Source organism: Gopherus evgoodei, chromosome 8, assembly GCF_007399415.2.
Source record: "Gopherus evgoodei ecotype Sinaloan lineage chromosome 8, rGopEvg1_v1.p, whole genome shotgun sequence".
NCBI classification, from domain to species: Eukaryota; Metazoa; Chordata; order Testudines; family Testudinidae; genus Gopherus; species Gopherus evgoodei.
In genome coordinates this window covers 75,554,797-76,647,680 of record NC_044329.1, presented here as the reverse complement: position 1 = coordinate 76,647,680, position 1,092,884 = coordinate 75,554,797, and the positions used below count along the sequence as shown (strand labels likewise).

The 1,092,884-nt window shown below is 40.7% G+C and overlaps 2 protein-coding genes and 2 long non-coding RNA genes across 6 annotated transcripts; 2 read left to right on the top strand and 2 right to left on the bottom strand.

Moving 5' to 3' along the window:
* Nucleotides 1-142,354: 142,354 nt before the first annotated feature.
* On the bottom strand, nt 142,355-769,775 carry DPYD (dihydropyrimidine dehydrogenase). Of its 2 annotated transcripts, XM_030572745.1 has the most exons (24): nt 769,661-769,775; nt 763,250-763,267; nt 718,594-718,704; nt 674,743-674,825; nt 551,106-551,193; nt 534,784-534,945; nt 517,568-517,764; nt 512,922-513,003; nt 507,477-507,564; nt 430,173-430,280; nt 425,162-425,331; nt 421,155-421,365; nt 398,035-398,219; nt 383,385-383,600; nt 333,173-333,337; nt 292,132-292,200; nt 285,824-285,907; nt 254,457-254,577; nt 250,406-250,525; nt 214,985-215,127; nt 198,532-198,711; nt 159,689-159,832; nt 148,762-148,902; nt 142,355-143,878 (listed from the first exon to the last, which is right to left on the bottom strand). In XM_030572745.1, the coding sequence occupies exons 1-24, from the start codon at nt 769,697-769,699 to the stop codon at nt 143,708-143,710; spliced, it is 3,096 nt and encodes a 1,031-aa protein (XP_030428605.1). In that variant the 5' UTR covers nt 769,700-769,775; the 3' UTR covers nt 142,355-143,707. The 2 variants fall into 2 exon arrangements, with proteins under 2 accessions (XP_030428605.1, XP_030428606.1); XM_030572746.1 differs by lacking the exon at nt 763,250-763,267.
* LOC115656267 lies at nt 203,844-242,582 on the top strand. The gene is made up of 3 exons (XR_004001614.1): nt 203,844-204,063; nt 234,700-234,854; nt 241,859-242,582. It is a non-coding gene; the product is annotated as an uncharacterized LOC115656267 (long non-coding RNA).
* A 78,493-nt stretch (nt 769,776-848,268) lies between the features above and the next one.
* Nucleotides 848,269-866,424, bottom strand: LOC115656197. Of its 2 annotated transcripts, none has more exons than XR_004001593.1 (3): nt 864,769-866,424; nt 862,050-862,163; nt 848,269-861,908 (listed from the first exon to the last, which is right to left on the bottom strand). It is a non-coding gene; the product is annotated as an uncharacterized LOC115656197 (long non-coding RNA). The 2 variants fall into 2 exon arrangements; XR_004001594.1 differs by lacking the exon at nt 864,769-866,424 and adding an exon at nt 863,926-864,026.
* A 155,852-nt stretch (nt 866,425-1,022,276) lies between these two features.
* On the top strand, nt 1,022,277-1,080,892 carry SNX7 (sorting nexin 7). Its single transcript, XM_030573263.1, has 9 exons — nt 1,022,277-1,022,462; nt 1,038,757-1,038,939; nt 1,044,736-1,044,846; nt 1,045,237-1,045,401; nt 1,046,428-1,046,632; nt 1,049,390-1,049,589; nt 1,053,461-1,053,547; nt 1,072,847-1,072,999; nt 1,080,514-1,080,892. Exons 1-9 carry the CDS (start codon nt 1,022,277-1,022,279, stop codon nt 1,080,592-1,080,594), a joined length of 1,371 nt encoding a protein of 456 aa, XP_030429123.1. The 3' UTR covers nt 1,080,595-1,080,892.
* Nucleotides 1,080,893-1,092,884: the final 11,992 nt, after the last annotated feature.

Below are 1,092,884 nucleotides of genomic sequence, written 5' to 3'. Positions count from 1 at the left end.
TTGTAATTAAGATTTGGAATATGGTTGTGGATTTCTGAGCATGTGCAGACTGGTCTAGCTAGTTCAGGAACTGGTGCATGTATTTTTCAAAGATGAAGAAAGTGTACTGTGAACACTTGCAGGAAGGTTAATTTTGTGGCAGTTTTTTAAAACTGACAACCAGGTGGGACCAAAGTTTATGTGCCTTTAGTCTTAATTTACCTTGCATTGTAATATTCAGTTTTAATAAATCTCTTCAAAATATTTTGTATTTAGAAATCGATCTGACTTTACTATAAACATGGCTCAGAATCTACAGATCAAATTATTTTGAAAACAGTTCTTCTGTCAATCTGAACTGTTTAATCTGGTTCTGTTTAAATGACCAATACTTTTTGAAATTGATGTACTTAGTTTCAAGATTCATAGATTCTGTTATCTATGTAGAAAAAGGTCATGTATATTTTCTATTAGTTAAGTTTTTACATCTTTAGAAATGTAAAATTCAGTATAGTTTGAAAGCGGCACAATTAAAAAATAATTTTCTAACAAAGTTGGGAGGTTTGACAGTCGTTTAATTTCATTTTGTGTGTACTCTGCTTACCTCTGTAGCATGCTCAATAAACACTTCTGTAGCTCTGTATTCACCTTTTCTGTCTTTCTCTGCTGCCTTTTCTCTCTTCTCTTCTTTGTTTTCCACTCCCACTGTGCTTCTGAATTCATGTTTATTCTCTGCCAGGGTGGGAAAAAGAATAATCATAGTAATAATTTTACAAATGTATGGCTTTCTACCATAAGTAAATCTGATGCTGTGAAAATACATCAGCTCCTTATATTTAGAAAGACAGTAACTACTTTGGAGGAGTACATGTATATTACACGTTTCCCACCCTGTTATAACCTAATACTTTAAGGACAACTTTTGTTGTGGTTTGTTAGTGCTCTTTTTCCTCTCTCTTTTCTGTTTTTAAATAGATTTATGCACTAATAGATCTCTCAGGTTTGCCATGCTGTCTTGCTGCAATTTCATCTTCCATCTTTTGTGTCTGTTAAAGATTTTCTACTAATCATAAAATATTCTCATGGGTTTTAAAAAAAAAACACCCCAAAGTGACCATGTTGCTAAAACAAATATTAGAACAATGAATGGACCATATTATAGATGCTGATTTTTTTTTCACCTGTTCTGAAAAACATTCAAGAAAATTCTTTTGGCAAGTTAGTTTCTACACATTTCTTTTAAATTGATTTTTCTCCACATAATAAATGTTAATTTCTCTAGGTAAAAGTAACTTAACACATTTAAAGAATAACTGTATAATTCTGAAGTTCTGTATTGGTAAAAGTTATCAAGGTTCAAAACATTTTTTGTCACTTCTTCAATACAGCTACTGTAGATTTATTGATGTCAGATTACTTTGTGACCTGGTGTCTGTTCTTTAGGATGGCTGTATAATCAATAACTATCTGTCAAATATTTAAAGGTTACCACATAGCCTAGAGGTCTTGCATTAGTCTCCACCATACTAAATAAAAATGAATTGCATTGAAATCTGCTTGGTCAGGAACACGCCCTAAGTATGGCTCTGAAGTTATGCTTCAGGTATTGCAATCATCACCCAGACTGAACTACAAATAAAATCATTTCAACTCTGAAGCTTTGTGAACCAATTTCAAGCTTTGTATATTACAAAGTCTAAACTACAAGCCTGTTGTAGACTAAAAGTCCTTCACTTTTAACAGCATGATATCCCCTGTATTTTTAAAAGCAGAATTTTAATGAATTAGTTTGACAGCATCCAGAACTAATAAATAATGAGATTTTGACTAAATTTGTCTTCTGAATGCATGTTAAAATGTGCTCAACTCTATCTGAGGAGAAATATGAATTGAAAGCTACCATTCCTAGTATTCAGCTCTTGCTGAACTATTTATACTTTGAACCATCTGTATCAGATAGCTGTACGTTGAAAGTTGTGTATATAATGTAGAAATAACTTTACAATATGTGCATCTGGTGAGATGTTTACAAATTTAGGGGTGTTTTTATTTGTTTAATTGAACATTGCCAAACCTATTGTTCTAAGAATAGGTAGCTTTAATTATTTTCTCAAGTTGTTAAGTTCTGTTACAAAAACTCAATCAGAAAACAATGTATATTGAATTCTATTTGTTATAAACCCATTAACGCTGATTATGAGGCTCTGTTTATATACATTTAAATTAAAAAATGATGGTCTTATAACTGCCATAAAGGTGTTGTCTGTAAACTCAATGAAGAAAATCACTGTTCAGTTCTTGACTAGCTTGAATTCTCTAATAATAGATGTCATAGACAATTGCAAGGTTATTAATTATAGAAATATATTATGGTTAATATTTCTGTAATTGGGAAGATAATCATCAAAACAACACTTCACTGCATTATGCAAAAAACAACAAATGAAACTGCCTTACTGTAAAGAGTGAAAAGTAAAGATACTTGTTTAGATAATGCATAGATTAAATGTCCTAATTGCTGGAAGAACTGCTGGAAGACTGAGCTGACATTATCTTTCTTACATTATTATCTAAATTGTATAAAATGTTGATAATTTGAAAAATCAACATTCATAATTTTCAAATGTAAATTATTCTTAACATATAAAGAGGTTTGAATAACTTTTTAGACAGCATACAAATAATGTGGTACCCACATAAGCTACCTTATTAGAACTTTCCAGTTCCATAGGCATTTTTGATATTTTAAAATACAGAGATCTTGGCTTTGGAATATCTTCTTTAAAATAGCTGTAGTATGTTTTCTTTATGCAAAAAAGTCATTTCAGGTAGCTCAAGAACTTTTCTGTGTAGATTAGTTGTTTTCTCCATCATTTGGTGAGGAACCTAGATTAATTTGCTAAACAACATTGGACTTGGAAAGATGGGTCCAAAAGTGGTTTCTTCTTTGTCCAGTAGTGAAAATACTATGAATTTATGTATGAACTAAAAAAAAAAAAAAAAAAATTGTGGCAAACTTACTCCCTTTAAATAAAGATTTTCAGCATTCTTTAGTGATGGTATTTACTCTGATTTTAAAATGTGTACTACTAACACATACTTCAGCTCTTCAGGGGAAGTGCCTGATCTCCCTTGTTTTGTAAATTGCCATGTACCTTTATTCTGCTATATAATTTTTTAAGATTAAAAATCTTAACCTTAAGATTTAACTGTTTGGCTATAGACGTTGCAATGTTACATTGCAAACCAACACTAGTTTAAGAAATAAATGAAAAACTCTTCTCATTCTTATTCTGAATGAACCATATAGATACAAATTTCTTTAAATAATGGGGATCTAAAAGTCACAAATCCCATGCTAAAGTACAGATCTGGTCACAAATATATAACCAGCCATTTGAAAAAGGTACTCTTGGTCATCAGTTTCAACAGCTGCTACATATCCAGGCCCAAATGGTGAATCTCCTGGATAATAGAGGGGTGAATTGTCTCAATAACAGAACCCTATCCTCCCATTAATTTTGTCTTGCCCCTCAGAGCTTTCGCCCAACCCAGCATACCTCTCTTTATTTTTGTCCAAGTACTGGGGAAAAAGGACATTGAGCCATATGACTTTAATGAAATTGAGACAAAGCTGTGTTTCATCAGCATACTTATTCTGCTGCGGCCAAAATTTTCACTCTAGCACTCTCAGTAGCTTCACATACATGTTGAGATGAAACAGCCTTCTTAAACCCCATGTGAGAGTTTATTTATCCCTTTTTGTCTATCACATGGAGACTATTATGGCTTCATCCCTAGATGATTCTGAACATTTGGATGAACTGCTGCTCTCTTGATGCCCAACTCTTCCTGCCAAGAGTGTTTTTTCCTGTGCTAAGAAGAGCAGTTCCCATCTCCCTTCTGTGGTTTCAGATTTGTAGTAGTGCTTATTTCATCTTTTGACCTTAAGACTATTATCAGCTCTAAAGCAAAAGGTTTTCTTCTTCAATGGAGGAGTGGCAATGATCATTCAAATCATTTTTGAAGTTAAGCATTTTAAAAGAGGCAATCCATCTAATGTAATTAGAGGTGACCTGGATGATGGTACTCTGGAGGAAAGAGGAGATGTTTTTTCTAGTGACTAGAAGAGTTCAAAGAATTTTCTGGCTCACTTGCTCAATCAGGACTACTTAGATAACCAGTTCTCACCATCATCATGAGAAATCATTAACGGACGTGACCTTACAAATTGACCACCACTCAGGTTGATCTCTGGCAAGATGTTGAAGGTGCACTGATTGTATATTCAGTTTATATCCATCACTGGCAGTTTAGTCAAGTCACCAAAGCTTTTAGTGCCCTTGTGATTACTGGGTGTGTAGCAGCTTGTCTTGGCTGAAGCCCATAGGCTTCAGAATTAGTTTTCCATATTTATAAAATGTCCATACTAAGACTGAAACTGTAGATGAACTGGTAGTTCCTGTGTTCGGCTTAGAATATTCTAGTTCTTTTTCGAGTGCTTGCTCTCATATCCATTCCATTGTAGGGTTGTGTGCTCACCACATGAACTGGTGCCAGATGATTTTCCCTCAGTGGTATCTGTAAGGGACTGGCTCTGGCACCCTCTGGAGTGGCTCCTCCCACCCTCAGTTCCTTCTTACCGCCAGTGACGGTGGTGGAACATCTCTTGCTTTGGCAGTCCTCGTTCTTAATCCATTGAAAGGAACCTTTTTCTGAAAATAGTTAAAAGTTGTTAGTAGTTTCTCTTAGTGTAGGTAGTTAGTTTAAAGTTAGTCCTGGACGGGACTCAACCTAGAGATGAGGCATGCCCCAATCCCCAGTCTTCAAACCCTGTGATTGCTGCAAAAAACTGATTTCCATCAGCAGTCCTCATAGTAGCTGTCTGAGGTGCCTGGGCGAGACCCATATCAGTGACAAGTGTCAGATCTGCAAGAGGTTCAAGCCTCGGACAAAGGAGGAGTGAGACATCCATCTCCAGGTGCTCCTTACAGAGTCAGCGCTAGCACCGGCACTGGAGCCATCCAAATCTGACTCTGCTCCTAGTACCACGGCATTGGTACAAAGCACTCCACTGGTGCCATCTTTGGACTATAGCCAATCCCTCTCCCTGGCACCAGCCAGGAGGCAAAGAAAGGCTGGGAGGGGACGATTGCCAACATCCCATAAAGTGAAGGAGAGGGCCAGAGGGGATCAAGGACCCGCAAGAGGTGGCTCTTCACCTTTGTGTGGGAGTCAGGCCCCAGCTCAAGTCAAGTAGGTTAGCCCATCCCGAGACACACCTGCCACCCTGGACAGTGATGCGGGACATTGATACCTAAGGCCCCGCAGGCAGTGCAGGACATCTTACTGTTATCGGTGCCAGCCACGGTGGTGCCCTGTTCTAAGGACAAACCTGCCATGGAACCTTTCCAGCAGTCCCCATCTATGTAGCACTGCCCTCCTCCTCAGGGAGTCACACCAACGGTCACCTGCATGGAGCTGCCAGGCCTTGGACATAGAGAGGCCAGCCCAAAGGAGCCCTCACCAGTCTCCGGACTAAGGGTACCGCTCACTGGGTTCAACACGCAGAGCACTGGTGACTTAGTGCAGGCCCATGGAGATGCGCCCATCCCTGCAGCCCCGATATCAGGGCCAGCCTAGCCACTCCCCAGCACAGCTCTGGGGACACAAGCCAACGGTCCCGAGAGCCTCGCCACTGGAGCACGAGTATGGGTTGCCGCGATCAGGTCCGTACTCCCCACCTTGATGGCCAGCTCGCTCCTGCTCCTGCTTGATGAACCGGCACTATTCAAGAACCATGAGGTATCGATCGCTGGGCCACCGTTGCAGATTCACCAAGCACCATTAGTCTCCGGGAGCTTAATGTGTGGAGTCATCACTTTCAGACAGAGCTGGGATCGGCACTGTTGCAACCAGGACAATTGATTGGCACTGTCCTGGTCTCCCATATGTAGTCCTTCCTCTTTGGACTCCAGTACCGAGCAGGAATCCATATCCCATTGAGATGCTTTTCCAAAGGTGGGGGGGGCTCCACGAGCAGACCTGTTTGCCACCAGGCAGAACAGGAAGTATCAGCACTTCTGCCCTCTCCAGGGCTTAGGCAGGGACTCCCTCTTCAATGCCTTCCTTCTACTGTGGAAGGGGGATCTGATGTACGCATTCCCACCAATTCCTCTGATCAGCAGAGTCCTAGCAAAAGTCAAGAGACAAGTAACGGTCATCGTGATCGCCTTGGTGTGCTCATGAGCCTGGCTGTGGTGCCCCGTGGCCACTGCCCAGCTGTCTGGATCTCCTCTCGCAAGACCATGGGCGGCTTCTGCACCTGAACCTTCCTTCTCTCCACCTCATGGCTTGGTTGCTGAGTGGCTGAACCCTTAGGAAAGGGCCTGCTCCAGCCAGGTACAGTAAGTCCTCTTGGAAAGCAGAAAGCCTTCCACCAGAACGACTTACCTGGCGAAGTGGAAGTGGCTCTCTTGCTGGGCGGAGGAGCATAGCGTCTTCCTGACGTGGTCGTCTGTGCAGTTCATTCTCAATTACCTGTTCCACCTTAAGCAGCAAGGCCTCACGCTTTCCTCCATCAGGGTGCACTTAGCAGCAATATCAGCTTTCCACTAGCAGGTCCAGGGCAAATCGGTGTTCTCACATGAGCTGTCCATCCGGTTCCTGAACAGACTAGAGCAGCTTTTCAGGCTGGGACCCGATTCTTCAATGGAACCTCAACCTCATTCTCTCAAGGCTCATGGGACCTCCCTTTGAGCCACTGGCCTCCTGCTCCCTTTCACATCTGTCATGGAAGTTAGCTTTCCTTATAGCTATTACCTTGGCAAGGTGAGTCTCTGAGATTAAGGCCCTCACTTTGTAGCCCCTGTACACAGTTTTCTACAAGGATCAGGTCCAGCTGCGACCCCACCCAGCGTTCCTGCCCAAGGTGGTGCCTCACTTCCACGTTAACCAGGATATCTTTCTCTCAATTCTCTGTCCAAAGCCACACTCAATTGCGGAGGACAGGCTGCAGCACACCTTGGATGTCTGCACACCCATGCCTTCTACCTGGAGCATACAAAGGCCTTCCGCAAGTCAACCCAACTCTTTATCACAACCACAGACAGGATATTGTTATCCTTGCAGAGGATCTCTAGCTGGATTGCCTTGTGTATCTGGACCTATTATGAGTTGGCGCAGACTGAGCCACCACCTATACTAAAGGCTCACTCAACCAGAGCACAAGTGTCCTTGACAGCCTTCCTAGCACACGTCCTCATCCAGGACATCTGCAGGGCCGCCACATCATCAGTATACATGTTCGCAATGCATTATACCATCACCCAGCAGGCCAGAGATGATGCTGGATTCAGCAGAGTTGTGTTGCAATTGACACGTCCATGAACTCCCACCCGCCTTCGGTAGCACTGCTTGAGAGTCACCTACAATTTAATGGACATGAGCAAGCACTCAAAGAAAAAAAAAAAGACAGCTACCTGTTTCGTAACTGGTGTTCTTTGAGATGTGTTGTTCATGTCCATTCCATGACTTGCCCTCCTTTCCCACAGTTGGAGTTTCTGACAAGAAAGAACTGAGTGTGGGCAGAGCCAGCAGCACCCCTTGTACAATGCCATATGGGCGCCACTTCAGAGGGCGCCAGAGCCAGTCCCCTACAGATACGCTATACCACATTATGGAACTTTTTTATCAATGCCATTATCTTCCCAGGGGTGCTGAGACAGCTCATCAGATCCCACAAACTTGATATACTGAATCAAAAGGCTGACGAAATCTTATAAAAAGCACTATGCATGGCTTATTAAATTTAGCCATCTTCTCAAAAAGTTGTCTCAAAGTAAAGATCTGCTCGACAGTGAAACAACGAGCTCTAAAGCTGCACTGAATACCCTGGCATTATTGATTTGAGACATTAATACAGAAGTGAAGACTTTCTCTGAGACTAACAGTGGTGTAATACCCTCTGTAGTTGCTACATTTAGCCTTTATCACCTTATTCAACAGATGCAGAATAACCCCCTTCTTCCAGTAATGAGGGATGATATTAGTATGCCAAATGGTCTGGAAGAGCCTATGCTGCAATGGAGCAAAACTCACTTGTTTTCATCAACTCTGGGGTAATGTTACAAAACCCTGGTGCCTTTCCAGGCTTCAGCTTATGGACTCTGATTCAGATTTCTTCTTGGATGAAGGAAGATGCCTCTACTGGAACGTCATGGCATACTTCAAGTGGAAGAGAGACTTTATGAGGTGGATGATTGAGGAGTGTCTTGAAATGATCTCATTAATGCAACTGATCTAGCAAACTTTGGCTGACATTGCCATCCGGATTCTTTATGAAACAAGCTGGTCCCACCTTCCCCTGTAAAGACTGCCAAGCTGAAGAGAGGCTAAGGAGACCGTGTTTGGTAGCAGTCATTCTAAACTGGTCATCTGATTTGATTCATAATCTTGCTTACACAGTGACTTGATGACATTCTGAAGTCAAACTCGGTCAGCCTTTGCTTTTGTTCTCAACAAACACGTCCTTGAATACTTAAATTGTAGCCTTGCTTTTTTCTTAGCTCCGACTGTTGTGAGCATCTCCTCAGTGTTCCATGGATGATGTTTGAAGCTTTGATGCTCCAATACTGAGCTGGCAGCAGTGGTAACTTGAAACAACATCTTTCCACATCAGATGATGGAGTGAGATATCAGACTCTAATGCTTCAATGGCCGTAAGCAGTTCAGAACAGAAAGAGACAACTGCCACCTTGGGTGTAATAAAAGTTTTTCATGGAATCATACTAATTTTGGCTTTCTTCGAAGTGGGAGGTGCACTTTTTCCCTCCAGGATCAATATGTTCTATGAGTGATCTATAGAATAACTATAAAGGTGTAAAGCAAAAACAAAAAAAGTTGGGGCTTTTTTATAGAGGAAAAAGTAGTAGTAGTAGCTACACTAAAACTGACAGGTACGTCACTATCTACTGAGGGAAAAAGGAGAAGTGAGCTCTGCTGCAGATTCTATCCCAGACAAAAGGTGGTAGAGAAGGAATTGGGGGGGTGTTCACACTGCACAGCACTGTGTGTACGTTCTGCGAGAAGGGGGAAGTGCACAAGTGCAGCCCGACAGACACTGATGATGATGATCCCAAGCACAGGGAACACTTCGACACCTATAGTGGAGCATCCAAAGGGCCACACATCTCGAAGAATCTCAGTTACTGTACAAGGTGAATAAGCTCTTCACATCATGAAGATGTTTACACTGAGGTCACCATCTGAGACAATCTGGTCAATTGTTCTTGTAGCTGAAAAGGCCATTCTTCTATCCTGTGTATTGGTGGCAAATGTTAAATTGGTGACTGGAATATTTGAATGTTGTCTGAAATAGCTAAAGCAATCCTTGTCAAACAGATGAAAAGCCTGAATATTGAGATCTATGCTTTACATAAAGTGCGACTAGCCAAGAAGTGTTGAGAAGAAAGTTGAGGACTATATTTTTTTGTTCTCAGGCCACCCAGATTGCTTCAGCAAGGGGTAGCTGTTGTACTTTGACCCAGTGTCCAATGGGCATTGCAGGGCTGGCTGGTGTTATTGAGAAACTTATCAGTGTAAGATTCTGTACCAGCTATGGGCATCTTACCATCATTGCAGTGTATGTTCCCACCAAAAACAAAGCCAGTGATGCAGATACAGATAATTTTTACCAGCAACTACAGTCAGTCTTTAATGAAACTCCAAAAAGATGTCATCCTAATCCTGGGCACATTTAATGTACAGATTGGAAAGGATAATGATACCTGGGCAAGTATGTTCAGGAAGTTTGGTATTGGGCAGAAGAACAGGAATGGACAGCAACTGCTGGAATTTGCCACTGCCAGTGACATGGTGATTGCTGACTCACTTCTGCATCAACCAAAGATTCATAAGCAGATCTGATATAGCCCAGATGATTTCACCAGGATTGTTGATCATGTCCTCATTAACAGTCAGCAATCATGGATGTACAAGTTCAAGAGGTGCTGAACTTCACATTGACTCTTGTTTCCATGAACAAAAGTATGCCTTTGATTTCAAAGCCAGCCAGTTAATGAGCAGAAATTAGTCCAAGTGGTGGTGGATTACTCAATTACATTTTTTTAGAAGTGAAAACAAATGTGTTTACCCCACGCTCTTTCTGTCAGCAAGTCCAGAGTACCATTGTTCTAGCCCTCAAGTAATTTTTGGATAGCCAAGAAACTGATCGCTAGCAGAGAGAGAACTCCACTCCCTAGAAACTGGAGTGGTTTAGTATACAATTAACCACTTCATCCAAGATTTGAAAGGCAACACATGGAGAATCTAGTAGGAGCATTCTATCACTATGACAGACAACCAAGCATCAGGTGCTGAGAGCCGAGGTTTGCTGGTAAGGGATGCCAAGTCTTGCAGGCAGAGGAATTTTCTGTCCCTAGTTACCACACACATTGTTAGGGTTCTTAAATCTGGAGGGGACTGTCTTAGCTAGAGCAAAATTTATGTAGGGGAATAAGAATGGCAACTGTCATATCTCTTAACTTTCCACAAATGGTTAACTCAGTAGATGCAGTGGTAGCTTCTTACTTGTACAGCTCATAAGATGCCTGCCAGCTAATATGCCATCACTAGTTCTTCAACCATGGCCTTTCTGTCACCAAATTTCCTGAAAAAAATTATTCCCAAACTGTCTTCTGTTTTCATTTAGAAAGCTATATTTGGGCTCTAGTTCCTGCTACCAAATAAGGAGATATATCAAATGTGTTATGTAAAGCCTCAGCTCAAATGCAATTGTAAGATCTGTAAATGGTATCATTAAGTTCTGCAACCTTTTTGCGGACTTTGTAACCTCAGTTATTGTTAGCATAGCCTTTTAAGTTTTGTAACCTTTGCAGGCTCTGTGGCCTTTTCAGGTTGCCACTTTTATGAACCTCCAAGCTTTGTAATATCCCATCCCTCAGAGAGAGTGTGAATGAGGGAGTGTGAACAAGGGAGTGTATGTGAGACTGGGCGGAGAGGAACTGCAAGGAGATAGGAGCCCGGACACAGGAGATAGGTGTGTCTGATATAATCTGCCCGAGAAGGCAGTCATGAAGTGCTGTAAAGAAAAGAAGAACCTGTATGCATGAAAGGAACTGGTCTGGGAATGCTTCTCGGTGATGTACACAGAAAGGAAACTCAGTGTACGTGACAGGAGCCACCTAGTTCCAAAATAAGAGGAAGAAGGCATGCACACAAGCCCCTGCTTCTTGACCCTCTCAGTAGCCTGGATTCGTGACCGCAGACGCACCAGATCTACCATGCTTCGGCTTCTCGGCCTCCATGCTGTCTCCGGTAACTCTCTGCTTGTGTAAGTGTGTGAGTGCATGGAGGGTATGAATGCAGTGAATGTGTGTGTGTATGAATAAGCTCCATCTCTTTTCTATCTGACCTAACAGCAGCATTGTAATAAAACTAATACAAATGTGACCCTGGGTTGGTTTTTAGGGGAACCTAGGTAACAAAATGGTATTCCACAATGCTCCATCCTGGGTCCTATACTATTCAATATTTTCATTAACAACTTGGATAATGGATTGGAGAATGTGCTTATAATAATTGCGGACGACACCAATCGGAGGGGTTGCAAACACTTTCAAAGACAGTATTAGAATTCAAAACCACTTAAACAAATCAGAGGATTGGTCTGAAATCAATAAGATGAGATAAAGATAAGTGCAAAGTATTACACTTAGGAAAGAAAAATCAAATGGAAAACTACAAAATGGAGACTAGCTGATTAGGCAGTAGTATTGCTGAAAAGGATCAGGATTATAGTGGATCAAAAACTAAACATGAGAACAATATGATGTAGTTGCATAAAAGGATAATATTCTGCTCTGCTTGTCACTGGTGAACCCTCAGCATGAGTACTGTGTCCATTTCTGGTAGCCACACTTTAGGAAAGAAGTGGACAAATTGGAGAATGTCCAGGTGAGTGCTACAAAAATGATAAAATGTTTAGAAAATGTGACCTGTGAGGAAAGCTTAAACTGGTCATGTTTAGTCTTGAGAAAAGAAGATTGAGGGGGGTCGGGGAACCTGATAGTCTTCAAATATGTAAAGGGCTGTTATAAAGAGGATAGCGATCAAGTGTTCTCCATGTCCACTGAATGTAGAACAAGAAGTAAGAGGCTTAATCTGCAGCAAGGAAGGTTTGGCTTAGATGTAAGGAAAAAATTTCTAATGATAGATTGTAAACCATGCTTCTGATTATGTTGGCTTCCTATCCTTTGAGAAGTTCTCTGCTGTCCCTCTATCTTATTCACTCAGGGCAGCTTAATGTCTCCATCAATGAGATATTAGCCACTGTGCTCCCTCAGGCTTTGAGAGGCTTCCTTCTGAGCTCCTTTGTCCCCCTCCCAGTGTGCTCTTTGAGGCCACAGAGTTTAATTTAGAGGAAGGTGGCAGGAAATGGACCTGAACTCCACTATTGATCCATGCCTTAAGGTGGGCACCTTTCCATGCACACAAGGAATCCTGATCTGAAGTGTCTCATCCTCTGCAGCTGTCATTTTTCTTTGATTATCTGTAAATGTGGATTCCACACTTGGTGTGCATTCAAAGGAATCTTTTAATCAGCAGTGTTCATTGGAATCCTACATGTCTTGGCACCCCCCTCTCCACAGGGCATATAGTCTGGAGTAACCCCAGCTGCCACTCAATTCCTTCTTATTGCCTGTGGCAATAAGTTGGAGCAACCTCAGTGTCCTCTTAGTTACTGAAGCTCTACATGTTACATAGTTGCTGTAGTTACTGTACTTTATTTTTAATTTGTTATGTTTTAATTAACTTAGTGCATGGGCTGGTGTCTGCATACACACATAGTAAGAGGTAGGCTTAGTTCTGGCACCAGAACTAAATTAAAAATCCAAATTTTATAACCTATCCATCTTGCAGTGCAGCAATTCTTTCGAATGATGGACATATTGTCTCTTTTGTTTAGAAGAAGGTCATAGCACTGCAAAATGTGTAAATCATTTCCAAAACACATCCAAAAGGCCAGAGAGGTGCACTTAAAGTGGTTCCTGATGGAGAAGTTTGAATCTTACATTTCCCCCTCAGTTCTCCCAAGGGAAGTGATTCCTACTTCTTCAAACCCTCGCTCTTTGAGTTCTCCGTCCACAAGAAACATCACTTCAGGGTTTCAGAAGTCAGAGAGCTCATTCATCATCTAGGAGTTCAAAGGCAATCTCAGATACCTTTGGAGCAGTCTCTTACCTCTGCTATTTGTGGAGGGAAAGGAGCACAGCTCTCTGTCTATTTCTTGGCACTGCTCCCTCTTTCTGGTACCAAGCAAGAGAAAACCAGAGTCATCACAACAGACTGCTGAATCTGCAGTACCGCATTCAACACTGACTCCTGTACTCATCCTGCACAGAGCAAACCATTCTCTTCTGAATAGCCTATTCTCTCGCTTTATTCTCAAGTTTCTCTTTGCATGTATCCCTGGAAGCTCTTCAATTGGAGGGGAAAGAGAGGACTGACTAGGGTTTATATCAATAGGAGAGAAATCTCTCAACAAAAAGTATTACCAGGAAGTAATTTTCCTGTTTGCTATCTTTCCCGCAAGTAGCTACCCTAAATTCTGAAGTTTGGTCTGACTATTGAAAATTCCTTCTGGCTAGGTTGCTGTAGATGGCAATGAGATAATTTCTTGATTTTTTTTTCTTCAAGTCCCCCTGTCCCAGCCCAGACATTCCAGTCTGTTTCCTCCTTCAATAGAGCTGATGCTATCTGAATATTTCCTTATGTGATTTTTTAATAGACTTTTTAGTCAGCAAGTTTTGCACTGAGCAGAAACCATCTATCCATCCATCTCCCTCTACGAAATATCATGAAAACTCAATTTTTTTCTTTTCACCATCTGCTCATGATACGACTTATGTCAAATGGCTGAATTAGCATACAGAGTGTTTTGAAAAATAAAATTAGCAGTTTTGGTTTTGCCAATACCAATGTAATACTCAAATAAAACCAGTAATATTAAAACACTAGTAGCAGAACAAGAAATTGGGAAACCTTAAATGCAAAATGAGGGATTGTAAATACGTAGCACAAATATGACTGCACCCTAAAGAATGTCCATATATATAGAGAGAGAGATCTTAGAATATAACTGTATAGCAAGATCAAAGAGATGTCAAGTTTTAGAAGTTACAACAGGAGCTCTCAAGGCTATAATTGAATCTGTCATGCACTTGTTAATCATAAACATCCAAGAAGGCAGGCCAAATATTATGGGAGGGCACTGACACTTTCATGGCATTGAAATCTAAACCTTTCAAGAGAGACAGGTTTATTCAAGATGGTTTATAAATTCCAGGGCCAGAAGGGACCATCATGATCATTTAGTCTGACCCTGACCTCCTGTCTAATACAGGCCATAAAACTTCCCCAAAATTATTTCTAGAATGTGTCTTTTAGGGAAAAAATTCCAATCTTGATTTAAAAATTGTCAGGGATGGAGAATCCATCACAACCCTGGTACATTTGTTCCAGTGGTTAATTACCCTCACCATTAAAAATGTATGCCTTCTTTCCAGTCTGAATTTGTCTAGCTTCAATTTGTGGCCATTGGATTGTGTTATCCTTTTCTCTGCTAGATTGTAAAGCCCATTGTTAACTATTTATTCCCCATGTAGGTAACTATAAACTGAGATCAAGTCACCCTTTAACCTCTTTAAGATACCTGGGGCTTTTATCTGAACCCCCTTCAACATCCTTCTTGAATTGTGGGCACCAGAATTGAACCCAAGATTCCAGCAGTGGTTGCACCAATGCCAACTACAGAGGTAAATTAACCACTGTACTGCTAATTAAGATCTCCTGTTTATGCATCTCAGGACCATATTAGCATGTTTTGATTTTTTAAGTCCACAGCATCACACTGGGAGCTCATGTTCAGCTGATGATCCACTAATGACTCCCAAATATTTTTCAGCGTCACTGCTTCCCAGGATATGGTCCCTTATGCTGTAAATATGGCCTACATTCTTTGTTTCTAGGGATACATATTTACATTTAGCCCTATTAAAACACACATTGTTTGCTGCACCCATTTTACCAAGCTATCCAGATTTAGTGACCTGTCCTCTTAATTATTTACCACTCTTCCAATTTTGTATCCTCTGCAAACTTTATCAATTATGATTTTATGTATTCTTCCAGGTCATTAAAGATAAAAATATTATAGAATAGGGACAAGAATCAATCCCTTCAGGACCCTTCTAGCAACACATTTGTTTGATAATGATTCCTCAATTACAATTATATTTTGAGACCTATAGCGAGTTTTTAACCCATTTAATGTGTGCCATGTTAATTTTTATATTCTATATTTTATTAAAATGACATGCAGTACTAAATCAAACACTTTACAGAAGCCTAAGAATATTAGATTTATACTAAGCAACAAAGAGTCCTGTGGCACCTTACAGACTAACAGACATATTGGAGCATAAGCTTTTGTGGGTGAATACTCACTTTGTCAGAAGCATGTAGTGGAAATTTCAGAGGCAGGTTTAAATATGCAGGCAAGAATCAGTCTAGAGATAACAAGGTTAGTTCAATCAGGGAGGATGAGGCCCTCTTCTAGCAGTTGAGGTGTGAACACTAAGGGAGAAGAAACTGCTTTTGTAGTTGCTAGCCATTCACAGTCTTTGTTAAATCCTGAACTGATGGTGTCAAATTTGCAAATGAACTGAAGCTCAGCAGTTTCTCTTTGAAGTCTGGTCCTGAAATTTTTTTGCTACAGAATGGCTACCTTTAAATCTGCTATTGTGTGTCCAGGGAGATTGAAATGTTCTCCTACAGGTTTTTGTATATTGTCATTCCTAATATCTGACTTGTGTCCATTTATCCTTTTTGGTAGTGACTATCCAGTTTGGCCAAATGTACCTAGTAGAGAGGCATTGCTGGCACATGATGGCATACATTACAGTGGTGGATGTGCAGGTGAATGAACTAGTGATGTTGTGGCTAATCTGGTTAGGTCCTGTGACGGTTTCGCTGGTGTAGATATGTGGGCAGAGTTGGCATCGAGGTTTGTTGCATGGATTGGTTCCTGAGTTAGAGTGACTATGGTGCAGTGTGTGGTTGCTGGTGAGAATATGCTTAAGGTTGGCAGGTTGTCTGTGAGTGAGGACTGGCCTGCCTCCCAAGGCCTGTGAAAGTGAGTGATCATGTCCAGGATGGTTTGTAGATCACTGATGATGTGTTGGAGAGGTTTTAGCTGAGGACTGTTGATGATGGCTAGTGGAGTTCTGTTGGTATCAATACTATTACTTTTATACGCCAAACTTGTAATCTCATCCAAAAAAAGAGATCCAGTTAATTTGATGGAATCAATTTTCCATAAACACAAGTTGATTTCCATAAATGACATTATTCTCCTTTAATTCTTTATTAATCAAGTCCTGTATCAACTGCTTCATTATCTTGCCCAGGATCAATGTCGTGCTAACTTGCCTATAATTATCTGGATTACCATGAGTCTGTTTATCTTTTTAAAAAAATGGTACTACATTAGCTTATTCATGGTTGAACATTTCCACTTCAAATCCAGTTTGGTTGGTTAGTTGTTTTTCTGTACTAGACTTGCTATTATCCTTAACAACTTTGAATTGATCAGGACTAACTATGGATTCTCTAGATAAATCAATAAGTATTAAAAATTAGACTGGATATTTGCAATTATTTGTGTTCTAAGATGATGCACAATGTCCCTCTTATGTATCGACTCAGTTATACCTAGTGGTACTCCTTTTGTCTCTTAAAAATCTGAATTTTGTTTATTTTTAATTTTATTTCAAATTGTAATTGTCATTTTTTCCAGTCAGGAGGGCCACAGGCCCTGCTTGGTATCAGGGGAGCTTGTGCCAAGATCCCCAGGTTTTAGGCTTTCTGCAGCCTGACCAAAGTTTATGCCTGTCAGTTTATGCCATCATGCACTTTCTCAAGTGTTTGGAGGAGGAACATGTTAGAGATGGATGCTCCATTTGTCATGGTTTCAAGACTAGGACAAAGAAGCTGAGGGAGGAGCACTTCCATTACATCTTGATGGATGCCATCAGCATTATCCACGTAGGTGTTGTCGCATTATGGAATTTATTTTTTCAGTTTGTTTTTTTAAAAACCTAGGAAACTACACACACAAAAATAGCATTAAAATTGAATTGGTCACTATATGTTGAAGGAGAAACAGTACGTTTTAAACTTGCTCATTCAAAAATCCAGGGAACACTTGTTATATTTAGGTTAATATTTAGAAATTTTATAAATGTCAATCATACATCTTGTATAAACATTTAAATAAATGCAAATAACCTGGTGGAAGGAATTGTTCTTGAACACTAGTTTTGGCATTGTTTCTACAAAGATGCTTGAAAAATGTCCTTCAGCTGTATACCATTGCTTCTGTGTAGGTTTCCTGCCTTGTTACCTGAGATTTTTTCATGTACCACTCATTGTCCCCAGGGGGAGGGGGAGAGAAGACAGCTGCTTTGCTCTTTTTTCCCCCTGTTGAAAGTGTCTGGACTATTTTCCAGAATCTCTTAGTCTTCCCAGTTTAGATGCTCTATGTAATGATAGTAGGAACCTGGGAGTGGAAACCCAAGTTACCAGTAGTGTTGTATGAAGGGAATCATTATGTAGTGAGCCTTAGCAGAAGCACATTGCTATGGCATTTGGAGCCAAGCAGACAATCCAGCAACACCTGTGTGTACAGTTCTCAACAACAAGTTGTCTTTACTGTTGTTTAAAAAGTCTCCAGGATCTCTTCTTCTGTTATAATAGCAAGTTGGCAATAGCTTTCTCCCTACCAAAGACAGAACAAGCAGAGAAATGTGCTCCAATGCATATTTCCATAAGGAAGGATATGATTTGATGCAAATACTCTCCAAATTCTTCTAGTTGTCTTGGAAACAGACCAGCTTCTTAGCTCAAAGCACTATATACATCATTGCAAAAGTTCTGCATCTGTTTTAACTCTTCTAAAAACAGGTTTTTTTTAATTCCTGGAAGTTTTTAAAAAAAGAAAATGTATGTGATATTTCAGGAGAAACAATAAAAACAAAAGGCTCAGATGGATCAACCTAATTTTAAGACCAATTGCCAGTTTCTCCTTGCCCTCTAGAACATTTTCTTTCAGTTCCTTTCTGACCACATTGAGCTAAGGACCTGCTCCCCATCAGAGCTGCATCCATTTAGGCCAGTTCCAGCATCTACTCCCCACTACAGATTTTGGTTTCAGTTTGGACAGTGTTTCTGTATTGTTTGATTTGATCTTTTCCCTTATAGTTTCCTAGTGCTCTGGTTTGGCTTCTCTCAACCTCAGCTTCCTTCAATGCTTATAGCTGCATGAATGAAATAATCTGTGAGCTGTCCTTTTTTGAGGCAGGGAGGGATTCATAGCCACTGCAACTCATGAGGGTCATTGGCCTCATCATTTTCTTCAAGCATTGACAATCCCTAGTGTACTCAGCATGTTAATGTGAGCCTCGATGTTTTTCATCATGCTGTGTTTTCGTGGTCCCAGTGCTTAAAAAGTTTCATATCTAAATCATTCACTTTGGCACCTTCCATGAATCATAAGATTTTGTTTCTATGGTCTTGTCTCATGTCTTCTCTTCTAGATATGACTGAAATATGTTCAGAGGTGAAGTCCTTAGCTTATGTCTTTGTTCTCATAGAAGATGTGCAGGTTTCAGAGTAGCAGCCGTGTTAGCCTGTATCTGCAAAAAGAACAGGAGTACTTGTGGCACCTTAGAGACTAACAAATTTATTTCAGCATAAGCTTTCATGGGCTACAGCTCACTTTTTTGGTTCCATTCTATGCATCCGTAGAAGATGTGCAGATTCCCATGGGCTATCTTCCACTATTGCTTAGTAGCCAACTAAGACAGTGAGAAAAAACTATTCTCTTGCTTTCAAAAAGTATGAGCTATTTCTCCCAGCATCATATTTCCAAGCTGAAATTACTAGAAAGTGATGACTTTCAAATTCTCCTGTCACTTAGAACTGTAGACTTCCTCAGATCCTTTGGAGTTTAGTCACATAGGTAACGTGAGGGTTTTGTTAGGTGAGCTTTTCTGGTCTTAGGTAACTCAACTCCTAACTCATCTTTGAATATGAATGTGCTAGTGTTGTCGAGCTGTTACTGCATTAGTATTATCTAACTCTGAGAATTCAAACAGATGCTATCCTTAACTGCAGTGAAAGATAGAGTGTAATGGACCTTCTGCGTAGCCCTATGGATGAAACAACATAGGTTTCACATTTTATGGTAATATAACTGTCCCTGAGCAAGTCCTCAGTATACATCTGTCCATCAGGAATTATAAAGATTTGAGGATTTGTTTTCTTAGATTTTGCACTAAGAGTTGTATCAAAAACAAAATAACTCACTAGTATTGTCAGAAAGACTGGAGGTGTTTACTGATAGTTGATAGTTCATTTAATTTCCAACAGAATCAGAACAATGTTGATGTTTGTCTGCAAATGTTTTAGGGATACTTGACAGAAATGGTCTATAGCTATTCCTTTCTTGACACCATTCCCATATAATAACTGAGAATTATTTTCATACTGGAACCTACGTTCTATTTGTCAGATTGGATAGACATTTACATCTGTATGAGATAGAGGCTTTTGCCCTCCTGAAGGATTTTTCTCCTCTGAACTAGATGTTCTTGGGGAGAATGCTCTTAAACTGGTCCTTAGCCTTTAGCTTCTATATCTGGTATAGTCAAGTCTGCTATCTGCTCTAAGGCTTGAATTTCTGCTAACACAGTGGAATATATTTCTATTTACAAAACTAGTTTTCAGTACACACCTTACATTGCTGTCATTTTCAGGACTATTTGACTACTGTTCAAAAGTTGGAATTCAGTCAGCCCATGGGATCTTTAGAAGAGAGATAATTACTTGCCTGTAATTCTCCATCTCGGAAGATGATATTTGATTGGATTCTTAATCAGAGTTGGGGGGATGGCAATAATATTCCAGTGCTTTTGCTTTTTCTTGATGGCCTTATCCTGCCATATGAATATACTTTTTGTGTTTATTATATTTTGAATTTGCAGAGATCTGCTTCCTTCTCATCAAGGAATTGAAACAGAGAGTTCTATAAGGTCCTGAGGGACTGGCAATTGGTCTCGGAATGAAGACCTCTTTCTCGAAGGGTCAAATGTCTGTGGCAGCTGAGACAGTTTGGCCTGTTTTGTACTAGGCAGTTGAGACTTAGGGTTTGTCTATACTGGACATTAAATCGATGCAGCTGTGATCATGCAGCCTCATCGATTTAGCAGGTCTGGTGAAGATGCTACGAGTCGATGGGAGCGTCCTCTCCCATGGACTTCAGTACTCCATCTCCATGAGAGCTGGAAGGTAAGACGTAGCGCAACATAGACACCATGTTAGGTTGATGTTAGCTACGTTGCTCACGGGGGTATTTTTTCACACCCCTGAGCGACATAACTTACATTGACTTAAGCTGCAGTGTAGTCCAAGCCTAAGGAGCAAGAATATATTAAAATGAGATCTGGAGAAGCAGAATTACAGATAGGTAACTATCCCATACAGATTAAACTGTTTATTGTTGTTTTATTTTATTAATGCATTTATTTATTACCATTATTATTATTTATATCATGATAGTGCCTAGGAGTGCCAGTTGTATACACCAGATTCTTGTAGACAAAGCTGTTTCAGTTAATAATATGACTGATTCCTCTCTACAATTTTTGGTCAAATTTGAAGTTATCTGGATTAGCAATTTCTAAAGATCTGGGACAAAGAAAACAGTTGTTAAAGATACTCTCGACTGGAAGTCTAAGGTAAAATTTTCAAAAGCTCCTAAGTGACTCAAGAGCTAAGTACCATTTTCATAAGTGATTTAGGAGCTTAAATCCCATTGATTTTTAATGTGACTTTGGCTCCTAAGTGCCTTAAGCTTTTTTCAATGGGATTTAGGTGATTAGGTTACTTAGGTGCTTTTACGTGTTGTCAGTAAAATTTAAAAAAAAAAAATTAAAAGTAAGTCTAGATCTTACACCTGTTCCTTAGTCCCTCTGCTAATCTTTTTGGTTATTACAATGTTTAAAAATAGTTTATCTTCCCTGTTGTTCTGAGACTGAAAGATTTGTGCTTTGTAAAGTTCATTTATATCCTAATGAGCTTCCTAGGGATGTGGGAATCCTTGATATTCTTAGGAAGTTTGCCAGATTATTATGTAGGCCGTATCATCTCTTTATTACTGAATGCTGAGTCGCTGCCAGCATTATCTTACACAGAGACCTGCAGAGCCATGTCAAAACCACCCTAGCAGGAAGACAAAAAGTTGATCAAGGTGGTGGTGTTGAGCAGTTTCCAAGGAAGGGGAGCTGAGGGAGTAGTGTCTAGACACTGAATTCCTGCACAAATACTCCAACTCTCTGTGGATGCCCTCACGTCTGAGAGCTCTCCCTGTAGATCCTGAGATGGGTCTTGGTTTGGAAGGTAAAACTCTCCAACCATTATGTGGGAAGGCAGCAATATTAGGGCCATAGAATTTTCTACCTAACTTCAGCTAACTTAACTTTTTTATCTCCCTTATGTCTGTTAAAAATCAAAAATTGAATAAGCAATTTATAAGTTGTCTTTGTCAGGCGACATTATGGAAATTATCAGAATATCATTGCTAAGCCAGGTGAGCCATTTAAAAATGCAAATAACTTAAGATACCATGAATTTAGCTGATGAAGAACAAACTTTATGTTGATTGATTTATTAGAATCTTTTGCTGATTAGTAATTGCCTCAAATATCATTTCTGAGATTTAAGCTATCATGTTTTTAATATACGATCTGAACATATTTATGTATATCTATATAAGCATAGAATCATAGGACTCAAAGGGACCTTGAGACGTCATCTAGTCCAATCCCCTGCACTCATGACATTTTTACATTATTTGTCCCAACCTTCCAGCAGATAACAGAATGCCAGTTGCTCAACATTTTTTTGTTTTATAGGTACTAATTCTTTGGATATGCTACTTTGTTTATATTGTTAATGACTTGCTTTGTATGATGTGTCAGTTCTTCTTCGAGTGATTGCTCATATCCATTCCAGTTAGGTGTACGCGCCGCGCGTGCACATTCGTCGGAAAACTTTTACCCTAGCAACTCAGTGGGCCGGCAGGTCGCCCCCTAGAGTGGCGCCACCATGGCGCTCCATATATACTCCTGCCGGCCCACCCGCTCCTCAGTTCCTTCTTACCGCCCGTGTCGGTCGTTGGAACAGTGGAGCGCGGCTTAGCTGACCTCCATTTCCCTAGCTACTCGTTTTCTCGTATATAATTATGCAGTTATAACCCTTTTATATATATATTTGTATGGTTATACGTGTTTCTTTGCTAACATGGTTAGTTTAGTTAGCGGGGTTCAGGAAGTAGCCCTTCCATGAGCCCAGTGCCGGAGCCATGCATGGCTCACCCGGTTTTAAAAGGGGCCCGGCTTGCCAGAAGCCGCGGCCGAAGAGAGATCTACATGACTCCTGTTTGAAGTGCCTCAGGGAATCACACTTGACAGATAAGTGCCCCATTTGCAAGGCTTTTAAGCCGAGAACAAAAAGGTGCGGGACTTTCACTTATCCCTCCACCTTGGGCGCCGAGCGATGTTCAAGCGGCGGGCAGAAGCGCCTCCTCGGCACCGGACCCCGCCGGTACCACCAAGGCCTTTCGGCACCGACCGTCGCCGGCACCGATGTCGACTCGGCACCGCTCCCTTCTTCCGAGGTCGAGAGAGTCTACGATTCCTGCTGGTGCCTGGCAGCTCCCCGGCACGCGCCGTGGTTGAGCCCCCTGCTCCCGCTACTTCCGTGCCACCTGCATCGCAGCCAGAGAGCTCGCCTAAGTTGCGTTATCCGGCACCGTCACCTGCAGAGGCACCGATGACTTCGGCTCCGTCGATTCCAGTCCCCCAGGACCATGGAATCCGGTGCCTGGCAGCTCCCCGGCTCGCGCCGTGGTAGAGCTTACTGCTCCTGCTGCTTCTGTGCCAGCTGCACCACAGCTAGACAGCTCGTCTAAGATGGCTCGCCCGGCACCGCCGACGTCGGCACCGTCGATCCCGGTCCCACGAGGGCCGTAGAATCCGGTGCCTGACGGCTCCCCGGCACGCGCCGTGGTTGAGCGTATTGCTCCTGCTGCTTCCGTGCCAGCGGCACCGCAGCCAGAGAGCTCGTCTAAGTCGGATCGCCCGGTGCCGACACCTGCTACGGCACCGATGACGTCGTCACCGTCGATCCCGGTCCCACAAGGGCCGTAGAATCCGGTGCCTGACGGCTCCCCGGCACGCGCCGTGGTTGAGCGTATTGCTCCTGCTGCTTCCGTGCCAGCGGCACCGCAGCCAGAGGGCTCATCTACGTCGGATCGCCCGGCACCGACACCTGCTGCGGCACCGATGGCGTCGGCACCGTCGATCCCGGTCCCACAAGGGCTGTAGAATCCGGTGCCTGACGGCTCCCCGGCACGCGCCGTGGTTGAGCGTATTGCTCCTGCTGCTTCCGTGCCAGCGGCACCGCAGCCAGAGGGCTCGTCTACGTCGGATCGCCCGGCACCGACACCTGCTGCGGCACCGATGGCGTCGGCACCGTCGATCCCGGTCCCACAAGGGCCGTAGAATCCGGTGCCTGACGGCTCCCCGGCACGCGCCGTGGTTGAGCGTATTGCTCCTGCTGCTTCCGTGCCAACGGCACCGCAGCCAGAGAGCTCATCTACGTCGGATCGCCCGGCACCGACACCTGCTGCGGCACCGATGACGTCGGCACCGTCGATCCCGGTCCCGCAAGGGCCGTAGTATCCGGTGCCTGACGGCTCCCCGGCACGCGCCGTGGTCGAGCTAATGCTCTGGCTGCTTCCGTGCCAACGGCACCGCGGCCAGAGGGCTAGTCTAAGTCGGATCGCCCGGCACCGACACCTGCTGCGGCACCGATGACGTCGGCACCGTCGATCCCGGTCCCGCAAGGGCCGTAGAATCCGGTGCCTGACGGCTCCCCGGCACGCGCCGTGGTTGAGCTCCTGCTCCGGCTGCTTCCATGCCAACCGAAGCCTCTGAGGCACCGACAACATCGGCACCGTCGATTCCAGTCCCACAAGGGCTATCGAATCCGGTGCCCGACGGCTCCCCGGCACGCGCCGTGGTTGAGCGTATTACTCCCGCTGCTTCAGTGCTGACGGCACCGCAGCCAGACAGCTTATCTAAATCGGTTCGCCCGGCACCGGCTCCTACCGAAGCTCTGATGACCTCGGTACCGTGGATCCCGGCCCCACGAGGGCCGTCGAATCCGGTGCCTGACAGCTCCCCAGTACGCACTGTGGTTGAGCCTGCTGTTCCCTGCACGCCGGAGATGTTACCAACGGCGAGGGCTCTCAGTGCCATGACAGAGTCAGTGCTGCCTGACCCGGGCACCGCCGGTACGGGTAATACAGTCTCTTCAAGGGACTGTCCCCTGTCAGTACAGCAGAGCGGCACCGTTCATGATCACGGTCCCGCAGACACTCCAAGTCCTGTCGGCACGCCGGACACCACTGGCAGTCCCGGTGCTGTTTTCCTCGGTACTGGTCACACTCGCTGCACCGGTCGGTATCCCGTTCGCCGACCCGCTATCGGCACCGTTCCGACATCTGGCACCGGGGCAGGTACCTTGACTCCTGTAGCTCTTCTCCGAGCCTCGAGATCTCGGTCGACCTCCCAACACTGTTCTGGTTGCGGGTCTGGATCTCGTTCCAGGTACCGATACGCCTCCCGATGCCGGTCCCCGGTGCCGAGTTGGGCAAGGTCCGAGTGAGTCAGAGACTCGGCCCATGCCTTCTTTTAGTACCTCCATGGCCGTCCGGACACGCATCCGTGTCAGCCCATATGCGCAGATTTTATGCTCAGGACCACGATCCTGATATGATGGCCAGCGGGCGCCAGCCCCGAAGCAGAAAGAGCCTTGGCGAATGCAAGGTGTACTCTGCAGGGGCCCTGCACCTCTGGGTAGCAAAGCAACAAGCCTTGCTTAGCTGCGATAATTATAGCACCTGGGTGGAGGAGTTTCTCCCTCGAACCTCCCACCTGGAGTTCGCTGCCGTCTTGGAGGACGGGGGAAAGAATTTACCCTTTGTTGGTAAAGGCATCTTCGCGGCAGAGACAGCCCCAGACTGCGAAGCCTGCTGGACAATAGGGTCCTAATGCGTCTCAGCATGTATACGCTAGCGACCAAACGCAGGCCTTTATGGCCCCAGCCGCCATACTCTGTGCCTAGCCAGAGGCAGAACTCTGGAAAACGGCAAGGCCAAGGTGGTTGCAGACAAACGTCAGGCCCCCTAAAAAGCCAAAGTCAAGGTCCCTCGCAATTACCACTGGGACCAAAGACGGACCTTCCAAGGTTCGCCGGAGGGCGGTGTACCAGTCGCAGGACGGGATCCCGATCCCGCTTTCTCCTGGCATGGCCCCAGTTACTTTCAGATCGCTGGGTCCTGCGCACGATGGAGCATAGGTACCACCTTTAATTTGCTCCAGCCCTGTCCCCCTTCAGCGGACGAAAGGGGCAAGGGGTTTTACTCCCGTTATGCCCTAGTCCCCCACTCGAACACAGGTCTCAGACCTCCCTGGTCCTGCATGGACTCAACCGGTTTAGGATAAGGTTGAAGTTCTACATGGTATCCCTGGGAACCATTATTCCATCCTTGCCTCCTGGGGGCTACTATGCCGCCCTGGATATGAAGGACGCGTACTTTCGCAGTGCCATCTTCCCTCCACACGGGAGATGCCTCCGCTTTATAGCCAGCGGTGAATACTCCCGGTTTACGGCCATAGTCGCCGCCTTCCGTCGCTGATGTCGGATATGCGTTTTTCCGTATCTGGACGATTCGCTTATCCGAGGAGACTCTGAGACACAAACCGCTCAGCCGTGGGCATCGTCACGGTCTTATTCACAGATCAAGGCCTGATGATTACTATAGAGCAATCCACTCTGGTTCCCACGCAGAGGTTGGGCTTCCTAGGGGCTATCCTGGTCTCCTACCTAGCCGGAGCCTGCTTATCACAACTGCGGTTTTAGGCGAGGGCAACAATCATCTGAGGTCTGAAGGCTTTCCCAACGACCTCAGCTCGCTCTTGTCTCAGTCTCCTGGGTCCATGGTTGCCCGCAAGTTTGTAACCAAACACGCCAAGCTCCGCCTCCGTCCTCTCCAAGTCCGGCCCACCGCGGCGTACCGCTTGGTCAGGGAGCCAATGGTCATGGTAGTCACCGTTCCCTCGAACGTCTTAGGCTCCCTAGAGTGGTGGCTAACTCCCTCCTTGGTGTGGACAGGGATGCGGTTTCATCCGCCCCAGCCCTCACTGCCCCTGACGGCGGACGCATCATCTCTCTGCTCGAGTGCTCATGGTCGCCTCCGAGCTTAAGGCCTTTGGTCTTCTAAGAAGCTGGCATTCCTCGTTAATGCCCCAAAAATGAGAGTAGTCCGCCTGGCATGCCAGGGGTTCCAGCGGCAGCTGCGAGGCCGTTGTATCTCGGTGTTTACAGCCAACACAAGGGCCAGGTGCTTCATAAGTATTCAGGGGGGACATAGTCCTCCCCCCTTTTTTGTCAGGAGGCCATCCATTTCCGGGTCTTTTGCATGGCCCACTCGATGGAGCTGGCGACGTCCTTTCTCCCAGGCGTTCGGAACGTCTTAACTCTTTGACTCAGCAGGTTTTTCCTGTCTTACGAGTGATCACTCTGCCCCATGTGAGGCGTCCCGCTTTCCGGAAGTGGAGATGTTTCCTCACACAGACCTGTTCGCTCACCGCGAGAGCAGGAAATGCCAGGTGTTCTGCTCCTTCCAAGGTCTCTCCTCGGAATCGATCTTGGACGCATTCCTGATGCCGTGGAACGGCCAACTGCATTATGCCTCCCCACTGTTCCCACTGGTTCGTTACGTCCTGCTCAAACTCCGCAGGGGCAGAGCGTGCATCATCATGATCACTCCAGAGTGGTCCAGGCAGCACTGACATACCACGTTGCTCGGCCTGTCAGCCCAGACCTCATCACTCAGGGCAATGACAGGCTTCGTCACTCGGACCTGCAGCCTCTTCGCCTCACGGTGGCTCCTGCGTACCTGAGTCGGGGTGACAGGCAGCCTTCCACCTGGTCAACGTACCGAGCCAGGTGGAAGCGTTTCCTTTACAGCTGCAGTACGCTCGATCTTGCTCCTGCTGAGGTCTCGATCCCCTCTATTTGGCCTGCCTCTGGCCTTCAGCGGCAGGATCTGGCGGTATCATCGCTGAGGACACTCTCAGTGGCCATCCCTACCTTCCAGCAGGCTAAGATGGAAGTTCAGTGTCCCACGCTCTATGGATTCGAGGTCCCTCAAGGGCTTGGAGCGCTTGCACCCTCGGGTGCGCCGCCCAGCCCCGCCCTGGGACCTCAACCTAGTCTTGGCCAGACGGGTCTCTGAGATCAGAGCTCTTACGAAGGTTCCACAAAGACAAGGTGCAGTTATGACCGCACCCGGCTTTCCTCCCTAAGGTGTTTTGGCCTTTCATGTTACCCACAGCTCAACGCAATGGGCATAACCGTTGCACTCCTTGGACATCTGTGGAGTGCTCGCATTATATTGTGCTGACAGAATCATTTCCTAAGGTGCCCCAGCTCTGCCCCGGTAGCGGGCCAAAGGGAGGGCTTGCTTGTTTTCCTCTCAGAGGATCTCATCTTGGGTGATGGCGGACATCCCCACTTGTTATGATTTGGCTCATATTTCCCCAAGCCACATCACCGTGCATTCTACCAGGGCTCAGGCTTCATCTGCCGCCTTGCTGGCTCGTGTTTCTACCCACGAGACCTGTCGTGAAGCTCCATTGGTCCTCGGTCCTTACCTTTGCTTCACAGTAGGCCCTGGTTCAGCAGTCAAGAGAGGCTGTAGCCTCTGGCTCGGCAGTTTTATTCTGCCACATTTCACTCCGACCCCACCGCCTTTGTAAGGCTTGGGATTCACCTAACTGGAATGGATATGAGCAATCACTCGAAGAAGAAAAGACGGTTACTCACCTTTGTAACTGTTGTTCTTCGAGATGTGTTGCTCATATCCATTCCGCACCCGCCCTCCTTCCCCACTGTCGGAGTAGCCGGCAAGAAGGAACTGAGGAGCGGGTGGGCCGGCAGGAGTATATATGGAGCGCCATGGTGGCGCCACTCTAGGGGGCGACCTGCCGGCCCACTGAGTTGCTAGGGTAAAAGTTTTCCGACGAATGTGCACGCGCGGCGCGTACACCTAACTGGAATGGATATGAGCAACACATCTCGAAGAACAACAGTTACAAAGGTGAGTAACCGTCTTTTTCATTGATTTCCTTCAGTTTGGGATTTTTAATCCTGGACTTTATATTGTGAAGCACTGCAACATCAAAATGCCCTCAAGAGTTGTTAACTTTCAACCTCAAAACATTTACTTTACAATTACTTCAAGCAATGAGACAAAGGGAATAATCATAAAATTGGAATATTTTGTGTATCAGTTTTGTCTCAAATTTGATTATGGTCTTAAGGGTAAATATCCTACATGCAAGGGCCTAACGGAGCTGTCCAGAAGTTAACCCCATTTACAATTTTTCAACAATGAAAATTTCAGGTTCCCCCTGAAAAATCAGTAAGATACATCAAAATATTGGGAATGTCTACAGATAGAGCAGTGTTTTAGCTCTCTCCATAATTTACCCATGAGGTGGGGCAGGGAACAGAATAATGGATTGCTATTAAAGCAGATTGCCATTTCTAACATTGCTGCCTCCTTGAATATAGTACTTCTTGATAACATACTTGTGATAATAAAACATGGTTATCAGTACAGTGATGCTGAAAAATGACCATTCTATGGGCATGGTGCTACTAAAACTGCTGTGATTATATAAATTGCTAAATATAGAGGTCAGAAGCAATACACTTAATTCTTGTCAAGTTATTAGTTACATAATTGAATTTTTAGAGTCTTTAATTCATAACAACTGCCTGTTTCTTGAAAGTGAGTATTATCTTCCTTAGGCAAAATGCAAGCATTCAATTTCTAATAAATCCAACATTTAATGACCCCACTCTGTAAGCTGATGTCCTTTTCTCTAATTAGTTTATTTTATGACTTGTCTATACACAAAAGTTGTATCACTTTAACTATACTACTACAAGTACAACCCTGCTCATGCTGATGCAGTTATACCAGTATAAAAGATGCTTTATACTGATATCTATTCCTCTACAGAAAGTAAAATGAGCTATTCCATTGTAAGCCACATATATACTGATATAACTGCATCCTCACTAAGGGACATACTGAAAAAACTTTTTTCGGTTAAAAGAAAATTCTACCCTAACCAGCATAGGATATAAAGACTGTGTAGACTAGGCCTAATCTGTAGATCAGTTTATCACATGGTATGTGTTGACAGATCTTATGAACATCCATGTGAACATGAATTGCTGTTGTATTCAGCCCAAAAGGAGAACTGAGGTTATGAACATGTGATAGTGGTATTATAATACAAATTTTAATATAACCTCAACTGCTACATTTACTAAAAGCAAACGTGATAAACACAAAGAAGAAACAAGCATGAATACGCTGTTTGGTGTATTGCCCTATAACACAGAGATTACACATGATTTTCCAAATGTTATATACAGTTGTGTGTGGATTTCCCCATTTCTGCCTCTACCCTTGCTATTGGAGAATTCCATTAGAAGAGTGCCATTTTAGGCAAGACAGTGCTCTTCTTTCAGCAATAGGAGTAGGTAGTGCTAATGCAATATTGGCTTCTGAAGAAATAAATACATAAAAATTGTAATTAAAGACTGCATCATCATTGATGTACACAAGGGGAACAAATTAAGGTTGCCTCCTTCTGGCATTACTCAACTTATGAGTGCTTGTCTTTGCAATCATAACTGTTTTTTTAACTTAGCTTTTTCTATTTAACTTCCTACAGCTTTTAAAAAGCAAAATGGAAACAGATAGACATTCCATAATGTGGAAGCACATTTCATCATTTGCATGAGTCTTCAGCAGGATGAATTCACAGCACAGAATTCTACCACTTGAGATAAAGGAGTAACTGGTAACAATAGTAAGCTGTTATCCTCTATGGACCAGCCACTAAATAAGAACATGGTATATATTTTGCCAGTGGTTTATACAACTTTTTATTAGAGAACAAAGAGATACTTGGAATCCTATCTGCACAGAAATCTGGGTTTCTGTTTCTAGCTAAGGGAGAGAGAAGTGGAGTGGAATGTGGCCTAATAGAGAGCACAAACAAGATTTGTCAAATTCAGTCTGAAAGGAAGTGTAATGAAGGGAATGAGACTTCCCATATCAGAGATTTGGATTCTTCCCTCAACCTTGCTAGAAGTGACTTTGAGCATTCTCTGTGACCTCTGTAAAATGGATGAATAATACTTGCTTGTCTCCTAAGGCAAAGGTATGACATATTGCTCAACAGTAGGGCTGTGAAGTGCACAGACTAGAGCTCCTAGTTTCCTCTTGACTCCCAACAAATGCATCTTCCTCAAGTCAAGAAGGTGGAGTGGCAGCTCCTGGTGCTGCTGCAGTCTCTATTTAGAGCTCTGTGCCTACCATAACTGAGGCTTATTTGGGGTCTGGAAGCATGCTCTGTGCACCTGGCCATATAGTCAGAGCTCTATTTAGAGGAGCATGCTCAATGCAATGGAATTTTCAGAGATTTTTAGCAGCTAGCTTTTAACAAGCTCTACTGAGCATGACAAATTTGAACTTGAAATAAGACATAGTTTCCTAGAAGTGAGGGTAATTTAAACATTGGAACAGCTTGCTGGGGACGTGGTGGATTTAGCATTGTGTGGAGTCTTTAAAACAAGGTGAGATACCTTTCTTAAAGATACGCTTTAATCCAGTTTTGATGGTCCTTTCTGGCCTTGGAATCTATGAATCCCCAGTTTAGCTCTTTCCTTCATGGGCCATGGGGTAAACAAGATTGCCTGAAGTGTGCCCTCAACATGCTCAGAACACTTGCAGCTCTGCATTAAGACAATCACTGTTATCAAATATCATGTATCTGGGCTTCAGCCAGTCACCTGCAGTGGTCAGGAAGGAATATTTTTCTCAGACGCATGGTTGGCCACGTGTGTCAAAGGAAGTAATACACCCCCCTGAATACATCAGGAATCTGCCTGCCTACAATTCTCAATCCGATTCGTCCTCAGTAGGAATCCTATTTCTTTTATTTGATCTAGAAATTGCACTACTACTAACCCTACCAAGAGCTATTCAACTGCTCTCACCAACTTACACCTGAGCTTTCATCATCCTACTAATTCTAACATTAGGCCTTATTTATGAATGAATTCAAGGAGGCCTAGAATGAGCAGAATAGGTAACTAGTCTAATACAAGACAACTAATTTCAATTTAGTAAATCATGATTAAATCTCATGGTTCCCCAATGCTACCACACATTTCAGTTAATACTCTGCCTTCATGAGCAGCATGACAGGTCTCTCATTACATTGAACTCATCTAATTTCAACTTTATTATACTTACAAGGTATAGTGCTATCTCTATTTATTGCTTTATCAATATGATCAATTCAACACTGGATGGGGCGGACCGGTGGTGGTGGTATAGTGAAGTCACTTTCTTAAGTACCTGGCTGGTGTGTATTGTATTCCTAATCATGCCATGTGTACACTACAAAGTTTGATCAATGGCATACAGCTGCTGACTTCTGCATATGGTCCAGGCACGCACAGACTTGAGTACTTGTATTGACACTGCACATACTCACTACAAGTGCTTTTGTCAATATAATATGTGATGCACTGTGGGTAGGTGTCCCAGTATCTCTTGCACGGCTGTCAGCTCAATGTTTCTCGGGATATCAGCAATTAGCCTAGAGATTTCTGGGATCTAAGGGTCAAACTGCCACCCTCTTTCTTTCTCCATCCAATAATGCTTTCCACATCCCATAATTTTCACATCTTTTTGAAAATGTCACAGTCCTGTGTGCTGCTTTTCGGTCTCTGCCATCGCTCTGGCAGAAGCATGGACCTTGTGCAGCTCAACACGATTCTAATTCACATTGCTTGTACAGAACAAAGTGCTTGTACAATCAGGATGGCTATGAGGAAGATGCATGGATCTTCAAACACAATAACCAGATGCTGCTGGAGACAGTGGGGGAGAAAAATGTCAGGTTGCTGCAGTTGTTCATGAAGCAGCTCCACTTCTGGGCCCAAGAAATGTACACTGATTGGTGGGGTCACATCGTAATGCAGGTTTGGGATGACGAGCAGTGACTGTAGACCCTTTGGATGTGAAGGGCTGCATCCCTGGAACTGTGTACTGAGCTCATCCCAGATCTCCAATACAGGGACACCAGAATGAAAGCTGCATTGACAGTGGAGAAGCAAGTGGCAATCATGCTCTGGAAACTAACAATGCCAGAGTGCTCTCGATCAGTGGGTAATCAGTTTGGAGTTGGGAAAATCCACAATGGGGTCCATTGTCATCCAAGTGTATGAGTCTGTTAAGCATTTCCCACTATAGAGGACTGCGACTCTGTGTAAGGTACAGTAGTGGATGGATTTGCAGCAATGGGGTTTCTGAACTGTGATGGGGCAGTAGACAGTATGAATAGCCCTATTCTGGTGTCAGTCCACCTTGCTACTGAGTAATTTAACAGAAAGATATACTTTCCCATGGTTATGCAAGTGCTAATGCAGTGGTTCTCAAACTAGGGCCGCCGCTTGTTCAGGGAAAGCCCCTGGCGGGCTGGGACGGTTTGTTTACCTGCCACATCCGCAGGTTCGGCTGATTGTGGCTCCTGCTGGCCATGGTTTGCTGCTCCAGGCCAATGGGGGCTGCAGGCCAGCACATCACTCAGCCCGCGCCACTTCCTGCAGCTTTCTGGGATAGGTACTACTTTGAAATGGGGAAGAATAATGGGGGTTGGAGAAGGGGAAGGACATAAGATTTCAGGCAATGAAAATCAAAAAATGATTATAAGGAAAAATGCATTTTTGCACTTACCCAAGCCCCTTCCCCTTCCTCAGCAGCTCATCTGCACTCATCTGGAGGAACTGGCTTCATTCTGGTGGAGTTTCAAACTGCTCCTGGTGGTTCGAGTTCAAGTTCCCCACTATGTCTCCCTCTCCTCTTCCTTGCTGTTCACATTTGTGGTCTCTGCCTCAGGTTCCTGCAAAATGTACACAGTTGTCTGTGGGGTGCTGGTAGGGCCACTGACAGTTTGTTGTAAAAGCAGCAGGTCTTCAGGACAGCTCCAGATTTCTTGGTGCCCTCCCTCACCTTCTGATATCCCTGCTGAAGTTCCTTTGCTTTCACGTGGCACTTCTGCTCAGCCCTGTCAAGCCACTCTTTCAGCATCCTCTACTCAATCTGCAAATAGATGTCAACATTTCTATGGCTTTTCCAAAGTTGTGCTTGCACAGCCTCTTCTCTCCACAGGTCTAATATATCAAAGATATCTTGCTTGCTTCAGGCAGGAGTTCATCTAAACCTGTGCTTGGAGCCAGCATGGCAATCAGGAAAAGGTATTTCAAAACATGCAGGGTGTTTTAAATGGAGGATGATAGGAGGTCTCTGAGCCTTGGGCAGTGGAGTTCAAAATTGTGACTGGACTGACCATAGTCCCAGGGACGGACCCATTGGGGACAGCTGCTGGAGGACTGTTAGTGTTGACGTAGTCATTCAGTGTCTATGCTTGCACTGCATTGACCTAAGTAGGTAAATGGTGACTGTGGTGTCGCTCCTGGAGTTGGCGTTATTGCATCACTCTAATGGGGGCACTTATGTTGGCGGGAGACAAATTTTGATGTAGTCACATGCACATCTAGGTTAATGCAAGCTGACTCGCATCAACTTAACTTTGTACTGTGGACCAGCCTTTAGAATATCTGCCCTATTTGGGATCCATATTAACATAAGCTGTAAGCTATTTAGCAAAAGAAAAAATAGAGCAAATTTGCCTTGGCAAAATAAAATATTCTCTTTCCACAAAGTTAGCTCCTTAAAATAAGCAAATTAAGGGAATTACATTGATGGAAATTCTCACAGAATCAATGAAAATAGAAAAGGAATTGAAAATATCTCCATGTACCACAGAAGTGAGAATAAAGGTGCAGAATAAGACCATTATGCCACATAATCATAGCCCTTTATGTGCTACTAGTTCAACCACTGACCCCAGACCAACACCATGCATTCTATTACAAGAGTATATTCACACTGGAATTCAAGCACACAAACATCTTTGAATCTGAAGAAGTAGAGTGGAAATTCACTAAACAAATTAAAGAAGGGCTGGAGATCAAGAACTGATCTCAGACAGATCTATTTTATGCAAAGTGTAATAAACATAGAATAAGTTACCAGGGAAAGCAATTGGAACTAATAGAACAAATGATTTCTAGAGACACCTTGATTAGTGTGTGGAGAACAGAAGCCAAAGGGCAATTGTAAAGACTGGTGGAAAAGCAGGAGACAAGAATTAAGGTGTGTGAGGTAAGGGCAGGCATGCTGAATTAGGTGGTGTTTTCCTGTATCTACAACTGATTGTTATGACACAACATTTTAAAGATAACAGTAACATTTTGACATACACAGGGCCTGTTCCATCCTCAGTTATCTGAACAGCCAAAATGAAAGGGGCAGGATACAGAGTGATCTTTTGCAGCTATGGATCCATTCCAAACTCTGAGCTGAGGGAGAGGGAGGAAACCCATTTTCATCTATTTCCTCATTGTGTCTGGCTCCTGCCCTGGCCTTGCCTCTTCTCACCCATGAGAAACCTTCCTCTTGCTTCACCTCATCTAATACTGGTTCCCTCCTGAGACACCTCTGCTTCGCTGACCCTTTCAGCCCCCACCCCCAAGTAAGGTGATTGTCTGTACTTCAAAGAGAATAAAGAAAATATAAATACAGCACAAAGCTTATTTTTAAAGCATTTCACCTAAGTATTTTATTCATGGTACAGAACTGTACATTTGTTTGACAGTATATGATCTCTTGCATGATTATTGAAAACTATCCTTTATCCAATCTCATGCTTTTTTATTGGCTACAGGGTTGAGGCATCAAATAAAGATGTCCTTAAAATGGGATAGGTATACTCTGAAAATAAGAATAACTTCCCAACCCCTCTCTCAAACTACTGCCTTTTCCTTCATCCTCTGCCAAGAGATTCCTAGAAGCCCCTCCCCATAGTTGCTCCCTTTCCATTTCAAACTAATTGATATAAGTGTTTTTATTCTCCACCCCAACTCCACCTACTGCCTGCCTTCACAAGAGAGAACCCATCTGCTACCATGAGTTGCAGCTTCCCTTTCCTCCCTGAGACACTCCACTTGCCATCAATGTTGCTCTCCTTCCCTCACAACCTTTCCTATTTTTCTGCTCTGAAACAGACACCCCAACTCCTGACTGAAACTAATGGCTGTGTGATAGCATTTACAAACCCCACACTGGACAACAAGGGGTTAAAGAGCTGTTCTGCGTTCAGTCCCATCGCACCTGCAAGAGGGCCACAGACTGGAGGAGGAGTTAAAGAGGAGCAGAACAGCTCACTTCGGGGCAGACCCAAAGGAGAACAGACCATTAACCCTCAGCTCCTGAGGAAAGGGCCAAGGGAAGGCAGAAATTTCTCCAATAACTGCCTGAAGGTGCCTGCCTGAGGGAAGGGAGGGCCTGATCCTGATACACCCTGAGAAGGAGACATTTTCCCCCTCTTTCATACTAAATCTATTTGTGCTAATTTTTCCGCCTTTTTGGGTATGCACTACCCTGGAAGAGATGAGGCCTGGAAGTGACCTCGCCGGAGGACCAAGTCAGAGGTAGAGGCAGACTACTACAGAGGTGGAGCAGCCAGGACAGAGAGAGCTGCCACGCCAGGCCTGGCCACAAGGAGGCAGCAAGCAATGAGTTGACCCCTTCACAGTGTTACCACCCACTGCCACTTCCATTCCCTTCCTTCAAACCATCCTTAAATTCTCCCACCAGCTGCTTATTCCATCCTCCACCCTCTGCTGCTTTCTTCTGCTCTCCCCACAGAGCCTACTCACAACCAGTATCGCTTTCTTGTCATTCACAGACACTCCCACATAAGTGACCCTGCACACACGCGCTCCGTGTCACTGCATGCTCTTGGGCACAAGGTAGAAGTCCTGCAGCAACTTAGGCTTCTAGGCCCTGTAGCTAAATGGCTGCAGCAGGGAGTGGACAGCAGGCTATGCTTTAAGGTGCTCCTTTCTCTCTCTCCCCAGCCAGAAGACTCTATGGATGGGGACAAGGTGGGCCATACTTGAAAACTGCCACAAAAGGTTGAGCTGGCAGGGGGCTGCCTTTCAGCACAGACCCTGGGACAGAGGATTCCAGGTGGTGTGGGCTGAGAGTAAGGGAGACTTAGGTAAAAGGAAGGGAGGATGCTTGAAGCAGTGTGGGCCTGGCAGGAAGGCAAGCCAGGAGAGTGGATGCATAGCCTGAAGAGATGTGTGGGAAGGTACTAGAGGATGTTGTGGGCCAGCTGCGGCCTGCTCTCCTTGCATGTGAGCAATGTTTGGGGTTGGCTACTTGCACATGCTGTACAATACACTGGCTAATTGATATGATGCCACATGTAGATTTGTAATGTTGCACTGGCGGTTGGTGTGGTTTTTATTTTATTGTCCTAAAATACTCTAGAAGCAAGACAATAAGTATTTACAAGACAGAGAGATTTTGTTGTTTTACTTGATAATGTTGCAAATGGAAAGGGGGGAGATGGAAAGCATAAAGTCCTTTGTAATCCTAGAAGCTGTGCTGGGTTGGGGTTTGTCAGAGAGAGAACAAAATAAGACAATGTTGTTGTTTGTTTTTTTCACAACTACCTGAGCCCATTTCTCACAACAAGCAGATGGATGGATTTTGGATGTGGTAGGATTTTCTTTTCTGTCAACACACAGAAAACGTACTGAGGTATTGAAGAATGTATTGTCTGAATTATCAGAAGAAGTGATGAATCATTGAAAAGGAAAGAGGATGGTCAGTGGTGGTACATTAAATTGTGAGACTGTTAAATAGGGCTCTTAAGGGCTTAGTTCAGGGGACAGTATTGCTCAGCACAGTCTTAAGTGACCTTGAAGGGAAGGTTAATTTGATATTGATCAGATTTACAAATACCAAAAACTAGTAAACAAACATGATTTATTAAAAACACAGAGGGGATATGGTAGTTTCAGAGACACTGAACAAAACTGAAATGAGGTTTAATGTGAAGCTGGGCAAGGTAGTACATTCACGAGAGAATAATTGGCAACAGCTACAGATTAGGGGAGCCCTATTCAGAAAATAGTTGAGAGAGACAGATTTGAGGATAATGGTAAATCATCTGACTATGAATTCATAGTATGATTCCATTGCAAGAAATGTCCATGCTTTTCTCAGCTGTGTAGTTAAGATTACAACTGGAATGCTGATACATGCTGGTAAATACAATATTTTTTGTCCCTTTGCTGAAGAGAAGCAGATTTTGGGACCTTGCAGGTCAGTTTCCTGTTTGGATCAGAAATAGATGCACAGAGTCAGGGTATTTTCTTAGTGCAAATTGTTTATGTAATGTACACATGTCCTGTTTCCTTTAACAGAAGTGGTAGCCAACAACATCCAAGTGCAGAAACCTCAGGCAAGACACCATTTCTTTGTCCCAAAGTGCAGCTGTCATGGGCCCCTCTCTCATCAATCTCTGTATCACCAATCTTAATGAATAGTTTTTGCTTCCATCCTCAACTTCTGAGCTGGAAAAATCCCCTTTAGCTCAAAGCTCCTCTTCAGGGGTCTCATGGCCTTCAAAGATGAACCTGGGTATCAACTCTCTTTTTGTGCAACTGTTTTTGCAATACAAAGAAATCTCACAGCTTTATCTGCCAGACAAAGATTTCTTTAACCTACACAAACTCCTTAATGAGGGCCTGGGTGCTAATGCATCAATGACCCCTAATGGATAAGCCATCAATACCTTCTGGTAGAACAATATGAAGGAAAGCAAAATGTTTCACAGAACAGCATTCCAAAACATTACAGGGGGCTTAAAAATATAACTTACAAGGAATGATTATGGAAACTGAATTTATTCAGTTTATTGGCACGTGGGGTCGAAGATTGATAACTATACAAATATTTAAACAATAAATAAGAAGGAAAAGGATGATTTACATTGGAAATCAATAAAGGGGGAATTTAAAATGGAAATTAGGAAAAACTGTTTTATGAGACGTACAGTAAGACCATAATCCTGTCACTGGTTCATGGGAAGGCCCTTGCGTCAGCATGGAGCCCCATCAAAGTCAATGAGGCTCTGTGAGAACATAGCAGTCTTCCACGCTAAGCTCATTGCAAGTCCAGAGGCCTAGTTACTAATTCACAGCATTTCATGCAGATGAAAGGAAATAGTGTATAATATTGAATCAAGGAGTAGTGTAAGGGGAAATATATGCATGTATATTTAAACAGCCGAGTAATTGCTCATGTTTACTATCAGAATTTCTTACACTATGTAATATTTTTTGCCTGCACAATGGCATATCGTTCATGGTTTTCTTTAAATACACAAACCTTCTTGTCAATACTCTTAACTAATTAAACAGGGTTTTACAGCTCATTTGCCTTTCATTAAGACAGCAATGGCCTCTGCAATTAAAGGAAAATCTATGTGAAAATACTCCTACTCTTTGGAACATCCATCATTGAAGAAGTGCTATATTGCACTTATCACAGCATAGGGGGAAATGGAACAAACACTTTCACTTATTTAAGATTACAGTGCATATCCTAATTATACTGTGGTTTTTCTTTGTTCTGTCTCTCATTAATTCTGTGAGTCATCCCAAACTCATTTAAATAAGTTTTTTCCCCAAGGTTTTGGGCCAAACCCTCAGCTGGAATAAATAAGTATGGTTCCGCTGCTCTGGTCCTAAATGCATGCTCTCCACCTATACATCTCCCAGAATTGTATATGTGTATTGAAATCATGAGTTTCTAGTCACTTGCCAAAGTAAAGGAAGATTTCTTTTTGTTGGCTGCTTTCCCTAATGCACTTAGCACCACTGACTACAGTAATGTGGCTCTTACAGGCTCTTCCAACAATGAGAAAGTTTTACTTAAAGAGAAAACACCATGAGATATGAATATACAAGTTCTGTGTGATGTCAGTAACATCATCATTAATGTAGTTGCCAAGTAGAAATGGTCCAGTCATAATACTTACACACTGCAGCTGTTCCAGACTATCCTACTAATCAAGACATTCCACCTGGATCAGTGTTTTTTGTAGGTTACTAGCTAGAGAAATAATGAGGTTACATTTTCAGATACAAGCATATTGCCCCCTTTCCTGCCAGTGGCTGAGTGCTTCTGAAAAGTTCTGAAACCTTCAACTCCTATTGGCTTTAAGAAGTGCTCAGCACCTTAAAGGCGAGAGCTAATAATTTTTAGTGTGGGGAAAGATACTGATTAATGGAATGGAATGAACTTTTTGTAGCTCACAATTTTATGCTGCAAATGTAACCCTTTTTCTGTGAACAAGTTCTGAGAAAAGACTGAATGTGTTCAGTCTTCAGAATTTTTGCAAGAACGTTTCTGTGGATAGATTTCAACCCAGGGATTTCTCACAAAGTGTCTGTCATGACAGTTTCTTTGAGTATTTGCTCTTTGTAATTCACTATTCACTCTTGTCAAAAATCTTTTGTTTCCTCTTCTTGATTAAAGTCACAGCCTAGTCCTTTCACCGGCAGTTCTTACCATGGCTACCTCTACAGCTGGAGCAAGGGGTGTGATTCCCAGCTCATGTAGACATACTTGAGCCCGCTCTGCTCAATCTAGTATGCTGAAAATATCAGTGTAGCATGGGGAGCAGCTTGGTCTAGTTGCCTGAGTAGGTACCCTGGAGGGCTGGGCAGGTAAATACTTGGGTGGCTAGCCTGAGCCACCATCCATGCTGCCTTGGCTACACTGATATTTTTGGCACATTAGGTACCATGGGTACATCTACATAAGCTGGAACTCACACTCCCAGCTCCAAGTGTAGATGTAGCCTTTATGTATTCTGTATTCTAACTGGTCCATTGACTCGTAAGAGCTGAGGGTGACATGACTTCTGTAAATGCCTTCATGAGAGATGCAGGTACTAAGTGAAACATAACCAATGGATAACATATGATCCTCTTGCCACTGAACTGTCACACTAGATACGTGGTCAGTGCCATCCTGATCCAAGTGCCCAAGCTTTACCAAAGCTACTGCTGTCTAATGGAATAGGGGATACATTGTATATGCTGACGCCCGTGAACCACAGACTCTCTCACAGGAACACACTTATCCAGGTACTGGATCTCTCAGTCCTCTCTTTTTCCCAATGCTCCCAATTGCCTCCTTACATCAGTCCCAAGGCGGGAGCTGGCCTGTTAAGTTAGGCAAGAATTCCACAACTGAGTGCAGATGTTCAAGGGAATATACAGTGATTGTCCATTAGAAATCATGCACAAATAAAACTCATAATGTAGAGTACATAAATGAATTGGTAAACAAATCCACTTCCTCCTCTCCATATTTTATGCATTAAAATTCAGACTAATACAATGCTCATATAAATCAAATTCAACTAAAACAAATTGTAGAGTGAACAAGACACAGTTCTGACATCCTGACTGGCAGTGCTAGATTGTCTTCTACAATTGTCTACCAAGCACCAATCTCTAAGCACTGGACAAGGGGCTCATTCTTGCCTTCTCTCCCTGGGTTCTCTCAGTCAAATGGCCATCAGCAAAAAGGCAGCAGGTATTGTCTTTGAAAATAAGATATTCACTGACAGGTGTCCATGAGGGAGCACATGATGAAGTGCACGTTTGTTAATGCTCAAAGATCCCTCCATACTGTTCTCTTCAATGTGTTTGTTCTCTACTACAGCCCTTATGCTGCTCCTCTTCCTTTTCCTCGGAAGTAGCTGCTACCAGGGTAGCATTGTTATCTTTTCCTTTTCTCACTAAAGGAGAAAAATTCTTATTTGCATCATTCACAGATGAATGGACCTGTCCATAGACACTGTCCTGACTTGGGTCAGCATGTGATTAGAGCCAGCCAGCATCACATACTCTGTACTGCAAAGGAGTTTCTCAGTCCCTGATTTCCTGCTTTTCCCAGGCAATGTATTCAAAACAACACACTTTTCTGTGCATATTCTGCCACTGAAGAAATAACTGGGGTTAGTGGTGGTGGTATCCATGTTAGCTGTGTCCCCTGGCCTCTCTGTGAAAGCCTATATAGACCCATTTTCTTGCCACTGCCACCTCTTTTCTTCCTTGCATGGGCTGATTGACCAGTGAGGAGAGTAGGAAGACAAAAGACACAACAGATGGATCCATGCTAGAGAGGAATCCAGCATTTCCACCCTTTCCTCATTCCTCCCCAGTATTTCCTTTGTGCACTAATTTGCACAGCTCATTAAGACCTATGTTCCACAGTGGGTATGCAAACTGCCCCCCCCCACACTGTACTATGTGTGCTCTCTCAATCTTGCCTACCGCCCCCGTTGTATAAAAGATTTGTACTGATTCCACTAGAGGGCCTTTCACAGTTGCGTATTAGGAATAAAATTTGCATGAAAAAATAAAATGTGTTCCTTTCCCTGTACTTCAGGTGCATAGTTGTCCTGTCCCAGTGGCCTGTTGTGTTTTTAAGGACAATAATAGAAACACTAGTAGGGGAAAAAGAGAGCAATTTCCCATTCTTCCCCTTGAGGTGAGCCGTATAAAAATGGGCTTATTTTGTTAGAGTTCAGTGTAAGTGCTTTTCAATATACAAGATATACTTTTGCTCGGATCCAATGTACTCCAGCAAATCAACCTCCCATTCAATTCAATTAATGTTTTTTCCCCCTGTGTCTAAGAAAACTGCAGGGAGAAAGGTTTTGGTATAAAAACACAGAATGTAAGATTAAAGAGTCTATAGAGATTATCAGAGGAGAGTCTATTTTAATAACCCTCTCTGATTGTTGTGCATGAGACGTGGAAGTGCGGGGTTTAATCTCAATGCAGGTGCCTGTGCAATTATAATCAGAATTGAGCAGAAATATTGGTCAATAGGATCTGCACTCCTCAGGGTAGTGAGAGAACTGTAACAGGAATTAAGTCTCAGGACTTTAGGAAAGGAAATCATCTGAAAAGAATAATCAACCACATTGGTATGGAGTCTCAGATTCAGAAAGGAAACTGTGTTTTAAAAAAACACAACAAAAACCAGCAGTAAATTCATAGGGACCTAGATTATCATTATGTATGCAGGAAAGAAACGGTGATTCCATGCTCATTATTGTTTTGTTTAGTTAATTTTTACTTTATCTTTGTGATATTTATAGCAGGTGCCAATGTGAAAGGAAAGAAAGCTGTTGGTTCTAGCCTTCCTCATGCTCAGGATTGATTCTTATAAATTGGTGCCGCGTGCAGAAAAGGTTTCATTAATTTTAGGCAGGTCATGGGTTGTGGAAACATAGGGTGTTAATTGAAAATATCAGACTGCAGGTCTTTCTCCTTCTTAATTTCACAGGCTAAAAGCTGGATGTTTTTTTCTTTTTTGTCACACAATGCATGTCTGGTGTACTTTTTAAATTAAATGTGGGCTGCTGAGTGGTTGAGGCATTACGAAGAAACCTGTCTAAAAGCTCTTGACTGTTTGGCCTTTTTTTTCCTACCCACTTTGTCTGTGTCTGTTATTTAGGATGAAAAGATTAAATGTGAATCACTTAGGTTCAGCTGCCCAACCTACTAAAATCCTGATTTGTGAGGAAAAAGCCTAATAGAATCCCATAAGACTCGTAAAGAACTCTCAAGTATCATGTAATTTTATAAGAAAAGAGCAGTTACTTCTCTGTTTTACAGATTTTACTAACTTAACATTCACCTTCCTTTGGGTTCAAACTGATTTACTGTTCCTTAAGTCACTGGAGAGGGATGAGAGATTCAGTAATGGAAGACAAGTATTTACAGCTTTGTGTTCTGTGCTTAATATATATTGGGATTAATACAAGAGTGAAGTGTTAGGATTGTGAGTACAGCTGCAAAAATAACAGTGCATTGGCAACTCTGAAAAGAAGGTAAGTAAGTGTGTATGTGTAACAATTGTTTGGGTTTGATGTTGATACATGCCAAGTAATGCATATTGGAAAACATAATCCCAACTATACATATAAACTGATGGGGTCTAAATTAGCTGTTACCACTCAAGAAAGAGATCTTGGGGTCACTGTGGATAGTTCTCTGAAAACATCTACTCAATGTGCAGCAGCAGTTAAAAAAGTGAAAGAATGTTGGGAATCATTAAGAAAGGGATAGATAATAGGACAGAAAATATCATATTATCTCCATATAAATTCATGGCACACCTACATCTTGAATGCTGCATGCAGATGTGGTTGCCCCATCTCAAAAAAACATATTGGAATTGGAAAAGGTTCAGAAAAGGGCAACAAAAATTATTAGGGGTTTGGAAAGGCTTCCATATGGGGATAGATTAATAAGACTGGGACTTTTCAGCTTGGAAAAGAGATGACTAAGGGTGGATATGATTGGGGTCTAAAAAATCTTGACTGGTGTGGAGAAAATAAATAAGGAAGTGTTATTTACTCCTTCTCATAACATAAGAACTAGAGGTCACCAAATGAACTTAATAGGCAGCAGATTTAAAACAAACAAAAAGAAGTATTTTTTCCAACAATGAACAGTCAACCTGTGGATCTCCTTGCAAGAGGATGTTGTGAAGGCCGAGACTATAACAGGGTTCAAAAAGAACTAAATAAGTTCATGGAGCATAGGTCCATCTGTGGCTATTAGCCAGGATGGACAGGGATGGTGTCCCTAGCCTCTGTTTTCCAGAAACTGGGAATGGGTGATGGGATGGATCACTTGATGATTACCTGATCTGTTCATTCCCTCTGGGGCACCTGGCATTGGCCACTGCTGTAAGACAGGATACTGGACTAAATGGACTTTTGATCTAACCCAGTATGGCCATTCTTATGAACGTTTCATTTTGATTTAGAGTGATTTTTAGCATTTTTTATTTTTTTTAACTAAATTAGAAGGAAATTTCTAAACAAATACCATTTTGAATAAAAAGATCAAAATATTTTATTTTAGAAATGTCAAAACAAAATGTTTCAACTTTGGAATTTTTTTTGTTCACACAATTTTCAAACCCAGCAGGAATTTGTGAAACATTTTAAGTTGCCAAATCTGCATTTGTTGCCAAAAAAAAAAAAATTAGCCTAAAAATTTTACCCAGTTCTACCAGTGAGCAGTAATAGGGTTGTGTCTTGCCATTGGAGAGTTATAGGCCCAATTTTATGAAGTGCTGAATCACTCACAGAAACACAATAAAGTATTCTTCAATTTATATAATGTTCATAAAAGAAGTAGAACAAAAATTGGGATATCATTCTGTCCATATCGGAAACTCCCTCTAAAGCATGATTTCAACCGAAACTTGCCCAGGCATGGCTACATATGTCAGATGTTCTCTTGCATAAATAGATTGCAGCAAATACACCTTTTTGAGTGCCAAATTGTTTAGTCCTTACTCAGCGAAAATGCCTAATGATCTTAAGGTAAGCTTTGACTGAGAACTCCAGGACTTGGTTCTTGATGCATGGAAAAGGGAAAATGACATTAGCACAAGTCAATTCCTTACAAATGCAGTCAATAAAGAGCACTGGCTCATTCTGCTGTTGCCTTGACTGAAGAAAATTAATTTAAATTAGCATTTACACTCATGGAAATATTTTTGCATTAATTGTATTATTGGACCAGCTATAGTATTTAGCACTTTAAAGTTTCAAACATCAACTAATTTAGGATACTCTTGATGCCAAAGTGGTGTCCTGCAAGGCTAAATTATTTTCCCAAATGGCTTCCAAAGATAGTGTATCTTTTATATCAGTTATTAATCACAATTGTAGTTCTTCATAATTCAAACTGTGGTTGTGTATAACTGCCGATTTCTCACAGAAGAACTAAATGTACAGTGCATGGTATTTTAAATGCCTTTAGTCAGTATCTTGTTGAATTTAACTTAGTCACAGGACAAGGTAAGTTTACCTGAGATTTCTATTTTAATTAAAAAATGTGTTCCAAACAACTGACAAATAAGCAGCCCAATATGTATAAACTCATATCTAATAACAAGAACACCACATTGGGCCTGATCCTGAACAGCTGTGGCCTCTGTGCATTTCTACTGTAGGGTTGTGCCTTGTGGCAGCGGGCAGGTGGAACCCTCTTTCAAAGCCAGGTCTCTTGGCAAATGCATGAATGCTCTCACATTGCATATTACATCAAATGCCTTGGTCTGTTTATCGTAGTGCACCTCCACAGCTACTTAAGTTTCTTTACCGCTGCCACAGAGAGCACAAGTGTCCCCTAGTTGTGGCTTAGGTTACACCTAGTTTGGGGTTTAGCTTTCTCTCCTACTTTTATACAGTTCTATCTTTATTGGGTTTTAGTATACTTAGTAGTATAGTTAGGTAGGACATTTTATTTTTTCTCATATTCTCTCAGAACCTTCAGAGTTCTTCCCTGGCACTGGGAATATGCCAGGCATTGACCCTAAGAAAAGTTTGGCACCATGTTCTGCGTCCAGAATTGGATGTACACACTCTACTTAGGCAACTCATGGTCTTCCACACAATGCAGGTTTTTCATGCTATGGACTGTCTGGGCATGACAGCTCAGATGGCAAGCCTATCTCAGGACAGACAATTCACCTGCAGGCCTGAGTTCCACACCCTCTCTGGAATGGCCTGCCATATGCTAGTTTTGGGTTTGGCAGTAATATTTACCTGGGTCTCCTTGTTCTAAGACTGAGGTTGCTTCTGCCTGCCATTGCCCATCATTTTCTATGGCACCTATTGAGGTGTTGGTGCTCAGGCCAGTTCCTGTGTCTTTAAGTAACTCTCTGGTGTTGTGTACTTTGGCAGCTACCCCACATCCACTTCTGTGACTCCTGCTCAGGAGACTTCTTTGACTACCCTGTCATTGCCCCAACTTCAGGTCTCCAAGAGCTTCTTCTGTCCTCTTCCTCCAGGGCAGAAGCAAGGAAAAAACAGAAGCACTCTGGTGCTGAGCTTCTTAAAAAGAAGAGGGAGAAACACATTACCACCTGCACCTGACTTGGTGTGGGAAGCTGCAGGGCCAAAACCAGCAGGATAATGTCTTCAGTGCTGGCACAGAAATACCAGTGCCAAGCCTCTTGGTGCCAACATCTGAAGGAATCTCCCCACTGAGAACCCCTAAAATCCCATTTACATCCACTTGTTTGGGTACCAGGTCCCCAGCCAGTGAAAATCCTGGCCTCTCCTTTGAAGACCATCTCTTTCAGCCCTGAGCATTCCCTTATGCTCTTCATCTGGAGTCACACCATTCCAGGTATGATCCAAGGTTTCCTTAGTGCTAGCTGGGGTGAGCTTTTAGGGTCCCATGGCCAGGAAACTGTCCATAGATGAATGCACAGAAGAGTTTCTCAAAGGACAACAGTAACAGGTAACTACCCTCTCTTTCTTCTGGCAGTCAATGAGTCACATATGCATAAAGGTTGCAAGATCTAGCCCAAAATTTATAAAGAGAGAATCTGAGAGAACTATTAATATTCTGAAATGAAAGCAACCTAATTATCAAACTGAATTCAAATCTAGATAGTACCTCTTTAGCTTAAAATTAGCATCAATCCCGTGGAATTCCTAAAGAAGCTATTACGAAATTACCATATTATTAAAGAAATAAAAAAAAATATGATCCTGCTTTCAGCACCAAGGGACACAGTCCTGCAAAGTCTCTGGCAATGAGTAAACAAAAGCAGGACTGAATTAAAATTCAGGCTCTGCAGACTGATGCCTAGGGCCCAGCTCATGGAGTCTATTTGATTACATCAGACTCCCAGCTTTCATTTAAAAACAAATCAACCAAAAATACAAGTTTCTAGCCTTCATGCTTATCATGAAAATCTGACTAATCAGTGCTGTGACCCTTGCTTGAGTCGGCAGAGGGCCTGGAACAGTAGGTCTCAAGGGGTTGAACTTCTCTGTTGACCTCAATGGGGTGTTAAAATCAAGACCCAGTGCCCTGGGATTGTGTGTATGTGACTGTAGGAGAAGTGCAAAGGTCCCACCCATATGCACGCTACAGCTGATACACCTGGCTGGAGTAAGTAATGGAAGACTTCCTGGCTGTTTTTTAGGGGTGAGGAGAAGAAAGGGGCCCAGTGCCACTGCCCCACCTCTGTGGTTGGCAGCAGAGCCACAGGGAGACCTTGCATCATGGTGTGCACAGGACCCCAGACTGCCTTAATCTTGAATAGAAGCTAATTTAGAGTATTTTTCGCTTCAGAACAGTTTTGAGATTTATTGAACCCTCTCTTCCAAATAATTTTGGCTGCAATTTGCTGAGGTGAGTTATTTCAGGACTCTTCCTCTAAATCAGGAATTTCCCTTTTTTATTGACATCTCAAAACTCAGTTTTAGAATAGCATTTTTGTTTACTGTTGTGACAATTCAGTTGATACTCCCAGGTTGGTTGGTTCATATCCTGCTAGCAGTGTTCAGCACTTCTAGAGACATTAATATACGTTTTATGTGATACGATTCTAAGCTGCAATCCATCTGCAATGAGAGAATGTGCACTCCTGTTTTTCATCAGTAAGTTTGTTAAGAATAGGTGGAAACACCCCTAAGTCCACTAAATCATCCCCATTCAGTAGAGGTGCGATCCAATATAGGATCTATTTCCACTGATTTCAGAGGGATCTGGCTCAGGCTGTAGATAATGGTTGTGCTCATGTGAGTTCTAACTTTGCATATGGACGATAAAATTCAAGGTCTGACATGATCTGTGGTGATTTACATGATCTTGTAAAACCATGAAGATCCAACAAATTCCTCCTCCCGGCTGAAGTTGAGGCTCTTCTGCTAACAATCTCCACGCAATCTTGATGGAAGGTCTTCAACAATCCATGTGTAAAGAGCTCACAGTTTAATTAGCTTGACCTCTTCAAACTCAAAGGAGATATTAGGGATGCACAGGTGTAATTAAAGGCAGAGTTCAATCTACAGAACCTTTATGACTAACGATCTACAAGAAAGATAGAAACCCAGCTTGACTCTCACAGCTCAGACTGCGTTTTCAGGCATGGTAGGTTTTAAAAAAAAGTTTTATTTTTAAATTGAGTAAATTTGATATAGAAATAATGGAAGGACAATGAACATGGAACTCTAGTTTTTTATTCACTTTTTAGAGTAGAATCAGTCTTTAAAGTTTTATTAGTTCATTCTGAATACATATTATCCCTTTACATATCAACATATCTGAATTAATGCTTTTATTCAAAATGAACAAATAAATTGTAACTGAACTATTGTTATTACTGAATATTAATCAACAGTGGCGGTGTGGTTATGTACACACCATGCTGTTTTTGGAATACAGATTTGTAGTAATTATGTTCGCAAACATAGTGATAGATTTAAATACATTTCTTTGATATATTCTAGTTTATCGGAGTATTCATTATTCTAGGCTAGTTTTCTCTGGGATATTAGCCACTGATGTAACTATACTGGTACAACCCCTAGTGTAATTGTGCTGCACTGATTTCAAACTGGGGTAAGTCATACCCATGCAAATCACTTCTTACACTAGTGAAGCATGTCTATGCAAAAATTTTGCAGCCATGCAACATTGGTGCATCTGTGCTGGTGTTTAGAACCCCCACCTGTCCCAAACCACTGTTTGGGTCTTCAAAATGCTTTACATGAACAGTTAGATAAGCAACCTTCTCTCTCAAAATAGGTCTGAGTTTTGATCATTAAGTCAGGCTTTTGATTCTACAGAACTGTGTCCTTAGCCGGCTTAGAAATTCTTCATTAAATCCTTAACAACTCTTCTCTGAGCACTAAAGATCTGATCCTTCACACCCTTACTTGAATGCATAGGGTGGCATTCACTCCTGTGCAGCTGGCCAGCACAAGGCACATTCACAACTGGCTAGCACTGGCCCAGTCATACGTGCAAGTTACAATGATGCCATTCTAAGGTAGAATGAAGGAAAGGGTGACTGAGCAAAAAAAAGAGCCCACAAGGATGGCTGCAATGAACTATCCTTGAGAAATGTGGACTCTGATAAACGAACTGCACCTGTGAGCTTGTCAGGGTGAATCAAAACCCTCGCTACTACACTGCAGAGCAGGGAGGAAGCTGAAAGTGCTCCAAGTGAAGAAGCCAACCAAACTGTTAGAGCCCTAAAATGGCATTCAGAACAAAAGCCTGGCTGCATTCTGAATGTGGCTGTAAATGGCTGTGCATGCACGACTCGTGAGCAGTACATTCCTGGAAGATGACAGGCAGAAGTTTATCCAGGGATGGAGCCCGATACTGTTTAAAAATTAAAGTTGCCAAAAACAAAGCCAAAGGCATTAATTCTGCAGTGTTTGATATCATCGGATTTGTTTCCAGGCTAAGCACTTAGGACAAGAGTCATTAAAAATCTCAATCCTGTGTTTGTGCTATCCAAGTCCACATAAAGCAGCACAAGCCACATAAAGCAGCACTAAAGAACTGTTTTAGTGAATCCATAAAGTACTAAAGAAATTAGGGCCTGAGCTTGGTAATTCTTACTCAGTTGAGTAATTGCTCTGGCTTGGGATTCAGTAGGACTCTTGTGTGAGGAAGGATGATGGGTGAAATCTACCACCTAATCACCAATGTATCCTGTACACACTTCAGGTGGTGTATAGGCCTAGTTGTTGGGTTCATGCTATTTCTGTATTCTTTGCTGTTCTGGAAATTGCGTAGAGGGTTGCAGAGGCAGCCCTATAGGAGAACTGGGCAGAGCTGAGTCTCCCCTCACTTTTTCTCTGGCTCACCCTGGACAGATGGGTTTAGTGGACAGGTAGAATCAAGATCAAGGCTCATCTGCTCGCAGCCTGATGCAGCCAGTTTCACAGGTGACAGAGCTGTCAAATCTATCATTGAAGGATGGGCAAGTGAATTGTGGGATTGCATAAGAAGGCTTAATTACATGGTTGCAGCTTCTACATCAGGGTTTTTTGGCTCTAGTGGATCCAGAATAATGCTCTCTTACTGGTACTGCAATGATGCAGAGTGAAACATTAAGGATGATACAATGGTGAGGCTTGATCAGTGTGTGTGGAGAAAAACACTCTCCCACCCCTTCTTCCTCTGTGAAGCAGATTAGTGGATTTATGTAAGGACTGTTGTCCCCTAACTAAAATTCAGTGGGTTTTTTTGGTGGGTTAACTCACAGTGCAAAGAGAGAGGAGAAGGATTGATGGGAAATCAGGGCCTTGAGACTGACAGTCCCCAGAAACAATGGGGAGAGGCCAATGCTCCAGGTCAGCCTGATTGACAGGGCAGGCAGGCTAATCACAGAGTCAGTAGCCAAGGGGGGTCCCATCCTCTGTGTGAGCTGGAATTGCCTGGGTCAGAGAGTGTGGGGTTGAGCTAAGGAGAAAGCAGGGGCCCAAGCTGAGCTGGGGAGAAGAGCTGTGCCAGCCAGAGGGGCTAGAAAAGCAGCCCAGTGAGCAGACCTGTGCTGGGAGTGGAGCGGCAGTAACCAGAGCCAGAGGGGCCAGAGAAGCAGCCCAGGGAGCTGGAGGCAGAGCAACAGCTGTGCTGAGGCAGAGTGGAGCTGGAGCAGTCCGGAGCCGGGTGCGGTGAGCAGCTGAGGAGAGTGAAGGGGACCCTGGGCAGTGGGCCCAATGCAGGGAGACACCCCCAGCCAAGTGGCCTTGCGGGCCAGACTTGGAGGGGAGTCGTAACCCTGACGGAGCAGCGGAGACACTGGGAAGAAAGATCCTGCCACCTAGAGCCTGAGGGCATGTGGCCACTGCCAGAGCAAGTGTCCAACCCGCAGCATCCCTGCAGCACAGCCAGAGCCTGAGAAGGAGGCCTGGGCCTTGTTAGGAACAGACTGAACTTCTCTTACATTCCAGAGATGCTGGTTATGATGTCCCCATGCCAGAGGGAGGTGATGCGTTTTCCTTTAACCTTTCCCATTTTTTCTTAGTTTTTTTAATTGATTGCTGTTTAATACATTGTATTTGCTTTGAACTGTATGTAATGATCAGTGGGTCAAGGAAGCATCCAGTGCAAAAAGAGCACCCCTCCTAGCTCCTGCCCTAAGTGACCACAACAAGGCTGGGGGCTGAGCCCCCCAGGAATCCTGGGCCCAGCCTTGTTTGGGTTACAAGGACTTTGCCACACAGAAGAGTGGAAGGGGAGCCCTTGAGGTCAGGCAGGCCTCTGGGTAAAGGAAGTGGGAGTGAGGACTCAGATCCTTTCACTAGCCCACTTCACCAAGGTCGTGTATACACCAGGAAAGTTCCCCACAATAGCAGGACCATTCCCCTGCCTACACTTAGAACAGGGTTTGCTCCAGCTGGTTCCAATTAACCACTAATCCTTCTTAAAGGCTGCAGAGAATGAAAGTGGTCTGGGGTCTACATAAGTCAGGCTACACTCACCCCACAGCAGTCAGTCAATTCCAGGAAGGGTGTGTTTCCTTGTGGAGGGCCTTTTGAAAGCTAGAAGTGTGGAGACTGACAAGTAACCCAGGAAAGCTGAAATAGAGCCCAGGAGCAGGGTAGAAAAGAGTCCTGGAGAATGGGACATGTCCTGGAGAGAAAGGTACTCAATCAGGAAATGTTTGGGTCCTGGTCCTGCCTCTCTTTAAAGGCTTGAACTTTGGGTTCTTGAAAGGAGAAATCACTGTATGCTCTATGCTTCTCAGTTAGGACTTGATAGGATTTGGGTCTGAAAGCAAAAAGGGTGCAAAACTCTGGTGAAATAAATACTGGTACAGCTTTGTTTTAAGAACTTCTACACTCTTTGGCTTCCTTCTACACTCTTTACTGCCTTTCATTTTTGTGATAGTCAGGTCATCCTGGTCCACCCAGGAAAAATCTGATGGAGAGTAAGGGCAGTCCCACCTGTGGTGTTAGTAGCAGATTTGTGTGTAGACATGTAGTATCACAAGAACACTAGGGGTTGTGATTAAAGCTGGTTGTGAATTTTCTGAATACACTGGGTTTTCATCAGAAAATGTTGATTTGTTGAGAAAGAGGAAGGGAGAGTATGTGTGTGTGACTAGCCTTTCCAGAATACCCAATAGCCTAGTGGTCATGACACTCACCTGGGATGTGTGACAGCTGGGTTCAAGTCCCTGCTCTGCTAGATTAAGACCAGGGAAAAAAAGAGGACTGATTTTTTCCATTGTCTTGCACTTTGCATATTATTTCAATGTGACATGCTCCTCTGGTTTAAGTGAGAGACTTCTAATTTGGCAGCATTTTACACTCACTTTGCATTCACTGGGCACAAGCAAAAATGACCAACATAAGTGCTAGGCTGTGGAAAATCTGGCCTAATAAACTTAAGCTCTCTTCCCTTCCTTTTTGAAATTCAGTTTTTTGTTTGATGTCCCCCCTCACTCCCTGCCATTGTGGAATTTCAGGAGGCGCAGGGATATGTTTTATCCTTTCCTTGCAGGCTGCCAGCAAAGTGTGGAGTTGTTTAATTACCAAGTATGACTGGTGGACTCATTTCATAGGCAGACATGTTTGTGTCTCGTAATTTTGCTACCAGGCTGATAGGTTTTTATCAAACGGGCTATTTTTAGATAGTCTGGAATAATGTGACCTTCTATGCTTTCCTTTAGGATAAGGACTTTGTGGACAAACGTGGGGGAGGAGGGCCCTTAGAGCTCATCCCTTCTAATAGAGGTAGGAGATTATAATCCTTTTATCTGTGTGGGAAGTGTTATAAAATTACTTACTTCCCACAGATCAGTTACTTAATAGTGATGTAGAGGGGTGTTAAATAATATATATTTTTAATAAACTTTAAATCACATGGAACATTCCCTCCCTCTAAACTTCATTATTTAAGTAATGTATGAAACAACTCCCATTTTTAAAATAAATATCAGGCTGACCTCGTATCAAGTTTCATTTACAAATGCATCTCCCATTGCATTTAGGAGTTTTATCTTTGCCACTTTCTTCAAAAAAATAAAATGAAAATAAGGGTAGGCTTTTATTCTGTAGCCTCATTTTGGCAGGTAAATAGAAAGTTGAGTGGGCTGATCATGCACTCCCCATCTGCCAGTTCCACCCACTATTACCATGTGCTTAATGGAAAATTGCAGTTATTTTGTTCAGCACAGCGTTGTGAAAGTTCATGTGGCAAAAAAAGACTCCTTTACCATATGGAAACTATGAAATGTGTTTCATAATAAAGATTTTATTTACTATAAACATCCCTATGCTGTACTATTGGTAATAGTTCTCTTTTGTGGATGAAGTAATGGGTTAATTTGGACTTGAAATAGATGCCCAGTGAAAGACACATTGGCCAGAATTTTCCATAGTTGCCTAGTAAGAGAGAGAGATCCATATTACAGCTCTCAAGTAGCCTGAATTTTCAGAAGTGCTGAGTGTTCGGCATTTCATGTAAAGAGTGCTAAAGGAAGCCATCTGCAGTGCACGAGTTTTATTGGTGATCCAGAACCCTGAAACTATGCCATGCATCTACTGGCACCTTATCTATTGATCAGTGATTTATGTATGAATCAACACATGTCGTTTAGAGAACACTTGTGTAACAATGAACACTCACAACTCTTGTTGAAGTCTTTATGGGTTTAGATGCCTAAATTTAGACACACAAGTTAAAATGTTGGCCAGTGAACACCAGTTCACGTTCCTCAGTATTACTAATTTAACAATGACAAGAATAACTTTCATTTTTTAATATACATAGTCAAACTTCTCCCATTGAACTAATACAGTATGGCTAAAACTACCTGCATAGGTTGGCACAGTGGACAGCTGATCATTCCAAATGAATGGTCTTCAGCATTATCTGAAAGGGTGTCTAAAGTACACTAGTGGCAGGTTTTACACTTTTAAAACAGCTTGTTATTTTAGGCCTTTGCTAAACCTTTTTAAAGGCTCATGGTGACTTAAATCGATACCATAGTCAATCTTAGCATTTGCGGTGGGTTGTAAAGCAATTCTTTTCATCTTTCCATTGAATTCAGTGGCAGATGGACTGGGCTGTTAGTCTCCGTAGCTATAACAAGACACATCCTTTTCAAGACCATTATCTATATTCTTCCCTTTTAATTATAAAGGATTGTAATAGTGTTGGAAGAACAAGCAGAGCTGGGTGTGTAAATATAAAATTTGACATAATCTCATCATTCTCATATTTCCATGGATTCTGAATCAAAATAATTCCTAGGACTTGGAAAAAGAAGACATTCTATAACTTGTTACTTATAAGAACATTTTTTTTCTGGTAATCAATATCTGAATGACAGGTATTGTTTTAGTGTTTTCTCCTTTAAAACGTAGATCATGCAATAGTGCTAACCCATACATCTTCCCTGTCAAACATTTACTTTATTGTGCTGTTCATTTATAGCTTGAGACTAGAGACCTATTGATTGGCAAAAGAGGATGGATGGCTTCTTTATTGTGTCCTTACACAGATGACAGGAGATGGACAATATTCATTTCCAAACTGCTGGTAAATCCTAGATGGATCTCAAGGTCTTTGCACCAACTTGAATAACTATTGCAAGGCATTTTCAAAGTGTTTCTTGTTGTTTAACAGTCTCTTTCTTATTCACTGTAGTTAGACTGATCACTGAGAAAGTAAATTAAAGAAAGAGGAATCTTTACAGATACATACAGCAACTGGTATTAAGGATAAATATATAACAGTATCCCTTTCCAGCATAGGTTTTTATATAATATCAGTATTACAATGTTCTCTTGTGGTATTTTCTTTTCCATTCTATTTTAGAGCTTCTTTTCAAGTTAGTAGTTTATGGTAGTGTACTGTGAAAGAGGCTTCAAGGACCTATAGCACATCGCTGAAAAAAAATTATATCAAAATAGGTTTGTGTTGGTAGCTTGTGATATTGGGTCTTTTAGTACACAAAGGAATCCCTGCTCATGGCATTCTTTATTTGGTTTGTAGGGTTTTTTTTAAGTGTACAAGCCTCAAATAATAACTGAGTCTAGCTAGAAAATTCTTGTTTAAAGGTAATAGTTCAACATCTAAGTGCTCCACTCCACTAGCCAGTCATTTCCTTGGAGGAGATAGCCATTGCTGCTGAGTTAAAACAATGACTGTGAAGAGACCCACCTTTTTATTTTTAAATTGCTACTATTAGTGAGGAGACTCTCCAGGATGGGCTGGGTAAGTTCAGTGTTGTCAGCTAAAATCTGATCTTTAGCTGCGGCTAACTGCCTGTTAACATAACTTTATGCATCAGGTTTGTCTACCTACTTTCAGATGTCAGCAACCACAATGAAAAGGATACTCAGGCATAAAAAGTCTGTTTTAAATTAATATCTTGAATCCAAAAAACAAAATAAGGACGTTCCAAATTAAAGCTGAAAATCCCTAGTCATTCTTGGCCTTAACTCGTATAACTGTGTGAAAAAGAATCAAGGTGCATGTAACAGGTTGGATCACAGAACCCGCACGGGAGCTGCCACTTGATGTGCCCAGACTACTTCTACCCCTGCTTTCCCTGCCAGCTCAGGACTCCAGCACCCTGTCTTGCTGAGCCAGACACTCCCGTCTGCTCCAACACAGACCCAGGGTCTGAATTACTTGCCCCAAAGCTGCAGGTTTACCTGAAAGCCGCTAACAGAAGTGTGCTTGTCTTTAACACTCAGATGCCCAACTCCCAATGCGGTCTAAACCCAAATAAATCTGTTTTACCCTGTATAAAGCTTATACAGGGTAAACTCATAAATTGTTCGCCCTTTATAACACCGATAGAAAGATATGCACAGTTGTTTGCTCCCTTAGGTATTAATACATACTCTGAGTTAATAAGTAAAAAGTGATTTTATTAAATACAGAAAGTAGGATTTAAGTGGTTCCAAGTAGTAACAGATAGAACAAAGTTAGTTACCAAGCAAAATAAAATAAAATGTGCAAATCTATGTCTAATCAAACTGAATACAGATAAGATCCTCACCAGTTCCAGAATACTCCCTTTTACACAGGAGTGGCGCTAGGCCCCAGCACTCCAAGTGCGTGCTTGGGGCGGCAAGCCATGGGGGGCGCTCTGCCAGCGCCGTGAGGGCGGCAGGCAGTCTGCCTCCTGTGGCTTGCCTGTGAGAGGTTCACTGAAACCGCGGGACCAGCGGACCCTATGCAGAAAAACTGCCGGAGGCAGCCTGCCTGCCGTGCTTGGGGCAGCAAAATCCCTAGAGCCCCCCCTGCTTTTACAGACTAATCTCCTTTTAGCCTGGGTCCAGCAATCACTCAAACCATTTTGCACACTGTCCCTTGTTCCAGTTTCTTTTAAGTATCCTGGGGGATGGAGATGTTCTCTCTTTAACCAGCTGAAGACCAAATGGAGGGGTCTCCCCAGGGTTTAAATAGACTTTTTCTTGTGGGTGGAGACCCCCTCCTCACTCCTATGCAAAGTCTAGATCCAAGATGGAGTTTAGGAGTCACCTGGGAAAGTCACATGTCCATGTATGACTCACAGTTTTTACAGGTAGCATCCATTGTTTACATGCTACCTTGAACATCCTCAAGTAGACTTCCTATGTGGATTGGAGCATTCCAAGATCCATTGTCCTTTAAGTGTTTCTTATTAGGTACTTAATTTCAACGTTCCTTTCTCCAGGAACTGACCAAATACTCTACTAAGGTTATTTAGAAATCAAGCCAGTACACAGCCAGCATTTATAACATTCATAACTTTGAATAAAAAAATGATACATGCATACAAATAGGATTAATACACTCAGTAGATCATAACCTTTACAGAGAGATGTTACATGGCATAAGAAGCATAAAACACATTCTAAGCATATTTCCATAAAGCCTTATGAGAGGTACTGTCACAGTGCAATTATCTAAATTTTAGCTGGAGTGCTGGTCTGCATTGGTAGCCTAAATTCAAATGTTCTTTCTGCAAAATCTCATTGCCCTCATGTACAACTTGTGAAGCTAATATTTCTAAGCCATGTGACTTTTTTAAGCCACCAATATCTACAAGTAAACCCCAAAGATACTAGCTACACTACAGTGCAGAACAACCATGCCAGGAAATTAATATTTCTAATCCTAAAAGATCACTATCTGAATCCTCATTTTTGAGATATCACTTTCCAAAAAGACATTGTCATAAGGACATTCCCGGTGGTTATGTCATGTGGGTATTAAAATACTGACTATGTGCTCGTGTGTTAGAGGAGATACTTTGGGGCATTTGATATTGTGCAGATTTTTTTCAACACAGGCTGTTACTGACATTAGTGTTGATTTGTTATTTTCAGAGTACCCAAAAGTGTGCTAGCTGCTTGGCAGAACAAATAGTCACAGGTCCTGTCCTAAATACTTTACAGTCTCAACTTGTGATGTGATGAGTGATTGGAAACAGGGTTCCCTACAGCAGTGCTTCATCCATTCCCCATGTTGGTTCCACAGGACTGCCCCCTTCCTCTTTCTCATTTCACATGGCTTCAGCAACCATTTCTATGCTCACAAATCTGCCTCTCCACTTCTCATCTGCCTACTTGCATATTATCCTGTCTGTCTGGCATCTAAGCAAGGATGTCTTGCAATCAACTCAATTTAACATGGCTAGACTTTGGTGTTTCCTTCCAAACCCTCATCCATTCTTGCCTCCTCTGTCATTGTTGACAACACCACCAGGCATGTTGCCACTCAAGCCACTAACCTAGGATTATCTTTGACCTTGCTCCCCTCTCTCTGGCTCTTCCCATCTTCTTTAATAAGAATATTTCTAATAACTAATAATTTCTGTCTGCAATGCTAAAATTCTCATGCAAGCTCTCATTACTACTTGTCCTGATTATTGCAACCTCCTCTCTGGCCTCCTTGTCACATGTCAGACCCCATCACTTCGCTCACAATGCAGCAGATGCCTGTCACTTTGACCAAGTCATCCTCTGATTTGAATCCATCCCCGGGGTGCTGCAGGGGATGTTTTTTCCCCAATATCAGAACAAAACTTCTCATCTTCACCTTCAAGGACCTTCACAACTCTGCCCTTCCTTACTTATCTGCTCTTGTCGCTTATCCCCTTGGTCGTTGCCTCCCTACCACACCACCAATGATATCTCTTCCATTTGCTCACTTTTCCCACAAACATCTCTGCACATGTTTCAATGTATAAGGAATTGCATGGAAGATCTTCCCTGAACTAGTCTGCAAGACAATACTTTCTCTTCCGTCCCACGTTTTCAAGGCACATGTCTACCATGCTTCCTAGAAGAAATCCACCAATTAACAATGAATAACCAGAGGGCTTCTTGGCAACTGTTGAAAGCAACAACTTTGACTGTGGGTTTATCTATGCAATGTGTTAGTTTGCAAAAGTAGGGGGTAAATTCTAATCTGTACCAGTGTGTCATGCACTAACTGGCCCATGTGAAACCTGCTGGCATGCAACAAAAGTTCCTTAATGGGCATTAACATAGCCATAGTCAATATAAACTCTAGTCCCTTCGGACTACATTAACATGCACTAGGGAACTTTTAGCGCATGCCAACAGCATCCACACAGGCCAGTTAGCATGTGACACACTAGTGAGCACTGAATTTACAGCCAATTGATGTGGACTAATGCACTGTGTAGCTTGTCTGTTCTATTTCTTTACCCGTTTTTTGAAACAGCAATTTTCATAAACATTTGGTGAATAACTCTTGACTATCTGTAGATATGGCCCACTTAGATGCTGAGGAATTGCTTCCCCCAAAAAGAGTGTGTGACAATCGGGAATATCCACAAGAGTTCAAATGTATAAGTGATGCATACCTTTGTAATGACTCCATGATCATAGTGCTCTGCAGGTATGGAACTATTGACTGCAGCCTTGACTTACTCAATTAACTGGTAGTAGCACAAGATTTTCATCTTCTGATCCCACACTAGAGGGGGGACACATTTAGCAACTTTGTTACCTGTACAATTAATTAGATCAGACTGAACCTCCGGGTAGATATCTTGACTGTTCTATTAGAATAAATAGCCATATTTTGCTTTTGTCTTACTTTCATTCTCTTGAGTCTGTTGAGCTTAGTTCAAAATATGCACTTAAGGAAAATATCAACTAACTTCATCTAAACATAGTTTGTGTATGTGCATACACTACAAATCACAGATATTAGCAAAAAACATTCCAGAAGCAATAGTATTGATGAAAGTGCCTCTAGTGAGCAGAAAGTGAATGCTTAATAATTTTCTTCAGAGTTTCATATGCTGTACGTAAGCAGCAAAGATTGGAGGAAAACAATATTTGAGCTTCTTAAAAATTAAATGAAATTTCTATGTGGCTGTGTCTTAATAAACAGAAGTAGGCTAAGCCACATTTCATTTATCTGCACAAAATGAGTGCCATTACAATCAATAAACCCAATAGCAAAGAGTAAGCAATTGTAAGTCTACAGCTGCAAATGTCAAATATAGTAAATTATTAGGAATACATTGACAGAAACTAGATTGGTGCACTTTTTTTAGTGAAAAGTGAATTCTCATGATAATCAACAGTGACCATAGAGATAATGTTCAAAATTAGCATGCACAATTTTTGATTTTTTTAAAATCTCGTTACCTAGCAACCAATGAGGTGAAATCATCTAATCAGAGTAGGGCTCTTTAATGGAAGTATACAGGTCAAACTACATATAGTTCTTTGTATATTCAAAATTGATGCTGTGCATCACAGATGGAGCATGTATAATGGGTTAATGGGGGAGCGGGGGCTATATTTATGTATAATTCTAATACACTTCCCTTTTCCCCATAGCCTGGCCTACTTCTCTGCAGAAGCACAGTCTAGAGGTCAATCTGTTTATGACTCTAATTTCCTTTTTTAAAAAGGATTATATAGTTGAACTGCCAAGAGCGCCATACAATTTATTAAGAAATAACATGTACATGTTTATATATAAAATCTGCAACTAGTGTTTGGCATACTTGTGAAAACTTTTCTTAAACAGCTATTATATGGTAACTCTATTGGTGTGTTTCCACACAGATTACCCTGCTTGTTGCTGTTACATAGCTTTCAGCATGAGGTATATCTTACTGTAAGTGTGTATGTGCGCATGCATGTACACACACACACACACACACTCTTTCTCTCTCTCACTCACTCACTCCAGTCTGTTCACATAGATTAGGCATCGTCAATCTTTGGGACGCGGCCCCTCAGGGAAATCCGCTGCAGGGCCGGGACAGTTTGTTTACCTGCAGTGTCCGCAGGTTCAGTCGATCGCAGCTCCCACTGGCCGTGGTCCCCCATTCCAGACCAATGAGGGTTGTGGGAAGCGGTGGCCAGTATGTCCCTCTGCCCATGCCGCTTCCCACATCCCCCATTGGCCTGGAATGGCAAACCACAGCCAGTGGGAACTGCGATCGGCTGAACCTACGGACGCTGCAGGTAAACAAACAATCCCGGCCCACCAGCAGATTCCCCTGACAGACAGCATGCCAAATGTTGCTGATCCCTGGCATGGATGATGTCAATCTCTGCAGCGTGGCATCAAAGTGTTTTGTCTGTCACTTGGACTCCTTGAAGTCAGAGGAGAATTCCAGTCCCGCCAAACATCTCAGCAAAGCAGTTCAGAGATCTCTCAGACGCAGCTATTCCAATGCTGGAGTCAATAGCTGGCCAGCTCCTCAGCTTCCAGTAAGATAATCTGGATCCATAGTAGCAAAGGCTCTCTGATGCGGCTCTCACAAGTCACATCTTAGTCCTGCATTGTTCAGTCAATGAGACCACAAGGCTGTCACCAATGCCTGTATTTATAACCTTTTCTGACTGAGCTCAGATAATGGAGGTGTGGAACTTAATAAGCTGCTTGCCCTTGATGCTTCTGAGACAGTTCCTGAGTATGCCCAATAAGCACATTTCTTCCTCTAGATAACTCTGGGACCTTTTAAGTGCTCCAGCTTGCTCTCTGCACATGGTACAGAGACACAGAGGATTCAACAAAAATCTGTCTCCTTCCTACTGTTTCAGTTCCCGCTTTAGACTTTAAACTGCTACAGTGCAACCATATGGGTTACACAAGCATAGAATCATAGAAAGGCAGGGACCTCAAGAGATCATCACATCCAGCCCCCCATGTGCTGAGACAGTACAAAGTAAACCTACATCCTCCTTAAACAGGTAAGACTAATACCTGTCCTAAAAGCCGTCCATGATGGGGATTCCACAACCTCTCTTGAAAGCCTATTCCAGAGATTAATTAGCCTTATAGAAGCATAGGGCTGGAAAGGACATCAGTAGGCAATCTAGTCCAGTCCCCTGCACTCAAGGCTGAACTACGTAATAACTAACCTGTTCTTACAAACCTCCAGTGACAGAGATTCCACAGCCTTCACAAGCAATTTGTTGCAGTGCTTAACCACCCTGACAGGGAGTTTTTCCTAATGTATAACCTAAATCTCCCTGCTCGCATTACCTCCTATCCTCAGAGGTAAAGTAGATCAATTTTTCATCCTCCTTCTTGTAATAACTGTTTGTGTACTTGAAAACTGTTATGTCATCTCTGTCTCCTCTTCTCCATACTTAACCCAATTTTTAAATCTTCCCTCATAGGTCATGTTTTCTAGACCTTTAATCATTTTTGTTGCTCTCCTCTGGACTTTCTCCAATTTGTCCACATCTTTCTTGAAATGTGGCACTTAAAACTGGAAACAATAAGTCAGCTGAGGCCTTATCAGTGCAGAGTAGAATGGAAAAATTACTTCTTGTGTCTTGCTCACAACGCTCCTGCTGATGTTTGGATTTTTTTGCAACAGCATTTCACAGTTCACTTATATTTAGCTTGTGATCCACTATGACCCTCAGATACTTTTTCACAGTACTCCTTCCTAGGCAGTCATTCCCCATTTTGTATGTGCCCCAATGATCCTTTCTGAGTGGAGTGCTTTGCATTTGTCCTTATTGAATGTCATTGAATTTACTTCAGACAATTTCTCCAGTTTGTCCAGATCATTTTGAATATTAATCCTATTCTTGCAACCCCTCCCAGCTTGGTATCATCTGCAAACTTTATAAATATACTCTATGCCATTATCTAAATCGTTATGAAGATATTGAACAGAACTGGACCTAGAAATGATCCCTATGGGACCCCACTTGATAGTCCCTTCCAGCTTGACTGTGAACCACTGATAACTACTCTCTAGGAATGGTTTTCCAACTGGCTTTGCACCCACCTTATAGTAGCACCATCTCAGTTATATTTCCTTAGTTTGTTTGAGAAGGTCATGCGAGATGGTATCAGAAGTCTTACTAAAATCAAGATATACCACATCTACTGCTTCACCCCATCCACAAGTCTTGTTACTCTGTAAAAGAAAGCTATTGTTGGTTTGACATGATTTGTTCTTGACAAATCCATTTAACTGTCACTTATCTTATCTACTAGGTGTTTGAAAATTGATTGCTTGATTATTTGCTTCACTATCTTTCTGGATACTGAAGTTAAAATGACTAGTCTGTAATTTCCTGGGCTGTTCTTATTCCCCCTTTTATAGATTGGCATTACATTTGCCCTCTTCCAGTCCTCTGGAAACTTGCCATCTTCCATGAGTTTTTGAAGGTCATCACCAAGAGATTTTCTCAGTCAGTTCCTTGAGTATCAGAGAATGTATTTCATCAGGCCCTTTTGACTTGAAGACCTCTAACTTATCAAAGTAATTTTAAACTTATTCTTTCCCTATTTTAGCCTCAGATGTTACTTCATGAACTGGTGTTCATTGTGTTAGATGTCTAATTGCTACCAACCTTTTGGTGAAAACTGAACCAAAGAAGTCATTTAGCACTTCTGCCATTTCCACGTTTTCTGTTAGTCTCTCCCCCACCCACCACTTCATTGAGTAATGGTCCTACCCTGTCCTTGGTTTTCTTCTTGCTTCTAATGTATTTGTAGTGTGTTTTCTTGTTACCCTTTGTCTCTAGCTAATTCAATCTCATTTTGTGCCTTTGCCTTTCAATTTTGTCCCTACATACTTGAGTTGTTTGTTTATATTTGTTCTTAGTAATTTGTCCTAGTTTCTGCTTTTTGTAGGATTCTCTTTTGAGTTTCAAATAATTGAATATCTTCTGGTTAAAACAGGGTGATATATAATTCCTGCAGTCCTCTTTTTGGTCCCCTTTTTAAAGATAGGTACAACGTTTGCCCTTCTCCAGTCCTCTGGAACCTCACCAGTCCTCTGAAGATAGCTTCAATAGTTCTTTCAGTACCTTAGTATGAATTTCATCAGGCCCTACCAACTTGAGTAATCTAACATATCTATATATTCTTTAACCTCTTCTTTCTCTCTAGTTGTTAACAACCTTTTTAGTTCAGACTGAACCAAAATAGGCATGAAACATATCAGCCTTTTTGATGTCATCAGTTATTTGCTCTCCTATCCCCCTAAGTAGAAGACCTACACTTTCCTTTGTCTTTCTCTTGCTCCTGATATACCTAAAGAACCTCTTCTTATTGCCTTATGTCCCTTGCTAGGTGTAATTCATTTTGTGCCTTAGCGTTTCTGATTTTCCCTACTTGTTGATCAATTTGTCCATATTTTCACTTCTTCTTGTAGGATTCATTTTTTATTTTCAGGTTATTAAAGAGCTCCTTATGGAGCCATATTGGCCTCTTACTATTCTTCCTGTCTTTCCTTCACATTGTAATAGTTTGCAGTTGTCTTTTTAATATTGTCTCCTGGAGAAACTGCCAGCTCTCTTGAAATCTTTTTATCCCTTAAATTTTCTTCTCATGGATCCATACGTACCAGCTCTCTGAGTTTGTTAAAGTCTGTTTCTTTGAAGTCCATTGTTCTTATTCTTCCTTTGCTTAGAATCATTAAATCAATCAGTTCATGATCATTTTCACCTAAATTGCCTTCCACCTGGAGATTTGCAACCAATTCCTCTCTGTTGGTCAGAATTGAATTTAAAAATGGCTGTCTCCCTGGTTACTTTCTCCACCTTCTGAAACAAAAAGTTGCCCCAATACATTACAAGAAATTTTGTGTTTTTCCTTATTTTCCAAGCGATATCTGGGTAGTTAAAGTCTCCCATTACTACCATGTCTTGTGTCTTTGGATATTTCTGTTGTTTGTTGTAGAAGTACCTCATCCATCTCCTTTTCCTTATTTAGTGGTCTGTAGTAGACCCCTGTCATGACAACATTCCTATTTTCCCTCTTATCTCTGCCCAGAGATTTTCAACTGATCTGTCTCTCACCTCCTTCTGGACCTTTGAACAAGTGATTAAATTCTTGATTTTATAATGCAACACCTCCTGTTTTGCAAATTATTTCTTCCAGTCTTTAAAAAGCACTTCATTGAGCTAAACAGTGTACAGCTCAAAAAGATCCACTAGGACTAATATTTAAAATCCATGTCAACTACTTGTCAAACTTCTTAAAATTTCCATTTTCTTCTTACCCCTTCATGCTCTCGATAATAACACTATATTCTGCAGTAAGTAAAATGGACTACTTTGCTATCCCATCATATACTGTACTTGTGCTAAGCTTTCATATATACTTTTCATAACTTGCTGCTTAAAAATCTCTCAAACTCTTTACCTTAGTGCAAATTATATGAAAGGTTTTTATTGCATCTTAGGTTGAATGAAAGGATACTTCTGCTTGTTGACAATATAGCTTGATCTAGTGTTTAAAGTCACAGATTCAAAGGTAGCTTTCTGAATTTTTTGGCATGTGAAATGTTGATGTTCTTCACCACTGCTGCCACCCACCTGTAATATTGCACATCACTTTCTTTGTGCTCTCACAATTATTTCACAAGATAATACTAAAACCACTTCCCTGCTCTTTGAAATGTCATAGAAATATAGCCAGCAAAACAGAAAGAAGCTTTGTTTAAAATAACCTGAGCATTCTTGAGACAACTAATATTGTATTATTTTTAATGAACTAACCCTAGAGTAAATCATACGGGAAGAGAGTAAAGTTTTGAAGGCCCTTGAGCGGAGTGACTACTTTTCAAATGTATCCCACCTACAGAAACATGTCTCTGAAAAATAAATGTCTGACCTTCATAGTGAAAATGCATATGTTCATTATCTGTCAAAAAGTCTCATTGCTTGCTTCACCTGTGAGCCTATAAACTCTACTGTGTTTGAACCTGAGTGAATGTTGCATAGATGGTCTTCTGCTGTTTTGACTTCCAATCTCAGTTGACATTTAGGGCACATTGTCAAAAATGCTTTTCAAAAACGTGTGTGTTTGCATGGCATGACACCCACCCCCAACTGTACATGTTCAACCAGCATGTGCATATGCAAAATGAGACGTTTTAGCATGTGCATGCATCCTAGATGCAAGTTTATAGGCCAAGCTGAGGACCAACTAACACACTTCATAGCTCAAATCCAATAATTTAAAGCAGTCTGTTTCTTTTATTATTGATAGAGTTAGGTGTAACTTTTTGGCTGAGACTTTTTTGGCAAAAGGTTCAGACTAGGCAGTACTGAAACATTTTCATTAATTTGTTGGTTTTGCCAATTTTTCAGTTAAAAAAACCAAACAAAAACCCTTCCATGAAACAAAACACTGATTTTTAACATTTTTGAAACAGAACATTTTTGGTTCAAAATTACTTTGATTAAAATGTCCATTTTAATAACATATATCAAATGTTTAAAAATGATCAGGATCAAAACAAAACATTTCAACTTGTAAAAATGGAAACACATTGACCCAAAACAATTTATTTACTCCCTGATTTGCTGAAAATGTTGTTTTATGCTTTGACCAAAACCAACTTTCCTCCCATGTTTTTGTTAATTGTCAGCAACATGAAAAATCCACTATTTGCCCAGTTCTAATACTATTAACGGGCTGCTCTGTTCATAGTCCACTCCACTCTTTCTCCAAAAGTAAAAAACCAAGATAAGAGAGAATAAAATATTCTGACAGGTAAAATGAAAACCAAGGTTACCAAAATATATTTTAGATTTAATTTAAAGCCATGGGTGAGCGGGTCTCCATATGTGTATACTGTATATGCATCGGGGTGTGTGTGCATGTGTATGCGTGCGTGCGCGTGTGTATGTATATATATAATGCTACTATTAGAGTTTTCATTCTGTGTTTTTTGTAGTTATTTTTTCCATGGCTGTATCTTTACATGGTAATGAGTTCTCTTGGGAAGTTAGCAGGGTTGACAAAATAGCTAATAAATCTGAGGTCAACAGGGCTGTAGACAGCAAAGTACATAAGCACTGGAAGGATCACCAGTCACAGCATGTGGCAGATCTAGGAACTGTCAATACAGAGTATGAAAAATTCAAACAAAATAAAACTAGGAGAAGTTCCAGATCATTTTTCAACTTGTCGAAGCAATTTTTCAAATCAACATATTTCTGGCTTAGTGTAGAAGACATGTTATATTAAGGGCTTGATCCTGCTACCATTCATCTCAATGAGAGATAATCTCTTATTGACCTGAATGGTGCAGGATTCAAGTCCTCAATGAATATATTACCAAATATAAAACAAACTGCATGGCTGTGTGCACTGTACATATCTGTATTTGTTGTGTCAAAAATTCAGGTTTAAACCTTACCATATATTAGAGTTAGGTACAGATGGTTAGTGGCTGACGATATATGAGCTGTCTAAATCCTGCTTAGTTCCTAATCCTCCTAGTCCTTTTAATTAGCAGACCATCTGGCTTGTAAAGTTCAGTGTGTCCACCATCCACTCAGGACCTAGTTACAAGAAAAAATATTCTTCCAAAGAATTTTTTCTGGCACTAAACTGAGTTGTGTGAAGAAATTTGGGGGCAGATCTTCAATCTGTATAAATCAACATGCCTCAGTGTCAGTGGAACCATACTGATTTATATGAGGTGGAGGATCTTGCTGCATTATATAATATGGTTCTTTTAGTACTAGGGAAAGAGTTGGAGGAGAAAAAGTACTTAGAAGGTCAAGTATGGTAGAAAGCTGACTTGCTAAAGGTATAAATCTCCCAAAGGGTTACACTTTGGACAGTCTTCACTTGTCTGATGCTGTTGGAACCACACAACTCCTCGAATTATAATGAGGGAGAGATACAGAGCTAAAAGCTGGTACTGCTGCACTAGGTGGGGAGGGGGTAAAATGAGCTGGGACCACCTTTTACCCTTTGCATCCAGATCTGGGCAGGGGAGCCCTCCACATTCTGCAGATACTGGGATTCAGGTGGTGTCTCCCTCCCTTCCACACCATATGGCCTTCGGGGAAAACTAGATAGGAGCCAGCCAGAGACTCCAGCAAATAGGAACAAAAACAGCCAAAGCAGGGATGTCTGGACATTCCAGTAAAAACTGTAGAAAGTTCTGACTTCCTTTGCCCTGGGCTGATTGGCTGTCTGGTCCAACCCTCCCCCTTCTCCCTCAGTCTCTTCACTTTAGCTTCACTCTACATCAACTCTTGTCCTGTCTCCTCTGATCTCCTTTCCCCTTTCTGTCCATTTAGCTGATGCCACTTCTTCCCACCCCCACCCCCCAAATCATGGAATTTGACATTTTCTGCCATCACACTATTCCCTCTGCTTTGTTATTCTACCCCCACCCTCTGCCTTGTCTGTGTTGATTGTAAGCTCTCCGGGGCAGCGACTATCTGTCTCTATACAGTGCTTAGCTCAATGGGGCCCCACCCTTGAATGGTCCTTAGGCACTACTATGTAAATGTGATTAATAATAATGATGTATACATCAAGAAAACTACTAAAGAAATTATCCCTTTTTGGAAAAGGCCTATGCTACGTGACTACTGTGAAGAAACTGTGTTCTGTAGGCACTACCTGCATAAGGTCCTACCCCTCCCTTACAGATCTTTTGAAGACCCTTTGAGCATTAGCAGCCCAAGTTGGGAGTTAAGAGTATGGTTGGTGTAATGGGATATGTACACTACCCAGGGAATGAAAAGGTTAATGTGGGCCTGAGAGGCCAATAAACTGCCCTGGTTGCTCCTGGAGAGTTGGCCATGTCCAATTAAAGAATAATCCTGGAGGGGAGGGAATGTGTGGCTTATGTAAAGAAAGGAACCCTGAAGCAGAAAGAAGGTGCTGAAAGTGAGTAAGTAAAGAATTCTGCAGTCACTCTCTGGGTACTAGGGAATAAATATACTGGGGGAAGTTGGCCCTGGAATCCTTTTTTTTTTTTTTTTTTTTTTTTTTTTTTTTTTGTGAGAAGAGAAGGCTAGGGAGAAGCTGAGAGATATGGAGAAGGGTCAGCTGGTCAGCTCTGGTACAAGAGAAGGGTCAGCTGGTCAGCTCTGGTACAAGAGCAAGATCTTAACTTCCTGAGAGACCCTTGAGCAGTGTTCAGCTGAGGAACTGTGTAAGGGAGACTTAGAGGGATGAGCTGTTAAGTCTGAGGGGTATGCAGTGTTGTTGCAGCCATGCTGGTCCCAGAATATTAAAGAGATAAGATGGATGAGGTAATATCTTTTATTGGGCCAACTTCTGTTGGTGTAAAAGACAAGCTTTCACAGTGCTTCTTCAGGCCTGAGGAAGGTAGAATCAGGGTTACTTTGTACTCTTGTTTTGGACTTTTTGCTGTGGGAATTCTGAGAGAGAGCCTTGCAAGCCCTGATACTGAAAGAAGGGAGAATTTAGAGGCTGTGGGAGAGGCCAACTGACAGGTTTGGTATGAAGTCCAGGGATTGGGAAGCAAGGGGTTGGTGAAATAAAACGTGAATGTCCTAGGGCCCCTGGACTAGAATCTAGTACAGACAGTGGCTCTGGATTCTCTTACCAGTCATTGGTAAGGTGGCATGAAGCTCCCACAGAGGGGGATATGGATTTCTGGAATCACTGAGAAAATGGTGTAGGACCACTGGGCACAGAATCTTAATCAGCAACCTGGACAGAAGATTAAGACCCTTCTTTTTATTGGACTTTAGTCCCACCTCTTCTGAGGCACCAAAGTGTGACCTGGCTAAGTTGTGACAAGAGCACTGTGGGATCAGAGTAGCTGTTGGCAGGGGCTGCTAGAGCAGAAGGAGCTGCTCCATCACACCAGTCATGAGGGGGCATGCTAATGGCAAATCCACTTTCTACAGTTGGATCATCAATTCCTCATTACGGGATCCGTTTCTAGGTAGGTTTGTGTAGATATAGGTCTTAACCCAGCAAAGCAAGTGATTAATTTTTAAGCACATGATAGTCCCACTGACTACAAATAAATTACATGTGTAGTTAAGCGCTTTGCCAGATTAGGACCTTCTTTTGAAACCCAGGATGTGACTGCTTCTTTTAATTTGAACTGCCTTTTCTACAACGTCAGGTTAATTCCTTCTTGCCTTAAATGGAGGTATGCTGTCAGCTGAATGTCATTATGTGCTTAACAGGTTTCTATTACAAAATCTGTAATGCAGGTCAACACAATAAACCAGTACCCTGCTTACACTGATGCATTCATATCCTTAAAGCAGGAAAGAGTCAGAATGAATGAGGGGCGAGATGGAATTAGAATAATGGAGATGAGTAAACTTGAGGAGAAAAGAGAGTCTTTAACTTAACCTTTTCATACCCCTGAAGGCCTGAGTTTAGTGAAAGGATCCAAATGGTTCTCATTTTAACCAGCCTGATGTGTACTTTGAATTTAGAGTATCAGTACATTTTCAACACTTCAGATAATGATCCCTTTCCCAAAATCATTCTCCTAACTCAGTTGCTTGGATGTGTCCAGACCTCTCCTTTTCCCAGCAATTCAAAGCCTCCTTAATGGTGCCTATGTCATCTCATGCTCAGACTTCTGAATTTCAAACAGATTCAGATCTGCTCAGGAGCTATTCACACAACAGAATTCAAACAAGCTTTTGTATACAGTCAGTACGAAATAGACACACACACACACACACACACATGTTCCTTCAAAAGAATTTATTCTGCTTGAAAATAAATTGTATCAGTTTTAAGAGAATCAGAGACTGAATACTATGACTGATACTACAAATGACTAGTGGTCATGATTAGACAAGACCATTTCATGTTGTGATTATTTGGTCATTGAATATGTAAATATTAGTACTATTCTAAAATGAAGTTAAAATCAGAAAAAAAAATCTTAAGGAGAGGCTTCTCCCAGGATCAAAACATATATACTTTGAGAGATTCCCATTCATTTCATTGAGTTTTGGATCACTTGGGAAGATAGGTGGTATTTAGATCTTCATGTCTATTCATAATATGCATTTATCTTCATATCATGATCTTAAAGGCTCAATCCACAGTCTGGGCTTTAGGTGCCTAAATCCCTTTTAGACACTACTGTGATCCACTAAACCTGTGTGTGATGCTTTTTTGGGTCATCCAGAACTGTAAGTCATCTTGTTACTCCTCTGCCTCAGTGCGTGAGAAATTTGTTGCTGCTAAACTGTATTGCAGCTCCCTGATGCTCCCATTTGTCAGGCCAACCAACTCCTCAGGAGTCTGCCAGTCTTTTCCTTACTTTGCTGGACATTCTTGGTGACGCTGATTCCCAGACTCTCCAGAAGTATCTGCTTGCAGCATCCAGCCCTTGCCACTGGATGCCCACAGAAATACCAAGTCTGCTGTCTCCAAAGAGACTGTGTGCAGTCTCAGGACTGAGCTGAGGATGCCCAGCTAACTTTAGTATAACAGCACTGAGCAGAATCTTTAATAAAACAAGAACAGATATTGAAGTGATACTATGCAGAGATAATAGAAACAGAAAATGGTTACAAACAAACAAGTATAACATGCCTCCAAGCTTTGCCTAAAGTAGTTTTCTCTCCTCAGTGTTGCTAACCCACATGGTTGGGGATCCACCATTCAAAGAATACTGACCTTTTCTTCCTCAGTGATGGATAAGAAACCCTTTTGCTTCTCCTTATATTTCCCAAAGTTAATTGTCTTTCTGTCAAGAGTCAGGGTGGTCCTTGGCATTCAGACTGTGTGGTGTCCATCAGTGTACTGACACCAAGCTGTTTTCTCATCCTGAATACTAGAGTTTACATCAGATGCAAATAAATTGCCCATTGTCACCATGCTCAATATACCCTACAGACACTGGCAAATGGGCAAATCTACATTCCTTTGTCTAGAACAAAATTATTTATCAACTTTTTCCCCCAAAACAAATTTTAGGAACATATTTCCAGCATATGTCATTACTGTCATAGCATGATGAATGTACTGGTGTCACCAGCTTTCATCTGATACTTCATATGATACTATTTGTAGTTAAATACTATGAGAGCAATGAGTTAGGTGTAATAAGTGCATCAGGCCTGATGAGTTGCTGACTGAGCAGTGAACCACCGAAGGACCTCTGTGTCTCACTCCGCTCAGCTTCTGTCTAGCAATGTAAATACATACATCTGTGCTGTAAAATTTCACTACATGCCTAATTTTCTGTCTCTGGGTGTGCTCACTGTTGCCTCAGGTAGGTGTCCAGACACTTATTTGATGCTTAAGCCCCAGTGTGATCTTCGAACCAGGTCAAGATAGGCATTGCCTCACCTATCTTGCTTGAAGAGCCCAATCTGGTAGGTGTCCACAAAAAACAGCCAGGTGGGAGGAGCTATCCCCTATAATCTTTTGGCCAAGGGCTTAGCACACTCATCTGCATTGTGGGAGACCTCAGTTCAATTCCTGCCTTTGCCTAATGTGGATTTCCTAACTCTTGCGTGAGTGCCCTAACGGTTAGACTGTGATATTTTGATGCAAGGGTCTCAGTCTCTCCTATTAAAGTTGTTTCACTTTTTATTCAATATTAATTGGGCTAGAGAATGACTGAGAATTGATCACTAGCTCACTGGTTAGGGCACTCACTCACCTAAGAAATGAGAAACCCTGTTCAAATCTCTTCTCATAATCAGAAATGGGAATTGACCTGGGGTCTCCCACATCCTGGGTGAGTACGTAACCCCTGAGGCGAAGGTTATAAGGGAGGCTCCTTTCCCCTCAACAATGTGTTGTGTGGAGTTAGGTGCAGGGCTGCCCAGAGGATTCAGGGGGCCTGGGGCAAAGCAATTTTGGGGGCCCCTTCCATAAAAAAAATTGCAATACTATATTTTCATGGGGGCCCCTGCAAGGCCCAGGCAAATTGCCCCACTTGCCCCCTGCCAGAGGCAGCCCTGGGAAAAATAAACCTTCCGCATCTCGGCACAAATCCAGCTTTAAGAAAACTTCTTTACAAGGTATAGCTGGTTCTCAGCATCAGCTAGTGCTAAAAGGCACTAAAGCTCATTAAAAGGGCTGGACAAATATTTTCCATCAAAACTATTTTTGGATCGAAAACTAGGGGTTTTTAAAAAGCAAAAAAAAATCACGGACAATGTCTGCTTTCCTTCAAAATTTGTTGTGGTTTTTTTTAATTAAAAAGCTGAAATTAGTCTACCAAAACCTGAATATGGTTTGGGGTTTCAGAAGTGTGCGACCAAATGTTTGCTGCTTGCTGTGTTTGATTGTTTAAAGAAACACTAAAAAATTCTGCTTAAAAAGATCCAAAACTTTTGAACCACCTCAGCTTGTGACCAAATGCCTGAGCCCATTCAGTCAGAGATTTTTCCAGGTTTCTCATACTCTGCTGGCTTTCTTGCCTCATATCTGTCTCCATAACTTTGGGTTCATTTAGGTTAGAACATAAGAACAGCCATACTGGGTCAAACCAAAGGTCCATCCAGCCCAGTATCCTGTCTACCAACAATGGCCAATGCCAAGTGCCCCAGAGAGAGTGAACCTACAGGTAATGATCAAGTGATCTCTCCCTTGCTATCCATCTCCACCGTCTGACAAACAGAGGCTAGGGCCACCATTCGTTACCCATCCTGGCTGATAGCCATTAATGGACTTAGCCTCCATGCATTTATCTGTTTCCTAGAGACTGGCTCCATGGGGTCCCTCACAAACTGGAGACGGTTACTGTGGGTTTGTCTTTAGTATAGCTTATGTATATACTTCACGAACTGAGCATTTGAGCTTGTTCCAGAATCTGGGATGAGCCTATGTTGTGAAAACTGACATGCTCAAAATAGCACATGCATGTGAATGGACACAGGGTGCTAAAATTAAATTAACCCAGGGGTTCTCAAACTGGGGGTTGGGACCCCTCAGGGGGTCACAGGGTTATTACTGGGGGTTGCGAGCTGTCAACCTCCACTTCAAACCCTGCTTTGCCTCCAGCATTTATAATAGTGTTAAATATACAAAAAAGTGTTTTCAGTATATGGAGGGGGAGTCGCACTCAGAGGTTTGCTATGTGAATGGGGTCACCAGGACAAAAAAGTTTGAGAACCACTGAATTAAATCCTCTGAAGCCTCAGGGAATGCAGGGGAGGCGGGGGAGGAGGAGTCTCCCTTGGTAGGGTTGGGAAGGAGGTAGGTGGTGTAGGATATTGCTCTTCTCATGTGATCCCTCCTCCAGTGGCTAATTTTAAATGAAGCTACTCTCCCCTGACATGAATCTCCCTATGGCACTGAAATTAAATATAGACTATAATTTGGCATTTGAGAAGTAAAACGGATGGTAGCCCTAATGGAAAAGCTAACAGATTGGCTCTTCTGCAAGCCTCAAACTGCTGAATGAGCTTTAGAGTAGGGAAGGCTGTGCCTCCCAAACAGCCTGACCCTGCCCCCTATCTGACCCCCCTACTTCCTGCCCCCCAACTGCCCACCCCCCTCAGAATCTCTGACCTATCCTGTTCCTTGCCCCCTCACCATCCCCAAGAGACCCACCACCACCACCCCGGGACCCCACCCCTGCTCCCTGTCCCCTGACAGCCCCGACCCCTATCCACCCCCCCACTGAGTCTTGACAAACCCCCGGAACACCCACAATCCAACCCCCCCATTCCCTGTCCCCTGACTGCCCCCCCACCTCTGCCCCCTCCCTATGCCCTGACTGTCCCCAGGACTTCCTGCCCCTTAGCCAGCCCCTCCCCGGCCCCGGCCTCTTACTCCTGGTGCCCCGCTCACCCAGAGCCTTAGCGCGTTGTATCCAACAGTGTCCCTGAACAGCGGTGCGGCATGGCTCCGGCGGGGCTCCTGAGCTCTGCCCCGCTCAGAACCACATGGTAAGGGGGCGGGGCTGGGAGCTCAGGAGTCCCGCCGGAGCCACAGTGCACTGCTGTTCAGGGACACTGCTGGATCTGTTGAGGCTCCGGGTGAGGGGCAGAGGCAGGGTTGGGCTAGGGCGGGAGCCGCTGCGGAGCCTGGGGCCTGGGGCAAATTACCCCACCTGCTCCCCTCTCTGGGTGTCCCTGGTTAGGTGTGCACTGAGGTCATTCTTGGGGGGAAAAAAAAACAGTTTTTGGTGCCTGACTCCAGGAGAGGTGTCCCAGCTGTTGATTGTGAGCACAAATAGGTGCTTCCTTCTGGTTGGGATTAAGGTGTGCGTAACTCCCTGAGAGGTGTGGGGTTTAGGACACGCGCCTCTCACCAGTATCTCCTGTTGGCTAACGTAGGCAACTCCTTGCCTACCATGCTAATTCTTGTGAATCCAATCCTGAGGTGCCTCTGGCCCCATGCATTGTATAGGGAGCCTAGGAGCCTAACTCAGGGTTTGTGGATTCTACTGGGTGGTTAGGCACCTAACAGTTAGGCATTGCAATGCAGAGTATTGCACTGCTTAAGTCACTTTGTGCATCAGGGCCAAAGAACCCAATATTGTAGGGTCCTGACTGCTTGCTTTGAAGTAACATCAACTTCAAATAAAATCAATGGGAATATAGGGCACTTCTCAGAAGCACACAGGGCTGGGTTTGCAAAGGTAGTTAGGTACCTACAGATGCATTCAGGCATCTAATGAGATTTCTCAAAGGCACAAGGGAGATGGGACTCAGCAACATACAGAATCTGACACAAACTAGCATTTAAGTTTGAAAATGAAAAATATGTTCTGGTTCCACAATATCAATTAAAGGTTGATGATAATTTTAGGTTTAGCTTCATTTTCAAAATGAATGAGATTGGGGAAGATGCTCACCTATTTTCAACTTAACATTTAGTGAGTTCTGATCTTTTAAATTAGGGCATAAAAGACTTCATAAGAAGCCTTTCTATCTGACCTACTGAGAAAAGCGTTAATAAGCAGCAATCAATCCATCAGCCAACAAATGGTTTTATTTTCACTGAGTGCAGATCTGATGCTTAAAGGGGAAATGGATAATTAAGACTTCATGTTTCAAAATATTAAATATTGATTTGTAGACATTTAGCAGCAGGCATACAGCTCTCTTGAGGATGGCAGCAACTATCTAAAAGATTATAAAAGGTTTTAGCTCTCCTTGTAGAATTTAGCATTTATTTTTTATTTAAAATTTATGAAATGAGAGTAAAATAGCTCAGGAAGTAACATCTATCTCCGAGTGGGTGTCGTCATTGCCCTATGCAGCTATTCGGAGTCAAAATGGATATGTCTTTTTAGGTTTGTATTGGCTTCTAGTTTATTGCAGTGTCAGAAGGTTTATAAGCTCTTCAACTCCAGTTTTGATTGTTTTATCCAACTACTGTCACTTCTTATCAGTATTAAAGGCAGAAATCAAATAGAGGAACCCACGGAAGGTGGAGTTGAAACATAACTCTCTTCTGTCACTGTTATCAGCCATGCCACCTCTGTTCATGGCAAAATAACCACAACAAGGTAATGAAGTGAGTTTTATATTGTCCCAATTTGTTTGTGTTAAACAAAGGCACTTTCTTTTTTTACCTGCCCCATCCTTTCTTCATGGCTAAGAAAATTGCTGAAAGTTGTGCTTGACAGTCAGCTGCAGCGGCACAGGAGGCGGCAAACAGAGCGGCTAACAGGGGAGTTTCAGTGGGAGTTTCCAGGGGGAGGGTACAGGGGGGACCAAGGCAGAGGAACCAGGAAGGCAGACTAGGGAAAAGGCAGGGGTCTGCCAGCAGCCCAACCCTTGTTGGTGGCCTGCAGTGTGGTGTGAGGCGTGGATTGCCAGGCACAGAGTTGGAGCGCTACGATGGAGGCGGAGGTAGCAGGTGCAGACACACTGAGGATGACCGGATGCGGTAGCTGCGGCATGTACATGGTCCTAGAGGGAGCACCTGAAAGGAGTTTCATCTGCATGAAGTGCCGCCTGATAGAGCTGCTGGAGGAAAAGGTAAGGGGACTGGAGATGCAAGTGGAAACTCTGGCTGAGTTTAGAAGGGGATTTGAGCAGATGATGGAACACAGACATGATGAGGCACAGGGGACAAGCTCAGACGAGCAGATAGAAGCAGGACCAAAGGACTCTGAGGAGGGGCTGCTGGGTGAGGAAAGTGGAGGGTGGAAGCATGTGACTAGGAGAACCAGGCAGAGGAAAAGACGGGCCAGTGATGGAGAAATAGAACTCAGGAACAGGTTTGCTGAGTTGGGAAATGAAGATGAAGCACAGCAGGCTGCTGAAGGACAAAGGGCAAGGAAGAAGAGGTGAGCAGCTAGTCCTGCAGAAGGAGGGGAGGAGTCAATGGAGGCGACACCAAGTATGAGCCCTAGGAGGACTGTAAGGGCGAATACAAATCGAAAGGAATTGCGACCACCTGCTGTGGGGGATAGGCCACAGAATCGCACTGTCGCCAGGAAAAGACAAGTCTACGTGATTGGAGACTCTTTACTGAGAAGAGTAGATAGGCCTGTAACTAGAGAACAGAAGGGTGTGCTGTCTACCAGGGGCTAAGATACAGGATGTGGACCTGAGGCTGAATACGATCTTAGTGGGAGCGGGAAAGAATCCGTTGATTATCCTTCATGTGGGAACGAATGATACGGCTAGTTACTCGCTGAACTGTATCAAGGAGGACTATGCCAGACTGGGGAAGAGGCTCAAAGACATCAAGGCTCAGGTGATCTTCAGTGGGATTCTGCCAGTTCCTAGAGTGGGGCGACGAAGGAGTGACAAGATTGTGGCGATCAACAGATGGCTTAGGGAGTGGTGTTATAAGGAGGGCTTTGGGATGTACGGTCACTGGGAAGCGTTTACGGATAGACGACTGTTTGCTCAGGATGGACTTCATCTAAGCAAGGAGGGAAATAGAATTCTAGGATGGAGGCTCGCCGACCTCATCAAGAGAGCTTTAAACTAGGAAGTTGGGGGAGATGGTTGGGAGATGTTCGGGAGATCTCCACGCCGGAATAGAACCTGGAGAGGAAAGTAAACAAAGTGAGAGGGGATACCCTTGCGGTCCCAAGAATTGATCCAAGGAGGAATAGTGGAGTAGAAACCAGAGTAACGGGTGATGCTGGTGGTAAAAGGTCTCTGCACGACGGGGGAAAGAATGTCACTGACGCCAAACGCCGAAAATTAAAAGGTCTGTACACTAATGCGAGGAGCCTAGGTAACAAGATGGAGGAACTGGAGTTACTGGTGCAGGAAGTGAAACCGGATATTCTAGGGATAACTGAAACCTGGTGGAATAGTACTCATGACTGGAGCACGGTTATTGAAGGCTATGTGCTGTTTAGAAAAGACAGGAAGAAAGGCAAAGGTGGTGGAGTAGCCTTGTACATCAATGATGAAATTAACTGTAGCGAAATAAGAAGCGATGGAATGGATAAGATAGAGTCTGTCTGGGCAAAAATCACACTGGGTAAAAAAGCAACTAGAGCTTCCCCTGAGATAGCGCTTGGCGTGTGCTACAGACTGCCGGGATCTGATTGGGATATGGATAGAGACCTGTTTAATGTCTTTAATGAAGTAAACACAAAGGGGAAATGTGTGATCATGGGGGACTTCAACTTCCCAGATATAGACTGGAGGACGAGTACTTGCAAGAATAATAGGGGTCAGATTTTTCTGGATGTGATAGCGGATGGATTTCTTCATCAAGTGGTTGAAGTACCTACGAGAGGAGATGCCATTTTAGATTTGGTTTTGGTGAGCAGTGAGGACCTCATAGAAGAAATGGTGGTAGGGGACAACCTTGGTTCAAGTGATCATGAGCTGATTCAGTTCAAATTAGATGGAAGGATAAACAAATGTAGATCTGGGATTAGGGTTTTTGACTTCTCAAGGGCTAATTTTAAAGAGTTAAGGAAATTAGTTAGGGAAGTGGATTGGACAGAGGAATTAGTGGATTTAAATGCAGAGGAGGCCTGGAATTACTTTAAGTCGCAGCTGCGGAGACTGTCGGAAGCCTGCATCCCAAGAAAGGGGGAAAAAACCATGGGCAGGAGTTGTAGGCCAAACTGGATGAGCAAGCAACTCAGAGAGGGGATTAGACAAAAGCAGAAAGCTTACAGGGAGTGGAAGAAAGGCAGGATCAGTAAGGAAAGCTACCTTGGTGAGGTCAGAACATGTAGGGATAAAGTGAGGAAGGCTAAAAGCCGCATTGAACTGGATCTTGCAAAGGGAATCAAAACCAATAGTAAAAGGTTCTACAGCCACATAAATAAGAAGAAAACAAAGAAAGAAGAAGTGGGGCCGCTATACACTGAGGATGGAATGGAGGTTAAGGATAACCTAGGCATGGCCCAACATCTAAACAAGTACTTTGCTTCAGTTTTTAATAAGACTAGTGAGGAACCTTGCGATGATGGAGGGATGATAAACGGGAATGTGGATATGGAAGTGGATATTACCGCAACTGAGGTAGAGGCCGTACTTGAACAGCTCGATGGGACGAAGTCGGAGGGCCCGGACAATCTCCATCTGAGGATATTAAAGGAACTGGCGCGTGAAATTGCGAGCCCGTTAGCGAGAATTTTTAAGCATTCGATAAACTCGGGGGTTGTGCCGTATGACTGGAGGATTGCTAATGTTCCTATTTTTAAGAAAGGGAATAAAAGTGATCCGGGTAATTACAGGCCTGTTAGCTTGACGTCTGTAGTATGCAAGGTCTTGGAAAAAATTTTAAGGGAGAAAGTAATTAAGGACATAGAGGTCAATGGTAATTGGGACGAATTGCAACACGGATTTACTAAAGGTAGATCGTGTCAAACCAATCTGATCTCCTTCTTTGAGAAGATGACGGATTACTTAGATAAAGGAAATGCGGTAGATATAATTTACCTAGATTTCAGTTAGGCGTTCGACACGGTTCCGCACGGGGAACTGTTAGTCAAATTGGAAAAGATGGGAATGAATATGAAAGTTGTAAGGTGGATAAGGAACTGGTTAAAGGGGAGACTCCAGAGGGTCGTATTGAAAGATGAATTGTCAGGCTGGAAGGAGGTCACTAGTGGAGTCCCTCAAGGATCGGTTTTGGGACCGATCTTATTTAACCTTTTTATTACTGACCTTGGCACAAAGAGCGGGAATGTGCTAATAAAGTTTGCGGATGACATGAAGCTGGGGGGTATTGATAACATGGAGAAGGACAGGGATACTATTCAGGAAGTTCTGAACCACCTTGTAAACTGGAGTAATAGAAATAGGATGAAATAAAATAGTGAAAAGTGCAAGGTTATGCATTTAGGAATTAACAATAAGAATTTTGGATATACGTTGGGGGCGCATCAGTTGGAGGCGATGGAGGAGGAGAAGGACCTTGGGGTACTGGTTGATAGCAGGATGACTATGAGTCGCCAATGTGATACGGCTGTTAAAAAAGCAAATGCGATTTTGGGATGCATCAGGCGGGGTATATCCTGCAAGGATAAGGAGGTGTTAGTACCGTTATACAAGGCGTTGGTGAGACCCCATCTGGAATACTGTGTGCAGTTCTGGTGTCCCATGTTCAAGAAGGATGAATTCAAACTGGAACAGGTTCAGAGACGGGCTACAAGGATGATCCGAGGAATGGAAAAACTGCCTTATGAAAGGAGACTCAAAGAGCTTGGCTTGTTTATCCTGGCCAAAAGAAGGCTGCGGGGGGATATGCTTGCTCTATATAAATATATCAGGGGGGTTAACGTTAGGGAGGGAGAGGAATTATTTAAGTTTAGTACTAATGTAGGCACCAGGACGAATGGGTATAAACTGGATATTAGGAAGTTTAGACTTGAAATTAGACGAAGGTTTCTAACCAATAGGGGAGTGAAGTTCTGGAACAGCCTTCCGAGGGAAGTAGTGGGGGCAAAAGACTTTCCTGGCTTTAAGACAAAGCTTGATAAGTATATGGAGGGGATGTTATGATAGGATTGTTAATTTGGGCAATTGATCTTGGATTACCACCAGACAGGTCTGCTCAATGGTCTGCGGGGAGATGTTGGATGGAATGGGAACTGAGTTACTGCAGAGAATTCCTTCTTGGGTGCTGGCTGGTGACTCTTGCCCACATGCTCAGGGTTTAGCTGATTGCCATATTTGGGGTCGGGAAGGAATTTTCCTCCAGGGCGGATTGGCAGGGGCCCTGGAGGTTTTTCGCCTTCCCCTGCAGCATGGGGCATGAGCCGCTTGCTGGTGGTTTCTCTGCAACTTGAGGTCTTCAAACCAATTTTGAGGATTTCAATAACTCGGTCCTGGGACAGGGGTTGTTATAAAATTGGATGGGTGGGGTTCTGTGGCCTGCCTTGTGCAGGAGATCAGACTAGATGATCAGATTGGTCCCTTCTGACCTATGAGTCTATGAGTTAATTCAAAAGACTTTCAGCTTCCAAAGAATTTCCAGTATTAAATCATGCTTTGTAGTACTGCGATAGAGCCCGATAATGGAGTCATTTGGAAGTCCTATTGATGTTGACATTAAAGGAAAAAGAATCGACATCCAGGAAGAAAGATGAACTTTAAAAATGGCTCAGCATTTAGTGGAAGACCTAGGTTAGGTGCCATGTGTCCAGTCATCTGGAACCCCTTTTCAGTGTTGATTTGTCTGCCAAAATGGCAACACAACACTGAGTAAAACTAGGAGATTTGCTAACTATACATTGATGGCTCCATTGACTAAAATCTTTGGAAGATTGAACAGCTTATGCATTTTTGTTCAGGTAAAACTTAGTTCTTTAGTGAGTATTTTTAGAAAGTTTTGTGTGCCAGAAACTGACACATTTTCAGTCCATTTTGTTTTAACAGGTATATTCAATTTACAGCCCAAGTGACACATCTGCTGTCCTTCACAAATAGCTGTTTTTAAGTTTACCAGATCCATTTCAGAACGCTTCCAAGCATATGCAGAATCGCTAAGTGCAAGCAAAATGTGTTTTACCATTGGATCAGTTTATTAGCATTTTAAAAATGCATTTTACTGTACCAAGAATAGCAGTACGTAGGGAAGAGGGAGAGGAAACAAAGTGACGTGTGTGTATCCAGCTGTGTAGTGCTTATTCTAGGTTCTGCATCATCTTCATCTCAAAGTTTCTCCTCATAAGTTTTTTGTGTACTGTGGTGTACAGCTTTTTGTAAAGCTGTGGTGTTTTGTATTTTTTTTTAATTTGTGCTTATTTGACTTTTAGCTAACAGCTTGTTGGATGGGCACATTTTATAAACTAAAATAAAAGGGCTTGGTCCTGATGGGGAGGTTGCAAGCTACTTGGTGTTGATGGTGTTTACCGCTTCTCAGAGATACACCTACAACTCATACAACCAGCCCTTATGAATGTATCTGTTTCTCTTATACACAGAATCCAAGAAAACTTCCAAAATATGTGACCGAGTTTATATTCCTTACAGTTCTCTAAAGGAAATGTTAGTTTCCCCCTAAGACCTGCCAGATGATCATGTGATTAAATATGAATCTGCATTCCTTTCTGACACTTCTGAAATGCTAAGTGTTGTATGCAGAAGATAATGCCCCCTAAAGAGGGGAAAATATAGCACATTAAATAATGTATACTTCATTTACAGTTTGGAGTGTTATCCAACTACTGAGGATGACACTTCTTTGTCATAATACTGATATATACAGAGTTTTAACTACATTTTAAAATAGAACAACTAAATGATGCATTCAAAATAATTCATGGAGAGGAAATAGATGTATTTCAGCATGGGGGAATATTTATGCATTATTTAATAGCAGTAATGTTTGAATTTATACATTATGCAAATGTCATAATCAAGAAAATGAAAACTTGGACTGCTGCAACATCTTTAAAAATTTTCCATTAGGTACGTATTTGTGCATAACATTTAATACTGAACAATGTTTCAGTACATCTATTGAAAAGTTATTTGAGATTATTAGGGTATTGAAAAAAAAAGTGACACATTCCTAATTGCTGCCTTGATATTGTTTGATAAAAGTATAGACAAGTGTAAGGTCTCCAATGATGACTTAAATAAAATCCACTTTTGAAGGTGAGTCATGAGGTCTTTACACATTGTTCACATTTCACATTCTGATTTCTGCTTCCCCCCGTCCCCCTGGCCCCCCACACAGGCAAAAGAAAAGGACCTAAACTGTAGCTTTCCACAGCTGTAGTTTGTTAAAATGTCAATAAACATGTGCCAAAGCCATCAAAACTAGCAGACGCTACCATATAAAACTAAAGCAGGTTCTCCCCTCTTTTATCTGTAAGAATATTAGGCTCCTGCTTGTGTGATTTTTGTTCTGTTTCAGGAGAGGAAGAATGGTTCAGTGGTTAAGACAGTGGTGAGCAACCTGCAAGCCACACATGGCCCCTCAGGGCAAGCTGCTGGCAGGCCGCCAGACTGTTTGTTTACATTTGCATGGCTTCCCGCAGCTCCCATTGGCCAGGAACGGCAAACCGTGGCCACTGGAAGCAGTGGGCAGCTGTGTAAATGTAAACAAATGGTCTGGTGGCCCGTGGGCTGCAGTTTGCCCACCACTGGGTTAAGGCACTAGCCTAGGGCTTTCTAGACATTCCTTTCTCCACCACAGGCTTCCAATGTAAATTTTGGCAACTCACCTAGCCTCTATGCCTCAGTTTCCCCTTCTGTGTAATAGTCCTGCCTTACAGAATAGGGGAGTTGTGAGGATAAATACATTAAAGATTGTGATGCACTCAGATATTACAGTGATACCGGGGCTAGATAAGTACCGTAGACTGGGTACAGCTCCCATCTCAAGCCATCCTGCTTTGGAATCCTATCTGCTCAGATCTGTACTTAAATTAAATTGCATTTCACTGGAATATTTTGGCATCACATTTTCTATGTAACAACTTGGTAAGCATTTTTTTTATAGCTAGTGTAACACAATTACTGTGCTGGTTGGGTCTGTGTTTCTGTCATCCAGAGACAGCCCCAGAGGGGGAAGACCGCTGACCCAGAAAGTAATCTTTGTCATTATTCCAGAGACTCTTCTTGTAAGCTAGCACAGCAGGAAAGACTGCAGGGTCATGCAACAGTACTGTTTCTTGTCTGGCTCTTCCATTCCTTCTCATTTTCACTTTCTGTGTTCTTCTATGACTGACTTTGTTTTAACTACTCCTGCACCCTATCCATTCTAGCTGTACACTGACTTGTATGTCCCTTATAACCATAGTGTCTGAGTGTCTTGCAAACAATGAATTCCTCCTCACATCGCCACTTCTGAAGTAGAGTATTGTTGGTCTCAGCTTATAGATGGGGAACTGAGTCACAGAGATACAGCAACTTGCTCAAGGTAATGTAGTAAAACTGTGGTACAGTTGGGTGTTGAACACACATCTCTAAAGCTTCAGTCCAATCCCTTAACCACACAAGCATCCTTCTCCAGTCACCCTGATGTGGCACCACCTTTGACTTTTTACCTGCTAAGGAGAGGAGGGGGAATTGACAGAGCTTGTGAAATGAAAGGAAAGGAGTTTATAGGGTGTCCCCTCTATTCTCCCAATTGCCTTTAGATAAAGTTCTCTTACCCCACACCCAGCCACCCAGGAGCATACTTGTCTAACCTCAGGGTTTAGGCCATGTCCTGGTATAATTCCCCACTCTGAACCTTAGCGTCCAAAAGATGGGGTACCAGCATGAATTCCTCTAAGCTTAATTACCAGCTTAGAACCTGTAGCACTGCCACCAACCAGGAATTCCAGTGCCTGGTACACTCTGGTCCCCCCAAGACCTTGCCCGGGGAAACCCAAGACCCAGACCCTCTCGATCTTAATACAAGGAAAGTAAACCCTTTCCCCCACCATTGCCTCTCCCAGGCTTCCCCTCCCTGGGTTACCCTGGAAGATCACTGTGATTCAAACTCCTTGAACCTTAAAACAGAGAGGAAAATGCACCTTCCCCCCTCCTTCTCTCTCCCCCTCCCAGACTCTCCCTGAGAGAGACAGTAATCCTAACACAGAGAGAAATTAGCCTCTCTCTCTTCCCCCTTACCTCCTTTCTCCCCACCAATTCCCTGGTGAATCCAGACCCCATCCGCTGGGGTCTCACCAGAATAAAAAAACAATCAGGTTCTTAAACAAGAAACTTTTAATTAAAGAGAGAAAAACAGTAAAAATTATCTTTGTAAATTTAAAATGGAATAGGTACAGGGTCTTTCATCTATAGACACTGGGAATACCCTCGCAGCCTAAGTATACAAGTACAAATGAAAATCCTTTCAGCAAAATACACATTTGAACTCCTCCCAGCCAAATACACATTTGCAAATAAAGAAAACAAACATAAGCCTAGCTCGCCTTATCTACCTAATACTTACTATTCTGAACTTCTAAGAGCCTGTATCAGAGAGATTGGAGAGAAAGGTGGTTGCACGTCTGGTCCCTCTGAGCCCCCAGAGTGAACAACAACCAAAATTTAACAGCACACACAAAAACTTTTCTCCCTCAAGATTTGAAAGTATCCTGTCCCCTGATTGGTCCTCTGGTCAGGTAACAGCCAGGCTCACTGATCTTGTTAACCCTTTGCAGGCAAAAGAGATATGAAATACTTCTGTTCTATTAACTCTTACCTATCCATTTATGACAGGCCAAGAACCAAGTATTTGTGGGACATCTTGGATCTTTGAGCCCTCCTCTAAGATCTGAGTGCTGCAGCTGCAAGAGTGATATTGCATAGAATACAAGAACAAGGTATAGTAGGACCCATCTGTCTAAACAATTCAAGCTTTCAAATTTAGGGGGGGATTGTGTTTTTCCTGATTAAAAAACCTTTCATTTGTCTTTGGTCCATTTCTTCTTTGTCCAGATTGCAACTATAAATTTTGGTGATAGGAGTGTGGGAAGGAGCCAATTTTAAAATCTCAGGCTTTCCAATTTCCTATTGCAGGCAAATATACTCTGGAGGGAATGGAAGTTGGTGAGGGGATGATCTTGCTGTAATAGAGGCAAATAGGCCACACCTCATCATCTGCTTTCCCCAGGTATAGCTCCTGCTTCACCTACTAGCAGGAAGGCTGAGAACCCAAGAAACTCCCTTACTGAGTAATCATCTCTGTCTACTTCTCCCATTTCAAATTGCCTTGTCTGAGTCCTCAATTCACCAGTTGAGAAATAGAGATAATAGAGAGTTATATGTGTGTTCTCTGCAGCAGAGGAGGAGTTAGACTTCCCCCTTACTGTAATCCCTGCAATCAGCACAGCTCTCTTCAGTCTGCATATCTATGGCATAAAACCCATAGGTGGCACTAATTAAAATCCCTGTTGGGCATCTCAGCGAGAACAAGAAGTGAATAAGCAGAGACCGAGCTACCTTCTTACTTTCTAGAGGTGGCCCATTAATGTCTGAATGAAGGCACATAAATGGGGCAGTGCAGGAAAACCTGCACTCTGATTCCCTGTTGTACCAGTTGTGTGACTAAAAGAATAATCATAGTCAGGTGTCATCAATCCAGCACTTCTCATAATCACTAAATTCACGTAACTGCTGAGAAACTCAGGATAGCTCTTACTGTGATGCTGGCACTTCAACAAATTTTGGGCACACACCAATTTGAAATCAGTCCCCAGCCTGGAATTCCACTCTACAAAAGTGTTCCAGAAATGATTAACTTTTATGATACAGTGGATATAGCCCTGCTTTTTCTTCTACTGCCAGTGCTTCCTCTATAGCAAGAAGGTATAATTCAACCACTACAATATGTGCCAGGCTAAAAATTGGAATGCAAGAGTTCATCCTACAACATATCTGCAAAGAATACTGCTAATTTTCAGAGTACAAAATAATGCTTAAACTCATGTTTGAATATTAATAATTCTTTACAGCATTTTAGGCCCCGGATGTGGCATAGCTGTGGTAAGGCAGATGTGGAGGGGTGAGACAGCAGAATGCCTCCAGGGTTACTGAGTGTACAACAGCATCTGCATCATGTGCCAGCCATGGCTCATCTGATGTAAATGTGGGCAGCAGGACTGTAAAGACAGATGTCACGTTACTGGAATGGAAGCTTTATGCAAATGAGATGTAGTGTTCTCATGGCAGTGGTATTACTAAAGCCTGTTGATGCAAAAGCCATTCTGTTACGTGCCTATGAGAGTCCTATGTTAATGCCTATGTATGCACTGCTACAGACCAGGGACTGAGTGGCTAGGCAGCAGTTCTGCAGAAAAGGACCTAGAGGTTACAGTGGACAAGAAGCTGGATATGAGTCAACAGTGTGCCCTTGATGCCAAGAAGGCTAATCACATTTTGGGCTGTATCAGTAGGGGCATTGCCAGCAGATCAAGGGATGTGATCATTCCCCTCTATTCGACATTGGTGAGGCCTCATCTGGAGTATTGTGTCCAGTTTTGGGCCCCACGCTACAAAAAGAATGTGGAAAAATTGGAGAAAGTCCAGTGGAGGGCAACAAAAAGGATTAGGGGACTGGAGCACATGACTTATGAGGAGAGGCTGAGGGAACTGGGATTATTTAGTCTGCAGAAGAGAAGAATGAGGGGGGGATTTGATAGCTGCTTTCAACTACCTGAAAGGGGGTTCCGAAGAGGATGAATCTAGACTGTTCTCAGTGGTACCAGATTACAGAACAAGGAGTAATGGTCTCAAGTTGCAGTGGGGGAGGTTTTGGTTGGATATTAGGAAAAACTTTTTCACTAGGAGGGTGATGAAGCACTGGAATGGATTACCTAGGGAGGTGGTGGAATCTCTTTCCTTAGAGGTTTTTAAGGTGAGGCTTGACAAAGTCCTGCCTGGGATGATTTAGCTCGGGATGGGTCCTGCTTTGAGCAGGGGGTTGGACTAGATGACTTCCTGAGATCCCTTCCAACCCTGATATTCTATGAAGAATTTGGAAGGTATCTAATTTTTTTTCACTTATATGACCCTCTCTGATGGTTATTGTGTTGCTTGCTAAAGGATAACTAAGGTAAGAGTTGATCTTTAGGTGGGTTTGCATGTCTGCAGAAACTGGTTGGTAGCTTTAAATAGCTCAGTCACTGGTTCTTAACTGACAAGAACGACTTCAATTCTTGGAGGTTTTGTCTCTCTCCAAGTTGGGCAAAACCCCCTAGCTGGGAAAGCACGAGGGCCCTTCAGACAGGAACCTTAAACAAAACCTGGAAACTGTTAAAAGAATAGCCCTGATGAAGAGATGGGGAGATGCAGGGTCTGCAGGAGCAGAGATGCGAGTCTGCAGGAGCAGGAGAATCTGGGATAAGTTGAACTTGCCTAAGTCTTCAAGGAAATGCTAAGCTTTAATACAATGTGAATGTAGGCCTATGTGGTGTTTTTAACTTGCTCTCTGACTGCTATGTTCCTATGGACAAACAAATCACACTTTCTTCTGAAGAAGCTATCACTGAATTTTCCCACTGATGGTTGTTCCCTAAGGGAAGTCTCTGGCAGATGCCAAACCCAATTGATTGCTAAGAAAATACAGTTCATAAACAAGGGTGCTGTGGCCTGGAGACTCATTCTAAATATGGGGTGAATCGTGGGATTCCACTCTGAGAAGTGCAGGCACTGGGCACCTATGGAGGGGTGCCCACGAAGATAGATGTCAGAAGTACAGCTAACCCTGAACTGTGATACCATGTTAAACCATTGATCGTGCCCAATGTTAACTGGGTGTGTTTGAAGCCTGGGCAAACTCGGAATTAATTTGTGTGCTTGTGTAGATAATAAAGTAATGACCCTTTCTGAGAAGTCATATTGCACAGAGATGAAAGCAGTAGCTTTCTGTAGAAACAGGGTTCAATAGAAATTGCCCCCAACAACGTCCAGGACTAAAGACAATTATAGCATTTCTATTCTATTTTTTTTTTTTGCACAAAGATATAGAATACCTCAATGTTTAAACAAATGCCGTATCACCATCTTGAGGTGTTCAGTGCCCCTGGCAAGCCCGATACTTTCCAGTGTCACTCAGGGCTTATTCCAAAACCCACTGAATTCCATGGAAAGGATCCCAGCAGAGAGGTACCCAGAAAACACAAACTCAAGCACAAAAAATAAGTTTCTGGCTGTCCTTTCACTGGTGGCAAAGCTCCCACCTGTTCAAAAGCAGCCAGTGTCTGTCCCCAGGCGGGCATTGACAATCTATAATATTTGCATTTTGGAAAATATGATCTCTAATATGAAAATTTGTACTGACTTCAGAAAGCAACGTCCTGCCCATGTAACCATGTTATGGAGATTATAACTATGCTTGCTTACAGCATACAATTCCAGCATATACTAGTTTTATTCTGACATTTTTGCATACTATTATAATTAATTTTTTAAACAAATTTTATTATATCGTGAGTAAATGGTATCTTGCAGTCTCTTAGAAACATGACAATGTTTCTACTGGGAATGTATAATGTGTAATTTCTCTAGATTGTGATGAAAGTGATATTTCAATTATTTTAATGTATCAACTTCAACTAGACAAGTTGGTGTATCTGTAACAAGTTTTCTTATTAACTGCTTTGTTATATGGTTACTGTAAACTTATTTCCAATTCCACTGGGTTCTAATTAGAAACACTTCCCTATAACATGCAAATATCTGGGCTCCCAAGAACAGCATTATAGAGTTGGTTTGTTAATTGATCATTTCTTAAGAACAATCTGTTTCTCCTCCAGTCATGGAAAGCACTGGCATTTGCCATTCCTTCCCCCCCGCTCCCCAACACACACACACTAGCTGGCGCTTGCTGCTTTAATAAATGCACATATTAGATAGGTGTATGGTGTTAGGCAGAAGGTCACAAAGATGTTAAATTTGCTGCTGAGCAAAGGATCAGAGTGTAATGAAATCTCAAAAGCTGGGAAATGGGAATGTGCAAGTGTAAATAATGTATTAATTATTGAAAGCTGAGGGAAATTTCCTATTTAGTAATGACATCTTCATTTTCATGCTGACTGACAGTATTTCAGGTATTTTTATTTTAATGAAAGGTTCCCCCCAAGATAGTACTTGAATTTTCAGTAAAACTGTCAATAATTATTTTTCATCATTCTTTCTTTGTTTCCCTGCATATATTGTAGGTGTGCAGTTTGGGAAGGAAACTGGGAGGAAAGAATCCACTTATTTTGTAAAATAAAGTAGTAGAGGCAGATTATGCTAGAAAAAGGGTTTTGTTTTTTTTCTGCTCCTTCTCCAACAAACAGATACAATACAGAAGTGCACAAAAAAATTAGGCTTACTGGTTATTTAAGGAAGCAAAGATATAATCCAGTGAGACTCTTATTAGCCCAAAGTCCACTTCTGCCATCCTTAGGGTATGTCTACACATTGAGCTGAAGGCATAATTTCCATCTTGAGGAGGTAATCCTAGCAACTCAGATGGTATGTACTTGGGGCAGTTAACTTTCCAGCCCCTCACGCCACTGTGGTAACACTTCTCTTTTTAGCGTGCTAGCTCCAGCAGAGTTAGTGTGAGTATGTGTCCTCCAGCTGCGTCATAAACAGATAAGTAAGAGTTAATAGAACAGAAGTACTTCATATCTCTTTTGCCTGTGAAGGGTTAACAAGATCAGTGAGCCTGGCTGTCACCTGACCAGAGGATCAATCAGGGGACAGGATACTGTCAAATCTTGAGGGAGGGAAGTTTTTGTGTGTGCTGTTAGATTTTGGTGGTTGTTCTCTCTGGGTTCTGAGAGTGACCAGATGTGCAACCAGGTTTCTCTCCAATCTCTTTGCTATAGGCTCTTATAGGTCCAGAATAGTAAGTACTAGGTAGATAAGGTGAGTTGGACTTATGTTTGTTTTCTTTATTTGCAAATGTGTATTTGTCTGGGAGGAGTTCAAGTGTGTATTTTGCTGAAACGATTTTAATTTGTACTTGTATACTTAGGCTGGGAGGGTATTCCCAGTGTCTATAGATGAAAGACCCTGTAACATATTCCATCTTAAATTTACAAAGATAATTTTTTACTGTTTTTTTCTTTCTTTAATTAAAAGCTTTTCTTGTTTGTTTTTTTATTCTGGTGAGACCCCAGGGGACTGGGTCTGGATTCACCAGGGAATTGATGGGGAGAAAGGAGGTAAGGGAGAAGAGAGAGAGGTTAATTTTCTCTCTGTGTTAGGATTACTTTCTCTCTCAGGGAGAGTCTGGGAGGGGGAGAGAGAAGGAGGGGGGAAGGTGGATTTTCCTCTCTGTTTTAAGATTCAAGGAGTTTGAATCACAGTGATCATCCAGGGTAACCCAGGGAGGGGAAGCCTGGGAGAGGCAATGGTGAGGGAAAGGGTTTACTTTCCTTGTGTTAAGATCCAGAGGGACTGGGTCTTGGGTTTCCCCGGCAAGGTTTTGGGGGGACCAGAGTGTACCAGGCACTGGAATTCCTGGTTGGTGGCAGCGCTACAAGTACTAAGCTGGTAATTGAGCTTAGAGGAATTCATGCTGGTACCCCATCTTTTGGACGCTAAGGTTCAGAGTGGGGAATTATACCATGACAAGCTGGAAATCACACCTTCCCGCTCAGTGTAGACTTACCCTTAGTCCTGTTGAGTAGTATTTAATATGTGCAAGTAGCCACATTCATTTCAAGGTGGCTACTTTTGAGTGAAATGCTGCTCAAAGTGAGTAAGGGTGACCAGAATTTGGCCCCCAGTCAACCGACTCAATTGTCCATGCTTTGCAAACATTGTGCAAAATCTAAGAATAGCAAGCAGGACCTTAATATTTATAAACTAGGGCAGGGAGTATGTTGTAGTATAAAATTATGTTGCTGAATCTTCCCTGAAGATTAGACCTAATCAATAGCAATGAACAAAAGTTTATTGAGGGTAAATGGGGCTTGGACTCACCAAAACTTTAGGAGCTTTCCAAAAAACTCCTACACCCCTAAGTCCCAGGCTACCACTCCCTTCCAGTATTTTTTACCCTTAGATGGACACAGTTCTTTCCTTCCTAGGTCTTTGAACCTCCTTCATAATGATGTAGCACAGTGGACATCAGTCAGTGGGCAGCAGCAGTCAAGACTGCCCATGTATGTACTTATATGGCCCTTATCACTGTGGTATCAGTCTCTTCCTATATAAATCAACAAAAATTCTATCCCACTGTTTTGCCTAAAACCAACTTTTTTCCTTCCCTTTTGTCCTCTATTCTTTCTCCCCACCCCATTCCCCCCAAAGTGTGTAGAAACATGAAGAGCTTATTGAGAGAAAGTCAAGTGAAAGGGGTGAACCGGTGCTGGGGATGCTTAGTGTATGAGACACATGAGAGGGCAGTTTGATAGCTGCCCTGGGAGACCAGTGGGCTGTGGGGGAAGCACTGAGGGAAGAGAGCTAAAGATGGACTAGAAAGAGGAAAACTATTTTATATTGCATCAGCTTCTCCTCAGCAGTTCTCTTTGGGCTTAGTGAGTGCTGCTACATGTTATGCTCTTGGACAGTGGATCCACTTCATGACAGTTTGGTAGAGAGGGAATTTCAGCTATCACAACATAGCCCAATGACATAACCCAGTTCAGAAGTTGCCTTTTGAAGATGCCAGAATTTGATGTCTGATTACTATAAGTCCATTGTGTACAGAACATGTATCTGAAACATTAAAAATGCCATGTGTACTGCTTCATGGCTATGTCCCATTATTCTTCGCAAGAATAAAACTTTATCAGAATACTTCCTGCTCACTCAAGCCAGTCTCCGTAGCAACAGGACTGTATACCTGTAATCTACAGACACAAGTTGTTGGAACCTCAGAATAAGACATACCTCATCCTCTCATGTAATGGACAGTTATTTCGTATATATCAATTGTAAGTCATATTTTTATGTATGTTTGCTTGTAGCTTAGAGACATTTTCTTATTAGTTCATATATACATTTAATATTAAGTTCAAAATGTAAACAAAATGCTACTTTGATATAAATATCTTTAAGCTATGATAACATTTTTTTCTCCACAGGGAAGAATGTGCAATGCAAACTCAAATGTTCAAGAAAATATTCTTAATGAAACAAATGTACACTTTTTTTTAACCGCCTTCCACTACTTTACCCAAAAGAGAAGATTCCTGTTGAACTGGCAGCCTGCAAATAGTGCGTCATTTAAAAAAAAAGAATATTGCAACTACATATTGAATCACTTAAATATTATTTTTAATGGTAAACTAGAAGTAATGATACACCCTTTGGCCACACAATACTGCAAATGACACTGCTGCTCACACCATAACTTTTAATGAAATTGAATTCACCAATAAGAAACAAATGGATATGTTTTGAAGAAACCTGAAATTATTTCCTCAGGTCATTCATAAGACAGATCGTTACAGGGAAACATCTCCCTGTGCTAGGGAACAGAAAACATAATAGCTCACTAATGCATGGGATATTATATTGTAAGCTTTCTACATTTATTAGCTTATTTAAAAGAAACCAAACTTCAACATATAACTTTACTTGAAATAGATGTAGTATACAACCTACATAGTTAAGGCTACTTAGCTATATCACACAGCAGCAATGCATATAAATGAATCAGTTGTTCCCATGCTGTAGTACTTGTAAGTTCTTGTCTCTGCTTTTATAAATGTCCTATCTCACTGTCTTACCCTGATATTTCCAATTACTGAATGCAGGGCAAGGTAAAAGCAGTAAGTGAAATATGATAGAAAGACTTGTGCTTATTTTTCAAAGCTGATGGCTGCAGATTGTCAGAATTTTTAATACCTTGACACATTGTGCTTGGGGTTTTGAGAGTTTTGTTTCTTTTTATTCTAATTTTCATTTCTGGTGTGTCTGCTTTCAAAGCAAAATTTCCCATTCATGTTCAGCAAATGGACAAAGTGGTTTAAAAAAAGCAGCCAGGGTCTGGTGACTCATCCTAATGCTAACTGCAGTCATCAAGGTACTTCAACAGCAACTGATAACTGGCTGAAAAGAGAACTTTCTGGTGATTTAAAAGCAAGAGACAAGCATTAGTCATGTTTCTTCTTTTCTTCAAATCAAGCTGTTTCCAGGTTTTTGTCCAACAAAAATCTGCCCTATAGCAGAACGTATTACAGGGAGCTTATGCAGGCCAGTTTCAGGGAAACTAACAGTATTATTGGTTGTCATTGCACTTATTAGAATCACTGTAATATGCACCTTTTCTATACTAGCTTGTATTTGGTTTTCATTATGATTTCTCATTACACTACAGAGAAATGGAAACAAGTTATGCTAGTAAAAGATTTGGCAGAATACTTTAGAAAAGTTGCTGCACGTCTGTAAAAATACACTTTGGATACATCCATTCAGAGACTGACTACTGTTGTGAAATTCTGCTCTCCTGCTGGTGAAAATCCAGAGTAATTTCACTGATATCAATGGAGTTATTCCAGCTGTACACTTCTGTAATTGAGAGCAGAATTTGGTCCTGTCTTTTTACTTATAGTCACACTTTCAGCATTAAAAAGTGATTCTTTACCAGGAATTAAAAGTATCTATCGTTAGTCTATTAGCAGCTCTGAAGGAACATGGTATAACACAAAGTGTGTGAGAGATAATGTATTGATTCCAGATGGGCTAAAGGAAATAATACACTATATTGATCAAGACATACAGGAATGAAAAAACAGATACAGGGATAGATTGAAGCAGCAGACCCCAACTTCATTATTGCTGGGGATGGGGATTGATATATGCCCACCTTCTCTCAAATACCAAACGTTTAAGTGGGACCAATGCAGTATTACAGGGTGCTTGCTATTTAACCAATAGCTTGGGTAGACCCTCTTCAGCTGACCCCTCTGCCTCAGCTCAGTTCTGAATGCTTTCCATGAGAGAGTAAATAGTACTAAGTCGAATAATGGTCTGTGAAGGCTTTGGGTCTCCCCTTCTCTGTAGAGGCACAAGGTCCACCAGCAAAATCCTGGGTCTCCTGTACCTGTGGGAGCTGTTACTTTTTAGCTTTTTATCTGCATTAGGTACTCGCCACTGAGGACACCAGCACTTAGCTTGGTCACACCTCCAAGCCCAAACTACATGGTTGCTATTTCCTGCCAAATCTAATCTCTGAGGTCCCTTAGCCACGGTCAGCTCCTGTATCTGAAAAGTGTTCTCTCCTAAAGTTCCCTAAGGAGGAACCTACTGGTTACCCCTAGTTGTCATTGACTTCAGCCCTGGGAAAGACCCTAACTCTCCCCCACTTCTCCTTCTGTGCTGCTTTCAGCTCTGAAGGAAGAGCAGGGAAGCGAACTTGGCAGGTTATCCAAGAATCATTCCCCTTCAGAGCCCATTCTAATATATTGAAGGGGGATCCTATAGACATCCCAGTTCAGAGCATCCCCACAAGGTCCCAGTCTATAGACTTTTCCCCTAGGAAAGTCCCCATTTCTTCCCCACTTTTCTTTTCTGCCCCTTGCAGTTCTGGGGTGAAGTATAAAGGTGCACTTGACCAGAGTATCAACCACCCTGTGGAACCCCCCCGCCCAACTTCACCCCAGGCCCAGTCACCCACGCTTGGACAAGGAGAGACCTCAGCCAAGGGGAACACTATTTCCGCCTGGGCTGCTAGCCCTCAGCTCTCTGTGCTGTTACTCTGCCTCTGGGGGTGACTTACAGCCAGTTCTTAAGTGGAGCCCTTGCTGATCAGCCAGATATCTCTGGGCATCCCCAATACCACCTGCTGGTGTCAGCCATAGCCATGTCTAACCTTATTGCAATCACAAAGCTTCTGAATGCCTGGGCAGGTTTAAATGGGGGAGGAGAAAGCTTGCTAACCAACTGATTCCTTCATTTCCCTCCCTCCGCCTGCTAGCTGGTCAATGGGAGGCAGAGAAAATCCCCTCCTCCATGCACAGATATAGCGGAAGGGGCCCTGCTCATGTTTTCCTCAATCCCCCCTGCCACACAGCAGTTTGACTAAACATCTCCCTTGCTGATGTTGGGGGAGCTCATTTTTTATGGACAAGAAACACTAAAACCAATGAGTAACTGATAATTGTGAAAAACACAGCAAATGCCACTGCTGCCAATATTTGTAGTGGTTTGTTGGTTTTGTTATTGTGTGTTTTCTAATTACAAATCAGAAGATATTTAGTGAGGGGTTTTTCCCCCCTTAAAGTCCCAATTGTTAGAATCAAATTATGTGAAAATCTCTGCTCTCATTCTAGCCCTTTTCCTTGTACAGAAGCTTCAAAACATGAACCCTCTTAAACGTCTCAAAAACCAGAAGGCAAATGAACCTCAGATGCACTATATTTAAATCTTGTGATTTTAAAGCCAAATTCATGATTTTTGGTGGACCTGTCTCCTGATTTATTGAATGTTGCCTATCTCATGAGCTGCATTATCTATACTTACTGTATGGGAACCTTGATCTTTCCTAAGCTATTTGAATTTCTTCAAGACATTTCTTTTATGGTATGGTGTAGCATTATGCTTTTTTTTTTTTTTTTTTAATGGAGCAGGCAATTTATAGTGTATCCTAGATGTTCTGTGTTTACTCTACATAACAAGCTTCTGGACTAAAGAACTAAGAAAAGTGCTTTGAGAAGCAGTCTGAACAATTTTAGGGGTTTCCTGTTGTCATAGCCTATAAACTTAATATATCTAAAACTTTGAATCATTTAAATGTTGTACAAAAATTAGCAGAAGGCACTCAATTAAGAAAAAAGTTCAATTACCTTGTATTGAGACAATTACAGTATAAATATAAGGTACAATTCCTGATCATGAAATTTAACCTTGGTATCATTTTAGAATGACTTAATTAATATCCATGGTCATTGGTAGTGCTGTGCAACATGTCGTTTTTTGGGAGCGCTGCTTCATACAATCACCGCTAGTTCCTATACTCCCTGCTTTATGATTGATCATATGTACTATATGAAACAATAGGCAATGGAGCTAACTCTCATAATTTAATCCATAAATCTTTCCAGTATTTGGTTTTCTTAAAGGCCGTTCTTGGAGTGGTGTGATATCGGGAGTACCTCGACTTTTCATTCAAAAAAAAAAAAGGAAGAGCTTGTCTAAACATGAACGTTACTCTGGAATAAGATACTCTTATTCTGGAATGAGTGCCTTTCTCTGAATTAGTTTAATCTACTTCCAAAGTGTGTTTTAAGCTAAACAGAAACAAGGCCCCCTTATTCTGGAATAAGAGCATTTGATTTACTATTCCTGATTATTCCAAAATAAACTGACCTGAGTTTCTTGCCTTCAAAGTTGTGGAGAAAAGCTAGAAAACATGACCCCTAAATCACTCAGAAACCCGAAGGCAAATAAAGACTCCAAAATACATTTAGTTTAAAAATCATGAGGTTTTTTTAATCTTCTAATATTTGAGGGCCTGAGTCATATTTTCAATGCTTTAGAGTTGCAATATTGTCATATATAAAATTACATACATGCATATAGACACAACGGGGCTCTCTTCTGTTGTGCTTGCTACAGGCTAACCGCTTGCTGATGTCTCCCTGTGATCTCCATTTATGCAGACTGCAGGAGTGGATGAACCAGGTGGCAAACAACAGAGGTGTCAGATGGCTTTCCTGTTCCTATTAATGCACAAGGTCAGTGTAACTTACTTTTACAGATGGCTTTGGATTCCTTTTTCTTTGTTCAACTATACTGAATTTGATTCCAAGGTGCCCCATTTTTTATTTATGTGTAAATTTAGCTCCCTTGTAAGGTGCTGGATTGACAGTGTTGGATACAGAAGAACCCTTCCCCATAGAACCTCAGCACAGGCAGAGGCGGGGGGATCTCCCCCCCCACCATCCTGATGATGGTCCTGAGCCCTGACTTGTAGGGACCATTCTTGAGTGAGATGATAGTCTAGTCTCCTCCCTCATTCAATCCTTGGTATTCCTGCGGTGAGGTCAACAGGGTACCCAATATGGTGCTGCATTTTATAATGTGGATGTTTTCTCACTATGAACTGGATCGAGACCACTAACTTATTTCACAGATCCACGTTTGAAAAAGCATTTCTGAGGGACATGCCCCAGAAATCTTTTACACTAATATTAAGATTGCATCTCAGAGCTTTCAAGCCCAGAATGTTTTAGGGTTCTCTATTGTTTCTTTACAGCTCATTTCAAAAGTGGGTTTATAATGTGGGGAGGAGGGAGAGAACTCTTTTCTGGCTACACTGCTGTTCTAGAAGGAACAAATTCGTGCCTCCTAGGAAAATCTTTCACATGTCTCCAAAAAACTAGTAAGACCAACTGGGTAATATTTAGATCTTTGTTTTCGTTCTTGTTTATTTCTGTAAATGGCACTTCAACACAATCCTATTCCTAGAAGCACATTAAAAAAAAAAACCCTATAAAGTAGTGACACTCTTCACATTGTTTTACAATGGGTCTGACTTTTAACAGTATGGTAGATAAATTAAAAGCACCTAGTCAAAGTGTTAAAAATTTTCTGTCAGGCTTTGCTGACCAAGTGAACACAATTAGTAAGACAAATCCAGTAGAGAATTTACTGCAAATGCTGATATTCATTGACTTGCAATTAAAAATATAAGAACTACACATCAAATGAAAGGAGGGCTGTGCCCTGGTGATCCTCAGCCAGATTTATGACTAATGTACTGCAGGAGAGATTTTTCTCTAAGCGCAGGTGAGTTTTTCATTCAGAATGCAGCTTTAGAATTAAGTTAATTGAGTGATGAAGGAATCTTCTTTTTGACCTCTTGCCAAACAAAACAAACACGAAAAGCTCCCTTAAATGGGCTTAGCTAATCAAGGCAGTATTAACAGATGCTGTGGGTTGTTGGGTTTTTGTTTAATAACAGTCTGAAATAATTTAAATGGCAACATAATAACCTTATTCTGTCTTATTTTGATTTTAAAATCAGAACATTTTCCCCTTAGTACAGTTAATAGGGTCAAGTCTATGAGTCCATGCTGGTTACCATGCCTTCAGTCATGTGGAATCCAAACAGCCATTATAATTTGTTTCTAAACAGATCAAGAGCTATTTACCATCTCAATGTTTTGTGCACAGCTGGGTGTCTGGCAAATGTCCAATATCCATTAACATTTAAAAATTAGTCCCATAATGCATCATTTCCATGGCTTGAGGAGTATACACACTGACACATGTTGGGAACCAATTATACTTGCACCACCATTAGTCTGGTTGCATTCAACTTCCTAGTAAATGAGGGCTAATTTAGTTTCCAGAATGGTGTATCTTAAATTCTTACAATGACCTTAGAGGCAGCCTCAGATTTAAAGTGAAAGGAAATACTCAGGAAGAATAATGCTGTTTTCCCCCTGAAACATAACATGACGTTATTATGACTGTTCCCAGCCCCTGTGCCTGTCTCTTAAAACCAGATTCCTCTAATTCAGTACTTCTAAAATTCATGAGCAGAGTTTGTTTGGGGACAAATCAGATTAATAGAGCAAACTAACCACCTCACTTCCTTTGATCAGGGCAGCTAATGGAAATTTTTACATTAGCCAAAAAATTAGGGCTTGTCTCTAGCTGTTCTAACTCCTTGGGTTACCATGTTCTATTTGTCCTATAAACTGAAAAGGAACAAATACTGACTTTTCCAATAAGTGTTAGTGCTCTTCCTAGGCAACATAACACTGTACAAGTAAAAACCAAGTTGCCAATTATAGCTCGTAAGTGGTTGAATGAAAATGGAGAAATACAAAAGTACTTCCTGAGAAGTGTTATCCTGAAACCTCTGCAGCCTTGAAAAATTCCTTTGTTAATATCATACATGCAACGGGGAGTCTAGCGTGGCTGCTAAGATAGTGAGGACAGAAGAGTGGCTCTCTTTTGTTTTTGTTTTTCTTCTTTCCCTTGCTACCTATCTGCTCAGCTCTCAGCAATCAGGATCTAGACTGACTGCCAGCTGCTGCTGCTTCCTCTGCTGCAACATACTGTACAAAGCTTATCTTAGCTCACTTAGTCTATGTCATGCTGTTTAATAAAGCTAAATTGCTCATGCAGAATGCTACCTATGCCACATGCTTTTAGAATTCAGAGATGGTTTTAAAATTTTGCATTAACATTCAACAAAACTGTTTAGAAAGAGCTTACGCAAACTTCAAGAAGGAAGTAATTTTCAAAATATCCACAAAGCAATACAGCATAGTATGAATTAGGCACTGGCGTGCTAGATTCTGCTTCCTGGAACACCAGTGAATGTCTAGAATTAATTATCCACCTTGTTTAGTCATTTAAACTGAGTTGTCAGAGGTGCTCTGTTTTATGCCAGGTTGAAGGTTTCAGATGTGGTATTTACAAGTATTGAACAAGTCACCCTGCTGCACACATACAACTCAGAACTTCCCTTTGTGAGGCATTCCTTTAAAGCATCATAGCTCCTTTCTTTTATGCATATTTTTTGCAAAATAGGTTTTAATTGAACTGTCTTATTTTTTGAAGGCTGCCCTTTTGGAAGGGTTCATTGTATAGTCTGATATTTACAGATATTTTGAGAGAAATACAGTAGAAAATATGGCTTTGTTCAGATCACAGCATGTAGAAAAAACCCTTCTTGTAATCTGTCCAACAATAATACATTTTCATGCATCATTGGCACTACAACGCTTCATTTAGTGTATTGATTAACATTCCTGTTGTATTAGGACTTGTTGGTTTCTCATATCTTTTAATTGTTTGGGGAGTTCAAACATTGTCCTCTAAATTTACAGTACATAGGAGATTAGACAATAATAGTCTAAATTAATAAAGAAGTTGCCAAGCAATTTTGTGGGGTTCATAAACCTATCACTTTCTGGCAATGACCACTACTACAGTCTGTGGGCCACACCCTACCATCAATCCCATTGAAGTCTGAATAACATTTGTGAGGCAGATACTACCTCTCTTGTTTGTTTGGGTTTTTGTAATAGTGTAAATGTCTTCTATGTCTTGACAGTCTGTCTTGATTTTCATTTAGTGGAGTTAACAAAATAAAATTGGAGCCAATTTTAATTTTTTAATTAAAGTCAATAGTTTATGTTCAGACTAATATATGGTGTTAATTAAAGAAAATATAGTGACAATCTTGAAAGATAAATGCATTTCTTCAGTTTAATTAGTTAGTTTCCTGCTAAGGAACATCTCTGCAGAGGTCAATGATCTTTCAGGATATCCTGGAAGAAGTGAACAATTAGCTTCATTTTTTTTTCTACTCAATATGGAACTTGTGACACAATATGAAATCTATTTAAAAAAACCCTCTTACAGCATATCCTGAGCTACATAAGAGTTTTTTATTGTAGGCAAAAGTCAGTGGAATAATCCAATCCACCACATGGAATCCAGATAGCCTGTCTGTCTTGATACACAACAATCATGACTTCAAAACATCAAAAGAAATGTCTCTCTCATGGTAAGAAATGCAGAATAACTGAACTCAGTATGAACCTTAAGAAAAACTCCATTCGATTTTTTTTATTACTTATTTTTTAAAGAAACTAAACCAAATTACTCAGATTTGACTACAGTAGACTGGTGACAAAGATGATAATTGTAGCTAATTGAGGAAGAGTATATAGTATTATTGCTAGCTGAAAAAGCAAGTGTAACACTCAAACTATAAATGAAGTTAACCTAGGGATTCTGGCATACACCTACAGCTCTGGGGGGTTGGGGAGAAATCTGTCTCCTAGATGTTGAACCTAAAGTAAGGACAAAATTGAGTTAAAATGCATACTACTCAGATATATTACAAAATCCTGGGTTTAGTTAAAGAGGGAAAAGACTAGAAAACAATCTTCCACTTCTATATAAAAGCGGTAAATGTATTATCTCCAGTTGCCCAACTCTTCACAAAAGATGGTGACGGGAAAGGTAGTGGTGCTAGAAACCAGGAGTTACATGTCTGAAAGACGCCCTGTGCTGAGGCAGGAATAGGCGTGATTTGCTTGGTTTATCACCTACGTAAGGCCTGGCAATAGCTTTCTCGAAACCATTGCCATCTTGAACCATCACTATGGTAGTCTATGACCAATCCAGAAAGTGAACCCTCGGACCACACTGAGAGGCAGTAGTAGGAACCAACGATGGATCTCAAAGGGAAGTGCAGGAGGCATACAGAAAACAGCTGTTAGCCACATCTTCATATCGCTACTGGTTTAGCAGGACTATTTTGTTCAAAAAACTGTCCAAAACCAGATTGCATATCCTTCAGCAAATTCTTGTTCATTGTTCATGAATTGCAAATATTCAAAATTTGTTCCAGATGAGTTACTTTCATAAGTCAGGTGGCAATGCTGCTGGTTGAAAGATTTATGTAACTTGCCAACAGAGTGAATTTCAAATGGAATATTAGAATGTTAAGTTTTAAATTTACACTTTGTTCTCTTATTGTAGAATTCAAAATTTAGCATTAGAGCTAAAAATGTGGTTTTCATAAGAAACTTGCTCCCCTATGGGATGAGTGCTCAAATGTGTGAAGGCAAACAGAAAAACACTCAAATTGAAAATTGCTTTCAAATTGGAACAAATTTTCAATATTATTTGTTTTGCCCTGTTCTCCCAACTATAAAATGAATTGTTTTATCTTCTATTTTTGAAGGATGAGAGTAGAAAAGTAGCTGTAGCTGAGTAGAAGGGTAAGTGTAGGCAACTTTAAGGGCCGTAGGAAGACAAAGAAGGAAAGAAATCCTATGGAATAAAAAAGGCAGGGCAGAGAAGCAGATGGTCCCATAAGAATCAAAGAAACATTTGCAAGGAGAATAAAATACAGCAGAAGCCATTTTAATATTCTTTATTCATAAGAGGCCAAACAAACTCCTGTTGACTTCAGTGGAGGGTGGATTGAACTCTTCGGTGCAAAGGTGCTTGCAGCATGCTTTTAGCACATTTTGTGAATATAATTGTAGAGTTTGGGGAGAGAACTGAATATTACGTTCTTGGAGCTTGTCTCCTCTGAGAAAGTAATAAACGTATTGCATGTGTTGTGTGTGGAATAATTGCCACCTTGCATTGTCTTAACAAATTCTCAGCCTTTATGTCAAGGAAGAAGAATCCCTGGAGTTTAGCACTCAACAGAACAATCTAGCCAGTCTAGAAGATAGCAGGCTTTTCAACACAGCTCCCTCTTCTGCCTTTAGACACAGGTGCAAGCTGGAACATTAGTTTAATAACCCAGGCACTTGGTATTCTAATTATCCACATGAAATAGAAACAAATAACTAGTCCTTTAGATGCTGGATTAAAATATAAATCTGCAAATTGAATCTGCCAGTAGTCTGCCTTCAAGAATGGACAATTCACATTTATTACTGGGGTAATGCTTAGAGGCTGCTGCCCCATTGTGCTAGGCACAGTGATCACACATAACAAAGAGAGTCCCTCCACCAAAACCCTACAATCTGAGTGAATAAACACTTTTTTGTATTTGAGATCCGTATATTCTTTACCAAATATAATGGTAGGGGGAAACATTGCATGCACACAGCATGCTGCCAGTTCTAACTCGAGATCTGAATCAGAAATAGGATACTAGATTGCATACCCTGAGCTCAGAACAAGATCAAAATTTTGTAGTTTTAGTGCAAGCAAAAAGGGCCTGAACCAAAACTTCTAAGGTGAACGTGGTTAGATGCACTCCCTACTATGATATCACAATCATTTTGTGAGCTCATCAGGCAGTGGCAACTGTCTGCTTGGACTTGTGGATGCAAATTACATTAATTTCAACCAAGTTCTGACTCTTCTGTACTATGAGGATCAATACAGGGGAAAGTTTGATGTGAACTTTGGGATTTCCATATCTCTTCTTTTTACATTCCCTTACACCAGTCATACCTTGTGAAAACTGCAAATGCAAAACAACCTGCCTCTGCCTCAAACAGCAGGTACAGTATTAGCCAGGTAGAATGTTGTTGCTCTATTCATCTCTGATTCTGGATACAAAGATGTGATTAAGTGACACTGCAGGACTATAGGTGCTTACCTGGCTCAGCAGAGACTTGGGGAAGTCTGTGTGCCATCATGAAACTCCTTTTTAAAGTCATCTATAGAAGTGGTGTGCAAAGTGAATGAGATCATCCCTTTCCTTTGCTTCATGCAGGGACATTTTAAAGTAGCTGATGTAGTTACAAGGCCTTTACTGGACATCATGTTAGTCACAATGAAAGATGACCCCTGCATAAAGTACAAAAAAGAATCAGCGTACACATGCTCACTATTTTTTTTTTTTTTTTTTAGATCCCACATTCAAAGAGACCATCTCTGCTCTTCTCACAGGGTGATGCTGACCTAGAATGCTACAGACAGATTCTCAAGGGTAAGGCTGTTAACTGCATGTTCGATGATTAGCAACAAAGAGAGAGAACCTCTTCCTTTGCACGAAAGGTCTGGTAGTGAGGAATGTGGCCACAGCTGAAAAACAGTCCTGAAAATAAAAGAAGTTGATTCTCCATCTGGGTAATTAACTCCCCTCTTTTTAGCCCAATGTTTTTCCACAGACTTCATGGTCTCCCTATGGTCAAGTGTCTCACTGTGGGATTGGTTCCGAGATTCTGGCCTGGGGAAGAACACACTACAGACCCAAAGGGGCTTGACCTGCATCTCATTTGTAATTATCAGAGGGGTAGCCGTGTTAGTCTGGATCTGTAAAAGCAGCAAAGAATCCTGTGGCACCTAATAGACTAACAGACGTTTTGGAGCATGAGCTTTCGTGGGTGAATACCCACTTCCTCAGATGCATGTAGTGGAAATATCCAGGGGCAGGTATATATATGCTAGCGAGCAAGCTAGAGATAACGAGGTCAGTTCAATCAGGGAGGATGAGGCCCTGTTTTAGCAGTTGAGGTGTGAAAACCAAGAGAGGAGAAACTGGTTCTGTAGTTGGCAAGCCATTCACAGTCTTTGTTCAATCCTGAGCTGATGGTGTCAAATTTGCAGATGAACTGAAGCTCAGCAGTTTCTCTTTGAAGTCTGGTCCTGAAGTTTTTTTGCTGCAGGATGGCCACTTTAAGGTCTGCTATAGTGTGGCCAGGGAGGTTGAAGTGCTCTCCTACAGGTTTTTGTATATTGCCATTCCTAATGTCTGATTTGTGTCCATTTCTCCTTTTCCGTAGAGACTGTCCAGTTTGGCCGATGTACATAGCAGAGGGGCATTGCTGGCATATGATGGCGTATATTACATTGGTGGATGTGCAGGTGAATGAACCAGTGATGATGTGGCAGATCTGGTTAGGTCCTGTGATGGTGTCGCTGGTGTAGATATGTGGGCAGAGTTGGCATCGAGGTTTGTTGCATGGATTGGTTCCTGAGCTAGAGTTATTATGGTGCGGTGTGCAGTTACTGGTGAGAATATGTTTCAGGTTGTCTGTGGGCAAGGACTGGCCTGCCACCCAAGGCCTGTGAAAGTGTGGGATCATTGTCCAGGATGGGTTGTAGATCCTTGATGATGCGTTGGAGGGGTTTTAGCTGGGGGCTGTATGTGATAGCCAGTGGAGTCCTGTTGGTTTCTTTCTTGGGTTTGTCTTGCAGTAGGAGGCTTCTGGGTACACGTCTGGCTCTGTTGATCTGTTTCCTTATTTCCTCGTGCGGGTATCATTTGTAATTGTTTTCCTTTACAAAGTGAACTTAATGCCTGTGGGAGGTGCTGGTTGGTTATGCTGAGGGCTGAATCCTTTTATTTATTAATAGCACAAGTACACAAAGGCAGCTGTGGCCCAAGCTTCTCCACACTATACTGCCAGTAGGCCTAAAATCTGATGAAGAGGAACCACCCTTCAAACCATTACCTCTCTGCTTAGCTTGCAAAAAGGAATGCCAGTGGCCCTGGTGGGTTTTTGTAATGTGGTCTCCTCACTGGAAATGGCGAAGGACACCTGAGACAGTGATGAATGCTATAATGCCTGGGTCAAAGAAGGGCATGTTCACCACTGAGCTCTGATTATTTTAGCTGCCCACACCAAAATATTATTTATTCTGATCAGTTTTCCACTGAGGCTGAAGCCACTGTCAAAGATTCAAATGAGTTATCTCCACACTTCTAATTCCAAGAGACTACTATTCTAAAAAATGGACACCTGTGCCCTGAGCCTGATTTTACTCACTGTGGCTATACCCTTCAGTGACTCAGTTAACTGTAATAGTTCATTTGTGACTATTGTAGAAGTTATGTGGTGTTTTAGTCTACCAGACAACATCACAGCATGGTGCACTCAAAGCTGAAGTTTGATTTAGTGTTGGGTGCTGTCTGTAGCTGACATTACACATCACCTGTGCTGCCAGTTTGCTTAGCCATTTGTTTTACAGCGAAACCTAATGTGCGGGAAAGGCCCAGACTTGATTTCTCTTGGTTGTTACTAAATAGCTTTGCTTATAGGAAAAGATGTCTTGGTGGTGACTGCAACATCATTCCTCCCTAGGAGGGGTCCATATGCTCGAGTGTTATCCATGTCCGTTTGTTTCTAGCAATGATTGGTTTCTTATTAAATCTTAGCAGTATAATAGCATGTAGAGGCCTCAGCCAGGTTGGGGGTCTATGGTGGGGCACCTGCCCCACACTAGGCTCTAAGGGGTTAATACAGCCCTAGCGAGGCTGAGTGGGAGGCAGCCAATCAGAGAGAGGCTTCAAGGAGCAGCCAATCAGGGCTGGGCAGGCCCGTATAAAAAGGGCTGCAGAGCAGAGCTGCTTCAGTCACTCCCTGGAGATTGAGGAGGGAGGAGGACTGGCTACCTTGCAGGCTGAAGGCAGCAAACATCCTAGACAGAGCAGTGCTGCAGGCAGAGACCCGGGAAGCTAAACGCAGCTCCTGGCAGGCCACAGGGATCTGCAGGCTGAGACCCTGAGGCAAGGACAAAGAGAGTGCTAGGGCCATGAGGAAGTGGCCTGGGGAAATCTACTGAGGAGTCGGAGGGAGCACCGCAAGCAGTGATCTTCCACAGAGTCCCTGGGCTGGGACCTGGAATAGTGGGTGGACCCAGGTCCCTCCCACTTGCCCCTGGGGAAGTGGCTAGACAGTAGACTGTGATTTCCACTGAGCAAAGTCGCTGAATAGGGACTGTGGAGATGTCCCCCGGAAGGGGGAGCATAGAGTGTGGCACAGCCAGAGGGCACTGCAGTCCTTGGAGGGACATGGGTCCAGGGGAAGAGGCAATGCATAGAGCACCTCCAGAGCAAGGCACACTGGCTATCAGAGCTAATTTCTGTATCGGCCACGAGGAGGCACCGCAGTGATGAGTCGCACCCTGTCACAGGGTCCCATGGTGGTAGGCACAACAGACAGACCTGTAATATAGACAGTGCTTGTCCCAAAGAGCTTATAGTATAAAAAGACCAGCTATAATAGGTGGGTGAAACAATCAAGTGGGTGGGGGAGGGAAAGGAAGCTGAGGCAACAAAGCTAGCACCATGTTTCAGGTCTCCCTTTTCATTCTCCCTACTACTTCTGTATTTACTAGGGGGAGATTTCAAAGGCATAAAGGACAGTGAGGCCCCTGATTCTCACTGAAGGTTCATGAGAGAGAGCTAGGGCCCTAAATGTCCTTTGTGCCTTTGAACATCTAATGTTGGGATTAGATCAAGCAAGTAGCTGGTGGTGCTCTGGTTCCTGGGAGGAAGTAGTTCTTTTTGGTGGTGTTGGCATTCCTTTTGTTTTTTTCACTTACTTTCCTCACTGCATGCTACAGACTGTTTTCTGATTTTCCCATTACCCGCCCTACTACTTTCTTTCCCATGAATTTAGGTAAGTACAATTCATTGGAGTTTTAGTAAATGTCTCCAAACGTAAGAAATCATATGATTTTTTTCCCATATCTTGATTTTGGTCTGACTCTACCTTCCCTCCTCGCCCACCCTGTGAACATTACCCATTTCACAACAATCATGAAAAGCAAAACTCAGTGTTTTATATCACCGGTAATGACACAAGTGTTTTGAAGCCATGAAAAATATGGGAGAAAATATATGTTGAGATGAAAGAACAAAGATGCAGGGCTAGTAGCGTACCTGGGAATCTCTCACACTACACTGGGTTACCAGCAAGCCAAAGCTAAATATCCTGTGAGCTGCTGACAATGTGCTGGGGAGAGTGGGTGATGGCTCTGTTCATAAACCATTCGTCTCAGTTGGTGAGGATATCTACAGTCTATCTAAGAAAGCATGAAAGGGAAACATTAACAAGAATCCCTGAAGTGGCAAGTAGATGCAGTGAAATGAGCTTCACCATATGAGTGAAGGAGAAAGAGCCTGCTAAAAGGTTAACTCTCACTCTTAAGTCATAAGTGTACGTGTGAATCATAGATTAAAATGTGAACCACTTACAAGCATTTGCTCTGTTATTTGGAGGCACAGAGCTGAAACTTTCTGAGCCAGACTTTTCTTCACTAGAACACTCTTTATTGTCTTTAAAAAAGGGACTGTTCACAAGGAAAACACATCTGCAGCCTGTTTCCTGTCATATGTGAGAGGCAACTCATACAGTACATTACAAGTCCAAGAGGAGAATGATTAGTAAGCAACAGGAGCCTTGTCAAGTTCAATGTGAGTCAAGTTTACCAAGGGAAAGACAGCTGAATTTTCACTACAAGTGACTGTATTATCAGCCACTGCTATTTATGACATGTCAGAATGACAGAAATTATTTAAAAAAAAAATCAGTGCATCAGAAAATATTGTTGCAATTTATTACCTGGTCATGGGAAGACTTTTGCAAGGGAATTACTTTGTCCTCATAGTGGGGAAAATTCTCTAGGAAATAATATGAAGAGCAACATTGTTGTCAACTGTACAAATGCATTAAGGAATAAGAATAATACAAGACTGGTTTTTATGCTGACACATCCCCTTTTATTTGAATGAAAGTTCACAGGACCTAAAATTGTATCCAAACAGAAAAATAACTTGGGAGTTTTAATTTAGCATTGACTGAACCTGTCAGATTTTACCTTAATGAGGCTCAGATCTGAGGACAGGGAAGGGGAAAAAATGGGCAGTGTGATAATGTACACAGTACAGTAATTGGATCAAGCTGAGACAGCGCTGGTACTTAATGTCAGCAGAAGGTACGGATGAAAGGGCTGTCACTTGCAAATTGTTTGCAGTATTTCAGTTTGCTTTATGTAACTTTTATCTTTGTAGATTTTTTTATAAAAGAAAATACGCATATTTCTTCAGAAACAGTACAAAGGTGCTATAATATTCAGTAAATATTACTGCCACTAAATTAGACAATAATATAAAGAGGAAAGAGAACAAGGAAAAGCAAGCCAAAAGGAAATTAATTAGTACAAGAACAGGGGAGGCAAGAATAACAGTAAAATTGTATATATAGATTTCAGTCCTATAGTCTGTACTCAGTCCTTACTCACTTATTTTAATGGGAGTTTTATTTCTAAAAGAAGTCCTTATACACATAATTGATATATTGCTCTCCCGTACCAAAACATTTCAGTTAATGTGTCCTTCTTTCATGTTAGGTTTTCTGATTTGTATGAGCGGTGGTCAGTTTTCACTTCTGTAAATTCCATATATAATTTACAGTGATGCCTCCACAAGCAAAACATATGTATTAGTTTCTCCACTCGGGTATGAGCATGACCCACACAATCCTGAATCTCCAGACAAGTGTACAAATTGTAGAGGGCACCTACTGTAGTGTATGTAATGGTCATGACTGTGGCAGTTTGGAATCATGACAAAAATAGGATCCACATATGTTTTTAGGAACCCCCAACCCTCCCAACTCACCCATGCAGGGGGATCAAAGTCCTTATGCACCCCTACAAGTTGACGAGCAGCCCCTGCATCCCCTCCTTCCCCACCCAAAGAGATTAGAAACCTTTAACCCTCCATGCAAATGGCTGGAGAGACCCTGCATCATCATGCAAAGGGGATGGGAAGCTCCCATTCTCTGCCATCTCCAGGCCCAGGCCGGGAAAGCCCCCACTGCCACCCTTCTGAGCTGCTGCTGGTGGCGGTGGTGTTGCCTTCAGAGCTGGATGGCGAGAGAGTGGCAGCTGGTGGCCAGACCATTCATATCGTTGTCTGTGATGCAGAAGGACTAGATTTTTTTTTTTAAATCCTGTCCTGCAATTCCCACTCCCACCTGCTCCTGCATTGTTTCTTGATTTTTTTTTAATCTCATTTCTGCTATTATGGCAGCAGGTCTGCAGGATCCCAGTCCCCACTGCAGGCTGTATTGTCAGTTTCAATTTGGATGAGCTAGCATGGTCCTTTGCACATTTACAGTGTTTTGTTGACCTTAATGGACCTCTATGGGTGCCTCAGATTCCATGTTAATAGATTCTGATGCAAGATCTGTGGCCCAAGTTTGTAGTACAGATCTTGCATCAGAATCTATTAACATGGAATCTGAGGCACGCATAGAGGACCATTAAGGTCAGCAAAACTCTGTACCTAGAACTCCAATTATGTCAGCATGAGTGCAATGTAAACACTGGATGCATTTCTTGGAGGGCAGTCTTTTCTTTGGTTATCCTACTATCCTTGCTAGGAATCTGGAAAGGCTATGTATCCCCAGGACACCACAGAGACCAGTATAATTGTATAAATCCACATTGGTTAGTAAATTACTTAAAGGATAAGATTCCCCATGGATGCTGATGATCATTTAACAATTGGAGGGGAAAACAAAAACAAAAAAAACCAAGCAAATCCCACTAGTTTATCTTTGACTTCTGTATGATGTAACAGGGCAGTCTGCCCCTTTAAGGGCCAGGAGGCCTGCGTAGTAGCTGGCCCTGTTTTGGAGGGAAGACCAGCAGGCAAGTGTTGGGAATCATCTGACCCAGCAGAAAAGCATATAGTAATTGGGTCTGATTTCCAGCCAGAGGATATAAATGAAGGCCGTGGTGTCACAAGGCTTGTGGACAACAGGAGAGGGCTAGGAATGCTTACTCTTATGGGTGATGCAGAAGGTTGTGAGAGGGCAGGAAAGCCCTGAGAACCTCACCTAGGCTGGAGGAAAGTCCAGTACATTAAGCTATTGGAGTCTAGAGGGCTTCCCAAACTTAGCTGAAAAACAAGACAGTTGCTATTGTCCTAGTCCCCTTCCCACCCCCAATATACACACAGACTTTTTGTATGTTTGTGTGTTAAAGAACAAACCAAGCTGTGAGGAAAGGGCTAGAGACTGAATTGGGCATGGTCAACTGTTTGTCTCAGCAGGCTGGCAATCAGATCCACGAGGCTATGTCTGGATTCTGTATTGTTTATAGTGGTCATCTACTATTGTAAGGCATAGTCTACAGTGTTTTTGTACCACTATATCTATTTCAGTTAGGGGGTGTGACTCTTGTAATGATATACTGGCACAGCCCCTCGTGTGGATGCAGTTATGTCAATATAAAGGCGCTTTATACTAGTATAACTTATTCTTCTTCCTATATGGGAATAGCTTAGCTGCTCTAAAACACTTTTATACTGATATAACTGTGTCCATACCGGGGAGAGAGAGAGCAGGGGTGTTCCACCACTCTACATATAGTTATGATATAGTTAAAGAAGTACAACTTTTTAGTATACACAAAGCCTAGGAGCATTTGCTTTGCTTTTCTTGCATGGGAAACTTTCCAAGCGGTATCTTGCATGTTTTGCACTCGTCAGAATTTCTTGGTTAAAGGACAATTCAGTTAAGGTTTTTCCATAAATTACATAACACATTTTCTGGGTGATTTTTTTCCCCAAGAGCCCCTTACTCCTTGTCCGAGTTAAGGACACATACACCCCCTTATGCATTACAAAATTTATTGATAGCTCTGTGCATACCTTCAAGATCCTTTACATCACATTGTTTCAAAGATATCCACTATTCTACTGATAAGTCTTTTTCATTCATACTTGGAAACAAGGGAGATCTCTCTATTTAAAAGAAAAATACAAACCGGGTGGCCATTTTTAAAGTACACAATGTTCTCCTGGCCTCTAGCCTCACTGACACAGTAACTGATATGCAAACACTCTTTTTCATTCCTCCTTCCATTGATATTAATGAGTATGATAACATTTTGACCCCCTAGTGCTCTTCGTGTTGCTCCTGCTTTTCTTCCATCTAGAAAAATGTCTCTGAAATGTGGGTAATGGTATCATGCCATCTGTTGGAGACATTAGCCTCCCCTAGCCATTTCCATGCTTTATTACTAGAAAACATATGAAATGTATAACCAGAATGCTGCTATTTTTTTTTTTTTGCACTTCATGCATTACCCTTGCTTCACATATTTATCTTCCAGACATGCCAAAGGAAGTAAATTCTTTATTTCATGTCAGTGTGGAGGGGTCATCCCTAGAAGTATATGCATTTGAAGCAATATGTTCTGCATCACTGACAACAGATAAGACTTTGTTAAGGTACAGGCTGGTGTGTTGTCATACTCAGTACCTATAGGGAAGAGGGGAACCCAGAAACAACCATAACTTCCTTGAAATTAAAAGAAAAACTTTTCTCATCTTTGAACAAGAAATAAATGTGCGGGGACGGATAGAGAGAGAGAGAAAGCAGCTGGTCTGACTGAGCCTGTTCTGCATTTGTCAGTCTAACCCTAATCACTCTTAATTTATCATATTTGTGCCCTCAGCTCCTCAGCTTAGACTTGCTGCTCAACTTTACGCAAATCCCCTTACATTTTTCTTCTAGTTTACAGCTTTGATTGTACATGCTGAGCATAAGTGAGCAACCCATACCCAGAAGTTTACAAACTGTGGGCAGGGGCTGCACTATAATAAAACGTAGGAAGCTATTCAAGAGAATATTTTTTTCTTTATTTTTTCTTTTTAATTCTGACTCCATTCGACATTGTATTCTCTTGATATATATCAGATACACCAAGAGGCAGAGTGCTAGTACTCCAAGAATGTTGCAAGCTTCTGTCATAACAAAACCTTGTTGTCTCTGTGTCACCATTAAAAAAGTTTATATTCCCCTCTGGTTTCTCTTCCTACTTTGGGATGCAAACTAATGTGTACTCGTGTTTTATGCAGATTCACTCACTTAGCTACAACAGCTAATACATAGAGACTGAGTAAAGTTGCCAGCATTTACACAGAAAGTCATAACAAACCTTCCTGCACCTTCATTAAATTATTATGTATTACAATTTGATTTTTTTAAAAATCTGTCTAGTGTACTAACATGAATCCAAAACTGTAGCTGAAGGCCAGATAGGGAAAACAAAAATGTTTTCTCCCACCTATATTTATCAGTTATAACTCTATCTTCCTTAATTCAATGGAAATCCCTTACTTCCCTGCTCAATTTGAGAAGAGATGGCCAAAATCAAACAACTGCATTTTAGAGTTGTTATAACCTTAATCCCAGATTTGGACCTTAGCGTCCAAAATATGGGGGTTAGCATGAAAACCTCCAAGCTTAGTTACCAGCTTGGACCTGGTACTTGCTGCCACCACCCAAAAAATTAGAGTGTTTTGGGGCACTCTGATCCCCCTGAGAAACCTTCCCTGGGGACCCCAAGACCCAAATCCCTTGAGTCTCACAACAAAGGGAAATAATCCTTTTTCCCTTCCCCCCTCCAGGTGCTCCTGGAGAGATACACAGACACAAGCTCTGTGAAACTACACAGAGTGACTCCCCCTCTCCGTTCCCGGTCCTGGAAACAAAAAGGACTTTCCTATTCCCCCAGAGGAAATGCAAAGTCAGGCTAGCAAATCCAACGCACACAGATTTCCCCTGATTTCTTCCTCCCACCAATTCCCTGGTGAGTACAGACTTAAATTCCCTGAAGTAGAGAAAAACTCCATCAGGTCTTAAAAGAAAGCTTTATATAAAAAGAAAGAAAAAATACATACAAATGTTCTCTCTGTATTAAGATGACACAACACAGGGTCGATTGCTTAAAAGAATATTGAATAAACAGCCTTATTCAAAAAGAATACAAATTAAAGCACTCCAGCACTTATATTCATGCAAATACCAAAGAAAAGAAACCATATAACTTACTATCTGATCTCTTTGTCCTTATACTTAGAAACAGAAGACTAGAAAGTAGAAACTACTCCTCCAAAGCTCAGAGAAAGCAGGCAGCCAGAAAACAAAGACCCCAGACACAAAATTCCCTCCACCCAAAGTTGAAAAAATCCAGTTTCCTGATTGGTCCTCTGGTCAGGTGCTTCAGGTGAAAGAGACATTAACCCTTAGCTATCTGTTTATGACAAGAGTAGAAATTAAATTTCTTAGCAAAGTAAATATTGATCCACAGTGATTGCTAAATCACTTGCTTCTATTTAAAAAAAGAATTAGAACTGCAAATTCTAGCTAGATTTGCAGCTGCTCAGATTTTTTTGAATCTCGTCTTGCATACACTGAACAGATAATTTAGAACAGTAAGGGATGGTGGCTTAAATATCATGTCCTTATTTGTGTAAAAACAACCTTTTAAGTCAATTATCTAATGCTTTTACATTGATACTCATTAGCTCTAGCATCTCCCCTAAATACGTCACTGACCTGATGGGCTCTTTACAAATGCACAAAATAGGATCCTTAGTATATTCACACTCACTCACATTCACACTGCCCAGAACAAAACACCAGATATACACATGATATGACTAGACAACTCTGAACAATAAAACCTTAGGTGACTTGAAAACAATGACCAAGTCCATGATAACATAGAATGACAAGAACTTGTCATCCACCTTGCATGTTGGAAAAGTACAGTTTAAAGCCACGTGGGGAAAAGTATATTCCCATGTGTGGGGGAGGAATCAATGAACTTCTGGTTTTGATTCATCAGAAGCCACACCCAAGATGTCAGAGCAAAGCAGGAAGCCACTTTTTGGGGGGGAGGAGGGGAGGCACTGAGGTTTCAGGGTTTCCAGACACATGAAATGTGGAAGTATTTCCAACTAGGAATATAGGTGAAGTCATTTCCAGGTGAGGGACAATCTATAAATTATATAACACATTTTTGATGGTTTTCAAGACCTACCCCCTAATGTTACATAATTTATGGAAAGCTCCTGACAAAGCCAAGCATCTATGTCCAGAACCTGCCTGAGGAGTGTTGGGCAGGCTGAGGTCCATGTTGGAATTGAGGCCATGTATGGAGTAATCATTTTCTAATGTATACAAAAGACATTAGGGACTTGATGGTGAGATTCAAGAGTCCATGGTCTTAAAGTGTAGTTCTATCATAAAAAAGTGTCATTCAATGATTACTGATTTGCATTCCAGAGTTCCTCATTTTACAACAGAAATATATCTCTTCCCCCCCATACTCAGTATACATCTGACTAGCAAACTGATTTATTTCCATCTTTCACCACATCACCAGTAATAAAGGCTCTGCTAGTCATATTTGATCCTCAGTGACAGCTGTGCCTCCACACCAATTGTCTTCGGATTATCAACTATAAGTGTGCACAACTACTTACAGTGCATAACACTGTAATGGGATTACACTGGGGAGTAGTCGTAAGGGTGAAGTTTTCTCTTCTAAAAAGAGAACAAAGCAGTAACTTGCCCCAGAATAGAGCATAGAAGGAATGTTGTCTCCCTTCTGCAGCTGTCTTCCCGTAGCTAGGACCCTGGATAGCGCAGACATGGAAAGAATAGGGACCCACTTAATGCTGCTTGGGTCTCCTTTGTTTTTCTTCTTGCATCTTTCACTCTGGTTTCCTATAAGGGAAAAGAAAGAGGAAGATAGGATTAGCAGGGAGCGGGGTGGCTGCTGCTTTGTGATTCAAGCATGGGGAAGGCAAAGAACTAAGATGAAGTTCTGCGTCCTATGTACCATCTCTACTTCACAGATCTTTGCTTCCTGACTGGTAGAACCATAATTCTACCTATCTGTAATGGCTGTTGCCAGGTAGGATGGGAGACAAGGACCATATAGCAAAAAAAAATGATCTATGCTGTAAAAAGAGATATGTGACAAAGGAGTTTGTCTGGAATTATTATTATTTGAGGAGACAACTGAAAAGTACAATTTCCCTACAGGACCTGCAGTGAGGAATTTTACAGGAGCATAATCCTGCAGAGAACCAAGAAGCCCTCTATTACAAAGCATTACCTCCTGCTACGCTTGTCCTATATCCTGTAGGAATGCTTTGCCCTTTCCAGCTGTCTTCAGCTGTGAGCATATTTTCTAAATTACTGCTGTCTGATTCATCTGAAGTTTAGTTCAGTCAAACTATGTTTGTGATGAAATCCTCTTAACTGGATTTCTGTTTTAACCAGATTCAATTTAATTGTGTTAGAGAGCATGTAATTTCAAGAGTAAACCAACAAAGGTATTTTAGGAGGGCCCTACAGGTAACAAAGGACAAAACTCCACATAATCCTGTTTTTCCTTATGCTAGACCCTGGCACAGTTCTACCTTTTAAAACATGGGTGCAACTCCAAATTGAAGTTGGTGCTCCTATTGGAGCTGCTTCTATATTCCTGGGAGCAGAATTGAGCCCACTAAGTATAATGGCCTATCTCCTTTTTTCATCACAGGAGGGAGTGGTTTATGAAAAACATTATTCACTTCTCAATTACAGGCACACCAATTTAGAAGGAGGGTTTTGTTAAATCTGTTAGGAAATCTGTAGCAATGAGTTTGTTACAGGTTTCGTAGACTCTTTATGATAATCTGAACACGAATGTTCAACTGTGCTTGACTTTACAATATACTGAGCTGTTCATTTCACAGCAAAATCTGAAAAGAACAGAGAAGGAATAAGAGATAAGAATGAAAATTCCAACAGGCTGTAGATTGCTGACATAATTTGGTATGAAAGGGTTGCACAGTTAATTTTGTTTTTGATGGGAGATATGAGGAAAACTATCATTAGAAAATACTGCAAGAGATTTGTAATAGTGATGGATAATGTGTACTAATATTTAATCTAACATACTATTAACATGAATTGTCACACAAATTAAAAAAATTGAGAACTAACACGAGCACTTATTTCTCAATGACAAAAAAGGAGGTGGTCACTACAGTATGGGTTTATTCTATTATTTATTTGCATTGTAGGAGTGACAAGAGGCTCCAATGCAGTTTGAAACCCATAGTATTAGGCAGAGGCGTAGCGAGCGCCCTCCGTACCCTCCGACCGGAGGGGGCCCCGCAAGGAAGGGGGCCCCTAAAAGTGGCAAAAAAATGTAAGGTATAACTAGGTAAGTGACATTTATTGACGCTATTGCACAATCCATGTCGGTTTTACTGACAAAACCGTGAAGTCATTATGATACATCATAATGCTATTGGCTACATCAGTTATCTGTCAGTCAGTTTCAAATTTTAGTTGGACCCATTCAAAGAATGTGTATTTGCGTTCATAATGGCGGTCGGTGGATAAATGTTATTAATTTAGTTGTTTAGTTTTTTATCTTTTCCAACGCAGAAGCGTGCTTTGTGATGTCTAAGAGAATGTATAAGAGCGGAGCCAGTAAACGAAAGGCAGCAAAAGATGCCAAGAAGGAACTTGAGAAAATTCCAAAGTTGTCAACGTATTTTGCGCTGCAATCCAACGTACAGGTACAGGCACATGAAACAGACAGCACTAGCAGCGACGACTCGTATCCAGAGGTATCCAGAAGTGCTTCAAGTGAAGTCAAAGGTGAAGCCAGTTGTTCTACCAAACAAACTGTGTCAGATATTCCAGCTGCTGCTGGGAAAGAAGTATCTGAATCTGAACCACTGACTGATGATCCAGGAGACTGGCCGTCTATAATATCAGACAGGCAAGTGTGTGACATTGTTGCACGTGGCCCACCGCAGCAGAATGAAAGTTACGAATTTCCATTTAACGAGGAAAGACGGAGGTTCACAAGTACTCATTTCTATCGAACCATGGCAAATGGCGAGAAAATAAGACGTTCATGGTTAATGTACTCAGTTCAGAAAGATGCAATTTTTTGTTTTTGTTGTAAATTATTTGGCACTGGCGACATACCGCTACGTCATGGAACATCTGCTTGGAAAGCACTGTCAAAAAGACTTCAGCAGCATGAAACAGGCAAAGGTCATCAAGACTGTATGGTGAAATGGTTTGACCTTCGGTCAGGCATAGTAAACCGTACATCTATTGACCAACTCGAATTGCAGGCTTTTCTGAAAGAAAGAGATTTCTGGAGAAATGTTGTCAAACGCATGGTTGATGTCGTTATTTTCTTGTCCGAAAGAAACTTGGCATTTCGAGGAAGTAATGAAAAGCCCAGCGATCCTTCAAATGGCAACTTTTTGGGACTGTTTGAATTGCTTGCAAAGTATGATACTGTCCTCAGCAAACTTTTACAGAGGATTAAGAAGGCAGAGACACATGTTCAGTACCTCAGTCCACAGATCCAAAACGAGCTGATTCAACTTGTTGCCAGTAACATTCAAGAGGCCAACATAGCGCAGCTTAAAAAAGCAAAATATTATTCAGTTATTTTGGACTGTACTCCCGACGTGTCACATGAAGAACAGATGTCTGTGGTGTTACGCTTTGTTGAATGCAACGGTGAAGATGGTGTCAATATTCGTGAAGCGTTTGTTTGTTTTCTTAATGTTCATGACACAATTGGCGAGGGTTTATTGGAAGTGTTTCTTGAAAAGGCAAACAACTTAGGAATAGATATTGCTGACATGAGAGGCCAAGCTTATGATAACGGCGCAAATATGAGAGGAAAGAATAAAGGAGTTCAAGCCCGCATGCTAGAAATAAATGACCGTGCCTTGTATGTACCATGTGGAGCTCACACTTGGAATCTTGTGATCTCAGACGCGGCAAAGTCATTGAAATATGCCGTTGACTTTTTTAGTCTGATTAACAGAATATACGTTATCTTTTTTTCTTCACCTTCACGTTGGGATATACTTCAAGAACATATGCCAATATCTGTTAAAGGGTTATCGGACGCTCATTGGGAGTCGAGAATTGATGCTATGAAGCCATTGCATTATCACCTTGAAGAATTGTGCAATGCTTTGTCATCTTTGCGAGAATATGCGCTCGAAAAGAAAGATAGCAATACAGCAACAGAAGCCGGTGTGCTTTTAGACCATGTTACTACGTGGCCTTTTGTTCTGACTGTGTACACGTGGTATGATATACTATTTCACGTCAATAAAACCAGCAAATTAATTCAGTCACCAGATGTGTCAATTGACGTACTGCAGGCAGAAGTCGGTGCTACAATGAAGTTTTTGGAAGACTATCGAAATACAGGATATAACTCTGTGGTCACAAATGTATGTGAAATAGCAGAGCATATGGGTATTGAGCAGGTGTTTCCAGAAACCAGGGTCGATGTAAGAAGAGAATGTTTGATTACGAATGTGCTGATGATTCGAGTCGTCTTTCTGCCGAAGAAAAATTCAAATCGCAGTTCTTTCTTGTTCTCACTGATCAGGCCATATCTTCTGTTTCGTTGCAATTTGACCAACTCCTGGAGCAGTATAAGTTGTTTGGATTTCTGTACAACGCTAACAGCCTGAAGCAGTGTCACAGAGAAAATGAACTGGAGAATCACAGCAAAAATTTTGAAAGAAAAATGGGAGACATTGATGCCAACGAACTCATAATGGAATTGAATCGTTTTATTTATGTCATCGAGAAAGAGAGAGGACTTGTCACGGCAAACAATTTTTTAACGTACATATACAAGAACAGCCTTCAGGAGATATATCCGAATCTTTGCATTTGCATCAGAATTCTTCTGACCACACCAGTTACTGTCGCTGGTGCTGAAAGGAGCTTCAGCAGAATGAAACTGATCAAGAATATCCTGCTCTCAACCATGACAGATGACAGGCTTTCTGCGCTTGCAGTTATCTCAATCGAAGACAAGATTGCCAGATCTCTGGATATGATGCATTGATTAACCAATTTGTGGAGAACAAGGCTCGAAAGAAGCGCTTTGCATAAATACGGAATACATGTACACTGTAGGCCAATGTATACATAATATGAACCCTGTATATTGTATAAAATAAATACCGCATTCCAGTTTGTGCATTGTAAGGGGCCCCGAACATATGTTCAGAGGGGGCCACGTTCTTTGTTGCTACGGCCCTGGTATTAGGTGCTGTACAGACACTTCAAAAGGTGATTCCTGCTCCAAAGGTTTAAAGTCTCAGGCCCTGACCCTCCACTGAGCTTTGTAATGTGCGATTCCTGAGTCCCTGCGGAATCCCATTTCACTCTTCGGTGCTTCACACAGGTAGAGGGTCTGTTCACATGAAGCTTGTTGCAGGATTGGGGCCATAGTTTTAAAACAAGATGTCATAGGTGGAAAAAACTAGCAATCAGGGATTATGTGATAGTAGGGAAAACCATAACTAACTTTAAATAACTGTCCATGGACGAAGCTGTACATTAATAAATACTAATTTATAATATGATTTACTTTAGATTTTCTGAAAATCTTTTCCTAATAAATCATGCTCAGTAAGTCTTAGCACAGCTACTGCTTTCAAGAGATTACCCTCATAGCATGGGGGCTTTAGAGTTAATATTTACAATTTAAGTCACGAAATTTATTCCTTTAAAAATCTATGTAGGCGCTAGGTGCTTGGGGTGTTAGGTAGTGTAACCAAGTGGGAAAACCTTGGGATTCCAGACTGAGGAGGCAAGAGTTAAAGGACAGAGTTCATAAACTGCCGGGGCTTGTTAATCCCCCTGAAACCCAGCCTGTAATATTTACAAGGACAAAGTTGTAACAGTCCCCACTGTTAGGGGAGTGGGAAGCAGTCCAGGGTGGCCAGATTGAGGAAAGGTTTAGTTCTTAGGGAAAATACTAGTAACAGACTTTGTATGCAGTTTTGTTGTAACTCTGTCAAGCCCAGGATATTAGAGAGTTGAGGTGGGTGAAATAATACGTTTTATTGGAGGACCAACTTCTGTTGGTGGGACAGATAAGTTGATCCAATAAAAGATAATACCTCATCCACCTTGTTTGTTTTTCCTGTGTTTGATTATAGCTTGTCCAGACAGACTTTATCCTAAGCAAGTAAAGGAAATCTGAAGAGTCTGAGGAGGAAGTGAGCAGGTCAGGAATCCTGGATCCTATGGCCAGAGTGAATGTGTGTGAAAGACCAGTAGTTAAGGCACTTACCTGACATGTGGGTTCAAGTTGCTGCTGAAAATCAGGCAGAACAGGGATTTGAACTTGATGTTTCACATCCCAGGTGAGGGGCCTAACCACTGGGCTATAACAGGTGGGAGGTATGTCTGTCTCTTTGCAAAAACGTTGGCCTGGTGTAGAGGTTTAACTCCAGGCATAGGTTCATAGCTGAGAATGCGCACCTTAGATAAGTACCTCAGATTCCCTGTGAAGCTCTACTCCTTTCCTCTGCATTTCACTCCTGGTTAGTTGAGGCAGCTCCTGGGTCAAATTGCCGGCTTCTGTAAATCCCTTTCTTAGGTGACCAACTCTCCCCATGCAATGCTTGGGGATTCTGGACTCTTAATTAGAGTTGTGACTTCCCCAAGGCAGCAGGGCTCCTAAGAGTTAGGCATTGAAATCCCCTTTGGGAAACTAGTGCATAGTATGTAACAGGAATTCAGTTATATGATGGGTCCTAGGTGGCAAACCTTCAAAGGGTTGGTGTTATGGTATAAATCCCCAATCTGAACTTTAGAGTCCAAAAGATGGGGAACCAGCATAAACTTCTCTAAGCTTAATTACCAGCTTAGATCTAATAGGCTGCCACCAACCAGGACTTACAGTGCCTGGTATACTCTGGTCCCGCAAACCTTCCCTGGAGACCCCAAGACCCAGATCCCCTGGATCTTGACACAAGGAAAGTAAACCCTTTCCCCCACCGTTGCCTCTCCCAGGCTTCCCCTCCCTGGGTTACCCTGGAAGATCGCTGTGATTCAAACTCCTAGAATTTTAAAACACAGAGGAATTTTACCTCCATCCCTTCTCTCTCCCACCAATTCCCTGGTGAATACCGACTCAATTTCCTTTGAGCCTTAACAAGGGGAAAATCAATCAGGTCTTTTAAAAAGAAAACTTTTAATAAAAGAAAGAAAGAGTAAAAATTATCTCTGTAAATTTAAGATGGTATATTAGAGGGTCTTTTAGCTTATAGACACTAGAGAGAAGCCTCCCCCCAGCAAAAATACAATTTAAAATACTTTCAGCAAAATACAAATTTGCAAATACAGAAAACAATTAAAAGACTAAACTTGCCTTTTTTCTGGTACTTACTAAAATTAGAACAGAAGAGATTTTTTTAGAAAGATTGGAGGAATTTGCTTACATGTCTGGTCCCTCTCAGAACCCAGAGAGAACACGGATAAAGAACGAACACACAAACAAAGACTTCCCTCCACTGAGATTAGAAAGTATTTTGTCTCCCGATTGGTCCTCTGGTCAGGTGTTCCAGGTTCACTGTTTGTTAACCCTTTACAGGTGAAAGAGACATTAACCCTTAACTATCTGTTTATAACAGTTGGAATGTGGCAGGAGGAGGGAAGCGTGAGTTAATAGCATTGTCCTATGAACAGTATGTCTGGTAAACAAGATTACCTATAATGAGATTATTCTTGGACAGGATAAACAATTGATGAACTCATGAGAGTCTGAGGCAATCATGAAACAACTATGTTAACAGGTGGGAAACCGAAGTAATGTGAAGCAGTTTTGGCATCAACTGAAGAGGACTGCCAATAAACAAGGGCTCCTTCTTACATTAAAGGATGGCTACTGTAGATAAAAGGGAGAACGTTAGTAATGCATTTGGTTAGAGGCACTTGATGTGAATGGACATAACATGCATGAAAGAATTGTCTCTGCTGAGAGTTAAGTATTACATTACAGATGGATGTATTTGTGAGAAATGTCTGTGATATTCCTAACAATGGTAGATTGTTTTCTGGCCTCTACCATAGCTGCTCACTCATGTTTATTAATGGAAAATGCAAGAGTAGGTTGGGTTTTGCCAGCATAGTTATCCAGCTGTGAACAGTGTGAATGCAGGGCAGTGTGGTGCCCCCGCCTGTGAGTAATTTAAAATCATATACTGACCAGCTACTGTGGACTGATGACAGCTGCTATGCCTGGCAGCCAGTGTCTCATAAAACATCTCTCTGATTAACAGCAGGTCTGGGAACGTGCAAAATAGATGGAAAAAAATACATAATGTGGCATTAAACAACCACAGAATACAATGGGCCATAGTCTGGGCTTGTGCTGTTCCGAGGATAGCTGAGATTCTTGTCCAATATAGTTTAAGGGGAAACATGCTGATGTAATTAATCTGTTTAAAAAACAGGTGAGTAAGGCTAGTCAGTAAATCGGTGCACGGAGGAAGGATAGTTTTGTGTTTAAAACATGGGAATGGTTTCTACTCTTGGCTCTGCTACAGACTTCCTTGAACAAGTCACGTGGCCTTAATTTCTCCACTCTGCAAAATGAAAATGAAATGCTTCTACTCTACCTTCTGGGGTTGTGTGATGCCTAATTCATTAACGTTTGGAGAAAGCATTCCAACGTCTCTGGGGCAGAGATATGGAAATGAAACTTATGGTTATCTCACTACATTGTGTTGCAATGGTTAGGCCAAACCATAGCAGTTAAAGACAAAGGGCCTGATCTTCCACATATAAGATATGAGTAACTCCCATTGAAGTCAGTAGATATCCATCATGCATGGGAGAACTGGACAATCAGTTTGCAGTCTTAGCGCTTATATTTGTAAATTTAAGTCATCATGACACATGGGTTAATTCTGCATCTCCCATGAGCCTGTTGTCCCTGCTACAGAATGTGGGCCACTCATAGAAGCCAGAATTACTTACTTTTTAGCAAGCAGCATTTACATTCCTGCCAGTGCAGCTCTGATTTTTTTTTCTCTTAATTTTCTGGGACAAATATCAGTATAGTTCATGGTCTTTCAGATATTCAAAATCAAAAGCCACATTAGTGTGTTTTTAATTAAATATTAAGATTATTCTAATCTTTTAGTCTTCTTCACACGATGAACCCATTTCAATTCTGGTTTTAACACGAGGAAAGGTGTAACCTGAAGACAGTTTCACCCAACCTATATCATTTTTTCTATTGCTTTTTACTAGTGCTAGAATTTAGCATCAGACTGGAATTATGTTGCCTGCTTAAATTTGATAAAGCTCTGCATTAAGAGGAAAAAGCCTGTACTATGCCAGAAATACTTATCTTTTCTGTTCCATTTCATAGTTTGTGAAGCATTATATTTATATATATATATATATATATAATATTACAAACTGACTCAGCATGAAAGACTTTAAGGCAGATGTAAAGGGATATATTAGAGGGTTCACATGCCACATAAAAATTTACAGTATATTGCAGACTTCAGAATTAAGCAAAACACATCAAACTCCATGTGTGAAAAGAGTGAAGAAATTCATTTAGAATTTAAGGCCAGATGGGCCCAGTATGATCACTTATTCCGACCTTATGAATAACATGGGCTACACAATTGCATCCAGTAAATCCTGCATCGAGCCCAATAACTGTTGGAAATTGTTTGGTTGAATTGCATCTGAAATACAAAGTTAAGTAAAGACCAGGTGGAATAGTTCTGTGTATTAACTTGTTACAGTGTAAATTGAGAGTTGGAGTAAGACAAGGAATATTAGTATTTGCTGTATTTCTCTTTCTCAGAAATCCCTATCACTGGTCTCTCAGTTCAGCACTTCGCTTGTCGGTTAGTTCTCATTCTCCAAATGTTATTATGTCACAGAGGGAACATGAGCCCAGAAATAATTAGTGTGGCAATTTGGTACTCACTCTCCACATTACATCTAGCAATTGCACACATCGTTGTCCATAGAAATCAGCTGGCTCATACTAAGAATTAATTTAATAATGGAACCTGATTTCTTGCTGAGTCTATTAGCCTAAACTCCATAGTTGAGATTCCTTTCTTTTGGTGATGGAAACACGTACTAGAAAAGGAAAGGTAAATGAAGCCTTTTCCTAGCAACAAAATGCTGTGGACTTTCCCAAGGATTATGGACCTAACATCTATTCAGGGTCTATATAGGACACGTGCTGGTTGATATTTACAGTTCAAGGAGAATGATAGCATCAAATTTATATATTTCACAAAAATACTAAAGTGTCAGACAGTGGTGAAGCCACAGTACAGTACATCATACTCAATGTGTAGCTAAATACTAGATTTAAATCAATGGACGTACTATTTTAGTTTAAAATACAGTAATGAGGTAGTCATGTAGATCCATTAACCAGTTAGTAAACACCATTTGTGCTATAAGGAACTGTGTGGCATCACAATGGGAAGCACTCTGACTCAAGGATGCCCTCTGGTGCATACAGTGCCTGCTACTACACCCTTTTAGAGTAGACAAATGTTAAAGTAATGGGGGGGCGTTGGAGGGGTGAGATATAGGAGCATAGTTTGACTTCCTTTCCCTGGCTTGGGTAAGCAGCGTGCCCACACACTTTCCACTCCTCCTTGCCTGATGTGGTGAGAGGTCTATCTCCTGTTTCATGCTGCTTTAACCAGTGCCTTTATGGGGTATGCCCTCTTCTCTCTGTTTGCCAGTCTCATTCTATAGGCCTATGCATGGAAAAGCCTTCACTGCTTAGGAAACTCCAACTAGTATAGATTGCTGTAGCAAGTTTCCTCAACAATACAGGCCATTGTGAGCTCATTAAACCTGTTCTCTGCTCTCTGCACTGGCTTCCTATAGAATTTCAAATCAATTTCAAGGTCTCAGTCCTTATCTTCAAAGCACTCAATGGTCTGGGCTGAGGGTATCTAAAAGATCACCTAAAACTCAGGGATAAGGGTTTGAGTCAATACCGCTGCTCTGGCACAAGAGCACTTGCTATAATAAGGGTAAAGCTTGTCTGTATGGGAGACAGAGCTTTCTCAGGGGTCAGTCTGAGACTATGGAGTGAACTTCCTCAGGAACGAAGTACGATCACAGATCTCACCACCTTCTACTCCCAGGGTAGGTCTACACTTACAGATGTGCTCATGGGTATAAATAACAGTGTAGACAGTGAGGCACTGCTTAGGTGAGTAGCATACACATGTGCTAGAATGCTAGAGTTTATACCCTACACGGATAGCTCTGCTTAAGCACTGCATCCCACATCTTTTTTTTAGCAGTGTAGTGTCATGCTGCTTCCCCCTGCTAAAAGCTTTCATTGGCCCTTGTAGCTACATACTGCAGCATGGATGCAGCCTGCCTTTCGCTGCCACGTCTGGCTTAAATGTGCTCTACACACCGCCACCAGTGTAGAAAGGTCTACGTGCAAGGTGCATCGCTTTGACTTTGTTAGAAAGGCAAACACATAGCAGCATGTATATGTACAAAAACACAACAACAAACCAACCAAAGCACCTACCAAAACAAGACAGTTCCCGGCACACGCCTCTGTCCTAGGGAGAGAATAGGAGAATAAACAACACCGAGAAAGGTGCTAGTCATGTTGCTTGATGCACTATGGAAGGCACTCACATATTATACAGTGATGAGTGTGGTATAAGAACCTGAAGGGAATAGAATAGGTAGGGCTCTACTGCCTCGCTGCCCACTCCAGCATCCGGTGGACTGCTTCACCTGAGGATTAGACAGTATCTATCGCTAACTGAGTTTATTGCAGTAGATTCCAAGTTGAACTCTAGCCCCCTTTGAGCAACTTTAGTGTCACAAAGGGGCCAGAAAACGGCCATGTATCCCTCTGCATTGGGTAGTGCCCAGCTAGTGCACTCCCATTCCCCTGCAACTTCTGGTGTAGGAGCTGTGACCATGCTCCTCCAAGCGCTAGCTAGTGACCAACCTGTTACCAGCCAGTATATTTTAGAGCACCATCGAGACTGCTCTAAAGTGGACTGGGGCCAAGGCCGTTAGAGCCCACACTCCAGAATCAGAGCTGCAAATGGTCCCCGTCTGTCCCATCTCCCAGCTCCTTTAGCCACAGCTAGTAGATGCTCAGAATCTATCTGATTTACCAGCATTATTACAATGAATTAATAACAGGTCACATAAAATTTTTGCCAGTCAAGAAGTTAATGTGTAATGCATAAGCTACGTTTTTAAATAATTGTTAGAATTTGTTTTGAAAAAAATGGGATAAACAAATATTTCTAGAGTGTGTCATTTAGCAGGGGCCATCTATGATGTAGATCCTTGGATTTTGAGAGCATAATTTAAGTCCTGGTAATGCTAGAATGCTCAGGCATTAGCAATGACTTGTAGATCTTAAGATGTGACAGCCCCATCTTTTGCTTTCAATATGATGTTATCCCATACCTAGCTGTTGTAAGATGTAGCACTAGACCACTTTTTTTGTGGGTTTAACTCATAATGTGCTAGCATCAGTAGGACTAGGCCTAACTTGCAATGCTTGCTATATCATTTGGATGTTTTATAGGTTCATGGTCAAGTTTTCTTTACATCAATCTTTTAACTGATCATTTAAAAAAAAAGTCTTTTATGGGCTTAAAGAAGAGAAACCACCCAGCTGGATAAACCATCACCGTGCCATCAGTTTTTGATGATGTAAAGATGGGAAGAACGCATGAGTTTGTCATAGTTACCTCTTTTTCCCAGCAATAGTTCCCATAACTATAATTTGCAAGTAATTTACACGTGTGAATGTTTTCCCATTGGTGGAAATGGATACTGTGTGCATTATCTACAGTAGATGCTGCTGCACAGTGGATCTTAAATATTCCTGTTTACCCTAAAAAAATCAAGTTACTATCTTTGTTATTCCAGCACATGGAACTCTAATGGGTGGTTGTCATAAACAGATAGCTAAGGGTTAATGTCTCTTTCACCTGAAGCACCTGACCAGAGGACCAATCAGGAAACCGGATTTTTTCAACTCTGGGTGGAGGGAAGTTTGTGTCTGAGTCTTTGTTTTCTGTCTGCCTGCTTTCTCTGAGCTTTGGAGAAGTAGTTCTGTTTTCTAATCTTCTGTTTCTAAGTGTAAGGACAAAGAGATCAGATAGTAAGTTATATGGTTTCTTTTCTTTGGTATTTGCATGAATATAAGTGCTGGAGTGCTTTGATTTGTATTCTTTTTGAATAAGGCTGTTTATTCAATATTCTTTTAAGCAATTGACCCTGTATTGTGTCACCTTAATACAGAGAGACCATTTGTATGTATTTTTCTTTCTTTTTATATTAGCTTTCTTTTAAGACCTGTTGAAGTTTTCTTTACTGGGAAATTTCAGGAAAATTGAGTCTGTATTCACCAGGGAATTGGTGGGAGGAAGAAATCAGGGGGGAGATCTGTGTGTGTTGGATTTGCTAGCCTGATTTTGCATTCCCTCTGGGTGAAGAGGAAAGTACTTTTGTTTCCAGGACTGGGAACAGAGAGGGGGAGTCACTCTGTGTAGTTTCACAGAGCTTGTGTCTGTGTATCTCTCCAGGAGCACCTGGAGGGGGGGGAAGGGAAAAAGGATTATTTCCCTTTGTTGTGATACTCAAGGGATTTGGGTCTTGGGGTCCCCAGGGAAGGTTTTTCAGGGGGACAAGAGTGTCCCAAAACACTCTAATTTTTTGGGTGGTGGCAGCAAGTACCAGGTCCAAGCTGGTAACTAAGCTTGGAGGTTTTCATGCTAACCCCCATATTTTGGACGCTAAGGTCCAAATCTGGGACTAAGGTTATGACAGTGGTCCAGGTAGTTTGCAAAACTGTTCAATACACCCTTCGTGGAGAGTTTTCACAATACTATCAGATCATTTGTGGGTCTGAGAAAATAAATGTTGAATGTAATAGGGCATGTAACAGTGGCATAAATGTAATGGGGCATGTAACAGTGGCATAATTCTGCTCAGCATGGAGGTGTAGCTGCTGTCTCAGTTTCCATTCACTGGCTAGCAAATATTCCTCTGACTAGACAGGAAATTTGAAGAGGCTTTTTTCTTTGGCCCATCCAGAAAGTTGTCTTCTTTCCAGGGAAATTAGAAAATCCAAACCCACAGAAATCTTCAGCCCTTCCTCCAGCGGTCCTTTAATCATCTCTTCCTTAGTGGAAGAGGAATCTGCCCAACCCCCTCTCCCCCACAAGGAGGCACCATAGGACCGTAGGTGAGGCCTGGTATTTCTACCTTAGCTCCTCTCTTGTCCTTGTAAATGCTCCCTACAGTGGCTGACTTGCCTTTTATCTCTTACTCTGACCACCTCACCGGCAGACTTCTAGTATACCTTCCCAGGCTTGTTCAGGCTCAGTGGCACCTGATCTTAAAGGGGGGCAGCACATTTTATCACAGGGCATGTTTAAACAGGCAGGACTACACTGCTTCTTCATGTCACACTATCTAAATTTACCATAAAAGCATCAAGAGCAGAGAAGCCATTATCTGTGTCACACAAATGGGGGGTTTCTGCAAGTAACAGTGATTAAAGGAGACTTGCAATAGAAGATCCAATGTATCTGTGCTATTTGGGGCTCTTTCATGATGTTTGAATATTTATAAAGAAGGCCTGAAGGGGTTTGGTTTGGAGAACTAGTGAGTTTGGTGTAATCACAGAAGTCATGAGTCCAAAACCAGAGCAACTGAAACAGAAGGAAACTTTAGTCAGATTATTGAAGGCTCAGTGGGCCAGAATTTCCCTAGTGCTGTGATTACAGCACACACTGGAGCAAACTGGTCCTAAAGCTAGGCTAGCCAGGAGGTCCACCCAGTGTAGTTGGAGTGTCTGGTAGTAATATGGACTCTTGTAGTGGTTTCCCCCTACACCTTCTGGTTGCTGAGCCAAGTGTGTCCCTGCCTCTTGAGCCCACAGGTACTTGGTACATGAATAGTAACCAGCAATGGTACATAGGTGGCTGGTACTACAAATATAGCAAAAGAATATATATAGCTGGGTGGTCACACCTGAAAGAGATAAAAAAATCTGTCAACTTAACACAGCTGTCTTGTTTTTGAATATATTCAACAAGTGAGGAACTTTGTAATCTACAGACCGGAATAGATCCTAAGGTGTCTGTTCTTTTCCTTGCTCACTGTTTAGTCACTGCTGATCTGTTTATGTGCCACTCTCTTCAGGCTTTAGGCCCACAAATAAATTGTATTACACATACAGTAATTCCAACTCTCTGCATGAGGGGAAGGGAGGAAGTCTAACTGTCAATCTTCAAGGATGATGCTTGCTTGAACTGCAGTGTGATTAACATACATCTGATGCTGGTGCAGGAGGGCAGCGTATGGAGTTTGTAGTGGTACTAAGTGATAAACATTCATTGAATGGTAGGTTATCCTAACTGTAATACTTCAGTATTGGCAGCCTTTAACTCCCACCAGATTTCTAATTCCCATAATGTTTATGGCTGCCAAATTAGGCCATCTGTAAACACTAACACTTGAGACTCTCACCAATGCCTAGTGCTAACATTTTTTAAAATAAATTTGATCATCTGCAAGTTTGATCATCTTCCCTCCTCCTTGTACATGCTCTCTTCCATTCCACCATACTTGCCTATGACTTAATAACCCCTAGCTACCTTGCCACAGCAAGTGAAACTTGTGCCTGTGTCTTTTTGAAAGCATGTTTTGGCAAATGGTGCAAAGAAGTCCAACACAGCCTTTTGTATTCCAAAAGGATAAAGGGGAATTGACAGAGTAGCATCAGCCCACTAGTGTTTCTGAATTATTCTGTTTATTCCATATAGTTCTACGGAACTAAAATGAGATTTAAATGAATAATAAAAGTCAGGGAGGAAACACACATGGATTGCTGCAGTGAACTCTTACAAAAGTCAGTGCACTTAAAAAAGGAAATGATACAGCATTCAAATGTGTAGAATTGCAAGAGGAGGGTTGCAAAAGACTTCAGTACTGTTTTGTGTTTCAACATTCTGGCTGTGCCTAGATTCACCACACACAAAAACACAGATTTAAAAAAGAGTCTGCTGTGTGGGTTCTACGTTTTACTTTAAAGAGCTACAGTGACTCGCACTGCATTATTCACGACTTGTGACTGAGTCATCAGTAAGTTATAGCAGTGACGGTAATGAGTGCAAATAAATTGTAGGCATCACCTTTGCGACACATTGATGGTACGGATTCCAAAGAAATAAAGAGTCTTGTACTTTGAAAGCAGCCCTTATTTTTGTAATGAAAACTAAAACTTGTACTGATGCTCTAGGTGTCATTCATTTGAGCTGATCTTTTCACTTTCAGTGCAACAGTTCTAGAGGATATGGGATGTAAATTTTAGGTGCCTCAAAGCAGCATTTCCAGACAAATACTGCTGTTGTAACTGCAGCTTCAAAAGATGCCCTATGTATATAACAAGAAAAACTAATATTCCACTGACACCATGCTAAAAACTAAATAAAATATCATCTCTTGCGGGTGAAGTATGTTTACTTTCACTTGGCTTTGTCTTCCACTTATAAATAATGCAGCCACTGACTCATAGTGCTGGCTCTAGATTGCAGCCTGAAAATTCCCATCACTGTTCTGGTTTAGAGATGCTAGTGGCTCTGACTTGAAAAATGGGGGGGAAAAAATTCCCATTAATGTTTTTGTGGGAAAATTTCCCCCATTTTTTCCTAGAAAAAATTCAGAAATTGAAAATGTTTAACTAGCTTTAATTATGGACTACTTTATGGGAAGCAAGGGCATAGAGTGAATATGCATTTGGACCTGGAAATTGTGTGATTTATGGTCATTTTTAATTCTTATGGAAATGAAATCCAAGGTCTTCGGCCTGCAGCTGAGAAAGCTCTGTATCCTGCGTCCATGAGGCTGACCCTTGAGGCGGATAGCTCCTGCCTCTCAAAGATGGTTAAGGTATCAGCAGAAAAGAAACAGTGGCACAGATGGAAGCTCACCTGTGATCTAGGGAGAAAGGAGAAACACCTGTAGCCAGAAACTTTTCCCGCCATCAACATGGAAGTGCTCGCAGAGACCCATGTTGCTGACTAGGCGTGCTGCTGCATTCTGGTTGCAATATATTCAGGGTAGCTGTTTTCAAGCCAAAGTATTTTGCATTGCAATACTCTAGTCTGGGGGTAATGAAAGTATATATGACAAGGCCACCGAGATTGGCCAGGGTATAGTTTACTAGTTGGTCACAGGAGGCAGAATGTGTATGTTATGACCAATGCTATGTGAGAATCTAATGCCAGTGAGAAGTTTAGAGAACTGCTAGGCTGCAGACTTTGAGGACTTCAAAAGATGCCCCATGAAGACTGTCATGTGCTAATCCCCTATACCAGGCCCTGTCAAATTCCCCACTCTGAACCTTAGGGTCCAAAAGATGGGGTACCAGCATGAACTCCTCTAAGCTCAATTACCAGCTTAGTACTTGTAGTGCTGCCACCAACCAGGAATTCCAGTGCCTGGTACACTCTGGTCCCCCCAAAACCTTGCCCGGGGACCCCCAAGACCCAGACCTTCTGGATCTTAACACAAGGAAAGTAAACCCTTTCCCTCACCGTCGCCTCGCCCAGGCTTCCCCTCCCTGGGTTACCCTGGAAGATCACTGTGATTCAAACTCCTTGAATCTCAAAACAGAGAGGAAAATGCACCTTCCCCCCCTCCTTCTCTCTCCCCCTCCCAGACTCTCCCTGAGAGAGAAAGTAAGCCTAACACAGAGAGAAAATTAACCTTTCTCTCTCTCCCTTCCCTCCTTTCTCCCCACCAATTCCCTGATGGATCCAGACCCAGTCCCCTTGGGTCTCACCAGAATAAAAAAAAAATCAGGTTCTTAAACAAGAAAAGCTTTTAATTAAAGAAAGAAAACAGTAAAAATTATCTTTGTAAATTTAAGATGGAATATGTTACAGGGTCTTTCATCTATAGACACTGAGAATACCCTCCCAGCCTAAGTATACAAGTACAAATGAAAATCCTTTCAGCAAAATACAAATTTGAACTCCTCCCAGCCAAATACACATTTGCAAATAAAGAAAACAACCATAAGCCTAACTCGCTTTATTTACCTAGTACTCACTATTCTGAACTTATAAGAGCCTGTATCGGAGAGACTGGAGAGAAACGTGGTTGCACGTCTGGTCCCTCTGAGCCCCCAGAGTGAACAACCACGAAAAACTAACAGCACACACGAAAACTTCCCTCCCTCAAGATTTGAAAGTATCCTGTCCCCTGATTGGTCCTCTGGTCAGGTGACAGCCAGGCTCACTGATCTTGTTAACCCTTTACAGGCAAAAGAGATATGAAGTACTTTTAACTCTTATCTGTTTTTGACAAGGACATTCTTTACTGATGGAGATATAATGGCAGCAAGCTCTTGAAAGCATTCCCTTTTGCTGTGAGCAATAACCCTAGTTCATTTGGAGCTAATTTCAGGCTACACATCCTTGTGTATCTGCTGCTCTAGACCACGCAGTGGGATAGATGGATAATGGCAGTGTTCACATATGCATAAAGAATTAACAATGTTGAGTATCTTTTGGTGCTATTTGAACCCACAGAGAGAGAGAGAGAGAGAGAGAGAGAGAGTTTCACTCAGTGGCAGCATGTAAATGTTGAATAGGACTTGAGAGAGCACTGGTACTTGTGATACACCACAAAAGAAGGCTCTTCTGCCAGGAAGGCAGGGGCTCAGCCCCATCCTGTGGGTGTGGTCCTCCAGAAAGTATTCAGCCCACATCAGTTTCCCTGACAATCCCATTTCCCCTTCCCCACACACACTTCTGCAGGAGGACTGCAATATCCAGTGAGTTTCCATAGTGAAGTGCAAAGGCCCATTTTAAGGGTATGGGTATAGATGTGTCCTTTTTATCCAGGGATCACAGGAGAAGGTCCATTAGTACTACTGACACTGTTTCTCCTTCACAACCTGGCTTGAAGCCTAATAGAGAAAGCTCTATATGATATTTGCTGTGGACAAATGTACTTGGAGATGGCTCATCACTAGTTGCTCAATGAACATGCTTAGAAATAGGGGTTTGAAAAGTGTAACTCTGTAAGGAAAGTATAACAGATTAATACATGTAAGTCTGTTTGTTTGCTGAAGATTCTTTTCAGAAATGTTCCTCCACTGTTTAAATGATAAGGCCCTGATTCTTTTTCTGTTGAAATTCTATAATATAATCATTTTATTTCTGTTTGTACTCAAATCTGGCTAATTGCGTGCATATATAAAAACAATAACAGTCCCCCCCCCTTTATGAATATATCACCAATTTTATTTTGTTAACTGAATAATTGAAATTTTAATTGTCCCTCTAGAAATGATTTTTTTTTCACATACAGTGATGGCCACTAGAAAGTTGGAATAGGAAATAATAACTGCTATAGCTCTGATACCAGTGTGTACTAATGGCTGGTAAATTTTGAGTACTAAATGGAGAAATGCTACAATATCGCTGATGCTGTAATGTGGTAAGTGTTGGTAAATGCTGACATTTTAATGCCACCCACTTTCTTCGTAAGGCCTCAAATCCATATTATAGATAATCAGGCTAAAGCCAGACATCTGAGCACAGAAACACATCTTGTCAAGTTTAGCGACTCCGCAGCACATACGCTATCATAACCTGAAGGTTATACTTTTCATTCATTACAAAAAGACAGCTGTAACCCACAATGGAATAAGGTATTCAAATATTTATGTAACTTTGGCAATAAAATGGCAGTAGTACTATAAACATTTGGATTACAGTGTACCACTCGAATCTTAGGGCTGACAGGAAAATAGTTAACAAGCGTTGGAATTCCTGACACATTAGGGATGCATACTTTCTTTAGATAGCTAGTTAATAGCTGTAAACTAGGCAATAGCTTACATCATGCATTAAATTACTTGTGACTGAAACAATTAGAAAATCCAAACAATTAGTGAGATATTGCATGTGGTAGCCTTACTGCAAACTGACAAAAGCTCTTCCTGAGCTCCTGGTTCCTTGGAGTTGGGGAAACGCTGCCCTCTGGTGCAGAAAAGGGAAGCAACTCCAAGAACATCATATCCTGGCAGAATGATACAATTTGTCAGCTAATGCAATTTTGGGGCCTGATCCTGCACAGTCCCATGGACTTCGATGATACTACTTTTACCTCTAATGTCCCTGTTTACTATTTTTAATGGGAAATATGATTTACTTAGTTATTTTAAACAGCCTCACACACAAGGATCAAACCCAAGATCTCAGTTGCTCAAGCGCTGACTTTGAATTATGTGTGTAATGTGCCTAGCATAAGGCATGCTCAATCCTTGACTGGGATGTGTAGTTACGGTCTCAGTGCAAATAACTATATACATAAAAATAAATAGCTGTAAAGGCATTTGGAAGCAACATGCCAGAATGAATAGGCAAATCCTTTCTTTCTGCATATAGTTAAACGTACATTAAAATACAGCTATGACATCAGTCTTACAGATCCATGTTGTTAAATGAATTAGGTTTAGAAACCATTGATATCAAGCAAGAAATAAATGCAAAAGGTGAAAAGAAATCATACTTAACACTGGCAGACCTCATTACATATTCAAAGTGCTCAATGCAGTATTTTACCTCCATTTTACAGGCTGGCAAAAGGAGCCATTGATATTAAGAGTCTGATTTTTAGAACGGCAACAAATTTGTTTAATTTCCGCCCCCATGAAAATGACTTGCTCTTATTTGTTGACTGCGTCTAAAGTGAATGATTAGTATTTTTACAATGCTGAGTAGTTCGATAGCTAGGACAAAAGCCAGAACAGACTAGGTCTGTCACCCTGTACAGTGATTACAACTCTGTGAGAAAAAAGTAACATTTAGGTTTAGCTCACATTTGGGAATTTATAAGTTCTTTATTAATCACTACAGATGAGATCCTCAGCTGGTGTTAAATGTCATAGTTTGAATGGATCTGGCCCTGAAGTCACAAGTCTACCATTGCCCAACTGGAAAGTACAGTTTGCTGTTTCAAAAGGCTAGAAAATAGCATTTTGCAATATTAAAAGTAAATTAGTCTTGTTTTACTAAGTGGCTGGCAGGATGCCTTCACTATATATTGAACAACACAAGGCAGTGAGAGCATTCGGCACTGGTGCTTTTCCTATACATGATGAGGTTCTTGTACCAGTGTTTGAAATGCCACCCTTCACCCTTCCAGCTTCATTATTCTCCTGCTGAGTCTCTGGACAGTTCTGACACTATGCAGTGCCTGGGAGGAATCTGTTAAAATGTAATTCAAGCAGAGACCCCAGCATAAGTGACCGATACAGATTTGACCAGTGCTTGTAGATTATATAATTTATACTTTCACTCAAAAAGAAATGAACAAACAGTCCTATAGCAGCCAATACCCTAGTGTGCTGTTACTTATAAGCTTTGCCATTTTAATGAAAGGACTTATACTTCTGAAGTTAATTAACTCATTTTGCAAATATACATCTGCTCTCTTTCCAGTAAAACTTCAGTTTCATATTACTAACTTTAGTGCTAGATTAGCAAAAACAAATTCTAATGCAATTATAATGGCCATGGGCATGACATTGGCAATAAAGAGAAATGTCAGATAAAATTCTTCTTATGTATCTTGCACTGAAAGATGTTTTGGAAGAACAACAAAACAATGGCTCAGCTCCTGCACTGCACCAGGTGTCTGCTACCTGCAAAGCAGCCCGAAAGTCAGCATATCCAGTTTCAGAAGGATCCCCCTCCCTCTGTTCTGGGAGGGATCTGCTGGTGGCATAGATCTAGCAGGTTCATGTGCCACCACTTTTTTGTTGTTGCTGTGCTGTGTATTTGGGGAGGAGTTAGATGTGATTAGAAGAGTCTCTTATATCTGGCTGATCCCTAAGCACCCAGAGCAGTCTTTGGGCCAATCCAGAGCTAGTGTAACTTAGAACAGTCTTTAAATTGCTCAGACTTACACTGAAGGTACTGCGAAGGAGAGCATGAAGTCATGTTTGCATCTCCCTTCTGACGTGTGCTATGAGTACGCCAATCAGAACTAAGGATCAATAGCCCCCGCCATCCCCAGCTCCTAGTGTACCAGTATAATTGGAGCTTTGTGAGGAGAGAGGATAAATGTAAATGTGCACTGAACCCCCACACTGCATAGTGCTGCAGTGGTGGTTCCTTTCTGCTGACAAGTGGACTTCTTGAAATTAACATTTCCTTGCAATGGGACATTTGCTCTAATTCACCATCACAAACTGTGGGCACAACTGGGAGCACATTAATACTAATATAGTGTGTATCACGACATCTGCTTTTAAAACTGTGACTTAGCAACATTTTGGGTAACATACATTGATGAGGGACCCATTAACATTTACAATAGAACACATCTTAGCACAAAGGGCTGATCAGAAACAAGTACTTTTCATTATTATATGAGGTTAAATGATTGTTTTCCTGCTTTCAGAGGTTGCTGGTTCTGAAGTCTGTTTCTCTACTCAGGGGACACTTAACAGAAGCCAGCCAATGAAACCAAGGTAAATTTAATTATAAAATATATAGTTTAAAAAAAAAAACAGCACCACAACCTTTTGAAGCACTGAGAAAATATTTGGGGCTAGGGAGAGAAAGGACACAAACTGTGTTGAAGCCTGAATGTGGATTATCCAGGAGTGTAGAAATGAATACATTTGTTTTATTCTATTATATTAATGAAATGGTTAATTTGGTTGCCATAGCAACAAAGAACAGCCATGATAAAAAGCTAAAGGTCTATACATAATGCCTGCTACAAGGTCTCTCTAATTCTAAAGCTGATTTTCTTAGCTACAATAGAAGTGATATGTGTTTTCAATATCATCTTAAGCTTGCACATCAAATCCTCTAGCTAATCCAATAAATAGACCAGTAGCATAAAATGACATATATGTCTGTACATAGTAAACCTTGTGAAAGAGGTTTACCTGTGCACAATCTTAAGAAAGGATCTGGAGAGCAGAAAGAGGGGCTCTTTAAAAAGGGGGAAAATAAAATAAAGGAAAAAAAGAGACTTCTGAATGTGAAGGTAAATCAGGAAATATGCTACAATAGGAATGTGCCGCAATTATCAAATGCACTATTGCATATCAAATCACTGGAAAGATAACTGAGATATTTATTGAGAAATAATTGAATTAAAAACCTTATAAGGTGGCTCACATTGACAAAGGTAAGACTTTATTTTCTTTTCACTTATATTTTGCAAACACCAGGCTGCAGACGCAATTATTAAGAAAACTGACAAATGCTAAAAAATGGGAGTACCATATTTTATGATAAAAACTGGAAAAAAATGTTTTCAGAAAATCATTTTTGTTTTCATTTGTCTCCAGACACAAAAAGAAACCCCTGTTTCTTCAGCAATATTTATGTGTGGTGGTGGAAGGGAATTGCTACTAGTTCTTGCTTGAGATCCAGATATCCATTAAGGATACATCTCTCCATTTATTTGGCTGCCTAGGCTAGGTTCTGTGGGGTACTTAGGAAGGAAGTAAATGGGATTTGAGGGTGGTCAGCACTGAGCCCTCCGCTCATGATGCAACTGTAGATCAAAATGGAAGACCACTTATATTTCTGGCACTTACCCCTTCTTCAGCTATAATAAGATTTGTCAAACTTGGAATCAGCCTAAATTTTCATAAAACAAAAGAGAATATTACTCTCCTTTGAAAGAAACTGCAGCTGTTGATTCTAATCACAGAAATCAGACATATAAAATTCTGTACCTAGCACCCTCATAATCAAAGTGGATGATTTTATCTTCAAGCTATCTAATTTGCATGATAATGTCAGGTCATTTCCTGTGAAATATTAACTTTCAGCGATTGGATATTATGTCTTCAGTTACTGGGCCTAAACCTGTCTCCAATAAGTGCAAGTAAAAACTGTGATTACAAGTAGTCTCAAGAATAGAAGAGTGAGGAAAATGTTCTTTAGGCTGATGATGAGTTCTAGTTGTTCATGTGTAAATCTGATAGGCAATTACAGGTGTGGGTCATCCAAAAGAGAAATTTGTCATTGCCTGCTTATTTCTAGAGTGAAAAGTAACAATAGATCTCTCAGGTTTTAAGGAGGAATTCTGAGGATTAGTTTTAACAATATCAACTTTAATGTCATTGAAAACAAAAATACTTTGTTTAAACATATTACAAAACAATGGCTGCTGCTGCCTGTTATAAACATGCATTTGAAAAGCATGAAATTACATTGTTTATGGCCCCAGTCCCCAGGATATGATTGAGGATTACATGGTACCTCACAAGTAGGGTATGGCACAATGGTGGATATTTGCTTCCCTCATACTGGTGTTGCTGTGTGCCAGTCTGATCCCCTGGTACAGGTAAAGCAGCCAAAGGGGAGTCCTAACAGATATCAGCTTCCTGTGGCCCCAAGGGACCATTATAGCAGCCACAATACATGGGAACCCCATCCATGGTCTTTTGCCTTCAGCCATGGGGTTGAGTTAGAAGAAGCTGTTATGCTGAATCTACCCTATGTTGTGAATCTACCTTGTGCTGGAGCTCACAGTGTTGTGCTGACTACAGCTATTGTTTCAGTTCCGCAGTGACACACACAGCCTCAGTGAAGCCAAAGGTTTGTTAGTGTTTTTGAGAGATCCATCTTACAGAAATTAGGTTTCCCAACTGCAATGCTAGAGGATCTCCTCTTCACATCCAAGGGTAAGTCTAAATTGTTTGATTTCTATTTACCAGCTAGAATAGAATCCTTTTGCAAATAATTAGTAACTTTACAATGAAAAGATGACTTATTTTGACACAATACCTTTATTTTGCTTAACTAGATTTAACTAGAATTCTCTGTATTCTTCATTTTTATTTTGTTTAGGGACCATGTCCCTAAGGAAGTAATCTGCTTTCTCTTGCTGAGGAAAAACTGCAACTTTATTGCACTGCAAAAATTAAATTTTTCTCCAGTGTCACAAAAAATGTTAATCCAGCAGAATTAGGACTCCAAATGGCGTTCTATGATCAAGCAAACATAGCATGGAAATTTGAGAGAACTTGCATATAAACCAGAGGATAGATTTATTAATAACTTTTCTCAAAGGACTAATGTACAGTATACAAATTCTTCAGAAAAAAGAGAAAATGGTCACAGTGAAGACAAAGCAACCCAGATGGTCCATAAGCAGACTAATTATATGAAAGACCCAGCAGCAACTCGAAAGTTACCAATCCAGCTGCCTAGAGAGTGTGCCAGGTTGCCAGATGTGAAAATCTTCCACAGTTCATCAATGAAACACAGTAGCATGGTGAAGAAAACTGCTGCCAATAAAATAAATATTTTATCTAAAAAGACTTTTATATGTGGAAAAATATAAAATATTAACAAATTATCCAGCCCCTATGTTACAGTACATAAAAATGAAGCAGAAAGATTTAACATATAGAATAGTTTGTCATTCTAATTAGCTATGTTTGTCACTATATTTATATATCCTGCTACACACTGTAGGCGTAATCTTGGGCTGCATAAGGCCAGATCTTTTTTTGCTGCAACCACAGGGATGTACAGATGGGAAAAGTGGTGTGTAGCTGGATTGACCATGAATGTGGCAAGCCCTAACTGCCACAGAAACGCATAGACAGGCACTACAAATAAGACAGGCACCTTTAGGCTGCTCTGGCACCAGCTTCCCAGGATCAGGAAAGCACAAACATGATTTAGTTCCAGCAGATCCTTGGATGATCTGAGAAGTGGTGTCAAGCCTACTATCTGGTTACAGCGTGTAACCAGTCCTATTATCTGGAATAAATGATGTTGAAGTGGGTATTCGCCCACGAAAGCTTATGCTCCAATACATCTGTTAGTCTTAAAGGTGCCACAGGACTCTCTGTTGTGTAGTGCAGCAGTAATTCCAAAAAGGCCATGCTGTTTGTTCCCCTTCCACACAGCTTTGTGGAGAAAAGGGAACATAAACAAGACTTCATCTGATAAGTCTTTATAGTTACACAGTACATAGCAATATACATGTACATTAATCTCATCAATATAGTCCAAACATGATTTCCATGCACAAAAGTCTGTTTTTAATTTTGTTGACAGATTAAACTATTTAATTTGCAAACACGAACAATTTTGTCTCTAAATGCCATTTAATTCTTCAGAAATATGTTTTGTCAAGCCTATACCTTGAAAATATTGTACTTGCTCATCTTCCTGAGGCCAAAACCAAACTGCCCATATAGTTTGTTAGCAGGGCAAAGCTTTTTCTGATGAACATGCCGGAGTGAATTGGGATTCACACAGGCAGATTTGGCAGCTATTCTAAGGAGTTCTTGGACTGCAATGCATACATTAAACTTGGAGCTCTCTCTCCATTCAGGAATATGATGTGACTAAGAATGTGTTAGTAGAGCAGACTGGGATGAACTATGGTATTTCTAGTATAATTTACGTTGTCAGGTCTGGGTTACACTATTTTATAAGGATTACTTGTCTTGGTGTTAGTCAATAATCTGACACATGCATATTTCCTTAAACATGCAAATAAACTATTGAACTATAGGAGCTCACTTTGCACTCTAATACTGTTGAAAATTCACATGCCTGACTATAGTATTTGCAATGTAAGTCAGAGTCTTTGTTTTGTTTCTCTGGCTCATTAAACAAGGCCAAATGCAAAGTCCCGTAAGGTGAAGGACTTTTTGTCCTTTGGCATGACTTTGTTAGGTTGCCAAATCTCACCTCATCCTGATGACGCAAAGGACAGTCAGCAAGAAACTTTGGAGCACCTTGGGGAGCCCTCTCTATGGATTCCTGCAATGTTATTTACCATTGTTTGTCAAAGTTAGAAAATGTTAGTTAATAAATGCAGTTGGAAACAAAAATATTATCTCAGATTATGGATATAACGAGGAGAAAAAACCCTCTGAACTGCATCACCCTCCCCAGTAAATGAATTCTATTTTTGACTGTTAGATGCATCTTTTCTTCATGAGGTATGGGTTTTATGCTTCCAAAGTTTACTTGATAGCTGCTCAGGCACACAGGTATATCAATTAGCCTACCCTGCCTAATGATGTATTGTAGCAAAAGTCTGGATTTTGGCTGCTACACATGAGATAATGTTTTTGCTAGTATGCCATTTACTGCGGTATATGTTTATGATACTTTTGGCAGGTCTCTTATGGTGCTATATATTGATGACAAGCCATATTTACCAAGTGTGACAGTCTCCAGTAGAGTAGTGAAGTCAGGAATGGCAAGGAAGAAGATGTATAGTATGTGGCATGGTACAGTGAGCAAGTGTAGCACCCCAGAGCAGAATTACATAACATGACAAAGATGGCTGTGTGCTTTCTGACATCCCATAGAAAAGTTAAAGCGCATCAGTATGGCCTGGAATAACATGTCCACCATTTCATACAGCTACTAACCATGGTCATAAGATAGCTGCTGAGGTTCTGAATACAGGCAGTCCTCGGATTTATGACACAACTGGTTCCTGAACATTGCGTTGTAAGTCAAAACGTCATAACTCAGAACTGCAATACACTCTATCTCAGGACCGAGTGTTGTAAAGTCGAAACCAACTGTCATAAGTTGAATCAGGAGGGCAATTCAGAAGTGTCGTAAGTGCCGTTCATCATTACTTGGAATGCTGTAAAGTTGAGGACTGCCTGTACCATTTTTGTGCAACCCTCACTCAAGCACACAGTGCTTCTCAACCAGCTTCTTGAATGAAAGAGATTCAGAGGCTATATGTATACAATCTCAAGACCTAGCTCCTCCTATAATGTTCCCAACAGATGGAGTTGGCTGAAGGGCTTTCACCATGAGAACAGTGGTATGGAAAAGATATTATTATGGGATATAGAGGCCCAAGGCCTCCAACAAAATCCCATGGAAATATTTGCTAAGCAACACAAATATTTGTTACCATCTCAGTTTGCAAACAGTGAAAGGAGAGAGCAAGAGAAAGCTTTTAGTTGAGTCCATAACTGCCAAAGAGTAACATCAAGTAAGAATCAGCTGTCAAATAGATCATGCTAAAGTAGAGGAGATACTTTCTACAGGGTAAATGACCCATTAAAAAAAGCTAGACAGGCAAAATGTGTGTGTGGAGGAGGCAGAGTCAGAGGGTGGAAAAGAAGGATGAGGATAAAGGAGGACAGAGATTTTTGAGAGGGATGAGGAGCACGTAACATGGCACCCTAAACAATTAATGAGCATGCATATGTAACTTAACTCATTAATCATCTTGGAGTGAATTTTAGGATCATGAAAGACCATCTGACAGCAAACTTAAAATGCCACATACAAGAAAACCTGTTTAGTAAATGAATATACACAAAAACCCCAATTTGATTAATGCTATTTATTTATAATTAGGCATACATATGTAAACAGAAGAACAGAAAATTCTGAAATGTGTATAATCAAAGGTTATGAATTTTCCTGATCACACAATTAACTGAACAGATACATTATTATGAAACAAATGGCTTTATATTCAGATATGGGTAAAGAAAATAGCAATACATTTATATGAGACAGCTCCTAGTGCGAATGAAAAATAGCTAAGGCTCTTTAGCAATCTGGCAAATCTATATTTTGTTTGGGCTGTAACATGACTGTAGCCAAAGACAACCACTCAGGATGAATGGGGGGTGGGGAGAGAGCCTAACCCAGTACATGTTCCATAAAAGCTACATCTATCTACACTATGAGCTAGGAGTGTGATTCCCAGCTTGCATACACATACTTGCGCTAGCATGAGTATAAATAGCCATGTAGCCACCATAGCACAGACAGTGGAGGCACAGCTCATGCTAGCTTGATGGGAACTGGCACAAATGTGTTTACTTGAGCTGGAAATTACACCCAAACTCATAGTGTAGACGTAGCCACAGAGAGACAGGGAGAGGTAACATATTCCATTCTCATGTAATGAGATCTTTGAACTATAGTTGCTGAAGCATTAATTGGCATAATTAAAAAGTTACTTATTTAGAATATGTCTATGCAGAAAAAAAGGTGCTAATAATCAAAACCTGACGTAACACCTGGATTTTGTAATAATACAGTTTAAACCATTTTAAGAAGTGTGCAATATAGGTCATTGGTTAGCAAATATATTTTTAGAAGAGTCTAATGTAAGGTTGAATTGAGAAAGCATTAAGAAAATACTATATTGTACACTGTAGCAATTGAAAGTGATTAATCCAGATTGGAAATGCTATTTTATAGCTCCTTTCACTTCTTTTCATAGACAAATAGCACCCCACATTGCTTTGTTTGCATAGTATGTAGCTACTTACAATTTCAAAGAAACTTTTTAGCAATTAAATGTAATGTTTAATTACAAAATGTCTCCTTGGAAACAGTTTCCTTGTATGTTGAACGGTAGTCAGTTAAAAAATGCTCACTTAATTATGTTTAAAACTAGAAACTCTACAAAGATTAAACATCAAATACAGAAATTTGCAAAAGAAAAAGTTGCGCTTTACATAATGGACAACTGACAGCTAATAACTGACTAACTGTTGCTGCTCTGAAATCTAAGAAAATAGTTTGCCTTAAAATAATCACTGGACAAAACAGCCGTCATTATAAGGACTATCAACACTACGTATTTTAATACAGTTAAAATTTCAAGTACTAATTGGAAAGCAAATTACCGCATCAAGGAAATGTAAAGTTCACATTAATTGCTGGACTGATCACCTCAACACATTGGGTTCACAGCTAAGGGCAGGCCTCTCTTTGGTTCATAAGGTGTTGTCCTGGCAACCATTCTGATGCAGTCAATAATAGGGCAGACACTGAGACAGAGATTGCATCCTGTACAACTGTCAGTAACAGTGGGCAGGTGGGTTTCTGGATCAAACTGTATAGCCTGCAACAAGAAATAAATAGTATTGATGTCACTTATGGAAAAGGTCAAAAATAGCCCCATTTTAGTATCTGCATTTTATGCAGTACAGTATTCTGTACTTCACAACGTGTGTGTGTGATAGTGCACTGCAGCTATTGCAGCAGTTTAAATTCTAGGGGGAAAAACATTTTAAAATTAGAACTATAGGGCCAATTTACTCCCTGCTGAAAGCCCTGTATTGTAAATTGAGTTACCCAAAGGATGAATATGGCCACAAAGTTTAAACTTTCATTAAGATATTTTTCCTTCACGGGAGGAAAATCTTTCACGACACAGCAATTCACCAGGTTTTCTGGTACAGAAGAGATATCCAGACCAGTCCTGTATGGATTCCACATGAGACAGACTGCAAATACCATCATGCTGGTTTTTTTTTTTTTTTTTTTTACTTTTATTCTCTGCAAGATGTAAACAACCTAATTTAATAAAATCTAGCGAGGAATGGCACATATTTTGCCACTTGTGATTCAGTTTATTTGCAAGCCTTAGAAAGCTAAAAGGGACATCTGGGGTGAGAGCAGACAGGATTTAATTTCTGATGTTTCCAAGGACTGTGCCCTCATTAATGATTAGCATGAAAAAAGATTTTTAATATGAAGTCATAATTGTAGCTTCAATAAGACATCTATAAAATACCAGTTTAAAAAACAAAATCAGACTAACTTCGAACTCTTCATTGATTGAGGAACAGACAGAGAAAAAAAGAAACAAACAAAATGTTGGTTATGTAAATTAGAACAGGAAGTTTTGTACAGGCAGAGTGCTAAAGTGGAAAATCCAAGGAATTCCATGTTAAGTTTCCCCTACAACTTTCATTCTTCCCTTGCAATGTATTGATCTTCTGATGTAGGATCACTGGGGCTCTTGATGTGGCCTTTTCCTACCCTACTGTAAGAGTATTAATCATAGGAGACTTATGAGCATAAGACTTATACAGGCACTCATCTTCATGCCTTGAGAGTAGGTACATTGACGTCAATGAAATTACTGACACCGTGTAAAGTGAAATGCATGCAGGTATTTCCAGTATTGGGAACTCAGTGAGCTTCTCCTCAACTACTTGCAGGGTAGGCTCTGGGGGAAAGAGAGTATTTGTTTCCTTCTGAAATCACAGGCAGTGTTTTTAGGAGAGGTTCTACAGTTCTACAGTCTCTGGGCTTCCCAAGCTCTGACACTCAAGAACATAAGAGATTTGAGGTTTCCCAATGTGTATTTTGGTGTTCCACTAGTAAAGAGGCCCATGAATAGTAGTAGCAGTAGGCTGACATCTCACTCTCCAAAGTATTAACGGAACCAGTTTGAACCTCCAAGTTCTGGTCTGGTTTGAGAGACAAATAAAGGTTTTGTATGTTAGCAGGAGTGGTTCATCTATCTCTAATGACAATGCATTTCTTGAAGGGGATAGTATATGGTGATGTGGCAATGATTAACTCAGATGATTCATTTGTGCTCAACTTCATATTAATTACATTTTTTTGCTGTAGTCATACAAAGTGAGGTCTCTGCGGAGACTAAAAGATGGGTGTGTCCGGCAAGCTGAATATGTTGGAAACACAAAAATCTGCATCAGCAGAAGACAAATTGTGGGTTTTTTTATGTTTAATCCCTTTGCAAGTAAGAGATGAAAAAAACATTCTTCGCATCATGAAAAGCTTCAGGGGACTTCTTTTGGTTTTTTTTTTTTTGTTATTGCTGATTTTTTAAAGTTATATCAAAGCAAGTTGCATTAAATGTGAAATCAACTCTTACCTCCCTAAGGGCTACAGCCTCCCCTAAGGTGGGAAATCTTATGAAAGGGAAAACACTACTGCAAAACTTCTATGCACGTCAGAGTAGAATAGAAAGGGCAGTTTCTTGCGGATGCTAGAGGCAGTGCTGCTTTCTCTTTTTTGTGGGCACAATAAATAGAAGCGAAGAGGCAGCAGCAACCATCTCTTTAACCACACAGAGAGGAAGGTGCCACAAGTAGATATAGGGCCAGATCTCCTGCTGACATAAATCAGTGTAGCTTTACTAATGTGAAGATTCATATCAGTTGAGGATCTGAGCCATGGTCTATATCTTAAATCAGAGTGTCTTCTCCTATGCATGGTTCACTGGCCCCCTTCGCACTCTTGCCAGCATTGTGGGTTTGGAGGTATGCTACCATGGTCCTCAGCCACACCTGTACATTCCTACTTTATATATATAGGATCAGTTTGGCACATGGAACCTGTAATTTAGACAGGTGTTTTAAGTAAATTTTTCCAGTTTAGCCCAGGGAAGATTATTTGCTGTATCATAGCCTTACTATAAATATGGTACTATTCTACAGTAAAAGCCTCCAACCCTGCAGTATTGCCATTGTAAGGGCCAGTATTTTAGACTGTTACTGTAGAACAGAGGTCGGCAACCTTTCAGAAGTGCTGTGTCGAGTCTTCATTTATTCACTCTGATTTAAGATTTCCGATGCCAGTAATACATTTTAACCTTTTTAGAAGGTCTCTCTCTGTAAGTCTATAGTATATAACTAAACTATTGTTGTATGTAAAGTTAATAAGGTTTCAAAATGTTTAAGAAGCTTCATTTAAAATTCAATTAAAATGCAGAGCCCGCCCCCCACTCTCCTGGACCAGTAGCCAGCACCTGGGCAGTGTGAGTGCCACTGAAAAGCAGCTCACGTGCCGCCTTTGGCACCTGTGCCATAGGTTGCCTACCCCTGCTGTAGAATAGTGTAGAACTTTTTATAAGGGCATCACCACAATAATCTTTTGTAACAGAGATACAGTTATTGTGTGTCTGTCTTGCCTTCTGTGTCCCACACAATCTTATCATACTGTGCGCTGCTTGGTTTTTTGCTTTCTGTGAGTTAGTGCCCCCCGCCCTCCCCCTTTTTTTTTTTTTTTGAAATGCCTCTGTGGAGTCAGATGCACTGTTTCCTCTGAATGCTTCATTTTCTGGTAACTTCTGTTATCTAAATGAACTTTACAAATGGCTTGCTTGGTGCCTGCAGGCACTTACGACATCCTGCAGGTTGCCAGCTAACCTTTACCAGGCTTGCAGTCCGATCTGCCTGCCCCACCTCAGCAAACTCACACCCCTCCAGCCTGCAAACCACCAATGGACATGCTTGACAGCGATAGCTATGTAAGAGGAAAACAAGCACTGCCCTTGAGTGTGTTTAGTAATCTGGAGCTTGTTGTCCAGTGTGTATCCATGTTTCTCTGTTTGTGTAAAGACATTAGAGGTCCTCTGAGTCCTTACACAGAGTGCTTACAAGACTTATCATGGTTTAACTGCTTTAGTTACCAAACAAATTTTAATTCAAAATGACAAAAATGGCTTTTTGAATTTGAATTTTGAAACCGCATTTGCATTTACAACATTAAAACCATTTCCTATTGGGATAATTTTTGCTAATCAAATAGCTTAGGGTAGTTGGGTGAAAGCTTAGGTCTCATGACTTTACAGTGACTATGACATGGTTTGGTGGACTGAATGGAAATTTGAATCAAGGAACTCTGCTCTACAAGGCGTGACCCTGCAGTGGAGCAGAGGAACGCAGTGACAGCAAGGGAAGCTTTGCTGCTTATGATCCTGCAAAGGGGAGAAGGCCCTGCAGGCTGCTAGGCCAGGAGGAACCTCAGCATCATTGCCAGAAAAATCAGCCTACTGTCTTAGCACAGTCTGGGTTTACATTAAACATTTATTTTCTCTTATTGGTTTTTTTTAGTGCTTGGCTTTTCCCCAGGTTACTTGTTGTGGTAAGTGATTTTTACAAAGAAAGGTTATTTCTCTTACTATATTTAGTTAAAAATCAGTTTAACTACCAAACATACTGAATTCAAAATAAAGTAAAAGCCACTGAAAAACATAACGTTGCCTAGTTAAAATACAGCCTCCTATACTGGGTGCGTAGGAGTCATGAAAAGTAATGCTGCAAGGAGTATTAACTTCCATAGGGATTCTAGTGGATCCTACTTTGGTTTGAGAAGAGAACAGGTCACCTAAAATGGCTGATCCCGGCTCTACTATCTTCTTATTGGATGGGGAAGTCCCTCAAAATCCTGCAGATGTGCAATGGTAGGGCAAGGAATAGTTCACAGAATTAACAGTGAATTTCACACAACTATATGCTACTGTCAAGGAATAAATAGTTTGCTTTGAACAGTTCTCCCAACTCAAAATAATGACATATGCCAGGTGCAGTGATTTCTGGACCTATCAACCTACCAGGCTCGCCCTCTCTTCTTCCCTGTGAAAGTTAATTCATCATCTTGGAGGGTTGATTCACAAAGAAATGAAAATCTCTCTCAAATCAGGGCTGATTCCAGCTTAGTTAGTTTGACAAACCTCAGGCAAGGTTTAGATTTTTGAACAGGTATCTGGCAGGTGGGCATATTTTCTTTCTTCCCACTGCCCTGTGGGCTTGACAGGGGGGAATCTTGCCTACTTTCCCTTAGTTACCTGAGGACCTTTGAAGAATTTGAATTTGCAGCAGTCCATACTAGGTCCTCCTTTATTTACTTCCCATCAAACCCAAAAAAACAAACCAAAAAAATCCTGATGATGTAGATGTCATAGAGATAACTTCTGAGGGATTAAAAGAGGTTATGAAGAGGAGTTTCTGTTCTATTCAACACTAATCTCCAACAAAGTCCACAATGACTGATGCATGGACAACCCCTACAATCGGATCAGTCAGGGTTCTCTCAGTATAGCTTAGGAGCATGCTGGTGTTAAAAGCCGGTATTTTATACAGCTATTTTTGTCACATGCTCGTTAACAGAAAGTGGATTGTTTCTGTCTCCGCAACAGAAAGATAACTCACTGTGCCTTTTTGCTAATTACAGCCATATTCTTACCTGGTAGCCAGAATCATTACAGGTCATGTAGCATTTGCCACAGTTGATGCACATTTCCTTGTCAATCAGAGCCACAACTTGCTCTGTGTTGCTAAGCTCACCATATGTTCCAATGTACTGCAGTGCTTTTCCAATTACATCCTAGGGAGAAAAAATGGAATCATTTAGAAGGTACCCAAGTTTTCTATTTTTGTGTTTTTTGTTGTTTTTTTATGGCTATATAAGAGCACTCTACAGTATTTTAATGTGGGAGTTTCTTGCAGACACTACGGCAATGTTTACTGTTTTTGAAATAAATGTTAAAATTTGCCAAGTTTCATACTTCCTATATTGTAAAATGCAGATAAAGGGTATTGAATGTCTATAAAATTAAACTTCAGGCAGATGTACAAGTGTCTGTCTGTCCACATTTAGCACTTGATTTTAAATGCGCTATTTAATTAACTTATGCTTAGCCACTATTGTGTAGCACTACAGAGAAAAAAATGGGGCACAAAAGAGAAGTGACATGGCACATGCAATCTGGTTGTCCTTGGTCACTTTTCATTAGCACAGATTTAAGAACTCACTGCAGGAAAAGAAAGGGGCATCATTAAAGAACAAGGGACAAAGAGAACAACAATTGCTTTTCTCTCCTTAGAAAGACAAGCAAATGGTTTGAGAATCAGCTTTTTACTGCAAACTTACAATACCGGGGCCTCATTCCACAAATCCTCATTTGAGGGAACAACACTTTTGCTTTCAAGCAGACTACCTGTGTGAATGGAAGTTTGCAGATCCCTAAACACTTGCTGAATAAAATGCATCCAATTATACTTAGAGAAGGCTAAATGTGACACATCAGATGCAAACAAATTCATCTCTCTTCATAAACAAAAAGTAGAAAACATTAATGTAAACCACTTTGTGCTTCCTGTGTGTTGTGCTTGTCAGCTGTAGATCTCTTAGCACTTTAGTAGGGTGGGTAAGTGTCATGTTCCCATTTTACATGTGGAATAACAGATGCACACAGAAGTTCAATAACATGTAAGAGATTACAGAGTGAGTTGATAGCAGAGAGGGGAATAGGCTCAAGTCTCTAGGGATTAATTTAACTGTCCACAGCTATCCCCCAAAGAAAACACTCTAATAGTACAGTATGTTACAGTGATTGTCTTTGGTTTTTCTCACACGATGAAGAACATTCCCATGCCATGGTTATTTTTGTTTGTTTATTCATCAGATTAAGTGGAACATTGCTTGACACATGAAGTACGCAAGACATTTCAGCAATAGTGAAAAACAGTTGTCATTGTTTTATAAAGCATAAAAGAACACAGTGTTTAGTGGTACTCAGGCTTGCTACTTCTGTGTTCCTTCCTTGCAATAACCATACAGGTAACCCACACCGCGAGGGGCAGAGAGACTCCTTACTCTGTCGGCGAGTTGGGGACATGGTCACTGGGTCAATAACTACAACATTCCACTGCCCAAAACCCTCTCCTGAGGGAGTTGTAGCAGCTGCAGGCAGCACAATCGGTAGCAGATGGGTTGCAGTAGTGCCCGAGGAGCTGCTGCAAAGGTTGCTCCATAACATTCCTGGTGGAAACTTTCTAGCCCAAAGCTCATTGCAGAGGGTGACCTGATTTCATACTTTACAAACAAATGGGGTGATTTGCTATCTTGCCCTGAACCAATATACACAATCAACTGTGCCCAGAACAAATGGAAAGTATTCCCTTTCTCAAATCCTGTCTGCACAAAAAGAAGAATGTTTACATATATATACTCACACATATTAAAAGTAGTATTCTACAGTGCTTGTATTAAAAAGCTGCAATAGTTACTCTATATTCCAAGCACAGGGAAACCGGGTATCTCAGATACTGCTGTGTGCTAACTGTTAGCATATGCTGAATTTTTAATGCCCTATATTTTTAATGTGTGTACTAGCATTGGCAGTAAAAGAATGTTACTGTGATACTAGCCTCATGGACAGTGATCTCGGGGGAAAATATAACCGAATTCAATCAAATCATGAAAGCAGCAAAACTCTCAATTTTCCCCATCAGACAAGGCAACCTCCTGTACATATCTCTGACTTAATATGCCTTGCTGCATTGTCTGATTTGCTAAAACCTATTGAACAGCAAGTTGTTAATTATGACAATTCTCTTTGTGTGGAATTTCAGGATTGGGATTTATGCTGCTATAGCCTATTTAACTTCCTGCTTTCTAAATGTGGTGGGACTGAACATCAGCACATTTTAAAAGCGTCATAGTTCTGTAAGTTGCCTAGATATTATGCAAAGGTGCTAGCTAAGCTGACTTTTAACAAAGGACCAGAGGTTGCAAAATCTGTTAAAGATTCAACATAATTAAAATAAATTTGGACTAAACAATGAAAGCTTTGACACGAAGGTAAATTTTACGTTTTGCTTCAAAAATATGCATAACTCAAAGTACTAGCTAGATCGCTGTACATTATAGGAGCTGCAGTATTGAGTTTCTACTAATTTTCCATAGTAGATCAGGTAATAATTGTGATTATCATTATGGGTTTGATCCAAGCCAGCTGAAATCCCCGCAGGTCAAGTTCAATATGAGAGACAGACACCTTCTGTCTAAAACTACACGCTTCAAACAGTTTAGGTATCATCTGCATGATCAAAATATCTGATGCAAAATTCCCCGCTTTTTCCTCTTGTACTCTTCAGTGGAACACGCACAAATACTTATTATCCAGGAATACAAGGTATTTGATCAACATACCTTGCATCAAGTTTTTTAACAACCAATTTCCTGTTCCATCCTATTGTAATCTCTCAAAAATGGGATCCATTGTGAAATATGTACATGTATATTATTTGTATTTGTATTACTTATTAAATTAACCATATCTAAAGCCTTATTTTCTAAAATTTCAGAAACCACAAATTGCTGCAGGACTGGGAGTCAGAAACTAAGGGGTTTTATTATTATTCGGAATGACCTCATTTTCAGAGGTGCTCAGCACTCCCACATCATCCTGATGCTACCTCTCAAAACAAGATAAATATAATCTTAGCTGTTACGACGGCAAAGGAAAGCTTCAAAATGTGAATTAAATGTAAACTGATGCTGCCCGGTCTTCCTGAGCCTGCATAGAGCTTGAGGGGTGTGAATGGCTCCCATTCATCTCCAGAAGTTTGCCTGAACTCTGAGACTTAACAATGATAATTTATATGACAGTATAATTTAAATGATAGTATGAGGTGACATTTTCAGCTAATGCACCTAGCCATCACTATGTAATGCAGTAGCAGAATCTGTGTGAAGGCATGGAGAAGGGAAGTTTCTGTCAAAGGGTGCTAAATCAACCACCATATCTGCACACAGAAGGAAAAGGAAAGTGCAGGTGCATCTCTTTCCCAGTGCCAAATTACTCAACTGCCTTTTCTGTAACAACACCTCAATGCCTGCTTAACTGCTTCAACTGTTCTTTGCCAACAGTTGAGACCTTCAGCTCCCACTTGACAACAATTACAGGGTATTAGTGCCTTTTCAGCATAAAAATATGGCACACTGAATATTTGACGATAGCATAAATATGAATAGAAATTAATTTTCATTTGTATTTTCATATTTAACTTAGAAAAAAGAACGTGGGTGTGCATTTTCCAGGTTGCTACTGAATTCAGTTTTGAAATCTTGCAGAGACCAAGGAATCTGATTGCAAAATTCAGATCCATGCTTGCTAAAGAGTACATATGCACTTGTTCATATTATACCTGTCACAGTTTAAAATATATGTCTTAGTATCATCAATTGGTCTATCACAATATTAGATACTATGTGATCTCTTCATTGACTAATAGATGCAAAATCCTCCATTGTGTGTCATGAATCCACATGGTGTCTCTGTATACTAAATTTTACATCTTCGTTTTAGAGTTTGCTGAAATTATATAAAACCAGTGTATCATATAAGTGATGCAGCTTTCCATTGACTGCTCATTGTCTTTAAGTATCTGCATAGGGAGATTTCTGACAGTAGAAGGCTCTAGCAGACAAAGGCCTGGTCTACATTGCGGAAGGGCGGGGAGAGGGGAGTCGATGTAAGATACGGAGCTTCAGCTATGGGAAAACTGTAGCTGAAGTCAACATATCTTATTTCGACTTATCTTCCCATCCTTATGGTGCGGGATCGATGGTTGCAGCTCCCCCGTCGACTCCGCTACCGCCACTCGTTCTGGTGGAGTTCTGGAGTTGACGGGGAGTGCATTTGGGAATCGATATATCACGTCTAGATGAGACACGATATATCGATCCCCGATAAATTGATTGCTACCCGCCGATCCGGTGGCTAGTCTGGATGTACCCAAAGGTACAGCAAGATTCAGTGGCTGGAAGCTGGAGCTAGACAAATTCAAACTAGAAATAGGGTACACATTTTTTATAGTGTGCATAATTAACCTGGACCAATTTACCTAGGGATGAGGTGGATTCTTCTAACATGGCAAGTCTTTAAATCAAGACTGGATATCTATCTGAAAGCTATGATCTAGTTCAAGAATCATTTATGGACTTGATGCAAGAACTACTTTGTGTAATTTTATGGGCTGTGTTTTGCAGCAGGTCAGATTAGATGATCATAATGGTCCCTTCTGGTCTTAAACTCTATGAATGGAGAGTGTTAGGAACACTAGGCATTCCCATAAGTATATGGAATAAATTAAGCTTAAGGAATCTTCCTTACAATTAAGGACAATTAAAAAAAGGTGTGTGTTGTGCTAAGTTTTCTAACTTTTAGCAAACTCCCATGCTGCTTCTTATAACACAGATGAATATACCTGCGTGGGAATTTAGCATCTCAAATATGAAGGAGGAAATGTTTACCACAATATGCTGTGTCAAACATATACATATTACAAATTGTAAAGAGTCACTGCCGTGGTGCCAAAATATTGTGAAAATGATTTTTTATACTGTTGGATGGTTCTTTTTTTTCCTTAGTGCCATCTTTAGAGCAAGATCTTTGTCTTTATTTAGCGGTAAAGTGCCATGTATATTTAGATGAGTAAAGAAACACTGATAGTACTTACATGATGGTTTACAGGTGCAATGTCTCAAAATACCTCAGAGCTTCTTGCTTGGATCAAAAAGTAAATGTTCAGGAAAAAAGCAGTACAGCAAAAAATGGCTGGCTTTTTTGTTTAAAGTGCAGTTACACATCAGAAAAATTACTCTCTAAAATGGCATCAAGGGGTTCCATGTTTATTGTCTCTCAATGGCCTCCAGATTAAATTTTCACAGTTTACAGTATGATGATGTTTTTGCTAATTACCAGCCCTGAAAACACAAGGTAGATTCTGAAAGTCAAGCTGTGTTCTTTCTTGCTTGTGCATTACCACCAGCAATAAAATCCTGCAAGCTAAATTCTGTCCTTAATTATACCTATATGCAATCCCACTGGTTTTGAATTCTTCCCTCAGTTTTACCTGTGCAGCTCTGCTCTCGTCAATAGGGATGCACAGGTATAACTGAGAGCAGAATTTGGTCCGGGAACTGCAATTAATTAGCAATTCTGTTGCTTGGAAGTGAATCAGAGTGGAATCCATTAACTATTGACTACTGGTGCTAACAAGAGTAAAAAAAAAGTTAAAACTCATTTTGCCATGAAAGTAAATAGATATGATTTTGAATACACACAAGGAGCAGTTCTGTTGAGTAAGAAGGTGTTGGTTTTACACAGTGACTTTTATTACTATAACTGCATTTTAAATGGTAACTTGTAAAGTATTTTAAGGTGATTAGCTTTTCATTAACCATATTAGCAAAGCTGTATTTTAAAATAAAATTCACAGTTCATGCTTGGTTTACTGTTGCATTTGCTGTCTCTTTTTGTACCTTGTTTCACACAGATTACATTGTAAAACACAATGTGTCCAAGAGATGAGGGACATACACTAAAAGGAATCCTTTTATTACAGGACAGTGCACAATACTAGTATTATGTCTACTAGATGAAATCCAAAGAAAGCACATATGTCTGTGGTCTTATTGTTCATTTTAAGATCTAAATAGCCATTTTGGCATATTACACAAGTGAATGAAAGATTCATCAGCTAGATTCTTTGAGCACTCACAACTCAACAGCAACAAAGAATAAAAGTATGGAGTATATAATGTGGAAGACTGGTGGGTGCTAAATTAGTATCAGAGAAAAATAAAGCCTATTCTATGAAAAGGCTAAACAGGTTCTCAAATTTGTGAGAGCATGATATTGATGATGAAGTAAACACTGAAGAAAATGATTCAACATCAAGCAATAAATACATTCATAATGCATTCTTACATTTATATAGCAATTTTTATCCTGAGGGATCCCAAATAAGTTATTTATTTCCGTATAGGCATTTGTATAGTTCTCATGATCATACCATTTGAGTGCTTTACAACCTATACATCCATAGATTGTAAAAAGAATCAGTGACTCCAAGGGAGTCCTGCTATTAGGGAGTAATTAAAGAGAATAAGTACATTGCTGAGAAGCTAAATGATTTGCATTAGTCTTCTCCACAGAAAAGGCTGGGGAGATACCTACTCTTTCTGATAATGAAAGTGAGTTGTTGTCAGAGGTATAAAAAGAGCAGCTGGAACAAACTGATAAATGAAAGAGGATCTGGACACCAGCACCTCAAAGCTATACCCGAGAGTTCTGATGGGTGAGCTTGAGAAGTGGCTGAGCGCCTACCAAAAATATGCAATCTCAGGAAAATCAGCCAATAAACTGAAAGATAGCAAATGTTGCATCTGTCTTTTCAAAAAGGGATGCTCTGTGATTTACAAACCTGTAAGTTTTACTTTGGTAAAGCAAGTCAATTGATATGTTAAGTAGATATAGCATTAAAACAAACAAACAAAAAAGCGAACAACTTAGAATGATATGATAGACACAAGACAATATGGTTTGCTAAAGGAAAATTGCGCTTCTTGAATCTATTAGAATTCCTTGAGCATGCCAACAAAAGTAGTGAATGAAGGAGAAGCAGTCGGCAACTTTTATTTGAACTTTTAGAAAGTCTGCTTTAGATACTATTATGGAAAATACAGAATCCAGGAGATGGCTTAGAATCTTGCTAAAAGGCAGAAAATAAAGAGTGGGAATAAAATGATCAATTTTCAAAATGATAAAAGGCTAGTGGTGCTTAATATGTTTAGCAGTGCTCTGGAAAAGAGGATGAACAGTGAGTTGGCAAAATTTGCATTGCTTTTAGATTAGACAATATTACAGAAGCCCTGAAAGACTTCAGATTTACTTTACAAAACTAGTGAATGGGCATCATTATGGCAGGTGACATTCAATGTTGGCAACAGCTAATAATGCACATCAGAATGAATACTCTGAACTACTTATGCCATTTGAGATGATATAACTTAACTAAAGCCACTCAGGAAAATGAGTTGGGCACAATGTAGACAGCTTAATGAAAACCTCTGTACAGTATGTCATGGTGCTCAAAAAAAAAGAGCAAAATGTTAGGATACATAGAGAATAGAAAAGAAAAAAACATAACCAATATTACAATTATACCATTGTAGAAATCAATAGTATACAAAGCCCTAGAACAACCTATTTAGTTCCAGTAATCCTATCTTTAAAAAGTTATGTTACAAACTGAGTAGATTCAGAAACAGAAAATGAAAGGCATTATAGCCATGGGAAAAGGAGGAGTAGTGAAAGAGATGTACAAAATAATGAAACGTATATATCAGCAAAACTGTGTACATGGACAATCAACGACATTGAAAGAGAACAAAATAGAAAATCGATCAAATACTTTTTAAAAACACAATTTACCTCTGGAACTCATTGCAACAAGATATTATTGAAATCAGTGCCTTCGTAGGATTCAGAAAAGGATTAGACATAAGATGGATAATGAGAACATCCAGAGTCACATTTGTTTAAGAAGGGATATAAATCAACATTCTTTAGGGCATAGATCTGATAAGGAAGGGTTAGAAAGAAACTTCACTTTGGCAGTTTGTTCCATAATAGTCCATTATGGTTTTTCTTGCATCTTCCTTTGAAGCATCTGGACCAGTCACTGTTGAAGACAGGATACTGGACTAGATGAACCACTGGTCTGATCCAGTATGCCTATTTCTATGGCCCTCATTTTCTCTTTCTATGTAGGTATGTAGAATCACTTCATCCACTAATATAATACAGCCATCTCTGAGTGCTGTTAAGCATATAACCACATTGCACAATGTTTTGAGTCAGGAGATGAATATCACATCAAACTTAAACTATGGGAGGATAGCTCAGTGGTTTGAGCATTAGCCTGCAAAACATAAGGTTGTGGGCTCAATCTTTGAGGGGGCCATTTAGGGATCTGGGGCAAAAAAATCTGTCTGGGGATTGGTCCTGCTTTGAGAGGGTTGAACTAGATGACCTCCTGAGGTCTCTTCCAACCCTGATATTCTACGTGGGGGCAAAAAGGGGAATTTGGCAAATTGTAAATACTCCATATTAGAATTTTGGCCAAGAAATGAGAAAACACCACCAGTACTTTTACATGGCATCCTTTAATGACCGTATTCATTTTTTAATCACAGCAGCACAGTGTCTGAACACCATTCTGGAGCACTGGTTCAGTACCAGAAGAAAGGAAAGAATATCTTTACTGAATCATATATGGCTGTCTGCAGCACCTTGAGTGCAGATAGTGGGCCTTACTGATCTATCTCAAACTTGCATAGATTATGAGATGAACTGAGATTCCTTTTTCCGTTATAGAACGGATGGGGGTCATCATGGACAACAGCATGAGAGGAGATGCAGGAAGTCACTGCTTTGCTCTTTGTTGGAACAAATATGTGGAGATATAGACTCAAAGTCCTGTAAACCATGTTTGAAAAATCAGAAATCACTATGAAGCAAAAATCATAACATCATGTATAGATCCCCCTGAAATACTAATAGTTGTGTGCTCACGATGAGGTAGAGATGGCAAATGCAGAAATTGAATGTATGGTTGAAAAGTAGTTCAAACAAGAATGATGTAGGTTTGTGGGACATAATGTTCTGTGCTAGTTAAGAGAATAAATAAATCTGTCAGAGAATTTAAATTAGTGGACGGGGTAATCTATATGGAGAGGCTAGTAACAGAAAGAAGGGGCATGCTAAATAAACAGATGGGTGGTTGGAGAGGAAACATGTATATGAGCACGTAGAAACAATTAATCTTGTTAGGGCTGGCCAGTATAAACATATCTTTTAAAGGAGGATAGAATCAAAATCTTAGCTTCAGTGAGAGTTTTACCTAACTAAGAACAGTAGATCTGGACCTCGTCTGCAGTACAATCTTTCAATCTACTTCCTGGTCCTACAGTTATCTTCTATTTTTTATTGCTAATTACTGAGTTTGTCTTTCTAGTTCTTCCTCAGATTTTTGTTCACACATCCAAATGTTTCCCTCTTTGTTCCTTTCCCTGTCTCTTTTTGTGTCTGTCCTTTCTCTCCTACTAAGCTTCCTTTTACTCCATGTGGTTTACTTACTTCTGGTGAGTTTTAGGTTTATCTGTAGTAGAAGCTGTCTCATTGAAAATGAATTTGTTTTCCCATTGCATCAGTACTTTCCCTACAAACAGAATTAAACTGTAAAACCTCTGAGGATCAAACAGTCTTTAACTTTTTTTTTTTTTAAGTTCTCTCTTTTCTTTGGGACTTTTCATATACATAAGAGAAAGAAAAAAAACTGATTGCACTATCAGCATGATGTACATCAAAAAAATGAAACCAAAAGAGAAGTGGAGGTCAATAGAGCAGTGCAACCTGTTTGACACAAGCTGCAGAAGTGCTCAAAATTATCCTAGTTTTGACTTCTAGCTGTGTTGACAAACTCTGAACATTATGTGTATTTGCAAACTTTCTGCAAAAGCTTTTCCCTCTCTCTCCATAGCTATAAATTTTATTAAATCACCATTTGTGTTGTATTTCAAGTTAAAGCATCATTTGTTGGGTTAGTTCACAGAGATGAGGTCACATGATGGAAATCACATTTCTCCTTTGTCCTTGATTGACTGAAATTCTTCTATGTGATCAGGAGGGTTAGCAGAAGTCATTTTCATTTTGTATCATAGAGGGAGGCTGCACTTATTTGAACTGATCGAGATAGATTTTTTTGTCTTTTTAGCCCTTGGGTCTGTCTGAGTGCAATATGAAGTGGCCTTAGAACACACATCTTCTATAATTTCCCTACTGGAATTATTGGCTACTGTGTCATTATTATGGTGGGGAAGGAGCAGGGAGAGCTTGGGTATATAGGAATGAACATTAGGTTGTGATATATGAGACCTGAGAGCTGAGGCTTTATTTTGACTCTATCGCTGAGTTACTCTGTGACTTAGGAGAAATCAAAGAAATCACTTAGGCCAAAATTTTCAAGTTTTAGGTATCCAACTTGAAAACCTAGGTCCTGATTTTCAAACATGCTGAGCACCTGCTATTTCTATTGAAATCAGTGAGAGATGTGAGCACTTAGCACCTCTAAAAATTGAGATCTAGGTGCCTCAAATTGAGCAGCCAAAAATGGATGTATCCAGAATTAATAGAGATTCTTGAACAGTTTTACTTTACATTTATTATTCAAAATACCATCTTCTCCCCACATGCACCTTTATTGTTCTGCTGCCCAGATGTCTGTTGAATTTGACAAGTGTCATTAGGGAGAAGAACACACATGTCTACAAGTAAAACACAAATCTTTTCCCACTCACTTTGTTTAAAAGCTCTGAGCGCCTGCATAGAAAATTGGTTGCCTTTTTCTTGACATTCTATTTAACGTTGTATAACAAGCTTACAAACAAAATAACCAACTCAACGGCCAATAATAACTGTTTGCATCAGCAGTGTGGTGGCTGATCACTATTAAATATATTTATTTAATTCTTTTACCTTGACTGCTGGAATGGGCTTCTTGGGAATAAAATGCTTTTTCTCAGGCAGTACAACAGTTGTGGCTTGCTGCTTCAGTTTAATCTTGTTCTTGGCTATTATCTTTTTGCGCTGCTCAAGGTAAGGTCCAAAACTAGGCAGTTTCTAAATTGAAAACCAGAAAATATGCTATTTAGCAAGTATATAAAACACATAAATGAATATTAACAAAGGGCGAAGTCCCAAGGCCTTGCTGAGAATTGATTCATTTCTTATTCAGGAAGGCTCCCATTGAAGTTGATGGGATTCTTACTAAGAAATGAATAAACCTGAGACATAACTTCAAGATCTGACCTCAAAACAATAACAGAGTTTGAATATTAAAATCATAATACACTGTAACAAAAAATGGCTGCATTGCAGACAGCATTCAACAAACACCTATCCTCCCATGGTGTATTTGTATTGTACATAATAAATACTGATCACCTTGTATAAATAATTCAAACTCAACTTTATTCTTACAGAACATGGAAAGATATGTATTATATATTATGTAATCATAAAATTAAATAAAGATCAGCTTAAGAAACTCCACCATTGTTCAATAATACACCCACTATGAATCTATTATACCAACTGTAGTTTTAAAGCTACATGGATGTGCCCATTGACTTTATAAAGCACACACAGATCCTTGTGATATGATGCCTCAAAGTTATCTGGGCCTGTTGAAGTAATGCTAACAAGTGCCACGTGAACACTAAGATGGTTTAATTTTATTCATTTCATAATTCTACCTCTATTCACAGTCCTCACTCTCTTTTAGATCCTTTAATGTCTGGGCTTGCCTAGACAAATATTGCTGCTGGAAGACATCACTGAATGCCAAAAAGTTCTGTCTCAGCCAACAACCTAGATCTGCTAATTCAAGTTTCAAAGGATTACTAGAGACTCTCTCAACCACAGTCATTTGTCTAGATGGTGGAAATTTGGAAAACTACTGCTCACTAAGTCCTTGTGACCTAGTAAGTTGCTGTGAATTGAAAATGACTGAAAAACCTGGTTCCTACTTATGAAACAGAATGAGCCCTATGAAAAACTAGTTTCTTTTTAATCTGAGAGCATTTGAATGGAGTGAATAAACTAAGCTCAGAATCTAGTGTAAGTGCAATTATATTACTGTAATTAGTATTTAGTAGCAGGAGATAAATATCCTAGATTGTTATTATAAGCATTAATTCACTGTAATAATTTCAGCATGTCAAGCATGTCCAACTGGAAACAATGTCATCACAATAAATTTAAAGGGACAATGTCAACATGAATTTTTAAAATAAATTCTTAAAAAAACATTCCAGGCTCTGATGCAGTACCTTTTTGGTAGTATCCTCTGAATATTTTTTAAATATTTTAATTAAAAATAATATTAATAGTTATTCTAGTCCTCTGCTGATATTTACATGGAAAAGTTCCTCACCAGTAATTATTTCCACACAGAAGTCTCACTTTTGAGGTGTCAGCATCCTCGCGTGACAAAGGGTGGATCGCCCTCAGCTGTTTGTTTTTCGGCACTCTGAGTCTACTAACTGGCAATCTGGCATAAGTGTATTTTCTGTTCTCCTGGAACCTTTTTATTTCTCAAGTGTGCTGGAAGCAAGAGTCCTCTTAAAGATCCCAGTTATGTAAATCACATGTATGCGTTCTCCTGAATTCAGGAGCTGGAGATCATCTCAAGAATGGAAATAAACTTAGGCTTGACAGCCCCCACAAAACAGAAACTCTAACTTTGAGGGGAGGTGGGTGAAGGAGTGGAAAATATATTTGGTAGCTTCAAAGACGCAGAATTATAGTTAAGTAATTTCCCTTTCTTTACAGATGCCAAATACACAGGAGTCCCATTTTTTGAGAGTAAAAAGATTGAGGACTGTCTCACAATTAACTTGTAAAAACTTCTGCAAGCAGAAATAAGAACAGAACTAGTATTTACTCCTGGGAGAATTCTGCACCAAAAAATTAAAAATTCTGCAAATTCTATTTGTCAAAATAACACTATATAATCACCCCTGTTTCAATTATTTTGGTAATTTATTTTAAAATACCTGTCAGCAAGTATGATAACAATACAGACATACACAAAAATCCCCCCAGGAGTTGAGGGTTAAAGAAATGACAACCCAGTTCCTGTTTCTCTGCCCCTTCCACCACAGGGCCCAGTCATGCCTCCCTTCCTTCCCCCCATCCCAGACACTCACACCCCTGCCCCTGCTCCTGCCCCAATCCAGCCGCTGCTCCCCTCAACCCAGACACTCACACTCCCTACCCGCCTAAGCCCAGTGTGGGGCCCTCCCTGGCCCAGACACTCACATCCCCTACTCCCCAGAACCCACAAATCCAGAGGGAGAAACAGCCTGACGCTTGGTCCCTGGCTTGCACGGAATTTTCTGCATGCCACCCTCTCCTTCCTTCAGGGAATGCTGGGAACTGCAGCTGCCAGGAACTCGCCAGCTCTTCCTCCCCGTTCCCCCCAGTAGTGTGTCCTATTTGTGAGCTGGGCTCTGCCGGGTCCAGTGACCCCTGGTAGCAGCCAGCAGCTCTGCAGCCCATTTCTGTATGGAAAAAGGGGAATTTCTGTATGCCCAACATTAATTTCTGCAAAATTCTGAATACCAAAGTAAAATAAGACCTGTTCAGAAACGAGACAACCTAGATAATAGATAATGTTGGGGAAGGGAGAGTTTGTATCTTCCCATCTAAACAATTGACTCCAACACTCATGGAAAGATCCCCTATTATTAGCAATGAACATGTGGCTGTTTTTAAATTGAAAAGACCCAAGGCTGATACCATAACCTCAGTATCAGCATATGATGACAGAAACTTTTCTTGCAGGATTGTCAAGTTGTATCAGCTAGAAAAGTATATCTCTGGCCTTCAAATATTTTTGAAACAGTCTTGTGCTGGCTTCTGATTAGTTTCCAGAAGGAATTTAAGGCATTGGTTTTGACCTCTATAATTGATGTAATATCTGTGTAACTGAGCCCCTGCCTCTCCTCTGTATACTCCTGATGCAATAGTGGTGTTGAAGCTAAAACCTCATGAATTAAAAGGGAAGGGGACTGATGAGACAGCATTTTTGGGAAGGCCTGTTGATTCTTCATTTGTATAGTTAGGGAATGAATTGGCTGACTTTTAGGGCATGTTGTAAGTCTAATTTATTTTGTGAGGTTTTTAGTGAAGTGGCAGGATCAGGGATGGATATTTGTTGTTCTGATGATGGATGTCTGCTAATATCAGATCATCTTCAGGGATGATGAGCAAATCTTTGTGTTGTGGATCCTGAACTTTTACTTTTGCATATTTTTTATATTTGAAAAGCTCCAAAGGCTTAAAGATAGGACCTGTGAGAATAAATTTTAAAATATGAAGTATAAATATATAAAATATAAATTTTGTTGAAAAGTGGAAAGTCCACAGTTTGTGTGCTGAATTAAGAGTGCAAGTTAGAGAAGTGTGAATTATTGAGACACGCACAAGTCAGTTTTGTCATGGAAAGTTTCAAACATTACAATTTACATAGGTGCTGGGTAGAATGGATAGAGGCCATTTTGAAATGGGTCTAATTTCAATTGTGCCATGAGGATGTTTCTTCTGCTGTGTTAAATATTAAAAGGAAAAATGGATCATTTCAGTTTAGGGCCTGTGGTAACTCACAACAGATAAACCAAATTTTATCAAACATGATTTATGATAGACTTTTCCCCAGTCAGCCAGAGACAATTTCCATCTGAAAAGATTACTTTTGCTAATATTCTGAGAGAGTAAAATTAGTATTTCTTTAACTATAAATAACACCTGACTGCGTAGCTCAGGAAGGGGTTTATAGAGGGTTTCTCTTGCAAATAGTGTACAGACAGTCAGAAATGTGGTAAGACTGTTGATCTTTCAGTGCTTTCATTTCAGATAGCTTGGCTTGGAATGCTATGTGAGGCAGTATGCAATTTTTTATTGAATTGAATTATTAGATATGCTAAAAATTGAGCTGTTGAATTAGCTACTGGAAAGCTGGATATTAAGATGGTGGTTTCATTAAAAGCTGTCACTTCACTTAGAGGGGAGATTCTGAAAAGCACACAAGATGTTAGGAACACAAGTCTCACTGAAAGCACATTCACTTGGTCTTGTGCTCCTTAATCCCTTGGTGTTTTTGAAATCTCTCCCAAGATTTCTTGAATATATGTTTTGAGATATTTTTTAAATTTCCAGAGTTAAAATGTAACTAAATTCCTTATGGAGCAGGATATTTTTTACATGAAAACCTGCACAGAAAAAAAGATTCAGTGTGAATATTTGAATTGTTTCATGGATGTGCAATCACTAGACTTAACAGATCAGTTAGAACATATTGCTGCCTTTGTAGATAGTTTATTTCTATGGTAGAGTGTATCATCAGTGGGGGAGAGGGGGTGATAAAAAAGGACAGTAGAAGGTATTCAAAATCTCAGTTCATTATTTTCATACTGTAAGATTGCAACTGCCATAGAAAACAAGGTGCTGGAAGTATCATGCTGCATATTTTAAAGAAAGGAAAAACTTCTGGCTAAAGACTTCCACAAGCTGCATTGTAACTGATGAACTGTGCAAGTCTCTAGCAGCATTGTGATTTCTGTTTCAGTAGTTTCTATAGGGATTCATCACTGATGAATTTGTTCTCACCAGAGAAGCTAAATCCTGCTCATTTAAAGATAACCGTATCTCACACTAAAACTGTCTCTATCCAGATATAAAAAGCATTACACTGCCAATAGAGAACTGACAACATAATGAATCAACAATGAAACCTTAAGCCAGCAAAGCTTTAAGGTGAATAAGTTTGCTTTGATTATAATATATTCATGACTCAATCTAAAGGTAATCGAGCATATTATGAACTAGAAAAAGTGCCTGTTCCCTAATAATAAAAGGCAGTGAGTATCTTACATTTTAAATGGCCATAATGTTGACAGGAGAAGTAGCAAGTAGCCTAAATGGAGAGGAGGCACCATGATCTAGTGGACAGAGCACTGGACTGAGAGTCAGAAGATCCAGATTTTATTCCCAATTCTGCCAATGACCCACTGCGTAACCTTGGGCCACGGCTGGCTCCAGGCACCAGCGAGGGATTTGCCTTGGGCAAATCATTTCACCTCTCTGTGCTTCTGTGTCACGTCTTGTCTGTTTAGATTATAAGTTTATGAAGGCTGGAACAGTCTCTTGCTATGTGCACAAGTACAATATCTAGTACAAGTGTGCCCTGAGTTCAGCTGGGACCTCTAGGTGCCATTATAATACAAATAAAAATAACCACATTTTAAAGAACTGTGCTGTATCTGGTATATTTGTATCCTACTCATATTTTCTTAATATAAAAAGAACACTGAAAGATAATTATTTTCATAAATAGGATTCTAATAGGGAACAGTACAGGAAAGACCTCAAATTTATATAAGCAGTCTGTAAACATCTGCTGATTTAGGGGAAGGAGGGGTCAGTAAGAGTTCTTTAAAAAAACTTTTTCCATCATGACTGAAGACATTTTCCATGTCAGACATAACTTCTTTTATCTAATTTCCATTACATGTGGGTCTTGCTCTTAGATATGCAGGCACATAGCCATTCATTTTGTAAACTCACCCTGTGCACTCATAAGTTCTAAATGATTTTACATGATACCCAGTACATGATACCCACGTATCTGGAAGCAGAACTGAAGTCAAATTGTCTTAGTTAGTATATTTTATATTTTTTCAAATGTACACATTACTGCTGCATATAGCAAAATTGGTGAGAGAGCGCATGACAACCAAAGAAATAAAAGCATGACATCTGCTGAAATGCTAGAATAGCAGAAACAGTCCACATGGTTTTAAAGAGAAAAATGTATGGGAGTGGTAGTGACAACTACAGGAACACGGTCCCCCATACTTTGCAATTACATTGCTATGCAAATGGCTATATAAATCTTCTCTCTGTAAAGTCACCACATAAATCACTGGCAGCTTTCTATAAATCAACCAAAATGCTGCCTTCTCTGGTTCTTGAGTTTCTCTCCCTGCCAATTGCTTTTCCGCCTGCCTGTTGCTTCGTTGAGTGCTTTCCCTCACTGACTCCTCTGCAACTGCTCCTACAATGCAGTTCTTGAAAGGATAGAGTGGGAAGCGGAGAAGGGAAATTCTGTTTCCTCCATGAGAGCTGCAAGGAAACACATCTGGCCAGCACATCTGGCCACCTTCTTACAGGCAGGGGTTCAACTGATCTTGACTGCACTGGCTCCACAAACACCTATCTTACCTGTGGACCTGTAAAAGAGCAGGGTTTCCCCCGTGATTCTTAGCAGGTCTGCAACTGTGAAAGTTCTGCCTGGCTTTGGGAGCTTAGTGAGATAGGCAGCTGCGGGAGAGAAAGCTAAGCAAGCTGGAGATATGGGGATTCTTGACCAGATAGGGCAGCTTTGGGGAGAGGGTTACTGGAGGACCAGGAGTTAGGAAAGGCTGTGGGCAAATAAACTTGGAACAGAAGGGCAGGCAGCCACGGGAGCCATTAAAATGTCAACTAGCTAGGCAGCTGCCCCTACCCGGGGATTCATTAAAATGTAAATCAGGTTTGCGTGGATCACAGCACAAAGTTTTTAAGATTGTCTGTCTCCTACTTGATCGTGTGGGAAACTTTGTATGCTAGATGCACAAATTGTTCCCAGAGAACCTGGTTTCAGTTTTATTGTTTCCTCCAGTTGCTTTTGAAAACCTCGTAGGCTGTTTTCTTCAAGGCAATGTGCACTTAAGATGGCTGCATAAATCTAGAGTCCTTACCACATGATTTAAGTCTAACATGTTGCATAGTACTCTGGACCTTGATGATAATTAAGGCTGCATAATATTTTCCATTCACCCCATTTCCAGACTCTCCTAACTTTCAAAAACATTTGCCCTTCATGGTAAAATTTTTCCTGGCTTGATGTCTGCCTTAAGATGATTTCCCTCCCGCCTCTCCAGAAAATGGACAAAAAGTGGTTGCATTATTTTCAAGAAGGAAGAACATGAAAAGAGACACGTTTCCCAGTATAAAAACAGCTTTATGATGTTTTTGGAAAAAGCTGTTATGCCAAAAGAGCTCTGGGTAGAAAGCTGTAATTTTTCACAAGAAGAGTTGTCATTGAGGCAAAGGGTATGTCTACACTACAGAATTAGTCCAATTTTACAGAAATTGATTTTTGGAAACAGATTGTATAAAGTTGAGTGCAATCGGCCACACTAAGCACATTAATTCGGCGGTGTGCGTCCATGTACCGAGGCTAGCGTCGACTTCCAGAGCATTGCACTGTGGGTAGCTATCCTATAGCTATCCCATAGTTCCCACAGTCTCCCCCACCCATTGGAATTCTGGGTTGAGATCCCAATGCCTGATGGGGCCAAAAATTTGTCGTGGATGTTTATGGGTAAATGTCGTCAGTCAATCCTCCCTCCGTGAAAGCAACAGCAGACTATCATTTCACACTCTTTTCCCTGGATTTCCCGGGCAGACGCCATAGCACGGCAACCATGAAGGGCAAATGTTTTTGCCCTTTTTTCACTGTCACCATATGTCTACTGGATGCCGCTGACAGATGCGGTACTGCGGTGCTACACAGCAGCATCCCCTTGCCTTTGCAAGTTAGCAAAGATGGTTACCAGCTCCATTGTACTATCTGCTGCTTTGCAAGTTGGCAATGAGGGTTACCAATCATACTGTACGATCTGCTGCTGTCATGGATGCTCCTGGCTGGCCTTGGTGAGGTCAGTCGGGGGCGCCTGGACAAAAATGGGAATGAGTCCCCAGGTCATTCTCTTCTTTAAGTTTTGTCTAATGGAGAGTCAGTCCTGCCTAGACTATCAGGCAAGTCTACTAAAGGACCAGAGAGGCAAACAGCTGCTTCAGGTCAGAACCCCAGACATCCCACAGAAATGATGAGCTGCATGCCATTCTAGGGATCTGCAACAACTCCACCCATTGCTTCCCTCCTGCCCCACCCCTCCTGGGCTACCGTGGCAGTTATCCCCCCATTTTGTGCTGAAGTAATAAAGAATGCAGGAATAAGAAACAACACTGACTTTATTGCCTCTACAAGCAGAGATCAAAGGGGGGAGGGGAGGGCGGTTGGCTTACAGTGAAGTAGAGTGAACCATCACTCTGCACTTGCTCATCTTATAGCTGAAAATGGGAATCTGTGATAAGCACTAGGATAGAAGCACAGGCAGGGCTGAATCTCCATTTGTGTGGGGGCCTTTGGTTGACACTGATAAAATACAAAATGTCCCAGGATATGTATGTTGGGGGACAGTTCTAAACGGCAGCTTAATTTTTTTATTTGCAGCAAAATGTAGAGGTCTAAGTATCTGATTGTGAGCCCTGGTAAAAAGGGGTAGTCTGGGGTAGGTGCAACCGTGCGGTGCTGCTGACTGGGAGAGCAGCCTGAGGCAGAAACCTCCAGCTGTCATGATATTCCAGGCAGGACTGAATCACCATTAGACAAAACTTAAAGAAGGGAATGACCTGGAGTCATTCCCATTTTTGCCCAGGAGCCCCCAGCCGACCTCACCAAAGCCAGCCAGGAGCACCCATGGGACGACAATGATGGATATCAGTCATACTGTACCGTCTGCCATCTGCAAGGCAAGGCTAGGGGATGCTGCTGTGTAGCGCTGTAGCACCGCGTCTGCCAGCAGCATCCAGTAGACATATGGTGACATTGAAAAAAGGTGAGAAATTATTTTTTTCCATTTGCTTTCACGAGGGGCAGGGAGGAGGGGACTGACGACATATACCCTGAACCACTCGCGAAAATGTTTTTGACTCTTCAGGCTTTAGAAGCTTAGCCAAGGATTCAAATGGTTTTTGGAGAGTGCGGGAACTGTGGGATAGCTACAGTCGTCAGTCATCGCTCCCTCCATGAGCGTCCATTTGATTCTTTGCTTTCTGGTATGCTTGTCTCAGCTCCTTAAGTTTCATGCAGCATTGTGTTGAGTCCCTGTTGTGGCCTCTGTCAATCACGGTCTTGGAGATTTTTTCAAATGTTTTGGTATTTCGTCTTTTGGAATGGAGCTCTGATAGAACAGATTCATCTCCCCATACAGAGATCAGATTTTGTACCTCCCGTATGGTCCATGCTGGAGCTCTTTTTTGATTCTGGGACTGCACGGTCACCTGTGCTGATCAGCGCTCCATTCTGGGCAAACAGGAAATGAAATTCAAAAGTTTGCGGGGCTTTTCCTGTCTACCTGGCCAGTGCATCCGAGTTCAGATTGCTGTCCAGAGTGGTCACAATGGTGCACTGTTGGATAGCTCCCGGAGGCCAATATCTTTGAATTGCAGCCACACTAACTCTAATCCGAAATGGCAATACTGATTTCAGCGCTACTCCCCTCATCAGGGAAGAGAATGGATATTGATATTAAGAGCCCTTTATATCGAAGTAAAGGGCTTCGTTGTGTGGATGGGTGCAGGGTTAATTCGGTTTAACGCTGCTACATTTGAGATAAGCTCATAGTGTAGACCAGGCCAAAGTGTCTTTGAGAGTTCTAGTGAAAAGTGGTTTTGTTGGATCTGAGTTCTGAGCCTTTGAAAATGATATATTGTGCATACACAACATTTTGCATGGCCTTTTCTTGCTAAACTCATAAAGTGCACAACTAATGAACACCAAATATCAATGACAATGAAAAAAATGAAACTGATTAATACTAATTCTTATTCTTTTGGACTAGATTCTCTTAAAAGCTGTGGCCCTTTTGTCTGGCAGTGGAGAAGGACCATCAACTGGCTGAATTACCCCAGCTGGGGACTCCCACAGAATAGAGGTGTCATCCACCTGGCATAAGAGTTTGTGTAGGGTCAGCATAGCCAGCTCATACAAGCCATCCCCAGCCTCAAATAAGCATAGGAAATGTGCAGGAGGCAAGTCATGGAGGCATGGCAGGAGCATGCTGCTCTTCAGCAATCTCCAACTGATAGCTCCTTGGAGCAACAATCAGGTGCTTTAGACTAGATCCCCAAAGCTGGTCTAAGCAATGTCCCAGCCAGGACCAGCATAGTGCTGCAAACAGCTCCTTTGCAAGCTCCTTAGCCCTATGATGCCAAGCAGTATTGGGCAGAGCAGAAAATGTGTCCCTTTGAATTCAGCAGTTCACATACTCTCATTGTTCTATTTCTCTGCGCTGAATCTTCATTTAGACTACTCTCCTCATGGAGGAAGAAATTACTTTCAAAATAAAAGACAGAAGAAAAGGCATTCTGAAATTCTGTACACAGTATTTTGCCTTTTAGTTATTTTGTTATTCCTTGAGTTTTCTCTTTGTACCTTTGTTTTATCTACTTTGTCACTATTGCTTTCCAAATACTATACAACTGCTCCTCAAATACTTGTTTCATGTAACTCTATTCTCTAAACGTGTGGATACCATTTTGTCTGTTCACTAAACCATGTTTATCACAAGCAGGTGAGCTCACCCCCTATCCGCTACAATTCTGAGACTTGGACACAAGACTAAATGCCACATTAGTATATATTTTAGGAAAGCACATTACCATGGTCTATGACGATGTGTATTAGCACCACTTTTGTGCATGGGTGCCATAACTGTTATTTTAAATAACTGCATAGAATTATTCTCTTTTATTCCACTTTCAATCACTGCCAGCATTTTCTCCATGAGTTAGACATCACTAGCAAGTTCTTCTCACTGTTGTGACTCAGCTATTTTGTTTTTACACCACTTTATATTGAGAAAAGTGAAAGATTTTAGGATTCCTGGTTGCTGGAGTGCAGCAAAAGCTTTATGTTCGACAGCATAAAGTTTCTCTTGCATGCAATACTCATTAGAGAAAAAAAGGAGTTAACATAGCAAACTTCTTACAATCAAAAGCTTTAATAACATGGATGCAAAAGTATTACCTTCAAGGGGACTGGGGGTAGGAGGAGGAGAAGATAAAGATTTGAGCACATTACTGTGCTACTTCATGAACATCTGGCAATCTGTCATTTAATAGACAACAACATCTTCTCTAAACAGAAGAGACTTGAATTCATCAGGGATTCCTGTAGTACAGTATGTGCTTAACTTAAGTACCTGCTTTCTGTGATTTCCATAGATTATCATATTCATGACACTGTGGAGTGAAAGCATTCTTCTCACTCTTTAACCAGAACATGAAAAATAAATTAAAATATTGGCAGGCACTTTGTCTCTAGTTTGTTGGATATGTAAGAAAAGGACTCTCCACCCATTTATGCTAATGAAATTCTGTCAGCTAAGCAGCATTGTAACAAAGATGACAGCAGAATGTTTATTAATAAATACCTGACAGGCTAGCAAACACAACTGTATTCAACTGGTTTCTTTCAATAAACACAGATCAACTGTGCTTTAGAATTGGGTAAGCTTTGTGTAAATACTAGTTCATCATTTATTTGTACCTAAAAAGAAAAATCCATTAACCCAGTGTTCAAATATTTTTGGATGGGATACATACTACACGTATGCACACATGGCTTATGTGCTGGTGATATTGATGTGGTAAACTGCACTGCTCAATGAAAAACAATAATCAGGACCAGACTTCAAAGAGAAACTGTTGAGCTCCAGTTCATCTGCAAATTTGACACTATCAGCTCAGAATTAAACAAAGACTATGAATGGCTAGCCAACTATGAAAGCAGTTTCTCCTCCCTTGGTTTTCACACCTCGACTGCTAGAACGGGGCCTCATCCTACCTGATTGAACTAACCTCGTTATCTCTAGCCTGCTTCTTGCTTGCATATATATTCCTGCCCCTGGAAATTTCCACTACATGCATCCGATGAAGTGGGTATTCACCCACTGAAGGGTTAAAATCCATGTGCATTTTATATAACAACCTGGTATATGGATTGTGCCAGCTCTTTCTCAGACCCAAAGTCCAGAGTTTGGTCAAGAGACCAGAGGCCTAGCAAACAGTGATTAGTTAAGAGAAAGTTGGGGTAAAAAAATAATCTTGTTTTGCTAAAATAGGCCTGGTCAGCAAATTGCCAAGTGTTGGAGTTAAGAACTAAATAACTGTGTCTTATTCAGAGTTGCAAATTGAACAAAAGATCCCTGTTCCTATTGTGTCAGTCTCTTCTGTAGGGAACGTTCTTCCCACAGATCCAACCTTGAGTTTATGAAAAATTGGCACATGTCAGTATAAGATATGACATCCTTCCACCTCCCTTCCCAGGGACCAGTGCCTGTCTTAAGACATAAAGGGGACAATTTTATTGTCATATACTCTCACTGTTTCTTTGCTTTAACCCCTAGGAATGTACCTGGTGGACAATCAAAGGAGTTGCTCCATTCTTATGGACCCCAAATCAGAATTTTATATATATATATAAATATATATATATATTTTATACTAATAACATTTTATCAAAGTATTAATTAAATGTTAACTTGTTAACTTGAGACCATGGGCGGAGACATTATGTAACCTTTTAACCATTGGCTAATGTGCTATCTTGTTTTGCTGCAAAACCTATCCCGGGGTGTGGAACTGCCTACTCCGTCACCTTCCTCCTCCCATGGAAAATCTATATATTCTACTGTAATCAATTGATTGACAGTGTCTCTGAGCCTAATAAGCCAGGTGACACTCCACTAGTGCTGTGTGTAATAAACTCCTATGTTTGGCCTCTACACGGTGTGGATTTATGTCCTTCACCCACAAAAGCTCATGCTCCAATACCTCTGTTAGTCTATAAGGTGCCACAGGACTCTTTGCTGCTTTTACAGATCCAGACTAACACGGCTACCCCTCTAATAATTACTATACACTTTTGACTGCCCTACCTGCCACCCTGGCCATTAATCCTGATGTTCAGATACCACAGTGATAGACACCCTTATAAAACCAACCACTGTCATGGCTTTAACCTTCCCCTTCTGAGGCAAATTTACTGAGAAGATGGTAGTTCTGTGAGTATTCTGGGCCCTTTCTGAACAGGCTTCAGACCAATTACAGTATGGAAGTGGTAAATCAGAGTTAAAAAGTCTCTTTATGTCTATTGGCAAAAGAGACACACACCCATGCTGATACTGCCAAATCTAACTGGAGCATTGTCAGTCATGAAATTTCCTTGTCTGGGCCCACACTAACTGGGATCTAGTAGATTTGTCTAGCTGGTAGGAGTTTTAGTTTCCCCTGAAGGGTGATCACGAGAACATATTACCATAGAGATTCCAGAAGAATGGACTCCTCTAAGGCTCAATGCTGGCACCAACTTTATTTAATGTGTTCACCAATGACCTACTGAACATCATCTCTGGGCAGTTCATGTATGCCAATGATAGTTGCTATAGAGCTCTGTAACCTGACCCAAATCCAGTAGGACATGATTATGTTTCACAATTGGATAGGATCGGAAAATAACCCTACCCTCTTGGGCTCAGGTTGGGTCACTTCTGGTGACCTTTTCCTGCCCTTGAGTTGATGCAGCAGCAGCCTGGCCCCAAATCTTTCTCAAAGATCTGCATATGGGGAGGGGTCAGGAAGTCATCCATATGTGCAATCTCACTGTGGCTGCACAAAGTGGAGGTGAGTCGACGTTGATACATCATAATGCCCTGTCCCTGGATCCATGAAGCGCACGCTGCACAATCATGAAGCTGTGTGAAAGCAGGACTGCGGGGGACCAGTTTCTTCCCCCAGAAATCTGAGAATCCATTCAAAAGTTAATACAATTTCAAAATGTATTAACTTTTGCATGGAGCTCCTCTTTCAGCAGAAACCTTGTCAGTACAGCTCCACCAGAACCATTCTGTAAAGGGAGCATGAGGACTGAGGCAGTGGAGACCATCTATATAGATGTCCCTGGGCCTCTGGCAGATCCCGTGATATCCACAGGTTCTGAGGGCCATTCCGTATGGATTTGACTACACTAGACAAAGAATCCATGGCTGACTGGGGTGTCAAGAACAGTTGGACTACTGCTGAACATAGTATAGCTACAAATCTAGCTAGTGATAATCTAGGTTCAGTGACAGATATGTTCCCTGGCGTAGATAAGAGTTGTATGTGGTTGAGGGGGACTGTACCATTTCAACTTTAAAGAACAATCTGGTGGAAACACCACAAGGGGACCATGGCATCATTTCCTCCTCCCTGAATGTGTATGGCTTTTTAAATTTTTATTTATTTTTTTGCATAGGGAAATAATTTGGCCTAGATTATTATGGATCTGGAGACATTGTAAACACCAAACCACCACAGCACATCTAGAATTAAACTCCACTTTTTTCTGGTAGATTATATAACTTTCTCTCTCTTTCTCTCTCTCTCTAAATATAACATAATACTAATAGACTATTTAAATGCAAACCGTTGCCAATAATTCCTAAGTAAACCTTCTTCCACTTTAGAATCATTGTAATCCATCTCTTATGCTGGATAAACTGCCGTACTTATCCTGCTTATTGAACAGGCAATAATGCTTCTCCTTATTCATCTCTCATACACAGTAATCCTTCTACCTCTACTTTACAGATTTCTAATTTAAATGTAAAATATTCACTGCAGACAAAAGAGTCCTAGTGTAAACAACAACTCTTATGGTTAAGACTGAGGTGGTTACCATTGTCTTTTAAAGTCTTAAAGTACAAATTAGACAATATGGTGATTTTAATCATCAGTTGATTATCTGACCTCATCTACATTTTATGCTAACAGTCGTGCAGAATTAAGCCCTCAGAATGACATTTAGCGGTGAGTCCAATAGTCTCTGTTCAGTCAGAAATCCCACTGAAGTCAGTGGAGTGGAACTGAGAGAAGACGGTAAACATTTTCCCATGATTTTTGTTGTTGTTTCATGTGGGCAATTTTATGACCCTTAAAAATTGGTTTCCTGGGGAAATTGACATAACTGGCTATTTTGATAGTTCATATAAAATATAAACTGTTGAAGCAAGCATTTGCTTGGTTTCTGCAATTTTTTTGCTAGGAAATATCCTTATTTGAACTAAAATGACCAATTTTTGAGCAAAACAAAAAAATGAAGAAGAATAAACTATTTAGTGAAATAAGCACATTTTCAAGTTCATTACAATTTTTGTCTAAATAAAACTTATTGGGCTAAAGGCTGCTATAAAACTGCACACAAAATGCCATCTTGATTAATTTACATTTCTTAAAACTTCTAAACAGATCTGATGAGAAATAATCTACACACTATTTAAAATAATTATAGAAAACTTCTCCTGAATAAAATAACCATAACCCATTACAAAAGTTATAGAGTCAGAAAATCTATATAACATGCATACATTTGTGCGCATTCCAAAAAAGTCACATTTTCAATTACTATAATAGCTGTGAGATGAGTTTTGAATATTTCATTAGTTGACTTTGCAGATTTGTGTACACAGTTATGCAGGCATGTAAACAGGTTCAGTTTCTTCATTTTCAGAATGCTATGATATTCGGCCATTCTCTTAGCTATTGGACATGCACTGCTTGAGTATAAATAATTAACATATCATGATACAGCATGGCCAGGGAGCAGTGGGAGCAGGGTATATAAACCCTGGGTTGATCATTGCCTGGTTCCCTGTAGACTAGGGAAAGGTTACTGCAGGTCAATTGGAGCACCTGTAGCCAATTAAGGCCCTGTCAGAGAGCTAATAAAATCCTCCTGCTTCAGTCAGACAGGGGAAGAAAGAGAGATGACTAGAGTTTGGAGGAGTATTGCTGTGAACTGGAAGACCAGAGAAAAGGAGACCCTGCCCAAGCTGAGCAGGGAGACTCCCCCAGCATCAATGTTCGAGGGTAACCCTACCCAAAGGGCAAGAAGGTAAGAAGCTCGTGGAGCTGAAGAGGCTGGGACTCAGAGTAGGGAGCGGACCCTGACCCTTCCTTGCTTCCTTCCTCTCCTGCCTGCCCTGGCACCCAAGAACAGGGACATGGGGCAGCACCCCTACCCAGCCCACCAAGGAAAAGCATGGGACCCACCACAGTAGCATCGGTTGTTTGCCACAATATATAAACGTTTGCTTTCTACTTTGCTTTGTGATGTGCACTCACTGAAGTATTTCATGCAAGAAATAGCCATATGCATGAAGCAGAAAACAATATACACCTCTACCTCGATATAACGCTTTCCTTGGGAGCCAAAAAATCTTACCGTGTTATAGGTGAAACCATGTTATAGCTAACTTGCTTTGGTCTGCCAGGGTGCGCAGCTCTGCCCATCCCAGAGCACTGCTTTATCACGTTATATCCGAAATCATGTTATATCGGGTCGTGTTATATTGGGGTAGAGGTGTATATGTATAAGAAAAATAATTTCTGCCCTGATCCTGCAAACAGTGACACACAGGCTGAAATTTAAACGAGTACCCCCACTGATTTCAATGGGACTGCTCATATGCTTAAGGTTCAGCACCTGTGTAAGAGTCTGGAGGATATGGGCCATAGGTGTGCATGCATTTGCCATCCTTCCATTATCCCTAAGCTCCTCATTAGCCTTATTAAAGACTGAGGCAAAGTACTTATTTAGATATTGGGCCATGCCTAGGTTATCCTTAACCTCCTTTCCATCCTCAGTGTTTAGCGGTCCCACTTCTTCTTTCTTTGTTTTCTTCTTATTTATATGGCTAGAGAACCTTTTACTATTGGTTTTAATTCCCTTTGCAAGGTCCAACTCTACTTGGCTTTTAGCCTTTCTCACTTTATCCCTACATGTTCTGACCTCACTAAGGTAGCTTTCCTTGCTAATCCCACTCTTCTTCCACTCCTTGTAGGCTTTCTGCTTTTTCTGAATCACCTCTCTGAGATGCTTGCTCATCCAGCTTGGTCTACAACTCCTGCCTATGGTTTTTTTTCCCCTTTCTTGGGATGCAGGCTTCTGATAGTTTCTGCGGCTGCGACTTAAAGTAATTCCAGGCCTCCTCCACATTTAGATCCACAAGTTCTTCAGTCCAGTCCACTTCCCTAACTAATATCCTTAATTCTTTAAAGTTAGCCCTTTTTGAAGTCAAAAACACTAGTCCCAGATCTATTTTTGTTTATCCTTCCATCTAGTTTGAACTGAATTAGCTCATGATCACTCGAACCAAGGTTGTCCCCTACAACCATTTCTTCTATGAGGTCCTCACTACTCACCAAAACCAAATCTAAAATGGCATCCCCTCTCGTTGGTTCTTCAACTACTTGGTGAAGAAATCCATCTGCTATCACATCCAGAAAAATCTGAGCCCTATTATTCTTGCTAGCACTTGTGCTCCAGTCTATATCTGGGAAGTTAAAGTCTCCCATGATGATACATTTCCCATTAGTGTTTACTTCATTAAAAACTGGGGCCTTCTACCTTTCTCAATCACCATCTTCTGTCTTCAGGTGAGCAGAAGTGCATCTTGGAGGAAGGATAAGTCAAACACCACCCACCCAAGCAGAGACTATGTAAGTGTGTGTGCAGGAGCCCTGCTGACACCATTCCATCAGAGCCACAATGAGGTGGCAGCAGAAAGTCACACACTAAGTAATCACCTCTGAGTTGTGGGCCTCCAGAGTAGTAGGTTTCAGCATCAACAACCCACTAAATTAAGTGGGACAGTTGGAAACTCTGCTTTATCATTTCAGGTTGTCTGTAGACTCAGGCAGACATTGTTCAGTGTTCAAGTGGGAAAAGAGAGACAGCCAACACAGTGCAAAATTAAGGCTTTATCCTTTCCTCCACAGATGCTGTTCTCTCACTAAAATACTTCCTGAAACAGAATTCTTTAAGTTCTTATACTATAGAACTCCTATTGGGAAACTTTATCATCAAATCACTTTAGTCACATTTAGCTGAGATAGCAAAATTTAACACAAATCCCATAACATTCTTTACTACTTAATATTCTATTAGACCCCCTGCCAAGTCTGTGTGTACGTGTATGTGTGTATAAACAAATTTAACATTAACTCTTTTTTAATTGATTAACTCAGAAGTTGCTTGGCAACTAAAGATTTTCCTCTGGGTTTGGGCGGGTTCTTCTTTCACATCTTATTATTGTGCAAAGGCTTATGTATACCTTGGAAGCACTTTGATGTTGGAGTGAGTGAGAAACTTTCTTGTGATAACAAGAGACTGCCTGGTACTTGGCTTTTCTGGTGGTATGGTGTTTTGAGAGTCTGTTTAGATATCAATTGGTTTGCTCATTGGCCTGTGTTCCTTTCATGTCCTGCTGCTCAAGTCTCAGAGGAGCGCACATTTCACCATCCTCCATGTCTATGTTTATGTCTTAGAGGGCACATGTATTGGCAGTTTTGGTAAAATATATGCTCACTCACTGCTACAGTATATGATTGAGGATTTCTGTTCAATACATGTAATCTGCTTCCAGGTGCATGATTATCCTGAAGAAATAGTTTGCTTCTGACAGGGTCTCTAGGTTCTAGTTCTGGCAGGTCTTTAGCCTGTTGGTCATAGTAAACTTTGGCCTTTGCATAGCTCTTTCTTTTTGTGTGCTATTCCTTCTACAACTGCTGGTTGTAATGATGCTGGAACTATAGGGTGGGGTGTCTTGACATCGAGTGTTGTATTGAGCTACTATTGACTTCTGTGAAGCATCTCTCCATGCAAGGATGGCTTGCTTTATATTTTCTTTGCTTTTTGCACCTCTCTTTAATAGTGTCTGAGTAATTCAAATGCTGATTCAGTTTTGCCATTTAATTAGTTGATGATGACGTGATATGACTGAATTCCCATTCCCAGGAAAATTGCACAAACTTACAGCAAGTAAATGGGGGTCTGTTGTCTGAAACTACAGATTTTGGGATACCATGCCTGCTGAAATGTTTCATTGCTTTGTCTACAATGGTTACTGCAGTAGGGTTCTGACAGTTCATCTAGTTCCGAGAAGTCTGAATAGAAGTTTACAATAATGAGGTAGTTTATGTGGTTTGCAGTGAAAAGGTCCATTGCCATTCTGCTCCAAGATCTGTTGGGGATTCTGTGTATTCTCACTATGTCTTTTTGCTACTTGGCCTGCATTTTCCCATGTATAGTACAACTGCTCATCAGGTCTCCAATATCTTTGGTCACGTTTAGTCGGCACACAGTGTCTCTGGCTTTCCAGATATACGATTCTAATGCCAGAATGGCTGCAATGTATCCTTGAGAAAATTTCCGTCTCAATGATCTAGGTATTATGATTCAACTGTCTTCATATGATACAATCTTGGATGCTCAACTCATCTTGATAATTCCAGTATTCTTGGGAAGCAAGATAGGACGACTTCTCTGTCTGGCCATCTAGACAGAATGATGGATGGGAATGCTTGTAGATCTTTGTTTCTTCAATACACATCAACAAATACGTAAGCTTCTTTTAAACAACTATGTACTGGGATAGTTAAAAACTGAACTCAAATATTTTCTCTCTCTTCATACTAAACAAGATTTCTAGCTCTTCATGACTACAGTCAAAAAGAAACCAAATGCAAAAAAAGTATGTCTAACATTTTAATTCAGTGTTCAATTATTCCCATTTCTTTGCATTATTTTTGCTTTATTATTCTTATAGTATTCTGAAATATATCTATAAAGCTTTATAACCCTTTTTCAGTGGCATATGGTGTGTGTTGTGAAGGGAAACATGTTTATGAGCTGAAAGATGTTAAGAAAATTTAAAGGAGGATAGGAACAGTTGACTGTGGTTATGTGCATCAGTTACTACCTACCTAAATACTGCCTCTTCCATTTCATTATGAAATGGGAATGTAGAAATATGCCATATCCTACCAGATAATATCACTTTTTGGTGTTTCCGGTGTCTTGATAAGTCACCCTGTATATTTAATCATGTGTTTAAAAAAAAATCAGTGAACTGAGTGAATACTCCTTTCACTGGAAATATGGAGGTAAATATTCAGCCTGCCTAGCTATAAAGGTCTTCTTTGTCACAACGCAGTCCAGCCCCACTGTCTGGATAGACATCAGTCTGTTGTGAGAAGAGTCAACTGCTGAATCCCATGTACATCTAAGCTTCCTGTGTTTGGGTAGTTACTGGTGACTGCTCCTTGGCTCTGGGTCTCTCAAGTATACTTGCAGTTGCAGACCCCGTCTGACACCTTTTTTGCCAGTGAGACCCCACAATCTGGCCACTGAAACCTTGGAACAAGTGTCTTAGACTTCTGAATTCCTTTCTTGCTTCGGCATGTTTCCCCAACTCTCCTGAGTTCACCTGGCTGTGGGAGCTCTGGTTCCAGTTACAGCCTTCAGAGACAACATGACAGTAAAACAAGAAAACACAGGCCTTGCACACACACGCACACACGCACACACACACACACACTCCTAAAGAGCACAAGAGAGTTACATATCTATGGAAAACAAAAAAAACTCCTGAACAGAAGCCCCCTCAGTCTGACCTCAGCTCCCCTGCCCCCAAGCCCTCAATTTGCTTTGATTTTTTTTAAGACCATGCAGCCCTTCTGCTCTTCTTTGCCCTTCCTGTTTTCTATCATCAGTGAAATGACTCGATTTGCATAGAGAGCATTCTTCTTTTTAAAAGAGCCTCTGACACCTTTCTAGTCCCTGTGCTTTCTTTTTTTTTTTCCCCTAAGGACTTTGGGGGCCGGGGGGTCAGTCACCGACACAGGATCAAACCCGGCTCCTCTAGCTGCACTAGGGAAGGGGAGGGGAGGGGCGCAACAGCAATGGGGGGTGCACTGAAATAGGGCAAACTCAAATAAGGGAGGGGCACAAGTGCACTGAAGGGGGCATGGACGCACGAGGGGAGGGGCTAATCAAGGTGGGGGGGGGTTGCAGAGGGAGGGGAGCAACCAGGCTGGGAGTGGGGCAGAGGGACCAAGGGGCTAGCTTCAGGGCTGGGGCTGGACAAACCAAGCTGCAAAAGGAGACGGGCAAGGCAGGCAAACTGAAGCTGGGGTGGGGGTGGGGGGCAAAAGGCTACAAGGGGCAAATGGAGCAGGCAGCAAGGGGCAAAGCTAGGAGGCCTGTTGCAGAGGGGAAGGGATCAGTCCGGGGGCGTGGGGGTGCATGCACCCACGAGCACTTGTGCAAAGTCAGTGTTTGGGTGGCTGCTGCTGGAGGCCCAAATGGTGGAAATAGGGCGTGGCAGGCCAGGCGAGCAGCTGGATCCCAGAGGTAGGAACCAAGGCAGATGGTAAGTGGCCTGTGGGGGTGGTGGAGGGGGCAGCGGTGGTGGTGGGGGTTCGGGGGGGACACAGATGAACCAGGGGGCAGGCTCCACGCCACACCCCCTGTGTCCCCACAAACACAGTCTAAATCCCCACCACTAGAGCACAGTTAAAGAGTTACTCAGTCCTTAATGGCCCCCTCCACAGTGGTCTCCAGAGTCCTGTGTGCTCCCCCAGGAGCCAGTGGTTTTCTCAGTCCTCTTCCTCCTTTAGGGTCCAGCAGTTCCCCAGGACAAACACAGCTCCAGCAGCAGCAGGCATTCAAAGTCAATGGCCCTGCTGGTAGCAAACTCATTATTCTATTGGGAGTAGTATAATTTAATGGTGATGACTCTTGATTGCTGTCAGTCTCCAAGACACAGTCTGTCCAACCAGGTGTCAAGTTCCTGCTACAAAATGAATCCTCAAAGCCACATTGAAAGTTGCATTCAAAATGGAGAAAAAATGAGAAGTACTTGTAACAGGGTATTCACATAATCAAAATGGAATTCATAAGTTGCTAGACATATCCCACCCAAATCATCACACTAGGCAATTAAAAATAGTGGGTGGAGATGTAATGGAACTGTCCCCATCTTAATGGATGTAAAGGAACAGTCTTGCATGCCTTCTGCAGTATGATAGCTAACACTTCTCTGACTGTAATTACAATTGTTACAGATTCCTTTGCAAAGAAAAGGATTAGAATCACACAGGCTCAGCTACTTCAATGATGAACACCAGATAATAAAACAATAATTAATTATATAAAAAAGTCTAAACATCAGCTTTCTTCTCCATTCGCTTTCTTCTGGTAGTTCAGCCTACAAGCCAGAGGCAGGCCCAGCAGTCTGCCTACATGCTATGTGCTGCAGGAACAGAGCCTAAGTTATGAAAAGTTTTCTATTACGATTGCAGTCTTTTAAGTGAAAAATTATGACTTTGTACAGACAGACATGGGATATATGGCGTGTGAGGAATTAACTAAGACTGTGGTCCATATTATTTAAAATGGTAGCTCAGAAAGACCATTGTTAATTCCTTGAGGGTGTGCTTTCAAAATGTTGACTATGAGAGCGTCATTCATACTGCATTTATTAAAGGACTCTTGGCATTTCCCTCTTTCATAATTTTCAGCAGTTTCTCATTTTTACATTGGTGTCAGACCTTGTGGTCAGAGCAGTGGTAGTCATGCCCAGTGGTCAGGAGCCAAAGAAGGAGTCAGATGGTAATCAAGCCAAAGGTCCGGGGTGGGGCACAGAAGCAGGGATCTGGAACAAGGCTGGAGGGCAGGAACAGGACAGGAAGGCAGGAATCAAGAAAAAAGCAGGGCTCAGGAATCAGACAAGAAGGCAGATTCCAATGTAGTAACCAACAAAGGATTCACCTAGTTCTTCAGACAATTTCCTGTGCCTCCTTCTGGTTTAAATTGTGACTACGCCAACTGCAGAATCTCCTTCTTCATGTGCAGTCCCTATGGTGAGATAGGGTCCACAAGCCCACACTCTCTACTCGTCCCAGTGAGCTTCTGGGTGGTGCCTGCAATCTGAGGACTGCTTGAGGACCCACAATCAAGACCCATTATCCCTCACAACTGACTTAGAAGATGGCAAATGCATTGGTCACAGTCTTTAGGCATGAATTTTGATAAAAAAGAAAATGTAGATATATTGGAGCTTATAGACCTTTGTAGTTTTAATGTGTTTTTTCTTGTTTTCATGGACAATTTTAAAATGGACAATTAACAATTTCACAAGCACTGAAATCCAAACAAAGTCCATTCTAATAAAAATAAAGACTCCTGTTGACTTCAAGTAATTTCAGTCAGGTTCTTAGTCCTGAAGATGGAAAAGACATATTACAGTGTAATTTTAATATTTTAAATTAAAGGATAAAGGCTCATTCATAAAGTCGATACATTTACATTATCTTTCCTTGGATTTTAGATTCTGTGCTACATAGCACAGTGATAAGTGCCATATATTAGACAGTAACCAAAGTACAGCTATTGTACATTGAAATCAAAGGCCTCAGTCCTAAGGATTTGAAAAAAATGTATAGTTGATTGCAGTGGAGCACTTCTGGGTTTCTCATGAATCCAGTTGTGTTGATTTTTAAGATTTTTTAAAATTGTTTTTGTGTATAATAAATCAGCAATTTGGAAAAAAACAGATTAACGCAGTAATAGAAAAATGCACTAATTATTCGAGCCAGTCAAAAAGGGATGAAACAAAATGATAAATGGGAGAATGAAGACACATGGTATGACATACCCTGGCCAATTATGTATGCATTATACAATGAATTACATGAAGATCTCCAACATGAAGATTGAAATAAAAGATGTGATATACAAAAAAAAATAAAGGAAGCTACTTCATTAAAATTTGTCTGCAGAGCTGAATTGAAGGGCAAACAAGGTCTCAACTATGTGTAATATTACAGCCACCATCTTAATAGTAGCTAAATTAGCGTCTTTAAACATCAACCCTCTGACTACCCAAGTGCAATCAGCGTGAATGAGATTCCAGGAAATCAATAAAGTCTTGCCAGACCCTTTCAAACTGTTATAGAGCTCTGATGGGTCCCAGAGTAGCAGATTATAGGTTGATGGTAATTACTCCCTGGAACAGCCTAAACTAGATTCCACAGCCTTAATGAATTCTGTATGGTATGAATAGGTCAGTAGGGTGCAGAAACCTTTTCTCTCAACTCCCTCATATAGAAATGGAATACCAACATTTTATATTGGTAACTTTCAGAGATTTGGGGCATTGACCCTTGGGTCATATTTGGATAATATGTGGTGGGAGGGATAGAAAAATTTTAGTAAATTTGTCCATCACAACTCAAAGTATTGCTCAACAACTGAAACTAGTGGCTGGCTCAACGGTAGAGCAAAATATACAAAACTTTAAATGTGTTTGTTATGGAAGAGAAAGTAAGTGGTTGGTGAGGATGCTGGAATAATTTTTATAGTGTGGGTGCTGAGAGCACTGAACCACCTATAATCCCTATATGATGGAAACTATTTCAAGCCGGGTGTGTAGCAGCATCCCCAGCATCCCTAGTTCCAGCACCGATGGTGGTTGGGGGAAGAGAAGCTTAAAAATCCTGCATTATTGTAGACTACAGTTACAAAGTGTGGCATAATAAAGCAGATTTAAATAATGGGAAAGGCCAACAGTAGTAGAAGACATAGAAGCAAACATTTTTATGAGACAGTGGCACTGCATGTTGGCAGGCTTGAATTCAGCTATCAACCCTTCTGATCATATCATAATACAGTACATGGTCTTCAAAATATTTTAGTGGCACATGATATAATGTTAGCACAGTATAGGAAGTACAACTTATACTGAGTATTTTATATATATATAGGGAATACTGTAAATACTGAGGTGGTAATATCTAGGACAAAATATAAGTTCTGGAAGGGTAGTCACTGTAGGCCATGAAAATCAGGGAAAAAAAAATCTTGCTAACAGACTAATACATCTTCCTGCCAATGTAGGATTGGCCCCTGCAGTACATTTGCCAGTTTTTATCCAATTTAGTTTTAAAGGTATCCATAAATAAGACTTACTTCCATCACTTTCATGAAGAGGCCAGTACATAATTTAATCCATTTTCCTGTCAGGAAAATTTTCCACATATTCATCCTAATTTTATTCTTTCTTAACTCATTACTACTAATTATATCCCATAACCCTACACCAAATGATTCCTCTTTCTCCTGGGTGTTTAGTACATTCAAAAACTTGTGGACTGTTGTGCTCCCCATCCCTCAAACACATACACATACATAGTTATCTTTTATACAACATATATATAATGTTTTACACACATTTATAGTTATCCTGTATATACGGTATAAAGGATAACTCTGTGTGTGTGTATGAATAAGTGTGAGTGTATATGTGTGTGTGTATATAGCTATTTACCTATCTATCCAAAATGTATTTTAGCTCTTTTAACCTTTCCCCATAAATTAATCCCTCCAGCCTCCTGGAGCTTCCACCACCCACATTTGGGACTCTGCCTACAGGCTCAAACTACTCCTAAAAGAGCAAAAGGTATGTTATAGTCAAGATAATTAATTTTAAAAACACATTTATAATTGATTCTATGACAGTCAAAGTATAATGGACTATTAAGAGAACACTAAACAGAAATTAACAAAAAAAAAAAAGAGAAGTAATACCTAGAACAACAAATTTTTAGGTTTAAAATTCATCTCTCTTCTGGTGTCTATGATCAATAACACAAGAACAGTTATACACTTGTCTTATTATGAATACAGTTGCTATTAATTACTTGTCTGAAATGTTTCACCACACCAAAAGTTTAGTGTGATGATGCTCTTTCCAGTTCTGCAAATACACACGAGTAATTATATGCCTGTGCCTAGTCCCATTCAACTCACTGGGAACACTCATATGTCTGAAGACAACTTTACTAACAGTATCTACCTGTAAACAAAGAGGATGAACTATTTACTATTATTTATTATTATAAATATTTCTATGCAATCTACATATTTTTAGGACATAGAACTTATTCATACAAGGTTATGTCTTATATAATATCAGGCATCATATAAGTGCATAATAAATACTAAGATGGTGATGGGCATCTTAGAAATACAAATAATTAAAAATTTAGTCTTATCACTAACGGGTAGCTATTGTAGGTAGACTTCTATATAGAACATCAGTTTCTCATGCTAGTCATTATAGTTTAAATATTTAAAAGCACTATCTCCCTTTTGGGGATTCAATTTGTATTATCAAAATCTGCACTTACAAAAGAATAACGTTCCATTAGTTGCTGGCACAAATTCTAACACTTGAACTTGAGACAATTAGTTATCAATCATTACAGATCTGGGTTCTATTCAAATGTGTTACCCAAAGGAGAAAGGTTCTATGGCTGTTAAAAAATCCCTTGAGTGATTCAGTCTTCTAAAAACTACTTTTTGGTGTAAATCAAATTCCCAACATGGCACTGGCCAAAATATGTAATATTTACCCGTGAACTTTTTGCAAAACAGATGATCTAAAAATTTTGTGAGTTTCACCTGGCAAGGAAAATATTTGTGCACAGCTGTTGTAGCACTAAAGGTCACTAGAGAACAGATGATTTGAAGGGAGAGAGAGAGACTTGCTCTCAATGAATATGAAAAATGTGCACTCCTCTGCCATTGAGGAAAATTCTTCCACCAGTAACTGCTGAATGATTGCTATGAAGAATGCTTTATCACCAAGATCCAGACACTCTTTAATATGGTGATTATTATTCCTGTCACAACCCTCTGGTCATCAAACCACAGTGTCTTTTGTCACGAAACAACTATTCAATAAGGAATAATCTAGGAATAAGCCAGTAGCATATCTTCTACCTGTTTATGCTCACAGTAGGAAAATCTTACCCTTTCTATGAGTTATTAGCTGTTCTAACCCACTTTGGAAAATAGTAACATTTGTTTAATTTTGCAATACAACAACCGTTTTTTTCACCTTGCACCACAATTTGAAAAGAACAACACTTATTTCAAAAGAAATTAAAAGCACTAATAGGAGGTAATAATCGTTACGTGACATAAAAGAACCCATAACTGTATAGTAACTATCCATTGTTTCTCCTGCATATTTCCAGAGTAAATTTGATAGGAACACACAGTCTGAGAGGTGAAACAATTTTACTACCATTTGAGTTTTGTATTGTCTTCAGCACAACCAAGGACAGGCCCTAAATTCTGGTGTTGTTCTTGATTCAGCAACCATGGCAAACAAGCCTCAATTGTACAAAGTCCCACAAATGGCATATGCTTAAATAATGCTGAATTCCTCATGAGCTAACCATTTTGTAATTTAAAATGTCCTAATTCTATCAGTGTCCATATAAACATTATTCAACTATGAAATTACATAGAACAAATAAAAGATTAAGCATATTGTTTACTTTTTACTTTTCAAAATCATATTTCTGTTTTAGAAAGGAACAAGATTATGCACTCGCATATGGGAAATATTTGCACCAAAAGTACCCAGGAAAAATAAAGTCATTGGAAATATTTTGCAGACTTGTAAATATATGTCTGAAATATTAGCGATGCAGTCCATTTTTTTCTTGTCATTTTCAGATATATATATCATTCAGGTTGCCTTCTTTATGTAGACAGCCTAAACTAAAGGTTATTTTGAATTGTTTTATCCGAACTAACCCTAAGTAACTAAGAATTGAATAGTGTTAAGGAATGATGATACATACAATGATGTTACATGTGGCACTGGGGAGGTAAAGGGGTAAATGTGCATGGTTAATAGGAAAAGATGTCAAAAAATGAAGCATAATAATAGTGCAATTTATCCTTGCTAAACGTACTGCAGTGTGCTATAATTAAATATGAAAACCTAAATTTATCTCTATGTTCGGCTGTCATTAATTTAACAGGGAGTGCACATGTTCTAATCTAATGGCTGATTTTTTTTTCCATGTGCAGCATATTAAAATGTATATTAGCCTCAAGGTGCATAAACAGAAAATAATAGACCAAAGGTTTTGGCCTGTGGAGAAAAAAATCCATGCTCAAATGTCGTCAAGTAGCTGGTGATGCAGGGGAGACACTCACTTAGCCTCATTAAGCCAAAGCTCTCTTTTGCTTGTCTTTTGTTCTGCATGACAGCAGCCTCTTTGTTGTATAATAATTCATTCCAAGTTCGTTCCAAGCTACTGAAACTGGTGAACTGTGGCCATTTTAATGAGAAGTATTGGTGGTATGCATAATCTGGAAGCCACGTGGATCAGGCAATCACAGAGCACTGCAGCCAGCAAAATGAGATACTGTCGAAATCACAAATTTGTCAAGTTGTTTTTGGACAGGGTATTATAATAAGCATTAAAATATGCATCCTATTACTCCACATCTGCCAGTCAAAGATCACTGTAATGAATGCATGCTGCAGGGTATGACCAGGCCGTTTTCCTAAGTAAAACAAACTGTAGAGTACAAAAAAAAATTATGTATTTTTGGCAGTGCCTAACTTCTTTTCTCTTTTTTAAAATCTTTTGTATCGGGAGTTGGATTATCCTAGCATGATGTCCACTACCAGCAGTGAATGCTGTAAAACCACCACAGTCAAGAAGCCAACATGGATATATTGTTTTTTAGTGGCCACATTTAGCGATTGAGAATACAAACCCCTATACTCGGTGCTTATAGCAAATTTAGCATATAGTATATATAAAACCCACAACAATTAAACCATTTTAAATCCACTTCAGTACTCCTGGCTTTTGTTTTATGTATTTCTCCTGCAAATGGCTTAGCTGTTAGGGATGTTATATTTTTATATAACAACCTGTGGTTTCAGTAAGAAATGACATTGTAGAGAATCACAACATGAACTTCCATAACAGTCTAGTTAGGAAAACAAGTTAATGTTACAGACGTAATGTTACAAAAGTAAACTGTTTTAACTAATTTTTTGGGCCTGGGATTGCTAATAATTGTTTCTGGTTTGGCAAAGGCTGGGAAAGAACACCCAGGGCAATAAATCTGCTAAGCTTTACTTGCTGAAAGGTGTCCATCAGCAGCTTTAGGTCCTGATTGCCATGGGTAGTGCCCCACAGCAGTTCCATCAGATTAAGCTACATGACTGTGGAAATTTCTCCCTATTTCAAGGAAGGAGTGTGAAGAGGAGTAGTAGGGGGAAACAGTCCCTTTCACTATTAATCATGAATATCCCATTAAATATTTTTGTAGCACCTCTTTGGCTCTCTCTAGCCCAATAAACATATTTGAAAATAACCATTAGAAATTACAATGGGAAGTTGCCATAATACCTTAACACAAGAGTCAGTTTTTCCTTAATTAGTGATGAGCCTACATTTGTGCAGATCTAGCGAGGTGACAGAGCCTATTTCAGAGGTAAAGGCTTGGTAATATAAAAAAAGGAGTTATGCAGCTCGAACTTCGATCTTTCTTTTCTCACTTCCCAGAAGCAGTGATAGGGTACAGGGAGACATTTCTTCACCAGCACTCACAAATACATAGAATCATAGAATCACAGAATATCAGGGCTGGAGAGGACCTCAGGGGTGAAAGTAAGTTAAAGGATAGGGACACAGCCTCAAACGGAAGAGGCGTGGCCTCAACTCGAAAAGGGGGGGTCTTTAAATCAAGATTTAAAGGCTCCGGGGCTCTGGCTGCAGCTAGGAGCCCCAGGGCCTTTAAATCACCCCCAGAGCTACTAGCTGCACAGGTGGCTTGGAGCCCCGGAGCTCAGGGGTGATTTAAAGGGCCCAGGGCTCTGGCCGCTGCTACCGCAGCGGAGCTCCAGGCCTTTTAAATCGCTGCCGGAGCCCTGTCGCCGCTACCCCTGGTACCGCTACCCTGCTACCTAGTGGCGGGGTGTCCCTGTCCCTTTAAATCACCACCTGAGCCAGGCTGCCGGAGCCCTGAGTTAGCAACGGCAGAGCTCTTATGGGGATTTAAAGGGTCAGGGGCTCCAGCCGCTGGGGGGAACCCAGGGCCCTTTAAAGTGCTGCCGGAGCCATGCTGCCGGAGCCCCAGGGTAGCGGTGGCAGGGATCAGGCAGCACTTTAAAGGGTTGGGGCTCCCCGTAGTGGCAGGAGCCCCAGACCCTTTAAATCAGCGCCGGAGCCCTGCTGTCGCTACCATGGGACTCTGGTAGTAGGGCTCAGGAGCACTTTAAAGGGCCCAGGGCTCCAGCCTGGGGAAGCCGGTCTGGTCTGGCATGGCGTACCAGACTGTACTGGCTTACTTTCACCTCTAGGGGACCTCAGGAGGTCATTTAGTCCAAACCCCGCTCAAAGCGGGACCAATCCCCAACTAAATCATTCCAGCCAGGGTGTTGTCAAGCCTTACCTTAAAAACCTCTAAGGAAGGAGATTCCACCACCTCCCTAGGTAACTCATTCCAGTGCTTCACCACCCTCCTAGTGAAAAGGTTTTTCCTAATATCCAACCTAAACCTCCTTCACTGCAACTTGAGACCATTACTCCTTGTTCTGTCATCTTGTTTAGTTTTGCCTTTGATTAGCCAGGCCATGAGCCAGCTTGTCTTCTCATTCCTGGCTAGGAATGTTAGTCCTGCCTTCACTGGGCTGCATGTTCCTTGTGAAGTACAGAAAACAAGGAGCTAATATGCATGGGTTCTTTTCTCCATGGGGAGTTCAGAAATTTATCAGTGGACTTCGTTTGTTTGAGCTGAGGCTTCCATATCAGGCTGACCATTCCTTCCTTCAGTGGGAATTTTGCTCCCATTAAGACTTAAATGGGACCAAGATTTTGCCTATATTATATAACACTGCAGGCTGGGACGATTGTTGTATTTCATGTACTTTTTTTAAATAAGGGGACATTTTGTGTTTTGGATCTTTTCTATACAATGCTGTAGTATTTTAATATAAGGGCTTTTTAGATGTTCCTGCCATGAGGCTAGTATTCACCACGCTTCTGCAGATCAGAAGACAGATCCTTTAGGTTCTATGCTGTATTTGGAAGGCACAGAGATTTTAACTTTAATGGGAGGTCCATGTATGCAAAGAACAGACTAGACACTTAATATTTTTACTTTAGGGTGCTAAGAATTTTCTCTGATTACACACCAGATGGAGTCTTCAATATCCTGGAACATTATTATCTCTCATATACTTGCAGATGGAGACCACCTACTATTGACATGCTTTTATAATAAACTTTCTTCAAATCTCCTTTTTAGCACTGTCCTAATTGATGATGAAACTTTAAAATAAAAATCAATCTGTTCCGCCTTTCAAATACTTATTAAACAAGATGTATTTATCGTTCTCATTTCTTTACAGAATCTTCTAGAACTCTCACCTTCGGATGATCTTTACTCAAACAAACTTCAATTTTTGCAAAGTTTCTAAAAGCTGAGTCAAAGATAGTGTCATTTCCTTGTGTGTTTAATATCTTTTACAAAACCCCTACTAGCCAATTTAATATGCAGGCTTATTTTTACCATTTAACTAATGAGCAGATATGCAGGTCACTAAGTGAAGTATATTTTTACATGTTATGTTGATGTTAGTGAAACCACTGTAAAGACACATGCTATAAACACTTTTCATGCCACCAGCTGACACCAATGTATTTCTTGGACATAATTACTTCAGGTCTCTGGAGTAAGATCAGTATGCAACTAATGACAGATTTCTGGGAGTAGCAGACAGGATGAGACAGTGACTACACATATGAGATCAAATTACGTCCATAGGGAATACGGTACCCTGCCTAGATACCCTATGACAACACACTTATCTTAATCACTCTTATTCCTACATGTTCTGGAAAAAACACAGGAACATGTACTTTAATTAAATTCTGTTAATTTTGGATGATAGAGACATATACCGACATATATGTTATAGATCTGTCTTACAGCCATAGTAATAACTTTGGCTCATGAAAGAACATTGTTCATCTTATTCATCAGTCTGAACGGATCATATACCTGATACGAATGCCTACAGACATCTGCAAGTGTAGCCAAGCCCTGAGATAAGTATGCTTTTATAAAGGTTTATTCTTTTTCCTAGAGGGAGTCAGTAGGAAAGATCTGATGTCATCACCACCACCCCCTCCTCTCACTTTGGTGTCTGTTATTTGCATGATGAGATTATATATGAGACAAACCCAAGTCAATTTATCTCTTGCATTTAAACAATAGATTGGTAGTAATGGAAAGTTGACTCCTGGGTGATCTTAACAACAGTGGTTTGTGCCAGGGCCTCAAGTATCTGCATCTTAAACAACCCATCAGAAAAAGTGGTTGTGAAAAGCACAGAGGTAAAAGATAAGCTTTGTCTTCCTCTTCTAGTCTGACAGAAGGTCAAGCTGTCACTTCCTCTGCAGTGGTCATGGTTAAAAGTATATCTACCATAAAGAAGAAGGGTTTAAATTATTGGGGCTATATTTAATGGAATCAGAAACCTATAGAAAACTGAATGAAAAATACCATTAAAAGTTAAAATTTACCAAAGATTACTATTTTGTGATATCCTAAATAATGATGTTATTCCTGATATTTAGAACAGGAACTAACTACAGTATCTCGTATACAGCACTATGGATACTACTGCTACATCGTGACTTCTTAGTAATGAATGTAAAGGTATAAGGGATACCATTCCTCCAGGGTCAGAGGCCAGCAGTTAGCTGGCTGACTGATTAGATCCACACTCTGCACCTGGAAAAAGAGCTGGAATTTAACTGGCTGATGCTCATAGAAGAGGGCAGCAGGAGATGCAAAACTCTCCAGAAAGCTGAGGGGCGGGGGCTGTATGACAAGAGACTGCTACTGGAGTTACTGCTGAGAGAGGAATTGCTCCAGAAACCAAATGGACAGAAGGAAGACTGTGAAATCCTTTGATTACTGAGGCAAGAGACAAATTTTAGACTGCTGAACTTACTGGTGTGATGGAGTGACTTGTTGAAGGAACTACTCAGGCTGCACAGACTTTGAGGGAAAAAATTGTGAGATTTTGATTATTTTTTTTTTGTTAAGAAGGTTTGGAATAAAAACAACTAACCCAGCTGGAAACTGCTTCCCTGGCTTCTGTGAGAGAGCTTCAGATAGAATTACCTCAGGGAACAAGCTGGCTCAGCAAGATTAAAACCTGGTCTGGTAAAAGGAGGGTGCTATAAGATAGATCCAGTCCTTCCAGTGACCACACCAGCCTCAACCATACCCCTGCCAGGGGACCTCTACAGGCCTCAAACCTAAACCCAGCCTGGGGAGCCCTTACTAGCCCCAGCTTGGGCAGCCTTACCAGGTACAACAAAAACACAACCCTTGCCATAGAGCATTGCTGAGTCCTCCCTAACCCTAGCTCAGGGAGCCTTACTATCCTGAATCCTAATCCTAGAACCTCTATAAACCTTGACACTAAATTTAAACCTTGGAAGACTTACCAGCCCCATTCCTAACTCTAAACCAGGGTGGGCAAACTTTCTGGGCCGAGGGCCACATCTGTCTGGGGAAACTGTATGCAGGGATAGGGCAGAGGGTTGGGGTGCGGGAGGGAGTCTGGGATGTGGGCGGGGTGAAGTGTGCAGGAAGGGTCTCAGGGCAAGGGATTGGGGCAGAGGAAGGGTGCAGGGTATATGAGGGGGCTCACAGAAGGGGGTTGGGGTGCAGGAGGGGTGTGGCATGCAGAAGGGGGCTCAGGGCAGGGGTGCAGACTGCAGGAGGGGGCTCAGGGCAGGGGGTTGGGGTGCAGAAGGGGTGCAGGGTACAGCAGGGAACTCAAGGCAGGGGGATGAGATACACAGGGGTGCAGGGTACAGCAGGGAACTCAGGGCAGGGGGATGGGATGCAGGAGGGGTGTGGGGTTTATGAGGGGGCTCAGGGCAGGGAGTTGGGGGGCAAGATGGGGTAGGGGTTCGGGCTCTGGCCTTGCGTCGCTTACCTAAAGTGGCTCTGGGGTGACAGCAACACACACCCAGGCCAGGGCAGACTCCATGCATGCCTGCCCTGTCCCCGGCCCCATGCCGCTCCAGGAAGGGCTGCGGCCCCTGAGGAAGCGGGGGTGGAGGGCTCCCTGTGCTCTGCGCTTGCCATGCCTAGAGTTACCTCCCCTGAAGCTCCCATTGGCCACGAGTCCCCAATCCCAGCCAATGGGAGCGGTGAGGGGTGGTGCCTGGAGGCATGGCCAATGCGTGGAGCCCTCTCCTCCCCCACCTGGCGGGCCGCAGGGACATGGTGCCAGCCACTTCTGAGAGCGGCGCAGGGCCCACAGTGCCATGGGGGGCAATCCTGCCATCCGGATCCAAAGCCCTGAGGGGCCAGATCCAGCTTGTGGGCCGTAGTTTGCTCTGCTCTAGACTGTGGAGCCTTACTAGCCCAAACCCTAATCCTAGCTTAGGGAGACTTACCAGTTCCAAGTCTTAACATTGCTCAGGGGGCTCTACAGCCCCATTAAAATATATTTACATTTCAAATATAAGAAAGGCCATACTGGGTTAGACCAGCGTTCCATCTAGCCCAGTATCCTGTCTTACAACAGTGGCCAATGCCAGGTGCTTCAGAGGGAATGAACAGAACAGGTAATCATCAACTAATTCATCCCCTGTCGCCCCGTTGACAGCGTAGGGTAGGGACATTTCACCGCATGGTTTTGCATCCCTGCCCATCCTGGATAATAGCTATTGATGGACCTATTCTCCATGAATTTTCTAGTTCTTTTTTGAACCCTGTTATAGTCTTGGCCTTCTAGTAAAAAGTTCCACAGGTTGACTGTGCGTTGTGTGAAGAAATGCTTCCTTTTCTTTGTTTTAAACCTGCTGCCTATTATTTCATTTGGTGACTCTTAGTTCTTGTGTTATGAGGAGTAAATAACACTTCCTTATTTACTTTCTCCACACCAGTCATGATTTTGTAGATCTCTATCATAATACATTCCACGCCCATTAGTCATCTCTTTTACAAGCTGAAAAGTTCCCGTCTTATTAATCTCTCCTCATGTAGAAGACATTCCATACCCCAATTATTTTTATTGCCCTTTCCTGAACCTTTTCCAGTTTCAATATATCTTTTTTGAGATGGGGTGACCAGATCTGCACGCAGCATTCAAGATGTGGGTGTACCATGGATTTATATAGAGGCAATATGATATTTTCTGTCTTACTTTCTATCTCTTTTCTAATGACTTCCAACATTCTGTTTGCTTTTTTGACTGCCACTGCACATTGAGTGGATGTTTTCAGAAAACTATCCACAATGACGCCAAAATCTTTTTCTTGATTGGTAACAGCTAATTTAGACCCGTCATTTTATATGTATAGTTGGGATTATGTTTTCCAATGTGCATTAATTTGCATTTATCAACAATGAATTTCATCTGCCATTGTGTTGCCCAGTCATCCAGTTTTGTGAGATCCCTTTGTAACTCTTCAGTCTGCTTTAAACTTAACTATCTTGAGTAATTTTGTATTATCTGCAAATTCTGCCACCTCACTGTTTACCCCTTTTTCCAGATCATTTATGAATATGTTGAACAGCGCTGGTCCCAGTACAGACCCCTGGGGGACACCACTATTTACCTCTCTCCAGTCTGAAAATTGACCATTTAGTCCTATCCTTTGTTTCCTGTCTTTTAATCAGTTACTGATCCATTAGAGGGCCTTCCCTCATATCCCATGACTGCTTGCTTTGCTTAAGAGCCTTTAACAAAGTATTTGTGGTTTCATCTATATTTAGAACCAGGGCTGGCGCTTCCATTAGGCGACCCTAGGTGGTCGCCTAGGGCGCCAGGATTCGGGAGCTGGCATTTTGTGCACTCCCCACGGGGTGCGCGGGAGCTTCTGGTTCCGCTCCGGTCGCGCCCTCGAAGAAGGACCTTCTGCCAATGTGCTGCAGAAAACAGCGGCAGGCAATTGAGCAGTTTAATGACTGCCGCTGTCGCCTGTGGCATTTCGGCGGAGGGTCCTTCTTCGGCGGTGCGATGGGAGCGGAACCGGAAGCCCCCGCACGCCCCGCATGGAGCGCCCAAAATACTGCCCCCCGAATTCTGCCAAGGCGCCAGAAACCCTGGCACCACTCCTGTTTAGAACAGGAAATACCATGACCAGTTAACTAATATGGTGACCATTGTGGACACTATTACAACATGGAGATTGCAAAGCAGCTCAGGTGCAGTGTCATGAGAATCTCTTACAACGAACTTTGTATCCATCATTTTACTCATGTCAGCTAGCACTGGAGGATCCTAGAGCAATAATCTGCTAGTAGACCACCTGCTTTTACCTGAACCTGATGGAAGAAATGGATTACCAATAGAATAGGGAATTACTGTGGATGGCAACATTCAAAATCAGAATGTTTACTGAAATAGATACCACCACAAACAGATCTAGCTATGGTCAGGGCTGATGTCTATACAAGCATAAATGTACTTCTGTCAGATGTAGACATGTCCTAACTCTAAAAGATCTACTCCCTTTGTGATCTTGTTGTTGAAAACTATACCTATTTCTAGCTGTTTCTCACTGGTCTCCACTTCTGCCCAGGGGACAGATCCCCTGTTCCCACTGAAGGCAAAAGGAATTCTGTCACTACTAAATGGAGGAGTATCTGCCCCTTACATTTTTACATTGACTGTTCAATAAATCTGACAGTTTTTATTACTAGTATCATATATTAGCCACACAGCTTTAGTATGCAAAATATTGTCCCTGTTTCTTGTTTATCTTTCCTATAGGTCCTACTGAATGAATTATCTTTCAAGTCACATTAAAACCAAGAAACATTTGAAAAACTTTTATAAAATATTTGTAAACCAGAATGTAGGATTTTGGCTGTCAAATTTTTATAACATGATATCCTTACATAGCTTTTGTACTAGTAAGAATTTTTACAGTACCTCGGTTTGTCACCTTCTTCTTGGTTTTGGATTTGATTTAGAGAAGGAATCAGATGAACACGTTATATCAGCTACTTAACATTCTAAGTATGGAGCTATTTGGATTTGAATATATATGAACCTATAGTGCTTAGCTGAATTTGTAGGTACAGTACATGGAATCCAATACTGATGATAATTTATGAAGGTAAGAATACTGATTCCTATAATATTGCAAACTTAGTTTATGATAACGTAATTAGTTACACTAACAACACTGCTTAGGCATAGTCTTGCTAATTATGATTTTATAAATATTAATGATATCTAGGCTGTGTGTTTGATTCCCTCTAGTAGAGTCATTTATCATGGTATTTCCCTTATATCCAGGCTGCATTATTTTTCTTCCATTTCCTCTTATTTGTTCGTTACTGGACATGCAGTCACCCTGAACTTGGGACTGAAATATAATATACTATTATCTCTTCAATGGTTCAGCCTGGATAAACTTTACATTTTGTCATCTGGTAGCAATGGTCCAATGATATAATTTTGTATTATAGGCAGTCAAATACAAAGTCAGTTATAATCTGTATCTCTTGCTCTTTTTAAATGTCTAACATAGCCAGAAAACTAAATTACATAGGACTTCGTTTTTATTCTTTTTCATGTGACCTGTTTCAAGTTAAGATTCCTTTGAATTATTAAATGCTTCCTTAAAGCATCTTTTCATACTACCTTTTTAAAGTTAATTATTGATGTAGTGACAAGCTGAAAAGACTAAAAATTGTAATTTTTTCCCTTTTCATTCAGAAGGACATGAAAAATATCTTCTGACAATGGCTGTCTATTTAGTATAATAAAAAGGTAATACTAAGATAGAATACTGAATGTTGTTTTACGGGAAGAATTGTTAACACCACTGTATTATACAAAGTGTAAATGCAGTGTGTATTTCTCTGACGATATCTGTTAAAGAGAAAGTTGGGACATAACCTTTTGAGCTAGGGTATAACCACATAAACTTAAGCAGCTGAAAGGAAACAGATTAGAATTTTTTTAAACACTAGTATTCAGAGCTTTAGGAATAGGATTGTCTTTTCCACAGAAAGATAACATTATAATTTTCAGACCACCACAGAGAACCACAAAAAAAAAATCACTAACCTCCTACTGAAAAGAACTTCAGTCAACAGCAACGATAAGCAGAGATTTGGAAGCATTTGACACTGCAAATCCTATTCTTTTGTAATTCTTTACTTTTTACAACATTTTCAACAGGGTTATATTAGACTTTTAGAAGGATAATCAATAGCCATGATGACATAACTGAAACCACTCTTCAAAGCGATCCCCTCTAGTAACTTGAAACAAAGACACAGACTTACTGCTGTGGTGAGATTTTGATTGGTGCAGGGGGCAGGAGAGTGCCATTAGGGAGCCCGTTATATCTTCCTGATTCTGAGCATGGATCTGCAGGATGCCTAGTGTAAGGAAGAACAGTCTTGGGGCTGCTGCAGTCCATACCAGCTGGCCAGAGTCCCCAGCAGGACTGCTGGAGCAAAGAAGAATGATCTAGCTCTTAGGATGCTAGCCTAGAAGATCAGGGACCTGAGTTCAAGTTCCTGCTCTACCACAGACTTCTTGTGGTAGAATCTTGGGCAAGTTACTTAGTCTCTCTTTGCCTCAGATTCTGCCCTGTAAAATGGGGATAATAGCACTTTCCCACCTCAGATGTTCTAAGAATAAATCCATTAGAGATTGTGAAGTGCTCAGATGCTATAGTAATGGGGCTGATGGAACACAACAGGTAAACTGGCTCTGTGCCAAGTAAGCTGTCTCATGCTGGGAGATTTCTCAGATGGCCGATCTATTTGTGTTTGACGTCCTTTGTGTGACCAGAGTGTTGCAAAAGGGTTGAAACATACTATGGATTCTGACCCAAAATCAGCCATGCAAACCTGAATTAAAAAGTACAATGAAGAATTTCTAATACTTTTGGTCTTTACATTCTATATTTAAAAAATAAGCCATGCTACTGTCAATGAAGTGGTGATATCATGTCAATGGTAACAGTTGTAATATGACATCACAAATTGCCTGGTGACTATTCAGAAGGGGACAAAAGACCTCATACCAAATAATTTTGATAGCAATGGTGACAAAATATGGCCACTGCAATAAAAAGCATAACCCATCATATGAAACTATGCTTGAAGCCAAAAGCTGATATCATTAGCCAGGAATCTCAGTGTAACAGCATACCTTTCCAATCAGATCAGCAATTTTGGGTACTGGCTTTCCTTTCTGATGGCACATGGTTGCAGGACTCTGTCCATCCCAGTCTTGAAGCTCCTCAATGCTTTTCAGATAAAGTAGGGCTCTTAGTCCTGTGCAGTAGTCCTCAATCACAGTGAAATCTTGATTCTGTACTGCACTGCACACCTACAGAACATACACCCAGCAGTCAACAACAAATGTCCAATGGTATGTGAGATTACTTTTGTTGTTTGAACTTACTGATGTTCAGGGCCTTAAATGCAACTGTATTATGAACATCAGAATAAATAGGACTCAGGAATTTAAGCTGATAAATTCCTTATCCTTGAGTCACCACTAGTATAGAGCTGGAACATGAATTCTCATCCCAGATACAGCTAGGGCCCACCCAAGCAAGTGGGAGAAGGCCTCCCCAAACAGCACATGCCATCCAGGAAAAGAACACTTTAGAGTGCAGGAAGACTTAGGTCCCTCTCTCTGTATTAGTATTATAATTTGCACTGTGGTAGCACTGAGAGGTCTGGGGTCCATTGTGCTTGGCACTGTATAAACACATATCAAAGAAATGGTCCTTGTTCTGAAGACCTTACAGATACAGGTAGAAACAACAGAAGGATGCCCTTACAACCAACACCTGAAATTTTTTCTCTCTCTGCTAACCCCAACTTGTGGCTATCAGGCCAACTTAAAACTTTAACCAACCACAGTGACGCTGGAAATGAAATAACACTTGGCCAAAAAACCCATGACTGTCTCCCAGGGACCAAGCCATAGCTCACTCATCAGTGATTGGAGTGTCCGATGGGCACCAACCATCAAAGAGCCTAGTGGATATAGCCTGGGCAGCTAAACTCCCAAATTCAGCTATGAAAAATCTCCCAAAGACATCAAATATGGCAGTAAGTATTATCTGATACCAATTTCAGAAATCTCAACCAGAGCACTAAAATGAACTGGAGAAACCACCAACAGGCTCCATGAACCAAATTAAGTACACACACACACACACACACACACACACACACACACACACACACACACACACACACACACACACACACACACACACACACACACACACAATTTCTGCCCGAAGTGTTGGTCCCTAGTATTGCCAAGCACAAGCGGCCAAAGCATGAGTCAGGATCCCACCCCAAAACTATGAATTCTTTTTAAAAAAATGGGATTCCTTTTTATTTATCTTCTCATTTTTTAGCCTGTAGGATCCACTGTTAAAAGCCTTTTCTGTGACCCTGAGAGCTAGAAATGTACTTAAAAAAAAATCCCACAAAAAAATGAGATCCTCACATAATCACCGGATTTCAGGAACTTGGGCTTCAAAAACTAACAAGCCAAAAAAAAAACCCAAACCCCAAACATTGTGAGGCTGACAATACAATTGAAAAGATTTACAATCCTGGGGTCGAAAAGTATGTCTACATAACCAAAAACAAAATGTCTCAGAACCCAGGTCTACAGACTCAGGCTCGTGCTATGGTGCTATAAATAACCATGTGGACATTCCAGATGGCTAAGTCAGTGTTTTCAGTGACTGATATAAGCTTTTATTCATACGAGGATGTCAGAAAAGCAGTAGTGTACCTGCATAAGACATGCATGTAATGAATAAAACAATGAAATGCTCACCTACTTCAAGACAATATAAACACACACCCCCTTCAAAAACTAAATCATAAGATTCACTAGATACTTGATTTCACCACTTAGGGGAAGAAAAGACCTAGGTAACATATCAACATTTTACACATGGTTTCACAGACTAATACAATTTGCAGTTCAGAAGAAGAAAGGTACATTTTAAAATATTGTACACCACAGCTTTGCAGGAAAAAAGGGGAATAACTATAAAATATGCACAAGAAATTTGCTATGCAGCCCATTTACATTACACAAAATCTGTTTCTCTGGAGAAACAGGGTGAACATTAATTAGGTCTGTTATGCCTTCCATAGACTTAGAGATTTTCTTTTCAGGGCAATTACAGAGAACATCATAATAATTTCCTCCACAGGTTATTTAACTGAAAACCCAACTGATGCTTTATTTAAAACTCTTTGTTCGCTAAAGGATTCTATTTTTTTATCATATGGGTAACACTTTTATTAGCTATTTAAAAAAAATATTTAAAATATAAGAAAATACAGTTAAAAGCCATGCTATGTCATGTCACTTAAAACAAGTTCAGATTCTGTTGTCGAATTTCTGAAATATTTTGACAGGATGTGTACACATGAGATACACTGGAGGATACTTGTTCTAATCTTATAAATAGAGAGGCTTTTACTTTTTTTCCATATTATGGTGCAACATTATGAATTGAAATAACCTAAGAATGTGCAGAAGATGATAACAAACAAAATCAGAAAGGGTGTTGTGATAATTTAAATTTACTTTAACTGTGAGCTCAGCTGTAAAAATATGTGAAAGTTCATAAGATATCACAATAACCTATAACGAAAATGTTGGGAAAAGCTGAATTAGTCTAAATAAAAAGACTACCTATACAACTCAAGGACTGTGTTGCGATCACACCTGGCAAACAACAGACATGGTCTGGAAACTAATGAACCAAAACCGGTGTGTTGGAAATGAGGCCTCACTGGTGGACAAACTAATGAAGGGAGGGGCTATTCCAGTCATCATTCCCTTTATGGATACTTAAAGAGATTTTTTGGGGAAAAGAACAGCCAGAGGCCACTGAAGCAAGCTTCACCATCATGGCTGCCACCCGCACTATCTCGTGGGATCCTGGACCTTCGTCATCCTAATCCTGAGAGATGTCCTGACCTGCCTGTGCGAGACAGACGGACCTAGATAACATTGCCACTGCTACTGGCTAGAGTTGAATCCCAAACACGAACTGAGATTAAATGGGATCGGACTTTAACAAAAACAGCAGCAGCAGCAAGAAGCTACATATCATTTCAATCAACTTCTTCTCTTTTACACACAAGAATAATTATTACCACTGTTGATATCATTTAAAAGACTGTGAAACAAGGGTTTTTTCCCCTTCTCAAACTCTCTCCAGTTAAAAGGAAAGAGAACAAGGTATATTGTTAAAATGAAAGCCTTACTTAACATTTCAAATACTTCAACTGGTTCTCTGTCTTTTCTGTATCTTTAATAAAAGGTTAAAAGGATCTTTAAAGGTGTGTTTGTCATGGTACTAAGCAGGCTGAATTATCTGTATACCGAACCTTGTTTAATACTATTTAATGTTGGACAGTGACAGGCACAACACCACTGGAAGGATGGAGGCTGGGGAAAGGAGGGATGGTGCTTCCAATCCTTTACACACACAAATAAATATATTGAGCAATTTTATCTCAGATAACCTAAGAATAAATTTTAAGGGCTTGGTCCTGAGCTGCATAATGCAAGGGTAACTCATTAAGTGAAATTCTCTTTATATGATTTCACTGGGGAATGCACCTCTGTAATGCATCACAGGATCAAGCTCTATGAAACTGCAAGCATGAGATGCACACATACATTGCAGGATCCCTACTTATGTACAGTAAAAGAAATTACCGCCCTAATATATTGATAAATAACCATGGATACATCTACACAACTTTGTCAATGGGATCTGGAAAAAGCTCTGCAGCGAGCTAGAGTGAATGTGTCAGCAGAGTTCTTTTTACTACTTGTTATATGTTTGTTTTTAATAATTTGCTTCTATTTGAAATATTTTTATTCCATATTTTAAAAAAGTAATATTTTCAATAATGTGTATTTATTACATCAGTGATCATGAAACTTTACAAATGGCCTGCTGGGATTTTATAATTATCATTACAAACACAGTAGGGTCAAATCCTGAAGACTTTACTGAGGCACATTTCCCACTGGGTTCACTGGATTTTGCCGAGAACAACTGCTTTTCAGGGAAATACCCACACATCAGCGTGTCATGTTTTGTTTTGTTCTTTGCAGAGAAAGCTTGAGGGCTGCCCCAAACTCGGCATATTCTACAGGATCTCGGGAGGCTAGGGCCATCCATGCAAAGCCTCTGTGCCCCCGGACTGAGCCAGGACCCTGGAATAGCCCCTACCAATTCACAAGCTGTGCAGTTCCATTTAAAGGCTTCCCCAGATGGTGAACACCTTCTTGGGAGAAGTGGCAGGGGAGGACAGGATTATTTGGAAAATATATTTCAGGTAGGAGGTGTATTATCTTTTTCATATAATTTCTGTGGGGTTGGATGGGAGAAGATGTGTACCTCTCTCTAGCCCCAATCCTATTTCCCTCTCTCCTCACCCTCGAGCTTCAGTCTTCACCTTCCCCACCAGGATGGACTCTGGAGTCCATGGAGAAGCTCCTGCAGAATCCAGGGTGGTTGTGGAACAGATGGTGCCACAGTGGCAGCAGTGAACATTAGCCCCACAGTCCTTCAGTTCCATCCCTGCCCTGTATCTCCCAACACAATTCCCAGCTAAGGAGATACAGAAAGTTTACTGTCCCTTTACAGCACTCGTGGAGCAAAGAACTGGAGAAAGCCAGATAATCTGGCCCTATATGTTTTATTACACTCTTAATTTTCAAGAGGTGTAAATATTCATGCAATAATTAGACAGTGATAACAAAAATGCCTCAGTGCTGAGTATCATCAAGGCAATGTTTCTAATTCTCCATCACCATCAGTCCTGGTTAGCAGTAGCACTCCTATTCTAACCTGTCTCAAATCACTATTGTGGCTCTCTATCATTACTGAATTCACATCATTCATAGCTTAGAAGTAGCAGGGAGCCAATTTTATTTTTCCTTCCATCAAAAATATATGTTTTGCTCTCTGTTGGACAATAGGCACAAAATAATAGTAATTGTAATGAAAAGAGGTACACTAGGTAGGCAGACTGGTAGTGAAGATACACAGTCAGATAAGGAGATTGATGGGTATATATTTGTATATACACATGCAAATCACAAAGGTTGACTGTTCTACCATATTAGTTTCCATTTGTTGTAGCTGTACAACATCAAAGCACTGATGTCCCTATCTATTGCAGTTAGCGGTAATGTAATGGACTACCAAAAGAAATCAAAGTGAGAGTTTCTAAGTAGTTTCCTGGCAATTGAGACAGCAGGAGCTTTCATCTGCACTGTAACCGTGGCAGTGCATTGATTTAAACTCCTTCTGAGATCTCAAATGCTTTTACATTTTTAGGCCTCTCTGGCAGCTTTTTTTTTTTCCTCAAGTGATAAAATTCTTAGCAGAATGCCATCTTGCTTCCCCCACAAGGAAGAGACTTATTTCAGCGTTGCTACTAAACTGCACAAGATCTCTAAATAAAATAGCTCTCGAAATGCAATCCTATTAGAAAATCTGCCTTTGACTTCACACATTCTAATATTCTGACTCTACCAATGGGATAAACAACAAAAATTCCTCTCAGGTACCTTCGAAGGGGTCTGCAAGGGATAAGCAGTTTTGCTTTTATATTAATTTGGATGAGTTTGCTTTGAAATGTTCCTCACTGATATGCCCAGAAGGTAAGGAAAAGAGTTACTCAGCCTCTTGTATTATACTATGTATCTAATTTTAAACTTATTTGTCATCATTTAATGCAAACTTTTTCATTATAAATTCTTCCTGAGAACTGTTAAATGCATAAATCTACCTTTTTGTCTGAGAAATATTTATTAATCTCTTTAGGCTAATTTTTTCAATGTACAGTTGAGATCATTGTCTTTTTGTTTAGTTTCTGTTGGCTTAGGTTATACTGAAGACAGACTGTACTACATAAAAGCAATACAAGGTGCTTCATGAAGGAACCTATCCGAGCCTTGCCAGCAAATGGGCGTAATCTAATATTCCTAAAAACACTAGGACATTCATGATGGGTAAACGTGCGATTTAAATCTTGGTAATGCTTACATATGATTTTAAAAACTGTATCTTCTGTAGCTAGTAGCAGACTACTCAAGTCTGTGAAGAATGTTCTCTGCCACACAGTGAAAAATGCTGCATAACCACTGCACATGAAGATAATAAATCTATTTTGCAGTTTCTAAGCAATGATTTAGATGAACACAGAGTATTCAAAGAATCAGGAAATCAATAAGAGCACATTCAGCACCCCTAGACTATTTCAGAACCTACTTATAATGTGGAAGGAGTGTAATAAGAATGTAAGCATCCAAATATAATGTTCTAGGGCAAAGGTTCTCCAGCTGTCATCTTTAGACCGCTACTGGTCTGCAGACAGTGGTCCAGGGAGAGCTGTCTGGTCACATAATTCTGGCTCCCCCTTTATAGCTGTAAATTAAATTACAACAGCTAAAAATACATTGTATACTTTCTTAAAATTACTTCTGGACGATATTACATGATTGTGAGAATGAGAGGAAGTGGTATATGAGACAATGTGGTTCACACTGTAAAAAAAGTTTGAGAACCTCTCTTCTAAAAGGACAAGTTCATGACTAAGAAAAATCTTCTTAAGTATTGATAAAATATAGATGAAATTAATTGATTTAGTCACATCAGTTTCTAAATGACTCCAGGGATATAGGGTAGCAGATGGGATGCTATTTAACAAGGCTTGGGAATGCAGTATCAAGATGCAAGGCTGAGTTGGATGAGACTTTTTTATCCTTCTTTTGAACGTTAAAACTGAACAAAGGTACATAAATGTTTGTCCATTTAGATTCTGAGTGAGCAGCTTGGAGGGATCAAATTCTGTGAGAGTTGTGCTGATCTGCAGATTAAAAAGGCATGCTCTGCATTACTTTCATATGAGACTATAGTATTCTGTTAGTTCTAGGAGCTACAGAGAGAACCCCTGTACAGTACATGGGCACATGCAGGATTTTACAATCATGACCATCTATTTAGGAAAACTAATATGATTTCACATGACTTGAGCATTACAGCTATGAGCAATAATCTCATGATCAGTCACCCATAATGAACTGTACCATTGTATTGTAGGAGCTATGCAATGTAAAGGAGATACTTGTAGGCAGACATGCTAAAAAGCGGTACGTAAACAGGTCAGGCACATGTTTAGATTCTACATCTGTATTTAACTTCATCATGTACTTGTGGAATATCAAAGGCACAAACCTCTATCTTGTGCCAAGGAGTAGGAAAATATTGTGGAGGGAAATTAAATCTTCCAGCCCTCCTAGATGCATTTCAGCAGCTGGTGCAGCATTAGATCAGTTGCTGTGTCATGCAGTTACAGGGCCATTAGCACTATTCTCCTGCCCTGCCTTCTCAAGTCCTCCAAAGATAGGTCTCCTCTCCATCAAGCTCCCTAAACCTGGCAACTTAGTCTTGAAAGGCAGATCCAGGTTATTCTGAAAGAGTCAGTAACCCTTCTAAAATCCACTTTCTACCTCAAAAATCATATTCACAAATAGGGAGAAATTATTATTATTATTGATGCAATGAAACAAAAAATAATGCTAGAAAGTCAGGAATTCCATCACTTCTTGACTTCTCTCTGGATGGACTTTCCTAAGAGTCAGCACTGTAAAAGGACACATGCTGGTAATGAACAGCATCATTAACTCATGGACAGACAGGTTCAAGTAGCTCCTCTGCCTGACTCATAAAAAAGGTTTTCATCACAGACCATTCTGAACAAGCAACGAAAGAATCAGAACCTACATCTCAGGCCAGTGCTCTAACCACAGGGCTACAGAGAAAATCTCTTTCTCACACACACACAGAGGACGAACCTGATGAAATATTCATTGACATCGATAAGTTTCCGTGAAACATTTTGGTTTCAACAAACTGGCATTCTTCTATGGAAAAAAGTTTCATTTAAACATTTCCAACCAGCTCTAATGAGCATCTTCTCCTGATGCACACCCTCATGTGGCCTGATTTTTGAAAGCTGCACGTCTGCACGTCTATCAAAACCAGCCAGCAAACCAATTTTCCCATCTTCGGACCTCAATTTAGTCTGGCAATGATTAACCTCTCATTCCTGGGAGTCTCTCCTTTCACTACTGTTTTATTTTATTTCAGCTACAATTGCTTTCATCCTTTATCAGCTTGGCTGTAGGAATTTGTGAACTAGCTACTATTCCCGCTGAAGAATGACATTCATGTGAATAAAACAGTTCTGACCCTCTGAGGCCTATGATAAAAACTCACTTTCACACTTCCCAAGAGATTTGTCTTTCCCCTTTCGCTGCTCAAATAGTAAACATCAGAAGGAAAAGAAATGGCATAACCTGGATGTTGAGAGAAGTTAAAACCTTTCCTAAATGTACTGTGAGTTTCAGACAATCCGTTTCTCTGTTTCCTTTTCATTCCCATTCCTTCATTCTAATTGCATGGATAAAAGAACCTCTCTCAACATGGATCAAGTGCTGTATTAGGGAGGACTATGACGTTACAAGAAAATTAAGGCATCAAGGATCCTTCTTCCAGATTATTTACTTCTTCATGGGAAGAAGATTTTATTAAAACTGAGAAAATTTGCAGACCAGCCACTTGATCATGCAGTCAAACTGATCAACACTATACCGAGTTATCAATCAACTAGAAGGTGCTCTTCAGAGTGGTCCCCAATGTAAGTCTATGTATGGCGCAGGTGCTATGCTTCATGATTATACACACGCTTCTGTGCCTTATTCTCCTTTTCATTGCTTGCTACTTCCCAGCAGCAAAGGGTCAGTGGAGCTGCCATGATGCAGAATAGAAAGTTTTTTTACATGCACATTTCCTTTCCAGGACTGGCATCTCCATGAATCTTGGTCTCTCTAGAATCTCTCAGAGAGGTGCAGATTACTGCATTCTCACGTCTCTGCATGGTTATTTGTTTTATGACTTACTTTTGTGAATACAAGTCCAAAAACTGCAAACAGTTGAAACCCCCCTATTTTGCTGTGCACACACAAAGAACTGTCCTGCTGTTATAAAAATCTCTCAGTTAAATGCCTCAGTAATACACTTCCTGGGGAAAAAATCCTGTCAATCTGAGTCCTAGAGCCAAACAGCCTCTGGTTACCAGTTACCAGAAGTAAATGTGCAAGAACAGACCCTTACCAGAAAGTCAACTGTTCCTTGTTTGAGAGAGTTTATCTCAGGAACCAATAGCAGAAGTGTCCTTGATGGTCTTCAGTGTCAAGACAGAATATAAGGGAGGAGGCAGCTTTTTTCACTAATCAAGTCCCTGACCATCTGGGCCTTTACACATTGAATCAGCACCCTGAATTTGACATAAGCAGGAAGTGCAGAATGTGGGTAAGTTAGATGGTCACTTGGCCAGCCTCACTTACCAGCAGACTGCTTTTTTCATTGTACATTTCTGCATATAGCAGGAAGGGAGTTCAAGGGTATTGTTATCCCATATGTGGGCTAACTATATCATGGATCACAGTGTGAGGACAGAAGCCTCTCAGGGAGGGGATAAACCCCCCTCTGGGACAGATGGGTGAGGAGCTGACAAGCAAGGTAGGGGAGCGGGTAGAACCTTGAGTCAGTCCCACCAGTGTGCTGATGAGTGCATCTGAGCTGGCACAGAAGGGAAAGCAACAAGTAAGGTATGGGTCTGACACAGTTTACCTCCTTCATGGAGCAATAGATGAGCCAGAGACTAGACTGTAACTTTCTGAGTCACAATCTAGCCTATGGTCTGTTTCTGGAGCAGAACAGTTATGTGGTGCCTCTTGGCCAGGGCTTTGTGGCAAAGCCACAATCTAGTTCTTAGGAGGTAGACAACAGAAGCAGTAGCATTCCAGGTGGCTTACAGAAACACCCCTAGAGTGCATTTCAGAAATCCAGCCTGGAGGTGATGGAGACATGTATGACCATGACCTATACATTTTATAACAGTCTAAGAAGTTGTTTGAAAAGACCTATTGTTCTTTTCGAGTTTAGCAACTAAATAGTAAAGATTTACTAAAAATATGCCATGCTAGGGTATAAATTCAAAAACCTTTCCTATGAAAAATGCCTACCTCAGAATGCAACCTCTTTGTTCTATCCCTTTTTGTTACATCCGCTAGAAATAATGACTGCAGAATCTCTTTCAACAAAAGGTCATTTATGTCAACGGACAAAACACAGAGGATCAAATAGCCTGCGGTAATTGCAAATTAATGCTCTACTGCTAATGCATTAACTACATAATATTGATCTACAATTGAATCATACAGGCTACTGTGAAGTGAGTTTTACTTTAGTATTTTTGTGCTTTAATACTTTTCCAACAATACATTTTCTCTTTCCACTGGAATTTTCTATAATTGTCTACATTTTTAGTTTTCTACAGTGTAATGACTTCTGCAAATGCATATCTGTTCCTCAAAGGCCTTTCAAACAATCTACCAAATCACTGATGTGACATGGTAAAGTACACGTGATGCAAGTGACACATAAAAACAGATGGAAAAATTATTTTTATAAATCAAAGCTCTAGGAAAAAGCTCACTTGAAAAGAAAAACAAGTTACCGTATATACTCGTTCATAAGCTGAATTCTTTTAGTAAAAAAAGGGAAGCACCAGAGAAGGGGGTCGGTTTATGAAAGGGTACAGAGAGGTAGAAGTGGGACACAGCCCCTCCCCACAACAGAGGGAGCAAGGAGAGGCAGCACAGCCAGCACAGCCAGAAGGGAAGAGGCAGGGCCAGAGTCTCTCTGCTTCTGGCCACGCTGCTCACCCCCCAGCCTCTGAAGCAGCTGCAGCTCCAGGGCTGGCAGGCTCCAGCCATGCCACTCGGCCCTGCACCCCAGAGCAGGCTGTGTCCGTGCTGCCCAGCCCGCCAGAGCATGCTGCAGCTGTGCTGCCCGGCCCTGCTTGCTGGACCATGCTGTGGCTGTGCCGCCTGGTCTGGCCCGCTGGAACAGGCTGTGGCTGCACTGCCCAGCCTGCCAGAGCAGCTCTAGCCAGGTCAGAGACATCCTCCCTGGGCCCTCCCAAGATAAGGTGGGAAGGGATGGGATGGGAAGAGTGTGGGGGTCCTGGGCTAGGGTGAGGTCATGTGGGGGGGGTCACAGGGGTTACTCCCCTGACTTCCAGCTTTCCCCCCGCCCCGAAAATTTCCCCACCAGTTGCTGTCACGGACCGGCTTTGTTTACATGCCTGCGAACGCTTGAAGTAAACAAACCATCTCGGCCCACCAGTGGCTTATCCTGATGGCCCGGGAGCCAAAGTTTGATGACCCCTGAATTATAGGGTCAGCTTATGAACAGATTATAATTTTTTTCCATTTTTATTTTTCCGTCTTGGGGGGGTCGGCTTATAAACGAACTGGCTTATGATCGAGTATATACAGTATGTACAGTACTTCAATGACACTCCGCTCTCTAACAAACCTACAGTAAGAGACCAAACCTCAAAATGATGTAGTCAATGATGCAGAGCTTTGGGTATACACTAAATGCAGGATTGGGCACATGGGATAACATAATTACTGATGTTTATTTCATTTTATGTTGAAAAGAAATACGCAGACTGAGATATGCTATGACAAAGCACAGTACTAAGAGATCAGTGGTGGAAACATTTAAATGCATCCAAGATCTGACTGAAAAGATAAAAAAATGAATACTCTTTCCAACCATTCCTGAAACTACACAAATTGGAAGAGCTATCTGTTTGTTTTAGTTTCACTTCCAGATACTGTGTAACCCCTTTGGGGTTTACAGATCATGGCCCCTTTGAAACCTTTTCCTGAGGAGGAGGAAATGTTGGTTGTTCCAGGAGCCTGGAGAGAGGGAGAGTGGAAGGGTGTGTGTGTCTGTAGCTTCAGATGAAAGGGCTACAGCAAATGTAACCCGCACACCTCCTGGTGAGGTGTTCAGTCCCATCTAGTGGCACTGGGACCACCTAGAGAGAGAGAGGGATAAAATGAGTCTGCTCTACAGCCCTAGCTAACAGCCAGCTGGCTTTTAGCTCATGCTATAGAGGCTCATGCACTAAGCTCCAGAGGGCCACGGTTCAATACCGTCCACTGGGGTCTGTCGACGTTACACAAGCAGGCCCTCACCCAGCAAAGTAGCCGAGAACCTGCTGGAAGCCTGGGAGGGACAGAATGGCTGACCGGGGACACCCCAGAACAGGAGCCAGGAGGAGCATCATGCTAGGGAGGAATCACCTGAGAAGGAGAAACCAGAGCTGGACACAGTATCACTGCTGGCTCAGGGATGTATGGGGCCATGAGAACCATACTGGAGCTTGTGATCTTGAATTGGGAATAAGGAGGGAGGCTGTAGCTAGGTAAGTGAGGAGGTTGTCGCTCTCTGTGGGTTTGCAGAGAGTGGCATAATTGAGCACCGGAGGGGTTTGTTGTTGAAAGTTTACTGGGGTGCTGAAGATGACCAGGAGCATCCAAGTCTCACTGCCAGACTGGAACTCTGCCCAGGACTCCTGAATACCGAAGCTATGTCTACACTACCGCAGTAAGTCGACCTTTGCTACGCAACTCCAGCTATGTGTATAACGTAGCTGGAGTCGATGTATTCTTAGGTCGAGTTACCGCAGAGGGCGATGGGAAAAACTCTTCTTGTCAGGATTACAGTACAGGGAGAGTGATCTGCTGTCGATTTGGTGGGTCTTCACTAGACACACTAAATCAACCGCCAGTGGATTGATCTCAGAGCGTTGATCCCAGTTGCAGTGTAGACATAGCCTGACTGTAGACGGATAGCTCAGAGTCTGCCCTTTCATATGGTGGTACCACTGGGCCTGGGGGCCTCATTTTGAGTGTGATCCTGTTTTACCATTCCCCTGCTCTGCCCCCTTGTTGTTTTTTCTCCATTCATCTTCTGTAAATAAACATTTCCCTTCGCTGTATTCATTATACTGTCCTGGTGTGCATGTGGGATCACTCCAGGGGGCTTGGAACAGGTTTTTCCCTGCTGCATTCCTGCGCACCCCTTTTCTTGGCCAGAGCTGCCTGAAAACTAAACTCCATCTTGGCCACATGGGTGCTAAAGTTACAAATAGTTAAATTGTTACAAACAGTTAAATTGATCTGCATCTATTATAAACTTCCTTTATTGTACAAGCAATCTTGAAATTATACATATGAAAATGTTGTGCTCCTCCTCCCAAAAGGGAGGCTAGATCAAATGCACTTCTAAACGCTGAAAGGGCATCCATGATGAAGAGATGACTGGGTCAAATTTCAATGAATGCCACTGGACCTGGTGCATGGGCTTGCCACGCAGGGGTACCATTTTCAGCTGGGCTGTTCTTCATGTTGTGGGGAGCAGAGGCACATAGATCTGACTGCAGAGAGGCTGGTCCCTGCTGCAGGTGCCAGCATCCAAGGGCTGACCATGCTGAGATGAGCTCCTGACAGCCCACCTTACACGGAGTTGCGGCGCAGGGGAAGCCTATGCTATTGCCATTGGAGCACAGGTGCCTGGTCTGTGTGTTCCTGCCCATTCTGGACTGTGCTGCCAATTCCCTTCTGGGGACCTTGGGTGTGGGGGAAGCAGGGCTGGATGTGGGGTGGAGTTGCAGTTTTGGTTATATCTCATTCCATCTAGACATCACATATGAGCGTCACTGTTGTTCTGATCAGATATTTTTGGACCCATCCTCTGCTGAAGGTTTTATGTTTTTTCCATCCTCTTCTACTTCTTCTCTTAGACAGGGGAAGTATCTATGGTCAATATTATTTTGGTTTAAGAGCAGATTACATCCATTTATCTTAAATCTATTCCTTACTGACTTCAGCTAGGCTGAAATAAGCCACTCTTAAACCGAAATAAGTGTCTACACAGGGTTTTGCACCCATTTATCTGAATCAGTTTTAAAATGATTTAAGTTAAATCAACACAACTTGCTGGTATAAAGAAACCCTGAGAGGGTAAAACAGGGCTTGTCATTGTCTCTGTTGAGGAAATGATGCTGGAAATGGATGAGCCTTGCAATGTTCTCTAAAGGAGGTGTTCAGACCAGTGTTCCATGCACAGAGCTCCACACTGAACAAGAATCACTTTAATCAGCCAATACTTAATTAGTATTAAAAAATTATTCTGAGTTTTCTAGGTTCAACAAGTGATTCTTTAATTAGCCACTCCAGAAACAATACCCATTCCACTCTCTGTGTATTTAGTTACATTTTAGAATTCTATTATCTTCAGGGACATGTCTACACACAAGAACCACCCCCCCACACACATACACAATCTGTATTTAGGAAAGTGCATAGTTCTTTACTTTGGTCTAGTTCAGTTCTAATTAGTGTCCATAAATTAAATGAATGTGTAGTTCTGAAAACACTCCCTTGTTGATCATACTTTTGTTGTAGACAAATATCGTACCAGAAGTAGCATCATATGATTGGTGTGTGTGTGTGCATGCGTGTGTGTGTGTGTGTAAGGGACATAGAACTGAAGTAGCACTGAGACTGTTACCCAGACAAAGTAGCTCCTTGATCCCTTTACCATAAAAGGAGAGTTTGAAATAGCCTAATAGAAGTTTTAAAAATTAATAAGCACTATTAGTAAAGCAGATAGACAAAACAACCTACGGGATAACCTCATGTACTCTTCTGCCTGTTTGATGCTAACACAGAGAGTTCAGGACTGGCTGAGAGGGCATGTGAACCTCCTATTGCTACTTCTTCCCTCAAAAGGTTACAGGTTACACCACTATCTCCCCTCAAATCCAGAACATTTCACTGCACTTACTTGCTTCTGGGGCTAGCAGACAAACAGTAGTTTGGGATCCCAGGGGTATTCAAATTGCCAACTACCCTGATAGCTTTCAATAGTAACTGTAGTGTCAGACCTGCTATTAGAGATCCCTTAAACTCCTAATACTGCGTGACTCTTCAGGGCTTATGCAAATAACCTCACCAATAAATTTGCCCAGGATATTTTCTTCACCTCAGCAAACCTGGGACTGGCCTTTGCCATCATTGCAGTTATCCAATAAGGCCAGCCACACACTGGACCTAATTTTCAGTGCCAAATGAGGTATTGGGAATGAAGGCACCATTGTCATGTTGTAGACCAGGTGTGGGGAAACTACAGCCTGCAAGCTGCACTGTGTGACTCGGCCTTGCTGCAACACTCTGGCCGGGGTGCTGGGTTGCGGGGCAGATCACGTGGCTCAGCCATGCTCCAGGACACTGGGTCAGGGACTGCACCACATGGCTCCCAGAAGTTGTGGCATGGCCCCGCTCTGGCTCCTACCCGCTCTAATAGGAGCTGCAGGGGCGGTGCCTGTGGATGGGACAGCGTGCAGAGCCGCCTGACCATACCTCCGCATAGAAGCCAGAGAAGGGACTTTCCCCTGCTTCCAGGAGCCACTTAAGGTAAGCGCTGCTCGGAGCCTGCACTCCCTGAGCCTCTCCCCACACCCCTGCCCCAGCTCTGATCCCCCTCCCACTCTCCGAACCCCTCGATCCCCAGCCCCACCCCAGAGCTCAAACCCCATCCTGCACCCCAACCTCAATTTTGTGAGCATTCATGGCCCACCATACAATTTCTATTCCCCGATGTGGTCCTCAGTCCAAAAAGCTTGCCCACCCCTGTTGTAAGCTAACTATCACCTCCTCCAAACATAAGTTTCCCCCTTCATTTAGATGCAACGTAGATTATGTGTTCCTTCCCTGATTACTTATCGATCCTGCAGACTTCCAAAGATACACAGCACAGAAGATTAGTCTCCACCCTAACACCTACTATCCACAACAATTGTCCTCCTCCTCTACATAACACAATGGTTTTCAGACAGCTGCCTGCTCAATGCAGGCAAAAGGCTGAAGTGCCAATGGACCCTCTAGGACCCATACTACCAACATCTCCTGTTAATGAAAAATCTATCACACATACTAAAGTCTGCCTAGTGCTTCAGAAAACATCAGCCAATGCAACCAACTACTGCAAACTAACATCCCATTCCTTAGCCATGACTGTGATGCCAACAACATGTAAAGGATGCACAGCTCTGCATTTTTCATCACTCAAAACAAGTGCTTGAGGGAGATTGGTGCCTGGATGAAGAACAGCTATTTCAAACTGAACAGAGGTGGGACCAAAAGTAAAGCCATCTGGAATTCCCTTCAGTGCTCAATAAGTCACAGGATGAAAACTCTCTGTTCCAAAGAGCTTACGCTGGGCAAGTCAGAAACTGAAAACACAGGATGTATTTGGAAGCATAAATGCATTAACTTCATTTGCTTAATAAGGGATTTAATTTGGAAACTTTCTAGGTTAGAGGAAAAGGTACTACTTCACTCTTAAAAAGCTAGCCTTTTCCTGGGTCAGCACAATAGGTTATGGGGCATCCACTCCATCACTGAACATCTTAAGTGAATGGCTCCTAGCAACGAGCATGGAGATAACAATATGAATATTTGTCCCAATGGATCAATTATGCTAATGCGTCCTTTTTCCTACTTTGAGGTGAAATCTTTAGTTTTTAAGATAAATTACAGTTCTGTGATAAATTACTAATTATAATTTTTAAAGGAAAAAAACAAATACCTGTAGAACAGAAGCACCACTGTGGAGAAATTGCAGCCCACTCTCAGCTGAATCAATTCCTCCAGTTGCTAGGATGGGAAGTCCTGGAAGAGCATGAGCTATAGCAGATACTGCTCGCAGGGCTATGGGCCTAATAGCACTTCCTAAAGAAAATTAAAGTACAGTGTTAGCATGTTGGAATACTCAGCACTTGGATATGATGTGTGCATGCCCATCATGGGATGGCAGTGTTGTACTAGACAAACCATTAATATCAAGAACTAATATCTAATTATGATATCTAAAAATATACTAATTTGTAAATCGACATGTATTAGGTTTTGAATAGTATTATTACATGTACAAGTGTTAGGAACGTGGGTGTAATAACCCTAAAATTGCAGACAGAAACACTTGCATATTTAACTGGATAAAACATAAAACTTGGCTCAAACATTTAAGCATCTGTTTTAAAAGAACAAGGAACAATATAATTAGAAACAGAAAACAATTCCATACAGTAGATTATAGAAATACAGCTCTAAATTTCCACATAAGGGATAAGGCTGCTGGATATTTTGGGTATTATTTAATACATGTCCCCTGTGGACACATTCAAGGATGTTGGTACCTCTTTAAGAAGTCCAGCTTTGATCAGATTACTCCCTAAAATTGCATGGTACTAGTCATATGAGCAAAGTTACTCATCTGCATGCATGTTTGTAGGATTGGGGCCTCAATTTTCAAAGTGGTACATGGGGATTTGGCCTCTCAATTTCTTGAGCCCTTTATGGGAATCATGATAAAACCCTAGTGCACTGCTTAGACAATTTACTCCATTTTGTTTAAAGTATATTGATGTTACATGAGTATTAGCAAAAACGTAAGAATACAGCATGTACTAGACAGTAAGTGATCATGGTTGCTGGCATATATTCAGCTATCTATATTTTTAGACTATTTGGGATGTACTTAAACTACTAAATGCTTTTTATATTAAATATCCAGCTAATTTAGAATAAAAATACAGTGTATTACAGTGGTGTCTTGCACTAGTGCAGGGACTGCACATTGCACTGGCAAGCAGTATAGGGAAGAGTACTTCACTAACAAGGAGATTGACTAGGGATCTGTCTAGATTAGAGGAAAAAAGGTGCTTGTTATATTGAGTAGGTAACTTGAGGTAAGTAACATGATATGAAACACCCCAAACACCTTGTGCAGACACGATGTAACACTTTTTCCACTGTATTAGCTGGGCAGGGTGAACTCCAGAGTCCCCATTTGATCTGCTCTTGGGGCAAAGGACCAATGGAGGCAGTCAGTAATGTAAGCAGAGTCAGGATAAGCTTTACACTGACATCTGGTGGAAAGAATTTCAGAGAGTGTATTTGCATAGGCACGCCTACCCTATCCCAGACTCCCAAGCTGTGGGACTGCTTGGTGACAAATTGCTCACCTTCAGTTGGGCGGTACTGGCTAGACATGGAAAATGGGTTCCAAAACCCAGAGAATTGAGAGAGGCTGGGGGCAGGTATTTGTGCCTGGTGGTGCAGTCTCCTTGTGGAGCCAGAAGCACCAGTTGCACCCCCTCCTCTCTCCACTGTGGTATGTCAGAGATTATTTTTTTATTCCCTCAAGAATTTAAATACAGGTTACTGAGCTGAACTCACTTTGGGCTAATGGTGCACTAGCACTGGGGCTCCCCTACTATGAGCTGGAATCACTAAGAGCTGAAAATCACTAAAAAGCTAAAATCACTGAGCTGAGAGCACTGAGTACAGTGCTAACTAGTGGGGAGCCCAAAGCTATACTGTGGAACAGAGCTGCTGGCGGAGTGGAGCAGTTTGTGGGGACGGCTGGAGCGGATCACGGGACAGCTGGTGGCAGCAGAGTGGCTGACAGAGCGGAGTAGCTGTGGGACGGGTGGAGCGGCCCACAGAGCGAGCGGAGCTGAGCAGTTTGCAGAGAGAACCGGAGCAGCTCATGGAGCAGAGCAGCTGGTGGAGCGGAGCAGTTTCTGAGGACGGCTGGAGGAGCAGCGTGCAGCGGCTGGTAAAGCGGAGCAGTTCGTGGAGAAGGTGGAAGCAGAACCCACGGAGAGGCAGGGCAGTTGGCCCAGGACCACGTAAGGTGCCCCTTTCTATCTAGGCTGGGGGGAGGGACCTCTACAGATAAACTCTCGAACTCTGGGGTGGCACTGACCAGAGACTTTTGGGTTGTTGGACTTTGGGGTGATTGGACTTAAAACCCTAAGGGGAAAAAGGACAGTGCCAAACGTACTTGGAGGTGGGTTTTTGTTTATGGTTTGTGTTATAACCCTGTTTGTGGTGTTTCTCCAATGGGATGCCGCATTAATTCCTTCCTTTATTAAAAAGATTTTGCTACACTCAGACTCCGTGCTTGCGAGAGGGGAAGTATTGCCTCCTAGAGGCGCCCAGGGGGGTGTGGTATGTGAGTGTCCCAGGTCACTGGGTGGGGGCTCGAGCCAGTTATGCATTGTGTTACTGAAACGGAACCCCTGGATACTGAACCCGGCCCTTGTTGCTGCCAACTCAGAGGGGCAGAAGGGTAACAGTAATAAAGACGAGTGGAGAAAGAAGGAGAGGGAGGACCAAAGAATTGTAGGAGAATGAATAAAAACAAGGAGGGAAAGAGGCATGAGAAGAGCAGGATGTTTCCAGTTCCTCCATATGCCCTCCTCTGTTTACAACATTGTCCTCATTTCAGAAAGGAACTGCTCTCTCTTTCACCGCAGAGGGGTTTGATTATTGTTGTCTTTTACCCTTTTGTGTGATTACGTTTCTAAAAGAGAAACTCTGTAATCTGCTAGCTGGATTTTTAATCTGCTAAAGGAATAGTCTTTGACAACTTTTAATTTTCAACAGATAACATATTTATTTGTGTTACCAGGGGAAAAGCAGAGGTCCCATAACACCGAACGTAACACATGCACTCTCCTCTCCCTCTACTTTCCCATCTGAAAGTAAAAATCATAACACATGCATACTACAGCCATAGCTGACCTGCTGGGGATCTCCAAAGGACCTAAGGTCAATCTAGCAGTCTGCCATCTAGAGAGTTGTCCACCCTTTTTCATGCATCACACTTTTTAATTTTTCTAAACAATTGTCAGCTCTAGTGTGGCAACTACCAACAGTATGTTGGTATCTGTTCACTGCTATCACAGCACACTGGGTATGGAAGACAGAGTGAATGAGCAGTACAGCTCTGCATATCAGCACAGGGTCTAGGGCCTGTGTCATAAACAGATAGCTAAGGGTTAATGTTCTTTTACCTGTAAAGGGGTAACACCAGTAACCTGAAACACCTGACCAGAGGACCAATCAGGAAACAAGACTTTTTCAAATCTGGGTGGAGGGAAGTTTTGGGTGTGAGTTCTTTGTTCTTTGTCTTGTGTCTGACCCTCTCGGCTCTGAGAGTGATCTTTCTGTCTCCTGGCTTTCTAATCTTCTGTTTCCAAGTTGTAAGTACAAAAATAGTAAGACAATAAGGTTTATATTGTTTTCTTTTGTATTTACATGTGTGTAGTTGCTGAAATGTTTTAAATTGTATTCTTTTTGAATAAGGCTGTTTAGTCATTTTTCTTTTAAGCAATTGACCCTGTATTTGTCACGTTAATACAGAGAGACCATTTTTATGTCCTTTTCTTTCTTTTTATATAAAGCTTTCTTTTTAAGACTTGTTGGAGTTTTTTCTTTAGTGGAGACTCCAGGGAATTGAGTCTGCAGCTCACGAAGGAATTGGTGGGAGGAAGAAGTCAGGGGGGAAAATCTCTTTGTGTTAGATTTACTAACCTGACTTTGCATACCCTCTGGGTGAGGGGGGAAGTACTTGTGTTTCCAGGACTGGAAACAGGGAGGGTGGAGTCCCTCTGTTTAGATTCACAGAGCTTGCTTCTGTATATCTCTCCAGGAACCCAGGGAGGGAACACCCGGAGGGGGGAAGGGAAACGGTTTATTCCCCTTTGTTGTGAGACTCAAGGAATCTAAGTCTGGGGATCCCCCAGGGAAGGTTTTGGGGAGACCACAGTGTGCCAGGCACTGTATAGATTCCTGGCTGGTGGCAACTTTACCAGGTCCAAGCTGGTAACTAAGCTTGGAGGTTTTCATGCTAACACCCATATTTTGGACGCTAAGGTCCAGATCTGGGAAAAATGTTATGACAGCCTGTCAGTTTGTTTTAAACAGGGAAGCTGGAGTTTTCCAGCAGATTTTTCATTTTCAAAAGGACATTGTTTGCCAATGTAAGTTTTCCAACAGAAAACTGAAAATTTGGTTTGCTTTAACCATTTCAAACCTCCTCTTTCTTCAGCTGAGATTGCCTCCAGCAAAATGTCACCTCCTCCTAACAAACCACTGATACAGGCAACACTGGGCTTCACAAACAGGCTGTCTGACAAGTCTGTCCCGTCAACACACATTACAAAATCAGCATCCAAGACAGCCTAGATAAGTTGTCTCTACTGACATCTGCTCCTGACTCAGCACTTGAATTATCTTCTTGAGTTATGCCATCTCCAGCTGCTTCAGCACTGATCACACCTCATTATTTACCGACCTGACATCTTCTCCCCCCTCCAACAACTGAACTCTGTTTTTTACATCACATCCACACCTGGGTGAAAGCAGCCTTCACACTGCCAGATAAGTCTGCCTCATTAATGTGCGTCTTCAAGGTATGCTGGATGTTCTTGAATATCTGCATTATTGATCAAGAATATGAGGTGTTATGTGCCATGCACAGGTACCCTTTTTTGCACTGAAGTTAGGCCTTGCTCGATCAACAACGTTAGAGAGGTTACAAATGATATCTTCACCATGAACATTTGTAGAAATATGAATGGACAACTTAGCTCAATGTGCAGAAGAGATTTTTCTGCCAATACTGATGTGTTTTGGGGGCAACTGAATGATTGTTCACAAAAGTAGGGAATTTTAATGAAAATCCATAACAGAACCTAAGATGACAGCAAAACAGAATCACAAAGAAAGCGGACAGCTGGCACCGAACTTTCTAGTGGGCACTAATGGCATGATATTTGCAGTCCATTTAGCCAGATCAATCATAATGAGATTGAAAGATTAGCTGTAAAAGTTACAATGGGCACTTGCTCTTAGACATTGCACAGCACCATTGCAGGGATGATGGTCAAGTCTTACAGAATGACTAAGCTCAGAATGATGGCATCACACAATAAATAAATGCATGACAAATTTCTTAAGTCATCTAAAAAGTGGACCATTACGCAAGCAAACCATTCAGAAGTGAGCTGATCAAGAAATAAGCATACAAAATGCTTCAACAACTCAATCTTTGTGAGCAAGACTGAAAATGAACATAAGAAATGCCATATCAGTTTTAAACATTGATCCATATAGTCCTAAATCCAGTCTCTGACAGTTTCCAGAAACGGATGCTTTGGAATAGGGTACAAATAACCCAGAAATTTCTAATCTACATCAGTTAAAGGCTGGTTTATGCCTTGAGGCATTAAGGTTTATTCCCATTCAATTTTTTAAAATATTGATGCGACTCTGGATGTTCTCATTTTTCATATAAATATCCCATCCCTTTTTAAATCATGTCAAACACTTGATATCTAGTGGCAATGAGTTCCACAGAAGAATTCCACTTTATGTGAAGAAATGTCCTTTTCATCTGTTTTAATTTGATGCCTATTTAAATGAATGTCCCCTTGAACAATGGATACTGGGGAGAAAGGAACAAGTGACCATTTGTTAAGTGCTTGCACAATAAAATAATCGGAAAGGACTTCCTTCAGCTTAACAAAATCAGTGGTGTGACTCCAGCAGCACAGCAGAGAAAACAGTGACTGAGCTGCAAGCTGTGTGGATCTCATTGGATTTATAGGTTGAGGCTTCGATGGAGCTAGTGTAATGAATGGATATTTTTCTGGAGCTCAGACACTCATTTCCAGTGAGTTACCAGCTGTCTCTATATCCACTGTGCAAGTTGTTTAAATTTGGTAATCAGCAAATCTCGTGATAAATGTTTGGGTACAATTTCAAAGGAACAATATTCATCAATAACTCAGCTAAAAGAACAACAAAATCATGTCAACACTGCTTCTAATGACAGCAAATAAATGGCTCTTATGACATTCAAAGGATTGACATGTGTGTCATTGTTATTCCAACATTTTTTTCTTAGTATTCTAGAGGGCACAAAAGGAACATACAAGGAGCTGTAAACATTTTTCCTTCGCATTTTATCATTTTACTCAAAACACATGGAAGCCTTCTTGTGTTGCAGAAAAAGTGTCAGGTCTAGAACACAATGCACCATAATTGACTGACTTGTGGCAAAAAAATATACTGTATTTTGAAATACTGAAACAGAAAAAAAGGAATAAATAAATAAAGAGTGATTTAAATAAATATTTGCAAAAGTAAAAGAAAGGGCAGTGATGTTGGCCTAAAGTTTTATTTTTATGTGAATGCCAAGGGAGTTGAAAGGATAATTGGTCCTATTACGGAAATTTATAATGGCCTCTTGATGAGGAAGGAGAGATACAGGAGGACTGGAAGGAAGCAAATATAACTCCAGTCTTCCAACAGACTTTATGGCAGAGTCATGATATAACACGAAGAAAAAGTCTAAACCTAGCGACAGGCAAGAGGAAATACAAACTAACAAAAATTCGTCACTAAGGTTTCATAGAGTGGGAAATGTCTGGTAAATCATATGGAATTTAAAAAAAATTAACTATGGTCCCAATCCAGCACCATGTTTCAGCACTTGAGACTTCAATGAGATTACTCCCATGCTTAAGGTTTAGTACATGACAAAGTGATTTGATGTATTGGGGTTTATAATTCCAGTAGGTCAGAGTCAGTAGCTAAGAGAGTTGCTAGCACAACACTCCTTTGATAGCGACATGACAGTGGTTATCAAGGGCTGGATGGGGTATGCCATATAGCTTACTGTAAAATAAAGAATTAGTTTATGATATGCAAAGCCCATTTATCCAGGCCTCAAGCACAGGACCAGGATTTGAATGTAAGAGAGAGAAATAGATGTACCCCTCTAATTAAAATGCAATACACCTGCTATTATTTAAAACTAAACAATAAAAAAAATCCTAAAATTCAAAAAATTATTCATTTTTCTGCTGTATAATTAGGGTTTATGCGTTGTTTTTTATTTTAAAGAACAGTCAGTGTTCATGATTAAAATGGAGAGAAGCCACAAAAATGCAGCATAATAAAATATATCAAGTGTCACAGCATTATTCTATACATCAAATAATCTCCTTCCCCTATTTAGTGCAAATAATTAGAACTGTGCTTCCGCTGTGATAACAGTGAACAGATACTAATACAGTGGTAGTAGTTGCTACACCAGAGATTATATTTGTTTAAAAAAAAATGCTGTTCTCTCCTGGGAGGAGGGAGAGTTCACCTCTGTTGGAGAAATTAAGGTGCTTGCCAAGAATTTACTGGTTTTGTTCTTGGTGTCAATGGGGCTCCTTTTCACTGTTAGTGTTCAGTCTTGCAAAGTGTTGAGCTCCTTCAGCTCTGAAGTTATGGGGAGCTGAATGCACTTGGAACAGTCAAAAATTGCTATGCACCTTGCAGAATCAAGTGTGCAAGGCCAGACCCAATGCACTTTGAGTTCAATAAAAAGACTCCCACTGATATCAAGGACTTCCCAAGCTATCTAGTTTCATCTGGAAGCTCTGATAGCTCTCAGTCAAATTGGTTCAGCTGTTCATCATCACATCTACCCACCAATGTGAAAACAAATCTCTGTATCTCAGAAGTAATGGAAATTAGGCTTGGTACACATTTACACTAAGGCCACTTAGTGTAAACTCTGGCAGCATAAAAGGGACTTAAACTACAGCCACTTTAAGGGCACTTTACACTGCCAGAGCAACTGTAAAGGGGCCTTAGGATAAACAAGAATCAAGCCCTCCCTCCTTTAAAAAAAAAGGTCAATGTGGGAATTCCTAACTCGTGTGACTATAATGGCAAAGTTATACACAAATACTATATAATTATTTGTATTTTTCCATATATTTATTTTTCTACCATATTGTTTGAATCTTGAAATTGTATATTTGGCCTTTTTAATTCAGCTATATGCACTAACCAAAGAAACAGACAAACAAGAAAACTCCTAATATCTATCAAACAGTAGCTGGAATAACACTGAAATTAGGTCATAATTCTTAGTTGTGTTCTTTGTATAAGAATGTAAAATTTAGTTTTAATTTATTTATGTTACAGTAATTACACTGGGGATCTTCTTTACAAATGTAAATTCAGATTTGTACTACAGTAGAATAAACTTTACAAAGAAAAAAGAAGTTGATACTAAGTATTCAAATTATTTGTAATGAATAACTAATATTTTTGACGATTGTGCTGCTATGAAAAGAAAAACAAAAACTACCCATCACCTCCCTCTCTCTGCACATATACATATATATTCTAGCAAGGTAGTTGACACTGTTATCTTTCAGAAGCTAAGTTCATAAAACCAGGGAAGGGAAAAAAAAGAGTGAGATAGAGAACACATGTGAGAGAGTAAACATCAGAGTAAGGAAAAATATGGTAGAATGGGAATAGATCTGGGAAAGTTCACCATTCAGTTACTGTAAATATTCAGTTCCTGTAAATAGTAACAGAATGAGAAAGTTTGAAGATTAGGCAAAAACAAATAAAGGCAATCTAATCTGATCTAAAAGGAACATTCTGCATGTGCTTGTATTGTATAATCCTGATATTTAAAAGAAACTTCATATGGATAATCCATATTTTAAATAACTCAGACAAATGTACAAGACAAGATATTTGCATCTAATTCATTATTTGTCATAATTATTCTATATATTCTTTCTCTCTCTCTCCTGTAGGTGGCCACCATAAACTACACTTATCAAATAACTCATTAGCAGGGTTTTCAATACTGTCATATCCAGATAATTAGCAATTTATTTAAATAACCAATTTCTGTGGAAATAATTGCCATGGAATGCCCTGAACCTACTTTTATGAACTATAATAAAAGTGTTAAAATAATCCCTGACATTTGCAAATGCCATTAGTTCACCTTTCCTTTTGATAGTGCTATGGCATTATGTTTAAACAATTACCCGATAATGCAGCAGTTTAATGAAATAGTGCAGCAAGCACATCCTTCAAAATGGCCAGTGAATGCATTTATATGCAGAAGAAAATTCAGTGAACAGACATGTCTGGAGAGAAATATGATATACAGCTAGTATAAAAAACCAGAATGAAAGCTATTAGTACCACATAATGCTCAAAGTACTAGTAAACAGATGATGCACCAAAATATCGTGTTCAAGATGGATGTGGTGTATAGTTTAGGCGTACAATTCAGAATCTGATTTATCAAGGAACCTGGATAACTCTTCTATCAGTGGCACCTATCTCTTCCAGAATCAGTTTAGTACATCTCTAATTTATATAATAATAGCTATTACCAAATTTACTAATGAATTATTTACTGATTCTAGATCTTGTTAACAAAAAACAAAATTTTTGATTTTTCAATGTAGTCCAGCATATGCCATTTTAGTAAACCCTAGTGTTCTCCAAAATAAAGAACGGCCCCGGAGTATTTATATTCAAAACTTTTAATTACACATTCATGTCTCAAAAAGAATCTTTAAGGGAATATTTGCTGTATAGGCCACATCAGATTGGTGCCTACAATATCTTAAATAATTAGCCATCATCTTTAAAGCTAGGACTGACTCTGACTGGTATTTGGTTTTAATTATATTTCTGTGGTGAAATCCCAGCTCCATGACGTTAATGGCAAAATTCCCATTGACTTTAATGTGGGCAGGATTTTACCCCGAGACTTCAGAACTAGGACTACACCCCTGCCACATTTAGGACAGTGTCTGGATCACTACAGTCTGCCACTCATTTTTGTTCTCAGCCAGTTAGGTCCTCCAGAGGAGATGGAAATGAAGGAGAGTCTACATTTTCTTTGCTAATGGTTTGTCTTTTCCTTTGCCTTGTGTCAAAAGGCTGTCCTTCAGGATTTTAATGTTTTTGAGTCCATTCTGTGTACGTCTGCGAACACCAATAATTATTTTGCCCCACTTTCTCCCTCAAAACAAAAAATGAAAATGTGGTAAATGATGGCATCAATTATGATCAAAAACAGAAAGAAAAAGTGGCCTTTTCAGTCCTCCCCCACCCCCGTTCTTGAATTACTAGTGATGATTATTTATGAACCTTCCATTGTAAAGTTCATAAAATCACCAGAGTTCTTATTCAATAAATGTTTAGTTGTCGTAGGAGATTTCTTTAAATTAACAAATGTTAGATTTGGGGCGCAGAGAGAAAAGGAAAGTTTTTCTTACCTGTAAATGTTATTTCCCCAGTGGACAAGATCAGTTTCTAACTTGATAGATTTTCACTTACATCACACTTGAAAAGAAAGGAGGAAACAACAGGGCTGCAGGATTTTGGGGTGCTCATACAAGGACTTTGGAGGGTGCTCCTAATGTACCCAGCCAAGAAAGTTACAGTATTTACTATCATGCATACTAACAATCTGGGAAATGTGAGTAACCAGTGAGAACAAAACTGATTAGAGAAGTCAAGCTCAGGTAAAGGGAAAAAAAATTATCCAGAAACGCAGGCAAGTCTTTGGGGGTAAGGACCTTCTTTTACTCTGTCTTTTGTGGCACCTACCAGAATGAGGCCCTGATCCTGACTGTAAAATAATACAAATAAAAATGGCAATCATCACGGAGATAAACTCCCAAAATAGCACTAAGGAAGGAGACATCTGAGGAATACTTTGTTCATTAGAGAAACATCATTCACAGATGCCTTACAAGATAGTCTCCCAGTGGATAGGTTGGTTTCTAATTAGGTAGGTTCTGTGCCTCATTCACTCAACCAAAGCGTGCAATTACTTCTTTAGAACACAAAGTACACAGACACTACTCATTCTGAAGCCTGAAGCTGCATCTGCAGATAGCTACTGAGCTGAACACATCTGTATATCTACACTTGGAGCTGAAAGTGTGATTCCCAGCTTGTGCAGACATAGTGCCACTAATTCCCACCAAGCTAGCATGCTAAAATTAGTCGATTATCTAGGGAGTGGCAAGTGGCAGCATGGGCTAACTGGTAACTCGTTACAAAACCACCTGAGTTCTGTGGGTACATACTTGGAACAGCCAGCCTGTGCTGCCACTCGCCGCTGCCTGTGCTACACTGCTATGTTTAGTGTGCTAGCTTGATGAGAGCTATATCTATGTGAGTTGGGAATCGCACCCCCAGGCCTAAATGTAGACATATTTTTACTAGTCACACAGCAGCTGACAGATTGGCTTTAGGGGAAGCAATGCCTCTATTAGCCTGGGAGATGGCATTAGATATATTAGAATAGGCTACCAGACAATGACTACCCTGGACAATATGGCTACAGTTCTAAAAAAACATTTAAGTGTGTGTGTCTAAATTCATTCCTGTTTAACCAAATATTTCAGCATATGCTTAACTCTAAGCACACAATGGGTCTTAACCCTATGTCCAAGAGCTTGGTGGAACAGTGCAGGACTGCTGAACTGGGACCTTTAAGTCCCTAAAATAGATTTTAAAATGTTAACGCTGCTGAGAACATCTGTGACAACTCCTCGTGATGATAACATCGGTGGTGTTCAAAAGGCTTTAGACATACATTAATTCATCTAGGACTGCTCCCAGCTGTTTGGTGAACAAGCCTATAAATGCAACAGAAAATGAAAGAAATAAGACCTAAAAAGCTCAGAAAGCTCAAATACAGGGTTTCTTTCCCCATTAATGTACTCAAACATCAGAGTTTTCAGTCTTATCTATTCTATGTATCTGTCTCATCCAGTTGCTAGTGGTTTAATCATTTGAAGTGTAACTAAAACAAACAAACAACCACCACCATCAAAAGACTATTGATCTGCTAGGAAGACAAGAATATAAAACTATTGTGGGACAAATGACCCCATTTTAGTTGAATGGATTGTTTGCCAATGCACTAATGTAAAAATATGTACACTCAATAGACAGATATATTTTCATATTCACATATACATAAAACAGAGTGGATGACACGTCCCCTGATAAAACCTGTTATTTCAACACTTCAAGTAAAAAGTGTTAAAATAAATGGCTCATCACAAACAAGTGTTAAAATAAATGTTTATTTCAACACTTTGCGTGTCATACCCATGTATTTCAACACTTTCCATTTCTCAAGACGCATGCAACCAGGAGTTGGAGAGATATAGATAACACAGAACAATTAAAAAAAGTCTGTGTGGTATATCATGATTAGGAAGCTCTTTACAAATTAAAATTATAAGTGGGAGATACCTTGAAAGTACTGGGAATCTGTATGCACTTGTAACCTGGTAGGCTCTCACCAGCCCAGGAAAGAACCATTACCACGCCTGAGTCCATTTCAAGAGTGTATCTCATGTTCAAGAACATAAAACTAATGAGTAAAACAAAGCAATCTCCTGACCAACACAGGCTGCAGTGCCTTCCAAAAGGATTTTTCCTTGCCCTGGGAAATAAAACACATGCTTCCCTCATGACCTCTGCTGAGTCATGTGCCAGGCAGGTAGACCTTAACCCTTTCATGGCTGTTTTATCTCATCACAGTGCAATTTTATTCAGAATCCATACATGTATTTATTTTAGATCTCAGATTTTCCTTCACTCATTTCATGGGAGTGGAGGCTGATTCGGTTCACATGACTGCACCAAGCATTTTATGATTTGAGCTGTGCAAAACTTTCATTTAAAATTGAAAACTGAAACCAGGCAAAAATCACCTTGTCTCAGGTTCTGAGACAAACCTGAAATTCAGGCCAGATTAACAACCTTTCAATGATTAATCAAGTGTTGCAAGAATCTGGTCTTATTTATGGTTTAGGATGTGAAAAGATGATGGCTTCTGCCATGGCATGGATTCAAAATCAGGCAAAACATGGCAGCTTTTGACTTGCACTTTGAAATTTTTGAGTAGAAACACAAAATGAAAAAGCAGGTGTTGATTCACATGAACCAGAACCAGAACAAATCTTGTGGGGACCCTGAAGACAAAAATTGGCAGTTTACTGAAGTTATAATCCAGGACTTGAATTGTGCAACGGTGGGGAAACAGCTGGATTTTTTGGTGTTCTGGCCTAGCCCCAGATAGAGCCGCCCAGAGTAGGGGGCAAGTGGGGCAATTTGCCCCAGCCCCCGGGCCCTGCAGGGGCCCCGCGAGCTGCTCTGGATTTTCAGTGGCACTTCGGCAGCGGGCCCTTCATTCGCTCCAAGTCTTTGGCGGCGAGTCCGTCAGTGCAGTGGAAGACTCAGAGCGAGTGAAGGACCCACTGCTGAAGTGCTGCCAAAGCCTCGGAGCACCACCCGGTGAGTAAAAGAGCCGCAAGCAGCAGAAAAAAACAAAACAAAAAACGTGACTGGCGGCACTTAGGCTGCTCTACCACCACTGCTTCATTCTTTGGTGGCAATTCGGTGGCGGCTTCTTCCCTCCAAGAGGGACCTGCTGCTGAATTGCCACCGATGGCCCTGCCCTAGGCCCCCTGAATCCTCTGGGTGGCCCTGGCCCCAGCTTCCAAGACTGGTCTCTTTTTTACTTTTTAATCCAGGACCCAAAACTATCTGTGGTTTGGAAGTAGCAGCTCTCAAACCACAGGCCTATTCAGAACTTAGAGTGCTGATTTGGCATCTGTCTCTCTGTCTCTTTCTGTCTGCTTTCAGGAGGAGAGAGCAAAATGCTGAAAGAACCAGTGCTCTTTTCTTTGGACTTGTGGCTGCTCAGCATTATTGGACCATCTTTGTTCCAAGTGGAGAGAGAAGAGAAGCCACTGACTTGTTTCTGACCTCATGGCACAAGCCTTTCTCCTTTACATGTGCTAAAGAACCACCACGGTGTATTACCCGTCTCCTTTACAGAGGAGTCACTACAGGTGCTGAATGGTTTAGAAATGCTGTCCATAGCTCTCATTTTCTAGCAATACAAATAACAAGCAATACAAATAGTGATTTGCACTCTCAAGACCTACAGAGGCGGTTTCCAGAATACCTGGGGACACCATTATCACAGGCTTTCAGGAGAAATAAACCACAATGATATGATCAAATGGATTTTTCTTCTAGACTCCCTCCCTGTTCCTTCAAGCCAAAGCAAGAGGGTCTGGAAGTTCCCTCCACTTTCAGATCTACATCAGGTTTCCAAAAGAAAAATACAAGGATTTTTTAAATCACAGCATGTTCTAAAAGCTGTGCATTGTAATTAGAAATGCACACAGGTCCACACAAACTGAAACAAGAGGGCCTCAAATGCCCTCCGTATGTGTGTCTCTCTCTGTCACATGCACACACCCTGCATGAACACAGACAAACAAACATGCCTTCCAAGCACACTCTCTAACCGCTTCTTCTGGGGAAAGCCTTTCCCCCAGGTTGCCGAAAACATTTCCTGGTAGTTTCAATCCAAACAGCCTGAGACAAAGACCTCTCTGCATATTAAGTGGTGAGGGCCATGGTCTGGATTGTAGGAAAAGGCGTGTGGCTCTTTAAGAGTTAGAATGCCAGAGTGGCTGGCTGCAGCTGCTTCACCCCAGGTCAGCATGGGAGCAATGGCCTATTTCCCCCCACCTCATCCCAAGCAACCAGAGGAGGAGATAGGAGACTAGTTGTATCCAAGCTGGCACAGGAAAAGCGCTCTTTTACCTGGACCAGGTGGAGCAGTACCCACCCTCCCATCCACGGAAGTGGTAAATACCAGGTTTTCTCTTTACCTGCTGTGGGCGCTACTCTAGCCACTCCTTTCTTGGGGAGATGGGAAGGATTTTTTTCCTGCAGCACCAGATCAGCTAAGGTGAGGTGGGGGTTTTGCTGTCCTCACAGCAGGTTGGGAGCTTAGTTGAAGTGGGTATTAGGCTATGATGTCACAACTCATTATGTATGTGAGAGGCAGATGTCCAGTGCAGGTGTGCTGCAGGGAAGGGATACGGTGATCAGATAAAATGGACTGCTAAAGGAGTTAAGGGAGGTATTCTTTAAAGGAGTGGAAATGGGGGAGGGGATGCTTTGGGGTTCCTATGACTGGTATGGCAGTGGGGTTGGCTCTGTATCCCTTCCCTTTACAGCCCCATTTAACTCTCATTTGAAGGGTGGGGATGGCAGAGTTCCAGCAGTGGATTAGCTGGTGACCAGGATAGGGAAAGGGGGAAGGCTGACAGCAGTCCCTCCTACTGCTGGTATATGTAAATAATTATGGAATTACCTGTACCGTATGCTTTTATCTGCTAGGTACTCCCAAGCATTTAGGAACCCAGTTGTGGCCAAATTAAACCAAATCCCTTGTCTCCTGTTGTTCTTCTACCACAGCCGGACAATGGGAGTGCAGCAAGCCCCCACTTTTGCACAGTGTCTTTTGAGAACAATCTGTGTCAACAGCACAGGCAAGAGAAAGCAACTACATAACAAGAAAATATTCAAATACCTCAGTGAGCCATCCCAGGATAATATTTTTTGATAGCTTGTAAACCTGTACAACTGGCAAAAGGACAGGTCTTTGGAAACTTCTAACAATCAAGGGCAGAAGGCTGCACAGATTCTAGCAAGAGGGATGTGGCCCTAGGAGGGCAAACAACTCATTTTGTGGACTGTTTATTTTGTTGGACTTTTGTTTATCTGGAGGGAAGAGCTGTTTATTGGTTTGGCTGGAGGGCTAACCTAAATTAAGCTACACAAAGCACGGAGAGACTCTGGCAGCAACATATCTTGACAATGAGGAGGAGGACTAGTGTTGATCAGTGGCTGCCTCTAAGGAATGAAAGACGAGACTCTGCCTCAGCAACCTACAAACAAATTCACTATCTCAAACCAAGCAATTGTACAGTTACAGACTCTATACATACATCTCTCTCTCAGCACATATAGTATAAAGTTATCTTCCACCAGTGTCACCTTTGGCAGATAAAATACTATAATCATTTTATACCTGAATGGTGTGCAATGCAATGAAAGTTCTTCAGTGGAAAAAATACTATGTTTTCACCCTTTTACTTTCTTCAGCAGTGATTAGTTCCAGAAAGATGAGGTATCATCATTCCTCTAAAGGCATTGTAGGATATAAGATTGGTCCTCAGAAGTTGGCAACATATAATAAATGTGCTTTATTCCTAAACATCAATCAGTTTCAAGAATGGCAGTTGCTTGTAGAATAGTAATAATAGAAATATTCAGCTAATAACTACCACAGCATTAAAACACTGGATGACAGATGTGAAGTATACTTGTATAATTATGGTTTTATAACTAAATACATCAGTTCCTAAATATTTAGTTCCTTACATTTCTGTATTTTTGTAATGAAATTTACATGACAGCAAAAACTAAACCAAGAGGCAGCTGGTACCTCTGCCTTTAATTAAACTTGGGTATTATATGTAAGGATGGCAATTTCCCAGAATGACTTGTTTCTCTAAAGTGATAAGAGTACAACATACAGCCTAAATCAATAAAAAAGAAACATGTTGAAAGACTCATGCCATTATTTTAGCTGAGCGTGTTTAATTAGCAGAAGGGTATTGGGTAATACCCTAATGGAAAATGGAATAGTAGCACGTCTGAGCTACATAATCTATTAGAGAGTCAAGGTGGGTGAGGTAATATCTTTTATTGGTCAGTAGTGTAAAAGAACCTTAGTCTTCATTTTTTCTGAACTATAAAAATCTCTGGATATGTAATAGATGATAATAAATAATGTTAGTTTATATAAGTCCCACTTATGACCAACCTTCATAACAATGGTCATCATGACACTACTGACTTCAAGATGGAACCTTATACTATATTTTGATTCTGGCTTTCGCATTAATGACAGTTATAACAGGATTAATAGACCTAAGGCTTAATTGTTCAATTTATTAAGAAGCAACACTAAGGGATACAGGGAAATACCAGTGCACTGCTCCATCTGATCATTTTAATCATTGTCCAGTGAAGACATCTCAAAGGATAAGCAAGGAACTTAATTTTCGCATATATTCAGTCTCCTGGCCTCCATTAAAAAAATACCCAACAAAATACAAAACAGCCCCTAAGAGTGCTGAGTGGATGTCTTCTTTGAAACACTGTTCACTGATGAAAACTGAGCTGAATTAACTTAAATCCATGGGTCCACCAAGAAAACATCCATTTGATCTGAAAATAGACTTTAGAACATCTCACTGCTACTGTAATAAGACTAGCAATATTTGCTGTTTACATAACACCTTTTGATATCAGACAATATCAAAACATTTTACAAAGGTACTAGAATCTCGTATTACAGAAAAGGAGACTGAGGTGCAGAGGGGAAGAGTCAGGTGCACAGAGCTCAGATCTCCCTTGCTCTTGCCAAGAAATCACACTACCATCTCCTCCTAAAGGGATCAGTATTTAATTAATAGTGAAATAAATAATACTTGTTACTGTGGAAAACAGTAAATCCATGCAAGATGGTAAACTGCTGCCAAAGCAGTGTAGTTAACAACCCATTCACCCACCAGATACCAGCTATATAATTTTTATTTCCATTTCTTTAGGTGACTTCATTTATCTCCTTAATAGTCCCAGCACTAGAGATGGACTGAGCTACAAAAGCTGGGTGTAGCTTTTGAGCCCTCAAAGGCTCAGTTATGCTTGGATCTAGGATTTTGATTAATCCCATTATAAAGATACATAGAAAAATCAGATCCTCATCTGAACCTGGGTTTGGATTTCAACCTTTCTGCTTCCAAATTTGTGAGTGTTCTCTGATCTGACGGTTCAGATCAGGAGTCAAGTCCAACTCTACTTTGTGGCACTTGTAGCTATTTTGTATTCAATGTGCTTTAAGAGCACAACAATCTACTTCACATGCCAGCAGAACACTCCTGGTGAGCTAGCTCAGGTGGCTACTGTTGCCAAGTAAATTACACACTAAAGGTCCGATCCTGTAAACTCATCCTCATGAATGGATGCTTATGTCCACTCAGAACCCACTGAAGTCAGTGGACTCCACACAAATATAGGAGTCTTCCTGTGCACAACAACTTGAAGAATCAGAGCAGTACTGTGCTCATGCATGGACACTTTCCATTTCTTTCTTTCTGTCAATCTAAAAAGAAAGACCTTCATACTGAAAGCACTTCTTTGTTTTAGCCTAAGGAAAATATCTTTGGACAAAAGCAAAAGTTGCTTCCTTCTTCTTGTTGGACATACAGTATTGAGAAGGAATTCTGATTATTATTACTAAAGAAACTTTTACGACAGGCAACATTTGTTTGAACTATCATTGACATATTTTGTATGGAATGTTCAATGACGAAAACTCACAAAAATATAAACATTTAATGCAAAATTCTAACACATCTGTCCAGCATAGTAAAGTCAGCACTTAAATCCAATACGCCACAGAGCCTAGACAAATGCATTTTTGGAATCAAAACAAATATTGGTAATTTAAGAAAATACTATGAAACACACACAAAAGCTGTACAATACCATATGCTGCACAATACATCTGGTAATCAATTAAGTTTATCCACTAAATTTCTTCAGAGCCCAAAGAGGCTTAAATTCTTTACTCAGAAATTTAACAAGTAAACAGTAAGCTTTATAAACAGGATGCATTACAATTAGAAAAAAATAACCATTTGTGGTATTTTTAGCTACATAATACAAAGTAATCTTCTTAATTATATCCTGTAATGAATTTATGTCTAAGCTTAGCTTTTGACCCATGCCTTTCAGGGATTGATAGTTTGGGATGTGGTTGTTATAACTGTACAAAAGATGAATAATATCTTTAAGCCCTTTTACTTTTAAAAGTTACTGTTTATATTGGGAAGTTTGAAATCATGAGTGTTTTATGGGACCATTTGCCATTTCACACATGGTATGGATACTAAAGATGTTATCTAGCTTCAGTATACAAGCAGCCTTGAAAGTATTTTTTTCTCAAATCAAATTAATTCATGGTTACAACATTTAAGATACGTTGGAAATCCCTAATTCAAGTGGCAGTATCACCTATAAAACCAAAATAAATGGAGTAGGATAATAGTTTTTAGGCTTGGGATACAGTGTCAACGTAGAGACTTGAGCTCTGTTAATTCAGCAAGCTTGATCTCGCTTGCCAGAGCATGCCTGTCAATATTTAGCTCCCAGGGAGCATGTCATGAGTCTTTACGAAAACTAGCTTAAATACAAAATACTACAGCAGCTGCTGTGATCCTTTTTCTAACACTGAGATTAAACTGCTGAAATTTGTTTTGAGCTTTTAAAACCAGGAAACGTGTTTTCCATACACTTACTGTAACAAGAATATGAGAAATAGCATTAAGGGATTGCAAATGCTGTTATCAGGGTTTACTAAAATATAGAAAAATACCAGATATTTTACATTAACCTATTGCAAGATATTTTTACATCAGGCATGTAAATTCCACTTTGACTTCTTCCTCTCTGATATGAGACTAGAAAACAGGCAAAGTTAGAATCAGCTGCTTTGATGCCTTCGAAAAAGTTTGTAACACAGATGAGTCAAATAAGCCCACAAAATGTTCTAAAATGATTAAGCTTCATGCCTATCAGCCTATGAAGAGACCTGCATGCCAAAGCCGTGTTTGCCAATACATCAGATTTTCAGCATGTCACTTTTTTCTTTAGGACTCATGCACGTAAGGCTCTCCAAACACCAAGAAAATGTCACCAATCTCTGTTGGGGCAGTTGGGAGAAGACTTGGAGGATCTGCCAAGAGCAAAGGTGTCCTGGTGGGAGGATGGCACTCAGGAGCAGCTCAGCAATGCAGAAGGCGAAAACAGTAGGAAAACACTAGTGCTTCCATGTCTTTCCCACCTGACAGACCTCTTGTGGTTCAGAGAGGAGTCCCACCGATGTGACCCACTGAGGACTTCCAGAGTTTTTCACAAACTTCTCAGGGAAATGGAGGAGAAGATAAGGGGGAAGACACCCTCCATGATGACTTTCTTAGACACATAAAACCACTAGGCAAATCAATAAGCATGCTGCTGCACAGCATACTCTCAGAAGTGCAAAGCAGCAGCCTAGAATAACTACTAGTGACTATGGTCTCTTTGTATTCCCACTTTCAAAATTGCCTCTTTCATAGGATTTGAGGAAGCCATTTAGTTTAATAGAGAAAGCAACTATGCAGATTCCACAATATCTTTCCCCAAGAATGTACACTCCTGACACACAAAAGTTTCTCAAAGGCAGCAAAAGGAGTACCCCCTGTTAAAATACAGGCAGCACAGCACTGGGCAACTGTCCATAAATCAGTGGAAATATTGCCAGGGCTGGCTCAATCAACAGTCATGCATCTGACATGGCAGCTATAGCTAAGGGTGGCAGTCCAGGCATGAGACTTGCTGGGCTGAGCTCACCTAGGGTGACCAGATAGCAAGTGTGACAAATCAGGACAGGGGATGGGGTAATAAGCACCTATATAAGACAAAGCCCCAAATATCAGGACTGTCCCTATAAAATTGGTCACCCTAAGCTCACCACAAACAGATCATGGACTGATAATCGGCCATTTTTTCCCAGTCCGGTCAGTGATGTCTACAGGATCTTGAAGCATGTAGGCATGGCTTTTCACAACTGAACATCATGTTGTGTTTTCACCAATGCATATGATTGTCAAATGTAAGTTAAGGCTGCCTCTCCTTTTGGTAATCTCCCTTTTGGGTTTGTTGGATGGCAAAAAGCTCCACTTCATCTGTAGACTGTCTTAGCTTTGCTGAGATTGGTATGCTACTGTAGAAACCAAGTAATTGTATTTCCTGATCTCTTGACACTAAACACACCTTTTCCACACACCTTTCCAGATTTGCCTTCTGTACATACCACAGTCACTTGAGAGCATGACTCAAACTCTGAAGTATCTAGTTACAGCAGGGCACCAACCTTAATGTTCTTCATCTGCTCCCTCTGTGACTCAGTAATGGTGGTTTAATCCTTAACTGTCAGCTCCCATGTGGATTTAAAGCCAGGTCTTTTAACAATGAGATTTATACAGTGTATGTTAATCGGGAAGACTCCGGCAATTATCTGGGAATACAGATATTGCAAATGGGTGATTAACTGGCAAACAGAATTACTACAGTAGTTTTCCTGTAGGATTTTTGTATGTATTTATTGCTTTTAAGAGGATGCTTATGCAGCTCATTTTGTACAATACTGTTTCTTGCAAGAATATACACATATTAAAATGCAGATGCCTTGGCTGACTATTGTATATTGGTTGCATTTATTTGAAAACTTGCAAGGCCAAAAAAAATGTCCCTGTGGTTGTGAAATACATTACTGTAGTAAACATGTTTGGTGATAACTCATCAGAGATGAAGTAACGTGCAATGAAATACAAACCCAAGATCTAGTTCTCTTAGAACAAATCTGCCTATCTTTCCCCTTCTCTATTTTATGCTTGCAGTGTTAGGCTTTGCTCATCATTCAAGTAGGATATTAAAAAATGCTCGCCGGATTTAGCCAAATAAAAATGTGATCACTAGGGTGAAATCACAACAAATCACAGCTAACTAAGGCTCGGGAAATTACAAAGGTGATTCACAAGAGTGCTGGGATGGAGGGCGATAACAGAAGCAGGGGAAACACGCCCCCCCAGTATTTAACTTTCTGCCCCTCCAAAATCTCAACACATTCTCTCTTTTTTAACTAAACCTCTGTAGAACTCGCTCACTCGTTGGTGCACCCTCATGTTGGTGGGTGTTGGGTAGCAAGCTCCTTTTCTTTGACGCCCCTTGCTGACAGCTGTTCTGGCTCTGGCTCCTTCTTCGAATTCAGTTCTTCAGCCAGGGCACATTCAATCTCACCCCTTCCAAGGTGTCTGTGTCCCATACAACTCTAGTCATCAACACAGTGTCTTCTACCTGTCATCCTAGGCTCTTCTGCGGTCCAACTCTCCTCTCAGTTTCCCAGGCTTCATCTCCAGAATCTCCCAACAGAATGTAGAAAACCCCAGACAAATCAAACTTAACTCCAACAACCATTGCCCATACGGGGTTGAGTTTTCAATCCTGCTGGGTTTCCCAAGCTTCCTATTCCTGTTGGAGACACAAACACACAGGGGTATTTCCTTGGAGCCTTGCCCCTTGCTCAGGGCCTATCATCGTGGCTAGGTCCTCTTCTACTGCCTCCCTACAGATCCTGTCTGGGAGTGAAGGAACTTCCACTCTTTTTTTCCTGGGCGTCTCTATCCTGGGGCTCTGTCCTAGACCTTCCCCTGTACCTTTCCCTCCCTTCCTTAATGAAGAAGACTCAACTACTCCCCAGCTGTGTCTTATGACAAATTAAGTCCGACACAACCTCCAGGTGCAGCAAGGTGGACTAACTGAGCTCTCAGATTTGTGTGAATCCTTTGTTCACCTGTATGGAGTTTACACATCCCATTACAGCCTCTCACCCTTTTTATTGAAAAAATGTAAAATGAAGCCTCCGTTTGAAAGTAGAGATCAGCAAAAAAATTTCACCAAAACATTTACTAAGTGAAAAATGCAGCGTTAGCAACACTGGTGTTGGTGTTGATTTAATCAAATGTTTTCAGGTGAAAACAAAACAACTTTTTAAAAAAAGAAATATTTCAATTTATATTTCATTTTGACTTTTTGAAATGAGACTTCAATCTTTTGATTCAAAATTACTTTTTGTCTCAAAATTTCCTGTAATATTGGTTAAAAGTTACAAAATTCTTAAAATAAAAAAACCATTTTATTCTGGGTCAAACAAAATGTTTTATTCAACCTCCAGATGACCTTTTTTTTTAAAAAAAAACTTTTCACTTAGCCAACCTTTAACACATTTGTTTTCAGTTGTTTTCTCAACCCAAAGAGAGATTTTTCTCTCAATATTTTAGAAATGCCAGTGAACTGAAAAATCCATTATTTGCCAAGCTCCAGTCAACAGTTTGTCCAGATGTTTTTTCCTAGAATATATACATGATTCACAATCCCCATCATAAATCCCCAATGCTGGGTTTATTGGAGGTATTTTTTTTAAACTGTGAAATTCCTGGGCCCTGGCTTGCATGCAGGAACCCAAGGAAGGGAGCACAAAATGACTCAGTGTCTAAACTGCTTGAGCTAGCACAACTGTCCAGCTGCCTGCAGATGAGCCAGTTTCACCACTGTGTTGTTAATTCATCCTCAATCAGTGAAGAGGCTAGCTCAGTGAAGCAGCTGACATTGGTTACAGAAGACGATGGGACACATTCTCAACAGTGACAATGGAGAGAAAAGACATTACCTGGTGGCCCAGCTTCCCACATCTCTCAGAAGTGCAGCTACTGTCTGTGAGTGTGGATGGGAAAGAAGGAGAAGAGGCATCTCTGAATTATAAAATGCTTAATTCTTTATCCTTAATTCTGACTTTCCTGGATCTTCTTCATTTTTCAGTTCTTCACTTACTGAACGTATGTGGTACATGTGCTGTTCTTTTTTGCCAAAGTAACAGATGCAACTTTACAATCTTAACTCCATCCTAAAGTATCTCTATCAGAGAATGTCCTTTAAATGGTTTTCTTTGAAGAAATGTAAGCACTTGCTGTAGATCTTTCTGATGAAAAGAGATTATTACTCTGAATACAAAGGTGATCAAAACAAACATACGATATTCAATGAAGTACTAGAAATCAGTATTCAAAATTAAGTACTGTCCTGGAAAAGACTGGGACCTAATTGACCTACAGCAGGTCTGCACTCAGAGTTTTTAAATCTGCTAGCACAGCTGTACACCAGAGTTGTTTACAAATTCGGCCACATCCTTGACCTTCTTGGCATTAAAGTTAGAAAACATTTGTGCTGTGAACAAGTAAAGTAAAGTATAAGCTCCATGGGAGACAATAAACCATTCTCATTAATTCTACCACAAGGTTTCATGTGGAACTCAAAGTCAGCAGAAAGGTCACCTGCAGGTCTGATAAAGTCAGCAGCAAAGGATCTTGTAATATCTACATCTGACTTCAACCACACCTAGACCTATCTCTTGGGCCAGCTCCTCTCTCTCCTTCTTACATCAAGGCTCAGTGAATTCTCAAACCCTGTCTTCTAGCACGGGTTCATCGTCTCCTGACAAAGGCTTGCAACAGTGCATGGACAGCGAACACTTGCTGGCCACCTGATTAAGCTGAAACGACCATCTGGGTCATCAGATCATAGCACTGACACACCAGTCCCAGCCACTTACACATGCTAATTCATAAGCAGTCCCTGCTCTCCTACCAAAAGCTTGGCTCCTCCTGCATTGAAATATCTGCATGGCTGTTTTTTTTTTGTTTGTTTTTAATCTGCAAGAGTGACTCCCCCTTACTTCCAAATGCAATGTACCTCACTTTCAACTGCCTACACATACTGCGCATCTGTTTAACTGCTCCCTTTTCCTTGCAGTGAATAAATAATAATAAAATGTATTATATTTTGTATAAACTACCACAGCATACCAGACTTTGTATCTGGTTCTAGTTCCTATTACTGCTACAGAGACTGGACAGCTAATTAGCATTCCTTAGCACCCCTAATCAGGGAGAGGCAGCCCGTGAGGCCATGGCGCACCCTGTCCCCAAAGCTTAGGCCCACTTCCCGGTAGTGAAAATCCACCTCATAGATGCTAACCCACCCATTCTCCAATTGTACAGCAGCCCTTCACACCTCCTCCTTTATTTTTCTCCCTCACTGTTGCCCCAGGCAATCCGACCAGTCTGTATTCAGTCTAAATCATCCTGTCCTCACTCTATATTTGGACACAATTCCCATTGACTTAAATGGGATACCAGGGGGAGTAAGGTGTGAAAGATTTGGTCTGAAGACTGGCATATACATACTATGTATCTTATGAGGTGATGAGACTTGGTGCAAAACAAAAACTTTGCAACAGGCTTTACCAAAGCTTTTTACTATTTGAAATTCTTCATATTTTACTTTCACTGCCATGCTAGAGTGAAAGGAAAAACACTTACTGGTAAATATCAAGTGATTTTCCAAAAATAATAATTGTGCATAAGACACTTGAAACAGCTATGACATGTATGATGACCTCAAAATTGAACTGCAATAGAAGTTGTATTTGATTTTTAACCTTCCTGCCAGGTGGAGTCAGCAGCAACAATGGCTGGGTTCAATAACTAGGGGTTCCTTTTGACAGTACAACACTGAACTAGCTCGAGCTCCAACCCAGTAATCTGGAAAAATTACACATGACCCTTGGGTGCCACTAAGAGTCAATACTTCCCCTCTCACAAACACTGAGTCTGTGTATGGAAAAGAACACTTTTAATAAAAGAGGAAAGGAACCTGGCATTAAACGGGGAAAACACCAAAAGCATGGCTTGAAAACTCATGACCATTAGCAGCCCCCTCCAACCTCGAGTATATTGGGCAGTGTTCTTTTGCTCAGTCTCTCACCTTGTGGTGTGCAAGTCCAACAACAAATGTCCTTTTAACATGCTAGTCTCCCTTCCTTCACCACACGTGACTCACAGTTGTCATTCGTCAGTATCAACCCAGAGTTCAGAGTTGCATTCGCATGGGTTCACCTCCCACCATGGGCAGGTGGCATCAAGCAACCCTTCTGCTGCTGTTGCTGTGTTGTTTACTCTGCACCACTACTCACTGCCACCTGCCACTCCATGGTCACTCATTCTCACTCTGGCCACTTTGCCAATAGCTCAGCGGTCATTCACTTCATTACCGGCTGCTCCACCATCATTCGCTCCACCACCGGCCATTCTGCCACTGGCCACTCAACCATCATTCACTCTGCCTTTGACTCCTCTGTCGCTAGCCGCTCCACCATCATTCATTCCACCACTGGCTGCTCCATCATCATTCACTCCGTCATTACCCTCTCTACAGGGATGTCTTGAGGTCCCATCACTTAAAACAGCTCTCAGTGATTTCAGCTGTTAGTGGGGGAGCCTCACTGCTAACACAGGCTGGGCAGTCTTTCACCAGAGACATTATTCCATAGAAGGTCTAATGCTTAGACCTGATTATTAATGATTTTAGCTCTAGTGATCCACAACAAAAGACTCTCAATTAAGTCTTAATCAGCTCTATCATTACACAGTGGAGAAGGGGAGAGTCAAATGGTGTTTAGGGCCCTGAGGCAGAGCCCACACCACCAGATAGAAACACTTGTCCCCACCTTCCCTCATCTCCACTGGACTTTGGCACTCGTACAATCAGGGCATGCCAAGCACAGTTCTGCTCCCCTTAATTTACACAACAAGGATAACAACACTTTATTACCCCTGCACCCAATAACAAAGTGATTTGGAATCCAATGCCAGCCAAAAGCGATCATTTGGGCAAGGCAGCTCCATCATGCTGCACACCTAAGCAGAGTGGGTGTGTCTATGCAAACAAGGTCAGTTCCTGAAGTCTTCTCCTCCAGATCCTCACTAGAAAGCTCATTCAGACCCTACTTACAGATAGCTTTCAGCATTTTTACTAGTAACAGAATTGATCCAAAATATTTTGAAGGATATTTTGCATGTTCTTGTTTAAAATTAAAAGTGCCTCATAATAAAAAATGTAAGAGAGAGATTAATTCGCCACTGGACCTGTCGTATTTTCTCAGAATGTTAACCCTGCTGCCATAACCAATAGCAACAGTCCCAATCCTGTTCCTGGTACTGGGAGTAGAATTAGTTTCAAACATAGCTGACAACAAAGTTCACATATCTTGTACACTCATGTCTATTAACCACTGTAAGCAGTTTTGAAAAAAAAAAAAATAAACTCAATCATATTTTCTTTATCCATTCATTTCTCCTTCCCTTTACTTCAACAGGTGAGACTGGCAAATATTTGGAAAAATAAGGAGATTCACGCAAGAATGAGGATAAAGTTATACAATGTCATTGTGATGCTCACACTGTTCTCTGCTTCTGAAACTTGGCAAATGTGACAACAGGAAACGTAACACATTCCATCAGAGATGCTTACATAGAACGCTTGGCGTCCGCTGGTGAGATAAAGTAGCTAATGCTGAGGTATTACAAAAGATTGTCCAACAGACTATAGGAAAAGAATGCTGATGTGCTTTGGGCATATGGTATAGATGTAAAAAAACCTGTATTTTCTTAGACAAGCCCTCTACATTGGATACCACTTTGTGGAAGACTGAAAAGAGGACAACAGATGATATATCAGAAAACCATTAAGAAAGATGTCACTCTCATGGAAGCAGACTTCAATGGAGCAAGAAATGTGGCACCAGACAGATGAAGGTGGAAACACCGGGTTGCCTCATGGTTCACAAGGCATGAAAACATCTAATAATAATAAAATGATAATAATTTTCTTCAACAGATTAGTTATATCCATAAATTGTTCTTGCTAACTGCAGAGTGTAAAATGTTATAACTGTCTATGCTAATCACATCAAATGCTACATTCTGTTTTATGAGGAAACCTGGTGCAATGTATTCCACAATTTTAACTGCACGCATTAACTCCCATTTCATTGATGCCATTTTGGCCCAGATTAAAACTAAATGCATTATTGGACTGCATTGCTGGATAGAGTAGTTCATAGTCATTCTCTTTTCATACCATATATGAAAGTGTCTGAATAAAATGTAAAATGACTCTTTAACTCTAGTCTTCATCTCTAGTAGGGGATACTATCATAATCAATATAATGTGGTACCTCAATGGATAACCGTTAATTGAAAAACAATCATTTGAAAATGAAATTTTATATAAATTTTGATGTAAAAAATGAAAACTACATGGTGCTCAACAGTAACATACACATTAATCTAATCACGTGTTATTAAAACAGCAGTGTATGACCAACTACTGTTGTTTGCTATAACTTTAAAAAGCTATCCTGCAAAGAATAGCAATAGTTAATGCTGATTGGATAGTTTTCTAGGGGTTTGGAACAAATACATTGCTTTTAATCTGAAAACAACACTGGATGTTTCTGTCTGATAGTTGGGGGATTCAAACCAAGTAACAGATAAATTTGGTGAAGAATCTCATTCTAGTCATGCCCTCCTCTCCTAATTTCCCTTTTCACTGTTTTGTCTTCTTTGCCAGTTCCTCAGGGAACTGAGTGATTGATAGCCTAATCCAATGACTGTATTACAGCTGCCTCAACTTGGACTCTTTTCCTTATCATTAGCAGTTAGCCTATGGTTAAATTCACAGCTCACTGCTTGGTACAGCCCCTGAGATTTAAGGGTCTGGCCTTTAGAAAATATTTAACATAAAACTGAAATCTTGACATACTGAGAAATCAGTTCTCTGTAAGGCTTCTTTAATTAATCCAGAGTACTGTACCATTGTTCTATATGAGATTGTGACAGGGTGAACTGCTGCGGAAACTCACAGCATTTTTTCCAATAATACAAGCCAAACTAACTTTGCTTTTAGAGTAAAGATTTTTTTTATTAATTTCAAGTTTGGCATGACTCTTTGAAACCAACAGAAGGAAGAAATATTGTCACATTTAAATGCTTTATCCAAAGACCTGTGTTTCACTCTTAATAGATGATTAGTTTAGTCCTTCAATGGATAAATTTAATTAGTTTTAAAAAATGATTATTACAATATTTTTTGAATATTTTAGTTTCTGTAAATATACTAGAAAATATTAAAAAGTGGAAAGAAAAACGCTCAGTTATGTGACCTTCTCTGCAGAATAATACTTATTTTTAAAATGGCTATGGAAAGGATCTAGACCTTGATCTATGTTGTAAACCTTTGCCCTAGTTCCAGTCAGTCGATGAGCTGCAAGCTTCTATGAAAATGGCAGCTGAGTCCCAGATGAAAAATTATGCATCTCATAAACTGCTATTCTGCTGAAATGTCAAGCTACGGCAGGTCTGTACCTCAAACCCAGCACTTGGCATTTTCCTTCTGTCTGCTTTGTTGCCATGAAGCAAACATTAACAGTGAGGATTTGTGTAGGGCAGGTAGCAGGCGAGCTCACTGTCAAAAATCTATTATTAGGGCTCTGATCTCTTTTACACAGATCAGTGATGGCCGTACACTGAGAGAAATCAGGCAGTAGCAAAGACATAACAGAAAAAAGAGAATTCTTTGTGACTCTGTACATAATATATGTAAATGAGACTTTAATGGCTGAGCTACACTTAACAGAAATAACAACCCCAAATTAAAGCTCTAATATATATTTATTCTGTACTCCTGTTCTACACTGTTCTCTAAATACATTTTAATATATACTCTTTAACATGTTTCTTAATGTATTTTTATGCTAACATAAGTGTACATATATATATATATATATGCTATATATTTCCAATGATAGAGAGATTTCCATAATGTCTATTGATCAAAATCAGCACCATGCAGTCACTGAGGAAGATGTGATTATGAAAGTGAAAGCTCTTATTTTTCTCAGATTTTCTTTTAATGGTGTGTCATTGACTTCAAATAAAAAACAGCACTTATTATACATTCAACTTTCTCCCCTTCAACTAAATGTATACATTTAAATAGATTAGAATATATGTTCCTATTAATAATGCCAATTATTTCATAGAATATGTAACACCCTGTTAAAAGACACAATTGGTGTATTGCAGTGTTTTTCATAAAAAGAGACAGCTCCACTAAATTCCTTGAAAGGTAACTAAAAATTAAGTATCAGTACTGAATTATAACAATTATATGTTCTCACATCTGCTAACTGAACCTACTATAGATATGTTCCTTCCAAGATTTCCTGATGGTCAGCCACAGTTCTTATGAGAAAAAAATTACTGTAAAGGTTCAACAAAGCTATAACTTTGTCATTCTCCCTTATACTGACACACACACAAACATACATTTTAGTACATTATATTATAGTTACATAAAACAACATTACAGTAACCTTATAAAAATACTACAATGTTCTATAGTAATGGCAATATCACTATTGTAAAATGGGTTCACGGCATAACAGTAGAACACTGCCAGAATGTTTATCACAGTAACATCAAGGGGAACATATTTAGCAAATTGTGTAGGGATTTAGCTTTTTAACTACTTTTAACAGAAGTATTTTGCTGAAGTCCAGCACATGGTGTTACACATTTATTGTTAAGGATCTGGTATGGGGAGTGGAGGAGGGGGAAGAGACAGGAAGCCAGAGAACTCAAAAGTTAATTCTTAACCCACTTCATTTTGCCTATAAGAAGTACTCTGTACTTTTATAAAAACAAAACACATCGGAATATGTAAATACTATGTGAAAACTTCTGGCAAAATTTCAGATTTTTTTTCTGTTTAAAGTTAAGTTTAAAAGGAAAAACACCTAACACCTCTAGTACCTATAAAACACACAATTTTCAAATAGCAGTCTGTAACATCTCTCTCAAAGCCAGCCATAATGATCTCTTTGCAAATACATGTAATGAGAATTAACTTAAAAAAAATAATATTGCACATATACAGAAGTACTAATAGTAAAATGCTTATTGAATGTCTTATAAAAGCAAGCTATAGTCCTGATCCTGCAAGCACACAGGATAAGCTTAATGCACGTGAGTAGTCCCAGATCTCAGTATTGTTCCCTTAACATTTAGGAGAAACTTCCCTTCACTAAATGGGAGGCTCTAACCCATACAGTTGCACTGTATGAGGGAGCGGACAACTACTGGGATCTCATTTAAGGAAGTGGATGAATTAGGGTTGCGAACTTTCCAACTGCAGAAAATGAAACACCCCTGCCCTGCCCTATACTGTCTCTTCCCAAGTCCCTGCCCCTTCTCTGAGGCCCCCACCTCTGCTCACTTCATCTCCTGTCCCTCAGTCGCTCACTCTTCCCCCATCCTTGCTCATTTTCCCCAGGCTAGGCAGGGGGTTGGAGTGCAGAAGGGGGTGAGGGTTCTGGGGTGGGGCCAGAAATGAGATGTTTGGAGTGTGGGAGGGGGCTCCAGGCTGGGGCAGGGGGATAGGGTGTGGAAGGTTGTATGGGCACTGATCTGTGGGTGTGGGCTCTGGGGTGAGGCTAGAAATGAGGGATTAATTTCTGCAGGGGGGCTCCAGTCTGGGAGAGGGGTTTAGGGTGCGGGTTCTGGCTGGGGGTGCCGGCTCTGGTGTGGGGGTGGGGCTGAGGGATTCGGAGTGTGTGGGGGAGTGTCCCTGGGAGGGAGTTTGGGTGCAGGAGGGTGTTCAAGGCTGGGACAGGGGATTAGGCTGTGGGAGGGAGTATGGGTGTGGAAAGGAGCTCAAGGCTGGGGCAGGGGGTTGGGGTGTGGGAGGGGGTGAGGGGTGCAGGCTCTGGGATGGAGTTTGGGTGCGGGAGGGAGTTTCAACCTCGGGCAGGGAGTTAGGGTGCAGGCTCCAGGTGGCGCTTACCATAAGCAGCTCCCAGAAGTGTCCGGCAGGTCCAGCTCCTAGGCGGAGGCGCAGTCACGTGGCTCTGCACACTGCCCTCACCCACAGGAGCCACCCCCACAGCTCTCATTGACCACAGCTCCCAGCCAATGGGAGCTGCACAGCTGGCACTTGGGGCGGGGGCTGTGCATGGAGCCCCCATGGCGATGCCTCTGCTAGGAGCCAAAGAGAAATGCCGGCTGCTTCTAGGAGCCCCGTGGAGCCAGAGTAGGTAGGGAGCCTGCCTTAGCCCCACTGTGCCACCAACTGGACTTTTAACGGCCTGGTCACTGGTGCTGACCGGAGTTGCCCAGATCCCTTTTCAACTGGGTGCTTCCGGTTGAAAACTGGATGCCTGGCAACCCTAGGATGAATATAATATTATTCTCTCCCTAAAGAGATGGCACAGGAGACTATGGATATACTGTGGCCTTAGAGCTGTATTGTGGTTGCATAGCAGCAATGGTGCTTCACTGCAACCTGTGGGGGAAGGATTCTTTCCCCTTGAATTCTATAGACCTCTCCAGCATACAGCCCAGTTACTCTATGTCATCTATGAGCTGGGTTTAAGATTTGAGCTCCAAGGAGTAGTTTCCAGTGTCAAAGTAATCACATCAACAATACACCAGAATGAGAGAAACAACAATGCTTATGATGTTCAGCAGTTTAAAACAGGTTAAATAACACTTAAAACAGGAATCTATTTTCCCATTCAGCACCTGGGAAGTTAACACTGAATATAAGTCCTCCAATCTGAACTGTACTTTCAGAAGAAAATTATTAATCTGCTGTCTCTGGAAAGAGATTTAAAAAGACGACAGAAGCACATCTCTGAGACTACCCTGTAATTCCAGGCAGTGAATTCTCTAAACAGCTGTTTTGATTGGCCTTTTTATTTCTTTTAAATAAATCAAAGGAAAATATTTTCCACACCCTAATTCTTTAATGGGAATTTAAAAATATAACTTCTTTCAAATGAGATCTTTCCCATGAAAGGGTGTGTAATTACAGCCCTTCCAGATGCAGTCACTCTGTACAAAGCAGAGAAAGGGAGAGAGAGCCAAATGGGATCAGTTCACAGAAGAAGTTTCTGTAGTTTATACAATGGTCAGGGCACATCATTAATCCTATATATAGAAAGTTCATTTCTTGGGAAGGCTTGAAGTGGAAAAGTCAGGCCACATCTGGATAAGAGCATTGACAGACTTTACCATTCACTCTGTAATGTAGATTTTTATTAAACTTGTAAATGTATAATTTGGAGCTAATTCTATTAGAATAATATATTCCATTCAGTAATATAAGGATAGTAAAATAGCAGAGAATGGCATGCTGCCCACCCTTAGGACAACTTCAGTGCTAGCATAGAAAACACAGCAACTGGACATGTTACCTTACACTGTACATCCCTGCTGAGGGAAAACCCTCAATAAGAAGCACCGCAAGTCCATTTCAAACTAGACTAAACAAAGCACCACATAATCTGTTGCAGAAAACAAGCACGTATTGGCAGGAAGATGACCTAGATGATCACAAGGTAGGACCTTTCCATCTCTGATATCTATGATCCAGACAGCTTCTCCACAGCTAGTGTGTACATTCCAGTACAGTGAGGATCTGCTAAAAAGACAGTAGCCACTCAAGTATTTAGCTTTTGTAAATCTTGTAAAGAAAATGGGCCATATTCATCTCTGCCTTTGACTTACATCAAAGATAAATTTTAGCCCAAAAAGATGATCTGATGTTTTTTTCTACTTTTGAAAGAGCAACAAAAATCTATACAATTGCATAGAATGTAAAAGAAAATAATATAAAGCAAGCCTATAGGCATGTAAGTGGTCTTATCTCATTTAACAGACAGGGAAACTAAAGCATGGAGAGGTCAAGTGTTTGGTTTAGGGAGACACAAGAGGACCTTGGTGAAGCTGCTAGGAATAGAACCCAAGACTTCTGCCTCCTAGTTTCTTGATCTAACAACTAGACATACTCCCTCTGCTCTTTATGTTCCTATTAAGACAGTTGGCTAGCTCTCTTCTGAATTATTTTAGCACTTTTATACATTTGTACATTATTAGGCCATGGTCCTGGAATTCACAGATGTATCACTATGTCTTTATATAGCCCGCTTGACTTCATTGGAGCTCTATGGCATTCCTGAATACAGCGAGTTGGATGACCTGGGACCTTAGTGATGTTATTTATAGTCCAGGGAACTTTATTTAATTGTCTACAGAGATACACTCAAAATATACCCAAACTGACTGGGCTGAGTGCTTTTTTTTCCCTTTCCTTTCCTTTCCTTTTTTTTTTTTTTAAGACACTCAGGTTGGTGCTATGAGTGTAAGACTGCATCCCAAATCACCATCTTCTATTTCTTTTGATATATGTATAGCCTGAGAAATGGAAAAAAACAACCTTTTTATATGTATGTTTTTAAACTAAAAACCCAAACCTCTCCCAGGCTGGGATCTGTTATGATACCAAAAGTGAATTTTTATAGCAGAATTATAAATCAAGAAAATATAGAAATGCTGAGAAACTCTTAGGTACAGCTGAGCATTCAGCTGCTGCTATAATTTACACAATATACATGTTTTAAATTTGTGACACAAAGGACACACTTTTCATAATGCTGTAATTTTATGGTTTTATTAGATTGACTTATGGTAGGAAGGAATATTCAGAAATTGCAGCTTAAATGAGAACATGGGAATAGTGTTAGTTATATAAAATACTACTGTAATAGTTATTTTATTAATTTTTAATGCACAGAACCCACTGTGACCTCCATTTTTCTTTTGCTGTCAACATGGCAGTCTGGAAAAATTGAAATGGGCTGACAGAAAGCCTAGTGAGTACTACAATCCTAACACTGTGTAACTGCTCTCTCTCTCTGCATCCTCCATTCTGCATATCAATAATATTTTAATGCCTTGTTTGACAGTCACTATGAAATAATCATTATACAATAAGCAGATTTTTCTTATTCTTGCACTGTAGTATAGAGGTGCCCTTCAAAACTTCTGGATGTTATTCAGTTATCCAAGGCAACAGGCAATTTACCACTGTATATAATTTGTACACATTAAAGTCAATTAAAAAACCCAACCCATTGTATTTGCCCTTCTATGTTCTCAAAGTATAACATAACTGCATAAAATAAAGCATTTTTTGTCTGTCCAATTTCTTCCAAATAAATTTTTGGACCAATTCAGCAGTGCTTTACTTGAACAGTGGGATGCTATTATGTTATGTATATTTACCACTTTCTCTATCACCATGGAGACTAATCTTCATACCAGTACAGTCAAGAACTCACAGCATTGTCTTTGCAGGACTTTGTCACAGTGACAGTGTGCACTGGGTCAATAGATTAATACATTAGTGAGGATAGGCAATGAGTTAGAGTATAAAACTTTTTGTTGCTTGTTTTAAAATCAAAACCTGAATCATCACACTGAAATACCATATACACAAGTATAAATATTACAAAGGAACAGGATATATAATATGCATATATTTACTAAAGGTAATATATTGTTTTTATCATGGTGGAAAGAAAATAGAAGGATTTATGGTAAGTGGATTTCAGTGTGGTAGGAGAAAGGTTCAGCCTACAATACACATACTGCACTTGGAATGTTTATATTTTCCCCTTACAATGCCCTTTCATTAGCCTCTGTCTAACATGTGGCCTGACAATTGTGACAGAATGAACAATTCTAGGAAAACCGTGGGTCACAAGAGAAGAGATTTTCCTTCCTCTCTAGTGACCCTATCACAGTGTTCTGTTGCAGTGTTTTACCATTAAGGAAAGGGCAATACAAGAGTCTTCACACTCAATCTGTTCCATCTGTCATGACTATTAGAAACATTGACCATCAGTGAGCTTTAAGAACTCAGCACTACTGCAGACATGATATTCTAGCTCACTACAAGGACCTCCCGATGTTTTGTCAGCCTCCAAGGAAGCATTATGGATCAAAAAGGCAACATTTACCAGACACGCCGCCATATGTGGTCTTCTTTTCTCCACCAACTGCAGGCCAAGGTGTGCAATCTGCTTTCAGTCCCATCAGTCCTGACACAGTGTTTGTGGCTGTAACACCATCTGCACCACCTGTGAAAGAAATAACTTTCACTTTTTGTTAATCATCTTGTACAAGTACAACAGAGGAAAATACAGAAACAGTAAAGTTGTTAGATATTTAGGCCCAGAGACTCATCTGAGGCCAAAGAGCATAGTGCAGATCAGGAAGAGGTGTGAAAAGGAGCTTTAAAACCAATCCTGGGTTGGCTAGCTAGTCCCCTACAAAAAGTAAGACCAGCCTGAAGGAAACTTGCATCAGTTGCAAGGGCCCTAAGGGGCTGATATGGCAGCTGAGCATAGGGACTTCTAAGACAGATCTCTCTAGTCTTTGGCCATGCTCCTTTCACTGGGTGAGACATAGGATTTGCCACACTAGGTCTACAGCTCTGGAGATCCCCCTGCATTGAGATCATGTTCTCATGACTGGTTATACTGGCTAACGGACCATATTGTGCTAGTGGATTTGGACCTTACTCTTATTACACATTGTGAATATGAAGGTTACTCACATGTAACTTGATTTTCTTAGAGATATATGGTCCATGTGCCCGAGTCTGGAACTCCTAACAATCAGTGTCTGTTGGCCCAGACATGCACAGTTATTCATCTCATGCTCTAGATTGAGGGCATAAGAGGAAACATGGGCCCGTGTTCCTTTAATTTCTCCTCTTATCGCAAATCCAGAAGGATTTCAAGCAGCAGGGATGGAGGGCAGGTAGTGGAATACAGATATGGACCACACAACTTGAAGAACTTCTAGTTACAGATAAGTAAGCTCCATTTCTTCTTTGAGTGCTACTCTCTATCTGTATTCCACATATGAGTGACAGACAAGCAGTATTCAGATTTGAAGGGTGTGTGAGGATGCTGGCGAGAAAGATGCTTGAAGTATTGCAGTTCCCACAGCTGCATCCATGGTGGAAGCTTGAACTAGCACATAATGTTTAGTGAAAGTCTGAATGGAACTTCAGGTAGCCGCCCTGCATATGTCCAGCAATGGTAATTCCTGCAGCGATGCTATACAGGCTCTGGTGGAATGTGCCTTTACTCTGCCAGGTAGAGGGATCTGAGCTAATTGTAGCTATCATGATATAATTCCCCAATTTGAACCATAGAGTCCAAAAGTTGGGGTACCAGCATGAATTCCTCTAAGCTTAATTACCACCTGATAAGCTGCCACGAACCAGGAATTCCAGTGCCTGGTACACTCTGGTCCCCCCAAAACCTTGCCCAGGGACCCCCAAGACCCAGACCCTCTGGATCTTAAAACAAGGAAAGTAAACCCTTTCCCTCACCGTTGCCTCTCCCAGGTTTCCCCTCTCTGGGTTACTCTGGAAGATTACTGTGATTCAAACTCCTTGAATAACACCACAGAGAAATCAGGTTTGTTTCCCCCCCTTCTCTCCCCCTCCAGGCGTTCCCTCCCTGGGCTATCCTGGAGAGATAGACAGATTCAAGCTCCGTGAATCTAACAAAGGGATTTTACCTTTCCCCCCATCCCTTCTCTCACCAATTCCCTGGTAAGTATAGACTCAATTCCCTTGAGCCTTAACAAGGGGAAAAAATCAAACAGGTCTTAAAAAGCAAAACTTTTAATAAAAAGAAAGAAAAAAAGTAAAAGTTGTCTCTGTAATTTAGATGGTAAAAGTTACAGGGCCTTTCAGCTTATAGACACTAGAGAGAAGCCTCCCCCCAGCAAAATACTATTTAAAATACTTCCAGCAAACTACACATTTGCAAATACAGAAAACAATCAAAAGAGTATAACTGCCTTTCCTACTTAATACTCACTATTCTGAATATATAAGAGACTGTAGCAGGGAGATTGGCAAGAAACCTGGTTGCACGTCTAGTCCCTTTCAGGACCCAGAGAGAGCAAAGCAAAACCCAAAAAACACAAACAAAGGCTTCCCTCCACCGAGATTTGAAAGTATCTTGTCTCCTGATTGGTTCTCTAATCAGGTGTTTTTGGTTTACTGTTTGTTAACTCTTTACAGGTAAAAGAGACATTAACCCTTAACTATCTGTTTATGACAGTAGCACATGATGATGCACCCAGTAATCCATCTGGAGATCCTCTGTGAGGATACTGCTTGTTCTCACAATCTCTCTGCTATGGTGAGAAATAGACTAGGAAACTTTCTGAGAGATTTGGTCTTCTGCAGATAAATTAATAAGGTGTGTCTGATGTGGAGAGAATGGAGCTTTCTCCCCTTAACAAAGGCATGGGGTTTCAGGAAGAAAATGGGTATGTGAACAGCTTAGTTGACATGAAATTCTGAAATAACATTGGGTAGGAATTTAGGATGCAATTGAAAAAAGGCTTTTTTCTTGTGAAAAATAGTATATGGGTTTGCCATGTGATGGCCCTGTAGTGAGCTAATGGAAAGACCTGAGTTTTTGAAAACTGAAGGTTATCCAAAATGAGTGGGATACCAGAAGACTTATGAGACGGCTGCCTGGCTGCCTACTATGAGTCCATGTTTCCTTGTAGCTAGGTAGCAGATTCTAGTTGAGATGTTCCCACAAGACCTGATAGTTAGTGATATGGAACTGTAAAATCATAGAAGAAAAGATCTTTCTCCCTAAAAGGCCCCACCTCTTTAAGGCCTTATCAGCTGGAGTTGTCTTGGAATGCTGTAACCTTGCTCTCTGCTGGCTGCATGTACCTCCAGGGAGTTGGGTGCTAGGTGGGAGAAGAGAAATTCAGCATCTTTGATGGAGATGAAGTAGTGCCTGTTGGCTCTCCTAGGCATATTGGCACATGCGGCTGAGGTGTGCCAGACCTTACAACAGCCTTGTTAAACAGTAGCACCATCCTGCTCTGACTTGTAGGCTGCAGAATATCTAAGAGCCAATGTTGGATGTCCTGAATCTCCTCGAATGATATCTGGAGGTCTTTGGAAATGTGGAGGTACAGGGGGGATCTCCCTGGCTCGAAACACAATGAAGCCTCATAGCCTTCTCCATAAGATGTTTTCTTAATCTAAGATCATGAGTCTATGATGGCAATGAGTGACATATGCTGCACTTTGCAGCAATTGTTGCCTCCCCAGACAGCAGAGACAATGTTGGTGCTTGTCGTTCACAGAAAAGGAGCAGAGGGAGGAGACACAGTTCTTGAACCTTGGGAGTCCGGGCACATCCCAAGCTCTTAGAACAAAAGCTATCTATACTAATTATACTAAGAACTCTAACTATGCTAATATGAACTATAAGCTATTTACAAATTTATTTGCAGAGTAATAATAGTGAAAGCTGGAGAAACCCATGGACAGAGGGATTCAGGGATTCTGACTCAGGCCATGTGGCAGTAAGAAGGAACTAGGGAGGTATTGGTTTGCACTGCCCCTTATAACCTTGATTTGAAGCATGAGGTGAACTACGGTGTATATTCAGGCCAAAGGACACCACTTGCTACAAATTCTGGACTTGGGTGCATGGCATGCATGCGCACCCATATGTGGAGTACACATAGGGACCAGCACTCAGTGAAGAAAGTACACTTACACAAAGAGAAATGCAGTGAAACTATTAAGTGGGCCTAACTGACTGAGTCTATTAGCTGTTTGGACAAATAGTATTTTTCAGGATGGAGAATTCTGAAAACTGAAAAAATGGATGTTAAAAACCCCATGAAATTTGGTCTTACTCCAAAATGCTACATCATGGTAAATAAATTTTGGCCATATTATACATATAAAATCATGATTTTATATCTCTATATCTACATCACCAACTGCTCTTTTAGATAGATAGACATTTACAGCATTCACTTTGTACGTTAATAAACATAATAGAGCAAAATTGTATATACAACCTTAAATAGCAAGCACTATGATTACTCTAAATATTTTAAACAATCTGTTTCATACTAGCTTTTATTAATATTTGTTACTGCTTTGAGCAATAAAGCTGCAAATCAATATGATTGTATAGTACATGCATTTGAGTTTGTTACCTTCCTGGGCAGCCACTGCAATATTCACAATATCAGTGACATTTGGGGTCAGCTTTGCGAAGAAAGGAATCTGAACAGCTTGTCTAACCCAGCGACAGATGTTTCGGACTAGTTCTGGATTCTGTTCAAATAGGGCAGATAAATATAGGACATATTTAAAAGTAATATGATTTAAATGTACAGATATGTAATAGCAAAACTTTCTGACAATCTGCTGTACTGTGGTTTTCTGAAATTACAGTTCACAATTGCATCTTGTCTCATTAGTTAACTTAGGTTAACACAGTACAAGTGAATTGAAAATCCATTACAGAAGAGTTAGATCACATAAAACAAAGTAAAAGAAATCTTTACCAAGAGACAAAGATACCATAGAATGTTCACTTGCCAATGGGATAAAATAAAACTTCAGGCAACAAGAATTTATTTAACCCATTTTTATCAAAATAATCTTTTTGCTATATTGTGTCTCATTCCACGTAAATAATCACTGTTCTATGAAATAACGCCATTCTGAACCTTCCTGCCCTTATGCATTTCAGATTTCTATACACTCCATTAATTCAGAATATAGATCAGGATGGCAAAAAGTTTAATGAAAAATCAGAATCTTGTCTTTTAAAGCTAGAAATAGAAATCTTCACACTTTGGCTTCTTATACTTGCCAGGCTCACTTCAGTGGTGGTAGTGTTCTTTGATTCTGGCCTATGCAATAAGTGTGGGTGGGTGGTTTTTAAATATAACATTTACTACAAGCTTTTCCCCTGACACTTACCGATAATGCTTTTTAATAAGTTATTCTCAAATTTGGAACTCATTTTTTGACTTTGCTAATCTGATTCAGGTGTGTTAACACGTTTTCAGAAAAACTAAAAGTTGCTATTACAAGATGCAGTATAAACTTGTTACCGGTGGATAGTTTAATTGCAATCCTAGCTATTGTCTACATATACTAATTCTTTATCTTCGGCACAGATCCTGAAATGTGTCATATATAAGATGCTTCTCATTTGGATATTAATTGCAACAGATATCTAACATTGTCATTGCTATGAGAATATGATGTGCTTAAGACGAGGCTACATTATAAAGTTCAGTTGACTTTGAAGTTGTCAGTTTAACAAATCCTGGCCTTCTTGCCATTGCTTTTTTCATTTCGCCTTGAACAATTAAATATAAACATTAAAACAATATGTACAGCACATCTACACAGCATACAATGACTTTTCATGAACAGAAAAATCATGAAACTTAGCTCTGCAAATTCCAACTAATAAAAATGGTGATTTACCCAGCACATGCAACTTTCATGCAATATTTATAAGAGCTGCATTGGATTATGAAAGAAGTTGCATCTTTGTGAGTTTCATTTCTCAGTTATAAACCTCCTTAGGCCCAGTGAAGAAAGAGAACCTCTAGAAGAATGATGTTAATTCTATCCCGTAGACATTCTGACAATAATGTAAAAGATGTTTGCACTATATAACTCACAATCACGGCCTAATAGCGCTTGCCATGCTACCATAAAAGTCTCACTCCAACACACTTAAGCTTTTAAACATATATCAGTACTTTTAATTCACCTTGAACAGATCATTAGATCCATGTTTACCTCATCCTCATCCTAGCCATTAAAATTTGCTAGTGTGTTTCTTGTAATAAATATTCATGTCACCTTCTTTTAGTTAACCTGGGCTTTTCATAAGGTGCAAAATAAGAATAGTTACATGCTACCCCAATGTCTAGATTTAGAGGTTGGAATTTGAATTATTACTATTAGACCTCCAGCAGCAAACATCCACCCTACATGACCTGATTAATAAATGCCATTAAAACGCATCAAATACTCAGATTCCAGAATCTAAATTTTCATTAAAAAAAAACAAAACCAAAAACCGCAGATTTTTGCCTACAGTACTTGGTTGTAAAGATAGCTGCAGTGGCACAGGAGCCAGCCAACAGAGCTGCTAACAGGGGAGTTTCAGTGGGAGTTCCCAGGGGGAGGTTACAGGGGAGACCAAGGCAGAGAAACCAGGAAGTCAGACAAGGGAAGGGGCAGAGGTCTGCCAGCAGCCCAGTGCTTGGTGGTGGCTTGTGGTGCGGTGTGAGGCGTGGAGTGCCAGGCACAGAGTTGGAAGGGTATGATTGAGGCAGAGGCAGCAGGTAGAGACACACTGAGGATGACCGGATGCGGTAGCTGTGGCATGTACATGGTCCTGGAGGGGGCACCTGAAAGGAGTTTTGTCTGCATGAAGTGCCGCCTGATAGAGCTGCTGGAAGAAAAGATAAGAGGACTGGAAATGCAGGTGGAAACTCTGGCTGAGTTTAGAAGCGGGTTTGAGCAGATGATGGAACACAGACATGATGAGGCACAGGGGATAAGCTCAGACGAGCGGATAGAAGCAGGACCAAAGAACTCTGAGGAGGGGCTGCTGGGTGAGGAAAGTGGACGGTGGAAGCATGTGACTAGGAGAACCAGGTGGAGGAAAAGACGGGCCAGCGATGGAGAAATAGAACTCAGGAACAGGTTTGCTGAGTTGGAAAATGAAGATGGAGCACAGCAGGCTGCTGAAGGAGAGAGGGCAAGGAAAAAGAGACGAGCAGCTAGTCCTGCAGAAGGAGGGGAGGAGTCAATGGAGGCGACACCAAGTATGAGCCCTAGGAGGATTGTAAGGGCGAATACAAATCGAGAGGACTTGTGGCCAGCTGGTGTGGGGGATAGACCGGAGAATCACACTGTCGCCAGGAAAAGGCAAGTCTACGTGATTGGAGACTCTTCACTGAGAAGAATAGACAGGCCTGTAACTAGACCTGATCGGGAGAACAGAAGGGTGTGCTGTCTGCCAGGGGCTAAGATACAGGATGTGGACCTGAGGCTGAACAGGATCCTAACGGGAGCGGGAAAGAATCCGTTGATTGTCCTTCATGTGGGAACGAATGATACGGCTAGTTACTCGCTGGACTGTATCAAGGAGGACTATGCCAGACTGGGGAAGACGCTCAAAGAAATCGAAGCTCAGGTGATCTTCAGTGGGATTCTGCCGGTTCCTAGCGCAGGGCGACGAAGGAGTGACAAGATTATGGCGATCAACAGATGGCTCAGGCATTGGTGTTATAAGGAGGGCTTTGGGATGTACGGTCATTGGGAAGCGTTTACGGATAGACAACTGTTCGCTCAGGATGGACTTCATCTAAGTAAGGAGGGAAATAGAATTCGAGGATGGAGGCTCGCCGACCTCATCAAGAGACCTTTAAACTAGGAAGTTGGGGGAGATGGTTGGGAGATGTTCAGGAGATCTCCACGCCGGAATATAACCTGGAGAGGGAAGTAAACAAAGTGAGAGTGGATACCCTTGCGGACCAAAGAATTGATCCAAGGAGGAATAGTGGAGTAGAAACCAGATTAATGGGTGATGCTGGTGGTAGAAGGTCTGTGCACGACGGGGGAAAGAATGTCACTGACGCCAAACGCCAAAAATTAAAATGTCTGTACACTAATGCGAGGAGCCTAGGTAACAAGATGGAGGAACTGGAGCTACTGGTGCAGGAAGTGAAACCGGATATTATAGGGATAACAGAAACCTGGTGGAATAGTACTCATGACTGGAGTACAGGTATTGAAGGCTGTGTGCTGTTTAGAAAAGACAGGAAGAAAGGCAAAGGTGGTGGAGTAGCCTTGTACATCAATGATGAGATTAACTGTCATGAAATAAGAAGCGATGGAATGGATAAGACAGAGTCTGTCTGGGCAAAAATCACACTGGGTAAAAAAGCAACTAGAGCTTCCCCTGAGATAGTGCTTGGGGTGTGCTATAGACCACCGGGATCTGATTTGGATATGGATAGAGACCTCTTTAATGTCTTTAATGAAGTAAACACAAAGGGGAAATGTGTGATTATGGGAGACTTCAACTTCCCGGATATAGACTGGAGGATGAGTGCTTGCAAGAATAATAGGGATCAGATTTTTCTGGATGTGATAGCGGATGGATTTCTTCATCAAGTAGTTGAAGTACCTACGAGAGGGGATGCCATTTTAGATTTGGTTTTGGTGAGCAGTGAGGACCTCATAGAAGAAATGGTGGTAGGGGACAACCTTGGTTCGAGTGATCATGAGCTGATTCAGTTCAAACTAGATGGAAGGATAAACGAATGTAGATCTGGAATTAGGGTTTTCAACTTCTCGAGGGCTAATTTTAAAGAGTTAAGGAAATTAGTTAGGGAAGTGGATTGGACGGAGGAACTTGTGGATTTAAATGGGGAGGAGGCCTGGAATTACTTTAAGTCGCAGCTGCGGAAATTGTCGGAAGCCTGCATCCCAAGAAAGGGGAAAAAAATCATGGGCAGGAGTTGTAGGCCAAGCTGGATGAGCAAGCAACTCAGAGAGGGGATTAGGAAAAAGCAGAAATCTTACAGGGAGTGGAAGAAAGGCGGGATTAGCAAGGGAAGCTACCTTGGTGAGGTCAGAACATGTAGGGATAAAGTGAGGAAGGCTAAAAGCCGCACTGAACTGGACCTTGCAAAGGGAATCAAAACCAATAGTAAAAGGTTCTACAGCCACATAAATAAGAAGAAAACAAAGAAAGAAGAAGTGGGGCCGCTATACACTGAGGATGGAATGGAGGTTAAGGATACCCTAGGCATGGCCCAATATCTAAATAAGTACTTTGCCTCAGTTTTTAATAAGACTAGTGAGGAGTTTAGCGATGATGGAGGGATGATAAACGGGAATGTGGAAATGGAGGTGGATATTACCACAACTGAGGTAGAGGCCAAACTTGAACAGCTTAATGGGACAAAATCGGAGGGCCCGGACAATCTCCATCCGAGGATATTAAAGGAACTGGCGCGTGAAATTGCGAGCCCATTAGCGAGAATTTTTAAGCAATCGATAAACTCGGGGGTTGTGCCGTACGACTGGAGAATTGCTAACGTAGTTCCTATTTTTAAGAAAGGGAATAAAAGTGATCCGGGTAATTATAGGCCTGTTAGCTTGATGTCTGTAGTATGTAAGGTCTTGGAAAAAATTTTAAGGGAGAAAGTAGTTAAGGACATAGAGGTCAATGGTAATTGGGACGAATTGCAACATGGATTTACTAAAGGTAGATCGTGCCAAACCAATCTGATCTCCTTCTTTGAGAAGATGACGGATTACTTAGATAAAGGAAATGCGGTAGATCTAATTTACCTCGATTTCAGTAAGGCGTTTGACACGGTTCCACATGGGGAACTGTTAGTTAAATTGGAAAAGATGGGGATGAATATGAAAGTTGTAAGGTGGATAAGGAACTGGTTAAAGGGGAGACTCCAGCGGGTCGTATTGAAGGGTGAACTGTCAGGCTGGAAGGAGGTTACTAGTGGAGTCCCTCAAGGATCGGTTTTGGGACCGATCTTATTTAACCTTTTTATTACTGACCTTGGCACAAAGAGCGGGAATGTGCTAATAAAGTTTGTGGATGACACAAAGCTGGTGGGTATTGCTAACACGGAGAAGGGATAACAGGGATACTATTCAGGAAGATCTGGACCACCTTGTAAACTGGAGTAATAGTAATAGGATGAAATACAATAGTGAAAAGTGCAAGGTCATGCACTTAGGGATTAATAATAAGAATTTTAGATATACGTTGGGGACGCATCAGTTGGAAGCGACAGAGGAGGAGAAGGACCTTGGGGTGCTGGTTGATAGCAGGATGACTATGAGCCGCCAATGTGATACAGCTGTTAAAAAAGCAAATGCGATTTTAGGATGCATCAGGTGAGGTATTTCCAGCAAGGATAAGGAGGTGTTAGTACCGTTATATAAGGCGCTGGTGAGACCCCATCTGGAATATTGTGTGCAGTTCTGGTGTCCCATGTTCAAGAAGGATGAATTCAAACTGGAACAGGTCCAGAGACGGGCTACTAGGATGATCCGAGGAATGGAAAACCTGCCTTATGAAAGGAGACTCAAAGAGCTTGGCTTGTTTAGCCTGGCCAAAAGAAGGCTGCGGGGGGATATGCTTGCTCTATATAAATATATCAGGGGGGTTAACGTTAGGGAGGGAGAGGAATTATTTAGGTTTAGTACTAATGTAGGCACGAGGACGAATGGGTACAAACTGGACATTAGGAAGTTTAGACTTGAAATTAGACGAAGGTTTCTAACCATTAGGGGAGTGAAGTTCTGGAACAGCCTTCCGAGGGAAGTAGTGGGGGCAAAAGACTTATCTGGCTTTAAGACTAAGCTTGATAAGTATATGGAGGGGATGTTATGATAGGATAGTTTAATTTGGGCAATCGATCTTGGATTATCACCAGATAAGTCTGCTCAATGGTCTGCGGGCAGATGTTGGATGGGATGGGAACTGAGTTACTGCAGAGAATTCCTTCTTGGGTGCTGGCTGGTGAGTCTTGCCCACATGCTCAGGGTTTAGCTGATCGCCATATTTGGGGTCGGAAAGGAATTTTCCTCCAGGGCGGATTGGCAGGGGCCCTGGAGGTTTTTCGCCTTCCCCTGCAGCGTGGGGCATGGGTCGCTTGCTGGTGGATTCTCTGCAGCTTGAGGTCTTCAAACCAATTTTGAGGATTTCAATAACTCAGTCCTGGGTTAGGGGTTGTTATAAAAGTGGACGGGTAGAGTTCTGTGGCCTGCCTTGTGCAGGAGGTCAGACTAGATGATCATATTGGTCCCTTCTGACCTACGAGTCTATGAGTCTATAAATGAACTGTGCATAAACTGATACCCTCTTGTCTTTCTGAGTCTGCTGATAGCTTGAAACGTTAGTTCTGTATACTCCCCATCCCTTGGTATTGGGTGAGGATGTTGAACCTAAATTCCAGTAATGACACTTTGGTGTTAGCATTAATAATTTAATTAATGGAAAATGGAAGGGGGTAGCAGCAAAGCCCATGAAGACCAGGAACTGGGAGTTATTTCAGGGAAGGAAATATAGATCGGAGAAAAGAGGAGTAACAGAAAACAGAGAAGAGAAAGAAAGATGGGGAAAGAAGAGGAACAAAGTGGAGGTATAGTGGTAGTCCTCACAATAAGGATGTTTAATCAAGGGAGCGGAGGAGATGTGGCTTGAGTAACAGGAATAGGATGAAAAGAAAAAATATTTAATGACCACAGGTTATTTTTACAGCCATACAAATGCATTTTGGGAACATTTGGAAGACAATTCATATACATTTGCCATTTTAAAATGAGAATATATTTGTCAGAAAACTAGAAGCCACAGCAGAAATTACCCCAGGAATTTCAGAAAGAAACTGTACTGTTCAATACAGTACATTAGCTAATCTTGCCTAATTACAATTACATAAAATGGACCAAACTTTACAGTCTTCACTCAGTTCTTAATTACTTTAATGGCAGCAGTTTTGCCTGTATAAAGACAGGGTAAGGACTGAAGGATTTGGGCCACTGCAGTTACAGAAAGTGCAGAGTGTGACTTCTGCCAGCCAAAATCCTGAATGCGGTTACTCAGTAATGCACACTTATTTAGAAGTGCAGGACCTGTCATGCTGGATCATGCCAGTGATTCATCTAAATGCATAATCCTGTCTCTGATAACAGTCAATTTCAGATGCTTCAGATAAGATGTTAGACACCACGTAGGAGATCTGCTTAAGAGGACCTTTCTTCCCAGCTCTTATCAATTACAAGCTATCTTATGCCCTGTAGTGCAAGGTTTTAGTTACATTAGGTAAGATAAAAACATTTTAAAGTCTGTCAATATCATCTATATTAATCTCTAATTCTTTTTTGAATACCACAAAGCTCTTCCATTAAGGATATATTATGGCAATGAGCTTTACAGATTAATCGTTCAGTTTGTTTTTAAAAAAATCCTTTTAACAATTTTACATTTTGTCTTTCGATTTCACTGTATCCCTTCTCCTTACATTATTCTTATTACAGACAAGTTAAGATGGTTTTGGAATTAGCACTTATCATGGTTACAGGGAAAGCTGCGCATTACACAGGTTTTGCTATCTTCAACCTTCTCGGTTTGAACCACACTGTCCTACCACTCCAGGACTGAGTCTCTGGGCTGCAGCCCCCATTTACCAACCCTGATGCACAACAGGATCAACTGTGTTTGGCACCTATTAACACTTCTCCTCCAGGAGGACCTGGTGACAGTGCCTGATTAAAGTGACTGAAAACCAGCTCCTTCAAAAACCACAGCATTATCTATTCACCCCAAAAGTCGATAGCACACAGAGCACAGGGTAAAAACAATAAAGGTTTGTATGCATATTTCCCCTCATCTAAATCTTAATCTTTCCTTGCATGCTATGTAAATTCCATTCAGCCCTGTTATCTCCATCTCTAGGTTGAGAGAAGCAGACTTGCACTCTGAATTCTTTTCCTTCTCATTGTTTCCCTTCAGGGCAGCTGCTGACAGTCCACTCAACCCTCTTCTTCCTTAGGCTTAGCATATTTCAGATTTAGCATCTCCTATATTCCTTGGTTTGGCCTAGGAAGAGTAAACTTTGTCAGCCCAGGTGGAGTCAGGCCAGGAGTATTCCCCGACTAATAGTTTCCCCACTGTTTCCCCCACAAAGGCATTCTCTGTAATAGTACTTATCTTTGCCATTTCTTCATTTCTACCACTTGCTGCCTCCTTTGATTTAACTTATTATTATAAACCTAGTCCCAGATTTGGACCTTAGCGTCCAAAATATGGGGGTTAGCATGAAAACCTCCAAGCTTAGTTACCAGCTTGGACCTGGTAAAGCTGCCACCACCCAAAAAATTAGAGTGTTTTGGGGCACTCTGGTCCCCCCAAACCTTCCCTGGGGACCCCAAGACCCAAATCCCTTGAGTCTCACAACAAAGGGAAATAAACCTTTTCCCTTCCCCCCTCCAGGTGTTCCTGGAGAGACACACAGAAGCAAGCTCCGTGAATCTCAACAGAGGGATTCCACCCTTCCCGTTTCCAGCCTTGGAAAACAGAAGTACCGAGAGCTAATCTCTCTTCCCCCGTTCACCCAGAGGGAATGCAAAGTCAGGCTAGTAAATCTAACACACACAGATTTCCCCCTGACTTCTTCCTTCCACCAATTCCCTGGTGAGCACAGACTCAATTCCCTGGAGTTCCCCACTAAAGAAAACTCCAACAGTCTTAAAAAGAAAGAAAAATACATAAAAATGGTCTCTCTGTATTAAGGTGACAAATACAAGGTCAATTGCTTAAAAGAAATATGAATAAACAGCCTTATTCAGAAAGAATACAATTCAAAGCACTCCAGCAACTATACCATGTAAATACAAAAAAACCATATAAATCACTATCTGATCTTTTGTACTTACAACTGGGAAACAGAAGATTAGAAAGGCAGGAAACAGAGATCCTCTCATAGCCGAGAGAGAGATAGCCACCAGACAAAGAACTCAGACACAAACTTCCCTCCACCCAGACCTGAAAAAGTCTGGTTTCCTGATTGGTTCTCTGGTCAGGTGCTTCAGGTTACCTCTTTCCAGGTGTAAGAGACATTAACCCTTAGCTATCTGTTTATGACACTTATGCAGCCAGGCAGGATAATATCACACAGGAAAACTAAGGAGCATGTGAAATTTATAAAAATTAATGCACAAAACTCCCTCAATCTGGATAGTAAATAAGTTTCACTAAGTAGTGTGGGTACCTTTAGGACAAGGAAGAATGGCTTGTATAGTGCAAGACAGGGAAACAGCAAGATGGAGCTAACGAAAATGAGACTTAACATAACCAGGACCCCTGCCCCCTCTGGAGCTCCACAGATGGAGTGCTTGCAAGACTGTGCCACTACATTTTAATTTTTAGAAATTTATTCACCTAACTCTACATAATTCAACAATCTACCATGGAGAGTGTCAGCAAGGAAGCTCAGAGTGGGCCCAGCACATCTAAGACACTCCTCCTCTTCTAGAGACTTCCTCTAAGCACCACACAGGAAAGAGACTCTGGTTTTGGTCTTGTTTGTTGTGACTGTTAGAGGTGAATGGGGGGATTGCAGTAACTCCCATACTATTGTTGGATGGGGGCAGACAGGATTAGGATCCATATAGGGAAGCTTGGGAGATGGAGGCATATTCATTTCCCTAGACTCCCCCTTCATCCAAGACAGCTGCTCACCGAGAAGATCTGGGTTTTCCTTGATCCTTCTTCCACAGTGCACCAAGCCAACAGGATTTGTTGGTCCAGTGTGTAGCCAATTTACATAATGTACGTGGCTATCACACTTCTTCCCTGCAGATAAACCAGGGTTAGGATTTAGCCTTTATAAGACTGAGATTTTAAGAATTACCATTTTAAAGTTTCATGGTATCTGCGTTTGATGATTCACTCTCTTGCTCTTACTTCCAACATTTCATAAGAAAAGCAAAGAGGTTCACTTTAATCATTGCAAATTGATATCTTCAGAGCCTCTTTCCAGTATCCAAGTTCTGCTTTTCAGATTATTATTCCTCTGTTCCATGTGATATAGAAAAAAGTAATCTCTTCTCCTCCCACCTCTGGGATGTCCAATATTACCTTCATAAAATTGAATCTGCCTAAATTTCATAGTACCTAATTACAGAGTTGCAATTAATCACTACAGCAAAAGAGACATCATTTGTGAATTTCACAGCTAATCTTATTGTATCCTCTTATCCTAGCAAGGGGCTTTTTAGTTTATGCACTTGTCCCATTTCAAACTTAATTAAAACAAACAATTTATTTAAAGCCTGTCAAATTAGGGGGAAAATTTCCCAAGGTGGGAGACAAATAACCCTCTTCTTATAGTCTGAGTAAAATATTTCCTCATTTCTCAGGAAATTTGACAGAGAGAATTCAGTCAACATCTTCCACCAGCCACAGCTGTCAAAAGAGACAGCAAAGAGGGAGCTTAACCGAATGCAGGAGTGATGGTACTCGCAGTTATACATGTAGTTATTTATGAATGTTGGGTAAAATTTTCTGAAGTGCCCAAGGCCTAGCTGTTAAAAAGGCAGTTAGGTGCCTAAAACCCAGGGAAATCAATAGGAGTTAGATGACAAAATACCTTTCTGCATGCAGAAAATCGCAGCCTCAAATTTAGAAGGAGATTTTGAAAATGTGCACTTTATATTTGAAGACTTATTCCCCCTCTCAGCCTTCTCTTCTTTAGACTAAACAGGCCTTATTCTTTCAATCTTTCCTCATAGGTCATGTTTCCTAGAATTCCTATCATATTTGCTGCTCTCCTCTGAACTCTCTCCAATTTGTTCACATCTTTTTTAAAGTATGGTGCCCAAAACAGGATACAATACTCCAACTGGGGCCTCACCAGCACAGAGGAGAGCAGAACAATTACCTCAGGTGTCTTACATGTGACACTCCTGTTAATACAACCTCTTGTATAACATGGCTATTCTCAATTTTTAAAAAAATCACCTTTCTTACTCACACAAAGACAATACCATTTAAAGATCATGCCCATATAAACTCACATTAAAACAACAGAGGCTTGCCTGAGTAAGGAAAGAGTAAAAACTGAAGAAGAGCATCAGGATTTAGCCCTATAATTCTTATTCTCTTAATTACCCTATAAAAACCAAGGAAAAGACTAGATTCTAGCTTTGTTTTCAGTCTTAAAAGAAATAAAGCCCCAACATATAGGTAAAGCAGGGTGTCTTGACTTGAGCAGGTGTTGTTCAGATTGGCCACTTTTAAGTTCCACTCTGCAAAGCCTAACAGAGATAGATTCTCTCCTTTTCCCAATCATACCAACTATCATTGGACAGAATCAGGGACGGCTCCAGTCACCAGCTCAGCAAGCAGGTGCTTGAGGCGGCCAAGGGGAAGGGGCAGCACGTTGGGCTCTTTGGCAACTGGTCCCTCAGTCCCTTTCGGAGGGAAGGACCTGTCGCCGAATTGCTGCCGAAGAAGAAAGCGGCAGGGTGGAGCTGCCGCCAAAAGGCCACCGATTGTGACTTTCCCCCTTGCCCGCCGCTTGGGGCAGCAAAAACCCTGGAGCCGACCATAGACAGAATCAAGTCACTTTGGATTAGGGCCAAGCTTTTTGTCATGGCTGAGTTGAGACATCAAAGCTCTGAGTCCCATTCTATCATCAGAAGAAACAGCAGCAGCTTCTAAGACGTTGCCAGAACTGGACAGTGACTCTACTGGTGTTCAGAAACAAATCCTGCATGTATGTAGCTAATTTAGAGAATTTATAACAAAAGACGGTTACTCACCTTTGTAACTGTTGTTCTTCGAGATGTGTTGCTCATATCCATTCCAGTTAGGCATGCGCGCCGCGCGTGCACGTTCGTCGGAAACTTTTTACCCTAGCAACTCCAGTGGGCCGGCAGGTTGCCCCCTAGAGTGGCGCCGCCATGGCGCTCGATATATACCCCTGCCAGCCCACCCGCTCCTCAGTTCCTTCTTGCCGGCTACTACGACAGTGGGGAAGGAGGGCGGGTGTGGAATGGATATGAGCAACACATCTCGAAGAACAACAGTTACAAAGGTGAGTAACCGTCTTTTCTTCTTCAAGTGATTGCTCATATCCATTCCAGTTAGGTGAATCCCAAGCCTTACCTAGGCGGTGGGGTCGGTGTGAGAAGTCGCGGCATGGAGCACTGCAGAGCCGAAAGCCGCGTCATCTCTGGACTGCTGGACCAGGGCGTAGTGGGAAGCGAAGGTGTGGACCGATGACCAGGTCGCTGCCCAACAGATCTCTTGGATGGGCACGTGGGCGAGGAAAGCCAGCGATGACGCCTGCGCCCTGGTAGAGTGCGCAGTCACATGGCCCGTAGGGATGTGAGCCAAGTCATAGCAGGTCCTGATACAGGACGTTACCCATGAGGATATCCTCTTTGAGGAAATGGGAAGCCCCTTGATTCGGTCCACTACTGCCACGAAAAGCTGGGGGGATTTGTGGAACGGTTTGGTCCTCTCCACATAAAACGCGAGAGCCCGACAAACATCAAGCAAGTGGAGTTGTTGCTCCCTGCGTGATGAATGAGGCTTCGGGAAAAAGACAGGGAAGAAGATCTCCTGGTTGACGTGAAAGGCTGAGACCACCTTGGGGAGAAAGGCAGAATGCGGTCTCAGCTGCACCTTGTCTTTATGGAAGACCGTATACGGGGGATCTACCGTGAGGGCCCGGAGTTCCGACACCCGTCTAGCTGAGGTGATGGCCACTAGAAAGGCAGTCTTCCAGGAGAGATAGACCAGGGAGCAAGTCGCTAACGGCTCAAAAGGAGGGTCCATGAGCCGAGCCAGAACCAGGTTGAGATCCCAAGTAGGGGTAGGGGTCGGACCTGGGGGTAGAAACGTGCTAGTCCCTTCAGGAATCTAGTCATCGTCGGGTGAGAGAAAACCAAGCGGCCATCCCCACCCAGATGAAAGGTGGAGATAGCCGCCAGGTGAACCCGAAGGAACGATATCGCCAGGCCCTGCTGCTTGAGGGACCAGATGTAGTCTAAAATATTGGCGACAGAAACCTCCATAGGGAGGAAACCCCTCTCCGCGCACCAACAGGAGAAACGCTTCAACTTGGCCGAGTACGTCGCTCTGGTGGAAGGCTTCCTGCTGCCCAGGAGTACTTCACGTACCGGGGTAGAGCAGCGTAATTTGGACCTGGTCAGCCACGCAGGAGCCACACCATGAGGTGCAGTGACTGGAGGTCCGGGTGACAGAGCCTGCCGTGGTCCTGGGTGATCAGGTCCAGGTGAAGGGGCAGGGGGACTGGGTTGGCTATGGCCAGGTCCAGCAACATGGGGTACCAATGTTGCCTGGGCCACGCTGGAGCTATCATAATCACACGGGCCCTGTCCCTGCGCACCTTCAGAAGGACCTTGTGGACCAGGGGAACGGAGGGAACGCGTAGAACAGGTGGGCCGTCCACGGGATAAGGAAGGCGTCCGCTACCGACCCGGGCTCCCAGTCCTGAAAGGAGCAGAACGCCTGGCATTTCCTGTTCCCCCTGGACGTGAAGAGATCCACCCGGGGACAACCCCACCTCTGGAAGAGTGAGAGGGCGACGTCCGGGCAAAGGGACCACTCGTGTGAGAGGAAGGATCTGCTCAGGCGGTCTGCCAGCGTGTTCCGTACTCCGGGGAGGAAGGAAGCTGTGAGGCGAATGGAGTGGGCTATACAAAAATCCCAGAGCCGCATCGCCTCCTGACATAGGGGAGAGGATCTCGTGCCGCCCTGCTTGTTGACATAGTACATGGTCATCGTGTTGTCGGTGAATATCGCAACACAGCGACTTCGAAGCTGATGGGAGAACGCTTGACAAGCAAGACGGACCACTCTCAACTCCCGTATGTTGATGTGGAGGTCCACTTTCTGAGGGGACCACAGGCCCTGTGTCCTCAGGGTTCCGAGGTGGGCCCCCCAGCCCAGGTCTGAGGCATTCGTTGTTAGGGATACCGAGGGTTGAGACAGATGAAACGGGAGCCCCGCACACACGACGGACTGGTCTAGCCACCACCGGAGGGAATCCAATACTCCCTGGGGGATGGTGATAACTGTGTCCAGCAAATGTCTGGTCGGCCGGTACTGCGCGATGAGCCAAGATTGGAGGGGCCTCATGCGGAGCCGCGCATAACCTATCACAAATGTGCAGGCTGCCATGTGGCCTAAGAGGGTTAGGCATGTCCTTATAGAGGTCAGGGGGGCCGCCTGCAAGCGTTGAATGATGGCCGACAGTGACTGGAACCTGGGCAACGGCAGAAGGGCCCTGACCAAGGTGGAGTCCAGAACGGCCCCGATGAACTCTATCCTCTGCGTTGGGAGCAGAGTGGACTTGTCCACATTGATAATGATGCCCAAGGTAGCAAAGAGTCCGCTGATCCTGCGGACGTGGTTGCGGACCTGCAGCTCTGATGTGCCTCGAATCAGCCAGTCGTTGAGGTAAGGGAACACGTGAATGCGACTGCGCCGAATATATGCGACAACGACTGCCATGCATTTCGTGAATACCCTCGGGGCCGTGGAGAGGCCAAACGGGAGGACCGCAAATTGGTAATGATGGCGGTCGACCACGAACCGAAGGAAAAATCTGTGTTGCGGCAATATGGCGATATGAAAGTAAGCGTCCTGCATGTCGAGGGCAGCGTACCAGTCTCCAGGATCCAGAGATGGGATAATGGTCCCCAGGGATACCATGCAGAACTTCAACTTCACCATATGTTTGTTGAGTTCCCGCAGGTCGAGGATAGGTCTGAGGCCTCCTTTGGCCTTGGGGATCAGAAAGTAGCGGGAATAAAACCCCTTGCCCTTCTCGTTCTCTGGAACCGCCTCTATGGCTCCTTTGTCGAGGAGCATCTGCACCTCCTCATGGAGGAATTGCTCGTGAGAGGGGTCCCTGAAGAGGGATGAGGGTGGGGGGCAGGAGGGAGGGTAAGATGTAAACTGCAGACGGTATCCCGTCTGCACAGTGCGTAAGACCCAGCGGTCAGATGTTATTTGGGTCCACGCCTGGAGGAAAAACGAAAGGCGGTTGGAAAACGGGGGGGGGGAGGATCTGTGGGGGAAACTGGTACCGCGCCCTCGGGCGCACCTTCAAAACGAAGGTTTGGGCCCAGGTGGGGCTTTGGAGGAGCCCTGGTTCTGCCCCCCTTGGTTGCCCAACTGTCTGCGCCTGCCATTTCTGCCACGGTGCCTATTGAGGTCCTGCTGCTGGCGGAACTGGGGATACGGCCGGTGCTGCTGCTGTTGTTGCGGCCGGAAGGGTCTGCGCTGTGTCCCGGGTGTGTGCATCCCTAGGGAATGCATGATGACCCGATTGTCCTTCACGCTTTTTAGCCTGGGGTCTGTCTTCTCCGAGAACAGGCCCTGACCTTCGAACGGGAGGTCCTGGATGGTATATTGGAGCTCCGGTGGAAGGCCAGAAACCTGAAGCCAGGAGATGTGGCGCGTTGTAACCCCTGAGGCGAGGGTTCGAGCGGCCGAGTCTGCTGCATGCAAGGAGGCCTGCAACGAGGTCCTTGTGACCTTCTTGCCCTCATCAAGAATTGCCACAAATTCTTGATGTGCATCCTGTGGCAACAACTCCTTAAACTTATCCGCTGCCACCCAGGAGTTATAGGCATAGTGGGTAAGGAGGGCTTGTTGGTTGGAGACCCTGAGCTGGAGGGCACTGGCCGAATAGACCTTGCGGCCTAGGAGGTCCATACGCCTCGCCTCCTTGGACTTGGGTGCTGGGGCCTCTTGTCCGTGACGCTCCCTCTCGTTCACCGACTGCACTACGAGGGAGCACGGTGTCGGGTGACCATGGAGGTACACATAACCCCTGGAGGGAGCCATGTATTTACGCTCCAAGCCTCGTGCAGCAGGAGGGATGGAGGCCGGCGACTGCCAGATGTTATTGCCGTTGGCCTGGATAGTCCTAATAAAGGGCAGGGCAACCCTGGTGGGAGTATCTGCCGAGAAGATGCTCACTACGGGATCTTCGATCTCGGAGACCTCCTCAGCTTGCAGGTTTAAGTTCTGCGCTACGCGCCTGAGGAGGTCCTGGTGCGCCCTGAGGTCGAGTGGGGGAGGGCTGGTGGAAGATGTGCCTGCCACTGCCTCATCGGGAGAGGATGATGAGGAGACCCCTAGCAAAAAAGCGTCCACAGGGGGCTCTGTCTGAACCTGCGCCTCTGACTCCGGAGGGAGCTCAGGGTCCTGCTGGTTGGACCTGTCCTCCCCTTCCGGAGAGGGAGGGGGGCGAGACAGCGATGCCTCCGGCATCCTGCGCTCAGCCGTCGCAGGCTGAGGAGGAAGTTGTTGAGGGCCCTGGGCTTGGTGGTACGCCCAGGGTGTCCAGAACCCCCACTGCTGCGGTCCCTGGTCCTGCGGAGGAGGATCCTGAAAGAGGGCCGCGTGTCTGTCTGTGTCCAGCGCATATACACTCTCTGTCTGTGACGAGACAGACGGCTGTCTGGAAGGCCATGGAGGGGCCGAACACGGCTGGTAGGGATCCCTTAGTCCTGATGCCGAAGATGTTCTCGGTGCTGGAGACCGGTACCGGGAATCATACCGGTGCCGGGATCGGGACCGGGACCTGCCTCCAACTCGGTGCCGGGATTGCGACCGGGACCTGCCTCCGACACGGCGCCGGGAGGCCGATCGGGACCGGGACCTGCCACCGACGCGGTGCTGGGAGGTCGACCGGGACCTGCCACCAGCTCGGTGCCGGGAGGTCGACCGGGGAGTTGATCGCCAACGGGAATGGCTCCTAGAGTCCCGGTGCCGGTAGCGGTGACTTGATCCAGACCGGGACTGTTTGGAGGATGATCGGCGCCACGAGTGCGACCGGTACCGCCGAGGGGAGCGGTGCCGGGACTGTGAGTGGCGCCGGGAGCGAGAGCGTCCATGGCGTCGGGACCTCGACAGCGATTGGTGCTGGCTGGGTGAGTCCTGAGACGGCGCTCTCATCGTCGTCGGCTTGCCTCTGGATACAACCCGCACCGGGGTACCGGGGGTTGAGGCTGGGTTGGCTCTGTAAGAGCAATCAGGTCCCGTGCCGAAGCGAAAGTCTCCGGCATCGATGGGACCAATAGCTCAACCCCAGATCTTATGGGGGAGCTAGAAGGGACTGGACTCGACGGGATCCCTGCTGGTGGTGCCATGGCCGAGGTAGGTGCCGGGGGACTCCACTCGAGTCTGCCTGGATGGAGTCGCAGACTTCGAAGGCCTTGCTTCGGGTCCCGGTGCCGGGGAAGGACGTTGCTGGGGTGTCTTTCCGGTGCCGGCGCGTTGAAGTTACTGGGTTCAGTGCCGCTTCCATAAGGAGAATCCTTAATCTCTGGTCCCTCTCCTTTTTTGTCCTAGGCTTAAAAGCCTTGCAAATGCGGCACTTGTCCGAAATGTGCGATTCCCCTAGGCACTTTAGGCAAGCGTCGTGGGGATCGCTGGTTGGCATCGGCTTCTTACAGGCCGAGCATTGTTTGAAGCCCGGCGAACCAGGCATGGGCCCGGTGCCGGGTGCCGGGAAGGGCTACGGCCCAAACCCGCTAGTAAGTATTTACAACTATTTACAAACAACAATTAATTAACTATACTTTTATAACTTTTTACTACTAAGTACAACTATGAACCATAAAACGAAGGAGAGCTAGGGACGTGGAGGACAGCAATGCCGCGCTCCACAGTTCCAACGACCGACACGGCGGTAAGAAGGAACTGAGGAGCGGGTGGGCCGGCAGGGGTATATATCGAGCGCCATGGCGGTGCCACTCTAGGGGGCAACCTGCCTGCCCACTGGAGTTGCTAGGGTAAAAAGTTTCCGACGAACATGCACGCACAGGGCGCACACCTAACTGGAATGGATATGAGCAATCACTTGAAGAAGAATACTCAGCTCCAGTACAAAGCCTCAGCTCAAAATCCAGTGCAGCATTAAAAAAATACAGTTCTCTAAATTCATAAAAGATTATGATAGAAAACAAGATTTCCGAATAAACTTCAGTTCAAGCACATCCCCATCTTCAATCTTCTTAATTTTATTCAATCTTGTAACTCCGTCTAGTTTGCCCTCTCTCCTGAACAACTAATTTAATTTTTGGGAGGTGCCAGAAATAAAGTCTGTTTCACTACAATGTTTCATCTTATAATTAACAATTTTGATATAGGTCATCTTGAAAAACATTATTTTGATCCCCTCCCTTCTCTAAGTTTTCAAACAGTTTTTTTGTATGGTTTCATAAATATGTGATAAATACTTTGTTTACCATCTTTCCCCATTACAATTTGAACAATTTAAACTAGAAAAAAAATACTACAGCATTTTTTACTTGCGCACAATATTGCAGCTGCACAATAGAACACTTAGCAGTTAAAAAAAACACATCAGACTATGCTTCACATTTTAACGTATCTCCTCTAATAGCTGCCAATATTAACACAGGTCAGTATCCAAACTCAAGAATACATTTATCAAAGTGATGCATGGGAGCTCTACTTTGAATTCCTTGTTAGCAGGATTTGTGCAGAAAACTCCTACACATTGCTTTGAAAATGTATGATAGACAGACTAGAAATTAACGAACTTGAAGACAAGGTCAAAAATCAGCACAAAAGTTTTGACTGACTAAATACACAAAAGTCTAAAATATAGATTAGCGTTGAGAGTTGAAGCAATAATAAGAGGATTGTCAGTAGCAAAAACAGGGGTAGCTCAAAATGTTTTAAGTTGTCTTTATTTAGTAGCCTTTACAATTATTCCCTTTTTCAGTACATGTAAAGACTTTCTTGTTTGGGTTTTTTTTCTTCCTCACCATGAAGAAAAAGACAATTCCGTTTATTTTGATGACAGAGCCTTGCTTCTACATAGACAGTGGAACCATGCTACATTTCATTAGTCCAGATTTAGCTTTTTAAATTTAAAAATGTGAAAAACCCCAAACATACCAATGTTTATAAAACAAACTAATTTTAAAATGCACCGCATTCCCTTAATCTTAAATAGAGTTATTTAATTTCCACAGCCATCTTCTATGCATTCGGAAAGGCTTCCCTTTCTTTGACTGTGATAGATCAGGTAGGACTGGTAACTACCATTTAAAGCTATTGATTTCACTCAACACTAGAGGACCAAAATTCAACCATTATTCTCGTCAGTTGTCACAACAAAGGTTAATAATAGTTGAATTTTGGACTGTAACAGTGAAGCAAGGATTGACAGCTGAGATTAAGTCAATACTCAGATCCAAATATTGCAAGTTCAAAAATTGAAATAGTGCATTAAAATGTTTATAAACTATGAGGTCTGAGTGGAAACAATTATTCATCGACAATATCAGAACATTTAAGGTGATGGCTAATAAAAAAGACATTTCTCCCCTCATAGAACAACATATTTTATCTTGGTTGTTTCTATATGACCGAAATAATGCTTCTCCTATCACTGTAAAAAAGTGGTATACAGCATGATTAAACAATATTTCAACTCTTTAGTTCATACAGAGGTTACCTGCTAGAGGGCATGAAAGTTTGATTAGGTTTATGTCGTACATGCGAAATCTTAAAGGAAAGAATACAACACTCCTTTAAATATATGAGTACTGTAGCTACAAATAGCTTTTTCTTGTAGTCAGGTAGGCAATCTCTTAGTCCCTTTACTATAAATAAATAGGTAGAATATAACAGGTACTTCAGGAAATCATAAATCTTGCATGCTCCAGTGGCAAATTAAAGAATTTAAAGTCTATGTATTGGCTAGAATTTTCCACCGGTTTTAAAAATAGTCGTCATTTGCATCTTTATTCAGTTTGGATATACTATAAATGGTCTGTCTTCAAATTAATTTCACTAACCATAGCATGAGCTAAGGCAAAATGCAAAGATAAAGCTGGAGCCTATTCTAGAAAATTCAGACATGGGCAGTGAAGCGACTAGTGAGTATACTGTTAATTCATACTTACAGTACCTAGTGCTGGCAAACAAATAAAGTCTGTAGTAAGTAACTGATATTAAGATGATATGTACTGAGTGTAACCTTCGCTAGATAACTTCTACAAGCGTCAGGACGAAAGATTCTAAATTGTTGAACTTTTCATATCCTCCTGCTTGTTGTTGATCACATCCTTTCTAAGAAACCTTGTCTATAGGATACCATAGGTATTAACAACTCCAATGTTTTGCACAAAGCTAGGAGCAAGGCATGTGTAATTAGTATGTTGTGATACCTAAAAAACGCTGTAATTATGTAGTCTACTGAAATGTCTCCTGAATTTTCTACGTTTCATTATTATTACGATTTTCAGAGTATTAGAGGGTGACTACAAGAGTAAAAGCACATAGTCAGAAGCTTGTAAAAGAGCAGTGCTTTCCCTTCTGCTCTGTGAAGCACTTACTTCCTGTACCCTCTGTGATGGTTATAAGACAACATTCTCATTAAAAACAAAACAAACCAACAAACCCTCTTCTCCTGTCCTTTCCAAGTGGGCTAGTATATGACTGATGTTTTGGCCAGACTGACCTTCACTATACCTGCTATGATTTATATGGGCAGTTCCTGCTGAAATGTCTGTAATCATGATACAAATAAAAAGGAAAATAAAGGACTCTATCACCAGCGTTCTTTCACATATGCATGAACTTGAAGACAGGGTCACAATTAAGGTTTCTAAGAAAATCAATTCATAGGGAATGTTTTCCATAGACAAACCAAATGTTACTACACAGACAACAGGTAAATGCCCTATTACCATATATAACATGATTTTAAAAAGTTCATCATATTGGTAATACTGTTAATGTTAGTATGCTATCTATATTCCAGTTCTGTGTTCTGTTTTGTGTTCTGAGTAATTCAGTTAAAAGCCCTACAAACCAATAACACTGACAATGTTGTCAAACTTCAATTTAAAATTACACAATAATGCTTTGATAATGACTTTATTAAGCTTCACATTTCTTCTAGTGTGTGTGAAAATCACAATTTTAAGGCAAATTAACAACTAGCTGCTTTAACTAGTTATTAAGTATTGTCTCCTCCAACATGATATTAAATGTATATTTTATGAGCACTCTGTTTCACAAAAATGACATTTCTATTCGGGGGGCAGGGAAAGATACATTTTAAAAACAACATCTGACTACTCCCAAGTCCTACAAGGATAATTGTAGCACTATAATAATCCAAGCACTACAGTTTGGTGGTCAAGGTCTGTCTAGTAGTGAAAATACAGTGAGTTTGCTTGATCTCATGGGATTTTCAGTGAAATATATCAGGAATCAGTCGTTATGGGTATTATTTTAAAAGCAGCTTAAAAATGGGATTCAAAAGAAGAGGGAAGGGAATCATGAGAACAGACATTAAAGGAACACAAGGAGGAGGAGAAACTAGCACAGAGAAGACAAACAGGTGAAGAGAAAAGACATAGTAATAGCGGAAAATGGAATATATCTGGTAAGAATCCACAACCAGATCAAGACATTGGATTAAATGGACCACTGGTATATTGTAGCTACTGTAGTAATTCCTGTGTTCCTAGAAAGAAAGAGAGATCAGAGAAAGCAACAGAAAAAAAAATCAGAGTAAATGGAAATTGAAGCATAGCAGGCAAAAAAGATCAAGATGACATAGATGCACAAAAGCATGAAAAGTAGAGGAGGCAAAGTAGTAAAAATAGAAACTGAGAAAACAGAGTAAGAGAAGTAGATAAGGGAATAATGGAATAGGAGAAAAAGTAAGATACATACAGACTATAAGAAGAAAATGAAGATCAAGAATGAGGTTTTCGAAGGTGCACAGGAGATTTTTTGCAAGCCCAATTACATTGATACACATAAAATTAATGGGAATTGGGTGTCCGAATCCCCTAGACAGCTCTGAAAATCTCAGCTCACATTGTGCCCCCACAAGGAGGTGGACAGGAATGCAACTTGCTCTGAAGTACAGAGTTTCAGAGCACATACACTTCTAAACACTATGTCAAAGCAGAAAGCAGCCCAGGGCTGGCTGGACTCACCCAGACGTGATCCTGAAATGCTTCATAGGTTTTACAGGGAAGAGGTGAATAGAGGTGGAGTGGTATTCTATTAGAGAAGTAGGAAAAGGGGTGCGGAAGTAGTTGGGAAGTGTCAGAGAAGGAGGAATGTTGGGATGGGTCAGATAAGAGAGAGTGGAATCATTTGTTTAGCCATACAAACTGAATTTTTGGCTGTAGAGAAAACACTAGCATTGCAAAAACTCTGTTATTTCAGAAATTGGATTTTGTACCAGTTGCTTTATAGTTTGGACAGCCTTTGGCATTAGTCTATATGGAGTCTAAAACTGTTGTCTTGATGAAGATGAATGTCTTCTGAATGGCAGTGCTGGCTTACCAGGAGATTTTTTTGCTTTACTTGACCAAGTAAACTGAGTAGCAATACAACAGCTGCTTTACAGGGGGAAGTAAATACATGAGTCAGGATTCAGCAGCTGCAATCTAGATATGTATATCTCATAGAGCTGGAAGGGACTCTGAAAGGTCATTGAGTCCAGCCCCCTGACTTCACTAACAGGACCAAGAACTGATTTTGCCCCAGAACCCTAAGTGGCCCCCTCAAGGACTGAACTCCCAATGCTGGGTTTTGCAGGACAATGCTCAAACACTGAGCTATCCCTCCCCAGCTAGATCACTATGCCAAAAGCAAATTGCACATCCATGGTTGGTGTTGCTCTCCCAGGGGAGGAGGGATAGCTCAGTGGTTTGAGCTTTGGCCTGCTAAACCCAGGCTTGTGAGGTCAATCCTTGAGGGGCCTATTTAGGTATCTGGGGCAAAAATCTGTCTGGGGAATGGTCCTGCTTTGAGCTGGGGGGAGGGGGTGGACTAGATGACCTCCTGAGGTCCCTTCCAACCCTGATATTCTATTATTTATGCAGTAGAACTGACATGATCATTTTAGAGTACCTACTTGTTGGCTAGTCACTTTGGGTGCACATCTAACTTTTGCCTACACTTTGGAGCAGTAACATAGAAAGGCATGTGGCACAAATACAGCACTGTGATCATCACTGGCAGACAAAGTGATGAACACAGATTCCTATTGCACAGAGTAATAAAATGTAAAAGAGATTCTCAGACAGTACCTGAAATGGGGGAACTTGCAGAATAAACGTTCACTTTTCATTGCTAAGAAACTTCAGTTGAGAATACTACTGTTTTAACAAGAAACCATCGGTTCTAATCCTTTATACAGTGCCTAATAGTTAAGCAATTACTTCTCTCTAAGTATTTATACAATTTCCATTGCTGGAGTGCTTGGGTACCTCCCAAGACCATACAGTTGAAAACAACAGTAATCTCTCTCTCTCTCTTGTCCTTCCTTCTGTAAGAGAAATGACTTTGATGAGTTTACTTTTAGGTCCATTTGTGTGAGAGAGGTTTTGAACATGATATGTTTAGCAGCCATTCTCCTCATGTATTCTTAATATTGATCACAAAACACTGCTGCATGGAGTATACACATTCTCTGCTGGTGTAAACTGGCACTGCTCCACTGACGTGAGTGGAGGTGCACTGATTTTCCCCAGGAGAATATTTGGCCTAGTGCGTTTCTTCCTTTAATTCACTGATTAAAGAAAATCAAATGGGGTAAGGGAGAAAGAGAGCACACATAACCCTGCCTGCCTCCTCCCCTACACTAAACAAAGATAAAATGGGTAATACAAGTGAAAAATAAGACATAGAACTTCTGAAACAATAAGAGAAAATATTCCCACTACTGCTGTGGTGCAGTCCTATTGTTCTTTGCGTAATTTGTTGCAGTAACTGATACAAAAGTGGAGAGAGAGAACTAATGCTGCATGGAGGACTGAATGAACTATGCTAAACCAACATATCATTGTAGGGTGTAAGAGGGCTACACAAGCAGATATATAATCACATTTTGTTTGGGGGATCATCTATTTAAAATAGTTACATCTCCTTGCTGGCATAGCAGCAGTAAATTATTTTGTGATGCTGTGCACCTCAGTTAAGAAGAAGACTCATCATTTCTATTTCCAAGGGAGGGTGGTGTAAATCTAAGGGTGTCACATAGCTAGTTTTCATCTATGTAGAGTCTTTTTGCTATCTTTTTGAAGATTTCTGCACTTTTACATAAAGCAATGCAGGCTTTAAGCTGCTCAACTGCCCTTCTAACTGTAGGCAATATACCATAAACACAGCCAAATGGAGTTTAAGTAAAATGAAAATAAACATAGGAAAAGTTTTACAAAAGCAAGCTTCTTTTAGATATGAACTGAATAGTTAAATTACCATTTAAATTGTTGTGATCTGGATTTTGGTGCTCCCAGTACAAATGTACGTTTATGCCAATGGAAATTAACTCTCTTTCCCCCCCCCCGCCCCCAATTAAACCCTATAGCTGAATTTGCAAGATATGCATGTCATATATTGGTAGATAGTAAGGATTAGTTGTTAGGAAATATTCATAAACAAGAGTGTCATTAACTTTAAAATGTCTGTTTATAGCACACTGGTTTTGCTCCTGCATACAATAAATGAATCTTCTCTTTAAAAATAAAATTTAGAAGCATAATGAATACTCACAGAGATTGACCAAATGTATCTGTTTTCTCTGAACTCTTAGAAAAAGTGCACTTAGATCTCCTCACCATAATGACTACCTCTTCCCGAGTTACCAGGAAAATATTTGTGCTTCTTTTTGTCTCCCAGTCCTTCCATATCTCTAGTATGAACATTGCAAAAAATCTTTGCTAGAAATTTAGTAACACAAACTCTTTTGCTCTTTTTCCCCTCCTCATTAGACTAGTGAGAAACATCAAAACTTTTTGAAGACCTTGGATGTGAATTGTCACAGACTATCTTGTTTTTAAGTTTCTTAGTAGACATGACATTAAATATGTTGGATCTGAGGTTCCATCTGAACAACAACAAAAAACCTTCTAAGGGAGAGAACATCAAACCTAGCTTATCAGATCAATCGCCTAATGTAACCATTTGCTTCTCCGTCTGAGAATAACTGAAGATAATGCAAGACTTTTCTGGAATAAACATGTAAAGCTCAAAGATGTGAAATATATGGTTTTTCAATCACAATAATGGTAGCACACCTGTAATGTTCTTTTTGGGAAGATGATTTAACAAAGAATCTGAAAGAATTTTGGCATGGCTCCCAACATAAAGACTTGTTTTTATGAAGAGAAAAAATCTAGTGAAATCTTATCAGCAATCAGTGATAATATGGGGGAAAAAAACAATGCCTAACTTTAACAAGGTCTTCTGGATTGAAATGTGAGCACTGTCACTTTCAGTACTCAGGTGGGTTTATCATTTGTATTAACTGTTGTCAAACTATAATTACTACAGGACTAAGCTAAGATGAATGATGAACATGGGAAAAATACTGTAGTTTTAAAAATGACACATTGTACCTGGTGGTCTATATATTTACTATTATATAAACATTGAAGGGCTACATTACTATTATGCTGAGGAAGTCGGCACAGTAGCACTACATAATGAATGATGAAGTTTCTGTTGACATTCTTAACAGTATCAATAGGCCTTACCAAATTCACAGCCATGAAAAACACGTCATGGACTGTGAAATCTGGTCTTTTCTGTGCTTTTATCCTATATATGGGGGAGACCAGCGTTTCTCAAATTAGGGGTCCTGACCCAAAAGGGAGTTGCAGGTGGTTGCATGGTTATTTCAGGGGGGTCACGGTATTACCATCCTTACTTCTGCACTGCCTTCGGAGCTGTGGGTGGCCAGAGAGCGGCAGCTGTTGGTCGGATGCCCTCCCAGAAGCAGAGAAACAGTAAAGGTGGCAATACCATACTATGCTACCCTTACTTCCGTGCTACTGCCTTCAGAACTGGGTGGCTGGAGAGTGCTGGCAGCTGACTGAGGGCCCAGCTCTTCAGGCAGCAGTGCAGAATTAAGGATGGCAATACCATACCACGCCATCCTTACTTCAGCGCTGCTGCTGATGGCGGAAGCTCTGCCTTCAGAGCTGGGCTCCTGGCCAACAGCCACCGCTCTGCAGCTGCCCAGTTCTGAAGGCAGAGCCACTACCAGCAGCAGCACAAAAGTAAGGGTAGCAGTACTGCAACCCCTCCTACAATAGCTTTGTGACCACCCCACAATTTGGGGTCCATACCCCTACAACACCGTGAAATTTCAGATTTAAATAGGTGAAATTTACAATGTTTAAAATCCTATGACCATGAAATTGACCAAAATGGTCTGTGAATTTGGTAGGGCCCTAAGTATAAACAGACTCCGATATATATGTAAATTGTTATAAAAGAAATACAAATTAAAACTTTATTACCATTAACCAGTGTTAATAAATGAAACTGAAATTTAACACATGCTTTAAGTAACATATTGGCAGCAATACAGATGTCTCTTAAAATTACTCTTTGGTAAAGTAAACTATTAAGGTGTCAGAATGTCTTGAATAATGGCTTGGAATTAACATTACATAAAAAGCTGAGTGTCATAATGCAGCATGAACAAATGACCATTTTTAGGCCAAACTTGCTCCTTTGTTCTCTAAATAAACCTGGAAATAATTCTTAAAATGTACTGGGGTGTAAAACTATAGAGGTGGCAGAGGGTGGGCAATAAATAGGGCAGAGAAAAATGGAACCAATTCCCAGATTTCTAGACATGGCCCAATTCCCACAAATTGTACAGACTGAAATGAGAAGCAAATGTAGATAGTGTGATTAACATTTAAGAAAAACACATCAACCTTTATCACATTTAAGACAGCTAAAATACAGATATACTTTCCTAGCATTATCTTTCCATGTAAGCAAGCAACTGCTGTAGTTATCCCAAGGATATTATGCAATCATGAATGAGAAGGGAAGAAGCCCAAAGGACAATCTCTCTGAGCTATGAAGAAAGTTCGAGAACTCCTGATCGACGGAATGAACAGGATAGCTCTATGGTCTCAAACCCCACCTTGTTGTTTTCCCTGAGAGCATCTCAGCTCCTTTTTAAGATTCATAGTCTCACTTGGCTCAACTGCATCTGCTTACTTCCCACCTGGGGGTGCCTCTGAAAACACTTGTTGGGATTTAACTCACAATACTCCATGGCACTGTCTGGCTTAATATGGTGTCCCCCACGGAGTACCACATGGGAATATTACATTTTGGATAAGGGACCCCTCTGGTGTACCACTGAAAGACTGTGAGTCTTATCACAATAGTATCCCCTTATTTGGTCCTTACTTCAGCAAACCTCATCAGAAGTCAATAAAAATTTGCCTGAGCTAGGTCCAAAACACTGAGAAAGAACTTCAAAATTTTGCTTTGTGTGTGTGTATATGTATATATATATGTCTAAAGAACTTAAATTGTGTTCTGGTCTCTCTCAGTTGCTGCTCCGAGGCAGTTAAATAAAGACAAATATATATTTAAATGAGAGTAGTAAGATTAAACATTAAAAAAAATCCATATTGTATGGAGAACAGAGAAATGCTATTAATATGCAAACATATATGTATATGTAATATAATCTTATTGGTTTACAGAACCGAACTCTTCTGAGGAGTGTCACAAATCCACATGATAGCCATGTGTGCTCAAATTTTGCATTTGGTTCTCTGATTTTACACTAGTTGAAAGATATGTAAAAACTCATGTAGGCAGACAGCTCCCTACTGACTACACTTCTAAGCAGCTTCACATGCATACATTATTCCAGCCAGATAAGGCTGGAAGTAACTTATGCTCAAAAATGAGCTTGAAATTTGTCTATTTCTGTTTCCATGGGAAGCCCTTTAGGGTTCTCTCTGACCAAATGACACACCCTTATCAGACTGTGGAATGATACATTGAGACAATCCACAAATGCATGACTTGTTCCCATAATGAGATATGCAGTGCAGATTTTCGGACAGAATTTGGCTAATCAACAAGTCAGATATGGTTATTGCAGATGTTTGTTGTTGCTTTTGACCAAATGCACCTTCTAAAAAAAACCCTATATCAGCCGTTACTGTTTTGCTGTGATAGACTTTGAAACTTTTATAAATTTAAATTCCCTTTTTTAAAAATCATAACTTTGAGAACTGACCACTGAACAGACACACCATACTTGTCATTAAAAGTAATATAGGCAATGAAGGATATTGATACCATGTTCCAAGAAATAATCTTTTCCATATACTATATCTGGCGGAACTGTAACCCTGAGATCAACTGAAGTGTGTACAAAGTCCCATTGAAATTGTTATGACTCCTACTGTATACCAGGTCAAGGGTTTAAAAATAAAATTTGATAGTTAACTTGCCTCATTGTAGTTAGACTCTAGATGATTTTAGTTCATCTGAAGATGCAAGGGGAAATTAGAGGGCATCTATTGGCTGTGCACCCCCCGAATATAGATAGATAGATAGAAACTACATTGAAATGGCAAAGTCAAGCACTCAAAATTTAGGAAATGCTAGACTTAAAGGTGGCAGTGCCAAGCTTTGTTCAGACTCCTTGTGCATATGCACTGTGATAGTCTTTAACAACATGATCCTATACTGTTTTTCTCACAGGATTCCTGCCTACATTCAAGTCAGGCAGCTTCCTCCTCTACACTGCCTGAGAGTCACCGCCCTGCACTTTAAGCAAGGGTGGGGTTTGTCTGGCTGGCCAGGAGAAAAGGGCAATGCTTTTTGGCATGGGGGGAGGAGGGGAGACATAAAACTTCTGGAAAAGCAGTCAGCATGGTAGATGACTCACCACCTAGAAATGAGGGGTTTAAAAAGGTCAGCCTGGGCCTGGACCCGCCCCTCACCACTGGAAGCAGGCCAGGGAGCACTCACTCTCCCTCCCTCTTTAGGTCAGAAATATGCCAGCTGTTTAGCTATATCTGCTGTGGGCATTATGCTTGCCACCCTGCTAAGGGGAGCTGGGAAGGAATTTTTCCATTACCAACATATTGGCCAGGTGCAGTTGAGGTTTTTTCACCTTCCTCGCAGGAGGTTCAGGTGGGCTCTGTTCATGCATAGAATGATGGGCAGTATAGCAGAGGTTCAGTGCAGGTACTCCATAAATTAAGGTACAAAAGAATGGATACATGGCTTGGAAAAGGAATTAAGGAGAGGTGCTTGGTAATTGAGCAAGCTGGGGCACTTGCGGACTCCTCTGATTGCTACAGCAGGGAGCCAACCCCTCGTCATTATAGTCCACATTAACCCCTCCTACAAGTGGGGGGGTTGGTAAGGTCCTGGTAAGGGAATTGCTGGAGGGACCTGGATGAAAATGAGGGAGAGCTGGTGGAAGCCCCCCTGCCCCCGGAATTGGCTGGAACTGGAGGTTCCCAGCAGTGGATCTACTAGAAGGACAGAAAGGTGTGTGTATAGGGGGGAAGGCTGGAAAAAGCACCCCTCCCTCAGTGAATTGTGGGGGTTTTCACCTGCACTGCACATTTTATCTGCTGGGTTAGTCCCAGACATCTGATACTAAAGTTGTGGCCTGATTAAACCCATATCTAATTTCTCCTGTCAGCAAAGTCAGACAACCAGCAGGGGAAGAACTGAGAGCACAGGACAGACTGTTTTTCTGCTCTTAGTTCTGGCGGCCAGTGCCACAGCAGCTGCACCAATCATTACCGGTAAAGTCTGGCTCAGCATCTGCAGTCCTTGGCTGGAGCACGCTCTGTTCAGAGGGAATCTTTGGAGAATTTATGTGTGAAACTCTAAAAAGTCCCTACTGCGCATGTGCAAACTGAGATTTTTCAAAGACTTATAACTTGGCCAACTTTGAGCAGTTTTCCCAGAAAACAGCACAGGCACATTTCTAACACAAAACAATCCTCTTTTCCCCACTTCTACCACATTTCAGGCCCTTGCTCCAATGCATGGAGGTGGTAAAACTTCTCAATGAAATGGATATAAGAATTTTTTTAAACAAGGCAAAACAACATTTTCCCTTAATCTCACTTTCAACAACTACTGAATCATTTTTGCTGAAAATTTCTAAAATAATTCAGCCTGACTCAAACTCCTGACAAGGAAAATTTCAGCCCAAAAAAGTTATAAGCAGCCTTGGCAGATCTTTTTAAAATAATTTTGATGGATAATATCAATGTTTATTTTTTATTATTTTTATCCATTTAAATTTTCAGTTGCAAGAAATTATGCAGGAATCAGATAATAGTTATTTAATGACAGATGTTGAGATTCAAAAAGTTAAAGCTTTATAACTATTAAGACACAAATTGTCAACATCATGTGTCAAAATACACAAAGGAAATATCCTTATATCAAATTCTAATAAGTTCTCAAGTAGCATTTTTCTTATTTTGCCTATCTGTACATTTCAATTATTGATGGAAACATGTTTTTATATGTATGGCGACACTTACCAACATTTTGACATTTACCAACATTTGATGTAATCCTTCCAAACCTATTTAAGTACTGAAAGTAGCGTTTTATAATGAAAAGTGTTGGACAACCTTAGCTCTAGGTGGTACCACGAACCCCACCAATAATAAATATAGTTCAAATTCTTTTGCAATTTCCAAAACACAATTAAGGAATTAGGATGATATGCTAAAAATTATATAATACTATTTGGGTTATGTTCCCTGTACCATAAAACCACTATGAATTTAAATAATTTGCACTGAGTAGTTCCAGAAGATATGGTCAACATTCATTAATAAGCAAAGACATTGTCCTGAAAAATCAGAAAATTCTCTGACTTCTACAAACTATTTGTTTTAATATTGCTTTCTTTCAAACACAAACATATTTTTGTCCTCAATAAAACTAAACACTCTGTGTAATCTCAGCTTCTGTCACTTTCCCCTGTTTAGCACTCTAAATATTTAAACAAAGTAGACCTGAAAATCTCAAATGAGTAATCTTCCCCATATGTCTTTGCCCCTGAGCTATAACTATTAATGCACTAGCATCGCACTGACATGAAAGAGATAGCTATTAAAGTCCTACCTGCCCACAGGCCAGGCCCATGCCTCTCTCCCCCATGCCATGAGGACATGATAAATTTAACTCCAAGGCATCTGCACCGGAAGCCTGTAAGACATGCACATACACATATATAAAGTTAATCATAAATATTATAACTCTTACGTTCAGGTACTTTTGGAACTTGACACAGATCACTCATTAAATGTAAGGGTTTTTTTTTTTCTGTCAACCTTTTTTCTTTTGGTGTTTAACAATAAATAAATATAAGCTAGAGTTGAGCTAGAGTTGTTTGGAAATATCTATCAGTCACTTAAGGGGAAAGACCATTATGAGAGGGTATTGCAGTTTCCTGAGGAAAAATTAGAAATTCAAAGTAAAGATTAAATTTATAAAGGAAAAAATAAAGTAAATATTTTACTTAAATATAAGTATAAAAATGTAAATATATTTTTAGATTGTTTATTCATATTGAAATGTGATTTTTATATTTCAGATTTTCAGATTGTAGGGCTTAGAAAAATGGGTGGGATATTGGCACTTTTCTTTATGAGGGTGGGACAAAAATCAGGACAAAAACCACAAAAGCTATAAGAAATAAGACTCAGTAAACCAGATTTTTACATTTGAAACAGACTGAAGATGCATATATACAAAGATGATAGCTAATAGTTTATAGGGTGGCCTTTTACATCAAGTTCAAAGAAATTTTTACTTATACAAGTGTATCAGCATAGAGAGCTTATACCTCAAAGGTTTGGCTTGGCTCAGATAACAAACACTCTAACATTTGGATGCCTGTCCGAATTCTACTGAAGTCTCTTGGGTCTGCAAAATTAGTTGGGAAACTGTATGATAACAGGTTTCCTTGTGGCATTTCAATACTTCTGCTGCAGTTCCCAGCTGGAAACTGGACACACAGTGGAATGAGAGGATGCATAATAATGAAAGTAATGTTAATCAAACTTCAAATGTTAAAAAAAAACCCACTGTTTTTAAGTTTGAGATATGCTGAAATTCAGAACGGAGCTTTTATTTTATCATAACCAGTTTGCCCATCTGTATAACTTACTAAAACTGATGAGAGAGTAAAGGATCCATCATGATTAAATGTGACATGCCTAGAAGAACTTTATTCAAAACTCAGCAAGAGTAGGGAAGTCACAATTCTGAAAAATGAAATCCATTATCTTCATCTGAAGAAACTATTTATGCAGTTCTCAGTCTCAGCAACTCAGAACCTCTGCTCAGGTGCTGATAATTGCAGGAAGACCATCTGGACAACTTCATTTTCTCTTGTTCTATTTCACTATTGTACAGCCTCTTTGCAGAAGAGTTTTGAACTTTTGTCCACAGGCTGAACATCATTGCTAAATTGGTTCTTCGTATTTGCCACCATGTGTGTGTTTGAGATTAACAGGGAGATTAATAGTTTTTAACTGATTTTGTGTCACAGGAATACCTTACCCCTGGAGCAGCATCTGGCAAATCAAAACAAAAAACATACCATTAAATTACTGTGCTTCACTTCCTAATGTGTGGTTGTTAGGGAATCCCCCACAACAATCATACTGAGCCCTACTGTGCACTACTTGTACATTGCTATTGTGAGAGATGCAGTGTACTGCCATATATGTGCCTGTATATGTGAAATACATTCAGCCTCCTGGCCTGCATCTCTGACACAGAAGCCCCTTAAATTTTGGGAGGAGCAGTTCTGAACACTTGTTTTCTCCTCAAGGTAAAAGTATATGGTGAGATGCCATTCAGAACCAACCAAAATCCCCAGGGAATGAACCTATTCAGATAGCAGTATAAGATTTAAAGTGGTCATCCCAATCCTTTAAAAATAAAAATTTAGGTGTCGGTGCCTTGTGACAGCTGAAGAATAGGTAGGGACTCTGGGAGGGGTGGGAGATGGAGGATAGTCCCTTGGTCTTTTGGATTTGTTGAAAGAGAGCCTACAATTAGTGTAGAAAAACCTTAAACAAGCCTCTTAGCCTGAGCTATTTGAAGATATATGTGCAACAAAAAAATTGTGAATAACATCACTATGACCTTGGGCAACCCAGTGTTCACACAACTGCAATGAGTTTTGCACAAAATATGTATTGTGAGGTATCACTTGAAAATTAACACTACACTGGTCAATAATATCATGTAAAGTATGTGTAACAATGTTGCATATGAAATTATGTATACTCACTAACATTTTATTTTAAAGTCTAGACTAAAAGGTGTTTAAACCGGGCACATCATGGGGAGTTGATAAACAGGGTTTCTGCAGACAAAGGAAAGAGGCTAATAAGATATGGCCCAATTTCAATGGGCCATTCGTTTGTATTGGAGGAAGAGAGAGTTTGCATAGAAGCATCTACCAATGGGGGAGGAATCAGCATGGAGCTATATCTTCCAGACCTCATGGCTCCTTTACTCAGCATGAGCTAATGAACTTTATCTGTAGCAACCCTTCAGAAGAATAGATTTCAAAGGTTCACTGAACTATAAACAGAGGGGAGTGAACCCCTAGGTTATCCATCACTTTAAGTAGACAAAGAAACAAAGACATTTGATCTCTGTGATGGGTCCTGGCCAGACCAGCCAGTAAAAAGCTGGAAATAAATTTTGATTGAGAGAAAATAAAACTTGAACAAAGATGGTACCTTGCTAGATTACATTTTATACTTCTAGATGCTTTTTTCACTTTTATTTGCTCTTCCTTTATTTCTTTTACTTGGTATCTCTTAATCCACAATCTGTTGTTAACAAACTTGTTTTGCTTCCATTGTAAATCACTAGTGCTGGCTAAACTCAGTAAAGTGTGTGATTTTAGTAAGCTGACAGGTTGGAATGTTATACAGCAGAGATGGGCAAACAACAGCCCACAGGACAGATCCAGCCCACCAGCTGTTTTAATCCAGCCCTTGAGCTCCTGCTGGGAAGCAGGGTCTGGGGCTTGCCCTGCTCTGGTGCTCTAGCCAGAGAGCAGGGTCAGGGGCTGCTCTATGCAGCTCCCAGAAGCAGCGGCATGGCCCCCCTCTGGCTTCTACATGCTCCAATGACCCTGCTCCAATGGTCCTCTCCAGCATTCCAATGGGAGCTGCAGGGCCAGCACCTGCAGACGGGGCAGAGTGCAGAGCTGCCTGGCCACACCTCTGCATAGAAGCCGGAGAAGGGACATTCCGCTGCTTCCAGGAGCCGCTTGAAGTAAGTGCTGCCTGTACCCCTAAACCTCTTCCCATGTCCCAACCTCCTACTCCAGCCCTGATCCCCCTCCCACCCTCTGAACGCCTCAATCCCAGCCCAGAGCCTGCACCCCCAACTAGAGCCCTCACCCCCACCCCAATTTTGTGAGCATTCATGTCCCACCATACAATTTCTTTTCCCAGATATAGCCCTCGGGCCAAAAAGTTTGCCCACCTCTGTTATAGTCTCTGCAGAGGTAGTGAACCTAATAATTTTTCTGTAAGAGTCCAGTGAGAGGGTCTGGACTCTGCAGGAAGATGACATGGGGCTGCAAGGAGTATCCAAGCAGGGTGAAGCTTATGGGCTGCTGGCTGGCTGTTTGGTTCACATTTCTGAACCAAAGTTGCAGTGTCTCAAGACACCCAGGATTACAAAGCAGACATTGACCGAATCCCTTAGTAGCCTGGATCAATCCCAAAATGTCTCAGTCACTAAAATGATTGATTTATAAAGATTGTACCCAGCTCATGTTTTGTGTTGGCATGGAGAGGTGTTTGGTAGTTCAGTTTGCAACCTCTTCTCTATGCCTCAGACCTGGTAATCTTGAAAACTTCATTGGAATCAACCCTTTATAAACATTGAAATGGCGGTTAAACTAAATTCATGCATAATTTGTTCATCAGAAAAAAGCTGATGTCTGCTTCCATTGACTAGAAGGAAGAAGGGAAGATACTTAAAGATTTTTTAGAAGAAATATATAATAGAAAGATGAAAATGTAAAAAATCACAGTGATGTTTATAATAAGCTACAAGAAAATTAAAAGATCAGACATTATTTAAAGAATGTTCTTCTTCAACATAAATCAACCATGTTCCCTCTTTTAGCTGATACGGCGAAATGCTCCAAAAGGAGACACTAGCCACTGCACATTTAGACAAGAAGTCAGAAAGAAGTTCAGTAGTTGCTGGTACACACAGATAACTCCTGTGCTTCGAAGACTAATCACAAAAGTTAGTGGTAAACATTTCCCAACTGCACAAGTGGATTCCGTAATTGTATACTCTATACAATTGCTTGCATCCGGGCACAGTGTTTGTTGTTTACCTCAGAAATAAAAATAATTAAAGAGCAGAGAACAAGAAAAAGCCCATGCAAGACCCAGTTAAGAATAAATAATATTTCCCCAAATATCTTTTCTCTAAGATAATTAGCAGAAATTAAAACTATAAAAAAAATAGTGACAGATCCGATGACAGCAACATTTCATCTTCTCCTCACCAAGTTACTCTGGCAGAGAGCTCAAGACACAGTATCCATTCCCTTTGTCTTGTACTTGCCCCAAAACTAAAATTCTGTTCTATATTTACATTTTTTCTTATTGAACTGGAGTAACTTTTGCCTGCTGTGTGGTAAGTTTCAGCAGCTTTGAATGAATGTGACCATGGGAAAAGCTATCCATCATTTTCATGAGCCGTCCACTTCCTAGTCAGCTCTGCAACATGTGACTGCGAAGCTGTTGTTACTTTTGTTATTGGCTTCCATGACAAGCTGACCTTTAATATGACTAGGTCGGTCTCCTGTGGAGACAGAATTCACAACCTTCTGGGGCTTATGCACTCTGGAAGGCCATATTTATTATCTTCCGGATAGGGCCTTAAATATGGTACAGAAATATTACTGCATTTTATTATTTAACTACGCATGTCCATAACACACTAGGTGCTTTCCAAGCTGCGGACATTAAGAATTACTTTGACTGTGTAAGTTACATCACACTTTACAAAATATATTTATCCAACAACTCCATAGTTTCCAAAGTGCTACTGCTAATACAACTGCAGATTCAAATTGTGTCTTTTTTTTCCAAATTGATAGCAATTACAGATTAAAAGAACACTAAGCATTTTTGCCTTACAGAAAAGAAAGAAGAGGAGTAAGCGGCATGATAAAGCCATTCATCATAGTCAGTTAAAAAGCGGTAAAGCTCATGTCAAGCATGGATTCCGCAAAAGATTTCATGGTCAATTAAGTAAATACAGGTATAAAATGGACCTAGTGTTGAAGATCACAAAGCCAATTACTGATAATGTTTAATTTCACTTCCCTAAATCCCCAAAGTGATTTTTTTCCTCACAGGTTTAAAATGACCACAGGAAATAGAGAAGCATCATTCCAGATCACTCTAAGAGACTTTAGAAGGTTTTATGAAGAAAAACCAATTATATACATAAATATATACATATATGCATACACACAAATATATATACACTCATAAATATATGCACTCCCCCAATTATTTATGTGTGTGATATTTATAATGTAATTAATTCTGAACTAAAGCTAAGAATAAGGACGAGCTAATTGGTTTTTCGTCACAAAGTGCATTAAAGCTTCTAACATTGATTTGGAAATACACCTCTCTATTTCCTGTGGACATTGTAAACCTTTGAGGAAAAAAATCTGTTCCATATTTAAAAAAATATGCTGTCTTAATCAAGTATTTCTTATGATATTCACCATGGACATAACTATTTTTAATAGCTTTTTTTCCTTCAAATTGAAATACAAATTTCAGGTGTATGGTTGGTTGTTTGCATTTATGCAAGATTGGATTTATATTACAGAAAACCTGCTGACTGCTATTATATACAATGACTTTCTTTCCTATCATTTTTGCAAGTCTGTATTAAAACTAGAATGGCATTAAATGAGCCTTTTATACTTTAAATATTCAAGAGTTTTATATTCAAAATTTCTTCTGGTGCTGTCAAACTAGTGTGCCTGTAGGCAAGGTAAGATCAAGTTAGGCTCTCAAAGGTAGAATTAAATTTTATCAGGGCATTCATCATAATATACAGTTTGCTTAAAATGCAAATAAAAAGTATGTGGATTCAGAGACTAAAGGCTTTTCAGATAGTGTGTAAAAATCCAAGGGATGGGCTTTTATGGAATAGATGTTCTTTAAATTTACATTTCCTTCATTTTAATGAAAACACAGAATAAACAAATTGTGATGGACATGCTTAAAATGTTCATTTTTTACTTTGAATCTATTTCTTCTGTAGAGTTTCTTATTGCAGCTCTTTATTTAAGAAGAATAAAAACAAGACAAAAGAGATGATGAAATATATTAAGGAACAATTACCTCAGCCATTTTTGAAAGTTCAGTCCAGTCATCCTTGTTGTAGCTGCACATGATACTGGCAATTACAATCTGAAAAGAAAATACATAAAATAATTTGTAAGCTGCTGCATAGGGGAATTATACTTACTATGTATAGTATAGTGACACAGAATCCTGTTGTACTTCCAACCAGTAACTATTATAGCACTGTATCTGCACACTGAAGGCAAAAAAGATCCACAGATTATCAATGTTTTCAGTATTAAAAAACAATTATTCAGCAAAGCTGGCAATACTACACAACCTCAATTGTCATCAACATATAGAGTCCAATTCTGCTCCCAAACAGTCAATTAGAACAGGAGTAGGCCTAGGCACGGTATCTAACAAGTGCATTACCAAACCTAGCTGTTTACTGGGGACAAAACTGTAATTTTAATAATTTATTACTATTTACTATATCAACAGTATTGTAGGCACTTTACAGATAGATAAGAAGACATGTCTCTGTTCCAAAGAGTTAACAATCTAGATTGGCAGCACAGAAATACAAAACTCTCATTGATGTTAATGAAGCTAGGATTTGACCTGCGGGGAAAAGGGGGAATGCAACACTGACATTCACTATACATCTGAGTAGCTCCACCAAATATATTTTTTTAAAATGTCCGAATCTTCTAATCTCCAGTTTAATCCCTCCACTAGGGGAAGAGAGGGGATAGCAGGCCATTTGGAGCAAGTTTGTTTTAATGAGGGGATGGCAGTAGGAAACAGAGTTACTCATGCATAAAGTTACAAAAAGGGTTAAGTCTTTGCAGGATTGGGGTCTAATTTATTGTTCACGTTCACCTCCTGGCAATTTTCAGTGCTACTGTTTCCAGGTTTCTCCCTCTAAGATTATTCATATTCTTTTCCCTGAAGATTCAGCTTTCATTTTTCCAAGCTGAATTTCATTTGTTATTTTCTGGCCATTGTTGCAGTCTCTCAAGGTCTTTGTCTGTTATTACTCTTACCTCCCTGTTGTTCTCTACACCTCTCAGTTTTTGTATCTGTGAATGTAATTAAGTGCTGATTATCTCGGCTTCCAGTTCATTAAAGGTTTTAAATAAAACTGGACCTAACATGTCATCGCTGTTACTCTGGCTAGATACCTCTCTGCAACTCAACACATTGTTAGTATGGGCCTTCAACCAATTTCCAATTTATGTGACGGTATCCAGTGAACTGAGACTAGAAGACAGCATCTGCCCTGGACTGCCAGACCTTAGGAGACTCCATCATATACTTTGAGGAACATCAGAAGAATGAGGGTGTCATATTTTCTGCTGGCATAAATCACTGAAGTCAACGGAGTTACACCAGCAAACAATTTAGCCCAAGAGATCCTAGCGAGGGCAGAAATAAAGGAAGAGGTTAAGAAGGAAAAAAATAGAATTGAAGGGATGTCCCTAGCCTTCTGGCAAACAGAGGCTAGGGACACCATCCTGGCCCATCCTGGCTCACAGTCATGGATGGAACAATCCTCCATGAATTTACCTAGTTCCCTCTGGGCAAATGTGATGGTTGGAAAACATGTGGAGGATGAGATATATTTAAGCTCTCCAGGGAAGCAGACGAAAAGGGCAGGAGAAATGATGAGCATGGTTCCAGGGAAAATAAAAGGAGTTGCCCAAAGAGCAATTTACCAGCCAAAAGCAGTTTCATGCTTTTATAAAAAGAAATGTGAAATATAAATCTCTCTTTTTCTTCAATAAAAATGAAAAATTGCATTGTTCTAAAGAGTTGTTTTGAGTTTTTTTCTTTTTTCTTGGCAAAATAAAAGATTTTGAAGTACTATATTTCTCCTATTAATATATTTAATGTATATACCTTTAGTTATATACCTACTAGCATAAATATAAAAAACAAATAAATTCTTGATTAAACATGCGCAGTCACTGTTGGTGTTTGTGGGGTTTTACTGCACCCCTTAAAGTATATGAGAAATAATATGTCAATTCTGTTAATGACACTTCTTTATAACACATTTTTTTTTTAAAAAAAAAACCTTTTTATTGTTACAGGACAGGAAGTTCTATGGCCTGTATTATTCCGGAGATTAGACTAGGTGATCACAATTGTCCTTTCTGGTATTGAAATCTATGAACTCTATTTCATAAGCATTTAAGTTATCTTGGAATACTCAAGATGACGTAAGTGCTTATAAAACAAACATCAACAATAACAAATACTTTTTAACAACACAGTTTTTTGTATTAAATATCCAGGAGCATCAAAAGTTGAAGCTCATTGTGTTTCATACTTCATTATCAAAACTCAGTTTAGGAAAGTATGTATATATTCAGAAATTGAAGGGTAAAGAACTATATAAAATGCTGCACTGGCTGGATGCTGCCCAAGAACCCATGACTAAGACAAAAAGATACCCTGACAACATGAGTCAGAGTCTGAAGTACATTGGAAATCTAGGAAACAATTCAAGTTCAACTTAAACCTTTATTTTTTTAGCAGGAAAAAGCTATAGAGCAAAAAAGGTGAATAAGTATAATTATAAGTAGATTAATTAGATTTCCTCAAGTGTTATTAATGAAGTTTGAAAATTCTACTGGGAGTATGTGAAGGAGGAGGAACAAAATATGTGGTGTTTCAAGGAGCTGTTAATTAAGAAAACATAGGATCATAGAAGACTAGGGTTGGAAGAGACCTCCGGAGGTCATCTAGTCCAACCCCCTGCTCAAAGCAGGAGCAACCCCAACTAAATCATCCCAGCCAGGGCTTTGTCAAGCTGGGCCTTAAAAACCTCTAAGGATGAAGATTCCATCACCTCCCTAGGTAACCCATTCCAGTGTTTCACCACCCTCCTAGTGAAATAGTTTTTCTTAATATCCAGCCTAGACCTCCCCCACTGCAACTTGAGACCATTGCTCCTTGTTCTGTCATCTGCCACCACTGAGAACACCCGAGCTCCATCCTCTTTGGAACACGCCTTCAGGTAGTTGAAGGCTGCTATCAAATCCCCCCTCACTTTCTCTTCTGCAGACTAAATAAGCCCAGTTCCCTCAGCCTCTCCTTGTAAGTCATGTGCCCCAGCCCCCTAATCATTTTCATTGCCCTCCACTGGACTCTCTCCAATTTGTCCACATCCTCTCGGGGGGGGGCCCACAAAACTGGACGCAGTATTCCAGATGTGGCCTAACCGGTGCCAAATAGAGGTAACATGTTTATTAAATATTGATTAATGTTAGTATTCACACTTAAAATTAGGCATGTATCTGTGTCTAACATAGTGGATCATGGTAACAATAATATAGTTGAAAGCAGAAATTGCATTTCTACTGTAAATGTTCATGTGAAAAATATAATAAGAAAGTTTGAAAAATAGTATTCTTGTTTTATTCTCTCTTTTTCCTAATGTTCTCTTACAACTTGAAATTAAAACTGATTTTCCTATTTCAAACCCAATCCTCCACTTTTGTAAACAGTCCTTACTCAAGGGACTACTCCCTCAGATGAGACTGGGACAAATAATACAAGAGCTACTCTTGTAGGTAATGATTTATCCTTTTTCATTTGATAAATATTGCTTTCTCTGCATTTCTAATGGTGCTCAGTTTTGTTTACATCTTTCTTTCATTCAACAGCATCAATGATACTAGTGCAGCTCTGGGAACAGGGTTCATTATTTAACTTGTGTTCCTTCTACGAGCTCTTTCACCAAAAAGCCTCTGTAGTTAGGCTAATTTCACTTGATATCAATAACAAAATCATGTTTTAATAGCCAGGTAGGGCACTTTGATGATGTCAGAGGCATGTATTAATGCCTAACAACACAGGGCTGGGAATTTATCAAGAAAATGCAGAGCAAAACCCATACACTTATTATATGCAATGGATGGAAAATAAGGGAAGCAAAAAAGACAAAGGATAAAAATCATTCCCTTCATTTTTTAGCATAAAATAATATACCCATTAATTGCAAATTTCTTGATCCTCTCCCACCTGTTATAGCACTCCATAGACTACTGGCCTCTAAAATGTCAGTTTGAAAAAGTATATGAACCTACAGAGCAATTTCCCACAAACATATCCTTAGAATTTAAGTATCCAATGACATTTTTCAATAAATTTGTAAAGGCAGAGTGATGTGCACCCGAGACCTTGTCTCCCAAGGATCAACTCAGAATGAATTTTTATATTTGACTCCTGTCAGGAGTCCAGAAAAAGAGATTTTATAATAGAAATACAGAGAAAACTTTAATTATGATTACACTGGTCTACAATTTTTGAGAAGTCGTCTGCTTCAGAGATAAAATGTGATATTTTTATGTGCTGAATTCAAATATGACAATTAAAACAACTGATGGGCTACTGTTTCTAAGATATTTAAGTTTTTACATTTTATGTCTATGTATATTGTGTAGATAGTAGAGTTTTAATCATAAATTGTAAACCCTAGGTCTTTTCATGTGTTTATGGTTGCTTTACATGATAATATTTCACCTGTCCTGTTTATGTAACACTTTAAAAATCAGCAAAAGGGTTATATAAATAAAATTTATTATGAAACAAAAGGCAAAAAACTATTCTGTACGTAGTTTAGTCCTATTCAGTGTCTACTCGGCGCTTCTTGGCTTGTCTCTTGTATTCATTAAATGGAGCATCTCTTGTCACTGTCCAGCAATAGTCTGCAAGCACTGATGGGCTCCATTTGCCCTGATAGCCTGCCAGGAGATTCCACTGATGTAGTCTGGAGCCCAACAGCTCTGCCTTACTCTTGGGTAGTTCCAAATCCCTGACAAGGTATCATAACCTATAGTCCCAGATTTGGACCTTAGCGTCCAAAATATGGGGGTTAGCATGAAAACCTTCAAGCTTAGTTACCAGCTTGGACCTGGTAAAGCTGCCACCACCCAAAAAATTAGTGTTTTGGGGCACTCTGGTCCCCCAAAAAACCTTCCCTGGGGACCCCAAGACCCAAATTCCTTGAGTCTCACAACAAAGGGGAATAAACCATTTCCCTTCCCTTCTCCCTTCCAGGTATTCCCTCCCTGGGTTCCTGGAGAGATAAACAGAAGCAAACTCCGTGAATCTAAACAGAGGAATTCCACCCTTCCCGTTTCCAGCCTTGGAAAACAGAAGTACCGAGAGCTAATCTCTCTTCCCCCCTCACCCAGAGGGAATGCAAAGTCAGGCTAGTAAATCTAACACACACAGATTTCCCCCTGACTTCTTCCTCTCACCAATTCCCTGGTGAGCACAGACTCAATTCCCTGCAGTTCCCCACTAAAGAAAAACTCCAACAGGTCTTAAAAAGAAAGCTTTATGTAAAAAGAAAGAAAAATACATAAAAATGGTCTCTCTGTATTAAGGTGACAAATACAGGGTCAATTGCTTAAAAGGAATATGAATAAACAGCCTTATTCATAAAGAATACAATTCAAAACACTCCAGCAACTATACACATGTAACTACAAACACAAACCTATCTTTTTGTACTTACAACTGGGAAACAGAAGATTAGAAAGCAGGAAATAGAGAAATCCTTCCTATAGCCGAGAGAGAGATAGGCACAAGACAAAGAACAAAGGACTCACACACAAACTTCCCTCCACCCGGATTTGAAAAAGTCTTGTTTCCTGATTGGTCCTCTGGTCAGGTGTTTCAGATTACTTCTTTCCAGATGAAAGAGACGTTAACCCTTAGCTATCTGTTTATGACACAAGGTCATTCAGTTCACCTTGTGTTATGAGGTGTGGTTCAGAGGAGGAGGATGGGAGAAAATGTGGGTCCTGTGACATTGATGGTTCAGGACCAGAAGTTTCATCCTCTTCCTCATCTGACTCAAGTGAGAATGATTTTGGTGCATCAGGAACCGGCAGTCCTTCTCCGTGGGGTACTGGGCGTATAGCTGATGGAATGTTTGGATAATGCACAGTCTACTTTTTTTTCTTTGACACTGTCATAAACAGATAAACAGAATTGGTGGGAGGAAGAAATCAGGGGGAGATCTGTGTGTGTTGGATTTGCTAGCCTGATTTTGCATTCCCTCTGGGTGAAGAGGAAAGTGCTTTTGTTTCCAGGACTGGGAACGGAGAGGGGGAGTCACCCTGTTTGGATTCACAGAGCTTGTGTCTGTGTATCTCTCCAGGAGCACCTGGAGGGGGGAAGGGAAAAAGGATTATTTCCCTTTGTTGTGAGACTCAAGGGATTTGGGTCTTGGGATCCCCAGGGAAGGTTTTTCAGGGGGACCAGAGTGCCCCAAAACACTCTAATTTTTTGGGTGGTGGCAGCAAGTACCAGGTCCAAGCTGGTAACTAAGCTTGGAGGTTTTCATGCTAATCCCCATATTTTGGACGCTAAGGTCCAAATCTGGGACTAAAGGTATGATATGAGTGGCAGCGGTTACGGGACAGACAAAATCCAGAAGCCAGTAGGAATATTATTTTTTCTCTTCTCTGCTAAGGGCTTTTTAGCAGAGAGAAACAGTTTGGGTTTAAAAGAGAATTTTTTTTTCTGCGCTCTCTGGCAGTTTGTGGCTTGCATGTTAAGCAAGAAGCCATTACCAGACTGTTAAGGGTCTTTTGTCACACAATAGCCCTCCCATTAGGAGGCAAGTACCAGCACTATATACATGCAAATAAAGTGGTTTTTCTGGTTTCCTTTCATTGAACATTAGCTAGAGAGAGAAAGGGAAAAAAGCATTGTTGCTAGGCGGACCCCAGGAGGCAACCGAGCCTGCAGTTCATAAGACAAACACTGGAGGGCACCCCAACACAAGAAAACAGGAACCATGACTTCTAAGGAAAAAATTGAGGCCGAAAAACAATTCAGAGAAGCTGAACACAGGCAACAACTGGAAATAAAACAAAAAAAGATGGAACTGAGAGAAAGAGAAGAACAGATCAGAAAGGCAGCCTACCAAAGAGAACAGGCAGCCAAAGAGGTGGCCCACAGAAGAAAACTAGAAGAAGAAGAGGCGGCCCACCGCCGAGACATGGAAAAACAACAAAAAGAAAATGAAGAGAAGGAAAAACAGAGAAAACATGAACTGGACTTGGCGCAAGCTGGGCTGCATGTGCCAGCCAACCCTAACAACCCGGCACCAATTATTGCTCCACAGCACAGGAAATTTCCCACCTACAAGGCAGGTGATGACACCGAGGCCTTCTTGGAAAATTTTGAAAGAGCCTGTCTTGGGTACAGCATCCCCGAAGACCAGTACATGGTAGAATTGAGGTCACAGCTCAGTGGACCTTTAGCAGAGGTGGCAGCTGAAAAAGGCCTGGTATGACAGACATGCCAGAGAACGTTCCTTCAAGGTAGGAGACCAGGTTATGGTCTTGAAGGCGCAACAGGCCCATAAGATGGAAGCATCATGGGAAGGGCCATTCACGGTCCAAGAGCGCCTGGGAACGGTGAACTACCTCATAGCATTTCCCAATTCCTCACTAAAACCTAGAGTTTACCATGTTAATTCTCTCAAGCCTTTCTATTCCAGAGACTTACAGGTTTGTCAATTTACAGTCCAGGGAGATGATGCTGAGTGGCCTGACGGTGTCTACTACGACGGGAAAAAAGACGGTGGCGTGGAAGAGGTGAACCTCTCAACCACCCTGGAACGTCTGCAGCGGCGACAAATCAAGGAGCTGTGCACTAGCTTCGCCCCATTGTTCTCAGCCACCCCAGGACGGACTGAACGGGCATACCACTCCATTGACACAGGTAATGCTCACCCAATCAGAACCCCACCCTACCGGGTGTCTCCTCATGCCCAAGCTGCTATAGAACGGGAGATCCAGAACATGCTACAGATGGGTATAATCCGCCCATCTACCAGTGCATGGGCATCTCCAGTGGTTCTGGTACCCAAACCACATGGGGAAATACGCTTTTGCGTGGACTACTGTAAGCTAAATGCGGTAACTCGTCCGGACAACTATCCAATGCCACGCACCGATGAGCTATTGGAAAAGTTGGGACGTGCTCAGTTCATCTCTACAATAGACTTAACCAAGGGGTACTGGCAAGTACCGCTAGATGAACCTGCCAAGGAGAGGTCAGCATTCGTCACCCATGCGGGGGTGTATGAATTCAATGTCCTTCCTTTCAGCCTTCGAAATGCACCCGCCACCTTCCAGAGGCTGGTAGATGGTCTACTAGCTGAACTGGGAGAATTTGCAGTTGCCTACCTCGATGATGTGGCCATTTATTCAGACTCCTGGCCCGAACACCTACTACACCTGGAAAAGGTCTTTGAGCGCATCAGGCAGGCCGGACTAACTGTTAAGGCCAAAAAGTGTCAAATAGGCCAAAACAGAGTGACTTACCTGGGGCACCAGGTGGGTCGAGGAACCATAAACCCCCTACAGGCCAAGGTGGATGCTATCCAAAAGTGGCCTGTCCCAAGGTCAAAGAAACAGGTCCAATCCTTCTTAGGCTTGGCCGGATACTACAGGCGATATGTACCACACTACAGCCAAATCGCTGCCCCACTGACCGACCTGACCAAAAAGACCCAGCCAAATGCAGTTAAGTGAACTGATGAGTGTCAAAAGGCCTTTACCCAACTTAAGGCAACGCTCATGTCTGACCCTGTGCTCAGGGCCCCGGATTTTGACAAACCATTCCTAGTAACCATGGATGCATCTGAGCGTGGTATAGGAGCAGTGCTCATGCAGGAAGCAACAGATCACAACTTCCATCCTGTCGTGTTTCTCAGCAAAAAACTGTCTGAGAGGGAAAGTCACTGGTCAGTCAGTGAAAAGGAATGCTATGCCATTGTGTACGCCCTGGAAAAGCTACGCCCATATGTTTGGGGACGGCGGTTCCAACTACAAACTGACCATGTTGCACTAAAGTGGCTTCATACTGCCAAGGGGAACAACAAGAAACTTCTTCGTTGGAGTTTAGCTCTCCAAGATTTTGATTTTGAAATTCAACACATCACAGGAGCTTCTAACAAAGTTGCTGATGCACTCTCCCGTGAGAGTTTCCCAGAATTCAGTAGTTAAAAGTGTTCTTAAAATGTAGAAGTCTGTTAGTTATATACTTAGTAGTATATGTAAAGGTCAATGTGTTGTAGTAATCTGTTTATTTTAAAGTTCTAGAAGGAAATCGCCGCCAGTGAGCTTCCCCACTGTCTGCAATTTGGGGGGCGTGTCATAAACAGATAGCTAAGGGTTAATGTCTCTTTCACCTGAAGCACCTGACCAGAGGACCAATCAGAAAACCGGATTTTTTCAACTTTGGGTGGAGGGAATTTTGTGTCTGAGGTCTTTGTTTTCTGTCTGCCTGCTTTCTCTGAGCTTTGGAGAAGTAGTTTCTGCTTTCTAATCTTCTGTTTCTAAGTGTAAAGACAAAGAGATCAGATAGTAAGTTATATGGTTTCTTTTCTTTGGTATTTGCATGAATATAAGTGCTGGAGTGCTTTGATTTGTATTCTTTTTAAATAAGGCTGTTTATTCATATTTCTTTTAAGCAATTAACCCTGTATTTGTCACCTTAAACAGAGAGACCATTTGTATGTATTTTTCTTTCTTTTTTATATAAAGCTTTCTTTTTTAAAACCTGTTAAAGTTTCTTTACTGGGAAATTTCAGGGAAATTGAGTCTGTACTCACCAGGGAATTGGTGGGAGGAAGAAATCAGGGGGAGATCTGTGTGTGTTGGATTTGCTAGCCTGATTTTGCATTCCCTCTGGGTGAAGAGGAAAGTGCTTTTGTTTCCAGGACTGGGAACGGAGAGGGGGAGTCACCCTGTTTGGATTCACAGAGCTTGTGTCTGTGTATCTCTCCAGGAGCACCTGGAGGGGGGAAGGGAAAAAGGATTATTTCCCTTTGTTGTGAGACTCAAGGGATTTGGGTCTTGGGGTCCCCAGGGAAGGTTTTTCAGGGGGACCAGAGTGCCCCAAAACACTCTAATTTTTTGGGTGGTGGCAGCAAGTACCAGGTCCAAGCTGGTAACTAAGCTTGGAGGTTTTCATGCTAACCCCCATATTTTGGACGCTAAGGTCCAAATCTGGGACTAAAGGTATGATAGACACATCTTTCCCAACTGGAGGCACCATGCAGAAGTAACAATTGCTGGGATGATCTGTTGGCTCTCTCCAAATCATTGGCACTGCAAAAGGCATAGATTTCCTTTTCCTGTTCAACCACTGGCGAAGATTTGTTGCACAAGTGTTGCAGCATATGTGTGGGGCCCCCCTCTTGTCTTGATCTCCAATTTTGCAGCCAAAATAAAAGTGATAGGCTTTCTTAACGATAGTGGTTATCCTGTGCTTTTGTGATGCAAAAGTCACTTCACCACAAACATAGCTGAAGTTATCTGCACTGTTCACACAAGTACGAGGTATCTCTGCTCACTGTGGCTAAACAGAAATGTGTCCCTTTGCAAAATCAAACACTGACAAATAAGAGAGCACGACACTGTATGATTTCTAGAGCTGATATAGGGCAATTTGTTCAGCAGAGTGATGTAAGCTTCATTATGATTGCATCATCCATGACTTCTAGGAATAACATGATGCAATTCATATCATGTATGACGCAATACCAGCTTCAGATTGCATCATTCACTGTTTTGCCTAAAAAGCATGTACTGTCCAAACCCAGCCATAGATTTATTCATAGATCCAGTCAAAGATGTATTTTAGTCATTTCTGGTTTAAATTGAGATCCCTTCCCTTTATAACTCACTTATCCTCCGCCATTCCCAAGTCAAGGGTCGTATATACTGACCCAATAGCATATCTTGAAAACTAGAGCCAATCAACAATTTTAAGCATCATTTTTGTTCTCAGTGACCCAGAATTAGTAAAGTTGGACTACAATTATTTCAGAAGCATTTTGGCTGTAGAGAAGTGTTATATGCTCACTTTACTTACATAAGTAGTCTATTTACTGACCAATAAAGCATGCAACAAAGCTACTGCTAAAATGTAACATCTCGTAAATGAATGTGGGCTAAATTGTGGCTTTACCATAAATCCTGAATAAGGAGCAGCATGTGATTGTGCTGATTTAGAAGCAGATTAGAGAACCAGTCATGACTGTATCACAATCTGGTGCCCAGTTCTCCCCTTGGTCCAGAACAGAAGTGCCAGCCCTGTATTGGGCACAGATTACTTTCCTCTTTGCACCAGCGAACTACACTGGCCAGAGCGTAGATGTGCATGTATGGGAGGTGAGGTGTAGCATAGCCTACTCCCCTCCCACCCATGCTGGAGCGGGGAGGAGTGGCCCCAGAGACACTTGTTTTCCCTCACACTACTCCCTGTGATATGAGTAGTCCACGCAGAGGAGTAAATGGATTCCTTACTCCCTGAGCAGGCACACAGGTCGAGTGACAATCTCTCACTGGGCTTACAATGATTAAGAAAAAGTTTGTGAACTTAAGTCAGATTGCACATTTAGAACAGGCTGCATTAGGGACAGGACTTTCTTGATTATTCATGCAGTAAAAGGCCCGGAAAGATTTTTTTTTCTTTTGCACTATAATCTGCCATTCAGATCAGGAATTGTAAGATGAATATTAGGTTCTTTAACTACAGTACAAAAAGCTACATTTGAACAGTTCTGTAACTAATGCATTAGAATTTGTTTTACTTAAAAGGACATTGTTAAGGTACTTCATAGATTATTTTTCCTTACTGTTTATAATAACCCCCTAAAAGCTTGAAACAGAAATCTCTTTCCTTCGTAAATATTTCTTCCCTTCCCTATGCGTATGTGTCTGCATCATGAATTTTGTGATTTTGGTTTTTAATTTTTAAGTAAAAGAAACATGGAAATATTTGTCCTTTTATCCCCTAACACACAGAATTCATTATAAAGATTTTTTAAACAAAAAAAAAAAAGATTGGACCTACTTTGGGTCTGCCCATCTTGACCACTTCTATTTAAAAATAGGCCATTTTAAAGCTTTATCTGGAGTATTCAAAAGGTATAGATTAGTTCACACAATTTGTCCAGTTACTCTTCTGGAAGGAAGAGGGGAAGCCTCAGTAGATTCAAAGGTTCTGACAGGTCTTTAGATAGTTGGATTTTAAGATTAACATTCCTATATTCAATACAGTAGCTATCTCTGACAGATCCCAGTCCTATCTATCTTCAATAATCATACTTATGATTCTCCCTCCGCTAGCCCTATCCCTTTCTCTTCCTAGGCTATTCTCCCCATACTCAAAAAACAACAGCCACCCTACCCATAATTGATTTTTCTTCATTCTCTTCCCTCTTTATCTCTAGGATTATCCTCAATTAACCTGAGTGTTATGAAAGTCCTGCACCAAGTTCCATTTAAAAACTGCTGCAAGCTTTAACCTGTGCTATCACTCCATTCTCTGCACCAAACAGTGCATTCTGAAGTACTTCTGAAAATCTCCATGAACAGAAAGAAACTGTTGGTATTTTCACTTTGAGAAATTTCTACTAAGGCTATAAAACTAGGAAGGAGCTACAGGGAGGTAGAAGGATTAGCTTTGTAACAGTTGCCTATTTGAAAAGAAGAGTTCACTAACTTGACTAAGATATGGAAGAGGAAGAATGGCTCGATGGGCAGGGAAAACAGATTGGTAGACAGAAAAAGTGTGTAATGTATATATGAGATTATTCTGAGTTTATCTAAACTTCAGAAATGAATAGCATTTGGTTTTGATAAATAGGAAGAGCACAGTCCTGGAAAGTTGCCATTAGTTCCAAACCATTTTGCCCATCCTAAACCAAAAAAACATAGCTTAGACCCTAGACTGGTTTGGTCTGGAGAAATTGAGCCCAACTGCTCCCAAAGAGAACTCCTTCATTTCAAAGAATCTACCCTGTAAGAAGAAGAACAGACAAACTGCATGAATAGGCTTTGTAAATTATTAACAAAAATCACAGGTTGGGGTGATTTTTCAGAAAGCAGTGGGAAAATGGAGTGATGTTCATCACCCATGAAGGCTTGGTAAAACAGGGCAAACTGTTATCAACTGGATCTTAATCTGAAAGCGAAATTCACCACTATACAGAGGCCAGAACAAGGGCTATGTGGCACTCAAACCTAACCTTTGTCCTGTTTCACCCAGACACAGTATGCGTTCCCATTCCCATCTAGCACATTTCAAGAAAGCACTTACAAATGCAGCAGGATGATGGCTGTTCAGTGAAAATAGTTTACCACATGCTATATTTTTCAGTTATTACAAGCAAATGCCTCAGTCCTTACTTAAAAACCAAAAAAGGCCAACCAAAGTTTGTTGTAACTTTGTATCAGATAAAAGAATGAATGCACACTGCAGGCCACAGGCCATATTCTGCCCTATTTTGTGGCACTCCAGTGGTATAAAGTGGTAGTAAAGGGGGCAGGTTCCTTTAGTTGTATAGAACTGATGTAATGACTTTATGCTAGCCTACCTCTACACCCTCAAGTCTAGGAAGCATGTCAGGAGCCGTTCTTTGCCAGAGTAATGACTCATGGAGGGCCACTACAAGCTAGTGCAACTCAAAACATTCCTCAGTTGCTCTAAGTTTCACCAAGCACCAGTGTCAGAATTGCGGCAGTGAAAAGGTGCTGTAGTGATGTGGCTAGAGCAGTGCCTCCTTGTGGACTTTCCAGATGCCCTGATGAGATCATAGGGGGAGGAGAGGAGAGAAGTCGTCTCCATCTCCAGTGCCCATTGCGGTGGGCCCTGGTCCACCAGCTAATTGTCCCTTCAGTCCTACTCTCTTCTGCAGGGCTGGAGGGGCTTAGCCCTGAAATTCTCTAAAACAAAAAGCAAACCCAACCAATACTGGGCCTCCCACCAGTCTTCCTATGAGGCATCCCTGTCCTTTTCTTTGGGCTCAGTTCCTAAACAGTCTCTTACTTGTGTGTCACTTGCTTCTTGGGGGTCTAACTGCTCCTCTCCAGTGGATGTTCCAGGTAGCAGGCCCATATCTCCACAACTTGGCGAGCAAAGCTCCCTTTAGGCAAAGATGCAGAGCTCTAGCTTCCTTCCTGGATAGTCAGCTCTGAACTTAGCTAGGCTCTCTCCTTTTATTCCCCCCTCCAGGCTTGGCACTGGCTGCAGGCATACCAGTGGTGGGGCTAGCTGGGCCCACAGGCCCTCCTTAACACCTTCTCTGCTGGCGTGGGGCCTCTCTGCCCCATCACAGGTGTCTTAAAACCATTTTCCCCCTATGAATTTGGCCCATTAAACTCAAGATTTTTTTCCCCAAGCTGCTGTGAACTCTTCAGGTATAGCTCATCACTATCATATGTTAGCAATTTGGCAAATTTGTCAGACTCTCATGCTGCTTCCTATTATGATATCTTATTTGCTCTACAGAAGCATCTAAGAATACCACTCATAGACCAGAATCCCATTGTGCTAAGTGTTGTACAAACACAGAAGAAAAAGACAGTCCCTGCCCTAAGGAGCATATGGCAAGAGACAACAAGTGAATATAGACAGACAAGTGGGGGCACAAAATGAAACAATGAGACATTAAATAAATAATTGCAGTTTCCTACTCCCAAAACATTGATTTGGCTAATTTTTTTTACTCTCCACCTTGCCTCTTCATCAGGCTCTTGGAATCCCACATGTTTCCATCTGGTGTACACAATTCTTTTGTGCACAGCTGCATGGAACCTTACAATCTGAATTACTAGTTTATACAATGAAAAAGTTTCTAAAATACATCTCAACAGAAAGAATATTCTGTTTATAATAAATATTATACACACACACACACTTAAATGTACAGTAGTGAAAAATAATCAGCACCCAAAAGATGTGTTCTTGTTCAAAACTTTTAGGAGCCAGTTAAATTGTGTTGCCTTGTAGACCTGTCCAGGTTTTTATTTTACTTTGCTTTTTCATTGCAGTTTTTGATTTGTTGCAGAACTGAAATAAAAATAAGCTTCTTATTAAAAACTACCTAGAATAGCAAATCCCATGCAATAAGAGAGTTAACAATTGTAAACCCTGTCATGTCTCTGAGAAGCAGAGGAATTATCTTGTTATCAATTTAATAATGGAACACTGAAGTAAATGATGCCATCCACTGACACCAGTAACACTCTCTCTCCTGGGAAATTCATGTCTGTAGGAACTGTCAATCTAGATGGATATGGACATATTAAACATTGTATCTTCAGTCCATAAATCTATTCTTTCTATGCTGCCTTAATAAAAAGATTCTGCATGGTGATAAAGACAAGCAATGCAGAATGTCTTGACATTACTGACCTACACTCCTCCTATTTAAGAAAAATCTTTCAGAGAGTGGATATTAAATAATTTAACAATCTCTAATTTTCCTTGTTTTTCCTCATATCTTGTATTTAAAATATCTTCAAGAGATTTTATGTCAATAAAGACTGAATAATTACATGAAGATGCAAATAGTGACTAATGCTGTATTTTATTATCCAGCTGTCTTTGTTTAGAAAGCTAGCCGCTTATATTCCTATCTTTGCTTTATATCTTTTCCACCGATTTTTCAAACTAAAGTGGAAATAATATACAGTACATCTAAACACAAAGAAACAAACACACAAAAACTCACACACAGGGGCGGGGAGGGGGATATTTCAAAGAACAAAAATGGCCACATCTGAGGCTAAACTGAAATGTTTTTTCTCAAAGCAGGAAAAAATTGATCCTGTGACAATGTTCAGTTATGATGACTCCAGTTCTGTTACATCAAATGACAGATGTAGATTTAATCAGATTACTGATGGATGTCGATGAGGTAGACTGGGATATAACTCCAAATGAAGGCACATAGTCGCTAAGATCCAATGTAAGTCCTCAGGCAAATGAAAACTGGGAGCTGGAGACAAGCCAATTTCTCAATAAAATAATAAAATGTTGTTGCTTTCGCTACAACAGGAAGCTAAGCAGACCACATCTGATGAGCTATCACCTGATATAATAGACCACTAGCTTGATTTCTAGAGATGTTCTCCTCCCACAGTTCCTCAGAGTTGTGGGAGCACTGCACAAATGAGGAAGGCCCAAATCACAAGTTCCATGTAGCGCTTATTGTAGACACGATAGTGATAGGTGCAAGTGATAGAACAATATCAGTGAATAAATCTGACAGCCACAGGAACATAGGAATCCTGTGAATTTACATGGAGAGCTGGCTGAAAAATTATACTTTTTTCCTGTGGAAAATGTTGTTGGCTGAAACACTGGAAAAAATAGTTTAAAACCCATAACATTTTCAATGAAAAAAAATTGACCATAGACTGAAAAATTAGAAGTGTTCAGCCAAAAAAAATCAGGTTTTTTAAATTAAAAATACCAAATGTTTTAGAGGAAAGAAGACATTATTCTTGAAAGATGTCCAACAAAGGCAAAATCAGTACCTGGAGAGCACACTTTAGGGAGACAGGAAATCTGTAGGTGATCAGAAAACCCAGGGTCATTATATGGGGGAGCATCAAGAGGTTCATCAGTTCAGATAAACTCCTCAAAGTCTAGAAGCTCATCTAAATCTTCTGAAACATTATCTGATGGCTGCAAACTGGCCTGGAAACTCAACAAGATCCTTGGTATTTTATATTTAGGGTAAGGATGAAAATGACAAAGGAATAACTTTTCCTTCAGTCTCTCAGCCTTTTTGGTACACAGCAAAACCAAAATACATATGTGTAATCACTTGAATATTAATGAAGGGAAAAATACACAATCTAAACAAGACTGAACCTGGGAGAGGCGTGAAGGTTTGGGTCCGACTCCATTCTTAGATAACTAGTGAATCACTGCTTGGAATTTACAGTTCCTGCAGGATGCTGCAAAGTTTGTAATACCCATGCAGGAGTACCTTCTGGGAAGCAACACTATTAAGAGGAGGCAAGGGAGGCCAGCGTATGGTCAAAAGAGCTAATGGAAAGAGATTATATCTGGTTTTACACTATTTCAGACACAAACTATAACCTGCAGCTAAAAGTTACCAACAGGGTGCTGACACTTTATTGATTCTTAAGCCACATATGGAAAGACAAAGCAGGGAAGAGGCAGCACAAGTTAGTTGGGTTTTCCCCAATACAGATTTTTTAACATCTGTTGATCAATTGATATATGGTACGTATATAGCTCCCATTTGTATCGGAGCGCCTCACTGCCTTAGCTCTTTTCCATTTTAAACTAATTTTCATTTTACAGATGGGGAACTGCGGTGCAGAAAGCCACAATGGCATGCCAAGGTTGCACAGGAAATTTACACAAGTCATTTTGAAATAAGAGAGGTGTTTTCAGTGGTAGATCCTGAACACCAGAGGCAGAGGCACTTGGAGACAGAATGAACATAATCACTTATGTTGCCATTTAAATATAGTGCATAGCTAATGGTGCAACAGTGATTTACCCTACAGAGGATATGGCACTATGTTGCCTGCTAGTCATAGCCATGGCAGGAGCAACACAGTGGCCAAACTCTTTTACTTGGAGTGCACTAGATATATTTCTTTATACCACTGCATCTCTTACTCATTCTGCCCCCCTTGCTACAGGATCTGAGCACTGATCTCTCCATTGCACTCTCCCTCTTCATATGTTCTTTTTTCCTTCTTTTCTCTCTATCATTTCTCTCTCTTCCCCCCATCCCCTTCCCAGGTTCCTATCTCTCTCTCTCAGTCTGTCTCTGTGTTCATCTTGCTCCAGTGTTCCTCTTGCTGCCTCCTCCACACACAAAGGTCTCATCTACTTTCCCCACTGTCCTCGAGCACAGCTGGTCAAACCTCTTTTTGGCAACTGAATTTTGCAAACGAATAATCCTTTTTTCACTAAATAATCCTTCGGTGAGTCTCCTCCCAACCCGGTTACTGAGTTAGTTCTACACATGCTGTTCCCCGGTGTATTCCCTCTCCTCTTCCTCCTTCCATCCCAAAGAACTTTATCCTACTCTACCCTTCTCCCTTTTATCCTCTGCTTGTCTTCACCTCCCCTGAAGTCCCATGGCAGACAGAGGTTAAAGGGGTATTTTAGAGGAGAGGGAGAAAGGAGAAACATGTCTTTATGCCCAACTTATCTTTTATTCTTCACCTTCTCCCATTACACATCACTGGAATGTTACAGCAGGGATTGGGAGGGATGCATGAGTTAGTGAATGCAAGGTTGCTTCCTCCTCTACCCAGCCACTCTCTCTTTCTCCAGGCCCTGCTCCTTGCACCGCCCTCCTCGTGACGCAGTGAAGGGACATGAAGCCCCATTGGGTGAGGAGTGACGTCAGAGACAGGAGGAAAGACTGTTCTGCCTGTCTGAAGAAAATACACCTTAACACACTTAAAACTGCCTTCACCAAATAAGGACACTCCACCAGAAAAGTAGATCACATCATGTAGTCGGCCACACAAATACCCCAAAAGAACCTGCTTCAATATAGAAATAAATCCCCTCTCATTTCACACCTCTAGTTATCACCTACTATTTCACACTGGAACCCATAGGGGGTATCAAACATCTGCAACCTATACTCAATGGGGAACCCGTCCTGAAAGAAATCTTTCCTGAAATCCCACTTCTGGCTTTCAAACAGTCCCCCAACTTCTCCAAGCTCATCAGGCAGCGTGGGAACCCCTATATCACAATTTTGTCACAGATATTTTTAGTCAAAGTCACAGACAGGTCGCGGCTTCCATGAATTTTTCTTTATTGCCTGTGACTTGTCTGTGACTTTGACTAAAAGTATCTGAGACAAAATCTTAGCCTTACTTAAAATGTGTACTAATTACTTATGCTAAACACCTTGCACCTTATGTTCCACCCTGCATTTTGCAGTGATGCAGGGAGCACCTTTCCTGGTCCTGAGGAAGAGCTCTGTGTGGCTTGAAAGCTTGTCTCTCTCACCAACTAAAGTTGGTCCAATAAATATATTACCTCTTCCACCTTGTCTGCCTGACAATAACGCGGAACAGCTGGTTCTACTGATCTGTGGACCAAATTGCAGAGGGTGAAAAGGACTTTTAGCCTTTAACCTAGCACACAAGACCATCTGATAGGCATGTTCGTTTTAAAGCTCGGTGTGGCTCAAAAGCTTGTCTCTTTCACAACAGGATCTGGTCCAATAAAAGTTACTACCTCACCCTTTTGTCTCTTCAAAGAAACTCTATTATTCAATGAAATCCATCCTGCAAAATAGGAAATCCACTGCAGGTCACACGGAATTTTAAGGCTCTAGGATGGCTTTATTCAATTTAAAAACTACAATTTTTTACCTCCCAATGCTACACATTTCCCTACCTTCAACATCTGTGCTTTTAAGTCACAGTTCAGGAAAACATGCACTGTGATGGGAGTAATCATGTACTTAAAGCTAAGCACGGGCTAAATTGCTTTGCTGAATTGAGATATAAAAGCACAAGTGAAAGTAAGCAAGACAGAACATACATAGAGCAGGTATGGCCATAGCTAATTGAATGTTAACTGTATGCACAGAAATAATAGCAGCTAAAATGGACATACTTACTTTTGATATGCTCATCATTCTGTGAAGTCAGTATTTTTTATCCTTTCACAAAGGGGTCTGATATTACAAACTCTACCACTTTGACTTCACTGAATGACAGTCCAGTGATAATATGGGAGAGTGCTCAATTTAGCTATACTAATACCATGCCATAAGCTATACTGCAATCTCCCACTGCCCTACCTCACAAACAAAATGATTCATACTATGATTTCCCACAACTTTTAAGTAATGAGAACTACAGGGAATTACAGATCCAATCACGGCATACTTTTTGTGGTCAGCAGAATTAATACCCAGCCGTAAAAAAGAAGTTCAGATTTTCTCTATTGTTGCAACTATTAGCTATGTCCCACTGCCTCAAGGTAACTAATGTGCCATTACCAGAAGGACATCGCTGTACGAAGATGATGATGAATTTTCTCAAGTCTGAAGCATGAAGGCCTGCTTTAGGTCCTGGCATACACTCGTATTTGTGATTTTTTTAGTGTCTAGTAATTGACTGCCTGCCTGTATCAGCATCAGTTTTTTGCTCTCAAGGAATCATTTTTGTAATGTTCTTTTAAAATAATTTTAGCACTTAATACTTAATGGTTTCCTCTAAGTCTTGATCAAATGGCCACACAGCAATATCAGACCCATTTTATCAGATTTCAAAAGTGGAGACAATACTGAAGAAAATTAAACATGAAAGAGGATATAAAACGATTGATGTATGAATGTGGTGGTGTCTAAGGTTCTGTGAACCTTGCAAGCTTTTTTGGATTCACAGCTTTCAAAAACCAAACCAAACCAAACCCAAGCTCAAGTTTTGCAAAAGCTTTTCTTCCTATAACTCAGGATTTTCTTCAAGAACAATTAAATTAAAAATAGTTTCCACATTAAAGAGAACCCTCTGCTTTCTGCTAGGGAGAGAAGAACTACATCCTCAAAAAGATAGGCTGGCTCAAATGGGTGAAGTGCATAAGATACACACTGGTTCTCTATTTCATCATTGAACTTTTTCTCTTTGAATTTCCTCTTCCACATTCTCTCCTAAGCGGGACAAAACCCCAGTGATTCATGTAGCATCATGTTCAAATCCCAAAATGGTAGGACTTCACTAGTTCCTTCTGAGAGATACGATCTGAAAATCCCGTGAGTGGGTAGTTTTATTTCTGCATACAGACATTCTAATTTACTTAAGTAGCTAGCTGTTATGTTTGATGACCCAAGCAGTCTTTTGGCTGCACTCCAGAAGCAAATAAGACACAAAATTAAGGACAAAGAGCTGGCAATTCCCTTCAGACAAATCTCTTCTCCCTGACTGCCAGTTCCACCCACTTCTTGTTAAACTTTTAAGGAAGCAATCCAGTGAATGCTGAGAAATCGATAATAATTTTCACTTAATATGAGATCCATTGACTGTAATCTAACTTGTTCAGAACTACCAATGTGCTATCAGACATTTTCCTAAGTGAAAATGTAGTTGTTTATGGGTCTATATTTTAGTTAGAATGAAAAATATGTGAGCCTAATCACTATCTAGTATAGGAGAGGTTTTAGCACGAACCTAGTTATTAACAGACATTCAGCCAAAAGGTATGTAAACTGAGAATATACACTAGATCAGATCCTGGGCTACTTTAGAGCAACTTTGAGCCCTTCCTTCCAAGACCAAAGCTGTCCAAAAGATGGTGTAACCAGGCACAGAAGGATTCCATCACAGCATATAGGGATCATCCAGTGCCCCACAGTCTGCTTCTCCCACACCATTCCCTTCCATGAGGCTAACACAGAGGCCGTAGATGGGATGTCCCTATAGTCCAGTGATCTCCAGCAACAATAGTAGCCCTGTGAACTTGTTGGTAACTGACAAAACTTATACTAGTCATTAGGCTGCTCTAAATTCTGCCAGGGGACCAGAACAGTGAAAATCACGCTAGCATTGGGGGTAGCTTTAAGCCACCTTTGCAATCTCCTTTTGTACTGCACCAACTGCTACTTGGCCACAGATTGGGATCTGGGTCATTCTAGTAGACCAGGACCTCCCACATAGTGTTCAACTGTCTCATGCCCTTTCTAGGAGTCCAGGACTTGAAGGTGTATTCAGCCTTTAATATGGTGCTGTGACCCATGGGGAAGTCAGGATTTGGCTCAGAGTAAAGCTCCTATACCCTTACACACCTAGAAGAAAGTGATCTGATTTTCAGAGGTGTTGAGCAATCCAGCAATCCAGCTCTCACTGAAATCAACTGTAGATACTCAACCCTTTGCAAATGAATCTACTCCTATATAGGTGCTTAAATATGGATTTAGGAATTGAACTTGGGCACCCAGATTTCAAAACTGTGACCCTACTCAACCGCTATTGTATAAATTAACACAAATCAGTGTAAAGTGCTATTTTTACCACAATCACTAAGAATACAGAGAATACTTGAAAATGAAAATGAAATGGAAAAGGAGATGTAGGGATAAAAATGTGAAATAGTTGGGTGTAAAACACAAATCTCTGAAGCAATTTCCCTGTAGGGAACAATGTAAGTGGCAGAGGACAAGGCAAAAGAGAACTTGCTAATGTTATCAACAACACAGTTTAAAATTAAACAAAGAATGAATAAATGTCTACTTGCAGCTGATGTGAAAAGAAGCCTTTCAAATAGTCTCTTGAATGTAAGCCTCCAAGAACGAAAAGTGAGATTTTTCTTTTAAACATTAGTGCAGACACTCCTCCTTCCTTCTGGATATACCTGCTGTACCAGAATAGCAGACACCAAGACACTGTGTAGAAAAGAGGGGCTTCTCTATTGGGTCAAGCTGATATTGGGCACTTGAACTTGGCATGAGGGTGTTTGGTAATTAATGTTGAAGAGGTATATTTTTTTAACTCCAATCTGAATATACAAAGACTTAGAGTAACTATGTAAAATGTGAACTAAAAACTGGGAACACCTGAGGTACAGCCAAGGTTGGAGAAAAAGGCTAGGCAGGGTTTTATGGTGGCAATTGTTAAATCTGATTTACTAATAAAGTCAAATTATGGGTGTATTAGTAATATATATAGTAGGGGTATGATCTGTTCAAAGCACAGTGGGAACTGTACCTGTTTATGAATACTCTGCTCAGTGGAAAAGGTAGAAATGTATTTTAAAAAGTAATTGTCTCAGAACCTCCCACTCCCAGATCACAGACTGAAGTGCTGCTTTTCAAAATGATGGATTAAAATATAAGTTTAAGGCCTTGTCTACACTAGAAAGGGTTTTCCAGCAAACACTCCTAATGTAGACACATCTAATAGCGTTCTTTTGCCAGTACATTTTGTACTCTTTCCCTGAATGAAATAAACTATGCCAGTAAAAGGATACTTTTGCTGGAATAACTATGTCTACACTAAGCGACAAGGAGTCCTGTGGCACCTTATAGTCTAACAGACGTATTGGAGCATAAGCTTTCCTGGGTGAATACCCACTTCGTCAGATGCATGTAGCAGAAATTTTCAGAGGCAGGTATAAATATGCAAGCAAGAATCAGTCTACAGATAACAATGTTAGTTCAATCAGGGAGGATGAGGCCCTCTTCTAGCAGCTGAGGTGTGAACACCAAGGGAGGAGAAACTGCTTTTGTGGTTGGCTAACCATTCACAGTCTTTGTTTAATCCTGAGCTGATGGTGTCAAATTTGCAAATGAACTGAAGTTCAGCAGTTTCTCTTTGAAGTCTGGTCCTGAAGCTTTTTTGCTTCAGGATGGCTACCTTTAAATCTGCTATTGTGTGTCCAGGGAGGTTGAAGTGTTCCCCTACAGGTTTTTGTATATTGCCATTCCTAATATCTGACTTGTGTCCATTTATCCTTCTACATAAGGATTGTCCAGTTTGGCCAATGTACATAGCAGAGGGGCATTCCTGGCACATAATGGTGTATATTACATTGGTGGATGTGCAGGTGAATGAACTGGTGATGATGTGACTGATCTGGTTAGGTCCTGTGATGGTGTCGCTGGTGTAAATATGTGGGCAGAGTTGGCATCGAGGTTTGTTGCATGGATTGGTTCCTGAGTTAGAGTTACCATGGTGCGGTTTATTGTTGCTGGTGAGAATATGCTTAAGGTTGGTGGGTTGTCTGTGGGCGAGGACTGGCCTGCCTCCCAAGGCCTGTGAAAGCGAGCGATCGTTGTCCAGGATGGGTTGTAAATCACTGATGATGCGTTGGAGAGGTTTTAGCTGAGGACTGTAGGTGATGGCCAGTGGAGTTCTGTTGGTTTTTTTCTTGGGCTTGTCTTGCAGCAGGAGGCTTCTGGGTACACATCTGGCTCTGTTAATTTGTTTCCTTATTTCCTCACGCAGGTGTCATAGTTCTGAGAATGTTTGGTGAAGATCTTGTAGGTGTTGGTCTCTGTCTGAGGGGTTGGAGCAAATGCGGTTGTACCTCAGCGCTTGGCTGTAGATGATGGATCATGTGGTGTGTCCGGGATGGAAGCTGGAGGCACAAAGGTAGGCATAGCAGTCGGTGGGTTTTTGGTATAGAGTGGAGTTAACGTGACCATCATATATTTGTACCGTGGTGTCTAGGAAGTGGACCTCCCGTGTAGATTGATCCAGGCTGAAGTTGATGGTTGGGTGGAAGCTGTTGAAATCGTGGTGGAATTCTTCCAGTCTCCTTCCTCTGGGTCCAGATGATGATGTCATCAATGTAGCATAGGTAGAGGAGGGGTATGAGTTGATGACAGCTGAAGAAGTGTTGTTCCAGGTTAGCCATAAAAATGTTGGCATATTGTGGGGCCATGCGGGTGTCCACAGCGGTACCACTGGTCTGGAGGTATATATTGTCACCAAATTTGAAATAATTGTGCATGAGGATAAAGTCACAGAGCTCAGCAACCAGTTGTGCTGTGGCATCATCAGTGATACTGTTCCTGACAGCTTGTATTCCATCTGTGTGTGGGATGTTTATGTATGTCTACACTAGGGCTTTTGCTGGCACAGCTATTTCAAACTGAGCGTGATTTTTTTTCATATTCCTAACCAACATAGCTATGACAGCAAAATTTAAGTCTAGATTAGGCCTAAGTATTTTTCTTAATGAGGGGCACAGAATATCACTACTGAAATAAAGTACAGAATATGGACTATGGGAGCAACATATACTTTTTGCCAGCTGAGTGTAAATTTGCTTTTTTATTATAATATGAATTCTGCTTAGAGAAAAAATGAATTATGTAAATCTCATGCACTCAGTGTTTTCTAAAAGATTAGCAGTTAGTTCTGATACACTATTTTAAAGCTATTGTACATTTTAAAAGGTCTAATTTTGAAATTTACTTAATTGACTGTAACAAACATAGAATGGAAATGGGGAAGAAATATTTGGTGGATAAATGCTTTGCACAGGTAATAAGGCTGGCAGAATGTCATCATTTCTAAGAACGGTTCAATGGGTTGTTTTAAGACTTTAGTTTTTGATGGATTGTTGGCTATTAATGGTTTTAAAAAACATAAAATTTAACCACTTTGTTTTTTTACTTCTTAACACTGCCACAAGGTCATTTTTACCTCATATGGCAATATCCACAACGTAACATTAAAACAATAATGATCCAGGAGCAGGAAATTTCTTAGAGATTAATGACTGACTGGAAGGAGGTGATGGCCTGAGGCATTGCTGAGAGCCATTGACCCCAGCCGGTTTATACAGGACATTTCTAGAAAGAATGAATGCTCTGTTCGTTAGCCAATCAGATTTCTGGAATTATTTCTTAACATTCCATTGGACATATAACGACTTACAACATTCAGAAGATGGTTATATTTTAAAAGGTGTCTGTGTGTTCTTGCTAAGACATACAGCCTCTAAAGAAAAATGATCTAAAAAGGAGCGTTCTACCTTAATAACATGAATAAAAATAAGCAATTCACCATGTGATCATCAATAATTGATCATCAGATTCAGGAACAATATTTTTAGTACATTAGTGTGTATATTTTTAGAGCATGTCCCTTATCAGCACTCATTCTAAAAGGCTGTTCATTTGTTTCTTCAAAAAGGAATTTTTAGCACTGTCACTAGTTAAAAGTAATGCGAGCACTAAACCAACTTCAGCTGACTGTGGCCATTAAAGGGTTTGTCTTTTTCAATAATCAAGTACAGCTTTCTGCACATTTTCTAGGAGTGGTCTGGTGGAGTATTCCAGAAACTGCTTAAATATTTTCCTAGCTCTTATCCTGAGGCAAAAGTTTTAAAGACCCTCTTGTAGTCTTCATAAAACTGTGAAAATTGCACTTTTCTAACAGGATCAATAACTTACACTCTAAACCAAAAGAATTCTTCTTTGTGTAAGTACAAATTTCCCACCTGCCTTACTGCACCCTACCATGACTTACTATTTGTCAAACGTGGCTGTAAACGTAAAACAAACAAAATAAGCCATGCCTTTATAAAATTCATGAAAATAATCTAACTTGGCACTAACACAGTTTGACTGGTTGTTCAACAAGCAATAGTTTTCAAACCCAAATCATGAAACATCTCATCACATTTCTCCTCAAAGTCCTTATTTGTCACCAGAAACACTATACACTTGATGCACAGATTTATTCCTAGAGCCTTCATTGTATTTACTGTTGGGGTAACAGTCTCAGTTACAAATTGCAACTTCAGTGTGTTCTCTTGAAATTCAATTTCCTCCCACAACCATTTGAACTTTGTAGCATTAGAGTCTCTACTGTTCTATCAGATTAGTAACAAAATACTTTAAAAAATCAAAAAAAAATTGTGACAATGACCAGCTACAAAGCATGCTCTTTTGGGGTCAAATTTTCAGCAGGGTTCCTTAACTTTGCAAATATTGTGGAAACACTTACAGAGACCTATTGAAAATGTGGTTATTAGCAGACTTGAAGAGAACATTTTCATTAGCAATATGAAACCTCACTTGCATATATCACTTTCCAGACTCACAGACTTTAAGGTCTGAAGGGACCATCGTGATCACCTAGTCTGACTTCCTGCACATAGCAGGCCATAGAACCTCACCCACCCACTCCTAAAATAGACCCCTAACCTCTGGCTGAGTTACTGAAATCCTCAAATCATGGTTTAAAGACGTCACGTTGCAGGGAATTCACCATTTACATTAGTTTAAACTTGCAAGAGATCCGTGCCCCATGCTGCAAAGGAAGGGAAAAAAACAAAAACCAAATAAACAAAAAAATCCAACCAAACCACAAAACACCCAACCCTCTGCTCAAAAAAGCTAGGGTCTCAGCCCATCTGACCCATGGGAAAATTCCTCCCTGACCCCAAATAGAGTGATCAGTTAGATTCTGAGCATATGGGCAAACTGCTGGTAAGGATCTCATGACTGATTCAATTTGAATTTAATGCTGATGTCATAATACAGTAAAGGCAGTGTGGTCCAATGGCTAAGGCACCTGACCAGGAGTTAGGAAAATTGGGTTCTATTGCTGTGTCTAACACTAAGGGCTTGTCTACACAGAGAAATTTACCCACAAAATTATACCGGTATAGTCCTGCTATGTGATCTGAGGTAAATCACTTCATCTCGCTGTACCACTTTTCCCCCTCCAGCCATTTGACTGTCGCACATATTTAGACAGTAATCTCTTTGGAGCAGAGATTGTTTGTACTGTGCTTAAAACAATGGGTCCTTGATCTCAGTTGGGGCCCGCTTAAGTGCAACTGTAATGCAAAAACTAGCAGCAGCAATAACTGTGAGGGGGAGGGGAGGAAGGATGATTTTCTTGCTTGGCTAAATGTTTTCATTTACAAAACAGCTACAACAAAAGTGAATTGTGTGTACTGGCTATTCTAAAAGTAGTTTTGTGTTTGCTGGATGCTTAAAATGAAAATGTCAGTTCAACAACAAAATCGACAGACCACTCCCTGTTCAAAGTAATACTATCAACATGAAACGTTAAAATAAAATACATTCAAAGACATTTCTGTGGGTCCCAACTGAAGCTTCAACTCTAAATATCTAAACTTCAAGTAGTTTAAAATCTAAATCCAAATTTTGTAGCTCCCAAACCCATGTATATTAATATTTAGATCACAAGAGTCCTGAATACTTATTTTTGTTGTGCCTCAAGGAAGAAAGGATGAGACAGAGCTTCTCTCGTTAGAAAGAATGAGAACTCAAATGCATAATATGGTAACCTTTCTGCCAATCTTAAACCAGCCTCTGTTGTTATGCACCCATTTTTGAATATACTAGTCATGCCTGCAAAAGTGTACAGGCACCACCTGCAGGTGTGTATGTAAATCAGATTTCTAGTTGCACAGCTCCTTAGTCACCCTACTAGTTTGGATAGGGTTTTGGTGTGTCTAGGAGTAATTGAGTGGGAGGAAGGTGAAATCTCAGCTCCCATTTGGTAGGTAATAAAATTTTCCTGACCCTAATGGGTAGCCATTTTGGACTTCTTGTTTCAATCCTACCTTTCCCACTCTTAAACTAATATATGCTGGATCTCATTAATAATTGGAAATATACTTATTGCCTAGAACTGAAAGGGACCCTGAAAGGTCATTGAGTCCAGCCCCCTGCCTTTGCTAGCAGCACCAAGTACTGATTTTTGCTCCAGATCCCTAAGTGGATTGAAATCACAACCCTGGGTTTAGCAGGCCAATGCTCAAACCACTGAGCTATCCCTCCCCCCCATATGATACTATGAGCTATGCCTGGAAGGGATTGCTCCTGTATGACGAAACTGACAAACTACTGAGGTCATCTACCATCAACTACCATCCTGGGGTCTGGTTTTGCAGAGTTTATATTAAAATTGTCACAATATTGGGAGTGTTTTGGTACTGTTTGTGGGCAGGTATGTTATTTGCTATGGGGCAGTTGCATCCCGAGCTTGGTTCCCTACACAAAACTTTTAGACAACTGTGCAAGGTAGGAGAGTTATTCTGGCTGCTCTCCATCATTACAGAGGGGAAGACAGGTCAAATTTAAGTGGTGTTGTGACCCCATGCACCAGGTCACAATGCCACTTACTCAAATTTGGCCCAGGGCCCCTCTGTCATAATGGCAGGGAAGCTGGGCCAAATCTGCCACCTTAGGCCTATAAGGAGAAAGCAGCAGACAATCATGAGTGGCTCCTGGCACTGACCCTTCATCTTCCTGTTGGCTGGACACAAAGCAGCAGCAATAGCATGGACCAGCCATCAGTGAGACACCAGCCTCCCCTGCCGTTCCCCCAACTTCTCCGGATAGGACAGGCCCATCATCTCCCTGTCCCCCTCCAGGATGGGACTGGCCCACTAACCCCCCACAAGCAGTCATGGCCTCAGTGAGGATGTTGATACAATTTTCCCCTACCCCTGAATTTTTCTAAAATGACTCATGTGCGTTGGTCTGGAAGGATACAACTGAGAACCCTAAAATCCACTGTGCTGCTTGGTCTTGGGCACTCACAAGACTTGAATAGGTGTGCCTCTGACTGGTGCAGGTTGTGGCTCCCCTCATCTAATCTCTCGTAGTTGAATTAGGAAGGGGGGGGCTTCCTGTCAGGATCCGTTGGAAGGCCTCACTCAAGCTCAGAGACATTGGTGCTGCTACAGATCTGCACTGGAACAACTATCTCATGTAGTTTGAGGTGATAACATCAGTTTGGTATAAGTTTGTGGTCTCTTCATTTCACCATATTATGGTTTCTGTGTCTCTTTGTTTCTGTGTCCACATCAACAAGTGTTTTGGAGTACAAAACACAAGTGCCCACTCCTGAAAGTGCAATCTGTTGCATATGCGAACAGAGAGCCGGCATATATAGAGGAAAGCTGGCGCCGGGCTGACAGCTTGTCCTTCATTTTCTAAGCAAAAAGGAAGGTGCTGTAAATTTGGCCCTGTCAAGCTAAATGTGTTCCAAATAGTTTCAGATCAACCCAAAAAGGGAAAATGAACTACTTATCTCTTCAGTACCACCTGACCAACCATGGTGATCACCTGGCTACTATATTTATTGGTATCAGGATATATAAGCAACCTGTACACTGCGTGGCTCCCATCAAGGGCAAAAGTCTTTGTGATGCCTTCAAAATACAACCTACTTCTGTCTTTATGTCTCTTAAAAGGCTAGATTGAACCAAGGCTGCTGCAAATGTTCCCTCATCTTCTGTAATCATAGAGACAGTATCTACATATTTTAAAGTTTCTTAATAAAAAAGCAAAGTCTTATCTAACACTTTTTGTGGCTATCTCAATGTTTGCAACTCTAAATCACAACAATCTGTATATCATACAAGGCTAATGGCACTACTGCAAAATACCTAGACCAATCCACACAAGCGGTCCATTTCCTGGACACAACTGTGCTAATAAGCGATGGTCACATAAATACCACCCCTACTGGAAACCTACTGACTGCTATACTTACCTACATGCCTCCAGCTTCCATCCAGGACACACTTGTCATGGTATACTTCCCCAATCTGAACCTTAGAGTCCAAAAAATGGGGTACCAGCATGAATTCCTCTAAGCTTAATTACCAGCTTAGATCTGATAAGCTGCCACCACACAAAAATATATAGTGTTTTGGGGCACTCTGATAACCACAAAAACCTTCCCTGGGGACCCCAAGACCCAAATTCCTTGAGTCTTACAACAAAGGGGAATAAACCATTTCCCCCCCTTCTCCTTTCTTCCTCCCAGATCTTTCCCGCCCCGGGTACACTAGGAGATCACCATGATTCAAACTCCTTGAATCACAACACAGAGAAATCAGGTTTCCACCCCCCCTCCCCGTCCCAGGCATTCCCTCCCTGTCTCTCACCAATTTCCTGGTAAGTACAGACTCAATTCCCTTGAGCCTCAACAAGGGGAAAAAACCAAACAGGTCTTAGAAAGCAAAACTTTTAATAAAAAGAAAGAAAAAAAGTAAAAGTTGTCTCTGTAATTTAGATGGTAACAGTTACAGGGTCTTTCAGCTTATACACTAGAGAGAAGCCTCCCCTCTGCAAAAATACAATTTAAAATACTTCCAGCAAAATACACATTTGCAAATACAGAAAACAATCAAAAGACTATAACCGCCTTTCCTACTTAATACTCACTATTCTGAATATGTAAGAGACTATAGCAGGGAGATTGGCAAGAAACCTGGTTGCACATCTAGTCCCTTTCAGGACCCAGACAGAACAAAGCCAAACCCAAAAAACACAAAGGCTTCCCTCCACCGAGATTTTAAAGTATCTTGTTTCCTGATTGGTCCTCTGGTCAGGTGTTTTTGGTTTACTGTTTGTTAACCCTTTACAGGTAAAAGAGACATTAACCCTTAACTATCTGTTTATGACAACACCACACAATCTATTGTCTATAGCCAAGCTCTAAGATACAACCACATTTGCTCTAATCCCTCAGATAGAAACAAGCACCTACAGGATCTCTATCAAGCATTCTTAAAACTACAATACTCACCTGCTGAAATGAAAAAAACAGATTGACAGAACCAGAAGAGTTCCCAGAAGTCACCTACTACAGGACAGGCCCAACAAAGAAAATAACAGAACTCCACTAGCTGTCCCCTTCAGCCCCCAACTAAAACCTCTCCAGCGCATCATCAAAGATCTACAACCTATCCTGTAAAAGCAGCAAAGAATCCTGTGGCACCTTATAGACTAACAGACGTTTTGGAGCATGAGCTTTCGTGGGTGAATACTGAAAGATGATCCTTCACTCTCACAGATCTCGGGAGACAGACCTGTCCTCACTTACAGACAGCCTCCCAACCTGAAGCAAATACTCACCAGCAACCACACACCACAGAACAAAAACACTAACTCAGGAACCTATCCTTGCACCAAAGCCCGATGCCAACTCTGTCCACATATCTACTTAAGTGACATTACCACAGGACATAATCACATCAGCCACGCCATCAGGAGCTTGTTCACCTGCACATCTACCAATGTGATACATGCCATCATGTGCCAGCAATGCCCCTCTGCCATGTACATTGGCCAAACTGGACAGTCTCTATGCAAAAGAATAAATGGACACTGTTATACCAATTATATTAGACCAGTAAAAACCAGCAGGATCTTATTAAAAAGGACAAGACAAAGATGCCACATTTATTATGATAACAATTTATGACTAATAATATCTTAATTCTTATACGCACACATACATTATACCTAATACACACACACACACTATACCTAATACCTATACACACACACACACACACATTCATCAGGTGCTCTGCAGCTGCTGCATAGTTACCAGTCCTGAAGATAGCTTAAGTTCATGGCTTGATTTTGTAGCTTGGGTTTGTAGCTTGTGGTGGCTAACTGGCCAGGAAAGCCAGGCACAAGGACAAGCTGGATCTCTGTTGGGCAGGCACCAATGTCCTTCCATGTTGGCAGCAGAATGTTACCCAGAGTCTCTCATCTCACCCTTCTTTTTTATAGGCTTTTAGTTTGGATTCAAAGTCTATAGGTCTTGCTGTGTCACGCTGCCTCTGGGTTTAGACTGATCACCCATCAATTGCAGGCGTGACTTTCAGCCTTGAACCTGGCTTTGATCTTCCTTCTGTTGTTCTGTTGTCCTTTTCTTTTTAGGGTGGATGCTTCTTACTTTGTTTAGGGCTGTTGTCTAGGTCTTCAGCCGTTGGTATTTGAACTTTATCTCATCAGGACAGGCTGGGGCTGGAGGTTGATTCCGTCATTCATACATACCTCATTCACACATCTAAACTAAACTAATAAGATTACAGCAGAGTTTGCAAAAATGAAGGTTGGAAGAAGCTTTTACAAAATGGAGTGAGTGTTTTAAAATGGGGTTTGAATTACAATATGGAACAGAAGTAACAGTGTAGGCAAGTGTAGTGAATGGTGAACAGAAGTTACATTAATAAAGTGAACAATTAAAAACAATTTCATTTATCAGTTCTACAACACAAATCTGACATCAGGAATCATAACATTCAAAAACCAGTCGGAGAACACTTCAACCTCTCTGGTCACTCAGTAACAGACTTAACGGTGGCAATCTTCCAACAGAAAAGCTTCAAAAACAGACTCCAAGGAGAAACTGCTGAATTGAATTAATATGCCAACTAGATACCATCAATTTAGGCTTGAATAGAGACTGGGAATGGCTGAGCCATTACACACACTGAATCTATTTCCCCATGTTAAGTATCCTCACAACTTCTTGTCAAACTGTCTTAAATGGACCATCTTGATAATCACTACAAAAGTATTTTTTCTCCTGCTGATAATTGCTCATCTTAATTAATTAACCTCTTTGAGTTGGTAAGGCAACGCCCACCTTTTCATGTTCTCTGTATATGTATATATATCTCCTTACTACATGTTACATTCTATGCATCCGATGAAGTGGGCTGTAGCCCACGAAAGCTTATGCTCAAATACATTTGTTAGTCTCTAAGGTGCCACAAGTACTCCTGTTCTTTTTGCAGATACAGACTAACATGGCCGCTACTCTGAAACCAAAATACAGTGCGATTTTTTAAAAATCCATGCTACAGAGAAGTCAATCATTTGACTGAAATCCAGTGATTTGCTGATCTCTCTTTCTATTGATAGCATGGCTAGTTCTGACAAGTGTTCCTGGGACAGACTATCGTTAAACAAAAATATTTCTTTACATGCTCCAGTTTTGAAAAGCAGCTTTCTGATAAGGGATCTGTCACAGGGACTGGGTCATAAACAGATGGTTAAGGGTTAATGTCTCTTTTACCTGTAAAGGGTTAAGAAGCTCAGTAAACCTGGCTGACACCTGACCAGAGGACCAATAGGGGGACAAGATACTTTCAAATCTTGGTGGAGGGAAGTGTTTGTTTATGCTTTTTGTTTTTGTTCCTTGTTCGCTCTCGGGACTGAGAGGGACGGGACATCATTCCAGGCTCTCCCAATCTTTCTGAATCAGTCTTTCATGTTTCAAAATTCTAAGTAACAGCCAGGCAAGGTGGATTAGTCTTATGTTTGTTTTCTCAACTTGTAAAGGTTTCTTATTGCTGGAAGGATTTTTGCCTCTGTTTGCTGTAACTTTGAATCTAAGGCTCGGAGGGGGTCCCTCTAATCTATATGAATCTGAGTACCCTGTAAAGCATTTTCCATCCTGATTTTACAGAGATAATTTTTACCTTTTCTTTCTTCAATTAAAAGCTTTCTTTTTAAGAACCTGATTGATTTTTCCTTGTTTTAAGATCCAAGGGATTGGGTCTGAAATCACCAGGGATTGGTGGGGGTGGAAAAGGAGGGGGATGGTTAATTCCTCTTTATTTTAAGATCCAAGGAGTTTGGATCTGTGTGAATCTTCTCAAGGCAACCCAGGGAGGGGAAAGTCTGGGGGGAAAAGGAGGGGGATGGTTAATCTCTCCTTTTTTTAAGACCCAAGGGGTTTGGATCTGGGTTCCCCAGAGAAGGTTTTGGGGGAACAGAAAGTGTGCCAGACACTAAATTCTGGCTGGTGACAGCATACCAGACCTAAGCTAGTAATTAAGCTTAGAAATGTTCATGCAGGTCCCCACTTTTTGTACTCAAGTTCAAAGTGGGGAAAAAACCTTGACAGACTGTCAGGAATATTCTGAGGGCAGTATACACATTAGAAGCAGTACTGGGAAGACCAGATTATTAAATTTACTTCTGGGGTCCAAGAGCATGGTATGAGTTTAGTAGAAGAATTTTCTCAATTCACTAACATCCTTGACATCTGTATCAGCTTTACTTATCCATGCCTCAGCTGACCATCTGGTACTTTAAACCAATACAAGAACCCAAAATGTATTTGTGTTCTCCAAGGACCCCCAAAAGTTCCCCATAAACTTTCAATACTCAACCTGCTATAATACTGCAAATATTTAATCCTGAATTCTCCTTCTGCAACTATTCTAGGCTTACACTCACATCCATAATTTTCCAGATATTTTGCTCATTTCACATGGATTTCTGTCAGTGCTGCAGTGACTGACAAGTTTTTCTGCAAGCTCTTTTCCATCATTTAGGGTCCCTTCAAAGTTCTCTTCTGCACTGCTGTAGCCTTTAGTGTGTATTCTAGACCAAACTGTTTGCTACCTCAGTTCACACACTGAGATTTTGCATAACTTTGCTTACTGTTCTTTGATCTCCAGGGGATGCCATTTAGAGCTGTAAAAGAGTGGAAGAAATTATTTCATCCACTAGACAAAAGTGTGTCTTGTACTTTCTTACAGAACCAGCAATGCGTGTTATACATCATTGTAATACCACCCCAAAGCATTTACGCTTTCAATCTTACACTCCCACACTGTGTCAGAGAGGTTGATTTTAATGAGAGACTCTAAAAACTCCCATCAGCTACGGGATGATGTAAACACATACACATGCTGGAAGAGTCCAAAAAATAATTTAATGCAAGCTGATGATTTAGCAACACAAATCAGAAGGTTTAAGCTATGGCAACTAAGAGCTACATTAAATGTTTTGATGATGAGAATAAACTGTCTATACACCTTCACTGATGTCCATTCATGTTAATACCATCAGATCCTGGCTCTCTGCAGTTACTGAAGGCAATCTCACGACTGCAATCTTGCATGAAGACTGTGGAGAAATTTACCTGTTTTACTGGCACGTGAGCAGCACACCGAAGATGCATTGCTGTCATGAAAGTTCAGCAATCTCAAGCAAAACTGATAGGCCCATGCAGCTAACCTCCGGAATATGAGCTTTACATTTTTGCACAAAACTCTCTTGCATGGTTTATAATCCTCTTTGACATTCCTCAACAAGTCAGTCATTCTACTGATATATTAAATTCTGAATACTTGTGCTGAGGCAATGGAGTCATAATTCTCAGTATGGATGGGGCTCATTTTAATCTTCAAAATCCCAATATCGTCCATCAAATGCCTCATATTTTATCAAATAAGTGATTTATTCGACTTTCAGGGGGTTGGTTCTTTCAGTTCTTCATTAAAATGCTGGGACTCCATGTAGTGTTGGAACAGAGACTTTATTTGGCCTCTGTCCTAATGGTCACTTTACATGGATCCTCTTTTTCTTCACTTTCATACTCTCATCTCCTCTCAAACACATTTATTTGAAGCTCTCATCTGATAATTTTAGTTTTCATTTCTCTCTTCCTTCACTTTTCTTTGACCAATGGTAAGATTTATACAGTCTCTGTCAGGTCATCATTTTGTCTCTGAGACCCACGCATTGATAAGATTTCTGAATTGTATTAATTCAGACTCACTCCTTTTCTACTCAATACTGTTTGAAAAACAAAAACAAAATTGTTCCATCTTTGCCAACTGTTAAGCGGTCACTCCTTAGTACTAAGGAATAGAGTTTGGGATAAATCCTGAAGTGCTAGATGCCACATATGGACAAAAATGAAAAACAATATTAAAAACCTGAACAGGTTCATGACCAAAATCCATAGCCAACACTGCAGTGAAGACATTTTGATGTCAGAAAGTCTCTTAATCTTTCAATTCAAGTAATGTGACAAGACAGGCAGGTGGCCCATTCAAACCAGTGAAAAAAGTGACATCTTATGAAATGAGAGGGAGGCCATAAATACAGATAGGCCTAATGCACTGTCACATATAGAACCCCAGTGATTGAACTGACACTGTCTTGGGCCCTGTGTTTTTAAAGGCTGCTTCAGATGAGGTTCTAATGCTACATAATATTTTCTGTAAATGGCCACAACTAAGTTTTCAATTAACACCTCACTGATATGGATGAGGTGCCAGTGGGACAGCATTTACAGAGTTTTTCCTGTTGAGTGACTGGCAACAGTATTCTGCAATGCTTCAGGCTTCAGTTAATTTTATCCTAAGTAACCTTTCACAATGTAAATCAATGCTCTAGTCCTCTGTTAACATAGGGTATGTCTACAGAACAATTAAACACCTGTGGCTGGTCCATGTCAGCGGACTCGAGCTCGTGACACTAATGCTGCCAGGCTGTAAAATTTCAGTGTAGATGTTTGGGCTCAGGCTAGAGCCCAGGTTTTGGGACCCTCCCCCATCACAGATCCCAGGCTGCGGCTCAAGACTGAGTCTGAATGTCTACACTGTAGTTTTGCAGCCCCATAGCCAGAGTCCCACGAGCCCAAGTCAAATAACACAGGCCAGCCACAGGTGTTTAACTGTTCTGTGGATGTACCCTATGTTAACAGAGGACCAAAGCACTGATTTACATTCTGAAAGGCTACTTAGGATAAAACTAACTGAAGCCTGAAGTTCTCATGAAATCAAATTTCTTAGTAAATGTGCCCATTCTTTCATTTCTGCCTTTCAAAGAACAAACAGTATGGATATTGAACAAATTCAGGAGAAAACAAACCCCACACAGCCACAGTTTTGCTGGTGCTGCATTGAGAACCTCCGCGTTATGACACAAACCCCTTCCACTAAATCAAAACAATCCATTCTTGTGTTATCCCACAATGCGACTTACTCCAAATGTTTCATAACAATCTTCTCAGATATTAAAACCCACTGGATGCAGTTCAGAGAGAGGAAGCCCGTCAGAGTGTTCCTCCTCCATTATTTCAGCAGAGTGATTGGGTTTGCCTCCCCCAGAAATAAGCTGTGGGGCCTTCTCCAAATGCCTGCAGATCAGCCAAAAACCAGTGTTATCTACCATAACAATTGATGCATTTGGAGCAGCATCTTAAAGGAGGCTCCCAATAGTGCAGCGGGCTCTGCTGAACACAGAGGCAAGAGAAGCAGCCACCTGGAATGGGGGACAGAAGAAGTGCCTAGAGATCACATATCTAAGATAGTGGGAAGCAAGTGTGAGAGAGCCAAGGTGCAATGGTACTCCTTCCTTCCCTTCAAATGTCCCTTCCGCTCCTGGGGTGAGAGGGAAGTTCCTGTACAAGGGATCTGCAAACTCCGCCTAGAGTCAAATATATTATTAGCTGTAACTTCATCGCTAAGCTCTCCCCACAGGTCTTATTTTGTACAAGGCCCTGGGAAACCTAGTACTAGCCCGAGACAAAGCTGAGATAATTTTCAGAATTTTCTTTGCACTATAGATGACTATCACCCTAATGGCAACAGAAAGGATGCTAATGAGGGTTTACTTTCTAGGGAGTTAATGCTTAACCCTGTATGCAAGCAGTTTAGTTCATATTTCCTTTGTCTGAAAAAGAGGTTTTGCATAAAACTATCTGTATTACAAAGCAAAAGTAATTAAATATCAATTCTGGTTTGATTTTACTATTTACTATAATAAGATAATTTTCTTTATTGTAAACCACTTTTGTGTCCTCATCTCTGCTTTACCTTCATTTGAGCGGATAATGTCATTTTTTGCTTGTTAATTAAGTTCACTCATACAATGCTCAAAAAGTGTTTTTTCTCTCTTTTTAAAAACGTAACAAAACAATAAATGTCTAGTTTAAAATGCTTTTCTAGAGGAATGAACAGGATTGTAGAAAAAACAATTTCTGCAAGTCATAATTATACAGAGCATTTCATAATAAGCATCAAGAGATTTCTACTCAGTGAACAAAAATCTGTTCTCAGTTAGCAATGAATTTACCATTATAATGACTTTTGGTTCTTTAATTCATGGACAAATTTGAAAAAAATGCCTGTGAGCAAAGTAGAATTATGCTGCTAGAAGCTACGTTTTGCATATCCATATGTAATGTAAACAACCTCTAAGATTCTATAAAAGTCAGGCAGGGTTAGAATGCTAAAGCAAAATTCATATTCTGAAAGTAATAACTTATGCAGTAGGGATTGGATCAGGAAAAGTTAATCCTCAGAATGGTGACTACTTGGACTCATTTTAATATAGCTCCTGGCTTTCAGAAGCTCTACAATTTTCTTAAAATAAACAGTTGCATTTACTACTAATTCTGAATTGGTCTCATCCACAAAATGCTGTAATATATATTCTGTGAAAGCTGCAGAACAATGTCTATCCCAGAGGTAGAGTCCGTGAAAGCTGCAGAACAATGTCTTTCCCAGAGGTAGAGTCATAAATTCTGCCTGGACAAACGATTGTGTACAGTACTCAGAATGGTCAAAGACTCAAATTAAGGATGTTCATTAAAATCAAAATATAAAATTAAGAAAACTTTTTTAAAGTCACACTCCCACCTTTTATTCACTCTACTGGGCCTCGGTAATGCAAGAATTACACACAGTAGCAAATCTTCCACATGCAGCAATATCTAGGTCAAATGGGACATTTGCTCTGCATTTAACTACAAATACTTGATTCATGACATTCTCACACTTTTTTCACGTCAGGAATGAGAACTGAAAATGGGAAGAAAGCTAAATAAAAGCAAGGAATGAGGGCTAGATGACAGGAAAACTATATATTGTTTGCTTTGAAGAAACAGAAGAAACATAGAAATACAGTAAATGGGAGATAGTACAAACAAGAAAAAAGTGTTAGCCTGTTTAAAAAGTATATTAAAATATGTATAAAAACTTGTTATTATAGTTCTGGTTTCATGGAAGGTTAAATATATTTGTAGACAAATATTTCTTCTCTCTCTGTTCTTGGACACTCTAGATAGGGGATATAGATTACATTATAGTTTATTCTCCCACTTGCTGGTGTTCTCTCTCTTGCAATTCCTTAATTCCACACATAACAATGAAGTTTCATCTGAGGCAAACAACTAGCACTCAATGGACAAGGCATTTGTTTCTGCCAGCACATGGGTTGATTAATCCTGGCTTTGACTCCTTTCCTGGTAGCAGCTGGCAGAGGAGATGGATATACAAGAGAAAAGGAAGTGTATCCTGAAAATAGCAAAGACTCCTGTGGCACCTTATAGACTAACAGACGTATTGGAGCATGAGCTTTCGTGGGTGAATACCCACTTCTTCACATGCATCTGACGAAGTGGGTATTCACCCACGAAAGCTCATGCTCCAATACACCTGTTAGTCTATAAAGTGCCATGGGATTTTTCCCTTCTTTTACAGATCCAGACTAACATGACTACCCCTCTGATACTATCTAAAAAATGGTTCCAATGCATTGAATGCCATTAGCTAAAATTCTGAAATTCCTCTCATAAGTTAAATGTTTTCCTGCTCTGAACCAGGCAGAGCAGGGCCTTGACTCTGAGTCTCTGACATTCCAGGGGAGTGCCCTAAACACTTCAGAGTCAATCTTTCACTTGTGGTTTCTCCCTGCCCCTGGTTGGAACTGTTCTAGTATCTATAATAATAAAATATTCACTAGGCCTGAGGAAGACTGACTGACTCTATAGCCCTTTGGTTGGGTGCTCACCTAGGATATAGGAGACCCAGTTTGAAGTCCCTGCTCTGCCGGAATCTGAGCAAGGACTGGAACCTCAGTCTCACACATCCCAAGTGAGTGTCTTAGCTACCAGACTATTGGCTATTTTGATGTCTCTCTCTCTCTTTCATGAAAAATTCGGAAAGCTCTCTGAAGTCCTTGCAAAATGGAAATTTTGTTTACTTGGGAAGCCCTAGTGGTATAGCTTATTTGGAGTACAACTGTGTACCCACTAGGGGTTGTACTGATATAACTATTTTGCTAAAATTTGCTAAAAAATCTCACCCCTAACAGAAAATGTTATTATGGTACATTATCTGTGTGTAGACCAGGCCTACATTTATGGGACCTAAATCACCTGCTCAGTCTTGATTAAAGGGTCTAGGCATTTCATAGGTCATTCTGAATATGTATCTGGCCTAACATGATAACTGGTTATTCTCAGGAATGAGTAGTTCTGTTTGGTTGAATGGAGTTTTCTTAACCCAATCTCAACTCCCTTACCTCTGTTGGTTACGCAATATTAATTTATTGACAATTCATAGTCAGTATGTCACAGATTACGTACTCTCTGCTGATACTTAAAGCTCATTCTTGACTGGACTGAATACTTGCAAGGATTTGTACCAAGAGATGAGTGAATGACAATGAAAATAAGATGAAGTACTGTTAGTATGGGAGTCATTTTGTTGTTAATTGTTTTAAGCCTCTAATCACGCTTAATTGGAATTAGAAGTACCCAGAAGACTGAGCAGAATCAGACTAAGCTAAATGCTTGTGAAGGGAGAAATTCATTCCAGCCATGTAAATCTTGAGTTTTCAAGCTCTGTAAAGTTTGGCAGCACATTGCTCAGGGAAGTGATTTCCATTCTGAACCTAGCACAAGGGTACTTGGCTGATGCACAGCCATCTCAAAAATACTATTCTAATGTGCTAGAATAGTGGCTATGCCCCATCTATGCCAGCTGCATGGGGTATTGGGGCCACTGGATACATCTTTGTCTGAACCCAAAATGGCATTCTGGGCAGGGTTGGTGTTGGAGACACTTTGGTGCACAGACACCCAACACTATCACTCAGCTGAGAGACTTTCGCCATGAGTGCAAAATCAGCCCAATAAAACAAGTATTAATGCATCTCTTTTCTTCATCTGTTTGTGTGGTGTCGGTGTAGCATCCTTTTAACCAGGCTTGCTATTGTGGAGATTGTTCTGACGAGTTCCTACGTGGGTGTTTTTTATTTTTTTGTTTTTTGTAATCTGTTTTTACAACAGCAAAATGATTGGCAGATTCTTTAATAAAATATTACATACGTCAATATTTATGAATCTATAAATTGAATGCTTTCAATATACATACAGCAATCTTATGTTTGAGTTGTACTCACTTGGTTGGGAAAGTCAGCCTTCAGTTCAGTGACACTTTTACACCAATATTCTGCAGTTTTCTCACTGATAAGCTCAATATTTAGGAAAGAGCCTTGACCTGGGCCATATATGGGGCCTGATGTAATTCCACGTATAATTCTTGGAGAAACATTGGTAACAATGTCCTGTTAAAACACAGTAAAAAACTTTCAGATTGATTTACAAAGTAAAAAAACAAAAACCACATTCCTATAGAGTCTATAAATGATCTATATACTACAATGTGTTAATGAAAGGGAAAACATCCATTTAAAACACACATTTCCATCCAAAATTCTATATGCACTTTTGTTGCAAGTAACATCTAAGATTAGAGACTGAAGTAAAAAAAGTTTGTTTTTTCCCTAGTTTGATTGCTTTATGCATTCCAGAGCACTCTGTGCCGATGTCATCCATTGGTGAGTTGTAGGTCTCCTCCTGCCCATGTTGATCACAGAAGATATAAGTTGTTACAGATCCCAGTTACCAAGCTTTGGCTCCTTAGCTCAAGCTGTAGCAGCTCATGCTTTTAGCTTTGGAAGTCCCTGATTCAGCCCCTGGCGTGTCAGTCAAGATGAACCCATACTTACATGATGGCTGTTATCTTGCCTGATACACTGGGGACAGAACAGGGGCTCTCCAGAGCTAAAAAAATGAGCTGCCTGAGCTGACAGCCAAGGTTCTGTAGCTAGGGGATGTAACAACTCATCCTCTCCAAACTGGCAGAGACAGGGACCAGTAACACACATTCATTAGTGAGTTTCACTGTTTCCTCTGTATTAGCTGGTTGCCCCTGTTATCTGTGAGTTACTCACATGCACAAAATTGCAGATTCTGGTCCTAAGGATGAAACTGACTAAACTATTATTGAGAGTGCCGGTTGTGGGAGTGGGAATGGATTCCATTTCCCAAACACAGGGGCAGCTTGTAAATACCATTCTAGCAAACAGACTGCTATAGTGATTGGTTACTTTCTGCCCCTCCCTCCTTCTCTCTGTGTAGTGGGTTATTGCATCTCTGTAATTATGGCTCCAAGGGCCTTGTCACTATACTGCTCACAAGAGCCCCTCTGTATTCCAGCTACATCCCCTCTGCAGCATGCAGAAGGGCCTACATAGGTTTTTGTGAGCCAATGGATTTTGTAGAAAATGTATGTTCATTATATTTATGCCAATTCATTGTGGTATATGCAGATATGAGACTATAATGCCTTTTGTTTTCTATGTCTTACATCTTTACATTTCTGTGTTGCAAGTTCAGCAGCCATTTTGTTCTCAGAGTTATTGCAACCTGTGAAAGAAGATATGCACACACAATGCAGAGCAATCTCTCTCTCTCTCTTTCTATCTCATGACAACTTTATGTATGTTCTCTGTTGTTGTTTTTCCTTAGTTTAAACTGGAAGTACACTTTTTGCTCTTTAAATGTAAACATGCCCCTACAAGCTATTTGAACGATATAAGAAAATCCACATACACAGTATTATTTAAACAATTTGTTTTTGTTTTAATGTAGACTCTATGTTTCATGTACATCCCAATCTTTCAACTGCATATACCCAGGCACAGCCCTGCATCCCAGTAAAGGCAAACCCTGAGTTTTATACTATACTAAAGTCAAAGGGGGGGCGTCTATATGAGAAAAAGTGGTCCAGGCATGTAATAGCAGCACTGGAGCTCCAGCCATCAAAAGAAAAGGCCCTAGATATTAGCAGTACCAGTACATGAGACTTCAACATCATAATGATGGAGTAAGAAAGATAGATAAATAAATAAATACATAAATAAATAAACAGTAGCTACAAATTCAAATCCAGTGTTGTAAAACATCATTTTCCCCCTCAGATTAATATAAGATCATCACATCATTTCAAAACAAAAAGTAAACAAATACAAAATTAACTTGTTTGTTAGGAATAATTAAGCTACAATTCACAAATGCCTTATATCTATATGAAAGATCTGTAATATTCTGACATTATTTAAAATTAAAGAGAAACATAGATGGAAAAATGCTTCTTTTGCCAATTTCTAATTAAAAATAATTTTGAATAAAGGTCAGTTGGTTAAGGATTTATCAGAATTATTTGTTTAAGTACCCCTCCTCACCATCTTGTCACTTTTAGTGAGATAACATGAACCCCCATTAGTATATAGCAATTAAGGTCAATTTACATATTTTAATTAAGAACTATCCCCTATAAAACAATTAGGGTAATAGGCATACTAACTGGATTTCATAACATTTGGACATTTTTCCAACTAGATAGACAGGAAACCTTAATTAGCATTAATTAGTGCTTATCTGCATATGTTTGATAAGGCATACCCTTGCCACAAAAGATTATTTATTCCTAAATCTGCCAAATGCTAGAGTTGCAGAGAATAAAAGGAATTTTCTTCACATTGTATGTAAATTTCTGGTAATTTTCATTTGTTTTTGCATTTGAATCGTTTTCTTTTTTTCTTTCTCTTTCTCTGTGTACACTGAAATATTTTGGGTAAGTATGTACAGTCACATGCACAGAAATCATACCAAGTAATTTGCATTCGTCAATCTATTACCATGCCCATAATCATTCTGTAATCTCAGAAGAAAACCCATTCAGTCTTCCTACTATTACAATATTCTCTTTTATATTGCAAACATATATTTCACTCAACACCTCAACTTCACTTTCACTAAAAATTGTCCATTGAATCCTCTCTGAACACAACTGAGAGAAAAACAGGATTGCAAATATTGTGGTTAAGGCAATATCATGATAGTTTAGAGCAGGCATGCATTATATTTTCCTCCCCCTTCCACCATCCCTTGAGCATTAGTAAATAATTTCCATTGTCCTATTAAATTACTTCACAAATGCCTGTGCTTTGATTTCAGCCCAGGATGCTACTCATAACAGAATGACACCCACATACTTCAGTGGGGTGGGGAAACTTGATGGGACCAGCAAAGAAAAGGGGACAGCCCCAGTGGCAAGGGTATGAGACACTTGCTGAGGGACATACAATAGCTTCTCCTTCCCCTTTGGAGTCTATGGCAGCCATTGGCCAGTTGGGGGTGGGGGAGGAGTATGGAGGACTGGGGAGTTTTTTGCCTGCCTTGCAGCACCTTGAAGTCACAGCAGGTTAGGCAGGAATGTGCTTGGTACTCAACTGAGATATCTGGTTGAGTTGTTAATTTGTTGCAACTGGTGGGCAGTTTCCAGTGCAATGAAAAGGATAAAATGAATGGTTCCAAAAGGTAAAGGACCTGGGATCTTGGTGATAGGTTTTGGGCTCATGAGATAGGGAGAGACCTTGTAGCCCTTGCAGACCAAGATCATGACCCTTCTGCAACCTCTGTCCCCCTTGAGGAAGATGGTTTGGGGGGAGAGAGGGAGGTTGAGCTGAGTCTGGGGTAGGCTGAGGACAGTCTACACCAAGTTATGGATTACATGGTAGGAGCCCTGTAACTCCTGTACTGGAACTAATTAAACACCTGGCATAGGAGGGTATGGGTGCTGATCAGATGACACTCCCTCCCTGTGTTTACATTCAATAAAAGTTGTGGCTTGCTGCTTAAAATTCATTCATGTGTCTGTCCTCTTTTCACCACTGTGCCCACATCAAGCCTGTGTTTCACATCATCCAGATGGAAAAAGGTGCCAGCCCAGAAACCAAAAGGTGCTTCTTAGCTTTAGTCTAGCTAAAAGAAGGTTGACACGGGATAATGCTCTGTAAATATAGTAGAGGGGTAATTACCAGAGAGAGTGAAGAGCTATTTAAGCTAAAGGACAATGTTGGTACAAGAATAAATAGATATGAACTTGCCATGAGCAAAATCAGACTGGAAATTAGAAGGTTTCTAACCATCAGAGGCATGAGGTCCTGAAACAGTCTCTCCGAGGGGCTCAGGGCTGGGGCAGAGGGTTTGGGTGTGGAGGGGGTGAGGGCTCTGGCTGGAGCTGCAGACTCTGGGTTGAGGCCAGGGATGGGGGGTTTGGGGTGCAGGTTGTCCTGGGGCTATGGCAGGGAGAGAGGACTCCCCCTAGATCACCCTGCAGCAGCACCTGGGCTGAGGCCACCAGATAGGCACCTCTCCCCTGGCTGTGGTGGAGCTGGGCTGGGCTCGGGGGGGGAGGCATTTCTCCAAGCCTCAACCCTGATTGCCTGCACAGCGCTTAATAGTGCAGCCACGTAGCTTAGAGGAAACAGGCAATGACCTTGGGGCTTTTGGCCTTCCTGTGCAGTATATGGGTGTGGGTCACTTGTCAGGATTATCTGGGTACATGAAACTTAATCATTTCCCACCACTGTGGCGCCTTATGCCTCAGTCCCTCCTACTCGCTGCCTGTGGTAAATAATTGTCTAGTCTCCATGGGGCTGTGATACTTTTTAATTGGGGGGTTTAGTGTGCAGGTGCTGGGTGGTGTTGCTGGCCTCTGATACACAAAAGTTCAGAGTAGATGATCTAGGTATTCCCTCTGGCCTTAAATTCTATGGCTCTGTGAATATTTTTGTTCTCTCTTCCTTCCAGGATCCTTTTCCTTTTCACCTATAGACAGAGTTGCAAGGATGGTATGTAAAATAAAATCAAAGAAGCAAAAGAAAACAAAATCTTCCCAGTAGAATTAGTATGGAGTATCTATCCAGAACATCCTTTGCCATCACCTTCCTCCTCCCAATCTCTCATCACAACTAAAAAAGCACAGTAGGGAGTCCATTAGACAGATGATCTAGAGATCTCTGGTTCAGAGCTGGGTTTCAGCCAACCTCTTTCTTTTTCAATGACAGAAATGTGTTTCTAACAACAGCACAGCTTCTCACCAACACTTGCTAAGGCCCTAATTACATGGAAAAATACATTATCGGAGATTTTTAAATAGTCTCTTCCAAAACTAGAAGTTCAGATCAAGATAGCTCAGGTATCCTCACTGCTACATCCCCAAGAAAGTGATAAAGGAGGGGTTTTTTTTTGTCACTTTGTTTCAACCTGCGGTTTTCTTCTTATGAGTATGGCGTGGGCAAATATCACTATCTGTGATTACTGCTCATCTCTTAATCTTCAAGGAGAGAATTGTATCATCATATAATCTCTTTTGCTGCTACTGTATTTAAAGAAGTACATGAAAATGGAATCTAACAGAGAAGCTTGAAGGTGGCACGTCATGCCCTGATCCTGATTTTAAAAAGGCTCGTTATGATAAATGGGTGACCTAGATGAATGGAGTTTCCCTGGTCCTTGGATGCAGCTGTAATTTTAGATGTCTGTGGGGAAGTGGGGAGTTGGAAGGGTGCTGAATACTTATCCCCAAAACCACAGAAACATCACCCAAAGTGACACCAGTTCTTCTGATCTCCATATGCTATGGAAATAATAACCAGCCAAACTACAGTTTAAATAGCATGAAACCTTTTTATCCCTTAAAAAGCAAGGACAGAAGACTCTTAATTAGAGCCACCCAGACAGTTCAATGCTTGTTTTGCCCCCAAGCTTAATTAAAGACAAAGCCATGGAAAAAAAACATGGCTGGGAAATCAGAGCGACAAAGGCAAATAAATACAATGGCCCACAGGACATTTTTCTGTTTCCAGTGGAAGTCTTTCAAACGACTACAGATTTCAGGCTTAGAAAAAACTATCTTCCTCAGTGGACTCCAACAAGACACACATTATGCAGGGGAGCTTAAAACAGACAAGGGACTGGCTTGCAAAATGGGATCAGCCTGTGTGGAAGCAATTTCTCAGCCACTGAACCACCAGGGCTACACAAAGGGGGGGCTCTTTACCTCTCAGAAAGGACACCAAACCCCACATCTCCTCAAATGAAGTTCATCATATTGCCAAAGAAAGCAGTGTTTCATAGATGAAAACACCATCATTGTTTAACATCTTTCCTCACTCTTTTCTGCTTGTGAGCACAGGGTGCATGCTGGGAACCTGACACCATGCTACATTTGGGGATTCCTATTTGTACCTATTCATTTTATTTTTTAAGGAGAACAGTAAATGGAGCTGATTCCGGTGCCTTGACTGAGCTCCATGTGCTCCAGGCCATACTCCAGCCACACTGGAGAAACGTTTTCCACCTAGGTTTCTGATTCTGAAGTACTATGATGTAGCTGTCCATGAATTCTAACACAATTTATGAAACTAAAAACCTGGAAGTTTTCAACAAATTAAATAACAAAGTATACAACCAGTATATCAGCACATCTTATTTTATTATATGAATACTTATTCTACACTGTTTCACATTTTCAGTTAATAATTGCACTAGATTTTGTATTATCAAGTCATAACTGCATTATGTAGTTTGTTGTTTTTAGGCTTTCTGTGGACTCAGGAAGACAACCATCTACAGAGTTCACAGTTTTATCTTCACAACCATGTGTCCTAGAAATGTTTTTTTTAAAGAAAAGCTGGAGCAAAATTTTGTGGCAAGAGGGCTAGTTGGAATGAATTATGCAGCTGCAGAATACATGGGACCCCCACAAAAGGTACAAAGCCTAATGTTATGCCTCTTTGGTGCATGTAATTATATTTGCAAACACATTAGAAAATAAACCTTCTATATGAATTTTGTTTATTTTGGCAAGTTTTAAATCAGACCTCTGATACCTTTGTATAATTTGCTGAAGGTATGACCCTTGACACCTTTGCTTTTAGGCATTATTTTGTCAACGAGTATCTTAGCTAAAGAGTTTTAATAAACAGCTAAAGAATATTTAAAATGCTTAAGGGAACCAATAATAAATAAATATATTCAGGATCTGGAAGTAAAAGGTAAGAATTCACTGTTCCCTTTTACAAATAATAACTTCAGCTTGTTATGCATGTATTTGTCACTGAAAAACAGATGTTTTGCATTACAAATGTTCACGGGTCTTAGATAAGAATCTTGGTTTTGCTAAAGAAATTGAATCACATTATAAAAAGTGCTATAATATATTCTTTTCTCACTCTGAGTTGCTTTGAAAAGGTGCTGAGAACCCAAAGCTCCCACTGGTTACAAGGGATGTTGAAGGAATTGAATACATTGCAGCATTGGGCCCCCAAGCCAAGGGATGTATTTAAGTGCTCAGAAATAAGCTTTTCTCAAGTTTAGAACATGAAACAAACAAAATTGTGTTTCGTGAAACTATGTGACCTTTCCCATTACTTTCACTGGTAAGAGAAAAGATTTAACCAAAATGATCTATATACTACCTTTTAAAAAGTTAATTTATTTGACCTTTCTTCATCCAAGGGAGCTATGGTTTTATGTTCACTAAGTGGATAGGTTTCAGAACGTTACTGTGGTTCTTACTTACTAAATGTCAGTGCAAGAACAAAGATAGCCACAATGGTCTCATTGTTAACAGAAGGATAAATCTAGATGAGTATCTTGTTAAATTATCGCATGTAAAATTATGGAAGTACAATGTACTTCTAGGCAAAGTTAGTACAGACAATCAATTGTGGTGTAAAAGAATAGACTTTTATTCCCAGAATAGTACATTGAATAAAGTTCTATCCTTATTATTGAAATATCAGGAGTAGGGTCTCAGAAAATCTACATGAAGTTAGGCAAATTATCTGAATTCCCTTCCCTGGGTTTTATAAAGTTTATAGGAAAACAAATTCCTAGGGGAAAGCATTTCATTTGCTTCAAGCAGTAGGGTCTTGATCTTTCCATAGCACTGGGCAGTTTTTTTTAAAGTTATAAAACCAGCCTTAGCCGGCACTGACCCTATACTTTTTTCCATTATTATAACTAGCACTATTGCCATTATTCAAAAAATAGTATTTTTCAGACTTTCAGTTACAGGACAATGAAGTTTGGAACACAGATATTTTTGTCAAATATCTGGAAAACTTGAAACTCATTCACTTCTAAAGTGGGATGATTATATAAATAGTGAACCTCAGCCATTTCATATGGACTGGGAGTGCCAAAGTGATCCCTGTTATAGCTGAATGATATAAAGTCTAACATTCATGCTTCACTTGAAGCAGAATCAAGTATGTGCATAATGAAACAATATTTTGATGTCCTTTGATGGCAGCCTCCATCACCCACTTGTTAGATTTTCAAACAAGCATCTTTGTGCTTTCTCCCATGCTGCCCCTCATGCTAGGAGATACTCCCAAAAAAACCAAGGTGCTCCCATCTGCAGGGCTACCTTATGATCCACCTTCAAAATCCTTCTAAAAAACTATCCTTTGCTTACAAAAACTTAACCATTAAGCTGCCAGAGTGCTGAGTCTACAGACCATCATGCCAAGCAATATTGACTCTTTCCTTGTACTCCCCCATCTGTGTATATCTGTTGTCTCTTGTCTTAGACTACAACTATTTTGGAGTAGGGAAAGTCTTTTTTGGTTTGTGTTTGTACAATGCCTAGCACCATGGGATCCTGGTCCATGACCAGGGATCTGTGGTGCTACGATAATACATACATACATACAAACACACATACACACACACAAAAATAAAGTGTCTCTAGGCATCTGCTTGATACATGTTTTCAAAATAGATAATTTGCTCAGGCATTTTTTACATTTTCTAACTTGACAGAATATAATAAATTTGAGCATCTCTAAATAATCAGAATGTCTGAATTCAGTATGAGCAATGCTTGTGTCAGGGTTCCCTCTCCGCTCTGAACTCTCAGGTACAGATGTGGGGACCCGCATGAAAGACCTCCTAAGCTTACATTCTACCAGCTTAGGTTAAAACTTTCCCAAGGCACAATTCCTTTCCTTGTCCTTGGATGGGCTTGCTGCCACCACCAAGTGATTTACACAAAAATTCAGGAAAAGGGTCACTTGGAGTCCCTGTTCTCCCAAAATATTCCCTCAAACCCCTTCACCCCCTTTCCTGGGGAGGCTTGAGAATAATGTGAGTACCAACCAGACCCTTTGTTTCTAGGACACTGAAAATCAAACAGGTTTTTAAAGGAAGAACTTTATTTAAAGAAAAAGTAAAAGAATCACACCTGCAAAATCAGGATGGAAGGTAACTTTACAGAGTAATAAGATTTAAACACAGAGGATTCCCCTCTAGGCTCAGCTTCAAAGTTACAAAAAAGGAATAAAACTCCCTCTTAGCAGAGGGAAAATTCACAAGCTAAAACAAAAGATAATCTAACACATTTATTTGCCCTTACTTAACAATCTCTGTAATTGTAGATGTATCATTTCAGGTGTGTTTTCAGGAGATGTTTTACCTGCCTGGTCTCTCTCTGTCCAGAGAGGGAACAAACAAAGAGAGCACAAACAAAATGTCCCTCCCCCCACCAAATTTCAAAGTATCTACTTTCCTTATTGGTCCTTTTGGTCAGGTGCCAACCAGGTTATTTTAACTTCTTTACTCCCTCAGAACATCTGGTCAGGAGGAATTTTATGCTACTGCATACATAAAGGTTGTTACCCTTCCCTTTATATTTATGACAGCTTGTATGTCTTGCAGAGCAACCCCTCAAGCTGCTCCTAGAAGCACTCAGTTACTATTACTATTTAAAAAATCCAAAACATTATTTTTTCAATATATGTAGAAGATTAGTCTATCTTGTTCATCTTCATTTAACCAAGATATATCTCCAATAAGAAAGATCAAGCTTTTCAAATAAATAGCAGTGTGGGAGGCTTAAGCTCAGTGTGTGCGTGTGTTGGGTAAACGGGGATGTATTTGTATCTTGGAGAAAAAATGCTGAAGCATTCATATTGTTGGAAACAGGACTGATTATGATAAAGGTGAGAGGTCTCATTATCCTATATTTGGAAAATTTTCTTCAAAGTGTCATTATTCTTTGAAGATTTAACCAGGACAAGAGAGAAAAAAAAATCAACATTTATTTTGCGGCCATCTAGCTTCATTCCCAGGAAAGCACCTATCATTGTTACTTGCCTAGAATACCACTTCAATGTCTACTGTAATTTTTAGATAACAGGAAATCACAACTGGCAACTTATGATTAAGATAGTACAAGGTCAAAATCATTAGAGAATCATGTGAGATTAGAGTATGGGAAAAGCATTTTGAACTATACTCATATTAGACATGCTCCTGGACAATTTCATCCCCATTCAAATGCCACTGATTTGTGATGAAGTCAGTGCAGTTTGGCCCAAATTGCAGAGTCCACAGCAACAAAATAATAAAAGGTTTAGAAAACCTGATCTATGAGGAAAGGTTAAAAAATGTGATTATTAGGTTTTCAGAAAAGAAACTTCCCTTTCCAGGGGTTCCTTCTCTAGTCATCTAGCTCCCTCCAGACACCTTCCAAGGCCCTAAATGGACAGAATGCCAACAACTCTTGCTCCTTCCTAATATCTTACTGTTATGAGGGAAGAAAGCTATTTATATACCTTGGCTCCCTCTCCCAGCATGCCTTGCTATGGTAGCCTGCAATTCTTAGCAGCTCTGGGATTACAATTCCAAACACATGCCTTGGCACTGGACAGAGAGTTTGAACAAGGCAGTGCTGGATCTGAAGGCTATCTACAATTTGTATGTCTTAGTAAGGATACAAGAGAATCACATAATTCCACTGACTTCTGCTTGGTCTGTATTATTTTTTATTTTGTATGTTAAAAAAAGTCCCCATGGGGAGGTCACCAAGTTGAATTAAAAAAAAATTAAATGGACTTAGATGCTTAAATAGTATGTGACATGACCACAAGTGAAACTGTAGTTGTTGTTTGTTTTTTAATTCAGCTGCTCCCAGGCACTGAAGTGGTGGGTGCCATTAATGTGTCTTTAAATAAATTAATAAAATAATGTTTAACTACGGAGGTACTTAAATTGTGTTTTGTAACCCAAACAAATTTGTAACAATTACTCACCACAGGCTATTACAGATGCTTGAATTCAGAACTTCTACTAAAAGAGTAACCCTTCAGCAGGTTGCAGCAATAGGCTCTTATCCAGGCCATCCACTACAGGGGGACATGTAATACAAGCTGGTAGAGTGGACTACCGAACATAAAACATTTAGTTGTGTTTTGTATTTTTTCTTGGTTCTTCATAACCTCATGTTCTTCAGGGCAGAACCTTTGCGTTATTACACCACTTAGCACAATGCAGAGGTGTGCCAATGTAAAAAAAAAAAATCAAAGCCAGTAAAGAAAAGAGATTAAAAAAAACTGAATCACTGCTGGCCATTAGGGACTTGGTAAACAAGAAAACTAACTTCTTTAAAATGTGCGGTGAAGAATGTGTGTTCTGTATGTAAGCAGAGTCAGGATAAGCTCTACACTGACATCTGGTGGAAAGAATTTCAGAGAGTGTATTTGCATAGGCACGCCTACCCTATCCCAGACTCCCAAGCTGTGGGACTGCTTGGTGACAAATTGCTCACCCTCAGTTGGGCAGTACTGGCTAGACATGGGACATGGGTTCCAAAACCCAGAGAATTGAAAGAGAGAGAGAGGCTGGGAGCAGGTATTTGTGCCTGGTGGTGCAGTCTCCTTGTGGTGCCAGAAGCACCAGTTGCACCCCCTCCTTTCTCCACTGTGGAATGTCAGAGATGATTTTTTTATTCCCTCAAGAATTTAAATAAAGGTTACTGAGCTGAAATCACTTTGGGCTAATGATGCACTAGCACTGGGGCTCCCCTACTATGAGCTGGAATCACTAAGAGCTGAAAATCACTAAAAAGCTAAAATCACTGAGCTGAGAGCACTGAGTATGGTGCTAACTAGTGGGGAGCCCAAAGCTATACTGTGGAACAGAGCTGCTGGTGGAGTGGAGCAGTTTGTGGGGACGGCTGGAGCGGATCACAGGACAACTGGTGGCAGTAGAGTGGCTGACAGAGCAGAGTAGCTGTGGGGCGGGTGGAGCGGCCCACAGAGCGAGCGGAGCTGAGCAGTTTGCAGAGAGAACCGGAGCAGCTCATGGAGCAGAGCAGCTGGTGGAGCGGAGCAGTTTCTGAGGATGGCTGGAGGAGCAGCGTGCAGCGGCTGGTAAAGCGGAGCAGTTCGTGGAGAAGGCGGAAGCAGAACCCACGGAGAGGCAGGGCAGTTGGCCCAGGACCACATAAGGTGCCCCTTTCTATCCAGGCTGGGGGGAGGGACCTCTACAGATAAACTCTCGAACTCTGGGGTGGCATTGACTAGAGACTTTTGGGTTGTTGGACTTTGGGGTGATTGGACTTAAAACCCTAAGGGGAAAAAGGACAGTGCCAAAAGTACTTGGAGGTGGGTTTTTTGTTTATGGTTTGTGTTATAATCCTGTTTGTGGTGTTTCTCCAGTGGGATTTATTAAGAAGATTTTGCTACACTCAGACTCTGTGCTTGCGAGAGGGGAAGTATTGCCTCCTAGAGGCGCCCAGAGGGGTGTGATTTGTAAGTGTCCCAGGTCACTGGGTGGGGGCTTGAGCTGGTTATGCATGGTGTTATTGAAACGGAACCCCTGGATACTGAACCTGGCCCTTGTTGCTGCCAATTCAGAGGGGCAGAAGGGTTACATGTAGAAAGAAAGTTCAAAATAAAATAAAATCATACAAAAAACAGAAAAATCCATATCCTTGGCTTCCTTGATTTGTAAAAGAAAATACTCTTGTGCCTTTGCTAAAAAATAAACAATAAAACCAAAACTGAACAAAACCCTCGTGAAACTTACTCCTATTAATTAGAGGAGGAACTGTACAATCCGATTACCTAAAAGTCTTTAATGGCTCTAAATCGGGAGAATTTTTTTTAAATCAACAATAAAAGTAAGATAAATAGAGAAGGAGAAAAATGTGTGTGCATTTTAATTTTTTTTAGTTTCTAGCTAAGTGGATACTTACAGAAAGAAGGTTCATTGACTTGGCGGATTTTTTCATTGTCATACAAAATTACATTCTCTTGAGCAGATGCAGGGAAAAAAGCTAAAGAAAAAACTAAAAAATGAAAGTTAAATAGTAGCAAAATTTAAAAACTAAAAGACAAACTTATAATATTTTCTTTCTCCTATGTCTGAGATGCTTATTCAGTTATATTCTTCTAGACATTAGGATGTAAAGATACTTGTACTGTAATTACTAAACATCATTTTTAAAATGTATTATGTCCTACAGCACTTAGCCTTGACAAACAATTACTAGATATCACATTCAACAGAATACAAAAAGCAATCCATCACAAGGTTAGAATTAGTCTTAGAACAATAGATGCTTTCAAAGCAATTCTGAACTCTAAACTGCTTTATATCAGTTTCTTCTGATGGGGGGGGGAAAGGGGTAAGGAGTAGGAAGAAAGAGGAAAAAGGAGAAAAAACAATATTTGAAAAACTTACTGTCTATTTTCTATATAGTCATATATTTTATAAAATCTGTGACAGAACTTTATGTGGTATAATGCATGATGAAATTTTTGCTATTAAACTGCAGTTTAGTCCAACATTTCAACCATGGAAGAAAAGACAAACAGGCCTATAATTCTAAAACTTAAAAGGTAATAAGCGTATTATGGCACTCACTTGTGTCTGGTCCTGCATTGCATTCTAGACAGAACTCCTACAGCTTAAAGTTCTGAGCTGATAAACCACATGACCATCAATCAGTTGGTTAAACCACTGATTAGATATAATAGTCAGTAATTGTTTCAAATAATCATTTTTTGAGTAAAAAGACAGAAGAACAAAACAAACAAAAAAAAAAACCTCCCAGAATAAAACATCCCAAACTCTACAAGGAAAGTGTGTGGTTAATTGACAATCTATTGTTATGCATTTCATAAACAAAGCTTACAGATTGATCTTTACTCCAATTGTAAGTCCTGTTACGATGGATTCCCATACTTAGGGACTAGTATCTTTGGAATGGTGTCCAAAAATGTCCCAGTGGAATCTTCAATGATTAATGAAATAAAAAAAAAATAGTACTGTACTATGTATCATTCAAGAGCAACTGGCATATTATATGACACACAAGATAAACATTCGGTATAGAGCTGGTTGGGAATTGTCTGTCAAAATGTTTTTAATGGAAAATGTGATTCTTGAAAAATTTAAATTTTCCATGAGAAATGTTTTTGATTTTTCATTTTGTTTCAGGTTGGTTGAATGATAATTTCACCAAACTGCTGTAATGCCCCATTCTCCCCTATAGGTTGGGTTCTTCATCTCCCAGGATATACCATAGTAACAGGACTCATGAGGGCACTATAGCACATCATGAAAAATACAGTTTGGCCAGGGAGCGTGGCCCACAGGAGAGAATGTAGTGCAAGTGTATCATGTCCCCAACTCCCATGAGGCACTGTGGTGGTTCATGTGGATGTAGATGAACACTGACCTAACCCCAAACATTTTGTTTATCTTTGGGGTCAACAAACTGAAATGAAACATTTAGATTCTGAAATGAAGAAACATTTCATTTCAACATTTCCTAATTGCATTTTTTTGAAATTTTATTTCCTCAAAATATTTCAATATTTTGCCTTTTTTGGGGGGTCCTGATTTATGCCAAAACCAAATGTCAGAATATAGGAATTTCCTACAAGATGGAAATGTCATTGTTTGATCAGGTCTAATTTAATGCAAAGTAGAATAAGATCTCTCTCAACAACTTATCAGAAAAAAAACTAGAGACATTTAGAAAATATTTAAATCTCCTAAATAGCTCCTTAATCACAAGGGTAAAACAATACATCTATGCAGCCAAAATGACAAGATAACCAGTGCTGAGAAAGATGACTAAGGATATGATCAGCAGTGCCATAACTATGTATGCCATGCCACAAAGTCACTTGGCTCCAACATGTACAATAAATCCAAGGTACATGGGACTTCAAGTGATCTCAGTTGTAGTAGCATGCTCTAACCTATTGGTATACGTGGCACACATCATGTCAACATGGACACAGCTTTACAATTGAATAAATTGATTGGAGTCAATAATTTTTCAACATTTGCTCTGAACCCAGACATCTAATATAGGGACACACCTGAGAAGCATGGGTGAGCAAATAATTTCAGGATTCTATTTCAAGTATCAATGTGATCAGAGATTAGAGTTACTTGAACACTTCTGATGAAGGCAAGCAGTTGTTTGTAAAGGGACAGATTCCACCTCAGCCTTTGATTTAGAGTTTAGCCTGAGAGAGATTTCTGTTGAGACCTCAACAGTACAGCAGTTTTGGCTAGGTTCCTGAGCTCTGAAAAATGAGCAAGCAGATTGCTTCAAAAATATCAAAGTGCTGCTTGGGTCTGCTAAGTGAGATATGTGCTAAAGTGGATAATGAACAATGCAGTTTTGACTGGGTAAGGGGAACATCGCTCAGTTCTGAAACTTTTGAAGACTTCAACCTCCAGATTTCCCATGCTGACTCTGAACAGGACTTATGAGCTGTTTTACTATAGACTGGCCTGGTGTATTTTCACTTTGAGCTGATCGCTTGAGGCAACATTTTCTGGCAGATCTTGCTTCCAGAGAAGTCTTGGTACCCCTGAGACTTCACAAATATTGAATGTAACTATCAGTGGGAGATGTCATCTGATCATGCTCTGGGCAGCACTTGCATCTCCCCAGTTACTTCCCCTATCGTCTGTAAAAAGATGACCCAGAAACAATACCAGAAAAGAAAAATCAGATACATAAAAAGAAATAGAGACTAAGAAAAAAAACCCAAGCCTGTGAGATATATAGCCTTGATGTGCATCAAACAAAGCAGGATATAAGTGTAGGGATTTATTTTACTTTTACCTTTTGGAAATTTATTGAAATATAAATTGTTCTGACTTCTTGAGATGACTTCTTAACTTATTATCATAACCATTATTAACAATTATCCAAAAATCATTACATAACAAAAAGCTGAAAAGTTAATCGTTTTAATATTTTTGGCAGCTACTGAAATTCAGTATTCAATTTCACTGAAAATCAAAGATAGCCAGCTAATTGTTCTTACTGACACTGTCAGCCACAGAAAATACAGAACTCTGAAAATCAATCAGCAAATTAACAAGCTTGTCTCTACAATAAATCTAAATGCTATACTACAATAAAACAAACAGTGACTGCTGTAGTATTTTCTAATGCCTTGAAACTAAGTAACAACTCATACTTAATCAATTACAAGTTGTGGCTTTGGTCGGGGTGGCTCCAGGCACCAGTGCACCAAGCGCATACCTGGGGCGGCAAGCCAAGGGGGGCGGCCTGCCAGTCGCCATCAGGACAGCAGTAAGGTTGCTTTCGGCAGCATGCCTGCAGGAGGTCCACCGGTCCCACAGTTTCGGTGGAAATTTGGCGGCGGGTACACCAAAGGTGTGGGAGCAGCGGACCTACCGCAAGCATGCCGCCGAATCCGCGTTATCAGAGGACCTCCCGCAGGCATGCCGCCAAAAGCCACCTGACTGCTGCGCTTGGAGCGGCAAAATACATAGAGCCGCTCCTGGCTTTGGTACTATGCCTAAAAGTATATTTGTATAGCTTATATTAAAGTACTTGATTAGCTTTCTAAAAAAAACCCCATACCTGTAACGCATTACCTAAAATATGGATATGCAATAGAAGAAAAGTGAATATTTCATGATAATAACAATGAGCAGATGTTCAAACGGGGACATCATTATGAGACTGGCTTCTACTATCTTGATGCACAGAAAGAGGTTGCTGTGTTAGTCTTTAGTGTGGTGGAGGAACATGATGAAAGATGACCATAAATATTGATATTAATTGCATAATTTGATCTATATCCCAAAATGTGATTTCTGGGCTTGAATTCTAAAATACCTTCTGTTATGTCCTTGGGGGCAACAGTTTTAGGAAGTAATCACTGGAAACACAGAGAGCTGTAAACCTTAAAAACAGCCATTTATTGCCACACACTGAACTAACCAAACCCAGCCAAAACTGGCTGGGCTATCTCCTAATAATCCAATTTAGTTGCCATAGCAACAACAAGATTCTATTACCAGGACAACCAAATACACCACACCTTCTTATTGCCTTTAGCAGGGAAGACTTTCAACTGGAGAGCAAGGAATGAGAGAAGCCCAAACATACATGTGGCAGGGTGGGAGGCTAGCTCCTAGCTCCCTTCAGTTCTCTGCTTAGCCATTGGCTGGCTAAAGGGGGGATGGTGCCAGCTGATGGGCTATTGTGTGCCTCCCTTGCCTATCTGAGCTAAGCCTAGGCTTTGTAAATGCTGCCTCCCCTCCCCTTATAGCTGTAGATTAGGAGCTATGCCACTTGAGATGATGCAGGTCTACTGATGGCCTGTTTTTGGGGTCAAGAAGGAATGTTTTCCTATTGGGCCATACCGGCATGTAGCCTGGTGGATTTTTTCACCCTTCCCACAGCCTTTCAATAGCAGAACTGAGTTAGAAGCAATAGAATTTGAAGTTTATATCATGCTGTTACATGTGGCTGGGGTCCAATTTAATGCCCCTAGCCAAAGTAAGAACATAAGAATGGCCCTACTGGGTCAGACCAAAGGTCCATCTAGACCAGTGTCCAGTCTTCCAACAGTGGCCAGTGCCAGGTGCTCCAGAGGGAATGAACAGAACAGGCAATCATCAGGTGATCCATCCCCTGTGGCTCATTCCCAGCTTCTGGCAAACAGAGTCTAGTATCTTGAATAAACTTGCGGCCTGCATTCAAACCCATGCACATCTGTCAATTGTTCACCTGCTTGTCCTGGTCAATGGGGTCTGTAAGTTTCAACCCCTGCCCCTACAGTGGGAAGACTTATCAGACCAATGATCACAACTCATTGAGACTGAATGGGTCTAACCACCCAACAACGAAACAGCCATCTTGGGAGCATTCTCCTGGATAGATCCTGAGGGATACTCCTGCTGACTGGTAGAATACAGTGTGAATAATGTGGGTTGAAGAGAATCAGACTTTGGGCATCCTAAAGTTCTGGGGCCACTGCAGGTCATCTCAGGACCCCAGCACTCTCCTGTCCCACAAGTCACTGCTAGCTGTCAGACACAAAAGTGCTGAATGGAGCTGTTCTAGGAAAAGATCTACACGGTGGGCTGCTCAGTGTCAGCCACTTCTTTATATGATGCGCTTATAGCCCTTGTTCTGTACCCTCCTTTGCACAGACACAGTTACAACATTCTCTTTATATTCATCACCATGGGGATGGCAGCATTAGTCAAACTACTTCATGCTGCCTGCCTGACAGCACTTGCTTTGAAAACAGCACTGTCTTGCAGACACGAGAAGGCTGATAAGATGAAGCAGAATCATGGGAATTATTAGTTTGTCCCAAAATCCCACAATCCCATCACATTCCCATCAGACTCTCACAATGCACAGCATGCAAAATCCCAGACTTCATACAGAACAGCAGCTGAGAAAACACACCATGGGATATCTGACCAGAATGCTGAGCATTAATTGCAAAACAGCGCTATGGTGTGTGGCAGCTAAGATATGAGGCAACATTTACTTGATCACAGAATAACAATGAGGTGTGTACAACTGGCTTGTGCAACAGTTGTTGCGAATCACTTAATGTGGATAAACAAAACTCTCACAGGCAAGCAGGGCTGGCCTTATGGAAAATGGCACCCTGGACGAATTTGCATTTTGGTGCCCCTGACCCCTGTGAGCGTGGCACTCCCCCATTGCCCCTGGCCGCATGGGCTCCCCCACCCTCCCTTCCCCACTAACTCCTGCACTGTGCCCCCTTCATCCCACCTGTTCCCGCTCCTGGACCCCTAATCTCTACATTGCTACCTTCACCCTTAATTCCTGCACCTCTCTCCTGTGCCCTTAACCTGCACTGTGCATGCCCCTCACCCCAACCCCTGCCCTCCTCCTGCACCCAACACCTGCCCCTCCTCTGCTCCTAACTCCTGCACTGTGCCCCCTTCACCCCAATCCCTGCACTTTCCTCCTATGCTCCAATCCCTGCATCCCCTTCACTTCTACCCCCTGCACCTCCCTCCTGAGCCCCTAACTCCTGCAGTGCCCCCTTCATACCAACCCTTGCCCCTCCTGTTCCCTTTTCCTGCACTGTGCATACCCCTTTCACCCCAACCCCTGCCCTCCTCCTGCACCCAACACCTGCCCTCCTCTGCTCCTAACTCCTGCACTGTGCCCCCTTCACCCCAATCCCTGCACTTTCCTCCTATGCTCCAATCCCTGCATCCCCTTCACTTCTACCCCCTGCACCTCCCTCCTGAGCCCCTAACTCCTGCAGTGCCCCCTTCATCCCAACCCTTGCCCCTCCTGCTCCCTTTTCCTGCACTGTGCATACCCCTTTCACCCCAACCCCTGCCTCCTACATCCCAGCACTGCCCCCTCCTGTGCCCTAACCCCATGCACTGTGCCCCTTTTGCCCCAACCTTTGCATCCCCCTCCTGCACCCATATAGGGAACTTGACCTGGATGCACAAAGCAGCTGGCATTGCTGCTGTGATAAATGAAGGGGATGGGATATCTCCCTTTTATGGACATCTAGCCAGTCACTGAGCTATAAAATCTCTTTGGTGGATGTTCTCTGCTTGCTTTACCTGTAAAGAGTTAACAAAGTTCCCCAGATAAAGGAAAAGGAGCGGGCACCTGACCAAAAAACCCAATGAGAGAGCTAGAACTTTTTAAAAGGGGAAGGAAATTTCCCTTTGTGTGTGTGTTATGGTTCTCTGGGAAAGAGCAGAGACACAGAGCAGCAATGCTGTGAACAGCTTTAAAACCAGGTATGAAAAAACATCAAATCATACCTTAATATTTATCTGAAACTCCAAATGTGTAAGTAGATCAGAAATGGTTAGAAAGACACGATTAGGGTTATTTCTTTTATTTCTTATTGGCTTGTGGGCTCCTCTGTGCTAACCCCAGATGCTTTTGTTTGCTTGTAACCTTTAAACTGAACCCCCAAAAATCTATTTTGAGTGCTTAATTTTTGGAATTACTCTTTTAAAATCCTAGCAAAAGCCTAAGTTCCAGATGTATGTTCTTTCTTTTTGTTTTTAATAAAATTTATCTTTTTGAAGAACAAGATTGGATTTTTGGTGTCCTAAGCGGTTTGTGCATGTTGTTTAATTAGCTGGTGGCAACAGCTGATTTCCTTTGTTTTTTTCCTTTCTCAGTGCTTCTCTGGGGAGGGGGGACTGGAAGGGCTTGAGGGTACCCCAAGGAATTCCCAAGTGCTCCTTCCTGGGTTCAATAGGGTTTTTGAATTTGGGCGGTGGCAATGTTTACCAAGCCAAGGTCAGAGAAAAGCTGAAACCTTGGGAGTGTAATACATTATTTTTTTAAATCCTTGCTGGTCCCCACTTTCTGCACTTGAAGTGCCAGAGTGGGGAACCCGCCTTGAGAGCTGCTCACTCCCCCACTGGACTGCTGCTCCTCCGCCCTACGGGGGGCTGTAAGGGGGAGCAAAGAGCGTTGTCAGGGCTTCCTGCATCCAGGTCACTTTCCCTGTTGGTTGTGTAAGAGCAGTAGCTCCTGATACCTCAATACAGCCCAGGTAGGGAAGTGACCTGGATGCAGGGAGCCCTGGTGTGTGTGTTGGGGGGATTGTGTGAAGGAGTGTTTGTGTGTGTGTTGAGGGGAGTGGCTGTCTCTTTAAGAAAGAACTCAGGGTCAGGAGCCTGAACTAGGCTTGTTCAGACACAGGCAGCCGCCAGCAGCTCAAGACCCAGAGAGGCAGCAGCACCAGGGGTGAAAGTGAGTCAGTACGGGCCGGTACTCTGTACCAATGAGAACCCGCACTGGCTCACACTCAGCCCACATTAAAACACTGCTGCGACAGTGCTTTAATGTCCCTGCCGCTTTTGCCTCCCCTGTCGGCCGCGGCAAAGGACCGTCCTTTAACATCGCTGCTCCTTCCCCCCGTCGGCAGCCCTGCTGGTAGGGTCTGTACCTGCAGGGCCGCCGACAGGGGAGGCAAAGGGGGCAGGGACATTAAAGCACTGCCGCAGCAGAGCTTTAAGGATGGTCCTTTGCCGCGGCAGGGCTTTAACGTTCCTGTGCTCCCACTCTCCCTGGTCCGCGGGGGAGGGGGTGCAGCAGCGTTAAAGCGCTGCCGTGTCAAAGGGCCCTGCAGCGCTTTAACGTTCTTGCCCCATTGCCCCCACCCCTGCAGCCTCGACTGGCGAGGATGGCGGGGCAAAGGGAGTAGTTTCCCTGGGCCGGCGATTTAAAAGGTCATGGGACTCCGAATGCTGCTGCCGCCAGCCCTGGGCCCTTTAAATCAACATGGGAGCTCCAGGCGGTGCGGGCCAGGCGACCTGAAAGGGCTGGTTTGGGGGATACTGACCCCCCCCCGGACTGTACTGGTAAGTGGCCTAACTCACTTTCAGCCCTGAGCAGAACACACAAATTCCCTCTGTCCCGTCACCCCAGCTTAGTGGAAATCGGGTACATGGGGGATGGGAGGGAGACACCCCACCATCCTTCCCCCTCTCACCTCCCGCAGAGCAGACAGGATGATGCTCCCAGTCCAAGTGACCAGGGGCAACTCCAGGGACAAACAGGTGGTGGGGGAAAGGGGCAGGAACAGCAGCAGCTGCACACATGGAGCAGGGTGGAGTAGGGTGACCAGACAGCAAGAGTGAAAAATCGAGACAGGGAGTGGGGAGTAATAAGTGCCTATACAAGACAAAACCCCCAATATCGGGACTGTCCCTATAAAATCAGGACATCTGGTCACCCTAGGGTGGAGGAGGGGCACCCCTACTCTGGAGGAATCACCTGGCTTGGATGGCTGGTCACCCAACTGCCCCCTGCTGCCAGAGCTGGCGCTACCATTTAGGCAGCCGAGGCAATCGCCTAGGGCGCCAGGATTATTGAGGGGGCGGCATTTTGCCGGGAGGGCGGCAGGCGGCTCCGGTTGACCTGTCGCAGGCATGCCTGCGGAGGGTCCGTTGGTCTGCGCTCCGGTGGCTCCACCAGAGCCGCGGGATCAGCTTGGGGGGGCGGCAAAATGGCCGTGCGCCTAGGCGCGAGAAACCCTGGCGCTGGTCCTGCCTGCTGCTTGGGTCTCTCCCCCTCCCCCATGCTGCTGCTCGCCTGCATGCCTGCCATGCTGCCTCTCTGTCAGCCCAGCTGGCTCTCAGCAGCAGGTCCGGTGGGAATCCAAACCCTGCGCATGGCACCCCCTTGGGCAGGTCGCCCTGGATTGGGGCCCTTCCCCCCAAAGGCTGGCACTGCAGGCAAGTGAAGAAAAGCAATAGACCATGCTGTGATGACCGAGGGATTGGGGGGGAGTCACAGGAGGATTGGGCTTGCTAGGCGGAATGTAATGCAGTGTAGTTGCAGCCATGGCTGATTCTGAAGAAGAGCTCTATGTGGCTCAAAAACTTCTCTCTCTCTCACCAACAGATGAAAAATATTACCTCACCCATCTTGTCTCAATCAGAATGTAAGTTGGTTCTGTTCCTTCCTAAAATTTAAAAGGAAACTCTATCTACATAGCTTGTAGTTAAGAGTAAGATTAGATGAGACTCACTATGAGTGGGGGATGTTTGTTAGTTAAAATCTTTTTTCTCTAATATTATATTCCATTGCTTTGTTTAATAAGGCTGCTGGTGAATAGCACTGGCCATAGGTTGTTGGAGGGATGAAACACAGGTGTCCAAAGCCACTGATCTGAGGGAGATAGCAATTGCTACACCAGGGCAGAGTAGACTCTGGTCTAAGTTAGGATAGTCATGAGATTCCACCCGGGATAGTTAAAGATAGACTAACTCTTGATAGACCAGAAAGAGGACAGAGAAGCAGCTACTCCGTACCATGACAAGCAGATAACTGGAATGGTAACTGATTAGCAATGAGAAACAGCGTTCTTTAAGGATAAGTTCCGAGCATCCAAAATTTAATGGTCCACATATAGATGTGGAAATTATGGGAAAAAACAAATCAAGAACTATAATATCAGAAAATTAAAAATCAATTCATACTTAAAAAAATAGGCTAGTATATATTTAAGAAAATACTTCAGGTATTAGCAAAGCTCCTGTCATCAACTCTGGACACCTGTATCAGGCTCATTTATTGCCTAATTAAATATTAACACTCTTGATCCAATCTGTGGCATAATTGTAATTACTGTTTTCTCTTAGGAAAGCCATATAATCAATGTTTTTATAGCTCTTCCTAGAGGCTGTTTTGTAAACCCCATTAGTAAATTGTGATCCATCATAAAATATTTCCCTCCAGATTGCTGTTAGTAAATCAAGTCCATTCCATTACTCAGGATGGAGGGGAGAGACTTTCTATTCTAAGAGAAGGAAAACTTTTGTTTCTTTAATAATCTAAATTAAAAAATCTTGAAAAAAAAGCACAACCCTTGTTAAAATCCTAACACATAAGGATCGTGGTTGGGGATTTATAGACACTAAACATGACCATTATTTTTTTAAAATATGTGAATAATCCAAATTTTTTATTGCTGGATGAAGCAATTAAACAGAGAATCAGCATTACCTTCGGAGCATATATTTATTTAAATTTTCTGCAGGGGATGACTTGCAAATATCAAAGCATATTGCGTAGTTACTGCAAGCATTTTGCTCTTTCCACAAAGGATTAAGAATGTTTACATTCTATAAACAAGATTAGCATCATTACATATTTAGGGTGAGAACCTGAATAAATTATAAATTCAGTTGGGAATGACTTAAATTGGCATGTGTTTTAATTTAAGTACTTAACCAATCCGTTACAGAGAACAAGGTCCTGATTTGATTTTGGAAAGGGTAGGAGGGGCCTGTGTAGTAGAAAGAAATATTTTTCCATGCTCCCATGAAAGTTTGTAAAGTGCTATTCCTTAAACTTCCAATTCGATAATCACAGGATTTTCAATTATCTTTATTGTTTTAAACACATTTCTTCTCTCCTTAGGCAAAATTCCTATTGAAGCCAAAGAGAGTTTTGCCTGGGAAAGGACTGCAAGACTGGGCCATTTACCAGAACTGTTCTTGAATCTGATTACCTACAGCGCTGCATATTTAACATAATTGTGGAAAATATAACCATGAAAATGTCAATCCCAGCTAATTTGATTCTTGATCCTAATCCAGCACCTTCTACATTCTGTAAGAGATTCAAACCATTTAATTCAATACGTGCTATTACAGAGGATCTTTATTATAGATTTTGATCTTGGCTAGAGGCCTCAATCTACTTAAAAGTCCATTAAATAAAGCAATGTTTCCCTTTATGTATTGGCTATTGCAATATGCACAGTCAAAAACCAGTACTGCCCACAAAATGGGCTGTTTTTATTTTGTTTTAATAATGATGTAAAAATGAAAACAGTTGACATAACAATCACAGTAGATCTAATCTAACATAATAAATCAATGATTAGTTACCAGAAGAGATAAAATTAAGACAGTTTATGTGAGTGAAAGATAAAGACTCTTTTGTAGTTATTTTTCTATGAAGCAATTTGTAAAAACTTTTAAATCATATTCACACACTTTGAAATAAATGATGTTTAACTGTGGTCGTTGTTATAACCGTAACATGGACTCTTAATCACTCATCGGCTTGAAAACAGGATTATGGGTGCAAAAAATCAGCCCTCACCTTTATGGCTAGAAGCACACAAGGCAGTGGAACCAGTGCAGCTCTGCTGCACAAAGCAGGGGCAGGGTGTATGGTGGCCGCTCAGGATGTGTGTACCACCCACAGTGCTTAGAGTCCAGCTCTGTGGAAGATAGCTAGGGGTGGACTGGTTCACCAGGGAAGGGTGGCGCCTGGCTAGTGGGCTCCATCCCTCCTCTCTCCTGGTGCCTAAGGAACTTTAGGATCCAGGAGGGCTCTGCAGTCTGTGTGCAGGATTCCTTTTCTCAGTCCTCCGACCAGATCTATCCTGCATGCTGGACTGAAACTGGATCCCCAGATTTGGCTATTAATACATAAATCAATCTTGTTTGCACATTTTAATGCAAGTATAAGATGGGAATCTATATACATAGGCATTGAAAATACTGGAATATTATACACACAGGAATTTCCATGCTAAATGTGACCCCAGATTCTCAGCTTCATCTAACAGCCACTGGTCACAAAGGAGGTCCTAATTTCCCTGATCCTAATCCCAGATGGTTTCTTCTAATTTACAGTATTCTTAAGACTTTTGTGGACTATGCCAACTGGCTGTTGCCCTGAGCTGCTGGTAACCCATCAAGGGCCACTCGGGTCATCCCCCCAATTCACTCCCCTATATCAATGGGACAGGAAACAGCTACATCAGCAGAGAATTCCCCAGATGAATCCTATCTCTAGTGTAGTCAATGGTAAAACTCCCATTGATTTTAATGAGGCTAAGATTTCACTAACCTCATGCCTGCAGAATCTCCAGATCAGCCAGGTTTACAGCTCTTTTGTTTCAGTCAAGCACAAAGGGCTTTAAATGTGCAGGGAATCTGAACCATTACATATTTGGTGAAAAAAGATGATGCCCAGCTCAATATCATTCTTTATAAAGAAACATTTGCAATGTGCTCTTGCTAAGGTTTTCCACATATCCTTATCATTTTAGTGAACATTTCTTTAGTTGCTTACTGCATATATGGCTTATATTACATGAGACTGATTTTAAAAGCTTAGATGAGAGTTATACAAACAAAACATGTCTTTACTCCTATTTACTCTTTAAAAATATCTACCTATATAAATTACTGAAAATTGAATTATTCTAAGATTATGATGTCACCACGATTTGAAAACAGTGAGGCCAATTTGATCCTGATGTATGGCATATTAGAACAGGGATATAAGCAGAGAGTGGGATTCCAAGCATAGCTTTCCATAGAGCACTGGTCAAGGAAGCGGATAATAACCTGGCTGATGAAAGTGGTGGCTCCCAGCATACTTGGTCTGCTACCTTGGGAGCAAGGTCTGGCTCCTGTCCCATCTACAGTTATTGTGGTCAAGAGCACACAGGAGAAGTTGCATTCTTATCCTTTTTGAAGGAGCAATAAACTTAGCAGCCAGATGCAGCCAATCTCTACCTGCCTAAGCCGTATTTCACTGAACTACATGACGGCTTACACTGCCATTGAGTCATTGTTTACTTTAACTAAAAATGATTTTGTGTAGACTGTTGTGCAAAGTAGTGAAGTATGTTTTTTTTCCCAAGAAAATTCTTTAGCCAGCAATGCTGGAGTTATCACTGGGTCTGTAAGCCAATGAGGTGTTCAATGGGCAGCTTTGGGTCACATCCTTCTGGTGAATCATCTTGTGGATTCAAAATACATATACGCTGAAAATGAGATTCCTACTTTCAGAACTTTGTTTGGAAATTCCTTTGCTATAATAACCACTTTTGGTACTGCACTTCTACAACCCACTACCATCTTTGAGAAGAAAACCCCCACACTTTTATTTAAAATGTGTGTCATCCTGCTACTTTGTGATAATTTGTTCACAAAGATGATGCCACATGTACCTAACTGGGTCCAGTCCTGCAATTAATCCATATTGAAAACTCCCCTTAACTTCTATATGCATTTCATATATGGAATGATTGCAAGATCAGACCCCTTGTGAAGGAACATACTTTCTTTAAAGTAACTTTTTTCCCCCAGAAGTAGAAGCATGCTGAGAATAGCCAACTACCTTCACAGTACACACACTGCTATCAGTAAATCTTGCTCCTTGTCAAAATATTTCTATACAAATGCAAGTGCTGACTGTTTGAGACACGTAAAAAAAGGACTTTTATATCTCTCTCTGCATTCCTTCTACTCATGCTAATATAACACAAATTGTTGAAAGTACACATGCACATCTGCATTAAAAAAACCAAAAAAAACCAAAAAAAACACCACCACCAGATCTAGTCCATAAACTCATCTTCTCCTCATTAGATATCACTTTGCATATTTAACCAACTATATGGATAACAAAGCATTTTTCTGTCTAAATCATCATCCTAGCATATCAAGACTGCTTTCTTTTTTAAAGCAAAGATAAGTTACCACATTAAAAATAAATGAGCTATTTTTGTTAGTTGATTGGACATTGAGTACACGTATATATCACCAGGAGTTTTATATGCTAGCCAATTGGTTAACCTCAAGCAGCACTTGTATCTATTGCTTGTGTGATTCAGAAGACAATAAATATTTTATCATCTGATCATCTGAAGAAACTCAAAGACTGAAATGTCTTTGAAATACACAGGCATTTAATGTATATCAAATTACCTCTGAAACCCCCCAACTGGAGTAAGTCTTGCACAATCCATTGAAATACAGCTTCAATATTCAAAAAAATCAATAATTTAAACCACAGGTTGAACATTTTTACTGCTTCCACTGCAGACTGTCATTTTTCGAAATGAAAATGCTAATGGCACCAAAGGGGAAAGCTCCAGTCAGAAGAGATGCATGAATGCAAGCATGGACTGGCTAAAAATGCTGGTTTGGTCATTTCCCATCCCCCAATCACCCATCTAGGAAAAACATCTTAAATCAACAACTTTCATTTTAGCACTTCTAAGAAACGTGCTTCTTGTTCTACTTGATATTTTTGTCTATGACTAGTTAACTATAGAAGACATTTCATAGTAAACATGATACTGAATGTGAGTAATACATTTGAAGTCATATTATAGGTTGCATTATTTATGCATGATCTCTAATGTTAACATCTGAAACATTGGCTAGACCACTTGTGAGCACTTTTCCCGTGTATAGTAAAGTCTGCATGTGTTATGCACAAGAAGCAGTTGAAAGTATGCATTATAAATACACAGCAGTCACAATGCATGTTGCATAAATACACATGACCTATGATGGTTGCTTTGCAGGTGTGTGTGACCCCAATACACATTATAAGAAATCTGCATGACCAAGATGAGTATGGCTACTATAGAAAGAAATTACAAGCAAAAATCAGATTGGTGGGTAATGAATCAGGTATATCCAGACCAGGAAGAACAGAAAGAGAGCGCCATATTGGGGATAAGGGGGTCTAGAATAGGAGAGAGCAAAGCCACTTGTAGAGATTGTCAGATAATAAAGGAACTCCATCCCATTTATGGATTGCAAGGTCAGATATAGTCTGTGCATAGCCTGAAAAGTGATTGCTGCTATTGGGCAATTCTTCAACATTACTAGACACCTAAGAAAATCAAAGGACCAACTTTGTTAGTTGGATTAGAGAAATAATCTATTACTTTCTCAACCAAAAACATCTCCAAGAGAAAGCTAAGTTATAATATATTCAAGGTTAGTCTGGAAATTCCAAGTTCATTTTGGAGAACCATAACACATTTACCAGTATACAGATAACCAGCTATAATCAGCTAAACAACGTAACTTGTTCCTTTAGCGCTGCCATCTTGAATGTTCATAAACTCCATTGATAACCTTACACACAAATTAATCTACCCGTGACCATAACCAATAATTAATTTAAATCTCAGAATGATAACTGCTTCAAACTAGAAAAAAAACAAAACGAGAACTTTTCATTTAGAAATTCAGAACTATTTTGAAATTTTCTTTGAAAAAATATTGAAATGGGAAATTGATCAAAACTAGCCCTTTCCCACCAACACTTTTGGTTTTGACAAATTAGCATTTCCCAGTGAAAAAAAATGTTTTGCCAAAAGATTCCTGACCAGCTCTACTGAATATCGTATTTTTAAATCACAGTGGTTGTACAGACTCCAGCCTTCATCATAGCCAGACACAGCCCACGAAAAAGGTGTATTTTAACAAACAGATAGCGTATTGGCAGTCATTACCTCTGGTCCCAAAGTCTCTATGTACAAGTCATAAGATACAGAGCTGGAGTATATACACAAATCTCCTAGGAAGAGATCACGACACCTCTATAGAAAGAACAAATTTTACCATGATGACAGAGCATCACTTTGGGTATTGAAAACTTGCGTCTAGGAAAAACAGTTATAAAATTGAATGAAAAGTTTTTGATGTTACAAGAGCAGAGTTAAGGGTGTTTGTGTAAACGTAGCTTTGTATGTGCATGACTGTAATTGTTTAGGGATTTTAAAGTTAAGCTTACTTGGAATTTGCAGGTTATAGTTTCACAGAATGTATGGCCAGAAGGGACTATGAGACAATCTAGATCACCTAGTGTTACCTCCATTAAATTCCACTCAGTTACCTCTATGTTCAGACCGATAACTTGGGTTAGACAACATTATTTCAGTCCTTGTTTTTCCTGAGAAATCAATACAATTCTAAAAGATATTTTGGTTGAAATAATTGATAGATTTGTTTAATCTTAGCTACGGGTACATGCATTTCCCCCCTGGGAATAAGTAATATAATATTTATGTCCTTTATGAAATATGAAATGCATGTAGAAAATTCAGATGTGGACTCCAATATTCTGCTCTCCCTGATGTCCAGAACTCCTCTGGACATCGGTGAGAGATCTATGAATGTAGAACAGTTCATCACAGTTAAATATTCATGAGAATCAGAGAAATTTTTTTTTAAATTGAGATTTGTATTAACTGCATACAAGAATGCCCATTTCAGATTCTGGACACCCATGACAAACTCTTAGAAGTATAATTATACATAATAGAGTCATTAATTGAGTACCAAAAACACTACCCCTCACAGCAACTAAATATAATAATAAATTCCATCAGCAAAATCCCCACCAGAATCCAACTTCACCCTTTTCCAACCTCATGAGAACTAAGGAAAAAGATGAACCTTGCAGCATGTTCTGAAGGTTAACATACTCAGGTCGTTATGGACCAAAGTGAAGGAATAAGAGGTCTGAAGGTGCGGGGCCATCTGGTAATTCTCTCCAGCAGCTCCTTCTCTTTTGCACTAGTGGAACGTTAGCACTGTGCATCCACTGACCACAACTGTGGTAGTAAGGAGAAGATGATCTCTTAGATAAGCAGGCTATTTAGGGCTTTCTAGGTACAACTAGAATAAAAACCGCAAACTCAACCTGGAACCAGTAGGCGGCCAGTGCAGCTCAGAGAACATTGCTTCAATATGCTCACAAATTGAAACCCTACTTGATAAGTAGGTCACAGATTCTGCACCAGCTGCAGTTCCTGGATAGATTTAAGAAGTCAACCCCATTAATAGTCTAATCTTGAAGTAACAAATGTATAGATGACTGCTGTCAGGTCCGCACCCAAAAGAAATAGATGCAGTCTTCTGGCTGTGAGAAGCTGAAAAAGCCATCCTAGTTGAGGCTGCTGCCTGATCTTCTAATAGCAGCGGGGAGTCTAATCACATCCCTAGATTGTGAACCTCATTCACAACTGGTTGACACACACCCTCAGTCAAAGAGGCTGATATTTCTCCTGACATATCCACCAGATGTTTCTCAACTAACCAGTATCACCTCTGTCATGTCTGAACTGGCATTTCATCCAACTTGCTGTCTTCTATGCCTGTGTTTTCCCCAAACGCTGAATAATGCAAGGACTGTTCCAGCTGAATCAGCTGAGAGGTATGAAGACGAGTTTTGGCACACTGAACACGTTTCAACCCATGTCTCTTTGCTGTTTCTTTTAATACCCACATAAATTCCTTAAGAGGCATGACAAGATGGAACCCTACAGAACCCCACAGCAGGGCACACCCAAAGAGAAGAAGCAGTTACCCAATATGCATCTGAGAATGCCAGCTTATTGACATGAGTTTCCTATGATATTTAAAGATAAGGTATAGTTAAGAAAGGGGACAGGTGAGGTGCTTTGCACTGGGGGAAAATTTGTTAATTGGTACTTGGGAAATGTTTTTGCTTTCAGTCTAAACAACTTGCGCATAGACAATATAATGAGAGCTTTATAACTGCAAAAATATGAATAATTTTAGCAATGGTTTCTAGAGAAATTAGGAATTACTTCACACTTTGTAGGAGCAGCAATTCAGATACAAAATAACTTTTTGTTGTTATTCCAGACACTGATGCTGCAGTTGGGTTTTGTTTCTAGAATGAAAACAATACATTAACTATATTACATGAAATTACCAACTTCATCTTTCTCAGTCTTCCATGAATTATTAAATCATGGTTCATTTTAGAATATGCCAAAAGTTCCTTTTGAAAAGATGCAAAAAAGGAACAATTATCCTCTGAAAACTTATTCTAGCTTCAGAAAGTGAAATGCATGAGCAACACCTCCATTTGGTGCCACACTAGAGAAAATGAAAGTAAATATGATGATTGCATGTGTGCTTTCAGTTTCTTTAGTCTGATGGCAAACTGGCAGAGTGAGCTCCAACATTCTACTATCAAAGATTTAAAAAACAGTTTCTTATACACATGACAGGACACTTCCCATGAAAAAATAAGGAAAAATGCATTTGAAACTGGGGATAGGATAAAATTTGACTTACCACTATTAACAGACCTTCCAAGGTGAAGGGCTTCTCAAACAGTAAAGAAACCCATAGAAATGAGTGAAGATTTTGGGCAAAGGGGGGATTCATATTCAAATACACTGAAAAATGTCATGAATTCATGCTGATTTTGATTAATTGTTTTGGTTGGGGAGGGGGAAATTACAAAAAATCCCCCCCAAAGTGAAAGTGTTTGTTCTGACATTTTCAAAACAAAACACTGTGATTTTTCAATTTGAAACAACTTTTTGTTTGGAAATTTCCTTTTATTTTTTTTAAAAATATAAAAATAATTGCTCAAAGTTGAAATGAAACATTTTGTTTGTTTAGCTCAAATGAAATGTTTTGTTCAATCCAAAATAATAATTTGACAAACATTAAAAAATATAATTTTCAGTTCAACCTAGAATTAAATTTATATGTTGGATTTGCCAGTGAACTTGAAACCAGTCCTCATATATTATATATATATTATATTTATATATATTTTAAAGGCTTTTTGTTTTAAAAGAGTTATCAAATTTTATTGCCTGCCAGTGTGTCCTTATTAGGACCCTTTGGATTTATCAAAGAATTGATTCTCTCTTTGATTTTATGCAAAGAATCGGAATCTAATTCAACTACCATCCTTTATTGTGCAAATATTGACAAAAGAGGAAAACTACACGTGTCACCTCCTCAAAGGAAATGAATTGCTGACCTCATGAATTAGCTATGTAGAGCCCTGAGGATGGATGGCTTTATAGGAATTCTGCCATTATTCTATGAGTTTGCTCAAATATTTTTCTAAGGAAAAAGGTATACAGTATTCCACAGGTTTGCAAGGGAGGCTTGCAATACAGAGCCACTGCACTAGCTGTGCATATTCAGGGAGAGAGAAGTAACAGTCACAGAATGGAAGGAGTTCCAATGACACAATCCCTTACAATAAAAATGTTATGGTCTTCTCCAGCCTGATTATTACACTTTATTACCTGGTTACCACCTTCTTTGCCAGGTGTTAGGTAACATATAACTCATAGTTTGACTGAAGAAAATTAAATAGTCTCACCAGTCATGTTAATTTCTGAATTTGTTCTATTACTCTATGATACATAGTGAAGATAAACCACTCCAGTCCTCCAGAAAGGGGAATTATTTGTATGAATTATTATCTACTGTGTGTGATGAACTAGGAATGTTCTTAATGTTTTCTCTGAATACTGTGTTGGTGCCTCAGTGTCCCCATGGCAGTTCTTAAGTATCTGGCAGAGCAAAGGGCCAGTGCACCTAAATGCCTGGCACTCTGTCTCCTAGCAACTGATGGCCTGGGCCCCTCCTCTGCAAAGGTGCCAGCTGAAGGTGTTGGAGACAAAAAGATCAGGTGACCTCCTGGCCCGGGAAAGGAACTGAGCAGAGGAGGAGGGGCTGGAGGGGGTTGTTAGTCTGGGTTGACTGTGGACGAGGAGTGAAGTGCAGACATGGGGTCTGGCTCACTGCCCCCCAGAATGGACCTGGCCGAGGGATTGGTTCACTGTATCTACAAGCTCTGTTTTAGACCCTGGTCCTGTCATCGAATAAACCTGTTTTACTGGCTGGCTGAGAGTCACGTCTGACTGCAAAGGGGGGGTGCAGGACCCTGTGGCTTCCCTAGGACCCCGCTGGGGCGGGCTCGCTGTGGGAAGCACATGGAAGAGCAGAGGATGCTAAATGCTCCAAGGAGAGACCCAGGAGGTGAAGATGTGTGAGCTTCTTGCCCTGAACAAGTCTGCTCCAAGGGAGAGGAGGCTCCCCAAAGTCCTGACTGGCTTTGTGGGGAGCTGTTCCAGAGCATCGCCCGGTGACTCTGTGACACTGTGTATATGCAAAAATCAATAGATGAGGACCCTCAAGATCATATTTCATAGTTATGACTATGAAGCAATTACTAGGCATGCTAAATTTTACTAAATACAAATAATGATGCTGAAGAAATTATATATCTTTTTAAAATGTAATTTAGAATGTTTGGGTTTTCTGTGTTCAGTACCATGATGCTTTTGAAGGGTTTTGTTTGCTTATTTTTTGCTAATACACCGCTACCCCGATATAACGCGGTTGTGGGGAGCCAAAAATCCCTACCGCGTTATAAGTGAAATGTTGTTATATCGGGGTAGCGGTGGCAGAGCTGCAGCAGTGATTTAAAGAGTCCAGGGTTCCGGCCGCTGCGGGGAGTCCAGGCTCTTTAAATCTCTGGCGAGCACCACTGCCACAGCCCCAGGATAGCAGTGACAGGGCTCCAGCAGTGATTTAAAGAGCTCTGGGCTCCAGCCGCTGTGGGGAGCACAGACCCTTTAAATCGCCAGCCCAGCCCTGCTGCCGGAGCCCCGGGGTAGCAGCGGCAGGGTCCCAGTGGTGATTTAAAGGGCCCTGAGCTCCCCGCAGCAGCCGGAGCCCTGGACCCTTTAAAGCGCCGCTGGAGCCCCACTGCTGCTGCACTATATGCGAACCCATGTTATATTGGGTTGCGTTATAGTGGGGTAGTGGTGTACATAAAACTACATTAAATCTGTGCACTGCATTAGGGCTTAATCTTGCATGATGCCAAAGCCCTGATTTTGCAAAGCACTTAAGCATGTGCTTAACTTTAAGTACGTCAGTATGCCCATTTATTTTATTGGGACTCACATGGGCTTCAATGATTTTCCGAATTGGGGGCTTCACCTCAGCATGTATGTTTCAGCCCTGAAGAAGTTTCCTATTAATTTCCATGTGCTTTGAATCAGGCCTAATAAAGCACTGTATAAGGAAAATCAGGCAGTTTACCATAGCACTTTAACTAGAATTTTGAAAGGTAGTTTTTTTTCTAAAATAAAAAATATTGTGTATCCATAATACTAAAATCGCAACAGAATGCTGTTAGGATGGAATCTGGACTGTTTCAGTAACCATACTATATTTATGCATAGCTCATAGACATGAACTATGAGCTTGAGAATAACATCATTTTGTAAAAAACATTAGTAAGACATATTCATATTATAACAGTGCAATAACAATGTTCAAATGTCTGTTTAAATGATTTAGTTTTACTCTAGTGGTTGACCCCTCACAACATTTTATTATAATACATTTCACACAATGTGAATACACTTGCACAACAGTGTAATTGCGGTATATTTTTGCATCTATTTTGATTTTTAAACGTTGTTTTGAGGAAAGTCCAATAAAAGTGCACAATGTGCATTTTTATATATAAACTCGTATAACGGATAAAACATGAAAACAGCAAACCACTAATATTTCTTAAAATTAAAAACTTGAGCCTTATTTTATTCAGAGCTTCCAGAGCTTTTAGATACATTTCTTAATTTGCCCACTGCCATATAGCTGTAGAAGGCTAACAAAATCCTCAGTGTTCACATGACAACTCTTGTTGACAACCCTTGTTCAAATGCATCCTTATTCTGTCATCTACTGGCAGTGTGCTTTCTAGTCATGTTCCCTGCCAGTCCTTACCAGTTTGCCAATTACACAAGCTGCTTCCCAGACATCAGACAAAAATTCCACAAGACTGCTGTGCAAGCGTACCCTAATTAACCATCAGCTTAATTAGACAATTTACTGTGTAATTAGCAGGCAATTAGTCAACACCTCTCAGATCTTATTGACTGCTGTGACAGCCTTCCCTACTCTGCACATTCCAATACACAACCACCACCATGTTTCTAACACTCTCAAACCCCTGTACAACAGAGTTCTGGACAAAAAGAAGTGAATATTATTACATAACTAGAGAAAAAAATCAATATGTAGCTTGTCCATTTATTGAACTGTTTACCAGCTTGAATTTTTTAGTACGAGAAGGCCACCTGCTGAAATAAGAAACTAGGGAAACATTATGTCTTTTTTACTTATAGCATGTTTTAGTGTGACAATTTCATGTAAAACCCTTTATAGTGCATTAAATTATAACAGAAGCCAGACAAACAGAGGCACTGGCAGTAATTTATAGAAAAAATACATTGTAAAATGTATTTGCACAATTTGCTACATATTAAGTATACAATATGGAGTTACAGTGAAAATTTCCTGGTAGACGGTATCTAAATATGTAGCTAAGTTAGTTTTTTAGCTACTGTTTATGTTTACTTATGTTTATATTTATACTCTGAATTTCAAGTCTGTATTTTGTAGTTAGATTACCTTTGTGATATAAAAAGTCAGATATATACTGGGGCATAACACAATGATATCAGTATAAGTAAAATGGATATAAATGGAATAAAAATGACAAGGTGCTACACATATGAATCTAAGGTTGTATGTCCTTAGATTGTATCATTTGAGAAGTTTTATGTGATAGTGTAATTAAACACAATTAAAATGCACGTGCTAAGGCAACATTAAGATTGGTGTTTTCTTCTATGGATTATAAATTGTATTTAGCTATGACTGTAGTATTTTGTACGAGTGCTCTGGACCTGGTGTAAGGGATCTACATATTCACCTCCTATTACCATTAACAGTGGGATTTACACACACAAATCCCACACACATTGTGTGTGATAGACTCCTGAATCCATGACCACATTATATTAATATTTTGATAAAAATAATGAAAGTTGCAAATCAGAATTGAAGATTGGTGGGAAGTGTTGTTTAGAATGAACTAACACAATACATTACTTTAGCTATAGTTATTTTAACATAAGCAGTGCTTCAGGTTTTTTAAAAAAATATGGGACTTCATTTTGCTCTTGCACTAATGACAACCTGGAGTAAAAGTACCAATGTCAGTATCAGGTGTGCCAGCAAAGAATGTACAAGAGCAAGAGCTTGGTTTTCCTATGCCTTACACTGATTTTAAACTGATGTGATTTCACTGAGTTGAGCTAAATCAGTTTTCACACCAATGTTATTGAAGTCAGTGCAAGCTTGTGTCCTTGAGGACATTCAGGAAAATTAATCCAAATTAGCTGAAGATATGAATTAAAAGTGAATTAGTTAAACAGCATTAAACTCCTACATGGACACACTCATTCAGAATTAAAGTGGCCTTAATTTGGTTTAGCCTAATTCATTTGGAAAATTACTCAAGAGTTAAGAGGAATGACATAAATTTGCAGAAAAGCATCTAGTCTACACACAGAAACTGCACTGATTTCAATAAAATCGGTGTGAAAACTGATTTAGTTAAATCACTGAAAACCACTGTGTGGACACACATATCATTTTAAAATTAGTTATATCAGTTTAGCTTATGCCTGTAAATTTACCACTGCAAACTGAATCAATTTACACCACGTTTACTTTGAGTTAAGTGTATCCACAGAGGGTTTTGAACCACTATGAATAAATCAGTTTAAAATCACAGTTTAAACTGGCACAATATTCCAACAGGTATGATCTGCTCCATTGTGTGGAATGTATTGTGCATTTAATTAGGGGGCACATTTTCTCTCCATAATACACCTGATGGGATGGGCAAGGAAGTTCTCGGACTGTCCATGGGTATGGCAGTCTGAAAGTGGCTGGATGAAATAAGGAAAACTTGGGCAGTTGAGTTTGCAGAAGAGACTATGGCTAACAGCAACATCTAGGCCATCTCCTTTGTCACGAGTCATTTAATTATTTTTCCTTCTTTTCTGTGGTCAGCAGAGAGAGTAAAGATGTAGGGGGTTAAAAATTGTTAACAAACAGAAGCAACAGACAAGATCAGAAGAGAAGAGAAGCAACAGACCAGAAAGAGGGAAGAAAAAAATATGGCTGGAAAGAAAAATAATTCAGCCAAAAGGAGACCAATACTTTTACATTACAAATCATTTTAAAATTAAGTTTAGTGCTAAAATGATACAAAGTAAAAATATGTTAGTCCCTAGCCATGCAAACACTTATACAATTGCTTAACTTTAAGTCAATGGAACTACTCATTTGTCTAAGCATTTGCAGGATAGGTGACTTGATATGGACATGAAAATGTGCATGTGTAAAAATGATAGGAAAAGTACTCTAAACAAACTGGTGAAAAAGCAGGGTGCACACAACGATTAAAAAAAAGTTTGGGGAAAACTTCCATCTCCTGTAATGGGCCATATTAATCCTGGCTAAAACTACAGACCTCAAGGGTTCTGATAAAAGGCAGAATGGTTACTCCAAAAGCAAAAGCTTAAATGAGTTGTGATATGAAAAACTTTACATGTCAATATAAACAAACAAAAAATAGTTCAACAAAACGTTGAACTAAGAATATTAAAATAAAAAAAAATTCTAAATTTCAGAAATAAGCCCTGTTAATTTCTACCATATGTAGATCCTGTATTTTTAACTGAAATCCCTTGTTATAGAAAATTATTTCAAGTATTGTCAAGATTGTTGTAAATCTCCCTATAGGATATGAATTTACTGTAGCTGATCAATTGTGATCTGCAAAATTTAATATGTTACATATGTATGTTTTTCAAGATACTGGGATTAGGCTGACCAGACGTCCTGATATTAGGAGCTTTGTCTTATATAGGCAACTATACCGGCCGCTCCTTCCCTTGGGGGGAAAAAAAAAGTGTCCTTATTTTTCCCACTTGCTATCTGGTCACCTTAACTGGTCCTGATATTCAGAAGCACTGAGCACTACAAATTAAATCAACAGGATTTGCAGGTGCTCAGCACTTCGGTAAATCAGATCCATTGTAACCATTTAAAAAAAAACACTTGGCAAACACTTTAGAAAGAATCATTTATTTTATACAAAGGTAATACAAGAATATCCAGCCTGTTTAGTTTGAGATGATTTGTAAAAAAGCAAGTTGTTGGGAAATCAGGGCCGGCTCCAGGGATTTTGCCGCCCCAATCAGCCACAAAAAAAAAAAGAAAAAAAAAAAAAGCCGCAATCGCGATCTGCGGCAATTCAGCGGGAGGTCCTTCGCTCTGAGCGGGAGTGAGGGACCCTCCGCCGAATTGCCGCCGAACACCTGAAAGTGCCGCCCCTCTCCGGAGTGGCCGTCCCAAGCACCTGCTTGATAAGCTGGTGCTTGAAGCCGGCCCTGTGGGAAATGCTTGGGACTTTTAACCAAGATTTAGCTAATTGTAATGATTTACATGTGTTGCTAATGCTACTGAATTATTAAATTCATCTTTATTGAACATTTTCCATTTTGAGCATGGCATATATTATGTAGGACAGATTGCAGCATTATTACTCACATGAAACTCCTACTGAAGTCATTGGGAGTATTTAGTGTAGGCATCTGGCAGGATTGGATCCTATGCATTGATGATGTGTTTAGCAGAACATTCAATACTAGATTCTCATAACAATGGTTTTACAGAGATGTACTGTACTTCTACGGACTTCACTAAAATAGGTCTTGATTTACACCAGTGTAAGTGAGAGCAGAATCAGTCTCATTCAAATGTATGAACTCTTCTATAGAATGTAGTATGATTTATAAACTGCCAAAGGCTTTCAACATTAAAGTTTAAGGGCCAAATTTAGACTTTGTGTGAGTGAGTAAAACTCAGTTTGTTGAATTTGGCCCATTGGCCTTAACCACTGATTAAATGAAAGAAAATACATAACCTACAAAGCATTATTCAAAACTAAATAATCCAGGAAATTGTTCATTACTTTAAAAAATACACACAACTTGCCACTGATAGTCAGTTTTGCTTGCAGCCTTGAGGAGGTCATCTTCATGCCAGGCATTTGGGCTTTTTGAGTCAAAACCTGGGGAAAAGAAAAATGTGCTCAAAATGCACGGGGCTCAAGGACTGAATCTTCAGTCCCAATTTCCAGTAACCAGCACACTGGCTTAGGCTGCTACTTTAGGTTCGGGGGGGGGCGGGTATCATAACCTAGTCCCAGATTTGGACCTTAGCGTCCAAAATATGGGGGTTAGCATGAAAACCTCCAAGCTTAGTTACCAGCTTGGACCTGGTAAAGCTGCCACCACCCAAAAAATTAGAGTGTTTTGGGGCACTCTGGTCCCCCCAAACCTTCCCTGGGGATCCCAAGACCCAAATCCCTTGAGTCTCACAACAAAGGGAAATAAACCTTTTCCCTTCCCCCCTCCAGGTGTTCCTGGAGAGACACACAGAAGCAAGCTCTGTGAATCTAAACAGAGGGATTCCACCCTCCCCGTTCCCAGCCTTGGAAAACAGAAGTACCAAGAGCTAATCTCTCTTCCCCCCTCACCCAGAGGGAATGCAAAGTCAGGCTAGTAAATCTAACACACACAGATTTCCCCCTGACTTCTTCCTCCCACCAATTCCCTGGTGAGCACAGACTCAATTCCCTGGAGTTCCCCACTAAAGAAAAACTCCAACAGGTCTTAAAAAGAAAGCTTTATATAAAAAGAAAGAAAAATACATAAAAATGGTCTCTCTGTATCAAGGTGACAAATACAGGGTCAATTGCTTAAAAGAAATATGAATAAACAGCCTTATTCAAAAAGAATACAATTCAAAACACTCCAGCAACTACATACATGTAAATACAAAAAAACAAACCTATCTTTGTACTCACAACTTGGAAACAGAAGATTAGAAAGCAGGAAATAGAGAAATCCTTCCCATAGCCGAGAGGGAGATAGGCAGAAGACCAAAAAACAAAGGACTCACACACAAACTTTCCTCCACCCAGATCTGAAAAAGTCTGGTTTCCTGATTGGTCCTCTGGGTCAGGTGTTTCAGGTACTTCTTTCCAGGTGTAAGAGACATTAACCCTTAGCTATCTGTTTATGACAGGGTGGAAGAAAGGCAAATAGGATACGCAGCCTGGCATCGCACTCCTTGTGGAGCTATGATGTGTGCAGATTCACTGACCACAACCCTGACATGCCACATCCCACTTTGTGTTCCATTGCAGAGTTGTCATGGAGTTGTATATCTTCCTGTGGGAATGGTAGAGTTCTTCTCTGTGAGTTTTGTGCTGTGTGCATCCCATTGTCCAGCAGTTGCAAAATATTTCAAAATCACCAGGATGTGGCTATTTTATTTCATAAAACTGTAAATGCCACCATGAGAAATCCATTCTACAAATGGGAATTTTTCTTTTCTTTAAAGGACTTCTGAATTTTGCTTTTTTACAAACATATTCCACTATCTTCAGCGCTTCAAAATGGTAGACAATATAATCTGAATTCTTTTTGCGGATACAGAGTAACATGGCTGCTACTCTGAAATATAATCTGACTCATTTATGGTAAAAATTATCCTTAAAAACATGGACCTGTAGTCACTCCCCCTTCCATTGACTTCAAGGAGTAGGATCAATACTTACACCTCAGTAGGAGGAAGACTTCAGTGGAGTTACACCAGGGATGAATTTAGGTCCTCCCCCTTTTTAAATACCCAATACACTAAATATTCACAGATAGATTACCTGGTCCCTCGACTTCCATTGTGCTGCTACAGGTATGCAAGAGCCAGGCTACATCCTCTTACATCCCAATGGGTTTAGAGGTGACACAGGTGGCCTTTATGTCATGCCCCAACAACTACTGGTGTAAGAGGGGTAGGGCGGAGAGGGTGTGGCACTAGCGGAATGCAGAGCTCTCTGCCATTCCTCAGCTGGCACTATGATCTTTGGGGCCCCTAAAGAGTTGAGCTGAGAACAGCCTCTAATATGCCTTAAAAAGCAAGCCAGGGCTGGGCAAAAGCTAGGCACAGCAGAGAATTTGGCCCTTAAACTGATCCTACTAGGGAAATGAGCTACTGAAAGATTATGTGAAAGACTTTTTTTCCTGCCTTTTGCTCAAATTTTCAGCATGAACGTCTTCTCTTTGTAACTGAGCAACATTTCTTTATTTAAATATACAAGTTAAATATAATGTTTTAGACACAGTGAGTTGTTTAATGCTAATTGCGTATTATTTTATGTCCCCAGGATCATTTTTACTTCATTTGTTAATCTTTGCTATACTTTAAAAATCTAAATCTAAAAATCAGTCGGCCATAGAATGCAATATTCCTCATTGCAACCCTTCTCAAGTTCACAGTTTATATTTTCAGAATCATTTGAGCATTTGTAAAACAATAATAAATAAGTCACAGGCAAGCTGTGTGTGCTAAGAAATCCTGTAAAATGCTGGGGTTTTTTTGGTTCAAGAATGTAGTTAATAAAAGTTGTCCTTGATGTTATTTAGTAGAAAGGCAAACCATCTTTTTTATATTTGACATTAACAATCTGATCATTTGTCTCCCCAAAGAAAGCCCATACAGGCCACACAATAAAGAATAGTAATATTTCTGTTTACTGAGATATCAACTGGCATTTTGCAGCAAGTCAATGGTCCATCTTCGCTACAGCATACTAGACCTCAATCTGGCATCTACAAATGTCAGGAGCATATAAAAAAATTATAAGATGAAAATCAAAAGCATGTTCTAAATTCCTAAAAAAGGAAACATAGTTCACCTAAACATATTTGCTGTAGAAATCAATGCAATATTCAGCTGTCAATCTAGAAAAACAATGAGGGAGGGATGCTGTCAGTAGGACAAGATAATAAAATTTCAAGCAGATGTTCAGGCAGGACTCTAATTCTCACTGAAATCCCTTGGTAAGCATTTAATTTCTTTATCATATGCAAGCTAGGTAAATTGTACTTCATCAAAACTGTATTGTGAAATATTAATATTTCATATTATAGCAAAACTCCGCAGAATAACCTTTGTCATATTAAGAACATCAAAATTTCAAATGTCAAGGTTCTGCATTTTAATACATCTTAAATAGTTTTCTGGCTTGGCACCATACATATAACTACTTTAATCTATATTACTGGGTTGTAATATCATTCAAAATATATGTATGTTTTTAACACAGGTTCACGTCAGTGAAATACTAATGTTATGGAAAACAATATGTCACTGTAACACAGTTTTACCACCTATAATTATAAAGACAGGTACATGGAGTACAAATGTACACATACTCAACTAGCTGAAGCATGAATCAGTGTGTGAAATAACAGCATGCAGAAACGTAGTACTTTTGGGTCAAATTAATGCACAATATACAACATCCTTCATTTAGATATGGTTTCTGAAAATATATTGTAAAATCTATTTATGTATTGTACAGATATAAAATGATGAGTAAAAACTTTCATGCAGTATAATGTTTTAGTTGAAATTTAATTCACTTTTAATCATTAGTCTATTTTTAAAACTGGCAATGCAACCTGCAGCATACAAAATGAAAAAATATTGGAGGTTTAGAATGAAGTTAGTCTACACATTTATTTCTGCTGGTACTCCTAATAAAGGCAACGGCTTCTAGGTTATTGAAAGTGACAGCATCACAAATCAATGCATGTCACAACAGAGTAAAGACAGATGTCTCTGATTAATCAGAATTAAATTTTTACAAGTGAAGGAAGCATCTAAAAATCAAAGCGAACATTCTGCAATTCCACTTTTGTTTTTTTTCTCTTGCTCCTTTAGCTATACAGTGAAGTGAGGAAACCATCACAACAACTGAATTAATAGTTTAAAAAAATATTACAAATGTTGATACAAACTCTTCAATAGAATATTTTAAAAATGAACTCTAATGTAGATAGAACAGTAGATGTCTCAACTTTTCATTTAAAAATAATTAAAGAACAGTCTTCTATAAATTTTCTGACTATGGATTTTGATTTAAGAGAAATTCCATTTCTATGGATGGTGCAATATCCAGATAGAAAAAAAAAGCCCTCCAATATATCAAGACTTATTAAGAATTATCACCAGATGATACTCTTTTTAATTAAGCTAAGAGATTTCTTCCATTGCAGGTAGCTATCTGCTTTTCAGAAATGGTTCTGAAAGTAGTAATGATTGGTATATGAATATAGGTAAATGTATTTTAAAGAGGTTTATTAGTAACTGAATTCTTTATGTGGACTTTATTTTATCTTCTCCTTCCCTCCACCTTTTTTCTCTAACTTCTTACCAACAGAATTTATATATAGTAACTTTGAAGCACAGAAGCTCTGAATAAGACAAAATAGTATTTCAGCCAGACCTTAGGGAGGGAAGTAAGTTTGGTGGAAAGAGAAGAGAATGACCACCCTGTACTGAAAGCAGGAGGGGGCGTTTTCCAGGCTTACCAGAGGAAGACAGTAGTGCAGTCAAGGCAGCACTTAGGCTCCCTCCCCTTGAGGTGTGATTATCAGGTGGGTTTGAACCAGTAGTGCAAGTAGGCCAGAAAAACACAGCAACAGCCTGGCTGGAGGAGAAGGTTGGGGGTTGGGGGTTCTTTCGTCATTGGGAGGGGCTACAAGGAAAGGAGCAGAATGCTGGCAGCTCCTCTGGCAGCTGTACTGCCCCCCCCACTGCCTCGCCCCCCTAGCCCTGTCTCCAGAGCAGCAGGAGGAGGACAGAGTCCCTCACCTCCACCCTCAGTGACACAGGATGGATGCAGAGGGGTGGACGGGAAGAGTGTGGGGGCCCCTGCTAGGCGGGGGCAGTGAAGAGTCACATAGAGGGTCACGTGGGGAGGTCACATGTACCCTTTAGTTGGTGCCCCCACTTCTCCTCCTGTGCCGGTAAGACATGGGTTTTACTTTCACTACTGGTTTGAACCTGCTGTGGGCATTGTGCTAGTCGCTCCTTTTTAGGGGGGCTGGGAAGGAGTTTTTCCCTCACCATCATATTGGCTTCGGTGGAATGGGTTATTTTCGCCTTCCCCACAGGAGGTTTTAAGGAACACTTATTATGGTGAGCACAAAAGGTGGTAGGCTATATGTTGCAACTTATTTGGTAAGTCTTGGGGCAGATGTCCAGTGCAGGTACTCCATAGGGAAGGCACCCAGTGACCAGATAAATAGCCAGGTAAAGGACTTTAAAAGGAGGTGCTGGTTAAAGGAACAGGATGGTATGGGGTTTGGAGCTACTATGGTTGAACTTCCCCTCCTTTCTTATAGCCCATCTTACCCCTTCTACAAGGGCGGGGGTGGATGGTAAGGTCCCTGTCATAAACAGATAGTTAAGGGTTAATGCCTCTTTTACCTGTAAAGGGTTAAGAAGCTCAGTAAACCTGGCTGACACCTGACCAGAGGACCAATAAGGGGATAAGATACTTTCAAATCTCGGTGGAGGGAAGTCTTTGTTTGTGCTCTTTGTTTTGGGGGTTGTTCGCTCTTGGGACTAAGAGGGACCAGACGTCAATCCAGGCTCTTCAAATCTTTCTAAACCAGTCTCTCATGTTTCAAAATTGTAAGTAACAGCTAGGCAAGATGGATTAGTTTTATTTTTGTTTTCTCAACTTGTAAATGCCCTTTTCTGCTGAGAGGATTTTACCTCTGTTTGCTGTAACTTTGAACCTAAGACTAGAGGGGGTTCCTCTGGGCTATACGAATTTGATTACCTTGTAAAGTATTTTCCATCCTGATTTTACAGAGATGATTTTTACCTTTCTTCTTTAATTAAAAGCTTTCTTTTTAAGAACCTGATTGATTTTTCCTTGTTTTAAGATCCAAAGGGATTGGATCTGGACTCAGCAGGGATTGGTGGGGGAAAGGAGGGGGAATGGTTAAGTCCTCCTTGTTTTAAGATCCAAGGGGTTTGGATCTCTGTTCACCAGGGAATTGGTGAAGTCCCTCAAGGCCACCCCGGGAGGGGAGAGTTTTGGGGGAACAGGAAGTGCTCCAGAAACTGACTTCTGGATGGTGACAGTGAACCAGATCTAAGCTAGTAATTAAGCTTAGAAGTGTCCATGCAGGTCCCCACATTTGTACCCTAAAGTTCAGAGTGGGGAAGGAACCTTGACAGTCCCGGCAATGGATTAGCTGGAAGAACCTGGATGGAAAAAAGAGGGGGAGCTGGTGGAAGCCCTCCCCCCAGGTAATTACAAGATAAACAGGGTTTACCTGCACTGTACACTTTTATCTGCCAAGCAGTCCCAGACATGTAATAATAAAGTTGTGGCCTGATTAAATCCATATCAAGTGCCTCCTGTCCTTCTTTCAGTATAGCTGGACAAAGAAGAGAGTGTGCTTAATGGGCATATTTGTCCTCTGTTGTTTTCCTTGCCCAGTGAGAATCTGCTTTAGAATTAGTGATCCCTGTTTCTTTAAAAGATCAGAACTACTTGATATTAATTAGTACAGATATTCACAGATATACTGTACTTTGCTTTGGAAACATCCATGAATTTTACATTTATATACATATATTTATATATCACAATCCAATATTTATAATTAACTCCTGTCTTACACTGTAATAACATGTACCTTCTAAAATATTTACAGTAGCATCTATTTAAGCACATAAATGTTGTGAGAGAATTTCAGATATGACTTACATTAGATTGTCTGTATGTTACAATTATAATGTAATACTGCACAAGAACACATCATGATGCAATAGGGCTGAATCTTATACACCAAAAACAAAAGGCCCCAGGCACAGTGGAACTACTGTGGCTCTGCTATACGGGGGGTGGAGCAATGTTTGAGGAGACACCTAATACTACATGACACAGAGTAGTGCTGTTGCTCTCTGTGGCATATAGGGTACTGTAGGGGAGATGTAAGAGCAGCTCTGGGTTTGGAGGAATAGATGCATCATCTGTGGCACCATGTCTGCATATCTGCTGTTCTTGGGTAAGAGGGGATACAGAAACCTTGGATGGCTCCCACTGGTTGTAGGAGGGGCTGTCCTGGTGTTCTAGAATGGAATTCTGGCCAAAAAAAAATTACACCCATTCTTCTGGGCTGCCGAAGGCTTGGATGGCCACATTTATTGGTGCGACCTGTCTAGAGACATACTGGCCTTCTGCACAAAGTCAAACCAAAAAGTAAAAAAAGCAGCAGCACCCCATGCTAGTGAGTTAATGAGCTGCTTGCAGAGGAAGTAGAGCTTATGTAAATTATCAGAGGGGTAGCCATGTTAGTCTGGATCTGTAAAAGCAGCAAAGAGTCCTGTGGCACCTTATAGACTAACAGACGTATTGGAGCATGAGCTTTCGTGGGTGAATACCCACTTAGTTGGATGCATGTAGTGGAAATTTCCAGGGGCAGGTATATATATGCAAGCAAGAAGCAGGCTAGAGATAATGAGATTAGTTCAATCAGGGAGGATGAGGCCCTCTTCTAGCAGTTGAAGTGTGAAAACCAAGGGAGGAGAAACTGCTTTTGTAGTTGGTTAGCTATTTACAGTCTTTGTTTAATCCTTACGTAAACTGAGGCCCTTACAAGTTTTCATCTTGGCTCCTGCCTTCTCCCTCCTTCTGGGGCTAAGGCTTTAGATGCAACTGTACTCTTTTTCCATCTCTCTCTCTGTCACCTTGCTCTTCTCTCTGACTGCACTCCATGACAGTTGTCAACTTGGGAATCTGCCTCACCTCATCCATTTTTAGTAAAGTACCAAAGGACACCATAGTCATTCCCAGGTGCTGGCACACAGACTATATCTCTGATACAGGGGAAGTCACTGGCAGCCACATCATGCTGGAATTACATTATATAGTGACTACCAAAAGGTACATAGATTTTGCAGGCAGGAACCATTTCCGCTGCCGCAGAACTCTCCATAGTCACAGAGGCTATTTTATGCTTGGCTCTTGAGTGTGTGTCCAAACAACAACTGAACACCCATGGGTGGCCTGGGTCAGCTGACTCAGGCTCATGAGGCTCCAGCTGTGGGGCTGTAAAATTGTGGCATAAATGTTCATGCTCAGGCTGGAGCCCAAGCCAGGGAACTATGCAAGACAGGAGGGTCCCAGAGACTGGGCTCCAGCCCAAACCTGAATGTCTAAAAGTGATGGCTTGCAGCCTGAGCCCCTCAAGCCTGAGTCAATTGAGCAGGGCTAGCTGTGGCTGTGCCATGGTTTTTTTATTCCAGTGTAGACTTACTTTTACTGTATATAAAAATGAACATTAGATGGTTGAGCCTGCACAGGGCAGGTGCAGAGCATTGTATGTAAATGCTAGGTAGAGCTGATTTCATTTGCTTTCTGAAGATAATGCTTAAGCCTATGTCTTCTTGGACATGCCAACACTCTCCCACCAGCAAACCCTGTTACCCTACATGTATGAGAGTAAGTAAATTGGTGCACAAAGCCAAGTCTTCCACTTCCTGCAGAGGAGTGACACACAGATTTACTTGTGCCCACACATAACCTCCACTTACACTTGTTCTACAGGCCAAGAGTCTCCAGCTCCCTTCTGAACACTGAACAGGATTTATATCAGTGTAATCAGAAGCTAACTAAACAGATCAAAGACAATTGTATATTATAATGACCTATATTATTCCAGAAAAAATTGTGATTATTTGTTCAAGTGTTAAACAAACTTAGTCTCTGTGTAATATTCATTGTTGAAATAAGAACTGCTGAACTTGTCTTCCTATCTGAAATATTTTTAGTAGTTTAATAGCATTAACATTTTGTTTACATAAATAGAAACAATTGCATTTCTTTTGGCACCTAACATCTCTGTATCTCAAAGCACATCACAAACATTAAGGCTCAGCACCTCTGGGAGGTATTGTAAAGCATATAATGGTATAAAAATCACTTCAGCCAGCTCTTGGGTGGGACATGACAATTGTTCTATAGCACACAGCAATGCTACTCCAGAGCTTAGGGCCAGAAATGAATAATACTATATCAAACTAAGACTTCCAGGGAAATTTACCAAGGCAGATTTTAATAATCCAAGTTTGAATGAGTCAAGGGCACTTCACTAAACCTCCTTTTTCTCTTATATTAAAATAATACCATGGGATCTTCAATTACTACTTTCAGAACCTTGGTTTTACTGAACAACTTATCTGAAAGACATCAAGCAAAAGCCTCACCTCTAGCGGCATAATGACTACAGGAGCCCCATGATACGTCACTGGTTCAGTACTGAATCTGACAAAATTGATGTGTAGTGGAAGGCCAAGACTACTTCCTGTAATGTGTGTTCCTCCAAAGAAGCCTACCCAAATACTAACCTGCTTAACATATGAGATCTGATATAGTCACAGTATCAGAGGGGTAGCCGTGTTAGTCTGGATCTGTAAAAGCAGCAAAGAATCCTGTGGCACCTTATAGACTAACAGACGTTTTGGAGCATGAGCTTTCGTGGGTGAATACCCACTTCTTCAGATGCATCTGAAGAAGTGGGTATTCACCCACGAAAGCTCATGCTCCAAAACGTCTGTTAGTCTATAAGGTGCCACAGGATTCTTTGCTGCTGATATAGTCACAGTGCAAGGTAACATGGCTGTAGGCATATCTGATTAATAAACAGTTCTCGGTATTGGCTGGATCCTGCCATCAATTTAGGCACTGAATTAACTGAAATTAACTGAATTAAGGGGAGTTCTCTGCAAACACTGATGGCAGGGTATGCTTCAATTAAACCTCTTCCCTTAAAATGTTTCAATAAGAACAAAATTCTACATGTGTTGTACTCCATGGGCCAGTTCTGGATTTCCATTACTTAGGTATAAATCCAAAGTAGTAATGACTTCTAGGGAGTTGCTTCATACCGGTTGTATGACTGAGATCAAATTTTGGCCACACATATTTTGTAATGAAGCATGGTAGGACACACTCACTGCTCCCTTTCTCTTCTTACTTTACACTCTCTCTGGATAATCTCATTCACTCATATTATTTCAACTACCATCTCTACAGAGATGCCTCACAAATTTGCCTCTCTCCTCTTGACATGTCCCCATCCATCCAATTCCGTATCTCAGCTATCTCACTGACATCTTCTCACTGCCACAGGAAACTTAACATAGCCAAAGCTGAGCTCCTTATCTTTTCTCCAAGCTCTCTTCAAGTCCATTCTATTCTCTGTTGCTTTTCAACACCACAACTATGTTCCATACTACTCAGACCTGCAACATGGGGATCATATTTGACTCCTCCCTCTTCCTTTCCCCACAGAGTCAAGCCATGTCCAAAACATGTTGCCTCGTCCTCCAAAACATTTGTATTTTTCTTTCAGTGTTTATAGTTAAAATTCTTACTCAGTCCCTCAGTTTCCAATCTTGATTGCTACAAACTCCTCCTTCTCTTGGCCTTACACTCATGGTACCCACTACCAATATGTACTAAATACTGTCATTAAGATCAACTTCCTTGGCCATCACTCTGACCTCGTCTTACACTAGCTTCTGCTCTCCTACTGCTTTGTATTCAAGCTTCTTGTCCTTGCATTCCAGGCCTTCAGTAAAACCCTGCTCTTCCCTATCTTTCTGTCTTATCTTATATTGCTACCATTCCTAAACTCCCCTAGTGATTCCAACAGCTACATAGATACATAAATCCATTGCTCACACAATCATTTCTTTCACTTCATCCTGATAGCCTTTACATGTGGAAAGGTCTTTGTGAGCTGTTCAATTCAAATCCTGCCTGAAGACCCATTTCCATTACAATTCCTAAAAGCAACTAGCTGATTAGTAATGGTAAGGCTGCGGGTTAAATGGGGATAGTCTATATGTATTATCAGCAAAATAGAAACAAATCATTATCAAACATTGTTTTATTAAAAGGAGGCTAGCTTCCCCCTTGATTAAGCAATCAGAATCCTCTCTTGTTATACTTTGTCTATCTGTTCATTTTGTCTTTTTTAGACTGGGAATGCTTTGGAATGAAGGCAGTACCTTGTGTGGACTCTACAGCAATGCTTGGGCTGAGGAATGTGCTGGCCGCGACTTCCTGCAGCCCCCCATTGACCTGGAGCAGTGAACCGCGGCCAGTGGGAGCCGCGATCAGCCAAACCTGCGGATGGGGCAGGTACACAAACCAGCTGGGACCACCAGGGGCTTTCCCTGAACAAGTGGTGTACTGGCTTTGAGAAGCACTGCTCTACAGCACCAAGCCCTCAATGGGTACTACCAGAAGCAAATAAATGAGTAGTAATAGTAGAAAAGTAGGTAGAATATCAATAGAACCCTAAAAGCTTTTTAGCTGACTGAATCTAATACTTATTTATATTCTCAAAACACTTAGATCATGACTAGAACATACCATGGAATTACATATGCTTTAAAATATTTCCTTACCTTATCGAGGGAGAATGTTTTGGTCAGAGCAAATCCCCATCCTGCTTCAAATGCTCTTCGAATCATTGGGGAACTAGTAGTTGGAGTTGCACTGGCAAGACCAAAGGGATTTGGAAACTTCAGTCCAGCCACTTCTACACTGATGTCTACCAAATCAATAGGAGTATAGAAGAGAGGTAATTCTGGAGTAGTAGAAACTGCAGCACCGTATAAAGACTGTAAAAACAAATATACAAATATTTTTGTCATCTGAATTTTATATATTTTCTTGTTAGCATGAGTGTATCACTCATACATTTAAAATATTCTAATATTTTATGCTTGCAGTGATGAAAACTGACTAAAACATTTAGCTGGTCATAGGCAAAAGGCATACATCAAACATCTTCATTTTAAAAGGGCTGATGCTGAAATATTATTTCAGTGTATTACTCTGAAATAAAATCACTTTGTTAAAACAACAGTTACAATGAAACATGCATACATACAGTTTTATCAAAGACACTCTGAGTTAATGTTCCAAGGCCATGGTTAACTAAGCCTTGTGAAGCCTGTACATTGTAGTATTGACTAAAGGAACACCAAAGGTATGCAATGGGACTGAGCAAGTGAGTATTCTACTATAGATCACAATGCTGCCAAGATTTATGCCCCTTAACGTTTAATGGAAGTAAGTGTAACAATTCACAGTCTGTGAATTAAATGTGAGCAAATCTTTGCAGAATTGAGACCTCAGTCTTACAGCTACATTTATTTTCTTTCATAAGTAAAATCTTTGTTTCCCAGCAATTTTAAAATACCATATACTCAACAATAAGCCGGTTCGTTTATAAGCCAACCTCCCCCCCTAAGATGGATAAGTAAAAATGGAAATTTTTTATAACCCGTTCATAAGCTGATCCTATAATTCAGTGGTCAGCAAACTTTAGCACCCAGGCCATCAGGATAAGCCGCTGGTGGGCAGAGATGTTTAGTTTACCTCGAGCATCCACAGGCACAGAAGTAAATCTAAGCAATTAAAGTGTCCTGGCAAGACAGCTGCTTACCCTGATGGGCTGGGACAGCAGCCGGTGGGGAAATGTTTTGGGGGGGGAGAAGCTGGAAGTCAGGGGAGTAACCCCTGTGACCATGCCCACATGACCCCACCCCTAGCCTGGGACCCCCACACTCTCCCAATCCCATCGCTTCCCACCTGAGCTGGGGAGGGTCAGGGGAGGATGTCTCTGGCCAAACCAGGCAGCGCAGCCTCAGCATGTTCCAGCGGGCCGGGCTGGGTGGCACAGGAGCAGTGTGCTCTGGTGGCATGGCCATAGCCTGCTCTGGGGGGGGCCGGCTGAGCGGCATGGCTGCAGCCTGCCAGCCCCGGAGCTACAGCTGCTTTGGAGGCGGTGGGGAGAGACTCTGGCCCCGCCTCTTCCTTTCTGGCTGTGCTGCCTCTCCTTGTTCCCTCTGTTGGGGGAAGGGGCTGTGTCCCACCTCTCCCTCTCTATACCCATTCAGAAGCCGACCGACTTCTCTGGTGCTTCCCATTTTTACTAAAACAATTCAGCTTATGAACGAGTATATATGGTAGATCTCTATTTTAAAAAAAATGGTGTAAATCTTGTTTCTAGCAGCTACACGTTACATTGCTCTACAGCCAAAATGCTTCTGAAATAAATGTAGTCCAACTTTACTAATTCTGGGTCACTGAGAACAAAAATGATGCTTAAAATTGTTGATTGGCTCTAGTTTTCAAGATATGCTATTGGGTCAGTATATACGACCCTTGACTTGGGAATGGCGGAGGATAAGTGAGTTATAAAGGGAAGGGATCTCAATTTAAACCAGAAATGACTAAAATACATCTTTGACTGGATCTATGAATAAATCTATGACTGGGTTTGGACAGTACTTGCTTTTTAGGCAAAACAATGAATGATGCAATCTGAAGCTGCTATTGTGTCATACATGATATGAATCGCATCATGTTATGCCTAGAAGTCATGGATGATGCAATCATAATGAAGCTTACATCACTCTGCTGAACAAATTGCCCTATATCAGCTCTAGAAATCATACAGTGTCGTGCTCTCTTATTTGTCAGTGTTTGATTTTGCAAAGGGACACATTTCTGTTTAGCCGGAGTGAGCAGAGATGCCTCGTACTTGTGTGAACAGTGCAGATAACTTCTGCTATGTTTGTGGTGAAGTGACTTTTGCATCACAAAAGCGCAGGATAACCACTATGGTTAAGAAATCCTATCACCTTTATTTTGGCTGCAAAATTGGAGATCAGGACAAGAGGTGGGCCCCACACATATGCTGCAACACTTGTGCAACAAATCTTCGCCAGTGGTTGAACAGGAAAAGGAAATCTATGCCTTTTGCAGTGCCAATGATTTGGAGAGAGCCAACAGATCATACCACCAATTGTTACTTCTGCATGGTGCCTCCAGCTGGGAAAGATGTGTCAAAGAAGAAAAAGTGGACTGTGCATTATCCAAACATTCCATCAGCTATACGCCCAGTACCCCATGGAGAAGGACTGCCGGTTCCTGATGCACCAAAATCATTCTCACTTGAGTCAGACGAAGAAGAGAAAGAGGATGAAACTTCTGGTCCTGAACCATCAATGTCACAGGACCCACATTTTCTCCCATCCTCCTCCTCTGAACCACACCTCATAACACAAGGTGAACTGAATGACCTTGTCAGGGATTTGGAACTACCCAAGAGTAAGGCAGAGCTGTTGGGCTCCAGACTACAGCAGTGGAATCTCCTGGCAGGCTATCAGGGCAAATGGAGCTCATCAATGCTTGCAGAGTATTGCTGGACAGTGACAAGAGATGCTCCATTTAATGAATACAAGAGACAAGCCAAGAAGTGCCGAGTAGACACTGAATAGGACTAAACTATGTACATAATAGCTTTTTGCCTTTTGTTTCATAATAAATTTTATTTATATAACCCTTTTGCTGATTTTTAAAGTGTTACATAAACAGGACAGGTGAAATATTATCATGTAAAGCAACCATAAACACATGAAAAGACCTAGGTTTACAATTTATGATTAAAACTCTACTATCTACGCAATATACATAGACATAAAATGTAAAAACTTAAATATCTTAGAAACAGTAGTCAATTAGTTATTTTAATTGTCATATTTGAATTCAGCACATCAAAATACATATTAAATATCACATTTTATCTCTGAAGCAGACAACTTCTCAAAAATTGTAGACCAGTGTTATTTGCATTTTAATTATTAATGTTCTCATATTTTTAAACACTCTGGAGTAGAAGAATTAATATACCATTTCCAAAATGACAACCAACATCAGTTGACACCCCATCAGCCTCGGGGGTGGTTAAGGTACCTGGGACTTAATGCTGCAACCTATACTCATTTAGAACCACTAGAACTATTGACATGAACAAGTGCTTCAATATTGGGATTAACTGTATCATAAGATACAACGGTTGCTTAGATACACTAAAGAGGGAAGACTCCAGTAATCATAGAGTGAAAGTGTTCCACATGCAGTATCACTTAGCAACCTGCCATCACTGGCTCAGTATTCATCCAGGCTCCTGCACATTCTTTTTTATAGTGTGTATCAGGCATATCTGACAGGAGTACTGTAGTAAAGTACTACTCGATGTGAGTATTGTAAGGGTGTCAGAATAAGGCCCTAATTCTGGATCGGTAGCTAGGAGCTGGACCAAAGAAGAGCAAACAATATAAATGTTGTAGTTATGTTTCCTAACAGTTTTAAAGATATCTCAGCCACTTGATTTTTTTTTAAAAAGAGGAAATATACATATGAATGCATGCATCAATAAAAAATTATAAGGAATCTTTGCACATGGACTCATTGTACATTTGATTGCCCAGAACTGACTTAATCAACCCTAACATAACTGGCTTTTGACTATCAAGTAAATAATGTTCATTTACAAACAATGGAAATATTTGATTAACCATAATCACTTTGAAGGTATTGTTATAGTACAGCAATCCTTAAGAACTGACCAGATCAGTGGCTTAGCTTCACAATGCGCAGATCATTACAGGGGTGTTCTCTTGCTCTTAAGCATAGCAAATGTAATGAGTAGGCAGTGGGTTCTGCCTTTGGAGAATAAACACCCTAGAGAACTGGCAAGTGTAGGAGTTGCATGAATGGACACTAGGCAGTATCCTATCTAGTTCATGATGGATGGAATTAAGGTCTGTGCCACTGAGGTTATATCTACACTGCAACTAAAAACCTGTGACTGCCTTATGTCAGCTAACTTGGGCTCATGAGGCTGAGGCTAAGGGGTTGTTTAATTGTGGTGTAGTTATTTGGGCTCAGGCTGCAGCCCAGGCTCTAGGACCCTGTGAGGTGGGAGGGTCCAAGAGCTCAGGCTGCAGCCTGAGACCGAATGTCTACACTGCAATTAAACAGCCCCTTATCCTGAGTCCTGAAAGCCTGAGTCAGCTGGCATGGGGCAGCTTCAGGTGTCTAATTGCAGTGCAGACATACCCTAAGAACCTTGAACTTGAGTCAGTAAAGCCAGAGGGGGGAAAAAGGTGGAGGGCTTCTCAACTCCTTGAGAAGCACACAACACAAAACAAAAAAACCACCTCTCTTATGTAAGGATGGAGATGATACTCTAAATGTTCTGTAAAATCTTCCAACCCTTGTGTTGCTGCCCTTTGTTTTGTTTTTAAAGAGTTTATTTACTACATTTTTCTCTTATGCATGTTACTAAAGGGCTGGGGACAGCATGAAAACTACTATAGATTTATGAGGGGCTTTAATGAAAGGACGTCTTGATGCAGAACCTCAAAATCTACTCCTGTCCTCTCAAACTCAAGAAGCTAGAATCAAATCATCTGACTCTTTGTATTTTCATCCCAGGTAGAGTCCAAATCTAGAAGTGGCAAGTTGGGCCAAACTCCTGGCTGGTGTAACACAACTGAAGATAAAGGAGCTATGCCAACAGAAAAATTGAAGCTGTTTGAAAATGTTATCCAAAATGGCAAAATTTGCTTGAGAAAAGCTGATTTCATCAGATTCCAGCCATTTGGGACCAAATTTCCCTGATGCAATGACCTTTTTTCTGGGTAGTGACCTTTACATTGCTAGCCATACCAAAGACGGCAAGATTATGGAGGAAAATGTAATTACCGAACCATTCCCTTCCATACAAGCCACTCTGTGCATTCAAGATGTAATGCTCCCCAGAGCTCTGGGATATGCCTACATTGCAATAAGAAGCCCGTGGCTGGCCTGTCCCAGCTGACTTGGTCTTGCAGGGCTCAGGCTAAGGGGCTGTTTAATTGCAGTGAAGGGATTCAAGCTTGGGCTGCAGCTCAATCTCTGGGACCCTCCCGCCCTACATAAGAATGGCCCTACTGGGTCAAGCCAAAGCTTTATTTAGCCCACTATCCTATCTTCCGACAATGGCCAATGCCAGGTGCCTCAGAGGGAACAAACAGGTAATCATCAAGTGATCCATCCCTTGTCCATTCCCAACTTCTGGCGAACAGAGGCTAGGGATACCCTTCCCTATAGAGTCCTAGGTCCCGGGTGCCAAACAGAGCCCAAACATCTATACTGCAATTAAACATCCCCATAGCCTGAGCCCCACAGGGCTGATTCAGCTGGCATGGGCTAGCCATGGGTTTTTAACTGCAGTGTAGACATACCCTGAGAGGCAACATGCCTACCTGAGTCATAGTGCTTAGGAGAGCACCTGCTGGGGAACGCCAGAGTTCCACTGCCCTCAAACTCAGCGCCATGACTTCAAGGTACTATTGTGACCTAATATTTCATTATCTGAGTAACCAGCTGCTATATTTCCTTTCTGTTGTTAAACAAACCAACAAACAAACAAACCCTGACAGCTCAGAAATTTGGTATTAGGGTACAAAACCTTTCACCTCAGGGTCACAAGCTGAAATCTGGTGCAGGTCAGGAACGACAGAAATTTATTACTGTTGTCTAGCTGTTAGGTAGCCTGTGTTCTCAGTGTAGTTTTTACTGGACAAGATGTTCATTCTGAACTGGCACCATTATTGGTGCAAAGTGAAGGACAGGAGCTTAGAGTATAAACCATGCATAGTACAGTATGGAAAGAAAACAAAGGAGTTAATGGGAAGTGGTAGGATTGGAAGAGTCAGGCAAACAGTTGAAAACAAGCAATGTACTCAAGGCTAGCTTATGATGCAACTATCTGCTCTGAGTAAAGGGTGGCGCATAGTAAACTCATGCCTCTTTTCCTTTCTGCAAGCAGACTGCAGTTATTTATTAATTTTTTGATTATTCAAAATTGTTCAAATGTGGAATGTAAATACATTTCAGCCTATGGACTGCTCACAAACTGCTCAATCCTGGTATGCCTGAAAATATTCTGTATTCAAAATTCAGTATTTGGCCATGTCTACATCTAAAATTTTGCAGCGCTGGTTGCTACAGCTGTATTAGTACAGCTGTATAGGGCCAGCGCTGCAGAGTGGCCACACTTACAGCAACCAGCGCTGCAAGTGGTGTTAGATGTGGCCACACTGCAGCGCTGTTGGGTGGCTTCAAGGGGGGTTCCGGGAACGCGAGAGCAAACCGGGAAAGGAGACCAGCTTCGCCGCGGTTTGCTCTCGCGTTCCCGGAGCCACCCAGCAAACCGCAGGGAAGGAGACCTGCTTGCTCGGGGTTCCGGGAACGAGAGAGCAAACCGGGAAAGGAGACCAGCTTGATTACCAGAGGCTTCCTCCTTCCACGGAGGTCAAGAAAAGCGCTGGTAAGTGTCTACATTGGATTACCAGCGCTGGATCACCAGCGCTGGATCCTCTACACCCGAGACAAAACGGGAGTACGGCCAGCGCTGCAAACAGGGAGTTGCAGCGCTGGTGTTGCCCTGCAGATGTGTACACCTTCAAAGTTGCAGCGCTGTAACTCCCTCACCAGCGCTGCAACTTTCTGATGTAGACAAGCCCTTTGATTAGTTGCTTAAGCCATGTCATCCTGTTTCTGTTTCCTGGCTCGATGACCTAATCTTCAAAAGCTACTTCCACTGCCACATGAAATGAATTTTGTTTCAAAGGAATCTTAGCTAAAGGCAGCAAATGTGCTTTCTGTGATTTTGTATAAATAAAACTTGGCTTGTGCAAGATAAAAAAACCTCCCCTAATGAAAGGAATTTGGGATATGCAGATTGAATGTGCCCATGTAAGAACAGGAAAGCTTTGCTGAATGCTGGCCTGCAGTTGATCACCAAGGTTTCCAGACATCCACTGAAACAGCTCCAGGCACAGACCTTTTCACCTGACATTAGGATTCTGCACTCTCTCTTCACCCTTGGTAAACTGCCTTGAGAGAGAAAACAGATGTGACTCCACCTAGATGAAAATATGCATTAACTCCACCAGAAGCTGCCTACTCCTGGTGCCCCGCTCCCTGTTAACGAGGGTCACTGCTGTCTGTTTTGTCATAGTATCAGAGAGGTAGCCGTGTTAGTCTGGATCTGTAAAAAGCGACGAAGAGTCATGTGGCACCTTATAGACTAACAGAAGAGTATTGGAGCATGAGATTTTGCGGGTGAATACCCACTTTGTCAGACAGTGGCACAGGACTTTTTGTTGCTGTTTTGTCATAGTGGTTTGGAAACCACTTTTACAGCCTGAGTATCTCCAACAGCCTGATACTACACTTCCACATCTCTGATGATCACTGGCCCAACGAGGAGTTGTCCAAAATGGGTCTTTCATCCCAAGAGGCTGGCATAGGTGGTGACAAGAATTAGGGAACCCAGGGGAGTAAATCAAAATGACAAAATATGCACTGCTGTAAGATGAGGCTGAGGGTTCAACAGTCTGAAGCAATGCTTCCTTGCAGCTTTATCTTCCTCTCCTCTTGTCACACTTCCTTTTGTTCCTTTTTTATGTTTGTTTTGCTTTTCACAACCTCTCTGTTCAGTACAATGTTCATAAAGGAACTAAATTTACTAAGTCAAATTAAAATGCTATATAGGTTCCTAATAGGAAAAAATAAGATTTATAATGAAGATTGACCTGACACTGCACACACAGTAAAAGAAAACCTGTAGACACAAGTTTATTTATAATAATTCTTTCCCCGATTTTAGAAAAAGAAGATAAAAAATTCTTGCTAGAGTCTTCTCTAATTTGTTGTCAATCAGTTGAGTCTACAATTATGGGAATTCAGATTCCTGGTTACCATGTCTCCATAGTTCTTTGAAAAGTATGCCAAAAATCCACAAACATTTTGCATGCAGTCATCTTCTTTCTTCTGATCTGGATACTCTTGCAGAGACAGTGCGCTCTGTAGTAAAGAGCACAGGACTGGGAGACAGGGAGATCCCGCATTTTAAAACTTGCACACTGATTCGCTATGTGGCCTTGAGCAAGTAATTTCACCTGTCTCTGTCTGTTTCCCTAGCTGTGGATAACTACTTAACCACCTAGCTCATGGCATTATTATATATAGTCAATGTCTATGTAGTGCCTTCAAGACACAGAGCACTAAAAAAATGCTAAGTTTCATCAACATCATTCTTTTACTGAGAGCCTTCTCCTCTGCAGCCTTGAATGATCTTCCTGCATCTTTCCACTTCATTGACTCGCTCATTTAAAATCTCATCTGAAAACCTGTCTATTCTTCCTTGCCCATACTCACTCTCTTTTCTATTATTTAGCTGTGTAATTCTATTATTTACAATCAGTCACCAAAGCATTTTGTATGAAAGGCACTATTCAAATTAAAAAATTGTACTGAATTGCAGTGTATTATCCCCTGCCTGTGGATCCTTTAAGGAACTTGAATAGGCTTTGTAAATATGCACTTATTCATTCTAAAATTACATATTTGTCAAAGCATAATAGGAGAAGTCCTATATCTCAGGGATATGAATTAACACCAGACTGTTACCCTTTTTGACTCAACCGGTTACCCAATATTTGAGGTCTTGGGGATTGTTTCCTTTAGAACAGTGATTCTCAAATTTTTGTACTAGTGACCCCTTTCACATAGGAAGCCTCTGAGTGTGACCCCTCCCCCCATAAATTAAAAACACATTTTTATATATTTAACACTATTATAAATGCTGGAGGAAAAGTGTGGTTTGAGGGTGGAGGCTGACAGCTCGCGACCCCTCATGTAATAACTTTGCAACCCTCTGATGAGTTGTGACCCGCAGTTTGAGAACCCCTGGTTTAGAACGAGAAATTGATGATGGAGTCAGGTATTTCTTCATTGCAATCTTATTTATTTACAAAGTGTGAACAAAGTCTTATTTTCCTAAACACCCCAGGAATTAATAACAGGAGGTTTTTCACTCACAGTCCAAACCTCTTTCAAGCCAGCACCACTGAAAAAGATCTCTCTCAGGGCCACACTCCAAGTGCTTTTCTAACTGTCTCCTTGCCTTTCTGCTTCTTTCTACCTGCTTCCTGGTTGTTTCTGGCTCTAACATACATGCTGCTAAAATCAAATAACTCACCAGCTACCTTCTGTTTGCATACCATCTAGTCTTTGGGAGGTGACATTTTAGTCTCTAGGGCAGCGTTTTCCAATGTTTCAGCTAACATTAAACAAAGGGGGCATTTAATTGTTCCCTCATTTAGCCTGAATAGAAGGCAGCCAGCATGGCCAACAGCTTCAAAGACAAGCCTGAGGAAATGGCCAGTCTTCATAAAAGAAATACAGTCCAGGCTCACTAGATATAAAATTCACATTATTTATTTATTTCATGGGAAAGTGTGTGTGTAGGGGGGGATCTGCTTTAAATAGTACAGTACCAGTGCTCTTAAAATGATATTGGGCCAGATCCTCAAGGAACTGCAATTTACATCCGCTGAAGATCTGGCCCACTATTATGTATTAAGTGCACAAAATAGCTTACAGTCTGCTCTAACAGGTAGACAGAAGACACAGGACACACTGAGTGACTCAAAGGAAGGAAAACAGATGTTAAAAATACTTATTAGTAACTATAGACTCATTGTGAACAACACCAGAAGCAGGGCCGGCTCCAGGCACCAGCATTCCAAGCTGGTACTTGGGGCGGCAATCTGGAAGGGGCGGCAGTCCGTGTATTTTCAGCGCCCCAAGCAGTGCGCTGAATTGCCCCATGGACAGCAGGGGCAGTCCGTGTGCCCTTAGGGCGGCAGGCGCATTTCCGTGGCGGCAGCAATTCAGCGGCAGCTTCTATGTTTAGCTGTCCCAGGCGGCTTCAGCTAAACATAGAAGCTGTCGCCGAATTGCCGCTGCTGCGGAAACACGCCTGTTGCCCTAAGGGCACACAGACTGCCCCTGCTGTCCAGCGGCAATTCGGTGCGCTGCTTGGGGAGGCGAGAACTGTAGAGCCGGCTCTGACCAGAAGAGTGAATCTTTAGAAGGGATTTGAATAAGGAGAGGATGGTGACATGGAAAACAGATGTAGGAAAGGGATGGCGTGGAAAGAGACAGAGAAATGGGAGTGTGAGTGGTGGGCAGCCTGGTGAATTGGGTTGCTTCTATGTGGATCTTTATCCTCCTCTATCTTTGAATTACATTGATTCTATTTAGAACGTATAGGACAGTTCTAATGGAACAGTCAGACCAGGAAGGGACAAAAGTACTTCCATCCTCAGTTGGGTTTCGGCTGGTCTTGTTTACAGAGGCCACAAAGATACAGAGTTCAGCCAAACCTGTGCTTTTCAAGCTGGTTGAAGAATGCTGAGAAGCAAGGAATGTTTGGTCTGTTACTGATGGAGAACATCCAGTGTGAGATCAGCCAAAATGCTTCTGTAAATAATTCCTAGTTTTGAACAGAAGGCATTCCCTTTGGAAAGCCCTTGACTCTGGAACTCACACTTCTCTTTAATGCATGCCAGAGTTTGAATGATTTGAGCTTCAGGACACATGTAAAGCCCATCTGTTTGCTCAGCCTTTTGCCTGAACTAGGCTGAGATGTGAGGAGTATGCTATTTAAAGGAAACGACAAGCAATTAACTGGGATGCTGTTTTTTAATTTCACTTTTTATTGTGGTCTGGAATTGTTTGGATTGGTCTTTTGATGCTGCCAAGTGTGGACTGCATGCTAGTTATATTTTTACTGGTGCTAGTACAATCAGTGGCTTGGGAAATGGGCAATTATTTTTTTATAAATACAAACAGATACATTGTACACAGAACAGCTGAAACCTAAAATGAGCCTTTTTATTAAATCAAACACTAAGACTGTGAAGAAATTGTCAGCTTTATAATCCTGTAGGTGAGAGAAAGTCAATTTATTTCATGAGGGTATTTTTATCTAAAGCAGGGGAGGATTAAACAGTTAGTTCAAAATTGAGGAACACTTTACATATGTATGTATGTGTACCCACAGACAGAGCCATGTGTTAGGTGTATAAATGCTAGAGCATTGTGATCTGGCTCTGAATCACAACTCCCCTAAAAATGAAGTCCCTTATTCTGTTACTAAGATTGCAACTGATGCAAATATTGGTGAAGTAACTGCCAAATTATAGTCTTCCCCACCACAGCAGCCAGATTTTACCAGGACCATACATCCAAATAAATGCCTCTTGGCTACCCATTCATCTAGCAGCTGGAAAGATGACACTTGACATTTGGAAACTTTCCTGTGAAGATTGCTGCAAGGCTTTCCCATTAGCTTCCTGGTGAGACTGTAAGGTCGAATAAGCTGCCTCAAACCCTGCAAAGGGTAACCGAAGCACGCTAATATCAAGTCTGATTGATTTAAAATTCAAAATTCTCAGGCCACAACTTTTCAGACTCCCTTTAAAATGCTCAGTATATTCCAATATACTGAATGTTTTAGAGGAAGAAAAAATGTCCTTTGAAGGGAATGCAATTATAAGAGATGCTTTCAGTGATGCATGTTTTCATGAGAAGTTGGAGGGGGAATAAGGGGAGAGAGAGAGAGAGAAGAAATACCCCCACTACGGTCACAGAGATGCCAAAACAAATATACTTACACATCAAAGCTTAGAATGTTTAACACTAAGTATTTGGATGGGGCCTAAAAATACTGATTACAAACACTGCTTCAGAATAAGTATAAAAATATGTAATGATAGTGAAAACAAGTTTTGAACCACACAGTATTTTTATGAAGCCACATCAGACTGAAACAATATGATGCTGCGCACTTCCAGTGTCTCATAAGGAGTGGGGGACAAAGGAATTGCACTGCTACTACCTCAGTTGTTCAAATCCATTTTTCTTGGGAAACATTTTCTTCTCTGTTTGTTCCGAAGAATTCTTCATACTACAAACATTTTTTTATCAGCTGCCTTTCCACACAAAGGCCAAGGACTCTGGTCTGCTATGATTCCTCTGCACCTGATCTAAGACTATAGCTTGCTCACTATGCGTATTTTTACATTAAACTAGGGGAGAGAAGAGCAGATCACAGCTCTCACTCTGTATCATCTCTACAGCACACAAAGGGGAAATGCTTAGTCACTTGGTTGCTTGAGTTTAAACCCGTTAAACCCCACTTCTTTGCACTGTTTTTCTCCATGAATTAGGTTTTATATTTGCCTTGCTCGTGTGGCCCCATTATCAGATTTGTCTGAGCTGGACTGGAATTCCTTATTTGTGTGTATGCGTGTGCGCATGTTTTGTCAAACATTGGTACACTTGCACTCTATAAATAATAGTATCTTCCTCAGGTAACAACAGGGACCATATTTAATTTATACTTTCTGTGCTGCTCAGAGGTTCTATTTAATATTAATATTGATGGGCTTCTCGCCCCCCATTATCTAAATCATATATCTGCATATACTGAATATTGTGGAAGAAGCCACAGCAGACCAGAGACCTTGGTAGAACTCTGAGTTGGAGAGAAGAATCTTGTTAAGATTTACACATTAAAAAAAAAATCTAGTTTCAATGTACCAAAGCCATTTTTGTTATTATACATCTATAGTTTTAATTATCTAATCCAGAGGCTCTCAAACTGGGAAGCAGGCCCCCCTGGGAGGCGCACAATGCATTCGGGGGAGGGATAAGATGCTTTAGGGAAAAAAATTACTAGGTACATTTTACCCACTGTCAAACAGATAAGTAAGAGTTAATAGAACAAAACTGCTTCATATCTCTTTTGCCTGGAAAGGGTTAACAAGAACAGTGAGCCTGGCTGTCACCTGACCCGAGGACCAAACAGAGGACAGGATACTTTCAAATCTCGAGGGAGGGAAGTTTTTGTGCTGTGCTGTTAGTTTTGGTTGTTGTTCACTCTGGGGGCTCAGAGGGATCAGACGTGCAACCAGGTTTCTCTCCAATCTCTCCAATACAGGCTCTTATAAGTTCAGACTAGTCAGTACTAGGTAGATAAAGCGAGTTAGGCTTATGGTTGTTTTCTTTATTTGCAAATGTGTATTTGGTTGGAAGAAGTTCAAATGTGCATTTGGCTGAAAGGAGTTCAAATTGGTATTTTGCTGAAAAGATTTTAATTTGTACCTGTATACTTAGGCTGGGAGAGTATTCCCAGTGTCTATAGCTGAAAGACACTGTACCTATTACATTTTAAATTTACAAAGATAATTTTTACTGTTTTTTCTTTCTTTAATTAAAAGCTTTTCTTTTTTAAGAACCTAATTGTTTTTCTATTCTGGTGAGACCTCAGGGGACTGGGTCTGGATTCACCAGGGAATTGGTGGGGAGAAAGGAGGGAAGGGGGAGAGAGAGGCTAAATTCTCTCTGTGTTAGGATTACTGTCTCTCTCAGGGAGAGTCTGGGAGGGGGAGAGAGAAGGAGGGGGGAAGGTAAATTTTCCTCTCTGTTTTAAGATTCAAGGAGTTTGAATCACAGTGATCTTGCAGGGTAACCCAGGGAGGGGAAGCCTGGGAGAGGCAACGGTGAGGGAAAGGGTTTACTTTCCTTGTGTTAAGATCCAGAGGGTCTGGGTCTTGGGGGTCCCCGGGCAAGGTTTTGGGGGGACCAGAGTGTACCAGGCACTGAAATTCCTGGTTGGTGGAAGCGCTACAGGTTCTAAGCTGGTATTTGAGCTTAGAGGAATTCATGCTGGTACCCCATCTCTTGGACGCTAAGGTTCAGAGTGGGGAATCGTACCATGACACCCACAGCAATGAATTATTATCAAAGCTGACTCCTTCAGACATGTCAGGTCCTCAGATGGTGCTGTGCATTTTGACAGATTTCTGTTAAGCTTGCATAGCATTATACAAAGTCCTTGCCATCTGCACATTAATCCATTTGCTATGACATGGTGTGCACATTTAATTGTAAAAATTGACCATGATCGCCATTTTGCATTTGCTCTTCTTACAATGGATCACTGGCTCTATTTGAATCAATGCTTTACTGTTTTTAATATTTAGGGAGCGTTGAATGTTGATTCTTTTTTTTGTCGGTATATTTACTTGTGTGGAGGAAGGGGAAGGTGTAAACTATTAGAGCCACTAAGAAGGGGGGCATGATCCAATAAGTTTGAGAATCACTGATCTAAAAGATTTCTAATGCACCATTGCTCAGAGTATCTAGATGCCCGTTACTCAAAACCCACATATTTAATTCTAGAAATCCATGGCAATTATTTCAATAACTAGAAAAAAACCAAGCCAATAAATGTGTGTGTGAAAACAGGTATCAAGTTGCAGCTGGAAAGGAAAACTACTTTTAAAAACCCACCTGTATGTATCTGTGCATATACCAGGAAGCTTGTTTTCCATCGTTCACTGATTCGACTGTAGTGTTAGCTAAACCTCCAATGTCACCACCGGCAAAAACCCATGGTTCACTGGTTTGCATGGTCTCTGGATCCACTTCAGGAAGACCCCATCTATTAAACTGGATAGGATTCATGGCTTCTTTTACTGTATTTAAGTGAAAGATAAAAAGATACTAAGTAGATGATCTGGAGATAGTTTAACAGATTTACTAAGCAATTGTTGCTACAATCCACTTTATATAGACAATGATAAAAGTAAGAAATAAACCATTGTTACAGTCTGTATCACTGTATTTCTACCTTGACTTCCAGTAGAGTTAATCCAGAAGTGTATTTTCTATGGAGATTCACATGCAAAGGTCCAGTGTCTAGCACATGGAATGAATATGCAACAAGTGTCACAATAGAAACCATTTCTCATGTGTCTGTTAAGCTAGGTGTAGTAAGATGAGGCCCTGAAACATAAACCCTTATCAGAGGCCCGGTATGTGGCCTAAGACCTGAACTAAAGTAATGGTCAAGATTTTGCTAATATAAAACAAAGTTAAGCTGTGAGCCAGAGGCAGGCCCTGCTCACAAAAGCTGGCAAGGAAAGGGCTGATGCTTCAAAAAAAGACATACCTAAAAAGGTACTGGACACCGGATATCAGAACATTCACATACTTGTATACTCCACACACATAACAAGGAACAAGCTGACTCAACCCAATGACAGGGTCAAAAGGGTAACATGATGGATAGAGTTGTTTTGTCCAAACCAACATATACAAGGTGAGAGGCGGCACCTTACTACGTAGAGGGGTTGTACTTTGCTACGTGGAGGGGTTGCACCTCAAGTTACACATCACTCCTGATGTATTGTTTGTACTTCTGTATAAGAATGCACCCCTGAGTGGATGTCTTTTTTCAGCCTAGGGGGCTTTGGAGAGTCCCACCACTGACTGAGCTGAGTCCATTACCGAGGGCACATATTTGTAGTATGTCCCATAGGGTAGAGTCTAGAGTTTAACTATTACAGTGCTTGATTTGACAATAAACCTGGCCTGGGTGCCTTCGTACCTTACTAGAGTCTGTGGTCATTGGGGGTTCTCTTGGGGTCTGCTGTGCCAGCAATCTGCAGAGTGGGGGCAGCACACAGAGGGAACACATGCACGCAGCCGATTGATATCAACATTGAACAGAACAGAGCACCACACCAGGAGCGTCTGACAACACTAAGTATATGCAAGAGGTAACTGTACAGGAGTATCATGAAGTGAAGAAAGAGGTGGTAGTGTCGATTATGCCCAAACCAGAAGGAACAAAGCGACTCTGATATGCTATTGATCACTTCCTGAGCACAAATTACAAATCCTACACAGACTTTATATTGAGATTTACAAAAATACTCAGCACTGGCTTTCCTCATCTACCACTGACATCATTGGGAGTTTTACCATTAATGTCAAAGGGTGCAGAGTTAGGCTAATGTTCTGCACTTTTGAAAATCCTGCCCTAGTCACCATTGGTGAACAAGGGGGAGTCTCACCTTCTTTTACCCTAGAATCATCCATTCATCCCATTCTCATTTGTCTGCCCACTCATCCACATCATATCCAAAATACTCTTCTACTTCCCAGGACAACAAACATATACACTTGGTAGTTTTCAAAGTTGTTGCCCTCCCAGCCTCTGACTCATGTCTCCTTGATCCAGACACGCAATGAAATGACAGACATATGGATGAATTTTAAGTGGCAGGCTGCAACTTTTATTAAGCTTAAACACAGGGGAGGGGCACTACTCATCCATTATCCAGAGCTTCCTATACCAGGCATTTAATTGGTTCCAGGGTGGGGGCTACAGAGCTCTTACCATATAACCCATAACTTGGTGTAGACTCTCCTCAGCCTACCCTCCAGGACTCAGCTTGCTCTGACTCCTATCATCTTCTTCCACCCCCTCACACCCGGGAGAGACGGAAGGTGCAGAAGGGTGGGGACTTCAGCCCATGAGGGCCAAAAGGTCTGACTTAATCTTGGCCCACAAGCTCTCATGAGCCCAAAACCCATCACCAATATCTCAGTATTTTACTTCTATGCTTTTAACCACATGGGAAACTAACCTCAAGCTGCAAAACATTAACAACTTAACCAAGTACTTCAGTTAGGTACTAAGCGCATTGCTGCTTAACCCACCATGTCTTGAAGGTGCTTCAAGGAAGGTGAAAAAACGCCCTGCTTCTCTGCCAATTGGCCCATAGGAGAAAAAAAACATCATTCCTGACCCCCAAACAGGTGATCATGACATTTGTCAGGATGTGAGTAGTGTGGGGCTGTTAACTACAGAATGGGAAGCCCAAGTGCCTGATTCACCACTATCTTAGTCCAGTTTTATGCCATCACAATTTCAGTGGAGTTACATTGATGGATATCTGGAGTAAGGCAAGGGTGAATCAGACACCTCCCCCTCCCCCCAAGTATAAATTACATGGGGAAAATATATGCTGTTAAAACACAACTATTTTCTTCTCTTATCTCATGGAACATTGCAGAAAAGATATCGTCAATTCTCTTCTTTGTTACAAAATGGAATATAAACATATATATACACGCACACACGGCAGATGGACAGGTTGTACATAAAACAGGAGCTGAAATGCACAGAATACCACACTACTTTTTGTACTGCATGCAACAGTACAAATGGAACATGAATACAAATAACAAAGCCTAAGATCATCTCACCATCACCTATTAAAAGTCATCTTTCTCATTAAAAAACATTTTTAACTGTGTATTATTTTCCTACTTTAACTTTTGAATTAGATTCTTTGTAACTACAAAGATATTTTAATGTAGATTTATAATGAAGAAATATTTTCAGATAAATACTTGTAACAAATCTTGAAGCCATGTATCAAAATGAGTTATTTTTATATAGCTTTAACTATATTGTCACACCCAAGTTTCTGCAATAAAATGCAGTTTAAAACTGCAGTGTTCCTCAGGGACATATCACTAGCAGATGCAGATTGCCAAGGTCAATTAAACTGATGTAGCTGTGCTGTCATATATGTAAAAGAGAAACCTGCTAGCATATGACAAGAATATTTCTCAGTATTTATAGAAAAATGTCAAATATGTGTTTTTACTTGAGATGAGCCTAAGAGAGTGTATTTTGGGTTGGCAAAACCTCAGTCAGGTTTTATCTTTCCAAAGTCAAAACCAAAACCACCTGTAGTTTTACGTTTGGATTTAGAGATTTAGCAATATGTTGGATTCTACATTTTGCTTTGCTCATTTGCGATATTGCCAATTTACATAATCCCCTTCCTCACTTAAAAAAATTCTTAACCTCCACCTAGAACAATAATGGGGTAAAATAAAAAAGCATGTAACCTCACAGGCTGAACATTATGAATCTACCTAGTATAGAGGAGCAGTTGGACCACATACTGTATGCTGTTAACTGCCTGCATTGCCAAAACATGCATAGGTCCATGCAGTAAACCAAATCCAGACATTACCAAAGTACACGTAGAAGCATGTTGTTAGCCACCTTCTAACACTGCTAAGACATAGGCATATGGGAATCTGCCACCAGCACTAATATATGAGAGCAAGCTCTTAGTATTGCCCAAATATATGTTCAAGCACACAGCAGGCCTACAGCCCTTCTTGCATAATCCCTCCCAACTTCCTTTCCAGGCCCCATACCATGCCCTCCCCTTCCAGAATCAAACACTCCCTGGAGATGTGGAGGTAATTGGGAGCAGGTGGGATTTCTGATAGATGGGAAAACAGGTGGAAAGTATCTCTTTGTGTGAGAGCTGAGTACATTCAGAGGCAAAATACTATACTGGGAAAGAAAGATACAAGCACAATATACTCTGTCACATATTTCTTTTCATTCTTCACACAGCTATCACCCAGATCCAAAGTGCTTTTTGCAACAAGGTTAGATCCAAAATCACAGGCAGCAGTTTGCATTTGGTATCCCACACTGTAACACACTCTCAAAACTAAATGAAAATGGTACAGGTTTGGGCCTCTATCTAGGTATAAAACATTAAAATAGAATAACTGCTTCTGGTGCTGAAACTTGACACAGTATTTCACTTTGAAAAATAGCTGCTAAACATGCAAAATAATTGTTTTTCTCAGTATTCTTTGTAAACATCAATGTCCTAGCTTATCATTCAAAGTTTAAAGATTTACTGATTGCAAAAAATACATTTGTGGTTGAATTTGGCAAAAAAACCCAAAACAAAACTAAAGCCTGGACACTCCTAGTAGCTGAATACAAAAATATCTGAGAAAGTTTTATTTAAAAATATTTAAACAATCACAATATCACACCAAACATAACTTCAGACTGACGCATTTTCAACTCTGAAAAGGAAATATATCCTTACCTATAGTGGTGTTACTGGGAATACTTCAGTAATATTTATGCAGCAATACGTTAGCTTTAATTTAATATCTCAAAGTGACTGTAGTTCAGGAAAGCATTTGATCATTAGGCCTGTAACCAGAGCTGTTTTGGAGAACAGAAGGGTGTGTTGTGTACTAGGAGCTAAGGTATGGGATGTGGCCCTGGGACTGAAGATCCTAACGGGAGCAGGAAAGAATCCACTAATTGTCCTTCATGTGGGAACAAATACTGTTAGAGTCTCATTGGGACATATCAAGAAAGACTACATCAGGCTGGGGAATATACTTAAAGAAATAGAGGCTCAGGTGATCTTCAGTGGGATTCTACACGTCTCTAGAGGAGGAGAGTAAAGGCAAGACAAGATTATGATGATCAACAGATGGCTGAGGCAATGGTGCTATAAGGAGCCTTTGGGATGTTCAACCACTGGGAGGCATTCACAGACAAAAGACTGTTTTCATGGGATGGACTCCATCTAAGTAGGGAGGGTAATAGGCTTCTGGGATGGAGGCTGGCACAACTGCTTAAAATAATTTTAAACTTGGAATTTGGGGGAGCTGGCTGGGAGATGCTCATGCAATCTCCATGCCTGATTCCGATACTGATTAGGAGGAAAGTCATGTAGAAGAGAATACAGGAAGGCAAAAAGAACAACAAAGGGTAGGAGAATGGACAACAAGAGGATATATAGTGCCAAAACTAATTACAGTAACAGTCAAATAGAGAATACTGGCAGTAAAATTACTAATTGGAATTAAAGACATTGGTAAATGGTAATTGGGATAAAATACAACAAGAGACAATGGGTCATAGGAAAGATGAACTGTCAGCCTAGAGAGAAGTTACTAGTGGAGCTCCTCAGGGATCAGTCTTGAGTCCAGTCTTATTTAACATTTTCATTAATGATATTGGCACAAAAAGTGGGAGTGTGCTGATTAAATTTGTGGATGACACAAAGTTGGGAGGTATTGCCTATATGATGGAACACTGGAATATCATTGGAGAATATTTGGATGATCTTGAAAACTGGAATAGTAGAAATGGGATGAAGTTTACAGCAAGAATTTTTGCTATAAACTAGAGATTTATCAGTTGGAAACAACAGAGGAGGAGAAAGATCTGGGTGCATTGGTCAATCACAGTATGGCTATGAGCTGCCAACGTGATGCGGCCATGAAAAAGGCTAACACAGTCATAGGATGCATCAGGCAAAGTATTTTCCGTAGAGACAGAGAAGTATTATTACCATCATACAAGGTACTGGTGAGACCCTCATCTAGAATACTGTGTGCAGTTCTGGTCTCCTGTAACAGGGTCGGCACATGCCTCTCACAAGTGCCCCCCTTTGACTAATTGCGTCCTTGCAATCTCTCAGATTGGAATGGGGGTGCACCCACTTCTCACAAGCACCCCCTACACTTGTCATAGTTAGGGTTGGGAAGGAATTCCCCTCTGCCCCCGGTCAGATTGGGAGAGATCCTTGGGGGTTTCACTCTCCTCTGCTGTGTGAGGCACAGGTCAATTGCCAGTCTGAGCTAGAGTATATGGTGGATTTTCTGCAACTTGAAGTCTTAAATCAAGATTTGAGAACTTCAGTAATTCAGCAAAAGTTTATGGGCCTAGTACAGCAATGAGTGGGTCAGGTTTGGAGGCCTGCAATGCGCAGGAGGTCAGACTAGATGATCATGATGTTCTCTTCTGGCCTTACAGTACGTAAGGTATTGTCCGAAGCCAGACCATCTCAGCATATAAGGGCCTGTGTGCTTATTTTAAGTAATTCTATCCAGCTATCTAAATTCTGCTCCCTGGGTTCATCTGGATGTTATCAATGTTCTTTCCCTGTCCCAAATCTTTGCATATTTTGACGTGATATTGACAATTTGTGTTTTAATGGTTAAAAAGCTGTAACCTTTTGAATCCCAACATCTAAAGATCACCTGTCTCTCTTTTTACTGAAGAAAAATACCTGCTAACTCTTTCAAAATGGATGAGATTTGAAGTGGAATCCATTCAGAAACTGAGGACCAGCAGTCAAGTGGGAATCTGGCTATGAAATCTTGGATCCCACCTACAGTTAGTGGGTACACTTCAAATTTGTTTAGACAATAGGTGACCTGTTATTAGACAAGGAGTTTTATCTAATATAGAAGTGTAAAGACCACGGTTGCATCTTTATGTTTGGTTTCTGTGTAACTTGTATCTGTTGTCTCTCTCACACTTTTTTATCTTTGAATCTGTGGTTTTTCTATTAAATAAACCTTTTGTTCATTTTTATCCCAAGCAGGTCTCCACTGTGCACACTGTGTGGAGTGTGTGCACCAAAGTAACCATTCCAAAGTCTAGGGGAATGGTTTCACCTTTTGGAGGGTGATGAACCAGAGGGGAAAAGTCTAGTATATGAGAATTCAAGGACAACATTTTGGGGGAAACTTGGGACTGGAAAGCCTGGTGGTGTCATCCGGCAAGGAGTAATTAGGCTGGTGGAAGCCAGTAAATCTTTGTGCTTGTGGACAGACTACTGCCATGGCTCAGATTTGTGACATACAACACAATATTAAGGCATCCTAAGGTTACAGGGCAGGGGGTGACAGAACACCCTGATCTGTGTGATCCCAAAACATCACAAAGAACTTAAGTCTTCACAGACTGAGGTACCCTTCATGAGGACCCTCATTCCCCCACAGAGAGGGAGGGTGAGCAGATTCAGAGGCAGGCTGAATACTTGGAGGTAGGCTGAATGACCCAATCCAGGCTATTTGCCATAGAGGCCATTTAACACTGAACTGGACCCAAATTAAATGCTTCGTTTTTTGTTCGTGGTTTACCCTCTCCCATTTAAGTTTAAGAAGTTTGGCCTTTCACTTTAAAATCCATCCCTGTGTTTGTGTTTCATTCTTCTGCATATTCTGATCAAATATATTTATATAATTTAAAGGGATCCTTCTGGACGAAAGACAGCATACAACTGCATTATTCTATTGTCATCAAGTGACACTATCACAAACAGCACAAAGGGAAAGCATCTAATGTGTATTCCACATTTGCTGTCTTCACAGTGCAAATAAACATAAATGGAAAGGCAGCAGCAAACTATGTCACTTGAAGAAACAATATTAAAAAAGAATACTGAAAAAATATTTTAATTAACAAAACAAATCGAATGGAAAAGAGTCTTCAAATAAAGCTTTAAAAGTGAGACTGTGTGTGTTTGACTGCCATGACTAATTACGTTGCCATGTAATGTGTGTTCAATTTGAGCTTATTTAAATAGCAGAAATGCTCATTAGCTGCAGTATATCCTTGAAGCTTCAGTAAACAGTTTAATGGTTTTTATGTTTAACCATTTTGATAAGTTCCTGTAATTTTGGCTTTAGAAGCTCATTAATGTTATGTTTGATATCCATCTTACAGACTTCTTTACCGTGAAAGGGCATCAAATACTTCAGTACAATCTGAAAATACAGTAATCACATGTGGAAAAATATAGCTACCTTACATGTAAAAAGTCTGATTCACTGCCAATACAATCCACATTGTAGGCTGCAGAAGCAATAACTGCCAGAAGCAATGGTACAAGCACATTCCACCTACCATCCCTAGCCAACTGTGGGCTGCACTGACCTGCATCGGCTTCCCAAAGCAGGCAAGGCTGATGAGCATATATTCACACATGCTGGGAAATGTGCCTATTTGTTCTCTAAGCAGCCCCCACCAGCAAAGCTCCTGGCTGTAAAATTAATGGCAGCAATTCTGCTATTGTCCCTCCACCAGTGCAGATGTTCTGCAGGTGAAAGGGTGCACAACTTGCCATTACACAAACTATATCAATAGCCAAACTCTTACTGATTTAAAGGGACTAGGATTTGAACCCTTTGTAAATTGTGATTTTACTCTGCCCACAGTGTACTTTTCCGTAGATAGAGGACATTACTCTCCATGACTGCAACTCTGACATCTTTCCTGAGAGCTGAATTATTTTAAAAAAAATACACTCCAAAAACAGGCAACTTTTCTGCCTCTGAAATATAAAACATCAGTTAGGAAGCAGGACAAAGGCCTCAGAATACCAATCATTTAGAAATTGTAAAACTATAAATATGGGGATCTGACAAACCAATATGTGAAATGCATTTTGCAAATGTTCTATCTAATATTGCAGTTCTATCACATGCTGTTCTGTTTGTCACCCTCATTGCTTAATGCACCCTTTTAAAATGGCATGGAATTGAAGATAAACCATTTCTTTTCCCTTTTAAAAATGTGTATGCTACATCCCCACCCATACAAGTTACCACTTTATACAAACAAAAAAACAAAAACAAAATCAGGTGCAGATCCTAGATCCTGCCAATAAAGTTTATGGAATTTATGTTTGTTTAGGAAAAAAATGAAAAACAAAATTGGATATTTTTGCATTTCTAAAACAAAAAAAAAAAGAGGGAAATATTTTCCACAAGTTGTCCTATATTCTATATAAATGAAGAACATAATATGTTCAACCTTAGGAACTGATGTCAAACTTAAGATTTATAACACAGTCCTAGATTAAGAACATATGTGATCCCAACTACTAGTGAAAGCTGGCATATACAGCTGGACACAGTAGAACGGTCCCACCCCTAGTCCGACAGCCTCTGTGCTGTTGAGGAGGATAAAAGTCCCAGGGAAGGAGAGCATCAAACTGGAGCAGAGGGAAACAATCCCATTGTTGGGACCCTCCTTCCAGATGACGTTGTGGTATCCTCTCATACTGAGGATACTTCTCTGGGGGAAGGAACTCCAGCTATTAGGAAGAGACAGGCATTAGGGTATTAGTTATGGGCGATTCGATCATTAGAAACATAGAAAGCTGGGTTTGCGATGATTGGGAGAACTGCATGGTGACTTGTCTGCCTGGTGAGAAGGTTGGGGATCCATCGAGACATCTAGATAGACTTGCGTGTATTGCTGGAGAGGAGCCGGTGGTCATGGTAGGCCAGGGAAGGATACGAGAGAGGTCCTGGAAGCCAAATTTAGGCTGTTAGATAAGATATTGAAGTCCAGAACCTCCATGGTAGCATTCTCTGAGATACTCTCAGTTCCACATGCAGGACCAGTTAGATAGGCAGAACCGCAGAGTCTCAATGCCTGGATGAGACGATGTTGTAAGGAGGAGGGGTTTAGATGTATAAGGAACTAGGGAAACTTTTGGGAAAGGGGGAGCCTATACAGGAAAGATGGGCTCCACCCAAACCAAAATGGAACCAGATTGCTGGCACTTAACATTAAAAAGGTCATAGAACAGTTTTTAAACTAAGGCCTGGGGGAAAGCCAACAGGTGCAGAGGAGCACATGGTTCGGACATGCCTTAGAGGATGTACCTATTAATGGAGAATCTCTATGTCCTAGTGAGGACGAGAGGATGGGAAATGATAAAATACAGGCAGGGTCTGATCAAGACAGTCAAATAAAAAAGAGTCCCATTCAATTAAAATGTGTAATGGCAGACAGCTAAAAGGAGACATGTTTTTAAAATGTTTATATACCAATGTCAGAAGTCTAAATAATAAAATGTGTGAACTAGAGTGCCTTGTATTAAATGAGGATATTGATATAATAGGCATCCCAGAAACTTGGTGGAATGAGGATAATCAATGGGATACTGGAATACCAGGGTACAAAATATATCAAAAGAACAGAACAGGTTGTGCTGGTGGGGGAGTGGCATTACATAAGAAAGAAAGTGTAGAAATAAAAGAAGTAAAACTCGTAAATGAATCAAACAGTGCCATAGAATCTCTATGGATAGACATTCCATGCTCTAATAAGAAGAATTTAGTGGTAGGGATATATTACCGACCACTCGGCCAGGATGGTGATAGTGACTGTGAAATGGTCAGGGAGATTAGAGAGGCTAGTAAAATAAAAAACTCAATAATAATAATGGGGGATTTCAACTATCCCCATACTGACGGTACACGTCACCTCAGGAAGGGATGCTGAGATAAAGATTCTTGAAGCCTTAAATTACTGCTTCTTGGAGCAGCTGGTCTTGGAATCCACCAGAGACGACACAATTCTTGATTTAGTCATAAGTGGAACACAGGATCTGGTCCAAAAGGTGAAAATAATAGCTTGGTAATAGTGACCATAATATAATTAAATTTAATAACCCTGTGGCAGGAAAAACACTACAGTGGCCCAACACTGTAGCATTTAATTTCAGAAAGGGGAACTACACAAAAATGAGGAGTTTAGTTAAACAGAAATTAAAGGGTACAATGTCAAAAGTGAAATCTCTGCAAGCTGCGTGGAAACCTTTTAAAGACACCATAATAGAGGCTCAACATAAATGTAAACCCCAAATTAAAAAAACATAGTAAGAGAACCAAAAAAGAGCCACAATGGCTAAACAACAAAGTAAAAGAAGCAGTGAGAACAAAAAGGCATCCTTAAAAAGTGGAAGCTAAATCCTAGTGAGGAACATAGAAAGGAGCATAAACATGGGCAAAAGAAGTGTAAAAATATAATTAGAAAGTCCAAAAAAGAATTTGAGGAACAGTTAGCCAAAGAGTAAAAGTAACAGAAAAAATGTTTTAAGTGCATCAGAAGCAGGAAGCCTGCTGAACAACCAGTGGGGCCACTGGACAACCGAGGTGCTAAAAGAGCACTCAAGGATGATAAGGCCATTGCAGAGAAACTAAATGAGTTCTTTGCATCGGTCTTCATGGCTGAGGATGTGAGGAAGAGTACCAGACCTGAGCCATTCTTTTTAGGTGATGGATCTGAGGAACTGTCCCAATTTGAGCTATCATTAGAGGAGGTTTTGGAACAAATAGATAAATTAAACAGCAATAAGTCACCAGGACCAGATGGTATTCACCCAAGAGTTGTGAAGGAACTCAAATGTGAAATTGCAGAACTAACTGTAGTCTGTAACCTATCATTTAAATCCGCTTCCGAACCAGATGAATGGAGGATACCTAATGTGACAACATTTTTTTAAAAGGGCTCCAGAGGTGACCCTGGCAACTACAGGCCAATAAGCCTCACTTCAGTACCAGGCAAACTGGTTAAAACTATAATAAAAACAATATCGTATGACATATAGATGAACATAATTTGTTGGGAAATATGGTTTTTGTAAAGGGAAATCTACTAGAATTCTTTGAGGGGGTCAACAAGCATGTGGATCAAGAGGATCCAGTGGATATAGTGTACTTAGATTTTCAGAAAGCCTTTGACAACGTCCCTCACCAAAGGCTCTTAACGCAAAGTAAGCATCCACGGGATAAGAAGGAGGGTGCTCTCATGGATTGGTAACTGGTTGAAAGATAGGAAACAAAGGGTAGGTATAAATGTTCAGAATGGAGAGAGGTCAATAGTGGTGTCCCCCAGGGGTCTGTTCTGGGACCAATCCTATTCAACATATTCATAAATGATCTGGGAAAAGGGGTAAACATAAAATTTGCAGATGATACAAAATTACTCAAGATAGTTAAATCTCAGGCAGATTGCGAAGAGCTACAAAAGGATCTCTCAAAACTCAGTGATTGGGCAACAAAACAGCAGATGAAGTTTAATGTTGATAAATTCAAAGTAATGCACACTGGAAAGCATAATCCCAAATATTCATATAAAATGATGAGGTCTAAATTAGCTGTTACCACTCAAGTAAGAAACCTTGGAGTCATTGTAGATAGTTCTCTGAAAATGTCCACTCAATGTGCAACGGCAGCCAAAAAAGTGAACAGATTATGGGAACAATTAAGAAAGAGATAGATAATAGGACAGAAAATATCATGTTTCCTCTATAGAAATCCATGGCACACCCACATCTTGAATACTATGTGCAGATGTGGTCGCCTCATCTCAAAAAAGATATATTGGAATTGGAAAAGGTTCAGAAAAGGGCAACAAAAATGATTAGGGGTTTGAGATGTCTTCCATATGAGGAGAGATTAATAAGCCTGGGATTTTTCAGCTCGGAAAAGAGGCAATTAAGAGGGGATATGATAGAGGTCTATAAAATCATAAGTGGTATAGAGAAAGTAAATAAGGAAGTGTTATTTACTCCTCATAATACAAAAACATGGGGCCACCAAATGAAATTATTAGATAGCAGGTTTAAAACAAACACAAGAAAGTATTTTTTCATGCAACTAATTTCAACTTCTGGAACTCATTGCAAGAGGATGTTGTGAAGACCAAGACCATTACAGGGTTCAAAAAAGAACTAGATAAATTCATGGAGGATAGGTCCATCAATGGCTATTAGCCAGGATGGGTAGGAATGGTGTCCCTGGCCTCTGGTTGCCAGAAGCTGAAAATAGTGACAAGGGATGGATCATTTATGATTACCTGTTCTGTTAATTCCCTCTGGGGCACCTAGCATTGGCCACAGTCGGAAGACAGGATACTGGGATAGATGAACCTTTGGTCTGACCAAAGTAGGGCCATTCTTATGTTCTTATAATAATAAGTAAAAGCTCAGAATAGTTACTCATAAGGGAGAAAAACTTGTTCTTGGTCAGTTTGGGGGGAAAAGAAAAATCAATTATAGAACAAACATGTTGCGCTTTATAGACATTGTCTGTGGCAACCTTTAGTGATGCTATCCTGGACTGAAAATAGTTGAGTAACTGCTATCTGTCCTACTTTCTTTTAAATAATCCCAAAGAAACAGGAGGCAAAATCTCTATGAAAATTCTCCATATGATTATGCTGTCCCTCACCATTGTTTCACTGGAAAGAAAAGCAATGTGTCTGTACTGCAAAAACAAATCCACTGCATGAAACTGAGTCAAATTTTTACCACTGAAGTCAGTGGAGTGATGCCTGAGTTATTTTGGCTCACTGTATTTAGGTAAACACGCTTTGTTTACTGAAGTTCTGAAACAGGATGCTTACACAAAAATAAATAGTAAAAGCAAGACAATTGAAATTTATGATTATCTGCTAATTTGAATCACTGTACCAAGGCATACAATTTCAGCAAATATGCAACACAAGATTTTGATAGCTAATAACTAATTATAACAAAGGATTTTTTATTTTTTGTGCTATCGTCAAGGCTGATTCCCCACTCTGGCACTTTGAGTGTAGAAGGTGGAGGTCCACAAGGATTCAAAAAATTAATACTGGCCACTCCTGGCTTGTAAAAAAAACCCCTTTAATCCAGAAAGGAGCATTTGGGAATTTCTCCCTGTGGGGTACTCTCAAGCCCTTTCACTCTGCCTCTGGGGAAGAGCTAAGAAAGAAAACAAAGGAAATCAGCTGTTGCCACCAGCTAATTAAACAACATGCACAAACCTCTTAGGACACAAAAATCCAATCCTGTTCTTAAAAAAGGAAAATTTTATTAAAAAGAAAAAGAAAGAAAATACATCTGGAATTTAGGCTTTTTGCTAGATTAAAAAAAAATTACAAAATTAAGCATTAAGATAGCTTTCTTGAGGTCCATCTTAAAGGTTAAATGCAAAACAAAAGTACCTGGGGTTAGCCCAGAGAAGTCCATAAGCCAGAAAGAAATAAGAGAGATAAACCTAATCATGTCTTCCTAGATGTTTCCTGATCTACTTACATATCTGGGTGGGGTTTCAAATAAGTAGTTTCTAGACATGATCTGATGGTTTTTCATACCTGGCTTAAAGCTTCATACAGCATAGTCCCAACCCTGTCTCTGCTCTCCAGGAGAACCACAGACAGGCAAAAAGAGAGTCTTGTTTCAATTTTAAAAAGTTCTACCCTTCGCATTGGCTCTTTTGGCCAGGTGCCCACTCAATTTCTTTTATCTATGCATAGTATTAGACTTTTTAACCTTTTACAGGTAAAGCAAGTAGCGAACAGCTACCAAGAGGAATTTTATAGCTACTGGCTGGCTGGGTGTCCATAAAAGGAAGCTACTCCCCCCACCCCTTCATTTATCACAGCTGTATATCTTTTCTGCATTTATGTTTGGACCTTTGTAGTATTTATTTTAATTTATTAAAGAAGATAAAGAACATACATTTCTTACCAAGAAATTGTGAGAGTAGCTCCTTTCGACTCCGGCTGCTAAACAGAATTTTGAATGAAACTAGCATTGTCAATGACATCTCCTGCATTAGTTCTGGACTACTACTTCGTGGCAAAAGTACTATTTTCTCTTCACAAATTTTTCATGGAAAAAACACCCTGTTTCCTCCCTCCCACCTCCCCACCCCCCGAAATGAGGGAGACATTTCTAGCCCCAAACTGGTCCTGTCCCTTCTCTTTCAAGAAAAAAAAAATATTGTGTAAGGCCCGGGCCTTAAAATAACTGGTTTTCTGTTTAGCAGCATATGGAGAATTATATGCCACACCAGAAACTGTTAAGAGATACAGTTTAATACAAGGGATTATGTTCTTAATTATTGGATAAACTGCAATTTGGAATGGTTCCAGAGGACACTCCTGTAACTCACTCACACATTTTAGGCTCCAAAATGGCAAAACAGGAAAGCAGGGAGAGTCAGTGAAAGTGCAAAGCTCCCTTAGGCTGTTTATTTTATTCAGGCCCAATCGTAAAATTGTTTCCTGGCCCCAATGTGCTGCTAAGTGGAAATCACACTGCGCCTGCAAAAAATGTCCTTTCACCAAAACAAACAAGCAAGAAATCATCACATGCCAATATTTCTCCTCTTCAAGAATCTAGTATAAATAACAACCTGATTTTTAACTGTTTTCACCAGTGGTGCTTATTTTTTTTAATACAGTTCTATATGGCAACTGTCCAGCTCTATCAGTTAGCTTCCCAAGCATATAATGGACTTCGCAGTTATCCTAATGTTTTGTGAAAAAATTAAAAATATATTTCTCTGAGCCCAAAGGGCAAATAAAGTACAAACCAGAATGCTTGAAAATGTAATAGCATTGTATTTTAACAAAACTTCAAGCAGCAAATACCTCCCTATGAGCATGAGGAAACTGAGCTGTAAAATTACAGTTCCTCTGCAAGAGTAAGAAACATCATGACGACAATAATAGACTGACAGAGCCTTTCCATCTTAAGTTCCATTCACAAGAGCAGATAAGCATATGCTTAAGTCCCAGTGAGCTAAACTTTAAGCATGTGCTTCAGTCCTGTCTTGAGAGAATGACTTTCCGAATCAGGGCTTAAATCTTGTTTTCATTTATTTTTAAATTTCTGATGTGCCAAGCATTTAAGTTCTCAATGATTGGGAGAACCGCATGGCGATTTGCCTGCCTGGTTTGAAGGTTGCAGATCTCTCAAGACATCTAGGTAGGCTTATATGTAGTGCTGAGAACGAGCTGGTGGTCATGGTACATGTAGGTACCAATGGGAAAGGATAGGAGAGAGGTCCTGAAGGCCAAATTTAGGCTGCTAGGTAAGAGATTGAAGTCCAGGACCTCCATGGTAGCATTCTCTGTAATGCTTCCAGTTCCACACGCAGGGCCAGTTAGGCAGAACTGCAGGGTCTCAATGCATGGATGAGACTCATAGACTCTAGACTCTAGGACTGGAAGGGACCTCAAGAGGTCATCAAGTCCAGTCCTCTGCCCTCATGGCAGGACCAAATACTGTCTAGACCATCCCTAAAAGACATTTATCTAACCTACTCTTAAATATCTCCAGAGATGGAGATTCCACAACTTCCCTAGGCAATCTATTCCAGTGTTTAACTACCCTGACAGTTAGGAACTTTTTCCTAATGTCCAACCTAAATCTCCCTTGCTGCAGTTTACACCCATTGCTTCTTGTTCTATCATTGGAGGCTAAGGTGAACAAGTTTTCTCCCTCCTCCTGATGACACCCTTTTAGATACCTGAAAACTGCTATCATGTCCCCTCTCAGTCTTCTCTTTTCCAAACTAAACAAACCCAATTCCTTCAGCCTTCCTTCATAGGTCATGTTCTCAAGACCTTTAATCATTCTTGTTGCTCTTCTCTGGACCTTCTCCAATTTGTCCACATCTTTCTTGAAATGCGGTGCCCAGAACTGGACACAATACTCCAGCTGAGGCCTAACCAGCGCAGAGTAGAGCGGAAGAATGACTTCTCGTGTCTTGTTTACAACACACCTGTTAATGCATCCCAGAATCACGTTTGCTTTTTTTGCAACAGTATCACACTGTTGACTCATATTAAGCTTGTGGTCCACTATGACCGCTAGATCTTTTTCTGCCATACTCCTTCCTAGACAGTCTCTTCCCATTCTGTATGTGTGAAACTGATTGTTCCTTCCTAAGTGGAGCACTTTGCATTTATCTTTATTGAACTTCATCCTGTTTACCTCAGACCATTTCTCCAATTTGTCCAGATCATTTTGAATTTTGACCCTGTCCTCCAAAGCAGTTGCAATCCCTCCCACTTTGGTATCATCCGCAAACTTAACAAGCGTACTTTCTATGCCAACATCTAAATCATTGATGAAGATATTGAACAGAGCCGGTCCCAAAACAGACCCCTGCGGAACCCCACTTGTTATACCTTTCCAGCAGGACTGGGAGACATTAATAACTACTCTCTGAGTACGGTTATCCAGCCAGTTATGCACCCACCTTATAGTAGCCCCATCTAAATTGTACTTTCCTAGTTTATCTATAAGTTATCTATAAGAATATCATGCGAGACTGTATCAAATGCCTTACTAAAGTCTAAGTATATCACATCCACCGCTTCTCCCTTATCCACAAGGCTCGTTAGCCTATCAAAGAATGCTATCAGATTAGTTTGACATGATTTGTTCTTTACAAATCCATGCTGGCTATTCCCTATCACCTTACCACCTTCCAAGTGTTTGCAGATGATTTATTTAATTACTTGCTCCATTATCTTCCCTGGCACAGAAGTTAAACTAACTGGTCTGTAGTTTCCTGGGTTGTTTTTATTTCCCTTTTTATAGATGGGCACTATATTTGCCCTTTTCCAGTCTTCTGGAATCTCCCCTGTCTCCCATGATTTCCCAAAGATAATAGCTAGAGGCTCAGATATCTCCTCTATTAACTCCTTAAGTATTCTAGGATGCATTCCATCAGGCCCTGGTGACTTGCAGGCCTCTAACTTTTCTAAATGATTTTTTATTTGCTCTTTTTTTAATTTTATCTTCTAAACCTACCCTCTTCCCGTAAGCATTCACTATATTAGACATTCCTTCAGACTTCTCAGTGAAGACCGAAACAAAGAAGTCATTAAGCATCTCTGCCATTTCCAAGTCTCCCGTTACTGTTTCCCCCTCCTCACTGAGCAGTGGGCCTACCCTGTCCTTGGTTTTCCTCTTGCTTCTAATGTATTGATAAAAAGTCTTCTTGTTTCCCTTTATTCCCATAGCTAGTTTGAGCTCATTTTGTGCCTTTGCCTTTCTAATCTTGCCTCTGCATTCCTGTGTTATTTGCCTACATTCGTCCTTTGTAATCTGACCTAGTTTCCATTTTTTATATGACGCCTTTTTATTTTGTAGGTCACGCAAGATCTCGTGGTTAAGCCATGGTGGTCTTTTGCCACATTTTCTATCTTTCCTAACCATTGGAATAGCTTGCTTTTGGGCCCTTAATAGTGTCCCTTTGAAAAACTGCCAACTCTCCTCAGTTGTTTTTCCCCCTCAGTCTTGATTCCCATGGGACCTTACCTATCAGCTCCCTGAGCTTACCAAAATCCGCCTTCCTGAAATCCATTGTCTCTATTTTGCTGTACTCCCTTCTACTCTTCCTTAGAATTGCAAACTCTATGATTTCATGATCACTTTCACCGAAGCTTCCTTCTACTTTCAATGGTGCAGGGAGGAGGGGGTTAGATTTATTAGGAACTGGGGAAGCTTTTGGGAGAGGGGGAGCCTTTACAAGAAAGAAGGACTCCACCAAAATCAAAATGGAACCAGATTGTTGACGCTTAAAATTAAAAAGGTCATAGAACAGTTTTTAAACTAAGCGCTGTGGGAAAGCCAACAGGTGCGAAGGAGCATGTGGTTTGGACATTCCTTAGGGAAAGATCTATAAATGGAGATTCCCTATGTCCTAATAAGGAGGAGAGGATGGAAAATGATAAAATACAGGGAAAATGTGATGAGAAACAGTCAAATGAAAAAAGTCCTATTCAATTACATGATGCAATAGGGGACAGCAAAAAATGACAAGTTTTTAAAATGCTTATATACCAATGCTAGAAGTCTAAATAATAAGGGTGAACTAGAGTGCTTAGTATTAAATGAGTATGTTGATACAATAGATGTCACAGAAACCTGATGGAACGAGGAAAGTCAATGGGACACAGTAATACCAGGGTACAAAATATATCGGAAGGACAGAACAGGTCGTGCTTGTGGAAGAATAGCACTATATGTGAAAAAAAGCATAGAATCAAATGAAGTAAAAAACTTAAATTAACTAAATTGTACTATAGAATCTCTAGGGATAGTAATTCCATGCTTGAAAAATAAGTATATAGCAGCAGGGCTATATTACAGACCAACTGACCAGAATGGTGTTACTGGCTCTGAAATGCTCAGTGAGATTAGAGAGGCTATTAAAATAAGAAAACAAAACAAAACAACCAATAATGATAATGGGGGATTTCAACTATACCCATATCACCTCAGGAAGGGATGCTGAGATAAAGTTTCTTAACACGTTAAATGACTGCCTCTTGGAGCAGCTAGTCCTGGAACCAACCAGAGGAGAGAAAATTCTCGATCTAGTCATAAGTGAAGCATGGGATCTGGTCCAAGAGGTGAATATAGATGGACCGCTTGGTAATAATGACCATAATATAATTAAATTTAGCATCCCTGTGGCAGAGAAAACTCCACAGTGGCCCAATACTGTAGCATTTAATTTCAGAAAGGGGAACTACACAAAAATGAGAAAGTTAGTGAAACAGAAATTAAAAGGTACAGTACCAAAAGTAAAATCCCTGAAACCTGCGTGGAAACTTTTTAAAGACTCCATAATAGAGGCTCAATTTAAATGTATACCCAATTAAAAAAATATAGTAAGAGAATCAAGGAAGAGCCACTGTCATTAAACAACAAAGTAAAAGAAACAGTGAGAGGCAAAAAGGCATCCTTTAGAAAGTGGAAGATAAATCCAAATGAGGAAAATAGAAAAGCGCATAAACTCTGGCAAATGAAGTACAAAAATATAATCAGAAAAACCAAAAAAGAATTTGAAGAACAGCTAGCCAAAGACTCCAAAAGTAATAGAAAAAATTTTTTTTTAAATACATCAGAGGCAGAAAGCCTACTAAACAACCAGTGAGGCCACTGGACGATCGAGATGCTAATGGAGCACTCAAAGACGATAAGGCCATTTTGGAAAAACTAAAGGAATTCTTTGCATCAGTCTTCACTGTGGAAGGTGTGAGGGAGATTCCCATATCTGAGCCATTATTTTTGGGTGACAGATCTGAGGAACTTCCCAAAATTGAGGTGTTATTAGAGGAGGTTTTGGAACAAATTGATAAACTAAACAGTAATAAGTCTCCAGGACCCGATGGTATACACCCAAGAGTTCTGAAGGAACTCAAAGGTGAAATTGCAGGACTATTGTCTGTCATCTGTAACCTATCATTTAAATTAGCTTCTGTACCAAATGACTGGAGGATAGCTAATGTGATGCCAATTTATTTGTGCATAGTTTATTTATTTATTTTTAACTTTTCCTGTATGTGAGAGAAATTTCTGCACTCAGCTTGCTATACCAGTAGCAGTATCCACAGACACAACATGTGAAAGTGAGGTATGTTGCCCATTCCAAGGGAAAGGACTCATTCCACAATCTGCCTGAATTATGACTTTGTTCCTGTCAGACTACAGCACATTGCTACACAGAACTCATAAATGGATAATTTAACAGGAAAATGGGCATTAGGTTCCCCATCTTTTGAAAGGGATATAGTTAGTGGTAGTTTATTTCACTGGTAAGCATTAGTTATTGGTCCCCCTCTGTGCAAATCCACAAAGGATGTGATTTGTTATAGCCATCAGCTATAGAGTTTTGGTCCAAGCTGTAGCAGCTTCTGCTTTTAGTTCTGGATGTCCCTTGTTCAAAACTGAAGTGTCAGCCAAAATGTCAAGTGTCACATTAGGCCGCATCAGCCCACCAAATTAACACTGAAGCAAGATTGAGTGTGGGAATACCTATACACAAGATAGAGTAACCTTTTATCCTGGAACCGAACCAAGAACCAACACAATTTGCCACTGATACAGGCAATATATTTTATTAACCCAAGAGGTTTGAGAAAACCTTCCCAAAGACCTTCTAAATAGCAAGAATTCATGAAGGATTTGAAATGGCTTTTTGAAAATATTCTCCAATTAAAGTTAACTCCATCAAGACACTGGCTCATGACTCTATAAAAAATTTGAACCCTAGCTTTTCTTTGTACTTCCTTGGTGAGATTGATCGCTAGACCAAAAGCAAAACAGATATTAAATTCTTTATATCACCAAGTGGAAGGGTTGTCCCCACTCACAAAGAGTCCTCAGGGTCCCTCCTGCTTCTGATTTACTCCATTAAATAACTGCACAACAGGAGGTTGCACAGAATGAGTATCACTGTGAGTACTATGGATGCAGTTTCCTTGTAGATAACAGCACAGCTTGAATTAAATTATCAAAAATCATTTGTTACGTACCCAATAAGCGAACACCTGTAAATTAAATTTATGGATACCTTAAAGGAATGGCTTTGCACCCTTTCTTTTATTGTAATAGAAAATCTAAAATATCCCTGTGATAATATGCTGGATTAAAAATTGTAAACATTGTTCCTTAGTATAACTATTATTGAATTGGAAGTACTAGATATCTGATTTGTGTTACAGAGAGCTCTACTGACATCTGTCAGCAACATTCTGGAATTCTTAAAATGTTCTTATAGCTCCTCTCCATTACTTAATGTTTTGTCTTCCTTGTGAAAGTTAGTAAAATCTTCTTATTCCATCAATTGTTCCAGAAAACTCAAAAGCATGTCTTTATTTCTCTTCCAAAGAATGTCCATGTAGAATATTTACAGAAAAAGCAGAGGTAAAAATGTCCTTGTATGAAGCTGCAAGACAATCACATCTATTGCTAGACTTGGATGGTTTTGGATTTACTACTTGTCTGTGACTAAGAAGGCACAGAAGTCTTTGCCATGTTATGAGGTTTTGAGCTGTATTTTGCACTAAGAGAACTAAAGTCTCTGTGGCCAGTGTAATGCTACTAGGGTTTCCAAAACTTTTTGTGGCCTTCTCCTCTGAAGTACTTTAAAGTAGCAAATGGGAAGGAGTACATAGTATGAGTCTGGTCCATTTCTGTATCAGAGCATCCATGCCCAAAATTTCAGGAGGATATGTCATGGAGTAATTTCCTGGTATTACTATACTTGGAGGTGTACAGGTCCATCTCTGGGACTCCCAGCATCTCAATCACCTTTATGAATCCCTCCCAGTTCAGGCTCAATTAATTGTGATTCATCTCTCTTCTACTTGGTCAGCTGGCTTTGGTATTTAATATGCCTTTGATGTACAATGCTTTTAAGGAGAGTAGAATCCTTTCAATCTGTCCAAAGAGAAGCCAAGCTTCTTCATCAGTTTTAGCTCCTGATTTTTCAGACTCCAGTCCACGAGGAGTGCATGTGTGAGAGAGTCTGGATCCCTGCTCAGCCCTGAGCAATATAGAGAGCATCCACCCATCACAGCAGCCCCTAGTTCTTCTTATGATTACAGTCAGAAAAAGAGAAAATGGCACCATATTACTGCAAATGTCTTCCAATTATAAATGGATATGCACAGCAATATTTGCATCTACATCTCATTTGTGAGGGGGTGTTTGGATCTTGAGTTTTGGGTGAGACCCATCTTTAGAGTTATATGTGCTTAGTTTGGTAATGTCAAGATGAAGACTATAGAGCCTATATAGCTGTGGATAGGCAAGCTGTATTAATTTATTCTTGCATTAAGAACAGAATTGCCCATTTACGTTCTGCTTCCACCTTCATTCTTTTTCACTGATATATGAAGCAGTCAGAATGCAGCTTGATTTTCAGACAACCCCTTGAATTTGCAATTATGGCACCTAGTGTACTTTAATTCAGTCTGTAGGAGAATATTTAATGTGACAAGGAAGTTACTTATATGGGGGGGGGTGCGGAATTGCAATGGCTAGGAACCATTTAAGGTTAAGCCTTAAAACAGAATGCTGTAATGCCATTCACTACAAAATCACTTTTCCAAAATTAACTGCACTTGATCTTCAAATATCTCATGGTTAGATACCACACTGAGTGGTGTCTTAGAAATAAGACTGGATTTTGGATCGATCTCTTAGGGGCTAAGTTGCACAGTAATATTCTCACACCTTCTAACACACCACTCCATAACTTACACACAAAGGTGCCTTCAAGTAATTAGTTATTTTGAGTACTCAACTTGAGATCCCATAAAAAGGGGCAGATCACAAGGCAGGTGCTCAATGCTTTCTAAAAACTGGGTCTCTTTAAAATGTTGCAAGTTGTGCAAACAAAAACAGGGGCATCCAGCCCAAATTACTTCAAGTTTGAACATTTAGACTTAAGAGCTCAATTCCACCTTCCCACAACCCGTTCATCCAATTGTAATTGAGGACAAAATTTAGGAGAGGAAAGCCAAAGTTCCCAAACTGTAAATAGCAATAATACTAAAATAATAACAGGCTGTTATATAGCATATTACAACTAAGCGTTACCTTTAGGGTCACCTAAAACTGAACCAAAGGCACTGATCACCACATCTGTTTTCAAACGGACAATCTGATCCTCATCTTCAATCCAGTGTCCAGCTTCAGCTTGCTCAGTTCTAACAAATTCCATAGCAATAATTCGTCCGCCTTTCACTACAACTTTCCGAGGCGAGAGGAAAGGCAGAAATTCACACTTTTCTTCTTTTGCAAGTTCCATCTGTGGAAAAAGAAAAGTCATACAAAGATTATGATGTCTTCACAGAAAGATTTTGATTCATGAAGTTTGCATATATTCCATATCTAGCAAAAAATATTGCTGTGTAGGGCTACAGTCTATTCTTGATACTTACTCCAAAGTCTCCAATGATATTGAGTGGATCAGCATATCCACCTATGGAGAAGAGTATTAATTTTTCATATTTTCTCCTCTGTTACTCTGGATTTAGACTGGTGTGGTCCCTTTGATGTCAGTGGAATTACCCTATGTAACAAGGTATGTTGGTCTTTTAAAGACAGGTCTAGGTGAGCACAGACTCAGTACTGACTGCAGCCTAGACGTGGGGTAGGCCTGCACTGAATGCTAGGTACAAGTGGTAGTAAATTGAGGGCGTGGGTAGGGTTTTGTCAAAAATAAACTAAATTTTTCTCTGAAAAAATAATTTGACAAAATTTGTCAATGTTCCAAAATATTTTTGAAACAAGGAATTATGGGAAAACACCTCAATTTCTTATAAACAAAAGATTTTGGTTAAAGAAAAATCAGTCTGAAATTTTCCCCACTTTCTTACTTTTTCCATAAATTGTTGGATTATTATCAGAAGGTGCTCAACACTTTCTAAAAATCTGGCCCCGTCCAGTGTCTCAAAGTGTGCAACAGTAGTGTCAGATGCTGAAACATTGTTTTCCTTCTGAAAGTAGGAAAAGTTGAGAAAGAGTAAGAAAATGTGGGAAAACTTAATTTTTATACCACCTTTATACTGTTTAAAATAGTAAACACCTATTTTAAACAGTAAAAGGTATGGAAAATAAGGTCTTCCAACTTCTTTAGTTTCTCCTTCCTGAATTTTTTTTTAAATAATATGTTGTTTTAAAATACTACAAAGAAACAAAATTAGAGCTTTGAAACGAAACACTTGTGTTTCATTTTAAAATGTCAATTTGAAATTAAACACTTTTTTTGCTTAGCAAATTCCTCTGTGTGTAGGGGGGAAATCAATATTTCTCTATTGAAATAATTTTGAAAGGATTTATTTCTAGTGGAAATTTTTGTCAGAAAGAGATCCAATTTTTAGTCAACATCTAATGCAAGGGAAAGGAGAAGATAAAGAGAGACTCCCTTCTCACAGGAATGAAGACTCACAGATCCATATACTTTAAGACCAGAAGGGACCATCCTGATATGACCTCCTGCACATTGTAGGCCTCAGAACCTCACCCACCCACTCCTGCAATAGGCTCATCCTCTGTCCGAATTACTGAAATCCTCAAATCTTGATTTAAAGAGTTCAAGCTACAGAGAACCCATCATTTACTCTAGCTCAAGTCACAAATGACCTAAACTCCCCTATGCTGCAGAGAAAGGGTGACATGGGAGATCAGAACTGCACACAGTACTGCAGATGAGGTCTCACCAGTGCCTTGTACAATGGTAATAACACTTCTCTATCTCTACTGAAAATACTTTGCCAGATGCATCCTTGGATTGCATTAGCCTTTTTTATGGCTGCATCACATTGGCACCTTACAGTAATTCTGTGAGCCACCAATACACCCAGGTCTTTCTCCTCCTCTATCACTTCCATATGGTAAGTCCCAAGCTTATAGATATCATCACCGGGAATTTTTGCTAAGCATATGACCCTGCACTTTGCACAATTAAACTTCATCCCTTTTCTATTATTCCAGTTTTCAAGGTCATCCAAATCTTCTTGTATGCTATTCCAGTGCTTTGTGTCATCAGCGAACTGTATTAACACACACTCACTTTTTGTGTCAAGTTCATAAACAAAAATATTAAATAAGATTGGTCCCAAGACTGATTCCCAAGGAACTCTGCTGGAACCGCCCTCCAGCCTGATAATTCTTTCAGGTTTACCAGCAGTAGTGTCCCCTTTAACCAGTTCCTTACCCATCATCTTTGGATTCTCATATTAATCACCAACTTCTCAAATTTAACTAATAATTTCCCATGTGGAACTGTATCAAATGCTTTACTGAAATCCAGGTAGTTTAGAACTACTGCATTTGCTACGTCTAGAAAATTGATTAGACTAGTCTGGTACAATCTACCTTTTGTAAAACCTTGCTGTATTTTATACCAATTACCATTTACCTTTGTCTTTAATTACTCTCTCTTTCAAAATTTGTTCTAAGACCTTGCATACAATTGAGGCCAATTAATGAGCCTGCAGTTTCCCACATCACTTCCTCCTCCCCCCGCCTTGAATATAGGTACTATATTTCAAATTCTCCACTCAGGATTTGGCCCTACATGATTATATGACAAATAATCTCTTCCATACCTGTGATATTCTACAGCATTTCAGCATCTGGCAGTGTTTGAAATGTCAATAATGGCTGTGCTTGATTAGCAGGGCCGGCTCTAGCCATTTCGCCGCCCTAAGCACGGTGGCCCGCCGCGGGGGGCGCTGTGCCGCTTGCCGGTCCCGCGGTTCCGGTGGATCTCCCGCAGACGTGGCTGCAGAGGGTCCGCTGGTCCCACAGCTCTGGTGGGCCTCCTGCAGGCAAGCCTACGGATGCTCCACTGGAGCTGCGGGACCAGCGGACCTCCCACAGGCACGTCTGCAGGTCCACCAGAGCCGCCTGCCGCCCTCCCGGCGACTGGCAGAACGCCCCCCGCAGCGTGCTGCCCCAAGCACGTGCTTGGCGTGCTGGGGCTTGGAGCCGGCCCTTTTGATTAGGGGCAATTTTTACTTTATTAATTTCCAATCTGTAGTATGATTTAGTTAATAGGTATAATTACAGACTAAGAATGACAACTTTAAAAAATACAAAGATTTGCACATACACTCACAAAGATCATGGGAGTCTGAATACTGATGAACTGAAAAACAGATCAGTACATGAATTACATTTTATATCAATAAGCTTTCTTTTTCTCTCTTTTTTTTTTAAAAGAACGCCCCACTCCAATTTGAGTGTTTGCTTTTGGCAAGGAAAACAGAAGTAAATTATGCACATTGAGAAATTACATAATGTAACTATGAAGTCTCCAAAGATGTACACTTTCTCTTAAAAAGACAGGACCATTTTCACATAAATTCCATGACTGAGGTACATTACATGTCTCATAAGTATAAATTATGCAAAAGTATGTGTCACATAAATTATAACCAAATAAGGCCACCAAAATCTAATAATTAAAGACAAATGAAAATGGTCTCATAATAAAAAATGTTTATCAAAATCAAGTTAAGCATAGAAATATATGCTGAATGCCATCGCTCACCAGCCTTTGATAGGCATAAAAACCAAAGAATCTTAACTAACCTTTTTACATGTCTTTATACCTTCTTCGTCTGGATCACTGCAATTCATTAAGTGTGTTCCAAATTGCATCTTTTTGGGGAAATCAGATTCCTGAAAAGTCACCAGTAATACTAGAATGGCCCATAATGATTCAGGTATGCCTCATCATTTGATAGCTGGGCTGCATATGTGTGTTTAAACATTTCTACATATTTTAGAGTTTATAAAAAAAAGACCAAAATTTGCCCTCAGATACGCAAGCACTACTTTCATTGACTTCACGGAGAATTGCACAAGCATAACTGAGGGCATAATTTGACACAGGCACAACATAAAATGAGCCTCAGACTTTGAATAAATATTTACAAATTTCAATTTCATTTTGATGAATTAAACCTTATGTAACAGTGTTTTAAGTGCTTTGCACAAGTTGGGCCTCTATAAATAACAATGATAATCAGTGTTCCATCTCATAAAATCAGTCTTGTTACTACTACAAAAACATTCTGATTGTTCAGTTTTACCTCCTCAGGGACAGCCCTGATATTAGTGAATCCCTTTCTGAAGGCCACAAATACACGGCGAGCTCCACAGCGTAAAGCAGATGTTGCACAATCAAAAGCAGTGTCTCCTGCTCCAAGTACAATTACAGTTCCCTGTATCAATGGCAATGGAGAGTGACAGGCACACATTCCTGAATGATGAAAAGAAAACCCCATTTTCAAGTAGAGAACCATTTCTGCATGACAACTCAAAAGACACTTGTACTCAAAGCAGTGTAAAATTGCATCTTGCAGTTTCCAAGCATGGAGTGTCACTATCAAATTATTCTGCTTCATTGAAAGACAGTTTTATCCCCACTTTTAAGATATGCTCATATACGTAATTTCATAGCCAGTACCTTTAGCAGCAATGCCTGCCTATCACGGAGGGTTATAAACTAGAATACATTTTTAAGAATGTAGGCTCTGTCATACTAGATTCAATCAATTTGAGGTCATCATTCAAAAATTAAATTTTGACTACTTTCATCAGATTCATTATTCTCCTAAGTAAAAACCATTTTTATAGTTTATAAAGAGTGGCACTTTGTATTTTTCTAACAGCTTTTGACTTATTTATTGCCCCATCTGATAATTTAATAATATTGGTCTCAGCCACATAAATTAAGTAACTTTTATAAAAGACTCTGAATATATCCTGATTATGGCATGGTTCTCATAAGCCATTCCCTATGGCAGCTGAACATGATGCAGTAAGATTATTATTCTTACAATAATTTCTAGGGGACCTTGTTCTGAACTAAGTGCTTAATCTATATTGGTTTTCTACAGACTTTATTTGCAAAAAGAAACAGAGAGAATTCGGACTTTCTAAGTGTTCATTATCCAGCGTGCTCTATTTGATAATTCACTTATAAGAGATTCTTAAGTAAAACTAAAATGCATGTGCTCCATATATTGGATTGCACTTTAGCATCAATTTAAATGTAACTAACTGCTGATTAGACAAATTACAGTAATTTAAAAAAATTATAGCATAAATAATATAAAGCTATAATCTCAATGAGTTGGTGATAGTTTCATTCAGAAGAGTTTGTGTTGACCATATAATCATTGCTCTGTAAGTCTTAACTTTGTGCTATAACAGTTGTGAATTTTCACAGCAAGCGTGCAGAAGCACAAATATCAATTTCTTTCAAGAAAATAATACTTTAAATTTAAATTCACAGAAGAAGAACAAAGATATCCTGATCCCCAAAACCCTCTCCACTTGGAAAAGGTACCAATGACTGCAAGGCTCGGTCATTTTTTCCATGTGCCTATGGCATGGGGCTTTGATTACTTTACTATATCTACTTCTGTCTATAATAATTTATCTCCAAAATGAATTCAATCCGATGAAAGGTGGTAGATTGACAGCAATGGAAAATGAACTCCTTTATTTTATCAAAGAACAAGCACAATATGGGAGATGACAGTGCAAGGCATGCCTATGACACCATTCCAACAGAAATACCTAGAAATACCACTTCAAATGAGCAAGAAGTTTAGGCACAATGCCATTCAGATCTTGGTTTCTCTCCCAGATAAGGCCTCAATCCTGCAAATGACTCCATATGGGTGCAGAGATCTGCCCACACTTAATGACTTGTAGGATTGGGGCCTAAAATTAATGGGGATACTCACATGTATAAATCTTTGTAGATATTTGTATTTCACACACATTTATTTTAATGTGGAGGCCTATTTCTTGGAACCAATTTGAGGGAATATAAACTCACAAGCAATGGAGCTGAAAATTGAAAGAGTTTAGGTGGAGTGTTGCAAATAGGGAGAAATATATATATCGTGGGGGAGTCTAATCACTGGAGAATTGTCATCTAAGAAGAAAAAATATTGTGTTAGATGACTAAATATTATTTTCAAATTCTGGGTTTTAAATAGCATGACGTGCTTACAGCCTCGGACCAGAAAAAGCAATGTATATAAAACAGATACATTAATAAATGTAGGATTCCAAATACCTACAGAGTATTGATGAAAGTATTTTTATAGTGATCTGCAAGATTCGTGTTTCCTCAAAATTCATACTTAGTCTTTTCAGAATAAATCAAATAAAATTAATTTTATCTTCTAGCAAATACAATATGCTTCTTCAGTGAGAGATAGCATTTTCAATGAACTTGCATCCCGATCTTGCAAACATGTATGTATGTGAGTAACTAAGTATACATGTCATCCCACTGAGTTCTGTATTGTATTTTAGAATATAAATCTGGGTATTTTATAACTGTTTCAAGGTAGTGGTTTTTATTTTATATGGTTTTATTTTTATTAAATGAACAAATGCTTTATAGCTTTACAGTTCTTCATCACATCTATTTTAAACCAAGTCTCTCTCAGCAATTCCTTTCCTCCCAGCCCTGCATATTTTTCTTTCTACATTTATTTTCAGCTTAAGAAAATGGATAAAAGTAACCTATTTAACATAGCAGATGAAGATGGAATAGAGAAGGGATAAATCTTTATTTCTGCAACACTTCCACTTTGTACTAAAAAGGGTTAACATAAAATTTCACTTTTAAAAGCAGAAAACAAAGTTCCTGCAACAGACCATTTGTGCAAGCTGTTTGTGGGAAACTGTATAAGAACATAAGAGCGGCTACACTGGGTCAGACCAAAGGGCCATCTAGCCCAGTATCCTGTCCTCTGACAGTAGCCAATGGTAGGTACCCCAAAGGGAATGAACAGAGAAGTTATCATTAAGTGATCTATCCCCTGTCACTTCAAGCAAACAGAGGCTCGGGACACCATTCCTGCCCATCTTGGCTAATAGCCATTGATGGACCTATCTAGCTCTCTTTTGAACCTCATTATACTATTGGCCTTCACAACCCTGCTGGCAAGGAGTTCCAGCAGTTGACAGTCCATTTCATGAAAAAAAAACAAAACCACACTTTTCTGTGTTTGTTTTAAACCTGCTACCTATTAATTTCATTTGGTGACACCTAGTTCTTGAATTATGAGGAGGAGTAAATAACTCTTCCTTATTCACTCTCTCTATACCACTCATGATTTTATAGACTTCTATCATATTCCCCCTTAGTCAACTCTTTTCCAAGCTGAAAAGTCCTAGTCTTATTAATCTCTCCTCATACGGAAGCCGTTCCATACCTCTAATCATTTTTATTTCCCTTTTCTGAACCTTTTCCAATTCTGATATATCTTTTCTGAGATGAGGTGACCACATCCGCATGCAGAATTCAAGGTGTGGGCGTACCATGGATTTATATAGAGGCAATATGGTATTTTCTGTCTTCTTATCTATCCCTTTCTTGATGAGTCCCAACATTCTGTTTGCTTTCTTGACTGCCACTGCACATTGAATGGATGATTTCAGAGAACTATCTACAATGGCTCCCAGGTCTCTTTCTTGAGTGGTAACAGCTAATTTAGACCCCATCACTGTATATGTATAGTTAGGATTATGTTTTCCAGTGTGCATTACTTTGCATTTATCAACATTAAATTTCATCTGCCATTTTGTTGCCCAGGCACCCAGTTTTGCCAGATTCTTTTGTAGCTGTTCCCAGTCTGCCTGAGACTTAACTATCTTGAGTAGTTTTGTATCGTCTGCAAATTTTGCCACCTCACTGTTTACCCCTTTTTCCAGTACAGATCCCTGGGGGACACCATTATTTACATCTTTCCATTCTGAAAACGGACCTTTTATTCCTACCCTTTGTTTCTTATCTTTTACCAGTTACCAATCTATGAGAGAACCTTTCCTCTTATCCCATGACTACTTATTTTGCTTACGAACCTTTGGTGACGGACCTTGCCAAATGCTTTCTGAAAATCTAAATACACTATATCCACTGGATTTCCTTTGTCCACATGCTTGTTGACCCCCTCAAAGAATTCTACTAGAGTGGTGAGGCATGATTTCCCATTACAAAACCATGTTGACTATTTCCCCACAAATTATGTTCATCTATGTGTCTGACAACTGTGTTCTTTATGATAGTTTCAAACAATTTGTCTGGTACTGAAGTGAGGCTTATTGGCCTGTAGTTGCCAGGGTCACCTCTGGAGCCCTTTTTAAAAATTCGCGTCACATTAGCTATCCTCCAGTCATTTGGTATAGAAGCTGATTTAAATGATAGGTTACAGAGGACAGTTAGCAGTCCTGCAATTTCACCTTTGATTCCTTCAAAACTCTTTGGCGAATACTGTCAGGTCCTGGAGACTTATTACTGCTGACTTATCAATTTGTTAAGGAAGCAGGCAGCCACATTCAACATCATGTGAACTTTCTGAATGATCTTCAGGTGCAGTTCCACATACAGCACATTGAACTGATCTGTTCTGTAGGTGATTATGGCATAACTACTGCATACAGATTGTACTGTATATTAGCCTGGATAACTGAATATAGAAACAATCATTTGACTAATGAACAGTCATATACTGTAATGCCCAGTCAAGCAATGTGATTTTATTTTTCAAGAGGACAATTCTTAACGTTTAAAAAGGCATAACACTACCCATAACCTATCTAGACTAATGTTTCTCAAGTTTTCAAGCTGGCAACCCTTTATTTAACCTCAAAAGTTTTCATGACCACCTTACATTTACTAGAAAAGTGCATACAATGTATCAGTGATAATCATGATAAGCCTATGTAATTTATCCAAATATAATTTGACGTTAATATTTATAATTTAGTATATAATTATAGTAATTTATTATCTCTCTCCCTTGCTCCTCTCTAAATTTATTTCATTTTCTTTGTTGTAGAATTGTAATCAAATTTTCAAAGACTTGCAGCCTCCCTGGTTGTCTTTTATCATCCCTAAGAGGGCTGCGACACAACAATCTAAACCATACATCCTTCTGCATCTACACATGCGCTTTTATTGGATATACCACTGTACAAGTGTCTGTTTACTATGGAACTCCACTAAGTACTAATATAATTGCTAACCATCTACTGAACATGTTTTAAACAATACATTATATATACACATACCTGGTTTACTTGCCATTGCTACCAGTGGTAGAAAGTCTTTAGAAGTGTAGAAACCTTGATCCATTCTTAATCCTTGGAATATGCCATCTTTGTTTGGCTCTGGTAAACCTAATACATATAATTGTAAGTAGATCATTTAGAAAACTTCAAAGATTAAAAAATAAGAGTTAAGCAGGACAAACTGTCTTAAAAACCACCAAAATACCAACAGTTTTACCAAACCAGGGGCCTTAGCAAAGCACCTTGCATATGAAAATAACACCACGATGCTAACCAGTCAGTCTAATCAATTAGGAAGGGGCATAAGTACCAGAATTTCATATCTGCCCGGAGCACATTTGTAATGTCATCATCAGTGGATGTTCTTGATTTTTTTTTCAGGAACCTGCAAGTTCTTATTGGTCTTTATTTATTTATGGCTATTAATAACATAGTTGTACAGCAACAGTATGTGATAAGGTAAAGAGACTTCACAATTAAACCAAAAGATTGCAAAGGATGTCTTTCCATTTCTGTGCAGCTGGGTAGCAGAGAAAATGGATTAGATGACATGGGAATTAGGAAGTTATTTTTCATCCAAATTGAATGAAATAACATGACATTTTCAACAAAAGTCTGGACTTTTATATCTAAACAGGAAACAAATTAACAAAATACTCTCCAATACATTAACTTTTAAAATCATTAGATAATTGAGGCATGTAATTGTCAAATACTTAGTAATTATATAGTATAAAAAATTCAAACAAAACATTTTTTCATTGGAAAGTACTGACTCATAAAAACTGAAACCGTTCATGGGGAAAAGTTGATTTTGATCAATTTCCCAATTTGAAAAAAGAACTGGGGGGCGGCGGGGGGTGGGGGAGGAGGGAAATGGGAGTTGCCTCTGCCTCTTCACTGTTCATGCCTTTTTCCAAATCATTTATGAATATGCTGAATAGCACTGGTCCCAGTACAGATTCTTGGGGGACCCTGCTCTTTACCTCTCTCCACTAAGAAAACTGACAATTTAGTCCTATCCTTTGTTTCCTATTTTTTAATCAGTTACTGATCTATGAGAGGACCTCTCATGACTCCTTACTTTGCTTAAGAGCCTTTGTTGAGGGGCCTTGTCAAATGTTTACTGAAAGTCCAAGTTGCAACATTACTCAGGGTGCAATCTGGACTGGTGAACAGTTGTTAGTACCTTGTATAATGGTACTAACAACCGTCCTGTCTGGGAATACCTTGTCTGATGCATCCTAGGACTGCATCAGCCCTTTTCATGGCCATATCACATCTGTGATCAAACAATACATTCAGGTCTTTCTCCTCCTCTGTCGCTTCCAACTGCCAAGTCCCCAGCTTAGAGCTTGTTGTTAGTCCCAAAATGCGTGACCTTTCACTTTGCACTATTAAATTTCATCCCATTTCTATTATTCCAGTTTACATCATCCAGATCTTCTTGTATGATATTCCAGCCCTCCTCTGTATTGATTATACCTCCTTTCTTTGTGTCATCCACAAATTTTATTAGCGCACACTCACTTTTTGTGAGACGGTCAGTAATAAAAATGTTAAATAAGATTGGTCCCAAGACCAATCCCCGAGGACCTCCAGTAATAACCTCCCTCCAGCCATTATATGACTCACTGTAGTCTCCCTTTAACTAGTTCCTTATCCATCTTTCAATTCTCATATTAATATGGGGTGCCTTTTACACTGCTTTGCTGTGAGAGCAACCACTCCTGGCCTGGCTCACAGACAGCCTCTAACACGTAAACTACTCTGATCTGAAGTATATCAGTGCTTCTAGCCACCCAATCCTAAATTATATTACAGAGTGACACCAGCAAATTCCCAGTTCCAGACTTGTCCCCGGAAATGTGTGTTATGTACTATCCAGTACCCTCCTCGACAACACAAGCTCACAGAAAGTCAGTCATTTCATTAATAGAAAATGATATGCACAAACCTTATTATTGCAAACGAAGTTTCTCAAACACTTCAATGCAAGCGCACACTGGTTTAGATAAAACAAAAGTTTATTAGCTACAGAAAGATGGATTTTAAGTGATTAAGATTAATGAGGCACAAAAGTCAGAATTAGTTACAAAGAAATACAAGGTAAAATGCTAACTAATACCTAATTTAACAAGCTAAGTGAGCTGAAAGCAAAAGGTTTCTCTCAGCATATGCTAGCCGCAGTCTTGCTAGATTACTTCAGCCAAGAACCACTCCCCCAGTTCAATGATGGTTCCTTTGTCTTTCAAATGTTGATGCCATGAGTAGAGATGAGAGGAGAGAGGTAATTTGGGGCCTCTGTTCCTAATTTTTTTTTATTACTTTTCCTCCTCTTTGAGGATCCTCTCCACCTGGGGTTCAGGTGACAGCCAGTTTGTTCCTTTGCCAAGATGTAAATTACTCACTCATACCCTTCTTTCTGCCAAAGAATGGCCACTTAATCAAATGACAGTCCATTTGACTTTGTTGACACTTGGCTGAGTCATCAGTTTGCCTTTTGTCTCCCAGGAACTGATTTGTGCTGCTTCCCCAGATTTGGAATATGCCTTAATATCATACAATATAATCTTTTAATTTTACAAACAAGGTTGCCACACATTTTATCAGGACAATAATGGTCAGCAAACTATGAATTTTCAAACGATACCTCTCAAGGTATACTTTGTACATAATTTATCATAGTCTTGTAAAAGTGGTCAACATAGGGGTACAGTCTGTCACATAAGTACATTATGTCCACTATATCATCGTTGTTCACATGTTTCTTGACATTCTCAGAGAACTCTAACAGATTGGTGAGGCATGATTTCCCTTTACAAAAGCAGTGTTGACTCTACCCCAAGATTGTGATCATTTGAGTTTCTATTCATTCTGTTCTTAACTATAGTTTCAAACAATTTGACTGGTACTGGAGATGGGGTTTAATGGCCTGTAATTGCCAGAATCACCTCTGGATCCTTTTTTAAAAATCGGAGTTAAAATAGCTATCCTCCAGTCATCTGGTACAGGGGATGATTTAAGTGATAGGTAACACACCACAATTCGTGGTTCTGTAATTTTGTATCCAAGTTCCTTCAGATTTAGTCCTGGTGACTTATTACTGTTTAACTTATCACTTTGTTCCAAAACCTCCTTTACTCATACCTCAATCTGGGACAGTTCATCAGATGTCACCTAAAAAGAATGGTTGAAGTGTGGAAACCTCCCTCACATCCTCTGCAGTGAAGACCGATGCAAAGAATTCCTTTTGTTTCTCTGCAACAGCCTTGTCTTCCTTTAGTGCTCCTTTAGCACCTCAGTCATCCAGTGGGCCCCACTATTGTTTGGCAGGCTTCTTGCTTCCAATGTACTTACAAAAACTTTTGCTCTTAGTTTGTGTGTCTTTTGCTAGTTGCTCTTCAATTTCTTTTTTGGCAAGATTCATGATTTTTGAACACTTGTAGCTGGGAATACTACATGTCTATAGCTAGATGCTGAGAAAAATCAGGTAAGAAAATACTTGTGCAAATTCAAGGTATAGCAGATTACAACCCTTGAAAATCATACTTCCTCTGAAAGTAAGAACATTTGCTAATGAACAATGAATAAGGGATAGGCGGAGGTGCTGCCAGTTAATTGGTGTGTATTTATTAAGAGTATGTAAAATATGAATATGAAATAGTCCAAAAATTGTACGGATCGTGATTGCTCTGTTTCTCCCCTGCTATCCATATGTTGTTTTATCATTCTAAAATGGGTACCACAATAAGCAGCCCTACAGCACTGCACTGTCCTCTAACTCTCAGTGCTTAAGTCCCTGCCCAAAAGACTGAGGAGAGAGTTGAGAGAGAGATTTGAGCCCCTGCTGCTACTGGGTTTTACACTACCAGAGGTGACATTCCAACCTCAATCTGTGTGCAAAACTCATTGACATTAGCATGAGTTCCAGTATGAATTAAAGGTAATATGTGGCCCTAAACTCCCTCCCCCCGACCTTCAAAAATGAAAACAATATTCTCCCCAAACCAAAAGAACTTTCATTCCTTTGAACCTGTACAGTCTCTCTCTGTAACTGAGCTTGATTCTACTCCTATTAAAGTCAGTGACATAACTCCCACTAATCTTAAGAGGCTCAGAATCAGGCCAAGAGTCTCATGCTAATGGGCCAGATTCATTGCTGGTACAATACCACTGAAACCAATGGAACTGGATAAGGATGAATTTGGTCCAAGATCTTTTATGCTGACTACAGTGATAACAAAATAGAATACTACGGATTTACTGCTTAGAATTCATTTTATTGTTATTTGCATAAGATGCATTTTCTTTTCACAGACAAATCTAAGAAAACCACATTTATACTATTTACATTTGAAGGAAATGCTAAGGGATTTCCCCTCACATGCTCATATATGTCTGGCACAGTTACAAGCCCTTTCCTATGTTTTCACACTGCCTTTCCACGTAGCTCCCATTCGTAAGGGGAAGGAAAAGATGGGGCTTTGGAGAGCAGGGAGTTGGGGTTTTGCAAAACCATAAATGTCATTAAACTTTTATTCCCGTACCTGGGCCTTTAAAAACTTACCCTCCACTCTCTCCCTCCATCTCACTCGTTTTGTGTGGCCCAGGGACTGCCACTGTCAGCATGGGCTGAGAAAAACACAGATACAGGGGCATAGTGATGGCTCGTTAATACTCTGTTATAGATTCCACTAAATGTGTTATAATGGTTCATGTGATTTCAATAAAATCATTGATGTGCAGCTGTATCTTGCTCAAGGACCAGGCTGAGGTGGCGTGAGGGTAGATGTGGTGAGGGGGCCGGCTTCAGGCATGTATTACTAGAGCCAGATGGGGGTGTGGGGGTGCATCCTAACTTACCAACCTCAGATTCCAGTTCCTGCCACAGCTTGGGATCCTTCTAAAATGACTCCTCGGGGTGGGGAGGGGGGGAGATTTCTGAACCAGGTCTGCCAGGTAGAGGTATTGAGTAACATGCTCTTCTTCCTCCGGGTCTCTCCTGGCTTCCTCTAAACTCCCTGTTGCCTCCCTGACCCTCAGCTATGTCCTGTCATATGATGAGACTGGTAGGGTTGAGGAGGTGTGTGTGTCTGAATTCAGGTTCAGTACTCGTGGCCCTGGAGAGCACCCAGTCCAGGTAAGATCATATGCTAGATCCCCACCAGGAGTGGATGAGTCCTTCACTCTCTAGTACAGGTGCCTGGGGTGCTTCATGTGCTCCCAGCACTAGGATGGAGTCTGGTGAATGTCTGTCTCCTATAGCCCTCTGTGAAATATCTGGGTACAGGAGACTGCTTCTGCTGGTATGGACAAAGTCAGGAGAACAGCTTACTCTGACCATGCACTGATTAGCACCCAGATGTGCTCCAGAGACAAGGCAGCAGATCTTTAAGCATAGTCCATGATTGCTGAGCTGATCAATATAGTTCAAGGGAGAACTAAAAGTGCTCAGCACTGGTTACCAGTACTGCTGGGAATGGAAGATCAGAGATCTTTGGGTAAAGGACAGGCAACAAAGGGATCAATGCATTGTGGAACTGAGGCTGGAAGACTATTGATATGCATGACCTGGTACACGCCGCTTGCTGCCATCCACACTGCACTGGGTTCAAGGCAGAGGCATGTATGTACCCACACCCCTCAAGGATGCTAGCTTTCACACACTAGACTATCCTTCTGGAACTTGCTCCAGGAATTTAGATGTGGACAGTAGGGGGATTATGGCACAACAACGCACATGTAACCTTGTACACTCACAAGCAAAGACACATCCTCAGCCAGGTCTTTAAAAAAAGAAAATGCTGCTGTTACTGCTGCAATTACTGCCCAGGCCTGGTAGGAAAACTAAAAGGGAGAGGAGGCTGGGGCAAAGAGGAACAGCATACATCTCTCTCCCACTTGGATTAAATTCCCTCTCCCCTTCTAAGCCTGCATTCGTTGTTTGAGTTACTTAAATCTGGTATGTTCAGCCAGATTTACAGGTGTGAATGAACTTCTCAGCCAGTTCTAATAACTGACACACAAAATAAGCCTTATTCCATGGTAAGGGTCAAATATAAACAAAAGCTGAAGTTAGTTTTAAATATATATCAGCAGCCTAACGGGAGGGTTTTTTTTTTTTAAAAAATCCAAATATGGAAAACTCAGAAAATTCAGAGTTAAGGTTATATTTTAAAAAATCTTAAACACTGGTAAGTAAGTAAATGTAGAGTTAAAAAGGCTCAGACAAGCTGAACTATGCTCTTGCACTTCTGCTTCCTCACTTCAGATAGAGTTGTTGCTGTCAAAAGGTAGGGATATCACATAGAAGCCTCAAACTAAAGGCTACTTTTTTTTAAATAAAAGTTGAATCAATTTTTTAAGAACAAAATGGAACTCAGCTATGGACCAGCATTGCCATAATTATAGACAGAATTAGTAATATCGCTAGTAGTGAGGTTGCCCAATACCTTCTATTATAAGTCCGTTTTCCGTTGCTTATAACTGTCAAACGTTGACCTTTTGGGATAAAATTTTCCATGGTGGGTGTTTGCCTCAGAATGAATTACTTTTGGAAAATGTCAGTCAAGAATGAGACTAGGAAAAAACACATTGTTTTGCCCATGTTAAAAAATTCTGACCACCTTTTTGTTGAAATGTGTTAGCACCTCATTCTCTGGAGCAAGACCTGAAATCTGGCAGGGTGCGGCCTTTGCCTCAGGATAATCAACCCAGATTTGGCCACATTATAAACCTCTGAAAAATTGCAGCTTGTATATAGTCAGAGAAATCTTTGATTTTAGCAGTTAAATCTCCAAAGATTCCATCTTCACTATCACTCTTCTTCCACTCTTAAAATGATTTATTAAACTAGATGAATAAATGACATGCCTCCTATAGGGAGCATCCATATGCCTATTTTTTTCTGCTGAAAAGAGCCTTTTTGAATTAACCGAAGACACCTATGTTTCCACTCAGCTCTCTCATTGGCCTCTCATACTTCTATATCAAATATTTCAGATATACACCTCTGCTTAGGGGGAACAGATGTCCCAGTTTTATAGGGACAGTCTTGATACTTGGGGCTTTTGCTTATATAGGCTCCTATTACCCCCCATCCCATCCCGATTTCTCACACTTGCTGTCTGGTCACCCTACCTCTGCTTGATAAAGTTCTCTGTTTGCCAGGAAATTAACAGACACTGATCACTAAACAGCAAAGATGCATGACAGAGAAGAATATATGTATATTTTTTAAAAAATCCTATAAATATCTTTTATTATTTTTGAATGCTCTATTCCTCTTCAACATGTCTGGGTTCTGATCAGGGGAAGAGGAGATCAAAAAAATCTATGCACAAAAATCTGTTTTATTCTATGTCGCTGAGCAAACTCTATTACAAGTTTTAAGTACATTAAAGAACTACCTTAAAAGATAATATTAAAACAGTAGCTTCTCATAACTGTCCAAAATGTAGTTTTCCCTAGACATAAGATCCATATCTGTATTTAGTTTTACATGCTCAACCTATTTGTTTACATCAGTTTATGATGAACAGGATTAAGTACTGATAATTTTGCTGTCAATCCATCAATGTTAAACAATGATTTAGGTTTTGAACTATTCTAAAATGCAACATTATATTACTGATTACTCCAACTGTAGAACACTACTTATTATACTAATGCTCTATTAAAATTCATTCTAACACACCCACAGGAATAATATTCAACAGAAAGTCACTGGTATCTAAAGAGTTACTCACTGTATATTTTTAAAGGCTTAATCCTGAGAAATGCCATTCCCAATAAAGTTGCGGGTGCGCTGCAGGTGCTCCAATCTCTCAAGGTCAGGCTATTAGTGATTAGCACATTAGTAAATACTTTTGAGGCTTATATTTTTAAAGGATCTCTCTCTTTTCTCCTGGAGAAGGCTTTTTTATGGTGGCAGCTTTGTTACTTCCTGTTGTGCAGTTCAATAGAGTACGTTTTTAGGTGCCTGATTTTTTTTGTTTGTCATGTATGTTGATGGAGATAAGTGTTTTAATTACTTTTTTAATGTCTATGCTTTTGTATTTTTCTCCTCTCCTCCTTTTATTTCCTGCTGTTGAGATTACTGCCTCATCTCCACAGCAGGTGGCTCTTTCAAATTTGTTTCCTTTGTAAGCCTGGTAGATTTATTTTTTAATATAACTGCTTCTTTTTACTGTTTTTTATTAATGATTTCTTTACTCTGGGATAGGGTATACTTGCCCAGTCCTAAAGAGTAATTCCCTAATGATAGCTGAGGGCTTTGTTAATTAAAAAAAAAACGGAAAAGTGGGGGGAGGAGAAGGAAATCACTACAAGGCACCTGGGTTACAGAGGAACTACTTATATAGGGTTGTGGTGGGGAGTCCCCCTCCCTTTATTCCAGGTGGGAGAGCAGTGCACAAGGAGCCTGAGAGAAGTCCCTCATGCCAGGTAAAGCTGAGCACCTCACAGTGTGAAGGGGGAATGGGATCCTACCTCATAATCTGCCTCCCGGGCACGTCACATTAATGCAAAAGCGCTGAACTGTAGCACGTGTGCATTGGCCACACTGAAGCCTGCTGTGTGGCAGCTGCTGCCTGAGCCCAACAAACTCGGCGGGGATGCACAGATTGATGGAGGCCCAGGGGAAGAGGTGGATGCAAATGTAGAGAGCAATGGGGCCTCTGAGAAGTCTGTACACAGGCAGAGGGAGGTGACCTGGTATGTGTGTATGTACCCACATGTGCGTACAGATGTGTGTGCACAAGGATGGTGCTGTGTGAGCACAGGGACAGTGCCCCCCAGGCTGTGGAGTGGATAGAGAGAATTTGTTTTTGGATTCCTAATTAGTTTTGGTCATCACATTGCTATCATCAATTATGGACATCACTTCCAAACGACAACGATGCACTCTGTCAACTTACTGTTCTCCCTTTACCTGCCTGTCTTGACTAAACAAACTGGCTGGTGAAAAAAGAGTTTCCTGCTATTTAGTGCATCAGAGTCAAGTCCTTCTGGGAAAAATAGTCTTTGTTTTATATCCTTGATTAACATTCTCCTTAGCCTCACAGCAAAAGGCATATAGCTTGGAGGCATCTTGACCCCCAAACTTTATTTTCCCACTCTGCTGCCATTCATAAACAGCAGTCCTAAATTTTCCCCTGACCCATTTAAAAAAAAAAAGCAGAGACAGTATTTGTACAGGTGAATGTTATTTAAAACTTTGGCTCTGGAGCATCCCTCTCCTTCTTAAGCACTGGGGAGCAGAGGAAAAGTCACTGACCTCTGCTTTGTCCCTCTTCCAATTGTAGATGTTCTCCACCCCTATTTAGGAAGAGTTCTTAGGCACATGCTCAAACCCCAGTCAATTCAACAGGACCCAAGCACATGTGTAAAGTCAAGCATATTCTTGGGTGCTTTCTTGAATCAGTTCTCTTCTCAGGATGGTCATGAGCGATTGGCATATATAAACTATAATTGTGAGGATGACTATATCAGGCAACTATGCAGGATGGGAGTGTTCTGTACCTTCGTCAATTTCATCAGAAAGGTTGCAGAAGTACAGAACTAGAAGTTTAAATATTTTGTCTAAATGGAAATTAAGTTGTTACAGGTTTCCTTGAATAATTAAGTGCATTCCTCCATCAATAGTTGCCAGTTTGGCAATTTTGTTGTAGTAAACCCATATGAATTGTTATTAAAATATACAAAATAATCACAAAAATGCTCCTGAAATAGACCAACTTTTACATTTTATCCTTCAAAAATTGAAGAGCATCCAGAGTCTACATGGCCCCTTTTGAAAGCTGATCCCTTCCCAACCTCCCATTGAAATCTGAAACAACACCACTGTTGGGTTAGCATTTTCTTACATTCAAATCAGAATGCATGTGAAATAGCGTACGTGAAGGAAGATGTCATATGTTTATTAAAGAGAATTAGTATATACTTAGTGTTAAAGCAAACACTAAGTAGTAAGTTAAACAACACTATATGGGTTGAGGGCTCTCTCAAAGTCTGCATAAGTACTGTAATCTTATTTTTAAATTGTGCAATTTACAGGCCTCATACAGAAACTATTATTCCCCTTGAACCAGAAACTTGCATCTGGACCCCTCTGAATTTCACTGTAAGAGCAGGACAGAAGGGGAAACAGATCTGAATCCCCAAACTATGGACTGGATCAAAATCCCAAAAGAGCTTCTTGTTCAGTTTCAGCTCAGATGGGGCCAAAAGTTCACAGGAGCAGATTCATCTGAAACTACAGATGGGTGGAGCAGGCAACATTGAGATGTAAACTATGTGTCTGTTACAGTTTGGAGTTAAAACAAATCAGGGCACAAGTTTAGATTTGGATTAAACAACACTGAATTCTCATGAGTTGTCATGGAAGTGTGCCACACAATGTTGGAAATCTTCTAAGAAAACTTTGCAGTCACAAGACTTCCTCAGTTGTGGGCTGACATGTCACAAGGACAACTCAAAACATTTTAGCACCATGAAATCTAAAACTACCCCTGCAACCCAGTCCTAATTTGGCTTCAAATATATCCTTACATAAATCTACCATGGCCTCCACAGCCCATCTCTAGTTTGGGGGGGGAGGGGGGAGATGGGGGGAGCTGTTAATGCCACTGCTGTCAACATATTAGACTTGGTCCTGCAGTCGAAACTTTGCCTGAATAACAACAGTGTGTGAATTAAGGAAACTTTATGGGAACTTTAAAAACAACATTGTAGGGCAACAGGATCAGACAAAATTTTCAAAACTGACTAGATGATTTTGAATACTTTCATTTTTGAGTGCTAGCACTTTAAAAAGGCCCTGATTTTCAGGAAGTGCTGAGCACATGCCCTCTAAAAATCAGGTCCTTTTAAAGATGTCTTAAACTTGACCTTCGAAAAACCTGAAGCACTCAAAATCACTAGACATTTTGAAAATATTGTTCTTCAATCTTTAAAAGAACCATCTCAAGAAAGGATATCGATCCTGAGATAGTCACAGATGCAGTCTCCCTAAAATAAGTGTTTCTTCTTAAGTGAAATGCTGATGTTTAATATTACATGGGTCACAGGGTCCACTCACTGCAAGCAGCGCCTCCTTCTGGCCATCCTGGGGATTAGGTCTGCCAGCATGTACTCTCCCTCTGGTATGTCTTCTCTTGCTCTGCTGCCGCACTGACTCCTGAGTTTGCAGTTTCCTCTCTGTGGCTTGACCCTCTGGCCAGGTCACTAAAGTCAACTCCTTCTGGGTAACTGGGTAACCTACTGTCTGGCTTGTGCCTCCAATGCTTGTGTTACTTCCCCAGTTGTGAGTAGGAGAAGCTAGGCCCACCCTCTACTCAGGATTCCAGTCCAGCAACCCTCAGCTAAGCAATTTTGGGTTTTCCTCTCTTAGCCTTCACTGCACCTTCCCTGGACTGGGGGGGGGGGTTTCCTACCACACCTGATTCCCCTTCTTACTCTGGATGTATCAGCTCCAATCCCTCCTCCCAGCAAGTGACTGCTAACTGCTTTTCTGTAGCCTTCCGCAGGAGCCCCCAAATACTCCTCCCTCCTCCTGGAGAGTAACTACCCTTTTTCAGTAGGAACATCCAGCTACTTGGCTTTATATAGGCCCTGCCTGTACCTGCACAGGGGAGCCTGTGCTTAATTAGCTGATCCCTTCTTACAGCCTAATTAGCTGATTGGGCCCCCCTGACCTAATTCAGTTCTTGCAGGTCTAGTGTGGGAAGTACACCCCATCACACATGTATTTGAAGTAAGGGTCAAGCCAAGGATGCTAGTAAATTAAACAGTAGGCTCTGAAAAAGGGCTTGCTGGAACAGAAAGGCTTCTATGAAGTAAGCCTCATTCACACTGAATGATGAATGCAGTAATTCTGCCTAGTATTGTTTATGGCAAGACTAAAAGAGCTGAAACAATTTGCTATGTTTCTTGATTTGCTGAATCTGAGACTTCTACAAGTTGTAATCCAGAATAACTGAAGAAACATTGGCTCTAAAAAATAAAGTGGAAAATTGCTGCAAACCTTTCTTTTGTCATCTTAGCAAAGTTATATACTGGGTACAAATCTGAAAAGGTCACAAAGGAAAATGAATTTAATGCTCTCAGCTTGGGGCCAAGGTCAGCCCTAGTGTAATCATGTGTATCTCCACTGAAGGAAACAGCGCTAGCTTCACACTGATTATTCTAGGGTTTAATTTGACTTTTAGTCCCTATTGGATAGTTGGTCACTTCACACAAACTGTCACCACTGATGAGCGTGTTGACATAGCATGAGTGCTTCAGTTAAAGGTCTGAGACACCAAAGCTGTCAGGTTATTTCTCTCTCCCCACTAAGTACACTAAAGGAAAGACATGGGGGGGGAGGGGAGCTGCATTTCCTAGAGACATCTCCCAGATGTTATTTATCTGTAGGATGTGCTACACCGTACTGGAGGAGCCTCTACTGGCCACAGTTCCTCCTGTTATTCAGTATATTGTGCACAGGTGAAGCAAGCACAAAAGCAGTAAAATCAGTCCCCTGGCGACTGTCTTTCAGCTGTCTAGAGAGACACCCCAAAATCATGCACCAAATGCTCTGGAGAAGCATCCGGGTCCCTTTGGCAGGAAGGACATTTGATGTTATATGGCAAGTCTGAATATGTATGGGTGAAATTAAAGTATATAAAATGAGGGTGGGGATGGGGATTCAGGAGTAGCATTCTGTCCAAAAGCAGTGGAGTGGAAATCACGAAGGGGAAATACTGGAAAAAATCCAACTTCTTTTTATTGCTGGCTGATCTACTTCAAAAACAACATACCAATGCACCTTTCCCAATTTATAGGGATCCATACTGGCACATGGAATGGGAATCTGCATCGGGAACAATCAAATGTGAGAATAGAAAAACTCTCTTCATGTGAAGCATTGATATTGCAACATTTGAACAAAATCTTTAAAAGCCGGATCAATATAATTCACATACAGTAAATGTACTGGGAGGTGAGTAAAATCAATGCAAGCCTCTGGAAAACACATTCACACGGAAAGAAGTTTTAGACAAAAAAAGTCACATGTATTCAGTTGGCAACAGAAAGAAAAGCTATTAACATCAATGTTCTTCATCGTACTGAGAAGCAAAGGTTGAAAGTCAATAGTGGCAACTCTATATTTATTATGAATGGTAGTATTTTGGTATAATATTATGGGTCAGGTCCTCAGCAGGTGTAAATTGACAAAGCTCCCCTGAAGTAAATGGACCAGCACCAATTTATACTGCTGAAGATCTGACCTTATACATGTAATACAGTATTGATATACCACCTGATTAATATTTAAAGCATACCAAGTATAAAATTTATTGATATTTATAATGTTCTTTAATTCTGTTCTTTTCTTAATGTCATTGAGTAGAACAACAGAATTGCAAAAAAAATCTAAATGTTTTAATATTCAGTTTAGCTCCACTTGGATTATGATTTGTTATTTGGTATAATTTACGTAGTGTCCTAAAAACTATATACATAGGAAGACCATATAAGCAGTGGGCCAGATTATCTTTGGCTTTGTGCCATTTCTGTAAAATGCTAACAACCTGATAAGAGAATCCAGCCTTCTAAATATTAATTGTAGATGGTATGGGCCCTTGCTTCACTCCCAGCTTATTCTTATTTTTATGGTTGAATAGGCATTCATCTTACTGAAATATGGGGCATGTTCTGGGCCTAATTTCTCAAGTGGGACAGCAATATCCAAATGTATTTTGACCTTGAGCTATAAAAGTGCAATTTTTTTAAGTGCTACTACACAGCACTACAATCTTATACCTAAAATTTAAATACAGGAAGCAAATAGTTCCATCCCCCCCCCCCCCCGCCCAGTTCTTTGGAAACTTAGTAAAACATACAATACTGCTGTTTAACTTAAATCTTGAGTATATTAATATAGCCATTTTGTCCACATGAAAGAACAAAAAGCATACTCTAAAGACTGGAAGGTAATATTCACATTTTGTTCCACCTATGCTGTATTTCCAAATTTAGGTAAACCATCTCTACATAGACTAAAAATGATGCCTTGTAAAAAGCTTTCTAAGCACTATTAATTTGTCTACAGCTCAGATCTAGGACTGAAAACCTATCATCAGTGCATTCTGATGAAAGGATAATAATTAAAGTCTCCCCCTCCCCCGCTTCTTCTACAGCACAGCATTTGACCTATGATAAAACAACCTATCAATTTTTGATTCATTATTTCTACCTGAAGGGCTTTGCCAGCTCACACAAAAAGATATCTCCTTTTGTCAAGTTTAAACTATACCTGTCCCAACTGCTATGAGGGCTCATAGCTCTTATCCCTCAAAAATTGCCAAATAGCATCAAGCAACATAACCTCTCCAGCCTCCAATGACCTCTGCAATCAATAATATTTGTGACCTGTAAGAGCAGTTAAGTAGAACAGAAGCCATGCACTATGCTCGTTAACCATATTGAGCTGTGATACTACAGCCTGCTCCCTTGTGTCTCTTGTGATCAATTTTAATCTTTGGACCAAGAATAAAAGAATGCAGACCCCTGTTTCTAAATTCATCTCAAAAGAATGTTACAGATTGTATGTCTGTAGAGAGAACGAAAAATTTAATTCAACCAGCAGTTCAAGGAAAGAATATATCTAAACTATCATTCATTCTCATTACCCCTAGTGCTGTTTGGGTCTTCAGTTGACAATACTAAACACAGAAAAAATACACACGCAATGGGTTAAAAAAAAAAAAAGCTCTTCGTTAAAACACTATCAGGTAACAGTTATTCATGAGAGTGGTATCCATGGATGCCACTATCGGTAAGTTTGTGTCAGTATTTCTATTATAGTCACTTTGTTTACAGGTTTATAAAATGACTGCTAGCATTCATTTCGTGTGGAAAATTGGAATATACACTAAATAAACAAACCAACTCCACAAATTATAAAAGTTAGTCTGTCATTTTTACATTAACCTATTGTGAAAAAAATCTGCTTTCAGATGTTATTGGCACTCATAACCCTGAAATGGTTTTGTTTAAAAGAAAATAAATTTGTCAACCAATTAGTCCAAAACATGGACAACTCTGTCTGAATGCAGGACATCAGACAAGTGACTCTGGAAAATTACTATTACACTGAAGGCCCCATTTGGCTCTGTCAAGGAAATACTTTACACATTACCAGCGTATATGTATAGGATGTGCTCTAACAGCTCCTTAACAGTTATGCATCCGACGAAGTGGGTATTCACCCACGAAAGCTCATGTTCCAATACGTCTGTTAGTCTATAAAGTGCCAAGGACTCTTCGCTGCTTTTACAGATCCAGACTAACATGGCTACCCCTCTGATCCTTAACAGTTACAAACCCTTGCATCACTTATCAAAGCTTTGCATGTGAATTTACTTTGTTCACTTTTTTAAAATAACATTAAAAGGACACTTTCATCATGTTTCATCCCTAACATCTTCTATCAATTTAGAGAAATTGCATACAGAATCTCTCTCTCTATATATATGGCTGTGGAGTAATAAGCCTAAATTAGCACAGGCTTTATTTTCCCACATGCCATGTATCAGTATGGGTAACACTATCACTCAAATGAAATTCATGTAACAATCTGGTGGGGATCAGTGAGGCCCCAGTTCAAGAAAGCATCCTTACTCAGAAAAGCATCCATAGAACATGTTGTGACAAAGTTCCTCCTCTACCTTAGTGGGTCCTGCGCTTATTGGCGGATTTGTTCACGTCAGTGAATCTTCCCCTCTTGTGGAACCCACAGTCTGGGTCAGCTCCTCCTGTGCCTGATCAGGAGTTGGGAGGTTTGGGGGGAACCTGGGCCCACCCTCTACTCCGGGTTCCAGCCCACAGCCCTGTGGATCGCAGCTGTCTATAGTGCCTCCTGTACCAGCTGCATGACAGCTACAACTCCCTGGACTACTTCCCCATGGCCTCCTCCAAACCTTCTTTATCCTCACCACAGGACCTTCCTCCTGGTGTCTGATAACGCTTGTCCTCCTCAATCCTCCAGCAGTGCACTCTCTCACTCTCAGCTCCTTGCCTTCTTGCTCCCAGCAACTCACACACACTCCTTCTCCTCTGGCTCCTCCCTGCCTGACTGGAGTGAGCTCCTTTTTAAACCCAGGTGCCCTGATTAGCCTGCCTTGATTGGCTGCAGGAGTTCTAATTAAAGTAGCTATCTCTACTGCCTTCTAGAAAGATCTTAATTGGCCCTAGGTGCCTTGATTAACCTTGAGCAACTGCCATTTGGTTACCAGGGTCCTAGGGATTTGTTTAGCCTGGGGCTAACACACCTGTTTCTCAGTACTTTACTGTAGCCATCTGGCCATGCCCCATCACAATGTATACATGCTTTTTTTTGAATTGGGACCTGAGGTGGGAATATTATGTAAGTATTCTCTCTACACGACATACTACACAGAGTGAGAAGTTGTTAAACACAGAACAGGTATCATATATATCTATGTACTTTCATATATATGACATGAGAGTGCATCATCATACCTTGTAGCTAATCCTCTTCTGACTGAAGTCAATCACAAAAAACCCAGTTATGGAGTTTTTCCATTGTTTGAAGGTGAAGACTAAGTCCTTATTCCCTGTCTCAACTAGGGTGGTCAACTTTTAATTGCACAACACCAAACATCCTATCCCTGCCCCTTCCTCGAGGTCCTGTCCACTGCCCCTTGTTCACTACATTTCCCCTCCCTTGGTGGCTCGCTCTCCCATACTCTAACTCACTTTCACTGGGCTGGGGCAGAGGGTTGGAGTGTGGGAGGGGGTGAGGGCTCCAGGGTGGGGCCAGAAATGAGGAGTTTAGGGTATGGGACGGGGCTCCTGGACAGGGCAGGGAATTGGGGTGCAGGAGGGGGTGAGGGCTCTGGTGTGTGGCTGGGGATGAGGGGTTTGGGGTGCAGGAGGGGGCTCCAGGATGAGGGGTGGAACTAAGGGATATGGAATGTGGCAGGGGGCTGCAGGTTGAGGCAGGGGGTTGGATGCAGGATGAGGTACAGGTTCTGAGCTGGGGATGAGAGGTTCAGGGTGTGGGAAGGGGCTCTGGGGTGGGGCATGGGGTTGAGATGCAGGGATTTGAGGGCTCTGGCTGGGGGTGCAAGCTCTGGGGTGGGGCCAGGGATGAGGTGTTTGGAGTGCAAGAGTGATCTCTGGGTTTGGGATGTGGGTTCAGGGCTGGGGCACGGGGTTGGGGTGCAGGCTTACCTCACCTTAGGCGGCTCCTGGTTGGCGGTGCTGTGGCTCTAAGGCAGACTCCCTGCCTGTCCTGGTTCTGCGCTGCACCCCGGAAGTGGCCAGTAGGAGGTCCAGCTCCTAGGCAGGGGGGCCAGGAGGCTCCGCACGCTGCTCTCGCCCACAGGCACTGCTCCCCCAGCTCCCATTGGCCACGTTTCCCGGACACCGGCAACCCTAGTCTCAACACTAGTGTGCCTTGTGTTTATTGCAACATATTGTGCATAATGAAGAAAACGTTATTTTCTCTTAAAGAATAAATGTTCTAGGATTGTTTGTTGATTACAATATTGTTGTATGCATCTGTCTCCTGTATTATTCCTCTGGTGCTTCATACAATGTTGGCCGCAGACAGGGTTCTAGAACACCGCACTCCAAACCAAATGGATCTCCAACATGGGCATAACTACTGGTTGAACACTAACCAGATGTAAGAGGATGCAGATCTTCCAAATTCCCCCTCAGCCAAATATTCAGCACTCATAATTTAGGGGAACATTGAAAACTGGCACTTGCAGGTATGTAGAAATCTTCTGCGAGATCCACAGACAGATCTCTTTAAGAGTCCATTCTTTTTGTTGGCTAGGTCAAATATCAGAGTATTTATTCTTCCCTTGATGCATATGTGTAACCCACATTAACGTTAATGGAAGTTACATGCAACCATCCAGGGGAGAATAGACCCCTTGATGTTATCTTAATGCATATTTTTGTATTCAATATTGTACAGCAATAAGATTCACATAACGAAGAAGCATCTAATCAATAAATAGAAAATCAAGTTGCAAGGTCCCAATAGGTCCCTCTAACAAGGATTTCTCTCTGAAATGTTCACGCTTGTCTAATGCTGATGCTTTTAATCCTTTCACACCAGTGGGTCTAACGTCCTTGCCATTAGCACTAATGTAAAACAAATGAACATTTTACACCAGGATATCCACTCCCCCCAAAGTAAGCTTTAGGAATATATATTATTTTCCCCAGGTGGCTGAAAAACTACACCAGTTATTCATTTAAAAATTATTAGCATATAAAATCATTATTATTGCTGCAGTTAATGTACAGTTCTCTGACAACCTTTTGGACCATTACAATTAAGAAAGGCAGCATCCTTAATGAAGTTACAAAACATATTGTTTATTAAATAGCAAATTATATCTTTAATTAACTTTAAATGTTATATCCAATGAAAAACATCATAAATCTCCGGACAAATATGTCAGATATAGAGAATACATTTTGCTCCTCTATGGATCCTAAACAGCACTTTTAATTTGTTTACAGGTTTCTATTGTATGTAAATGTGCTCCTCAAATTATTTCTAGTATCCAAGTCAAAAGGTTTTAGAATAAATTTAAAAAGCAGCTTCTCATTTTTCTTCTTTTCTTTTCTTTGTTTCTTTTTTAAACAAATTTAGCTTTCATGAAATGCAAGTAATTGGTAGTTCTAGCAAATGCAGCCTTTTTATTAATCCACAGGGGGTAAGAATTCAGTTTTCCATTGGTGTCTAAAAATCAGTTTTATTAGGATGAAGAGGAGTTTTGGGTTAACTGTAATCTTTTATAGCCTTGTCTTCTTTTCAGCTCAGGGATAAAATTGCTCAGAATTATCAAGGGCTTTTATGATATAGTTTGAAGTCTATAAAAATGTATTGAGCGAAACCTAAACATTCTGTGGTGGATAAACAAGGTAGATCAAAACCAAGAATCTCTGTGTACTGTTAATATGCCCTGTGATAATCCAAATTGCTCAATATTGGGACTCAAACCTTTGAGGTGCTGAAAGAGTTTAATGCACAGTGAACTTGGTGCAGTGGTAAGCATGCTGAGCAATTCACAGGATCAGGTCTTGCATGAAAGAATGCATATTCAGAGTCAAATCCAGGTGCTACTGAAGTCAATGGTAAAACTCTCATTGACTTCAGCAAGACAAGGATTTAGTCATATGGGTTTTATTTATACATTATTATTATTATTTATTTTTTGCATTACCACAACACCTAGGAGCCCCAGTCATTGACCAAAACTGCCTCCCTTGTGGTAGGCATTAAACAAACACTAATACAGTCAAATTTGCTAATGCCAACATCAATTTGCAACTGTATATTTTGACATTATCTGCAATCTTCAGTTAGTTATCAGACCTTCCTGGTAACCAAAAACTCAGTAAAGCAGAGGAATTATTTCCGATTTGTTTTAGCTTTGTTAAAGTCTATCAGTACTTTGTTTAACACAACTGCCATCCATACAAACCATAAAATGAGGCTGAGCAGAGACAATTATTCAACGTAAATATTGTAATTGAAAAAGTAAAAAATAGTTTGTGCCACCTCAGCAGTGTTCAATAATTGATAAAATGGTTTTTATAGCAGGAAATCAGTGATTTTCACCTGACATAAAACAGGAAATCATTTCATGTCAATAGAGCTCACACAGCCATTGTTATAGTTATTGAATTTGTACAAAATGTTCTTATGCATGGAAAAATCTTTCCATGGAGAGCCATATCCTGCTCCCTACTCTCCCTTCACTGGGACTACTTGTGCATAAGTCAAGTAGAACTTGGCTCTAACTGAGATGGTTTCATTAGGGAAGTTGATACATCTAGTGGGGATCGGGTATATCTGCAAAAGCAATTCCAGACCAACCAAACAAAAAAGCTTTCTTATAGAAATCAAGAGTAAAGGCAACATTTTCAAAACTATTTAAGTGAATTAGGAGACTAAGTCTCATTTTAAAGGGCTGAAATGACTTCTTGAGTTTAAGTTCCATTGACTTTCAAGTGTCTAAGTGCATTCCACTTTTGAAGAGGGGACTTAGGTTCCTAATTCACTTAGATACTTTTGAAAAAGTATCCCTAGGGCTTGAAAAAAAAGTCCACTGACCCACTTACCAGTAGTAAATTCAAAGGTTTCCTTTAATCTCTCATTTTTAAAAAAAATCTATTCCTTACAAACAGCTTATAGCCCACAAGAAAGACCAGCGAACGCACATCCCCCCACAAACACACACACACACACACACACACACTTGCAATTCCAGCACAGTCCTCAATACACCACACATAGCAGCCAGAAGATTTTGGACAGGTTACCCTAATTAAGACTTCCCTACATAGCAGCCATAAGGCTATATACAGGGAGAAGAGAGTGTCAGAAGATGGTAAAAATTCAAATGCATCAGACACCTATTGACCAGAAGTTCATAGAAAAGCTCCCTTTAGTCAGAATCCAGAGGCAGCAACCTAGCAGAAGCCAAATCATCAGCCCTCTTTCCAGTAGCTAGAGGTACAAGGGAGTTTAGATTTTCTCTCACCCGGGCAATGCACCTGGTTCTGACACATGAACCATAGTCTTTGATTAACATGTCTGCTGATAGGTTTTCCAGCTATGGGTGTTTGGTAAAAATTTTTTAAACTCTCATAAAGATAACATTTCTGGGAAGTCCTGGAAGTGAGGCTTAACTTTAAACCAATGAATAATTCCTCATATGTATGATCCTGCAAGATGCAGAATGTGCTCAAGTCCCAGTGAAGCCAATGACAGCTGAGGACACTAAGCACCTTACAAGTATTCTATGCCTCCAATTAGTACCCATATTCACTCACACCTCACTGCCCCTTTGTATATGAATGGCTGAGTTCTTCTTCGAGTGATTGCTCATATCCATTCCAGTTAGGTGTACGCGCCGCGCGTGCACATTCGTCGGAAAGCTTTTACCCTAGCAACTCAGTGGGCCGGCAAGTCGCCCCCTAGAGTGGCGCCACCATGGCGCTCCATATATACTCCTGCCGGCCCACCCGCTCCTCAGTTCCTTCTTACCGCCCGTGTCGGTCGTTGGAACAGTGGAGCGCGGCTTAGCTGACCTCCACTTCCCTAGCTACTCGTTTTCTCGTATATAATTATGCAGTTATAACACTTTTATATATATATTTGTATGGTTATACGTGTTTTCTTTGCTAACATGGTTAGTTTAGTTAGCGGGGTTCAGGAAGTAGCCCCTTCCATGAGCCCAGGGCCGGAGCCATGCATGGCTCACCGGGTTTTAAAAGGGGCCCGGCTTGCCAGAAGCCGCGGCCGAAGAGAGATCTACATGACTCCTGTTTGAAATGCCTCAGGGAATCACACTTGACAGATAAGTGCCCCATTTGCAAGGCTTTTAAGCCGAGAACAAAAAGGTGCGGGACTTTCACTTATCCCTCCACCTTGGGCGCCGAGCGATGTTCAAGCGGCGGGCAGAAGCGCCTCCTCGGCACCGGACCCCGCCGGTACCACCAAGGCCTTTCGGCACCGACCGTCGCCGGCACCGATGTCGACTGGCACCGCTCCCTTCTTCCGAGGTCGAGAGAGTCTACGATTCCTGCTGGTGCCTGGCGGCTCCCCGGCACGCGCCGTGGTTGAGCCCCCTGCTCCCGCTACTTCCGTGCCACCTGCATCGCAGCCAGAGAGCTCGCCTAAGTGGCGTTATCCGGCACCGTCACCTGCAGAGGCACCGATGACTTCGGCTCCGTCGATTCCAGTCCCCCAGGACCAGGGAATCCGGTGCCTGGCAGCTCCCCGGCTCGCGCCGTGGTAGAGCTTACTGCTCCTGCTGCTTCTGTGCCAGCTGCACCACAGCTAGACAGCTCGTCTAAGATGGCTCGCCCGGCACCGACGACGTCGGCACCGTCGATCCCGGTCCCACGAGGGCCGTAGAATCCGGTGCCTGACGGCTCCCCGGCACGCGCCGTGGTTGAGCGTATTGCTCCTGCTGCTTCCGTGCCAGCGGCACCGCAGCCAGAGGGCTCGTCTACGTCGGATCGCCCGGCACCGACACCTGCTGCGGCACCGATGGCGTCGGCACCGTCGATCCCGGTCCCACAAGGGCCGTAGAATCCGGTGCCTGACGGCTCCCCGGCACGCGCCGTGGTTGAGCGTATTGCTCCTGCTGCTTCCGTGCCAACGGCACCGCAGCCAGAGAGCTTGTCTACGTCGGATCGCCCGGCACCGACACCTGCTGCGGCACCGATGACGTCGGCACCGTCGATCCCGGTCCCGCAAGGGCCGTAGTATCCGGTGCCTGACGGCTCCCCGGCACGCGCCGTGGTCGAGCTAATGCTCCGGCTGCTTCCGTGCCAACGGCACCGCGGCCAGAGGGCTAGTCTAAGTTGGATCGCCCGGCACCGACACCTGCTGCGGCACCGATGACGTCGGCACCGTCGATCCCGGTCCCGCAAGGGCCGTAGAATCCGGTGCCTGACGGCTCCCCGGCACGCGCCGTGGTTGAGCTCCTGCTCCGGCTGCTTCCATGCCAACCGAAGCCTCTGAGGCACCGACAACATCGGCACCGTCGATTCCAGTCCCACAAGGGCTATCGAATCCGGTGCCCGACGGCTCCCCGGCACGCGCCGTGGTTGAGCGTATTACTCCCGCTGCTTCAGTGCTGACGGCACCGCAGCCAGACAGCTTATCTACCTCGGTTCGCCCGGCACCGGCTCCTACCGAAGCTCTGATGACCTCGGTACCGTGGATCCCGGCCCCACGAGGGCCGTCGAATCCGGTGCCTGACAGCTCCCCAGTACGCACTGTGGTTGAGCCTGCTGTTCCCTGCACGCCGGAGATGTTACCAACGGCGAGGGCTCTCAGTGCCATGACAGAGTCAGTGCTGCCTGACCCTGGCACCGCCGGTACGGGTAATACAGTCTCTTCAAGGGACTGTCCCCTGTCAGTACAGCAGAGCGGCACCGTTCATGATCACGGTCCCGCAGACACTCCAAGTCCTGTCGGCACGCCGGACACCACTGGCAGTCCCGGTGCTGTTTTCCTCGGTACTGGTCACACTCGCTGCACCGGTCGGTATCCCGTTCGCCGACCCGCTATCGGCACCGTTCCGACATCTGGCACCGGGGCAGGTACCTTGACTCCTGTAGCTCTTCTCTGAGCCTCGAGATCTCGGTCGACCTCCCAACACCGTTCTGGTTGCGGGTCTGGATCTCGTTCCAGGTACCGATACGCCTCCCGATGCCGGTCCCCGGTGCCGAGTTCGGCAAGGTCCGAGTGAGTCAGAGACTCGGCCCGTGCCTTCTTTTAGTACCTCCATGGCCGTCCGGACACGCATCCGTGTCAGCCCATATGCGCAGATTTTATGCTCAGGACCACGATCCTGATATGATGGCCAGCGGGCGCCAGCCCCGAAGCAGAAAGAGCCTTGGCGAATGCAAGGTGTACTCTGCAGGGGCCCTGCACCTCTGGGTAGCAAAGCAACAAGCCTTGCTTAGCTGCGATAATTATAGCACCTGGGTGGAGGAGTTTCTCCCTCGAACCTCCCACCTGGAGTTCGCTGCCGTCTTGGAGGACGGGGGAAAGAATTTACCCTTTGTTGGTAAAGGCATCTTCGCGGCAGAGACAGCCCCAGACTGCGAAGCCTGCTGGACAATAGGGTCCTAATGCGTCTCAGCATGTATACGCCAGCGACCAAACGCAGGCCTTTATGGCCCCAGCCGCCATACTCTGTGCCTAGCCAGAGGCAGAACTCTGGAAAACGGCAAGGCCAAGGTGGTCGCAGACAAACGTCAGGCCCCCTAAAAAGCCAAAGTCAAGGTCCCTCGCAATTACCACTGGGACCAAAGACGGACCTTCCAAGGTTCACCGGAGGGCGGTGTACCAGTCGCAGGACGGGATCCTGATCCCGCTTTCTCCTGGCATGGCCCCAGTTACTTTTAGATCGCTGGGTCCTGCGCACGATGGAGCATAGGTACCACCTTTAAATTGCTCCAGCCCTGTCCCTCTTCAGCGGACGAAAGGGGCTAGGGGTTTTACTCCCGTTATGCCCTAGTCCCCCACTCGAACACAGGTCTCAGACCTCCCTGGTCCTGCATGGACTCAACCGGTTTGGGATAAGGTTGAAGTTCTGCATGGTATCCCTGGGAACCATTATTCCATCCTTGCCTCCTGGGGGCTACTATGCCGCCCTGGATAGGAAGGACGCGTACTTTCGCAATGCCATCTTCCCTCCGCACGGGAGATGCCTCCGCTTTATAGCCAGCGGTGAATACTCCCGGTTTACGGCCATAGTCGCCGCCTACCGTAGCTATGTCGGATATGCGTTTTTCCGTATTGGGACGATTCGCTTATCCGAGGAGACTCTGAGACACAAACCACTCAGCCCGTGGGCATCGTCACGGTCTTATTCACAGATCAAGGCCTGATGATTACTATAGAGCAATCCACTCTGGTTCCCACGCAGAGGTTGGGCTTCCTAGGGGCTCTCTTGGTCTCCTACCTAGCCGGAGCCTGCTTATCACAACTGCGGTTTTAGGCGATGGCAACAATCATCTGAGGTCTGAAGGCTTCCCAACGACCTCAGCTCGTTCTTGTCTCAGTCTCCTGGGTCCATGGTTGCCCGCAAGTTTGTAACCAAACACGCCAAGCTCCGCCTCCGTCCTCTCCAAGTCCGGCCCACCTCGGTGTACCGCTTGGACAGGGAGCCAGTGGTCATGGTAGTCACCGTTCCCTCGGACGCCTTAGGCTCCCTAGAGTGGTGGCTAACTCCCTCCTTGGTGTGGACAGGGATGCGGTTTCATCCGCCCCAGCCCTCACTGCCCCTGACGGCGGATGCATCATCTCTCTGCTCGAGTGCTCATGGTCACCTCCGAGCTTAAGGCCTTCGGTCTTCTAGGGAGCTGGCATTCCTCATTAATGCCCCAAAAATGAGAGTAGTCCGCCTGGCATGCCAGGGGTCCCAGCGGCAGCTGCGAGGCCGTTGTATCTCGGTGTTTACAGCCAACACAATGGCCAGGTGCTTCATAAGTATTCAGGGGGGACATAGTCCTTCCCCCTTTTTTGTCAGGAGGCCATCCATTTCCGGGTCTTTTGCATGGCCCACTCGATGGAGCTGGCGACGTCCTTTCTCCCAGGCGTTCGGAACGTCTTAACTCTTTGACTCAGCAGGTTTTTCCTGTCTTACGAGTGATCACTCTGCCCCATGTGAGGCGTCCCGCTTTCCGGAAGTGGAGATGGTTCCTCACACAGACCTGTTCGCTCACCGCGAGAGCAGGAAATGCCAGGTGTTCTGCTCCTTCCAAGGTCTCTCCTCGGAATCGATCTTGGACGCATTCCTGATGCCGTGGAACGGCCAACTGCATTATGCCTCCCCACTGTTCCCACTGGTTCGTTACGTCCTGCTCAAACTCCGCAGGGGCAGAGCGTGCATCATCATGATCACTCCAGAGTGGTCCAGGCAGCACTGACATACCACGTTGCTCGGCCTGTCAGCCCAGACCTCATCACTCAGGGCAATGACAGGCTTCGTCACTCGGACCTGCAGCCTCTTCGCCTCACGGTGGCTCCTGCGTACCTGAGTCGGGGTGACAGGCAGCCTTCCACCTGGTCAACATACCGAGCCAGGTGGAGGCGTTTCCTTTACAGCTGCAGTACGCTCGATCTTGCTCCTGCTGAGGTCTCGATCCCCTCTATTTGGCCTGCCTCTGGCCTTCAGCGGCAGGATCTGGCGGTATCATCGCTGAGGATACTCTCAGTGGCCATCCCTACCTTCCAGCAGGCTAAGATGGACGTTCAGTGTCCCACGCTCTATGGGTTCGAGGTCCCTCAAGGGCTTGGAGCGCTTGCACCCTCGGGTGCGCCGCCCAGCCCCGCCCTGGGACCTCAACCTAGTCTTGACCAGACGGGTCTCTGAGCTCAGAGCTCTTACGAAGGTTCCACAAAGACAAGGTGCAGTTATGACCGCACCCGGCTTTCCTCCCTAAGGTGTTTTGGCCTTTCATGTTACCCACAGCTCAACGCAATGGGCATAACCGTTGCACTCCTTGGACATCTGTGGAGTGCTCGCATTATATTGTGCTGACAGAATCATTTCCTAAGGTGCCCCAGCTCTGCCCCGGTAGCGGGCCAAAGGGAGGGCTTGCTTGTTTTCCTCTCAGAGGATCTCATCTTGGGTGATGGCGGACATCCCCACTTGTTATGATTTGGCTCATATTTCCCCAAGCCACATCACCGTGCATTCTACCAGGGCTCAGGCTTCATCTGCCGCCTTGCTGGCTCGTGTTTTTACCCATGAGACCTGTCGCGAAGCTCCATTGGTCCTCGGTCCTTACCTTTGCTTCGCAGTATGCCCTGGTTCAGCAGTCAAGAGAGGCTGTAGCCTCTGGCTCGGCAGCTTTATTCTGCCACATTTCACTCCGACCCCACCGCCTTTGTAAGGCTTGGGATTCACCTAACTGGAATGGATATGAGCAATCACTCGAAGAAGAAAAGACGGTTACTCACCTTTGTAACTGTTGTTCTTCGAGATGTGTTGCTCATATCCATTCCGCACCCGCCCTCCTTCCCCACTGTCGGAGTAGCCGGCAAGAAGGAACTGAGGAGCGGGTGGGCCGGCAGGAGTATATATGGAGCGCCATGGTGGCGCCACTCTAGGGGGCGACCTGCCGGCCCACTGAGTTGCTAGGGTAAAAGCTTTCCGACGAATGTGCACGCGCGGCGCGTACACCTAACTGGAATGGATATGAGCAACACATCTCGAAGAACAACAGTTACAAAGGTGAGTAACCGTCTTTTCTATTTGCCTTATTCACTCACATAACTCTTGCTGAGTTACCAGCCACATAAAGAGAAAGAATTGAGTTAAAGACTTCAAAGACAGAAAATGAAACCTTCATATATTTGTCTTTCCTTCTCAGATGATTTAAACTATTAGACAATATTTCAAAAGTGTCTTTCCCAAATATTATCATTTATAGTCATGGATGTTGTAATATAATTACCATTGTTATGAAAAAATTTCTTTTTATCATCATATTAAGTACCACTCCTCATATCTGATTGTGGATCGTTCTCCCCTATTTTTCTACTATGAAACTCTGACGTGCTTTATGCCTATGTTCTACACAAATATCCCATGATGCAGATGGGAGAGCACACTTTGCATACCCACTGCCACATTTATAAAACTGTCCTTCAGGAATTTAGCATCATTGAACCACTTATAGTGACCCTCCACAACAGTAATTCTAAGCAGGAAAAAGCAAACTGATTTGACTTTACATGTGAAGTTCCAGACTGTGCCCACTGCTTTGCAGGGAAAAGAGGCATCAACAGTCAAAAAACTGACACAAGAGGTTTTTGTTAACAGTCATCAGTAGTATGAGAATGACTAGATTGGGACAAAGTGGTTCTCCTCTTCTGTACTAAGAAAACTTATTCATGCCTACTGCATTCTGGAGATTGTTTCTTTATTAGTAAGTATAGTACATATTGTGACAGGGTCAGCCCAGATCGCTACAGGAGAGTGTTAGAAGGCAGATATATTAGTCCTAAATTAAGTAGCTCCCTCTTCCCTGGGTAAGGTAACAGGGTCAGTTCCAGAACAAGCAGGAACTTGCTGGAACCAATTAAGGCAGGCAGGCTAATTAGGACACCTGGAGCCAATTAAGAAGAAATGGCAAGAATCAATTAGGACAGGTTGGCTCATCATGGCACCGGAATTTAAAAAGAACCTCACTTCAGTTTGTAGTGTGCATGTGAGGAGCTGTAAGCAAGAGGCACTAGGAGCTGAGAGTGAGAAGACCTACTGCTGGAAGACTGAGGGGTAAAAGCATTATCAGACATCATGAGAAAGGTCCTGTGGTGAGGATAAAGGAGTTGGGAGGAAGCCATGGGGAAGTAGCCCAGGGAGTTGTAGCTGTCGCACAGCTGTTCCAGGAGGTACTCTATATAGCTTCAGTCTACAGGGCTCTGGGTTGGAACCCAGAGTAGAGGGTGGTCCCAGGTTCCCCCCAAACCTCCCAACTCCTGATCAGACACAGAAGGAACTGACCTAGACTGTGGGTTCTACCAGAGGGGAAGGTCTCTGGACTGTTCCTTGACCCACATGGTGAATCACTGAGGCAAACAAATCTGCCAGTAAGTGCAGGACCCACCCAGATAGAGGAGGAACTTTGTCACAATATGTACATAAAGTTGTGTTATTCATTTATATATTCAAATGCTAAAATCACACCAGGCCCAAACATTGATAGTATGTGTGTGACAAGTATAAAACAAAGAAATACACCAATCATATAGTATCATACAGAAAATGAACATCAAGAGCCATATGCCAACATATAGTACCTATCTTTAAATATCATGACACCAAGATACCACAGTTTTTCCCCTCATATTTATTTTATGGGGGGGGGAACATGCAGCACCCTCACAAATCTGTAGGCAAATCGTGGAATTAGTAGTGACCTGTATAATGTGCAAATTAAAGTATCAAATGTTGACTTGTGTTAATGGTAACCAATGTGATAAATTCAAACACAAAAATAAAGTTATTTGCAGAGGTTGACAGCTGAGGAGCAATGTCATGAAATAAGTCAAATTGTAGTACACCTCTACCCTGCTATAACGCTGTCCTCGGGAGTCAAAAAATCTTATCAAGTTATAGGTGAAACCGTGTAATATCGAATTTGCTTTGATCCGCCGGAGTGTGTAGCCCCGACTCCCTGGAGCACTGCTTTACTGTGTTATATCTGAACTGGTGTTATATCGGGTTGCGTTATAGCAGGATAGAGGTGTACATTGGAATGCACAACTGTTTAAAGGCACGAAATGAATGAATGCATTTCTAAATGCAATCCTTCCAAGATAAAACAATATTAGCATTGAGGCACATAGGGATAGTTTTGGGACCCTAGCTATTTATTATTTATTCATTCAATCATTTACACAAACAGACAAGATTATTGTGCTGAAACCCAAATTCCCCAGTATGCAGATATTACAAAATCGAGAGGCACATTATTAGTTAATGAAACATGCAATCATACATCAAACTCAAATTACGTAAATATCTGGATTAACAGATCACAGAGGCAGATAAATAGATGTCATTGTGCCTTTAAAGGCCTGGGGGCAAGAGACTTGTACAGAGAGCAGGGCATCTAACATAGTGAATGCCAGTGAAAATGAGGTAGGGTCAGAGGCTAAATAGAACATGAATAAGTTAAAAATTACCTAGACAAATGAAGGTCTTCAATTCGCCAGGGCCTGATGAAATGCATCCCTGGAATATTCAAGGAGCTGACTGAGGAGATATCTGAGCCATTAGCAATTATCTTTGAAAAGTCATGTTCAGTACTATTGTACAGGTGTAATCAAGGGTCGAATGTAGTTACTTTTAAACAGGTTTTTATTTATTATTATTATTATTATTATTATTATCATCATCATTATTATTATTTTTAAAGAGGAAATTAATTGGGGGAAAGATCACCCCTTACCTCAGGAGAGGACTAAGGGAACAGAATGTGAGGTCTACCCATATGGAATTTTCTCCCAAATTGTTTCATTGGACAGGAAGAGGGAAGAGTTCGAGCACCTCTTACAGGAATAGACTGAAGGTCTCGCACTGTAGCCCCATGGATCTGGGAGAACTACTCTTTAGGACTTGCTATTCGTGCATATAGAAATGTAATGTGTCTGCTGTCCCATGTCACCTGCACATTATTTTTACAACTAGCAGTAGTATTACTGTGGCACCTATATTCCCAAATCTGTGGCAGTTACACTTTGTAGTTTGAAGCATTCAATTAAAGAGGCAGAGATAAACTTGTTTGGGTGCTGGGCATTGAGACTTCTGTTTAATGATCTCTGTACATGAATTCGATATTAATGTTGGTGTTATTGTTAATTATAACCTTTGCTTGTGATTTACATAGTTTTTAATATTTGGGGGGTTTAATTATATGTTTAATGGTAGGTCTTTTCTTGAATTTCACTTAACCTTAATTGTGACTTTTTTAAATTTTGTGAAATTTTGAAATAAAAGATATTGACTGGCATTTGAAAATTTTTGTTCTTTGGGTTGACAAAGTGTGTATCCCAAAGAACAACTGTCTCAGCTTGTGGCTTTTGTGTATTATTTTAAAGATATAATGATAAAATAAATAAATATAATGAAAATGCTATACAAGAGATAGAAGAGAAGAGGTAAGAAGTGGAGGACACTATCTCTGACAAAGATAAGCAAGATTGGAGGAAAAATGCAAATGAATAGTACCGCTATGAATATAATAGGTCTATGAACTCTGAAAGAAGTTTTCATTAAAAAATCAGATTATTTCACCAGTACCAGAACACAAACAAATAAAAACAGTGCAATAATTTTCCACAGTAGTTCTTCATGCCAAGTAATCTATAACCTTGATCCTGCAAAAGGATCCACTCAAGCAAACACTCTCTTACAGAGTTCTATTGATTTCATTAGGGATATCACAGGGTTTTAGGGCTCCATGTGCTTGGACTTTTTAAAAGTGTAGGGCCTATGAATTCAATCTAAAATAAGTACCTCACTGATATCAGAAATAATCACTTCCGATGATACAAAAATATATCAACATACAATTGTACTGACTTTAATATGAAAACTCATTCCAAATTAATCATCACTAATTAGTATGGAAACAAGTACCTACTGGATATATAGAGAGATTATTTCATTTTTTAAGGACAAAAATAAAACAAATCATAGCAAACAACCACAGTAAATATTATATTTTGACCGGTAAATGGCACCAGCAGCTCAATGAAAATAAATATTCAATTCTACACTTAGGAGAAAAGAATCAAAACAATGACTCTACACAAGTAGAGCTGGTAGGAATTTTTACAAAAAAATAAAAATTGACCAATTTTGCACAGATTTTGGTTTCCATTTTTCAACCAGCTGTAATAATAGCATATTGGCCAGGAAAGAGATTCAGGAGATACTTAAACTTTATTAAAACAATTATTTTACCTATGTTATAAATATTATACATCTATTTTATACACCAAATTAATTAGATAGGTTTGCTTTCAGTATTAAAAGATCTGCACATATTTCTTACTCACTTTCCAGGGAAGAAAATCTTGAAAAATGTAGCCAAAATAATGATATGAGCTTTCTGTATTACATTTTCATTACTTCCATTTTTGTTTGTTTCTAAGTATTACTTACGTTTTCAGTGTTAATTTTCTGCATACACATAATTCTGTTTTTTCTCTTGCTGCATTCTGCTGTATCCAACTTTTCTTTCTTTTTTCTTTGACTTCTTGAGCTTCATTTCCTTGTGGTTCTGTTTTCTTTTTTTCATCTACCTCCTTTGTGTATCCCGCTTATTTATCTTTTTTCTTGCTTTCCAATTCTCTCTCTCTCTCTCTCTCCATGACTTCCTTTTCTGTCTCTCTTCTCTTTCCGTGCGCATACTACCAACACTGTTTCAGCAGCGGCTTCAAACTAACAAGACTCTCAAGGCTGCTTGTCTTGGGGCTTAGAGCTCAGAGTTTTGTCTGCTTCAAGCTGCTTTGGAGAAAGTATTTTCTTATTTCTCAGCTTTATCATTGCCCTAGTAAAACTTAAATAAAGCATTATAGGTTAAGTCTGTTTTCAGACTTATCAAAACTTTGCTAGTGAAGTAAATTGTAAGTTTATATCTCCAGTAAGAAAACACAGCACTGTGGCAAAATTGGTAGACAATTTCTTAATAAAAGTCAAGCTTTAGATTGGATGGGAATAAACTTTGTATTTTGATATTGCTCTAATTTTTGAAACTAGCCACAATATATTAGAAAACACCACAAATTCATTACTTTCTCAAGGCCTGAAAGTAGCTGCATTACTAAAAGCCAGAACGGATGAGGCAAACTTCAGTGGGAAAGAGCAGTATTGTTATCGAAATGTCGGGGCCGCCTAGCTGAGAGCCAATGACAGGCAGACAGGGATAAGGAAAGGTTGCTTTATTCTGCAGAAGAAAGGAGAGTTTTGTACCTTGGTACAAAGACTCTACTCCATACAAAAACCAAGAATCTTTTACACACACACACACACACACACACAGGTTTCGCTCGTGTTAGCATTTGATTGGTGGTTAGCAAACCCTGCACTTCTGTAATCTGCTCAGCAAAAACCGGCTTAGGACCAGCTTCAACTGCCTCAAGATCGATAAGGGAAGACAGTTCAAAAGTTCAGGCTACTGCGTCCGTTAGGTGTCCAATTTCCCCTAATGGCTGCCAGCTATTATAAGGCTACTAGCTGTTCGGGGGTCGCTGCTGACTATCACAGTCCCCGCTTCGGGCCTGATAATCCATATTGTCAGGCCCGATATGCAATTTGCGATCAAGCTGGAGGGAGAGATATTGTGTTCTCCTATGGACAGTAGAGCCCTTAGTAACAGCACTACACAAATATTTTGCACATTGCAACATTACCCAAACGACACATAGAAAGAAAAGAAAGAAAATAATCCATTTGACAATCTTACGGAAAAGGCCAGTAAACCATGACCCAAGGTCTGGGAGGAGGTCCTCAAAATTAAGGGTATGATCAAGAGATACAGTGTGGAAAACAACAGCTGCATCCTTGATGGCCTGCAAATTCTCCTCAATTAAACCAGAGTGATTAATATAAAAACAGCATCTTTCCCCAATGTGGGCACAGGCCCCCCTATTTCAGCATTCATGGCATCTAGTACACGCCTATTTTGCAGTGTTACTTCTGCTATGTCATCGATTGCTCACTGTAACTTTTGGAAAGCATCCAAGGAGGCATTAGCTGCTTTTTCAAGTTCTGTAGAAATGTTTACCACTGCCCTTTCCAGCTCCGCTACCTCCAGTCCAGGAATAAGTCCACGTATAAAGGAATGAAATCCAATTTGCCTGATTACTAGGGGGGTTTCGGCACATTTAACCTGAGCCCCTTTCAAGGGCGTGAAGAGCTTGTGAGAATAAGTCCCCAGGTTGAGGATTTGGCGTGAGTCCAGTGTGGTGTTTACTTGAACATCTGGTAATACTTTGGCCACACCACACTGGCCATGCCAACCCTGCAGGAGAGCTTTATAATCATTATGGCCAAAAATAAAATACAGACCGGGGCTCTGTAAATAAAGGGTGAGGGAGCTTCCTGCTACTCGGTGATGCCAATCTACCCTAACATCTCGATGTTTGGAGTTGCCAAATACCCAGCCCCGGCACTGCGAATGGGATGCATTCAAATGTCCCATGGCGTAGGTGTTGTTTAAGATACTCCCACAGTACGTAACAGCAAACAAGTGTGATGTAAAGCTTACTAGCGCCCCCTGGCATTCATAATTTTTTACAAGGGATGAGTGAGGTGATAAAATGCCAGATTAGACGCCCATATAATAAGCATGGGTCTCATTTATGGAACCAAGGGAAGGAATGAAAGAAACCATTCCCCTTGATAATGTTCGCCTGTCAATTTCGTTATATAGGTCCTTTGAAATTGGCAGGGAGGTCTCTGGATGTCTACACCAATTTTTAAGGGGTAAAAGGTTCCATTTCTAGCACTAAACCTAAGGGTTTGATCACAGGCTTCTAAGGGGACGTAAACCAGTTCCTTCCCGGTCCCGTCAACAGCCTCAAAACATAGGGCCAGCTTATACCCAAACCCAAGGATATCGAAGAGAGGGACCCCTTGGGCCTCCCAACTATGATGCCAAACCTCAGATGTTTTCCCATACTTATCGGACTGGTATTCTCCTTTCCACCACTACTCAGCTTTCCGCACCACTTGTAGGGAGAGAGTTTCAGAGAGGTTTAAAGGTACAGCCCACAGTCCTATTCCTTCCTCAGAACGAGTTCAGTGACACAAACAACAGTCAGACAAGTGTCCCAACGTGGCCAGTCGCTGAAGAGGTCTAGCTGCTGAGTGCAGGTTAGCTTGTACAAGGGGCAGGCTCAGAAATAATAGCCACTCAGCACCGTCTGAGAACCCATAGTCACAAAGTCTTAGGATTTTGTTTGTCGGAACAAAAACTTTAGTCCCTCAAGAGGTTCAGTTTTCCAGGTATCATCTGCTTCTGGCTCTTCCAGGTCGTGGTGGGAGGAGCTGGCGGTGCTCCCTCGAAGTCCAATGTCGTCTGCTTCTGGCCCTGGCCTAGGGGCTTGCTTGATTTGGGTGTGGTGGATCCAGATATCTCGTTCCCTTACTCGAATGCAGTGTGGGAGGTAAGGAGGACTAGAAAAGGGCCAACCCACTGGGGTTGGAGAGGCTCAATTTTCCACTCTTTTACATAGAACAAATCCCCTGGCTGGATCCGGTGAGCAGGTACATCAGCAGATAAGGACTGAAATTGGGCTGCATACCTGCTGCCAGCTCACATGCTCAGGTGAGGGCTACCAATTCTGCCGCCTGGGCTGAGGTGGAGGGTCCCAGGGGTGCAGACTGTAATACCTCACACTGGGTAGATACTGCAAATCCAGATATTCGTTGGCCCTCCACGACCCATGCCGAGCCATCTGTATACAGTTCCAGGTCAGCATTTGGAATGGGCATATCTGAAAGATCTGGTCGAGGTTTTTCCTGATAATGCACTACTTGAAGACAATCATATGAAGGCTTACGATTGTTGTCCGGAAAAGGTAAAAGGGTCGCAGGGTTCAAGGTATGGCATTGCTCAATCTTTAAGTTGTTTCTGGACAATAAAGTAACTTCCAAATGGGTTAGTCTCTGAGAGATTAAATGCTGAGTGCCCTTTTGGACTAGTAGTAGTTGGACCGCATGTGGGGTCCGTAGGACCATCGGATGGCCTAAAGTAACCTTCTCTGCTTGGGGTACCAGAAAGCCAGCAGCAACCACCACCCAAAGGCAACCAGGAAAGCCTTGTGCCACTGGATCCAGTTTTTGGGAATAGTAGTCCACTGGTCGTTCCTTGAGCCCAAAAGTCTGGGTCGGGACACCCGAGGCCACCCCAGTCAGTCACGCACATAGAGAACAAAGGGTTTCCAATAATCAGGGAGCCCAAGGTCTGGGGCTGAGGCCAAGGCTGTTTTAACCTCCAGAAAGGCTTTGATAGTCCCAGAATTCCAGTGCAAGGGCGCCTTGGCATCATGGGTTATCTGCTCATAAAGGGGCTTTGCCATTTCTCCAAAACCTGGAATCCAAGAACAGCAAAAACCTGCAAGGCCTAAAAATCCCCGCATTTCACGTTTAGTCTCTGGCCATGGGATATTAAGGACTGACTGGATACGGGCACTAGATAGAGCTCGATGTCCCGGAGTCAGTACATGACCGAGATAGGTTACCTGGTCCTTGGCAAACTGAAGCTTAGAAGGGGACACTTTATGTCCCTTATCTGCCAAGCAATTTAGCAAGTAAATAGTGTCTGTTTCGCATGTTACCTGATCAGGAGAACAAACCAGGATGTCATCCACATACAAGAGATAAGTGGATCCACCAGGTAGCTTAATATCAGCTAAATCACGTGTCAGGATAGAGGAGAAAATGGTTGGCGATTCAACATATCCTTGTGGTAGCCGAGTCCAGGTCAGCTGTTCTGCCCTCCCGGTCTCTGGATCCGTCCATGTAAATGCAAAGATATCCCAGCTGTCTTGATCTCGGGGAATACTGAAAAAGGCATTACACAAGTCTATTACTGAATAGCAAGAAGTACCTGCTGGAAAGGCAATCAGGATAGTGTGAGGGTTAGGTACCATGTTGTGTCTAGCCTGAAAGACTTTATTCACTGCACGCGAGTCCTGGACAAATCAGTATACCAGTTTTCCCTCTGGATCCGTGTCAGGTTTTCTGACGGGCAGAATAGGGGTGCTGAAAGGAGATTTGGTGCGAACTAGCACTCCCAACCACAGGAATGTGGTGATAAGGTTCCGGAGGCCTAGCAGAGCTTCTTGGGGGATAGGGTTCTGACGAAGTCGAGGAATTACAATGCCTGGCATCAAGGTTATACGCACTGGTTCTGTCTGGACAGTGCCCAAGTCTGTTTTTAAAGTGCCTCATAGGGAGGCTTTTACCTCCTGTCTGAGTCCCTCGGGTAGGATCGGGTCCACAGGTAGGATCAAGTTCTCTAAAGTCTGGGTCAGAACAGCACACAGCTGGGGAAGCTGGTTTTGAGGTAACCGGAGGACGATCCTGTCATCTGAAAAAAAGATCTGAGCACGCAATTTACACAACAGGTCTCTGCCCAAAAGGTTAACTGGGGAATCCGGAGCTAGCAAAAAGGCATGGGAGGGGGAGACACCAGAAATTTCCACAGTAGCCTCCTGCAACACAGAACAGTCAAATGGCTTTCCGCCTACACCCATTACCGGAATACTTTTATTCATGAGGTTTCCCTTCTTCGGTTTGACAGTAACAATGGAGAGGGCAGCCCCAGAGTCCAGAAGACAAGAATAAACGGTTCCTCCCAAAGTTAGACGGACCTGGGGGTCCATTGGAAGAACAAACATAAGTGGTAAAATCATTTGAATAGGTGACAGAAGAACCCCCTGGTCGCCATCATTCCTCAATGTCGTTAACGTCTGTTCTCTCCACAGTCATCTGGTGTTGCAGTGCGTGTGGGTGGCAGGGCTGCCACCCAGTGCGTTGGTATGGGCACTCCCTCTTTCAATGACCAAGCTGTTTACAATAGTTACACATATCTTTGGTGTGTCCTGGGGACCCCTCGTTTCCATTTTAGGTTGCCTCTTGGGGGGGTCCCCTCCACCCTCTTTGTTTTTCATTCCCAGCATTTACAAGAGCCGCCAGCATTCTCACCTGCTTTGTCTCTTGTACCTTCTCTCTTGTGTTATACACACGGGTGGCAATGCTTACCAGTTCCTCCAGGGATTTCCCTTCAGCACCCTCAAGTCACTGTAACAGCTTTTTGATGTCCGGGACTGACTGAGAAATAAAGATAAGCTGGACCGTGGACTGTGCGTCCACAGTCTTTGGGTCTAGGTTAGTATAGGTACAAAATGCTTTACAAAGTCTCTCATAAAAATCGAAAGGGTGCTCCTCTTTCCCTTGCACAGAATTATGAACTTTTGACCAATCCAGAGTTCTCTCGCCTGCCTGTTTGATATCTATTAAAATGCAGTCCTGGAATCTCTTTAAATTCAGCTGGTGGGCCAGATCATTCGGGTTCCATTGGGCCAGATTAGCAAGGGTTATAAGGTCACAGGAATGGCTGCCGGCTTCCGCTGCAGCCCAGGCACCCCGAAGGACCCGCTCCTTCTCCTCTGTGCATAACAAACAATCCAAAAGTTGGCCCACATCTTGCCAATCGGGATTATGAGATGGTAAAATGGTACGGAATTGCCTGTGGACAACATCCGGGTCGTCCCTGAGCCAAAGCGTAGTGGTTTGCCAGGTCTGCTGTGGTAAACGGAACATGAACATGATGGTCCACAACATTCTCTTCTGTCGTTGGAACTGGGATGACCCGGAGGGGTGCTTGAATTAAATTGCCCATGGGTTTCTTCCCATAAACTGACCCCAATCTAGTGTGGGATGGACTACTCAAGAGACTAAAAGACTCTGACCCACTACTCGTCATCCCGCCAGCAGCCAGTTCGTCTGCTCGAGCTGTAGTGTCCTCAATTTCCCCAGGCAGGGGTTTCTGTGGTAGGGCTGCTATCTCTAAACCCACGGCTGCAGAAGAAGTTATCGAGCCAGTCCCACGTGGTAGTGCTGCTGCTACCGCTGGCCGAAGTTGAGGACAGTATATGGGGGGATTTTCTTCCCAAAAATCGGCCTCTTTAGGGGAAGAAGGTTTTGGGTATAGAAGGGCTTGAATATGTATTTTCTTTAAGTGATGATGAGCTTCATTGCCCCACAAGAACCAATAATCCATTTGTCCCGGTGCCTGGTTTTCCAGCACCAGGCACAGAGGAGTTAAGTGAGTTGGAATGTCAAAAGACCCGAACTCGAGCCAATCGGTACCCAGGGCTGGCCAATCCTGGGTACAAAGCTGCAATAAGCACCTCTTCGACATTCCTTTCTGAACACCGGGTAAAGGCCATTTATTTAACATGTAATCCAAAGGGCTATCCTTATAGGGTTTCCGCTGAGACTCACTCATCCCCTTTTCTGGCACTCAAATAGCGAATTAAACAGAAAGGAGGAGGCAATAATGGTCTAATCAAAAAAATCAAAGCTAGCAATCTCTGCTTACACTGACTGCTACAGGAGACCGAACAGAAGGATCTTAATACGACCTCAGGGCTTCCTCGCACGCTATGGCTTCCACCCTGAGGAATTACGAACAAGAAGCTCAGTTCTGCCCACACACCTAACACCCAAAGGTATAAGACAGAAATACAGTAACCAGGTAACCAGAATATAACCAGAACCCGGAAAGTGTTTCCTTATCCTATTAGGGCTCACCTTATCGGAGCACGAACCCCAGGGGCTGCGGTGAAGTGAGGAAGAGGGGCTAAGCACCCTGGTGGTGCTGCTCCTAGTTCACTGCAACTGTCCGGAGTCCGATGTCCGAGCTAGGAGGGTCCCTTCGTGGTCGCCAGAAACTGTTACCAAAATGTCGGGTCCGCCTAGCTGAGAGCCAATGACAGGCAGACAGGGATAAGGAAAGGTTGCTTTATTCTGCAGAAGAAAGGAGAGTTTTGTACCTTGGTACAAAGACTCTGCTCCATACAAAAACCAAGAATCTTTTATACACACTCAGACACAGGCTTCGGTCATGTTAGCATTTGATTGGTGGTTAGCAAACCCTGTACTTCTGTAATCTGCTCAGCAAAAACCGGCTTAGGACCAGCTTCAACTGCCTCAAGACCGATAAGGGAAGACAGTTCAAAAGTTCAGGCTACTGTGTCTGTGAGGTGTCCAATTTCCCCTAATGGTTGCCAGCTATTATAAGGCTACTAGCTGTTCGGGGGTTGCTGCTGACTGTTACAGTATTGATATTATACTTTGGTTCAATCTTCATGCACCAAGTCTCAAAGATGTGACATTATAGGATGATGTTGATGTATTCTCACTGGGGATCAAAGATTCTCATTTTCTGGGAACAGTCATAGTACCCCCCCATGTTAGATAGCAGCCTCTAATTACCACTGGAGTTGGAAAGTGCTTTGTTTATTCCCTTGTGTTGTAACACTACTATAGGAAGTTGACATTACACTGGCACAAACGGAAGAAAACCAGCCTTTTCATTTGTTGGCCACCAAAAGTCCAGCCACTCACGCTGTATTAAAGATGGGACTAATGCTTACTAGCTTCCCTTTGTAGTAAAAATGTGTGAAATGGGCAAAAATCTCCAAAAAAAGTTTATTATAAAGATAAAAATGAGCTACAGAATTTTGTATCATGCCATCCATTCACGAAAAAAAAAATCTCTGTAGTAAATAGCTATGGAAATGGCTAAATGTAAAAATGTTCTACACCACCACATGGCAATGTCTGCAATGGGTTGCCAAATAGTAGGGAAGTGTGCAGTGAGCTTTTTCAAGCCTCATGCCAACAGAGAAGATCTCACACACTGTTTGCAGCTGCCTCTGCTTGGCACATAGGGGTCCTCTGGGCATAAGAAATGAAGATTCTAAGCAGCGTTAACTAATAATCACTTTTCTATAATAAAATAGGAACTGATACCACAAAAATTTATGCTCATGATTAACTTTATGCACTATAAGTCCCATTAAAATCAATGGGACTACTCACAATGTATAAAGTTAAGCACGTGCATAAAAGTTTTTGTGTGATTGGGGCCTAATGTGGTGGGGTTTGGTTTGGTTTGGCTTGGCTTGTTTTTACATGCATAGGTCTCAGTTCCTACAACTCCTCACACATTTCTTAAGTCTTCATCCCTAATTATGGAGTGTGGAGATCTATTATGAAAAGCTGATTTTGTCCTGTATGTTGGTGTGGCAGCAAACCAAGGAGGAGGCTTTGCCTTGCACACATAATTTTGAGGCAGATTTTGAAGGAAATAGCTGTGCTTTGAGGTGTACAAGCTATAGGGTGACCAGATGTCCCGATTTTATAGGGACAGTCCTGATTTTTGGGTCATTTTCTTATATAGGCTCCTTTTACCCCCTACCCTGTCCTGATTTTTCACATTTGCTGTCTGGTCACCCTAACAAGCTATAGCAGCACAAGGTCATTAGCTCCTCACCCACACCATATCCCTCAATGTCATTGGTTTTTCAGTGGTAGAGTAAAACAATCAAAAAGACATACTGCACTCCTGTCACTGGTCAACATAAGAAAGCCATCTCAATTAGTAGCATTTTAGAACCATAAATGTCTGATTAACTAAATCAACAAAGTGTTCATAAGCAAATAAGTGTTTGATATAAACATGAGGGGACAAATCCTGCAGTTCCCACTCACACAACACATCTGGCCCGAGGATGCTACAAGTACAAAATGAGAGTTTGTGAACAATTATTCCACATGAGCTGCAAGAGGTATTTAGCTATAAAGATGTATTAATTTACTGGCACTTAATGTGTGCTACATGGGCACTTTACAGATAAACAGGAGGACAACATTCCTGGAGGAGCTTACCATGTTGTCACATATATATTCAAAGATGCTGAGCATGAGATAAAGAATGAAAGATGATTATCACAGACATGTAGAAAGAGAGAAAAAAGATACAAGGGACGTAGCTTAATTAGGCTGCAACTTCACTGGTATATCTCATCTGGGACCTACACAATAGTGGCAGCCCTCCCCCGTAAGAGCTATCAGTTCCTCACTCCCAGTCCACTGCTGAGATCCCACTGCCCTCCCCTCGTACGAGGGTAAATGGGCTGGGGAGAAGAGGTTGTCTCCTCACTGTACCAGATATTAGCAACTCTAACCCTATTCCTCAGCTTCTTTAGAGGATGCCTTCTACTAGGTCAACTTCCACTTTCAGAATTTTCCAAATTTTCTAGACTCCCTATGAATCAAGTACCTGCACTGGACACCTGCCACCAAGAGACGCCAGCAATTAGCTTGTCTGCCTCCCCCAATGTATTTAGACAGGGCTTTGGAATTTATATATCTGTACTGGGGTGAAGTGAAGATCTGACCACCCTCTCAGTGTCCGAATTTAAAGAAAAAAAACACAACTAAGGGCTGGAAAGGCGAGTCATAGTACTACAAGAGTGGAGGAAGGCTGGAATTTGGTCCAATCAAAGAACTGTTGGTGCCAGGCCACTGTTCCCTCATTGGGAGGGGAATTAGTCTCAGAATAGGAAATTTCAGTTCATTGTAATGTCAAAGAGCACGTATTGCTGAGGTTCCTTTGATGAAGTAGGATCCAATTTGTTGAGAATTTGATTACTTGCATATACAGCACAGCTTGGAAGAAAAACCCAGCAAGTTCTTCCTACCAATTACAGCATCCAAAGGTCCTCTAAAGGGTATGCAGGTTTCTGTCAGGAAGTGTATATGTGCTAACTTTTCCTGTTTATCCCCTCCTTCAGGACACAGGAGCTGGTGACTGTGTGTAACAGGAAGCCTTGGGCAAGCCAGGCCTGGTTAAATAGCCCTGGCTGTTCCATAATTAGATGCCTCTCAGACTGAGGTGGCGAGACTAATGGGGTCAGGAATTAGACTGATTAAAGGCCTCATGGAAAGGCTGAGAGGACTCAATGAGAGGAACTAGAGGGAGCAAGTTGGGCTCTTTTGGAAGGCTCTGGGGGTAGGGTCTGCAAGAAGAGGGAACATCAATGAGTGGTAGACTGTGAAAAGGACTCCACGGAAGCAGCCTGGGGTGGGGGGGAGTCTACATTCTATAACAACGCAGGAAAAGCCTTAAATGTAGTCTAGAACAGTGCTTCTCAAAACTGGTCCGCCGCTTGTTCAGGGAAAGCCCTTGGCAGTCTGGGCCGGTTTGTTTACCTGCCCGTTCGTTCGCAGGTTCGGCCGATCACAGCTCCCACTCGCTGTGGTTCACCGCTCCAGGCCAATGGGGGCTGTGGGAAGGGTGGCCAGCACATCCCTCGGCCTGCACTGCTTCCCACAGCCCCCACTGACTTGGGGCAGTGAACCGCGGCCTGTGGGATCTGGGATCGGCCGAACCTGCAGACAGTGCAGGTAAACAAACTGGCCTGGATCACCAGGGGCTTTCCCTGAACAAGCGATGGACCGGCTTTGAGAAGTGGTGGACTGGTTGGTTTAGAATGGGCTGAGAACTGAGTCTAGAAGGTGGGCTATAGGATAGCCTAAGAGGGACAGAGGAATCATATGTCTGGACATTTATTTGGACTTTTGTTACCCCAAAAGGTATTAAATTTGTTTAGTGACTTAGCTTTCTTTATCCTGATCAAGACCACCTCTCCAACAGCCTTACTAAAACCTGATACCAAGGTTCTGTTAATTCAGTATCCTCCTGTAAAGTGTACAGCTCAGTAAACAACCCCAAATTAGTCTATGATGCTAATGTACTCATGACACCAAGGACCATAGTGTCAAATTCAGAGAAGGCTCACTCATGTCCTCAACTGGAGTTGAAAGTGCTTTTAGCATTGCACTAAGACAGAACTTGTCAAGAAGTGAGGTTCCAGAGGTTTAAGCCACACATAAAAAGGCTCCTTGCTGGTTTCCTGCACCAACTCTCAACTTCTTTCCACTTCATACTCAGTGACATGAAAAACAGACAGTTACCAACACGGACCATTTCAGCTTTCAGGCTCAACTCTCATCCAATTCTCCTTTAAAGAAAAGCTACTGCACTGCTTCAGATATGGTCCAAAGCTCAATAAATCCTCCATTTCTTAATATGTCCTTAATAATACATTTGCTCTGGCCATGACAGAGGAGACAGTCAATTGCCAAGAGTAAGGATACTACCCAGAGTGTGAAAATTAAGATGGTCATGCTTGTATTCATACAACTTAATCTTTTTGGATGCCTCAGCCCTCCTAGCCAAATCCCACAAGCCTGCCAGTTTACAAACAGTGAGTAGAGATACCAAATTCAGGCCCATGTAAGTGTGGCAGGCTGCTCTGTTGCCTCCTCACAGTTTTTTTTTTCTCCTGATACTTCAGGCATGGGGAGTGGATCAGGAGAAAGGACAGGGTTTATATACCCTCCTCCAAGTGTATAGATGCCAATGGCCTACCTGAGCCCAACCCTCTGAATAAATACCATGAAAAGCTATTCAGAAGAAACATCAAGAGGACTGAAGGAAAATAAAGAACAGACTTTCTTTCAGGTTCGTTTGTTTGTGAGATGTTTTAAAACCTTTGGACCGAATTTCTCAAGTTATAGTAAAAAGAAAAGCAACGTTTTGAAATGGCACAGATGGAGAATCATAGAACTTGTAAAATTCAGTAAAGAAGTAATAAGAATATTATAATGTATTTTATAAGTAACATAATTGCTGATATTTTGGATAATAAAAACCCTTGAAATTAAGATCTGAATTACACATAAATATAGTCATAGGGCTGTGCTTCAAAAATCTCACACTCATGCTCGATTTTCATCTAAGTGAAGCCAGGAGTGAATAACCACAAGCCAATGTAACTCTTCTACAGTAAGAATAACTAATATATGAGGGAGTGAAATGAAAAGAGCTGGCAATGCATTTCCCCCCAGCATATCAAGCAGGTTTTCATAAGGAAGCAATGGTCATCAATCACTACCTCATTACCAACCTGTCATCTGGGCTTAGGCTAAATGTATTCTGGCTTGCTGCCATACTAAATGTTCAATGAAACATCCTTAAGGCTCTCTACAAGTTCAGCTGAAGCCGCACATGCTATACATCAAAGAGGAACATTAGTGTTATCATAGCTTAATAAATAGTGCCATTCTGGCAATGTAATCCTATGTTCTAGAGCTATCTACCATTCCCAATATTATACTGCTTAAGTAAACAATCTTGCTGTCTTGTGTTAAGTATATTTAGTGAAAATGCATGTATAGATAATTAGTCATACTGCTATAGATATGCTTTCATCCCTGCTGAAGAAAAAAATGTGAGCAAAACTAGCACAGTATTTTAAAGCACACAACATAACAAAGTTTATCCTGAAATGTTTGTTCGTAATGCATGCATATTATAATTTATTACCCAGGATTTATGTTTTTGCTTTGCCAGAAAATTGTGATGAGAGTAAAGTAGCCCTAAATATCATCAGTCTTTCAAAAATCATATTGACTTAAATATTGGCCTATTGTACAGTTGTGGGAATGTAACACAGTAACTGAGGCTGATCTAGTAGTAACAAGGCGGTGTCAGCATTACTGCTGGCATAATCCTTACTTTTGTAATTCCTACATCTGTTTTACTGTCAGGTTAAAAATGCGTCCAGATTGAAACCTGACAAAAAAGTTTCAGAAAAAAATATGTGCTTGCCACCCTGCCCCATCCCAGTGTAAAAAATGTAAATCAGTTTGGCTATTGTAAAAATATTCTAATATGAAAAGCAGTTCAGGAAGCTTTTTTGCACTCTTATAATTTAAAACAACCACAACTTTAATTTAAAATATTCTATTTGGCATGTGATTAGGCCATAATGTTGTATAATTAAAATGCGAAAAGTGGCTCCAACACATGTTCAGTCAGAGTTTTTCCAAATTATTTTAAACATACAGCAGACAGACTGAGCTGAATGCTGATCAGTAGGTGTGGCGCGGCTCGGCCGCGGTTTGTCCCTCAGCAAGGCTGTGGGGTATCCCACCGCCTCGCTACCACTAGTCTCCCGCCCAGGCCTCAGGCAGGCTGGGACAACAGATGCGGAGTCCAAATGCTCAGGCCCTCAGGCAAGGCCGAGCAGCAATAGTCGTAAGCCAAGCCCTGGGTCAGGGAGGGGTAACAAACACTGAGTCTGTATGCTCAGGCCCTCAGGCAGGGCTGAGCAGCAATAGTCTTAGCACAGCTCTAGGTCTGGGCGGGACAGCAAGCAAGTAGTCAGGGACTCAGGCCTTTCAGCAGGGGCTGAGTCACTAGTTCAAATAGCAGCCCAGGCCCTAGCTCAGGGCAGGGCAGCAAGCAAGTAGTCAGGGACTCAGGCCTTTCAGCAGGGGCTGAGTCACTAGTTCAAATAGCAGCCCAGGCCCTAGCTCAGGGCAGGGCAGCAAGCAAGTAGTCAGGGACTCAGGCCTTTCAGTAGGGGCTGAGTCACTAGTTCAAATAGCAGGAAGTCCCAGCCTCTTCAGGCCAGGGAAAAGGGGGAGTCTGCCACCCAAGGAGTGGGTGGCAGGGGGGATGCAGGCCCTCCCACTCCCCTGCGTCCCAGCCCGGGGCCCTAGCAGCGGCAGAAACTCGCTGCTGTCAGTGGGGATCCTGGCCGCAACACACTGACATTGGTTCTGGCAGTGCTGCAGCCAGGCTGGGGTCGACTGCCTCCAGGCTACTTCCACTCTCCCCCTCGTCAGGTACCTGACTCGTCGAGGCGTCACCAGCAGTCTCAAACACCATTGGTTCCTCGGGGTAAGTGGCGGACAGCGGGCCCGGCTCCTCCTCGGGGTAGCGGGCAAGTGGCAGACTCGGCTCCTCCTCAGGGTAGCGGGAGCAGGGTCAGCTTGGCCAGTCCTCCTCGGAGTAACGGGAGCGGGGTAGGCTTGGCCAGTCCTCCTTGGGTAACGAGCTGGGGTAGGCTTGGCCAGTCCTCCTTGGGTAACGAGCTGGGGTAGGCTTGGCCAGTCCTCCTTGGGTAACGAGCTGGGGTAGGCTTGGCCAGTCCTCCTTGGGTAACGAGCTGGGGTAGACTCAGCCAGCCCTCCCCGGGGTAGTGAGTGAGGGGTAGGCTTGGCTGGCCTGGTGCGACGTCAGGCTGGCTGCAACCTTCCGCTGTCTCCCCAGAGGGATCTCGGTCGCAGACGTCTGGCCTCTCTGGCAGCTGGGTTCCCACTGAGCTCTGCCAGTGAGCTTTTATACTTCTGGGTCTGCGCTGTGACCTCTGAGGGGTGGGTGCAGGACCCAGTGACTCCGCCCAAACTGGTGTTAGGGGAGGTTTGTCCCTCAGCGAGGCTGTGAGGTATCCCACCGCCTCACTACAGTATGCTCAGCTTTTTTTCCTAAAGACACATTGGTTTGAGCTACTGCTCAGAATCCTATCCACTCCTGCCATCAGCTCCCTTCCTTTGCCTGTGGAGATGAATACTGCCCTAGCTGCAGTCTCTCCTGTTGGGAGTTGGGTGGGGGAAGAAATTTGATCCTGTCAGACTCCTCCCCTGATTTGTGGGGAAGGAGGAGGAAAACACACACATACCAGAGAAGATCTCCCTGGCTTATGGGGAGGGGGAAAGAAGAATCTGCATACTATTTGCAAAGATAACAGGATAAGAATCTCATGGCATCAGAACTGTCTCATTCTATGGAAATGAAAATGAAAGGGATTCCTGCTAGGGCATACTTTCCACATTCCCAGGGTGAATTTTGATGCTGGCTGGCTGAATGTCTCTCCCACACCTAGAACAAGGTATGGGTGAAGAGAGGAAATAAAGAAGCATAACTGTAATTCTGATAAACTAAAGGGGAAAAAATGGTGAAGAGTGTTTTGGTTTTACAGAGATTATGGTCCATGCTGTTTGCATCCTCCAGTCCACCCCTGCTGATTATTCTGCCATTTATCCACTACAACTCGAGTTGAGCCTTGGGCTAAATTTGGATGCAGGTACAACATTCAAGGCTGGGAGCTCTGCACACACGTGAAGGCTGAATTTGGCCTTTTAACTTTGAATTACCTGTTTTCTGCTATTCTGTATCACAGTCTTCAGGCTTCACAATGCCTTTAAGGCACAGTCTACACAGGGGTGATGAAGTAGTACATGGACCCATCAAGAGTTCCATGAGACACTGAGCTCAAAGCAGTCACAAACCCTTGGAGGTCTGGGAAGCAGAGCTGCTACCCCAGTCTCCAGGAATGTACAGGACACACTCCCCTCTGCACCCAGTCAACACCTCTGGTGCTGTGTCAGCTTGACCCCAGTATATGAGTGCAAGGATGAGAGAGACTCCTTGTTCCCTCCTATTTCTGTATACATCCGATAGGCACAATCTTGCTCCTAACAGTGTTATAACACTATAGATTTTAAACTCTGTATAGCTTTAATTTAGATTCTTTACAGTGATTTTAAATGTGATGGCATTGCATAGATTTCTTTCAAAAAGGTACTCAGAGACAAGTCTGCTAAAAAAATCAATGCCATATTTGCAAGTCTCATTATATCCTCACAGAACCAAGATCCTCTTTTCATAGGGCCACAGTATTCAACATTTCTATGTCTAACCTTCCCAACCAGATTCTAGCATAAGTAGTCATTGCAAAAAGTTAACAAGCCTGAGTTCAGTGGGAAGGTATAATCATTAAGACCAATAAAAACAGACATTTAAGGCCCTACCAATTGAATAAAATAGGTCTAGAATTTTCTTAAGTGTTTGAAATTGAAACATTATTGAATTGATAGTAGAAAGACTGTCAGTGTTTTATTAAGTGCCCCAGATTATTTACTATAAAGGTGTTTTTGCTCCATTGAATGAATAAATGTCATAATTGTCTCATGAAAGGTGATTTCTTTCAGCTATCCAGTGCAACAAGGTGGTTTTCTTTTTTGGTAAGAAAAACAAAATTGCTACCTCATGAGTACCATGTGCATGCAGGTTGTGCTGAGCTGTGCCTACCACAGAGGTAAAGCAGAGATTACTTTGCCTCACAAAAGCCCCATTTAAAATAATTGTAACATCTTCTCTTCTCCATTTAGGCCCTAAACCTGCCACTAAACCACATGAGGTGACCCTTAAATTCCATGGAGCCCCAGTGACTTTAATGGGGTCCACCCATGCACTTCTCTTCTCCTCCTGCACATTGATTCCCAGTCTGAAGGTGAAGGATTTGGACTCTGGAGATCTAGCAGTAGAAGCAAGATCGAAAGTTAAGGACCTCTTACTGAAGAACCATGCCTTCAGACCCTTTATATTTAAACCAAGGCCCTATTAGCACAAGCACATCTGCTAATGACAGCTAATGCCGAATCACAAAAGTCAAGAGGTGGTCTTGCAGGTATAGAAACTCCAGTCTGTTAGGCCTTTATAGATTACATCTAGAATTTTAAATTGCATTGGGAAAACAAACTGGAAGCCAGTCAGTTCTTGAATGCAAGGAACACAAAGTATTTTAAACACTTTACTTATAAAGAGGACTGTGATCAATTGTTCTTTATGTCCACTGGAGGTAGGAAAAGAAGTAACAGGCTCAATCTGCAGCAAGGAAGATTTAGGCTAGATATTAAAAAAAAATACTTTGCTAACTATAAGGATCGTTAAGCACTGGAATAGGCTTCCAAGGTTCTTCTGTGCTGAACCGTGACCTCCCCCGTCCTTTTCCTAGTCTTTGCTTCTGAGGTCTTCAACTTGGTTCTTAAATTAAATTATAGGAACAACTGCATGGCACTGCTGTAAACTATGACTACCTAATTCATCTCTGTCCAAAATTTATAAGGGTTAAGACACTGCTAGAGCTCAGAAGACATTAGTGTGCAGTAGTTATTCCGTATGTTCTGTGGGCGAACACCTGCTGCAGAAATACTCCCAAAACCTCATAGTTGGCATAATACTATAATTGCATTCAACTTGTAGGTTGAAAGGTCACTACTTCAGCATACTCAGGTTGCGGCTTCCATTTTAAATGAAAGATATTGTTATCACTGATGGAGTGGTACTTTATCAAATCCTGGGACAGTAAAACCAGATGTCCATTGCTCTCATAATTGCATAAACTATGTAGAACATCTTAGAAAAATGACTACTAATGCCCAGGGAGAAGAGAAACCAACTTTGACATGAACTTACGCTTATACCTCAAAGCTGAGAGGTATAACTCATGGAATCCAAAGAACTGGCTGAAGGCATGGACTGAAGAAAGATGAAGTTCCTCTTTTATTTTTATATTTATAAATATGCAGTATATTACAGATGTCACAGAAGGAGAATTGAAGATGAAAAGGCCTTTTTTTCACTACCCTATTTGACTCCCACTGTAGAGGAACCTGTAAGATTAGAACAATGTGAAGAGAAAAGCAGCTGCAAGTCCGTTTGGAGAAAATAAGGACTAGGAATTATAAATCTAACAGGATCACAAACAAATATTTCCTAAACAGAATTCTCCCTAAATACCCAAACATACTGCAATCAATATTCCCTGGTAGGTCATTCTGCTAACGAAACTCTAAATCCTATAGCCCTTCAACAGGTCAATATAGAAAGGGTATGTGTGACGTTACAATCCATATTCTTTATGTAAATATGGTTATACTACGGATATGACGTAACTGAGATATACTTTATGCAAGAAGGGTCTCGTAAGGTATCATTGGAAAGCTTATGATTTACTGAATGTGATTATCTAATGTGCATGCATATATCATTTCTGTATCTAAAGTTAGGAATATGGACTAAGTAACAATTACAACTGGGTGTGTATTGGGAAGACACCCACTGGACAACAGGCCATTAGATTTGATGGCCCTTCAGGAAGAAACAACAAGACCACGAACATACTAATGTCTCTCCCTCCTGGGAGGGGTCCGGAGATGTATCTGTGACACTACTAGGTCAGGTGGTCTTATCACCTGGTACTAAACATTATCTGGGACTTCTTGTAACTTTCCATTGAAAGGGAAGTGGGATCAAGTTTGGGAAACAAAGGATTCCTGCCTTATGTAAATCTTATTTAAGAGTGGTGAGTAAGGCAAATGGGATCCTCCTCTCCATGACCTGTTTGCCCAAGAAGAAAAACTTCTAAAGACATCTGAAGGGAAGGCAACGGGGGATTCCAGACTGAGACAGGGGTCCAGTCTGAAAAGAAATATAACTGGAACCCTAAATCACAGAAATTTTGGAATCTGCCTAAAACAATGTTTAGGGTAAGAAACTATTTTTGTCACCTGTTTCTTAAGTACATTGAGTTTAGCTTGCATATTTTATTTGATTTGCTTAGTAATCTGCTTTGTTCTGTTATCGCTTATATTCACTTAAAATTCACTTTTTGTAAGTCGTTAAACTTATTTCTTGTTTGTAATATAACCCTTTGAGTACAATTCATAATTGGGTAGGGGGTAAGAGGCTGTGAATATCTTCCTTCACATTGAGGTAGGAGGTGGATTTCATAACGTATCTTTGGGTCTGCACTCCAAGAGAGGTGGACACCTGAGTACTGGGGCAAGTCCCTTAAACTGAGTCTTCCCAGAGCTGATCTCAGTGTCTGTTTTGTTCTGCAGTTGGGAGTGGCCCTGCCTGTGTGTGCGCTGGAGGAGGCTTAATAGCCTGGCTCAGCAAGACAGGTGCCCAGGCTGGCATAACAGGCAGGCTCAGCGGTATCTCAGCACACCAGGTGGCATCCTACTGGGGGCAACCCATCACAGTATGTAACATTAATAAAAGGACAAATTCTTTGTAAACGTAATCAGATTTTTCACCCAACTATTTTGTCCTTTTCCATGAAGCTCTGTCTCTGCAACTGTTCAGCCCACTGTCCAGCTACCAGTTCACCCCCATGTAAGAGGTCAGCACCCTGCCCTTAGAAAAAAATATTTCAAACACTCACTTTTGACATAGAGCTAGATGACGCCATTGTTTTATTTGTCTGAGCAGAAGAGCAATGGGGATTAAGTCCACTGCTCAACTGAGTGAGACCTATCCAAATACTGGATCTGGGTTTGCTGTGGAGTGCAGAACATGGTCTCTGAATACTTCTGTTCTGAACAAGAAGGCAGAGCCTTGGTCTACTCCCAGTCACTAGCCCGGCACGAGGAGCAGAAGTACACTCCAGCATTTCAAGGACTGGAGTAATTTTCCTCCCAGGGGAAAGGAAGACATATTTGTGCCTTGGCAGGAGCATCTCTGAAGCATACTGCCTTCCAAACAACTTCTGAGATGGTATGGTTTATCCACCATCCCTTGCCCACTGCTCAGTCTAGGCACAGTCTACCCTTTAAGGGCTGATTGAACTAGACAATAAAAACATAGCTTTAGACCCTCCTCCTCCCCCAGAGAAACATATTAAAAGTTAATGTATGGGCAAAATAAACTTGTATATAACAATGAGACACAATAGGATTTGCATTAGTGGGTAAAAATGCACACATTGGGTGAATGATGAAGCACAAGGCTGAGAAAGCTCACCACACTGTTGAACCTAAATGTTTGTTCTAAATCTGGCCTCTTTGGTCATGAAACTGAATGAGTAGCATTGATATAGTTCCTGCTTCACCTTACAAAAAAGGTGGTCTGTGGTTCACTCAGTTCTATAGCTCTGCTGAGCACTGTGGTTGGGCTACAGGAAGATATTTCTTTTCATCACTGCCAAAATCTCTCCCCCAAACAAAGGCTGAATGACTAAAATAACTAAACGCAAAGGATGAAGTTTACCCCTGTGCAGCTGCTCAGAGCATTGCCATTTTTGGAGGTGCAGGCCAACCTTGCGGAGGTGGGAGATCTGAACCATCCTGTGCTTTATGGAAGAAAGCTCCATGATAGCTCTTAATGGGCCAATGTGGAAGGGGCCCAGTAGGGATAGGGCAAGGAAGGGACATTGGATCTGTGCTTGCACAGCAGGGAGAGCATGGAAAGGATCAGGCCACTATTCCAGCCCATAACCTGAAACAGCATCAGTGGAAGAGACTAGTTCTAGTGTTAAGGGAAGTGAAACCCACATCTCCCAGCCCCTGCTCAATCCCACACATGCAATCCATTTAGTATAGCTTTGTGCAGGGAGAGCAGAATTTCACCCTTATTGAAACACAGAGTATTTTTTCCAATTTTTAATTACTTGTTTTCTTAAAATAAATTGAGAATAAGCAACTACATTAATGAAACAGTAGGAGTTAAATTACACAAAAGTCAGGAAAACTGGAGTTAAGGTCCCTTTAATCTCTTCTCTTGTATGCATACACCACAGTAGGAAATCTCATTAGTTGATCTCCCAACTTATCCACAGGAAAGCACTGAAGACATTTAAAGTTAAAGCAAAAGGTGCCACATAAATATATATCAGCACAAAATTAAACCTATTAGCATAGTCTTCCTGGAGGAGCAGGTGTATCATTTGAATTATATCAAAGTACAGTATATTATTTTGTCATGAAATAAGATAGCATGCACAACGCAAGAATGGGTCTGATTCTCCCTTCGGACTTGCACCAATTTAACATCAGTATAACTTTATTGCCTTCAGTAAACCTTTGATTTATCTGAGTCTTAGGGTATGTCTACACTACGGGATTATTCCAATTTTACACAAACCGGTTTTGTAAAACAGATTGTATAAAGTCGAGTGAACGTAGCCACACTAAGCACATTAATTCGGCGGTGTGCGTCCATGTACCGAGGCTAGCGTCGATTTCTGGAGAGTTGCACTGTGGGTAGCTATCCCGTAACTATCCCATAGTTCCCGCAGTCTCCCCCGCCCACTGGAATTCTGGGTTGAGATCCCAATGCAAAAACAGTGTCGCGGGTGATTCTGGGTAAATGTCGTCACTCAATCCTTCCTCTGTGAAAGCAACGGCAGACAATCATTTCGTGCCCTTTTTCCTTGGATTGCCCTAGCAGACGCCATAGCATGGCAACCATGGAACCCGTTTTGCCTTTTGTCACTGTCACCGTATGTGTACTGGATGCTGCTGACAGACACAGTACTGCAGTGCTACACAGCAGCATTCATTTGCCTTTGCAAGGCAGCAGAGATGATTACCATCCCTATTGCACTGTCTGCCATGCCATTGTAAATTGGGGATGAGATGACGGTTATCAGTCGCTCTGTACCGTCTGCTGCTGTCATGGGTGCCCCTGGCTGGCCTCGCTGCACCGAGGCCAGCCAGGAGCACTCATGGGCTGATGATTACAATGGCAAACGGTACAATATGACTGCTATCCACCAGGAAGGGGATGCTGGTGTTCAGTGCTGCAGCACCCTGTCTACCAGCAGCATGCAGTAGACATAGGGTGATATTGAAAAAAAGTGAGAAACCGTTTTTTCCCTTTTCTTTCGGGGGGGGGGGAAGGGTGTAAATTGACAACATATACCCTGAAACACCCGGGAAAATGTTTTTGACCTTTCAGGCACTGGGAGCTCAGCCAAGAATGCAAATGCTTTTTGGAGACTGCGGGGACTGTGAGATAGCTGGAGTCCTCATTACCCCCTCCCTCCCTCCATGAGCGTCCATTTGATTCTTTGGCTTTCCGTTATGCTTGTCACACAGCACTGTGCTGTGGACTCTGTCTATCATAGCCTGGAGATTTTTTCAAATGCTTTATCATTTAGTCTTCTGTAACGGAGCTCGGATAGAACAGATTTGTCTCCCCATAGAGAGATCAGATCCAGTATCTCCCAGTACGGTCCATGCTGGAGCTCTTTTTGGATTTCGGACTGCATCGCCACCCATGCTGATCAGCACTCCACGCTGGGCAAACAGGAAATGAAATTCAAAAGTTCATGGGGCTTTTCCTGTCTACCTGGCCAGTGCATCCGAGTTCAGATTGCTTTCTAGAGCAGTCACAATGGTGCACTGTGGGATACCGCCCGGAGGTCAATACCATCGATTTGCGGCCACACTAAGCCTAATCTGATATGGCAATACCGATTTCAGTGCTACTCCTCTTGTCAGGAAGGAGTACAGAAACCAGTTTAAAGAGCCCTTTATATCGCTATAAAGGGCCTCGTTGTATGGGTGGGTGCAGGGTTAAATCGGTTTAACGCTGCTAATTTCAGTTTAAACACGTAGTGTAGACCAGGCCTTAGAGGACACTCAGGCCCCATCATGTGGCAAGCATAGTGTGCTGTAACACATATCCACAAAAGCATAGAACAAAGGTTACTGTGGAACCCAAAGTCTGAGTTTTCCTGACTTCAGCCTTAACATTACATCAGTGCAGTTTCTCACTTCTAATATATTTTTTAAAAGAAAAGCATTTTTGACCATATGTGTAATTTCAATAGTTGTATATAATGCAAAATATGAACATTTAAGGGAAGTTACACCACATTAAGTTTAACCCTCATTTCTGTCTTGGATGATAGATGCAAGAATTCCAACTGAGTTGATTTTATGAACCAGTTAAATGATTTGTATTCAGAACAACATTAAAAATCCCCATGACAAAGTGTACTTGAACAAAAATATTCTGCTTGTGACACATCCTTTACAAGTAATGTGTTTTCATTTTTCACATGTTGCATCTCATTTATTTTATTCAGGCACACGTAGTTAAATCCACAAGATATGGCAAGCTTCCAATACCTGTGAAATAATAAATCATTTCTTACAGATGTTTTCACCCGCTGCAAGGCTGCTGCTCATTAATCAAACATTATCAGTTTCTATAAGTGGCCAGTGCTAAACAGGAAAGGCACTTCAGTTTGAGTTTTGACTTTTATTCACTGGTTAGTCCCTGACCCTTACTACTACTGGATGCTTGTTAGAAATATTGGAACCCCTACTGTGCAGCAGATTTTACTACAAGGAATCCTGAAGTGTGGTATGAAAGGAGAAAAATATTTTTTCTCCTAGGATTAAAGGGAAGAAAATCAGACTTGTCTTCTAAAATACAGTAAGATCCATTTCAAAACTCTCTTCTCCATCCCGTAAGTAATATATAAACATGTAAGCAAAGATATATTCTGTCATATTTGAAATGCTGTAATAATTTTATATTAGCCACTATGGAAGATATATCTTTTTCCATTTTACATTATTAAAACTTCATTTCTGAAAACAGAAAGCCTATACCCTTATGAACATAACTCTTTGACAATACAAAGAAAATGGAACAATGGAAGCAACAAGATATCAGATTTATTATCATCATTATGATTGCTTACAGTTAGAAATTATTAGATTTCTGGCAAATTGTTCCCTTTTATAAAAACCCATTTTGTATGATTTTCCTGTCAATTTGTTATTTTGACCTTAGCACATAATTTTGCAAATCTGGGGCTAAAAGTTAAGTTTGGGTGGACACCATAATTTGGTTGAAGTGAAGGATGAAGGATTATATGCAATCAAGAAACAGGCTGATCCCTAATAATAATACCACTTAGCTCTTCTACAGTGCTTTATCAATATATGGTAAGTACTACTGTTCCCGTTTAACACATGGGGAAACTGGGGCACAGAAAAGTGAAATGACTTTCTCAAAGTCACACAACAGGTCAGTGGCAGAACTGGGACTAGAATCCACATCTCCAAAGTCCCAGTCTACTGCTCTGTCCACTAGAACAATGGTTCTCAACCTTTTCAGACTACTGTACCCCCTTCAGGAGTCTGATTTCTCTTGCATACCCCAAGTTTCACTTCACTTAAAAAACTACTTGCTTACAAAATAAGACACAGATACAAAAGTGTCACAGCACACTATTGCTGAAAAATTGCTTACTTTCTCATTTTCACCATATTATTACAAAGAAATATGAATTGGAATATAAATATTGTAGTTACATATTTCAGTATATAGTATATAGGGCAGTATAAACAAGTCATAGTCTGTATGAAATTTTAGCTTACACTGACTTCACTAGTGCTTTTTATGTAGCCTGCTGTAAAACTAGGCAAATATCTAGATATGTTGATGTACACACACACACACGGAAGACCTCTGCGTATCCCCAGGAGTATGCATACCCTTCGTTGAGAACCACTGCATTAGGACACACAGTTTCATCTTAATGGCAATTTTCAAATATACTAATATTTGATATTTCCTTAAACAAATGATTTTTTTAAAAGTAAGTAATATGATTTCTGAACAACAAAGCAGCAAACTTCTTTCCTTACTTCTTTTTAAACTAAGAGTTCTGTTTGTATATTCCCCAGTTTTTGGAATGAGCACCAAAATTTTAAATGTGGTTGGAGTCCTCTGTTGATACAGACCTTATAAGACCCATCAAGTTGGGCTTCATTCCTGCAGACTGTAGAAAGTATCCAGAAGTGGTTGGGGTGGGGAGTGTTTCTGTACTTTGGTAGGATTCAGGACAAGGTCAATGCATGGAAAGACTTTTACTTACATTGACAACTAAGGGTCCAATCCTTCATGCATTGGATATGGGCAGACTCTTGCACCTGTGTGGAGCCCTTTTAGGTAAATTTTCAGAACACTGTGGGTGAAATCCTGGCTCTACTGAATATTGTGACTTCACTGGAGTCATGATTTCATCTGATAATTATAAAAAAAAAATGTTTTAAAGTTTTTATCAGATCTCCCAGAAAAAAATCTATTTTAAGATTTGGCATATGGAATTTTGGGATTTTTTTTGGAGTTTTTAAAAGTAGAGGCTTTAAAAAAATCAGATTTGTTCTGTGAGGCCAACTTCAACCTTAACTACAGAGCGGTTCTCAAACTTATTTGATCATGCCTCCCTTCTTTGTATCTGTAGTCACTTACGTCATCCCCAACACAAGTAAATATACTGCTGCCCTGCTCTGAAGGCAGAGTGGAGAGCAAGGGCTGCTGGACAGGTGCCCAGCTCTGAGGGCAGTGCCATGCAAGCTGCAGTTCAGAAGTCAGAGTGGTAATGTGAAAAGTGATATTTGTCAATATTACTTTTCACAGCAGATTTAGCATCCCATTGCCAGCCTGACTTCTGTGATGCTGCTGCCACCCTGGGGCTGACAGCTGGAGCCCTGCCACCAACTCCCAGTGAGGGATTCGGGGGTGGGGGGAAAAGGGAGCCTGGGGGGTGGGGCTCCGGCTGACAGCCCCAGGGCAGTGGCACTCCAGCTGTCATCTTTATTCCATCCCCCCACCTCCTGGGTGTGCACAGCCCTTATACATGAGCCCCAGCCACCCAGGGCTGACAGCAGGAGCTCTTTTAAGAAAAAATGCACATAGCTCATCCCTCTCTTGGGAGGCCCACCCCATAGTTTCAAAACTGCTTCTACAGAGCAACCCCTACTTTAAAACAATGCACCCAACAGGAGCTTTTCTGAACACCCACAGAATGTATACAATAAATTCTACATTTGACTGTCTCATACTCCCTGGCACACAAAGGTTGCCAATTAAGGTCTCAATCTTCCATAATAACACAAAACTTCCACTGCCATAAATAAGTGATAATTCACAGACTAGGGGAATAAGGCTAAGGTGGCTTTAAAATACCTCTGCGCCCTCATGATTTCTGGCTGCTCCAGGGGCTGAAGTAGCCTTTGTTTAATTTAGTCAGCACTACCTCGCTCCTATCTAGGGTGACCAGATGTCCCGATTTCATATGGACAGTCCCAATATTTGGGGCTTTTTCTTACATAGGTGCCAATTACCCCCCATCCCCTGTCCCGATTTTTCACACTTGCTATCGGGTCACCCTACTCCTATCCCAGCACACCTCTCCCACACCCTATGAGGCTGTAGAATGGGTCCTCAGAAGTCAGCATGTGGCTGTCCTCAGTTTCTGCACCAGGGGAATTCTGTGTCCCTTTTTATAGTCCGTTTGCTCAGCATAAAGGGCCTGGTACATGGAGAATCTCACCCAATGGCGGCATTACATGATTACTGGATTCAGTCCTAATTTAGTACGATGAAAAACTTAGGGCTGGTCTACACTAGGTGGGGGATCAATGTAAGATATATAACTTCAGCTATGCTATTCATGTAGCTGAAGTCGAAGTATCTTAGTTCGACTTACCTGGCTGTCTCACGGCGGCATGTCGATTGCCGTGGCTCCCCCATCAACTCCGCTTACTCCTCCTGCCAAGGTGGAGTATGGGCATCGATTCGGGGATCGATTTATCATATCTGGATGATAAATCTATCCCCAATAGATCGATTACTACCCGCTGATCCAGCGGGTAGTGTAGACGTGGCCTTAGAAAGAAAACTAATCTAGAACATGCTCTCACAATGTACTATATCTGGGATTTGCCTTAAATATGTTTTTCCAGCTCATCCAGTACAAAATTTATCTATTTTCCCTTAGAAAAAACAAGTTAAAGCATATTACACTGATAAGCCTCAAACAACATGAAATATGTATACAATAGCTGTTTTGGGTCTAGCAGACAACTGAATGTGGAACCTTTTTGCAAGAAACTCTGTTTTGCTTTCTCAAACCTCCTTTCCTTGTTTTTTTGGAGATTCAGATAATCTCCTCTCAGAGCTCTACTTTTATTTTTGCTCACCAAAAATTATATTTGCTCTCAGCCATGACCACAATATAAATCCTCGGCTTCTTAATAAAGGTACAAAATAGTCATGCTTGAGTCAATTGTACATTCAAATAATGGATGGGATTGTGGCACATTTTTCAATACACAAGTGCTAAATGCTATACTCATGATTTTTATGAATTTATTTATTTTACACAGTATATGTTCTTCACCGACAAAAACCCCAAGTTACTGGAGAAAAAAGGGATACATTTTGAATTAGTGAGACATGATCAGTGACAAAGGCTAAAGATGTCCTTTCCAAAATAATGAGAAGGTACTTCAATTCCAGTACTCACTGAACTGTTAGAATCTATTTAAAAATAGACACCATATGTAAATAAACAACCATCTGTCTTCATTATATTCACAGATACAACAATAAATTATTTCTTTCTAAGAAACCACAAATGTACATTAATAATCAATTATACTGTTTTTCTTACGTGACTGAAACATGAGTGAACAAAAAGCAACTTTTTTTACTACATTTGAAAAAAATCAAACATTTATTATCTGTTACTTAGAAAGTAGGAGGCTTTTTGTAACTAATAAGCTTGAGCACAATTATAAAAGCAGCATTAAAGACTAATCTACTGAATCTTGTTGACCCTTACATTCTTATCATTGAATTTTGGTCTTTGAAACTCTAATCACCAAAGCTCATTAATTAGAGGGAATTTTGAACAACTGCCATACTGAACTGCTGATACCTATTTGAGCTTTCCATAATGGTCCATGTTTAAGAGGCTACATTTGTGGCACAAATCTATTGCATAAAAACCATTGCACGTAAGAAATAAGGAGTACATGTAAAAATTTGAACAGTGAAAATGGACTTATTTATCAAGCAGACTTTGTTCATTTCTAGTCTGCATAACAAATAGACAATAGCCAAAGGATTTCCTGTAAAAGAAAACATTGCCAAAGACAAAAGATTTGGGAAATATTTGTTAGATAACCATGTAATTTGTTCATGATTATTTGAACACGTTGATTATTTAGTATTCTTATTTTTGTCTAACAATCTTTTTCGGGGTTTTTAAAAACAAAATTTAGAATAATGTTTTTGAATTTTAGATCTAACACCATGAAAACACTAACATCACAGTATAGATTCAGAAAAATGTAGACAACACTGTGTACACTGATCTATAGTTACTATAAACACATCAGTCAAGACAGCCCAACTCTCACTTGCAACATCCCTGCTATTCCAGGAATGGGCCACTGATCAGCAAAAGTCAGTTGTGCTAAATTATGAGATGAGTTTGTAATGTGGTAAGATGTGCATGGAGGATAACCAAAATGACTATTTATGAGGAATTCCAAACTTGGTCCAAAGGCAACAGGTTAATACAGCAAATCGCTGTGCCACCCATGACCATAGAAATATTTGTGTGTGCATGTTAAATTTTCTCCTGAAGAATTTACCATGCAGTATTTTTCCCTTTATATTTTTTAAAATGTATATTATCAATATTTAAAAATTGATATATAGCAGTTTGATTAATATGTGTATTTACCAGATGCCCATTACCTTCATAGTGTTTTAGAAAAACACACACACTAAAACAACCAACCATGGTAGAAAGAGACCGTCAATCATGCTAAAATGTAAAGAAAGACATTAAAGTAAGTTCTAACGTGACAAAGTGACAACTGACTCAGAAGCTTGGATAGTCTCTATTAAACCAAAGTGCCAGCTATAGCAGCAAAAATATTTACATAGCTTAATAAGAACATTTACCATATTGTTTTAGTACTTAAATGTTTCTTCGCACGTATTGGTTGCCAATCTCATTAAAACTACAATAGATTGTTGACACACTGTGCCCTGGCTACATTGGCATGTGTTTCCCATAGTGTTTTGTCGATTAAAAAAAACAAAAAAAAAACCTGTTGCACTCTATCAACACTGAAAAAGTATCTGAAGTGAAAATTAGAAATACTAACAGACTTGAAAAGCTTTGTAATTAACTTGTGTCTGAACCATGCAGCAGGGATTTTCTCTGGTGTAGGAAACATGCTGTAGGTAGGAGAGGGTATAAGTCAGTGCATGTTGTGCATTGGCCATCCTAGACCACTCTAACTACCAGAGGCTGCTCCAAGTTACATAAAGGGCCCAAGCTGCTCCCCTCCCCAGTATTTCCAAGGATCAGGAAATCCCCCTTCTCCTGCAAAATAACTTGTCAGAAGGGCCAGATGGAGCAGAAAACTTAGTAAGAAAACTCATCAAAGTTCACCTGAGAAGTTTCTCTTCGAAAGAAGAGCTTGGGGGCCCATAGAGTCTGTAGTCTCTCAACCTCACAGACCCTAGAGTTTGCAGGGAAGCAGCCATCCTGCAGGGACAGCTAGCGCCGCACATCATTCTGCTGATGCCCCTTACCCTAGCCCAGGCTACACTGGCCACAGGAGCTCTTGCTGCTTCAAATGATATAACAAAGAAAGGGGGAAAGACAGCCAAAATAGATTTCCTACAGCAATTCCTAAAAGTCCTTGGAGATCTACGAAAAATCCACCTCACACGTCTGAGTTTTGTCTAACCTGTCAATTCAGATGTGGGCACCTTAACAATACAACCAAATCTTGTATTTGGACATTCAAGAATTCACTGCATAAAATGGGCATCTGTAACCCTTCTGCCCCTCTGAGTTGGCAGCAACAAGGGCCGGGTTCAGTATCCAGGGGTTCCATTTCAGTAACACAATGCATAACCGGCTTGAGCCCCCACCCAGTGACCTGGGACACTCACATACCACACTCCCCTGGGCGCCTCTAGGAGGCAATACTTCCCCTCTCGCAAGCATGGAGTCTGAGTGTAGCAACATCTTTTTAATAAAGGGAGGAATCAATGCGGCATCCCATTGGAGGAACACCACAACCCGGGTTATAACACAAACCATAAACAAAAACCCACCTCCAAGTACGTTTGGCACTGTCCTTTTTCCCCTTAGGGTTTTAAGTCCAATCACCCCAAAGTCCAACAACCCAAAGTCTCTGGTCAATGCCACCCCAGAGTTCGAGAGTTTATCTGTAGAGGTCCCTGCCCCCAGCCTGGATAGAAAGGGGCACCTTACGTGGTCCGGAGCCAACTGCCCTGCCTCTCCGTGGGTTCTGCTTCTGCCTTCTCCACGAACTGCTCCACTTTACCAGCTGCTCCACTCTGCTCCTCCAGTCGTCCTCAGAAACTGCTCCGCTCCACCAGCTGCTCTGCTCCGTGAGCTGCTCTGCAAACTGCTCGGCTCTGCTCTGCTCGCTCTGTGGGCCGCTCCACCCGTCCCACAGCTACTCCGCTCTGCCAGCCGCTCTGCTGCCACCAGCTGTCCCGTGATCCGCTCCAGCCGTCCCCACAACTGCTCCACTCCACCAGCTGCTCTGTTCCACAGTATATCTTCAGGCTCCCCCACTAGTTAGCACAGTACTCAGTGCTCTCAGCTCAGTTATTTCAGCTCTTTAGTGATTTCAACTCTTAGTGATCTCAGCTCTTAGTGGGGGAGCCCCAGTGCTAGTGCACCATTAGCCCAAAGTGAGTTCAGCTCAGTAACCTGTATTTAGATTCTTGAGGGAATAAAAATCAACTCTGACATTCCACAGTGGAGAGAGGAGGAGGTGGAACTGGTGCTTCTGGCTCCACAAGGAGACTGCACCACCAGGCACAGATACCTGTCCCCAGCCTCTCTCAATTCACTGGGTTTGGAACCCAGGTCCCTTGTCTAGCAAGTACCACCCAACTGAGGGTGAGTCATTTGTCACCAAGCAGTCCCACAGCTCAGCAGTCTGGGATAGGGTAGGCGTGCCTATGCAAATACACTCTCTGAAATTCTTTCCACCAGATGTCAGGGTAGAGCTTATCCTGACTCTGCTTACACATCTATGTACATAAATGCTGATCTCAATATTGAGATGCATGATTTTAGGTCTCATATTTTGGTACTGTACTGAAAATTGAGCCATATAACCCCCACTCTCATTTCCCTTCTTTGGACTGTATTCCTGCTTATAATCTTATAATAGAAAAAATCCACAGCACATAGTCAATAATTTTGAGTAGTAAACCAAGTTTTGTGGGTCAGTTTTCTTCCTCTAAAACAGACAAACAAGTAGAAGATTAGTATTGTGTGAAATATGCACATGATACATTTTTAACTTAATAGAAATTCCAGATTTTAAAAAAGTTTCCATCCTATTCATAGACCATTTTTATTGTTTCTTTGCACTTATTCTTCTCTCACCATTTTCCATTCTCTTCTCAACTCCCCTTGTGATTCCCCCCTTCTTATTTGTTTTGTAGCCTTCCCTCTCTTCTAACATTTTTACCATTTAAAAAAAACCCATAAAATAAGGTCTCTCTTCTCTTTCTGCAGCTGCAACACCATCCCCTGCTGCACTAAACTGACACTTCTGCATGCAATGGCTCTAGTCAGTCACTCCAAGGCTGCTACTTTTAGAAGTGTCAATTTAGTGCAGCAGGGGATGATGCAACTCCTGTAAAACTAGCAAAATAATAATAAAAAACCTACCAAAAAATTTAATTGTAGGAGTGGGGAATAAGAGGGATGGGAGTGGAAGAAGAAATGGCACGAGGGCGAAAAGAAGGTGAAGGCAGAAGTGGGTAAATGCTGATTCAGTGCAGGGGGGAGCCAGATTCTTAACAGGGAAGTTAAAAAATGACATTATAACTAATGCCCAATTTATTTAAAAAAACTGGTATGTCGCTTCATGACCCATGGGGAAGAAACATTTGAAAGCATCACGCAAGCACACAGAGCCATGTTTTCTCTGTATGACAATCAGATGATCACAGCTAAACTTAGTTAAATAATGAACACAAAGCATGCTTCTTCATACGCACAGTAGAGCTTTAAAAAAAAAAATGTCACAGACACAGAATTATCTTACATCTAACACTTCTGCCTTACTTAATATTTATCTCTTCTTTACATAATTTTTCAAATGTAAAAATATTGTAATAAATTTCTTGATTAAATTCTAAACAATACGTTAAAATGTATTAAACAAAATGAATTTTCCAATGTTGTAACCATTTTGCTCCCAAAATATGAGAAAGTCATCGTGGGTGTGATAATATCTTAGATTGGACCAACTTCTGTCACCCATCTTTCCACCACGAATTTTCTAAGGTAATCATACATTTAACTGCTCCAAACAATATGAACCAAATGTAAACACAAAATTGATTTTCCCACTGCATTTAGATGGGCATATTCTTTCAGAAAGCAGTCCAGCATCTTAGAAACAGATAGGAGAGAGTTTTGTGAAACATCTGCAACAGAAATTGTTATGAGAAGTAGTTTCTTGGTAGGAAAGATAAGTAAATAAGAGAATGGAAATCTGTATAATTTGCAAGTGAATAGGTTAAGGATGCCCAAGGGCAGATTTTTAGTATTTTCTAGAAATGTCTTAAGATTAATAATAATAAATAAGCTGTACGGTGCATCTGAGCCCAAAAATCTTCCACTATCTAGCATTGCTGATATGTATTAAGGAGGTTCCACTAATATCAAGAGGAGCAGTGTAGAATCAGACGAGCAGATTACAATGAGTGCCATTAGCAGAAAGATTCCTTGAAAATAAGAAATTCCTTTTTTCTGTGAAAAGGGAGAAAAATTGCTGTTCTCTACAAATAAACTCACGTTGCATAGATAAAGAAGTGAAAGCACCCAATATAAACAGGTTTTTGTACAGAGCTCTTCTTCTAATGCAATTTTGTTTCCTTTGTTTTGAGGTGGGGTAGGCAACCTATGGCATGTGTGCCGAAGGTGGCATGCAAACTGATTTTCAGTGGCTCTCACACTGCCCGGGTCCTGGCCACCGGTCCAGGGGGGTCTGCATTTTAATTTAATTTTAAATAAAGCTTCTTTAACATTTTAAAAACCTTATTTACTTTACATACAACAATTGTTTAGTTATATATTAACGACTTACAGAAAGAGACCTTCTAAAAACATTAAAATGTATTACTGGTACGAGAAACCTTAAATTAGAGTGAATAAATGAAGACTTGGCACAGCACTTCTGAAAGGTTGCTGACCCCTGTTTTGAGGAAACTTTAAAAAATGTTGTGATTCAAGTAATGTACAAGGACAGAATATCAACTATGTCCAAGATGAACAGTTTATTGTATTAAAACTGATTTATGGTCAGTTTTGTTTACAGATGCACAACCATAATATAGCAATGTCCGTCACATCATAGTAGTGAAAATAAACATTAACTCAATATGGAAGGAATTTGAAAATAGACTGTGACTTAGATCATACTAAGCTGAAATTCTATTCACTTCCACAGGTGATCTGTGCATTCCTTGAGCTGTTAGCATGGGGCTGAATGGTGCACGTAGGCTTGTTTGAACTTCTGCATTGCTCCATCTAGATTTAAGTACACAATCTACTGCAGGGGAATTCCTCCATTAATGCGTTGATGCAACTGCTGCTCTTTTTTGACACAGCCGATGATGGAGAGATTACTTTAAATTTAAACAGTATTTAATAGATAAATCACTCTGCTTCCATGTGTACTTTATGGGAATGTTAACGGACAGTTTGTTTCTAGCTGCTCTCTGATAACAATGTAGTAGTATATTCTCCATTCACATCCAGGCTATGTCTAAATTCTGCCATTGTTTCCTTCACAACATCCGTCTTTATTCAGACAGCTAAAACTCATCTATGCCTTCAGGTTCAGTCTTGATTATTTCAGCAGCAGTATCTTTGGCCTTCCTGAAGCCTCCTAAATCCTCCACAACTAAAATGAGCTTCCTGGATTTTAAACTCTCATTGGCTCCTCATTCTGCATCTCATAACATTGACACTCCAAGCCCGATTTTCCATGGCTCTGCAACTTGTGTTGTCATTTACACCACTGCTTAGTGGGGAAAATGGCCTTTCCTGTCCTTTCTTTCCATGCACTGCACGTTTCAGGCCCTCTTTGCTTGTCTGGTCTTGTCTCCCAGTCGATTGCCCCATGCCCCTTCTGCTGCACCAGCGATGCCAGCCTCAATACCCAATTGATCTGTTTCTCCCACAGGTATCTCTTTTTTCATGGTGCCTTCTATATGCAGATCTGAACTGCCCCATGAGCTGGCCCATTCCTCTGTCACTCACTGTGACACTGTGTAAGTTCTTCGGGGAGCAGTCCGTCTTCTATGAATACTGTTGGGTGCTATAAAATAACACTTCACAACACTAAAATAAAGACATAGAAACAAGAACATTTCTTTAGCCAGCAAAGTCTAATGGTTTAATCCTGCAAGGTACACAGTATTTTTGTCCTTGAATCCAGGAAAGCACCTAAGTGTGTACTTAACTTTAAGCACATGTACTGTGCACTTTACTCGATCTGCATCAGAGTGCTCAGAGAGCAGAACCCTAAGTGATGATGCACTGAGGCTCCAAATAGCAGCATCTATCACTTTTGAAATACAGCAACCAACGGCAAAAGTCTGGAAGCAATTTCAAATGAAACTGGCTTCCTCACTCTTCTCTTTGGAGGTGACAAGTTTAGTAGCAAGTGAAGGGAAAAGGAAAAATTGCAAATAGAAAAGGAAAAGGAAAAAAACACAGAATTAAGTGAGACAGAAAAACTGTCTGCAGTTAAATCTGTGCGCTGGCCATGGGCCTATGCACTTCATATGCAGATATCATGTCCTCCAAATTTAGTTTATGGATCAGGAGGAAGATGCACAATTTCCTTCTGTAGCACCAGCAAAATGAACATCTGTTCACTTTTTGCCATGTAGGTTTGTAGCTGTGTGGGTAGGTGTGAACAGAGCTCTTGATGTGTAATATTCTTCCCATCTGCACACCAGGTGGCACTGCATAGTTAATCAGAAGATAATAACAGGCATGAGGAGATTACTTACTTTTTGGGGATAAGATAGTAAATCAATCTCACAACTTTTAAAAAATGAGGTGCATCAGTGCTTGGATTTTTAATTTATTTTTGGTGTGTAATTTTGTTAAAATCAATGAGATTATTTGAAGACAACATTGTTTTAATGTTATGTTAATTAACAATGAATGACTGCAATTACTGAAGAGGTTCTGTACATGAGGTCTTTGATTTATTCCCTTTGATATATGGATTTAACCCTTGCAAGTAGAACACACTATACAGTATAAATGACTCTCTCTTGGATTTATTTTGTGCTCATGTAAAACTAACTAAATTTGCATTAAATGATATAGCCTCTGGGGAATCTAGAATGGTATAACTAGTGTTATAGCAATCCAATATCACACTATAGAGGAAGAAATAGTGTTTTTTTACAAACCAAATGTTAAGTGTTTCCAATGAAACACAATATCATACAGTATGTAAAACTAACAAAACTAATATGAAATTAGAGAGGGAAAATACCCTGTTAGATAATGAATTATCCTCCCCCCTGTTTGCTACTGCATATTTTATAATGTTTTCTCCAATCAAATTGTAAAAGACTCAAACAATGGAACTTACACCACTTCCTTTGGCAGATTTAATTCCTGAAATTTGATCAACATTTTCATCTGCTCATTTTGATCTCACTGTTCTTGCTTTATACCCCATCTCCTTGGACCACCCTAAACAATGATGTTCCTCCTTAGTGTTCACATTCTTCTGAAATTTTTACTAAGTTTTTTTGGCCCAAGCTATAACTATTTAGTGCCAAACTGTGTAACCCATACTCAAATGGGTGCACCCTTACTCAGTGAAGTAGTCCAACTGAAGTCAAAGTGACTGTTCATCTGAGCAAAGGTTCACCCATGTTAGTAAGGATTGCACAAATGGGCTCTATATAGGAATGAATGCCCTACTGAAATTCATGCGATGGCTTTTTTATATGCTGATGTTTCAAACATGCAACATTTTTATAGAAATGTTTTCCTATCAGAGTAGATGTTCTAAGGAAATCAAGTCACTCATTAGCTGACAAATAAATGCAATTAGCTAAAAGGATTCACCAAAAAGATTTTTGCTGTTTGCTGATAGAGCCAACATGTTTGGATGTGGACTGAAAGACACATGAATGTTCATTCTAATTCTGCTTTGTCAGTTGAAGAAGCATGTTACCTTTTAGGTAATGATATAGAATAAGGGTAAAATTTTCAAATGCACCTAAAAAGCTTAAATGCCATTATTAAAAGTTACTTAGGGATTTAGGACTCTAAGGGTACGTCTACAATGAATGTTCCTTTTGTCACCGTGTAAAGAACATACTCTCGCCTAGTCCCCCTAGCATGGGTATAAAGAGAAGATAGGCAGAGGCACAGTTTAAGCAAGCAGAATAAAGATATGGATATGTATGTGAGTGAATATGGTACATGCTTCCCACTCATCCAAGCTGCACGTCCCCGTCTACACTGCCATTTTTAGCAGTATAGTGTCCCACCGTCTCCCTACTGTGGAGCCTTTCCCTACCACAGTTTAAGGCTCTGGCAGCTCCCCACTGGAGCTCTTCCCTGAGGCTTCCCCTCTGCCAGAGCCTTTCCTCGCAGCAGTGAAAGACTCTGGTAGTAGGGAGCTTCTGAAGCCTTTCCCTGCTGCCTCCCTTCTTCCAGAGCCTTTCACTGACATATAGCTACATGCCGCAGTGTGAGTGCAGTCTACTTTTCACTGCAGCATGTAGCTACACGTACACTACATGCTGCCACCAGTGGTGCATAGTGCAGACATAGCCTTAAGGTATGTCTACCCTGGAGCTGGCAGTGTGATTTGCAGCTCAAGCAGATGTACCTGCAGTAGCCACAGCTGCATGGGAAGTGGGATGGGCTAGCCATTCCACATACATACCTAGGGTTTCAGACAGCATTATACTCAGGGCAGCTAGCCTGTCCCAGTGCTGGTGCAGTTGTGGCTACACCACTATTTTTAGCCCACGACCTTGGTCAATGCTAGTGAAGTATTCAGTCCTACAAATCAACCAAAAGATACAGTAACACTGAGTACTCAAGCTGTCCTGTCTCCTTAGGACCTACTGTGATACCTCCCAAGAGTACCCAGGGTTGTGAAGCACCTTGCTACCATCTGTCCTTAGCTGGAAGCCTTGTCTGTGCTTGTCAGGGGTCAGTTCCCTGAGAACCTCAGCCATAGGCAACACAAGCACTTCCCTCTCTGCCCACAAAGACCCTGCTGTCCGTCATGCAGGTTAGCTATAGGCACACTCCAACCTCTGAGTCTTCCAACCATTCCCCTGGAACGTCCAGCCCCTGATCCTCTGAATAGTCACGGAATCCACAGGTTCCCTACACACAAAGGAATAGTACGTAACAGCTTATCAATTTTACCTCAGGAACACTGCTCTGCTTAAACTCACAGCACTTAGATATGTTTATAGTAAAAACAAGAATAAGTTTATTTAGCAAAGAATAGTAAGTCAATAAGAAGCAAGTAGGATTAATGGAAACAAAGGGTTACATATAAAATAAAATCATAACACACATTCTAGAGCTTAAGTTTAAGCACCAAGATGCTCTCTTATTTAATAATCTACTGTTTATCCAAAGTCCTTTTCACAGCATTTTGCAACGAGGATGGCTGAGACCCTCCTTTCATAAAATCAAGCTGTTGGCAGTTTGTCTCTCTAGATGAAGGATGTCAGGATATATCTCTGCATCCCTAGATATGTGAGATCAGTCCTTTGTTCCTAACTTGTAAATAGGGTCCCCTTCACCCATTCACTTTTTCCTGTTGATTCCTTTTTCTGAAGTCCCCACAATCTCTTCAGTAGCACTTGACTCAGTATGTAAATAGACTTTCATTATAAAAGATCCACAATATACAATAGTCAACCTGGGACATAAGTGTCTTTCACAAAGTTTATGATGACTAGTGTGACACAGACTTTCAGTAGAAATTGTACGTGACACACCTTGGTGAACTAGAATGTAAATACCAGCTCCAAAGGATCCCTGTAAACCTTATGCACCCAGCGACCTCTGCAGTTAGTGCTGAGAGGTCCACGGGTCACACCTACCTCTTGCTGCCCTATACTGCAGCCTTCAAGGGCTACATACTCTGTCTAGTTCATCACCCCACAATCTCTCTCACACAAATGCCAATTCTCTGCTGACCATGGGTCTCCACAATACTTACACATGGCAGCTACGGATTTGAAATTTTTCTTGTAAAGGCCAAGTTTTCAAATTGATTTGTAAACTTGGTCACACAAATTCCACTTGTGCATCTCTCTGCATAAGCAGAGCCTGCACTATGCAGGTAACTGAGTCTTACTATCATATTCTTAGGGGTAAAATAAGAGTTTTCGGTCCATAAATTCAGAGACCCACTTGCAAACTTAGCCATAAAAGTTTAACTGAAAGATTTAATTCATCTTGGTTAGGTTTTAAAAACAGTAGAGGAAACGTGACAAGTTAAAACCCATGGCTTGCAGACAGTTTGAGTCTCAAAATGACATTTTTAAGCGTTCACTGCCAGCCATGTGTTTCTATGCTTAATTGCCATTTAAAAAAAAAAACTTATTAAACTACAATGCCAAAAGCTTTAGAAATTGAGCACTTAGCTAAATGGAAGTGAAAAGCAACAACCACTGAGGGTGAGTAAGCACAATGGAAACCTGCCATATTGATTTAAATTGCTCCTCCTCTCCTCCCCCTGCTGCAGCATTCCAGTCTTGTGTAGAAACTGCCAATTGTACTAATTTCTATGATCATTTTTTTGTTCTACACAAATGGGAACTCTGATGTGACCTCAAAATTAACTTTCATTATTGACTTGAGGCGTGATGTGAATTCAACTGTCCAAGGGTAAAAAGCTGTAATTCACTATCACTTTGCCCTTCTGAATTATAACTTTCAGTAAAACACATGAGGTGATGTGTGCCACAAGACTCTGCTAAGCAGAGATCTCTGTGGAAAGAAAACTGAAAGTGGGCTTACAGGACCACATAAGGGGCAGGGACGAAGCAAGGAGCTCACTGAATCCTACAGAAACAACAGGAACATGGTGTTAACTCAGTCCACATGATGTGATAATGCTAGGTTGAAGGAAGCAACTGGAATACACAGGAAGGCTAATATCATCCCTTTTGATTGATAGTGCAAGCTTGCCATGTGTTACTTGGGTATGCAGACTGGAGGTTGTGTTGGATCCCCATCTGCTGTTGGATGATCACATTGCTGCAATGTCCAGGCGTGCTTTTTGCTTATTTGCTTCCTCTTGGATACTGACCATGCTATGGTAATGTATGCATTTGTCGCCTCACGATCCCTATGAATTATTACACTGCATTCTATGTGGGCTACATCTTATCTGGAAAATTAAGCAGGTGCAGAATGCAGCAGCTCGTACATTAAGTGATAACTCTTGGAGACAGCATATATTATCAGTGCTCCGTGACATATATTGGCTGTCAATTTGTTTCTAGGTAGAGTTTATGGTGTTTGTTTTACCCTATAAACATCTAAATGCTATAGGATCTGCCTACTTGAGAGACTACTTCTTCTTATGGCAGTATGTCACAGCTGTGATCAACAGAGGACTTCAAGCTTGATTTGTTTCATTATAAAAAGAAAGGGAGCTGCTGATAAAACATTCTCTGTAAGGGTTCCTTTCCCAAGATCTGAAATAGCTCATATTGTTGCCAGGGCACACTGCAAAGCCTGCCTGAGAGGCAATTGGTGAAGGGCTGACACAGAGGAGGACAAGATTTGTTTGGTTGAAAAACATGGTGCAGGTTTTAATGTGTACTAGCCACACAGTTGATGATCAGATGATGGGTGACGGGATTCAGAGGAAGAAGTGCTTCCTGCTCTGGTAGAATTCTACTTTGTGGCTCCAATGTTCTTTTGCTTTTAAATATATGCAAAGTGTTCCCAGAGCTTTTGATTGGGTTCCCTTTTGCATGGAGTTAGCACAAGACCCAATTCTAAAGTTATTAAAGAAATAAATGGAGAGGTGTGATCTCTTCCCCCACACAGAAAGCCTCACCACATGCTTTTCTTCCATACACTTGCTAATATTAGGGAGACAATCTTAAATATGCCTCCTGTGATACCTACTTTCCACATGTGCTCTCTCCTCCTCACTTAGACCCATTCCACCCCCTATTCCATGACACATTCCTCTTCCTGATGAAAAATTCCAGCCATGTGATGTTCAGGGTTCTCCAGGCAATTTCAGCCTCCATCTGCTTCCAAGACATTTGTCTCCATGTGGTTGCTCACTCACCCCATAAAACTTTTGGACACTTGTTCATTCCCATATCTCCAAATACTTCCTCACTTCCAAGAGGCATCCCTTCAAAGGTCCCACTACTCTGTGAAAATCTTAGTCTCATGAACTCCTTTTCCTACCTAGACACCCATCTTCTTTCAATCATCCATGGCCTTTTACTTCCACTTCCTCTGGTAGAGAAAACTGAGAACAGCCTGGTCTTATTCTATTAAGTAATTGATCTTTTGAATTGAATTACTACAAGCTTACAAAACTATATTTGATCAAGCAACATTTTTTTTTAATTTTGATTCCAACATTCAAGTTAACAGAATCATAGAATATCAGGGTTGGAAGGGACCTCAGGAGGTCATCTACTCCAACCCTCTGCTCAGAGCAGGACCAATCCCCAACTAAATACTCCCAGACAGGGCTTGTCAAACCTGACCTTGAAAACCTCTAAGGAAGGAGATCCCACCACCTCCATAGGTAACCCATTCCAGTGCTTCAAAAGTTTTTCTTAATATCCAAACTAAACCTCCCCCAGTGCAACTTGAGACCATTACTCCTTGTTCTGTCATCTGCTACCACTGAGAAAAGTCTAGATCCTTCGTCTTTGGAACCCCCTTTCAGGTAGTTGAAAGCAGCTATCAAATCCCGCCTCATTCTTCTCTTTTGCAAACTAAACAATCCCAGTTCCCTCAGCCTCTCCTCATAAGTCACATGCTCCAGCCCCCTAACCATTTTTGCTGCCCTCCACTGGACTCTTTCCATTTTTTCCACATCCTTCTTGTAGTGTGGGGCCCAAAACTGGACACAGTACTCCAGATGAGGCCTCACCAATGTCGAATAGAGGGGAATGATCACATCCCTGGATCTGCTGGCAATGCTCTTACTTATACAGCCCAAAATGTTGTTAGTCTTCTTGGCAACAAGGGCACACTGTCAACACATCTCCAGGTTCTTGTCCACTGTAACTCCACGTCCTTTTCTTCAGAACTGCTGCCTAGCCATTTGATCCCTAGTCTGTAACAGTGAATCCTAAGTGCAGGACTCTACACTTGTCCTTATTAAACCTTATCAGATTTCTTTTGGCCCAGTCTTCTAATTTGCCTAGATCCCTGTGTATCCTATCCCTACCCTCCAGCATATCTACCCCTCCTCCCAGTTTAGTGTCATCTGCAAACATGCTGAGGGTGCAGTCCACGCCATCCTCCAGATCATTAATGAAGATATTGAACAAAACCGGACCCAGGACCAACCCTTGAAGCACTCCGCTTGATAGCAGCTGCCAACTAGACATGGAGCCATTGATCACTACCCATTGAGCCCGACCATCTAGCCAGCTTTCTATCCACCTTATAGTTCATTCATCCAGCCCATGCTTCTTTAACTTGCTGGCAAGAATACTGTGGGAGACCGTATCAAAAGCTTTGTTAAAGTCAAGGAATAACACATCCACTGCTTTTCCCTCATCCACAGACTCAGCTATCTTCTCATAGAAGGCAATTAGGTTAGTTAGGCATGACTTGCCCTTGGTGAATCCATGCTGACTGTTCCTGATTACTTTCGCTCCTCTAAGTGATTCAGAATTGATTCCTTGAGGACCTGCTCCATGATTTTTCCAAGGACTCAGGTGAGGCTGACTGGCCCGTAGTTCCCTTGATCCTCCTCCTTCCCTTTTTTAAAGATGGGCACTACATTAGCTTTTTTCCAGTCATCTGGGACCTCCCCCGATCACCATGAGTTTTCAAAGATAATGGTCAATGGCTCTGCAATCACATCCGCCAACTCCTTTAGCACTCTCTGACGCAGGGCATCCAGCTCCATGGACTTGTGCTCATCCAGCTTTTCTAAATAGTCCCGAACTACTTCTTTCTCCACAGAGGGCTGGTCACCTCCTCCCCATGCTGTGCTGCCCAGTGCAGTAGTTTAGGAGCTGACCTTGTTCATGAAGACAAAGGCAAAAAAGCATTTAGTACATTAGCCTTTTCCACATCCTCTGTCACTAGGTTGCCTCCCTCATTCAGTAAGGGGCCCACACTGTCCTTGACCACCTTCTTGTTAACATACCTGAAGAAACCTTTCTTGTTACTCTTAACATCTCTTGCTAGCTGCAACTCCAAGTGTGATTTGGCCTTCCTGATTTCACTTCTGCATGACTGAGCAATATTTTTATACTCCTCCCTGGTCATTTGTCCAATCTTCCACTTCTTGTAAGCTTCTTTTTTGTGTTTAAGATCAGCAAGGATTTCACTGTTAAGCCAAGCTGGTCACCTGCCACATTTACTATTCTTTCTACACATCAGGATAGTTTGTTCCTGCAAACTCAGTAAGGCTTCTTTAAAAGACAGCTACTTCTCCTGGACTCCTTTCCCCCTCATGTTATTATCCCAGGGGATCCTGACCATCAGTTCCCTGAGGGAGTCAAAGTCTGCTTTTCTGACGTCCAGGGTCCGCATTCTGCTGCTTTCCTTTCTTCCTTGTGTCAGGATCCTGAACTCGACCATCTCATGGTCACTGCCTCCCAGGTTCCCATCCATTTTTGCTTCCCTTTCCTGTTCGTGAGCTCCCCTTCCCTGTTTGTGGGCAGCAGGTCAAGAAGAGCTCTGCCCCTAGTTGGTTCCTCCAGCACTTGCACCAGAAAATTGTCCCCTACAGTTTCCAAAAACTTCCCGGGTTGTCTGTGCACCATTGTATTGCTCTCCCAGCAGATATCAGGGTGACTGAAGTCCCCCATGAGAACCAGGGCCTGCAATCTAGTAACTTCTGTTAGTTGCCGGGAGAAAGCCTCGCCCACCTCATCCCCCTGGTCTGGTGGTCTACAGCAGACTTCCACCACAACATCACCCTTGTTGCTCTCACTTCTAAACTTAATCCAGACACTCTCAGGTTTTTCTGCAGTTTCATACTGGAGCTCTGAGCAGTTATACTGCTCTCTTACATACAATGTAACTTCTCCACCTTTTCTGCCCTGCCTGTCCTTCCTGAACAGTTTATATCTATCCATGACAGTACTTCAGTTGTGCGACTTATCCCACCACGTCTCTGTTATTCCAATCACATCATCATTCCTTGACTGTGCCAGGACTTCCAGTTCCCCCTCCTTGTTTCCCAGGCTTCTTGCATTTGTGTATAGGCACTTAAGATAACCCGCTGATCATCTCGCTTTCTCAGAACGAGGCAGGAGTCTTCCCCTCTTGCACTCTCCTGATCGTGCTTCCTCCAAGCATCCCACTTCCCCACTTACCTCAGAACTTTGGTCTCCTTCCCTTGGTGAATCTAGTTTAAAGCCCTCCTCATTAGGCTATGTCCAACCTGTGTTTTTCCCCCACTAATAAAAATTTAGTAGACTAAGAACACAAACAGAGAAACCAGTGCTCAGAATCAACATATATAAAGATCTTTAGTAGAGCGTACAATAAATATTCAGTTGTGCTATACACACAGCAGATCCAGACACACCGTGGGCTGAGTTTGCACTGGCCTCTTCATCTTCCTCCACTCATACTCAGGATCTAAGTGGAATGAGGACACTACTGATGACTGTCCACAACAAGAAAGTAATGGCTAGAGCTCCAGGAAACACTCCACAAGGGGGTATAACAAGTTGGCTTGGGGGCATAGTCAAGGACTCAATCCTTCTTGCACATCTGCCAGCCTCTGGCAGCAAGAGTTGTTGCGAGTTCAAAGTACCTTTCACCAGCCCATGTATGGAGTGTTATACGCTCTGTTCCCCTTCTGTTTCCTAATGCATTCTGTTTACATGTGGCCAAAGCAAGTGATGCACAGCACCTCTGCTTGTCTACTAGAACTCTGCACCTGCTCACTTACCCAGCACTTCTCACAGAAGTAAAACCACTATTTGGTTCCATATATTTATTTGTGAGACACAATAATGTCTATATTTACATAAAATTAAATGCCTTTATTTAAAACATGTTGTATGCCAGGTTAACCTTATTAAGTGTAAGCAAGGAAACAAACAGTCTCTCTATACATAAGATCCAGCCATTCTACAGGTAAAATACACAGTGGTAAATTTACAATCAGTAATAACAAAGAAGTTTTCATGTTTGAATAAATCTATGTTGTAATAGCTAACAATGCTGACAAACAGCTGTAAGGATGGCTGTTCTAGACATTAGATGCTGAGAAAACAAATTCTCATTTATGCATTTCTCTCCTAACTTTCAGGATTTTATAAAGCAAAAGAGTTAGAAGAGGGATAGTCAGGTTGATTAAAACAGGAAAGAAGATAACCTGGCATATTGCCCTGTGTACAATTATACAGAAATATGACCTCATGGAAATTCCTACGCGTGAATGTCTCTAACAATGAAAGGATTTAGGATTACATAAATCACAACGGTTGGTAGTATAATAATATGAGAGAATGAACCTGCAAAGCTTATTATACTGAATACCCAGATGGTAAACAACAGTTGTCACTGTACTAAGAATTACATCGCTCTAATCAATAATAGGAAGGAACAGTCGGACAACTTATTTCCTATTATGTTCACTTAGGCAATGTCTAGATCAATAAAGAGCATTAAGCCTCATGCCAACTGTAGACAGTAAATATTTAACATTGCTATCATATGTTAGGGATGGGTACTGCTGTACTTCAAAATACCTTTAACACATAACCTAATCTAATTAAGCTAGCAGTAATGGTTTAAATATCAGATGGGTATTTTTATAATGGGAGTGGAGATTAAATTATTATTTTAGTTTAAGTAGAATTCAAAGCCAACTTATTTTGTTAAAGCCAACCACCACCATAATTCAATTTAGCTCTGGAATCTACCTCTACCTGAAGGATGGTCGATTCTTCTTATAGGGGAAAGAAAAAGCAATAAAGCACAGTGTCACTGGCTTACATATTCACTAGTTAATTATGTGGGTATAGTAAGCTGTTCACAAAAATTGAAAATTGTGCTTGCATATCCCTCAGGCCAGAATGGCAATTATTGCTAGTAACTTTCAGTACATCCACTTTTGAAACTTTTCACTAAACAATAAGTAAAGCCAAACGACATTTCTAAAGGGCTTGCTGAACTATCACATGAATTGTTTAAGTTTATGTTTGAACAAATTGAAGTTAAAACAAATAACCCTTCCCCACCCAAAAAAAATTAAACTAACAAAAAAACCCACTGCAACGATACGCTGACTCTCTTTCCAACTTTCAGAGTAAAGGAACAAAGTTCCTCCTCCCTCTGTAAGGAAAATAGAAGTGACGGTGGAAAGCATTGCTTCTGGTTATTTAACTTTGTGGTTTGAAAGCCATCTCATGGGAAGCAACTGAATTCTCTTAGTAAGCTCTCATGAAGTATATCTATTTTTCAAAAGGTACATGACATCAAACTGAGAAAACCTGTAAGCTGTTTCGTTCCTAGTTTTATAATTTATTACACACATATATACAGTAAGCTGCATAGAGTGTTCAGATAAGTAATTGGAAAAGAATTTCAGTACTTTCAAAGTTCATGAAAAGTGTTGGAAATTGGTGTCTGTTAGCTACAGATATAGTACGAACTGCAGCAGTGCAAGCTTCTTGATTCTATCATACCTATGTCTTTCAACCCTGATCTACAGGGAGCCCAAGGTGCAATATGTTAGGCCTGTGCATAACACTATTTAAATTTTGCTCCCTGTTGAGACTTCCAGACACAGTGCCATTTAGTGCCAATTGTTATGGAGTTTTTTATTATATGCTCACCTGTCCACTAAGAACTGTCCAAATTATTTCACATTAACCACTGAATTGCCATCAGGCTGTAACAGCTTGCAGTAACTGCCAGGGAGAGCCAAATTCAAACCAGTCAAACAGATGAGGGAATTTTTTTTCTTACCACGTCATTTGGTTTACACTGAAGATGTTTAAACTTGTCTTACTAAGATACTGAAATACAGCCCATTTATTGGCAGAAAACCATTCTAATTTTCAACAAAACAAAATAAAATGAAATAAAGGAGAATAAGACATTCTTACCTATTCCAATGAAGACTGCTTTGTAGCCATCTTCCTTCAAGGTGTTGATTGTCATTCCTTCTATTCCAAGGCCTTTACTACAAACTATCTAAAATAAAATATTATAAAGATGTATTAAGTAATTTGAATTTTATCATTTTAAGTTGGTTTAATTTCTGTCATGTTCCTCTTACTGGCATCTCAAAAAGTTTCCTAATGATCAATTAATCAAATAAATAAAATATTTTTTTCAAGCTGGACTTACAGGGCCAGATCCTCAGGTCTGATCAAAGCCAGGTAGGGGGCATAAAATGGCTTAAAGCCACGTTTGTATTCCCCTGATAGTGGGGGACAGCCGAGGATCTATTTTATTCCTGGCATAACAGCAGCCAGCAACAAGCAAACAAACAGAAAAAAGAAAAAAAAAACAAACCTGTGCATGGAACACAACAGCACAGCAAAAACAGCAGTTTTAAATGGTTGTATTTGATACTGGTTTGGTAATGAAATATCCCCACATGAAACTCAGGATTTAAGAAACCTAATCTGAGAGCAAGGCACCAGTCTAGGGAATGTGTGGTAAATGGAACAATCATCCAGAACACTAATCAGGAAAAAGTCTTGGGGGTTACTGTGAAAAAAAATCATTGATGCCACCAGTCTGTTGCATAGAAGTAAAGAAAAAAGAAGCAAACAAGATACTAGATAGGATTAACAGCATGTCAGAACATCAAACAAATAAGGTGATCCTACGTGCAATACTAGTCATTGTACCAAAGGAAGGGTAATATAGCCTCACCGAGGATGCAGCAAAAATTAAACTAATTTAAGATTCTGTAACTGGACCTCTTACACCAAAGAGCCCCACTCAAATCAATGGTGCTCTCTGTGGGCATAAGGGCCCACCGATGCAGATTCAACCATGGGATCGGGGCTTAAAACAACATTAGGTTTGACAAATCTTTATTCTGTGGAAAGATTAAGGGGCCCGGTACTTACTCTTAAGGAAAAAGATAACAATTCAAGGGAACCTAATACAGATTTTCAAAATTATTTAACATAAGAACGGCCATACTGAGTCAGACCAAAGGTCCAGTTAGCCCAGTATCCTGTCTTCCGACAGTGGCCAATGCCAAGTGCTTCAGAGGGAATGAACAGAACAGGCAATCATCAAGTGATCCATCCCCTGTCACCTATTCCCAGCTTCTGGCAAACAGAGACTAGGGTCACCATTCCTGCTCATCCTGGCTAATAGCCATTGATGGACCTATTCTCCATGAATTTATCTAGCTCTTTTTTTGAACACTGTTATAGTCTTGGCCTTCACAATGTCCTCTGGCAAAGAGTTCCACAGTTTGACTGTGTGTTGTGTGAAAAAATACTTCCTTTTGTTTTAAACCTGCTGCCTATTAATTTCATTTGGTGACTCCTAGTTCTTCTGTTATAAGAAGGAGTAAATAACACTTCCTTATTTACTTTCTCCACACCAGTCATGGTTTTATAGGCCTCTATCATATTCCCCTTTAGTCATCTCTTTTCCACGCTGGAAAGTCCCAGTCTTCTTAATATCTTCTCATACGGAGCTGATCCATACCCCTAGTCATTTTTGTTGCCCTTTTCTGAACCTTTTCCAAGTCCAGTATATCTTTTTTGAGATGGGGCAACCACATCTGCACGCAGTATTCAAGATGTGGGTGTACCATGGATTTATACAGGGGCAATATGATATTTTCTGTCTTATTATCTATCCCTTTCTTAATGATTCCCAATATTCTGTATGCTTTTTTGACTGCTGCTGCACATTGAGTGGACGTTTTCAGATGACTCCAAGATCTCTCTTTAGACCTCATTATTTTATATGTATAGTTGGCATTATGTTTTCCAGTGTGCATTACTTTGCATTTATCAACACTGAACTTCATCTGCCATTTTGTTCCTCAGTCACCCACTTTTGTGAGATCCCTTTGCAGCGCTTCACAGTCTGCTTTGGACTTAACTATCTTGAGTAGTTTTTTATTATCTGCAAATTTTGAATAGGACTGGTCCCAGTACAGACCTCTGGAGGACACCACTATTTACTTCTCTCCATTCCTACCCTTTGTTTCCTATCTTTTAACCAGTTAAGAATGGAATTAATAATTCGGGTTTGTAATTTCATTTATTTAATCTTATTTCTTCTAAATGATCAATGGTGCTCAGAGCCACTCATTTCATTGGTTGGAATGAATCAAAATATGTAAAAAATAGGAATAAATGCAGATGAATTTATTTCACTGGCAGTAAGTTGACAAAGAATAATAAATAAAAACAACAAGCACTTATAAAACACTGCTCATTGTTAGATCTCAAAGAACCTTACAAAGGATAAGATTCATGTTCCCCATTTTCCAGCTGAGGAAACTGAGGCTTAAAATGGGGAAGTCATTTGTTCAAGGTCACACACCAAGTCCTTTGCAAAACCATGATTAGCAACCAAGCCTCCTTATTCCTGTTGCTATGCTCTGTACAATGGACTATGCTGCCTGAGGAGCATGATCTAACACTTATCTTAAAACAAAAGGGTTTTAAAGCAAAGAGAACAAATGAGCTCAAAAGAATCCTAGGCTTGTTTCTGGAGAAGACAATGGATTGAGGGATTGATTTGTCAGCTATACTGGTATAAATCCATTGAAATCAGCAGAATTAGTTTGGATTTATACCATCAGAAATTAGGGCAAAATCTGGGCCTTTTGTTTTTAAAAAAATGCTAGAGTGCCATCTTAAATGGCATAACAGGGCTTGTGCAGCCTTCATTGTGCTGTGCTAGTGAGCACTTCAATAGAGAACCTCTGAGCGGGACTGCATCTCCATGTATGCTGTGGAAGATAACAAGGAAATGCACACAACACAGGTCAAAATGGGCATATCAGGGCAGCAGCCAGAGGATCTGCACAGAGCATGAACATGCAAAGGAAAATCAGCTCTAAGAGGAGTGCGGCAGGCTCTAATGAGCGGCTGCCCTAGACCTTACTTCCTTTTGGTAGTTAGTATTTCTTATTCTAGCTCTCTCAAATTTCCACAGTCCTTCATTCAGGACAATCCGTAATTTTAGTTTGTTGTGTGTCAAACTGTATTTCCCTATTCGCATGTTTTTGCCCACTTTTCATGGCCTTCATCAGTGCAACAAAACGTACATTGAATCTAATGGCTAGAGTCTCTAGTGTCTGTCTATTATATTGTCTTAATTTAAGATTTAAATATTTCCATGTGGCCTTTCAGGTTAAAACAGTCAGCTTGGCCCTCCAGGGTGAATTTGGCTTAAAAAGGAAAAGAACAATTGTAAATACATGCCTGATTGTTTCTCGTTTTTGCTTGTTCATTTTCATTGTTACTCCTATACTTGTGATGCTCCACTGTATAAATGCTTCTTATAGTGCTGCCTCTCTCACTCTTATTGAATTTATCTGTATTCCGTTTTAGAAATTTAAGAAGATGTGCTTTCCCCAGCCCTGAAAACATGCAGGATGGAAAATATAATATATTTTATTTAAGGACTGGCTCTTTCTTATTTTCTCCTTTTATAGATTAGATATAATTTATATCATCAAATGCTAAAGCTGTGTGTAGTTGTGATCCATTTGACTATAGACTGCATATTCAATGGGTACAAAATACCACCTATGAATTATTACACATATTTATTCTAATATATACATATATGATAAAAACTTAATAATGCAATTTAAACTTCACTGCTAATTTTACGTGAGGATTTACAATCCCTTAATGCCCAGTCCTGTAACCTTTATCTATCTGAGTAATTCCTACTGAAGTCAACACAATTACTAACATCAATTAATAATACTTAGCATTTATACATTATAGCACTTTTCATCAAAGATCTCAAAATGGCTTACACAAAGGTAGGTAAGATACTCCCATTTTACCGAGGCACAAAGCTGAGGTACTTAAGTGGTTTGCCCAATGTTACACAGCTAATCAAGGGCCTAGTAGAGAATAGGGTAAAATTCTGTGCTGCACATCTAAGTGGCACAGCACAGAACTCACACCTCAGGAGAAGGGAATGGCTATGTTAGCTTTAAACTCTCAATTTTGTACTGCTCCAAAACTTCTGGAGCAGCAGACAGCCTTGGGGGCTGATCTAAATTTTGCAGCCTGTGGTCAGCAGCTTATGAGCCACAGAACTGTCTGAACTCTCTGTAATGCTACATTCTGTGACGCCTCCCTGATGATCATATGCCTGATGCCTTCAGATTTGCCTCTAGCATGCCCTCTATGTCACAGCTTGTGAGGGAATGCTCAGAAGGCAGCCTTATGGGTATCTTCCATAGTCCTGAACAGGGTAATTTTTGCTTGACAAGATCTGGGGTTTTTATGCTATGTCTACACTGCAGCTGGAGGCATGCCTCATAGCCCAGATGGACAGACGTACACTAGCTCTCCTTGACCTAACACCCTAAAAATAGCAGCATGGACTAGCCACCTGACCTCCAGCTATTTTTACTGTGCTACTCGAAATGGAGCTAGCATGGGTCTGTCTACACTAGCTGGGAGGCATGCTCCCAGTCACAATGTAGATTAACCTTACAGTCCCTTTATACTGCTCCAGGCCTTTTACTGAGCATAGACTGTTGAAGGAGGGTGAGGATCTCACCTTAGGTCTCATGATTCCCAGTCTGCTGCTCTATCCACTGGACCAAGATAAAAGACTGTGAGTAAAGATTACTTATATGATTCTTACATGACCTTAATCAGTTAAAAAGTTATTATCTAGTCTTCTGTGTAAAAGTTTGATTCTGAAATATGTTCCACACACATAACTTCTATTAAAATGAGCAGGAGTTATACACATTAAATACAGCTCTACAGCAAGCACTGAATGAACAATAAAACATTCCTGTTACCTAAAAATAATCAAGAAGTGTTTGTTTAATAAAATACAGCCAATGGAAAACTATTGTTTTCCAAGAAGTTGAATTACTGTTACTGTTTATAACAGATCATGTCACTACTTTGTTAATTTAATGCATGTAATAAGTAAAATAAACATCAATGTGAGATTGCATTACAAGCCATTAAAAGAAAACTGAGGTGGAGGGAGACGTGTCAAATACGAATGTATTAAGTAGTACAAAACATGCATGAAAACAACTTGATTAAAGAAATCAAATCATTCCAATAGCTACACTGAACCCCTACAGCAATTTAGGAATTTGTTTCTTACAGACAATTAATCACATGCAGGCATGCCAGATGAGAACTATTGATTGCCCTTTTCCAAACTGGTGGCATTCAGACAGCAGACAGACAAATGCCCTGAGCAAGAGGAAGCATCTTCCTGCCTCTGCCCAGTATAAGTTTTAATTGTTCTTCACTAATGTGCATGACATTTTGTTGTTAATCTTTGACAGAGCTCTTGCTCCTTTTTCTTTGAGCTATACATAGGCAGATTATAGTTTTCATTACCTTCACTCCAAGGTCCTTCATAAGCTCAGCTTCAAAATTCACTACATCATATGGCAACCGGAATTGAGGGATTTCAGATGTACTAGAAAAAACAAAAGAGACTGTGAAACAATTGACAACTATTAAAGAGCCAAGACTTTTCAGTTACTAAACATTAAACACATACAGTACAAATTTTGTGTCTGTACAAAGATGATTTTCAAGTATTTAACAGAACTGTGAAGGAACATGACTCATTTAATTAAAGAGATTTGGTATTGACAAACCAAAATCATCCACCTCAAAATAGGAAACAAAAAATTGTTTTATTTTTTATCCTTTTTTACATAAGCCCTTTTACTTGTTAACAAAGATTCTAAATACTGTTTAACTTTGTCCAGTGCTGTTTATTGCATATCTCTGTTAACCAGGAACTACAACCAGTTTGAGAAAGAAACTAAGAGGTTGATCAGTTTCTCCGAGAATCACAACTATATTCCTACACCTTCTACAGTAACAATATCTAAAAAGAACTCCTTTTGCTGTTCATAAAGGTTAAAAACATCAATGTCACAACAGGTTGTAACAATCAATGGCTAATCCTTCTCTATAGTAACAAACACGTTCTACACTGAATGTGCCCACCTAACAGAGAGAAATTCCAGCCATAAATGATGAAGTTACCCAATAATTAATAGTCAAACTTCCATTTTTTTTAAGTTGGATGTCTAAATTATTTTCTAGTCAATGCTGGGCACATTTCACCTTCCTGTTACATTCTACAAGTTCCCTTACATTCTACTACAATATACGAAGTCAGTAATTTGAAATAGGATCTTATTCCGGACTCAAGATTACTGTTTAAATTAATGTATTTTATTACTTTGTTCTTTTTTTATTGGGGGTGGGGGGCAATGAGGATGTTCAAGTCTTCTTCAGTGTCCCAATACCACAGATTTACTGCTCCAGGAGTATTAATATATAGGGCCAGATCCTAAGCTAGCATAAATCAGTGCTGACTTCGATGGGACTATCCCAATTTTTAATCAGAACAGTCTGGCCCATTAAGTCTAGTGAAGGCTGTTTTAAATGTCCTCATTCAATAAAGATAAAATGATCCAACATCCAGAAGGTGAAAGACACTCCTAAAGCTTCTGGAAACCTAATCTCTTGCCTAAATTAATATAGTTATAATTTCTGTAACAAAGCTCTGGGACAGAGAGATTTGTAGTAGCTCCATTTTACATGTTATTATTGACCACTCCAACACCTTTACATCTAACTCTGACACACTGGCAGGTTTTATTTATTTCAAGGCTTGTCAACCATAAATACATAGCAAAAAATTGACTTTACTACTTTCTTTTATATGTAGTTTCAAATACTGGCCATCTTGGTGCTCTTCTGCTCAGCATGTAACTAAAAGCATTCTATATTTCAAACATAATGTATGTGTCATGACAATGCAACTTTCATGTCACAATAAGAAAAGAGTGAGCCAAGACAAAGGATAATGGAATAAAGATTCAATAAAGAAATCCATTAAAATAAGAAAATCTTATTTCTCAACCCATAAATATATTTGTTGAAGGCCTTTCATTTTCTCAAATATGAGATGAGCCCAGTATACCACTGGCAGTATTCAGTACCTGTTCCTATTCCCAAGAATATTTTCCTTAATTCTTTCAAAAAGGAGCATGCTTGTGTGTGAGAGCACGTGTGAGAAAGTGAGAGAGATCAATACTGCTGCACTCTGATGTTATAGAAATTGGAATAATCTGCTGTCTTTCTCCAAGGTAAATATTCTTCAAACTAGGTATACTCCTGATATACATGGGAAGAACAACATGCTCAGAAAAAAAGAGCCTAAAAAAGTACCAACATTGCATCTATAAGCAATTGATTTCAAATACAAAACCAATTTGGCCTTTTTAGCCATTTTGAATTATTTACGAAGTCACTTAAAAAAGAATCAGGGGCAGCTAAACTTGTTAAAAAAATATTAGCAAGGTACTAGCAAAAACAACAAGGAGTCCTTGTGGCACCTTAGAGACTAACCAATTTATTTGGGCATAAGCTTTCGTGGGCTAAAACCAACTTCATCAGATGCATGGAGTAAAAAATACAGTAAGCAGTAGATATATATTACAGCACATGAAAAGATGGGAGTTGCTTTACCAACTGGCGGGTTAGTACTAACAAGGCCAATGTAATCAAAGAGGACATCGCCCATTCCCAAGAGTTGACAAGAAGGTGTGAGTATCAGTAGAGGGAAAAATTACTTTTTGTAGTGACCCATCAACTCCCCGTCTTTATTCAGGCCTAATTTGAGCAAGGTACTGTGGCCTCAGTTCTGACAGCTCTCAGATTAATTTCCCTTCTAAACCAATGTCAAAGGGAGAGCAAAAGTAGTTAAGGCTATGTTCTGTCTTTATTCCAGATGTGGAACTCCCATTAAATGTCAATGGGTGTTTTGCACAAAGAATGAGAGTAAAGCATTGCCGTTATTTAGGGCTGCTACTAACCTTGTGATGTTCCAGAATGGAAAGTAGAAAAGAAGATCACAGACTGCATGGGAATGGGTGACTCCTGAAGTAAGGCCTTTTGGAAGGCAACAAAGTGACTGAATTAAATTTAAATTTAATTCAGGTAAAAATTTAATGAAGAGGCACAAAGTAAAGTTCACATTGCTCAGATTACATGTGCATTGATATATATTTCATGTAACTGAAGAAATGGTTCCTTTAAATTAATAACAAAGTTGCAGCATTGAGCACAAAGTAGGTGTGAATTGTCAACAGGATAAAGTGATAGTGTAAGAAACAGCATTTTTTTAAAAAGTGACTAAATTGACTTTCAATAAAATATTTTTAAAAAACAATACATGCAACTTCATTAAGTGAGTAGATACATCTTGCACAAAATCTGCAATCCCCTGTGGCAGTTGATGTTAGTAAAATGAGTCTGTGTGGTGAAGTGTCTATAACATAATCAGCCAAATTAACACTTTTGATAATTAGGCAGAACAGTTTTGAACCTAAATGGAAGTCATCACTCTACTTTTCTAGCATTGCTTAACTCTCTGTAACCTCCAGGGATTAAGTATTTGACATTGAGGATCAAATTCATTATTGGTGTCAACTCCATTAACTTCAGTGGTGTTGCACCAGGGACAGACTTGGTCCTCCTTTTTTACACTTTACTGTGATTGTTTTAAATGTGTGATATTTTATTTGTGTGTTGATTACATTTACAGAGTATTCAAATTCTAAAATATATTAACATACATTTAGAGGTGTCACCAGTCTTGGAAGACATAATCACAATTACAGTCACAGTGGGAGAAATTCATCCCTCAGTGCAGAGGACCTGTTTCCGTACTTTTTGTGTGGTGATGGTGTAAGTGATGTTCTAGTGGTGCAGAAAGATTGCAGTGCTGCCTTGCACCCTGACTGAAGAAATGGATTCTATTCTTCTATTGTATAGTTACCTGCAAAAATCCCATTTATCAGGCTTTGTAAATGGCTGTGGAAATCAGGTGTGGATTTCACCCTTACAGAATGATTTATCGAAGTTGTAAGCACAGGTTTCACTCTAACTGTATGTGAAGATTGCTTTGTGCTTATTTTCATGTATACTGGCATAGGGAACTTCATAAAATCATTCTAAATGTAGACATTTCTACCACATTAAAAAAGCTTTTAAATTATGTTAAACAAATCTATTCATTATTGCACATGCTAGAGCTAGAACCACAGCAATTCATCATCCTTTAAATATAACTTTTGGATTTAAGGGAAGTATTCATTACTAGATTTTCTAAAGGATTCATCTGGTAATACCTGTGAATACTGCAGCTTTGTATTTTATATAGTAGACTATAAGTGGATAGAGAACACTCATTCCGTATTTCACAGAATCACCACACAGAATTGGCTACTCATGGCTGTCAGAAGTAAACAAAAGATAATTTGTGTCCTGGATTACCACTTAAATGAAAAGAGATGTGACATTAGTCTTTTTAAAATATGTAGACATACTGGGCCTGATTCTTTGCTCTTTGAACTGGTATAATGGAGTGAAGAATCAGCCCATTTAGCATGTGACATTCCAGTATGTTAAAAGTCTTGAAACACTGTACATTGTTGTTTATTAATGCACTAAATGAGCCATTAAAATAGTTAATGTTCGGTCATTTAGAACCAAAGTTTAAAATAAAAATGTAGAGCCACTTTTTGTGCATGCTTCTCTAGAACCTGAGCAAAGCCTCATATACATGTACAGCTCAAGGATTTGCATACACAGATACTGATGTGATTGTCCAACCTCAACTGGCAAAAGCATGTATGCCCTTTTGAGAAGACAGATCTCAGTTCCAATTCTTTTCATATCGCCATGGCTAAATGAAAAAGCTGCAGATGTGAAAACTATGTTTCCCTTCATAGCAGTCATATATTAGTCTACTTTTTAACATAATTTGGTTCTTTACAGTCACTAAACTTGAATGGGAATGTTCAAACATATGTGCAACTAAGGACAATATTTAACATGGATGAGGAAGGTTGGTTGTTGGGGTTTTTTTACGTGAATCTTTAAAATTTGTCATTATCTCCCCTCATTATATGCGTCCCACAACCACAGAAAACACGCATTTGCCCAGTTTTTACCTTAAGCCACCAATGTATTCCTGTTTTTCAAATATGGTGATGTCTGAGTAACCTAATCGAGCCAAAAAAGAAGCACAACTTATACTTGCAGGCCCAGCACCAAAGAGAGCTATCTTTGCATGGTAGGCTTCAGGTATCTCTGCTTGGGGAGGTAAGGAAGGGCTTCTAATCTGAGGAATATTCATAGCTTTGAACACCTGAAAAGAAATACATTTAAGAAGTTAAATACTGTACAATGCCAATCCCAGTATTGAAACTTTACTATAAATGGCTTTAAAATACTGATCACAATGTAATTTTCTGCTAGTATTATTACTTTTTTTTATTTCAGTCCATTAAAATAGACTACCACTATATAAATGCATACAAATATTCATTTGGGTCCAGGGAAAGAGATTTCTAATGGAAAATCTTCCATTGCACAGCATATAGACTGCTCCTCCCATCCCCAATTTGCCAGTCAATCCTGCCTGGCTGAAAAGTTACTCCCTTAGCTCCCTTCACTCTTTGTGCACCAGTCCAGCTCAGAGCAGGATTTAGTTATCAAAAACTATATCAATATGGCAAACACAATTGAAGAATGTTTTATAATAATCTCCCATGACTCCCCACCCCATGTATCCTTTCATGTTACAGCAGCATTGTGTTCTCAGTTTTAGTTTCTTTAGGGGTTCTTTTTGGTCTTTACAAAGCTACTAATGTGGGCTGAGATTCTCAGATGATATAAACCATCAGAGCTCCACTGGCACCTTAAAAAGACGAAAGCACATGACCATAAAAGGAGACATTATTGAAGAAATTAGCAATATGTCAAACATACTCAAGTATCACCACTTATTTTTCCTTTCATAATATCAAACTTATAATAGTAATAAATAGTGATTCTAGAAATCCATTTACAATGGAAGAAATGCAGAATTTTCAGTTTTACAGAAAATCTTTAGTTTTTACATTTTGTAAAAAAAATAAATAAATAAAAAGATACAGTAGAACCCCATGCCACTGGTGCACACACAGGAATATGGGACTGCTTCAGCCCTGGGCAGAGGGGCTCCCACTATCACATTTCATTTTAATAGTAGAAAAACATAGATTTTTATGGTTTTTAGTGGAGAATTTTGGGTTTTTTGATCATGAAAAACTAGGATTCCTGGTAATGAGATACCATGCTTGGAATATTTCTTGATTTCATTTCTTGGGGGATCAAATCACTTGACCTTCAACCTGATGCTTTATACTTCCACCAAAGTCATTCAACAATAGAAACTAAAACATTTGGAATTACTCTGCTTGCACAAGTAAATAGAAAGTAGGGGAACCCAAGGTAGTAATATAGTGTGCACAATTAAATATAGCCTGCATTGATGAAAAGCATGAACAGAGTCCCAAAGTTACTTTAGGATTGAAATTTATGGGAAACAAAGTTCAGGGATGGATAAAATCCCCATCTGAGAAGGACACTGAAAAAAAAAAAAAAAGATGTGAAGCCCCTTACTTGGTGCCTCCTTCAAAACAGGATCCAGATTAGACTTATTGTTCAAGAAAAATGTTTTTGTGATTAATGCAATAGCTGGAAACTCAAGATCGGTCTCTGCCACAGTTTTTCTGTGTGTCTCTTGGGCAAGCCACATAGGTCCACATTTCAGAAGTAGACAGGCATCTAGTGGTGTTTTCAAAAGCTCCTAAGCACTCAACTTCTATTGATTTTAATGGGAGTTAGGTGCTTTTGAAAATCCCACATGGTTCTTATCTGCTTCTTTAGGTACCTAAAGAACTCTGAAAATGTAGCCTTAAGAGCCAGATTTTCAACGATGATCAGTGATTTTGGGCGCCCCAATTTGGGGTCTCTAATTTGGAATAACTGAAATGGGCCTGATTTTCAGAGATCAGGTGATAATTTTCTCTAATATTTTTATTAATCTTATGTCGACTTCAGTTTCCCTCCGTACTTTGTATTGCTACCCAGTGGGGAAGGGAGAGGGGACATTCAGTCTGCTGTTGGGGCAGCACAGGAGACATGAGGGTGTATGTTGCCTTGCTGTTTGAGGAGCAGCAAATGGTTGTTAATGAACTGTCTGGAACCTGCTGAAAGAGACCAATATCAGTGCAGAATCCGAAAGAGACAATGGGAAGCACCAATGACTAAATCATTCGCACCAGCTATCAATGACCAAGAGGAAAGAGGTTAATCCCTTCCCCCCACACACATACATACACACCTATCAGCAGGGAAGCAGAGCAGAAATCACCTTGAGAACAAAGGGCAGAGAGATGACTGGCAATGGGAAAGGAGTGGACTTCTGTAAGAGGCTGGCTGCTTTCACCTGACACTGACAAAAGGGTCAGAGAGAGACTGAAGTGGTAATGGATCCCATTACAAGTTGAGAGAGACAGAAACAATATTAGAATGAGAGTACTTGTGGCACCTTAGAGACTAACAAATATATTTGAGCATAATTTTTTGCAGGTTACAGCCCACGTCATCAGATGCATAGAATGGAACATATAGTAAGAAGATGTATATACATACAGAGAACGTTTCATAGAATGGAACATATAGTAAGAAGCTATATATGTTCTCTGTATGCATATAGAACTTCTTACTATATGTTCCATTTTGTGCATCTGATGAAGAGGGCTGTAGCTCACAAAAGCTTATCCTCAAATACATTTGTTAGTCTCTAAGGTGCCACAAGTACTCCTGTTCTTTTTGCGGATACAGACTAACATGACTGCTACTCAGAAACGATATTGGAGTCTATTACAGTTCAGTTGGTGGATGACTCTGGCTTGGCCAGATGAACTATGTCTTAACCTTCATTTCCATATGCTAATCGAAGGACTTTCCAATGCTGTGTTCCATTTGACTTATAAACCCTATTGTTTTGAAAACACTGCCTGGTGTCACTGCAAATATGCTAAGGTGCATTAGTCCCTGAAGAGTGTACAAGCCTATGAGGAGGAGCCTATCTCACTTGGACTCACTGGGCAGAACTCAGTGTGAAGCAGGAGTGCTTGAGGCCAAAGGCTCAGTCTCTGAGGTCAGGAGGCAGTGTGGCCTATCCTAAAGGCAGAATGTTGGGGTTCCTGTTTAAAAGCTGGGGCATAGCTCTGATTCTGGGGTCTATGACAAAGCCACTAGCTGTTATAACTGCCTAAGTTATATTTTCAGTTATTTCTTTACAATGAAAAACATCACAAAACTTGTTCACGCTTTGCATTTTTAAACAAGTTTAAATCAGATACAGAGACAGATTCCAGATTCATTGGACCAGATTCTGCCTGGCCCTTGCATGACCACAGAGTGTAACAGCAGGAAGAAGGACCTCTCTGCCTTCTATGGACTGTGTAAGTACAGGACAGAACTGCAGCCTCTAAGCATTTTCCATGTAGAATCCCACCGTTGTTAGCTAGGACATATGGGGAAAGAAGTTATGGCTCCATTTAATCTCTGGTACTTTGGGGGCATTGTAGATCCCAGTAGAGTATCTTGGTAACAGCACTGCAGTCTCGTATATTTAAAAGGGGTGAACAGTTTGTGCTGCCAACGAAAAATCTCAGTGTATCACACTAGAGAGAGCCCTGGGAATCACTCTGCCTCTCAAAGGGAGAGCACCTTTCAGTATTTCTCAGGAGCAGTACAGCGCTATGTAACTCCCAATGCATGGCTGTGCCCTACAGGCACTATCTAGCCCTTTATAAATGTATACTGTTAATAAACTCATTACCATAATTGTGAGTGACATCTAACACACTCTCCTCAGAAATGGGAAGTGCATATTCTTTTCAAGTTAATAACAATATACTTATGAACTGAAATTTTCATTTATGGCTTGAATAAATGTTCATTTTCTTCACACTGACTTGAAAACTCTCAGCTAGGTAAACCAATGATTAAAAACCAAAAATTTTTACCAGCCTTTGTAAATTGGCATTGCATTTTAACTAACTGCAAGAAGCAAGAGATAGATAATTGTTTAAAAAAGAATCATTTATATCTGACAACTTATACAATATGGGAGGGTTTAATGTGGTTATTAATGGATTTCACAGGCTGAAAAGCTTACATTGTACTGTGAAACTAGACTATGATAACTAAAATGGAATAGGATTTTTTTTAAATGTTTCCTTTGTTAAATTCATATGGAAGGAGGTAGCAGCTTTTCCATTTTTTACATTTCCATTAGTTTTTTATATATTAAAGGCACATACACATGTATTAGAATGCTAGTCAGTAATATAAATTATGTACCTAGCATATTTTAATGTATAAATTATGCAGTACACATATACAAATATTATTCAAGTACATTTTCTTTATTTTTAAATACATTGTTCAGCAAATAGGAGCACTAACTGAGATGGTACAGACCTACGTCAGACTCATAATCTAACCAATTGTTATAATAAATGGTGGGGGAGGGAATTAGATATTAGTGCAATGTTAAGGTTGAGAAATCAAGCAATCGTGTAGGAAATTCTAAAAGTTAAGTCTGAATGCTCAACCTTAATTCTGTCTTCTTGTGCATAGGCTAAAACTGTCTTTATACAGCAGAGCCTGCTATATCTTGCCATCTGGAGTTCAATGGGAGTTTTGCATTTTAAGGCTGTCAAGGCTCATAGTGTGAAAATTGAAAATTGCTTCAGTGCATTTCAAAAGACTTTCACTCATTTTACAGTGAAGTTTCACTACATTATAATTCAAGAGATTAAATTTCACTGGGTCCTACTGTACAAATCCTATAGGAAGGTAATTATTTCTGCATACCAAGTAAGCGTAAAATACCACCTTACATGTGAATACCATCTCCCCTTCTTCCTCCGCCCTGACTGTGGGCACACTATAAAGAAATTTTATGACTACCTTGGCGAAGAGAGGCAAAGCGCAATCCTTAGTAGGACTTTTACCACTCAGAGATTTTCTCTTTCCCTTGTTAACTCTAACAAATGCCATCCTGCTCTCCACACTCCTTATGCATGTTTGTATTTGCATGAAGAATTAAAACACTCCCCCCACTCCCTTCTTTAATGCATTTCAGTCATAGGTCTTGGTCTTCTGTTCCTACAGAAAACTCTGATCCTCCACTGCCCCAAATGAGAAAAAACTCCTACCCAAGGTTACACAGTAGGTCTGTTGCAAGGCCAGGATAAGAATTCAGGTCCTGATTCCCAGTCCAGCATCCTAACCACTAGGCCATATAGCCTACTTATCCATATATTTTAAAAGAGCCACACTTCAACCCAGGTTCTCTTCATGCATTACTTTTGTGTATATGCAAAAGGTTGTGAACCAATTCTCTAATGTGCTTTTCAGTTTAAGTTTTCTGAGTTTGTCCAATTGTCTTGTTCTTTCTTCTCCTTTTCACCATTTTCTCCCCCGCCTTCAAGAAAGGGTGAAATCATCCACATATTTTCCCTTTCAAAATCGCCATTACAGCCTCACCTCAAGGGCTCTACCCATTCCTGCCCATGATCTTGTCATATCTAGTGCCACAATGCTTTGGAGGTGAGACTTTAAATTTGTCAGAGAGGTGGCCTTGGTGTAAGGGATGTAGCTTTTGCTATCCATTTCCACATGCTCAGTAGCTATTTACTAGACTTTCCACAAAGTTTCCATCTTCACTGGGCATTTTCCAGCCCAGGGCTGCAGGAGGGCTGAGCAGGATTTTATCCCATGTTTATTTCCCCTCCCTGCTGTTCCTCACAACTTCTTGTCAACTGCTGCAAATGGACCATTTTGATTACCACAACAAAAAGTTTTTTTCTCTCCTGATGGTAATAGCTCAGCTTAACTGATCACTTTCATTAGAGTGTGTATGGTAATACCCATTGTTTCATGTTCTCTGTGTACATATGTATCTTCCTACTGTATTTTCCACTACATGCATCCAATGAAGTGGGCTGTAGCCCACGAAAGCTTATGCTCAAATAGTTTTGTGAGATTCATTTATAACTCTTTGCAGTCAGCTTTGGACTTAACTATCTTGAGTAATTTTGTATCATTTGCAAATTTTGCCACCTCACTGTTCACCTCTTTTTCCAGATCATTTGGGAATATGTTGAACAGCACTAGTTCCAGTATATATCTTTGGGGAACCCTGCTATTTATCTCTCTCCTGAAACCTGACCATTTAGTCCTATGCTTTGTTTCCTATCTTTTAACCAGTTACTGATCCATGAGAGGACCTTCCTTCTCATCCCATTACCGCCCACTTTGCTTAAAAGTCATTGGTGATGGACCTTGTCAAAGGCTTTCTGAAAGTCCAAGTACACTATATCCCACTGGATCCCCATGTCCAAGTTTGCTGATGACCACAAAGAATTCTGATAGATTAGTGAGGCATGATTCTCCTTTAAAAAAGCTGTGTTGACTCTTCCCCAAGGTATCATGTTCATATGTGTGAGTGACAATTCTGTTCTTTACTATAGCTTCATCTAATTTGCCTGGTACTGAAGTTAAATGGTCTGTCATTACTAGGATCACATTTGAAGTCTTTTTTTTTTAACAATTGTCATCACTTTAGGTCAGGGGTTGGCAACCTACAGCATGCATGCCAAACACAGCACACAAGCTAATTTTAAGTGGCACGCTGCTGCCTGCCATAGTCCCGGCCCCCAGCCCCACTCAGCCCCCCCGCCCACTGCTCTCCCCTGCGGGGGCAGGAGGCAAAAGCTTGGTCCTGTGACAGCCAAGCTTCTCCCCTCCCCTGTTTCTTCCCCTAGCGTGCTGCTTTCCTGCCCCTCCTCCTCTTCTTCCCTGCGCCAGTCAGCTGATGGCCCTTGTGAGGGGGAGGCGGGAGAGCAGCAGCGTGCTCGCTGCTCCATAGAGGAGGCAGAGAAGAGGTAGGGACAGGGCCTTGGGGAAGGGGGTGGAACAGGGCATATCCCTTCCAGCCACCTTGCCATGAGTCGCTCAGAGCTGGGAACACCCCTACGAAACAAGCATCTCAGCCCTCTGCCCTGACCCCTGAACACCCCCCCACACACACCCAGCCTTTTGCCCTGCACCCCCCATCCTTCTGCCCTGACCCCTGAACTCCCAACACACCCAGCCTTCTGCCCTGCACCCCCCATCCCCCCATCCCTCTGCACTGACCCCTGAACCCCCCACACCCGGTCTTCTGCCCTGACCCCTGAACCCCCCCACTCACTCTTCTGCCCTGCACCCCCATAGCCCCCATCCCTCAGCCCTGACCCCTGAACCGCCCACACACACCCAGCCTTCTGCCCTGCACCCCCACAGCCCCCATCCCTCTGCCCTGACCTCTGACCCTCCCCACACACACATCCAGCCCTCTGCCCTGACCCCTGACCCTCCCCCCAGGTCTGGGGTCCCAGCTGCCAGCCCTTGCCAACTGGCGTCCTAGCCTCAGGCCCTGCTCAGCCCGCTGCCGGCCTAGGTGAACAGAACCCCAGGCTGGCAGCAAGCTGAGCAGGCTGGTGGTGTAAGATCAGCATTTTAATTTAATTTTAAATGAAGCTTCTTAAACATTTTGAAAACCTTGTTTACTTTACATACAACAATAGTTTAGTTATATAACATAGACTTATAGAAAGAGACCTTCTAAAAATGTTAAAATGTATTACTGGCATGCAAAACCTTAAATTAGAGTGAATAAATGAAGACTCGGCATACCACTTCTGAAAAGTTCCCAACTCCTGCTTTAGTTAATTTCTAGTCATCTGGTTCAGAAACTGATTTAAGCAACAGGTCATAAACCACAGTTAGCAGTTCTGCAGTTTCATATTTGTGCTCCTTCACAACTCTTGGGTGAATACCATCTGGTCCTAGTGACTTAGTACTGTTTAATTCATCATTTTGTTCCAAAGTCTCTCTACAGAGATTTCAAGCTGTGAGAGATCCTCAAATTTGTCACCTGAAAGGAATGGCTGAGATGTGAAAAACTTCCTCACACCCTCTCCAATGAATATCAATGCAAAGAATTAATTTAGCTTCTCCACAATGGCCTTTTCTTCCTTGAATGGTCCTTTAGCACCTTGATCGTCCAGTGGCCACTCAAATTGTTAGGCAGGCTTCCTACTTCTGATATACTTAAGAAAATTGTTGCTGTTAGTTTTTGTGCCTTCTGCTGGTTGCTCTTCAAATTTCTTTTTTGCCTGTCTAATTATACTTTTACACTTGACTTTTACACTTATGTTTCTTTCTGTTTTCCTCAGCAGGATTTGACTTCCAATTTTTAGAAGATGTCTTTTTGTCTCTAACCGCCACTTTTACTTTACTTAGCCACAGTATTTCTTTTTCTGGTCCTCCTCCTGTTTTTTGCTGTTGTTTTTTAATTTGGGGTATAACATATAGTTTGAGTCTTCATGATGGTGTTTTTTTTAAAGTTTCCATGTAGCTTGCAGGCATTTCACTCGCTATTGTTCCTTTTAATTTCCATTTAAATAGCTTCCACATTTTTGTAGTTACCCTTTTTGAAATTAAATGCCCCCAAGGATGTTAAATTTAATTACATTATGGCCACTATTACCAGGCAGTTCAGCTATATCCACCTCTTGGAGAAGATCCTTTGTGCTACTTAATACTAAATCAAGAATTGACTCTCTCCTTGTGGGTTCCAGGACTAGCTGCTCCTAGAAGCAATCATTAATGGTGTCTAGAAATTTTATCTCTGCATCCCATCCTGAGGTGATATGTTCCCAGTCAAAAGGGGATAATTGAAATCCCCCATTATTTTTGCTTTTTTTCTGTTTTTATAGCCTCTCTAATCTCCCTAAGCATTTCACAGTTACCATCACCATCTTGGTCAAATGGTTGGTCGTATATTCCTACTGCTATACTCTTATCATTCAAGAATGGAATTTCTAACCATAGAGATTCTATGATACTTTTTGATTCATTTAATGTTTTAACTTTATTTGACTCTATGTTTTCTTTCACATATAGTGCCTCTCCACCACCAGAACAACTTACTCTGTCATCCTATACATTCTGTATGCAGGTTTTACCGTGGCCCTTGATTATCATCATTCCACCAGGCACTCAAATTCACCTACCTTAATATTTAGACTTCTTGCAGTTGCTTGCAAGCACTTATAAAAGTCATCAATATTTAGTTGGCTGCCTTCATGTGACTATTCATCTTTCATTTGACAGTTCCTCTTCAGCTTCTACCTGTACTTTACTAACATCTCTCCTTTCCTCTTTACTAGGATATACGGCATACCCTTTAATAGATCCTCCTGAGGGATGTCTCTGTCCAAATCATGTGCTCATTTCCACCTTTCAGTTTTCCCCAACTCTTACTTTAAAAACTCCTCTACGAACTTTTTAGTTTTACATGCCGGCAATCTGGTTCCCTTTTGGTTTAGGTGGAGCTAGGGTGCCCAGATGTCCTGATTTTATAGGGACAGTTCCAATATTTGAGGCTTTTTATATATGGGTTCCTATTACCCCATGCACTGTCTTGATTTTTCACATTTGCTATCTGGTCACCCTAAGTGGAGTCCACCCATCCTATACAGGCTATTCCCTTTTCTAAAAAGTTCCCAAGTTCCTAATAAAGCTAAATCCCTTCTCTGAACACCATCATATTATCCACACATCGAGACCCTGCAGTTCTGCCTAACTAGCCCTGCATGTGGAAGCATCTGAGAGAATGTTATCATAAAGGTCCTGGACTTTAATCTTTTACCTAGCAGCCGAAATTTGACTTCCAGGACCTCTATCCTATCTTTCCCTATGTCACTGGTACCATCATGTACCACAACCACTGGCTCCTTCTCAGCATTGCACATAAATAAAATACCCAGCTAGCTCTTAAAAAAAATGGAACCCATACATTCTAACAAACATTTTACACTCTATTGTATAACAAAAGAAAACAAGATATGTACAATTCATTTTCTTGAATTTGAAAGCTGGTAAAGTTTCTCAAGGCACCTTAAGAACGACAATATCCTTCAACAACAAAATCTATACAGGTGTGGGGTAGGGAAATTAAAGTCAGATCATTCAGTTTTCAGAGTTTATAAATTCTATTGGCTTTACCAAGCCAAGCCCGTAACTTTCTTGTTCTGGAGTTAATTAACTTGATACCTCCAGAAACCAGCTGTTTTCCTTATGTGAGGCCTTCTGGATGACGTGTTGTCCTTAACTGAATCTCTAGAAGCTGAATAAACTGTTTATATCACACTAAGTTCTCAGTGTGATTTTAAGAATCTAAAGCTATTATAAGCGCTTAGAGCAGTTTAGGGGACCCTATGGTTCAAGTCTTAATGAAATCTACAAAATAAGTCAAATTTAACAATTCTCATTTCTGAGTTGTCCGAACCCCATATTCCTTAGTGGAAAGTATAGAAGATTTTCTTTCTCCTCATGTGTGCTTCATTCAAAGATGGCTAAACAATTTTGCTCTAATTTATCTTTGGACTGAGACCAATAATTTGTTTGGAAAAGTTATGGAAAAGTGGGAATAGAATGGAAGATGGATCTCAACACTAAACTACAACTCAGGCTCTGATAACTCCTAATATAAAATGAAGTATATAATAGACTGGATTCAGAATTGGGAGTCTAGTACACTTACACAGCAATAAACCTTCTGGGATGATCAGTCCTATTTAATGACCCACCCTCAATTTCATGACCACTTCTTTAGAAACAAAATAACTGATTCCAAAAATCTGTGAAAAGTAAGGAGGCACTTGAAAGGATTCAGTTGTTAGTAAGTAACCTAAGCTTCAACTTCACCATTGTGTAGCACACATTTCTGGAGCCCCATATTTAACAAGAGGTGAAGATACCTGGATTAAAAAGTTTTTAAAACTGTGCTTTTTTAACACTTAATTAGGAGTAATGTGATGCCAAGCAGCTATTAGAGCAGACTTCAGCTAATTTAGCTTGAAACATTTTAGCACATTTCATATGATTGAATTATTCTAATATTGTTTTGTTAGTAGCTCACCAACTGAAAATAAATATATTTTACCGGTAATAAAGCCAGTAAATTTTAAGACCTGATTGTACTATCCTCATACATTCCAATACATTCCCAATGGAGCTTTTCTGAATGAACGCTGTAGGCAGGAATGCATTATTAAGGTACATTTGAACATATTATTAAAGTAAAAATAAGCATGTGGATGAATTTTAATTAAATTAATTATTAAGCAAAGTACAGGTATCTGTAGCCTTCCTGAAGTTGTAAAATTTTATTCTCACTCAAGTAGTTTTATTTTGTAGCAATGTACGGTCCAGGAAATAAAGGCTTTTCCATAGACTATATCCATGAGCAGGTACTTAAAACTGACCTTTTTTTTTTTTTCCACTAGCAGAAATTAAATCACTAATTCCACACACATTTGTGAACATCAGTAAGTGCCAACAAAATTGAGGCCCAAGGCCTCACACAAAGACTATTCAAATTCTGTAAGCCTAGATAATATTTAGAAAATATTGCTTATCTTTGAAGAACAATCCTCAGCTCTGTCAAGCAGTTAAGTGAATATTGTTATACCCTGTTTTACAAGCTGGTTAACTGAGACAAAAGGTGAAATCCTGGCCCTGTCAATATCACAACTCCCACTGACTTCAATAGAGCCAGAATTTCATCCAGACAGTTGAAGTCACTTGTCCAAGAACTCAGAGAGAGTCTGTGTCAATACCAGAGTGAGAAATCTGATACCAGAGTGAGAAGTCAATACCAGAGTGAGAAGTCCTTGGATCCACATCCTGTGCCGGGGCACTAAATCCTGCCTATCACCTGAAACAAGCTGCACAATTTTATATTTTACTCAGTCTTTTTAGACTTCAACTTGATTTCAGATTAAGAATGAAAGCAATCCTTAGGACAAAGGGTTTAATCAAGACAAATACAAAAAATTAACAAAGAGTAACGCTCAGTTCTCATTTTGATGGGTAACCTCAGGAGGTGACATAAGTATCAGAATAGCAATCCAGTTTCCCTGTGAACACTTAAAGTCAGAGAAGCCACTATCAAATTTATCTAATAGCAACTACCCACAAATAACTTGCCTCTAGGAAAATGTTCTATTAAATCTCCTTTCCCAATTGTTTCCTGCTGTAACAACAACCAGAAGATATCCTTAAAGAGAGACAAAGACTCCATGGGGTAAGGAGAGGAGAGTCAGGGAAGAACATGGTCCAGACCATATTTAAGTATTGAAATAATGCAGTTTTTACTTAGCTTCTGCTGTTCCATTCAGAATAATTCAATGGAAACAGTGAAAAATTAATTTTAAACTCAATAATATTAATCAGAAATATATCATTTGTTAGACTTCTTACTAATACATCAATAAATAACAGTCAAATAAATTGCACTTCACTTTTGCTCCAAACCTACAAAATGTTCCTAAACATTGGGAAAGAAGTAAATGTTAGTATATTCTGTAGATTTCATATTCATACAGGTCTACCTATATTGTCACTATACTCTAAGTTGCAGAGTTCCACATAACTTGCATTCCAAGAAACAGAAATATTTCACGATTTTAAAAGCAACTAGGTAATGGGGAGGAGGGGGAGAATGAAGGGAAGGAAAGATATTAATATAATTTTGACCTGTGCAGCAGAAGGTCTAACCTGAGCTCTTCGCACTCCCTTAATTTATCACAGTGAGTTTTTACTCCACACTATTCTCTAGCTGCAACTGTTACCTTGGTAACGGCACACAATATACACATTCTATATCACAAACATAGAGTGTATAACATAAAATATTGTCCAGTTTCACATTTAACTGTCAGGATCTAGATTCCTTTTATTTAAATGCATTTCTCTTTTTTATTTGATTACAATATCTTTTTTACAATGAGGTAAATAGTTACAAAAATTGGGATGGGAATAAGGAACGTGTAATAGCGGGAGGTTCCATATTTTGTGTTTTAAAATATTCAAGACAAATATTTTACAGTGAGTTAGTTTTATCTGCTGTATGAACAGATTAGTCACTGTACAGAAACACAAAAGGGACATACGTCATACCCATGTATTTTCCCATTTTAATTTGCATTCCTGCTATACTATAAATTTGTCTTCATCTCAGCAAACTGAATAGGGTGCCTTTTTATTATTACTTTATCTTGCAATGAATCACATATATTATCCTCAGATTAATTCTATGCAAAAATTTGTTAAATTTGGTTTTAAGCACAATGTAGTTTTTAGTAAATAAGACACTAGGAAGAAAAAAAACTTTTACACAGTGCATGAGAAGCACCATTGATGTGCAGCTCACATTAATATCCCCACATGTTGCTTGTCTAAAATACACAATTTGTAAGCATTCATGTAAATAAATCTATGCATACACTTAAATGTTTGCAGAATCAGGGCCCGTTTGTGTTACTGGTAATGACTTACGATTTCTTCAGTACTTGTACTGTTGCATGTACTGATTTTTTTTTTAAATTTCAGTTATACAGAATTGTTAGTACTTATATTTCTTTCTGTTGAATAAGCTGAATATCTTCTAAGATTTCTACAACTAAAATACTGAAGAGATCTGTCAAGGTTCCTTCCCCACTCTGAACTTTAGGGTACAGATGTGGGGACGTGCATGGACACTTCTAAGCTTAATTACTAGCTTAGATCTGATATTGCTGCCACCATCCAGAATTTTCAGTGTCTGGATCACTCCCTTTTCCCCAAAAACCTTCCCCTCCCTGGGTAGCCTTGAGAGACTCCTTCACCAATTCCCTGGTAAGTCCAGATCCAATCCCTTGGATCTTAAAATAAGGAGAAATTAACCATCCCCCCTCCTTTCCCCCACCAACTCCTGGTGGATCCAGATCCAACCCCCTTGAATCTAAAAAGAAGGAAAAAATCAATCAGGTATTAAGAAAAAGGTTTTTAATTAAAGAAAAGAAAGGTAAAAGAAAACCCTCTGGGAGAGATTAGCATGCCAGCTACTCTCACAGACAACAGATTCAAAACACAGAGGATGTTCCCCTGGGCACAAATTTAGTTACACAAAAAAAAAACACCCAAATACCCACTTTGATTCTACCTCTAATTGCATAAACCTGTTTATTCCTTTCTAAAACTTACTACTCTGATCAGAGGCTGGTTCCTTGATCTTTTTCACTCCGACTGAAACTGAAACTCTTAACAAAGGAAAAACTTCCCTCCTTCCTTTTGAAACATCTTGTTCCCCCACTGGTTCCTCTGGTCAGGTGTTAGCTAGGCTAGGTGAACTTTTTAACCCTTTACAGGTAAAAGAGGAATTAACCCTTAACTATCTGTTTATGACAAGATCTTCTGTCTTACCTAGTAGAAATTAAATTGTCAGCGCTAAATCAATATTTATTACAAATATGACTGCATACTATTGCTAGTTATGATTACTATAGCGTATATGAAGTCATCAAAAACAACAAACTGTGATGAATCTAAAATCTTAGTAAGTTGTAAAATAACAATAGATATATTTTCAGATCGCTAAAAATAAAGAAATTGTATGTAGAAAAAACAATACAAAAAAGTGCATTTCAGTCAATTTTAAAATTACTATGCAGAATTGCACAGCATCACTTTATTGTGTTAGGACTTTAGATACTAATACATCACTTTAAACAAAATTTAAAACACCGTGGTGAAAGCCGTTCTGAGCTGTTCATTCTGTCCTGCAGTTTTAGCATCAATCATTGTGCCAGCACTGAGCTTTTTTTAATAGAATTCTAAAGATTTTTGAAGAAGAATGGCAGATATTTAGCAAAATCTATCAGGCCATAATTCCCTCCTATTAATCATGGCATTAAGACTAAAGGGAAAGACAAATCAATTTTTAACAGATATACTTGCATTTGCTTTCTAAACAGTAATATTTCACTATTATATCTATCATATACTTGGCAAGTGTTTAACCTATTTCTTTTATGTAAGCCTTATGTCTTGCAGCAAATGTTATAGTTTTATGTATATTGGCCAGGATCATTAAAGAGATCATTATATTGTCCCTTGACTGTTATGATCCAGTCATTCAATATAAAGGTAAGACAAAAAGTTACAGACTGTCATTGGCTGTCATTCCTCTAGTCCCTTGGCCTAGATGAGCATTCTGGTTCAAGTCCTCCTGATACTACTCTAGCAGGCCCAAACTTTGACTGGATCAAAGTGTGTCTGTTGCTTTGTGAGCAGAGGAGAAAAGAGGTTCAAAACAGAACACAGAGAGATCACAGAGGGATTCCAGAAACTCCATGACATGTCTTAGCAGGAGCATGAAAGGAGATGTACAGACAGATTGAAGACGTAGGCCAATGACCTTTGCAGATAGATTCTTTGGCCATAAACAGTGCAAAGGGGACATGAAGCCTATGAGCTGTACTAAAGGCAAAGCCTGTCCATGCAGATACACAATCAGATGTTCCCAGGGAGGGGGAATAAAGATTCCATCCTTTGGCCTGTGAGTCGGCCTTTTTCCCAGGCTTTGTGGAGGGAGCCAAAATTTCACCCTCTATTTATAAATATGGTCCATTAAATGGGTCATCATATATAAAAGATCATGACCGATTCTCTAATCATAGGATTAATTATAAAATATACAGGGTGTAAACATTATATAATCATACATTTTATTCACATAGAGCCACGCCCTCTCTTCTTTTTGCAGAGTCTATGTATGATCTTGTGCAAATGATCAGAAGAGATGGAATCCTCCATATCACCTGAGACCATGAATTTGACACAGCTTCTCCATGGCTGCTACAGCAGCTCATGAGTTAGAGTAGCATCTGCCACCCTTTTCCTTCCTCTCAATGGAAAATTTGGATAGTGGATCCACGCAGTCACAAATCCACTAGCTATGCCCCTTCCCTGGGTCCCTTACGGAGGCTCTCTGAAACTGAACACCTCTCCCCACTGCAAAGTAGAAGTGCACTATTTTTGCTGCCTTTTGGGCTCTATATACCCAATGTGAAAGAGTTAGGAAGTGGCATAAGGAAATAGGCTTTGGCCCTTAGTAAGTTAAATGCATTCCAATACATAAATAAAACAAATAAATAAATGTTTATATAGGACTCTGAACTTAAAAACATATTTAAATAAAAAATGTCTTAACCTAGCTTCTAACAGCACCTTAAATAATTTAAAAAATGAAAAGTTTGTTAAATCCAGTTTCCTCTCTCTATTTAAAATCTCAGAGTGTGGTGATGTAATGAGTCAAACCACACTTCAGAACTTTCACTGTGCTACAGCAGTGTCCTGGTATGTTACAGGGTGGCAAGCTAAATTGTCGTCTTGATTACAACTAGTTCTCTATATGTTCTTATGAAATAATTTATTGTGAAAAGCTATTTTCAATAGCAAAATTATTGAATGTGCTTCAAGGAAAGGACTAGTTATTTTAATCCATTATTGTCATAAACAGATGGTTAAGGGTTAATGCCTTTTTTACCTGTAAAGGGTTAAAAAGTTCACCTAGCCTAGCTAACACCTGACCAAAGGAACCAATGGGGGAACAAGATGTTTCAAAAGGAAGGAGGGAAGTTTTTCCTTTGTTAAGAGTTTCAGTTTCAGTCGGAGTGAAAAAGATCAAGGAACCAGCCTCTGATCAGAGTAGTAAGTTTTAGAAAGGAATAAACAGGTTTATGTTTATTTCTTTGTAGCCTGTCTTATGCAAATTGAGGTAGAATCAAATTGCGTATTTGAGTATTTTTTTTGTGTAACTAAATTTGTGCCCAGGGGAACATCCTCTGTGTTTTGAATCTGTTGTCTGTGAGAGTAGCTGGTATGCTAATCTCTCCCAGAGGGTTTTCTTTTACCTTTCTTTTCTTTAACTAAAAGCCTTTTTTCTTAACACCTGATTGATTTTTCCTTGTTTTTTAGATCCAAAGGGATTGGATCTGGACTCACCAGGGACTGGTGGGGGGAAAGGAGGGGGGATGGTTAATTTCTCCTTCTTTTAAGATCCAAGGGGTTTGGATCTGTGTTCACCAGGGAATTGGTGAAGTCCCTCAAGACTACCCAGGGAAAAAGGGGGTCCTTGGGGGTGGTGGCAGCAATACCAGATCTAAGCTAGTAATTAAGCTTAGAAGTGTCCATGCAGGTCCCCACATCTGTACCCTAAAGTTCAGAGTGGGGAAGGAACCTTGAGAATTATATTTTTACTTTAGCGATACAACATATTCCAACATGTTTGATTTAATGAAATCACTAACAAGAAATTTAATCATTAAAAAATTCTTTGGTTCATATGTAAAAAAAATACCAGCCATCTGTATGTCTTACATACCTCAGTAGCAAACTGCTGCAATCCACCAATATTAATTGGTCCCTCCTCTGTAGCAAATAAATTGCATCCACCTACACAAAGATCTGAGGTTGGACATACCATTCCGCATGTCAGGCCCAGTGGGTTGTCAGAAAGAATCATTTTGGCAGCTCCATAATAGTTCTGCATGAAGAAAACAAAATCAACAATAATGCCACATAACAGGGAAGAGGAGATCCAAAATTTTGTTCCTTTTATGGGGCTAGTAGAATAACACTGCTCCTTTGATAAAAATTTAAAGACACAAATTTGCCATATGTGTATTGCCATATATGTGTATTACCAAGCATGGCTGAAAAGGCACTGGGGACAAATTCAGAATGTATCTCACTGTATGGGAGGAATATTTAAATTATTTCTTTTTTATTATAAAAATATTCTAATTTGTTTTATGTTGATTTTCAGTTATTTTTGTAGGGTTGTGTAGTGGACTTACAGTTTTATTTTAAACATAACATGTTGTGCGTATTACACTCCAGTAAGTGTTCTCTCCATTCCTAAGTCAATTATGCAGCTGGTGAACAGACACTATGTAACTGTATAAAAAGGGAAATAAAAACAACCCAGGAAACTACAGACCAGTTAGTTTAACTTCTGTGCCAGGGAAGATAATGGAGCAGGTAATCAAAGAAATCATCTGCAAACACTTGGAAGGTGGTAAGGTGATAGGGAATAGCCAGCATGGATTTGTAAAGAACAAATCGTGTCAAACTAATCTGATAGCGTTCTTTGATAGGATAACGAGCCTTGTGGATAAGGGAGAAGCGGTGGATGTGATATACCTAGACTTTAGTAAGGCATTTGATACAGTCTCGCATGATATTCTTATAGATAAACTAGGAAAGTACAATTTAGATGGGGCTACTATAAGGTGGGTGCATAACTGGCTGGATAACCGTACTCAGAGAGTAGTTGTTAATGGCTCTCAATCCTGCTGGAAAGGTATAACAAGTGGGGTTCCGCAGGGGTCTGTTTTGGGACCGGTTCTGTTCAATATCTTCATCAACGATTTAGATGTTGGCATAGAAAGTACACTTATTAAGTTTGCGGACGATACCAAACTGGGAGGGATTGCAACTGCTTTGGAGGACAGGGTCAAAATTCAAAATGATCTGGACAAATTGGAGAAATGGTCTGAGGTAAACAGGATGAAGTTCAATAAAGATAAATGCAAAGTGCTCCACCTAGGAAGGAACAATCAGTTTCACACATACAGAATGGGAAGAGATTGTCTAGGAAGGAGTATGGCAGAAAGACCATAGTAGACCACAAGCTTAATATGAGTCAACAGTGTGATACTGTTGCAAAAAAAGCAAACATGATTCTGGGATGCATTAACAGGTGTGTTGTAAACAAGACATGAGAAGTCATTCTTCCGCTTTACTCTGCGCTGGTTAGGCCTCAACTGGAGTATTGTGTCCAGTTCTGGGCACCGCATTTCAAGAAAGATGTGGAGAAATTGGAGAGGGTCCAGAGAAGAGCAACAAGAATGATTAAAGGTCTTGAGAACATGACCTATGAAGGAAGGCTGAAGGAATTGGGTTTGTTTAGTTTGGAAAAGAGAAGACTGAGAGGGGACCTGATAGCAGTTTTCAGGTATCTAAAAGGGTGTCATCAGGAGGAGGGAGAAAACTTGTTCACCTTAGCCTCCAATGATAGAACAAGAAGCAATGGGCTTAAACTGCAGCAAGGGAGATTTAGGTTGGACATTAGGAAAAAGTTCCTAACTGTCAGGGTAGTTAAACACTGGAATAAATTGCCTAGGGAGGTTGTGGAATCTCCATCTCTGGAGATATTTAAGAGTAGGTTAGATAAATGTCTGTTAGGGATGGTCTAGACAGTATTTGGTCCTGCCATGAGGGCAGGGGACTGGACTCGATGACCTCTCGAGGTCCCTTCCAGTCCTAGAGTCTATGAGTCTATGTAGCCCAAGTTCTCTGTCCATTCACTCACTTCCTAATAAATAATAACAACAACAAATATCAAGAAGAGCCCAGGAAACATTTGTGTGCCAGAAGCTTCTCTAAAGACCACCACTGATCATGGGAAGGTAAAAGTCATAGCTATGCAGGGGACCAGCATCAGGCTCATGCACTAATTAAGAGGCCTAGAGGGCTTGTGCTAGCAAATGCAGATGGGAGTAAGCGCCATTCCAACCTACGAACAACTGCAAGAAGAAAGAAAGGTTTTGTTTTCCATTCCCTCTTCCACATCTCATTCTCCAGTAATTTTTTAATGAAAATTGTTTTCAGAGCTGATCTATCATTACACTGGTCTGTGCCAGGGAGTCATTCTCCCAACCAGGACGATAACTGGCTCAGAAGAATCAGAAGCTGTAGAGCCAGTATGAGGTGAAGAGCCCATTGACAGGTGCCCCTTCCCAGTGCAGAGCTGGAGAGTTCTATTTTCCACCTTCACAGGGTAATACAAGTGCATTGTGCTTCTTGTTTTGGTCATGCCATGAGGGCAGGGGACTGGACTCGATGACCCTTCCAGTCCTAGAGTCTATGAATCTTCAAAGGGAACAATAGCCCACACAGTGTGAGACTCAAGTAGTGAATATGCAGAACATTTTCAAGATTTGATTATGTAACAAAATATGGATTACAAAAAAAAGTCATATATGATTTGAAATGTTCTAATTAACCAAGAGGCACATTAAAGGACTGGGCATAACGTTCAGAGGCTCAACCAGATGATGCAGTCAGGGACAGTGAGTTCCAATAGAGCTCCAATGTGTAAGAAACACTTTTGTAGAAGTAGTTGAGCCTTTCTTCTACATATTGCAGTGCCACTCCACTGGTCATTCCATGATTACACAAATCACAAAGCTATGCGTACATTTTCAAGGGGGTTGCTCCTAAATTACTACATCAATTGGAAGCGCTAGTCTTGGGCAAACAGGAATAAATTGGTTAATTAAGCGAGTCATTTGTGAAGGGACTTCCTTCAGCGGTTTTGTCTGTGGTGACAAGTAAGTGAGATATTGGGCCTGATTCCCATTTATGTTGTCCACTTTTCACTGCTCTGGCAATGCAAAGGGGCCTAGAAGTGGCTGTTAATTACCTAATTAAAAAATTAATTTACACCCACTTTATGGCTCCTTTATTCTGCCAGAGCAGTGTAACAGATCTTCAATGTAAATGAGAATCCAGCACATTAAATTCAATATTGGCTAGAGGAATTGTTTCCTTGTTTCTCTGTAAAAGGACCACACAGAGCTAAATTGTTGGGCATTTGTCTTCAGAATTCAAACTTTCACATTTTGGTTTTGCTTCACATTCTGCTGGGTTTCTTCATGGGGCAGGGGGGTTGTGCCCAGGACAGTTATCTTTGTTGATTTCAACTTTGGTACAAGAAAAAGAATTATAATAACCAAATATAATTTCATCTAAGATAGATAATTAAGGATTCATACATATTTGAAGCTTCATAATTAAAATTGGTGCACGCAGATAATTAACATCCTTAGTTTATCATATTAACTAACTATTCCTCTTTAAGAATCATTTTTATCAAAGGCCAGTACAATTTTCACAATATTTTTTTAAAGACAGAATATATATGAATGAAATAGTTTAAAACATTTTCAAACTGCTTCAGTGGCACCCTCCTTAGAAATCTCCATTATGTAATTTCAATCATGTTGATTGTTTGCTGTGTTATTGAATTATGATCTTGATTAAATTTAAGCTGAGGAACATTACTTATTGATTTGATATGCAGTCATTACATACCTTTATATATAGACTTTTACAATATGAATACTGTGAGATATATAGCACACATCACAATGCCAAGTAGTAAAACAATATGCACTGAATGTATAAAATGTTTTGTAGTGTTAACATGTTTAAGTGAATGTAGTGATCAATAAAAAGGCACCAAACTGACAAAGCTAGACCTCAAAGTGTGCTACTTATTCAGAGAACAAGCATATCAAAAGCAGCAGCACTGCAGGCTTTCCACACAGATTCCACAATATGCCTCAATCTGGTGCTAAAGGGATCACCTCTAGAAGTCAAAGGGGAATTTAGGTTCAATGCTCACTCAGCCTCTCTACTTAGGCTGCCAAAAAGAAGCCAATTAGTGTCAATTCTACTGGTGGCAATGCTGTAACGTGGACATATGTCTATTCAGAAACAACACAGTATCAACATCATGGGAAGTGCAGCCTAGTGGATAGATCCCTAGACCTGTACGCTATTCCCAGCTCTGCAACTAGCATGCTAGGTGACCTTGGGCAAACCACTTCTCTATGCCTCAAGTTTCCTCATGTTTGAAACAGGGATGATAAGGGACTCCACTATAATGGAAGATAGCTATTGTTTTATTAGTATAAGTCATTTTACAGGGTCTACTTAACAGGTATCAGAAGGTAACTTTCAAGATGAAATCCTTGTCACCTTCCCAAGTGAGTTGCCAAGCAACTTCAAGCTTAGGATTTGCCCTCAGTCTGTTCTGAGCTGTACTTGATTTGAACTGGTAATCTTAGTGAAAAGCTCTCACGTTCTATTACCCCAGTTTTGTAGCACAATACAACATTTAGATGTTTTCTGTGTTGTATTTAAGTATAATATGGAACAATATTTCTTTTAACAATATTTTTCTAAAATAATTACTATCTTTCAGATAAGCTACCATAGTTTTCAATCAGCCACTGAACCAAATCCTCAATTTCTGATCCTATCCAAATTCACCCATCATGCAGGGCCGGTGCTACCATTTAGGCAGCCTAGGCAATCGCCTAGGGTGCCAGAATAATTGGTGGGAGCCGTTTTGCCGGAGGGGGCGGCAGGCGGCTCCGGTGGAGCTGCCACAGTGGTGCCTGCAGAGGGTCCGTTGGTCCGCGGCTCCGGTGGAGCTGCCACAGTCTTGCCTGTGGACAGTCGGCTCCTCGCGTGGCACGACTGCGGCAGCTCCACCAGAGCCGCGGAGCACCAGACCCTCCGCAGGCACCACTGCGGCAGCTCCACCGGAGCCGCGGGACCAGCGCGTGGGGCGGCGAAATTGCTGTCCGCCTAGGGCTCTCAAATCCCTAGCGCTGGTCCTGCCATCATGAGCAACTAACTAGCTCATTTGGAAGAATTTTATTGTGATGTTATACAGATCCTGCTGCTATAAGCTATGTATTCAGGAGACCTCTGATGTTTCTCATAATTGTGCATAACTGTCATTTGCTGAAACAGCAACTTTATTCCAGAAAGGAAATTTTAGGGCAACACAAGGCAGGTGTCCTAAGGAAGCATATAGCATTAGTAAAAGACCTTTTAGAAATATGAAGAATTTAGAATTATAGATCGGAGATAGGTAATTTAGAGTTTTCCACATACCTTTTGCACTTGACTTACTAGTTATATTACTGCTTGCTTGTTGAAGACCAACTATGCTACTTTATAGGCACTCAAGTTACTAATTATCAACTACAAAACGTACTGCAGAAAAGAGGAGGAAAGCCTTAAGACAACATCTAAAATACTTTGCAACTCTGTGATGGTTTGTTTCTGTGTATTTATCCCTTCTTTACTATACTGCTCTCATGTAGCACATGCCAGACATCGTTAGAAAGAATGCATTTTTCTAAACTTTTACAAAAACTAATAAGGACAGGAAGTATAATCTAGTTTTAATATGCCGCTGAAAATTATAGTACTGCTGTACTAGAACAATAAGTCATTTTTCATATGGTAGAGACAAATTAACAAATAATAAATAAGAATACTTTGCACTTATATGACACCATCCATCCGAAGATCTTTGGGTGCTTTATGGTGGGGACCCTTAAAATCTTGCCAGTTTTAACTGAGATAGTTATCTCAGTATCTTAGTCTTCTGTGATACTTCTTATGTAAGGAAAGTACTTCTAATATTAAAAATACGTACATTATATAATTGCAAACACTTATTTAGAACTTATTCCAATTCTCAATTAAGTTAATGGCATTCTTAATCATATTCATATAATACAACCATAACAGTTATTTTACAGAGCCCAAGGATGTGCTAGATCCCTCACAGAAGAGGTAAGGTGATCTGACCCCTACCAGGAGGAGTTTATGAACTAATATAAGACATGATACACAAAGGGGTAGCTAGACAGTGCAACTGGAGGGAGGATGACCCAGCAAAGGCTACTGCACAACCTAAAACAACAATAATTTAGAATTAAAATAGTTTGGGATATTTTTAAATATATATAAATAAATAAGCAGATGACTCAGTTGGTTAATTCTTGTAGACGTCAGGGAGAAAGCAGGTCGAGAACTAGAATGCTTTGGAGATTGTTTTATTTAAATGAAATAAATGCCTCCTCATGCCTTAATGCATAAAATCTCTTTTTTTCCTAGGCACTTCCACAAAAAGAAATTAATCTAACTAGATAGGATGTTTTTTGGTTTCCTTTATTAAAATGCCAATAAATAGACATTGGTAAGGGAAAGAACAGAAACAAGCCTTAAACAGACATCAATAATCAGTGGAACGCAGGCAGAAGAGGATCTCTACATGCATCACTTGGAAGTATTATATAATTTGCATGCAAATGAGACTTTTTTTTACTTGAGAAAACCTATTAAAACACATAGGATCGATACTGTGAGATGAAAAGAAATTACATTTATTATCAGGAAATTCTTACAGCTTCTATTCATTCATCTAATTTAAGTACACTTCATATAAATTTCACATAGATCATGACCTTCTGATATTGTAGTTTTCTCAAATACAACGAAGTGACTGCAAGATTGTGTTCTGTATAAAAAGAATGAAAACATTGGCTTAGCCAGGATGTAGAGATGGAGCAGAGTGAAAGCAGAAAGGTAGGAAGAGGAGTGGGAGGGAAAGGAGGGAGGGGAATAAAACAGTGTTCACTTCTTTTTTGTGCCTCTTGGTGAAATGTTTAAAAATGGACACAATTACAAAACAAAATTTCCAAGAAAATTACTTTCACCTCCGGTCCACTGACATCTATGTTTTCTTAAGTTTTTACAAAAATCAAAATATGTTAGGTCAAATTTGTTGTTTAAAATGACATAAGGAACAACAACTGAAAAACATATATTGATACAGAAGATAGGTATCAACAACCCAACATATATATATATCTATTCACATCAGTTCAAATTTGAATAAACTCACCCCCCCATATTTCAAAGGAGAATGAACAAAACAGAAGAGTGAGTTATCAAACATCACATATATTCTATTACAATGCTGCTGATATTTAATCAATCCAGAAAACTTTCACATCATTTGACTTATGTCATCATAACAGGACCGTAATTTCACACAGTGTCACTATCTTTTTATAAAAAAGAGGGAAAGGAATATCTTGTACTGTCATTTTGTTCGTTGTAGTCTAGAATGTGAGAGATTCCTTAATTGACATAGTGTCATTGCAGAAAGTCTATTCCACATAATTATACTATGGCAACTGAAACCAGCTGTCAGCCATTCCATTACACTAACTACAAATAGATATCTCAAGAAAAGTCACTGTTTCAAGTACATCAATTTAACACCATTACTATTTTTCTTTTAAATGTTTTTTGTACTTAGTGACTTGAAATATGTAGAGATTAAGAAAGAAAACTGAATAAAACTGTACTTTCAAAAACATGGAGCCTCATAAATTTTTCTTAAAAACTGTAATGCATATTTGTTTGCAGTACTTACCAATCTTACAACCTTTTACAATCTAGTAATTGTAATTACAGTATCACAACTATACTATTTTACTTCTGAATTCTGATTCATGATTTTATAAGACATTCCCTTATTGTGTTTCCCAAAGTACCTCTGGAGTGGGGGAGGAATTATTCTATTCTCTCCCTTCCTCTCACTTCTCACAATCCTGTCTCTTTCTCTTCCCAATCTCCCTTCCAACTTCATATAGCCCCTCTCCCATTCACATTCTCTCTCCTTGTTCCCCCACTGTTTCCTGTCTCCCGTCTCCCATTTGCCCTTATTATATTTGCACACTTATTTTCCCTCGCTTCCCATTTATAAGATCCTATCCCTAACATTTTCCCTCTCTTTTAACCCACTCATCAGCCTCCTACAGTATACATTCCCCCAAAACCCTCAGTCTTCCTCCCTACACCCCATATTACCCAATCTGTCTCTCCTACACAATCTACATTCCCCCCATGCCCTTTACTCTCTTCTTACCCCATACATTTTCCTGGAACCTCTCACTTGCACACTACTTACTACTGCACCCTCTCTGGCTCCTCCAGCACTTCATGCTCACCACATTCTCCTACCTCTTCATAGTTTCCTGTCCAGTCTCTCACCCACAGAATACACCTTTCCTGAGGGAAGCCAGGCTTCAGTTTTGCTAAAAATAATGGGAGTTGATAACCATCTTAGCTAAGGGAAGACTTACTTTTACATGCAAAGACTGTTGGGAAATGATGGTCATGTTAATCAGGGCAGTTTGGCTTCAGCCCCATTCAAATTAAAGGAAGATGGAGGCTCTTTTGAATAAGGGGGAAATTGCAAGTTTGATGGCAGGAATCACAAAATCCTGGGAAACTAATAAAAACTACCAAATATTGTTAGATTTGAGATAAAATAATGAGAGTTAGCCAAACTGGGTGTTGCCGTGACAGACAAGTGTGACTTCAAGCAATTGTGCCCATTCAAGGGACTTTTTATGACATTAACAATTATATTTCTGCATCACTGATCTATAATGGCTGACTCAGTCATTCATGTAAGTATCACTGAGAAAGGGATACCACCTTCTACTCCAGGTATATCTTATCAGAGCAACAGTTGTGTAGAGCCCATACCTGCTCCCTGGCTCAGACTTTTATGCTGCTTGCTTTCTTCTAAGAGCTACCTAGCTGGTAAGCTAATTATCTCATTAGCACGTCAGGCTCCCTACAGGTGCAAGTAATCCCTTGTACCTTCCAGAAATACAAACTACCTAAGTCCCTCCTACTCTAACTACACCCAGTGTCCTTTTACTGGGTTCTCACTCACCAGGGTGCTGGCTTCCAAAGGGCTCCACTGATAGCATCCTGTCAAGTCAGTATCCACTGACTCCTATGGCTAATGCCGCTCACAGGAATCTACAGCACCAGCACAGTCTTGTCAGAACAACTGGTAGACACTGAAGATGCCAGATAATGAGACACACTGAGACTGTCTCACTTCACAGGCAGGTAGACTACGCAATTGTGGGACAGGATGGAAAGCAGGGTTGTGGCACATGAGGGAGTTGATTGTGACTCCCTAATTCCTGAGGCCCCAACAATGCCTAAAGTTGCTTCTGGGCAGCATAAAATCCATCATTGCTACAGGGTCCTTTAATAAATCCTACTCCATGAGAGACTGCTGTTGTAGAGCTCCATTTTGCCATGCCCTCTTCCCTGCCTCAACAAACTGGGATAGGGGAGATGGGGCAGAGACTCAGGGCCCAAGCCTGCTGGCTGGCTTTAAAATCCTAACACCACTCTAGCAAGTAGGTAAGACACAAGAAAAAAAAATCTTTCTCCTATAGCTTTTAAATACTTGTATCTTTGCAGATTTAATTTTAAATGAAAAGATTAATAAAACATGACACCCTTAAGCTTCAGAACAAGTTTTTTTTGTTGTTTTTTGTTTTTGTATTGCAACAGCTACATTTTAAACACCAGAGTTAAACATAAATGGCCTCCAAAAAGCAGTTTAGAAAGAATACTTGTCTGTCATCTTTTTTTTTTTTAATTAAAGTTTTAAAAAATAAACTAACATTCACAGTATGTTGAATCTAATGTTGCATCTCACCTATTGAGAGATTCAATTGCAAACAACAGTCTGTAGGAAGGCTACTGAGTAATGCTGACTGGGAAGACACAATAGAATAGATTGTACCTTTGGAAAGTAGAGCTGTAATCCAGTTTGTATGAAAAGGAAGAATGGAAGTTTTGGTATAAACTCTACTGAATCACAGAAGCCTGACACAATACAGCACAAGTGACATCCTTTTCTCAAAGAGGCCCAAGGCTCATTGAGCCTAGCAATTCAATTACCCTCTCAACCCAGAAAGTATCCCCTCTCCTGAGTTGAGGTCTACTGGCAGAGCAACTTGGAACAGCCTACATTGTACATGGCCTGTAAATATCTAAAAAGCCCCAGGCTTTAGAGAACAAGAATCCCTGACCTTTTATGATTGCTACAATAGTTTTTTTTTCTTCCCCAACAAAACATACTACACAGAATGCAGTCCTTAAATAGCTGACAAAAGAACATATTTTCAGTAAGCCACTGTTTAAACAGTGTATGTTTATAATACAACCAGTTTAAATGAATACCTGAGTGTCATACTACCAACTACTTAGTGAAAGAATATGGACACAGTGAAGGATAGGCAAACTGGTTTGCATAGTATGATTTAGAGCATGTCTACACTACAGTTGCTACAGCAGCAGAGCTACAGTGCTCCAGCTGTGCCGCCGGAATTTAGATGTTGCCTGTATCAATGAAAGAGGTTTTCCCATCAATGCAATTAGTCCACCTCTCTGAGAGGTGATAGCTAAGTCAATAAAAGAATCCTTCCATCAACCTAGCCACGTCTAAACCAGGGGTTAGGTTGGCCTAACTACAGTACTCAGGGCATGAAATTTTTCACAGCCCTGAGTGACATAACTAGGTCAATCTAATTTTTAAGTGTAGAACAGGCTTTTAAGTATGTTACATTTTAACTTAACAAAAAAATGGTTAAGGGGTGACTTGATTACAATTCACAAATATCTACATGGGGAACAAATATTTTAAAATGGGCACTTCGATCTACCAGAGAAAGGTATTAAAATTGAAGCTAGACAAATTCAGTCTGAAAATAAGGCATACATTTTTAGCAGCGAGGGTAATTAATCACTGGAACAATTTACCAAGAGTCATGGTGGATTCTCCATCATTAACAATTTTTAAATTGAGATTGGATGTTTTTCTAAAATATGTGCTCTAGAAATTATTTTGGGGAAGTTCTGTGGCCTGTGCTACAGAGGATGTCAAACTAGATGATTACAACAGTCCCTTCTGGCCTTGGAATCCATTAAACCTTCCTTCTCCCTGCAAATCATCATTTTGAGATTTAAGCCAGTCTGGAAATTCTCTTAGCTACAGTATTGTCTGCAAATATAACCTGCTCCAAGTGAGGAAGGAAGACTGTCCATTGGGTGAGGGTAAGGAAGTTGCTGGGCTAGACGGCCTTAGAAAAATGAGATGATGTAGGAACCTACTGGTGGAGAACAGGAGTTTGTTGAGGGGTGAGAGAGGGATTTGGTAAGGACAGGAGTAGATTGAGAAGGAGAAGTGGGACCTCAACAGGTCCAGCTAAGCATCCAGATTCTGGATTTCTTACTGGACACCTGAATCTTCCAAGCTTCAACCTTTCACTGGTCAAGAGACTATTTTGTCTAGACACCAACAGGAGTCTTCATAGGCAATCAGATTAAAATTATTAACAGTTGTTTATTTACAAGATGCAAATAACATACGATATTTCAAAGTAAAATGTTTTTCATTAAAAATGGCCTCTTTAGAAAATGATTTTTTAACAAAACACTTGATATTGTCAGGAGTACTTGTGGCACCTTAGAGACTAACAAATTTATTTCAGTATAAGCTTTCGTAGGCTACAGCCCACTTCATTGGATGCATAGAATGGAACATATAAGAAGAGTGTGTGTATATATATATACATATATATATATATATATATATATATATATATATATACACATACACACACACACACACACACACACACACATACAGAGAAGATGCCATACCAGCTCTAAGAGGCTAATTAATTAAGATGACCTGTTATCAGAAGGAAAAGAACTTTTGTAGTGATAATCAAGATGGTCAATTACAGACAGTTCACAAGAGGTGTAAGGATAGTTATCATATGGAAAAAGATTCAAGCAGTGTAATGATTTATAACTATCCTTACACCTCTTGTCAACTGTCTGTAATTGACCATCTTGATTATCACTACAAAAGTTTTTTTCCTGCTGATAACAGGTCATCTTAATTAATTAGCCTCTTAGAGCTGGTATGGCATCTTCTCTGTATGTATGTGTATATATATACACTCTTCTTATATGTTCCATTCTATGCATCCGATGAAGTGGGCTGTAGTCGATGAAAGCTTATGCTTAAATAAATTTGTTAGTCTCTAAGGTGCCACAAGTACTCCTGTTCTTTTTACGGATACAGACTAACACGGTACTACTCTGAAACTTGATAGTGTCAATTCACATTTGTCAAAATGTGTTTTTCTTTAAAATCTTGTATCAATTTTTTTTGGTCAACAAAAGTTTTGATGGCACTTTCAAGGATGGTTTAATCAAAGAAAAAAATCAATTGAAAATTCTGCAAAACAATTTGAGGAACCAAAAATTTAGTCTATTTCAAATTTTTCAAAATGAAAACAAATTTCAAATGTATTCACTAAAACTAGATTTTGTGCTTTTTGATCAGTTCTAAAAATGCCATATACATACTTGTAAATATGCACAAATCCACATAGAAGGCAATGACTTAGAGCAGAGGTTGGCAATTTTCAGCACGCGGCCCGCCAGGGCAATCCAATGGTGGGCCATGAGACATTTTGTTAATGTTGACCGTTCGCAGGCACAGCCACCTGCAGCTCGCAGTGTCCATTGTTCACCATTCCCAGCCAATGGGAGCTGTGGAAATTGGCGGCCAGCACATCCCATTGCCGCAGCTCCCATTGGCCAGGAATGGTGAACTGCAGCCACTGGGACCTCTGGGGGGCCGTGCCTGTGGATAGTCAATGTAAACAAACTGGCGGCCCGCCAGCAGATTACCCGGATGGGCCGTGTGCTGAATGTTGCTGACCCCTGACCTATAGGAAATGGCCTAGGACTAGAAGGGTGGAGAGATGGATTGTAATCTCAGCTGTACTTCTGTCCTTCTCTTGAGCAAGTCATTTCACCTTTGTGTACCTCTGTTTATCTCCCACCCTTTGCCTGTCTTGTCTACTTAAGCAGTACACTCTTTGAGGCAGGGACAACGTCTCTCTGTGGTTGTACAGTTCCTAGCACATTGGGGTCCTGATCTAAATTGGGGCCTGTTAGTAATGTAATAGGGTCTAGAAAACGATAGGAGATGTGGAGAATTGTATCTAAAGGTTCTTGAGGAGTAGAGATGGTAGAGTATTGTGTCCTTAGGAAGCTGGTAGAAGTATGAATGGCGGCGTAGGGGTATAGGCATTGGTGGTGACTTGGGAGGAGGACGGAGAAGGGAGAATCTCTGTGGTCTTTTCTGTACAGCTCCATTGCCTAGACTGGTTCCTGAGCATATCAGTTTGTTTCATTTTGGGGGCTTTTTTAAAAAAACAACTAATGTTCGTTCATTTTAATTTACAGTACACCTGTAACACTGATGTACTCACGCAGCTGGGCAACTTTAGATTTCCTCCACATGGGCTAGGATAAAAGAGTGCAACATAAGGCTGCATGTAACTTATTCTGGGAATTGAGAACACTGAGGTGCAGAGCTGATTTTACAGACGCAGTAAATGACTATATATCTTTGTACTAACATTTTGGCCAGCACAATGAGGAAAGTGTAACCACTTGATATTTTCTTTAAGCCATCATTGTGCTGTGTTCAACAATGCTGTCAGTCTTGTCACATTTTTCAGGCACCAGCACCAGGCAAAAAATATTGTTGAGCCCTTCTCTGCAAAAGTTACTGCTTCTGAAAAAAGACTGTAGTTATGGGCATGGAGAGTCCCTAAGAGCCAAGCAAGTCAGGCTATGACTGCAGGTTAGTAATTGCTGAGTAATTTGAGGTTTTAGATTTTCCCTTAAGAAACACTGAAGCTCTTTAGAGAATGGCTGCGCTATGCCATTTTTTTTTAAAGCAGAACTTCCTGATGAAGTAGCAACTGGATCATGATTTTACCCAAAACCATTAAAATCAAACCCTTAATATTATCTCAACATACCTGTAGCAGGATGAAGTCCTAGAACATATCCCCTCCTCATGGCACTGCAGTCACCCTGCCTCAGTTTCCCCTCATCGGTGATGGTTCTCTGGGACTTCAGCATAGTTCAGTTGCTGAAGTGACCGTAATAATTAAAGTCCAAAGAAAAACACCACTTGCTCTAACCTCAGGCCCACGCTGGGCAAAGCCCTTCTTCTGAGGGGTTGTCCTGTAGGACACCACAGCCTTCAACTTTTCATCTTCCAGCCCTTCAGGGTTCTAGTCAATCACTTCTTCCTCCCCTTAACAGCAGGGGTCTCTGTACATTCTCCCAGGCTAATAGCATAGGGGGTACTCACCCTCACCCTTTACTATGGGTTCTCTGCCACTGGAATGCTAGACAACTGGGCTATCTGCCCTGTAACTCAAACCCTTATTCACTCTCTTTCCCTCCCAGCACCTCTTCTTACGTACCTATGTACTCTCTCTGGAGAGTCTTTTCTCTCAGGTCTTTCCTAGTCCCAATTCTGGGCTTAAACATCCTCTCCCTTGGGACAGACTGACCAGATTCCTCCTTCCTTGGGCTGTACTGTAATCCTAGCAGGCTTCTCTCAGCCCCCAGCTTCCCCTTGGAACAAGATAACTGAGCCCTCATTCCTGAAGCTGTGCTTCACTTCAGACAGACTTCCTCAAGCCCAGGATATACATTTTACCTCACAGTCCTTCCCTGCATGTCTCTCATAGCTCCCCCTTTGACTGAGCTCAGAGTAGGTCTCTGACTCACACCTGGTCCCCATTCCCAGTTATAGTTGGCTAATTTTTCCTAAATACCAATTCTTAAAAGGGCCATTGCCCTTGAAGGGGCGAAACCACCGTACTACAATGCTTCCATACTGAATTTGCTTTAGGTTTTAGGGTACTATAATGTAGTGGAAAGGGGAAGACCAGCAGATTCATTGCTGCTTTGTATCTTCTCTGTTGAGGGCTTCTTTATTTCACTATATTTCAAGGATCCATTAAGAAGTGATAAGCCTCGAAGTAGTACAGTACCAGTGGAAACAGATGCCTGACATTCATAAAAATAAATGCAGCATTGACATAACAGATTATATAACAGAGCAGTCTATATGCAGATGCCAGACACAATGCCACAATAATTGTTAACCATGTTAACATGTAATTATGTTATAAACGACATATGTCTTAATAACTCCTTTTGTCCCAATGTTTATTGTCAATATATATATAATTTACTGTGAGGGTTTCAGCTCATATAATATACAACGTGTAACAAAAACAACTTGGCTGTTAACTCACCCACAATGTTGCTGCTACCTTACCCTCAATGTATAAATAAGACCCACTTTTCTCTCATTTTAACTATGTGGACTCAAGCACTGGGAGGATGTGTGTGAGAGACAGGTAGCAGGAGATGGGGCCGGCTGCTTCTGTAAACCTCTCACCCAAAACAGCCTCAAGCCCTCCCAGTAGACCCCAAACTTGGATGGAGTAACAGCAAATCAAACTTCACCAAAAGACTTAAATGAGCTTTTAAAAGGTAAGTGGTAATTAATATCTTTTCAAGATTAGAATGCTCCTCACAGCCTGATTAATACAGACAGACATTTTCATATTAGCTGTGCAGTCAGCTTTAACGTTTGTATTTTTGACTTTTAAAAGGTACTTACTGATCTGAAGGCAACAGAAAGTATTTTTTTCTCCATTAACAGGATAGCATCTGGAAACACTCCACCTTATTAAAGCTGATTATATTTATTGTTGTAATAATTTATTAATATTATTGTGTTTTGTGAATAAAAAATGATAAAGCTTATTTACTTGAACCCTAGTAATGAAAAACATTCATCCTTGAGATGAGCATGCCATCTGCATGCCAAGTGTCAGTTCAAAGCACATTTTATTAAGAAAATTATAATCATTTCTTGAAAATATTTATTCTCTAATGGAAAAAAATAATGTCTTGTAACTTTAATGGCTCAGTCAGGTAAGAATACAATGAATTTGTTACACTGAAGTGTTTTGTTTTGTCAATACTATTAATTGATTAAATCCATCCAAACAAATACCTGAAAAAAAAATCTGCTGAAGAAATAGATTTACCATACAATCTGTGCATTTACAATATCGCCAAAGACCAATATCAGTAATAATAATTAAAAATTAAGAAGAATCTGTTACATTTGATCATACCTGTTCTAAACATTATTTTATTAGAGTCTACAAAGATAAAGATCATAATTCAATCACACAAAGAGAAATGCAAGCAACTGCTGTTCTTGCTTTTCATTTACTACTGTGAACCGGCTTTTACCTTGTTTGCAATACTTGTGATAAATGACTTGATGTCTAGATTAGTCGGGCAGCTCTTCTGACAGGGGGCATCTGCACACTTTAAGCACCTAGGGAAAAAATTAATGAGTTAAGGAGACATACAGTACAAATACTGCCAATAGCATAAGTTTTTTTCATGTACAAATTGGTAAGTCTAAAAAATAATAATGCTTTACATTTCTATAGCGACTTCCATATAAGTATTTCAAAGTGCTTTGTAAACATTATTGAATTAATTCTCACAACAATATAGTGAGATAAGTTTTATTATCCCCATTTTAAAGATGGGGATATTGAAGCACAGATATGTTAAACAAATAAAGCCTAAAGCCATACAAGAAGGCTGCGGTGAGCTAAAAAGAGAACTCTGACCTCTTTGGTTGGGTGTTTTAGCCATAAAAGCAGCCTTCTTCTATAATAAGCAAATCCATAAAATCCACCATTCTGAATGTGCAATCTATCGTGATATTACATATACAAATATGGTAAAAGAATGTTAAGACTGAAAAGTTAAGCATTCAAAAGATAGGAAATGCCACAGTTTTTATTATCCATTGAACATTATTTGTATTTCTTATTATTTTATTCTTCCTTATTCAATGCATGGGCACGAGCCTTATTTCCTAAATACCATTCAAACCCTGCTCTGAAGAAAATTATTAATTTCATCATAGGCCTTTCAATGGTATTCATCACTGTAGTATCTGCTTCACAAACAGTTAATATATCTTCACAATCTAAAAATATATTTTTTTCTAGATCTGGCTCTAAAACAAATTCTTCTGTGATCGTAGGCAAGGTCTGTGTGCCTTAGTTTTTCCAATTGTAAAACAGATGAAATTCATTAATGAAGTTCTATAGGTGTAATCGAGAGTATAATTTTGACAACTGAATAATCAGATATGTAGAGTTTTACAATACTTTTATAGGAAAGATGATAAAAATAATTCATGATTTATATGGCTCACCCTGTTTCGTTCCCAAGGAAGAATGGCTGCTAAATATTGGGTCTCTTATTTTGTGCAATACAGTTACTTTAATGAGTTAGTTTAAGATTTAGATAAAAGGACACATTTTTGCTTCTAAACTGTGGGTGAAGGCTACGTCCAGACTCCCCGCCATATCGGCGGGTTAAAATCGATTGCTCGGGGATCGATATATCGCGTCTCATCTAGACGCGATATATCGATCCCCGAGCGTGCTTATATCAATTCCGGAACTCCATCAACCCCAACGGAGTTGCGGAATCGACAGGGAGAGCCGCGAACATTGATCCCGCGCGGTGAGGACGGGTGAGTAATCTGATCTTAGATATTCGACTTCAGCTACGTTATTCACGTAGCTGAAGTTGCGTATCTAAGATCGATTTCCCCCCGTACTGTGGACCAGCCCTTATAATCTGTGACTTCAGGAGTACAAATAAGCACTCCTATGGCAACTTGCACTGAAGTTGACTGGAGTTTTCAGCGTATCTGAGGGCAGAATGGGAACTTTTTTCCTCCATGACAAAGTAGCAGTGATTAATGACCCATTCTTGCAAAGGCATCCATGTGGGCATACAGGTCTAAGTTCACCTCCACAAGTCCTTTTACAGGATTGGACCCTAAAGAATAATCTCGTTGATGCATGATTTTTAAAAAAACAAGCATCAGCTAAAGAGTTAAAATGATAACCCTGTTAAAAGATTTTGATGAGGAGTTCGGTTTTGTTTTCTTTTTTTTTTTTTTTGGCCTTACACTTTAGTGAAATATCATAGACCAAATGTCACACTACTCAGAATTCATTTAATTATTCTGGATATTTTTCAGCATAATTATAAAAAGATGTCTATGTCAACGTACAGAAAATAGCAAAAATAAACATTTTTCAGGTCTAACATGGCTATAGCATTCCCAAATCTCCCATGATTATTTAGTAATAAATATTACCATTATAGTACAGCCACAAGGATTAGCGTCCCATTATGTTGGGTGCTGTACAAACATAGACAGAGATCATCCTAGTTGTAGGGGGCTTACAGTTCATTGGTTTGTTCCAATTGGTTGTAAAGCGAGTAAGAAAAGGAAATAGTTACAGTTTGTTACCTACCTCACCATGATTAGCAGTCAGTATTTTGTGGACAACATTTCAGAGATGAGTTAACTGGGAATTTGGAGAAGGATATGGTAACAGTTGTTGGGATTTTATAACAGTTTTTTTTCCATGCATTTGAAGAAGCACGGAAGAACAAGTGATCTTACTCTAAGCAGACTTGATGGGAGCAAGGCTGCAGTATACAAGGCCAGAAAAGAAGAGGTTGTAGTAATTGAGATGTGACATGATGAGGGCTTGTCTGACAGTTTTGGCTGTGTAGACAGAGAGGTGAGAACAGACTTCAGAATCATACGTAAGAAAAAAGCAGCCATTCTGCTATGTCTTTTCTCCACAGCTGCCCCAACTCAAGACAGTTTTTAAAATGCTATAGCTCTTTAGGCAGGTCTGTGTGGACTACCCTTAAGACAAAGTATATTTATATTAAAAATGAACAGAAAGGCCCCATGACAGGATAGCCAATGCATAGATTAATGGCTGTGTTTATTAAGTATCTTTACCAAATAATTTCTTTTTTTATTGTTATTGAGATGGTTCACAAATAACAGCTGTTGAAAACATCAGGTGTTAATGAGGCAGGGCAAAGCAAACCTGAATTATAGCTTTTTTGGTGGGGTGGGGCATGAATATGCCAGTAGGCTCACTCTGATAATAATACCATCTTCCAGTTCTCTGAGTGCTCTGCAGACTAAAAGTGCATCAGGCTGCCATTAATCCCACTTATCACACTGACAACTCAGTAATTACACTACTGCTATAGTCAGGTACTGTAGTCCTAATAAAATATCAGCCACTGCACGGAATGCATGCTGGTGAGATGTTTTATTAAACTTGGGGGGTTGATCATCAAGTGACATTAGTGTTGACCTATTTTTCTATTTGACAATAAATTATCCTTTGACCATGCCATAATAGATATTATAGAGTACTTTTACTGTACCAAACAGCAAAGGTACTGTATTCCAATGAGCTAGGCAAATGTCATAAATAAAATAGTAGAAATGCATGCCAGAATATCATTACCGAAATTGCTCTAAGTGACTGATACTGTGAAAAATCAGAGACAGCACTGTACTTAGGGAAATATGCCAACATTTGCTGTAAATCTCAATACTACATATATTTTCCCTTATGTGCCAGCATTATAAATTAATGGCAAAGATTACCCTTTTGTTTTACCTTGCCCCTTCTGAAATTCCCCTTTACTTTGTGAAAGCCCCTTTTATTTTTCAAAAGTACTCTGTTATTATGTATTTGGTTTAAAATGCACTATAAGCAACAAAATCAGTAAATAAAAATTCTCCAATCCACTTGTCACAACTAATGCATTTAAATGTATAACAATACATTCACATTTTAAAATAAAGTAAAATGGCCTTGATTTATCTTTTTTTATCAGTGGTAATATCTGTCATAGAGAAAACAAAAATTTAAACCCATATACATATTTATATTTAGGAATATCTAAATCACATATGTAAATTAACATACTTACATCTTTGTAACAATGAAATACAACAAACTCTTCCAGTTATCAATACATGTTAAACACTTTCTCCCCCCATCTGTTCTTGGAATGACAATTAAATCATTGAGAAAGACATAAAAGTTCTATGATATTGTATTGTTTTAAAAGACGAGGGCTATTCACTAGTCTGAGAGCCAGCTCAAGACCTCTACACTACTTAAGCACCACTAAAACCTTATTTTGGGACCTTATGTGGCATTCCACACTAGACTGAGTTTTACCCATGGTAACCTTTATTTAAAACATTTCATAAGGGACAAGGTCAGGAGCGGATTTACCATGAAACAAACCGTGTGGTGGCACGGGGCCTCCAATGACAGGGGGTCCCCAAAACGCAGGACAAATCTCATCTGACAACCTGCTCCTGAGTCTCAGCAGGCGGTGCAGCAGGGCTCAGGCAGGCACGCTGCCTACATACCATGGCTGGTGGCCCCACACCACTCCTGGAAGCGGCCAGCTGCTGGCACATTTCTGTGCACTCCTGGAGGCGGGGGGAGGGGAGACGGTTGGTGGCACCGTGGGCTGCCCCCGCCCTGGGCAGTGCATGGAGACCCGCTGCCCTTCTCCCTCCCAAGGGCCATGCAGAGATGTGCCAGCAGCACTAAGGCAGCTCCCTACCTGCTCTACCTCCCTTTCTCCATGCCACGCCGCTCCCAGAAGTGGCCAGCATGTCCCTGCAGCCCCTGGGGGGCATGTGTCTCAGTGTGCTGCCCCACCCCAAGTGCTGACTCTGCAGCTCCTATTGGCCAGAAACTGTGGCCAATGAGAACTGCAGGGATGGTGCCTGGGGGCAGCAGCAGGCAGAGACCCCCTGCCCCCCCCCCCCGCTGCACCTAGAAGCCACTGCCGGAGAAGGTGTGTGCACTGGTTGCTTTGGGAGCCATGCTGCCCAAGGTAAGCGCCGACGTCCTGCCCCTCTCCCACACCCCAACCCCCTGCCCCAGCACAGAGCCCGCACCCAGCACTCAAACTCCCTCCCAGACCCTGAACCCCACACCCCCTCCTGAACCCCAACCCCCTGCTCTAATCAAGGTACCTCACTTTATTTTCATTTACTTCCCATTACTTAGAATATAGGAGGAGGAGGAAGAAAAAATAATGAAAAATGGAAGGGGAGATAAGAGGTCCTGAGGGAGGGCGCCGAAAATGAAGCTGCACACAGGGCCCCACTAACTCTAAATCCACTACCGGCCAAGGCAGAAGACATGAAAATAGTCATTTGAAAAGTTGCAGTCCAAAAGAATGTGAAGCAACCAACTCAGAGAGAAGAAAATGTATTGTGTTGATACCACAGCAACTGAGACAAAAGATATTATATAGAGAGAAAATTACACATTTGAAACATAAATGTACTCCAAAACCCCAATCATTAATCCCACTTTAGATAAGATTCCATTTGCATTCTCACTTTTGAAGTAGGCACAGGTATAGTAATTGTCCTGTGTGAATAAAGCTAGGTATAAAACATCTATATCAATTAACCATTTTTTGCAAAATATTTACACAAGAAAATGCTCTGTTGTGTAGCTTTATTTAGTGTTATAGGGTCATTGAAATGTAGATCTAGAAGGGACACTGAGAAAACATCAAGTCCAGCCCCCTGAGATGACCCAGGATCAAGTAAACCTAGACTATCCCTGACAGGTGTTCATTCAACCTATTCTTAGAAACCTTTGAGGATGGGGATTCAACTACTTCCCTTGGAAGCCTATTTCAGAGAATAACTGTCCTTATAGTTAGAAAGTTTTTCTTAATATTGAACCTATATTTCCCTTGCAAGATTAAATCCATAACTCCTTGTTCTACCTTCAGTGTATATGGAGATCAATCAATCACAGTCCTATTTATAACAGCCCTTGACATTTGTGAAGACTTATCAGGTGCCCCTTTAGTCTTCATTTCTCAAGACTAAATGTGTCCAGTTTTTAACGTTTCCTTATAGGTAGGTTTTCTAAACCTTTTATCATTTTTTTTGCTCTCATCCAGACTCTCTCAAATTTGTGCACGTCCTTCCTAAAGTGTTGTGCCCAGCATTTGATTTTTCCTTCCTAAGTGAAGTATTTTGCACTTGGAACTTCATCTTGTTCAGTTCAGACCAATTCTGCAATTAGTCAAGGATCTTTTGAACTCTAATTCTGTCCTCCAAAATGCTTGGAACTCCTCCCAACATGGTGTCATCTGCAAATTTTATGAGTATATTCTTCACCCCATTCTCCCAGTCATTAATGAAAATATTGAATAATACCAGACCCAGGACTGATCCCCGTGGGACCAAACTAGTTATGCATTCTCAGTTTGTCAGCAAACCATTGATAACTACTATTTGAGTAAGGTCTTTCAACTAGTTGTGCACCTGCCCCACAGCAAATTCATCTAGACCATATTTCCTTAGTTTGCCAATGAGATATCAAAAGCTTTACTAAAATCAAGATATATTATGTGTACTACTTCCTTCCATCCACTAATCCAGTAACCATGCTCCCCTCCTCCCCTCCCCAAAAATAGGTTGGTTTGGCATGATTTGTTCTTGACAAATCCATGCTGGTTATTTCTTATACTCCTATTATCTTTTAGGTGCTTACAAACTGATTGTTTAATAATTTGTTCCAGTACTTTTCCAGGTATCAACATTAGGCTGACTGGTCTATAGGTCCCAGGTTTTCCTTTGTTCCTCTTTTTACAGACAGGTATTATGTTTTCCCTTCTCCAGTCCTCTGGGATTTCACCCATCCTCCATGAGTTCTCCAGGATAATTGCTATTGGTTCTGAGATTCCTTGAACTAGTTCCTTAAATTCCCTAAAATGAATTTCATCAGGCCCTGCCTACTTGAATACCTCTAACTTATCCAAATATTCTATAATCTGTTCTATGCCTATTTTGGCTTGCATTCCTTCTTCATTTTGTTAATAGTAATTGTGATGAGTATCTGGTCACTATTAACCTTTTTAGTGAAGACTGAAGCAAAATAGGCATTAAACACCTCAGCTTTCTTGATGTCATGAGTTATTAGCTCTCCTCCCCTGCTAAGTAGAAGACCTATGCTTTCCTTTTCTTTCTCTTGCTCCTACTGTCTTTAAAGAACCTCTTCTTATGGCCTTTTATGAACCTTGCTGCATATAACTCATTTAGTGTCTTCGCATTTCTGATTTTCTCTCTATATGTTCGTGCTATTCTTTTGTACTCCTCCTTAGCAATTAGTCCAACTAATCCTTCCACTTTTTTGTAGGTTTCCTTTTTGATTATCAGGTCATTAAAAAGCTCTTGGTGGAGCCATATTGGCCTCTTACAATTCTTCCTATCTTTCCTTCACACTGGAATAGTGTGCAATTGTGCCTTTAATATTATCTGCTTGGGAATCTGCCAGCTTTCCTGGGCTATTGTTTCCCTGAGATTTTCTTCCCATGGGACTTTACTTACCAGTTCTGAGTTTGTTAAGTCTGCTTTTTTAAAGTCCATCATCCTTATTCTCCTGCTCTCACATGTTCCTTTCCTTAGAATCATTAAATCTATTAGTTCATGATCACTTTCACCAAAATCGCCTTCCACTTTCACATTCACAACCAATTCCTCCCTGGTGGTCAGAATCAGATCTAAAATGACTGTCTCTCTGGTTACTTCTTCCAATTTCTGAAACAAAAAGTTGTTCCCAATACATTCCAGGAACTTATTGGAAATTTTGTGTTTTGCTGTATTACTTTACCAATAGAAATCTGGGTAATTAAAGTCTCCCATTACCACCAGGTCTTGTGTTTTGGACATTTCTGTTATTTGTTCTAGAAATGCCTCATTCCTCTTGTTGCTTCTATAACTCTATAGTAATTTTCCATGTCGCCAACATCATCCAGCCTTCTGTTAGGGAGCATGTTTTATGCTTTTCTGTGGGCTTTTGTCACCTGCCCCTGTTGAAGCTATTTTAAAGCCCTCCTCACTGGCAAGTCAGTGTATGAAGATGCTCTTCCCCTTCCTGGCCAGGTGAACCTCATCGCTTCCCAGGAGACCTTCTTCTGGTAACAACATCCCATGGTCGAGGAAGCCTAAGCCCTCATCAACACCATCTGCACAACCATGCATTCATCTCCAGGATGTTTAAGGGTCCTTACCCTCAACTGGTACAATAAACAAGAACACAACTTGCACTCCCAATCCCTTCACCCTTGCTCCTAGAGCTCTGCAGTCACTGATGATCTGCTTAGCGCCATACTTGGCACTGGCATTAGTGCCCATATGGATGAGCAGCATGGGATAGTGATCAGAGGGACTTTCTGTAACATCTTGGGCATGGGCTCCAGAGAGACAGCACACTTCCCTGGCACCACATCACATAATTGTGTAATGACAGATGCCCACATGTTCCAACATAATACACATGCAAAAACTTGGACTTTCAATTTCTTATTTAGAAGGGTCACGTATTTGTGTACACACACACACGTACATTCACATTGATCAATGTAGCTATTCTGAATTTGCACCAGCTGAGGATCTGGTCCATTAGCATTAAGAGAAGTGTAAGCTACTCATTCATCTATTATGACATATTATGTGTACTACTTCCTTCCATCCACTGCCCTCTTCCTTAAGAGAAACAGGCCACCTCGGAGCTTCTTAACTCATGTCTTCCCTCTGCAATTGTATCCTTTGGCTTTTAAGAGTTCTCTTGTGGCTTCTGGAGGTTAGCTGTCTTCTTCCCCTCTTATTGTTCCTCCAATAGCAACTGGGATGATCGTAATCGGGTACCTGTGGACAGGGGCAGCTCTCTTTGGAGGTGTTTCTGTGGGAGGTCTGCTGGTTACGCGGATTCAGCGGCAGTTCAGAAATGCCATCGAAGGCTGCCTGACTGCCGCCCTCACATCGACCAGCAGACCGCCCCCCGCGGTTTGCCACCCCAGGCACGTGCTTGTTATGCTGGTGCCTGGAGCTGCTCCTCCCTGTGGAGGGAGCAGAGGATCTGCTGTTTGTAACCTGATTTGGGGTGGGTTCGTAGGGTTGGTGTAATTTATCCACTTAATTTAATTGTATTTGATTAATTAATTTTAATTAATTAGTAATATTGATAATAATTATTGGATATTAATTAGTAGGGGGTTGGCTCGCCAATATATTTGATGAGAAGATAAAGTTCATCCTGAATCAGGCTTCACAGAGTTTAGAAAAGGAACTTCGGGGTATATGACAGGAGCTTACACTGAGAAAGATATAGTCATAAAGACCTTTTTATTAAAATCAATGAAACAATAAGTAAATGGTAAAACAGTTCAAGATTACAAAGTTACAAAATATCACAGTTCTTTAAGAGATATATTTATGATAATACACTGTTATAAGCTCACTCTGTGTAATGCAGCAGCACTTTGGGTGTTTTTCACACCTCTGATAGAGGAAGCTATTGTATGCATTTTGGTTTTAACTCTACATATACTACATGCTTTAGAGGCTAAGAATGAAGCAGAAGGGAAATTAGATTCCTTTTTACTTACAGTTTTGAAAAGAAATAATACTACGGCCTATTAATAGTTAATAGCCTTCGTAGATGGGTAACATCGATACGTAGATGGGGGTAGAGGCAATGAAAAGTAGACAGGAACAGATAGATGGGTGTATCGTCTAACTAATGGTGATTTGTTTCACCTTTTATAGAGCATTATTCGGAAATCCTTCCTCCTATGCCCAAATTTCATCTTTCCCCCACGGAAATGTTAGGGTACACCTGCCTCATAGGCTAACGTGTGTGTGCGTATGAATGACAGTTATGTAAGCCTTTGTGGTGTACTTGGTAGATTTGTGGGCAAAAATCTCTTTTTCCACCCTTTACTGTTATTGGTTCAGTTAAACGTCTCCAGACATTGGCGTAGGTATTTTGTTTTATTATTACTTTTCTGAGTAAGAGTCCCAAAGGTTGCCTTAGCATCATACAGGATGTCTGACCTGTAGGTATCTTGCATTTCAGCTATTGCAAATCTATAAATCTATAAGCCTATTACATACTTAAATTTATCAAAAAGATATTTTATATATACCAACAGATTAATCCTCAGGGCTACATGTTGCAATCCTTTCCCACACATCCATACACACAGATGCCTAAATGTAGAGATAATAAGATACACTGCTGAAACCTTGAAAAGGGAGAAGACAGGGATCTACTGCTGCAACTCCCAGGCCCGACTCATGGAGAAGATCCACTGCTTTTGCTTATGGCAGAAGATTACATTGGGCCTGTAAAGAAATAAGGATGGGACTGAGACAGAGTGTGTGTCCAGTAGGGAGTGAAGTTCAGGCTTGACTCCACAAACAATCAGATCATGGCAAGCTTGGGTATGACTCTTGCTGGCAATAGTCTGCTGTGGGCTAATTGTTCATGCACCACCTGCTGCTGCACATTAAGAGTTCATTAGAGCACTCTGGCCTAGTCCTCTTTGAAACAAATTGTTCATGCACATCAGCAGGGAGCACTCAAACCGTTAGACCACAGCAGTCTAGTGTAGGCTAGATACACACCCCGAATTAAATTTTCATGTAGACAAGCCCTTTCCACAGGGAAACTGAGAATTATTGGGTCAAGGGAAACCAGGCATTAAACACTCTCAATGTTTTCAATTCAATTCCATTTTAAAATCCTGAGCTAAAACTTCTATTCAATTATGATTACTGTCATCAAGAGGTTATGTCTGCAGCCTTACAACTTTGAACTGTCATCCTGTCAGGTTTCACAAGCTTAGCCTCAGTGAGGGGGAAACAATACAAAAAATGGTGCTGGGTGTTTAGCACTCTTCCCTATGAGCTAATACAAAACCAATATATATCTCTAGCAATAATATGATCCTTGATTCTGGAGGTGCCACCTTATCTTTTGGACAAAACATATCTGAAGTTGCAACTATTTCAAGGTTATTAAATGAAAGGTTCCATGCTACTTTTCTGTAGTGCTCAAGTGTGGTTCTGTTATTTAAACTTTTAGAATAGACTCGGGATACATTTCCAAGATTTCCTCTGCAGCCACAAGGGCTAGAGAGGTCTCTCATTTTAAAAAACAGAAATCTGAGAGTCTCACTGTAGCAAGCTTCATGGAATGTGAAGGGAGCAGTACAAGTTGAAAGAGAGAAGAGTTTGGAGGAACACTAGGAAGTGTACAAAGCTGGAATACCAGCAGCAGTTGCAGCATCTCTGTAAATGCTCTGTTAATAAAGTTTAGTTTTAGAAACATGAGGCCTCATGTTATTACCCAGCATATGGTATACAAAACACTCATGAAATAATATGACTCCAGGTGGTGAGGGTTGAAGACAAACATCAATCATGAAAGTTGGCAAGACTGTTTCTGCTTTCCCCAAAAACAGGACTCCCTGAACAGCACTCACATCTCTTCCCCCACCCAGAACTCCACAGCCTTTCTACGTTCCCAAAAACCTTCAGCTCTCCTGCACACTATTCCCTTTATCCATTCAGTCTCCCCTACCTCCTGTACATGTTTATCTGTCTCCTGCTGTCTCACACATGCTGGAGGATCCAGCCATAGTGCAGAACAGGAGGAGTATGCCTCTTTGTTCTCCCTTCTCACTTATCTGAGACAAGGTGGTCAGAGGGAGGAAAGGTGAAGGGAATCAAGCAGCAGAAGCAGAGACAAACAGGAATTTGCTGCTGGCTGCAAAAAGAAGAGGCAGCAGCAGGCTGAATTTCTTTGCTACCAGGAGATAAAAAATGCAAGGATTATGGGGAAGGGGGGGGAAAGCCCTCCTCAGAGATGAGAGCTGATCTTGGGAGACTGTGAAAGTGAATATGCCTCCATGAGCCATATAGAAATAGAACCTAAATTTCTCCCTCACCCATGCCACTTCTTTCCTCCTTTCTCTCTACAGGCTCCAGTCCTCCCTGCCTGACCACTTTTTTATGCTTCCGCCCTCCTCTTCTCAATTTCATTTCTGTGTCCCTCTTGAGATCTAGGAACTTTCCCTCCCTTCTGTATCCCCTTGGCTCTCTCCCCACTTCCTGCAGTCTCTGTTATCAACTTATCTGCGCTCCCCCTCCTTCTTTCACAGAGCATCTCCTCCACCTTACTTACAATGTCTCCTTTATTCCACTGTGGTCCCCCTTCTCCTCATCTCCCTTGAACTTCTTCCCTCCTCACTTGTGGTTACCCTCTGCCACCATGTCATGGTATGACCCCCACTCTGAACCTTAGCGTCCAAAAGATGAGGTACCAGCATGAATTCCTCTAAGCTTAATTACCAGCTTAGAACTTGTAGCGCTGCCATCAACCAGGAATTCCAGTGCCTGGTACACTCTGGTCCCCGCAAAACCTTCCCAGGGGACCCCAAGACCCAGACCCCCTGGGTCTCACAACAAAGGGGGTCTGTAAAATCAAGTTGGGAAATGTTACAGGGTCTGTTAGCTTCACTTAGACCAGGGGATCTTCCCTCCCAGCCTAAGTATATAAGTACAAGAAACAGAGATAAAATCTTTCCAGCAAAATACACATTTGCAAATAGAGAAAACAATCAAAAGACTAAAACCGCCTTTCTAATTTTGTACTTACTAAATGTGAACAGAAGATTAGAGAGCCTCTATATATGTCTGGTCACTCTCAGAACCCAGACAGAACAACAGACAAACAAACAACACAACACAAAGACTTCCCTCCACCGAGATTTGAAAGTATTTTGTCTCCTGATTGGTCTTCTGGTCAGGTGTTCCAGGTTCACTGTTTGTTAACCCTTTACAGGTAAAAGAGACATTAACCCTTAACTATCTGTTTATGACAGCAACCCTGGGGTTCCATCCCTTGATCTTTGACCTTTCTTGTCTCTCTCACTCATTAGGGGTCTCTCCTTCTTTTACCTTTCTCTACTCTACTATCCCTAGGGTTTCTCTCCATGTCTCAAGCCAGTCTAACTCATTGATTCTCCCTCACTCACTCATTCTACCTCCACCCTCTTCTTTCCTGCCAGCAGAAATCCCTTAATATCCTGCTTCCAGACCTAACTACACTATACTTCTGCCTCAGCACGCCACAGTCCCTATAGTTCCCTTTGCACCAGCTCCTCCTAACCATCAACATTCCTTTCACACTTGTGCCTTACTTCTTCCTGCCCTCATATCCTCCCAAGACTCTGACTCTGGTAAGCTCCCCAGCAACATCTCCTATACCTGCCTGGCTCTGTCTTCTCTGCGTCTGTGCTCAGACTAGGGGAGGATGTAGAGAACTAGCTGCCTCTCTGCAGCTACTGCTGGCAGGAGATGAGAAGTAAAGTGCTGAGAATTTCTCTCAAAACCCTACTCAGTTCTGGAAATTCAGCCTGGAGAAGTTGCAAGGAGTACGTTGGGAGGCAGTACTCCTAACACCTAGCCATGGTGATAGGTCTGGTCCTAGCCAAATTCCATAATAGGCAATTATATTCTGCCTCTTTAAATTTCTTCTGCCATTTCATTCAGATGCAGTATTATTTTCATCTGCTCTCACACTGTAATGTACTGTTGCAGTTGTCATAAACAGATAGCTAAGGGTTAATGTCTCTTTCACCTGAAACACCTGACCAGAAAACCAATCAGGAAACCGGATTTTTTTCAACTTTGGGTGGAGGGAAGTGGGTGTCTGAGTCTTTTGTCTGTCTGCCTGTTTCCTCTGAGCTTTGGAGAAGTAGTTCTATTTTCTAGTCTTCTGTTTCTAAGTGTAAGGACAAAGAGATCAGATAGTAAATTCTATGGTTTCTTTTCTTTGGTATTTGCATGAATATAAGTGCTGGAATGCTTTGATTTGTATTCTTTTTGAATAAGGCTGTTTATTCAATATTCTTTTAAGCAATTGACCCTGTGTTGTATCATCTTAATACAGAGAGAACATTTGTATTTTTTTCTTTCTTTTTATATAAAGTTTTCTTTTAAGACCTGTTGGAGTTTTTCTTTACTTCAGGGAAATTAAGTCTGTACTCACCAGGGAATTGGTGGGAGGAAGAAATCAAGGGGAGAGCTGTGTGTGGGATTGCTAGCCTGATTTGGCATTTCCTCTGGGTGAAGAGGAAAGTGCTTTTGTTCCAGGATTGGGAACGGAGAGGGGGAATCACTCGGCGTAGTTTCACAGAGCTTGTATCTGGGTATCTCTCCAGGAGCATCTGGAGGGGGGAAGGGAAAAAGGATTATTTCCCTTTGTTGTGAGACTCAAGGGATTTGGGTCTTGGGGGTCCCCAGGGAAGGTTTTTCAGTGGGACCAGAATGCCCCAAAACACTCTAATTTTTGGGTGGTGGCAGCAGGTACCAGGTCCAAGCTGGTAACTAAGCTTGGAGGTTTTCATGCTAACCCCCATATTTTGGACGCTAAGGTCCAAATCTGGGAATAAGGTTATAACATGGTGTAGCAGCGGCGGGATATAGACAGAATCCAGAAGCCAGTAGGAATATTATATTTTTCTTTTCTCTGCTAAGGGCTTTTTAGCAGAGAGAAACAGTTTGGTTTTAAAAGGGAACCAGAGAGAATTTTTTTTTTTCTGCTCTCTCTAGCAGTTGGTGGTTTGCATGTTAAGCGAGAAGACTGTTGAGGGTCTTTTGTCATGCAATAGCCCTCCCATTAGGAGGCAAGTACCAGCACTTATATGCATGCAGATAAAGTGGTTTTTCTGGTTTCCCTTAATTGAACATTAGCTAGAGAGAGAAAAGGAAAAAAGCACTGTTGCTAGCCAGACTTCAGGAGGCAACAGAGAGCCTGCAGTTCAGAAAATAAACACCGGAGGGCACCCCAACACAAGAAAACAGGAACCATGACTTCTAAGGCAAAGATTGACGCCGAAGAACAAATCAAAGACGCTGAACACAGGCGACAGATGGAGATGAAAGAAAAGGAAGAAAGCCTCAAACTGGCAGCCTTCCAAAGAGAACAGGCAGCCCACGAGGCAGCACACAAAAGAAAACTAGAAGAAGAAGAGGTGGCCCACCGCCGAGAAATGGAAAAACAACAAAAAGAGAATGAAGAAAAGGAAAAACAGAGAAAACATGAACTGGAGATGGCAAAAGCTGGGCTGCATGTGCCAGCCAACCCTAACAACCCGGCGCCAAGTCTTGCTCCACAGCACAGGAAATTTCCCACCTACAAGGCAGGTGATGACACCGAGGCCTTCTTGGAAAATTTTGAAAGAGCCTGTCTTGGGTACAGCATCCCCGAAGACCAGTACATGGTAGAATTAAGGCCACACCTCAGTGGACCTTTAGCAGAGGTGGCAGCTGAAATGCCCAAGCCGCAAATGAATGACTATAAACTTTTTCAAACCAAGGCCAGATACAGGATGGGGATAACCCCAGATCATGCCCGTCGGCGCTTCAGAACCCAAAAATGGAAACCAGAGGTGTCATTTCCCAAACACGCCTACTACATTGCAAAAAACTATGAGGCCTGGTTAACAGGAAACAACATTCAAACCTTGGAAGAAGTGAACCTCCTCATACATATGGAGCAGTTCTTGGATGGTGTTCCTGAAGACATCACACGGTACATACAAGATAGAAATCCCAAAACTATCGCTGAGGCGGGGGAGATTGGAGCCAAATGGATGGAACTGGCAGAAAGCAAAAAAGCTACTGTCAAGGGGAACGATTACCCCAGGGGGCACACAGACCATAAACCCTACAACCGAGGACAGCCAAAGACCCTCCATACCACCCAAGTAAAGCCACAGATACCCTACTCTTCAACCTCACCAGTCTCCAGTAACTCACCTCGGCCCAGTGACCCATCAGATGGAAGATGCTTTAAGTGTAATGAACCGGGACATATCAAGGCCAACTGTCCCAAGAACACCATGCGAGTGCAATTCATTACACCACCATCACACCAAAGATCCCCAGGCCCAGATGCCTCTCAAATACCCTTGGAGCGAAGGGAAAATTTGAGAGTGGGCGGAAAGAAGGTTACTGCGTGGAGAGACACGGGGGCACAAGTGTCAGCTATCCACCAATCCTTCGTTGACCCCAAATTCATCAACCCAAAGGCCAAAGTTACAATTTACCCCTTCATGTCACAAGCTGTAGACTTGCCTACAGCTCAACTGCCTGTCCAGTACAAAGGCTGGTCAGGAATGTGGACTTTTGCAGTCTATGACAATTATCCTATCCCCATGCTACTGGGGGAAGACTTGGCCAACCAGGTGAGGCGGGCCAAGAGAGTGGGAATGGTTACCCGTAGCCAAACCAGGCAAGCTTCCAGACCCATTCCTGTTCCTGAGCCATCCACAGAGGCCCCGTCTGTGTTACCAGAGACCCAGACAGAGGTAGTGGACCCGGATTCCATGCCTACCACTGAAACAGCCACAGCATCTCCAGTCCCAGGCCCGGAACTGGAACAGCAACCAGCACCAGCAAGTGCAACCACATCTTCAAACTCAACGCCAGAGGGCGCCAGCAAGCCAGAACTGGCAGAAGCAAAAGACAGCCATACCCAAAAGGCTCAGCCAGAGCCTGAAATACCCTCAGGTGCACCAGCGGAGAGCGGTTCACCAGCAACGGAAACAACCCCATCACCTACATCGCTTCCAGAGGGACCAAGCCCAAGTCCACAGTCTGAGGAAAAACTGGTGACCCCAGCCTCAAGGGAACAGTTCCAGGCTGAGCAGGAAGCAGATGACAGCCTTCAGAAAGCGTGGGCGGCGGCACGGAGCACCCCACCGCCTCTCAGCTCTTCAAATCGATCCCGGTTTGTTATAGACCAAGGACTTTTATACAAGGAAATTCTTTCTGGTGGACACCGGGAAGAATGGCAGCCGCAAAAACAGTTGGTGGTTCCAACTAAGTACCGGAAGAAGCTCTTAAGCTTAGCCCATGATCATCCCAGTGGCCATGCTGGGGTGAACAGAACCAAGGACCGGTTGGGGAAGTCCTTCCACTGGGAGGGGATGGGCAAGGATGTTGCCAAGTATGTCCGGTCTTGTGAGGTATGCCAAAGAGTAGGTAAGCCTCAAGACCAGGTCAAGGCCCCTCTCCAGCCACTCCCCATAATTGAGGTCCCATTTCAGCGAGTAGCTGTGGATATTCTGGGCCCTTTCCCAAAAAAGACGCCCAGAGGAAAGCAGTATGTACTGACTTTAGTGGACTTTGCTACCCGATGGCCAGAAGCAGTAGCTCTAGGCAACACCAGGGCTAACACTGTATGCCTGGCCCTAACAGACATCTTTGCCAGGGTAGGTTGGCCCTCCGACATCCTTACAGATTCAGGGTCTAATTTCCTGGCAGGGACCATGGAAAAACTGTGGGAAACTCATGGGGTAAATCACTTGGTTGCCACCCAGTACCACCATCAAACCAATGGCCTGGTGGAAAGGTTCAATGGAACTTTGGGGGCCATGATAAGAAAATTCATCAACGAATTCTCCAATAATTGGGACCTAGTGTTGCAGCAGTTGCTGTTTGCCTACAGGGCTGTACCACATCCCAGTTTAGGGTTTTCACCATTTGAACTTGTGTATGGTCACGAGGTTAAGGGGCCATTACAGTTGGTGAAGCAGCAATGGGAGGGGTTTACGCCTTCTCCAGGAACTAACATTCTGGACTTTGTAAGCAACCTACAAAGCACCCTCCGACACTCTTTAGCCCTTGCTAGAGAGAACCTAAACGATGCTCAAGAAGAGCAAAAGGCCTGGTATGACAGACATGCCAGAGAACGTTCCTTCAAGGTAGGAGACCAGGTTATGGTCTTGAAGGCGCAACAGGCCCATAAGATGGAAGCATCATGGGAAGGGCCATTCACGGTCCAAGAGCGCCTGGGAGCTGTAAACTACCTCATAGCATTTCCCAATTCCTCACTAAAGCCTAAAGTGTACCATGTTAATTCTCTCAAGCCTTTCTATTCCAGAGACTTACAGGTTTGTCAGTTTACAGTCCAGGGAGATGATGCTGAGTGGCCTGACGGTGTCTACTACGATGGAAAAAAAGACGGTGGCGTGGAAGAGGTGAACCTCTCAACCACCCTGGAACGTCTGCAGCGGCAACAAATCAAGGAGCTGTGCACTAGCTTCGCCCCATTGTTCTCAGCCACCCCAGGACGGACTGAACGGGCATACCACTCCATTGATACAGGTAATGCTCACCCAATCAGAACCCCACCCTACCGGGTGTCTCCTCATGCCCAAGCTGCTATAGAACGGGAGATCCAGAACATGCTACAGATGGGTATAATCCGCCCATCTACCAGTGCATGGGCATCTCCAGTGGTTCTGGTACCCAAACCAGATGGGGAAATACGCTTTTGCGTGGACTACCGTAAGCTAAATGCTGTAACTCGTCCGGACAACTATCCAATGCCACGTACCGATGAGTTATTGGAAAAGTTGGGACGTGCCCAGTTCATCTCTACAATAGACTTAACCAAGGGGTACTGGCAAGTACCGCTAGATGAACCTGCCAAGGAGAGGTCAGCATTCGTCACCCATGCGGGGGTGTATGAATTCAATGTCCTTCCTTTCGGCCTTCGAAATGCACCCGCTACCTTCCAGAGGCTGGTAGACGGTCTACTAGCTGGACTGGGAGAATTTGCAGTTGCCTACCTCGATGATGTGGCCATTTTTTCAGACTCCTGGCCCGAACACCTACTACACCTGGAAAAGGTCTTTGAGCGCATCAGGCAGGCAGGACTAACTGTTAAGGCCAAAAAGTGTCAAATAGGCCAAAACAGAGTGACTTACCTGGGGCACCAGGTGGGTCGAGGAACCATAAACCCCCTACAGGCCAAGGTGGATGCTATCCAAAAGTGGCCTGTCCCAAGGTCAAAGAAACAGGTCCAATCCTTCTTAGGCTTGGCCGGATACTACAGGCGATTTGTACCACACTACAGCCAAATCGCTGCCCCATTGACCGACCTGACCAAAAAGACCCAGCCAAATGCCGTTAAGTGGACTGATGAGTGTCAAAAAGCCTTTACCCAACTTAAGGCAACACTCATGTCTGACCCTGTACTCAGGGCCCCGGATTTTGACAAGCCATTCCTAGTAACCACAGATGCATCTGAGCGTGGTATAGGAGCAGTGCTCATGCAGGAAGCAACAGATCACAACTTCCATCCTGTCGTGTTTCTCAGCAAGAAACTGTCTGAGAGGGAAAGTCACTGGTCAGTCAGTGAAAAGGAATGCTATGCCATTGTGTACGCCCTGGAAAAGCTACGCCCATATGTTTGGGGACGGCGGTTCCAACTACAAACTGACCATGCTGCACTAAAGTGGCTTCATACTGCCAAGGGGAACAACAAGAAACTTCTTTGGTGGAGTTTAGCTCTCCAAGATTTTGATTTTGAAATTCAACACATCACAGGAGCTTCTAACAAAGTTGCTGATGCACTCTCCCGTGAGAGTTTCCCAGAATCCAGTAGTTAAAAAGTGTTCTTAAAATGTAAAAGTCTGTTAGTTATATACTTAGTAGTATATGTAAAGGTGCATGTGTTGTATTAATCTGTTTATTTTCAAGTTCTAGAAGGAAATTGCCGCCAGTGAGCTTCCCCACTGTCTGCAATTTGGGGGGCGTGTCATAAACAGATAGCTAAGGGTTAATGTCTCTTTCACCTGAAACACCTGACCAGAAAACCAATCAGGAAACCGGATTTTTTTCAACTTTGGGTGGAGGGAAGTGGGTGTCTGAGTCTTTTGTCTGTCTGCCTGTTTCCTCTGAGCTTTGGAGAAGTAGTTCTATTTTCTAGTCTTCTGTTTCTAAGTGTAAGGACAAAGAGATCAGATAGTAAGTTCTATGGTTTCTTTTCTTTGGTATTTGCATGAATATAAGTGCTGGAATGCTTTGATTTGTATTCTTTTTGAATAAGGCTGTTTATTCAATATTCTTTTAAGCAATTGACCCTGTGTTGTATCATCTTAATACAGAGAGAACATTTGTATTTTTTTCTTTCTTTTTATATAAAGTTTTCTTTTAAGACCTGTTGGAGTTTTTCTTTACTTCAGGGAAATTAAGTCTGTACTCACCAGGGAATTGGTGGGAGGAAGAAATCAAGGGGAGAGCTGTGTGTGGGATTGCTAGCCTGATTTGGCATTTCCTCTGGGTGAAGAGGAAAGTGCTTTTGTTCCAGGATTGGGAACGGAGAGGGGGAATCACTCGGCGTAGTTTCACAGAGCTTGTATCTGGGTATCTCTCCAGGAGCATCTGGAGGGGGGAAGGGAAAAAGGATTATTTCCCTTTGTTGTGAGACTCAAGGGATTTGGGTCTTGGGGGTCCCCAGGGAAGGTTTTTCAGTGGGACCAGAGTGCCCCAAAACACTCTAATTTTTGGGTGGTGGCAGCAGGTACCAGGTCCAAGCTGGTAACTAAGCTTGGAGGTTTTCATGCTAACCCCCATATTTTGGACGCTAAGGTCCAAATCTGGGAATAAGGTTATAACAGCAGTATAGTCTCAAAGACTACCAGGTTTCAGAGTGGTAGTCATGTTAGTCTATATCAGCAAAAACAATGAGGAGTCCTTGTTGCACCTTAGAGACTAACAAATGTATTTGGGCATAAGCTTTCGTGGGCTAGAATCCACTTCATCGGATGCATGAAGTGAAAAATACAGGAGCAGGTATAAATACATGAAAGGATGGGGGTTGCTTTACCAAGTGTGAGGTCAATCTAACGAGATAAATCAATTAACAGCAGGATACCAAGGGAGGAAAAATTACTTCTGAAGTGGCAAGAAAGTGGCCCATTACAGACAGTTGACAAGAAGGTGTGAGTAACATGTTTCACCCTCTTCACTTTTTTTCATGTATATCAATTATTTCCTTTTACTTCTGTAAAGTACTTTGCAATGCTTCAAAATGAGGAATGTTCTATACATTAATTAATTAAAGAAAATCAGAATGGATTAAGGCATTTTGTAGCAAGCAGCACAGATATCATGCCAATGCAGAAGAGAACCAGTATCCTTCAGATGTATCAGAAATCACTACAACTACTTTTCTCAAATATAATGGAAGTCATACCCATTGTGTTATGGTTTCTCACAGATAGTGCTTGTAAACAAGTAAGTTACACAGTTTAAATTTCTATTAGCAAATATGTGTGGCTTATTAAGCAAATCAATAATATAAAATGTTATAATAGTGTTTTTAGTATGATCACAGCTGAAATCCATGTTTAGTACCTTTCTCCCTCTCTCTTCTTCCCCAGCATCTGATTCCCTCTTTTGAAGTTTAGGAGGGTGATTTTATTAGTGTTGTTTTTAATATAGATTTTGTTTTTGTAATCTCTTTATTATATATTGCTTTACTGCACCCTGAGCTCCTTGGCTTTATAAATAAAATTATTATGATAATATGTCTCATAAATAAAAAATGTTACCTATGTGAAGGAATATAATCCACTCAGTTTATGTATCGGTGTCTTCCAGTGAATGTCACAAACCCACATGCTTCTCCCCTTGAGTGTTAGATTTTGTATTTGAATAGCTGAGGTATACAGTTCCTGACAAGTATGTACAAACTCATGTACTCACAAAGCTTCTTTTTGCCAACCCATCTGTGCCCTCTTATGTACAGTTATGATTCCACCTTAGGGCTCTATAATTTCAAGTTAAAAAGTGAGTTTCAGATCTACTACTTCAGGTGGTACATTTTTCTATTGCTGAGGGCATGCTCAAATGATGATACAGATTCACTACCAGATTGATATGCTACAAGTTTAACTGAATTGCAATGCAGTTTGCTTAGAATAGCTGAAAATGCCATAACTGCACTGAATTACAATTACAGAAAAACTCATGTATATCCAAGGGCTGGAAATCAAAGATGCTCTGAAAAAGATAGTGCTTTGGTTGCCAGTCTCACATTTTCTTCTATTGTTAAAACTGTTGGAAAGATCTATCGTTCTCTCCTGCACTGTTCGTTGGGAATTTTTCAACTAAATGTTTTTTAGTCAGAAATGCAGATTCAGCGAAACAAAAACTTTTATGGAAAAATACTAGTTTCAACGAAACTCTTGTTGGGAAAGGGAGGGAATTTCTGGAGTGGGGGGAGGAGAAGAGAGCGGTACCCACCCCAGAATAGACTGGTGCTTTGGGTAGTCACCTGGAATAGAGGAGATCCAGTTTCAAGTACTTGCTCTGCCTACTTGAGACCAAGTATTGAACCTATGTCCCAAGCCTAGGTTACTGCCCCTAACCACTACCTATAGGGTCTGGGTCTCTCTCTCTCTCTGGTTCAATGAGCATTTATTTATTTATACAAAGTTGAACTGCTCCAACAGAAGAGACTGAGAATCAGATTCTATAGACCAGTGTAGGAGACCCACATGGGATGTGGATATGAATCAGGCAGAGCAAGGACTTGAATCTGGGTCTCCCAGACCCCAGGTGACTATCCTGACCACCATGCTGTTAGCTATTGTGAGTTTGTTTGTTCACTTGCTCTCTCGTCCTCCCTCACACTGACAAAGACCAGGGAACCGATTTTGATCTTATACTAATTTTACATCAAGGAACTTATATAATTTTTTTCAGTGGAATTATACCTGATTTACATCTCCAGACATTTTTTTTATAATTTTAAAAATGATTTAAGAGAGGAAAACAATTGAATTTAACAGAGTAAAAAAAGTATGGGGTAAATTTTCAGAAAAATGACCTACCTTTCTCAAGCTTTATTCACAGCTTCCTCTTTAATACCCAAAGTTCTGGCTAGTTGCACCCCCAGCTGTGTATTACATGAGTAGTAAAACGTGCAGATATTGATGTCTGTGCCTGTAGCTCATTTTGAGGGTGCCAATGACATACATAAAAAGGGACTCCACGCCTAAACTTGGCTGATATTATACCAGTTATAGTCCTTTCTGACTGAATGGACCTGCACTTTATGGGAGGAAGATAAATTAGCTAAATGACTTCTTGTCATTAGTCTAAAAACAGAAAGAACTCTTCCATTATTTGTAACATGAAAGGTTGTAAAAGATGAGAACCAGAATGTCTGTGAAAGTCTAAATGCTTTAAACGTTGTTAATTTTAAACATTACTATTTTTCCTGTTTAATATTAAGAATGTAATTGTACTTTTCTAGGAAGACAGATCATACTCTAATTTTTATTAAACCGTATGTTAATACTTCTATACACATTTCCAGAGAATAGCGTCACACGTAGTAAAACACTTAAATGAATCAAACTATACCACAGAATCTCTATGGATAGAAATTCCATGCTTGAATAATGAGGAGCATATCAGTAGAAATATACAACCAACCAGCTGACCAGGATAATGATGGTGGTTGTGAAATGCTCAGGGAGATTAGGGAGGCTATAAAAACAGAAAATCCTAAAATAATGGAGGATTTCAACTATCCCTATATTGACTGGATACATGTCACCTCAGGCTTGGGATGGGATTCGGAGATAAAATGTCTATATACCACTAGCAACTGCTTCTTGGAGCTACTCCTGGAACTCACAAGAGAGAAGGTAATTCCTGATTTAGTCCTAAGTGGAGTACAGGATCTGGTCCAAGAGGTCCATATAGCTGAACTACTCAGTAATAATGACCATAATGTAACTATATTTAACATTCAGTGGGGGGGGGTACCAAAGAAATGCACCATAGTAGTATTTAACATCAAAGGGGAACTACACAAAAATGAGGATGCTACATAAATAAAACTGACAGAAGCAGTATGAATAGTGAAATGCCTGCAAGCTGCATAGAAACTGTTTTTAAAACACCATAATAGAGGCTCAAACTAAAAGTATACCCCCAATTAAAAAAAAAGAAAAATAAGAAGACTAAAAAAAAAATTCTGCCATCATTAAACATAATAAAACAGGCAGTTAAAAGGCAGGGGGAATCCTTTACAAATTGGAAGTAAAACCCTACTGAGGAAAATAGAAAGTACCAACAAATATAAACGTTGGCAAGTCAAATGTAGAAGTATAATTAGGCAGGCCAAAAAAAGAGTTTGAAGAATAACTAGCAAAAGGCATAAAAAACTAACAGAAACATTTTTTAATTCTATCAGAAGTAGAAGCCTGTCAAACAAACAAACAATCAGTGGTGCTATGAAAGCACTCGAGAAAGGAAAGGCCACTGCCAAGAATCTAAATGAATTCTTTGAAAAGAAGGCTGAGGGAAGGTATGATTTCTCTCTATAAATATATCAGAGGAATAAATACCAGGGAGGGAGAGGAATTATTTAAGCTCAGTACCAATGTGGACACAAGAACAAATGGATATAAACCTGGTCATCAGGAAGTTTAGACTTGAAATTAGATGAAGGTTTCTAACCATCAGAGGAGTGAAGTTCTGGAACAGTCTTCCAAGGGGAGCAGTGGGGGCAAAAGACATATCTAGCTTCAAGACTAAACTTCATAAGTTTATGAAGGGGATGGTATGATGGGATAGCTAATTTTGGCAATTAATTGTCCTTTGACTATTAGTGGTAAATATGCTCAATGGCTGTGATGGGATGTTAGATGGGGTGGAATCTGAATTACTACAGAGAATTCTTTCCTGGGTGTCTGGCTGGTGAGTCTTACCCACATTCTCGGGTTTAGCTGATAACCATATTTGGGGTCGGGAAGGAATTTTCCTTCAGGGCAGATTGGCAGAGGCCCTTGGGAGTTTTTGCCTTCCTCTGCAGAGTGGGGCATGGGTCACTTGCTGGAAGATTCTCTGCACCTTGAAGTCTTTAAACTATGATTTGAGGACTTCAATGGCTCAGATATAGGTTAGGAGTTTGTTACAGGCGTGGGTGGGTGAGATTCTGTGGCCTACGTTGTGCAGGAGGTCAGACTAGATGATCATAATGGTCCCTTCTGACCTTAAAGTCTATGATTCACTGCAGGGGATATGAGGGAAAAACAGTGTCTTCAGTGTGGTGATTTATGTGACAAATCTGAGGAACTGTCACAAACTGAGGTGTCAATAGAGGAAGTTTTGAAACAAATTGATATATTAAACAGTAATAAGTCACCAGGACCTGATAGTATTCACCCAAGAGCTCTGAAGGAATTCAAATATGAAACCACAGAATTACAAACTGTGGTATGTAGCCCATACTTATATCAGTTTCTGTACCAGAAACTGCAGGAAAGATCTGTACAAGAGTCCAGGAAAGTTAATATTATGTAGATTTTTTAAAAAGGCATTAAAGACAATCCTGGCAGTTGAAGGCCAGAAGCTTAGCTTCAGTACCAGGCAAACTGGCTGAAACTACAGAAAAGAACAGAATTATCAGACACATAGATGATCATGATATCTTGAGGAAGAATCAAAACTGCTTTTGTAAAAGAAAATCATGCCTCACCAACCTATTAGAATTATTTCATGGAGTCAACAAGAATATAGATAACCATGATCAATTGATATAGTGGGCTTGGGTCTTTCAGAAAGTCTTTTACAAGGTCCCACAACAAAGGCTCTTCAGTAAAGTAAAAGTCATGAGATAAGAAAGAAGTAAGGGAATAAAACACTGGAAACAAAGGCTAGGACTAAATGATCAGTTTTCAGAGTGGAGAGAGGTAAACAGTGGGGTCCCCCCCGGGATCTATGCTGTAACTAGTGCTACTCAACATATTCCTAAATATTCTGGAACAAGGGGTGAACAGTGAGGTGGCAAAGTTTGCAAACGATACAAAATTACTCAAGATAGTTAAATCGAAAGCTGACTGTGAAGAGCTAAAAAGGGATCTCACAAAACTGGGTGACTGGGCAACAAAAAGGGAAATGAAATTCAACGTTGATGAATGCAAAGTGACGCATATTAGAAAACATAATTCAACCTATACATAGATCTAAATGGGCTGTTGCCATTCAAGGAAGAGATCTTGGAGCATTGCGGATCATTCTCTGAAAACATTTGCTCAATGTGCAGCTGCAGTTGAAAAACAGGTAGCAACGTTGGGAATCACTAGGAAAGGGATAAATAAGACAGAAAATATCATAATGCCACCATAAACATCCATGCTACACCCACAACTTTGCAAAATCCATGCTACACTATACCCCTTTGCAAAAAAAGATAGATCAGAATTGGAAAAATGTAGAGAGAAGGGCAACAAAGATAATTAAAGGTGTGGAACAGCTTCCACATGAGGAGAGATGAAAAAGATTGGGACTGTTCAGGTTAGACAAGAGACAACTCAGGGGGGAAATGATAGAGGTCTATAAAATCCTGAATTGTGTGTCGAAAGTGAATAAGGAAGTGTTAGTTACACCTCCACCTAGACCAAGAACCAGGGGTCACCCAATGAAATTAAAAGACAGTACTATCATAATATAATTCCCAATTCTGGACCTTAGCGTCCAAAATATGGGTATTAGCATGAATTCCCCTAAGCTTAATTATCAGCTTAGATCTGATAGGCTGCCACCAATCAGGACTTAGAGTACAGCGCCTGATCGACTCTAGTCTCCCCCAAAAACCTTCCCTGGGGGTCCCAAGACCCAAATTCCCTGAGTCTCACAACAAAGGGGAATAAACCATTTCCTTCCCCCTCCCTCCTTCCTCCCCAGCTCCTTCCCGCCCTGGGAACACTAGGAGATCACCTGATTCAACTCCGTGAATCTAACACAAAGAGGAACTTTACCATTCCTTCCCTCTGGCAATACAGACTCAAGCTTTTTTGAGCCTTAACTAGGAGAAAACACTCAAACAGGTCTTAAAGCAAAGCTTTTAATAAAAAAAGAAAGAAAAAAGTAACAGGTTTATCTCTGCACTTTAGATGGTAAAAAGTTACAGGGTCTTTCAACTTATAAACAATAGAAAGAAACTTTCTCCAGCAGAAACACAATTTAAGCTACTTCCAGCAAGTACACATATGCAGATGAAAAAGAAAACAAATTAAAAGACTATGACCGCCTTTTCTACTTACAATTCAGAACAGATAAGAGACTGTAGTAGGGAGATTGGCAGAAACCTGGTTACACCTCTAGCCCTGTCCAGGACTCAGAGAGAACAAAACCAAACCCCAAACCCACAAACAAAGGCTTCCCTCCCACGAGATTTTAAACTATCTTGTCTCCTGACTGGTCCTCTGGTCAGGTGTTTGGGGTCCCTGTTTGTTAAGCCTTTACAGGTAAGAGACACATTAACCCTTAACTATCTGTTTATGACAAGTACGGTTAAAACAAACATAAGGAAGTACTTCTTCATATAATGCACAGTCAACCTATGGAACTTGCCCAGGGGATGTTGTGAAGGCCAAAAGTATAACTGGGTTCAAAAAAAGAATTAGGTAAATTCATGGAGGATAGGTCCACCAATGACTAATAGCCAAGGTGGTCAGGGATGCAACCCCATGCTTTGTGTGTCCCTAACCCTTTGACTGCCAGAAGCTGGGGCTGGACACCAGGGGATGGATAATGCAATAATTACCCTGTTCTGCTCATTTTCTCTGAGGCATCTGGGACTAGCCCTCGCCAAAAGAGAAGATTCTGGGCAAGACAGACCATTGTTCTGTCCAAGAATGGCCATTTTTATGTTCATAGCACAAACTTTTAAAAAATATACTAACAACAATACAACTCACCTCTTTTTGATCTAGACGTGATTAACCTTCAAAAGTTGTTAACATTTTTTAAACTGGTACTGACCTGGAAATAGTAATTGTCTAAACTCTGTAAAACAACTAATATTTCTAGCCACTCTGAGAACACAGTCTATGAATATTTTATTGAGTGTTATACCTAACTTGTATGTATACTTATAATGCATATACACACACACACACACACTCTCTCTCTCTCATACACACATACTGTATAACCTATTGATAACAAAAAAGTGTTAGTTAGAAATTAAGATGTACTCTTCTAAATTCCTTGACATACAGCACTTTCCATCTCCCATACCAAGCATTTGTGGTTCAACCACACCAAGCTTTACAGAGTTTTTAAACCAGTATACTGGTGATCACCATAATAGCTGTCTCTTTCACATATGAGACAATTGTTACATGATGTTCAAGTTCCTTTTTAATTCTCTACGGACAGACAGAATAGGTTGACAAAAATGACAGTTTTTATTATAGCTTTGCCGGTACACAATAATCTTTTTTTCACCTGGACTATTCTCCCAGCAGTCTTACAGACTTTTTGACTTATATCAAGGATAATTTCTAGTATTGTTAGGAAAGAAGACTTATGTGGCATTATCCATATGTCACATGAATTATATTTTCAAATTTTGAAACACCTGTTGTCTATCTCAATGACAGTGGAACTCCTTAAGGACTCAATTCAGAAAAAAAATTACTCTTTTGCAAGTTAAGTCACAAACATTTTTTTGTACTGGAGAACCTGCATCTCGTATGCCCCACTTGCAAAGAAATATTATTCTGTACAATATGCCATTAACTTCAGAAACTTACATATAATCTCTCTATTTATGCAGGAAACATTATTCAACACTAACATTTAGTGGGAAAAGATCCATCAATTTAACACTCTAATGAACCATGATAAAGTTTAATGTAAGTGAAATCTATAAATTGCAAATTTAATACAATGGCATCTGTTAAGGTTTAAAAATATTGAAGGGACTGATTTCCTTAATACAGCATTACAGAGACCACAAAGACCATACTTGGAAACTTCATACTTAGTACAGTAACACATGCATGCCAGTAATGCCACTCAAACGAATATGTAAATCTCTAATTCAAAGATTACTTGTGAGAGTAAGGCTGCAGGAAGGACTGGAGCAGCAGGATAAGATAATGTTTCTTTATTTTATATTTGAGGGCCAAACAATTCACAGGGAAATCACCAGTCCTCCCCTTCCAATCATCAACTACATGTCTTTCAGCAACTGATTCAGCTGTGGATCAATCTTCTATAGGAGATTATGCTTATCCTGAATATAACCATTTTCACCAAATACTACAAACCCCTCTTCTTTGCTAAAGTAGTCCGATCACTACCAGCATGACAATGCATTAGAGAGAAAAAAGGCAGGTAAAGCAGTAGAACAGGAATCTTTTCTGAATTTCACTAGACACCTCAGCAGTAGATTCATGTTTTTGGAAAAGCACATAGACACTACCATGATGGGCACTATAGAAAACACATAGATGCATGTTCGCTACTTGTCTGGGGTCTTAGAAGGGACAAGAGACTGATTGGCTACAAAACTTGAAGGTTTCTGGCCAAGATTGTGGAGAGGCAAAGGCTAGCCAGCAGAACCATAAAACATCTGGAGTCCATTAGCCTGAAATTAGACGAAGGTTTCTAACCATTAGAGGAGTGAAGTTCTGGAACAGACTTCCAAGGGGAGTAGTGGGGGCAAAAGACATATCTGGCTTTAAGACTAAGCTTGATAAGTTTATGGAAGGGATGGTATGATGGGATAGCTTAATTTTGGCAATTGATCTTTGATTATCAGCAGATAAGTATGCCCAGTGATCTGTGATGGGATGTTGGATGGGATGGGATCGGAGTTACTGCAGAGAATTCTTTCCTGAGTGCTGGCTGGTGAGTCTTCCTCACATGCTCAGGATTTAGCTGATCGCCATATTTGGGGTCGGGAAGGAATTTTCCTCTGGGGCAGATTGGCAGAAGCCCTGGAGGTTTTTCGCCTTCCTCTGCAGCGTGGGGCATGGGTCACTTGCTGGTGGATTCTCTGCAGCTTGAGGTCTTCAAACCACAATTTGAAGACTTCAATAACTCGGACATAGGTTAGGGGTTTGTTATAGAAGTGGATGGGTAGGGTTCTGTGGCCTGCTTTGTGCAGGAGGTCAGACTAGATGATCATATTGGTCCCTTCTGACCCTAAAGTCTATGAGTCTATGAGCCTCTCAGGAAGCCAATCTGGACCACATAAAAGAAAATGCAAGCTAACAGTGGAGGTTTCAGATAAAGAAGGTGTGCTTCTCATAGAAGTACACTCCTAACCTTCAGCATATATCTGCTTTGTTTGCAATCTATGTAAAGCCTTTCCCCTTCAGAGCAGAAAGTAAAAGACTTTTGCAATATGTTTAAAAGGTTTGAATTTTGCCTTCTGTTGTGATTACTCGGTCTAAACATTTCTTAATTATAAGCTCAACTGTAAAACATATATGAAGATTCATAAGATATCACAATAACCTGTAACTTTTTGCCTGCTTGGGAACTACCCGTGGAAAATAGGTCAAATTGTTTTCAGTAATAAATGTTATGAACAAGTGCAAGAAAAGAGACAGACTGAATTAGCCCATACAAACAAACAGAAGCAAAAAGCCTACTGATATGATTCAAAGACCAGGTTGAGATTGGATTTAATAAAGAAGAAATGGGTCCAGAAATTAATGGACCAAAATTAATTTGATGAATATTAGGCCTAAAATAATGGACAAAATAACAGGGGGATGTACTGTGCTGTCCACTTTCCCCCTTTTGGAGTTCTTAAAAAGAGACTTAGAAAAAAATCTCATTGCAATGCAGCTCATCACTTTCATCTCAGTTTCCCAGCTTGTCTCATCCCAGCTCATCTTGATTCATCTCAGTCTCCTCAACCTCAAGGGAAAGGGAGCAGGGCAGATCAAAGGATTTTCTTCCCATGAGGAATGCCAACAGGCCTTGCTCTTGTTTAAACAACTTTGGTTTTCACCTAGGAATCCTGAAAGTCACCATATTATCATGACATCCAGTCCTTAGCCCATCAATGGGGAAACCTAATTGCCAGCACCGCAGTGGCACATAAGATCTTATTCTGTCTTCCTTCTCTTTTGTGTTACTTTCTGCCCTGCTTCTTTCCTCCTATCCCATCGCTCACTCTCTTTTCATGTGAATCCTGAAATCAACTGCACTGAATCAGCATAGCAAGATGAAATGGCCTGCCCTGTCTAAACAGAAAGGACCCAAACTGACAACATCCCTGACTGGAATGTGAGTCTGGCTCCAAGCAACAGGTGTCCTGGCTGGCCTGCCCGCCTAAAGCATCCATTCAGAACTGACCAGCTGCCAATGTTTCAAGAGCATCAACAAAAGCCATATTTCCCCCACCTTTTCTATCCTGTCTCTCCTCCACCTTGTGTCTGCTTGTTTGTTGAAACAGGAGAAGTGAATATGCTTCACACATCAGGACAAAGTAAAATTAAACTTTTCCTTTTCATCTAACAAAGAGTGTCAATGAAAATAAGAGACTATGATATTTTGTCTCCAAATGTAGGACTTTAATAGATTTTGATTACAATGGTTTTGCATAATTACTCAATTTCAGTTTCAATTTAAATGCTTGTCTTAATTTCTTGGATTTGTATGTATATTTTAATCAGTATACTTTCAACTTTAGAATGAATGCTTTTGAGTGTCTGTCAAGAAATCGAGTAAACCAGAACCTATGTAGAACCTCCCCGCCCCAAAGCTACATATCTACATTTTAACATTGCACAGAAAAAGGTTTTATAACACCTTTAACTCTTTTGGCCCTTGAGATCAACACAAAAACACTCCCTAGGAAGAGGAAAGATGTTTAAAAACATTTTAAATCCTTTTTGAAGATTTTGCTCTTGCTGTGCTCCAAAGACGGTTAGAGAAGCAGAGGATTTGCTTTACCAGAGAGTGAGAGGAAGGATTGCGAGGAAGGAAGGAGCAGATCCAGACTGGGCCTCAAGTCATGGAATCATAGAACTGTAGGAATGGAAGGGACCTCAAGAGGTCATCTAGTTCAGTCCCCTGAACTCAGTACTGGCCTGTGTAATAACTAGACCATTCCTGACCAGTGTTCATCTAACCTGTTCTTAAAAACCTCCAGTGACCGAGATTTCTCTATTTGTTCCATTGCTTAACCACCCTGACAATTAGGAAGTTTTTCCTAATATCCAACTTAAGCCTTCCTTTAAGCCCATTGCTTCTTGTCCTATTCTCAGAGGTTAACAAGACTATATTTTGTCATTCTCCTTGTAATAACATTTTTATTACTGTTATCAAGTCTCCTCTCAGCATGGGCAGTGAGTAAAATAGGCCGAGCTTACCCCAGTGCTGCTGCAGCCACTGAACCCCCGTTGTGTGGTTTGGCGGGGAAGTTTTTGTTTTTATTATGCCCCATGCAGGTTCCATGGTGACTGAAGAGGTGGTATGTGCTTCTCAGCTTCTTAGGTTCATCAGTTATCTCCCTGGACTCCAGAGAAATTACTGATGAACCCAGGAAGCTGAGTAGCAAATACTGCCTCCTCATACACCCTGGAACCTGCATGGGGCATAGCAAAAGCTTCTTCCAGAGGAGAGTACAAGACGATTTTCCTCATGGTGGCTTTGGGTACAGTGCGGCTGGCCTGGGGATCCTTCGGGGAAGTGGAGTTGGGGCACCACCAGGCAAGTGGCGGGGGGGGTTCGGGCTTCTGGCCACTCCAGGGCTCCTCTGGTAGGGTAGGGGGCTGCAGGCAGAAGAGGCAGAGCCAGGAGCTAGCATCCCAAAAGGGGGCTCCACCCACTGCCCATGCCTCTCAACCTTCTCATCTCCAGACTAAATGAACCTATTTTTTTCAACCTTTCCTCATATGTCATGCTTCCTAGACCTTAAATCATTTTTGTTGCTCTTCTCTGCACTTTCTCCAATTTTTCCACATTTTTCCATGAAATGTGGCACTCAGAACTGTACTGTAACAGGGCGAGACTCACCCCCACGGCACCACCTGCTGGCTGTCCTGGGAGTTAGCTCTCATTTCACCAGAGTGCTCTCGTCTAGTAGCATCCCGTCTGTCGTCACTCTCACCTCCACCTCTAGGACCCATGTCCATCTCCAGACCGCAGTATCCTCTTCTGGACACAGCTTTCCAGCTGTGCCCCCCTTGGTTCTCTTCCCCCTTCCAGGGGACCCAACAGTCCTCAATCTAGCCATTTGTCTCAGAGGCAAATTGCAGTCTCTGGTCTAGCCACTCGCCTCGGTGACAAACTGTAGTCCATGCACTGGCCACTCCCCTTGGTGGCAAGTGGTAGGCCAAAGGGGATGGGGGAATCCAGGCCCGCCCACTACTCCAGGTCCCAGCCCAGGGGACCCTATAGCCAGCAGCCATATACTGCGCCTCCTCCTACTCCACTGTCTGTTTCCCTGGCCACTTCCCCACAGTCGTAGCTCCTTCTCCGCTCTTGTATCAGGACCTCAGTCTGCCTGCTGTCAGGCTGGAGCTCCCTCTTGCTCTCCTGACCCTGCCCAGCACTGCTATGTCCATGGTGCTGTCTCTCTCAACCCTCCTACAGGGCAGCCAGTCCTCCCCACTTGGCTTCCAGGGAGAGACCTCTGTTCTGCTCAGCAGCTCTTCTTATATAGGCCAGCCTAGCCCTGATTGGCTGTTCTTCTAAGCCTTCTCCCTGTTGGCTGGGTCAATAAGCCCTCTTCTAAGTGGCTGGGTTCTGCACAGCTTCCACAAGGCTGCTTTAATCCTTCTTCTGCCTGTGTGGTGCAGCCACCCCAACACATGGACACAATATTCCAGTTGAGACCTTATCAGCATGGAATAGAGCAGAATAATTACTTCTTGTGTCTTGCTTACAACACTCCTGCTAATTCATCCCAGAATGATTTTTTTTGCAACATTGTTGACCCATATTTAGCTTGTGGTGTACTGTAACCCCCACATCTTTTTCTGCAGTACTTCTTCCTAGGCAGTCATTTCCCATTTTGTACATGTGCAACTGATGGGTCCTTCCAAAATGAAGTATTTTGCATTGTCCTTATTGAATTTCATCCTATTTACTTCAGACCTTTTCTCCAGGTTGTCCAGGTCATTTTGAATTTTAATCCTTCCAAAGCACTTGCAAGTTCTCCCAGCTTGGCATCATCCACAAACTTTATAAGTGTACTCTTTATGCCATTATCTAACTTATTTATGAAGATATTGAACAGAACCAAAACCAGGACTGATCCCTGCGGGACCCCACTCAATATGCCCAGCCAGCTTGACTGTGAACCACTGATAAATACTCATTGGGAATGGTTTTCTGACCAGTTATGAACCCACCTTACAGTAACCCCATCTAGGTTGTATTTCCCTAGTTTGTTTAGGAGAAGGTCATGCAAGACAGTACCAAACACCTTACTAAAGTCAAGATATACCACATCTACCACTTCCCCCCATCCATGAGGCTTGTGATCCTGTCAAAGAAAGCAATTACGTTGATCTGACACAATTTGTTCTTGACAAATCCATGGTGACTGTTACTTATCTCCTTATCTTCTGGGGGGTTACAAATTGACTGCTTAATTATTTGCTCCATTATCTTTCTGAGTACTGAAGTTAAGCTGACTGGTCCTTAATTCCCTGGGTTGTTCTTATTTCCCTTTTTAATAGACTAGCACTTTAATTGCCATTTTCCAGTTCTCTGGAAAACTGCCATCTTCAATGATTTTTTTAAGATAATCACTAATCGCTCAGATATCTCCTCAGTCAGTTCTGTAAGTATTCTAAGATGTATTTCATCAAGCCCTGGTGACTTGAAGACATCTAATGTGTATAAGTAATTTTTAGTTGTTCTTTCCAGATTTCAGCCTCAGATGCTACTTCATTTTCACTGGTGTTCACTATATTAGACATTTAATCGCTACAAGACTTTTTGGTGAAAACTGAAACAAAAAATCAGAAGGGTAGCCGTGTCAGTCTAGATCTGTAAAAGCAGCAAAAAGTCCTGTGGCACCTTACAGACTAACAGACGTACTTAGCATGAGCTTTTGTGGGTGAATACCCACAGCATCCAACGAAGTGGGTATTCACCCATGAAAGCTCATACTTCAATACATCTGTTAGTCTGTAAGGTGCCACAGGACTCTTTGCTGCTGAAACAAAAAGTCATTTAGCATTTCTGCCATTTCCACCTTTTATTATTTCCCCCCTCTGCCCATACTTAGTAACAAACTACCCTGTCCTTGGTCTTCTTCTTGCTTCTAATGTATTTATAGAATGTTTTGTTCATCTTCTAATTTTGTCCCTAGGTTTCTAGATTCCAAGTCCTAGATTCCAAAGTACAAGGTGGGTTGAATTCTCTTCTCTCAGTACCAAGAGACTGCTCTATGACAGTGCACAATGTCTACAGTATTTAACATCTATGCACACCTGTTCACATTTTCTGTTTGTTCCGCTGAATGCTTTGAATGGTTGTGTGTACATTAGGATGTATGCCATGAAGACAAGGCATATGGTCCTCCTCCTGTGGGAAAATGGAGTTGTACAGTTAGGTTGGCCTCAGTAGAAGGGAATCCATTCTTTTTGGGGACAGAGAGGTAAGACTAGTCAGGAGAGTGTTTAACAACAAAAGAAGGGGCATGAACAAGCATTTAACACAAAAATTGAGATGTTGAGAAAAAAACTTGAAGAGATCTATTAATTGCTATATACCAATGTTTGCAGCCTGAGTAACAAAAGAAAGGCATCAGACTTGCTCATATGTGCATAAATTTGATCTTGTTGGTATTACTGAAACCTGGTGGGGTGATATGCATGATTGGAATGTTGAAATAACTAGTTAATCTTTTTAGGAAGCATAAGAAAACCTGTAAGGAAAGTGGCACTGAATGTTAAAAATGGCACTATCTGTTTCTGAGTAGTTGACAACCTGAAAGCAAATGATCTCAAACACTTATGTATCAATATCTTAAGAAATAAAACAAAACATGGGTTACCAGCTGGTGTCTGCTACAGACCACCAAATCACACTAGAGAACAAGATGACTGGCTTCTTAAGAACCTCTCTATTACATGTAAGAAAAAAGCTGCATCATTACGGAATATTTCAATCTGAGTGATGTGTGCTGGAGGTCTCAGTACTAAAACTTCCTTGGAATTTCTAAAACCTATGACAATTCTATAATTCAAAAAAATGTTCCATGAATAGGTAGAATGCTATATTAAACCACTATATAATAATTATGATATAGTTTCCATTCCAACAGTAGCTCAGGAGGATGTTAAACAGCAGCTACTAAAGTCAGACATTTTAAAATCAGCAGGTCTGGATAATGTGCATCCAAGAGTTTTAAAAGAACTGGTGAAACAGTTCTCTGGATGGTTAATGTTGATTTTCAAAAAGTCTTGCGCTCTGGGGGAGTTCCAAAGGAACCAAAAGTAAAGTAACATTGTACCAATATTTTAAAAGGGTAGACAGGACAGCCCAGCTAATTATCAGTCTGACATCAATCCCAGGTAAAAACAATGAAATGTTTGACATAGTACTTCCTTAATACAAATTTAAAGGAGAGTAAGATAATTAATGTCAATCAGCATGGGTTTATGGAAAAAACTTGACAAACTAACTTGATATTATTTTGAGAGACTCAAGGAACTCAAGCTATTTAACTAATCAAAAGGAAGAGAAGATTAAGGGGTGACTCACAGTCTATAAGTACCTACACATGGGGAACAGAAATTTGATAATATAAAAGACTCTTCATTCTAGCAGACAAAGATATAACAAGATCCTGTGGCTAGAAGTTGAAGCTAAGCAAATGGACACTAGATATAAGGCATACAATTTTACGTTAAGGTAATCACCTATCGGAACACCTTAACAAGGGTTGTGGGTTGATTTTCCATCACTAGACATTTTAAAATAGAGATCTGGATGTTTTTTTCTAAAAAATATGCTGTAGTTCAGCCATCACTATTGGAGTATCCTGTGTTATGCAGGAGGTCAGAGTAGATCACAATAGTCCCTTCTGGACTTACAATCCATGTATCTATTAAATGTCCTGCTATGCTCTCATACTATCAGTGCAGATGCTCTCCTTAACCACTGCCACATTGATTATATGCCTCAACTCAAACAGCTAAAGGGCTAGAGCAAGAGGAAATATGTACAGCAATTATCCTCCTAGACAAAGTTAACCTTTTTCAGTACGTGAAATTGGAGGGATTTTGTGAAACTTGAGGAATGATAGGAATAATTGGATAAAAATATTTATCACCTGGAGTGAAAAGGACTCATTCAAATTCACAGTTGTAAATTGAGGTGATGGCAATAATGTTCCTAAAAACACATTATCTAGTAGGCTAGACAGAGGGCTGGCAATCTTGAGTCCTAATCCCACCCTTCTCATTTGCTGTCCTGAAGAGTACTTTGCATTTATATGATCTTTTTCAAACATCTGAGGAACCTTTACTGAAAATGCCCAGCCTACTTTTGATTAGAACAAGGTTGGCTAGTTTTGAGTTCCTCACCTCGTTTTATCTGTTGTAATGTGATATATGGTGAGGGAAAGGCCTCTGAAGAACCCAACATGTAAGCCATTTGGGTCTTTACAAGTTAAAAACAAAATCTTAAAATTGGAAACAAAATCAAGCTGGAAGCCAATACAAACCATGGAGTACTTCTCCATCGTGAGTGGCACTAAGCAATCCAACGGATGAATTCATGTGGTCTAAAGGTGTAGCTCTATGTAGAGTGTACTGCAGTAACACATTTTGGAGGGGACAAAAGCACAAATTACTACAATGAGATCTGAAAGGAAAGGTCACAATCTCCTGGTGAGATATGCAGGATGAAAAGTATTCGTGGCTGCCACGTGAGACTCCAAAAGGATCCAGGGGTCCAATCAGACTTTAAGATCATGAACCTGAGTAATAATAGCCAGGTTCACATCCTTCCAATCAAGAGAGTACATATCTTTGCCTCTTCTTCTGATTGTTATTCCCAATCAACCAACATTATCTGGGTGCTACTTGTGGTATGTCTCAGCCAGTGTCAACTCACCAAGGATAAATCCTGGAAGGTTTTGAGCACTCCGGACCACATTGACAAATCACTTAACCATGCTTTAACATGGATGTTGTCCCACTGACTTCAACTGGACTGTTCACATGTTTGAAGCTAAGCCTATGCTTGAGAGAATTGCTGGACCAACCCAAACTACTGAACACCTTGCAGGACTGAGATCCAAGGACCCAAATTAGTAGTAAAGATTCTGAAGTCCATTATCCCTCCCCATCTTAAATTAAGGCCATTCAATATTTTAGGATGATACACTAATCTTTAAAAGCAGCAAAGAATCCTGTGGCACCTTATAGACTAACAGACGTTTTGGAGCATGAGCTTTCGTGGGTGAATACCCACTTCGTCAGATGCATCTCATGCTCCAAAACGTCTGTTAGTCTATAAGGTGCCACAGGATTCTTTGCTGCTTTTACAGATCCAGACTAACACGGCTACCCCTCTGATATTTGATACTAATCTTTAGCATCTTCCACCAGAGAAGATCCAAAAATGGCCTTGTTATAATAAAATGGCATATATTCCATTTCTAAATTAATTTTCTCTAAATAATAAGATGTGTAACAGCAAGTTGTTCCATTTTCTTTTGCAAAGAAAGGATGTTGCCTATGTTATTAATGCATAGTAAGACTCTAAGGTAACATTTCATTTACAGAGCTAGAAAGATCTAGACATAAAAGAAAATATGATTGTTATTTTTTTTAATTTCTAACTCTGCAAATTGCACACAACTTACACATTCTTTTTAATCATAGCAAAGGAATACATCTCCCTTTACAATAGATGAGAGTCAGAAATAGATAGCATTTCCATGTATGCTTCAACCTTCGTGCTAGTGTTAAAGTGGCCTTGCTTTTCTGCCCTAAATTTGGCCTTGCTTTTCTGCCCTGAATGTATTCAAAAAGCCACAATTCAAAATAGGTATCCCCCTGTACAAATAAAAAGGCATTATGATACAGCAATAGAAATAACAGGCAAACTGCAGAGGTCAGCGCAGAGAATCAGGAATCTCCTATGAATTCCATAATAAATCAATTTTGCCTGACAATATAGTTAACTGTTTACAAACCTCAGTAAAGTTAATAATCTCCATGCACAACCCCCCACCAAAAAAAAAAAGCTGAATGGTCACTATATATTCACATGATCAAAATTTTGCTACAAACATTTTCAGTGAAGTACCTACCCAGACTTAGGGTATTTAAATTAAACCAATACATAATTTAAACTTCATTTTAAAATCAAAAAGCAAAACATGCAGTTAATATGAAGGATATCAAGGCTCACTCTACAAATTTGAATCATTCAGGTCTGTGACCAATCAGAATTAGAACTTGGGGCTTTTGAGAATATGGCTAGTACAATGAAGCAAGTGCAGCACCTATTCCTTCTTTACCATTGTTTAAATTATCCAAAGTAGAAATAAACTTCATACTTGCAAAACATTTAATAGTCAAAATAACTAGAAATTATTTTAAAGTTTCATTGACAGGAGGATGGTCTAGATGACCTAATAGATATATTTGACCTTTAATTTCCACTATTCTGCTCAACCATGACCTTCAAGAATGATAAATGTATGTCTGCTTATCTATCTTCAGTTCAGGTTTACCACAGAGATGAGCAAACTCTACAGAGTTTAAGTATTCACAGAATAACAAAACTAGTTAAGTACTGTTTTCTCTGTAATATAAACCCATTATTTTTCCCCAGTGAAGATTCCACTAAGAGAAAAAAAGCTAATGTAAAGAGACACCTCTGACATATATTATAGATTAAAGACCACCACCTAATAACCAGTACAATTGGTTACTGTATGAGAGAAAACTAGATTTTCAAATATGGTTGCCTAAAGTTAGGCTGCTAAATCCATATTCAGATACCTAAAAAAAGGATCTGATGTCCGAAAGTGCTGACCACATAGCACTTCCCATGAACTTAAAAATGGATGAAGATTTAAGGGATGAGAATAATTTTATCTGAACAAATGAGGGTGGGAAATGTCTGGCAGACAGGGACTGTCAATGTCCAATGGGTATACAGTTGGTACCCGGAACATGTTGAGCTGAACTATGATTAGTGATAGTAAATATTTGCTACAAGGAGGTCTTAAAAAAAATGCAAATATTTTTGGTCTTCAGTCCTACAACTCAAGCAGAAGGGAAAGGATTTTTAAATGGTTTTTTTTAAATCAATATAAAAAGCAATGTATTTGTCTCACTACTTTACCCATTGAAGCTTCTGGTATATCAAAGACAAAATATTTTCAGAGATGTCTCAACTGTCAAGTAGTGGCTTGAAAATGTTAAAAGGGACAGTTTTTCAAAACAATGCAGCTCAGAGGAATTTTAGGACTGAGTAATAAAAACATTAATCTTTTCTATCTTCCATGGTTTGTTGATAAATCACTCTATTGAATATGTGGCATTATACTGGTTTTTATATACTCATATTGTTAGACTTATGCTGCATATAGCAATCCAACAACTGTAAATTTAGTGCAGCTCAAAATTATATTGTTCCTATTTCCCAAAGGCATGGCATTTTTAAAATCATGTTGGGAGGATTTAAATGTTTCTTTTCAGTAGTTCAGTCACTTTTGCTTCAAATGAGCAGATGTCTGCCTTTTGGCTATTCTTTCTTTTATGCAGTTATTTAAAAACAATTAAAGAAAAAAGTTATAGTTGATTATATAGCATGTACAATATTACAGGCCAGATTCTGTACTCCCAGCTCAGGCAGAATTCCCAAGGACATCAATGAAAATTGGAAAAGGCATGAGAGACAAGGCCATCAGTATATAATCCACTCCACTACTTCTGTTTACCATTGATGGTTGATAAGATCACAATCCTCCCTGTTTCCCAGGCCTATAACCTGGGGTTATCTTTGCTCTTTTCTAGAAAGGAGGCACTAGCGTCTGATCAATGTGCCTTGATGACTTCTAGCAGCTTCAAGCCTTAGGCTTTGTAGGCTGCTGTGAAGCAGCTTGTGATCCACCTGAGATAGTGTCCTTAGCCTCCTTTATTCCTTAATAGTGCAGTTGATAGACTATGAAACAGGTTTGAGACTTGTGGTACAATATTATTCTCTCTAGATACTATTTCAGTGCCCTTAGGGATGTCTAGAGAGTGCCAGTGCTGATATACCGCTTGAATGCCAAAAGGAGAAGATGATTGCTTACAACTTATGCAATTCAAAGGATGATTTGGAGTGAAAGGTTTTTTGTAGTTTTAGGAAGACTCTGTTCTCACATATAATTCAGCATTGTTTTTCAGTGGACAAGGTGCTCAGTTCCCAGATGATTCTTGCTATTAGGAATATTCTCTTACATCTCAGGAAATGAGGAAACCTAAGCCATTGGCTCATCTGGGGGTCTTTAAGATGAGACTCAGGTTGGGTTATAGTAAGTGGGATGTTGATTGGCAACCATCAACATATGGAGAAACCTAGAGAGAGGCAAAGGTGTTTGGAGATTTTTCTTTTGAAGTCATATTCTGCAATACAGTATATCACTTGTACCTTTGCACAGTTTATGGCCATGGCATTTGGCAGAAATTGCAGAATGTGAGCAATTGGTTTTTCCTTGAGTTTACCTTTTACTCTAAACCCCAATGTTTAAATCTCAAAATATATTCTGGCGAATACCATGGCTGTAGACATCATTCTAGAGGGATGGAGCTGTACTTTTTCCTGATAGGCATCACTCTTGATCCTTATTTCTTTCTCAGCAGCCAGACTCGTAAGTTCAGTTTTGATAGATCTGGGTGTATATTTGAGCCTTGTTTGAGAATGTCTGATCATGGTAAGAGTTTGATCAGTTTATGTGTCTTCCTCTTTACTATTTCTGTAAAGATGAGCCTTCTCGTGCAGTCGGCTACAATCAGAATCACAGGCGCCTTCTGCGATTTGATCTTTTGTACCCTCTTAGAGAGAAGTGGGAGCAGTGAGAATGGAAAGAAGAGTTATGTCCAGTCACATAGGATTGTGTTCACAGAAGTGGTTTTGTGGTACTTTATTTTGAAGTGGTTTGAACGTCTCCTACATGGTCTCCTCACTCCAGGTCTGAAGCATCTGTAACCAGCTCCTCCGACAGGGACCTGCCCCTGAATGGGACTCCATGAAGCATGTTCCCCAGAGAGGACCACCTTGTAGAGGGGCGATCACTGGCTCAGGCACAGTGAGGACCTTGTCCATCCTGTCTGTGGCCTTGGAGAACACCGAGGCCAACCAGAGCTGGAGGGGGCCTCATCCTGAGTCTGGAGTGGTGAACCACATAAGTGCATGCCGACATGTGAGCCAGGAGCTGGAGACATGCTCTGGCTGTCATCACAGTAAACCTTGAGAGTGTGTTGATGAGCCCTTTCAGGGTCTCGAATCTATCCAGTGGAGGGAAGCTCTGGCCGACGTGGCGTCCTGGACTGCCCCAATAAACTCTACATTCTGTATCAGGACTAACATGGACTTGGTGTCATTCACCAACAGGCCCAGGGTGGCGCACATGGACAGGAGGAGCGCCATGTGATCCCGCACCTGTGACCAGGAGCTGCCCTTGACCAGCCAGTCATGCAGATAGGAGAAGATCTGGACCCCACGACCTCTGAGGTAGGCTGCCATCACAGACATGCAATTTGTGAATACCCTGGGAGCAGTGGACAGGCCAAATGAGAGGACCATAAATTGGTAGTGTTCCTGCCCAACCATGAAACTGAGGAACCACCTTTGCCCCTCAAATACATGGATGTGGAAGTACGTGTCCTGCAGATCAAGAGCGGCGTATCAGTCCCCTGGATCCAGGGAGGGGATGATGGAGGTCAAAGAGACCATGCGGAACTTTAGCTTTACGATGTACTGGTTTAGGCCTTGCACATCCAGGATGGGCCTGAGCCCCTCTTTGGCCTTCAGGATAAGGAAATAGTGGGAGTAGTACCCCTGGCATTTGAACTCTGCTGGCACCACTTCCACTGCTCCTAAGCCCAGGAGCCGTCTCACCTCCCGCTCAAGCAGGGCCTCATGAAAGAGGTTCCCCCAGGAGGGACGGGGGAGGAGGATGGTTGGGTGGGATAGATGTAGATTGGAGGATATAGCCCTGGGAGATGGTGCTGAGGACCCATCAGTCCGAGGGCTGCTCCACCTCCTCAGCCTGAAGGTTGAAGCTTGATGCTACCCTTTTCAACAGTTCCTGGTGCTGTGGCGGTGTCCTGGAACAAGACGATGAATGGGAACAGCATCAACGTTCATGTCATGACCAGCTATGGTAGCCCCTCAGAGACAAAGACCTTCAGCATTATCTGTCTCGGTCTCAAAGGGACCGCTCCTCTCAGTCGGAACCCAGCCAGACAACCTGCTGGGGGTCAACGGTGACCGGCAAGAACTATGCATGGGACAGTCACTAAGCAGCGAACGGCATTGGGAACATTCCCTCGACCGCGAACGGTACCGAGCCGGGGGCGACTGCAGAGATCCCAGCGGTGGCTTGCCCCTGGTACTGGCATGTACGTAACGTTCCAGGCCTCTTCCAGGGCATCTGGAGAAGCCTGTTCTGAATGGGCCAGGCTACTCCGCTCGACCTGAGTCGGAGGCCTGGAGACAGATGGGGACCAAAGACTGCCTGGAGACGGATGGGGACCAAGGATGGTTACCCCACTCCTGCCCTGATGGGATTAAAAAAACCTGGGAGAGGGCTGTGGCAGGGAAAGCAGCTACTAGGTTGATCGGGGAAGCAGTCGCAGCTGGGCCATGCCCCAGTCAGGCTTCAGCTGGCCCTATGTAAGAGGCTGGGAGCCAGGAGCTCAACAGCCTCTCTCTGTGTTCAGAGAGAGAAGGGTCTGGCTGCAGGGAGGTTAACCAGGTATTTGGAGTGGAGCAGGGTTGGGGAAAGGCCAAGGGAGCTGGGGTGCTCTGCTCTAGGAAAGCCGCAGGCTGTAGGTCTGGTAAGGCCTATTAGGTATTGGGTTTCAGGGGCAACTCACGGGTAGCCAGAGGCAGCAGATCCAAACCCCTTTGCATGTGATGAGTGGCTTATACACTGCAGTCTGCCCCAGTGAATGGGGGCTAGATGAGGACTGGCAGTAGCCAAGACTGAGGTGAAGTAGGGATAGTGGGTGGGGGTTCCCCTGGGAGGGGGAGACCCAGAACTGTGAGGGTACTGCCAGGGGGGCAGCAGTCAGTTGAAGGGGCACAGGGGTCCTGGGAGGAACATGGGGTCCAGTGGCAGCAGAACACCAGCCTGCAGAGGGCACTCCAGAGGCTGGATGAGCTAATTCCCTGAGAAAACCAGCAGGAGGTGCCGCAGGAGTGAGTCCCACACATTTACACTGCCCAACATGGCTCTAGCCTCTCTCCCGGTCTTGCTGTGGTGTCACGGAGGAGAAGTCCTCCTCTTAGCCTTCTTGGCATGCCCCGTGGATGGGGAGCAGTGCCGACTGGCAGATGGCACTGAGGGGTCGCCATGCACCAACACCGTGGTACCCAGTGCCAACTCGGACTGGCGTGCCGGAGTCAGGGTCAACGCCGACTCCATCAGGATAGCCTGGAGCCAAATGTCTCTTTCTCTCTTGGTCCGAGGCTTAAATGACCTGCAAATCTTGCGATTGCTGAGATGGGTTTCCCCCAGACAGCGTAAACAGTCCGTATGCAGATCACTCACTGCCATCGGTCACCTACAAGTGTTGCACGACTTAAAACCCAGGGCATGAGGCATGCCCCGGCCTGAGCACACTAAACTACACAGTTACACTAACTACTTCAACTACAGGTACTACTACACTGAACGAACAAGAGTTCTGGAGGAAAGCTGCAGACAAGCTGGAGCAGTTCCAAAGCACCTTCACTGGCAGCAAGGAGGAACTGAGGTTGGGGGGCAGTGTTCAGCGTCTCTTATACCGCACCATGGAGGCGCCACTCCAGGGGTTGCTAGACGGGGCTTCCCTACATGTATTGCTAGGGAAAAAACTTCCGGCACCAGTGCACATGGTGAGCACGCACACCTATTGTGGAATACACGTGAGCAATCACTCAAAGAACTGATACTTCTTTCATGAAAGATCTGCTTCTGGCCGCTATTCCACTTGCCTGCTCAGCTTAGGGACAGCTGTGTTGTTGCAACATCAGACAATACGTCCACCAGTGTTCTGTAGGGAGCTAGGCTTAGAAAGGCTAGTCCCACCCAGTTAGCCTTGCATATGTGGTGATGTGCTCCTGTTATCAAAGGAGAAGGGAAAGGGATTGGTTGCTCAACGTATGCCTCTGTGCTGAGTCCCAATTTTCTCTCATGCATTTGCCCCCATCTTCTGGAACTACCATCTCTAGATAATGGGGATTCATGGAGCTCATTGAGTTTAGACATGATGGATTAGATCACACTCTTGATACAGACATTGTCAAATTTATATTCCCTTTTATAATTATTTGCTGTAGGAACCCAGGATCCCAAAATGTACAGCTAACATCATGAATAAAGGTGGGAAGGAAATGGTAAAAATTTTCAAGATTTTGACAATTTTTCCTGAGTCATACCAAAATCTCAATAAATAAATAAATAAATAAATAAATAAATAAATAGTTTGGCTCAATTGAAACATTTTGACCCTTTTTATTTTTGAACATGTTTAATTAGCTTACGTTTCCACATTAAAAATCATTTTGAACCAGAAAACCAGAATTTTCCATTAGAAAATGTCAAAATATTTTGACAGCTTCAAAATTAGAATACAGTAACTCCTCGGTTAACATTGTAGTTATGTTCCTGAAAAATGCGACTTTAAGCAAAACAATGTTAAGCAAATCCAATTTCCCCATAAGAATTAAAGTAAATAGGGGGGCTTAGGTTCCAGGGAAATTTTTTTCACCAGACAAAAAACTATCTATCTATCTATCTATCTATATACACACATACACACACACACACAGGTATACATATATACACACACACTATAGGTTTTAAACAAACAATTTTATACTGTACACAGCAGTGATGATTGTGAAGCTTCGTTGAGGTGGTGAAGTACCAGGCAGCACTAATGGAGGGAGAGGAGACAACATGGCAGACAGAGACAGAGACACACACGCCCTGTGTGTGAGAGACAGAGAGATGCGCATTGCCCCTTTAAGTATGCTGACCTCACTCTAATTACACTGCCTTTAAAAAACTCAGGAAGTTGAGACAGTAGCTGTGGCCAGCAAGATCTCTCCATCCTGAGCCCAGTCCTGTCCCCATCCTGCTCTGTATGGAAAAGAGGTATGCAAGGGGCAAGAGTAGGGAGGAGGGGAACACCCTGACATTTGCTCCTTTCTTCCCCCCTCCCCTGCACAGCAAGCAGGGGGCTCCAAGGAGCAACTCCAAGGCAGAGGGCAGGAGCAGCACATGACATTGAGGGGAGGGACAGCTGAACCGCTGGCGATTGGTAGCCTGCTGGGCAGCTGCTGCACAGGGAACTTAGGGGAGCGGGAAGCTGATAGGGGGGCTGCTGGTCCATCCTGGTTCCAAGCTCCCACCAGCTAGCTGAAACAAGCTGCTCTTCCTGCAAGTAGTGGACAAAGCAGGCGGCTGCCAAACAACGTTATAAGGGAGCATTGCACAACTTTAAATGAGCATGTTCCCTAACTGATCAGCAATGTAACAATGAAACAACATTAACCGAGACGACTTTAAGTGTAAAACTTTTTGTCCAAACTGATGCTTATCCCTAAGAAGTTTTGGTGAATCAGCATTTCTCAATGAAAAAACCCACCATTTTACTGAAAAACTCCCAACCAGCTCCTGCCACAAATGTGTTGATGCAGAAAAATATTGCTTTATTTTGGAGTCCAACTGTGGCAAAATTGCCACTATTTTCTGTTACCATGGTTCCTGGCATGTTTCAAAATGCTTGTGGCAGGTTGAAAGATATTAAGAATTCCCCAAACAAGATGACCAATGTAGAAGCTACCAGAAACTACAAGGTTTCCATCCTAAGTCTTAGGGTACATCTGCTCTGCAATTAAACACTTCCCCATGCCAGCTGACTTGGGCTCATGGGGCTTAGGCTATTGGGTTGTTTAGCTACAATGTAGATGTTTGGGCTTGGGTCAGAGCCTGGGCTCTGGGACCCTCCCCCAATACAGAGACCCAGAGCCCAGGATCCAGCCAAAGCATCTATACTGCAATTAAACAGCCAGTTAGCCTGAGTCCCATGAGCCCAAGTCAGCTGGCATGGGCAAGCCACAGTGTGGAATTGCAGAGCAGACATACTCTACGGAAAAAAAATTAAAGTATATCCAAAGTAACACTTCACTTTACAGTAGTGGTTCCACTGCTCCAAGTGGAAAATACATTCCGATGGTTTGAAACCTACTGTGTGCACATATGGATCTTTTGACAGGAATTTCAGGAAACAGACTCTGCTCACAATTTTTAATAACCACTTGACCGAAATAGCGAGTTCTCACTCAATCCAGAAAATTGAGTGAGTGACTAATCTTCCAATAGTCACAAAGTTCTCTCTTTCTACAGCAGTCATTAACGGAGGTTGGGTGGTAAAATCTCCTCTGTCTTCCTCTCCCTCAGTTTCTTGTCCATGACTTAACCCTCGTTAGGCTCAGGGGGAAATTTTCAAAGGCACAAGTGGGAATCAGGCACCCAACTCCCATTGGAAAAAAGAAATCAACGTAATTTGGGAGTCTAATTCCCATTTGTGCCTTTGAAACTCTCTCCCCAAACTCGTCCTGATGTGCTTAGCCTGCTGAAACCCAAGAGATGTGTTCAGTAGTTTTTACAGAGAACACAAATACTTAAGTGGTTTGCTAATATTAAAAATGTGCACACTATATACAATATGTGGTAGTCTTTTCCTGCTTCCCAGCAAAGAGGTAAGAATACTGTTGTAGTGAGTTGTCCTATTATTAACACTCCATTATCCTTACAAAATACACTTGAGTACATTTACTAATCAGTGCATTATGAAGTAATTAGCGTAAATAGTTAACATTGAACCACCATTGTCCAAATAGATTAAGTACATTATGTGATGCATTTATTCTCAGGATTTTATTGTGTTTGTTCGCTTACTTGCTAATCTGCACAATTCAGCACTTCATAACAGGGTCTCCTTGTCATTAGTGCAAATTAGGAATCTTCTACTGCATAATTCAAATGTGGATTAAATTTGAATATTTATATTGAATGTTTGCTTTTCTGTGAAGAAGAAAAAAGATTTTTGCATGGTAAAATGAGGTTGGGATTCTCACTTGGAACCTAGAAATAATTCTAGATTAGCTCATATCCATTTTTCTCTGGGTCAGACTGATGACTTCACTATTTCCGTCACCCGTATTTCTGATGCAAAAGATTTGGAAATTATGGTTTCCATGAATTAGTGCACTGGTACCATATAAATGGTTTCCTTTCCAAATATTACTTAAATTGAGATCATTTTTATGAAATGCCCTCATTAGATGACTCATATTACCTTTTTCCAGCACTGCTATACATCTTTTAATCCTTCTCTAGCCTTTACATCTGTTACATACTTTAGTCCTCATAAGTCACTACTTGCAGGTAAACCTCCAAATGGAGCTGTTTTTTAAAGATTTCTAACTGGAATTAAAGATAATAAAAAAAACTTTGGACAATCAAATCATTGTCCCAGACTAGTCTGCAATACTAGTTTGTAGTAGTGACGCTGCTAATTCTCTGTAAGCTTTTTGAGGGAGTGACTGTTCCCCCCGCCCCCAGTTTTGTACAGTGCATAGCACAATGGGGTCCTGATCCATGACTGGAACTTCTAAGTGCTACCACAATGCCTTTATTGTGATTGATTATTTGTAAAGTGCAAGGTCCAATGTATTTGTCCTGTTGCATCACTAAAGTCATTTGAATGACTATCAATTATTATATTATTTAACTCTAACTTACCTTATAAAACTAAAATAAAGTTCACATAAGTTTCTAGAATTGTCAGTGTTCATCCTATTACATAGCATGGAGTTTCCCTCTGTATGAGCCAAAAGATATAGAATCAGTTTAGCCAGCATCAATCAACTATATGTGACAAATGCCCTCAAGTACTCCACCTTTTTGCATAGTCAGTTCATAATAGCTCATGCTAATATCTACTAAATATTTTATTAATTTACCATGAACATAAAGTATGACATTATCATCACACTCTTGGAGAAATAAGAGATTAAATTACTGACACTGTGTGTCTGAAGGGGGAAGAAAGAGGAGGAGGAGGAGGAGGAGGAGGAGAAGGAGAAAAATGTTGAGCAGGGGAGATACAGAGAGAAAAAGAAACAGGAAGAGCTCATAGCATCAGCCAGTCTAGGAACGTAGGCCCCACAGCCTACTTGCAGGGCACTCTGAGGGACAATGGACTCAAATTCTGCAGCAGAGGACCCTCAATGCCACTGCAACGTTAATTAAGTTAATTTGCTGATCTCTTCCTCCCCCCAATTGCTAAGTCTTCTCCAGAGTTGCAACAATATATTTCATGGAACCCCTAGGTAATCCCTGAAGTGATATTCCCAAAAGCTCAATATTGCACATTATGTTTTATGAAAGTATATGAACTATTTCAATAGCATTGCTCTGTGTTCTGCATATAACTGCATAGTGTGTGGGTCTTCTTCAAACTGCTATGTGTTCAGCAACTTCGGAATTAGGACCTCTGTAATAATGCTCTACCTAATTTTTCTTGATGACTTGGAAATTTCCATTCCTTTTCTGGAGACCAAAATAATTTATTGTGAAGGATCTTTACATATGGTAGAACTAAGCAAAATGTAGTTACACTATAATCTATTAAAAATATATATCAGATTTAAACCATTTCCTCCCTCCCACCAAGACTCATAACTAGACCTGGTAGAATACTGTACCAAAGACTTGACGTTGCCACAAAATTGCCCATATTTAGGATTCATACCATAGCAATGTATTTATACACAGGGCTCAAGTTTAGACAAATAGAATAATCTCTAATCTGAAACAAAGGCTCCAAAAGATGTACCTGCCATGGAATGCAAAATTCTGCAATACATGTTGCTTCTAAATGTTCAGTTTTTAATGTAAAATGACTTGAAATCAATTGAAATACTGTATATATTTATCTTATATACTTATCTGGCCTCCCCATTACCATATTATCACAGTGTCTTACAATTTTTTAATGAATATATCTTCATATCATCCCCTGTGATGTAGGGGAATGGAGGCAGAGAGAGGCTAAGTGAGTTGGCCAAGTCAAACAGGGAGTTTTTGCATAGCAGGGAACTGACCCACGGTCTCCTGGCTAGCTATGAACCATCCTTCTTCTCTGAACCATCCTTTTATTTTATTTATTTTCATATTTAATTCAATAAAAACTTTCTGAAAAACTATTTTAAAAATAAATAATTTGCCTAAATCTGATGCAGAATATCAAGCTTGCTGCAGAAACCAGGGGTGAAATCCTGGCCTCACTGAAGTCAGTGGGATGTCTGACAGATGTCAGAGAAGCCAGGATTTCTTTTGTTAATAATGGAGATATACCTATCTCCTAGAACTGGAAGGGACCCCGAAGGGTCATTGAGTCCAGCCCCCTGCCTTCACTAGCAGGACTAAATACTGATTTTGCGCCAGATCCCTAAGTGACCTCCTCAAGGACTGAACTCACAACTCTGGGTTTAGCAGGCCAATGCTCAAACCACTGAGCTATCCCTCCCCCATCCAAGGGTAAATTTTTCTTCGTTTTTACTAGAGCTGTAAAGCAATTTAAAAAAGTAATTGTGATTAATTAAATGATTAATCACACTTTTAAACAATAATAGAATAACGTTTATTTAAATATTTTGGAGTTTTTCACTATTTCAAATATATTGATTTCATTTACAACACAGAATACAAAGTGTACAGTGCTTACTTTATATTATTTTTGATTGCAAGTATTTGCACTGTAAAAAACAAAAGTAATAGTATTTTTCAGTTCACCTAATACAAGTACTGTAGTGCATTACCTTTATCATGAAAGTTGAACTTACAAATGCAGAATTATGTACAAAAAATAATTGCATTCAAAAATAGAACAAGGTAAAACTTTAAAGCCTAAAAGTCCACTCAGTTCTACTTTCTGTTAGTCAATTGCTCAAACAAGTTTGTTTACATTTGCCCGTTTTTCTTTACATGGTCACTTGAAAGTGAGAACAGACGTTCGCATGGCACTGTTGTAGCCAGCAACACAAGATATTTATGTGCCAGATGCACTAAGGATTCATATGTCTTTTCATACTTCAACCACCCTTCTAGAGGACATGCGTCCATGCCGATGACGGGTTTTGCTCGATAACAATCCAAAGCTGTGCGGACCGACGCACGTTCACTTTCATTATCTGAGTCAGATGCCACCAACAGAAGGTTGGTTTTCTTTTTCTGAAGTTTCTGCATCAGAGTGTTGCCCTTTTAACTCTTTTGAAAGCATGTTCCACATCTCTTCCCTCTCAGATTTTGGAAGGCACTTCAGATTCTTAAATCTTGGGTCAAGTGATATAACTATCTTTAGAAATCTCACATTGCTACCTTCTGTTAGACCCCCAAGTGGGGCCCCAGGGCCAGACGACGGGTGCTCCGGCCTCCACCCCCCAACGGATTTCTCCCCCACCCCTCAGAACTGCCACTGGTCACGTAGTTGCTCAGAAAGCAGAACTTGCAACAGGAAAAGCAGCCTTGTGGTCAGCCAGCCTGGAGGGACAAAGTTCCCCTGACAACAGTCGCTTCCTGGGTAGGGACGTTGGGGCCCACTGCCTCCCTTGTATGGGCATTTGCCACTCGCGACCCCCCAATTGGCTTATCACAAACTATGACGACAAATTTACTATATATTGCCGGTCCCCTCCCGGGGACGGGCGGAGAGCCCCCGAATTCCTGTCGAAACCGTATCCAGGCATGATCACCCTGAAGGCTCTCTCGGCTCACGCGTTTCCTGAAGCCTAACCGGTTGCCGGCCGTAATGAAACTTTTGTGGTTTGTATGTGTAAGTATAATTAGCTGTTAAGTATTCTGTACTGGTAGATAAGAGGCAAAGACTGATTCTAGCCGCCCCGAGACTCCTGCTAGGGGAAACCCGGTGACCAGGAAATCTCGAAAGCAAGGGGGATCAGTTGAGCCTCACAATTTACTTAGGGAAATTAGTTGCTGCACTTATGATTACTAATAGCACCAATATCACTTCTACTAACCCCTGGAATGACCTAAATAACTATTGGGACTTAGAAAAATACCAGGGCCAGCTTTTATTTGTAATTGCAGTATTTGTATTATTTGCTTTGGTAGTGTGTTGTAAGCCCCAGATGTAACTGATCGTGTTCTCCCTTATCATTATCTGTGATTCATTTAATAAACCCTTATTCTCCTAAACACTAAGAGTGATTGCTTGCGTGTTCTCCGTCACTGCCCTTGGGCACTTGACACCCCCCCCAGGCATCCAGTGATCGAACCTCCGCCCTACCCCAACGCTCATTACCCGGTAGATAACGGGCACCTGGTGGCCATATTGGTGGAGCAAGGGGCGAGAGTAATCAGTAATCAACACCTTCCTTGTGTTTTGTCAGATCTGTATAGAAAGTGTTCTTAAAACGAACAACATGTGCTGGGTCATCATCTGAGACTGCTATAACATGAAATATATGGCAAAATGAGGGTAAAACAGAGCAGGGGACATGCAATTCTCCCCCAAGGAGTTCAATCACAAATTTAATTAATACTTGTTTTTTTAAATCAAGCATCATCAGCATGGAAGCATGTCCTCTGAAATGTTGGCCGAAGCATGAAGGAGCATATGAATGTTTAGTCAGGAGTCGGCAACCTTTCAGAAGTGGTGTGCCACGTCTTCATTTATTCACTCTAATTTAAGGTTTTGCATGCCAGTAATACATTTTAACATTTTTAGAAGGTCTCTTTCTATAAGTCTATATTATATAACTAAACTATTGTTGTATGTAAAGTAAATAAGGTTTTTAAAATGTTTAAGAAGCTTCATTTAAAATTAAATTAAAATGCTGATCTTGCGCCGCCAGCCTGCTCAGCTCGCTGCCAGCCTGGGGTTCTGTTCACTTACACTGGTACCAGGCTGAGCAGCGCCTGCGGCCAGGACCCCAGACCTGGGCGGGGTTCAAGAGTCAGGGCAGAGGTCTGGGGCATGGGGGGTACAGGGCAGAAGGCTGAGTGGGGGCGGAGGTCAGGGCAGAGGGCTGGGGCTGTGCGGGTGCACGGCAGAGGGCTGGGTGTATGTCGGGGGGGTGCAGGGCAGAGGCCTGGGGGCATGCAGGGCAGAAGGCTGGGTAGAGGAGGGTTCAAAGGTGAGGGCAGAGAGCTGGAGGTATAGGGGGTGCAGGGCAGAAGGCTGAGTGTGTGGGGGGTGTTCAGGGAAGAGGGATGGGGCTGTGGGGGCGGGTTCAAGGGTCAGAGCAGAGGGCTGGGTGTGGGGGGAGGCTCAGGACCGAGGAATGGGGCTGTGGGGGTGCAGGGCAGAAGGCTGGGTGTGTGTTGGGGTGGGGGGGTGCAGGGCATGGGCCTGGAGGGTATGGGGCGGTCAGAGCAGAGGGCTGGGGTGCTCGGCCCATTGGAGTGCTCCCACACCCTCTGCCCTGAGTGGCTCAGGGCAGGGGACTGGAAGGGATATGCCCTGTTCCACTCCTTTCCCCAAAGCTCCATCCCTACCTCTCTGTGCATCCTCTACTGAGCTCATGCATGCTGCCGCTCTTCCCCCTCCCCCTTGCAAGGGCCATCAGCTTATTGGCGCAGGGAAGGAGAGGAGGAGGGAAAGGAAAGCACCATGCTGGGGGAAGAAGCGGGGGGGCGGGGAAGCTTGGCTGACGCAGGACCAAGCTTCTGTCTCCTGTTCCCGCAGGGGAAAGCAGTGGGCCAGGGGGCTGAATGGGGCTGGGGGCCGGGACCATGGCAGGCAGCTGTGTGTCGCTCAAAATCAGCTTGCGTGCTGTGTTTGGCACGTGTGCCATATGTTGCCGATCCCTGGTTTAGCACATCTGCCACATGAATACCTTGCAACACTAGCTACAAAAGTGCTATGTGAACTCCCATTCTGATTTTCAGGTGACACTGTAAACAAGAAGCCAGAAGCATTATCTCCTGCAATGTAAACAAAGTTGTTTTTCTGAGCGATTGGCTGAAGAAGTAGGAGGACTGAGTGGACTTGTAAGTTCTAAAGTTTTACATTGTACTCAAAAACAAAACACTTATGTAACAAAAATATCGACATCTGTAAGTTGCACTTTCATGATATAGATATTGCAGTACAGTACTTGTATTTTTCAATTCACCTCATACTATTTCTTTTGTTTATCATTTTTACAATGCAAATACACCGCTACCTCGATATAACACCACCTGATATAACACGAATTTGGATATAATGTGGTAAAGCAGTGCTCCGGAGGGAGCAGGGCTGCGTACTCCAGTGGATCAAAGCAAGTTCAATATAACACGGTTTCACCTATAACGCAGTAAGGTTTTCTGGCTCCCAAGGACAGCGTTATATCAAGGTAGAGGTGTACTTGTAATAAAAATAATAATATAAAGTGAGTACTATACACTTTGTATTATGTGTTGTAAATGAAATCAATATATTTGAAAATGTAGAAAAACATTTAAAAATATTTAATACATTTCAATTGGTATTCTATTGTTTAATACTGCAATTGAAAGTGTGATTAATATTAATTTTTGAGTTAATTTCATGAGTTAACTGCGATTAATTGACAGTCCTAGTTTTTACTTAAGTTAGAGCTTCAGAGTACATACAACTCAGAGAGCTGGATTCTATTCTGACTCACATCATCATCAACAAAGTTATTACCTTTCAACTAAAGAGTCTTTATTACTGGTATTGATGCAAAAGCAAGAAAAAAAGTACAACTTGTCTTTCAGACCCCTAGTGAAGTTTAGAAAGCTGCCTTTTAGTACACAATTTTTTTTTTAGAAAAGGAAAACCAATTTATAAATGGAACAAAATAAATATGGAAGCCAGTGAGACAAATATGGAATCCCATGATGCACTTTTTAAAACAATTGTAATCTGTAAGGTAATGTTTTAATAATTTGAAATAACAATTTTTACATTTGTGATATTGTGCATTGTTATGAATTAATATTGACTAGAATACCACAGTAATTGCATTAACTTTAACACCTTCATGAGAACAAATTGCATAAAGTAGATAGAAAAACAGCTATATTTATTTGCATGTCAAAAAAGTTTCTTTCTAGAACTGGAGCTTACAATATGGAACCAATACACCACGTTTCAAGATCTGCTAGAGACAGATGTGGTCCAAACTGTACAATTATAGTGATATTAGGTAATCAAATAATTTTCCTATTTAAAATTATGCTGGTACAATTTATTAGAGTGCTTCAAATAATCTCTATGTATATTACATTCTGTAACACTTGGTGGCAAATTTATATTGGACATTGGTGCTAAGATTCTCTTCTAAATCTTCTACAGAATATATCTTGGATAATTCCTAGTGTTCAAGGAGACTAACAATCTTGGTATTCAGCATTTTTTTTTTTTAAAAATATGTATTTGTCTGATCCTCTAGCCCCAGTGAGAGCAGAATACATTCCAAGAAAAACAGCTCATGTTTGAAATTATTGGTTACAAAAAGAAAAGTTCATAGCTTGGCTTTAAAAAAAAAAAAAAGAAAGAAAGAAATCAGTTCACAGGATATCCTACTCCACTGCATCTACGTGATACACCAATTTTTTTCAGTAAACACGAGTCATCTTTTAAACTGATGACAGATCCTACAGTTGTGTTTTAAAAGTATCTCTTCCTTAATGATTTTCCTTATCAATTTGATAGGCAGTCCCATTAGATCTAAGTACCCAATTCACAAACTTCCTGATCTTCGTATCTAATAGATGCCCTGTCAAATTGATAAGGAAAGCATTAAGGTAGGTATACATGTTTGTTCATAGCATTACATAGCCATTATCTTTTACAGCTGCTTCCTTTATCGTTCTAAAGATTCCAAAGGACTAGACGGAACTAAAGAAGATTAAACTATTATTAATCTACTGTCTTCAGAATATCCTGAGTAAACTGTAGTGCTTTGTACACTGTGATTAGTACACGATGATAAATTTTAATTGTAAATATTTTATCAAAATAAATCAGATGAGAGAATACTAGAATGCATTTTAATGGGTTTTTTTAGACAGAAATCTAAACAGGGAATTCACTGGGCATCTAAATTAATCCATCAGCAATAGAGTAAAACAACACTCCAATTTTCCAATTGTACACAATATTACTCAGAGGTATAATCTCACTTCCAGTTTGACTTAAAGTTAGGTAACTTCTTTACCTGATCTACAATCCTGATTAATAAAGTTGCAAATATTCTCATTATAAATAAACTGAATTGTTTAGTGTCAACACTTCATTACAAATTACTACAGTGATTTCTTTGGTATTCATTGTGTGCTGCAAAAAAATTAAAAGGATATTTTGTGTTGACAAAATGTTATGATAGAAGTTAGCAAACATGTAAACATTTGTTTACAGCAAGATACACAAATCAAATGTTTTATTTTTATTGGATCTGGCACAATGACTGTTAATAGAAGTAGCAGTGCTATCTTGGAGCTATGACCTGAAAAATAAACAACTCTGAAAAAGCACTATCCGAAAGAAACTTTACAATTCCACTTGTCCTCTCAGGGATCCATCTGTTTTGTGTATCCCTTTAGCACACAACAAAGAAAGGCTTGACCATGGTATCTAATAATTCCATTGAATACTTCTGGACACCCTCCAAACAGGAGTAGGGGGGAAATTTTCTTCCTGAAGAACAAGTGTAATTTAAATTCTTCTAAAGCACTTTAAGTCTAATTATGTTCATAATATTCTTTTAAGAAAATCCTAAATATAACATGAATAAACAAAAGTGGGCTACTTATACTGGGAGGGGAACTGGATTGGTGGAGCTAATAAAAATTCCTGTTCTCAGAAAGTATGTTAGTAAACAGTTCTTCATACCTGGGTCCATACTCTCAGAGAGGGACTGGAAGGCAGTGTATTCCTTTACAGCAGACCTTCATGCCTCCAGCCATCAGTCCCATTTCTGAGTAGCAGTTTAAGTATTTCCTGTAAAAGTATTTCCAGATTTGTGGAGAAAGTAGGTGGGTGAGGGGAAATTTTATAACATACTGTGCCAACTGAAAACATAAATTACAAGTAAGCACTTGAATCAATTCCTACACCTCAAATGGGGGCAGGGGGACGGCGGAACCCAAAACAAAACCTTCAAGAATTTCTCTACAAAAGACTAAGTAGTAGCAAGAGATTTTTACAAAATGAAAGTGGAAGGTACAGAGTAATATACATACAATCCACTACCTATATGAATAGATATATTAAAAATGAAACTGCAATATACGTGAGGAAAAAATCCATGGTGATAAGTAAGAAAGATTTTTATTGGCATTTTATAACCCATGAATGCCACCAAAATTTGTATCCCACAACCATATAATATATTCTATATCTGTCACATGTTAAAAAAAGCTATTTTCAAAATTCTTGAAAGTTTTTAAACATTTTTTAAGGCTGTATCCCTGCTGCTACAATCCTAGGTGGCTTAGTTACCATGGTCTAAAGCCTCAGCTGGTATAAATGGGTATTGCTTCACTGAAGTCATTGGAGAGGGAAGCAAACTGTCAGTTCCTATGTTCAATCTCCTTCGATTCAGGATTGCTTCCTACATTTTCTGGTTTTTAAATCCAGTAAAGTTGGTAAAGGATGATCCTGAGGTAGGCACAAAACTGGGAATCAAGGGGGGGGTCCAATTTCTGGTTCTGCCACCTGTGTGACCTTGACCTACTTATTCCCTCCAATTTGTCAATATCTGCCTTGATAAGACCCATTCAAAATTAACACAGTATTCCAGATGTCACGCAAAAAATTAATTGTTTTTTTCCCCCATCAAATTTCATAGATTCTTGACTAATTTTCTATTCACTACAATCCCTAAAATACTACTATTTTCCAGGTTTCTCCCCTACTGAATATTCATATTTCATAGTACTGTTTCTCCAGATATATTAGTAGGCAATTTTCCAGGTTGAATCACATTTTAGGTTCTACCCGTTTCCATTCTCTGTAGTTTCCTTTCTATTTCTTTGTCCTCAACACTGTTCACAAAGCATTCAGTTTAAGGTCAACTGCAAATATCATAAACATGCTTTCTCCCTGCCTTCTCCAAGTCATCTGTGTAGATATCAAATGAGATCAGACTCAACACACTACTAAACATTTTTCACACAATTAAACATTGCCCATTTTATTTACATTTATACTTAAATGACAACAAATTATAAGGACATCACTTTTATATTTAATCTGAAAAATCTGTTTCCAAAAATATCACTAAAGCATCACTGAAAAATACTGTCGAGGTCATGTCTGTGATACATTTATTAATTATACCATTACCATCTTACGGTGCCAGTAATAAAGAATTATTTTGCTTTTCTGCAATCCATTATATTTTCTTTTATAAATTATGCAATTATAAAATAATTTAGCTATCATTACTCTTTCTTAAATATACCATTCAGTTTTATTAATGAAACTGAGGTAAAGACATTAACATTCATGCAAGAACAACATTCTGAGTTGGTCAAATACATATTTAAATTTGAGACTAAAAATGTTTGAGCATCCTTAAAAGTGAACTGAAAAACATGTTACTTGCTTAGACCAAGACATACCAAAGTTCACAATTCTGAGTCTAACGCAGCACAGAGGGCTGAATTGATAGTACTTTTAGGTTTCCATAACTTCACATGTTGCCAGAGAAACACAGAACTCTAAATTTAAAGCCCTGGTTGGTAAGTAAACAACACATTAAATTCAGCCATTTTGCTTTATAATGTATTTGAAATTTAAGTGATTCTGAATTGGGATTATACATAAAAACTAAACTAAGTTTTTCATTCATCTTTAGGAAAATTTACAAAATAGATAATTTAGTTTTCCAAATTCTTTTAATAATGAGACTAACTTTGCTGCTGATTTATAAAAAATCTTTTAAAATCAGAATAATTGTCTTTATATTACTAATAGACTATCATCTTAGTTCCTTGCACAAATGTGTTCAACTAACTGCAGAATTAAATCGATATGTAATTATGAATTTCAGAGTTGGTGAACCTGTTCATTTAAGATCCAAAATAATAGTATATTTTCTCAGGATTGAATGGTCTCATTTTTTTCTGTGGCTAAATAGCTCATTTATCCTAAGCACTACACAACAGAAAGTCAACAAGCACATACAGCTTATTTTTGTATTGTGTATTCTAATTTCTTTGATGCTGATGAAATCTCTAAGCACATGTAGGAAATTCTAATACAACTATTAGGAGAGAGCAAAAAGCAAAGATGTTTCCTTAGAACAAGCCTAGAAAAACACAGGGTGTTTTCAGCATGCCCTGAAGGTAATCAGACTCAGATGTTGGGTTACCAAGATGCAACAGGAGCACAGCCCCCTTCCACTTAAAGCAAGGTCTATGGCATTAGTGCCTAAAATGACGACCGTTGGTGAATCATCAGCTCCTGTATCACACAAGGAAAGAAGTGGTTTTGAAAAGTAGCCCCCAACTATTTGGTGATTTGCAAGCAAAACACCTTACATAGAAGTAGAAGTAGTAGGCATTCTTCAGTCTTGAGAGACCATGGATATGCACCCCGAGAAGTAAAGAATTTACTCAATTTTATGGCAGCCGTGAACATGGTTGAAGAAACCCACTCGAGAAAGACAATCTCTGCCACATCTGTCACATTTAAAGGTGATGTTTTGACCCTTTGGGCTCTGCCTTCTGCGAGCTCTTTTCTCCTCTGCTAAGCTGGACTGCTTCCTCTTGTAACTCCGGAGATCTCTGTTAAGCTCTTGTTTTCAAAGGCTGTGGTTTAGAGTGTGATCTTCCCTTCTGTCCACATCCATGTCCATTTCTTTGAGGTCTCGCTTGCACACATCCTTGAAACACAATTTTGGGTGTCCTTTGGGTCTTCTTCCAGATGCCAATTCACTGTAGAGGATGTCCTTTGGGATGCACCCATCATTCATTTGACACACGTCTATTTGAGGAGTGTTTGTATGCTGGGTATGCTGACCAATTTGAGCACTTTAGTGTTGGCGACTCTGTCCCTCCAGGAGATTTCAAAGATTCAACGAATGCAATGCATATGAAACCTTTTGAGTCTCGTTTCCTGATGAGGGCTTAAGGTCCATGTCTTGCTCCCATACAAAAGTGTGCTGATAACACATGCACGATACACACAGATCTGTTTGTTGTTTTGCCATACCCTCTTGTTCAGTCTAGACATTATTGTGGCAACTTTTCCAATGTGGATGTTGAGTTCTGTTTCAAGTGAAACGTTGACTGCTATAGGGGACCTCAGGTACATGAACTCATTCACCACTTCAAGTTCATAGTTGTTGATCTTGATGGAAGGTGCTTCCTCAACTCCTTGGCACATTATGTTAGTCTTTTTAGGTTTACAGTAAGTCCGAAGTCTTGGCAGGCTTTGGAAAAACCGTCCATTAGGCTCTGAAGATAAACTTTTGTGTGGGCTGTTACTGCTGAGTCATTAGCAAAGGAAGATGTTGGACAAGGGCCTCCCGAGTCTTGGTTTTAGATCTAAGTCTTGCAAGATTGAACAGCTTTCCATCGGATCTTGTGTGCAAGTAGATTCCCTCAGTTGAGGAACCAAAAGCGTGTTTCAGTAGCAGGGAGAAGAAGATCCCAAACAGAGTTGGGGCAAGCACACAGCCTTGCTTAACTCCACTACAAATCTGGAAAGCCTCAGACACTGAGTCGTCATATTGGACTATAAAAAGCAACAATGAGTCCTGTGGCACCTTAAAGACTAACAGATGTATTGGAGCATAAGCTTTCGTGGGTGAATACCCACTTCGTCAGATGCATGTAATGGAAATTTCCAGAGGCAGGTATAAATATGCAGGCAAGAATCAGTCTGGAGATAACAAGGTTAGTTCAATCAGGGAGGGTGAAGCCCTCTTCTAGCAGTTGAGGTGTGAACACCAAGGGAGGAGAAACTGTTTTTGTAGTTGGCTAGCCATTCACAGTCTTTGTTTAATCCTGATCTGATGGTATCAAATTTGCAAATTGAACTAACCTCATTATCTCCAGACTGATTCTTGCCTGCATATTTATACCTGCCTCTGGAAATTTCCATTATATGCGTTTGACGAAGTGCCTCAGGACTCGTTGCTTTTTACAGATCCAGACTAACACGACGAACCCTCTGGTATTGGACTATGTTATACATGTTTTCATGGAAGGATGAAAACACCTTACATACCACCCTGAAATCAACAGGCAGCTTATTCAAATCACAGAGCACAGATGTGGTGTGCAAGAAAAACTGATTAATAAGCATGCAATCATATTCTACACAAGCTTCAGTTTCTGAGTGGTTTTAAAGCAGAACCCCATGCAGTAACCCTATCTAAAGCTGTCAAAGGAGAAGAATACACCTCACAGTTCCGTAAATGCAATATAAAATCAAATCTGTAAATGCTGCTAACAGACAAAAAGAAACTGGTCATAAGGTTAGAACTGGATGATTATTGCCAGTGAATAAAATGTATTTTGCTCTCCAATACTTAACTGAGTAGTTTTATCAATGCATTTAGTATGAGCCAAAGTCTATCTACCATTTACACCTCTGTATAATCCACAGAATCCAGGGCCAGAAGGGGGGTGTAATGGAGTGATGGCATTTTATCCCAGTTTTGTTTCTAACAAAATCTGTGGCCATTCTGCTCTGCAGCTGGTCTGCAAATGGAACCCTTGCGAAAGGTTGTGTGGCAGAGCCCTGGGGGGCTAGGCAGCCAGTTAGCCACTGCCCCAAATACACTTGCCCAATCATAACACTTCTTGAACCGAGCAGGAATTGTCTGCATGAAAGAAGGAATATGGGGTCACAGTTGGCCAAAATGCAGGTTCACGTAGAATTAATGTGGCAAAAGGAGAACTAACAACTTATCTGATAAACAGAAATTGACTTTATCTGGAAGAGTAAGCAATAATGAAGCAAAATAGAATGAGAATCAGAGCTAATTATGCACAAAATAAAACGGTCATGGTTCAGCCAGACAATTCAGAAAAGCAAAGAAACACAGAATCTTAAACTTTTTTTTCCCATTAAAGAAAATTGACAAAAGGAAAACGTGCTTCTGCTGTTTACCTAGTTTTTAGCCAACAAATTCAAGCATATATGGACTAGATCCTCAGCTTGCGTAAATCAGTTTATCAATGGAACTATGCTGATTTATGTCAGATGAGGAACTGGTCCATCTGCATGTAGTACAAAATGCAGAGGATGACAATTATTTTACTGTCATATACAAAGAAAAAAATAGGTTTGGCTCTGTTGAATTCAACACAAGCAGTTTCTCTTCTTCTCCTGCCTGCCCCCCCGCTGTTTTCTGAGTTAATTCATACCAAAATATCTTAAATGTTTTTTAGGAACAGATAGTTTGAAATACTGAATACTCCAAGAAAAAATATTTGTACTTTCTGCAGGGTGAGGCTAAGTGGGACAAATGCTTTTTCCCTTCAGCTGTATGTGCCAATAAAAAAAATGACAACCTCCCTCCACACCCTCAGATAGTTTATTTATGCCACTGAAGCGAATAATATTTGAAGCATCTAAGTGGAGTCCTTTGGCATTTCTGGAGCAGCTGACGTGAGCTCATCCAGCTGGATCCCACAGCCCTTATCTGTGTCCCTCTAATTAGTCCTTGCCACTTTCATGCTCTAATCATCGTATGTCAGTTCCACAGAAACAAGTTCTGGACTGGTAATTCCACTGACCACCCTTTCCAGCAGCAGTGTTGTGCTACATAAAAGGAGCTTATGAACTTTCATTACAACAGGTATAAAAATAGACCTAGCTCAGAATGAGGAGGAAGAAGACAGAGGGTAAGACTTTTCAAAAGCACCAAAGAGAGGTTCTTAATTCTCATTGAAAGTTGGGCACCTTTTGAAAATCCCACCCACTATCGAACAATTTCAGATATACTGGTTGGATAGTAAAATGACTTTACATGAGAATTTCCTTATTCAACTATGTGTTACTTTAATAGGTTTTACCTCTTTAGCCACAATATGTTTATATTTTTAAGTAACAGTAGAAGTCGACAATTCCTCGGATTATGAGGATGACTGTCTTCCAGAAAATCATAGCCAGTTAGAGCTAGGGAATCTACAGGCGGCTAATTAAACAAAATTTGAGATCCACAGATCTTGTCACAATTGGAAATATTTCCCAATGGAAGGGGCAGATCTCGATTGTTGAGTCAAGCTTCAGCACGTTCTTTCCTCCTTTCCTGTTTCTCCATTTCCTGTTGTCTCCATTGGTTCTTGAAATACTGGGACCCTTGCCACAAGGTCCTTTTCCATTTTGGTTGGTTGAGGGTTTGGGTTTCAAACGAATTAATGTCACTATTACACTTCTTCATGTTGGCTTTGAAGATGTCTTTGAAAGGCTTTTTTTGCCAACTCCTCGTTTGTTGGCCAGAGCTCAGTTGTGAGAACATGACCTGCTTTGAAAGTCAATTTTCTGGCATTCAAAGAACATGACCAGCCCAACCAAGTTGGCAGTGGATGATCATAGTTTCAGTGCTAGAGGTTTAGGCTGGGGACAGAACACTGGGCTAGTGTGTCAGTCATCCCACTTGATTCAAAAGATCTTGCAGAGGCACCATTGATGGTATCGCTCAAGAACCTTGAGGTGTCTACTATACATGACCCAAGTTTTAGCACCATACAAGAGAGCAAGGCTCACAACAGCCTGATACACAAGAAGCTTGGTTTGATTCTTGATGTCATGATCTTCAAAAATAAATTTTCTCACGTGTACGAAAGCTGCACTGGTGCATTGAAGGCGTGTTAAATTTTCTTCTTAATGTCATCTTTCTGCAACAGTTAGCTGCTGAGGTAAAGGAAGTGCACAACATTCTCCAGGATCTCTTTATTTTTTTACATAACACCAAGTTCAAAAACCAGGCTGCCATTAAAAGTCAATATAATTAGGAAAGTGAGTAAATGTTACAAAAATATCCATGGAAATATTTCACTTCAGAGCTTTTGGGCTCCTACAGGCTACTCACTAGAAAAATCAAGGAGTTTCTATTTATTTTAAAACTCAAGAGAGGAAAAAAAAATCCACACAAAAACAAAACATCATGTGTGCCTGAGTACACGCGGTTAGGATTAATTACTGTTTTGTTGTTAGACTACTCAGGTTTTAAATCAACAGAATTGTACTCCTCTGCAGATTACAATGGTGACATCTGTAAAAGTTAGTGCTGTTTTTAACTCCTCCAGGCACTGCAGCACCTGGAGAAGCCACAGGGAAGAAATCATGGATCCTTCTTAGAATTACTGCTGCAGCTGTCAACTCAGAAGGAAGTATATACTGACTTATACCAGCAACCAGCATTCTACAGACTTTCATTCTGTCCTCTCAAGTAAATTCTATCAAAAGCACTAGGAGATCTGTGACAACCATAAAACTTGCCACATGGTAAAGGAATATCATCATGCATTGGACTGACACAGCTCAAAGCGTCTAAGACAGGGACAGTCTATTTTTTGTCAAGGTCCAAAATTCTTGGTCAAGATATAGTCAAGATCCAGACTTCAGAGAAAATAATAAAAACCCCCAACAACAATAATAAAGATTTTGGGGTCCGTTCAAAAGTGTCTGACAGTCTGCATTTGGCCTGCAATCCACCTATTAACTGCCCTTGTTCTAAGGCTTACCAAATGATCAGCTGTAAAGGGGGAGGACCTGATCCTGAAAAAATGTATTTGCTGAAGTTAACACATTGTGGGTAGACCACTGACTTCAACAGGACCACTCAGCAGTTAAGTGTATGCATAATCTTTGCAGAACTGGGGCCCTAGTTTTCTCATTTTTAGCTTTTTCAGTCTCTTCTCCCTCCCACTGTCATTCTCACTGATTTTAAATATTTCAACAGCATTTCTCTGTTAAAACATACAGCAATGTAATACCTGAGGCCATAAAAACGTAATCTTTGTGCTTATTACATGAATTATTTTTGATATTCCTGTGTCAGCTTAACTATCTGGACTTTGATAGCACCTCTGATATGTTAACATAAATTGTATCTGGAAAAAGATCAAAAATAAATTTTGGATAACAGTTTGTTTTTCTTTTCCCCCTTTTTCCTGGAAGTACAACTACCTAGTGATCAAAATAGTTTATTATTTTTCACTTCTTGCATAAAAGTTTTCTAAGACACTCAATGTGCAGTAAAAGCAATTTTCCCTTCTCTAACCCCACATTGCTGACAGGAGTGCTGGAACAATTTGCATAGTGGAGTGCTGAGAGTCATTGAACCAAATTGTAAACCCTGTATATGATGGAAACCACTTCAAGACAGCATGTGTGGCAGCACCCTCAACACCACTAGTTCCAGCACATATGCTTGCAAAACACTGTCAGCTTTAACAATCTGGCTAACTCACTTTGCTTTGTCGTTTGAGAGTGTTCTCTCTCTCTTTATCCTGCCCAACAGATATGTGTCTATTTTCTAGATATAGACTCCAGGGTCTGATTTACCTCCCATTGAAGGCAACAGCAACATTTCCATTAACTTTAGTGGTGCAAGATCAAGTCCCTATACAGCAGTCCACCTATATTCCATGTGCCTGTAGGTAAGTATGCACTTATGTGCCATTGACTTCCATGAGACCTAATCAAATGCTTAAAGTTAAGCATGTGCATAACGACTTTACTGAATAGGGATGGACTCAAGCATAGGCTTAAGTGCTTTGCTGTAACCACACTGGTTCAAGCCCTGGTGAAGATATGCTGGTGTAAAAAGTGGAAGCTTATCCCAGTTTGAACCCAAAGTAAACCATGCACTGCAATCCGCAGTTTATATGAATGCAGCATGTCCACACAAGGTGTTTGTGTGGCTGCAGCTATTTCCATGTTGCTAGACTAGTGCAAAAATCCCCACACAGACAAGCCTTTGGCTTTCTTGCCAGCCTACAGAGCATATCATGAACAGTACAAGAAACCAGAACAGTGCAATTACTCAGACTGTTCCTAAGTAGTACATAATTTTGTGAGAATGTCATTAAACAGCTTAATGACAGGCATAGCTGAAACAGCCAACCTACTTCCTCCAGGTCAGGTTCCTGCCAGATTTTTTTTGCAAGTAAATATAGCCCCAAATGACTGAAATAAGTCTTGAAATGAAGTGGCAGAGAAGTGCAGTGCAAGGAGCTGCCTTATTGTTCTGGTGTTTTCTTTTTTAAATTATAGTTACTCAGACCCTTTTTAAGGCCCCAATCCAGCAATGAGCTACATACAAGATATGAGAGTCAGTCCTGTGCCTGAGAATATTTTAATGTGAAATAATACTGGAATGCTGCAAAATAAATCACACACTGCAATACTGAAAGCTTCACAGATGCATCTCAAATCCACTCCAATTCCAGTATAAGCTATCATATCCTATAAGAGAGTTAATGATGCAATCTGGTTGGAACATACTACCACAAGAAGAGAGAACTGGCTCTGTTTTCCATAATATACTGTTGTAGCCCTATTTATTACTACTGTAAACACTGTGTCAGCATTTCCCTTGTGTTACTGCAAATGCTCCGAGAACTATGGATAAGAAAGCAATATAAACATTAAGAGTATTAGCATTAGTAAACATGATATATTTTGACAATTAGATTTTTTTTATTTTTTTATGTTCTTAACTCAACCTTGGGTTGCTGCAATGAAAAAGAAAAAAAAAAGGAGGAAAAAAATTCCAAAACTGCTGTTTTGCAGCAAATAGTTCCAATGGGCATCACAGTTTCAGGGATAGTTTTATCCTAAGGAGAGAAACTTTCACACTCATTCTATGGAGAGGTTCAAATGTCGATTTTAACACTAGTCAGAAAGTTTAAATTTATGACAACTTACAACCTTCAATTCACAGTGGATCCCCACTGACGTCAATGGGAAGTTTGCACAAAAATTAGGAATAGAATATGGTTTATGTATTCATGACATTAGTTATCACTGTTCATCATTTGTTCAGTGTCTTATTGTTGCACTCAGCATAACTCAGTGGGGAAATAAGCTGCCCTAGGAACATATTTCTTGACTTTGTTTCTCCCGTCCTGTCATTCAGCTTTGTATATGACCTGTGTTCTTTTTTTCCGCATTTCCAGACCCTGCCTCTCTGTAGATTTCACCTATGGTCCCATAATATCTGCTGGAATGATTAGCAATTAAATAAATAATCATGCTTACATGAAAGTGTCATCATCAAGCTTTAATGGGGGCAGGGGGGTTCACACTTCTCAGAGCCATTGTTTCAAGATATCTGAAGAAATGGGAAAACAACATTGGTTCATATTTTAAATGTTACCGTGCCAGCCAGGAAGGCTGAACAAATCCCTCTCCCCCCCCCACATACTTTTTTTTTTTAAATGAAAGATTAGAATCTTCAGAATCTGGATGTGTCACATGGGTCACATAAATATATCTCACAGGCTGGTTCTAGCTTGTGGGCCAGATAACTGACATCTCTGGTGTAAGGTGACCCTTTACAGGTCTCCAAACTACAGACCAGAAATGATTAACTTTGCTGTGGTCAGTGGCTTTTTTTTTTCTTACTTAAAAGAGGCTCTCACAGATCCACAGGAACGGTGCTATGTCCCCGCTATAAAACAGTCACTTGGAGGAACCCCTTCAGTCTGTCAGACATCCCAAGGGGTCCCAGTCTTCCCTCACGAAAGGCCACATTGCCTCTGAGATTCAGCCTCCAGGCTCCAGCACTCCTGCTTCAAACTGTGAGCTCCACTCAGTGAATTCAATTGAGACAGACTCCTAGTTAGAGATTTGTACACTCTGCAGAGACTAATGCACCTCAGCAAATATTTGCAGGACCCCAAGCTGCATTTTAAATCCTACTCTGCTTTGATTAGTCAACTGGAATGCATCATAGGTTAGCACAGAGAAATGAAGGTTAAAACTTAGCCCATTCTGATCAAGCCAGCATCATCCACCAGCCAAGCTATAGCGGATTCCATTTTAGACTCTGCCTCTTTGACCCCTTAGAAAGTCCAAGCCTCTTCCAGAAGCCCACACTTCATCCCATGCCTGTCATGTCTCAATCCTTTGTCAACAGGCAAGGCCATGCTGAGGGCATGGCTACACTTGAAACTTCAAAGCGCTGCCATGGCAGCACTTTGAAGTGCGAGTGTGGTCACAGCGCCAGCGCTGGGAGAGAGCTCTCCCAGTGCTGCACGTAGTACTCCACATCCTGATGGGGTTTAGCTTGCAGCTGCGCTCCCAGCGCTGTGGCACTGTTTACACTGGCGCTTTACAGCGCTGTATCTTGCAGCGCTCAGAGGGGTGTTTTTTTTTTCACACCCCCTGAGTAAGAAAGTTGCAGCGCTGTAAAGCGCCAGTGTAGCCAAGGCCTGAGTTTACAACTCCATCTGCTGGACCTTTCTACTGTGAGTATCAATTGTTCAATTCTTGTCCCTCTTGTCCCACTGTTGATCTAGGTCAGTTTCCACCAGTTGCTTAATGACCTTATTCATTGAGGCCCACTCTGCAAAGCGACATCCATTCTCTGTCCTATGCTGCCCTATCTCAAAATCTTCTCTCTCTGGGAGTTCAGCATAGACATGTCTTTATCTAGAACAAATTTTTTTTAAAGCACAGAGTTACAGTCTACAAGGCAGACCAAAACTGAAATTGTTAAATGAAAAATTAATTGTAACATGGGTGAAGGTCTCAAAGATCAAGAGTACACAATAACCAGGCTTCAGTCTGATTTACTATTGTTAGAGAGAATAAGACTCCATCTTGAAATGTTAAGTCAGTGAGGTAAGTGCTAATTTGGATTCTTTGGGACAAATTCAGAAGTGAGAGTGAATCAATGCTGGTCTAATTTATATGCTAAGGAAGCTGGAAGGAGGTGCAGCTGCCCCACTCTGATAGGCAGGGGTAAAAAGCAGCCGAGCTAGGCTGACTGGGGAAGCAGCCATAGCTGTGGCCAGCTCAATAAGGGCTCAGCTGGCCCCGATAAGAGGGCCATGGGCCAGAAGTCTCTCTCCAGCCCGGGAGGGAAAAGGGCTAGCTGCCTGAGAGGAAGGTACCTGAACTGGAGCAGTGCTGGGGAATAGGGCAAGTTTCTCTCCAGCCTCGTAAAACCCCAGGCTGCAGGCCTTGGTGAGGGTCTAAGAAGGTACTGGGGCTGCAAGGGTGCAGGCTGGTGATAGGCAGAGACAGCTGGTCCTAACCCCTTGCCAATGAAGAGTGGCCTTTACAGACTGCAGTCTGCCCCAGTGAGTGGGGGCTAAATGATGACTGCAGTAGCCACTAAGGCAAAGTGGATTTAGAGGTTGGGGGTTTCCCTGCAGGGGAGACCCACAGTGGCGGTTACTGCTGGGGCAGAACCCCAAGGTAAAGGGCACTGGGGTCCAGGAGGGACACATGGCCAGTGGCAGGCGAGACACCAGCCTGCAGAGGGTGCTCCATATGCTGGAGAGCTAATTCTCAAGATGCCAGCAGAAGGCACCACACCGGTGAGTCATCGCTGCACTACAGACTCTCACCCCTTTTTGAAAAAAGAATCTAGCACCCTCCTCGTAATTGCTTTGCGTTCTGCATTCCTCTCTTCAGAATGTTCAGTATTTAAGGAACTACGCAAGGAAATACAAGTTGCATGTGGCTAGGAGTCTAATGGAGTCTGAGTCCAAGGGAATCTAGCAATCCAGACCAGAATGATTTACGTCTTCTTCCCCCCAGCCTGTACCAATTTGGACCCACTTATCTTGAGAATTTCAGAACAGCTGGACTGTATGAAAAGGTTTAACAGTGGTGGTACCACCAGTATCAGAATTGCTATTCCTTAGTTAAGCAGAGTGGGAAATTTCTCTATAGAGTTCACAATTCCCACACTTACCTATCAGGACAGACTAGTCCAACTTTGCTAACTGATTTGCCCTTATCTCAGAGTTTCAATTATATGAAGGACCCTTAGAGGATCTTACCTCTAAATCTAACATTTAATTCCATAACATTTTCCTTGATCAGATCTTCATTATCTCATTACTGCTGTAGCCTCATTTTTGCTGACCATCCTGACATCCACATCTTCCCCTTACAATCCATTCAAAATGCAGCAACTAAGATTGTCTTTCTGACTATATCATTACCGTTCCCTTTTAATCCTGCCATTGGCTCCTCATTTGCCGTGTGAAATTCAAGTATCTGGTCCTCACCCGCAAAGGCCCTTCACAATTTTGTAACTATTTACTTATCTACTATTGTCTGTTGTGCCACCCTCTGCCCCCTCCAATGATGCCAGCCACAAATGCCCACTTGTGGGCATAGCTATTATACTGTTACTACATATTACTTATGAACTGTAACTGATCTTATTATATTATCCTTACCCTCTCTGCATTCTATTCCTCTTGTGTCAGATTGTGAACCCCTTACTCACACTGAGTTACTTAGGAGTAACCACTCACCCATGTAGCCGCACTGAAGTCAGTGGGACTCCTCATACAATTAACTGCTCACCAGTGTGTGTAAACAATCCACAATCTTACCCATGATTTGTTACACTCCTTGCATTGTATTTCAAATTAGACTGGAAGCTTTCGGGGGTAGAGACTTAAAATGGAGCCCTAATACTGACTTGGGCTTTACACCAATGCAAATATGTAATAGAAATTGATAACAAAATATCATCTAATTAATGGTTAATTGTGTAAATATATTTCACTTTGATCTTATAATATGTGGGAACATATTATTTTAAGATTAACCATCTTTCTGTAATTTGCTCAACTAAGTTTTTCTTTAAAAAAAAACCCTCTGCTTTTCAAGTAGCCTTCAGACAATAAAAATCTTTCATTTTTCAAATCTACTGATTTGAACAATACCTATATTCTATTCAACAGATTGATAGTATTTAAAAAGCACTTTTGGAGAAAAAGGTCAAAATGGACATTTCCAAGGATGCAATCTAGATGCTGCAGACCTATCTATATCTATTTAGTATGATATGAAGCACTTTTACATACTGTTTTGATGCTATGTACGGTACACGATTCATTCTGAGGAATCACTTAGAATGGTATTTTACAAAATGGAAAGAAATAACTACTTGCACATACAACTGTGATTCAAAACCTTCATTTAAGCAATGACACCCATCCATCACCAATATCCCTTGCTGCATGCTTTTTATAGCAGTTCTTTAGATATAATGAGAGAACCTATATATGCAATGTGTTTACAGAACATCAGACATACACTAGTATTCATTAATAGAATTCTGCAACTACCAGAGAAAGAGAGATGACCCTTCCTTGGAGGCCAGTGCAGCCTGAGTACAATGATGAGTACCCAGTATGCCCTTTAAACCTTAGGTTATCATGCCCTTGATAAAAAAAAGTATCTGCTTCCATAAGAAGCATTTTTCTAGGCATTTTAAAATATTTTTTTAATTTTATGCTTATAATAAATTAATAAATTTACAGCAAAAGCTTTTTTCCAGATACTTGCAATGTTTTAAATTATTTATTGCTAATATTTCTGCTAAGTTCCTGCCCAACTTCATTTTTCCTTTCAATTGGCAACCTTTGATTACACTCACTTGACAGTTAATGGAAGGTCATAATCATGTGAAATTTGATGTTAAAAACCACAACAAACATCTCACATGATCTCTGAATATCAGGGGTTCCACAGTCTATAACTAGAAGTTACAGTGCAAGAAATCCATGCAAGTTTACATCCCATCCATGTAAGTGTCTTTTTATTTCAGTGAGGCATAGAGATAAAACATGCTTAGTCTGATTTGAATTACTGTACTGTTCTTGTTAAAAACCACCATCTGTCAGAGATTATCCTATTTTACACAGAGGGAACATGCATTAATTATTAATCCTATTCCTCATAGAAATGTACTCACACAAGATCAGGACCATTCTCAGCATGACAGAAGTATTAGTGTTCTTAGCAGGTAGCCTCTGGATGGAACTTGGAATGGATCCCTGGAGTGCTCTCAACAAATGAGCTGTTTCAGGGCCAGCTTGCTGGCCGTATTGTAGGGCTCTGTACTGTCACACAGGAAACAAAGGTTGAATCCCCAGGAGCAGAGTCTGATTCTCCGAGACATCACAAATAAAGTGTACTGTAGAAGATGTACACTTAGGGGCTTGTCCCTGCAAGGGGCTGAGCACTGGCCTGATCCAGCAGAGTACTTACACATGCGCTTATGTCACTATGTTGACTTCAGTGGGACTTTTCAGATAAACATTTAAATTTGTGATTAAGTGTTTTCTTGGATTGGGGCAAAATGCAGGATCACAACCTTCATGGCTGGTGTTAGACGGAACACATTGCTATACGCTCAGACTTGGTGTGGCAGATCTGTCCTTTGTAATGAGATCTTGAGAATGGATGTGTTAAGTAGAGATAAATAATGGCTCTACAATGGGCTATGTAAAAGGGGCCATTTTTCAAACAATGCTTCTTAGTTGCATTTCATTTTCCACATAACACTAGTCTCATGCAGTTCCTGATTCTTGCTTTGTTCTCATGTTCCTTGAGTTTACATTGCATGACCCTGCCTTTCACCTTCCAGAGTGGATTGATCTAAACCAACGTGATTTAAATCACCAATTTTAATCATGCACTTCAGTTATTTTCCTAAAGAAAGGTTGATTCTCATTGGCTGGTAGCTATTAAAGCATGTTGATTTGCAACTAAGGAAGGCTAAAAGCCGCATTGAACTGGACCTTGCAAAGGGAATCAAAACCAATAGTAAAAGGTTCTACAGCCACATAAATAAGAAGAAAACAAAGAAAGAAGAAGTGGGGCCGCTATACACTGAGGATGGAATGGAGATCAAGGATAACCTAGGCATGGCCCAACATCTAAACAAGTATTTGCTTCAGTTTTTAATAAGACTAGCGAACCTTGGGATGATGGAGGGATGATAAACGGGAATGTGGATATGGAAGTGGATATTACCGCAACTGAGGTAGAGGCCGTACTTGAACAGCTCGATGGGACGAAGTCGGAGGGCCCGGACAATCTCCATCTGAGGATATTAAAGGAACTGGCGCGTGAAATTGCGAGCCCGTTAGCGAAAATTTTTAAGCAATCGGTAAACTCGGGGGTTGTGCCGTATGATTGGAGGATTGCTAATGTAGTTCCTATTTTTAAGAAAGGGAATAAAAGTGATCCGGGTAATTATAGGCCTGTTAGCTTGACGTCTGTAGTATGCAAGGTCTTGGAAAAAATTTTAAGGGAAAAAGTAGTCAAGGACATAGAGGTCAATGGTAATTGGGACGAATTGCAACATGGATTTACTAAAGGTAGATCGTGCCAAACCAATCTGATCTCCTTCTTTGAGAAGGTGACGGATTACTTAGATAAAGGAAATGCGGTAGATATAATTTACCTAGATTTCAGTAAGGCGTTCGACACGGTTCCGCAAGGGGAACTGTTAGTCAAATTGGAAAAGATGGGAATGAATATGAAAGTTGTAAGTTGGATAAGGAACTGGTTAAAGGGGAGACTCCAGAGGGTCGTATTGAAAGGTGAATTGTCAGGCTGGAAGGAGGTCACTAGTGGAGTCCCTCAAGGATCGGTTTTGGGACCGATCTTATTTAACCTTTTTATTACTGACCTTGGCACAAAGAGCGGGAATGTGCTAATAAAGTTTGCGGATGACACGAAGCTGGGGGGTATTGCTAACACGGAGAAGGACAGGGATACTATTCAGGAAGATCTGAACCACCTTGTAAACTGGAGTAATAGAAACAGGATGAAATACAATAGTGAAAAGTGCAAGGTTATGCATTTAGGAACTAATAATAAGAATTTTGGATATACGTTGGGGGCGCATCAGTTGGAAGCGACGGAGGAGGAGAAGGACCTTGGGGTGCTGGTTGATAGCAGGATGACTATGAGTCGCCAATGTGATACGGCTGTTAAAAAAGCAAATGCGATTTTGGGATGCATCAGGCGGGGTATTTCCTGCAAGGATAAGGAGGTGTTAGTACCGTTATACAAGGTGTTGGTGAGACCCCATCTGGAGTACTGTGTGCAGTTCTGGTGTCCCATGTTCAAGAAGGATGAATTCAAACTGGAACAGGTTCAGAGACGGGCTACAAGGATGATCCGAGGAATGGAAAAACTGCCTTATGAAAGGAGACTCAAAGAGCTTGGCTTGTTTAGCCTGGCCAAAAGAAGGCTGCGGGGGGATATGCTTGCTCTATATAAATATATCAGGGGGGTTAACGTTAGGGAGGGAGAGGAATTATTTAAGTTTAGTACTAATGTAGGCACGAGGACGAATGGGTATAAACTGGATATTAGGAAGTTTAGACTTGAAATTAGACGAAGGTTTCTAACCATTAGGGGAGTGAAGTTCTGGAACAGCCTTCCGAGGGAAGTAGTCGGGGCAAAAGACTTTCCTGGCTTTAAGACAAAGCTTGATAAGTATATGGAGGGGATGTTATGATAGGATTGTTAATTTGGGCAATTGATCTTGGATTACCACCAGATAGGTCTGCTCAACGATCTGCGGGGAGATGTTGGATGGCATGGGAACTGAGTTACTGCAGAGAATTCCTTCTTGGGTGCTGGCTGGTGAGTCTTGCCCACATGCTCAGGGTTTAGCTGATCGCCATATTTGGGGTCGGGAAGGAATTTTCCTCCAGGGCGGATTGGCAGGGGCCCTGGAGGTTTTTCGCCTTCCCCTGCAGCGTGGGGCACGGGTCGCTTGCTGGTGGTTTCTCTGCAGTTTGAGGTCTTCAAACCAGTTTTGAAGATTTCAATAACTCGATCCTGGGATAGGGGTTGTTATAAAATTGGATGGGTGGGGTTCTGTGGCCTGCCTTGTGCAGGAGGTCAGACTAGATGATCAGATTGGTCCCTTCTGACCTATGAGTCTATGAGTCTATGAGTCTATGCAGCACACCTCTTCCAGCAGCATGTAGTGTATGTACTTGGGTAGCCTCCCAGCACGAGTTTAAGGAGACACACACACACTTCAGGTATATGTACCTCAATACATACCCTACACGCAGCTCTCTACTTGCCCATGCCAGGCCTTCCCATCTACACTGCTATTTTTAGCGATGTAGTGTTCCACTGCTTCCCAGCTGCTGGAGTCTTTCCCTGCTTCAGAAAAAGACTTTGGTAGCAGGGAAAGGCTCTGGCGCCTGGAAAGGGTCTACCAGCTCCCCATTGCTGGAGCCTTTCCTGCTCCAAGTAAGGACTCCAGAAGTGGGGAGGCAATGGGGAAAAGTTTTACTAGCTCACTGCTGCTAGAGCCCTCCCCCGTTGCAGGGAAAAACTGTAGTAGAAGGTTCAAGCAGGGGGGAGGCAGTGTGGAAAAGTTGAGTCTTCCCCTTCTAGAGCCTTTCACTGACACTTGAGGCAACACACAGAAGGGTGGATGCAGCCTGCTTTTCACTGCAGATTGTAGCTACATGTAACCCACACACCACCCTGTGTAATACAGACATAGGGCAGGTCTGCACTGGTACAGCTGTGAGCACTAGGGCATCAGTGATGATGCTACTACGCTGATGGGAGGGCTTCTCCCATCAGTGTAGTTAATCCACCTCTCTGAGAGGCGGGAGCTATGTCAACGGGAGAAGCCCTCCAATCAACACAGCACTGTCTACCCCGGGGACTAGGTTGATATAATGCATCGCTCAGGGGTGTGGATCTTTTACATCCCTGACTGACATAGTTATACCGATGTAAGTTTGTAGTGTAGATCTGGCATTAGACTAAATGTTACTTTTGAATTACATTTTGTGCTTCTTTTTGCTAACCAAAACAATACAGTATAGCTATACATATTTATTTAAGCAATTATATAGCTTAATTTAAACATATTAAGATTCTTAATTTTCATATTTTATTATGTTAGAAAATGGTGAATCATGCATTTCTTATTTACTAGATAATTTTTTTACTTGCAATTTGTATCAAGCTCTATTTGGATGGAAATTCAAATTCAATTAAAAATTTACGAAAAACAGAATTGCATTTTATTTTTTATTGAATAAAACTACATTGAATGTTCTGGATATATAAAAGATTATCTTTTTTTTTAATCAAAGCATGCTTTGCATTTAAACTAACTGATTTAGAAACAAAAGTAGTATTATCTGTGGTTAGTGAATTGAATTGGTTGTTTTGGTTACCATCTCCTTCAAGATTTTAGAACTAAATTAATAGATTTCCAAAGCTGGAAGGAACCATTGTGATCATGCAGGCTAACTTGCTGTAAAGAGACCAGAGAACTTCCCCAAAATAATTATTAAAGCATATATTTTATAAAACATCCAACATTGATTTAAAAGTTACCAGCAATGGAGAATCCATCACAATCATATGTAAATTGTTCCAGTAGTTAATTACCTTCACTGTAACAAAAAACTAAAAACAAAACAAAACAAAAAAACCCCATCACTCCTGAGTTCTAGGCTGAATTTGTTAAGCTTCAACTTCCAGCCATTGAATCATGTTATACATTTCTCTGATAGGCTGAAGAGCCCATTATCAAATATTTGTTCCCCATGTAGGTACTTAGAGCAATTAAGTCACCCCATAGCCTTCTCTTTGTTAAGCTAATTAGATTGTGCTCCTTGAGTCTCACAATAAGGCATGCTTTTAACCCTTTAATCATTCTTGTGGCTCTTTTCTGAACCCTCTTCAATTTATAAACATCTTAAATTGTAGACACCTCAGTTGTACTCCAGCTGTGGTCATACCAGTGCCAAAACCAGAAATAAAATAACATCTCTACTTCTTCTTGAGGTTACCCTGTTTATGCATCCAACCATTACATTAGCCCTTTTGGCCACAGCATCAACCTGGGAACTCATGTTCACATGATTATCCACCATGCTTCCCAAATCTTTTTCAGACTCATTGCTTCACAGGATAGAGTCCCCCATCCTCACAATATGGGGTATATTCTGTTTTCAATTATGCGTACATTTAGATTTAGCCATATTAAAAACACATATTGTTTGCTTGCACTCTGCTTACTAAACAATTCACATCACTATCAGTGACCTGTTCTCTTCATTATTTACCACTCCCCCAACTATTGTCACCTGCAAACTTTATCAGTGACGTTTTATGTTTTCTTCCTAAAGAGTTCATCCTTAAATCTAGTTTTTAATCACAGACTGGAAGAAGAAAACACACTTTCCTGTTTTTTCAACTCCCAATTGATTTCTTAACTTCGAATAAACTAGTCATTGAACAGAACTAGTTGAATAAACAGAAACAAGGAAAAAATATTCCTCCTCAACCTGCACAATAGACTACTACTGTCAAAAGCTGGTTTAGCTCTTCAACAGACTCTGGTTCCAATTACTTAGCCAGTAACTTAAACTACTTCAGTCATTTGACTTTCTTTATAACTTGCAGCAAATATGTACTGTTTAATATTAGTTTTTTTGCATTTAATATAAATTATTATAATAGCTTATAAGTTTAAGCCTTAATAGTTTGTCAATTTCAAATTTAATTTAAAGAGATTTATTTTAAGAAAATTAACGTGAATTTAATTTTTTTTAAATCAGATTTTTAAAAAACATCTTCCATTTTTCTCTGCCCTGCTGCCTTTGGTTCAACACAATTAGCTCTAAGCTTGTCATCACGGGCTAAAGTTAAATTTCCTTGCTGTATTTCAAAGTTTAACATCTCTGTGGGAAAAATTGTGGAGAAAGACTATTGAGCAAATGCCTCACAAAAAAGTCCTATGTTTTAGGGACTGTTAATTTAAGACTACAGCACAGATCCCTAGACTGAATTTGGCACAATGACATCCATCTGTGGAAAAAGCTCCTGTCTTGCACTTCGTGAAGAGCAAAAACATAATTTTACAGGATTCCCAAGGAAAAGGTAAAGTAACAGTGGCCAACACTCCATGAAACCATCCTTGAAAAATGCAAGGACTAGTCAGGTACAGAAATCCCAAAACTATGTTCTATCTACTGCTTTTGCATATGTTTTCCTGTGACAAGGTGTATGTACCCAACATCTAACAGGGCACAGAAGGGGTTAAAGTCCTTCACTGAGAAAAGTGGAGAATGTCTGCCCTGCCAACTCAAGAAAATCTCTCTGAGCTGCCAAGCATGGAGGGATGGCACTCTGTTGGAACTCATTAAGGAAACAGTATTCAGAAGGGGATCCAGCTAGTAATTTATTGTGGGGGCAGAAGTGACATGAACAATCTTCTACACTGACCTGTAAAATATATATTAGCTCTGAAGCCAAGGAACAGAAAATAACCAGCTCTGCCAGAAAGATGATGGTTTTAATTTATATAAATTATATTTGTTTTAATTGATATTTGTTTGTTTTAATTTAATCTGATCTGGTACCAACCCTATACACTTTCTGCTGGTTAAGAGGAACTATTTATATTCTTCGGAGCAAAGAAACATTTGTTTTCAGTACTTTGCATAAAGAGACCATAGGTTTACTGTCTAGAAGCTAGAGGGCCATGGTTTCTAATATGGTAAATAGAGATGGTTGTGCATAAAGCCTTAAAGTCTTTTGTGACTCTTTTCCCATGGGTAGAACATTAAAGAATACCATTTTTCCATTTGTCCTCACATCCATTTGTTTCCGGGGAATGTGGATTGTGATATATTGGAGGACACATGTTGGACTCCCACGTTAAAAATTTGTCATCAGTCAGCATGAAGGGTTGTTGTAATGGTTTCCCTAATTCTCATGCAGCTCGCCCTCTCTCTGGATACAGCTAAACCTTCCCTGACAGAGATAACTTTATCCACAAACTCAGGAAATATTTCTGAAGAGCAACATTTGTTCTGTATTAAGCACCAGATTGCACCAAGAGACAAATTTAAAAAATCCTAAAAGAAGAAATTCTATGATCTCTCAACACTCCTAATTTTTTTACCTACTCTAATACAATCATATTATCAATATACTCAACATTTAGACTTCTAGCAATTCTGTATAAGTACTTGTACATATACTCAGGTACCGGTTGCACACATTTGCAGCAAGTGCATATAACATGGGTTTCCTTGCCAAGTGAGATTGCCTCCCTCCTTGGCTACAGTTATGAAAAAGTGCTTTTGTTCAAATGGGAAAACAAATTAATATATTCCCCAGCCCTCCTTGTCAGCAAGTGCATGCACCCTGGAGGCCCAGCATTTATTGTAGGAAAAGGAGGAACAGCAGCCTATAAGCCTCCTTTTTAAATATTGGCACAAGAGCACAGGATGCAGAGCCATCCCAATCCCTATTTCTCCTGTGGCCCTATCCATAATCCCCAATTTAGGGTTCTAAATTGACTGTGCAGTCATTGAATCACTTAGCCGTGAACGAGCTTCTGCATACTGAGCTATTTGTAGACAGGAAGATCACATTCTGCATCCACTGGAAGGAATCAGAGCTGTGTCAGCTGTGCCACTGCTAAGCACTATGACCATTCACTAGCCAGATGTAAATTATGGGAGGGAGCAGTAAAGCTGCCTTGTCTATCACTGCACAACATCTCCAGCAGTTTCTCTACAGCAAGGGAAGGAAAGAAACTGAATATGCTGGAGTCATCACCTCCACGCTCTCTCAGCCTCTGGATTCAAGGAAAGTAGTAGTCATAGTGGCAAACCCTCATCAGCAGCTTCTTCAGTAACACACTGACGGAGAAAGTGTGAAGACAAGCAACAGACTATTGATAAAACATACAAGTGCTTCTACAGAAATGCCTGTTCTCATATTGACTGGGTACATGTTGTAGATGCTGACTCCATGGGTGCTCCAGGCCTGGGACACCCATGGAAAAAAATTAGTGGGTGCTCAGCACCCATCGACAGCCACCACTTCTGCCCCCTCCCAGCACCTCCTACCCACCGTGATAAGCTGCTTTGCGGCATGCAGGATGTGCTGCAGGATGGGGGGAGGAGCGGGGAGAAGGAGTGCTGAGAGGAAGGGATGGAACTGGGGGGAAGAGGCAGAGTGTGAGCAGAGTGAGGGCAGGAAGTGTTAGAGTGGAGTGGCAGCATGGTTTGGGCAGAATGGGGACAGGAAGAGGTGGGGTGGGGGCTGGGGAAGGGGGCAGGTGGGGTTGGAAGCAGGGATGGAGCGAGATGATTGGGCACCCCTGGGGCCTTAGAGGAAGTTGGCACCTGTGGTACATGTCACCTCAGGATGGGATGCAGAGATAAAATGTCTAGGTACCATTAATGACTGCTTCTTGGAGCAGCTTGTCCTGGAACGCACAAAGCTAGATGCAATTCTTGATTTCATTCTAACTGCAGCACAGGATCTTGTCCAAGAGGTAAATACTGCTGAACCACGCAACAACAACCATAATGTAATTAAATTTAACACCCTTGTAGGGGAGGAGAATGTCAAAGAAACCCAACAGAGTAGAATTTAACTTCAAAAAAGGGAACTACACAAGTACAAGGAAGCTTATTAAACAGAAATTAAAGGGAACAGTCGCAAGCTGTGTTTCCTCTAAATTGCATGGTCAGGTGGCTGCCCAGGAGTAATTAAAGTGCCACACACTTGATTAGCAGAGCCGTACACAAACAGCGGTATGTATCAGGTACCCCTCCCCTGGCTGCTTTGCAGCCATATTGCTCCTGTAGCTACTCCTGGGACCCTCCTGCTTGCTGTGCAGAGCAGGGGTGGAGGAGGGTGCTGATGTCAGGGTGTTCCCCTCCCCCAGCCCCTGTATCCCATCTCCACAGAGCAGAGGAGAAGGGACAGAGAGCTCAGGACTCAAGCAGGAGAGAGCTGCTGTGGTCTGACCTCTGAATCAGCCTTTCAGGTGAGTGCGTGAGTGCCTTAAAGAGACAGCACACTGTCTCTCAGGGTATGTCTACACTATGGGATTATTCCGATTTTACATAAACCAGTTTTGTAAAACAGATTGTATAAAGTCGAGTGCACGCGGCCACACTAAGCACATTAATTCGGTGGTGTGTGTCCATGTACCGAGGCTAGCGTTGATTTCCTGAACGTTGCACTGTGGATAGCTATCCCGTAGCTATCCCATAGTTCCCGCAGTCTCCCCTGCCCATTGGAATTCTGGGTTGAGATCCCAATGCAAAAACAGTGTCACGGGTGATTCTGGGTAAATGTCGTCACTCAATCCTTCCTCCATGAAAGCAACGGCAGACAATCATTTTGCACCCTTTTTCCCTGGATTGCCCTGGCAGATGTCATAGCATGGCAACCATGGAGCCCGTTTTGCTTTTGTCACTGTCACCGTATGTGTACTGGATGCTACTGACAGAAGCGGTACTGCAGTGCTACACAGCAGCATTCACTTCCCTTTGCAAGATAGCAGAGACGGTTACCATCCCTATTGCACCATCTGCCACTGTAAATTGGCGATGAAATGACGGTTATCAGTTGTTTTGTACCGTCTGCTGCTGTCATGGGTGCTCCTGGCTGGCCTCGCTGAGGTCAGCTGGGGGCGCATGGACAAAAATGGGAATGACTCCCCAGGTCATTCCCTTCTTTATGTTTTGTCTAAAAATAGAGTCGGTCCTGCCTAGAATATGGGGCAAATCTACTAGAGAACCAGAGAGCACAGCCGCTCCGTGTCAGAGCCCCAGAGATCCCGCAGAAATGATGACCTGCATGCCATTCTAGGGGGTGCCCCTGCAACAACCCCACCCATTGCTTCCCACCTCCCTCAATCCTTCTGGGCTACCGTGCCAGTGTCCCCCCATTTGTGTGATGTAATAATAAAGAATGCAGGAATAAGAAACACTGACTTTTTAGTGAGATAAGATGAGGGGGAGGAAGCCTCCAGCTGCAATGATAGTCTAGGCAGGACATTAAAGGGTGTAGGGGAGAGAGGAGTGCAGCCTCCCGCTGCTATGATAGTCCAGGCAGTACAGAATCTTTTCTTTAGACATGAAAGGGGGGGCTGATGGAGCTCAGCCTCCAGTTGCTATGATGAGGACGGTTACCAGCCATTTTGTACCATCTGCCAGGAATGACCAGGAGTCATTCCCATTTTTACCCAGGAGCCCCCAGCCGACCTCACCAAGGCCAGCCAGGAGCACTCACGGGCTGATGATGAAGATGGATATCAGTCATATTGCACCATCTGCCACCAGGAAGGGGATGCTGGTGTTTAGCGCTGCAGCACCCCATCTACCAGCAGCATGCAGTAGACATAGGATGACACTGAAAAAAGGCGATAAATGGTTTTTTTCCCTTTTCTTTCGGGGGCAGGGGAAGGGTGTAAATTGACGACATATACCCTGAAACACCCAGGAAAATGTTTTTGACCCTTCAGGCATTGGGAGCTCAGCCAAGAATGCAAATACTTTTCGGAGACTGCGGGGACTGTGGGATAGCTGGAGTCCCCAGTACCCCCTCCCTCCTTCCCTCCATGAGCATCCATTTGATTCTTTGGCTTTCCGTTATGCTTGTCATACAGCACTGTGCTGTGGCCTCTGTCTGTCATAGCCTGGAGATTTTTTTCAAATGCTTTGGCATTTCATCTTCTGTAACGGAGCTCAGATAGAACAGATTTGTCTCCCCATACAGCGATCAGATCCAGTATCTCCCGTACGGTCCATGCTGGAGCTCTTGTTGGATTTGGGACTGCATGGCCACCCATGCTGATCAGAGCTCCACGCTGGGCAAACAGGAAATGAAATTCAAAAGTCAGAGGGGCTTTTCCTGTCTACCTGGCCAGTGCATCCGAGTTCAGATTGCTTTCCAGAGCGGTCACAATGGTGCAATGTGGGATACCACCCGGAGGCCAATACCGTTGATTTGCGGCCACACTAACCCTAATCCGACATGGCAATAATACCAATTTCAGCGCTATTCCCCTCGTCAGGGAGGAGTACAGAAACTGGTTTAAAGAGCCCTTTATATCGCTATAAAGGGCTTTGTTATGTGGACGGGTGCAGGGTTAAATCGGTTTAACGCTGCTAAATTAGGTTTAAACGCGCAGCGTAGACCAGGCCTCAGAAACTTCCCCATCAGCCAGCACACACACTTTCTCTCTGTCAGACACAAACAGTCTTTCACGCTCACCTCCCAACACATACTTGTATTATTGGTATTGTTACTTCTTGGTACTTCCTGCAGTGCACATATATTCTTTGTAATTTTATTCTTTAATAGTGTGTTATTTTAAGTTTTTTGACTGGTCTTTGCATTTCATAATGTTTATTTCTCTCTTACACTTACATTTAATTCTTTGAGTAGTTAGGCATTTTAGAACTCACTTGTCCTGGCTGTACTAATTATCCCTACGGTAACTTTAATATATAATCTAGGTTTTTGTTTCTACTGGTGGTGCCCATCCGCACATACCAAGGTGCACATAACAAAATTAATTCCGCACACTGATGGAAAAAATTAGAGGGAACATTGTTCACAAAGGTGAAAGGAATACAAAGTGAATGGAGATTATTTAAAAACTTCATAATACAGTAACTCCTCACTTAAAGTCATCCCAGTTAACATTGTTGCATTGTCGCATTGCTGATCAATTAGGGAACATGCTCGTTTCAAGTTGTGCAATGCTCCCTTCTAACGTCGTTTGGCAGCCGTCTGCTTTGTCACTGCTTGCAGCAAGAGCTTCCCGGTAGAGCTAGCTAGTGGATGGTTGGAACCAGGGTGGACCAACAGCCCCTCATCAGCTCTCCCTATCAGCTCCCCGCTGCCCTAGTTCCCTGCGCTGCAGCTGCCCAGCAGGCTAGCAATTGCAGTTGTCCCTCCCTCGACTGTTATGTGCTGCTCCTGCCCTCTGCTGATCCCCCCACTATTTGCTGGGGGGTGGGAGGAGAAACAGGGGAGCTAAAATCAGGGTGTCCCCCTCCCCCCTGTTCCTGCACCCCACTTACTCCATCTTCCATAGAGCAGGGGGGACACACGACAGAGGGAGCTTCAAGGCAGCAGCAGCTGCAGTCCAGACTTATCTTGCTGATCTTATTAACAAGGCAGTGTACTTCTGACCCCACTCTTCATACTTAAAGAGGAAATGCGCATCTCTCTCTCTCACACACACACACCTTCCTTTCCTGCTGCCTTGTAGAATGTGAGAGTTAACCCTTGAGGGCTCAGCCAATTGCTAATTCATTTTTAGTAGTAAATCATTCCCTGGGAAATATCCCACTCGCTGACTCCTCCACCTCAACCAAGCTTACAATCATCATCATTGTGCACCAGTATTAAATTGTTTGTTTAAAACTTTGCGTGTGTGTGTGTGTATGTAAGGTTCCAGGGAATTTTTTTTCACCAGACAAAAGACTACATAAATTCCCTGGAACCTAACTCCCCACATTTACATTAATTCTTACAGTGAAATTGGATTCACTTAACATCGTTTTGCTTACAGTCGTAGTTATGTTCCTGAAAAATTCAACTTTAAGTGAGGAATTACTGTATTGGCTCAGACTAAATGTATACTTCAAATCCAAAAAACAGGACAAGAACCAAAAAAGTGCCCCAAGGCCAAACGGCAGAGAAAAAGAAGCAAAGAAAGGCAAAAAGGTATCCTTTAAAAATTAGGAGTCAACTCCTACTGAGGAAAATAGAAATCAACACTGGCAAATCAAGTGTAAAAGTATAATATGGCTGGCCAAAAAAGAATTTGTGGAGCAACTAGCTAAATATGAAAAATATGCTATTACTTTTTGTAAGTACGTCAGAAGCAAGAAGCCTGCCAAACAATCAATGGGGCCACTGGACCAGTGAGGTGATAAAGGAGCAGTTAAGAAAGACAACACCATTGAAAAGAAGCTGAACGAAGTCTTTGCATCAGTCTTCACTGCAAAGGCTATGGGGAAATTTCCCACACCCAAGCAATTGTTTTTATGTGACAAATCAGAGGAACTGAGGTATCATTAGAGATAGGTTTGGAACAAATTGAATAGTAATAAGTCACCAGGGCCAGATGGTATTCACCCAAGAGTTCTGAAGGAATTCAGATATGGAACCACTGCTAATGTTATGTGGATTTTTTAAAAATGTACACTAAAAAGACAATCCTGGCAGTTGGAAGCCAGAAGTTTAACTTCAGTACCGGGCTTATAGCAAAGAACAGAATTATCAGACCCATAGATGATCATGATATCTTGGGGAAGAGTCAACATTGCTATTGTAAAGGTAAATCATGCCTCACCTGTTTATAAGAATTCTTTGATGGATTCAACAAGCATGTGGATAAGAGTGATCCAATTGATATAGTGGACTTGGTCTTTCAGAAAGCCTTTGATAAGGTCCCACATGAAAGGCTCTTCAGCAAAGTCATGAGACAATAAAAAAGGTCCTCTCATGGGTCAGTAAGTGAATAAAAGACAGGAAAAAAAGACAAGGACTAAATGTATAGGTGTAGTTTGATTTCTATATAGGGCAGGATGACTCCAGTTAGGCCAACAGGGCCACACGGAGGGGAAAGGGGGACAGAAAATTCCGTACCTGCCCACAGGAGTGCCATTTCAGAATTTTTTTTATTTATTTTTTTTTTAAAAAGGAGAGGCAATTTTAACCATGATTCCCGGGGGATACTTGGTCCCAAGACTGATCCCTGAGGAATTCCACTAATAACCTCTCTCCAGCCTGACAGCTCACCTTTCAGTATTGCCTGTTGCAGTCATACTGAGTTCCTTATCCACCTTTTAGTTCTCAAATTAATCCCCATCTTCCCCAGTTTAACTAATATTTCTCATGTGGAACTGCATCAAATGCCTTACTGACATCCAGGTATATTAGTTGTACTATATTTCTTTTGTCTAAAAAAATCAGTTATCTTCTCAAAGAAAGGTATCAGTAATTTTGTCACTACCTCTTGAATAGGACAATTGAAACAACTGTAAAAAAAATCTACAATTACATTCTATCATTTAGGCTACTTACTTTTTGTATTTCACCAAGCTTGGAACAGACTATTTAACATTAGGAAATATCCTAACAGCTCTTTCTTATCTTAATCACTTCTTTTATAAACAAAATTCCCACTCCATGCCTCAGGGGCCCAAGGTGGAAGCACTCTCCTATCTCCTCTGCAGAACTGATTATATTGCACACTAAAGCTGCCTGCCTGAGGCTTGCAGCTGGGGGAGAGGGAGGGGGAGGTAACCTCCTCCCCCCACATGTCCAACCCCAAATCCTCCCATAACTAAATAGTCAGTTTTCACAGCAGAGAAAAGTAAATAGCAGGGTCCCCAAAGGATCTGTACTGTAATCATAGGCACTGGCTTCCTCTGGGCCCGGGAGGGGCGGGGTGCTCAACTCCCCGCTCTGCCCCAGGCTCCGCCCCACCTGCCCCCTCCTTCACCCCACCTCTTCCCACCCTGCCCCAGACCCTGTCTCAATGCTACCTCTTCTCCTAAGTCCCACCCTTCCCCCGCCTCTTCCCACTCAGTTCTGCCACACTCCCCTGAGCGTGTCCTGTCCCTGCTCCTCCCAGAGCCTCCTGAATGCCACAAAACAGCTGATTGTGGTGGGCGAGAGGTGCTGGGAGGGAGGAGGAGGAGCTGATTGGTGGGGGAGGCACTGCAGACAAGGGCAGAGCTGGCTGCCAGTGTGTACTAAGCTGCAGTCCTGGAACACCCACAGAGTCGGTGCCTATGACTGGAACTAGTACTGAAAAACATTCCTAAATGAACTGGGAAAAGGGATGAACAGCGAGGTGGCAAAGTTTGCAGATGATACGAAATTACCCAAGATAGTCAGCTTTGGATTTAACTGTGAAGAGTTACAAAGAGATCTCACAATACTGGGGGACTGGGCAACAGAAAGGCAGATGAAATTCAATGTTGATAAATGCGAAGTGCACATTGGAAAACATAATCCTCCTTACACATACAAAATTATGGGGTCTAAATGTGATGTTATCACTCAAGAAAACAATTTGAGAGTCATCATGGACAGTTCACTGAAAACATCTGCTCAATGTGCAGCAGCAATCAAAAAGCTAACAATGTTGGGATGCATTGGAAAAGTGATCAACAATAAGATAGAAAATATCATAATGCCACTATATAAATCCATGGTACGCCCCTACCTTGAACACTGTGCAGTTCTGGTTGCCCCATCTCAAAAAAGATATATTAAAATTGGAAAAAGTACAGGGAAAGGCAACAAAAGGGGTGTAGAAAGATTAAAAAGAGTGGGACTGCTCAGTTTAGGAAAGAGACGACAAAAGGCAGATATGATAGAGGTCTATAAAATCATGAATGGTGTGGAGAAAGTGAAAAAGGAGGTGTTCTAGAATCAGAGATGCTAAGATGACTGGTCTGTAATTCCCTAGGTTGTCCGTATTTCTCTTTTTATAGATTGGCATTATATTTGCCCTTGTCCAGTCATCTGGAATCTCTCCTCCATTACTTTTCGAAGATAATCGCTAATGGCTCAGATATCTCCTCAGTCAGTTCTGTTTAAATTGCCTTGTTAAATTCAATCCCTCTGAAGCATATGGCACCTGCCACTATCAGAAGAGAGTATAGTGGGCTAGATGGACTATTGGTCTGACTCTATATGGCCTACGACTCTAGCCTACTCAAAAGTGGCCTCATCTCTTCCTCAGCTAACCCTCGTTCAGTAAGGCCAGATAAGAGAGGGAGCAGTTTCAGAGACCACATCTTCTATACAGCACTGCTGCAGCAAAGCTGTTTTAGCAGATGAGCGAAGCAAAGGAAAGGAGAAATATGCAGCGCAGGCAGAGGAAAAGGCGGAAAGGCATACTGGAGGGGGAAGCAGAGTGTGCAGGAATAGTAAGCAGCAGAAGGAAGAGAGAAGGGGGAAAGAAGACAGGGGAGGAAGATGAAAGGAAAAGAAAGCCCCAAGGAATTAGAAGAGAAGTTACAGGAGGAGGAGGTAAGCGTGGGATAAGCAACTTGGGGAGTGGAATCCAAGGTGGGTGGGGGAGAGAAATGTTGCAAAATGCTTCATTTTAAGACTAGAACTGTAAGGATTGTCTCTGAGTTTCTTTACGCTTCAGAATCCAGTAGCTAGCACTGCTAACTGGTGTGGTAGCTAAAAATACAGAAATGCAACTTCCCATCCCATTCTCCCTTCCACAAAAAAAACAAACAAACAAACAGAAAAATCTTAAATATTCTCCATTTTAAAAGGTACGGAGAGATTCCCCTACTTTCACCTTCACTCAGATTAAAATGAAATTAAAGCCGTGCCATTTTAAAACAGTCCATACACATCACAAGCAATGCACAACCAACACTACAATAGCGCCAACTTTGGCAAATGCTAACAAACTTTTAAATAATATTCATATAACATAGATATAGTAATTCAACCAAAACCTTTATTTTTAAAGATATTTTCTTCAATTTAAATGTTGCTCCACAGCAAACCACCAATTATTTAGGCAATCAATTTTTGACCTAATAAGCTACAGTTTTATATAAAAAAACACAATCCATAAAACATTTCAACTTAAACTCAAGAAACCCTTCTTGTAGCTATTCATATACAAGAAGGTCATCAAACAAAACACACATCCTTACTCTGAGGCCTCTCTGAGTAAAACCACTTTGCTAGGATCTAAAAAGGAACTACTCAGGCTTGTAATAGCATCAAACAAAATGTAGGCCTATGCCCCACTTGAGAGCCTTGCCGGACATGGAAAGCAGAAAAGGTCCTAGGAGTACTGCTATGACTCATTCAATCTCCCTCTTTTCTAGCAGTTGCATAATGATCAGCAATTCCAGAAGCTCCCAACCTTAAGGGTCTGACTGTCACAAGGCTGATTGATTAGCACTTGTTTGAATATCCTCCATATCATCCAATGACTGCAGCTGGTATTCCAGAACTTGCTAATCAGTTAAAGAAATTTCTCACAAATGAATCCTATCTGGGTTAAACGTACAGTATCAGGGCAAGTATCAGAGTGGTAGCTGTGTTAGTCTGGATATGTAAAAAGTGACAGAGAATCCTGTAGCACCTTATGGACTAAAAGAAGTATTGCAGCATAAGCTTTCGTGGGTGAATACCCATTTCATCAGACACATGTGGTGGAAATTTCCACAGGCAGGTATAAATGTGCAGGCAAGAATCAATCTAGAGATAATGAGATTAGTTCAATCAGGGAGGATGAGGCCCTTTTCTAGCAGTCAAGGTGTGAACACCTAGGAAGGAAAAACTGCTTTTTTAGTTGGCGAGCCATTCACAGCCTTTGTTTAATCCTGAGCTGATGGTGTCAAATATGCAAATGAACTGAAGTTCAAAAGTTTCTCTCTAGAGTCTGGTCCTGAAAGTTTTTTGCTGCAGGTTGGCTACCTTTAAATCTGCTATTGTGTGTCCAGGGAGGTTGAAGTGTTCTCCTACAGGTTTCTGTATGTTGCCATTCCTAATATCTGACTTGTGTCCGCTTATCCTTTTACGAAGGGACAGTGTCCAGTTTGCCCAGGTTGAGTGTGTACACAGTCCTATCTCAGGGACTCTCTTTCTGCCCCACCACCCCCACAAACATGATACAGTTCTGCGGTGATCTGGAAGCCTACTTTCACTGTCTCCAACTCAAAGAATACTTTCAAAATAACACTGAACAGCACATTGATATACAGATACCCTCCCACCAACAGCACAAGAAGAAGAACTCCACACGGACTCCTCCTGAAGGTCAAAATGACAGTCTGGACCTATACATAGAGTGCTTCTACCGATGTGCACAGGCAGAAATTGTGGAAAAACAATGCTTGCCTCATAACCTAAGTCATGCAGAACGCAATACCATCCACAGTCTCAGAAACAACTCTGACATTATAATCAAAGAGGGTGATAAAGGAGGTGCGGTTGTCATCATGAACAGGTCAGACTACCAAAAGGAGACTGCCAGACAACTCTCCGATACCAAATTCTATAGGCCACTTTCCTCAGATTCCACCAAGGAATATACTAAGAAACTGCACCATTTACTCAGGACACTCCCTACACTAACACAGGGACAAATCAACATAACTTTAGAGCCCCAACTGAGGTTATTCTATCTACTACCCAAAATCTACAAACCTGGAAACACTGGACCCCCCATCATCTCTGGAATTGGCACTCTCACTGAAGGACTGTCCGGATACGTAGACTCTCTATTCAGACCCAACGCCACCAGCACTCCCAGCTATCTCCATGACACCACTGATTTGCTGAGAAACTACAATGCATTGGTGATCTTCCAGAAAACACCATCCTAGCCACTATGAATGTGGAGGCTTTCTACACAAACATCCCACACATAGATGGAATACAAGCCGTTAGGAACAGTATCCGTGATAATGCCACAGCACAACTGGTTGCTGAGCTCTGTGACTTAATCCTCATGCACAATTATTTCAAATTTGGTGACAATATATACCTCCAGACCAGTGGCACTGCTATGGGCACCTGCATGGCCCCACAATATGCCAACGTTTTCATGGCTGACCTGCAACAATGCTTCCTCAGCTCTCGACCACTCACGCCCCTTCTCTACCTAAGTCACATTGATGACATCTTCATCATCTGGACCCATGGGAAGGAGACTCTGGAAGAATTCCACCACGATTTCAACAGCTTCCAGCCCACTGTTAACCTCAGCCTGGACCAATCTACATGGGAGGTCCACTTCCTACACACCACGGTACAAATAAGTGATGGTCACATTACCACCACCCTATACCAAAAACCCACCAACTGCTATGCCTACCTTCAAGTCTCCAGGTTCCATCCCGGACACACCACACGATCCATCATCTACAGCCAAGCGCTGAAGTACAACCGCATTTGCTCCGACCCCTCAGAAAGAGACCAGCACCTACAAGATGTTCACCAAGCATTCTCAAAACTACGATACTCGCACGAGGAAATAAGGAAACAAATCAACAGAGCCAGACATGTACCCAGAAGCCTCCCACTGCAAGACATGCCCAAGAAAGAAACCAGCAGAACTCCACTGGCCATCACCTACAGTCCCCAGCTAAAACCTAGTCAATGCATCATCAGTGATCTACAACCCATCCTGGACAATGATCCCTCGCTTTCACAGGCCTTGGGAGGCAGGCCAGTCCTCGCTCACAGACAACCCACCAACCTTAAGCATATTCTCACCAGCAACAATAAACAGCACCATGGTAACTCTAACTCAGGAACCAATCCATGCAACAAACCTCGATGCCAACTCTGCCCACGTATTTACACCAGCGACACCATCACAGGACCTAACCAGATTAGCCACAACATCACCGGTTCATTCACTTGCACGTCCACCAATGTAATATATGCCATCATGTGCCAGCAATGCCCCTCTGCTATGTACATCGGCCAAACTGGACAATCTCTATGTAAAAGGATAAATGGACACAAGTCAGATATTAGGAACGGCAATATACAAAAACCTGTAGGAGAACACTTCAATCTCCCTGGACACACAAGAGCAAATTTAAAGGTAGCCATCCTGCAGCAAAAAACCTTGACGTGTGTACAATGCCATGAGAGTACTCTAGGCCTACAGAGGTAAATAGTTAGGCCTGGTCTACACTGGGGAAGGGAGGGAGGAGTCCAGTGGCACCTTAAATGCCAAATAAATCTGTTATTATTTAAGGTGCCAACGGACTCCTCGTTGCTTTTATATAAATAGCTCCTCTCACATTGGAACTACTATACTTGCAGCAAAACCAATAAAAAATGGCAAACATATGGCAAACAGGCCCCATTCTACAAAGCCCTCCTATCAGATTGTCCAACTTTTTAAAATAATTTATTATTTATGATCTGGACATCGAGTGAGCCAATATTTTTATTATTATTATTTGCACTATATGTTGCCACTCAGTTTCAGAATCCAGATACATGTGGTATCGATATACTTCTTCAGCCCAAAATGTGGAAGGATCTATTCACCCAATACATAAGATACAAGGCTGGGAGGGAATCATGATGTCTCTCTGCTAGGGACAATCTCACAGATAGACTGCTCAAAAATGAAAAGACAGCTACTGCTTTTAATCATTTATCTTCAAATGTAGCACCCAAGTCCAAAAGAGAATCTAAGGAGACATCTTCATGGAGGAGAAGTGATTCTTTTCTTCTAGATTTATGCACTTCACTGCAGTATTTCCACTGAGGAAACAAAACATCACTCTGTAACAATGTGATTATATGGGGAATTTCTTTTTTGACATTTGTTTTGGAGAAATTGCCTGAATAAATTATATTAGGCTGAAAAACATGAATAATAACGTGTTGGAACAGTATGTCAGCATGGTTATTTTCTCTGTTCACCCATCATTAGGATGTTATTTCCACTCTTTCAACGGTTCTACCACATTCTTAGTAATCTCAAGTAGACAATAGTCATGCAATTCATTCATGATAGAAAAAAATACAATTATTATATTTTCAGACATGACAATAAATCTGTAAAGCTCAAATCCAGGTGATGCTACAATGATAGGCACTTTTAGAAGTGCTCTGTGTGTGCACACTTCAAAATACTGTTTGCATTTATTCCTCGACAAATCAATTCTCACAGAAACAAACTTATCTAGCTTTCTATTTATCTCAGTCTAAGTAACATAAATAAACAGAGACAGTCAGGAAGAGATTTTCCATTTCATGGGAAATTCTGAAATTTCAAAAATGTTTCCATTCTGAAACAACCAAAATTTTGAAGTTTCCTATTCCAGAGAAGATATTGTTTGGGACTGATGAAAATGTTTAGTTTCAATAGAACTGAAATGTTTCACTTGGATTTCATTGTTTTTATTTTAGATTATGTAACATAATACAAACATATAAAATGGAAATGAAACATCATTTTGAAATGGAAAAAAAATCAAAATCTTCTATACCAGAGAGGTTGAAACTCCGATATAGGTGGCAATCACATATCGTCTGCTTTCTCCATGTATCCCCTGACGAATATGAGCTGTCCAGCACATATGTGCTTATGCCTGGGCTGTTAAATCAACCAGTTCTTTAATCAGAGATCACAGTCATCATTGCCCATTCTTTTCATACTGTTGTATCCGTGTGATTTTGTAATGCAGTTACACAATGCCTCATGTACAGGGCCAGGAGCAACAACTCAATCCAGCCCTAGTGATATGTTCTCCTATCTCTATGTAAAAACGTTTAAAGTTGTTGAATCTCATTCTTTGTTGCTAGAAGGCTGTGGCACAAACAGCAGCCTCAACGCAATGGCATTGAACAAGCTTGAAAGAGTCCTTTAGTAAGAACAACTTTTTCAAGGCTTTCCTTTCTGCTGCTGTGTGAGTGTTTCTTTGCAGGAAATAGCACAAGGCTGCTTTTTGTTTATACCAGCATGTTTACACTGGAAATAACTGAAAAACAGAAGATACTTGTTTTTTTCTGATAATTTAGCCTCTGATTTGCTTCATATTCAGATCCAGATATGATTCAGGCCAGACATTTGTTTCACAAAAAAAATTGTGGAGGTAGATTTTTTACAGGTGTGTTCATCTTTAGACTCAAATTCATTCAGAGATTTCTCTGAAGTACGAAGTACTAAGCTAGAAAAAGGAAAGCACATCCCATCCTAAAGGGATGGTATGAGTTATTTGCATAGTTGTCACAAAAGTAATAATTACACTGATACACCATGGGAACAATGATAATTTCACAGTAGCTCATGTTGCTGTTATCACTCTATATCCTGATAACTGTGAAATTAATTTGTGGCACCACTGTTTGTGTTAGCAATAAGCTGTTCCCTAGGTAACATTATGCTACTATTGAGAAGGAATGTTTGGCAGTAAAATGGGCAGCAGCAAACTGATTATACAAGAAAGCCTCTCTCTATATACAAATAACCTGGCAATCAGTGAAGATGAGGAAAAGGATTCTATTGCTTTCTAAGAAGGGAGTTTCTGCTATTAACTGACCATTATCCATTGACTGGAATAATTCAAATGTAAAACAAAGTGAGCAAATTACCATGTTGTATTTAGTGTCAAAGCCCCACTGTTTTAAAATGCAGCCAGGAAACTGTACAAAAAAAATCTTTTCCAAATTAACTGTTAAACGACTATTTTGAGTATAAAAGCAAATTTTGATATTTAGTAGAATAAAAGTCACATTTTTAAGTGATAAAAATACAGGTGTCACAGATCTGGTGGAGCCTGCCCCTCCGCCTTGCTGGATATTCACCAGACAGGTGGGATCCAAACACTGAACCCCATGTGTCTTTAGCTTGCTTGTGCCGGGCAGAGTTTAGGCCTTCTCTGGCTTTGGACAGGGTCGGCTCAAGGGGTTTTGGCGCCCCAAGCACCAAAAAAAAAAGCCGCAATCGCAATCAGCTCTACCACCGCCGCTTCAGTCTTCACCGGCAATTCGGCAGCAAGTCCTTCTCTCCGAGAGGAAGTGAGGGACCTGCCGCCGAATTGCCACTGAAGACCTAAACGTGCCGCCCCTCACCGTTGGCTGCCCCAAGCACCTGCTTGCTGGGCTGGTGTCTGGAGCCAGCCCTGGCTTTGGGCCTGATATCTGGCATCCCTCTTTGCAGTGAGGACCCCATACAGCCCAATTTCCCTAGCCTTCAAACTAGTGCTGTCTCTCCCAAGCCCCCACTCCCATCCCAGCAGCTCCTACACCTGCAGTCGGATTCTGGGAAAAGTGAGAGCTTTCTGGTTTACTATTTTTTCCTCGGGTGCACACAACAGTGAAAGTCAACAGACACACAGACATTAGGATTCTAAAACACCCTTGCTCTTTACTTAGGTAGCACGAAACATACACTGACCTACACAAAATACTGAACACACCTACATGCATTCCCGTGCCTCAGGTTCCTCACTACGCTGGAAAGTCCTTTGAGCTTAGAAAGAGTTATCTGAGGCATCCAGCATCCTTCCCCTGCACCTAATGGTTTCTCTTCAGAATCATGGTCAGGTCACTTTCTTGGTCCTTGGCTGACCCCACAATTGAACTTGATCCCGCCTGCTGCCATCTTATTGTTTATATACAACTATATATGTGCAGAATGGGTTACTGACATAAAAGACGACATCCCTGACTTTAGGAATACCAAATTAAAATAAACTTTTCTATCATTCTGCTGGGTATCATACAGCTGTATTTGTGAGGCAGTGTGATAAAGAGAAGGTAGTTACTATTATTCATGCCAAGTTAGGACACATTTTATTCTTCTTTAACCTAAAGCTTGCCTCTCTGAAGCCCATGTAGAAAAGGCGATGTTTGTATCTGTCCGTGAGAAAGCTGTTGAAACAACAGCAGCAATTCTTATACACAGAGATTCGGTGGGATTTTGTTCCTGAGAAAAAGCAACATCTCAATGTCAGTGCTAGTCAGCAAAGCAAAGCAAGGTGGTGAGCAGACACTCTGATCCACTATATCCAGGGATAAGCATGTTTTGTCACTCTGCGGTTTTGATCTTTATCTCTGACTGATATTCCTTTTGTGATTGTTATCATAAGATATTGCCCCAAGAACCCTGACAGACAATGTTCAAATATGCTTTTTCAATCCAAAACAAAGCTTTCAGAGCTTTAAAAGCAGCCCTGGTGATCTTAAGCCAGCTTTCAGAGTCCCAAAAGAGGATAATCTAGTATTCTTCATTAAACACAGGCACATGCCATACTAAAATTATACCATTGCTTAGAGGAAAACTTTGACCACGCCATAATGAATTATATATCCACAAGGCAATAAGATCATTGACTCCTACACCCAGGAACTGCAATTGCACTCCCCTGCCAAATCTACGCCTGTCCCCATTTTCCCAACATTCACAAGCATTTCTTCTTTACCCATTTGCAATTATGTGACCTATATTTTTGCAAAGCTCCTCAGGTTCCTTAAATCCACATATGAACTCTACATAACATCTGTAGGCAAACTCTGCATTAACTAGACGGGCTACCTGAGCCTATCTGGTAAGATGGCTGTTGATCTCAGTACTGTTAAGTTTTCCCCCATGGGAATTATCAACCATTAATACTTTGTCTGCAAGTTTCCTGCTGTGCTAGTCTCTTATGCACTCTTTATTCTCAGCTTGAAATCAGTGGTTACTTTCTTCTACCTACATGACATTGCTTTTGGCTCAGAGAGAGTATGGGCCAAGCTTATTTAGCTGGCATCTTAACCCCTGTATATGCACCCAGACTCTTCTGTATTTTCTTTTGTATGCTCTTCAAGTATCAGTGCTGAAACAATGCATAAATCAGCTAGAACTTATTTCTCAGAAACATGAGTGCTGCAGGTGACAAGCAACCTTTCCTGCATTGGATCAATGATGTTAAAGGCATCTAGGAATGTTTTCTTTAAAAAAAAAGATATAAGTGTATTACTTTAGATCCATGGAAAGCTATGAAAACTCGCAGCAATTGCTACTCCTATTGTAAGCCCAAACTTGCAGTCACTGGCAACATTTTTGCAGCTATGGGCATTACATATTTTTTAATGTGTTAATTCATCCAGACCACATTAAGCATGACTGGATACTTAACATATGATGGTGGTTTAGTGAACTACTTGAAACTGATAGTGTCAGTACTATTTGAGGTAGATAAATGTTTGCATAAAAAGATCCACCATAGATATTAGCATTAATAGATATTCTCAAGGCAATCTCAGTAAAGAGGTGAAGAATTAATTTCCTATAGACCCTGAATTATTCTTAATATTCCCTAGAGTGTGGGTCTTCCAAGTCAAATTTGAAGCACAGTGGCAGACAGTGTGCGAAGTCTATAAAGCCACTCCCAATACTTTATTTCTTTTGTTGAGAGATGATTTTACTTTCTGGCCAGTGCATAATCAAACAGAAAAAGAATAAATTAAAAAAAGGAGGAGGAGATGTGCCTAATTATTTTAATTTTAAAACTTTTCAGGGAAAGGCTCAGTATCTATAGGCAAATCAGTTAAATATGAAGAGTGGACTAAGATTCTCCAGTTTGACCCAGCAGGGTAATTCTGGAAGGCAAGTTAGTCACAAGTGAAAAAGGTGCCCCCTGGACCTGTGCTACCTGGCCAATGGTTGACTGATTATGCTGCTAAAGTGCTGGGATCAAGCATCTTCAGAGTCCTCAGAACCCAAGGAAAAAGCATTATATTATCTCCATAACTTAACTCCTGTTATTATTGCTAGTATCTACAGGATCTTCTTTCAAAAATTGATGAATACCTGTATCGCCCCACATGATTATTGCTTCCAGACTGGACCAGTTTCACAAAAATAAGGTGTAGGCGGGAAAGAAAGCATACACTGAAGTTCTATCCAGCTAAAAATAGTACTTACTAACCAAACCTTTTGTGATGCTCTAGCATATCATTCACATGCAGGTTTGTTAAAGTTTCTACAGAAAACCATTACTTACTTAAAATTAAGGTATGAAATTCTTGCCATAAAATGAAATCAAGCATATTACATAAGATACAATTATCTCATTTATGCAACTGAGGTTATTAGCCTATATATGAAGTCTTTAAAATAACTTCCATTTGCACTTAAATTCTAACTGCAGATTTGATGCATTATCTAGGAAGAAGGCCACATTTCCTGCTGAGCTAAACTTACTGAAACATATAGAAAAACAGCATTGCTGTGTGATTTCCCTGCTTTACTACTTTGTAATTGGACCACACTACAGGAATGATGCTTCTTTGGAACATAACATTGAGTTACCATGATAATCTTATGGTTTCATGTTCTCAGCATAAAGGCATCTGGAATTACTGTTTTATATCAAGGATAAAAAGAGTATGACAGAATGAAAAGCTTTGATTGGAAGTCTGATTTCAAAGCTTTCTTCATTATTATAGTTTTTTTTTAATAAAAAGGAAAATTCACATTTCTTCACAATGTTGCATTTATGATAAGTGAAGTATGTAGCAGCACTTACCATAGAGATTGCCTATGCCTTTCCATTCTAACAGCAACATTCTTACTTGCCCTATGGTGCCCAGGCAGAAAATAAGAGGACATAAGGCGGATAGCAGGTTAGAGGACAGAATAGCCTCAGTGAGGCAACTACTCTCCCTTCTGCACACCTGGGCAGGGATTGGACAGGAAGAAACAGGGAACAGGTAGAAACATAGCTCTGCCCCCATCCCATATGCACAAACCAGCACAACACAGTTGTCATAGAAGGCAAAATCTATGCCAGGTAAAGAGCTGGCAACATTTACTTGTTTCCTGAAGCAAAGAGAGGGAAAACCGGGACCGACTGTAACTGATAGTCTCCACTGAAAAATAATACACATTCTTAACTCAGGTGAGCTAACCCAAATTAAGCTAACTCAGGTTAAAACTGCAATGAAGATATGGCAACTTGGCTTTTAACTTGGGTTAGCAGCTTGAGTTAAAACCTATATGGGTATGTCTATACTGTAGCTGGAAGCGAGCCTCATTGCAGGGCTCATGCTAGAGCACTAAAAATAGCTGTGTGGACACTGCAGCGCTGACAAAGCTGGCCATCCAAGGGGTAAAGTAGGTTTGAGCTTGGGTAGCTACCCCCTACCAGACCCAAGGGGTAGGGTAGGTCTGAGCTTGGGTAGCTAGCCAAAGCCTCAGCCAGTGCAGCAACATCCACATAGCTATTTTTAGTGCACTAGCGCAAGGCCCACTAGCACAAGTCATCTACCAGAGCTAGAAAGCTCGCTCCCAGCTGCACTCTCAACATGTCCTTAAGGGCAGCCATGGGGGCTAAAACTGAGCCGCTAACCAGAGTTAAAAGCCAAGTTGTAGTGTCTTTACAGGATATTTTAACCTGAGCTAAGTAACACAGGTTAGCTAAATTTTGACCTCTGCTCTCCTGTGCCTGCCTCATACATTACACAACATATATGTTTGTGCACTGAGTGATTCAGAGTGTTCTGGATCCCAAACCAATTCATTACACAACCCAGCCTCATTCATTGCATAACATGCACATGAACTGAGGGAGGGGTGCTGCAGAAAAACTAATGTATGATCATGTGATAAAGGACTATTATAACGCATACTCACAAGAGGGCAGAGTTAAGAATGCCTTGATAGTTTGTAATGTATGTTTTGGGTTGTAATAAGAACAACTGTAGACAATGTAAACAAAAAAATAATGGAACATAACATTTGAGTAGTGGATAAAGTCTTGTTGTGGAGTTCCCTACACATTTTTGCCCAAGAGAAGCAGAGAGGTTTACTGTGATGTCAGTCAGGGGCTCTGCCTCTCCTTCCTGCACCACAACTGTTCCCACTCTGGGATAGCAGTAGGACAGAAAGAATGTATATTGCACCTAGTTAAAATGTGTTTGCCTGTGTTCTGGATTGTGCTTCCCCATCAGCCCTTGAGGAATGTTTGCAGACTCAGTGAGAATGCCTTCAAGAATGGCCACTGGTACAGGGGTATATATATATATATATATATATATATATATATATATATATATATATATATATATATATATATATATATATATAAAATAAATCGATTAATTTTTAATAGTTCCCTGCTAATTCCCTAATCCTGGGAAAGAGGGCAATTCCCATCTCAATTAATTATGTCAGAGGGGAGGCCACAGGAGGCAGCACTTATTTAAAGATGGAAGAGAGGCTAAAAAACAGCAGCAGCTGCTACCTAAGAAGATTTGCAGCCGGAGGGGTTTGGTGGGGTTCCCCCCACAACAACTCAGATCAAAGCCAATCACCAGTGGAGTAATGAGTCATGTGTTTCTGGGGAGATCAGTGCATTGGTTATACGCTGTTAAACATGCTTGCTCTTCATGAGAAAAATCAGATTACTTCATGACTTTATATGCCCAACAGGAAAGAAATAAACCCTTTTTTTTCTGAGTCATCCTAGATAACTGTGAAATATTATTTTATAAATGTTAATGCTTCTAAAGTAAAACTCATTCATATAAATATTTGAAGGCTGGTGTTAATAGTGTTATATTGAAAACTCTTTGGGACAAGGACCACCTCTCAACTTTTTATGCACTGCTAAGCACTCCTAAGCACTCAGTTACTAGTTATAAACGTTTTTAGGTCCTACATCAGGTCTTAAAATAAAAAGAGAGAACAAAATAACTCTTTTTCCATATTATTAAAACAAGACCCACAACAACTTTAAACCCATTAAATCAGTGATTTTCAGTATTGTAAATCCTATCAGAGTTCTATCTATAAAATAGGTTGATTTGCATTATATTTCAAATTGAATTATATTTGATCTATGCAAATATCTTACTACATTTCACTTGATTAGGTCAGAATTCATTAGCTACAATGCACCTTTCTTTAAAGAAAAGCAGAGGCCAAAATGTTTTTTAAAACCACTCTTTAAAGTACGGCTCCTAAATTTAGGCACAGAAATAAAAGTGGCCTAATTTTCAAAGTTGCTGAACAGCTGCATCTGTACCTGCCATTGACTGAAATGGCATTCGTGTGTGTACAATGCCGAGAGAGTACTCTAGGCCTACAGTGGTAAATAGTTAGGCCTGGTCTACAATGGGGAAGGGAGGGAAATCGATTTAAGATACACAACTTCAGCTACAGGAATAGTGTAGCTGAAGTCGATGTATCTTAGATTGACTTAGAATCACATACTTCGCATCCTCGTGGCACGGGATCGACAGCCACTGCTCCCCTATAGACTTTGCTTCTGCCTCTCGCCAAGCTGGAGTTCAGCAGTTGCCGGGTGAGCAATCAGGGATCGATTTATCACGTCTACACTACACGCAATAAATCGACCCCCAATAGATCAATCGCTACCCGCCAATCCGGCGGGTAGTATAGACATACCCTTAGTATAGTTGGCCAGGAATTTTTCAGCAAAATGTTTTTTGATGGAAAATGCAGCTACTGAAAACTTTCAATTTTGCCAAAATTTTTGGATTTTCTGTTCATAAAGTCTAAACAAAATACACAGTTTCAAATTGGTTGGTCCTGAACTGCAACATTTCAATTTTCAAACCAAATCTAAACATTTAGCTTCAACTCAAGTCAACATTAATCTGTGTCCATATCAACTGCCACAGTGTCTCATAGGAATTGTAGGTTGGGTGCCTCATGCTCCTATTCTTCTCAATGGGTCAGGCTCCCTGACTGGACATCTCCCATGATGCACTGCATCTTATGGGTACCCCCATAAGAGTTCCATCACTGCACTGCATCATGGAAACTGCAGTCCAGTTGGGGACCCCATCTCAAAAGAGAGTAGGAGCATGAAGCACCCAAACTACAACTCCCTCTAGGAGGCACCATGACAGGTCAAGCAGACAATTCAATTTTGAACTGAGTCAAAATTAAATATTTCATTTTGGTTTGACAAACTACTGTAAATGTTTTGACATTTCCAAATACAATTTTTTTCAGAACTTTCTATTCCATAAAAATAATAAATTGATACATTGTCCTGATTTGGGATGAAAACATATCAGAATGATAGAAATTCTGTTGTTCAACCAGCTCTGTTAGTTAATGGTTAGGGTGCCAGTAGACAGTGCTCAAGAACAGTTAACATAGTTCCTAGGTTTTTCAGGACCAGTAAAATTTGTTGTGCATCGCAATGGCTTCCTTTTTACAACTCTTTACACTAGCACTTATACTTAACACTTCCAAAAATAGGGCTACATTTATTTAAGTGCCAAAATATGGATTTAGGAGCCTACTCTTAGACACCAACATTAAAAATCTTTGGGTTGGATTTTCAAAGGCACCTAAAGAAGTTGGGAGCCTAACTGAAAATCTCATTGTTTCCCCTTAGTTTTTGTAGTCCAACTATGGTATTTCAACAAGGTACTCAACAGCCATCAAAACACTTGTATAAAGTTTTCAATGGTTTTGAAAAGGTCAGGTTGAGCCCTGTTATTCAAGCAATGAGTGGTTTCCTGACAGAAATCACAGACTTTTAAAGCAGATTAGATCCCAAAGTCCATAGTCAGGCAATGGTAAAAACATTTTCAAGACAGGAAATACTTTATTTTTCTCTCTTCAGAAGACTAAAAGGCTAGGATTTTCACAGCCACTTGGGGGATTTAGCCACACAGCTCACAGTAATTTCAACAGCAGTTCTGTATCTGAACTGGATAGACAGATTTGAAAATCTCTGCTAAAATTAGAGCTATGCAGGAATCAGAATTTCTGTTTAGCAGAAGTTTTCCATAGCATGAAAATATTGTAAAGACTCCTTTTCAGGACAACTGAAAATAGAATTTTTTGAAAAATTCCTCCTGGAGAAGAGGAGGTTACTCACCCTCTGCAGTAACTGATATTCTTCAAGATGAGTGTCCTCAAGAGTGCTCCACTTCGGATCAAGGTGCATCACAGTGCTTTCGATCGGAGATTTCTACAGCAGTACTCCTACAGGCTGTGCCTGCCTCTCGAGCTGTCAGTGTTTGAATTGCGCATGCACATCCCGGGCTCCTCTGTTCTTTCTCTACAATGAAATGCATTACGAATTCCGAAGTAGAGGGGAGGAGGGCGGGTAGTGGAGCACCCACGGGGACACTCATCTCGAAGAACATCAGTTACTGCATAGGGTGAGTAACCTCCTCTTCTTCTTCGCGAGATGTCCCTGTGGGTACTCCACACCAGGTGACTGAAAAGCAGTATCACTTTGGATGGTTGGGACTTCAGATGAGGTAAGAAGGCTGTTGACAAGACAGCTGTACTCAATCTTCTGTCAACACTGCAGTGTGGATGAGAGTGTACTGATTAGCAAAGGTAAGGTTCGATGCCCAGGTACTGCCTTGCATATGTCAGACAGTGGGACAGTATGGAGAAAGGTTGTGTGAAGACAGGTAGAGTGTGTCCTAATTGATGTAGGAAGTTGTATTTGCCTGAGTTGGTAACAAAGGTGTATGCAGTCATCAATCCATTTGGAAAGTCTCTGTGTAAAGATAACATTTCCCTGTGAGTGCTGAGTAATAGAGACAAAAAGTCTGGAGGGTCTTCTAAACCGTTTTGTTCTATTCAGGTAAAAAGATAATTCTCTGCGAACATCAAGAGTGTGCAATGTTATTTCAAAGCCGTTAGCATGAGGTTTTGGGAAAAATGTTGGGAAGTGTATAGGTTCATTGAGCTGAAAGGAAGAGTGTATCTTAGATAAGAACTTTAGATGCATGCGGAGTGTGACCTTATCATGGAAGAACGTGGTATACGGAGGGTCCACCATAAGTGCCCCTATTTCTTCTACTCATCTGGCAGACTTGATTGCTGTGAGGAAGGCAGTCTTCATGGATAGGTGGAGAAGGGAGCAGGCAGCCATCGCTTCTAAGGGTTTATCCATCAGGGCTTTGAGGACTAGGTGTAAATCCCAAGGTGCAGCAGGCAGTTTCACATCTGGGTATAACGTCTGGATACCTTTCAGGAACTGATTGGATGGACTGTAACGTAGTCCATCTTATGGTGGAAGGCGGTGATTGCCGCGAGGTGGACCTTGAGTGAGCTCGTAGAGAGGCCAGATGTTTTAAGGTGTAACAGGTAATCCAGTATCAGTGGGAGTGAAGCAGAAACTGGAGAGGTCTGTTTGTCAGCGCACCAAGATGTGAACTATTTCCATTTATGCAGGTAGGTAGTGCACGTGTTGTGTATTCTGCTGTGTAGCAAGACAGTGCACACTTGGTCTGAACATGTTAACTCTGCATTAGAGAACCATTGATCAGCCAGGCCCTCAGGTGGAGATGTTGTACGTCAGGGTGAAATAGTTGTCCCCGGCATACTAATAGGGGTTTGTTGAGTGGGGGAAGAGAAATGGGCAGCTTGACTGACATGCACAGGAAGAAGGGGTACCACGATTGTCTGGGAAATGCTGGGATTATGAGAATGATGTTGGCTCTGTCTGCTCGTATCTTCTGAATTACTCTGTGCAATAGAGGCATTGGTAGGAACGCATACATGAGAGTTTTGGTCCATGGGAGCATAAAGGCATCTCCCCATGAGTGTTTCCCCAGGCCTGCTCTGAAGCAGAATGTCAGGCATTTTTTGTTTGTTGATGTGGCAAATAGATCCAGTTGGGGATAACTCCAGGTCTGGAAAATGTTGGAAAGAATGGTGTCGTTGAGTTCCCACTTGTGCTGTATGGGGAATGATCGACTGAGCTTGTCTGCGGTGGTATTCTGAGAACATGGCAGGTATGAGGCGGAGATATGGATATTGTGTTGAAGGCATCAGTTCCAAAGTTTTACGGCCTCTGTGCAGAGGGAGTGTGATCGGGCTCCCCCCTGTCTGTTGACATAAAACAAGCACGCAATCGGTCATGATTCAAATTTGGCGGTTTTGGATGATGGGAAGGAAATGGAGGCAGGCATTGTGTACAGCCCAGTGCTCTAGCAAATGTATATGAAGCTTGGTTTCTAAAGCAGCTCAGAGACCCTGAGCGGTGAGGTGGCCAGTGTGTGTTCCCATCCTGTGAGGGATGCATCCGTGGTGATGGTAATTGAAGGAGGATCTTGTCGGAAGAGAATCCTGTGCAGAGATTGATGGGAGAGGTCCACCACAGAAGTGAGTCCTTGACTTTCTGGGGCATAGTTAGTAAGTTGGTTAGCTTGTGCTTGTTTGGTTTGTATACTGTGGCTAGCCAACCCTGAAGGCATGACATGTTACAGGCGAGCATTTGTGACCACAAATGTGCAAGCGGCCATATGTCCTAAGAGCTCTAGGGAGTTTCAGACAGTAGCCTGTGGGATGGCATGTATATGAGTAATAAGGTTGCCCATTATGTGGAATCTGTCCTAGGGGAGAGATGCAAGACCGGTGGTGGAATTGAGGTGGGCACCGATGAAGTCGATTTGTTGGGTAGGTTGTAAGATAGATTTGTTTTTGTTTATTTGCAGGCCCAAGGTGCGCAAGCAGTGAAGGGTTGCAAGAGTTGCGTGGTTCGCTTCTAAACCGAATTGGAGACTTGAGGAGACAATCGTACAGGTAAGGAAATATGAGGATTCCTTTGTTCTTGAGATGTGCTATTACAACTGCTATCACCTTGGAGAAGACACATGGTGCAGTGGAGAGGCCAAATGAAAGGACTCTGTATCGGTCATGTTGTGCTCCCACAACAAATGTGAGGAAATGTCAATGGGCAGGGTAGATAGAGGCATGGAAATATGCATCTTGGAGGTTGAGGGTTGAAAACCAATCTTCTTGTTCCAGCATCGGATCCTAGAGTCTATGAATCTATGAATCCCTGCTCTTGTCAATTACTGTCACTCCATCCTTGCTCTTCAATGCTGTTACACTGAATCTATACTGCGCCAATTCCCGCTTGCATGTCCTGAGGCTCTTGCGCAATTCAGCTGTTTTAAGGAGCTTTTCTTTCCAGAAGTTCTCAAAGTCATTCTTCAGTTTTTGCCATATAAGCTTGCACAGAATGGAGTTCTCGAGGTTGTTATCTGAGCTCTTTTTCATATTTCTCCGCTTCTTTAACAAGTTTTTCATTTCGTTCAAGATTCTTCCTTTTGCCATCTTCATCTTTTCAATTTCAGCTGCTTTTATGCAACGTCTCAGCTTGTCAGCAAAGATACTATAGTCCTCATCACACTTTTCCATCCGGCTCCAGTCAAACCCAGAAATCACTTTCTTCAGTTTTGCTTCATCAAATGTCTTCAGGAGCTGTTTCCTGTTTAACATCTGTAAAGCTTTATTTTCCACTACTTCATCGAAAATCAACTTCGCTCTAAGCAGGCAATGGTCACTGCCTGTGTTGAAGGGCTGCACCACAGAGAAATCTTGAATGATGTGCCTTTTATTGACTAAAATATAGTCAATTTCATTCATACTTTTTGCGTTTGGCGTGATACACGTCCACATTTTTGCAATCTTATTTTTGTACCAGGTGTTTGCCACGTACAGTTCTTTCATTTCTACCATCGTTACCAACCTTTCTCCTCTTTCATTTCTTTCACTGCTGCCATATCTCCCTAGGAACTTTTCGCTAGCTCTCCCTCGCCCGATCTTAGCACTGAAATCTCCCATAGTGAATGTAAGTGGACTTTTGCATGAGGGCTTTTTTGACCTTTTGGTAGAATTCTTCCACTTCTTTGTCCTCACTTGCACTTGTGAGAGTGCAGGCCTGGATGACCTTGAGGATAGCCTTTGACTCCATCTGAAGATGCAGCACACCAATATGTAATGATATTAGTGGGCACGATATGACCTTACTGATAATAAATCCAACTCCTCGAACATTTCTAGCACCATCTCCCTTTCCAAGCCTCACAGCACTTCCATCCTTCCAGTTGACTTTCAACTTCTTCTTTTGTCGGATTTCGCAGATACTAAGGATATCACATCTTTTCCTTTTCTTCTCCTCCATCAGATGGTTTAACATTTCCTCCCTCACCAGCGACCTACAACTGTGAGTACACACAGCGGAGGTTGTCCTTTTCCATGTTGGCCTAGCACCTGACATTTTTAGCAACCTCTTGTCGCTCAGTTTCCACTCCACCACCGAAGAACGGTTTGATGACATGCAGGGAACTAAGACCCATTTACTCGTGTTGTTTTAGCCGTTAACTTTAAGCCATCCTACTGGCGAGGCAGGCAGGCATACATACCTCCTCAAGCTTAGCTAGCCTTCAACCTCTAAGGAGAAGGAAAAACGCTCTTTCCTCTGAGAGAGCAAACTCCCTCCTTAGATTGGATAGTCCGACACCTTTGTAACATGGTATTTTCTAATGACTAAAAACTATCTAACTAAACTAAGAAACAAACTAACTAGCTAATCTCAAAGAGCACTAATGAACTCCACTACTAGCCGGGGATGAAAGAGAAGGAACTAAGGCGCCCGGGCTGTGCACACGCTACTCAAACACGGACAGCTTGAGAGGCAGGTACAGTGTGTGTGCAGCCCGTAGGGGTACTGCTGTAGAAATCTCTGATTGAAGACGCTAGGGTGCACCTTGACCTGAAATGGAACACCCACAGGGACATCTCTCAAAGAAGAACTGGGCCACCCAGGAAGCTAAGCAACGGGCAGTCCATGAGGGAAGCAGCCAGGGAACTGGGCAGTTTGCTGACCCACCATTCAGCTCGCCGGTGGAAGTCCTGACAGAAAACATCCCTGCTAGCCTAGTTTCCAACTAAAGTTTGAAAAGAATCAACATCTTCTGCAAGAAAATTGTTCTATTGGATAATTTTCAACCAGCTCCAGCTAAGATGTATATTTTAATGTCAAATTTGCTTCCCATTCAATTACTTTCTTGTGAAAAAGACTGACAATAAAAACTTGTTTTCAATTAAATAGTTTTCAGAGTAGCAGAAATAGTGTTGATTTAAATGGCACATTACATTTCAATAATATTTTTACTTTCCCAAATACCTTCTAGACAAATAAACAGGTTATACATTCAGAAGTCTTCTGGGGAGTGGCTGATTAATATTGATGAAAGTTAAATATCCCAGGGCATAATTGGACCCAGGTTCACAATCGGAATACGGTGACATAATACAGCAAAGCAAAGCAAAGAAAAAAAAATTTAGTAAACTATTTGGCGCTTGTACTTACCGAGCAGCACTCCAAGGCTTCGGCAGCACTTCAGCGGTGGGTCCTTCACTCACATCCGCCACCGAAGACCCAGAACGAGTGAAGGGCCCGCCGCAGAAGTGCCACCGAAAACTTGGAGCGGCTCGCGGGGGCCCCTGCGGGGCCTAGGGCGTGGGGTAAATTGCCCCACTTGCACCCTCTCTGGGCGGCCCTGTTAAGAATGCTTACCCCACTCTAAGTACATTGCCTTTAAAAAAATTAAGATGTTGAGACAGCAGCTGCGGCCAAAAAGCTCTCTCCATTCTGAACCCTGTCATGTCCCCACTCAACTCTATATGGAGAAGGGGTAAGTGGGGGGCAGGAGTAGGGGGGAGGGGGAAACCCTGACACTAGCCCCCTCTTCCCCCTTGCCCTGCACAGCAAGGAGGATCCAGGGAGCAGCTCCTAGGCAGAGGGCAGGAGCAGCACATGGCAGTGCGGGGAGGGACAGCTGAACAGGGAACTTAGGGGAGCAGAGAGCTGATAGGGGGGCTGCCGGTCCACCCTGGTTCCAGCCCCCACCAGCTAGTTGCAACGGGCTGCTCTTCCTGAAAGCAGTGGACAAAGCAGGTGGCTGCCAAACAACGTTATAAGGGAGCATTGCACAACTTGAAACGAGCATGTTCCCTATTTGATCGGCAATGTAACAATGAAACAATATTAAACAGGAGGACTTTAAGTGAGGAGTTACTGTAGTTATAAAGAATTGGTCTCTAACCACACACAGAGGAGATGTTAAAAGAAGAAGAGGGCTGTAAGTAATGAGCTTTATGAAATATAACATCACAACGCAGGTGGGTTGGTGGTAGCGGAGACTGAACCTAGGACCTGTGTGTAAAAGCGTGAGCCTCTAACTGCCGAACTAAAATACTCAGCTGTGTTAGCCAAAGCTGTAGCAGGCTCATCAACCTCTGTATATGAGTCACCACCATTAGAGTACAGAACACTGTGTGTATTTGGGGGGGGTATGTACACAGCAGATTCACTGTCAAACTATCTGTGACAGTGTGAAATGTTACAGGGTGTGGCAGGAGGAACCACTTGATTCCAGTTGAACAATTCTTCCAGAGTATGCTGGGAGTGGGAGAGGTCAGGAGTCTATATACGACAGACAGAGTCATCTCAGAAAATGAGGAGCAGCAGCAGTGGCAACACGCAAGAAGACTGCAGGCTGAAGGAGTGCCAATGGGAAAAACAGATCCAGAGAGGGGCAGGAGAAGCGGCAATCACCCTAAGAAAAAGGAATGGAGTTCAGGAAGAGTTGGGCATGGGCTGGAGCCTGTCCCCCCTAGTGAATTGTGAACTTGCCCCAGAGGTAAAGGAACTTATGGGGAAAAGACTGTGTGTAATAGATGATGATACACAAAATACTGATACATCCTTTTAATAAGTTCTCTTACAGTCTCTCTGGCATCCTTTACCTCCCCCCAGCCTTTCTTTCTGCGGTGATCAGGTCACCCTGGCCCATCAGGCAATGGCCTGGGTCACATTTGGAGCTGTGGGATTTGGGACTTTGTCAGAGAAGCAAGTCACCTCCATGATTGTCTGCCAAACTCCCTGGGGCTGGTGAGAATATATTGGTTCACACTGTTCACACCTCCAAAACATGAAATCAGATTGTAAAACCTAAAAAGCTACAAGTAGGTTGTGTGGCAAAGAAAACACACATTTGAAAAGCAACTGTCAACTCTACAAATGTAGCACAAATGTTTTCAAAAGAAATGGGCTGTGTAACTAAAAGAGCTAAAACCCTGCCAGTCCATATTGCATGGAATTGCTTGAGTTCTCTAGATCCCTGATCCCTGGCCATTAATTGTATCTGAAAGTAAATCGAAAGAAATACTTAAAGTGCCTAACTTCATTTTAGAAAATAATAAAGGGAGATAGATGGAGGGCTCTCAACTTGCTTTAGTGTGTTTTTCTCTACTCTAACAATTTGCATATCTAACAATCCTGACACTGCACCAATGTATGTCTTCTTTGGAGTCTTTGTGATAAGCCATCTGCCACAGTGGTTTTCAAAACTTTCTTTCACTACCAACGTCAGATATGGTCTCCTGTGGTATACTAAAAAACAAAACATTTGACTTATCCAACATAGTTTTTCACTTAAATCAACACCAATGGGCTCAAAAAGCAGAAAAAGATTCTCTCCCTCACCCTCATTCTCACAAATTGCAAGACAAGTTCTTCTCTCTCCACTCCAAGATACTGGTATTAATGATACATGCACAAAATCCTGAAGATTTTACTCTGTCATTATAATAGGCACAACCACAGGAAATGAAAGGAACACATCCTTCCCCTCCCCCATCAGCTTTTGACCATCCTGTTTTTGCCATCTTCAGCTTGAGTGCAGGTGTTATGCATATTTACTCCTAGTCACTATGCCTCATTTTTAAAAACGTATATATGTGATACAAGCACCACTGAAGACTTAAAAAAATAAGATTTGGATCATGCCCCTAAGAGCCTCAAATGAAAATTAATAAGGCATTTAATAGATTTCCATGATATAGCTTCTCAGACCTAAAGAAACTTACTTAATACAGGCTGAAAACTGCAGTTCTGTTCTTATTAAACTTCTGTTTTCAGTTTCTTCAACATAATACAGAGTTTAAATAGAAATATGTTGTTAGATTGTGCTTTCAGCAAAAATAAAAGCATTGGTGCTTCTCATGTTCATAAAAAATTCTAAGCCTACATAGGCCCACATCCTGGATTCCACCTAAAACACACAGTATTAATTACATTCACAGATATATATAAAATGCCGTCACAAGCTGGCTTTTACAGGAATTTGTCAGATCCTGAAAAATGTCCAGTGAGCTAAGCTGATTTTTTCTTGAGAACTTTGAAGAGACCTTAGTAAACATTTCTACAATTTGCCAAAGCTGTCACATTTCCACCTGTCAACGGCACAAGTATTACATTTCATTACTGATTACAGTAACATCAATATGCAGTGTTGTTGTAGCCGTATCAGTCCCAGGATATCAGGACAAGGTGGGTGAGGTAATATATTTTATTGGAGAAACTTCTGCTGGTGTGAGAGACAAGCTTTCGAACTACACAGTTTGTCTTTTTCACCAAGAGAAGTTGGTCCAATAAATGATATTACCTCGCCCTTCTTGTCTCAATAATATCAATGACATAATAGACAAAATATAATCCAGTTTTTCCTGTAAATCACAACGGCGATGAAGAAATTGCTTTTCTTATTAGAAATCTTACTAGGTCTTCCTGAAATAGTTTATATGAAACATCTTTTAAACAAGCAAAACATTACTGTACATAACCACATGATTGGTAATGATAATATGGGATTTAAATGTACATTTTTAAACAATTGAATATTTTTAAATTAATAAAACTTAGTATTTAGATTATGTTTTCCTCCTAGGTGCTTTTATTCCTTAGTTACCCTATACAAAGCAATTATAAGTCTGAATTGCAAAGCAAGATGCACTTCACTGTGATTTTCTATAGAACTCAATAGAAATTTATAACCACGAGTCCTGATCATGTACTATACATCACCTTAGGTCAGTTAAAATTACAGAACTTCAGTTTATTCTAGACAGGTGATTGAAGGAATGTTCAAGGGAAATCACACTCTCTCTAAACTCCCCTGATCCCCCTCACTGTGGTATTCCCTAAGGAGTCAGGCTTATTCTCCGATTTACCTCACCAGCTCAAAGTAAATTAAAATTCCCAAATGAAAAATTAGAAATTATATACTATGTCTTGGACAACATGGGCACAACAGCATATAAACCTATATAAGCTTCTAAGACCATATAAACTTGGAAAAACAATTCAACATCAAAATTTCCTGTCAAGGTATTATAAAGTAGAGTACTTTGTTGAAGATCAATCTCACAATCAAGCTCAAAACAAGACAGTTTATGGTTTCTTGATTTATATTTTAATTATATATAAGGCAGTGCAATCACTTTCTAAAGCACTGGAGATAAACACTGTGGGAATATAATGACAAGAAATTCACTGTGACTTATACTACAACTAGAACCATGTGCTCCCCATATTTCAAATCTGTGCTGATTCTTTTTTGAAATTGCAAATCAAATATTAAGTACTCTAATTTATTCTTATAATAACTAGCAGTTTAAGCTGTACATAAAGATGCAACACAAGGTCTAATATCTATTGAAGACTGAAGATTACTAGAAATCAAACAATGTAATGCTATAGGGTCCACGCTATGTTCTAGAATGCTTTTAGCAAATGTACAGTGTCATAACCTGATCCAGCTCTGCTTTCAGGACAGAGAGACATCATTGTGTTGTGATATGCTCCAACCTCTGAATTGCATGTGCTTGTAAGACCCCTGTGTTTGGATAGTGACTGGTCACTGTTCCTAATTGTGGGTCTCTCAGGTGCACTACCAGGTGCAAACCCCCATGTCTGATACCCTTCTTGAGCAGTTGTATCCTGCAGTCTAGCCACCTACACCCTGGAACCAGTGCCTCTGCCCTCCCAAACCACTAGTAGCTAAGGGCTGGCCTACGCTACGGGGGAGGAAATGGATCTAAGATATGCAGCTTCAGCTACGCTACAGCATAGCTGAAGTCAAAGTATCTTACTTTGACTTACCTGGCCATCCTCACTGCAGCGAGTCGACTGCCGCGGCTCCCCCGTCGACGCTACTTACTCATCCTGCCAAGGTGGAGTATGGGCATCAATTCGTGGATCGATTTATCGCATCTAGATGAGATGCGATAAAACAATCCCCAATAGATCAATTACTACCCACCGATCTGGCGGGTAGTATAGACGTACCCTTAGACATGCTCTCCTAGAGTCCATTTGGCTGTGGGAGACCTGGTTTTATAGTTAAACATGGGAATAAAGCAACAAACACAGGATCAGCAAAGACATTTCATAGCCACCAAGACTTTACTATTGAAGCACATGAAAGTTAAAAAAGCACATGAACATTATAGAAAACAACCCACAGTCCTGAACACAATCCCCTGGACCAGTGCCATAACAAGGGTGAGGGGAGCGAGGCACTTGATTCAGGGCGCAGAAAGCAGAAGAGGAAAAAAAAAAGCCGCGATCGGCGGTGCTTAGGCGGCAGCTCTACCGCCGCCACTTCATTCATTCCTCGGGGAGCAGAAGATGGCAGAGAATTCCAGAGCAGGGGGAACCCCACAATAAAAGAGAGGGGGAATTTCTGATGGCTGGGGAAGTCTGTGGGGATGAGGGGAGTTGCAATCAGTGTGAGAAGGGAAAGGAGGGAGGGAGGTCATGGGGGTGGGGAAGTGAGGGAAATCTGTCTGTGGAGTCGGAGAGAAATGTGGCTTCAGGTTTCAGTGAGATCATTTCAGAATAAGAGCTCTGATATCCCAGCCGGAGGGGAGGACAGGGGTAGAGAAAGGTGGAGTCATTGCTTGGCTGAACTCCAGATGGAAGGGGAAACCTGGGCCTTAATGGAAAGTGAATCTCCCTCAGTGCCAGGGTCAGGACTGTGCAGCAGCTGGTGCAGAAAGGGGCCTAGGGCTTGCCTTGCCTGAGTGATCCCCTGGCTACCTTCACCTTGTGGGACCCTTCTGGGCTCTCTTCAGATTGGGGGTGGGAAGATAGTGCAGAGGCCAGGCCTCTCATGGTCAGAAGGAAGTTAGGGTTCCATGGTCAGCACATCTCTGCCCCATTCACCGGAAGGAGAGTAATCCGGCCCTGCAAACCTAAATTCCCAGCATTCTCAGGACACATGCTGATCCCTAGGGGCCACTGCTGATATCTAGCACCTCACTCCTCTTTTAACTTGTGAATCCCTCTCTGGATTGGAACTGGACTGGAACCAAAGACCATCTTGGAAGCAATATTACCAGCCCAAGCAGTCAAAAATCATGAGTTAGATCCCCCCAAAATCACAGGCTCTACCACAGCCGCTTCATTCATTGTTCGGGGCGCAGAAAGCAGCGGAGGAAAAAAAGCCGCGATCAGTGGCACTTTGGGACCCACCAATGAACTGCCGCAGAAGAGCTGGCCCTGGGGGAGGGCGTAATTTTATATTCTTGCCTCAGGCGCAAAAATAAGTAGTTATGGCTCTTCCCTGGTCTGATCTCATCCTGAGTGTCCTGGTCAGTATCCTCAGGCAAGGCACTCTCTCCTGTCTTTAATCTCTAGCAAGTTCTGCTTTCCAGGAATGATGGAATGGCCTCCTTGCTTAAAAATGCGGCCACATTTTACAACAGTCTGTCCCATTTCTGACCCAGTACCTTACCCTACTGATTTGTGTCGGTGGTCCAAGGGTTTGCACTGGTTATTGACAGCATTCAAAGTATCAGAGTGGTAGCTGTGTTAGTCTGTATTAGCAAAAACAATGAAGAGTCCTTGTGGAACCTTAGAGACTAACAAATGTATTTGGGCATAAAAATATGGATCACTTCACGAATTTGCGTGTTATTCAGAGTTGGCCCTCATGGTAGAAAACCTATTGTTCAAGTAGGGAAGAGTCATTCAGCGTTGATGGCTGTCTCATTGTTAGCCCTCTTTGAGGTGTCCCACAATCTTGCATGAATACACAATGTCTAGAATAGACTGATCTTGTAAAGATTAGACTGATTTTCAGCACCAGATGTCCCACCTCAGCATCAAGGTTACACTACACAGAGAAAGTTACAAACACAAAATGGTGTTCTCAAAACAATATGGAGTACACACTTTGACCCAGACAACTTAACCCCTATGTGTCAGACACAGTATAGATTTTCCTCCTTATTTTGTAATACACTTAGGTATAGTACTACCAAAAGTTGCAAAGTGCTTCAAATGTTCTCTAGCTATTCCTATACTGGGCATATAAAATACCATACAAAATATAATTGGCTACACAGACATGTTCAGCACCATCCATACATTGCCACATTATTAATTACTGTAAGTAAAAGTTTTGTACAATGATCCTCATCACGTGATGTCTATAAACATTGGAAATTCTAAGGAAAGTATGACCTCTTATCTTAAGTATATTCTGTTTCTTCCTGGAAATTAACTATCAGAAATGTACAGTGAGTAACATTTAGAACTTGAGAACATTTCAATACAGCTGAAAACAAAAACACAGCATGATCTCCAAATAATCGATTTCCTTTACCAAGGACATGATTTTAAAAGTCACCCTTGATTTTTGGGTCCCAATGTTTTTTGGGTGCTTAACTCGAACCTTTTAAAGGGTCCTGAATTTTTTCTTCTTGAATTGCTGTAATCATATAAGGGGGTGGAGTATAGTTACACTTAGAAGGAAAGAGGAAACAAAGCAACTTTCAGTAAATCCATAGAAGTACCACTTATTTCTCCCAAGTCAAGAAATGTCCCAAGCAGCATCTGAACAACAGATACAATTATAAACAATGTGCATGGATAAAAATGGATGGATTAAGGTGGATGAAAACCATGATAAATATCATGTTAGCAAGTAATTGCTCATTGTCATATACCATTCCTGTTGGGGAAATTAAGACTAAACACTGGCAAGATATCAGGGAAGGATGGGAATGTTTGTCTCTTGGGAATTTTTATTGATTCAGATCTTGTAGAAACACCTAAAAGGAAATCCATCATCTGCTGGAGAAGGCAAGACCAAGATCCTTTAGAGTAACTTCATTTTTCAAATGTATCCCAGATTTTAGACTACATTAAGAGGAAATTAATTATTACTAGCTCCTGGACAAACAGGTGTCAAGACAACAGCAAGAACAGAATCAGTCACTGTTGATTCTGGTCCCAGCAAAGTGAGACAGTAGAGAGGTGTAGTCTCATATCCACGTTCTTCTGATAAGAGAATAAGGGACATATGTGTCAAAAATGCATTACATAATTAATTCCATTCCATCCTGTCCAATTTTCCTCCTCTAGCTCTTACAGATGGGGGTGAAAATATATCTGTCCTCTCTTGCTCAGGAATGTATATAATTCAAATTTGAATATCTTTGTATGGAACTGCAAAAAGGTCTAAAGTAGTTAATAAAGAGGGATTTAGTGACATCTACACCAGGTATCCAAAAATTAACGGTTTTATTCTCTACTCATGAACTTGTAATCATACTCGGCCAATCTCCCCAAGAAACAACCTACTTATATAAGGATACCATTCACAAAAATAGGAGATAGAGTCATCTAGAATTAGGATACATACATTTATGTCCACTTAGCCATTCCTGATACCCCACTCCTTCTGACACACTGATACGTACTGATACTGATACTGATAGAGGCACTGTTTTACTAATGTTCTCTACTTTTGGGACAGAGAAAATTTACATGAGGTGTAATGCCCAACTGAATATTACTTATGTAGCACCCAAAAATTTGTTACAACCTTTTAAGATATATAATAATTCAGGCTTCTGCCACTAAGTATTTATACTAAAAATACTAACATACACTTAGAGGGAATGAAAGGAAGTAACACAGGATCTTCTGCCATTTCCCATTCCCCTGCCAAAAAAATTTCCTTCTGAATTTTACCTTTGGCTCTATTATAGATTCTTGCCCCCAAGCCTCTGCTTACTATTTTTCTTCTAACTTTATCCTGATTGAGAACGAACACTGAAGTTATTTCTCAAAAAAACCAATTTCTATTTCTAATAATAATCACCCTCAGGACTGCTCTAACTTGTACACTTGAAGGCACACCAGCACTCCCCGCCCTCCCTGGCTCATGCCCCTCCACATGCCACCTGTGACAAGGCTGCAGGGGACAGCGCAAAGTAAACAGGAATTTTGATGCAGCACTTAAGTTTCTTGCACGTATCTTTTGCTCATCCAGCAAATAGTAGAAAGAAGCTTTACAGAGGACCAGGATGTGTCTCTTCTATAGTGGATCTATGTTAAGATCAAACTGAGTCCTATTTAGGATAAGTTTAATATTTTATACATAGACATTATACATAGATTCTATGCTATTTTATCTGACAAATTACTGTATAAAATACCAAACAACATGAGAGTAATACATATTCAAAATATCTAAACCACCAGTTTTTCCACTTGTAAAACATGGATTCAAAAATTCATTTCCTTTAATGGTTTACTGAAGCTTTGCAATTACATTAAAATATGATAGTATATCCACAATGGTGTATTTATTAACAATACTAACAAAACATTATAATCATACCAGCACTTCAATTATGTGTACTTAAAATTAAACCAAATTCTCACCATACCAATCATTATACCCTGAATAATGTTAACTATTTGCATCTCGTTATCTACTTCATGATCTAGGTGTAAAGTAATATGAAAATTGGAACTAGGAGCATTCCCTAGGCTTTAGTATTATAGATATTCTTTGATTTTAAAAATATTTTGCACATGTTTAAAATTACATATATCTTATATAATTATACGTACACACAATCATCAGAAATGTGGTTTTCATTTCATTCTTAAATATTTAAATTCAGAATTTAAATATACTTAAATTTTAAGTCAATTTTCTGTAGAGTTGCAGAAGCTAAACTAAACTAAAGCATACCAGCTCAGTCATCACCCGGACAAACAAGTGACACACTCGCTGCTTGGAAACTGGGGGTATGAAAGTATGAAATCAGAACAAATACACACCATAATGCACAGAACAGATGAATTGGAAGGATAAGACATTTATTGGAACATGAAATATAAGAGCCTTATACCAGGCTAGTGCACTTGCAGTACTGATGCATGAATAGAAAAGATACGAGTGCACTATAATCTGTTTATGTGAAATGAGATGGGAAGGCACAGGAGAATTCTACCATGATGAACACAAGCTACTGACCCTGGGAAAAGAAGACAGTGGATGCCAGGACAGAGTGATATTAGTGCTAAATCCGAAGGCAAACCAGGCTCTGATGGCTTTTAACTCACTATCTCCTCATACACTGAAGATGGGATTTAGATTCATGCCTGGTGCAGTCACAATAGTACAAGTATATGCTTTGACCTCAGCAGCTCCCAAGAAATTTTATAACCGTTTACAGAAAACAATACAAGCAAGACTAGAAAGCAACAAAGAGTCCTGTTGCACCTTATAGACTAACAGATGTATTGAAGCATAAGCTTTCGTGGGCAAAAACCCACTTTGGCAGACTAGAAATGTTACTGGTGATGGGAAATTTTACTGCAAAAGTGTGATCGAACTGGAATTTTTGGGCTGCAGCAAAAGGTACATTTGGACTCAGTTAACAAAACAAAGAGGAAAAGTGCTACTAAATTTCTGCCTCAGTAACAACCTGGTGCTAATGAATATAGTATTGCAACAAAGAAAGTGGACTTGGATATCACTTGATCAGCAAACGAACATCATGACAGACTTCATACCTGTGAATCACAGATAGAAATTAAGTATGTTTTGTGCAGATCATTTGCAGCTAACAGTGGATCTTAAATTAGTCCTAGCATCAATGAAGTTGAGCATGGGAGAAATCAAAAAGTGTCAAGAATTAATATTTTTGACATGGACAAAAACACCATATCTCTGGTGAAAGAAAAAAATGAATGTTGACGAGACATGGAACAGTGTAAAAAACAAGATTACGATGACAGAAGTTGAACTAGTGCTTGTGTACAAGGACAAAAAGAAGAAACCAGGCTGACTCTAGTAAGAGATGCAGAGTCCCGGTCAGGGCTGGAAGGGGTGGACTCAGGTCTTCTGCTCTTGTGATGGGGGGCGATTCTTGTGAGAGGAACAGGTGATTGGGCCCAAGATGGTGGAAGAGGAGGTGGTAAAGGTGGAAGAGCACCTAATGCTTCTCTGCCAGGAATAAATACAGCTGCAGAAGAAACTAGCTAATACAGAGAAGAGATGCACTCTTTTGGCTGCAGAGTGTAACAAAAAGAATGCCAGTGACTCCTTCATCAGTTGACTTCTCACCATTGTAGCTGAACTCTATGAGCAGGAGCAATATATAGTGATCTGAAGATAAAGGTTGGGGACAAACGTATCAGTGCTCACAGCCCACAGTGAGACTTAGAGTCTAGTCAACCTAGTGTCAACTGAAGAGTTGGATCTGTCAGACACTGACCCCGAGGTGAACATAGAAATGCTGTACTGGATCTACACAGATGAGCTAGAGATGAGAGAAGATGACGTATTCTTGACAAAACTCATTAAATTAGCTAATCCATTTCAACTACAGCTCCTCAGGGAAAGGTGTGAAAAAGGAGTCACATCAGCAGTAAACATCAGGAACTGCATTTGTTTCTATCAGATTGCAGAGGCGCTGAATACTAGCACTTTAATGATCTACTGTGCTGAAATAATTGCTAGTTACTGGGATGACTTGTGGAAAGAAGACTTCAGCTGTATGAGTGCTTAGCAGTTGTACAAAATGTTCAAATCCAAGACTGAATATCCTTTGCATTAAGCTATTAAAGTGAAGAGGAAAACAGTTTTTCTGTATCTTCCTGAAGTAAATTCACAGCTGTCTGGGAAGCTCAATGAACTGGATCACACTGGAGACCTTCCTTTAGATCTATCCCTCTCTCTCAAAGTATTGCAACCACACTGGTCAATTTACAAAGCTGATGCTGATATGGTGAACAAGAAAGGCTGGAGTCTGTTACACAAAGCCATCCAAAGAGGAGATAAGTTTGCTGCCAATTTTCTCATTAAAAATAGTGCCCATGTGAATGTTGCTACACTGGGAAAACAGGAGACTGCTCTGCACCTTGTGGCATCATGCAGTTCCAAGAAGCACTTGCTGTCTGTGATGTCAGAGATGACACAAATTACAGAGTCCCTCTTACAGGCTAGAGCCAATCCAAACATGCAAGACTGCAAAGGAAGGGCCCCATTACATGCATCAACTGTTGTTAGGAATGATCCTCTATTCAGTCAGTTTCTTCAGTGCAAACAACTAAACTTAGAACTGAAGAAGGCTTGCAAGTCAGTATGTCACAATGTCTGTCCTGTCTCAGTGTAGGTACCAGAGAGATTAAATCAAAAGTGACGAGTGATAGAAACAACTGAAAAGGAAGAGGAAGACTATGTGAAGAGAAATGAAACATGGGGGTATTGTTGCAAGACAAGGGGGGCATATGAGTTGAAGATGTTGGCAGTGAAAAACTGGGGCAAATAACTGAGGATGAACAAACGAAGAATAAGTGATCGAAAAACATTTTGAAGAGCTCTACAATGTGCAGAACACACTAAATAAACAATTCTGAAAAAGCTTCCCAGTACAAATGTGGGAGAACAGATATCAGAATTCTAAGTAGTAAAGATCTCGACAGAAAGTTTTAAAAAGAAAAAGGGAGTGACAACATAACTGCAGAGCTGCCGGAAACACACAGTAAAGGTGATCCACAAGCTATTAAACAAGATTTACAAACAAGAGCAAGCACTGAGAGAATGGGGGAAAGTGATAATAGTACCGATCTATAAAAAAGGAGAGAAGAAAAACTACAGATGAATCAGCTTATTGAGTATGCCAGAAAAAGCATTCACCAAGATGTTCCAGAGGAGAATGATGAGGTACATGAAAGTGATGCTTGCACAGGAACAGGCTTGAGTCAGAATGAAATACAATACATCAGTTATTTGTAATAAGACAGATATTGGAGAAGTACATGGAACACAACTAAACCTGTTACTACTTCACAGATTCAAACAGGCTTTTAATAGCATTTGGCAGAAAAGGGTTCTGGCAACCTCGAGAAAGTGTGGCAACCTGGAGACACTGACCAAGCTGTTAGAAAACATCTACAGTAAGTTGATGAGGGTCGTGAGAGTACTCAAGAAGCTAAAAGAATGTTTCACAATGACCATTGAAGACAAGGATGCATGTTATTGCCCGATTTGTTCAACTCGGTACTGGAAACCATAATGGCTGTTGCACTGATAGATGAAACAGGACAAGTCATGTTATGTGGGTGGAGAGTGGATTAGATTCACAGAGCTCACAGCATTGACTAAGGAGGATTTATGGAGAATAACTGACAAAGTAGATCAGGAAAGTGGAAAATTTGGAATGAAGATCACTACAGAGAAGACAATAATTATGGCAACTGGAAGATAAGAGGAAGACGTAAAGATCCAACTTGGAGACAAAGAACTAGAAAAAGTGGAAACATTTGTGTACATTGGAGGACAAGTACAGAAGAATGGGAATTGTTAAGATGACATAAAAGAACTACTGGACTTCCTGGTATTGCATTTGGAAAACTATGCAAAGTCTGGAAGGCTAAAGACATTTCAATAAAAATGAAAATCAGCATATCTGAGACAATTGTCATACTGCTGCTCATACAGGTCAGAATGCTGGAATATGAAGAAAGCTGATGAACAAACTATACTGACTGCAAAATGAAGTGGCTGAGGGAAATACTGAGTTTCAAGAAAGCAAAACATAAAAAATTAAATGAGAAGATAGCAGTTACAGACAATCCAAAACAGACGATTGCGATAGCTTGGATTTGTGTCAAGAATGGACCTGGAAAAGATATCATACATGACAATACATACCAAAGTGCAAGGACCTAGAAGACAGGAAGACCAATGATGCATTGGATTGACATGGTGGAGAATGACATAGAATAAAAAGGTTTAAGAATTAACTACGCCACAAAGCTGGTACAAGACAGAAAGAGGGGACACACTTCATTCAGCCCCATCATCTCTGCTGAACTGACGGACAGGAATCAAAGAGAAGACAGAAGACCTTTTTATACAGAAGCACAGTGATATTCATATTCTAGGAGCATGTTTAAATCTATGTTAAATTGAGTGGTTCCCCCCCCCGCCCGCAAAAGGAAGATAAAATGGGAGGTCTAGTTCCAAACTGGGTCACTGGAGAGAAATGTTCATTTGTGGCTCTTATCTGGTAGAGCAGCAGTGACACTCTGGCAAATCAGAATAAATTTGAGCAGACTTCCCACTAAACTTAGGGCTCATCTGAGATCTACCTAACTAGGTTTACAATTGGTTGGTTTTACCATGGCTACACAATTTGAGTCTCTCTGTGTAACCCCTCTCTACACACTTTTCACAAACATGCAATCACACATGTATTTGAGGATCTGAGTTCTATCGTCCACTCAACGTCCACTCAGAAATATACAATAGCTTTGCCAGAATATATCTTTGTTCTCTCAGGGCCTGATTTTAAAGTCCTTAGATGTCAATAGGAGTCTTTCCACTGATCTGACTCTCAAAGATGTATTAGTATAGAATCATAGGACTGGAAGGGACCTCGAGAGGTCATCTAGTCCAGTCCCCTGCACTCATGGCAGGGCTAAATATTATCTAGACCATTCCTAATAGGTGTTTGTCTAACCTGTTCTTAAAATCTCCAATGATGGAGATTCCCAGCCTCCTTAGGCAATTTATTCCAGTGCTTAACCACCCAGACAGTTAGGAATGTCCAACCTAAACCACCCTTGCTGCGATTTAAGCCCTTTTCTTCTTGTCCTACCTCAGAGGTTAAGAAGAACAATTTTTTCTCCCTTTTCCTTGTAACAACTTTTTATGTACTTGGAAGCATAATTATACATGACTAATTTGCTCATGGAGTTTGATCCTGTACCACTGATGTCAATAGAAGCTTTGCCATTGGCTTCTCCTGGAGTGTGATCAGGCAAGATATTCAATTACCCCAAAACAGGGGTGGTTCTCAAAACCATGAGAGATTTTAGCCCTATGGAGCAAGTTATTTGGATACTCCCATTACAAACAACATGCTACTACGCCACATTTCAAGGCACAAGATTTTTTCCTCCAAAGTACTTGCTGGAATAAACGGTGTGCATGAGTACTGTCAATACAGAACTCTCTTCTTGTCATTTTACACAATTCTCAGGTTTATCGAAGATCCAAAACAGAAAATTAAGCATTCAGGATCACACTTCCAAAAACTGTGATGCCCTAGAACAATGAATGTTCATCCCTATATAAAGTTTATTCACTTGTGCAAACAGATATGAAGACTTACCTCTGTGTTATATGAAGTTATTAAAGTATAATCAAGTGAAACTTGCTAATACAAGTTAGAAGTGTTTTATTTAATTCATTAACACAAGAAAATTCAGCTGAATGAAAGCTGCTTATCAGATGAATAAAGAGGATTACAATATTATATGATGTGTGTCACACCTCTCAGTGGAACAAAAGGCATTTCCGCAGTCTGGTTTGTCCACTAAGAAATGAGATAGCTGAAAAGGAAGTTTGTGACAAGTCTTAAATCACTTTGGAGCTTCTAAGCGAACCTAGCATATAAAAATAATATACACCTCCAAAACAGCCCCTTGTATCAGGTATACAACCTTTGAAATTCTGTCATTCCACTGGCCATAGAATTTTGACCAACAGAGAAAGCATGTAGCAAAATCTAACAGTAAACTATGGTGAGCCACATGGCACAAAATGCTGCCACTGTAACTGTGAAATGTTGTAACACAGACTGTTAGAAACAGTCTTCTTGAAATCTAGTCTGTTTAAAAGAAAGTGTTTAAAAGCAGTTTCACATGCTGCATCTGCCCCCAAATCACTCTTCTATGTTACTACTGTTTTCTCTCTCCTGTTGCAGTGTGGAAGACCCACACAAACAGAGGAAACAGACTGGCTATACAGAAGCAAGACCAAACATTACTACACACCGACTGCTCTCAAATGCATGAAGTAAAGAAAATGAAAACCAAAAATAATTTATCTAATCTTTCAACTTCAATTGTTATGTGAACAATAGTAAGTGAAAATATTCAGATAGACGTGGATTTGTTGTTCAAGTAATAAGAGCTTTCAAAACAGCCAGGATTGCATTTCATGTGTGAACACTCTTGTGAACAGTTATTTACACTGTTGTTCATGGGAAGCAAGAGCACTGTGAATAAGCCTGTAGATAAAAAGATGCTCATCTGAATATCTGTAAATTTAAAGGGATTATGAATACTAACTAAATGAATTGGTGGCATGTGTTTGCAAGAAGACTCAGACTTCTTGTTGTCCAATCTTAAAATTACATTCTTTGATACCAAAGAGAAGTTAAATAAAGTGGGGTCTGCACTGCTTTCAGGGTCACTTATTGGCACATAACTTCCATCACCGTTTTTACATCACCTCTGAAATTGGCCAAATTAGTTTTCAAAGAATAAAAGATACTTCAGAAACCATGAACCTGCCACCTTTAGTCACACTGAGCAGTACCTTGCTTTGGGCCCAGTACAAATGACTCTAATTGGACTACTCCTGGAGTAAGGCACTACCCAACGTGAGTAAGGATGGCAGAATTAGATCCATTTGTTGAGCAATTCTAATTTATGTTTTAAAGTTTTAAGCATAATGCTGGATACTGAATGTATAAAACAAAGGGAGCTATAGTATAAAGTATTGTGTTAAAAAGATTGTTCATAATTTGCAAGATGGAAACCATTGATTTTTTTATAAAATACAATAATGTAACCCTGTTAAAGTCTAATAGAAAAAGAAAGTGCATGGGCCACTATATATAGAAAGTTAAATACAAATTAGGAGCAAATACTAGCTCATTCAAAACACCACCGTACAATTTCTTTAACACTTACACAATTTAGATGAACAATATTTTCATTCATTCACACAGTTCAGTATAAATATAAAACAAGGTACCCCTTAAGCATTTTAAGTAACAAATTAAACATTTACGTTTTTTACTGTGCAGTGAGGCTTAACATTTATGCAGCTTCAAAACCAAAGTACAGCCTCAAGGGATGCCTCTCCACTGACAAATTAATACCTTAGAGAATAGAGCTGAATGGTGGCAATGAACTCATTTGTTCCCCCAATAATGAAGAATGACTGTTTCTTTACCACATCTGTGACTGTTGCTATGGTGACCCAGACTTACCTCATTGCTTCTCGAAGTGCCCCACGTTCACTAAGAGTTGTATGCTTGATGTCATCAAAATTATTTTCTAGCATCTCACAGTTCTGCAATAAATGGAAAAATCCACATTAGATTCTTAAGCAGCATCCTAGCATCATAAATTATATTCACTGTAGTGCAAACATAACTGATTTATATTGTTTATATATTCACGCAAATTATGCATTCTGTTTTAATTGCACAGAAGTCATTAAAAGCGACACTGTGAACTCAGTAACAAAGTAAGAACAAAAGCTTATGATATGGTTGTCATGGAAATCCTTTTATCAGTGTTCTATCGTGTGGTATATACAATTTTCTTTTATATCAATTTTTTTGAAGGAATAACAGTTGTGTTCTTTTGCAGTAAAAAATGCTACAAAACTAATGTTATATCTAACAGGCAAACTTACAAATGTGGCAAAGTAGAAATACAATATGCTGAATTTAGACATCATAAGCTATACATTAAATTCTGTACAAACAAAACAGTCCATATTACATGAAAAGACTAACCAACCTAAATTCTATGAGTTTCAAAATGTTGTAGCAAACTTTAAGATAATCTGTTTATAAAGATATCACAACAGCTGATTAAGTTTTTTTTCCAAACTGAAGAAGCAAAGGCTCTAGTATTTTCAAATGAAAAGACTGTAATATTTCCATTTCATTAAAATGAAATTAGCAATTTTGTGAGAATAAATTTTTAAAAAAAAAAATTATACCAAAATAGGCTTCTCCTTATGTAATCTGTTAATTCTTAGCAAACATATAGCAAGCGCCACTATTCAGAGTGCTGCCCTTTTTTCCTCTACAAAATCCTATTGGAACAATAGGCCTGATTCTCTATTGCTATGTACCTTCTGAAGTCATTTTTAACATTGCAAAGTGGGTACCTTTTGGGAGGCATAATATTGAGTTTTAGAGAAATAAAACACAAATATTATTACTATTATTCAATTACTATTTTAATTCCACACTTATAATTACTAAAGTAACAATGTTTATCAGAATCAAAATTCAGCTACACAAAACAATTTACATTTTGAATTTAATTATTTACATTTTATTCTTATTTTTACAGTGCACATCTTAAAAGATAAAAAAGGACAAATGGAACATATGAACATAATATACTCTTCTCTTCTGTCAACACATTTTACATTTTCATAATTATATCCAATCTATGGCTATCACAATTATATACATCTTGCATGAAAGACAATATACTATTCAGTCTTCTGTATGTAACTTTATTAAAAAGGTCTTATCAGCTTGTCCAACTAATATCAAAATTAGTCTTTTATTTTGAACTAATGCTACAGAAATTAATACATACTATTAAACAGCTTACTGTACATGCAATAAAAAATTTCAAATCAGTAAAAATAATTTGAAATAAACGTACATGTATAAGGAACTTTCTCCACGTCATCTCTTTTTTAAAAATGCCATTTAAAAACCATTGCATGCTACCATACTACCAAGATGGTCATTGGATTAAGTTTTTTCCTCACATGCAGTACAATCAGTACTCCTTCGGATGGTAAAATCCTTCTCACCACACTCACTTTGTCAACGAGAGTACTCAAGTCAGTACTCTCAGTTTAAGTCAGTAAGGCAAGCAGAATTTAGCCCTACAAGAAAATATGTCTTCATTTAGATTTGCATGCATTGTTCTTTGGGCTGTTAACTCATGTACGGACAGGTCAATTCTATAAAATACATCTGAGAAATTCAATCTGGCAATGCCAGTATTTCATAGAAATGTAAGGCTGAAGGAACTCCAAGAGGTCTTCTAGTCTGTCTCTTAGGGCTGTGGCAAGATTAAGAATACCCAGACTATCCCTGTCAGATATTCATGCAACCTGTACTTAAAAACCTCTAACGATGGTGATTCCATATAAGCCCTCCTGATCCACCATAACCCACAAACAAAGGTGTGTGAATAACTGATTTATTTTTGGGGAGTTGCTGGCAATTCTGAAACACACACACACTTTTGAGAAAACCAAGTAGTAAAAGCAATTTATTTTGGGTCAAATAAAAAACATTTATTTTGACCTGAACCAAAATGTTTTGTTCTGATTTTGACATTTTTATTTATTTAAAAAAAAAACCTAAAGGAAATTTCAACACAAAAAGCTATTTCAAATCAAAGAAACTAAATGCTATTTCAAAAATGACAAAATAAAATCTTTTCATTTTTTTAGAATTTTTTAAACTTTTTTGTTTGTTTTTAATTAAACATTTTTGCTATATGTACACAAATTCATGAAATTTTTCGTGAGACCCAAATCTGCATTATTTGGCAACAAAAGTATTGGGCAACACATTTTCTCCAGGTCTACTCAACACTAAATGCGTCTTCACAACCAAATGAAATCATACCTTCTACTCCTTCAAAAAAACTGGGGTAAGAGACAGGATTTGGGGCATGCCAAACTCAAGAGCCACAAGCTCTGTTGCTCAAAAGTGAAGGAGGAAGATAAGTTCAAGAGCACAGGGCCCTTCATTGAGAACACCTTACTTTCAGCCATAGTTGGACACCATCTAGGAACCATGAGCTTGAATGTCCCATCTGTTCTCTACTGTGGGTATAAAGTATGAGGAGAGAGACACAGGAAAATCATACAGGATTTTACAGAGCAAAATCAGTCCCCTTTCAATTGCACCTGTAAACACACTGGAATACATTACCAGCAGTGCTCCAGAGATTCCAAGTGGAAAGCACTGCTAAGTACCACCAGAGTCTGCTATAGCCATCTTTTCCTTATGGTCTGTGTAGAGCACATTACGTTTATTTAGTTGGAGTGTAATAAAGGTGGTAAATCCACATTCAAAGAAAAGTATGCAATCTTCTAGCCTAGCAACGGGCTAAAGAATAATCCCCCTTGACTACTAATATCTGGACATCCAAGAGTAGCCCAGGAATCAACAAGGCACCCAATTTACAGACTTAGACCAATAAATGCAATCTCCTTTTTTTGAGACAGAAGATCTGACTCCTGTCATTTCCATCAACTGCTTTCAACCAACATTACCTTTGTCTTTCCCAGTTTGAATTGCAGCCAACTAGCTCTCATCCAAGGCCCAATCTTGACTAGACACTGGAAGAGCCATAAACTTCATCATGCAGAGCAGATGAACTAGAGATGCGTATGTAAACTAGGACAAGCATCCCATACTACTTAATTATCCCCCACCCCGTGGTTTTTTATACACGTGAGTGGACACAGCAGTACACCTCAAGAGTAAGCCCTAGGGTGAGCAGAGCAATCATCCAATCCTCAGAGAAAATAGAATGGAGCCACTCCGTCCACAACTATCAAGATATTCAGGTGCACCTTTACGGTGTCTACAAGAATCAGCATCGACACTTGCTTTCCTTAGCCATTTCTGAAAGGCTATCACTGTCCCACAAGACCAGTACAGTCTTTTATTGTTATCATACATATAGCCTTTCAGCACCCCTTGCAAATACATAAAAGCATAAGACCTTATTGATCAGTCAAGCTGAGATATGACTTTCACCACCAGCTCTCACAGCTATTTAAAAATACCTTTTTCAGGGGAGAATAGCAATTGTGTATGGTTTGCAACTGTATCATTCCTAATTAGTGGGATTCACTAATCAAAGTAACTTTGTTCAAGGCCATGAATTTTCTGGATATCTGTGAAGTACTTGGAAAAGGACACTTAACCCAAGGAATCTTATCCACTTGTATGTGGGGATCAGAAATGGAACCCTCGGTCTGCAATAGCTGGGGTGAAACTGCTGCAAGGCCACTACTGCAGTATATGGGCAGAAGTAGGAGCAGCAGGCTGTTGCTCCCTCACAAAAATGGAAAACCAACATCTGCCCATTGGTCACTCGCTACCTTCAGGTTTTGGTTCCAATGATTCCAAAACTATAAGTAAACAAAAATTAAAGTCAGCTTTTGGCTGAGACCAAGCGTAAAAATTTCAGCCAACAAAAAAGGATTTTTCAAAAAGTTATGAACATATGAAAACAGGAAGTTCTAACACAAGTCTAATCATGCTCTTAACTACAGCACTGGCAAATGCCACAACTTTGACAAACCATGATCAGGATGAATTGTACATTCAGAAATCTAAAAGGAAATAAAATGATAAAAATCACTGTACTGTATATATCAATAAAGGTTAGATTAATATAATAAATATATTGCATAGGACAGCTGTACTTTTTAGTCCACAACAGTGCAAAGACTTAACTATAATGAGCAATTAAACTCCCAGGTGTTCAGGTTTCAGCAGCAATTATAGTAGAAAATGTAATCACAAGCAATGAAAAAAATTGCCATTGGTGGCTTTCTGCCAAGTTTTTTCCCCCATGGGTCTAGATAAAGTCTAAAAGTTTCATGTGTGATGGAATAATTTTATAGTATTTTATATCTTAGTTCTGCTAATATTCATATAGTGCTATACGATATCAAATCAAATAACTCCCCAAAGAGGTTTATGATAGCAAAGCATATACAAGGAGACATGATTAAAGTCAAAACTAAATGAAACAAGGTCATTAGATATTGTGCTACTATTCATAAAACCAAAAGGAAATGAAAGCCTAAAATCTATTTTAAAAAAATTCTAACATAAGTCACTTCAAATAAAAGGTCAGGCTTCAGGTTCTGAAATGAACTGGAAGTGAGAGGGATAGGAAAGAAGTTCAGATACATAAATAAGTGGTTTATTTAACAGACGTTAGACCTGAGCTAAAGCGTACTACTGTATCAAAATGGAAAAAAATTCCCAGAGACTCAAGACCCCATTTCCACTGAGAATAAATTGAACCTATTAAATTTCATCCTGTCTCTCTACAAAATAATAATATTACAACATTTAAATAAACCTATTATCACATATGAAAAAATACAACAGCTGACAATTCTATACTAATTCTTTATGATGACACAGGTTACTACAGAAAGACTAAATATAAGAACATTGAATACAAAGAGAAAATTACAATAATAGCACTGAAAAAAATGTAACTGTCCTTCTCACCCTCCTCCAGTCCCCACCCAAGAGCTGCCTATGGCTGCTGGAGCCAGGTAATTGTCCTGGTCTCAACCCAGAAAATCCCCATCCTTCAGTTTCACTGAACATTGACATCATGTGATGGCTTCCCCAAGCCACTAATAGAGCTTTAATCTATGCCACAGGGAACACAGGAAGGAAGGCACATTATCGGAGCAAAGCAGAGCAAATTGATGGGGCACCTGTACAGTGAGGGATGAAGAGGAAGGATGGATTTGGGGAAAGAAGAGAGATGAATTAAAAAACTCAAACAATAACATGACCTGCACCTAACATAACCAGGAACATTTTGCTATCATTTGTCTATTGCAATTTGTCTGCCTTATCTATATAGATTGTAAGATCTTTTGGACAGTGACCGTGTCTTCCTGAACTATGTTTGCACCACACCTAGCACATTTTTAACTAATAAATAACAATAGCAACTCGAGATCTGGACACAAAGTTCACAATGTGGGGTTCTGCCTCTAACAGGCTGAGCAAGGCCAAGGACTCCAAAATACCTTCAAACATGGAAGAAATTCAGAATTTCCCAAATCAGGCCCTTGATCGTTAACAAGGGTTGAACTAACGAGAAGGTATACACCAGGTGTAAGAATTATCTGTGTTAGGGTTGTGACAGAAGTGAAGACTTACTTTCAAAAATGTCCTTCTAACCTTTCAACAGCCTCATGCTTTTGTAAAGTGGTCTGTACTTCCTGGCTGTGCCCTGCCTTTTCTTTGGTTACTGTTACAAAAGTGATTTTTTATTCAAGCTCCGAGCTCAAAGCCGGATCCTGAAGTACCTCTTGGCTCTGAAACTCAGAGTATCTCACACACAATCGTGCTGCCTAGTGTCATCACACAGAGTCTCCCTAAATCACAGCAGGCACTGTTACTACACTACATCATGGAGAGCTTAGGAGTCTGAGTTTTGACAAGATCATTATCCCATAACCCAAGCTAAACCATCTGTGAGCTACTACTGATCAAGGAACTGATCCCACTCCCACTGAAATCAATTGCAAATCTCTCATTGACTCAAATGAGGGCAGGATCATGCTCTAAGCCATTTTCTGATAGTTTAAATGTATCCTGAAATACTTTACATAAGAATTTCAAAGATATCAGTATTACAGATAAGGTCTTACACACATTTCTAGGTAGTTGGGAAAAAAATCTTTTGATCTGACAATAGCTATAAGACCTATTCTAAAGCTGCCTGTATCACTGAAGTTGAGTAGATATCTTATCCTACTTGACATGCTGAAAATCAAAAGGTTTTTTTTTTAAAGTACCCTCTGCCTTCTAGTGGAGAGTGTCTTTAGGTGGCAATACTGTTGTCCAGTGAGACAAATGAATTCATGAATTCATTTAAGAGGTACAACGTTATTTTAAGAAATATTAACTACTTTGCTTAGGAAGATCAAGCTTCCTCCAAATATTTATGGAGACAAATCCTACAATGTTTACTGAGGAAAACCTCCCATAATATCAATATGAATGTTGCTTGAGTAAAGACTGCAAGAAATGTACAATGATTCCTGTCTCTAAAAAATTAGCAGCTCTAACCTCTGGGGCTTGAATTTTCTGTTGCTGCTGATACTAGAGCATGATGCTTTAAAGGGTGAACTTTCATGCCCCAAGTCCCACCTTAAAGAAAGAAGTACATAAACGTGGTTTCAGTTATAATATAATATTCTTCAGATATTTGACATATGAGGATATCTATTTTTTTTCATTAATGGCCAGATCTCAAGACCACTGAAGTGAATGGGAATCTTTCCATTCACTTTGACTGGCACTACATCTGACAAATGATATCGGTGTAAAGCCTCAAACAAGATCTATACATACACTATTCCTTATTTTAAAATCCAAAAGCCTGCTTCAGTAGAAAATGGTGAATAATTTTCAATATTCTGAGTTTAGAAGTACTGAGTATATGGGGTCATTTGTTTTCAAAAGCTGCCTTGCTTCCTAGGGAAGCGATATGAAATTTGTTCCGAGTGTAAGTACTGCTTTGGCAGTGAAATCCTCATTGCATAAGTGGGGTTAATTGCTGTGCTCTGGAGGTTTATTTCTTTGCAATGATCATAAAAATGTTCCACAGGTTCATGCTATTTTATTAATTTTTTTTCTTTTCCCACTTTACTCCAACAGGCACTTCTCAAAGAACATTTCTGTGGAAAAAAAAATCTATCATTAATCAACAAGTTTGGATCCAGTAGTGATTGTTTTCATTTTTGCCTTTTTTATCTTCCACCAACTCACAGGATGATAACCAGACGTTTCCTCTTCTTAAATCAGAAGAAACCTCAGCTGCAAAGTCTAACTGTGCCTGTTTGTTACACAACAGAGGAAGAGCATAAACAATTTTGCCACTTGAGAACTCCTTTTAAAGCAAAGAACTCTGGATGCTAAGTTACAAATCAGCACTTGCATCTCTCTTCTGCTCTGTTTGTTATCATAGGGAACACCAAGTTTTCTATTCCTGTGTCATATCAGACAGAACCAATAACAGAAAAGGGACCAAGAGACTGCACTGCAATTTAGATTTCAACCACTGGATCTCAACAGGCTACCCTTACTTTCAAAGATTAGGAGCCTTAGTTTGAAGTTATGTCACCTGCTTATGTCAGTTTTGAATAGGACACTGCTTCAGGATCCCAGAAACACTGATTTAGATTTCTACATAAAAACTATTAAGCACTTACAGAAACTTTCTGGCCAAAATTTTCAGAAGGAAATCACTTCAAGGCCAGACTTTCAAAATAACTCAGATCCCATGTAGGCAACAAAATAAATGACCAGATTTTCAGACAAGTTCAGTAGGTTAGGCACTGAGTAGGTTAGGTACTCATTGATGTTCCAGTGACAGCTGATCACTTTAAAAACCTGGCCCTTATTTAAGTGGCTAAATGAGACCTGAGCTCTTCGGGAAATCAGCCCTACCTGTGGGTGTTGAGCACTTGGATTTTTGGCCCTGAACTTTCAAAATCTGTCTTTACATTGCCAAACCCCTAGTTTCATGAAGCTACTGACTGAGTCACCTAACTACTATTAGTATAATATCCACACTTGATAGACTTAGCAAGGCACTCTGAATTTTAGTCACTTTAGAAGTGTTTTCATTTCTTGCCTTGTAATATATTTACATTATTTACAATAATATATTATTATTATTTATTATATTTGGCTCTCACCTCAAAATCGCAGTACAAAACTAATTAATTAATCCTCACATCACCCTTGAAGTAGATAAGTATCATCCCAAAGATATAGTGAAGGAAACTAAAGCAGAGAGAGAGAGACACTATATGACTTGCCCAAGGCAACCCAGCATGACAGTGGCAGAGCCAAGATTAGAACTCAGGAGGAGTTTTCCAATTCCTATTCCTCTGCTTGTCGCAGAATGATCACTGCCACAAGAAGCTGACAGCTGAAATTGCACACCATTAAAGCAGAATAGATATGATTACAATTCCACTGAGGAAACTAAACTGGTGCCGTATCAGAGGGGTAGCTGTGTTAGTCTGGATCTGTAAAAGCAGCAAAGAGTCCTGTGGCACCTTATAGACTAACAGAGAAGTTTTGGAGCATGAGCTTTCGTGGGTGAATACCCACTTCGTCAGATGCATGTCATCTGACGAAGTGGGTATTCACCCACGAAAGCTCATGCTCCAAAACGTCTCTGTTACTCTATAAGGTGCCACAGGACTCTTTGCTGCTTAAACTGGTGCCAAAATTCCTCTCTCCTGGAGGACTAATCTGCACAGAGATGCCAGAGAATACTCAGTATTTAGGATTACTGTATTAATTAGTAATTACTGTATTAATTAGTATTAGGATAAAATGTTAGTATTGGTAGAGCAACTTTACATTTTCTGAGCCACATGCCCACTTCTGTAGCAATGTGTGTGGAAAGACAGGAGTGGCATGAAAAGATCTGCTGCACAAAATGAGAGAACGTTGCTCAACAGCATGGTTCTGAGTCTGCATGCCAGGCCTGCCATTACAAAGTGAATCAGGACTGTCAATAAAGTGATAAACAGCATTGGAAAACCAACACGCGTCCCCTCCACCCCATCACACCCTTGGTGCTATTCTGCAGTTTCCTCCAGAACTTTCACAATTTTGAGTCTGCTACCCATGCTGTCACTGGTTGTATAATGGCACGCTGAGCTCCTTCCACATTGGTATTTAGGCCACCCATCATAAGTAACTTGCTAATATTGTTTTCTGCATAAATTACTGAAGTTTACTGGTGGGGGAGGGGGGACCGGTGCACCACTTGACCCCTCCCATTTGATCATAGGCCACATCGCCTTTTCCTCTATATAAGGAAACATCACAGATAATATGGCACATGGGGCACCTTCTTGTAATTCAATGTGGTGTCTCAACATACTTCTTAGCTACCTTTATCCAGGGCAGTGATTTTTTAGAGCTCTTTCCAACAAAAGCTGCTATTTTTATTTCCCCTCTACCACTTGCAGATCATAGGAATATATAGATTTCTGTGTTTAGGTTCTAGTCTTGTCTAAATGACAATTATTGATATTAGTCATAGAGAACAGTGTTTCTCACTATACATAATAGACATGATCCAAAGCCCACAGAAGACAAGGGGACTTTTTCAATTAACTTCAATGGAATTTGGAACAGGCCCTATTAGAGTTTCTTTTCAGACACACTCTAGTATAACAAGCAAGAACATGAAGACTTAAGAGCAAACATACCACATTTTTCTAAAGTGACATGCAGCTGAGTATTCAGTAGTGCACACTGAATGAATATGCATCTAGATATTTGGATGCTGAATTTGAGGCAGCTTATGCCTGATTTTCAAGACCTGCAGCTTCCACTGTAGATTTATCAACACCTTTGCAAATCAGGCAAAAGATGTCTCAACTTGGGCTCCAAACAAACAACAAAAAGGGGTGAAAAAACCCAACCCATGTGGACAGCAATATTCATGAACATGAAAATCTGGGACATACTGTATTATCAGCCACCTTAAAAAAATGTATTACACTCAGACAGTGGGCTTATGAGGATGATTTTATAATAAATATGGAGTATATATTTCCCTATTGATCTGCTTACTGATATATAAAATGTTAGCACTGATAATCTCTTGTTATTCTTGAAAATCTCTGAATTATTTAATCAGTAGAAAACTTTAGAAATAACTGCCTTGTGTTTTATAAGCCCGAAGCAAATTTATAAAAGGAATTTCAACTGTAATATATTGCTGCAAGGATAATTATTAAGGGAAAACACAGCTGACATTTTCTGATTTATGTACACAATCAGAGATGGAGTCCAAGGACTGTGACATAATTATCTTCATGCTAACAATTTTTGTAAATCTCTTGACAGAATTTTAGCTAATTTTAAAATGCCTTCTGAAGATTAGCACTTAAAATTGTTGGGGAAAATAGCACAATTTATTAGCAAGGGTATAATTGTAAACCTTCCAAATAATCATTGTGAATATCATTTAGACAGTAACTCCTGCTTTAGCAGCTGGTATATAAGACTCCAGTTTATGGAATCTTGAAACAACAGAGAGTGGAATCTAATTAAACAGGATTACATGCCAAACAAAAATTATTAAAAACAGACTAATAGACAATTGTTATGAATTTAGACATCTATGCCAACTTCTTTCAATACGAATGTATGTAACTGTTAAAGCAAAAGCTTCGTTCCTATAGAACCTAGACACTTAGTTTACTTTTTTTCTTTTTTTTTCTGACTTGGAACAGATTGCCTTTCTACACTGAAACACCACAAAAAGCTAAATGGTGCCATTGATCTCCTTTCACAGATTAAGCACCCATCTGCTATTTGATAAAATGATTAAAACATACATTTTTCATTTATTGTAGTGTTGCTGCTATGATTCATTACTATTATACAGTTGTTATATTCCTATATAGCAAAATCTATAGAAACTTTGCTATAGTAACATAAATTAGATCACATAGATGCCATTTGCTAAAGGGTAACCTAGCATCCATTTCATTCACCCATGGAATATGCTCTTTTTTAAAAAAACATGTTGATACATATTGTAAAAGTGTACATTCTGCATAATAAAGACCTACTAAATTCCTCCCTATTTGCTATGACTCCTTCTGGTATGTTCTCAAGGGGTTCTTAATCCAAAGCAGGGAGTAGAGACAGCTTAAAACGATACATGACCAGCTGTTCAATAAGAAAAGAAATCTAATTTTTATTTTTTTAAATGTACATATTCCTATTATCTTGAGAAATACTATCTTGAGCCCTAGGTTGTTTACCTAACATTTGACACTACATCATTCATAATCTATGAACATTTGTTATAAAGCAATCTTTACATTACTTTATACATTCACTCTGGCCAAAAGGGTTTTTAAATGATTCTGAACATTCTACAGGAGCCATTTATATAAAACTATGTTTATGAATACCTCAACAATAGCAGATACTCTTCCAATAGTAGAGGGGCCTTAAGTTTTGTAATCAATAAAAGTCAATACAAGAAAATGTGTTAACTAGGATCCTGGGTGGTAATCAATGCCTCATTAGCCTAACAGCATTAGTTTGTTCACTCAGTATTCCAGAAAAATATTCTCTTTAATGTACTGTGGCATTGTACATATATGAAAATACACCATATAACTCACCCTTAATGTCTTCCATATAAATATGTGGCCCCTGAAAGCCAGAGTATTTGTGTAAGAGTGGTATTGATATGAGAATGCTTTACTGAGAGAGCTGTTTTGGAACTCTACAAAAATTTTAGAAATGTTTTTTATAATATGCTAACGGTCATCAGTTCTGCCAGTGTAACTAAAAATTTCTAACTGGTGGAAAAACACTTCAGATTTTACTTTCTCAATTTAAAAAAAAAATTCCTTAAACCTAAAAGGCAAGTAATTAAATCACAAGGTAAATCAATTTAAAAAAATAAAAAAAAAAGGCACCACACTATAATTTACAGTGTAACTAAAGCTGTGAAAACCCTTCCAATTTCAGTTGAGACAGCATTCAGCTAACTTTTCTGTCAGTGTAGTCCATGTGCAAATTTCAAATTGTAAATTCATAAAACTGTTCATATTCACACAAATGCAGAGTATTGTGCTTCCATTCAAACTGCTGCTAGGGCAAATGCAGACACCATGTGCTTCAGCTGGGGAACAACATCTCTGATAATATTGATACTGTGAAGGGGAGAAAGACATGTCTGAAAGAAGCATTGGAACAAAGCACACAGCATAACAAACACAGAGTAGTAAACCAAAGAACCCAAGAGGGAAGAACAAAAACCTGTAGAAAATGTGGCAAGACAGCAAAGCCATTGCTGAAAACAATATCCAGCAAAAGAAGCAGACAAGACAAGAGATGCCACTAAATAGAATGCCTACTGGCCTGCAGCCTCTGCGGTGGAGAAGCTTTGAGCAAACAGGGGAAAGAAAACCTGTTAGCCCTCCTCAAGGATTAAATCCCCCTGATTTTCCTCCTTTCCTCATGGCATTCAACTTCTTTCTGGGCTTGGGGAGGGGAGTCCTTGGACAGTTCACCAGATAGAAGGATGCAGCATTAGTACAATATCTCCTGTTCTAGTGAAGGGAAGTTTTAATCCCTTTCCCCTGTCCAAGGTGCCAATTTACAACTGGGAACAAAAGCTCAACCTTCCTTCTTTGGGGATTAAAATACAACCAGATTTTAAGCCTTGCTGTGAGCATTTTACGAGTCATTGACTTTTGCTAATCAATGCTTTTATTCTAGAATGTTATCCTCACTGTAAGATTGGCCTGGGCATGGAGAGGGTTTTCACCTCCCTCTCAGCAGCCAGGGACCCAGTGGGTAGGTTAGGTTGTAAAATGCATAATGTTGCGATTTGGCAGGTGCCCAGCTGAATTAATTATTCAGCAATGGTCCAGTTCTCTGATGAACCAGAATCAGAAGTGAATTAGGAGGCGGCATCTCCTAAACAAGGTGGTGAATGAGGTTGGGGCTCCCAAATGTCTGCTGCATCAGGGTGGCCAAACCCTTTTCCCCATACTCCCCAAACTCTCAAATAAGGGGAGGGCAGTGAGTCCCAGCAATGATGCTGGAATCAGTTTAAAGGTTTATAGGGGGTAGGGCAGAGAACAGCTCTCTCCTAGATGGTACAAATTACTGGAGGAAGATTTACTCCCATCAGATGACTTTTTGCCAGATAGTTTACCAGATATATTAAGTTAATATTGTTGCCTAGTTAAACCATTTTCCTGGTGTCTTGTCTTTCTTCCTGTGGTGTCTGGGACAGTAATATGCAGGTCACCAAACACAGTGGAAGCAACGCAGCTGGGGAGTACGTCTGATGATGCCATACCCTTAGGGGATATTATCCTTGGAGATCCTCAACCGAGAGCAAGAGCAAGATCTCCCTCCAAGAAATCCCTTGATTTATGAAATCCTCCACACAAAACATCCAAGCATGCGTTAGGTACTGAAAAACTCAGAACTCTAGTTTAACTCCACTCATTTAAGTGCAAACTCCTAACCGCTGCATGTGAATGAAGGATCCCACCATTGTTGATGTGCAGCCGAAGCTTTATGAATGTGACTGCCCAGACTCACTGTGGAAATCAAAGATTAAATAGAATTATTTTACAGCACCAACCCACTCAACTGCAGGAGAAGAAAAGCAAACTCACACTGTGTAACATAAAATATCACCTTGTATGAACTCAAACCTATAAAATGGCTAACTCACTTGTGTACTCTCCCATAATCATCCTTTTGCAGTCATTTGTTTGTTTCCAATGAATGAATTACTGCACAAAAACAAATGAGGGGGTCCAATTTGGAAAAGAGTCTGGAAGGGAAGTTAATAGAGGGCCAACAATGGTTGGTGTAAACACACATGTGAAAGGGAAACAACAAAGCTTTAGAGGGCTTTTGAAAAGTGAGGAGGGATGAAATTAGATAGAGTTTAGTAGGATGCTAGGTCCACACCACAGAACTCAGCACAACAAAAGCAATATCACCCGTTGACTTAAGGTACATCAATGGAATCATTAAATAATGGGCGAGCCCAAATACTTGTCAGAACACAGCTCAAGGAGCTCAAGGAGGAAGCTCTGATCAACACTCTTAAGGTCTTTAAAACACAGAAGTGCTAATAGTCAGTCTGCCCCTTTGTAACAAGCCAATGCAAAGAACACATGACTGGGATATTATGACTGAGATAGTTCAAATCAGCGAGTGGTCAGGGTGCTGCAGACGATGAAGCAAGCCTACCAAGACAACTATAGAGGCAGAATTACAATAGGCTGCTTGAAAGAGGGGCCTCCAAGAACAGCAGCTGAGGTTGAGTTGAGAACAGCATGGAAAACAGGTGAAAATGCAGAGGGACAGGCCCTCTGCACAGATAGTTTTGTAGGATCCATTGATTCTGAGTTCTAAATACCCTTCCCATTGTGCAGGAGGGGAGAGCAAACCTTGCCCTCCCCTTTACCCCAATGGAACAATTAAGGGAGAACTCTGCAAGAACAGCTCCCGTCCCTGGAATATATGATGCAGTAACTGGTAAAGAAGGCAGGGTTCCCCTCCTGTGGGAACAGGGCACTACACACTTCAGTCCAACACTCAAAGAAAATTCAGATATCTGGAAAATTCTGCTTGTAAAAATGAAAACAATCATGTGAGGCAACATACGACATTATAATACTAAGGCACTTCCCACTAACTGGGTGAAGGACAGAAAAAGCAGACTGTGGATTGACTTCCATCCTGGAATACTACACAAGCTGAGTGTAGTGTTGTGGCACAATAGAAGACTTAGAGAGCCATGAAACAAAAACTAAGTATTCACATAAACACATTCCAGAAGGGTAGTGCCAGAAGATCCCAATACAGGGTTATGGTATAAACACACTGCTCAAAGATGATACAAAGACACACTGACCCCTCTTAAAGATAAGGTCAGAAAGACCAGGTGATGAATAGAGAGGCTTTGATCAAACCAACAGATACAAGGTAAAGGGTCATAACTAACCATGTCAAAGAAGCAATATGTAACTTGCTTTTAATCAGTGTATAAAAGAGGGGCTTCAGAGGGGGTGTCTTTGTCCAGCCAGGGGGAATGGAAAGTCCCACCATTCACTAAGCTGAGTCCATTGCAATGGACATACATGTCTTAGTATCCTCAGAGTCTGCCAGGGTGCTATTACCATGCTTCATTGACAATAAACCTGACAGAATGCCTTCGATACAGAAACTGAGTCTGTGGTCTTTGGGGAAGTTTGATTAGAGCCTGCTGTACGGGCTATCTGGCCAGAGCCACTGCAGCACACAGAGAGAACACACATGCCGCCAACAACTAATGGCACTTACTACAGGTCAGGACAAATATAAAATAAAAAGAAGACTGTTCTCAAAGGAATTACTTAAAAGTAATAAGTGAACTTGGAAACTGGCTGCCAAAGGCACAAGCACTAGGACTATGAGAAAATATGTTTCTCCAGATTTTTCCAGTGCAACTGAAATACAGCTTCTCTGCCCCCAACAATCAGATGAAGTCAGCTTTTGCTCAATGACGGTGACCCTCTATCACATAGGATAGGCTCAAACAGTAAGAAAAAGGAAACTACCATGCAACTTGCCCCTACTGGCTGTAAGAGTAACTTGGACCAACTGAAAAAGACTGCAGTCAATGAAGGCCACTCCCTATGTGATGATGCTGCAGGCTCTGGTAAACTACCACTTGCATTTTATACCAGATTTTGCCACCACTGCCATTCCTCCCACGAAACTGAAGGAGGAAGATTGTGACTGTCAGTGCTCTGAAGCATGTGAAAAAGCTATAGGCTCCATCGACAGACATCAGCAAAATGCTACCCAGCTCTCATATTTTGATTCATGTTATAGAATCATAGGTATAAGGTCCCTTCCGGCTCTACAAGTGCCTGCAGCACTGAGGGCAGGACCAATTAAACCTAGACCATCCCTGACAGGTGTTCGTCCAACCTCCAATGATAAGAATTCCACAACCTCCCTTGGAAGCCTATTCCAGAGCTTAAGTGTCCTTATAGTTACAAAGTTTTTCCTAATATCTAACCCAGATCTCCCTTGATGCAGATTAATCCTATTACTTCTGGTCCTAGCTTCAGTGGACATGGAGAACAAATGACCACCATCCTCTCTTTAACAGACCTTAACACATATATGATGACTTATCAGGTCCTTCACTCAGTCTGCATTTCTCAAAACCTAAACATGCTCAGATTTTTTAATCTTTCCTCGTATCTTGGATTTTCTAAACCTATCATCATTTTTGTTGCTCTCATCTGGACTCTCTCCAATTTATCCACATCTTTCATAAAGTGTGGTGCCCCGAACTGGACACAGTACTCCGGTGCAGAGGCATCACCAGTGCCAAGTAGAGTAGGATAATTACCTCCTGTCATAAACAGATAGCTAAGGGTTAACGTCTCTTTCACCTGGAAAAGAATAATCTGAACCACCTGACCAGAGGACCAATCAGGAAACAGGATTTTTTTTCAACTCTGGGTGGAGGGAATCGTGTGTCTGAGTTCTTTGTCTTCTGCCTAACTCTTTCTCAGCTATGGGAAGGATTTTTCTATTTCCTGCTTTCTAATCTTCTGTTTCCAGTTGTAAGTACAAAAAGATCAGATAGAAAAATACATACAAATTCTTTCTTTTTCTATAAAGCTTTCTTTTAAGACCTGTTGAAGTTTTTCTTTAGTGGGGAACTTCAGGGAATTGGGTCTGCAGCTCACCAGGGAATTGGTGGGAGGAAGAAGTCAGGGGGAGGTCTGTGTGTGTTAGATTTACTAGCCTGATTTTGCATTCCCTCTGGGTGAAGAGGAAAGTGCTTTTGTTTCCAGGACTGGAATTACAGAGGGTGGAATCCCTCTGCTTAGATTCACGGAGGTTGCTTCTGTGTATCTCTCCAGGAGCACCTGGAGGGGGGAAGGGAAAAGATTTATTTCCCTTTGTTGTGAGACTCAAGGGTTTGGATCTTGGGGTCCCCAGGGAAGGTTTTCGGGGGGACCAGAGTGCCCCAAACACTCTAATTTTTTGGGTGGTGGCAGCAGTACCAGGTCCAAGCTGGTAACTAAGCTTGAAGGTTTTCATGCTAACCCCCATATTTTGGACGCTAAGGTCCAAATCTGGGACTAGGTTATGACATGGTGGTAGCGGTGGGATAGATAGAATCCAGAAACCAGTAGGAATATTATATTTTTCTTTTCTCTGCTAGGGGCTTTTTAGCAGAGAGAAACAGTTTGGTTTTAAAAAGGGAACCAGAGAGAATTTTTTTTTCTGCTCTCTCTGGAAGTTTTTGGCTTGCATATTAAGCAAGGAACCATTAAGCTGTGACAAACAGGTCTTTTGTGACAATAGCACTCCCATTGAGAGTCATTACCAGCACTATATACATGCAAATAAAGTGGTTTTTCTGGTTTACTTTACATTGAAAACAATTAGCTAGGAAGAAAGGGAAAAAGGCATTGTTGCTAGGCAGACCCCAGGAGGCAACAGAGCCTGCAGTTCAGAAGATAAACACCGGAGGGCACCCCAGCACAAGAAAACAGGAACCATGCCTACCAAGACAAAAATGGAGGCCGAAGAACAAATCAAAGACGCCGAGCACAGGCAAGAGATGGAAAAAAACAAACAGGAACTAGAAATAAAACACAAAGAGATGGAGATGAAAGAAAGAGAAGAACAGATAAACAGGCAGCCCATAAAAGAGAACAAGAAGCCAAAAATGCAGCCCACCACAGAAAACTAGAAGAAGAAGAGGTGGCCCACCACCGAGACCTGGAAAAACAACAAAAAGAGATGGAACTCCAGAGGGAAGCCAACCAACAGGCCATGGAATTAGAAAAGGCTAAGCAACAGGCTCCAGCCAATCCTAACAACGCTTCACCAATTATGGTTCCACATCACAGGAAATTTCCCACCTACAAGGCAGGTGATGACACCGAGGCCTTCTTGGAAAATTTTGAAAGAGCCTGTCTTGGGTACAGCATCCCTGAAGACCAGTACTTGGTAGAATTGAGGCCACAGCTCAGTGGACCTTTAGCAGAGGTGGCAGCTGAAATGCCTAAGGGGAACATAAACGACTATAAACTTTTTCAAACCAAGGCCAGATACAGAATGGGGATAACCCCGGATCATGCCCGTCGGCGTTTCAGAACCCAAAAGTGGAAACCAGATGTGTCATTCCCCAAACACGCCTACTACGTTGGGAAAAATTATGAGGCCTGGATATCAGGACACAATGTTAAAAACTTGGAAGAACTGCACCTCCTCATACAAATGGAGCAGTTCTTGGATGGTGTTCCTGAGAACATAACCCGGTACATACAAGATGGAAAACCCAAAAATCTCGCTGAGGCGGGGGAGATTGGAGCCAGATGGATGGAAGTGGCAGAAAGCAAGAAAGCTACGGTCAAGGGGAACGAATACCCCAGGGGGCACACCGACCATAAACCCTACAACCGAGGACAGCCAAAGACCCCACATACAACCCAAGTCAAGCCACAGACATCCTATTCTTCCACCTCACCAGTCTCCAGTAACTCACCTCGGCCCAGTGATCCATCAGATAGAAGATGCTTTAAGTGTAATGAACTGGGACATATCAAGGCCAACTGTCCAAAGAACGCCATCCGAGTGCAATTCATTACACCACCATCACCCAAAAGATCCCTAGCCCAGATGCCTCTCAAATACCCTTGAAGCGAAGGGAAAATTTGAGAGTGGGCGGAAAGAAGGTTACTGCATGGAGAGACACGGGGGCACAAGTGTCAGCTATCCACCAATCCTTCGTAGACCCCAAATTCATCAACCCAAAGGCCAAAGTGACAATTTACCCCTTCATGTCACAAGCTGTAGACTTGCCTACAGCTGAACTGCCTGTCCAGTACAAAGGCTGGTCAGGAATGTGGACTTTTCCAGTCTATGACAATTATCCTATCCCCATGCTACTGGGGGAAGACTTGGCCAATCAGGTGAAGCGAGCCAAAAGAGTGGGAATGGTTACATGTAGCCAAACCAGGCAAGCTTCCAGACCCATTCCTGTTCCTGAGCCGTCCACAGGCACCCCGTCTGTGTTACCAGAGACCCAGACAGAAGTAGTGGACTCGAATACCATGCCAACCACTGAAACAGCCACAGCACCTCCAGTCCAGGCCCGGAACTGGAACAGCAACCAGCACCAGCAAGTGCAACCACATCTTCAAATTCAACGCCAGAGGGCGCCAGCGAGCCAGAACTGGCAGAAGCAACAGACAGCCATACCCAAAAGGCTCAGCCAGAGCCTGAAATACCCTCAGGTGCACCAGCGGAGAGCGGTTCACCAGCAACGGAAACCACCCCATCACTTACATCGCTTTCAGAGGGACCAAGCCCTAGTCCACAGTCTGAGGAAGAACTGGTGACCCCAGCCTCAAGGGAACAGTTCCAGACTGAGCAGGAAGCAGATAACAGCCTTCAGAAAGCTTGGGCGGTGGCACAGAGCACCCCACCACCTCTCAGCTCTTCTAATCGATCCCGGTTTGTTACAGACCAAGGACTTTTATACAAGGAAATTCTTTCTGGTGGACACCAGAAAAAATGGCATCCGCAAAAACAGTTGGTGGTTCCAACTAAGTACCGGGGGAAGCTCTTAAGCTTAGCCCATAATCATCCCAGTGGCCATGCTGGGGTAAACAGAACCAAGGACCGGTTGGAAAAGTCCTTCCACTGGGAGGGGATGGGCAAGGACGTTGCCAAGTATGTCCAGTCTTGTAAGGTATGCCAAAAAGTGGGAAAGCCCCAAGACCAGGTCAAGGACCCTCTCCAGCCACTCCCCATAATTGAGGTCCCATTTCAGCGAGTAGCTGTGAATATTCTGGGTCCTTTCCCAAAAAAGACACCCAGAGGAAAGCAGTACGTACTGACTTTCGTGGACTTTGCTACCCGATGGCCGGAAGCAGTAGCTCTAGGCAACACCAAGGCTAACACTGTGTGCCTGGCCCTAACAAACATTTTTGCCAGGGTAGGTTGGCCCTCCGACATCCTTACTGATTCAGAATCTAATTTCCTGGCAGGGACTATGCAAAAACTGTGGAAAACTCATGGGGTGAACCACTTGGTTGCCACCCCGTACCACCATCAAACCAATGGCCTGGTGGAAAGGTTTAATGGAACTTTGGGGGACATAATACGTAAATTCGTCAACGAATTCTCCAATAATTGGTACCTAGTGTTGCAGCAGTTGCTGTTTGCCTACAGGGCTGTACCACATCCCAGTTTAGGGTTTTCACCATTTGAACTTGTGTATGGTCACAAGGTTAAGGGGCCATTACAGTTGGTGAAGCAGCAATGGGAGGGGTTTACGCCTTCTCCAGGAACTAACATTCTGGACTTTGTTAGCAACCTACAAAGCACCCTCCGACACTCCTTAGCCCTTGCTAAAGAGAACCTAAAGAATGCTCAGGAAGAGCAAAAGACCTGGTATGACAGACATGCCCGAAAACGTTCCTTCAAGGTAGGAGACCAGGTTATGGTCTTGAAGGCGCAACAGGCCCATAAGATGGAAGCATCATAGGAAGGGCCATTCACAGTCCAAGAGCGCCTGGGAACTGTAAACTACCTCATAGCATTTCCCAATTCCTCTCTAAGCCCTAGAGTATACCATGTTAATTCTCTCAAGCCTTTCTATTCCAGAGACTTACAGGTTTGTCAGTTTACAGTCCAGGGAGATGATGCTGAGTGGCCTGACGGTGTCTACTACGAAGGGAAAAAAGACGGTGGCGTGGAAGAGGTGAACCTCTCAACCACCCTGGAACGTCTGCAGCATCAACAAATCAAGGAGCTGTGCACTAGCTTCGCGCCATTGTTCTCAGCCACCCCAGGACGGACTGAACGGGCATACCACTCCATGACACAGGTAATGCTCACCCCATTAGAACCCCACCCTACCGGGTGTCTCCTCATGCCCAAGCTGCTATAAAACGAGAGATCCAGAACATGCTACAGATGGGTATAATCCGCTCATCTACCAGTGCATGGGCATCTCCAGTGGTTCTGGTACCCAAACCAGATGGGGAAATACGCTTTTGCATGGACTACCGTAAGCTAAATGCGGTAACTCGTCTGGACAACTATCCAATGCCTCGCACCGATGAGCTATTGGAGAAGTCGGGACGTGCCCAGTTCATCTCTACAATAGACTTAACCAAGGGGTACTGGCAAGTACCGCTAAATGAACCTGCCAAGGAAAGGTCAGCATTTGTCACCCATGCGGGGGTGTATGAATTTAATGTCCTTCCTTTCAGCCTTCGAAATGCACCCGCCACCTTCCAGAGGCTGGTAGATGGTCTACTAGCAGGACTGGGAGAATTTGCAGTTGCCTACCTCGATGATGTGGCCATTTTTTCAGACTCCTGGCCCGAACACCTACTACACCTAAAAAAGGTTTTTGAGCGCATCAGGCAGGCTGGACTAACTGTTAAGGCCAAAAAGTGTCAAATAGGCCAAAACAAAGTGACTTACCTGGGGCACCAGGTGGGTCGAGGAACCATAAACCCCCTACAGGCCAAGGTGGATGCTATCCAAAAGTGGCCTGTCCCAAGGTCAAAGAAACAGGTCCAATCCTTCTTAGGCTTGGCCGGGTACTACAGGCGATTTGTACCACACTACAGCCAAATCGCTGCCCCATTGACCGACCTGACCAAAAAGTCCCAGCCAAATGCAGTTAGGTGGACTGGTGAGTGTCAAAAGGCCTTTACCCAGCTTAAGGCGACGCTCATGTCTGACCCTGTACTCAGGGCCCCGGACTTTAACAAGCCATTCCTAGTAACCACAAATTCATCTGAGCGTGGTATAGGAGCAGTGCTCATGCAGGAAGCAACAGATCACAACTTCCATCCTGTCGTGTTTCTCAGCAAGAAACTGTCTGAGAGGGAAAGTCACTGGTCAGTCAGTAAAAAGGAATGCTACGCCATTGTGTATGCCCTGGAAAAGCTACGCCCATATATTTGGGTACGGCGGTTCCAGCTACAAACTGACCATGCTGCACTAAAGTGGCTTCATACTGCCAAGGGGAACAACAAGAAACTTCTTCGTTGAAGTTTAGCTCTCCAAAATTTTGATTTTAAAATTCAGCACATCTCAGGAGCTTCTAACTCTCATAACCTAGTCCCAGATTTGGACCTTAGCGTCCAAAATATGGGGGTTAGCATGAAAACCTCCAAGCTTAGTTACCAGCTTGGACCTGGTACTTGCTGCCACCACCCAAAAAATTAGAGTGTTTTGGGGCACTCTGGTCCCCCTGAAAAACCTTCCCTGGGGACCCCAAGACCCAAATCCCTTGAGTCTCACAACAAAGGGAAATAATCCTTTTCCCTTCCCCCCCCCTCCAGGTGCTCCTGGAGAGATACACAGAAGCAACCTCCGTGAATCTAAGCAGAGGGAGTCCACCCTCTCTAATTCCAGTCCTGGAAACCAAAAGCACTTGAAACAAAAGCACTTCCCTCCTCTCCCAGAGGGTATGCAAAGTCAGGCGAATAAATCTAACACACACAGATCTCCCTCTGACTTCTTCCTCCCACCAATTCCCTGGTGAGTACAGACTCAATTTCCCTGAAGTTTCCCAGTAAAGAAAACTCCAACAGGTCTCAAAAAGAAAGCTTTATATAAAAAGAAAGAAAAATACATAAAAATGGTCTCTCTGTATTAAGGTGACAAATACAGGGTCAATTGCTTAAAAGAATATTGAATAAACAGCCTTATTAAAAAAGAATACAAATCAAAGCACTCCAGCACTATAGACATGTAAATACCAAAGAAAAGAAACCATATAACTCACTATTTGATCCCTTTGTCCTTACACTTGGAAACAGAAGATTAGAAAACAGAAATTACTTCTCAAAGCTGAGAGAAAAGCAGGCAGGCAGACAAAGACTCAGACACAAAATTCCCTCCACCCAGAGTTGAAAAAAATCCTGTTTCCTGATTGGTCCTCTGGTTAGGTGCTTCAGGTGAAAGAGACATTAACCCTTAGCTATCTGTTTATGACACTAACAAAATAGCTAATGCACTCTCCCATGAGAGTTTCCCAAAATTCAGTAGTTAAAAAGTGTTCTTACCATGTAAAAGTCTGTTAGTTATATACTTAGGGGTATATGTAAAGGTGCATGTGTTGTATTAATCTATTTATTTTCAAGTTCTAAAAGGAAATCGCCGCCAGTGAGCTTCCCCACTGTCTGCAATTTGGGGGGCATGTCATAAACAGATAGCTAAGGGTTAACGTCTCTTTCACCTGGAAAGAAATAATCTGAACCACCTGACCAGAGGACCAATCAGGAAACAGGATTTTTTTCAACTCTGGGTGGAGGGAATTGTGTGTCTGAGTTCGTTGTCTTCTGCCTAACTCTTTCTCAGCTATGGGAAGGATTTTTCTATTTCCTGCTTTCTAATCTTCTGTTTCCAGTTGTAAGTACAAAAAGATCAGATAGAATTTATATGTATTTTTCTTTCTTTTTCTATAAAGCTTTCTTTTAAGACCTGTTGAAGTTTTTCTTTAATGGGGAGCTTCAGGGAATTGGGTCTGCAGCTCACCAGGGAATTGGTGGGAGGAAGAAGTCAGGGGGAGGTCTGTGTGTGTTAGATTTACTAGCCTGATTTTGCATTCCCTCTGGGTGAAGAGGAAAGTGCTTTTGTTTCCAGGACTGGAATTACAGAGGGTGGAATCCCTCTGCTTAGATTCACGGAGGTTGCTTCTGTGTATCTCTCCAGGAGCACCTGGAGGGGGGAAGGGAAAAGATTTATTTCCCTTTGTTGTGAGACTCAAGGGTTTGGGTCTTGGGGTCCCCAGGGAAGGTTTTCGGGGGGACCAGAGTGCCCCAAACACTCTAATTGTTTGGGTGGTGGCAGCAGTACCAGGGTCCAAGCTGGTAACTAAGCTTGAAGGTTTTCATGCTAACCCCCATATTTTGGACGCTAAGGTCCAAATCTGGGACTAGGTTATGACACCTTCCAGGTCTCATATATGGCACTCCTGTTAATGCACTAATGATATTAGCCTTTTTCAGCAACTGTGTCTCATTGCTGACTCATTCAATTTGTGATCCACTATAATCCCTAGATCTTTCTGAGCTCTACCACCACGTAGCCAATTATTCCCTCTTTTGTAGTTGAGCATGTGCACCTGTCTTTGTTGAATTTCTTCTTGTTGATTTCAAGGCCAGTTCTCTCACTTTTCAAGATTCTGAATTTTAATCCTGTCCTCCAAAGTGCCTGCAACTTTTCCCAGTTTGGTGTAATCTGCAAATTTTATAAGCAAACTCTCCATTCTATTATCCAAGTTATTAATGAAAATATAGAATAGTACCTGATCAGTACAGACCCCTGTGTGACGCCACTAAATATGCTCACCCAGTTTTTCAGCAAACCACTGATAACTATTTTTAAAGTACAATCTTTGAACCAGCTGTGCACTCCCTAATAGTAATTTCATCTAGACCACATTTCCCTTGTTTGCTTATGAGATCATCATATGGGACTGTGTCAAAAGCCTTATTAAAATCAAGATATATCATGTCTACTGCTTCCTCCTTACCCACTAAATCAGTAACTTCATCCAAAAAGGAAATTAGATTAGCCTGGCATGATATATTCTCAATAAATCCATGCTGGCTATTCCTTATAACCCTACAGTTCTCAAGGTGCTTACAAATTGATATTTTAAATAATTTGTTCCAGTATTTTTCCACATTTGAACTGATGTAATTTTGGATTACAAACTACTATACTATCTGTGAAATGGAAGAGATTCTCCCAGATTGCATTTCCCAGGATCTACTCAAATAGACAGACTTAAAAATAAATATGACAAGATCACCATACAAATATAATTTATTTCTGTCTACTGCACCTCTCATACTTGAGGAAGATGAAAAAGACATTTACATTAGAACCCATATTTTTTGCTGTAATGAAGCGTTTACATATTACTAAAAGACAAAAGACTTCATTGTCTCATTCAGTAACACGAGATGAGACAGAAGAGTGTCACAGATGTAAAACGCAAATGGTGTTTTTCAGTGTCACCATGCCTCGATCCTTTTATGTATTTTAGGCTTTCCCTGTGCTCGCTCTGGTGTCAGCCAGAAACATTACAACCTATGTTGGAGTGAGTCTACAATTCACATACTTTGGATAAGAATCTAGACTCTGATTTCTCCCATATTTCCATCTTCCTTGAGATGAGGAAACAGTCCCTTTGAGATTTTCAAAGCATTCCAGGGGATTTAGATAGCTCTTCCATTAATTTATCTATAAAACAGCTAGTCTAGGAACAAGTTGCTGCCATTTTTGCAGAACCACCTTGAAAATAAACTGCACATATCAATGTAAGAGGACTATAGCTACATATGTTCTTATACCATGTTCACGATTGTATATCTGAGATTTTGTTGTAGCACATCACAGCAAATGTCAGTAAATGAAGAACCTCATTGTCCCTATGGTATCAGGAAAAGACCAGAAAGAACATGAAATTAGAACGCAGCTACAAGAAAAAATAAGAAGAGCTGACAAATGGAGAAAAGAAAATCACATGCTCAGTACAACATCCATGATATACAATATACTTTTTCCTCTTACTAAATATATTTTGCTCCTATGAATCCTTTTTCAGAAGATCAGAGAGACAGGTTATTTTTATGGCTGTGCTACTTATAAAATCTTCACCATCTGATCTGTCACCTAATTATAAATAATAAAGAATGTATTTCAGTCAAAATTAAATGAGAAAAAAAGAAAATCATTTTCAATAAGCATAATGTTCTTTGTATAAGATATTATGGCGCTCTAATAAACCTTAGGATTTTACCAGCACAAATTCAGAGAAAAAGAATCACACTTATTTCTCTTTTTTTTCATGAGAAGCAAGTTAAAAATAAGAATTTTACTGTGTAGCACAAAGAACAGAGAGGAAAGGTGTTTGGGGCATTGGCCTGGGATGTGGAAGACCCAGGTTCAATTTCTCCATCACCATGGACTTCCCACATGATCTTGGGCAAGTCATTTAGCCTCTTTGTGCCTTGGTTCCCCTTTTGTAAAACAGGGATAATAATGTATGGTGATAATACCTCACAAAAGTCAAAAGAGGAGATTTGGTATCACTGGGATAAAACGACAATCACTGAAATGTCATTAAATGATGCTCCACTGACCAAATGGTCAAAGGATATACACAGAGCAAATAACAAGATTTTATATAGTGACTATCATAATCAAGATATCCAAAGCTGTTAACACATTTCATCAAGGTGGGCAAACTATGGCCCGGGGGCCACATCCAGCCCTCCAAACATTTTAATCTGGCACTCAAGCTCCATGCAGGAAGCATGCAGCTCCTGGAAGCAGCAGCATGTCCCCCCTTCAGCTCCTACGCAGAGAGGCAGCCAGGGGGTTCCGCACACTGCCCCTGCCCCAAGTGCTGCCCCCACAGCTCCCAATGGCCAGGAACCGTGTACAATGGGAGCTGTGGGGCAGCGCCTGCATACAGGGCAGCGTGCAGAGCTGCCTGGCCGTGCCTCCACATAGGAGCCATTGGGGGGACATGCTGCTGCTTCTGGGAGCTGTTTGAGGTAAGCACCACCCAAAGTCTGCACCCCCAATCCCTCATCCCCAGCCCCACCCCTGAGCCCTCACCCCCCATCAGAGTCCTCATCTTCCACACACACTCCAACCCCCTGCCCCAGTCCAGAGCCCCCTCCCGCACCCTGAACTTATTTCTAGTCTCACCACAGAGCCCGCAGCCCCAGCCAAAGCCCTCGCCCTCTCTGCACCTCAACCCCCAATTTTGTGAGCATTCATGGACCGCCATACAATTTCCATACCCAGATGTGGCCTTTGGGCCAAAAATTTTGCCCATCACTGCATTGCATGATACTACAGATGTGACAATGCTTTCTCCTTACACAGCCTTGAGCATTAGAAACAACCACAAAATACTTCAGTTTAGTGGCCAGCTGATGGACAAGGACATCTAACAATGTAATACCTTGATTTTGACAATCATTATTGGTTGCTAGCTTTGTTTTCCTATTTACTGCCTTACTGGCATGGTCTTCACTCCCACTGGGAGCATCCATGGTCTTGTCCTGAAGACCCTTCCTCTCCAACACAATCATGCTTTGGAGCCCCATGAATATTGCCTTCCCCATGAATGCACTGCCTTTGACATCTTTTAAAACTGCTGCATAAAAGACCAGAAGGGGGTGTTATTGAGCAATAGGAGGCACTCCAGCTACTCCCAGGACAGTGACTCCACAGTAACTGCCAGGCAAGCTAGGAAATCTAAGGTTCATATTTTCAAAAAGAGAAGCCTGAAATGTGGCTCCTAAATATGAATTTAGGCATCTAAATAAATGGCCAGTGTGCTGCAGAGCAAGTCATCCAGGAAGTGTACAGATGCCATATTGCCTGTACACTCTCCATGCAGACTTGGTTTCCTGGGACACTCTGCAGGGGAACAGAAAGAAAGAAGCCCAGGACCAGGTAGCAGCAGGTTGCAGCTACAGGGAGCAGTAGGAACTTTTGTTTACCTCATTTCTGTATATAGCTTCTGTTCGTAATAAATGGTCTATCTTGAAACCAGCCTGCTAGTCAGTAAGATATTACAGCCAGATCTTCAGAAGTGCATAAAACCCAGCCATTCTGACAAACCCCAAAGGGAGCCAGTGGTTGCTCAGCATTTTGAAATTTTTCTGTCAAATTTCCTGTTTAACAAAATGCTGCATGTGATGTGCCTCTGAAGTTCCAAAATAGATTTGTATCAGAATGTATTATCTGAGAAATAGGATATGATCTTGTGCATATCCATTAGGGGCCTTTAATTACAAGGATCTGAGTTAAGGTCGCATATTTAATCTTAACTTGTAACATTTTTCCAAACTGAAGAGTTGAAAGATCTGATCTTGCAAACACTTACATATGTGCTTAACTAAAAGTAGAAGAGCAGTCCCATTCTCTTCAATGGGATCATTAGTGTGTTTGTAGTATCTGTGCCTAAATCTGTACCCTTAATTTAATACATTCATGTACTTTTTGTATTTAAATCCAATATTATTTAAACAGTACCATGCATATTAATGTTTAGATTTGTGTCCTATTGACTTAGGTGACCTAGTCCCATATGCTCCTAAATCTTATCCTAAATCTCTAATACTGAATAGTTCTGAACAAACCCGAAACTCTGACTGTATCCTTTCGTAGCAAACACTGGAATCATTAGCCACTCCTCAACTCTCAAAAGATCTTACTATTGTTGCCAAGGTCTAAGCAGAGCAGTAAGAAAAAGTGGAGCAATTAGAGATAGCAGTCATTCACTTAAGACAATTTCTGCTTTTCCCTCTTCAAGCCCTTTTCATCTGTAAGTTTCTAATTCCTTTCTTATATAACAGTGTCCCCCGTTTCCTTTGTGTTTACTTCGTTTGTGTTTTCCATTTCAAATTTTTCTTCAGTACTGCCCTATCTTTTCTTTTTTCATTTTATTGCTTGGGGTTTTTTCTCTTGTTCTCCTTCCCCTTTCTTTCTTTCTTTCTTTCTTTCTTTTTCTCCTTTTTTCTTCACTAATTATTTCATGTCTCCTGGTTCTTTCCACTTTATAAATGTGTCATGACTTTTTATTTACTTAGTTATTGCATTCTTTTATTCTGCTTCTGCAGTTTTCTGATTTCTGTGTGCTTGCCTAACTATTACCCAAATGGCTCCAAGCAGGACATTCTCAAATTTAAGAATAAATAAATTAAAAGAAAAATATTATCTGTGGTAGTGTTGTGTTGCCCAGCAACAGTGTGAGCCTCTCTGCATCTTTTCTAGAGCCCTGGTGGTAAGGATGCTTTTCAGACTTATTGCTACAAATGTATGCAAAATTCTATTCGCATTGTTCGGCTGTTCACTGACAAATGCACAGGAAGATATAAATGACAAAATGGTAAACTTCTCCAAGTAAGCATCAGGAACTAGGCTTCCCTACTAGCATAATAGATCATAATAAGCTCTTTGGCTCAGAATCCCCTGCCTTGTTACATGGTCTATCAAGCACAAGGTAACTAAGTTATTTAAATAAAATTAATATATTTTTTCTTTTGCAATTCAAGCACTTATGAGTTACTAAAAATTCTCCACAGACAACTGGGTTTACATATGTAGATATAAATAGTCAATTAAACATTCAAAATAAGCTTTCTTTTTCTTCCAAACTTTCTAAAGAGCTTTAATCTACATAAAGGCAAAAAGCACTCTCCAATTTCTATAAAATGGAAAAAAGCAGCTTTGTGAAGCCTTGAAAGCATAATAGGATTATCAAAGAAATTGTGTTTGTTCCTGAAGCATTTGAACGAAATCCTGAGAGATGCTTATCATCTGCAATTCCCACTGACTTCAGATGTGACAGAAGTAGAAGATTCAGTAAACCCCCAGTTTAAAAAATAGATCATTTGGTTATGTTATGTTTACACTACAGCCTATGTCAGTATAATTTATGTCACTCGGGGTGTGAATGACCCCTGTTGACATAAATTACACCAACATAAGCACTCGGTGCGCAGCACTACGTCGACAGGAGAGCTTCTCCCACCAACATAGCTTCTGCCATTCGTGGAGGTGGTGTTATCATCACCGGACGCACTGAATCAGCACAGCTGTGCCGCTGAAGCACTGTACACGTAGACATGCCCTTAGAAAAGTACCATTGGTACCAACAGCACTTATGCAGCTCTACAACAGACATATATCTGATTTTAGAAGTTTATTTATCATGATCCGCTAGAGAGTCTGAAATTTATGCTTGACTTCATATTTTTCAAACAATATAAAGCATCTGATTCTAGCTCAAGAGAACTGATGCAAAACTCACAAAAGACTTGCTCCCCTCTCTGGCAGCAATGATGGAATCCTTGAAGATGACAATGGCAGCCTTTGGAATTTTCACGCTCTTTGGATGGGAATGGACGTGTGTGACGGTGCGCAGACTCACTCCTGCAGCGCCTCCTGCTGGTCTCTCAGGGAATTAGCTCTGCCAGTCTTGGAGTGCCCTCTGCAGGCCGGTATTCCACTGCTGCTTGGCCCCCATGTCCCTCCCTGGATTCCAGTGCCCCATTATCTGGGGTGCTGCCCCCTTGCAGTAACCCCTCAGTCTCAGGGTCTCCTCTCTCCAGGGAACCCCCACCCAATATCCCCTCCTCACCTCAGTCGTAGGCTACTGCCAGTCACCAACTAGCCCCCGCTCCCTGGGGTAAGCTGCAGTATAAGCCACTCATCACAGGCAAGGGGGGTTTGGACCTGCTGCCTTTCAACCCAAGGGTAAGGCCTGGCCTACACTAGAAAATTATGTCAGTTTAATTATGTCACCTAGGGTGTGAAAAATCCCCTGTGCAGACAGCGCTGGGTTGACAAAAGAATTCTTCCATCAATCTAGCTACTGCCTCTTGGGGAGGTGGAGTACCTATACCGATGGGAGTGCCCCTCACATCGGCATAGGAAGCGTCTACACTGAAGCGCTACAACAGTGCAGTTGTGCCACTGTAGCATTTCAAGCACAGATTAGCTTTAAGAATCACTGAAAGAAAAAAGAACTACATAATTCATCTAGAAAAAACTTTTGAAAGGAACTCTTGTAGAGAGGGAAAGGTGCTCACCCACATGCACCAATCTCAAATGCCCTGAAAATAGCATTATGGCTTTGGATATTTTTATTTGAGGGTGGGGGTACAGGGCTAAGTCAGCAGCAAAGGAATGTGATGTTTCTGTCACAGTGGAAGGAGAAAGTATGTGCAACATAATCTTTAAGAAACCACTTGACAACAGTAACATATTGCTAAATGAGGAATATCTTTTACTGGACCAACTTCTGTTGGTGAAATAGACAAGATTTTGAGCTGCACCGAGCTCTTCTTCAAGTCTGGGAAAGGTACTCAGGAGTGTCACAACTAAACACAAGGTGCAACAAATTGTTTAGTATTAATCGTTAATACATATTCTGCAACCATTCAAGGTGAAGTGATCAATTAACACTGCTCCAGTCATAGGACAAAAAAGGGAGGTTAGTGGGTTACTGAACATTGTAATAATAAAGGCACTGAATTTATGGTTTAAGACCACTATTTTTAGTGTCTTGCAAAGCTATACGTTTAAGATCCCAGGCTCATCTTTTGAAGGGGTTGTGCAGGCTTCCTTGAGGATGAGGATTGAGAAGTCAGATCTGAAGTGATTGTTTTGTGAAAAGCATTTGCCCATGGGTGATAGGGTGTTTTTGTCTTTTATCATTTTTCTATGCGAGTTCATTTTAGAGCATAGCGATTATCTAGTTTCAACCACACAGTTGTTTTGGGGGCATTTACTGCACTGGATGAGGCAAATCACATGTGATTGGCATGTGTAGAACCCATGGATCTTGAAAGGTGTTTTGTGGGGGAATTGATCATCATAGCACTGGAGCCATGTCTGCAGGTTTTGCATCTGTTATTGCTGGTGCTACTTTGAGTTGGTGGATCAGAGCTTACTCCTGCTCCTGCTGAGTTTGGTGAGGTTGAGGGGTCGTTTGAAGGCCAGAAGAGGCGATTTCAAGAACGATTTCTTTCAGGAATTAAACACTGAAGGAGAGGTAGATGCTGCTGGTAGTAGAGCACACTGGAACACTGTTTATTAGATGGCACAACACAATAGAGAAGCAGCATTCAGGTTGTAAAGCCAAGCACTCAAAATTTAGCCTGTGCAACCATATTCTGGCCCTCTTGTGCATATGCATTATAGCTCAGGGAGGGATAGCTCAGTGGTTTGAGCATTGGCCTGCTAAACCCACGCTTGTGAGCTCAATCCTTGAGGGGGCCATTATAGGGATCTGGGGCAAAAATCTGTCTGGGGATTGGCCCTGCTTTGAGCAGGGGGTTGGACTAGATGACCTCCTGAGGTCCCTTCCAATCCTAATATTCTATTATTCTAATATAGTCTCTAATTACATACTTACATGGCTGCATCACTAGTGCCAACAGTACTACTGTCTCCTCCACCTGCATCTGTATTCAGACAGAGAACCTGACCATGGATGCCTCTACCCAGATCCTGGTGTGGATTTGAAAAGACTGTGTCCTGCATTTCCGACTCTCAGAAAGACAGGCCAGTGTGAAAAGTGTCTGCTGCTGGAATCTCAGGAAGCAGCAGGAGGAGGTGGCTACCTGGAGGAGCGTCCGTGCACATAAGGAATTCATTGCGAGCATTCATATGGAGATGTCCAAGGCTGAGGAAGCTATCCAGCTGTCATACACCTGGAGGATGATATGGCTCAGGGAGGACCCACCATAGTGATGAAAAACTGTTATGCTGCCCTGGCAAAAAGCCAGGAGGAATTGCCCCCAAAGGTGGAGGAGGAGAAGCCATGTACCCCTAAGGCTGGGAGGGATCACAACTACCTCTTCCAGGAGGAAACATACGGTAGCGGTGATTGGTGACTCTCTTCTGAGGAGGACATGGTATCCTAGGAGGTATCTGTCAGCCTGACATGGTATCCTAGGAGGTATGCTGCCTGCCAGGGACCTGTATCCAGAACATTACAGAGGGACTGTTGAGGATTATCTGGCCCTCTGACTACTACCCCATGCTACTCATCCATGGGAGCACTAATGATTCTGCGAGGTATGACCCTGAGCAGATCAGAAGTTAATACAGGGCTCTTCGAGTAAGGATGAAGGTGCTGGGGGCACAGGTGGTATTCTCTTTGAGCCTTCCAGTCAAGGGAAGGAGCCTAGGTAGAGACAGATGCATCCTGGAGGTGAATATCTGGCAACCTAATTCTGTCATTTCCTAACTTTTCAGTGCTTGACTTTGTAACTTTCATAATGTTCTCTTAAGTCAGTTTGGGTGTGTGTAAATTTCTAGTCTTTTAAAAAAGCAAACTGAAAAAATGGAAAATTCGTCATGTGGCATCACATTGCCACATGTATTATCGGCAGGATCGGAACCTTTAGATCCACCACCTCTGCTACTTAACTTAATGGAGTAAACAATACCAATAGCAGGTGATCATCCTCTACGTCAATCAGCATGAGAAAAATGGGACACTTTGTCACCAGGTATCACAGATATTTCCTGACAGCAAAGGAACTGTGAAACTCAGGAATCTTGGGTTCCATTCCAGGCTCTGAAGGAGAGCATGCTCTAGTAGACTCAGAATCTACTGCCAACTCCCCCACAAGTCTGACCCATTCTGCTTCATCCCTACCAAGTTGTCTCTTCCCTGCCTCCTTGTCCCACTCCAATTCTCCCCACCTAGTCAGTCCCAGTCCCCATTCCACAGACTTCTCACCTTAGCCTCAGTCTCTTTACCCCACCAGTTTCAGTTCCCACCCTCCTGGCTTCTCATCCAATATTTCCTTCTCCTCCTCCTCAAGCCCAGACTCCAGTTGCCACTCCTGCCAAACAGACAACTGGGTCTTATCATGGGAAATGTTGGGCAACCTTAATAATAGGCAATGCCACTTGCGCAAGAAGCAGTCACCATTTCTTACCTCCAGCCAGTGACCACAAGCAAGCATTACTATACACACACACTTCTGAAGAGTATTAAGACTTCAGCAGATAAATTGAAGCAGCTATATGTTAGGTGTGAAGAATGGCTTAACCTTTGGTTCTCTCCATACCCTCTGATCTGATCAACTCTAATAAAGGGATAAATATTAATCATGCTTTTATAAGATATAGGATTTGTTCATATGTCAGATGATGTACCTTGTCTTCATTTGATTTTTCATTATTTCTTTTGTGAATGGACATATTAGAACATTTGACCCAAACCAAAATCCCAGATTGGGATGACACCAACTTTGGTAGAAAATAGGAAATACAGGCCTGCCTCTGAATTTTGTGGTTCACTCCACACTCTAAAATAGGAGAAACCCAACGTCAAATCTGAAGACTCCTGAATATTTTCATAGGAGATTGGAGATAGTTTCAAAATCCAGGTCAGGGTCATAGTAGGCCAGAAATTACCTTTGATTATTTAAAATATAAACAAGCCAAACTCCCATCCAAGAGAACTTTGTATTTCATCCTGCGCCAACAGTCAGCAAAAAAGTATCCAAAGTCTCAGACTGTTTCAGACTCCCTTGGGAGGTATTCATCACTGAATCAATATGAAGCAAAGGCCTGGAAAACTAAAAAGATAAAGCGGGGGGAGTTATTCACCTGGATCTTTCAGAAGATGCTGGCAGACCTGCCTCAGTCTCTCAGAGTGTCTTTCTGCCTTGTGGGAAAAGGGGAATATATAATCTATGCCCTATTTCCCAGCATGGCTTGCCAGAAGCTAGGACTATTAATATGGCACTCATGGCAGATTACATTCCCCAGCCTATGCAGCTCTCCTAATTCTTAGGGAGACTGGTTGGAACTGCCTGTAGCCAGCCTTACTAATCCCTCACTACTGCTTAGGGTGGGACAGACACTGCAACTATTCCAGTGCCCTGCAACTGTGTGTGTGCTCTGCATGAATAGGGGCTCACAAGAAAAAGCTCTTTACACCCTCACGCCATTAGCACACACATTAAAAAAAACAGACACAATGTCACCATTAGGACATAATGTACTTAAGACTCTATAACAGAAGAGTTACATTAGGGAAAGGGCTAATCTATAGCAGGCAGGCAGATTTCATAACAGCTGACAAATTTTGATGATTATGTCTTAAGGACAAATTCCAGCTACGATAAACAGAAGACAAGTGCTGTAACATGTATCTTATAGAAACAGCTGGGGTAAATCATTTTCATGTACAGAGATAATATAAGCAACAGTTACACTTAAATAAAATGTCTAGAGAACACAATGTATGGTACCTATACAAAGAAATGCAAAGTAATTAGTGTGTCTGAAAAATGCATGAATTGGAATTTGCTAAATGATTAAACTGGTACATTTTAAAGTCCCTATAAATACTTAATTATTGATACTATGAGTAAAAGATAAGATCTCGACATTACTTTTCAACTCTTACTGATACTCAAAGTAATTCATGTAAATAGTTTGTACATACAGTCAATCACTAGTAGAAGAAAACATTCTCAAATTCCCAAATCACGTCAACAGAACCTAATGTAACATTTTCCACATTTGGGAATCAGAGTGTTTTATTTAAGGAAATCAGTCTGGCCATGATTCCACAAAGCACAGCCTGAGCAGACATCAGTTACAAGAATCAGATGTCAAAGTGCTCCCTCTAATGTCCCTTAATCATCACACTGATTAGTGGCTGAATAGTAATGTGATTAAAAAGACTATTGCCATCTTATATCTATTCATATTACAAGCATTCAACGTATGTTCCACCGATTAGTATTTCAATAGGGTAGCGATTAGACAAACATCTGCTATTGTGTACCTTTTCAGAAAAGAACTAAACTTGCATATGTACACACACACACACACACACACACACACACACACACACACACACACACACACACACACACACACAGAAGAACAAATAAATATTTAGCAAACGTGAACAATAGGTTTAAGTTGTAAAGATAATTGAACTTATTTCCTTTAAGAAGTGCTCTCTATTTTGCAATATTTAGGAATATTTTTATAAATATACTAACTGTTTCATTAATACAGCTTTGGAGCTGGTCAAATTATTCAATGCAAATCATTTGTTCAATAAGTTTCCTGTTCTCAAGTTAGGAGTAAACTGACTGATATTTATTTATCAGAGGGTAGCCGTGTTAGTCTGGATCTGTAAAAGCAGCAAAGAATCCTGTGGCACCTTATAGACTAACAAACATTTTGGAGCATGAGCTTTCGTGGGTGAATACCCACTTCCTCAGATGCATGATGCATCGTGTTCACCCACAAAAGCTCATGCTCCAAAATGTCTGTTAGTCTATAAGGTGCCATAGGATTCTTTGCTGCTGATATTTATTTGTAATTTGTAGAATTTATCTTTCAGGTCTCCAGTTATCTGTGAACAGTTTATTTAGATTATTCTCTAATTTTGATGTACAACTGGTCACCGAAGTAGCATATTTTTCCAGCTCCCATACTAGACAACAGACATTTAAAAGAGGCGAGAAACAGCATATAGCTGCAAATTGATAGTCTTTTCTATTCTTACTTCCATGTGTATATGGAAATTTGTACAAACAGCCGTCATTCCTCAAACATTTGTATTAATAAAAACTCATTTGTGCAAATTTTCACAAATTTTCACAAACAATTACAGAGAGACAAAGTGAAAAGCTGTTTGTCATTTGAACAAGTACTTATTAGTACTCAAATAGACATCACCAGGTATATCATGTAACGTATTGCAAGTCTTGGCCCACAATACATTGTACAAACAGAATTAGTTTGTACTTTAACATGTCACAGAATAAGAAACAATCAATCTGTTTATATTTCTGATACTTAAGAGGAGCAACAGAAAAATTAAATCAAATTGCTTTGCCCCAAAGTGATTCCCTTGCAATAAACAGCTGCACTTAAAAACGGTTTGGCTATTAGAAGATGTTGATCAGGTTTAGTAAATGCAAGCACAAAGAACAGTGCTACTACTGCCAGAAGTTCAGTTCAGACAAAGGCTATGGCAATTAACAATAATCCAATTTCCCCCTTCTTGCCTTTTTCTTTTGTTGAATTACGTCCAACTTTTCCATCTGAAGCAATTCCTAATTTTGTTCTATAGGTACAGCAATAAATTGTATAAGCAGTTTCAAGCAGCGTTTGAGAATAAATGCTGAATTGATGGTTTCGACTATATCCTCTTCCTCATCAAAACCTCTCCTCAATATTTACAAGCCTCCTTCAGCCTGGGGCACAGAATGTCCTGTCCCACTGAACTCGGATTTCTCCAGTGAGTAATAAATCATAAAAATAATATGTAGGGTCAAAAAAAGTTTTCGTTTACACCTGTGCACCTCTCTCAACCCAATGGGGTCCAACGGGTCTAAATGAGGACAAAATTTTGTTCATGGATATTGAAATGTGAAATGCCTCCTAATATACACCCAACAGAATAAAGTATGCAATCTGGTACAGTGTTTACTCAAATAAGAAGCCTTTGTGGCAAGAAAATATGAGATACTCAGAGCAATCCTGTGAACAGAAATAGTCCCTCTGTAGGGCCCACAGATCTCGAATTAGTGTCATAACTCATTTCCTTCCTAGGTTTTTGTCTACTGGTACTTCAAAGGCAGTAACACAACCAAAAACTCAGCCTAAATTTCTTCCTCAAGTACGGCTTTTTTTAGGATAACTGCCAGGAAACTGCCTCTGTCCTCCCTCTGGCTCAAAGGAACACTTCCCTTGTACATCCTGGTTGGAAATGATCGGTTCCAACTGCTAGCAAGGCTCAGTATAACTACCTGAATCATTAATACAGGTGTTTATCATCTAAATCTAAGGTGACTAAGCAAAAGAGCCCTGCATTCCTATACAAGATCTTAAGAGTCTGAAAGCTGTTTTATAAATACCAATGAATTATTTCCCCTATAGTTTCTAGGGGACGTTGACTGGCTTCCATCTACTGACAGAGACAAATTTTAAACAATAGCCTGGTTGTCTGATATAATAAACAAGTCACAATACTCACTTAAAGCACAAGGAACCTTCTTTAAGGAGAATACATTTTAGCTTTTTTGGCACTTGGATGGATATTAACATTTAGTTTCTACTTTCACGGCAACCAAAAATGTCTCAGAGCAGACTAGGAGTTAAAATTTTGTTTGTGTGATTATTCTGAGGAAATATGTAAGTGTGCCATCTGGAAGCATTTTAGACATTAGAAAGTCACTGTGTGCATGCCTCTGCAGATGCAGCTTTTGTTCACAGAGTTTTGAGGTCTGTTAATTTAATTAGTTCTGTATTTTCATACACCCATCCTTCCCCCAGTGGTAATTCTACCCAATCCCTATCAGTATAGCTTGATGAAAAACTGATGCTAAGGGCCAAAATTCTGACCCAATGTAAATACAAACAGAAGCAATTACCATGGACTTCAAAGAGAATTAAATCTGCTTATAAACAGCTCAGAATTGGATCAATCACAGGATGACTATGAGCTACCAATGTGATGTTACTATGAAAAAGATAAATCAGAGCCTACGAATGTATTAGGTGAGGCATTTTCTTTGAGGCATTTTCTGCAGAGGTCTTCCCTTGTATAAGGCACTGGGAAAACCTCATCTGGAATGCTGTGTAAAATTCTGGTCACCCATGCTCACAAGAGATTAATTTAAACTGGAACAGGTGCAGAGAAGAGCTATTAGGATGATCAGAGCAATGGACGGCCTATCTTCAGAGAGGAAACTAAAAGAGCTTGGCTTGATTAGTCCAGCAAAAAAAGACGGCTGAAAGGAGATACGATTGCTATCTATAAGTACATCAGGGGGTAAATACTAAGGAGGATGAAGAGCTATTTACACTACAGGATAATTTTACCACATGAACAAATGGATATAAACTTGCCACCAACAAATGCAGACTAGAAACTAGAAAAGGGTCTCTAACCATCAGAGGGGTCCTGGAACAGCCTCCCAAAAGGTGTAGTAGATGCAAACAATTGAATTAGTTTTAAGAGTACGCTAGATAATTTTATGAGTGCAATTGTACAACTGGGTTGCTTGTGGCAGTAGGGGGCAGCATTCAACAGCCATAAAGCTCACGCTCAGTTTCTGCCATATATGCCTAAAACTCATACTTCAGGATGTCAGTGAGCCGCTGGCTTGGGTGAGGAAGGGTTTTTTTAACCTTTCCCATTATATCCTGGGACGGGGTTTTGTTTTGTTTTGTTTTTAAATCTCCTTCCTCTGAAGGGTCACGGATGGCCATGGCTAGAGATGCAACATTGGGCAGCATGGGCCTGGTCTGAGATGGCACCAAACATTCTCTCTTTCAGGTGCTTGGTAGGCAGATTCTTACTCTCATGCTCAGGGTCTAACTGATGGCCATCATATGTGGGGTTGGGATGGCATTTTTCCCCAGATCAGATTGGCAGTGACCTTGGAGTTTTATTACCTTCCTCTGCATAAGAAAATAAGAACAGCACTAATGGGTCAGACCAAAGGTCTGTCTAGCTCAGTATCCTGTCTTCCAACAATGGCCAATGCCACGTACACAAGGGGGAATGAAAAGAACAGGTAATCATCAAGTGATCCATCCCATCATCCATTCCCAGATTCTGGCAAACAGAGGCTAGGGACATCATCCCTGCTCATCCTGCCTAATAGCTATTGATGGACCTATCCTCCATTAATTTATCTAGCTCTTTTTTGACCCCTGTTATAGTCTTGGCCTTCACAACATCCTCTGGCAAGGAGTTCCACAGGCTGGTTGTGCGTTGTGTGAAAAAATACTTCCTTTTGTTTGTTTTAAACCTACTGCCTATTAATTTCATTTGGTGGCCCCTTGTTCTTGTGTTATGAGGAGTAAATAACAACACTTCCTTATTTACTTTCACCATACTAGTCATGATTTTATAGACCTCTATCATATCCCCCCTTAGTCATTGTTTTCCCAAGCTGAAAAGTTTCAGTCTTATTAATCTCTCCCCATATGGCAGCCATTCCATACCCCTAATAATTTTTGTTGCCCTCTTCTGAACCTTTTCCAAGTCCTATATATCTTTTTTGAAATGGTGTGACCACATCTGCAGGCAGCATTCAAGATGTGGGCATACCATGGATTTATATAGAGGCAATGTGATATTTCCTGTCTTACTATCTATCCCTTTCTTAATGATTCCTAACATTCTGTTCACTTTTTTGACTGTTGCTGCACGTTGAGTGGATGTTTTCAGAAAACTGTCCACAATGACTCCAAGATCTCTTTCTTGAGTGATAACAGCTAGTTTAGACTCTATCAGTTTATATGTACAGCTGGGATTATGTTTTCCAATGTGCATTACTTTGCATTTATCAACATTGAATTTCATCTGCCATTTTGTTGCCCGGTCATCCAGTTTTGAGAGATCATTTTGTAGCTCTTCACAGTCTGCCTGGGACTTAACTATCTTGAGTAGTTTTGTATCATCTGCAAATCTTGCCACCTCACTCTTTTCCCCTTTCCAGATCATTTATGAATACGTTGAATAGGACTGGTCCCAGCACAGACCCCTGGGGGACATCACTATTTACCTCTTTCCATTCTGAAAACTGACCACTTATTCCTATCCTTTGTTTCCTATCTTTTAACCAGTTATCAATCCATGAGAGAATCTCCCCTCTCATCCCATGACTGCTTACTTTGCTTAAGAGCCTTTGGTGAGGGATCTTGTCAAAGGCTTTCAAAAAATCTAAATATACTATGTCCACTGGATCCCCCATGTCCACATGCTTGTAGACCCCCTCAAAGAATTGTAATAGATTGGTGAGGCATGATTTCTCTTTACAAAAACCATGTTGACTCTTCCCCAACAAATTATGTTCATCTATGTGTCTGACAATTTTGTTCTTGACTATAGTTTCAACCAGTTTGCCTGGTACTGAAGTCAGGCTTACTGGCCTGTAATTGCTGGGGTGACCTCTAGAGCCCTTTTTAAAAATTGGCATCACATTAGTTATCCTCCAGTCATTTGGTAGAGAAGCTGATTTAAATGATAGGTTACAGACGACAGTTAGCAGTCCTCTAATTTCACATTTGAGTTCCTTCAGAACTCTTAGGTGAAGACCATCTGGTCCTGGTGACTTATTACTGTTTAGTTTATGTATTTGTTCCAAGACATTCTCTAATGACACCTCAATCTGGGACAGTTCCTCAGATTTGTCATCTAAAAGGAATGGTTCATGTTTGGGAATCTCCTTCACATCCTCAACTGTGAAGACCGATGCAAATAATTCATTTAGTTGCTCCACAATGGCCTTATCATCCTTGAGTGCTCCTTTAGCATCTTGACCTGCCAGTGGCCCCACTGGTCGTTTAGCAGGCTTTCTGCTTCTGATGTACTTTTATTTGCTATTATTTTTTGAGTCTTTGACCAGCTGTTCTTCTAATTCTTTTTTGGCCTTCCTAATTGTATTTTTACACATTTGGGTCACTTGCCTGGATTATCTGGGTAATCTCAATTAATCATTTTCCTGTCACTGGGGAGGGCTCGAACACTAGGGCACTTTGGTCCTGTCTATTCGTTGCCTGTGGCACATAATAGTCTAGTCTCCTGTGGGTTGTATTACATTTTGATTGTTGGGTTTAGCATGTGAGTGCCGGGCAGTGCTGGTGGCCTGTAATACACAGGAGTTCAGACTAGATGATCTAGTGGTTCCTTCTGGCCTTAAGCTCTTTGATTGAGAAATTTACCTACAAACAGCTTCCTATGCAACTGTCAAGGTTTTTTCCCCACTTTGAACTTTAGCGTCCAAAAAGTGGGGACCTGCATGATTACTTTTAAGCTTAATTACTAGCTTAAATTTAGTACGCTGCCACCAGCCAAAATATAGTGTTTGGCACACTTCCTGTTTCCCCAAAAACCTTCCCAGGGGAACCCAAGAACCAAACCCCCTAGGTCTTAAAACAAGGAGAAATAAACCATTCTCCCTCCTTTCCCCCCCAGACCTTCCCCTCCCTGGGTTGCCTTGGGAAGCTATACAGATCCAAACTCCTTGGATCTTAACACAAAGAGGAATTAACCATTCCCTTCCTCCTTTCCCCCCCACCAATCCCTGGTGAGTTTAGACTCAATCCCTTGGATTCCAAAACAAGGAAAAATCAATCAGGTTCTTAAAAAGAAAGCTTTTAATTAAAGAAAGAAAAAGTAAAAATTATCTCTGTAAAATCAGGACAGTAAATGCTTACAGGGTATTAAGATTCATATAGACTAGTGGGACTTCCCCTCCCCCTAGCCTGAGATTCAAAGTTACAGCAAACAGAGGTAAAAATCCTTCCAGCAAAATACACATTTACAAGTTAAGAAAACAAACATAAGACTAATCCGCCTTTCCTGGCTAGTACTTACTATTTTGAAACATGAGAGACCGATTCAGAAAGATTAGAGGAAACCTGGGTGTACTCTGGTCCCTATTAGCCCCAAGAGCGAACAATGAACAAAACAAACAGCACAAACAAAGACTTCCCTCCACCAAGATTTGAAAGTATCTTGTCCCCCCATTGGTTCTCTGGTCAGGTGTCAGCCAGGTTCACTGAGCTTCTTAACCCTTTACAGTAAAAGAGACATTAACTCTTAACCATCTGTTTATGACAGCAACCAGTTCCCATCCCTCCTAATGTTTGTTTACAATAGCTTCCTTACATTAAGGAGGCTAAAAGAGGGTTAAACAATTCTCTACTCTTCGATTTATATTAACCAGAGCTATAGATGCTGATCTGGAGAGTCCAGAAAGGCAGAGACATTTCCACTGAGTTTTTCCATCTTACTAACTCCACCCATTTAACTGTTTACCAGATCAAGTTTTGTTTGCTTGTTTGGGGTGGGGAGCTTTTTGAAGCAAGAGGGAATGTATGGGGTGGTTGCTTGTTTTTTAATACAGTTACACAATGCTGTGACAGAGAAAAATGTTTAACAAAGTTTTAAAATAAGGACTATTTTCTGGATAGAAATGCAAAACTCCCTTCAAATTTTGTACTGGCATTTTAAAATTTTGCCCCATTTATGGACTAAAAATAGGAATTTTTAGCCGATAGACACACAGTATAATTACTGCATATTACCATGCAAGTCCATTTTTAAAATATGAGTTATAACTGTTCATAACTAAGGCTTTGATCACAAAATGAGCAACTTGTGGGCAGACTCTTGTAACTGTACAGAGTCCCATTGAACACAAAGGGTCTTCACACAGGAGCAGCACCTTCCCCAACCCCAGAATTCAGGGATTATGTAAAAGGTTCAGCTAGAAGCCCCAAAAAATGAAAAGTTACATGATGTCTAAGACTCTGTTTCAACTTCAATCACCTACCAAGATCCACGAATGCATCCTGGGGTTGAAAATGTTTACACATTCCTATAGGTTTAAGAGCATCAGGAACTCTGAGTGCATACTAGAGGTACACTTGCCACGGTGAGGAGGAAGAAGCAGGAAAGTTGGACATTTGCTTTAGATATTTCACTCCTATCAATGAAAGAGGACCTAAATACAGCACGTATTTCTAAAATATGGTGGAATCCGGAAAGAAACTCATACAATTGGATATCATAATAGAGACTACACTCAACAGAATATATAGCAAGGCTAAATATTAGTTCATAGGAGTGGAAGTGTAATACTTCACCTAAAAAAATTCCATAAAACCTAATGAGATAAGTCATCTGAGTTGAGAGGACTATCCTGCACAATCTGGACAGAGACAGTACAAATATGTGAAAGGAATCCTTGATCAATCAAATCAAAGAGGCAACTATTAATAAAACAATATGGAAGACATAACAACTACTATCATATAAAACTGGTCAAATATCATATTGGAACAAAGAACACACCTAGATCAATAAAGGCAGTGTCTAAAATAGCAGGGACGTCCAAGAATTCAGAAAGTTTATAATGAAAAATCCTATTTCATGCAAAGAGAAAAAGGCATAATTTAAAATCTGGAGCCAGATTCTGAACTCATTTACACTAGAATAAATCATTGAAGTCAGTGCACTTACCCCCAATTTCCAGAGGTGTAATCGTATGGCTGCTTAACTATGTGGGAAATGTAACTCTGAATTTTCTGACTTTTTTCCAACCTTAACAATGAATTAACATTTTCCAGATCTATCATAAGTACAGTACTTACTGAACTGCTCTTATCAGCATTCCTTTTCCAATGTTTCTTGTCTTGTTTCTTTACCGTACTTGAACAAAGAGTTGCATGAGTTTGCATACGGGGATTTAAACCCAGAAGGTTCTGTAGAAAGAGAAAAGAATATTTTAAAATTCAGATAAAAAGCTCAAAAACCTAATAAAATCTGAAAAAATGAACAGTGCTCAACTGATCCCACCACACCAAAGCACAAATGAATGTTTTACAATGTTAAAAACAGACAATAAAAAACAGGACTCAACAATAGATAAACTTCAAATGAATTTGTTTAGATTCTTTCCTGTTCCAGTTTATACACTCTAGATTTTGAGTACTTGAGGTACTGCTACATTTAAATTTAAAAAAAAACAACAGAACGACATCTAGCGGCAGTTCCAATCTGAATTTGTTATAAATTCTATTGTTGTATGCGTCTTACCTACCGTATATACATACACCACGTAATTCTTTTTCATTATATTGCTCTAGTAAAACCCTACATTTTGAGAATAATGACCACACTGTGTTGCTTCATCGTTTCTAATCCCTAGGAACATACTTGTATGTCCTAGTGAGAAGCAATACAATGTAAATTAATTCCTTCTCTCTCAATAGGATTTCCTGTGGTATAGTACAAATAAATGTTTGGAACATAGAAATAAAAGTCTTCATTGATCACTGCAAGACTGTGATCAAAATCAGACAAAGACAGACAATTTAGTCCCAGTTCTTCCAGTGACAAGGGTTAATATTAGGGCTCTCAAGCAATTACAAAAATTAATCGTGATTAATCGCACTGTTAAACAATAATAGAATTCCATTTATTTAAATATTTTTGGATGTTTTCTACATTTTCAAATATATTGATTTCAGTTACATCACAGACCACTAAGTGTACAGTGCTCACTTTATTTTTATTACAAATATTTGTGCTATAAAAACAAAAGAAATAGTATTTTTCAGTTGACCTCATACACGTACTGTAGTGCAATCTCTTTATCATGAAAGTTGAATTTACAATGTAGAATTATGTATAAAAATAACTGCATGGAAAAATAAAACAATGTAAAACGTTAGAGCCTACAAGTCCACTCAGTCCTATGTCTTGTTCAGTTAGTCACTCAGATAAACAAGTCTGTTTACATTTGCAGGAAATAATGCTGCCTGCTTCTTGTTTACAATGTCACTTGAAAGTGAGAATAGGTGTTCATGTGGCACTGTTGTAGCCAGTGCCACAAGATATTTATGTGCCAGAAGCGTTAAAGATTCATTTGTCCCTTCATGCTTCAACCACCATTCCAAAAGACATGCATCCATGCTGATAATGAGTTCTGCTCAATTATGATCCAAAGCAGTGCCGACTGATACATGTTCACTTTCATCATCTGAGTCAGCTGCCACCAACACAAGGTTGAGTTTCTTTTTTGGTGGTTCGGGTTCTCTAGTTTCCACATTGGAGTGTTGCTCTTTTAAGACTTCTACAAGCAAACTCTACACCTCATCCCTCTCAGATTTTGGAAGGCACTTCAGATTCTTAAATCTTAGGTTGAGTGCTATAGCTATCTTTAGAAATCTCACATTGATACCTTTATTTGCAGTTTGTCAAATTTGCAGTGAAAGTGTTCTTAAAACAAACAACATGCTGGATCATCATCCGAGACTGCTATAACATGAAATACATAGCAGAATGCGGGTAAACAGAGCAGAAGACATACTATTCTTCCCCAAGGAGTTCAGTCACAAATTTAATTAACGCATTATTTTTTTAACGAGAGTCATCAGCATGGAAGCATGTCCTCTGGAATGGTGGCTGAAGCATGAAGGTACATACGAATGTTTAGCATATCTGGCATGTAAATACCTTGCAGTGCTGGCTACAAAAGTACCATGCAAATTCCTATTCTCACTTTCAGGTGACATTGTAAATAAGAAGCTGGCAGCACAAAATGTAAAAAAAAAACAAACAAACAACTTGTTTGTCTTACTGATTGGCTGAACAAGAAGTAGGACTGAGTGGACATGTAGGCTCTACAGTTGTACATTGTTTTGTTTTTGAGTGCAGTTAGGTAACAAAAATAACTACATTTGTAAGTTGCACTTTCATGATACAGAGATTGCATTACAGTATTGTATGAGATGAATTGAAAAATACTATTTATTTTGTTTATCATTTTTACAGTACTAATATTTGTAATAAAAATAATAATATAAAGTGAGCACCGTACACTTTGTATTCTGCATTGTAATTGAAATCTATATATTTGAAAATGTAGAAAAACATCCAAAAATATTTAATACATTTCAATTGGTATTCTATTGTTTAACAGTGTGATTAAAACTGCTATTAATTTTTTTGAGTTAATCATGTGAGTTAACTACAATTAACTAATAGCCCTAGTTAATATATCTGTGAATTTCATAAACTTTAGTCAATAGGTCCCTCATATCCCTACGTATGGTTACATTCCTCACATTTTATAAATAAAGCAACTGAAAGGTTATTTCTGGTAGAGTTGACAATTGATCCAAGTCTAATTCAGTTAGCCACACTATCTTTCAGAATGCCAAATTTACATTCTTGATTGTCCCTTTGATAACCATTCTCTAACTACTAGATCATACTTCCCTCCTAGAGCATGAGAGGCCAGTATGTGGATTCCTAATACTACTCTAGCACATAGTTATGTCACCTATTTGCAAAGTGTGTCTATGTCCTCCATTAGTGGCTGAACCACATAAAGGATAAGAGTATACTAGTGTTATCAGTTAGCCCTTTACTTCAATTTGTTAACATGGATGGTGTGCATTCAAAGGACCCAGATTCAAACCCTACTGATGACCCCGGTGGGGAATATTGCTGGTTGCATCCACTGGAATTTTAGTTTTTTCCAGTTTTCCTTTACAAAAAAAAGCACACACACAAACGCAACTCCAACTCCATACTTCTCCATCATAGGAAATGAGATGTATGCATTTTCTTACTGTACATGTTGAAGATGTGTGTGGCTCTTAGAGTGAAAGTGGTGAATGTGATACAAGGAGGAGGGGGGTGTCACAGAGACTCTGATAAGGCATTTCCTTGTTGTTGGGGGTTGTATGGATCGATGCTCCCTTCAGGAAGGCTTTTTCTGCTGAGGATTGTTCAGGTGGATTTTTTCCCTCTTTCTTAATATGAAGTTGGGTGCAGTGGCATGCACCTGTAATCCCCGCTACTTGGGAGGCTGAGCCTGGCGGATCACTGAGGAGTTCTGGGCTGCAGTGCATTATGCCGATCGGTTGTCCAGTGCCACTGACAGACTGGCCAGCAAGTGGCTGAAGGACTGGCTAGAACATCACAAATGATGTGTTGTGATTGGCACTTTCTCAGTGAGGGTTGATGGACAGATCAATTAAGGTGTTCTTAATATGAAAATCTCATATACTAATTAAATGAATGTTGCATGTTTTATCTAGAATCTGACTACTAATTTACTCAATAAAATGTAAGATCATTACCTAATTCAAAAGCCTTGCTGCAAACTGATATACACAAGCAATTATAGTAATTTCTTTCTTTTTTAAAAAAATTACAGAGAGGTAAAGACGAGGGGTTCAATTTTCAAAAGTATCTAAGCAAGCTGGGAGCCTAAACCCAATTTTCAAATGTGACACCAAAACCTAAATCCCACTGACTTTCAATAAGTCACTCTAAGAGCCTAAATCACTCACATACGTTTTAAAATGTTACCTCATATCTTTTACAGTTGTGTAACACAGTATTCTTAGCTGTGAATATTACAATTATCTCAGCAGGCTCTGAAATGAGTTACACATTTCTAGTAATTTACTTTAACAGATGTACTCCTTTGGGTAAGGATCCATTGGTTTAAAACTTGGAACAAATGGTGAGGTAAACCAGCAAAGAAAGCATCTGCATATGTATATGATCTTCATTGCCCATCAAATACAGGAAAAGTCTCAGAAGCAAAATCAGGACCTGTACATTGCCTTCATCGATTTGACAAAGGCCTTCAGCTCTGTCAATTGTGAAGCCCTGTGGAAGGTGCTGGCCAGATTTGACTGCTCTCCAAAATTTATTAAGTTCCAAAGGCTTCTTCATGATCAGATGACTGCCACCGTTCTCTGTAATGGCCTGGAAACGGACCCCTTTTGAGGTTAAGCAAGGATGCATTATTGCCCCAACCTTCTTCTCCATCTATTTAGCAGTCATTTTGGTCCTTGTTAAAGACCAATGGAGTTGACATCCAATTCAGAATGGGTGGGCAGCTTTTTAATCTTCAGCGTCTCTGCTCAAAGTCCTTAGGGCGTCCATTACTGATCTTCAGTATGCTGATAAATGTGCCATCCTCACGCACACTGAGAATGACCTTCAGTCCACACTGGATTTTTTTGCACAAACATAAAGAAGTCTAGGACTCTCACTCAATACTGAGAAGACTAAAGTGCTCCATCAGCCTGCTTCAAACATTCCACATGACCCACAACAAATCACCATCGAGGGACAGACTATGTAGACAGTCGAGCACTTTGGCTACCTCAGTAGCCAACTCTCTCAAAATGCAAAAATTTACAGTGAGATCCAGCACAGGATCAGGCGCACAGGTGCTTCCGTTGGAAAATTGCTTTTCCAGATGTTTTCACAGACTATGACCTACAGCAGGACACCAAATCCAGGTCTATGAAACAAATGTTATTCCTACACTCCTTTATGGATGCGAAATCTAGGTGACCTATCAACAGCACTTCAAGAGGCTGGAGAAGTTCCACCAACGATGCCTCCAGAAGATCCTTTGCATCAAGTGGGAAGATCGCTGCACTAATTCCAGCATCCTCACTGAAGCCAATGTCACCACCACTGAAGCAATGATCATCATGCACCAACTCCCCTGGGCTGGACGTTGTGTGCAGATGCCAGACTCTTGCTTTCCAAAACAAGTCCTCTACTCTCAGAGATCCCATAGTGGTCAGAGGAAACATTACAAAGACACACTGAACACGTATCTCAAGAAAACTGATTTAGACTTCAATATCTACCTCAATGGCACCACATCCTCCATCAGGCAGTGATCTACTTCGAGGAGAAGCGGTGCCTTGCCCTCAAAGTCGAAAAGAGCGAAAGGAGGAAGGAAAAAAGAAAGAATTGTCTCCCAGCAGGCAGCTGACCTGCCAGCAAATATCTGCACATACTGTGGGCGGGCCTGCGGTTCCAAGATTGGCCTCCTGAGTCATCTCAGGACCCATATGTAAATCTGTGGTAGAGATTATCCTCGAATTCAGGGACTGCCAATGATGGTGGAGGATTAATGAACAGAACAGCTCCATAGTGCCATTTCTGACTTCCTTTAAAATTCACTTATGGGGGAGATGGCAGGAGGAGAGGTGACCACTAACAATAATCCATGTCAGTGACTTGCTTGTTAGTGTCTTGCTTGTGCAAGGTCAGTGCTTTACAAAGGCTAGATTATTATACTATGTGAAGGATATTGGTTGGGTTCCTTGAGATCTTTTCTACTTGGTTCCACAGGAACTCAGTTCAGCTCCAGTCTTATCACTTTGATTTGTTTTAATTTGGCATAAAGCAAAGCTATGATGAGTTGAGGAGACTCAAGAGTATGGGGGGTGGGTACAAGGCATATCACATATTTAAAGTTGCACAGCAAACCTAAAAAAAAAAAAATGTTAAACTTTGTTAAAAGTATTGAGACACCAGAAGGGTTAACCAACAAAGTTAAGACTAAAAGGAGACATTGCCTGAAAGAGTGACTGTCTTAGCTTTTCAATTTTGAAGGAAAAATTTGCATGGATTTTTAGTAGAATTTAAAAAAAAATTATTTTACAGATACTTTTTACATTTAAAAAAAATGTTTTTTTTTAACTTTGCTGGTTTTTCGCTATGTTGTAAACAGTTTATACACGAGACCAAATAAATATTTTAAACTTGCTTGGCTTAGCCTTGCCAGCTGAGCCTTTGATTTTTTTAATATGGTTTTATATTTCTGAAATTTTCCTTTTGTAAATTGCAAGTTTGAGCAGATGACACATTTGAGTTGCTTACATTTCTAAATTGCATTTTTTTATATACATTTTAAGTAAGTTTTGGTTTTGTGTGTGTTTGTTTTTTAATACAGGCAAGATAATATTTTTGGCCTGGGCTCTAATAATTGCTGTATTTTCACAATGTTTTGTTCTATTGCTGTTTTTATTTTATTTTTGTATTTTAGTTATTTGAGATTTTAGTAAACTTACTGTTACACATTACTTTTTTTGACAGGCTGCTGTGTTATTTATTTTTAAACTTAGCACTATAATTTATTTATTAATGTTTGTGTACACACATGCACCTAGGTTATATCCCTACTAGTACATATGGAAGCAGTTAAGCCATGTAGAAATCTCTATTTTTACAGTGATTTTAACTAAACTGTTCATAGTTAATCTAAATTAGATTGCTGCAAAGATGAGAACAGCCAACACAATTGATTATAGACACATTATTTGGGAAGGGCCCATTTTTCTGGCTGTGAATGCTTTCAGAGGAAAAAGATAGTGTCGGTATTTGTCACCATTTGACCTCCCCCTTGCATAATTTGTTTGATTACGAAGGATCTCTTGGGCATGGCTACACTGAATTTTACTACCATAACTAGGTTTTATTCTTCAACTCAGGGTATGGCTACATTTACAGTTGTACAGCGCTGGGAGTTACAGCTGTCTTCGTACAGCTGTGTAGGGAAAGCGCTGCAGTGTGGCCACACTGACAACTACCCGCGCTGCAGTGTGGCCACATTTGCAGCATTTGCAGCGCTGTTGGGAGTGGTGCATTGTGGGCAGCTATCCCAGCGTTCAAGTGGCTGCAACGTGCTTTTCAAAACGGGGGGGTGGGGTGGAGTGTGACAGGGAGCGTGTGGGAGACAGAGAGAGTGGATTTTTGGAGCTGACACTGTTCTCAGCTCCCTGCCTTGCAAGTTCTAAGGACTGGAAGATACACAACACCTACCTTCAATCATTTTAAAAGTTTTGACCCCTTCCCCCACCCCTCTCTTATTCACTAACTGCAAATTATGCACTCCTAAATAGCCTTCAGACCACATAAGCAGCTGCTCAACACGGACTCCCCTCTCTCCTCAAGCAAACAGCTGTGAACATTCCAAAGCAATTCCCCTGCCTCCACTCGTCTCGTCGCTCGCTGGAGCAAAGAGCAGCTGTGTTTGTTTTTTAGATAAGTAGCTCCGGGGAGCTCAGGGAGTTCGGAGTTCAGCCATTCTTCCGGTTTGTTGTGGACAGGAATTCTGGGATACCTCCTAATACCCTGGAGGCCAATAACAGCGTTTTTGGTGGCCACACTTGATGAGCAGCGCTGCATCACCAGTGCTGCAATCGTTACACCCCAAGCAGACCAGGTGTACAGCCAACGCTGCAGCCAGGGAGTTGCAGCGCTGGATGTGCCTTGCAGGTGTGGACAGTTACTAAGTTGCAGCACTGTAAACCCACCACCAGCGCTGCAACTCTCCAGTGTAGCCAAGCCCTCAGCATTTTTTTAAACCTTTCACTGTTCTTTTTAACACTTTATTACTTTTACCACCATTTAGTATCCTCCAAGCTCTATCATCTTAATTTATATAAGCTTCTTTTAATTGTACATTAATTTTTAAAAATTACTTTAATTTTTTAACGTTTAATAAAAGACTTTAAGACTTTGCTAGCTACTAAATGTTCAGATTGTAACTGATTTGTTAGAGCATCACATGTTCAACTGACTTTTTCTTTGTAGCTTTAAGCTTATCTTTTATGTCTTTTGCATTTTTTAAACTTAGTACCTAAATCAATATAAGTGATTTATAATGAGTATATTCCCATCTAGAAAGCAATGCATGCTAAAATGAAAGTGTGTTTTAATAGTGTAGGCCTGGCTTGACATGAATATTTGGACGTAGGTGAGACCTCATTTCTTGGGTGACAGGATTAGGGAGGTAACTGGATCAGCAGGCTGGAAATAGAGTGTCCATACAAGCTAAGATGTACTCACTAAATTCAGTTTTTAAAGGACAGCTACTTTTTACTTTGGCTATCTGGATATAGGCAACAGACATTATGTTTTTCCTGACCTTTGAGACATGTTTTTATTTAGGTTTTTTGTTTGTTTGTTTGTTTGTTTTTGTCTTTACAACTTTGATTTGCTTTTTATGTTTTTTGCATTCATTTCCTAACATGGTACATTGGTAAAGTTTTAGCCACCGCCTTAAACCTTGTAAGACTGCTGCTTTGATTTGCTTTCTTTACTGTAGAATAAACAAAACAAAACAAAAAACCTTGATATTTTTTCCATGACTACCAATTGACTCTATTTTTTTGAAAGTTTCAATGGCATTCAACTGATTTTTGCTGTACTCTGCCAATAATTTTTAAGAGACCTCTGACATGCTCTGTCAAGAATTTTTTTGTAAATAAATTCTTTACAAATTTTAAATACATTCTTGGAGTTCCTTTTTCACCCAGTCCCAATCTCCATCTAGCACTTCTCTGGGGATTCTGTATGGTCCACTCTTAGATTTATACCACTTTTTCAGCATGGTACTAATTTTCTCATATTTGAATCCTTTTAAACCTTTCCAATGCCATTTCCCTTAATGCTAGGTTGCGACCCTTATACTAAGGGGTGTATATGTTTCCTGCCCCAGACAAGCAGATCAAAGTCATGGCACCACTACTTTGGGGCTCCCCCAAGACCTCTTCCACATAGTTCCCCAAGAACTCAGTTCAACTCCAGTCTCCTTTATTTGGCATACAGCAAAACTACACTGAATTGAAAAGACTCAAACATAGGGGGGTGGGTATAGGGCATACCACATATCCAAAGTTGCATAGCAAACCCCTTCCTTTATATACATTTACATATTACATTGCATTTACTATACATTGCATTACATATTTTACAATTGGCTTGGTTAGTTTGTAGGAACCAATTCTTGTACAGCATGCTCTGTCCACATACTGTCCATGTATGACTTACTCTTTACCTCTGCTTTATGTTCTGACTTAGCTTGTCCATTGTAAATCATTCCCCCTTATATTAGCTCATATTCTATTCCCAGCCTGCTGATCCAGTTACCACCCTAATCCTGTCACCCAAGAAATGAGGTCTCACCTATGTTCAATTATTCATGTCAAGCCAGGCCTACACTATTAAAACACACTTTCATTTTAGCATGCATTGCTTTCTAGATGGGAATACACTCATTATGAATCACATATATTGATAATCTTCTATACGATTTAATGAAAATGTGAGGATAATGAGATAAGATACATTATGGTGAAAAGTATGTCAGTAATTTGATATAATAACCCAAAATTTAAAATTATTTAAATGTAGTCATTCTGGACAGGAATTCCTGGATCCCAGTCTCCTATTCAACCATACTCAGACATGCAGGATTTTCAAGTAAATTGAACAGAAGACTTGATAAACCAGGAATTGCAGAGCTCCAATACAAGCTTTTGCTCTTAGGTAAGTCACTTAGTCATTCTGTATCTCAATTTCCCCCATCTGTGAAATGGGTATTACACGAAATTGCAGCTAGCTCCAGTCTCATCAACCAGTACCATCCAACAAAGTCACAGGTTGCTGTGCCAATTAATTGTCTACTTAAATGTCTATTCAGCACTGTAAAATGTAAAACTGCTGAATTACTAAGGGTTATCATATATGTTCTAATAGCAATAGGATGACTAGTGTTAGTATTTGATGGGACTGAAAGGAGAGACACATTCTTGAGCTCCTTCTTTGCTGGCAGTGTTTGAATGTCCTGGCTGTCTTTTCACCTCTATCTGGACAGCAGTGGGAGACCTCAAGCCATAGGATGGGGGGAATGGAGGCTGGACCTTGCCTCAATTTCATGGACAAATGAAGGTGCCCCTTTATTGAAATATCAATTCCTCAACCAAAGGAGAGGACATTGCAGCAGATTTTGGCATGGCCAAGTCCGTTGTGTATGGCTAGACTGAGGCTAAGAGTAGCCTACCCGCTTTGTATTGGGCTTTGAAGAATGCCATATACCACACTGGGTCAGTTACTGCTGTGATTTTTGTTGGTTTCAGATTGTGTTTATATTAAGTTGCAGAGACTTTTCGACCATGTCACTGTGTATCTGTAGCACAGTAACTGTTGCATCTAACATCATAGATGCATCAATGTTCTTCAATGATCTCTTCTAAAACCCATATGCTTTTCTTTCTCTATGGACCAAATGTCAACCATAGTGTAAACAGATACAATCCCATCAACTCTAATCAGCTTCCAGTTTTACTTTTTATGATCTCCAGACTTAGAATTAGGCCTGTTTATTGATCAGTATCTGTTCTGGTTCAGTGTGTCCCATCTTTCTGCCGTGGCTGATGCAATTCTCTCCTAAAAACCTCTCTTTCCTTTTGACTATAAGTTTTTGCCTGATTCTCTTTTTATTTTAAGATGTATTGATACACAGCATCTTCCATTCATGGCACCTGTCATAAACAGATAGCTAAAGGGTAATGTCTCTTTCACCTGTAAAGGATTAACAAACAGTGACCTGCAACACCTGACCAGAGGACCAATCAGGAGACAAGATACTTTAAAATCTCGGTGGAGGGAAGCCTTTGTTGTGTTTTTGGGTTTTGCGTTGTTCTCTCTGGGATCTGAGAGTGATCAGATATACTACAGGCTCTAATTTTCTATTCAAGTAGTAAGTGCAAGTAGAAAGTCGGGTTAGTCTTTTTAATTGGCTTTCTTTATTTGTAACTGTGTATCGGGCTAGTAGAGTTCTAATGTGTATTTGGCTGGAAGTATTTTAAATTGTATTTCTGCTGGAGGAGGCTTTTTCTCCAGTTTCTATAAGCTGACAGACCTTGTAACTTTTACCATCTAAATTACAGAGACACCTTTTACTTTTTCTTTCTTTTCATTAAAAGTTTTGCTTTTAAGACCTGTCTGATTTTTTCCCCTTGTTGAGGCTCAAGGGAATTGAGTCTGTACTTAACAGGGAAGGAGAAGGGAGAGGAGAAGGGTGGAATCCCTTTGTTTTAGATTCACGGAGCTTGAATCTGTCTCTCTCTCCAGGAGCCCAGGGAGGGAACACCTGGAGGGGAAGAGAAGGGGGAGGGGAACAAACCTGATTTCTCTGTGTTGGGATTCAAGGAGTTTGAATCACAGAATCTTCCAGGGTAACCCGGGGAGGGAATATCATTAGCAAGGTAATCTTAGAAAACCCATCCTGACAGTCAAGCTTTGTCTATGAAAACTAGCAGCAGGTATCCCCAATTAAAATTTGAAAAAAAAAAATCAAAATACCTAGAGGGGTTTGCTCATTACAGAATGAAGCCCTTTTAGAATGACAGCACTGTCCCAGACATTGTAATCAGCAGGAACACATTAATCCTTTGGTTCCTCTGACTAGTTCTCTGTGTTACACACACAGTTACAACAAAAAAAACCTCCCACTGAAATTAGTGAGAGTTACCCTGGTCTAACAGCAGAAATTGTGCCTTAATATTCAGTAACTCCTCTCACTATAAGCAGATTAAAGACTAAAGATAGATTGAGTACTCAAAGTGTAAAAAGTTACTGTCAGACAGTAATGTTTCTATCACGTGGTGCAATACTGAAGCAGTTATAAGTGGAGCACATAAAACAATGTATTCACATTAGGGATTCTTTTTAGTATCCTCTCTAGTTCAGACCCTATAGACAACTAGAAAGTCACTGGACAAATTCATCATAGGCCGAAGAAGGTACAACTCCACTGAAGTCACTGGAGACGCAACGATTTATATAAGCAGTAAACTTGGTTCCATGGTTATTTTGTTTATTTATAAATACAAAAACATGCTTAACTAGATCAGTCCCTACAGAAATATGGTACACTGGATCTTACTCCTATTGCCTGATGGAACATCCTTAGCTAAACTGCTTTAAACGTACCAAATAAGATTTGCTAGTAGGGTAGGGAATGCACGTGAAGAGCAATTTAACCCAGTTCATTCCATTAATCTACCCAATTTCCTTAAAAAAGAGTTATAATATCTCTCACAACAAGAAACATACATGTATTACAAAGTATATATCTTTACCAATGAGCATAATTAGAATAATTTTAGTTTCCCTAAAACTAGTGAGCATTTTGAACAGTTTATTTCAGTACTGTATGAGTATTGATACACTCTGAGAAACAAGTACCTGACATTCCCCCCCAAAATAACATTTTCTACTTCATTTGAACTGGAAGCTAATTTCATAATCAAGTACCAGTCACCCAAAGGGAAAAAATAAGAACTCAGATTAGGAATATTTGTTTTAGGAGATCAAAAGACACACAATACTTGGTATGAATTAGCCAAATTTCCCAAAACCCTGCAGGAAAAGAGTTCTTCAATAGCTTAGCCCTTCTACCATCCTTCCATTCCCACACAGAAAAAAAAACAAAGAAGTGACAATGCCTGTAGGAGAGAGAGGAAAGAGAGACTTTCTTCATTAGTCAACGTCAAATTTAAAAAATGGTACGATTTAAAATAGCATTTTACCATACACATCCACTAAACTACTCAACTGATTTACAGATATAGAATAAAGCATACATAGAGACCATGAGCTACATACAGCCCTCAGTCCCCAGGCATAATTCTCAAGGATATAAAAATGAAAACTTCACTATGAGATGAATGAGGAAACAGTCTGATCCCATGAGAAGTCATAATCCAAGAAGAAAAGTTAGGATTTCAGAAATACAACCTGTGAAACCATGCAAATATCAGTACGCTCTGCTCTGCCAGTGACTGTTTCATAATTCAAGGAATGTGGGTAAGTCCATGTAGTGGCTTTGCACATTTCTATACTAAGAAACAGATTTTCTGCCCAGGAAAAAAATATTCCTCTAATGGAATATCTGATGGCTACTTTTTGAAGGATCACTCCTTACTTCAAATATATATTTCGCTAATGAAGGCCAAACATATGAAGATATGACATCTTTTCAATTTTTTGTTTTTATCTGCAGCTATCTAAACTTGGACTGTGGTGTTTTAAAACCCCAAAAAAGAACAAGGAACCCCATTGTTGATCGGGCATCTGTGGTAAGTACATTATCGCAGTGCTCCAGCGTGTGTACTGCCTGCCTGTTGGTATTAAAAAAGTATTATATTTTTCCCTGAAAGCCATAATGCTTTGGAATTTGCCCGTCTGACAGGCCACCTCTCCCATGTATGAGGATACTGCGGTTGTGATCACTTGACTGAAACCAAATCTTGGCCACTTGTGGCTAATAAAAAGCCTATTATATTTTTCACAAGAGTAGGTAGTATTAGCTCTACAATATTTGGGCACAATTTCAGGTATGTAATTGCATTCTGCTTACCTATAGTTTCATTCATATATGGTAATCTTCACATCCTATGCATTTCGTTGCATTGGCACTTTTCCCGAGAAGTGATGGGTGAGGCCACTCCTTCACCCAGCAAATAATGATTAAGGATACTTGAAAGAAAGACACTATACACATTTCAGTCATTAAGTCCTCTATAGTTTATCACAGTATAGAGCCAATCCCTTGACATGCTAAAAGGTTCATTCCTATGAATAGTACCAGACTATTTAGAAAGCAGTTTAGAAAGTAACCAGATTTCTTCTGCTTCGCAATAATACTGTCTTATAACAATACAGAGGTTTTTATTCTGAAGGATCCCAAAATACTCTGCAAATAGGTCTTAATGTCAGACTTCTGAAATCACGCCTTCAAAACTCAGAAAATTCCAGAAATTATTAATGTCCCAACAACATTAACTGAAGACATTGTATAACATAAGATATTGATTAAAAGTTAATACATTGTTATGTGTCTCTGTGTGTGTGTGTATACATATAATTTTTTTTCACAAAGAAAATAAGGTTACATATATGCATATCGTAGCAAGAACTGGATCACTTACAGCAGGCATGAGAAAAAGCTAAACATCTTCCACACCCACTGTCTTTGCCATATTCTAAGTATCAAGGTAAAAAGCAAAGTTCCTGATACCAATGTACTTGCAAAATTGCCAAGCCTAATCACATATTTTCAAACAGACATCTCTGTTGGCTTGTCATCTGCATTGAATGGACAATGGCACATTCCAAAGGATCTCTTGTATGGAGAACTTGAGGATGGCCACTGGACCAATCTAGGCTCAGATTCAAGGAGTTTGCAGGAGGGACCTGAAAACTTTCAACAACTGACACAGGAAGCTCAGAAGATGCAGTTAGCAAGGCTATAGTGGAGGGCTGCGCTACACCGCACCAGTGAGTGAAAGAGAGTCTAAGGGCTTGTCTACACTACAGAGTTGCAGCGCTGGTGAGGGGGTTACAGCGCTGCAACTTAGGATGTGTACACACCTGCATGGCACTACCAGCGCTGCAATTCCCTGTTTGCAGCGCTGGCCATACACCCGGTCGAGCCTCGGGTGTAGAGGATCCAGCGCTGGATCACCAGTGCTGGTCATCAGGTGTAGACACTCACCAGCGTTTTTGTTGACCTCCGTGGCATAAGCAAGTATCCCAGCATACCTGAAGAAGCCTCTCTGGTAATCAAGCAAACTCCACTGCCCTGTGCTCACCTGACCCCTCCTTTAAATGCCCCGGGAAATTTAAAAATCCCCTTCCTGTTTGCTCAGCCAGGTCTGGAGTGCAATTAATCTATCAATCACTCAGCGATCATGCCTCCACGCACCAAACGAGCCCCAGCATGGACAAATGCAGAGCTGCAGGACCTCATTAGTGTTTGGGGAGAGGAGGCTGTGCAAACACAGCTGCGCTCCAGAAGGAGAAATTATGATACGTATGGGCAGATATCACAGTCCTTGATGAGAAGGGGCCATGAACGGGATGCCTTGCAGTGCAGGGTAAAAATTAAAGAGCTGAGGAGTGCTTACTGCAAAGCCCGTGAGGGAAATCGCCGCTCAGAAGCTGCCCCCACAACCTGCCGGTTTTACAAGGAGCTGGATGCCATACTTGGGTGTAACCCCACTGCCAATCCTAGGAGCACGATGGAGAGTTCAGAGCAGGGAGAAGTGGGGGATGTTGTAGAGGACGGAGACAGTGAGGCTACTGGCATGGAGGGAGACACCCCGGAGTCCCAGGACACATGCAGCCAGGAGCTCTTCTCAAGCCCGGAGGAGGCTAGCCAGTCGCAGCAGCTGGAAGCTGATGTTGAGGAGGAAGCTGAGGATCGTGCTCGTGGTAAGTAGATTTCAATGTTTTGGGAGAGGAGGATTTTGGTTATGGCTGCCTGCATGCATGCCTAAACGTGGAATAGCCCATTGATTTGCTCTACCACGTCTCTGTAGTCTGCCTCGGTAATCTCTTGAAATGTTGCTGCAAGAACGTTTGCAATTTGCTTTCTCAAATTGATCGGGAGAGCCACCGTGGTCCCTGTCCCGGTCAGGCTAACTCGTCCGATTCACTGTGCAGCGAGGGGTGGGGGGACCATGGCTGCACACAGGCAAGCTGCATAGGGGCCAGGGCGATATCCACATTCCTGTAGAAGACCCTCCCTCTCTTCCCAGTTAACACACAGCAGTGATATGTCTGGCAGTAGGAAACCCTGTTGAGAGTTTAGGGATAATTGAGTGCAGGGCGCCAGATTCGCGGTTCCCCAGCCCATGGCGCTCTGTTTCCCCCCCGCCCTTCCCAGCACGTAGGCAGCCACATGGTGTGCTCCGGTGTTCCCCGACCCCCGCCTCCAAGCAAGCATCCAGCCCCGCGGTGCGCTCTGGTGTTCCCCGGCCCCCCCTCCAAGCAGGCATCCAGCCCCGCGGTGTGTTCCCGTGTTTCCCACCCCCCCTCCCAGCACGTAGGCAGCCACGCGGTGTGCTCCGGTGTTCCCCGACCCCCCCTCCAAGCAGGTATCCTTCCCCGCAGTGTGCTCTGGTGTTCCCCGGCCCCCCCTCCAAGCAGGCATCCAGCCCCGCGGTGTGCTCCGGTGTTCCCCGACCCCCCCTCCAAGCAGGTATCCAGCCCTGCGGTGTGCTCCCGTGCTTACCACCCCCCCTCCCAGCACGTAGGCAGCCACGCGGTGTGCTCTGGTGTTCCCCACCCCGCCTCCGAGCAGGCATCCAGCACCGCATTTCCCCCCCCCTCACCGTCAGGACGGCGTGAACGCGGACCAAAGAACACACCCCCCCCCAAGCAGCTAGCTCACCACCTTCCTGTTCACTACTGTCCCTTCTTCAGGACACCAGCTACCCCCTGTACCCATTGCTGATAAACCCCAGTGACCCAGTGGTCAATTCCAACTCCCAAGGGGAAATCGGGGCAAAACCACTCACCCCATTGCTCGCCATGACTTAGCTTGCCTGCCCTCTCTGTGTTATGTGAGGTATGTGAGAAGGATGCTACCAAAAGTCTCAAAAGTCCTTCAAACTGTGATAATAAACAATGATGCCTCTGTGTATTACGTGGTTCTATCTCTGTTTTCTAGGGACCTTGACTACTGCAGCCGTATCACCGGCCTCACGTAGTAGGTTGCAGAACTTGAGACGGAATCCTAGGAAATCAAAAGAGGAATTGATCAAGTCTGTTATGAGCCACTACAACAGAGAAAGTAGGAATACAGAGGAAGGGAGAGAGAAGACGTATGAATGGAGAAGCAGTGTACAGGATTGGAGAAAGACTGTACATGAATGGAGAAAGAGTGTACATGAATGGAGAAAGAGTGTACATGAATGGAGGCAAACAGAAAGCAGGAGAAAGGAATTGTCTGCCAAAAAAACCACAAAGCAGATGATAAGCCTCCTGTCTCGCCAAACTGAGTCTTTCGAGTCTCTTGTAGCCATGCAGACAAATATGTACCGTGGTAACCCACAGCCCTCCCAAAGCCCTCTTCCTTGTTCCCCAGTATTTCCATAAAACAACTTTCTCCAGCAGCCAGTTCCATATTATCCCCAGCTGCCCCTAACACCTATAAGATCACCTACCAGCCCTGATAACTATAATTCTTACCCTGTTCACTCCACCCCCATTATTCTGCAGCATAGTAATGCTGAAGTGCAGCAGACAGTGAATATTGATCAAAATAGGACATATTAAAACCTGTAAATGTACAGTCCACCACCCCTACCCCCTTGCCTGTTATGTACTGTATGTTGAATAAAGTTTTTTTTTCTATTTCTTTCACTACATTTTATTGTTGCTGGAAGTGGTAAATATTACACAGCAAGGTAAAGCAAAGCACATCAAATGCATCAAACATTACTGTTGGCTCTCAGCATCAAATTACTCCCTTAAAGCATCCCTAATCCTTGAAGCCCTTTCCTGGGCCTCCCTATTAGCCCTGATCTCTGGCTGAGCAAACTCATCCTCCAGGCGTCGAACCTCGGAGGTCCATTCCTCACTGAATCTTTCACCCTTCCCTTCACAAATATTATGGAGGGTGCAGCACGCGGATATAACAGCGGTGATGCTGCTTTCCATCAAATCTAGCTTCCCATAAAGACAGCGCCAGCGAGCTTTCAAACGGCCAAAAGCACACTCCACAGTCATTCTGCACCGGCTCAGCCTGTAGTTGAACCGGTCCTTGCTCCTGTCAAGCTTCCCTGTATATGGTTTCATGAGCCATGGCATTAAGGGGTAAGCGGGGTCTCCAAGGATCACAGTGGGCATTTCGATGTCCCCTACTGTGATCTTGCAGTCTGGGAAAAAAGTCCCAGCCCTCAGCCTCCTTAACAGGGCACTGTTCCGAAATATGCGTGCATCGTGCACCTTTCCAGGCCATCCTGAGTAAATGTCAGTGAAATGCCCACGGTGATCCACAAGTGCTTGCAGAACCACAGAGAAATACCCCTTGCGATTAACATACTCTGATGCCAGGTGGAGTGGTGACAGAATAGGAATATGCATCCCATCTATTGCCCCTCCACAGTTAGGGAACCCCATTTCTGCAAAGCCATCTACAATGTCCTGCACGTTCCCAAGAGTCACGGTTCTTCTTAGCAGGGTGCGATTAATGGCCCTGCAAACTTGCATCAGCACCATTCCAACGGTAGACTTTCCCACTCCAAACTGGTTCGCCACCGATCTGAAGCAGTCTGGAGTTGCCAGCTTCCAGATTGCAATAGCCACCCGCTTCTCCACAGGCAGGGCAGCTCTAAATCTCGTGTCCCTGCGCCGCAGGGTAGGGGCGAGCTCAGCACACAGTCCCATGAAAGTGGCTTTTCTCATCCGAAAGTTCTGCAGCCACTGCTCGTCATCCCAGGATTGCAGGACGATGTGATCCCACCACTGAGTGCTGGTTTCCCGAGCCCAAACGCGCCGGTCCACGGAGCTGAGCACGTCTGTTACTGCCACAAGCAATTTACTGTCTTCACAGTGAGGCGATTCAATATCATCGTTTGACTCCTCACTCTCACTGTCGCTCTCACTCTCATTTTGCAGCTGAAGGAATAGCTCCACTGCCAAGCGCGATGTGCTGGCAACATTCATCAGCAAGGTCGTCAGCTGCTCAGGATCCATTTTTAAAAAAAAAAGCAGAAAAAGCGCTGTACAATCACAATGCTGCCACACTGCTCCGAATGTGTACCAAAGCACCACGGGGCGTTGGAACAGGAACAGGAAGCGGAAAGACAATCACACTTCCTTCCCCTTCCCACAAGCCACAGCGCCGAAATGGGACGAGGTGCTCTGTGGGATAGCCGCCCACAATGCACCACTCCTAACAGCGCTGCAGTGTGGCCACATTTAACACCACTTGCGGCGCTGGTTGCTGTAAGTGTGGCCACTCTGCAGCGCTGGCCCTATACAGCTGTACTAACACAGCTGTAACAACCAGCGCTGCAAAATTGTAGATGTAGACATACCCCAAGAGAGGTGGCTGAGAGAGAACAAAGTGCAGCAGGCCTGAAGCACTAATAGTGTGTCAGCTTCATCTTCTGGCCCTGTGCTTACACCTGCATTATCTGTGATAAGGACTGCTGCTCAAGAATTGGACTTATCAGCAATTCGCAATGCTGTTGCACAACACATAGTAATTGAACTGCTTTGCCACTTACAGAATATTTAAGGTGGATGGTTACTATTCAAGCATATGTGCAACATGGCCTGATTAGTGTTGTTAGCCTAACCTTAAACTTTTGGAATCTCTTGAATGAGTGCTTGATTTCTCAACCTTAACACTGCATTAATGCTAAGGTTTTTTTGCATTTAAATTCTCTCAGATTTATAAATGCAAAGTGAAGAGAAGAGAGTTAAAAAACAACAAAATATGATATTTATCTTGTAGATATTACACAAACTACTGGCAAAGACAATGGAATGTGTACTGATAAATTCCTTCAAACAGAGGTATTTAGCAGGACATCATCTCAAAGGTCTTAGAAAAGGCTTCTTTGATCTGAGCCTATGCAAAATAAGGCCTGTATCAAACTAACACTTACACATTCTTTATTTTGAATATGCAAGTTCTCCCTTTGAATTCAATGGGACTATTCACATGTTAATATTAAGCATATGCATGTTTGCAGGACAGGAGTCTAAACAGCTTAAACAAATTCAAACCCATTTGACCTCAGAACAGAGTTCCAAAGTCTGACCCTTCTCTGAGGATGCCATGCCCTGCCACCAGACCACATTTTAAATAACTGCTTTCACATGGTATATGTCAGCTTTCACTGTACATTCAAAATCACTGGGAAATTCAATTCAGGTTAATATACCAAATTCAACCAAGGAATAAGCCACCAAAATTCTCAAAGACCAGAGAGAATTCTGGCATTAAGAATTCATTCTATTTGCCAAAAAATCAATTTAACTTATCTATTAAAAATAGAAGAAATGTTTAAATTTCAGTGCATTCATACTATTACAAATACATTTACAATTTAACTCACATTTCTAGAGAACTGACAACTATACATTTCAAAAACACAGTAATTTTAACCTTTAAATATATTTAATCTTCCCTGTATACCATGAAGCCTTGTTACCAAAAAACTATTGACTGATCATGAAAAAGATCATGATGCACAAAAAGTATAAAAGAAGTGGCAGCCTTAACTCCAAGTTCCTTGACTGTTGTGAAACATTGTAATCTTAATTTTTAATCAAAGAACCAATTAAACCCTCAAACTATGTTGACAGCATATACTTGTGTAATGGGACTTAACTTCTTGTCTCCACTCCATCACATTTTTCTGTACAAGAATCCCTTGTCACCAAGTTGTATGACTTCTCTGTTGCACAAGAAACTCACAAGAGCTTTGTAACAGCTTGCTAACTCGTAGGTAAAGTTATTTAATTGAACGGTTCTATGCCAGTAAAAAAGGATTTTCTTATGTGTGCATTTACATCTTATAATATACTGCTGAAAGATATTTTAAGAGGAAATACATATATAAACAGAAACCAAATTCTGTTGTTTTGGCAATTAATTTTTTCAACCAATACAATCGGTGTGCACTGCTTTCTTTACACTGGGAATAAGTTCTGGACCCCCACGTCCCAAACAGCCAAACTGCACTAATTAAAGTGCCCATTCTATAAAAAAGTACAGGTGCTTGCTTAACACAAAAGCAAACTTGCCTTGGAGATGAATCAGTTAATGAAAAATGAATGTTCTATTGACTTTGTTCATGAAAAGAATTAGCATTGACATTATTGCTGTATTAAGTTTAATCATCAGCAAAATTAGTGGAACTTTGGCCAAGCAAAGCAACATTCTGAAAACTTGTTAAAGGTTATTTCCAGAGTCTAATAAATAAACCTCATCCACAAACCATCCACAGTGACAAAACGCAAACTGTGGATCTAGAACATGAAGTGCTCAAAAAACAGATTGCATTATCGTTGGGACTCTGTTCCAAGAACATGCCAACTGTCCATCAGCATAGAATTTCTAATTTCCTGATGTTCCATGAAAAAGTCCCAGACTAAACTGGGGAAAAAAACTTTCTTATGTTATGATTGAAGTGCAAACATAAAAATGACAGTAGTATCTATTTAATATGATGCAAACCAAACAATAATTCATCAATTATGTCTTGTAGAAAATATACTACATTCAGAAGACCCTGATCATAAAATAAATAAGAGTCCACAGGTAGGAGGGGAAAGGAAAACAAATACAGAGAGAGGGATTGGTTAATCATTAATACATTATAGGAAGTAAGGGTTTAAACTTTGTAATTATGTATCAAAATATTCTCAACTAGTTGAGTATTAAAAAAAAAAGAACACAGGCCAGCTTTAAAGAGCTAAATATGACAACCGAACTATACAGAGTTTCAGGGGACTACAGCCAAGTTTTACATTTACTGTTTCATTGTCTGTTTGTCAGAGTCATGAAGTGTCTACAGAGTCTCTACATTTCTTTGCTTCAAATTGTGACCTCCCAGCATGCACTCTGCTGAGGAGGTCATAAGCACCACAGATCAGCAGCGGAGCAGAGAGTCGGCCAATGTTGGGAATAAAAGGTATTTCCCATTTTTCCCAGATTCAGCAATTACAAAATATAAACCTTATGAATATAAATGACTGTGTGTGTGAGGGACAGAAGTGATGCAGTTTGGTATATAATGAATTTACTGGCAATATTACAGGCAAGCCATCCTAAACAAATGCCAATGTGACATTACCCAGGGTACAATCTGGACTGTTGGACTATCTGAGCTTCCTAGCCTGATGAAAGGGTTATTCTTCCTAATATCCAGCTGGATCTCTACTAATACATTCTGCTTCTTTCCCTTCTGGATCTTATTTTCTTCTCTTCAACTCCAAGCTTCACCTTTTCCTTCTTGCTCTACAATTCTAGGCTTAACCTTTTTCTTTGTGACTGAGATTAGACCAGTCCCTTTTCTCCTTTGGATTTAAAGATTGATCTCAACAACCTTTTTCATCTTGGAAGAGGTTGCCTGTCCTTTCCTTCTCGTTGGAATTATTTTGTTGGTCAGAATTTCTAGAACAAAGTGACCACTTACCAGTCCACCACTAAAGTTTCAGTGGCAGTTGAAAAACTGTTGTTATAGATTTGTCCACATACCATGTAAACTCTGGGACTATAGAAAGAAGCATATTCTTCCTGATTTAAGCAATAGCAGCGTTAAAGCTCTCCAGTGAATCTTTGCTGGGAGCCCACCATTTGTGCCTAAATTAAGGCTAGCAGATTAGCCTCCTCCCTCCCTCCAAAATACTGAAGATTTAGGTACTTATATCATAGCCATTAATAAAAAGATTTGTTAAGGCTGAAATTAGACCTTGAGGTTACCTATAGCTACATATGCAAATAACAGTACCTATGATCCTCTGCCAAGATCCTCATATCAGTTAGTGGTAACATATCTTAAGAGTTAATACTTAGGCTCAAAATGGTGAGTTAGGATAGAGCAGCAAACCTGAGATCCATTTCCTCTGTGCTAAATCAAACATTTAATGCCAACTTTTGTACTCTTCTTTCTTCTCACCAAACCAATAGCTGCAAGTGAGTTGCTTTGACACAGATATAGGTTGCCTCTAAGGAGGGTTTTCCTTTAACCTTAAGCAATAAATGGAACTGCTTCACCCCATCGCACAAAGCCGTAACCCTCTCTTTTTGGCACTTCATTTGACATTACATTAGAAGTGCTGACACTGTCTGTTTCAGTATAAATAATACTGCTTAAAATGACAAAAATACTTCAGAAATTCAGCATTTCAAGATTAGTTTACAGATTGAAGCAAAAGGCTTGTTTTATTTCTAAGGCAACATTCCATGAGCTCAGTATTTAAAGTCATGCGTTTTCCAATTTTACTGTCATTGAAATATCTTTCATTTCAAAAGATATCAGGAAATTATCACTATTCATTTTCGATACAAAGCCTCTTACATTTCAGCTGTCATTTTTCAAAAATCATACTGAAAATGGTGTTTCTAAGCAGAGTTCAGTTGCAGCGTAATAAGTAATAATTTCATCAATTAGCAGCATTCAGCATCCACTGAGAGTTTTCTCACTATTATTTTATTCAGAGAACCCTCTGAGGAAGGAGCATGCTATAAAGATCCATTTATCCTTCAAGGTTTTTCATAAATGCAGCATACATCTTAGAAAACAATTGGTTATTATTCTTTCTCAATTTAAATAACGATAATAACTTGCAGGTGTAAAACCTCTTTTTGTACTTTCCTTTTACTCATATTACAGGTCTACACTTTTAATAATCTAGTCTAATGTTTCCACCTACTTTTGCACATGTATTCTGGAGTTTTCCATGGATGCTATGCACGACTGGCTAGGGCATATTTGGCTTCTATTGTTAGAACAGAATAGAATCTGGTTTTGAGTAATACCCTTCATAATCAAGGCAATGCCAAGCAGTTTATAATGAGCTAGATGCTAACATAGACACTAGAATTGCAGTGACTATACAGGAAAATGCCTAATATATTCTCCCTTCCTTCCAGAGTCCTCCATGTCTTTATCAGTCCATTTCCCCTCATCCTCAAGGTCATGTCCTGGCTTTCATCCTTTTATTTGGAGACTGGAAAGGCTTCCCCTCAGAGCACAACATAACGTTCCTTAATCAGACAAAGGGATTGCTGTTGAGCAACGTGGTTCTTAATGCTGCAGTAAGCTGAGCCCTCTATGAATTTTTTTTTCTGAATGCATTGTGGCAGACCCTGTCTGTCCTTCCTGGGTACATGGTGGGAAGTGTGAGAAGGCATTTGAGGACTAGCAGCAGTCAAGTGGTGCCAGCCTACATCCACACTGGTTAGTAGCTGATGAGTCCTACTTGCTTGAGTTCTATCATATAACCCTTCTTGGGCTAGCCAACTCCAGTCAGAAGCACCACCACACTTGACTGAGTTTTGTGTATGGACAAGACTCAAAAGGGCAACACAAATTAAAATTCAGTTCAAGTTTGCAGTATAAAAGCCCCTGATTAACTGCCAGTTACTTCTAGTTACCTAACACCTTTGTAAATGATAATCTACACACTCCATCAACATTTTTAGCTGCTCCTAAACGAAAGAAACTATTGAAAGACCAAAGGAGCTACTGACTGATTTCCCTGCCATGCGTTATCTACAAGTTGATGGAGAAACTGACAAGGAAAAGAATCCCACTCCTGTGGATCAGGCTGATCTCTCAACACCCTTTTGCTATGACAGCTCTCGCATTCTTGGACAAGAACAATACTGGCCTTTTACTATGCTAGGGAAATGAAAACTATTTCCTTTCAGAGTAGAAGCATTGGTGGGAAAGAGTCTAACAGAATAAGTAAATTCAGGAATCTGTTGCTACACCTGCCTTCTTGTCCAGTTGATTGTAGGTCCTGATCAGGACCTACAGACTACTCTCTGGCTTGTCCAAGTTTCCGCAACTATGCACCAGCTTGGCGTGGTTTCCTTCCATGCTATGACAGTGGGGCAGTGTTGCAACCAATAACTCATGTGGTGGAAGAGTGCCCAACCTGACATCTGCCTTACCTCCCCTGATACACAGGCTATCCTCTAGTTACGGAACTTGGACAGAAGAGAGCTGAATGTTTGTAGTTTATCCTAGGCTAAACACTAAGGTAAACCAAACACATCCATGAATTATCTGTAGCCTATCAATTAACTCAAATTATAGTAGGTTTATTTAGACAGGATTAGAACAGGGCTGGAACAGCTAACATATTAGAATACAATTTGCCTTATCAACACATTTTTAACTAATATGTTTTAAAAGACATTAAGTAACAAGTTTCAAAACACTTTCTATCCTAGTGCAGACAGGCCCCAAGTTACTTGCTTTGACATTTAACCCCAGCTTGCTTATCTAGAATTGTTTATATATCTCCGTGGAGAGAATTTCCTAAGTGATTCATTATTTTAAGTCAACAACAACAAAAAATGGTTTAAGGCCATGTTTTTAGTTATGACAGAAACTGAAAAAAGGAAAGGAATTAAAGGTTAAAACTGCCACTCAGACCTGAGTGGCAATTCCAGGTTATAATATATATCTGTCTATTCTGAAGGCAAAAGTGACTATTTTTTGTTCCCACTACCAATTACTTTGTAGAAAGAGCCAGGGGGTCTTATTTATTTCACCACTACCGCCTATGGATGCTGTGTATTTGTGGATATGGGTAGTTTCTTGGTTTTCCCCTACTGAGTCAGAGCATCATGTTTGTCCTGGATATAAGTAGGTGTGGCAAAAATCTCCTCACAGATCTTCACAGCAGATTTCCACAGATATTTCATAACTGGAAGTTCTGCATATGTAATGACAGGAGAGTACCAGCAGAGAGCGGTGCCTTGCAGATGGGAAGAGAATTGCGCTCTTGGTTTACAAATGATCTCAACTGAAAATGAAATGACTTTGAATAGCATATCCACACAAATTCCACCTGCTGAGCTTATGACAAGACATTCATGGCCAAAGGTTTCCTAGTCCTACATGTCTGATTTCCTCACCAAAGCACATACTCCCCTAAACCTCATACAAAGGGCCAAATCCTGCCTTTTTTATAGGGAGCAGTACTGGGTTGGCAACAAAGCCTATAACACTGCAGTGATGTAATAAAAAGGAATAGAAATTGTATGCTAATAAGGGGAGGGAGGTTGCTAGGCAACCAGGGAGGAAGAGAAAGCAGTTTTTGATTTGAACTCTGTGCTGTCAAAGGGTGAGTATAGTCAGAACAAACAGGGCACATTTAATCCAGCTTGCCTGCAGTCATCATAAATTCAGTTCTGACTTCATGAACATTTTCAGCAGAGGTACGTTACAAGCAGAGAAGTGTCAGCTGTGTCTGAGTGCCCTATGTCACAGGGCAAGATGGACCAGGACAGGTGGGTGGAGAATAAAAAACTGCTGCCTGTTTGAAGAAGAGCAGCATGTGCCTCTGGCTAGCACATACTGCACACTGCACCATGCATGTAAACTAGTTTGTGGGGGAGGAGCGAGATGGTCATGCACCCTTGGGTCCAGGCAGACCATAGTCCCCTTTCTTTATGCTTTATTGAAGGCTGTGCAGATGCTCTGCCTAGATGCTACCAGGGTGCAGATTTTCACCATTCTTATGGATCTCTACCAGCTGTATAAATATGGTACTTTACAGTTTAAGTCCTTGTCTATACTGCATATACATACATCTCTGTTGAGGAATCTGGTTATAAAGTTAAAATACACTTGTCCCTTAACTAGGTTCCCTATTGTCAGTGTTGCCAGCCCTTGTGATGTTTTCATAAGTCTCATGATATTCTCAGTTTTTCATAAAGCCTCAGCTCCTGATGGCATGCAATTGGCAATTGGGTGAGAATTTTTTTTTTAAGTAGTAAGTAGTTTCTAGACCTCACTGGTTGCAGAAAAAAGCTTGAAAATATGACAAGTGTATTTTAAAGGCTTAGAAACCAGAAGGAAGGTAAAAAGCACCCAAAAGGAATTTTTTTAAAAATCTCATGATTTTTGTGGTGCCTAACTCAATTTTTGAATATTTGGGTTAGCAATACTGTATTTGTAATGCAGATAAAATCCTAAAATGCATACAACTCTCTGAGGATACATCTACACTGAGAAAAAAGATGTACAGCATGGCCACTGCTGGCCCAGGCTCACAGGCTGTGAGGCCATAAAATTGGAGTGTAGACCTCGGACTCTGAGACCCTGCAAGTGTGGTAGAATCTCAGAACCTGGGCTCAGGGACTTGGTGCTGCAGGTTGTCAACAGAAGTTGCATACACAAAATAATGAGAGAGAGAACAGAATATGCCCCAAATGAAGGGTTTTCCCATCCTACCAACCATTCAAGGCTTCAGCCTAGTGTCTGAGACACCATTTTGATGACATGTTTCTGGGAAATAAAGGACCTGATCCTCCAAATACTCACATACATGCTTAACTTTAAACATGGGCATGTTTGCCGGATCAGGGCCATATTTTGGAATAGTTAATAAAATGAGTTATTTGCTCAACATGGTGATTGTCTTTTATTTTAAGGTAAAAACAAATTTGGTATAAGATCTAGAAGATGTACAGTAGAATCAGTTGTTGAAAAATGTGAGACCTCAATATCAATTCAAAAAATTATATAAATAAAATATTAACTTTTTAATGATAGGTCATTACAAACTTCTCTGCATCTTTACTGAATATTTTGATACAGCTACAAATATGTTATAGCCAGGATGCTTAAAAATATAATAGAATAATATATTTAGCTAGTTAGTTATATTACAAATGTTCAAATTAAAGAAATCCCAGTAGGTATCTGTTTTTTAATACCCAAGGACACACAAATGTCAGGAAGATAACCTCTCATTGGCCATAAAATCACGTCTGTTACCCCTAATAATGCTATACAAATTCAGAAAATTTGAACTTTATTTTGCTTTAACTTTCTATGCCAATCTACTGTATACTATGTTTTGGAAAATGGATGTTGTGACTGTTGCTTTGTAAAGAATATTTTATAGGAGTTTTAACTGTAAAGACTGCAGCTGGTAAACAGTTTGGTCAAGAGGATTTCAAAGAGATGTAATATGAAGATCGTTATCAAACTGTAAAACTTGGGGTAAAGAGGGCCTGTATCAACCTCATCTTCTTTTCCAATAAAAGCCTTTGCTTCTGTCTTAGAACCCCTGAGAAAAACCATGTAGTTGGAAATGTTTTAAGCCTCTTTTTTTATTTCCAAAGTTTTGAAATGGTAAACACCTTTGTGAAAAGCATTCGCAAATGTTTGATGAATACAAAGCTCCTAATATCATTGCTATGTAAATGGTAAAACGCTTTATGTATCAAAATGGAATCTAATGACCTTGATAAACTAATTACTAACATAAGCTGCCATTTAAGTACAGAATATTTATAATGGGGAATTAATGAATTAATTACTAGCAGTGCTCAAAGCAACCCCTTACTCAAACTCAGGAAGACAACACTCATCCCTCCAAAAACTGTTAAAAAGAATCCACAACTTCTTTAGCTTAAATAGTTAAAAAAAACTTTAAAAATAACAGATTTGAGAACAGTTTAGATAAAAAAACAGAAGCACTGGATTTTTCAAAAACAAAATTTCAGTTCCAGTTTAACTCTAACAAAAAAAACAATCAAAGAAATCTCAGAAAATGGACTGGATATATACAGGGCCGGCTTTATGAATGGCAGGGCCCGATTTGAATACCCAGCGGCAGTCCGGGGATTCGGTGGCACTTTGGTGGTGCAGGGTCCACTCTGGGTCTTCTGCAGCACCAAAGGACCCCCCACTGCCGAAATGCCGCTGAAGCCCTGGAGCAGACCCCCCCGCTGCCAAAATGCCACCGAAGACCCGCAGTGGACTCCCCCTGCTGCCAGGTGAGTAAAAAAAAGAAATTTTTTTTTAAATATGCCTAAGGCATGGGCCCTCTTAGGCATGGGTGAGGGGCCTTCTTAGGCGCGGGGCCTGATTCTGGGGAATCAGCTTAAAGCTAGCCCAGGATATATATAAAGTTAAAACTCTAAACGTAAAGAGTCTCCCACTACAAAGACAGAGGAATATAACTGTCAAGAAAGAATTAGAATCCCAATGCATATATGACATGCATCTGACGAAGTGGGTATTCACCCACGAAAGCTCATGCAAAACGTCTGTTAGTCTATAAGGTGCCACAGGATTCTTTGCTGCTTTTACAGATCCAGACTAACACGGCTACCCCTCTGATACTTAAACTATTAATAGTTTCTTCTGTTAATCACCAAATGGTTAAACCATGCATTCCCCAGAAAGGAAACAAGGGCTAACCTTGGTGAACAAAGAAATAGTGGGATTTAATTGGATGTAAGATTATTGATATTCATAATTTGTCTGTCTCAATACAGCTCATGGTTTCTTCTAAGCTGATTTAATTTTTTTATTTCACAGGATTTAGTGAAGATTGCTTACTTTGCACAATTACAAACTGGCCAATTACTAACAATAACCAACGAACAAATAAAACTCTCCTGTCATTAAACAAAACTCTCTTGCCCATTTATAAGCCTACTTAGGTATGTAAGGATATACTAAGACTGAATCATCCTAGGTACCCTGTCACCCTGTACACTATTACAAAAATACTGGCACAAAATTAGCCTTCTGAGGTATCGTTTGAAAACTAACACCACATTGGTTATTAATCTCATTGTAAAATTCAGATTCTAGGACTGGAAGGGACCTCAAAACGTAATCAAGTCCAGTCCCCTGCCCTCCTGGTTTGTGTACCTGCTGCGTCCACAGGTTCGGCCAATCGTGGCTCCCACTGACTGCAGTTCGCTGCTCCAGGCCAATGGGGGCTGCGGGAAGGGCGACCAGCAAATCCCACAGCCCACGCCGCTTCCAGCAGCTCCCATTGGCCTGGAGCAGTGAACTGCTGCCAGTGGGTGCCGCATTCAGCCAAACCTGTGGACACGGCAGGTACACAAACTGGCCCGGCCCACCAGGGACTTTCCCTGCAGAAGTGGCGGAACAAGTTTGGGAACCACTGGTCTAGACCATCTCGGATAGACATTTATCTAACCTACTCTTAAATATCTCCAGAGACGGAGATTCCACAACCTCCCTAGGCAATTTATTCCAGTGTTTAACCACCCTGATCATTAGGAACTTTTTCCTAATGTCCCACAATGCATGTGTCAAGCTTATGTGTGAAGTTATGAATCCCCTATATATGACATTACTAGAACATGTTTAAGACCAGACAGCCCAGTCTAGGTCAAGGTAATGACCAGGCCTGTTCTAGACAAAGGAATGTGAGTTTACCTCAATTTACATATTAGCAATAAACAAAGCCATCGAGCTAAACCAGCTGGGTTTATTCTAATCCTGAATACATTAAAGAGAATATAACATTGTTCCTGCACCCCAGAGAGACACAGGAGACTGAATTACAGGAGGCCTTCTTGACTTGTAAGATAAAGACAACCCCTTGTGGATATAAGAAAGGTTCATAGATTCATAGATTCTAGGACTGGAAGGGACCTCGAGAGGTCATCGAGTCCAGTCCCCTGCCCTCATGGCAGGACCAAATACTGCCTAGACCATCCCTGATAGACAGACATTTATCTAACCTACTCATAAATATCTCCAGAGATGGAGATTCCACAATCTCCCTAGGCAATTTATTCCAGTGTTTAACTACCCTGACAGTTAGGAACTTTTTCCTAATGTCCAACCTAAACCTCCCTTGCTGTAGTTTAAGCCCATTGCTTCTTGTTCTATCCTTAGAGGCTAAGGTGAACTAGTTTTCTCCCTCCTCCTGATGACACCCTTTTAGATACCTGAAAACTGCTATCATGTCCCCTCTCAGTCTTCTTTTCCAAACTAAACAAATCCAGTTCTTACAGCCTTCCTTCATAGGTCACGTTCTCAAGACCTTTAATCATTCCTGCTGCTCTCCTCTGGACCCTCCCCAATTTCTCCACATCTTTCTTGAAATGTGGTGCCCAGAAGTGGACACAATACTCCAGCTGAGGCCTAACCAGCAGAGAGTAGAGCAGAAGAATGACTTCTCGTGTCTTGCTCGCAACACACCAGTTAAAGCATCCCAAAATCATGTTTGCCTTTTTTGCAACAGCATCACACTGCTGACTCATATTTATTTTGTGGTCCACTATAATCCCTAGATCCCTTTCTGCCGTACTCCTTCCTAGACATTCTCTTCCCATTCTGTATGTGTGAAACTAATTGTGTGAGACTCCATCTCAACTGACAGCTTCTTAAGAAGGCTTTGATCCCTAAGCCCGTTAGCACCCATCAACCCTTAACCAGGGAGCAGAGCTACTCAGGAAGACCAAGGCTTTAAAAAGTCCACTCCTAAGTTAGCAGAAGAACTAGCAAACAGGAGCGGCTAACGGGAGTTTTGCAAGGGAGTTTACAGGGGGAGCTTGAGGAGGTGCTACATACATTTAACATTCCTTAAACTTAAGCCAAAAACTGCCCCCTGATAAAAACAAAACAACAACCAAGGAATAAGCGGCAGGAGTAAAAAGAGAATGCAGGCAGAAGTCCAGCAAGAAGAGTAGGGGCTACTCAGTTTATTGCACTCAATGCAGCATGTATGAATACCTGCCCTATTGGCAGGTGCTGTACGTGTGCATTCGGTGCAAGGAGCTCCTGACCCTCAGAGACCGTGTATGGGCTTTGGAGTCCAGGGTGGCTGAGCTGGGGGTGCTAAGGGAGACATAGAGGTACATAGATGAGACTTTCCGGGACACAGTAGAACGGCCCCACCCCCAGTCTGACAGCCTCTGTGCTGTTGAGGAGAACATCCAGCTGGAGCAGAGGGAAATGATCCCATAGTTGGGACCCTCCTTCCAGATGATGTGGTATCCTCAGTGCAAGGGAGGGAATTTCAGTTATTAGGGAAAGATAGGCATTAGTTATGGGCAATTCGATCATTAGAAACATAGATAGCTGGGTCTGCGATGATTGGGAGAACCGCATGGTGACTTGCCTTCCTGGTGCAAAGGTTGCGGATCTCTCGAGACATCTAGATAGATTTATGTGTAGTGCTGCGGAGGAGCCAGTTGTTATGGTACATGTAGGTAACAATGACATAGGGAAAGATAGGAGGAAGGTCCGAGGCCAAATGTAGGCTGCTAGGTAAGAGGCTGAATGAAGTCCAGGACCTCCATTGTAGCATTCTCTGAAATGCTTCCAGTTCCACATGCAGGTCCTGTTAGACAGGCAGAACTGCAAGGTTTCAATGCCTGGATGAGACGATGGTGTAGGGAGGATGGGTTTAGATTTATTAGGAACTGGGGAAACTTTTGGGAAAGGGGGAGCCTATATAGGAAGGATGGGCTCCAACTAAACCAAAATGGAAACCACATTGCTGGCGCTTAAAATTAAAAAGAGTGTAGAGCATTTTTTAAGCTAAGAGCTGGGGGAAAGCCAACAGGTGAGGAGGAGCACATGGCTTGGACAGAGACATCCCCTAGGGAAGGATCTACTAATGGAGATTCTCTACGTCCTAGTAAGAAGAAGAATATGGAAGATAAAATACAGGAAGGATCTGATGAGAAAGAGTCAAATTTAAAAAAGTCTCATTCAATTACATCATGTAATGGGAGACACTAAAAAGTGACAAGTTTTTTAAATGCTTATATACCAATGCTACAAGTCTAAATAATAAGATGGGTGAACTAGAGTGCCTCTTATTAAATGAGGATATTGATATAATAGGGCCAGGGCCGGCTCTAGGTTTTTTGCCGCCCTAAGCAAAAAAAATTTTGGCTGCCCTCTGTCCCAGCCCTGGGCTTGCCCATGCACCCCCCTGCTGCCCCAGCCCTGGGCTCTCTCCCACACACACCCCCTGCTGCTTCAGAGCTGGGCGTCTCCCTTTCCCCCTGCCATCAGTGCCCTCCCCCTACACCTCCTGCCGCCCCAGGCCTGGGCTCTCCCCGCCCCCGACCTGCACCCTCCTTCTGCCGCAGCCCTGGGTCACTGGTAACTCGCTCTCAGGGCGAGCCATTCAGCAGAAATTTTGGATGTGCACAAAACACAGACAGGATTGGTTCCCATATGGTCACAGAGCTGCAGTAAAGTGGAACAATTTTCAGCTTGTGTGACTGGAGGATATCTGGATGCATATTAACAGACTGTCCTCCATAAAGGAGGAAAAGTTGAGGCGCCTTAATTATTCTTTTGTTCCACTCTTTCTTTCTATGGGGAATTTGCCAATGCAATATCACTGTCTTCCTTTTAAACAAACAAACAAACAAAAGGCAATGACTGTTGAAAATAGCAATTCCAGTCCTAATAACCAAGGGGACGCATTTCTTGCTCAATTTTATCCTACTTTTTCTACAGCAAGTTACAGTGGATCAATATATTTGATTTGGGAGAAATGAATAACAGCTGCCCAAACTGAGCTTGAGCACTCCTGAATTTTGAGGTGTTCAAATCTGGAAGGCAAGTGTTGGATGTGGGGAGGGGTGCTGTGGACTCCGCTGGGGAGCACGGCAGCATGTATGCAGCAGCGTGTCTGGTGCTGCGCAGAGCCAGACATGCTGGTCTGAGTGGCATGATAAGGGAGCTGGGGGGTTGAAGAAGGGGTAGGGGGTTCCGGGGGGGCAGTCAAGGGACAGGGAGCGGGGGGGGTTGGATGGGGTGGAGGTTCAGGGGGGGAGTCAGGGGCAGGGAGAAGGGAGTGTTAGATGGGTCAGGGGTTCGGGGGGCAGTCGGGACAGGCAGCGGTTGGATAGGCATGGGAGTCCCAGGGGTTTGTCAGAGGACAGGTAAGGGGTGGGGTCCTAGGGGGAAAGTTGGGAGGTCTCAGGAGCAGGCAGTTGGGACGAGAAGGGAGGCTTAGATAGGGGGTGCGGTTCCAAGGGGCAGTTAGGGGCAGGGGTCCTGGGAGGGGGCAATCGGGACAGGGACCAGCAGTGCTTAGATAGGAGGTGGGGTCCTGGGGAACAGTTAGGGGTAGAGGTCCCAGAAGGGGTGATCAGGGGACAGGGAGCGGGGGGGTTGGATGAGCTGGGGTTTCTGTGGGGGGCAGTGACAGGGAGTGGAAGGTGGCAGGGTGGGGCTACCCTCCATCCCCGTGGAGTGTCCTGTTTTTTGAATGTTAAAATATGGTATCCCTGCCATCCACAGTGCAACTCTCCACTCACAGCACGCTGCCGCATGAGGTCCCCCTCCTTCCTTTCCAGTAGCTCCCAGAGCTCCCTGTTGGTTCTCAGCTTCCATGCTGGATCCCTGCCACCCCTGCAAATGGGCTACCCCAAGCACGTGCTTGCTTTGCTGGTACTTAGAGCCACCCCTGAATAGGGCATCACAGAAACTTGAGGGAATGAGGGTAATCAATGGGACACTGTAATACCAGAGTATAAAATATATCGGAAGGACAGAATAGGTTGTGCTGGTGAGGGTGGGGCACTATATGTGAAAGAAAGCATAGAATCAAAGGAAGTAAAAATCTTAAGTGAACCAAACTGTACCACAGAATCTCTATGGATAGTAACTCCATGCTCAAATACTAAGAATATAGCAGTAGGGATATATTACCAACCACTTGACCAGGATAGTGATAGTGACTGTGAAATGCTCAGGGAGATTAAAAAGGCTATTAAAATAAAAAAAATCAGTAACAATGGGGAATTTCAAGTATCCCCATATTGACTGGGTACATATCACCTCAGGATGGGATGCAGAGATAAAGTTTCTTGACACCTTAAATGACTGCTTCTTGGAGCAGCTAGTCCTGAAACTCACAGGAGAAAAGGCAATTCTTGATTTAGTCCTAACTGAAGCACAGAATCAGGTCCAAGAGGTGAATATAGCTGGACCACTTGGTAACAGTGACCATAATATAATTAAATTTAACATCCCTGTGGCAGGGAAAACACCACTGTGGCCCAACACTGTAAAACTTAATTTCAGAAAGGGGAACTACACAAAAACAAGGTGGTTAGTTAACCAGAAACTAAAAGGTACAGCACCAAAATTAAAATCCCTGCAAGCTGCATAAAGACACCATAATAGAGGCTCAACTTAAATGTATACCCCAAATTAAAAAACATAGTAAGAGAACAAAAACAGAGCCACTGTGGCTAAACAACAAAGTAAGAGAAACAGTGAGAGGCAAAAAGACATCTTTTAAAAGAAGTGGAAGTTAAATCCTAGTAAGGGGAAAAAAAGGAGCATAAACTCTGGCAAACGAAGTGTAAAAATATAATTAGGAAGGCCAAAAAAAATTTGAAGAACAGCTATCCTAATATTCAGAAAGTAATAGCAAATATTTCTAAGTACATCAAAAGCAGGAAGCCTGCTAAACAACTAGTGGGGCCACTGGATGATCGAGATGCTAAAGAAGCACTCAAGGATAGTAAGGCCATTGCGGAGCAACTAAATGAATTCTTTGCATCAGTTTCACAGTCCAGGATGTGAAGGAGATTCCCAAACATGAACCATTCTTTTTAGGTGACAAATCTGAGGAACTGGTGCCAGATTGAGGTTTCACTAGAGAAGATTTTGGAACAAATAGATAAACTAAACAGTAAAATAAGTCACCAGGACCAGATGGTATTCACCCAAGAGTTCTGAAGTAGCTCAAATGTGAAATTACAGGACTACTAACTGTTGTCTGTAAACTATGATTTAAATCAGCTTCTCTACCAAATCACTAGAGGATAACTAATGTGACACCAATTTTTATAAAGGGCTCCAGAGGTGACCCCAGCAATTACAAGCTGGTAAGCCCAACTTCAGTACCAAGTAAGCTGATTGAAACTATAGTCAGGAACAAAACTGACAAACACATAGATGAACATAATTTGTTGGGGAAGAATCAACATGGTTTCTGCAAAGGGAAAACATGCCTCATGAATATATTACAATTCTTTGAGGGGGTCAACAAGCATGTGGACATGGGGGATCCAATGGATATAGTGTATTTAGATTTTCAGAAAGCCTTTGACAAGGTCCCTCACCAAAAGCTCTTAAGCAAAGTAAGCATTTATGGAATAAAAGAGAAGGTTCTCTCATCGACTGATAACTGGTTAAAAGATAGGAAACAAAGGGTGGGAATCAATTGCCAGTTTTCAGAATGGAAAGAGGTAAATAGTGATGTCCCCCAGGGGTCTGTACTGGGACCAGTACTATTCGCCGTATTCATAAATGATCTGAAAAAAAGGAGAAAACAGTGAGGTGGCAAAATTTGCAGATGATACAAAACTACTCAAGACAGTTAAGTCCCAGGCAGACTATGAAGAGCAACAAAATGATCTCTCAAAATTAGGTGATGGCAACAAAATGGCAAATGAAATTCAATGCTGATAAATGCAAAGTAATGCACATTGAAAAACGTAATCCCAACTATACATATAAACTGATGAGTCTAAACTAGCTGTTACCACTCAAGAAACAGATCTTGGAGTCACTGTGGACACTTCTCTGAAAACATCCACTCAATGAGCAGTGGCAATCAAAAAAGCAAAAGAATGTTGGGAATCATTAAGAAAGGGATAGATAATAAGATAGAAAATATCATATTGCCTCTATATAAATCCATGGTACACCCACATCTTGAATACTGCGTGCAGATGTGGTCACTCCATCTCAAAAAAGTTATTTTGGAATTGGAAAAGGTTCAGAAAAGGGCAACAAAAATTATTAGGGATATGGTGATTAGGGACTGCTGTATGAGGAGAGATTAATAAGACTGTGACTTTTAGCTTGGAAAAGAGACAACTAAGGAGGGATATGATAGAGGACTATAAAATCATGAGTGGTATGGAGAAAGTAAATAAGGAAGTGTTATTTACTCCTTCTCATAACACAAGAACAAGCAGCCACCAAATGAAATTAATAGGCAGTAGGTTTAAAACAAACAAAAGGAAGTATTTTTTTCACACAACGCACAGTCAACCTGTGGAACTCTTTGCCAGAGGATGTTGTGAAGGCCAAGACTATAACAGGGTTCAAAAAAGAACTAGATAAATTCATGGAGGATGGGTCCATCAATGGCTATTAGTTAGGATGGGAAGGGATGGTGTCCCTAACCTCTGTTAGCCAGAAGCTGGGAATGGGCGACAGGGGATGGATCACTTGATGATTACCTGTTCTGTTCATTCCCTCTGGGGCACCTGGCATTGGCCACTGTTGGAAGACAGGATACTGGGCTGGATGGACCTTTGGTCTGAACCAGTATGGCCATTCTTATGTTCTTGTCCTTCAGCTTAGGAGACAAAAGAATCAAATGATTTGATCCTTGTGATGGGTCCCAGCCAGACTGGACGGTAAAAGCTGAGACGATAAGTGAGAGAAAACCATCTTGAACAGAAACTGTATCTTGCTAGATCAAGTTTTATTCTTTCAGGTGTGTTTCACTTTTATTTGATTATAACCATTTCTATTTTGATCACTGATACTTGGTATCACTTAACCTATGTCCTCTTGTTAATAAACTTGTTTTATTTTTACTATAAATCATCTCAGTACTGTGCTTGAAGAGCAAGGTGTATTCACCTTTGTTATGTAAATAAGCTGATGTAACTCTTCAAAAGAGCAACAAACTTAGTATCTTCTCTGAATGAACATTGCAGAGAAATGTATCTGGGGAGCTCCGGGGCTGGAGTTCAGATTGTTACCTACTAAGTGAGATTTTGGCCAGCACAGCCTGTTTGCTGGTGAAAAAGACTCATAGACTTTAAGGTCAGAAGGGACCAATATGATTGTTTAGTCTGACCTCCTGCACAATCTCACCCACTCACTCCCACAACAAACCTCAGACCTATGTCTGAGCCACTGAAATCCTCAAATCATAGTTTAAAGACTTCAAGGTGCAGAGAATCCTCAAGCAAGTGACCACTCTACAGAGGAAGGCGAAAAACCCCCAGGGCCTCTGCCATGGCTTAGCTTGCTAAAGCACCTGCCTTGTAAACAGGAGGCCCTGGGTTCAATTCCCAGTGATGCCTTGTTCTACAGCTTTTATCTATTAGGGATGGTCTAGACAGTATTTGGTCCTGCCATGAGGGCAGGGGACTGGACTCGATGACCTCTCGAGGTCCCTTCCAGTCCTTGAGTCTATGAGAATCTGCCCTGGAGGAAAATTCCTTCCCAACCTCAAATATGGTGATCAGCTAAACCCTGAGCATGTGGGCAAGACTCATCAGCCAACACCCAGGAAAGAATTCTCTGTAGTAACTCAGATCCCAGCCCATTTAACACCCATTACAGGCTACTGGGCATATTTACTGCTAATAGACAAAGATCAATTAATTGCGAAAATTAGGCTACCCCATTATACCATCCCCTCCATAAACTTATCAAGCTTAATCTTGAAGCCAGATATGTCTTTTGCCCCCACTGGTCCCCTTCAAAGGCTGTTCCAGAACTTCACTCCTCTGATGGTTAGAAACCATCTAATTTCAAGTCTAAACTTCCTGATGGCCAGTTTATATCCATTTGTTCTTGTGTCCACATTGGTACTAAGCTTAAATAATTCCTCTCCCTCCCTGGTATTTATCCCTCTGATATATTTATAGAGAGCAATCACATCTCCCCTCAGCCTTCTTTTGGTTAGGCTAAACAAGCCAAGCTCTTTGAGTCTCCTTTCATAAGACAGGTTTCCATTCCTCAGATCATCCTAGTAGCCCTTCTCTGTACCTGTTCCAGTCTGAATTCATCCTTCTTAAACATGGGAGACCAGAACTGAACACAATATTCTAGATTAGGTCTCACCAGTGTCTTATCTCTACTGGAAATACCTCGCCTAATGCATCCCAAGACTACATTAGCTTTTTTCACAGCCATATCACATTGGCAGCTCATAATCATCCTGTGATCAACCAATACTCCAAGATCCTTCTCATCCTCTGTTACTTCTAACTGATGAATCCCCAGTTTATATCAAAAATTCTTGTTATTAATCCCTAAATGCATGACCTTGCACTTTTCACTATTAAATTTCATCCTATTACTATTACTCCAGTTTACAAAGTCATCCAGATCTTCCTGCTTGATATCCCAGTCCTTCTCTGTGTTAGCAATACCTTCCAGCTTGGTGTCATCCACAAAATTTATTAGCACATTCCCACTTTTTTTGCCAAGGTCAGTAATAAAAAGATTAAATAAAATTTGTCCCAAAACCGATCCCTGAGGAACTCCACTAGTAACCTCTCTTCAGCCTGAGAGTTTGCCTTTCAGCATGCCCATTGTAGTCTCCCTTTAATCAGTTCCTTATCCACCTTTCAATCTTCATATCGATCCCCATCTTTTCCAATTTAACTAATAATTCCCCATGTGGAACAGTATCAAATGCCTTATTGAAATCGAGGTAAATTAGATCCACTGTATTTCCTTTATCTAAAAAATCTGTTACCTTCTCAAAGAAGGAGATCAGGTTGGTTTGCCATGACCTATCTTTTGTAAAATCATGTTATATTTTGTCCCAATTACCATTGACTTCAATGTCCTTAACTATTTCTCCTTCAAAAATTTTTTCCAAGACCTTGAATACTACAGATGTCAAACTGACAGGCCTGTAGTTACCTGGATCACCCTTTTTCCCCTTCTTAAAAATAGGAACTACACCTCTAACCTGCTATAACACAACCCGATATAACATGAGTTTGGATATCGTGTAGTAGCAGCGGGGCTTTGGCAGCATTTTAAAGGATCCAGGGTTCCAGGAGCTGCGGGGAGCCCTGAGCCCTTTAAATCACTGCTGGAGCCCTACCACTCCTACCCTGGAACTGTGGCAGCAGGGCTCACCGGCGATTTAAAGACCCCAGGGCTCCAGCTGCTATGGGGAGCCCTGGGCCCTTTAAACCACCCCTGGAGCCCTGCCGCCACTACCCCAGGACTGCAGCAGCGGGGCTCTGCCGGCAACTTAAAGGGCCTGGGGCTCCCCCCAGGCTCTCTAAATCACCACTGCAGCCCTGCCACTGCTACCCCCATATAACAGCATTTCACCTATAACGCAGTAGGGATTTTTGGCTCCCCACGACTGCGTTATATCAGGGTAGAGGTGTATGTTAGCAATTCTACAGTCATATGGTACAACCCCTGAGTTTACAGATTCGTTAAAATTTTTTGCTAATGGGCTTGCAATTTCATGTGCCAGTTCCTTTAATATTCTTGGATGAAGATTATCTAGGCCCCCCGATTTAGTCCCATTAAGCTGTTCGAGTTTGGCTTCTACCTCGGATGTGGTAATATCTACCTCCATATCCTCGTTCCCATTTGTCATCCTGCCATTATCCCTAAGCTCCTCGTTAGCCTCATTAAAGACTGAGGCAAAGTATTTGTTTAGATATTGGGCCATGCCTACGTTATCCTTAATCTCCACTCCATCCTCAGTGTTTAGCGGTCCCACTTCTTTCTTTGTTTTCTTCTTATCTATATGGCTATAGAACCTTTTACGACTGGTTTTAATTCTCTTTGCAAGGTCCAATTCTACTAGGCTTTTGGTCTTTCTCACTTTATCCGTACATATTCTGACCTCAATAAGGTAACTTTCCTTGCTGATCCCTCCTATATTCCACTCCTTGTAGGGTTTCTGCTTTTTCTGAATCACCTGAGATGCTTGCTCATCCAGCTTGGTCTAAAACTCCTGCCTATGAATTTTTGTCCCTTTCTTGGGATGCAGGCTTCTGATAGTTTCTGCAACTTTGACTTGAAGTAATTCCAGGCCTCCTCCACCTTTCGATCCACAAGTTCTTCATTCCAATTCACTTCCCTAACTAATTTCCTTAATTTTTTAAAGTTAGCCCTTTTGAAATAAAAAACCCTTGTCACTGATCTGTTTTTGTTTACCCTTCCATGTAGTTTGAACTGAATTATCTCATGATCGTTCGAACCAAGGTTGTCCCCTACAACCATTTTTTCTATGAGGTCTTCACTACTCACCAATACCAAATCTAAAATGACATCCCCTCTTGTTAGTTCAGCAACTACTTGGTGAAGGAATCCATCAGCTATTGCATCCAGGAAAATCTGAGCCCTATTATTATCACTAGCACTTGTCCTTCAGTGTATATCTGGGAAGTTAAAGTCTCCCATGATCACACAAATTCCCATTAGCATTTACTTCATTCAAAACATTAAAGAAGTCTCTTCCCATATTCAAATCAGATCCTGGTTGTCTATAGCACACCCCAAACACTATCCCAGGGGAGGCTCTAGTAGCTTTCTTCCACAATGTGTTTTTTGCCCAGATTCTGTCTTATCCATTCCATCGCTTCTTATTTCTTTACAGTCTACCTCATCATTGATATACAATGCTATTCCACTACCTTTGCCTTTATTTCTGTCTTTCCTAAACAGCACATACCCCTTAATACCTGTACTCCCTTCATGATTACTATTCCACCATGTTTCTGTTATCACTATAATTTCTGGTTTCACTTCCTGAACCAGTAACTCTAGTTCCTCCATTTTGTTACCTGGACTTCGCACATTGGTGTTCAAACATCTTAATTTTTGCTGTTTGGCTTCACTCACATTCTTTACCCAATTAGGCACAGACATTCTACTGCCAGTATCACCTACTAGAATGGTATCTACACTACCCTTCCTCCTTATGTCCATTCTCCTACCCATGGCTGTATCCTTTCTTACTTCGTTTTCTTCCCTCTCAATGTTAAAATCTGGTGTGGAGATTACCTGGACATCTCCCAACCATATCCCCCAAATTCCTAGTTTAAAGCTCTCTTCATCAGTTGTGCCAGCCTCCATTCTAGAAGTCTATTCCCCCCCCCCCCCACTCAGGTGAGGTCTATCCCGAGAGAACAGTCCTCTGTCCATGAATGCTTCCCAGTGGCCATACATCCCAAAGCCCTCCTTATAGCACCATTGCCTGAGCCATTTGTTGATCATCATAATCTTGTCACACCTTTGTTGCCCTTCTCTAGGAACAGGCAGAATCCTACTGAAGATCACCTGAGGCTCGATTTCCTTAAGCGTCTTCCCCAGCCTAGCATAGTCTCCCTTGATACATTCCAGTGAGAATCTAGCCGTATCATTTGTTCCCAAATGAAGGACAATCAGTGGATTCTTTCCAGCTCCTATTAGGATCCTCTTCAGCCTCAGGTCCACATTCCATATCTTAGCACCCGGCAGACAGCACACCCTTCTGTTCTCTGTATCAGCTCTAGTTACAGGCTTGTCTGTTCTCAGTAAGGAGTCCCCAATCATGTAGACCTGCCCTTTCCTGGTGATGGTGCACTTCTCCAGTCTATCCCCTGTTCCTCTGACTGCAAGTCTTCTCGATTCCTATTCTCCCTTGCAATCCTCTGCAACCCATCCTGTATCTTCCTGGGGCTCATATTCGGTGTTGTCTCCATTGATTCTTCCCCTCTTCCTACAGAACTAGCTGCTCTTCTCTTCTTCTTTGCCCTCCCACCTTCAGTGACCACCTACTGTGCCCCTTCTTCATTTTCCAACTCCTCAAACCTGTTCCTGAGCTCTATTTCTCCTTCACTAGCCTGTCTTTTCCTCTGCCTGGTTCTCTTAGTCACATACTTCCACTGCCCACTTTCCTCACATAGCAGTCTCCCCCCAGAATTCTTTGGTTCTGCTTTCACGTGCAAGTCTGAGCTTTTCCCTTCAGCCTCCTCATGTCTTTGCTCCATCATCTGCTCGAACCCCCTTCAAAACTCAACCAGAGTTTCCACCTGCATCTCCAGTCCTCAGATCTTTTATTCCATCAGCTCTATCAGGTGACACTTCATGCAGACGAAATTATTTTCAGGTACCCCCTCCAGGATCATGTACATACCACAGCTTCCAGTCATCTTCACTGTGTCATCCACTGCTTGGGTAACTACCACTGCTGCCTCTGTATCTGTCATAGCCTTCCCACCTAAGTCCTGTAAGTCCAGGAAAAACAAAACAAACCAAAACACCACCACCCACAGCAAAACAATCCCCCGGAGAGCACCACAACACTGCCAGAACACCACACACTCCCTTCACTAGCCTGTCTGTTCCTCTGCCTGGTTCTCTTAGTCTTCCTCCCAAACTCCCCTTGCAAACTCCCACTCAAACTCCTCTGTTTACAGCTCTGTTTGCTCGCTCCTGTGCCACTGCACCTGTCTGTGACAGACTGGTGTGGTGTGGCACTCACACACACACAAATCTCTAGCAAGGCTCATTTGTTGAGGCACAGAGGTAACAATGGCTCACAGTTCTGGGCACCCCCAATGTTACAGCTGCATTCACAATAATTTGGGGAAAGATGACCTTGGTCTGAACTAACCAAGAGAAAAGTGCCTCCCCCCAAAAGGCAGTTCTACTCTCAAGCGTGTAATCACTGTTAAAAACTCCTCACAGACACATATAGAAGCAATTGTAACAGAAGTCACTGTTTATCATTGTGTTCTGTCATTAGTGTTGTTTTGTTTAATGTTTTCTTTTCCTTTCTTTAATAATAAAATACCCATGGTTAATAATTTGTGATTATTTTGCTGGGTCTCAAAGAAGGGTGTCCTCCAAAGTATGTATGTAAAAGAATCCCTGTGACTAAAATAGTGGGAGTCACACTCCTGAATTGGCAATAAGAGAAACAATTAGTAAGAGCTGGCCTCCCATTTCTTGTTTCTCTGGACTAAATATTTTTAGTCAGTTTTTAAATAAAATTCCTTGGCATCCAACAATTTTAAATGACCCCTTTGAGTCCCCTAATAAGTTTTTTAAAGAACTCTTTCAAAATGGGAAGGACAAATGTGGACTATAATCTTGCCTGATCTTTTACTAATCACACTATAATTATTGTTCTCTTCAGCTAAGAGTTTACTACACTAAAAAAACAAAACAAAACACCTCTAAATGGGAACCCATAAAGCAAAATGGGTAAACAGAAAATTTCATTTCCTTACTGATCATTCATCACATGATCTTAGATAGATATGGTTAATTATATGGGAACAGTGTTCCCTGTCTGCTCAGAACTACAAGTAATTTGAAGCCGTAACTTCGAAACAACACTACAAATTAAAGTGGTATTTTACCACTTCAAGCAATAGCAGGTATTTTAATCATTCACAGATGTCGCAACAACAGAAGCTTTTTGGAATTAAGAAAAAATCAACCAGTCTGGATCAAAGGTAGCCAATTGCATACATTTATTTACATAATCTTTGCCATGTTTTTAAGAGCAAGAAAAGGACATTCAGGACAACAGGGCTCCCTTTTTGTATTATCTGAATCCAGCTTTCCTATGTTTTCACACTATGCCTCCATCTCCCAACATTTGGCCTACTTCTCCCTTAAAGGATACTGTATTACAGTGCTTTGTTTTTTAGCAACCTCTTTTCTTTAATGCCCCTTCTCACCGCTCCAGTCCATTGTGCTCTGGGAGCTATGGACCTACAAAGTGAAATTTGCAGCACTCTTTCATAAACTGCACTTTGCAGTACCCAGTACACACACAGCACCAGAGAAGAGCATAATTTCAGCCAGCTCAGCTGGTCTGCTGCTTTGTATTGCATACACCAGGCTGTAAAATGAAACAAAGAGGTGAGGGGCAGAGGGCACTCTGTACTGTGCACACACAACCAGGAGCATGGCACAAGAAGTACCACTCCTTCCCTCTATATTGGAGCTAGCCACAACTGTAGTCGTTGAGTACTGAGTGCATTAATTGTTCCCTGTGCTGATTCAGACCTCATTCTCCCTTCACACCAGCCTTCAAAAAACAGTGCAGGCTGCAGCCCTGAATGAGCACAGCTCACACGTCTGCTGTTAACCAAGTAGCTCTGGGAAACTCCACAGTACCCTTAGTACTGGTCTGTGCATATTAGGCAAAATCTGGCCCGTTGCACTTTGCACATGTACTACATACACACAGTACTGCTGGCCAAAATGGATTGCATTACTATGGGTGAGAAGACTCTCCACAGGTCAGCCTGGATCAAGGACTTAATTAAATGTGTCAACATGGAAGAAGGCAAACTATCTGTGACAAGAGGAAAAATGCCAAAAAATTTGACAGTCTGGGGCATCTTTCAAAAGTACCTTGGAAATGACAGGTTATTCATTTTATCATATACATGGGCTAACCCAGAGACAGGGACATAAATCAAAAAATCAAAGTGCAGCAAGAAATAAAACATGATGATGTAATAAACACAGACGTCTTATTAGTATTAACAGTAAGACAAATGAAGCCAAGGATAGGTTACATGTATACTGAATGAAAAAAAGACTTATGAGGGAAAGAAATGCATCACATACTTACCATCTCTGGCTGATGAAACTAAATAAAAGGAAAGTTTAAAACAGATAGTTTCAGTGCTATTAATGCACAGTATATTATATATGCAAATACCAAAAGTTTACATGCTTACATGAGCAGATAATTCCAGGTAGCCACTTTAAAGCATGATCAAATCAGAGTTTTAGCCCTTCAGACCTTTCAGCTCATTTCCAGAAGTCAGACATCAGTATGGATATTAGGAAATAGCTATGAGAGTATTCTAGGCATTCATCTCATCCTCCAGCCAAGAATCACCACTGCAAAGCCTGGCTCCAACAAGTAGATAGCAGACTACCCACTAGGAAGAAAAGCCCTGTGAATGGCCCTTATTTTCTCTCTCTCTCTCTCTCTGACAGAATCACAACCAAATTTGATTCTGAGGAGCAAGTTGTGTTTTAAGAACATAAGAACGGCCATGCTGGGTCAGATCAAAGGTCCAGCTAGGCCAGGATCCTGTCTTTCGACAGTGGCCAATGTCAGGTGCCCCACAGGGAATGAACAGAACAGCTAATCATTAAGTGATCCATTCCCTATCGCTCATTCCCAGCTTCTGGAAAACACAGGCTAGGGACACCATCTCTTCCCGTCTTAACTAATAGCCATTGATGGACCTATCCTCCATGAATTTATCTAGTTCTTTTTTGAACCTTGTTATAGTCTTGGCCTTCACAACATCCTCTGGCAAAGAGTTCCACAGATTGACTGCATTGTGTGAAGAAATACTTCATTTTGTTTGTTTTAAACCTGCTGCCTATTAATTTCATTTGGTGGCCCCTAGTTCTTATGAGAAGCAGTAAATAACACTTTCTTATTTACTTTCTCCACACCAGTCATGATTTTATAGACCTCAATCATATCCCCTCTTAGTCATCTCTTTTCCAAGCTAAAAAGTCACAGTCTTATTAATCTCTCCTTATACAGAAACCATTCCATACCCCTAATCATTTTTGTTGCCCTTTTCTGAACCTTTTCCGAACCTTTTCCAATTCCACTATATCTTTTTTCATATGAGGCGACCAAATTTGCACACATTATTCAAGATGTGGGTATACCATGGATTTATATAGAGGCAATATGATATTTTCTGTCTTCTTCTCTATCCCTTTCATAATGATTCCTGACATGCTGTTTGCCTTTTTGATTGTCGCTGCACATTGAGTCGATATTTTCAGAGAACTGTCCACAATGACACCAAGATCTCTTTCTTGAGTGCTAACAGCTAATTTAGACCCCATCATTTTATATGTATAATTAGGATTATATTTTCCAATGTGTATTACTTTGCATTTATCAGCACTGAATTTCATCTGCCATTTTGTTGCCCAGTTTTGAGAGATCCCTTTGCAGCTCTTTGCAGACTGCCTGGGATGTAACTATCTTGAGTAGTTTTGTATCATCTGCAAATATTGTAATGTCACTGTTTACCCCTTTCCAGATCATTTATGAATATGGTGAATAGGACTGGTCCCAGTACAAATCCCTGGGGTCTCATCACTTCTCACCTCTCGCCATTCTGAACAGTGACCATTTATTCCTACCCTTTGTTTCCTATCTTTTAACCAGTTACCAATCCAGAGGACCTTCCCTCTTATCTCATGACTACTTACATTGCTTAAGAGCCTTTGGTGAGGGACCCTGTCAAAGGATTTCTGAAAATTTAAGTACACTATATCCATTGGATCCCTCTTGTCCATGTGCTTATTGAACCTCTCAAAGACCTCTAACAGATTGGTGAGGCATGTTTTTCCTTTAGAAAAACCATGTTGACTCTTCCCCAACAAATTATGTTCATCTACGTGTCTGACAATTTTGCTCTTCACTATAGTTTCAACCAGTTTGCCTGGTACTGAAGTCAGGCTTACCGGCCTGTAATTACTGGGATCACCTCTAGAGCTCTTCTTAAAAATTAGCGTCACATTAGCTATCCTCCAGTCATTTGGTGCAGAAGCTGGTTAAAACAACAGGCTACAGACTACAGTTCTGCAATTTAACATTTGAGTTCCTTCAGAACTCTTGGGTGGACTTTTTATTGTGTGTATCGTGGGGGGCGGGGTGCCTGCTGTTATTATTTAGCATTGTGTTATTAACTTCGGTAAATGTGTCTGCTTTGACAGAGGGTAGTGTTTATCTCTTGTATGATAAACATAGTTTTCCATACACACGCCTCTATGAACACTAGTCCCAATATCAGGGACTGAAATGAGGGAGACGGCACTCTCACAATTCTATGGAGATAACATGCCTCTGGGGAGCACTGGTTGGTCAGAGGAAAACTGGAACATTAATTACATAATTTTGTGAAGGTGAGAGATCCAATGAAGTTGAGTGAGATATGCAAAGATAGTATGGGCATTGGGCAGGAGAGGAATGGATGCACTCCCTCTTTCACCAGGGATTCAACCAATTTACCCTTGCAGAATCTCTAACCTTGAGCTCAAAGAACCTGCAGAGAAGGGCTCCTACACATTTCAGCCTATCATTTCATTTTGACTGTATTGTTCTTAGCATGACTCACAAAATTGTAATATAATAGACAGGGTTGGATTTAGAGGCAGGTTAACTCAGGCAACTGCCTGGGGTGCTGGACTTGGAGAGGAGGTACCTCAGGGTGTTGTTTTTGTTGTCAGCAACAAAAGGGAAAACAGAATAGTTGAAATAACATGTTTCAGGTATTCATTTTTCATAAACCTCCTAGAATGTTCTGGACCTTTGTAGAATGTTGTGGAAACTTCCAGAGTTCTGAGAACTACATTTTCCTTAAACCTCCTAGAATGTTGTCAGCCAAGTCCTCGCAGGTGTATAAGGGGCAGGATGTACCAAACAGTCAGTGAGATATAAGAACGAACTGATGTGAAGTAAGAGCCCATCTGTGAACCTTGTTTCATTGTGTAACTGTGAAAGTGTACTTGTGTTTTAAGACATAAAGAGTGTAAGTAGCAACTAATAAAGTACATATTTAATGAGACACCTGAGATATCTATTGAACCATTATCTATGCAACAATAAGAAAGAAATGCTGTTACTTCTTTTGTTATACTTAAATAATGTTTGAGGACAGTTCAATTTCTTGATGTTAGTACATTTCAGTTATTTTTAAAATTAAAGTTTCTATGACTTAGAGGAAAAAATATTTTTTATTTGCTTATATATGGCATGAATAAAATACAGATTTACAGATCTTAGCATGCAAATTTATTGTCTTATATGACAGAGATAAATCATTCATGCAAATCATGCATCAAAGTTGTGAAATGAGCTACAAATGCAATAGAAACCAAGTTATTCAAAGTTTAACAAATGAGAGGGCGCCTAAGAGGCTCCTTGCCTGGGACACCATTTGGTCTAGGTTGGCCCTGATAATAGACTCTTTTATGAGGTTACTGACCATACATTTCTTTGTTTCCATTGAGTTTGAAACGTAAAATTTGGTACATGCATCTTTTATGGACCACTTAATACAGGGAAAGGGGTGAGGAGAGGCCACATTTGACCCATGACATCAGGGTCTTAAGGGATTTCAATCACTCAAGACACTCAAAGACAATTCATTTTACTAAAGAGATTACCTTTCTTGCCTGACTGATCTGAGTACTTAAAAAAACAAAACCAAACAACAAACAAAAACTAAAGTTTATATTTTCTACTTCGGAGTCTCATTTTTCAAAACAATGTGAAACAAAATGCAAGATGTGGGAAGTTTTTGGATCAGGAGAGTGATTAAAGACTTAGTACTGCAAAGCTTATTCTGCTACAATTTCCAACTTTTTCTTTTTTGTTGTTATAATATAAAAGCAAACATTGGTGCTTTTGAAGAACAGTATATTGACTGCTCTGGCATGGGTACTTCTAAGTTAATGATAATATGCTTCCATGATGTTCTAGAAGGACGGCTTCTAACAGTTCATTCTCCAGGCCAGCTAAGTGCTTCACCTCTATTGAGACTGTCGACAGCCCTTGTGGGCAGTGGTAGGGACTATGATCCAAATACCAATTTAGCTAGGAAATGTGCTGAACATAAAAGCCGCACTCCAACAAGGTCTGTGAATTGCTGTTTGATAACATCTAGTCACTACTGATCTGACAGCGGATCTCCACCAATGACCTGGAGGTGGCAATCTCTATATTATTATTGATCCCTTGATGAGCCATGAAGTCATTCCCTCTATAACCAATATTTTCAATCCTAAAATATCATCCTGTGAATCGGCATGTCAAGCTGAAAAATGTGAGATTTTAAAACCTGAAAATGGAATGGGATCAACTGAATACTTTAGTAAATCCTCCAAGCAGTTGAAGCAGTTCTGGTGTCCACAATTCAAGAAGAATATTGATAACTTGGAGAGACAAGAGCCATAAGAATAATTCAAGGATAAGAAAACATGCCTTATAGTGATTGAGCTCCTTCAGTCTATCTATTTAGCTTAACAAAGAGAAGGTTACAGGGCTATTTGATCATAGTCTGTAAGTACCTACACAGGGAACAAATATTTAATGGGTGGTCTCGTCAGTCTAGCAGAGAAGCTTGTAACAAGATGCAATGGCTGGAAGCTGAAGTTAGACAAATTCAGACTGGAAATAAGGACTAAAAAAAAAAAAAAAACCACCACAGTGAGGATAATTAACCATGGGAACAAGTCACCAAGGGTTGTGGTGGATTCTCTATCACTGACAATTTTTAAATCAAGATTGGATGTTTTTATAAGAATTATTTGGGGACGGTTCTATAGACAGTGTTATACAGAAGGCCAGACTAGATGATCACAAGGGTCCTTCTGGCCTTGGAATCTACAATAATGCCAGTTTCAATGTGCATTGGGCCAAAAAAAATGCCTTTGGTTGCACCCATGCAACCTCTGCTTAAGTCTGTAGTGTTGCACAAATGTAACTATAGACAGATCATGCTCCATTAAACTCGATTTACTCCAGAATCAAGGTTTATGAGTTGAGGGAGAGGGTCAATCTCAGGACCAGATCAAAAGCTCCCAGACCAACCCATAGCACAGCAAATCATACTGAACTTTGGGCAACAGTTAAAGAGAGCCCTTTTTGATTGGGAGTAGGTCGTGGAAGGAGATTTACAGAATGGGAGCCACACCTGTAGCCCCACTCAGTACCTCATGAAATATTTCTACTAACTGGACTGCCAATGAGATCTATGGATCAGTTCAGTTTTCTAAAAGGAGGGTGGAAGGAAGAGAAGCTTGAGAGTCCATGTCTCCCTGCCAAGCTCTCACAGCTTCATGACTATTTTGGGTCTATTGGGATGCCCAGATGCAGCATAGCAGGACCTTCTGGAGAGTGCAGTGAGTGATCCAAAATAATCCAGTCCTACTGAAGAGCTTCCTACAGATCCTCAGACGCTGGGCTCCTGTACATAAAGACAGAAAGGAAAGATTGGGAACTTCTTTAAAGTCTTCACTGCAAAAGACGAGACAAGGAAGGAAAGGGAAGGTGTTCCTGCAGTTCTAGTCTCCAAAGGAAAGAATTCAGTTGAGGACCATGGGGAAGTTGCTTACTACTGACATAAGGTGTTTTGGAACAGTCTTTCCTTTGTTTGAGGGCGAAGAACAAAATATGAAAAGGGAAAATTGAAATGGGACTAGGATGCGCGGGGGAGGTGGAGAAAAGGGAAAGAAGAAAGGGGCGGGGGTTGGATCTGTGAAAATACCATTCTGAATTTCCAACTTCTTCCCCTAACTTCTTTCCCCCTTCTTCCCTTGCTTCATTCACCATGAGCCACAGCTGAGATGCCCACCTGTGTCACCCCTCACATCTGGCAAGAAAGGGGGTGACCAGATGTCCCGATTTTATAGGAACAGTCCGGATAATTGGGTCTGTCTTATATAGGTGCCTCTCACCCTTCCCTTCACCTCCCCCACGATTCTTCACACTTGCTGTCTGGTCACTCACTAGGGAAGAGGGCTGAGGTGTTCGCTGCACCACTCACTGGCCAGCCCGTTTCCACGAGGGCTGACATTTCCACACTCCACTTTCGCCAGTGTTACTCCTGATGTGAACTCTCCCCAGTCTGAGAGCTGCCGGGCCAGCTGCGTCACCCTAGACCAGCCCTTCCCCAAGGGGAGGGGAGAAGAGGACAAAGAGGGGCCCTGACTTACTAGACAGCAGCGGCTCAGCTCCGGGTACGGGACTCTTTCCATTGCTCGGGCCCGGAGACCGGGCTCGCCCCTTGTCAGTGCTCATGACCCCCACCCCCGGCTCCACTACGCCCGGGCGAGCGGGGTGTGTAGTGTACCGCCATGGCCGCCCAGAGCAATGCACTGAGTGGGCCCTGGATTTTGCGCTACCCCTTCAGTGCAGCAGGAACCGCCGGCTTTCTGGCTCCAACTTCGGGGGGCGGCCCTGCCTGTGCACAGCCCCACCCCACGCGGGTACCTCAATGTCCACCGGGTCCCGGCTGAGCACGCGAGCCATGGTGTCACCCTCCGCCGCAGGGCTCCCGACTGAGCAGAGCGGGGCTAGCGGCGGGCGGGCCCAGCACCGCCCCGGGGGCGGGCTCCCGGCTCCGCTGGCTGCAGCTGCAGCCGCTGCCTCTCCCTCGCCCTGTAGCTGCGGGAGAGCGTGGGGGGCGCAGCGCCTGTGCCGTACTGAGCAGTCGGCTGTTCAATGAAACCGAGAGCGCCGCGCAAGCGGCCCAAGCCAGGGCAAGGGACGCGGGGCACAGAATCCCCTTCGTGTTCGCTCCCGGAGGCTCCTACACCTGCCGCTAATGAGCGGGATTGCTCGCTGGGAGTTAGTTTCCGGAGCCTCTAGTCCCTCAGCTACACGTGGGTTTATGTAAACAACCTTCGCCCGGGCTTATTCAGGGCGAATAAGGGTCGTTTTCCCTGCCAAAGAGCAAGAGAAACTTGTAGGTAGAGGCTGTGTCTTGAAATGAGCGCACAAGGTAATGGCTTGTGGTGGCCCCTTGTCAGTGGTATTCAGGGCTGGGGCCCACATTTTGGCACCTGAGGTGAGGAGCTTAAATGACGCCTCCATGTCCCCTCGCTTGGGCCAAAACTTTAAAAGGTTTCAATGCTGCCTTCTTGCTGTTCTATTCCTCTCATGGTACTGCTTTGCTACCTACCCCAATAAAGGAGAACTAACAACTTAGAATGCCTTGTTCAAAAATTTTATGTAACACCTAACTTTCAAATGCCCTAACATCAAATGTAACTTCTCCTGTCTGCATAAGTAAACACTGATTATTCAAAAAGATAAAAATGCCAAAGTGGTGCTTTCTGTGCCTTCTTGCTTGCAAAGATTTGACCTGCTCCCTGCTGAAGGTCCACAGTCTGGGCCAGCTCATGCTCTACTGAGATGGGTGCAAGGCCAACCAGCCTTTCCTGTGTCATTGTGGAGGCTAGATGTGTTTTTATTAACCAGCTTGGAGAAGCTGTGTTCTCCACTGGCAACTGTTACAGGAAGTGTTAGAAGTATGCGCAGAGCAACAAAAGCATTTGGAAAGAGGATGGTCGTCTTATTTGTGCACATGTATTCCAGAACAGCCTTTGGAGTTGATCCTGCTGAAATATATCTTAAAAGGGCTTTCAGTTCATCACCTAAATCACTCGCACCAATATCACACGGGTCATCGTGTGTCAATACTGTCTCCAGTGCCCGGCATTGCTAGTCTAGGTCTTCTTCAAGTATTGTGAGGAGGTCTGAAATATCACAGAATATCCCAAATATACTGCTGTGTTCCCTAAGCTGCATGAAACGTTCTTCAACTGACTGTATTGCACAATCTAGCATCTGGTTAAAGAATTTAACTTTGAATTGTTGTTTGGGGTCTCTTATGGGATTATCCCGTGCCTTGTAATCAAAACGTCTTCTTCTTTCGGTGACTCTTGTATTCTTGAATGGATGGGAAAATAGCTTCAATGTGAAGTTCCTCTGCCAACTTCTGTGCACTCTTCAGAACATTTTGAAATCCCTCATCTGACTGGTAAGACTGTAGGTAGGACTTTGCTTTGTCCAGTTTTTCCATTGCTCCACATATATCAAGGTCAACACCTTGGATTCTCTTGCTTACAACATTTATTTCAAACAGTATGATAGGGAAAATAGCCCCCCCCCTTGTTCATTCAGAGTTTCAGAATAAGAATAATCTATACCCCCTCGACGTTTCAGGCCCAAAGCCTTTAGCACAAAGCTATGCTGAATAAAAGCAAGAGTTACAAACTTCTGCTAAAATTGTTTATCAGCATACTGAGTACTGGGGCATGAAGAAACTGGGTTGTAAAGAAACTAGATATGAAGAAATGGGGTATGACACACTGCCAAAAGAGGAACTGGGAGGAGGGCAGGAGGTCTCTTGAGGGCCAGCTCAGCTTTAGGCAAGTATAGTATGGCAAATATTGCTTACTTAGCTAACTGTAAGGAGGGGTTACAGAATGACCAGGGCAATCACTGCCAGAACACATGAAACATGTTGAAATAGCTTGCTGCTTTGCAATATTTTATACCAGATACGGTACACATGAAACATGTTGAAATAGCTTGCTGATTTGCAATATTTTATGCCAGTTACGGTAAAATATTAATCTTAATTTGCAGTGTTAGCAATATTAACCCAAATATGGGCATGCTTATGTGTGATATTTTTGCAGTTTTAACCTTTATGAGCTTGATGAAAATTGTAAAGGGCAGAGCAGCCTACCTCTTGCGTGGGGTTATGCTGTCTCTCCCTGTATGCATACTTGTAATCTAGTAGTCTTGTTATAGCAATAAAGGTGCCTCAGGCTGTCTGATCCAAAATCAACCATGTGGTCGATTTTCCACGACAAGTATGTCACGCCACAACACTAAGCCACGCAGAAATTTGAAGTTATGTATGTTTCTGGTGATTCCATTTCCCTCTGCCACTGTTCTCCCACGAACAGTTCCTGCCATAGCTTTATCCTCCATAATAGCAACTATCTTCCCAAAATGATGTTCCACTCGACTTTCCCATGGTGCGGCATTCAGTGGTTTCAGTGAGAGAGAGAATGCTGCATCACTGACCACCAAGTTCAATGAATGAGAACTACATGGGACAAAAAAAAAAGAAAAAAAAGCTGAAGAGTTTAACTCTCGGATCCGTGTCTGCACTCCTCTGTTCTTTCCTCTCATGTTGGCACCATTATCGTAACCCTGACCTCTCATGTCAGCTATCGCAATTCCTGTATCTTCCAACTTTTTAAGAAGCACGTTTGTCATAGCAGCTCCTGTAGGATCATCAGTGTCAATACGTTCTAGAAAATGCTCCGACAGTCATCACTGCAAGAACATTTTCACTAGGTTCTGTTGTTGTTACAAAACGCACCATTAAAGTCATTTGTTCTATATGGCTGATGTCAGGGTTGCAGTCCAGAATGACAGAGTAATATCTTGCAGACTTCAGCTCTGCCACAATCTTCTGTTTGACTTTTGTTACTAGTAACTGAATAATCTCATTTTGAATTCCCCCCCCCCCCAAGGTAGTGATGTGTGTACATTTCTTGGGTGGGGACTCTTCTTAGATGCTCCTGGATACAGCATCAAACTCAGCCATCAGCTGAGGAAGTTTAAGGAAGTTTCCATTGTTTGGCACATACAGCTGATCTAAAGTGCCATACAGTGCTAGGTTTTGGATAGCAAGCATTCTCACAATGGCAATGAGCCTTTTCAGAACATTTTGCCAGTAAAGAGACTGATGCAACCTTCTCTTGATGCTGATCATCTATGATGGCCTTTAACCTTAGTCTCATCTCAAGCTCTTTCCACCTATGAAATGTCCTCTAGTGATCTGGTGCCTTCTCATGACATGCCAGATTTCTAGCCAGATTCTTCTAGTCTGTTATGTCTCTTGTGCCTTCCTTCCTCCAGCACAGCACACCACCATCTCTGTGCATCTAGAGCAGAGAGAATACATATGCACCAGCAGCAGACACAATTTTCTACACTCTGGGTCCTAGTGGCACCCTCCCCCAGTCTGAGACCTGAGGTGGCCACCTCAGTCTGCCTCATGGTAAAGCCAGCCCTGGCGGTATTACCTCACTCACACTCTCACACGGCCACACCACCATTGCATAGAAACATGGAAATGAGCACCTATTAGAAAGTTCCCTAGCAGCCAACAGAGAGCCAATCCTGACACCAGCTTTTAAGCAAACCTTCCTAATAAGCACAAAATGACCCGCTAATATTGTCAGGATTTTTTTTCTGCATTTCTTGAGAGCAGAGAGATGGGCAGTGTGATCAGTATTTGCCTTGGGCATGCAATGGGATGGAGGCTCCTTGTAACTCTGTGATTGGTGTTTTTGAGTGAAGCAATCTGCCTCTTGGTATATGAGCAAGTTTTATATCCAGGCACCCAATATTAATTGGAACTGCTCTTGATTTTATCTGTGTCTCTTTCAGGACAAAGGTTACAAAAAGGATGGACTTTTTTCCCTTTGTAAAAAGCATATAAAAATAGCTTCTGGACACTGATAGCACCTCTGGGTCACTTATTTATCCCTTTCTCCCCATTTCTCTCCTTTGAAAGCATGAGAGTTTGCCTTTTAGGGGGCAAAAAGGGTTTCTCCCTACACTGTTACTTTATTTTCTCCCGTCCTTGCATATGAAGAGTTTGAGATTTGCCATGTAGATTTATTTTCTTGTTTGCCAGATGCAGCAATAAGCTTCTGTTGCTTTTTAGCTCCTCTGCATAGCTTGCAGGTATATGCTAGATAAGGCACAGGCATAAGTTAAGGCACTAAAGCAATGTGCCTACAGGCCTGAGGCATGTAAGACAATAGCTTAGCTCAGCAGTTCTCAAACTGTAGCAACCCAAGAACCCCCATTTTGATTTAAAGTTTTTCAGGGACCCCTACTCTCATCCAGCCCTTGCCCTGCCCCTTCCCAAGACCCTATCCCTTCTGACTCCATCCCCGCTCTCTCTGTCACTCGCTCTCCCCCACCCTCAGTCACTTTCACCAGGCTGGGGTAGGGAGTTGGGGTGTGGGCTCTGGGGGGGGGGTAAGGGGTTGGAGTGTGGGTTCCAGGCTCCAGCCAGGTGGCACTTAGCTCTGGCAGCTTCCGAAAGCGACCAGCACATCCCTCTAGCAGCAGTTCCTAGGTGGGGGGAATTCTGCGAGCACTGCCTATGCCTGCAGGCACCATCCCTGCTGCTCCTATTGGCTGCAGTTCCCAGCCAATGGAAGCAACAGGGGCGGCACTCAGGGTGGGAGTAGCACACAGAATTCCCTTGTTTCCCTCGCTGCAGGGGACGCAGAGACGTGCCAGATGCTTCCTGGAGTGGCACAGAGCTGGACCAGGTAGGGAGCCTGACTTAGCCTTGCTGCACTGTTGGACTTTTAGCATGCAGGAGGCACTGAGAGGGAGGGGGAGGAATTGATTAGCAGGGCCCATGGACCCCTGGGGTACCTTCGAGGACCCCCCATAGGTCCACAGACCCCAGTTTGAGAAACACAGGCTTAGCTAAACAAGATATAAGGCCCAAAAGCCTTCACATACTGCTGGTTAAGTGTATAGCCCCAGTTCATAAGAGAACACTGTAGCAACTAAACTCCTAACATGTAGCCACAAGATTTTTATTTGTAGCAGATTGGAATGATCTGCTTTTACACATCCAGACTAACATGACTAACCCTGTGATAAGTGAGGAACATCTGCTGATGTCTGACTACAACAGTGCCGTAGTAACTGACATGTTGTAATATGCTTGAGGTAGAAGGCCTAGTAAAGGCTGGGAGAAGAGCACCCCGCCCTTAGTACGGTGGGGAAATACAAATAAGGCAAAAGGGAAGAAACCCCTAGTGAATATGCATTAGGCATAGCAGCGCCAGCATAACACATTATAAAAGTTATATCCCAGCCTGTGTGGTTAGGAGTGTGGAGAGATGTAGCTCTTGCACAATGAGGAAGATAATGGCTAATATTGCAAGGAATCATAGAATATCAGGGTTGGAAGGACCTCAGGAGATCATCTAGTCCACTCCACAGCTCAAAGCAGGACCAATCCCCAGACAGATTTTTGCCTCAGATCCCTAGATGGTCCCCTCAAGGATTGAATTCACAACCTAAGCTTTAGCAAGGGCCAGTGCAAACCACTGAGCTATGGAGATAGTATATAGATGCTGAGATGTACATTCAGTACTACTTCTACCTACCTTGCTGCGCTGAAGTGATTGTGACTAACTATTATTAATAAAACTACTACAAATACAGAAGGTTGTTCTTAAAAGTGTGAGTGTTGTAATGGCACACACTGCAACTGAATAGTAATTCTAATACTGGGCCTGATCTTGGTACAAGAAGATATCAAACCTCAGTGTTAAATTAGAATTCATAAGTAACTAATGCACAATTTATGGATCAGGCAACAAGTCTCATGTCTGAACTGGGACCCCGAAGGGGTAACCCCACAACCTGTGGCTTAAGCCCAGGACAGATTTAGCTTACCTTTGGTAAAAATCTAAGTTAAAATCCACGTCTCTCTACAGTTTGGTGATTGTCACAAACACTAATTCTCCAGAGTATGAGACTTCTTTTTCTCTTCTGCTGTTCCCCTTTTCTGTTTCCTTTACTTCTAGTTTTTAAAAAGGAAAAAACAAAACAAACAAGAAAACCCACACAGCCCACCTTTGTAATAGATGGAAGGTTATAGTATCCTGGAAGGAATAGTCTGTGGTCACACACTATTCCCTCCCTTTCCCCATGGAAGAGCGCTCAAGATCTTCAGCTTTGGACTTGCTTGGCATGCCAGAGACAAGATAGGATCCTTGTGACTCACCACCTGTCTTCCCACCTCTAGGTCTCAATAGGAATTGTTAATGTGAGAGCGTGCACGTGAGATGACATGGGACATCAGCCTCTCTGCACTCTAGTTACATTATCATTTGTTGTTACTGACTAGTCATTTCACTTCAACATCTCACAAGAAGGGGATTCCATGCGGTTTGGGGGTATATACATGCACATAAAGGGGGGCCTAGTAAATTGAACTGATTGAGAATAAGTAAATGGTACCTAAAATTGAATAAGTAGTAGCAAAAGGGCCCAGTAACCCAAAGTTTGCAGTGGCGGGAAGCCGATTTTATTTTATGCACCAGTAGGCCCCAGTAATTTAGAATCTGTCCAGAGCTGTGAATAGACTGGCACAGTTTAGCAAAAGTCCCAGAGCTCTTCCAGACTGTAACCTTGAGCCATCCATCATGAAGAAACCATGCAAGGTGTCACAGCACCTGGTAGGTCCCAACAAGGTAAATAGCCCCTGTGCTACTAGACCACATGCTAGCTGACAAGGGAAGAGAGGAAGCAATCCCCAAACCCTCTGCTGTTTAACTCAGGATGTATGTCCTCCTCTAATAGAGACAGAGCCTGCTTAGCCTTTCAGAGTTGAGAAATTGTTGAAGCCAGTTAACTAGGCAAGGGGGTTACCTTTTGGGAGGGACTAATACAAACTAAGGATCATGGAGGAGGTTTCATATGAATGGAACATAGCCAAGCTATTTTTAGTCACCCTCATCCAGAGGGTTTCATGTGTCGCGGCCCAGGAAGCTGTCTCACATTGCTTTGGAAGTGCATGAGCTTCTTGTGGCAAATTCCAGGAGAGTAAATCAAACATGGTAAGTACTGGAGGACCAAAGAAAAAGAAATCTACGATTACCAGAAAAAATAGAAAGCTTAGTTCCCTATAGGTCTAGGGACCTTGTAATTGTGTATTTTGTAATACATGGAAAATGTCCTGTAGTCAGGCAGGCCAACAGTCTCTGTGCTTTTAATTTGTAATTCCTAAGTAATCTTCAGCACAAAAGCTAACAGGAAAAACATAAAAGGCTCTTTGGTCAGTAGCCAACATGTTGCCAAAGAGAAAGAGCTTCTTATGGGGGGGAAGGTTAGAGTTAGGAAAGCAAGTAAAGCAAATTGCTTCTAACCTAAGTTTGGCTGAATGAAGTTAGAATTGATGACCCATAAAATATCTAATTAAATATATTTTAAAAATCTAAAAATATTAACATATAAGATTCAGCATCCTTTCAGACAATGCTATACCTGATATAAATCTAAAAAAGTAACTTCATAAATAGAAGTAGGGTAAAAAGTAAACCCTGCTCACTACCCCTCTAAACCTAAGGTATGGCCTGGGGAGAAAGAGGAAACAGAAGCAAAAAGGTAAAACCCTTATGTACAATTTATATTGTTCTGATGCCTTCATGGGCCAAATTGCAGGCACAAAATTGCAGGTTCAAATTTCCAGTTAATTAACTTATTCTTGATTTAACTAATAAGTTGTTGTGCATCATTAACCCAAAAGAGAAGTATCAGGCTAAGTATGTTTGGAATTGCAACTAACATGGCTGTGATAAAAACCATGCAACATATAATCTGTTTTTTACACAGGAATTATTCTTTTAATGAATTACTCAAGCCTCTAAAACTGCTACCCACAGCTTAAGTCATGGTTATTACTCTAGGTCCTGATTCAAAGTAAAATGTTCAACTTATTTCTTGGTTATTTTTCTGAATAAGCCATGTGTCAATGTCTTACAACCTACGTGTGTTTTAATATAGGATATGATGACAAGAAAACACACCTCTACTTCCCAACTAGACTATTCAACGTATTTTTAATAGGCAAACTAGGGACAATTAATTATTTTAAACCTTTAAACCAAAAGAGATCTAGAGGCCATGATGTAAACAGACCTTCATACATTTATGAGCCAACTTGTCACACCTATTCAATTTCTTTGATTCAGGGAAGGGAAAAATCACTTAATTCCCAATTTAAAATCCTTTATTTTTCAAAGTGGATAATAGCATTTCCCTTAAAGGTTAACACACCAGAAGCTTAACAGAGACAAGTTAACACAGATGTTTTCTAGCTGAGGGCTTTGATAAAAAAAAGACACCAACTTTATTGGTTATATATTTCAAAATTGTTTATAATATAATTTAAGGAAAGTTCCACTTTTCTTATCACCCACCATTTTTGGGAGGTAGTGAAAATAATCAAATTTAAAAGCTGGTAAATTCCCATGAATGGGGGAGGAGTAGCTCAGTGTTGTTTGAGCATTGGCCTGCTAAACCCAGGGTTCTGAGTTCAATCCTTGAGGGAGGGATTTGGGGCAAAAATCTATCTGGGGATTGGTCCTGCTTTGAGCAGGGGGTTGGACTTGATGACCTCATAAGGTCCTTTCCAACCCTGATATTCTATGATCATTTCCCCAAGGGTTGTACCAGGAAAAGGGACATGTCTTTGCAAGTATCCAACAACAATTCAAGATCCTCAGAGGAGACAAGCCAGAACCGGCTCACAGTACAATGTAATGGGCAGCATTTTTCCTTCACTGCAGCAGCCTTAATATCCTGACAGTTGGTTTGGGGAGGCACCTGGCCACTCAACTAAATACAAACTCTCTACTTCCAGTATTTGACTGTCATGTGGAGGAAACAAATGGACTCTTACATAACTCCAAACAGCATGAACACTAACATTGTTGTAACAGTGATCTAGAGCCAACAGCACCAGTCTGCTATAAAAACACATTTTTGTGCACTGATGATATCCCCAGAACAGTATGATCTCATTCTCAGATGGCAGTATACCAAACTGGGGGAAGACTAATAAACTTGATATCATCCCATGTTTTGGTTATCACCTAGACTAATGGTGTCAGTTTATATATTTGAAAAAGATATGTACTTAAAAGGAGTCTCAATGGTTAAATCAGTTCCCCTACTCCAGTAGTGTAATCAGGGGAACCAACCCCTAATAAGCCCTATCAAGTTATAAAGAACATAATAAGCAGAAGTGACCCTTGGCTATGAGCTAGTGAATGTAACCATGTGACCTTTGGTAAACTGAGAAAAGGTCTTTCTACTAATCAACAACTCTGGGATGTGAGGTGGATAAACCTATACTCAGAGTGTTAATCAGTCACATTCAATTTGTGCACATTCCTGTTGTGTTAAGTTGGCATATTGGATGAATTCAATTCTTGTAAATACACCGTGGTGGCTTCTTTTCCTCTCACTTATCATACTTTGTGGATAGGATTACTGCTTGTCAGCAACGAGTACAGTATGGCATGAATCCTTTGCTCTGCATATAGTAAATGTGTTAACACCATCACTAATATCCTCTAATTTTTAAAATCAAGCAGGGTCCCATTAAGGATTTGCAGTTGCTAATTTGTATTGTTCACACTGTTTTCAAGAACATGGAACAGGAAAAAAAGACACCTGTTTTAAATGCCTATCAAAAATCATCATTAGGAGCAATTGGACATATGGGGTTTGACACCACACTCTAATCAAGACTCATTTAATTAAAGTTGCATTGTGGAAAAATCCTTGTCTTATCCAGCGACTGCCTGCGTTTGATCCAGATAAGGATATGTTCAATCTGTTGGCAGCTGCCCACTTAGTAGGTCACCTTGAAGACAGTATCTACAAGGAATGCATCAACATTCTGCCTCTGGTACTTGATCACCAAATGACCCAAACATGGAAAATCCCACCAGTGTCCTATTGCTCTGAAAAGGGGCATTAGTACATTTTCAGGTACAATAGGTTTGAGATGGACACCATTGTGTGACCAAAAGGGTACCAACAGAACCAGCTGTCATGTTCTATCAGGCTAAGTAAGAGGCTCTTATGGAAAGGGTAATCTACAGGGAGACTACCAATATTGCACAGTGACCTACCATCATAGGTACTTTATGGTCAATTTGAGTGTAAGGCTGCAAATTCAAAATTGTTATGCCCCAAAAGCACATATTGATTGAGCATGTGGCAATTCCCTTTGTATCTGTTATCTGCATTGTGTTGTGTTATGTGAAAAATCAGGAGTTTAAACAGTGTAAGACCCTAACTTTGTGCGAGAAGGTTTATTATCAATTACCCTATAAAGCAGAGGAGAGAAGGGGAAGACTTATAGCCTAAAGGTATAGGTATTTGCTAGGTAAGGCATAGGCATAAGTTAAGGCAGCAAAGCAATGTACCTATAGACCTGAGGCCTGTAAGACAATAGTTTAACTAAGCTAGGCATAAGGCCCAATAGCTTTCATATACACACTTAACCAGGAGTAACCCCAGATCAGAAAATGCTATAGTGACTAAACTGTTAATAGGCAACCACAACATTTTAGTTTATAGCAGATTGGGATATTTTAAGTTGGGAATAGCCACAGATGTCTGACCATAAGAGTGCCATAGTAACAGGCATGTATTCTAATATGCTGAGGTAAAGAGGCCTAGTAACCTATGGGAGAAGAGCTCCCCAGCATTAGTAGGGTAAGGCAATACAAATAAGAAAAAAGGGCAGAAACTCCTATTGAAGTATGCATTGGTATAGTGGCATCAGCACATCACATTATACAGTTGTATTCAGGCGTATGTGCTTAGGAGAGGGAAAGGATGTAGCTCCTGGGTGGTGCCAGGATGAGGAAGATAATGGCTAACATTTCATGAGGATGAGAGTATATGACTATTCAGGTGTACATTCAATACTATTTCTACCTACCCTGCTGCACTGCAGTATTTGTGACTGCTGACTATAATATTAATAAAAAGAACAAGAGTACATGTGGCACCTTAGAGACCAACAAATTTATTTGAGCAAAAGCTTTCATGGGCTACAGCCCACTTCTTCGGATGCATCCGAAGAAGTGGGCTGTAGCCCATGAAAGCTTTTGCTCAAATAAATTTGTTGGTCTCTAAGGTGCCACATGTACTCTTGTTCTTTTTATTAATATTATAGTAGGCAGTCACAAATACTGCAGTGCAGCAGGGTAGGTAGAAATAGTATTGAATGTACACCTGAATAGTCATATACTCTCATCCTCATGAAATGTTAGCCATTATCTTCCTCATCCTGGCACCACCCAGGAGCTACATCCTTTCCCTCTCCTAAGCACATACATCCGAAGATGTGGGCTGTAGCCCACAAAAGCATCCGAAGAAGTGGGCTGTAGCCCACAAAAGCTTATGCTCAAATAAATTTGTTGGTCTCTAAGGTGCCACAAGTACTCCTGTTCTTTCTGCGGATACAGACTAACACGGCTGCTACTCTGAAACCTATATTAATAAAACTATTACAAATACAGAAGGTTTTTTTCCCCAAGTCTGAATGTTAGGATCCCTGACATGCACAGTGGCAACTGAGCATTAATTCCAATACTGGGCTTGATCTTGCAAGAAGAACCTATCAAACGTCATAGTGGTAAATGGCCATTCTTAGGTAATCAATATAATTAATACAGAATCCATAGGTCAGGCAACATGTGCAAGCTCCGTTTCTTGGATTCTTTATTCCCTGTTTCAGAAATATCACATGAAAATACTTGCTGATTACAATCATCCAAACCAATTACAGCAAAGCAGGTACTGTGTTGGCACAAAAATCAGCAGTTAATGAAATACTTCTGAATGTTGGAGATAACTAATATGGACATATAACTGACTGAGTGGTCTCTTGTTCCACCTATTGCAATGTTTTCCCATTCTGTTTATGCCTGATCTACAAGAGATTGGACAGCATCAGTTTTTTGGCTGTGGACATACATCCTCACTGCAACTAATTTTTCCAGGGAATCTTCTCATGCCTATGAAGTTATGAATTGAGTAGCTAGTCTGTGCACAAGTTTTACAATTGTTTGATTCATACACTTCTGAGGGAGCTGGTAGCAGCCTCTATATTTAAGTTACCTAACTTTAAAAAAAAAATTAAGTACTAACACCTCTGTTATTTGCAGCAGGGCTTTGAAGCAGGGATAAAGCCTTGGGACTAGAGACATGCCTTTTACTTGTCTCATAGATCAGGCTTAGATGAGTTATGAACTTTTAAAAAATTGCTATTCCCCTTCTCTTGCTTATGCTGATCAGATAATATTTGGCAGCATGCAATTACTAATTTGACATATGAACATTCTAAAGAACCAGGTTCATACTGCCAATGCAGCAGCATCACCACACTACTGGGAATGCCTAGGAGCTGTTGCAGCAGATGTAGCTGAGGGGGAGGCAGGGCTGCACCTGGCTTCCCCCAATCAAGCAAGTAGGCTCTAGCAACCCATCCCCAACTCTCTGATAACGGGCTTTTTCTGTTGCCAAGTCAATGTAGTTAGTTCAAATCGTAGAAGGGCTACAATTTCAGGGTTCAAATCCTGCCGATCATGGGGTTTTACTGTTACATAAAGGAAAAAGATGAACACAAATTCTATTAAAAAGACTGAGGAATTTTCAACCTGAATGTTGTCTTTTTGTATGTGGAGTAAAGTATTCAAAAGATTAAGAAATGCCAGATTTAAGGATGTCAGTACCATCTTAATTTATCTCCTTTGTGCTTATACTTTATGCTATAGCCTTTAACCATATGCTGCCTTTTTTTGGCCTAGATCCCCCTCCTGCTTCATTGCTCAGGATGGACACACAAGGAGCAGAATTAAAGTTATATGTACAACCTTAAATTTGGCATTTTGTAATTTTGGACTGCTGAGTCGTGCACTCAAATAACATTTTAATGTAGATTTTGTTCTGTTTGTTTTTTAAGGTGGTGGCTTAACAGTGAATTGGCCAAATTCAGTGGTGGGTCCCAGAAGAGTCTGAAGGGATTCCAAGCTGGTAAAATTTACACATTCTTCTAAGTGCCTCAGTATTTGTTCTCCCCCAGATTTACTTGCTCCTCCTACTCCTTATCTCTAAATTTGACCCATTGAGTGCCACATCAATGAGTCCAAGGAAGTGTGACTGTCTACTGAGGAGCCAAAAGAGGAGAGTAGCAAGAAAAGCAGCTAACTGAAGGATAAAAGAATGTGTTGTCTACCCTACACTTTAATTTACACATTCTTCTGGTTCCTGAGCATCTCAGCATTTGTCTAGTCAAAGTTACTGCACAGCAAACTGGGGTGTAAAGCTACGCTGCAACTTTTGCTGGCTGCCTCCATACTCAACTGCTACAGATGGCATGTGCATATTGATGTAAATTCTAACACTGCCCAATATTGGACTTCACCTACAAATGGAATTATTGTTGAAAATAGCAACAAGAACTGTGACTTGCTCCAAAATGTCTACTGGAATGGTTATCGGTTCTGAAAGCTCCTTGGAACTAATCATGTGTTAATGGGATTTCTTTATTCACATAAGAGCATGGACCATAAGATCTAAATTGCCACTATGTAGGACAAGTCTCCTCCAGAGTAAAGTGGAGGTTGCAGCTCCACTGTCTACCACCACACCAACTCTGTTGTTTCCTGTGCTGGAATACCTCCCTCTGCTGGTGTCAACACAGGAGAGATGGGGGGAGTGTGCTGGGGGAAGTCTCAATATTGATGCAAAATTAACATTGTTTTAATTTACTCTTAATAGTATTAGGTGTTCAGATTTAATAACAGTGGAGACAAGTTTAAGAACTATTCCTCTGTAGTTGTAGATAGACCATGCTTGGAGAATGGCAGCTTATATTTGTTTTCAGTTGCTGGTCTTATTTAATAACATTCAACATAATTAAAGAAATTTAGAAAAATTTCCACCTTTTCCTAATGTGACAAGCCCAAGAAGCTTCAAGGAGATTACCTCCTCCTTGTCCAGATATCTTCATTTATACCCCCCTCAGTCCAACTGCAGACTCAAATGCAGTTTTATAACTTCCATATTGTTGTAATATTCTACATAGCTTATTTCATGTAATGTTAGTTATTGTATCAAGTGTTTGGGATGAGTTTTTACTTGGGAGTAAAGCTACTTTTGATTGTAATCATACAAACCGTTTGATAAAAAGGCAAACATCCAAACAGGAGAGTCCCTCGAAAGATGCAGCCTGCTCCCCATTGTTAATGACTATGGAAATACTGTTTTTCCTAGGATTTCAAACAGAAGCTTTAAAAGGCATATGTGGTTGAGACGGTATCTGAAGACTATCTAAGCTAAAAACAAATTAAAAGAAAAGACTTTATATAAAGTAGGGATAGTTAGGAGTTGAAATTCTGTTTTAAATCCATTGAACCCTAATAAAAATAAATGAATCTCTCAAATGATGGGCTAAATAAGAGTTCAAAATTGTAAGGGATGTTGAGACAGTTCTACCCACAAGAAGACTGACAAATAGCACCCTTGCATGTGCAAAGAGATTACATTTTCATGAGCTGATGTTACCAGGACTATTCCATGACAGTTTTAAACCAATGAAAGTGTGACAGCAACAAATAAATATTTAAGTCCAGCCAAGCCTGAAGGCGTGTATCTTTCACCGCCCTCCAGTCAAGCTATGGAAGGAGTAGAGTATAAACCTCTTCACTTACAGCTGCATTCCCCTTTCACTTTTATCGCAGCCTATTCATCTAATCTCTTTCAAGCAAGCAAACAATGAGAAGACAAAGAAACCACAATAAAGCATTAAGCAGCAACCACAAATTTGGTTGCCATCACTCTTTAGGATGGGCTGCACCAGGTGCATATAGCCCATCCATTGACCTCCACGGATGAAGTTATGCCCTGCCTTTGCAGTGTTACTTTTCCACAGGCTTTCCGAGCACATGGCACAGGTCTAGCCTTTGGGAATGGTCTTGCCCAACACAACCAGCCTCGCTATTATGCCTATTACCATACTCATGTCTGTATCAAATACAGATTTGCATTTTTCTTTCTATTTCCCCCCACTGTCAGTCATGTAGTGTACCACACTCCAATCCAATTTAAGCTCATATAGCCAGTTTCTACCCATCAGCGGGGGCCCATTTCCTTCAACTACAAATTAATTTAACAAGTAATAGATAATTTATAAGTTACAGTGACAGGGAATCTCTATATAATTCTATAAAAAGAATCACCACAGGAAGCATTCTTTGCACACCCCTTCAGAAACCACAGACTTGGCCATTCCTGTATCTATTTTCATTTTCAATATTACATCATTTACTTTTACATTAAGATAATATGGAGAAAGGGGACAAGATGTCTGTTCATTTTCCATCATGTACTATCTCACACATCCTTTCATCCAGGGCTCTGAAGCAGGTTGTCCCAACTCCTCCAGTCATGTAACTAGTTCAGTGGCTCTACTTGTAGGCACTGAGAGCTCCCTCTTGGCATATCCTTTGGTGCACTACAGTGCACTGTGGCAAACCTGGTATGGCATCTCCTCTTACAGCACTGTTACTCCCATGCATTAAAGCAATACTGCTCCTGATAGTGTGATGTCCCTAAACAGCAGAAACACAGCTCCCTCCATAATCCAAAGGGACATACTGATCAGTGTAATCATCCTTTTCACCTGCCTGCTGATGCCTTTTTTCCCCAGACACACCACAATGAGAGAGGTCAGTTTATTTTCAAATTTTGACACCTCTCTTCGTGGATTTAAAGAGCAGCGTGAACAGTTCCCTCTAGTGGCACTTCCTTCTTGTATGTAACATTCAGTCACCACTTAATTCAGGGCAAATTACTCCAAAAGACAAATTGATTTAGTTTACTGCACAAGACAACCAGGTTCTTGGGGTAAAAGAGTTTATTTTTTAAAAAAGCAAAGTACATGCGGTTTTAGCCATCAGGGTTAGGAAGACAACCCTTTATTTATTAGTCTCTAACATCTTTATTAAAGAACCACTTAAATCTAAGTATGTTGCAAAACTCTCCCTCTTCCATTAAATTGGAGAGTCCATATTGCCATGTGTAGCCATTTTATATATAAAATAGCCCATCCTTCTCACTAGTTGTTACATTCACAGCATATAAACGGATGTTAGATAAACATAAAATACCATTTCTGGAAGGTTACAACATAACGGTTATTTCTTAAGATCCAGAGCCTTAACATAAATGAATCAAAGAGAGAGAAAGCAGGCTGCTCCCAAGGCAGAGGCACATAACTCACTACATCTTGCTTCAAGGTGGCTCTTCCTGTGCCAAGAAACCACCTTACAAACTTAAATTGTTACCTTATAAAATTTAAGAATTATCAGTACACTACAGAATTAGATTTAAAGTTTCCTTGTGATAATTTGAGTGGGATATTGAAAAGTAAGTGAAGTACAATTTTAAAATAAGTAACAGCTTCTCTTGTTAAACAGGGAAATGGTTTAGATTATGTATTCCTGGAAAGGATACATATGCTAACCTTGATAAAGAAATAGATTTAATTTGAATTTAAAAATATTCATTAGAGCTCCTTGAATGGCTTCTTTCAAGAAACTGAATTTAAATATTTTCTTTGGTTTCATAAGGATTAGTTAAGATCACTCACCTTTGCCTATTTATAAACTGTTTCAATTATCCATGTTGACTGAAACAGTACTTTCCAACAATTAAACAAGATTCCTTTACTCATCCATAACCTTTTGCATTCTCTATAATACTATAAACTAGGACTTAGTACTAATTTTGAAAATAAAATACCTTTGACCTTGACTCATTTAGAAAGGAGTGCCCCCATCACAGGTAGGCCCACTCAAAAGGGTAATCTATGTTAAAAGCTCTCTACAGAGAGACATACAGGAAATTGTAACAGAAGTAACCAGGTTTTATTACATATGTTTTATTAAATTTCTTTCTTTAAGAAGATAGTCCTATTTAGTTGTGATGATTTTACCTGCAGCATCTAAGGCATGGCAAAGATCCCCAAGTAACTAAGTGGGAGTCAAATCCCGCAAAGGGCATTGAGAGACAGTTAAGGTTAGAAAAACAAATGTTAGGCCACGTTTATACATTTTCAGTGATTTTTGGAATAAAATTTGGCATTCAACAACCTTTCTACCCTACAGGGCATGATGGGAAGTGGAATGTGTGGGGGCTCTGTTATGCCTGATTTCTAGTGGAATGAGGTCCTTGAAGGGTTGAAGGAAAAAAAAATATCAAGGAGCTGTGCATGGTCCCTTCATAGGTCTCCCCCCTGAGTTTTAAGTGAAGGCTATCAAAGTAGTCCAGGCAATAATGACTCGGGGCGGGGGAGGAGGTGAGGGGAGAAACCCTAGCAGTCAGTATTGCCTCATAGTGGTGTACGAGTAATTGTGTGACTCCTGTCTCCCACTAATTCCAACAAGTAACTAAATCCTTGTGCATCTCTTCATAAATTTAGGAGTAAGGGTGTGATTTAAATTTCCATTAGCAAAGAAATTAAATGTTCAGCCTAAATCTGCATTGCAAATCGGCCCCTTTACAGTGGGATTTTGCAGTGGTTTCCGGAGAAGATAGCTATACAGAATAACCCACCATATCCTGCAGTACATTAGTACAATAGGGTGTGTTGTGGATGGAACTATAAATTCTTCTTTTTGGGGAGGAGGCAAGATGATAAATTCAAACCCTTACCATTCCTTTGACATGGCTTTTATGTTTTACAATTCCATAGCCAAATAAAAAAAGTAAAGTCACATAAAATGGCCACCCTGTGAGCTTTGATAAGTATCCAAATTAATTTTAAACTAAAATGAACTGCTGTTTAGTGAGTCCACTAATTTATTCCAGCCATCTGTAGCAGTGTAAACAAAAGCTTTTCTCCAAAAATGCTTCATACTTTTTAGATATAGCATGGACTAAAAATTCAATATGATCATCATGAACAAAAAACATGAGGAAAGTGAACCTACATATTTTCACACCACAAACATCTTTGACAGTGGTCATCACACAACTCAGAGGTATTAAAAAGTAAAGCATTCTCCTGGCATAGTGTAATGTTTTCTATTAAAATGCCACCAAATGTTTCTTCTAAGATATTGTGGTAGGTGGAAAGATCTGGCACTCAATTCTTTCTGTCCATGTTAATGACACATTTTAGGCAAATCTTATGTTGCTGAGTTTGAGAGGTTAAGTCTAAATACTGGGTCATACTGCTTGTATTGACTAACTAGGAGACTGTCCTCCATGCACACCTCTGTCAAATTGTCCATCTGCAGTTAGACACTTTCCTTCTCCCTGCCCTATCCCACAACATGCTGTGGTTGCTATGTTGCTAGAATTCAGGTAGAGAGGATGCATGTGTGTAAACAGAAACTCCCATAAGGCCTGATTATTCAAAGGTACTGAGCAACTGCAGATCCTTTCTGTGTACATGGGAGTTGAGGATGCTGAGCATCCTCGCAAATCAGCCCCAAAGTACTGTATATGTATGAAAAATACATTCAGCCTCATTTTAGAGATGCTAAGGAATAACCCAGTTACGTTGGGCCAAATCCTTCTGTGGATTTTTCTCCATGAAAGGGCCATGTCACCATTTCAAGTCACTGAGTTTCCACAGAGTTACCTCATCGGGGTGAAGTAGTTTGCCCTCTTCTCTCAACACCTTGTGGAGCAAGCAGAAGGCGTGACCTTTCAAACTGACCAATTTCTGATCTCCATAGGAAAGGTCTCATGGATTTTGGAAGAGTCATGAAGGGCTGTTCCATTCACACAAAGACTGAGTGCATCTGTGCTACTTCTACAACCCCTGTGGCAACATGCCTCCCCACAACCAAGGGCTTACATGAATTCCACTTTGGGAGCTGGTTTCAATGTGTGTGTGTGGGGAGGGTTTGAAAATGAGAGTATGTTGGAGAATGGGGCCCTTATCAGATATGTAAAGGGGCTTTCAGATTTCAAGTGACATGCAGCTTTGAAGACTAGCCACCCACTCCCATGACTGTGTTGTCCCAGCTATGCAGAACAGGCTTCCATTAAGTTATGCTCTGGTCATATTAGAGAAGCAGATGCAACATATCTTTGATTAGGTAACAACTGAAACATTTATTCAGGCAAATATTTAGAGGTGATGCCCTGCCTAGCTCATGGCTGCCCAGAATACGTTACCTCTGATCCAGAGGGAAGCACACAGGGAAGTCACAAAGAGGTCAGGCTCTGAAAGAGGCAGACACCTCATATACTGTCTACAACAGTTCACTATACGTACACCCTGGGACAAAGCTTTTTGGGTGGAAATTTTGTAGTTTTATTGTGCTCCTCAGACTAATAATAATAAAAAAAGAAAACAGGATCTGAACTGGTTGTTTTTGTCATTTAGAAAATAGTGCTGGTACTTGCAGCAGAGTTCTATTGAACTAGATTTTGACAGCCTTGCAAATAGTTTACTAGATATGAGCTTTTGACAACAACAAAAAACAGTATTTACAGTAGGCTACTATTTTGGATTACCAGACAGCCATCACTTAACTAACAAGTCCTTAGCTTTCAAAGAGTTTTCCTCCCTTTTTTTAATTTCTAGATCTGAGAGATAACAGAAGTGCAATTGTTCCTAAATTTACAATATTCCTTTTTTAGTTGCAGTTCACCCTTTGTCTTTACATTACATCTAGAAGCCACTATATGGTTTTTCATGAACTGAGACCTCAGCCTTACACTTAGATATTGACCAGATCAGTTTTAGCTTCAGAAAGGAGTCAAGGGTAAAGTTTCCCCCCTACCCCCAAAGTTTTCAAATAAATTAACTATTGCTTGGGATTCTTATGTTAATATGTTAATAAGTACATTACAAAAGAAAAACATACGTTAGCATGTAGTATCCGCTAATATGGCAAAGTAGTTTTGTAGACAGGATTTACTTAAAAAAAAGAAAAACTCACACACCTTAGTTTTAATAATAAAGACAAAGTTACCTCATCTGATCTTGTAAGAAGAGCATTTTCCTTCACTCTCCCTGCCATTAGCATGTGTGATATATTAATCCCCACAGGACTGTGTTTGAAATGACCTTGCTTAAAATATAGACCTATTCCCTTGGATTAGAGATGACATGACTTACATGTTATCTTAGTTCTTTAGTGGTGTCTGAGCCCATTAGCTATCTTTAAAATACATTTTCCAATTTGGAGTTATTGCAGTACACAATAGCTAGTTTTATTTTTCTTGGAAGCCAAATACATACTTTTTTTTTCATTAAAATGATATCTATGCAATATCTGCCTTTACCATTGCTCATTGAAAATGTATAACAGGATTTTGAGAGGTTTTTTTGGCAATTAAATCTTTGTACTATAAAAAAAAAAGTCTATGGATTACTGTCATATGCAGACTTCCATTAACTTGCAATTATGTTTACGTTGGGCTTTGAATGTGCCATTTCCAGCCCTATACACAATACAAAGTGCTGCTTCTAATTTAACAGTTAATACATAGTTTAAAAGCGTGAACTTAAATGCACCTCTACCTCTTTAGAATGCAGTGTTTGGGAGCCAAAAAATCTTACCGCGTTATAGGTGAAACCGTGTTATATTGAACTTGCTTTGATCCACTGGAACACGCAGCTCCGCCCCCCCTGGAGCACTGCTTTTCCAAGTTATATCCAAATTCATGTTATATCAGCTGTCGTTATATCGAGGTAGCAGTGTACCTCTTCAGGCCTGGGAACAGGCCTTTCTGTGAGTCTGTACAGTACCTGGCACAATAGGGCCCTGATCCTGAATGTGGTACTGGATGCTATCAAAACAAGTAGATACAAATAAGTACAAGAAAGTGCTCAAAAGGTCCTTGATTTAGGACTACATAAGTTATTGCTGGCTGCAAAACCAGTGATTGGGGAGAGGAACATGTTTGGGTGAAATTGAAGAAGCCAGCCCTCCCCTATGTGTAAGCAAGGGAAAGCAAAGCAAGTTCAACACAGGTGGAAGTGGTAAAAATAGAGGCATTTAGGCACCTAAAGATGCAGATGAGCACTTCAGGAGTTCTCAACTCCTATTGCTTGGTAGGAACTTTGGAGGGCACCTAGTGGAATTTATCTGCATCTTTAGGAATCTAATTACCTTTGAAAATCTGATCCATCCTGCCTCCTCCCCAGAGCCCATGTCTGCCTCTGCATATGAATTCCATTTGGAAACCTGTAAGAGTTTTGGAGAAAAATAGGGTGGGATAGGAAGGACTGAGGAGTAGCCACTCTCCATGGAATGCTTCACTAGGAAATTTACTGTTGCTAGAATTAACTTAGCTCTCTATTCCTGCTGGCGGCAATGGAGGAATATTAGAGCAGGTCTCCTTCAGAGTCCCCTGGCATGCACAACCTCTAAGAGCATAACATGCACACCTGAAGTGGACATTAAAAATGAAGTTACATATACATAGGGGCATAAGTATGATGGCTGGAATGCTTATTGTCATTAGTATAAAACCACAAAACCTATTGTGTAGTAGAAACCAGCATGCATACAAAGCATTTAAAATTCTTATATTTGTGCTAATAAAAACAGAATTAGAAGTATCTGGAAAAGGCCCATTGGGCTCACAGCCTTATCCATAGGCTATCCTAGGGACTTTACCTATAATAAAGGAGGGCAGCATTTGACTAGAGATCTCAGGTATGCAATTCCTGCTGATGACAATAGGAGCTAAGAGCAGAATTTAATGCTGAGCCTCTTAAAAAGAGTTTTTCCATTTGTTTTTCTACATTTAAAAGAAAAGAAGTTTCTCTTCTCCCCAGCTGTCAGGAGATATTTTTCTCTTAGGACAAAAGAGTTAATATTAGAACACTGGAAACTTATTCCTCTGCGCTGTCTGTATGCTGGAAATTCATATTTTGCTTAGTAATCAGAGTTTAATTACCATTCAAGAAAATCTGTGTGACCAGACCCACTGACAAATATTTAGATGTGCAAGAAGAATAAGGCTATGCTCTGATGTGCACATGTAACTCCTATTAATACCAATAGACAGTTACCATGAAAGGCAAAATATATCTTATGCCTTAAACTACATCTTTTTAATACCTTACAGAAATTTACCTTTTGAAATAGTTCTTTTATGCACTGCAATTGTCAACCAAGTAACAATTCTAATAAATTCATCTGAATCCAGCATTTGAGGAGCTTGAAGAATTGGAATCTAAAGAGCAGCCTCTTCTTGACAGGACCAGCTGGAGTTCTATTTCTAATTTGCTGTGAAGAATTAAGTGATTGAATCCCCATACTCTGGAGTATTTGACACAGAAGTCAACTGACTCTTGCATTTGAAAAGTTGCCCCCTAATTTACTCAGTTTAGCATTACTTTCTACTCCTGAGAAGGCTAAATAGTGTGTCTCAATGAAAAACTTCAAGCTTCTACAATGCCACAATTATGACTGATTTTAAAGACCTAGGAAGACAAGCATTGTAGGAATACTAGATCACTCCAAGGGTTGGTAATGAGACATGTAGCTTTTCATTTCTAGCTCACCAGTACAAATCTAGGCCTGTGGAGACGACCAGCCATCAAATAGGTAAATACCCTAGTTGGTATTTCACTCCTGTCCCTAGTGGGTAAGTATCCACACCTGATAGGAACCTTCCCTTTCACTGAACAGGGGAAAGCAGCACTAAGTAGCAAGCTATTCTTACATTATTTCATCCTTTCCCAATAATTAACTGGTGGAATTTACCTGTGAAGATAGATAGTGAAGCACCTCCACAGCAGATAGGCCCTTAACAGTTTGGTGCCCAGAAAGCAAATGGGAAAAGTAGGAAGACAAAATCTAAATGAGATTTTCCATAGAACAGCAGCTTTAGGAAAGGAGTTGTTTTCGGATTAGTGTGCTGTTGGCCAGGTGACTCTTACCTGCCCAGGAGGGAGCTGCTCTCTAGTAGGCTGCCTGGAAGCCAGCTGACATCTTTTCACTCAAGTTCTACAAGAGCTGCTCAGGAAGAACATGCAGGAAGTGAAGGAAAGCTGTTAGAAGATATACCTATAAATTATATTCAGCTCCATCAAGGACTAGGGGATATAGATGGAAAAATGATAATGAGGTGCTTTCCCGATGGAAGATTAGATAACTGATGCTCATATACATAATAGCAATACTTGAGTGTCCTTGGTGTACTAACAATCTAAAATCAGCTGAGCTAGTATATTGGATCATTTTGACAAAGTTCCATGGGCACATCATAGCTACCATTACAATTGGCAATAATTGCCACCTCACTGGCAGTCTCAGCAGAGAGACACTAATCATGGAGTGAGTAGAAGGAATGAATTCCTGCAGGAGGCGCCTGCAACACAATGAATGGGAGAAATTTTCACTACTGATTCCAGAGCGAACAGCTTTCATCCCAGCTTTTCCTAGTGAAAGTCATTAGGATAAGCCAGCCTGTATCATCACTTCCCCTTCAATTTAATTAACTGAACAAGAGATCACTATATCAAGCCAGGCTGAGTCAATGTGATTACAAAATTCTCCTTACCCAAGCTCATTTGCACTATGGCAAGTAACCCATTATCACAAATACTGCCAATCAACCCTTACTTTGTTGAGGTTGCTTTTCCCCCATAATATACTTAATGGTATGAGCCTTCTGTCAGGTGGATAAACCACCTTGACACCTTCCTTTCTCCTTTCCCTTTCCCCCCCCAAGAAAGCACTCATGCCTCAGTTCTATGTCTCCAATCTGTTTATTCTCACTATTCCACCACTTCCTCAAATTCCCCTGTGCTGTCTCATCTTCCATCAAACACTATGCAGAATATCAGTCCAGCCAACCACAACATTTGCAAATAGAACTTTTACACAGAGCAAGTCGCTCTCTTTTACACAATTGTTTCAGCCAGATACTATCTAAAAGGGGCTGTCACAAGAAGATCCCAACTTGCATGAACAAAATCAGAATCTACTATTGGCACACCATTCCTTTTTGCACCATGCACTGTCTCTCAGGCAGTGCTGGATCTAAGCCAAGCAGCAACTGCATGGTGTTGCTGAAGCTGTCTGTTAAGCTTATTTCACAAAGAAGTGCCAGCAAAATAATGTGATTTTTGCTCTTACATTCCATGTCCAATATATCCAAAAGCTCCCTTTCCCAGATCTGTAGGAATGATCACCTCTCACAATGACAGCTCCTAAACCTCCCAGATTTTAACCTGCCAAACTGCATAATAATCTCCTGTTATGACAGCTGAAACCTTGCTGGTGGAATAACTGCCCCAGTCCTGCATAAATATACTTCAAAAAATCACTAGAATATCTTCCATATTCCTTGGCATGTTTTAAGCACCCATATACTGCCAAAGCAATTTAATTTAAAAAAAAAATTCAGCAACTGACATGATCAAAAACATGTGATGTGATATTATACTCACTGCAAATTAGAGTCTGTATCATTGCTGCTGGGCATATTTAATATAATCAAAGAAAAAGAGCACAGTATGAGAATCTTTCCATAGTCATAGAAGGAATCAATAATGGTCACATAACTGAAGCTATTATAAACAAATGAAGCAATGCACCATTGGGCAGATTCTTAGCTAGTGTAAATTGTCAGAGTTCCATTGAAGTCAATGGAGCTGACAACTTATACCAACTGAGAATATACTCTCATTTCTGCAGTCGAACCATGTTATAAGAGTGACTGTCAGATCTGTTTGTTGCATTTATCGGTTATCTCATCTTATTCTTATATTGTAAGCTCTGTGTTAACACATAACAGAGAGGGCCTTGATATATGACTGGGCCCCTTGGTGATTCCATAATAAATAATATAATTTGCTTTAGGCCTGATTCTGCCACCCTTGCTTGTGTTGAATATATTAATGGACCACCTAATATGTGCTTCTCATTAGGAATGCACGCTGTGATCATACAAGATATAGCTGAGTACCCTCAGTGGGAGTTGAAACTGCCCAGGGTCAGTGGGATTTGAGGATTCTCAATATCTTGCAGGGCTGAGTCCTAACTGGTTTTGCTTTCTCTACAACACAGTTTATTTTAAATCTGCATCTCCAGTTCATGCTGCTTCCACAACAAAATGAATTAGTAATATTTGGGAATGTAATTCTAGACTGGAGCTGTATGTGGAAGAGAAATTGGATATATGAATATGAATACTGTAGGATCTACATATACTGATGACTTGTTATACATCTTTTAAAAAGGTGGAAATAGGAGATTTGAACAAGATGGCTATGTCTAGAATGCCTTTGTCTAATGTTTGAGAGGAAAATATGGTTTGCAATTAGATTTCATAGCTTTTATTGAATTTAAAATATTTTATAAATAGGGTAGTATCTATGGATTATGATTTTTAATTTTGAAATGTTAATTTAGTAGTTACTTATACTGTTAACCAACTGATAAAGTTTATATCTGATCACTAAGATAACAGTGAACTATTACATTTAAAAATTGAAAAACTTTATACTGATGAATTTGTAATTCCCTCATGCACATTGCTGAAGGGATCTTTTCAAAGCATATCCAACATTGCAGAAGGTGTTTGATGATAACTTGCTACAAAATTAGCCAGTTAGAAATGTTATTCATCTAGACATCTCCGAGTTCTGGAAAGACTGAAAATCTCTACAGTGAAGTGTTTGCAGACATGGACAACTTGGTTGCCTGAGGTTTAAATGACAAAGTATTGATTAAAGTCTCTCTTTCAGTTAAGTTTTTCCCATTTAAAAGAGGGGAATCAGAGCTGTTTATGTTTCTATTACAAGAGACTGTGAAAGAACAGAATTTCCTCTCCATTAGGGTTGCTTCATGCTACCTCATTGTAACTGCCCACTGGTAGGGTTGCTAGGTGTCTGGTTTTCGGCCAGAACACCCAGAGTCAAAAAGGGACCCTGGCAGTTCTGGTCAGCACTGCTGACCGGGCCATTAAAAGTCCGCAGCAGGGCTAAGGCAGGATCGCTGCATACCTTGGCTCTGCACAGCTCCCAGAAGCAGTGGTACATCCCCCCTCTGGCTCCTATGCATAAGGACAGCCAGAGACCTCTGCATGCTGCCCCTGCCCCTGCCCCAAGCACTGGTTTTGCAGCTCCAACTAGGAACCTGGCCAATGAGAGCGGTGCCTGTGGATGGAGCAACGTGCAGAGCTGCCTGGCTGTGCCTCCATGTAGGAGCCAGAGGGGGGACATGCCGCTGCTTCCGGGAGCTGCCTGAGGTAAGCGCAGCCTGGAGTCTGCACTCCTGATCCACTCCTGTGCCCCAACACCCTGCTCCAGCCCTGATCTCCCTCCTGTCCTCTGAACCCCTCAGTCTCAGCCCAGAGCCCTCTCATACTCCCCTAATACCTCATCCCTGGTAATACCCCAGAGCCTGCACCCCCTCAGCCAGAGCCCTCACTCCAATCCCCTGCCCAGTGAAAATGAGCAAATGAGGGAGGGTAGGGTGAGCAAACAACAGAGGGAGCGGGATGACAGGGAAAGGGTGCTCAGTTTTGTGCAAGTAGAAAGCTGGCAACTCTACCCACAGGAAGATCACAATGGTTTATTAGCTACTCAGCCAACCTATCACTGCTGCCATGCACCTTACAATGAGGTATGTGAATGGGATTCCTGCTGGTGCCAGAGATTCTCCTGTGACTATGACCACCCATTGGGCAGCCTGAGTTACACTGTAGGGCTGGACTGACTCACAGCCAGATCAGAATCAGAAACCAAAGTGGTGGGTGAAAGCTTCCATTGCAACCTCACACTCCTGAGTGTTCCTCAGCCACGGATCAAGACCTGGGTTTTCTGTACACTGTAAGATGCCCCATTTAAAGCATAGCTGATTTATGTGCACTGTGAAATTCTAGAGATATGCTAATATCCTTCAGTTTTCTGTTAACAGAAGAACAATGCAGAGGAATTGAGGATTTATTTCAGATTTACTTTTAGTTAACTTTTTCATGAGTGAAGGGTGCTGGCAGCCCTCAATGCACAGAAGAGGTGAAATGCAGGTTCAGTTGAAGTGAATGGAGTCTTGCCATTGACTTCAGTGGGGCCAGGATATCACCAAACATGTACATCACAGACAGTAACCTTGCAGAGTTTCCAATGCTACCTAAGTCCAGAACTGGGGTCTGGTTCATGTCCATTTGATCTTGCTCACAAGGCTGCCAACAGTGATTCCTATTATGAGGTAGATGGATGTCTACTAATAACTGGACTGAGACTACCAATGTTGTTTATAGGACAACAGATGCTTAAGAGTGAACTTCTGACCCTGTGTAAGAGCTAAACAATATCAGTAACAGAATATGGGCTTGATTCTACTCCTGCTAATTTCACTAGAGGCCCAGTCAAACCTTATGTAGAGAACTGAAGACTGCAAATGTATTTTAAAATATTTCAGATTCCATCCAACCCAACGCTTACTGGCCATATTACTAAGTTCAAAGCTTTGTGTTTCCCCTGCAACTGATGATGACATTATTAAACACAGAAGTGCAGTACCGTGTTCAGAATTCAAATTTATCTGAGCCAGATTTTGTACACAGTAACCTAACATTAAGCACCTCAGTTAATGTGTGGGCCTCTAAGTAATTGGCATCATTTTCATAGGCACTGAGCAGCTACAGCTCCCACTGAAGTCACTTTCACTTCTGTTATTGATTTAGGATTTAAAGAACTTTTTATTTTAGGGTTTTTTTTTAAACAAGAGACTTGCATCCCAGCTTTCAGACTGATGCCCAAAGCAGAATAAATTAGATTCAGCAGCAGCATTAAGCCGTAACCCTCTACCTGTTCTCTGCCCACCTCAGATGAAAAGAGCCGTGGGAGGTTTCTCAGAAATACAGATAAATGCCTATGTGTGTTTGTCTCTTAAACTTTTTTCTTTTCCAAGAAAAACCTTGGTATGTTCTGACATGTGTTTCTTCATCCTGCCCCAGCCTCTTGCTTTTTGTGTTTAGGTTTCCTACTTCTTCTCCATCCCAATGATTTTAAATGCCAAAGTAGCACCCCCTTTCTGCCCGTGCTCTTCTCCCCAGTCTCCCCTTTACATTATCTCCCCCCCTATATTCTGTTGTTCCTTCTCTGCCTCTATTCTTATCTTCTGTGATTCTCTTTTGCAGCTTGTTCTGACTTTGAGTTCTTTCCCTAAGAGACCCTACCTTAGTATTCAGCATCATTACTTTCTCTCCTATTAGTCTCAGATTCATTCTGCTCGGTTCAAGAGAGAATGTGTGAGTTCAGTGCCAGATTGGATAAGTAAGTACTCTTTTTTAAAAAAAGATATCTTGCTAAAGTAGTGGCTAAGATGAACTGTGTGTTTTTGTATATAAGCTTCATCTAGTTGTGGGATTCTTTTAGAATTATTATTTATGCTCTTGCTGTATTTATTGTAGTAATTAACAGGTCCTCAGGGCATAAAGGAAGACTACTCTATTTAAAGAAGAGAGCCATTACTTTCTGTCTGATGGGTCCTGTCTCTCTTGGGATGCGCAAAATCTGTGATGAGTGGTAGTCAGGCTTCTGTCTGGAGATAACCCAGGGCACCAAAGTGGGCCTTGAAAAATATCTTTCTGAAAGAGAAGGTTTGGAAATAATGGAATAAATCTAGCCTCAATGCAGGATGGATTAGTGGTTCCTTCCACTCAGGATGATTTTACATACTGGTTAGCTTCTCAATTTTCAGCTTTTTAGAAGAAGAAACATGCCAGTGGGGGACAATATAGCTTTTCCTTTCTTTGTGTCTGCCACAACAGAAAAACATTAAGAAATATTTCATGAATATCAAAATTACTTTTATTTATGTTGTATTTCACAATGTATGTCACCTCCCAATACCAAATGTGCTGCAGCAGGGTATGAAGTTAACGTAACATCACACTGAACACAACATCTTTGCTCCATGGGGAGATATAGCTGTAAGTGCTAAACTACTGGTAAAACATACATGCTCTAAAAACTAGGAGGATATGGAGATGTCTAATCTATAGTTTAACATGTTTCTCATTACAGCATGCACAGAGACCCAGTGAAATAGTCCTCCATGCATTAAAATGAAAATTAAAATGATTAGTAAACAAAGGAGAAAAAAATTAACAGGCCAGATTCTTTACTGTGGTAAATGAGTGTAGCTCAGTTGCAATCAATACTAGTTGAGGATTTGGCTCATTTTGTGACAGGCATAATTAGAACATGAAGCAGAGGAAGTCCACTACTAGAAACTGTCATTTACAACCTTCAGTAAAACACTAGAACCTTCCTGAGCTTAGCAACTCTTCTTCAATCCTCCTACAGGTTATTCTGGTAGAGACTCTCTCTAATGCACAGCATGCTATAGAAACCACCCCATTTCCTGTAGCTCTATACTTCAACTGAGCCTGTATGGGACTCAGGTGCTCATCAGGAAATCACCTGATCCCTTCCGAGCTGGGTGTGCTAATACCCTATACCAGGCCCTGTCATGGTATAATTCCTCACTCTGAACCTTAGCGTCCAAAAGATGGGGTACCAGCATGAACTCCTCTAAGCTCAATTACCAGCTTAGTACTTGTAGCGCTGCCACCAACCAGGAATTCCAGTGCCTGGTACACTCTGGTCCCCCCAAAACCTTGCCCGGGGACCCCCAAGACCCAGACCTTCTGGATCTTAACACAAGGAAAGTAAACCCTTTCCCTCACCGTTGCCTCTCCCAGGCTTCCCCTCCCTGGGTTACCCTGGAAGATCACTGTTATTCAAACTCTTTGAATCTCAAATCAGAGAGGAAAATGCACCTTCCCCCCTCCTTCTCTCTCTCCCTCCCAGACTCTCCCTGAGAGAGAAAGTATTCCTAACACAGAGAGAAAATTAACCTTTCTCTCCCTCTTCCCTCCTTTCTCCCCACCAATTCCCTGGTGGATCCAGACCCAGTCCCCTGGGGTCTCACCAGAATAAAAATCAATCAGGTTCTTAAACAAGAAAAGCTTTTAATTAAAGAAAGAAAACAGTAAAAATTATCTTTGTAAATTTAAAATGGAATACGTACAGGATCTTTCAGCTATAGACACTGTGAATACCCTCCCAGCCTAAGTATACAAGTACAAATGAAAATCCTTTCAGCAAAATACAAATTTGAACTCCTTCTAGCCAAATACACATTTGCAAATAAAGAAAACAAACATAAGCGTAACTTGCCCTATGTACCTAGTACTCACTATTCTGAACTTATAAGAGCCTGTGTCAGAGAGATTGGAGAGAAACCTGGTTGCACATCTGGGCCCTCTGAGCCCCCAGAGTGAACAACAACCAAACACTAACAGCACACACAAAAACTTCCTTCCCTCAAGATTTGAAAGTATCCTGTCCCCTGATTGGTCCTCTGGTCAACTGACAGCCTGGCTCACTGATCTTGTTAACCCTTTACAGGCAAAAGAGATATGAAGTACTTTTGTTCTATTAACTCTTACTTATCTGTTTATGACAGGCCCAAACACCTGTTTCTAAAGGGGTGCACTTCAGAACAAGTCTCTCTGGCTCCAGGCTCACTGGCCCTTAAAGTGACAGACTATCCTCTTACAGCATACTTACAAATTTTTCTGAAACAGGGTCTAAACACAGTGACCAGCAGCATCCCTGCCAATTTGACACTAGCATTTTGTCAGCAGAGAATATGAATTGTGCCAAATATGTGATGTTTTTAGGTGGTCTGAAGACTATGATGAAGTCCACAAACTCATTGTCACTCAGATTTGAGTCAAGGTCTCCTAAACTAATACTTAGGGCTGGTCCACACTAGGGGGGGGAATCGATCTTAGATACGCAACTTCAGCTACATGACTAACGTAGCTGAAGTCGAATATCTAAGATCGGATTACTCACCTTTCCACACCGCGCGGGATCGATGTTCGCGGCTCTCCGTGTCGATTCCGGAACTCCGTTGGGGTTGATGGAGTTCCGGAATCGATATAAGCACGCTCGGGGATCGATATATCACGTCTGGATTAGACACGATATATCGATCCCCGAGCAATTGATTTTAACCCGCCGATACGGCGGGTATTCTGGATGTGGCCTTAGCCTCCATATTTAAGCTTTTCTCTACATCCCTGGTGGAGATCTGACTCTCCCAGTGTTTTTGCTGTGTGGTCCCTTTAAGTGAAAGTTTATTTTGACTTTGTATACAAAGCAGAGCAGAAAGTCATCCTAACCAATACAGAAGATTATGGATTTGACAGAGCACAATGTAGATCAAAACAGTTTTAATCATTACCCCCTGTTTTAATTACTACTTGACACATTATCTCTATTGTCCTTCTACAAGTATCCTTTTTGAATTAAATATTAAAGACGAGTCACAACTGAAAATATATGCAGTCTACAAAGAAAATGACTTTGAAGTATTTAAAATGATTTATTGTCCACATTTCTTTATGAATATTTATTTGCCATAACGAAAGCAATTTACTGAAGAGAAAACATGAGGCCCGGTTAACTGAACATTTGCATACCCTATTGGTTAAAAAGAGAAGGACAAAATGTAATGCTAAAATAATGCTAATTCTATACTTTTTCTCTTTATAGTAGTTAATTCAAAATATTGCATGTGGGCAGAATGCACATGTTGGGTCTTTTAGGAATTCAGAGACTGAAAAGGAGAGATAAATATCCTACAAATAAGTGTTCCAATCTCTTATATGTTTTCATTCAGAAAAACATAGATGTTCTAAAACATCATGTGTATTGTTAAACTTTGGACAGAGCCTATCCATTTGCTTCCAAAATACTCCAGCTTCCTATTTTCAACAAAAATATATGCTAGAGGTCCTGATCCTGCAAGGTGCTGAGGGTCCGCAGCGATCTGGCAGGCACCCCTGATTCCCACTGAAATCAAAGGGAGGTGAAGGTGCTCAGCATCTTGCAGGATAGCACCTTTTGTCTGTACGTATGAATACATAACACCAAATGAAAGATCACACAAAATGAGCAGGACACTGCCCTCTCCTGTTCATCAGCAGAGGAACAAAATGATTTGCAGGATTTGATCAGCTGCCTAAAATTTAAGATTTCACCATAATGAATACAGAATTAATTCTTATATAAGAAAAGCAATCACACACTGAAATTAAAGTGAACATGCACCTTGTAACATCTTTGCAGCATGTTGATAGACAGGTACAAAATAGTCCTGGACAGAGTTGATATTGATTTTCATGTTTTCCTTTCTTTTAGATTTTGTAAAGCTGTTTCTTTTAAGTGCTAGAATGCAAATGGACAAGTTGGATTAGTATCAACAATTCAATAAAGAATTTCAACAGTTTTTTACAAGAAAACTTTATTTGTAACAGTACAGTACATATTATATTTGAAAAAGGTGAATTTAAGATGTAATAATACCAGATTAAAGATGGTTATGTGGTTAAAACATAGACCTTGGACTTGTTACTTAACCTCTCTGAGCCTCAATTTCCTCCTCTGTGAAGCTGGAATAATAATAATCCCCTACCTGAAAGCAAGTTGTGAGACTAATTCATTAACATTTGCAAATTACTTTTTGATTCTCAGATGGAATGTACTCTAGAAGTGCAAAGTATTATTATAATTTACTCTCTGTGACTATTTAGTTTTGCAACAGAGAACACAATACATTGCTCTCTCTGATTTGTCTGAATACCACAGTCTAAAATTCTAGCTGTTGAGTTTTTCAAGTAGTCAGTAACAGGCACACTGTGTTATTTGTAATTTATGTTCAGGTTAACTCCCAGGTCTTCTTTAAACTTCTGCTTTTACAACGTTTTACAGATAATTAGATCTCAGATGGCTGAGTGGTGTAATGGAGAGTGCCTTGGCCTTCTACAGGGTGAAAGGATTCAGAGGTACTGGCTTTGCATCCTGGCAGAGTTGCATTTCTTTTAACAGTGAGGGTAATTAACCATTAGAACAATTAACCCAGGATTGTGGTGGATTCTTTATCCATGGCAATTTTGAAATCAAGATTAGAAGTTTTAGTAAGAGATATTCTGTTGTTCAAATGGGAATTAATTCAGGGAAGTTCTATGGCCGGTGTTATGTAGGAAGTCAGACTAGATGATCATAGTGATCCCTTCTGGCCTTATATTCTATGAATCAAGATATTCCTGTGAACTAGCTGAGTCAAATGACACTTCCTGGGCGTGTGAATACACTAAATCACAGAAAGTGTTTACATTATCCGAGGTCACAGTTGGTATTAGAGCCAGGAATAGACCCCAGGAATTGTGACTCCAAATCCCATGCTCTAAAATTGGCTACATACTTTTAAAACACATCATCATATATTCTGAAGTATTCTTTAGTTATACATCATTGGAAATCTACTGCAGACAAAATGCCTGCTTAATGTTCCCGGGTAACACAAAACTTTCTACTTCTGGTAGTCTACCAGATCCTCAATTTACTTGCAAAAGTAAAACTGTTATTCACAAGTGAAGCTATCCAAATACATTTCCAATGGTTATTATCTGCTGGACAGCTAGAATCTAATGGCTAAAATCTATATCTGCTCAACATAAGAACAACTGGATATGATACTGGTATCTTGTGGTTCCAATCAGCCTCCTAGTATTATAGTAGTACTTTTATTTAACTGTATTTCTACTGCGCTCGGTCTGCTAGAGTTATGCTAGTTATTTTACATGGCATCTGCATTGTATATTGTGATAATTGAAAAGTCAACACAGCCCTGAGGCAGCATCACAATAGGATGGGAGTAGTCAGTGGCATAACTCAGAAGAACGAGACAAGCAGGCAACAACAGAGGGGATCCACTGGCAACAACTGAATGTATCTGCATGGCAGTCAGGTTGAATCAGTATTGTAGAGGGCCTAGTAGCCCATGGAGCAAGACATGCCAAGGCATGCAGTACTGGCAACAACCAAATAAAGCAGTGAAGCAGTCAGAAAGAATCTGGACTCAGGATGTGATAACACCATATGATGTCATGTTGCAGGATAAATGAAGTGTCGCTATCTGTGAATGTCTTTGTCACATACAATCAACCCTTATTGGGTAATTCCGATCCATTTGCTGGATAGTTTCTGTTGCCATGAGGATTATTAAATACAAAGCTAATAGCAGGTTGTTCCATTCATCTGTTTTTTAAAGAGTATTTCAGAAACACGCCATATATAAGTAACTGGCAGTTATTTGAATATTCCTAATCAGAATCAAATGCAATTACTCAAATTAAATGGCCAGAGTGGGGCTAAGTATCTTTTCCTATTAGCTGCTGTGGAAAGACAAATGACCACATATGTGGTAAAATGGGAGTGGTGTGAAGAAATGAAATATTTCTTAACTGCACTGTCAACTTTATTTCTATGAGTTCCTTTTCACAACCCCAACCAAACTTAATTAGCATGTGACATCTGTTCATGTGGCCAGGGTATGATCCTTGTGACTTGAAATGCTGTCACAGGGGCAAGTGATTTTCTCCATGAAGCAGGCAAATAGGTCTTTAAAGTGGAAGGTGCTAGGTTCTGTGCAAGTATTTGGCTCTACGTACTACAGCAATGCTACTGGAACTTGGACCCTCACTACAGAATACCAGAGGGAGGGACAACATAAGAATGGCCATACTGAGTCAGACCAAAGGTCCCTCTAGCCCAGTATCCTGTCTTCCCACAGTGGGCAAGGCCAGGTACTTCAGAGAGAATGATCAGAACAAGTAATCATCAAGTGCTCCATCCCCTGTCACCCATTCCTAGCTTCTGGCAAACATCCTGGCTAATAGCTATTGATGGACCTATCCTCCATTTATCTAGTTCTTTTTTGAACCTTGTTATAGTCTTGGTCTTCACAACATCCATTGGCAAAGAGTTCCACAGGTTGACTGTGCGTTGTGTGGAAAAGGCTTCCTTTTGTTTATTTTAAACCCGTTGCCTATTAATTGACTAGTTCAGGGCATCTTAATTTGTGGGAGCATGACCCTGAAATGGATTCCCAGAGATCAATTGCTGAGTCACACCCCACTGGTTGGGAAACTCACTCCTTCCAAAAAAAAAAAATCAGTAATATCACACTGGACTTGGCCCAGTAAAAACCAAGTCAGGAAAGCAAGGAGCAACTCTTTTCCTTTCTTCCTTTTGCCTCACCCCGTGCCTCCCCTTATTGTTCCCTAGCTAACCCAATAGCAGCTCCTCAGACTTCCCCCTCTTCCTCCTGTGTGAGTGCACACTATTTGTAGCACTGGGACTCCTGTGCAGGTTTACTGTTTGTAGTGCTGGGGCAGATAGGTCTAGGACAGCCCATAAATAAAGGCCCACTCCATCAGTTAAGGGGGAGGGGCCACTGTGTGAGTACAGGGGATAAGTGAGAAGCCTTTTATAGCTGTCCATCCCACTCGATCTACCCCGCACACTGAATGCATGCCCCCATCCACACTTCTACACCCATTCTGCCCACAGGAATCCTCTGCCCGGCAGCTAAAGTAACCCATGTTCCTTGCTGTGACCCCAGTGTCTCAGGCTTCTGAAAGACTGTGTGATTTGAATATATCACAGTAAAAGAAACCTGCAGGTGGTTTTTGTGTCCTGGGTGGAAAGAAGCTGAATATCAGTGGTCTAAATGGCAAATGCCTGGGACTGAGAGCTAGGGTTCCTGTCTTGTGTCCCTTGCTCTTGCAACTTTTTGCAAGAAAGGAAACCATTTTCTGCCTCAGTTTAGCCATCTGTAATATGGATCCAGTAATGCATATTTCCTACTCCAGCTATTGTCTTAATTAATTATTGCTTGTACAGTTCCTGGAAATTCTCAGAAAATAGGAGTTATTTTGTGTGCAAAGGATTGTCACTATTAATGATAAAATAATACAGCTATATGCTTACTTCTTTTCCCTTCTTTCATTTTCTCTCTTAATTTCTGTTAGTCTTCCTTTTCTATCTTCTCTGCAACGTCTGTGAAACATCAGTATTCATATTATTATTGCAAGAAACTTATTTACATAGTCAGTTCAGTGGCAGGACATATTAGATCATTTAAGATAAATACTTTTAATTACGTAAGTTTCCTATACAATTCACTATGGACAATCCCATCATAATAGGCATTACTTCTGCACACTAAATCTTAATCTTCACCAACTCCAAATGAACTTGTTACAATAAGCATACATTTTATATAGGAGTTGTACAATTCCCACTGTAAAGTTGCCAGCCTTTATATTCAGCAATATGACAACAGATCTATTGCTAACAAATTTTACTGCCAGTCAAAATTCGGATCAGATATGTAAATGAGATCAAATCCATGCTGGCATATTATTTTCAGTTTTTATTAAAAAGGTAAATTGGGATTTTCATAAACTATCTCTTCAGGTTCCTTAATAAAAAAAAATATGACAGTTAAAATCTGATGAGATTTCTTGGGAGCATTTTTTGAAGGTTGTAACAACAGTAAAGCCAGCAGGCCCAGTGCAGCAAAAGTAAGTATTTACTGAGCAAGAGATGAATGCTTCTTTCCAGTTATTTTAATCACTTTATAGTATATGGATTTTCTAAATCTATATCTTAAAAAAATACCAATGGAACCAATGCCTTCTCCACCAATTTCTGAGTACATCACAGTTTGCAAGAATTTTTTTCTTGTGACTCCACAGTCCTTATTGGCTATTCTGTTATTCTGTTTATACCACATTTAGGGCCAAATTCTGCTGCTTCTACTCATACTGGGTATCCTCATACTTGGTCTAATTGAAATCAGTGTAGTAAGGTATGACTAAGTGTGAATACATGTAGCAGAATATGGCTCTGAGAATTCGATGGAATATTAAATTGTGTCACCGGGGGAGGCACCAGGGTCCAATGGAAAGGGCACTGGACAGGGAATCAAGAGATCTGGGTACTGTTCCTAGTTCTGCCACTGACCTACTGGGGTATCTTGGGCAAATCATTTAATCTCTCTGTGTCTCCATTTTCCCTCTCTCCTTTTGTCTGTCTTGTATCTATTAAGATGATAAGATTCTCAGGGCAGAGACTGGATCTCACTGTATATTTGTGCAGTTCCTTGCAAAGTACAGCCTCAATCTCAGTTAAGGGCTCTAGTTGCTATCATAATAAAAACAAATTAATTAATAATGCTAATAATCGTTCAGTTTCTATAGTAGAGGAAAGGCCTTTCCTTTCAGGACTCTTCATCCTTTAGCAAAGTTCTCTCTTTGCTTTCTCAGCTGGAGTTGAGAGGCTGGCTTGGTAAATCAGACAAAATTTATCATATAAATAGGAACACACATCTTTGATTATACCGAGTACTGCCTTGTCTACAATTTACCCTCTCTGCAGTAAAGGACCCAACGTGATTAAACAAAGAAATGATAGATTGTATAGTATGTGTCAAGACAGTAAAAACATATTTTGCATCTAACTAGGAGATGATCATCAACCAAAGAATGAAAATCCAGAAGAAAAATGTCTGAACATACAATAAACAAGCTATCCTGTTGCTGCCTTATATGACATCGTTGCTCCTCTTCTTCATACTGCTGTAACAAATGCACTTGTAACTGGCGATATGGTAATTTTAGAAAGCTGTCATACTTCTTTTAATTATATGAATATTTTAAAGATATGTTCACATGTTCTATTACCAGACAACCTGGTCAGGAATGCCAGCAGCCTTTTTGGTTTTGGTGGGAAACGCCACTGTAATCTCCCAAATTGTAGAGCTGTATGGGATATTGCTCAGAGATCTTGAAAACACTGCTGTTTTGCTGAATAACAATACTTAGCTCCTACATAGCACTTGAAATCTCAAAGTACTTCACAAAGATGGCCCAGCATCGTTATCCTTATTATACAGACAGGGAAACTCAGGCACAGAGAAATTTAGTGACTTGCCCAAGGTCACACAAGAAGTCCATTTCAGTGCAGAAATACAGCTGAGGTTTTTTAACTCCACATTTGGTGCTTTACCTACCGCTGCTGCTTTTTTTGCCTTTGACATTATCACACACAGTACTGTGCCACTGCAACAGAATTACATACAATGATCACAATACGGGAATGTGCTTTGATGATGGCAAATGTAGATACCCCAACAAACTGTGGAGCTAAGTATCCCACTTTTTGAGTTAGATCATGTATGATATTTACCAACTTGTCATGTCTCCGGTCATTTCTGGGTCTGATCTCACTAACTAGACATTCTTTGCATCGCATGATGAAATTCTGTGCTAAAATTCAGATGATAGGGAGTGCTGGCAGTTTTCCTATAGATGTGTCTTTGATGGAAAGAGCAATTCTATAATAAGCCCATGATGAAAAACCCATCAATTGACTTAGTACCACATTGCCATGGCAACAATGTAATGTTAATGAAATTGTGACAGTTTATGGAACTTTATAAAATGAGCTGCCTAAAAGAAGGAATCTTACTGGTCACCAGATATTTCAAACTGTGGTGATAATATTATAACCACATGCATTGTGACTTGTTAGCGTCATTTTAAATACATTTATTTTTGAAAGAGCAACAGCACCCTATAAGAAGTGAGATTATACAGGAAAACCTGCTCTTTTAAGTGATTGACAGCACCTAGACTTCAGCCTTGTACTGTGTCACTATAACAGAATTACATACAATGGTCACAATACAGGAATGTGCTTTGATGATGGCAAATGTAGATACCACAACAAATAGTGCAGCTAAGTATCCCAATTTTTGAGTTAGATCTTGACATGTATGATATTTACCAACTTCTATCATGTTTCTGGACATTGCTGGGTCTGGTCTCACTAACTAGACATTCTTTGCATCGTATGATGAAATTCTGTGCTAAAATATAGATGATAGGAAGGGACTGACTGCCCCTCCATGTCCCACTGCAGAAGAAGTATGAACGTTTCTGAAAAGTCAGAGGAAATCTTCAAATTTGTTTGTGGTCACCCTTTTCCAAAATGTTACCCACTCGTTAGCTGCCAGGTCAGCTGAGTTGCTGTGCCAGGCTTTTATCCCTGGAGGCCGTCTGCTCTTCCATCAGTAATATGAGTCATTTGGCTACAAGTACTGCTCTAGAGAACCAAGCTCTGTGAGTTTATTAATTCCTACCAGATGGAAGCCGAGATGTTGCTCTCCTTTCCCCTCGCTGTTCCCGTCCTTCCTTTCCTTTCTTGTTTCGCTCTTATTTTTTTTGGGGGGGGGTTGGAGGGAAAATCAATTATAGATAGATAGATTAGATAAAGAATTAAGATCTTCTGGCAATCACAAATCTTGTTATATGTTGTAATTGCTTGTTTAAACAATTACAGAAATCTATAAAATAGACAAATCTGGCATTTTATCACTTTATGTATAATGATTACCGCTGAGTAGAGTTGGTTGAAACTTTTTATACAGAAGCTTTTGCATCAAAAAAGTCATTTTTTCAAAATCCAAACATTTTGCAGAAATATGCCAATTCTGACAAAATTTTTGACTGAAAAAGGTTTTGTTGGTGGCAGCAGCAGTGATCCCTATGTCTCTCTCCTCTCACCTCCATCTTCAGACACATTCTACCTGTCATTAGAGTGTGACACAGGACAAAGTAGCAGCGAGAAGCTGTGAGGGACCCAGGAAAAGTGGTGGTGGTAATGGGAACAGTCCCTTGTGCAGGAGATTCCGAGGTCAGTGTTTCATTTTGATTTGGAATGGAATAAGCTGTGGAACACTCAGAATTTCCCGTGAGATAAAAATTTCCTTCTCAAGCCATCTTTACCTCTTGTCAATTTTTGTTCTATTTTTTTCTCACAGCAAAACTTTCTTTTTTTTAATGTACATGCTGCAACCTTTCCTCATTGTTTTCACCTTGAAAATAAAGGGTAAAATTCATAATTCCCCACAGAGCCAGTATTATGGGACTTAAGCCAGAGCAAGCAGGTGAAGCCGTAAGCAGTGAAGTCCATGAGGGCTGAGGATGTGAAGTTCAACCCCCTTCAAACTGAGGCCGGGGCATGGCACTGTAGCACAGCCCTCCACCGCTATCACTGTGGGTTTGAATAATGGCTGCAGTCTTTCAGGTTACTCATGCTGAGGCCACTGTATTTACAGAATCAGGAAACTTGGGACCCTCCTTATTCCTATCCCTGACCTGCTGTCCACACTGTTGTTTGAGAAGTTGGTGCAGTGCCAACTCCACAACATAAAGGGCCCTGTGTCTTGGGTGAATTGCACCCAAATATATAGGGATAGGGATAAAAATACCTAGCTTTTATATAGTGCTTTTTGCCCATAGACCTTAACACTCTTTACAAAGGAGGTCAATGTTATTATCCCCATTTTACAGATGGGTAAACTGAGGCACAGGGAAGGCGGTGACTTGCCCAAGGTCACCCAACAAAGCAGGGACAGAACCAGAAATTAAACCCAGGTCTTCTGAATCCCAGTCCAGTGCTCTATCCCCTAAGTGCTCCATCTTCAGTCTATAAAACTTGCTCCTGATTTTGAATGTATACTAGACCATTAGTAAAGATAAATGTTGAAAATGTCCACAGCAGTAAACTGTGAAAGAATGTGAAAAACAGATTCTTGTAGTAAATACACCTTCCATCCCAAAATCAAATATTCAACTTGGATATGTGTACTCTACGTATGACAGTGAATTCCGCTCCAGAAGTCTGAGATGACAAATACATATTTAACAATAATAATAATATTGAGATATTAAGTAATACATAGTGTATTTCAATATCACTCCATTTGGTAACAGCCGGCTCCAAAACCTATTAAAGTCAATGTGAGTCTTTCCATTAACTTTTAATGGGCTTGAATCAGTCCTTACTATGGGTTCTTTTAAAAAGCTGAAATATTTTGGAGGAGTTGGAAAAGGAAGAAGTCAATAAAGCTTTGTTGTCTCTAAGGCTTGTGGGAAAGCTCTGCATTGAATTTATGAGTTGATAAAAATAATTTAACTTAATATCTATTTTGCATTGGATGGCAGTTTTATTAAGCAGAACCAACAGCCAGCATTATTCATGGTTGTAACTAGCTCTTTAAAAATGATCTCAATTTCCCTAATTTTAATTTAACTCTTAGACTACGCCTTGCTGGAATTGCTAGAATGGTTACAGTTAGACTTTTTAAGAATTTAAACACTATGGAAGCATAAGTCTTCAGAAAGGTAAGTGCAACATTGCTGTATACTTACTGTTAAAATACCGCTAATGTCAGAGCTTCTGCAAGACATTTAGGTGAAGTTTCAGACAGTCCAATTTAGGATTTACAGCATCACCTTTAATTGCTTATTGTCTTTGATGTCACAGTTCTGTGCCCTTGTTTCATAAAATGTAAATGATGATGAATTGTTGTTTTACTTCCAAGTCTGCATATATACCCCTTAAAAAAGTACATGGCAAAGCATCTTGCAAAGGGCACTGATGAAGAAATCTGACAAGAAGAAATATTTCTCAAACATCAGGTGATGGAGATGAAGACACCAATCATGTTAAATTAACCTCTAATGAAAATACGATGCAAACTGTGGCATCTAAGCAGATGTTAGCAGGATGTTATAGATGCTAAACCTCACCTAATAGGCTTAATCTATAGGTTATTCTCAATGACCAAAGCAATGAAACTAGCATGAATTCTTTAAATGTATGGTATTTAACATTAAGGAAGTAAGGAGTGTATATTTACCAGTGCATGCTAGGGATAGGTCTAGCTATGCTGCGGTTTATTGCCCTTTGATATATCTTGAACAATCCTAAGGGCACTTTGGGTTGTGTTTCATATATTCCACTGAGATCATAACAGCAATGTAGAATAATTCCTTGGCCCAAAATTTCAAAGGTGCCTCAATCTTCCCTTTAAATAAATGCCTGTAATTTTTTTAATGCACAAGAGCACTAGTTGCTTAGCTACTTGATTTGCTCACGCTAGTGCTGCTTACATTTGCAGATTTTGGGAGTTGCAAATTTAGGTGCTATATTTGAATGCATGATTCATAGGAAAAGAAAGAAAGACCCCCCACGTGAACAATTTAATATTGACAAACACATTTTTACAGGTTAATATGTAATAAATGAATGTTCTAAAGGCTTTGTTTACCAGAGGATGTCACTGTATGTAGGTTGAGCCACAGAAAAATAACTAATTTTTTATTTTTCAGTATTTAGTATTCCCCAGAACTTCTCCAGAATAATAAAAAAAGTCAGGTTCTCTTATAAAAGCATCCTGTTTATGAAATCTTTTCTCTTTGAAATTCTGATCCTTTTTTATTCAGTCACAATATTATTTATTCGGCTATCAGGACATACAGTGCAGTGCTGAAAAGCATTCATTATGCTGTTATCCAAAGATAATTTGATAGTCTCTAAGTATATTTTACTATCACAATGGTTTCAGCCATTATGGTCCCACTTGAAATTATGACTTGAAATATCTTATGTTATTCATGTTATCCCTATAGTGGTTTCACAATATATGTGGAAGAGGTGAATGAGGCTTTTTTTAAACAACCAACAAAATCATCCAAAGCCCAAGATTTGGTGGTGATGGGGGACTTTAACTATCCAGATATATGTTGGGAAAATAACACCGTGGGGCACAAACTATCCTATAAGTTCCTGGACTGCATTGCAGACAACTTTTTATTTCAGAAGGTTGAAAAAGCTACTGGGGGGAAGCTGTTCTAGACTTGATTTGAACAAATAGAGAGGAACTCGTTGAGAATTTGAAAGTAGAAGCAAGCTAAGGTGAAAGTGATCATGAAATCATAGAGTTTGCAATTCTAAGGAAGGGTAGAAGGGAGTACAGCAAAATAGAGACCATGGATTTCAGGAAGACGGATTTTGGTAAGCTCAGAGAGCTGATAGGTAAGGTCCTATGAGAATCAAGACTGAGGGGAAAAACAACTGAGGAGAGTTGCCAGTTTTTCAAAGGCACACTATTAAGAGCCCAAAAGCAAGCTATTCCAATGGGTTGGAAAGATAGAAAATGTGGCAAAAGACCACCTTGGCTTAACCACGAGATCTTGCATGACCTACAAAATAAAAAGGAGTCATATAAAAAATGGAAACTAGGTCAGAATACAAAGGATGAATATAGGCAAACAACACAGGAATGCAGGGGCAAGATTGGAAAGGCAAAGGCACAAAATGAGCTTAAACTAGCTATGGGAATAAAGGGAAACAAGAAGATTTTTTATCAATACATTAGAAGCAAGAGGAAGACCAAGGACAGGGTAGGCCCACTCCTCAGTGAGGAGGGAGAAACAGTAACAGGAAACTTGGAAATGGCAGAGATGCTTAATGACTTCTTTGTTTCCGTCTTCACTGAGAAGTCTGAAGGAATGTCTAACATAGTGAATGCTTATGGGAAGGGAGTAGATTTAGAAGATAAAATAAAAAAAGAGCAAGTTAAAAATCACTTAGAAAAGTTAGATGTCTGCAAGTCACCAGGGCCTGATGAAATGCATCCTAGAATACTCAAGGAGTTAATAGAAGAGGTATCTGAGCCTCTAGCTATTATCTTTGGAAAGTCATGGGAGACGGGAGAGATTCCAGAAGACTGGAAAAGGGCAAATATAGTGCCCATCTATAAAAAGAGAAATAAAAACAACCCAGGAAACTGTGAGACCAGTTAGTTTAACTTCTGTGCCAGGGAAGATAATGGAGCAAGTAATTAAAGAAATCATCTGCAAACATTTGGAAGGTGGTAAGGTGATAGAGAATAGCCAGCATGGATTTGTAAAGAACAAATTGGGTAAAACCAATCTGGTAGCTTTCTTTGATAGGATAACGACTCTTGTGGATAAGGGAGAAGAGGTGGATGTGGTATACTTAGACTTTAGTAAGGCATTTGATACGGTCTCGCATGATATCCTTATCGATAAACTAGGCAAATACAATTTAGATGAGGCTACTATAAGGTGGGTGCATAACTGGCTGGATAACCATACTCAGAGAGTAGTTATTAATGGCTCCCAATCCTGCTGGAAAGGTATAACAAGTGGGGTTCTGCAGGGGTCAGTTTTGCGTCCAACTCTGTTCAATATCTTCATCAACGACTTAGATGTTGGCATGGAAAGTACGCTTATTAAGTTTGCAGACAATACCAAAGTGGGAGGGATTGCAACTGCTTTGGAGGACACGGTCAAAATTCAAAATGATCTGGACAAATTGGAGAAATGGTCTGAGGTAAACCAGATGAAGTTCAATAAAGACAAATGCAAAGTGCTCCACTTAGGAAGGAACAATCAGTTTCACACATACAGAATGGGAAGAGACTGTCTAGGAAGGAGTATGGCAGAAAGAGATCTAGCTGTCATAGTGGACCACAAGCTAAATATGAGTCAACAGTGTGATGCTGTTGCAAAAAAAGCAAACGTGATTCTGGGATGCATTAACAGGTGTGTTGTAAACAAGACATGAAAAGTCATTCTTCCGCTCTACTCTGCACTGGTTAGACCTCAACTGGAGTATTGTGTCCAGTTCTGGGCACCGCATTACAAGAAAGCTGTGGAGAAATTGGAGAGGGTCCATAGAAGAGCAACAAGAATGATTAAAGGTCTTGAGAACATGACCTATGAAGGAAGGCTGAAAGAAATGGGTTTATTTAGTTTGGAAAAGAGAAGACTGAGAGGGGACATGATAGCAGTTTTCAGGTATCTAAAAGGGTGTCATCAGGAGGAGGGAGAAAACTTGTTCACCTTAGCCTCTAATGATAGAACAAGATGCAATGAGCTTAAACTGCAGCAAGGGAGATTTAGGTTGGACATAAGGAAAAAGTTCCTAATTGTCAGGGTGGTTAAACACTGGAATAAATTGCCTAGGGAAGTTGTGGAATCTCCATCTCTGGAGATATTTAAGAGTAGGTTAGATAAATGTCTATCAGGGATGGTCTAGACAGTATTTGGTCCTGCCCTGAGGGCAGGGGACTGGACTCGATGACCTCTCGAGGTCCCTTCCAGTCCTAGAGTCTATGAATCTATGTTTACATACATGTTAAAAACATAGTGTGGTATGCAGCTGTATCACTTTGTCCTGTGATCTCATCAGATTCTGAGAGGTAGGATAGGTCAGTAATTGGATGGGACATTGATGATGAACCCCTAGGTTCTGTCGGAAGTAATGCTGGTGGTGACTCAGTAGGTGACACTCCCCTGTCTGAGTCAGTACTATTGGGCCAATGCATCAGCATTGTACTATAGTGAGCTAATCTGCTGGAAGTGCGGGTCTTCAGATAAGACATAAAGCTGAGGTTGTGATCTAATGAGGCCATTAAAAATTCCGTGTCACTTTTCACAAATGTTAACCCCTAGGGTTCTCTTTACATTCTGACTGGGACAATTACATTCTAGCTGCTTGAATACCCTAGGCAATCTCAGTTGTATATGGCACTGTTTTCTTCACTCCCTACCATGCTGCATGGTGTTGCTGTCCACTGTTAAACAGCTACTCTCTGTCACCCAGATGTGTCTGTATTTCATTGGTGGATGATGTGATTCCTGTGCAGAGTTTGGAAAGTGCTTTGGGATCCTTCAGGATGAAAAACATTACATAATACAACACATTGGGCTAGATTTTATTCAGGACTTAAGCCAGCATAGCCTCTGGTGGAGGTCTCTGGTGAAGGGGCAGGGAACAGTCCGCCAGAGGAAAAGGATGAAGTGGTGGAAAGTCTCATTTATACTCTGGAGGTAATAAAGGGCCAGTGGAATCTAAAAAGTGGGTGGCACTCACTGGAAAAAGGGTCTAGTTAGTTAGCCGCAGAGCACCATTATTCAGAGCGTCTCCTTAGTGACTCCCTCTGATTAAACTTATGTGGAAGCCTGGTGAAAATTAAACCTGCCACATCTCTGGTAGGGATAGTGATGTGTGAGGGCAGAATTAATATCACTTCTCCTGTGTGGAGGTGAATCACTCCAGGAGCACAAGGGGCTTAACTGGCTCCGGAAGGTGTAATTTACACCTTCCCATACCACTGTGCTCGATTCATTATTATTCATTATTTGATGCAGAGAAAATTAATGTCAAGTGAATGGCTTATAAAATTGATATAAGGGCTCAGTCCTTATTTGAGGTAGCTGAAGTATGGGGAGAAAGTGGCTTTAAAATTCCTTTCTGATCCCCTGATCCTGAGCCAGCCAGAGGCTGAAACAACTCCCAGCGCAACATAGAGAAGCTTCAGGGTGACAGCCAGGGATATTAATATGTAAAAGTATGACAGTTAACAGAGAACAAAGGAGAGCTGGCCCTACTGTGGGTGATGTGGAGATGCTAATTTGGGATGATAAAACATAAAGATGGACAGAGAATACAATTATGTGGATATGCCTTGGTAAATTCTAAAAATGGAAGAGGAAAAAGCAGGAAGTGGAGCTGTCTAAAACATAGAATAGACTCCTGAATGGTTTGTGATACAGGCAGTAAATATGGCATGCACAATACTGGGAACATCACTTGTGGGTGAGATAAGAAGCCAGCCATGTCAAATAAACCTCTGAATCAGGTTTAGTGGGACATGATGCAGCCCACATGATTCCTAAACCTGTGTGTCTTTGCAAGGCCAATCTTTGTAAAGGTGAGAAGTCAATCTCTAAAACTGTATTGTATTTGTCATTCTCTTTAGATAAACTTTGGGCCAGATCTTTGGGTGCTAAAGCTCCACTGAGACTAATAGAACTATGCAGATTTGTACCAGCTGAGGAGCTCACCTGTCCTGCAGACATATGGAAATTACCTGGGCCCACTGACGAGAACTGAGTTTTAGAGGCATAAGGTAACACAGCTTTAGTGAACTGGGCTTATTCTTAATACTGTTACAACATGTCTATGTCACAATTTTAAAGTGTGATAAATTTTGCCCTTGAAGAAACAACTGTTTTCCATTAAAATACTCAAAGAGATATAATGTCAGGCTCTTTGGTTTAGCTTCTCTTTACATAACACTCCTGCACAAACCAACACCATTTGCCTCTATGAGAGAAAGGGCTTAGCTAAAAAGGGAATTATAGATGGGCTGCAGTGATATATTCAGAAATAATTCTAATGATGGTTTCTCCTTCCTCTTCTGATGTATGGAGTTACCGGACTCCAAGATTATTTTTCTCCTGTGTCACTTCAGCTAAATATTTTTGTAGTTTTAAGACTATGAATCCAAGAACAAAATTATATTATATTGAAAATGTTGAAATTATCCCCCTCTCATAACAATAAAGCAATTTTGTTTTCTGAGAGAAAACTGATATGAAATTGTCTTTCTGTTATTGAGGCAGATTAAGAATTGCAGTTTTTTCTAATGCTCAGAAATATATATATATCAAGCTTCTTTAAAGAAGACACAAGGAACCATCCTGATGTCAGTTAATGATGGCGTTTAAGACCTTTAAACAACTACGACCTTTTGTTGTTTGTCTGACTAACAATTGTTAATATATTACACATGCTACGTAACACCCTTGTCCTTCCATGATAATCACTTCAGTTTCCAAGACTGTCTCATCACAACATGTGCTCAAAGTGGTTGATCTCATCCAGAGGTGAGTGGCTCCAGATGATCCTTTTGAGCTTTTTGTCAATTAAAATCCAGAGTGAAACTGAAGCCCAATTTCAGGAAAATATCCAGGCTCTAACTGGATCCTTAAGACTGCTTACGGGGTTGCTTTTATGACTTAAATAATTTCCTGAATCCTGTCAGAATTTTGTCCTTTTATGTGGAAGTTATTGAAGTTCAGAAACTTCATTCTTCTCTTAAAAATCTGAAAAATGTTGGGAAAATCTGTGATTGCGGGTTTCATTATAGTGACCTTGATTTTGTTTTTACTCTTTAATTTCAGACTGGACAGAATCAGATAAATTTTCTTCAGCATTTAGGATAAAAATCTTTTGCACAATTTGTTTTTATTTCCAATATGCACTTTCACAATGACTCAGTAGTGATAAACAAGTTTTGGTCAGTAGCTTCATGAACTGAAGACAAAACCAAGAGCTCAGCAATCTCACAGTCTATATACATTTTAATCCTAGAAACTGAACAATTAGCACAGAGTATTGGTGTTTTGTGCATTAAAAATTTAACATCCTCATTATTATGCAGTAACATTGTGGCATTTGAAGGAGCATGACAGGCACAGTAGCACACTAGACATTTGGGAACAGATTTATTAACTGGAATGAGTGGGCAAATCTGTGGGCTCTGTCATCTCACTAAAGAAATTTATGTATCGATTACTCAGAAGTCAGCAAGTCACTGCACAACCACAGCTGAAGAAGTTATTTTGAATCCTTTTCAGCCTCTGTGTAGCCCTGGCTTTTGTACACTAGGCTGTGGGAAGACGTTCTATAGCTGTACTACCCCCAGAACATGGTCAGTGTTCAGCAAATAGCTTACCCTATACACAGCGCTATATTCACAGCCATTGTTGCTGCTAGCTGGCAAACCTCTCACTACCGCCTAAGTGTACAAAAGTTACCATCCTGTCTGGCACAAGCAGACTCCGTAGTGCTGGTGGGGGGAGGAGGGGTTAAATATCAAGCTTGAAAATAATAGTGATAATGGATCATGTCATTAATTGGAAGGTCCAGCCTAAGCATGTGTGCCAAAGAGGCAAATCTCATAGGGCAGAACTGGTGGATAGAACATCACATGCAGACTCAAAAAAGCCTGGGTTCTATTCTCAGCTCTACTACCATTTTGCTGGATGACATTGGGAAAGTCAATTTACTGCTCTGTGCCTCAGTTTCCCCATCTGTAAAATTAGGATAAGATACTGCCTCGTTTGTAAGGCACTTTGAGATCTAGTGATAAAAAGTGCTATATGTGAGCTAAGTGCAATCAAATTATCAGATGCAGATCATTGGCACTGGTAGTTTATGTGAAATACTAGAAAATAGTGCACACCATAACAATGCAATCAGTCAGCTTTATTAGAACAAAAGTGGAAATTGCAAGATTAGGGCAAAGCCTATTATACCTCTCGTGAGCCAAGTAACACTGTATTTATACACAGTAGCACAGGAACGCATCTCACTCCATACACATTACATAAAACAATAGGAATATTTGCATGACAGTGTACAAGTCTTTTACTGAGCTTCCTCATGAATACACAGAAGAATGAGCTTCACAGTTAACACAGTCTGAGACAGTCAATGTTACAAATAAATATTATATAGTCATCTGAGCCACACCATTGGTTAGAGTCACTCCAAATGCCTCTGGAAATCAATCATTAATAGAAATGCATATAGGAAAGTGATTGTCCGCACCTCAAATAGATTACTTATATATAACGAGTCTGTTTAAAATGAGACCCAGAAGGTTGAATACCTCCCAGCTCCCTGTAATCCTGCTATAGTGCATTTCCCACATGGAAATTTGATGAAGATTACAAGGTCTCACAACAATGACAGACCTGTAGTCCAGCAAGACGATGTATGGTACCTGTATTTCCTGATAAGAATGTGATGTGGGCATGTAACATGCATGTTATCTATTGAAAATATATTGACACATCTGATAGTTTGCGATATTTCTGCCAGAATATTATATGCCAACTGTTAGCTGTGACTTGCAAAGGTAACAAGCTGGGATGGAATAACTGGATTCCAGGTGTGCTGTGTTCTTTTCTCTTCACGGGTATCAATGCCACATACTCCAAATGCAACACAAAAAATGTCATAATGATAACATTTTTGTCTTAATTTTTACATGGTATATAGAACAGGTTCACAGGCCACAGTGGCAGTTTAGCCTCTCATTATGAGTACTGATGCACAATCAGTTTAATCTCTGTTTCTGATAGACTAATGTATACAGCTAAAAGGTAAGTGATTGGATATTTTTTGAGTGCTGCTGTGAAGCATATGGGCATATTTTCTTATTCTATCAAAAGTGACATTTGGGACCTGGTCTTTATCTTTTACTAGCATGGCATCTTGGAGAACATGTCCCCTGGAGATAATCAGTACAATACTCTTGGTCACTAATGTTTGCTTCCAGACTTTAATAGTTATGGATTTAGCAAGGATGGTATGATCGGGGAAGTTGGAGTTGCAGAGGCTTCTGCCCCGTGGCTGCAATTGAGGCGGCAGGAGAGTAGGGAAACCAGGGCCCTCCCACTCCACTGGGTTCCAATCCAGGCCCAATCTGGTTCAACTGCTTACATGCCTCTGTATGGTGTCAGCCACCAGTCAGCTTCCCTGGGCCACTTCCTACCGTAATCCATATCCCATCTGGTCACCACCCTTCTCTGGGGAAGGTCACCTTCTGGACTTTCAGTCCTTGTCCCAGTTGTTGGGTGCTGTAGCTCCCCTGCTCACTGGCTCAATGTGGGCTCAGCTCCAGTCCTCCTCCAGGAGCTCCCAGGGCACATCCTCCTCCCTGGTTTGCCCACCCTAAACTGAGTGGCCTGGCTGGCTTTTAAACCTCACCTCCAACCCAAACATGCTCAGCAAGAGCAGAGGGAAGGGGCTTCCTTGGTCCACAGTTGTTCTTTAACCCCTTCTGGTCCAGCAAGGGGTTTATACACCCTGTCACAGATGGTCAAATGGAGAAAGGGCTAACCAGGGAGTTGGCAGATTTGGGTTCAATTCTCTACCCTGTGACAGACACTCTCTGTGCCCTTGGACTAGTCACTTTGTTTCTCTGTGCCTCAGCTCTCTGTCTGAAAAATTGGGACAATAGTACTTTTCCATATTACAGGTGTGGCAGAGCTCTGACCTTGCCCCCGTGGGTCCTGCACTTCTAAGTGGTTTATGCTAGCCTCAGTGGCTCACTGTGACCCTCCATGTAGCCCTTCTCTCTCTAGGGCCAGAGTTACAGTCTACTGAACCCTTTTCATCATAGACCAGCAAGGAGGTTGGTGAGAACTCCCACCGTTTCTGTTGTCCCTAGGGGCTTATTTCAGAACAGCTTAGCCTCCTGCCCTGACAAGGGACTGACTTCCCCTCCCAGGAGATGTTCCTGTAGTGGTGGGTTGGGGGGAACCCGGGACCACCCTCTACTCCAGGTTCTGGCCCAGGGACCCTAATGGTAACAGCTGTTGGCAGCCAATCTTTCACTGCCAGAGTTGCTACATTTCCCTGGGCCACTTCCCCACAGGTCTGCTGCTTCTCCCTTCTTCACCCTTATCTTAGGGCTCCCTTAATGATGGTTTGAGGGGGTCTTCATTAACCAGCCCTTCAGCCACACTTCCTCTCCACTGCCTCTCCTCTGCCTGACTTGAGTGAGCCCTTTTTATAGCATTAGCAGGCCTTAATTAGAGTCAGGTGGTCACATTAGCTTAATGGCCTCACCTGACTCTTTGCAGGTTAATTAGAGTCAGGTGTTCTCATTAGCCTGGAGCAGCCCCTGCTCTGGTCAGTCAGGGAATAGAAAACTGTTAATCCAGTGGGCAGTATACCTGCCTTCTGCTATTCTGCTGCGCCCAACTGGCCTGAGTCTATCACACCGGATATAAACATTAAAGATTGTGAGCTACCACAGTAATGGGACCCATGAAGTGTCATTAAAACCCTCTGCCTTCCTTTCTCTGAGGTGCAGGATCTTTTCTGCAAGACATTTTCCTGATTCATATATATGTTGAGGCAAAAGAATTTGTATTGGAAGTGTAGTCAGCTAAACAAATCCCTTTTTGTTCACAAGTCCTCTTTTGAAATCTGTTGAGCCAATATCTGCCGGCTGCATAAACCCTTGTTTGTAGAAAGAAAACCTGTGAAAAAGGTATATTTCTTTATTTAATGAAAAATAAGTCATTTTCTCTCAAGGTCATATATAATCCCTTGGTCTGGATCTTCCATGTTGGATCACCTCCAGACTATGTCCTTGTTGTGCAAACTTTATGTTAAAAAGCAATAGAGATTAAATATTCACTTTTAACCTCTGAGTCCAACCTGCAGCTATAAACTAGTATTTTCACTTTAGTTCGGTTAAATCAACTATAATGCAAGCAGCTAGCAGTGTTTGGATGAAAAGATATATTAATTAGGATTACGAAAAATCTCATGCTTACCTCTAAGGGAGGTTCTGACATATAAAATGTTTATACAATTCTGTAGTGAATGGAAAATCTGCTGTGAGTAGCCCAGCAGCTTGGAAGAATGCTGCTCTATAGTGTACATGAAACACACAGATAGGGCTAAATTGTCAAAGGGTGGAGGTCCATTTGTGTGTACCAAAAATATTAGTGCAATGGTACACACATTAGCGAATGCAATTAACACTCTTGTGTGCGCAAATCAAGTACCCGGGCATGTGTTTGATCACTTAAGCAGGCATTACCTGTGCAATTAGAACTCACAAAAGCAGTTGCATGTTTGCACAAAGCTATTTGCACATAGTCTCCCTCCATTTGAAAAACTGGTCCAAAGTGTTTATTTAGGCAGTTTGTGCACTAAGTAATATATTATTATACACCTTTTAAAAGCATTTAATACAATCTAGCGGAACAATAATACAAAAGGAAAACAAACCATGGTTACAATGTTTGATTTTTCTTTATAATTATTTATGCTTGGTTTAAAACAACAAAACAGAGATGAGGAAAATGTAGAAGGGATTAAAGCTGTCTCATTCAAGGAAGGCATACTAGGGCTTGTCTACTACAGCTCAGACTATGGGGGTTTGAATAGCAGTGTGCACCAAAGTGCTGGGTGTAAACTCTCCTGTGTGGTCCCTGCAGGAGTGAACTAAAAGATTCCTAGTTTACATTCCTGTAGACCTCTTCAAACATGACCACACTGATGAAAACTAGGAATCTTTTGGTTTGTGCTGCAGCATCCACGTGGGGGGAGTTCCAGCACATTGGTGTGCACTGCTATTCTCTGCCCCTGCCCTGCAGTCTGCCTTGCAGTGCAATGTAGACAAGGGGTTAGTGTGATGTATAGTAGTAGAGTTTAGACAGTAAACACTTGAGGCAGCAACCTTGTCTTCATACATGCTTGACAAACACCTAGCACGTCGTTTGTACTATAGAACAGTAATAATAGAACAGGAATTGATGAAAAATTAATAGTTAATCAAAAATAACTAAGATATCAATCTGACTCTCCATGCTGTCCCTAATTGTACATACTTTTTAAACTCATTACGTCTCCAAACCTTTTCATTTCGCTGACCACTCCAATATGTACGGATCTGCTTATGGACTGTCTCTACACTTCACACCCAATCCCCCACTGCTTGGTTCTCAAAACGTTTCATCCTACAGACCACCAAGTAGGATTCTGTGGACCACAGTTTAACAGCCACTATTCTTACTTACTAATAAAGTAGGTTAAAATACCATTAAAATTCTGACTTGAACTTTAAAATATCACTCCTTGCATCCTTGGTTCATACAGTTCTACCTCAGTACTGCCAGAAGAATAGTAAGTAAGATCACAGACAGACCTTAACAACTGAAATATGCAGACACTTTGACATGATAAAATTAGAAAGCCTATTCCTGCAGGACTGACTCAGGCCAAACTCAAATTGGCTTCACTGGGAGTCTGACCACCATCAAGACTACAGGATGAGGCACTGTCTGAGAAACCTTCGCATTGAATTTCTCTAATGGCTTTAAGTCAATATCTTACCTACTATCAGGTCTGATGTTATAGCTGCTCCATGAAGAATTGTTATTGAGTTGTGTGTGGAATGGAAGCAGCCCATTAAAATTTATTTCATAAGTTTATATCTAGGAACCACAACATTAAGGCTGAAAATTTCAGAGATCTTTCAGGAAGCCATTATCTAGTGATATGGATCAGTACTTCAGTGTCCACTTTTACTGTACCTAAAAGGATCATATCATTTTTAGGCCCTGAATTGGATACAACTTTTGCTTGTTATCAACTGATGAAGACAAAGTTAAAAAAAAAAAGATAAAATCATGACATTTTCAAATTTCAAGTAAGGTATTTATTAAAAATTGGGTAGTTTACAAAAAAGGAATGTTTATACAGAAAACAATAGTTGAGACTATTCTTTTGAACCTTTGATCACTGATATTAGAGAAATTGATGTCTATGTATCCTGTCAATATACGGGCAGCCAGGATCCTTAATCCCTGGATTGTTGGCATGATACATCGCTAAGGTCTATTATGGTAAATGTTTGCACTTTTCAGTTAACATTGAGTACTATATTTTCAAGGAAAATTACATACGATAAATCCTCATTATTAAATATTGAAAGACATTACTCTACATTATAGACTGGCAGTTATAAATGTTTCATTTTACAGGCAAGCGCTTCCACACTCTAACACACCTAAAGTCTCCAAAACCACAAAACCTTTTTGGTTCTCTTGCTTAGATTTTTTAAAAAGGCCAAATGTAAATAAAAAATGTGGAGGTGAAACAGTTTGGGGGCTGAGCTGCTGGCTAAGAAATAACCACCATAAGAAATGAGACTTTAAAACTTATAATGGAATTGCTTACGGCGACCACAGCCACCCTAGGGGGAGCTGCTCTCATGATGAATGTCCATGCATGATGTAAACCTCAATGTTAGTGATGGTGGTTTAGTGACTTCTATCAGAGGTGAATATTGCATTTTTAACTGATTTCTAGCAGCGCAAGCTGTATCCTTCATTGACACCCATCCATTTCATGAGGTTATTGGCTTTCAACATATCTCATTAGCTGTTATAATGACACAGAATTTTGGCACTGACTGATGTGAATCGATGTTACATCAGTTTATCAAGATTGCAAATCATGTTGCAGGGCATAGCATTTCATTTTTGCTGCATCATGACATGAGGCTTAAAATATTCACTCTGGGGCCTATAGAGTGCCTGGTATCCATCTCTTGGATAAATAATTTAAGACATTGTTGAGAAATCATATCTAATTATGAGGATCTATGCTCAGTAAGTGCCCTCTGATTTGAATTGTATTTGTATTTTGATGGGTATTGATTTTAGGAGTTGGAGAAAAGAATAATACATTTTACCTTTCTCTACTGTTCCTAGCAATATGCTGAAAGAGGTAATGAAGGAACAGTTTTTTGATGGGAACAATGTCATTGCAGACCACAGCAAGAAAAAACCCATAGAAAAACCCATGGAGAAGTTACAGGAACTCCTAAATCAGAGGCAGTGTGGTCTAGTCAATACAGCATTTGTCTGAAAGTCGGGAGACGTGAGTTCTCTCTCTTGCTCTGAAGCTGACTTGCTGTGTCAACCCTGAGTAAGTCATTTAACCTCCGAGTACCTCTGTTTTCCCAGCTGTAAAATGGGGTTTAAAATGCTCACCTTTGGAAAGGACTTTGAGATGTATGGATGAAAAGGGGTGTGTATATAAATGTTAGTTAATATTATTAATATTCTGCATATATCTTTTCATGAAGTTTCCAAGCAATGATCAGTGAGATTGTGGCATGAACTGAGATTTGCCTTTCTGTGGAATAGATATAGGGAGTGTGGTCTCCAACCTTACAAGTGTCCCAAAATCCATGGTGAAATCTCATAGTTCAGGGCATAAACACTGGGCTGGGTCATTCATGCAGAGGACTAAACCTCTGTGCTGCTTTCTGAATCCTCCCATCCTCCCTGGCAGTATGAATTCTCTATTTACTATCTGTTATTTATGGTGTGTGAGTGGTCTCCTAAATCATGTGATATTGCTTCTGCTGCCTGAATGGATGACAAACTTTTTAAGCCAGGGAATAATGATTAATGCAGAGTGAATAGTGATGAGTACCCTCAATTGAGCATGTATCCCCTTGTTCACTTATGAATGCTGGTATCCATACAAAGAACAGCCACTCCACTAACATTCGTGTGAATATTTGTGAATAAGGAAGAACAAACGGGCAAAACCACAGTGGCAATGAACAACAGTTTGGAATTCAAATAGATCTTTATGAATGCTGTTTTTCAGCATCCAACCAGCCGTAACAAATACAAAGCACATGAGATAGTGATCATTAAAGAAAGGCATAAAAAGCTTTATTTTTCACCCAACATGCCATCTCTGATTAGAAAGGAAAACAGTAGGCTCCATTGTGAAATACAATAAATCATGGCATCAAAGTAAGCCTCAAAGTGCCCTCTCAGTTGCAGGCAAGCTGTACCAGTCACAAGGGGAGAGACAATGAAAATACAATAAATTGAAATAGTAATTTTTCGGCACTGTGTAAATACTATAGACATTTTTAATTCAAAGATAAGCAGGATCGGCAGCAGTGAAAGCTGTAGATTTGCTGAATATCAATGGGAAAACTGTAAAATGTATTCTCCCTAAACGAAGCTGAAAGACCAAATGAGCAAAGACATTCTGCTCAAAACTGAGAGATTTCTTTTAATATATCTCAGAGTCAGCGGGCTTAATTTTTTGTTCTTTTATCATCTCTGTCTCACTGTAACTGAAATATCTGGTTTAGTAGGTGCTGTACTATGCAAATAAAAGTCACTTTATGGTCTTGTAAAAATAGAAATGATATTTAAGCAATTCAAATTATTGCTTGAATATGCATCCTTAAAAAAAAATCCCAGAGTGCATGGTTGAGTCAAGACCTTAAGCCCTGCAATGGAAGGATCCATTTCATGTTGAAGAAGAGAGGATTCAGTATGCATTCTAGTCTTCAGTCTCTCACAGGGGAAGATTTAAATAATGGATGGTGGGTTTCTTTGTGATGTGCTTCATTTTTTGGCTAGTATTTTACATTTTTTAAAGAAGTATTACCTGTATTTTTAAGGGCCACATTCATATTTTAAAAATCATGAATGTTATGTAATTCATCTGCCTATCCAGTCAGATGTCACTATCAACAAATTCATAAAAATCGAGGATGGCTAATATGTTGATGAAGTGTTTTAGAACACATAGCTGCATGCATAAGAATGGACCTGTTTGAACATCTTTTTTTTTTCTCATTAAACATTCATCTGAGGAATTTTTCTGGGAGCCTTATTCAGTAAAGTAGCACTAGTCACTTTTTCATTCCCAAAGTAGCAATAAAATGGAAGTGTAGAGGGGAAAACACATCAGAGATACTCATTCTTTCTTCCTTCAGCCAGATGTAACAAATTACCTGCTGTGTTATCTTTTTACAATGGACAACAGGAGAAATATTAATTATGCAGAATGTATTTTACAAAGGAATAAACATGTATAATGTGCTCGCTTGATACAAAACATTCTTTCCTTTTCAAACAAAATAAAATGTGAATTTAATGAGTTTTGTTTTAAGAAGGTATCTAAGGCCAGATATCTCATGGGTATCCCATATAGCAGTGATTTTCAACCAGGGATTCAGAGACCCTTGAGAGGCTGTGAGTAGGTTTCAAGAGTCCACCAAGCAGGGCCAGCACTGGCCTTGTTCGGGCCCAAGCCAGAGAGCTGATGCCCCACCGCTTGGGTCTGAAGCCCAGGGCCCTGAGCCCCGCCACCTAGGGCTGAAGCTGAAGCCTGAGCAATGGAGCTTTGCGGGGGGTTGGTGTGGCATGGGGCCCCAGGGAATTGCCCTGCTTGCTACCTCCTAATGCCAGTCCTGCATTTTATATGCAGAAAACCAATTGTAGTGACACAGGTAGACCGTGGAGTTTTTATAGAATATTGTAGGGGCCTCAGAAAGAACAAGACAAGGTCTTGCTTCCATTCAAATCAATGAGAGGACCACATACATTACCACAATAATTATACTGAATGCTGAAATGCTCTATGATTCCCAGATATTTTCAATGAGCTTTGGCCAGCCTGATCCTCTGCAACTCCTGCCTTATAAATGTTTTATGTGATTTTCTTCAATAAATATATATATATTGCCTTTTGAATCTCTGAGTCTCTCAGCCCATTTGTGAACTGCACGTCTTTTAGAATCTTAATGGAGAAGTAGCAACATGCAACTGAAAATAATTGTTTTTAATAACTAGGGAAAATATATATTTCACCAAGAAAAACATGTTTTAAAGTGAAACACAAGCTCCTGAAGCATCAAAATCCTCCACATTTTCTGCAGTGCTTTCTATAGCTATTGACATACTGTTGGTTTTCTATGTCCCAAGTTGCATGAATTATTACTGTCATTCAACATTTTATATTCCTAGTTCCATAGCCTACAGCAACACTTACTGTTAGCTGTTGCAGACTATATCAAACCTCTGGCAATCTCTGTTATTGATCAAGCACTGTTCAATGTTTGCCTGCTACGTAATGCAAGGATGTGTTAATTTTCTAAAATATAAAATCCACAAGTTACTGTGTTTGTGATTTCCAGTTCTTTTAGAGACATCAAGCTTTAAACCAGAGCTCGCAGAATGCCTGAACCTGCACTTCCCCATCTGAAACAAAATTGATGGTTGAATTATGAGTTTTAGTTTCTATAAAATAAAATATATTGTGCACTACTGAATAAAATGAAAACAGACTTTGCATCACGAATTAACATTATTCATAGGAAAATTATTAGTAAATACACATTGGATGTGAACCAAACATGCTAGTGAAATGTGTCAGTCATGCTTTCCAACTGTTTGTAGTAATCTTACAGTCAGATTTATTATTCTTTTTTTAAAAAATTGCCCAGCTAAATAAAATAATATAGGGATTCTAGTATCAAGAAAAAGAGACAAAGGGATTAGTAGTTATAGGTTTCCAGGAAATGAAAATATATTGATTCTGATTTGGATTAAGTTCCTAGAAGATGGCAGGAACATGGGTTTGTCTGAGTGATAGCAGAGGTGAGGTAAATCACAAAGCACCAGAGGAATGCGTCTAGTAAATGCCTAAGGGCTCAGTGCTCCTGAAAGCACTTACTGCTGGCGTAGTGCTTCAGGGTCTGATCCAAAGAGAGACTACAGGATCAGGCCCTTGAGCACTATACCCAGCAAATGATTGCTGGTTTGGGCCCTAATCTTGGAGGAATAGTTTCATCCTCTACTTCCCCTTTTTCTCCTTTCCTTGCTTCTCTTTTATTCTCTACCCCTCCTCTCTTTCTCTGTCTTCCTTCTAGCACTGTCTCCTTCTGCTTTCATTCTCCCACCCCACTCTCCCCTTAGCAGCAGCATCCTCAGCAGGCTTCAAAGATTTAGCAGCTTCTGCTGCTCAGCTGAGGGGAGCAAGACCTGTGGCGGCTTCTCTTCTGAAAACTGTTCCTGCTAGTGCCCTTGCCATGGTGGAAGGAAAGTAGGACGAAGCAAAGGAGAGAGTGTAAGGAGAAGAGATGAAGGGAAGAGATGGATGGAAATGAGTTTTAATGTGGAAATATAGACATTCTAGACAAAAGCAGATTTTTTTCTTGTGTCTCCACTTTCTAAAAATCCCCTACAATAGCCACAGACAATGGAACTTGTTCTCAATATTTTTATCTTTATTACTTCTTTAGTTTGCACTTCATTTTGTTCTTGTACAACAATATTGTTCACACTGTTTAGTTTTGGAACCTCTTTTAGGCAGGTTAACATTTTCTAAATGTAGGGGGCCAAATCCTCAGCTGGAGTCAATTAATTGGCATGCAGCCACTGATGCCAATGAAGCAATGCCGATTTGTGCAAGATGAGGATCTGGCATGTTATATTTAAATGTGTCAGGTTTATTTATTTTGTTCACGAAGCCATTCTGGGCTAGACTGTGATCTGACAAGCTGCTCTGAGTAAAAGGTAGCAGCGGGTAGCTGTGCTGCCTCTACAACAGACCAGGGAAGGAATTGTGACTCAGGATATGTCTTCACTACCCGCCGTATTGGCGGGTAGCAAACCATTGCTTGGGGATCGATATATCGCGTCTCATCTAGACGCGATATATCGATCCCCGAATGCACTTATATCGATTCCGTAACTCCACCAACCCAAACGGAGTTGCGGAATCGACATGGGGAGGCGCGGACATCGATCCCGCGCCGTGAGGACGGTGAGTAATTTGAACTTAGATACTTCAACTTCATCTACATTATTCACGTAGCTGAAGTTGCGTATCTAAGATCGATTTTCCCCCGGAGTGTAGACCAGCCCTCAGAATAACAATTCAGGTAACGGCTCCCCACTTGCTCCAGTACCAGAATCAAATTGATTCCCTTCTGTGCCAACTGAATTGCGGAGGCTGAGGTGCTGAGGGTGGATCCAGTGAAGGCTTCACTACTCCATGCCTTTGACCGCCCGCTCTTCATCCGCTTGCGCAGCCTAAACAGTCTGCTGTCCCACCCCCTATACTGTTAGCCATGGGGCACCTTTTTCCCTTGTAGGACAAATTATGATCCTGAGAAGAGTTCACTTACACACTCAAGAATGAGTTTTCATCAGCCAATGAATGTGCACTTTCAGTGTGCTGACCTGTGACTTGTGCATTAGCACATCCAAATTGTGTTTATACTGGTGAATGCACATGCCCTGTTATGCCCTATAGCTTACACATATCCTCCTATATGTATGGACTGTCACAAGTACAATATACTGAGGATATGAAATGTATTTTAATGAGTCTGAGGCAATTTCATCACTAGTGAGAGGCATAGCTTGGACTGTGCAGTGGCTGAAATAATATGTAGTCAAGAGAGTCCCAGTTCTGCACTCGTTCAACACAGGAGCAATTGCTGTTAATTGGAAATTTCTCTTAGAGTGGAGAAGTGATTCAAACTCTACAGCCAGATCGTCAGTGTGTTGTAAAAGGCAAAGTCTGTGGATCAACTTCTGCCCTCAGATTGACCAAAGATCAATGGGAGCTGTCTGCATGAAACTTAGGGAGAATTTGAACCACTGAGTCTTCATTTAATTAGAGAGGCAAATGGCAAACCACACAGTTTATGTCTGATTTGCAGTCCCTCCCGAAAAGGACCAACTTACTCTCTTCACAGCTCCTGTTAGACCTGGAAAAGAGCAACTCTAGGCCTGATTATCTCCTGCACTGAGATTGTCTTGGCATAGGTGAAAAGTGTGTGCTGGCCTTCAGGGAGTCAGTTACGATTTTCAAGCCACAGCTGCTTGTGGCCCCAGCCCTAATATACATTTGAATAGCCTAGGGGATGCTTTAATTTGTACCAGCTGATTATGAGTCCTAAGAGATCATGTATCAGCTGAGAAATGGTGGAGCACAGCTGCACTCCTTTCCCTCTTTCTCTTTGCTGGCATGCTGTTATACCAGACTTGGGGAGATGACTGGTTTAGGATCCAGTTTTACATCAGCTGAACCCCTGATCCACACCAGGGAAATTCTCAGCAGATCAGCTGCAGCCAGATTCTGACCCTGTTGTGCTGTCTATGCCAGTAGTTTTCCACCTGTGGTCCACCCTGGGAGTCCGCAGACAATGTCTATGGGGTCCACAAAAGGTTGTCATTACCATAGAACTGTGGTTTTCAATCTGTGGTCTGCAGACCAAGATTTCCAAAGAAGTCTGCACCTCCATTTGAATTTTTTTAGGGCTATGCAAATGGACAAAGGTTGATAACCACTGGTGTAAGCAGTGTAACAGGACCAGAACAGGTGGGGAATGTGGTTTTCTGTGTTTGGAAATGAACTTGGATCTCTATAGGGCAATTCAGAGAGCATCACGATGAATGCACCAGTAGTCACATATTCTGATAATTTATTGGTTTTAGAATAAAATAAATGGTTAAAAACGTTATTTTTTCTCATGACATTTCCTTTGATCATCTTGTGTCTCTGGAGTTATGTGTGGCATCCCAGTGGGGAAGATACCTTGATGGTTTAAACATTTCTATGCCTGTTAGCGAACCATGATTCACCGATTTACTTACAAAACCTCTGATGTGGTTTGAACTGGGGAATTCTCTAGGGTTTGCAGACTGTCAAGCCTTTTTGGTTCTAATTCTTGAGACAATACAGAGCTTCAGACCTGACATCTTCAGAAAGTGTCAAGCAGCCATGAGTATGATTATTGTTACCTTGATCCTTGCTTTCCACTTCAGAGACAGAAAGCTATCCCTCTCGCCTGAAGAGCTTTTAAGTGCTCCAGTGGTCTCTGTTAAGGGGATCTTCCTGTGGATGCTATTCTATGCCCAATTGCTCTAAAGTATATCACAAGGGCTAGATTAAAGTAAATGAATAAACAACTACACAGTATCTCCCTCTAGCATTTCCCTCTCTCCTTACCTCTTTTCTCACTGTCTTCTTCTCCTGCTTCCCTTCTCCCTCCTTCCCCATTGTTATTGGCACTGAATCCCAAGCAGCTCTGTATTTCCTTGACCCCTCCCATTGGAAGCACTGGATCAAGTACCCTAACTGGGTGGGGTGCGGTCCTTGTTATAATAATGAAGTTGCTAGTACTGTCACTATCCATTGTAACAGAGCACCACATCTCTTTAGCTTGTTTGCCTATTCTTTAGAACTGATTGATGCATACTGCCACACCTTTGTACTGATAACATTCCTGGGAACCACCAGATGATGCTATTACAGAGTGTTATAGATTCTGTTTATCTGAATGTATAAACAATTAGTTCTTGGGGGAATGCTTATCATCATTTCTGTTAAGATGTTAAGCGTGTCACTAATAAAAATTCAGTTTTTGCCTAAGTCTCTCTCTCTCTTTAACTGGAATCACCTCTCTAGGGATAAAGCTGCTACCTGCACAAAAACAAAAAACAAAAGCAAAAACAAATTACATGGCACCAAAATGTTACCTTGATGACTCTGTCATGACTTTTTGAGGGATAGGCTTGTCACCTGTCCCGCTTATCCTAGGATTGTCCCATTTTTTCGGTAGCTGTTCTGGGAAATCTCTAAGTTTCCCTGGACAATAAAAGCCCTGGGTTTTGTCAGTGACACCCCTGCTGATGTCCGCACTGGCTCTCTCAGTCCCTGGTGGCTGTAGTACGGGAAGCCATGGGATGGAGACATTTGTGCAGGGGGTGATCTGGCTCTGGAGTATCTAGCAGACATGAAGATGAGGTGGCTCATGGATAGCAAGTTCAACAGTGGGAGCTTGGAGTCACCACCGTGGCAGCCACCACCAGCGGAGAGGGGGTGGTTCCAGCCAGTGTTGCATCCTGCTCAGTGAGGTTGCTGCCATGAGGAGCATGGGAAGCAGAAGCCTGTGGGAGCTGGTGCCCTCTCCTGGGGATGGGACAAGGAGACAGTTCCCTGGTTGTGGGGAGCAGGTAGATGTCCTAGTTTTTTGCACTCCACAGGTGACAACGCTACTGTGGGACAGAATTTACTCAACAGTGGAAGTGTTTAGCTTCTGGGTCAGCTTAAGGAAACGGGTTGAGGGCAAAGTCCATTGGTGTTAAAGTGGTCAGGCTAGTATACCAAATCAGTTACAGCCTCTCAGCAAGGAATCAATTTCCTGCCTAAAAAAAAAATCTCAGGTAAGTTTACTTTTATGAAAGCAGTCTTGGATTGTATCCACAGCCCTGCAGTGAGGACTATGGAGGTGTGAATTGCAGAGTGAACTGAAGGGTTGTCCTGTAACTGCCCCATGTAGACCCTGCTAGCATGAACTATAAGGTGCCTAGTTCCCATTAACATATTCCCATTTCAAACAGGACTACAGTAATGCAAACTAGTTTTAGTTCTCGCTAGCAGGGGACAGCTACATGGGACAGTTACAGCATAACATGTTAGTGGGTGCTGCAGTTCACACCCCTGTGGTCTGCACCGCCAGACTGTTTAGAGAAACCTTTTGCTACTTCTTGGGCTGTGGCATTCTGGAAGAAGGGGTGATTCTCTGCAGACTCTCTTGCATTCCCTTGACCTGAGAGCTATGACAACTGGATGTCACTGGTTCTCTGTCTGATGCCCTCCTATTTCAGATATACCTTTGATGAAGCTTTCAACAGGATGAGCTTAAATTTTGTATAGCCCCATATGAAATAAGACAATTGAGGCCACATCTAGTTCCCTTTTCAGGAACTGCTTGACTGTCTGATGAAAATTGAATTAATTGACATAGGCAGTACAGTACTCATCACTGACACCACTGGGGCACAACAAGTACTCTTTGGGCTGCAGGTGGCTTGTTCTGTTTCCTGAAGCAGATGCGCTGCCTCTTCATATGCTTGCAAGACCTAGCAGCCTTTGTGTTCATGCCTGTCTTTCATGTGCAGTATATAAAGGCTGCTGGAGTGTGCAAACCAGGCATCAAGCAAGGAAATGAAATCAAAATAAAAGTTAACAAGCTGGGAGTAGAGAAAGGCATTAGAGAAGCAAAGGAATGTAATCACTGCTGCAGCTTATTGTTGGCAGGGACTAATGGGACCACAAACTGGGAACAAGGGTGGTCTGTGTGTGTGGCATGAAGCCTCTGGAACACTGAGCAGCTGCATAGGTTGCACAGGCCTAATGTCTTGGCTTTGGCTGAGCCAATCACAATATTACTAAGAGGGTTGATAGTCCCAGATCTCCAGTTACAGAGTAGGATGTAGTTTCTGTGTCTGTGCAGTTTACTCAGACTCTAGGCTGGTGGGTCATCAGATTAAATCTGCTCTGTGTAGTGCTCCAAAACCCTAATGCTGTGTCTTTTGGAAACTTCTGTGCTTTGGAAGCAAAGGACCTAATTCTGCTCTAGTTCTATTGACCTCAGTGGAGTTACTGATGATTTACACCAGTATCAGTGAGAAGAAAACCAGGCCCACAGTACTTGCCAGTGAATTCTAATGTTCAGTATAATGAAATTAAAAGACACACTATTACAGCAGCCACTGGAGCCCAGCAAATATTTCTTATAATTTTATGTATTTATTTATGTTTAATTCTATCTTGGAAGATTAAAAATATCTATGATCTGTCCATCTATCTGTGACTCAGTAATCAATTTTAATGAGCTATTAATTTTATTATGAATATACAGTATATAAAAGCAATCCAAACTGCTAAAATATTGCTAAAAAATCTATATACAGGAATAATTTTTAAAAGCCAATTTTTTTTTCCCAGTTAGATGAAAGAGAATTAGCTTGGGTCTGAGATCTTGTATACAAAATTTTAGCCTGAAGTAAATGTTTTGTAGCTCAAATTAAAAATCCTTGAAAATAGGTGGCTATGATGGAAACACTTATAAGGCCCTTCAATTAAATATAGCATGAATATACTGCTGTCATTCCACACATACATGTTACTTGTAATATAAAATGCTACAAATGCGTCAGAGATTTGTTTGTTGGTGTTTGCATGTAGGCTATTCATGTGATACCATAACAAGCCATAAAAACAAAAATCAAAGGGCTTCTGATGACACATGAACACGATCCTCAGATGTGTTGTTATCATTCAGGATCCTTCCATTTTTTTAATGTGAACCATTATCCTACCTAGATTAAAATGGAAAAGAGAAATATTCCTTTGTTCTCATCCAACTGGTATTTGTTCTTCTCTTTCTTTCCATCTCTGTCTGTCCAACTCCTTCATTTCTCATCATAGCTGCCTTAGCTTCCTGTTATTTCTGCTTTCAATCAATTTGTGTTAAGCTATCACTGTTGTAGATGACACTCTACTTTATTTTTCTGTTCCTACTGCTCAGGCAGAAGCAGACTCAGCGGTGCCATCCTAACTAATGAAGGTTATTTAAGAATGGCTCAAACCCTTTTAAAATCTAATGGCTCAATCCTTGCTCCGGGCAAACTCCCAGGACTGGTCACAATAATATATTGCTAACATAGAAATGCTATTGCTGTGCCTGTACTGGTGGCTGAAGACGTCTTCACACTTGGTATTTGTTATTAAAATATTATTACTTAAATGAGCTTTCCTTTGGCCTCAGCATATGCTAAAAATGCAAGAGATACGTTGGATTCTGCCTTGAGTTTTGAACGCCTATAGATATCACCTCCTTTTATAATGCCCAAATTCCGACACTGATTTCACAACCTCACACTGCAGCTCATGCTTTTTGCTGCTGCGGCGGCTGCTGCTTTTTTTCAACATGTCCACCTTTGGTTATTTCAATATCTTCTTTTATGGCCTTCCCAGAAAATTATTTATAGGTTCAAGCTTGTGCAAAAAGCTGCTTCTAAAATGTTAAAGCTCACAAAGTGGACTTTGGTATGTTACTCGAGTCCTTAGAGGATTACGCTGGTTCCCTGGTAAACATAAAATTGATTTTAAAATTGCTTTGATGACTTGGAAAGTGATGCACAAATTGGGATCAGTGTGTTTATCAGAGCTAGTGTCTTTGTGTGAGCTTAGTTGATGTCTGAGATCATCAGAAGACAGCCTCTTGGTTATTTCAAAAGCCAAGTTAAAGATTGATGGAACACATGCTTGTAGTTCTTGTTCACCTGAAATCTAGAATTCACTCCTGCCAGGTTAGGAAATGCTGAGTCAAAAAATTCATTCAAATCTGATCTTAAATCTTATCTTTTTAACTCAGGCTTATTTTTATTGATCGAGCTCTCCTTGCACTTTCTGGTTTTATGGTAAAGCTCTTTGGGTTGCTTTTTCAAAAAGACAATTTCTTAGCTTATTCTGCATTGAGCTTTGTTTAGTCTTCAGCTTTTATAAGGTGGTAAGGTGTGCTATAGCAATTAGTTTCCATCACTTACAGCTGCTGTTCTAAGGCGGCACAATGAAAGCAAAGATATTCTATAAATACTGTAAAAAAAAAATCCAGAAACTGCAGCCTTTTGTAGAGATGTATTGATTTTAGTCAGCCATATCCCACTGGCAGTTTGTATTAAAGCACTGGACACATATTGTACTTTTAAAAGCTCATTCCTCTAAATCACAATAACCTGTAAATTTCACGACTGTAAGTCTCAGATAGTTCAGTATAACTGACTGGTGTATACTGATGACCATCCATTTATAAAAACCAACAGAACAGGTCAGAAAGTGGTCAGGTAACACATTTGCTTCATCTTCTGTGATGGTTTTGTAAACTATAAAAATGTTGAAATTTAATGAGGAAATGGGGCTTACTCCTGTAGCTAACAGCACTTGAGTTTGGGCAAAAGTGCATGAACAGATATGATTATGCAAAACTCCAGTGCCTTACAGTATCAGCCTGAGAGGTATTTCTACCATAGATCAAGAAATTTTGCAAGCCCTTCCTCCATACCCAAATCAAAAGCGGGGTAGGGAGAAGGATTGTAAATACTTCTTTCTAAAAATTCTCAAAGTCACTTCCATGCTACTTACCCCTGGTTTGTAGAACCAAGAGTTAAATAAAAATACAGTTTACTCATCTCAATATTCTGTTTGTCTATTCTTGCCTTTCCTTTGCTTTTTCCAATTTCTCTAGTACCTTCTCTTTCTCATCTCCTATCTCACACTTTCATTTATCTCACTTTTTTCTTTTGCCTCTTTTCTACTGTTTTCTCTTCACCCTTTGTTACCTCCTGTTCTCTTCAGCTGTCTTCTCCCCTTCCTCTACCTCATTTTTCTTTCCTCAAGTCTCCTATCCCTTTCCCTAATGTTGCATCTCACTCTCTCTCTCCCTCTATAGCAAGGGAGGCAGGCAATGGTGTAATTTATTTCACCACTCTGTAATGTACCCAGAGCTGGGCAAATGACAAAAAATAGTGATTTGTCAAATATTTTATTTTAAAATGTCACACGATGCTTTAGGCACCTGATCCAAAGCCCTCGGAAATCAGTGGGAGTCTTTCCAATTGATTTAATGTACTTTGGATCAGTCCTCAAATGAATTACTCAAGTAATATATAAATGAATGATTCAGCTGGCTCTACAAGCTGGTGAAATGCTAGGAACAATATTTCTTTGAAGACATCTGCAATATTAATGACTTATTTTATGAATATTATTTGTCTAGCTCTGTATTTATCATATGGATATTTCGATCTATCTAGTAACATGAGCAAACACAGCCTATTGGCACTGAAATAGATCAATTCATCTATTTATTAGGGTGCATCTTTTGGTACATTTTGTGATGCAATAAGGTCTCTGATTTCTGCTTTTAAATCACAGTCCAGCTAAGTGCAAAGCTCACAGCTGTAGTGAGAACTCCCACAAAAATATTCACTCTAGCATTTCCATTATATCACCTCTTTAATACGATGTAGTAATTTATATCTCAGACTTAATGCAAGAAGCCTAGTCCCAAGTACAAAAATGTCTGGAGAACAACATTCAGAAGCAGGAAATTACAAGCATACTGACAGGTTTTTAAGTGTTGTTTAAAGCTTAGAAGATTATGCTCTTTGTTACTCAGTTCCTTTGTTTGGGAAGCAGCGTGGTGCTAATAAATCTAAAGTTTATTTTGAAGATTAATATCCAGGACTGCAAAATACAGATGGAATTTATAAACCTTTGTATTTTATAATTGTTTCTACACAGGACTGGAATGTTGAATCACACTGAAATCATTTTTTTTCCTGTGAGGAGCATCAGAATTTTAAGTAGCTTAATTTCCTCTACTTGATGCCCGATATATAATCTCCAATGGTCACTATTCTGGTTAGATTTGAAAGGACTGATTCTCCTCTTACTTACACCAGTGGAAATGAGAATTAAAGGCACTTAAGTAAGTAGAATTATACCATTGTGAAACCAGTATAAATGAGACCGGAATCAGACCTGAGGTACCTAGTTCTCATTCAGCTGTCTACAATGTGTTTGGGGACGCTATTATTGTACATATTTCTTGAGATTTCATTTAAGGAGGTAATAGTCTTGGTTTAAAACTCTTGCAACACCCACATTTATCAGTATTCAAATCTGCTATGCAATTAAGATTTGTTTTTTATTGATTTACATTATTGCACAAAATACTTTGCTCGGAGCTGTCAGTCAGATAGTTTCATGAATCATTACCAAAACATTAGGGAGTTGCATTCGCAATGTACAGCAATCCATTTTAATCCAAAAAAACAGAGCTTGCTGCAGTGTACATTTTCCCCCTATTCTGTTTCCATGGAATTTGGAAGAAATGCTTAAATAATTATGTTGCCTGAATCCTGCTTGTGAGCCTGGTGCTAAATGGAGAAGGGGGAGTGGGTTATCAAAAAGAAATCAAGATAGGGGACAAATATGAATTCCTTGGCTCAACAAGCAAATGACACTTATCCTCCGCCACCCACATGTCAATCTGGTTGCACAGATTTTTCCTATGGGTTGAACTGAAGGAGGGATGGGAGTGGATCAGAGAGACTTTTTGGCAGAATGGCTTGTGAATATTGAGCCAATGTAAGAGTATGGCTGTTTTTCTTTTTCAGATAATGTTCAGCTTGCATGTAGCTTTTAATGCAGTTGAGGAAATAAATAACAGGACCACAACCAGATGCATAAAAAGAAAGATGCTTATTTTCTGATGCTTTGACTTAGTGCCTTCTCTCTTATACCTTTCAATTACTTTCAGCTCTTCCCCTTTAAACCAAGACAAATGTTTTTTTGTAAACATCACCAAATCCTTAGATTTGGAGTGTTAACATTTATTATTGAAAATAATTCATTGAATCGCTCATCTATGTTACATTAAAATGCTCTTTGATTACACAGGATGTTTTACACATATGTAAGAGAAATCCTGGGGCCAAATGCACTACGGGCCAGTTTGTGCTATTAGGACATAGATCTGTGTATGGGAAAGGGTCAACCTCATTGCCCTTATAAGACATTGTCCAAAGCTCCCGGGAACCAGAGGTGCTTCTTTCAGAGCACAATTGGACTCTCTTCTATGGCTGGCCACCAGTATGAATGGGAAGGTGTGGGTATGACCATGCTGTCTCCTTGCCCCTTTTGGAGAGTATAGATCCCATGAGGGCACCAGACTTGATCAAGGCCTGCAAGGCCATCCATGTGCATTTCTTGCATCCTCCCCTGGGCACACCTACTCAGGGCCATCAAAGACTGGCCCTAGGAGATGATAATATTAAAATTCCATACCAAAAAGTATGTTAACTACATTATTCGGGTTGCAAAGCATAGTGCTCAGAAGTTACGAGACATGAGAATAAAAGCAACCCATGTAGCCTTAGATCTGCCCCACTTGTGCATTGCCTTATGATGTTGCCTTTAATCACATGGTCATGTATTTAATCACATGATTACATATTGTTGTTTTCAAGAAAGGATGGAGTTTTGTTGATTGAGTCCACTGATCCTGTCCATCTCAACACCAAAATTCTGCTCATGCTCTCATACAAAGATTCCCCACCTATACCTGCATTCTATGTGGCACATCAGTACAGGTTCCTTGTATTTGACATACAATATATGCAGTATGGGACTGCACTGTTTTATCTGGAGTCAAGATATTATATTGCTCTGGTTGGGGAAGCCAGAATCCCTACCACCACCACCCCCGACATAAACTGGAAAGAGTGGGATTATGAAGTGCAAACTCCAGGGAATTTAATTAAGAAAACAAAAGAATAAATTATATTAAGGAATTTGTCATAGTCTTTTCCATTCTGTCATACAGATACTATAGCCTAATCCTATATATGTAGTTCATACTGCTAGTGTAATTAAATAACTAGCCCCTTCAAATTACTGGACTGTTGCAATGTGTATAGATGTTTGTGTGTATTTCAACCTCTTGCGAAACAGAAGTGCTTAATTTTAAAATGTTACATTGTCATAATAAATAAATGTTTTTTCTGCTTGAGAAAAATCTTCACTTATTTCATATCATATGTCAATCATGATATCTAAATTTGGAGAGCGTGAATTGTTTAATAAATGTGATTTTCAGTCAGTTCTACATTTAAGTAGGATCTTCTTAATGCTGACAGTGAACAGAAAACAATTAGGGTAATAGTTCAAACTAATGCCATGTTAAAAACAGGAATAATTATTACTGTAATGTGTTTTCTGGTGGGCAGTAGATCATTTTCATGAGGAGATCTAGTAGTTCTTATTCAGGCAAAACTCCCATTGAAATGAATGAGAGTTTTGCTTGAGTAAAGACTACAGGATTAGGCATTTGATGACATATGTGGCCACAACGGCAGTATTTGGTGTTTTCACTTTATACAGAGAGGAAATAAATGGCTGCATTACTAATCACCCCCAAAAGATGTCCAGGTGAAACAATAGCAAATAAGGAAGACTAGTATATGACTTGGTTTTCTATGTGACCTTGTGGTGAAATATTTAATACTGTAAATAACATACATTCTCTCTTTGGTTCTGATCATTGTTATTTAGGGTATTTAACATTAGATTCACACACACTTATATTCCAATACAAGTGATCATTTACATTCAATCATTGAATAATATTTTATAAAGCACCAGGGCCCTGAGTCTAATCAGACTGGCCCCAATCCTGGAGTCCTTCTTCAGGCAAGTCTACCAGTAGTTTTGCACCAGTGTAACACCAGTTACTCTTAATTTACACTGGTTTACCTAAAATCAAGATCAAGCCTCTACAAGTTTTTCTTTCCTCTTACTTTTTTTCCATCCTCAATGTAACTCCCACTTGGAGTTTGCCAGCTCCTGGCACTCTGGATTGAGGCATTAGGGTGTCCTACCCTATGGATTATAACAATAATAGTTACCAGAGCCCTTGAACACCATTTCTCAGCATGCTTGGAGTCCGGGGTGGGGACAGAACAGACTAGAAACTGCTGCTGAGACCAGCTGGGAGGCTTCTGCATGGGTTGATATGATCAAGGAGTTTGCTGGGCCAATGATGAGCCAGGGCTACTTGGCCCCCTCAGTGCAAGGGAAGACGCTGACTCACAGGCACCAGGTTTTGTTTCAGTTTTGGCTGCTTGAGTTTGGGAGCTGAGAGGGAAGCAGAGTGGCTCAGAGACCCTTCACCACAAAGGGAGTCTTTGAACTGCTGTGAGATCTAGTGCATGGGCCAGGCAGTTCCAGCCCTGCAGAAACCAGCCTCCAGAGTGGCAGAGAGCTGATTTGGTGCTGGGTACTAAAAGCCAGCTTAGACCCCTCACAGAACTCCAGACCACTAATCCAGGAGAGAGCCCTGTCCCATCAAGTGGCGAAGGCAGAGTAAAGGACACCCCTTTTTAAAGTCAGCCAGTATTCACAGCACTACAGCACTTATCTCCAGACTCATCCTCACTATGTCATCTGCCTGGGAAGGAGCTGGGGGTTGGGAAGAGTTGTGAGTGATGGGAGGTGGGAAACTTGTCCATTTGTTTATATTATTATTAATATAAACAATTTTTATACTCATTATTTGTACTCATTATTTATCCCTAACTCTTTTCTTCCTCAAATCCTATTTTTCTGCTCTGAATAAAGTCCATGATTTGTTGAACTGTTATATATTGGGTGTCCTAAACCTTTGCAAGGGTTATGTTCATTTATTGTATTTTTTACACCTTGCCAGCAGTAGTAGCATTATTCATTTCCCCAAGGGATAGCATCCCGTGTCTCAAGAACAGTAAGGAGTAACCTTGGTTAGAGGCACGAGGTGTCACAAAAAAGAGCCTAGGACCCAATCCATGTTAGAAGAGGGGAGAAGCCACTCCAGGTTGCACGCATCAGAGATGAGGCATGAACCAAAGCATGTATTTAACATATTTACTGTAAGTCTGAAGGAACAGATACAGAATGGCAAATATCAGTGCAACTCCTTGTTTGTTCACCTAGGCACTTGGTTAGGATGCTAGAGCCAGAAGCACAGGCTTTGCCAGGAGAAGGGGTGATAGAGAATTTGCTGATGGAGACAGGGATTTTTACTCTAAAATTTGTGTTTTACCTGGTGAGACTCCTCAAATGCTGATATTAATTTGGGCCAAATTAGATTTGTGGACCTTAATGGTTCAAGGCAAGAGAAGATGGAATTTGGTACGATATAGAGCTACATTTTTATAATTATTTTCGCCCCCTGTATCACCACTATAGCTGTAGTGGCTTGGCCAAAAACCTCCATATGAGAGATTGAAGAGGATGCTGTCTCATGTAATGATATCCAAACAAGCACAATTATCAAGTATATACAACTTCTTCATCTATCAGACCACTCTATGCATGCTGGGCCAGATTCTGAGCTCACTTACATCATTGTTAATCCAGAGGAGCTCCACTCAAGTCAGTGAAGTTACTCCTGAGTTACGGCAGCACACCTGAGATCAGAACCTGGCTTGATAACTATATCTAATACAATAATAACATTCATAAGACACATTTTATCTATTCTAACTACAATATTTTTCAAAGGTAAAAATCCTTGTTTCAGCTGCTGCCTGCCTGCTCTTTCTGTGCTGTTTTGCTTCGGATGCTGCCACTCTCTCTTTAGCTAAATCTAGTATTTAAGGATTGTATGCTCCTTCTCTTAGCGTGTGCAAGGAGAGAGATGATGTAAACATGTTAATGGTTTCACTTGGACATTCTACCATATGCTCCCTTTGGTAGATCCATAGCATGCCCTCCTGTGGTAAAATCTGAAGGAGAGGCAGGGCCTGGGAGAGGGTACCCTGGCTATGGGACCGCCCCCTGGCACTGGCTTTGGGACCGCCCCCTGGAAAAAGGCTGCCCCCAGCGCTGGTGAATCCCCAGAGGTCCATGGGAGGCCAGTCTATCTCTGTGGAGGTCCTGTAGTTCCACACTGGCTTTGACTCCTGGCAGCACTCCGCATGCCAGCATGGCTTCCTTAGGATTCCCCCTTGATGTGGCTGCCAGGAGTGTGTGGAAAAGACTCTACAGGCCCAGTCTGCGTTGTTGTCTCTGGTGATCTCCATGGGAGCAGAGTGGGGATAATGCAGCCTGGCTAGGGTGATCAGATGACCGATTTTATAGGGACAGTCCCGATATTTGGGGAAGGGGTTATATGGGCTCCTATTACCCCCTATCCCTTGTCCTGATTTTTCACTTTTGCTGTCTGTCACACTAAGACCACGTCCAGACTAACCCGCAGCATCGGCGGGTTAAAATTGATTGCTAGTCTGGACGCGATGTATCGATCCCCGAGCGCGTTTACATCGATTCCGGAACTCCATCAACCCGAACGGAGTTCCGGAATCGACACGGAGAGCCGCGGACATCGATGCCGCGCCATCCAGACGGGTGAGTACCTCGATTTTAGACATTCGACTTCAGCTACGTTATTCCCGTAGCTGAAGTTGCGTATCTAAAATCGATTTTAATACCTAGTCTGGACGTGGCCCAGGCCTGGCCCCACTACCAGTCTCCATCACCTCTCCAGAGTAGACCGCAGAGCTAAAGAATCCAGTGAAGGCACGCTGGTGTTTCAGAGACAGAGCATCCCACTTCCATGCTGTATAGGAGGAGGGAATTCTACTTCCCCTCCATATGTGGATCCCAGGAATGATCCCACTGGAATGGGATCAGTAGCTGCTTAGAAATGCCGAGAAATATGTGGCTTCGTGCTGCTCTGGTGGACTCCCTGGATCTGTGTTTTTTCTGGCCATCTTCTTCTTCCCAGATGGCACAGCTACCTCCACACCATGCTGCCATTTTACTCTGCCTTAGCAGCTTGCTCTTATGAGCCCCCTCGAATAGGGTTCATGGAGCGCACAGGTAAGGCAACGTGTTGCCCAGTGCAGTGTCTTGTTTATTGCAATCCTGAGCCAGGATTTTATCTTTGCCATGAAAATTTACAGCTCTTACATCATGGGCACCTCTGTTCCTATAGATTTTATTTTCAGTGGTTAAAACACTGGTCTGCAGAGGTGGATTTTGATGTGAAGGTCTGTAAGGTAGGGATAATCCTGCCAACAAAATGTTTGGATCCTCTTTCCCTGTCTGCCCTAGTTAGGGGGCAATTTTTTTTAACAGTCTTTCCCCACAGTTGAGTGGCCCACAGTGCTCCACTGTTATTAACTGCAGCGCTTGGTATTTGTTAGCAATTTAGTTTCAGTTATTCTGACAATTCTGAACAATTACCCCATTTTTTCCAGCTGTTTTTCTATGCCAGCCATGCAGCTATTCACAGTATATACCTTCAAAGGAAACCTTTGTTCCTGCCCCAGTGGAAAGCAAGGTAGCCTGAATCTTAGTTTGTGTTTTACCTGGCGAGACTCCTCGAATGCTGACAATAATTTGGGCCAAATTGGATTTGTGGACCTTGATGGTGCAAGGCAATAATGGCATCAGTTCGATTGAGTAAGAAATAAACGTACACTGACTAAACAAATCACTCTTCTCATTCTTGTGCACAGCCTTGGGCATTTCAAAAGGTTTCCAAAAGAGCCACAATAGCTCATGTCAAGGTCTGAGCCCTGTAGAACCAGAAACATAATTAGTTCCAAAAGTAGATGGTCCCTTCAGAAGCTATAAAGAAGTGCTGCCATTATTCATCCTCTCAGGATCTCTATCTGCCTTTCAGCTTCCCCTAACACCTGATGTGAAAGCCACAACAGCAGGAAAATGTTGTGGGGATGAAAGTGCCTTATGAACCCTTCTTCACCAAGCAGACTACGTAAACTGCCCTGCAAAATCCCGCTTTCATGCTGTGAGTTCACCCCCAGCTTAGGTTCAACATGAAGGTTTAAAGAGTCTATGCCTGCCCCTTTCCTTACCCCTACTGCAGGTGGTGCATTAAGGACAGCTTGGAGATGGAGATGGGGTGAGAGGTGCCAATGCTTTGGCTATTTAGCAGCATCATAATAGGCCACAGAGGAGCAATGCTGGAGCTGCTAAGTTGTACCAGGAAGTAAGCAGGCACCTGGCCTAAGCCTGAATTAGGCACCAAGGTGGCTTTTCTAGTGCAGGAAAGACTAAGGAAGAATCCAGCCCCCTGTGGATCCTAACTACACACATACTGCAGTTACTATAATGTCGTTCAAACAGACATACCATTGCTGCAATTTCTTTTGCTGCTGCAATTTACGGTTTTATTGAGATATTGTCCAGAAAAGGGCTATACCTGGAAAAAAGCATTATATCAATATTGGAAACTGGTGCTATCCCCCAGGAACCCCAAGGACATGCTGCTTATTCCTGTGTCATGGGATGAACTGTTAGAAACCAAAATAAGCTAGAGCTAAAGAATTTGCAATGGCTGTATGTGACAATGATAGCAGCAGCAGTCCTAGTGACAGTCCAGATGCAAAGGGCCAAATTATCTGCTGGCACAGGTGTTCCCACTGGCATAAAATTGGCATGTCTCCAGCCTGTGGCAATTTACACCAGCACAGAATCTGGCCCGTGTCCTCACACTAGCAACCCTGAGCTGAGCTCTCATATAAAGTTGAGGAAACAAAAGAAGAAATTCTTGAAAGGCGGTAGAAGAAGAGTTTGTTCCTACTTGTCTAATGGAAAACTTCCTCTCATCCTACAGTAGAGGTGTTATTTCCAAGTTGGCACATAGCAGATACCTATTTACAATAGGCATTATTCTGTCATCCTTAGGTGACTTAATCCCGTACTCTGCAAATAGTTCCACCGAAATCACCACTATTCTCCTGCAGCACCTTCTGCCCTCTGATGAGTTCTCTACCTGGGTTCAGGTGACACCTGAAAAGTTAGTGCCTCCATGCATGACACCTGCAGTGAGATTTTCGGTGATGTAATCTCTACAATGGTTGGATAATGGAGAGAAGAATGGAGAGGGAAGAAGGGAAGGTAGCCCTTTGATGCTCAATATTATCTGTGTCCCCCGACTAGCAAAAAGAGTGTAATCCAGTGGCTGCACTGCCCATAGTACCAGTGCATAAAGAGTGCCAAGACAGGTGGAACGTGCTATATGAGAATGGTTCTGGCTCCTTCAAGCACTGAGCCCGTTGTGAAGAAGGCATATCAGTGCAAGATTACTACTCTGTCTCCACAAGGAATGTGAGTTGTTCTTGCCCTCAAAATCCAACAGATATAATAACAAATACCTTAAACAGCACACAGTTTTTATGCCTCTGCTAAGTCAGCTGCTGAACATACCACGAGGTGTTTGCTTCACTTAACACAAATGGTGAGGGGTGTGCAAAGGAGTCTGTTAATAAAAAAGGGACAGATCCTCACCTGATGTAAATTGGCATAGCACCATTGGAGCCAGTAGAACTATGCCAATTTACGGCAGCTCAGGATTTGCCTCAAAGTTTTCTGAATGATTAATAACCACATATTTTTTTCTTTCCACTGCTCTCTTTTTATCACTTTGTTATCTCTTTTGCTGTTTGGCACTGAGAATGCTTCTGGGGCAATACTTTGATCTAAACTCAAGCACTCATTTAGGGGAAATTAATTATACTTTGCTCTTTAACAACACTTAACAGGTCTGATTCCCACTGGAAGATGACAACTAACTTTCTTCCATGTAGATACAATAAAATTGCTCACTGTAATCTAGTCCCCGTCCCTACCCGGTTGTGTTGTTGCGCTATTAGCCAGTGGCCAGCAGAATCTCCACTCATTTCATGTTGGCACACTGTTGTGCATGTCCTTGACTTATTCAACCCTTTAGTTTATGGCTGATCAGAAGCTGATTCCTCTGGCTTCCTTGGGCTTGCTTTCAATATTTAGGGCCAGATCATCAGCTGGTGTCAATTGGCATAGCTGCATTGACTTCAGGACACTGGTTTACCCCAACTGAAGAACTGGCCCTAAGTAAAGTACTCTTAAAATGTCTGCTATCCACTTTCTTCCTCATTGTTATTTTTTTTGAATTCTCCATTGTCTATGATTAAACTTTCCATGGACATACAAGCCTGGTAAGCATTGTTTTAATTTTAAACAAAAAAAATAAGCTCTTTCTCTCTCCAAGTGGAATTTCCCAAGATGAACCAGGTTCAGTATTTTCATAAAATGTATTTGGATGGAGTAAGCTGTGTTTAAATTATCATTTTGTGATGTGAAGATTTAATTTCATGGTGGAATTAAGGTTGACATTTCCTTTTTATTTACACAACACCAAAGGTTAATAAGGTTACCATAAACTTAATCTTTGGTAGCTCAACAACACTGTATTTCAGGATTACTGCAAAGCTGGATTTTAACTCTTTTAATCCCATTATTGTTGATAACCTTATCAACACAGGACTCCACAACAGAGTATGTAGAGACACCCTAGAACTGTACAGTTCAGTTATGTTTGACGAAGGAAGAGCTGGACAGTTGCTTGGTTGGTGTCTGCAGTGAGTTTCACAGTTTGTATTGAGGCTGCAATTTTGCTTTTAGATTCCTTATCAGAGAGCTTTGCCAAGAAAAACATTGGTCCATGACATACATTGGTGGAGCAATGCAAGGCTGCACTAATTCACTTCTCCTTTGGGGCAACTGCACCAAGAATCAGACCTCTAGTCTGGCAAGTTAAGATACAGAAACTTATTGCTAATTGCTGTGTTTACAATTCCCAACCTCTTTGCAAGCACCAACAATCTAACCGCATCCTCTTGAGTGCACCAAGAGATACTTACTGGCAGTAGTTTGCCAAGGTTCCAGTCTGGCTACATTAATTACTGTTAACTTAAGTTTTATGTATTGGGTAGAAGCTTTAGTTAACTATTTTAAGGATTTAAACAATCTTTCTATGACATTAAAGACATAGCACCCTTAGTTATATGCTGTCACAAATCTCTATAATATACTTAGTTTGGAAACACAAACTGCAGGACATTTATTTGTGAGCTGCCAAATATAATAAGACTAGATTTCAAAATATTCACACCAGAAAATGAAGGGCTATGTCTTGCCATTGAAATAAAATAAACCACCTAACAAGGTGGCAATGCTCATTTTTAGCACTTTTCACTGAACACTTGATTAAACAGAATAAACAAAACTTCTTGCAATGTATCATTATATCAACCTGTTCAGGCTTTATAGAATACATCTTTGTTTTACAATACGGCTTTGAAAAAATGGCATTTATTCAGAAAATACATAAATGATTGTATGACATCAAACAACTATGCTCCAGACCTTCAGTGGAGATGCCCCAGTTAACATCAGTGAGGGATTTGGTCCTATATTTCTAATGGCTATGCGTCAACCTGCTTAAGTGAATGGACTTCAGGACACCACTTTAGGCCCCACTTCATCAGAATGTTTTAACATGCTCTTAACTTTAAGCATGCACTTAAGTCTCATTGAAGTCAATTGGACTTAAGCACTTGCCTAAGTTAAGCATGTGTTTAAGTGCTTTGCTGAGTAGGGATGAATTACTGATTCAGGGCCCCAAAACCCATCATATTTGTATATTGTATTAGACTGTCACAATTTATAATGTCACATTTTGGGTGTTTTCTGCTTTTTCTATTTCTGCAGAGCTGGCACCATGACACCAAAATTGAGCCATAGACTGACAGTTTTTAAGCAGAATTCTTCTCTGAAATCACAGCGTTGGCATCTTCGTTGACAATCTTAAAAAGATGCGTAAGATTAGGATTTGCATGGATGTGGAACCTGAAATACCCTGTCATCCTAAACTTGTTCTTTTCAGCCAGAGCAGAAGTGCATTCATGGGGTAGTGTGGAGAAGTTTCTTGTTCTTGACCTATTCTGTGTATAAACAGAGGCTACCAAGTTCCAGATATGTTAGTGTTCCCTTTCATAAGAAATAAATTACCTTAAAATAAAAAAGGAAAAAATGTCATAGAGATTGCTTGAGCAAAATTCAAATTTGATTTAAAATAAGGAAAATACATGTTGTAGGCTAGGCTAATTCCCAATGGATGTTTGTTCGCTTTAGAACGCTACCATGCAATTTGGCTCTATATGCTATAAATGGCAGACTCTGTTTATGTGAAATTGCCAGAACTGACACAGCAGAGTTTCTTTAAATCAAGATTTCAGGTTGTTTGGCAGAACTGAGTGAGAAGCTGGCATGGTGCATACCCATACTATGCCTTGTTCCCCCAGAGCTCATTGTCGGTCTCCTATTCTCATGAGAAAGTCAATTAATCATATTCATTTTAAAATAAGGGGAGGGGAATCACAGGAATCTGTTTTGCTTTTCCCTTAACCCCTTTTTACTCTTCATTTAGCAACAATCATATTGGAAAAAATAAGCTATGTTGTTTTCTTTATAGGACCCAAAACTTCCGCACAGACGCTTGCAGCAGGATTGCAGGAATACAACTATAGTCTCTGAGTCACTGACCTGTAGCTTCAGGTGATATGCAACTAAAGCAGTGGGAAGTATCCAAGATGAATCACGAACAATACTGGCATTGTGTCCCTTCATCTGCAAACATTTCCTTTATCTTCATGTGACAGTTTTGTTTGCATATGACATATTATACTGGGCTTGATTCTAAACTCAGATATGCATCAGCACATAACACCGTTTCTTAAATACTCACTGGTGAGTCTATTTCCATAAAATCTATAATGACTTTTCCAAGGTACACCTTGATGCACATCTCTATGTCTGAGATTAAAATCCAATTTTTAAAAATGGGGTCATAGAGTCAGGATCATAATTCAGATAATCTTTAAGGTGCCTAAATGTGCTATTTGGTATGTTTCATAAACACCCAAGCACCCTGCAGCTCTCAAAAGTCAGGCTACTTTTAGATGCCTAAATATGAATTTAGGAGTTGAACTTCAGGCCCCAGTTTATTAAAATCTTGACATAAATGACTAATAGCAGATCAAATCTGACACCTTCTTTTCTGTCATGTAGAGACGTTTCCCTCTACTCATGGAGTCCTAAAGATACCTACCGATTTACTTGCCCTTCAACATTTCCTAAGCATGACCATGAACCTCCAACTCAGGAGGTCTGCACCTTTGGAACACATTCTTAACTGGCTCTATAGGTTACTGTGAAGCAAAGTGTGCTGTTCAGAAGAAAATATTATGGGAAGAAATTTAAGTGTATGAAAATTTGAAGGGTACAGGAAAGGTGGATGCAAAGAAACTCCAAGAAGGTAATTGACTGAAAACAGCAAAACACAAACTGATGGTAAAGCCAAATTATTCTCTCACATCACAGTACAGTGGAGAAAAAATCCAGAATTAATCCATTTTCACCAATGGAGCTAATTTGGATTTACTCTGATGTGAGAGCAGATTTTGTCCCTAAACAAGAAAACACAAAAAAGCATTAAAAGCAGTTCCTTTACACAAAGGGTAACAAATGTGTGGAACTAACTACCAAAGCCAATAAAGACTGAACATATTCCAAAAGGAATTGGACCGACACTTTAGAGGAAAGGAATACTAAAGGATACAAACCCTAGCTAAAGTAAATAGGTAGAAGGAAGGATGGATTCATACAGGTCATATATCCTAAATTACTGCTATAGTGCTCTCTCCTGCCCCCATGTCTTTATCTAAGCATAGTAGGTTTGATTTCTCACTTTTTGTATTATATATGGTTATATTCTAAATAAATTTGGCCAATTTGCACGCAATTTATAATATAACACATGGAGGATCCTGATTCTTCTTATTTACATAAGATTTATATTATCCATACTGGATTGGGGAAGAAAAAAACTTTAGAGCATATGGGTAAGTCCCACTGAAGGAAAAAGAAAAAGAAAATAGCACAAAAGTGCCTTTTAGATTGAACTGGTTTTTAGGATTATTTTTGAATGCCAAATTTATGACAAACTTCTCATAGGTGAGTGACTATTCATTGCCACACCAGTGTGCATGTTAAAGCTGCAGCTGATTGCAATAATTTCAGTGTCCATGATGGAAACTTATGCAGCCAATAAAATGCTGGACTTGGCTTTATTACATCAGCATCCTTATCATAGGTAAAAATGAAATGTTACTGATCAAAGTCTCCAGTGTATTAGACAATAGATTTTGGTGAACATCAGACTGGTTATGCCCTCTTATTCCATGGTCCTTCTAGAACATATTTTTCTTTTGGCAAACGCAATGAAAATTTCACCATCTATTTAGGTTCATCAGGTCACTTACTGAGTACTAGCATTTTTTCCTGCAAACACATATTTATTTGGTTGAATTTCCCCTTTAGAATATGAGTGTCCTAATAGGAAGCATGTTTTGACGTTGTCACCATAGATCCATCTTTTGAGCACTGTAGCTAATTCTCCTTGGCATGTTAAGCTTTATAGTGTGTCTCTTTTCCCCATTGCCTGAATATTTCCCATGGTTCCAAGAATAGAAGATATGGATACAGGTACAGATAGGGTTCACTAACATAGCTGTGTATGAACTCAATCATTTCCAGTGTTCAGTATGTAGATAGATGTTGTCTCACATTATTGATGCATAATGCATTGTGTTGGATGGGAATCTTGCCTGCTTTCCTTTTATGGTTGAAAGGAGGCATCCAGGCCTGTATTTGAAATCTGTGCACATTTCTATCAAATCACATGGGGAATGAATGGTTTGCACTCTAGTTTCTTGTTAAATAGTATGCAGCCACTGCAGCTACATCGACATGTCAAGGATCTATGGGAGTAAAAAGCATATATAATTTTTTAAAATAAATTATAATAGAAATCCTTTTGCTCTAATTTTGCAATGCCTTTTAAAGTCTCTAGGCCAGATCCTAGCTTGGTATAAATGGCATAGCTCCTTTGACTTCAGGAGAACTGCACAGATTTACACTAATGGATAGTCTGGCCACTTATTTAAAAATAAAAATTCCTAGAGGATGGAATATGGTTCTAACCTCTTGGCCCCTCACTGCTCTTGCTGTGGTACATTGATACTTGCAAGTTAAGTTCTATTTGGTCAGCTACAAGTTTGATTCTTAATTGTGTAATACAAAGCCCGCCGTCAATATTTTAGAAAGCCATTTCTCACACTTCTGAGCAGCAAAGGGCCCATCATTAAGAAGGCCAAGCCTTGTCAGCATGAGCTGCTGACTTCTAGGAAAGAAAATTCTCACCTAATCACTAGCTCTGGAATTAAGCTCAGAAGAGAGGTTTTAATAGGAAAAGAGCAGAGCTATTATGCTGTGCCAATATTTATGTTTTGCAATAAATAAATATGTGAAATATTCTAAATATAATTAAATGTGGTAATAGGTAAAGTCCAAAAGCTCAAGCAAATTTTTTGTTTGTTTGTTTTTTTGCCTCCCAGCCTATTCCAGATCAAATTCAATCCTGCTTCCTTTATATTTCTGTTAAACACACATTGAATCAAGAAGACTATAAGCATGAGTAAAGTAGCAGCATGAGTGGCTAAACGTTCAGATGGACATGAAGATTAAATTCCTACTTTCAAGAAGACTTGTAAAAAATAAAGTTTTGTTTGTGGCTTTTTGCCCATACTCTTTGTGATGCACAAAGGAGACCTGAATATTGTTTTTCTCTTGCGTCAACCTTAGAAATACCAGGGTTTGTATATCCATACAGAGGAACTGTATGAATGACTGAAGACCTAGTGTGTCATGACATCACAAGAGACATAATGGGATTATGACATCATGAGAGACAAGAAATTGAAACATGAGCAGTTGAAAGGGGAAATGCTTTTTAGTCAATCTGTGTAAAAATCTTTTTTTTTATTTAACTCAGATTTTGACAAACGTGGGAGAAAAGCTCTTGTTCTTAATGATTAAAAAAATCTCTGCCTCTTCAATTGATGTCTGACAAAGCTCCCACAACACTTCCTTAGTATTTCCCCAAGTCCTCTAGGAAAAACAGGGAATTTAATAATCCTGACATTTCTAAAGCAAAATACGAATTGATAATAGGCCTTTTGTATATATCACAAAAGAGGGGAGAAAAGGCACATGCACATTTTTTCCTTTGCAGGTCACCTTTAACTACTATAGCAGGAAGACAAAACAGTTATCTCAATAAAATGGCAGCTGCAGAACTGTATAATTATAGATTTTAAGGAAAGGTTGTTCTACATCATGGCTGAAGAGGTCATGTGCTTAGAACAACCGTATGAATTACCTTTTAAAGTATAACTATTAAAATTTTTGTTTCCAAAGGGTCTAATGTATTAATGAATCAAGTCTCATGGCTCGTTTCTGTTGCCATTTGTCTTTTCAAAAAAATCTATAATGAATAATGACAACGATGCACTTTTAAAATACGAATTTTTCATCAACCAGTAACTTGGTAAGATAATGTGAATCCTTATAAAGACCTTGACATTTGATAATGTGATATGAGTCATATCAGATCTACATTTGCTATGTAAACATTCATGCAAGATGCAACGAGATGCTTCTTTTTGGTTACTGACTGTACGATTAAATAATCTTCAGTTCTAGTTCAGAATATTACTGGATCTCCCATTAAAAAAGACCAATCCCACATGATCATTTTGCCATTGATTTTCAGTTATTTAAAAGACTGGTTTGAACTCCAGATATTAATGAATTTTTTGGTATTTTCCTATCTTATCAAGAGAACTGTTAATATTACAAACAAAGGTTATGAATCAGCATTTTTTAATATTAAAGGAAAGTCAGCTAGAGTATTTCAACATTGATTTCATACCTAATGTTTAATAGTTTGAAAGGGGTATACATTACATATAAATTCAAATAAACTATTACAGAACAATTTATGGTGACAACTGACATTGAAACAGATAAGAGATTAAGATGGATATGAGTTTCTACAGCGCATCAGAAATATATTCACTTGGACAGAGTTACATGGAAACTTTAAAAGACAGTAATGGCCCTACTTCTTTCTAATGGCACAAAATATCAGAGAAATACCGGAGTCATTTCAATTTCATAGAATCATATCACAGAATTTAGAGATGAGAAAGACCTCTAAAATTCAATCTCCCTGACAATGCAGGATGATTGTTCCCTGTAGTACCTTTTCTAGCAGTTTGGCCAATCTAGTTTTAAATTTCCCAAGTCAAGAGGTTTCCCCTTGGAGGCTATTTCACTGCTTTCTATAGTCTCCAATTGGCTAAAATGGGAGCAGTATTGGGTCCACTTAAAGGAAGTTTTTCTTGAAATCCAGCTGGAATTTTACCTTTCTTAATTTCATCCCATGTGTCCCAGACATGCCCTTATGCACCACTCTGCAAAGGCTCTCTCCCTTCTAGAATGGAAATCTTGGTTATTTATTGCTTTCATTTATACCATTGGCTCTCTTACTTTTTACTAATAAATCAGTCCGTCCACCCCTTGAATTATTTTTTTCTGTTCTTCTTTCATCTGCCTCCAACTGGTCACTATATTTTTGGAAATATAATCCCCAGACTGAATGTAATAATCCAAGTGAGATCACAAACACAGCTGTTGCATGATTTTTCCTCTCTGTTTTCTGATACAATATCTCTGCACATTCAGCCCCAAATGTCATTAGTGGTTTTTCCTGCCATATCATTTTGCAAAGTAATGTCTAATTTACTCTCCACTATCACCTCTAGGCCTCTTACAGCTTTACACTTCTCCAGGATTCTTGCTCCCTTTGAATATGTGTGTTTCAGGCTATTTCTCCAGAGTTGGTGTGAACTCTGATTCTTTTCCAGTCTGAGTCCTTTTGCTATTTTCCACCTATTACCCTAATTTCTCTAGGGCCCACTGTTTCATATTGTTTCATTTCATATCTATGGATGTTAGTTATATGATAAAATGCACACTAGACCAATGAAACATTTGAGTTTTGAATAACTTTGGTTTCTAAATCATAAATATAAAGGAATGTAAGGTTCAGGGGAGATTCTCTAATAAATGTTTCCATATTTAAATGTTTGAGGGGGTAAAGGTTGAAGCCTGTAACATTTTGTGATGATCTGTAATTGGTGTTATGGTTTCAAAAAAATGTTAGCAGATAATATAATAGCTAAATGTAATAAATCTCTTCTTGTTGCTTTATAATAAAATGTTACATTTTAAAAAAGTGATACAGAAGCCCACTGTATAATTGTATACAATGCTTACAAAACATAAAATTCTAACTGTATAGCTATACAATAATGGGAGATTTAAATCTAAAGGAAAAGGCCAGTTTGTTTAGTCCTTATGAAGCACAATTAAAGGTGCAGAGGGATAGATGACAGATTATGTGTTTCTTGAAGAAAATTATCTGAATCTTGGCAGTCACCTAGGCTGGTGAAGTGCAATTAAATATTATAGAAATAACTTGAGCATAAAATCTGAATGGCTAGTGTCTGTTCCTACATTTTATGTGAACCCTAAATGCCCTTTGAAATCAGTGAGGCTCTTGGATGCATCAGAAAGCAGGATTGGTCAGAAAGGAATAAAACCTACCTAACCTGATGCAATCCAGCTATTGTGCTGTACCTTGTGGTATGACCCTTGCTTTTGAAAAATTTGCCTGTGGGAGGAGGCTATGGAACATAGATAACAGTCTAATCCTGCAGTCCTTGCGGAGGTCAGTGGGACTTTAGCCTATGTCGGGACTGCAAGATTTTTTTGTTTGTATCAGCCTTATAGTAGCAAGATCCATTTTTCATGTATTTGCCCTTCTGTAAAGTGTATTTACCTGTATCAGAGAGGTGTTTGTTATGGGAGAGGGTACATGAAATCAGATTGAAGTGCACATCAATTAATTTAAGACCTGAGTTTGCAAACACTTACTACCAAGGGCAGTGCTAGCTACTGTGAGTAGACCAATGCAGCGTGTTTCTTTGACTGCAATGGAAAATAGAAATGAATTCTCCTATCTTTAATAAAGCAAATCTTCTCTTGGGACATATTCTGCTTTCATTTGCACCCATGCAATTCCTATGGGATTACACAGGCTTAATGGCCCATTCCTGCAAAGGGTTGAGTGGTCTCACTTCCTGTTGAAATCAGTGGGAGCTGAAAGCATTCAGCATCTCTCAAGAATGGCTCAGCAATTTGTAGGATCAGACTTCTAAGTCAGGGTAGCATTTGATTGTTTTTATGGACTTACTCCTAAAGCCAGTTACATTTACAAAAGAAGGCCCTGATCCTTCAAAGAATTACACACCAGTAACTTTAGTCACACAGTAGTCCTATTTACTACTCATATGTGTAAAGTTACTCATAGATGCAAGTCTTTACAGAATTAAGACATTTACATAACAGATTAAACTTTTGGTGGTCAGGGTTCACATGTAAAACTAGTGAAATAAATGCTATAAATTTTGTTAAAAACCTTTGGAACTAGGACCCTCTCCTGTCCACAATGAAGTCAGTTGGTGTTATGCCGTTGACTTGAATGGGAGAATTGGGCTCTGAATGCTTTAGCTGTATACATGAGTAACTGTGTTCCCACTAAAAGTCCCACTGAAGCCAAATGTTCACAGAAACAGGCCCTTTGTATGCACAGCTTTTTCTTATTGACGTGTTGCTTGGAAGTCAAGCCTAGCTGATTTTTATGAGTTTGGATGTAAATGTGTGTGTGTCAGATCCCAAGAGTTACTACTGAAACTCAAAGGTTGTTTCTTTAAGGAGGCTGTTGGGAAATGTAATGCTAGCAGCCTTTATGCAATTGAGCATTTAAACAACATTTTCCGACTAATTTTGATGACCACACCTAATATTTCTCTGATCAGACTTTATATTTCAGCTGTTAGTAAGCACATAACATAGCAATCCACTAAAGATTTTAGAGGGAAAAAAATCTACAATCATCAGAATGTTAATTTAGACAATGACAAAGAGTACATGCATTAAAAATGCATCAGCCCTATCATTAAGGTATTATTCGGCAGAAACAGCTAATCATATTAAAGAGAAAGTAGCTATAAGAAACAAAGTACAACGAGATGTTTTGCTAAGCTTATATATAGGGATAAAACTAAGTCCAATCTTTACTGCACAAGATACTCAACCAAAACAAAAAAGCAAACAAAACCACATCCTTTGTGTGATGAAAGGGGAACTCATGATAATACTCTAAGTCATGACTCAAGGGGAAATGTCAACTAAAAGCTTAGATCAGAGGAAGGTTTATAATACAAACCTGGCATTTCAATTGCTGTTCTTGCAGCAGTTATGAACATAGGTGTGTGATGGTGCTAAAACTGACTATCATTTAGCAACTGATCTTAGCTTTCTGCTTGACTTTTTAAAGTGCAATTTCACATTATTTCTGCAGCCACTGAACATAAGAAACTACAAATAAAAACTCTGCTTTAAAGTGATATTAGAGAACCAAGATGATCACAGTGCTGTTATCAAAAGAAATGTCTAAAGAATAACAGATCTGCATATGTCTGTGTCACAATGAGAGCTCCACTCTCTGTTGAAGGGTAAGAGTCCTTTAGCACTTTGAAATAATTAAGCAGAACATAGATGGTCTTTCAACTGCTATGCAAGAGAGAGAAATTCTTGACGAGCCCCACCTTATATGCGCAAATTCATCACCACTAAAATTTTGACTATCATTGTTAAAAATAATCATCATCATAACTGAGTATATGGAAGGCTCCATCCTAAAATATCCTATTTCATCACCACACTTCTGTGTTTGCCTAAAATGGCTTCTAATCTAATTCACTGCGCTCACATTTATACATGGGTAGCATCAAAAGAAGTGGCATTATCTATGCGTTTGAAGAGGGAAGGGGAAAAGACTGGGTGGATTATGCCAGACTCCCCGCTATTACCAGTTTAAAAAGAAAAAAGGAGAAAAAAGCCCGTGGATGAGTGCGCCTGCGTGCCTATCTAAGTCTCTGTGTCTACTGTATGTGGAGTGGGGCGGAGAGAGAATGAGCTGGAAGTTGAGGGAATGAATGCCATGGCTTTGATTTCCAATCTGAGCTCTGCAGTTTAAAGGTTAACCCAACTTCCAGCCAGAACTGTAGCTGTGCTGCTAAGCTATGTTGGCTGGAATAAGTGGGCTGAGTGTACCTATTTTGTCCAAACTATGCCCCACCTTTGTTACCTTATAAAACTGGGAAGTTTAGCCCTGCAGCCTATTTTTTTCACATCAGCCTGCCCACCTCTCGCATTTCAGGCTATTCTATTCCATACACTTCCTGGGATAAGGCCCCTACATGAACTTTCCCCTTCTGTGTAGCCGACAGGGATCTCTTTGCCTACATTTGATATTACATGAAGAGATCAAACTGGCAACCCCAGCTTTGTGGCTGTGATACACTCCAGAGAACGTTAGGGCCACAAACTATAAACCACAAACTTAGGGGCTGGGATTTCTTGACTGACAAAAGAAGGAAAACGTGAGCTTATGCAGCCAGGCCATTTGTTTTACTGTCACCTAAAGCATAAATGGTATTGGGAGACGAGGACTTCAGGATTTAGTTCAGCGCTAGTAGTAAAGAAAGCGCATTTTAGCACTATTCACCCTTTGCATACCCAGCTGCAGCTGAGTAAAGACTGCTTATTGTTACACGGTAAACACGACAAGACATTCAGGCTCAGCAAGTGCCAGCACCTGTATCCAGCTGAATAACACATACAATGCAGTTACTCTACAGATTCAAAGCTTGTGCAGGACTGATCAGTGGGGAATGGCAGCCTCTGCAAAGAGGTTATCTCCTGAAGCAAAATAGTTGATCCCCAGGATAAATCATCCAACTGTGATTTAAAATTTTAATTTCCTCCCTCTCTTTCTAAAGCTATGCGCTTTTTGCTGTTACATATTATTGTTAAAAAAAGAAAAGCTCTTAAACTGGCAAATACATTTGCACAGTTCTAGCGCTGCATCCTGTTGGGAACTTATGGAGAAAGGCTATTGATGTTGATTAAGCATTCTAGATCAATCACTACTATAAGGTCCAGCATATCCCGTGGTTCAGTTAAATAGGGTTTGTTGTGATTTCTTTTAGATTTAGGTCTCCCGCCCAGGAATTTTCTGACATTCCCCAAGAATCCCTTCTAATGAGCCCTTGCTGCAGGTTTTAACCCGGACAGAGTGCCCCGGGTGCGATGGACAATGGCCTTCCCTCAGCACCGATCGCAGAAGTATCAAGCTGGACAGAACACCTTTCTCTCCTCTCGTGTGTTCTCTCTGAAAAGGGGAGGCGGCTTTCTATTTAAAAAGCAAAGCAAAGCAAAGCAAAGCGAAGCAAAGCTAGGCAGTGCCTATTATGCTGTCGCCATAAAAGGCTCCTTCCAAAAGGACCCTACCTCCGTTTCCCTACACTGGGCGGCATGCATCAAACTCTCGTTTTAGTCCAGAGAAGGTGCTGTGAACAGCTCGAAAGCGGCCGACTGGGCTAGAGGCACCATGGCAAGAACCGTGACAGGCTAGCAAGAAAGTTGGGATCCCTGAAGCGTGTGAGCGGGACAAAATCCGCTATCGCCTTTTGAGCTCAACAAAATTCAAACTATGTGACAACCTCCCTCCACTCCCCCCCAAAAAAAGACCCCGGAAGGGAAAAATTGTTTTGCCTTCTTGCGTCTGCCTATTATTTCTTAATATGACATTTCCCCAAAGGGCTCTCATTCTGGCTGTGGGTGGTGGTTGCAGAAGGCGACAGACTACACCAGCAGTTTGCAATGTTAAAAAGGGGAACATGGGGATATACTTTGACTTGGAGGCGGATTTGCTAAAAAAAAGAAGTTTGCGTTGTTCTTGTCAGGAAAGGGTTCTAAGCGAAAGTTGGCAATTTAGGCTGGAGGTTCATTTGCTTAATTAAGGGAAAAGATGAAGCGAGAGGATGAGCAGAAATCAGAAAATACTCTGCCATGGGGAAGTTTTAACTCAACAGCAAGTTCCCCGTCCATCGCTGTCTGGCTGTACCTATATGAACGCTCCAGCAGGTGCAACGTCTTTGGGTAGCTGCTCTTTAGATTAGCTCCTGTCACTTGAGTTCCCCAGGAATTCATGAGACCTGTAGCCTTCTACTGGAGGCCAGGAGATCTTTTTGGAGTGTTTATTTGCTCCTCTGCGCTCCTTGCATTAGAAACCGGGGGCTCTAGGGCACTAGCTGGGGTGCTAGCTCTGGCCCCATGTTGCTTCTTGCCAAGACCAGGGCTTGACAGCGTTTCCCATGTCTCTGTCATTAGCCGGAAAGGTCGGGGTTTGTCTTCTTTTTGCCCAGCTACTGAGCTGAGGTTCCCTGAACCCGTAGAGGAGGATTAGAGCGAGAAACGTCCCTGGCGGAATTCAGGCGATGGGTGCGCTATGCGGTTCGGGACCCCGGGAGCACCACTCCCAGGAGAGTGCAGCACGGGGGGAAGCGGGGGAAGCTCTACTGTGGGGTCTCTGACACCAGGGGCCAACCCCATGGAGAAGCGAGCCCCCTCGGCTGCCAGGATCAGACCCTATGAAGGAGAATAAAAAACCTGCTTCGGACCCATGTTTGAAACGTTACAATGCACTGGCAGAGTGGGCGGGAGGACTGTGTGTTCTGGGTACTGATGCCCTGCGAAGTGAATTTGCACAGGCCACATAGTGCCTAGGCTGCTTGCTTAGCCCGTGGCTAGCCAGACCCACACAGGGAATAAAGGAACCTACGTGTAACCCGATCATCAGCAAACAACTGCTTGTGCCCGTCCTGGCGCAGCTTTGTCACGCTCTCTCTATGCTGGGTTCTGCACTGCACCAGGGATCGTGTTTCCCTGATCGCCTTCTCTAAGGGAATCGGCGCAAGAGGGATCCAGGGGTAGTTCGAGTACTATCCAGTGAGTCTCCAGTCTGGGTTCCCTAGGCACCCAAACCTCCCACGGAAACCGATGTAATCTCCAGTAGAAGCCAAAGTGCAGGATGCCTACGCAAGAGTCGCGGGATTGGGCCCCCCTCTGAGCTCGTCTAATTGTCTTTCAGCCCCGTTCCCAGCCCTCGACACCTACCCGCCACCATCGGGAGACCAGTCAGGCAGCTCCCTACAGACCCCCTGGCAACCATGCAGCTCCAGCAACAGATTACAACGCCGATCTCTGGCAAGTCCCCTTTTCTCCCCCGGTTTCGGTCGCGGGAGGTTTTCTCTCCTCCCTGCCTACCCAGGGCCATGGCCTGGCGCTCTACTAAGTGCTCAAACCAGAAAGGCAGCTCAGTATTTCACAGCATTGATGGGGAGGGGGTCGCGGACACATGAGGACAAAGGTCATAGACACATCCCCATCCCCATCCCCCTCGACTCGGCACTGTCCCAGCCAGACACAGGCTTGGCGCTGCAGCCTCTCACGCTCACAAGCTTTGGGGAAAGAGAAGCCGTGGGGAACTCCCCTAGGATGCACAAGACTAGACTCATCACCAGAGTCTCCTACCCCTGCCGTGTACATAGCAACCCCTGGGATCACCTAATCACAGACATAGAGACATAGCAAAGTGCAGGAAAAGATTAAAAAGGGGCTACCTTGGCAACTATAGTAGATTAGGAGCCAGCTGCTGGGCTGGGGGCGGCCGCTGCCTGCCTGCCTGCCGCGGGTACTCTCCTCGACTACGCGTATTCTTAAGCAATAACAACGTAATCCGTATTATCCACCCAAGAATACCCGTCACCGAAGAGAGTCAGAAATCTGCTGAGGCTGTTGCTGCTGCGGCTGCTGCTGGAACTGCTGCACCGGGGCAATAAATCCATAACTATATTTCCCCTACAGAGGAAGGAGAAGGAGAATCCACAGAGTTGCCGACTGATCCCGTCCCATTATCCAATGGCTGCTGTACTTCCAGTCCTGTAAAGGCAGAAGGGAGAAGCGAGCATTTAATACACACGCCTGCATCCCCTCTGCAGTACTGCCGCCTTATTGGGGCAGGCAGGCTCTGGTAGACAAGGTGAGAAGGAATTAAATAAATAAAGGTAAGGTTGAATTTACCTGGTGATTCCCTGATTTCTTCCTCTGTGCTTGCCTGGCATCCTATTCCCATCTGTGTCCTCCATTAGTTCTCTCTGGGTGCTTGGAATAGATGTCACTCACAGCAACAGATCCCTGTGAAGGAGATGCACAGTTAAGCAAACAAATATTACAAATCTGTTTGCTTAGGTGGCTTTGGGGGGAACTCAGATAAAGAAGCAGCTGCCTGAGAGAATTTCATCTGTGCATTTGGAAATTCATCTTACAATTCCTGACTTACACTCTCCCACTGCATCATCCATTAAATAAATAAATAAACAAACAAACAAACTAGCTAACTAAATAAAAGCATTAGAGCTCGCTACGATTAGGCACTTCCTTTCAGGCCTGTCGGATGAGCTAACATCTAAGGCGAAAAATACTTCCTTTCACCCATGTGCCTGGAAAGAGGAGAAGATCCGGCACTATTGAATCGACAAGCTGGTTCCGTTTGAATGGGTTAGGTATCATTTTGTAGTATCCTAATGTGTGATAACACTGTCGCCGTTCTAATATACACTTTCCACGTATTACTGTGCAACTGACGAGAACACCTCCATAGTAACACCTTATCACCTCTATAGTCCTGCAAACATTGTAAAAAAAGTTATTCCCAAATTGTGCCTGAGATTCTGACGGTCAGATACAGTAGTTCTGTTAATTTTCTGTTATCAACATGACTCTTACCGGGGGTGGGGGCTTTGTTTCATGATCCTGCTGCGGATACTGTGATAATAAAGGTTTATTGTTCACCTACCAAATAGAAAGGATATCTGAAACGTCATTGCACAATATACTTTGCATTTCAATGACGAAGTTCCCGATTTTGTTTCACCCAAGCTGTTAATATTAAGAACAGCGTCCTTCTAGAAAAGGAAGGGGCTCTGAAACATGGTAATACAGTTAAATTCTGCAAATTGTGTGGGTACTATACACTTCTTCAGTCATGAGTAATTATGCAGCATGCATGGCTCTTACTATCCAGTGTGTTCTGTCACTGCCCAGCTTGTTGATCCGATTGCAAATGAAATTAACATAAAATGTTTCCAGTTATTCCAGATTCCTACTTTAACATTACTTCTTGGCTTTCCTGATATATGCTTTCTACAAACACATGCAAGAGGCTAGCATTTTTTGTGTATTGTTACACAGACCGTTTCCTGAATGAATGAATGAATGAATGAATGGAAAAAAATAATAATAAAAATGAACACGACTTTGGTAGCTACATGAAAACACGATTTCCATTCACTCGTCTACATTGTAATCTAATTTCGGCGGACTTTCTAATACACCTTGAACAGAAGAGGCTCTGAGGTTGCATTTTAAATGGCAGATAGAAAATAAATAATAAACAAATGATCATTTTCCCTACTGTAACATTTAAGGCTACCTGACAGATTGTTCTGGCATTCGAGCTAAAATAACTGATGCAGCGGGTTTCCTTCAACTTGAACAAAAGCCGTTTGAGAAAGTCAAATGCAGCGGTTCATGAAGAAAACATTTCATAGAGTTAAAGCTGGACCAATACTCTTTGAAATTCGAATAAAGACACAACTCCACAGTAAAGACCCTCGAATAAAGACCCTCGCCTCCACGAATGCATCAATAAATAGACAGACGTCCAAACTTTTTTCGAATACAATTCTTGCACAAGAGAAGACCTGGACAATGCGAATAACGTTATAGTTTCCCTTAGGAGATTGCCCCCCTCTTTTTCCGATGCTTCAGCACCCCTTTCCACGAATAAAGATCTTTCCTAAACTTGATCATGCAGCCTCCCCGGTTTAACACTCCAGAGCAGTGATTTCCTTGCTCTGAGCCCCCCCCCCACCGCCCCCCGCTATACAGCACCTACCAAAATGGTTGAACGCATTCAGCACCCGGAGCTAGTGGACAGTTCAGTCCTTGGAGGCTCCCGGCAGCGCCAGCAATGCAAGTGAAAGCTCTGAGCACTAAGCAAAGCTTGCGGCTGCTTCACTGGGGCAGCCTGACTTACGAGAACACCATTTCCTATGAGACCACTGCCTCTGGGTGCATATTCAATTCAAACCTCCTTAAACTGTCGGATCTCACCCCACCCCACCCGTACCTCCCCCCCGCAAGCCAGTACACAAATACCCACTCAACACACTAGAAATAAAAATCCCCTGCCATCGCTGGCATTTTGCTGATCAACTCACACCTTTGCTTCTGCAGATTGTGGATGCCCTTAGCGAAGCTCGCGTCGCTATTAAGTACCTTTGTTCCTGGATTCTTGAAAGCCATGTTTATTCGAACCTCCCTCCCCGCTTCCCCACAGTAATAACGGGAGGTGTTGGAGCCCCCCAGCCAATGCCCCTTGAAATATACCGGGAAGGCACCTCTTCAAATATCGTTGCAATGATTGGGGGTTGGGGGAATGGGGGATTTAACAATTAGGCAATCGGGAAGAGAGCTTTAATCCGAGCTGGAGAGCTGCCCCGTTTTGCCAAACAGAGCGAAATTCAGGGGAGGGGGCATATCAATCAATAGGGAGACGCGATGTCTCTCTGTGCGGAAAATTATTGTGAATTAGGGGGTTCGCAGGCAGCGGGGAGGGGGAGAAAGGGAAGGTTTCTCCTGGTTAAAATGCTGCCTCCGTTAAAAATCTCTGAGATTTCTCTCCTCGCCACAAACCCAAGTAACTGCCACAAATCCACCTCTATTGAGAAGCGCTTACCCTTTAAATCCAGGTTTCAAGCAGAACTCCAACTGTGTGTAAAACCAGGGAGTCATCTGATATGTGGCGGGGAATAGGCTCTGGGCAGCAGAACGTGGCTTTCTCTCCTGGTGCCGGATTACTGCGCCCTGGGAAAGAAGCCCGGCGCCTCTGGCTGGCCGTGCCCAGTTGCCTTCACACATCGGCGGCTGCTGGTGCTTTCCGAGTCCCCGGCGATCGCCTTTCAGATGATGTGGGCTTCCAGAAAAGGAGTCGGACGGAGAGGAGGGGAAAAAATGGCCTAATGCAATCAAATCGATCTGATCTACACCATCTGTCGCCTGCCACTACATGCAAACGTTAAAATGGGAAAACGGGAGACACTGACAGCTCAAGAAGGTTGGTCTGCAGAGTTCATTTTTAGCAGAGCATAACTGGGTATGGACAGCATACAGTTACCCAAGCTGCTGTTAACCATCCAGTAGTGGATCCCAAACATGCTAACCGTGGATTAATTGAGGAAGACCTGACGTGCAAGCTTCATAGTCTCTTATTCATGACTTCCCAATGGGAAAGGACCAATGCCGTGTGGGACTATGGTAACATACAGTCAAAAAGCTGCTAAGAAAATGGCTCTGTGTTCATAGCACCTCTCTCTGATAACAAACATATGTCGACCAGAGCCGTTTAGCAGGATGGGGGAAATGAAATTTTCTTGACCAGGGTTAGCAATTCCCATCACTTGCACTTAAAGAAAAGTAAAATACAGCCTGTAAATCTAACAGGCTTTAACATGTTTGTCTCTGGATTCCCATCTAGAAAAGCAGAACACTCCTCTTCAACTGGGGGATAAAAAAAAAATCTCTTACTTCTTCTTACTGTGATCAAAGTACAGCCATAACAAGTATTTAAAAACGCAGCGATGCTAATTTCACCAGGATTGACGCAAAGTCGTTTTAATGCCAGGAACCCTTTTGACTTTTTCCTACGGGAAAGGCTTTTGGGCAAGACATTTCCGATCTTTGAAATTTGACATAATCTTAGTTAAATATGATTTCTGAGGGAGGGCGGAGAGATGGTATGTGTGAATGTGTTCAGATCTGCAGACACTCTTGCTGCCAAAACTCCGATTTGCTCGCAGTTTCTCGTCTTTTCCGACTATTTTAAAATATATAGATAGAGCGAGCTGAAGAGAATATACACCCCACAGTTATTTTCTGTTCTTGTCTCTAATAAATTCATCGCTAACAATAAAAAATGTTCCCACTGACCAGAAAAAAAACTAATTTTTAAATTATTTTAAACATAAATCAAATACAGTCTGGGATGCATTTATCTGAGGAAGAATTTAGAGGGGGAAAATAAAAAACAATGCAAATAAGATAATTGCTGTCCACATGCGTAGTGCTGAAAGGAAAGCTTAGACAATGGGCACATGCGCCCAGACTTATTAGCACTGAATACGGCAGTTAGTGATTTTATTCTCATCGTACAGAGTCTACACGTTTCTCCTGTCAGCGCTGGATCATCAGGAAGCTCCTGTTCATTTCCACCTTTACCACAGAACCAGCAGATAATAAATAAAAATGTAAATAAACAATCATCAGAATGTCTGAATGTAAATGTAGCAGTAAATTTGCGTTTAGGGTAATTCTGGAGTTAACTACATGTGTCTTCTGGAAGTTTGTGTTAATCTCTTTAGAATAAAGCTAACAGTTATGAATTAGATTAGCCTTGAAAATGTAGCCTAAAGACAAATAAAACAATTTACCCGATCTTTTGTTTCAGTATCCGTTAATTAAGCACTACTGCCTAACTACACAGCATTCCTGGGTCAGAGCCACCGATCCGAGCCTAAAATGCCTTTATCATCATTTGCGTCCAACTATTGCCCTCTGCAGGTCATGCTCCAAGTCCTAGGCAAAGCAATGGCACATCAGAAAGACACGTATGGCAATCGCGTTATTTTAGACTTTGTCCCCGTATTTAAAGAGGCAACTTTTTCGCATTACATTTGTTTCCATTTGGACTTTTATAGCTTGTAAATCAGGGAACCCATGTTTTAGAAGCAGGTGCTCTTTGTGGGTTGCGATAGATGAGAGATTTGTTACTATTCAGCATCTGTGGGCCTTCAATCTTATGCCCTCCTTTCACTTCTGGACAGGGATCCAGAAAAAGCCAAGGTGCTAGTTTCGAACTTTGTTTTCTTAGTACAGGACAAGAAAGCTCTCTGGGCAAATTCCCACTGGATATCTCAGGAAAAGGGATCTCTTTGGGTATCTCAGGAAAAGGTGGACATTACACACAAACAGTGTGAGATTCCTCCTCGGGTCAAGGAGCTCTTCCGACTTTCCGAGTGCCACTGGGAACTTTCTCCCCATTAAAACTAACGTTTGTCAGATTCACTCCTAGAGAATTCGCTTGGCAAACCAGGCAAGTCACTAAGTTAGCCATTCTGCCTTTAGACTGGACAACTTAGAACTGCCTCTAGAGAAACAACAGAGCTTGTCTCCCAGCCACTCAAAGAAGAAAGTTCATTGCCTCTTGTTAAGAAATCATGTCATATTTCTGTAGGGAAATTTCAATAATTTTTGATTCTCCGTCAGGTATGATTTCCTCAGTGACAGTTCGCTGTCCTTCAGACCTGTATTCCCCATCACAACAGAGCACTCAATCAATAGCATGCAAAATACCTCGCTACAGTCATAGCAAATGCTAAAGCAGTCTAATTATTAATTGCGGGGCTAAAGATAATTTAATAGCATCTCTCCTCTATAAAGATCAGTGGTACGATAACAAGCCTTTCCCCCCTTTGCTGTCAAGTTTGAACAAATGGCTATAATAAAATTCTGAAATAACAAATAAAAATATTGATGGTGTGATTTTTCTTTAAGAAAGTACCTCTGCCCTCACAAACTGAGTGACAACATTCAGTGAGAAGCAGAGCATAATGATGTCACCAAAGCGCAGCAGGCCACTTGCTGGAAAGAGTCCAACTGTGCCCCTCAACACTAAAAACAAATTGCATCTTATTATCTTTTATATTCCGATCTCTTCAGAAGCATCAACTTATATGTCACACAGGAGCTGGGAAATTATGCTACGACTACAATATTATAATCGTGGCCAAGTCGCAGACAGTCCAGGGGAAGAATTCCTCCATGTTAGGGAGTTTTTAATGTTACCTTGCCTCTTGTTTTGGAGAAATCTTTATTTACCCTACACAGGAAGGAAGATGTCTCCTATGACTTTCTATCTTAAGTACTGGAAAGATGCATCGCTAGTGGGCGGACCGCTCTCCCTCTGACTTTAACTAAATGCAAATATTATTCCCGGCTTTCCCGCCATACAATCCGCACTCTATGATGTAAAGATCTGGTGAAGTTTGTTCCTATGTTCGCACAGGCAATCTTCCCCTAGCCTCCTAGCAATTTAACTGTAATGAACTTCAAGAAAATGCTCCCACATTCCGCTTCCTTCTCATTTGGTATTTTTACAAGGAGAGCAGAATATGTAAGGGGAATAAAATGCAACCTTGTTAGGAACTTTCTATAGTCACCAAGTTAAACAGCCCTTTGGCCTGCGGAGAAGTACATTCCAGTTTTGCCTCCATGTCCATTTGGTAACGTTTGACATTCAAAACTGATCATTTTGTTTAATGAACTTTCTGCCCTTACGGGTGTTTTGCTGTGTGCGTGAGCTTTAATCACTAGCTTTTCAGTTCCGAGTTCTATTTTCAAATGCAAGGGAAAGACGCTGCTTTATAAAAATGCACCATCTCCACAGATGTTTCAGACAAACCGGCGGAGAGACGCTCATTAAGGCGCTATAAATGCCTTCGTTTGTGCTGCTGTGAGAAGTTGTGTGGCACAATACCAGCTAATGATCTTAAAACGGGGAGCGCGTGTTGAGAAGGGCTATCGCCCTAGTGCATCTCCCTAGAGAGGCCACTTGTTCCGAGATGCAAACTGCGCATGGCCCATTAGCCCAGCGCGTCCCCAGAGGGGGGAAACACCACCAAGGTCTCTGACCCCCCCCCCTTCTCCAAGTACCCTTTAGCTCCAGAACTGAGAGACAGATCAGAGTGATGGAGGGTGCAGGAACTGGCTCATTGAGATGCAGCTCACGGAGCAGATAAAGGGCAATGCTTAAGACTGATCATATATTCCATTGGAACAGGCCGTCCGGGCGGCGCTCAGGGCCCTGCATCTCCCGGTGGAGGGGAAATGTACGCCAGGAGCGGGAACGTTGTGCGGGTAACATCGAGTTTCGCTGGCGGCAGCAGCAGCAAAGTGCAGGTCGAGGATCAGTGCTGCCTAACTGTGCCCCCACCATTGTGTGGCTGCAACTGCAGCTCCAGAGAGGCGCCTACGCCTGTGCGCAGCCCCCGCCCCCGTCCTTCTGTTTCTTGCACACACACCTCAGCGGGGCGCGCTTTGTAAAGGGCCCTCCCATGCGGGGGACTCTGCTTTAGCGGCACCTGCCGCGACCAGGCTGCCAGCCTGGGAGCCGAGCAGGGATCATTAGCAGGGCGCCAGAGCAAAGCTGTGGTGAGGGGGAGGGAACGTGGCAGAGGCACGCGCGGGGCAGCTTGCCCTGCAGGGCCGAGTCCTGCGAGCGAGGCTCGGATCACGCCTGGCAATGACGCCTGCTCATTGTCGATCGTTAGCGCTTATATTTGGCCTTCCTCCCTTCCCCTCCTCCCACCCCCAGCCAAAGCCGAAGTGCGTTAGGCAGAGCGAAGGAGCCCCCTGCTGGCCGGACGGGAGGAAGCGCAGAGACGCTTCCAATGCCGAGCAGGTTGCGGGACTCGGGGCTCCCCGCTCTCTCCCACCGAACTGGAGAGAGAGAGAGAGTGTGTGTGTGTGTGTGTGGACTCGAACACAGTCTCCCCCCTCCGCTTTGTGCGGAGCATGATGCTCGTGTTTCTGGAATAACTAATCATTGCAATGGGGAAAGTTTACCGCTCTGACTGGGGTACATTTCATACTCCCTGCCCTACATGGAGGGAGGCTGGATTGCGGATACTGTTTGGCTCTAATAGACCGCCCCCCATTTTCGAGACCTCCCCGCATACAAGCTATCAGTGGACTGGAGTTTTATCTAGTCGTCCAGCAGCTGCCCAAGGTCTCAGACCTCCCGCTGTCCTGCTGCCCCTTATGTTTCCAGGAGAAGCTTAAAGGGGATATTATACCGCAGCAAACCAGTTCAGTGTCTTGGGAAGCAGAGTGCTACAAACTGGATTGCATTTGAAAGCGGGTGTAACCCCGAGCTAGGCGACTTGCTTCGAATGGCAGGTTGCATTCATTGTTCAGCAAAGGTTCTTAGAAGCGCCGTTCCTTACTTTTCACTCAAACCTTGACATGTGTTTATGCATTCATGTGCATTTATGTCTATTGCCCGTAGTTGTTTACTGAAAGAGACGCTCTCTTATGCAGAACCTGGGAAACGAGAATGCAGAGAGAACACGGATCAGCCCCACCAGGTTGAAAGACGCAGACCAAACAACAGTCACCAGTTGTAGTTGAGTACCAGGACTGGGGTCTATGAGATCGATCCTATACATTACGGCTCTTGCCACTGGGCTGTGCATTGTTTTCATTTAAATTTCACTGCCTTTTGGGACAGAAAAAAAGAGACAATCCAGATTTATTATAAAACAGCAACAGCCAAAAAAAAAAAAAAGCCACAGAAAACAAAGCTTTGCTGAAGGACGTGATGTCTGTAAGCCACATATGTCACACACGTCATTGGAGCAAGTGTCTTCCGTGTTGGGAGTGGCCGGCCTGTCTGCTGGCTTCGGGAAGCTCTACCCTGTACCTTTTCTCTTTGGTGAATTAAAGACATACGAACCCTGACAAAAGACTGAAATTATATTAGCAGTTTTAGCTGAAAGCAGGTACAGGGATAGCTAAAATACACTAGCTCAGCAGAACCTCTCTGATGCCTCCTGCCATCAACAGCAGTCACTTCTCTGCCGGGTCTTGGTCATAAAGGATTCCAGAATCAAGCCTAGTTTGACAAATTTAATCTTGACTCATATCTTGCCATGTGGTTGCAGTGAATGATAACCTGAAAAAAAATGTCAAAACAGGGATCCTTGCATGGCAAAAATGTATGATATATTAATTGATGAAAGGTTTTGACTGTCTAATTAGCCTTCCAATATCTTTATCCATATTGTCGAATTCACAGGGATGTCTAAACATGGTCATGTTCGGTGTGTAACTTATAAAACCTCAGTTCAAATCTTCACAGGATGTCCAAAAAGATCATGAATTGTGCTTCCTTTTCAGGCATATGATTGAGGCATAAGGTCACATGGGCCACAGTTTTTCAAACTTTGAGTCCTTTGCAATCAGCTGGACACATGGGCTGGACACATGGGCCTGTGATGTTTGTGGTCTGTAACTTTGCAAAATATCCAGTTGGATCTTGTGTTTAAGGCACTGGACTGGTCCAAGAAGAAATCTAGGTTTGAATCCCACCTATGCCAAGTCATAAACTCTCTCTGTTCCTCCTTTCCCCATATTCCAAATATGGATAATAATACTCTTTTCTCTGCCTTGCTTGTTCATATTATATATTTTCAGGCTAAAGAGTGTCTCTTATTAAGTATAGATATAGCACCCAGAAGAAAGAAGCACCAAACTCATTTGTGATTTTTAGGCACTACAGTTAAGATATAACAGCTAGTCATATCACTCTATTAAGGTGATGTCTGTCCTAAAAACCATTAATCAGTAAACACAGTTGGAACTGAAATTTTACCCTTCACTCACCTTGGTGTGCTGAGGATTTGAGGTTTAAGTAGTATGTAAAAAAAATGGTCTGAGGTCATTTGCATAGAAAAATATAATCTCTGCAGTCATTGGTAGAATCAAATATATTTAAAGACAAAGCTTCAGTCTTAGCTCTGATTTTCCAGCGTTTGGTTGGTTGAAGCCAGCTTCTCTGCTGAGTTATTTTGCATATATTAAAAAAAATCACTTTCACTCTGAGATTTTCTTTGCCAAGTTTCATTCCAAATGACAGTCTTTTGACCAACTAATAAAATGACTGTAACTAGACTAAAAAGGGAAATGCTGACAGATCCTTAGCTACAGCCAGCACTGGTAGGTGCTATTATTCTAATAAATGCTGTCATTGTCTTTTGCCGTACAAGTTTGGGGGTTTGAAAATAAAAACACAAATAGAGAGCAAAGAATGGAGTTGAGGCAAAGTGACAATATTTATGGGAGAAATTATCACAGAGAAAAACTGGAAAAATATGAGTTCAGCAAATTGTAACTCTCTCAGAAATGTTTTCATTAGAACTAGCTCAGCTGAGACTGAAATTGCATCCACACTACCCCAGATTCGACTCGGTGGAGTGAAGAAATAGATTTAAAGAGCCCTTGAAATCGAAAAAAAAGGGCGTCATCATGTGAATGGGTCCAGGCTTAAATCAAGGTAATGCTGCTAAATTCGACCTAAAATCGTAGTGTAGACCAGGCCTGAGCCTAAATGAACACTAGCCTGGGAGTGTCAGACTGTGATTCTCAAGAGATGAGGCTGATATAAGCAGATCCTTTGAGCAGATCAGGCTCCAGCTCTAGCATATTAGATATCTGGGTGTTCAACATCCTACTCTTCCTCGTTGGCAGCTTTCTGAAGTGGCACTAACAAAATGAGAGCGTGTCTACTCTCTCATTGGAAAATGTGGAAGATGACCATAGGGGCTAAGGTGTTACCCCTAAAGCTGCTGTGATAGAAAAATACCATCCCTCAGAGCAGCGGTGGTTCACTTTCCAAAAGTAGAGAGACACTTCTTTATCAGTTGTGGACTGACAGGCCACTGAACAGCCTCTAAACGACACTCAGAGAGTATAGCATTACCATGTAAACAAAGTAATGTGACCTCACAATTTGATATGACACAACAATGAAAATATCGTAGCACTATGTTAATACATTTGTTGCTTTTTTCTGCCAATCTATTTGTTACAACTGCTCCCCTCCAAACTTCTTGGTCTTCTTGACCCTCATTTGCTTCCTGGCCTCTTGATGGCTGTGGTCCATCTGGTCACTTTGCCTCATATGTGGCATGCCACCTTAGGGAATGTTCCTACAATCAGCACAGATTCCTAGAGTCATGCTTTGTGTTAGATCAGCATAAAGATGAGCTCTCTGATCAGACCCTGGTGTCTAGAAGAAAGAACCCTAAAGAACTGAATGTAGCTCTACTGCGAAACTGAATATTACAAGTTGAGTGTGAGTGCCTTAAATTATATGAAAGGGAGGTGCTATACTCTGGAATTGCTTAGGAGGAGATAACTCCATCTAGAGAAAGCAATGGGATGAAAATCCTCTCTCTCAAAAAAGGGTGAATTATTTCAAGGAGCCTAGGCAACAGCAAATCCCACCGTTAGGTACAGAGGAGGTAAGAACATGCTTTAGGCAGACAGTTGTGAGTAAGCCTGAGAACTAAGCCTGCTGCAGTCTCTCTGCCCGAAGGTGAATGTTACCCCTTATGAATAAATTAAGTTTTATGAAATAATTTTTCAGCACTGGTATCCATGATCTATTATCTTACATTCTTTGTGCAGCTAATATTTTACAACTGACATTCATCTATCTATAGAACCTATAGCCAATATTGTTTGGAAACAAATGAATCACCAACTAAAGTAATGCATTATTATTATTTTTCAAATGTGCCCTCCTTTGGATCGATTAAATGCATCCAAGAAATTCTGCAGGCAGCTTGAGAACTCTGTAGGTGTTGTTGCTGCTCTAAATCTGTCTGTGAGAAGAATTATAAGTGGTATTTACCTTTTAATTAAACAAAGCATCTTACAAATTAAACACATGCTCTTGCACATCAAAATTTAGTTAGCATCTCTTTTTATTGTGCATCCTCTGGCACCCTAGCAGTGTACTGAGTCTACAGCCAATACATGAATACACACTGTTAGTTCCCCCACCCTTGCACTTTGTACACTATATATTAGATTTTTTCACATCGAAGGAAAACATTCTGTAATTTACCTTGAATAATTAAGTAGCTCTCCTGCTTACTGTTCTTTTCTGCTTAAAATGTGGAAGTATATTGGTGTGTCCTAAAAGGGCAAAGAAGCAGTTTTGGACATTGTCTGACATGTGTCTTATTATCTTATGTAGGAAATTTGACAGTGAATGATAGAACACCTTAGAGGGTTTTAAGAGGATGATAAAGGCAGTGAAGTTTCACAGGAATGTAGAGTCTAGTTCCTAATAGCTACATACATTTTTACATGCATCGTAGTAATTTGACATTTATAATTCACTGTAGTACTGAGTCTTTGTCATTTTCTTACTGTCAAGATCTCCACGTTCAGAAATAAATGTCCTTTCTAATTACTATATGTATTTGAACTCCAGCATTCAGTTCTCCCTTCCTTCCTTATAAGGTAGTAATACATTTTGTCTGGTCCACATGAACCGTGCCTTTGGTGAAATGTATATAATTCAAGCATATCTGTCCAAAGCATGTTCTTCTCTCTTCTCTCTGATAGCTGTGAATCTGCTTATTTCAACTCCATCCATAAATTCTATTTGAAAATACAGGGAAAAAAATTAATTCGTGGCAGAACAAAACTAAAGCAATTAAGAAACTATCCCAGTGCAATATCAGACAGAAAAACACTTTATCAATAAATGATAACACTGTATACAGTGCAATGCAAGGCATATAGTGTGTTTCACACAAAGTATTAAAACACTTGACAGACATTTTTGCTTCATAACTCCTTGATAAACTGAGTATTATTATAGCTATTTTACAGCTGGAATAACTGAGCATAGATGAAATAAGAAACTTGCTCAGGTTACACAGTGAATCAGTCAGATAGCTACAACTGGAATGCAGGAGTCCTGGGCCTCATTGAACGTCATTGGAACCAATGAAAAGATTTCATGGTTTGGATTAGCCCCTCTCAATTCCAATTCTCACCCCTAGCCACTTTGTCACAGTTGCACTTGAGCAATTGACATGCTAGTGCACTATTGCCTGATATTCTATTTTGTTGTTGAATGTATTTGAGATTTAATATAGTTGAAATGAAACCCTTCAAGTGGAATATTGTCACAGGGTAAATGCCTCCTGCTTTGAAAAGATGCACCTTAAAACAATGGTCTCATGATCTAAATGAATGCTCAGATGAGATAAGTTGTTTACTGGAGCTGTTGGAAACATTATGGCCTCATTGTTTTATTTATTTTTGAAGTTGGAGACACTGAAATGCTTTTATTTCTATTGGATCACTATATTCAGTAAAGAAAGGGCAAATCAGTTGTTGCTGATGAAGCAGAGTGATAGTTGTCCACTGCACCTTTATTAAAAAAAAGTACTTTCAGAATTACTTCAAAAGAGGGCAAGAGGCTATTCCTGATTTTTAGCTGATCAGAAACAAGTCAATTAATAAAGGTACCTGCAACCATTTTCAATGTTTCCTAAGTTTTTGATTGAGACCATCAAGTTACTTGAAGAAGAAACCATAGACCGATACACTAAAAGAAACATGAGGCAAACAGAAAATAAGAGCATATTTAATATTTAATAACTATTTCTAAAATAACAAAGAAATATGAACCTGAGTGTCTACCCAACTGCTCATGATGGTAGATACAAGCACTGAAAGTGTTGTGACAACCAACCCTATCTTCACAGTTCTGGAGGTGGGTTCTGGAAGCCAGAGTTGCTGTGCTGTGATTGGTAATGGAGCTTTTTGCTTCCTCTTTATCTCATTTAGAAAACCATATCTCACGTTGTCTTGTTTAAATGTTTCACAGTTTAACTGGATAGGATTTTCAATTGTGAAGAAAATCTGTACTAGCCAACAAATATTGATCATTACTTCCGCTGATGTGTAAAATGTATCTGAATTGCAGAGGTGAATTTCGCTTCAGTTTTTTTTCTTTTATAGTCTTTCTATTGATCCTCAAGGTTCCACTTGGTTTACTCAAGAGTAATGCAAGAAATAAAGACACTTAACTCTTTCTCAGAACTGTCTAGTCTGTGCAACATTTTTGTTGGGTTTAGTTTTTCTCATTGCTTCATAATTTATTCTAAAAATATTTGGGGCAGCAGGTATTACAAAAAAAAAGCTGTTCTGAAAATATAAGTAAAATCAAAAAGCATGTAAGTCTTTTTATGTATAGCAGAGAGGCCAAGTGACTCAACTAATTACTCATTTTAAAACCAAAATAACTTATGGGAACATATTTTGTATTTTTATGCTAAATATATTTTGTTTATGTTCTTTAAGAGCCATAGTCAGAAATCCTTATTTTATATTCATCTCTTACTCAGGCAAAATTCCTGTTGATGTCGATGAGAGTTTTAAGTGAGTAAAAACTGAATAAGAATTTCAGAATTTCTCCCCTGGTGAGGGGCATCTCTGTAAACAGAATAACTAAGGGAATTTGCAAGACTTTTTCCACGGTGCCTGATTTTTTAGTTGGAATTCTTCCAAAACATGAGAAGAACTGTATATTGCCATGGTTACACATAAAGGAAAACATGACATAATGTTAAGGAAATTGCTAAATGGCTACAAATTTATTGTAAGAGTTCAGGTAATACAACAATGAATGTGAACAATCTTTACAGCCATAGGAACATGCTGTTTTTCTATCAACTGAAAAAGTTCTTGAAGCAAATTAAAATCAGGTGACTTCCTGGGTACTCTGCATTGTCCCATTCTGTTAAACCTTTGATATCCTAGACCTGGCCATGTGACCCAGAACATGTGCCAAAACCATTACCTGCCCCTGTCTCCCTACCACTCTCCACTGATGGTTACCTCAAGCATGCATAGAATCATAGAATCACAGAATATTAGGGTTGGAAGAGACCTCAGGAGGTCATCTAGTTCAATCGCCTGCTCAAAGCAGGACCAACACCAACTAAACCATCCCAGCCAGGGCTTTGTCAAGCCGGGTCTTAGAAACCTCTAAGGATGGAGATTCCACCACCTCCGTAGGTAACCTATTTCAGTGCTTCACCACCCCCCTAGTAAAACTGTGTTTCCTAATATCCAACCTAGACCTCCTGCACTGCAACTTGAGACTATTGCTTATTGTTCTTCCATTCCATGGATTGGAATAAGCCCCTTTACCCAACCAATCAGATGGGGAGTCACAGACAGGCCAGCCACCAATTGCAGTCTAAATCAGCTCCACAATTTACTCTTCTGTAAGGCCTACCTGCTTGTACACAGACAGAAACAGGACATGACATGGGTACACAATGGCCAAGTGTTTTTCAAACTTGGGTGCTTAAAGATTGTCCTGCATAGTGGTGAATTTCACTGTTATTTTACTCGCTAATATTTACAATATGGCAAGAGAGAGTTCACTAGTATGCATCCATTTATCTCCACATATGATTTATATCTGCTATTTTCTGATCCTATTACTTCTAAATCAGCTATGAGAATGTATATTTCAAGAATAGAAGACAAATATGAGACAAGCACACTTCATTAAGCATTCTATATGCATGCAGAATTGGGAAGCCAGGGATTCCTTAGTGTCTCATTCTCAGCAGGTTTGCAAAAAATAAAACCAAGAATCATTTCAATGTATTCAGAAGCAGTGCAAACAAAATTATATAAATCTCAAGTGTTTCCTATTACCTTCCCTCCTTACTCAGCTTCCAGCAACAACTTCTAACATTTATCAGAAGATGTTGTAACTAGAAAATAGATGAGAGTATGTGCGTGTTGGGAATTTTGCCTGCACAAGAACTGTGGGATTAGGCATCTTCTCTCTTCCTAAAAAATAATTGCTAAATAGGAGTTGTGGTTCTAGGGTAGGATTTTTTCCTTAGGATCAAGGAGTTCTAAGTCCATATCCTGGACAAGCCCTCATAGCTATTATAAAAATTATGGTTCATTTATAAAAGAAGGATGGTCTTGTGGTTAAGGCACTAGCCTGGAAGTTAGGGCTTGTCTACACAAACGGTTTGTGGCAAGATGGAATGTAAAGCTATCCCACATTAAACTGCTGTGGTCTAACTGTTCATGTGCTGAACCAGTTTGTGAGAGCGCTCTGAGCTAGTCCCATTTCCAAGAGGACTAGATCAAAGCACTCTAATGAATTGTTAATGTGTGTCAGCAGGGTCTATATAGACAGTTAATCCACACCCCAGCTTTCTGTCAGCTAAATGTTCATGTCCACAAGCCCTTAGATTATTTTAGTTCAGTTCCCTGTTCTGCTACCCACTCACTGTGACTTTGTATCATTCACTTAATTTGTCTGTGCTTCAGTTCCACATTTGTAAAATGGTGGTAATTATACTCCCTTTCTACCACCCTTTGTCTATCAGACTATACACTCTTTGGAGTGGGGACTAGAGGTTTGTACAGCATGTAGCACAACAGGGCCCCATTCTAAACAATGCTGTAATTCAAATAATAATAATGGTGTTATAACACAGCTGAAAGCTGAAGTGCTGGTCTAATTCCTAACATTTTGTCCAAAGGGAAGGTGCTGGATTAAGGCTTCTAGGAAAGGAAAGGCAGTGAAAGTGATTCATTTAATCCCTAAGGAAAGGGGCTTCTTTATATTTTATCATTTGGCAGGCCTCTTCCAGTTCTTCTTCTTTTCTTCTTTTCCCCTGCAAATGAAAGGTGGAGTAGAAGGTGGGAACCAGGAACCTTTTCGTACCAACTGGTAGAAGGCACAGAGGTGCATGAGGGTGACAAGGATTCTCTGGGGCTGGTAGCTACATGACCAGAGTTCCATGAAAGGTCTCTATGGAAAGCCTGTGTCAAACTGATCTTCATAATCATTGTGAACCTTGTGTACAGATAATATGTAAAGAGGTGTGTGTGTGTGCGTATACACACACACACCTACATATGTATACTGAAAATTCTGTTCTTATGGTAAGTAAGACAAGTCGTCAGAAGGTGATGAACAGGTTCTGTTCAGACAAGGGATAGGAGACACTTATCTCCCTGGCTGACCATTGTGTATTGTGCGTCTTGCAATGGAAGTCTATTTGCATATGACATCACCAGCTAATCATGATTACCGGGTCAACAAGAGATCACAAAATCTACAGGGAGGAACACCACATAGACCAGTTTATGACTAAGATCAAAGAATTTGGTATATCAGGAGAATGCAAGGAGGATGCCTAGGAAGTAAACTGACAATGGGCGTGCTTCATGAACAGAAAATCACAGCCAAGCCTGGCAGTAATCGACTGGAAGGATTTTGGGTGAGCTTTTGCTTTTATGACATAATAATCTCCTATTACTTAAGTTTAGACTCTAGTGTGATTTTATTGTACATGACCCTTTGTTTCCAATATTTCTGCTTGATATGATTTGAATCTCCGTTCTCTGTTAATACATTTATACTTGCTTTCTATAGCTCTGTGTAGCTTGAAAGTTTGTCTCTTTCCCCAAAGGAAGTGGGTCCAATGAAAGATATTACCTCAACCACCATGTCTCATGCCTCTCTAATATCCTGGACCAACACGGCTCCATTTCGGTCTGTTAATTCAGTGAGCATCCAGTGGATCAGAGGCTGGACACTGCAGGAGGATGCTTAGATACACACCAACCTTCGAGTCCTCTATTGCTCACCTGAGGCAGCCAGGGAAGCCTGTAGCCTGAGAGGGAAATACTTGTGCTGCCTCTGGCTGTGGATGTCAGGAGCTGACCTCTGGCTTCCTCATGCTAACAGCAGGTGGTAGTGAGGTGCCTCACAACCCTGGGTATCCCCAGCAAGTATCACAGGAGGTTCCCTTTTCACAGCAAGGATCAAGAGAGGGAAATAAAAAGGATATTGTACAACTTTCACTTTTTGCCTCTAATGGGTTAATGTTAATTTCAGACTTCAGGACCTCGTGGATGCACATTTATTAACTGAAATAAGGATGCAGTTGCCTTATGAGAACTTTTCCCAATAATTTTTTAAAGAAAGGAATGAAATCGAAAGGCAAGAGAAGACTTTGTACTGGCTTTCAATGAGTGAGGAATGTTGGAGCAGCATCTCCCAGGCACCAGCCATAGTAACTACTAAGCAAAACAAGTGGTAGTCAGAAGTGTTGTCTTACAGCTGTAAAAGACATCATGACAGTTTAGAATGTGAAACAGTGAAGCACACAATACCCAATCAATTGACAATGCAGAGTTTGGAGAGAAGACAGCAGTGACAGGAAGCATCTGTACTCTGGTAGCCTCAACAATGAACACAAACATTAAAAATATGAAGCACTATCGATCAGTGGTGTTGGAACAATTTGTATAGTGGGAGTGCTGAAAGCCATTGAACCAAACTGTAAACCCTGTATATGATGGAAACCACTTCAAGCCAGGGAGGTGCTGCCACACCCCCATCAATCTTCGTTCCAGCACCATTGCTATCAATGCCTCTAAAGCAGACACTAGAGGTAAAATCTTGCAGTTGTTACTCTAGTAAACTCCCATTGCCTGAATGAGAATTGAAAAGATTGGACCTAGGCTATTAAGAATACTGCTAATAATTTGAAATAATTTTTTCATTAGCTTTTATTCTTTGCAGTCATATCAGACGCATGTTGAATCTGTAGTTGGCTGTAGCAGTAGTCAGGGTTTGCCAATGTTGAGACATATTCAATTTCCCTGTAATGTGTAAACACAGTCCCAAATTCTCTCTATTACTGTTGCAGTCTGTTTACCCCTACAACAGCCTTCCAGGCTCCATTGTATTAAGCAGGCTAGTGTTACAGAATCAGTTTATATCAAAAGTCAAGCCCCCTTGTCAATAACAATATTACTAATAATACTGGAAGTAGTATAACTTGTTATAACCCTTTACTGTTCAAGACAAGTCTTTATCCAAATCACTCGGCCATATAAATAAAAGCAAATGATACAGATGAAAACTAATAAACTGGAGAGGTGGGCAGCTGTGCAGAGTAAGGATAAATCTCAGCAAGTGACCGCTGAGCTCAGTTATTTAAACCCTTCTCTTAGTCAGAGTCAGATGAGTTTAAGAAAATAAACACAAAGTTCAGTTCTTTCCAGTATTTCTTTGTAAGTAACTCTAGCTATGGATTCTCCAGTTGAATCATAAAGAACAAGTGTATCTGGAAACATGTAGACGCCTGAAGCCAAGTGTAAGTCATGGTGTAGGTTTGTGCAGAAATTAGGGGTCTGATCCAGGTGTGTTAAAGTCTATGGGAAAACGCCCATTGATATCAGTGGGAGTTGGATTGGGCCCAGCTTGAAGACACTGACGAATCTGTTTTCACTTGCTCTGAACACTAAGAGTTGCACAATCAATGTGCTAGCTCTTCAGAAAAAAACAATAACAAAAAGCTACCATTGTGCTTGTGTTTTCCCAGAGCATAAAGAAAAGAAACGTGCTCACATCATACGTCCTTCACTTTCTGCTTTCTCTTTCGTCCCCACTGAAATGTGCCTTCTATCTTTTTCAAAAACAAAAAAGGATACATCAGGTTTAAAAAAATGTTCATAGGCAATGCAACACAAAGCAGTATATTCTATGTTAAATCAACATTGTGATGAGGGATGAATACAATTCATTGTACTAGATTTTTTCTTGAAAATTATTAAAATTTATAGCTCAGAGGTATGAGTGCTTCTTTAAGAAAGGTACTTATGTTATCCCCAAAATAGCACCAGTGCCATGTGATGTTTCAGTTGCCATGGTTACCACAAATTTGTTATTTAACAGCAAAGAAAATAGATGCACAAAACATGCTAATTATAACTGGTACAAATCTTTCTAAATGTTTTATATGAATATGCATGTATGTTTGATGCATAAGGAATTAGGAATGCCCTTTCTCAAATAATTCTGCAAGTTTTTAGAGTATTTTTGTACCTGACTGCCAAGTAAACTGTGTGGCTATTACAGCACAGAGAAAAGGGAGATTGAAAAATTGCAGTCAGGGTAATTTATATAAAACAGTGCAGTTTTCTGTTCAAAAAGCTTGAGATTCCTGCAGACCAAAGATGTTTTTAAATCTATTGAATCTTTGTACTTTTAAAGGACTTTTGATGCATTTGGTTTGTTTCTTCTTTTCTCCTCTCTTTCCCTGTGTGAAAAAGACTTCATTTCTGGACTGAAATGTCTGAGAAACAATTCCAAGAATGTTTTAAGTGAAGCTGCATATTACTAAATTGAGATGTTAATATGAATGGAATAACTGGCTTCCTACAGAGTACAGTCAAACCTCGCAATAACGCGCCCCTGCCATAACGCGAAATCGCATATAACGCGATCATAAGTTGGCTCCCCTTTAATGCCTCATACCAGTGGTCCCCAACGCCATGGTGCCCGCCGGTACATTGATGTGCCCCCGCCTAGTGCCCAGCAGGGGAGAGAAGCTGTGGCCCCATGCCTGCTGGGGACAGAGAACTCCAGGGCTGCAGGCGCCGGTGCTTTCTGTCCCTGGCAAGTGCAGGGCTGCAGCTTCTCTCCAGCCTCAAGAGGAGCCGTGGCCCTGCACCTGTCGGGGACAGAGAACTCCAGGGCTGTCCTTGGCAGGCACGGGGCCACTGCTCCTCTTGAAGCTGGAGAGAAGCTGCAGCCCTGCACTTGCCAGGGACAGAGAGCACCGGTGCCCGCAGCCTTGGAGTTCTCTTTCCCTGTCAGGTATGGGCCATGGCTTCTCTCCTCTGCTGGGCATTAGGCACTAGGAGCACTAGGCATTAGGTGGCGCACATCAATGAACCGGGTTGGGGACCACTGACTGGCTTGAAACCCCACTATACTGTGACCCCACATTTAGCGCAATGGCATTTTTTGGACCCCAAACATTGTGTTATAGCGGGGTTTCACTGTACTGTACACCAATTATCACTGCTAAAAGAGCTACTGCTGAAGATAGATACATACCCATGTAGCTTGTGCACTGTAATATTATGATCACAACATCAAGGGCTAGCTTGTGCTTTTGGCATAGCATCCAAGGTAAGGGGTAATTCACAGACAAAGTTTTCCCCAGGGCTCTCCAGTTGTACAGTGAGGGAAGATGGTGCTGTTATGGTGGGTGCCCAGAGTCATGTCTCTGTCTTTTCCGTGCCCATTCTCTGCCCAGTTACTCCCAGAGAGAAGCATCTGGGGCACAGTCTCTACTCTTCCTTGAGTGTTGGAGCTGTAATACTTGACAGTCCTAATGTGGTCTGAAAAACAGGGCAGGGAGGAATCCTTACTTTCTTCATAGCTATGTTGGAAAGGGTCTCAACTGACTTCTATATTAAACAAGACCTTGACTGTGAATTCTTGTGAAAGAACAACTAACACAAGGCAGATATTGGACAGCTGCAGGATGCTTGCATTGGCAGATCAAGCACTGACTGAGCAATTCTCATTTCATAGTGCAGATGGGTCAGTGCTTCACATCCCCAACAGCCCAATGTTGGCTAGAATTGGATACTCATGGCTGCAGACTTGGCTTCCTATACCTTCCTGATGAAAGGAAGATGATCTATGAGCCTCTGGGGCAGTACTAGCATAAGGTGGTCTTTGCCACACTCTTGTATTGCTGCTAAAATGTCATCACTCTTGCTGAGAAATGGTGGGTGAAGTAACATCTTTTATTGGACTGGTGAGAGAGACAAGCTTTTGAGCTTACACAGAGCTCTTCTTCAGGTCAACACGGCTACCACAACACTGCATCACTCCTGCTGTTATTTGAACTCAACTCCTATTTCTTTTAAAGGCATTTATTTCTTCTTTTATGATGATACACTGGCAGAGTTAAGGTCACATGCATGTGTTGTGCTCCCAAGTGATCACATTAAGCAATATGGATCATGCAGTCAGTCATTTATTTATAGCACATTTTTTTCACTTTCACACCCAAAGCACATGGTAGTTGGCTGCTGTATTTCAGACATTGCCATGTGTCAGGGATATTGACTGGAAAACCTTCCATGCAGCTTGCTATCACACAGCTATTGATATCAGCTGTAACAAGAAAAGATATTATAGTATCATCATTCTGTTTGATGCCAGGTAATCTTTGATATTTTACCATTACATATATATTATATATATTATATAAAAGATATTCTTTTACCAGTGTTATGGCAAGTGCAAGTTAAATTGGTGATGATGGAACAACTAGCATCATAACTGGAAAAATTTAAAGTTTTCCTCTTGTCTGGAAGGACTGTGGTGGGTTCTCAGCAATGAGCTGGGGACCAGCTGTGGTGGTGGGGGACTGACAGCAACTCTCCATCAGGTGAAAACAATTAAGGAAGGAACAATGATGCACACTATATGAATTATTGCTGGATAGTTCCCAGATGAGTTAATAAAATAAAAGCCTAATTAAACCACATCCCTTGTATCTTGTCAGCCTTCCTGAATGTCCAGGATAACAGCTCAATTCATACACAGGCTTTTGAAGGTCCTATGCATATGTTTGCACTTTTTCACCCTTAGTGACTGTGAAGGAAGCTTTATTAACAGCACTGGAAAATGAACTCCTCTAACAACAAAGAGGTGCAGAACGGACAATGAGAATGGAAGATTCCCAATACTGACCCACACATGGGCCTTACATCTCTTAAGGCCAACTCTTGTGGTGAGAGTGCAGTTCAGTTTTGCGGTAGTCTCTTGAGGCTGCCTCAAGAGTCAGCTGGTCAATTAGAGTCAATGTTTTGTAAAAAAGTAACTTTTTTGAAGAAATGACAAAATTGACCAAAGATCAGGACCACACACACCTGCTACAGTAAGTTGCTACTGCTTCACTCATATCATAATTCATAAAATATTTTAATCAGATGGAAAAATCGGTGTTATCAGAAAATGACGTACATAAAGTCAGGAACCCAATAGTACACTAAGTGAAGTTTTTTTAAGAATCAGATGCTACTATCCACAGTGGGATCAGCCTGCAACATCATAATACTTCTCCACTTTGCACTGGGGTCAAATGCTTGAGCAGACTACCTGTACTAATTACTAAGATCCCTTCCAGCTCAGCAGGCAGTGCTGTTGTACTCCATTGTGCAAAGTTTGATTACACTTCTGGCTAATCTTTCTGAAAAAATTATTTCCCCACAACAATAAAAATATCTTGATTTTAACCCAACCAAAACATTGTATGATCTGATTTTCAATCATATATTTGAGAGTCACTTACAAACAGAGGAGTAGAAGCGGGAAATGTCAGAAGGGTAGGCCAGTCAGTGCAATAGACAGCTAGCCATCTCCTCCTGCTTCATATTCAGGGCTGAGTACTCATGCACCAAACCTGTCTTTTCATTTAGCATTATTTACTTGCCTCCTGCTGGCTTTCTACTTCCCTGTTTTCTCTTGATCAATCTTTTATGCTACATGTATTTCATCTAGTGGAATTATGATAGTCTGGCTTTCTATTCTGGGGTACAGCTAATTTATCATATTACATACCATGGGTTTATCAATGCCATCTTAGAGTGACTGCTGTATTGGCATCAGTTTTTAGTTTTACTGAAGTGAAGAGGGTAATTTGCCAATTCCGTACAAAGATTTTCTGAGGCAAGAATGGGGGGCAACTTGAAGGCCATGATTGTTTTCCATGTAAATGGCTGTTTTGGTTTGTGTTTACATGATTATCTGTAATTGATTTGTATGCCTAACTACAATTGCCTCAAGCTGTTTTTAATTATTTTGTTCTCGATACAATACTGGGGATTATCCATACACAGCATCACAAATCACTTTAGAAAGAATCAGCCATAAACTGCAGTGAACAGGAAGGTTCTTAATGGGCGATTTAAAGGGAAAAAGTGACCCCCCCAATCAGAGAATGTGAGGCTACATTCACAGGTGGATCTGTGGGTGCTATTCCCAGCCTGAGTAGACATACTCATGCTAGCTCTCATTGAGTCAGTTATGCAAGCAGCATAGCTTAAAGCTGCTCCCCTGCAGCTACTATGGAAGTTACTATAGAGCTGGACAGAGTATAATCAGGGAGTTATGACTGGATCTCTATCAGAAGACCTCGGGCACAGAGGAAACACATTTTGCTGCTACATAACTGACTCATATGGTGCAATTAAATTCACAGACAAAACTGAATGTATTGTTTGGTGATTGAAGCAGACAGGTCTCCTCTCATCTTCAATTTTCAGCCTTGCCACTACTTGCTTTATCAATTAGGATAAGTCACTTAACCTCTCTGTGCCTCAGTTGAACCTTCTGTAAGATGCGTTTACTACCTTTAGACAGGTGTCATCAAAACTGATGGGCGACCACTGGTCAAGTGGTCATTCTTTGGCAATGAAGGAGGGCAGGAAAAGATTGATCTGTATTTTAGCAAACAACAACATGGAAGCTCTTTCATCACGAGACTTCATGTCTCCATCCTCATGGCTGGAAAGAATTTCATCTAGAGGTAACCTTCAGGATAATGCTTTTCAGATGGTGACTGAGCTATAAAAGTGAGGGGACAAAACCACCCCAGGTTATCTCTTTTTCTCTCTCCCTTCCAATCTCACTCTCTTTCCTCTAAGAAGACAAAGGAACCAGACTTTTGACTTTGGGAGGGATCCTGATATGAACATTTTAACAATGCTGCTGGGAACATGTGGCAAGGATTTTACCTTGAACCAAGTCTAATTTGGTAAGTTTTAGCTACTAGAAAGCTTTTTATCTTTATTTTTCTTGTAAACTTTTCTGACTTTAATATCTTATACTTGTACTCATTTAAAACCTCTCTCTTTGTAGTTAAATAAACTTGTTCCACTTTTTTTTCTAAATTAATCCACTGTTGTGTTTAAACTGAACTGCTGAATAACTATTTAAAGTAGCAGGCTAGTGGATATTGACCCCTTATAGGGACAACAGACCTCGAATATCTGAACTGTCCAGGAGAGGGCTGGACAGAGCAGAACACATATTTTGGGGGAAATTCAGGCCTGAGGGTGTACTGGCGTCACCCTGCAAGTAGTAACCAGGACTGTTGGATGCCAGAGGGTGACTGGTGTGTTGCTAACAGGCTCCTGGGGTCAGAGCTGCTGGACTAGGACTGCATCTATACACAGACATTCAGGGTCTGACCTGCGTGATGTTTATGAGTGGTCCAGTTTGGATTCAACAACAGCAAAGCACTGTGAGGCACCCAGATTTTCAGGGCATGTGGTGACAAACCCTCACTGGTGTGGATTGCACCCCGGAATGTGATAGGGGTGTAGTCAAAACAGGATTTACACATAGCATACTATTTTATTGTTTAAGCACTAGCGTAACAGTTTTAAAGGAGTTTCAATTGTGATGGCTGGGAACAGTCAAAGAAAGATTACAGCTTTTTTTCTGTTTGCTTATTTTGGGTAAGGAGAAATAGAAACAGCCAGGCATTATAGGAGTGCCAGTGAAGCAACGGTAAAGCTAGATCTGGCCAGGTTGGAGAAAGAACAAAAAGACAAAGAGCATGAATACCAAAAGTGGCAAGCAGACCTGAGAACCAAGGCTTCAGAGCAGGTGGTGACACAACTCCTCACTGGTCTGAACTGCACCATGGAATGTGACAATGGTATCACGGGAAAATGTATGGAACACTATAGGAAATGTAACTATTTCTGACCTCCTAATATATAACTTTCATTAATAGTCCGATTTTGAACCAGTTGAAGTATTTGCATTTTTTGATCATGGAGCTGAGATGAATAACTTTTGAGAGGCATATTCTAATGGCTGAAATAGTCAATGGATTTTAGCAATACAGAGAGCACAGATGGAGATATTTGTCTGACTTTATATAGCTCTGAGTCCTTCCTGTGCCATCGGATGTTGTTGAGGGCATGAACAAGGTTCTGCCATCCATGGGCCATGCTTTGTCTCTCCTCCATGTTGTTAAATTCCATAAATTTTCTCTTTATACCAGATAAAATCACATATGTTATCACCATCTGTGCTGTGCTATACATGTTAACAACATTATGAGTGGAAAGGTACATAGACAGTACTGGTTTACAAGAAACAATGATTAGTTTCCACATAGCTATGTGTTTTCATGGGCTTTTTAACCTTTTAAATAATAATTAAAATAACAGCTACAACACAATTTTTATGCCCTTGAAGGACTCATATTTTTAAATTAACTATTAAAAAGGTCATAAATGGTGCTGTATTATGGGTCACGTAAGGAAGAAGTAAGAGGGGAAATAAAGGAATTTGTAATGTCAACAGAAGTTTGTGGGCCTGATTCACCACTTCATTACTCCAATGACGTGCTGGTAAAACTCTATTGATTGCACTGGAGTAATGCAGTAGTGAATCAGGCCCATTGACTGCACAGTGGCTGTTGTAATTTTGTAGCTTTCCTAACTGGTTACAGTCAGGCTGGTAATTGTGTAGACACATTGAAAAAATAGTTCCACTATGTTTCTCACTGGCAACTGGGACTTTGGGACAGCTGATCCTCTCTTAGTGAGACTTTTTTCTGGAAGAAGTGGTCCTTTTCACCTGCTGATGGTCTGGCAGCCACATTCTTGCTAATCTTAGCTTCTGGGCATCAGGGAACCTGATGATGATAATTCTCTTCCCTCCTTCTGGAGACAGTTGTCTCACCTTGTATGAGAAATCCTTTTTTTAACCAATGCTCAGAAACCTCTCAGATCAGTTTCATTTGTAGAGTAAAGTAAGCAAATTCCTTAAAGCAAAGCTATACTCTACACACCGTGGTACAGAATCCATATGATCAATAAACACTAGTGATATTGGAGGTCGATTTTTGCAAGATATAAAAGAGTTGGGTCTTAGCCAAATATTGTCTTCTCTTGTATGTAGCCAGGCTAGTACCAGGGTAGATAGCATCTTTACAATCATATTTCAATCAGTATCTAACTTACAGCAATAATAAGCTGATATGAGGCTCATTCTAATGAAAGGAACTGAGGGTCTTCATAGCACATGGTTGGAAAACACAATATTAAACAGGATTTAAAATCTCACCGTTGCTATCCTATTACGAGAGTTTGATTCCAAGGGCTGGGAATCTGTCTGTAAGCATTTCACTCAGACAAAAAAGAGTCAACTAATATTTTCTGAAATGAAAACAGCCCTGGATGTATTTTAACTATCCAGCTTAGATTCAAAATACTGCTTGGTTGTATAAAAAGAAAAAGTTTGCATTATAGGGAAAAAAAGATGTTAGTTAAAAGGATACTCCCAAATAGCTTAGGCAAATATTGGAACTACATTCTCCTAAACATTTAACAATGTCTTGAGCAATGTTCTCTGAATTTCCAATAAAAATTCTTCATAGTTTTTATTTCTAAATCCACCACTCTCCCACTGATAATTTAAAAGTAACAATATTTTTTATGTAGGACCTATAATGTTTTGTACTTGCTGAAGCAGAATTTCCAGAGGGAGCATATGTAATTCACAACCCTATTCCCATAGTTGTGATGGCTGATGCACATATAACAAAGTAAATAAAACAGAGGCATGTTTGTTTGTTTCATAATAAGCAAATGGAAGCTAAATGGAAAAGCACAAACTCAGTAGAGTCTTAAGCAGGCATTAAAAAAAGAAAGTAGAAGAAAATTAGAAATGTATAACTATGGAGACTAAATAAAAATATTATTTAAAAAGAACTAGTCATCAGCATCTCTTTAACATGATGATAAGCACATGAAAGGGAGGGAGAACTAACTCTGGACAACCCAGTTTAAGTTTGTGTTGGAACAAAAGTGACATGATTAAATAGTTATATACTGAAAAAGATGACACACTGTATGACTAAAATGATGAGATAACATGAGATAAATGGCAGTTTTGTGTGTGAAATAAGGACACAATATGATTCTATGATAATGATGATTTATTTATACAGCTACACAGGTGCACATGACATCGATAAGTAAAGTGATAGGCCTCTGCCCCAAGGAGTTCACAATCTACATGAACACAACCTGGAAGATATGATAAAGAGAGGGGAGTGCTAAGATAATATCACATGGCAGAGAGTAAGCACTTCTGCACTCTGCAGGCAGTATTCTGAGCAATAAAAAATATAAAAAGCTTATGATTTAGATGGTTCAAAAATGTGGGATTAGCCACACTGAGTAGACCCAAGCTCTAGTCACTGCTTATGGCCTCTGAATAAGTTTTTCTACACAACAAATGTCACAACACTGTTAATCTGAGCAGTGAACATTCCTGCAGTTCAAATTTTGGTTCCCGCAGAATAACAACACAGTAGAATGGTTTAAATTACTATGAAAAGATAAGTAACAATAATTATTTCTTAATTACTTATACAGTGTGAAAATTTCAGGAGTGCTTACAGAGTTACCATTTATTTAGCTGTTGTTTCACTAAATAAACAGCTTCCAAAGTTATAAATGATATTTGTATGTAATACTAATTATTATCTACATGTCAAGAGTGCCTCGGATCCCCAGTCATCAATCAGAACTCCATTGTGCTAGGCACTGTACTAACATAGAATCAACTCTGCCCCAATATGCTTACAATCTAAGTATAATGCAAGAGACAACAGATCACTTCAGACACAGTTTTGTGGAACACAGTAACAATGCCTGACTTTTGAGAACAACAAATACACTTTATTTTTTACTTTTTTCCTTTGTCTTCAGATTCACATCTAGAAAGATGGTTATCTTTTTCCTTTGAAAGTCAATGTCTTATTCTTCAAAATGCATGTAGAATCCTCGCCTTATCTCAGAGCTTCTTTCATGTTGCAACCATAGAATTGTTACATATGGATTCCTTGGTTTATTTTGGGTGAGCCAGCATGAATGGTGTCATTTTTTCCTAGCAAATCCAAAAGAGCACATCCAATTTCTCATATAATCTCATATAATCTTTTTTTTTTCTTTCAGAGCCCCACTGTTAGACCAAAAATCCTTAACAAGTCTTGGCTTTCACTTGATCTTCTAAAATATCAGATCTTTAGCTTTGAAATTAATTCAATTTCAATAACTTTCTTTAAATAATTGTCCCAACTTGTTTGTGCTCCCAGGGTGTGATTCTGATCTCACTTAGACCAGTTTTCTACTGATGTAAGGCCAGTAATTGATGTGGAATTCCTTTTGATTTACACCAGTGTAAACGTGATCAGAATGGGGGATCACAGTGGACTTTTTTCAGTCTATTAACATCTCTCTCTCTTTCTCTCTCTAGACCATCCACTGATTCAAACTGCTGCTATGTGTTTTCCTTTCCATCACTGTAAATTCAGACTATGCTGGGCCAGTTTTGCTCTCTAAGAAGCTTATTATGAAGTTTATTAATTCATTATTCACAGATTCCAGTACAGATCTAATGGCCCTAACTTGCAAGGTGCTCAGCATTCCAGTGAAGTCAATGGGAATTGAGAAAGACAATACAGCACTCCATGGGACTGGGCCCTTAAAGAGCTAGCTGTCTTTGCCAAGGTTGGTGGAGAAAAAGTCTGGGTCAGGATATCTCTGGTATATGTGTGCCTTGAAGAAATCTTCCATGGTCATTTTATTTTTCCCCTTCTGGCAATTTTTTTAAAGTTTCCCTTGCTGCTTGCAAGTCCCACTGCAAAAATCCACCACTAATGCATTTTTTATAAAATAAGAGACCTAACTAAATGATGTGTTCCAAGTGGAAATCTTTAAATTATCTCCTTGAAAGTTTGAGTGTAGGATTTACGACTGTCAGGTTACATATGTCATTATCTCCTTTATGTCTGGAATCTCTTTCAAAAAGAATATAAAGGTTATGTTGGCATTATCATAATCAATTCTGTCAGTGATGTTATTGGATTTACTTGAATTTCTGAACAGCATTATTTCTTATTGTTGTTTTAAATCTTCTTGGATATTGTGCAGCCTACATAATATCTTTTATGATTTTCTCATCCATTTACCTAACCTGAACGAATGAGATTACTAACTGATGGTAAAACTATCCATGAACTTTTCCTGAACTAGAAGAAAATACAATGCAAATTATTTAGCATATTATAATGACTAGGAGGTCTATACAGGTGCAAGTTAATTTGAAAACCAGAAGAAAGCATGCTTGCTTTGTAGTTAGCATCCTTTTGTATATAAACCAGATTAAACATATATCAAACTAAAGGCATGAAATCAGGTCAGGGCCAAATGGCATTGTGAATGAAACTGGACAAAGCTACCAAATGGTACAGTTCTACATGTGGTTCAGCCATCCGAGTCCTTTATAAAATTGCTCAGTTGACACACAGGTATGTTTAAATCATTCACACATCTTATAGGCTGCAGTGCAGTATGGACAGTAAAAAGGAATAAGATGCTTAATGGTGTGAGATACTTACTACAAACTATAGTCTCTCTTTCTCTTTCATTCTCTCACTCTTTGTGATATAACTGTAGTTCTTTTTCCCCACTTGCCTGACTTCTCTCTTACTAACCCAAGGGGCTCTGCTCTCCCCACTGGAAAATATGATTAAAGCCAGTGTCGGATCTGCTCAAATGCAGGATGATCATCTCACCCTTCAGTGTCTATATTCTGAAGAGAGTATAAACCCTAATACTAGTGCACAGATGTATTTGTTCCAGGGGATGCCACTAGTATTAAAGCAATGCACCTCTAAAACATGTACATTATGCTGTAATTCCTTTTAATAATTACACTATATGCTGGTGACATAAACAACATACTCCAAGTTCACTATTGAGGTTTATGACCCTGGAATTCCTTGATGGAATTATCACTTCAGATACAGTGGGAGCTTCCTGATTCGTGATATATAATATCATGTAATGTGTGTCATTAATAAAATGACAAAATAAAACTTGAATTACCACTCTAGAATGTGCTTTACTGGACCATCAACACATTTCTTGGGCTATTGGAGTCATTCAGCCTTTGAAGTCATGGCTCACAACACATCCAATGTATTATTAATGTCCCAGTAAAGAACATCTTGTTGTGTCTTAACGCTATAGCATAAGATGCCTGAAAAAGTAAACAGCTATGTAAGGAATACTGTGACTGGTGACTGTTACAGAGACGAATGAAGAGACAGTACATTGTATCTGTGGATCAGCCAGTTTGGATGATCCATCAGTAACATTTTTCTTTTTAAATTCTGCAGATGCATTTTTTAACATTTCTAAACATTTATTATTGTTCTGCATGGTGCTTTACGTGAAAATAAACAAACCATTCCTGCCTTGAGAAGCTTAGTTATTGTTAAGGAGTGCCAGACATGCACATGGTGCTTTACAGCTCGCTAGGTGACACTATCTATTCCCAGAGAGTTTACAATCTAAAGTCCATATCCTGTAGACCTGTGTCTTAAACAGATATTTGGTGGTGGTTAAGGACAGTGACTTTATGAAATTTTTTGTCTGTTTGTGCCCTGTATAAGGAGAAAAATGGGAGGAAGAGTGGAGCTGCTTGTGAGGGGCATGGATTAATGGGCTCTGATGGATGAAAATATTGGTAAATTGAAGGCAGATCTGATAGGCAAAGTTCGTAAGTCATTAAATCTCCTTAAGAAGAGGATAAGAAGATTAAATCTGATGTGATGGAGAAAGGGGAGCCAGCTGAGGGACATATTATAATGACAAGCCAGAGAGAAGATTTTTTGGCAGTATTGGTCTGAATTGATTTGAGGGGGACACTGTTGCAGCAGTCCAGACTGGAGAAGAAGAGGTTACAATTGCTGAGATATTAAATGCTAAGAGACTGGGGAAGAGCTTTGACTGTCTGGAAGGAGACAAAAGCCTGGAACTTGGAGATGTTATGAAGGAAGAGGTAATCGAGGTTTAAACTGTTCAAGGAATCAAATGTATTACAAGTAGACAGTCTATATTCCAAACTATAAAGAACTGTAATAAGTCTTTTGTAAAGGAACTGTTGAAAGAATAAAATATTAAACCAATATTTTTCCTCTTTACAAAGCTCATGCATTCCGTAGTTTTCCAATACAGTCACATACATTCTGTGATAAATTACAATACGATTAACATAAAAATTCACAACTGTTGTCAATATATTTATTTAAAGGACATCTCAGCATATCTGCATACATGAAACAGTTGTTCAAAACATTGCAGTTAAAACAGATAAGGACTTGAATGATTTTCTTTTCTTTCATGAGGAATAGTTATATATCCTTCAGGAGCAGGGAAACAAATAGGCTGCTTGTGAGAAGGCATGTAACAGATTGTCAGGTGCCAGGACCCTGAATACAGATATAGAGCTATTCCTGTTGAGTCACAAGACCAGACAAGTCCTATTAGGCCTGGTCTACACTACGCTGTTAAACCGATTTTAACAGTGTTAAATTGATTTAACGCTGCACCCGTCCACACTACACTGCTCTTTGTATCGATTTAAAGGGCTCTTTAAATAGATTTCTGTACTCCTACAAAACGAGAGGAGTAATGCTAAAATAGATATTAGTATATCAGATTAGGGTTAGTGTGGACGCAAATCAAAGTTATTGGCCTCATTATTTTACAGTAGCTACCCACAGTGCACCGCTCCAGAAATCGACGCTAGCCTTGGACCATGGGCGCACACCACAGAATTAATGTGCCTAGTGTGGACGAGCACAATCGACTTTATAATATCTGTTTTATAAAATGGGTTTAAGCTAATTCGAATTTATCCTGTAGTGTAGACGTAGCCTTAGTTCCAACCCAAGAGTTTGAATATTAGTCTGAGTTTAGAAGAACTAGGACAGTAGCAGAGGGTATTTCAGGGAGAAACTGTGGGAATAAGTTGAGCCCAGGGGGCAGTTTCATCTGAAGTATGTTTTGTCGTTATTTCAGTTAACAGTAGCAATCCCCTGGAAGGATCAGTGTTTGGACACTAACCCAGTAAGTGTATGTGCTGTGTTAAGTGTCAGGTGGGGTCTTTGTTTACAGTCTCCTCCAGGGTGGACTATTATAATACATTTTATGTAGGACTAACCCTAAAGACCACACAGTAACTTCAGCTAGTACAAAATGCAGCTGATCATCTTCTAAAGGAGGAAAGCCTACGGGGCTGACACTTTCATTTACTGCAAGTTAGTACAGAACCTAGCGCAATAGGGCAACCTCGCTGAGGTGCTATAACAATATAAGTGTTAATCATCATCATAAAGATATTTCATGCTATTTGCATGGTCCTCATCCAGTTATGGATTGACTTCAAGATCTTGGTTCTCATTTTCAAAGTCCTCACTGAATCAGGACCAAGCAACTGTACCTCAACTCTCTGCTTTAGCAATAGGGATGTTTCATCTGAAATGCCCAAAGGCCCTTAGCTGTTGAGCATCAAGCTGCTAGAAATCAAGCTGATTCAGGTCTTTCCACCTTCACAGTGTGATGACTGCCATCGTGGCTGACACAGGCAATTGGAGATCTCCTGACCTAAACGCATGTCTGCACAGCTTGAGCTAAAGAGCCAGGCGCTGCAGTTGTGACCGGTAACAGATTCTGCAGCTGTGGGCTGTATCAGACCCACATCCTCTGTGGATCAGGCACAGGGGGCAGGAGAGAAGATAGGCAGCACACACTGACCAGTGGATTGCCAAAGCACAATGTAAAGACTTGCTTCTTTGAGCAGGACTTCCTCAATAAACATAAGAATAAGAATGGCCATAATGGGTCAGACCAGTGGTCCATCTAGTCCAATATCCTATCTTCTGCTAATGGTTGGTGCTAGATAATTCGGAGGGAATGAATAGAAGAGGCAGTTTATTGAGTGTTCCAGCTAGTCTCAGCTTCTAGCAGTTAGAATTTTAGAGACATCCAGGGCATGGGGTTTCATCCTGATCACCTTGGCTAATAGCCATTGATGGACTTGCCCTCCAGTTTTACTTTTGGCCTTCACATCGTCCCCTGGCAATGAATTCCAGAGGTTGACTGAGTGAAGAAGTATTTTCCTATGTTTATTTTAAACCTGCTGCCTGTTAATTTCATTGGGTGACCCCTGGTTCTTGTGCTTCAGGAAGGGATAAACAACACTTCCTTATTCTTTTTCTCCACACTGTTCACAATATAGACCTCTATTCTATTGCCCCTCAGTCGTCTCTTTTCCAAGATGAGCAGTCCCAGACTTTTCAATCTCTCCTCATATGGAAGTTGTTCCATACCCTTAATCATTTTTGGAGCTCTTCTCTGTACCTTTGCCATTTCTGATATATCTTTTCTGAGATGGGATGACCAGAACTGCACACAGTATTTAAGATGCAGGTGTACCATGGATTTATATAGTGGTATGATGATATTTTCTGTCTTATCTATCCCTTTACTAATGGTTCCTAACATTTTGTTAGCTTTACTGAATACCACTGCACAATGGGTGGATGTTTTCAGAGAACTATCACCGTAACTCCAAGATTTCTTTCTTAAGTGATAACAGCTAATTTAGATGCCATTATTTTGTATGTATAGTTGGGGTTATGTTTTCAATATACATTACTTCATGAGAACCCTTTGTAACTCTTCACAGTCTACTTTGGAGTTAAGTATCTTGAACAATTTTGTATCATCTGCAAACTTTGCCAGCTCACTGAATATCCCTTTTTCCAGATCATTTATGAATATGTTGAACAGCACTTGTCCCAGTACAGATCCGTGGGGGACCTCACTGTTTACCCCTCTCCACAATGAAACCTGATCATTTATTCCTGCCCTTTGTTTCCTATCCTTTAACCTGTTACTGATCCATGAAAGAACCTTACATCTTATCCCATGAGTGCCTACTGTGCTTCAGAGTCTTTGGTGAGGAACCTAGGCTAAGGCTTTTTGAAAATCCAAGTATACTATGTCCACTGGATCACCCTGATCCACAGATATGTTGACCCTCTCAAAGACCTCTAATAGATTAGTGAGGCATGATTTCCTTTTACAAAAGCCATGTTGATTGTTCGGCAACATATTGTGTTCATCTATGTGTCTGATAATTCTGTTCTTTTCATCCAATTTATCTGGTACTGAAGTTAAGCTTACTGGCCTGTAATTGCCAGATTTGCCTCTGGAAACTTTTTTTTTTAAAATCAGCTTTACTTTAGTTATCCTCCAATCATCTGGTACAGAGGCTGCCAAAGGAAGCTGCCAAAACTTTTCCCTTCATAATCAACACCCAAGAATGAGCTGTAACATATCAAAGGTGAGGCAGAAAATGTTGTCCCAGTTGAACAGTAATATCTTCATGTCACACCTGGATGCCACAATGATGGATGCATTAGAAATTCACAGATAGATTGCTTCAGTTCATTGTTCTAGGCATGTTTGTTCTTTAGTGGAATGGACTGCAGTACAGATAAAAATAAGAGCCAAGAGTCAATATATTTTATATATTATTATATATTGCTAATTTATAGCTGTTTGCTAAAGAAAAGCAGACAAATTTTTCACTGTGAAAAGTATCATTCAATAGAGCTTGATTCTGTGACCCTTACTCTCTTTAATTAGCACCTAACTCATGGGCCAGAGGGTGATATCCTTACTCATATTGAGGAGTACACCTTACTCCTCAATAGTTCCATTGATTTCAGTGGATTTAAATCAAGAGTAAAATACTACTCAGTGTGAACAAATGTGTCAGAGTCTGGCCCCGTGTGGGCAGCCCAACTGATTTAGGAATCATCAGTTTGCGAACTAGCACATTGCAAGGACATCATGTTGTTGCTCTGTGCCTGGAGCCATCTGGGAGGGATACTATGACCTCGGAAGTCAAAAACCCCTTCTCAGCATGCCTACAGCTCCGGGGAAGGTCTATACCCCATCACACTCCATTTATAACTACACTGTTGGGTGCATTGGAGGGGTGTGTGGAGTCAAAGCTCTGCACACTTTGTACTACCTCCCCCTCCTAGTACAGCTGGATGGGGAAGAAAGGAGTGTAGCCTCTTTCTCCTTGCACACAGGAAGTGATGGTATGGCACATTGGTATAAGGGGGCACCTTACATCCCCGCTATGCCATTGGTTAGGCCACAATCTGCCCCTTTAATACTATATTGCTACTTAAGAGTAGGCCCTTAGCAGGTGAAATTCTTTGCAACCTGTTTATGTACCATTATGTCCTGTTCCCTGTGAAAATCAGAACTTTCCATTTTGCAGTACAACTTTAGTAGGATCTTGTCTTTCATTTAACTTCCTTACCTGTGCAGGGTGAGATTTTCAGAGCCATCTAGGAAATCTCTGCCATACAGTATTACTAATAATAGGAAGCTGCCCATAACTTTTAAGTTACTAGGACACATTGCAAAGTTCGCTAAACTCAGAGAATGACAGGTGATTGATATGTTAAGCAATTAGTATCAAATATACAGCAAATGATGCATAATATCATTGATGAAAAATGTGATATTTAGGCAGAATGTAGATTGATGCCAGAAAATGCTCTCTCCTGTGAGAAATAATCAAGTAAAATACTTGATGGATGTATTATATAGTCTATTTACATAAGTTGGATTCAATACACTTACAAGATATTTGCATCAGAGACATATCTATAGTCAACCAATGGAAAAGAATACATGATTTTACCAACATGCTTATACATTAATAATATTACTTGGCAATCTGATGTTTCAAGACCCAGGGTGAATTACTTATTAAAAACCCATATACTGCTATCTGTCTTTATCTTTCTTTCTGTGTGAGCCATAATGGCTCTGATTGTTTTCAAAATTACATTTGGACAGGATATGACTGTTACATGAAACCTCTCAAACCAATATCATTTCCCTCACTCATAAAATACATTATACTGGTGGGTGCATTGAGCCAAATCATTAATGAAAGCTTAACTTAACCTTTGTGCTTCTGAACTAGCAGTTACAGCAAATTGCTGTAAGAATTTGCTTAAAAAGTGAAATTGACATGATTACAAATATTTATATTAAGTTCACTTATTTTCTCTCGACATCCTCGTTTTTAATAGTTAGTAATTTACAGGAGGCTTAGTTACTGTGTAGGAAAAAAGAAATGCTTTCAGTTTAACATTGTTTATAAATGCAGACTGATGATAAATTAGCTGCATGAGGTCAAATTAAACAATGCTTGTTTTAAAACTTGAATCCAGAATACATGATAAAAGATAAAATATATGTGCTTGTTTTGAATTTGGAAAAAGGAGAGCTGATGGCAAATGTTAGTAAAGTCTAAAGACAGATACTTCACAGAGACTGATAATTGTAGCCCCATTTCATGAAGAGACCTAAGCATATGCTTAACTTTAAGCACAGCCACCCAATAACAGACCAATAAACCCCACCAATCACTTCCTCCCCTAAAAAGCCAAGACCTCTTAGGATTCCCACTGAAAAAACAAACAGTATGATATGGGTGAAAACCACTGCCTTGTAAAGGGTGTTAATAATCTCATCTCCAAGGCACGTAGGATGAGTTTAAAGGGCAATACGTCTGCATAGCAGACAGTTGCACCCATAAGGGATAGTTTGTTTGCAGCTGGTCCTGCGGCTCACTCAGTTCTCACTAGTGGCTCCAAGTAGCTGCATATGCTGTATATGCACAGCTGGCAAGGTCGGGATACGCTGGTGAGGGTAGCTAACAGCCGCAGCAACTGTTAGTGAAGGGCATGTCTGGCCCTCCAGGTGCATGCTAAGGCGTCGTGGTCAAAAACTTGGTGAATACTAGACCGTAGAAACCAAACAAAGAATAGAAAAGACTTAATTTGTCCCCATCATAGTTGCTAAGCTGAGAGATGGGAATCAAAGAAGAAGAATCTCATCTCCTCCAAGTTTATGAATAGGGTGTTTACAAATGAACCACACTCCAATCTCTCCCTGCCCCTTCTTTTGAGTATCTTATTGCAGGGCAAGAATTTCTCCCTCTCTCCAAAAAGGTAACACTATCCTCACACTCATGATTGGCAAGATCAGGCACTGAGCAAAAGCTCCGAGAAGAGATATCTAGTTCTCAAGAATCAGATGGTAGTAGGAACAATTTTCCTGGAAGAAAAATGTGTCATTAATTGTATGTACAAACTAGCAAGTGCAACTCAATAATGTTAGCCTTGCCATAAGTACTGCCATCTCCTCTGCTCCCAAACATTTTGAGGAAGGTAAACATCACAGGAGCAGGTTTTATTTCTTTTCTTCCTCTTCCATTCCCACTAGGCACCTACTCTCCTCTACCTCTGTCATTTGCTATTCCTGAAAATATTGAACACAAGGCATAGTATAGATTTGTGCACACAAGAAATCAGGTGATGCCATCTGATCACATAATACACCAGGTAGATTAGGGTACTGTAGTGGGTCCATGTTCTACATAAATTGCAAAAAATTTAGAGTGTAGAACTGCAAATCTATGATCATAGATACACAGTTTATAGTGGTTATGCCATGGGAGTTTTGGCATAATATTTCGTCTCCTACATCATCAAACAGAGAAAGTGTGCCATAGAAGCTTTGGGATGAAATATCATCCAGGAAAGCCCTGGCTTGGAGTGCCTGGATAAAGATGCTGTCTCACAGAACACAGCGAAGTGCTGCTGAGTGTTTGAGTGGCATTACATATTTACATTTCCTGTGAGATTAGATGTCTAGAACCTAATCACAAAATAAAATAATAATAATAATAATTAATAATAAATCAATAAAATAAAATTAGGGAACTAAATCCTTATTGAGAAATTGACAAGGTGTAAGAGAGGTATTCCAACAGAAAAGATCTACTCCATAAAAATATAATTGACTCACTATTATACAACCATACCTACTGACTTGGAAAGTCTCTGCATAAAATGCACTTCACTCTCATGGGGAGTGAGGCTATGGTGCCTTTCACCCTCCTGATCTGGACTGCTACAGAGAGAAGCCTGGTGTAATTTAAACAATCCTGAGGACCTGTTTTAGTTACAGCAGCCTCCCAGCACTCCTTTCTAGACTGCTGTGTTGGCCAGAATCTCTTCTGCGCTGTGTGCTATTGCCCAGCCTCCAACTCACCTCATCCTCTCCCAGCACCGCTTTGGCCTGGCCCCTACTTCAGGACTTAAGAGGGGGCCCTTGGAAGGAGCTTTATGACTGTCTTCTGCAGTGACTGCATCACAGGAATTTTTCCCCTGGCAGATTCAGGACTTAGAACCCCCTTATGTCAGTCCAGATTTTTTACCAGGCATGAAGTGGCTAAAGTGGCAGTGAGGAGTTCAACCTCTGTCTATACAAAATTACAGAACACTCCTAATGTTGTGCAGCTGTTTTGGAAAAAAAGAAATAGAGGAATCAAACATTATATTATGAAAAGATTCCTTAATCTGAAGTCAAAATCCATAGCTGATGCCAACCTAAAACAATCTGAATTACATCTAAAGAAAGAACTTCTGGATTTCCACACACACACATCCTTTAATTGCAGACTTGATCGGATGAAAAATCCCTGCTTGCTGGGTAGGAGACCTTTGAAATGAATTTAAGATCTGTTTCTGCAATGTACGCTACCAGCATTAGCTAACCCTGGATAGGTTGATTTCAGTGTGGACTGGACTTGGGACCTCTGGTTTTAAAAACATCAGTCTCTGCTACTTGAGCTAAAGAACCAGTGTCCTTAGCGCAACGGCTGTAGCTGAATCGTAAAGCAGCATGACATGTGCACCTGCATCAGTATCTTTCCTTCAGTGCCCCCAGAAATAGTTCAAATGGTCTTTCTGAATACAAAATGGCCCTTGTGGGGTTACTTTATTACAAAAAAGAGCCCTGTGCATGTAAACTAATCCTAACAGACAAGACCCAACACTGAGTCCCACAACCATAATCTAGGCAGCACATCAAGTAGAACCCTAGCATCCCTCACTGAGCCCCGCCTCACTGGTATGGCCCCAGCATCCATCACCACATCTTATTTCCAGCCTACAGCCCTCTCTGGCTCTTTGACTGCAGCTCTCCTGCTCTGACATTATTGCTGAAATTCTTCCCTCTTATAAAGCCCTTACTTCTTATGTTATGGTGACGCTGATTGTTCACTCTTCTAGGCTGGGCCCAGGGCTGTGTTACTTTTATGAGTTGCCTAGCATATTTTTGGATGCACAATAAATAAACAAATATACCTCTACCCTGATATAATGTGACCTGATGTAACACAAATTCGGATATAACGCGGTAAAGCAGTGCTCCGGAGGGGCGGGACTGGGCACTTCGATGGATCAAAGCAAGTTCGATATAACACAGTTTCACCTATAATGCGGCAAGATTTTTTGGCTCCCGAGGACAGTGTTATATTGAGGTAGAGATGTAATAATACATGATGGTATCATATTTCTTCTAAGAACGCCCTCTGTTATTACCTCTAGCAATGGGAGCTATCCATGCTGCTAAGACAGGGGCTCTCAAACTGGGGGTCGGGACCCCTAAGGGAGTCACGAGGTTATTATATGGGGGGTTGTGAACTATTAGGCTACACCCCAAACCCCACTTTGCCTCCAGCATTTATAATGGTATTAAATATATTTAAAAGTGTTTTTAATTTATCAGGGGGGTCACACTCAGAGGCTTGCTGTGTGAAAGGGGTCACCAGTACAAAAGTTTGAGAACCACTGTGCTAAGAGGAAAATACTAGAAATAATATAGCAAATATTTTCTTTGTTAAACAGGGCTCGACTCAAAATTTATAATGCAAGGCTGTAGTTAGTGCTGTCAGGCAGCTTGGAATGGAAGCTGGCAGTTGTCCTTCCAAATGGTTATTGCTATATGTGCAGGCCAGAAGTGGTAAGCTAAGAAATCTTTTTTTAAATTGAACTCTTTCCAATTTCATTCAGCAGGATACTACTGGCAGACTACTTTCGTGTGTTAATTGTTTCTGCCCTGATCGCCTGGCAACACTTAGCACTGGAGCAACAGTATCACACTTCACCATTTGTTAATGCTTCCAGCTGAACACAGAAAGAAATTGGAATAAAGAAGGTTTACTTGGAGAAGAAACTCATGAAGATGAGGGTAGAGAAAGAAAGTGGTAGTAAGGACCTATTAATGAATAACTGCATTCATTAAACTGCATTTTTAGGAAGTCTTAAGAATTTAGAATGATAACGGTGCATTACTCATTGGAAAACATTTGTTGGGCCTGATTCTGAACTAAGTTGCATTGGTGTAAATCTTCAGTATTTTCAATGAGGTCAGAAGTTAATCAAGAAGAATACTAAATGCCTGATTATGGAAGATGGACTCTACATTCTTAACTAGCACAAAGGATAGGATTTACATATCTAATTACCAGATAGCCCCCTTGAATCAGAGAGTTGATTAGCTAAATCCTAACATTTTGCACCAACAGTCAATTACGGCCAGGTGCCAAAATGTGGGACCAATTCAATATGGGTACAAAACTGTGGCTGGAAGTCTGAGGGCTTTTGGAGGCCAATCAATAAAAAATAGAAAGTGATATGATTAAGCCTACAGTAAAGAGTGAAGACTGAAAAAATGTGAAAGGTAATATTGTGCATAAGAGTTTGCTCAAAGAGTTGGACTTGGGGAACAGCTCAGTAGGGTTTATAAAGGGCTATTTCTTTGACATGAGATGCTAGCATGATAAAAAGAAAATTGGCACAATTTGATAATCATAGCTAGCATCCATCCTATCAAATGGATTATGAAAATTTTCTGCATGACAAAGCATCTATATGAGCAGAGGGATGTTTCCATTCGGGTAGCATTCACAAATATCAGGATCTGAATTTAGCTGCAGCTCCTTGGAGATTCTGCTTTGGTAACATACATACTCTGGAGCTATGCCATAATTGTATAGGTTATACTATTGGAAACTGAGGGGTTGGGTCTGTGGATACTCAGCTGAAGTCAGTGTAGCTGTGTCAATTTATGCCGGCAATGAATTTGGCCCTGAGTTGTCTTAGATCAAATTAACTGGAGACTATTGGACAGATCCTGCAAAGTGATCTGCACTTATTAAGTTATGCTGAATTACTCTAATCTTGCACTGAAGTAAACAGAATGACTTCACATGGGTCTTGAATATAATGGGCACCATTCTGGATCTGCTCAGGAAATGACCAGGTCCTCTCTGAACAAATATAAACCTCTGAGGAGTTACATCATAATCCTGTTTGAAGTAGTGGTTACTTGTAAATCATAGAAAGAAGAAGAAAAGATTGATAAGAACATGAAAAATTACAAGCCTGCCTTAGTTTGATAGCACTAGAACTCCTAGTTCTGATAATATGTGATATATAATGGTAGAGAACTGTCAGTTAATGAATAACTACTACTTAAGAGTCAAATTTTGTCTTCAGCTACATCTCATTGGAGTTACAAAGGCAGAAGCGATCCTTAAAAGAGACATTGTCACATATAACAATGTGTATATAGTAAAAAAAAAAATCCAGATGAACCTAACATTTCTCACTTTTTGAAAATCTGAAGAAAACATGTTATGTTTGCTCTGTGCATTAACCATACAGACTTTTCCCCAGACAACTATGTGGCTGATGACACTGTAGAGAAAGTGCTCCAAAAGTTAATTGGGAATGTTAAAAAATAGCTTGGCAATCCAGCGAGAAAGCATCACAGTGTTGTTTCCTCACTTTAGACACTTACATCACAAAAACTCCCCTGCCTGCTTGGAAACAATATTTTCCAAGCTGGTGTCTATAGCAGAAGTAAAAACAGTCTTCCTCCAGTCCCTCCTCTCTTCATAGAATTATTTAGTCTAGGTAATCAGTGTATGCTAACTAATCTCGAATTCATGTGAAGTTGATAGTGAGGACTAGAGGTCAACAAATTATATGAAAGTATTGAAGTTAATAGAGGAGTTGTGCAGGAAGAAAGGTGTGTGTGTGCGGGGGTCCATGTGAACAAGGCCATGAAGGTACAAGGTGGAATGGAATACATTTCACCCATAGACGTGACCCTGAAATGTTTTCGTTGTGTCGGCCACATCTTAGTACAAATTGCCTCATGAGCCATCTCTTCCCTATTTGCAGTCCTGCAGACCACCTGCCCTCCCTCCCTTTGGTGATCCTTGCTACAAGCACAGTTATTGTTTCCATGGAAAAGTAGTATTAAGGGAGTATTGAAAGTATTTTCAGCTGTCTTTTCATATAATGAGCTGCTGGAAACAAGGACAATTAGCATTATAAGACCAAGCAACTCTTCGCAGACCACCAGTAGGTTCCCCATGGACCAGTTTGAGAACCACAGATTTTTAGTATTATGAAAGAACAGAGAGTGTTTTACTATTGGAAAAAACAAAAAAACATATACAAGTATGTCAGGGTAAGCCCAGCATGGAAGAAGTGTTGTCAGGAGTAACATCAGAGGACTTGGAGTCCAGAGATCTAGGTTCAGTTTATGGCTTTATTGAAACCATGCTGTGTGAATAAGCCACTTGCCTAATTTCCCAACATGTGGATGGGTTTGTGCAGCAGTCACCCAAGAAGCTTCAGCTCTGAGGGAGGAGGACCATTCCGCAGCCTGGGGTGAAGATATCTGTCCTCCGTATCTTCAATGTAATCGCTGGTGCACAGTGGTGTAAGCAGGCAGTTCACTGGGCCAGGGTTTGCCCCATTGTGGGAATTAGTTGTTGTTTGTAAACTGCTAACAAGGGGAAGTGCAAAGTAGGATTAATTATTAGAATTCTGACTAATTATATAAAACATATCTCTAGAACCTCCCTCTGTGGATCTGAAGTTGATGCTGTTCTCGTTTCTGTTCATGAGGTTTCACATTATTGATTTATTTCACATGCTGAATGATCTGTTTTCTTTGTATTTAGCAGTGTAGATAATCTACATCCTTGGAAACATTTTCAAATATGTTCTAAATTTGCACCCCAAATTTTCCATGTGGAGCCATTTCCCACATGCACAAAGCCCACATTTATAATGAGGTAACACCTAACTCATGTTATACACAAGCTAACTACGTAGACAGAAAGAGTCCCCGCCCTGAAGAATTTTACTTAGATGACAATGTATCTCTTTAAACAATTTATGCTTTCAAATGTCATTTTTAGGCACATTAAGTACCTGCTTTTCAGAAGAGATGAGCAACCACAACTTAGCTGAAGTCAATGGTATCTGCTGATGCCCAGACCCAAGATTTGCCTGCACAATTTTAGAAGACCATAAGAAGATAGGGGACTGAAAACTATTCCTCATCTTGCTGACCAAGCTGAGTGATATGTGTTGCCTAAGAAAAAAGTTCATGTTCTAAAAAAGAATATTCCATAATCCTGGAATGTTCTTAAATCTTGGGTGAAATTAATCTATGTCCAGTTGGGAAAATACAAAGCGTGTTTAATGCCTACCTCCCTAGGTACTTAAACAGCCTCTATCACCACAGCATCTGACCATCTCACAATCATTAAAAGACTTCTCCTCCTACACAGCTCCTGTGAGGTACACAGGTATTAGGCACCGGGAAATTAAGCTCCTTGGTCAAAGTCACAGATGAAATCTGTGGCAGAGACAGGAACTGGACTCAGATCATCCAAGTACCAGTCCAATACATTAGCTTTTAGATGAACCTTCCTCCACCTTTCAGGATCAGAAGAAGTGAAAACCCAAATATGTGGATATTTATACACCTCTACCTTGATATTACGCTGTCCTCGGGAGCCAAAAAAGTCTTACCACATTATAGTGAAACCATGTTATATTGAATTTGCTTTGATCCACTGGAGTGCACAGCCCCTCCACCCCGGAGCATTGTTTTACCGCATTATATCCGAATTCATGTTATATTGGGTCGCTTTATATCGAGGTAGCAGACCTATTTTGTGAACATTTTACTGTTCAGTGCACTCTCTTCTTTCTTTCTCCTGAACACTTTTTGGAAATAAAAAAATGAACAAACAAACCAATCCTCCCTCCCCCTCAATACCTAAATCCCTTCTGAGGGCTGGTTAAGAACACAAGTTACACTCGTCTCTGTTTCTCTGCTGCACCTGAGCTGGCTTTTAGGTGGCTAATGCTTACCAAGTAAAATAATATGTTCACAACAGGACCATAAAGCAGAGAATCCTGAGATTTTGCAGCTTGTGTGTGCTTGGAAAAATCTAGAACTTCTATAAATTTGTTTGGGCATCTTTTACATTTATTATTATTATTCTTATTGCACTGATAGGGTGCTGAGTGCTGTATAGAGCACAAAGGAGACAGTCCCTGCTTTGAGAGTCTTATAATCTAATAATGGAAGGGAAAAAAAACAATAGATGAGACAGAAAATTCTGGGTGATCAGGAAGTGGAAACATCACATAAGCGTGGACACTGGAGTAACCATGACAGCCTTACTGGAAAACGGAGAGATGTGACAGTCGCTCTTGGACACTTGTACTACATTTTTAAGTCATAATTCTCCCTACTACTAAGAGTTAGGCAGGAACATCCAGAAAGAGTTATTGGACAGGCAGCCAAAGATGCAAGTCTGATCAGTGAGGTAGAGATTAATCTGTTAAATCTTTTAGGCTCCATTGATGTCAATAGATCAATATACCCCTAGTGAGGACCAGGCCTGATATCAGCAGCTTGAAATTAATATTTCTAGATATTCATTTTATATCAGATATTTATTTTCTGCTGACTGTTTCTGTGCATAATTGAACATATACGTGGCCAAATCCTAAACATGGGATACCCAGTATATCCTGTAATCCAAGATATGAGCCAAAACTTGATGACTTTGAGTCAATGACAATAATCTCATTTGCTTCAGTGAAACCAGGATTTGAGCCTATGTACACATTACAGGTTGAGTTAAATGTAAAATTCTAATTTTAAAGACGAACTGTAGATCAGTCAGTTTTGTACAAACAATTGAAGGATTTTATGGAATCACAAACAGCCAGTAATATAGTCTTTATCTAATGCACCACAATTCAAAAATATAATAAAAATTAAAGCAAATGAACAGTCTTTAAAATGAGTGAATACAGTCATACAGTGCAAAATATTCACTCTGTTTAGACATACAGTAGGTATTCTGAGAGTTCTATTTTGATTCCCCGCCCCCACCTCCCTCCGGATAGTCTTTTAATCAGATTGCCAAGGCACAATGCATTGAACCCTTAAACACCAGTGTGTGGTTTTGAGCAATCATTAAATATCTGCAGGCGTTAATACAAAGGAACAGACTTTGAATGAAGATAAAAATTAGGAAATTGTACTTCTGATCTTGATTTCATTCTCTCACATCACTGAACACATTTTAGCTCTGTTCATCTTTTTTGCATATACACTAGGGCTGTCAAGCAATTTAAAAAATTAATATCTATTAATCACACGATTAAAAAATGTTTTGTGATTAATCGCACCGTTAACAATAGAATACCATTTAAATATTTTGAATGTTTTCTACATTTTCAAATATATTGATTTCAATTACAGCACAGAATCCAAAGTCTACAGTGCGCACTTTATATTTATTTTTGATTACAAGTATTTGCACTGTAAAAAAACCAAAAGAAATAGTATTTTTCAATTCATCTAATATAAGTATTTAGTGCAATCTGTTCATAATGAAAGTTGAACTTCTAAATGTAGACTTCTGCCCAAAAATATTTGCAATCAAAAATAAAATAATGTAAAATTTTAGAGCCTGCAAGTTCACTCAGTCCTACTTCTCATTCAGCCAATCGCTCAGACAAACAAGTTTGTTTACACTTTCAGGAGATAATGTTGTTCATATCTTGTTTACAATGTCACCTGAAAGTGAGAACAGGCATTCTCATGGCACTATTGTAGCTTAGATATTTAAGTGCCAGATGTGCTAAAGATTCATATGTCCCTTCATGCTTCAACCACCTTTCCAGAGGACATGCCTCCATGCTGATAATGGGTTCTGCTCAATAACAATCCAAAGCAGTGCAGACTGATGCATGTTCATTTTCATTATCTGAGTCAGATGCCACCAGCAGAAGGTTGATCAGAGTGTTGCTCTTTTAAGACTTCTGATCGATGCCTCATCCCTCTCGAATTTTGGAAGGCACATCAGATTCTTAAATCTTGGGTCAAGTGCTGTAGCTATCTTTAGAAATCTCACATTGGTACCTTCTTTGCATTTTGTGAAAGTGTTCTTAAAATGAACATGTGCTTGGTCATTATCTGAGACTGTTATAATATAAAATATGTAACAGAATGTGGGTAAAATAGAGCAGAGGACATACAATTCTCCCCCAGGGAGTTCAATCACAAATTTAATTAACTTTTTTTTTAATGAGCATCATCAGCATGGAAGCATGTTCTCCGGAATAGTGGCTGAAGCATGAAGGGGCATACAAATGTTTAGCATATCTGGCACGTAAATACCTTGCAATGCTGGCTACAAGAGTGCCATGCAAACACCTGTGTTCACTTTCTGGTGACATTGTAAATAAGAAGAGGGCAGCATTATCTCCTGTAAGTGTAAACAAACTTGTTTGTCTTAGCAATTGGCTGAACAAGAAGTAGGACTGTAGGTTCTGAAGTTTTACAGTGTTTTGGCATTGAGTGCAGTTATGTAACAAAAAAAATCTACATTTGTAAGCTGCACTTTCATGACAAAGTGATTGCACTACAGTACTTGTATGAGGCAAATTGAAAAATACTATTTCTTTTGTTTATCATTTTTACAGTGCAAATATTTGTAATAAAAATAATATACAGTTTGATTTCAATTACAACACAGAATGCAATATATATGAAAATGTAAAAAAACATCCAAAATATTTAATAAATGTCAGTTGGTATTCTATTGTTTAACAGTTCAATTAAAATTGAGGTTAATTGCAATTAATTTTTTAAATGGCGATTACTTTTTTTTTAGTTAATCGCGTGAGTTAACTGCAATTAATTGACAGCCCTGATGTAAACCAAACACTGAAAACAACAATCCTCATCCAACTGTCATCTATCATTACTAATGGTAGGGTAGCTTCTGTTCTAAAGTCACATGTAAAAAAGACTATTTCACTGTAATGATCCAATTCTCTGCACTTCCCCTTAAAATAGGATATTCTACAAATGATCACTACTGACAGTGACATACATTTGTAACAGAATTCCAGCTTGATTCTCTAGCTTTTATAATTGACTTGTCTTTTGTTTTTCCTCTACAGGTCATGTAGCTCTGCTCTGCTAGCTGAGTATTTGTCCCAAAGCACATCCAAAATACATGACTGCATAATACAGAGATGGGAGGCAGCAAACAGTCTATTTGACAAAGTTAGCTTTTTTCCTGTTTTCAGATTATCCATGAACACAAGCTTTCACATTTTACAATGATTCTTGTTCTCAGAAATTATTCAGTGAATGCTTTATGCAAACCCACTCCAGCATAGAGATTGCTTGCAAGTTATTCACAACTACTGCTCAGAACATTCGCTATCAGTAATTTGCTGCTGGCTAGAGCTGGTCAGAGAATGTGGGGTTTTTTTCCCATGAAAAATGTTGACTTTTCAGGGAAAATTTCATCTCCCAAGATGCATCACAATCTCCCTTCCAATAATGGGTAACACTATTAATTCCTTTTCCATAAGCTTTTGTAATTTCTTTCCCCCCTTATTCCATTGCTGTGCTCACTGGCTTACAGGCCATCTGAGAAAGCTCAATAACATGTCAGTTTGCTTCAGCCAAGGCCCAAACCTACCCCCACTTGCCTTCTTCACTCCCATGTCTCTCTAAGAAATTCTGCTTTTTCCACAGAAACGACATATTTAACGTTTTCCATGAAATGCCAGACAAACATGAAAATTATGCAGCCTTTATTATGACATTTGAACTTCTCCCAAAACAACAATTTGGGATCCCTCAAGTGGTCCTTTCTGGGTTCTATTGCAGAAGCTACCTGATCCCAATAGAGCAACAAAAGCATATATGTAGCTAAGCCTTGTATGTTTGCGCAGTTAATAAACATGGTTATTTGGAACCCAACTCTATCGTTGTGGTTCCCTCATATTATTAATATAGTGCAAAGAGAAAAGGCACAGCTTGACTACTCACAGAAGTAAAATTAAGCACATGCATAAGTGTTTGCAGGATTGGGCATCAGAACTTTCCTTATCATGGATAAAACTAATATGTGCTCTTCTGTGAAGAAAGAGAGAAAACAGATAATCATTTTTCTGCTCAGACATTGGGGAAAGCATCCAAGAATATTTAATGTGTGAAAATAGGGCTCCAGTGCTGCTGTTAAAAATAATGAAATCTGGGGTGCTAAGTACTGTGTGTGTGTGTTGTACAAGTTAGAACTGCCTGAGGCAGTTTTAATTTATCCATCCAATTTTTCTTTTTTAAAGTTTTTAGTGATACAAAAAATAACATCTATAGCTGTGAAAGAGGGGGCTGGATACTGCTCTAGGTATAATTGGTTGGGCTGACTCCCTGACTATTGCACAGCATGCCTACTTGGATTCAAGTGGCATAGGAGACTGGACGATGTGACTGTGTGCATGTTGTACCTCAGTTGCATACTTGGAGACCCTGATCCTGCGACTGGATCTGTTTCGATAGTTTAGCTTTGCTGAAGTCAAAGAAACTCTGTGTGAGTGCAAAGCTTCAGCCACATTGATCCGAGTTCAGGATCAGACCTTTGTTCTCCAACACCAGGGTACTTTTCTGCAGTTCTGAGACCTGAGTAGGAGCCTAGCTCCTTGTGACTAGAAAAGCTTTTTTAAAAATTAAAGGTGCTTGTTGCACACTTGTGTTAGCAAACCTGGACCGGGGAGAAATCCAAGTCACACCCACTTTTCTCCTCATATATAGAGCAGCACAGAGTTGGCACCTCTTCGATATATTATAAAAATAAAAACGCCCTTTTCCATCATTTTTTGAAGACGGGATAGCCAGAAAGATCAGGTAGCACAGAAGGTGTGAGTAGATTGTGACAAACGTGTGCATGGCACAGAGCTAGTAAGCCACTCTGTGCAGATGGATTGCAATTGCCTTTTTCCTGCTGCTTAACCCTTTACTGCACTAAGCCTTCCTTATTTTAATATTAAATAATGAAGATTAGTTGATATGAATATCCTCATCCATGCAAATCATTTTCTAAAATGCTTTTTCTATTGTATTTCAGGTCTATGATGGAAACACCCAGAATATTCACAATTTTCTGCCCTACAGGTGAATTTTTAACATTTTTATTGGCCCTTATAAATTCCCTTTCATAGATTCATAGACTCTAGGACTGGAAGGAACCTCGAGAGGTCATCGAGTCCAGTCCCCTGCCCTCATGGCAGGACCAAATACTGTCTAGACCATCCCTAATAGACATTTATCTAACCTACTCTTAAATATCTCCAGAGATGGAGATTCCACTATTTCCCTAGGCAATCTATTCCAGTGTTTAACTACCCTGACAGTTAGGAACTTTTTCCTAATGTCCAACCTAAATCTCCCTTGCTGCAGTTTAAGCCCATTGCTTCTTGTTCTATCATTGGAGGCTAAGGTGAACAAGTTTTCTCCCTCCTCCTGATGACACTCTTTTAGATACCTGAAAACTGCTATCATGTCCCTTCTCAGTCTTCTCTTTTCCAAACTAAATAAACCCAATTCTTTCAGCCTTCCTTCATAGGTCATGTTCTCAAGACCTTTAATCATTCTTGTTGCTCTTCTCTGGACCCTCTCCAATTTCTCCACATCTTTCTTGAAATGCGGTGCCCAGAACTGGACACAATACTCCAGTTGAGGCCTAACCAGCGCAGAGTAGAGCGGAAGAATGACTTCTCGTGTCTTGTTTACAACACACCTGTTAATGCATCCCAGAATCACGTTTGCTTTTTTTGCAATAGTATCACACTGTTGACTCATATTTAGCTTGTGGTCCACTATGACCCCTAGATCTCTTTCTGCCATACTCCTTCCTAAACAGTCTCTTCCCATTCTATATGTGTGAAACTGATTGTTCCTTCCTAAGTGGAGGACTTTGCATTTGTCTTTATTGAACTTCATCTGGTTTACCTCAGACCATTTCTCCAATTTGTCCAGATCATTTTGAATTTTGACCCTGTCCTCCAAAGCAGTTGCAATCCCTCCCAGTTTGGTATTGTCTGCAAACTTAATAAGCGTACTTTCTATGCCAACATCTATGTCGTTGATGAAGATATTGAACAGAGCCTGTCCCAAAACAGACCCCTGCGGAATGATCCCTTTCCAGCAGGATTGGGAGCCATTAATAACTACCCTCTGAGTACGGTTATCCAGCCAGTTATGCACCCACCTTATAGTAGCCCCATCTAAATTGAATTTGCCTAGTTTATCGATAAGGATATCATGCAAGACCGTATCAAATGCCTTACTAAAGTCTAGGTATACCACATCCACCACTTCTCCCTTATCCACAAGGCTCGTTATCCTATCAAAGAAAGCTATCAGATTGGTTTGACACGATTTGGTCAGGTCAAAATGCTCAAATGTGCCAGGCTGCAAACTGTCTGATTCAGGTTCCTCAGTCCTTTTAATCAAGCAGATGCGATGCTCTTTTTCTCTGGGTAAACGATATATTGTGTTATATTAACATTTTCCATACTCTCTAAACTTTAGCTGCTTGCTATTCAATACTGTTATTGTCCTGGCTGAGCATCTCACTTCTCCTTTATCTCTAAATACATTGAACTTGTCAAGAAAGAAGTGAAATTAAAATAGCTACAAGTATTAAAATTTGAGATGTAAACGTAATGCACAATTGAATAGACACAAAGAAGTGGCAGCAACATGAGCACACTCTCTGGGTGGCTCTGGTGGGCTAATTTACACATTTGCCTTCCACAGATAGTTATCTGCCCAGACCAGCAGAGGTCAAGTTGTGCCTTGAGAGAAGGGTGTTCTTGGGGCTATGGAAATGGACTGGGAGACAGGCGACTGGGTTCAGTTCCAGACACTACCATAGGCTTCATGTCTGATGTTGGGTAGATCCCTTAATCGCTCTGGGTTTCAGCTCCACATCTATAAAAAGGGGGTAATGATGCTTTCTCTTTCCCACCTTTGGTCCATCCTGTCTATTTAGCTTGTGAGCTCTTTGGGGCAGGGTCTGTATCTTGCTATCTGCTATCAAGGAGGAGTCCCTGTGCTTTGGACAGATGGTAGGCATCATTGTGATGCTTGTGCTGTTCATTTGGGGTAGGAGAAGGGTACAGAAACCTTTCCCCTTCCCATCTCCCTTCTCCTGCCCCTCTGTGCAACTGCATGGATACAGAAAACATCTGCCCTTGTATTAGGGAACGTCTATGCATAATTTTTATTCTGAATCACTCAGAAAATGCAGATAGATTGAATGAAATAAAAGGTGCAGTGTTCCCTTTTCACGTGCTTAGTCAATTTTTAATGAACCAGCACATAAATATTTGGCTTGTCCTTAGATTCCCAGAAAATATTATTTTAGATTTGCATAATCTTCACTATTTGTGATCTACTGCACTGAACTGCCACTGGTTGTGCTTGATTTAGTACACAGATTAAAGTGAAATAGCTAAGGGGGAGAAGCGAGAGTACATCCTGGAAGAGAATCAACAAATATACCACTGAAAACTGAGCAAGAACTACTGGCAACTCCCCATTGCAAATGAAACAGGACCCTCTGTGCTGAACTCCCCGGCATTCTGACAGTGAAAAAAGCTAACTTATAAATCATGTTTTTAAACATTTTATTAACTGAGGCTATTCTATGCCTTCTAAGGGAAAGGAAATGTAAACTATGGAGGCATCATCACCATATGATATATGATTATGCAGAGGTAAAAAAAATGTGCTTGAAAAACTTGCCCAATGTTAATTTTTTATTACAATAATAAAAATAATAACCAGACCATAACATTGATAAGCTATCAATTATTTTTTCTTGTAAGCCCATGTTGACACGCTGGTATGCTATCAATGGGCCTCTAATTGATAGAATCCAATTAATAAATATACACAACTTAATCATACTAAAGTATACTTAAGCTAATATCATTTGGGGGAAACGAGTGATTCCATTTTAGCAAAACCCTCCCTGTTTCATAATTAGAAGTCAGCTAAATATTTGCAGAGCAATTGAAAACCCACTACAGTTGCCCTCACTTATGTTCAGGTTTCTTGCAAAATATTTAAATTTATGGACAATTTGACAAAGCTGGGCATGACAATTTTTTCCACTGAATGTCTGAAATTTCAATGCCACTTTCCACAGTGCATTTTGTTTCAGGCTGGGTTGGTAGAGATTTGCTGAGTGTATCCCAGGTGGTCTGCAGATTAAGCAGAAGCCAATTTTTCTCTCTGTCTGATGGAAGGGCTGTAGTTAGGCTGCTCTCTCTCTGCTATAAAATAATCATTTTTTGTTGTCCTGATTTTCATTAACAGTCTAAGACCTGAAGAAGAGCTCTGTGTGGCTCAAAAGCTTGTCTCTCTCACCAACAGAAGTTGGTCCAATTAAAGATATTACCTCACCCACTTTGTCTCTCAGAGGGCTGTGTTGTCAGTTTGGAGTCTAGTCTATACAGAAAGGGCAGCATGTTGTTTGCACTGCCTCTGGAGCAGCCCAAAAGGGAGATTATGACTCTCATCTGCTCTGGGGAGCAAGTAAACTGCATCAGGTCTACACATGTTACAGTGGACACTCCTTGACATGTGGCATAACTATGCCACCAGACATACTAGTGGAGAGGAGTCTAGGCTCCAGCCACTCTCCATCCCCTGCTGACTCTTCCTGCCCATTGGCATGAAAGGGAAACACAGCTGCTCTGCAGGGCCTACTTCCCCCTCAGCACATAGGAAGAAATGGTCCTGTTTACTAACACAGGGACAGAAGGTGGCACCCTTACTCCCTCACTGTCCCTTGTGCCAGTGCTTGGCCAGGCAGGGATCTGGACCTCGACAACTGGGAAATGACTATTTCACATTTGTTCATCCCCTCACAGAGTGTCATGTTCTGAACTGAGTAGCCGTTCTCTGAAATTTTGTTTTGTTATTAATACAGGCCTACTATCCCTGGGCTCATTTGTGCATGCAGGTCAACCCACTTTTCCACACACAGAGAAGTGTCATCATCACTGTGGCAACACCCCCAAGGGGGTTGTTTTGCAGGTCCAGTGATCCAGAGGTTGGGAGGGAGTAGGGACATGGGAGGAGACAGCAGACCAAGGGAACATGGATTATTCTTTCATCAGCTGTATGGAGGCCAACCCTGTTCCTTCAACTGATCCACAAGGGTGAATCAGTCAGTTACAGCTGCAGGGATCTGTTCCTGCATGCCTGTTGCAGAATCAGAGTCCTTGTTAGTATTATCTGTCTTCTGCCCTCCCCTTCACAGTTGGAGCCCTTGTTTCAGGGGACTCCTCAGGGGCACCCTCTGGTTGAAGGAGCCATGCTATCAGGGAAAGGAGAGGGTGCGAGCCCAAGAGCACACAACTGGCAAGGAGGATCTTACTGAGAGATCTTTGAGGCTTCTGTTATCTCTGTTTAGTTCACCTAATTTACAGCCAGGGAAATTATTGCATCTTTCTGTTTCTCAGGGCTGATTGCAGCCTTCTTAAAGCAACCTTGCCAACCATTGCCAGGTCACCTTGGTCACTCTTTCACTGATGGTGTCTGCATTGACTGATGGACTGAGCAGTATCAGAATTAACTGGCTTCCTCTTCCAGTGTTTAAGAGTCTTAGTAAGACTTACATTAACTATTAGCCTACTGTTCTACAGAGCACATGAAAGATGAGCAAAGTCTCTGCAGCTGTGGGATCATGGGCATTCCTCATTAAATGAAGAGTATCAGGAGTAGTAGCAGTGGCAGATGGAGTTCTACACTCCTGAAAGAAAAAGGCATTTCTTCATAAAAACATCATTAACAAGGAGTCATAGGCAGGCCCAAGGAGTCAAGTCTAAGTGTGTAATATAGCTATCTTGGCACCCATAACTGGCTTACTAGGGTCATGTGGCCCGGTTGTCAGATCACTAGGACTAAATCTGTTAATATCCACTTGGTCAGCCTTGACCAGAAGAAGGTTGTCAGTATTACAGCAGCATCCAGTAGGATTTCACATAAGTATGCACAGGTTTCAGAAATCACATAGTGCATGCTATCTTTTGCACAAGATGAAATCTATAGATGAATGGGTGGCCTATGCCTTTCTTTCTATCAGCTCTATGACCCTGACCAGTTGGTGTGTGATTATGGTAACTTTGTCCATGTATCCTGCATTGTACATCTCATTGACTTCCATTTTTTTTACAGGAATAACATTCAAAGAAACTAACAAAAAGGACCAATTCCATGTCCACTTGACATTTCCTAGGGGAAAAAAACTCTGAGAGGAATGCATTTTGCATGTTTTTGTGTCATTCAATGAAAAAACAAAATAAGAAACCAAACCCCTCAGAAAAGCCCAATCCACCTCAAGCAGTCCCAAAACTTCATTAAAAAAAGCAAAAAAATGGGAGGGGATCTAGAATGGAATTTTTGGTACAGTCGAAGTTTTGAACTCTATTGCTCCCTCTCTATTTCAATTCAGAATCTAATTTGTCCAAGATTTCGACAGTTCTGAACTTTCCCAAAACAGAAGCAGCAAGCTGCTTCACAACAACATATACTTGGCCTGTATCCCATCTATCCATAGGCAGCAGATGTAGAATTAATCTATTGGCACAAGAAGCTTTCTGCTCATGGCTTCAGTCTAGGTCTTCTTTAGCATCCATGTGCAGGAATAAATGTGTGTATTGATGAACTGGAAGGATCCAATAACCCTTAACTATAACTCATAAATGAAGGTTTTCCTCAGTATCCCTTGATCAACAATTCATTTAATTCCTGCATCTCAGAACTTGTCTCTGAGTTAACTGTCTAAACAAAACTTTAATGATTCCTTCCCAATTATATAAATCCTTAAAGATCCAATCATTTTACACACATTTTTAACCATTTTTATAGCACAGACCTACAGATATATGGATTTTATGCAGACACCAATTGGATCAAGGATTAATTAATTTAGAATACATTTTCTTGCAGGCATGCAGAATTTTTACTTTCAGATCTTGGCCATGCTACCAGCATGCTACAGACATTTTGGGATGGCCTGGAGAGCAGATGGGAGCAAGCAGAAAAAATTGTTTCCACAGTATCTTTTCTGTTGAAAATGATTGGTTAACGAGATTGTGTTTTAATCAGTGAAATAAAAGATCATTAATGAAGTAGTTAGAATGCAATATTTTTGACGAAAAAAGCACTGTGTCTAATGGTTAAGGTAGAGTATTGGAGATCAGCACACATTCGTCACTTTGTTCACTGTATGTTATCCACAGGCAACTCTAGGTATCAGTTTCTTACTCTGTAAAATGGGGATATTTCCACTTATGTAAGGCACTTTGAGATCATTACATGCCAGCACTATTTTGCATAAAGTACTATTATTATGGCACAATTCCACTGAGTTTTTCACTCACTCTTTTGAGTGGTATTTAAAAATCCCTACACATATGGAGCAAAGCAAGTTTTGCATACTGTGAAAAATATGATTGTAAGGGACTCATAATGGTATTTAGATTTTTTGTTTCAAATCCAGTAAAGTCTGGCAATTAAATTAGTGTCATCTGGTGGCTTTTGTGAAACAAGTTGGCTGTGCCATTCCATTTTTTGGGTGTCCTCATCACAAAAAGCTATCACTGCAATTGACATCCTTGCTGACAGTCTCAACAAAGCCAACGATTGGATGAGCATGTATGCTGAAAGAGTCTGTTTCTAGAGCTCAGACACCAACACTATTATTGGCAGTGTTGTTTTATCTATTGGCACATAAATGAGCAAAGAGCTGAACTTTGCACACAGACTTGGGAGCAGAGACAGAAAATCTTGTACTTTAAATTCTCCTCAGTGAGCTTGTTATGCAGCATTGATTTTCATTTCACTGCTTTTTCATGGCAGACGAAGAGTATGATTCTCAAAATCTTGGTGTTTTACTCCATAAAACTGGTGTGATTTCTGACTTTTATTCAACTGAAATTCTAAACCTCAACTATTATGCTCATTATGAAATTCTAAACCTCAGCTAGATGTTGTCTAATGGACCAAGCATGGGAATAGTTGCTAAGAAACTAGAATGATACAAAAACAACCTGGCACCTATTCAATGGATTAAAAACAGATTAACTGATAGGTCTCACAATGTAATTGTAAATAGAAATCATCCTTAACTGGGCATGTTTCTAGTGGGGTCCTGCAGGAATCAGTTCTTGGCCTTATGCGATTTAACATTTTTATCAATGACATGGAGCAAAACATAAAATCTCTACTGAAAAAAGTTTGCAGGTGACACGAAGAGTGGGGAAATGATAAATGATGAAGAGGATAGGTTACTGATACAGAGTGATCTGGATCACTTGGTAAGTTGGGCTCAAACAAACAATATGTGTTTTAATATAGCCAAATGTAAAATTATATATCTAGAAACAAAGAATGTAAGCCATACTTACAGAGTAGGAGACTCTATCCCGGGAAGCAGTGACTTTGAAAAAGATTTGGGAGTCATGGGTGAATATTCAGCTGAACATGTGTTTCCCAGTGCAATGCTGGGAAACAAGCCATATAATGATAGAAACAAAGAGCTGAATCTGCTTAGTTTAACAAAAAGTTGGTTAAGGTGTGACATAATTACAGTCTATAAGTGTGGACATTGGGAACAGAAATTTGATAGTAGAGGGTGCTTTGATCTGAAAGACAAAGATATAATAAGATCTAATGTCTGGAAGTTGAAACAAGACCATTTTCTAAAAGTGAGAGTAATTAAATATTGAAACTATTTACCAAAAATTGTGGTGTATTGTCCATCACTAGAAAATTTTAAATCAAGACTGGATGTTTTTCTAAAAGATCTGTTCTTGTTCAAATGGGAATTAGGTCAGGGAAGTCTGATGGCCTGTGGTATACAATAGGTCAGACTAGATGATCACAGTGGTCCAGTGAAACTTCCAGTTCTGTAACTGATTCACTGGGTCCAGTCTTGCTACCATTGAAGTAAATGGCAAAAATTCCATTGACTTCAGTGGGACTAGTACTGATACTACATTGGGAAAATCACTTAACAACTCTGCCTCAACTTCTACATCTGTAAAACTGGAGCAATAATTGAACTTCCTCACAAGTGGGTTTGTGAAGACTGATTCATATTTATGCCAAGGCTGGAGACACATAGTGCTACATGAAAGCTAAATGTTCATATTAAAGTACAATCAAATGTTTTATTAACTCCAGAAGATTGCAATGTATTTAAATGCTGTAATTTTCTGTGTGCTTATATCTGTTTCTGTACTATGTGAACTTGAAATGAAAACGTAGTTGAACCAAAATAATATCCACCTATTACATTGTCAAAAGAAAGTCAATTGATATTTTAATTATTGTATGTATCACACAGAGAGCACAATGATTTGTTTTTGTAGTGAAAATAAGTGTAGTAAAGGTTAATGGACTTCTAGTATTAGAGGCATGAACTCCTCCGTTTAAATACAGGCTAGGTGGATGTGGTACAATAAGGGTAGCTACGCTGAGTGCTTCTTCATATAATTGTACTGATGCACTTTCACCTAGATCCATCTCTGTTCAAAGGCCAAAGAACACATAATGTATAGGAGTGGCACTATTTATGCAGTAATAATTTAGTACAAATGGGCAAAATTAAATTTATAATCCCTTTTGGTCAATGAGCATGTTAGGATTTTGGTGCATCCTAATCAAGAACTAATTGCTTTTGGCAACTCTTTTATGGAAAATGCATTATCACTGCAAAAGCAATGAACTTGTGTGAAAAAGCCAGGCATAAAACAAAGTAATGGTTATTGGTAGCATATGATACATGATACTAGAAATCTGTTTCTGCAACAGCAAAGTACAGACATCGGCATTAGCCCTCCATTTGTAAACAGAGCTAACCAATAATTCACAATGAATAATTTATTTGATTAGTTTAGTCTCTCTCTGCTCAGGGAATATCCATACATATATCATGTTCTTCTTGAAAGTATTTATTATTCAAATATATGCAGCAAATTTCTTTTAATATTTTTTACTCTAATTAATCAAGAATATTTTAAATTCAAGGTGGGCTGCTTAGTTGTGATTGGCTGGATATGTCATATGGCATTGATTTTGATTGCTTGATTGGTTGAACCCACACACACTTTTGGATTAAATACTTACACATACAAATCTGAAATTCAGTTTTCACAAATATTGGAATGTGCATTTTTGCAATCAACTTGCTGCCAAGAAAACTGTCTGTGAAAATCAACTACTTTCATGCATATAAAAAGCTAAAATTAAAAAGTGGTTTAATATTTGCATAATTTTTGCATAGTTTACTCAGCTCTCTTTAAAGGCCAGATTTTCCTTTAAGAGATCAACACTGCTTTCCACCAAACCAGAAAGTCATGTGTTTGAGGCACTGGTGCCAATCTCCAGCTGGAACATTTGTTTGCCACTGTCCTAAAAAATGCATGGATGTCCAGACAGGTATGTCTTTGATGTATGGAATGGAAGCTTCCCAAACAGGAAGCATTCATTCATCATTCCTATTTTGTTGATTGTAAAAAGAGGACCTGAACGCAGTTTAATGAATGTGGAAGAACTGAGGTTAGAACAGCAGAACAGAAATAATTATGCAAAATGTGGATAAAGTGAAGAAAATCTCCTTCAAAGGATTTGGATTTATTTGCAGCCTGGGTTGGTTCATATTGTAAGCAAAGTCAGGATGAGCACTACCCTGACATCTGGTGGTGAATTGTAGAGAATGTGGAAAGAATTTTAAGAATTTGCATTGGCATGCACCCCCCCCCCCCACTTAGCATAACCCCACAGCAGCTTGGGATGGGACTGCTTTGTGACAGAAATGACTCAAACTCAGTTGGGTGGTACTTGCTAAACATGGGACATGGGTTCCAATTCCCCATGAATGGAGAGAGTTTGGGGACTGGTGTGTGTACCTGATGGTATGTGCCCCTTTTGAGGGCCTGGAACACCAATTGCACATCCTCCTCTCTCCAATGTTAAAGAGTAGAGCTAGTTTTTAATTCTATTAGGAGTCTATCTAGAGACTGCTGAGCTGAATTCATGTTGGGCCAATGGTGCACCAACACCAGGGCTCCCCTACTAAGAGCTGAAATCACTGAACGAGCTGAATTGAGATCACGGAGTGCTGTACTAACTAGTGGGGGAGCCTGAAGACTTATTGTTAAGCATTTGGCAGAGCAGAGCAGTTTGCAGCGTGTTGGAGCAGCCCACGGAACAGTGAGCGGAGTGAAGCAGTTTGCAGGGACAGCTGGAGGAGCGGCACAGCTGGTGTGGTGGAGCTGGTCGTGGTGAAGGCTGCAGCAGAACTCCATGGAGAGGCAGAGCAGTTGGCCCTGGCCCACGTAAGGTGCCCCTTAACACCCTGTGTGGACTTCCATCCCCTTTCCACCCAGGCTGGGGAGGGGGTCAAACTCTGCAGATAATCTCTCGAATTCTGGGATGACATTGACCAGATACTTTTGGGTTGTTGGACTTTGGGGTGATTGGACTTAAGACCCTAAGGGGAAAAGGACATTGCCAAACGTACCTGGGGGTGGGGTTTTTTTTGTTTGTTTATGGTTTGTGTTATAATCCTGTTTGTGGTGTTTCTCCAGTGGGATGCCACATTCTTTCCTTCCTTTATTAAAAAGATTTTGCTACACTCAGACTCCGTGCTTGCGAGAGGGGAAGTATTGCCTCCTAAAGGCGCTCAGGGGGGTGTGGTATGTAAGTGTCCCAGGTCACTGGGTGGGGGATAAAGCCGATTATGCATGGTGTTATTGAAACGGAACCCCTGGATACTGAACCCGGCCCTTGTTGCTGCCAATTCAGAGGGGCAGAAGGGTTACAATATTAACAAGTTCAAAATCAGTGTCTGCATTCACAAGATATAGTGTGCCACATATGTAGCAGAGGCCTAAATAGTATGAGATGAAACAACCCCCTTGCAATTATTCAATATATTATCCTGGTTTTAAATAGCACTGTTTGGGAGCAAAGAACACTAAATTCATTCACTCTCACTGTCACTAACAGGAACACTCTAAGAGTCCCCATAGGTATTTTCATATGAAGGGGCTCCTTTGACAACAAAGCTCAAAAACTTTCATTTCCAAACACAACTAAGCACTTAAGCATACAATTACCCAGTCTTTGTCTATAGACACCCATTTGTGTGCAAATATAAGTTCTTGTGGGGGAAATATGTATGTATATATGGGATATTTTTGGTGTGTTCCTACAGCAACCTCCTGTGAAAATGTAACCCTAACATTCATGTGTTTAGATCTCTACATGTTCAAACACTGTAAGGGCCAATCTTGTCTTCAGTCACTCCTGCAACCCAGCCATTGGTGATTCCTGGGTTGGAATGAGGCAGAATTTGTCTCTAGGTAGGCCTGGCAGAAATGTAGATATGGAAGCCATAATCAGATGATCATTAGTATATTTGTGTAAATGAAGAGCAGAATTTGGTGTGATAGCTTCTGCCCCAGTTGCATACAGATCTCTACCAGAGGGACATATTCTGTGCTGCAAGTGTGAGCAGAAGATTGAATATTTGGCCACAAACTGGTAAGTTAAGCATGTGGATCTTCAAAGCAGAAGGATTTAATACTGAAGAAGGAAAGACTGGGAGCTCCTGGGAAAAATACTTTGTTAAAATGTTATGTGGAATTAATTAGTTAGCTCTTCAGGCTAGGGGCCATTTACAAGCTGTCTCAAGGTAAAGACGTCCCTTACTATGTATTTGTATGGTGCCTAGTGTAACGGGCCTTCCATCTCGGGTGAGGCCTCTTGTCACTTCTATAATAGCAATATTTATTACCTGTACTGTGAGGCACCTAGCACACTTTTTGCTCACTGTAAAATAATAATAACACAAACACATTGACTTTGGGGCGGGTTAGTTATTTCTAAAGACAAGCACGGAGATCTGCCACTTAAAGTCATTTGGACCAATATGGACTTAATTACAAACTTAAAATGATGGAATTTAATAGGACATAAACTAACTCATTTACAACTTTTAGCTACATTGAGCCTAGAATGATTTCAATGGCTTAATTTACACATACTAGTAAGAATTTCTGCTGCAAACCAATGGGCTAGCACAGGTTCTTAAAATCACTGGTGAAATGTTCTTGCATATTTTAAATAGGTGGGAAATACTTTAAAAAATCCATTTATGACTCCAGGTATTCACTCATTTGCTAGTTTACATGAAGGTATTAAAGGATGCAGCTAACCAGCAACTATGGTGATTAAAATGACTTCCTCAGGAAGCTGGAATAACCAAGAATATCATGGCTCTCAGGTCAAAATGTGAAAATCCACCTATTCAGCCTTACTTTGTCACACCACAACATAGGATATTACTAAGCATTCATGGCTGAGAAGGGGAAGAAGAAGGAACAGAAATGAACTAAAGTAGATGTATTACCTATTTGTATGTTTCTACTCATAAAAGCTCTCTGGTACTATAGTGATGAGTCTAAGAGAAAATCTGAGATAGAAGAGAATAATCAAGAAGGACAAAGCTTCTTCAGATAGAAAAGAATGAACTTGACTCTTCATCTGAAACTCAAACCAACCCTAAGGTGAGTCCTTGGGAAGTTTCACTTCTGTCACATCAGTTTTGATTTTCTTGTGCCTATGCTTTCTCCTGGCTCTGGCTGCAGTCAGAAGTGGAAGCTTCAGTATGCCATTTTTATAAACTCTCTTGGGAGCAGATATCCATGCGTTCATGATTGGGAATAGGGAGTACAAAAATCTCACAAGAAAGCTTGTCCTCATGAAGTTACCAGTTCAGAATGGCTGACTGAAGGAGTACTGAGAAGTTGTATACGCTTTGGGTAAATATCCCAGTTCTTGTGTTCTCAGTTGGGCTAGACTGGACCTCTGAGCATTTTGAGCTTTTCCCATCATTAGCAAGTACATCCTTAGGCCAGAGTTGTGTAGGGATATGTGCTTCTGGTTCCCATGAATCTCAGTGAAGTCCCATGTCTGGATTCAAGGATACAATTTAGTCTTTAGGAGTGAGTACCACGGACTTCAGTGTGACTTCGGGGGCTTATGGATACATGTGGATCAGGCCCTAAAATTCCCAAAGATGCTTAATTTTAGGGCCTCTACTTGTATTTTTATGCATCCCAACACCCCACTGACAATCTGCATTTTTGGATGCGCAAGGTATGCATTTCTGACATGTTGTAGAGAATAAGATAATTTGCTAACATGCAAAGCATGCCCTACACAGTGTGCCCAAATGCACACACTACCTAGTTCAAACCATGGGGGCCCAACTATGCACAGAAATTAGTATCAAGTTTAAAAAAATATAATTAAGGGGAAAGGTTTTGTGGTTGCAACTGCACAATGATCAGTGGCATCAGAGTTAATTCTTGTATATAGTGCCTAAGTAGTGCTTTTTCCCCCATCCCAATAAAAAATAGGTTTTTATAAACAAAAGTTAAACAAAGAGAAGAAGGCAAAACGCCTTTTTGACTAATGCTGCAACCAAAATAGGGGCCTGTTTGTTTTCTCCAAATTCTTTTGTAACACAAAATAGACGTTGGGCCACATTCTGATTTGGGTTATACCAGTGCAAATCCTGAGCTATTCCATTGAATTTATATCTGTGTGAGCAAGGGCAGAATTTGGCTCATCATCTGCAACCCTTGCGCAAGCAAAACTCCTGTCGACTCTAACAACAGTTGAGGGCGCCTGGCATTGGAAACTCTGAAAACCAGGCCACTAATTAAGGAGTCTAAATGTGCCTAATTTTAGGAAGATAAGTTTGAACGTTATTTGGACCAAAGGATTTAGTGCAGCAAGTTGCTGAGCACTTGCTATGAAGAGGTAGTTTTGAACACTTAACCTGTTTAACACAGTTGTGCCTGGCAGCAGGAGAGCTCTTATATTAGTGTTATAAGGACATGAAGAACTCATAGGAAAAGGGCTAGAGCTCATACAAAGGAATTATCAGACATTGATTTCAATCAGAGTACAGGTCACTCAGCACCTCACAGGTCTGGACCTTAACCCCGTGCTTTTAAGCACTAATAAAAGTTTAAAAGTGCTGTCTCTCTTCTCTCTCATTTTCCCCAGTATGTGTGATGACAATTTAGGAGATCATTAGGGGTTTCAGAGGTAGATTTGGGAGTGTTTTTGTATTTATTTGAAGTGCAAGGTATAATCTGAATGTTGGGTTCTCTCTCTGGGAGAAATTCACTCCACCTGCATAAAGTACTAGTATATTTGGGCTCTGTCGGATGGATCATCTATGAGACAGGGATGTGAAAACAATCCTCCTATATTGCCAGGGTATGAGGTTTCCACACAGTTCTCACTCCTCCCAACCTTTGTGGCAATTACTTCAGCTTATGGTCAGGAATAGCAGCCACAGTCTCTCTCAGGCCATTTATCTGCAGTTTGTCCTGGGCCACACCCAGTGTGGCCTTTCTTGCCAGTCAATGCAAGACCATCATGGAGATCGTTTATGTGGCATATGGGCATGTCACTGTACCTCTGGCTAGCAGCTCAGGTCTTAGCCCCCTCTTCCCACCTTGGATATATGTCTCTGTACAGAGCTTGATTAGTACAGAGGGCCTTAGCCCCACCCTCTGAGCGGGGTGAAGGTCACCCTCTAAAAAACTAATAATTCTGCATTAACAGATCAGCCATGGAGAAGGTAAATGTATTATGACTATGGTTAGTGGGCATGACAGTGTTCTTTATGGTCTTACATTTTTTTGTATTTCTTATACTGTTATACATATTTTTGTATGTTTGTTCTCTTATGTCATGGCTGGGCTTTTGGTGCTGGTATATTAAATCTGGCAAAGCCATTATGGAAGGGAACTACAAAACAAAATGTCTTGAAAAATCACACTTACCTCTCAGTAATTTAATTTTGCAGGAAAAGGAAATCAAATAATTGTAAATTGATTACTATGAAATAAATTACAATTAATTACTAACATCCAAATAAATTTACTCATTTCAGGTTTCCAATGAATAGGCAAATATACTCTTTAAAAACATGGTCATGTCTCTTGAGCTGCCCACTTATTTCTGTGTTCTTATTAGACGCTACATAGTTTTTAGATCATTATGGAGACATGCAGTAAATTTTATGAACTTAACCACAGCCTGCTGAAAATACTAAAGAGCATGCCGAATTAGGCACACAATTGACAGTTTTAGGAATGCAACACTGGCTCATCTTTTTAAAAATTTAGCCTCTAAAATCTAACAACTATTATGCTTTCAAAATCTACTTCCAATTAAGTAACTCTGTAACACCAACCATTAACTAAGGCCCTCTGCCCTGTTTTGCCTTTTCTGAGAAGAGAACCGCAATGAAACATCCCTGTTGATCACACATCCGTCCTGTGCGTTTTACAAAGTGTACTTGTTCAGCTGTCACGTTGTTTTGCAAAAGAAAAGTCGCTTGATATTGTTACTGACATACTAGTCTACTGTGGCATTTAATATTAGGCTCTATATAACTCACCAGGATGTCAGAACTATCTCTAGTAATCAAAATAAATGGAGAGCCTGAATAATGCATTTGTTAAATCTAAGTAACATTCAGTGGACATCTTCAAAGTGTTTTCCAAGTGAATGTGACTCAGGTGCAGTATTGATTGAGAAGAGAAAGACAGGTGATTTTGATTCTGGTATTATAGCAACAAAGAAGGTTTTGATAATGCAACAATCATCTTTTGTTAATTTGCCGCAGTGCAATACAACTAGAATCAATTTTGAATTGCAGTACTTTACTGGAAAAGGTGATCATGGCAAGGACAACACAGCTCTGATACTAAGAATAAGCCATGATCTGCTTTAGATATTGTACTACACATACTGGTAAAAAGATATATACATATATACTAACACAGTATGCAGGAATCTGCTTTAGAATAAGAGTAGTAGCTCTGCATTCCTATTGGGAGATGCAAGAAAATGATACAGCATTCTGCAGACAGCAATAAGCAGCAAGAAATCTTTAAAGTGGACATGTATCTCTTCAGGATTATGAGGGAATTCACAGATAAAATAAAGAATAAACAGGTAAGTTTATGTCTTCATTAATATTTGCACATGAATAAAAATGACAAGAGGTGAGAGAGGGTAAATTCACAATCAGTTTAATCCCTTTCTGAAAAATTCTAGATATTTCACAAAATTTTCAGAGCTTTATTGAAAATTTTTGTCTTCATGGAAAGTTACTCAGAGTGATGATAAAATAATGATTTTTTTCCGGAAAAATCTATTGCTTCATGAGTTATTGAATGAAACACAAATCTAAGAGTGACAGCAGCTGGAGCTGGATTGGTCTCCTGTGGTTGCATCCAGTATATAAAATTTCATGGCTTTTCTAAGCAATTCAGTAATTTTCTTTTTTGTGGCTAGGTATTGCTGAATGACACTTTACAGAATGCAATCTAAACTGAGCAGAAAAGTTACTGCCAAAAAAATTGGGGAATTAATTTAGCTCAGGTACAATGGTGAATCACACTGCACAGCCAAATTGATGCTTATTAGGTCAATTAAACCTGGGCCTGAATAACCCTTTTGAGAAAGCTTTCACATTGGGATCCAAATTTTGTAACTGTCTTTTGTCTCTATAACAGAGCTGTGGCAAGGCCTAGGCCTGTACAGCTGGAGAGAAACTTCCCAGAAAGCTCAGATTAAGGGGAGAAATTCTTTTCTATAATTTCAGGTTTATTCCAAGAAACTCCTTGTGAAATAAAAATACAAACTAAACCTAAACTTCCAACGCTCTGTGTACATTCCATTGATGTGCTTAAATCTTTAACTACTAGCAAATAGACCATTCAAGCTCTGCCTCCACTATTTAGACAGCAGCCTCCTCTCCCTGCCCTGACTATAGCCCATCCTTTTTATAAATTGCTCCTGATTACATCAGCTCAGAGAGGCACTTTCAGCTCTGGAAAATCTCTGCTGGGATTTAACTCATAAATCCCCATACCAGTGTCTAGTTCAACAAGGTCTCTGCATAAGGCACCATTAGGTGACCTTGGTCAAGTCACTTCATTGCTCTATGCCTCAGTTTCCCCACTTGCAAATTGGAGAGAATGATACTGACCTTTTCTGTAAGCACTTGGAAACCTACTGAAGAAAAGAACTACCGGTATATCATAGCTAGGTATTAATATTGTTATTGTGCAGGGTTCATTGTAGAAGTGTGGACCTGGCTTCTGGGCAAATCTTTCACACAGCAGTAGTCATAAGCAGCCTAGTAAAGAATCCTGGGGCTCCAGAGAACTAAATGGGTTCCATTTAGATAAGGGGGTACCACAACAATACCAGAGGAAGAATGGGGGTAAATGAATTAGTAAACTGTTCACAATCTGGTTCTGTACCTTCAGTGGTTGTATTCTTTCAGCTGAAGCAGGCTAGTGAAACCTGAAAGCATCAAAAGCTGACTTTTTTACATACATAGGTACTTCAGTGTCCTGGTGAGAAAATAAAACTGATACTAAGCACACAAAGGACCCCAATATCAGTTGGAATGTCACTATTAGTGCAATGCATTAAGGAAGATCTTTGTAACAAATCAGGTTCCTGAGTGTGACTTTCCCTTTCATGCAGAGAATGGACTGATTCGTTCCCCAAACAATGGAAAATTTCTTGTGGTCTCTGGAAGAGATTGCTCTGTTTGCTCCATTACTCACAGATCAGCGTGCCATATTCAGCAACAAAGGCAGGGGCTAAACTCATCTTATCTGTTGTCCACAATTTATGAAAAGATAATCTAACTCGTAGGAAATAAGATGCTTGAATCATTTGCTGGTGAAAGTATTTCTCTGTCAGCATGGATTCAGCTTCAAATATGTCTCATACTGATCTGTGGACTGCTATTTTTATGCTATGTTGAGCTGTCTAGGAATAATTGTAGAGAAGTTACTGGATTTCTTTTACTACCTGAAAAATATACTTAACCTACACTGTCTAACTGTAACTTGAATTGTGTTAAAATCCCTCTCTGGGCATGTCCAGCAATTTACCAGGGCATGAGCCAGTCTCTTCTTTGACAGATGACATCATTTGTCCAGGAGGGAAACTGAATTCTAGGTCCTGAGAGGGGAATATCATCAGTATGCTTTGTGCACATGACATTACTACACAGTGTTGTGAGGCTGATTCTTCTTAATTTTTTTGGCCATCACACTGTCATTGCTAGTGGATCATTAGCTCCAGTTTAAAACTGAATAAAACTTTTAATACTTAATCTGTTTAATGACAGCTGCATCCAATACAAGACCTCCCTCTTTGACTATTGTGAAAAACTTTAAGAACTCAAAAGCAAAATGTCCAAGAGGTCAAAAAGGAGTTATCTGAAACTGTAAGCAGAATATTCACAGAAGGTGGAACACCTGGGGACCACAGTGCTCCATGTTAGACTGCTTCCTGCAGCCTGGTGATCTAATGTTTCAAAGCTGTGTCTGTTACGGTTTAAAGAATGAATGTCAATCTCAAACAGCCACTTGCAGTTGCTGAAGTTACTAGACAATATCTTTTCAGGATACCATCTGAAAACTGGAGGTAAAGTTATTTGGCCACATCGCTTCCAATGTGGATGAGTGGAACTCTCCCAAAATAGTGGAGATATGACTGATTACAGGAGAATTGGACTTGTTCTATTGTCCTATTCAAACATTTACAGTGAGATTTGGAGACTAAAGAAAATTATTGCTAGGTATTGCCAGGAATCATTGTGCAAAGAAGTTGGGAAAAGTGCATAAAAAGCTGAATGTTGATTTTGTCAGAAAAAGTGAATCTCCACAAGCCAAATTCTGAATCTCTTACTCAGGTTAAACACTGCATTACTCTGTGCACAGTCCCATTGTAATAAGTGCTGCTACTCATAGAGTAAAGTACTAGTCACTGGGAATAAGAACATCAGCATCTGCCTCTATATGATTTATTCTTATGGTCAATTTCAGTATCATGGACATATTGTCTGTGTACAATAATAAAAGAGGAGTGGGTGTTGTGGTATACATGTGTGTGGGGGGGGAGAAAGAGTGGGTTTTTGTATTGGTTTGCATTTTTTTAGAAAAAACTTTAAATATATTTGCTTTAAAAAATTCAGATGCATTTTGTTTTGCTCTCCTATAACTAAAAATGACTCAAACAATTTTCAACATGGAATTTGAAATAGGTGACAAATGAAAGCTAGAAAATCAGCTTTGATAATGGAATGAATGAGAGAACCTTAACTTAGTGGAGATGTGACCTGTTCCTTATTAGTGCAGTATGACATGCATAAAAATATACCATGAACACCAACAGAAAGAAGAAAGAAGCTCTCAGTAACTGGGAGCTATTATAGCAACTGGAAATAATGGCAACCAGAGGTAAAACTCCCACCTCAACTTGTTAAATCTCTTAAACTGCTCTACCGTAATTTTCTACTAATCCAGGAATCATTGTATGTCAGCACTGTGTGGCATTTTGGGCCTTCCATTATAATAAATTAAACATGAATTATACTGCATGGTTGTACAAGCTAATGTATTTTTTGTAGTACTTAATGTAATGTGGTACCAACAGGACCTGAAGCTTTTCTTTCTTTGTCACTTTTTCATGGGGTTTATGTTATTTGGCAATAATCTGCTTTGTCAGATAAGTAGCACTATTCCTTAATCTTCAGACTGAGGTTTGGCCTTCTTTAGAAATATGTTCTCAGTAGTAGGCACTTTGCTATACCACAAAATGTACTTAGCTCAGCAGCTACAGCATTATATGGTACCTATTGTGAGTTATGCCAGACTAACCACTTAAATTTTGGGGATTGATAACTATTAGGAACCTGATGAATGGCAGGTAGATTGCAGTGCTGGTACCACATCCAGGACCCGGGATGGGAGACTCCTACAAGGGTCTGAGTTTCAAATTCATTCAGACTATGGGCAACAGCTCTTGCTATTTTGTTTATTCACTACATGTGTAATTCACTGCAATACAAAGGGCTCACATGTCACCTAATGAGTGCTCACTGAAGTCAGTAGTATTCCCATTGACTTTGTTGTGCGTTGAATCAGGTCCATACGCTGGGATTTTCAAAAGAACCCATTAGAATTAGGCACCCAAATCTCTCAGAAATCCAGTGGGTACTGGACAGCCAACTACCTTAAACTCTTTTGAAAATCCTTGCCATAATGTCCTATGAAGCCCCTTAAAGTGAAATTCCACAGCAAAGTGACTATGTTTAAAAACATCATCTTTTGCTCCCGGTGTGTAGAGTATTCAGAGCCCTATCTGCTAACTAAATGTTACTGTTTTTACTCCTGTTAGCCCTGCAGGACACAACACTGCTAAGAGAAAGGGAGCTGGATTCTATTCCACCTTTTGTATCTTTGGCAGAATTGTTTACCAGGCTCCTATGAGTTAAACTTGTGTAAACCCACTGAAAGTGCTCCAAATGCAAAGTGCTCCACTTAGGAAGGAAAAATCAGTTTCACACATACAAAATGGGAAGAGACTGTCTAGGAAGGAGTATGGCAGAAAGGGATTGTAGACGTCCGGCATTGGGGCTTGGCCCTCTCAGGTGCAGCTGGGAGCCAGGGCGCCTCGCTACTGATGGCAAATAGGTAAGGGTTCAGACCCTTCAGCAGGGCTTGAACAAACAAATAGTCTATAAGCCCAGGCCCTGGGTCAGGGTGGGGCAATAAGCAGTTCAGAGCTCAGCCTCTTCAGCAGGAGTTGAGCAAACAATAGTCTATAAGTCCAGTAGAAAGGCCTCCTCAGGCCAGCGAGAGGGGGAGTCTGCCACCCTTGGAAGGGTGGCAGGGGGAACACAGGCCCTCCCACTCCACTGCGTTCCAGCCCGGGGCCCTAGCAGTGGCCAAGACTCGTTGCTGTCAGTGGGGATCCTGGCCGCAACACATTGACATTGGTTCAGGATCTCCGGGAGCCAAACCGGGGTCGGCTACCCCCAGGCCACTTCCGACCTCCCCCTCTCTGGGTACCTGTGTCTCACCAGCGTCTTCCAGTTGGTCCCAGACCATAGATTCCTCAGGATACTGGGCACGGGGAAGCTCAGGCAGCTCCTCAGGATACCGGGCATGGGGAAGCTCGGGCAGCTCCTCAGGATACCGGGCATGGGGAAGCTCTGGCAGCTCCTCAGGATACCGGGCACGGGAAAGCTCGGGCAACTCCTCAGGATACCGGGCATGGGGAAGTTCGGACAGCTCCTCAGGATATCGGGCACGGGGAAGCTCGGGCAGCTCCTCAGGATACCGGGCATGGGGAAGCTCTGGCAGCTCCTCAGGATACCGGGCACGGGAAAGCTCGGGCAACTCATCAGGATACCGGGCATGGGGAAGTTCGGACAGCTCCTCAGGATACTGGGCACGGGGAAGCTCGGGTAGCCCCTCAGGATACCGGGCATGGGGAAGCTCAGGCAGCTCCTAAGGATGCCAGGCGGGAGCTCGGCCACCCACGTCTGTTCTCTTCAGCGACCGGCCTCCAAGTGAGCACTGGGGCTGGGCTTTTATACTTCCTGTCCCGCCTCTTGACTTCTAGGGGGCAGGAACGGGTGGCGGTAGCTCCACCCACGTAGGTGGCTGCAGTGGCTCGGCCCTCTCAGGTGCAGCTGGGAGCCAGGGTGCCTCGCTACAGGGATCTAGGGGTTATAGTGGACCACAAAATAAATATGAGTCAACAGTGTGATGCTGTTGCAAAAAAAGCAAACATGATTCTGGGATGCATTAACAGGTATGTTGTGAGCAAGACATGAGACGTCATTCTTCTGCTCTACTCTGCTCTGGTTAGGCCTCAACTGGAGTGTTGTGTCCAGTTCTGGGCACCGCATTTCAAAAAAAATGTGGAGAAATTGGAGAGGGTCCAGAGAAGAGCAACAAGAATGATAAAAGGCCTTGAGAACATGACCTATGAAGGAAGGCTGAAAGAATTGGGTTTATTTAGTTTGGAAAAGAGAAGATTGAGAGGGGACATGAGAGCAGTTTTCAGGTATCTAAAAGGGTGTCATCAGGAGGAGGGAGAAAACTTGCTCACCTTAGCCTCTAAGGATAGAACAAGAAGCAATGGGCTTAAACTGCAACAAGGGAGATTTAGGTTGGACATTAGGAAAAAGTTCCTAACTATGGTTAAATGCTGGAATAAATTGCCTAGGGAGGTTGTGGAATCTCCATCTCTGGAGATATTTAAGAGTAGGTTAGATAAATGTCTATCCAGGATGGTCTAGACAGTATTTGGTCCTGCCATGAGGGCAGGGGACTGGACTCGATGACCTCTCTAGGTCCCTTCCAGTCCTAGAATCTACGAATCTATGAAAGCTGAATTTGTTTGTGGTGGGCACAAGTAACATTAAGTAACTTGAATTAGTCTTCTGTACTGAGCATAAGTAAGTTTTAAGCCCCATGTGCTGCAAATAGGTATGTGGTTGAAAGGTCATGGGCTGAAGTGCAATCCTTGCATAGCTACATGCTTTCCTCTTTGACCTTATGCCTGTTACAAGGGTGCAGTAGGTTAGCTATCATGGAGCAGCTCTCATTAATGCAGGATCAGATTTTCCTCTATTATCCATCTAGCTTGTCACTTTTTACCTTGTGCTTATCTGTAAACAGTAGTTATAGGCTTAAATTATACCCATGGGTCCAGACATGATTTCACAATGGAAACCTATCTCCACAGTGGGCCTAATCCAAACTCTCCAAAGTTTGAGGAAGTTGAGGTTCACATCCAGACTTTGAACCCCACAACAATTTTTGGGAGCATTCCCATATAAGTCTTTGGTGAGGACCAATATAAAGATATGAAGCATTAATCTTAATTTAGGCTTGATCCTGCAAAGACTTACAAGTGGCCTTAAAGTTAAACGTGTATGTGAGGTTTTACACTCTTAGGTCTGGATCTTTGCTCAGGCATAACTCTAATAAATAAAAAAAAACATAAAATAAATATAAATAAAATTAAATTAAATATAAAAGAAAAGGTAAATTGGGGCACAATGTAGAATCAGAATCACCATGTAAAGTCCCAATATCTCTTGAATGATCTTATGAAAGAATGTCGGCACTATTTCATTAGAAGTGCAGCCCAAGCAAAGCTGTGTGACTTTGCTGGTATTAGCTCGTGCTTTGCTTTCCAAATCTTTTTGTTTTCATTATTGTCAAATAACAGAGAGAGGTGAATTCTAGCTTAAAAGCCAGTTTCCTCTGCTAAAGCAAGTGTTATCGCTAAGGTCGAGAATTGTCTGAATCAATAACACACCAATCTCACTAGTCCCATTTAAATGGTGAGTCAATTCACATAATCCAACTGTGTCACCTGAAGAAGAATGGTTTATATAACACTTTTCTGTCATCTACTTTTTAGAACTTCTTAGTTGTAAATTATTGGCTATCAGTCTATCATTGCATCTATAGATCTTTACGCACTGGCAATTTTTTTTATGTTGTCAAGTATTTTTGATACACATTTATTTTCAAGCACCATTTAGAAAATATTAACTAGAATTGCTGCATCTACAGAAATGATAAGCCCCTTATTCCATTTCCGATTAACAATTGTATTCCAAAGGCATTGAAAACCAACCCCTCCAAAATCTACAACACAGCTCCTTCATAACATAAAACAATTTATCTCAGATGGAATCCTAAATTTTAAAATGAACTCTGCATACCAAGCAGATAGAACTTTTTTAATTTGATCATATACTTTGGTAAAATATACCAAAGATATACAGGAAAAAATATTACTCTATAGTTACACATGCCCAAGTGCCACAATAGGCAAAATCCCATTCTCTACTATGATGGCACACAAGAGCTTGTTCTGCAACACAAATAGAAAGGCAGGCTCATGTCATAGTACTCAAGAGAGTACCAAGAGTTCAGTACACTTAACACTCTGGCCTGACTGCCACAAGATGAAGGGAATGTAATCTTCAAATTAGGGCACTTTCAGAAGCCCAGCCAGTAAGAGGACATGCTGCTCTGGGCAGGATGCACTGACTGGCAACAATAGGCATGGACAAAGATTCTACTCAGAGGAGCAGTAGCCAGCATTGCACTGCAACTAGTGGCCAGCACAAAGTCCTTTTTATGCAGCTGCCTCAGGACAGGACTGTATTTTGCCCAACAGCAGGTATGCGACAAGTGGATGTTCTAAATCCCCATCAGCTAAATGGCACTTTAAAATTAATAATGAGGGTAGTGGAGGAGAATTTAAAAAAATAATGTAAATGATATTCTGTGTACAGTACATTGATCCTGCATACTTCCATGTGCTAGTTTGCATTCGAGTTCATTTCTGTATTTCTTGATTAATTTATTACTGGACTTAATAGACAAATCTGTGGAACTTGGTGTGTAGACAAGGTCTCAGTATATCCAGTTGTCCAGAGTCTTCCAGGAAAAATAAGGTAATGCAAAAATAAGCAGAAAATGAAAATAACAAAAACAAAGGAAAACAAATAACCTCTCAGCATTTGTACATCATTCGTAAAGAAGTACAAAAGCCACAAAGCCACTTTTATTATTATTTTTCAGGTCATCTTTAAGAATTTCACAAAAACGATGGCTTCAAAGTTTCATTTATTCATGTTATTTATCTAAAAGCAGAATAGCTGTTAGCAAATAGTCATGACACTCTAGTCTACAACAAAGTTTACTGCCTGTGACTCCTCTCACTTACATTGACATTTTCTAGTAGCTTACTACTGTCTTGTTATTTATATTCACATTTTCTCTACAATTGCTTTGAAACACAAATGTGAATTGAGATAACGTTATATTATATCTAGGCCCGCTGATCAAATGTAGAAAATTATACCCTAATAGAAGAATGACTTGATGAATCAATGCTCTTTCCAAACACATTTCAAGTTTGGCTTTAGCTGACTATGTGTTGCATCTACATTATCAACAGAAACAATGTATGATGAAGTAAACTAAGATAGGGAAAAAACTACCCAACTGGTTTGCATTGTTTTCAGGATTGTTGTGAGTTTGAGACAAAACTGGGTTAAACAACTCCAGCGAGTGAAAGGCTGAGGGAGAGTGTGAGCTGTTTTGTATCAGGAGTTTATAGTGAGGAAAGACCTTTGAACAGATAGCACTTAAAATGGCAACACAGTTTTCACATGTTGATACTAACAGGATTTAAATGTGTATATTAAAAGGATATAAACCTAGTTAGAATTTAGGTGAGACATTATTGAAATGACTAGTTGTAGCCTCTCCTTCATGCAAAGTACTACACACTTAGGAAGGAATCATCAATTGCACAGATACAAAATGGGAAATGACTATCTAGGAAAGAGTACTGAAGAAAAGGATCTGGGGTGTAAAGTGGATCACAAACTAAATATGGGTCAACAACCTAACACCATTGCAAAAAAAACGAACATCATTCTGGAATGTATTAGCAGACATGTTGTAAGCAGGACACAAGAAGTAATTCTTCCAATCTACTTAGGGAAGCATACTAATAGGTTTAAAGTCAGGATAAGTTTAATAGAGTTAGAGCTGGATCTCTGAAGGAGTTTTGCATTAAAAGCTTTTAGAGGAAAACCACCTGTTGCTGTTTTGTGTCATCTGTCTGGGACTTCTAATGAAAGCTGTTAGAAAGGAGTTTTAATGTAGCTCTACAATATTAGTGGTTGAACAGTGAAACTCAGAAGTTAGCCTGCAAGGGGTAAAACACAAGTTTTGAACCCATCCATGATTCCCCACCAGATTCAGAAGGACCCACCAGTATTACCTGGCACCAACCCCAGCAGGCTCCCTTTCTCCACTTGACACTGGGAGCTGCAGCTGGCAGGGGCCTTTGCAACCTCTGAACATCATTGTTCACACAGCTCTGAAACTTGGACTCTTATCTTTTGAAAATCATTCGCGGTATTACCATTGGGTGATGAACTATCTTCTTCTCACTCCTTTCCTACTGATGCAACAATTCGCCTGCCCAACCTCACAGCTGTGCTGGCAGAAGAGTTAAATAGGGACTTTTAAACAGAGAGAACTCAGAATAAATATCATTGCTAAATTAGGCATGCTGGCCTTCCCTACCAGTATAAGATAGTGGAGCCTAGTCTGGAATGAGATCCACATCCTATAGGCTGTTGTATTGCAACAGTCAGCCAGTGGGATAGTTCCTTTCAGAGACAGGCACTCAGCAGGTAGTCCTGGTCCCAGCTACAGGCTCCTAGGTTGGCTGGCATTTGATAATAGTAAGCAATGCAAAAGAAGGCCTCGTCATTGATATTTATTATTCAGATCACATTTAGTTAGAAAAATATATATTTGTAACATATTCAGATTAGTTTCTATTCCTACCTTAGACTATTTTAGGACTGTTTATGTTTTGTGAAATAACTTTTTAAACAAGTGACGAGTTTTTTAGAACCTAGAATATTTGTTTTCCTCCCTCTATGAAACCCCTGAAAGATAAACAAGAATGGAAGAATTAAGATGTTTTGGGCATAACAAGCCTCAGTACCAGTCTACTAATGGTACATACCATATGAACACTTTAGCCACCATTTGTCTGGCTTGTGAAGTCTACAGAAGCACTAAAATTGGGAATTTAATTTAAAAATAAAACGATTATGAGATTATTTTGTCTCAGGCTTTACTAATTGAGTTATTACTAGATTTTGTCAACAGCAGATTTGCCCCAGTGTAAGAATGAAAATGACATTAAAAAGCCCTTTAATCTATTGAGAAATCAACACGCTATGTGGACTGTTTAATAAAGTCTTGCCAGTTTATCATAAGAAGAATCATTATTGGGAGCAGTATGGGGAAGAGCATAAAATCTTCTTGATCTGCAGCCTGCACAAAATCATGATGGCTTTGATGGCTGATCAGCTTACAAAAACCACAAATATCACTGGATCCAGATGCCATCCTGAGGAACAGAAGGCTAAACCCCAGATTTTTACTATTGATATATCTTGAGGTGTTGTCTATTGTCCAATTAGACAAAAACTAGGATAAGCACATTTTCATGTGTGAGCTTCATACCATATAAGGCATGAAAGGTTAAAGTTAGCAGGAAAAAGCTATTTACCATTCAGCTCTAATTTACCTTATACATTATTAAATAATCCCCTATGCATTTCCATCTTTGATAGTCTTGTGGTATGAAGTGTAAGTCAATGGATAAGATAATTGCAATAAGCAGAAATGTTGTTTAATGCACTGAACACTTTCAATAGCAAAGTAGTTCTAATTAGTGTTGGTAACTGATTTGACAGCAGTTTCCAGAGCACCAGAATAGTTCCTCATTTGTCAAGTGGGTCTGAAGCTTATGGCAGCTTTCTGATCCTTTCCCTTGCTGCAGGACCTGAAAGCACCTTCAAAAAGCTTTCTCTCATTGATCTTTAGTCAGATGCTGACTGAAAGGCAGATGGCTTTGCCAGAAAGAAGATAGATAGATGCTGCACCCACATGAAAATGTCACTTGCTTAATGAAAAAGGCACTTGTTCATAACCTCTGCACACACATATACACACACGTGCACACACACGCAGAGGCATAACAATCACCAACCCAGAGAGGTTATGTAAAAGGGTACTTTTTATTAAGCAAGTACAAGTATGTACATGTGTGTTCACTGTAGACTATATATCAAATCATGTGTGATTTGTGTGTCATAGATATGTGTATGTATCTATACATAATTACATGCACATATGCAACACACATTACACATAATCTGATAATATACCATGGAAACTGGAGCTGCATTAATTTCTCCCTTCCAGACTTTTCATTGAATATTAGACATGCCAAGCAACAGATAAAGCAAACCATTGTTTCTGAAATGCCATAATTTGTTTTCCTTGTCTCTGATTTTTCTTTTAACATATTGATAGTTCACTTACCCCACCATCCTCTGAGGGTGGATTGAGTAAATGATAGTGTGTTAGATAAAGAGCAAGTATCTGAAGAGTATGCCGTGTCAAGAAAGTTCATAGCAGTTTTCATTGCGTTACACATATTTTATAGCCATCATTAAATAATTCAATATTGTGGTCGGCTATGGGCTAAACTATAACAATTTACAATGTACCTCAGCTATAGCACAAGGGCATTAAAAGCATTTATGAGCTGGGGGGTAATGTATTTCTCCTGAAAACTTTAACGTCATTTGTAACTCCTCAGGCAAGTGCCAAGAATAACACCTCCACAGAGGAAGTGTCAGGTCTGGGTAGCAGAGCCTGTACTGCGGTGGTACAACTGGAATTTCTGAAATGTGCATTATGTGAATCCTTAACTTTCTGATTTTGAAGATCTCCAGGGGTGGCAACGGACCAGGCAATCCATCCTCGCTTAATATGTTTAGAACTCCCTGATACTGGTGAAATTCAAAGGGAAATGGGAAAGAAGCACAAAAGGAATGGTCTCATATATGGAACACAGGCTGTTATCCTCATTCTGGGGCCACAGGTGCAAGTCTGTTACCTGCACAACACAGGGCAAGCTAAATGCTGCTCTTAGGGCAGCTGCCAATGTCCATGAGGCTGTTCTGGCAGCCAGGGATCAGCTGTACACAGGGGCATCTTGGACACACCCCTTTTTTCCTGGTCATGCCCCTCCCCCACATTGGTGGCCTTCTAGGGTTTCATAGAAGTTACTACAGTGGCCCTAAGACACCAGAGATTTCCTGGGAGAATCCTCCACTAGCCACTTAGGGCAAGTTTTGGTCTGCTTTGCATCACTGAATTTGCACATTCAAGATTTAATACATTCCTTAGGCTCACTATTTGTACTACCTTTGCTGATTCCTTAATTTGAAATAAAAACAAGCAGAAGTGAAAAATGACATTGTTTGGTCTTTATATATGGTCAAAAATAAAGAAATTGGGAACTGTACAACAAACAACAAAGAAAAAAAATAATGATCAAGTGTCTGTTAGGGAGAGAAAACAAGACATTCATGTAGCATTTTGCATCCAAAATAAAACACAAGATGGCAGTTACCTTACAGCAGGCAGGCAGCATCTCTACATTTAAATGTACAGTACACTGAATAACAACATCTCCTTTCAGTTAGAAAGCTACATACAGAATCTCACCAATCATTTAAAATCCACAGGCCTGATCCTGATCTTGCTTACCACCTGGAATTACACTGCTGTAAAACTTATGTGAATTCCGAATTAGGTCCTATGATACTAACAAAAGAATAATCTAAACAAACATCTAACAGAATAGATGGTGATGATCTTCGCAAGGGTTGATTTAGGGAGAAGATTTAATGACTTACATACGATGTGAATACTCAGCAGTTCACAGGATTAGGGCCATCATGCATAATTAGGAGCGCTCATGCACTCCAGATTTCTATAGGTATAACCTTATACCTTGTAGGTTTTGAAGCCACAACCAAGGATAGACATGCCCTCTTGCCCTCCCTTCCCCTGCTTCCCTTTCCCCCCAAACACACAATGTGCAATTCGTAGACTTTTAAGCACTTTGTCTGAGCACGGAGGATAATAATGACAGTTCATTTTCACATCTCAGTTACACTTGGGTAAATGTATAGTAACTCCATGGAAGCCAATGGATGTGCAGCAATGCAATTCTGATCAAAATCTGTTACTCTGTGTACAAAAGTAGTGGAGTGAGAAAACAATTGGTTAAGCTCCTAGTCAATTCATTTCGCTCCTCCTGTGGTGTATATACAGAGATATGGTAACTTTGGGGTTGGGGAGAAGGGCAATATTGTCTTAATTATTGATGCACTTTACTTTTGTTGAAATCATAGGTCTGATTCTTAGCTACTATTATGGCACTATAAAGAGCTCTAAAGTAGGTGCAACTAATTTATGCTTACCTTAAGGCCTATTTACACTGGTATAGTGAATAAAGTGGTCCTAAGATAAATGAGAATAAGGCCCCACCTATCTATAAAGGTGACAATTCCCTCAGTCTAATGTGAATGTTGTTGTAAATATTAAATAAGATTTGACCAGCTAAAATAATACAATAATTTCAGTTCAATAGACTAGGTTATACTGACAAGTTCCCACCATCTTTTCAAGAAAATAGAGATCATAAAAAACATGCGGAGAGGATTTTAATCAGTACAATATAGATCACAGAGAATATGGACAAGATTGAGTCAGAACGTGAGTCAGAAATAATGTAGAGTAAGCACTAATAGGATAAGCAAGTATGAGCTTTTTATCTAATTAGTGCTTACATGTCAAATTAGTAAAATGGTTTAGGCTCTTCTTGCAGGGTAGAATTAAAGTGTGCATGCTGTGTGTCTGCCCCAGCTGAATCTCTCATGTGACTTCAAGTGAGGACTCTTCCTTTTCATCTATTTGCTTCCTGGACTCAGAAAAATCTTGGTTTCGACACAGCCATCTTTGTTTTTTTCCTGGCAACCTTACAGTTCAAATGATCTATGATTAATTCACTTGGTGGGGAGGAGGGGAGCATTTAATAAATGAGAAAATCAAGATTATTTGACTTACTTATGTACTGTAATGCATTCCTGGGTGAAATCTTACCCACATGATATCTAATTAGCTAAGTTTGACAGGGGATGGGAGTGCCACATGATGGTGGTGATGAAGGGAGCAGGGGAAGCAGGGCCCTGTAATCGCAGATCCTCCAGCCCAATGCCCACTCCTCCCAAACCTGTCTATGCCTCACCTCTAAATTCCACGAGGGCCAGATGATGCGCCTGTTACTCATAATGATGAGAAACTATTGAAGTCAGTGTTATTAAAGGCCCTTAAACCATAGTGCTCAATTACTATGCAGGTGCTCAGACACCATGGTGATGGGCATGATACGAGAACCTGAACAGAACAGCATAAGTGCTCACCAATATGAGTATGGTCCATGCAATGAGGTCCTGAGCAGAGAAGCGGTGGAAATACATGAGGAGTTGATGTCCACAATAAAGATTCCCTTGCTCCAGCAATTCTGCAACACTACTGCTTCTGCTCCCCTGGTGCTCTCAGAGCCTTCAGAGGAAGGGCCAGGATTTTGCTTGTTAGGGGTTTCCATTCTGGGTACTCAAGGACAATATATAGTATATTGGCTTCAATATGGCTTGCAATAATAGGGTATCAAAAGTAAATTATTGTTTTCCTCTTGAAATTTACACTTTACTTTCCTAAATCTGATCCTGAATATTGTATGGCTCTGTTTTGTGAATTTACCAAATAACTTCCATGCATAATTCAGAAATGCTATTTTCTTCTGATGTGCAAGGCTTTCAGAAGTAGAAGGCACCATGGAAAAAGAAGCTATGCATCAGGGGAAAGATTGTATAATGGACTTCACTGTTCTTGCATTTCATTTTTCAAGAATCATTGTAGAATATTAAATAGGACAAACAAGGCAAGCCTACTGAGAAAGCTAAAAAAGTGCATCATTATTTTAACAATTTTTAGGATGCCCTTTTAAAGATGAAATCAAAGGTAATGTGCGTGAAATGAGGCTTCTCTCCCCAGTCTCTTTTATCTATGTTATATTTCAGTTCTATTTTCCATACCTTTTTCATTTAACCCTCTTATTTACTTTTTATATCTCTTTTCCTCAGACTGCTGCCTTCTTGCTCCCCTTCCTGCTCTACCTCTCAATTATTACTACTTTACCTTAGCACTTGTCCTTTTGTCATTTGATCCTTTATTGACTTTTGCTCTCAGATCCTTTTTATGTGTCTTCCCTATGAGCCTCTCTCTCCTTTTATCAACTAATTCCCCATACATTCATAATAATTTTTCTCTAAACAATGGCTCTCCAGTTTCTTTGTCACTATAGAGCTGTTATGAATATTAATGGCCTCCTGCAAGGGCTATTATTTGTGGTAAAGAATGCTGATCTTTGATCTGTGGCTTTTGCTTGCATATGCTGGTATGTCTGCAGTTAGGGTTTGGGTCTCTTTTATCTTTTGTGCACAAGATTCCTTTCCTCATGTCCATTGCTGCCTTTTTTTTTTTTATAGAGTTGGAAACTGTGGAGGACCTTTAAGTATTTTTCTTTATTAGGTAATCGTTCTCGTACTGGCACAGTCTATGGTGATTTCTATCCTGATTCTGTACATTCCCTAAAGGCAGTAAGCAATTCAGGTGGTAGTGTGTAATTTGTTTTGTACTGTGGAATTCCTGCCATGCCTATATGTATTTAGACCACAGGCAAACCAATAAAGTTGTCATAGAAACAAAGCATTTCATGAATAAATCAATTCATAACAAACTTGTAAACTTCAAAGAACCCACCGTGCTTTAAGAACACATCCATTACACATACAAACTAACCATGTTTGTAATGAACAACATACACATATTATATATGTCCATTTTTTGTCCTGTTGGGTACCTTATAAATATTCTTTAATGCTTTCTTGAACAGTATGTGTCTCTGCAGAGTGTAGGGATGTTTTCAGAAGCTGGCATGATAATGCAGCAGCAGGAATTTTTTGTTTCTTTTTTGATGTTTAAGTTGGAGGATCTGGGATTCCAAACAGTAAACACGAACTGCCTGTTCTGCAAGCCAGCATGGACTGGAAGAATCAGTGTGGTAAAATTTTGATCATGTTCAACACAGGAGGACTTTACCCGCTGTCCATGCAACTAGGAAAAAATACAGAGTTCACGGAAGCATGATAATAGAAGTGTGCAAAAATATAGAGGAGAGTTAACAAGCCAGGTTACAGAGAAGAGATGGGGAAAATTCTGTCTTAACTTATGCCAATACAATCTCACTGAAGTAAATGCAGCCCTCTGGGTATAGTTGATGGCAAAATCTAGCATTATACGATCCTGATATTTCATTGTTTTCCACCTTATGTATTCACTTACATCTGTACAAAGAGGGTGCAAAATGCTACCAGATCAGAATGCAGGGTTTTACATTCAATTAGCAGAAGTATAAATGACTACACAAGCTACAAAGCAGTGAAAAATCCAGTCCTATTGTTTTTGGATTGTGTTAGTTCTCTGAAGTCTCAGAGAAATTCTTGAAATATGTTTAGTAGGTACAATTTAAAGATTTTTATCTGAATTAATTTGACCAGTAAATTCTAAATATATAGGGCACAATCCACAATCCATTGAAGTTAGTGGAAAGGCTGTCATTGACTTCAATGGGCTTTGGATCAGGCCCATAATGGGGTATAGCTCTAGAACCAATAGCATCTTAGGCCCAATTGTTTCACCCTTATTTACAATGAACAGCATTTTAGTACATGTATAATCTTGTTGACTTATATGGGACAACTTATGTAGTAAGTTGTTACTGTGACTTAGTGTAGCACAAATGGCCCATTAACTATCAATAAAAAGGCAAAAGATTACTTTTTAACTATACTCATTATACATTTACCCATTAGTAAGGGGAAGAAGAACCATGCAGGTCCTATAAAACATTAAAAGTGTAAACAAAGACAAGATAAACAATATTCACTACTGAAAAAAGTTCAAATGCTCTATGAATGTCATTATCTGCCATAGAATCAATACTGAATGATTTGATTTTTAGCTTAAAACACTCTGAATATCCACCTTTAAGGACCACAGAGAAAAATGAGCCATTACACACTTGATTATCCACTATAACTGCTACACACCATATTTCTGCTGAAACTGCATATTATGACATCATATAGTAGGTACGCTGAATATCCAGCAGCAGCTATGGCATGTTGTTCCACTGAGATTTTGTTAAAGGCTGCACTGCTTTCACACATCATTTTAAAGGGGAATGGTAGAGAAAAATGAAAACTGAGCTAATCACAGGAATAAGAGTTAAAACTACACATTTTAAAACTCTCTTTCCTTTCAAGAAATCCTGCAGGTGCTGTTCAATGAAGATATCCCATCACAACTACTGTTATTTGCATGGATCACAATAAGACTTCCAGTATGTATGATGTTATATATTGGGATAATTTCAGTTGACCAGAAAATTCCAAGGGGAATTCACGCAGTGAAAAAAGATCTTAAAACAATTAGTTGATGTATTTCTCTGTATCCCTTCACAAACTCTATGTTTAAGTAGGCAATACAGAATTCAATGTACATTTTTGTATGTTTGCAGGGTTGTTGTAACCATGGTAGTCCCAGAATATGAGAAAGACAAAGTGAGTAAAGTACTATCTTTCAACAGACTAACTTCTGTTGCTGGAAGAGACAAGCTTTTGAGCTGCACAGAGCTCTTCTTCAGGTCTACATTTTTGTATTGTAGTTTAAATTATTTTTAAATGGTCACAGTGTATAAGCAAGAAATCTATGTCCGCAAATATGGATTAAATGCATATGAAGAATGCAGCAAAACTCTGATGCATAAACCATCTTCTCTTATATTTGCCAGTACTTATTTAATCTCTGTGCATTACAGGTATGTTGTTTCCATATAATAATGCATTATCCAGTAATTAGTTTCATTTATGGAATCAAATCAAGATCCTTTAAATTTGTGCTCCGTAACAGTCTTCTCAAACAATTGTATCTCCTGGCTCCTCTGATTATTTTATGACTCCCCTTGCTTCTTGTCAATACAGATTAAAGGTAACATATACTGCTGGGAACAAACACAATTTTCCAGCAACAGCATTTGTTTTCCTTAATAATTAACAATTGCTGCTGACTAACCTTCTTGTATAAAATGTGCCCCTTCTTGAAAAGGAGCGGTCGCAGGTTAGAACATCTCACTTGGGATGTCAAAATAAGAAGTGTGATTAAAGCATTAAAGATTTAGAGGTTGACATTAAGGGATGAAAGGTGGAATTACAGTAAATATAAAACTGTTCAACATTAAATGGAATGTGTTGCATTTGAAAGTCTTTCAAAGTGCTAACATTTCAGCATTAATTATTAATAGAACCTGACAGCTCATTTTTAATTTGAGTCTAATGACAAGGTTCCTTAAGAGATAACTACAACACAGAATATCACAGGGTTGGTGCATCTTTTTTAAGGCCATTTACATTTCTGAGGCCTTAACCTGGGAAGACATTATAAAAATAATACCTATTTTAAGAATGTAACAAAATTATTGGGAAAACCAACCTACCAATGTTTTATTGTATTCATTATCAGAATTCTGTTTAGTAGGACTCCTTCTCTGCCCCTGAGTTTTTCCCATTTTGCCTTTTATTTAATGGGGTGTATATGATAGTCCTCTACCCCATTCTACATATGAAAGCAGACAGAGTCCAAGTTTAGTGGAACTCTGCTGGGCAGCCCTGGAGGGAGGCAAATCCCTCCAGAGAGCCATAATAGAGATAGGCCTCCATGGTCTTTTCCAACAGGGACTGAAGGAGCTGAATGTGAGGGTGAGCTGTTTGCTGCAGAATAATCCCTGTGAACATCTGAGTTCATGTCACCTGAAGCAGCAGGGATTCCTCTGGAGCTGTCTCTACAGCTGCTAGTGCCTGACACAAATCCCTTGAAGTCAAGGAGAATGTTTCTATTGACTATGTTGGACTTTGGATGATAACCTACTGGGCAGGTGTAGAGACTCTACCAATGGTAGAATGGCTCCTGCTGGAGCCTTCTTGCCAGATGGACTGGGGATGGAACAGGAACATCTCTCCCTCTATCTCCATGCATCCACTGATTCCTTTCCCCTCAGATCCTGCGGACCTGTGAGTCTGGGAGCCTAAGCCCCTGCCCAATCTATAATTTCAAAATCCATCTCACTTAAGGGATCATTTCTCAGCTTCTTTGTTCCCTTCCCTCCTTCCTGGGACTCTCTCCATAGGAAAGGGATGATCTAGCTTCAAAGTTTCTCAGTAGTGGACTTTGAGTTTGGAAATTCTACTCTTGGGTGACAGTACATCTTTCTCTTACTTTCCCCAACCCCAGACCCACCCAGTCGTACTCTCTCTCTCTCTCTCTTTCGCTCTCTCTCTCCTGCACTCCAGGTATTCCGCACCCATACGTCACTTCTTAACCTATCTGCTAGCATTTGTTTGGACGACTTAAGGCTAAGTAAATTGTCTCTTATGATCCCTCACACCTACTGGATCTAAAAGGAACAGCATTGTAAAAAGCTCAACCCTCCATCTGTCTGGACATTTCAAACTCAAAGAGTTTGAGCAGATTTCAGATGCCCTTAGAAAGATTCCATAGTTTTATTATAAATATTTCCATTAGCATTCCCCTATTACCTCTTTTTTTGAAGATGTTTATGAGAGAATCAATGATAAAAAACAAAATGGACATTTAAAAGCACAAGACCTTTCTCTTATTGATTGATTGATTGATTGATTGATTGGTCCCGTTGCCTCTTGAGGTACTGTGCCCAGTGGAGGAGATGATTCAATAACAACTAATGGTAGAGGCATTTTACACAGAACGTAAACTTGATGGGACTGAGTCTCCTCTCACTGACACTGGTTACATCATGATTAATGCTGGAGTATGTGGGAACAGAATCAGGCCCTATAACTAAGTGGTGACAGATGGGAAGAGGAGATAGAAATTCTCTGGTTATTAGTGATGAGTGAACCTGAAAGGATTGGAAATTGTGGTCTGTTAGAGGAAAAACATTTAGAAGTTTGCATGTTTATTTTTCAAACCTCTTAGCTGCTGCAGAGTGGGGCTAAAAATCTCAGGAGAAGAGACATTCTCATGACTTTTTTGCAATTTGGGGTCTGGAGTCAACTGGAGATGTGCAGATATTAATATAAAGAGGAGAGAGGCAATTCACATGAACATTTTCAAATCTTAAAAAATGTTCAGTACAGGTTTCCTTGGAGTTTTGGGCAAAGGTTTCAAGGGCACCTTGGTGTAGAGGGAGGGAAAGTGTGTCTTAATCTTATAAAAAAACAGCCATCCATCTGAGTGATAGGACGGATTACGCAATAACCCAACATTACCTTTAAAAAAAATCATGTTGGCAGATGAAAACTATCTATATAGCTTCCCCACACCACTCTCTGATCATTGAGGACTTAATTTACACATCTGTGAACTCACTGGAACAATTTCCCCAGGACCATACAGTACAGAATCTGATTCTAAGTCATAACGATAGGGTGGCTGCACTACAATATTAAATAAACCAGAAAGAGTCAAAAGAACCTATAAGGTGTCATCAGCCAGATTTTTAAATATAATGACGTCTTAGGCCTCTAAGGCACACACCTGTGTGCAGAATCCTTGTCTGTCCCCCCTTCTTTAGTGTGTGGGCCTCCACAGTCCAAATGCCCAAGGCGCTGATACAGTGCAGAACCTCCTAAATCTCCCCAGCCACCTATGCATGCTTCCCCCAGAGCCCCACCCCCAGATGAACTATAGTTCCGCTCTTCAGGGACAACATGACAGTTAAAACAAAGAAGATAGGCTTTGCTGAGGCACACTCTTCATTCCTGGGCAGCGCAGGACAGTTACAGATCTAGGTAAAACAACAAATACCTGAATGTCAGCTCTCCTGGCAAGAGTAAAATTTTAAAGCTCAAAGCTCATTATGGAGACACTTAGAAGCTAGAACATCCCTTTCCTACAGACACATTCACAGGAATGGGGGAGAGAAACAAAAGTGCTGGGAAATGACCCCTCAAGTGAGAAGAATTTTGAGGTCATAAATTGGGCAGGGGGTCAGCCTCTCAGGTCAACAAGATCTGCCCCGGGAAAATATAACATGATTTTACTTAATAACATACTGGGGTGAACCTTTATAGGCTTGGTTTGACTGTCTCATTTACTTAATTGTGTAATTCTGTATCACAGGAATCCGTTGCGAGAAGTAAAAATAGAAAACATGGAAGTTAGAATGTGGCTTTGAGGAAGTCAGTTAATGCAAATATTGCACTTTTTGTGTAGTTTTGGACTTGGAGTTCCCTTCAGTTCCTCTTCTAAATATGAACTTTTCTAATGTGACTCATTTGAAATCTGTATGTTAGAGCTCACCTTTCTCCAAAATTGGAGGAACATCAGATTATACCTATGCTTGTAAGGATACATAGATTTGGGGTCTCTGGATTCATTAACATATTTTGGTAAGAAAATATTTCTACTTTGTTGAAATGTCTTGTAGAGGATATTGCTATATATGACCTTACTTAATAAGTGAACACCTGTACTCTGTCAAATTGAGCACAAGGACTGTGAAAAACATTACAAAAAGAAATTACTAAATTCATTTAAACAAACATTTAGAGTCTTTTATTCTTCCATTATTAATCAGGATTGTTTGGCACTCAGTAATTACTAGAGGTATATGAAGTATTCCGAATGAAATACAGAACTATTCCAAAATCAAGTTTTTCAACATTCTATTTTAAACACAAAATTAGACCCCCATTTTTGTGGGGGGAAAAAATCAGCAGGTTATATAATATTTCTAGTACCTTATTAAGAAAATGTACCATCAGAGGAATGACTATTCTATCTGCTACTTGTTTTGGTGAAGCAGTCTCTGTCCTACTTTGTAACTCATGAATTTATGCCTTGATCCCAACCCTATCACAAGAACGTTATAGGACAAGATCCAGCTGCAGTAGGGGGGGGAAAGTGTGTACTTACCTTAAGTTAGCTTATCCTGGTGAAGAGTTTTCACGAGTCAGCAGATCGAGATAAAGGCTATGGGGGAGTGTTTTGAAAATTTGGACCTCAATAACTTATACAAGTTTGAATTATTAAATGAGTATAAACAAATATTGGAATGTTGCTTAAAACAATTAAAGTAAGGGAAGCAGGGGTTGATTAAGAGTTCATCAAGAGCCCTGGAGCATGGACATTTTACTAGAGCCCATGTTAGAGCCCTGGAGCACCCTCCTAAGGGCTTTTAATCTAGCGATGCATACCATCAAAAGAACTGCTTGAGTGTGGACCAGCAAACATTTCACATTTCTGACCTTTTCTCCCTTGTTCCTGCATAAATATGCTGTCTATACATAGACAAAGTGGTGGTCATGCACAACAAAAAGGAATGGCAAATGTTCCTTCCCAGGGATGTCTCTCTCAGAAGCTGTAACAATCCTAAAGGCAGAAACTTGAGTAAGTTCCCTCCTTTTTTACTTTGCAGAATGCAAGCAGCCCAGTCAATCCTTTGTACTAACATGTTTCTCCCTATCTGAGTGTTCAGTAAATAGCAGGAGCACATAAGCCCATGGGATGCAATGTTTTATTTTCATGAAGATTTATTTATTAATAATACATTGAGAAGCAGAAATACAAACAATATGAAGCAGAAGAATTGTGTCTAGATTTTTATTTTCTTTCTTTCCTTTTTTTTTTTTTTTTTTTTTTTTTTTTGGAGGCTTCAAACTCCATTCTCTAACGCTTCCATGAACAATTCAGGCCAAGTTCAATGAAGTTATACCATCAATAGAGTTACACCAGGGATGAAGTGGGCTAATTAGCTACTTCCTTGGGTACATATATATTAAAAATACAGGTCCTGATCCATCACCTACATAAATTGGGACAGTTCTGTTGACGTCTTACTTATGCTGAGGATCTGGCCCCTACAGTTTTGATATACACTGTATTACTTTTAACCATATGGTACATATAGGCAGGATTACTGGATTCACTGAGCACTTAAGGTCCTCTGTGCTTTATGAGGAGGACACAGGCCCAGCAATCTGTGTCTTTGTTGGTCATATAAATGAAGGTCCATTCCTGAAATGGTGCTTTTAAAAAAAGATCCTGAGTGGATTATCATTGAAAGCTTTTGCAGAAGATCTATGTTTTAGGATGGGCTGTCAAGCGGATCAGGGAGGAAGTTTCAAACATAAAGGGTGGCATCAAAGACAATACAAAGTAGAGGGAAGGAGGATACAAATTAGATGTCTGGGGCAGTTGGCAATTAATTAAACAATGGAATAGGAAATAGGAAGAAATTAAAGATATGGAGAAAAGAAAAGAAAGAAATCAAATATGACACTAAGTTTGTGAGCTTGGGTGACAAGGAAAGAAGTAGAGTTATCCTCAGTGATGGAGAAAGGAGGGAGTGGCAAGAATTCAGGATGAAAGACAGGAAGCTCAGTTTTCACCAGGAAGAGCTGCTGAGAGTGGTGCAACATGAAGGTGGAGATGTTAGGGAGGCAGCCAAAGATGTGAAACTGGAGAAATGGACTGAGGTGTGAAGTAAATAGGTAGACTTGGGAGTCATCAATATAGCAATGGTACTGGAAGGCATGGCAGCAGGTTTGGTCACATAGGGGGAATGTGTAGATAAAATCAGGTTGTAAAGAGACCCGGGTGAGACAACACCATAGAGTGTGAAAGGGAAGGAGGAGCTCTCCAGGGAGAAGCTGAATAAGAGAAAGAATGAAATGAGAATAACCAAGAAAGTACAAAGTGAATACTAATATTTACATATTAAATGAATCTATTGTGCACATGTCACTGGAGACTAAGTACAGTTTCACTACATGTTATGGACCAGATACTCAGCTGGTGTAAATCAGTGTAGCTCCACTAGAGTCTTGTCCTACTTTCTAATCTAACTCATTTCCAGTGACATCTTCCTTTTGTCTTGTCCCCATGTTCTGCTACCTCCAGCCTCAAATATTAAATCTTGTGCCTAGGTGCACATAGCCTAGGCCCTGTCTCCAGTGTCTGAGAAGCATACATACAGATGCATAAGTTATGTGCAAGGTGGTGGTGGCTGACAGGGAAGTGGGGGTGGGTGGAAGAGAGAAATGAAAGGAGCTTAGTTTGTTACTGTTGTTCAGCACAATTATTTACTGTCTAATATAGCACAGTTTACCATGTAGCTTCATTGTGAAACTCCCTGATTTACAGTGCAACACAGCTGAGCTTATCACCATGTAACTATTATCCGGGAAAGTCTTGGCACAAGCTTGGGATAGGGTTTCACAGACCATTAATGATGACTGTCAGGTTCACTTCAAATGAGCCATAGAAGAGAGAGTTCACTGTACAAAACTGTCATGCTCTGCATGTGATATTCAAATATTTTGAAGGCTGCACAAATGCTTCATATAGTCAAAGAATTACAACACAAGCACAGATATTATATATAGCCACAATAGACTAGATTACTATACATCCTTCTTGGGATTTGTATTTTGTTCATAGGGACAACTCACATATTTTCCATGGCCTATTTTAATTAGACTATTTGAAGGAAAACTACATTTTTTCCTTCCAGACTGACCTAGAAGAGATAAGTGGAATTATGAGATAATACCTTTTATTTAAAAAGCCCATTAGTAGAGAAAATATTGTTATGCAGTCACGAATTTGTAATTTTGAACGCTGTTGACACACAGATGTAAAATGTACACCGGGTGTCTGATGAACATGTAGTCTCAAACTTGATACTGAAATATATGTAAATAGTATTTGGCTAACTGTGCATTTCATTTACTCCCCAAGGCTTTAACCGTGTTGGGCTAACTGTATTGCACATGAAACTTTGATAACTGTGATGAGATGCTGATCCTTATAAAACCCAGACTCTTAAAGGACTCTGTCAATAAAATGTGAATTTTGTGCAGTTTCCAATTAGCACAGCAGCCAATGACACCTGAACCTCTAGAAAGGGTGATGCATGTATGTGTGATGTATGTGCTGTATGTGTGATCTGTCAGAGGGTTTGGATGAGCCTCATGCTAGTGTCCAGATTTATTTAAACTCTATAGGAATCCAGGTAACACATGCACTTTGATAGGAAGTTCCAAAAAGGGGCTGGACAAAAATGTCACCCAGAAGATGAGGACTATTTGCAGGATATTAGAAGAGCAAAGCTAACGCAAGACAGAGCATCCAACAGCTAGATGGCTCAGTACAAGCTCAGCCATTTTAGAATACAACATAAGTGAATAACTGCATGCATGCTTAAATATTCTGTAGAAAAAAAACAGCTACTTATAAATGTTAAAATATATTATTGATTTTCCCTTTGTAAGCAGAAGCACAGGGCTTGTTCTTTATGAAAAATCAGTTCTCTGCTGGCTTTGCCTGCTCTTTAGACTGCACATCTTAAATGCAGATGGAACATTTTAAACATAAGTGTAACCCCTACTTGGAATTTGCCAGCTTTGGCACTCTGGATTGAGCCTCTAGGGACTCCTATCATATGGACTACAACAGTAATGGCGCCCACAGCCCTTGGACACTATTTCTCAGCATGTTTGGAGTGAGGGGTGGGGACAGAATGGGCTGGAAACTCCTGCTAGGGCCAAGAGGGAGGCTTCTCTGTGGGCTGATATGGTGAAGCCATTCGCTGGGCACTGATAAGCTAGGGCTGCTCAGCCCCTCATTGGGTGGGGACAAACTGACTCATGCCTTGTCTACACTTATAGGGTATATAGTGGTGTGTAGAGTACAGGTACTAATATGTAGCTACACACCACAGTGAAAGCAGGCTGCATCCACACTTGTCACTGTGGTGTGTACCTACATACTGCTGTGAAAGCTCTGGCAGAGGGGAGTTGCTGGTGCCTTTCTCTGTTGCCTCCTCCCTGCCAGAGCCTTTCACTGGGACAGAGAAAGGCTCTGGCAGCGGGGAGGCAGCAGGACACTACACTACTAAAAATAGTAATGTAGATGAGGGAGGCATGGCTTGCGTGTGTAGAGAGATGTGTAAGGAATGTACCCTAGGGTTTAGGCATGTAGGGCAGTCTACTCTACTCACCTAAATTGTGCCTCACCATCAACACTGCTATTTCTACCAATGCGAGCTGGGCATGCACTGTCTGTATTCTACACAGCACTGCAAGTGGTAGATGTACTGTAAGAGACAAAGAGATTAGTAGTTTTAGTTTCAGGCTTGAGCTTGGAACTCTTGAAAGAGATCTTCTGAGAGAGAAGCAGAACAGCTCAAGAAGTCTCATTTATTCCCACTCTCCACAAAGGGAGTCTTTGAACCGCTGTGGCAAAGTTGCACAGATCAGGCAGTTTCAGCTCTGTAGAGATAAGTGTCCAGAATGACAAACATCTGACCCAGCACTGGGTACATAGTGCTAGCTGAGACCTCCACAGGATTCCAGACCAGAGAGCCAGAAAAGGATCCTGCCCCATCAAGATGGGAAGATATTGTAAGAAGACCTTTTTATTTTTAGGTTAAGATGGCTAACATGCACAGTGCTGCAGTGTGTCTCCAGACTCATCCTCAGTGTACCATCCTGGGGAAGGTTCCAGGGAAGAAGCTGGGGGTTGGGAAGAGTGGGGAGTGTTGGGATGGGGGGATTTGTTGATATTTTAGTACTTATTATCTAACCCTAACCCCAGAGCTTGTTTGAGGGGTTAAGGAACTCAATTGCAATCCTGAAGATTACAGGTTTGAGTCTTGGTCAATCTCACACTTAAAGACTACGTCCAGTTTACCTTGCTGCAAAATAGGTGCCTGATCCATTAGGTTAGGGCAGTCAAAGGTGGTTGGATGTGATACTGGACATATAACTCCCTTGTTGTCTGTTAAACTGATCTGCCTTAACTTCACCAGTCTGATAAGCCATTGACTCAGGGGAACTTTGAATTGAATTATACTGTTATTTTTGGGTGCATTGTGTCTTTGCAGGGATTTATGTTGATATAATTTATTGTTTTGTGTGTCCTGGATTTTACACTGCTAGCCAGCAGTAGTAGCATTATTCATTTCCCCAAGGGATAGCATCCCTTATGTATCAAGCACAGGGAGGCATCACTTTGGGTGGAGGCACCAAGCATCACCAAAAAAAAGCCAGGATCCAACCCATGCTAGAAAAGGGAAGAAGCCACTTCAAGTAGCAACCATCAGGGAGGAGGCTGACACCACAGCACAGAGGAGGGTCTACATAAGTCCACTGTTGTGATTAAGGGGAATTGGAAAACTAGCATGTAAGACATGTTTCACTTAAAAAATGCCAGTCCACAACCTATAACTGCATAGCGCAGCTTCTGATCTTCCTTCTTTCCTACTGCTACTGAGACAGATAAAGGCTGAAATCCTGCCTTCCTCTCCCAGGGTGAAACTGGTATGGATACTCAGCTTCTGTTTGTCAGCTTGCACTACTCAGGGATTCCCCTATGCCTGGAGAGTCCCATATAGCTGGGTTAGCTGAATTCTTGGCTGTTTTTTGTTGCTAGATTGGCTCAGAGCAGCCTTAATGGAGACCAGGATCTGGTCCATAGAGTATAACTTAAACATCCCTAGAGCTAGAACTAGCTTTGAACCAAAGCTTTGGCTCTAAATCCCCCTGCATGCTGTGAGATATTAAAATGCAAACACCAGTTGGGATTTTGCAACTGAGGTAATAGTAAAATGGATGCAATCAATCCCCTCCAATCTGAGCACCTCTGGATCTGGAAAAGGGTAACTGTTATGAAATCTACATCAGAAAATGGCAGCTTGTACCTGTCTCTAATAATGACTGTGTTCAGTTTTGTGCAAAAGATCAGTTCAGGCTTTTGCCACCATTTGTTTGAAGAGTTTTTGGAAGATATTTAAGTGGGTGAGAACCTATAACTAAAACACTGTGAAACAAAAGCAGTTATCAAGAGACTGAGAAGTGGTGCCATAAACACCACATGGATGATAAGGCTGAATGATGGGGAGCATTGGCAATAATAATGCTCTTAGAAAGGAAGCCTTTCCAAATGGAAAGGACCCATTGAACCAAAGAAAATAGAATAAAGAGATGTCTGTTCAAATATACAGCCCAAAAGGAGTATTAAAGTGTTTCTTTGGGCAGAGGTTATTACTTGTTGAGTGCCAACAACATGCAGCACTGTACAACACACAAGAGAAGAGCTTCCCACCAGTCTCCTTTTCAAATGTTTGTTTTACCGAAAGAATTTTCTTGTTTCCATTGTAGACAGGCATGCTGTATTAACAGCTGAGAATCCTTGCTTTGTAGTAAGAGAATAGCAGTTAATCAACACAGCAACCAAGCATCAATATACAAGGCTCACTTTTTTCCAGAAGGGCAAATTAGCAACTTCATTTCATTTGCCATTCTCCCTGTAAATAAATATAAAAGGGTTTCAAATGACCTGTAATTTTCATGGTTAAATCTGTTTACCACAATATAAGGCCAAGCCCTGATTCAACCAAGCAGTTACACACATGTTTAACTTGAAGTATATGCTGAAGTTCCATTGACACCAGTGAGACTTAAGCACTGGTGCAAGTCCCAAAAATGTCAGGAGCTACGTCTGTAGCAGGTACCTGCGTCTGTAGCAGGTACCTGCACCGTGTTATTGGCTTCTAAGCAAATTTATCTTATGGTCGGACAATTCACTGCTGTTGTGCCGCTGGATTGGCTGAGACTTTCAAAATGTATATGGTCTTATAGCTGTATTTTGTTTGATATATAGACAATACAGTTCTGTAAGAGTAATTTAGGGAAAGGAGGAATATGCACTTCTAAGAAGGTAAGAAACAATCATGGGGGAGGAAAAGAAACAGCTGGCAAGACTTAGAGACAAAAGAGGATGCTCTCTTTAAGCACTTTTTCCTTGTATAATTTATGCTGCAGACATTTTGTGCTGTCTAATTGCCCCATTTCAAACTAATGTCAGTTAATCAATGACTCCTGAATAGCATGGAGGTGAACCCTGGATACAGAACAAATGCATAAATTTGGCCTGTCGTCTAGCAGGCTTAGCTTCCATAGCTACAGCTTTTGCATTTGTTCTTTGGAGTTGATTTCTTTTTGAGTCATCTCCCCACACATCCACACTCCCCACTCTCCACCAATCACAGAGTTTTATATTGTGAAATCATGATTTTACTTCTCTAAGCCGTATATTTTGAAATATCTTGCTGGTGCTTTTGCTGTTATTGTTTAATATCCTTCTATTTCTATTTTGCAGGGCTGTCTCTCAAGCCTACCCAGGTGGTGAGATCCCAGATGTATCATGAAATGAATGTTGTGACTTTTGCCTTGCTACCAAAGCCTTGTTTTCCTGCCTTCTATTCCCTTACCCAAAATATATAGGGCAGAAAAATTTGCAGTGCTATTTTAATGGGAATCTAGGCACCGCAAATGCTTGGAGGGACCCCTAATTTTCTGAGGCTATTTGGATAATCTATATAAAGCAAGAGTGAAAAATACATTTACAGACGATGCCAAATAACCCTATCGGTAAAGGCCTGATTCGGCAGCTGCTTCAGGCAAGGACTTTATGGAACGACACCCATTTTTTTTCAATTTCCTTTCAATGCTACATTCAGGCAGGTTGCACCCTGTTTCACACTTAGTTACCCTGGAGATGGGCACATTATAAATTCCGTAGAAAGACAGGTAGGTAGACAGATCAACATTCTTCGGTTTCAAGACCAATTTTAATAAATTAGGACTTCTTGGAAGAATGATGTTTTGAAAAACCTGCTAGGGCTGTGGTCTAAAGCCAGATTTTCAAAGGCACATAGGAGTTGCTGTGCTCAGCAGCACAATGCCTAACTGATTTAGGAGCCTAAATATAATTTATAAAAGGGATGTAGGCACTTCGGATGGAGAAAGGAGATGCCTTTGAATGCCTGAAAGTTGATAGGTTATGTTTTGCTGCACATGTCTCTTCTAAGTGGCGGTGAATACTGACATGTTTTACTGCTGTTACTGAGAGTACTGGTATTTTTTAAAATGTTCATTTCAGACATGAGAAATTCCAATGAGCCACATCAAGTGACAATATTTCTTGAAAGTAGCATTTTAGGAAAGAGGGGTGCTGCATTTTTAACAATTTTGGCCTAACCCGACTCCTTTGAATTCAATAGACCATTCCCCATCAAATTCAGTGGGGTTTGGATGAAGTTGTGCTGGTTTTCATCATCCCCATGGATACAATCTGCAAGTTTCTTATGGTGTTATTTATTTAATTTCTATAGAGTTATACAGTAATAAAGCGGGGGTGGACATATCCCAGGCTCATGCCAACTCTGATACAAGTTACGATAACAGAAATGAAATAGAACAGTTATTAACTTCCCAACAGTCTAAAGAACACAAAACTCTCTTCTAACCCTCATCCTCTGCAGCAGCCCATGCAAACAGATGCACCTTGCAGGATGCTCTGAAGGACAACAGAACAAGGGGAAAGTTTTCAAAAGTGCCTAACTGACATAGGAACCCAAGTCCCATTTACCCATGGCTATTTTCAGAAGTGGTAACCTGTTGCAGTGCTCAGGGACCCGCATGGAAACCCAATGTTCTACCATCAACCTCTAGTAATGGGACTCTGATCAGTACTTATACATTCTGAATAATATTATTAAACTTGTAATTGCTGTGCTCCATAGTGTAAAGTTAGGGTTAAATTGTAGCTATCCCTTATGTGGATGCATGGGGGAGAGGAGCAGAGAGAGTATGAGGAGCCTTTTCCCCTTCTTGCATGGATTGCAGAAAAAACAGTCTCAAGTCAAATTCCTGCACTTTGGAGACTGCAAATATTACTCCCTTCATATGCCCCATAAAGTACAGGGAGAGTCATGGAGGAGGAGGGTCCACTGTTCTGTCTCCCTACCCTATCAACCCCCATACCAGGCTGGGAGCACAGTTGGAGCAGTGCTTGCTGGGCACTCAACTGCTTAGGAGCTCTCCCGGAAGTGGTGGAACTCTGAACCACCTTTTATGTCACTCTAAATGTCACTGTTTCTATGGCTGCCTTTTATTTATGACTCTCAAAGGAGCCATGGAGTTCATGAGCCTCATGGTTTGTTTTTTTTTAAATCCCTGACCCTTATTACCTTGGGTTCTGTGCACAGGGGTAGGTGGATATGAGAGTAAACACTTGAACCAATTAAAATAAATATACTGAGAATTGCCACATAACATCCTGGGCTGCACAGGAGAGCAGGAATTCAGTAGCAACACTGCAGTGACACAGGATCAGACTGGTGACTTGTCTATGAAAATTACCATTCCAACCTCAAAGACTTCAAAACTAAATGCGGAGAGTTAGGCTAGGTTTACAAAGGCTGACTCTGGTGTAGCCATTACTCTAGTACATTCAAATCTGTCTGCTGTTATCATCGCACAAGCAGAGTTCTAGTTGTTTGAGCTAATATAGGGGGTGAGAGGTGTGAAAGGAGAGAGAGGCCAGGAAAGGTTATCCAGAGTAAAAAACCAAAACCCATTACTATTAATATTTTTCCAATAATGGCATGTTTGTTGCCCCCTTTCATCTTGAGCGACCTATGTCTATTTGTAAAAGAATGACTTGATGAAACAATGGCCTTTCTTGTATCATTTTGGCAAATCAAGAGTTTAGAGGTATATCATGCATTCATTTCTAAGCAGAAATTCCCAATAAAATAACTAGGGGAGCCCTTTAAAAAAAAAAATCACAGTTATAATATGGAACCTGACGACTTATTCAGCATTTGCTGGCACAATTCAGAATTTTGTTGTAGGAATTTACAAACATTACATTATCATAAACCTACTACAGCATAATAATATTTCCCTGGATTTCCATTTGAAACATTCAATATCTTTCTTGTAGGTGATAATAATTGCATTACAATTGTTCAAAGCATTGCATTTCAATTTGCTTTGCCTAGTTTATATCACATTGTTAGGTATATTGTTCCAAGCTGGATAGCTACCATGTAGAATTATCCATAAAAAGCCAAACCATGATCCCACTGAATCAAAGTGAATCTTGCCATTTACTTCAAAGTGAGCCAAATGAGGCTGCAAAAGGGATGTTTTTTTCCATTGCCAGAAAATAGAACCAGATTGATGGTAACCTGACACAGCAGGAAGATGTATAATGTACTTTATCTTTAATTTTGAGAAAAGCCTGTGTTAGAAACATGTGTTGTAGGTGGAATAAATTGGCCACTGTGTAAAATTAGAAAGCATGCCAGGACTGCATGTAAAACAAACAGTCAATCAAAAAGGTAGTGGTTTTAGAAGCCTCTGAATTTGTTGATAATTCTTGTGTTTGAATGGAATATCTTTAAAATATTTGCTTCCAGAAAAGTTCAGAGGACAGGTAATCCAAATGTGTCTTATTGTGTTTTCTTCAGAATCTGAGAAAAAAATCTATTGTGCTGCTTAAATGACCAATTGAAGGTCTGTGGAGCATTTCTGCTTTATAGACAACTCAATAGCCATGGAAAAGAAAAAAAACAATGTCAATCATTGAGAAAATTAACAAATTTTAAAGCTTACCAGGCAAAAATGATGATTTCACAGGTCATCAGCAGAAGTCATTTAATTTGTAAGTACAGTGGGCCAGAGCCTCAGGTGGGCTGTGGTTGCTTTGCCATACACTTTTGGTGACTGTTTCTTTCAGAGCAGGAACAGAAATCAGTTACGGGGGAATCACCACTCTGCAATGCTCTAACTAAACCCATGGAATTGACCTTGCTGATGTCCACCCCAGGATCAGCAAAGCATAAAGATGAACTTTAAGCCACCTTTGCAATCATGCACACACACGCTCAACTTGCACTGAAAAGGAGTGACATATTAGAAGTGAACTAAGAGCAAATTCAGTAAAGCTACACTACATACCAAGGGTGAAATCCTTACCCCATTGAAATCAATGGAGGGGTTGTCTTTGACTTCAGTGGGGCCACGATTTCAACACAAGCGATTATGCAATAAGTAATTTGAAAGGCATAATAGAATTTAACATTGGAATGTATGTTCTGGCAAATTACATGTTAACACTAACCTTTCTGGAGTGTATAGGAGATATACGCTTCTGTGAGCAGAACAGATTTTCTTGGCACAGTTTAAGGGCATGTTGTTTTCAGAGTTATCTAAAAAACACCTTGATATAAGAAACATTTGGAAGTCTGATTGTGTTTTGTTTCCAACTCTCTATGATCCACATATTACAGTCATCTATCAGCTGGGGAGAAAGCCATTTGCTTATAGCATTTTCACACACTGGACACTGAGCTCTTGGCTGTCCTCTCACATTGGTGTTAATCTGGAATAACTCCACTGAAGTTAATGGAGTTGTAGCCTATAAAACTGGTGGAAAGAGGGTCATGCAGTTGTAGTATCCTCTCTGCTTTCCTTTGTAGGTTGCTGAATAGTTCTTCGTAGTTTGCTTTGGAGGGATCTCCAATTCAGGCAGAGGTGAAAGTAAGCCAGTACGCCCTGGTAGGGCATATCAGCAAGAGCCGGTGCACTGTACTGCGGCGGATCGGCTTTCCCTGGCGGCATTTTTAAATATGCTTAGAAATGTCTCCAAACTTACAGTTCCTTTGTTATCACATTATTGTTGTTATTATTAATAATAATGAAATCTGTTTAGCACTGACAGTGTGCTCATTGCTACTGTTAATAGAATTAAAGATAATCATTTCCCTCAAGGAGTTTAGCATCTTTAAAAAACTGTGTACAAAAGACAGAGCGCACTGTGTGTTTGCTGTCAAAAATCTAATTGCTGATCAACTGCTCTTCCTATGAACTTCTTGGCTATCCACTGTGCTGTTAACCCTCAAAAACACTGTGTAATGTTGCTCTGTGCCTTCAAATCTGCAAAAAATTAATAGCATTTTGCAGATTTATCTGAATTTTCTTTGCTCTTGAGCGTTTCTGTTTGCACCTGGTATAACAAGGTTTCAATAGTTTTACAACTGGCTCAAAACACAAATCATCCCATCGGGTCACCTAATGCAGAGCAAGTCTCTTTGCCTCTGGAGAACTATTTTCTATAGCCTCTTCTGGAATGTCTATTCCTCTTTAAAACTCTGAGAAGCTTGGCTGTGGTTTGCCTGGCTATTGTAAACACATGTTGTTCCAAGGTCTTTTGCATAGTATCTTCCTAAATCTTAAAATGCCCTATTTCTACAGGCTTATCTATGGATAATATGGGTTAGTTCAACTCTGTGTTGCCCTCAGTTTTAAGCACATGTTATTCTGAGACTGGATCACTGCAATGCTTCATTCACTAAAGTGGTACTCCATTCATTATAGAATGTCTTTCAAAGTCCTGGTCCTGAATTCCAAAGCCCCTAATGGAGTAAATAAATACTATTTAAATGTATTATTCTGTGCAATGAGTAGCATACTGCAATCAACAGGTATAATGCAGGTCTAGGATTAAACCTGCAAATAAGGCATTCTTGGAGTCCCCATTTATGGAAATTTGTGACACAGGAGAACAGGATGAAGTCATGTTTTCCTCCTGCATAGCACAGCACAGCACAAGCCTCATCTGTTTATACCAGCCGTTCTTCAGTGGTGATCTTTCCCAAACCCTGATTGTCAAAAACAGATAGTTAAGGGTTAATGCTTCTTTTACCTGTAAAGGGTTAAGAAGTTCACCTAGCCTAGCTGACACCTGACCAGAGGAACTAATGGGGGAACAAGATGTTTCAAAAGGAAGGAGGGAAGTTTTCCTTTGTTTAGAGTCGCAGTTTCAGCTGGAGTGAAAAAGATCAAGGAACCAGCCTCTTATCCTAAAAGTAGTAAGTTTTAGGAAGGGATAAATGTTTATTTTCTTTGTAACTTGTCTTGGTACCATTAAGGGAATTATCAAATTTGGATATTCTTGTGTGTATTAAAGTTTTTGCCCAGGGGACCATCCTCTGTGTTTTGAATCTGTTGTCTGTGAGAGTAGCTGGTATGCTAATCTCTCCCAGAGGGTTTTCTTTTACCTTTCTTTTCTTAATTAAAAGCCTTCTTTTTAAATACATGATTGATTTTTTCCTTGTTTTTAGATCCAAGGGGGTTGGATCTGGATCCACCAGCAGTTGGTGGGAGACAGGTGGGGGGTTGGTTAATTTCTCCTTGTTTTAAGATCTAACGGGTTTGGATCTAGGTTCACCAGGAAATTGATGAAGTCTCTCAAGACTACCCAGGGAAGAAAAGTAGTGCTTGGGGGTGGTGGCAGCGATACCAGATCTAAGATGGTAATCAAGCTTAGAAGTATCCATGCAGGTCCCCACATCTGTACCCTAAAGTTCAGAGTGGGGAAGGAACCTTGACACTGATGAATGTTAAAATTCTTGTATATGGGTCCTAGATAATCTGTGTTTTGATGCAATGAAATTAGATGAGAATGCATTAGATAGAGCAAGAGCAAGAGACATGTTATGTTCTTGTCTATCCAGCCTCTGAGAAGCTGGGCACAGATTCTTTCCTTATGCATATTCCCTTCATAGTACATTTGCCACAAGGATTCTTCCTACTCCCATCTGGCATATAGATATTGTTTCCAAATTTGTCATTCTTTATGTTCCAAAACCTATTTTACTTCAGATGCTTTCATGATGAAACAGCAAAAGCCTGCCTAACTTGATATATGAAGCGGAAATCACATCTGTGCCATGCTGTCTTCTAATCAGACAAAGCACTGCATGCCTGCAGTGCTTGGTCTTCTGGCTTTTTGACTAGGTGTACCTGAGTGACTTATGATGTTCCCATTTTAGCTGTTGTAACACAATTGTACTATTAGAATACAAAGAATTGTACTGCATTTTACCTTTTGGCTAATTTCATAGATTTTCAGGCCAGGAGGATTAGAATCATCTAGTGTGACCTCCTGCTAAATGCAGGTTAACATAACACTCAGCGATTCCTGTATGGAGTCCAGCAACTTGTGGTTGAACTACAATATATCTCTGAGAAAGGTATCTTAATCAATTTTCTTTGTAGGCTTCATGTTTGCAGCATATAATGTGTCATGCTACTAAGGCTGTCATTTACTATGGGGGAAACCTACTGAAGGGGGAGACAGAGCTGGGAAATTCCATACGTTTGCCCTTGTGAAGTTTCCATAAAATCATCGTATTAGAACAGTGGAGTTTGGGCCGTGGGCACAGAACAGGGACGAGACATGAAATCCAGATCTCAGGAATCCTAGAAATCCATGGGGGAGGAACCTCATTTGATAAGAAACAGTCAAATGGAGGAGCTTCCTCTTTGCACTGGCTCCTTCACCTACATCCTGGGAGCATTAGTATTGTCACAGGAACTATGTTACCATTGGCTGAGTCCTCTGCAGCTGCACTGCGGTAGCTCCAGGTGGAATTCCACAGGAGTTAAGGTTGCTTGAGGCCACACCAGTTCCCCAAAGGATGTGCCCCGTCCTTGTGGTGTGCCCCAGGAAAAATTGCTTTGGGAATCCAGAGACAGGGATGAGGGACCCAGCGTGGCACTCCTCCATTCTGAATGTCCAGGCCTAATATGAATTTCCTCTGCTCAAAATAAATGGAAGGGATAATCTGGGGCATTGATCTTAATATTAAAAAAAAAAGTTTGCTGTGATTTTAAGCTATCCACTGAGGAAATCATTTTCAACATTTACAACATAAGCTTATTTATCATGTATTTATTTATATTCCAGAGCAAGTGTTAGAGTGTAACCATTGCCTCTTTCGAAGACACCAAAAGTCACTGAATGAACAGTACTTTCATAACCCTGGTATCTATTGCTATGCTGATAAATTTTGGCTCTGTATTTGAATACAAAGGCATCAGCAGTTGGGATCAAGCAGTTCTGGAAATCACTAAAGAAAATGCCTCTGAAACATAGTATTTCATAGTATCTAATTGCTGACAATAGTAAGCACTTAATGAACAGAACCTATCTTTATACTGGGTGTGACTCAGAAATAAGAGGTGTAGAGTGCTTACTGTCTCTTATCCCTGGAGCCCACCTGGTAATATTACTGGTATCCATGTGTAACAGATAGTGTTGTGCACTGGGCTGGAAGATAATAAATAGATCGGCAATGATGATTTACAGAAGGGTGCTTGGAACTCCTTGAGCCACTAGGGAAAGAAAATGGTGCTGGTACAAGGCTGTGCTGTCAACCTTGCAATAGTTTTTCCTCTCTCCTGAGGGCAATTTCTCCAAGATGTAACTTGCTTCCTGTCGTATCATCTGGAAATTCACAAATCGGACGAACTGTGGTTCATTACTAAAATGGCTGATCCACAGTTTCTTAGCTATCAGAGGCTTTTTTTTTTATTGTTTCTCTCTAAAAGGATTTCTCTTAAGTGATGAAATAACTCACACTAATGCAGATTGCAAACAGAAGACTTTTATGATTATTTCCAGTTGTTTTAAAGAATTGCTTATTTAAAATGTATTAGTTTCTTAATGTGAAGGGGGTTATATTTCTCCAAACAGAGTGAATGAATTTAGACCTAACATGTTCATAACTAAGGATCAATGCATATTCAAGCTAACAATGTATGTGATCTCTGATCATACAGTAGTTAAGTTATAAAATTGAAGTGATTTATGTTACTGACAGTTTGAAGCTGTCCCTGCTGGGATGTATGGAGGTGTGGCATTTTCATCAATCAGAGACTAGATTTTTTCAGCATTGGGATGATTAAAGTGGTCACTAAAAAAAAGCATGAAATAATATAATTAACAATGGAAGCAGAATTGCTGTTTGCACAGTATGATAATGCAGTATTGAACCACATATAAAATATATTACCATTTCTAAACTGCACACTCAGAAATCCACTTGTCTTAAAGTGTTTAGTATGTATATGCTTGATCTTCATATGAAGAGTATTTGCACAATAGATATATAATACAGGTGCTATATTAATCTTTTAAATATGAAATAAACTACTGTATTAAAATCATGCTGCCTCTCCAGTTTATTCCAAGATTTCAATATTAATAAAAAGGAGACAAATAGAAAAAAATATCACAAGTAGTTTTAAAGGGTAAGTTTCTGAGACCTCACTAGTATTATTAATAATGCATTTGTTGTGATTTAACAACATATGGCAGACATAGACAAGCATAATAGGGGGCTAGTACAGTTGAACTGTATTAATCAAACAAAATAAAAAAAGTTTAATTAACTGCATATTTTATAAAAGCCACATTTCATTACTGTTTGTTTGGTAGATGGAGGCATGCACTGGAAACACTAATTCTAATTATTGCTTCAAGTGGGAGTTTTTGGCGCAAGGTCAAGGAATGATAGAAGAATGTGTGAATCTACACTACACAGCAGCAGTAAGACTAATCATTCGAATAAAGCCAGTTGTTTTTTCCTTGGATTCTCTGTGTGCTGTTCAATGTTCTGGATGAATCTAACACAATCAGTCTGTTCTCTGGTGTATAGCCACTTCCTGCTGACTCAGGGCAACCTGCTTCTTCTATCATTTATTAAAATGAAACATTCATATTAAAATTCAGTTTTTCAGAGAAATGACCAGATAGACATTGGTAATGACATTATTAAAACTATTTTATTTAAAATGAGCTGCCACACTTGCATGTTGCAAAGCAGCACAGACAAATCTATCTCATTTACTTTGAGACTGTTTTAAAGAGTTGGATTTTTTCCCCTCCTCTATCTGGCAGTATTGCAGAGAGTGATTTCATGTGTGTCTCAGGAAAGAGACAGCTTTTATGGCCACTAAAATATATATATATATATTTCTACTGCTCTACATAGCAAATAATGTGCAATTAATGGCTTTTCATTAACATGCAAATGTGAGCCACTCTCTCCAAGGCTTGCATCGACTAATAATCTATTATTTTTTAAACTAAAGAATAATAACTATTTTGTCTGTGCAACATTTACACAGATTTTGCCATGTTTTCTCTGATTGCACACTGTATGTGTACATAGAACTAAGAAACTGTACTGAAATTTTTGAGTAACCTATGTTTACAAAATAAATATTTGCTGAATACTAGGTCACATTGCTCAATACTTTGTGATTCTGTAATGAAAGGTCCTATTATAATTAGATATTTCCAAAGCTGGAAGCTGTTCAGTGATGTTTGGGTCCAGATTTAAACACTGTGGATAGCTTCTAAGCTTTATTTTAATAGAATGAAGCAAACTCCTGATTCAAACCCCAATGGAACTTTTAAAAAAATCAGATTTCAATATGTACTTTGCTGATTAGACCCATCTCTGAATTTCATGGCTATGACAAGGAGTTGAATTAAGTTTGCTTTGTGCTCCTTAATACCGAATTTCAAAGTGAGTTAGGTGCATAGATGCATAAAATCCCAGTCGGTGCCTATCTTTTTTAGATACCTACATACCTTTTGAAATTTAGCCCAAACTGATTTACACATGACTAGCCTGAGTAAGGGTGGCACAATCTGAGATTAGAGATTAATGTTCTTTTCTGATGCTGCTAATTTTGTTCCTGCTCAGCACATCATTATTGATGATGGTACCTACCTACAAAGGCTGGTCAAATAGTGGCCTAGAAACCCCCTCTACTCCAGTGGTGTAGTGGTGTAAGGCTCTTTATCTCAGGCTGAATCCCAAACTTCTGAATTTAAATCATGTGCAAGTATGTACATACATTCATGGATGCCTAACTTACCTATGCAATTATCAGATGTGCATGTACATGCAATAGATTAATTTAGAGCACTCAGACTTTTTCAGTGTTCTGTATATGACTACAGGGTGATGTAAGATTTTATTTCTAACCCAATATTGTCTGGCATGTTAGGATCTTATATGGTACATTTACATTATTTTAACTAAAGCCTTACAATGGACAGTTTAGATAAATCAAAACCTGATATTTCTATCTATTGTTAGAGTAACTTTTCTAACAACATTGACAGTCAGATATTGGTGGGTTTTGTGGTTTTATACTAAAAGTATTAACTGCTCTCATGTTTACTTACATTTCCTCTTATTCCCCCCTTTGCTATCTTCCCTTTGCACAAGACTCCTTTCTTACCCATTGTGTTTATATTCTTCTCCCATTCTCATCTTTGTGCCTTCTTCTGTGTGGCTCCCTATGCCTGGAACTATCTTCCCATTCCTGTGTGCCAGTCGCTCACCCTTCCCCTGCTTCAATCTCTCTTCTTCTCTGAAACTTTTCCAAGATGATCCACCAATTATTTACATTTTATATTTATCAACAAGCATGCAAATAGAAACAAACAATGGGCATAAACTGCTCTTTGGGAAAACAACAGTGTTATGTGACTAATAAATCATGATAATCAACTAGTGGAAGGAATCTCCTGCAAATGACAGTTTGGTGATTTTGATATCACCCAATAATCCATGGACACTACTGTAGAACAGAGTCAAGAGTCAATGCTCAGAGAAGTAGCTTCCATTCTTTCACCAACCTCTCTCATAAAGAACGTGGAGACTGAGCCTTTGACTGGGGCAGAAATGGACATGAAGTAGAAGTATCGTTATCCTAACCTAGCTACATAATGATGTGTGCCATGAATCTCAGATCTGAACCTGACCCTTTGAAGAGAATTTTAAAGAGATGGAGTCACCCTGTGCATGAGATCCCCCTGCAATCAATTCAAGTGGTGATCATCTTAAATGTATTCTCTCAAGTCAGGAACATTGATAGTTAAAGAAAGAATAAAAAAAAGGTTGTGTCCGCATAAAGAGCTGATTATAGATACAAAAATAAAACATTTAGCAATTTCAATAGCCACATTAAACCACTGACAAACAAGTTCTTATTGTCCCCATGCTTCTGTGTGTGACTTTATGAACATGAACCAAGTTGCACTATGTACTACTGGAAGGCTTCCAGATACTACAGTGATGAGGCTAAGTTACTCTTAAATTCTACATTTTTTAATTTCATTCTGGTAAAAGTTTTCATTTTAATGTAGAAGGAATATTTGCATGAAGTCAGTAAATAGGTACAATAATGTAGATCAAAACCATCAGGTGTTATATAAGGAGATGGTCCATTCAGCCCAAGAGCTCTGCTAAACATGTTGTGTTTCACATGGAGGCAAATAATTTTCCTTAATAACAAAGAAAATATGAAAAAGTGCTTGTGATAATACAGAAATAAGCAGAAACATAAAGTCTGTGCCTGAAGTGAATGATAATGTGGATGCTTGTGAATTCAGGAAAAGATTTTACATATAGAATCTTTACTGAAATTTTGATTATTAATGAATGAGATAACCTTAAAACATAGTTTCATAGTGTGCATATTCCTTCATGTCCCCACACTTTGTCCCTTCTATTTACTGCAGGCTGACATGTATTAATTATTAATTATTTGTGTTGTGATAAACCTAGGAGCCCCAGTCATGGACCAGGTCCAAAGTGCTGTACAAACACAGAATAATGCTCTATTTCATACAAAATTACATGGCTTGTATTGCCTTCTCTCAGCTCTATGCTCTCTCCTCCCTATCTTTTAGATTTCTCTTTGCCTCAGTTCTTGAGGGTATTATCCTCATTTGGTGCAGCAGACATTATTTACAACAAATATTTTAGACTAGTTTAGCCCCATTCCTGTCTGAAACTTTGATTTTATTATTTAGAATTAGTCAATGAACAGTTTATGTTAACATAATACTATCTCTGAATGATTTACCATGCTTACAGGTGTGATTATTTGCTACCTCAGCTGTTTGATTGGGCACCGAAGTCACATGATGTTGTTTAGGCTCCCTGCTTTCAAGATGGCTGTTAAAAATTCTGAGACGAACACATGAGCATTTGCAATTTTAACACTTTTTCTCTTCATGAAAATCTTTTCAGAAAAATATTTGGTTCTATAAATGTTTGCAGCAAGTAAACAAAAGAAATCACAGATACTAATGAAATGAATTCCTGATTTTTATTGTAAAATATACATATATAATTTTGGCAACTTTCACTCAACTCTAAAATCTCCTTCGGAGGGTCTTTCTATATACTCTTAGTCATCTCCAAATGCTAATTACATCCCTAGTTATTGATACTGCTTAAGCCACTTGCTCTGCTTCTTCCAGATGTTTTCCAGATGTCTGTGGTAAATCCCATCAATTACTGTTAGTATAGCATTTGATGGTACTTATGCCTCTATATAGTTATTGCTGCAACTTAGAGTGCTGCCATCATCAAAAAATGAAGAGGCAAAAGAAATATATAAACAGAATTTTTCTAATGGTTCTATTCTATCAGACCTACGATTGCTAGTGTGGGTCCAATGTATATATGAAAATATTCTCTCATCAATTAGAGTTAAAAACAGTATATTGGTATATGAGAACAATGCATGGATTTAAAATGATTCTCATATAAATCATGCTTAATAGGCAAATGATTCGATTCCAGGTTACCTAATCTATGTCCCTCTTTTCCCACACATAAGACCCTGTGCAAAGCAGAATGGCAGTGCAATCCTAGCATTCATAGAAACAAAGAGCAGTTTTCAGTTATTGTGTGCTACACACTTATTTATGTCTTTGTGCTCTCCAAAAAACAGCAATTTAGCTGAGCATGTGCTAAGCAATATGTACCAAATTGTCTGCTATTCAGGATTTTCCAGCGGTAGGGAAATGGGAGATCTGAGCACTTATACAGTTTCTGTCTAATGTGTCCATTGGGTAGTGCAGCTGCCACATAAGGAACTGTCAGGAGATTTGGCTCCTGAAACCTGAGGATCTTGGGAGATTTCCCTGGATATTCTGTTGTCTTCATTGGCCTCCCAGCTCTCAGTAGCTTCCATGGAAGCCTGACTTCTGTAAGAGATGTGCTAACATGTATTTCCTGCTTGCCAGTTCTCTTAACCCCTCAGTCCCCCATCAGAAGGAACTGAAAGTGTGGCAGGGGAACCAGCACATCCTATCTATTATTGTGAGTGCTAAATTACACCATGATGCCCATTCAGTGCCATGGAGATCAATTGTTCCTCCCCATCTGCAGAACCTGCTGTCCCCAGAAGGACTTCCTTGGGATTGGGGAATAGGCAAACATGTTCAGGAATTCCCTTCCACCCCTTTAATTTGCACCTTTGTGCTCCTCTCTATAATATTGGAATCAATGGATACTGACCTGTATTGTGTGACAGCAATATTAACATTTTGTTACCCAGGCCTATTTCAGGGAACTGGGGGCAGAAAATAAGGTAATACTTTTATCCACACTCTTGTATGTCACTCCTTTATTACATCCTTTCACTCTTCAAAATGGAGGGGAACATTTGTTTTCACACATTTGTAATCTTTTTCAGAAGTGAGAGCTGTTCTGAGCCTAAAAAATCCTCCAGGAAAGCTGCATCTGTATAAATTTAAAGCACTATACAGTGTGTCCATCAGGAGGTAGGAGAATCCAAAAATAATTTTAAGTTAGACACATTGACTCATAACATTATAAAATCATATATTAATTTTTTTGGAAAAGCTGGCCTGACATTATAAATAAACAAAACCATGATGAAAGTGTGACTTTTTCACAACAGAAAGCTTTTTGGTATGAAATCATGCCAGAGAGTTTGCAACAGATTTCTTTAATTAGATGAATGTAACAAGTTGATTAGACTTTATAAGCTTTGAGAAAAGTCTGATTCACTTATATGGAAAAGTTGGACTCAGAATGTAAATTATTCACAGTTGATTAGACCAAGGCAAGAGTTTCTCAAACATTTCTCAATGCTTGAGAAAAAGCAACATATTGAATTCTATTTTACTGTGAGGCTCAAAATGGCAACTAACAGTATTAAGCTGCATATAAAACCCAATGTGAACTACATTTATAAGAACATTGCATGTGAATCAAATGATGTTAGCTGTGGTTTGAAGAATGTAAAAATAATTGCCAATAAGTATTCCTGTATAGGACCTGTTTGTCCCTAATGCGAGTTCAGTGAATTTTTTAATTGAGAGAGGAAAATTAAAATCAGACAAATTGAAACTTCAAAACACCACGTGACCATTTATTAACAGGGAGAAGATCACAACTTGGGCTGGGGAGGAGCACTTCTACCAACTAAGGGTACTATTAGAACAAGAACATTTACACAACTTGAAGCAATCTATTTACATCCATTAACAAGGAACCAAATACTTCAAATTTAACTGCTTTTTAAAAAAATAAAATTAACACACTAAATTAAATGAACTGTGCACATTAACCAAACACTACAAAATATACCGACTTACTCTAATAGCAATTATTACAACAATTTAGCTCTCATATACTGCATATGCACAATTTTACACCAAATAACAACAATATATATACAAGTTCTGCAGAAGAAACTAAGCAAAGCACAGAGCATTTACAGAAAAATTAGAAAGCAAGTACCGTATTCCAGGCGCAGCTGACCAGCAGTACAGACACCAGAAGCATACCGAATCCGTAGAAGATAACTTTGAAAAATAAATGTCACGTCCCGAGCCGGCTATATCCGGAGGAGACCCCTGGCTGAAGGGTTGATCAGGTCCTTCAGTCAGTATGTGGATACTCCTGCAGATTCTGGCACGAGGCATGGTTTTATTCAAAGGCTCTTTTACACTAGTCAAAATCTGATTGGTCCCTAGCTCCTTCACCTTCCAGGTTCTGAGCTGGCGCCCTCTACGTAGATAGAATCTGCACACGGCACACTAGAAGCTACTAGAAGCTGCACCCAGCACACTAGCATGGTTTTGCACACGACCCTAATCTGACCATTTGAACTGAACTACGATTGGTCAGACTGGATTCCTTTGCTCACGGCACGCCGGTATTATGCACACAGCACTAGCCTGACCCCTAGGTGACCACTCAAAAAGAGCGGGAAAATGCACATGGCACTGTAATGTTGCACACCGCACCTTAGAGTAGCACACAGCACCACGGTATTGCACACGGTACCAGTGTGACCTTTAGATGAGTGACAATTGGCCATACAGGCACCATGTTAGAATAGAGGCCTTAGGGCTGCGACAGGACCAATTTTCTGAAACAAGTTATTTTAATTACTACCACTATCAGGAGTATGTGTGGCTGATTTTATTAGACTGAATGTGTATAGTGAAGCTTCCTGATCTGTAGCTGATCAAGTATTTAGTAAATATTTTTATTTTTAAGTGAAAGTCCAACTTTCAATACTTCTGACATTTTTATTAGTGGAAATTGGTATGAAGTAATGATGTGATAGCGTATTACGATTGAAAAACACATGGACCTGTTTCTTATTTATACTACAGCCCCATTATAACACTCTGACATTGCAAAGGGGTCTTAATGTGGACACAAATGTAAAGGGCTGTAATTAGATTTATCCTCACTTTAAGATCTCTTTACTCTGCCAGTGTGGAGCGAAGGGCCCTTAATGTAAAGGTGAACGAAGCCCATATATAGAGAATAAAGGGATCTTCAAGTGAGTATAAATCTAAGATATATATCTATATCTATATATGAGAGAGAGAGAGATGCACACAACTGTGGTGAATGTCTTAGTTCTACTAGATGATATAGCCATGCTGTTTTTAGATCACTTAATTAAACCATATCTCTATTTCTATTGTGCTCCCACTTGAATTATAATAACCAATCAGAAATGCCAAAGTCTGGAACTTAGCCCTCTTAAAATCCTTAGTATTCCGGCAGTTATAAATCAAACAGCAACAGAAATATCACTGAATGCCCCTAACAACGAAGGATATTTGAAGATGTCCATGTACACAAGTCAAATTGTAATAAATATATTAAGCCACCCTTAAAGTCATACAACTTTATTGATTTGTCTCTGGGTGCATTTATGCAGTTTTAAAATTTAAAACATTAAAACAATATTCAAAATCCATATGATAGACTGTAAATCCCAAGATGTACTAATGTACTGTGTTGTGTTTTGAAAACAGAAGAGGTGCACTGTACAGGTTTTAGATATCTAGTAAAAGACTTAGTTCATTATAACTGTTAGGTTCTTCCTCACTCAGGGCTGGAATGAGCTTTAACTCAACAGGACTACTCAAGAAGCAATTTGGTACTTGGTAATAATAAATGTTTATCTCAGCCCAACCCTTTAGGTAATCTAATTTGTTAATATACAATACCTTTAAAATGTCAAAACACAAGAAGATTTTACTGATATCTGTAAACATTTGTATTTCCGGGAACATGATGAGAAGAGAATATATTTATACTTAGGTATTTTCCAGATCTGCTGTAAATTAAGTTAGCTAGTTTTCACTTCCATGGCAATTCCTCACTCAAAGAGCTCTTGGTGTGTACAACAACATCAGTGTTCTTGAAATAGAAAAAGTGAATTGCAGTTATAAAAATAAATCTTTAAAAAGAGAAGAGAAAAGAGACAAATGTTCTAATCTTACCTTCATCATAATCTTATTAGCATTTCTCAGTGAGTAGTTCAAGTATCAGTCTATACTCTTATGAATCTGTCTCATAAATATGTCAAGTGCAAAGTACAGTTATTTTAATAGTCTGTGTTGGTGGGCCATCATGGATTTAATTAAGAGACAACTAGTATATGAAATATGACACAAAAAGCACCAGACTAAATGGAGAAATGTTTTACTGCAGATTTAAATCAGGGCTACAGAATTAATGGTGATCTGGTCTCAGAAATCCTGTTTACATTTAATTAATACAAACTAGTGCAAACCTGTTCATATATGAACAAAAATAGACACATAAAAGAATTAATGATATAAACTACATTGTGTTCTTTACAAAGATATCTACATTAATTCCAACTGTATTGTATTGTTTATAAAGATATTTTGGTATGTGTTAGTTTTGACTTCTTGTTTTTTAATTTATTATATAACATTTGAAATGTGAGCTCAATAAAAATCTTTAAAATGTTACTTGCAGCTGTCTTGCCTCTGTTGAACTGGTCACAAAATAATTAAGTAATTTGATCTAAAATTAAATGCATCCTTGTAAGGATTGGACTGAAGATCCTTGCATTCCTTTTTGTCTGATTCTCCTCCTTCTCCATCTCTCCCTCTCTATCTCTTGGTATTATTTGGAAAGGAAGAGCACTGTCATAGTTAGTTCCATAGTCATTATTCAGGCAAAACTCCCATTGACTTTAAAACTTCATCTACACTTCATAGGAGCTTTGGCTGAGCATGGACTGCTGGTTTTCCGATTGTGTTGAGATTCATATTTTTCAGAAGTCATAAAAATGCACAAATCTTGGAATTTTCCTTATGGCTTATACACTTTCTAGTATAAAGTAAATAATCCTGCAATCATTTGGGACTACTCCATCAGCCTAATCCAAAGCCCACTGAAGTCACTGGAAAGACTCCCATTGACCTCACTTGTTGAAGGTGGCACCAAGGACCTGCTTTACCATTGGCATCCTCAGGACCAGGAGCAGATTTCCAGTGCGCAAAGTCAACTAGGTGCATCAATATTTGCAGGGCTGATGCCTAAATCTATAATAGAATCTGTCTTCCTAAATGATTTTCATGTCTGAGGCCTTACAATAACTAATGCCTATTGGGGCAGATTGATAATATGTATGTCAACCTTCTCAGTTTGAGTGGCTTCCAATAATTTAGATTGGATAACCTTTAATGGGGTTGGTTGCTCTAGAAGGCAGTTAAACAAAGTATTAATACATTTTATTAAGCTTTTATTAACAAGAGGAAGAAATAAAAAGCAGTTGCAGCAGAATCTCAGCAGCCAGAAAACCATCAGCATGGTCTGAAAACCCAGAACCGTGGACTCTAGTTGTTCTCAAAAATACACTAATTTGGGCTGCCAGAAAGGAAATAAAAATGGCAAATTGATACAAATATAAAAGTGCTTTAGAAAAATTAATTCATAACTACTTTTGTTTTTGTTGAAAAAGACATCAAAGAGTTGCAGCAAACTCAGGCTGTAAGGCAAAAAAAGAATAAAAGGATAGAACCTATAGTTTCAAAATATTTTTCCCTTTAATTAACACAGTCGAAAATGTCCATAAATCGCTTCCAAAATAGTTATGTTTAAAAAATCAGTCTGGTCTTTTGTGCCTGACATGTTTCTAGTAAATCCAGTAGTGTAATCAAGGGCAAACATGGGTAAACATAGTTTACCATTTCTCATTTGGGGAATATAGAGTTTAATTTACCCACTTCTTTTTTCACCGCTACACCACTGACTAAATCTATTATCTGCCATGTTTGCATAAATTGTCTGAAAGTTCATTGTGTCTTGACTGGCTTTCAGCATTTATTTCAGCATCTCACTTTTTTGCAGTAAATGAAGGGAAACAGTGCCCAGAAATTCAGATAATTCACTGAAATAACCAGACTTTTGGTGACTAACAAGAGCAAACATATCCCTATTTAGCTAAATTTACACAACTTTGTTTAATGTTGCATGAGATAATCTTAACAAAATGAATTATAGCAGTGTATTTAATGTATAAATTGAGGCAGTAATGACAAAATTACAAATAATATACGATAAAATATCAGGCATGATCACATGGTCACAAACAAGTATTTATAAGGATACCTACCTCATCAAATACTATTGCTAGTGGTGCTACATGAATTATTATTACCTGGATTTATTATACCTTTGCCACATTCTTATAATAGTAAAAATTATAGTGCAGAAGCACAATGTCAAACATAATATTTCACCTCCTTTCTCAATTAAAGAATAATATATTATAAAAACAAAGAAAAGACTATGGAAAAAGTACTATGGTGTAGATGGAACCTGAAATGGACTGATTTACATTCCTTCTGAGGCAGAGCTGCCGTGAGGCAAGAGGATAGTTGCAGTGTAAGATTGTATTATTTCTTTCTATTGTCTAATGCAGGGGTTCTGAATCTTTTTCTTTCTGAGCCCCCCCCCAACTCCATAAAACTCCATAGCCCATTTGTGCCACAATAAAAACTGCATATAAAAACTGGGGCTGGCATTGGGGGGGGAGCAAGCAGGGCAATGGCCTGGGGCCCCATGCCACAGGGGCCCCTGTGAAGCTACATTGCTCAGGGCCCCAGGCTTCAACCCCATGCGATTGGTCTTCAGCTTTCTGCCCTAGACCTTAGCGAGTCTAACACTGGCCCTGCTTGGTGGACTCCCTGAAACCTGCTCACAGCCCCCGAGGTGACCCCGGATCCCTGGTTGAGAACCACTGGTCTAATGGGTGCAGGGGAGCACAGTGAACTACGAGATCTGCTGCACCTTTAAAGAGGTGCAGCTTTCTCCTCTCCCTCAAGTATTCTGCCAGCACACTGGAGTACAAAGTTGTTGGGCCATGGCCTTCCCTGCGTCCTCTGGGGCCGCAAGTATTAGCTGTCATATACTTTATTGTGCTCCCCAGCACCTGCAGCCAAATGGAAAGCTTCTTTCACTTTCTCCCCCTCATAATGCACCTGCACAGACCCAGACATAATCTGTCTCTGTGTGTGTTTATATAAAACTGCACTAGCAATTGAAGGTGCTCAGCATGTTGCAGGAGGTGCTCGGGACTTTACTAGTTCAGGTGCAGGATGGGAATGCTGAGCTTTGATCTTTCTCAACGAATACTCTCCAGTTCAAAAGCCTTCTTGCAGGGATCATTAGAGCCACTTTGTGCAGTATTAGAATTGGAGCCTAGTCTAAACACCGAAACATAGCTCACTTTATCTTATTTTGATTGTACAATATGCATTAGATAAGAGGAGGGCCTGAAGATCTGCCCCTGTATTTGCAGAATAACTAAAGCAATCAAGTGTCACACGGATAAGAGCTAGTCACCTGTCAGTACTACAACTGAAGAAGTGGGAAGGACTGTAGTTCTTCAACCTATCCTGTTGTGGAAATCAAACTTGAACATCAGTAGATGGAAACTTATACCCACATGCATATACATTTTGGAGACTGAACATTTATTTGATTTACAGCACACTACATCCCTTGTCTGCTAGCATATCTTCCATATAGTAATGTCCCTGGCAGCTAAAGTTCTCATGGTGCTATATGAAGTTCAATAATGCTAATATAAAATGGTCTTCCAAGAACTTTTATCACATAATTTTACATTGAGTGGGATGCCATCCATGGCTCAGTATCAAAAGCAATCTGTGGGTATTAACATTTTCCATACAGTTTTTTATAGTAAAAAACTAGTTAGAGAGCTGCATTAATTCAATTAGTGAGCTAGTTAGCATTTAGTACAATATTTAAATTAAATACTGTTGAAAATTCTGTTTTAGCTTCATTTCATTCATGTTCAAATTAACCGCTAAGGTGCCACCACATTTCTAGAGATGGCATATTACATAGCAATAACAGACAAATATGCTAAAGTGTCTGTACACACTGTTCTTAGAAAACTTTGCAACTTACTTGCACTCCTGCAGCTTTAAATTTCTCCTGCCCTCACGGGATTTTCTGCCCTGTAGAGTGGAATGCCATTGAATACTGCTGAAATCTTGTATCCAAGACACTCATTCCCTACAGAACAGGTGTGATTTTAAGGCTCCAAGACTGTAGACAGACCTTTACTCTTAATAAAGGAATAAAGGGATACGTAATGCTTTATACTGAACTCAGTCCACACCTGATGCAACTTGCATTAACAATACTGTTGACTGAGGTAGCCTAGCTGAAAGTCCCTACCTGAAATATCCTCTGACTGGTGTAAATGAAGTTATTCAATATCTACCCTAATGTAACTGAGAGCAAAATTTGTTGCAATTATTGGCATATACATAACAAAGAATTTTCAGACTTTTAGAAGTAATTCAAATACTTTAGCAAGTTTTAAAAAACTATTCAGGAATTCTCCCAACAGTGACAATCACACATTCTATTCCTATGCCATTACACAAGGTTATGTCTCTTTTCACAAAAGTAGTACTGAGAATGTTCAACCTGAATGACTGGTTAGTGCTTCTAATAGAGAACTCACACAGCAATGTACACATTTCATAATGCTCATCCAGCCATGTATTCAGTAATGAAGTCAGAATTGTTACATATAGTTTTCACTTTAAAAGCTGAGGGTGTTTTGCCTAGCAACCTTGTGTGTCTACAAGAAATTGCCTAAATTAAAACCCAGAACCAAACATTCTAAACTCTGAAATGAAGATTAGTTAGAGTCTAAACTCAGAGCTGTATCTGAATTAACTACTTGTCCCAATCTCTGCAATGGACCTAACACCCAAACACCACCAGCCCACCAAATTTGGGATAGTCAGCATCTCAGTCTGAACTTGGCAGCTTGTGCATATTTCTATTATTACAACCATCCAAGCAAATCGTACTTTTTTTCCCTCTGGAAAATACAATGTATGTTACTCAGTAAAAAACTCTGGATTACGATTTTAGCACTGTGCAATGTAGTACCAGCTAAAAGTTCGGCAGACCATGTATCACTCTGCCATGTGGAAGAGCCAGTGTCATTTCGTGCTAAATTTCGGACTCTCACAAATTGGTAGACAGTGGCTAGAAGCTTGCAATATTCATGCTCTCATCTTTGGGGAAGTGTATGAGCTTCATTGCTAATGAACACTCCCTAGCAGTTACCTGAGAGCAGCATTACATTTTTGAGGAGTGTGTCCGACCTGTCAATTCAGATGCCATAAGGTAGGGTAGAGGTGGTATGTATACACTGAGGAGGGACACAGAAGACCAAAATGGCAGTTCTGAATTAAATGGACAGAGAAGAGAAGACCCTGCATGGCAAGGTGAGAGCTCAAAAGGCACTCTCCAGGACAAACCAGCCCAGGCTGGCTCTGTATGATGCTGGAATTCCCCTATGCCAATACAGTCTCTTTGCATTGCTAGTGTGACACAAGCAAGTGGCAAAAGGACTAGAATCTGCCCCCTTTGCCCCAAAAGAATATGCATCATGCTATTTTCAATAATGTAAACACATGCATTTTTATTCTATTTCAGTGATTATTATTGACTTACAATCAAAGGATATGTTCTCACTGTTAGTTTTCATCTTTTTTTCTTTCCTTATACTAGCTTTGGGCCTGATCCTGCAATACATACTCACATGAAGAACCCCAATGATTTCTGTAAAACTACCCCAGAGAGTAAATGTTACACAGTCAGGTCCAATTTGTGTATCTCCTTGTTTCAATTTGACACACAATAATAAAGCTTTAATTGGAAGAGGAAAACAGAATAATTGCTTCAAGGGCAAAAGGAAGCAATGACTGTAAGGGACAGCTGGATAAAGTATTTTATGTCAAATTTTCTCCTGCTGCCATTCTGCTGAACAAAAGGATGGCTCTTGAAACCTTTTCACTATGTATAAAATGTATTTATATGTACTGTTATGACTATAAAAATCAATCTTTTGAGATATAAGGACAGCATTTTAACTAGAACTAGTCAAAACATCTCGTTTCCAGGTTGTGCAATATTTCCAGTAAAAAAGGAAAAATTTTAGACCAGTTTGAAAAATGGAAAAAGTGGTTTCTGAATGTTTTTATAGTGTTTAGTTTGACTTGGTTTTGTTTCCTTTTATTGCCAAACCATCACTTTCCATTTGTTCAGTGATGTTGCCATAATGTTGCAAAAGATTCATTTTTTGCCCACAGCCACTGGACTTCACTGATAAGAAAACACACCAAAAAAAGGGCATGGATGATAATAATTTGTTTTTCAAATATAAAATTTGTCATTTTCACTTTCCACATGAAACACTTCAGGTAGTTTAGTTCCTTATTTTCTTATTGTTTTTTCATGCTCCAAAAAAACCCAAAAAAAGTCCCAATCCCATACAAATATTGATATTGATTGATTTTTTTCTATTTTATCTTGATCGCAAATACAATGACACAGATTTTTTGTACTCCATTCTCAGAATTTGCACCAGCAGTCAAAGTAACTGATTTTTGAATGGCAGTCAGTTACCCAACCAGTCACACTTTGCACAATTACCATGAGCACACATTTAATCATGGTAATTGTACTTGCAAATTATGCATGTACAATTCTAAAATGCTGGCCCTGTGTTATTGAAATCAATGAGAGGTTTGCCATGGACTTCAACAGATGCAGGATCAATCCACCTAAATCTTCAGGGCCATTCTTCAAATACCCAGACACAAATGTGTGGCAAGGATCCCAGATTTCAAGCATTTTGTGAAACCTTATGAAAATGGACTGGAGAAATAGCTCCTAGGAATACTTAGGAATATTGCCACTAATTAGTAGGTTCTCCCTTTTAGGAGATGTTTATGGGGAAATGTTTTGTGTAGGTCTGATTCAAAGTCCATTAAGAACAATTGAAAGACTGAGCTTTGGATCAGGCCTTGTTTCCTTTATGCTCACCATTTACTTGAGGTGTATAGAGCATGTGTATATTTATTTCAGTCATAGTCAAATCCCTAGCTTTGGACTATCATCACTTTCAAGCATAAAAATGAGACTTGTTAGTGTCTGTGCTGTTTCTATGATATGGTAAGTATGATATCTTTAAAGGCCATGCAGTATTTCATGTCTAGTCTTTGTCCATGTTCTAACAATGTGCACTGAATGTCTTACTATTGTCTCTTTTTCAGATTAGTTTACAGCCTTGTGGTTCCAGCTGTTTTATTCTGAAACTCTAAAACCCTATCACTAGGGAGTTCTGTGTAATTGCCCATAATATGCACCACATTATCCATTTCAGGAACTGCGCTGAAAGACAGCAGCAATAAGGGGTATTCTAACGGCAGTCTGGTTTACACTAATGGACCTAACAGGAAGGAAATGCAATTTGAAAGAAGCTGATGCATATGTTCTATTGTTGAATATAATGTTTGATTTAATTATTAACTGTCAGTGATGGAAACGCAGATCCCGCTCAGTTCTGCTTAGAATTTGGTGCTCTGCTACCAGTAAAAATAGACAAGTCTCATCCTTAGAATTCTGGAGTTCCTCATAGAATGATTTTAAAACATTTTCAATTAAATAACCTCTAGTGCATGTTTCTTTCACTTGAGTCTTTAAAGGTTTTCCTTCCTTTACCAAATCCAAACATAAACAATAGATACTGCTTCTCCTCTCTCTTTCACAGGTGTAAATCAGGAGAAATGCCATTAAAGTCAAAGAACTCGCGTTAAATTGTAATAATTGATATCTGATTTAAATTCATATTCCATACTCTTAATAAAATATTAGAGTATTTTTTGCCCTTCATGTCATATATATGGCTTTGCATTCTGCCTACATACCACCAGGAAAGTACACAACATGCAGAAATGAAGTTTTAGTGAAGGAGCTAAAATGTACAGGCAAGCTTTTGTCTCTCTCTCTCTTTTACTGAGGATAGATGATTTGGCAGCCAATTTCAGTCCAATTCTATAATTGGTGTTTTGTGATTTCTTGTAAATTGCTGCATTCTGTTTCAAAGGTCCATAATTCCGTGTGTGGGTGTCAACAAGATGTAAGAAACGAATTCATTATGAAGAACTCTTACCTGAAATTCCATTATTCTTTCCTCACCATGGTGATTTCTATCAAACTCACTGGTACAACATAATTTGGAAAGAAATAGGTATTGATACTAAACTACTGCATTTCACAGGAATTTAAAGGGTAAAAACCATAGCGCTCTTGAATCATTCAGATAGAAAACAGTGGTTTAACACCACTAGTAAACAGAATAATTGAGCTGTGTAATTTTAGTTGTGTATTTTGTATCTGTCTGGTGAAATTATTATCTTTGACACTAGCCTAGGCAGATGCAGGACTGGAGTTGAAATTAAACCATAGTAATGATATTTGGAGTTCATCCAAAACATTCTTCATTGTTTATGAAAGTGGCTTCAACATCATTATTTGATCCATAATTTCTCATCTTTCATTACTCATATGTTTCTGCATATAACACACACAGCATCAGCTCAGTGGGTTGCATTTTCCTTTACAATTTCAAAAGGGTATGGTTATTTTTGTCATATGGATAATAGAAAGCAATGAAGCTTCCTGGAAATACACTACCACAACTCAAATGCCTAATTGATTTAGACAGATTAAGGAAAAATAGAGGGCCTATCTGCAGTGCATTTCTGTTCTTGCTGTTAGAGTCTGCAATGTCTCGTACAGCAGTTTTCAGTCAAACAGCAGGCTCTATTTACTGCAGTATGATCCATCTTAGATCTCAGATTAAACTGGAGATTTTTTATTGTAAACTGTTCTCAGTTTTAATAAATTATGAAGATATGAAGATTTTTTTCTCTAGAAAATATTTGATTTTTTTGGAAAAGTACCAATGGGCAAAGCTCAATTATTTAGGAGGTTTTATATCAGAGATACATTCAAAAACCCAGGTGTATATCAAAATATATCCAGACTCTTTTAATACGTATGTCTCACAAGATCAGGTTTATGCTGGGTATTTGCTGGGCCAGGAATATCATAGAAACAGCCTTTTTGTTGTAGTATTTCAGGACTCATGCCATCAGCCTTGCCAGACATCAAGAAATGCAGAGGTGTGCAATTTTTTTTAGATTAACTGAACTTCCAAACATGTTTACGTTTGAGTTCAGCTGAGTGCTAGTATTGGCCATAGATTCAGGGGTTTCACTTATTTTAGTTGTACCATTGCTCCTACTCATAATGAGAATTCATTGGAGCACTTTGCAAACTCCAGACATGGAAAATATTGAAGAAACAATAGCTTGAGCGGAAAAAAATACCCTCTCAGTTTTGGAAATTGAAAACTCAGACTATGCATGTGCCCTGTGCAGAACAACAAAGCATCTAGAAAACCGTAGCTCACACTGTGAATTTCACCAGGCACCCACACATATGTAAGTACGCAATGTTATAAAACATATGATTGAGATCAAACCTTACTCTGTGCAATGAGGGTCTGCTGGGGTGGCGTAGAGAGGGAAAGAGCAAAGGAAGGCTCTTTCCCTGTCCATGAAGGATCTTTCTGTAGCATTCAAGGGAGCACAAAGATGAGGATCCAAACATCGCTGGTAGCCAGCTTACTGCAGGCTCAAGGGTAGATGGTCCCCTGACATAGTGTTCATAGCTAAGCTCCCAAATGTCCAGCATGTACACTGCAGCAAGTCAGAGTGCACACTTTTCACACTGGTCCTGGCAATGCATCCTCCTACCCCCCAACACAAAAGCACTTTTACCATAAGACCACTCCATATTCCCTCCCCACTCTTCCCTACTTAGCATGCTTCTGGTAAGATTTCACCCTTAGCATGTATGAAGTATAATAAAAATATAGATGTGTGTTTATAAGGCATGCAAGTCAGAGAAATAGGGCTGAAAAGATCTCACTGGATGTTTGTATAGCCTTGGCATCATAAAGAGAAAAAATTGGCTCATGCAGGTGTTTCTTCATTTCTAATGCGATTCCTCTAGGCAGCAAACCAGGTGTGTTTGCTGCATGCTAATCAGTAAAAGGAACATATGATATATGCATCTGCACAGCAGCATCTGTGCAGAGACTGTCCAGACCAATTCTTGAGTGCATTTTCTTCCTATGTGGGCCTCTTTTGCACTTCTTAGTGCCAAGAGGCTTATTTTGCATAGGTGGAAAGACCCATATCCCTTAACCATCCGGGACTGCTATAATGCACAGCATCTTGAATGCATGAGCTAAATGACAAGCTGGCTGAATCTGAGACTATGTGGTCCAAGTTTATGTCTCTCAGGTAAAAGCCAACAAGCTCCTTACCAAACTCCCTGCCAAATTCTGCATGAGGTAGGGAAAGGGAGAATATGTAACCCATTCTCTTGGGCTTCTATCTTCTGTATTTTTTATTCATTCTCAGTCCTGCTCGTCCTCTAGTTACAGGGCTAGTTACTGAAGATGATCACTGAAGATATGTATGGCATGCTGTTTAACTGCTAAGGTACACCCTCACAGATGGGTCCATATAAAATATATCTAGAGAATAGTCTGGAGAATTTAGCCTGCAAGACTAATTAGAAATACTTATGAGACATTTTAAGATTACAAGATATGCACTATTTTTTAGATGCATGGATTTTGCATTCAGATATCATGCTAAATAACTATGTGATAATGAATTAGGTGCCTTAATATAGATTTGTGCCTAAGTTTGAAAGTGTTGGCTCTTCCTTTAGCTGTACAAGAGCTAAGGTAGAGCTAGACTGTTAACTTAAACTACGCCAGAGCAGGTGAATGAGAATATACCATTCCACCCCTGCATGGGCTACCTAGAGCTTGTTCCAGGCAAGCAAGAGTAAGTGGGTGCTGCTTACTCCGCCTCAGAGTGGGGGAGTGGAGAATGGGCATAGCACTGGCACTTCTCCACTTCAGAACATGCTGATCCGGTGTGGGTGTGGGTGTCCTATTTGCTGCTGTTATTTGCCAGCAACATATTACTAACCCCTAGAAGCAGGGAGGGAACTGTGCTCAGAGTGGTGTCATTGGAGTACACTTGTCATTGGCCACTCTTGGGGTAGAGCAGTTCACACACCACTCTTTTCTTTAAAGCACAGTGTAACATGTAGAATGTACATGCTAGGTCTCATTAACATGCAATGGAAGAATACAGTAACCTACTCATGTAACTGATAGCTCAGAATATCCAGTCTGCCTCCTATCTACGTAAAGAAAAGAATCAGAGAAACAGACACTTAAAAGGTACTGCAGTGCATCAGTGTCTGTTGATAGAATAAAAGAGACAGAGGAACTCTAGCCAGCTCCAGCCCACAGCTGGCCTCACACAGTGGGCACTTTAAAAAACTTCTACCACCATGATCCTCTGCGGGATAGCAACAAAATCTAACAGGCACAGACAACTGAAAGAAAACTACAAAAGTGTCCCTTGCTGGGATCCTTTCCAACCTGTCATGCTAGGGGATGGTTTTACCTCCAGAGTGCAGAGGAGATTTGGAAAACAGTGTCCATACTGTCTGCCCTCCTTCTCATTCCCCCCGTCTGTGGGAGAGCTAGTAGCCTGTCATCTTCCTACCAGACTCTCCCTTGCAGCAAAGGAAGAAGCAGATCATATACTGCCCTCCTTCCTAGAGACTGGTCTGGTTGGCTCGGAGAGAGAGAAGCCCATCCTACACTACCAGGCCCTGGTCCCAGGCCCCAAATAGAAAAGTGACCTGTTTTTATTTGGTTTAATTCAGACACCAGTTGTTACCCTGGGATCACTTCCAATATCTGCCTTTGTCATTCCTTATGACTGTCTGAAGTTGAACTCCTGGAATGGGTTACATTGTCCCTAAGACTTTCTGCTCTGCCTTGAAGAGCTAGTATACTCTAGTATACTAGTCACATACTCAGACATGTCGTAGCCTTGACAGAAATTTCATTATTTCTATATTGGCCCAAAAACCAATGCTTTTTATAATTTAAAAAGTAGATGGAACAATAAAACATTTGCATGATGTTTGTGCCTAATACACCTGAGATCATGCTCCTGAAGAGATCATCCTTAAGAGTAAAAATTAACTTTTATATTGATAGCATAGTTAGTGCCTGTTGCAGAAAATGTAAATGTTTGATAATCTTTGGCAGAGAAGATTTCTGTGCAAAACTAAAGGCACCTTCAGTCAGATTTATTTGCTAACTTGACTTTTGAAAAATATTTTTGCATTCTTCATTCATGAATTTGCACACTTTCTTCTTGCGGTGGGCCGCACTTGATATTTTTTTCATTTTCTGACCCCTTTTTGAATTGCTTCAGCTGCCACCTTTGACAGTTTCTAGCCACGGGTCCTAATGTTCACTGAATAATCCATGTAAAAGTACTGTGTGATGTGTTTTTTTCCCAATCATATGGGAGCTGTACCTTGTCATACTTTTTTCCTTTGTCTGAGATCAAAGTCCTAGCCTTTATGGTACAGATGATGTAGTTTCATATTTAAGCAAAACTTCCCCTGAGTCAGGGGTGTATAGTCTGTGTAAAAGCTGTAAGGTCAGCCCCAATAAAGGAACATCAGGTACTTTTAAGGTGCCAAAACTGTGACCAAATATGCCGCATTTACTTTCAGAAGAAATCAATTTGCTACAGTTTGGGGACTGAGGTGGGACAAACATAACCTTAGATTATTTTATTTTTATGATCTTAAAGAGAAATCAAACATAAAGATACCAATTTTTATTATGCCACTTAAATTATGTCTTTCTGTGCTTAAAATTCTGATGTGACTATGGTAACATTTACAAGAGAAATAAAAATGCTCATAAAATGGATAATCTGTTAAGAGGATTTTCTCTGCTCATACAGTAAGTGCTAGCAGCAAACTCTTATTTGTGTTTTACAAATGGGAAATGTTGATTCTTTATCAGCTTGCCCCACACAGATACCAGAGAGATTTGCTAGGGCAGTAAGAATCATCTGGTTGATTTAAATACTCAGGTCGACATTCCCCCTTGTTTGGTGTATACAACGCACACAGAAGTCAATGGGAATTTTGTGTACAGACTGATGCAGGATTGTGACCCTAACCTGAAAAGAAAACCAGGGCTTTGAATCATACAGCAAGGGATTTCTCACAGAAAGAAATCATTGTATATCAATTATTTTGTGGGCTTCATTGAGATGATTCAGGATTTTAGGACACAGGGACTGCCATATTGGATAAGACCCAAGGCCCATGTAGTCCAGTATCCTTTCTCCCAGATACATCAGAGGAAGATGGATGAACCTCAAAGCAGGCAGATGTGGGATAGTCTGTCTCCCACAGGAGTCTTATCCCGATCTCTAGAAATTATCTTAAACCATGAAGCATGAGGTTTAATATCTGTTCTAAAATCTTTGCTGCCATTAATTATTGCAACTTGGGATATTCTTGAAATCCATATAAATGTGCAATCCCTTTTTAAATCTTGTTGAACTTTGATGGCTTTACAGCAGTGGATTGAAATGGCAAGGAGGACACATTTTTTATCTCCTCATTCAGTTAAAACATGCCAACTCAAGCCTTCTGCTCCACTTTCCCCTCATACAGAACTGTTTGAATGTCATATACACATGTCCAGGTTAATGGTAGTAGATAGACTGCAGTTAGCCTACTTAAGGAGTCCTCGCCTCTGATGTCATTACAAGGGGGAATGATTTTTCCCAGTGATGTCTCTCAGTAAGGCAGCTGCAGATTTCCTTAAAGTAATAGATGTCTGAAAATAGAAGAGTATTGATTGAGGCTATCTTGCCTATGACAGAAAACAAAATGACTCAGCAGGTACTGTACAAGGTTAGTTGGTAGTAAAACACGTCTTTGTTTCTGGGTACCAGAGGGTGCAGGTATTCTTGACTTTCATCTGAGACTAATGTATGGGGCTAAAAGTTTTGCCAGATACAAACTGTCATGAAGCACAGGCCTTGAACCCAGGTCCATAAGAGAAGCCACGCTTCAACCCTCCACTTGGCAGCCTGCTGACAACTGCTGACCTAGGACCCATGAAGCCCAGCCTAAGCTGAGGCTTCACCCCTGATGTCCTACTGACAGAATCCCTGAGCAGCCTATTGGCCTTAAGCTTAAGCCAACAACAGGAACAGGAAGCTTTCTGAACAACTGGGATCCCCTTTGCTCTGGATGGGGTACCTTTTGACTTCGACACCTACAGTTTGACTGCCCTGCATCTCAATTTGGCTTGGCTCCTGACCTCTGAATCGCTGGTACCCTGCCTCTTGATTCCTGACTATGGACTTTGGTTCTGATCACTCTGGATCCCTACAACCTGTCCTTGACACAATGACAGTAGGAGCACATTCACTCGAGTTTTCCATCCCCATATGCATTTTGGGGGAGGCATCCATAAAACCAATATAAATTGGTTCCACAGCCAAACTTAGCATCTACTATGAAAACAAGAGTAACTGGCACTAGACAAATACTGAGCTGTTTAGCTAAGGAGTTTTACTGAGTGCAGAGGTCCCATCTGGGACCTTTTGCAGGTTTAATTAGGCCTGGCTGAGCAACCCTTGTTTATGTTGGTAAGCACTTAGGGCCTGATCCACAGCCTGCTGAAGACAATGAAAAGAGAAGACCTTATCAGAGGTGCTGGAACAATTCGTATAGTGCGGGTGCTGCTGAAAGCCACCAAACCAAACTGTAAACACTGTATGGAATGGAAACCACTTCAAGCCAGGGAATGCGGCAGCCCTAGTTCTGGCACCTATGAGCCTTATTGCTTTGAAACTCCACTAATACCAACTCTATAGCATTCCATGCTATCAGTCTAATTGTGCAATCCTCACTCACTTGGGGATCAGTTCTGCCATTCAAATTCATGTAGAGTAGTACCTTACTCTGCAAGTAATCCCACTGAAATGAATAGAGCTACTTGTGGAACTTGTAGCCCACGAAAGCTTATGCTCAAATAAATGTGTTAGTCTCTAAGGTACCATAAGTATACCTGTTCTTTTGGGGGAACAAAGTAATACATGTTGAGCATAAGTGTGACAGAACAGGGCCCCAAGTGAATAAAGTTTGCACAGTTGGGTCCATAGTATGTAAGGAGACAGAGCTTGTGTGTCTGATGGATCCAGAAGCAATTAAAAAAAAATTAAGACTCACAGAAAAAGAGTCCTTTAATAGCCCTATACAGTTCTTGCCATGAGTTGTGTTTACTGAGCAAGTGACCTTTACAAGATTATTGTTTATGATCTTTCAGTGTGTGCCAGAATAGGAGAAAAGAATATTCCAATTTATTTCAAAGGTTACATATCAAAACTGAATATGCAGTGCAACTGCATTATCATATTGTCTAGCTTTAACATAGATCAGAGCCCTAGCATTATATGCCTTCAAGGCATATTTTTTATTCCGATGGTATAGAGACTAGAGGTGAGTGAATAATTTTGCAAACAAATAACGCATTTAATACATTTCACCATTTTTCCTTGATTGTAAATTGTCCACAAACAGATTGGGAAATTCTCAAATCTATTCGATAATTTTAATTATTCACCAATTTCTTCAGTGAAATAATTTTTGGTTTGCAGATTGTTTGAAAACGGTTGGGAATATTCACCATGTGCATGCTCTGTTGGTTAGTTGCACTCATATCACCATGAGCTGAAAATGCTTATCACCTCTGAAAACTGTACTACATCAATTATATGTTAAAAATTGATTTAGTTGCTTAACTTAAGGAAACTCAGTTTGAATATTTTGACCTTGTGTTTTGAGATGGTTTAAAAACATAAATATTTTCCTAATATTTTCCACATGAGCAACTGTTGTGCTTGCCAGAGGTGATTGCATGACCATGAATGGGAGGGGAGGTTGGTCCAGGAAACATGCTCTGTGTTAAGATGTGTTCTACAGTATAAAAGCCTTTGGAAACCCCTGGTGTAGAAGGTTAAAATTCACAATCTGTTGCTTAGTTACAGGAGTCTTGTATTGTTTCCATTCTCAGATTGGAGGACAACTGTTCAGCATTAATGGACCCATATTGAAGTCAGTGGGGCTCCAAACAGGTGAAGCAATGTGCCCATATGGAATAGCTTGCACTATCAGGACTTTGAAGCTCACTAGCAACATATATCTCAATTCTCAAACTTAAAATTTGCTGCTCACAAATATTCATGCTAGTAATTCTCTAGTGTTTGGATGTTCACAGAAAATGAACACAAAGGGTAATAAACATGACCAAACTGGAATTCATTTCTGAATTAATAGGCATATTCATAGACAAATTTTTGCACTATTCCTTCTTCTCTGATACAGATACACCAGTGCAAATCAGAGGAGAATGTAAGTGAGGAGTAAATCTACTGAAGCCAATAGTTACACTGGTCTAAAAATTGTGTAAGTGAGAGGAAGTCTATCATTTCTTATCTTCAAAATGGAATAACTCTAAAATTTCCTGTTTATTATTAAAACTGAGGAATAATTTATTAGCTAAAAAGAAATTGGGTTTGGTTTTTTTTAGGTTCCTTGGACTTATTGCAAAAAACAAACCTTTATAAAATGCTAGTGCTGCATTTACTTTCAGAAGAAAGTTTGGGGACTGAGGTGGGACAAACATAACCATAACAGTTAGGAAGCTGACCATTAGCAGGTCAGTCACATGACAAAAAATGGGTGCTAACGAGAGAAAAAGTATAGATAGGCTATGTCTACACTAGTGGTTCCTAAACTTGTTCCGCCGCTTGTGCAGGGAAAGCCTCTGGTGGGCTGCGCCGGTTTGTTTACCTGCCGTGTCCCCAGGTTCGGCTGATCGCGGCTCCCAGTGGCCCCATTGGCCTGGAGCAGCGAACGTGGACACTAGGAGCTGCAATCGGCTGAACCTGTGGACATGGCAGGTAAACAAACCGGCTCGGCCCGCCAGGGGTTTTCCCTGCACAAGCGGCGGAACAAGTTTGGTAACCACTGGTCTACACTATGCAGCTTTTAGCAACATGGCTGTGCTGCTACAGCTGTGCCTCTAAAAGGTGTGCAGTGTAGTTGCTGTTTGTTGGCAGGAAAGATCTCTCCTGCCAACAAAAACTTCCACTCCAACGAGCAGCATTAGCTTTGTTGACAGGAAAGCGCTCCTGCTGACAAAGTGCTGTTTGCACTGATGCTTGTCGTCGGCAAAACTTTTGTCTTTCAGGGGGGTGCTTTTTTAACACCTCTGAATGACAAAAGTTTTGTCTTTCACTTGCCGGTGTAGACAACGCCATAGTTTGGAGACTACAGATTCCTAACAAAGTAGTGTCAACTTCAAACACATGAGTAGTTCTGTTGACTTTAATGAAATTACTCATATGCTTAAAGTTAGTCACCATCTTAAATACCTTGCTAGATTTCAGCCATAACACAGTAAAACCCATTTTTAACCTGAAAATCCCTTTTATCCAAATCTAGATTGTCCCCTTTTCCCAATTTGAATTAGTTGCCCAATAATTTTCCATTTTATCAGAATGCTCTTGGATAATTCATGAATCATTTTGAATAAATAGGGTTGCACTATATTTACTAGGGGTCATTTAAAAAAATCAGCTAAGAGACTGGGAGCCCAAGTCCCACTTTTAAAAGTGACTTAGATACTTGGGAGCCTAAACGTCACTGAAAGTCAATAAAACTAAGGGTATGTCTACATTAGAAATGCTACAGTGTAAATGCTTACTAAGCAATGGAAAAATCCCTTCCGTTGCTGTAGTAAATCCAAGAGGTAGTTAGTCAATGGAAGAGTTATTCTGTTGATATTGCAGTGCCTATGTGGGGGCTTAAGTTGACCTACCGATGTCTCTCAGGGGAGTGAATTTTTCATGCCGCTGAGTGACATAACTAGATTACCCTAACTTTGTAGAGCAGGCCAGCCCATAGATTCCTAAATCTCTTGAACGTTTTACCCTAGTAAATCCCAGTTTACTAGTTTGCCAGAGCAATGTACAAAGTCACACTGAATTACATCATCAGAGCCAACAAACTTGCTTATGATAGAGTCATTGACAGCTAGTAAACAGTTTTATGAAAAGCCAATGGTTGCCAACCTGGCTGCTTATCATTTTTTGAAGACTAACCCAAACTGTTTTTCATTTACTTTCCTAGCTAATCCATGGAGTAGCAGGTAGTATTCACTCTTAAGGTTATCTCCTTCTTGTCCCTTAGCTATACATTAGTGAAGTCCAACAGTTATAGATGGATTTAATCTCAGCTACCCTACTTATTTATATAGTGCCAATCATTTTACCACATAAATGTCCTGTTTTGATTGATATGGGTGACAGAGCCAAAAAGCTATGAAAAACATATGAAGAAAAGAAAGGCTTTGGTATGCTTTTTAGGAAAGCATTTTTTCAGGTTATCCTTATATCTAAAATAAGTAATCTTTTCCAGCTTGTTTTCTTCAGTACCCAGCTTCTGGTTATGATTTATACAAGGCAAAATGAAGGTTTGGCTCTGAAGTTCCAGAAAACTCATTGGCCAGGTGCATCAGCAATTCACAGAAGTACACATGAATGAACACGGCAGAGAATTGGTACAGATCAGAGGAAACTACACAAGCCGCTGTATCAATTCAGCTTCATTTATTAAGAGGATTGCCAAGACACTCTGTACTGGACTCTCCGTTATCACTTACAGAACAGCAGGTCAAACTCTACAAGAAATCTCTGCTCTTGTCTTTTGTGGATGTAGAATCTTAATAAGAGGTTGAACACCAATTCCTTTTCAGATCAAAGAATCTGATCCCATCTGCCCTGACTGTCATGTATGTCCCATTTGTCACTATTTTTCATATCATATTCACCATCGTTGCAATGATCTCTAATGACATAAAACTCAGAAAATACTACTGTAACCTGACATATGTATTCAGAAAATTTCCATTTAGGGTTGGAGCATTTTCTGACATAAAGCACACCTCTCAACTAGCTGATTAGCTACAGCATGTCTCAGCTAAAGAAAACAGTGTGACACATCTTTCAATTCATGCAGCAAAATTCTGCAGTGTTCTCTCACATTCTATATGACTTGTTTCCATTGTGATGATCTCTACTTTTTCATTCTATCCATATCTGCTCTCTCAAACATAGTGTTCTGAAAGTTACATCAGGTGATAGCACACATGAAGAAGCTATTACATTCACACAAATATTCCATGTAAATTATCTGTCTCCATAGATTAATTTGTATTTTAATGATTTAGGTGACAGGGAATTTCTTATTTCAAGGGATTAACACTCAACAGTAGATCTTTTTGAATTTTTTGCCAAAATTTTGAATTCTCAAAAGAATTTCAACCAACTTTGCTCAGTGATGAGCTATGTTTTGCAGAATATGCCTACTCTCCATAATTAAGACTGTGATTTTATCCTGCTATATCCTCAAGAAGGGTAATTTCAATATATTTTGCATGGGAACAGCACAGAAAATGTTGCACAAATGTGAGATAATTTAGACAAGCGGCATTTGAGGCATTGGGTAGCTGTAAAGCATGTTTTGAAAATTCTCCTGACACTGTTTTGCCATGTGCTGTTGCAAAAACGTCTTGTTCTAGGAACTTAAACCTGTATTTGAAAGATCATGGCAAGATTTAGTACTCAGGGCTAATTCTGAGGTGGGAAAATCATAACTGGGAAGTTTAATTATGAATGGTTCAAGTTTAAGATATCTGCAGCAATGGGCCAGTGGAAATACTCACAAAAGTAAAATTGGAAATTTGCAGAATCAAGGCTTAAGTGAGGAAAATCTTCCATATTAATCTGTCACAAATGTAAAAACAATGCAAAGGGGTAAATATAATCCTTTAATTGGCTTATAGAGACAAAATTCTCTATGCTCTGTCACAAATTCCTATGATGAACTGAATTCAGGCATGAATTAAATGTTGTGTCCATTTAGGCCAGTGCTGAATTTAATCTGATATCTGTACATTTTGACTTTTCCATTAGAATCTGAGGTAGGGGAAATATGTGTAGTAAAATAACATAAATCAGTTGTTTCTCAATTGTGGCTTTCAGCACCGGTGCATTAATCAGGGATCACTGACTATTTGAAAGACTGCAGTGTCATCGCAGAGCTATAGTCCTGTGCAGAGGCTGTTGCTGGCCCTTTAAATAGATTACTTCAATTTTTGATGCTAAGAATGTGTAGATCTAAGATTAGAATCACTAGGATAAAGGAGAGACAGGGAGAGATTAAACAAGAGATATTACTGCCAAAGCTAGCACAGTGCAAACGATGGCCGTAAAACCACAGTGACAACACAATCGTTTATGTGATTCCAATTTGAAAGAACATCAATTTAAAATTTGTAATCATATCAATTCATTGTAAGAACTAAAAAATGAAAACTATGAGAGCAGACATAAATATAACTTTTGCCATATTTTAAACTGGTAGCATCACTCTACCCAATTAAGCCCAGCTTATCATATGTAACCAGTTGGATATGTTAAACTTACTTTATCTTAAAAGAAAAGATATTGCCAATATCTAATTATATACATACATGTTCCCAAGGTAAATTGTTCAAGCCATTATCCTGAACATGCCCTTATACAACAGTGTCATCTAGTGGACACTGCTCAAACGAGTTGCTTAACAGGAAGATGGAGGCTGGGGAAAATGCCCTTTTACAAAAAAAAAAAAGAAATGTGCTTTATTGAATTTCATAAACGAAAACAATTTAAGTAATAACTTCTAATGTTATACATCATTATAACATCAGATCTCTTGTCATAGTAGCAGAAAAAGTAAAATAGTTAATAGTGACACCAAAATGACACTTAATGAACTGTGGACTTTGGGAGAAATAAAGTAAAGCTGAAGTCGTGTATAACAGTTATTAAGCCCTCCATCTTTGAACCCTTCTCCTCCCTGGGTATGCACAAGGAACTAGCTAGAATCTGGCCATTTGTATATTAGTTTTGAAGTCTCTAGGAATGTAAAGAGGCAATCAAGTAATAGTTAGTAGATTTCCTTATCATAGTCATATAAAGTCCTCGTCCTTGCTATGGTATCTCAGGGATTTCATTAGTCTACATTCACATGTATTCCAAAGAGCTGTAGCCACCTCCAGTGTGAGAAACTTCATCACAGGCCAATATAAAATATATCTCAACCTTCGCTTACATTTCTTAATGCTTAGATGACTGCAGCTGGTAAGTATTTTCTTCTTATTACTTTATAGTGCCTGAAAGTGTTCGAGGTGCTTTACAGAACAAATGAAAATACATTGTTAGTGAGCATTTCGTTTCTAAGTGATTCTGAAGCAGTCGGTTTCTCTACTTTAGAAAAACACTGAGCTCCTTGCTGATTTTTAACCCTAAATGGCCAATATGGTCTCAGTTTAGATTCTTTGTTTTCTAGCACCAACTGAATCATCTGGCTGGTGACATTAGTGGTACATGGCCTAAATAGATTTGAGATCAGGACTTAGCCACAACATGTGGTAAACATCATCATATTGTGATGCCTGTCCAACGATGGACATGATCCTGGGACAAAATAATAACAAAAGGAAAAGCTCAAATATCTGTGAAAGCAGCCAACAGTGAACAGACTTAATATGTTGATCCCAAGACTTGGTCAATCACAAGACTGGCAAGATTTGAACCCATGAGATTCAGATTTAGTTCAGATGTTAAATATCTGTGAAATTGCCAAAATGATCAGCTACTCCTAGCCCTAGACAACCTTTTGTTAACCCTTAGCCCTCATCATCTTCTTGATACTTGGGTATCATGATGATCGGTACCCTAGAAAGACCTAAAATAGATTGGATTGAATTTGATAGATCTTTTCAAATATCTTCCACAGGAACTTCACAAAACACAATCACATGCCTTTTCAGCATGCAGTGTAGCTATAACTAATGTTTTCTTATTAAAAGCACTATCTAGTATGACCCTTAGTCTATGATATTTCAAGAGAAAGTGAAAATTCTTGTAGACACCATTAGAAATATTTAATCAGACCCCGTTGGTTTCTATTTGTCTCATCATTTTCCAGTGGAGGAACAGTAGCCTCAGGGAACCAATAGGCCAGTTATAGAGTCCTGAAATGCAGGTCCTCAGTTATGGTTTATCTAGTACCCAATAATTTGCTATGCACTTTACAGAGCAAAGATACAAGGCCTCTGCCCAGAAGAGTTTGCAATCTAATTTTGGGTGTGATATAACAGGTGAGAGTAACAAGCAATAGAAGGAGTTTGTGTTAAAGAAGAATAAAGGTTACAATTATTATAAGATTATATGGTCTCTCTATTTTGGAATGTGCACATCCTGATAAGATTTGTTTTTTTAATGTTATACACTAAATCTTGTTGTTCACATGGAAATCATCAGATCCCTCATCCAATTAGGAAGCAGAAACAGCACTGAAGAGATCAGTTGAACAGCATAAAGAGGATTATGAATAACAAATATTCTAAGCATTAGCCACAGCAGGTAGTTCACTAGGAAATTATAGTGAATTATGCCAGCAAATTGAAACCTGTCTCCCTTCGTTGTATATGGCCCATATTCATTGACCTTCAGAGCACATTGCAAAGCTTATCTCCCAAGCTATTGAGAAGGAAAAGCATAAATTGCGGGCTGAGATTTATGCATCAAGGACTGATCTCTGATTAGAGAGAGGCTGTTTTCACCCCTTTCTTGAATTTGTGAAGGCTGTTGTATTTCACCAGGCTTGGAGAATTCAGCATTTCCAGGAAGGGCCTCACTGAGTCAGCAACTTTCTGTAGCGGCCAGTAAAGAAACAAAGCGGATTTATTTATAGAGCAGCAATGTAGCACTACAAGAGTTAGTCCTATGCTGGAAATGATCCACAATCCCTATGTGAAAGAATGCACATGAACAATCTAGTGGGCAAAACAGCCTTACACTAACTATCTGGCTATGGTCTTCCCAAAAAGGGGAAGTACTTGTGCTCAGTGTGAACGCTCAGTGATTAATTGCTCATGTGAAAACAGGACCTTTGCTTACTTCCCCAGGTGTTTATCAGGTTGCCAACCCAGCTTCCATTCCAGATTCTTCCACTGTGTTGCTTTGTGACTTTGGGCTGAATTGATGCTATTTCCCCTCTCCTGGTTTTATGGAGACTGCTACATGTACAGTATTCCTCTTTTTTTTTGTTTCTGTTAGTTTGGTTGTAGTTTTGCTGGACCTAGATCCCTGGTGTCGTGTATGCTGTATATAAATCTGAGTACTTAAATAAAGAATGAACTTTTGAATAATTTCAAATAATGAATAAATCCATAGAAATTGTAGGCTGTTCCTGGACAGTTTGGGAACAGAAAAAAGTAAAGTCCTGAAGTACATTTTTTTCAATATTAATCATTTACTTGGCTCTAATCATGTTGTTGGCAAACTGAATCCCACAGTTCCATTTGTGAGGGGGTGGCAGCGAACTGTGCCCTGCAGTCTGAAACCTCCGTCGACACATCCCACTCCCTCCTCTCCCCCAGCAGGAACATCTACCTACACTTCATGACCACTCACCAGTAAACTACAGAGCCCCCACTGTTCTCTTTAAGGGAGTATAATAGGCCTTTCGTCTTGCTAATAATGCCTGAACGTAGTGGCAGCCTTCTGGTGTCTTTGTTAACTGTCCTAAGGATGGAGTCTTATAGTGTAAAATGATGGCTTTAATGAATATCTACACTATGCAAATATCCTTCCACAAAGTCTACAGCTCAAATTCAGTGGGTTCAAGGTTTGCTGTGAATATTTCACACAGTTTTTTATGTGCACTACCACCCAGTATTGCATGTCAGATGTACTCTGATAATTTATCAGCTTGTAATTATCTTATCTTTTAATAACTGGCCTGGCTAATTAAGATTTTCTTTTAGATCAAATTTGATAGGTCTATAGTTTTCTGACCATAGGAGGCAACATTTTACTGGATAGGGCACCAGACTGGAAGTAAGAGAACCTGGTTTCCATTCCAGATTCTTCCACTGTGTTGCTCTTTGACTTTGGGCAAGCCACATAACTGATCTGTGCCTCAGTTTCCCCATCTTTAAAATGTGAATAATAATGCTTCCCTACCAGTGTCAAGCATCTAGAAGTCCCTGGACGAAAAGTGCTTTGTAAGTGCATGATTTTGGTAGTGGTTGTTAATAATTTTGAATAAGATTGTTATTTCTCTTCCCCACAACGCATGTGTGTGATTTTTCAGCAGATGACCAATGTGTCTGTTCTTAAGCCCTAAACACTAAAACTCTTCATCACTCACCCCATCTCATTCACAATACTACACAAACCTTAGCTCTACCCTTTCCATTGTTTTCTGTTGGACACATAAAGTCCACATTTTATATTGTGTATTCAAGATTTAGCAAGGAATATCTCAGATCTCTTTAAATGTTCTGATAGTGTGATATGATGGTAGACTAGAAAGATAATTATAACTAGAAATGGAATGATTGTACAACTTAGTGTTATGAAATATGGTGGATTATACAGTATATGTAAATAAATATAATGCTGGCAAATTTGTATTTTAACTACAATGTAATGCCCCTCACATATGTAGTTTTACTGAAGTAATATTGATGTCCATGTTAGCATTATAGTATAGTATATTGGAAATGAATCCCTTTAATAGGAAATGGGTTTTATCATCTGAGCTGTTTATTATTTTGACTATAGCTTTTTTTTAAAAAAATGGGAGAAACACTCCAGAATATGACAACAAGCTGAAAAATAAAAATGTGCACAAAGGCAACAAAGAACAGGAGCACACAAGAACCTGTTTGCACATGCAGCATTTCATAAAAATCAGATTTAATGTAAAGTGTGATTTGCTTCTTCCTCTTTTGGATTGCGTATTTCTTCATAACCATCACTTCACAATGTAATGTCAGAATGAAACACAAAAGGGAAATTTTTCCAACAATTGGAATTGCCATGGTAACACCCAGATAAAATTTGGTCCTGTATAGATAGTCACATTAGCACTTGTTTTTCAGCTGCGTGCAGTACTGCATGTGAAAAGCACTTCAGTCTATCCAGTTAAATATAGAAGGCATAACTCAGATTATTTCACAAACATCTAGAATTTCAACTTCTCCATGAAAGGATTTAACCTTTAAAACCATGGTATTTTCCAGACTGCCATGAATCATCAGGAGGAGCTAGGTATAGGTATCAATATTAATGCAGTTGTTTGTGTCACTAGTATGGACAAAGTGAATAGCAGTCTACAACCCTTTCTCAGTTGCTCATACATTTCTCAAGCAAATTCCTTTAGACTGAGTTGTCCATACTTTGTTTGAAGTACAAAGGGTTTTATTGTGGGGGAAGTTAGAATGAAATTAATTGATACATTTGAGTTACCGGAGAGTGAAAACAATATACTTGTCCTATATGTTCTGGTCAGGATTTTTTTCTTTCAAATAACTTAAAAGAGTGGTTGAAGTGAGTAGATTCAAACCTTGCCCATTTCATGAATTTCACTGAGAATTGTTAATCCAGTAAAGTTTTAGGAAAACTAATTAGGTTCTTTTGAAGTATGAATGTTCTACATATGTATATTAGAACTATTAGACTGCAAGAGTATTTAGAGCCTGATCTTGTAGTTCTTACTCAGGCAAAATTCCCTGTAAACTGGTGAAATGACTTAGCAGAAACAAAATGCAAGTTAAGTGCCCTTTTTTAATATGTTCTTATTCCTACTTGATACCTGACTCTCATCTAGTCAGGGAACGAAAACATGGCATATGATGTGTGTTTAAGCAAAGCAGTATAAATTTCAAAATTCAAATACTCCGGTGAACTGTTCTCAAACTAGGTACAGACCAAGACCTAGTTACAAAAAAAGTCAGCAAATACCTTTGATGTAATCATGATTATTTCTGAATCAACTCAACAACAAATAAATGAATGTAAAATTATTCATTATGAATTATTTGTTCAGTTCTGTAAGTAGTATAGACAAGGCTGAATAATTGTTCTAAGAAAAACCATAAACTGGGAATGTCTTGATTTTTGAGTATTTGAAAATTGCAGTGAAATCTAGCCACAAGACAAATTTGAAGGCAGGTACTTGATCTGCATGCCGATCTATCACATTTTCAAGAAAAAGGAGAAACATAATGGGAATACTTGGCAGACGGAGTGAGATGCATCAAGCATCAGCCAGCTGCCAAAGGTCCATTTTAAAGCTGCAAATGTTTGTCTGCCAGAATATGAAGGGCCGGCTATTACAAAAACATAGGGAGAAGAATTCCCATAGTCGGTCTATTGTACATTAGGGAGTTTCGCTGGTGATGGGGCAGTGTTAAAGGAAGGTGCTTATTGGGAAGGGCCTGAATTCCCACCTTTTTGAGGGCATAGAATCTGCTTGAAAGATATTCCCAGGATCCCAGTGTTTAAAATAGCTATTCCTTTTTGTTGACATTAGAGGTGAAACTCCCATTGACTTCAATGGGGCCAGGATTTCAACCTGTTTCTAAAATAAAAACTGAAATGCAAATTTGACATTAAATGCTTCCTGTGTTTAAACGTATCTGACAATCTACACCCCCAAAAAAGTATCCCTGCAATCCCCACCCCATAGAAAAATCAGATTCTGCTAATTATGTGTCCTCCACTCCTGCTGAAGTTAATTTCATTGAGGGCTCTGAGGACTTAGTAGAAGCCGTTTAGCATGTTACAGATCAGGCCCTGAGTAGCCAAGATATATGTTTGATTAGGATATCATACCTACATTTGGTTAATTCTGTCAGTGTTAATGCAGTGGTACATACTGGAATAGAGATGGGGAATTTCTGCCCAGATCTCTTTATTGCAATTACTTTATCTGTGTCCTTTATCATATTGATTTTAATTATATAATGAAATTCCTTTGGCTTTATTATAAAAGTCAATTTTTGTGAAAGACCTTTCTTTTCTTATTTAATTACTGTTTAATGGATACATTTTTCCAAAAAAGATGAATGGAGTCTTAGAGCATAGTATCTTGCCCCTCTCCAGCCCCTGCTATATTTTATCAAGAAAAAAAGGTGTCCTTGAAGACCCAGATTGGTTTTGGAATGTATTTTCCCTGCTGTCCAGACAGCAGATTTCATGATAACACATTGCCTCTGCCAGGAATTACCATCCTATGTGATATGAGACAACATATTGTGTTGAATTGTGGAAGCTGAGTGCTGAGAGATAGTGGCTCAAAATAGATAGATAAATGGGAATTGTGGTGGGTGGGGCAGAGACAAGGGTAGGCCATACCACTGTGTCTCTTTTTTGCCCCTTTTTTTTGCTGTACTGGGATTTTTTCTGTATTGTAGCAGCATCCCCTTGAAGGGAATAGCAATTTAGGATCCTGTGTCTTCAGGAGCTATTTCTGCATGGTGCAGTTGTGATTTTATTATGCAGTTGCTGTGTTTTAATAGTCATTTGAAATTATTTTTAAAATATTTCCTTGCACATTACAATGATTCTTGTACCAGTAACTAAAGATGTGGTCTCTGGGAAGCGCCATTTACTTCAGGGGAGCACAGCTGCAACAGACCAAAATGCCTGGGGCAGCAACAGCCATAGGGAACCAGCATCTCCTGTCTATTTGAAGAAGGGAAAAAATCATTCTTTCAAAGTGTGTAGCTCACATAGCTACAGTCACAGTTAAAACTGGGTCTGTGTCTCTCTTGTTTTATTTTTAAATTGTCTAGGGTTTTTTCCTAGTCTGTTATTTTTTTTATTTATTTATGCTCCCAAGTACTTGTTTCACAAGCAAAATAAGTCATGTGACAGTTTTCATTTTTAGAATTATTAGCTATTTGATGATGTCTCCCTAGATAGCTGAGTGAAAAGGCGACAAGAAAAGAGACAGAACATATCTGGGGGTAAAGAATCTCTGTGGGTGTTGATGAAAGAATGTAGAAAAACAGCAAGAACTGTGGATAATGGAAGATTGCTAGTGCAGGTAGTGGGCTTATCTGTATGACAAATTCATGAAGAGTGACTAGGAAAACAATGTTGATTTAATGCTGGCAATTTGAAACATAGACTGCACAGCTGTTTCAGGCAGAAATACTAAGATAAATTCAGAAGCAACCTCTGCTCTGACAGATTAATAAAATACCAGAAATTCTTTGAGCTTCTTAGAGGCAGAGGTCACTAAAGAACCCTTAGAATATGAGATGCTATACATAAGAATAAAGGAAAAACTCAGAGCTGCCTCTTATTGAGTAAATTATTTTTAAAAATAGCTTGATTTTTTTTAGCAGACAAGATAAAGTAAGTATTAGAAGAAACAGCAAAGAGTCAAATATCTCCCGTTGATACAAAACAAAAAGCGTTAGAAAATCTGCCAGTGGTAGAAAATGTGCGATATTTTCAAAATGGCCAAATTAAAAAAGAATGAGCTAAAATAAGAAAAATACAAGGTGGTCTAATGCTGAAATTTAGAATTCATAAACTCATTAGGGTTTACAGGGATGTTAGTCAGTTACATGGAAAATACAGATTTTTCACACCAGAAGACTTGCAGAAGTTAGACAGGTAGGGAACACTTGAAATCAGCCAGACTGATTGGATGTCACCATGCTGGTCATCGATTTAAATGTCCCCTCTTTAATGTATGACTGAATAAGGAAATCCAAGGTCTCCAGAATAAGGAAGTCCATAGATCAGTCACATGAGGCTCTTTTACAGTTTAAGTGCAGCTCGCAGAGACTCCTACACCCCCACACCCATTCTCCACCTACCAGACTTGGGGGAGGAGGGAAGAGCTCAGGACCTCTGCCTTGCAATGGGGTGGTAGAGTAGGAGCTTCTGCCCAAGTGGGGAGGGGGGTCTTGGAGGCTTCAGCCCCACAGGGCACCCCTGTGGGGGCTTCGGGTTTCAGCAGGAACAGGGCTGAAGCCCCAAGCCTCGGCAGGCACCTCCCATGGAGCTGAAGCCCCGAGTTCCAGCAGGTGTGCCCCAGCTCTTGAGCTTCTGAAGATTGTTGTATGTGGCTGGAAGGGTCAGTAAGTTTGGCCACCCCTGCTGTATCCTAATAGTGTTTTATCTACATCTGCCGGCTGAGTATCATGCAGTCCCTGGGGTCACTGGTAATAAAACAATGGGTATACCTTGCCATTAACATATATTTTTGCACATTTGACAAATCAGAAAAATGCTGCATCATAGCTGGGTTTTTGAGAAGGAGTCCATTTACCAGACATTGCTCCAACTCTAGACAGTCCAGTATTCTCAGAAGGGCCTCATTGAGTCAGCATCTTTCCACTAGGCTGCCCCAGAACCCAGTGAAAAATAATGAGGATTAATTTATAGATCAGCCATGCAGGAGTTAACTCTTTGCTGAAAGTCCCTCCCTGTGCACTCTCTAAATGGAAGAATGATCAAAGTGATAGACAAGACAATAGTAGAATTGACTGCAGGGATTTGATTCCCCCCCCCCCATCAAAAAAGGGGGAAACATTCTTAGTCAATGTGAAGTCCCAGTGATTAATTATTCATGCCAAGGCAGGTCTTGTTTACTTTCCCAGGGGTTATAGCAATGTCAAGTGAAAACATGTCAGCCTGCCAAGAGACGCCAATGATGTGGAATAATTCTTCTGAAGATGATACATTCACTCCCTCAGTTGATAACGCTGATGAAAACACTCCTTTGAGGAGTACGTTTGAAACTCTTACTACGTTTCTTTACAGACAGCCATAAAAACTGCATGTTTAATTTCAGGAAAACTGAAAAATTAAACCATCTTTTATTAACAAATTCTAATTTTTTTTTTATTTTTAATTTATTAAAATTATGTTATATATTATATAAACTTGTCACCAGTTGCAAAGATTAGGAGATTATTCTAGAGTCCATTTATGAGCACTGTTTCAACGGTATAAAAGGAGCAGAGATCTTTAACTTACCTAGCTCTGGGGCTTACATCAGGAATATAAGAACTGCCATACTGGGGCAGCCCAGAGGTCTGTCTAGTCCAGTATCCCTCTTTGTTAGTTTACTTGGAGGTAGTGGATCAGATTAAGAATCTCACTGTCACATTAAGCCTTTTCAAGACAAGCTCCCACATGCTCAATATGGTATGAAAGTCTCTTTTCTAGTTGTACAATTTGCTCTTATCTTCTGACACCGTCAGAAAGTCACTTTATGACCACAAAGTTTTGTTATTATAATTCTGTCTTCACAGAGCTCTCAGTTCCTCATTTTCAGCTTGTTCAGGACGCAACCACACATTTTCTTACTCAGATTTGATCAACTGTGAGTATAAAGTGCCCACATTCCATCCTTTACATTGGTTGCCTATAAAGTGACAGATTGATTGTAAGCTGGCATAGTTGGTTTTAAGAGTTCAGGCCCTGCCTATATTTCAGACCTGTTCCTTCTGCATCTTTGTTGAAGTCACAAATATATTATCTGTTTTTTGTACTATAAAATTAATAAAGAGAAAATATTTTCTATTAGCTACAAATCCTGTATCTTTTTCAATATGCTAAATAATAGTCATTTTTCTTCCAAAGCATTTTGGTTCATGGCTGACATGTTTGCTTTTCTTGTCTGTTGTTTTGCATTCAGCCCCAATAAGTAGAACAATGTTTGATATTATCAGACTTGAGGGTTTAAGGGACAGCCATTGCAGTGGTACACTCCAGGGAAAACCAGAGGCCCAGTTCGTTGCTGCCCCATTCTCCAAAGTATCTGGCCACCTCACAATTTGTAATGTATTTATCCTCACATGGTCCCTGTGAAGTAGGGTACAGTTTACAGATGGGAAACTGAGGCAGGGTGATTTTCCCACAATTATACCAGATGTTCATGCTAAGTGGGAGTTGAATTTGGGTCTCCCTGAGCGCAAACTAGCATTCTAACCACTGGACAATCCTTGCTGACTCCTAGACAGGCTCCTTGGGGCATAGACAACTGGGCTCAAATTAAGGCAGTGCTGAGGCTGTTCTAACATGTACCACAGGCTGAAGTGACTCCCGGCTGACTACAAGATAGGGGAGGGTACAAAGGTGGTATTATAGCTACCTTTGTCTCATCTCCTTGGGCCCTGCATCCAGCAGAGTTGGCCTACCACCAAAAATCAGGTCCCCTAAACTTAAGAAACTTTAGGAAATATAAATCAGACTGTCTTTTTAGGCAAACCAGAAGTTGTTCTCAAAGATGTTGCATTTGAAAATGAACACTTTACACCAGCTGTTCTCTGTTCATTGTTGTGTTTAATAAATGGCTGTTTTCCTCAGGTATTGTATACAGAACATTGATCTAACATTCTAGCCTATTTCTCCAGTTTTATATAAAACTTAAAAAAAAGTGAATAATTCTCCAGTATAGATTGTTGAATCCAATTAAAGAGGATTCCTGCCCAACTTAAAATCAACTACTGTAGCAAAGATGATCACATGCTGAAGAAAATGCAACATGGTAGATAGTCATTTGCTGTCTGAAGTGATATGACATGGAAGAAATGTACTGCTAGGTTTCAGAAGATCAGTATAGCAGAAAAGTGTGTGGCTCTTCTTTACAGATAAGGAAGGCTGAATTATAAGTTAAAAATGGAAGGAACTGACCTGTCTGCTTCCCAACCATTTCACAGTGTGGAACACCATACACTGTACTATAGGTTCTGCTTTTTTGGACCATTCAGGTTCCCTTGGATCCCCTTCCACATTCACAATGGTGTAACATCCCTGTGGCCACTACAGCAATTGCTTACTAGAAAAAGTAATAAAGGGAAAGAAAGTATTTATGTATTTTTATCTGTCTGTAATACAGTAAGTGTTTTGTACTTTTGGGAATACTTTTTACATTACCCACCTTTGCTTTTCATTTCATTCCCCTTCCAGCTGCAAACAAGGAGAGATAGTACTATGAGACTGTCCACCACAAGGAAGTGCTTCATAGACCAAGATTGCTCTATGGATTTCTCATTAGGAGTCAATTCTCCAGCAATTACATTGTGTGAAAGTCCTCATAGGTGCTTCTCTACTACATCATCCAGAGACATGGATGGCATCCTCACAGGGGTAGAGCCTACAAAAATCTCATAGGGTGGGGATCCAAGAAAAAAACTGGGCCTAGCTACATGGGCTCCCAGTCAGCTGGATCTCTGTGGTCTTTCCAGTTTCCACTTACCCCTGACAGCAGAATTGCTGGTACTTGTTCTGGGGTTGGGTTCGAGTGCTTTCACCTTTAAAATAAATTAGACCCAGCTCTTGGAATACACCCTTTCCAATCCGGCCTAGAGCTCTTGCAGCTGCAGACTCATAGGCCTATCAAAACCTGCACTCTGGCCTGGCTTCTGTCTTAGCATAAAGCCCTCAAATATAATAAGTTTTGGCAAGTTTTCTTTCCTGGGATTTGGTAATACTTGTTCCTGATGTTAGACTGAAAACATCCCAAATTTTTAAAAGCTGATGCATTGAAGTGTAATTTAAGAGTAAAAATTTGTTAATACAAGACTTTTAGTGGGAATTTTGCCTACAGACTGCAGGATCAGACCCTTAGATATACAATGTTGTTAATTTCTCAACATACTGATTACTCACTGTACTTACTATGCAGTTTGAATCTTGCATATGCTACATTGTTTCTTAGTGCATGTTTTGAGAATGGACTTAAAATCACCATACTCACTTAACTTTAGTAAGTGGAACAAAAAATGTTCCATTTTTAATCTACTCAGATAAAATATTTTGTATTTAAAAATACCTGTGCCAGATGACTTGTGTCTGTTTAGACAATCTCGGGAGAATTCTTACCAAAATGTCAGCTGGTTTGCTAATGTACTGACCTCTTGCAGTTCAGAAATGAAACAGAGAATAATGCCATAAGACCACACTGTATCTTGCTATTACATGGCTACATAGCAAATATAATCAAATAAGAATTACTATGGTCACTGAAATCTGATGAGTCAATATTAATAGTCAGAGTAGAACTGTGGTCCAAAGAAATTGCATTCAGCATGACCCACAAGAAACAGGGAACAGTTTGGTTCTGCATTAGACACAAATACATTTCATTTGTTCAAATAATCTGGAAAGCATTATTGGCTGGAATGCACTCCATTGCCAGCAGAGAGGAGAAAAATGCAGTCAGGAGCAACTGCCATTTTTATAGTATGAAGCTGTTTTGCTGGGTTAGAACAGGAAAAGAGCTGGAAAACTAGCTGCCCACAAACATTTGCTGTTTTATACATATATTGATCCACAGAGAGGAGAACTAGAAGCAGCTGGAAACTTCATGATACTTTTGCTCAAGTAAGGAATATAAGATCAAGCCTAAAGCTAATAAGCTTCCCATTAGCATGTCAACATGGCAGCATTTCTTTAAATTGTATTGGTATTATTTTGTACAATTTTAGCAAATCTCAATAAAACAGCAGAATTCAATCACATTTTAGAAATTTGATTTAAACACAGTTAATTTACTAAAAAAAAATGCCTTTCTGCAAAATGTGGACCATGTGAAATCCAGAAATATTTTTAGACAAAACTATGATTTCAAAAATACCTTAAATGTTTTAGATCATTTAACAGTCTGTTTTGCTGAAGTGGTATTTTTACAGTGTAGGAGTTCGTAATTTTCTCATATAATACACTACATGAGAAACATTTTTAATACTTCATATATTAATTAAGGTACTACATACTGAAACATTGCACAAAATGCTGATTTGCCTTTACAGCTAGCATTACCTGTGGTATGTTGTGTATTTTGTAATATTTATAAGCAGCTCCTTTAGATCACTTCTGAACCTTAGCACTTTTCATTTCATGTGAACATTGTTCCATAGCTTCCAGTGTTTCCAAGATGCACAACTTGTTTGGAAGGACTGGATATTGTCTCAGCATAAACTTACATGAGACATGCTTAGGAGATGTGAAAATGAGAGTTATTTGTTGCAAATGGCCTCAGAAGAGTCCATGAGGTATATTCAGAATTTATCTCTCAAGAAATTTTACTTCTGTCAGACTAGGTGGATCTTGTTCTAACTGTGGGAGACTACAATTGTTTACTTAAACTGGGTATTGATTATAGCTCAACTGCTGGCTCACTTCCTTCAATTGCAATTTTCATTTTGGCAGTTTCATTTATACTACATTGAAATTCCATTCATCAGCTGAAGAGTTCACATTCTAGTCTCTAGTTCACAACATATTATCTAGAACTGACTTTTAAAAAAAACTGGTCTTATAGAACAAAAGGTTACATTTTTAGCAAGTGTGACCTCTAACTACTTTCATTTACAATTAATACTGTAAATATTTGGGTGGGAGGAGGAAATTTTACTGAGGCTGGGGCTAAAAATGAGAGATTTCAGGGCAGTGTGGTCTTGTGAGATATGCTTTTTATATATTTTATAGGAGATAAAACATCTATTATTTGATACCAATGATCTCTACTCATATTTTCCACTATTATAAGTGATGTTTAAAGCATTAATTAGGTCACTTATAGTACCCCAATTTTATGTTGACTGTTAAAGTAGAAAGTTGGAATTTGAGTGCAAAAAAGTTATTTCATGGTTTCTAAAGAGCTAATCTCCAGGAATCAAGAGCCTGAAGAGGGGAATATGATGATTCTATCAGAAAAACTGTTTTTTAAAATATCATAACTTCTCCGGTTTTAATTGGACCATTATTGTGGCTCTCAGATTGATTTACAAAGCTTATCGACAAACACCTACAACTCTTTGGTAAAATTGGTTTGGACCATTGAATATGGGTGTGGACAGTAATATGGCAAATTGTTAAATCTTTTAAGAGAATTTTGTAAAGGCAGCTTGCCAGTGACCCTTAAGCAACCAGTGGTAGCCCTCTGTTCTAATGATCATTTAGTGCAAATAGTCATTCTGTCCCTAACCTACCATAATAAGGTAGTGTTGGAATAGCTGGCTACATCTTGATCTCATGGATGTCCTTGAATCCCACCACCAGGGCTGCCCACGGGGGGGGGGCAAGTGGGGCAATTTGCCCCAGGGGCCCCGCTAGCCCTGGCCCAGTGGTGGTCCAGGTCTTCGGCAGCATTTTGGCGGCAGGGGGGCCCTTCAGTGCTGCCAAAGACGCAGAGCGACTGAAGGGCCCCCTGCCGCCAAAATGCCCTGCAAGCCCTGACCTGGCAACAGTCCAGGTCTTCAGTGGCATTTCAGTGGTGGCGGGCCCTTCAGTCACTCCAGGTCTTCAGCGGCTTTTCAGTGGCTGGGGGTCCTTCAGTGCTGCTGAACATGCAGAGTGACTCAAGGGCTCCCCGCCGCTGAAATGCCGCAGAAGACCTGGACCACTGCTGGGTGAGTAAAAGAGCTGCAGCTTCCCCTTTACCCCAGGCCTCCTGAATCCTCTGGGCGGCCCTGCCCACCACTCTGTTTTCAGCCATAAATTTAGCATGTAGATGATGTAATATGTGGCTGCAAGTTGCTTTGCAGGAAATAGTCTCTTTGCAGTAATAATTATGTAAGATGTATGAGCAGAGTCCTGGATGGAGGCATCTGTCAGCAGGTTTGTTATTTCCTGACTGAGATGTACCCAAAGATAGTAATGGGTCAGTAACACCTTGTAGGGTTTCTCCGAGTTCCATTTTATCCACCATTTGTTCTCTATGTATATATAGGTTGCAATGTCCAAATACACAAATGATGCTCAGATTTATATATCCTTTTTGTTGAACCTGTATACTACACTTGCTGTGCTTTTTCAGTAGATGACAGTTGTACTGAGTGGAATAATGTGGCCAAGAGAAAAGTGGTACAGGGGGATGCGTCTAGATCAATGTTTCCCAAACTTGGGATGCCACTTGCTTAGGGAAAACCCCTGGTGGGCCAGGCCAGTTTGTTTACCTGTCACGTCCGCAAATCCAGCTGATCGTGGCTCCCACTGGCCGTGGTTCGCTGCTCCAGGCCAATGGGAGCTGCGGGAAGTGGTGGCCAGTACATCCCTCGGCCCGCACCGCTTCCAGCAGCTCCCATTTGCCTGGAGTAGTAAACCTCGACCAGTGGGAGGCATGATTGGCCAGACCCACAGAAGTGGCAGGTAAACAAACTGGTCTGGCCTGACAGGGGCTTTCCCTACACAAGCAGAATCCCAAGTTTGGGAAACACAGGTTTAGATAAATAAGCCAGGGTTCTGAGTTTGCCTCTTATGGGAGTATGTACAACATTTGCCATTTCAATCTTTATTCTCAGGACCATATTGGACCCATTTCTGGATTATCAGTTTGCAGCTGTAACACATAATGCTCTTTTTATGTATTTCTGGCAGAAGCTGTGACCATTTCCATCTACTACAGACCTTACCATAGTGATCCAGACCTTTATAACTTCAAAGCTACTTTACTGCAATACTGCAATCAGAGCTGGATGAATAATGTAAAATAATGTCTGCCAATTGTTCATGAGAGAAACTAGATTTCAATTCACCCTATTCTTCCTTCTTTATTTGCTGTTTGTGAATGGTCTTGTATGACTAACATTTTATTTGTACAAATATTCCCAGAGCATATTTTGGGTCAGTAGGCAATATTATTTTAACCAAGAGAAATTTGTTCTGAGTAAATGAAATTCAGTTTATGGGTAAAAGTAGGTTAGGTCATCCAGTCATGGAACAGAAACAATACAAGATGGCCAGTCAAACAGTTTGATTAAGGATTTTTGAGCGCTGAATAAGCAACTGTCATACAGGCCTAATAAGTAGCTGAAATATATTCATTAAAACTGTATGTTGACCAACTTCAAATAAACAAATTTGCATAAAGCATAAGATTGCAAAAACCATACAAAAGGATGAAGAACTAAATTCTAGTATAAAAGAGGGTATTGGGGTTTTTTTGGGCTCAGCTTATATTGATTGGGAAAGGGGTTTAAATTAAATTGAAAAAAAGCCACTCATACTAGAATAAGATGTCCACAAAGGAGTTATACTGGTATAATTACACCATTTAAACTGGTAAAACTTTCTTTTGCAGCCAAGCCCTAAGTGATTTGTGCAAGGTCATACAGAGAGTCTGTAGCAGAGATAGGAACTGAATGCAGCCCCACTCCAAGGCCTTACCCACAGGCCATCCTTTCACTTTAGTGTTCCAAACCAACTGTATCTGCAATGCAAGTCTAAAAATTCCTGAAGGCTTCAGCTAGTAGAATACAGCAGCCTCACTTTTGAGTGAGGGGTGAGACACTGTAAGCACATAACACCTGTTCTCCACTCTCATACTCTGCCTACATTTTCATTTCAGAGTGCAATTCAAGGTGGTGGTTACGCTCTGAAAAGCACTAAATGGCCTGGAAACTGGTTATCTCAAAACTGCCTATTTTCTTATTGTAGGAACAGCAGGTTGCTCTCACTGTCAGTATCTCTTGTCAAACTCCCCTTAGCTGATGGTAGAGCATTCTTGGTGGAGGGCTTATACCTCCAGAACCCGTTTTCTCCAGTGTTTCCCTGGAACTAAGGGCCCAGTATAAGACTTAATTTGTAATCTGTTCACAATTTTTAGTCTGGCTGGAGGATTTTGTTATGGAATGAGTGTGGCTGCAAGGTGTGGGGTGCTTTACTGGACCTGAGGTACAAAGTCTTGTATTTTGCTGTTTCATAATTTAATTACAGATGCAAGGCACTTGTGTGCTTGGGGATTAATACCAATAAACGTGTCTAAATAAATAATAATAATATATATTTTTCATGCTGTAGCAAACTGGACTAACTAGAGCCTAGTTAGATGTGTTAAATTGAGCTACGGTATTCAAAGCTCTTTTATTTTACTTAAATGGTTGAACTACATTGTGTGCAGACTAAAAATACCCTGACACCTACTACAGTTGTACTATAAGAACATAGTGCTTAAGCTCATGAATCAGAGGTTTGAAATTATTCAAATATTAGATTGTAGGATGCTATCATGGGACATATCTGCATCCCACTACAACAGTTTATGACATAAACAGTGATGTCTCTAACACGTAAAAAAGTGAGAAGGAACTCTTTCATGTGTGTCTGTATACATATTGTAATCTGAATCAAGTAAATTTTATAAACCATTTAAGTACTAATATTGTTATCTGATATCTTTGTATCTTCTGGACTGGAAGACAACATTATATTTCATGATTGAATGTATAGATTATGAAACATAGTATTCATCAAAAAATGAGGAGAATTGCAATTACATGGAAAACAAGAAACCGTTCCTTCAGCAGCAGAGCAGATGTTGGATTTAAATGGATGGACTCCATTTGACAAAAGTGTAAACCATTATAAAAATCAATGTTTTTACTTCCAGTGAGCTTGGAAACTGTTTTTAGATCTTGTTAAAATTATAGAACCCAATAATGTTTTACCTGGAATACTTTCATGTCTAAAATTTGGCAGCATCACATAACTTAAAAGGATGGCAAGCTTCGAGATATTGATTCAACAAAGGCTTTAAACATCTACAATGTCATAAAAATGATCTGCAGCTATAAAACAGATAACATGATTATGCTGCAATGCATTATAATTTCCCTCAGGCAGTAAGAAAAATGCAGGCTGTCTGTTAATGTTTTCTTGTACAAATTGAAAAATGAAAAATAAAATATGAAAAACAAACAAACCTTGAAGTTACCCATTGCCTGACAGGTTAGCTGTTTTATAGTGACCCAATTAAAGAACCTTCCAATCTTAAACCAATTTTAATAAAGAGTTGAATGGTTATCCTTCTACTCAAACATAATTGGTAGTTCAAAATCTGAGCATGCTGACAACTTGTTAGAGAGCTTCAACTATCCCACTCATTTTAGTTTGAGGACTGAGCCCAAATAACTTTGTTTTGAAACTTCAGATGGAATTGGCTGTAATAAATGTCACGATATAAAGGTCAGGTCTTAATCCCCTGCAATAGCTGTTGGTGAAAACATAATGACTTTTGTTTGAACTATATAGATCCCTGACAAGAATTCCACTTCTGAATGTATTTCAAATCTAGGGACATTTTCTCATCTGAAAGGTGCTGAATGTCAACAGATTTACTAATATGCTTATTATTTCCACTTCAGCAGTGGAAGAGAGTGAAACAATTTGATCTCTCTATAGCCCCCTATTCCTGGTTAGAAAGCAGATAAAATAAAACAAGATTTAACTCTGCCTGTATACCTGAACAGTCAGTGAAATCTGACAAGCCAACATTAAGTATTCAAAGTGGTATTGTGGCCTAAAGGGATCACATGCAGCCTGCACATGAGAAAAAAGGAATAGTTTGGTTCTGCTTGGATGTCTGTAAATGTAATTTGTTCAAAAACTCTGGAAGGTATTACTAGCTGGCATGAATTCCATTTCAGCTGGGAGGAAAAATGCAAGTAAGAATGATATTGACAATATAGCTATACAAAATAGTTTTGCTGGTGAACAAATAAAAGGGGTAGGCACTTCTGGTTCAGTCATCACATATGCATTCTACTGTGTTCAGGGATAGGACCTGAAGATATTGGACATTACACAGTGTCATTACAGCAATTAAAAAACCTATATATATTACAAAATATTAACACTGATTTTAAAAATACTGTCGAGTATCTTTTCTCAAAGCATAAATATGTATTTCTAAATACACAGAAATAATATTATTCATGACATGAAAATAAGTCTGATGTATTGTCCTTTTGTTGGATGAACATCTTTTAGGTCTTCTATTAATATTATTTGGCAATACCCCGCTGCATAGCCACCTCTTATTGCTTCCTAAGACTGCATCTCTTTTTTACTATCTCTAGGCTTCGGAAGGAGGCTGTGATTCCCTCCCCCCACAAAGGGAGAACATTTTTTAATTTTCAAGCAGTTGAGGTGGAATGTCTGAGGCATTTATTAATCACCTGAGGTAGGATGCATACTTAATAGGAGAAAAACAAGATTCCAGATTGATAAAGAAAAACTATACAGAAACTACACAGATATAGATTTAGACAATTGAATATAGAATCAGTGATGTTATTATTTATGGTTTACTACTTATATAAGGTTGGCCCTTTCAGCAGCACATTTAAAATCACTTTGGTGATCTAAAGGAAAATGCATTTAACTTGCAAAATGCTGGATACAAAATTTGCATTGAACAAAGTACATATTTAACACAAATTATTCAGAACTTTAATTTACAATACAAGTGTGATGGGTTGGACCTCCGTTCCGGGGTGTCACCTAATGCATTGGGGTCCCCCTGACCCTGCCTGTTCCACTAGCCTGGGCTCCCTCACCCTCTCCTGCTGTGCACACACACACACATACACACAGGTAGGGACACACCCAGCTGTTGACTCACACACAGTCTGCAATCAGCTCTGCAAAAGCTGAAGACTCAGGGTACGTCTACACTACGGGATAATTCCGATTTTACATAAACCGGTTTTATAAAACAGTACACGGCCTCACTAAGCACATTAATTCAGCAGTGTGTGTTCACGGTCCGAGGCTAGCGTCGATTTCTGGCGCGTTGCACTGTCGGTAGCTATTCCGTAGCTATCCCATAGTGCCTGCAGTCTCCCCTGCCCCTTAGAATTCTGGGTTGAGAGCCCAGTGGCTGATGGGGCAAAAATCATTGTCGTGGGTGGTTCTGGGTAAATGTTGTCAGTCATTCCTTCCTCCGGGAAAGCAACGGCAGACAATCATTTCACGCCCTTTTTCCCTGGATTGCCCTGGCAGACGCCATAGCATGGCAGCCATGGAGCCCGTTCAGCTCTTTTTTTTACAGTCACCGTATGTGTACTGGATGCTGCGGACAGAGGTGATACTCCAGCACTACACAGCAGCATTCATTTGCTTTTGCATGATAGCAGAGATGGTTACCAGTCGTTCTGTACCATCTGCTGCCAGTGTAATTTGGCAATGAGATGACGGTTATCTGTCCTTCTGTGCTGTCTGCTGCTATCATGGGTGCCCCTGGCTGAGATCGGCTGGGGGCGCAAAAACAAAACTGGGAATGACTCTCTGAGACAATCCCTCCTTTATGGTTTCTGAAAATAGAGTCAGTCCTGCCTAGAATATGGGGCAAGTGTACTGGAGAACCAGTGTATCAGAGAGCACAGCTGCTCCGTGTCAGATCCCGCAGAAATGATGAGCTACATGCCATTCACGGGGGGTGCCCCTGCAACAACCCCACCCGTTGCTTCCCTCCTCCCCCAACCTTCCTGGGCTACAGTGGCAGTGTCCCCCTCATTTGTGTCATGAAGTTATAAAGAATGCAGGAATAACAAACAGTGACTTGTTAGTGAGATAAAATGAGGGGGAGGCAGCCTCCTGGTGCTATGACAGTCCAGGCAGGACAGAATCTTTTCTTTACACAGGAAAGGGAGGGAGCTGATGGAGCTCTGCCTCCAGTTGCTATGATGAGGACGGTTACCAGCCGTTCAGTCCCATCTACTGGGAATGACCAGGAATCATTCCTATTTTTACCCAGGCGCCCCTGAGGCCAGCCAGGGGTATTCAGCAGTTATCAAGCATGTTGTACCGTCTGCCACCGGGGAGGGAAGAGGAGCGGATACTGCTCTCTACTGCCGCAGCATCGCGTCTACCAGCAGCAATCAGTAGACATAGGATGACATTAAAAAAAGTCAAGAAACGATTTTTTTCCCTTTTCTTTCACGTGGTGAGAGGGAGAGGGTACATTGACGAGCTATTCCCTGAACCATGCCGGACAATGTGTTTGAACCTACAGGCATTGGGAGCTCAGCCAAGAATGCAAATACTTTTTGGAGACTGCTGGGGACTGTGGGATAGCTGGAGTCCTCAGTACCCCCTCCCTCCCTCCATGAGCATCCATCTGAGTCTCTGGCTTCCCGTTACACTTGTCATGCAGCACTGTGTAGCCTGTAGATTTTTTTTTTCAAACGCTTTGGCATTTCGTAACGGAGCTCTGATAGAACAGATTTGTTTCCCCATACAGCGATCAGATCCAGTATCTCCTGTACAATCCATGCTGGAGCTGTTTTTGGATTTGGGACTGCATTGCCACCCGTTCTGATCAGAGCTCCATGCTGGGCCAACAGGAAATGAAAATCAAAATTTCACGGGGCTTTTCCTGTTTACCTGGCCACTGCATCCGAGTTCAGATTGCTGTCCAGAGCGGTCACAGTGGTGCACTGTGGGATACCGCCTGGAGGCCAATACCGTCGATTTGCAGCCACACTAACCCTAATCCGATATGGTAATACCGATTTTAGCGCTACTCCTTCTGTCGGGGAGGAGAACAGAAGCCGATTTAAAGAGCCCTTTATATTGATATAAAGGGCCTCATAGTGTGGACGGGTACAGCGTTAAATCGGTTTAACGTTGCTAAAATCGGTTTAAACGCGTAGTGTAGACCAGGCCTCAGCTCGGGGAATTGCCCAACACTCTGGTGAACATACTGTCTGAAGTGTAAACGCAAAATTATATTGTCTTGCACTATAGAGAGATCTACATAGCATAAGATCATGAAATTTGCTCCCTTCCTCAGTGTGAATATGAACAGCTTCCCTCTCCCAGTTAAGATTTCCACAAACTGGGTTTTAGAATAAACAAAAAACAAGCTTATTAACTACAAAAGGTAAATTTTAAGTGATTATAAAGGATAGCAAACAGAGCAAAGCAGATCACTGAGCAAATAAAACAAAACATGCAAACCAAGCTTAATAAACTACAGAAAACTGGAAATAATTCCTCACCCTAAATGTTGTTTTAATTAGGTTGCAGAATTTCTTTGTGGACAAACAGTTCTTGCTTGCAGCTTAAAACTCCAGGTACATCCTTCACAGGCCAGACACCATTCCCAGCCTGAGCACAGCCCTTCCCCACCTCAGTTTAGTTCCTTTGTTTCTTCAGGTGTTTTCAGCAGTCTTCCTTCTTGGGAGGGGAGGCAGTGGAGAAAAAACAAGATTAACTCACTCCCCAATCTTATATAGAATTTACATATGGTGGGAATCCTTTGTTTCCTAGCTTGACCCCCACCGTCGTCCTATGGAAAAATATCAGCATTTCAAGATGGTATCCGGTACCATGTGACGTGATAACATGACCCTGCAGTGTCAAAGCAGCATCCCAGGAAACATCTCAGGAAAGAGGGAGATTAGTATCATCAAAGTCCTATTGTCCTTCCTAATGGCCCATCCAGGCTGTTTGCATACTGTCTGGTGAGCACTCCCCACATGAAAACACAGTTGTAATTATTACATAGTCAATATTTCTAACTTCAGAAACAGAAATGACGCATGCATATAAATTGGATAATCACATTCAGTAAATCATAATCTTTCTAATGATACCTCACATGACCCATCTTGCATAAAACATATCTTATTTATGCCATATTCATATCATAAGCATATCTCTATGAAGAATATGGGGCGTAGGGTCACAACAAGTAATTCTGGCATTCTGAATTCTTCCTGGCAGCTATGATACCATCTTGCTGAAAATGTTTCCAAAAGCTGATTCCACAATGTTCACAGTCGGAATTTGAGACCTTAAATTAAACATGAAGGTCCCAGGTACTTGAGGAACACAAGGATCCTACTGAAAATGGGTCTTTGCAAATGCACTGAATAGTTTGGACTGATGAAGAGTAAAGATCCACAGAGATGTGTTTTAAACTCATAAATCCTTTCTGCTGAATGCAGTACTCTGTTTATGCTATCTAGAGTATATCTGAATAATACAATCACTCAGCCTACAAAGGTAGAAGGATAGCAAACTTGCAGCATACTCCTCCCTCCTCTGGAGTTTGTAGAAGCTCCTTCCCACAAACCCTGGCTGGGCCTGCACGGGTTGCGATGGAGCCAGGGAACTGCTGCTCTACCTAACAGGCACCTATCTGAATCCAGAGGAAATACCAGTGGTAACATCTGCGAAGTTGATACTCCTCTAAATTCATTTTTACTCCTTATTCTGTGACCCCCTTTTTGAGGAATCACAGCAGGCCTGGAGCCAGCAATGGTAGGTAGCATGCCTTCTGGATTTTTATCAGTGATTAAAATGATTATTAAAATTCAAACAACTGTTTTAAGTACAGGGAGAGTACAATTTCCTCAAGTGAAGTTCAATGAATACCTTTTCCTCACAGAACGTACTTCAAATATAGATAAAATCTAGAAAGATAAACACTACCAGTCAGGAATTTTAAAATATAATGTCTTGCTATACTTGATTAATGAGATAATAAAAAAGCTATAATACAAAAAAATCCAATTAAAATATCTTGTGAAATTTCTGTCAAAGAGAAATAAAGAACCAAGGGGACTGGTAAAACTTTGAAAAATTGGAATGATACACATGATAGCTTTAGTATTTGAGACTACTTTATATCAGTTTTATACTCTCACTGATTGACTGTCCCCTAGTTTATTAGGCTTCTCAACTGCTCATGTGTTGTGCCTGGAATTCTTTATTTTTATTGTTTTTTGATATTGTTTTACAGCATAATCTCTGAATATAAACAAATTAGAAATTACAGCATGTAGGTACTTTCTCTGTACAAAAGACATACAGGATGTGGCACAGTACAATGTATTCTACACCAATGAAAAGAAAACTGAAGAAGAAAGAAAACTCACCTACCACTCATTTTTAAGAGAAATGAATAGATGATAGACTAGCATAACTTATCATTGATGCAGGTTGAGAAGAATAAAATGGAATGTTCCAACATCTTGCTCACATTAGCCGGCTTTAATCAGTAGCTGCATTGGGGGATGTTGGATAATAACATAAGGCAAGGAGCTCTTGGGGTCTGGGTAGGAGCAGAGGGGCAAGTGCCACAAGATGGGGAGCAGACTGGAAGAGGCGCAGACCTAGGACAGCTATACTCCCCTCCAGAACCTGGAACTGAACCCATGAGTCCTGACACTCTATATTTCTCTGCTGTCAGCAAACAGTTGTGAAACTCCCTGAAAAAATGTGTCTCATCCCTTTCGAGTGGTTGTTCCGCAGAGGACAACCACCTACTACTACTACCAGTTATTTCTCTGTCTCTCTCAAGAGGTCTATGCTGAGAGTATAAAAGTTTGAACTTTGTTCATGACCCAAGCTGAGGGTCAATATGTTTCCACATGGTAGAATTTCTGTGGGTTTTTTAACCATTTGTTTATTTTAAATAGGAAATTACATTAAAAACTACATTAAAACAACATGGTTAAGACTGCAATGTAAAGCCATCAAAAATCAGGAAATGCCAGAATTAAGGGGGAATCTGCATTATGATAGTCTCCATACAAGATGTTTTTCCTCAGACCCCTATCTCACGGAGTGAATTAGTATTATTCTATGTTTATTTTTATTCTTTTCATTGACTGTGGATCAAGATAACATTTAATACACAATACTGAATATGGAATTATTAATTTCCTCATGGTCTTTCCTATGGTACTCTCCCCATAATATCTGAGTGCCTCACATATCAATAAATTATCTCTACAACACCCATCAGATCAGGTGGTATTATTATTCCCATTTTATAGCTGAGGCACAAGAGTGTTAAGGCAAAAACAGTGAAAATTGTCTACCAATTTGGGGTACACAACTTGAGATATCTAGGGCCTAATTTTTTGAGTACTTCACCTTTTTATAGCACTTCATGTGTTCAAAACAAGCTCCAATCTACTCCACTTTTCAATTGCAGTTGTTAGTGCTCAGGACTTCAACAAATCTGACCTAAGTGTCTCAAATCTGGCCCAAGTGTCTGGGCATCCAGAAAATGAGTCACATTCAATTAGTGGCTTGTGGCCAGCAGTGAAATTTGGTTTAAGTGCCTTTCCTTATAGCATCATATAGAAATCCTGTGGCAAAGAGAGAGAGAATCCAATTCTACAGGGCAGCATTCAACTTCCTTAATCTTGAGACCATCCTTTCTTTTCCTGTGGTCCTCTGTCTTATTCATTTCAGACCTTCTAACAAATGCAACACGAGGCAGGTGTTCTATAGGTAACGGCCTCCTTCTCAATTCAACCCTGATTCATTCCCAAAGCACCATCCAACCTGTGCATTGAATAAGGCAAGGGATCTGTGGAAAAGCAGTTAAGTAATTAAAGACTATAACATAATGCATGAACAAAAGGTCCCTGAATTAAGATTGCATAAGTAACCTTAATACTGGCATTTTCTAATTTTTGAGGGCTGGACTTTGTAACCTTCATGTTAACATCCTCCTTTGGGTATAAATATGGATATATACCTATCTCATAGAGCTGGAAGGGACCTTGCAAAGTCATTGAGTCCAGTCCCCTGCCTTCACAGCAGGGCCAAGTACTGTCCCTGACAGATTTTTGCTGATCTCTAAATGGCCCCCTCAAGGATTAAGCTCACAACTGTGGGTTTAGCAGGCCAATGCTCAAACCATTGAGCTATCCCTCACCCCCCTGTACATAATAATATAATACATGCATATAACATAATACATTGCTATATTGAAAAGTGGTGATGGCTGGCTACTATCAAGTGAGTCTTTGATCCAAAGAAGCAAAGAATCCTGTGGCACCTTATAGACTAACAGACGTTTTGGAGCATGAGCTTTCGTGGGTGAACACCCACTTCGCTTTGCTGCTTTTACAGATCCAGACTAACATGGCTACACCTCTGATATTTGATCCAAAGAACTCCTGACCTCCTAAAGTCAAGTGATTGTGCCAAATACTCTCTTTCAGGTTCATTGGGAAGAGCAATTAAGCCCCTTCACATACAGCTTCAAACAACAGAGGAATTGCCCAAGGTACATGGCAGGTCAGAGCTAAACCATGTGGGATAAGGGTATTTTTTAAAATTGGAAACACAGGAGAAAGAATATTGGCAATGGTTTTCCACCCTGTTTGTGTTACTGGCAGAAAGCCAGAGGAGCAGATGTGAGTGTGATGCTGAAGAAGAAATAGGGCTTGGTAGACATAGTGCTCCCTGAGAAGCACACTTGTGGATTGCTGAGCAAAGAAGATGCCTGCTGATGTTTGTTTCTACTGGTGATTTGGGAAACATGACTGTGTTTACATTTTTTGTAAACAAACAAAATCACACCAACCTCCCTCCTCCACTTGCAGCATCAATTTTTCCTCCTAATGGAAACAGCCCCTAACAAGACCCCAACTATTAGCTAACTGCTTGGACCAAACATGCAACATTAGCTACGTTTATCAATAAACTACAGAACGAACGTGGTGTTTTCAGCCTGTTTGCACATAAAAGCACGTGAGAAATGGCTGGCGCTAGTGAACGGGAGGCAGGTCTACATGCTTGCCTGCAAGGCTTTACTAGCGAAACAAGGTGGGGGAAGGTAACATCTTGTATTCATTAGAGCAACTTCTGCCTGTGAGACGAGCTTTTAAGTCTACACTGCGCTCTTCTTCACTAAGGCTTGATAGCACTTAGGCTTTCTAGCAGCTTATGGGCCGCACTTTCCCCTGCCCCCCCGGCTAGTGCCTGGTGCATTCACCCCACCAGCCCTTGCAGAGATGCTTCAGGCTTATGACCCCCGGAGTGCCCAGCCGCCAGACACTGGGTAGCCCGCTGCTAGGGTGGCGGTTTGCTCCCCACCCACCCACCCACCCACTCCTCGGGGAGCCCTGCCGCCTGCAGGCTCTCGGATTGCAGCCCAGCCCGGGTGGGTGAGCTGCTTCCCCCCGCCAGCGTGCAAAGCGCACACGCGGCAACTTCGCCAGTCCCTGAGGCGGCTCTGTCCGCCCCGCCCTCCCCTTTCCGCGGAACGTCTCTTCCCCCCGTCCCCTGCGCCACTCCCCCTTTCCCTGCCTCTGGGCCCGGCCGCCGCCGCCGCTTCCAGGCCTGCGCACTGTGCGTGCGGCTGGCGGGGCGGGGCTGGCGGGCTCCGGCAGCCAATCGCAGGGGCCGCCGGCCGGGCTGCCACAGAGGGATGGAGGCTGAGAGCAGGGTACCAGAGCCGCCGCTCTCCGGCTCCCCCCCTGGCGGCGGGGGAGGAGCTGCTGCCGCTGCGCCCCGGCCGGGCCCTCCCGGCGCAGCCAGGGCCCCGCCGCCCCCCGCCTCCCCGGCGGAGCTGGCCTTTGACGACGACGAGGAGGACCTGGAGGTGTTCAGCAAGGTACGGCCCGGCGCCCCTCTCCCCGCCGAGCAGCCCGAGCCCCCCGCCCGCCCGGATCGGGCTGGAGCCGCGGGGGAGGGAGAGGTGCCCGTCCCTGCCCGCCCCGCGCCCTCCTGCCCCCGCTGCACTTTGCCCCGGGCGCTGCCCCGTCTGTGGTGCCGCCAGGGCTTGTCTCCGGGGCGGCGGCGATGTGACGGGCTCCCCCGCCCGGGGCCCTGACACTGTCCGCGGCTCGTCTCATCGCCCGCTGCACTTCGGGATGGGGCAGCCTGCACAGTGCAGACACTCCGCAGCGGGGGCGGCCCTGCCGTGCCCTAACTTGATCTCCCCCCCCCCGCCATCACCCTGATGCGGGGCGGGGAGTCATGGGCCGGGAACCCCAATCTTGCACTTGTCTGTAGGTTCCCGTGGACGTGTAGTCGGAGCAACAATCCAGGTACAGTGACCTCTGCTACCTGGGCACGGTCCTGGAGGTTGTTAATTGCTCTAGGCAGTGGCAATAAAGCTTGGTAGAGAACTAGCGCTCTTCCCCTTCAAAGCGTTGCACACGTATTACCCTGAGACGTCATCATCTGCTTTGTTTTAAAGAGCCGAGAATAGGGATTGTATGAGTAGAAAAAGGAAAGACAAGCAGTTGAAGTGCACGTAGTGTTCTAATTCTTGTAGGCAGCTGTTGTTTTCCACTCATGTTTCAAACAACTATTTAAAAACAAGGAGATAGGTGCCCCCTCCTCAGGAATTTGCATTTAATGGTTCTCTGGCATGCATAGAGGTGATTGGTTTTTTCCCAGTGGGGGTTCACCATCCATTAAGTACTGTAATAGTTTTAGGATGCGTTTTTAAATAAAAGTTGCTAACTTTTAAGTTTCTATCCAGTTTATGCCAGTAATAGGTGTTGGACAGCTGTAGGATCAAAGTATCCTCAGCTGCTACGCTTTTTGTACTAGGGGAGCTATTATGGTAATTTTGGATATTGGACGTCTGTGTTCTGACTCTCTCAGCAGTTTTTTCTTAGTAAACAATTATTGGCCTCTGTTTTCATTATTAAACGCCTAGATAAAATTGTTTGGTAAATTTGTCTGTGGGTGCAAACACAATTCTATTATTGTACAGGCAACTGGCCTAGAACCTCAATCTTACAGTGTGATGTGCACAGGTCAGTGTGAGTTTCCCTACATAGTCCTAAAGTGGGGGCAGAGGCCTGTCTGTATAGATCTTATTGCATTATCAAAGCCCTAGTTATTATCTTTAATTAAGTACAACACTTGAAATTTACAATAATGTGTCATATGTACCAATAAAATACATAATAAATATAATATCTAAATATTTAATCTACAGGCATGGTTTATATACAGTGTATATTGAAATATACTCACCAGTACACAAGTTTCATACTTGAGTTTATTCAAAACAGTTTAAGTGTGTGTACTATTGTTGTGTATGTAAATCAAATGGCGAATAGGTATCATTTAAATTTACATATACTTTAATAGAGGAGGGGACAAAATGATTAGTATCTGGAACTTGGCATAGAACCCAAATTGTGCAAACATTCACACACGATTAACTACATTCATGGAAGTAGTTTCTGAACTATCATGAATCTTGTGATTGTTTGTTTTCTTAACACCACAGCTCCTGAAGTCGAGAATCTCACTGTTTGTTTAAAACAAGTTTCTAGCCTTCATGGTTGCAGGAAAAAAATGTGGAAACATGACTTGAATCATAACTTGACAAAGTCCTGACTGGGATGATTTAATTGGGATTGGCCCAGCTTTGAGCAGGAGGATGGACTAAATCAGTGGTTTTCAAACTGCAAGTGGCGTCCCAGTACTGGGTTGTGGAATGGAAGGCGCTGAGTCGCGGCGGCTTTGGTCAGCACTGCTGACTGGACCGTTAAAAGTCCCATCAACGATGCTAGCTGTTCTGACATAGCGTTGTGCCCCGGAAGCGGCCAGAAGCCAGACCTGCTGCTGGCTGCTGCGCCTTAGAAGCCGTCGAGCTGGACCTGCTGCTGGCCACTTTTGGGGCGCAGCATGGTCTGTGGTGCCAGGACAGGCATAAAGCCTGCCTCTAGCACCCCAGCTGTGCCACTGACTGGGAGCTGCCCAACATAAGCCCATGCCCCAACCCTGCATCTCAACCCCTTGCCCCAGCCCAGAGCCCCCTCCCTCACTCCAAACCTCTCATCCCCAGCTCCGTTGGGTCACAGGCATCAACAGTTTTCTTCCAACTAGGTCGCTAGAAAAAAAATTTGAAACCCACTGGACTAGATGACCTCTTGAGGTGTCTTCCAGCCCTAATCTTCTATGATTCTATGGTGGAAGCTTAGAAGCCAGAAAATAAAATGAACTCAGTTAAAAACAAACAAAACCTTTTAACCTATTCTGATAATTTTTGAGGTCTAACTTATAATATTTGAACTCTTGATGTTGGCAATTGTGATAGAGTTAAGTGCATATTTAAGTGTTTGTAGGCTCAGGGCCTAATTCCTTGGCTTTTGGGCCCTGATCTTGAATTTGGATTCATATGAGTTATACTCATAGACTAAGACCAGAGGGGACTTTCATGATCATCTAGTCTCAACCACTCCTATAATAGACTCATAGCCTCTGGATGAGTTATTGAAGTCCTCATATCATAATTTAAAAACTTCAAGTTACAGAGAATCCACATTTACACTAGTTTAAACTTGCAAATGACCCAGGCCCCATGCTGAAGAGGAAGGCAAGCACCACCCCCTACCCCCTGCTAATATCTATGGGGAAATTCCTTCCTGACGCCAAATGCGGCGATCAGTTAGTTGACCTCTGCATCCTCTTGGTGTCCACTCACATGGCTCCAGTTGTAAGACTAGGTAGGGCCTTGCAAAATTCTTTGATACCTTACATTGGGTACATACCTTTTTTTCTTTTTAAACAGATTACTAAAATATCACCAAGATGGATAAAAAGCAATGATTTTTTTAATTAAAAATTGGATTGTTTTTATTTAAATTAGACTTTTTGGATTAAATTATATTTTTCATTTTTAAAATAAACCTGTTTAAAATAAAATCTGAATTTAATACAAAATGTGGTAAGGCCTAAACTTCTCTTTAAACATTTACATAAAAAGTATATATGCTGAATCCATAAGCCTCTGTCAAAAACTTAGATGTTTACCCCTGAGTCTAACTTTTGAGGTCAAGCTTTATAAATCTGGCACAATAAGTCAGTCTGAGTAATTTAGGAGATTGTGTCATTTTCAAGGTTTAGGCAAGACCAGGAACTTATGCTCTTGTCATTTTCACTTAGACATGTTTGAAAACTTTCCCAGACTGCCCTGAAATAATCAGTTTACTTCACTGACTACAGTTAATCCCTCTGTTTAATAAATCATTTAATTGTAAGTGAAACATGTTTTGATACATAAACTTCTCTTAATAAAATGTTTAAGGTTGTTTTGTTTAATACAAATGCATTTTATGTGCTGTTTTGTGTGTTTCCTTAAATTCCAGTTATCATCCTTATGCAGCTTGATTCAAATATGAGCAAAAAGTAAATTATCTATTAAATAAGCAATATATCATTCATTGTTTCCTAACATACTCAAATGTACAATTTAATAAGAATCTGAAGATATTAGGCCATATTATTCCTTAAATAATGTATACAGTTATAGTGTACCCTCCTCGGTAGCAAAAAGACTTGCCAAATCGAGTGTAAAGGCTCTCTTGTTGTAAATCAACATATTAAAATGGTTATATCAATCAATGAGAATGCACCTTTCTTTAGAAAATAACTGAAACACAAAAGGAAAAGTTGATTTAATATCAGTGATTTTAAATTGAGTCTTTCCACTTGGTCATTAAAATCATCTCAATCCATTCTGAATATCACCACGATATAGAATGGATTAATTCATTTTTCACTTGGCTGATAAATGTTGTTATAGTTTTTCAGAGCTATACAGTGCTTGTTCTAAAGTGTAAAATAATACATAAATCTAGAGGAAATAATCAGTGCGTGTGCAGACACGTGTTGGGAAGTGCAAATAGGCTACCCCTCCATCTCATTAAGTGATTTTTCTTTAACCAGGTATTCTTTAATTCTTCCAAGATTGCAACTATTGTATGAAGATCTGTTAGTTGGTGCACTAAATATGACTCGGTTATGGTAATAATTTGTTTTATGTCTGATTTGGTAAAATCAAGATCTGTCATTATTAACTTCTCTTTTCAAGCAAACCCTCAAACTTGGTAAAGAATAGAGCATGCACTGAACCAGTCTTGATAAGGCAAACAGGCTCCAAAAATAGCATATGGAGTGATAACCACCTACCCTCTGAGGCTTCTTAAGAAAACCCAATAGATTGCTAACTCTCTGAAAGAAACAGTGGAATATCTAATAGTATAGTGATAGCAGCAGCAAATATTTCATCCTGAAGAAGAGCTCGGTGTGGCTCGAAAGCTTGTCTCTTTCAGAAGTTGGTCCAATAAAAGAGATTACCTAACCAACCTTGTCTCTCTAATTAAGTGCAAACTCATTTGGCATTGATGTCACACGTACTTCTATAGCACTTGGACCGTAATTCAACATTTATTTACTTGAGCACACATTTCCAGTATTTCTGTAAACACAGTTAGGCACTGGTCACAGAGGACTGGGAAGAAATTAATACATTAGAAAGCGACAAAGAGTCCTTGGCACCTTATAGACTAACAGACGTATTGGAGCATGAGCTTTCGTGGGTGAGTACATGCAGCCGATGAAATGAGTATTCACCCACAAAAGCTTATGCTCCAATACGTCTGTTAGTCTAATAAGGTGCCACAGGACTCTTTGTCACTTTTTACAGATCCAGACTAACACAGCTACCCGGCCTATATTAGAAGGATAACGGTAGAGACTTCATACTTACTGTGAAACAGTTATGTGTTTGATAGTACGGTACTGAAGTAAAATCTTGATATTAATAAGGTAAGGTCAGAACGGACCATTAAATCATCTAGTCTGACCTCCTGTATACCATACCATACTGCTTACCTCTGTAGTGAGCCCAATAGTTGTTATACTACAGCATGTCTTCCAGAAAGATGTCCAATCCTGATTTGAGGACAATGAGAAATGGAGAATCCATTTGAACAATTTAGTGCAAAAGAGTGCAAAAACATAACTTAAAGAGTTATTTGACTTTTATTTGTGTGATATTGGCTTTTGGTTTTACTGTCTAAGCTAGGAAATTTATTCAGGAAGTAATACTCATTTGCCTCTGAGTATGTCTACCCAGGGATAAGAAAACCCATAGCTGGCCCAGGTCAGCTGACTCAGGCTGGTGGTGTTTGGGCTCTGGAACTGAAAAATTGCTGTGTAGATGTCTGAGCTCTAAGACCCTGCGAGGATGGAGAGTCCCAGAGCTCGGGCTCCAACCCAGGCCTGAATGTTGCAATTTTTAGCCCTGCAGCCTGAGCCCTGGGAGTCCAAGTCAGCTGGCCTTGTCCAGCCACAGCCATGCTGTAGGGCTTTTATCCCTCGATAGATATACCCTATATCTGCTGGTCTGTTGTAATTAGTTTAGTTATGCTGCTGCTTGCTTATCAAAGGGATAAGGTACCTTATATCAAAAACTTGTTATAAAGCATGGATTGCATCAGTATTTAAGGGTAGCTATAAAAACTTTATAATTATTAAGAATCCAAGTGGCAGAAATGTATTCCCTAATTATATCAAAGAGAAAATATAACACCTGTTAAAAGGTATCCAAGTGGTAACTTATTTCTATAAACAAAACAAACATTTCACACTATGTTTGGAAGCATAGCATCCCTTTTCTGTCTTGAACATTTGTACTGCTTTTGTTTATAGGTGAGGAAGACAGTTTACTTAAGATGCAGATTTGGGATCCGATTTTCTATGGTAGTGAAAGTCTCCTGCAAGGTTTTTAATACTTTCAACTTCTTCTGTAGCCAGTGAGTGTTGTGCACACACAGTTCTTTTGCAGGATCAGGCCCTTTTACGTGATTCCCAAAACAACTTGCTTTCTTGTTTTCAGTCTCTCAGACTACCTGTATTGTTAACTGGCTAGTCCTGAATTATACCTTGTAGTTACATACCTACTGTTAAAGGGGTAGTTATGAGGCAAATTTTGGTTTCAGATTTAACTTGTTGAAAACTTATTGTTCCAAAATCTATAAAATGTTCCCAATAAAAATAAATAGATGCAAAGTAGCTGTGATTTTTTTTTTCTTTAGATATAGTCTTCTGTGGATTTGTAGCCTAAACAATGTTTTATTGTGCTGGTACATGAGCCTTTAAAAGTGAAATTGACTTAATTTTTCATTTAATTCAGTTTAGGCAATGAAAATAGGCCAAATAGCTACATGGTGAAAAATAAGATTTTTTAATTGTTTACTTTAATCTAAAGGTATTACTCAGAATATAAACACAAAGCATTTATTTTGTAAAAAAAACACATGGATGTTTAGCCTGACATTGTCCATGTTACAGGGAGTCTCTGTCACTACCCATTGTTTGACTGCTTGACCAGTTTATGTGGTCTCTCACACACCAGGTTGTTATCTTCACCACTTGTGTATTTATTCTTTCCTTTCAAAATATCACAGTATAATGCAGGCTTAGAGCAAGATGGGGCTTCGCCACAGTCCTTACTCCTCAGCCCAGGCTCACCCTCTGAGCTTTCCTTCTAAGCTTCCCTTTGTTTCCACTTCCCTCTTTTCAATTACATCATTAACCCAGTAACTACCACCCAGGTGCTCATAATTCCCAACAGAAAGTGTTTAATTGCTCGTAGCTGAGCCTGAGGCCTTTTGTTCATACTGGAGAGCATCAGCGAACAGGGTGCAACTAATCATGCCATGACTCAGTCCCTTTAATATAGGAACCTTGACCAATATCTGGAGAGAAAATATCAAAGGCCAGCACCCAGTGTTGTCAGCCTGATTGGGCACTGTGTAATATTCAAGGTGCAGGACCTGTTCCTTTTTATGTTAACCTCTGTTACAATGGTTAAAAGAGTGCTGAAACTTGTTCCATCTTGTAAGGTAAAGTCAAATCAAGGTGTTGTCTTCAGTTTCCCTTCATCCTCTGCTTTCTTGAATTTCATGATACACGTGATGCTCCATGCTATAATGGAATAACATAGTTTTGACCATAGCTGCCAGGACTTTGGTTATTGACCAGCTCAAATTCTTGACCATGTTCTCCCCTCAAAACTTCTGTATGCCTGGCCAGGTCTACCCCTTTGGAGAAATCCTCTCTCAGTCAGCCACAGTATCTGAGAGAGCTTGGAAAATCTATTTGGTCTGACTTTCTGTTCTGGAATACTGTTATGTATTGAAACTTGCACTACACTTCACCAGTTATTGGAACAGTCATCTATAAACTGAACCCAACAGGTTAATTTTCCACCTGAGTTCTTGGCAGATCCTCAACTGGCATAAGCTGCCAGAAATCTGCTGAAGTCAATTGAGCATCTGTGACAATTTAAACCTGTTGAAGGTCTGTTCCTACGTATATGTTCAAGATTTTTCTGTAGGAGTTTGATACTCTTCTTGTAAATACACAGTGTGAAACTGAATAACCTTGTCTATTTGAGGTGATTTTGTGAAAGGTATATGTTGGAAATGCAAAGAAATTAAAGATTCTTACTTGGAATTCAGAAAAACATCTACCTCTGAAATTTTTTGCAAAACTTTTATCTGTGACAACTATGAAGTTAAATGACTGTAATAAGAAGCATCAATGAGTATTTAGAATTGGATGTCCTGGTAAAAATTATTTACAAAAAATATAGTTTTTCAAATGTCACACACTCAGTTTATAATATAAGGAAATAATAAAGTGAGACATCTCTGAGCAGTTAACTAGCATAGACATTGAATTTATCAATAGGCATACATTTTACTGTGATGTTAATCAGTTTTATGAATGCATAAAACTTCTCCTTACTGACATTAAATTCTTTCTTAACATAAATTGCTTGTTAATTTGATGGCTTTTTAAAGGGACCGACTTGAAGCTGTATTCTTCTTAGTGTCCCCTCCTGCAGAAAGCTGTGAACAAATAAAATCTTGATGGAATGCCACACAGAAACCACCATATCTATAACCTACAAACATTTATATTCTTGAAAAAATACCAATAGTAATTGTGCTACTTTAACAATCTAAGTAGTGAGATAAGCCTTGAGGAAATATGGCAAAGAAATGACAGGGCCTTTGGCTTTTGGAGAGAAAATGCATCTTTAAGTTAGATATAGGTTAACTTCACAAATAAGAAGAATATCAAGCCTCACATCATCAGAAAACCGGAATAATCAGTGAAACTAACAAGTCATGATGTGACCAGTGTTTTACGTAGCATTTATGCCATTTAAGCTCCACTCGCACAAATGGATCCACTGGTGCAAACCCTATTTATTGGAACTTATGAGTCTTCACTGGTACATATATTAGTCTGATCTGGGCCTTAATCTTCTGTTTGTACAGCAACAAAGAAGAAAATATTAAAAAGAGAAAGTATTGCAAAGTCACAAATTGGCTACATTCAGCTCAGTTTCTGAAGCTGACTAAGCTTCATACTGACATGCAAAGTAAATTCATTTTCTGTTTATGCAACTTCTCCAGTTTATCTTTGATTACTTGGGGTGGATCAGATGCAAAATGTGGCATGATCACTAATTCACATATAAGAACGGCCATACTGGGTCAGACCAAAGGTCCATCTAGCCCAGTATCTATCTACTGACAGTGGCCAATGCCAGGTGCCCCAGAGGGAGTGAAGCTAACAGGCAATGATCAAGTGATCTCTGTCCTGCCATCCATCTCCATCCTCTGATGAACAGAGGCTAGGGACACCATTCTTTACCCTTCCTGGCTAATAGCCATTTATGGACTTAGCCACCATGAATTTATCCAGTTCCCTTTTAAACACTGTTATAGTCCCAGCCTTCACAACCTCCTCAGGCAAGGAGTTCCACAAGTTGACTGTGCGCTGTGTGGAGAAGAACTTCCTTTTATTTGTTTTAAATCTGCTACCTATTAATTTCATTTGGTGACCCCTAGTTCTTGTATTATGGGAATAAGTAAATAACTTTTCCTTATCCATTTTCTCCACATCACTCATGATTTTATATACCTCTATAATATCCCCCCCTTAGTCTCCTCTTTTCCAAGCTGAAAAGTCATAGTCTCTTTAATCTTTCCTCATATGGGACCCTCTCCAAACCTCTAATCATTTTAGTTGTCCTTTTCTGAACCTTTTCTAGTGCTAGAATATCTTTTTTGAGGTGAGGAGACCACATCTGTACACAGTATTCGAGATGTGGGCGTACCATGTATTTATATAAGGGCAATAATATATTCTCAGCCTTATTCTCTATCCCCTTTTTAATGATTCCTAACATCCTGTTTGCTTTTTTGACCGCCTCTGCGCACTGCGTGGACATCTTCAGAGAACTATCCACGATGAGGCCAAGATCTTTTTCCTGACTCGTTGTAGCTAAATTAGCCCCCATCATATTGTATGTATAGTTGGGGTTATTTTTTCCAATGTGCATTACTTTACATTTATCCACATTAAATTTCATTTGCCATTTTGTTGCCCAATCACTTAGTTTTGTGAGATCTTTTTGAAGTTCTTCACAATCTGCTTTGCTCTTAACTATCTTGAGTAGTTTAGTATCATCTGCAAACTTTGCCACCTCACTGTTTACCCCTTTCTCCAGATCATTTATGAATAAATTGAATAGAATTGGTCCTAGGACTGACCCTTGGGGAACACCACTAGTTACCCCTCTCCATTCTGAGAATTTACCGTTAATTTCCTACCCTTTGTTCCCTGTCTTTTAACCAGTTCTCAATCCATGAAAGGACCTTCCCTTTTATCCCATGACAGCTTAATTTACGTAAGAGCCTTTGGTGAGGGACCTTGTCAAAGGCTTTCTGGAAATCTAAGTACACTATGTCCACTGGATCCCCCTTGTCCACATGTTTGTTGACCCCTTCAAAGAACTCTAATAGATTAGTAAGACATGATTTCCCTTTACAGAAACCATGTTGACTATTGCTTAACAGTTTGTTTTTCTATGTTTCTGACAATTTTATTCTTAACTATTGTTTCGACTAATTTGCCCGGTACCAACGTTAGACTTACCGGTCTATAATTGCCGGGATCACCTCTAGAGCCCTCTTTAAATATTGGCGTTACATTAGCTAACTTCCAGTCATTGGGTACTGAAGCCGATTTAAAGGACAGGTTACAAATCTTAGTTAATAGTTCCTCAACTTCACATTTGAGTTCTTTCAGAACTCTTGGGTGAATGCCATCTGGTTCCGGTGACTTGTTAATGTTAAGTTTATCAATTAATTCCAAAACCTCCTCTAGTGACACTTCAATCTGTGACAGTTCCTCAGATTTGTCACCTACAAAAGCTGGCTCAGGTTTGGAAGTCTCCCTAACATCCTCAGCCGTGAAGACTGAAGCAAAGGCTTGAAAAACCTGTATGCATTCTCTTACTCCTCTACAAAGAACAGTATTTCATTTATAGCTATATCTTCATCGATGTGGGTATTAAAATGCTCTTTTCTCTCACGCTCTATTTTTATATACTTAGTGCACAGGAAATGATTTTTCCCTCCCTTTCAGGATCAGCAACTGCTTCTCTCTTCACCCCTAAAGGCCAGAAGCACCAGCCCCTTACCCATATGTCATGAAAAAAAACTAGTGCTTGTCGCTTCTTACCAAAAATTATGGCTTCAGTAATTGCCACTGTAACCGTGCCTCAGTGGGTCACAACTGAGGATGCCAAATTCAGGACATACTGCTGAGAAGTAGGGCAGATACACCCCAAGACTGGTGGCTAATCCCCCATAGGATATACCAAATCAGAAACAAAAATAAACTTCTGGTTCACCACAGTGGCTAACAAGAAGTCATAAAGGCAGTTTCCTTTCATTCCAGTCCTTGTATTACCAAAAACAATAGACTTAGAGATGAGTGGTTCTTTAAAACCAATCTCTTCAAATAAAAGGTTCTCCTGATCCCATAGGACTAGGCGCACATCCAGGTCAATATATAACTTAGATCTTACCCCAAAATCACGCTGATGCCAATCCTTTAGTATCTAAAATCTAAAGGTTTATTTATAGAAAGAAAGAAAGGTGAGAGTTAAAATTGTTTAAAGGAATCAAATACATACAATAATTACAAAGTTTTTGGTTCAGGCTTGTAGCAATGATGAAATAAACTGTTGGCTTAAGTCAAGTCTATGACTGCTTCCAAATCATTGGAAGGTCCTCAATTCCTTGGTTAGAATGCTCCCATTAGTATAAGTTCATAGTCCAGAGGCTGGAGCAGAAAAGAGGCAAAATGGAGGGGTTTCCAGGGCTTTTTATATCTTCTGCCATGTGGAAGGAAACCCGTTGTTTCGAATAAAGCCCTCAGCACAACTAATAGAAAATTACAGATGACAAGATGGGAGTTTGGAGTCACATGGGCAAGTTACCTGTGCATGCCTGATTTCACTTAATCATTGCAGGAAGCCATTACCTATATTTCAAATGCAACGTCCACTCAATATAGATGGGCGACTCCCATGGTCCATTGTGAGTTGTGTGTCCTTTGGATGGGTTACTCAGTTTGAATAGCCCCTCCAAAATGTGCTGACTAACTGCCTTGTGGGTGTTACCCTAAACATTTGAAATACAAATATAGAGCCAATTCTCATAACTTCAAATGCAACAATGATACATATGTACAAATAGCATAATTATATTCAGCACATCATAACCTTTCCACAGACATCTTACATGCCACATTTTGTACAAGATTTGTTGCAAATATAGAACAGTGGTTGCAACAATGATCTATGTGGTCATATTTTAATCAGATAACGTCACACCCTTAAAACCATAAAGGCCCAGGCCGATGTTTACTTTTCCTTGTGAATCCTGCCCCCAACCTCCCCAGTACTGGTTTACCTGCATTTTTCTCCTTATTGCCAATATCTTCCTGAACTTGTTTCCCATATGTTCTATATAAATCTTATACCTGGCTACTGAGAGCTTCCAGATCTCCAAAACATCTGATATGGACAAAACCAGGTATTTGAGTAGCCTGTCACTAGCACTCCTTTTTAGTAGAACAGTTGGTCAGGCCACTGACAATGGTTTCTTTCTTGCTGCTCTAGTCCCAAGCACTTAATCTGCAGAGGCCTCTAATGGCAGCTTCTTTTTCCTCCACATGTGCAAGCATGTAGCATGAGGCAGATTGCAAGCTCCAGATGCTTGACTCTGATTGCAGCTCCTGCTGTAAGCACATCTGCTATGTGTCCCAACATGTTGTAATATTTGGGTAATGGCAGAACATGACTTTAAAAAGACTTTAGCTAGTCAGCTGAAACAAAAAGCATTAGGAGGATGAAATAAGAAAACTACAAATTTTGAAGGAGGATATGTTTGCATACCAAAATTGACAATGCCTTTAACATTAAAACTACCCTGCAATAATAAATCTAAGATACTGTTTGTTTCATAATCATGGATAACTTTGTCTTCCCTTCACCCTTCTTATTTTCCTATGAGTCAACAACAGAGTTTTCACATGTGTAATATTCCTTCTAGATTCCTACAGCAGAATTGTTGCATACTTGAGTAGTCTGCCAATATTCTTTTATAAGTAGGCTGTGATGACAATGTAACTTGCCAACCAAAACACAGCTGGCTGGTCCAATTTTAGGCCCACAAACTGAACATCCCTCTCAACTACATGGTTACTCAAATCCTTTCTGTGGTGATGTGCTCGTCTTCCCTCCCCAGAAGGCTTGTATTGTGTCAGCACAAGGCCATTTTGTGCTAGTGTCCTGATCTAGCATATTTTGAAATGGCTTTCATTCTGCATGTAAGTTACCATACTTAGCCAAATGGAGTTATGCAGCTATCAAAGCACAACTCTTACTTCTTCCCCCACACTTTCAACCAATGCTGATTAGGTGCCAGAGTAAATAAAAAGCTTTTGAAGGCAATAAGCTCTTCAATGGAGTAGAAGTATCTGGAGAGAGACTAGGTAGTCAGTAAAATCATTCTACTGGACACACGCTTAAACTCATACTTGGCTGAGTCCCTCTAGTGGACTATCACCAGTCTGTTGTAATTGGACCCAACCTTTGGATCCCACGTGCTTCCAAGCTAGCTGGCTCTGGGCAGACTCCAGGCACTGTTTCTAAGGCTGGTTGTGCTGTCGCTGTCTGTCATCCTTCCTTGGGATGTGGGACTCCATAGTGCAGCCGTCCTGGGCCCCAAATCCAGTGCTGGGACTTCCCATCCCTCCCCAGTCACTTATGCATGCTCCCCTCACACCTAGCTGTGGATGCTCTGGTTTACAGATTAATCCTTCAGGAACCAGGTGGCAGTTAAAGCAAGGAACACGGGCTTTGCAACAGGAGTTTCTTAATCACAGGCACGTTTACTACTAAAGTATACAAGAGTTACAGATCTTTAGGAAAAAACAAAAACGTATATGTTATCTTTCCCCGCCTCTGTGTTCACCCCTTCTGGTGAGGCCTAAGCAACTCATTGTGTCATGAGGTAGGTATCTCTGCCTTCTGCAGCCCTTTTGCTACCTGGGGATGGTTGGCTTGAAGGGAGAGGGAGCTGAGAGCAGATCCTGATCTTAAACATGTTTTCTGCCCTCTCTGCCAGGTGATGAACTGATCAACAGCAGAACTCCAGTTGGGTGGTTAGTAAGTCCCAGCCACTCTGGAGTTCAAATTGGGAAAACTTGCTTGTCTCTATAGCAGAACTGTCGTATGCTGGACCCTTTACTTGGAAGACTGTCACAGTTGATGACTCTTATGTTAGCTTTTCAGGGAGGTGTCCAGTGTTACAATAAGCTGCCATTGGTCTGTCCTTGATGGCTCTAGGCAGCTACTGTTATATACTCAAAATGAGAATTTGAAAGTTCCAGTTTGATACAGACATACACCAATCCATCAAATATGGTTCCTGTCCTGAAGAGGGGGAGAGAGGTTCCTAAGGAGGAGAAAATACTGATCCTCTGAGTTGGATTGAGCTGATAGCTATCAAGAACAAATTTATGATTTGTGCTGGACTGTCCCTAGAGAATGTGAATAAAGCTGCCAGCTGCCTCAAGCTGAGGGAGGAAGAATCTAGCTTTGTGGTGAGACCCTTGTAGGACTGTGATTAGCCAGTTTATTTGATTTTTGTTTATCCGATTCTGATATTATTGTGCCTGTAAAATCAAAGCCTGGCAACTTTAAGATGCTGCAGCTTGTTAAATCTATCAACTATGACTTACCCATTGTGAGAAATTTTTTCTTCCCGCTGATGGCGATGGCGATGGCGATGCACATTAAGTGGTGGGGGACGTTTTCGGCTTTTAGGAAAAGGTGTGTGGCCCCTTTTATGGACTGGATGGCCGGAATGACTTGCTGCAGCAGAAGGATGGGGTCCACTTGTCAGACTTGGGAGATGACACGTTTTTGGCTGATATCAAAGAGAGTATTATTGATGCATGGGGGGGGAGGCTGCCAAGCTAATTGCTGGCACTTCCTTGTGGTGGATGTCTAGTGCAGGTTTTCCATAGGGAAAGGATAAAGTGATCAGATAGAATAAACTGGGAAAGAATTTAAGGGAGGTATTCTTTAAAGGAAAGGCTCCTATGATTGGTATAGCAGGGAACTAATCCCCCTCTTTATAACCCCCCTTAACCCTCATTTGAGGGGTGGGAGTGGCGAGGTCCCAGAAGCGGGTAGGCTGGGGACTAGGATGAATAAAGGAGGAGGGCTGACAGATATAAATGATTCTAGAATTACCTGAACTGTTTGCTTCTATCTGCTGGTTACTCCTTGACATTTCAGAATAAAGTTGTGGCCTAATTAATCCACATCTTGTTGTCTCCTGTCATCTTCCAGCATAGCCGGACAATGGAAGTGGTAAATTTTGATTTTTATACCCTTCTTACTTACTGAAGAAAGCTGCTCAATGTATATCTAACTTCAAAAATATGGACTAGATGCTTTCCCTTTGCTATAAGAACCCCATAAACCTTAATGGTTTGCTTGAGCATTGAATGAGGCTAAGGTCTCTTAACATAAGCATGGTCTCGTGTGGCTCGTAATTTGATGGAAGGAATATTTAGTAGGTGTGCTCCTTTTATTAAACTAATACCCCAGTATTGTGCTGGAGGTCATTTTATGAGTAGAGGTGCTGTCTTTCAGATGAGGCTTAAAACTAAGGTCCCAGCTGACAGTCTCTGACCTGGTAAACACCCATGGCCCTTTTTTTCCCCCCTTTTTTTCCTTTGGCAAGCATAAGAAAAAAAAGGTCCTGATTTTCTGCCTTAAATTTTTCTGAATAATAAAACTTTCTAACTAAAATTGGAGAGAATTTTTTTTAGGGCATAGTGGCCTTCCATCTTTGTCCTAAATTGTTATATACCATAGCATAGCTACATGCTTATTTTTAATAGCTACTATCGTCATACCAGAGAGATCTGTTTTTCTCTCCTGTGGTATATATAAATGTAATTCATAACCTTAGTACCACTGGATTTAAAAAAGAACATACATAGTTCTTATACTGCTGATCCTTCATCGTCAAGGATTCTTCAGTTAAAAACTGTACTGAAGGTCTTTAATAATAAACATCTTTAAATAAATTACAAGGGGATATAATCATTTCATAAAACATCTGAAAGGAAAAGAGGGTAGCTATCTTGGTGAGGTTGCAAGAGAGCATTTAGATTTCAAATCCTGGGTAACTGCTGCTAATAACTTTAATAAGGTTGGTAAGTGTCCTGTACAGTACAGTGAGTGCTTGGTTTAACTAGTTTGGGCATTTGTAGGTGACTTCTGTTTTCAGCTAATAATGTTGTTGTCAAATGTACTGCTTTTCTCTCATCAGTCTTGTTCTTGTTTGTTTTTTTTTAACTACTCATTGAATTAACCACTGAAAAGGATAAGAGGATGGCCAGGGTATTTGTGGTATATTTTCGCAGGTTTATCTGCCCTTTCTTTTTACCATCTTAATTGTTCACTTCAGAGCAGTGGTGGGCAACCACATTGGCTGGGAACAGTGAACCGCGGCCACTGGGAGCTGCGGGTGGCCGGGCAATGTAAACAAACTATCTCGCGGCCTGACAGTGGATTACTCTGATGGGCATTGTGCGGGCTGCCAGTTGCCCACCACTGCTTCAGAGCTATTGTTCTGATGTCTGAATCCTCCACCCTTATAGTTAATAAGAATTTCTTCAAATGTCTTATTTATCTATAGAATACATCACTGACTGAGGCAAATTCGTTCAGTCCTTTGATACCAACATCCCCCTCTTCTATGCTAAACCAGTACAAGTTTGAAGATGAGCCAGAATTAAGGGATCTCTTCATTACTGTTGATGATCCTGAAAGTCACATCACTGCCATTGAGACTTTCATTACCTATAGAGTTGTTACAAAGGTAAGTGTTTGTTAATAGTATTGATAGTTTAAGTGTAAAGTAAAACTTTACAGGTGTTAGTGTTTTAAAGGATTTCAAATAATAACCTTTGTAACATTTCAAAATTATATTCTGATTTTGCAGTGAGTTAACAGCTTAGTCAAATTATTTTCAACTAGCAGCTAGATTCTGAAAAATACTTTTAAGGTGAGTAAGGTTACTCATGGAAATATTTGCATGACTGAGTGCTGTAGAGATCATTAAAGGACTAGCTGAAGTTATTTTAATGATTGCAAAAGCAGACTTTTGTGTGAAATTTGCATTTGCTGTTGTGTCCCTTCACAAGAACATGAAACAAGAGGAAGGCTGATACAGTTGGAAAGTACTATATTGGCATAAGTATTTGTGGAGCATAGACTCATAGACTCTAGGACTGGAAGGGACCTCGAGAGGTCATCGAGTCCAGTCCCCTGCCCTCATGGCAGGACCAAATACTGTCTAGACCATCCCTAATAGACATTTATCTAACCTACTCTTAAATATCTCCAGAGATGGAGATTCCACAACTTCCCTAGGCAATCTATTCCAGTGTTTAACTACCCTGACAGTTAGGAACTTTTTCCTAATGTCCAACCTAAATCTCCCTTGCTGCAGTTTAAGCCCATTGCTTCTTGTTCTATCATTGGAGGCTAAGATGAATAAGTTTTCTCCCTCCTCCTGATGACACCCTTTTAGATAGCTGAAAGCTGCTATCATGTCCCCTCTCAGTCTTCTCTTTTCCAAACTAAACAAACCCAATTCCTTCAGCCTTCCTTCATAGGTCATGTTCTCAAGACCTTTGATCATTTTTGTTGCTCTTCTCTGGACCCTCTCCAATTTCTCCACATCTTTCTTGAAATGCGGTGCCCAGAACTGGACACAATACTCCAGTTGAGGCCTAACCAGCGCAGAGTAAAGCGGAAGAATGACTTCTTGTGTCTTGTTTACAACACACCCGTTAATGCATCCCAGAATCACGTTTGCTTTTTTTGCAACAGTATCACACTGTTGACTCATATTAAGCTTGTGGTCTACTATGACCCCTAGATCTCTTTCTGCCATACTCCTTCCTAGACAGTCTCTTCCCATTCTGTATGTGTGAAACTGATTGTTCCTTCCTAGGTGGAGCACTTTGCATTTATCTTTATTGAACTTCATCCTGTTTACCTCAGACCATTTCTCCAATTTGTCCAGCTCATTTTGAATTTTGGCCCTGTCCTCCGAAGCAGTTGCAATCCCTCCCAGTTTGGTATCGTCTGCAAACTTAATAAGCGTACTTTCTATGCCAATATCTAAATCGTCGATGAAGATATTGAACAGAACCGGTCCCAAACAGACCCCTACGGAACCCCACTTGTTATACCTTTCCAGCAGGATTGGGAGCCATTAACAACTACTCTCTGAGTACGGTTATCCAGCCAGTTATGCACCCACCTTATAGTAGTCCCATCTAAATTGTACTTTCCTAGTTTATCTATAAGTATATCATTCAAGACCGTATCAAATGCCTTACTAAAGTCTAGGTATATCACATCCACCGCTTCTCCCTTATCCACAAGGCTCGTTATCCTATCAAAGAACGCTATCAGATTAGTTTGACACGATTTGTTCTTTACAAATCCATGCTGGCTATTCCTTACCATCTTCCAAGTGTTCGCAGATGATTTCTTTGATTACCTGCTCCATTATCTTCCTGGCACAGAAGTTAAACTAACTGGCCTGTAGTTTCCTGGGTTGTTTTTATTTCCCTTTTTATAGATGGGCACTATATTTGCCCCCTTCCAGTTTTCTGGAATCTCCCCCGTCTCCCATGATTTCCCAAAGATAATAGCTAGAGGCTCAGATACCTCCTCTATTAACTCCTTGAGTATTCTAGGATGCATTTCATCAGGCCCTGGTGACTTGCAGGCATCTAACTTTTCTAAGTGATTTTTTACTTGCTCTTTTTTTATTTTCTCTTCTAAACCTACCCTCTTCCCGTAAGCATTCACTATACTAGACATTCCTTCAGACTTCTCAGTGAAGACCGAAACAAAGAAGTCATTAAGCATCTCTGCCATTTCCAAGTCTCCCGTTACTGTTTCCCCCTCCTCATTGAACAGTGGGCCTACCCTGTCCTTAGTCTTCCTCTTGCTTCTAATGTATTGATAAAAAGTCTTCTTGTTTCCCTTTATTCCCATAGCTAGTTTGAGTTCATTCTGTGCCTTTGCTTTTCTAATCTTGCCTCTGCATTCCTGTGTTATTTGCCTATATTCATCCTTCGTGATCTGACCTAGTTTCCATTTTTTATATGACGCCTTTTTATTTTGTAGGTCAGGCAAGATCTCAAGGGTAAGCCAAGGTGGTCTTTTGCCACATTTTCTATCTTTCCTAAAGCAGGCCAATGCTCAAACCACTGAGCTATACCTCCCCCCATGGGAGAGGGATAGCTCAGGGATAGCATGGGGAGGCCATAGAGAAGTGGTCATTATGCTTGGCTGTCAATGTGTGATACCTTGCTCTTCACACCGCCTTTCAATTCTACTTTCCTGTAATTGGACTGTTTGCTAGCACAAAGAAAAGTTCTCCTCCGATTCACAGTTAATAACATTTTGGTTACAACTACAGCAATTTCTTGAATGAAAAGGTAATATTAGGAAAGCATTTCATGTGTTTTCAGCTGTCTTTGAATTCAGTTTCTCAGCTGGAGAGGAGGAAAGCCAGTATTATGAGACCAGCCAGTTCCCTGGGGATTATCAGCAAGTACTGCACATAGGGTTGCCGACTTTCCAATTTGCAGAAAGCCGAACGCCCTTGCCCCACTTCTTGCCCTGCCCCTTCCTGAGGCCCTGCCCCTTCTCAGAGTCCTCGCCCATGCTCACTCAATCACCTCTCTCTCTGTCAGTTGCTCTCCCTCACTTTCATTCATTTTCACTGGGCAGAGGATTGGGGTGCAGGAGGGCTCTGGCTGGGGATATGGGCTCTGGGATGGGACCAGAAATGAGGGTTTCGGAGTGTGGGATGAGTCTGTGGGCTGGGGGAGGGGGTACTGGCTCTGGGTGGGAGGTGCGGGCTCTGGTATGGGGCCAGAAATGAGAGTTCAGGGTGCAGGGGGGCCTCTGGGCTGGGGCATGGGGTTGGAATGTGAGGGGGTGAGGGCTGCAGCTGGGGGTCTGGACTCTGATGTGGGGATGGGGCTGAAGGGTTCGGAGTGCAGGAGAGGTGTGTGCTCTGGAAGGGAGTTTGGGTGCAGAAGAGGGTTCAGGGCTGGGTCAGGGGTGGGGTGTGAGAGGGGGTTCAGGGTGTAGGCTCTGGGCGGCACTTACCTCAGGTGGGCCCCGGAAGTGGCCATCATTTCTCTCTGAATCCTGGCGGCTCTGCATGATGCCCCTGTCTGCAGGCACTGCTCCCAGCACCCATTGGCCATGATTCCCGGCCAGTGGGAGCTGCGGAGCCAGCAGTCAGGGCATGGGCAGCGTGCAGAGCCCCTGTGGCCGCACTTGTGCGTGGGAGTTGGAGGGAAATGCAGACTGCTTCCAGGGGTTGTGCAGAGCCAGGGCAGGCAAGGAGCCTGTCTAAACCATGCTGCACCACTGATCGGACTTCAAACAGCCCAGTCAGTAGTGCTGACCGGAGCTGCCAGGATCCCTTTCTGACTGGGCGTTCTGGTTGAAAACCAGACACCTAACAACCCTAACTTCACAGCCTACATTTTGAGACCTGCTATGTTCATTTATTTTACTTCTTTTTTGCTGAAGGTTCTCTTACAACAAATTTTCAAATGAAGAATGTTCCCTTTGTTTATGCAGGAGGGATAAGATTTTTGTCTGAAGATGGGAGAATATGTGGAGGAGATGTTTTCTGCCTTCTCTTCTATCCATGATTAATTTGAAGTATAAATTCATGATGCTATAACAGCTCTGTTGTCAACGCTAAGCATTCAAAAATAATGAGTCAGGTCTCAGTTAATCAGAGGTTTGCTCAAAAATTACAAGATTAAATAAAATTGGGTGAGGAGGCTCTTTTTATTTGCATTCTAATTCCTGAGCCTTTAAAATTCACTGGAATCATGTTCTAAAGCTTTTCATTTCAACCACAATGGCTAGGAACATTTTTTAATGAAAACTGATATACGATTGTAATTACTTGGCTCCAGGAGTTGGGGATTGTTTTAGTTTCCTTCCATTAAAAACCCAAGCAAACAAAAACCACACCAATATCATGAGACATGATAAAATCATTAGAGTTGGCAGCACTGTAATAGGCATGCAGTTTTGCTAAAGTTTAAGGTTCTCCTAGTGGGTACAAAACTAAAGTTGGTGACTGGTAGTGCAAACCCCCATTAAATCCTGATGTATATGTAGTTTCAGTGGTGCCCAAACTTATTACATAGGAGAGCCACATAAATCTAAGAACAACGTTGTGTGGACCAAACAAATTCTACATATTTTAATAAGATTTAAAGTCACCTGTATTGATTTATATTTTAAGTTCAGCTTGTTTTGTAAGTATTTAGATAGGTTGTTTCTATGTACCGTATTGTCTAATTACACACCTGTGTAAACTAAAATGGTGTAAACATGATGATAAAACACTAATGAATTGGCCATTAGTATATTGTGGTGAAGAAGGCTGTGGGCCTTAGGACATGCTCTGGTGGGCTGTGTACGGACTGTGGGCCGTAGTCTATATGAAATGGCAGTGCACCCATGGTCTATATGAAATGGTCGGGTTTTTATGGCTGAAACGTGGCTAGGTGGCTGATAGCAGCTGATATCAGGGACATGCTTCAGTTATTTTCAGTTTATTCAAATGCTACAATATGAGCATTCCTTAAACTCAAATTTGTCATCACTTTAAAGAGACCAACCCAAATTCAGAACACATCCATCTTAACTGGAAGGAAAATCTCACATCTAAATAATGATTGGAACCCTTGGAAAAAATTGTACTAGATCAATTCTTATAAGACACTTCTTATGCACAGTTTGACACTTGCTCTTTTCTCACAGTAGAAGTTCACGTTGTTTCATCTCTTACTAGGTTAGATCACTTTACTAAAAAAAATTGTAATTGGTAAGTGCTGAATGACATTAACTTTTTTCCCTCAGGGATCTCATTTTTATTCCAAAATGGTCAGTCTACACTGTTACATATTTTTAGTACACGTCTACCCCAATATAACGCGGTCCTCTGGAGCCAAAAAAATCTTAACGTGCTATAGGTGAGACCACGTTATATCGAACTTGCTTTGGTCCCCCTGCTCCTTGTCCCCTGACCACTCCCTCCAGAGACCCCCATCCCTAATCACCCCCAGTCCCCCACCCCCTGCCCAACCCCCCTACTCCCTGTCCCCTGACTGCCCTGACCCCTGTCTGCGCTGATCGCTGGAGTGCTGCTTTACGGCGTTGTATGCAAACCCGTGTTATATTGAGGTAGAGGTGTACTCCCCTTCGGGTATATGTCTACACTGCAGCTTGGAGGTCTGATTCCCAGGTCAGGTAGCCAGTCATGCGCTAGTGCTGATCGAGCAAGTATGCACAAAATAGCTAGGTAGCTGAGGTAGCACAAGCGGTGGCTCACGCTCGCTCCCAAAGTATGTATCCAGGGAGCCTGGGTAGGTTGGTACTCAAGCTAGTCCCAGCTCCTGTGCTACCCAGCTATGCTGCTGTTTTTGATATGCTAGCTGGAGCAGAGCTAGTGTAGATCTGTGTACCCGAGCTGGGAATCACATCTCCCAGCTGCAGTGCAGACATACTTTTAGATTTTCCATCTTAATTTTGTGGTTATGATTTTCAGACATCTCGTGGTGAGTTTGACTCCAGTGAATATGAAGTTCGAAGACGATATCAAGATTTCCTTTGGTTGAAGAGCAGACTTGAAGAAGCACATCCAACACTGATTATTCCTGTAGGTTCGCTAGATTCTGTGCTACATTTTGTTTTAAATTTATCTGTAGTGAGCATTGGAGAAATCTCTTTCAGGATTCTGGGGTCTAACAACCATTAAGAAGCTAATGTAGTTTGATTAATCTTTTATGTGTATGTGCAAAATTCAGAGAAAAATAAGGGCATTTCTCTTTTCCTTAACTTACTCTCCCTTCCTTTCCTTTCTCTTGATTTTATATCTATTCTGATGCATTGCTAGAATCAAATTGAAACACTGTTTACTGTGTTAATTTTATAATTTTGGTTTTTTGTGCAGTGAATTGTACAAGAATGTGTCTACCATCTCATGGGTAGTGGAACTATTGTAATATGCAAAATTATACAATGTTTTGTTTATTTATTTTTCCCTCAGCCATTGCCTGAAAAATTTATAATGAAAGGAATGGTGGAACGATTCAGTGATGAATTCATTGAGACTCGAAGGAAAGCATTGCATAAATTTTTGAACCGAATTGCTGAGCATCCAACTTTGACTTTTAATGAAGACTTCAAAATATTTCTTACGGCACAAGCCTGGGTAAAAAAAAAAAATCATCTGATTTATAGTTATAAGAAGTTATGAACTGCCTTACTAGGGGCCTGCATAGTTCAATATCTTCTTACCAACCATGGCTAGTGATAGAAGTGTCATAGGAAGGTGCAAGGAATCCTGTAGTAGGATTGAATAACTTGCCAATAAGAAACATTTCTTTCTGATACCCATCAGAGTTTGTCTTATGCTCTGAAGCATGAGGGTTGTTATCCCTTCCAAAACTCTTATTCTCACTCTTCTAGAACTGACTGTTCTTGCTATCCATATAAATGCCCAGGATTATATAATTCTTACTATTTTAAATTATTTTTGTTTTGATATTTCTCTCCCTTTTTGCCCATATTCTTTAAAAATAATAGTAATAATCTATTCATTGACAATGCAGCCAATAGACCACCATTTAATTTCCCACTGTAAGCTGTGCAGAATGTATCTGCTGGAAAAGAAAGCAAGAATTTTGTCCTCCAAAGAGCATAGCTCTGAACTTAACCAAATGTACCACTAGCAATTTATAGAAGTGGAGGAAAGGTAAAAAAGGAAAGAGAGAGGGGCTGTTTTCCACAGTAAGAACATAATTTTCCCCAGTGGATGACTTTTCTTTGCGCATGCTTCCCTCTGTTGTCTTGCCCAAAAGTCTGCATACTGGCTGACTTTGCTTTAAGACTGAAAGGGGAAGAGGTTTGTATTGTCTTAATCCTTCCCTTCCTAGTCTCCCTGCATGCTCCCTGTTTCAGTAGAGCATGACTAGCCTATGGCACAGAATGGTTATCCTTGACCATACAGCCTTCAATCACAATATAAAAAGAGAAATTGGTAAAGGGGTGGGGGGGGGAGAGTTTAATAGCTGCATATTTAATAACTTTACATTAAGATCTAGACATCAAATGAAAACCTAAAGTATTTTGTTTTATAAATGACTGTGTAGTTTTATTGTTTTAATTTGTTTTGCTTTAATTGTAAACCATGGGTAGAAAACATTAAAATATTCACAAGGGTATGTTCTTCTTGTAGGAACTTTCATCTCACAAGAAGCAGGGTCCTGGCTTGTTTAGCAGAATGGGACAAACTGTAAGAGCTGTAGCATCCTCAGTAAGAGGAGGAGGAGTTAAAAATCGTCCTGATATGTTTACAGATATAAATGACTATATGGAAACATTTAATCAGAAAATAAACTTGCTAGACAAAATATCCCAAAGAATTTACAAGGAAGAAAGGGGTAAGTAGAAATAATGAACACAAGCTTGTTTTTATTGACTTCAGAAAGTAATATATTGAACAAGTGAATTACTGTGAAAAGTTAGTTCGCTTTCACTGTTTCACACAAAATGCTGCTTTCTAGCAAGAGAAATGGAGAACAAGAAACTGTTTTACTCTTTTCCTTCAACGGCTAATCCTCGGCCTATTGGCAGATCAGTGTCCAGCTGTGTGGGGATCCATATCTGGCAGCTTTCCTCATTGGTTTGAAGTTGTTAGGATGCCTGCAGAGGTAGCATGCTCATCTCTCAAGAGAGGAGAAGGAAAATAACTTGCTGATAACCTCACCTTTCTTTTGCTTGTTACTGAGTCACATCTGGAACTTCCTTGGACAGAGTCAGCGTAAATAATGTATTAATAGGGAGGGTAGTTTAGCTATGCTGACAAGAAACTGAAAACTAAGAAAACCTAGAAGTTTGGCTGGCTTTTCACCATACTAATTGGAAGAACAGTATGAACACTTTTTGTTGTGTACAGATGACTACTACTTAAAGTGAAATATAAACACTTATTTCCTGCTGGCATAATGACAATCACATTCTGAATCCCAGTTGTTTGTAGATATTCAACCCCCTACAAATTCTTACATGTTAACCAGAATCCCTTTTGTATATAAAGTTTTTGGTTTCTACAAATATAGTGTTCTGTACCTATCAAACTGAGAAGTTCTTTGTACTTATTTTGAACCTTAGTCTGTGTTTATATCCAAATACTGGAGTGTATAGAATCAACAAAGAAATATTGAGATGTTCAGGAAGGGATCCCTGATGACTATCAAAGGATGTCTGTTACTATAGATATGTGTTGTAATGAACAATATGGTGTAATTGATGAAGAGTGCTTACAATCTAAATATGCTCTGTGATTGATGAGGAATATTTGTTACTGCAGATTTTTGTGTGATTTATGAAATAATGGTCCATTGAAAAATATTTGTAACTCATAAGGAATTGCTTGTTGCCACAGATGATGATAGTAATATGATTGGGTTAGATATTTCTTTACCTTATCAGTCATGTAACCTGACACATCGTAAAAAATTCCATAAGTAATTAGGCAAATAAAAATACCAAAAATTGAACACAGTGAAATAAGTTGTGGGAAAGTTACTTTTCCTTCCCCTCACAACGGAATTATATTTGTCCTTAGCCTTGTTAAATCTGAACATGTAACACTATCACATCCATTCTTTTGGTTGATTCTGCATCTTTATTCGATGTCACATGAAAGAGAATTTAAAAAAGTATTACCTTTGTTGTTGGTCATAACATCTGTCAGATGGGTTTGTTTGAACTTCATGCTCTCGTTAGAATTTTCCTTGAATTTCAAGAAGAAAAGTTTTTTGTTCTGAATGGAACAGCAGCTTGCATGCTTACTTGAATCTTTAAATTATATACTTTCTGAGCTTGAATCTGATCTTATGCTGACCCTATGTTTTAAAAATCCCACTGGTCAATATGTTAGGGTTTTCTCTTGCATGTAAAAATACTTTGAAATGCTGCACTGTGTTCCATTATAACTAAGGCTTTGTTTCCTTTCGCTTATTCTGTCATTCCAGATCTCTGCATGTCCTGACTAGATTGTATGTTCCTTGCGTAAAGGAAATACATATTGATCAAAGGGATTTTTTTTTGTCTTAGCAGTTCATTCCACGAGGCGTAGTTGGCATATAGTGGGGAAGTTCCTGGGTTTACATTTAAAGCACTAGCACCAAAATGCTGGTGGTAAAGCCTCATGGAGTTTTATTCATTCTCAAGTGCTGCCAGATGTTGCTTACGTCTGGCTTTTCCCAGTCATCTGCAGAACACTTGTCATGTGCAAATCTGATTTTGTCTCAGCAATGAACCATTTGTCAAGCAGTGAGTGATGCTTCCTACTAGTTGTAGCCTGATCTGGGATTTTCCATTGAGTTTCCAGAGGCTTTTATGACCAACTAAACTCAATACAAGCATCCTTCTCTACACACGCTGCTTTACGTGTCTCTTTGTTGGATGTTTCTTTGGTTTAAAATCAGCTATGACCAAGTTGTAGATGGCAAAAAAAGTGGAGGGACTGTGGAAAACATCAGCAGTCAGAATCAAATTAGAAAGTGACATTAGAGCAGTGTGGACTTGATCCAACATCATAGCCACTTCAGTTTACCTTGGCCCATAACACATGAACATTGGTAACGTGAACACACAGTGTATGGCCATATTCTGCCTTGCTCATCTTTAGTACCTTATTGAAATTAATTAGACTGCTCCAGAGTAAAGTTCTATAAAAGTGTCAGTATCTGGCCTTACTCTTTCTGAGAGAACACCGTGGCCACATTTACAAAGTTTTATTGAGCTATAGAGCTAATGATTGTTTTCTGAAGATATTTCTTATACTTAAAAAGAGAAATACTTCTAGAATGGTAGTAATAAAGCGATACTCCAGAACTGGAATGAACTTAAGCACACCCACTGAACCTATTGTGCATGTACAGCTCTTTCAAAAAGGTCATTGTTCACTGATTGATTTTTTTAGCAATATGTTGGTAATAGCTTAATGAGTAAAAGTTTTTGAGATGTTTCGACTGACCAAAAATAACAACAAAAGAAGAAGAAAGCTTTATTACTGTAATATCTCCTTCTTTTTGAGGATAATTTGGCCAGATTTTGAAACTAGCCTCAGTTTCTGTGCTTTGCATCTATCATTGACCTGTGTACTAATATGCACTAATCTTCTTATTAAGGGTATTATTGTGAAATGAAGGAATATGGTCCAATCCATACTCTGTGGTGTGCATCAGAAGAAGATCTAGTAGATTCACTAAAAGGTGTTGCCAGCTGCATTGACAAGTGCTGCAAAGCTACTGAGAATCGAATGGCAGGACTATCAGAAAATTTGCTGCCTGTTCTACATGAATATATTCTCTACAGTGAAGTATTAACGGTAAGACCATAAGGGTTGCTTATACTGGTGTATTGAGTGACCTTTGAAGAGAGAATCTGCTTTGTATGTAATAGATTTTGCAGTCACTGCATTAACTCTTTGAGGGCTACAATTTGTCTTTCTGCTGCTAATTGAGAACATAACAAATGAGTTACAGAGTGAAAAAAGCTTATTTAAAAAATAAATAAAAGCAAGAATAATTTTCCTTAGGATGGCTGCCCTCTCACACAGAATCCTTTTTTTCCCCCCTCCTGGCTCCCATATTAATTAGACAAGATGTGCCCAATCTCGAATAGAAGATTTCTTTCATTTTGGGGACTCCTCTCCAGTTTCCTCCTGCAGCTAGCTCCCCAAAACAGCAATATTAAGGGTTGAGATGTTGTGTCCTTTCCCTGGAAATTGTTGCACCTTAGGAAAGTCTTACATGCTAGTGGAGAGAATAGTTGTCCTTACCGTAGAAGCGTTCAAGGAACTACAACTCATGAATACAGAAGAACTATCTTCTTTTTGTCAAAATATTGATTCATCTAGGAATGGAGACTGATACACAAAGTAAGGCAAGGTTTTTCCCTCCTTGGAGATGTTTCTAAACCTTAAGATCCTGACTGCTATTCTGGAAAAGGGCAATGAACTTCTTTAATTATTAAGCACCTGGCATGTGGACATGTCATGCCAGGGCCTGGTACTGCACATTCTGTTCCATTCAAGGCCCTTCTAACAGTTTCTCTGACAGTCTCCCATTGGTGGGAGACAACTAGGAAAATTTTTACTCTGCTTGGTGAATAAGAACACATAATACAGTGTGGGTCAATTAAGGGACATTGGTTGAACAAACATCAGAGCCTCTACATCTGCATCCTAGTATTAAGGTCTGTCTGCCTGGCAGTACTGTCCCCGCAGAAGTCCTGACTAGACATTTTTGTCCTCATTGGAATAAACAACATTGTGATAGCGGCATTTGGGAATAGCCAGGGTGCTGTAAATGCAGCTCCCTTATGGGAAAATCCTCTCCTGAGAGTGTTTTACATCCCAGAGTGCACATATCTGTAAGCAGATCATCCCAGGAGAATGACTAATCCACAATGGGGTGTTCCCAGGAGATAGTTAATTGGACAGTTTGACCAACAATCTCTCACTCTGCATCCATTGCAAACCATCAGCTAGGACAAGCATTACAACCTGTGTAGAGATCCAAAAGCCTTAATATTAGGGGGAGTTCACAGTCATGTTGGGCAGGGTTGATTTCTTTGCATTGCCCACTTTTTTTCTGATAGCATTAAAGAAGGCAGAAAGAGACTATGGCCTGCTGAAGTTAATTACATCAGCTTCTACACTGGGTATCCACATCATAATGAATAGTAACCTTCAACTTGGGACAGTGCTACTATCCTGTGCTCCTTCAAGCCTTTAGATTTCATTTCCATCCTTTGCTTGTCCTGGGAGGCAGCTCTCACTCTGCCTGAAGGTTGGAAAGATTATTTTTCAGTATGAAAAGACAGTTACCCATACCTGCCCCAGACTTTCTCCTCAGTCATGATATTTGTTACTTCCATTGGACTCTCTTCTTTGCAGTTTGGCCTGTCCCTTTGCCAGTTTTCTCTGCCCATCTCATTAGAACAGTTGCGGTGTATGTGCTGACAAAAGAGATTCTATGGACAAGCTGCAGAGTGACTATGTGCCTTTCATGCGCATCTCTGGAATGAATGTTGCTTGATGTCTCTGCATTAGCTCTCATACCTTTTGGGATACTGAGTTTTTGGTGTAAACCTTCCAATGCAACATTAGGCAGGCTTGAGCAGTTCATCCATTGGCTCCTTCCTCCTCTATTCCATGCCAGTCTCTCTCCTTTCTTTCACCCTGGATATTTTGTTCTAATGCTCACTTCTGCCCTGCACCCTGGTTAGGATACTCTAGGCAGACTAAGAATACACTGATCATAGCCACACTTTGGAAAAACCTGTTTTCTGAGGCACGGCAATGCTAACACCTCCCAAATTGTCCCCATAAGAGTGTATGCCTAAGCAAAGGTTTTGTCAGTAAGGCAGGATAATCCTCATATTTTTCAGCTTTGGAAGTGCTGAATGGGAAAGCAGATGCATTTGGATCCTAAGGAGGAGGTTCCAGAGCCAAAAGTCTTTGCATCTGGGTTGATTCCCTCCTACTTGACTGACAGGGGAGACAGGACAAACCACTATGTCTCAGAAAACAGTTAACAGGCAAGAAATTTGTTTTAGGTCAGAGTACTGCTGTTTGGAGAATTTGTGAATGTGCTATTTCTTAGAGCAGCAGAGGAACTGTGAAAGCATAATATATTTATTTGTTTAGCTTACAAAATTAATAAAAATGTGAAAATAATTAGCGAACTAATGAACATTCCCTGGGTTCCTCATTTACAAAAAAAAAAAGCATTTGCCATAGCTGGCACATATTAGTACTGAAATTATTAGTTTTACCTTGGAATTAGAATTGATATTTGTTATTATGGCTGACAAACAGAGAAATTCTAATAGTTTCTCCTGTAGTTTTATATAGGATAAAAGAGGAAGTAAAAGGAAAAAAATAGACAAAAGAATATTAACTGATTTCTGCGTGTTTCGATTTTACTCTTATAACCGTATATTTTATATTTGTAATCAGATAGGAGATACTTTAAGGTATTGAATGGTAATTTTTTGTTATAGGTATGTACTGTAGTTGTATTACTTATAATTGACCAAAACCTGTTACTAAAAATTCTGGGTAATGTCTATTTGAAAACATAGTCTTTTTAAAAAGGTATCTTATTGAACATGATTTATCAATGTGCACTAGTCAGGATGGCAGTGTATTTCCTCTTCAACATTAACATTTTGGCAACTAGCATAATGTGAGATCAACTTCTGACTACGACTGGTTATGCCCTACACGGTGCAAGATGTACTGTACTACATATGAATACTGTAAATCTCTAAGCGTATCTAAATTAAAGAGTAGAAGTTGTTGGGACATGGTATCATACAGGATTATCAAAGTTTTTTTGGAATTTATATTTACATACTGTCTTTCTTCTGAGTCCTCTTAAAAAGACATCAGCTTCACAATAGTTCTGTGAGGGAAGTTTAATTTCAATTTTACGGATGGGGAAACTGAGGCACAGACATTTTCACTGACTTCCTTGATGTCACACAGCAAATCCAGAGCAGTTTGAAATGTAACCTGTAATAATTACTGGTCATGTAGTCTGACAACATTCCCTCCCTTTTTATATTAGTTTTTGCTATTCCGCTATGAATCAAATCTATTGAATTAGCCTTAACTTTAAATAAAAGTGGGCTTGCTAACACTGGTAGATTTAGTTGATTATTTTCAGATAAAGAATTCTGATAATTTTCCTCTTCCTTTGCCACCAAACTGTTGTACATACATACATAACATAACAGACTTACAGTGATAGTTCCTGTGGTATCTGGTATATCTCTTTAGTTGAGTCCTATCTCTTATACTATTGCTTTTATTCAAATAAAATACTTCCAGTATTGGGACTTCTCTAAATCATGTTTCTTGTAAAGGATTAAAATAATATGACTATCTCATAGACTGACTCAGTATATAATTCTTTACAATTTGTAGCTATGTAGATTCTCGTAGCATTGGGTTTGGTAGGATTCCTAACAATTTTTCAGTAAAAAACAAATTAAAAAAATGTGGGTAATAAAAACAAATCTACAATAGATGCTTTAAAGCTATCAAAGTAAAATCTTTAAATCTGAGAATTCTATTGAGGGGATAATCTATAAATTCTCTAAAGTGTTAAGTACTCTTGATTGCAAGGTGTCTTTGTATACAGATTGTTACAATTAAATACGATCTATTTCATCCTAATGTTTTAAAGGGTGTTTTGAAAAGAAGAGACCAAATTCAGGCAGAGCTTGATTCCAAAGTTGATGCTTTATCCAATAAAAAGGCAGAAAAGGATCTGGTAAGTATGTAAATCTTTCTGAATGTTAAATTGTATAACTAAGGACCCTATTCTGACTAAAAATTAGGAGTTCTCCTGACAAAAATAAGCCCTGAAAAGCCATGTTTTGGGGCTGCACACTTCCTGACCTATTCTAAAAAAGTTTGCTCATGCACTGCACAGGAAATAAGAATCGACATAGTGGTGCATTAACAGCTGCTGAAATGCCCTATAAGAGGTAGTTAGGATGGTCAGACCTGTTCCTTGTTTATGCATTTTTTTTAATAAAAATTTGCATGGTTTATTTTTGTTTTGGAGAGATTCTGCCCTTCTGTTGGAGCTAATTTGGCTCTTGTTACCAGAACTTGTGGGGCATCTCCATGCTTGTTGCTTCTCCCTAACAGGGATCCAGAATTTGACATTTGGCAATAAAGCTGTAAGTTAACTACTTTATCACTGTAAGACTGCCATTTATTCCTTTAGACTTCCACATTTTAGTGTCCATCTGTTTACCTTATGAGCCTGGCCAAGTGTCACCCAGCAACTTCTAGCTACTTTTGTCTGCAGTAGCATCAGTGTTATAATAGTTTGTGTTTATCACTTTTTAAGGAATGATCTTAAAAATGTACTTTTGGTCTTATTTCCTTTGTAGGTTTTCATTTTGTTTTAGACAATATTTGTGGGCATTTCAAAAGCACTTGATGTCGACCTAACTATTCCCATTGAAATACACCTCTACCCCAATATAACGCTGTCCTTGGGAGCCAAAAAATCTTAACTGCATTATAGGTGAAACCGCATTATATTGAACTTGCTTTGATCCACCGGAGTGCGCAGCCTCCCCACCCCCAGAGCACTGCTTTACCGCGTTGTATCTGAATTCATGTTATATCGGGTTGCGTTATATTGGGGTAGAGGTGTAATTTGGTAAGAGTCCTGTTGACTTCAGTAGGAGCAGAGTTAGGCCTTTTGTTGAAAGCTTTTGAAAAGCCCATGGCTTTAATGGGAAAATGTCTTAAATAGTTTCTTAACATTTTACTTGGAAATCTTAAGTACCTGATTTGGAGACATAGTCGAATACCTAGGTGTATAAATAACAGCTTGTGCAAAATTGTAGGTGCAAACCAGAGGCCTGTTTAATGCCAGGCTGAAAAACAGGCCCACTGTTGTCATATACTAAACAGATGCAGTGCCATTTCGCATATTGCAAACAAGAACAATCCTATTCTGTAAAAATCAACTGATACAGTTTTATGCTTTGAGAGAGGATTGTGATTGAAAATTTAATTACTTTCAATTCAAGAATCATTTGCCAACCCAGATAGCTATTTAATTGTAGTGCAAAAAGGAAAAGTTAGTATAGAAATCTTATTTTCAAGCCACTCTCATATTCTGCATAAAAAAGCATAAAATCCTAATACTTGGTTTCAGAACAGTCAGTCAGATGACATGAACAAAGCAGGCATTTCTTCTCTGAATATCAAGACTCAATGATTGCGTTGCTCCTCCTGCTGAGTAGTGACAGTGGGTAGTAGAGAGCTGTCAAACAAGGGGAAGAACAAAGTGTCCACGCTCCTGCTACTGTTTGCCACGTCTCAGGCTTGTTCTTTAATATCAATAACTTAATTGTAGTTCCAGCAATGAACCTCAAGTTTTATATTTTTAATCTAATTTCTGGCATACTTCGAGATTATGCTCATTTTACTGCGCTGCCTCAAAATATGTGAGCAGCTGTGCTGCAGGGCAGACAGAATGGCTGACCCAAATTTAGCTTATTTCTTCAGTGAGGACACGTCTAGCAATCTGTCTCCATGGGTTTTCTAGATGGCTCTGTTTATTTTGATAGTTGCTTTTCTAGTAGACTCCTTGCAGCTATGGAAACCTTCCTTAGGTTACATGCAGTCAAGAAAATGGGGGAGTAAGTGTTAAATTGCTTATTGACTGACAATTCTGCTCCGCCTTCCTCTACATAACCCAAGTTTTTAGAATTGCCAGGAAATTAGCAGGCAAGCCAAACTATTTTTAATGTTCAAATGATCAACCGGTGATCCTGATAGAAATTACTATTGTGTAAAGGATATGAGTGTTACTAATTTATATGAGCAAATAGTAGGTGGAAAAGGCTGAAGGAATGTAATAAAAGGGTGGCACAGTTCTTTGTAATGAAGGGTAACTAGCAAGAACAAGGTAGTACAGAAGGGGGACATACTGGAGCTTATTATGTCTTACTGAAAGGAAGAATGATGTGATAAACAGAAGCCTATCTGAAGTACTTATATGGTGCCTTTTCCAATTTGACATATGGGGAACCAAGGCACAGTGAGACTGAGACTCGCTGGAGCCCGGGACTGAAGCTGAAGTTTGAGCCCTGCTGCCCAAGGCTGAAGCCAAAGCTCAAGCAACATGGCTTCACAGGACCTCCAGTGGTGTGGGGCCTCGGCAATTACCCTGCTACCTAGGCCTGCCTGGGTCCCCAACAGGAGCCCCCCATTCCTGAGCAATCTCACTGTTCCCAGCCATTCAGCTAACTCACAGGGTCGCTTTTGAAGACAATTCCCTCTATTGTAGTAACTTCCGATAGTGACTACACTAGTCTCTGGTGGTGCTCCCCAGGTCCTGCCACAGGTGGCCCCTTGCCTATTCTATCTGGCCCTCAAACATGACAGAAGGACAAGGGGACGCTAGCCACAATCTCAGGCAGGGCTCCCCTTGCTACTGGATTGCATTAGCAGTCCCTAGTAGCCTCTCCTGCTCCTGGGCAAACTTCTCCCTCCATCTTTTTAAGCTCCCCTTCTCTAAGGGGAGCTTGTTCTGCAAGTGCACCTAAGTGGAGCATCAGCAGACATGGCACTGGGAAGACTTGACTTGGGAGCTGTCAGAGCACCTGAAGCGAGTGGAGGAAGAGAGTTGAACGAGGTTCCTTACCTAGGACCCATATCAGACTGCTACTAGTTGAGTTACATGGCTAAGTGCAGTAGCTGGCAGCAGGACAAAGCTGTTATTCCAAATTGCGAGACTCGGTGTTGGATGTGAGGATGGTTGCTGGAAAAGAAGAAGAGCCTAGTCCCGGTACTCTCTCTCTCACTCAGCCCTCATGTCAGAGTTGGGGGATCTGCAGCCCCATGTGATACAATGCAGGGGAGTTGGGCTTCTGAAGCCAGAAGCTTTGTTGGGGGGCAGGCCCCTACCCCTTGTGGTACCGTCAGAGGAGATATGGGCCACTGGGGACATGTGAAAGCACTTGAAAGTTAGGAGATGCCAGATTTATAGTTACCAGTGCAACTTTAATTCTGCCCCAATGTATGGATACATTATGATAGTGTTCACTTACATGATTATTCCTGCAGGACCCATGCCTCAATCAGTGCACAGGATGGACATGCAAGGGGGCAAAATTAAGGTTGCGGTGGAAACGAAAATTCTGGCATTTCCTAACCTTTGAGTGCTTGACTTTGCATCCTAAATAATGTTTTCATGTAGTTCCTTTGCACAAAATACCGTACAGTATAAACAGTATATAAAAAATACTTAAAAGTTACAACATTTGTGTCTGTACAGCAAAGATTTGACACAAATGGTTTCTGTTAGAAGTCTCATCTGTTTTAATGTAAAAGACGAGTTGGGAGAAGTCTCATGTTCAAACTATTCTGCCATCTGGAATATGTATTTTTTTTTATTCCCCATTTGATTTCTTGACAGTAAACTAAACATATTGAAATATTACTATCTGGTGTCGTTTGATACCTACAATATCATATACTGGAATGATGCACATGTGTTTTATAATGTAGTTTGTATTTGAACTCTAGTCTCTTTAGAGGCTTTTGAAACAACATATATATTTGATTTTCATGATGTAAGAATTTATTTTACTGTCCTCCTTTTGCTGCCACTGTGTTTATTCATCTGTCTTGGATCCACTCTGTACTTCCTTTCTCTTGTCTTACCTCCTTAGTATACATAGCAAGTTTATATGCTATTTAAAAATATAGATAAATGTAAACCAAAAAGGTCCTAGCATGCTCAGTGACTGGAGTAGTTGCATGATCTTCGCTTACTGCAATTACTTGGACACAGTAAAGTCTACAAGCTAGACTGTTACATGATCTTTACTATATTTGAATGAACAAACCTGGATGAAAACTACTTTGAAACTAGAGGCGCTGCTGATTTAAGAGTCTGGGCCAAGATCATTAAAGTAAACGGAAAGACTTGCTGCAATACCGCCCTGCCCCCTTTAGAAATTCTTTGTGAAAGTGAATGGTGAGAAGCCCTGGGTGCCCAGACTCTAACCAATCCACCTAGCCGGCTGCTTCAAAGCCATGGATCTTGGAAGCCCTATGAGCCTGGGCTGCCGAAAAAATGGGAACTTGGGAGCCAGGGCTTCCAGACTCTTGGTTAACTATTAGTCTGAGGCCATGGGAGCCTGAAAGCCCAGGCTGCTGAGGAGCTGGGCAGGTGTTCTAACAGAAACCTGCCTGAGATACATTGGATCTTAATCAAAATTGAACCAACACTACAAAATGTGCTGATGCATTGTCAATTAAATCTTTGGCATGTTTCCAACAAGTTCTGGTACTTATGTATTTAAAGCTATTCACGTATATGAATTGTGCCTTTGAAGCCAATACACGTCTTGAAATCAGTGAGACAGCCAAAGTCCTGAATTGGAGCCTAAATATTTATATCCTTCTTTCACAGAAATATTGTCTGCCATAAGTTGTATGAAATTTCAGTTCCCTACTGAATTTCTCTGTGCTATAGCAGAATTGCCAGTAGGAAGTATAGAGATTACCAGTAGGTTACCAGTAGGAAGTACAGAGGAAAAACAGTATGCAAAAGGGAGGAGTGAGCAAAGATCCATATTCAGAAGTGGAAAAAATGAAGTAAAACTGCACCTTTTTCCCCTCAACCCTGTTGTAGGAGCTTATATAATTAGCTGTGGTGCAAATAAATTCCTGGATGTAATCTTAAAAAAAAGTTTAATTTAAAATTATATTTCTGAACAAATGCACCAATTTTCAGCCAAATGGATGCCATTTGTAATATTGGCAATGTGTATGCCCATTCAAAGGATCACAAGCCAGTTGCTAACTTGCTTTAGCAGTCAGGAGAAACCGATGATATTTAAAATTTGATGGACGACTGTGCAAAATCCTAAAATAAAATATTTAAAATGTAAAGTTTAAATGCCACTTTATTTTTTTTTACAGTAATGAGTAACTAAAGCTGGTTAGAAACTGATTTCTCACTTAGTTTCACAAATTTGTCATACTACCCAGCGTTATGCTCAAATGCTTATTGTATTTTCTGTGTTTAAGAACAACTCCCTGTATATCCATACATAAATTCATGCTGCTTTGGCTAACCACACGTGCAATTTTTTCCTTCAAGACTGAATTTTTCTTAAAGCCTGATGCAGTGTTCTAACATACTAAAGTAGTACTTATAGCCCAACAAACTCAATTTTGTTGAATTTGTGAGCATTAGAGCTATTTATAAATAAAAAGGAAAGATTTTCCTTATCACAATATTGATTATACTGGGGTAATTTTTTGTAGTTAATATGTTACATCATAGTGGTGATCATTTCTGTTTTGTTTAAAATAAATCTTTCAAGATAATTCTGTGTACAGCCTGTTCTTTTCCTCTATTTCTGTTTCCTAATTTTAATTCAGATAAAGAGCAGTGTGATGATCAGCGTTCAGGCCTCTGATTCTTTCTTTGAATCCTCTTATTTCTCACACATTTCAGATCATGTTGCTGAGATCTTATTTCTGCTTTGCAATTTCATTATAGCTTTAGCACAGATGTCTGTCAGATCTAATCTGATCTTGAAATTCCATGTAACCTAATTGAGTGGCAATTGTATTTTCAAGAACTTTCCTTAATTAGAGCTTCAATGCCTTTTTCTTGTTGTCAAGGTAGTCTTGGCTACAAAAATTGGTGCACTGTTGTTTTGTTGACCCTAGTCAAACTAAAATAATAGCAGCAACATGTCATTAACAGAGGTATTAATAGAGCATTATTGTTGAATTTCTGTGTACAGATAAAAATATTCAATATTCTGATTCTTGAAAAATCATAGCTAGGTCCTTTTCCTCAGCTAAGATCATGTGTAATAACTTACATTATGGCTTATGCTGTTTAATTTAGGACATATACAGTAGAACCTCAGAGTTATGAACTGACCAGTCAACCACACACCTCATTTGGAACCGGAAGTACATGGTTAGGCAGCAGCAGAGATTCTTTCCCCCCCCTCCCCCCCCCCCCGAAAAAAGAGCACAAGTACAGTAGTGTGTTAAACATAAACTACTGGAAAAAAAGATAAAGGGAAAGCTGCATTTTTCTTCTGCATAGTAAAGTTTCAAAGTTTATATTAAGTCAATGTTCAGCTGTAAACTTTTGAAACAGCAACCATAAAGTTTTTTGTTCAGAGTTACAAACAGTTCAGAGTTACAAACAACCACCATTCCTGAGCCATTCGTAACTCCAAGGTTCTGCTGTAATATACGTGCAATTTCACCAAGTAATGACTACTGTGAGAACCAAAACTTTGTCCTTCCTGATAAGGTGTATATATGTTTTGTGCCCAACCATTCTGTAATAAATAAGCATAATAGTAAAACGAACAAGATGTGTGCTAGCCTTCACTACTCAGACAGTTTTGCTTTTAGTAGCATCCCTTTTCTCCCATCCTTTTTCTATTTAAAGTGAATCTTCTTGGGTCAGGGACCCAATATTATTTATCTGTTGAGCACCTACCACATTTCAGTGGCTATGTAAATGTTTTTTCCCCTGAATTTCCTTTCACAGAAAAATTAAACGCACACAGGGCTTGATTTTGTTCTCAGTCAAGTCAATAGTAATATTCTCATTGACTTCAATGGTACAATATGGGTATGTCTACACTACAATAAAACACCTGCTCTGGCTTGTTTCAGCTGACTGAGATCCGGTCTACACTACACGTTTAAACCGAATTTAGCAGCGTTAAAAACGATTTAACCCTGCACCCATCCACACAATGAGGCCCTTTATATCGATATAAAGGGCTCTTTAAACCGATTTCTGTACTCCTCTCCTACGAGAGGAGTAGCGCTGAAATCGGTATTGCCATGTCGGATTAGGGTTAGTGTGGCTGCAAATCGACAGTATCCCACAGTGCACCATTGTGATCTCTCTGGAAAGCAAACTGAACTCGGATGCACTGGCCAGGTAGACAGGAGAAGCCCCGTGAACTTTTGAATTTCATTTCCTGTTTGCCCAGCGCAGAGCTCTGATCAGCACGGGTGGCGATGCAGTCCCAAATCAAAAAAGAGCTCCAGCATGGACTGTACGGGAGATACTGGATCTAATCGCTGTATGGGGAGACAAATCTGTTCTATCTGAGCTCCGTTACAGAAGACGAAATGGCAAAGCTTTTGAAAAAATCTCCAGGCTATGATAGACAGAGTCCACAGCACAGTGCTGTGTGACAAGTGTAACAGAGAGCCAAAGAATTAAATGGACGCTCATGGAGGGAGGGAGGGAGGGGATACTGAGGACTCCAGCTATCCCACAGTCCCCGCAGTCTCCGAAAAGCATTTGCATTGTTGGCTGAGCTCCCAATGCCTGAAGGGTCAAAAACATTTTCCTGGGTGTTTCAGGGTATATGTCGTCAATTTACACCCTTCCCTCCCCCTCCCCCCAAAAGAAAAGAGAAAAAAACCGTTTCTCGCATTTTTTGAATGTCGCTCTATGTCTACTGCATGCTGCTGGTAGACGAGGTGCTGTAGCGCTGAACACCAGTATCCCCTTCCCAGTGGCAGACGGTACAATATGACTGCTATCCATCGTCGTCATCAACCCGTGAGTGCTCCTGGCTGGCCTTGGTGAGGTCGGCCGGGGGCCCCTGGGTAAAAAATGGGAATGACTCCCGGTCATTCCCGGCAGATGGTGCAGAACGGCTGGTAACCGACTTCATCATAGCAACTGGAGGCTGAGCTCCATACCCCCCTCCCAACTTTCATGTCAAAAGAAAAGATTCTGTACTGCCTGGACTATCATAGCAGCTGGAGGCTTCCTCCCCTTCATTCTATCTCACTAAAAAGTCAGTGTTTCTTATTCCTGCATTCTTTATTACTTCATCACACAAATGGGGGAACACTGCCACGGTAGCCCAGGAGGGTTGGGGAAGGAGGGAAGCAACAGTTGGGGTTGTTGCAGGGGTACCCCTTAGAATGGCATGCAGCTCATCATTTCTGTGTGATCTCTGGGGCTCTGACATGCAGCGGCTGTGCTCTCTGGTTCTCTAATAGACTTGCCCCATATTCTAGGCAGGACTGACTCTATTTTTAGATAAAACATAAAGAAGGGAATGACCCTGGGAGTCATTCCCATTTTTGTCCATGTGCCCCCGGGCAACCTCAGCGAGGCCAGCCAGGAGCACCCATGACAGCAGCAGATGGTACAGAATGACTGATAACCATCATCTCATCGCCAATTTACAATGGCATGGCAGACGGTGCAATAAGTATGGTAACCGTCTCTGCTACCTGGCAAAGGCAAGTGAATGCTGCTGTGTAGCACTGCAGTACTGCGTGTGTCAGCAGCATCCAGTACACATACAGTGACCAAAGGCAAAACGGGCTCCATGGTTGCCGTGCTATGGTGTCTGCCAGGGCAATCCAGGGAAAAAGGACGCGAAATGATTGTCTGCCGTTGCTTTCACGGAGGAAGGATTGAGTGATGACATTTACCCAGAATCACCTGCAATACTGTTTTTGCATTGAGATCTTAACCCAGAATTCCAATGGGCGAGGGAGACTGCGGGAACTATGGGATAGCTACGGGACAGCTACCCACAGTGCAACGCTCCGGAAATCGACGCTAGCCTCGGTACATGGACGCACACCACTGAATTAATGTGCTTAGTGTGGCCGCGTGCACTTGACTTTATACAATCTGTTTTACAAAACCGGTTTATGTAAAATCGGACTGATCCCGTAGTGTAGACATATCCTTAGGCTCACAGGGCTTGGGCTGTAAAATTGTGGTGTAGGCATTTGGGCTTGGGCTGGACCCTTTTAAATAAAACTGTGATTCTGTCAGAGATTGTGGAAGTCACGGATTCCGTTATTTTCCTTGGCTTCTGTGACTTTCACAGCTGCAGGGGCTGGTGCAGCTGATCCCGGGGCCAGCTGCTCAGGTGCCTCAGGACAGCCATACTGACCGCTGCTCCAGCAGCCTGGGGCGGCTGGCCCTGAGGATTGCCCGCTGCTCAAGCGGCTGGCATGGGAGAAGCACCCAAACAACGGTCCCCAGGGCCTTGGAGCAGGGGTGGCTGGAGGCAGTCAGTCGCCAGCCCCCACAGCAGCGGTGTCCTGGGGCCCCCCAGAACAGCAGCACCCTGGGCCCTAGGAACTGCTGAGTTTTAGTCAGGCGTGTGTGTATATATATATATATAAAAAATAGTGAAAGTCATGGACAGGTCAGGGGCTGTGAATTTTTGTTTATTGCCTGTGACCTGTCCATGACTTTTACTAAAAATACTCCTGACTAAATCTTAGCCTTACTTATAAACAAAACAAACCATTCAGCTTGTCTTAGGAAGTGTGTTCTCATTGAAAACTAAGTCAGTGACAAGTTTGAAGTTTTAAAATTAAAATGATTTAGCACACTTGAGGCATAACTCTTTTTTAAATGGTTATGGTTTTCTTTTCGTAAAATATATGAAACATTTTTCATATTCAGATGAATTTTAAATGGTTAAGACTTTTACTATGTTTAAACAATATGCTGAAGTTTTTAACAACAGTGATTTCAGCATAAAAGGATTTTTATTATTTTTGGGGGGGGGTAAAAAGAAGTACCTGAAAGCAGAAGCTTATGGTTGAGAGGGCACCTTACTCTGGTGCTTTCATTATAATTAATATTCACCACTGAGGTTGGCTCTATTTTGTATGTTTTTTAAAATTTAGTTCTAAGCAGATCTTATATAGCTTTTGATAATCTCCTCTCAGATGTCAGACTGAATTTATCAGTGCAATCTAGTGGTCAAAAATTCTGGTGACAATGAGTGGCAGGAACCCTAATCCAATTTGAAAAGCATTTCTGCCATAGATGTTGAATCACAAACTGCCATTAGCGCTGATAAAAGGCTAGTGCAAAATCTTTAGATGAGTTGTTAAATTGTTCTTTGTCACTGAATGGTTTAAGAAACGGGAGGTTATAAAGGATACAAAATATTTTGAGGTCAATACAGCTGTTACTGCTGAGGCTTTCTGATTTCATTCAAGTAGGTTTGAGTCACAAAGTGAACTTCATGACATTAAGATTTTCTGTTTGAGTAAATCAAGAATACAAGCTCATTGTATTTACCCTGTCTCTCTGCATAACAATATGTGATTTGACATATAGCTGAAGAAAGCCAATAGTGTAGAATATTGCTGCCCTGGCTGTGTTTTCATACAAGAGAGAACTGAATTCAGCTTCAGTGTGGGATTTAACACAAGGTTTATTGTGAGATAACTGTTTAAAAAAATCTGGAAAAATAAATCTAAAATGCTGAAATTCCCATTATAAACCTTGTTGGAACAAATGAATTAGCTCTTGCTGCCAGTATTCTGTGGTTTATATCCCACTGAGGGACTGATGCCACAAAGACATGGCCTGAAATCTGAAGAGGCTGGAAAGCATCAAGTCAGATGACAGACCTCTCAGTAATGTTGCGAAGCCAGCTGACAAAGTGCATCAGATGTTTTTGACAGTTCCACTGAAATAATCGTAACATCTTAATTTTTATCACGTATGTTATGGAGTCTTATACTATTTGATTTTAGTGTGTTATGTAAATATGCTTATTAAAAGTACTACAGGTAAAGTATTTATTATTACATTTTTTTAAATTAGCCAGTAAATGTTCTAGATTCCTAAGGCCTAATTTTCACGCCTCTATATTTTGTTCAATACACAGAATAAAGATCTCTTTATCTGTTGCTAAACGTACGAAACTTCCATAAATGAATACAGTTTAAAGCTAAGAATGCATGTAATCCTTAAGGTAACTCACTTAAAAGACAATGGTTTTAAAGCAAAAATATTCTTCTGTTCACTTTCTGTGTTTCTTAGAATTCAGAGTTACAATAGAAAGTTCTGTTTCCTATTTATGGTAAAATACTAAAGGTAGCTGGGCCCTACAGGGTTTCTGACCTCAACTTTTTATATCTTTCAACAGTAGCTATTTGGATTTTGTTGCAAATTTCTTTTCCTCTGTAATGTGTGAGATTCAGATTTTTGCACTCTAGCTCCCCCCTTTTATTTGTTTGTTGGTTGATTGGTTCTGTGGTATCTTCATGATAGTAACTGTTTTAGACCAGCTTTGTCTTGTCCTCATCCCTTTTACTTCAGCAACTGATTCAGCACCTTCAAAATATCTTTTAAACCAGAAACACTGTATTATTTATTCATTTTTTGAGGGATAGTCCCATCTCTTGCAATGCTTTTGTCAAGTGGATTATTCCTCCTTCACAAACTAGATTTTAGTGCCACACGTTACCAAACATGGTACAATATACTGAAATCAAAGTTTCATAAGGTAGAAAAAAGGTATTGCTCTGGTATACTTCCTTATGTCAGTTCATAATTAATGAATTGTAGGTTGTAGAGAACAGAGCAATTCATCACCTATCTCAAGTTTAAGTTATTTAGTAGTTAACTCTGCATGCTTAGTTTTGAGGTGGGAAATAAGGGGGAAATCAGAGATCCTTCAGTATTTGGCCTCTTCTAACTTTTGCTGTATTTTACAATATTTTGCAGATTCTAAGCTTTCATTTTAAAAGTATTAATTTTCTGCCATTCTGCTACAGAGATTCAGGTACCACAATGTGATCCTGTGCTGCTGTTTTCCAAACATAGCTTTACAAAAAATTGTCTTCAGCTAAATAGCAGTGGCAAAGGCATGAACATACCTCTACCCTATTCAGCTCCACTGAGATAATTAATTGTGATAATTTAAATGCTAATGTTAACCACAGGCAATATTGTGCGCGGGGGGTGTGTGTGTCTTTTTTTTAATTAATATTATTTTAAATAAGGAAATTGACAGCAAAACTGTGAATGCAACATTTAAGGATGCACAGTTCAAATTAAGTCATAGGTCAAGGGTTTCACCCTAAATTGCACGATATGTCTTAACTATAACTATATGGCCACAAAATAAGTAATTATACAAACTATAATATAATATAATTAATAAATCATGTGCGTACAAAAAGGGGGAGAAAAATGTTTCATATGTGTAGTATGCCTGTGAACCTTGCTGTAGGAATGAAAATTTTAGCACTAATTGTGCTGTCTTTGTATTTGCATTAATGTAGGTTTTGTTTTTAATTTGATAAATTGAATAGTTTCATTTTATACCCTCACACCTTTTTCTAATCTTGCAATATGACAAACGCTATAATACTCTCCTCTCTCACCCTCCACCTCTCCCCCAGAAATCTCTTGCAGTAGTCACCGAGAAAAAAAGTGAGTGCCTAGCTATACATTATGTCTGTTGTTTAAATCCCTGATTCTTATGGATGTGTTAAAGCAATCTCATTCTGAGTCTCATTGATCGCTCATGTGAGTAAAGTTAAGCATGTGTGTAAGTGTTTTCAAGATCAGGTCCTTGAGTACCTCAGTACCCCTGTTAGGTCTACTACTTCAGTGCATAAATATTGGTAGGCTTGGGGTCTTATATGTACACCTCTACCCCGATATAACACGAATTCAGATATAATGCGGTAAAGCAGTGCTCCAGGGGGGCTGCGCACTCTGGCAGATCAAAGCAAGCTCGATATAACGCAGTAAGATTTTTTGGCTCCCGAGGACAGCGTTCTGTTGGGGTAGAGGTGTATGTTTAGAGAACTCTTGAAATACTTGTTTTTTTCTTTTTTTTTGTAGATATACATTTTTAATTCAACTTTGCAGAAAATCATTTTTAGGAAGTACATTAGTATTTTTTATAAATACATTTAATTGTGATAGGTGAATTGTTTTAAGTGTTCCATCATTCTTTCACTTCATTTTTTTACTTTGTTGTATGTCTGTATTTGCTTCAGCTTACTACTGTGGTATTTGATTCAGCTATAGATATGCTTTGGTGTATTTAAAGGGCTTGACTAATTCAAACTGAACTCTAACAATTTTAATCTTTCTTTCCTTAATGTATGATTTTCTGGTAAAACTTTGATTTGTTCTGAAGTATTTAATTTAGCTATGTAGAAATAGAAACAAGCCACTTTTTTGTTTAACATTCATGAATATATTTTAAGAGAACTGTTTTTTTTTTCAGTAGTTATGAAGTGTAGGAACAACCACTAGAATTTGTTTTAAAAAGATAATTTAGTAATTGTCAAAAGGTGCCAATCACAGTGATCATAGCATTTGCAATTCAATCCTCCCCCTACATACTTAATTAACAGCAGTTCCATTTGGACCAGAATAGTCCTAAGTTTTTGGCTTCTTTCCCAGATACCTCTAAATAGTAACTGCAAATGGGAAATTCTTTTTTTGGTGCTCTGCTCCCCTCCGGCCACTAGTAGACACTATTTTGGGTGCTTATAAACATCTGGAAGCTTCCTACCCTCCTAGCCTGGCTGTAGCTCTGCAAGGTTCCACTGCAAACATGCCAAACCCGCAAAAAAAATGCAGAAATTGGGCTCGTTTTTGGTTTAATTGGCTTGTAAGTTGCTTGTTGGCTAGTTTTTGGCTTCTTTTTTTTTTAATCGACTCCTGGCGGCAAGCAGAGGGGAGAGTCAAGGGTGCACACAAGGCCCACCACAGTCCCAGACTTCACGCTGGGGGAGTCTAGTCACATTGAGTGTTGGAGTTCTTAGATATTGGCTTGTTTTGGCCTTGTTTTGAAATGGGAGTAGCTTGATTTTTACTGTGAAAGTTGGGGTGCTTATTTACCGCGTGAAAGTTGGCTTCTGTGTTCCACCAGCAAATAGGCAGTTACCAGCCACAACGGGTTTAGTTTCATCTTTCAGTAAGAGGTGGAACTGAGGCATTAGATGAGGAAGTCACCTTGATCACCTGGTCCTTCAGCCATCACAGAGAGCGCCGATCACAACACGTCATTTGTGTTGTTCTAGCCAGTCCTTCAGCCATCCGCTGGCCAGAATGTCAGTGGCACTAGAAACCTGATCAGCATAGGGTACTGCAGCACAGAACCCCTGAGTGATCCGCCAGTCTGAACCTCTCAGGTAGCTTGCATTACAAGCGCGTGCCACTGTGCTTGACTGGATGAGGAAGTAGGGATAGAAAAATGTGAAACCTGTTGGAACAAGATTGAGCAGAGGGAATGAGGTACCCTACAGGAATAGTATAATATGGCTGTGTCCCATCCTGTGCTCAGTTGCACTATGTGTACCTATGCTGCTGATTTGAATTTTTTCATTGCATGATGAAAAAACACATTGATGCAACATTGCATTGCAACAAAATACAGGATTCAGTGTGAGTTCTGTTTTCGTAGGAGAACAGAGCTTTAGGAACCGTCTGAAAAATACATTTAGCTTCCAAGGCCTAAAATCTTAAGACTTGCATTATTTAAAAAAAACCTCTAATTCACAGAAGAGAGCATGTAACCCCACTGTTGGCTGGGAACTTGGTGTCCTCCCGAATCCTAGTTTTTGTAGAATTTACAGATGTTGGCAGTTGTCCCTGTCATGCCCTCTAATGTAACTCAGCCTTGTTCTGGAGAGAGAACCTCAGTCTTCATACCTATGTAATTCCTGGCCTCTTTCCTGGAATTGCCAACAAATGTGCTAATTAGTATACCTTGTTACTTGAAGAGGTGTTAGTTTGGCCTGAACTGACACCAGAAATTTACTTAGCCTAGACCATCAAATAACCATTAAATGATAGCTTTGTGGTTATACTGTTCAGGTCTGGATTTGAACTAGTAACACAGGCTTTATAACACCCTGACGTTCCCTTTATTGTATTTGGGCTGTGTATTTTACTTTAATACCAGGCTAGAAGGGTTTAATATTAGTATACAACATAAACCATTTTCTCTAACTCACATGCTACCCTGAAAGCTAAATAGGAATTCATGCAACTCTTGAATGAAAAAAATGAATTTTATTGAGAAATGCTGGGTCAGAAGAAAGGTATATTGTGTGTTTTTATAATTGGGTTAGCTGAGTGTATATTATGTATTCTTCAGTGTCTTGAGTGGTTTTGCTGTTAAAACTTGTAGTTCAAATAAAGACTTTGTTGTTGGGAGTAACCATTGCTTTGTACAGTAAACGAACTTTCTCCCCTGGTCATAGTCTGGAATATGAGTTCTTGGTGAATAATGAAATGTCTGTTTAACTCTATGGTTTTCTGCTGGGATCACTCCGTAAGAGACTTAAGCTATCAAAATTACTTGCTTCAGTAAGGCTGGCAAAACAAAATATGTGCATAACCAAGTTTTATTGTGAGGATAAATTGTAACAGCAAGTAAGTATCTTGTAGATCGGCACCATACTATGTGCATGTTACTGTTTAGAGACCAGGCCTTTATTCCCTGATTTCTACTGTCATGGCTGGCTTGTTTGGCTTCAGAATTTATCTGCTAAAGTGAGTGATGGTTCTTGATTTATTTTCTGGTATGTTTTTAATAGATTCTAAGCTTCATAGTCAAAATGATAAAATGGAACATACTGCCTTAAGGTCTAAATTCTGGCTTTGACACGCAGCTCCAACTTTCCCATCGACTTTGCTGGAAGATGTGTATGCTGCATATCTGGAGGCAGAAGATAGCCCTAATGGTATCTCCTCACTGCAAAAAAAGAGTGTGTTCTTAACCAGTGTTTAGTTGGCTCAGGTTAAAATACCAGTGAAGATATGGTAACTCTGCTTTTAACTTGGATTAGCAGCTCAAGTTAAAGCCTAGTAGTGGCCTGGGGTTGTACTTGAGCTACTAACCCGAGTTAAAAGTTGAATTTCTGTGTCTTTGCTGCTGATTTAACCTAAGTTAGCTAACGCAAGTTAGCAAACCTGATTTAAGAACACTCATTTTATTTTCATATGCATTACTGCAAGAATATTCAACATGCGTTCCTAGAAAGTGCCACACAAGTAAAGGTATGTCAATGGCCACAGATAGCCAGGACAGCCTAAGCTGCTGCACTTAAAACTAATAGTTTTGGAAGGATTCTATTTAAATTGTTAGTTGTCAGTAAACCATGTTTTCAACTGATACACACAAATTGATGGAAAAAAATGCTCATTAATAGAGTTGGCAAGTGCAGTTTCCCCCCCCACACTTAGTGCCTGCAGGTATGTGGTATCTTGGGGCCTCGGCTGGGCAGGAAGCCCTTTGCAACTCTACTATCACGGCCCCATTCACTCACTCACCAGCTGGGAGTTGCAGGGGCCATCCACCCCCCTGAGCTGGAACCATTCAGTAGTGGATTGGCCTCCCTGTGGCTGGGGGTCTCTGCTCTGCCCATCCAGGACTACTGCAGCCTCCCACAGGGATGTGGTACCTCAGGCTCCTTGGCCACACAAGGAGCCTCATGCTGCCTTGTGGTCACAGCCACGCTCATTCACTGGCTTGGGAGTGCAGGGGGCCATCTGCCATCCCTGGGCCAGAGCTACTCGGTAGTGGGGTGGCCTCTCAGCACCCTATTTTGTACCCTACAGCAACATCCTCCAGCACACTCCTATTACCAGTCCTGATTGTAAAGACTAAAGATTTGCTGATTTGTGCCACCAATCCCAGTGCAGCCTCAGTGAAACCAGGATGTCTCAGAACAATGTGTGATAAACAGCCTCTGTCTTCCACCAAGAAAACTCCAGCTGATGTCTATGGGACAATGGGTTTGGACCAGTTTGTTCTGTGATGCCTAGGACTGGAGATGAAGCCGCAGCTCTGCATTCCCTGCTTTGTGGCTTTACGTTTTGAGATCACTACATACAGCTTCTACTGTCATTAAACAGTTACTATCTGACATCTCTTTCAAATGTGAAAATTCAGACTGATAAAAATAAAAAAAGCTTAAAAATAAAAATAGATATCTTTTGAAATTACAAACAAACAAATAAAAAATTGAGTTCTGCCCAGCCTATTTTTGAGAGAGAAAATTCATTTTTCATGTATGTTGCCCAGTTCATTCAACTGTCTTCCCATAACGCAACCACCAATGAAAAATATGTGGTATTTTGAAGAGGAAAAAAAGGTGGGAGGGGTTTTAAGGCAATCTGCTTTAGTATTTTTGAAAAACACAATTAGATCATACAGGGTATGGCCAAGAGAGTAATTTTGGTTCCTTGAGCTTCACCACATATTGAAGTGTCATGCTGCTGATGGTCTGTAGAATTACTGCTGTTCATTATTTGAACAGGGTGTATAGTGTGCCCAACCATTTGTATCATAAAGAATTGGTGAAGTGCATGCTGAAAATATATGGGAGCAAAGAGAAATTTCCACAGTCTTATGTAATGGAAATGTACCAGGTAGTGGGCTGCTTGACTAATTCAGGTTGTCTCCGCTTAGTTACAGAGGCAGTATTTTTCTTACAGCAAGAGATTTTCATGTGCTGCTTGCACCCATGGACATAGCACAGAGTCTCAGGATGGCAGATGCAGTCTCTTGGTCTGCAAGGGTTTCAAACAGGGTCGCTTACTGAGGTTCTAAAGAAGTATGCTGTGCCGCAGGCACCACTTATATCAGAACAGTGTCCTTCATGGCTTGTTTAGAGTAGTGGGTGCACACCTCAAGCTCTCCGTACTCTGTGGTGTGGTCTGAATTTTGATTCATACACATTATGTGCATGTTAAATTACAGTTGAACCCTAATTATCTAAAGGCATCACTGGTTATTGCAAACTTTTGGAGGTTCAGATTAACAAGAGCTTTTGCCCTTTGAGCTTCTTAGCTTCAGGGGTATTATTCAGTTTTACACCAATGGAGCTCTTGACCTGAGAACAGGTCAGAGTGTTTGAGATGCAGGATGCCTGATAAATGGGGTCTGCCTCGTGGAGGGAACAGAAGGAGGTGGAGTTTCCCCAGCAGTGGCTGAAACTACCCGCTGCATTATTGGCAATATTTCTGCCTGATTTTCCCAGGTCCTTAGAGCACAGCTGCGTTTCAGAATTGCAGCGAAGCCACTATAGAGCTGATCTTCACCTGTGCTCCGTCTAAATATAGAACATTGGCTCATTAGGGGTCTACTGGGGTAACTTGTATATTTGTTTTCCTTCACTAAGTTCCAGTTACTGTGTTCAGTTTTCTCATTCTTGGCACTCCGCTGATTGAAGAATCAGCAGAAAAAATTTCTATCAAGAAAAGAACTTGCGTCTAATCTCTTAAACAAAAACAAACCAACAACAACAAAAAATCATTACTTCAGAAAAGAGTGTATATTACCAACGGTCGTTGTGCAATCCCAGGACAGTAATTTGCTCCATGACTATAGAAGATTTATCTGTTACCATATTTGCTGCAAGCCAAATTTATCATGCTTGATTCAGAAATTGCAATAGGTACAAAGGTAAGAGCAGTTATTGGAAGGGCTAGATGGTTCATTAAGTAGAGGACCTTACCCCATTAAATGTCTCATATTTCACCAGGCTCAACACTCAGTTTTGGCATCTATAGTAATTAGAAGAAACTATCTGCTCACCAGCCTGAAGGCTGCAGATCCAGGCTCCCTGAGAAGGCTTCTAAAGAAATGAAAAGTTAGCCTGCAGCAAAGACCCTTGTTTTAATATTTTTTTCTCCCGTACTGATTAGTTCCTCAGTCAGATTGTAAGGTGCAATACAGGAAGGTGGAAAGTTCCTGCATAAAAGTTCCATTGCCTTCCCTCTGAATTGTCTTTCAGAGAAAATACAGATCACAACTGTGCGATATTATTAAAGACCTCAGCACAATTTTCTCAGATGGCCTGGCCAAATTCCAGTTTGGATAATTGCATTCTGCATCCCGCAGAGGTGTGGTGGTGGGTGTGGTTTTGTATTTTTCTTTTTTTTGGCAGAGAGGAAATCCATTTCTGTTAAGTGCAAATAATGATACCAAAGACTAACTTTGCAATTGACAAGATTATTTTTGGTAACAGTTACATTCTTTTCTGGATTTTGTGTCATACTAGTCTTTTAGAAATTGTATTGAGGTACTTGGTTTGTATAAAATCCAGGATTAACAATGAAGCACAGGACTTTCTTCATCCTGAGTTTAATATTATGCTGTGGTCTTGTATTCTGTTCAGTTTACTATGCTATGACCACCAGGTTTCAAGCACATTTTAAATAATGACCTTCTCTAAATAACTTTAACTATTTAATATTTTTATTTAGCCTACGGAAGAGATTGGAAATCTTGAAGATAAAGTGGAATGTGCCAATAACGCTCTGAAGGCTGACTGGGATAGATGGAAACAAAACATGCAACATGATATGAAAACAGCATTTCTTAGTGTGGCCGAAAATAATATCCACTATTATGAACAGGTAAAACACACCTTTTTGTTTTATTTTTATCACTTTTTATTTATTTCCGTTCCTCTTAGAAGTCAGTGCATTGTTTTTAAAAATAATTGTCTGTATCCTCATTTGAACATGTTAAGTTCAAATTCAATATTTTTGTCAAATTGGTGTTTAATTGGCCAGTATACATGGTATGTATTTTACTTGAGCCCAAGCATGCTGATCCTAAGTTCATCATCAACAGAGGGCAGTCTTGTTTTACTAAGCACAGAAATTTGAACATATATTTTTTTCTGTTCAATGTGAGCTATAGTGTTTCAGTTGGGAAAACCTTTTTCTGGGGCTGCATGAGGATGCTTCCCTGAAAACTCTCACTCATGTAAATGATTTTGTGTAAAATAAAACTGTTTTTTTTCTTTTATCTTTAAAAATTAACCGTATTCCCAGTACTATATGATCTAGGAAAGATCTCTAATATCATTCAAATTGCAAACAAGCAACAAAATCAACACAAAATAGTGGTGATAAAATTTTGGGAAAATTACAGGGAGAATACATTATATACACTGTAAAAAAAAAAATAAATAAATTAAGTTTACTAAAACTGTGTCCTTTATATAGTGGTGTACAACAAATAGATACATTGGTACTTTACATAACTGAAGTCTCCATTAATCTAGAAAGAAAGCAAATGGTGTCATCCCAAGACTTATCAGCAAATGTATGGTTTCTAATCATCTTTGTTATTGCCCCTTTGACGAGTATATACAGTTTCTGATTAAAGAGAGTTTATATATGTATTTGTAAGGAGAACTAGAAAACACTTGACAAGGTTTGCAGAGTGTTCTGTGAAGCTTCTTCATGATAAAAAATGGTATTGTTCTCAGTGTACATTTTGTAAGAATCCTGGTAGGCTAGATATTTCTGTGATTTTTTTCATTTTTTTTTTTGTTTTGTTTAAAAGCTTCTTTTTACTTAGAAAAATGCACTGCAGCCCAATAAACTATTTGTTAATTGGGAAAGAAATCATTTGTTTCCTTTATTAATACAGTTTTGATACTTTGCAATCTCCTTTTTCTGAGCTTTTTGTGGCTTGTTCTGAATAGATGACTGTGTCCTGATATTACAAATCATTGCAATAGAATGTAATTGAAAAGACAGAACTCATGATAATCAGGTCCACGTAATTAACATATTGTCTGTGGGAGGCATGGACATTGACGATCTGCTGTTATATATATTAAGATCAAAGTATTTGCTGAAATCAGACATTAAAGTTTTTTGGTATCCTCTTCTTTTTCAATCACCTAGTGACCTCTGACTACATCAAGAATATATACAAATGTTAACCATAACGGAATATCTTGTTAACTTGTAGATAAATTGAGACACAGATCCAGTCCCTGGATTCTCTGTCATGAAAAGAAATGGTCTTAGTTTAGTTAGGACTTTAATTTAAATATTTAAATATCAGAGGCCTCTACAAAACTGTCTGTATCAAGTACTATCAAACTGATACAGCTGAAAAATTAGGGCTTTTTAGGTAATTTCTTACAAAGCTCTTTTTTTATTTGTTTGAGAAGTTTGGGTGCGATGAGGAGCATGTGGATATCTCAGGCATACAGGAATCTGTAAGCCACTTTTCCTCTCCTGTGAAGATGTCCTAGGAATGCAACACTGTTGGTGTCCTGTAAATTATTTTTTGAAATGGTTTGTATACCCTTTTCTGCCTCATTATAATGCCTGAAAGAATTTATTTAGAGATGAGTGCGGGTGGGGATTATATACAACATTTATATCAGGTCCAAATCCAATCAGCATCCAGGTCCTCAAAACATTGAACCTAGTTCTTTCATCAAAACAGGAAAGTCAGAACTGGGTATTTCTAATGCCAGAAACCAACAAAGAACTTAAAAATAAAATCATCCTTACAGCCGTCTAGTATATGATTGAAGTGAAGAGTGCAAAACTTGCTTTTCCTTTCATCTTTAAGCATGTTGATAGTTGCCAAGCAAAAGTGCCTGAGCTTAATCTTTTGACATTTGGCACTTTTTTGATGTTACTAGTTGTGGAGTGTTGGTTTGTCCTGGCTAAAGAAAAAGTGTGGTGCAGTGAAATACTCAGATCATTATATGTAATTACAAAATGTAAACTACTTAAAAATTTTCATCACTAAAATGGCTGGTCTAACGTAGAGAGATTTTTCTCCATTTGATGGAGATACTGAAACTATAACAGATATTTAAAAAATATTTTATTACAGTAGTTTTATTCCTGAATTGTAACAAATCACTGTTTTTTCTTTTAAGAAATTATATAGGTGGGATCAGTGGACAGATCCCTGATCCTGCATTTAGAGCGATGCAGGCAGATTTCTTGCACTCATATGTATCTCCATTGACTTGAGCACTGGAGCTACCTAGGTATCATGTATTACATTGCAGACCAGTTGCAAAATACTGGAAAGATAAAGTTGTTTTTATGTCCAAAAGGTGGAGTTTACAGCTGGGCAAGTCACCTATAGCTTAGAACTGATTATGGCTGATTGAAGTGTGAGTTAAATATTTTCTTGTTCTGGTATGTACAAAAGTTCTTCACAGCCATACTGGAAAAAATTATATTTAGTAAAATAAAACAAGATACAAAAAAAGTCACTACACAACATTTTATTTTATTTTACTAGGACATCTAAAATTCAAAGATCACATGATACAATTTAGTGAAAGCAAAGCAGATAACTGGAAGTACTGAACTCTGGCTTCAAAGAACTACTGTGATTACTCCTAGTTGTTTTCCTCACATGCTTTTTCTCACAATCTTGTCTAGTACCAACAAAATTAAAAACATATTAACAAAACTGACACTCTCTTCTACCATCAAAAGAAAAAGAGCCTTGGTAACTCATTTCTTCTGGAAAAGCCTAAGTAAAATGGCTGAGCTTTGCAACAAAATCTGAAGGCCAGAAAAACGTAGGCTTTGTGTAACCAAATGACTGTACAGCCCAGAGCTTGTGTTTTCCAGTGTGTGTGTTGGACTCTCCACTGAGTGGAGGTAGAATTCCTTTCATAACGTACAATGAAGTGATATTTAATTACTTTTGGCACTGAGAGAAAAAGTTTTCTTTCTGCACAAATGAGCCTTTCTTTTAAAAGATAGCTGCTAATTTTACTTTTTTCATGTGTCAAACTACTGTAATCCTGTTCAGCCTTTGCAGATTAGTCAGAAGCAGAGCTCGTTTATCATTGATGGGATAGTGAGATCCTTACCAGTACCAATATTGCTTGCTCTTCTTGAAGAATTTAAGTAATTTTCTGTGCTAATCTCTTATTTATTGATTCAAATTTATAAAAAAGTTTCTGTCCACAACCTGATATGCTGTACACTCACACATGCAAAAATGGGCCAAAAAAGCCACATACCTAACAAAGTAACTTCTTCTCTCCAACTCCAAAACTTTATTCAACCTCCTCTTCATAGGAAAAACCTTTGAAAAATGGATTGATTTGTAAGTGCACCCTGAATGTCTTCATATTCACACATTTGGCTGGTCATATCCTTGCATAGCTATGTTAGCTGCACATGCATGCACTTCACATCTGACCTTAGGAGCTTCCACTTTATAAGCTTAACAAATGCTTTGTGAATTTTTTTTTTTAACTTTCCAAACTTAGTTAAATCAAAATCTGTTTTCCTCCAGAAGACAGAATACTCTCCTGTAAGAGGGCAATTTGGATGGCAGATTTCACCTTCCAACCTCCAGTCATTTCAGCTATAGGAATTAAAAGCAAAGCTCTCTTCTTTATAATAGGAAGTGGCTTTTTCCTACCCCTCTGTCTCTCTCACTCTTTTTTTGTGCTCAAGAACCGCTCAACTGTACACATTCAAGCCTTTATACTTTAAATACTTCATGCTGCTCTTGCCATTATTATTGTGCATTCTGTTTTTATATTTTATCGTGAAGTAGACATGCAACTGTGCAATATGGAGACCTTTTCAGTGTTATTGCTAAAAATAATTCAGTATAAATATGTAACTCAGTAGTGATCTAATGAAATACACATTCATTTTAGCTTTAGATAAAGTAGTGTTACTTAAGATCTTGTTCCTTCATTGTTGCATATTTAGCTTTTTGCTTTGATCTACAGTAGTTTTATGAATAATTGCCTTCGAAATGACAAGCCTTATATGTACAAATTAAATTTCCTATTAACATTTCTTTTGTCTTCCTGGTTGAAACCTGTTGATGATCCTTTATTTAGAATCTCCTTTTTCTCTCTACCAGAAGAACTAAATAAAATAAGTCTAGAAGAATGGTTAAAGTACATATTTTTAAAGTAATGTGATTTTATGTAGTTCATTTTTCACAGTATAAAAAGCATGAGCCTAAGGCATAGAGACCTAGTTTTGTGTTGGTTAATTATAAATCTTGTCAGCTGTAACACCACAGTGATGTCTGACAACAAAATGAGCCACAGTAATTGCTATATTTTGAGAAATGAATTTTTGTTACATAAATGAGAATAAATTAAAAATTGAACCGCATACATTACTAAAAGATCTTTACATCTTTGCTTGAAAAAACTTTAGTGGACTGATTCTGTTAATTAATAAATAAATAAATAAATAAAAGAACAAATGTTGTGTGAATTAGTTTAAAAACATGTTTTGTCTCAGTTTGGAGTGGTAATGCGATGTCACTCTTATCTTCCAACCATGCTGCTATTTTTTATTTAAGTTACTCAGATGTATATAATGTGAAGTCTTTAGTCGCATGGACAAAATCTAAAACACAATTCAAAAAGCAGTGATCTAGTATCAAAAAAGACTTCAGTAAACAGCATTCAGCACACATCCTGACTGAGCACCCCTCTCAATCCCCAGAAAAAGTTTAGGAAAATAGATGTGCCTTGCAACGTTCCATGAAGATAAGCCAGTCTTGGCACTGGTAAACCAAGGTGAGGAAACAAATCCCAGAATCTAGGATCATCATTGGAAAGCACCCAGCAAGTAGCCACCCCCTGGTCATTTTGCACCAAGAGGAAGCCTCCAACTCAAGTATCTCAGATATTCTCAGCTGCTGTCATATTGTATATGGGAGAGAGAGATAGAGAGAGAATCTATAACAACTCCATTTATTAGGGACTTTACACAGAATGTCAAAACCAACCTTAATTTCCACCCATAAATCAACTGGCACCAACTGCTCCCCTTTAGCACTGTTTCTGCTGCTTCTCTCCTCATATTCAGCACTCTTTCGCCATCTCAAAGAAACCTTTCCCCAATCTAGTCATTCAGCACAGAAATGCAGCTCTTCACATAAATCCTATCTAATGGTTTCATTCCTCTCCTTCCTTTGACTTTGAGGTGCCTATCTCCAGAATGGAAATACAGGGTTACTGTTTGCCGCTGAAAAAGTGGGAATCAGTAAGGGACTTTGTCAGCAGGGAATGATCAAAAAAGGATCAGAGGGACTCTGTACGTCTGTTAGTCTATAAGGTGCCACAGGATTCTTTGCTGCTCTGTACACAGGGGGTCTCTAGCACAAGGGATGATCTAAGCCACCTTGTGAATAAATACAAACCACAGAGTCACTGACATGTTGTGTAGTAACCAAGGAGCTATACAGAATAAGGCTTCTAAATATTTTCTTTTGTTGCTCTCTTGGGCATTTCGATACTAACCCTTTATATCTTACAATGTCATTCTTTTGAGCACAGGTTTCCTTAATTTTTAATGACTCCATGGTTCTGATCCTTTGTGTTGTCATTCATCCATCCCCCTGCTTTGTCCTCCTGTGCTTCCCTGTGTCCTGACCTTTGGGATTTTCTGTCAAGATTCCTTGTGACCTTTTCACCATCCCACCTACTTGCTTTAATGCAGGTATCCAGGAATACCAAGACTTAGTCACTTTAGAAGAAGAAGAAAACCCCTGAAAATCATGAAATCCAGGGCTTTTGTGACAATGACACATCACTATTAATAAATAGAGTTTTCATGGCTAAACTTTGAAGGTTTTTCCTATAAATATGTCAGATAAGACAAAAGCTGCAACTTCACCTATTGACCTTTTCACTTCTGCTAAACAATAACGAATGCTATGTATTTTATTTTATTCACGTATAGTAAACTACTGTAGCTTAAATAGCTTATTCCAGAAGTTTTTCACACAAGGAACAATGCCATTTTCAGAGCAATTGGAATTAATAGTAAGCTTGAATAAATGGAGCATGCTGTTTGGTATTTAATATGATAAATGCTTTTCCCTATAGATGTTCAGAAGACTTATGTAGTATCAGTTTTGCAGATTCTTCTTGAAAAGATTGTGTACAGGAAGTAGTAATTAAGGTGTGTTACTCTTCTGTATTAACAGATATATGGGTGAGAAAACTAAATTTCATGCACAATTTCATATTTTCCTGTAGCATCAAAAGTGATAAAGCTACCACAGCATAGTGGCAGCACTGAATGTTTGCACCTTTTGTAAGGGCTCACTCTAGGTGACAGAAACTTGGAAAGTTTGAAAGCTTTGAGTGGTGACTGCCAGTGCACACAACACTCATTAATCATAGGTTTTCTTTGAGAACTGACATCTTAACATTCACCTGTAATTTAAAATGGTGTGCCAAGCAACTTTGTGTTCTGAGCTACAGACATTCATTCAAATCAACTTGAGCCAAAAAGGATTTATCAAAGTAATTTGATGCTAATATAATAATTGGAGATTTACCTATCTCCTAGAACTGGAAGGGGCCTTGAAAGGTTATTGAGTCCAGCCCGCTGTCTTCACTAGCAGGACCAATTTTTGCCCTAAATCCCTAAGTGGCCCCCTCAAGGACTGAACTCACAACTCGGGGTTTAACAGGCCAATGCTCAAACCATTGAGCTATCCCTCCCCCCAATGTACATAACATTGGTTCCTAAAATAAAAAACTATTTGCAAAATTAAAAATATGTTTTGCCATCAGGAGAGGTATATGTTTGTCCTAGAAAAGCTACATTTTTTCCTCCTCCCTTTGATTCTATTCTTTAGTACACAGAACAATCTATGACTTTGTGTTTAGAAACAAATGGATTTGATTTCATTTAACTGAGAAAGGATATTAGATCTCAAGTATGAATCCTTAGAGATTGCTAAGGAACTATAACCAACAGTTTGATGTTGCATTCCTTTTAATTTGATGCAGTCTGTTTGGAAGATATCTTTGCCTGTATGTAAAGTGAGAGATTAAAGAAGAGCGTAATTAATGGAAGACTCCTTACCATGTCTTCCCTTATGCTAATATGTACACTTGTGATGTTTGCAGTGTGTGCTTGTCATTATCCAGGAGTGATATTTATTTGTAGCTCAGCACGTTGGCTAACAGTGTATCATTGATCTCTCTAGGAAACCATATTTATTACTCACTGTAACTCCTCACAGAAGCAGTTTGTGGTAAATATAGATGTAGATACATATAGGTCTTTTCTTGTTTTCTCCTTAGCTACCAGTTTTACCAAAAATCCATATTCCTTATTCATAAGAATCTGTTTTCTTTAAGTGCCTTGCTACCTGGGAGTCCTTCCTGACATGTCAAACAGTGGATCTTCACTTGGGAGAAGATTCTGAAGAAAAGCCTTGAATATATTTCTGATCGATCTTTCTCTTCAGTGCAGTTTCTGCCAACCAAAGAAGTGCTCTTTATATGAGACCAGATACATTATGAAATAAAACTGTAAGAATCAGTGACATCTGGAAAACCAGCCTATTGAAAACTCAGGTATTCTAATGTCCTGACCTACATTTTTGGATCATGGTATATATTGCTATATATTGCTCAGTAATGATTTTACACATTTTATGCAAGTGCTTTCATATAATTGTTTTCTTAAATATTGTCATTTTTGGATAAAATATTTTAAATATGTAAAAATAGCTCAATTTTAATAAAAGATTTAATACAAAATTAGTTTTAATCCTCTTTCCTAGTCATTAAGAATTACATTTTCCATTTTAGCTTGCCTTGTTGAATTTTATTTGTAAGATACATTTTCCACATTTCTTAAAACTACATAACAATTTTCAGGTAGTTGATCATTATTTTTTTTTAAATTGATTATGCTGGTGTCAGTCCATGGTGAAGTGGTAGCTAACTTTTATCACAAGTCTGGTTTTGACTGTCCCTAATTCTCTACGAAATGTGTATCAGTCTCCCTGAAATTTTCCATTATGATCTTATGCTGGGGTAGTATTTTTATGGAAGTTTTGAGCTAAGTTGACAGTACATCAAAAACTACTTGATTTAGGAATACTTTTATATTCATATATATGGAGAGATGGGTGGTGATTTCTGGTAGCCTCAGAAAACTGGTGACTGACTTTCTAGAGGTGAAAGTAGTGAATTTAGTTATTACAAGCAGTTTAGGCATACGTTGGGGATTTTGGTGTATACAAAATTTAATCCATACTAGCTAGAAGTGAACTTCTTCAAGTGCATGTCAGAGCTGTCTTGACACTAAAATCTGCATAGATCTTGCAGTAACTAGAGAGGTGTGAATGGCTTGTCAAAAGATGATGATTGACACTCCAAATTAATTTGAGACATATTGTCTGATGTCCACCAAAAATAAGATCTCAAGGCAATGAAATAGTACTTGACACAATGCAGTTGCGTTCCACAATGCTCTTTGTAGGACAGAGGAGCAATTCACATCAACAGGTAGTGTGAAAAGTTACAAATGCCCTGTTAAATTAATACAACATTTAAAGAATTCAGATCCACTTGAAATTTACTAAGTAGTAAGCTTGATGAGTTTATAAACCAGCATAATAATTTTACTTACTACCTATCTGTCATTCTCAGTGTTTATGTGTCTATTACCTCTCTGTGGCCCTAATTTTACAATATTAAAAAATATAATACAAAATGAAAAACTCACTGTATATGTAATGAACTAGCCATACAATAGTGTAGCATTTGCTCACCCTGTTACCCAATCCTGCAGACACAATGAAGTTTATGATACTCAAGTTGGTGAGACTTCTCACACGTGGGCTTGTAGGATCAGGGCCCATCATGATGTGTATTTATAATCCCATATTTGCCCATCCCGTAATTCTTCCCCTATTCCATCCAAGAATATCTGAGGGGAAACATTGGCTTTATGGAGGATTAACAAATGCCACGCTCTGGCGATCTAGAGGTAGACAGTGAGTACTACAAATGAGAGCTCCTAATGGAGAATAAGCTGCCAGCAGACTGTCTTCCTCTCCTCTTTCCTCCCTCCACTCCTCCCAGCCTCAACTAACTAACCCGCGGCATCGGCGGGTTAAAATCGATAGCTCGGGGATCGATATATCGCGTCTAGTCTGGACGCGATGTATCGACCCCCGAGCGTGCTTACATCGATTCCGGAACTCCATCAATCCGAACGGAGTTCCGGAATCGACACGGAGAGCCGCGGACATCGATGCAGCGCCGTCCAGACTGGTGAGTACCTCGATTTTAGAAATTCGACTTCAGCTACGTTATTCTCGTAGCTGAAGTTGCGTATCTAAAATCGATTTTAATACCTAGTCTGGACGTGGCCTAAGGGATTTCCAGGGCAAACACCTCTCTGATTACTACTGTCAGAACTCAAGTCCTTTGAGTTCAGTTGAAAACTTGCAGACAAGCAGTGAGTTTCCAGAAGTCTAAGAAACGCTAGTATTACGTGCTGCCTATATGAAGCACTAATAAAAGGTCAGCTGCATTCTGCAGTAGCTTCAGTTTCTGGATTGACTCAAGGTATGCCTTGTGGAACATTACACGTTAGACTAATTATTGCTAGTCAAAAGCTTAAACTGTTGATTGAAGTGCTTTATAAAATATTATGAGGACCAACAATGGTGTCCTTTTTAGGCATCTTTTGGGAAAGGCATGAGCTTTGTCTGACCTCAAACTCCCACAGTAGTGGGATTCCTAAAAGATAAACTGCATGAGTGCTCAATATGGCAGTCAGACCACAGCTCAGGAAAGAGGTCTTTAACACAGCTTGGCCCTGTATAACTGATGAAAGATTCAGATAAATAAACATGTAAGCAAAAAATTAAATGGAATTTCAGTAGTTTAAGCTTGAAAGAGAAGAGAGGTAAGGTGTGTGATCTCTGATTAACAGAAGTGGATGAAGGTACAGAACCTTTTATGTGTTTTCAGCAATGAATTCGACAAGTTCTGGTAGAATAACGTTCAGGAGGTTTCTAGCCACAAACCTAGATGAAGGATGAAGATCATTACATCTGAAACTTGAAGATCTGTGGCTATTTGTGTCTCTGACCTCCGTAATACAGAGAGGACATTGGCAGCTGTACATCAAGAAAGACATTAGAGACACTTAGTACATTTACAAATTTTGGCTTTGGTATATTTCATAATTTACTTTTCACTTTATTATTGATATTTAACAAAGCCGTGAATTGTGATGGGAAAGTCATCAGTTACATGTTTCTTCATACCAATATATTGCTTATTCTATGGGGGGGTTTTAACAGTTGAATAATTTATAGCAGATTTGGTTTTTATGATTTGTTAATAGCATTATTGTAAAGTACAGAGGAGATCTTTTCATTATTAAAATATCATTACCATTGTTGTAGGATGTAACACTTTTGAATACAATTTGAAATTCTTCTTAAGTGATTTTTCAGACAACTTATTGGTTGTTTGGCCCTATTTCTAGACACTTAGCTTTCTTTTGTGTTTTTGTTTTCCTTAGTCTATAACTTACAAAATATTTCAGCTACTCTAACACCCTGGCTTATTGTCTTATATTTTCAGATTTTCCCTGCTGTCTGCTGGCTTTGCATAGAGTCCAACAATTTAGTATGGGGTCATCTTTCTAAGGTACACAGAGTGTGCTTGAGCAACCCCCCAAAGCTTTAGATGCTTATAGCCTGCACCCTCTGTTTTGGGGAATTCTGCACCCTTTGCCACATAATTGTACTGCCGAATCTAAGTGGTTACTTCAAACAAAAATTTGTTTCTAGCCTTATGGTAATGAACATAACCTTGAAAATCTGAACATAAGAATGGCCGTACTGGGTCAGACCAAAGGTCCATCCAACCCAGTATCCTGTCTACCAACAATGGCCAATGCCAGGTGCCCCAGAGGGAGTGAACCTAACAGGTAATGATCAAGTGATCTCTCTCCTGCCATCCATCACCACCCTCTGACAAGCAGAAGCTAGGGACACCATTCCTTACCCATCCTGGCTAATAGCCATTAATGGACTTAACCTTCATGAATTTATCCAGTTCTCCTTTAAACCCTGTTATAGTCCCAGCCTTCACAACCTCCTCAGGTAAGGAGTTCCACAAGTTGACTGTGCGCTGTGTGAAGAAAAACTTCCTCTTATTTGTTTTAAACATGCTGCCCGTTAATTTCATTTGGTGGCCCCTAGTTCTTTTATTATGGAAACAAGTAAATAACTTTCCCTTATTCACTTTCTCCACCTCACTCATGATTTTATATATGTCTGTCACATCCCCCCTTAGTCTCCTCTTTTCCAAGCTGAAAAGTCATAGTCTCTCTAATCTCTCCTCATATGGGACCCATTTCAAACCCCTAATCATTTTAGTTTCCCTTCTCTGAAACTTTTCTAATGCCAGGATATCTTTTTTGAGGTGAGGAGACCACATCTGTACTCAGTATTCAAGATGTGGGTGTACCATGGATTTATATAAGGGCAATAAGATATTCTCTGTCTTATTCTCTGTCCCCTTTTTAATGATTCCTAACATCCTGTTTGCTTTTTTGACTGCTGCTGCACACTGCGTGGATGTCTTCAGAGAACTATCCACAATGACTCCAAGATCTTTTTCCTGATTAGTTGCACCTAAATTAGCTCCCATCATATTGTATGTATAGTTAGAGTTATCTTTCCCAATGTGCATAACTTTACATTTACCCACATTAAATTTCATTTGCCTTTTGTTGCCCAATCACTTGGTTTTGTGAGATCTTTTTGAAGTTCTTCACAGTCTGATTTGGTTTTAACTATCTTGAGCAGTTTAGTATCATCTGCAAACTTTTCCACTTCACTTTTTACCCCTTTCTCCAGATCATTTATGAAGAAGTTGAATAGGATTGGTCCTAGGACTGACCCTTGGGGAACACCACCAGTTACACCTCTCCATTCTGAAAATTTACCATTAATTCCTACCCTTTGTTCCCTGTCTTTTAACCAGTTCTCTTATCCCATGACAAGATCCTAGCGAGATAAGCTGAGGTGATAGCTTTTATTGGACCAACTTCTGTTGGTAAGTCTCTGACTCTCACCAACCGAAGTTGGTCCAATAAAAGATATTACTTCACCTTCCTTGTTTCTCTAATATCCTCAGACTGACACGGCTACAACTACACTGCATGAACAGAGAACAGACAGATGCAATGTTGTATAACAGTCTGAGGAGGACCTTAAATGATAGCTCTGAGTGGTATAAAGCTCTCATCTCTGAGAGTTCAACTCTGAAACTTACATGAGAATTTTGTATCAATATTAACTATTTTATTGCCAATTTTTAACATAAATAACCAGCTAATGTGTTTGTAGCACAATCTTCCTGGTACCAAATCTCAGCTATCCCCTACCTCGGTTCCACAATTAATGAGCTTCCCCTGACATCTGACTATAGTGCCAGTGATATTTCTGACAACTATGTTAAAAACTTTCAGTTTCATAATTTGTCATCGTTGTGTCTACTGTCATCTATCTAAATTAATGGTTTTGGTATGGCTCAAGACTAATTGTTCCTATTCATTTTTGCCAGGATCATTTTGGCTTTTGTGATTTTCTTTTCTCTATGTTGGCACGTGAAAGAGAGTATACTAGGTAAAATGTAGGTCATCCATCCAAAATGTGCCAGCTACATTTTTAGGATTGGCTCCTCTCAGCACAGGTGTTGCTTTTGTCACAGCTGTCAAGGTTTTTTCCCCACTTTGAACTTTAGAGTACAAAAAGTGGGGACCTGCATGAACACTTCTAAGCTTAATTACTAGCTTAGGTTTGGTACGCTGCCACCAGCCAGAATTTAGTGTCTGGCACACTTTCTGTTCCCCCAAAACCTTCCCTGGGGAACCCAGATCCAAACCCCTTGTGTCTTAAAACAAGGAGAAATTAACATCCCCCTCCTTTCCCCCCCAGACTTTCCCCTCCCTGGGTTGCCTTGAGAGGCTTCACACAGATCCAAACTCCTTGGATCTTAAAACAAAGAGGAATTAACCATCCCCCTCCTTTCCACCCTCCTCCCCCCAGACTTTCCCTGGTGAGTTCAGACCCAATCCCTTGGATCTTAAAACAAGGAAAAATCAATCAAGTTCTTAAAAAGAAAGCTTTTAATTGAAGAAAGAAAAGGTAAAAATTATCTCTGTAAAATCAGGATGGAAAATGCTGTACAGGGTACTCAGATTCATATAGATTAGAGGGACCGCCCCCCCCCCCCCCCACCCCAGCCTGAGATTCAAAGTTACAGCAAACAGAGATAAAAATCCTTCCAGCAAAAAGAAACCTTTACAAGTTGAGAAAACAAACATAAGACTAATCCGCCTTGCCTGGCTATTACTTACAATTTTGAAACATGAAAGACTGATTCAGAAAGATTGGGAGAGCCTGAGCGAACAACGAACAAAAAAAAAAAGCACAAACAAAGACTTCCTTCCACCAAGATTTGAAAGTATCTTGTCCCCCTATTGGTCCTCTGGTCAGGTGTTTATTCCAGTGTTTAACTACCCTGACAGTTAGAAAAAGTTCCTAACTGTCAGGGTAGTTAAACACTGGAATAAATTGCCTAGGGAGGTTGTGGAATCTCCATCTCTGGAGATATTTAAGAGTAGGTTAGATAAATGTCTGTTAGGGATGGTCTAGACAGTATTTGGTCCTGCCATGAGGGCAGGGGACTGGACTCGATGACCTCTCGAGGTCACTTCCAGTCCTAGAGTCTATGAGTCTATGAGGTGTCAGCCAGGTTTACTGAGCTTCTTAATTCTTTACAGGTAAAAGAGACATTAACCCTTAACCATCTGTTTATGACAACAGCAATGCCATTTCCAGATTACTTAGGCCCCATTCTTAGGTTATCTTTCACATGATGTTAGCGCCTAAGTGCCAGAGCAGTCATTCACTAATAAAAAGTGCTCCTTAAGCCACTGGGAGTATATGAACAAATGCTTCTAAAAACACAAGTCCATATGACAGCAAAAGCCTTCCACTTCCTAGAGGTCAGCTTGGAAATCTTAACTATCTTCAATACCCTCAGGCAATATTCTGATTACATAGAGGAGTTTTAGAGGATGGGAGGTCAAGAGACTTAGGGGTAGTCTACACTGGCAATGCTAAAACTCTGCCGTGCCAGCGCTTTAACATGCCTTGTTTGGTCACGGCACAGCGCTGGGAGAGAGCACTCCCAGTGCTCTTTAAAAACCCATCTCCACAAGGGGCGTAGCTACCAGTGCTGAAACTTGCTGCACTTAGGGGGGTATTTTTTTACACCTGGAGCAAGAAGGTTGCAGCGCTGTAAATTGGCAGTGTAGACAAACCCTTAGACCAACAGGGAATACCAAAGCGAATGGTCCTTTGTCAACAGTGCCCTGCCTCCATTCCTTTGTGGTTCATATCCAGGGCCTATAAACAAAAGCAGTGTCCGATGCTCTGAGCTGTTCTGGAAGTCCAAGCTGTTTCTCAGGTAGCTAATCCCATCTCCCCTCCAAAAAAATCATAGCCATAGCAGATTTTAGGGAACAATTATCCTCCTCTTCTATGGAGACATCAGAGCTCAATATCCCAGTTCCGTAAGCAGAGGACAGGCTCTGAAGGGAGACTAGGCATTGTAAAATGCTCTGCAAATGTCAAGTTGAGGACTCTTCCACCACCTGAGTTATCGTCTATAATGCTGCTCCACAGTCAAAGCAAGGAGAGGAAACAAGCCCAAGCTGGTGCTTAATTGCATCAATTCTGGATGAGCCAGACATTAGTCTGTTGAGCCTGGTCCAGTATGTACAGTCACGTGGACAAATGTAGGAGCAGCAATGGACTGAATTTTCCTAGTGTGTTAGACTCTCTTTCCCACTGATGCTTCCACTCTATCAAAACGTAGTTTTCAGGGAACAGATATAACATGCTCCCTATAAAAGGCACCGCTAAGTATGTCAGTGGTAGCTGTAGTTACCAATTGGTCTTTAACAATAGCCCAGGGCAGAGTGTGTTGCAACAATCCAATGTTAAAGGTGATGAAGACATGGATGCCTATGGTGAGATGCATGTCTAGAGAAAAAAATGTCTATTAGGCTTTTGAACACTGCTGCTATTTGAGAATCCAGATGTATCTCTGCATTAATAATCAGCACATTTGTCTTGCCTTAGTTCAAAGTGGGTTCTGACTCAGTAGGATAATGGGCTAAAATGCAGTCTATTCCATTTAGAAACTGTGAAAGATAACATCAAAGTCAGGTCCTCCCCCCAATTTTTCCCCCCAAAATACCTATGGCATTATTGCAGAAGACAATTTTATTATAAATATTATTATCTGATTTTAGTGGAAGAATTTCAGAAAGAATAGCACTAAAATAAAGATAGTACCGAAAATCTAAGCATAAAAGTAACATTTATCAATGCATGTTCTGGCCAGTGGATTACTAATTTTTATCATTAATACCCCTCACTTGTATTTTAAAAAATTATATACTACTGTGTAGTATCAACACATCATTGCTGGTTATTGAAGGACTGATGAGGCTAAAATTCAATGTAATAAGGATCCTCAAACATGACCTTATCTTTAAACAAAACACAAACTTTCCTGTCAAACAGCAGCGTGCCTGTAACTGGTGCTGGTGATGTTCTAATAGCTGTAATAGAGTGTGTGCAGCATTGGTGGTGGGAAGCAGTGAGTAAGCCAAGTGTATATAAAGCACTGCTCAGCTTTCTAGTTTTCATTATGTGAACAAGTTATGAACTGTCCATTTGACCACATTTGCCTAGACTTTAACTGTAGCATTATATCCCTGGAAGGGAGGTCTTATCAGTGCAAGAGCCACAGAGGCAGTTCAGTGAGTGCAGGAGAAAGTGATGAATAGGTATTAACGATTTATTATAGTTTCAGCCATAGAAATCCTGGCCTATGGAGCGAAGTTTAAACTCAGCCCTGGCAGCCTGCTAGAATGCTTTTCCAAACAGAGCATCACACTCCCTTGGCTGAGTCTTTGTGTCTGCTGGAGGAACAAAGGTATGGCAGCAGTGCTTTTCCATCACCAAAAAATAAAGATGTGCCACGCATCACCTAAACCTGAAAGAGAGATGGCCACAAACTTTCAGAGTGTCAATTTAGGGAAGTATTTCTTCATGCAACACACAGTCAACCTGTGGACCTCATTGCCAGGGGATGTTGTGAAGGCCAAATGTATACCTGGGTTTAGAAAAGAATTTGAGAAGTTCATGGATAGGTCCGTCGATGGCTATTTGCCAAGATAGTCAGGGATGGAACCCCATGCTCCAGGTGTCCCTAATCTCCAATTGTCAGATGCTGAGACTGGACAACAGGATGGATCATGCAAAATTGTCCTGTTCTCTTTATTCTCTCTGAAGCATCTGGTCAGAGGACAGGATACTGGGCTAGATGGACCTGTCCCAATATAGCCATTCTTATTTTATTTTTCTTTCAATTCACCAGTCAGGAGGTACCAAAATCTTAGAATACAGTTGCAGCTTTCCAGTCCTCTGTTTCAAATGCAGGGTGATAGAATATGTACAGCTAAGGAAATGCACAATTGAAAAACCACCTTTATTTAAAAATGAACGGAAATAACTTTCTCCAAAAACCTTTTTTCTGTTAAAAATATTTATATTTTGTGCACAGGCAAAAAGATATGATTCTATTTTAAAAGTTTTGATCTCATCCACAGTGTGTTAAACTCAGGTATTAAATCTTTGACTGGAATCATTTTCTTTAATAATTCTATTGCCTCTAGTAAATTGTTTAAGAATTAAGCTTTACTATGTTTGCATTAATATTTAGCCAAGAGCATCAAGTAAACTACCAAGTGTCAAATTCCAGGCTTAGAACCTTGAATCTATTGTTTGCATTCAATGAAAACAGTCTTGTAATTCTGATTATGAATATGACATAATATTCGCTGTTCAACCAGCAAACCATTTTTAGGCAGATGTAATTGTTTTTTAGGGAATATAAGCAAGCTTGTTGAATTAAAAGTTTGAAAACATGGCAGTTTCAATATGTTTAAGTGTAATGTATGTTTGAGTCCTAATATTAATATCAGTAAAGCAATACGCATATTACTTTTATAATTGGAAAGAAATGACTTGATTACTTACTTCTCAGTTATTTTTTAGTCCCTGGAAGCATGTTTCTTTAAATTGTAAATTAAGATTTTTTTTAATAGTGAGAATAACAATCTATACCTGAGCAGGAGCTCCATATGCACATAGCGACCACAAAGCATGTTCCTCTTGTGAGGAAAATTGTATATTCAATTAATGTTTTAACATTATTTGGATGCTTGGTCAGAAAGTTGAAATACAGCCACATTCTGACAAGTGCTGAGCATCTGATCTTGCACAAAAGCCCACAGAAGTTGCATGTGCCCAGCACAGCTTTGGATATGACCCTTAAAAAAGACAAGGGACCTTTGTTAGAGACACTCCCAGGATTTTCCATTCTGAAAGCAAATTACACTCTTAACATTCGCAGAGACAATTTTTTTCAGCTCCTTTTATTTCATGATTTTTTCCCCAGTAATACGCTGTGCTTCCAACTCAATCAACTAAAGGAGCCATTGCAGTACAAATTATAAGTCTGCAAGCTTCAGTAAGTCTATTTTTCAAAGTGTTAAGAAAAGTGAAAGAGGAAATTTATAAATCAGAACCTAAACAGAAAATTCACTTTGTGTAGTACTTTCTTTCTTAGTGAGAAAAATTATGCACCCAGACTCTGTAGGGTGGGTCTCAGCATCTCTAGAAGCAGCCTTGACATATATTACTCTGTTAGAAAAACAAAGGAAAACAAATCTTAAATCAATGTAAAAAATAACTAACTGCTTTCTGATGTAAACTGGGACAATATCTCTTTATCACAGTCTCTTGCTCTGGAAGTCCCAATAAAAATGACAAGAGCAGACAATTCTAGGAATGCAAAATATAAGTAAATTGGAACCAGCTTGTTTAGAAGGGTGCTCATTGCCTCTGAAAATCAGGCCCCTACTAAGGCCACGTCCAGACTAGGTATTAAAATCGATTTTAGATACGCAACTTCAGCTACGAGAATAACGTAGCTGAAGTCGAATTTCTAAAATCGAGGTACTCACCAGTCTGGACGGCGCTGCATCGATGTCCGCGGCTCTCCGTGTCGATTCCGGAACTCCGTTCGGATTGATGGAGTTCCGGAACCGATGTAAGCGCGCTCGGGGATCGATACATCGCGTCCAGACTAGACGCGATATATCGATCCCCGAGCTATCGATTTTAACCCGCCGATGCCGCGGGTTAGTCTGGACGAGGGCTTAGTGTCTGAAGTTGGGTACCTAAAATTGGAAACCACTTTTGATTAATTTGGGCCTAAATCATCCAGTTCCATTTCTCTATTTGCAAAATGGAACAATACAAATCTCAGGGGTGAGCTGAGGGCTAATTAATCAATCTTTGAAGATGAAAGGTTTTATATAAACTTGCTGTGTTTCACCACCTATCTCTCTCCAAGTTTTGTCCACTGATCATAGAATCATAGGACTGGAAGGGACCTCGAGATGTCATCTAGTCCAGTCCCCTGCACTCATGGCAGGACTAAGTATTATCTAGACCATTCCTGTCAGGTGTTTGTCTAACCTGGTCTTAAAAATCCCTGATTAATGTCTTACCTTCTGCATGGGTGATGGAATTCTCATTTGCATAAAAGGGAAAATGTCAGCAGTGTATTTTAAATAGCTATTCTATTTGAGAGAGTAATGAAATGTGGTTTTTTCCCTTTTATATGATTTTATTTTGAGGGTGGATAAAGGAAAATTTAAAAGGGGTTAATGTGTAAAGTTATAGTAAAGGGGGGCTGAAAGGAAATAGTTAATTGGGAATAGCTCTTAACAGACTATGGGTCAGTGACAGCTCACTGGGAGAAAACTCAACTTTATAAGTCAAATTAATTGTAGCAGCTTGTCCTATTAAAGTAAGCTGTTCAATGTACATTGGTGACTCTCAGAATGTTAGTGTATTGCCTTGAGCTGCAAATGTTTTGTTACCGTATCATGGAGTGGAAGAATTAAAAAAAAAAAAAAGTCAGAAAAGAAATATAATAGGGAGATACAGAAGGGCTCATGTTTACTAGATTAACATTGAAGCTTGAGGTATTTTTTGGTTCCTGTTCTCTTTACTATTTCATTGTAGAGTTTTCTTTGCTTCTGATGTCTGCTACCCTTTCCTGGTGTTTTAAATCCACAGTATCCACCTTTGTCCCACTTCTGCAGAGGATAAGACCTCTACATTGCTTGGTAGGTGTGTGTTCTTCATGATTGTCAGAGATCAAAAGGCTTTAACGGGCATCTCAGTCAGGGATTTTACTAGGCAACCACTTTACTACTTCCAGCGCACAGGGATTTTTTTCAAACCCATATGTTGCAAATAGATATGTTTAATATCATAATTCAGTACCTTTTAATAGACTACAGTGTGATTCACTAATGTTAAATTGTACAATATCCCAAAGGTTTTTATGTAAATTCCTATACATTTTTTTCTACTGCCCTAGGCATTCTGGAGCAGACTCATTATCTGTTAGGAAGATGCGTAAGCCTCATTTCTGCAGTCATATTTTGTGTTGGTGAGATTTGACTTGTAAGGCTATTTTTACTTTTTTCCTCTTTCTTTCATCTTTCTATTTCACCTTTTTTCTCTTCT

Excerpts from the sequence above, each read along its gene's own strand:
- DPYD (XM_030572745.1), bottom strand. The coding sequence starts at position 769,699 with ATGGCTCGCGTGCTCAGCCGGGACCCGGTGGACATTGAG. Across the intron at positions 250,526-254,456 it reads TGCAGTGGCTGCCCAGGAAG|GTGGTGCAGATGGTGTTACA; the intron begins GTAACAAACTCA and ends TTTCTTTCACAG. Across the intron at positions 215,128-250,405 it reads CACATATGGCGGCGTGTCTG|GAAGTGCTATTAGGCCCATA; the intron begins GTAAATGTTGCC and ends AATTTTCTTTAG.
- SNX7 (XM_030573263.1), top strand. The coding sequence starts at position 1,022,277 with ATGGAGGCTGAGAGCAGGGTACCAGAGCCGCCGCTCTCCGGCTCCCCC. Across the intron at positions 1,045,402-1,046,427 it reads TTCTTACGGCACAAGCCTGG|GAACTTTCATCTCACAAGAA; the intron begins GTAAAAAAAAAA and ends TTCTTCTTGTAG. Across the intron at positions 1,049,590-1,053,460 it reads TCTACAGTGAAGTATTAACG|GGTGTTTTGAAAAGAAGAGA; the intron begins GTAAGACCATAA and ends AATGTTTTAAAG.